Source organism: Ovis aries, chromosome 4, assembly GCF_016772045.2.
Source record: "Ovis aries strain OAR_USU_Benz2616 breed Rambouillet chromosome 4, ARS-UI_Ramb_v3.0, whole genome shotgun sequence".
NCBI classification, from domain to species: Eukaryota; Metazoa; Chordata; class Mammalia; order Artiodactyla; family Bovidae; genus Ovis; species Ovis aries.
In genome coordinates, this window is record NC_056057.1 from 102,300,063 (window position 1) to 103,453,495 (window position 1,153,433).

The 1,153,433-nt window shown below is 41.5% G+C and overlaps 4 protein-coding genes, 1 long non-coding RNA gene and 1 other non-coding gene across 13 annotated transcripts; 3 read left to right on the plus strand and 3 right to left on the minus strand.

Moving 5' to 3' along the window:
* Positions 1-28,200: 28,200 nt before the first annotated feature.
* PTN (pleiotrophin) lies at positions 28,201-136,850 on the minus strand. 2 transcript variants are annotated; one of them, XM_027968848.3, is made up of 5 exons: positions 136,663-136,850; positions 55,657-55,772; positions 54,364-54,537; positions 51,668-51,829; positions 28,201-28,955 (listed from the first exon to the last, which is right to left on the minus strand). In XM_027968848.3, exons 2-5 carry the CDS (start codon positions 55,769-55,771, stop codon positions 28,903-28,905), a joined length of 504 nt encoding a protein of 167 aa, XP_027824649.2. In that variant the 5' UTR covers position 55,772; positions 136,663-136,850; the 3' UTR covers positions 28,201-28,902. The 2 variants fall into 2 exon arrangements, with proteins under 2 accessions (XP_027824649.2, XP_004008142.3); XM_004008093.5 differs by having other exon boundaries at positions 28,201-28,958.
* A 53,057-nt stretch (positions 136,851-189,907) lies between these two features.
* DGKI (diacylglycerol kinase iota) lies at positions 189,908-703,769 on the minus strand. 7 transcript variants are annotated; one of them, XM_042248884.2, is made up of 34 exons: positions 703,347-703,769; positions 521,753-521,861; positions 507,038-507,133; positions 482,385-482,459; positions 481,921-481,977; positions 471,641-471,706; positions 453,441-453,512; positions 449,429-449,545; positions 439,696-439,770; positions 439,102-439,200; positions 423,310-423,392; positions 421,397-421,457; positions 409,716-409,829; positions 407,904-408,041; positions 404,522-404,600; positions 398,885-398,940; positions 397,681-397,743; positions 393,413-393,486; positions 391,299-391,410; positions 370,565-370,764; positions 366,227-366,289; positions 336,303-336,403; positions 304,709-304,788; positions 302,409-302,453; positions 293,235-293,304; positions 290,707-290,747; positions 289,693-289,820; positions 286,806-286,928; positions 266,324-266,349; positions 231,486-231,523; positions 227,335-227,455; positions 206,976-207,012; positions 205,151-205,250; positions 189,908-200,344 (listed from the first exon to the last, which is right to left on the minus strand). In XM_042248884.2, exons 1-34 carry the CDS (start codon positions 703,739-703,741, stop codon positions 200,228-200,230), a joined length of 3,231 nt encoding a protein of 1,076 aa, XP_042104818.1. In that variant the 5' UTR covers positions 703,742-703,769; the 3' UTR covers positions 189,908-200,227. The 7 variants fall into 7 exon arrangements, 6 of the variants coding, with proteins under 6 accessions (XP_042104818.1, XP_027824651.2, XP_060271115.1 ...); XM_027968850.3 differs by lacking the exon at positions 366,227-366,289; XM_060415132.1 differs by lacking the exons at positions 366,227-366,289; positions 703,347-703,769 and adding an exon at positions 626,200-629,217.
* LOC132659765 (uncharacterized) lies at positions 213,084-220,414 on the plus strand. Its single transcript, XR_009600540.1, has 2 exons — positions 213,084-213,648; positions 216,175-220,414. It is a non-coding gene; the product is annotated as an uncharacterized LOC132659765 (long non-coding RNA).
* On the plus strand, positions 308,032-308,103 carry TRNAS-GGA (transfer RNA serine (anticodon GGA)). Its single transcript has one exon. It is a non-coding gene; the product is annotated as a tRNA-Ser (tRNA).
* Positions 703,770-733,932: 30,163 nt separating the features above from the next.
* Positions 733,933-863,483, minus strand: CREB3L2 (cAMP responsive element binding protein 3 like 2). The gene is made up of 12 exons (XM_027968851.3): positions 862,994-863,483; positions 787,900-788,116; positions 770,116-770,291; positions 768,471-768,558; positions 763,591-763,775; positions 761,183-761,329; positions 759,979-760,037; positions 758,047-758,115; positions 744,269-744,368; positions 743,863-743,989; positions 741,968-742,184; positions 733,933-739,706 (listed from the first exon to the last, which is right to left on the minus strand). Exons 1-12 carry the CDS (start codon positions 863,093-863,095, stop codon positions 739,631-739,633), a joined length of 1,563 nt encoding a protein of 520 aa, XP_027824652.1. The 5' UTR covers positions 863,096-863,483; the 3' UTR covers positions 733,933-739,630.
* A 53,670-nt stretch (positions 863,484-917,153) lies between these two features.
* AKR1D1 (aldo-keto reductase family 1 member D1) lies at positions 917,154-969,109 on the plus strand. Its single transcript, XM_004008094.6, has 9 exons — positions 917,154-917,317; positions 937,592-937,759; positions 941,117-941,233; positions 945,819-945,896; positions 949,049-949,171; positions 957,581-957,690; positions 959,850-960,015; positions 965,725-965,807; positions 967,768-969,109. The coding sequence occupies exons 1-9, from the start codon at positions 917,225-917,227 to the stop codon at positions 967,808-967,810; spliced, it is 981 nt and encodes a 326-aa protein (XP_004008143.2). The 5' UTR covers positions 917,154-917,224; the 3' UTR covers positions 967,811-969,109.
* Positions 969,110-1,153,433: the final 184,324 nt, after the last annotated feature.

The window sequence follows — 1,153,433 nt, forward strand, 5'->3', positions numbered from 1 at the left end:
CTACTATTCAACATAGTTCTGGAAGTTTTGGCCACAGCAATCAGAGCAGAAAAAGAAATAAAAGGAATCCAAATTGGAAAAGAGAAGTAAAACTCTCATTATTTGCAGATGACATGATCCTCTACATATAAAACCCTAAAGACTCCACCAGAAAATTACTAGAGCTAATTAATGAATATAGTAAAGTTACAGGATATAAAATCAACACACAGAAATCCCTTGCATTCCTATACACTAATAATGAGAAAGTAGAAAAAGAAATAAGGAAACAATTCCATTCACCATTGCAATGAAAAAAATAAAATACTTAGGAATATATCTACCTAAAGAAACTAAAGACCTATATATAGAAAACTATAAAACACTGATGAAAGAAGTCAAAGAGGACACTAATAGATGGAGAAATATACCATGTTCGTGGATTGGAAGAATCAATATAGTGAAAATGAGTATACTACCCAAAGCAATTTACAAATTCAATGCAATCCCTATCAAGCTACCGGTGATATTTTTCACAGAACTAGAACAAATCATTTCAAGATTTGTATGGAAATACAAAAAACCTCAAATAGCCAAAGCAATCTTGAGAAATAAGAATGGTACTGGAGGAATCAACTTGCCTGACTTCAGGCTCTACTACAAAGCCACAGTCATCAAGACAGTATGGTACTGGCACAAAGACAGAAATATAGATCAATGGAACAAAATAGAAAGCCCAGAGACAAATCCACACACCTATGGACAGCTTATCTTTGACAAAGGAGGCAAGAATATACAATGGAGTAAAGACAATCTCTTTAACAAGTGGTGCTGGGAAAACTGGTCAACCACTTGTAAAAGAATGAAATTAGATCACTTTCTGTATTGACTTTTAAATTTAAATCTAGAAACATCATAGTTTGAAATAGTCTAAAGTTCTCATGTTAATGTATAATTATATATTAAAATATATTCAAAACTAAATAGAAATACATAGAGGCATTCATCTTATAGGAATAAATATATATTTAGATTATTGATGTCATTCTAGCAGCCTAGTTGTGATAATAAATGGTATTTTGCCATCCATTTCCCCTTTTGATGCCAGTGTGTAATGTTCTGATCTTTCACTTAAACTGAAATAAATAAAACTTTAGTGAGACAGTCATATGCCATTTTCTACATCCATGCTCACTCTAGAATTTTGTAATTCTGTTACAAAACAATTCTATTGCTACTTCTGGTCCTTTGCTCAGTGCAAAGGGGAAAAAAATGCTTGTATGTTTTTACCCTCTACCCTGAGTGAAAAGCTTGTAATATGATAGACATACACATACTTGTCTATGGAGTTTCTGGTTGCAAGATAAAAGAGCAGTTATCATGGGTGTGGCATGATTTACTTACTCAGAAACATCCAAAGCTAACAAACAGAAGACTGACATGAGCCTCCACAATGAAAAAGCATAATCATTTAACCAATATTTGTCAGCTTGTTAATTTTTATAATCTTGTGATTTCCTTTCCCTTTCTAAGCTGATATTTATTTTTGTGCCTAATAGGTAATTATCTCAGTTAAGTCAGGCTGTTATGACAAAAATAGCATTCATTTCTCATGGTTCAGTTCAGTTCAGCTCAGTTCATTGGTTCAGCTGTGTCGGACTCTTTGCGACCCCATGAACCACAGCACGCCAGGCCTCCCTGTCCATCACCAACTCCCAGAGTCCACCCAAACCCATGTCCGTTGAGTCAGTGATGCCATCCAACCATCTCATCCTCTGTCGTCCCCTTCTCCTCCTGCCCTCAATCTTTCCCAGCATCAGGGTCTTTTCAAATGAGTCAGCTCTTCGCATCAGGTGGCCAAAATATTGGAGTTTCAGCTTCAACATCAGTCCTTCCAATGAATACCCAGGACTGATCTCCTTTAGAATGGACTGGTTGGATCTCCTTGCAGTCCAAGGGACTCTCAAGAGTCTTCTCCAACACCACAGTTCAAAAGCATCAATTCTTCTGTGCTCAGCTTTCTTCACAGTCCAACTCTCACATCCATACATGACCACTGGAAAAACCATAGCCCTGACTAGACGGACCTTTGTTGACAAAGTAATGTCTCTGCTTTTTAATATGCTGTCTAGGTTGGTCATTACTTTCCTTCCAAGGAGTAAGCGTCTTTTCATTTCATGGCTTTAGTCACATCTGCAGAGATTTTGGAGCCCAGAAAAATAAATTCTGACACTGTTTCCACTATTCCTCCATCTATTTGCCATGAAGTGATGGGATCGGATGCCATGATCTTGGTTTTCTGAATATTGAGCTTTAAGCCAACTTTTTCACTCTCCTTTTTCACTTTCATTAAGAGGTTCTTTAGGTCTTCTTCACTTTCTGCCATAAGGGTGGTGTCATCTGCATATCTGAGGTTATTGATATTTCTCCCAGCAATCTTGATTCCAGCTTGTGCTTCCTCCAGTCCAGCATTTCTCATGATATTCTGAAGAAGAAATGTCCAAGAATGAGGCACCAATACATTCTATGCTTGGTGAGTTCCTGTTTGCTGTGTACCCCTATGACAGAAGGGACAAGAGAGCACTCTGGGGTCTCTATTACAAGAGCAAAGTCCCACTCAGGGGAACTCCACCCTCTTGACCTAATCACCTCGCAAAACCCCACCTCCAAGTACCACCACAATGGAGGTTAGGATTTCAACATATGAAATTTGGGGAAGCACAAACATCTAGCCATTACAATATTAATAATTTATTATTAAAAAAGGAAAATTTTAAATTGATTCTTAAGATTACCAAAGTTCCAGGCCCCCCAAAATCTAGATCTTTCCCTGTGAACAAATTTCCATTAATTTGTCTATGAGATCACAATATATAAGTTCACAGCACAATAAAACTGAAACCATAAATTTTTTCCACTGTTTCTGTAGTTAATGAAAAATATAATTTGGGACAAACCACTACAAAATTACTAGAAAGAACACAAGACTTCCTGACTAAACTCTGCCACCCTGTTTACTTCTTTGAAAGTTAATCAGACATTTCCTTATTATCTGAGGACTTGGTTTTTATGCTGTTGGAGTGCTGTTCCCACCTTACCCCACCAAGATTTGTCTTTCAGTTAGTGGATGCAATTTCTGGAAAATAATTAAGCAGATTGTCAAGGGAAGGTAGACAACACATTTTGATGACTTTCAAGAATGTCAGGAACAGCCCTGGCATTGGGATGTTCCAGAGATAGCATACTTTGTGTTTGATCAATTTGGAGCAAGGACTCTAAACCTAGAGAGTACAGAGAAAAAAAAAAAACAGGAAAAGAGCACTGGGCAGTTTAAGACTTGAACAAGGTACAATGCATTAGAAGTGGGTGGGGTAAGAAATAATTTCATGGAAACTGAAACTACAGCTGAGAAGAAGAACATTAATCTCCTTTGACAGCAATAATCAGCAGAGTTAGCATTGTAGAAAATTGATTCGGTGATATACCAATCTTGAGAAGTTTCCTATAAGGCAGAAGGAAAGAATAAGATAAGAAAACAACCTAGACTACAATAGATAATGAGAAGAAATAATGAAGATACAAACTCAGAGTGATGGTTGTTCCTGAGTGAGCAGCAGAATAATTAGATCTAAAACAACAGTAACAAAAAGCATAATGTCCTTAGCTAAAAATCAAACAAACAATTAGAAAAACATGAGCATGAAGATAGGAATTGGATTCATCATGTGCCAGAGAATTCAATGAAAATAAATCCACACTGAAACCCACATAACTTTTTTCTTGTTATTATACGGACAAAAGAGAAATGTCTATAGGTATTCAGGATTAAAAAAAAATCTAAAATCAAAATGTTACACATAGGACATTTTTCTGGTTATATTTAAAAGAACAAAATCTGCCAATATTCAGACTACCTTCTGCAAGAATGAGGTCAGAAACCAGAACACTAACTCAGTAACTATTTGAAGACAGTAAGATTGTGTATCTAGATAACCCAGGTAATTTAATGGAAAAATTATTAGGAAAAAAGATAGAATTCAAGAAGTGAAAGAGCTGTAGGATGGCCGCTGCAGGTTTAGGCTATTTTCATCCTGGTTAAGTGGGCTTCCTTGATAGCTCAGTTGGTAAAGAATCCACCTGTAATGTGGGAGACTCCAGTTCAATTCCTGGGTTGGGAAGATCCACTGGAGAAGGGATAGGCTACCCATACCAGTATTCTTGGGCTTCCCTGGTGGCTCAGCTGAAGAATCTGCCTGCAATGTGGGAGACCTGGTTTCGATCCCTGGGTTCGGAAGAACCCCTGGAGAAGAGGAAGGCTATCCACTCCAGTATTCTGGCCTGGAGAATTCCATGGACTGTATAGTTCATGAGGTCGCAAAGAGTTGGACACGACTGAGCGACTTTCATTTTCACTTTTATCCTGGTTAATGTACCTATAGAATTGTTGAAAATTGGATGTTGTTTTTGTCTTGGCCATGGTTTAAATTATCCAGTAACTCTTTTTTCTACTCATTCCCTTTAGTCATATTATGTTTTGAAAATTGAAATACACTCTCATTTAAGAGTTCTTGGTACGGTGACGAAGACTGATCATACACTTCTCCTCAAAGAAAAAAGCTTCAATAAATTTTAAAAAGCAGAAATTATCATGCCATACGCTTTGATAAGTCAATAATAAAATGAGAAATTAAAGCAAGATTTGAACAAAATAGCAACAAAACAGAAAATTTTTTGCTAAATAACTCCTGAAGTACTTCAACAATTCAAATGTGACTTGTATGAGGAGAAAAATGTCCTAAGCTGTCTCATTCTCAAGAAAACTGTTTCTCTGGCCAACCCACCGACCTTAGCACATCCTCTCTCTCCAGAGGTCAGATGTCTCTGGCTAGGATGTCTTCCTTGTCTTTCTGCCAGGGTTGTGATTGATTATACATCTTCGTTACCTAATCAGTCTGTGCACTGAATGTGGAATGGATTCAGCAGTCAGAGGAGGAAGTGGGAAAACAAACCTACAACGTTTTGAGATGTGCTATGACTTAGGTATGGAGGAGGGCCTGGCAACCCTCTCCAGTACTCTTGCCTGGAGAATCCAGTGGACAGAGTCAGAAAACTGATGTCTATGTTTTCCCAAAGAACCAAACCAATTGTCAAACACCCTAGTCCAGTCAAAAGGGAGGCTAATTTAATAATTGGAAGAAATAGTTGTCAAGAGAAATTATTTGGGACCTCAATCACAGATCCGTAATAATTGTTCCTCACATCTCAGAAATGGGAAGATTTGGTCTATTTCTTAAAAAATAATTCAGTCTCTGAGAAGAGGAAAACAAGATGGAAAGAAGCATCCTGTGTATTCCCCTCTACTTCCCTAAAAGGTGAGATTAGAAAACTTTCACAGGGGAGTCCCCAGAAGGGTTTGGGGCTGAGAGACAAGTTTAGAAAACAGAATAAGATTTTGGGGAAGAGAATTTGTTGCAGCCTCATTAAAAACAAACAAACAAGAAAAAAAAAACTTAAAGCTATTCTAGTGTTTTCATTCTAAAGGGTTGCATTTCAAATAAGAACAGAGATGGGCAATGTGCTAAGGAATCTTTCTAGACAGGTGACTGTGCCAATCCTAGGTTCCCCTCCTTTGTTGTACTTCACTGTTCCATGCTTGTCCCTTAGCCATCGTGATGTGATTGTCTGAACATATGTGCCTATTTCCACTAGACTCACAGACTCAGGCAGGCTACCTGCCTGTCTGTTGGTTGTGCAATGCCTGGCAATAATAACTGCTTGTTGAAAGACTAAATGGAATAGCTACAGAGATGGGAATTAGTGGTCATCAGTTCAGTTCAGTTCAGTTCAGTCACTCATTCGTGTCTGACTCTTTGCGACCCCATGAATCGCAGCACGCCAGGCCTCCCTGTCCATCACCAGCTCCCAGAGTTCACTCAGGCTCACGTCCATCGAGTCAGTGATGCCATCCTGCCATCTCATCCTCTGTCGTCCCCTTCTCCTCCTGCCCCCAATCCCTCCCAGCATCAGAGTCTTTAGTGGTCATACATATAGTCAAACCTCCAACTGACAGCAGGTATCTCCAGAGAGCTGGTACTTTGAACTTTTGGAATAGCTGCAAGAACAAAGAACTCCTTGCTTGTAAATGCAAATTAGGTGATTTAAATTATTGGGTAGTGTAATTGGTGATTAACACATTTAGATTATTAGAATATATTAAAATTCTCTTTCTTCTATTGATTTTACCTTACAGAGCTAGGTAGAATATCTCTTCTTCTGTGTATCCCCTCTTTGGTCTTCCCTGGTGGCTCAGCGGTAAAAAATTCACCTGCCAATGCAGGAAACGTGGGTTCAATCCCTGGATCAGGAAGATCCCCTGGAGAAGGAAATGGCAACTCACTCCAGTATTCCTGCCTGGGAAATCCCATGGGCAGAGGAGCCTGAAGGGTTACAGTCCATGGGGTCACAAGAGTTGGGCATGACTTAGAGACTAAACCACAACCACCACCACCATCCTCTCTTCAAAATCTAACTTCTGCCATCATCAACTCTTTTTCTTTATAATTATAAACAATTTGCATATACAGAGCCTCAAACAAACTAAATAACTTATCCAAAGTTAAAAAGCCAAAGTTGATGGGCTATTATGGGACTTAAACTCAGCTCTTTGACTCTATAATCTGTGAGCTTAACCACTCTGTTGTACTGGAAATAACTTCAGTTCTTTAAAATGAACCTTTTTAAGTGGCTTCGACAGTACTTACTATCTCAAAACCCTTTCTCCATGTACCATTTACTTTGTCAGTATCTCTCAAAATGCAGCACTAAAATAAACACAATGTGTCAGATATTATCTGACTAGGACAGAGTGTGGTGGGACTGTTACCAAATTTGATTTATCAGGCCCAACAGTTCCATTTCAGTAAAATGAATGTGTATGGATCTTACCAAATCTATATTTATTTTTTAGTAAGCAAAACTTCTGGATCATTTTTATGCAAATTATTCCAAAGAAAAGTCTCTCCAATCCAGTTGTAGAGTTTTCTGTTTTTATTAAAACACAAGATCATTTATCTTTGTTACATTTCATCATTTTGAATTAGACCTGTCATAATCATTTTAAGACTTCATTCTGATGTCTATCATATCAGCCAGCCCCCAAATATGATGGCATCTGCACATTGGATAACCATATTTTTGAAGCATTTAGTTATGTCATTGCTAAAATATTAAAAGAACAAGATAAACATTTATCAATATTCTATTAGAAATGTTCCTAAATACAGAAAGAAAAAAAAAACTAAACATCTCTGGATCAATTGCTCAGTGGTTTGCAGTACAATAATCTAGATATATTTCACTGTATTATTATAATAACTAGAAATAAGGGTAACTTTGTTTAAATGCCATGTAGAAGCCACTATACTCAACATGTCAACTCTATCAAAACAGACTAATTTGCTCTGACATATACTTAGTTAGTGAATCCATATTGGCTCTTGATAATCATATAATCTTTTCTACAGGCCCAGAAAGTGTGAGGTTAATAATATATCCTGGAATTTTCCAGGGAACAAATATCCATGTGTTTGGGAGTTCTTTCTGAGAAAAGAAAACATAGATCTTTCAGTGGAAGATAATGGTGAAAACACAAAATGATATTCTCTGCAGTACCACTTTTTTGCATTAAACCTAATTGTCATCCATTTTCTTCAACACATTTTTTTCCTGGTCATTTCATTAACTTCACAATTACATGAGACTACATCTTATGTATTTGAATGTTTTGAAACTCTCTTATAATTCCAGGATATATTACCAACCTCATACTTTCTGAGCTTGTAGAAAAGATTATGTGATTATCAAGAGCCAATATGGATATTATTGTATGCAGTGTTTTGAAACTAGAAGACAGATTATGTATAGAATTTTATTAGAAGTAGGCCAAGTCCCTTAATATTGTCAAAGTAATTTGCCAATTGCAAGAAAACATATTGTCATATCAAATCTTCCTGATGACTGACTATACTGGCTTGAATACTTTAAAAAAAAAAAAATGCTCATCATCCCATAGCCCTTATTTTACTTAAAATCTGTATTTCTTATTATAATTTATATTTTCAAAAATTTTCTGTTCAAAATTGTGAATTTTGCCCTATACTATACTTCAGATTTTACCACATGAACCCTGCTTTCTTTGAGGAGGCGTGGGTTTGTCTAAGGCTCCATTTTATGTTTTATGATTTCATTGATTCTGTTCACAGATCTAATTACTTCAGGCTGACTCTTATTTCTTTTGAAACACTAACTGGTCTTCTCGGAAGGTTTTCTGGATCCCCCAGGTTTCGTGGACATTTCTTAGGTATGTTGAGCAGGTGGTATGCACTGATGTCTTGGTCATTTGAGTCTCCTCCCTGCAATGGGGACATGAATCTCACTGCAGTTCCGACAGGCTCCACATGATGGTGGCCTTGTCTCCACAAACCGGACTTCAGGTCCCTCTACATGCTAGAAGTTTACTGGCCTCAGTTTCAGGCTCCCTTGTGAAGTAGCTTCAATTTGCCGGAACCTGGTCACAAGGCTGAAGTTTTCAGTGTGGGCTCCACATCTGTGGCTGAGACACAGTGACTGTGAGCTGCATGAGGCTTGCAGGAGTGGACGTTACTATGCTTTGCTTTTGATTTTCATTTTTCTCTGGAATATGTTTTCTTAGCACAAAACTCACATTTTGAGGATGGAGGATAAAGATGCAGAATGAAAACATGAAAGATAATGAGATCTGCAGAAAATGTTAAAACACACACAAGATTTCAAAGGTTTAATGTGAAAAAAAAGATAACGAAAATTATTTACACATATTTCACATAAAAATGATTGCAACTGGAGGTGTATTGGGTTAAATAGAGTATATTAATAAAATTAATTTCACTTGTTACTTTTTAAAGTGTGGCTACTAGAACTGATGCTTTTGAACTGTGGTGTTGGAGAAGACTCTTGAAAGAGATCCAACCAGTCCATCCTAAAGGAGATCAGTCCTGAATATTCATTGGAAGGACTGATGCTGAAACTCTAATACTTTGGCCACCTGATGCGAAGAACTGACTCCTTGGGAAAGACCCTGATGCTGGGAAAGATTGAAGGCAGGAGGAGAAGGGGATGACAGAAGATGAGATGGCTGTATGGCATCACCAAATCAATGGACATGAATTGGCAATGGACAGGGAGGCCTAGCATGCTGCAGTCCATGGGGTCGCAGAGAGTTGGACACGGCTGAACAACTGAACTGACCTGAACTAGAAATTTTAATTTTGCACATGAATTGCGTTTGTGGCTTGCATGGTAACTATATTGAACTGAGTTTATATTGTCTAGAAGGAGGTAGGTGATGTTTCTATATTCCTCTGCGGTATTTCCTGAGGAAATCTCTGACTTCAGCACTGTTGTCAGACTGAGCAAAGAATCTGATTTCCCAGGAAATGTTGGAGGCCTCCATACGGTTATGGCATGGAGACATTTTAGAGTGGTCCCAAACAAGGGCTTCTGGGTCATAGTTGATTATCAGAATTATGTGGGAACAATGTTCTAATTGATTGTTGATCCCCTCTACAGATACATTGATTCAATACAGACGGATATATTGATGTTTACCTTTCCTCCATTCATTTTCTTACTTTTCCCCTCCTCTCCAATTCCTCCAGTTCCTGGAGGAAGGAGTGACCTCCAGGTAGGAGAATACTGTGTTGCCTGAACACGCCTGAAAGAGGCATGATGAGTGGAGAGCTGCAGAGACAGTGTGAGTTGAACAAGAGTGGACTGAGGGTTGTCACCTTTGGTGGCACTCCAGAGTAGTTCTGGTGTTTCAAAGTAGGGCATATTCAGTTGTACTATCAGAACATGGGCATAACTGGAAAACCAGCCAGTTGACCCTAAAGTCTGAGGTTGATTTACAGCTACTGAAATTATATAGAATTTTTGCTCACTTCTGTTGTCCTAAAAGTGATTATAAAATTGCATACTTTGGTCGTACTTTAGATAAGAGATCCATCAGCTCTTCCCTCCACTACTTACGTACAACTTTCCTACAGTTTGAAGCCATTGGAGCTTTGCTTGAGCTTCATGTACTTTCTCAGGAGGAAACGAAATTCCCTAAAAAAGTGAAATGCATTCATTTGGAAAAGCCTGCAGAACTGAATTGGGTAGCCGGTGTACTTTTGACCCTTTACTAGTTTCGCAGCAACATTTTGACTGGATTCTGTTACAATCTCCCAATGACGTGTTTTGTTTTTTACTTGTTTTGTTTTTCATTTTAGCAGCCAACTAACTCTCTTGAAGTTAAACTACCAGCCCTAAGATGACATCTGACATTGCAACTTAGTTCTTTGATATTTTTTTTTTAATGGCTTGCTTTGTGTCTACCTGATGTGTCTATATGACCCAAGTGTCAGCCAGAGATTTGAGCAGGGATTTCCACAAAGCTTGGGATTCCCTCTCTCTAGTTCTCCTCTCTCTAAAACTCCTTTCTCATTATCTGTCAGCTGTCCCATTTTCTTTGAACTTGCTGGATGAAAATGGATGTAGATTTCCTAGCAGAGATTTTGCCATCTGTGTGGTTAAGATTATGACCTGCCTTAAGGCTGAAAACCATAATAAAAGGGAAACTTGCCCTCTGTCTTTTGCTTCTTTCACGTGCTGGCTCCCCTCCCAAATCTCTGTGCTCACATTCTTTCTCAAGTACCTTCAAATAATTACATTTTATGCCTTGACAAGCCTTATAGTTGTTGCCTGATGGAGGGCTGGTCCCATGCAAGCTTATTCAGCCATGATGGGAGGAAGTGGATTTTCTCTCCTTTGTTATTTTTTTATTTTGTAGATTTGTGCTTTCTTCATTTTTATGTTTGATTGCTAGCTATCATTTGTATTTGATTGTATGATTTGTTTGATTTGCCTATGTTTCTTCTTTTCCACCTCCCAGAATTTTGATTCATTAATTTGATTTAAAGTTTTTCTATTCTCTACTTATTTTTTATCTGTAATTTTTTCTTCTTTTTGGTTTCTTTTGGCTTATTTTATTGTTATTTTCTACTTTCTTATATCAATAATTTAAATCGTATTTTTTCATGCTTTATATTTGTGTATTTATCATAATTATACAAACAATAGCATTAATGTCTAACTATGAAATCTAAATCAGTACACTTTCAAAACAAAAGAGAGTTTTTGCTCCCCCTTCTCCTTCATGTGTATATGTCCTTAATCTTTTTTATTAACTTATAAACTTTATTGATCAAATTGCCAACATCCATTGGATCACTGAAAAAGTGAGAGTTCCAGAAAAACATCTACTCCTGCTTTATTGACTATGCCAAAGCCTTTGACTGTGTGGATCAAAACAAACTGTGGAAAATTCTTCAAGAGATAGGAATACCAGACCACCTGGCCTGCTTCCTGAGAAATCTGTACGCAGGTCAAAAGCAACAATTAGAATTAGACATGGAAAAACAGACCGGTTCCAAATCAGGAAAGGAGTACGTTTAGGCTGTATATTGTCACCCTGCTTATTTAACTTATATGCAGAGTACATCATGAGATGGACTTGGTGAAGCAAAGCTGGAATCAAAATTGCAGGGAGAAATATCAATAACCTCAGATATACAGAAAACACCACACCTATGGCAGAAAGTGAAGAGGAACTAAAGAGTCTCTTGATGAAAGTGAAAGAGGAGAGTGAAAAAGTTGGCTTGAAACTCAACATTCAGAAAGCTAAGATCATGGCATCTGGTCCCATCACTCCATGGAAAATAGATGGGGAAACAGTGGAAACAATGATGGGCTTTATTTTTTTGGTTTCCAAAATCACTGCAGATGGTGATTGCAGCCATGAAATTAAAAGACACTTGCTCCTCATAAGGAAAGTTATGACCAACCTAGACAGCTTATTAAAAAGCAGAGACATTACTTTGCCAACAAAGATCCATCTAGTCAAGGCTATGGTTTTTCCAGTAGTCATGTACGGATGTGAGTTGGACTATAAAGAAAACTGAGCACAGAAAAATTGATGCTTTTGAACTGTGGTGTTAGAGAAGACTCTTGAGAGTCCCTTGGACTGTAAGGAGATACAACGAGACCATCCTAGAGGAAGTCAGTCCTGAATATTCATTGGAAGGACTGGTGCTGAAGCTGAAACTCCAATACCTTCGCCACCTGATGCGAAGAACTGACTCATTTGAAAAGACCCTGAGGCTGGGAATGATTGAAGGTGAGAGGAGAAGGGGACGACGGAGGATGAGATGGTTGGATGGCATCACCGACTCAATGGACATGAGTTTGAGTAAGCTTCAGGGGTTGGTGATGGACAGGGAAGCCTAGCATACTGCAGTCCATGGGGTCCCAGAGAGTCAGACACGACTGAGTGACTGAACTGATAAACTTTATTAGAAACAAATAAGCAAACACTGATTGATACACTGTTCACTTATGGAACCAATCAGCTTAAGTAACATTTGTAAAGTCTAGAAATTTTGATCATGACTTTAAATAATTTATTTTGGGGTTTTTACTTTTATTGCTGTCACTTTCAATGCTATGCACTTGAGTATAAAGCGTGAGTCGCTCAGTCGTGTTTGACTCTGCAACTCCACGGACTATAGCCCTCCAGGCTTCTCTGTCCATAGAATACTCCAGGCCAGAATACTGGCGTGGATAACCATTCCTTTCTCCAGGGGTTCTTCCCGACCTAGGAATCGAACCCAAGTATCCTGCATTGCAGGAGACATTTTTTAAATCATCTGAGTCACCAGGGAAGCCCTAGTGATTTAAAAGTATCTTGTATATTCTGAATGTTCATTATTTGATTTTCCTTACAATATTTTTGCAAAAAAATCGAATTGCTGACATTCTTACTTGTTATTCGAAACTCGTTTAATAAAAAGTTCTTGAATTTCTAGATTGGACATGCTCACAGGAAAAATCAGTGCAAGATTTTGAAGGTGAACTAGAAGAAGCAGCCATTTAATGCTCTGATGGTGGGTATAGAACTTAAGGTGAAGCGCCATCCATGTGTGTAATCACTTGTCTGCTAATTCGATTGTTGGCACAGCCAGCATCTAATCCAGCCTCTCCAATTCCCATCACATCTTCTCATTTGGTCTCTCAGGTCCTGGCCTACGTGCATATACAGCTTCATTATAAAAGATGCCAGCTTTCCTGCGGGCCTCCAGCATCATCCAGGTAAGCCAGAAACAGACTCTGTCTCCAGTCTGTACTTTTGGATTCTGAGTTATTTCTACAAGTTACAGTTTTCTCTGCTCTCTGTCTTCACAAAGACTTCAAGCCCAACCTAGCTTCAAAGGCAACAGTTTGCATAGATTTGCCCACAGTTCCCACAATTGGGAAGAGCCTAATATTTATGATAAATTTCTTGTTCTATACCATGTTTAAGAATAGCTTCTCTCATAAGCCCTTGATTTCAGAAATTGGTGCTGGAAGTGGTTCTAGAGAAACATAAACTCAAGGAGGGTTTCTTTGAATGAATTCTGTGTTATTTGCACTTGTTACCGTGCTGTTGTTGGTGTGCTGCTCAGAGAAACATTGATAGTCGATGATAGCATGATAATTCCTTAAATTATCACCTGCAGATGTCTCTAATAAAGTGTCTGTAAAAAACGCACAACTTTGGTAGGTCAAGCATTGCAACCATAGAGATGTTAGTAAAAATAACCATAACGAGGTGGTTGGTTGGTTGTTTGTATGTTAATTGTAGCATTTGGGGAAAGAAAATGCCCAGTCCAAGATTCTGCTAGGGACCAGAATAATTTTATCATTTGCTTGTTAAAAGAAAACTGGAATGGGGACATCTGGGCAGATTCTGTTAAAGCTGGGAAACTTTCTCTGTATTCTGCCAAGTATCGTTGACTCATAAATACAGCTCTTTATGTCCTGTCAGGGAGATTCATCTCCTCTTGCCTGAAGACTATGTAATGGGCTTCTCTGATATAATTTCAGAATAATTTCTTAATTTTACTAAATTTATGGAACTACTGATCCTCCTTATGAACTGCCCCCACCACTTCTCATTGTTTCCAGAGCTATAAAAGGACTTAAGTAATGGGAACCTTAGACTGTAAAGTAAAAAGTGTAGCTTTTGAGGAGGACCTCAAAGATTTGCCAGTTTGTATCAATAGAAATCTTGGAAACATGCATAGGAATGGATTCTAAGCTACTCATGAGAGGTGTAAGGAATATACGGTTGGATTGCATCTAAACATTGCTATTGATGAATTGAGATACAATTCTGTACTCAACACATTGGCAAAGGTGGCGGAGGAGCTCTAACGTTTCATTTGCTTGGCTGACTGAAACCTGGAGCCAAAAGTGATCTGCATAGAGTAAAGCTGAGATGCTTGCTAGACCTTCCAACATAGGTATCCAAAGGATTAGGAAGACTGGAATGCTGGAGTGGTGGAAGACTTACCCCTGTACTCCCTGAATACCTCCCCTCAAAAGTCCAGAGGATACTTCCTTCACAAGGGGTGTGCAAAATAGATTGGTCAGAGGACACTACTATCAGAGTGGATTGACTGATTTTAATGATGATGATGGGACTTCTGAGTGTCATGGGCCGTGTGATGGCACTAAATTACCAAAGACAAGAACTGTATGAATGCTGGAAAGAGAGTCAGAGCCCAAGTCTGTAATAGGAATTTTCTCACTGGCAGAAATCTTTGGTATTAAGCAGTGGGTCATGGTTTCTCTAGATGAAAATTAGAGAGCCCACAAAATTTTTGCTTAGTTTAGGTAATTAGAAAGCTGAAATCACTGTAATTGAAGGTGAGAGAAGAAGGGGACAACAGAGGATGAGATGGTTGGATGGCATCACTGGCGCGATGGACATGAGTTTGAGTAGGCTCCGAGAGTTGGTGATTCACAAGGAGGCCTGGCGTGCTGCAGTCTATGGGGTCACAAAAAATTGGACAAAACTGAGCAACTGAACTGACTGACCAAACAAAACAGAGGGTTTAACTGAGCCAGGACTGTGTGGGCACCCTTGCTGGCTTCCTCAGATTAGATGTACTTCTAGTAATGATATCATGGAGTTCAAAACAATGTGCCATTGAAATTGAAAAGCAATTGCTGCAGAAAGATACCAGGGATATAGCAAAACCTCACCCTCGTGGAAAATTTCTTTAATCAGTGGACAACCCGTGTCTCCAGGTTATGATTTGGCACCGCATGCTGAACCTGAGAGCTCAGTAATCCCTCATTACCATAGACCTTTTGGAGGTTCCACTGATGTGATTGTGAACAACATAAATAGAATAGTGAGTAACAGCAGAAATATTAGGTTAAATGAAGAGACAATCAGACTACATCTGACTTCACGTTCATCATGAAGCAGCAGAGCTCCATGACCTGCTGCTTTTGAGGTTTTCAAAACTGCTAGTAATGGAACATTTTGCAGGTTTATCTTGGTCAGATCCAAATCTACCAAGATTTCCTCATGTCTTGATAAATCAATGGGGTTTCTTCTCATATCTAATTAAAGCTCTTAGTAGAATAATTCCATTATTTCCATAACTACTTTAATAAAACTCCATGAGTATTGATTTCAAACTCATCAGAGACGTCCTTGGGATTTTTCTCAGTATTGAGAATGTACAAAGAATCTGATTTCTGATCAGGACTGCTGTGTGATGCTTTGATGTAATACGAAAGCTATTGAGTATGGACTTACCATTAGGCAGAGATTAACCTGGAGCAGCTGTTAGAGACTGGCTGTTGGTGTCCCCTAAAATGTATGTTGGAACCCTAACCCTCAATGGAATAAGGGGGTAATTAGGCCTTTGGGAGATAATTAGGCTCAGATAAGGTCATGAGGATAGAACCCCCATGTTGATGGGATTAGTGCCCTTAGTAAGAAGAGACTGTCAGTTTCCCTGCCATATGAGGATATAGCAAGAAGATGGCTATCTGCAAACCACAAAAGGGGCCCTCACCAGACACTAAATCTGCTGGCAGCTTGATCTTTTTCATCCCAGCCTACAGAACTGTAAGTGTTTGTTGTCTAAGTCACCCAGTCTTTGTCATAGTAGTCCAAGCTGACTAACAACAGCTACATCAGTCCTGCTTTCTTCTTTGAGGCAGCCAAATGCAGGGTGTGTTTGGGAAGGGGGAGGGGTATGCACACGCATATCATTTGGCAATACGTTAGAGTATTTGTTTAAGAAGTAATAACTTAACTAAATACACTGAGGACAGTTCAATCAGAGTTCCTGGATAGGAAAACTATGTGAGGGATTTTGCTGGAAAACCCAGAGAGCAAATACATATTTTCGTGGATTCTATCCAATTAATCAAGATAGTGATAGAAAGACAACACCTCTCATATATTTTCCACGTTGCCAGAATATTTTATTCTTTAATAATACTTGCTGTGCTTAGTATACATTGGAGTATCATTAAAAATGAGCTCATCATGTGACAGGATGACAGAAAGAAAATAAATCTCCTGTTGCTGTGTGTTATTTATCTCTGCCCTATTAAATTTTTCCATTCAAATTGGCTTTTTAGCTAGCCAGAACATGACCAGACACTATAATAATGACAGTCTACACACACATTTTCTATGAGCATTTATGCAGCTCATGTAAATACTGTAAGAAGTGTCATTCCAATCTTGAAGATTTTTCTTGATATATAAGAACTCTCCTCTCATGCATCTGAAGTCTCTCTTTTCTCCACACTCGTAAAATGTGAGAAGATACTTCTTTCAGAGGGTTATTAAAGTTTGTTTTGCAGTCCATTGGTTGGGAACACAATTTCCTGGTAATTTAATTTTGATGTGTTTCTTAACTTGGGTTTAATTCTATTCATCCCAATAGATATTGAATAAAGAAGTACATATTACTGTGAATATGTGTTGTATTACTATGAAGTTGAATCATTTTAAATATTTTAATACAGAACACTTTCTACTCTGGCAATTTTATGACTTATATCAACAGTAAAAATTTCAAACACAGTTACATGAAACAGAAGTATCACTTGGACAAGGCAAACTGCACACTGGAAATTACACCACAGGACTGCACTACATTGAATACCGTTTCATGGTTCAAGACTAACCCCAACTCACTCCAAGGTTGAATTAACAGCATACTAACTCTGGACATGAGAGGCAGAGGGGACTCCCATTAACCATGTTACAGAAAGTGAAAGTTGCTCAGTCATGTCTGACTCTTTGTGACCCCATGGACTATACAGTCCATGGAATTCTCCAGGCCAGAATACTGGAGTGGATGGCCTATCCCTTCTCAAGGGGAATCTTCCCAACCCAGGGATCGAACCCAAGTTTCTCACATTGCAGGTGGATTCCTTACCAGCTGAGCCACAAGGGAAGCCCAAGAATACTGGAGTGGGTAGCCTATCCTTTCTCCAGTGGATCTTCCTAACCCAGGAATCGAACCAGGGTCTCCTTCATTGCAGGTGAGTTCTTAACCAACTGAGCTATGTAGAACTGAAATATAAAAATCATAATCCCCATGTATTGATTTATAGTGATGAAAACAACTCTCTTGGGGTGCAATACTCATTCTGACATGACGCTGATTTTCTTCCCACATGTGGACATAAATGGGGCTCAGATGTTTGTTCCGTGAGATCAGTTCTGTTGAGCCAGTGGTTGTGGATGTGATAAAGTGTTTGGCTTAGGTTTCTCCCTCTTCTGAGTATGTTCATAATGGCACTCCCACATGGACTACTGCAGTGCCTTTTTACCTATACTGCTCATCTTGTCTCACCTCTCCCCACCACCTCCAGACTCCTAGTTCTTATTGACACATCCTTTTTTGATAATTCTGTGACATCAATCTTGCACCACTCAGTTTCCTGATCAAACAGCCCTTGGTTTTAAGTTTTCCTTTCATGTGACCTAGTAATCATAGATTTTTTGATTAATCCATTTCTTTTTAAACTATATTTTCAAGTTCTGGGAGACTTCCTCTATGTAGATTCCCAACTACTGAAAATCAGCAAAAAAAAATTTACATAATTTTAGAAATTGAAGTATGGTAAATTAAAAACCATTCTGAAAAGAGAAACATAATTAGGAATTACGAAGCAGAGTTGATGGTAGTTAGCTACTGAAGAAGCTGAGCTTAGGCAGATGTCAGAAAAAAACATCTTTATGACTCTCAGAAATAACATGATTTCCTTTTGAGAACCATATATTTATTACAAACACTAAACAAGAGATAGTATAAAGAATGAAAGACCCATATTATAAACAATTTTCCCATCCTAGTGTCAACTTATAATGAGAAAAATAATGACATATCAGGCTATAATAATCACTTTGACATGAAATTAATTTTCTCTCTTATGTAAAGATTAATATTTATTTTTTCAGAATAAAAGAATAGAATAAGGTTTCAGAAACTCATTCATTACATAAAAGTCTGATCTGGGCAGAGATGTAACATTCCTTTTCTGTCACAGTTAAAAACTGTTTGTTGAATTAAAAAATAAACCAGTGTGTGAGTTCAAGAATAATGGATGAAAAGGAAGCTCGGTAAGAACTGGAGGAGCGTTTGGTGACACTGGTACAAGGAAGGTGAGCATCCCCAAAGGAGGAAATGATGGGAACAAGGAGGAAAAGAAAGGTGTGTTTGGAGCTTAGCGGCAAGGGGAGCCTGGGGCTTCCCTGGTGTCTCAGACAGTAAAGAAAGTGGAAGTGTTAGTAGCTCCGTCCTGCCCAACTCTTTGCAATCCCATGGACTGTAGCTCACCAGGCTCCTCTGTTCATGGAATTCTCCAGGCAAGAATACTGGAGTGGGTGGCACTCCCTTCTCCAGGGGATATTCCCGACCCAGGGATTGAACCCAGGTCTCTCACACTGCAGGCCGATTCTGGAGAGAGGAGCCTGGTGGACTACAGTCTACAGGGTCACAAAGAGTTGGACACAACTGAGTGACTAACACTTTCACATTTCAGTGTTAGGGAGGAAAGGCAGTTCCCAGTCTGATAAAATACTGAAAGAGGCCACTAAAGATTGCAGTACAACACTACTGTCTTGCTTGTGACTGACTTCGATTGGCATATGGTTCTGAACCAACCAGTGCCTGAAGTAAACGTGGGAATCCAGGACTTACATAGGAAAACAAATTATGTTTATTTTCACTCATCTCTAACTGAACTAAAATTTAACATTCTCTTCCCTTGCAAATGTAGGCAACAAACCAAAAGAGTATAAGCAGGATTTTTGACTTTGTCATGAAGAAAATCATGGTATCATCGTATTACAGTTGTCACAGATAGCTAAAAATATCACGTATATTACCACTATCTTCAATAGTTATTAGACTTAACTAGATCTAATTTAGGGAGTTAATAGTGAAGCAAAAATATTTCTGCATCAAAAATTTTTCTAAGTATAGAAACTGCATTTTAATATAATTGGAATTATTTATACTCCAATATAGCTTATAGTAAGCATTTACAGTATTCTTTGAAGGGATCCACAGCCTTCCCCAGACTGCTAAAGGAGCTCATGGAACAAAAAAAAATTCAGAATCCCTGCATTAGAATTAGTATTTTGGTTTTAGCATTCCTTACCCTATCAAATTAGTTCTCCAACAGTTTCCAGGTAAACAACTCCATCTATTAGCTCTCTCTAGAATTTTTATGAAATTGATATCTAGAAGAGTCCCTATTAGTGTGTATGTGGATAAGAAAGATGAACTTTTACATCGCCCTTTTGTATTTTCTTTACTCTCTCTTTTGTCCCTTTTTCTTCCCTTTAAATGAATTCCCTATCTTAGCACAGGCTTCTCAGGTGGCACAATGGTAAAGAATCCACCTGCCAAGCGGGAGATACAGGTTTGATCCCTGGTTGTGAAGATACCCTGGAGAAAGAAATGGCAACCCATTTCCCAGTATTCTGGCCTGGGAAATCCTATGGATGGAGAAGCCTGGCCAGCTACAGTCCACAGGGTCACAAAAAAGCTGAACACAACTTCGCGACTGAGCAGGCATGCACACTTTGGCATTTATCTGGATATGACGGGGATAACTTCAAGCAGGCAGGGAGATTCAGGAGGGCTTAAATATAACAGCAGAGTTCTCCACACATGGATAGGAGCTGCTGAAAGAAAGGAAAGGAAAAGTTGATGATGGTGGAGAGACAGAGTTGCCAGTGGGAGGGGGAAAGTCCAGCCCAGCAGATAAAAGCCAGCACTCAGCCTCTGGAAAGTACAGACATAGGCCACAGGCTGGCCAGAGGCTAGTATCAGGGAAGTCTGGAAAAAAGTGAAATATTTACTGAAATATAGCCCAGGAAACATGGCAGCAAGTAGGCTAAGCTCAATCAAAATAGGGATAATTTCCTAGCCTGGAAATTTGATTTGCATCAGATGAGTTGGTCTAGATGCGGAAGAGATTCAGAGCAGGACTATACAGAGGACAGTGGTGGTGTGACTGGGGCAAGGGTTTGAGAGAAGAAAACAGAGCCCAGATTTATCAGGTAAGGACACTGGGCTAACTACAAAGAGGTTAATTAAGGACATAGTAGAAAAGGGTAATAAAATGGAGGTTTCTTACACTTGGAGGCAAGCCGAGCATGAGAGTAATGATGAATTTCTTCATATTGAATCAGATTATCTTAAATAACGACAGACAGGATGGTTCACAAAGTCCGTATTGGGACTAAGTCTGTCAGTCAAGGTGAAACTGATTATTCGAATGGAAATAGAGGGCTTTGAAGGCAGAGAAGCAGGACGTTTATGACAACTGGTCAGCTCTCCAAATCGGCTTTACTCTCTGAGGCATCTATTCTATGTGGCATTAGGCTCCCAGAGCATGAAGCAGAATGTGTTACTAAGTCAGATCTCCTTGGATCACAACAAAAATAATCAGGCAACAGTGATAGACAAAGAGAAAAAGAAACAGGAGAAAATGAGTGGGTCGCCAGAGGCAAAAACGGATGACAGATCCAGATGGCCTTCATTATTTCTCAGTTGGAAAAGTCCAACAACTTCCTAAATTGTCTTCACATTTTCAGTGCTTCACTACTCAAATTCATCTTATAAACCACTTCCAGGCGACAGACTAAAATTCTTCAAGTGTAAACACTGTTTCTCACTTCAATCTTCTACTAAAAAATACCAACAACTCTTTGTCACCTAACAAGCTCCTTTTCTTTTCATTCAAATTTCTGCACAATATGGTTCCAACGGATGTCAATGCTTATTTCCTAGTATGCTTTATTTTTAACTTAAAAGTCATTAAAATAACTGGAATACTTATTCTTTGAATGCTTCTTTTTTAACGTTTTGTTTTTACTTCTGACAAGTGTGTCCTTCTTTGAAGACTTTCTCTACTTCGTCTCCATGTGATTTTGGTGGGCTGCCAATCAGAAGACTATGGACTTCTGACAAGAGAAGTGCCACGTGGCCCTAGTGAGACCACCCCTCGTTTACCCCCAGGAGGCACATCCCAAGAGTGCAGGGGCGGAGAGGGATCAAAAGTGGTTGGAACGGAGGCATGAGAGGAATTCTTAGGTGTCTGTGTCTTTATCTCAAAGTTCCTGTGATCCTCTATCCTTCCTTAGGCTCTTCCACTCAGTTCTTTGAGGTACTCAATATCCTTTCAAGGAATTCCTTTGTGTGTGTGTGCGCACACACACACACTTCAGTTCAAGAACAGCAGTTTCTGTTGCTTGTAACCAAAGAACAATGAAAGTTGCAGAAAAGAGCACAGAAGCAAAGGGGAGGCTGTTAGGCATAGAATAGGGCACAGGCCTTCCCCCACCCCGAGATGGCTGGTGTGTGTGGAACCAGTTCTCAAGCTAAAATATCATAAAAAGCAATGGCACTGACATTAAAATTCTGACATGGGAAATTTAAAGTCCATATAAAGGAGAGCTGGGAAATAAGGTCATGGATGGGGCTGCCTGGAACACTGTGGGTGAAACTTCTAGGAACTGTTGGCTTTTGTGATTGTGTATCTGGTTTCTGGATAAATGAAACTGAGAGAACTGTGACCTCAAATGTTACCATTTTCACTGGGAGGCACGGACTAAAATCCAGAGTCTTCCTGTCCCCACGCCGGATGCATCTCGTTTTCCTAGTTGTCACGGGGCTGAGACTGATGCAAACTAAACTCAGAGATGGACCGTATAGCCTGTTACATCAAGGCAACTGAGAATATTGGCACGTATCTTGCATAGATCTCGAGGGAAATAATGGGATATGAGCTGTGCAGCAGATATATTAGTAAACATTTAAGCCGGAAGAAACCTGAGCCACCGGCGCTCTTGCCAACATTCCTGGTCTGCCCTCCCCCTCCTTGACTGAGGAAGCAGAGTCCCCCACAGGAGAAATAAAATGGATCCTGTGGCGCCAAAGCGCCTTGATGCTGAACTCATCTCCCCTGCCCCTCCTGATCTCTTGCCCCTTTCCCGTTTGCTTTCTTCACCCCCAGGCTCCCTGTTCTGGCTCAGGTGCTGGGAGCTCCCATGGCAGGGCTCTGCACTCTCCTCCCTTGCTGCCATCTCTTCTATCACGCTTTCCTACCAGCGAGGATGGCACGTGGACCCAGTTGCTGCAGCGCGTGAGCCCAGTTGCTCCACAGCTTGTGGGAACCCAGTGCCCCGACCAGGGATCAAACCTGCATCCCCCACAATGCAGGGCGGATTCCTAATGACTGGACTACCAGGGAAGTTCCCACACCTGCCTGACTTGTTCCCTCACCTCCTTCCAACTTTGGGGGGCTTGAATGTCACCTCCTCCTGGAGATTTCCTTTGGACATTATATTTGAAATTGCAACACTTGCCCAATATTATGTTGCCCTTTGGTGTTTTACTTTTCTCTGTTGTACTTAACCACCATCTGCTATATATTTTACTTTTTTGTGTCCTTTGTTCCCAGACATAGCCCCCAATGAACCCTGGGATTCACTCCCTTGGGTAGTCCCCCTCCTGGAGAATCTGGGCAGCTCTGCAACTCATTTGAACCTTGGGAATCTGTCAGAAAGGATGCTGAGCCAGTTCCAGGCTTAAGCCTTCAGAGGGCATGCTGACTTCTGACTTTGTGCTTGGGAGGGCTCTGTGCTACCCCGTGAAAAGGCTGGTTACTATGCTGGGTAGACTTCTGTAGAGACAGATAACACCCCGCGGAAAGAGCGAGCCCGTGGACTACATGGAGAAACTGAGAGGCCCAGCCCTCCAGTGTCCCACTTGAATCCAGTTCTCCAGCTATTTCCACTAAGAGGTCAGGCACATGAGGAAGCTGCATTGGACATTGGACATCCCAGCCCTTCAAACTAACATCACATGGAACAAAAGCACTTGAATCCAGATGAGTCCAGTCAGCCCACCAGGAGAGGCAGGAGATGATAAAATCATTGTTGTTTTAAGCCACTACGGTGGTTTTCTATGCAGTGGTATGTAACCAAAATATTTTTCATTGTGTTCATTGTCTGTGTTTCCAACAAGAGTGTAAATTCCATGAAAACAGGAGTTTGGCGGGGGGCTCATTTTGTTCTTTGTTGCACCCCTGGCACCAGTAACTGTGCTGAGCACTTAAACGATTCGTATGCAGGAAAGCATAAATTAATGAATTTAAACTAAACAGAGACTATGGGATGAAATGTATAATCAGAATTTGGAAGGGGAAATATATTCAATAAGATTTTTAGGAATTAATCTCTATTAATCAATGTAATTATCATAGAATAAAATTTGTTCAAATGGGGTTTAGAAATGCACTTCCTAGATGACTTCACCAGAGTCTGGGTTCAATTTCCATTATTGGTTAAGTTGCCAAATTTAACTCATAAACCAAATGGTGCCAATAGAAATCTACCTTAAATGGCCAGATATTTTTTAGCTTAATATAGAGGGAAGGAATTCAGAGATTTCAGGACTTCTTAATGGGAACAGTTATACACAACTTGCCCATTTTCTTCTTGACCACATCCCAGAATAGACCCCTAATAACTCTCTCTTCCTCCTTGCTGCAAGATAGCAGATTGGCATATCTCTAATGAAACTGATGAGAAGTTGAATTATTAGGTATTACCACCTTAAAAGCATACAACTCTGACTTAGAAGTCTAAAATTTATATCATTTATTGTAAGCATCTCAATCTGTTGGTCATTTATAGCAGCTGAGATATTCATGTAATTCTCCAAGAATCTCATAAACTAAGATACTTGAAGATTTCTTTCTCCTATATTTTATGGATCTGGCAACCAAAAGACAGGAGAAAAATGACTCATTGCGATTAATGTATTTTATGTAATATTTTGTATCTCCACTAAAAGCAAGTGCATATATGGATTCAGTTACTACATGTGTATACTCTGTAAGGTATTCCTCCATTCCCAGTTTAACTACACGATGTCAGATTTTCCATGTTGTCATTCTCTAACATAGATTGTATAGCTTCCATGCACATTTCCAAAGAAAAAAAGAAAATACATTGCAATAACCTAGATACATAACCCCCTTAGGCTTCCCCAGTGGCTCAGTAGTAAAGACTCCACCTGCAGTACAGGAGACGTGGGTTTGATCCCTGGGTCAGGAAAATTTCCTGGAGGAGGAAATGGCTGTAGTATTTCCACTGTAGTATTCTTGCCTGAAAAATCCCATGGACAGAGGAGCCTGATGGGCCATAGTCCATGGGGTCACAAAGAGTCAGACATGACTGACTGAGTGTGAGCATATAACCTCCTTAGCCAGTCCCACTAACAACTTAATATTGTAGCCATAATGGAGATATATATATAGATATAGATATAGATATAGATATAGATATATATGGATATACACACATAATAAATATATCAATGTTCTGCTGGTCAAGGTTTTGTCCTTTAAAAATTATATTACAGAAATTAGATATTGAGAGCTAATTGTTCTTTATTTTTCTTTTTAAATTAAAAAAAAATGGAACACATGTCAGTTTGCATTCCTTTGTGTTGAAATATTCTTGAATGACATGATTTTATTTGTGACCCTAATAGGACTGAACATTTACTTTACTTCTGCCTTGTTTGGAAAATTGAAAGACTGGGAAGAAGAGAAACATTGGTTGGGGGGGATGGATTGCTAAGATCATGACATGTTTTTCTCTGCTTAAATGTTCCCTATATTTTATTTCTAGGAGAATTAAAGTCCGCATAAGTATGAGGTAGGTATTACTTGCTAAATGCTCTGAATAACATTATGTTCCTTACCCTTCATGGAAATGTATTCCAAGATTCTATGTCTTCTTTGAAAGTACTGGAAGATTGAAAATGCATCTATTTGACAGAGCTGGAGACATTACTGTCTGCTTAAATAGTTGTCTGCTGCTTAAATTTCCAGATGCAAGAAAAAAGTGTCCTCTGGCAGCCCAGACTGAGTACGAGAACGCAGGAGGAAAACATGATAAGATAGGGAAAAACATGGAGAGAATTTTTTTTAACTCAGAAATAAGCTTGTAGACAGTGAGGAGCCTGTTTTACTCCAAAGAAGAATCTAAAATTTGAATTTACATAAGAAGTGTTGGAACATGATTCTCTACACTCTCGCCTTCTGATTGATTTCACTTTTAAAAGCTTAAGGCTTAAAACTAATTAAATTAAAAGCAAGCCAGAAAAAAAGAGAGAGAGATCAAATGCTTCAATATTGCACATCTAAGGATGCTGATCTGTCGCATTATTTTCTGGAGAAGGTTAATGGAAATAAAGCCCTTTGTTTCACTCCATTAGAGAATCCCACAACTGAAGGTTGATAAAATTTGAACTTTTATGTTTGGAAATTATTTTAAAATAATTCAAATAGTGAAAGATAGTATTTTATATTGCCTCATTTGGTGCTTCCTAAAGCATATTTACCTTTGTTTTTCATTTGAACCAAATAAGTTATGAAACAATTTCAGACTTTCAGATATATGGAACCAAGAGTTACATATTATGGGAAAATATGTGTATCTCTTATTCCTAAAGAAATCTGTCTTCTCAGTGGGTAAAGGACTGTAATGTTTCTTTTCTTAAATAAGGCTTCTTATGGTCAAGGACCCATAAATGAAATTATATAGTTCTTTTTTTTTAATACCTCCACAATTTAGTAGAACTTGATAACTATTTAGAGCATTAAATTCTGTTTGGAGTTCTATTCTTACAGAGTTAACAAGACATTATGATGTCATTCTAGGAATATAGTGTGATAGGATTCATACAATCAGGATAAATAGAAAGCCAGTCAAAATCCAAGTGTGAAGGATATGGTCACCATATTGAATAAGGACACGTTTGGTAACTGGAAGATTGTTTTTGATAATTGGAAGAAAACTTGTCTTCAGTCTAAGATCCTTTGAGGAAACATAGTTGATTTCTTTCTGTTTCTCTTTCCTTCCTCCAGGCTTAAAGAACACTAGGATAAATAAGTTCATAAAACTCAGAATGATTGGAAGAGAGAACTCGCTGGGGCACTCTACAAAATACTGAAAAATGGTCTTTCTTTTCTGTTTGTCAAGTCAGTGATTTTCAGAGCCTGTCCTTTTGTATTTATGTTCTCAATGCTTCAGTGAGATTTAGCAAGGTACTTAAAGCTGGGACTGGGATCTTGAGAATTTAAGTATTTCATACTCTATGCAGTGGAGATTCGCATCCGCACCCTTGTATTCACAGAAAATCAGGGAGTTAGTGTATGATGTGTTAAGAATCACCCTTCACACAGCAGAGCGCCCTTGGCTTCCTGCCATGTCCTAAGGTTAAAAAAAGAGGGAATGCCACGATTGTTTACAGGACTGCTTTTCCTGTGGGAGATTGTGTTCTAGTTCACCTCAGCTCGTTACTGATTCATGGGCTGCTATTTTGGCTAAATGAGGATGGAGGAGCAATATTAGGTGAGAGGCTGACAAAACATTCTTCAGGCTTTTCCACCACCCCTCTCCTTGCAGAGTCTTTGCTGTCAACAAAACCCAGTCCGGATAATGCCTCCCTTTCATCTCCTCCATCCATCCCTGTGAGTACTTTTCGCCTATTAAGCTTCACCTGTAAAGGAACTGCATTCACTATTCATTTCTGCACTTGCACTTTACAAGGTGCTTTGCTCTTATTAAGTACCAGTCTATAAATTGTTCCACATATGTGCCTAGAGGTTTGTTCCTTTTTCTACTGCCCACTGGCAGTTGGCTTTGATTTAGTGGGGAGACATGGATCCTGCCAACATTTCTAGCTCAAGCAGAGTCTTTGACCTGATGACAAAAATATGTCAACTTTGAAGGCACTTTAGCTGCATCATTAGACCAGTTTGTAATTAGTTTATTGAAAGGTATTGAAATCATCATTTCTGAAAGTGGACTTAGAGTTATCTTGATAGGTAAGTGTTATTTATTGAGTCTTATCCCTTTAAAAGTAAAGGTGGATTTTTCAAGAGAAATACTTTGAGGTTAATCCCAGCTGACTTCTGAGGTATTGTTTCTCTGAATAATAGAAGCATAGTTGTATTTACTTAAAAATTGTGTTTAGAGCCCAGAAGATAAGGGAGTTATTTGCATATATAGTCTGTGGTACTCATATAGTAGATGATAGAATAGGAATCATTGGTTTATAGAAACCAATAACAAGCAACCATTATGCCTGGTGTTAATATGCAAACCCAGTCTTGAATATTCACTGGAAGGAGGGTTGCTGAAGCTGAAGCTCCAATACTTTGGCCACGTGATGTGAAGAAACCACTCATTGGAAAAGACCCTGATGCTGGGAAAGATGCTGGGAAAGAAGGAGAAGGGGATGGTAGAGGATGAGATGGTTAGATAGCATCACTGACTTGACAGACATGAATTTGAGCAAACTCTGGGAGATAGTAGAGGACAGAGGAGCCTGGTGTGCTACTGTCCATGGGGTCACAAAGAGTCAGACATGACTTAGCGACTGAACAACGACAAAGTCCAAACTTACTCAATAGAAGAAGAGCATTTTTCCGTTCCACCAACCCTAGACTAGTCTGGAACTTTAATTCGGTAGCACCAGTCCAACCTATTACATACTGATAGAAAGTTTAAAATAGATGTGGGTTAGAGACCCACATCTACAGCTGTGTCAGCCCTTTATAACATTTGTGCCCAAGAGATTTAATTAGTTTGTACGATCATTTCTCACTGCTAACAGATGAGCTGGGGGAACATAGGTGACAAAGAGAGAAGGCTTACAATATCAAATTATTGCACACAAAAGCATCTTTTTTTCAGCATCACCTTGATTTATTTTCCTCGTCTTTTTTTTTCCTCCAATGGAAAAATAATTTCATCAAAAAACAAATATTTCTGCCAAAGTGAAATAATAATTTCATGTTATAATGCTTTCTTTTTTTAAAAAAAGTCAACATGGAACTAGGACATGCTCTGACCACCCTCTCCTCATTTTGCTGACTACAATTTTTTAAAAATCCATTGGCAGAAAAAAAGATATTTTCCTCAAATAGGATGACCATATTTTATTGCTCCTTTGTTTAGTAGATATTTTTCTCAATTGGGAAAAAAAAGTCTAGGTGAAAAAAATTGCCTAACAAGAGAAGTAGTTTACATAGTCATAACATTTAAATTGCTGCCAAAAGAAAAAAATGTAAAAAAAGAAATTTAATGTAAAATATCACATAACTTCAAAACCCTTACCTCAGTTTTCTATCACTTAACATGTACTATAAGCCAACTTTCTAAATAGGATTACAGTCCTCTATTATAAGTCCCTAGTGGTACTATGGTATATTGATACATTAAAAAAAAATGCTACTACAAAATTTTTCTTTTCATTTGTTTCTGCCTATTGTGTACTTAAGCTATAGATAGTTTTTGAATAAAAAGCCTACGGTAGATATAAATGCAATAGTTAACTGATCCTGTTTGCTGATGTCCTTTTCATGGTCCACGGCAGGTGGCGGCTTTTAGTCCAGCATCTTCTCCTGTTTCTTGCCTTCCTTTTTCTTCTTCTTAGATTCTGCTGTGATTAAAATAAAAGAAAGAGAGGAAAATGTATCACATTAGTAAGCTATGAGAGAGGGAGCCACTTTTCTTATAAATGGCCAGGAATGAAATGATTAAATGCATAGACAAAGTACCTGTGTGTGTGTGTGCGTGTGTGTGTGCGTGTGTGCATGTGTGTGCGTGTGTGTGTGCGTGTGTGTGCGTGTGTGTGTGTGCGTGTGTGTGCGTGTGTGTGCGTGTGTGTGTGTGCGTATGCATATGCACGTGCTTTTGAGAGAGAGTGCCTATGAGAATAGGCAGGAATAATACAGCTTCCTGTGTGAACACCTAAAAATGCCTGGTTTCATACTGGTTGCCCCCATTTGATAAACAACATACTGTCTGAGGGTCTCACTTAGAAAATTGAAACACAGCCAGCCTTTTTGAAAGAATAGACAGGTCACTGCTCAATGGAGAGCTACCGACGGTCTCCCAGACCCTCACTTCCCACATTCCCTTTCCATGCGACAGGTGATAAGCTTTTTTTTTCCTGTCATCATTTTCAAAGTGCTTCTGCTCCTGAGTTAGCCTCTCCTGATGTGTCTTCTGTTTATACATTTGGCCATCTAGTCATATATGAAGGACCACCTCTGAATCTACCAAACATGGAGCTTTGACTCTACAAAGACTCCTAGCCTTGGTGAGCAAGTAAGATGTACCAACCTGGGCTAAACCAGGTAAGTAAAACTATTAGGATTTAAACCAAAAGACTTCATCCTTTTCCATTCAGTCATCTGTCATTTCCCTTTTCCTAAGCCTAGGAGAAAACAGTATGGAATGAATATGTCAGCTTTGGCTCCAAAGATGAGAATGGTCAGCATCACCAGGCTAGCGAGTGAAAGGATATTGCTAAGTGTTTTTCAGATATTAAATACTTTCCCCATTCAGTCCCCATAGTGGCAGAAATGTATGGGTTAGGGGCTGGAGCCAGACTGCTGGAGTTTAAATTCTGACTCTATCACTAAGTTAATGTGAGACTCTGAGAAATTTGTATATCTGTGAATCAGATTCTTCACTTGTGAATGGGCATATGAATAGTACCACTTCGTCAGGTTCATATCCAAATTTGATGAGCTGTATCAGATCCACTGAGAACAAAATATGGGACAATAACGTGGTAATAAAGGTTAACAGTTATTATTAGTGTGATAATAGACTAAGAACAAGGGGGTGATTTCTCTACACGATTAATATTCTTTGTCATCACCAAGACATTTGCACTGAGTAGGTCATTGAATGTGCTGAGCAACAGAGGAATATCAGGGCAAAAACAGTGGCCAGTAGGGACTTGTTCATGGGATCACAGGACACGTGCCCAAGAAGGTCAAAGGTTTATGATGAGAGGGGACACCTCAACCACAAATGGTGTACAAAACTCAGCTTACGCTTAAGCGGAGCTTGAACTTTTCCCATTGTTATCCTTACCATCTCTTCAGATTAGTTCTGAAGTCCATTATCTATTAGGCCTAGAAGTATTTCTGTACAAAGTAATTGTCCTAAACTTCCTTTATTCAAGCTTCAAGGGTGCAACATAGGCAATTAGGTCAGGAGTTGAGAAAATGTTGCTGAACTGCTGCTCAAGAGTATTCATGTTGTTCACAAATATCCTCAGAATTTTCCCCTCTCCATACTGAAGTAACACTCTTTCACTCTCTCTGTTTCTATTTGTCATTAGAAATGTCTCCTTTTTGACCTATTGTAGGTGAGATGACCAGAATTTCCAAGTTTAAAGATACCTCTAAGGTCAAATAAGGTTTTCTGATCAGTTTCTGAACAAATACTATCTGAACATTCAATAATCCCCAGTCTTTGGTTGGCATTTGAGGTAACAGCTGTATATTAAGATGGTATCCTCAGGGAATAATCTAGGATGACAGCTGAAATATAACTCTGATTTCCCTCATCTCATTTTCTCCAAATCCCTTACTGGGGAAGCCTCAGTAATTTATAATCCTCTAGCCTCCAGGAGAGGATGTTTGGGGCAATAGTTCACATGTTTTGGCTATCATGTCCCTAATTTCAATATGTAAGTAAATGAATCCCACAATGATCAGGTGTTGGTAAAATTTTACTTCATAAAGCTTAAAGTTACTCTGAATATTGGAAACTGTTCTAAGTAATGTAGGCAACACTTTGGGAACTGGAATTTCTCCTCAGTTGTCCTTGGTAAAAGCAGAGCACCTCTCTCTGTTACCTAAGCCTGACATTTACTTTATATTCATTAATGAACAACCATTATTGGTTGTTAATACCATTAAATTGGTATTTAACAACAATTAAAAACCAAGAAATGAACCAATTGCCCATATAATCTGCACAATATCAATATTTTTAATGCAACTGACAAATAAGTCACCATGGCATTCCTTTGACACACTACCCACCTTAAGTCCACTCTGGGTTCAGTCTAAATAGATAAAATGAGGAGTCTTCAGTAAAAGGCAGTGGAAAGCAGAATTCGTATTTGTCTATAGTCAATTTGGTGACTTCCCTGGTGGCTCAGATGGTAAAGCGTCTGCCTACAATGCAGCAGACCCGGGTTTGACCCTGGAGTCAGGAAGATCTCCTGGAGAAGGAAATGGCAACCCTCGCCAGTATTCTCACTTGGAAAGTCCCATGGACAGAGGAGCCTCGTAGGCTGCAATCCATTGGGTCGAAAAGAGTCGGACACGACTGAGCGACTTCACTTTCACTTTCATAGTCAATTTGATTTCTCACACTGTGACCTTTATGTATATTTAGTGAGCTTTGTCACTACTTATCTCTATGGCCTCAAAAACTGATGAACATCCTCTCGAGCTTTACCCTGTCTGTGTCGTGCTGTGCTGTGGTTTTAGTCTTGTCCGACTCCGCACACCTAGGGACTGTAGCCCACCAGGCTTCTCTGTCCATGGGATTCTCAGGCAAGAATACTGGAGTGGGTCACCATTCCCTCCTCCAGGACATCTTCCCAACCCAGGGATCCAACCCATGTCTCTTAAGTTACCTGCGTTGGCAGGCAGGTTCTCTACCACTAGGGCCACCTGGTAAGCCCCAAAGATCATGGGTATGTGGCAGCTATTTTTATGGCTTCATCCCTATTTCTCTTGCTACCATCACAGATGCGCGTGACGTCAAAGACAGTAAATCAGTATGGAGGAAAAGTACGTCTGTGGTAGATTTAGTCTGAGGCGAGAGAGAATTTCTCCTCTCAGGGTTATTTCATTCTTTTTGAAAAGTATTATTTTCCAGTTTTAAAAGTAATGCCTATTTATATAAAAATAAACATATGGTAAAAAAAATCACCCATGGTTTCACAATATAGAGATAGCACTTTCAGCAACCAGGTCTATTTATGTTTCCTTGCTACAAATATATGTAATGTACTTTAAGAACATAATGACAGTTGATAGAATATATTATACTAAAAATTCTGTTATATTAGTTTCCATGCCATTGCAATACTTTGAAACATGACCAAGTAGCATTCTTTTATGACATCTCTGCCTATTTTTCTTCTTTTGTTGGCCAGTCGGCATGTTCCCACATGTCCCCATTTTTTGTTATTATAAAGAATGAGGCAATGTGTGTTCTGCAGACAAATCACTGTATGTTTAAACTTTGCCCTAGTGTACATTATTAGCAGAGGATATACTGGGTCAAAGAACAGAGTATTTTTAAAGCTCTAGGTACGTACTGGCGTATTTCTTTCTTGAAAGGAAGTACAAATTTAAATTTTTATCAACAACTTATATAAGGCTATCACAGGGATTCTCTAGTGCTCCAGTTATTACAAATCCATCTGCCAAAACAGGGAACACAGGTTCGATCCCTGGTTAGTGAAGATTCCGCATGCCATTGGGCAGCTACGCCCCTGCTCCACAACTACTGAACCTGCATGCCTAGAGCCCACGCTCTGCAACCAGCCACCGCAATGAGAAGCCATATATTGCAACGAAGAGTAGCCCCCACTCCCTGCAACTAGAAAAAGTCTGCTCAAAGCAATGAGGACTAGGCCCAGCAACAAATAAATACATAAATACAAATTTTAAAAAAGAATCAATCACAGCAAACTACTTCTCAAAAGGCAAATCATCAAACAAGATGCATCATCTCCTATCCACCCATCCACAGGTCCTTTTAGGAATAGGATTGCCGCGTGGTTGGTACAAGTAAACACCCACTCCCATTTCCATTATTAGGGACACCTAGAAGAAATAAGATTGTAAGCAGGAATTGAAAGAGACATCACAGATTTTTTTCTGAAGACTTTGAGAGGAGATGTCATTCTGAGAAGCAGAAGAGTTGAACATTCTGGAATAAAGTAATCTCATTTTCTTAGCAAAATGTCTTGGTTTGATTTCTTTTTTTCAGATGACCTATGGCATATATAGAAAATGAAAGAAAATTAAGAGATGAAATGATTTGAGAGGGGCTTGGATTTTAACTGGGTCAACATCTCTTTGCTACTATTTCAAATAAAATGGCTTTGGGTCATTACATTGATGCGAGGCACTGTTAATTAGAATAGGAAAATATGTTTACCTTCTAAAGAGGTAGAATTCCTATAAGAGGAAGCTATGAACTCTCAGAAATGGACACCAAAGCTTTAGAGGTCAAGAGTCCCCATGGACAGGGACAGCGGGTGGCGCGTCAGAGAGGGTCCTAAATATAACCTGTGGAGATTCATTCAATAAATCATGAAAACTGAGTGAGGGAAAATAATCAAGTTACTGTCAAACAATAATATCACCGCGTAAATAAGCCCCAAAGTCTGGATATAACCAACACCTTTGTAACGCTTCATGAACCTATTTGAAGGAATTCACCTGTGCTTAAGAATCAGCTGCCTAGTCACCTGGAAATCTCTAATTCCTTCCCAGCTGTGTTTCTGAACTGATAACAAGGCTTGCTGAATTGTAAATGTACAGCTCAGTGATCCACCAGGGATCTAGGTACTAGCTGGCTCAGCTTCTCGCCACGGCACCGTTCATTGAATTCCCCAATATTTTAGGTTAAATGGGGTAATGTCTATCAAGTGGCACAATACAGGAAGAAATTTCTGTATAGTTAATAATCAAAAGTATCATCTCTTAGTTTTTTATTCTGATTATTCTCAGATATGGTTCAGTCCAACAGCTGTGTAATAAATTGTTTCCTCTTCAATTTCTTGTTTTGTAATGTCACACCATTTCTTCTTTTATGGACTCGATACATTTATAATACTTCTAGAATTATATATGGAATATATGCGTGCATGCATGCTAACTAGCTTCAGTTGTGTCCAACTCTTTGAGAACCTAATGTCTACTCTATTCATGAGATTTTCCAGGGAAGAATACTGGAGTGGATTGTCATGCCCTCCTCCAGGGCATCTTCCCAAACCAGGAACTGAACCTGCTTCTCTTGACTACTCCTGCAGTGGCAGACAGGCAGATTCTTTACCAGTAGCACCACCTGGGCATATGGAATATATACATCCCACCATATATACCCACCTTCATAGAGCTGCTCCTCAGTGGCGCACTCGAGCTAGTATCTGCCCTTTCCCTCACTGCCCACCTTCCCTTTGCTCATCAAGTCTGTTTCATAACAACACCAACCACTCTCCTCTCTACTACCTGCCCTTCTACACAAGTTTACTTTTGACATCAAGTATAGTACATTAAAAATAGTATAATTCTGTGTCAAAATGCAGACTACACGTGTCTGGACCCTTTGAGCAACCTCTGTTTGCCCGCATTCACTTAGGGGTGACTCAACACTTAACTGCGTTGCCTCAAAATAGCAAGTTCAGCTATGAAAGCATGGTGAGTAATGTGGACTTAACAGAGGGTTTAGTGGAGATGAGGAAATTATTTCATCAACTACCCAGAGCAAGTTTAGTAAATGTCCCTAAGCAGGCCAGCTATTTTCCAAAGCAACTCCCCTTGGATCAGTAAACGAAGCTCTTCTCCCTTCACCCAGAGACTCCTCTTTTCAGCCCCCTTTCCCTCTTATCCCTCTGTTTTTTCCTCTTTGAAGGAAAAAGCTGAGATCACTACTGGCTTCTCCAACCCATCAAGAAAGGAATCCTCTCCAGGATGTGCTTTCTTTGTAGGGTAGAAGCGAGTGTGCTGGGGTCACTCCTAGATCTGACCTATGCACACGGGTATACCAGGAAGAGAGTCACCAAGTCAAACCCCTCTTTTAACTCAGCTCATTCATATTGTCCTTATGTATCAGTCACAGCTATTCATATGTCTGGAAATGTAAAAAAAAAAAAAAAAAAAAAAACCCACTGGAAATGTTTGTGGACTTTTCCTCTGAGAGTCACGAGAGAGAACAGTAAAGAAAGGAATCAAGAGATACTTCATCTGTGTGTCCTTTAATCCAGGGTTTTCTCACTTGTATACAGTTACAGAAGGAAAACAAAAAGCTGTGTGTGTTGTGGGTGTGTGTTTGTATTCATATTCAGCAGCTACATTGTTTTTTTCACCTTTGGCCCAAAAAAGTGTTTAAGTACTGAAGAAAATTCAAGAGAGGCAAATACAGCTAAAGCAAATAAGACTTGGCAAAGAATATGTAATTTTATGTAGGTAGCTTTGAGAATGTTGGGATAATTATGGCCATATATTTGTGGGCTCAATAGCACCCAATTCTGATACCTGTGTTAGAGACTTGGTGTGTGCCTGTGTGTGTGTGTGTGTGTGTGTGTGTGTGTGTGTGTGTGTGTTTGGTTTGGTTTGGCAGTCACTACATGCTGTTATATTCTTGGTAATCCTGCTGGCCCTATCTCCATTCCCTAGCTACCTTGAAGCACTCTGTAAGTGAGAATAGAGGATATACTGAAATCCACGTGTCTCTGTCTCTCTAACACACAGACACACACACAGAAAGACACAGACAACCACAGATGGTGGAACGAATGTCTAGGCTTCTGTTCAGCAAAGCATCTGCTCCTTCCTCAGTCCACAGGCCCCTCTCAACACCTTACACTTCTTGACAGTGACCTCCCCACACAGAGTAACTGACGTCTTCTACATCAAAAGCAGAAAGCATACTTCTTTCCAATATGATATTTAAATGTTTAAAACCTTATTTCTGCAATAATGAGGGCATAGGTAGAAAATTTACCTTATAAAATATTATAAGTTATATGGTAGCCTAAGTCAGAAATGAAATGTATTTTTATAAACAATAAGTAGTTCCCACTAAGTACATCATTATTTTTCTATTATCATATCTAATGTTTAATATAAATGACTGGTGCTATTGGAAACTCAAATTATGATTTATGGGAAAGGGGAAAAGCTTGAAATCTAGAATATTTAAAAACTCAGTAAGTACAGCTCCATGAATCATTTTTAATTCACTCTTATTTTTTTTGGTTCCTATATGTATATGTATACATTATATATATATATATATATATACACACATTATAAATATATATACATATATGCGTACATACATATATATATATGTATGTATGTATTAGAATCAGTTGTGATGGGCTGGATTATGTCCCCCTCAAAAATTCCTACTGAATTCCTAACCCCTCAGAGTGTGAACATACTTGGAGACAAAGTTGTTACAGAGGTAAAGAGGTTAAAATGAGGTCATTGGAGTGGGCCCTACCCCAGTATGAGCGGTGTCCTTGTAGTAAGAGGAAATTTGGACACAGACAACCCCACGAAGAGGAGAGCAATCTGTGAGCCGAGGAAAGCAGTCTGGAGCAGACTCTTCCCTCACAGTATTGAGAGGGAATCAATCCTGCTAAAACCTTGTGAAAAAATTAATTTCTGCTGTTTAAGCCACCCAGCTTGTGGTGCTTTGTTATAGCAGTGAGAGTAAACGAATGCATCCGTGAACTAGATTACACTAGCTGTCCTTTTTGTATATCCTTCAGATAACCCTCATTAGTTGCAGAGGCACAAAATATACCTGAGTTGATTGTTATTTTTTTCAAATGTCCCCCAGATTTTAATTAGCATCATTTGAATATGTGACTTGGGGACAGTGCACTGTAGGACTGGATACGCATGTGTGGTTCACAGCTGCTCCAGGCATTAGCCCATCACCGCTCTCCATGCCTGTCCTCCAGATTTAGAGCAGGTGAGCTGTGTTTCAACAACACTCAGTCCCACCCTGCCTCCACGCACCCAATGCTCTGTCTACAGCAGCAGCAAGTAGGTTCAACTTCTCTACATGTTTTTAAACAGCAGTCTTCATAGCAGCTTAATTTATTACTCTGGTGCGTGTCAGCAAAGGTCTGAAAATAAAGCTTTCCTGTTTTCTGTAGAATGAGAATCATCCCTGGAATTATTTTCACCTTGCAAGAGCAAGCGCCAAGAATGTGTGGGCCTGTGGTAAACAGCTCTGGGCCTTGCCCTCTGTGTGCCCCAGCAGCAGGACACTGGGAAAATGTTTACCTGCTTCTTGCCCTTTGGATTTCTGATGAGCTCTTCTATAAATACTCCATTTCCCTCTAGGAAAAAATCTTTCTTTCTCCCTGCCTCTTTGAGCTGAGCAACAGCCAGCCTGCTTTGATTTCCCTGTAGGTTGCTGAAGGCTGTGCAATGTGGCAGAGCTGGCTGGAGTCACTGGGAACATACAGAATGTCTCTACAGCAGCACTGGTGCCTTAGATCCTGGGGAAGCACGAGTATCTCAGAGTGGAGAGAAGGTAGCCCCAAATCCAGCCCTGGGTGGAGCCTGGGAGGCCATCGAGTGTAATGGGGTGTCTGGCACTTCTGTGTCTTACTCTGGAGGAAGTCAGCCCCTTTATAGGACCCTCGTTTGAGAAAAGTGGCACTAAAAGTTATCATGTGCTCCCATGTGATTATTATACAAAGAAAAGATGAGTCAAAAGTATCTGATGCAGCTCAATGGTAAATGACCCCAAACATACTTATACTAATGTTTTAGAGTTCAGTTCAGTTCAGTCACTCAGTCGTGTCCAACTCTTTGCTACCCCTTGGACTGCAGCACACCAGGCCTCCCTGTCTATCACCAACTCCCAGAGTTCCCTCAAACTCATGTCCATTGAGTTGATGATGCCATCCAACCATCTCATCCTCTGTTGTCCCCTTCTCCTTCCGCCTTCAATTTTTCCCAGCGTCAGGGTCTTTTCCAATGAGTCAGTTCTTCTCATCAGGTGGCCAAAGTATTGGAGTTTCAGCTTCAGCATCAGTCCTTCCAATGAATAGTCAGGACTGAACTCCTTTAGGATGGACTGGCTGGATCTCCTTGCAGTCTGAGAGACTCTCAAGAATCTTCTTCAACATCACAGTTCAAAAGCATCAATTCTTTAGTGCTCAGCTTCATTTATAGTCCAACTCTCACACCCACACATAACTACTGGAAAAACCATAGCTTTGACTAGATGGACCTTTTTTGGCAATGTAATGTCTCTGCTTTTTAATATGCTGTCTCAGTTCAGTTCAGTCACTCAGTCATGTCTGACTCTTTGCGACCCCATGAATTGCAGCCCACCAGGCCTCCCTGTCCATCACCAATTCCTGGAGTTTACTCAAACTCATGTCCATCAAGTCGGTGATGCCATCCAGCCATCTCATCCTCTGTCAACCCCTTCTCCTCCTGACCCCAATCCCTCCTACCATCAGGGTCCTTTCCAAGGAGTCAACCCTTCACATGAGGTGGCCAAAGTATTGGAGTTTCAGCTTGAGCATCAGTCCTTCCAATGAGCACCCAGGACTGATCTCCTTTAGAATGGACTGGTTGGATCTCCTTGCAGTCCAAGGGACTCTCAAGAGTCTTCTCCAACACCACAGTTCAAAAGCATCAATTCTTCAGCACTCAGCTTTCTTCACAGTCCAACTCTCACATCCATACATGACCACTGGAAAAACCATACCCTTGACTAGAGGGACCTTTGTTGGCAAAGTTATGTCTCTGCTTTTTAATATGCTATCTAGGTTGGTCATAACTTTCCTTCCAAGGAGCGTCTTTTAATTTCATGGCTTCAGTTACCATCTGCAGTGATTTTGGAGCCTCCCAAAACAAAGTATGTCACTGTTTCCACTGTTTCCCCTTTTATTTGCCATAAAGTGATGGGACCAGATGCCATGATCTTAGTTTTCTGAATGCTGAGTTTTAAGCCAACTTTTTCACTTTCCTCTTTCACTTTCATCAAGAGGCTCTTTAGTTCTTTTTCGCTTTCTGCCATAAGGGTGGACAAAAACCTAAACTATTCAGTTATTTTAGAATACCTAAAGAGATCCCATAGGAAGAAATTTAGGAAGAATTGGTATAATAGAGAAGAACTCTGGACACAGACTCTCTTGACTTCAAGCCTGGCCCCTCACTGGCTAGTGACCTTGTGCAAGTTGAAGCCTTAGTGTCCTGATTTGTAAAATGCAAACCAAACTCCTTGGGGCTGCTGTGGGGACCAAGTGAGGCAGTGTGTGCTAAGGGCTCAGTATAATGCCTTTCCAGGTTTCCCAGGTGGCTCAGTGGGTAAAGAATCTGCCTGCTAAGCAGGAGACATAAGAGATGCGGGCTCAATCCCTGGGTTGGGACGATCCCTTGGAGGAGGACATGGCAACCCACTCCAGTATTCGTGCCTAGAGAATCCCATGGACAGAGGAGCCTGGCGGGCTGCAGTCCATAGGGTCACAAAGAGTCAGACACGACTGCAGCGACTGAGCACACACAGGCATAGTGCCTTTCCCATCGTACTCAGTAAATAGCAGCTACTCTTGTTATGCTCAAGAAATGCTGATGATAATAGCTGCAACCTAAAACATGAAGCTGAAATTCTCAATCCAGAAGTTAGAGAGGAAAAATGCAGAAGCTTCAGGGGGAAATAAAAAGAAGGTCCCTCAACCCAGTATCTAATTAGTGCAAACATTGTTCTATTATGCAGCCTTCCTTGATACTAATTATTATATAGCTGTTTTGTGTGTACGCAGCTAATGAGCCTCTGAACATGGAATTTACCAAGGGAGATGAAAGCAGATAAACAGCATGAAGTGAACCCTACAAATATTTATAGCTGCTAGACCTCACAGCTGTCCTGGCAATTAGAAGCAAAAATTCTTTAATAAGGATGGGAGTAAAATACCCAGGTGACTCTTCTTCCAAGTGAACGCCCTATGCTTTAACTGTGATTCTCTGTACATTTTTGTTGCAGCCAATGAGTGAACGGTGTGCTTTAGTGAGCCAGACCAGGATAGTTGATTTACTTGGACACATCATTCAGGGAATTCCCTGGTAGCTCAGTTAGTAAAGAATCTGCCTGCAGTGCAGGAGACCCAGGTTTGATCCCTGGGTCGGGAAGATCCCCTGGAGAAAGAAATGTCAACCCACTCTGGTATTCTTCCTGGAAAATCCCTGGACGTAGACAAGATGTCCCATCTTGGACAATGGGGTCACAAGAGTTGGACATGACTTAGCGACTAAACCACCACCCCCATTCATTCATCGAGTCAGTACCATTTGTTGAGCTCCTCTCAGGGACTAAGGACCTGAGTTGTAGTAACTTGCATAGGTGAATGGGTTGTGGCTCCTGACCTCCAGAGCTCCAGTGTGGGGCAAGGCAGACATGTACCTTCTGCAGAGGCAGTGATGACTGTCTTATCACAGGAGCCAGCCCTTAGAGATAAGGCAGTCACTGCAGGCTTGGGCAGGGAAGTCTGGCAAGTTCTCATAGGGATCTCCTTTCTAATCCTCAACAAAAACAAGCTCTTTTTGGCCTCAGGACTCTGAACTTCCCCTTGTTTTATTTAGAACAGTAGTGCGGCTTTGTTTTCTTGGGCTCAAAAATCACTGCAGATAGTGACTGCAGCCATGAAATTAAAAGATGCTTTCTCCTTGGAAGAAAAGCTATGACAAACCTAGACAGTGCATTAAAAAGCAGAGATATTACTTTTCAGACAAAGGCCATATAGTCAAAGCTATGGTTTTTCCAATAATGTATGAATGTGAGAGTTGGACCACAAAGAAGGCTGAGCACTGTAGAACTGATGCTTTTGAATTGTGGTATTAGAGAAGACTCTTGAGAGTCCCTTGGACTGCAAGGAGATCAAACCAGTCAATCCTATAGGAAATAAATCCTGAATATTCACTGGAAGGACTAATGCTGAAGCTGAAACTCTAATACTTTGGCCACCTGATGGGAAGAACTGACTCATTGGAAAAGACCCTGATGTTGGGAAAGATTGAAGGCAGGAGGAAAAGGGGGTGACAGAGGATGAGATGGTTGGATGGCATCATCGACTAGATGGACATGAGTTTGCACAAGCTCTGGGAGATGGAGAAGGACAGGGAAGCCTGGCATGCTGCAGTCCATGAAGTCGCTAAGAGTTGGACACAACTGAGCGATTGAACAACAAAACATTGTGGCTAGCTGCTATTTATCTTCAAGTCCAGGTTCAAAAGTGACCTCTCAAAGGTGCTCTCCCCAGTTACACTGTCTTAGCCCACTTCCCTCTTGGTCACTCTAACACTTGGCTCTTTAGTTAAGACCACTTTCTTCAATACGTAGTTCTCATTTTAATTATTAGTTGTTTATTTTGGTCACTATTATCTACCCACTATCACCACTAGAACACAGAAATAAGAGGGAAGGAGACGTTTAATATCAGTAGCACCTAAGATGCAATCTGCAAGCTCTTAATAGATTTTATAAATAAATGAATACATTGGGAGCTATGTCAAAGGACAGCATGCTTCTCTCAGAACACTTGGAACTCCCTGCAGGACACTGGGATTTATCCTCCTTCTACTGCACTTCTGGTCCATAGAGATCATTGTATCCCCAGTGCTGATCTAACCTACAGCACCCACTGCATAAATATTTGCTGAATAAACAAGCTGGGTTTTACAGAATGAAATGTATAAAGCATAGGAGAAGGGAAACAGGTCAAAAGTTTCTAGAATAACAGGTATAGAGAAATGGACATATAACAAATCATGGCCCATGGATCCATCTGTGGGAGTTTGGTGTGGTTGGGGCGGAGTCTATGAGCAATGCCTGGAGCAAGGATCCAGGAAGAGCCAAGCTGGATGATGCCTGAGCAGCAAGTCCTGCTAAGGAGCCAGGATCTGATTCTGTGCTCATAGCAGTGATGCTCAAAGAGGGATTTTAGGAAGAATAAGTGGGTCTGAAATTCATCACTTTTCTTAGATAAGAAATTGAGAGGTCTATATGGAATAGATACAGGGGTAGGAGGTATATGTAATGCAGGGAATCTAGAGTCAGGCTGCCTTATATTTAAGTCCTGGCTCCTCTGCCTATTATCTGTATCACCTTATACTAGGCATTTAAGTTTTCTAAGCCATAGTTACCATATATGTAAAACTGGGGATGATCATAGTAACCATTTCACAGAGATTTTGTGAATATTCAATGACAATGTATGAGCATTTACCCAACTATAATAAAAATCTATCAGGCTCTCAGGCTTCCTTGGTAGCTCAGCTGGTAAAGAACCTGCCTGTAATGGAGGAGACCCAGTTCAGTTTCTGGGTTGGGAAGATCCCCTAGAGACGTGATAAATAATTCACTCCAGTATTCTTACCTAGAGAGTCCCATGGACAGAGGAGCCTGGTGGGCTATAGTCCATAGGGTCGCAAAGAGTCAGACACGACTGAAGCAACTTAGCACGCACACACCAGGCTCTCACAAAATATTAACTCTAGTCACTATAGGTGTAAATCACCATAATTCTTTTGCCTGAAAAAGTGCTGAGGGAAACACCCACCTCAAGAAATCCATTTGGAAGGAAGGAAACATTCTACAAAATACTGCACATTTATCAAAGATTTTTACATAAATTACTTTTATCTATGCAACGTGCTATGAGATATTCATTGTAGATTTTCATTTCCAGAAGACAAAACAGATATTCTAATGAAAGAGGGGCAGATTTAGATTTTCTCACTTCAAGAACAGTATCATGGGAAATAAAATAGACATTCAAAGATTGCCACAAGCAGAATGAAAAAGAAATGAAAACCTTGAGGCCAAACTGAGTAAGACTGTTTCTTCCTGATCAAAAAGAACAAATTCCCAGGAGTTCTCTTTCTGGTCACATGCAAGGGCAGCAGCCATCGACCCCCCAGGGGTCTCAGAGAGGAGGAAGCCCCTCCCAGACAGGCCGGCACTGGGATTCTGTGCGCTCACCTCTCTGAACACGTTCAAAGTCTCTCAGCCTAGCAAAGCTCACAGAGTAGCTCCATGCTCATTCCCAAGGGACGTCAGAGCCCAGAAAATAGAAAGAAACGTTGGGGAGTGTCTTTTATCTTTAAAAGAACTAACCAAAGAATCTATTTAGCGGGAGAGAATTGAGAATGCGGGAAATATCACTTTACTGACCCCCTTTCCCATTTAATGATCAACTGCCAAACGCTGTGCCCTGCACACTGCCGAGTCTCACACTTAAATGGCTGCCGTGCTTTTGATCTTTAAAGATGAATCGTCAAAGCTGAGAAGCCTAGGAAATCATCCAAAAAAGAGAGAGCAGCAACGTAGCGAAGCTTTTAGAAATAGCCGGGAAGAAAAAAAAGGAATCAGGGTTAGCGAGAGCAGGGAAACTAGACAAGGACTTGGCACCAGCAGAGCGTACACTGGTGGACTGGATGGCAGGAGGGATTAGCGTTGTTGCCTGGACCACCTGTGACACAGCCATCCATCCGTGCGCTCCTCACCCTGCCTCTCCGGGAAACCATTTGTCAATGGCCTCTGTCACACAAACTCGGAAGCAGACACATGCCAAGCTGGTGTGTCAGAATCGAAAGGAGTTCCACAATACTTTCCAGTATTTATGTATCTTGTTCATAAAGCAACAAATGATTTCCATGTCAAGGAAAACTCAAGATTCTAGAATGATCCAACATGATCATGGTGCTATATCATCTGTGGCTTCTAGGAGGACCTCAGCTCATCTAGGTGCCTCCCACACAAGTCCCCTCCTCAGCCTCTTCTCTGACTCTGCACTCAGGTGATAGCTACCAGCAGTCTGCTCCCCTGGGCTGCACCTGTGCCCACAGACAGGCCAGCCTGGAGGACCCCAGCTCCCCCACAGATAGGCCATCCTGCCAGCCTCACTCAGCTGGACCACCTTCTAAGTCTACGGTGAGTCCGTCCTCCAAGGAGACCATGGAGAAACACTCACTACCCTCTGAAGGGTTCTCTGCTCTGACCTTTGATACAGCACTGTCAACCCTTACTGGCCACATTTCCAACCTTCTGCCCTTGCTCAACAGCTCAAATATTCCTGTACATTATTTTCAAACTGAAAAGACCAAAATGACTCAACAAAGAATGACTGGTGGTCCCAATAAGGAAAGACCTCTCTCTATAGGTGCTTCCCTGACAGCTCAGTTGGTAAAGAACCCGCCTGCAATGGGGGAGATCCCAGTGTGATTCCTGGGTGGGGAAGTTCTGCTGGAGAAGTGATAGGCTACCCACACCAGTATCCTTGGGCTTCCCTTGTGGCTCAGCTGGTAAAGAATCCATCTGCAATGTGGGAGACCTGGCTTCAATCCCTGGGTTGGGAAGATCCCCTGGAGAAGGGAAAGGCTACCCACTCCAATATTCTGGTCTGCAGAATTCCATGGACTGTATAGTCCATGGGGTCGCAAAGAGTCAGACATGACTGAGGGACTTTCACTTTCTTTCTTTCTCTCTATAGTTTGGTACTCAACTGGTCCAGTGTGATTTTTCTCCAAGAAATGTCATCAGTGCCTCTTCTAGCCCAATAGGAGAGAAGGGTAGGTCTAATGTTACACTCTAACACATACTCCCTGGAGGATCCACTCACTGAATACCAATTCAAATCCTTTTCAGCTTCTCCTTTGTATTTATAAGCAAAGTTTAGAAAGTTTTAGACATTTCCCAGACCCTCTTACAGCAGAATTTGCAGGCACTCTTAAATGAGTCTTAGAGCATAACAAGCAGAAAATAAGGCCAAATTTGGGGAGACTGGACATTTTGGTGAGAAGGGAGGTAGAAGTGTTTGGCTTTGGGGGTACAGAGAGGGTGAAGCTTCCAGTGTCCAGCTCTTAGTATTATATGCGTCAAGCAGTGGGTACTTTCAGCAAGAGGGTCTCTGTTCTATCAGTCACGTATGGTGTGATTAGACATTTCTCCTGGATCTGATGTCTTCTCAGCAATATTGCTGAATCCAAGTCAAATCCTCTGGCCCTTCCGGAGAGTCTGTGAGCTATATAAAACTCTTCAATCAACCCCTTTCTGCTTCACTAGCTAGAATAGATCTTGCTGCAGCTAAAATCTCTTCGACAGACACAGGATTTTCTTAATTAAAATTTTTAATTAATACTCTGAATCTCTTTTCCTAAGAAATTAAAATCTTAAGTGTCCAACACTATGACTCACTAATTTCTCCCTGCCAGATTCTGGCAGCAATTAAGCAAATTCCAGCTATAATTTCTCAGTCAGTCAATGACCCTCCCTAGAGCAATCTGTCCTTACCCCAGGAAAGCTACATTTCAATTCTACATCTTCCAATTCTTAAGTCTGTATAGGATATAAATATTCTCCCTTCTTCTGGGTGTATAATTCAGAAGTGAATGACTAAAAGCTCTTTTCAGATTAAGTGGGATTCCAACACAAGAGAACCTTTAGATAAGGATCTAAAAGTTTCACTGAAACTGCGAACCAAGGCTAGAGTGTAGCGTTTGTACAATATTGCCAGAGCAGTGAGAAGAACCACTTCTTTACCTCAAAAGCTAATGTTGTGAGAATGAAGCTCTATGAATTTTAAGACAATTTTTAGCCAAATCAAGTGAGATATTTAGTAATTTGCCAAAATTTATATGGCAATTCTAGATATTAAGTACCTCCTCTCTCCAGGCAAGTCCTTCAGTCTTTTAACCTCATTAATAAGCAAGTCACAACAATTATCCCACAAGGAGGATGTTCTCCCATCTTTCCTCAGTTTAATGCTGGGTCATCACAGCCTTACAAACATCTTAATATTCCATTCTAAAATTTAACGAGCATGTTTTTCACACTGAGAATCATGCAGTTTACATATTAATCCACTACCATTTCTTAAAACAAGAGGCCAGTAACCAAGCAAAAGAGTTTTACAAAACAAGCAGATAAAGAAAAAAAAAAAAAATCCCAGAACTTGATGTTCTGTTTCATGAGAAGGATAATGTTGGGGGAAAGAAAGTATATTCTGGCTATGAGGTCAGAGACTGGGTTAAAAAGACAGACAAATGATGTCAAAAGAGAACAAAGCCTGGAAAGATTCTGCTACTAAACAACAGGGGGACTTGGATGAATCACGGATTTCCTTTGTCCTCATTTGTTACATGAGGGCCCCATCAATCACAGGCAAGGTCCCTAGAAGCTCTACATTTATCTAATACTGCCAGAGTTTCAGGGACAAGGAAATGGCGACCTACTCCAATACTCTTGCCTGGAGAATCCCAGGGACAGAGGAGCCTGGTAGCCTGCCGCCTGTGGGGTCGCACAGAGTCAGACACGACTGAAGCGACTTAGCAGCAGCGGCAGCAGCAGCCAGTGTTTCATGAGTTTATAATCCTTAGGGGCATGCGTGTGTGTGCATGTGTGCTCAGCCACATCTGACTCTGCGACTCCACAGACGATAGCCCGCCAGGCTCCTCTGTCCAAGGGAGTTTCCAGGCAAGAATACTGGAGTGGGTTGCCATTCCCTTCTCCAGGACCTAGGGGCAACACAGAACACTTGAAAAGGCAGTGGGTCTTCCAAATCAGCTAACTTTACATTTGAATCCTGGTTTCAACACTTACAAGCTGTGAAACCTCAGGCAAGTAGCTTAAACTCTTTGAACCCTGTGTTTTCTCATATAAAAGTAAGATAAACAAAATGCACTATGAAGTGTTGTTTGATGCTTGAATTAAATGATGAGGAGTACCTATGACAGTGCTTGAGTCAAAATTAATGGGTCCTCTACCTGCCTCTGTCTTTTTTATGTGTTTTATAAGCTAAAACACAAGAGAGCATCAATAACTTACTCTTTCCTGAATAAAGGAAGAAACTAATTTATAACTGTATAGTTTTTGAGAAAAATTTCTTTAAATCACTTCTTTACTCCAGCTTCCACCACTCTTTGGTGGATCTGGTTTACAAAACATTTTTTGCCTTTTATTAATAGCATTTATTTTATAAATATTTATTCACTTACGGTGTGCTGTTCCATGTTCTAAGCAAAAGGGATACAGTGGAGAATAAAATAGACTAAGTCCCTATCCTCCTGGAACTTATATTCTGGGAAATGTCTTTCAGAACAGTTTTGGAAATAATGTTCTAAAAACTATCTTCTTCCATCTGGGCATCATCCCCCACATCACTGTTGGATTTAACAAAGCTCGTGTGTGAGTGCTAAGTCGCTTCAGTCGTGTCCAGCTCTTCGTGACCCTATGGACTATAGCTCGCCAAGCTTCTCTGCCTACGGGGATTCTCCAGGCAAGAATGTTGGAGTGGGTTGCCATGCCCTCCTCCAGGGGATCTTCCTGAACCAGGGATCAAACCTGTGTTTCCTGTGGCTCCTGCACTGCAGGCCGATTCTTTACCGCTGAGCCACCTTTAGAAATCTCATCTTCTCTTATTTCAAAGGAAAATATACTCATGGAGGTTACCTAATATCCACCCGAGATTAAGTAAGAAATCTACACGGTATGAAAGAGAATATGAACTTAGAGTCAGCCAAGTGTGGACTCTTGTCATTTATTAGAGATGTAGACCCTGGCAAATAAAGTAACCAGTGTTCTTCAGTATCCTTCATATCAAAATCTACTTGCAAGAATATATGGAATTTTATGAGATAATATATGTAAAACACCTAGAGCAAGGTGTGAGAGTAGAAACAGGACAATACTAATCATAATAGAGATTCTATCTCATTATGATTTGTTTCTCCATTGATCAGAAATAAATGAGCTATCTTAAGGGTAGAAACTGACACAGAGAAAGCTGTAGCATCCATTCATGGTTATTTGAAAAAAAAAATGGTATAAAAATATATACAACCCACACATGCCACCTGTTACATTTTTACTTAAACCATGAAAAATATGTTATGGAAAGTGTGTGTGAATCCCATTAAGAAAATCTTCTATCTGACAGTCTCCCTAGCTCAACTCATATGGTAAGATTTTTAAAACTATTGATGCTGATTTAGCTGGTCTGGGTTATACCTGGGCACTGGGATCTTTATAAGTTCCCATAGAAAATTGTGTATGCAGACCAAGCTGAGAACCTGATGTGCAAACTACATTCCTAGAACCTTCCATTGTTGAGAGGGAAAAGATTAGTTTTAGCAAAGGTATGTTATGTACCAAAAGTTTAAATCTTAATGACCTATGAGATGCATAACTGGTAATGTTGTTGAAATACAGAACTCAGTTCAGGTAAGTCCATTTTCAATTAATTATAGACTTTAATTTTTGACATAAAAAATTAAGTAAAAAAATTTTGACATAAAACAACAGACTGCCTACCCACTTGAAATATTGTTACCTCTATTTTTCAGGCCTGAACCAAACTTTTAACCTTCATTATGTTATGCTGATTTAGTTGGTCTGGGTTATACCCGGGCACTGGGATCTTTATAAGTTCCCACAGAAAATTGTGTGTGCAGCCCAGGCTGAGAACCAGTAGATTGGAACATGGAGACATCTTCAATCCCTTTTCTTTTCCACTCTATATTTATGCTGAAGATTTTGGTTCTCTGACTGGATTAAAAATCAACTAATCTGAAAACTGCATCTCTTAGTTCTTCCAGTCTGTGGAGTCTCTCACTGAATAGACGAGGTGTGGGATTTTCATTAGATTTCTGTGTCACTGTTTCCAGAAGAGTGATATTTGTACAGTTGGCAGACAAACTCAGTGAACTGACCCTAGCCCCGTGTTATGCCTTTCAAATACACACTACAACCAGCAGAGGTTTCCATGACTTGAGGAGAGTGGCCTGAATCCCAGATATGCACCTGCAGGCCCAGCCTCCATCAGTCTGACCAGCCTCCATCAGACTAAAGAGTGAGGCCTATGGAAGGGGTCCTTCCTGCCCATCAGCAGCAAGCCAGCCAATCCTCCTCAGTTTCTGAGGATATTTTTTCTGATTTTAATTTATTATGGACTTTTAACGTTCATTTTCCTGAATTTTTCCTTATAATTAATCTAGCCAATACAAATTTTCATATCCATTTTAGAGTCCATTTAAATGAGCAAAGGCCAAAGAGATATTTTAAGATAGAGTTCACTGAGGCCCATCATAATCATTTGCTAGGGCTACCATATACCAGATCACAGAGTGCATGGCATAACAACAGGAGTTTCTTTTCTCACAGTTCTAGAGGCCAGAAATGCAAGATCATGGTGTCAGCAAAGATGATTTCTTCTGAGGTCTCACTCATCAGCTTGTAGATGGCTGTCTTCTCCCTATGTCTTCACCTTGTCTTTCTTGCGTGTCTGTCTGTGTCCTAATCTCCTTATATACTGCTGCTGCTGCTGCTGCTAAGTCGCCTCAGTCGTGTCTGACTCTGTGCGACCCCATAGACGGCAGCCCATTAGGCTCCCCCGTCCCTGGGATTCTCCAGGCAAGAACACTGGAGTGGGTTGCCATTTCCTTCTCCAATGCATGAAAGTGAAAAGTGAAAGTCAAGTCACTCAGTCATGTCTGACTCCTAGCGACCCCATGGACTGCAGCCTACCAGGCTCCTCCGTCCATGGGATTTTCCAGGCAAGAGTACTGGAGTGGGGTGCCATTGCCTTCTCCCCTTATATACTAGTCATATTGGATTAGGACCCATCCTTATGACTTCATTTAACTTTAATTTCTTCTTTAAAGACCCCATCTCCATGAAAAGATGCTCAACATCACTCATTATTAGAGAAATGCAAATCAAAACCACAATGAGGTACCACTTCACACCAGTCAGAATGGCTGCGATCCAAAAATCTGCAAGCAATAAATGCTGGAGAGGGTGTGGAGAAAAGGGAACCCTCCTACACTGTTGGTGGGAATGCAAACTAGTACAGCCACTATGGAGAACAGTGTGGAGATTCCTTAAAAATTGCAAATAGAACTACCTTATGACCCAGCAATCCCACTTCTGGGCATACACACCGAGGAAACCAGAATAGAAAGAGACACATGTACCCCAATGTTCATCACAGCACTGTTTATAATAGCCAGGACATGGAAACAACCTAGATGTCCATCAGCAGATGAATGGATAAGAAAGCTGTGGTACATATACACAATGGAGTATTACTCAGCCGTTAAAAAGAATTCATTTGAATCAGTTCTGATGAGATGGATGAAACTAGAGCCGATTATACAGAGTGAAGTAAGCCAGAAAGAAAAACACCAATACAGTATACTAACACATATATATGGAATTTAGGAAGATGGCAATGACGACCCTGTACGCAAGACAGGGAAAGAGACACAGATGTGTATAACGGACTTTTGGACTCAGAGGGAGAGGGAGAGGGTGGGATGATTTGGGAGAATGACATTCTAACATGTATACTATCATGTGAATTGAATCGCCAGTCTATGTCTGATGCAGGATGCAGCATGCTTGGGGCTGGTGCATGGGGATGACCCAGAAAGATGTTATGGGGAGGGGAGGTGGGAGGGGGTTCATGTTTGGGAATGCATGTAAGAATTAAAGATTTTAAAATTTAAAAAATAAAAAACTAAAATTAAAAAAATAAAAAAATTAAAAAATAAATAAATAAAAAAAATAAAAAAAAAAGACCCCATCTCCAGACACAGTCACATTTGGAGAGACTGAGGGTTAGGACTTCAATATTTGAATCTGGGGGGATATAACTCATCCATACAACCATGAAATAGAAGATTTTAAATCCTTCTTGTCTCCCTTCAGCTGGGATTCTATCGTATGAAACCATGGCCAGGATATTTAGTTTGGTTTATTTTCTCTAGCATGAAAGCTGACTTTCTGGGAATGAATAGAAAGATAGCTCTACATAATTTTGGAATTCCATGAGAAGCTAATCTAACTTAAAAAAAAAAATTAGAAATACAGAACTTACCAAGTTAGGTAGTAGAAAAAGGAAAAATATAAAATAATGTAACTGATTTCATGAGAACTATATACATTGATTATCTAGGAGAGTTGATTTTGAATTTTCAGCCTTTTGATCTTCCTAAGTGTGTTCATACTTGTCAGGATGTGGTCCTGATTTAGGGCTGAGACTGTAAGTCACCATTGTTGTTGTCATTGCTGTTTTAATCACTAAGTCTTATCTGACTCTTTTGCAAAGCTGTGGACTGTAGCCCACCAGGCTCCTCTGTCTAAAGGATTTCCCAGGCAAGAATACTGGAGTGGGTAGCCATTTCCCTCTCCAGGGGATCTTCCCGACCCAGGGATCAAGCCTGTGTCTCCTGCATTAGCAGGCGGATTCTTTACCACTGAGCCACCAGGGAAGCCAAGTCACCATATAACTGTCTTAATTTGCCTGTCTTGCTAAGTTGTTTGTTTCTGCAAGGAGACTATTCCTATACCCTCATCAGTGCAGAGGACTTCAATCTGAACTCCTCAGTTGCCTGCTGCTGAAAAGTACTGGTGTGGTGCTCAGTATACGGACTTTTTCCAATCCCTTTCTTAAGGTGATTCACCCAAGATTTCCTTGTGGAAAATTCGCACATCTGAAGATCCTGCCTGAGCCCTTCAGTCCATTCAGAATAAAATTATGGTTCAAAGACAGGAACCTACCTTGAGGTTTGGACTTGGTCAGCTTGCCACAGGGCTTGGAGATGGTGACTGTCTTCTGGCAGTCAGCGTTGTGGAGGGCTCGCTTCAGGCTCCCAGTTCGGGTCTTCAGAGCCGTGTTCAGATCACATTCTCCCCAGGCCTGGAACTGGTATTTGCACTCCGCTGGAGGCAGGGTAGGACCAAACAGAAATCTCTGAGTTCCTCTTGGGATACCATGAAAACAGACACTTTTGCTTTCCATTTTCTATAGTGAGGCAATTGTTGGTACACATGCAGTTGTGAAAAATAATACAGTGAGATCCCGTATACTCTACACCCATTTTCCCTCTATGGTGATATCCTGCATAGCTATAGCACCACCAGGAACTTGTCATGGACACAGGCCAGATAATTTATTCACTAGAGAAGGAAATGGCAACCCACTCCAGTATTCTCGCCTGGAGAATCCCATGGGCCAAGGAGCCTGGGGGGCTGCCGTCCATGGGGTCGCAAAGAGTCGGACACGACTGAGCGACTAACACACACACAGTTTCACACGCTCTCATTTGTGTATATGGTATGTGGACACTGACTTCTGTGTGACTTTATCACATGTATAGATAAGAGTGAACCCCCGCCCCCCATCAATAACATTCAAACAACTTCTAACACAAAGGTCCCTTGGGTGATCCTTTTATAGTCATAGCTCAGCATCCTTCTTCCTTTCCTACCTCCTTGCTGTGCTTTTCTTAGTCAGTCTATCTGACTTTTTGTGACCCCATGGACTGTAGCTGCTAGGCTCCTCTGTCCATAGGGATTCTCCAGGAAAGAATGCTGGGGTGGGTAGCCCATCCCTTGGCCAGGGGATCTTCCCAACCGACCCAGGAATCGAACCGGGGTCTCTTGCATTGCAGGTGGATTCTTTACCAGCTGAGCTACCAGGGAAGCCCTTCCTACCTCCTGAACCCTTAGTAGTTACTAATCTGTTCTCTGCCTCTATAACTGTGTCATTTTAAGAACGCTATATAAATGCAATCATATAGTATGTAATGTTTTGAGACTGGCTTTTTCACTCGGCAAAATTTCCTGGAGGTCCATCCAACTGTATGAATCAATAGTCTGTTCCTTCCATTGCCGAGGAGCACTCCGTGGTATGCATGTACCCCAGTTTGTTTAACCATTCACCAGCTGAAGGATATCTGGGTTGTTTCCAGGTTTTGGCTATAACAACTCAATCTGCTATACAAATTCATGTATAAATTTTTATAGGAACATAAGTTTCCATTTCTCTAGGATAAATGCCTAAGAGTGAAATCACTGCATTGTATAGTAAACACAAGTTTCATTTTGTGAAACACTGCCATGCTCTTTTCCAGCGTGGCTCTCTGTTCTGTATTCCCATCACCAGTGTGCATGATCTAGTTTCTCCTGTATCCTTGCTAGCACTTGATGTTATTTCTGACTTTAGCCATTCTTATAGGTGTGTAGTATATAGTGATGCCTCATTGGTTTTCATTTTTATTTTCATCATGGAGAAAAGATGCTGAACATCTTTTCACATGTTTGTTTGCCACCTAGGTATCCTCTTTAGTAAAATGATTGTTTATGTCTTTTGCCCAATTTCTAATTGGATTGCTAGTTTTGAGAGCTCTTTATATATTCTAGACATTTATATATATAAGACCTTTAAACCACATTTTTAAGACATTTTATGTATAGATCTTTAGTTATATACAATTTAAGATCAAACTTATCTGAATTTCACTATGCCTTTATAGACTTTACCTCCACTTATGTAAAGTTATAACCCCAAAGGTTACAGAGAATGAAAAAGATGTAGTGTATGTATCCATTACCCTTCTTCACTGTCCAGTAGGCCAAAACACATTTCTGTAACCGAGTGAGAATACTTAGGGCATTGTGTCCCACTATGGCAAGAAAGACAAGTCTAGAACGGGGGGGGGGGGGTGCAGAAACAACAGGCAATTTTGGTGTTCAATGGTGGGTTTAGGGTCAAAAGTGTTGAAAGACTCCTTCTCAGACTGGGAGACGAGGTCAGCATGAAACTGGCAATAGTCACTGAGCTAAAATCTAACAGTGGCTCAGAGCAGTCCATCTGGGTTTGGTGAGTAAAGAGCTATGAACCAGTGTGGCAAGTGGGGAGGGAGCAAGAGAAAGAGAGAAGGCCCAGAAGTAACAGAGAGAGAGAGAGATCTGGAGAAGGAGGAGACTAAATAAGAAAAGAGGAAGGGAAGATAAAAGGATCTAGAAATAGAAGGACAGAACACACTGTTAAGAGGGACCGAGGGCCTATTTTCTGTCCCTGCTGCTAAGGCAGTGGTCTCAATCAGGGACTACTCTGACCCTCTGCCCCCGCCCTGAAAGGAAACGTGAAGCAACATCTGGATACTTGCAGCTGTCACAGTTGTTGAGGTGGGGAGTGCCACCAGAAACTAGTGGGTAAAGGTCAGGACTGCAGCTAAATATCCTATGCACAGAGCAGCCCTCCCTCCAGGACAAGAAAACTATCTGGTTCCAGATTCTAGCAGTACGCAAAACGAGGGACCCGAGGTTGGGCGAGATGCCAGGTTATCTTGTATTTGATAAAATAAACTTGTTAAAATAGAGTCAACCTCAAAAAGATACCCGATGGAAGGATGCAAGAATTATCTCAGGGTGGAAGATTAAATCAATAGGACAGTAAGGGTGGGACTCACCGCCAAATTGCTTTTTCCAGTTGCAGGGGATCTTACATCTCTGGGTCTTCATGGTTTGTTTACACTCAGCTCCGGTACGGGTGCCCTCACGGGTGCCCAGCCCACAGTCCCCACTGGTGGGTACACACACACTCCACTGCCATTCTCCACAGTCAGACTTCTTCACCTTCTTTTCTGAAAGGGAAGAAGGAAAAATTATCAACGCTCAGAAAACTCTTCAACTCCTGGATAAAACCAAGTTCATTCCTGAGCTCCTTAATTGCATGGCCTGTGATTTTACCTCTCTCTTCAGTGTCTAGGACAGAGTAGAAACTCGGTAAGTGTTAGCTGAATGAATGACTGAATCAACCAATGACCAGGAGAAGTCAGAAAGAAAACTAGGGAGCTAGAACTAATATTGATTTAATTCTTACTATGTGCCAGGGACTGCGCTAAGTGGTTTACTGACACACCTCCTTTTGGAAGCAAATGTTGCTGAAAAAGAGAAGATGATCAAAGTCAAGTTAAATCTAAACAATAGGAAAATAGTCTATGAAAATTAACGATTGTCAGATTAGTCATTCCAATGTATGTCAATGCTTCTTTCTCTGTTTTATAGATGGAGTGGTGGTTGTGGTTTAGTCACTAAGTTGTTTCCGACTCTTGCGCCCTCACAGGCCTGCCAGGCTCCTGTCCATCGGATTCTCCAGGCAAGAATACTGGAGTGGGTTGCCATTTCCTTCTCCATGGGATCTTCCTGACCCAGGGATCAAAACCAGGTCTCCTGTATTGCAGGCAGATTCTTTACCAACTGAGCTATGAGGGAAGCCCATAGATGGAGTAACATAAACTAAATGTGGTAGACCACAGACGTAACAGAGTCTCAGCTCCACAGCCAACTTATGACATTGCAAGTGACATGGAAAAGGTGCTTTATTCCTGCTAAGATTCAGTTTCCTCCTTTGTTCATGAGATAAAACAAAATTTGCTTCCAGGACTCTTTTCGAAGAAGAATATCAACATAAATTAAACATTTGATTGCCAATCAATTTTCTGAATGATGTAGCTGTTAATAATTATTATTTCAATTAATAGTTAATGGTCACCATCTATATTTCAGGACTTAGAGTGGGGGGATGGGATAACAGGGGATATCACTTAGGTGTTCCTCTACATACTTGGAAGAAAGGAAAGTGGGAAAAAGGGAAAGAACGAAAAAAGAGGGGGAAGGAAGGAGAAAAGACAAAAAAGCAAGCAGCTGGATTAGATAGATATTAATCAATGAAGACTCTTGTTCATAACCATATTGCTCACCTGGTTTCTCTTTCTTTCCTGCTTCAGTGGTGCCCACAGCTGCCAAGATGAAAATAAATGCCAAGAAGGCAGCTGCAAATTTTCGACGTTGCTGCAGGTACTGTGGAGTCTGCATTCTAAGAATAAACAGAGAAATGGAGAAGGTGGTGTCAACCTAAGTCAAAGAAAGCTCGCTGAACTTCTTGATGAAGGACTCCAGTTTCCATTTCTGAAATATCAGATTTTAGGAAGATTTATATCAATTATATGGAGCAGAGTTCAATCTTTTCTCCAACAGCCACTGAAGTAACTGCTCTTCTGCAATCAGGCATGTATTCACTGATAAAATACAACAGTCCTTCACATAAGACTTCACACAACCATTTGCTAAGTATGACTCAAGAGCAATGGAAGCAAAAGAATTTTGATGGTATGCATTGGAACAGACTCCTACAGTAAGTCCTACTGATAGTGACACTTGGTAATGGCAATGACTGTAGTTATCCTTATAACTCCTGATGATTCCTAAAAACAACCATGGTGTTTTCATCCATGCATATAATGTGAGCGGACACATGAATAGATTAGCTGTGCAAGTATATGTTTGCTGTTATCTTCAGATGCATCCGTAATGATCAATACCTCTCATTTTGTTTTATCATTTCCATGATCATGATTGTCTTATCATCATAGTTGTATTATTCATTGATCCACTGAAAAGTGAAGCCCAAAACAGAAGCAGAGCTAACACACCTTCAATATACAGCAAAAACACTTCTAAACTCAAATGTACTGAAAATCCTCCAAATTCTAGAATGGAGTAAAGGGTTTACATTTACTCATAATTTGAAATCTCCACATTTGATATCAACAAAAAAATATCCCAGGACAGCATTAGCAAGACTGCCCTAGAACTTGAAGTCACTTGTGACAGCATCATGTCAACATGATCGCCTTGCCAAGCATACTGGGGAAGGCGCCAGGACAAGTGCCAGGACAGCCCACTTCTTGAAGCTATACCAAGTCATTGGCTGCAGTAACTCACCTGGTAGTCATTGGTCTCCATCTAGTATGTTCCTGATATTCTATACTTCATATAAAAATGATAGTAATGGCATTGGCTCATTAACTCAGAATTTCTCTTCCAGAAGTGTAGACTGTTTACATGATTTTACATTCTCATGAATGTAAACAATAAAACTTCACATATATAAGGGACTAAGATCACTCTGTTCTGTAATTTCCTTTCTTCATTCAAGCCTATCTATAAAATGATATCCTTATCAGTGAATTTTTCTCCCTTTCTGTAACACTGGAAATGCCCATTTTACTGCTTTTTAGTTAATGACTTTGGATTCCATTATCTGGATGAATATTTCATATTCATCATTTAAAGTTAATATTTTGATCATTTGGTCCTTTCCCTGAATCATAAGTCCTAATTAGCAACTCAGCATCTCCATCACTTTCTAAAATCTAAAATTACATGCTTTTACTTTCTCTAAATGTGTATATATATATATATATATATATATATATATATATATATATATATTAGAAAGAGAAGACGACCTGAAGAGCCTCTTGATGAAAGTGAAAGAGGAGAGTGAAAAAGTTGACATAAAGCTCAACATTCAGAAAATGAAGACCATGGGATCTGGTACCATCACTTCATAGCAAATAGATGGGGAAACAGTGGAAACAGTGGCAGACTTTATTTTGGGGGGCTCCAAAATCACTGCGGATGGTGACTGCAGCCATGAAATTAAAAGGCGCTTACTCCTTGGAAGAAAAGTTATGACCAACCTAGATAGCATATTAAAAAGCAGAGATATTACTTTGCCAACAAATGTCCATCTAGTCAAGGCTATGGTTTTTCCAGTAGTTATGTATGGATGTGATAGTTGGACTATAAATGAAACTGAGTCTGAATTGATGCTTTTGAACTGCGGTGTTGGAGAAGAGTCCCTTGGACTGCAAGGATATCCAACCAGTCATTCCTAAAGGAAGTCAGTCCTGAATATTCATTGGAAGGACTGATGTTGAAGCTGAAACTCCAATACTTTGGCCACCTGATGCGAAGAGCCAGCTCACTGGAAAAGACCCTGATGTTGGGAAAGATTGAAGGCAGGAGGAAAAGGGGACGGCAGAGGATGAGATGGTTGGATGGCATCACCGACTCAATGGACATGACTGAGTGACTGAACTGAACTGAATTGAATGTAAATTTTTATAATTATACATCACTGATGATCAAACAGACAAGTTGTTACTGATTATGACACTTGTCCTATGACTTTCGTTGGACATGAATTGTCTGAGAAGTGAGTCTAGATATATTGGTTGGCGAGTCCTCTCAGAGCTGAGTACCCTGGTGCATCTACACAATACATTAAATACATATCCACAAGCACCTATAATTATGAGATGTAGCAATGGCACCCCACTCCAGTACTCTTGCCTGGAAAATCCCATGGATGGAGGAGCCTGGTGGGCTGCAGTCCATGGGGTCGCTAACAGTCAAACACGACTGAGCAACCTCACTTTCACTTTTCACTTTCATGCATTGGAGAAGGAAATGGCAACCCACTCCAGTATTCTTGCCTGGAGACTCCCAGGGATGGGGGAGCCTGGTGGGCTGCCGTCTATGGGGTCGCACAGAGTCGGACACAACTGAAGCGACTTAGCGGTAGCAACACGAACCTAAGTGAAGGTCTTCTGGTGTTTTCTCCAAAGGCAGTCCAAGAACATACTCTCAGTGACTAACCACTTCGGAGGCTGAAACTTCTCATTTGAATCTTCTTAGAGGCTAAGTTAACTTTCAAGTTTTAATGGATTTCTTTGTGTGTTGTAATACACCTTTTTGTTTCATAATTGCCTATGAATACTTGCATTAGATTATTGCATTGTTGTTGTTCAGTCTCTAAGTTGTATCCGACTCTTTGTGACCCCATGGTCTGCAGTGTACCAGGCTTTGCTGTCCTTCATTATCTCCCACAGTTTGCTCAAACTCATGTCCTTTGAGTCACTGATGCCATCCAACCATCTCATCCTCTGCTGCCCTCTTCTCCTCCTGCCTTCATTCTTTCCCAGCATCAAGGTATTTTCCAATGAGTTGGCTCTTCACATCAGGTGGCCAAAGTACTGGAGCTTCAGCTTCAGCATCAGTCCTTCCAATGAATATTCAGGGTCGATTTCCTTTAGAATTGACTGGTTGGATCTCCTTGCAGTCCAAGGGACTCTCAAGAGTCTTCTCCAGCACCCCAGTTCAAAAACATCAATTCTTCGTCACTCAGCCTTCTTTATAGTCCAGCTTTCACATCCATACATGATACTGGAAAAACCATAGCTTGGATTATATGGACCTTTGTTGGCAAAGCGATGTCTGTTTTTCAATGTGCTGCCTAGGTTTTTCATAGCTTTTCCTTCAAAGTGCAAGTGTCATTTAATTTCATGAGTGCAGTTACCATCTGCAGTAATTTTGGAACCCCCAAAAATAAAATTGGTCACTGCTTCCACTTTTTCCCATCTATTTGCTATGAAGTGATGGGGCCAGATGCCATGATCTTGGTTTTTTGAATGTTGAGTTTTAAGCCAGATTTTTCACTCTCCTCTTTCACTGTCATCAAGAGGTTTTAGTTAAAATGGATTCAAGGTTGCTGGGAGAAATATCAACAGCCTCAGATATGCAGATGATACCACTCTAATGGCAGGAAAGTGAGAATTCAGAAATTTCCACTGTGAGAGCACAGCTATTGAGAGAATTTTCTGACCAAGCAAAAGAATGATGCTTGAAGAGCCACGTATCATACACAGTGGAAAGAGAGGTCACTGAGAAAACATGGACACTTTGCAGAAATAGAACTCTTTCAGAAATAACACACACACACAGAGTTATTAATAGAAAGATACTATTGCTGGCTATTTTAGCCTCAGCATTTCTAGTTTGACATTGCTAACCTTACTTTTATAATTATTTTCAAAAAGCTTTCTCTCAATCAAGTGCAATTCACTTAATTTCAAGGGAAAAATCCCACAGAGGCCAGAATTTTCTGAACAAATGTTCAAAAATTGTCTATTAAACAGGGATCGTAATAGAATCATCTATTAAACAGGGATCTTACCTGTAGTGGTAGCAGAGAGGAAGACAGAAGAGAGGAACTGGGATGAGAGTTAGAGTTAATAGAATAAAGTAAACTCTGTTTATATTGTTTCCCTTATGAATTCAGAAAAATTTGGAACCTTAATTAGTGGGCAAATGGTTAATTTCAGCTTTTAGATGTTCTAAAGAAAATGCACACAATTCCATATGTACAGGGAAAATGTGTAACATTTGTGATCAGCAATAGGTTTGAGTTTTCAACTTATCTTTTCCCCTTCCTCCTGTTTTGCCTGCCATTCTGCTTAAGCCTCTGTTTTGGTTGCTTTAGATTCTTCTGGGTAGAGCAAAGGAAACAATTTTTTAATGTATTTATTTATTATTATTTTTTTTTTTATAATTTAAAAATCTTTAATTCTTACATGCGTTCCCAAACATGAACCCCCCTCCCACCTCCCTCCCCATAACATCTCTGGGTCATCCCCATGCACCAGCCCCAAGCATGCTGTATCCTGCATCAGACATAGACTGGTGACTCTATTCTTACATGATAGTATACATGTTAGAATGCCATTCTCCCAAATCATCCCACCCTCTCCCTCTCCCTCTGAGTCCAAAAGTCTGTTATACACATCTGTGTCTTTTTTCCTGTCTTGCATACAGGGTTGTCTTTGCCATCTTTCTAAATTCCATATATATGTGTTAGTATACTGTATTGGTGTTTTTCTTTCTGGCTTGCTTCATTCTGTATAATCGGCTCCAGTTTCATCCACCTCATCAGAACTGATTCAAATGAATTCTTTTTAACGGCTGAGTAATACTCCATTGTGTATATGTACCACTGCTTTCTTATCCATTCATCTGCTGATGGACATCTAGGTTGTTTCCATGTCCTGGCTATTATAAACAGTGCTGCGATGAACATTGGGGTACATGGGTCTCTTTCTATTCTGGTTTCCTCGGTGTGTATGCCCAGCAGTGGGATTGCTGGGTCATAAGCTAGTTCTATTTGCAATTTTTTAAGGAATCTCCACACTGTTCTCCATAGTGGCTTTACTAGTTTGCATTCCCACCAACAGTGTAGGAGGGTTCCCTTTTCTCCACACCCTCTCCAGCATTTATTGCTTGCAGATTTTTGGATCGCAGCCATTCTGACTGGTGTGAAGTGGTACCTCATTGTGGTTTTGATTTGCATTTCTCTAATAATGAGTGATGTTGAGCATCTTTTCATGTGTTTGTTAGCCATCCGTATGTCTTCTTTGGAGAAATGTCTATTTAGTTCTTTGGCCCATTTTTTGATTGGGTCGTTTATTTTTCTGGAATTGAGCTGCATAAGTTGCTTGTATATTTTTGAGATTAGTTGTTTGTCAGTTGCTTCATTTGCTATTATTTTCTCCCATTCAGAAGGCTGTCTTTTCACCTTGCTTATATTTTCCTTTGTTGTGCAGAAGCTTTTAATTTTAATTAGATCCCATTTGTTTATTTTTGCTTTTATTTCCAGAATTCTGGGAGGTGGATCATAGAGGATCCTGCTGTGATTTATGTCTGAGAGTGTTTTGCCTATGTTCTCCTCCAGGAGTTTTATAGTTTCTGATCTTACATTTAGATCTTTAATCCATTTTGAGTTTATTTTTGTGTGCGGTGTTAGAAAGTGATCTAGTTTCATTCTTTTACAAGTGGTTGACCAGTTTTCCCAGCACCACTTGTTAAAGAGATTGTCTTTACTCCATTGTATATTCTTGCCTCCTTTGTCAAAGATAAGGTGTCCATAGGTGTGTGGATTTATCTCTGGGCTTTCTATTTTGTTCCATTGATCTATATGTCTGTCTTTGTGCCAGTACCATACTGTCTTGATGACTGTGGCTTTGTAGTAGAGCCTGAAGTCAGGCAAGTTGATTCCTCCAGTTCCATTCTTATTTCTCAAGATTGCTTTGGCTGTTCAAGGTTTTTTGTATTTCCATACAAATCTTGAAATTATTTGCTCTAGTTCTGTGAAAAATATGGCTGGTAGCTTGATAGGGATTGCATTGAATTTGTAAATTGCTTTGGGTAGTATAGTCATTTTCACTATATTGATTCTTCCGATCCATGAACATGGTATATTTCTCCATCTATTAGTGTCCTCTTTGATTTCTCTCATCAGTGTTTTATAGTTTTCTATATATAGGTCTTTAGTTTCTTTAGGTAGATATATTCCTAGGTATTTTATTCTTTTCGTTGCAATGGTGAATGGAATTGTTTCCTTAATTTCTTTTTCTACTTTCTCATTATTAGTGTATAGGAATGCAGGATATAAAATCAACACACAGAAACAATTATTTTTAAAAAGAGAGTAAAGGAGTTTAGGAAAGAGATGAGTCAAATTATTTTTTTAAAAAAGTAGCATGCAGTGTTAAGAACTTGAGTAACTGAATGTGTGTAGATAAGAGTTTCCCTTGCTTGTGGTAATTGTTGGTTGTTTATTTGTCCTTAGCATCAAACAAAGGCAGAAGTATTTCCATATGGTGTATCCCTGCCGCTCTCCAACACACGGTAGATGAGCACAGAGGCAAGAACACTGACTTAAGGAAGCGGTCAGGGTCAGGACTTACTTTTCGAATGGAGGGAACTAAAACAATGGCAGAATAAGGCTTGCTAAGTCAGCTCAGTTCTTTTGAATAATTTTCTTATTTTCACTCCTTCTACTGCCAACTTTTGCTGTCCTTACTCTGACAGATTTAATTTCATGGGGCTTAACAGTTAACTAGAAGACTACCCTAGATGCCTGGTGTCTGGAAATTACTGTTGCATTATCTCAATCACTAATAAGTATGAATGAAGCTCAAGAATGAAACGAAATCAGTTAAAGAAACCAACAAGGGAGGAAAGTGTTAATAGATTAAATCCCAGTCATTTCTATAGAAAAATCACTGGTGAGAAGGAAAAGTATTAGTATTTTAATAGGATCTAAAATTTTAAAGATGACTAACATCTGGTGTAAACATAAGACAAGGATGCTGGAATCTGTCTCTTAGTGATTTGTTTTGAATTACTACTATAGGATTTGGAGGCAAAAGCTTTGGTTTAAACTTCAGCTCTACCGTATAATTTTTGGAATGTTCATGGGCAAATCACAACCATTTAAACTGCTGTTTTGACATCTACAAAGTGGGTGTGATTATAATAACTTGAGAGGTTTGTTGTGAAAATGCAGGATGCAAACTCAGAGCTAACATAGAATATCAAGAAATATTTGTTGTGGAAACTAAGATGTAGACATAGAGCTAACCCAGATTATCAAGAAATATATTATTAGTTGCTGAATAAAGTTAGTTCACCCCTATACTCATATTACTTATTAAAAGGAAGTACTTCTATTTATTAAGAAATAATGAGCATGATACTTTTAGCTGTCTAATCTTATCTAAAATCAAAGGATAAAAATTTAAAAAAAAACAGAGATATGATTTAATTAATGCCAACTAAAGACTTTTCAGCTTTATTAGGATACAAATTTGTTCAGGCTTTTGACTTCTTAAAAGGTTAAAATAAACTCAAGGACCTTTACCCCTAGTATTTCTTTGGAGTTCACTAAAGTATAGAGCCTCCATTTTGAGAACGAATGAAACTGTTATGCAATTTAACATGTATAAAATGAAAAAAAATATAACTTTGCGACTGCATATTATACCTCTTGTGTGGTGAAACTATTCTATTGCCCTCCTTTTATTCAAATACTTGAGATAGGGCCCCAGCACAAAGTTGCCACTTAGTAAATTTTTTGCTAGCAAAAAAATATAGCTAAAACATGGCATCGAATAGAGGAATTAGTATTCATGCTAAAATGATGCTTCAGCCCTTTGTCTATGCCATGTCAATAAGATTCACTGAAAAAACTGAGCTAGAAACAACCAGAATCTAAAGCAGTTTCATACATACAAGAGCAGTCTATGAACAATTTTTAATACATCAAATATTACACATCACCAAACCTTTCTAGATATTTTGCGATCTATACTTCTAAAGCTCTGCGAAATAGTAATTCTTTTTCCTTTTTATAGGCCACTTTTATTTTCATTAACCCTTTTTCAAGTCATAATCCTCAAATTGATTTATTTTCAAATGGTTGATCATTGCCTTAGATTTCTAAAGTCTCATATAAATAACCATTATGTTTACAATGGAATCTTTTGCTAAACCAGCCTTTCACTTTGACCTTGTTAAGCTGCCTTATTTAAACACTAAGCCTTGAAAAGAATGTGTCCCAAGCATGCGTGTTCATGACCTCAGATACACTCTACTCACAGCCCATAAATGAATTCAACCGTGTTCCATCTTTGATTTTAAGTAAGTACATATCCATCAGATTGATAGTATGGCATTTGTTTAATTTTGTATAACACAATAAAAATGGGTAGCTTTCAGGCTGAACTATTTTCACAGCATAATGGCACCTGCTGGAGAAATGTGATATTTTAGGACATTTTCTTTGGGTATTTATTCAACAATTTTTAGGATACCTACTGAGGGCTGGATGTCAACTAGGCATAAGAACATGATAAAAGAATATGATTCAGCCCCTCCCCTGAAAGAATTCTGTGTAACCGGGAAAAAATGTGAGAAATGAGTGACATGATTCACTATCAATATTCAATATCACGAAGCACTTTTACACACAGTGCTATTTGAGTACCTAGGCCCAAGTGATAATCTTGCCCAGCAAGGGTGAGTGAGGTAGAGGGTTGTGGTATATTTTATCAGATTAAAAACAATTGTTGAAGTCTTCTAAATAAAGAAATGAGGGAAGGAAGGGAATGTCAGGCAAACGGGATCAAATAAATGAATGTGTGGAGACGATGTATATAATATATTCAGTGACAGAATGTGATTAGAATAGAGTATACAGTACCAACTAACAGTGGGTGGACCTCAAAAGGAGGAGAGGAAATGAGTTAATCGTGAAAATTGTGAGGGAGAAAGACAGAGTTATTAACTGCTCAGGAAAAGAGAGGCAAGGGGAAGTCAGGGAGAGAGGAAAGCTGTATGCTGTGCTAAGTCACTTCAGCCGTGTCCAACTCTTTGTGACCCCATGGACTGCAGCCCACCAAGTTCTTCTGTCCATGGGATTCTCCAGGCAAGAGTACTGGAGTGGATTGCCATGCCCTTCTCCAAGGGATCGTCCCGACTCAGGGATGAAACCCTCCTCTGTTATGTCTCCTGCATTGGCGGGTTGGCTCTTTATCACTAGCACCATCTGGGAAGCCCACATGCTGTATAAACATAACTAAAACCCTAAGTTACCACGAAAGGGGCAGCCACCATACTCAACCGTTCATCTTGATATCCTTTATGTCGTGTGTTTGTTTCTCTTTTGGCTTCCTTATTATTTTTGTTACCCATGTTGTGGATGTTCTATGTACTTTGGTTCATTTTGAGGTATTTATTACCAAAGTACTTATAATGCTTATAGTACTTGGGAGTCAGGAACAAGCTCCAAGACTCAAAAATTTCACACACACACACATTTAAAAATCTCTTCTGATTTTCATTAGAAAAATAAAGTTGGGCTAAACAATGATTTTTGGAGAACTGGTGTTTCCAGGGAGAGGTCAAGAGCTGCTGCCAGGCATGAAAGAAACCTGAGATGGTATTGAGAGTCACACTGTATCTCCCACCCTTATCTCAGCTTCACCTGCAGCAACTTCTCTTTCACAACTTTCCTTGTAAGGTTTCATTTATCAAGAAAGAAAAATGTATTTATTTTTTAAAACCTGATACTACTATTTGTTCTTTTTTTAAATTAATTTTATTTATTTTTGGCTTCACACGGGCTTTCTCTTGTTGCAGTGCACAGGTTTCTCATTGCAGTGGCTTCTCTCTTGCAGAGCACGGGCTCTAGGCTGCGTGGGCTTCAGTCATTGCCGTGCATGGGTTTACTTGCCCTGCAGCATGTGGAATCTTCCTGGACCAGAGATCAAACCCACGTCCCCTGCACTGGCAGCTTCTCAACCACTGGACCACCAGGGAAATCCAGAAAAAATGCACTTAAGAGTCACTGGTCTGGCCATTCTTAAGGTCAGTAGGGGATATGATATTATAAAACAATATTTTTTTCAAAAGTAGAAATGTGAAAATGTCTCAAGTAGTTAATATGAAATATATTTGCGCATGCAAAATGCTTTGTTTTGGGTAGCAAAAACAGGAACTTTACAAGTGTATATTTTAACTATCCCATACTTTAATGTTTGACATGATTATGTCTTCTTATCAAGGATTAAACACAGTATAATAAGTATGACTACAATTATGAGGAAAATAAGACAGTAAATCATGAGGCATTAAAAACTAATTTTTTAATATATGGAAAAAGAAGAGGATTTGGAGTCAGCCAGAATTCTTCCATATAAGCTTTGTCACTTATATCTGTGATGTGAACAAAGCAGTCACTCCCTTTTATTCTCAATATCCTCTGTGGTAGAGAAATTTAAAGTTTTATCATGCAGACTCCTAGTGTTTTTAAAGATTACAATGAGATAACAGATATGAAATACCTGGCATCTTGACAGGCACATGTTAGGTTCTCCATCAGTTGCTCCATCAGGAGCTACCCCTGTAGCTCTTAGAGGAAGAAAGTGAGCGGTGGAGGCCCCCAGAAGTAGGTTCATAAAGAGGGTGGCAATACCTCCTTTTAAAGTAGTTTGAATTTTGATAAGAAAATGAATTTTCTGGAAAGAAAAGCATTTTGGATGGAAGAAACATAATCCCTGATGACTCAGCAGTAAAGAATTCACTTGTAATTCAGGGGACGGCTTGATCCCTGGGTTGGGAAGATCCCCTGTAGAAGGAAATGGCAACCCACTCCAGTATTCTTGCCTGGAAAATCCCATGGATGAGGAGACTGGAGGGCTACAGTCCATGGAGTCACAAAAAGCTGGACACAACTGAGCAACTAGACAACATTGGGTAAATGGAAGAAATTTTAAGGTGAAAAATCAAGAGACTAATTTGAAGTAAATAGTTTGGTTTGGTGGTAAAAGAAGAAAGTGTGATATTGAAAATTTGGAGCCATAGCAGGTAGATCGTTGAAATCACAATCATTATCAGTGAATATTCAGTGACCACACACTATGTGAAAAATAATAGGCTAGGCATAGATATAAATTATATTTGATCTCACAAACTCTCCAAATGACAAATGCTTTATGGAGCCAAAGACACACTAAGAGTATATGCCATATTTTGTGGTGGAAGATATAAAAATGTTGCAACTAAAACAAACATATTTTTGATGAAAGAAATGTCTAATATTCTTGCTAAGATTTCTTCTGCAAAGTTTAAAGAGTATAAATTTTAGGCAGTAAAAATCAAAAGAAAGCTGTAGGTACTGGCAAACAATTCGTTTCTCAAAGCAAGAGTCAATAGTGTTAACAAATCATGGATAAATGCCCCATGTTGACTGAAGACACAGTCCATGCTCCTTCAGACTAGCTCAGTAAGAAACTTTTTAAAAAATATGTGGATCTTAACATCAAATGAAAACATCAACTACTGAGTTCAAATGGCATCTCGTTAATAACTAGTAGCTTTATTTGTTGAGATGAAGTGACCCAATCAAAAATATAATTAACAAAACAGCATGCAAATTTTGATGTTCGCTAACATACTGCTCGAAGGACATGAGTTTGAGCAAGCTCCGGGAGTTGGTGACGGACAAGGAGGTCTGTGTACTGTGATCTATGGGGTCATAAAAAGTTGGACACGACTGAGTGACTGAACTGAACTGAACATTCTGCTAAGCATTAGGAGAGTATTTCACATCATTTTGTATTTTGGTGGGGGGGGGCACTAAAGAATAAATATTTTATGGCTGTGTGGGGCAGAGACTCAGCAGAAGAGCCATCAGGATCAATTCAGAGAAGTCCTACATCTGCCACCAAGGTCAGACAAGGAATGAAAACGGCACACCTGGCAAGTGAGTCTTTTTTCTCTTTTTTTGAGAATTTTGAAAAGGGATCTAAATTTGTTGATTGGTCTGTTGCAGACTAAACTTGGACCAGAAAAGGAACTGAGTATTACTTTTTGACCACAAAGAAATCACAGAAAATCTCAACCAGTAAATCTTGAATGTATCTGAGAGACTATATCAGGTCTCTTAATTTGATACCTAGAATTACCAAAGAACCCTCCAGAAATAGGTTTCCTTGGGGGTAATTCAATGGACAATAAATGAACTCTGTAATGTTACAGGATACCAGATCAATATACTAATACCAATTACATAACTATATATATATATGTAAAATATTCATCTGTCAAAGGATTTCTATCTAGAATGCATAGAGAACATTTACAAATCAGTAATAAGAAAACCCATAAAAATATGAGCAAAAGAACTGCACACTTTCAAAGAAGATACACAAATGGCAAATGAGCGCATCAGAAAATGTCCAACATTATCAGGAAACCTCCATGTGATACTACTACACAGCCACTCAACTGACTGAAAGTTAAAGAATAACCATACCAAATATTAGCAAAGATATACAGGAACTTTAACTCTCATTATCTGTTGGCTGGAACCACTTTGAAAATCATCTTTATAGGTGTGATGGGGGAAATTCAATTATATTGTTTTAAGGATGTTTTACTTACATAAAATGGTGTAATATTCAGTTTAAATAGGAAGTTATATGTCAGAGATACATATGACAATTCCTAATGCAACCTCTAAAAGAAATAATTTAAAGAGTAATAATTTAAAAGAGTAAAAAAATTATAATGCAATGTAAAATAAGGTTTGATTAACCTGAAACAATCAGGTAAGGAGGGACAAAGGAACAAAGAACAAATGGGATAAAAAGAAATAGGAACAAAGTATATGCAAATCAACACATATGAATAACTGCATTAAATAAACAGACAAAATGTATTAAAAACACAATGTCAAGTAAAGAAACAAGCAATATCGAACTGCATGCTATCTATAAAAGATATATTTTAAGTATATATATATATATATATATATATTTAAGTTGAAAGCAAACCAATCATAAAAAAATTCTAGTGTGGCTATAGTAGTGTTAGTCAATGTAGATGTCAAGACAGGAAGAATTAACAAAACAGAAACATCTTATAATTAGAAAAGTATCTATTAATCTAGAAGACATAATACCAAGAGGGTTTACATTTAATAAAATCTCAAAAGACATGAATTACTCAGAACTGGTAAAAAGAAACAGACTAATCCAGAATCAAAGTCTAAGGTTTTTGTTGTTCTGTTCTTAATTTGTGCCCAACTCTTTGCAACCCCATGGACTGCAGCATGCCAGGCATCCCTATCCTTCAATATCTCCTGGAGTTTGCTCAAATTCATGTCCACTGAGTCAGTGATACTATCTAACCGTCTCATTCTCTGCTGCCCTCCAACTCAATGGACATGACTTTGAGCAAACTCCAGGAGATAGTGAAGGATAATTCGTACACGCAGAAAAAACTTCAGTATGAATGAACCTGATAACAAAACCTAACAAGGACATTACAAGAAACCTCCTAATGACCATACACTCCTAATGAACATAAACATAAAAACATTTCTAAAATATTAGTAAATAAAATCCAGTAAATATAAAACAAAAGCTAGTTAATCATAACTAGTGGTGTTTCTTCCAAGATGCAAGGCTGTTGTAACAGCCAACATATTCACTGCATTGGCAGAATTACAAGAATAATGGAGAAAAATCATGGGGTTAGCTCAAAAGATGCCATAAAAAACCTGAATCAAATCCAATACTATTTCCTGATAAAATAATGATGTACTATAATTAAAAATTGCTATAATAGCTTTGTTCTTCTTTTTAATTGGCTTAAAAAAGTTACCTGGTTATGTTCAAAGACTTTAAGGAAAGCTATCAGAGGAGACTAATTTTGAGTTTAGTCTCAAATATTTTAGGTTAGAGAAAGAAGAACGTCCAGGCAAAGGCCTGCAGGTTTGAATAAGTGTGATATAGTCTAGGAATCAATGATTAATTAAAAATTGCTCAAGCACCACTGAGAAAATTTGAGAAATAGAAAAGAAACTAAGAGATGGAAGAGACTAATCTTGTTGTTTCTTGATTGTCATATGTAAGGATCACATGAGAAATGCAATGATATTTTACTTTAGAAAATATGGAGCTACGAAGAATTTGGAGTGAAGGAGGACCATGGCCAGCTGTGAATCTGAGAGAGTGCTCAGCAATAGGTTAGCAGAGTGAATGGGGGATGGTGAACCTGGACTCAGGAAGGCTTAGGGAAGGCCAGTTCACATAATCCAGGTGAGACTCAGAGAAGACTTAAACTGTGGCACTGGAGAGGGGATTGAGAGAAGAAAAAGTAAAGTGGCTATTTTCTACTTTACTAGAAAGATTCTACTAGACTGGCTATTGTGAATAACGTTCTTATGACCATGATAGTTCATTGAGATCTGAAGTTTGATTCTTCTGGATAAATGTCATATGACAGTTCTATTTTTAATTTTTCTACTAGCCAATTTTTCTGCTTTACTAGAAAAAAGTAAAAAGAGAAAAGAGAAAAAGTTATTTAAGGGGTAAAATGTGTTGGACTTATCACACTGATTGAACATACAACTTATGTAAGGAGAAAGAAGGAGAAATCTAGGACATTTCTCAGTTTCTAATCTTTAATCCAGAAATAGCTGCCAACATAGAGAATATGGTTTTCAACAGTTTCCCAAGTAATACACATGATGATCTATGCTAAGGACAGTATTCTCAGCAACTGACAGTATTAAATGTCAGAATATATTTAAAAATATTTATATATAATATAGTTTATGAAATATATATTAATATATTAATACTCAGACATCTGAATGTTTAGGTTCTTCTAATATCCTTACTTTTCAGATCATTTAAAAAAAATTGCTTAATGACACTTAATGACTAAGGTTAAGGAAAGGCAGTAAAGATTTGTTTGGACATGTTGAGTCTGAGGTACCAGTAGGACATTTGAGTTGAACGAGATAGAAGTTATCAATCTGGAAGAAGAGTTCTGATCTAGAGATGGAAATTAAAGTGAAGTCAGCATATACTATCTGAATAAGTAGGGAGACTTGGGACTTCCCAAAGAGACCATTAGTGAGAAGACAGAGAGTAAGAACTGAGGATGTGCATAAGATGTGAGAATTCTGATGCTTACACAAGTGGGGGGAGGGACTTCCCTAGTGGTCAAGTGGTTAAAACTCGGTGCTTTCACTGCAGGGGACATGGGTTTGATCCCTGGTCAGGGAACTAAGATCCCGCAAGCCGGGCGGTGTGGTCAATTTTTTTTTTTTTTTTAAGTGAATTGGGAGTAGCAACTGAGGAATAAGAGGCAAGCAAAGCAAGCTGAATCATGGAAACCAAGCAAACAGGAAGTTCTGAGAAGTAAGAAATGATGAACAGGGTCAAATTCCAGGGAAAGGTGTCTATAGGAATTAGCAATAAGGAATCACTGGTAACCTTAACATGGTATGTTTTAGTGAAATTGTGAAGCTAAAAAAAACCAAATAGCTGTTTCTGAACCAATCATTAAATTAACATTGCTTTAGAGACCGTTTCTTGGCCAGTGAGTATCTGTGTGATTTAGCTCAGCATTATGTTACAAGAGCCTAATAAATATTCAATCTGACATAATGAAAGGCTCTGAGAAGTGCCGCAGTGTAATGGCAAAGACTGTCCAAGAGTCAAAGGGCCAAGGTGCCTGCTCAGGGAATGCCATGACTCACAAGGGCTGGAAAGACAACGACTCCTGTCAGAAAGAGAATCCCATGGGACTCCTTCGGGTAATTTGGATTACAGAAAGGAATCTTTTACTCATTAAAGAAGAAGACATCACCTCACTGCTCTTGGTTGTGATTCCAAGTGTGCTAGGCACTCAATACTTTGTGTTTTTATAAAGCTCTAAGCCTCTCTTCTGAACCCCTTACTACCCAAAGCACCACTCTGAGACCAGTAGCATCAGCAGCACCTAGGAGCTTCTTAGAAATCCAGACTAGGTCCCCACTCAGAGCTCTGAACTAGAATATTCATTCTAACAAGGTCAAGATCTCTAGGTGACATTGAAGATTTCATAAACACTTCTAAACCATAATATCTTGAGGAATCAAAATTTAAATATTTGCTAATTATTTGGTTACTTATTTAAATTATTTATGGCCCAATTTCTTCCAATAATTTTAAGGTAGCTTTTAAAAAATATACAATCTCGAAGGATTACAAAAGAAAAAGAAAAAGGCAAAGGAAAAATAGAGTAGGGAAATACAGTAGCCATCATGGATTAAAGGGTTTGCTCTGTGCTAAAAGCTTTATCTTTTATCGTCCCAACAACATTAGAAATGAGTCAATATTAATCCAGTTCTGCAGGTGAGTAATACAGAAATTAGAGAATCTAGATAACTTGCCCAAGATCACAAAGTGTTAGAAGTCGAGTGTTTAAGTCAACTTCAATTTTTAAAAAAATAACATTTGAACCTAGATCACCCAAAACCAAATTAAATCTATGTTCTTAACCACAAAGTTGAATAGAGAGGGTAGAATAAAAAATGCCTGTCATGTACTCTTATATGTTGTTGTTCAGCCGCTCAGTCATGTCCAACTCTTTGTGACCTCATGGACTGCAGCATGCCAGGCTTTCCTGTCCTTCACCATCTCCCAAAGCTTGTCCAAACTCATGTCCATTGAGTCAGTGATGCCATCCAACCATCTCATCCTCTGTTGTCCTCTTCTCCTGCCTTCAATCTTTCCCAGCATCAGTTTTTTTCTAATGAGTCACCTCTTTGTATCAGGTGGCCAAAGTATGGGAGCTTCAGTTTCAGCATCATTCCTTCCAATGAATATTCAGGATTGACTTTTTTTTTTTTTTAAGATTGACTGATTTGATCTCCTTGCATTCCAAGGGACTCTCAAAAGTCTTCCCCAATACCACAGTTCAAAAGCATCAATTCTTCAGTGCTCAGCCTTCTTTATGGTCCAACTCATATACTTACTAATAATTTATTGATACATGGTTTTACACTTTCTAGAAACTGATGTAGAAAGAAAATACAAGAACCACATCCATATTTAATTCTCTGCCCATCAGAATGCTATTTGTACAGTACAGGAGAGCTATCACTACTTTTTAGAGGAGTTATGTGCATGCTCAGACACTTGTCATGTCCGACTCTTTGCAACCCTGTGGACTGTAGCCCACCAGGCTCTTCTGTCCATGGGATTCTCCTGGCAGGAATACTGGAGTCGGTTGCCATGCCCTCCTCCAGGAGATCTTCCCTACCCCAGGACTGAACCCACATCTCTTTCATTGCAGGTGGATTCTTTGCTCACTGAGCCACCTGGGAAGCCCCTAGAGGAGCTATAGATCCCTGTAAAAATGTGAATTATGTAAAACCTCTACATTTTCTCACTTTGCAGGAGTTCTTGAATATACTTAGTACCATTCTAAAAATGAATGCTGCTGCTGCTGCTGGTAAGTCGCTTCAATCGTGTCCGACTCTGTGCAGCCCCATAGACGGCAGCCTACTAGGCTCTGCCGTCTATGGGGATTCTCCCTGGGATTCTCCAGGCAAGAACACTGGAGTGGGTTACCATTGCCTTCTCCAATGTATGAAATTGAAAAGTGAAAGTGAAGTCGTTCAGTCATGTCCGACTCTTCGTGACCCCATGAACTACAGCCTACCAGGCTCCTCCATCCGTGGGACTGACTTGAAGGCAAATAATTTCCAAAAGCAAAATTACAAATATTAATAATTTAACCCCCAAATGTGTGTATGGAGATAGATAGATGGATAGATAGATTGATCGATAGAAAGATCTCTGTAGAGAGATACAAATACAGACACATCTTTCACAAAGACACTAGAAACCTTTGTCCTCGGTGTAGGTACCAAAGCAGATGGAGCTGACTGGCTTCAGAAATCACAGTTTTCTCTTCTCTCTGTAGTTTAGGCCCTATGCTAGGTTAGGATAGAACGGGAAGATCAAACAGCCTGACGGTTATCTTCTCTACATACCCTTCCTCAATCCATGAGTGATGTAAAATCCCTTCCTACACAGTTCCCACACTGGTGGAAGTGTCCAAATGGGTACTAAGCCAGTTAAAGGTAAAGATATGGTGTGTGTTTTCTTGGTTTAGCTTGCAAAGGCTGGGTTATTAATGCCTGGTTCCATACCAGGAACAAAGCGCTGGAATAATCAAACAATTGCCCAGGAAGCCATCTGGATTGAAGTTAGTCTCTCCCTCAAGAACGGAAGAGCTGAAACTTGCCAGCTTTGATTTGCACGCCTTTCAGCTACTATTTCCAGCCAATTCAGTTCATACAACTCTAGCTTTCATTTAGAGCTGAGCTCATTGACTAAAAAAATAAAGAAGAATGGGGGGGAAAAAAGAAATCAAGGAAAGGCTTAATTGATTATGCAGAGTGTTGCTTTGGGAAAGAGGAAAATCTTGTTAGAAGCCTGGCAAACTCACTTCATTAGGGACCTAGTGACATCTTCCAAAACGAGAACATTACATCAGGTCAGTTTACAACAGCAAGAGACCCTGCAGCTTGGTTGGGACACCTCCTCCCCATTCACTCTGTCTGCCTCATTCTTTGCATTCTCCATCATATTTTATCAATGGTGAAAAGTTCGCTACTAAAAAATATGCTGAAAGAGATGTAACATTGGAAACTAGAAACATTAAAATCAAGGATTGTGATTCTGCTCACTCGCCTTGTCCTCTAAAAGCCCACTTTCTGTTCCTGCTTACATGGTTGTTTTCACCTCATTCCAACATCCTCCCCTCTCACACACATGGCGCCCTCCACTCAATCTTCCTTCATCCGACGATTCACTGAAAGCACTGTTGGTAAAGGAATGTGGGCCTGAGTACTAGATTGTATGCGGCTGCATGAGAATCAGTTGCTTCCTGTCCCTTCGGAGATCCTGTGAAGTCCTTCTGCGCGGTTTCCACGTCCAAGGAGGAAGCTGATGATTTTTCTCTCCCGCTTTTTTCGGAAGCATCAAATGCCCCATTTACTGAATTCCCTTCTTTCTAGAAATAATCAGCCTGAGGGCCAAAACTACCATCGGAATTTATATCAAAATGGTTCCTTCACGCCAAACAAACCTTATTTAGTTGTGTGAGAAAGTGGCAAACCATAGTGATCTGATGGCCATAGAGTATCTCAGTTTCAGGAAATTCTGACATGTATTTGGAAAACACACCTCTTGAGTAAGATAGTGAAGTTCCAGTCAGACAATAACACTGTGAGGTGGATACAACGTGAGATGGTTCTACCACAGAGTACTTATATAGAAAGGGAAAAAAAAATTCTAAAATCAGTCATTTAATCTCTGTCTCAAAAAGCAAGAAAAAAATTCAAATCCAAACTAAATACAGGTAGGAAAGTAACAAGTACATTTCTATTTTTAAGAAGCTCAAATAGAAAGCTCTTCTTTATACGAGCTGGAGTCTATCCACTGTAAATTTCATTTACTTTTTCTCAGAGGTAAATGAGCTGATTTCTTGACAACTCTTACATAGACAATAAGAGACAAAGTTAGCACTGATTATAGTTATGTCTAACATCACGATGACAGCAGGGAGCAACACAAATAGATTATTACCTTGCAGTTGCAAGTTTTGACTACATTTAAAGTAGTTGCTAACCAAAGCATGAGCTTCCCAGTAAAAAATCCCCCTAAAATGCTGGAGACACAGGAGATGTAGGTTTGATCCCTGGGTTGGGAAGATCCCCTGGAAGAGGACATGGCAACCCTCCACTCCAGTATTCTTGCCTGGAAAATCCTATGCACAGAGAAGCCTGGTGGGCTACAGTCTATAAGGGTTGCAAAGAGCTGAATGTGTCTGAAGCAACGGAGCACTAACCTAGGTCATATTATTTAAGCCATACAATAACATCTTGCTTTATTGGCGAATAGATCCAGCCATTTTATGTATCTAAAACCTGTGTTCTATGTACCTTTTGATCTCTATACTTAGTAATTATGTAGGTACTTGGCACATATTTACTGAATGAATGAATAAAATTTAAAACTGACCAGCCAAACCCAATGAAACAGCATCACAGGGTTGATACCCTTAGGAGATACATCATTATCTTTTGAATTTTATATATAATTCTGCAGGTTTGGCTATCTGCTTTTCAAGTCTGTGGTTAATTAGAAGAAAGATAATAAATGCTGCCTCTAAGTATATCATTATCAGCATAAAGACACAGGAAAATATGGGGAAATTGTTTAAAAACTCAAAGGCACATATGAGTCATTTGGATTGAGTCAAGTAGTCCCCCCAGCAACTCAGTTTTCCCTGACTGGAGCCCCCAGATGTCATAGTATTGACATCTGCTAGAGAGCTAAGATCATCAGTGACAGAGTGACTTGCACTTTATGATTATACAGTGGAGGTGATCAACAGAAGATTCGAGGGATTCGATCTGGCAAACAGAGTGCCTGAGGAACTATGGACAGAGATTGGTACATTGTATAGGAGGCAGTCACCAAAACCATCTCAAAGGAAAAGAAATGCAGAAGTCTAAGTGGTTGTCCGAGGAGGCTTTACAATAACTGAGGAAAGCAGGAGTGAAAGGCAAGAGAGAAAGGGAAAGATATACCCAACTGAATGCAGAGTTCCAGAGAACTGCAAGGAGAGATAAGAAGGCCTTCTTAAGTGAACAAAGTAAGAAACAGGAAAACAACAGAATGGGAAAGACTGGAGATCTCTTCGAGAAAATTGGAGATACCAAGGGAACACAGGCAAGGATGGGCATGACGAAAAATGGAAACAGTAAGGACCTAACAGAAGCAGAAGATATTAAGAAGAAGTGGCAAGAAGATGATGAACTATACAAAAAAGGTCTTAATGACCTGGATAACCACAATACTGTGGTCACTCACCTATAGCCAGATATCCTAGAATATGAAGTCAAGTTGGCCTTAGGAAGCATTACTACAAACAAAACTAGTGGAGGTGATGGAATTCCAGTTGAGCTATTTGAAATACTGTTGATGCTGTTAAAGTGCTGCACTGAATATGTCAGCAAATTTGGAAAACTTTAGCGGCCACACAACTGAAAAAGGTCAGTTTTCATCCAATCCCTAAAAAGGACAATGCCAAAAAATTTTCAAACTACCAGACAGTTGTACTCATTCCACATGTTAGTAAAGTTATGCTCAAAGTCCTTCAAGCTAGGCTTCAACAGTACATGAATTGAAAACTTCCAAAACCAGAGATCAAACTGACAACCTTCATTGGATCATGGAAAAAGCAAAGGAGATCCAGAAAAACAACTGCTTTATTGACTACTGTAAAGCCTTTGGCTGTGTGGATCACAACAAACTGTGGAAAATTCTTAAAGAGATGGGAATACCAGAACACCGTACTCATATTCTAAGAAATCTGAATGAGGGGCAAGAAGCAACATTTAGAACTGGACATGGAATAACTGATTGGTTCAAAATTGGGAAAGGAGTACGTCAAGGCTGTCCCCTGCTTATTTAACTTATATGCAGAGTACATCATGCCAAATGCCAGACTGGATGAATTCCAAGCTAGAATCAAGACTGCTGGAAGAAATATCAACAACCTCAGATATGCAGATGATACCACTCTAATGAAAAGTGAAAAGGAACTAAAGTGCCTCTTGATGAGGGTGAAAGAGGAGAGTGAAAAAGCTGGCTTAAAACTCAGCATTCAGAAAACTAAGATCATGGCATCTGGTTCCATCATTTCATGGCAAATAAAAGGGGAAAAAAAGTAAAGCAGTGACAGATTTTATTTTCTAGGGCTCCAAAATCACTGCAGTCAGTTGACTGTAGTCATGAAATTAAAAGACATTTGCTCCTTGGAATTAAAGTGAAGTGAAAGTCGCTCAGTTGTGACCGATTGGACTATACGGTCCATGGCATTTTCCAGGCCAGAATATTGGAGTGAGTAGCCTTTCCCTTCTCCAGGAGATCTTCCCAACCCAGGGATTGAACCCAGGTCTCCCATATTGCAGTCGGATTCTTTACCAGCTGAATCAAAAGGGAAGCCCAAGAATATTGGAATGGGTAGCCTATCCTTTCTCCAGCAGATCTTCCCGACTGAGGGATGGAACCGGGGCTTTCTGCATTGCAGGCAGATTCTTTGCCAACTGATCTATGAGGGAAGCCTGCTTTTTGGAAGGAAAGCTATGACTAACCTAGTTATTGCTATTGTTCAGTTACTAAGTTATGTCCTACTCTTTGCGACCCCATGGACTGTGGCACCCAGGTTCCTCTGTCCTCCACTATCTCCCGGAGTTTGCTTAAACTCGTGTCCTTTGAGTTGGTGATGCCATCCAATCATCTTGTCCTCTGTCACCCTCTTTTCCTCCTGCCCTCAATCTTTCCCAGCATCAGGGTCTTTTCCAATGAGTCAGCTCTTTGCATCAGGTGGCCAAAACACTGAAGCTTCAGCTTCAGTCCTGCCAATGAATATTCAGGACTGATTTCCTTTGGAATTGACTGGTTTGATCTCCTTACAGTTCAAGGGACTCTCAAGCGTGTTCTCCAGCACCACAATCAGAAAGCATCAGTTCTTCAGGCCTCAGCCTTCTTTATGGTCCAACTCTCACATCTGAAAAACCATAGCTTTGATAATATGAACTTTTGTTGGCAACATGATGTCTCTGCTTTTTAATATGCTGTGTAGATTTGTAATAGCTAGAGAGCATATTAAAAAGCAGAGACATCACGTTGCCAACAAATGTCCAGGAGACAGTGCAGGTCAGAGGAGCCTGGAGTGTTGCAATTCATGGGGTTGAAAAGAATTTAACAAAACAGAAAGAGAATCAGGAGAAACCAGGACAAGTCTACCCCTCAAAGGTAAAGATATTATTTTCCACTTAATCCTTCACTTAGACTGAACAAATTGGTGGTGTGTATGTGTATTACTCTGTGTGTGTGTGTGTGTGTGTGTGTGTGCGCGCGCATGCACGTGCTCAGTTGTGTCTGACCCTTTGTGACCTCCATGGACCACCAGGCTCCTCCGTCCATGGAATTTTCCAGGCAAGAATACTGGGGTGAATTGCCATGTGGGGGATTGTCCTGACCTAGGGATCCAACCTGTGTCTCTTGTGTCTCCTGCATTGGCAGGCTGATTCTTTACCACCATGCTACCTGGGAAGACCCTGTAAATGTTGAGATAAGGCAATTCTCTTCAGAAAACAGACGCATAAAAAACTTGGGTGGAGTATTTTCAGAATGAATTGAAAATTCAAAGATATGTTTAAAATTTAATATATATGGTATTAAATTTTTTCCTTTAAAGCACATTTCATTTTAAAGCACTAATTAGACTAAAAAAAACATTAACTACTTTTCAACCCCAAGATGGTATGATTCTATCTTGTTCAATTCTGCTAAATCACTGTGGGATCAACTGTGGCAGGCACTGTTAATCTGCAGTTAATAGACTATGAAATTGAAGATTTAATCGATTGCATAACTTACCCCAAACCACATAGCTAGTTAGTAGTGAAGCCAGATAAGAAGTTAGCTTGATCTTAATCTTAATTAATTATTATATAATGTCTCAACCATGTTTCAAGACAGGAAATCATCAGCAATCCTATCACATAGCTTGAAATCTCATTCTAGTGGTATGTTGACAAAGGAGCATGCTGAATAAACGAGGCTTGTTTCCTGTATGGTATAATAGTTGCTGATCTGTCAGTAACATTTTTTCTCTATCCTCTCTTGACATTCCACAATCATAAGTTGTGAACAATTTCACTGTTAACTTCTACTTACAGTGCTTCTTTTAAATAACTACTATTTCCAGAGGACTTATTAAGAGGGATTTATGAATTACCAAATGTAAAGCTGATCAGCTATTTTGGGGTCGACATGGAATTCTTTTCTGCTTGGGATGTGATCTAAGTACAAACAAAATGTGTATTTTGTTTCTCAGAGAATATTAAAAAGGAATGAATTTAATTTGATCCTTCGTCTCCTAATCCATCAACTAGAATTTATTTAGTGTTGTAATGTATAAGATTCTATGGACATAGAAATACATATATATATATATATATATATATAAAACATATGACCCTTATCCATAACAAAATTAAATTAAAACTTGAAAGTTTTCATGAAAATGTAAATGCAGCTCCTTTGTTCAGTATGACAAAGTGTCCCATGGAATTAAAAGTTATATAATGTATGTGTTTCTCAAAATGCTTACCATGTGGTCCACTGTGGAGCCAGGGAGACCTATTTGCTAGATGGTTTCTTTTCTTTAATACATTTTTCCAAATTATAAGTGGTATATATCATAATTATTATTAACTGTAGACTCTACTCACAAAAGACCAACCAGAAAAAATCTGTTAACTAAGCAAAGCTAATTGTACTAAACCTACTACAGTAAGGAAGATGTAACCTTGACCACAGGACCCAGGGGTTGAACCCATGTCTCTTACGTCTCCTGCATTGCCATGTGGATTCTTTACCACTAACAATTCCTGAGAAGCCCAAGGAATTTACTAGGATCGAGCAAAGTTCATGATATAAGGGTTTAGTGAAACAAAGGTCGTAAAGTGTCTTGATAAGTGAACTGCTGTTTGATAAGCAAACTCTTTACCCAGGTAAGCAATCTATTGCTCTAAGTGGGGAACAATTTGCCAAGAAAAGTAAGCTATGTTTTTGGATACATTCAGGAATTTTATGAAGCAACAAAGTTATGACTTGGTTTTATAGCACTAGAGAAGAAAGAAAGAAAAGAAAGAGAAGTTGCTCGGTTGTGTCTGACTCTTTGTGACCCCATGGACTGTATGGAATACTGGAGTGGGTTGCCATTTCCTTCTCCAGCAGATCATCCCAATCCAGGGATCAAACCCGGGTCTCCCACATTGTAGCCAGACTCTTTATCATCTGAGCCACCAGGGAATCCCCTTCCAGCACTATCTTCCTGGCCAAACATTTCCTAGAAAAATGGGAGTAACTCAGAGGCTCTGTCTGGCTTCACTCTCAGGGTTGCTTCTCACCTCCCAGTTCATTTATATGTTAAGTATGATTTGTAATTATTGTTTATACATTAGAGGATATTTCACCTCATTCTAGGGGTCTCCAATGAAAATCAGTACATTCAATTTAGTGACCTAAAAATCAAGAATAAATATTAGCATAGAGATGGAAAACACATTTATTTGAGGAAAACAAAATTTCCATTTGCAATTTAAAAAATTTAGAGACCTATCATCTCTCAAGAAAACTAAACATTAATGTAATATATTCATTAATATTGACATTATTATAGGATATCACTTTTAGTTAACAGCAGAAAAACAGCACAATCAGCCCTGCTGCTGGATGGTGGATTTAGTTTGAAAGAAAATAATATAAATCTGCACTTTCCTTTGCTTTTTTCCTCACTGAAACAAGTTGAGATTATTATTTATTTTGCACTTCAATGCAGGTGCTATACTAAAGCTTTGTACACATATCTTATTTGATAGTCACAACAACCCTGCAAAACAGGTAGCATCATTACAATTTTACAGGTAGCAAAAACAGAATCAAAGAGGCTAAGCAGCTTGCCCAATTCATATAGCTCTTGGCAGAAACACGAATTTTGTATATCTGATTTCTATGGCTGTCCTCTTAGGACTGATAAGAGGAGGTTAACATGACTGTCATTGTGAAATCAGAACCTCAGAATGGGACCTCCTAGCTTTCTAAAATTCAGACCTCCTAATGGCTTTCCTGGTCACTCAGTAAAGAATCCGCCTGCAATACAGGAGACCTGGGTTTGATCCCTGAGTCGAGAAGATCCTCTGGAGAAGGAAATGACAACCCACTCCCATATTTTTGCCTGGGAAATCCCATGGATGGAGGAGTCTGGTGGGCTACAGTCCACAGGGTTGCAGAACTGGACATGACTTAGGAACTAAACCACCAGCACCAATATGAATCCATTAAATATAGCTATAAAATGGAATTCTATGTGGCCATTACATGCGATCTACCATTATCCATATGAAAATTTGTGACATTTATTTACATGAGAAGTTGCTGACTCCATTTATACACTACAACCCCATTTAATAAAAAAACTACAAATGCACACACACATACAATATACCACATTTTTAGGGTCCTGCGGGTTATATTATTGTTTAGTCCCTAAGTCAAGTCCAACTCTCTTGTGACCCCATGAACTACAGCCCACCAGGCATATCTTTCCGTGGGATTTCCTGGACAAGAATACTGGAGTGAGTTGCCATTTCCTTCTCTAGGGGATTTTCCTGACCCAGGGACCAAACCTGGGTCTCCTGCATTGCAAGATATGCTTTACCGTCTGAGCTACTAGGGAAGCGATATAAGTCATTTTAATTTTCTTTTAATGCTTTCTAAATTTTCTGCAATCCTTATAAGTATTGTTTTTTATTTAGTGGATTTTTGCCACTCAAAAAACACACTAAACTCAATCCATTTTACAAAATAATTTGATCCAAACTCAGCCTAGTCACATCAAAGTAACATCAGTTCAGTTCAGTTCAGTTCAGTCGCTCAGTCCTGTCCGACTCTTTGTAACACCATGAATCGCAGCACACCAGGCCTCCCTGTCCATCACCAACACCCAGAGTTCACTCAAACTCACGTCCATCGAGTCGGTGATGCCATCCAGCCATATCATCCTCTGTCGTCCCATTCTCCTCCTGCCCCCAACCCCTCCCAGCATCAGGGTCTTTTCCAATGAGTCAACTCTTCTCATGAGGTGGCCAAAGTACTGGAGTTTCAGCTTCAGCATCAGTCCTTCCAGTGAACACCCAGGACTGATCTCCTTTAGAATGGACTGGGTGGATCTCCTTGCAGTCCAAGGGACTCTCAAGAGTCTTCTCCAACACCACAGTTCAAAAGCATCAATTCTTCGGCACTCAGCTTTCTTCACAGTCCAACTCTCACATCCATACATGACCACTGGAAAAACCAGCCTTGACTAGACGGACCTTTGTTAGCAAGGTAGTATCTCTGCTTTTCAATACGCTATCTAGGTTGGTCATAACTTTCCTTCCAAGGAGTAAGTGTCTTTTAATTTCATGGCTGCAATCACCATCTGCAGTGATTTTGGAGCCCCAAAAAATAAAGTTTGACACTGTTTCCATTGTTTCCCCATCTATTTCCCATGAAGTGATGGGACCAGATGCCATGATCTTCGTTTTCTGAATGTTGAGCTTAAAACCAACTTTTTCACTCTCCTCTTTCATTTTCATCAAGAGGCTTTTGAGTTCCTCTTCACTTTCTGCCATAAGGGTGGTGCCAGCTGCATATCTGAGGTTATTGATATTTCCCCCAGCAATCTTGATTCCAGCTTATGCTTCTTCCAGTCCAGTGTTTCTCATTATGTTAAATAAGCAGGGTGACAATATACAGCCTTGATGTACTCCTTTTCCTATTTGGAACCAGTCTGTTGTTCCATGTCCAGTTCTAACTGTTGCTTCCTGACCTGCATACAGATTTCTCAAGAGGCAGGTCAGGTGGTCTGGGATTCCCATCTCTTCCAGAATTTTCCACAGTTTATTGTGATCCACACAGTCAAAGGCTTTGGCATAGTCAGTAAAGCAGAAATAGATGTTTTTCTGGAACTCTCTTGCTTTTTCCATGATCCAGCGGATGTTGGCCATTTGATCTTTGTGGTTCCTCTGCCTTTTCGAAAACCAGCTTGAACATCTGGAAGTTCATGGTTCACATATTGCTGAAGCCTGGCTTGGAGAATTTTGAGCATTACTTTACTAGCATGTGAGATGAGTGCAATTGTGTGGTGGTTTAAGCATTCTTTGGCATTGCCTTTCTTTGGGATTGGAATGAAAACTGACTTTTCCAGTCCTGTGGCCACTGCTGAGTTTTCCAAATTTTCTGGCATATTGAGTGCAGCACTTTCACAGCATCATCTTTCAGGATTGGAAATAGCTCCACTGGAATTCCATCACCTCCACTAGCTTTGTTGGTAGTGATGCTTTCTAAGGCCCACTTGACTTCACATTCCAGGATGTCTGGCTCTAGATGAGTGATCACACCATAGCGATTATCTGGGTTGTGAAGATCCTTTTGTACAGTTCTGTGTATTCTTGCCATCTCTTCTTAATATCTTCTGCTTCTTTTAGGTCCATACCATTTCTGTCCTTTATTGAGCCCATCTTTGCATGAAATATTCTCTTGGTATCTCTAATTTTCTTGAAGAGAGCTCTAGTCTTTCTCATTCTGTTGCTTTCCTCTATTTCTTTCCCTTGATCGCTGAGGAAGGCTTACTTATCTCTCCTTGCTATTCTTTTGGAACTCTGCATTCAGATGCTTATATCTTTCCTTTTCTCCTTGGCTTTTCACTTCTCTTCTTTTCACAGCTATTTGTAAGGCCTCCCCAGACAGCCATTTTGCTTTTTTCATTTCTTTTCTATGGGGATGGTCTTGATCCCTGTCTCCTGTACAATGTCACGAACCTCCATCCATAGTTCATCAGGCACTCTGTCTATCAGATCTAGTCCCTTAAATCTATTTCTCGCTTCCACTGTATAATCATAAGGGATATGATTTAGGTCAAAGTAACACAGTTACTATTAAACATCCACAGAGCCAAATGAAGCTTGAGAATTAAATGTGGACCGAGGCTCTCATCTTTAACAGATCACTCCTCATTCCTGTTAATATAGCCGGGGGCACCTGATGTCACAGACTCAGCATCTACCACTGCCTACATATCCCTGACTATTCCAGACCTCCAGTTTTGCCTCGAGTCAGAAGTGTCAATTAACTCTCCTAAGAACATCGTTAACCTGGCCAGGCACACTGAGCAAAGGAAGAGACTCTGACGCTTTCTCAAGACTCCAGCTGAAGTGAGTTGAAAGGAATTTCCTTCCTTTATTTTCTCTTTTATGGGCAGTGAAAATTTCCGGCTCTTTTTCAATGGCGTTTCCAATCAGATTTGCAGAAATCTATAAATTTCTAGCCACAGGCAGTGGGTAAAAATGACCATGAGTTCTTTTGACACACTTGAAAAGTAGGTGAAACTTGGCCAGGGTTTCAACTGCCCATTCTTATTGGGATTATGTCGTCTGGCATCCTCCTCTAGAGACGTAATGTCGTTCACTCCCCGTGTGCCTTTGTATCTGGGAAAGTCAAGTAGAACAGCCCATCCTGCAGCCCACAGGCCTCAGACTGGCTCCCCCACTCTTGACTCTCAGGGAAGCGTTCCTTTTCCGGAGCTATTCTGGGTTCTATAAGTGAGCTAACATAACCAGGGTCTCATGAGAGGCTCAACAACAGAGTTTGTTTAGACCTAAAATTGCTTCACACCTTAGTCAAGAGATAAGAGAGAAAAAGGAGAATCCATAAATAGATGATGAAGAACCAGCTCCTACTTTCTGAGTCATTGTACTAGAAATAATCATTGAAACTGATTTGTGTTGATATGAGGCAGGCATTTTTCACCTCCCAGGCAGTAAAACTACTTACTGGGGAAAAAGCAAAATGCAAGCACCCCTAAACACCTTTACAAGCCATGCATCATACACTTGATAAAGTTTCAGGGCCAGCATACTTGAAATGCTAATAATCAAGGGTGGAATTAGTTGTGCGGGTTGCTGGGGTGCTCAGGGAAGATCAGTTCAGTCTCTCAGTATGTCCAACTCTTTGCAACCCCATGGACTGCAACACGCCAGGCTTCCCTGTTCATCACCAGCTCCCGGAATTTGCTCAAACTCATGTCCATCGAGCCGGTGATGCCATCCAACTATCTTATCCTCTGTCATCCCCTCCTCCTCCTGCCTTTAATCTTTCCCAGCATCAGGGTCTTTCCCATTGAGCTAGCTCTTCGCATCAGGTGGCCAAAGTATTAGAGTTTCAGCTTCAGCATCAGTCCTTCCATGGAATATTCAGGACTGGTTTCCTATAGGATTGACTGGTTTGATCTCCTTGCAGTCCAAGGGACTCTCAACAATCTTCTCTAACACCACAGTTCAAAAACATCAATTCTTTAGCACTCAGCTTTCTTTATAGTCCAACTCTCACATTCATACATGACCACTGGAAAAAAACATAGCTTTGACTAGACTGACCTTTGTCAGCAAAGTAATGTCTCTGCTTTTTAATATGCTAAGTTGGTCATAGCTTTTCTTCCAAAGAGCAAGTGTCTTTTAATTTCATGGTGGCAGTCACCATCTGCAGTGATTTTGGAGCCCAAGAAAATAAAGTCTGTCACTGGTTCCATTGTTTACCCATGTATTTGCCATGAAATGATGGAACTGGATGCCATTATCTTAGTTTTTTGAATGTTCAGTTTTAAGCCAACTTCTTCACTCTCCTCTTTCACTTTCATCAAAAGGCTATTTAGTTCTTCTTCACTTTCTTCTGAGGGAAGTTAAAAACATGCTATCTTGGGAAGTGGAGCGCTGCATGATTCTACAACGCTCAGCACCATGAAGGTGGCAATTGATCTTACTTTTTCAACTGAACAATTTATTATGGAAATAGATATCATGTTAGGAAAGGGTAGAACAGTGAATCTTAAATGCTATTTTCCACAGATGTGATAACAATATTGTGGCTATAATTTTTAAGGAGCTTTCATCTTGCCATTTTCAGATGAAACAATAAAATGTCTAGAATGTGCTTTAAAATACTTAAGAAAAAGAAAAGTTTTGGCATACCACCCGAGAAAAAAATGTTCACAGAGCATAGCAAGTATATCTCAAGTCTGTTTTTATATATGTACTCACAATTTGGTTGCTTTTTTGTTTCCTTTTAATTTCCTAGAAAGAAATAGCATTCATATTTAGACCAATTTCAGGTATGTAAGGACTTCCACATTTTAGGATTTCGCTCCCTTGTGGCTCAGATGGTAAAGAATACACTTGCAATGCAGGAAACCTGGGTTTGATCCCTGGGTTGGGAAGACCCCCTGGAGAAGAAAATGGCGACCCACAACCCACTCCAGTATTCTTTCCTGGAGAATCCCATGGACAGAGGAGCCTGGAGGGCTATAGTCCATGATGTCGAAAAGAGTCAGACACGACTGAGCGACTAGCACTATCCCTGACATTTTTTTTTAAATTGTCCTTGTTGTCGTTACTTTTTCATAGCTTAGCCAGATGGAGTTCTTCCTTCTAGCCATAGTTTGAGTTCTGAACATGGCTGCTTAAGTCCTAAAGTGGGCTGCTGAAGGCCCAGAAAGTGTCCTCGTACAAAATTGCATGTTGCTTTTCTCCCTCCAGCTGAATTCAAGTCCTCAGCAGGGCACAGTTTGCACTGTGTTGCACAATGGGGAACAGTCTTGGTCCTAAACATTTATCTTCCTTTTCAAAAAAAATTTGGTCTCTGGCTGCTTTATTTGGCAATCTAAGTGTCTGGTCAGAAGCCAAATGAGACTCACTTGCTCCCAACCAGAACACCTCTTGCCCCACCAAAAGAATATGGCCAGTTTAGAAGTTTCTCTGCCTTCTGCCCCAGTCACCAGAAAACAGGCCAAGCAGCAGTTACTAAAAAGTCCATTATCTGTTGTGTCTTTAACCTCTCCTCAGTGCTTTTACGGAGAAGGCAACGGCACCCCACTCCAGTACTCTTGCCTGGAAAATCCCATGGACAGAGTAGCCTGGTGGGCTGCAGTCCATGGGGTCGCAAAGAGTCGGACACAACTGAGTAACTTCACTTTCAGGTATGTAAAGTGAAGTCTTCACATTTTATATTTTCACTCTCATGCATTGGAGAAGGAAATGGCAACCCATTCCAGTGTTCTTGCCTGGAGAATCCCAGGGACGGGGGAGCCTGGTGGGCTGCCATCTATGGGGTTGCACAGAGTCGGACATGACTGAGCGACTTCACATTCACTTTTCACTCTCATGCATTGGAGAAGGAAATGGCAACCCACTCGTGTTCTTGCCTGGAGAATCCCAGGGACAGAGGAGCCTGGTGGGCCGCCATCTCTGGGGTCGCACAGAGTCAGACACGACTGAAGGGACTTAGCAGCAGCAGCAGCAGCAGCAGTGCCTTTAATTATGCATCCCTGTGGTACTGCATATTTGTACATCTTGGGAAAGGTGAGGCGGCAAATAAAAACATATCCTATTTCCATTAGCCAAACTGCTTCGATTCCTAATGAAGGTAATAGTAATTGTTTTCCTCAAGTAGGTGGAGGATTGGATGTGAATGTCATGTATCTTGGCTACTGTTTCCTCTATTATAAGGCAATTTATAATTTTAAATAGGACCTTATGCTTCCATAGAGTCTGGCAAACAAAAAAACAGAAAAAAATTAATTTTCTCTGGGTCATCAGTAGGTCACTGAGTCAGTGAAATATCCCAACAGTCCATACCTCTCCTGTCTAATACAATAGCCACTAAGTGGATGGACTGTGGGTGGTCTGATCTGAGATATGCAGTAAATGTGTAATACGCGCCAGATTTTGAAGACTTAGTATGAACAGAAAGGAACGTAAAAAATATCTCAGTTATCTGATTCATTCCATCGAGGACTCATTTACTAACGAGTTGGGCAGTGGACTAGTCATTAAAAATGGAGCAATGAATAAGACAAGCTCAGACTTGAAGATAGAGCTTAAAGTCTAGTAGCTGTTATTCAAAACTGTCTTCCTTTATTGGTTGGCCTTCAGCATGAACACTCTGATGATACTTCTGACATTCTCAAAACAGACATCACTGTAGTGCTACTGTAACAGCAAGGACAGGGACGTCCACTCTGCGTGTACGTCTTCTTGCCACCGGACAAGGGTGCCACTTCCCATTGCCTTAGAGCCTCATTGTTCAATAAAACAGCCATACATCCAAGGGGAATGTTTGAAATGTGACTAGTGTAAATTGTGATGGGCTGCAAGTGTAAAATACACACTGAACTTCAAAAACAGCATGAAAAAAATGAATAAAAATTATCTCACTCACATTTTATATTCAGCATATGGTGAAATGATATTTTATATACAGTAGATTAAATAAAATGTATTATTAAAATTAATCATACCCATTTCTTGTTAACTTTTTAATGTGATCACAAGAAAAATTAAGGTGACGTACTGGCTCCCATATTATTTGTATTGGCCAGCCTTCTCTGTAATGATGCTTTCCACTCCGCCAGGGCAAACAGCCACACTAGATGCCCTCCAGAAACCTGTGGAACAGCTGGTGGAGCAACTTGCACCAAACTAGGGTACTAATAAGCTGGCTCAGCGTCTCCCTCTTTTCTTTTCTGTTTGAGGATCACTTGTACCTTGAGTGATTAATGCATGCGATTCAAATGTGTAGGCAGTATGATGCAACAGAAAGGCAGTAGCTGTTAATCAGAAAACCTTGTTTCTGCTGGTTTCAGAGTTCTCCTTCACTTACTGAAAAATCAAGAGCAAATCATGAGATCTTGAGGTATAAATAGAAAAATCTCTTCACGTATTAAATATAAAAACAATCTGTTCTCTCTCTCAGTTTTAGATAGAATGGTACTACATGAGATAAATATATGCATGTGAAGCCACCTGATAAACTGTAAGCCATATTGTCATTATCATCACTTTGAATAAGGATTATAATAAAATACTTTCATAAGCAATCAAGAAAACGTTTGAGATGTAAAATATTGAAATACCCTAATTCTGGGGAAACTCGAAAAACAGCAAAAATTCAAATATTAAAACACAAATGTTTCAATAGTAAAATTGTCGCAGGAAGAGACGCATTGAAGGAACAGAGACCCCTAGTGGAGGGATGTAGAAGAATGGGGACAGTTTGCTTTTGGAGCTCACATCTCTATCCATTGCCTGATGCCAAGAGATCACTTTGATATTACTTCTCTCTCCAAAGAACATATTCTTACACATGCTACTGATTTACAACAGCAGCAGCAAACTCACCCTATGTATTTGTAGCCAATTGTTTGAATATTGCTGCAGTAGCAAAAAGGTGGGCGGGGGGTTTCTGATTTCACAGTGGCTAAGTTGAAGCTTGCTGAAACAGAGGGCACTTTGTACAAGTTCTGGCTTAGCAACACCAGGCACCACACCACTTAGCTCATAATTGCACACCAGTGAGACACAGAGATGCGATTATTTTTCTAGGTATGTGAGCTGCTCCCCAAATTCCTGGTCTCCATCAGACCCTGAGTATTGGGGCAGACTGATAGCCTCAGAAGTCCTGGTTTGGCTGTGTTTGCTGCAGCCTGAGAAGCCTGTCACAGTGTGGCTAGGGAACTATTTCATGCTTACTTGACTGCACCAACAATTTACAAAGTATCCCAATTACTGGTTTTAACCAGCAAATATCTCTTCCATTGTGCATGACAAAGAGGTTGACATCATGGGGAAATGCATAGAACTGAAGGAAATGGACTTGGCCCAAAGAACCTTCCATAAGTCAAGGCCAAGTAAATAATGTTAAATAATATTTTTAAATAAAGCATGTTATAAAATAACATATGATCTTTTTTTCCCAAAGAATCTGTGCCACCACTTTCCTCTGTAGTGGCTGGTCAGGCAAGCATGGTTAAGTTCGACTTAGGTTTGGTTCTGCATTATGGAGGGAGTTGGAAATTTACATGGAAGTGGAAACGCTGTAGAGAATATTTAAGACCCAGTAAACCGGTCCCTCTGGAAGGGAGGTTTCACGCAGCAGCACAGAAAGGGGTCTCGTATGAAGCAGACGGCACATTTACGTGGATTCCCTGAGGAGAGTTTAACAAACACATTATTTACAATAATGTGAGTGTAGCTGGGGGCATCCCAGGCGGCACTAGTGGTAAAGAACATGCCTGCCAATGCAGAAAATGCAATAGATGTGAGTTCAATCCCTGGGTCAGGAATATCCCCTGCAGTAGGGAATGGCACCCCACTCTAGCATGCCTGGAAAATTCCATGGGCAGAGGAGCTAGGTGGACTACAGTCATGCGGCCACAAAGTGAAACCAAGAGAAGGTGTTGAAACATCCTGAAGTGAGCAACAAGAAGGTGCCACCACCTTTCTATCTGAGGTGGAAAGTGGAAGGAATCATTGTTAGAACCTCAGGAGAGCTCAAAGTGTAGGGGACCACGGCCCCAGAGGACCAACCTCCGCACACTCAGGAAACAGCCCAGGTCACTCCTCTGTGATCTCTTGACTGTGACCAGAGCCAACCAAAAGCCAGATGGCAAAGAATCTGTTGATATTTCCTATAAAGGTCAGCCTCCTGGTATTCGGAGCAGAATAGCAAACACTGGAGAGGGAAATCGAAGGGTTGAATAGAACAGATCCCAGAGGATGGATACGTTAGGTCAGGAGGATGCTGTGGGGCGGGAAGCTTCCCTCTGCTGGGCTGGGATGGGGAAGAGTTGATGTTTCCTGTCCATCCTTATCCCATCACAAGCTTGCCTGGGTCTGTTTCCTGTTAGGCTCACGACACAGGTATCTCACACGGCAGGCAGCAAAGAACTGTTACAAGCAACTATTCTGTAGAGTTTCAACATGAAATCCCTAAGTCAAGGATTAAGGAGCAAGAATGAACAAAAAAATAGGTCCCTGGGCCACTTGAAGAGTACAGAAAAATAATTCTTCAATATCAAAACATTATTGTTTCTAATCTTGGGTTTTCGAAAATCCTGAGATTGGTGTTAATTCAAATTTTGATTAAATTTTGATTGAACTAATCCCAAACACTGTATTCATTAGCTGAGTAAATATGCTTTAGATTTTCTTATTTCTGACTTAGCCAGATATTGATCTGAACTGTCCAAAAGGCTTCTGGGTCTCTTGAATAGACATCAGACAGAGAAAAGTGTCCCAGTCATTTAATATGGTAGATTCTTTAATGTGATTTTTTTTTTCAGATTTTCTGCTCCTTCTGTTTTATGTTAATAGCTTTTAACATAAAAATATTGGTAATTAAAGAGTTATCAACCTCTTATTATAATTCACATTAATAAATACACAGCCACCGGATGGCTGGCCACGGAGACAAAGAGAGACCCAGTCAAAATTCTGTGCACATTGTTAGTGGCTCAGCATACCGTATTGAGAACAGCTTGTTTTCATAGAGGCTCTGCTTTATTCCTGGCCTTGTTGCCCATAATTATTGTAAATCAGGACTATTTCCTGCCTTCCTGCCCAAAATAGCAGGAAGCATCCAACTCTTTCAGCCTACTTTGCTCATGGGCACCACCTCTCTGCAGGGGTTAGGGTTCACTGCCAGGAATTTCAAAAGAGCTAACTCTGTTTTGGTTTCTTATCCAGAACTTCACTCGTGAGCAAAGAAATGAAGCAAGATCTGTAATATATCCAGGGATTTAGAGAAATGGCACCGCTTCAGGCCTGGTTAATAGCCTCGAGCCACTGGCAAGATAGAGCCCTTGCTCTTTTCCAGATTCATCATGGGATCAGTTCCAGGTGAGAACTGGTGAGCCTGTGACTAATGGGAAACAACTGGAGAAGGCTAGAGAGTGCCTTATGAAGTATTAAGAGCACAGAGGATGTTCACTGCCCCTTGGGATTTAATATAAAACTGCATCGAGCCTCCTCTCTGGGTCCATGCTAATTACTGGGGGCATGCCCAGCCAGAATACTATTCATGGACAATATGGCCCACATCTAACCTTCGATAGCCCGCAAGGTCACAGGCATCCCTGTGTCCAGTGCCCAGTGCCCAGAGTGCACAGCTACTGTTTATAATTGTTAACACTAACTGTTATTTATTGTTTGCTTTTGGTTCTGGGCACAAAACTAAATGCTCTGTATGCTCTTATCTCAATTACTCAACCCACTCAGTATTCTTGCCTGGAAAATCCCATGGACAGAGGAAACTGGAAGCCTACAGTCCATGGGGTCGCAAAGAGTTGGCCACGACTGAGTGATTGAGCATGCATGCATAACCCCGCTAGCCATCACTGTTAACCCCACTGTACAGATGAGAATGCTGAGTTTTAAAAAGACCAGGTCCTAAAGGGAGCTAGGGCCCCAGCTAGGAGGTGCCATCCAGTGCAGAGGGCACCTGGGCCTGCACCTCGGAGGGGCCTCTGAGGGGCACAGGGCAGCACCGTGCAGGTCCCAGAGGAGCGTCCTGGCAAGACCACCAAACATGATGGGCAGTCACCCCCAAAGAGGAGGCACACATTGTTAATGCAACTGAACACCATGCTCGGGCATATGAGACAGACTCCAAATTACACCCCGTGCCCTGCGCAGGGAATCGGCCCCGACCTCTCCCCTGCTTCTGCCCTTGTGAGAGGAACAGAAACACTACTCTCCTATGTTTAACTTCTGCCTGAGAATCAGCCCTAAAAAACTCAACTTCTGACTCTTGCCAGAGACACTGTTCTGACTCTAGAATCACAGGGGCCCCCAAGTAAAAGGTATGCTTTACTTAAAAGGCCACAGAAGCCCCAAATTGTACCATAGCAGCCAAACCCTCAAAGATCTCCTTCATCAGGGCTAATCCTTTCATGGGGTGCCCACTCCCTTTTACCTTAAATCTTTTGGTGGGAGCAATGTGGGGACCAAGGGCCTTAGGTGAGGTGACTGTCCCCCTCCAGGCAGCAATGTCACCTCTTCTCTGTTTAAAATGAGTCCTTTTTCTTTGTTGCTAGATGACAGATAGGACATTAGTATTGCATTAAAATTCACTATTTAGGGGCTTCTCTGGTGATCCAGTGGCTAAGACTCCCTGCTCTCAATATAGGGGGCCCAGGTTCAACCCCTGATCTGGGAACTAGTTCCCGCATGCTGCAACTAAGAACGGTGCTGAAACTAAAAAGATCCTGCATGCCACAGCGAAGACCTAGTGTAGTCAAATAAATATATAAATATTAAAAAAATAAATGAATTTTAAAAATGAAATTCACGATTTAAGCACTTTTATATCTTTTATCCCATTTGACTCAGAACGCTGTGGGCATCAGGGTGGCCATAGGGCCTAAGGCACAGGTTTAGTTGGTCCCAGGAGGATAATTAGGAAAGTATAAAAACACACCAGCTATTTTAAAAGTGTTCAACAATTTTCCTTTATTTCCTCATGTGTTTATTTCATTTCTACTTATTAAGCATTTCACAGGTGTCAGCTATGGTGCTAGAGACCAGAGATAGAGGGCAAAACACAGCATGGTACCTGCCCTCAAGGAGACCACAGCCTGGTAGAGGAAACTCACAAATCAGCCAGCAATGCTACAGAGGGTATGGAAGTAACATGGAAACAAACGAGTAAGGACCTCACTCTTCTTGGGAGTCAGGGTGAGTTGCGGAAGGTGTTTCAGAGACAGTAAAGCCCAGTGGGTCCTGGAAGGGATGAGCAGGCCTGAGCATTAGATGCTCTGATGGCACGAACAAGCAGGCACCAGGGGCTGGCAGGCCTGCTCGTACTGAGCAGGTCTCCTGACCAATAAGGAAGGACTAGGGGGATTTGGGAGGAGGCATGGCAACCCGCTCCAGTATTCTTTCCCAGAGGATCCCCATGGACAGAGGAACCTGGTGGGCTGCAGTCCAAGGGGGTCGCAAAGAGACGGACACGACTGAATGACTCAGCCCAGCACAGCACAGCACAGCACATGGGGTCTGGAGAAGGGCGTTGCATTAAGAGCATGAAGGCAAGCCTTCTCTGTATCTCAGATTATCTTCAAAGGGCTTTCATTTTCTCTTAAATTCATCAGTTTAACCCCAAATGGGATCATAACTCCAATTCCTGAGCAGTACCTTGCCCAGCTAAAAGTTCCACTTCCCAACTTCTATTCTGAATATAGTACAAAATTTGTCTAACCTATTCCTGCCAGGTTCTTAGGTATCAGTCCTTTCATAATTTAATCCTTCCACCTGTACCTTAAAGTGAATTCTCGCTTGCTCCCCATTTTTAATGTTGTGTAAACAGCCACATCAAGGATATTTTGGTTAATTGCAAAGGAGGCAGCAGGCTGAAGTTCTAGAGAGAGAAAGCATAAAAGGTGTTGTAATGGATATGCTAAAAATGTTGTTTCTGCAGTCAACATCCTTATACAACTAGAGTTTCCTAAACAACATCCTAAAGATGTACAAAATGTGTCAGAGAGAGAAATGAACCAAGGCAGTTTGGGAAATAAGAGTTGACATGCGCAAGTAAAGCACTGCTGTCGTTAAAGACAGACGTGGGAAAGAAAAGAGAAAGATAATCACGTTAGCCTCACATAACAACTGGACTTATTTAAAAAGGGAAAGAAAGTGTGAACATATTGATCGATTCTCTCTGAATAGAAGGGTCCTGAATTTCTCTGAAGGATGCCAAGAGCGGCTGAGAATTACGTATATAAAATCAACAGAAATGTACAACACGCCCACTCGGTGCCAAACACCACGTGTAATAGGAGTTTAAATGTTGGATTCTCACGGAAAAGGACCAGTGATCTCGCTTCACAGGTGCAGAATAAGCAGAATTCCAGGAATTCAGATTAAACCAGGCAAACATGAAAGCTATTTTCTTTTTCTTTAAACTCAGCATAGTTTTTTTAGTTAATATCATCATTTAAAAATATATCTTAGCATTTGAAGATCAAGACCTAACAAAGCAGAGGTAACCCAAAACACTTTACTCTTGATAGTCAAAAATCCAGGATAAGAATCACACTGTTAATATAGGTTCCTTAAAAGTTCTGGTAGTTTATTATTATTTTTTAATTTCCTGGGTTTTCATATAACACATCTTAAAAGGCACTCTTTTTAGAAATAAAATTCTAAAAGTCATTTCTGTGCAAAATAAAAATTATACAGAGATTTTAAGAGAAGTCAATATAGGGACTTCCCTGTTGGCCCAGCAATTAAGATGCCATGCTTCCACTCACTGCAGGAAGTGCAGTTCAGTCCTTGGTTGGGGAACTGAGATCCTGCATTAAAGAATTAAAAAAAAAAAAATTTAATAGAGGTCAGCATAGTGAAAAAGAAAGTAAAGCCTAAACGGTCCCTACATGTATTCAGTAATTTATGATTTACAAAGAATATTGTGCAGATTTCTTATTTGATCCCCAAAATTTTGTGAAGCGGGGGAGGGGGGCAATCTGTATTATCACCATCCTCCAGAAGTGAAGCCTAGTCCTCAGAGAAGCTAAATGTCATGAAGAAGCTGACTCATGGATAAAGAAGTTGTGGTACATATACACGATGGAATATTACTCAGCTATTAAAGAAAGGAGCACATTTGACCCAGTTCTAATAAGGTGGATGAACCTAGAGCCTATTATACAGAGTGAAATAAGTCAGAAAGAGAAAAACAAATATTGTATATTGACGTATTTATATGGAATCTGGAAAGATGGTACTGATGAACCTATTTGCAAGGTAGCAATGAAGACATAGACATAGAGGACAGACTTACAGACACAGTGGGGGAAGGAGAAGGTGGGGGAATTGAGAATTAATGCTGAAATATACCATATATCTGTTTACCATATGTGAAACAGATAGCCAGCGGGAGTTTGCTGCATGACGCAGGGAGCTCAAACCTGGTGCTCTGGGACAACCTAGAGGGGTGGGATGAGGTGGAAAGCAGAAGGGAGGTTCAAGAGGGAGGGGACATATGTGTTCCTATGGCTGATTCATGCTGATGTTTGGCAGAAACCAATGCAATGCTGTAAAGCAATTATCATCCAATTAAAAATAAATTTTTAAAAAGGAGTTAACACAGATAGTAAGAAAACAAAACAGAGGCGATGTAACAGGTCTCCTGACCCTTAGTTACCAAATGGCTGGAATGTTGTTGTGTAGTCATAATATTTAACAAATAGGAAGACTTTTGTTGCTTTTAAGATGAAAACAAAAATTTATAGCCATCAGATGAAATTCAGTGAAAAAAATTCAGAGTAGACTAGATAAAGCAACGTGAGAGTATGGAACTGTTAGTCACTCAGTCGTGTTTGACTCTGCGACCCCATGGACTGTAGCCCGCTAGGCTCCTCTGTCCGTGGGATTCTCCAGGCAAGAATACTGGAGTGGGTAGCCACTCCCTTCTCCAGGGGATCTTCCCGACCTAGGGATTGAATCTGTGTCTCCTGAGTCTACTGCACTGCAGGCAGATTCTTTACCATCTGAGCCAGAAAGAAGAATGGGGATCAAAAATGGATCCAAACAAATTTTATTTACCACCAACAATGCCGAATATCACAGGAAGTTTTCCTGGATCGTTAGCACCCTTCCCCTCACATCACTTCTGGGCATGATCTCCAGATAAGGAATTTCACAAGGTATTCAATATTGTGGTCACTGTCACTGATACAAAATTTTGTTAGTAAGAATGCAACAGTGGACTCCAACTTACACACTTAACTTGGTGCTTTTATCATTCTAAGCCGTTTCCATTTCCATCGAATTATTCATTTTATTTTCTTGGTAGGTGGTTGGAATATATAGCATGTGCTATTTAATGGTAGGACACAGTTGCATAAATATCTCAAAATAACTCAGAAAGTGTATCAGTTCTGCTCTGCTTTCCCTGCTTTCCATGTAAACTGTATACAATTTAGCTTCTTCATAAAACAATAGCTATTACTTATATGACCTCAAAGAGAAAGCACTTGATGATCATGTTTATTCATTGTATAGTATTTATTGTAATCATATCAATAAGGCACTGTTTCTATGGGCCAGCTGCATGAGACATGGAAATAGCTTTGTTTCATAACACTCTCTTTGTATTTTTTGGTTGTTGTTATAATGGAATTTTGTTGTAAATAGCTCTGAATTCTACTAAGTGCTTCAGACTTGAAGAGTTTGATTGCAAGACTTATTCCTTTCCTTTCCCTGTGCTATGACAGTAGTTTACAAAACAAGTCGTATATCACAGTCATCAATTATAAAGCCCAGGAAGAATTTTTAAGGTTCCCAAGTGATTCTGATGAGCTGCCAGATTTTTCAATGGCTGTTTTATGGAACATCTTTTTATTTTATTGTAGACTTAGGTTGAATGGTTATATTTTGAGAATTTCATCTGATTATTATTGTATTATTAGAATGAAAACCTTTTCCCAGGTAAAACTAAAGCCCAATCACATGAAAACTTCTCTTAAGATGACTCTCAATTTGTAGTCGGATCATTTGATATAAACCAAGTAATTGTGTATGGAAATAATGAATGTTACCAAAGAGAATTTAAGAATCTTTTGTCATCTTTACATGATCTTTACATCATCTTTTTATATGATCATATATTATTTAAGTGTTACAATATTACTTAAGTGACAATAAATTTAACATGTAGCATTACCCCTCATCCCAAAAAAGCTTTGATGATGCACAGCAGTTTATACTTAAGTAATATCTGATCATGTAGAAAGTACTTAAGATGACAAAAAGGTCTTAGATTCCCTTTGTTTAACATTCATTATTTCCATATACAATTACTAAATAATGCTGAGGTTATAAAGATGCTGGGCCTAAAGATGAACAGAATGGAGTTCCAGCTCTTAAAAATTTAGTGGGAAAATTACAGTTTCATCCTGCTATTAATCTGTTCCTCATCACATTTTTATTGGGAGGGTGTTAAAATAGCATGTATGAGTGAAAAGCCAAGCAAATATCACCCACTGAACTACATCTATAGAATTTTTTATAGTTTATCCAAGTGACAGTCACTAAGATCCTAAAACAGATAAACTTAAAGGCATATGAAATGCCCAGTAGGGCCATAAAAGACCTTTTGAATGCTAGTCTTACAAAGTTTCTAGGAAATGACAATAAATTTAACATGTAGTATCACCCCTCACCCACCAAAAGCTTTGATGTTGCACAATAGTTTGCCACCTAATTAAATGGTTTTAAATAAAGTTGTCTACAAGGTAGGAAGGCTGTAATCTGTGTACAGGCTGCACAATATATTCCAGGTCCACCCCTTAAGAAGATACAGAGACAGATACAAAGCATAATGACTCCCACATGGAGTCACCAAACACGTTCTTCAAAAACACTGCAAATCATGTTAACTGACCCCAGGGTTTGCATTCCTCCCCTTCTCTCTGATCTTTACCCCTCTTTTTTCACCTCTCTCCTTTTGCTTTGAGGCTTCTGACAGCCAAGTACTTGCACAGTTACTTTGGGTGACAATATGTTATCCCCAGTAGAAATCAGGAGCTTTCATTCAAAAGGTGGCCACTCTTGACCTCTGACCCCGGTGCCTCCCACCCTGCTGCTCCCCTCCATTTTCTGTCTCCATGGATCTGAATAGTCAAGTGGAAAAATGGGAGCAGGAAAAGTCTATAGCTATTCATAGACCAGCCCACTCCCCTTTGCTGCCCTGCCCCCAAAAAAGGAGAGAAAGATGAATGAAACTCATTCATCGATAAGCAGGAGATGAAGAAGAAAGCCCTATTAGCTGAAAAGCAAGCCAAGAAGCAGAGAGGGTGAAAGAGAAGAAGTGCCAGGAAAGAAATGGAGAGGAGTAAGGGGCTGGTGTGGGGGGGCAAGTTGTGAGTCCATGAAAATGAAAACCTAGGGGCTGAAGAGCCACACTGCATGTTTTCCAAGTCGAGTTATCTATAAGGGGCCGACTGTCTCAAGAATGAATGCCTCTCACTTGTGCCACAGCTTCTTAAACAAGAACGCAGCTAAAAAAGAACAAAAGGGAGAAGGCCTGAGCCTCTGGGACTTTTATTTCTTTAAACATCTTGATGGAACCTCTGGGAGCCAAGACATATAGCAACTGAGACACCTGATCAAGGAGTTAAGAACTGAGAACTTAAAATCTACACTCATCCAGAGGAAATGCTTTTATGTGTTGGAAAGTGACAGCAGACATATTATCCGTTACACATAGAGTTGATCTTTATTTCAATGGTCTTGGCTCAGCAATCCGACGTCTGCAATCTAAGAAAGTGGCCTGACTCAGACTGGCCAATGGACTGTCAGTCAATCAACTTGGTCACAGCATAGAGGCCAGAAAACAGAGTAGTTCCTCTCAACCTAAGAATGTTAGGTGCGAAGAAATATCAACATTAAATTCAGATCAATCTTGACTAGATAGGGTTCGATAATTCTGCAGCATTCACCATATTTCCTCCTCTCCCTCACAAGATGTAAACATTTAATAATTTATTAATCATCCATCTAAAAACTTGTCTGGTTTTTTTCCCATATGCATGCCATCTCTGAGATTAACACTCCAAAGTAAAAAGTTTTCATTTGGATTCATGTGAATCCAAGGCAAAAACACACGCATTTGGATTAAAAAAAAAAAAAAAGACCAAGACGATGTTTCTGTGTTCCATTCCTCTTCCACCAGTGGGTCATCACCTGCACCCCTATAGCTTGACAAGAACTGCATTCACAGCAATGGAGTCACCTACTTGCTGACATAGTTCAGTTACTTTCAAATAAAGTCTGAAACAATTTTGCCAGAAAATTTGGCATCAGTCCTAAATAATTGTTGCATGTTTCCTAGTTTTTTCATCTGTCACTTATACTCTTCGGACCATCAACATCTCCTAGCATTTAGGTTTTGAGCATAAGAATATGCTTGAAGGAGGTCATGTGTTACGACTGGACAAAAATAAAGATGAGACCGATAGGAACACTGGCAAATTCACATGAGCTCAAGTCATCAAGTGAAAATCTTGTGACTTTCAAGTGTACATTACCACCATCAAGGGCAAAGCCCTTGAGCATCTCACACGAAGTGGGACTGGAGATGAGCATGGAGGAATCTCTCATGGAAGGAGCCATCAGGGATTCTACTGTCAGAGTGCTAAGCAGGACACAGACTAACCTGCAGCTGATGCTCCTATCATGACTGCCTCCCTGCGTGCCTCCCTCACCTCCTCCCTTACAGTCCTACAGATTCTCATGAAAAGCCCTGAAATGGGGACTAGAATGCAGAGGCAGAGAGGATTCAGCTCCTTTTTGGGCCTCTGCCAGATTCTCATTAGGTCCTGGACATGTGAGCCAATGCTGATTTCCATGGCTGATCTACCCTAAATCTGCCCTTCCTGAAACACTAGCCTTTGTCCTTCCAGTCGCCGTCTCTAAATGGGGATTTGGGTGAGAGCAATACCAAAGGGACCGTCATTATACACCCATTATGATGAAATTGATGGCCTCTAAGTCTTTCTGGCTGAAAGCTCTGACAGGCTGAGATCACACTGGATTGTAGAATCATTGCTTTCCCTGGTAAATCGGGTTACAAATGAGAACTAGAGTGGGAGGGAGGGTGAGCAGGAGGATAAAGGAAGAGTGTTTTTCCTCAAATTCACCTCACTTCATGCTGGAGTGAGAGGCCATCCATACTCACGAAAGGCTAATTATATAAATCAGATGCCCTGGCTGGGTTTCCAACCTCCTGGGAGCTGGGAGAACTTGGAATAAATGAGGTCTTCTGCAAAATGAAAGAAACCCTTTGAAAAAATGCCAAAACCAATGGTTATACAGCTTAACTCACAATTTTTTTATAGAAACAGAAAAATCTGGACCAAGGATAACAAAAATAGCTGAGTTTTCATCTTCTGGCAGATTTGGAAATGTTCTCTGAATTTATTTACCTCCTTGCTAGGATCTACTTGTCTTTACTTTCCATCGCCAAATATGACAGCTCTCAAGATGTTCAGATGTCTAAATTCATCTTCAAAATAAAAGCTGACTTTTGTTTTACAAAGATCAGATTTGTGTTAGGATACCATGATAAAAAGCCATTGCTCAAGCAGCAGAGCTAAATAAGGAAATAAAAATCACATCGTTAAAGGAACAGGGATCTACACCTTTTGTTCTGGCTTTGCCACTTGGGAACATGCAATCTTGCACAATCACTTCAGTTTTCAAGGCTTCAGAGTCATATGAAAATAACTGGACTGATGTACACTTGCACCATTTGGTCTATGACACTAATTTTCCACACATGCCACAAATAATCAATACTCAGAGAAACAACTAAAATTCACTAGCTGTCAGTGGTGGACATGCCACTTACTTAGAATATGAGTGTTAAACTTTGGGCATTTGGTGGATGCTTTCATGAAGTGAAAGTCGCTCAGTTGTGTCCAATTCTTTGCAACCCCATGGACTGTACAGTCCATGGAATTCTCCGGGCCAGAATACTGGAGTGGGTAGCCTTTCCCTTCTCCAGAGGATCTTCCCAACCCAGGGATTGAACACAGGTCTCCTGCATTGAGGGTGGATTTTTTTTTAACCAGCTGAGCCACAAGGGAAGTCCAAGAATACTGGAGTGGGTAGCCTAGCCCTTCTTCAGTGGATTGAACCAGGGTCTCCTGCATTGCAGGTGGATTGTTTACCAACTGAGCTATCAGGAAAGGTCAGCTCATGAAAGTTCTTTCTTATTCTTGTCCCAAGTCGGAGAAGGCAATGGCACCCCACTCCAGTACTCTTGCCTGGAAAATCCCATGGACGGAGGAGCCTGGTGGGCTGCAGTCCATGGGGTCGCTAAGAGTCAGACACAACTAAGTGACTTCCCTTTCACTTTTCACTTTCATGCACTGGAGAAGGAAATGGCAACCCACTCCAGTGCTCTTGCCTGGAGAATCCCAGGGACGGGGGAGCCTGTTGGGCTGCTGTCTATGGGGTCGCACAGAGTCGGACACAACTGAAGCGACTTAGCAGCAGCAAGTCACTGATATTGCCTCCTGCTGGATCCACTGAAGTTACAGCATCTGAGAGCAATTTAATTCCTGACAATGTAAGCTCCTTTTAAGAGCAGGACAGGAAAGGTGCCTGGAAATTCTCAACCCTGGTACCTGGAAATCATTCCATACATGCCTATTAGAATAAATCATCACATAAGTGTATGAATGTTTGAAGTGAAGTGAAGTGAAGTGAAAGTGTTAGTCTCTCAGCTGTATCCGACTCTTTGTGATCCCATGGATAGAGGAGCTTGGTGGGCTACAGGCAAGAATACTGGTGTAGGTAGCCATTCCCTTCTCCATGGGATCTTCCTGACCCAGGGATCAAACCCAAGTCTCCTGCATTGCAGGCGAATTCTTTACTATGTAAGCCACCAGGGAGGATGGTATGGATGGGCAGGCCACTTGAATATTTTTAAAGAATGCTTCTAACTGGATGGAGAGCTGACTTATTCATACTGATTTTTCTTTCCGAACAATCAATCCATTTTTTCTAATTTTTCTTTCTGACCAGACCAACATTAAAATTCATTCTTGCCTGTTTAAGAACTCAGACTAAACATACAGGCATAAGTTGTCAAAATCATAGTTATCCAGAGATGGAACATATTACTGAGGCCATCTGGTCTTCCTCCTTTTAGTTTTCAGAGGTAAGAGGCTAAGATAAATTAAATGAAATGTCTTGTTCAAAGTCATACAATCAAAACATGACCGCAGTGGAACTGAAGCCAGAATCCATATTTTAGGAAACGTAAGCCAATGGTCTTTCTATCATGTCCCATCCTGATTAAGTTTCTCTTATTTGAATACATACATACAATATAAAATGTATATATACTTAATATATGTGTATATGTAAGATCTGCTGTGTTCTTCATAAGTAAGAAACAGCTTCAGCTGCTCATGGAACCTCTAAACTATTTAGGATTATGCTTTCTGCCCTCTTTTCCCCAAAGGAAAGCATTACAAGATCCCTACTGAGGGACATACACAGATCTTAGCAATCCTACTCCCTCTAACTTGCTTTTCTTACTGACTGTAAAATCTTTAGTCTGGGGGGGAGGGAGAACCATCTTCTACTGAACCAATCCATCATTTGTTGTTATAATTTTATGCCCCGAGTCTCCCTTGGCTTTGGAGGCCCCCAAACTGATCACTACTCAAAAGTCATAAATTTTGTGCTCTTTTTCCTATGATCTGCTCTAGGCATTCTCTCTTGAGGGCTGCATTATCATTTTGTCTAGCTACTCAAAGGAAGAAGGGATATAGGGAAACTGGATTTACCAGTCGGGGAAAAGAACAGCACAGAACTAATTCTTCTATTTCACATCATTATTTCATAAAAATACATGTACACTTTTACACAGTCCTACATCCTACCAGTGGTGATTAAATTCTCAAATCAACTAACTAAAACCTATTAAAACCCTTAGAAAACTTAGCTATCTGCTTTCTTTCCTTTCCGTAATCAGTTATGCCAAACTGCTGGTGAGTTTGGAGTTCAGAGCTTGGTAAGGCAAATTTTTGTTGAAGATATCACAATAGGGACTTCACTGGAGTGATCTAATCATCATCATAGTCTATATTCTAAAACACGCAAGCTAAGTCATTCAGTCATGTCTGACTCTTTGCAGCTCCACAGTCTGTAGCCTGCCAGGATCTTCCCCACCCAGGGATCAAACTCATGCCTCTTACATCTCCTGCATTGGCAGGCAGGTTCTTTACTACTAGCGCCACTGAAGTCCATATCCTAACACAAGAGAGGATTAAAATCTTTGCAGAATGACCATGGATAAGATGCCCCAAACTCCATCTTGCCATCTCTCTCGAGGACACTCTCCAAGTTCCATGGAACTTAGACACTATTCTAGGAATTGTGAATACTAGGGAAGAATAAGGTATGAATCAACTGACTAAATTTACTGAGTTACCCTGAATTGTCTGAGATTGATATTTTGCTACCTAAGAGGCTCAAACAGAAATTGTTACCTCTAGACCTGAGAGGATGATCTATCCTATCAATTCAGATGGCCCGATGAAGTTGGGACTGAAAGATAAAATAAGAAGAGGATGGGATCCCAAACAGACATTGAAATGACTCCTAAAGCAGAGTGTAGAGGGAGAGCTGGATAGAGTTTCTCTGTGAAACTGGGTGGTCGGGTGCCTGAGGAAATGGCTTTATATAATCCATTAGCCACTTTATGCATAGGTAGAAAGACCTGATTGTAAAATATAGGTGGCAATTCTGAAGCTCTAAGTAATCCATTAAAACTACCAGACACTGCCAACATGGGGGAAGTGTGATGTTTTCCAGTGTGAAGGACAGGATATTAATTATTGTCTATTTTTGGTGCCAGTAGTTTTCAAAGCCAATTTTAAAATTATACAAAGTGGTAATCATTCTCCAGTGGAAAATGAATATAAAGTAGGGTGTGCAACAACGAGGCAGCCACATGAATCCATCCATTTCTCTTGGAGGAGTCTCTGCAGCGCACGTTACTTAGGACGGTTTTACTTGCTTTTCTACCAATGAGAGAGATCAGGGTAAATGAGACAGGGAACCAGAGGCTGGGAGGTCTACTAAAATGAGAAATGGAAGATGCTTGAAGATAAACTTTGCCTGGCTTGACATCTTGTCTGGGTGGTTTTTTCACTTTCTTTGCCTGATGCTTAGCTGCGATCTCTACAGTTTCTGAGCCACATTCTGTGTCTCAACTTTCAAATTCAGTTTACATACCTACCTTTTGAAAGACTGTTGTTATTTATGTTTTAAACTACTCCCCTATCCCTCCCCCATATTTAATGAAAAATAGCGGGCTGTTAACACAGGGGAAATTGTTAACCTCTGGTCCAAGGGCAGACAAAAAAGGTGGAGAGCTAGAAAATTCTATTTGTCTTTTAAAAAAAATGTTAAAATATTGAATTTTAAATAGAGTCATACTCTTACTCTCACTGCTGGGCATACCACCAAGGAAGCCAGAATTGAAAGAGACGTGTGTACCCAATGTTCATCGCAGCACTGTTTATAATAGCCAGGACATGGAGGCAACCTAGATGTCCATCAGCAGACGAATGGATAAGAAAGTTGTGGGATATATATATATATATATATATATATATATATATATAATGGAGTATTACTCAGCCATTAAAAAGAACACATTTGAATCAGTTCTAATAAGGTGGATGAAACTGGAGCCAATTATACAGAGTGAAGTAAGCCAGAAAGAAAAACACCAATACAGTATACTAACACATATATATGGAATTTAGAAAGATGGTAATGATAACCCTATATGCGAGACAGCAAAAGAGACACAGATGTAAAGAACAGATTTTTGGACTCTGTGGGAGAGGGAGAGGGTGAGATGATTTGGGAGAATGGCATTGAAACATGTATACTATCAGGTAAGAAACAAATCGTTAGTCTAGGTTCGATACAGGATACAGGATGCTTGGGGCTGGTGCACTGGGATGACCCAGAGAGATGATATGGGGAGGGTGGTGGGAGGGGGGTTCAGGGTTGGGAACACATTGTACACCTGTGGTGGATTCATGTCAATGTATGGCAAAACCAATACAGTATTGTAAAAAAATAAAATTTAAATTAAAAAAAAATAGAGTCATACTCTTACTATAAAACAAATGTGTAAAACATCTATTATGGAGTAAAGGAATTAGTTAATACTAAAACTAATTTACTTTATTTTTACCTACCTCACAAGGTTGTTCTGAGGATCTAATGAAAAATCAATGATTGAACATAATAAAAATGCTAAAATAATTTTGTGCTATGATCTATGCTATTTATACTAGGATACTGTTACCAAATGCTTTTAGTATTTTAATAACTCTCTCTTTCTCCCTTTTGGTTGTCCATCTCTCACCCATCCTGTGGAAGCCAAGAGTCCTCTTGGTTACGCACTCCCGCCCAGGTCTCCAAAAAGACTTCTTCAGGGTTATTTGACCTGTCTACCTCCCAGTTTCTATCACATATTGTCTTGTTCAACACCCACCCCAACCCTCTTCCAAAGTTGCAACGAGTGAAAAGCAAAAAGCAGAAAGAGTAACAAAACTGAACAATTTTTTAAAGAAAATTGTATTTCCCAGCCCATTTTAGAGCTGTTTTATGGCAAAGGCAGCAACTCCTATAGTGACCCAGCTCTGGGGTGTGTTTTGAAGAGTCACTCCCAGAACTTCAACCTAGAATCCATTTCTTCAGCTTTCTCAATAACTGCGAAGTATCTCTGTCCCTTAATCAATACCTCACTGCTTAAACTATACAGAGAGGATTTTGTTGTTTACAAACTAAAAAAAGTTGACTTAAACTCACACTTTCCCTTGTCAAATTCTGCTCTCAGCCCATCCTTCGATAATGGACAAAGGATAAAATAAATTCTTACTAAGATTTTGTATTTCAATTCATACATGAGTAACTATTCTGAAAATTCATAAGACCAGTATAAATCTTACCTCTATCTATCCATCTATCTCTAAAAAGATTGAAATCTAGTGTATTATAGCTATCCTATTTGTTGGATTGAGAAGCTTTATTTAATCCACATAGGAACCCAATGAGAACTCATATCCTCTTGGAACATAACCTCTTCAGCACTGGATGTTCAACATGCACAGTCTTACTGGACTGGTAGAGATGTACTTTTATTATTCAGCCTCTTTAATTTAGCTGCTGAGAAATCACATTAGGAAGGCAGAAGAAAGTATCTGTTTTAGAGTCATTTAAGGAGAGTGTTAAGCTATGCCACAAAACCAGAATTTTCAGAAGGCCGCATGATACCCTAAAGATAGTATCCCAAGACAAGCCCACACTCTAGAATAGGGTTTGCACTGGGTCCTCTGTTAACTAAAGCAGGTTCAGCAGCATCATGACTCATTATTCTTTTCTGTATTTACTGACCTACTTTGCTCCATGTTTTAGGGCATACAGCAGAGATGAGAGTCACCATTGAGGAATCCACTGTGAACAGAAGACACACGTGCAGAGATATTACTAGCATGATGCAAAGCTGGCACTGTGGAAGTAAAAAGTGCTGTAAGAATACAGACTCTGTCTCAGATTTGATAGGCTTAGAAGTCAAGGAAAATTATATATTCTTGAAGTGTGTCTACATTCTGCCTATTTTTATGTTCTCTTGGGTCCAAACCCATATGCTGTTTTGGGATACTTCATGATTCCTCAGTGCTTCATTCAGTTACCTAACTAACAACTTTATACATAGTTAACCAATACGTATACTCATTCTCTCTGTTAAAATAATCGGTGTGTTCGTTTATCTTGTGGCTAGTCCTGACTGATCCAGAAATCAACAGCACGTGTGAGATCAGGAATCAGAACCTCATAGATGGCATTTATGAACTGGTTCCGTTGTGTCCTTAGGTCTGAACACAGTGATGGGCTCCATGCTAATGCAAAATAGGATGCTAGTAATTATGCAATGCAACGGCATCCCAATTAATCAAATGAACACCTGTGGTTGACTGTGATAAAGAGCCTACTGAAGAACGTGCCTTGAGAGCCCAGATGGCTCATGCCCTTGACCACTGCAGCAGCTAGGATAACTATCCTGTGGGCTGGATTCTTCTGATTACTCCACAGTGATTAGAGAAAGAGACAAGCTCAAGTCTAAATTCTTATCACAAATCACAGAAGAGAAGTGGCAACCCTTAACTTAACAGATAAGAGAATCTCTTCTCTCTTGTAACTCCTGAGCTGACATTACTGAAAATCTAAGGCAACATTTAATGGCGTGCGTTACAGAATGACAAACCATGTTGAAGTCCCAACTTTACCAGGTCTCTAGTGTGCAAGTCAGGACACTGGGAGGTAGAGTTCCTGAAATTTGAAAAGGAGAGATCTAGCTGGACTCAGATAAAACCCAGGTACTTAAACCCCTGAGTTACTCTAAATTTCCCTTTAGTAACCATTGCGTGCATGTGTGCATGGTAAGTCACTTCAGTCGTGTCCGACTCTGTGCGACCCTATGAACCGTAGCCCGCCAGGCTCCTCTGTCCATGGGATTTTCCAGATGAGAATACCAGAGTGGGTTGCCATGCCTTCCTCCAGGGGATCTTCCCTACCCGGGGATCAAACTCGCGTTTCTTACGTCTCCTGCATTTGCAGGCAGGTTCTTTACTGCTAACACCAGCTGAGAAGCCTGAGAGCCTAACTGGAGCCAACTAGAAAAACAGAAATGTGTCTGCAGGGCCCCGACTCCAGCACCACTGGGTAGTGTGTGGAAGAGTGGGTTTGGAGCTGCGACACGAGCCCCACACAAATGGGCAGCTAAGCTGTACCATCTGAAAGGTGAGAGGCAGATGATGTTCCGCGGGCAAGACTCAGCAGGACTCAGTTACGGTTCTGTGGTCGAAAGTCTCTGGCTTTCTTTCTGTATTTGCGTATTAAAAAGAAAATGGTGGACTAGAATGGTAGTTTAGTTCCACTTTCGTTAACAAAAACCTCTTATTAAATAAGGCCACGTATAAAACTCAATTACATAAAACATATAAAAATAAGTTGCTCTTATTATATTTGGTACCCAGCTGGGGGACTTCCCCTTGCCCACCCTGAGCATCCACCCTGAGCTACCTCTTCAGGGCTCCAAGGCTCTACTGAATGCAGTCAATAAAGCTCTCAAAAGGATCATCTCTCAAGATCCTTCTTGCTCTAAAGGAAACCGATTTTGAGATTATCTCTTCATGTCTAAAGTACCTTGTTCTGAAAGCATAGTCCTCCGACCAGCAGCATCACATCACCGGAGACGCAGCAGAAATTAACACATGTCAAAGCTGCCTGGGCTCATGTCTCAGCCTCCCCACTCACTCACTGTGCACCCCGGGAGCAAAGTGCTGACCCTCTGCTCTCACGTCCACCCCTGGAATTTCCATTGTAGTAGGGGAACTCAAATAACATAAGAAAATCCTTGGGACGACAAACAAGTCACGTTCCCGAGAAATTCAGAGTGAAGGATTTTCCATAATTACACGCCAAGTGTTCCAATGGCAGAAAACTTTATAACAACAGGCCAAGGTCGCCCCACGCTAATAAGAGAGGCCTCCTGTCTTTCAAACAGGAGGGGGCTGATTTCAAAAATGACCAATGGCAGATACCAAAGGATCAAGAGGGCCCAAAACAGAGCGGAAAGCACTTTCCATGCTGTAGAAACTGACCGGCATTTCAGCAAGAACAATAAGCAGAGGTGCTAAAGGCCCCCCAGGGAGGGCATGGGGTCTCAGCGTGGCTTCCCAAAGCCTCACCTTTCCTACAAATGAGCCAGCTGCCAGATTTGGTAAACATCGTAAATCTCTAAGAACAGGGCTTGCACTCATGAGGTAACCCAGGTGTTCGACCATGGAGGATGTTGAAATATGCAAGGCCAGCACTGCCTGTGCCAAATGGGTCACAGCCGCCCCTCTGGGCTCGAGTTTCCCAGGCCCCTTGGTGGAACTGCTCACAATTAACTGCTTTGTCTGTCACCAAGCCCGCCTCCCTGTAGGGCATGGGGTTCCTCTCAGGTTGGTGGTCTCTCTCTCTCTCTGTCTCCACGTCTCTCTTTCTTATTTCCACGCATGCATAGCAGTCTTAATCAGAAATCACATCAGTTACCTAAGAGCCTTTCTGAGACTGTGTTAGCGAATCCATCACTTAGGATGGCAGGCTTGATGAAAGAGGCCCTGGGTGAGTGGGGAGAGACCAGAGGGCTGGGAAATCGGACGCAGGCCCCGGGCCTCTTCCTCCTGGTCCTGATCTCTGGATCTGACATGCTTTTGTCATCCCAGCTTGTGTTCAACTCAGTGATCAGAATATGATTTTTAGATTTCTTCCCTTGTGGTTATGGAGAATATCATGTAAGTCTGAAGATCAGTAATTTGATAAACATACAAGCACCTCTGGCATCATAATTTCTTCTTTAAACTTTCTAACTGAGCAGTGGGCGCGAGAATGTAGGTAAAGATAGGAGAATTGCAGAGGTCCCCAAAGGGGAACCCCGGGAACCCCAAACTCCTGACCACATACACAGGAATCTCTAGGCCTTGAAACTTCACTGACTTCTTTTCCACCATCCCAGAAACTTCAAAATGTTCCAGTCTCACATCACCAAATGCAATAACAGATAACCACGGGCTTCTTTTCTTTTTGTCATTGGATTTTATAGGGCCTTACTGAGAGAACACCTTAATTAAATATAATAAAATAATTATATGGAGAACAATTGATACATAAGCAGTGATGGCTTGCAGGGTATTGTGTTATACTTAAAAAAAAAAAAAAACTAAGCAGAACCCCCTCCTTTGCAGGAAGGAAATGCATCAACAGACACTGAGTAACGTAAGTTCTGCGAATAAGGGCTGGCATGAGTAAGTACACTTGGAGCTCAAGAAGTAGATGGTGAGCTTGGGTAGAAGGTTTAAATCAGAATTCCTGGATTAAATAGACTTGAAACCTTTCTTCACAAGAAGCAATCTAGTGGCAGAGAGCCCACTGGAGATGAAGGTTTGCAATGGTCCAAGAACATCAGCATCTTATCATTCTCATGCTGACCTTGATAGTAATCCCAGCCACTCCAGAGACTTCAAAGAAAACAAACAGATCCTTTTACACAGTGTTTGATCACACATGGCTCCACATTAAATAATACCTTTTATATATTCTCTATATTTTTTAATTTTATATATTGTGGGCTTAAAATTATATATAATTTTAAGACAGCAAGTGGTAGTCTCTTAAGTTTCATTTAACTTTGTGTTCCATTTCAGAGCTCTGACTCACAAATCTGTGCGCTACGAATGAATGAATACATGAGTGAACAACGGCCACAGGCATCTCTGAGCAGAGTGTTGGTCCTCTTCTATCTTTTAGGGCATTTGTTCATTCTCTGTGAGGTCATAAACAGCATGGATTTTGGAGTCAGACAACCAGAGTTCAAATCTAGCCTTGCTAATCGCTAGCTGATGACTTTCAGATACCTACTTATCCTTTCTAAGGATAAGTATGGTTTCCTTATTTGCAAAATAGGATAATAACCCTTTAAGTGAAATAAGGTATTTGAAAGCAGTAAGCATACCACTCAATACATAGAATTAACTTTCCTTCCTTCAGCACCCAAGATTCTTTGTTCTCTGGCATTTTAGAGACGAGTGTCATTGTCTCTCCCTTTGTGGAGGTGATGGAATTCCAGTTGAGCTGTTTCAAACCCTGAAAGATGATGCTGTGAAAGTGCTGCACTCAATATGCCAGCAAATTTGGAAAACTCAGCAGTGGCCACAGGACTGGAAAAGTCAGTTTTCATTCCAATTCCAAAGAAAGGCAATGCCAAAGAATGCTCAAACGACCGCACAATTGCACTCATCTCACATGCTAGTAAAGGAATGCTCAAAATTCTCCAAGCCAGGCTTCAGCAATACGTGAACCATGAACTCCCTGATGTTCAAGCTGGTTTTAGAAACGGCAGAGGAACCAGAGATCAAATTGCCAACAGCAGCTGGATCATGGAAAAAACAAGAGAGTTCCAGAAAACCATGTATTTCTGCTTTATTGACTATGCCAAAGCCTTTGACTGTGTGGATCACAATAAACTCTGGAAAATTCTGAAAGAGATGGGACTACCAGACCACCTGACCTGCCTCTTGAGAAACCTGTATGCAGGTCAGGAAGCAACAGTTAGAACTGGACATGGAACAACAGACTGGTTCCAAATAGGAAAAGGAGTACGTCAAGGCTGTATATTGTCACCCTGCTTATTTAACTTCTATGCAGAGTACATCATGAGAAATGCTGGACTGGAAGAAACACAAGCTGGAATCAAGATTACCGGGAAAAATATCAATAACCTCAGATATGCAGATGACACCACCCTTATGGCAGAAAGTGAAGAAGAACTAAAGAGCCTCTTGATGGAAGTGAAAGAGGAGAGCACGAAAGTTGGCTTAAAGCTCAACATTCAGAAAATAAAGATCATGGCATCCAGTCCCATCACTTCATGGGAAATAGATGCGGAAACAGTAGAAACAGTGTCAGACTTTATTTTTGGGGGCTCCAAAATCACTGCAGATGGTGACTGCAGCCATGAAATTAAAAGACGCTTACTCCTTGGAAGAAAAGTTATGACCAACCTAGATAGGATATTCAAAAGCAGAGACATTACTTTGCCAACTAAGGTCCATCTAGTCAAGGCTATGGTTTTTCCTATGGTCATGTATAGATGTGAGAGTTGGACTGTGAAGAGGGCTGAGCACCAAAGAATTGATGCTTTTGAACTGTGGTGTTGGAGAAGACTCTTGAGAGTCCCTTGGACTGTAAGGAGATCCAACTAGACCATTCTGAAGGAGATCAACCCTGGGATTTCTTTGGAAGGAATGATGCTGAAGCTGAAGCTCCATTACTTTGGCCACCTCATGAGAAGAGCTGACTCATTGGAAAAGACTCTGATGCTGGGAGGGATTGGGGGCAGGAGGAGAAGGGGACGATCGAGGATGAGATGGCTGGATGGCATCACGGACTCGATGGATGTGAGTCTGAGTGAACTCTGGGAGATGGTGATGGACAGGGAGGCCTGGCGTGCTGCGATTCATGGGGTCGCAAAGAGTTGGACATGACTGAGCAACTAAACTGAACTGAACTGAACTGAACTGAAAGGGAGAAGCTTCTAATCCGCCTACCTATCTACACAGCTATCTACTTACCTGTCTATCCATTATCATGTAATATTTAAATTATGTGATATTGCATGACTGCTGACAGCTTGAGTTCTAGAGTAACATACTCACATGCTTTCAGATCTCACCTACTAATCCAAAGAGCTCGTGCCTGCTTGGTTGCTCAGTAATGTCTGACTCTGCAACCCCATGGACTGTAGCCCACCAGGTTCCTCTGTCCATGGGATTTCCCAGGCAAGAATACTGGAGTGGGTTGCCATTTCCTTCTCCAGGGGAACTTCCCAATCCAGGGATCAAAACTGTGTCTCCTGCATTGGCAGGCAGATTCTTTCCCACTGAGCCACATGGGAAGCCCTACTAACTCAAAGACCTTGTGCAATTTACTTAAGTCTCAGCCTCAATGTTCTCATCTGTAAAATGGGATTCATTAGTTCCCATTCTGTACAGAATTACTGTAAGGATTAAATGTCACTTAAATAAAGGATTTATCAGAGTTCGCAGCTCAAAAATCATTATCTATTGCAAAGTTTGGGGTTCCCAGGTGGCTCAGTGGTAAAGAATTTACCTGCACTGCAGGACACATAAGTTCAAACCCTGGATTGGGACAATCCCTTGGAGAAGGAAATGGCAACCCACTCCAGTATTTTTGCCTGGAAAACTCCATGGTCAGAGGAGCCTGGCGGTCTACACTCCATAGTATCACACAAGAGTCACACACGACTTACTGACTGAAACAAACAACTGCAAAGGTTAGCTTTTTCCCCCTTCCATTTCCTCTCCAGAAGCTTAAGTCTCCAGAGTGGGCATGACCTGAATACCCATAACCTGAGATTTTCGCTTTTCAGGATTTCCTTAAAACTTGACACTGAAGCAAGGCACTTCCAGGGACTGAAAGTGTCTCTTTGTCCTTTTACTGAGACAGTCGCTCTCCTCACACAGCTCACAGTTCTGTTTTTGGCCGTTCAGCTTCCTCTGTAGTCATTGAAATGGAAAACTCAGGATTTCTCCCCTGTAGGGTTTTGTCTTCCATTTTATCAGAATCTGACCAAGATCTCAGACTGTTTCTGAACACTCTTTCACAAAAGAGTATTCAAACCTGCCCAGATGAGGAGAAGGACAAACTGCCATGACTTCAGGGCTTGGAGGCTGGGCACAAGGTCTGACCTGGGTTATCTTGTGGGCAGTGTCTGCTGCCCAGCCTCCAGCATCACGCAGCTTTGCCAGGACTCACTAACACTGTATTTTTCTATGTTGAAGGTAGAGTTTAAGTGACATTACAGGGTCAGAAGGAATGTTAAGAGGGCCTGGGTCACTGTTTCAGTCCATACTCATTAGCACTGCCCTCCTTGATACACCCCCTGGAAACATACTCTACGAAGAATCTACATAGATGAGTTCCTCCAACACTCTAAGAGGCAGAAAACAAACCCCTCCTTCTTTCTAGCTCTGAAATCCCCATGCATACTATATGTATGGTCAGTATGTGCTTGGAAAATACAAATATACATTCATACCTAAATGACAACCATTGAGCATCCTCAAATTTATTTTTATTATTATTATTAATTCTTATTATTTTGTGCCATGGAAGAATAAAATAGTCTTCTTATTTCTTTTCCTATTCCTCTTCCATCACAATTCACCCACTCATGCACACACAGCTCCTCCCCCATGCTCACCCTGGCTCCTCACTCACCTGATAGAAAAAATAAAACCCGTATGTGAGGTCTAGAATCTTTCTTTAAAGCAGACCGTTTTAGTGTCAAGTTTAAAATGTGAACTATATTTTCTAACTATTCTATTCTGTTGTTTTCCTCTTAGAGTTTAATACCTGGCCTTGGCATTAATTAATGCATACTTATTTATAAGATTATGAGTACTTTTACTCCATCTACAACTTAAAGCTGTGGCTGGGAGATATAAAGAAAGGGCAAAAAATCTTCTGGAAGATGTTCAGGTAGGGAAAGAGAATTATAACAGGTATCAGAAATACTGTAGAGAAAGATATGATGCTGGACATGAATCAGAAAAGGAACATTGTGGGTTTTTTCCCCAAGTTTGCAACATCTGTTTTCTCTTGATTTTCTGATGTTAGCTTTGCAATTGAATTTTGTTCCTAACAGCAGGAGGCTTCCATAAACCAGCGCTCGGGCCTCTCTGGTCCTGCAGCTCACTGTCCACCTGCCCCACAGGAGACCTTGTTATTCCTCTTCAGAGGTCTGGGCGTGATGGTTATTCATCTCGCAGAGCAAGCTGGGCTTGAGGGAGCCCTCTGTGTTAGACCTTCTGGCCTGATTTTCCCCGACGCCCAGCCAGCTCTGAGGTGAGCTGTGTGTGCTGTGCCTCTGTAAGGAGTATTGAAAAGTGTGCATTGTGTCCCATTCCGAGCATCCAAGCTAATGGACAGTTAAGGAAGCGACCCGACAGCTACTAGGCCTCCCCTGCTACTGCCAGTACCATGTGCATGCTCCAAGTGGTGCTGAATAGCAACATAAAATAAGCAGAGCAACCCGCCTCCACCACCCTTGGCCCCTCAGGTTAATATCACTTATCAAGCTGGCCTCAGGGCAGCCTTCCACCTGCTCACAGTTGACCAAGAATCAAAGAAATGCTTGCTTTGCAAGAAGACAATCCTTTAAACCAAACATGATCAGAATTTCTGCTTGGCTTTAACCATTTTTAAGCGATTCTCTCTATAGACATCTATGTATGTATATATATGTACACATACACATATATTTTATGTGTATGTGAAATGACTATATATATGTACATATAGGCACAGTTTCATATTTCACCACCTAAAAAAATAAGCTAATGTCTTTGTTTATATCCATGTCTTAAAGACAAAAGTCAGATGTGATAATGACAATATTTCTCTTGTCATTAAGAGTGCTTATCATTAGTGTCAAGTTCTTAAATAATAAAAGTATTTTATGTGTGGATTTATAATTTCTCTATATCATTTTTGAAAGCTATGTTCTAAAGTTTGAGCAACATTTTTAATGAGTTTCAGCATGTGGTTTCCTCTCCTTGTCCAAACCCTATTTAAAATTCATTTCTCAGTTGAAATACACCCACAGCCCTTGGGATTCACACATATGGTTTCAGATTAAATACACATAATCAATAAAAATAAGATACTGTTCAATGCTTCAGTCTTGAGTTAAGGTTCTATTCATAAATTTATTATTACAGGTTTTGCTGTATTTAAAACAGACCATACATGACTAGGATAAGTAAAACAGTATGTTTCATACCGGGCTTCTGCATTGGCAAGTGGATTTTTTACCACTGAGCCACCTGGGAAGCCCCATTTCATCCCTATCTATCCTTATCTTTGAATTACGAGAGAAAATAGCTGTCATCCTAGCATTCCCAGTGGTAAAAAATCTGCCTGCCAATGCAGGAGACAGGTTGAGAAGATCGCCTGGAGAAGAAAATGGCAACTCACTCCAGTATTCTTGCCTGGAAAATTCTATAGACAGAGGAGCCTGGCGGCCCATGGGGTCGCTAAGAGTCAGACATGACTTAGAAATAAAACAACAGCAAGTATTTAGTAGCTAATTTTCAAAAATATATTGTATTACAAGTTACAGAATAAGAAGTTAAGACTTAGTAACTGAAATTGTAGGATATAAGATTTGGCAGGTGTTTTTTATCACTGTTCAGAAAAGAATTTAGTAGAAACCCAATAGGTCTTTCCTGATACCCTCCTCCCTACACTATCCCCCTTCCTTCGATAAACACAATCATTCTCCATCTAATTGCTCTTCATTATTTTCCTTAGAACTTACCATTAACTGAAATCGTGTCTATTTATTTTGTTCCTCATTTATCAATATAAGTAGGTACCTTTTACCTTTTCACCCTTGTGTCGCTGTAGAGTACAGTATATGCTGCTGCTGCTGCTAAGTGGCTTCAGTCGTGTCCGACTCTGTGCGACTCCATGGACGGCAGCCCACCAGGCTCCCCCATCCCTGGGATTCTCCAGGCAAGAACACTGGAGTGGGTTGCCATTTCCTTCTCCAATGCATGAAAGTGAAAAGTGAAAGTGAAGTCGCTCAGTCGTGTCTGACTAGTAGCGACCCCATGGACTGCAGCCTACCAGGCTCCTCGGTCCATGGGATTTTCCAGGCAAGGGTACTGGAGTGGGATGCCATTGCCTTCTCCGGTACAGTATATGGGCATCCTACAAATATCTGATGAGTGAATAAATGGGTGGATGTTTTCATCTATACTCTTTTAAAAATACAAAACATGTAATCTCATATAGTTATATATAGACAGATATACACAGTCACTGCTTTACACAGAAATGTGAAACAATAAAAATGGTCATGTAAACTGAAACCATGGCAAGCAACCTTAATAATAATTAGGGACAATTATGATTGCTCCTTGAACTTCAAAAGTTTTTGCAAAGTCATTAAAAACTCTTAGTATCAGATATAAATGTATTGTACAGCATGCATCCTTGCTCAGTTGTGTCCAACTCTTTGTGAGCCCATGGACTGAAGTCCATCAAGCTCCTCTGTCCGTGGGATTCTCCAGGCAAGAATGTTGGAGTGGGTTGCCATCTCCTACTGCAGGGAATCTTCCCAGCCTAGGGATTGAACCTCTGTCTCCTGCATTTCCTGCTTTGGCAGGCAGATTCTTCTCCACTGCACCACCTAGGAAGGCCCTGTAAATGCATAGGAAAATTTAAAAATATAGGGAAGCTCATACTTACTTAGTATATGGTAGCTTACACCATTAGAAATATTGAGATTTAAAGTGTTTCTTTTTTTGGAAAAATATTTATCATGACTACTTTGAACAGCTTGCTGCCTTCTCACTGTGTAAATTACAATACATTGTGAGCATCTTTCGATGCCTGGGCCAATTGTCATGGCTCTCTAAGTTTGGATTGGCCTCCAAGGTTTTATTCTTCATGCTTTCACTATCTTAAAATATACTTGAGAATTCCATTAAAGTGGGTTTCTTGCCAGCATCAGTTCCTTCGGGACATCTTCATCCTCTTTGTTTTGTCTGTCTTCCTCATTTATATCGACAAGCTTGTCTCCACTAAGTGTCTTTGGCTGCGAATGCAGAGCTTCTCAACTGGCAGCAGTGTCAACGTACCCACCTACGGATAGATATTTCTTCTCTAACTCCACTTATGTTTCATTTGAATTTCACTTCCAGTGTTAAATCACTTCTCACTTCTTGCCTGCAATTCATCTCTGTTGGCCAATTTCTTCTTTAAATTGTCTGTTTCTGAAAAATGTCATTGGTTTTATCCTGGGAGACAAGGAGGCAACAAAACTCCAGACTTTACTGTCTGTGCATAAAATGAATTACCAATGCAGAGGGACACTGATGGGCAAGGGATGGAAGAAATGATGTGACTGCTCACCGATTATAAAACAAATCTGTTCTTTACTGAGTGATTTGTGGACTGAGGGATTTCCTGGTGGCTCAGACAATAGAGTCTGCTTGCAGTGTGGGAGACCCAGGTTCGATCCCTGGGTCAGGAAGATCCCCTGGAGAAGGGAATGGCAACCCACTCCAGTATTCTCTCCTAGAAAATCCCATGGACACAGAAGCCTGGCAGGCTACAGTCCATGGGGTCTCAAAGAGTCAGACATGACTGAGCGACTTCACTTTCTTTTTCTTTCTCTTTACTTGTGGACTGAGAAGTTAGCAGTTTAATTTGTACTTTATGCAATTACTTATATACTAAAATTTGAATGATGTTGTCAGGGACCTGGTGCTAATTAAACTGTAGTAACCAAACTTCATGCATATTGGAACCACACAAGGCAAAAACCGCCTATAATTGAAAATATTAATTTCTGCCAGACTTTCATATAACCTCTAACTCTATGTATAAAAGAAGCTACTTTAGAACCATGCAAAATCAGATTCTTTACTCTCAGAAGTCATCAATTAAAAACACAGAGATCATATTTTCCTTATTGCCCCTCTTTGAGCAACAGAGAACTGTAGACTTCTGGCCAATGCACAGGCCACAGAAAGCAAGATGTAACTGAGCATTTTACATGTCCGCATTTATTAGCCAGGGTCAGAAATGCATTAAGGCAGCAGTTTTCAAACCGCATCACGTGTTAGAATCACCAGAGGGACGATGAAAACCCAGATTGCTGACTCCCGTCTGAGCGTTTCTAATTTATCAGGTTTGGGGTGGTACCTGAGAATTTGCCTCTCTCACGAGTTCCCAAGTGAAACGGATGCCGCAGATCAGGAACCACGTATTAAGAACCACTGACTGAAGCACATTCAGAGGGCGTTTCATGAGGAGAGAGAAAAGAATCGGGAGACCAAAATTTGGCAAGAAGACAGCCACTGACTCAAAGGGCTTCAGGCATCTCAGAGATCTTTTTATTTTAGGCTTCTTGTTTTACAATCAAGGAAGTGGAAGCCTGCAAGATTCAACTTACTTAACTCAGAAACAAAGTTAACCGGTCTTAGAGACTGGTCTAAGACCTAGAATCTATTTCCAGTAATTTTTGGAAGACAGCTGGCACCATAATAGACCCTATTCTCAACAACTATAAGGTGAGATTACTACACACACACACACACACACACACACACAGTGTTTCTCAAACTTTGCTTCATATGAAATGGCCTGGTTAAAAATTCATATTCCCAAGCCCTCACCTAAAAGTTCTGATTTCAGAGGTGGAGGATGCAACCCCAGATCCAAATGCAGGTGAACTGTTCTTTAAGAAATTGCTCTAGAGTAAATACTGCAAGCCAGTGTTTTAAAGCACACTCTATACACAGGAAAGAACAGAATGCTGACTTTGCTTTTTTTTTTTTTTTTTCTTTCATAAAATACTTTTACAGACTATGAAAACTCCTCAAACTATCCTATGAGGTAGATGAGGCACCTCCTTGGAGAACCCTTGGTCAAGTCTCCACCCTCCAAGTGTCCTTTTCCTCTTCTGTATAAGGAGTGAAGTTATTAAAATTGATAGCATTTGATTTCTCTGAGGACAGAATGAGAAAAAAATGTATGAAAGCAATTCGTGAATGGAAAAATATTATATGGAAGTTAGTTGCTAGGTTCATTATAGAGAAGCCTAAATTGGATATGATTTTGTTTAATACCAAGTGGCGAATCTGCAGATAAAAGATCCTTAATTGTATTACAGTAGGCTCCCCCTGGCAGAAGCTTACTTATTTGTCAAAGGAACCAGAAGAGGTAAAACCTCCATAAAAGTCATAAGATTTCACTCTCACAGGTTCCCAATTACCGTGAACAGAAGCTGGAGACTATGTCCCAATCTGTAACAATAAAAACATATAATATATCCTAGGCACAATGGTTTTCTTAGAAAACTGGCTAATCTGTCCCCAGGACATTTCCTGCCTCTTCTGACTCTCACATGAATTAGGGATTGGAAACCAGACAATTTTGACTTCCTGAGCTTTCTTTGCTTTTGGCAACGCTGGAAGAATAATTTTTAAGGAAAGAAAATGAAAATGATCCATTTACCTTGACTCTGCCCTCACTCTGAAGGAGGATCTTGGAGCTGGAGAAAGAAAATACCAGAGAGGGAGGAGAGTCTTCCTTCCCCGCAGAGCAGTGGACATAAGACATGTTCTCCTTTTGAGGGCTCAGCACTTGGGTTTCTCCACATATTTTAATCAATATTCACTGAACCACAACAATCTGGCATCCACGGTCACTCTGGTGTTGTGTTTCATGAATAACTACTTTTTCCACTGGGTGCAGGAGAAATGACTCTGTACACGGCTGGCAGAAGATCATTCCTTCGAGCAAAGCAAAATCAGCAGTTTCAAGGGAAATGTGGGCATCGTAAACTCAAAGTACAGAAGCCAACTCACAGGCCAACTGATCCCTTTTGGAAGATGCGGCTTCAGACCATTCCACATGCATGTGGAATGCCTGGACCTGATTACAGAGTTCTCCTGAAAGCCAGTGCATCCCAGGAAACCTTATGAGATGGAGCGAAGTAATAATGTGCATTCCGCAGCAAATAAAACTGTTAGCATGACCTGGCCTCATTCTGGCAGAAGCATGTTGCAAAATCTCCTGGGGAGGAAGGCACAGTACTGAGCCTGGGGATTTGAGTTCAGCTGGGAGCCTGGTCTCCACTGCCCAAGTGCTGCAAGCCTGAGGCTCCTTCTCACGAACTGGCCTCCGAAATGGTGAAGATACCCATCAAGGTCAGAGACCTGGGAAGCCTGGATCCAGCTCATGGCCCATTCTGAGGATAATCCATCTTTCCACAATTCCTTCAAGTCCAAGACACTCCACCTCCTCTCCTATACCAGCTCTTTCTTTAGGTTTCTTCCATCAGTGGGACTGGAATTCTTTCAAACTGATCAACATCTCATTTTTTACTTCCCCTTCACACCCATCTTAACATCTAGACGTCAATCCTAATATCAGATAGCTTCTATTTTCCTTCATAATGTCTCCAGAAAGAATTCTTCCTAAGTACCCACTAATGTAAAGGCATCAGAAATCCATGCGTTTATTCATTCTTACAGACGTTTGGCATCATGCAAAGCATTGGGCTAAGACCTCTGTAGTTAAGTAGGGGAGAAACAGCTATTTAAAATAACTGCTATATAAAAATTCTTCCTAAGTACCCACTAATGTAAAGGCATCAGAAATCCATGCGTTTATTCATTCTTACAGACGTTTGGCATCATGCAAAGCATTGGGCTAAGACCTCTGTAGTTAAGTAGGGGAGAAACAGCTATTTAAAATAACTGCTATATAAAAATGAAGTCAGGATTCACACTATTGTCCCTACCAGGAACTCCCACATTTTCAGTCTTTAAACACAAGTCAGGAGACACTTCCTCCTGGAAGCCTGCCGTGAATCCACTCCCAAATGAATCAGGTATCTCTCTTATGGGATTTCAAGAGTGCTTATCTAGATCATTGCACTAACACTGCACCCATTAGCCATTGATGTACCTGCTCTCCAACTAGACTGTGAGCTTTAAAGACACTGTCGTATTCATCTCGGTACTGCTGCTGCTGCTGCTAAGTCACTTCAGTTGTGTCCGACTCTGTGCGACCCCATAGATGACAGCCCACCAGGCTCCCCCATCCCTGGGGTTCTCCAGGCAAGAACACTGGAGTGGGTTGCCAGCTCCTTCTCCAATGCGTGAAAGTAAAAAGTGAAAGTGAAGTCGCTCAGTCGTGTCCCACTCTTCGCGACGCTAGGGACTGCAGCCTACCAGGCTCCTCGGTCCATGGGATTTTCCAGGCAAGAGTACTGGAGTAGGGTGCCATTGCCTTCTCCGATCTCTGTACTAGGAAGTACTTAACACAGAGCTCAGTAGATCATGTTCATTGCATATTTTTGAATGAATGAATGAATGGATAAAAACTATAACAGAAAAATCTTAGAAAGTTGTAAAACAGAAAAAGGAATGAGTATTAACTTTAGCTAGAGGAATGGAGACAATTTTCATGGAAGATATGGTATTTAAGCAAAGCACCGAAGTGTGAACAGGATTTCCAGAATTTGAAAAGATCAAGGGTTTGGGAGGAGGGGTGGTACACAGAGAATTACTTTTTTAAACCTAATGGATTCTCCCCACCTCTAACCTGTTACTTCTCTAATCTTTCCTATACTCTAGCAAAGTTTCTCCTTGCTTTTGCAGAACCTCCAGATGCCTTACTATTTAATGGGATAAAGTTCAAGTAGATCAGCTTGCACCTCAAGGGTCTTGCTATTGTTATCCAAAACTTTTTTCCTAATCCTAACTTTCACTCCTTGGTCACCCATTGTCTGCACACATCAAGCCCTTCTACTCTCCGCCCCCAAATACCTTACTTTTTATCATCTCTTTGCTGCTCCTCTCTCTCCAGCCCTCACCTCAAATGTCTTCCTCATGCCTTCCTGCCATGGAGAGTACCACTCTGTCTTTCAAAACCCTACCTCCTTCACGCAGCCTCCCTTTTCCATGCCAGATCAGAGTCACTTCTTCCAGACAACCTGATAACCACTCTTCTCCCATTTAACCATTGTGTGGTTTTCTGATTTTAAGCCTGCTTTGTCCCTCTTTGGAAGACCAAATAAGGTACCTACAGGCTAGGATAATGGACAGTGGCTTTTGTAACACGCACAGTGTTTCAGATGGCTATACTATTGATGAAAAATTCTTGATAACTGAAGCACTCTTCTAAGGGTGTATGACAAGTCTTTAGGCAGACATCTTATTATTCAGCTACCAGCAGATAGGGGTGGTTTTTCTAGAAAAAAGATTGAATTTAATGAGAAGAAGTAAATTATCTATTATCAGTGCGTCTATGTTATGAAATCACTAACTTTGCCTATATAATGAAAAAAAAAACTTGCTACTTTCCTCCTTCACTGATAGAAGTACAGTTATAGTTACTTGTTATCTCTTCCATGAAGCCAAACTAATACTTTTTTTTAACTGTGTAACTAGCCCTTTAAGATGGGTGCATCCTTTTCACCGTTTTTACCCTTGGCCTTATCATTGTGGGGCTCCTTCACGCTTTTCAGCTTCCAGGCTTTGCCCCTCGTCAAACCACATCAATACGAGTCTCAAACCTTAATCATAAAAGACATCTCGAGGGAGAGAGGCTCAGTACTTTACGAAAAGAAGTGACTGTATCACACACAGCGAGCTGCAGGGCATGGAGAATCCATCACCTAACCTTTCCCAGCCTCTATCCATCTGTGCCCCACTGTTGGATTTCCAAGCTTGACAGTGAATGCTTTCCAATGGGAAACTGCAGCAGGATTTTTTTTCCCATCCTTTGGTCCCTATTGTATGTTCAGCTGCACTGAAGCTAGCTGCTAATCAAAGCCAGAGTCTCTCATACACAAACAAACAGGGCATTGTGGCCTCCCCTGGGGCTGCAACACAGCAATCCAGCAAACAATTTGGTCAGGTGATAGCAGCCTGGAGGACCAGACAGCGCATCACCCAGACCCCCTCCAGCCTCCTCTCCTCCCATGCCCTTCCTCAAGACAAGCCAACTGAACCACCAGGCCAGGCAAACCAAGGCCTGAGAAAGCAGTGGCAAATAAAACAATATACAATCAAGGAGAGCCGCTCTGACAACAGGATTCTTTGTCCAAAAAGAGAGTATTCGCTTGACCATAGTGAGGTAGAAATAAAATACATAGAAAACATATTCCTGGACACAAGGGGAGGAAGGAAGGGATTGAGTCAAAATATCTTCAGATACTCACTGAGCCCTTGTCATAGAACAGCGGGTGTAGGTGGAAGAGTGTAATGTTTAGGAGCTTTGTGGTTAGATATAGTTGATCTATAATCTCCATTCTACTTCTTGAACTTCCTCGATGGTCCACTGGTTAAGATTCCGAGCCTCTGAAGCAGAGAGTGTGGGTTCAATCCCTTGTCAAGGAATTAAGATCTCACATGCCACGTGATGCAGTCAAAAAACAAAAAAAGGATGTTCTCAGTTCTACCTCTCACTAGCTTGTGACCTTGAACAAATTACTTAACCATTCAGGGACTCAGTTAGTAATGTTACTGAATTGTGCTCAGAACAGAAAAAGGAAAAGTGATAAGAAAAGAAAGCAAGGTCTCCAGCTTCTAGAAATAGCTGGTGATACGGGATGAAGACTCCTCCCTGGCCCTGGCATTTCCTAGGATCAGAGCCTCAGATGCAATGGAAGGTCCTGAACTTGACTTACTGCCATTGTCCCCAGAGCACACCAAGGGAAACTTGGGATGCCCAAGGTCAGCATGAAGCCTGGATACAGCTGTCTTCATACCACAACAGACATGGGACTCTGAGCGGCTGCACAATGATTATGAAAACATCCCTGCGTATGAAAGATGAAGTAGAAAAGCTAGAGAGGTCAAAGAAAGTGATTGCTCATGTCACAATTTTTGGTGAAGGCAGTGGGATTGGTGACATTTATACTAAATGTCACCGGGGTCAGTGAAGGGAGTGCAGGAGAGCGGGGAACGTGAGCAGAAACTATGTGAAAGAAAGTGAAGCCGCTCAGTCGTGTCTGACTCTTTTGTGACCCCATGGACTGCAGCCTACCAGGCTCCTCTGTCCATGGGATTTTCCAGGCAAGAGTACTGGAGTGGGGTGCCATTGCCTTCTCCACGGAATCTTCCTGATGCAGGGATCGAACCTGGGTCTCCCACATTGCAGGCAGATGCTTTACTGTCTGAGCCATCAGGGAAGCTCCAAACTTCCCTGTGTGAAAGGCTGTCTTAATTCTATGCAACGATAAACATGAATTGAGTACGTACTGGAGAAGGCAATGGCAACCCACTCCAGTACTCTTGCCTGGAAAATCCCATGGATGGAGGAGCCTGGTAGGCTGCAAGTCCATGGGGTTGCTAAGAGTTGGGCAAGACTGAGCGACTTCAGTTTCACTTTTCACTTTCATGCATTGGAGAAGGCAACGGCAGCCCACTCCACTGTTCTTGCCTGGAGAATCCCAGAGACAGAGGAGCCTAGTGGGCTGCCGTCTATGGGGTCGCACAGAGTCGGACACGACTGAAGCAACTTAGCAGCAGTAGCAGCAGCAGAGTACCTATTACTCAATTTGCCATTTGCTATTTGGGTAGTGGAAGAATTGATGCTTTTGAACTGTGGTGTTGGAGAAGACTCTTGAGAGTCCCTTGGACTGCAAGGAGATCCAACTAGTCCATTCTAAAGGAGATCAGTCTTGGGTGTTCATTGGAAGGACTGATGCTAAAGCTGAAACTCTAAACTTTGGCCACCTCATGTGAAGAGTTGACTCATTGGAAAAGACTCTGATGCTGGGGAAGATTGAGGGCAGGAGGAGAAGGGGATGACAGAGGATGAGATGGTTGGATGGCATCACCGACTCGATGGACATGAGTTTGAGTGAACTCCGGGAGCTGGTGATGGACAAGGAGGCCTGGTGTGCTGCGATTCAGATTCATGTGGTTGCAAACAGTCGGACATGACTGAGCGAACTGAAATGAACTGAACTGACTGAAAGTGAAAGAACGAGAACCAACTGTCCAGAGGTATAGGATAGAACAAAGAGGTTCAGCAAGAAGACGAAGGACCACTGAAACTTAGAACTAATACAGTGACTTCCTTTAAATACCAAGGGTAGACAATCCAAAATGATTTATTAATTGAAGCACCTTCATACAGAGACTGACAAATGGAAATAAAATCAGCCAGATGCCACCTTGAGGAATCTCTAAGATCTGTAGATTTACTTCAGGAAACACCAATCAGTATTTTCATGTCTTATCTTTTCTAGTATGTATCTTAAGTGCTCTTGAATTGCACATGGCGCTCCTCATTGGGTATTTCCACATCCTTATTTCAGTAAAAGTCAAATTAGTCTGATAAGCCACAGTCCCATAGTTTCTCCATTTTCACCTTCTGGGGAATATTTTTTACTTGCTCCTTAAGGCTTTCCTAACTGTCCTGCACTCAACCGTTACATTTCTCACCTCTTAAAATTCAGAGGTTCCTAGCCTCCTATCAGGAACTGAGATCTCACTGCAGCATTGTGAGTCATAGTAAATACAAACATACAGTAGATACAAATACTTTAGGCTGATCTTCCTCACCGAAGAAACATTAAGATCCCCTTAAGGAGAGTGGTCACACCTTCTTGTGTTCTGTCCTTATTTTCAATAGTTGCTCAAGTTCCAAAAGATGATGATAAACCTGGCCATACCTTGATATGGACTTGGAAATTAGGTAAGGAAGTGGTCAAATCGAGATGAGAAGAAGACAAGGAAACAATACATAGTTTTTAAATAGAAATGCCCAAGTCTAAACTTTTTTTTTTTTTTTCTGATTTCAACAAAGATACTTAACATTACATATTAGAGCTGGTGAGTAGAAGTCAGAGTAGAAAACTAATCCAGGAAGCTAATTGGGCCAGAAGGGATGCTGTTGTGCCCATGAAAGGGAGCCTCTGGGTCTGTTCCTTGATCTCCTTTCATGATCCCTCTACAAGAGTGGGGAAGGTATGAATGGAATCAATGGGTAGAGGGTGTAAGCTTAATGGACAAGTTGACTCCAGCAACCAGCTTGTCTAGCTCACAGCCCAGCATCCAAGATTGCTCATGTCCTATTTAAGGCAGGAGCTCTTCACTTGAACAACTGATACTGTTTTGTCTGCAAATACTTCCTCTGAGAGGAACAAGGAGGGGACAGGCTTGCTCCTGTTCTGGAATGACTTATACCAAGAGGCATGCAGAGCTTAGGAGATTTAGAAAGCAAACAAGACAAAGCCACTGGGGAGAAATCTCCTAACGAACCCCACCAGAGTTAACTGAGCCCAAAGGACCCAAAGAGAGTTCATGCAGAGTGGAGGAAAGAGTTGGTGGGAATCCCAATATTGGCACAGGCAATGAAAGCATTTCGCCCCTTCCTAACATTCTCTGTGAGATCTGAAGCTCCTCTGCCCAAGCATCAGGCTTCTATCAGATTTTCGGATGTTTTCCCTAGGGTCCCAGTTCATGTCCACTTCTATTTCTTTTGAATTCTTGGTTCTGCTGCCTTTGAAGTTAAATGCTCTCATTTTAACCTCTTGCAAGAGAAATCACTGGATGAGATATCAGAAACCCATAGTTATCTTGCCTTTCGGAAATATGGATTGAGTTAGAGAGCAGTTGGTAGAAATCCACCTCTACCTGCTTATTCCTGCTAAATTGCTTTTGATCGGTTTCTCCAATCCAAATTCATTTATGACAGCCTTGAAGTACACCTTCCAATCCCCAGATATCATATATCAGAGGGCAAACTCTGTGATCCCTAACCATCAGACCCAAACTGCTGTTTTCAAAGGCTAGAAATTATTTTAGGCTCAAGTTGGTTGGAATCCCAATACTGGCACAAACAATAAAAGCATTTAACTTTCGCCCCCTTCTCTGCAAACAAGAGTGTGGTTGACAAACCCAAGTGTGATCTGACTCACTTTAAACTACAGCCAATCTGTACACTAGTCATTCCAAATAATACTCCCCAAAGCGTGCCAAGCCCTGGGGGGACTTGCCTCAGAGAGGTCAGCTGCCCCTGCAAGCTTACCACCTGCAGGGCATCAGGCCCACTCATCTCAGCCCAGAGCAGCTCAGAAGTTCCTCAGGCTCCTGGGACCTGCTAAGGGGTTGAGATTGAACCTGGGTGGGATCAGGCAGCTGTGGCTTCCCTGGGGAGACATTTACCCCTGGATACGTATCTGAAGGGTCTGCAAGGTTAAGAATGAAAGATAATGTTTACTCAGCTTGACCTTTAACTACACACTAAGGTCCACAGGATTATTTGTTCCCATCTAAATATCCATCCTTTGCTGGGAGGAAGATTTTTTGTTTGCTTTGTGGGATGATGGTTGTTTGTTAGCATTCTTCTATTTCCAGCTTTTTAATGAGAGTCCATGATATTAATTTACTAAGCTTTTTATGATTCAAATTTACTAATGTCAAGCTAAATAAATTGAATTTCCGTCTTAACTGGACCACTTAGTAGAAACAAATGCACATGGTAATGTGTGCAAAACTATAAAAATATAGCATATTTTGATTACAATGTTGACCTAAAAAGCAGGACAATTATTTGCACAACTATTTTCAAAACTTAAATCAGGAAAACTATAAAAGTGTATCAGAGTGTTAATAGTGGTGCCTATTTTGAGCATAATTATAAGTCATTTTTTTCCTTCTTCATAACTTTAAAGATCTGAAAAATCCTATAGCTTGGACACATTGTTCCAAAATGAGAAAAAATAATGTGTTTCTTCAGGTGCATATTTGTGTTTTCCTAATAACAAACATAGTAATAAAAAGACACATTATGTTTCACATCATTAAAATTAATCAATCTTTTTACAAGTTTGAATTGCATTGAGCTGAATTTAAGGTTCTGCATTTTGCCAGAGGCCTTGAATTGAATAGTTAAACATATATTGTAATTAAAAGAGGATGGGAAGAAAGGAGTTATGTTATTGTTTCAAAATGTAAGTACCTCCAGCAGTTAAAATAACTTAATAAACTTTCTGCTTTCTTTCACATAGCAGCTTCAGACTTCATTTGATCATCTTGGACCATAGCTCATATTTAAAGAAATACATTGTACACAGAAGGCAACATTTTTTTATAGAAAAAAAATTTTTGAAGAACTAAATTGGCCCTCGCATAAGATTCTCCAAAGCAGCAAGATATTTTTTTTTAAGCCAAAGATCCAACTCCTGGCTTAACATGGACACTGTTAAGTGTCCATCTGGCCGGTTGGCAGATGCCCAGTGGAAGCCTTCTGATGTTCTAATGCTCAGAAACGAAGGCCACTATACACCAAAACTTTAGAGATGATTCTCTGCTGTTGAAAGCAATAATCCCTCACCCAGGTTAGAAGACACCATATTATTCTCAAATAATAATAGGAAGGCCATTACGGAAACATTATTTTAAAGTTTTTTATGGTCTCCATTCATTTTATCCTGAGTGAAGAAGAGTTTCTCTGTTAGCTAAAAATGGGACTGAGACATGTTCCTTACTGATTGTATCTGGACTCTGAGACAAAAACCTTTGGCTCCTTCTCTGGGCAGCCCAGTGTCTCCTGGGAAGCCACGCAGATGGGTGCTCCCTGCATCCATATCCCTTATGCTATGGAAGGGGACCTCCAAGAGAGAAACAATGTTCAAACCTTCAAGAAGAGAACACGGTAGGATGCAGAAAGTGTATTACATTACATCCTTCTCATACTAAGAATGGAATTTCCTGAACACTTCTCGCCAGCTTCTAAGGTAAATGAAAATGGCAGTATTTGGCTCACTGACACCCTCTCAGGGAAGAGCTCCAGCAGAGTGCCCGTAAGAAGCCCGAGATCACACCTGACAAAGGGCCTTGGGTTCCTAAGGGGCTTCAGTCAAGTCCATGGCAATTCGGATGGTGACTGTCAATTTCCTCTGCAAGTGATCCAACATTATAAACATTATTTGGATGTGAAGATACAGGCATGATCAGCTTTTGCACTAGAAGGACGTGTTACTGCCAGTGGCTCTCAGTGTGTGTATTAAGCTATGGACATCATGATTAGAGAGTTCTGATTCCTCTCGTAGGCTTCCAAGTTTATGGAACTAAACACTATTGGCTGGTCCCTCAACATGAGGTCCCAAGGCCAGCAGCTGCTATCACCAGGGAGTCTGTTGGAAAGGCAGCCTCTGAGAGTCAGCCAGAGACCTACTGGACCAGAATCTGCATTTTAACAAGATCTCTAAGTGACTGATATGCATATGAAAGTGTGAGGGGCACATCTATAGTATAAACAAAGGGCTGCTCATCCACCATAAAAACCTAAATTTACTGAGAATAACTGATTGGAATTTTTGGGAGGCATCTTGTACAACTCTGAGGAAGCACTCTAACATAATATTTAGTAAAACAATTCATAGCCATTTTAGTTTAACTTTTTTTAGAGTTGTCTATTCTCTTCTTTTTTTCACTCTGACTCAAATTTCCTTTTCTTCACACCTGCCTGTCACACATCTTGCCTCCTACTCACTTCATCTGATCAAACTTACCTTCTGACGTCTTAGGCAGTCTCTAGGTCCTGAGAAAATGATCGTGATGAGCAGCAGAATCGGGAAAGAAACAGACAGAACTGGCCCTATTGCTTTTATTAACAGAAGCTCATGTTTCGAATAACAGTTTACAGTTTATAAACGTTGCATGGACACAACTGACCTTTACCACCAGCCCAGGAGGAAGGCAAAGCATATATCATCACCATCATCATCATCACCATCTTACAGTTAGAAAACCTAAGGTTCCAGGATCTACAGGACATACTCAGCACCAGGCAGAACTGCAATGAGATAAATGCAGGCTCGTGATTCAAACCTGGACTCCTTCCTCCGAGCTGGCAGCTCCAAGAGGGCAGCAGGGCCAGGGAGTACATGGCTGTGGGCATCAATGGCAGCAATGAAGAGGCTGCACCTTGGATAAGAAGTGTCCAGTGTGCAAAATGCTCTCCTGCACACTACAGGCGGGCTTCCCAAGTGGTGCAATGGTAAAGAATCAGCATACAAATGCAGGAGATGCAAGAGACTCAGGTTTAGTCCCTGGGTTGGGAAGATCCCCTGGAGTAGGAAATAGCAACCCACTCCAGTATCCTTGCCTGGAAAATTCCATGGATGGAGGAGCCTGGTGGGTTACAGTCCATGGGGTTGCAAAGACTTGGACACAGCTGAGCAGGAGCACACAGACACTAAAGGAAAGGCCAAGGTCAACAACCTGATTTGGGGACCTCACGTGTCAGATTCCCTGGGGCCTGGAGCACGATCACATGTCCCATGTGTTTCTTTTCAGAGGGGGTTTTGGATCCGCGTTTAGAATAATCTGAGAGTATAGCAGGCAGGAGCATTGCAAGAAGCAGAAAGTCTCACCTTTGTGAGACACAGACTAGGTTTCTGTCTGTCTGTGTCTCATGCCAGCTGGACATGAGAAATAAAAGCAGTGGAGGAGGGGAGGGCGGGGAGAGCAAGGGTGGGCTTTCATGCGGAGGGCTGCACCCCCATAATCAGCATTTCCATTATCTCGTCAAATACTCTGCAGCAGTCAGACTCTGGGTTCAGTCCTTCACACTCATTTTCTAGATTAATATTCATGTCAGTCCTAGGAGATAAGTATCATTGCCTCATTTTAGGAATAAGGAAATTGAAGCAAGAAAGATCACAATATTTGCTAATGGCCACACAGCTAGTAAGAAGTGTAGCTGTGGTTTACCTTCAGTTCTTTCATCTTAGAGCTCAAATGATGGAATGTTACAGCTGATGTTTCTAACACATCACCTGCATTCAGATGGCCTGTCACGCGTACAGATTCTTTGACTCCACCTCTCAAATCAGAATCTCTGGAGATGGGCCCCAGGCATCTGGATGCTGAAACGTGACTCTAGTCATTCTGATAAACACTGAGGACCAGAAATCACTACCCTGGGTGATCTGGCCATTCACTGCATAGACATTGGAGATTAGGTTTGATGTGAGAGGCAACTGAGAGAGAAAATTAACTAGCCAAAGGAAGAGACAGTATTATATTATAGAGGAGAAAAAATATCCAAACTAGGAATTTTAAGATCTTATAAAAACTCCAAGATTCTTGCATAGGGTCATCTTAACCTCTTTAAACTTGTATCCTTATCAATTAAAAAAAAAAAAAAAAACAGTCCTGCTCAGCCTACCTAGGTAGAATTGTTATAGAAGTATGATGAGAAAATACATGTTGCTAGTTCTGAAAAGCAAAAGCCTATAGCCACACTGAAGTTATGATGAAAATAATGTTCCAAGTGTTCAGTCTTAAGGCTTCGAATAATACAGTTTGTTAAAGAAGAGGGAAGGTTTCTGTCTCCATTATGGAAATGAGTCAGAGCCGTGCAAGGTCAAAGGCCTTAAAATGAACAAGGTGAAGTGTGATAAGGAAGACACTCCACTGAACTGGCAGATCTATACGTTTGCAATAATGGAGGTGAGGGGAAGAGAGGAGAGCTTCTTCTAGAGGTTCAAGGATGAGAATGGGGTACTTGGTTTTAAACAGGAAATTGGTACCACGTGATGTTTATAGGGATTGAGTACGGAAGACAGTCATTGGAGCATGAGGAAGAGCAGAGAGAACGGTATTCAGAGTCATTAGCTTACTTTTTCACTCATTCATCAGACATTTATCAGGCATTTCAATGGTCCCACTCTAGACATTCTAGGGTTCTAGAGATGAATGAGAGTGTCCTGGCCTTCAAGGGGTGATGGGGTGGGTGGAGTGGAGCTGGTGGTAAAAGCGAGTAATCCTCAGAGGTAAACGATGTGCTTTTCCAATGGTAACACTGCTGGGAAAGGAGGAACTGAAGTCTTGGGAAGGGGTGATGAAGGGGCTGAGAAGACAAGAGGAGGGAGAATTAGAGCGCCACCTAGAGGAGGATTTGCCTGGGAAAACCCACTCTTGGAGGCTTTAATTTCAGACTGATTCAGTTGGCAATCCACTCCAGCACTATTGCCTGGAGAATCCCATGGACAGAGGAGCCTGGTAGGCTGCAGTCCATGGGGTCGCTAAGAGTCGGACACGACTGAGCAACTTCACTTTCACTTTCAGTTTAACCCAAATTCCATACTGAAGTTTGAGGACTTGCTGTCTTTCTCTCCATGTTCGTCTATAATTTCACTGAAGAACAGTCATCTCATATCTTGGTATAAAAAGTGGAAGAAGTGGGAGGAAAAGCTGAGAGTTACAGAATGCTCTATGTGCATTAAAATGATGTTTTTGGTTCTCATTCAGCACAATTCTTAGACTTAAGAGCCCAAGTGTCAGTTACTATTGACTTACTTCATTCAAGATTAATATATAACAATAGATTTTTTAACTAACTATGAATTTTAAGAATCTTAAGAATTCTGGGTTTAGGAAACTCATTATGATGATGTTTTTATTTGAAATGTCACTTTATGTAAATCTACTACAAAGAAATGACTCCAAAATACAGCACTGTAGAAGAAATTTAATTATTTCTCAAACTACCTTGAGCATGACAGTCACTGTGTTCCCTGCCTACTTAAAATAAATAGGAATTTGTGGTGAGTGTGATCTACATAATCAAATCTGCAATGTTACCATAATTATAATGCCCTCTGATAACATTACATTATAGTTAGCCTTCTAAACCACAGAAGTCTTAACTTGTCATTTACCAAATACTATAATAGGGAGGAACAAAGGGCTTACTATGTCTGATAATCTAGAAAGATCGTATGACACCTGGAACACTATGCCACATAAAAGATTGGCAAGAAGTGCATGGAAAAATGGCCCAGTGGATGGAAACTTGAAATGGACATAAACATCAAGAATGGAGAACAGCTTTCCAACACAAGGCTGTGGCCCAAATTCCACTCAAGCCAATTAACTCGATGGGAAAAAGCAGGTCCAGCTCATAGAGAGAAGCTCCATATCTGAATATTATTTTACCCCATGTGTGACATGGAACTGAGTCAAGAGGAAACAAAAGCTCTCTGATTATACATTAGAACTGCCGCCAAAAGAGACAACATCACTCACCCTTAGAGAGGCTCCACTCAGCATCCAACTAAGGGAACAAGGGCAACTGGAGGTGTCTGACTCACCAGACGCTTAAAGGTGAGCATCTCTTCACACAGGACTGACCTGCACTCAGCTTGCCCCGTGATCCCCCTGGGTGGTCTTGGTTTGGGCATTACCTTAGGAGGGAGTCAAGGACAGTTCCCCTTTTTACTATGTCATCATATTAAAAAGTGTATTTGGAGAACTGGAATTCATAATCAGAATTCAGACTACTGGCCCTGAATCCACTATTAACTCATATACCGTTTTGAACAAGCCAACCAAACTCAGTCTCCTCAGAAAATTTTGAATAGTAATAAAATACCACATGGCAAATAAGAATATGATCAGAATTCACGTGAGAATGTCATTTAAATATGAAAGCAAGAGTATATTCAAAAGGAAAAAATATTTAAACTCAAAATATTTGATCTCTAAGATTGACTTTATTGATAAAAGCAATTAAATTATTTAAGGACCTTATTTCTCTCAAGTTATTTCCAGTGATCAGATTCTGTGAAAATCCAAACCAGGCCACAAGGTTTTCTAGAGTAAAAACATCAAAAATGTTCATTTAAAAGTGCGGGTTCTGTGACATATTGCTATATGTGAAGATTAAGGTATACGTGGAAATTCTCAATAAATTAGTAAATTTATTATTCCCAATATCACGAAAAGAAGTCTAGAAGTCCACAGAATTGTGTTATAAATATAATACACTCTAAATATTTTTAAATGTTACTATTCTCATTCTATATAAGACCCCATTGAAAAGTCCGATAATAAAAAGTCACATATTATCTGAGTTTCTCTTCTTTCACAGCTCTAGCTTTGAAAATACAATACACTTGTACCAAAAAGCAAACAGCAGGAACACAGCAGCTAACGTGTTAAGTATGGCTTCAGGTGGGTGTTCCTTATAGCTTTTCACTAAATGAGAAAAAAATGTCCTAAAAGAGGCCTGGGAAGAGGAGAACAACTTCTACCAATTTAAAGTACAATTAGAGAATTCAAAGCACCAAAGTTTCTTAAAGCACAAAATAATTGTTTTTTTTTTAATGAAATAATTGTTTAAAAGCCATCCTCTAATTTAAATGAGAAAGTACAAATATTGCTCCTCTGAAATAACTCATGTCCCAAAGGAAGGAAAAACAAGAAAATATCCACTCTAATTGCCTTTGAATTTAACTGGACTATAAATTTTCTTATGATTTGGTCTTTAGAATGCCTAATTTATTTAAAAATAAAACCAGAAAGAAGATGGAAAATAGAAGCTTTATTTTCTATGCTGAGAGACACCTCTTTTGTCTCACTCCCATTACCTTCCAATATTTCAAATATCAGTTTATCCCCAGATGCTCAAGAGGCTAAAATGGACTTTACGGTTCCACCAACACCACATTTGCCTGAAATCATGAAATCGCTTCATTATGTGTTTAGTTTAAAAGCTTTCTTGATAGTTCCTGGACCTCCTCCCAGGCCCTTTCCTCCAACACACACACACACACACACACACACACACACACACACACACACATACCACCTCTCTCAAGCTGTTAGAGCAAAACGCCTAAATAACTCTCAAGATGAAAGACGCCAAATGCCAAAAAGACCGGAATTTAATTTTTCTCAAATCGTTCCTTCTCCCAGTCATTGCCACCCCTCCCCCCATGTGCCACTCCTAGTTTTTCAGTGTATCCCCCAAACTTATAAAGCAGCTGTTAACAGAGGGAGGGTGAGTTAACAAGAGTATAAGTAAACTCAGTGTTGTGTTGTGTTAAAGAAAAAAGGGTGCTTGCATGTGTGTGTGTTGAAGAGAGAGGAAGTTTTATGTATTAAGTAGGGAAGGGAAGTAGAATATATTCCTCTCTTTTAAAATATTTTAACTTATTAGACGCATCAACTCAAAAACTGAGAATCTAGCCAATTAGCAATCAATATACCCTAGCTTTACCTGGGGGAAATAAAAAGTTCAAGTGTCTCTGTACAGGGCAATTATTAAAATTATTCAAATGAGAAGTGGGATGCAAGGTGTGTCTTTTAAACTTCGGACAGAACCATTTCTAGAACCATTCCTGGGCTGGCAGGCAGGACAAGGAGTGCCCAGATGCTCTGTGAGGGATGCGCAAGGTAGCTGGCACTGGGAGGAACAAGCTCCCACTTGGTACCTAGAAATGCCAGCTCAAACGTATCAGCTGGCAAGCCCTGGGGCCATCCGGGAAGCTGAGGAAAGATGGGAAAATGAGCCTGCTTGCTCAGGCTGCCTTACTTTCTCTCTCTTCTCTACCCAGCCACAGACACACCTACTAGCTCAGGTTCTACAAAGGGCAAAGCCTCCGCACGTTCGCCATCCAGCTGGAAGCCAGGAACCCAGTCCACATGCACGTCCCATAACATTACAAAAGCTTACACTCTTCCCGGGGGTCGTGACTATCTGACCTGACTCCCCCAAAGTAAGCCTCTGGAGCGCATCAGTGTTGAAAGCAGCCCCACGAGCAGAGACACCAGCAGCCTCTCTCCCACTCTCACCAGTATCACGCGCTGGCGCCCAGAAAGGTGTCGATCCGAGACACCTCTGGAGGAATCGCGCATTCGCTTCGACTTACTTGGAGTCGCAAACGAGCGGTGCGCGCTCAGGCTGCCTTTGTTGATCCGGGAGAGGTTTTTCTGCCCTGAGTCCAGGTACCCAAGTCGCTGGTGCTCGCGGCGGCCGCTGCTCTCTGCGCCCGCACGCCCGGTGACTCCCTGCTCTCTTTCTTCTCCTCTCTCCACTTCGGCTTTTCCTCTGCTCTGCGGCCTTGGCGGGATTTTTGGACTGGAAGGCGGGGAACCCGATCCTGCCTCGGACTGGCGCACGCCCTGCCGGGGAGGGGACGGAAGGGAAATGGAGAATGGGAGGGATGTGAGGAGCGGGCAGGGAGAGGACGCGACTGGGGAGGGGGGAGCGCGCCGTTCCCTCGCGAGCTGATTGGGAAGCTGCTTCTTAAATGCGAGGTTCTCCCCCGGGCCGTCTCGGCCCCCACCCCCGGCGCCAGCACTCGAATTTGAACTCAAAGGCCGGGGGAATGAAAAACTTGTTTCGTTTTTAACAGGGACGGATGCAATATCCCTTTGCCAAACTTTGCGCAGGACCTTTTCTGCAGGTGGGTGCGAATCCCAGTTTACCAAGTAGCAGACCTGAAATGGACAGTTGAGGGTATCTTAGGTGACAGTTCGGGCCCCCGGCGATTTTTGTGATTGCTATTGAGGGTGAAAAACCACAGTCTTCAGAACCAAGCTCTGGTTTGTCCCCACCCCACCCCCAACGCCCTTCCCCCTCTCTCCCGAACAATCTCCCAAATCAATCACTCCAGCGGTCAGTCCCGTCCCACCTGCGCGTCACTAAATGTGCAAAGGACTTTTTGGCGCTTGTCACAAAGAGTGACAGATGTCTGAAAGTTCCCAATTAAATGCTACTTTCCTTTAGGGGGCTCTTTCTTTTTCTGGCTTCCTTGGTGCATTTAGTGACCTACTTAATGACATGTCTTTGACACTCAAGAATTTAGGGGCTTAATCCACGTGGCTCCAGCTCCGAGGTTTGTACAACTCAGAGGCTGGGCTTCCGTCTTTCTGGAATTTCCATTTTCTTCGAATGAGGACAGAAGTTAAGGTAATGTACCTAGGATTATTTGAGTAACACATAAATGAGTATTTGTGATATACATGAGAGCAACGTGTTGCGTGAAATGATTAAGTATAAACCAAATGTACCCAAGTACTGTCAAAAAGGAGATTCTCCTCTGCTCACCGGTTCTTTTCTGTTCTTTCTCTTGCTTCTTTTACTTCCTGTCCACTTATTATTTGATAGTGCCGACCCCAAACCTAGCTGCCAAATATTCCTCCCTTCCGTTTCCCATAGTTCTGAAGTAACTTCCTTTCAATTCAATTTAAGAGATAGCGACTAAGTACCTTATATAACTCTTAAAATTTACATAAATCAACCTAAACCCCCAAAAGCATTGTTTTGTGGGAAGTGGCTCTTAGGATCTTAGAGACTTTGATGGCTACATGGACAAATGTATCATGGAGAGACTGGGTGGGGACAAAGAGCCATCACTATGAGCAGTGCTTTGAATCAATCAATCTTTTTTTTTTTTTTTCCAAAAGCACAAGCATCAGAAATTCACCTACACACCTCCGGTCTATCCCTATAGCTGAATTCTCCATATACCTGACACACACCTTCTTCAAATGAAACAAATGAATAAGGAGCTGTCTTCCTTCCATATACAAACTTCAGATTGCCTGTGTCCCATTTATCCAATGAAGTAAAGCAATATTTGTTTTAATCTGATTTTACCTGTATAAATTGTGGAGGAATGCATATTATCACTTATGATTATTTTTCCCAGACCCTTTATTGAAAGATATTTCTCTGTATTCATGGTCACTTCATAGGGCTGAAATTTCCAGGCCGTTAAACAAGGAGTTCTCCAGTTATTGGTGGTGGTGTAGTCACTGAGTCATGTCTGACTTTTATGACACCATGGACTGTAGCCCACTAGGCTCCTCTATACATGGGATTTCCCAAGCAAGAATACTGGAGTGGGTTGCCATTTCCCTCACCAGGGGATCTTCCCAACCCAGGGATTGAACCCATGTCTCCTGCAATGGTAGGTGGATTCTTTACCGATGAGCCTCCAGGGATGCCTTCTTAAATACTATCTTAACATCTCCAAATGTAACATATTGCTGCCAGTTATTATGATGCTTCTTTATAGGGATCCATAAAGTAAGCATGAGATCCCCATGATTTCCATTCTATTGTATGTGTTGTATCAAAAACTAACCCTTTATTCAAATAGGAACATATGAAAATTATTTTCGTCAGTGGTTCTCAACCAGGAGCTGTTTTGCCATTAAGGGAACATTTGGCAATGACTGGAGACATTGTTGTTGTCACAGCCTAGGGGAGGGAGTTGCTACTGTGCTCAGTGAGCAGAGGCCAGGGGTACTGCCAACCATGGTACAACGCACAGGACAGCAGCCCCACAGCAAAGAATTACTTGGCCCGAAATGTTAACAGAGCTGAGATTAAGCCAACAAACAACATTATTAATGTTTGTTTTTATTTTTGTTTTTTTTTTTCACTTAAAAAGTTTGTGTTTATTTTTACTTTTTTATTGTGGTAAAATATACAGTGATTTTTAAGTGTACAGTTCAGTGCCATTATACACACACATTGTCCTGTGACCAGCACCACCAGGCTTCCTAGGCTCTTAATGAGAGATTATAATGGCTGGATGGGATCATAATAATCATTTTTAGCCACTGTATTTTTAAAATATAAAGGAAGATGAGAAAGAGGGGTTTTTTTTTCTTTTTTTTTTTAAGAAATAGAAATCTATAAGGTTTAGATTAGTCAACCCAGCAAGTACACCAAAGTTGAAGAAGAAAATGCTTTTTAACATACTCTGAAATGTGCTATTTCAAATTGAAACTTCTTCCTGTGGCACAGACATGGGTCTGTCTGTTGATTTAAGATTTCAAGTCATTTCATTTATTTAGCTGACTTTCTTTGAGCACTTAAGTTTTTGAGCAAATAGAGCCATGAACAAAAATAAATGAAAATCCCCACTCTCATATAGCTTATACTTCTATTGATATAAACTAGCAAATGAAATTAATTAACATATTAGTAAAATGTTTTAAAGATATAAGCCTATGAAGGAAGATGAAAGCATCAGTTTGGAGGAGGAATGACTTCCTGAGTGAAGACTTAAAAGAGGTGAGGGAACTGGCTAAGAAAATATTTGGGAGGACCTCCAATCAAAGTTCAGCAAATGCAGAGGCCCTGAGGCCTGACTGCAGGATATGGTCGAGGACCACTGGGGAGATCGAGGCAGGAACATAATGGGTGGAGGTGGGGATGGAAGTGAGGAAGGTAGTGGGCCAGATTGTGCAAGGTCTGTGTCCTCCGTCAGGAATTCCACTTTTATTCTGAATGAGGTGAAAGGCAATGAAGTCTCTGGTTTAGCAGGGTCTCTCTGCTGTGTTGAAAAGACCACACAAAGACAAGGGTAGAAGCAGAGATTCCAGTTAGGAGGCTACAGCAGCTTCTCACTGACCAGACTTCTGCTTTCTTGTGAAGAATAACTAGCTCCAAACTTACTCTCTCATACGTTCTCTGCCCCCAAAAGTGCCTGTCAGCAGTCACCTTGACTTGCTCATGCCAGCTCCCCAGCCTCTCCAGGGTAATTAGTGAGCCCTCTGCATGGGTGTTACCAGGCTAAAATATAACTACATGCAAGATGATTTGAAATCATAGAAATTATAACATATCCTAAGGGTGTTTTGAAAATGAGGCAGCTGATTCTGCAGTGACAAATACAAGGAGAAGTGTGATCAGCATGAAGTTAAAAAATGTGAAGCAACCTGCTGAAAAATTGGCCAGCGTGTCTCCTGGATTGCCTACTTGGCAGGACGTTTAGATTCTTGATTACCACCCTGAGTTCTTCAATATGCCTAGAATGCAAAAGGGCAATTCATCACACCCTCAGTGTGATGGAGGTTTCATTAATACATTTCTCTTCCTCTCTCTGGAATAGTTCAAAGGTAATGTTTTAAAAAACTTTTATTTTTTTATCTTTGTGACTAAATTACAAAATTTACTTCAAGGTAATTTTGTTTTTAAATGACTGCAGTTTTTCCGGAGAAGGAAATGGCAGCCCACTCCAGTACTCCTGTCTGGAAAATTCCATGGACAGAGGAGCCTAGTAGAATACAGTCCATGGGGTCGCAAAGAGTGGGACACGACTGAGCAACTTCACTTTACTGGATAAGAAAACAGAAAACTCAGCTAAGAAGGGCTTAAGTAGTTCGAGAATTTATCTCATGAACAATATAGTTTGATCAAGTCAGTATTATAAAGTCTTCAAGGACCCAGGTCTTTCCATCTTTCGACTCTGTATCTTTAATTTGTGAAGCAAGTCTCATCAGTATAGGTTTAGGGAGCTTCAGACATATTTGGCTTAAAGTAAAGAAGGTCCCAAACCCTTTTCTACATATCCTCACCAACATTTGTTATTTGTAGACTTTTTCATGTTAGCCATCTTGACAAGTATGAGGTGATATCTCACTGTGGTTTTGATTTGCATTTATCTGATGATTAGCAATATTGAGCATTTTTTTTTTCGTGTGCCTCAGAGCCATCTGTGTATCTTCTTTGGAACAAATGTCTTTCAAACAAGCTCTATTTTTAGAAAAAAAGGACAAATTTGGAAGACACATTGCTTAGTATCAAGTCCTGCTATAAAATAAAAATAATCAAAATTATTATTTACTGATTATGTTTAATAAATAGAGACTCATGGGTAATAAAGAACAAAATCATCAATTCAGAAATGGACTCCGACATATTTCAGTGGAGACAAAATGGTCTTTCTAACAAATGATCCTGAAAGAACATAATAACCACATGGAAAGGAGCAAACTTTGACACCATAGAGAAAAGTTGACTCCAAATGGCCCACAGACCTAAATGTAAAAGCAAATAATATAGAATTTCTAGATAAAGAGTTGGAGAAAATCTTTGTTACTCTGAAGTAGGTAAAGATTTCATAGGTTAGACATGAAAGCATAAATTATTATTCAGTTCAGTTCAGTTCATTTCAGTCGCTCAATTGTGTCCGACTCTTTGCGACCCCATGAATCGCAGCACGCCAGGCCTCCTTGTCCATCACCATCTCCCGGAGTTCACTCAGAGTTGCGTCCATCGAGTCAGTGATGCCATCCAGCCATCTCATCCTCGGTCGTCCCCTTCTCCTCTGCCCCCAATCCCTCCCAGCATCAAAGTCTTCTCCAATGAGTCAACTCTTCACATGAGGTGGCCAAAGTAATGGAGTTTCAGCTTTAGCATCATTCCTTCCAAAGAAATCCCAGGGCTGATCTCCTTCAGAATGGACTGGTTGGATCTCCTTGCAGTCCAAGGGACTCTCAAGAGTCTTCTCCAACACCACAGTTCAAAAGCATCAATTCTTCGGCACTCAGCCTTCTTCACAGTCCAACTCTCATATCCATACATGACTACTGGAAAACAATAGCCTTGACTAGACGGACCTTAGTCGGCAAAGCAATGTCTCTGCTTTTGAATATGCTGTCTAGGTTGGTCATAACTTTTCTTCCAAGGAGTAAGCGTCTTTTAATTTCATGGCTGCAATCACCATCTGCAGTGATTTTGGAGCCCCCCCAAATAAAGTCTGATACTGTTTCCACTGTTTCTCAATCAATTTCCCATGGAGTGATGGGACCAGATGCCATGATCTTCGTTTTCTGAATGTGGAGCTTTAAGCCAACATTTTCACTCTCCTCTTTTACTTTCATCAAGAGGCTTTTAAATTCCTCTTCACTTTCTGCCATAAGGGTGGTGTCATCTGCATATCTGAGGTTATTGATATTTCTCCCAGCAATCTTGATCCCAGCTTGTGTTTCTTCCAGTCCAGCGTTTCTCATGAGGTACTCTGCATAGAAGTTAAATAAGCAGGGTGACAATATACAGCCTTGACATACTCCTTTTCCTATTTGGAACCAGTCTTTTGTTCCATGTCCAGTTCTAACTGTTGCTTCCTGGCCTGCATACAGATTTCTCAAGAGGCAGGTCAGGTGGTCTGATATTCCCATCGCTCTCAGAATTTTCCAGAGTTTATTGTGATCCACACAGTCAAAGGCTTTGGCATAGTCAACAAAGCAGAAGTAGATGTTTTTCTGGAACTCTCTTCCTTTTTCGATGATACAGTGGATGTTGGCAATTTGATCTCTGGTTCCTCTGCCTTTTCTAAAACCAGCTTGAACATCAGGAAGTTCATGGTTCATGTATTGCTGAAGCCTGGCTTGGAGAATTTTGAGCATTACTTTACTAGAGTGTGAGATGAGTGCAATTGTGTGGTAATTTGAGCATTCCTTGGCATTGCCTTTCTTTGGGATTGGAATGAACACTGATCTTTTCCAGTCCTGTGGCCACTGCTGAGTTTTCCAAATTTGCTGGCATATTGAGTGTGGCACTTTCACAGCATCATCTTTCAGGATTTGAAAGAGCGCTACTGGAAGTCCATCACCTCTACTAGCTTTGTTCGTAGTGATGCTTTCTAAGGCCCACTTGACTTCACACTCCAGGATGTCTGGCTCTAGATGAATGATCACACCATCGTCATTATCCCGGTTGTGAAGATACTTTTTGTACAGTTCTTCTGTATAGTCTTGCCATCTCTTCTTAATATCTTCTGCTTCTGTTAGGTCCATACCATTTCTGTCCTTTATCGAACCCATCTTTGTATGAAATGTTCCCTTGGTATCTCTAATTTTCTTGAAGAGATCTCTAGTCTTTCCCATTCTATTGTTTTCCTCTATTTCTTTGCATTGATCACTGAAGAAGGCTTTCCTATCTCTTCTTGCTATTCTTTGGAACTCTGCATTCAGATGCTTTTATCTTTCCTTTTCTCCTTGGCTTTTCACTTTTCTTCTTTTCACAGCTATTTGTAAGGCTTCCCCAGACAGCCATTTTGCTTTTTTGCATTTCTTTTCCATGGGGATGGTCTTGATCCCTGTCTCCTGTACAATGTCATGAACCTCATTCCATAGTTCATCAGGCACTCTATCTATCAGATCTAGTCCCTTAAATCTATTTCTCACTTCCACTGTATATTCATAAGGGATTTGATTGAGGTCATACCTGAATGGTCTAGCGGTTTTCCCTGTTTTCTTAAATTTCAGTCTGAATTTGGTAATAAGGAGTTCATGATCTGAGCCACAGTCAGCTCCTGGTCTTGTTTTTGTTGACTGTATAGAGCTTCTCCATCTTTTGCTGCAGAGAATATAATCAATCTAATTTCGGTGTTGACCATCTGGTGATGTCCATGTGTAGAGTCTTCTCCTGTGTTGTTGGAAGAGGGTGTTTGCTATGACCAGTGCATTTTCTTGGCAAAACTCTGTTAGTCTTTGCCCTGCTTCATTCTGCATTCCAAGGCCAAATTTGCCTGTTACTCCAGGTGTTTCTTGACTTCCTACTTTTGCATTCCAGTCCCCTATAATGAAAAGGACATCTTTTTTGGATGTTACTTCTAAAAGGTATTGTAGGTCTTCATAGAACCATTCAACTTCAGGTTTTTCTGCATTACTGGTTGGGGCATAGACTTGGATTACTGTGATATTGAATGGTTTGCCTTGGAAACGAACAGGGATCATTCTGTCATTTTTGAGATTGCATCCAAGTACTGCATTTCGGACTCTTCTATTGACCATGATGGCTACTCCATTTCTTCTGAGGGATTCTTGCCCGCAGTAGTAGATATAATGGTCATCTGAGTTAAATTCACCCATTCCAGTCCATTTTAGTTTGCTGATTCCTAGAATGTCGATGTTCACTCTTGCCATCTCCTGTTTGACCACTTCCAATTTGCCTTGATTCATGGACCTGACATTCCAGGTTCCTATGCAATATTGCTCTTTACAGCATCAAACCTTGCTTCTATCACCAGTCACATCCACAGCTGGGTATTGTTTTTGCTTTGGCTCCAACCCTTCATTGTTTCTGGAGTGTTTCCTCCACTGACCTCCAGCAGCATATTGGGCACCTATTGACCTGGGGAGTTCCTCTTTGGTATCCTATCATTTTGCCTTTTCATACTGTTCATGGGGTTCTCAAGGCAAGAATACTGAAGTGTTTTGCCATTCCCTTCTCCAGTGGACCACAATCTGTCAGACCTCTCCACCATGACCCACCCGTCTACAGTGATAAATTGCACTTTATCTAAGTTGAAATCTCGCTCTTTGAAAGCCATCCTAAAAATAATGAGGCAATCCTGACAATGAAAATAAATACAGCTGTCCCTCCATATTTGCCATGGAGGTTGGTTCTAGGACCTACCCCCAAGATACTAAAACCTAATCATGCTCAAGTCCCTTATATAAAACAGCATAGTGCAGTTGACCTTCTGTATCCATGGGTTTCACAGCCTTAGATACAGGAGAGACCAGCTGTTTTCTCAAAATATGTGTCTGACAGAGATTGTGACCCAGGATATTAAAGATTCCACATAACTCAATAATCAGAAGTCAGCCATCCTAATAAAAAATTGCCAAAAGCTCTCACCAGACACATCACAAAATAAAATATATGTAAATGCTAATAAGCTTAGCATTTGCTCCTCAAGGAAATGCAAACTCAAACCGCAGTGAGATACCACTACCTACCTACACAAAGAGCTAAATTAAAAAGACTGACAATCCTAAGCATTGGTGACAATATAACGTGATACAACCAGTTTGGAAAATAGTTTGACACCTGTTAATAAATTTAATAGATTAAAAATGCATCTACCATATGATCTGGACTTTTCACTCTTAGGTATTACTGAAGTTAAATAAAAATCTGCACCCCACACAAAAGTTTTTACATAAATGCACTTTTATTCTCGACAGACCCAAATTGGAAATCCGTCAGTTGTTGAATGTTTTAATAATGTGTAGTAGGTCCATTCAATGAGATGTTATAAAAGATGCAATAAAAGAATGAACTGCTGATACATACAACAATGTGGATTAACTTCAAAATCATTACACAGTGCAAAACAAGCCAGACACTTGTGAGCACATAAGGTATGATTATATTATATAAAATTCTAGAAAAATCAAATCTAATCTGCATTGACAAAAAGCAGATCAGTGTTGCCTGTGACTGCAATCCAGGGTGGGAGAGGTTGATAGAACCAACAAATAATCTATCTATGTGGTTACGTGAAAATACACATTTATTAAAAATCTTCAAACTATACACTTAGCATGGGTACACTTTATTGTATATAATTAAAATTCTTAAATGGACCTCAAGAAAATTTTTTACAAAATCAAATAATACGGTCATTAGGTATAGTGGTTAATGACATTGACTCTAATCAGAGTAACTGATTCCAAACCTGGGACTTTCACTGATTGACTGTGTGACCTTTAGTAACTTACTTAAGCCCTCTGTGCCTTGGTTTGGGCTTTCCAGGTGGCTCAGTGTAAAGAATCCACTTGCCAATTCAGAAGACTGGTTCAATCCCTGGGTCAGGAAGATCCCCTAGAGAAGGAAATGGCAACCCACTCCAGTATTCTTGCCTGGGAAATCCCATGGACAGAGGAGCCTGGCAGGCTGCAGTCCCTGCAGTCACAAAGAATCAGACATGACTTAGCCCCTGAGCATGCGCGCATGCCTTGGTTTACTATTTGAAAGTAAGGATAATAACAGTGCCTGCCACACAAGTTTACAAAGAAAATTAAGCTTTTAACATGTCTACAACACTGCTTGGTTATTAACGAATACTATGTCACCATTTGCTAAATTGGTAAAGAATTTTTAAAATCACTGTGTTAAAATCTGGGCCAGACACTGCATTAAATTGGCTCTAGATCCATGTATAAAGGAAATACGTCATGAAGTAACAAGTCCTTTAAATATATACATCCCTTAAGTAAAAGCTGTATCCTAAGACTTTCAAAAGTAGACCACTTAATTTTAAGAAATCATTTATTTTCTTTGCTCATTTCCCAAATTAGATTGCTCACCCCTATTATTAATAGGTATTTGGTTGATAGTCAACCCAGAAGGATGTCTGCAGTGTCTAGGTGCCTGAGGAGTCAACCTTCAGATTCTGCTTCAAGACCAGGGCAGTACTTATGCTGGGGGCACACAAAGAAAACGCCGCAACGAAAGACACGTGCTTTGTTCTCAAAGAAATTACGCATATGGCATGACTGGCAAATGTGCATGGGTTTATAATGAAGGGTTTTTCCCTTCAGTTCAGAGGGAAAATCACCCACAGCCAAAGTCAGGAAAAATGAGAGGACACTTCATAGAAATGGAAAGATTTATATTGGATTTTGAAGAATTTTTTTTTGTTTGTTTGTTTGTTTTTTATGTGATGAGTAGAGTCAGACACAGCGATTATTCCAGCTAAGAAAGCCCACAAAGTCCAGTAAGGATGCTGGCTATGATTTGCGGGTAGTTTGGGCCAAAGCAGAGACCAGGTCTGGGAGCAAACCTGAAGAGATCTGAGAGTCACTTTGAGGCAGCTCTTGAGTCTGCCTTTATTGTATTGATAGACCCTGCAGAGACGTGGAGGTTTCTGAAAAAGATTGACACAGTGCATGCGGTATTTAGGAAGCTTAATTTGACAGATGTATAAAGCATGGAGAAAGACTGAAAGAAAGAAAATCTTTTAAGAACTTGTCATCTGGTCAATCTTTGATTCAATAATCCAAAATTTTCCAGTGCAGGTAAGATGTTTTTGAATGACATTATCTAAAATTTGGTCCTTAATAATGTGCTTCATTTCTCATTGTCTCCAGTATCCATTTTTATTGTAGCCAGGCAGCTGTCCCAGTGGCCTTTGTGCGTAACATACTTCCTTATGCCTCCTGAGTCCCTGCTATTTTTCTGGACTGATAAGGTCTTCCCTGCTCTGATGCATTTACCAAATCCTGTTCTTCAGTCAAGTTGCTCCTGCACCATAAGGACGTTCCAGGATGATACAGTGGCAATGACCTGGCCCATCACCTCCAGCACCTCTCTCAGAACTCTTTGTTTCAAAAACAAAACAGTGAGTTGTCATTTGTAAAGAGTGCAAACCCAAGAATATCAGGTTATATGTGAGCCTCCTCAGATCCCCTTGACCTGATGCTGGTTCATTTTCTGACTTTGGATAGATCACCCATGATGTTTGACCTTTATCTCTTCTTCTCTCTAAAATATAGTAGAACAAGTGATCTAAACTCCTAATGTCCTGAGTATGAGATTGGACATTTTAATATAATTTCAGGGATTTGGAAGTCCATAGTTAATATGGGTTCATCTGAACAAAATCCATCTTTCTTTTCCTTTTCCCTCTTAAAATTGACACCTTCAAGCACTACATACAGCAACACCTCTTTCTTTATGTAATATAAGTTTTACAAAGTCTTTCACATATGTTTTCTCACTTGATATATATCAGGAACACATAAGGATAGATGTCATTATTACTCTGTTGGAGCTGAGGAAGCAGAAGTTTAATCCTCTAATGAGGATGGCGACAAATTTTCAGAGACATCTCTATCTCATCTAAGGTTCTCTCCTCCCTCTCTGCCTCCCTTTCTTCCTCTCTTTCTCACTCTCTCACTCACGGATTCCCTCACTGAACTACTTGCTCCCTCATGACCATTCTGCAGTATATGGAAAAAGAGCAAGATTATGTCCATGGACTCGGCATAGACTGTCCTTCAGACATTAGTATTTCTTTTCTTTTATCAGAAGATATTTTTAAGAGAGTTAGGCAAAGGGATGTGAGCCTGAGCCATCCTGTTCTGATATGTCGGACTCTGTGGTTTAAGATCAGTTGCTATTTAGCAAGGTACAGTCCTAGTCTTATTGTGGAAATGACGTTCAGCTTCCATTGGGCATGGATACTGAAACCACGATTATTATTATTTGAGACCAAAGTTTAGCCTGAGGAACTCAGTGGAACATTTTCCAAGACTCAAGGAGAATGTGGCTCTAGGACATATTAGTACAGATGCCCTGCAGAGCACCTACCACACACCTATACACAAATACAGAACCACGCGCACATGCCAGGAAGGAGTCAAGGAGACCTGTCCACAAGTGGCAGATTACATATGATCTTTTGGCAAAGGGTACAGACACACACATACACACACACACACACACACACACCTAGGAATGAAAGAAAATGTGGCCACAAATTATATTTACCAAAATTGCTCCTTGAGATGAAATTTCAGAATAGTCATTAGTTCATTAGAGAGAAAGAGAAGGAGAGGGGAAGGGAGAGGCAGAGGCAGAAGCCTGGAGAATCTGAAAACCTTGTTTGTCCAGGGCTAACTGGCAGTACTGTTCATAGTCATATATGGATGTGAGAGCTGGACTATGTAAAGAATAGCTGAGCGCTGAAGAATTGATGCTTTTGAACTGTGGTGTTGGAGAAGACTCTTGAGAGTCCCTTGGACTGCAAGGAGATCCAACCAGTCCATCCTAAAAGAAATCAGTCCTGAATATTCACTGGAAAGACTGATGCTGAAGCTGAAACTCCAATACTTTGGCCACCTGATGTGAAGAACTGACTCATTTGAAAAGACCCTGATGCTGGGAAAGATTGAAGGGAGGAGGAGAAGGGGACGACCGAGGATGAGATGGCTGGATGGCATCACCAACTCAATAGACATGAGTTTGAGTAAACTCCAGGAGTTGGTGATGGACAGGGAGGCCTGGGGTGCTGCAGTCCATGGGGTCGCAAAGAGTCGGACACGACTGAGCAACTGAACTGAACTGACAGTAACTTATATCTATAAAGCAATTTTTCTTTCAAAGATATACTGAGCCGTCCATTTCCTGCTATATGTGCATAACGAAGTAGATGCAGATGTTGGATAATGGAGCTGGAATTGGAAATGTTCTTCTTCCTCCTGGGGTACCAGAGCTCAGAATTTGCAGCAATTTCTGCTTCTGCCCTCTCCCCCTACCCCCACACGGGTTGGGGTTGTGCATGAAAAGGGAGATTCTGTGACTAATATCAATGAGACAAAGAAATGAAAGCTCTCTAATCCCTGGGCCGGGCGCCAGCCGTCCCACTGTACGGGGCCATTGGCCAGAAATCCCACTGTAGGCTGGGCCCTAAGCCAACCAGGATTGGATACAATGAGTTTCACAGCCACCTTTTCAGAGCTGACAGCTAATGTCGGGGCACCAACAGCCTTTGATAAGAGCTCCAACTTTCTCTCTAACATTTCTACCCAATAATAATAAAGCTTTTTTTTTTTAATTTATAAAGCAGTACTTTCTTGAAGATTGCTTAGTGCTTTTAGAGACACAAACTCATTCATCTCAATGCTTATAGTGAGAAGAGGTGAGGCTGGTGGCCAAGACTGGGAAATCAATATTCTCTTCCTGTTGAGAGAGAGGGGGGGAGAGAGAGAGAGAAAGAGAGAGAAAAAGAGAGAGAGAAACAGGCACATTACTTTATGCAACAGTTCATTCTGTTATTGAGATTTCTAGACAAAATCTCACATGAATATTCTTCCTTAAATTAAATGGGTGTCCTGAGCTAATGCACACTTGCTGTGTGATTCCTAATGAGTTGTTTACTTAGAATGTCTTCTCTCTTCTTAAGACTGGGGGCTTTTGAAAGGCCAAACACATATGCAAACCAGTTAGTACTGGCACCCCTCATGGAAATTTCTGGCGGTTTCAGATTTAAATATTGATTTCTTTCTTTCACTTTCTCTGTCTCTTCTCAAAGGCAGCAGCTGTCAGGAAGTGAGGAACTTCATGCCAAGAAATCACCCAAGAGACTGTGAACACCATTAAAATATATTTTACCTTTTACTTTATTGTTCTCAAAAGCTCTTGAGTAGCTAGCTGAATATTGGGTAACCAAGAAGAGCTGCTCCACACCGGGGGGAAGCGTTGGATCTGATTTCCATTAGAGATTCTGAATAATTTAGTGGGAATTGAGTGCCCTAATCAGTTGCTTTCTGAGTGGTTGCCCCTAGGCACAAGTGTATGTGCCTTGAGGTCTTCTTCTCTTGAACACAGAGCATGTACAATTTGAAACTTATTCATTTTTATTTAGAATGGTGGGGGACAAACTTACTTTCTGATAATTAAATTGGGTATAAAATATATCTAGTATGCAAAGTAAGCCCTAGTATACTAAAAATTAACAGAATTGTGAGGACTTCACTTAATCACAACCTGTTGTCATTTCAGTCTCTTATCATAATGTATTCCGCCATACAATTCTCAGATTTTTCATTCTTTCAAACTGCAAATTGATGGTAATTGCTGTAAGAAGTTAAATTCCTAGCACTCATTATCCTGCTGACTAACTGGTATATATTTAGTGGATTGAGATTTTTGATTGACACTAATGGAGATTTCAGTGGAAATCTAGACAAGAAAATAAAAGTTTGGGTTGAAGGAAGCCAATATGCAGACACATATATATCACTTTCTATCTCTGTGTACTTGTGAAAAAGTCATAAAAACTAAAACAATACAACTGACCACTTACTTTAGAATTGCCATTTTTTTTCATTACACAGCATGCTTAGAAAGGGATTTTACGAGGATTGATATGAAGAGATGAACATGGGTCAGATTTATGGATAACATTGCCCATATTCTTAAAGAAGTTAGAATTTATTTTATTGCTATGACAGTGAACGTGCAAGTTCCTCAGTTGGGTTCAACTCTTTGAGACCCCATGGACTATACAGTCCATGGAATTCTCCAGGCCAGAATACTGGAGTGGGTAGCCTTTCCCTTCTCCAGGGGATCTTCCCAACCCAGGGATCGAATCCAAGTCTCCTGAATTGCAGGCAGATTTTTTTAACCAGCTGAGCCACAAGGGAAGCGCATTTTATTGTTACAGGCATTCCTTAGTCCGTTTTAAGCTAAGAGTGCCATCTATCAGATTTTCACTTGAAAGGTCTTACTGCATTGAGTTGGTGGAAGAGAACGAGTGAAGATGAAGCATGGGTACCAGCTGAGATGGCCTAGCTGGGTAATCACATGCTTGAATAAGTAAATCAGCAACATGAGTTGGAGTAAGCTCCGGGAGTTGGTGATGGACGGGGAAGCCTGGCGTGCTGCAGTCCAGGGGGTCACAGTCGGACACAACTGAGTGACTGAACTAACTAAACTGATGCGGCAACAGGAGATTTGAGAAAAAAAAAAAATCATTGTCAAGAAGCAGTGGATGGGGACATCCCTGGTGGTCCAGTGGCTAAGACTCCACACTCCCAATACAGGGGGCCTGGGTTTGAACTCTGGTTTGAAAACTGGATCCCACTTGCTGCAACTAAGAATTCACATGCCATGATTAAAGATCCTGCAGGCCACAATGAAGATCAAAGATAATGCAAGCCACAAAAAAAGAAGAAAAAAGCAGCAGCAGCAGTGTGGATCAGCTATGTATGGTAAAAGGAAAAATGATCAAAAATAACTCCTAGGATCCCACCTCTGTGGGTGATGATGCCAGTCTTTGAGACGTGAGGCAGAACTGGATAACTAGAGATGAGCTCACCTTGGGAAATGTTGAGTTCTGTGATTTATGTGAGATTCAGTAGAGAGCATTATTTAAGCAAAATTCAGAAGAAGTATATACCTTGGTACAAACTGACAATTTAAAATTCCTCTTTCATGTGTTTTCAAAGAATGGTCCAAAACTATGGGCCACTTGCTTTAATTAGTTCATTTATAATGCCTCCCTAAATCAATTTGTGCAAGAAGCTCTCAACCCTATTATAAAAACTTTTCAAGCTAGAGTTTGCCCTTTTAAAAGGGGTGTTTAATTTATCTTTCTGATGCTTCCATGTCCAGAATAGAAAAGGAGAAACTTAGCTAGTAACTAATTCTTTGATCTCTCTCCAACGTCAAGGTAACCATATTTTGGTAGCTCCCTGCATCATAGTGGCTGGAGAAAAGGGAACTCATGCCTTTTAAAGAAAAATCTGGTGATCTACTACTTAAGTGACAAATTTGGGAGGTTAACTCAGTTTTGTTTCCCACCCCATCCCTTCTCTTATTCATTTAAACATTCTAATGAATTCTAACTTGCAAGCAGATTTTTGCTGTTATCCGAGGCTTACAATCTCAGTGTCTTAAACTCTGCTTGCTTTTTGTCTTCTTGAGTGCAAGTTTGTGAGTCTTCCTTCTTTTTTAATAAAATAATTTCACCTTTATTCTATTTTTGGCTGTGCTAGGTCTTCATTGCCACACGGGCTTTTCTCCAGTTGTGGACAGCAGGGTCTACTTTCCAGTTGACTTGCACGGCCTTCTCACTGCAGCTGCTTCTCTGCTTGTGAAGCATAAGCTCTACAGCACAGTCTCAATAGTTGTGGCTCACAGGTTTAGTCGTTCCGCAGCATGTGGGATCTTCCCAGACCAGGGGTTGAACCTATGTCTCCTGCATTGGCAGGCAGATTCTTTACCACTGAGTCACCAAAGGAAGCTTGAGTCTTTGTTTTTCATTCTGTTTCATTTTGCTTTCCGTGTGCATGCATGAGAGCGTCAGTGCAACCTTGAGGTCTGTGCTATTCCCTTGCCCCAGGAGATGAAATTTATCTGACACAGATTTGACACATGTTGAGCTGAGCCTTGAGAACCCCATGAACATTATGAAAAGGTAAAATGGTAGGACACTGAAAGAGGAACTAGTGGTTATGTATGGATGTGAGAGTTGCGCTGTGACGAAGGCTGAGCACCGAAAAATTGATGCTTTTGAACTGTGGTGTTGGAGAAGACTCTTGAGAGTTCCTTCTACTGCAAGGAGATCCAACCAGTCCATTCCATCCTAAAGGAGATCAGCCCTGGGTGTTCTTTGGAAGGAATGATGCTAAAGCTGAAACTCCATTACTTTGGCCACCTCATGCGAAGAGTTGACTCATTGGAAAAGACTCTGATGCTGGGAGGATGCTGGGGCAGGAGGAGAAGGGGACGACAGAGAATGAGATGGCTGGATGGCATCACCGACTTGAGTTTGAGTGAACTTGGACATGGTTTTGAGTGAACTCCAGGAGCTGGCAATGGACAGGGATGCCTGGTGTACTACAATTCATGGGGTCACAATGATTTGGACACAACTGAGTGACTGAACTGAACTGAACTGAACTGAGCTGAGTACGTGTCTCCAGGTAATTTGACATTCCTATGCTCTTCCCTTCCCCCATCTTCCCTTGCAGTACACTAATTTTGGTCTCATCCTAGTTAGGTGAGAGAGAATGATGGAGAGAGGAGTACAACATTTGGTTCCTGCAGTAATAGCTAAAGAACTGGAATAACTATTGAAGAAAAGATTACACACCAATAGGAATTTTGTCAAAAAGGAAAAATGAGTATATCTGAGAAGTAAATAAAGATATCCTTAAAAGCTGGAAAAGTGCAAGAGAATATTTTAAAAAATGACTGTAAAATTGAACATTTATTTTGCAAATTAATTCAGGAGTATATAGTAAAAAAAAAAAAAAAAAAAAAAGCTAGAATCCTCTTCATCTTCCAGGCATTGAGGTAAGCAATTTACAAATATCACATGTAATTCTCACAAAAACTCTATGAGGTAAATGACTCATTTTCCTATTTTTTTTGCATGAGATGGCACAACTAGATGGGGTCAAGTTGGGGTCTGAGCCAGTCCTGACCCAGAGTAGACTCTGGTCTTTTTCAATCATCATCTTCCCAAATTTTTCATTACATTTTTGCCACGTCCTGTAACATTTTGATCTGTGGGAAATGAATTATAATGATTGCTCACGTTTTGAAGCTGCGAACTGCTAGAGAAAAATCATGATGGCATTCAAATGTGTAGATAGATTACTATGTAAAGTGTGGCCTTCATCTATAGGGATAATTCAGAATGCTTGCAGCGTCAAATAACAGAAAACCTGACTAATGTTATGCTGCATAATGAGATGTCTAGAAATGGGTGGTTGCTGGCATTGATTCAGTGTCTCAAAGATTTGGATTCAGTGTGGTGTCTCTGCCATACTGCTGTCCTGCACTTGTGTCTACAAGATGTCTCTGTCTCAGGGTGTGCAGGACAGAGGGTTTTTCCTTGAGCACCTCTTTCTTGGAGGGAAAGGATAAATCCTTCCAGAGGCCCCCAGAAGGCCCCTTACACATTGTCAGCCATGACAGGGTCATAAGTGATTGACATGCAAGGAAGATCTAGTAAGCTGAAGATACGATTTTTTTCAGCTTCTATATGGGAGGCAGGCAAAGGGAATAATACAGGTGGCAGAAGGCCATAGGGTAGCCAGCAAACACATCTACTACAACTGTTACTTGGCATGCGTATATTGTTCCCCTTTAATTTGACGAGTATGTTGTAATTACATAATCTCTTCTCCAAATACCAAACATAGTGACTTTCGCCTACCTGGGTTTTGGTTTTTGGATTTTTGATGCTGAATTTCAGCATGTGTACTGAGTTTTGGCAACATTCTTTAATTTCCTCTAACTATCTCAATTCATTAATAAAGAGCCGTTGCAGTGGGGAAATAGTTATTACATTTAATTTCCACCAAATCACTCCTGCCTGTGCCAACATTCTTTAAACAGTTCTATCCTTTCCCTTATACCTTTCATTTTCTTTTTATTCGTTTATTTATTTTATCTTTGACTGCTTTGGGCCTGAGCTGTGGTGGGTGGGTTCTTCATTAGGGCCCACAAACCTTTCTCTAGTTGTAGTGTGCAGGCACCAGAGCACATGGGCTCAGTAGTTGGCAGCCCTCCGGTGGCTTGCTTGCCCTGTGGCATGTGGGATCTTAGTTCCTTGACCACGATCTATCGAAACACGTCTCCTGAATTGGAAGGTAGATTCTTAACCACTGGACCACCAGGGAAGTCAGTACCTTTCATTTTCTGTTTTGGCCTCTTCCTGTAGAAGAGATTTTGGTTGTTCTCACCTTGTAAACTCAGGATTGCTTAGCAAGTTCTATCAATAACTAATTTGTGTATATTGAAATTAACTATGTATTTTTGATATCAACATTTTGTTTCTCTGGATCAAAGAGGAAAAGGACAAGTTAATAACTGAGAAATTACTGCTTCAAACAATTTTTCTATCATATTGTTTAGAATCAGAAAATAGTAAGAGTATATGATATATTTTCAATAAGTCACACTAATTCCTTATCCAACCAAATATTTCATCTGTAACTGGCACAAAAGATGCATAATGTGGCCAAATGTTATTAAAGGAGGGATATGTGTTAAAGGTTAGTTCTTCCTGATTAGTCATTTATTTATTTCCTGTTGCATTTTCTAAACCCCAGTGGTTTCAGTTCATATTTCTCTTCCACTTAGAGAGTGGGGAGCTTTGAGAGAACCACATGCAATGCCATCCTGTGGCTGTGTCTCTCTAAAAGCCAGTTAATAGGAAGCCCACTTGTCTTCCAATACGAGCCACACATCCAATATCAGATTTATCAGTAATAAACGCAATATTTAGGGCTCTCATTTGCTTTGTCCCATTGTGTTTTTATTTATTTTTCTGAATTGGCTTTGAACTTGAGCTGTAATGATGGTGTATTATTTACTGGGTCCTTCTTGAGACTCACCAATAAACAACTTACAAACATAAATCCTTCTCTTTCACTCAATAGCCATCTGACTGTATATAAGCCCTTCACTGCTGTCCTCCAATATGTATATGTATCATATAGATGGTACTTTATCAAAGGACATAATAAAGCTCTGGAGGCTTTAGATTAACATTAGTAAAAGTGTAATAATGAAAAAAATTAATCCACATTAACATAGTATTTACCGTGGTCCGCTTCCATGGAAGTGTTGCAGGTCACTGGAGTCAGTGATACAGATACTGAAAGAACCTGAAGACTGGGATTCTATTCCCAGCTTAACTTTCCTGAACTGGTTTGGTTTTTTTTAAAATAACTTTCAAAATATGCTTTGTGAGGACTCTCTAACTCCCTAATTTTATGATTCTATACTATTTCAGGCTGCTTTGATACCACCAATTCAATTACTGATTTGGACCACCACCCCCCCCCCCCAAAAAAAAATTATGTAACAGTCCCTCCTGTGTCCCCAGTCACATAAGAGAATGGATCACAAATGGTCAAGCCAACTGAGTTGTCTCCTTTTTCAGATAGCAAGTTCAGTTCAGTTCAATTGCTCAGTTGTGTCCAACACTGCAACCCCATGGACAGCAGTATGCCAGGCCTGCCTGTCCATCACTAACTCCCAGAGTTGACTCAAATTCATGTCCATTGAGTCAGTGATGCCATCCAACCATCTCATTCTCTGTCATCCCCTTCTCCTCCCACCTTCAATCTTTCCCAGCATCAGGGTCTTTTCCAATGAGTCAGTTCTTCCAGTCAGGTGGCCAGAGTAGTCAGCTTCAGTGTCAGTCCTTCCAGTGAACACCCAGGACTGATCTCCTTGCAGTCCAAGGGACTCTCAAGAGTCTTCTCCAATACCACAGTTCCAAAGCATCAATTCTTCGGCACTCAGCTTTCTTTATAGCAAGGTTCTGATTCAACTATCTATTGCTGTGTTGTTATAAGGAAGACCCTTGTATTCTTCCCTCTTACAAGTTTATCACTAAAGGGTTGTTGCCTATTAAGCTTAAATTATACATAATGCCCCATCTCTGGGAAACCCTGCCTCCTAAGTAATGAGCATTAAGCAAAAATACCTTAGTGTAGCTCACAGGTCCCCCTGTGAATGACTGCAGGGAGCAGGAAATGAACACCTCTCCCCAGGAGGCTGATGGAAAACAGGAAAGGTTTGGCTTTGCTCTCCCACTTTCAGTAAGGAGAGGCCTGGATTCTGACTCAGGCAAGACGACTCCTCAGGAGACAAGTCTGCCAATCTTCTTGGTCTGCTAGTTTTCTGAACCAAGTTGCTATTTCTTGCCCCAGCAAGTTGTCTCTCCAATTTATTGGCCTGTCATTGGGTGAACAGCAGGACCTTGGACTCAGTAAACAAATTTTACCGTAACCAGGCAGCAGGCTTGTGGCAATGGTCATAGCAGCTGACCCAACTGCTAGTCCTGAGGACCTCATCTTGTCCGAGGACCTGCTGTTTCAAATTCCCCAAAACAACAACTGTTCCAGCGTCTGTGGGAGGGCAATAAGGTGTCACTCCGGTATACACAGCCAGGAACGTTACTGTATCTCCTTTGTGGGCTTTTTCTCTGCAATAAGCCAGTTTGCCTTCTGTTTGAGTGGGGTACCCTGTTGGAGAAGGGAAGGAGTTGCATTTCCTCTCTGGGGCTTTTTCTCTGAAACGAGCGGATTTGTTTTGCAGTTGAGTGAGCTGTGCAAAGAGGAGAAGAGAAAAGCAAAGGCGAAAAGGAAAGATATACCTATTTGAATGCAGAGTTCTAAAGAATAGCAAGGAGAGATAAGAAAGCCTTCCTCAGTGATCAATGCGAAAAAATAGAGGAAAACAATAGAATGGGACTTCCCTGGTGGCTCAAGCGGTAAAGCGTCTGTCTACAATGCGGGAGACCCGGGTTCGATCCCTGGGTCAGGAAGATCCTCTGGAGAAGGAAATGGCAATCCACTCCAGTAATATTGACTGGAAAATCCCATGGACAGAGGAGCTTGGTAGGCTACAGTCCATGAGGTCGCAAAGAGTCGGACATGACTGAGCGGCTTCATTTTCAAGAAAATTAGAGATACCAAGGGAATGTTTCATGCAAAGATGGGCTTAATAAAGGACAGAAATGGTATGAACCTAACAGAAGCAGAAGATATTAACAAGAGGTGGCAAGAACACACAGAAGAACTGTACAAAAAACATCTTCACGACCCAGATAATCATGAAGGTATGATCACTGACACTCACCTAGAGCTGGACATCCTGGAATGTGAAGTCAAGTGGGCCTTAGAAAGCATCACCACGAACAAAGCTAGTGGAGGTGATGGAATTCCAGTGGAGGTATTTCAAATCCTGAAAGATGATGCTGTGAAAGTGCCACACTCAATATGCCAGCAAATTTGGAAAACTCAGCAGTGGCCACAGGACTGGAAAAGGTCAATTTTCATTCCAATCCCAAAGAAAGGCAATGCCAGAAATGCTCAAACTACCACACAATTGCACTCATCTCACACACTAGTAAAGTAATGCTCAAAATTCTCCAAGCCAGGCTTCAGCAGTACATGAACCATGAACGTTCAGATGTTCAAGCTGGTTTTAAATAAGGCAGAGGAACCAGAGATCAAATTGCCAACATCCACTGGATCATCGAAAAAAGAAGAGAGTTCCAGAAAAACATCTATTTCTGCTTTATTGACTATGCCAAAGCCTTGGACTGTGTGGATCACAATAAACTGTGGAAAGTTCTGAAAGAGATGAGACTACCAGACCACCTGACCTGCCTCTTGAGAAACCTGTATGCAGGTCAGGAAGCAACAGTTAGAACTGGACATGGAACAACAAACTGGTTCCAAATAGGAAAAGGAGTACGTCAAGGCTGTATATTGTCACCCTGCTTATTTAACTTACATACAGAGTACACCATGAGAAATGCTGGGCTGGAGGAAGCACAAGCTGGAATCAAAATTGCTGGGAGAAATATCAATCACCTCAGATATGCAGATGACACCACCCTTATGGCAGAAAGTGAAGAAGAACTGAAGAGCCTCTTGATAAAAGTGAAAGAGGAGAGTAAAAAGTTGGCTTAAAGCTCAACATTCAGAAAACTAAGATCATGGCATCCAATCCCGTCACTTCATGGGAAATAGATGGAGAAAGAGTGGAAACAGTGTCAGACTATTTTTTTGGGCTCCAAAATCACTGAAGGTGGTGATTGCAGCCATGAAATTAAAAGACGCTTACTCCTTGGAAGGAAAGTTATGACCAACCTAGATAGCATATTCAAAAGCAGAGACATTACTTTGCCAACAAAGGTCCGTCTAGTCAAGGCTATGGTTTTTCCAGTGGTCATGTATGGATATGAGAGTTGGACTATAAAGAAAGCTGAGCACCGAAGAATTGATGCTTTTGAACTGTGGTGTTGGAGAAGACTCTCGAGAGTCCCATGGACTGCGAGGAGATCCAACCAGTCCATTCTAAAGGAGATCAGTCGTAGGTGTTCATTGGAGGGACGGATGTTGAAGCTGAAACTCTAATACTTTGGCCAACTGATGCGGATAGCTGACTCATTTGAAAAGACCCTGATGCTGGGAAAGAGTGAAGGGAGGAGGAGAAGGGGACAACAGAGGATGGGATGGTTGGATGGCATCACTGACTCAATGGACATGGGTTTGGGTGGACTATGAGTTGGGGATGGACAGGGAGGCCTGGCATGCTGTGGTTCATGGGGTTGCAAAGAGTCGGACATGACTGAGCAACGGAACTGAACTAAACTGAGCTGTGGGTACCCTTTGGAGAGAGGAAACTGTTGTTAGACTTTGACCCAATTTGTGGCCCAGTTCATTTGTTTCTTTGGATGCTAGCATCTGTGTGTGCAGTTTGTGTCTTGTTTTTCTTGAATTTCTGTCTTTAAAAATGGGTAGTGTTACAACTATTCCTAAAGAAAGTCCTCTGAGCTGCATTTTAGGGAAGTGATCTGATTACAGCTGTAAGCCCAGTGGATGAGGAGTATATGATACTTCATTGTAACAACATGTAACCACAGCACCTGTTAGGCTGTCTGCTTGGGTTTGGGCAGGGGTATCTCAGGACCCCATGTACCCCTGACTGCTCCCCTTGCTGTGTTAAACATGTCATTTATGGTCTCCTGCATCAGTGTATGTCAAACCTCAAGAGCAAACTTAAGGGCTTATTTAGAATTTTCTGTTTGTCCTTTGTTTTTTGCTTCAATTTGTTTGGTAACGTTGCTCCATTTACAGCCAAATCAGTTTTATGATATTTAAAACCTTTACTGATGTCAAAGGGAAGAAAGGATCAGGGAAAAAAACCAAACTTTTCTTGTGCAAGAGTGGGACTTTCTTAGGGAAGAAGAGACAGGCTCCACTTGGTCCCTAAAATTTAAAAAAGCTACAAATGGAAATAGCAGTGTGTTTTCCATAAATACTAGTAAAAGGGGTTAGCCAGCTAGACAGGTGATGTTGATCTGTGTTATCTGCCAGAAGCGCAATTTGAATCCAACCTCTTTTTTTGCTGATGGGTTTTATGTTGTTTTACCTGATTCAGTTTTTGTTCTTTAAAAAATTTTTAATTTTCATTTTTTAGTGGGAATATGAAGCTCTCTGGCAGATAGCATTTACAGTTAAATCTAGCCTTTTTAGCCTTACTGCTACCAAGAGATTCTTGCAGTCTTTCTCATTCAAACAACCCATTGTATTGAGAATTCTTTTCTTTCTACAGGATCACTTGCTCACTTAAATAGACACACATTGCAAGAGAATCTCAGCAGGAATGCCGAAGGCATGTGATATAGGTTATCAATTCAACAATTTAGCACTCGACCCATGGCTTTTTCTTCATAATCAACAATGAGGCCTTCAGAAAGATATTCAACCATCCTTTATCTTTACACATGATGCTTCCTGAAATATTTTTCAGTTACTCTCCACAGTGTTAACCATACCATGTTTCATATTTTAAAAGTTTCCCAATCACCAAGTTTTGGCTCAACTATTCTTAAATCTAAGAGGATTTCCATATAATTATGCAAAACTGGTTAAATATTTAAAATTTCTTTACAGAGAGTGGTAAGATGAACATAAGTCATTCACATACAGAAATGTTACCATTCATCTTCAAACTGGCTTTACCACTACTCTTCCCACAATAAAAAGACACTGAAAATATCGTGAGTTTTAAAGTTTTAAAGATATTTAGATAAATGTAATTCAACTTTCTAAATTCTGAAAACGTTAGAGTTCCTCAATATCTCTTTCCATAATTTACTCTTCTCTTAGTTTTACTACCTTTGCATATGAACATTTTCTTAAAAACCTAAAGCAGGAGAAGGAAATGGAAACCCACTCCAGTATTCTTGCCTGGAAAAGTCCATGGACAGAGGAGCCTGGTGGGCTGCAGTCCATGGGGTTACATGACCCAGCATGCACACATGCATGAGGGTGAAGGGAGATGTGTTGGTAGCAATAAACTGGTAGAATTTAAAAACAAAAAACATAAAGCAAAAACCAAATGCAATTGCCAAAAATAATAAAGTTTGTCAATTGCCTTCATAGTCTCAAATGCGAGTAAGGCAACCTGAACACATATAATCATCCTCATTTTGTAGATAAAGACACAAGACTCAGATAAGTTAAATGACTTGTCCAAAATCAAACACCTAAATAACTGGCAGTTCTGAGGCTTGACTGCAGAACTTTAGATTTTGCAGTCAGAGCACAAATGACAGGATATACATGGAAGCATATAGACCTATTGCATGGTTACTCACTGTTGTAATATCTCTGGCCATGATATGCTGATTTCATCCCTCCTACCATCTTGCTGGGGCTTCTTCTTTGCCCTTGGATATGGGGTATCTTTTCCATGGGGATGGTCTTGATCCCTGTCTCCTGTACAATGTCATGAACCTCATTCCATAGTTCATCATGCACTCTATCTATCAGATCTAAGCCCTTAAAACTATTTCTCACTTCCACTGTATAATCATAAGGGGTTTGATTTAGGTCATACCTGAATGGTCTAGCGGTTTTCCCTACTTTCTTCAATTTAAGTCTGAATTTGGCAATAAGGAGTTCATGATCTGAGCCACAGTCAGCTCCTGGTCTTGTTTTTGTTGACTGTATAGAGCTTCTCCATCTTTGGCTGCAAAGAATATAATCAATCTGATTTCGGTGTTGACCCTCTGGTGATGTCCATGTGTAGAGTCTTGTCTTGTGTTGTTGGAAGAGGGTGTTTGCTATGAGCAGTGCATTTTCTTGGCAAAACTCTATTAGTCTTTGCCCTGCTTCATTCCGCATTCCAAGGCCAAATTTGCCTGTTACTCCAGGTGTTTCTTGACTTCCTACTTTTGCATTCCAGTCCCCTATAATGAAAAGGACATCTTTTGGGGGTGTTAGTTCTAAAAGATCTTGTAGGTCTTCATAAAACCGTTCAACTTCAGTTTCTTCAGCGTTACTGGTTGGGACCTAGACTTGGATAACCGTGGACTGCAGCCATGAAATTAAAAGACGCTTACTCCTTGGAAGGAAAGTTATGACCAACCTAGATAGTATATTCAAAAGCAGAGACATTACTTTGCCGACTAAGGTCCACCTAGTCAAGGCTATGGTTTTTCCTGTGGACATGAATGGCACCCCACTCCAGTACTCTTGCCTGGAAAATCCCATGGACAGAGGAGCCTGGTAGGCTGCAGTCCATGGGGTCACTAAGAATCGGATACGATTGAGCGACTTCACTTTCACTTTTCACTTTCATGCATTGGAGGAGGAAATGGCAACGCACTCCAGTGTTCTTGCCTGGGGAATCCCAGGGATGGGGGAGCCTGGTGGGCTGCCGTCTATGGGGTAGCACAGAGTTGGACACGACTGAAGCGACTTAGCAGCAGCAGCACGTATGGATGTGAGAGTTGGACTGTGAAGAAGGCTGAGCGCCGAAGAATTGATGCGTTTGAAATGTGGTGTTAGAGAAGACTCTTGTCCCTTGGACTGCAAGGAGATCCAACCAGTCCATTCTGAAGGAGATCAACCCTGGGATTTCTTTGGAAGGAATGATGCTAAAGCTGAAGCTCCAGTACTTTGGACACCTCATGCGGAGAGTTGACTCATTGGAAAAAACTCTGATGCTGGGAGAGATTGGGGGCAGGAGGAGAAGGGGACGACCGAGGATGAGATGGCTGGATGGCATCACGGACTCGATGGACGTGAGTCTGAGTGAACTCCGGGAGATGACGATGGACAGGAAGGCCTGGCGTGCTGCAATTCATGGGGTCACAAATAGTCGCACACGACCGAGCGGCTGAACTGAACTGAACTGTGGGGTGTCTTTTTTTGGTGGGATCCAGCATCCTCCTGTTGATGGTTTTTCAGCAGCGAGTTGTAATTCTGGAGTTCTCGCAAGAGAGGATGAGTGCATGTCCTTCTACTCTGCACACGTGGACATCATAGATGGTAGATACTGAAATCAGATTGATTATATTCTTTGCAACCAAAGATACAGTCAGCAAAAACAAGACTGGCAAATGACTGCGGCACAAATCATGAACTCCTTATTGCCAAATTCACGCTTAAATTGAAGAAAGTAGGGAAACCCACTAGGCCATTGAGGTATGACCTAAATCAAATCCCTTAGGATTATATAGTGGAAATGACAAATAGATTCAAGGGATTAGATCTGATAGAGTGCCTGAAGAACTATGGATGGAGGTCATGACATCCTACAGGAGGCAGTGATCAAGACCATCCTCAAGAAAAAGAAATGCAAACAGGCAAAATTGTTGCCCCAGGAGGACTTACAAATAGCTGAGAAAAGAAAAGACACAAAAGGCAAAGGAGATAAGGAAAGATATGCCCATTTGAATGCAGAGTTCCACAGAATAGCAAGGAGAGATGAGAAAGCCTTCCTCGGTAATCAATGCAAAGGAATTGAGGAAAACAATAGAATGAGAAAGACTAGAGATCTCTACAAGAAAATCAGAGATACCAAGGGAACATTTCATGCAAAGATGGGCTCAGTAAAGGACAGAAATGGTATGGACCTAACAGAAGCAGAAGATAAGAAGAGGTGGGGGCTGCTGCTGCTGCTGCTAAGTCACTTCAGTCGTGTCCGACTCTGTGTGACCCCATAGACGGCAGCCCACCAGGCTCCCCGGTCCCTGGGATTCTCCAAGCAAGAACACTGGAATGGGTTGCCATTTCCTTCTCCAATGCATGAAAGTGAAAAGTGAAAGGGAAGTCGCTCGGTTATGTCTGACTCTTCTCGACCCCATGGACTGCAGCCTACCAGGCTCCTCCATCCGTGGGACTTTCCAGGCAAGAGTACTGGAGTGGGGTGCCATTTGCCTTCTCCAAGAATACACAAAAGAACTGAACAAAAAAGATCTTCACGACCCAGATAACCACGATAGTGTGATCACTTACATAGAGCCAGACTTCCTGGAACGTGAAGTGAAGTGGGCCTTAGGAAACATCACTACACACAAAGATAGTGGAGGTGATGGAATTCCAGTTGAGCTATTTCAAATCCTAAAAGATGATGCTATAAAAATGTTGCACTCAATATGCCAGTAAATTATTGGTTTGATTAATGCAGACATGTCTTTAGCATTAAGAATAATGCTTCTGCTGTACCTAAGTTTACTGGAAATCAAATAAGACCTTATTATTCCTTTTACAAAGATTGTTAAACAAGAAAAATAACAATATGATAAAGCTTTTCAGTAAATAAAATAGAGGTAAATGTGGTAAGAGTTTTAGGTAAATGCTATAGGTATAATTATGTTTTGGGAATGTCTAGCTAAAATAGTCTCTCTTGATTTTCATACCTTGCAACTTAACTAATTAGAGAGACTCCATTGACTACCTGGGTCATTTTTAATAGGATAAAATATTAGAACATTAGTTGCTGGGCTGGTCTAAGTTTCTCTACCTTTGCCTTCTTAGGAGAGGAAGACTGAAGCATGCGTTTGTCGATCGGGAAATGTTAGAATGACAGTGTACAATGACTTGTCTCTAGGTTTTCATTAGAGATTATGGTTTTAAGGTTAAGAATTATAAGGGAAGCGTTTCAGTATGCAAAGATGTAGGAAGTGTGTTTTCAGCAAAGAGGATTTGAGAAATGGAAATGCATTTTGTTAGAGGGGAGAAGGTAGTTTTGTCCTTACACTCATTTCTGAATGTAAGATAAAGTGAAGGACAGATTAATATGAATACAGAAAGACAAAAGTTTGTGGAGGAGGAAAACTGAGTTTTATGCATAGTCTGGCTTGGCTAAGACGAGACTGAACTTAAGAAAATGAATTTTAAAGGTAAAGTGGTACAAAACTTGAATTTGGCTCTCTATGAGGAAAAATTTTTCTTAAAATATTGTATTGCTTTTGGTAATAGATTGTGAATTTAAGTGATCTGTATTTGCCACTGAGATCTTTTATATCACTGGTTAAATTTTTTGGTATTTTTGAAAAACTTTCCAAAGATCAAATTTTAAATGAAGTTCATGTGACTTCTACCTGACTTTGAGGTTTCTCAAAGGGTCCCTAATGTTAGTCACTCAGTCATGTCCAACTCTTTGTGACTTCATGGACTATAGTCCACCAGGCTCCTCTGTTGATGGAATTCTCCAGGCAAGAACACTGGAGTGGGTTGCCATTTCCTACTCCAGGGGGTCTTCCCCACCCAGGGATCAAACCCAGGTTTCCTGCATTGCAGGCAGATTCTTTAACATTTGAGCCATCAGGGAAGCCATCAAAGGGCCCCTGAAACACCTCAAGTTATTTGTTTTCTCTCCAACTCACAGAAGAATATTAAATTAATTGGGCTTATTTGATATGTTAAATTACATAGGAAGCACTGTCAAATATCAATAACTGCAAACACGCAGATGACACCACCCTTATGGCAGAAGGTGAAGAGGAACTGAAGAGCCTCTTGATGAAAGTGAAAGAGGAGAGTGAAAAAGCTGGCTTAAAACTCAACATTCAGAAAACTAAGATCATGGCATGTGGTCCCATCACTTCATGGAAAATAGATGGGAAACAGTGGAAACAGTGACAGATTTTATTTTGGGGGGTTCCAGAATCACTGCAGATGGTGACTGCAGCCATGAAATTAAAAGGTGCTTGCTCCTTGGAAGAAAAGCTATGACCAACCTGGACAGCATCTTAAAAAGCAGAGACATTACTTTGCCAACAAAGGTACATCTAGTCAAGGCTATGGTTTTTCCAGTAGTCATGTATGGATGTGAGAGTTGGACTATAAAGAAAACTGAGTGCCAAAGAATTGATGCTTTTGAACTATGGTGTTGGAGAAGACTCCTGAGAGTCCTTTGGACTGCAAGGAGATCAGTCCTGAATACTCATTGGAAGGACTGATGCTGAAGCTGAAACTCCAATACTTTGGCCACCTGATGTGAAAAGCTGACTCATTGGAAAAGACCCTGATGCTGGGAAAGATTGAACGCGGGAGAAGGGGGTGACAGAGGATGAGATGGTTGGATGCCATCACCGACTCGATGGACATGAGTTTGAGCAAACTCCGGGAGTTGGTGATGAACAGGGAAGGAGGCCTGGTGTGCTGCAGTCCACGAGGTTGCAAAGAGTTGGACACGACTGGTAACTGAACTGAACTGATGGTCAAAAAAGTGGTGATAAAACTTCTTAGGCTGTATCATATGGGTAAACATTATTAATATATACATTTTAGAAATTATATGAAACTCTTAAAATTCTAGTATATCCTGGTTAGTGATATCAGTCATAATTTTAGTTATGTAGTTTAGTTATGTTTAGTTTAGTTATCGTAAATTTTTGTATGTCACAGCAGTAACCAAGTTTCTTTTGAATTGTACAGTAATCCTGGTTGGCTAATGCCAAAGCACATAGACATCCTTTTAGTGTTTAAGATGGTCAATTACTCTTTAGGTTTTAGAGTGACTTTTTAAAAAACTGAAGTATCGTTGATTTAAGATACTGTTTTAGTTGAACAGCAAAGTGATTCAGTTACTTGTGGTTGTTTAGTCACTAAGCGGTGTCTGACTCTTTTGCGACCCCATGGACTGTCGCCTGCCAGGCTCCTCTGTCCATGAGCTTCTCCAGGCAAGAATACTGGGGAGGATTGCTATTTCCTTCTCCAGGGGATCTTCCCAACCCAGGGATCAAACCTGCTTCTCCTGCAATGGCAGGTAGATTTGTTAACACTGAGTCATCAGGGCAACATATATATAAAATTGTTCTTTATCAGATGCTTTCCCCTTATAGCTTATTGCAAAATACTGAGTGTAGTTCCCTGTGCCATACAATAGGTCCTTGTTGGTTATCATTTTATACATGCTTAGTCACTCAGTCATGTCCGACTCTTTGCAACCCCATGGACTGTACCCCGTCAGGCCCCTCTGTCTATGGGATTTTCCAGGCAAGAATATTGGAGTGGGTCGCCATTTCCTTCTCCAAGGGGTCTTCTGGACCCAGGGATCGAATCCATGTCTCTTGCATTGCAGGCAGATTCTTTACCCGCTCAGCCATCAGGGAAGCCCTAATAGTGTGTGTATGTTAATTCCAAACTCCCCCCACCTTTCCCATTTGGAAACCATAAATTTGTTTTTAAGTCTATTTCTAGTTTGTATATGTTTATTTGTATCATATTTTTAGATTCCACATACGATATTTGTCTTTGTGTTGTTTACCTCACCCAGTGTGATAATCTCTAGGTCCATCTATTTCGCTGCAAATAGCACTATTTTATTGTTTTATATGGCTGAGTAATATTCTGTCATTTATATATAATATACCACATCTTTATCCATTTATCTGTTGATGGACATTTAGGTTGCTTTCATGTCTTGGCTATTGTAAATAGTGCTGCAATGAATATTGGGGTGATTGATCTTTTCCAATTATAATTTCTCCGGATATATGCCCAGGAGTGGGACTGCAGGGTCACATGGTACCTCTATGTTCAGTTTTTAAGGAACCTCCATACTGTTCTCCATAATGACTATGCCATTTTACATTCCCACCAACAATGTAGGAGAGTTCTCTTCTCTCCACACTTTCTCAAGCATTTATTGCTTTTAGACTTTTTGATGATGGCCATTCTGACCAGTTTGAGGTGATACCTAACTGTAGTTTTGATTTGCATTTCTCTAATAATTAATGAAGTTGAGCATTTTTTCATGTGACCTTTTGGCCATGTCTTCTTTGAGCTTTCCAGGTGGCACTAGTAATTAAGGACTTGCCTTCCAAAGCAGGAGAAGTAAGAGGTGTGGGTTCAATCCCTGGGTCAGGAAGATCCCCTGGAGGAGGGCATGACAACCACTCCAATATTCTTGCCTGGAAAATCCTGTAGAAGAGGAGCCTGGCAGGCTACAGTACAGAGGGTAGCAAAGAGTTGGACATGACTGAAGTGACTTAGCACACAAGCACATGCTTCTTTAGAGAAATGTCTAGTTCTCCTGTCCATTTCTTGATTGGGTTGTTTGTGTTTTTGATCTTGAGCTATATGAGCTGTTTGTATATTTTGGAAATTAATCCTTTGTCAGTTGTATCATTGCAAACATTTTCTCTGTTTCTGAAGGTTATCTTTTCGTTTCGTTTATGGCTTCTTTTGCTGTGTGGAAGATTTATGTTTTAATTAGGCCCCATTTGTTTATTTTTATTTGTATATCTATTACTCTAGGAGATGAATCAAAAAAGATATTGCTGTGATTTATGCTAAAGAGTGTTCTGCCTATGTTTTCCTCTAGTAGTTTTATAGTATCTAGTCTTACATTTAGGTCTTTAATCCATTTTGAATTTATTTTCCTGTATGATGATAGAAAATGTTCTAATTTCATTTTTTTTACAGATAGTTATCCAGTTTTCCTAACACTACTTATTTTTTATTTATATTTATTTTTATTTGTAGGATGATTACTTTACAATATGGTAATGGTTTTTGCCATATATCAGCATGAAGCAGCCATAGGTATACATAGGTCCCCTCCCTCTTGTATTCCTCTCCCACTTTCCTCCCCCTCCAGGTTGTTACGGAGCGCCAACTTTGGGTTCCCTGCATCATACAGCAAAGTCCCCCTGGCTCTCTACTTTTTATGGTAATGTGTATGCTTCAATGCTGTTTTCTCAGATCATCCCAGCTTCTCCTTCCCTCACTGGGTCCAAAGTCTGTTCTCTATGTCTGTGTCTCCTTTGTTGCCTTGCACATGGGGTCATCGGTACTATCATTCTAGATTCCATATGTATGAGTTGCTATATGATATTTGTCTTTCTCTTTCTGCCGTACTCCACTCTGTCTAATGAGGTTTGTCTGCCTCATTAGAACTGGTTCAAATGAGTTCCTTTTTAAGTGTATATGTACTACATTGGGTATATCTACTGCAATTTCCTTATGCATTCATCAGTCAGTGGACATCTAGGTTGCTCCTATGTCCTAGCTATTGTAAACAGCCCAGCACTACTTACTGAAGAGACTGTCTTTTCTCCATTGTATTTTCTTGCCTCCTTTGTCATAGACAAATTGACTTTAGGTACATGGGTTTCTTTCTAGGCTCTCTATCCTGTTCCGTTGATCTCTTTGCCTGTTCTGTGCTAGTACCGTACTCTTTTGATGCTTGTGGCTTTGTAGTATAGTGTGAAGTCAGGGAGCCTGATGCTTCAGGCTCTGTTGCTTCTCAAGATTGCTTTAGCTATTGAGGACCTTTTATGCTTCCATAAAATTGTTTAAAATTTTGTTCTATTTTCTATGGTAATTTGATAGGGATTTCACTGAATTTGTAGAGTGCTTTGGGCAGTATCATCAATTCGATAATATTGATTCTTCAATCCAAGAATACAGTATATCTTTCCATCTGTTTGCGTCACCTCTCTTTCATCAGTGTCTTATAGTTTTTAGACTGCAGGTATTTTCCTTTCTTAGGTGTGTTTATTCCTAGATATATCACTCTTTCTGATGTGATGGTAAATGGGATTGCTTTCTTAATTTCTCTTTCTGATCTTTTGTTAGTGAATACAAATGAAACAAATATATATATTTGTATCCTGCAACTTTAGTGAATTCATTGATAAGCTTTAATCATTTTCTGGTACTGTTTCTAGGATTTTCTATGTATAGTGCCATGCCATCTTCAGACAGTGACTATTTCACTTCCTTTCCTATTTGGATTCCTTTTTTATTTCTTGTCTAATTGCTATGGTTAGGACTTCCAAAACTATGTTGAATAAAAGTGGTGAGAATGGATATCCTTGTCTTTTTTTTTTGATCTTACAGAAAATGCTTTTAGCTCTTCTCCATTGACTATGATGTGCTGTGTGTTTTTCACATATGGCCTTTATTATGTTGAGGCATGTTCCCTCTGTGCCCACTTCCTGGAGAATTTTTTATTGTAAATTGGTGTTGCATTTTATCAAAAGTTTTTTCTGCATCTGTTGACATGATCATATTTTTATTATTCATTTAGTATGGTATATCATAGTGATTTGTGGATATTGAAAAATCCTTGCATCACTGAGCTAAATCCCACTTGAACATGGTGTATGATCCTTTTAATATACTACTGGGTTTGATTTGCTAGTATTCTGTTGTTTTTGTGTCTGTGGTTATGAGGGATACTGGCTTGTAATTTTCTTTCTCTTTTGTGATATCTTTGGTTCTGCTATTAGGGTAATGATGGCCTTACAGAATATGTTTAGAAGTGTTTCTTCCTCTGCAACTTTTTGGAATGGTTTCAGAAGGATAGGTATTAACTCTTCTCTCGATGTTTATAGCATTTGCTTGTGAAGCCCTCTGTCCTGAACTTTTGTTTGTTATTCAGTTCCTAAGTCATGTCCAACTCTTTGAGACCCCATGGACTGCAGCACACCAGGCTTCCCTGTCTTTCACTATCTCCCAGAGATTGCTCAAACTCATGTCCATCAAGTCAATGATGCCATCCAATCATCTCATCCTCTCTCACCTGCCTCTCTTCCTGCCCTCAATGTTTCCCAGCATCAGGGTCCTTTCCAAAGAGTTAGCTTCCTTTCCAATGAGTCAGCTCTTTGCATCAGGCCAAAGTATTGCAGCTTCACCATCAGTTCTTTCAGTGAATATTCAAGGTTGATTTCTTTTAGGATTGTCTGGTTTGACCTCCCTGCTGTCCAAGGTCCGTTGCTGTCCAAGAAGTCTACTCCTGCACCACAATTCGAAACCATCAGTTCTTTGGCACTCAGCCTTCTTTATGGTTCAACTCTCACATCCATACGTGACTACTGGAAAAACCATAGTTCTGATTATATGGACATTTGTCAGCAAAGTGATGCCTCTGCTTTTTAATACACTGTCTGGGTTTGTTATAGCCGTTTTTCCCAAGGATCAAGTGTGTTTTAATTTTATGACTGAAGTTACCATCCACAGCCCAAGAAAATAAAATCTGTCACTGTTTCTATTGTTTTCCCATCTATTTGCCATGAAGTGATGGGACCAGATGCCATGATCTTAGGTTTTTGAATGTTGAGTTTTATGCCAGTGTTTTCTCTCTCCTCAGTCACTTTCATCAAGAATTGTTTAGATCCTCTTTGCTTTCTGCCATTGGGAATTTTTTAATCACAGATATAATTTCAGTACGTGTGATTTTTCTGTTTACATGTGATTTTTCTGTTTATATTTTCTATTTCTCCCTGGTTTACTCCTTGGAGATTGTTCCTCTCTAAAAAATCTGTCCATGTCTTCTAGTTTGTCCAATTTATTGGCATTTTGGCATTGTCTGATTTATTGGTTGTCCAATTTATTGCTTGTAGTTGTATTTTATGGTCCTTTATATTCCTGTGGTGTCTTGTAACTTCACCTTTTTCATTTCTAATTTTAGTGATTTAGGCCCTCTCCCCTCTTTTCTTGATGAGTCTGGCTAAAGCTTTATCAATTTTGTTCATCATTTCAAAGAACTGGCTTTTAGTTTCTATTGTCAGTCTCCATTTCCTTTATTTCTGTTCTGATCTTTATGATTTCTGTTCTTCTCCCACTTGGGATTTCGTCGGTTCGCCTTTCTCTGGCTGCTGAGGTGTGATGTTATGCTGTTTCTCTGAGGTCTCTCTTGTTTTCTGAAGTGCACCTGTCTTGGTATAAGCTCTCTCGGAACTACTTTTACTGCCTCTCGTGGGTTTGGGGTCATCATCTTTTGGTTTTCATCTGTCTCTAGGTATTTTTTAAAATTTTCTCTTTAACTTCTTCAGTGACCCATTGGTTGTTTAGTAGCATTATTGAGCCTCCACATGTTTGTGTGTGTGTGTGTGGTTTTTTTTGTTTGTTTGTTTTTTGGTTTTTTTGCAGTCTTTCCTTATAGTTGATGTCTAATCTCATAGTGTTACCATCAGGAAAGGTGCTTGATATGATGTCAACTGTCTTAAATTTACTGAGGCTTCTGTGGCCCAGCATGTGATCCATCCTGGAGAATGTGCTGTGTGCACTTGAAAAGTGTGTGTTCAGTGAGTCCCCTATATACAAACGAGGTCTCTTCTGAGAGTGCATTTGTAAGTCCAGTTTGTTCTTAAGTCTGGCAAAGTTAGCCTATGTCCCTAACTAACACAATCAGCTTTATAGTCCTGTACTATAATAGGTTTGTAATAGTTTTCACACAAATAATACATAAAAAAATAAATATTTTTAATCTTACAGGATGTTGAAAAATACAACGGTACAATACAATAGATGGCACACGGGGGCTGGCATTGAGTGAACAGGCAAGAAGAGTTACTGACTGGAGGAGGGAGAGTGGGTGTAAGATGGTAGAGCTGAAGGGTCATCAGCAACAGAAGACGGAGACAAGCTGAAGTTTCATTCATGCCTGACGATGGCACAGGTTCTGGTCCCTTGCTGGGTTCAACTCTACCCTTTTGAAAAAGTGATCCAGTGACATCTGGGTAGTAGATCTTATTTTTTCATCACAGATGATACAGGAGCACTGCTCTGCCTTCTGAACGGCTGCTGCAGCCTTCATGTACCATTGTACGTTCAGGGGCCTCAAAAGCTAATAGTGCATCTTCAAAAAAATAAAAGAAGAACCCTCGACATTTCTTGCACCTTGAATCTCTTTGGTTCTTCAGCTACTTCTTCTTCCTCCTGTCTCTCTTGGGCCTTTCTCTGGGCCTCCAATCCCATCAGGTCTTCATTAGTAAGCTCCTTTCGCTGCGCAGCAAGGAATTCAGTGAAGTTGTCCCCTTGCAGATGTAGCTCCAGCTTCTTGCTGAGGGTCACTAAGTCGCTGAAGACCTCTTTGGGCTCCTCATCCACAAGAATTGTGAATAAACTGTGGGCAAAATTTCTTCCAAACCCCATTCATGATGACAGCTGTAACCTCATGCCAAGCAAAGTAAATTTTTTTATGGCTTTGTAGATGTTAGAGTCCTTCCAGAATTGTCTCAAGGTGGTTCCTTATTGGTCACTCACCTTTACTGCCTGGCAAAAAGTGTGACATAAATCATATTTCTTGAAAGTCACTATAACTCCCTCACTGCTAGGTTCGATGAGTGACATAGTATTTTGCGGCAGATGCACTACTGTGATGTTGAGTAAAAGTTGTCCACGAATGGGGGGGGGTGGCCCCGAGTATCATCGAGTAGCAAGACTGTTGAATGGGATATCCTTCTCCAGGCAATACTTCTCTACCTCTAGGATAAAGAAGTGGAAAAAACAGTCCTGGAATATGGTCTGTGAAACCCAGATTCTTGGGCTTCCCCAGTGGTTTAGTGGGATATGCTCCAACCAGTGCAGGAGATGCGGGTTCAATCCCTGATCCGGGAAGAGCCCCTGGAGATGGAAATGGCAGCCCACTCCAGTATCCTTGCCTGGGAAATCCCATGGACAGAGGAACCTAGCGGGCTACAGTCCATAGGGTCACAAAGAGTCAGACAGGACTTAGTGACTGAACAACAACCCAGGCTTTGGGATTACTCTTCCACACAACAGGAAGAGAGCCCCTGGCTATGTTTTTAAGGATTCTTGGGTTTTCTGGACAATAAATTATGAGAGGCTTAAGCTTCATATTTCCAGAAGCATTGCCACCAAACAACAGAGTTAGCCTGTCCTTTGCTGCTTTATAGCCTGGCATCAACTTTTCATCCTTACCGATGTAACTTTTGTCTGGCTTCTGCTTCCAGTATAGTCCTGTCTCATCCATGTTAAAAACCTGCTCAAATAAATACAGAGCTTCATCAATAATTTCTGAAAGCATTTCAGGAAATTCCTGGGAAGCTACTGTATCTGCACTCGCTGCCTCACGACTTCCTTTCACATTGTGAAGGCTGGCTCTAGCCTTGAACTGATGAAACCAGCCAAGGCTGACATTAAAAGGTGCCCTCTCATTCTTCATCGTGTGTCTTCTCCAAGTCCTCATAAAGGCTTTCTGCTTTCTCTTGAGTCAGCATTAAGCTGAGTGGGACTGAACGCTGATGCTGATCCTGCCTCTATACACTGAGCAATTTCTCCATCTCCTCCCTCACTTTCCCATGCTTCTTTGATATCTTCATCATCAGGACAGCAGATTTCACATGTTCCATGATCTTGTCCTTGTTCTTTAGAATGATGCTGATGGTTGAACGATTCGTGTTGTAAGAATGAGTGACCATCCTTATGCCTCGATCCACTCTCTCAATTATTTTCACTTTTGTTTCCATCATTATTGTTTGACACTTTCCAGTAGTCCCAGCTATATCACTGCTGCTTTTACGCTTGCTTCTGGACACCCTGGGTTTGAAATAAAGACACTAATGTACTCTATACAGTACTGTACAGTAAAATACACAAAAGCACAATCAGGGACTTCCCTGGAAGTCCAGTGGTTAAGAATCCGCCTTCCAATACAGAGGACTCAAGTTCGATCCCTGGTCAGGGAACTAAGATCCCATATGCTTCAGGGCAGGCCAGCACGCCACAGCTACTGAGCCCACGTGCCCCAACTATAGAGAAGCTCACACACCACAACTAAGACATGACACAGCTAAAAATATATTTAAACACGCACACACACACACCCAGGCCTTGGTGCCAAAGCTCTAGGAGAGCTCACACTACACTGATGAATATTCCCTGTTACCTCCACTACCTTATTCCCACAGTGAGCCACAGCTTCCCCCTGCCTTCCCCAGGAGATGCTCCAAGACCAGCAGGTAGGTCTGGCTCAGCCTCCTATGGAGTCACTGCTCTGCCCTGTGTCCCAGGGTGCATGAGACACTGTGTGCACCTGCCAGAGGTGACTTGTCTCTTTCCCCCAGTTCTGTGGAGTTCCTACTATAAAGCCCCGCTGGCCTGCCAAGTCAATAGCTCTGGGGGTTCCTCCTTCTGATGCCAGACCTCCAGGGTGGGGAGTCTGCTATGGGGCTTAAAACTCTCATTCCTCTTTGAGAACTTCTGTGATGTAATTATTTCTCCCCAGTTTGTGGATCACCCATTTGAAGAGGTATGGAATTTGATTATATCATGACTTCACCCCTCCTACTGTCTCACTGTGGTGTCTTCTTTATGTCTTTAGATGTAGAATATTTGGGGACAGTTTTCAGTCTTTTTATTGATGGTTGTTCAGCAGTTGTGATTTTGGTGTGCTTGTGAGAAGAAGTGAGCTGGAGTCCTCCTACTCTGCTACCTTGTCTAAGAAATCCAGCCACTTTTTAAAAAATCTATAGTGGGGACTTCCTGTGATTAAGGCAGTGATTAAGACTTCACACTTCCAGTGTAGGAGCTGCATGTTCGATCTCTGGCTGGGGAACTAAGGTACCATGCGCCTTGTGGCATGACAAAAAAAAACAAAAAAAAAAACAAAAAACAAACCAGCAGCAGCTTTTGAAGGACTCTATAGCTATTTTGTGAAGAAGCAGGGAAGGATGATGAAACCCTTTATGTGCAAGCATTTGTGCCATCACATCAGGGAAAGTAAGAAAAGAGGCGGCATAAGAGTGAGAATGTTGTTGTTCAGTCGCCAAGTCACGTCCGACTCTTTGCAACCCCATTGACGACAGCACACCAGGCTTCCCTGTCCTTCACTATCTCCCAGAGTTTGCCCAAGTTCATGTCCATTGAGTTGCTAATACCATGCAACCATCTCATCCTGTGTCGTCCCCTTCTCCTCTTGCCCTCAATCTTTCCCAGCATCAGAGTCTTTTTCAATGAGTTGGCTCTTCGTACAAGGTGGCCAAAGTATTGGGCTTCAGCATCAGCCCTTCCAATGAATATTCAGGGTTATTTCTTCTAGGACTGACTGATTTGTTCTCCTTGCTTTGTTCAAAAGCATTAATTCTTCAGCGCTCTGCCTTCATACTTACTTCCAGCTCTCTCATCTGTACATGACTACTGGAAAGACCATAGCCTTGACCATATGGACCTTTGTCAGCAAAGTGATGTCTTTGCTCTTTAACACACTGTCTAGGTTTGTCATAGCTTTCCTGCCAAGAAGCAATTGTCTTCTAATTTCATGGCTGAAATGTTGCTTCAAACTGTAACACCTCTGGTTGAGCTAGCTGCCCCAGGCTCTTACACCCACATATTCATCCCTTCTGCCACCTTCCATTCCTTTCCAGCCCCAGTTCCTGGCATGGGCACTCAGGACTGTCTCTCCTTACTGGGAAAAATTTAAAAATTCGGTGTTAATTTCTGGGGCACAGGACTTAGTCTGGTACCACCATCTACGACCCAAGAGGGCACCCAGGAGCCACTCCCAGGGCAGGGCAATTTTCTTCACTGTTATCTCATATAGGGGACAAAATGCAAATAATCAGCCAGCTGGGTTTCTCAGACTTTAATTGAATCTTTAATTTAAATCTTCCTTTATAGGAAGGATCCTCTAAAACTGAAGTCCATTTGGCAGCATCCACAGCTGAACCAAACTGGGACCCCAGTGAAGGAAGAATGCCCTTACTAGAGCACCCCCTATTCATGAATCTCGGCAGATCTTTGAAAGGGGGGACCAAAGCAAAAGCATTTGAACATAATTCAAGAAATTCAGTAAAAAAAAGAAATCAAAATCTTTCTGAATTTTTCAAAAGAACTTATCAGGCCTACAGATGTCATACTAATACAGATCCTGAAGCCCTTGAAAATATTAGAATGGTAAATTTGACCTTTCAGGGGGCAAAGTGCCTTAGATGTCAGGAGAAATTGTAAAATTTAGATGCTGCCTTTGTAATGAACCCTTCTTAATGGGTAGATGTTGCTTTTAAAGTGTTCAATACGGGGGGGGAAAAAACAGAAAAAAGAAAATGCCCCCTTTTTTGGCAGCAACATTGGGTTTCCCAGAGGGCAGGAAACCCAAAGAGAGGTAAACCACTATGGGAAAGGAACAATGTGCTTACTGTAAGGAGGGAGAACATTGGAAAACAGTCAGAGAGGAACACTCTGATGAATGAAGAGGCCCAGGGTATGCCTTGGATTTGAGGTATCTAATTTCCCACAGTAGCCCTGGGTAAAACTGACAGTGGGGAATGAGCTGATTAACTTTCCCGTAGATCTCACCTTGAAGTTTTATAGCAGAACAGCTTGACATCAGAGTCCCACCAGAACATGCTTTAAGCCTATAGATGGCGTGCATGAAAACCCCAGGAAAGGAGACAGAGCTTCCCCCCACCAGCCCCCAGGTCTACAGAAAGGGAAGACCGGAAGTGTACTAATGGTATCCCAGGGAAGGCCAAAAACACAGGGCCACTGTGCATCCCATTGAAAGGGACACTGGGACACTAATCTAAAACAATATATTCTGAGGCAAGAGAATTACTTCTTCCACAGATTGACTTGTCAAAATAGCAGCTGGAATATTCAGAAGAGGACCAAGAGAGGGCCAAAGAGTAAGGATACACCTTGGACACTGTTACCGCACGTTCATAACAGAATCATACATTAAAAATGAACAGCTCTAAAATATGTCAAGAGACTAATTTTACCTGGGTTAAGGCCTTGCAAGTTCCCCTGCTATGGATCAGTGGCTTCCAGAAGCAGGCCTAAATTAAGCTCCTTTAAAATACTGTAGGCTGTTCCAGGTGTTAGTCCAGGTGGGAGAATCTATAAATGCTCTAAAAGACCTAGCAATTATCAATTATGCTAAAACTTTGGGTGCCATAATAGCCTCTGTTCATGAGTTTGCCTCCAACAGGTCAGTCTATCCAATTGAAGTAGATGGTAATCTCATTGTAGCTGAAGTGTCAACCAATTTTGTTTAATTTTGTCCAAATACATTTGGGAACTGGAACCAAAATCCCAAGTTCAATTACAAATAAGACAAAGTGCTAAGTGGTTTTATCAGGTTCAAACAGTTATAGATAAAAAATGACTGGCTAAAGAGTCTAAGGAATATTTGTTGCCTCAATTCAGTAGGAATGAGCCAGAAAAGTCTTCATCCCTTTTCCCTATAAGATTGTGAAATGGATATAGACTGTGGGGAATTGTAATAGAGAAGAAACTTTGTATTTTACCACAAGTAAGTCACGAAAGGAATGTTGCCTATAAGCTTAAATTACACATCTTATCTTTGGGAACCCTGCCTCCTAGGTAATGAGCATTAAGCTAAAATACCTTTGGTTTAGCTCACTGGAAACATCCTGACAAGGCCCACCTGCGAATGACTGCCGGGAGACAGAAATTAGCACATCCCCTCTGCAGGCCGACCTGAGCCAGGAAAGGTTTGACTTTACTCCCTCCCCTTTTGGTATAAAAGAAGCCTGACTTCTAACTCAGGCAGATGGTTCTTTGGGACACTAACACACCATCTTCTCTTTACTTTTTAAGTAAAGTCACTATTTCTTGCCCTTGTCTCTCAATTTATTCGTCTATAGTGTGGTGGGCAGTATTATCTTGGACTTGGTAACAGTGACAGAAACCACCCAAAACCCAGTGGCTTATGTTTATGCAGTTTAGACCAGGCTTGTCAGGCCAGTTCTACTCTGCATTATGCTGGGACTAGAGCATCCAAGAAGTCTTCTTCAAATACATATCTGACAGATGCCTCAGCTTGGGAGGCTACTCATATCTCTTCTTTCTGCACACCTCCCCATGTGGCAAACTTGGGATTTGTTAAAATGGTGCTGAGTTTCCAGAAGGAGGAGACCAAGGGGACAAACCCAAAGTGCAAGTGCCTCCTATCAAACCAGCACTTAGTTCACATCTGCAAACGTCCCATCAGCAAGAGGAACAAATCCAGAGTTAATGCTGGAAGGGACTATAGAGGACATTCATAGCAGAGAGCAGGGTTCTCTGGGGCCAAAAGGAACAGTCAGCCAGAGACACCAACATGAGATTTCTGGTTCAAACAACTAGTACTGGTGAGTACACTAGAACAGCTTCTGACCCAGGCTCTTACAACCTATGTTTTGTTCCTTGAAAGTGAAAAAAAAAAAAAAAAAACAACAGAACTAAAGTCTGAGAAATCCATATTTACTGTGTGGACCTATTCTATCAAATGACTAGTTCATTATTCTAGTATAAACTGCAGGGATGACATTTAACACTTGTTGCTCAGCCAACTTTTACTCCCTAGTTCTTTTTAAATAAGATAAATAGAATGGAAAATATGAGCTGATTTGGGTTAGACCTAGAAAATTCCATTCCTTCAGTATCACCCTTCTCCTGACAGCTTAAATGGCTATTTCACATCTGGTGATTAAGAATGTAGTTTTCACCAGAGGCTACTGCTGATGGAGTTCAGACTCTTGCTTCTGATTGTTTCTGTCAGAGGAATGAGTATCTTAGGCAGACAGGGAAGCTGTAACCTCTTCCTGCAGTAAACCAACAGCTCACTGAGCTGGCACCAACTGCTTCCATCGATTTTTCTATACAGATAATTGAAAATGGCTCATATGCTGGTATTTCATGCCCATCATCAGTGACAAGGAAAAGGCCTTAATTTCTGTGATTGTATCATGGTTCTCGTTGCAAACCTTAGATGTGAACTGAAGAAGCACTTTCCTTTCTGTGGAAGCACCCCTCCCCTACACGTACCCCACCTCCAAAACAAACAAAAAACAAAACACCAAAATTCAGAGGAACCAGGCCAGTTTCAGAACTGAGATGAACAGTTATGGATGGGGGAAATTCACAGAGGCTTCAAGCAGTGGGAATAAACAGAGAAACTGAAAACGAACTTACGAGGATGTGGAGCATGTGTTGAATATCACTGCAACTTAAGCCTTGTCATGCATGCTTAGTTGCTGCAGTCATGTCCGACTCTTTGTGATTCTGTGGACTGCAGCCTACCAGGCTCCTCTGTCCATGGGGATTCTCCAGGCAAAGAATACTGGAGTGGGTTGCCATTTCATCCTCCAGGGAATCCTCCCAACCCAGGGATTGAATCTGGATCACAAAGAGTCAGACAGCGCCACCTGGGAAGTGCCAAATATTGTCTTAGGTTTTAAAATTATGAAAGAATCTTCAAAAGTTTGGTCAATATAATGTCTAAGTTTAAAACTTTGGTGGCTTTCAGAAAAATGAAGATAGTTTAAAAACAGGTAAATTAAAAAAAAAAAAAATTAATTCAAAGACCAAAACTAAATGTTAATACTCACTGTGTGATATGCACGCATTTCCAAAGGAAGAACACAGCAGATTCCTCTTAAACAGGCAATGCACACTGACTGACGTACTATGGAACAAGACCAGAGGTCAAGCTGATGGAATTTTTTGCCTTATTAATTTCAAACTTTTTTTTTTAACTTTTCTTTTAAATTCCCAGGTAGCTCAGATGGTAAATAATCTGCCTGCAATGCAGGAGACCTGGGTTCGTTTTCTGGGTCGGGAAGATCAGCTGGAGAAGGCAATGGCAATCCACTCCAGTATTCTTGCCTGGAGAATTCCATGGACAGACCACGCGGCCGCAGAGTTGGACACAACTGAGCAACTAACACTACACTTGATTTACAATATTGTGTTAGTTTCACATACTAATAAAGTCTAGCTTGGAGAATTTTGAACATCACTTTGTGACCATATGAAGTGAGTGCAATTGTGTGGCAGTTTGAACATTATTTGGCATTGCTTTTCTTTGGGATTGGAATGAAACTGACTTTTTCCAGTCCTGTGGCCACTGCTGAGGCTTCCAAATGTGCTGGCATATTGAGTGTAGCACTTCAACAGCATCATCTTTTAGGATTTGAAATAGCTCAGCTGGAATTCCATCACCTCCACATATGACTTCACATTCCAGGATGTCTGGCTTTAGGTGAGTGATCACAGCATCATGATAATCTGAGTCATTAAGATCTTTTTAATACAATTTTCCTGTGTATTCTTGCCACCTCTTCTCAGTATCTGCCTCTGTTAGATCCATATCATTTCTGTCTTTTATTGTGCCCGTCTTTGCATGACATGTTCCCTTGGTATCTCTGATTTTCTAGAATAGATCACTAGTCTTTCCCATTCTATTGCTTTCCTCTATTTCTTTGCATTGTTCACTTAGGAAGACTTTTTGGTCTCTCCTTGATTTTCTTTTGAACTCTGCATTCAGATGGGTATATCTTTTCTTTTCTCCTTTGCCTTTTGCTTCTCTTCTTTTTTCAGCTATTTGTAAGGCCTCCTCAGACAAGCATTTTGCTTTTTTGCATTTCTTTTTCTTGAGGATGGTCTTGATCCCTGTCTCCTGTACAATGTCATAAACCTCCATCCTTAGTTCTTGAGGCACTTTATCTATCAAATCTAGTCGCTTAAATCTATTTCTCACTTCCACTGTATAATCATAAGGGATCTGATTTAGGTCATGCCTGAATGGTGTCGTGGTTTTCCCTACTTTCTTTAAGTTTGAATTTTGCAATAAGAAATTCATGATATGAGCCACAGTCAGCTCACACGCTGGTTTTTGCTGACTGTACAGAGCTTCTCCATCTTTGGCTGCAAAGGATATAACTGATCTGATTTCAGACCGTCTGGTGATGTCCATGTATAAAGTCTTCTCTTGTGTTGTTGGAAGGAGGTGTTTGCTATGACTAATGTGTTCTCTTGGCAAAACTCTCTTAGCCTTTGCCCTGCTTCATTTTGTACTCCAAGGCCAAACTTATCTGTACTCCAGGTATCTCTTGACTTCCTACTTTTGCATTCTAATCCCCTATGATGATGAAAAGGACTTTTTTGGGTTTCTTTGGTGTTAGTTTTAGAAGGTCTTGTAGGTCTTCAAAGAACCGTTCAACTTCAGCTTCTTCAGCATTAGTGGTTGGAAATCCAAGTCAAATCCACAGACTTTGATTACTGTGATATTGAATGGTTTGATCTCTTCAAGAAAATTAGAGATACTAAGGGAACATTTCATGCAAAGATGAGCACAATAAAAGAGAGAAATGGTATGGACCTAACAGAAGCAGAACATATTAAGAAGAGTCGGCAAGAATACACAGAAGAACTATTATACAAAAAAAAATCTTCATGACCCAGATAACCACGATGGTGTGATCACTCACCTAGAGCCAGACATCCTGGAATGTGAAGTCAAGTGGGCCTTAGGAAGAAGCATCACTATGAACAAAGCTAGTGGAGGTGATGGAATTCCAGTTGAGCTATTTCAAATCCTCAAAGATGATGCTGTAAAAGTGCTACGATCAGTATGCCAGCAAATTTGGAAAACTCAGCAGTGGCCACAGGACTAGAAAAGGTCAGTTTTCATTCTAATCCCCAAAAAAGGCAATGCCAAAGAATGCTCAAACTACCACTCATCTCACATGCCTGCAAAGTAATGCTCAAAATTTTCCAACCCAGGCTTCAACTATATGTGAACCATGAACTTCCAGATGATCAAGATGGATTTAGAAAAGGCAGAGGGACCAGAGATCAAGTTGTCAACATCCGTTGGATCATCAAAAGCACGAGAGTTCCAGAAAAACATCTACTTTGGCTTTATTTACTATGCCAAAGCCTTTGACTGTGTGGATCACAACAAACTGTGGAAAATTCTGAAAGAGATGGGAATACCAGACCACCTGACCTGCCTCCTGAGAAATCTGTATGCAGGTCAAGAAGCAACAGTTAGAACTGGACATGGAACAATAGACTGGTTCCAAATTGGGAAAGGAGTATGTCAAGGCTGTATGTTGTCTCAAGGCTGTATGTTGTCACCTGCTTATTTAACTTATATGCAGAGTACATCATGTGAAATGCCGGGCTGGATGAAGCACAAGCAGAAACCAAGATTGCTGGGAGAAATATCAATAACCTCAGATATGCAGATGACACCACCCTTATGAAAGTGAAGAGGAACTGAAGAGCCTCTTGATGAAAGTGAAAGAGGAGAGTAGAAAAGTTGGCTTAAGACTCAACAGAAAACGAAGATCATGGCACCCAGTTCCATCACTTCGTGGTCCCATCACTAGATGGGGAACAATGGAAATAGTGACAGACTTTGTTTTCTTGGGCTCCAAAATGACTGCAGATGGTGACTGCAGCCATGAAAATAAAATACACTTGTTCCTTGGAAGAAAAGCTAGGACCAACCTAGAGAGCATATTAAAAAGCAGAGACATTACTTTACCAACAAAGGTCCGTCTCGTCAAAGCTATGGTTGTTCCAGTAGTCATGTATGGATGTGAAAATTGGACTATAAAGAAAGTTGACCACCAAAGAATTGATGCTTTTGAACTGTGGTGTTGGAGAAGACTCTTGAGATACAACCAGTTGCAAGGAGATCCAATCAGTTCATCCTAAAGGAAATCGGTCCTGAATATTCATTGGAAGGACTGATGCTGAAGCTGAAACTCCAATACTTTGGCCACCTGATGCAAATAACTGACTCATCTGAAAAGACCCTGATGCTGGGAAAGATTGAAGGTGGGAGGAGAAGGGGATGACAGAGGATGAGATGGCTGGATGGCATCATTGACTCAATGGACATGAGTTTGGGTAAACTCTGGGTGTTGGAGATGGACAGGGAAGCCTGGAGTGCTGCAGTCCAGAGGTTGCAAAGAGTCGGACATGACTGAGTGACCGAACTGAACTGAGGTTTTGATATAACAGTCTCTCTCTACATATATGTGTGTGTATGTGTGTGTGTGTATGTATATGCATGATTGAAGTTGCTGATCTTTTAATTTCAAACTCATTTTAATTCTCCTGCATTTGTATTCTCCTGCTCACAATTACTGGTTTGATACCATATTGGTGTGTGTATAATTTCTTAACATTTACTGTATGTTTGCTTTTACTGGTGAGCTCTCCTTTTTCATAATTTTATTGTATCTAGTTGTGGCTTTTTCTTCTCCATCTAGAAATGTTCCTTTCAGTTCAGTTCAGTTCAGTTCAGTTCAATTCAGTTATGTTCCTTTAGAGTTTGTCATAAAGCTGGTTTGATTGTACTGAGTTCTCCTAGCCTTTCCTTGACTGTAAAAGTTTTTTGGCATCTCTGTCACATCTGAATAAGAGCCTTGCTGAGTGGACTAGTCTTGGCTGTAGGTTTTTTCCTTTTTTCTCTTTAAATATATTATGCCACTTCCTTCTGGTCTGTAGAGGTTCTGCTGAAAAATCAGCTTGATGGTCGTATGGGGGGTTCTAGTGTATGTTATTTGTTGCTTTTCCCTTGTTTCTTTTAGTATTTGTCTTTAATTTTTCTCAGTGTGATTATATGTCTTTGTATGCTTCTCTTGGGTTTGTCTTGTATGAGACTCTCTGCAACTCCTGGAGTTGGATGACTGTTTCCACTCCTGTGCTAGGGAAGTTTTCAGCTATTATCTCTTCAAATAATTTTTAAGGCTCTTTTCTCTCCCTCTTCTCCTTCTGGCACCCCTATATATGAGTGCTGGTGCATTTGGTATTGTCTCAGAGGTCTCTTAAACTGTTCTCATTTCTTTTCATTGCTTTTTCTTTATTCTTCCATGACAGTTATTTCTACCACTTTGTCTTCCAGTTCACTGATTTGTTCTTCTGCCCTATTTATCCTGCCATTGATTCCTTCTTGTGTATTTTTCATCTGAGTTATTGCACTCTTCAACTTTGTTTGGTTCTTCTTTATACATCCTAACTCTTTGCTAAGAATTTCTTCTAACCTCTCGCTCTGTGCATCCATCTTTTTCTCCAAGTTTCTGTTTCATCTATAAAGATGATAAGATCATTACGCTGAACTCTGTTTGGGTACATTGTCTTTCTCCACTTCACTTCGTTCTTCTGAGGTTTTATTTTTTCCCTTCACTTGGAACATATTCCTTTGTAGTCTCATTTTGTTTAAAACTCTGTTTACATTTGTATGTGATGGTGAATTATGTTTCTTGACCTTGGAGAAGTCACCCTCTGTAGGTGATTTCCTATGTATCGCAGCAGTACAGTCCCCTCTCACTACCAAGGCCCAGGGACCAGCTGGTTCCACTGCAGGTTCTGACCAGTGTCTTCAGACTCAGACTCAGTTTTCAGGCTGCAGTACCATACTTTTCTTGTCTCTGGTGACTGCCCCATGATGGATGAGGCTGGTCTGGGGGCTCATGAAGTCTTCTTGGTAGAAGGAGTTGCTGCCTGCCCCCTGGTGAATAGAGCTGGGTCTTGGCCCTCTGGTGTGCAAGGGTGTGTCAAGTGGCATGTGAAGAGGTGGCTGCGGGTTCAAGAATTTTTTAGGGCAGGCTGTCCGCTGATGGCTGGAGCTGCATCCCTCCTGGTTGGCTGTTTGGACTCGGGTGTCCCAGCACTGAATCCCACAGGCTGTTGGATAGGGCCAGATCTCTATGCCAAAGGCCCACAGTGGCTGCATTCAGCCAGAGTTCACATAGGTGAACACTCCCTGTTATGTTCACCACCAGCTTTTATGATGCCAGAGAGAGCCAAAGCCACCTCCTTAGAAGACCCTCCAACACCAGCATGTAGGTCTGATCCAGGCTCTTGCAGAATCACTGCTTTACCCTGGGCCCCAGCGCCTGCAAGACTTTGTGTGCACTTTCTAAGAATGAGCCTCTGTTTCCCCAAGTCCTGAGGAGCTTCTGAAGTCAAACTCTGTTGGTCTTTAAAGCCAAATGCGTTGGGGTCTCCTCCTCCCAGAGCTGGACTCCCGAGCTAGGGAGCCTCACATGGGGCACAGAGCTCTCATTCCTGTGGGAAAACTTCTACAGTATAATTATCCTCATGTTTGTGGGTCAACCACCTGGGTGGTATGGGATTTGATTACCTTGCAAGTACACCAATCTGTTGTGGTTTCCTCTTTGTGTCTTTGAATGTGAAATATCTTTTTTGTAGATTCCAGTCTTTTTCTAATGGATGCTTGTTCAGTCTTGTGTTGTGGTTTTGGTTTGCTTGTTAGAGGAGGAGAGCTCTACTTCATCATCTTGTCTCTCTCCTCTCCATTTCAAACTTTTGGCTGTATTTATTGCATATTTTCACTCAATCTGTTTTCAGAGTTGTACCTTATCACTGTCAAAGTTTGTATATGTTTAACTTTTTAAGATACATTTTTTAGCTACAGGGAATAAAAACAATTGAGGCAAACTCAAGGTTAGGACTTCAATGTCAAACCAACTAGATTTAATGAACTAAGATATCTAAAGTGAGAGCATCTTGCCTGTCCCCTATGCCTCAGTGCATCCAATTCAGTTCAGTCGCTCAGTCATGTCCGACTCTTTGCGACCCCATGAATTGCAGCATGCCAGGTCTCCCTGTCCATCACCAACTCCTGGAGTTCACTCAAGCTCATGTCCATCAAGTCGGTGATGCCATCCAGCCATCTCATCCTCTGTCGTCCCCTTCTCCTCCTGCCCCTCGATCCCTCTAAGCATCAGACTCTTAGAACAGTGCTATAAATATGATATTATGCATTTCACCAATGTATCTTCCCCAGCATATTTTCATAGGTATAACTTACTATGTGGGCTTCCCAGGTGGCTCAGCGGTAAAAACTCCACCTGCAATGCAGGAGAAATGAGTTCAATTCCTGGGTCTGGAAGATCCCCTGGAGAAGGAAATGGCAATCTACTCTAGTATTCTCGCCTAGAAATCTCATGGACAGAGGAGCCTGGCAGGCTATAGTCCATGGGGTCACAAAAGAGTTGGACACGACTTAGTGACTAAACAACAACTTACAATGTGCTAGGCATTATTCTAAATATTTTTCTAGACAATATCTCATTTAATGTCCATAACAACTCCATTTGGTTGGCAGTGGTGTTTTCTATATTTCTGATGAGGAAACTGAGGTTCAGAAAGACAGAGAGTTATGTGGACTCAGTTTATTGTCAGCACCATAGATGCCAAACCCAGGGCTGTCCACTCTGATTCAGAAAATGCCAAGCAGGAAAAAAAATCCACCATGACCCTCTTACATTGAGCAGTGAAGAAGAAACACCCTTCCTCATTAGCTATCATGACCACATCCTCCGTGTGGTTTTAACACATAATGCTTATTAAGCATCCATGCTGTGGGTAAGTTCTGGTCCTTTCCATCTGTATAAAACTGAACTAATTATCTTTACACCTTTCAAGTGATAGCCTGTAGAGTCAAGGAACTAGCAACCTGTGGCTGACTATATTGATCTCTAGAAATAAACACACACAAAATTCCAAGGGTTGAAACCTATAAGATGTATGGGATTGAAGCCATAGATGTGTTATAAAAAAAGACATTGCAGATTTAAATATGCCAGTCAGCATGACTACTATGACAAATATTGCTCAAACAGTATATTTTGTGGGAGACTTTAGTGGTTTCCAAAGTGAAGGCTTTAAACAGTGATCAATGTGAAGCTTTTCCCATCTTTACAATGAGTCTTCTATAAAAAGATTCCCTTCAGGGAATCCCACCACTTGAAAGCAGAAGGAGGTCCAGAGACCATCAGTTGTTCAGTCTTGTTTTACAGGTCAGGAAACTGGGCTCCTCCGGAGCAGAACTGGGCCTGGAATCCAGTGTATTTTCCTTCTACCACAAGTATCTGCTTCATCCTCATACTGCCTTCAGCTGGAATCTAAAGCATTCGAATGTTGCAATTGTGACGAGCTGCAGATGAGAAGTCCCTAGGCTTTGGTGAAGTCTCCCTGTCTCTATTTAGCTATGTGATCCTGAGTAGTGTTTTAAGCTCTTGGAACCACAGTTTTCTCCTCTGCACAACGCAGCTTGATGGGCATGGTGTCTGGAGTCATTTTACTACTGAAACATGTAACTCTGTGCTTTAATCTATTTGTGAAAGAACTTCTACTTTTCACAAAGTACAGGGCCTTCTTTTTCCTCATTAAGACTTTCTGCATTTCTAAGAAAAATGGCTTTGGAACTAGAGTTCCAAAGATAGACAAGCTCTAAAAGATGAGAGGCATTTTTAGATATGCAAGAACCCAATTAATTTCCCTTATTCCTAGTTTTAATAAGCAATTTGTGGCTATTCATCAGCAAATCAAGGAATTAAGATGTGGATATCAAAAAGTAATAAGACAAATGCTGAAGTCCCAAAGAAGACCATCCTAAGGAAATAATTTTTCATTATCCCTAGGAAACCATTAATCAAAAGTAGAACAGGAAGCCAGTGGACTCAAAAGGATGCCTTCATGAGAAAGAACTGGAATGGATTCCAAGAATTATTAGGGAGCTAGATGATACTAGTGACATTTTTAAAAAATTATGTGTGTATGTGGGTGTTTTATCTTTCCACAAGAATAAAAATAACCAACACCAAGGGAAAGAAATTCATAAATCAGACAGTACAAATATGAAGCAGAATGATCCAAATAGAAGTCAGAAAAGAAACTATTTGACCCAGATAAAGGAACATTGTCTTTCACCGGCATTGGGGTCTAGCCTTGAATGCTATCAGAAAGGAATGTGGTTGTCGCACATTATGACCCATTGCAGTGCACACAAACCTGCCAGGCTATCGAAACTCCCCACTCCTGCGTTCAACTATTAGAATAAAATTTGACAACACACAGAATTTCTAATATTGATACCACATAGGGTGTCAAAGCTTACTTCGGTGACAGGGAATATTGTTAACAGATGTTGAGAAGGAGAAGAAGGGACAAAAGATGGGAGATTCACACAAAACCATCACTGCGGTTCCCCCTGTGACCAGAGAGGGGGTAGGAAATGGGACTAAAGTGGGAAAACACAGGAGATGGTAATGTTTTGTTAAGAAATAAAAGCTGGATAGACAGAAAAGGTGCAACCTGGCTAGTGGCAACAGGCATCTTCCCCAGTCTTGTGGGAGCTGACTGCTATTTCTTACCATTTGGTTCTTTTTTCAATGTTGGGTAGTTTCCTCACTTGCATACCCTGGTAGGTATTTCATTAAATACTTGAGTTGGGGGGTGGGGTCTCTGCAGAACTCTAGGGTTATTTCTCTGTGTGGATCTCTCCTCTCTGATACTCAGTTCTAGAAGCTCTAGCTGCCTTGGTTTCCCAAGGTCTCAGCTCTTTCTTACCAATTTAGGAAATCTTCCAGGCTCTGCTTCAATTTCTACTCCCTGAGCCATTGCCAGGAAACTCTCTGAAGTCTGTAAAAATGAAGAAATCATAGAGCTAATTTTATTTAATTCCCATCTCTCAGGGATTACTGTCTTTCTTTGCCTGAGTCTAGTGTCCTAACAATTATAGTTTTATATATAGATTTTAAAAATTCAGTTAGAGTAAATCTGGTCTCTCTTAGTCCAGATTTACTGGACTAGAAGTCTAAAAGTTTTTTTTTTCTGCCTTATCAGGGATCTCTTTTAGTTTCTACCATCCCCCAAACAGGCAATGCTTCATTTGCTTCCAAATTTTGAAAATCTAATTTAACCCCCTAAAGGATAATATTCACACCAACTACACGTAACAGCCATTAACCAAAGAAAAGAAACTAATTGTAGTTCTTAATTTTTATTCTGTACATGTCCACACAATTCACAATACAGAAAAAGTGTCCAAAAAGTAACTGTAACTAGTCAATGTCTCTTTTCAGAGATTAGTTCAATCTCCCAAATTAATTCCAGTGAAAATCTCTGTAGAGCAACGCGGTGATCAAGATACTTTGTATAAATAGGAAATGCCAGAAAATTAGGGAAAAATACTTTATGACTTTGTACAAAAACTCCATTCTCCCACAGCCCACCCTCCCCACCCACCCTCCATTTTATGTTATCTGGATCCTACTTTACCTGGCAATAAACTTCCTCATCCTCCTGCCGCAGATGCTACTTTGGTTTGGATTCCACCTGCCAGCTGGCAGCTTTGCAAAGGCGTGACTGTGGGATGCGGTAGGGCAGAAGCAGAAATCATGAAAGAGCCCTTTATAATGTGACTGCAATGCTTCCTACAGACATAGCCTTCGAGAGTGGACTCCCACAGCCAAGGGTACTCTGGATGCCCAGGAATATTATCCCACTCAGAAATCAAATTAAATGAAAGGTATTCACTCTTTTGGAACTGAGATGGTCCTCTATTTCTTAATTCTTTACAGGAGTGGTTTTCATCATTTTCAATCAGCTTTAGTCCATATGATATTCAGATTCATGGTTGCCCACTTCATCATTGGTAATTAAAGAAAAAAAAAACCCACAGCCTAACTTTTTAACTGAGACTAATTTGGACCCTACCTTTTCTAAGATGTGTTTTGCAAAATATTCTGTTGTCCTAGAATATTTTGTCTATTAAATTTCCAAATCTCACTCCCCAGGATGGCAAGAATCCCACATGTCCCAGCCCACAATCAGGATGTTAGCAAGCATTAAGCTAGGTGTCAGTTGCATTGGGAATTATACATGTTATCAAAGCCTCTGTCCAACTAATGGGGGAGGGGGACAGGGAATGAAAAAGTTTACAGTTAATAAAACCTAAAAGGTTAGGAATCATTTGGATTCATCACACAAAGTGCAACAATTATCAAAGCTAGGCTCTATCTTAAAAATTGATAAATCTCACTAACATATTTGAAAGAATTACCCACAAATTTAAAAATATATACAAGGTAAAACAATTTAGGGCTTTCATCTATTTATTTTTACAAGAAGATTCATAATAATCTATTTCTATAATTCTTAAGAGGAAAGGTTACATGTAAACCCCAAAATAACAAAGTCATAGTCTCAGTATTTATAAGGATTATGAAAAAGTCTCTAAATTGTCCTTTATTTTTCTCAGATTTTATCAGAGTCCTGCACAAGTCCACAGTCTAATCTCTGAACATTTGGAGAAACTCCTTCAAAATCAACCCAGCCCTTTGGAAAGCTCTACTGGAAAGTTCTTCCATCTATTACTAGAACCCTGTTTTCTCCTAAATTCTAGACATAATCTAATTCTTCTAAGCAATATATGTTGACTATTTCATAACTGAGAAACTCTTTGTAGCCACTCTAAACCAGTTTAATTTTTCTCTCTGTCTTCTGAATTTGCTTTCCATGAGGATCAAAGTTTGCTGAGAGTATATATTATTCATTTGTGGGTTGCCATAGCAATTTAAGACTAGTGCCTTATTACTGTATTACTCTTGAGAATCTTTTTTTTACCCCATTACTCTGCTTTTTCTTACCTTCCTGAGCCAGAGGCAAGCAGGAAGGGTGGGAGATAAGATTGAGTGGGAGCAATTCTCTGAGCAAGCCTCCAGATATGGGTCCACGGTTAACAACTATCTCAGGAATGACTCCCACCCCCATGCAGCCAACCTGAAATCCAGGAATTCATGGAAGTAAGGGAAGGTAGCCAATTAAAACTAGTTCACAAACAGAAATATCCCGAGGAAATTAGTCTAGGGATGGGAGGTTAAGTCCTGTTTCATGACAACAGGTAACAGAAATTGCCTCCATGCCTTTTTGTAATCAGAAAATACAGAGATCTTCTGCCCCTTCTCCAAGCCCCAGTTCCAAATGCACACCCCAAAAAAAAAAAAAAAAAAAAAATGGAGAGAAAGTAGGAGAGTGAACACTAGATCCTTTGTTTCCACTTTAATTCCTGAATTTGTGACTTATGCCTTAGGAGAAATATATATCTTATTTAGAGGTTTGGGAATTGGCTGGCAGTGGTGAGTGTGTGTGTGTAAGCAAAGAAAATTTTTTTTTAAGGTCATGAAATACTGGCTTCTAAATGGTCTGGGATATATTTACAGTGTCTGGTATTTTTACAGAAATACTTTCATTGCATCTATATGGCAGGAACTTGAAAGAAGGGGGCTCTAATTGAGTTCTGCTCCAGTCTACAATCATAGAAATTGAAACCTGGAAAACATCACAGAAGTCTTTCAGTCCAAGCAATTGCTTTAACATGATCCCTGATCTGGTTGTTCAATTTTTACTTATATGCTATAAGAAACATCAGCTGTGATAAGTTCACTGTTTTTTAGAAAACCCAGTTCATTTTTCTGGATGTAATGTTTAGGGAAAACAAAATCCTCACATAAGAAATAAAGCTGCCTCTCCTCCATGTCTGTTCCTGATCTCGTCTGTCCTACAGAATTTGGACCTCATAGTCCTACTTAAGCCATCTTCTCCCAACATTCCTGTTCATCTGGCTCCCTTCCAGATCAAACACCCCTCTTTTACATATTCATCAACTGCCCATAGTGGTGCCTTGTAAATATGAGATTACGAATGGAAGGATATCTCAGGCCCCTTTGTTCTTTCTACCTCAGGTGTGGCATCTTCTCATAAGTGTGTTAGGCCTCTATGTATTGGGTTGGCTAAAAAAGTTTGGGTTTGTCCATAACATCTCATAGCCAAACTCAAAAGAATATTTTGGCCAACTCCATACGTGAATGTGTATGATGGATTTAGCCTTGTATACTCACCCAAAACTTTAATCTTTGAAGTCTTGAATGGCAAGACACATTTTGGTGCAGTATTCTGAAATAATATTATTCCAGTAGTGACTTTCAAGGAGAGAAAATAATACCAACATTAAAAATGCTGAGAATCACAAAGCAGAGAAGCCAAGAAATCTCCCCTCAGTGTCATTTCATAAAATCCATCCTGGTATGAAAACATTTGGTCTTTTCTCCCCTTGAAATATATCCAACCTGATAAGCCTCTGTCTGAGAGCAAAACCCCTAAATTTTTAATTTCATATTCTCCTTCAGTCCTAACCAACCCATGCTATGGAATCTTAGGTAAATATTTTTTCAAGGAGGCACCTTGTAAATGATGGACATCTGAATGATGGATGTAAAGCAGCATTGAAAGCAATGGTGGAAAATTATTTACTTAGAAAACATCTATTGTAGACACATTAGTCTGGAATACCTGAAGATCTTAGCTGTGCTACACTTCTACCACTTACTACATGTATCAGTGTTAGTCAGACTCATTGCTCTGAGATTCTATTTATTTAGTTAAAACACATTTTATGCATTAAATCTCAGGGGTTTGCATTGAGGCTCCAAAGTGTAAAAAATGCATCAAAATGCTAAAGTAACATTCTACAATGATTGAAACTGCTACTAATAAATTGTACAGATTTGAGTGGTTAAAATTATTTTTATTGAAAGCTATACGCACTAGAGGATTGAGAAACAAGATAGTTTCAGTTGCTCCCACCACTACAGTCTCCCATGTCAAATGCTATTTGGCTCAAAATACTGAAACTATGGAAAAATGGGCAAAACCAGAATCATTATTTTCATGGGTAAGCTCTCCCTTGTAATTACTATGCCAGGAGCAGAAGCCAGGGAACTTTCTAGGATTGCCTTTCATGGACATTTACTTGGACCTCAAACATCTTTTAGGCAGCACTTTCTCCTCTGATTATACCAGATTACAAGTAATTCTAAGAATATCAAACCGCAGCACATTTTTATACTGAATTTGAATAGACAGTAAAACAGATTTCAAATAAGACTTTACTTAAGGAGGCCTAAGAATATTCATCAGAATCCATGATGCTTCCAGAAGTAGAGTTATACCTCTTAGTATGCTTTCTTTTCATTAGCTCTTAAATTCATGCTTAGGTTTAAGATTTTTAAATGATAACTAAATGTCATTCTCTTTAAGACTTAGACTGTCACAAAGTGATATTTTAAAAGATTAAAAGTCAAGATTTTTATAAAATTTTCAAAGGGATTCCTCCCTTTCAACAAAGTCATTTTAAAAGAACATTTAAAAAAGCTCCCAGAATCGAATCCAGCCCCCTCAGACACATGTCCAAAATCACAGCATCCCTCCAGGTGGTCCATGTAGCCTCTGCTTAAATACTCCCCATTACTAAAAGTTTCTAATTCTGGGATAACTCCACCGTTTGATGATACTTATGCTTCACCTTTCTATTCAGTCAAAATCCAACTGCAAATTTTGCCTCTTGTTCCTAGTTCTGTCCTTGAAAACAGGATAAACATTTGGGCTCTCATTTTAGTAGTGTTTCTAAGTCTCATCTTGAAGTCTTGGTTTCAGATCCTTTTTTTTTTTTTTTTAAGAACAGTAACAAGACTCCAAGAGAAAGGGAATGCAAACTGTGGCTTCTTTCATATTCTCATTTCATATTTCATAGAAATAAAACATGGTTAGACTTGAACTTGCAGGGCCTGCTCCCCAGTACCATGGGCTTCTGTACAGAACTTATCAGATTTGAATTTGTATTTTCTCCTAGACTTAGTTCCATTGAGGTCAAGAGTTCTCTCTCTTGCAGTCATTCTTATATCCTTTGTATGGTGCCTGCACCAGAGTAAACATATCTTCAAATGAATGATTAAATATATGATTGTATAATTGATTTGTGAACAGATGACTGTGTGTAATATGACTGAATATATGTATAAACAGATTCTGGAATATGTCCACCATGAAGATACCATCCAATATCCAAATTTCTACTTTAAAATATAATGCTTCAACAGCCTAAGAATTATTTTTTATGCCTTTCTTGGGGGCGGGGGTGGGTTCGGGAGACAAGTTCAGTAACTGTCAGTGTCCTGGGCAAACAGGTTGTCGTGAGCACTATTCCTTTCTTAGTTCCTATTTTTAGGTTTCTCTTTGTGGGGTTATGTTTGCTAAGTCGTGTCTGACTCTTTGCGACCCCATGGACTGTAGCTCACCAGGCTTCTCTGCCCATGGATTTCCCAGGCAAGAATACTGGAGTGGGTTTCCATTTCCTTCTCCAGGGGATCTTTCCTACCCAGGGATTGAACATGCACCTCCTGCATTGGCAGATGGATTCTTTACCATTGAGCCACCAGGGAAGCCCATGAGATTTCCCATTCAACTGTGGGGAGACAGCCTAAATCCATAAATGGCCAGTAGGGGTAAAATACACACAGAATCCAGCCACCCAGGTGACTTCCTAGGGGCACACGGTTTATATCTCTGGGTGTGGAAGAAGCTTCTATAATTGTGTACTCTCATTGTGCGGCTAGGACAGAAATTTGCTCAATCTATCTGGGAAATTACTTCTCAGAATAAGACTTCTTGTAAGTGTGCAAGATGATCAAGGCAGTGGGAGTCTATCTGTCCTGTAGGGAAAATGGATACTTGTCCTGGAGGGTAATTTCATTTTGATCCAGTTTGAACATAATATCTGGGGGAGACTCGGGCATATGTATAATGGAATTATTGAAGGTAGTGGCAGAAAGTCCAGGAGTGGGACTACTGCTATGGTCAGACAATTGGAGGGATCAGAGATGGGATTATGACCAGGAAATAGAAATGGGTCGGTGCCAAAGTCAGTGTGAGGGGCCGGGCAGAGGGAACAAAATAAAAAACATAGGACTTAAAATAATCAGCTGAACATGGCATTTAGAGAATTAGAAACTTGAGGTATTCAGAGATGGTTCTACTAAGACCTGGGCCGAAGCAATTTCATACTAAATAAATGTTAAAGATCAGAAAACTCTCTAAAGGTTGTTACACTTTTCCCCCTAAAATAAAAATAATCCATTTAAGTAATTAGTTTTATTGGATGGTTACGATAAGCCAGTTTAACAACAATCTACTTTATTTTTAAATAGCATAACTGAATATAAGATGCTGTTTTCAGCGATTTCATTAGCTACTCTTACTGGAAGGAAGCCAAGTTGCTCAGACCCTACCCATATCCAAGTTATGACACCTTTTTGGTGGGAACTTGCCAGAATGAAGTATCACTAGGCAGCCTACTGACTGTCAGTCCTGTAAACTCAGCCTTGTAAAGGTGTGTGCGTGTCACAGAGAAACTCTCCACTCGAGATCCACAAATAGCATAGACAAGTCTCGAGGCTCAGGCAGGCTGCATGCTTCATGGAAGGTAAGAAAGACAATCATAAGACCTCTTGGTCACAGATTTTACGACACAGGCAAGAGCAAATGTCATGTGCGTTTGAAGTGCTGCAGTAACAGAACTGGGCTTAGTTAATAGGAAAGATAACAAAGAATAAGAGAAAATTTTTCTATTACCTTATCTTCGCCCGTTGGAGTTAACTACATAGGCACAGATGACTAGCATGCTTCTAAAATGTTTTTTCAAATGTATGCAATACATGTGTGTATAGGATATATACACATATATGTCTACAAATAAATACCTCTCCATGTGTGCGCTGAGGCTTGTAATATCCAGAGTATTTCTGACATATGTACAAGCAACAGTGGTTATCCGTGTTCCTGCTGTTTATCTCTAGGGGCCGAACAGGGGACTCTACACCAGCAGAGAGCAACACCTTGGCATTGCATGCGATACTCATCTGCGGTATTAGAACTTCTCATAAAAAGCACATTCAACTTTTATAATTTAAAAAACCTAAACATTTAAAATGAAATCGACATGGGGAAAAAAAAAAAACTTCTGCCCCCCCATTTTTTAAGACATGAATATTATAAGGTGTCCAGTCAATAAATCCTGGAAATCCTTTAGGCAAAGAGACTGTTACTAGGTCTGAATGGAAACTACTTGCTTGTTGAGGATCTCTCAATGTAAACGGACCTGCCTACACACTCAGGCCAGCTAGAACAGAAGGATGGGAACAACGGGGCATGTGTGAGCCTTTCCAGCACTTGTTGCTAGTTTCAAGGCTGTGTACTCGCCAGTTAAATTCTTCATTTCAGACACTGCATTCATTTTAGGTTAAAACCTCTGTGTGTGTGCTCAGTCACGTTCAACTCTTTGTGACCCCATAGACTATAACCCCTATAGAGGTAACTGAAACTCTCAAAGTGAAATTTCTGACCGTGGTGTTTATTTTCTTCTTAGCTTCTGTTCTTTATCAAGCCCTTGAATGTGATAAGCACAGCATAACTGGGTCCTTTTTCATTAAATGCATCATACCAGAATATAAGGCTACCAAAAAATGACTAGCTTCAAGGTTATATAATGTTGGCTTTTAATAACTCTCCATTTCTCACGCCTCTATCTGCCCAATCTAAAAATGGAATCCCAGAGCAGACAGCAGCAGAACGCGAAGAGCTCTCCTGAGCCAAACACAGAGGAATGGCAGCTGAGCCAGCTACACTTGGCAGTGCTGTCTCAGTAGGTTTTGTAGAAAATTGTATTTCCATAGGTGTACAGTTTTAAGTCTTTTAAAGTTACGTGGATTATCAGACCAGTGCCAGACTATTTGTTCCCATGCTTCCTGATGGCCCAGGAGAGGGGCTACTACCTACCTAAGCTACATTGGAGACTCCTAGAACACATGCCCTTCTCTCTTTTCTAAAGCCCAGGACTGTCGCATGCAGTGGCCAATTTTTTAAAAAGGCTACAGGAGGTAGATTTAATGTTTAAACCATTAAATAGGTCACTATTCTGACCATTTCTGATGCTTTTTTTTTTCTCAAAACCTAAGTTCTTAGGGTGTTTGCTTTTTCAAAGAGATATTTGCCTTTGTCCTATGTCATTCCCCCATCAATAATGTAGGACATTAATGTCTTTCTTTTTTGGTTTGGAACAATTTCCAAATGCATCAGGACCCCTGCAGTAGTCATTACCTCATCTATTTCCATACTGAAGATTTACGTGTGACTTCAACTGGAGCTATTTGAATTGGCCCACAGCCACCTGTACCCTCAATTTTCTCTGGGCTGTTTGGAAGCATCACAGAGAAATATGAGATGGTGGTTGGTGAGAGCAGTCCTTCATCCCAGCGGTCACTGTGTAGCCAAATGCTTGGCTCAATATAGGGCATGGAAGGCACCATTCAAAGCCAGGTTCCAGCCTGTCGTAAGGATTATATTTCTGTCATCACAACATCTCCTTGACAGTCTCACCAGCTGAAAAATTCCCAGCAGAAGCCTGGTGATTAAATTCTCCTGGAGCATGTTTCTTTCCAGCTTCTGGAAACAATCTACTGCAGTCCCTTTTGCCCTTGCCAGAAAACCCAAAAGATCGCTCTGTTTCTAAGACTGATGTATGAAAACAGATTCCGCTTTCCACAGCTGAAAATAATGCCAACAGTTTGATTTGGAAACAACTAAGGGCAGATGTGGTCCCCATCCACTGAGAGGCTATTCCCACCTAATACAGTGTATCATCTTTGTACTTTCAAAATGACACGTGACCAAAAGTGATTCAGATAAGTGAGGTGGCACCACTGGACTTTAACTTAAATGCAGAGAGACAATCATTTATGCTCACGTGCAGAAACACAAGGGAAACACTTGGCTTATGTCTCAGAGCAAAATGGAAAGAAAGCTCAGAAGACATTGGTTTAAAGCAAAAAGGGCCACCCACTTTCACTTCTGCCTTATGCCCAAGTCAAGCAGATATTTTCTCTGAAAGTGAGGAGACTTTTTCTCCTGGTTCTTTAGTTATCTTAGAGTCCCTAACAGAGGTACCTGTAAGTACCAATTGGTCTGTGGCAGGATGAAAAGCTGTAATTCTACTGCCAGCATGATGCTTCCAGTTAGACTCCCAACAGTAGTCAGCACTAAGAACATTCTGGCAGGGGAAATAGAGAAAAGGATGTATTCAACCACCCTGTACATGAACAGTGGGGCTTCAGTGCTATCAGGCATGACCTTGGAATCTGATAACAGTAGGTGAGGCATCCAGCCGAATGATCCACGCATCTTGAAAGTCTGGCAGTGGAGCTCGTGAAACAAGGCTTTGTCCTTGGGACAAGGCTCCCTCAGGGTAATGAAAACCAAGACCTTAGAAGGAAAACCTAAAGCGGGCCCCCTCTCAGCACTGTATCCGAACCTATTAGCCTCTGTGCAGCTCCGGAGACTGTTTTCTTCTTAAGTGAGTTATTTTGACATATGTTGCTACTTTTGCTTTTGCTGTTTTATTTCAAGTCGATTAGCCTGCTTTCTACTATCAGTCAAAACACCTAAAAGTAAACGCTGTCGGAGTGCTCCATGTCCTGTCACCAGAGTTCCCACTCATGGTTCTCTGCTCTGCAGTTTCAACAGCACTTAAAATGGGGTGGTTCTGCAAACCCGCTACGGGCCTTGGTGAGAATCCACTGCCCATCTCTGCTGCAGCAAAAGGCAAAGATGGCTACATGTAGGCAGTACGGAGCTGGGCCAACAGCCCAAGCTGAACCAGTCCTCCATGGCTCTTGGCAACAGTGCCGCCGCCTGGGCTGACCCCTGGGTCCCCCCTCCGAGGTACCACTCAACCCAGGCAATTCCCATGCCACCTTGCCGCACCTCAGAGATACTGCACACAAGCAGACGCTATCTACGTGGCACTCCCAGCTCCTATATAATGAAAAAGGGTTAGGGAGGGAGAGGAGACATGCAGAAAGGTCACTAAGTAGTCTCGGTGTATTTAGTCTTGGAAGTGGAAGTGGTTTTACAGTTATATTTCTGCAGGACATCCAGAGGGTTTGAAAAGACTTTCAGAGTCTCGTGGTCTTCAAAGACTGAATGTAAAGAGAACAGATCATATATATTTTTTTAAATCGATGGGTCGTTACAGTAGAATTGTGCGGTACAGGGGAAAAGTGAATGCATAGGGGGGCGAGGGAGCAGTGCCATTTATACGAACATCCTTGGATCTTTAAAATAAATTATACAGGTGAACACAGAAGTTCATGCTACTTGCTGGAAGCAATAAGGATCGAATTTTGTGGAACTCGCAGTCCACAAATCTCCAGGTATCCTGCCTCGTCCTCAGTGGGCTATCATGTTCTGTAGTACATCTTGGTAGCCCTTAAAACTGGTGGCATGGTCTCAGATAGATTCTTGCAGGAGAGACAGAGTTATGGATTCCATCAGCTTCTTCCAGGGGAGCCGCCCGATCGCCAGGAGGGCACAGGTGAGACGCTTGTTGAGGTTCTCTCAGCCTGTCTACCAGGGTCAAACAGCAGTTTCCAGGTCCTCATGGCCAATGAGCTTATAATTCTGGCGGCTTTCCAGGTAGGCAGCCAAGTCTGGGTCCCCGGCCTGTTGGGCTCTGTCTTGAGGTGTCTTTCCCTGTAGGTAACAGAGAAGAGGAAAGAGACACGAACACTTGGGAAACATTTTTTAAAAAATCATAGAAACAGAGCTGCTCAAAGATAACTCACTAAAACTGATCTTTCCATGTTTTCTGTTTGAGTTGATGAGATACTTTCTAAATCTATTATTGCATCAAACGCGTGAGATATGCAAGTTCAAGAGAGACGATCACTTTTCAGAGGTGGGGCTTCCATCAAAGGAAAGGGAGGTTCATAGAGTAACTAGGCACACAGCAGCAAATTATGTAGCACAGCAAGTATGAGAACCCAGATTCTCTTCAGAGGGGGATAGAAATCACTGAACAGAAAATAGGGAAACAGGCATTCTGATTTCTAGTTTGGAAGTCTTTCTGTGATACTAAATCCTGGGAAATAATAAGCAGAAACAAAGGAGGGATGATCAGAAACAATTTAAAGGGGTTTCTTCGCTGGTTTCAAAGTCTTCAGTTTGGTTGTCCCTAATTTAGAACTATTTTATCTCCCTAAAAAGTAAGTTAATTTCTGATAATAAAAGTGATGGGTGTTGAGTCAAGAAATCTTGGGAAAGTAGAAAAGCATAAGTAAGCAAAAATCATCAGTAATTCCACTATATTAAGATAACTGCCGTTAACCTTCCCATAAAGTAGCTATTTTCTTATTTCTGTAGCTTGACACTCAATTAGTTTTATGAAAACTAAATCATACTTTGTTTATATACTTAGGTAATGTGCTTTTGCACTTAATAACATATAAGTGATGAAATGTTATGAAATGTTCTATGTCATGAAATGTTCTTCTGCATCATTGTAAATGACTGTATAACCTTTTGCAGTCTATTATAATGTTGGGTTTCCCTGGTGGCTCAGCAGTGAAGAAGCTGGCTGCCAATGCAGGAGGTACAGGTTTGATCCCTGGGTTGGGAGGATCCCCTGGAGAAGGAAATGGCAACCCATTCCAGTATTCTTGCCTGGGAAATCCCACGGTCAGAGGAGTCTGATGGGCCACAGTCCATGGAGTTACAAAAGAGTCAGATACAACTCAGTGACTGAACAACAAAAAATTATAATGCTATATGTATTTTGTTGATTTAGGTCATACCTGAATGGTCTAGTGATTTTCCCTTTCTTCAATTTAAGTCTGCATTTGGCAATAAGGAGTTCAGGATCTGAGCCACAGTCAGCTCCTGGTCTTGTTTTTGCTGACTGTATAGAGCTTGGGCTCCAAAATCACTGCAGATGGTGACTACAGCCATGAAATTAAAAGACGCTTGCTCCTTGGAAGGAAAGTTATGACCAAAGTTATGGCAAAGACATTACTCTGTCAACAAAGGTCCATCTAGTCAAAGCTATGGTTCTTCCAGTAGTCATGTATAGATGTGAGAGTTGGGCCATAATGAAAGCTGAGTGCTGAAGAATTGATGCTTTTGAACTGTGGTGTTGGAGAAGACTCTTGAGAGTCCCTTGGACTGCAAGGAGATCCAACCAGTCCATCCTAAAGGAGATCACTCCTGAACATTCATTGGAAAGGACTGATGCTGAGGCTGAAACTCCAATACTTTGGCCACCTAATGTGAAGAATTGATTCATTTGAAAAGACCCTGATGCTGGGAAAGACTGAAGGTGGGCAGAGAAGGGGACAACAGAGGATGAGATAGTTGGATGGCATCACTAACTCAATGGACATGAGTCTGAGTAAACTCTAGGAGTTGGTGATGGACAGGGAGGCCTGGCGTGCTGCAGTCTATGGGGTCACAAAGAGTCGGACATGACTGAGTGACTGAATTGAACTGAACTGATGTATATTTATACACGTAATATTTCTGAAATGAGGCCAATAAACATAAGTCAACCGTTAAAGGAGGAATGGTCTCCATTATTTTGAATGTTTATAGACATACTTAACCATCCTTGACACTTCTAATTTTTTTTCAATGGTATCTACTTAAAAATGATATTTTCTAAAAAAAAATTTGTTGGAGTATAGTTGATTTACAGTGTTGTGTAAGTTTCTGCTGGATAGCAAAGTGAATCAGTTATATACTCTTTAGATTCTGTTCCCATATAGGTCATTACAGAGTACTGAGCAGAGTTCCTGTGCTATATAGTAGGTCCTTATTAGTTATAGTTATCTACATATTATAGTGTGCATATGTTATTCCCCAATCTTCCAGTTTACCCTTTTCCTCCTCCCTTTCCCCCTTGGTAGCCATAAGTTTGTTTTCTACATTAGTAACTCTATTTCTGTTTTGTAAACAGATTTATTTGTATCATCTTTTTAGATTCCACATAACTGATATTTGTCTTTTTGTGTGTGACTGACTTCACTCAGTATGACAATCTCCAGGTTCATCATGTCACTGCAAATGGTATTACTTTGTTCTTTTATATAGCTGAGTAATATTCCATTGTGTATATGTACAAAATGATATTAAGTTCTAAGGAAGGGATAGAGGCATGATCCCTGTACTAGATACATAGTATAAAAATGCACACAAGTATTACAGAAACTATCAAACACTTCTCAGCCTTATCTTTTGCAATGGATGGTATCAACTTCAATTAAGTCTGATCCTAGTAGCCTACAAGGGCATGTGGAATAGAAGAAAAAAGGGATGTAACAATGGCTCTAAACACTCTAAACTTTTGATCTATTTAGTTGGGATTTAATATTTAGCCATAGCTTCAAGTTCCTATAATTTTATTCAATTTGGTTACAGTACTTGTAGCGTATCTTTTTTCTTCTGGAATATAGATGATTTACAATACTGTGTCAATTTCAGGTATACAGCAAAGTGACTCAGTTTATATACACACACACACACATATCCCAATTCTTTTTCAGATTCTTTTTGCATATAGGTTATTACAGAATATTGAGTAGAGTTCCCTGTGCTATACAGTAGGTCCTTGTTGATTATCTATTTTATTTATACGTAGTGGTATGCACATAAAATAGATAATCTCCCAATTTTTCCAAAACTTTCACCAAAACTCCTAATTCCTCCCCACTCCTCCTTTCCCCTTTAGTAACCATAAAATTGTTTTCAAGATTTGTGAGTCTGTTTCTATTTTGTAAATAAGTTTCTTTGTATCATTTTTTAAAGAGATTATCTTGTCATCAACATTAATGAGGTTGAGATTCCCAGTTTCTAAATAGAGGTGGAGTGAGTGGGCCTTTGAGTTGATTTTTAGGGAGCCATTCTCTATCGAGAGAAATTCTCTCAAAATATTGCTTCTCTCCAAAAATTTCCAGGAGAAGATCCAGTCATAATTATGATATTCAGCTTTCACCAAGCATAAAATTAGGGAATGGAAAAAATTAGAGGATCCCTGAGAAGGATGAAGCATAGCTCTACTATTCCAAATGCTAAGCTCTCTAAAACAAAATGTTGGCTGCAAATGTAGGTTATACAATAGCATATAGTATAGCTTGACTTTACCTACTTGTAGGAAATGAGAGAGAAAAATGGACATACCCACATGTGAGGAGAAACCATTAACATTTTAATGGCATATAGGTCTAGATTGTGGGATTTCTAGGAATTTTTACTTTTTAAACAATTTTTGCATTGCTAGAGTTTTCCGTGAGGCTGTACTATATTTATAATAAAAATAATAAAACTTTGCATTTTGAAAAGAGGACATACATATATAACACAATATAGAAATATCAAGGAACATTGAGTCCCTTTATTTGATTCAGAAACTTAGATTAAAAAAGAACCATCTGCTCTGGGGCCAAGTCTCTTGCCCAGTCTCTTCCTGGTCCCTCTATTTCATCTTGCTCCTCCCTTCTACCACCTGAGTTGAGACCAGTCTCTGGTGCACAGGCGAGGGCCCTGCAGTGTTTGAGTGGCCTTAGCAAGGAAGGCCAAGCCCACGTCAAATCTTGGCCTCTGCTGATCCTGCTTCCCTGGGTTGTGCCTCTCACTAAGGTTATACATCAAAGCACTTGAATGCAAATATCATCTGGGAAGTATATCACAGTGAGTAATTATCTGCCATTTGGAATCTTACACCCAGTTAGCTAACCAGACAGGTAATAGATCCGCTAGAAATGAAGACCGGCTTAATGAATTCAATAGTCTAGATTTATCAAAATTAAGACAGCCAGGGACCTCAGAGGGCAAGGATCTGGTGGGTCACAAGGGAAATAAAGAATCAAGCACTGAAACTGGTTCAGAAAGGACAGAAAGGTCCATATCAGAGAGAAAGCTATATCACAATGTACTGCAGTTGGAGGAAACTCCAGAGTGATAACCACACACAGCTCCCATTAGATTCATTTAAGTGATGAGCAATTCTGAAGTCATCAGTAGGCTTCTAAGTTACCTGTTTCTTGTCTACATTCATTGACACCAAACTTAGATTACTTAGCACATACTTAATAAAGTCCTCACTTATTATTAAAATTCTTCTCTGTAACCTGCTACAGTTAAGTGGCTTGTCCTTTCTTAGATGGTGCTTTAAAACTCAGAGCCAACCATGACCATGACCTCAGATCATCATAGCAAATTACTCTATGGGGTTGATCTCTATTAACTCTTCTCTCTGCCTCTCTCTCCCCTTGAGTCCTGAGGTCAGAGTGTTCAGAGGTCTATGAAGCCCCTTGGACAAGCACACACCCTCCCTTTGTGCTTATACATTTAAACTGCAGTTTCTCTAAATGAAACACTTTATTTTGTCCTCCTTTTTCCAAAGCCCCAGGCACTTCCATAAGTACAGAAAGGATGCCTTTGCTCCAAGGCAATGGAGCCAGAGATCCTGCCCTGGGGGAGGATGCCTGCACTCACTCATCAAGTTACCTTGGAGTCCGTCTTTCTCAGAGATGCTCCTGCGTCCACCAGAAGCTGGCACACGGCCCGGTTCCGCTGGCAGGCTGCCTTGTGCAGTGCAGTCTCACCCCTAAATCAGAGATGAAATGGGTAAAGGGCTGGAGGCGGGAGTGGGGGTGGGGAAAGGGAGCAGGGAGGGAAGTGAGGGTCGCCTCTTACCCCTGCTGCTGACCTTCTGTGCCCCCTGGCCACTTTCCCACCTATGCTTGAGACCACAGTTGCAGGGCACGGACAGGGGAGGTGGCTGACGGGGGTCCTAAAAGTACCTTGAGTTGGTCATCATCTCACCATAACATCTGACTCCAGCCTCTTTTTCAAACAGTGTTGGCTGGTTAGGTAGGTTGAGTGATTTTGTTTTAAATGACTACAGTCTGATGTAAGTAATCTTCAGTGGCACTCTGAAATAGACTGATGTGCGTAGACATGTCTGGACAGTGTGCAGCCACTCAGCGTAGACATTCCAGCTATGTCCCGCAGACATCAGGACACAGCCAGAATGACATGAGATGAAGTACACACAGGAGCAGCACAGAGCACCACATCGCAGGGCTCGGTAGACCACCTGGCCCCGGGAAGACCATCTCCTGGGCCTTGACTTCAAAGACCCAGGAGACACCCACTCTGCCCGACCTGCTGATTCCTTGTGAGTGGAAGGGGAGGGGCAGACCCAGAGGATATCTGGGAGGGACAGTAAGAACTCTGGGAGAGTTCAGCAGCCCAAGTCACCTCCGGGTAGCGGCAGGCCTGAGGTCAGCCCACTCAGGATGGGGAATAGCCACGGTAAAGTGACTATTTCTCCAACCCCCACAGACAGCAGAGAGAGGAGGATGTTCCCATCCTGAGTCTGAAATTGGAAAGACACTTAATGCCAAGCTAGGGTGAATGACGACCTTGCCGACGGGATGTGCGGTATGTGAACAAGCTCCCATAGCAATGGATGGTTTCTTCCTTGCGACTCATGGCTAAACCCCTCCTACTTTTCCTCCTTCCAGTTTCCTTAGCCCTTCTCCACTCCACTGACTCAATGGACATGAGTTTGAGCAAACTCGGGGAGATAGTGAAGGACAGGGAAGCCTGGTGTGCTACAGTCCATGGGGTCACAAAGAGTCGGACACAGCTTAGAGACTAAACAACCACAACTCCACCCCACCCATTCTTTATCCTTGTTATATTTCACTGCAGTTCTCTAGAGGCTCCTCCTGGCTTCCAGGGTTAGATGTTTTCAGCCTTTCTTTGTCCCTGCTTGGGGAATTGTAACTGTTGTGCTACTCTGGGAATAAAAATGTTGACAACAAATGTTATCAGTTTGGGGGCTAACTGCAGAGCTGGTGAGTTTTTGAACCAGGGTTCCTCTTCTGAGGCACAAAACATGGAAATGGTTGGAGCTACTATGTTCCTGGTTCTCCAGTGGTTGCATGTAACTTGTCCCATTCTAGATTTAGCATAGAGAAACTGTCTCACTGCACGAAAAGGATGCCTTAGGGCATTAGGGCTTAATGGGCTTATAAACCTCTGTTGAGAAAGAGTAAATGGATGGGTAATTAAGAGCTAAGTACATTAGACTTCTCTGGCATTCAAGGTGCACCAGTGCAGAAGTACCTCCCTTGAAGGAAGTCCTAAATGAAGACCAGCAATGGTTATGTATGCAATCATCACGACAGGTACCATCTATTTTCACTGTGTAATCTTTGATTTAGAAGATTAGCTCTACAGTTATAAAGGCAAGTGAAAGCAGGACGTCTTTATATGATCTCAAGAAGACAGTCTGGACTATACAATGGAAGGCAACACTCACGTTTCACTGTCTGCCATATCCAATAACTCGGACGGTCCTAAAGAAGAGGAAAAGCAAGATGCCCATCAAAAAAAAAAGTTCAAAAAATTACCATTAAAAAAAAAATTTGTAGTCACAGAATTAAAATACTTTGGGAGGCTGAATGAGAGCAGAGTATTTGGTTTTAGGGATAATAAGACCACCTCTCCCTCCAAAAGAGAAATGCTCCCTCCACCTCCCCCTCATCAGTGTCTCAATCATCACCAGGCAATATGTAGAGAATGGGAGATAAAAAAGAATATGGCCTCTGCCTTCAAGAAACAAGCTGAAGAAATAAAATTAATAGGGATAGAATAAATTAAGAATAATTAAGTGGCTACCTAAGGAGGAAAAGGAGAATTGGGTGGGCTTTAAAGACTACTTTTAGCACAGGTTGTTTGGGAAGGTCTAATACAGCATACCATTAAAACTACGAGAGACTGTATTAGTAAGTGTTCTTTATCTGACATAACACTTAGCAGCTTACACTAAGTCAAGACATTATCTACCCCATTATTTTTCATAAATTTTCCCTCCTCAAACCTGGAAGAAATGTTATATATAAACATCAGTTGTTTCTAGATGCTTCATCAGGAATTGAAACATTCTGAGCTTTCACATTCACAACTTCTTATTTGTTCACTAATTTACTCAATTCAACCTGTAAACACTGCTTGGAATGTCCACCTCCCCCCCCCACCCCCGCTGCACTACTGCTTTCCTCCAAACCCTTCCTGCAACTTCTTACCTGCAGGTATCAGCTGATACACATTTTCTCCAGAAAGCACTCTGTTACCGCATTCTTAATATTGCATCAGATGCCCTGCCCATGTGTTTCCTCATTTTGTATGTTAACCCTATTTCCTATAATTAGGAGGGTAATATAAGTAACCATCAAAACTCAGAGTATCCCTAACAAGTAGGGATATACAATCACCTTACTGATCATGACACTTGTCAAGCCATATTAAAATCACCTGCTGTCTTCTCTCTCTCCACAACTAGATGCTGGAAAACCCCTTGAAGTTGTGGCAGATGCCTGTCCAATTCTGTGTCCTTCGTTGGTGACTGGCATAGAGCACGGTGCCACGCAGAGGCTTAAATGTTTGTCTGAATTAATGAAAAAGGAGCCTGGCAAGCTATAGTCCATGGGGTTGCAAAGAGTTGGACACAACTGAGCAAATGACACACAAACAGACGGAAAGATATACAGTGTTCTTGGACTGGAAGATTTGACGTCAAAATGACTATGCTACCCAAAGCAATCAACAAATGCAATCTCTATCAAATTACCAGTGGCATTTTTCACAGAACTAGAACAAAAAAGTTTAAAAATTTTATGGAAACACAAAAGACCCCAGGTAGCCAAAGCAATCTTGACGAAGGATGGAGCTGAGGAGTCAGGCTTACTGACTTCAGACTATACAAAGCTACAGTAATCAAAGTTGTTTGGTACTTGCCCAAAAGCATATAGATTAATGGCACAGGACAGAAAGCCCTGAAATAAACTCAGGCACCTATGGTCAATTAATCTACAACAAGGGAGGCAAGAATATACAATGGAGAAAAGAGAGTCTCTTCAATAAGTGGTGCTGGGAACACTCGACAGTTACATGTAAGAACTTGAAATGAGAACAGTCTCTAACACCATACACAAAAATAAACTCAAAATGGATCAAAGACCTAAATGCAAGAACAGAAACCATAAAACTCCTAGAGGAAAACACAGGCAGAACACTCTGACATAAATCGCAGCAATATCTTTTTGGATCTGTCTCCTAGGCTAATAGAAATAAAAACAAAAATAAATGAGACCCAAGTAAACTTAAAAGCTTTTGCACAGCAAAGGAGAGCATAAACAAAATGAAAAGACAACTTCCAGAATGAGGGGAAATATCTGCAACAATGCAACCAAAACATGCAAATAGCTCACAGAGCTCAGTATCAAAACAAAACAAAACAAAAAACCCATAAAAAAAAATGGGCAGAAGATATCAATATTTCTCCAAAGATGACACGCAAATAGCCAACAGACACATGAAAAAATGCTCAACATCACTAATTATTAGAGAAGTGCAAATAAAAACTACAATGAGGTATCACCTCACACCAGTCAGAACAGCCACCATCAAAAATCTCTACAAACAATAAATGCTAGAGAGGGTGTGGAGAAAAGGAAATCTTCTTACACTGTTGGTGGTGACGGAAATTGGTACAGTCACTATGGAGAACAGTATAGAGGTTCTTTAAATACTCAAGATAGAACTACCATATGATCCTGCAATCTCATTCCGGGGCATAAATCAGAGAAAAACATAATTTGAAAAGATACATGCACCTCCATATTCACTGCAGCACATTTACAATAGCCAGGACATGGGAACAACCTGACTGTCGTCAGCAGATGAATGGATAAAGATGTGGTGCGTATATATATATATATATGCTGGGCTTCCCTGGCGGCTCAGATTGTAAAGCGTCTGCCTGCAATGTGGGAGGCCTGGGTTTGATCCCTGGGTCAGGAAGATCCCCTGGAGAATGAAATGGCAACCCATCCCAGTACTCTTGCCTGGAAAATCCCATGGATGGAGAAGCCTGGTAGGCTACAGTCCATGGGGGTCACAAAGAGTCAGACATGACTGAGCAACTTCACTTCACTTATTTATGTATATATACACACACATACAGTGGGACACTACTCAGTCATAAGAAGGAATGAAATAATGCTATTTGCAGCAACATGGATGGACCTAGAGAGTATAAGAACTAAGCCAGAAGAGAAAAACAAACACATGATATTGCTTATATGTGGAATCTAAAAAAAAAAAAAAAAGGATACAAATAAACTTATTTATAAAACAGAAACAGACTCTCAGACATAGAAAACAAACTTATGGTTACCAAAGGGGAAAGGAGGTGGGCAGGATAAATCAGGTATTTGGGAGTAATCTAAACACACTGCTGTATATAAAATCAATAAACAAGGACCTACTGTATAGCACAAGGAAGTTTACTCACCATTTCATAGTATTGAAAAATAACATAAGGATAAATTTTCTTTTCAATATACGTGTGTGTGTGTGAGTGTGTGTGTGAGTGCGTTACACACACATAAAACTGAATCACTGCGCTATATACCTGAAACTAACATAACATTGTAAATCACTACACTTTTCAATAAAAACAAAAGTCACTGGTCAAGGAGAAGGGAGATATTCACAATCCTCCTGGTCATCCAAGAGCTACATCACCAACTTCCCCTCCTTTCTTTCCATCTATGGTCCTTAGGACAGGTGAATCTTCTCTTGAAATGTCTGTCCTATTACTTGTTCCAATTTGTCCTATTTGACAAATACACGTCCTAATAGGTCTCTGACAGGGACATAATGAGTGTGCAGGACTGTTACTAAGAAAACATATAAAGATCTAACATTTAGATCTCTAGGCTTCAAATTCATCATATGACCTCTGTCTCCCCAAGTATTTAAAACATTGAAGTTCACAGTCTTTCACTTGGAACTACTCCACCTCAATTTGTTCTCAAGGCTCCATTTTATTTATTTTTTGTATAAGCTAAATCGGTAGCTGCACGATCATCCAAATATTTCTCAGACTCTCCCAGCTCTGAGAGCTTGCTCCCTCCAGCTATCTAGAGCAGCATTTTCTACCCACACACCTAAATCTTTGGAGGAGGAAATGGCAATCCAGTCCAGTATTCTTGCCTGGAAAACCGTATGGACAGAGGAGCCTGGTGGGCTACAGTCCACAGGGTCACAAAGAGTCGGACACGACTGAGCACGCACACTCACCTAAATCTTACACACCCTTTAAAAGCCCAGTGTGTGACAAGGTCCTCTGAAAAGGCCACCTTTGACTCCATCTCTGAACTCCCATAACACTGGGGTCGACCCTTGTACTGTGCATTTGCTTTCTGAATGTATGCCTTATCTCTTTAATTATTCTACATCTTTTAAGTGTAAGAACACTTTTTCTTACCCTTCTAGCACATTCCCTGTTTCACAGGTCCAACGAAGATTTTATCCATTCGTGTTTGTTCCTCAGTCCTATGATTCTAAGGAAACTAGAGTGATAACTCTCCACCCCCGCCACCCGCTGCCCCACCGAAATCCCCCTAAAGTGTCAAGCAGTCTAGTGCAGTGATTAAGAGTGAGGGCTTTGGTGCTGAACATCCTTGGTCCCAAATCCCAGCTATCTCTGCCCCTCATGAGATCTCAGGCAAGTTCATTTTATTTCTCAGTCCCTTGATTACTGCACACATAAATTACAATTAATAATAGTATTTATCGCATAGGTTTGTTATGAGGTTTCATAAGTTAATACAAAAAAGTGTGCTTAAAACAGTAGCTGGGACACTACATGCAATGTGTAATGTTTAGGTATAATTAAGCGTTCTATTCTCTGACATAACACAGCAGGTTACATTAAGTTAAGGTGCTGGAACATCAATGAGGGAAGGTGATAGAAAAGGGTGCCTTGGCTCCCACTTACATTTGAAAAGTGTTGACTCCAATTCAGTGTTCTGAGAACCAAGTGCTCCAGGCCTATTCAGTCTTGGACGAGGCAGACTCCACAAGGTCAGGAGCATGCTTACAGAGCCTAATGGTCCCTTTAGAGAGCTCCTGTCATCTTCAGCAAAGCCATTCATTTTGCAAGGAATTCCATGAACATGAGCAGTGGCCTCACCAGTGTCTGTTCCCACCATTACTGATAATCGTGTAACCAAGCAGGACGCTATGGGGACTTCTCCTGGGGACAGACCCCTCCTACATAGCTCCTCTTTGGAGCACCTAGAAAATAGTATCTGATGCACATTTCTGAGTTGTTTTACAGATGCTGAAACCACCAACAAATGGAAGAAGTTAACTGATGATCATGAGCCCCCAGACCTACTGGCTCCTAAGGATTGATAATGTTAACCTCTGTGACACTACCATGACCTCACCATCAGATGAGCTGATCATATACTCTGCAATGCCTCTCCCTCACCTGGCCTTTAAAAATACTTTGTTGAAACCCTCTGAGTTCGAGGTTTGGGGACACAAGCCACCTGTTCTCCTTGTTTCGCCCTGCAATGAACCTTTCTCTGCTCCAAACTCTGATGTTTCCATTTGTTTTGGCCTCATTGCATGTTAGGCACACAGCCTTGCATTTGGTAACAACTGCACAAATATTTAGGCAGCAGGGGTCTTGAGAAACCTAAATGCAGGTCAGGAAGCAACAGTTAGAACTGGACACGGAACAACAGACTGGTTCCAAATAGGAAAAGGAGTATGTCAAAGCTGTATATTGTCACCCTGCTCATTTAACTTATATGCAGAGTACATCATAAGAAACACTGGGCTGGATGAACCACAAGCTGGAACCAAGATTGCCAAGAGAAATATCAATAACCTCAGATATGCAAATGACACCACCCTTAGGGCAGAAAGTGAAGAGGAACTAAAAGCCTCTTGATGAAGGTAAAAGAGGAGAGTGAAAAAGTTGGCTTAAAGCTCAACATTCAGAAAACTAAGACCATGGCATCTGGTCCCCATTACTTCATGGGAAATAGATGGGGAAACAGTGGAAACGGTGTCAGATTTTATTTTTGGGGCTCCAAAATCACTGCACATGGTGACTGCAGCCATGAAATTAAAAGATGCTTACTCCTTAGAAGGAAAATTATGACCAACCTAGATAGCATATTGAAAAGCAGAGACATTAACTTTGCCAAGAAATGTCCGTCTAGTCAAGGCTATTGTTTTTCATGTGGTTATGTATGGATGTGTTGGACTGTGAAGAAAGCTGAGCGCCAAAGAATTGATGCTTTTCAACTGTGGTGTTGGAGAAGACTCTTGACAGTCCCTTGGACTGCAAGGAGACCCAGCCAGTCCATTCTGAAGGAGATCAGCCCTGGGATTTCTTTTGGAAGGAATGATGCTAAAGCTGAAACTCCAGTACTCTGGCCACCTCATGTGAAGAGCTGACTCGTTGGAAAAGACTCTGATGCTGGGAGGGATTGGGGGCAGGAGGAGAAGGTGACGACAGAGGATGAGATGGCTGGATGGCATCACCAACTCGATGGACGTGAATCTGAGTGAAATCTGGAAGTTGGTGATGGACAGGTGAAGAGCCTAAGCTACTCCATCTTGTAAAAGAGCTCCATTTTGCTAAGGTACCGGGCAAACAGACTTAGAATATTGCCTAAACCTGCCCCGCTATGCACGAGCCAATCAACCCTTAGGTTAAACCTCCTGACTTTAAGTTCAAGAATTTGTGATTTACCTTGGAAGTAATGATTTACCGTGGAAGTAAAAAAAAAAACAATCAGAAATCCACACACAACCCTATAGAAGAGGGTAACCAATCAGTAGTCCTTCAGCCTGAACACCCCCTTTGTTACCCTTTCACCTGAATATTCCCTATATAAGCAGTGTAACCCAAAACTCGGGGCTCCTCTCCTTAGCCACTGTGTCAGTAACGGTGGGAGCCCCAGCTTGAGCTTGATACTAAAAACTCTTTTGTTTTTGCATCGGATACTGGCTCCCTGGTGGTCATTGGGAGATTTTGCAACTTGGGCATAACATCTGGGGGCTCGTCCGGGATCTCCCATCGGCTTCCCGGGAAGACCGATCCAGAGACTTATCTGTAACCGGTAAGTTTTTTCTGCTGTTTCTGATAAGGCCTGTTTTCTGAGACCGGTATATGACTCAGGCAGACGCACTGATGGATCACCGGTGGGGGTCGTTGGGAGACGTCCCTGACCCTCCCGAAGGGGATGGAGAGCCCCTGTTCTCTGTTGACAAAGGGGATGGAGTGCCCCTGTACTCTGTTGACAATAGCGGGTCGCTCCCGCTGAACGGCCGGAGGCTGTGGTCCTACTTTCAGTTTGCCTTTGGACTCATGAAGGTTTGTTTTTTCTGTCTGTCTGTCTGTCTGTGTTGTTTGTGTTAATTTACCAATGCTTGATTGATTCAGGAACGATGGGGCAACGTCAATCTAGCCCTACTCCTCTATCTCTGATGACTGAGCATTTTAAGGAGGTCAAGAAGCGCGCTCGTGACCTCAGTGTTAAAATTAAGAAAGACAAACTAATTACTTTTTTGCAGCACTGAATGGCCATAATTCCAGGTGGGCTGGCCTTCGGAAGGCACGTTTGACTTGGAAACTGTGCACCGAGTCCAAGATATCATCCTGTGACCACAGGCTGGACACCTTGACCAAGTCCCCTATATCATAGCGTGGGAAAATATCATAGTACACCCCCCTCCTTGGGTAACATCTTTTTTGCCTCAACAGGAACTTTCTACCACCCGGGTGTTGGTGACACGGGTGGGAGAGAATCTGAAGAAACCTAGGAAAACTGAACCAACGGCGCCGCTATACCCCATCTTGCAGGGGGGAATTGTTAGGGGAAGCACACTGATTGAAACCGCCCACCCTGGCCAGGCACCATAGTAACCATCTGCATGAGATCCTGATAAGGAATATGGAACTAATAAGCCTCCTCCCCCTTCCTTTTTCAACCTAGCTTCCTTTCCTCCCTTGAAATCTTTGATGTTAGTACTTAGATCTGAAGTTCTGTGTCTCTATAGGAGGTTTTCTGAGGGACTGTATTCTTGTATTTAAGGGCTTCCCTGGTGGAGCCGAGGTTAAAGCATCTGCCTGTACTATGGGAGACCTGGGTTCAACCATCTCTAACTCCTGACACTGAAAAAAAAAAAAAAAAAGACTTGAAGCTAGATTTGCACTGTGTCTGTCTAAATGTGTCTTGGTATGTCTCTGTCTCTGGGTAATATTTTTGAGGTTAATTTGTCTATGAGCTCTATTTATTTGGCTTAAAAAAGATAAGCGCTTACAAATCAAGTAATTCTAAATTAAACAATAAATTCCAGGTTCATGTGAACTGGGAAATATTCAATGTTAAATAGCTGATATTAACGTTTGTTTGTTGACCTATTTAATATAGACATGTCTTAGAGTAATTAACATTAAGTAAAATATTTTCATTGTACCTAGGTTTAATATAAGTTAAATATTATATCTGTTACAACTTTGTCAACAAGGAAATTACCTTAAGTGAAAAAAAAAAACTTCTAAAAAATATAAATGAGATATGAGCTTTTATATAAACTATATTAAGAATAATTATTCTTTAGAAATATCCATCTAAAATAGTTCTCTCCAGATTGGCATAACTTAAAATCTGACCAAATGTTCTAAACCCTTTTAACTGATTTTTTTGATAAAACTTCCTAAATAGAATTCTTTTGAAGTTCTTCTGATCTCTAGCTAACTTTGGGATGCTTCAGAGGGCCCCTGGAACATCCCAAAGAGAGATATTAAACTGTGTTTATTTGGTTGGTTAAATTACATGGAAAAGAGTATCAAATGAGTAATAAATCCGCTCATGTTATAATGTATGGTAAAATAACTAATACAGATATCCTAGAAATTATATGGAGTTTTTAACATTCTGATATGTCCTGGTATTTTAATGGAAAACCTGATGACTTCACAAAAGTTAACAAAAGGACTGAATGAACCAGCAAATATGCTTATAACTTTTATGGTTTCTATCTGAAAAATTATGGGTTTGAATCTTATGTTTTCAGGGAGTAGGGAAAATCTTCCTCTCAAACTAATTATGACAATACTTTGGTAAAATTAAACATTATAAACAAAACAATTATATTTTCTATCTGACTCCTCCAAAAATTGGAAGTTCTTAGGTTTCCAGTAAGTTTATCAAATGAGTTAGGAAGGTTATCTCATGGGTACAAACATCTCAAGAAATTTTTGAGACCTTAAAAAGGGAAGAATTCACCTAGATTTGTTAGGCAAAATCTGTGATAAGCCCGTTGGTGTGAGTTTCCCAGACCTGTTTTATTTTAAAAGTTCAGTCTGAGACTCTATAAATGTTTCAGCAAAATAAAAAGCCTATAATCAATTATGGTTATAAAAATCATCAGACCAAAATTAGTGAAAACAGACCTATTTTGCAAACAAACTAGCCTTAATTTGGTTATATTTAGTAAAAATAAGGGTAACTTTAAGGAGAAAAAGATATTTCAAAATGTTAATACCAGTTAATAGAGGTCTGCATCTAGTAAGACTCATCTCTTAGGTAGTTCTTTGCTGTTATGTGATATTAATGTAAAATTTAACTGAATTCTTGAAGAACACCCTAAGTTTGTGTCTGAAGCTTATCTCAGTAATCCATCTTTGGATGAAGATCAGATGCCTCATGACCTGCAACCAGGACTGGAAAAAGACATTTATTAAGGGACTGTCTCCAACATGGATGGAAGGACTTTTTTATCAGAAAAACTACACTACACCAGGATGAGAAGACGATGACATCAGAGGGAGACAGCTTCCCCGAGATGCTGGACCTGATTTGTATGATCATTTATGTTTTCTTGACTTCTTAGACCTTTGCATATAAGTCAAATGCTTTTCTATCATAGGCCTGATCCTATGCTAGTTTCAAAATCAATCCAATTGTTGGGTTTGTGGCCAATTACCTGTATCTAGTTCTGGGTTACCTTGGTAAATTTCTCTACTACCAGACTCCAACTGGTTGGCCCTGAGAAAATTTACTTAAAAAATTATAGTCATATTCAGGTCACTGTGCAGATGACCTGAGATATACTAGGCTACATCTAATGAAAGTTCTTAACAAAAGTCTTACTTGTGACTTTACTAATACTGCTGGCTGTGTTATTTGTATTTCACCTGTTTACAAAATTGCTGTTTCTTACACTGTCAAATATATGTGTGAGGCCTCTAATAGAATAATATATAGTCCCATATGAGATCGATGATGGTAACAGTGTAACTCTAGATATGGCAAGAAGCAACAAGAGGGAATATTTTCCTGGACCAAGAAGCTAGTAAGACAGGTGGTCCAGAGAATTTTGGATACTGTTTTATGGCCTAGTCCAGTAACAGCACATTGAGTGGCCTGTCAACAGAATCTTTGCCAAATCTGAGAATGGACACTCTCAGCACCATGGGATAAAATGGTCATGAAATGCGCCCCCTCAAAATCATGGTCAAGTTTATGAGCAAAAGGGGCTCTGCCAACTGAAGACTGACACTCGCCATCTGCATCTGCAAAGATTAAATCATGGCCGCTGCAACTGCTGACTTTCAACGCCCCTGAAAGGAGTTCAGGGTGAAAATCAGAAATGAGGCACTCTGTGCTCTGGAAAAAACTGGCAGAACAGGCCTTCAGATAGTTAGATCTTTTCAGGAGAAGATTTTACGAATCCCAATTCTTGCATCTTCTCGTACCTAGAGAAACACTGACGTCATTAACGGTGAAATCTGCTTTGGCTATTAAGGAAAAGTTTACAGTTAAAAGTCAAAATAGAGTAGCTATGGTTCAGATATCCTGGGAAATAACTAGGTGATGCTACGGGTGTACTTCCAGATTAGACCTCATATCGCTAAACACTTGAGTTTTCTGAGTCGTGTCAGGCTTAGATGCCACCATTTTCAAAACAATGTCTGCTGGAAGCTAGTAACCTTACTTTTTATAAAACTAGGCAACTGGCTACATGGCTACAAGTCTCCCTGAAGTGCCAGGTCCAGACTGGGTTTCAGACCTATTCTTCTAAAAAGAAATGAGATTTATTTTGTCTACTAAATTCCAGTTATCACTCCTCCAACTACTTCTAATTGGGTCTGTTACACCAAAGTGGCAGACCAAGGGATTAGGATTTTAATCATACAAGACTCAGATCTAGAACTTGGAACTCAGAAATACTTCCAGTTCAGTGTCTATACTCCAAGCTGTGGCAGTCCTATGCCCCATTTTGACAGGAAGTTATCACAGTCATAGTTGCCTAGTTCCCCCCAAATTAAAACTGAGCGGGACTCTGTGGGGCTCTGGGGTACAGATCGGTTCTGTGTTCTCCATTTCTTATCTGCAGGATATAGACTTTGTTCAGCCTCCTTGACCTTTCCTGAACTCCAAATCGTGGTTTCAAATAATTGCTAATCAGGGAAGAGAAGGGATACAAAACCAGAAACAATCAAAGGTTGGTACAGCCTCCAGAGTCCTGGTTCCTACTCAAAGAAATATGCTTAACAATGTCTTTGAGCCCCCACCCAGGTGGAAGATGCTAACTTCAGACTGAACATAAGATTCCTGGAGCACAGCCCTGTTGCCTCACCACCAACCAATCAGAAGGGGTCACAAACCCTGCAACCCTCACCCCAAATGCTGCCTTCTGTTTCTGGGGACCAGAGATGACCATCCTGTTAGGTCTCCTGTTTGGCCCTTGTCTATTTCATCTCTGAGACAGGCCAACTAAACTGTTGTTACTGCAAGGGTAGAAGCTGGTTTCAGATGTGGAAAACCCCAACTTAGATCAGGTAGAGAGAGACTTCTGCTCTGCTAGGCAGGCCTACACCCATGCACAGCAGGAAGAAGTTACAGAAGAAAGAGACCTCCGCCCCAATTCCCAAGAAGTATCTTGAGTGTGAAGTCTCTCAGGGGGCCTAGGTGCTGTGTTAGGGGAAAAACGTTGTTTTTATGTGAATCACTCGAGGGTAGTCAGGGAGTCCCTGGCCAAGATAAGAGAAGGGCTGAATCAGAAAAAAAGAGAAAGAGAAATGTCTCAAAATTGGTTTGAATCCTGGTTCAGTTCATCTCCCCGGCTCACGACTCTCATATCTTCTCTGGCTGGGCCCCTGATCATTTTACTCTTGCTATTCACCTTCAGACCGTGTCTACTAAACAAGTTGATAAACTTTATCAAAGGCCACATCAACATGGTACAGTTTAGGGTGCTTAGGTCCCAATATGCAGCCCTACCAAACCCACCCCCGGTAAAAGACAATATAAAGCTAACCACAGACCCATGATTGGGTCTGTCTTGGATCCTTGAGAAGGGGGGAATGAAGAGCCTAAGCTACTCCATCTTGTAAAAGAGCTCCATTTTGCAAAGGTACCGGGCAAACAGACTTAGACTTTGGATATTGCCTAAACCTGCCCCGCTATGCAGGAGCCAATCAACCTTTAGGTTAAACCTCCTGACTTCAAGTTCAAGAATTTGTGATTTACCTTGGAAGTAATGATTTACCGTGGAAGTAAAAAAAAAAAACAATCAGAAATCCACACACAACCCTATAGAAGAGGGTAACCAATCAGTAGTCCTTCAGCCTGAACACCCCCTTTGTTACCCTTTCACCTGAATATTCCCTATATAAGCAGTGTAACCCAAAACTCGGGCTCCTCTCCTTAGCCACTGTGTCAGTAACGGTGGGAGCCCCAGCTCGAGCTTGATAATAAAAACTCTCTTGCTTTTGCATCGGATACCGGCTTCCTGGTGGTCATTGAGAGATTTCGCGACTTGGGCATAACACAGGGAGGCCTGGTGTGCTGCAATTTATGGGGTCGCAAAGAGTCGGACATGACTGAGCAACTGAACTGAGCTGAACTGAGGGGTCTCATCTCATTTCCTCAGCACTGTCACCTGGTGCTCTCAGAGCTGCAACCACAGTGGGTCCGCAGACTCCAGGGTCCATGCCTCCGTGCAGTGCGAGGATGATAAAGCAGTTTCATCTGTGCTAAAAAAGTGAGACAAAGAAAAGAAGCTTGTTCCTCAAACTCCTGACAAGAATCACTATAAATGAAGCCAAGCCAGCAGGATTCCAGAGCTGATTCTCTTATCTGGGAGTCAGGCACGCCTGGAGCTGTTTATCGTCTCCTCCTTCCTCTCCAATCCTCCGTCCTTGACAGAGGTGCTGATACTAAAACAAGATGTATCTTTTTGCTCTTAATTAATACCCAAAGAAACTTCAATTAAAGGGTTTAGAAAGATGGACTCTGGAAAGATGGACTTAACTGACGGCAAGATTTAGGAGAAGAAAGGACAGAGGATGAATGCCAGGTGGAGTCTGAGACAGAACTGGGCTTTCCCTCCCTATGTGTGTCTCCAGTGACCTAACGGGAGCTATTTTTAATAGTGTATCAAGCTATCACTGCTATGTGGAATCTAAAACGTGACACAAACGTACCTATGCATGAAACAGACTGAATCAGGGACACAGAGAATAAATTGGCGGTTGCCAAGGAGGAGAGCGCTGGGAGAGGGGTGAATTGGGAGTTTGGATTAGCAGATGCAAACTGACAGATACAGTATGGATAAACAACAAGGTCCTACTGTATAGCACAGGGACTGTGTTCAGTATACTGCGAGAAGCATTAATGGGAAGGAATATGAAATAATATGTGTGTGTGTGCAGGTACATAAAACTGAGTCACTCTGTTGTATAGCAGTAATTAACACAACACTGTGAATCAGCTACACTTCGATTCAAAGATAAAAAGGAATTTTGTACAAAAATGTACATGAGCAGAATTACATTTTGCAAACAATAAAAATTACGTTTTCTTGGAACAAAAACAGTGCGTCATGCTGTCTAATAGTGCCCTGTGTAGATTCGTAGCATGAGTGATTTGGAGGTGGGAGCACGTCCAGAAAAACAAAAACCATTGACAAAGACCACAAGTATATTCCCTTGAAAGAAAAAAAGACATGTGAAAAGTGGCAACTGTGATTTTTGGAAAAGTTAATTTCAGCCTCAGCCATAGGTAAAGAACAGGAGAAAGAGAAAATAAGGATGGAATTCCTTCAAATAGATCAATGGGGGAACATTTGGGTTTGGGCTTTGTTTGTCCATGTGTGCATATGTTCTGATTGTGGATACTATGCATCTCCCCTAAGGAACTGGAAGGAATGCCATTAAATTATCAGCAGAGAATTCCTGACTGTTCCCTGAATAGAAGTCTTGGCTTTCTGTCTCCCTAGGGTTTACTAAAACACCTACAGTTCAGCCCCCAGCTGACTTGCACTAGGAAGCAACTACTGAATCTCTATTGAGGGGCTATAGGTACAGATTTCTCCATGAACGTTTCAGAAGGTGATCGCCCTTCCATAGATGCCAGTTATCAGTAGAATCCTGTATATGATATTCATTTCAAACTACCCTGAACTGTGGTTGTTTATCCATGCTTTATTTCTCTTACTGAGTTTTAGGAATATGCACAGCAGAGACCATATCTTATATCATGGATGAGCTTTTGCAAGTCATCCAGCTTTACTACACTTCAGTTTTACCACCTGTCAAGTAGAGATAAGAGAACTTACCTTGTGGGCTTGTTGTAAGAATCAAATACATAAATACACATAAAGCACTCAGAACAATAAAGATGAGCAGTGATTATTACAATAATATTTCTGTTTAAAAGTGTATGGGACAGACTTTTTGAATGAATGAATAACATTTAAAAATCCACTTGGATCCTGGCCAATATCACACTTTTTTTCCTAAGAGAGAAAGATCCATAAAAGGAACATGGATTAAAACAAAAAAAAAAAAAAAAAAAAAAAGCTATGTTATCTGAGAAATGGTCTGAAAAATAAAGGGGAAAGAAAAATACACTGTGGGCAGAAACACATTAGTTTTCGGATGCGGGACAGGGAATTCAAAAGAGAAGCAAAACTTCACAAATTTCCCAACGTTGAAAAAGTGACAGCGGGGTAAGCAGTCAAACCTTCCAAACTTCAAATCGACTGCCCAGTCAGTGCTCATCCCAGAGGCTCTTCCAGGAACCCATGCAATTGTATCATCACCATCGCGCTTGTATTATATATGATGTGTCTTTTGTCACACGCATCCTTTAATTTGCTTCCCACACCGAGCCATCCAAATCCCCTTTGCTGTCCCCCCCACCTCCCCGTGGCCTCTCTCCCTCTGGACCTCATTTCCCATTAGTCTCCCTGACGCTGCCAGCAGACCATTCCAAATCCTCCTGAGCGCCGACAAAAGCTGCACAGATGTGGGGCGAGCCGGCACTGGGAACTCTCAACAGCACCATCATCCTGTCCCAGCGGGACGGGGGTCGTTTCTCTTGGGGACCAGAGGCAGAGACGGGGGTGGGTGGAAAAAAAAGAGAAAAGAAAGACTGAAGGCAGAAAAAGAGGGAAGACAAAGTAAGCCATTGAAATCAGAAAGGAAATGCATGAGTGAGATTTCTATCAGGAAACACAGTAGGGGGCAGAGGGGGGTGGGCGCTGGGAGAATAAAAACAAAAGAGCAGAATGTGTCCGGTGGTTAAAGACCAAGACGCCACAAAAGTCTCTGGGAGGGTACAACGAGGGAGGAGGGAGTGGGCAAAAATATGGTTGAAAGGAGTTGAAAAGCAGGAACCGCTGGGGGGGTGGGGGGCTCTCCTCTGGAATCCCTCCCGTCCTCCTCTCTCCACCGGGTCCTTGTGGTATTCTTAGGCTCTCTCTCCCACCTCCATTCTCTTTTCAACCCTCCCATTGCCCAAATTCCAGTTTTTCATAAAGGGAAGCAGCGTGTTGTGTATTTAAGAGAAGACGTCCCAAAGAAGATGAGGGACGAGAAAAATTCAAGCCTCCTGTGGCTTTTGAGAAATAACCACAGGTCCCATGGCCCCCCCAGCCCGTGTTTAAAAGAGCCCTGAGAAGAGAAATTCATGGCTGAATGTGGTGCCTGGGAGAATGACTAAGCTCTCACGACTCCCATTCAAGAGGCATCCTGTCTGCGGACCCCCACCATCAATAAGACATGAAGAAGAGGGTGAAGCAGAGAGGAGAGAGGTGTTCCCTGGAGTAAGGATGCAGGAGGCAAACAAGTCCCATCAGTCATGCTCCTTGAAAAGGGCCCACTGATGTCTTAGGACCCTTGTCTTGAAAGGCATCCTGACAGGCAGGTCTTTGAACAGTCTTTAGGATTTATATACTATAAAGCCAAGGAAGGACCTGAATCAAGTTTAAAACACAAAAATTTTAAAATTACAATTTCAAGAGGTTTGCAGCAACTCAGATGGCAAGAAGGGGTGTCTCTTGATCTTTGCCACAGTATAAAATCTGCATGGATTTATTCTTTTATTTATGTGAAACTGATCAGATCCATCGACCGTAAATCTAACGTTAACTTATCAATACGATGCCATAGTTTGGTAGACATCTCTGAATCCCAGCCTTACAGAGGCATCTCAGCAAAGGCTATTTTCCATCAAATCAGAGGAATTTCAGAGTCAGCATCATTATTAATCAGGCAAGACTATTTGCTGAGCAGAGACCACACTAAGAAGATGATTACAGAGTAGAGAAGATGTCATGTTTTCTGGGTATGTGTCCCTGACTTCAAACACACCACAAAGAGCTTGCTGCAATTTAAGAGAGATGACTAGTTCTGCAAAGACAGTTTTCAGTTCTAAATGTGCAAGTTTATAAAATCATATCAGCAGCTAAAGCTATTAAGACAAATGACAACAACAGAAATGGTTGAACCAAAGTGCTCAGCTCTTAAACAACATGGAGGATTAGGCTGACAATATCGGTAGATTTCACATCCATGCTCCTCAACAACTAGAAATAATGAAGTTGATGTTATGAATGAAACTGACCATCAATTCAGTCAACCTGAATTGACTATCAGGTTGATAAATACTAATTTTAATAAAAATCAGCTACAGATCCGTTTTTATTATTTGACTGTGGTACTAACAGGTTAAAAATAGCCACCCATCAATATACAGTGATCTTTGAACTGTAGATCGTAGTAAGATTTTATTTTCAGACAGAAGAGATGGGTTTGGCTGCATGATCTTCAGAGTCATATATCTACCGGCCATTTAGAGACCCATGAGGCAGATGCAGTGACCGTGAGAACTGCCCGTGAGCCAAGCGGAGGTGATTACAAGAATATCGTGTTTTCTCCTTAGTGTAAATACTAAAGTGACTAATTCACAAAAGTTAACCAAAAAATGAGAAAAATAAGCTTCTCCCTTCCCCAAGTTACTAAGAAATTCCTCCTGCACGACTCACTCTTTGCAAAATCTCTCACTCTATACTGCACGATTCACTCTTGGGATCCAAGAGAAAGGAGTCTGGTGTTGGAATGTCAGGCTTTGGTGCAAGCACTGAGATGTGCCAGTTGGATTTCATGGCAGGAAAAGCGTGTGCGCTGATCTACAGTTTGGTTAGAAACTCCAAGCCCTGGGAGCCCGAGTTAGAGGGGCCGTCTTATTTAAGGCAGTGGAAAGAGAAGTGGGTGGTGGGGGTTGTGAAAACCCACAGTGTTAGAGCAATACCATCTCAAGCTTCCTCATTCAAGCCCCTGGGAGACTCAGCTGAAAAGAGGGTTTCTGGTTTTTAGTGTAAGCATGTTCCCAATACTGCATGGGACATACTTATGCTAAAAAAATGTTATCGTATCTTATATTTTTATTTGCTAAATCTTGAAGCCCTAGCTTAGGACCCTACACCAAGGGAAGATATAAAAGCTGAGTACCAGGGAATTCCAAGTGAGTCAGTAGTTCAGGATATTGAGAAGATCACCATTTTCAGCTGAAGAAGACAGAGAGTAAGGGAGGGGGCAGATTAAACACGTCCATTAATTATGGAGCAGAGAGGTCTATTTCTCCAGCCCTGGAGCTGGGGCTGCCTCCATGACCCGTTTTAGCTGACAGAATGCCACAGAGATGAGGCAGACTTCTCCAGCCCAGCCTCTGAATGTCTGGAAGTTTCCATCCTCACCCTCCTGAAACCTGGGGATCGTCGTGCTGTGAAAAAGCCTGGGATGAAAGCCCAGGTGTCCCAGCCACCCCAGCTGACAGCCCCGAACAGGTGAGAATCCATCTTAAATACAGACTCAGTCAAAACTGCAGTTCCCTGCAGCCTGACAGGTAAGACCAAGTGAAATACCAGCAGATCACTGATGGAGAAAGGATCCCAGAACCAGGGAGGGGAATTCCTGTTCTTCAGGAGAGGTAGAGCGGGGAGGAGAGAGAATTTTTAAGAGGTCTCATCACTCTAATAGAGAGCCGGTGTCTCACCAACCCTAGAGAGGTCCTTGGGTACCGAGCAGATTAAGGTGTGAGGGCAAGCACCCAACTTTGTGGGTAAAAGCCAAACAGGAGGGAAGAATTGAGAATAATCAAGATGACAGCCACCAGGAGAACTTGAACCTGAGCTTAAAGCAAACAAGGTGAGGGCATATATCTAAAGCTCACCTTCACTTTGTCCAGGGGAAATTCTGAGATCTTTTCTATTAAGAGAAAAATAACTATGGAAGCTTTGTGACCTTTATGCACTATCTATGGGGCTGGGTTCTAATATTTGGTTCTGCCTGTCACCAGCTTTTGGAAGAGTCACTACAGAAAAACACCTATAGTTTGTGTGTGTGTGCAAAAGACAAATAGAATTTATGCCACCATTGTCTATTCAAGTCATTGTTTAAAGAGGCATGCTATAATTGCTGGAGGCTGAACGGGGAGGGGGGACAGAATATACACACCCCTGACACAGCGCCAGGAATAGATGTAGGCTTTCTGGGGCAGACAGGCAATCCAATCTAGGGGAGCGAGGGGAAAGCCTCTAATGGTGACCATCCTATTGAAAACCCTTTCCTCTTCCTAAACCACTCTTTCTGCCATAATTCAGGCCAAGGGTTCAGGCAAACTCTCCATGGTGAGAACGTATTGAAGACAAAAGCAAGGCGAGTTTAATGGGACTGAGAGTCTAATCCTTTACAAGGTCCTTGTAAAGATTAAATGATAGGATGTGTTCATTCTAAGCATGTGGCATACAACCAGTGCTTGAGAAATGGCAGCTCTGTTTGTGACTTAACAATAGGACTTAAGAGTCCTACATACAACTGCTTTCAATTTACCGATGCATATGATTATATTTTTTATCCTGCAATTGCTTGATGACAGAGACTATATTTTATTTGTGTGTGTGCTGGTTTATGACAGATAGTTCCTGTGAAGCACCCCACAAATATTCAATGAATGAATGAATGAGTAAATAGAATAAGACATGTTTGCTGAACTGAATAAAAAGAGGAATAAGAAGGAATGTAAATCCATACATAGAAAACAAATTTATGGTTACTAAAGGGGAAAAGGAAGGGGAGGGATAAATTGGGAGTTTGGAATTAACAGATACACCCAACTGTATAGAAAATAAACAGCAAGGACCTACTATACAGCACAGGGAACTATATTCACTATCTTGTAATAATCTGTAATGGGAAAAGAATCTGGAAAACATTAAATATATGTATAACTTCTCAGTGGCTCGGCAGTAAAGAATTCGCCTGCAATGCAGGAGACATGGGGGACATGGGTTCAATTCCTGGGTTGGGAGGATCCCCTGGAGGAGGAAATGGCAACCCACTCCAGTATTCTTGCCAGGAAAATCCCATGGAGAGAGGAGCCCTGAGGGCTACAGTCCATAGGGTTGCAAAGAGCTGGACAAAACTGAGCAACTGAACATACATGTCTTTAACTGAATCACTTTACTGTACAGCTGAAACTGACACCCTGTAAATCAACTATACTTCAGTTTTTTAAAAAAGGGAATGTGCCTGGGTACTAAAGGGAACGTGACTATGTACTAAAGGGAATGTGACTGTGTACTAAAATGCTTACTATTTACAGCCTAAATGTGGATACAATGAGGGTGGCCATCGGCTCAGTGCTAGGGCTCACAGAAGATAGGATCTCTATATACCTGAATTCAGCAGAGCCAGAGATTCCTCAAAAACAGCCCAGCCAGGGAGAGTTTGCCCGCTTCTATCCTATTTTTCAGTCCTAGAAACACTATAAACATGGGAAGCAGAAAGTATGGTCAAGATTTGATACTCCTCTGACATGTCTGTGCCTCTGAAGGGCTATTAGAGGTAGATGCTGAGGTCACCATTTAACACCAGATTACAAACCTCGTTAGGAGGCTGTCCAGCAGGTGAACATGGCCTGCCACAGGAGACACGGCAGTACCAGATATTTTCGAAGAGAATAAAAGGTGACTTGAGTTGAAAAGGTGAATAAGATTCAAATAGAAAAAAAAGGGGAAATTAGAAAGATGGAAATAAATATGTGCATTACTCCTCAGAATGATCAGCTATAAACATGGATTAGGTACCTGGTCCCAACTAGTTAACTTCACAAAACATAAAAGCCCTTCCCCAAACAGTACATGATGGCAAGTCCACATTTGGTTTTGTCTTTCATTTTGTAAGTAATCAGCCCCCAAATACCCTGCAAAGGTCTTGATATGGAAATGATTTCTGTTAAGGTTAAGGTGGTTAAGGTAAAGATAAAGGTGCTTGGTCAAGGTGACCTGTGCCAGGGATCTGGAATCCTGGCTCTGTCATATAAGCAAGGAGAGTCAGCAAAAGCTCAAGGGTCTCTCCGCCATTCTGAGGACAGCCTGGATGAAAGTCAACTTTGAAAATGCAGTCTGTTTCATGGATAATTGATTCCTGGTTTGCTATGCCTACTCACCGTGGTCAAGGATATATTTCACAATCTCCCCGTTGCCGGTTTTAGCTGCGTAATGAAGGAGTGAACAGTGGTCTGGTCCCTGAATTAGCAGGCTGCCTCCGTTTTTATAGCTTTCTATTAGCTGAAAAAGAGACATAGGAAAAGCAACTCAGACAGAGTCCGGAACAAGGAAAGCAGCTAGCTGGTGATAAAATAAAAGTAATGTAGCAAACCACAAATGTCTACAGCCTCAGAGGACACAGGGAAAAGCCAAAGAGATGAAGTAACATTCCTGGGTTGTGTTATCACTCAAATAGATGGCCAGTGTCTCCGCAAATTCCGGAGAGGGTAAGTGGGTGCTGAACAGCCTAAGGGAATGGAAGCATGCTAAATTATTTGTTCCCTTTCTGGGTTTCTTGGTCCTTTTCTTTTCTGGGCACTGAAAAAATGAAAGAGAGGAGAATGAAAGCTTCCCTATGCAGGCTGAGCGTTCTTGAGTTAAAGAACAATTAAGTGTATAGGCAGGAAGAGCTTGATGTCTGGTAGCGTCGCGCCCTCCGCCCTTTAATTGTTTCTGCCCTCTCTAATGAGCCCAGCTACTGAGTACAGAAGCTGCTTGCCCCTTCCCCACATGAGATCACACGCACAGGCATACAGCAGACACATGCACAGCCGTGTCTGGCTCCCTCCTTTGTCCAGATCTGCAGTCTGCCTGCCTTCTATTTATCATCCAACACATACCACCCAACAAGGCTTGAGATGATCCATGGGATGAGAACCAAAAGGGTTCAGAGAATGTAGTAGTAGAAACCTAAAAGACTTCCGAAAGACTGGGGGGAAAACAGATTTTGCAGCCTGAGAATTAGGCGCTAAATGAGGACACAGTCTTAAGTTTGTGAAATACTGCACATTACCGAACTGTAATGGAAGTGAAAATGGATCTCTGTTCTCTAAACTGCAATAATCAGAACAAGGGCCTTACTGGAGCTTCTAAAATGTAGCTTTAGAATAAATAAGAATCAACTAATCCAGCATGTAATAAGCAAAAGGAATGTGTCTACCACCAAGAAGTTAGATGGCATAGCATTATAAACACAAAAACAAAAAAACAACTCCTAAGGTCAAAGAGAATAAACTGATAACTCATACATTCACTCAAATACAACTACAGATTAGCCATGTGCCAGATGCCAGGGAAACTAACATGAATACAGCTTGACCTCTGACCTCTAAGCCTCCAAGACCTCAGTGTCCATGGGAGGGAGAGATTTTTAAAGAATTGCACAGAGATGAAGAGGACAATGAGGAGGATAGCACAGGGCACTAGGAAAACATAAAGTAGGGGATGGAAAAAATCATGCAAGACATTCTAGGAAACTGATCAAAAAGGAGCAGTTGACTGGAAGTAAGGAACATGGGGTTTCCCAGGTGGCACTAGTGGTAAAGAACCTGCCCATAAGTGATGTGGGTTCAGTCTCTGGGTTTGGAAGATTCCCTAGAGGAAGGAATGGCAACCCACTCCAGTATTCTTGCCCGAAGAATCCCCATAGACAGAGGAGCCTGGCAGGCTACAGTCCATAGGGATGCGAAGAGTTGGACATGACTGAAGCGACTGAACGTGCGCAAGGAACATACGGAGTTTTCATGCCTAAATTGAGAAGCAAAGGAACAGGAAGTAGCTAACTGTTTTCCACGACAATCTAAGAATCCTGTTCTGTTCAACTGTACTGTCTCACAATGACACATCCATTCTTTGTGGGAAGATCCACAAAGGATTTGGGCTCACAGAGTAGCCGAGACCCAATCCATCAGCTGCCCTGATTTTGCATTGCTGTGGTGTTCATAGAGACTGTGGCCACTAGGTTAGGCCATGGGTATGTTGTGCAGCCTGGTGGATAGGAGCTACTCATGACATCCTGCATGCAGGGTTGATCCAGGGTCTATTCTCAGTTCATTGGTGTGCTTGGACCTTGCTTCCCCCTTCAACTTGCCCTTTCTCCCCCCTCCTTCCTCACACTCGTGACACACATACCCAGTTGAGTATTGAATATTTATAGTACTTTCTGCATGGGACAGAGAAATGGAAGAAGATAAAGAAAAGGAGGGGAAAGTATTTGGGAAGGAAAAGAAAGAAAAAAGTGAAAAAGAAAAAACCCTCAGGCTTTATATTTCACCTCTTAGTAAATCAGATGTTACCGAGTCATTTCTCAGTCATCTAGGAAAGAATTATAACAGAGAATGAAATAAGGCAACCAGCTGAATATAGTGATTTCCCTTCTCTCATATAATTCTCTGTTAAGTACCAAAGAAGTGCAGTAACACGCCCAGAGCCCTGGAAAATCTGTTGCCTAGACTAAAAGTATATACAAAACAAAATGAAGTGGTTTCATAGGTACAGCAACATTTTGCAAAATTTTCTGGCTTAGAAACTCTCCAAGAGCAGGGATCAGGTCTGAACTCATGCCTCTTGCTCACAGAATCCAAAAAGGCTTTTCAGGGAATACAGGATAATATTTGGTTTAATCCACTGCCTGGAAACGGCACTGAATTCAGGTATACACGCTGCTTAGAGAGCACTTTCCTCTTTAACAATTCCTAGTGACACTGTGATCTGGTCATGGCACGGGCACCATGCCCAGGGATGTGTGTCTGAAGATGACAGTTTAACAAGATGCTGACAACCTTCTCAGCACTTGTTTTCTGCTAGTAACCTGTTAACAATGTAGCTCTGAGGTTTCTCAGTTTATTCAACAGATGTGCTTCCAAAGAACTTATATACAAGAGCTTGTGTGTATGCGAAAGTTGCTCAGTCGTGTCCGACTCTTTGCGACCCCAAGGACTATACAGTCCATAGATCGGATTTTCCAGGCCAGAATACTGGAATGGGCACCCTTTCCCTTCTCCAGGGGATCTTCCCAACCCAGGGATCAAATCCAGGTCTCCTGCATTGCAGGTGGATTTTTTTATTAGCTGCGCCATTAGGGAAGCCCAAGAATACTGGAGTAGGTAGCCTATCCTTCCTCCAGCGGATCTTTCCGACCCAGGAATTGAACTGGGGTCTCCTGCATTGCAGGTGGATTCTTTATCAACTGAGTTAGTGCTTCTTAACTTTCTTTTAAGGCTCCTGGGTTCTCAATCTGGGATAGTGCTGAACTTGAGTTAGTTGGAGCCTTGGCCTGAGAAAGTTGCTGATAATACAGAGCAGATCAATGCCATTATAGCATATACAGGGATACCCAGGCAGTCTTAAGTCCTGACACCTGAAAATAACTTGGGACCAAATATAGCTTTCCGGGTATTCATGGACTATATTATACTTTATAACAAATATTTGTCTCCCTGCTATGTTTAACTATCAAAGGAACACAGATTAACACTGTATTAACAAAATAGCTATCTCGGGAGAGTCCCTTCTATGAAGTTATAGGAACAATCTTAAGAGCTTTACATGAATTTTATATTCAATCCTCACAGTAAAGCAAAGAGAAGAGCAATGTGATTCTATTTTACAGATGAAGAAACGGAGGCCCAGAGACAATTAGGTAATTATACAAAGTCTCATATATAGTCAAAGGCAGAGCCAAGATCTGAACCCAGACAGTCTGACTTCAGAATTTGCATTCACTCAGGAGACAGCAGTTTCCTCTGAACTAAATTCTCCAGAAAACATGAGCACAAATCACAATATTCAAGGCAGATCAGAGTATCTTCTGATTAACTGTGATCCCTAGAGTTCAAAACGGCAATAATGTTGCGTGATGTTGTCTCTTGCTTAAAGAAAGTATTTCTGGGTATCGTCCAGGTTATTCTTATAGCTGCATTCATTTAAAGACTTGGGCTGAAATAAATCTTTAAACTTCAAATATTAGTTCCAGATAGCAGGAACCCGAGGCACTGTCTCCTGGGGACACGTATCAGTTGTAACCAGTCAAGGCAGACAGCCAGCATGTGCCTTTGCACAGACCCTTTGCTGTTTGGAGGCATGGCGATGCTACAAGGATGCTTCTCACCCTCTCTGCTCAGTTCTCAAAAAGAACATCCTTCTGCCTTCTACCCAGCTAGCACCAGGGGGATGGGAAATGATAAATGGGATCATGAAAACTTGGTGAGAAATTATGCTCATTTAGAGTTCTTAAAGAATCACCAAAAGTTCTGGTAGGAAGATATCTTACCTTCATAAGATCACCAGCTATTACTGCCTGCAAAATTGCTGTGAAAGACAAAAGAGAGATGTCCCATTAGTAGAAGACCCTCTCATGAAAATATTACAAAGGGCTGGATCCATGTTTGGGAGACACAGTCTACATTAGGGGTGGGGATCAGGGGAGTAGAAGCATGCCAAAGGTTGAAACGTAGGACAGACTGAGGCCTTCTCTTCAGCCCTTCCCTCCCTGAGCATTCATCTTGTACATCATTCTAGAGCCGACAGGAACCCCCTCCAGCCCTGGTACAGAAAAGTGAACATGAGATGTAGAGTCACACATACTGGATTCCAATCTTAGCTCTGACCCTTACAGGCGGTGGAATACTAGGCGAGTTATTTAACCCCTCTGAGCCTCAGTTTCCACATCTGTAAACCAGCAAGTCTCAATTATATCAGATCTTTGAAAGGGTTCATTAAATCATATAAATGTTCTTATCTCATCCACTGATGCAGAATGCCTGATCATTAGGACTGTTTCTGCTCCCTTCCTTTCTAATTTCTTCTACTTTGTCCTTCGGGGGTTCAAAAATTATTAGCAATTTTGTGCTCTATAATTATAAATAAATACCTACTGCTATGGAAAGAAGGATTAGAGACAATAAAGAAGAAACATATTTTAATTATGTTCTAAAGAAAGTAATCATACATTTAGCATAAAATTCATTGGTGATTCTTATAGAAAGCACTCTGAAAGTTTAATTAAACTAATTGTAAGGCTACTTGGTGGTGGTGGTGGTGATTTAGTCGCTAAGTCGTGTCTGACTCTTGCGACCCCATGGACTGTTGTCTGCCAGGCTCTTCTGTCCATGGGACTCTCTAGGCAAGAATACTGGAGTGGGCTGCCATTTCCTTCCACTTAGCTTAGGGGAAAATAATCTAAGTACCTGTGCATGTCATGTGGGATGCAGAAGAAAAATGAAAAAAATATAACTAATAAAAGAGGAAAAGAATATATGACTGTCTAATGGTGGTTATGATTCCTAAAGGGGACAGTTGTATTAGGTCAGAAATGGGCCCTTTAGAAAAACACCTATATTTTAAAACTGCTCAAGAAAAAGATCATTTTAAAGTTTTAAAGTCACTCCCCTCAAAATCAGAAGGTTTGAAGTTTATTTTTCAAAGTATCATTTTACTCTTATTTTGGAGCCTCTCGTATACAGTTGGCCAAAAATGCAGTATCAAAGCACATGGTGCCCTTGACTATCACTGAACAAAGCCCATGAAGCTTTCATCATGCGTACTCATGGGCCCTGGGTGATCAGAGGCAAAGAACCACAGACATGTTCAACTTGTTCAGAGGCCCAGGGCCGAGTGCCTTCCCTCTGACCAAAGCAGAAGTCTTGGAAACCGTAGGAAATGATGATGGCTGCTTAAGCATGGAAGGAAGAATGAAGGAAGAAGAGCGAGAAAGGAAGAATAGGAAAGAGAGGGAAGAATGTATCTTTTCTATAACAAGCTGTTTAAGCTGGGACTATGGCGCCAGGCGCAATAACGCTCTTTGTACATGGTCAGTGTGTACCAATCAGTTGTTGAAATGATAGAAAAGAGTGCCAGTTGCTCAGTCATGTCCAACTCTTTGTGACCCCACAGACTATAGCCCATCAGGCTCCTCTGTCCACGGGATTCTCCAGGTAAGAATACTGGAGTGGGTTGTCATTTCCTTCTCCAGACAGAAAAGAGAGCAAAGAGGAAAGCAGTGAAAGGCAATGGAGATAAAAATAACAGAAAAGGGGACTTTCTAATGGTCCAGTGGCTAATACTCTGCACTCCTAATGCAGGGGAGGTGGGGTTCTATCCCTGGTCAGAAAACTAGACCCCACATGTCACAGCTAAGAGTTCTCGTGCCATAACTAAAGATCCTGCGTGCTGCAGCTACGACCTGGCACAGACAAGTAAACAAATACATGTCTCTAAAAAATAACAGAAAGGGAATTCATAAAATGGTGTATGTCAAAAGAACCTAAGAAACGTGTCTCGTTCTTCCTTTTACAGATGGGACACTGACATTCAGAGGGAAATGTCTCTCTCAGGGCACGCAGAGACTGTGTAGCTCAATCACCCCACAATGCAGGTCCCTGGACCATCCCAGGCTCTGTCCTGTGCCCTCTGGGAGTTCACCCTGTAGTAACTCTTTGGGCTCTGTGGGGCCTAAGGAAAATGAAAGGAAATAATCTTTAACTGGAGTCTAATTCTGATCTCTGCGATTTACTTGTTCAGTTGTTAAGTCATGCCCAACTCTGCAACTGCATGGACTGTAGCACACCAGGCTTCCCTGTCCTTCACTATCTCCCAGAGTTTGCTCAAACTCATGTCCATTGAGGTGGTGATGCCATCCAACCATCTCATCCTCTGCCAGCCCCTTCTACTCCTGTCCTCAATCTTTCCCACTCTCACGGTCTTTTCTAATGAGTCCGCTCTTCACATCAGGTGGCCAAAGTATTGGAGCTTCAGCCTTATCATCAGTCCTTCCAATGAGTACTCAGGGTTGATTTCTTTTAGGATTGACTGGTTTGATCTCCTTGCAGCCCAAGGGACTCTCAAGAGTTTGCCAGCACCACAATTTGAAAGCATCAATTCTTCACCGCTCAGCCTTAAGAAGTCAAATATTTTAAATTAACTTTCGTATCTAAAGTAGGATTAACAGCTGTCCTGGTCACTTCTCTGTAGTAAACATGAAGCCAAATAAGCACTTTATAAATAGGATAAGTTATATTGACAGAAGGGATAGATTATAGTACTTCTGTGACTATGCCTAAGTATATGAAAAACACATACACACACTTCAGAAGGAGCCTAGCAAGAAGGGTGAATTGGTGTGTGGAGTCAATCGGGCATATTGCTGTTCATACGGCCCTCATCAGAGGTGAGGCCAGGCTGCAGGAGCCAGTGAAACGGTGGAGCTTTCCCAAGATGTCAACTCTGCATGAGAGGACAGGGAGAGGGAGGCAGGGGCAAGTATGAGCAATTGCAGGTGTGGGCGAATAACTCAGTTTGGGCTTTTACACTACAGGATCTTCTATATCCATTTAGGAGAGAAGGAAGGTTAGGGTAACTGCCTGAGAAGGCAGTTCATGAAAAGCCTTGAAAATGACACACAGACGTTCCTAACAATATAGAGCCTGCATTTTCAAGAGCACACTGAAACACTTACCAGACACTTAAATAGAAAAAAGAATGAATAAAGGAGAGAGCAAAGCAGAATTTGCTAACTTAAAGCACCAGTGAATAACATTTGGTGCATATAAGCAATAAGTCAGGATGATAAAATTCTCCAGGATAAATATTATTGGAAGAGTACTGATCATGAGTGAACAGATGAATGAGAGACTTGGGGGGGGGGAGCGCGAAACTCACTGGCTACCTGCCGAGTTCAAAGGATTGCTGGAGTAGGTGAAGTTAAGCCAACTCTTCCACAATCAGTGGTTTAATTAGCAAACACATTTGGGAAATCCTTGAAAGATGAAGGGAAAATACAAATGAGGACTTGGACGTTAACAGACTGTCGGAAGGGCCCTGGGAGGAGGTCTGCATGATCACACCTGGGGCTGGCTTGTCACACATCCTGACTGTGAAGTTCCAGTGGGACCACTCCGGTGAGCACCTCTTTGTCCAGAGAAGGGACCTACATTTTTATCCTGTGAGTACTGAGAAGTGAAGGAGGAGTTGAAAGTAAATCAGAGAATCACGTAAATGTCCTGACACCTGCCAGTCTGATTCAGCCTCTCCCTTCCTGAGAACAGAGTTGCGACCTGCTCTCAGCTCATGTGCCCCCACCACGGCAGCCTTCCACTGCTACCTCACTCCACTCGCAACATCTTTATTTATGTCTTTTGGTTTCCTAGCTTCCCAATTTAAAGTTCCCCTGAACAGACAGAAGAGCATATAAAAGAATCATAACCACAAATAATTTCCAATTGTACTGGAGATGGAAAACATGAATATTTATTTTTAAGTCAAGCAATACACTCAAGGGTAGCTATTATGCAAACATTATTAGGCACAAGGCCCTCTTCTCTGCTGATTAATGTCCTTCCCTCCTGAACACTGTTGTTTAAGATTTCCTTTGCATAAACAGAGCTTGAATCCATTAGTATTCAACTCCAGATAATAACCTTCTGAAAGATCAAGCTTAAAAACAAATAATGAATTGTTATGATTACAGCATTTTTTTTTTTTATTATTTCTTCAGCTCAGAGCCTGCCTTCTGGCCTTTTCCAAAACTCCTTCATATAGAGTAAACAATGCTCCCAAATTCAAAAGAACAAGGGAAGTTAAATGGCCAGTGGGATACAAGGGTTATTGAGTAGATGACTACTAAGTTTCCTAGACAATTAAATCACATAAACTTATATAGTTAGACAGGAAAGTAAGGGGGTAAAGGACTGAAAAGCTTTTCATTTTCAGAGAGTTTAGAAGTTGAATCATTAGCTTATAAGAAATGACTTTTTTTTCCTTCAGCACTGTGCCTCCTGATCAACTGCTAAACAGTAAACATCCTGAGACAGAAAGCTGGAATGGAAAAGTCAGGACTACCAGGAAGGAGTCAAGTGTCTTCCTCTTAGAGCCTCTGTTTCTTTGGCCTGGATTCCCAGAAGCCCAGACATCCTTAGACATCTGTGCACAGAAGGAAAAGAGTCACTCCCTCCCATCATGATGGGAGAAAATAGTCTGTGGGCCACGGGCTGGCCCACCTGCTTCTTCTGCCAGGCCAGGCCCTGTTCCAAGCCGACTGTACAAAATAAACTCCATCCTCTCCAGAAACTGATATTTTGGCAAGAAATCCAAATTAGGAAGGGATATATTTTAACTGAGTTTAGAATCGTATTGCCTGAGTTTAAGGCTTGTGAGCCTGGCGGGCTAGAGTCCATAGCATTCCAAAGAGTCAGACACGACTGAAGTGACTTAGTACGCCCGCACATCATTAACTAGCTATAATCTTGGGCAAGTTAGTTTCACCAAGCTTCAGGTCTCTCATTAGGAAAACGAAGATAAAATCATTTCTTTTGAGACTCTGCCTTGCAAGTAAGCTCAAGGAACAGTGACTGTGCCCACTGTGGTTTTCTGTGTAGAACACCATGGAATACTGATGTTAACACCATTACACAGAAATGAATCACTTCTTAGCTGTGAAATGAGAAGGTGAGACTCAAATAGCATGTGACTAATTCCAAAGGGATAGTTTAAGGTTGCAAAGTTTGCTTTGCAACAAAAATATTTGCAAAAAAAGTGTACAGAACTTGGCAAAGCCACAATGCTTGTAAATCTCAATAAATCAACTAAAATAACTATAAACAGAGTCACAACTCTGAGCACTTGTGTCTATTTAAAAATTTTAACCTTTCATGTTATTTTTCAGTTTTAAAATTAATGTTCTGTTCCTGCTAATGTTCTGTCACTTGCTAATGATAGTAGCCATTTAAATCTTTTATTTTAATCATGGAAGAAAAAGATTAACAGTAACAAGAAAAACTGTTGAACAGAAATGGCTTCTGGAGGCCTAGGGGGTAAAAATCAGCCGATTCACTGAGATTCATAAATATACATCTGACTTTGGCAAGTTCTGCATACATTTTACTCCTAAATATTTACAAAGCAAGAATCAGAACATAAAATAATGTGTCAGGAGTCATATTCCACATTCCAAAGCTCTATGTAGCCTTAGTCTAACCCTTGCATTTAATAGAGGAGGAAAATGGTGCTTGAGAAGTAACTCTCCAAGGTCACACAGGCAGTTAGCAATCCAGCTGAGAGAGACAGAAGGATGCTAGTTTCTTTTATTTTTTTTTTTAAATATTTTCTTTTATTATCTCTGAATCTGAGGTCAGAGTTCCTTCCACCTTCTGTTTTTTTCTGTAACTGGGAGCAGGGTGGCAGAAATTAAAACAACCTCACGCGAAAGCTTCATAGATGCATCAGACAGAAAGTGAAGTCATTTTATGGCTTCAGGCTCCAAACCTTCTTACACCAAAGTGGACGCTGAAGAACCAGCCCCTCTCTGACAAATGTCAGGTTCATAGTTCCCTTGACCTGATCACAACAGGTGTCTTCACACTTTTCCTTTCTTAGTGTTGCTCAGCCCCACAGAGGCTGCACTTCCAGGTGCCCGAGAGCTTACTTCTCTGAGATCCATATTTCTGCATAGCTTTTCCTGTATTTTCCTTATCAGTAGCATTCTGTTCAATTTCTCTGCTTCGTGAACAGCAAACCGTGGTACATCAGCAACAAACTGTGAAGGCTCAGCTCCCCAAAATGGAATTTAAAATAAGCATCACAAATAGCAAAGGTAACCTAACACATATGTCATGGTATGGATAACTATGCTGAATTATGCTAATCAGACATAAAGGAGGACGCCGTTCATGAAAATACTGTAAATATTATTAATATTAATATTATTTTACATACTCTTACTGAACAATCCCAAGATAAGGTGAAAGAAAAGAGGAATTAGATATTGCTAAAGACCTCTGCATGTTAACTGAGGCCTCAAGGAAGTTTTGACAATTGATAATAACATATGTTGCCAAGTTATTTATTAATAGTAATAGCCAAAACACTAAGGGTTCTTAATAATATATTAGAACAAATTTAAGATTATTCTTCTAATGACACACATATCTGTATCAGTCCCCTATTCTTGCATAGCAAAACATTCCAAAACATAGTGACTTAAAACACGACAATTATTTATTTTTTCAAAAGCTGCAGCTTGGGCTGGGTTAAGCAGAAATTGTTGTTTCTGCTCGATCTGGCCTCAGCTGGGGCAGATTCACTGAGAGCTCAAAGATCCACTTTCAAGATGATCACACACATGACTGCTAAGTAAGAGCTGGCTTCACCTGGGAGCTCTGACTCCTCTTGTGTGGATGTCCATGGGCTGCCTGGGCTTCCTCTGGAAATGATGACTGTGTTTCAAAAGCAACCATTCCAAGGGAGCCCAGCAGAAGTCACCTTGCCTTGGATCCCACCACAGCATCACGTGTGCCCTGCTTCAGACTTAAGTTTGTCCATATTCAAGGAAAGGAGATAAACACCCCAGAGCACAATGAAAAAATAGTCAAAGACATGTTGTAAGAAGAATGTGTGGGATGGGAGACAATGCTGTTTTAGGAAAAATACGATCTGTCACGTCCTACACTTGCATCATGATGTGCTTGGAGTCAAGGGGTTGGTGCTGACCTTCAGTCAGTGTTGGGAGATGCCCAAGAACACTTGTGTGACAGATACAATGTCATCTGTTTTACATTAAGCATCTCAGCAGGTAAATAAAAAAGGCTGAGAACTACTTATCTGAAGGACCAGGTTTTTGGAATAGGAAGAGGAAAGGCAAGTAGAAGACTCTGCAGACAGCAAATCCTGGTTGAGTTGAATTAGGAATTCTACGTAAGGTATTAAAAAGCAGAGACATCACTTTGCTGACTAAGGTCTGTATACTCAAAGCTATGGCTTTTCCAAGGTCAGGAGTGGCGGCTGTGAGGAGATACCCCACGTCCAAGGTCAGAGAAACTCCAGTAAGATGGTAGGTGCTGGACCGGCTGTGAGGAGATATCCCATGTCCAGGGCAAAGGAGAAGCCCCAGCAAGATGGTAGGAGGGCGGATTTGCATTTAGAATCAAGCCCCGTTCCGGCCAGAGACGCTCAGAGGGCTCAAAGACACCTTATGTGCACCAGGACCCAGAGACCCCACAGATACTGAGGACAGAACTGTGTCTGAGTGTCTCCTGTGGAGGTACAGGTCAGCAGTGGACTGCCACAGAGCCAGGGGCTCTGGGTGCAGCAGGCCTGGGTATGGCATAAGCCCTCTTGGATAAGGTCGCCATTAACCCCACCACAGAGCTGCCAGAACTTACCCAGGACTGGGAAATAGGCTCTTGGAGGGCACAAACAGAACCTTGTGTGCACCAGGACCCAGGAGAAAGGAGCAGGGACCACACAAGAGACTGACCCAGACTTTCCGGGGAGTGTCCAGGAGTCTCTGCAGAGGCGTGGGTCGTGGTGGCCTGCTGCAGGGTTGGGGGCACTGAGTGCAGCAGTGTATGCATGGGACCTTCTGAAGGAGGTCGAGTTATTTTCATTACTTCCACCATAGTTGGGCTTCAGGTCAAATAACAGGGAGGGAACAGAGTCCCTCCCATCAACAGAAAACTGGATTAAAGATTTACTGAGCATGGCCCCGCCCATCAGAACAAGACCCAGTTTCCCCCTCAGTCAGTCTCTCCCATCAGGAAGCTTCCATAAGCCTCTTATCCTTCTCCATCAGAGGGCAAACAGACTGAAAACCACAATCACAGAAAATGACCCAATCTAATCACATGGACCACAGCCTAGACTAACTCAATGAAACTATGAGCCATGCCCTGTAGGGCCACCCAAGACAGATGGGTCATGGTGGAGAGTTCTGACAAACTGTGGTCCACTGGAGAAGGGAATGGCAAACCACTTTGTATTCTTGCCTTGAGAACCCCATGAACACTATGAAAAGGCAAAAAGATAGGACACTGAAAGATGAATTCCCCAGGTCAGTAGGTGCCCAATATGCTACTGGAGATCAGTGGGGAAATAACTCCAGAAAGAATGAAGGGATGGAACCAAACCAAAAACACCACCCAGTTGTGGATGTGACTGGTGACAGAAGCAAGGTCCGATGCTGTAAAGGGCAATATTGCATAGGAACCTGGAATGTTAGGTCCATGAATCAAGGCAAATTGGAAGTGGTCAAAGAGGAGATGGCAAGAGTGAATGTCAACATTCTAGTAATCAGCGAACTAAAAGGGACTGGAATGGGTGAATTTAACTCAGATGACCATTATATCTGACTTCCCTGGTGGCTCAGATGGTAAAGCGTCTGCCTACAGTGCGGGAGACCTGGGTTCAATCCCTGGGTCAGGAAGATCCTCTGGAGAAGGAAATGGCAACCCACTCCAGTATTCTTGCCTGGAAAATCCCATGGACAGAGGAGTGTGGTAGGCTACAGTCCTTGGTGTCGCAGAGTTGGACACGACTGAGTGACTTCATTTTCACCATTATATCTACTACTGTGGGCAAGAATCCCTTAGAAGAAATGGAGTAGCCATCATAGTCAACAAAAGAGTCTGAAATGCAGTATATAGAGCAATCTCAAAAATGACAGAATGATCTCTGTTTGTGTCCAAGGCAAACCATTCAATATCATGGTAATCCAAACCTATGCCCCAACCAGTAATGCTGAAGAAGCTGAAGTTGAACAGAGTTGACTATGGCTCAGGTCATGAATTCCTTGTTGCCAAATACAGACTTAAATTGAAGAAAGTAGGGAAAACCACTGGACCATTGAGGTATGACCTAAATCAAATTCCTTACAATTATACAGTGGAAGTGAGAAATAGATGTAAAGGACTAGATCTGATAGAGTGTGTGATGAACTATGGAAGGAGGTTTGTGACACCATACAGGGGACAGAGATCAAGACCATCCCCAAGAAAAAGAAATGCAAAAAAGCAAAATGGATGGCTGAGGAGGCCTTACAAACAGCTGTGAAGAGAAGAGAAGCCAAAAGCCAAGGAGAAAAGGAAAGATATAAGCATCTGAATGCAGAATTCCAAAGAATAGTGAGGTGAGATAAGAAAGCCTTCCTCAGTGATCAATGCAAGAAATAGAGGAAAACAGTATAATGGGAAAGATGATATATCTTTTCAAGAAAATTAGAGATACCAAGGGAATATTTCATGCAAAGATGGGCTCAATAAAGGACAGAAATGGTATGGACCTAACAGAAGCAGAACATATTAAGAAGAGGCAGCAAGAAAACACGGAAGAACTGTACAAAAAAGATCTTCATGACCTAGATAATCATGATGATGTGATCACTCACCCAGAGCCAGACATCCTGGAATGTGAAGTCAAGTAGGCCTTAAAAGCATCACTACGAACAAAGCTAGTGGAGGTGATGGAATTCCAGTGGAGCTATTTCAAATCCTGAAAGATGATGCTGTGAAAGTGCTGCACTCAATATGCCAGCAAATTTGGAAAACTCAGCAGTGGCCACAGGACTGGAAAAGGTCAGTTTTCATTCCAATCCCAAAGAAAGGCAATGCCAAAGAATGCTCAAACTACTGCACGATTGCACTCATCTCACATGCTAGTAAAGTAATGCTCAAAATTCTCTAAGCCAGCCTTCAGCAGTATGTGAACCGTGAACTTCCAGATGTTCAAGCTGCTTTTAGAAAAGGCAGAGGAACCAGAGATCAAATTGCCACCATCTGCTGGATCATGGAAAAAGCAAAAGAGTTCCAGAAAAACATCTATTTCTGTTTTATTGACTATGCTAAAGCCTTTGACTGTGTGGATCACAATAAACTGGAAAATTCTTAAAGAGAAACCTCTTGAGAAACCTGTTGCTGATCAGGAAGCAACAGTTAGAACTGGACATGGAACAACAGACTGGTTCCAAATAGGAAAAGGAGTACCTCAAGGCTGTATACTGTCACCCTGCTTATTTAACTTATTTGCAGAGTACATCATGAGAAATGCTAGACTGGATGAAGCATAAGCTGAAATAAAGATTGCCAGGAGAAATATCAATGACCTTAGATATGCAGATGACACCACATTTGTGGCAGAAAGCAAAGAAGAAATAAAGTCTTTTGATTAGATTGACAGAGGAGAGTGAAAAAGTTGGCTCAAAACTCAACATCAGAAAACTAAGGTCATGGCATCTGGTCCCATCACTTCATGGCAAATAGATGGGGAAACAGGGGAAACAGTGGCTGACTTTAATTTTTTGGGCTCCAAAATCACTGCAGATGTTGACTGCAGCCATGATATTAAAAGACACTCCTTGGAAGGAAAGTTATGACCCATCTGGACAGCATACTAAAAAGCAGAGACACTACTTTGTCAACATAGTTCCACCTAGTCAAGCTATGGTTTTTCCAGCAGTCATGAATGGATGTGAGAGCTGGACTATAAAGAAAGCTGAGCAGGGAAGAACTGATGCTTTTGAACTGTGGTGTTGGAGAAGACTCTTGAGAGTCCCTTGGACTGCAAGGAGATCCAACCAGTCCATCCTAAACAAAATTGGCCCTGAATATTCATTGGAAGGACCGATACTGAAGCTGAAACTCCCACACTTTGGCCACCTGATGCAAAGAGCTGCCCCATTTGAAAAGACCCTGATGCTGGGAAAGATTGAAGGCGGGAGGAGAAGGGGACAACAGAGGATGAGATAGTTGAATGGCATCACTGACTCAATGGACGTGAGTTTGAGTAAACTTTGGGAGTTGGTGATGGACAGGGAAGCCTGGTGTGCTACAGTCCATGGGGTTGCAAAGAGTTGGACACAACTGAGTGATGAATTGAACTGATGGCTTTTCCTGTAGCCATCATCATGTATGGATGACAGAGTTGGACCATAAAGAAGGCAGAGTGCCAAAGAATTGATGCTTTTGAACTGTGATGCTGGAGAAGACTCTTGAGAGTCCCTAAGGCAAGAGCAAGGAGATCAAACCAAGCAATCCTAAAGGAAATCAACCCTGAATATTCATTAGAAGTACTAATGCTGAAGCTCCAATACTCTGGGCACCTGATGCAAAGAGCCAACTCTCTGGAAAAGACTGATGCTGGGAATGATTAAGGGCAGGAGGAAATGAGGGAGACGGAAGATGAGATGGTTGGATGGCATCACTGACCGAATGGATATGAGTTTGAACAAATTCCTGGCAACAGTGACGTACAGGGAAGCCTGGTGTGCTGCAGTCCATGGGGCTGCAAAGAGTTGGACATGACTGAGCGACTGTACAACCACCACACAAGGGCGCTCTCTTTAATCATTGAAGGTGAGAGAAGACTGCGCCTCCTCTTTCTCTTCTCCAGTCAGGTAAACACTCATAGATCTTGAGTCTTATATTCCTCGTATTCTGCCTACTGGTGTCTCCTCCACTGCTGAAATAGAGCGTGTGGGGTACAGAGCACACATCTCACATATTCCGTTATCACCTCATCTTCATTGGGATGAACCCATCAGTGGTTAATGTAAAGGCCATTCAATGCAACAGTGGTCTAAGACTCACATACCACCTGTGCCAAATTCCTTTTAGCATGTGCAACCATAGATGGAGACATAAGTAGGCTTTGTGTCTCTCTAATGACAGTTAACCCTCAAATTCAATTAGTCCCTGCTAACTGAATGCATGACTGTATATGGGTCCTTTCCATCTGCTGCAGCAATCCTTCTGAAGCTGCTATTAGCATGGAAGACGTCTCCTGTTTGCAGAAAAACAAACAGCTCCTCGCACCCCACCCCGTCCAGCATTCCCTCTGGCAGAGTATGTGCACCTTGCTGCCAGAGGACCAGGATGTGCTCTGTTCACAGTCAGTTCCATTTCTCTTACAGATCACTGGAATTAACCATAAACCTGAAGGAACCAGATGTCTTTCCCAAACATCCTATTTGTTTATCTCTTGTTGTGAAACTGTTTTCCGGTTGTTTTTTGCGTTTAAGCCTCATCTCTGCAATTAAGCCTCAAGCACAGAGATGGTGCTTTTAGTTTTTTCCCTCTTTGCTTTATCCATATGCCATCTCTTAATGAAAACTCTATAGTTCAGGAAATATATGTAATGCTTACTAGCCACTTGGTCTGGTGATTCACCTGGCTATCATTTCAACACTCTTCAAACTGTGGGTCAAGGGAGATGTTCTAAGGAATAGAATAAAACCTACTTTTACTGCCCCAGCTACACATGGCAGTTGATTTTGGAGCTGAAAGTATTTCTCTATCTTTTAAAATTATACCATGGTGCTTACCAGATGCAGTGAAACAGCATTATAAGTATCTCAATAAACCAGAAACATTTATATATGGGCCAAATCAGAGCCTTACACTAAGCAACAACACGTTACTTTCTAGAACACTGGTTGTAAGCCTTGTGGTAGTTACTCAATTGTGTCTGACTCTTTGTGACCCCATGAACTGTAGCCTGTCAGGCTCCTCTGTCCATGGGATTCTCCAGGCAAGAATACTGGAGTGGGCTGCCATGCCCTTCTCCAGGGCTTAGTTCCTTGTTAAAACAAATGTCACACATTAATTAATTTGCTTTGGGTACGGGGTTAGAGAAAAGTTCACAGGTTAAAGGGCCAACTGGGTTCATACTCTTTCAGAGTCACAATATGTTACTTTCCACCAACTGTGAATATGCACTGACAGTTACTGGGGGCCAGAGAAGTTCTTGAAAATTCCTTCTTGACAGCCTGTACAGCTCAAAATTAATGTTTTCTCTAGTGATGACAGATTAATGTTTTTTGTATGAAGTGGGTCAACACACTTTTTTTTTTGTAGTGCCCTCTTCAAAAGTAATATCCAATTATTCCCATTAATCTAGAAAAATATAAATTCATCTTTAGCATTAAGATTATAAAATCCTCTCAACTATTTTTGTTCAATAAATATGAAGCCTCCATCCACAGTGAGGATTTTTCCTATTAGTCAAGAGTTTTAATCTGACTACAACTCACTGAATTCATGAACCCTAAATAATTGTAGTATACAATAACACTCTTTCTCCTTATCATGTGGATAAAGTCATACATATTAAAATACTTAGTGCATGGCAAACTGCTTTTGGAATGTCCGAGATTAAAAAGGAAGTTCTAGTATTTTCCAAAAGTCCTTCATCCCTAGAATGCTGAGAGACTTCAATTTAGATTGATGAACTTTGCTGATTTTTTTCTTTCTTGGCATTTGGATGATGAAGCACCATCCCGAGAGGGCCAGAGAGATAGATCTAAGAAATAAGGACGCTGTTAGCCTCACAGATGAGCGGAAGGTGCCCAGGAGAAGAAAGGCTGCTGGCCACAGTCCTGACAACTCTCCCCGAGGATCTTGGGTGACAGCTCTGGGGCTTGGGCTTCCTTCTTTCCCTCGATGTCAGGCTGCCTTCCTTCTGTGACAGGTCTCCTTAAATGCACGTGATGTATTTTAGCAGTGTCCTTCAGGACCTCTAAAAGGAACTTAGGTTGGAAAAGTGTGCTCATATATCATTCACCGATAGCCACAAGCAGATCTGATGGGGCTTGAAAGTGACGGATGGTTATTGGTTTTAACCAAACATCAAGACTGTATGGGAAGTGGCGTTTAAGGCCAGGATCCAAGAATGAATGATTGTGCTCTTGAGCTCAAACAGATGAGAGGTCTACAGGTCATCCAGTCACCAGGATGTCTGTTGAGTTCCTTATCATCGCCTAGCAGCATGCTGACCACTCTGTCAGATGAAGACCTTTGTGACTGACAGGAAGACTGGGTTTAGCTCAAACACCCCTCTCTGTAACAAAATAAAGCCAAGGAGGAGTTGACACAGCAAAAGTCACTTTCAGGGACACACATCACTGAAATGCACGTCTAACAGAAGTGCACCATTATAGTAAAGAACCCACCTGCAATACAGGAGCCAAAGGAGACACGGGCTTGATCCCTGGGTCAGGAGAATCCCCTGAAGGAGGAAATGGCAACCCACTCCAGTATTCTTGCCTGGAGAATCCCAAGGACAGAGAAGCCTGGAGGGCTACAGTCCATAGGGTCACAAAGAATCAGAAACGACACCATTTTTCTAACAGATAAAACTTTTAGATTCTGTCCTTACTTGTAAATGTGAAGACAGACAAGAAACTTTATAGCTGGAATTAGGTTATAATAAAACCATAAATTTTGACTCTTCCCATATCAGCATGTGGGTTTCCCAGGTAGCTCAGTGGTAAAGAATCTGCCTGCCAATGAAGGAGACACGGGTTCGATCCCTGGGTTGGGAAGATCTCCCAGATTCCCTGGAAGTGGCAACTTACTCCAGTATTCTTGCCTGGAAAATCCCATGGACAGAGGGGACTGTGGCTACAGCTCATGTAGTCGTAAGAGTCAAACATGACTAAGCACACACACACACATCTGTCATATGCTGATATGTGTACGTGGACAGCTGTGAATTGGAAGCATAGAAAAATCAAACATTTTATTTCAGAGGAATGAAAAATAAGCTTTATCTTTCACTTAAGTATTATGCTAAGTTGATGAAGCAAGATCACACCTTAGAGGCAAGAATGATAAAGTTCTTGGTTAGTTCTAATGCTTTCTCTACAGGTAAGATACAAAATAGAATAGGCTTTAGTATATGAGTTGAACTTCAACGATCTTTATTAAACAGCAGATTTTACTGTTCAGCTTCTAAGAAAGGAAATGAAAATTAAACCTTCATCCTTCTTAGGGATTCATATATTATAAAGACAGAAAAAGCTCCGAGAGGAGCTACCCCGCGTCCAAGGTTGGGGGTGATGGCTGGGGGCGGTGGCCAGGAGGAGCCACCCCACATCCAAGGCCAGGGGCGGTGCCCGAGGCCAAGGGCGGCAGCAGGAAGGAGCAACCCCACGCCCGAGGCCAGGGCAGCGACCGGGAGCAGGCAGCCGGGAGGGGCAACCCTACGTCCAAGGAGTGGGAGTGGTGGCTGTGCGGGAGCAGGAGGGCCTAGAGGAGCCATCCCACACTGAAGGTCAGGAAGGGTGGCAGGAGGAGATACCCCTCATCCAACGTAAGGAGCAGTGGCTGTGCTTTGCTGGAGCAGCTGTGAAGAGATACCCCAAGCACAAGGTAAGACAAACCCAAGTAAGATGATAGATGTTGCAAGAGGGCATCAGAGGGCAGACACACTGAAACCATACTCACAGAAATCTAGTTAATCTAATCACACTAGGACCACAGCCTTGTCTAATTCAATGAAACCGAGCCATGCCTGCGGGGCAACCCAAGACAGGTGGGTCATGGTGGAGAGGTCTGACAGATTGTGGTCCACTGGAGAAGGGAATGGCAAACCACTTCAGTATTCTTGCCTTGAGAATCCCATGAACAGTATGAAAAGGCAAAATGATAGGATACTGAAAGAGGAACTCCCCAGGTCAGTAGGTGCCCAATATGCTACTGGAGGTCAGTGGAGGAATAACTCCAGACACAATGAAGGGCTGGAGCCAAAGCAAAAACAATACCCAGCTGTGGATGTGACTGGTGATAGAAGCAAGGTCCGAAGCTGTAAAGAGCAATATTGCATAGGAACCTGGAATGTCAGGTCCATGAATCAAGGCAAATTGGAAGTGGTCAAACAAGAGATGGCAAAAATGAATGTCAACATTCTAGGAATCAGTGAACTAAAATGGACTGGAAAGGGTCCATTAACTCAGATGACCATTATATCTACTACTGCGGGCAGGAATCCCTCAGAAGAAATGGAGTAGCCATCATGGTCAACAGAAGAGTCCAAAATGCAGTACTTGGATGCAATCTCAAAAACGACAGAATGATCTCTGTTTGTTTCCAAAGCAAACCATTCAATATCACAGTAATCCAAGTCTATGCCCTAACCAGTAACGCCGAAGAAGCTGAAGTTGAACGGTTCTATGAAGACCTACAAGATCTTTTATAACTAACACCCAAAAAAGATGTCCTTTTCATTATAGGGCACTGGAATGCAAAAGTAGGAAGTCAGAAAACACTGGAGTAACAGGCAAATTTGGCCTTGGAATACGGAATGAAGCAGGGCAAAGGCTAATAGAGTTTTGCCAAGAAAATGCACTGCTCATAGCAAACACCCTCTTCCAACAACACAAGAGAAGACTCTACACATGGACATCACCAGATGGTCCACACTGAAATCAGATTGATTATATTCTTTGCAGCCAAAGATGGAGAAGCTCTATACAGTCAACAAAAACAAGACCAGGAGCTGACTGGCTCAGATCATGAACTCCTTATTACCAAATTCAGACTGAAATTGAAGAAAACAGGGAAGACTGCTAGACCATTCAGGTATGACCTCAATCAAATCCCTTATGATTATACAGTGGAAGTGAGAAATAGATTTAAGGGCTTAGATCTGATAGATAGAGTGCCTGATGAACTATGGAATGAGGTTCATGACATTGTACAGGAGACAGGGATCAAGACCATCCCCATGGAAAAGAAATGCAAAAAGCAAAATGGCTGTCTGGGGAGGCCTTACAAATAGCTGTGAAAAGAAGAGAAGCGAAAAGCCAAGGAGAAAAGGAAAGATATAAGCATCTGAATGCAGAGTTCCAAAGAATAGCAAGAAGAGATAAGATAGCCTTCTTCAGCGATCAGTGCAAAGAAACAGAGACAACAGAATGGGAAAGACTAGAGATCTCTTCAAGAAAATTAGAGATACCAAGGGAACATTTCATGCAAAGATGGGCTCGATAAAGGAAAGAAATGGTATGAACCTAACAGAAGCAGAAGATATTAAGAAGAGATGGCAAGAATACACAGAAGAACTGTACAAAAAGGATCTTCACGACCCAGATAATCACGATGGTGTGATCACTCATCTAGAGCCAGACATCCTGGAATGTGAAGTCAAGTGGGCCTTAGAAAGCATCACTACGAACAAAGCTAGTGGAGGTGATGGAATTCCAATAGAGCTATTTCAAATCCTGAAAGATGATGCTGTGAAAGTGCTGCACTCAATATGCCAGCAAATTTGGAAAACTCAGCAGTGGCCACAGGACTGGAAAGGTCAGTTTTCATTCCAATCCCAAAGGAAGGCAATGCCAAGGAATGCTCAAATTACCACACAATTGCACTCATCTCACACGCTAGTAAAGTAATGCTCAAAATTCTCCAAGCCAGGCTTCAGCAATACGTGAACCGTGAACTTCCTGATGTTCAAGCTGGTTTTAGAAAAGGCAGAGGAACAAGAGATCAAATTGCCAACATTCGCTGGATCATGGAAAAAGCAAGAGAGTTCCAGGAAAACATGTATTTCTGCTTTATTGACCATGCCAAAGCCTTGGACTGTGTGGATCACAATAAACTGTGGAAAATTCTGAAAGAGATGGGAATAACCGACCACCTGACCTGCCTCCTGAGAAATCTGTATGCAGGTCAGGAAGCAACAGTTAGAACTGGACATGGAACTACAGACTGGTTCCAAATAGGAAAAGGAGTCCGTCAAGGCTGTATATTGTCACCCTGCTTATTTAACGTATATGCAGAGTACATCATGAGAAACGCTGAGCTGGAAGAAGCACAAGTCGGAATCAAGACTGCCGGGAGAAATATCAATAACCTCAGATATGCAGATGACACCACCCTTAGGGCAGAAAGTGAAGAGGAATTCAAAAGCCTCTTGATGAAAGTAAAAGAGGAGAGTGAAAAAGTTGGCTTAAAGCTCAACATTCAGAAAATGAAGATCATGGCATCCGGTCCTATCACTCCATGGGAAATAGATAAAGAAACAGTGGAAACAGTGTCAGACTTTATTTTTTGGGGCTGCAAAAGCACTGCAGATGGTGACTGCAGCCATGAAATTAAAAGACGCTTACTCCTTGGAAGAAAAGTTATGACCAACCTAGATAGCATATTCAAAAGCAGAGACATTACTCTGCCGACTAAGGTCTGTCTAGTCAAGGCTATGGTTTTTCCAGTGGTCATGTATGGATGTGAGAGTTGGACTGTGAAGAAGGCTGAGTGCCGAAGAATTGATGCTTTTGAACTGTGGTGTTGGAGAAGACGCTTAAGAGTCCCTTGGACTGCAAGGAGATCCAACCAGTCCATTCTGAAGGAGATCAACCCTGGTATTTCTTTGGAAGGAATGATGCTAAAGCTGAAACTCCAGTACTTTGGCCACCTAATGCGAAGAGCTGACTCATTGGAGAAGACTCTGATGCTGGGAGGGATTGGGGGCAGAGGAGAAGGGGACGACAGAGGATGAGATGGCTGGATGGCATCACGGACTCGATGGACGCGAGTGTGAGTGAACTCCGGGAGTTGGTGATGGACAGGGAGGCCTGGCGTGCTGTGATTCATGGGGTCGCAAAGAGTCGGACACAACTGAGGGACTGAACTGAAAGAAAGGTAAGAGTAACTACAAAATGACATGTACGTTGACACAGACACAGGGAGCCTTGCTTCCTAAAGCAGCATGATGTATGGAACAATTTTGTAGGGAATTTGTTAGAAATTGTCTCAAAAGGGAAGATTTGCACTGGTAAAAAATGATGGGAGCAGAGTTTTATATAGAGAAGACACTCCGGCATAGAGGTATTGAGGGCAAAGCGAAAAGCAGTTCCACTTGATAAAGAAGGAAAGCTGAGGGACCTCGCTGGTGGTCCAGCGGTTAAGATGCTGCACTTTCAGTGCAAGGGGCACGGGTTCGATCCCTAGTTGGGAACTAAGAACCCACATGGCCTGCAGCAAGGCCAAGAATAAAAAAGAGAGAGAGCTAAAATGGGGGCAGGGAGAAATGAGTCATAAATAGAGGGCACTTCCAATAAGCAGAGAGCAATGTGAGGTCAACGACTTTTTTTTAAAATGTCAATGAAAATCACTCAGCAATTCCATTTTCCAAATATAACCTTGGCCATGACCATCATTCTTTTCCTTGAAGATAAAAAGAGCTTAAATATAGACAAGAGGAAAAAAAGGAAAGGTCACTGGGAAATCAATACCAGAAGAAGAATGTCTGTGAATGGGTCATGTTTTCTGAGAACGAGAAGCCCTCAGGGTTAGTTGAGGAAGATTCAAGGACCAAAGAGACACCTGGTCAGACAAACAGAGCAAACTGCTGCTGACATAGTATGGCTGAAATGCCATTTGTGTTACCTTATAAAACAGCACTCTGATTTTTCCGTGGCTGAAAAAACTGCCTTCACTTCCTGGAGTGGAGAGAGGGGATGGGAATGCCACCAGGCTAAGCACAACTGAGTGGATTCTGACTGATTACAAGGCCCCTTTTCAATAAGCAATGAGGCTTTGCTTTGTCAGGAGAGAAGCTAGAAGCTGCATAATTAAATAGTAATGTATGTTGCTACCTTCATAAAAAAAAAAAAAAGCTACAGTGTGAAAGCTGCCTGCAGCCTTTATGTCCTTTCAAAGTTCCTGTCTTTTTGGAAGATGGGTGCATGGTGAGGTATGGAAATAGCAGAGCTGTTTGTTGCCCAGGCAGAAGAAACAGACTGGCACTCAGCTGCAGGAATCCACACACTAACAGGGCATATGAGTCTCCAAAATACTTTTCCGAAATGGAAGATGACATTATTAGTTTTGCCTCATGTGCTTCATTGTCCAATATCCTTTCCTGGCTCCGAGGTCTGAATCTATAGAACAGAAGGGGTCTCCGGTGTCAGCGTCAGCCAGCTTGGCCAGTTCAATGAAGAGACCAAGGCGTGAAAGCATTGCTCTGCCCAGGGTACTCAACCTGTGAAGGGTGGTGCCTAGACCTTCTCACGCTAAGACCAAGGCTCTTGGTCTTTGCCTGATACCACCATCCATGCTCGCCTGACCACTGCCCAGAAAGATAAAGTCTTTCTCTGTCTGTCGGGCTTCCTAAAGGAGTTGTTTAGTTCCAGGAAATTTATAAAACAGCCTTAAATAAAGTCATAAGCCCATGCTAATAGGATCCAGCAGGTTTACTCATTTTGGTTATTTGACATTGATAGTTTCTCTGTTCTCTGCTGCATTTTTACTCTCTTGTTGTGTCTCTTTCTTTAGTTAATACTTGCAAGCACACTATGTACTAGGCATAGAGCTAAATGCTTTCCCTACATTATCTGATTTGATCCTCATGGGAAGTTGACAGTAATATGTAGTATTATGGCTATCAATCTCATCTGAAGGATGAAGAAAGTGAGGCTGGCTGAGGCTGACATCTGCTCAAGGGCACACAGCTAGTGTGTATAGACCCAGGCTGACAAAGAAGCCTTTTCTCCCCCTTATTCGGCTGTACCGACTGTCAGATGGCACTATGGTGATGAAACCAGGTCCTCTCTTCCCACCATTCCCCTGGTCAGCCACGGGGGATGCAGGTTTTGTTGTCTCCATGCCCCATACTTTTCTGGCTCTGCTGAGTGAAAGTGCAGAAAATAGAGCTGCAGAGCTGGTGAAAGGAAATGCAGAGGTGATTAACCTCTCACAGGTACTGTGTGGAGTTGTGATGACTGGAAGAAGGGATGATGCATGAAGCTAAGAAAGTCATCCCCTAAAATTCAGAGCATCCAAAATGGACCCAGAAAAAGAGGCTGATACAGAAGGCTGGCAAAGAGAGGAAGCATTCAGTTGACTTCATTATTTTGCTAAAGAAGAGCTGGACTGATGATGATTTTCCTAGCTCTGTGCAGGAGAGCACTGGCCTAAGAAGCTATAATGGGCATTGTGGGCAGACAGAAACACACACTGGAAAATTGCTTCTAGATTCTGGAATATACAGGTTGAAGTAACACATCCAGAACTAACTTCCAGGAGCCAACTGAAAGAAAGGGCAATGCATTCTAATATTTTGCGGCTGGTACTTGTGATGAGAGGCTTAGTCTAAGATCATGATTTAAAGATACCAGTCACCAACAGCACTAACTCAATTCTTTGCAAGAAAAAGCCATCAAAATAGAAAATAAGTTTTAGCTAGAGTAAATTGGGGGCTCTCCAGTGGCTCAGCAGTAAAGAATCTGCCTGCAATGCAGGAGACCCAGGTTCAGTCGCTCGGTCAGGAAGATCCCCTGAAGAAGTAAATGGCAACCCACTCCAGTGTTCTTGCCTGGAGAATCCCAAGGACAGAGGGGCCTTTCCGACTCCATGAGGTCAGAAAGAGGTGGACACGACTGAGCATGCACACACGCACAGAGCAGATGATGAAAAGTTTTCACTGGCTTTTAGGGTTTCTAGTCAAGTAGAACACAGATAAATAGTGTGACATTAACCATGATCCTTATATAAAGACTCTACTATTATTAATACTGTCATAGCTGCCAATGTACCTGCTACCCCCTTGGTTAAATAGGTACCACTATAAACCAGATAAAATCATTGTCTAGAGTAAAAAGCTTAAACAAACAGTTCGAACTTTAGTTCAAAAAGCAAGCATAATTCACTTCTTCATCTCTGCTCTCATATATGATTATGTAGGGACCCAGCCAGGCATTTCTTACTTTCTTTTTAAACACTTACCTGTAGAACAGGGGATGTATCTGTAGGAATCAGACCTATGAAAGCGTCCCTCGTTGCCGGAAGATCCATGACACAGCCGTGTTTGACCTCTTCCCACCCATCCACTTAAAAGCAAACCAGGAGGTTAGCCTTCCTCCCTTCCTAGCTCTCTCCTTTTTTTTCTGTTGCTTTCTCATTTTGCAATGTTTTTAAATCCTTTAACTTAAATATTCTGAGGCCAAAGGCAATCTAAAGTGAAGCTGCACATAAATCTTAGTGAAGAATGCTCCCCATTCACAACACACAGACATCTATAATTAGTCTTCAAGAGGTAATTAGATAATGATCACCAGCAAAGTCTTCCAAAGAATCCAGAAGGCTCAAAGGATTATAGAGTTACAGTCAATAGTCAGATTTAATAAGGGGGAATGAGAGAGAACAGTAGGGTCAGGGAAGAAGTAAAGTAATATAACCTGATTTCAGAAAGCCCAGGGTAAGGGTTTGTTTTGTTTTGCTTGCTGGTTCTGTTTTGTTTTTGCTTTTAATCATCAGTGATTGTCTATTTTCCTAGGAAATGTGAAAGAAGACAAGCCAAGGAAAAGCATGCTGCCATTTCTGATCCTTTTCTTTCTCAGAGCCTCTGGGGAGCACCCAGTGAGACCACCATTAAAGGCCATCTTTTCAGCACAGTAGTAATGAATTTCTTTGGAAAAGGACCAGCACTAACCTATCTTCTATAAGAGGGAACAATGTTAATGAGGCTACAATAGAACTTAAAGATGTGTACTGAAGGGTCTGTTTGCCAACATCGCATACTGCAGCAAATGTAACAGTGAGACTTGTATAGAGAGAATCAACTCTGCGCCAGGGCACAGCACAGAATGGGGCGACGCCTCTATTCACTGAGTGCAGAGTTAAATAGGACGGGCAGCACCGCCTGTGGGGAGAAAAACTGGAATCTGCTCAAAAAAAACCAGTGAATAGGGAAGGAGAAATCATGGGCATTTGAGCTGTCAGAAAAATTCATCATTGTTTGTCCTTAGAATTGACGGAGGTGGTTCCAAAACACCGAATTAATAAGCACAGAGGAGGGGCTGGAATGAAGGACAAGGAAGGTGGTCCGCCAGAGAGATGGCAGGAGGGCACAGAAGCGGCACAGATGTGTGAGTACGAGGGAGATGGGATCTGGAGACGGGCCACGAGCAGGGAGTAGAAGTAATTCATCAAGGCAACAGAAGTAGAACCAGGATGAGGAAGAACCTCAACAGCGAGCGCTAAAAAGTTTGCATCTAAATAAAAAGCCAATAGAGGCTTCCATGTCACAAAGTGAACTGAGGCAAATACACACACACCCACACACACCCACACTCACACACACACACACACAGAGCAAAAACAAAACACTCTAACCACTTTGTACTTGCTAGCCCAAGGTCATTGCAAAGTGGCATACTGCAATGGCGAATGATAAAAATTCTTCCCAGTAAGGCAGTTAAAGATCAGCAGATGTTTCCATCTTTATCATTGGCTACGTTTACTCATTACATTTTACTAATAAATAGCTTGTAGAATATAAAAGGGAAAAATATCTAACTTTCTCAATCCACTCTCTGTTCTGGTCATAAAATACTGGGTTGTTCAAAATGTTTGTTCGGGTTTTTCGGTAAGATGTTATAAAAAAACCTGAATGAACTTTTTGGCCGACCCAATAACTGTCTTTATATGTGATATTTCCTTAAGGAAATAGCTACTTTTCAAGAATTCTACCTCTTTAAAGAGTGAGTGCTACTGACAGGAAATTAGATACCTGTTTCTTTGATTGTGAAAGTGTGGAGGTGAAATAAGTGGACAAGAATATAGCTTTAAATTGTTCTTCTCTGTTAAGGGAACTGCTCACTGCTATGAGAAGAAAAAAATAAAACCTCTTTGTTAATGATCAGCTCCAACCCAATAATTTTGAGGTCTCTTTTCAGCCAAAAGAATCAAGATTTCCTATTATACTAGCTCAACACTTAGCCATGATATTGAGAGATTGTATAGATGGGCTAAATGTGGGATCTGGATATAGAGTATCTGAGTTCAAATCCTAGTTCTAAGCCTTACCACAGACACATGTGACCTTGGACAAGTCATCTAATAGATTCATGCCTTACTTTCCTCATCAGTAAAATGGGAATAATAGTAGTACTATGATTGTACTGAAAATTAAACATACAGAAAACATTTAGGGCAGTTTGTTCAGTATATAATAGTTTGGTGTGATCTTATAGTTATTTAATTCTCTAAACCTCAACAGAAAGTCTCTTAAGCCAGTGGTCCCCAACCAGTTTGGCATCAGAGACTGGTTTCAGAAGACAATTTCTCCATAGATGGGAAGGGGGTGGTTTGGGGATGATTCAAGTGCACTACATTTATTCTGTACTTTAATTCTATTATTACTACATCAGTTCCACCTCAGATCATCAGGCATTATACCCCAGAGGTTGGGAAGCCCTGCCATAAGCCACTGCCTAGAACTTACTAATTTTTAATAAACACTAACCTTAATTTTCTAGCTTTAACCACACATATTATGCCAAATAATTTCAAAGAAGTAGTTGAAATTATTTTTGCTAAAACATAAGGACCAAAACCACTAAACCCTCTAAACTTAGTTTCTCAAAAATCAATTATTCTTTTTAATTTCAGAAGATAACAAATATTTTAAAATATAACTCTTAAGGCATGGAACTATTATTTGAATAAAAATGAATACAGGTTTCTCTTTCAGATAACAGGAGGAATGAGATACTTTCTTAACATTTTAAGCTAAAATGCTGGATTAAAAAAAAATCAGGAAATGCGGAAAGATGCTTGTAATACTTGCAGCAGACTTTTTGAATATCCCCAAATCTCCACATATACAGAGACAGAGACACTAGAAGAACCAAAAACACATGGTGAAATTTAAGACAAACTAGATATCCTTGCAAACCTCAAAATTATGAGTGGCTGGAGAGAAGACACTGACAAGTCAAGTGACCTGCATTCTATCAACATCTGTGCAGGAAAGCAATGGGGCATGGACCTGAAAGCAGGAAGCCTCACAACAGCCAAGTGTTCACGGAACAGTACAGTGGGCCAAGGTGAGCATAGCCGCAGAAACAGTCAGAGGCTTTTCCAACCTGGAACCTGCCCATGTAGACCCCCAAATAAAACTGTGTCCCCAAAGAAAAAAAGCTGCACAAATGAATAAGAAATAAAGACTACAAAGGACTTAGCAAGAAACTTGGTATTGTATGGAACTAAACACTACAAACAAAGCTAGTGGAGATGATGGAATTCCAGTTGGGCTATTTCAAATCCTGAAGGATGATGCTGTGAAAGTGCTGCACTGAATAAGCCAGCAAATTTGGAAAACTCAACAGTGGCCACGGGACTGGAAAGGTCAGTTTTCATTCCAATCCCAAAGGAAGGCAATGCCAAGGAATGCTCAAACTACCACACAATTGCACTCATCTCACACGCTAGTAAAGTAATGCTCAAAATTATCCAAGCCAGGCTTCAGCAATACATGAACCATGAACTTCCAGAGGTTCAAGCTGGTTTTAGAAAAGGCAGAGGAACCAGAGATCAAATTGCCAACATCTGCTGGATCACTGAAAAAGCAAGAGGGTTCCAGAAAAACATCTATTTCTGCTTTATTGACTATGCTAAAACCTTTGACTGTGTGGATCACAATAAACTGTGGAAAATTCTGAGAGAGATGGGAATACAAAACCACCTGACCTGCCTCTTAAGAAACCTATAGGCAGGTCAGGAAGCAACAGTTAGAACTGGACATGGAACAACAAACTGGTTCCAAATATTGTCACCCTGCTTATTTAACTTCTATGCAGAGTACATCATGAGAAACACTGGGCTGGATGAAGCACAAGCTGGAATCAAGAATGCCAGATAACCTCAGTTATGCAGATGACACTACCCTTACGGCAGAAAGTGAAGATGAACTAAAAAGCCTCTTGATGAAAGTGAAAGAGGAGAGTGAAAAAGTTGGCTTAAAGCTCAACATTCAGAAAACTAAGATCATGGCATCTGGTCCCATCACTTCATGGGAAATAGATGGAGAAACAGTGGAAACAGTGTCAGACTTTATTTTTCTGGGCTCCAAAATCACTGCAGATGGTAATTGCAGCCATGAAATTAAAAGACACTAACTCCTTGGAAGAAAAGTTATGACCAACCTAGATAGCATATTCAAAAGCAGAGACATTACTTTGCAAACAAAGGTCCGTCTAGTCAAGGCTATGGTTTTTCCAGTGATTATGTATGGATGTGAGAGTTGGACTGTGAAGAAAGCCAAGTGCTGAAGAATTGATGCTTTTGAACTGTGGTGTTGGAGAAGACTCTTGAGAGTCCCTTGGACTGCAAGGAGATCCAACTAGTCCATTCTGAAGGAGATCAGCCCTGGGTGTTGTTTGGAAGGAATGATGCTAAAGCTGAAACTTCAGTACTTTGGCTACCTCATGTGAAGAGTTGACTCATTGGAAAAGACTCTGATGTTGGGAGGGATTGGGGGCAGGAGGAGAAGGGGACGACAGAGGATGAGATGGCTGGATGGCATCACCCACTCGATGGATGTGAGTTTGAGTGAACTCTGGGAGATGGTGATGGACAGGGAGGCCTGGCATGGTGCGATTCATGGGGTCACAAAGAATCGGACACGACTGAGCGACTGAACTGGACTGAACTGAGACACAAAAACAAAGACCTTTATACGAATCTACTGACATCATCTGAATAAGACGCTCTTTGAATTAATATCTCTGTGTCTCCTATGCATTCTAAACAAGAACCAAACAATCATCCGTACACACAAACGCAGGAATGGAGAATTTAATTTATATTAATCGAGTCTGGTAGTTTTCTCTGGCAACTGGAAAAGCTCGCAGAAGTTGTTAAAGAACTCTTATGCATAAAGGGCCAAGGAAATGAGCATCTCACCTAGAAGAGTCTAAAGTGAACATGAATACAAATTAGTAAAAATGAACATGAAGAAAACTCGTAAGAACTTATTTGGGATGCAGTCCAGAGAAACAAAGAGATAACAAAACAGGGAAAGGAGGGTAAGACACATATAGGATAGCATAAAAATGTCTAACATGCATGGAAATGGAATTTCAGAAGGAGCTACACAAGTAAGAGAAGGCATTCAGGTAATGTTTGTACTTAAATGTCCGTGTCAGGGGGTGAAAAAGGAGAAAAAGAATAAAAATAAGACGAATGATTAGAGGAGAGGAAGCTATAAACATAAGACACGAATGAAACAGAAGACCAATATATAATACAGAGGACCAATGAAGGTAAAAACGAGTTTCTTAAAAAGCCAGTAACATAAACATCTCTAAGCCTCTGGTGGGAGAGAGACAGAGGTGGGGGAGATACACACAAGAAGCAGGCCCAAACAATATTAAAAATGAAAAGGCAGCTGTAGCCTCAGATCTCATAGAAACGTCCCAGGTAATAAGACAGTATTTAAAAATTTATGCCAAAATGAGAAATAACTTTAATAAAATGGATGAACCCCTTAAACATATTGATTTAATACAAATTGATTTAATACAAAACAGAAAATCTATTTCTGTAAACATTAAAAAATAGAAATGTCATTGAAATTTATTCCCACAAAGGGAATGCCAGCCGCAGACAATTTTGCTAAGAGGATGTTTCAAGATATAACAGAAATAGATGGCTCAAGTGTTGCACAAAGTCTTCCAGATATTAGGAAACGAGGGCACAGTTTCCAAATCATTTTATGCAGCCTGGAATACCATACAATAAAAAAGAAAAATCAAAGACCAATCACACTGATGAACATGGATGTAAAAATTCTAAATAGAATATTAGTAAGATGAACCCAGCAATATACAAAGGAGATATATGTAATAACCAATTTGAGTTCATCTCATGCACATAATAGGTTTTCTATTATAAAATCAATTGATGAAGTGTACCACAGTAAAAGACTAAATGAGAAAAAGCACATTATCATCTCAAAAGATGAAAAAAATCAATAAAATTCAGTATTTGTTGAATTTAACAAATTTGAATGAAGGGTGAAATCCTTAAAAGTCTATCCACAAAGCAACCATACCGGCAGCACCACGACCCCCTCAGTGACCTTCACAAGCAGTGGTGACTTGTGGATGGCACTGACTTGTCAATCAGGAAAAGGCAATGATGCTGACTACCTCTACATCTATTCGATACTGTACCAAGGGTTCTAATCAACACAGTAGGAATAAGAAAAACACATACAGAGCATAATGGTTGGAAAGGATGAAACAAAATTCTTAGTACTTGTAGATAATATTGCCTATAGAATTTTTTCCTTACAAAAGATCCCTATGAGTATAAATATTAGCAGGAATCTTGGGTTGAGATTTTGAAACAAGATTCTAAGGCAACTGCCTTTTAGTATGCCAACAATAATCACTTGAAAATACAATTTTAAAAATATAAAATATCGCTAAAAATGTTAAGCACTTAGGAATATATGTAACAAAATATGGTCAAAACTTTCATGAAACAAATTATAAAACTCTGTTGATAGGCACTTTAAAAGGTTAATTAGTCTTAAAAAATTAAATGCAGAGATGGTTTGAGATGGAAAGACTCATTATCATAAAAATATCAATTGTCTTAATACGGATGTATAGATTCATGCCATTGCCATGAGACTTGCAACAAAAAACTTGGTAACTTGTTTCTAAAATTTATATGAAGAAGCCAAAGTCCATGTGTATCAAGACACCCTGGATGAAGAACAAATTTAAGGTAACTCCTAGATAATCAAGATTTCCATCGAAGTTAGAACTCTAAAAACATATGAAAAAACTGGCTGGAAACTCAACATTCAAAAGACTAAGATCATGGCATCCAGTCTCATCACTTCATGGAAAACAGAAGGAGAAAAAGCAGAAGCAGTGACAGATTTTATTTTCTTGGGCTCCAAAATCACCGAGATGGTGACTGCAGCCATGAAATTACAAGACGCTTGTTCCTTGAAAGGAAAGTTATGACTAAACTAGACAGCGTATTAGAAAGCTGAGACATCACTGTGCTGACAAAGGTCCATCTAGTCAAAGCTATGGTTTTTCCAGTAGTCATGTATGGATGTGAGAGTTGGAAAATAAAGAAGGCTAAGTGTCAAAGGACCGATGCTATTGAACTGTGATGCTGGAGAACTCTTGAGAGTCCCTTGGATAGCAAGGCAATCAACCAGTCAATCCTAAAGGAAATCAACCCTGAATGTTTATTGGAAGGACTGATGGTGAAGCTGAAGCTCTAACCCTTTGGCCACCTGATGCAAAGAGCTGACTTATTGGAAAAGACCCTGATGCTGGGAAAGACTGAAAGCAAAAGAAGAATGGGGGTTGCAGAGGATGAGATGGTTATATAGTATCACCAACTCAATGTGCACGAATTTTAATGAAATATGAGAAAGAATGGAGGACAGAGGAAACTAGTGTGCTGCAGTCCACGTGGTCACAAAGGGTCAGACATGACGTAGCAACTAAATAACAACAACCCTGTGCCATCCCTGTGTTTAAACCACAGAGACGTTCTTGCAAATGGACACCAGGAGGAGTTATAAAAAAGATGTCCATAACAATATTGTTTACAAAAAGAATGAAACCAAACAAAAACACCCTAGAGTCCACCTAAACATTAATCAAAATTTGGGCATGTAAACTGTTCTGTATTCATACAGTAGAGCTGTACATCAACATGATAGCTGCTCAACAGTTTGAATCAGAGAAACACTATCGTGAAACAAAAGATACAAACCATAGAAGAGTTTGCAAAAGGACGCAACTTAAAAAAGTTCAAAATAGGCAGAACTATACATATATATATATACAAACATATATGTGGAATACATATACATATATATTCATATGTTTAATAAAATGATAGATAACAAGGAAGTTCTTAACAAAAAAGCAGAACAGTAGTTATCCCATAGGAGAGGGAAGATAATGTATAATAAAGGCAAACACAAAGCTTCCAGACTGCTACAAATATTTTACTGTTTAGGCTGGGGGCTGAGTACTGGGCCCCTTGGCTATAATTTAAACCAAGCCAATAAATTTTGTATATTTTTATGAGTATTTCTATTTCAGCAAAATCTATGTACATGGATATATTTATACTAGAGAGGAAAATGAACATACGGTATTTGAGCCAGAGACAGCCCCTGATGTACTGAGCTCTGGGTCACTCTGCACTGTTTCCCTGCACGACCCACTGCAAAGTAAAACTGCCTCAAGCATGTCAGCGGCTCATCCTTGGGCACTTACACCAGTGACTGCGGATGTTACAACTTTTATTTCCGGATAACCCCTCCTCCCATTCTTGTTCACTGTGTTACTGTTGCAACAGCAGAAGTACCATGTAGTGTGAGGACCATTTTTACCAACAACAGGCCTAGTGGGAAGAATAGGAGAGGGACACGTGCTTCAGACATGCCAGGGGAATCAAGATTGCTTGGCACTGCTGCTCAGGAGAGTCCATGGATCTCCTCAACTTTGTAAGTGAACAGACACTGGTTGAAGCTGACCCTCGGTTGCTGCCTGGGTGTAGATAGCAGCAGCACAGAGGCGATCTGAGTAGCCTGAAAGGCAAGAGGTTAAGACGACAGGGCAAAATCTGAGAGCTCAGAGCAGCAGAGGCAGCCTGGGCACTGGAGGTGGCTCCAGGGGCAATTTAAATGATGAAGTGATAGGCATTAAAGGCAGTGGAAACTCGGAGGACAGGGCAATCCATCATCGCCAAGCTTATCTTCTGACAAAGAGTAGGACTCGGCTTCCAGCTGTAACATTCAAATGTAATGTTCCCCCTGGGACTCAGCATGGCAGGCTTCCCTGAAGCTTCAGTTTCACTCAGTTAACTAATTATGAGAGAATGTGACATTGGTATTTACTTTTTCTACAGGGACAAATCATTCCCAGCAGGAGGGAGAAAGTTGTTATTTTTGGTCTGTTTTGGTTTGTCATTAAAAAGAAATTACTCACACAGTAGTAAATAAACTCTTGTTAGAGGGAAATGTTTTTCTTTCGACAATTCTATCAATTCACCTGAATGGTGACACTCATTTCTTTTGCTCTCTGGGGACATGGTGAGCAAATGAACAAGAGCTGAATGTTTAGACTAGGTGTGAAAATTACCACCACCACTAACTAGCTGCGTCATCATCAGCAAATTATGTAAGTGCGCTTGAGTTTCCTCCCCTAAAAACAGAACACACTTACTGTGTCCTGTGATTTGTTACAGACGAAATGAAGTGACGTGGCTGAAACACTTTAGCAGACTGTTTCTGCCTAAGAAGCACTCAATAGATTTCAGCCTTTATTCTTAACAACTCTGATATTCTGGTGCAATTAGAAATGTTCTACACTTCATTTATGCCTTAAATCATCAATTCCTCATATCTACTCACCTCGCATCTAATCAGACACTGTCCCTTTACTTTATCACTGCAAGCTAAATTGTGTGTTGTTTTTTTACTCCTCCTCACTTAGACATAAAAAGTTTCCAATGAAATTTAATATTTAATGATAATGTTGAAAGAAACATTTCTCACACACCCTCTCATTCCCAGCACATCTTTTAACTTGTCAAAGGCAGGGCATAACGCTGAGCAAACATCATAGTCAACACATGTTTCCCCATCCACTGTGGACAGCAACAGCATTATGTTAGGGCTGCTTTTCGCAAATGGGAAAGTGATTTCAGAGACAATTTCACAACTGAACTCATAACAGTCCCATGAGGAAGGCAGGCAAGGTAGATACGAACAGCCTCGCTTTATGGCCAAGGGAATGGAAACTTAGAAGGAAAATGACAAAGCCACGCTAACCAAGCACATTTTCTGTAAAAGGGTGATAATCTGAGGAGATTGAGAAGGTCAGGGCTATTGGACTCTGGAAAATGAGATTTTCTGAAGAACAAAGTCTGTTTTGGCGATGCCCAAAGGGACCAGTCAGAGTGAGGGACCAGCCCACTGGCAGAAAGCAAACAAAACAGAAAAGCAAGAGGCACTGAGCTTCCTGATTTCATGATCTGATTGCCGATGTGCCTTGATTTTTCTACCCATAACTCTGAGAAAGCAAAATTACTAGTTCTTACTTCTCTTCCAAGTATATTGCAGTGTTATTATTATATCCAAACACAGCTTGATGACATGATACTTAAGGTTTTATGCAAACCACAGCAAACATGAACATGTAAAAATGTACAAACATAACAAAACACATTTTAAGCACTAGTAGAAAATCTTGGTGATAAAGGAAAAGAATATCTTTCCATGGATACATGGGCCAGAAAATGAAAATCAGATGAGATTAGTTACATCATCATTGTAAGTTTATGCTACATATTTGAATCATTTTTGGAAGTTGCAGAATCAAATTAAGAGGCATGACATGTAATAAATATTTTGAAGCCATGAGGATGGAAAAACCCCAAGTTTGGATAATGTGTCTTTAACTGATCACATACACCCATTTTCAAAATAATTGATTCTGAAGTGCTGTTAATACTGATCAAGACTTCCTGGTAGTCATCACCTTTCAGGACTCCTCAGGATATGGGCAGCGCTCACTGATAGCTCATAGTCCAGTGGACTATGGACTATAGAAATGGAATTCTAAAGTCTCACTCCCTTTTATTCTGGAATAGGGAATAAGTTCTTATACAGCGAAGAAGGCAAATGCAAACAAAGTTCATTACAGTAAACCCTAGTCAAAATAAATACCGAACATAAATTTCTGGTTTACCTTATGAACCTGAAATCCAAGGACTCCTAAATATGCAATTTAAAAAACCCAGTCAACCAACACTGATGGACAAAAACAGTAGGTCATCATTAGATGGTCGATACTTGACTTGATAGGCCTGAACATAACTGCCCTATGATTTTTCATAAAACACGACACAACTTTATATTCCAATACAGGGAAAGACGTTATGATATGGCAGCAGAACAGGTCTGCTTAAAAACTCCCCGCTCTCTTGTCAGTATAGTCAATTAATAAACATCTTTTGAATGTTTGCTATTTGTTGGGATCTTCATCAAAGAACTCACAGTCTAGCAGGGAAGACAGGTAAATCAAGCATCAAATTTTTAAGTCAAATTCTAGAATGAAGAAAAATGTGCATTGCAATTTTAAGCAGGGCAGAAAGCTCTCTTGGAGGATGGATGATTGACAAGTATAAACTGTCTTTGACAAAAATGAGGAGGGACTTCGGTCAGAACAGTCTGGATAAAGGTGGGAAACATGATAAATATGGTGAGTTTCAGAAACTATACATACTACCTCATGGCTAGAGCACAGAGAGAAGGGAAAAGATGCCCAAAGAAACAATGAGCAGGAGAGGAAGACAGATTTCCATCTTTCAGGACTTTCTAGTTCAGGTTTAAGTTCAGTATTGAAAGAATACAACTATTGGTCTATTGAGAAGATTTCATCCCACAGGCAATGTGAGCAGATTTTTGCCATAATCAGTTTTGGTGATAGGCAGTTATAAAGTGAAATAAAAGGAGGAATTCTAGAGGAATGGCTATCAGTTAGAAGACAATGTTAAAGGTCCAAGTAAGACATAGAGAGGCCCTAAACAAAAGGAATGGGAATGAAAAAGGAAACAGAGAAAAAAGCGTATAAAAAATAGGGTTGGCAGAATTTAGTGACCAGGTAGGAAACAGACAGTGAAGAGGAAAACTTAAAACATGTCTTTTATTTTTTTTACTTGATTGCCTGAATAAATAATGGTGCCTCAGCTGAATTAGGAAGAGCATGAAGTAGAACATCCACGGTACTGTTACAGTCCTGGTTTATCCCTCTTTTATAAGATGAATTGCATTTTGTTTTGTATAGCAGTAGGTACGTGGCATTCCACCAACTCCATCCCACAAAGAAATCCTTGAGGGAGAAAGCTGTGTGTCACGCATCATCTTGTCCCCGCATATAGCCCCATACAGCATATATGTATAACATGATCATACAACTGACCCACTGTAAACACTTAGTAAACATTTTTGACTGACTGATTGAATACACACACAACTTCAAAGCTAGCTGAGACAACACTATACATATTCTCCTTTGAATAAGACAGTTGTCTCTTAAAATGTAAATAACTCATCTTAATTGTGTAACAACTCAGACAACTACCACTCAGCCTCATATCAGACTCATAACATCCTCCACACATCTCAGCGTCCCATCTGGAAGGGACTTTAGGAAATATATACTACCACCCCCATTTTAAAGGTGAAATCTGTGACTCAGAGAAGCCACACAACTAGCCCAAAGTCACAAAAAGTACAGTTGACCCTTGAACAACGTGAGTGCGACCTGCCCAGGTCCACTTGTGTGAGGAATTATTTGCAACAGTAAAAACTACAGCACTACAGGAATCACAGCTGGTTGAATTCAAGAAAATGGAGGGATCACAGATACGCAGGGTCAACTCTAAGTCACACACAAATTTCTGACTGTGTGGAGGATTGGTGCTCCTAATCCCCACATGGTTCAAGGGTTAACGGTATCCAGAGACGGGACAGAAATCAGAATACATTAAACTTTGCAATATTTGTTAAAAAAAAAAAAAAGTTGTAACAGATCTGAAGACAGTACAAGATACCAAATTTAGCTAGGGTGAATTAAGCTTTTAAAAGCACTTCATAATTGGCACTTAAAAAAAAACATAAGACAAACATCTTAAAGACATTTTCTTAAATGATTCTGCTGACAATGAAATGCAAGGCCCGCAGCTCAACTTTCACCTTTGAATTAGTATAAGTAAGACAGGTTCTTACCGTGATCTTCTGAAGAGACTGGTGACCTAAAATGAGACAATAAGCATGATAAATCTTTTGCAAGTGATACTGATAATTCTAAGTACAATGATCAAGAATAATCTTGTCGAAATTACACCATGAAAATTCAGTTAAACAGAAATTCAATACAGTAGATGGTATAATTAATGTGCTGGTTGTATGGTATGTTCCAGCGAGTAACTCCCAAAGCTTACCTGGATTAGTTAAGCGGTAGATGTTACTAAAAGAGTCTATTAGTGGGACTTCCCTGGTGGATTCGTGGTTAAGAATCCACCCGGTAATGCAGTAGACATGAGTTTGATTCCTGATCTGGGGAGATCCCACATACCGCAGAGCAACTGAGCCTGCACACCGCAACTACTGAAGCCTGCATGCCTAAAGCCTGTGTTCTGGAACAAAGGAAGCCACCACAACCAGAAGCCCATGAACTGCCACTAGAGAAAGTCCTCGCGCACCAGGGAAGACCCCGAGCAGCCACACATATACAAATAAATAAGATTTAAAAAACAGTCTGTCAGCACGGTGATGTAAGACTGAAATAAACTTAATTAAACTGTCTGGGTTTATCACACACACAAAAAGAACTCATAGAAATGTGACGATGGACAAAATCCCTGCAATGCCACTAGTGCCCAAGGCCAGCTCTCCAGAGAAAATGCTGGGGATGTAAATAAGCCCTAGATTAAGTGTCTATCGGTAACAAGAAATCTACTTGGACAATAAAAAATGAAAGCAAAGTAAAAAGCCATGATGTTCCCTAAGCATTATTGGGTTTTGCTTCCACTGTTCGTGGAATTTAATGTTTGAGTGATATGACATAGACACTTTATATGTTGGCTTTGTGTTTCTAAACCTATCAGAACCAGGATTAGACAACAGGGCAACCATTGGGGTCCCCCATAATTTTCACAAATCGGTAACTTTTACCTATCATTTGAGGCTCAGGTTTAATTACGACATTAAAATAGCAATGGACGGTACTTCCCTGGTGATCCAGTGATTAAGACTCCTTGATTCCAATGCAGGGGGTGTGGGTACCAACTCTGGTCAGGGAAGTAAGACCCCACAGGCCACAGGGCATGGCCAGAAAACAAAAATAAAGTAACATTAATGAGAATAAAAATGCCAAAAGATCCCAGTGGATAATGCATCAATCCCTTTCACAATAAAAACCTTCTTTTCTTTCTCAGCTGACTACTAATTAAGTTACTTGGGGGCAATACAGACACAACCTTGTGGATGAATTCCCCCCAAGCTTGAAAGATACTGTCTTGATTACCAACTCATGCTTTACTTGGGAGAAAGAGATGTATAATACTGTCTTCAGAGGTGTTGGAAGTTTGAAGCGAGAGGTGAGAAGCCAGAGGGAGGCGTCCTCTCTAAATGATGGGCCTGCTGGAGCCCATAGCAGGGAGATGACCAAAGGCTAATGTATGAGTTTGGTAATAAAGCTACCAAACTTAAATAACTAATATTATATGCAGTCACAATACAACTAAACCTAGGAGCATATTAAAAAGCAGAAACATCACTTTGCCAACAGAGCTCTATACAGTCAAAGCTATGGTTTTTCCAGTAGTCATGTACAGATGTGAGAGCTGGACCATAAAGAAGACTGAGCACTGAAGAACTGTGGTGTTTTTGAATCGTGGTGCCAGGAAAGACTCTGGAGAGTCCTTTGGACAGCAAGGAGATCAAACCAGTCAATAATTAAGAAAATCAACCCTAAATATTCATTGCAAGGTTGATGATAAAGCTCTAATACTTTGGCCACCTGATGTGAAGAGCCAGCTCATTGGAAAAGACTCTGATGCTGATAAAGATTGAGGGCAAGAGGAGAAAGGGGTGACAGAGGATGAGATGGTTGGATGGCATCACTAACTCAGTGGACATGAGTTTGAGCAATCTCTGGGAGATAGTGAAAGACAGGGAAGCCTGGCGTGCTGCAGTCCATGGAGCTGCAAACCTCAGACACGACTTAGCAACTGAACAACAATATAATGTTTATGAGACAGGATGCAAACACTGAGGCAAGAATGATTCAATTGGGACACAGTGGCTGAAGGACAATTTTAGCTACTTTGGGATGCCCAATACCATTTTACTTTATCTACTGATCAGAAATACTTTTGTCCATTATGTGAACAAACAGTACAATAATACAGACATAGGAATAATGGTGAGACAGCCTTAACTTTCACTGGGTGGCGAAGTGTGAAATTATTTCAACCTCAGTGGTTTCTTCAAGTAAACATTTGCATGTGAAGACTACAGAGGGTTCCAAGATCTGGTGGACAGAAAGTTAGCATCTGGGAAGCAGACATAGGGAGGGACCCTGCTGCTGCTGCTAAGTCGCTTCAGTCGTGTCCGACTCTGTGTGACCCCAGAGACGGCAACCCACCAGGCTCCGCCATCCCTGGGATTCTTCAGGCAAGAACACTGGAGTGGGCTGCCATTTCCATCTCCAATGCGTGCAAGTGAAAAGTGAAAGTGAAGTCACTTAGTCGTGTTCGACTAGTAGTGACCCCATGGACTGCAGCCCATCAGGCTCCTCTGTCCATGAGATTTGCTAGGCAACAGTACTGGAGTGGGGTGCCTTCTCCAGGGAGGGGCCCTGACACCACTCTAAATCAGCTCTGGGGCAGCTGCCTGAGAAGCGACGCTGGGCCTCCCCAGGTGGAGTTGACCTGTCCTCTCCCTAAGTGCCCCTGTTTCATACTTCCACACGCCAGCCTTCTCACTAGGGTGTGGCGGCGCTGGGGGTTTAGTTGCCAAGTCGTGTCCAGCTCTTTGCAACCCCAATGACTGCAGCCCACAAGGCTCCTCTGTCCATGAGATTTCCCAGGCAAGAATACTGGAATGGGGTGCAATTTCCTTTCCCAGGAAGGAGATCCTTTCTTCCCAACCCAGGGATCAAATCTACATCTCCTGCTTGGTAGGCAGATTCTTTACCACTGAGCCACCAGGGAAGCTCCACTAGGCTGTGAGCTCCTTGGACACTAGGACCATGTCTTATTTAGAACAAAGAGGATCCCTGATTAAAATGTATTAAACTGCATTAATTTCGGCACCATACACTAGGATTTGGACTCAGACACATTCTGGAACTCCTCAAAAATCACATCACCTTCAAATTACCTTCAAATCTGCCAGCTCCTAGGTCAGCTAGGAAGGAAGGATCCAGGGAGTGATATGAAGCTTCAAATTAGTGACAATGTGGGCACTCTCCAGGCTCCACCCCAGACATGCCCACCATCCAATAAAGGACCAGAGGGGCCTGAACAAAGGAGCATCAGGATTGACATGTACACACTGCTATATTTAAAACTTAAGCAACAAGGACCTACTGTATAGCACAAGGGACTCTGCTCAATATTCTGTTCCAACCTAAACGGGAAAGGAATTTGAAAAAGAACCGACATATGTGTATGTATATCAAGCACTTTGCTGCACTCCTGAAACTAACACAATACCATTACTCAACGCCACTCCTGCACAAAATAAAAATTAAAAAGGAAAAAAGAAACTGGAGAATTTTTTAAGCTGTCCAGGACATAAAAAAGAGCTAGTAACAAGCAAACATCTTCATTCCTGGTGTTTTCTGATGAGAAGTAAGCAAAAGTCTGTCTTGGATGGTTCACAATTAATTTCTCACAGAGTTATAGGAATAAAGGAAAATCCATGCCGATGGATGGACCACTAGATGTCTCAGGTAGAAGACCCAGGAGGAAGGGTTTTTGCTGCCTTTCTGTAGCAGCAAAGCACTAATATTAAACCTGAAAAATTCCAGATGGCTCCATGAGAACCCCAGGGGGATGCCTTCTGCAGTATGTCCGGGCAGCGGGGAAGAACGATCGATTTCAGACTGTTTTCTAAGGATTAGTCATGTTGAGTTTCTGTGTGGAATGTCTCCCACACGCCTAGGTTTGTGGAATTTTAAGACATATGGAGTATTTCAATCCTCACTCAGCATTTCACCTTTCACCGGAGCAAGTCACTAAATTATTCCACTGAGACAGGCACATCATCCATTATTGCTGGAAATGGGCATAAAAAGTTTTATGGAACTTAGCTCAGGAGAGAAGAAATACCATGAAATCAGCAGTATACACAGTTATTTTTAAAACAGAGAGGTTGAATCCCGGGAAGAGATAACCTTCCTTAACCCGACAATGCAGAAAGGCAAGAAAGCTCGCTGCTTTTCCTCCAGTTGCATCTGAAAGACGTGCAGTTTTGTCCCAGCCTGCTCATATCTCCGTCATAAACACTTTATCCTGCAAAAAGCATCTACTCTCTTAATGCTGACTATAGCTTTACTAGCGCTCAAATAACCTCCAGGATTTAGAGTTTGCCTCCTCACTTTTTTCCTCACCACTATTTTCTTTCATGACGGGCATCCCTGGTGGCTCAGGGGCAGAGAATCTGCCTGCCGATACAGGAGATGCAGGTTAGATTCCTGGGGTGGGAAGATCCCCTGGAGAAGGAAATGGCAATCCACTCTAGTATTCTTGCCTGAGAAATCCCATGGACAGAGGAGCCTGGTGGGCTACGGTCAACAGGGTCACACAAGAGTCAGATACGACTTACTGACTGAACAACAACAGGATCTTTATACTTGATTTTGTCCTGTTTTGTTTGTTTTGGTATTATTTCACATGTTTATTTACATTCCATTCAAATCCAGCAAAGACAGTGAAAACAGAAATTCAAGTCCAGCATTTAAAAATCTTTCACCTATTTTATTAACCCTGAATAATGATTATTCAGATCTGAATCTTTCCATTTATAATTATTTGAACCTGAATAATAACTGTTACTTGAGACCCTCTTAAGCACCAGGCCTAAGAGTGATGTAGATTGAAAAAGAAACAAGACATCACTTTCACGGAACACATAATTTAGTGCAGGAGGAAAATATCTAACCAAATGATTATAATGAAAAAATGCAATCATCAAAACATGTATGAGTACAGAGCACAGAAGACAGGAAGACCAATGCTCTTTCAATGCTCTTTCAAAAAAAGTAAAAGAAGGCTTCAAAACTCAAGAACTGCCTGAGCTGGGCTTTTTTTGTTTATAGTTGGCATATAATTGCTTTAAAATTGTGTGTTGGTTTCTGCGGTACAATGAAATAATCAGCTTAAATATACATATATCCCTTGCCTCTTGAGCCTCCCTTCCACCCCTCATCCTACCGCTGCCGCTCATCACGGATGACTAAGCTGAGCTCCCTGCGCAATGCAGCAGAGCCTGCCAGCTATCTGTTTCACATATGGTAATGTACATGTATTGCCAGCAAATTTGGAAAACGCAGCAGTGGCCACAGGACTGGAAAAGGTCAGTTTTCATTCCAATCCCAAAGAAAGGCAATGCCAAAGAATGCTCAAACTACTGCACAATTGCACTCATCTCACACGCTAGTAAAGTAATGCTCAAAATTCTCCAAGCCAGGCTTCAGCAATATGCGAACTGTGAACTTGCAGATGTTCAAACTGGTTTTAGAAAAGGCAGAGGAACCAGAGATCAAATTGCCAACATCCGTTGGATCAATGAAAAAGCAAGAGTTCCAGAAAAACATCTATTTCTGCTTTATTGACTATGCCGAAGCCTTTGACTGTGTGGATCACCACAAACTGAAAAATTCTGAAAGAGATGGGAATTCCAGACCACCTGACCTACCTCCTGAGAAACCTATATGCAGGTCAGGAAGCAACAGTTAGAACTGGACATGGAACAACAGACTGGTTCCAAATAGGAAAAGGAGTACATCAAGGCTGTATATTGTCACCCTGCTTATTTAACTTCTATGCAGAGTACATCATGAGAAACGCTGGGCTGGATGAAGCACAAGCTGGAATCAAGAATGCCAGATAACCTCAGATATGCAGATGACACTACCCTTACGGCAGAAAGTGAAGAGGAACTAAAAAGCCTCTTGATGAAAGTGAAAGAAGAGAGTGAAAAAGTGGGCTAAAGCTCCACATTCAGAAAACTAAGATCATGGCATCTGGTCCCATTACTTCATGGCAAACAGATGGGGAAACAGTGGAAACAGGGCTCCAAAATTACTGCAGATGGGGACTGCAGCCATGAAATTAAAAGACGCTTATTCCTTGGAAGGAAAGTTATGCCCAACCTAGATAGCATATTCAAAAACAGAGACATTACTTTACCAACAAAGGTCCGTCTAGTCAAGGCTATGGCGTTTCCAGTAGTCTTGTATGGATGTGAGGGTTGGACTATGAAGAAAGCTGAGTGCCGAAGAATTGATGCTTTTGAACTGTGGTGTTAGAGAGGACTCTTGAGAGTCCCTTGAACTGCAAGGAAATCCAACCAGTCCATTCTAAAGGGGATCAGCCCTGGGTGTTCATTGGAAGGACTGGTGCTGAAGCTGAAACTCCAATACTTTGGCCACCTGATGCAAAGAGCTGACTCATTTGAAAAGACCCTGATGCTGGAAAAGATTGAGGGCAGAAGGAGAAGGGGACGACAGAGGTTGAGATGGTTGGATGGCATCACCGACTCAAAGGACATGAGTTTGGGTCAACTCCGGGAGCTGGTGATGGACAGGGAGGCCTGGCATGCTGCAATTCATGGGGTCGCAAATAGTCGGACATGACTGAGTGACTGAACTGAACTGTATGGATGTGAGAATTGGACTATAAAAAAGCTGAGCGCTGAAGAACTGATGCTTTTGAACTGTGGTGTTGGAGAAGACTCTTGAATGTCCCTTGGACTACAAGGAGATCCAACCAGTCCATCCTAAAGGAAATTGGTCCTGAATATTCACTGGAAGGACTGATGCTAAAGCTGAAACCCCAATACTTTGGCTACCTGATGTGAAGAACTAACTCATTTGAAAAGACCCTTTTGCTGGGAAAGATTGAAGGCAGGAGGAAAAGGGGATGACAGAGGATGAGATGGTTGGATGGCATCACTGACTCGACAGACATAAGTGTGAGCAAGCTCCGGGAGTTGGTGATGGACACAGAAGCCTGGCATGCTGCAGTCCATGGGGTTGCAATGAGTCGGACACAACTGAGCGACTGAACTGAACTGCACTGAATTTATATATGTGGAATCTAGAAAAATGGTACAGATGAACTTATTTGCAAAGCATATCTAGAGACATGGACATAGAGAGCAAACATATGGGCATCAAGGAGGGAAGGAGTGGGTGGGATTGATTGGGACTGCCATACATACACCACCATGCATAAAATAGATAACTAACGAGAACTGACTGTATAGCACAGGGAACTCTACTCTGCGCTCTGTGGTGACTTAAATGGGAAGGAAATGCAAGGAAGAGGAGATATATGTGTGTCTGTGGCTGGTTCATTTGCTGCACAGCAGGAACTAACACAACATTGTAAAGCAACTGTATTCCAATTTTAATAAAAGACAACATGCAGGCCTGGGCAAAGTTCCCCAGGCTGGACTCTTGTCTCCTGCCTGGGCCATTATTGCTAGCTGTCTGATAACAAACTCTTGAGAAATGGCCCGAGTGGAAACTGGTTTCCCAGGTGCACAGCCAGTCCAGGCTCATTTCAAGGGTCCACACACCACTGCTGCAGAAACACCATCTTTATTTTTCTCCTGTTTTATGTTAAAGTCATGAGGCTACACAAATTGAATTTATTTCCTGCAACTGTGGATGAACGAAGAACACTCAATTTAAATCAAGCTGGCCAAGGGATGATTTAATACGGTCTCAAAGCATGACTGTAGGTAATCATCTCTGGGCAACAGCATTCTCCCTTGAGCTTCCCTTGAGGATGTGCATTGCTTAAGGATTGCTATGCGCAGCCCATGACATCATCTTGAGGGCTTGAGGGAGCAACAGTGAGATCATGGATATAGGCGACATCTTCACCACCATCACTCCAGCCCCCAAGCACCTCCAACACGGTAAAACAGAACCAGAAATCCCTTAGCACTGAGAATCTCCATCCATTATACAGGCTTCTCTTTGTTTTCTTTTCCTCCCTGCTAATTATGAAAATTGCTATTAAGACAATGAACAAAGCACATACAGTAAGGGAGCAGGCGAGAATGAGAGTGAGAGAGATGAAAGTTACAGCAGCCACACAGAGTGGCATTGAAATGGGAGAAAGACAAACACATTCTCTATTCAAGTGGTCACAAACCCATTCAGGGACTGCCAAACAGCCTCAAAGGTAACATTCACCACCAACAGAGGGGAGGGTGAGGAAAGAGAAAGGAGAGAGATGGGCATTTGTGTGGAGGTGGGGAAATAAGTCCCAGGACTCAAATAATAAGGCTGTTTGGTGAGTTCTCCTTTGATGTAAATTTCTTCTAATTCTGTTCATGCTCATAGTTTCCTCCTATTCAAATATATACCCGATGGTCCCCACGTGAGCTGCACTTGAAATATCCTGTGTTTTTAAATAAGTTCCTGTGTTTAGTTATATTTGGTGTTTTGAAAACACCCCTGTTTTACCATTTGCTTGTATAATTCAGTTTCTCCTATGCACCCTCCTTAATTAGTCTGCAGTCAGGAAGCCCTTCAACGCTCTTTGAGCTTGAAACTGTACTGCCACCTACCGTTAATCACTAAGAACTGCAACGAAGGGAAGGGAAGGTGTTGGAAATGCAAGGGCGAAGGGGCAAAAGTGGGAAGTGGATACAAGAAAAAACGTTAAAAAAAATGATGTGGAAGAGTCTAATACTGTCCAAGTTCCTTAAACATGAAAACTGGACCATCACACTTTTTATTATGTAAAATTTGAACACTCCAAGGAAATACTTGAACATTCTGAAGATAATGTAAAAATAACAAAAGAAACCTGTGCATCAGATATTGTACAATCACGCAGAAAAAGAGATGTGATGGTTCATATTATAAGTCAGTCTCTGCAATATAGTTTCCTGCCTAGTTTCTAAAAAGAGAATAAAGGGATAGAAAAGGCATGCTATTTTAAAATTTGATCAAGGGAAATATACCTGCGGAGAGCTGTCTAGAGCATTAGCAAGGAATATCTTTTAGAAAGTGTTGCCGGCTTTAGCCTAATGACTCTGGGAACCCTGGCCAACAACTCCTGTTGAGACCGATCCATCCGGAGTTTTCTGAATGTGGACTTGTTTCTTTTTAAGCATAAATTGAAACATGAAGCTCTCAATTCTGAGGGCAAATCATCTGAGTGCTACATTCAGTATTAACACAAGCCAATGTGCTCAATTGCTGCAGTCATGTCTGACTCTTTGAGACCCTAGAGACTGTAGTCCACCAAAGCTCCTGTGTCCATGGGATTTCCCAGGCAAGAATACTGGAGTGGATTGCCATGCCCAATTCCAGGAAATCTTCCTGACTCAGGGATTGAACTCACATCTCCTGCAGTGCAGGTGGATTTTTTTACCCACTGAGCCACCTGGGAAGCCCATTAAAATAAGAAACTTATACAAAGCCTATCTCACATACCACAACATTCAGGATAGATAATATTTATCTTGTGGGGCCAAGGTGATTGAGCAAGGCTTATCCACAGCTAATTATTTTTATGAAATGCCATAAGGACTTCTGAATCCAGCATCAGAAAATGGAATAAAAAAATTGGTAGAGTTGGGAGTAGCTTTGGTGCTTCTCCTGAAGATAACTGTCATATACTCTGGAAGTTTTCCTGGCAACATCTCCTCCCATCTCACTCAGCTCTCAGAAGAGGAAATTCACATTCCAGACACCGGCATAAGAAACAAAATCCCCCCCCCCCAAAAAAAATCTTTTCCCCACTCTCTGTGTCCAAAAACAGGGCACTTTCTATGTAACATTTACATTACAAGCAACCCAATACAGGAAAGGAGCTGTAGGAGAAAAGGAGAAATTGATATAGATAAATCATGGTGCCTTCTTCCACTTCTGGCACAGCCACTGAAAACAAACAAATCCCCATTCCTATACTGCCATAAAAACACTCTAACTCCTCCAGTGCAGAAGGAGATGGGAGTTGTTTTCCCAGTTTTAGAATGGTGCTTAAGTGATTTTTGTCCCCAAAGGCTCTTGTCATCTGACTTGCTTTCCTTAGTGCGCTATGGCACTCTGTGTTGTTGCAAGGAAAGAGAAATCCCCTGATTTGATTTTAAAGAAGACTCAACAATTTCCTGAGATGCCCTTCCCACTGATCTCTGCCTCTCAGCAAACTCAAGGAAAGTGCTTTCCTGTACAAATTGCTCTTGTACTTCCCAATGCTCTGCCTTTGCCTTATCTCTTTCAGTTGGAAATCCAAGAATTCTCTTCCACCCATAACATGTTGATACTTTATGGTGCCCCACAAGCCAGGTTTCTCCCTTCCGTCCAAAGAATATTCACAACCTCTTCAAGAACTAAACTTCACTACCAACATAATTGAGACATATGACATGGGCTTCCCAGGTGGCGCTAGTGGTAAAGAATCCACCTGCTCATGCAGGAGACACAAGAGACGTGGGTTCAATCCCCAGATAGGGAAGGACCCCTGGAAGAGGAAATGGCACCACACTCCAGTGTTCTTGCCTGGAATTCCTTGGGCAGAGGAGCCTGGTGGGCTGCAGTCCATAGTGTCACAAAGAGTCGGACGTGACTGAGACACAGCGCACGTGAGCATGGCATGGGAGACATGCATAGGCTTCTAGGCACAATTCTTTCTCCCGGCTCCACCCTACTGCTGTGCTCGTTAACAGCACCTACCGCTGCCAGTCACCTTTTACTGTCTAGCTTGTAAAATAGCAACAGCTCTCTGAGTCAGAGATTCAGTGCATCTTTATTACTATAGTATGTTAATTTCCTGGATCCAATTGAGGAGCAATTAGAGAAAGAACAGAGCAAAATTTTTTATTAATTATTTTGCACACATAAAAGGATAGAGTATCATTATGTGCTTGGCAAGAGAGGATAATGACCGGAGGTAAGTTAGGAGAAAAAGAAGAAGAAAGGAAGATACATGTCAGCTAAACTGCACTTTTTACAGCTTGAGTGATTAGCCAGGGAGAGCAAGATTTAGAGTCATCAAAGGTAAGTAGGGATGGGACCCAACTATCTTCGTGAAGCAGACACAAGAGACTGTCTCTATCCTGACAGCACTGATCTCATCTCTGAGATAGATTCCAGCAAAACCTGCCTCCCACTAAGAGGATTAATTTTCTCCCTCTTATCTGATTTTGATGCTTGAAGGATATTTCCACAACCAAAATCGCTGCCCAATAGTCTGTCTTCCTGTTGAGAATCTGGAGCTTTGACAGCAAGCACAATTATCTTTTTTGTTAGAATCAGGCCATCACCGAATGTTCCAAGAAGAAATTGGGTAAAGTAAATAGCTGAAGACAAGACAGGCATGCAACTATTACTCCTATGCTCAGACCAGAACTTGTGAGTTTTGGAAAAAGGTGAAGTTTGGGGTCTATCTTCTTGATACAGTGGTTCAGAATTCTAGACTACACTAAAAAGACCAATTTTTTAAAGTATTATTAAGTGTTTAGGCTATCCCTAAATAATTTGCCAGTTGAACAAACTTCCTTAAGGACACTTTAGGTAGAGTGATGTGAAACTGTCATGCAATATTCAATTATTTGACAGGCATTTCTGGTGATGAGGGCTTCTCTGGTGGCTCAGATGGTAAAAAAAAAAAAAAAAAAAAAAAAAAAATTTGCCTGTAATGCAGGAGACCTGGGTTCAATCCCTGGGTCAGGAAGATCCCCTGGAGAAGGAAATGGCAACCCACTTCAGTATTCTTGCCTGGAGAATCTCATGGACATAGGAGCCTGGTGGGCTATAGTACATGGGGTCACAAAGAGTCTGACAGGACTGACAGACTAACACTCTCACTTTTCTGGTGATATAATGATGAAAGTGAAAGAGGAGAGTGAAACAGTTGGCTTAAAGCTCAACCTTCAGAAAACTAAGATCATGGCATCTGGTCCCATTATTTCACGGGAAATAGATGGGGAAACTGTGGAAACAGTGTCAGACTTTATTTTGGGGGGCTCCAAAATCACTGCAGATGGTGACTGCAGCCATGAAATTAAAAGACGCTTACTCCTTGGAAGGAAAGTTATCACCAACCTAGATAGCATATTCAAAAGCAGAGACATTACTCTGCCAACAAAGGTCCATCTAGTTAAGGTTAGGGTTTTTCCAGTGGTCACGTATGGATGTGAGAGTTGGACTGTGAAGAAGGCTGAGAGCCCAAGAATTGATGCTTTTGAACTGTGGTGTTGGAGAAGACTCTTGAGAGTCCCTTGGACTGCAAGGAGATCCAACCAGTCCATCCTAAAGGAGACCAGTCCTGGGTGTTCATTGGAAGGACTGATGCTGAGACTAAAACTCCAATACTTTGGCCACCTCATGTGAGGAGTTGACTCATTGGAAAAGACTCTGATGCTGGGAGGGATTGGGGGCAGGAGGAGAAGGGGACGACAGAGGATGAGATGGCTGGATGGCATCACCGACTCGATGCACATGAGTTTGGGTGAACTCTGGGAGTTGGTGATGGACAGGGAGGCCTGGCTGCTGCAATTCATGGGGTCATAAAGAGTCGGACACGACTGAGCAATTGAACCGAATGATGAAAAGCAGATACTTACCTGATCACAGGCAAAAGATGAAGAAAATAAGCAGAGAGCCCTTTAAAAAGCCTCCTTTTTCCTTAGAGGCTTACATTTTCATTAAATCTTTGAATATTCATCCTTTTGACATAAAAATAGAAGAGTGAAATCTAGAGGGAGAAGCAAATTCTTTTTCCTCTTATTTCCAGAACACTCTATGCATATATCCATTATAACACTTGTCATAGGGAACTATGATAATTGGTTTGTTGAGTATTTCCTCTAAATATATAAATATATTTTCCCCTAGAATATAAGTTCTTTAAAAGTGATAATTTATCATTTAGTTCTACATCATCAATGCCTAAGTGCGTGTGTATATATATACATATACATATATACATATATATATATACACACACACACATATACACACACACGTATATATATAGCTCCTACCTAGAAGGTGCTGAATATGTATTTTCCCCAAAAATAAATGATTATGAATGTCTCAACCCATGTTTTTAGATTCCAATCAATCCAGTGGAATCCATTTAAATTCCAATGCCAAAAACCCAAATCATAAATCAGACCAGATGCCTTATCATTCAACTTTTGATAACACTGTCTCTTGATAGAGACAGAAATGCTCTACTGATCATAAAGATCCAGCATTCCTGCCTCGGTCACAGACACCTGGGCACGTGGATGTCTAGACTGAATGTCTGCCTTTGGGTGGGTCCCTACACTGTCTCTCAGTGTCTTTTATTTTTACCTGTGTGACCTTCACCTTAGCTCTTCCAAGCTCAGGACTTGAGGACACTAAGAAAAAGTGCATCTCCTTCAGTCAATTTTGGGGAGTTCTGCATAAACCCAAAAATAAAAGACCTAGAAAATACTACTTTTATTCATAAACTAAATAATATCTTCCGGCCCCTTTACCTGTTTTCCCTTAACCTATTCAATTCAGCAGTAAGTCTGTCCTTCCTCAAAGATAACTTGAAAAGATCATATAAGAGTTTCCACTCAGTGCCTATTTTTTCTTTAATCTCATAGATCCTAAAGTCAGGAAAAGTCTTCCTTAGGAATCAAACAGATTCTGTCTGCGAAAATTTTAATTACTTCCTTACAAATCTTCTGTCAAAATATAATCTTGTTATGAATTGTTGTGGTTCAATTAATGATGACAGCAAATGTGTTTCCAGAAACATGCTATTTTACTAGCACCTTAAGACACTGAAAACATTTTTCAAAGAGAAAAACATTTTCAAACATCTTTAAATACAAATTCATTAAGGTCATAGCAGTAACAATGTGAGTCAATTATTTATCATCAATTTGTGTTTTTTTACTGTGTTCATAGGATTTCAAGATCTTATATGTGTTGTATAGCCTTCTTTGGCATTGTTGTCTCCTCTAGAGGACCTGTGTAAGCAGACAAACACACACACACACACACACACACACACACACACACACACACACACACACGGACTATCTATATATATTATTACCTAAAGATGCTTTTGAACTGTGGTGTTGGAGAAGACTCTTGAGAGTCCCTTGGACTGCAAGGAGATCCAACCAGTCCATTCTAAAGGAGATCAGCCCTGGGTGTTCTTTGGAAGGAATGATGCTAAAGCTGAAACTCCAGTACTTTGGCCACCTCATGTGAAGAGTTGACTCACTGGAAAAGATCCTGATGCTGGGAGGGATTGGGGGCAAGAGGAGAAGGGGACAGAGGATGAGATGGCTGGATGGCATCACCGACTCGATGGATGTGAGTTTGAGTGAACTCCGGGAGTTGGTGATGGACAGGGAGGCCTGGTGTGCTGTGATTCATGGGGTCGCAAAGATTTGGACGTGGCTGAGCGACTGAACTGAACTGAAAGTTTCAAAAACAAACAAAAAAAAAAATGGATAAAGGAAATAGCTGAAAACAAGAGGGGGATGAAGCTATTACAGACAGACATACATATGTCTGTCTATCTATGATTTCCAAATCCTGAGTCAACCAATCACAGACCATATACTCTGTTCACAATCCATAGTTGGTTGAATCCGAGATGCTGATCTGCAAATACAGAGAGCTGACTATGGGACTCGAGGATCCATTTGATTTTGGTCCTAAAACCAATTCCCTGCAGATACCAACAGATGACTCTATAAATCTTTCTTTAAAAATTGCAATGTATCTACAATGGAATTTTGATATAAATGTAATCAGTTCCAGTAAGAACAGAAATCTAATTCATTCTATGTGTTCATTCTGTTTGCACTCCCTGAAGAGGGATAGAGCTTGATGCATCTTAGAAGTGAAAGTTAAAACTCTGAGATGGAGCCTTGCTCCTCTCCCTGGGCGGAGAAGAGGTTGGCTGGGTCAATCAGAGTTTAGAGGGGAAAGAGTCACCCGAGCAGGAAGAAGAATGAGTTGGGGAAGCACTGGAGTTGCATTTTTGTTTGCCTCTTATATTTTAATCTTCTTAGAATTCTGTCTGTTTTGAAGGAACCAATTTTTAGAATTTTTATTGTTGGTGAATCATTTGTCTGTTTTGTTCTCCTTGTCACTGATTTCTATCTCTACTATTTCTCTTCTCTCTTGTTTCTTTGTCCTCTACTCTGGGACTCTTTCTCCAGTTTATCAAATTGAATGCTTTATTTGTATGCAATCATTTTTCTCTTGATAAACGATTTAAAGTCATAAATCATGATGTGAATACTACTTCTACCATTTACTGCAAATTCTGACAAACAGTATTTCCGGTTCCAAGAATTTAAAATTTCCCTTTTCATTTCTTTACAGAGTGGGTTATTGAACACAGTGAACAAGATGTTAAAATTGAACTTTTACTATCTCCAAGTTGACTGGGACTTTAAAGCTAAAAGCAACAGATGCCAATTGTGCCTACAATATTATGCTAATTTTTCAGGTTCCTTCACATACTGCTTTTTAACTGTTCCCAAAGGGAAAGTAAATTGTGCAATATTGAGCAAAGCTAAATCTGCGTGTCTACCCTGCAACAGACCCACACTGCAGAATGTTCACTGTATTTTTCAATAACAAGATATTAGAAATCAACATTTAAATGGAGGAATAAACTATGGCATATTTGTATAACACAATATTCTATACCAAATAAAATGACTTAAAATCTACATATATCACATACTAAGCAGAACCCTATGAGGCCTTCCCAGGACAGGTCCCCCTCCCCCATATCCTCTGCTGTAGCTCCTCTGAAGTAACTAGATAACAGTATCTGAAATACTTCCAGAGGTTTTCAGATGCTAAAACCACCACTAAATGGATGAAATTAACTACTTGATGATCATGAAGGTGTAGCTCTTAGACTTTCTGGTGCCTAAGAATCAATCATCATCAAGCAGAGAACTGCGTATGAGTTGATCACATACCTGGTGGACCACCCACCACCCACCTTGCCTTTAAAAATGCTCTGATAAAACTGCTCTGGGAGTTGGGAGTTTGGAGTTTGGGGGGCACGAGCTACCCATTCTCCTTGCTTGGCCCTGCAATAAACTTATGTCTGCTCCAAACTGATGTTTCAGGTTTTTTTGGCCTCACTGTGCATTGGGCTTACAAACTTGCATTCGGTAACATCAATATGGGTAACTTTTAAAAATTCAGTGTTGTATGAAGTGGCAAGCTCTAAAAGAGTATGCACTGTTCATTACAGGTAATGATAAAAAGATAACACAAAACCAAAAAAACCTGTAAAACAATATATATTTTTATGATATGGTACTATGTTATGGATAGAAAGACTTATGCAAGTAATAACATAAAACAATAACATTTCAGCATTGTTGGCACATTAGGATTTTTCATATAATGTTTGTATCTATTTAGACTGGAACATATTAATATATATTTAATAAATAAAAGCCTATCTCTAATTTTTGTTTCAATCTGTTTTTTAAAGGAAAAAATGCTTTAAAATTAATTCTCAAATATATTTACTTGTGGGTAAATTTGCAGCTGTACATATTTAATGAGCATACATAGCCTTCCTAGATTGTAGAATTTTTCACTTTACAAATGCTAAAAAAGATAGATACCAAAGTAAATCCTTTTTGGGCCTTGGGGCTGTGGGCACCCTGCCTTTGCACTGGCCCTTCACGAAGACAATGTGGTATGGAGGAAAAGCATGAAGTCAGAAGTCAAGAAGACCTCATTCAAACAGCAATCTCCACATCTGTTATCTCGAGTGACTTAAGATGAATGTTTTAAACTCTCTGAGCTTCCAGTTTACTCATCTGTTAAGCAATGTGAAATGTAAAAGGTGTTGAAACAGTTAAGGATAATTTAACACAGCACACAGGACGTATCAATACTAGCTATTACTGACCTTATGATACATATGTATATAAAATATATATATTGTTATGGAATAACTACAATTATACTCATTTGTATCAAAGATGATCTCTGAAGTAAATAAAGAGATGTTCTTCCTAAGAAATTAATAAACACATGTACACGTTTTCCAAATTAACAGACAACTTAAGTAAGGTAAAGTACTTCCCTGGTGGCTCAGACAGTAAAGCATCTGCCTGCAATGTGGGAGACCCGGGTTCCATCGCTGGGTGGGGAAGATCCCATGGAGAAGGAAATGGCAACCCACTCCAGTACTCTTGCTTGGAAAATTCCATGGATGGAAGAGCCTGGTAGGCTACAGTCTATGGGGTTGCAAAGAGTTGGACACGACTGAGTTACTTCACTCTCTCTCTCTCTCAAAAGTACTCAAACGATTTAAAGCGACCATTTTATTTTGTCATACTTTCCGTGAGTCAGAGATTCAAATAGAGTCCAGTGAAGACAACTTGTCTCTGTTACACAGTATCTGGAGATTCAGCTGGAAAGACTGGAAGCTACAGGTTCCAAAGCTGTTTTGTTTTCTAATTCACTTGAGAGAAGGAAAAAAAAAAATGTAAAAGAGTCAGCTGCTCTAGTGCACTTAAGACCTCAGTGTGTGTGCTACGTTGCTTCGTTTGCGTCCAACTTTGCAACCTATGGACTGTAGCCCTCCAGGCTCCTCTGTCCATGGGCAAGAATACTGCAGTGAGCTGCCATTTCCATCTCCAGCCACTCTTCCCAACCCTGGGATTGAACCACGTCTCATGTTTCCTGCACTGGCAGGCAGGTTCTTACCACTAGTGCCACCTGGAAAGCCCATTTAAGAATTAAGTTGCATAAATATTCAGGAAAACTAGTAGCTGCCAACTGAAGATCAATAAAATAATGAAAAGAAATTCCTAAAAGGATAATAAATTCAAATAAAAAAGAGTTGATTTGAAGAACTTGGCTCTTATATAAAGTGGTACATTTACTTGTGATTCTTGGAAAGAATATTTACTGTCTTAGAAATAATCTCACATATCATGATATGTATGGACATACTAACATACTATACACAGAAAAACAGGGTATAGGAAACGAGATTGAGATCATGCTTCACTTTTTGCAAACAGCCTGTATACAAGAATAACCAAAACACACATCTGGTTTGTCTAGGCTTAATTTCTATTCTGTGACTAATTTAAACTAATTTTCAAATAAATCTGCCTGAAGCTAGATGGCCACTTTTTTAGCTGTCAGTGGGTGGCTGACTCAGTCTGGTTCACAAACCTTAATTCCATATACAAAAGAAATGAAAAAACAGCCTGAATTGTAAGCAATCAAAATGCTATCAGAAACTAACAACATGGTTTAATTAAAAAGGAAAATCCATAGAAATTCACTTTTTCCTTTCCATTCTTCACACAACAGAATAAGAGGTAGTACAGAGAAGCAATTAAAATAAAGTCACCTTTTGCCCTTGGGGTGTCTAAGTAGAACCTTTACCACCAAAATAATTAGCTTCTGATTTCTCATTTTCCTCCCCTTTGTCCTACTGAAATTGCTTCTGGTCTTATAAACAATGCATTGTCCTGCCTCTTCAGTTAACCCTAGGCTTCTGAGCATCTCAATAACCTTATTATTTTATAAAAAAGGTAAAACTGCATAGTTACAATGCCACTGTCCCTATTCGATTAGGACCTTGAATAGGACTGGAAATTAGCTTGATCTCCTGAATTACAATGAACTTTTGTATAATATCTGAGATAGGGTTGTTAGGGGAAACCACTGACCAAAACCACCCTCCCTCGCCAGGGTACCACAGTCACTATTTGCCTGAATAACCTTACAACAGGAGGTACTGGTAAAGAACATGGAATTAACAAGCCACCACCAACTGAAAGGTCAAAAGGAGAGAGAAGACACCAGACCATATGTCCTACCAACATCCTAGAATCCTTCTCGCTGGAATCCACCTTGGCTGAATGATGCGCAAGCCACCAGGAAGGGCTCTGAATCAGAATGACTGGCCAGAGGCAACCCCAAAACTAGTCCCATCACCATAAAACCTGAGGCTGAGAGCCACGTGGCAGAGCAGTCCTCCTGGGTTCCCTTACCCTGTTGCTCTCTGCCTGGGCACCCCTTCCTAATAGAGTTTCTTGCTTTGTCAACATGTATGAGTCTTCAGAAAAGTCATTTCCAAGTGTTAGACAAGAGCCAACTCTCGGTCGCTGAAAGGAGTTCCCCTCCCTGCAACAAAGTGTGTGGCCTGGAGTCAAATCAGTTCAGTTCAGCTGCTCAGTCGTGTCCAACTCTTTGCAACCCCGTAGACTGCAGCACGCCAGGCCTCCCTATCCATCACCAACTCCTGGAGTTTACTCAAACTCATGTCCATTGAGTCGGTGATGCCATCCAACCATCTTATCCTCTGTCGTCCCCTTCTCTTCCTGCCTTCAATCTTTCCCAGCATCAAGGTCTTTTCAAATAAGTCAGTTCTCTGTATCAGGTGGCCAAAGTATTGGAGTTTCAGCCTCAGCATCAGTCGTTCCAAGTCTTCTCCAACACCACAGTTCAAAAGAATCAATTCTTTGGTGCTCAGCTTTCTTTATAGTCCAACTCTCACATCCATATGTGACCACTGGAAAAACCATAGCTTTGACTAGATGGACCTTCACTGGCCAAGTAATATCTATGCTTTTTAATATGCTGTTTAGGTGGGTCATAACTTTTCTTCCAGGAGTAATTGTCTTTTAATTTCATGGCTGCAGTCACCATCTGCAGTGATTTTGGAGCCCAAAATAATAAAGTCTGTCACTGTTTCCACTGTTTCCCCATCTATTTGCCATGAAGTGATGGGACCAGATGCCATGATCTTAGCATAAATAAATGGGTGCAAATGACCACAAGGTGCACCCTGAGTCTGTCCTGCACAGAGGAGGTGACAGGAGGGAGGATTCACAGGGCATGAGGGTACCAACACTGTTGCAAAACCCAATTCCCATCCCTCAGACGAAAACACACCCACTCTTCTGGCCTATAAACAAATACTTCATCAATTACCCAGAGAGACTAAAACACAGCACATGCAGGAGGCGAGTCCCCGAAACCGCCCAGCCACATCACACAGCACAGCCAGAGGCTCAGAACTGGAGTTCACGAAGCTGACTGCGAACAGTCCACCCCAGCGTTGACACAAATAAAATGCTTTACATCATTTCCAGACTATTCATGTCACAGTCAGGCATGTCCTTGTGATATAGCATCTGGTAAACCCTGGGATCACTTCTGGGGAAGGGAACACTGCTGAGGTTCAAAGTACTGACAGGTCCATGTGCAAGATCTCACTGAGGCTCAGCAGCACGAGAAATGGAAAGTGAGGCTCCATCAGAGCTTGACATGGGTAAAAGGGTGCGTGGTGAAGAAAATGTCAAACCACAGGGTGATGCAATCCGGAGAGAGCTAGAGCACCGCTGAGAAGAGAATCCTTCCCTTTGGTGAGTGCCCCGCGGAATCCCCTCCCTCCCAACAAGCCCAGTGACACAAGGACAAGAGAGAGAATGCTCTTACTGTAGCACTCGGGAGTGGCTGAAATCTTTCAGATCTGAGTCTTCATAATGCGGGCTTATCATCCCCAGCCCACTGTCACTCAGCATGCGTTTCCGGAGAGCAGGATTCCACCAGTCTGTCATTCTGGGAGAAAGAAGGACACCAGACACTCAAAGTCAGGCATGGGACTTAGTCTGCCCTTTCTCAGGATGAGTTTTGTCTCCAAACGAGAGGAGAACAATTAATCTTTATGGGGTATTTAGAAGCACTTCACGTTTACTTGGGCTTCCCAGGTGACACAGATTCAATCCCTGGGTTGGGAAGATCCCCTGGAGAAGGAAATGGCAACCCACTCCAGTATTCTTGCCTGGAGATTCCCAAGGACAGTGGAGCCTTGCGGGCTTCAGTCCATGGGGTTGCAAAGAATCGGACATGACTGAAGCCACTTGGCACATTTTTTAATTCACTTAATTTTTTCAACAGTCAGGCTCTCTTTGGACACTGCTGCCCTCTTTATAGATAAGAAAACTGAATTTTGAGATTAAGTAATTTTTAATATGACACAGATAAGAAGTAATGGCAGGGGACTTTCCTGGTGGTACAGTGGTTAAAACTTCACTTTCCAATCAATGCAAGGGTGCAGGTTCAGTTCCTGGTTGGAGAGCTAAGATCCTATATGCCTTGTAGCCCAAGAAAACAAAACATTAAAAAAGGAAAAAACCACCAGAAGTCATATTGTAACAAATTCAATGAAGACTTTATAACAAATGGCCCACATGAAAAAAAAAAAAAAGTAATGGTGACTGATGTCTTATAGAAACCTAGGCCATCGTATCCCTGTTGCTAGTTAATTTCCAGAGGGGGCAACAAAAAAGAAATAAGAAAGGAACTGATTCAAGTTCTTGTGGATTTGCAGGTTACTTTATCTTTGGAACCAGAGCCAATCGAGAGTGACTGGGAGGACAAAGCCAGGGAGAGCTTGGCCGAATAGGCTTAGACTTCATCAGACTGGACACTACAAACCAGACCTCGTCGAGGGGAGAACACCTGGAGTCCAGCAGAAGCACAGCGGACAGCCGTGACGTCACATCCGGCCTTCCCTGCGCCCTTCCGGGACTCTCCGGGTCACATCAGGCCGTCCTTTGTGCCAGTCGGCTGTCCCTTCACAACACGACAGCTCTGGGATTACTAGCTCTGGTTCCTAAACACAGCCATCTATCTGTTCCAGCCACCACTTCTATCTTTTCCTGGCTCCCCAGAGACTCAGTATGTAGCCCTGATATCAGCTGGCCTGGTAGAGTGGGAGATACCCAGAAATAGCAGCCACGGTCAAATTAGTGAACGGGGTGAACAGGCATGAGGGTTTTACCTCAAGCGCACACGCCTGTTAACACTGTACAAGTATGTGTACACATTTGCACATGCCATTTGAGTCCATGTGTGTCTGCTTCCTGGGGAAATCCTTATTTTAACTATTTACCTTCTGTGTACCAGTAAACCTCTAAAGTAAACCATTAAGCTTCACGAGGGCAAAGATTTCTGTGTTTTCACTTGTGCACTGCTGTTTCTTAACCTGCCACATAGAAAACTCTAAAGAACTATTTCTGAAGTTTTAAAATAATCTAGAAATATTAATATGTTGGTGGTTCAGTATGGTGGTTAAAACATGCATGGGCTCTAGCCTCAGAAAAGCTGGGAATAAATCTCAATTTTTTTCCCCTTTACTTTCTGTGCAATAGTGGCCAAGTTGCAAAAACTCTCTAAACCTCATTTTGCTTACATGAATTTAAGACAGTAATAGTACCAAATTTGCAGGGTCATTGTGAAATGATGATGATTCCAGTAATATAATATTTAATGAGGTCCACTAAGTGCCACAGACAGCCTTAATTTTACATGTATCAATTCATTTGTTTATTTTAAAACTAACTTATCTCTTTGACTGTTTTGTATCTTAGTGGCAGTGCACAGGCTTAGTTGCTCTGTGGCATGTCGATCTTCGTTCCTTGACCAGGGATCGAACCTATATCCTCTGGATTGCAAAGCAGATTCTTAACCACTGGGCCACCAGGGAAATCCCTCAATTCATTTAATTTTAAAAGAATTTTCTGAGTAGGTATTATCATTTCCATTTTACTTATGAGGAAATAAGCATAGAGCACATAATAGGAGAGATATAAAGTAGGCATTTAGCATAGTATGTGGCTCTTAATAAGTTCTTGATATTTCATAGTTATTGTTATTGTTATATGATATATATATATATATCAGGCTGCCTGGTTACAGGAAAAAAAGGAGAAGGATTAGGAGAGGAGGAGGAGAGGAAGAAGAGGAAGGAGGAGGAGGGAAAAAAGAAGTCAGACCACCTGTGTCATTTTTCAATGTGATAGTCTAGGTATTCCAGACATACATGGGCTGTGTGCTGCGGGAAGTCACTTCAGTCTTGTCTGACTCTTCGCAACCCCATGGACTATAGCCCACCAGGTTCTTCTGACCACAGGATTCCTCAGGCAAGAATACTGGAGTGGGTTGCTATGCCCTCCTCCAGGGGATCTTCCCAATCCAGGGACGGAACTCAGATCTCCTAAGTCTCCTGCATGGGCAGACGGGTTCTTTACCACTAGCGTCTCCAGACGTATATGCACAGACACAAATACTAGTACCTTCTAGTTTGGTAGGAAGTGTTGGTGTGGTGGGTAAAGACGGCTCAGACATGACACGGATCTGAGTGGGAAAGAGTGATTCTACCCAGACATTCTTAGGCTGACTTACAATGCAACCTCAGGAAACGCAAGAGCACCTGTACATCACAATAGTTTGATTTTATTAAACATACCAAGCACAAGGCCAAACCAGACACAGATGTCACCCTGCAGCCAGTCTCACCACAAGGAATAAGCCCACTTACCCCGAGGCTTGCTCCACCACCAGGTCAGGCATTCCTGGGGGTGTCCCTGCCTGCTGTGACAACACCATATCTGGGTCCAGAATAAAAATCTCATCTTGAGAAATCTCCATTACAAAGTGCAAATGTTCCTAAGGAAGGAAAAGAAATCTGTCAGATGACTGATAGGATGCTCAAATCCATCATTTAAAGAATAACTAAACAAAGCTATTTGGTCCTGAGGAATACTGAAATTTTATGCCAAAGCAAATGACCACAGCATATTATATTTTCAGAGGGCTGACCAGTGGCATTCCTTCCTGAAGGAACATGGTAGCAAGAAGCTGAGGAAGGGGAGAGTTGAATCCTTGGTCTGGGACTCTTTAACCAGGATCCTGTCAGGTATAAGCAGAGATGGCCTTGCCTCTTTTTACCAAATACTATCCAGGTACTTACATGCTACATGCCACCTGGTCCAGCATGTGCATACAAAGACCTGGACTTAAACCCTCAGGATCTGGTCAAAGCTAAGTGGCATGGCTAATAACTGGTTTTATCAACGGATTCCATTCTATACCTTCTTTTACATGAGAATTTGGACAGTGGGACCACTTGCCATCACTGGGCATAAGCATTTTGTTTTCTCACTACCAAACTGGAAAGTGGTGAGTTGAAACTAAGTAGCCTAGATATACATTTGAGGTTGCAAATTTGCCAATCAGAAATAAAGTAAAACAAGGCATAAAATTTGGCAAGAAAGCAGTAAAAGAGTAGCGTGAATAAAAGCCTGGAGTGCAGGCTGGTGACGACATCGACAAGCCTACTTATCTTCTGGACTCATTTTCAAGGTCAAACCATATCACCTTGAGTTCACAAATCACAAACATGTGAGGACAAGTAATAAGCTCATGGCTGAGACTATGAGTATCATTCCAGAACTGTACACATTTCAGTGGTTTTGTTGGGGGGAAAATGTGTAAGATTAGTATAGTTACTTGGGAATTTTTCACTTTCACAAATAGGTTCAAGAAATCTTACCTGAGATCTGTCTATTCGATAAAAGCGATCAGCAGAAGTAGCTAGAGGGGGGAAAAAAAAGTATATGGCATTCAGAGAGCCCTGTGTTATGGCAGCACATTTACAAGCTTCTCTCCCACCCTGACACTCCAGTCTTGCTGCATAACTGGCCAGTCCCTAAATCTACTTAGAAAAATTCAGGACTTCATGCCTCTGTTGCTGCTGTTCCACAGCTTAGAAATCCCTTCCCCAGGACTTTCCTGAAGGTTCAGTGGTTAAGACTCTGAGCTCCCAAGGCAGGGGACACAGGCTCAATCCCTGGCTGGGGGACTAGGATCCCACATGACCCGTGGCTCAACCAAAAAAATTTTTAAAAAGGCCCTCCCCATTACACATGACTATCTAAATCATTTAACTCGTAAGCTTGGGATTAAAATTATGCACACTACTAAACGTAAAATATAGACAATCAACTACAACCTACTGTGTAGCACAGGGAACTATACTCAGTATCTGGCAGTAACCTAGGATGGAGAAGAATCTGAAAAGGAATATACGTATATCTGAGATATATAATATGTATCTGAATCACCTGAAACTACAAGATTGTGAATCAAATATATTTCAATAAAAACTTTAAAAAAGAATCATGTCTTAAGAACCAACTTGAATGCCACCTCTCCTGTGAACCCTTCCTCAGCCCCTTCCTCCCTGCCCCAGATAGAATCAGTTGCTCCCACCTCCATGTACATTTGTAATCTGTTTACACTTCTTATAAAACTCTCTTCACTGAGAACTCTCAGACCAAGATATCTGCCTCTTTAAAGACCTGTTTCATTTCTTCTTTTATATCTCAAGATAGGAGCACAGAACTCTCAACAGAGCTGAAACTCGATATGTATTTATCAAGTAAACAAAGCTAGAAAAAAACAAATCTGTAGGTTGCCTGATTTCTGAGGAAACGATTCTCATTTTAGAAAAAAAGAGCTTGAATTTGCAGAGTTAGGGACCACGTCTGGTATTAAAGGAATCATTTCAGCTTAAAACTGAGTCCCTGAGCCATGTTTTAAGAAAGCTAAAACAGAAAAAATGAAAATTATTTAAGCATTCTGATAAAGGATTGGGCTGTGTGTGTAGTTTGAAGGGAAAAAATACTTAATGATAAACTCTGGGCTTCTAGAAATTAATCTGATTATTCCTAATATTCAAAAGAATTATGTTCCTCCTCATTTAAATCTAACTAACAGAGTCCAAATATTATAAATAGATTTTCTACAAAGTACATAGTACTAGAGGGAAAAACTCAAAATGCAAATAATAGTTCAAAAATCATACATATTTAACAAGTAGCTTCTCTCCAAACGAAATAAGCTAAGAAGCAAGATAATCATGGTTCTTACCCTCTAAAACCAAGAGGGGGGAATACCTGCCTGAGAAGGACTTAACCTACTTTGTTCTTTAACTATGACTGCAATCTTTAAACATTTTAAACACAGCTATTTCTAGAGTAAATGTAGTATCTAGGTTAACACCATTAACCACTTAGAATTGTATCTAAGACTATATACAAAATAGACTACATATGGAACAATTTATATACATTCCCATAATTTTTTTAAATATAAGTTGTTCCTCTGTGGATTCAGGAAAAACAAATGACTATGTTTCTCATCACGAGGGAATAAAGGACCTGAAGGGAAAGCAGTGTCAAATATCTTCAGAGGCAGGTGACAAGCCATTAATGAAAACTGATATCATAATGTGTGTGGATGAGATTTGATACAGGTATGGGTGCTCATCTTCATAAAATGTTCACACCCTCACACAGCCCATCATTCTCTTGTCCACATTTATAACCTTTCAGATGTACACAGAGCTAAACAAAAATACAGCAAGAGCCCAATGTCCGCAGAGATGAGAGATACTGGGGAGAAGACCCACTGGGAGTACCTAAGCAGAAATGTACTGTAAAATGGGTAACTGCACACAAAAGTGGGATTAGACAGCCTTTAGGGGGACGGGTGGAAAATGGACTCATTAACCACATTAACCAATCAGAAAATGACTGACCTACTATGTATTCAACATGTCAGAGCAGATGTGAATGCAACTGAAAATGCCCGCCCTTTCACAAAAATTTGTAACTCATTCTGAGATGATGGCTTACTGAAAATAATATGGAAGTTCCATAATATGCAAACAGCATGCAAATTAGTACCTATTCCCCCTGCTGATGAAATCCATCTACCAGCCTGAATTGAAGACAGGCACTCAACACGTTTTTGGAAAAGGGGGCACAGGAAGGGACGTGTTAGCTTGAGCAATTTGATGCTGAGAAGTTTGGCCAGAGTTAACTGACTTGCTTTGAGGGAGATAACTTCAGAAAAGTGCTGCAACATCAGAAAGTCCACATTGTTTGAGATGCAAGTACCAATCACGTGGAGGGTTCCTGAACAATCATTCAGAAAATTAGAGTCCACTCAAGCCATCAATGCTTTGCCCTGAGGCTTCCCGAACCCCCACCCCTCCGAAAATACAGAAACACTCACCATCTAGAAAGCACCACCGTGGGGAGAGTCTCTGAGCTGAGAGCGCCCTAGGGAAGGAGGTTTCGTGGTCCTGGAAAGACACACACACATCCTCATGGCTCCATTTGAATGAGCTGAGAGCTATTCCTCACTCCACATTCTGCCCTATCACCTATTTCTAAGAGTGAGCATCCTTTCCTACTCAAAGCATTGGTGAGAGATCGAAGCATACTTTCTACTGGAAACACCCACAGGGGCTCTGCTTGGAAATGATTTATTTCACATAACCACTCTCGCATACAATTTCCAGAAGGTTTTCCATTTTTCCATTAAGCATTCATAAATTCTATAACTTGGGACATGTACTTCCTTTGGGAACTCTCTTTCTTTTCCTTTATGAAGCTGAGGACCTAGTGGCAAGCTGGCTGTCATTTGCATTTCAGTTCTCCACACAGGTATAAAAATGTCCCCCTACTAAAAGACTCCCTGCCACTCACAATTTTTTAAAACATAAAATGCTAATTTATAAGAGGATTTGGGGCATTCTGGACTGGACTCAGTGAAATTGAGATAACTGACAGAAACGGGACAGATTAGGAGGGAGGGCAGGTCTCTGCAGGGAAAACACTGGGACTTTGACCCTTATTAGCAATCTGAGATGTTCGACTAGAAGGAGCGTCCTTGGAGTGAGGCTGTTTGTGCATGACGTTGTGTGTATAGAGGGGGACGGGAGAAAGATATGAGAGAAACAAAGAAGAGGTTAAGAAGAGAGTGAATCAGTTTATGCGCTGACTTCTTCGGAGGTTGAACCTGTCCCACATGGTCCTGGGGCAGAGCTTCTGCTTAAATCAGTGAATCTTAAAGCATGAACCCCGGGCCAGCAGCATCAGCTGGGAGGTTGTTAGGAACACAAATTCCCAGGTGTCACCCCAGATCTACAGACACCCTGGGGTGACACCCAACAATCGGTGAGGTTGAGACTGATGTATGTCAAAGTTTTAGAACCAGTGGCCTAAAGTAACAAGGACTAAAATTGCCCATTATTAGGAACCTTGGGTAGATGGAGTTTTTACATGAGTGGATTCTGCAAATTAAATAATGAATAGAGGAAAATGTGGTCTCATTCAGGACTGGTGGCAAAATTTACATGTAGAGATGTAGAAGTGATATAGCATGGATATAGAGATAAATATAGTCTTCTTTCTTGAACTGGCTTTGGGCTACATGAAATCTTGACATGTACCTATTTATATGAGAACTGCACTTAACATTTTGGGAATTATAATTTGACACAAGTGATATCTTATTTTAAAGAAACTTATGATTCTTAATGCAGTTTTATAAAACAACTAAAGCTATCAATGATCATACTAAGTAAGTCAGAGGAAGACAAATACAATACGATGTCACTTAAATGTATAATTTTTTAAAATTGATATAAATGACTTATTTACAAAACAAAAATAGACTCTCGGACTTAGAGAACAAACGTATGGTTACCAGGGGCAAAGGGTAGGGGGAGGATAGACTGGTAATTTGGGATTGACATCTACACACTGCTATATTTAAAATAAAATGCCTTTCCATGAAAAAAAAAATAAGAGAGAGAGAGAAATACCTTAAGAACCTTAACATCAAAGACAAATGTATACTGGGATGGATTAAAAGTGGGCCAGAAGTAAAGAGGAACAGATTGTCAAAAAGGAAAGCATAATAACCCAAAGCCGAGATCTGTCCACTTCTTCACATTCTTGATGGGCCCAAACAAATGAGGACCACAGCGGTGATGCAGGTCTTCCGTACTCACGTAACTTTTTCAGTTTGTCTATCTACACCCTCAATTCTCCTAACCAAAAAAGAGGACCAGAAGTGGCAGTGGTGTGAGTATGGAGATAATACAAAACTTGCTGTGACTTTGTCTTAACTAACTCTCACTGCTAACACATTGTGGGTATTATATTAGCTAGCCTGTGTCCTCAAACAAGACCTGGACACAGGTGGAGTGGGTGACCCTGGCATGAAGGATCCTGGATTCAGGCTCAGCAGGAGGGTGAACAGCAATGCAGTGCAGGCCAGGAGGCAGACTTGAGCAGGAAACGGGGGAGTAAGGAAACAAACCGTCCCACCAGGAGGTCAAGGACTGGCCCCAGGATTTCATGCAGCCATGGAGCCTTCGCACAAGGATTCACTATGACAGGCACGCCAGCATCCTTGCCACCAAACAGCGACAGCCAAAAGAATGGCCAGACACGCTTGCTTTGTGAACGCCACACAGTAAAGCCCGTATAAAAAGGCAATTTCCGATGGAGCCACAAAAGCTCAAAAGCAAGCCCCTTTCAACACTGACTGTAGACACTTAGAAATGTGATTGTCTGAACGCAGCTACATTTCTGAAGACAGTCACATAATCCCCTGAGCGGTGCCGCTAACCACCGTGTCAATAGCCTTCAGGACTAGTTTAGGGCTTCTTGTCTTCCCTGTCCTCTCAAACAGCATAATCAAATCAATGATTCATCAAAGAGCTAAGACACTTGACTTGCTCATTTTGTGACTTGTTATTTTTCTTCGTAGAAATGGTAGGACTTAGATGAATGCAACCATCAATGCTCTGTAGTGTAGGCAGACTGATATAACCCTGCATGTAATTATGCTCTCTATCTCTTAAAACTGCATGCTCTTTAAATGAGTAATATTAACAAATACTGCTAATTCCCCAAATTCCTGATATGTGAATTTTCTCTTTTGATATATTCTAATGGAAAATCTGTTCTCATGCTAAAAACAGAGCATGGACAAAAGCAAACCTGACTTTCCTCAGATTTATATTTTTGAAAGTCAACTGGCATGAATTATATGTAATTGATAAGGAAATTACCTTAACCACTATCGGGCAAACACACACCAACCTTACCCTTAATTTACATTCAATTACTCACTGCTGATTCACACATAATTTCATGATTGTGCAGCCCATTAAATACTCCACTAGGTTATCCAATTAAGCAATATTCACCTAGCATTTAACTACACCTTTACTGGGAATGAAATTCTTTTTCTTTCATAAAATTTAGGGAAGATAAAAGCAGAAACAAAATAGAAGTCCCTTTGAATTGGGAATTTCTGTTTCATTTAATAATGTCTTGTCAATAATCGGTACTTTAAAAATTCTCTTATGTATCCATCCAAATTTCTTCTTTGCTGGCCTTGACATTTCCTGCATCTAACCCATCTACACATTCATTTTTCCCTCTCTTTCCATCACCAGGCTATATACCAATATCTCTTACTTATCAAATCTACTCCTTTACTACCCACCATTCTTGCAGAAGAAATGTACAGAAATGGGATACCCATTTGCAAATCCAGCTTGAAAGATGATGAAATAGTGATGGTGTGGTAGACGATGGAAATGAGAGATATTTCAAAATTTTCAAGAGCCCTTTTCTGGCGAGAATGTCTTCCATTAACAACAACAACAATTCTCTGTGTGTATGTATATGTGTGTGTGTGTGTGAGAGAGAGAGAGAAAGCTATCTTGCTTTCACTTGTAATAGCAAACAGAACCTGGCCCCAGGCAAGTCTTACTTTAATTCCCCATTTGAGACATTTCTGACAGCTTTGATCTAGCACCCAAAAAATAACATTCTTCAAATTCTCTACCTAACTCCTGTCCTTGTCTAAGACAAGATAAATTAATTCCCAGGAGGACTCCCTTGAATTGGTTTCAACTCCTCCATTCAGACACTTCTAGACTCCAAACCACAAATTAAGGAAGGAGATATTTCAGAGAGAGGAGGGAGATGAGTAAGGGTAGCCAGTAGCAGGAAAGGAATGAGTCAAATATTTGCAGACACATGCTGTTTGCCCAGGACTAGAGAGAGCTCTGATGGACTGCAGCACAAACCTATCCTCTAGGAAAAGATTAGGCATGTAGAAAAGAAAGAGATCAGAGGATAACAAATGGCTATAGAGTCAGATTTGACCAAGAGTGTTTTCTTATGAAAGTGAAAGACATCTATAAGGGCTCTAAAGGATGAAAGAACTTTTTGAAATTGTTACATCTATAGTGAAATATTCCAACTATTCTAGAGTTATCCTAACTAAATTGATTCTTAAAGAGGAGGAATCACCAGACCCATTTTCACCCATTATTGAGTCCTACTGTACTTATTAGGGTTTCTCAGGGGGCGCTAGTGGTAAAGAACCTGCCTGCCAATGCAGGAGACATGAGAGATGTGAGTTTGATCCCTGAGTCAGGAAGATCCCCTGGAGGAGGGCATGGCAACCCACTCCAGGACTCTTGCTTGGAGATTCCCACGGGCGGAGGAGCCTGGCAGGCCACAGTCCGTGGGGTCACAAAGAGTCGGAGACAACTAAAGTGACTGAGCATGCACACATACACTGTATCTATTAAAACCTCAAGTTATTAGCTCATAATAGTTTGAAAACACACTTCTGTGTGCCAACTTCACCCATACATATGGTGAAACCCTGAGTGTCTACAAAACCCCTAACTGTCCCTGGTTCCATTGCGCCACCACATCCATAGATAACTCTTTATACTTTCCTTTGCCTCTTTGTCTCTTCGTGTTCCTCTTTCTCTCTCTTTCCACTTTCTTCATCTAGCACTGTCATTGGCCTTGTCCCCAGAAGTCCTGAGGGCCATCAGAATGACTCAGGGCTTCTCACGCCCTCACAACGGACATTTGGGGATGGGTAATCCTGTTGCAGGGAATTGTCCTGTGTGTTGTGGCATTTTTATAGCTTCCTTGACCTCTACTCAGTAGATTCTGGTACTTCCACGTCCCCTAGTCATGACACACAAAAATATTCAAATTGCCCAACTGTCCCATCAGTTCAGTTGCTCAGTCATGTCCAATTCTTTGCAACCCCATGGACTTTAGCATGCCAGGCTTCCCTGTCCATTACCAACTCCCAGAGCTTGTTCAAACTCATGTCCATAGTGTTGGTGATGCCATCTCATCCTCTGTTGTCCCCTTCTCCCGCCTTCAATCTTTCCCAGCATCAGGGTCTTTTCCAATGACTCAGTTCTTCCCATCAGGAGGCCAAAGTATTGGAGCTTCAGTTTCAACATCAGTCCTTCCAATGAATATTCAGAACTGATTTCCTTTATGATTGACTGGTTTGATCTCCTTGCAGTCCAAGGGACTCTCAAGAGTCTTCTCCAACACCACAATGCAAAAGCACCAGTTCTTCAGTGCTCAGCCTTCTTTATGGTACAACTCTTATATCCATGCATGACTCCTGGGAAACCATAGCTTCGACTAGACAGACCTTTGTCAGTAAAGTAATGTCTCTGCTTCTTAATATGCTGTCTAGGTTTGTCATAGCTATTCTTCCAAGGAGCAAGGATCTTTTAATTTCATGTCCCATATGAGGGACAAATCTCCCCCTGCTGACAATCACTAGGATGGTTGAATCTGCCTCTATTCCTTACTAACCTTACAACTTGGAGTTTAAAAGAGATATAATGAAGTCCAGGGAAGGAGCAGAGAAGAAATCATTTCATAGTAGGAGGCCTCAAGATGAGTCTTAGTAAATAGGGAGACAAAGTTCAATTTGCCTATGAATTCTAGCTTATCTGGCAAGCTCAGGAATATCCTGAATCTGCTAGCACAATGCATTTTGTTTATCAAGTTATAACTTACCAGTTACAGGTAACGTGAGCTGCATTAGGATTGGCGGGGGATGGGCTTTGTGTTTAGACCTCAGAGATGATACAGGCAGGAATTTTCAGCAGGCTATAAATATCCAATAAATTCTTGTATAACTTGTAAGGCCTTGTTAGGTTAATACAAGGTGTCATTTTGAGGCTTAGGGTTTTGTTGGCATTTCACTATGAATTTGGGAAGGGAAGAAACCAAAGCACTTCATTGCTTCAATGGCTAGGAACTGCCATCCAGCTCATTAATAAGGTGTCTCGGGGACTTCACACCTTTCTAAAGCCTGGTTTTTCTCTTGAGTGTTTTTCTAGCCTTAGAAAACAGTCAGCTAAAATCCCAGCTGCAAGTTAGTGAGCCTACAGGAATTTTGCAAGTTTTCAAACTTGCTGATGTTTATTCATTCCATGCAAGTTAATTCTCGAGTACATTTACTTCCATCTCATACATAAGAAAAGTCATTAGAAAGCATTTCAGGCTTTTTGTTGTTCACCTTACAGGTCTTTCTCCTAATCACTCACTAATCTCAGATCACAGATGCTGATATTACCAGTTTCTGCTTTAGGAAACAAAAGATCTAGTATTAAATTTCCTGCCAGTTGGTTTGGTCACTTTCTGGATAAAACAAATGGCACCTCTAGCCCATGTATTTTATACATACAAGAAAATATCGGAATCAATCTATGCCATCTCAGCCTCCCCTTAGCATTTGACTTATTTCATCACTTCTGCCTTTTTCGAAATATGTTTCAGTTTTGGCTTTCATGATACCATCTTCTCCTTGATTTCCAGCTATCCAGCTGCTCATCTGTCTCCATGACTCTTATTAACTGATTGTTCTCTTAACCTTGTGCTCTTCTTGACCACTCACTAGACACATATGACATTGAGCTCTTTTCTTTATGCAATCTCTCCCTAAGTAATCTCTAGCCTGATAGGTTCAATGAAGTAGCATTCCTTTGCTAACAACTCTCAAATTTCTGTGTCGAGGAATGAATTTTTCAATGAGCTTTGAAAGCCATACATCCAATTTTCTACTCACCAAAACTTCTTGCATCTAATAGGCAGATCAAAATTATTGCAGCTAAAAGAGAACTCTTCATTCACCATCCCTCCAACTCATTCCTAGTCCTGTCTGTCTGTGCTTGTAAATCTCAGCCAAATGAGAAGGGTTTTATATCCCCCTACTCCTTGTCTCAACCAGCTTTCTGATGCTCTGCTTAGGAAATTTCCTCACCACCTTCTCCCTACTCTCCAGCCATATTAGTTCAAACATCATTTCCCTCAGTTAAACTACCTATTTAATGAGCAGATTCTGGGCGTCCCTAGACAACCTTATACCAGCCTTCTCTTAATACCCAAATGGCTCCTACTTTTTATAACTCTTCAAGGAAGTATGTGGTGCAAACTAACACCCTGACACATCTTTGATCACTGAATTAGTCATCCAGCTGGTCAGCGCACAAACTTTTGCAAGTGACATTTATAATGCAGCCGTTTGGACACCAGGGTTTGACCTGACTGCAAACAAACAACAAAAACAGGAAGATTTTGATACAGATAAGTACCATTAATCCTTCTGAAGGTTGTTATGAACAAATAATCAATAAAACAAATGTCCTTATCATATTCTAGAGTCTCAACCATCCCCTGCCATCTGCAGACTTGCACAAACACAGCATAAAGAAAACATGGTACAAAATATCCATCTATCAAAACTCTCATGCCAAAATGACTACACTGAATAAGTCAGGATAATAAATAAATGCATCATAAAACTAATTAGAGGAAATGTTTGAGATGCTTTGATAAAGCTGCAAAGGTTTAAACTACCATGTGTAACAATTAAAAATTCTAAAAAAAGACTTAAAATCTATGGCTAGCAGTGCCAATCCTTAAAGGGTAGAAATCAACTCTAGTCTAGTCTTTAAAAATACTTAAAAAGAAAATGATATCTAGGTAGTGACTCTAGGTAAATATGCAAATAATGGATACAGGAAAGGTTGTGCTCTATCTAAAAAATACAGTGAAATTTGCCTTCTAAGAGTTGGTGTAAAAAAAAACAAAACAAAAACAAAAAACAGTCCCAGAAGTAGAATTCATTTTCTCATAGTAAACACATCTTTTTTTTTTTTCTTTATGGTAAACACATCTAAGTGAATTTTTATCCTTTCTTTTGAAGCCAGATGGAGGACAGGATTCTGGGATAGTGGGGTACTTTCTCTGAGAAATAAACATACAAAGAAATAAGAACATCAGGGCCACTTCTGTCATCCAGCCTTGGGATAATTAGGCTGCTTTGACTGAGGGCATAGCTATTGACCTACAGGGGAAGAAAGTTACCTGGATGCTACAAGGCACAGGGGTCTTTAAATGGTTTTTGCAAAATGATGCTTAACCAACAGTTTCAGGGGTAGTATAATAGACACCAAAACCCAGAATGAGATGCTACCAGGAACTACGATTTAGACATTTTAAGTCTTTCTCCCACATGGAAGTATATAGGGTCTAGGATAAGATTTATTTGGAAGGTGTCACTGGCATGCTGTGACTTCCACACACCCCTCCCAGCTGGCAAGGGTACCGGGCTTCTCAGGGATAAGGGCTTTTATGGGACAACTGAGAGCTACTTTGCATGCACCCCTTACAATTTGGTGTGATGCTGCTGCTGCTGCTGCTAAGTCGCTTATGTAGTGGCTGACTCTGTGTGACCCCAGAGACGGCAGCCCACCAGGCTCCCCCGTCCCTGGGCACTGGTATCTAAATCATGCCTAGGAAACCTAACGGGAAGAGGATGGCTTGCAGAGGCCTGTGCTGCACAGCAGAGATGGGAAAGTGATGGACAAACTGCACTCCCAGGGAATGTTGAGGCAAAGGTAGCTGAGTGTTCTCCCATGGACTGGAGGTGGGTTACTAGAGAGAGGCAGGCTGGGTTTATTGGATTCTTTCTATGAAACCAGGATGGGACAATCAGATTGCATTTTCGAAAGCTGGTTTGATGGTTGCGGAAGCACAGAATTTACTCTCTTGTTTGTAAACGAGAAACCCAACTCCTGGTTGCTCCCGGCAGCCATCTTCGATCAGGAAAACATCTTGTCCAGGGGTGAAATTTCACAGAAAAGAGAACAGAACAGAAAAACCAACAGAAGAATGGAGTTTGAACCGTGGTCAAATGGTACACAAAATTCACCCTGAATCTGTGCTGATGTAAAGCAAAAGACTCCCCGTCAAGCTAGTTTGAGTTGCATTTTCTAGTATTTGTCACTAAAAACACTTCATTTTATAATCTCTAAAAGATCTGGGAGGACAGCCACAGCCCAAATTTGTGCTAGACTAGAATTGTCCAGTTTGCAGGAAAATGCCCAAGAATCAAAATGCCAGCTTCAACTTGCCTCTCAGAGTGAATTCTATCCCTTAAGGAAGATGTGGAATCTAATTCAAATGAGACATTAATTGAAAAATGGACTTCTTTTGGCCAGAAGGTAAGAAACAAGGAGAGTCAATTATATATTACCTGGTAATGAACTCTCTGGGAGCCAGAAGAAACTGACTGCAGGTCCTAATGAGAAAATGGAAAAAAAAAAAAACATACCCACATATCTTGAGATTATTTTGAACAAGCTGCTTCCACGACTCCATCAACTAAATGCCCAATTTTATATTATTAAACCCATCTGGAAAGCATCTTACTCTCCCCAATCCCTCAAGGCTAAGCAATGAAGATAATGCCAAAAATAATAAAAGCACACTAAGTAGGACTGAGAGAAGAAAGGCCATTTAGCTACTGAAACTTAGAAATCCTAAACAGTGTTTAGAGGTGAGTGGTATAATTTCAAGGAGAGAGACGACCCAAAGTAAAAGACAGGCGATTCTGTTGTAATTGATGGGGGTCATATTTAACTTGCACCTGGACTTTTGGCTTGTGAAATAAGCTGCTTAGGTCCCTTTAGGCGCTTAGGAAGAATTTATTTATCTAAGACCAAAAACATACTGTCATGATAATTGTGTTTATACCAATAAGTTGCTTGGCAAACAAGATTCCATAGACTCAAAAGAAAATCGCTGACCATCTCTGCATGATCACGAAGTGCAAATTAACAGGACGGAAATTAATGAGGTTTTACTGGAAGATTCTGAGAGCCAGGCTCCCTGTATAAAGTTTTATAACTAAGTCGTTGCTGCTGTCATGACCTGCAGGCTTCCTTGTTAATGAGCATAGTGATTCTATTTACAGATGTCAGCAATCCTCATACCTGCTTCCCACAGGCTTTATCAACTTACTAAGCCCAAGTTTAAAACTCTTCCTCTTGATCTGTGCTTGCTCTTTACTTAAAAAAAAAAAAAAAAATCCTACTTTTAGTTGAATATTGGTGCAATGAGCCTAACCGTTAATTTTCAACAAAGTCAATTCACCAGTCAAATATTTTGCTAATGGGGGATCTTAAGTTACTCAAGTGTTTTATATATAAAAAAAGGTTTGTTGTCAATTACGACTTTTTTATGATAGGTTTTTTTAAGGGAGGATCTACAATAAAAGAATATGATTTTGGGGAAAAAAAAAAAAAAGAACAATCTACTATATGTTCTAGGATTGATTTGGACCTGAGTCACATGCTAAGAAGTTTACCAACTTTAACATGCTTGAGTTATCTTTGGTAAATGTAGCCAAATTAAGCCACAAATATAAACCTTGTTGACTTTTCTTCTCTCACCCTTATTAACATTCACAGTTCGGCATCTATTTCAAAATACTCTGTATTCCCAATTCCAACTCTATCCATAACAAAGCTGAAGAGAAAAATCAGTAATTATTACATTACTTTATGCCTCCTACCTGAGTTTATATCCACCAAAAGAAACAGAATCTAATGTTCAAAGCTAAGTCCTTTGCAGCCCGAAAGCTGCAAAATTTGAAGGGATTTTAAACACTCTACATCTTCTTTATTTGTGATATTTATTTACGTATAATGTGTGGTCTGGAAGAAAGTTGCTCATCTTGGGATATTTATCAAAATCACCCAACAGCTTTAAAAATAAAAATGTCTGGACCACATCCCCAGAAGTGATTCTAATGTGCATCTTTTACCAAGAAACAAAGATAAAGAAGTGGCTATTTGTGTGTGTGTGTGTGTGTGTGTGTGTGGTGTGTGTTTTGCCATTTTCAGGATAAGATACTGAATACTCTCCCTTGAAGTTCTGCAAAAACAACCTATGACCACTGTAGTGATGAATCTGGGTCTCTGGGCTTTGCAGGCGCAGTTCAAGGGAATGTCACATATGAGACTCCCCTTTCTCGTTCTCAGTGCTAAGACTGGATTGAGAAAAAAATAATAGAATATTCCTTTGTGTTCTGACACAAATTCTTTTGAGATAGAGGTTTTTCTTTCCTGTAGAAGTTACATTAAAAAAATAAACCTAGTTGTCTCTGACTGAAGTTTGTACTAGACACAAAGCACTAAGGAACCACAAATCTCTGTTTCCCTTTATTATTTATCATGCCCCTTAAAATTCTGTAGAGTTCAAAAAACACAGGTGAGCTGTCTGGCAAGACAAGCAAGCAATAGTTAAGGATCACACTGGAGCAGCATCGTGCTGTCATTAACCCCATCAACCCTTTCCACTCCAACCACTGGAGGCAGAGAAACAGCAGTGGGGGTGGGGAGAGAGAGGATGCAGTGTATGCTTAAGAGAAAGATGAGGCCACCATTTCTCCATTTCTCCCCAAATGCCTCATTTTAGAAGTAAATAAAGATGGCTGGTAATCGACAAAAACAGAAAACTGAGCAGCATAAATGATTGGCTAAAGAAACTCACCTCCTGCAGGCGATCTATGTACATACGGCAAGTCTCCAAGTCACAGTCTCCACGCACAACGAGAATGCCCAGTGGGATGGCTGAGGGCAAAGGAAAGAGAAAAGTCCAAAATAACATATTTGATTTTTCTATTTTGGCATAAATGCATTTTTTACGGTTGAAAAAAAGCCCCTCATAAACAATACTGCTTTTTTTTGATATTTCACTCTCTCCCGGCACCTCTCCTATGAGCTCAGTCTCTTTACTTACGCAGCTTTCATATTTTCTCCTTGCATGATCCATCTTGCCCCTTGCCACCTGGCCAGCCTTCACTGCATTTTGTCTCAGTGGCCCTGACATGAAATATAATGTCATGGAAACTGTAGACTGACAGGGCCAGAGGCTGTTCACAGCCAGCTGCTAATTTATGCCTGCATTTGCAATAGCCAACGTACCAGGGAGGAATTAAAAAATCATGATTCTGGACACTTACCCCTTTCCCTCTTAAATGCATTAGTCTTAATCTTTCTGTCACATATTAGTTGTCTAATAAGAGACTCAAGCTACTCAAGGTACTGTTGCTACCTGGTAGCCAATACCAGAACTAAACAGGCAAGAAATACTTAAAAAAAAAAAAAAGCTTCTAGAAGGTTCACAGCTATAAAATCCAATAGATTTTAAAGATGGTCAGCGTAAATGTAGTAGCAGCAGGGCTTCAGAAATCAATGAGGAGAAGCTGTTAGGGGCTTTAAATATCTTTTCTAGGTGGTAGTAAATGTCACAGGATGACTTTAGTAGATAGAAACTCCTACTTTAGATATAGCGATAAGATTGTCTGAAATAATGAAAGTAGTCTCCTTCCCAAAACTTCAAAAAAATGTATGTGTACATTTCTGATTTTATAAGTATAGTTATATTATTAAACCCATGATTTTAAAAATATTTCAAAATCTTGAATCAACCAACTAGAGATTAACAAGGAGATGACAGGATAATGGCATCCACTAAAGATTTTTAAAAATCTTTCACTCATTGAATTTTTAAAGCCTCATCATTGATAAGTAGGTCTGAAAATGCAAAGTGCTAGGATTTTAAAACTGAACCATACAGACAATAAAATCCATTTAAACTCATGGGAAAATCATGAATTCACAAAGTTGTAGAGAAGACACACATATGAAAAATAAGATATGGAACATAGGCTATAGTAAATGTATGAAATTAAGTCACTTGAAAACTAGGCAAGAGTGACTAATTCTTGCCTGGAGGGTAGATTTTAGGCTCTCTGAAGGATATGGAGCCCCATTGGTCTTTTAGAGAAGCAAGAGTGGTCTAGAGAAAAATAAATAGAATTTGTTTCTCAACATTAGCCCTAGATTGGCTCCTTAGGAAGATCAATACCACTGTGTCATACCTCTAGGTTCCCAAAGTGCTACACAATTAAACTGGAAGACATCCATCACCCTGTAGAGCTATGTAAGCCTATGAATCATATGGAATCTCTCACCACAGGAATAAGACTTATTTCCTTTACAACCCCAATATCTGGTAGATATGTAATAAAACTTTGTTTTTTTCATACAAAGGGGTGGAGGGAGGAGGAAGATAAGCTTAGAGCCTGTGCAAGTATGAAAGAGAAACTGTGTCTTTAAGAGCTAAGTCTATACAGGATAGACAAAAACGGAATTGGGGAGAGTAGACAGTGTGCATTAGGTTGGAGCTTGCCTTTGTCTGTTCTTCCAGAAGCTAAGCAAGAGAACAGTAAGCAAGTATGCGAGGAACCATGCAAATGTCATATGTTTGGGGGAACAATAATCTGGGGAAATATTTTTTCCTCTCTCTTCTTTTTTGTATATAGCTAGAAGTATCCAAAAAAAGTCTTCAGTATGGCAATCCTCTTTGAAAGGAATGAAAGGGAAATTCAATAAAGAGATTCCTAAAAGTAGTTAATAAAGTAATTATCCTCAACTAGATTACTCAATAGGTTCAAATAAGGTGATCTAGTTAAGTAAGAGAAGAATAAGGATTTCTAATCTTTGACGAATGCAGAGGAAAACCTAGAAGTTTGGCCTAGAAAGTAAATCACACATTGTGGAAACAGAATACAACTATACTTATCATGAGAATCCATATATGAATCTTGTTTAATGAAACTTTCTCTTAATTTCAAATGTGCAAATGCAGAGACATAAAATTCCATTAATATTTACCTATTTACTTAAATGAGGAGGCATCTTATATGGGAATGCAGGAATTTGGTCAACACCTCGGATCTCTTTCTTACTACCAATGCCTGGAGTTAGTCTGGTCGTAAATTCAATATACTTCGTAGAAGATACTTTAAACTACACTTAGAGATTGGATATTCTAGACCCAAAATAACGAATGTCTAGGAAAAAGTTTTCCAAGATGTGTCATTCATTTCTACTAAGAGTACAAAATCAGCAACTTTGCTGATTCCTCAAGAAGCTAATTAAGAGAAATTATATTTGATTGATATTAGCTATTCAATTAGGATTAGAAAAAGGAAAAAGGCATCCTATATCACAACTTCATAATACAGTTACTGGCATTTGTTGTCAAATTTATCCTATGAAAGTACTACTGTGCACTAGAAAGAATTCATGGTCATTTTCTCTTGGATTCATAGCCCAATGCTCTGGACTTACAAATGACTCATGTTAGCTGTTTGGTCTTGAACCTTAATTCCTTTGATCTTAGACAGTATATTAAAAAGCAGAGACATTACTTTGCCAACAAAGGTCTAGTTAATGCTAGACAGTAGTCATGTATGGATGTGAGAGTTGGACTATAAAGAAAGCTGAGTGCTGAAGAATTGATGCTTTTGAACTGTGGTGTTGGAGAAGACTCTTGAGAGTCCCTTAGACTGCAAGGAGATCTAGCCAGCCCATCCTAAAGATAATCAGTCCTGAATATTCATTGGAAGGACTAATGCTGAAGCTGAAACTCCAATACTTTGGCCACCTGATGTGAAGAGCTGACTCATTTGAAAAGACCCTGATGCTGGGAAAGATTGAAGGAGGAGGGGATGACAGAGGATGAGATGGCTGGATGACATCACTGACTCGATGGACATGAGTTTGAGTAATCTCCAGGAGTTGGTGATGGATGGGGAAGCCCGGTGTCCATGGGATCACAAATAGTCAGACAGGACTGAGCAATTGAACTGAACTGAACTTGATCCTTGGATTGAAGGTTATAGGATTTAGAATAGGTATCTTCTAGGATTTGGGAAAGATTAAATGTAATACTATATTTAAAAATGAATATCCAGAACATCAACATTAGTTCTTCCTCACTCCCTTTACTAACTTTTGTAGGCTTCCCTGGTGGCTCGGGGGTTAAAGCGTCTGCCTGGAATGCAGGAGACCCAGGTTCGATCCCTGGGTCGGGAAGATCCCCTAGAGAAGAAAATGGCAACCCACTCCAGGACTCTTGCCTGGAGAATCCCATGGAGGGAGGAGCCTGGTAGGCTACAGTCCATGGATTCGCAAAGAGTCGGACACGACTGAGCGACTTCACTTCACTTTTACTAACTTTTGAGCCTCTTGAGCTAGAAAACTGGATAAACCAAAAATCTATTTTTCAATGTATTGTGCCACAAGGATTAGCTGGTAGTAGTTCTGTAAGTTATATTCTGCTTATTTAAAACTAACTTTTACTCTTTGATGGAAAAGATAACTGTAGTACAAAAATACTGTAATCTGACACTTCTGTTTGAGGCTTTAAATGGTGAAGAGAAACCAGAAACTTGTGTAAAATTGCCACCTTCCTTTTACACTGCTGACAACCAATTGCCAAACCTCAGTGAAGCTTCCTTCATCTTAATTGGGAGCAGTGAGAATACTTCTCACCCAAGCATTAGCATTACTATTCCTGATCTTGATGATTCATCTTATTTTAGTGTTAGAGATTTTATTTGACTGCAATAAGCATCAGCCAATACTCAACCTACATAATGGAACTTTTATTGCAGGGCTCAAATGGAATTTACAAGTTCTAACTAAGCAATAAAGAACAAGCTGGTTTCTATGTTAAGAAGGCAGATTTAACACATACTTACTTCTCTTGTGCCAGAAACGCTACTAAATTACAGCACATGCATTTTAAAAAAGATAAAAACCAACAAAAAGAGAGAGTAAGGAGAAAATGGCAATGGATAAAGCACATGGAAAACTCATAACTGACTCAAAGGCCCTAGACAGTCTAATTCTAAACTATACGTGGGAGTGGATAAGAACCAACACAATTTACACTGCAAAACCGTCAGAAGATGTGCTACCCGGAAACATCATTTGCAGTTAAAATAAGAATCACTGGATATTAAATCACTAGATTCTACCACCTACTCTTGGTTAGGTGCAGTTACTTTATAGAAAACGGGGATTAACTAATCATCTCAGAATGCAGAGATACCCAACTTGTTCCTCTCACTAGGCTTTCCAGAAAGCTGGCAGTCAGACCACACATTCTTAGAAAGAGATCTGAAGAGTCTTCTCTGGGGAATCCTCAGAGAGTTAAGAGAGCATATTCCCTCCATGAAATATAAATATGATTATATTAAAAGATGAATATGAAGAAGAAAATGGGTCATTATTCAGAGAACAAATAGGTCCTTGAAACTGGATAGAATGGAGTTTAATAGAAGGGTTAGAAGATGAAGTTGAAGAAATCTTTACAAAAGAAGAGCAGAAATAAAAGGAGGCATAAGAAAAGGTAAGGAAAATAAGACTGGCCCAGTGGTCCGACTTTCCAATGACAGGAGTTCTAAAAATCAGAAATAGAAGTAGTTAACAGAAACAAACGAAAAATCAAGACTATTTCTTAGAACCGAAGAACATCAGTTTCCAACTTGAACTGCCCAACAAGCACAGTAACTAAAGGACAACAGGAAGACATTTTACTTTGAAATTTAAGAATATTGGGAACACAAAGAGAGGTCTACAAAGTTCCAAAGAGGAAAAATTAGACGGCAAAGAAAATGGGGATTAGACAGTTTTACATTTCTCAAAGGCAACTGCACAGTCACAGAAGCAAAGAAGCAATGGGTTCAGAATTCTACGACTTTTACACATAATTCAAACTACCAAACAAGTTCAAGGACTGAATAAAGGACATACCCTCTACTAAAAAGTTACTGCAGAACTTGCACCAACAAAAGTTGAATTTGGAACAAGAATGAGGAATGCATGGGATATAATGAGGAATCTAACAAAGAAAAAAAACCCTCCAAGGGGATGGAGCTAGAGGATTCTAGGGTGATGGATATATTGGAGCACAGTGACTCAATAGGCCAAGATGCAGAGAGCTGTCATCACCGAGTCTCACCATCACAGGAGAGTTATTTTTCCACCTAAGGACAGAATGTCTAAGTGAGTCTGAACCAGTTTTCTAACAGTCACTCCAAGATTTACTCTGCCTTAACCTGTTCTTGAAAGCAACAGTTAGGTCTTGGTGAAGGAGAAAAATTCAAAAAAGTCCATCCCTTATAACGACAGTTCCACATGATAGCTAGAACCCACCCTAACACCTTACCAAATGCTTTCCAGAATGCAATCATGATCTTGCCCACTAAACCTCATAGAATGGGTGCACAGGTACTCTTGGGGAAGCTGAAAAGTATTAGTCGCTCAGTTGTATCCAACTCTTTGTGATCCCATGGATTATGGCTCCTCTGTCCATGAAATTCTCCAGGCAAGAATACTGGAATGGGTAGCCATTCCCTTCTCCAGGGGATCCTCTCAGATACTGAACCCAGGTCTCTTGCACTATTACCATCTGAGCCACTAGGATAACTGAAGCCAGACACTATTCCTGAGATTCTTTCCTGATCTTGACAGCTTTCATCTAAAAGTGAAAGCATCTTTACTTCCTTGCACAGGGAGGTTTAAGATTGCTACTTGATTTTTCAAAACTGCTGTATCTGAATGAGGGATGCATTTATTGATGGTAAATACATACGTATGAAGAAAATGGCAAATAGAGAAGTTAGCATACTGGGATTATCTTGGTAGAAGAGGGATAAGGTGAGGTATTTGTTCTGCTTCTTAATCTGAGTGGGAGGTACATGAATGTCCATTTACTATTAATCTTTAAGTCTATGCATTAGATACACATACATATGTGTGTATATATATATGTATATGGGTATAGGTATATATGTATGTGTGTATGTATATATATATGAACATTTATGAACAGAACAAGTATGTGTGTGTGTGTTTATGTATATTTCTGTGTACAGTATCTCAGAATTGAAAATAAGAAATACAACCTATCTGTGGCAATTGATTTTACTGATAGTGGTGCCAAAGTTCACTGTATAGTCTCTCCAATGTTTTCTGTGAATTAAAAAAAATTCTATATTAGCATCAAATAGGAAAAAGTAGAGAAGTCATCAAAAGCCCCCAAATGAAACCTACTGTTGCAATCCATCTCTAGTAATGGACATCAGGCACACTGAACAGTCATAACTTCATGGCTCATCATGGCATGTGTATTTGTTTGTGGGTGTGTGTATATAATAAGCAGCAGGATTGCCTTGCTGCATTATCTGGGCCTCAGAAGTCTCTAGAGAAGCAGTGTCCAACAGACCTTTCTGTATGTCCAATACTGGAGCCACCAGCCACATATCAAACTAAGTCCTTGAAATGTGGCTTGCGTGACTGAGAAACAGAATTTTTATCTTCTGCAATTAAAGTTTAGATAAACATATACGGCTAATGAGCATTATGGTTTGTTCTCTGTAGAACCAAAAAGTTGAATGTCCTTAGTACCAGAAGCAATATATGTCAAAACCATCCATGTGTTAATCATCCCACAAATAGTGCAAAAATCCAACAAACAAAACTTCTTTGGTCTTTGCCCCTACTAGCTGGATCTAATGTGCTTCCTAATTTCTAACAGTAGTATTCCTTGGTTGACTGAGGACAAATTTATTTCCCTTACTCTATATCCTATCTTTCTTAATGACTTCTCTGACTCTCCTTCTATCAAAATATACCTTCCGATCCTTCTTGGCACTTTAGTATAAATGAATAATAATTAACTAAAGAGTTAATCCTTTAAGAAGCATCTGAGTTTTAACATGTTTGAAACCTGAGCTAACATTATTGTCATAAACTGAAGGATTGTGCCCCCCAAATTCACATGTTGAGGTCCTAACCCCAATATGATGGTAACTGGAAATGTGCCTTCTTTGGGAGATAATTATAGTTAGATGGGGTCATGAAGGTGGGGCCTTCATGACGGGATTAGCGCCCTTGGAAGAAGAGATGCCACAGAGCACTCGCATGCTCCCTCTCTCCTGCTTTGGGAACACAGCATGAACCCAGCAGCCTACAAGGCGGGAGGAGTGCCCTTACCAGAAACCAAATCGGCCAAATCAACCAAGTCCTTGATCATAGACTTTCCAGCCTCCGGGATTGAGAGAAAATAGATCCCCATTGTTTAAGTCACCAGGCTAGTATTTTGTTACAGCAGCCCAAGCAGATTAAGACAATGACAAAACTATGACAAATACAGGTACAGAAATAGGAAAGATATTGTCGAGTTGACCGGTGATTCTCAGCCCTGAGAAAATTATACTATCATTTACCTCTCTATAGCTGAAACACAGGCACTACCCTGGCTTCCTTCTCAGGCTTCACCATGGCCTCCATTAACCTCCTTTCCCTATCTGTGCTTGTTTAAATGCCTCATAATCCAGAAGGTAATTAAATTAATTGGTTGAGAAATCCATTATATATTTCACATCGTGTGCTCTCGATTTTATGTCTGAAATAAAATGTCAACAGTTCATGATAATTAATTTTGTCTTCTACAGTTGAAGTTAGGACTACCTGAAGTCATTATGCAAATTTATGTCAAGTAGTGAATAAATTAACACCATTCATCTTTAATAAAGTCAAAATTTTCTAGCAACCAGTACACAAGTATACTCTTTTATCTATAAGAAACTTCTAAAGTATATATGCACTAAAAGAAAATATGTGAAATATGGTTTCTAAAATATATATTTCAGCACAATTGATGAACAGAGTCAGGAAATAAATCTGATGTAGGCTCAGATATCTATATATGGAACTGAACTGCCCAAAACATTGAAAACCAAAGTTCTTAGAGGCCAATTACATAGAAAATTCCTATAGTTTTCACAAAACTTATAAAATATTTTTCAGAGTCAGAGTGTGTGTGTACATGTTAGTCACTCAGTCGGTCCAACTCTATGCGACCCCAGGGACTGTAGCCTACCAGGCTCCTCTGTCCACGGGATTCTCCAGACAAGAATATTGGAGTGGATTGTCATGCCCTCCTCCAGGGGATCTTTCCAAGCCAGGTCCCCTGCATTGTAGGTGGATTCTTTAACAGATGAGCCACCTTAAGAAAACTTGAAAAACATTTTTAAAGAGTCAGAAATACGATGCAAAAGACAACCCAACTGTTTCCTCAAGACAATAAGTTATCTGACTGAAGACAAAAGATCCGTGGGGACCAGGTCTGAAATGAACACCTCTCCCCACTCCCCAAGATCTCTGTAGCCATTTTACTCTGGTATCACCACAGCAGGGTGAACAAACTGCATTAAGGTCGGTGAATCCACAACGTACAGGAATCTGAGGTGAACAAAACTGCAAACTTCATGGGTTCCCATATGCAAAACTCTTCTGCTGGACTGAGTGAGGAGTGGTCATCCTCACCTCATCCAGCTGTTCTGAACCTCAGCCTGGTGGTTCGGAGAAGCAACGATGATAGCAGGAGGAGGGTGGCTGAAGTCATTTGTTTTCTTCTGTTAGTGAATCCCACCTCTACCTTTGGACTAGCCAGCTTTGCCAGAACAGACTTTGTGCATATGTATATTCTGGGAGCATACTCTAAACCATAGTATATTTAAAGCTATACCTAGATAGCATATTAAAAAAGCAGAGATATTACAACAATGGTCCATATAGTCAAAGCTATGGTCTTCCCAGTCGTCATGTACCGATGTGAGAGTTGGGCCATAAAGAAGGCTGAGCATTGAAGAATTGGTGCTTTCGAATTGTGGTTCTGGATAAGACTCTTGAGAGTCCTTTGGGACTGCAAGGAGATTAAACAGTCAATCCTAAAGGAAATCAACCCTGACTACTTATTGGAAGGACTGATGCTGAAGCTGAAGCTTCAATACTCTGGCCACCTGATGTGAAGAGTTGACTCACTGGAAAAGATCTTGATGTTGGGAAGGACTGAGGGCAGGAGGAGAACGGGGCGAGAGGATGAGATGGTTGGATGGCACCACTGACTCAATGGACATGAGTCTGAGCAAACTCTGGGAGATAGTGAAGGACAGAGTAGCCTGGCGTGCTGCAGCCCATGAGGTCAAAAAGAGTCAGACATGACTGAGTGGCTGAACAACAAAAGAGGAAAAAGACAGTAATGATTATGTGATACGAAGAAGGAGAAGCAAGAATGAGAAGAGGAAGGAAAGGAAGAGCAGGGTGGGAAGGAGGCAGAGGAGGAGAAGACAAGGTATTGAACACAAGCCACGTTCTTGTTTTATGGTGTTATTTAATCTTTACCACAATCCTAAGAGGTGGATATCACTAGTCCAGTTTCTAAAATGAGGAAACCTAGTCTCAGGAAGATGAGGTGACATGCCCTGAAAGGTCACGGCTAGCACATGGAGCACCTGGGCTTCGTCCCAGGCTTCTCTGACCGGAAAGCCTGTCTCCTGCATTATCCCTCCTTCTCATTAATCCTGGGCCTCATAGGTGATGGAGTCTCTCCTTTCAACACTGAGTTCAGAGCAGTGAAGCCAGTAACTGGTGACAGGCTGACCAAGGAGTGAGGGCAGAATCACAAGTCCTGTACCCAGAGCTACACAAGAACCGGGGAAAGGCTGTGACACTCCGGAAGCAAGGCCAAGGTGAGCAATTTCAGCCTGGGACAAAGGAGAAAGGCCCTGGGACTCAGAAACTGTGAGTCAAGACACACACATGCTTCATAAACAAACACACCTGGCAGGGGTGGGATCACTTTTAAAGACATGCCATTCCCTTCCCCTTTTTAGTTTTAAAGACACACCATTCCCTTCCCTTCCCAATAGGCCAGCTTCTGAGACTGTGATAAGTCAAGCTGTTGATAAGTTCTAACCATATCTTCAATATAAGAGTCACAGAACTAAACTATTTCTTACTTTATATAGAACTACATGCTACTAAAATATTGTGAGCAGGATTATGGCAGCAGTAGAGGCAGCAAGAGTATATCTATATGTCTTTAATCAGAATCATTATGGACAATCATGTGGTTTGTTTTGCTATTAAAATGACTGCATTAGAATTTCCCGTACGGAGCTGATGAGCTAATTGACATCATAAAATAAATGTGAAACCATGCTCTCACTTGAAGTGGAAAAAGTTCATTATGTCAGATGCACAAGATATTACAAATCTTTCCCTCAGATTTTTGATAGAGCATTTACTTAACATTAGTTTTGGGTTGTCAACATTTGATATCATTAATCTGGTAGTTTTGCTGGGATAGGTTTAAACTACATTAAAACATTCATTTTAATATTTGTTTATTCTTGGTAAATAACTAACTAGAAAAATCAGAATGGCAGATGTTTTTGATCATTTTGAGTACTCAAGGAACTTAACTTGTCCTTGATTATTCTCCCATTTAGTATGTGAATTCTCCATGCAAAGACAGATATGGTGCCTGAGTCATGGTGAGGATTAAAGATGTCAGTGTCTGCAGAACACAGTATCTGCAAATCAATTCTATATTCATTCCTATAAGCCTTATTAAATTCATGGATTTCTTCTAATTCCATATCAACATGTACCAGCCATTCATAAAGTCACTTTCAGCAGATCAAATGTAGTGACTTCTATAGCAGATGATATTGCAAAAAAGCTTCTAAAGGCCAAGCCTAAACCAAAGCATACAAATGAAAGAATCAACCAGACCTGCAAGGAATCACAGCTGGCTGCTTTATGACACAAGCAAAGACCCTTGGAGCCAAAGCAAGAAAGAACCACCTTTGCCACAAAATCCACATGAACCTGTTACTGAGATTTATAAAAGGGAGAAACTGCACAGCAGCTAATTCATTCCCTGCAAGACACTGTGATGTGTTCAACAAGGTATCACGATGGAAAGAAAGGGCTGAAAGCTCAGCAGTTAAAAGGAAAGAAAGGATTTAATTATATGACACATGAGCAATTATAGTGCAATTCCCATTCAAACAGAGCTGCAGCTAAAGGAGCTATTTACCTATTCAAATCACAAGATATCTTCAATGGGATCATTAAAAGAAGGTGTGAGACCTTAGGGAAAAGCGTCTCAGAAACTGCAAAGGTTTACAAAGATGGGATTTTAAGCTCTAAATATACACAGAAAAATAATAGAATTTCAAAGGCTCTGTTAAGGCTGAATAAAAAGGTTGCTGCTTTCTGAAAAGAACAATAAATGTAACAATGGGGTTAAAAATTTGTAAAACAGAAACGCATTCTGAATTTTATGGGCAAAACCATCAAATGCACAGATAATCTTAAAATGAACGTAGTTTATGCTAACCCTCTTCAGAGATACACTTTTAAAAGGCTGACATTCCCTTAAGCATTAATTTTAGGTTTACTGACATAATCAATACAGTTTGTCAAAGCTTTGCTATCTTTCTATCAATTTATAAGCAGTTTTAAAAAGACCCTGATGCTGGGAAAGATTGAGGGCAGGAGGAGAAGAGGGTGGCAAGAGGATGAGGTGGTTAGGTAGCATCACGGATGCAGTGGACATGAGTTTGCGCAAGCTCTGGGAGACAGTGAAGGGCAGAGGAGCCGGCACGCCGCAGCAGTCCATGGGTCACAAAGAGTCAGACACAACTAAACAACACAAAAACAACAATACGCCATCTTCAGAGGCAAACAGTCTGAAAAAGAACTTTTTCCCTAGAAAATAAGATAGGAGTGAAGCCAGGCAAGCTTGGGTTTGGTCGTTATGTTTGATGACAGAAACAACATCAAAAGCATGATCCATAATAGAAGAAGCTGATGACTTGGACTCAAAATCAAAACATCTGCTCTGTGAAAGGCACTGTTAAGAAAGCAAAAAGACAAGACAGAGTGGGGAAAAAATATCGGCAAAACACGTACCTGATGAAAGACCAGCATTCAAAATATGCAAAGAACTCTTAAAACTCAACAATAAGAGGGTCAATTAAAAAGTGGACGAAAGATCTGAACTGGCATCTCACCTAACAGGATGCACAGATGACAAATAAGCATATTAAGCATATGATGACAACAAAGCATAAATATTGTTGACTAGTTGCTAAGTCATGTCTGACTCTTTTGCAATCCCATGGACTGTAGCCCACCAGGCTCCTCTGTCCATGGGTTTTCCCAGGCAAAAATATTGGAGTGGGTTGTCATTTCCTGCTCCAGGGTATCTTCCTGACCTGAAGATCGAACCAACATCTGCAAAGCTCCCGCACAGCAGGCAGATTTTTACCGCTAAACCACTGGGCTTTCCATTCATGTGTTATTAGAGAATTGAAAATTAAAACAACAATGTGACCCTATTACACATCTACTATGACAGATAAAATAGAAAAAAAAAAATGAACAATTCCAAATGTCAGTGAAAACCTGGAGCAACAGGAACTCTCGTTGTTGGTGTGAATGCCAAATGGTAGAACCTCTTTGGAAGACAGCTTAGCAGTTTCTTACAACTTTATACACACCCTAACCATGTGATCCAGCAATTGAACTACTTGGTATTTACCAAAATGAGTTGAAAATTAGACCCCCACAAAAATCTGCCCATGAATGTTCATAGCATCTTTATTTTTAACAGCTGAAACTTTGAAGCTACTGAGATATTCTTTGATAGGTGGAAGGATAAACACAGTGGTTATCACACAACAGAATGTTATCCAGCAACAAAGAGAAAAGAGTTTCCAAGCCATAAAAGATGATGGAGGAAACTTGAATGTACACTGTTAGGAAAGAAGCCAGTCTGCAAAGGCCACATACTGCATGATTCCAACTATATGGAATTCTGGAAAAGGCAAATCCAAGGAGATAGCAAACAGATCAGTAGTCGCCCGGGACCTGCGGGGAGGGACTGATGAACGGGTGAAGCACAGAGGGTAGTTGGAGCAGTGAAGCTGTTCTGTATGATACTGTCATGGTGGCCACATGTCCCACCTCTGTGAAAACCCATAAAACTGTAGAACAAAAGGATGAATCCTATTGTAAAGTATGGGTTTTAGTTAATAAGAACATACTACTGCTTTTGCATCAATTCTATCAAGGTACCACTCTCACACAAGATGTGAACAGTAGGAGAAACTATGTGTACTGGAGGCTGGGGGAGGTTGAGGGGATATATGGAACTCTACTTAGACTTCATTTTTCTGTAAATCTAAAAGTTATCTAAAAGGTAATGTCTATTTCATGCATCAAAACTGGACTGGCGATCTGTTTCACATAAGATAATATACATGTTTCAGGGTGCTCAGGGCTGGTGCACTGCGATGACCCTGAGGGATGGGATGGTAGGAGGGGGGTTCAGGATGGGGAACACATGTACACCCATGGCTGATTCATGTCAATGTATGGTAAAAACCACCACAATATTGTAAAGTAATTAGCCTCTAATTAAAATAAAATAATAATAAGAAGAAATTTTTAAAAAATGTCTATTGATTTAAAAAAATTAAAAAATCAAGAGCAAAGAGGGAAAAAAGAAACCGTTCTGAGTTTCCCTCAGACAGATACTTTGCTGTCACCAGAGAATACTGACATACAGAAAAACAAATATTATTTGCTTTCTTAGCCAGAGTGTAACCACTATTCAAAAAACCAACAAGATGATAAGGGGCTGGAGGGGAACATCAAGGAGGGGAGGTCGTGGACCAGAGAAAGGAAAGCCCTGAGGGAGGACGGCAGGGGCCACGTGGAATCTTTCCACGTTACCTCATTAGTTCTGAATGTGTCAGGGTTATCACGGCATGAAAATTCTAACTTGATGGCTGATGATAATTAGACAGAATGAGTAGGCAATAGTTCAATCCAATTTTCTCCCTGCATACCACAGGTTTATCGTACAACAACCTGTCATTGTTACCTGCCCACTGTTCACCTGGAACCAAGAGGGGAAATTAATGGGCATATTAGCATTCAAAAGGAAACATAACACCCTGAGACCCTTCCATCCCACCGTGCAGTGCCTGGGTCTGTCAAAGGTTTCATAACCCCCGGTGCTCGTGATGAAAAATGATCCTAGAGTTTGAACTTCACGGCTTGAGCCGAACCTAGTCCTCTCCCCAGTTAATTTAAAATGTCACCCATAAGATAAAAGTCACTATGCAGTTTCCACTGCATTTGATTCAAGGATGATATTTTGAAGATGTGCTTTCCAGAAACCAGCAGGTTCTCTACCAATCTGGGTTTCAAACTACAGGTCAAATTCTGCTCTTTATTCTGATGGTATACAACCTAAGAAGGCCATCCAAGGAACAGGCAAGTCACTTTTCTTTTTAAATACTCTGGCAGTAATAATCTTGAATAACTTATGGTATTCATGTTCATTTAATTTGGCAAACTTGTATTGTATATATAAAGGATTGTGCCAAAATATTTTTCAGGTCTACAAATCATGCACTTAATTAGTCAACAAACAAGTTTTAAGGATTTTCTCATGACAGAGACAGTCTTGTGCCAGACTCCCATGCCAGGAGTTGGGCATATAATATCAAGAAAGACACACTTCCTGCCCTCAGGGTGTTATAGGAGAGTGGGAAAGGGGAGTGATACAAAAACAGCCTCGTGATGATACACACTGTACGAAGAATGCTGATAGCCAAGAACCCAGTGCACTTAGGACCACAGTGCAGGATCTCCTCCCCTAAGGAGTTATTTCCCAAGTAAAGAAAACAATGACATTTGACAGAAGACACAAGAGTTTTTCTAGACAAACGGACTTCTCTAAATCTTAGATCATCCTTAGACTCTAAGAAACCAAGGCACGAAAAGCAGCAAATGCTCAGGACTGGGAAAGTTAGGGAGGTGCAGAGTAAAAAGGGCTGAGACCATGGCCAGAGGTTGACTTGTTTATGTTAGGAGCTGGAACTTTATTCTCAAAAGGATTGGCAGATGAGCAAAGGTTTGCAGCACAAAATGGTTTCAGATTGACACTGACTAAGGTGGGGCTTTGGAGAAGGAAATGGCATCCCACTCCAGCGTTCTTGCCTGGAGAATCCCAGGGACGGGGGAGCCTGGTGGGCTGCCGTCTATGGGGTCACACAGAGTTGGGCACGACTGAAGCAACTTAGCAGCAGCAGCAAGGTGGGGCTTAAAGTTGCCCTCAACTTGACTAAACTTTGGACAAGTTTCTTCCTGATTGAATGGCCCTGATCTCCCATTTGTAGAGTACTTTATTTTTTAAAAAAAATTATGTATTTATTTGGCTGCCCTGGGTCTTAGCTGCGACATGCTGAATCTGGTTTCTTGACCAGAGATCGAACCTGGATTCCCTACATTGGGAGTGCAGAGTCTTAGCTACTGGACCTTCAGCAAAGTCCCCAGGATTTACTTTAGAAAACTTGCAATTATTAAATTCTTTCTCTGCCCTTTTGAGATGTAAATCTTTTCCCAGCTATCTGCTGGTTCTACAACGCTGGACATCAATTCCAAAGAACAACCCTGGATGTCACTCCCTAAGACTCTAGGACCCATCTCTTTGAAATGTAATTGTTGGAGACTTCTTTGGTAATCCAGTGGCTAGGACTCCATGCTTCCACTATAGGGTGCCCAGGTTCAAGCCCTGGTTAGGGAACTGAGATTCCACAGGCCATGTGATGTGGCCAAAAAATAACAAAAAAATGAAAGAAACAAGATGAATTTAAAAAAAATAACCTGGAAACAGATACATGAAAAATAAACCAAAAAAAAAAAAAGAAATATAATCATTCATGAGTACTCCTGTTCCCAGCCTCAACAGGTGGCTAATAAGGGACAATTAGCAAACACAGACAGCCCAATCAAATTGACTCAAGTCCTCCAGTATTTTTCCACTTGTTCACCCCAGTTCTTGAAAAGTCTCGGTCTTCTGTTCCGGCAGAGTTCACTTTCTTTCCCCACTGCCATTGTCTTGACCCCTGTTGCAACAGTCTTGAATAAAGTCTTCCTTGGCTGTTTAACTTTTCTGTGCAATTTTTCTTTGACAACATATTAGAGAATCCTTTGGCAATGTGGAAGGCAAATTACTGGAAAACAAGGCGAGTGGCAGGAAGGTGAGTTAGGAAGCTAGAGCAGTAAATGAAATGAGCGATGCTAGAGTCTGGAACAGAGGAGGGACAGTAAAGGCTAGAGACACATGAAGGAGATATGACAAGCCAGCTCCATAATCAACCAGACGGTGAGAGAGAAAGGAACCAGGGGATTTAGAGTGGCCGTGGCGGTTACCACCTTCTCACACACTTGGTGCAGAGAAGGCAATGGCACCCCACTCTAGTACTCTTGCCTGGAAAGTCCCATGGACAGAGGAGCCTGGTAGGCTACAGTCCATGGGGTCACTAAGAGTCGAACACGACTGAGCAACTTCACTTTCACTTTTCGCTTTCATGCACTGGAGAAGGAAATGGCAACCCACTCCAGTGTTCTGGCCTAGAGAATCCCAGCGACGGGGGAGCCTGGTGGGCTGCCGTCTATGGGGTCGCACAGAGTTGGACACGACTAAAGTGACTTAGCAGCAGCAGCAGCAGCACACACTTGGTGACAATACAGCAGACTGGGGCCTGCTGAGCTAGAGGGAGGGTGGGAAAACCAAGAAGGCAGGAGAGAGGGAGGCTGGGGAGGGAGAGAGAATAGAAATAACAAAAAAGTAAGTGGCCCTTGGAAAGATGGTTGATAAGACGCATTTATAAATGCCTCAAAGGCAACTGATAACACCTAAAATATCTGAAAGGGACTTCACAGTTAGGATGTTGTTATAGGCAGAATCGGGGAAAAGAATATTCTCAAGTCTGGAGAATAACAAGCAGGTAGGGGGCTTCCCTGATAGCTCAGTTGGTAAAGAATCTGCCTGCAACACAGGAGACCCTGGTTCAATTCCTGGGTCAGGAAGACCTGCTGGAGAAGGGATAGGCTACCCACTCCAGTATTCTTGGGCTTCCCTTGTGGCTCAGCTAGTAAAAAATTCACCTGCAATGTGGGAGACCTGGGTTTGATATCTGAGTTGGGAAGATCCCCTGGAGAAGAGAACAGCTACCCACTCCAGTATTCTGGCCTGGAGAATTCCAAGGACTGTATAGTCCATGGGGTCACAAAGAGTCAGACACGACTGAGCAACTTTCACTTTCAGAGTGAGGGGGGAGAGAAGGGGAGATTGTCACTCCCCAGACATCCACTCAAGGCTCAGACCGAGTCATCTCGGGAAATAAGAGTCACTGATTCTTTTCTTCTTATCTTTCCAGTCATCAGCATACAGCACATGATGAATGGAGAAGAATAGGTAAGAAAGAGAAGTTCAGAAACAAACAAACAAAAAAGACGTTGAAGCAGTTTTCTGAAGAGATGAAAGGGGTCAGGGAGAATGCAACTCAATCAAGGCTAATATGTTTAACATTGCATGAGCTTTCTTTTTTCCTACTTTGGATAAATGTGGTTCATGTATCACTGCTAAATGGAGTAGGAAATGGCAGCCCATTTCCAATATTCTTGTGTGGAAATCTCCACAGACTAAAAAGCCTAGCAGGCTACAGTTCATGGGGTCACAAAGAGTTGGACACAACTGAGAGGCTGAACACATTACTAGTAATAATCCAGGAGCAAATAAAGGGAAAAGGCCCAACGTGTTTAGTCACTCAGTCATGTTTGACTCTTTGCGATCCCCTGCACAGTAGCCCACCAGGCTTCTCTGTCCATGAGGATTTTCCAGGCAAGAATACTGGAGTGGGTTGTCATGCCCTCCTCCGGGGGGGTCTTCCTAACCCAGGGATCAAACCTAGGTCTCTTGCATTGCAGGCAGATGCTTTACCATCTGAGCCACCAGGGAAACCCAAAAGTCTGAATACAGTCTTCTAATTAATAATAGAAACCAAAGGTCTAGAAAGTGTCATATCTGAAAGTTTACTGACAATGATGTAAAGTTCTATTTTTGACGAAAGGAATTTCATTTCAATGAAGATTTCCAGTGTCTGATACAATGAAATTCTAGTACAACAAGGTGGTTTATAAAATTCCTTGGAATGCACTGCCAGGGTTAAATATGACAGCAGCATTTAACTGTGAGGTTCCAGAAGGCGCCTGACAATGGACATTGGAAAATAACGTAATTTTTGTCCAGGTACGTTCATTCAGAAGGTAATATTTGCAAAATTCCTGGATACAGGGAAGAACCACCACTGATAATTTACTGCCAGCACTCCAGCATTTGGGAGGGAGGGCTTCCCTTGTAGCTCAGTTGGTAAAGAATCTACTTGCAATGCAGGAGATCCAGGTTCAATTCCTGGGTTGGGAAGATGCCCCGAAGAAGGAAATGGCAACCCACTCCAGTATTCTTGCCTGGAGAATCCCATGGACAGAGCGCTACAGTCCGTGCGGTCACAAGAGTCGGACACAACTTAGGGGCTAAACCACCAACGAGTACTTAACAGGGACATGAAAATGCTGGCTACGTGGTTTGGCTATCCAAACACAGGTGAAAATCAAGATGGAATATTAAGTGCTCAAAAGCAAGGATTCATAACCATACTCAAAATTTTAATACTGTACTCAAAATGATGTTTAGAGACACTGGTTCACATCTCTTTCACAAGTTTAACATGCTACTGTCCATTACACATGATGGTGATGGGCAAGGTCACTGACAGATGCTGAAGGACCATTCAGTCAGGCAGCTCTGAACTGAGCTGACTGGGTACACATGAAGAATTAGTCACAGATGTCCTAAGATCTGCTGTAGAGGCCCAAGTCTCTCTGCGGAAGCAAAGAGTAAACAATGTAGACAACTGCCATGTAGCAACGAGAACTATGGTGGCCTCTAAGAAAACACACTGCCAGCATCCGACAACCAAGGGAACACTCCAACCCTGCTTATCAGTGACTCCGGAAGGAACGCAGTGCACCAGGGATTTGGGAAGCCCAGTAAGAATTAAAGAGTGCTTTCCACCAGCATGAACTTGGAAGGCCTGACGCTTTATCTCTGTAATGAGCAAATAAAATTGTGGTTCTGAATCAATCTACAAAGAGGTTATTTTCAGACCAGCATACATTTCTGTCCTTGGTTCTGTTTAGTTCAGTATCTTTACCCATAAACCGGATCAACATACAGAAAAAATATCCAACCTGCTGAAGATCAAACTATCATGCTATCTCTGACTACAATGTTTGGCTAGAAATAGCCTGAAATTTATATTACTCTGTGTTTAAGTTTCCAGTTTTAATTACTCAAATTCCAAATGGAGAATTATTTAGATTGATAGTAGTTTGGGCAAACAGAACCTTTAAGAAAAGGTCAGCATTAACATTTTAGTCTTCCATTTTCCTTAGCTCATTCTGCAACATCTAAAGAAAGCAATTAGCTTATATTCCAATACCCTGAATTTGGCATAGTGGGAGGTTGGGCTTTCTAGGTGGCTCAAGTGGTAAAGAATCCACCTGCCAATGCAAGAGCCTCAGGAGACTTGGGTTCACTCCCGAGTCAGGAAGATCCCCTGGAAGAAGAAAGGGCAACTTATTCCAGTATCCTTGCTAGGATAATCCCAGGGACAAAGGAGCCTGGCTGGCTACAGTCTGTGGGGTCACAAAGAGTCGGATACGACTGAATATGTAAGCACAGGCCAAAAGATACTACAAAGAGAGAAACTTGGAGGTTAGTGAGGCATGAGCCTAATTCCTAGTTCCTAGAACAGTTTGGTACATAGTAAGTGTTCAATAAATAGTTGTCACATGAAGTGAATGAATGGACTCAAGGATTTGGGTGAGTTCAAAAGCAGGTGCCAGGTTATGCAAACCAGACGGTGACTGCAGAACAGATATGTTTCCCACACTGGCCTTTCAGACCCACGATGGAACTGAAGCCCTCATTCTCTCAGCTGCTGAAAGCGCTTGCTCTGCTGACAGCTCACAGCTGAGTCCCTCTCTAAGAAGAACATGACCTCACTCACGGCTTGCTTCCTCCCTGCGGACAGCCTGAATACTCGCCAGTAACCCTTGCCTCGGTTGGGACCATTCTCAATGGCCATTCCAGGTCCAAATGTCCGGGGAGTGCTCTGTTACAGTCGCATCACAGCTCAGTTTGTTCCTCGACCCAGTTCTACTCCTCGCTCTCCACATTCATCCTCCTCTTGGAGCGTCTCCAGTGAACCTCCTACACATTAAGCTCAAAAGTCTCAAAGTGTGTTTCCCAGGGAACCCAACCAAGAACAAGAACTATGATCCCAAATTTCTTCCTGAAAGCACATCACATTTCTGTAAGTGCACAGCTATGTCTTTACAAAGAAGGGGAACTGTGTATTAGAAGGTATACTGGGTTACAAGAGAGAAGGTGTAAATTCTTATTACAATCCTGTTGCAGCTACATGAGTCTGTGTGAGGCCACCGCTGGAAGTGTCCCTGTAACAGTGACCATTGGACAGTGTATGCAACAGCACTCTATAAACTATGAAGCATAATGAAGACTCTTAAGTGTTATTTATTATTAAATATTATAATAAGAGTGGTGACTCTGCTGTGGCTAACAGCACACCACCCACACATTAACATGATGAATGAAAAAGTAATAAGTCCATACAAAGCTCTTAGAAGAAGGTCTTCAAAAAGAAATGTAACAACCATCTGAGTTCATATACCAGAATTGGTGACCTGTGAAGGTAACAACAAAGCAGGCTAAGCTTTTCTATAAGCAGTGAGAATTAGTCATTATTTGCCTCCGTGTGTGTTTGGGGCGGGGGTTGGTGGGTACACAGGATAAACCAACCAAAAGGAAAAATATTCCTTTGGGCAAGACTTAAGAATATACTTCCAAATGATGGGTCTCAAAATGGCAAGAACCTAACAGAAGAGATTAAGAAGAGGTGGCAAGAATACACAGAAGAACTATTCGAAAAAGGTCTTAGAGCCTGGGATAACCTTGATGGTGTGGTCACTCATCTATAGCCAGACATCTTGGAGCGTGAAGTTAAGTGGGCCGTAGGAAGCATTATTACGAACAAAGCAAGTGGAGGCGACAGGATTACACCTATTTAAAATCCTAAAAGATGATGTTAATGTACTGCACTCAACATGACAGCAAATTTGGAAAACCCAGCAGTGGTCACAGGACTGGAAAAGGTCAGTTTTCATTGCAATCCTAAAGAAAGGCAATGCCAAAGACTGCTCAAACTACCATACAACTGTGCTCATTTCACATGCTAGCAAGGTAATGCTCAAAATCCTTCATGCTAGGCTTCAACAGTATGTGAACCAAGAACTTTCAGATGTACAAGCTGGATTTAGAAAAGGCAGAGGAACTTGAGATCAAATTGCCAACAATCAGTGGATCATAGAAAAAGGAAGGGAATTCCTAAAAAAATATCGACTTCTGCTTCATTGACTATGCTAAAGCCTTTGACTGTGTGGATCACAACAAAATGAGGAAGGTTCTTAAAGAGATGTGAGTATCTGACCACCTTACCTGCCTCCTTAGAAACCTGTATGCAGGTCAAGAAGCCACAGTTAGAATTGGACATGGAACAACAGACTGGTTCCAAATTAGGAAATGAGTACGTCAAGGCTGTATATTGGCACCTTGCTTATTTAACTTATATGCAAAGTACCTCATGCAAACTGCCAGGCTGGATGAATCACAAGTTGGAATCAAGATTGTCAGGAGAAATATCAACAACTTCATATATGGTAACACTCTAATGGCAGAAAGCGAAGAGGAACTAAAGAGCCTCTTGATGAAGGTGAAAGAGGAGAGTGAAAAAGCTGGCTTAAGACTTAACATTCAAAAAACTAAGATCATGGCATCTGGTCCCATTACTTCATGGCAAACAGAAGGGAGGAAAGTGGCAACAGTGACAGATTTTATATTCTTGGGCTCCAAAATCACTGTGGATGATGACTGTAGCCACAAAATTAAAACATGCTTGCTTCTTGGAAGGAAAAGTATGACAAACCTTGACAGTGTATTAAAAATCAGAGACATCACTTTGCTGACAAAGGTGCATCCAGTCAAAGCTATGGTTTTTCCAGTAGTCATGTACAGATGTGACAGATGAACCATAGAGAGGCTGGGCACCAAAGGATTGATGCTTTTGAACTGCGGTGTTGGAGAAGACTCTCCTTGGACAGCAAGGAGATCAAACCAATCAATTTTTAAGGAAATCAACTCTGAATATTCATTGGAAGGAATGATGCTGAAGGTCTAATACTTGGGTTACCTGATGGAAAGAGCCGACTCACTGGAAAACACTGTGATGCTGGGAAAGATTGAGGGCAGGAGAATGGGGTGACTGAGGATGAGATGGTTGGATGGCATCACTGACTCAGTGGACATGAGTTTAAGCAAACTCTGGGAGATAGTGAAAGACAGGGAAGCCTGGCGTGCTGCACTCCATGGAGTTGCAAAGCATCAGACACGACTTAGCAACTGAAAAACAACAATAATATCAACACTTCAGGCTACTTCCTTGTTTGAGACCTAACATCATTAGCATCTAATAAAGCAAAGCTCTGGAATCACTTCTTACTTTCTTGTAAACAAAGCAAGGCTTTGGATCATAAGGTTAGATAACGAAGGGGATTATATTAAAAATAAGATCATCATCCTTCAGTCTAATATCCCCCTGGCATTTGAGTCTTGTAAGACAAGGAGTACACTCATGTATAAGCCAAGAAGATCCCCAGAAACTGACAAATCAGGGTTTCGGTGCTTTCGAAAAGCCAAGGAGTTCAAGGTTCCAAATTTACCATATAGCTCGGCATCTTCCCAGGCCACTCACTGTACAGCTCTTCAAGTGACTCTTTCAAACTCTTTTTTCCTTGACCACTGACACACTTCCCTTCCCTACCATTAACTTGCTTGCTTCTTACGTCACTGAGAAAATAAAAGTAATCAGAATATAACTCCTTCCTCTTCTTGGTACCAAATCCCCCACCTACATGCCTCTGCACCTACTCCTCTGTCTTCCCTTGTATCCTCTGGGGGACTTGCCCCATCCCTCCACTGTGCACTGGACCCCATTTTTGGATACGCCAAGGCATCGCTCCTGTACCTGGCCCTCTCTCTCCTGATTCAAGTTCTCACTCTCTCCTGGACTGGCCCATGAGCACACACACCAGTCCATGGAGCTGAACTAGCTTACAAATCAGAAAACAAAACAAAAAAAGATCCTCCCTTGATTCCATATCCAGCCTCCCCTTCCATTTCTCCTTTCCATTTAAACAGTTCAGAAGGGTGATCTACATGGAAGCAATTCCTTTGCTCCCACTTGTACCTGAACCTACTCCATTCAGCTTCTTTCCTCTACAACCTCTTGTGAGGTTACTAATAACCACCCTTTACTCAAATCCAATGGCCAGTTCATAGCGCGCATCACCTTCCACCTCCACAGAGCATTTGACACCATTGTCACTCTTCTTTTATAAAATAAAAGAATTTATTCCTCTCTTGGCCTTCAACTGACAAGCTCTCCAGTTGTTTTGGATTTTACTAGCTCACTCTGTGCTTCTTGGCTGCACTGGGGTCTTCTATGTCAGCCCCACCTCTATACACCAAGTTGAAAGTGAAAGTGCAAGTTGCTCAGCTGTCCGACTCTTTGTGTCCATGGAATTCTCCAGGCCAGAGTACTGGAGTGGGTAGCCTTTCCCTTTTCCAGGGGACTTTCCCAACCCAGGAATCAAACCCAGATCTCCTGCATTGCAGGGGGATTTTTTACCAGCTGAGCCACAAGGGAAGCCCAAGAATACTGGGGTGGGTAGCCTATCCCTTCTCCAGCAGACCTTCCCAACCCAGGAATCAAACCAGGGTCTCCTGTGTTGCAGGCGGATTCTTTACCAACTGAGCTATTGCTGAGGTCAAAACCTCAGAAGCATTCTTGAATCACCCTTTCCTCCTACATGGTGCAGCTAAACCATCCTTTGATCTTACCAGCATTATCTCCAAAACAGACACCAATTCTGCTGCTTTAACTTCCCTCAACTTTCAGCATAAATATCACTTGGAATGTCCTATAGGTCTTGTATCTGGTGCCCTGAATTCTACTTCCACAATCCAGCAATCAATTCTCCACTCAGCAGCTAGAACTATTCAGTATTAGTGCAGACATGTGAAACTCCTTCTCAAATAATTCCTGGACCTTCTCATTACATTCTGAATAAAACCCGAAGCCTCTCCATAGCCAACAAGCCCCCTCCATGGGCCAGCCCTTTCTTACAACTTCAAAACCACTTCGTACCTTTCTCTACCCAACTAATGAGATACTAGCCACGTGGATTTCCTTGTACCTTAAATAGTCCAAAGGTCTTCGGATCACAGGACCTTAGCACTGGCTACTCCCTCTGCCCAGAAACACTCTTCCCTCACATACTCTGGTGTGCTTCAACCTTTACTTTCAAGTCTCTGCTTAAATGCCACCTTTTCAGAAATCCTTCCCTGATCACCTTAGCAAAAACAGGATGCTGTATCACTTTCTCTATTTCCCCTGATAGAATTTACTGATGTATTATACAATTTATTCACTTATCTGTCTCTCAAAAGGAGTATAAGCCATATGAGGGCAGGTACTTTTCAGTATCCCCATCATCTGAAATATGGTAAGTAGCCAATAAACATTGGGTTGGCCAAACTGTTCTTTTGGGGTTTTGCCTTAAGATCTTACAGAAAAACCTAAGTGACCTTTTCAGCCAATCCAATACAAGCTGAACTTATGAACAGATGATTTATTTGGGGGGGTGTGAGGAAGATTCAGAAACAGAAACTTGTCCAACAAACCAGAGTCTGGTCACTTAAGAGAATATCAGTTTAAATATAAAAAAAGCATTTGAGACAGTGTGCTAAAGATTTAAAAACAAATATGCTATTAAAAATATTTTATAAAAGAAAATAACTACTCCTGAAAAAAAATAAGAAGCAGAGTGATTAAATAAGTATCAGAATGTCAGACCCTTAGACATTTTCCTTAAGTTTTTTGGACTTCAGTTTCTGTATACATGTGCTTCCCTGGTGGCTGAGATGGTAAAGAATCTGCCTGCAGTGCAAGAGACCTGGGTTTGATCCCTGGGTCAAGGGGGAAGATCCCCTGGAGAATGGAATGGCTACCAACTCTAGTATCCTTGCCTGGATAACTCCATGGACAGAGGAGCCTGGCGGGCTATACAGTCCATGGGGTTGCAAAGAGTTGGACACAACTGAGCAACTAACACACACATACACACACACTTTTTATTAAGGGTAAATAGAAGATACAGACAGGAGATAGGGTAGAACAGTAAAGGAAACTAAACACAGAGCTCTTGAGTAAATTTCAACTCATGAAAATAGAAATAAGCATAAACACTGGCAAAGGAATGGACGGTGTTCTTCAGGGGACAGACTGACATCATTTAACTCCTCAGACAGATTGCAAAATGGAACATCTACATCCACCAAATGGAGGTCTAATCTCCACTGAACAAGCCTGTTGTCAACTTGTTAAATGAGGGGGAAAGATTCAATTTTAGATGAAGCAATCGATAAGGGGGGAAAATCCATGTTCTTAGCAAACTCAAAGCAAAATGCACAACGCATTTTGACACTTGCAATCACTACAATGAATGATGTTGGAGCTTTAAAAACTTTCCTAAGTAAACACATTGGGAGGAAAATATTTTCAGTCCTGTGTAATTTCTATAGGGCTAAACATTTATTATGATACAGTATGTTCTGAGGAAATATGGAGTTTAACCACTACATTTAGGAGATAAGACAACTGAAGCCTAAAGAAGGTGAATGCATTGCCCAAGGTTACTCAACTAATTAGTGGTTAGCCTGGCTTTTGTCATCCTTGCTTATATATTCCATCCCTTCCTACAGTTATTTAAATGTTGTTTACTAAGGAAACAGACACATAGTGTTTCCATGGCTCTATCATAATCCTCATCTTATAAGGAAAAGCTCCTGCAAGTCAGGGATTATTTCTGCTTTTCTTTTTCCACCACTGTTTGCTCAGTGAAACCACTCAATACATGAGTACTGAATAAATGACACTGTAACATTACATGCCCTGATTTCATCTTGCAGTGCCTGGCATTTAGGGTGAGATCCAGCATGTAACTGGCACAAACGGATAGTTTTTGGAAGCATGGATGCATCGATTCGTGAATGGCTCCAGCATTTTGGCATGTTTATCAAAGGCAAGCGAGTCAAACATAAAAACTGGAAACAATTAAAAAAATCCAACGATCCATATTCTCCTATTTTGAAGATGAGTAAAGTACGGTGACTCACAAAGAATGGCACAGGGAATGGAAAAAGACAGTAACTTTACAGTGGAGAAACCTGGCCGATACAGCCTACCAGGACATCAGGTTGCCATCGTGAGGCATGAAATGTGGGCATCAGGTGGTTACCATCACCAGGCATGTTGTGTGGGCATCAGGTAACCCCTGATGTGATGGGGAAGAGTACTTTACCTCTGCAGGGTTCTTTCCAAAAACCTATGACTCTAACCTAATTATAAGTAAAATAACAGAGAAACCACAATAGGCGATACTGTGCAGGACACTGGCCTGTATTCCTCAAGACAAGCAACATCATGGGGGATGTGTGGGGAGGAAAGACAGAAACGGCCAGAGACCAGGGGTGCCTGGGGAGCCAAGCCAACCAGAGGCCCGTGGTACCCTGGATTAGATCCCAGAACAGGGAGCCCTGGGACTAGTTAACAGTAATAAAGCCATATCAGTTTCTTTGACAAATACACTATGAAAATATAAAATGTTTAACAAGAAAAACTGGGTAAGAGGTACACAGGAATTCCTAGTACCATCCTTGTAACTTTTGTGTAAATCTAAAATTATTCAAAAGTAAAGTTTGTTTTTAAATATTCTGTGATGGATAACAGCTGATGCACTTAAGAAAATGTATAGGGACTTAAGAGAGTTTGTAGATATCTGACCTGATCTCTAAATAAGGATTTCATAAGTAGAAATATCTGGCCATCACGGCCATCCCAAATAAAAGTAAATCAAATGGTTACTTATATTTTCTTTCTGTAATATATCCTAGTGTTTTCAATCCTCTTTTTGAAGTGAGTTGGAAGGTGGCAATGATGTGTGCAATTTGGTGAGAAGATACATAAAAACAGGGCAGCAGCTCTGAGCCTGACTTTCAGAGCTGTATATTGAAGGGCAATGCCAGCAGTGTCTTTCATAACAGCAACCCCAACAATCAGAGTTACCATTTTGGGAAAACTTGCTAATGTTGCCAGGCTGTGCAGCATGGGCTTCATATACAACATTATATTTAACCCTCAGCACCCTACGAGGCTGCAATTATATTCTCATTTGAGAGATGAGAGATTTGGTCATCAGTAAAATTACTCTGTCAAGGTTGCAAGCAAGATGCAAACCCAAACATTTCGAGTCTTTTACTAAATCATTAAACAGAAGATGAGGAAAGCCCCTTAGAACAACTGCCTAAATATTTAACTAGCCATAATCATCAGTCAGATAATATACTGAGATATTATAACTATATAGATCTGCTAAATTGTAAATGGGCAGATAATACCCATTGTACTGGATGCTGTTTGTAAAAGGGTGGCTGAACACTGTATTTGATATACAAAAAATGTTAGCACCTCCAACCTTTATAGGCTACCTCTGTTTTCAATTAGTTTCAAACTGGTTTTTACTTTTGTGTTTTAGGCCCATATGAATCATTGTGGCCATTCAAACATACAGAGGGAGCTGAAGCCAGAAGCAGAGTTTAGTTAGCTTATCAGAGACAGAGTTAGATCTTGGCCAGTATCAAGTTATTCTAAATACCAACCAACCTATATGCCATGTGTCAATGAAACTTTTTGTACTTAGAAATATGAGAAATTTAAGAAAAACTGATGTGAGAGTTGGACTGTGAAGAAGGCTGAGCGCTGAAGAATTGATGCTTTTGAACTGTGGTGTTGGAGAAGACTCTTGAGAGTCCCTTGGACTGCAAGGAGATCCAACCAGTCCATTCTGAAGGAGATCAACCCTGGGATTTCTTTGGAAGGAATGATGCTAAAGCTGAAACTCCAGTAGTTTGGTCACCTCATGTGAAGAGTTAACTCATTGGAAAAGACTCTGATGCTGGGAGGGATTGGGGGCAGGAGAAGAAGGGGACGACAGAGGATGAGATGGCTAGATGGCATCACTGACTCGATGGACGTGAGTCTGAGTGAACTCCGGGAGTTGGTGATGGACAGGGAGGCCTGGCGTGCTGTGATTCATGGGGTCACGAAGAGTCAGACACGACTGAGCGACTGAACTGAACTGAACTGATTATCCTTTGCCTAGACTACATGATTATATGCTTTATTAGGACTCATTTATATACTTCATTCAGATTATGGGAGTGAGTTTCTGCTATAATTATTATAGCCTTACATTAAGAATTATTATTTTTAAGATGGCCACTTTCTCTTTATTTTAATTCAAGTTGAATAGAATTTCTTCTCTTGGATATCATAACCATTATCTTGAGGATTAATAATTCATAAATCCAGGGTAAAAGACTTTAACTGTTATAAGTAAGCCTGAAATTTATCAACAAGGGCAGAGGGAGAGACTGGCAAAAAGCTCTACCTCTCTGTATTGTTATATTTCAGAGGAGAAGCTGCCAGGTCAGTTGGGCCTAATGGAAGGGGGATAGGAAGTATTTAAAATATATAGCCAATTTTCTCTATGCCAAAATAAACATAGTCATTAAAAGGGCTGCCATTCTGTGATTATCATGGAGTCCTGCCTTACAGAGAGAAGCAAGGCTTTGTAAGACACAAACATCTGAGTTTATAATCTAATATGAATAATAAGCCAGACACATGAGCAAGATTCTATTAAACAGTAAAGGCAAACAGCCGCATGCTATCTGGATGAATCACTTGATGTATAATCAAAAAAGAGAACTAATTTTTTAAACCAGTAATGCAGGACTGCTCTAGTTTAGACTTGGATGTTGACAATAAATGAACAACCAAAGTGGGATTCACCCATTTTGTTCTTCTGGGATGCAGGTCAGAGCACCTTCCTGGAGTGCCTTTTATCTCAAATGTGTTCTCTGCATTTCATTTTATTAACGCTTCTGAAATCACCTATTTTGGTATGTACTGCGCATTTGGATTTGAACTGGTTTTTCCCCTTTGTATTCAATTTGAACTGTTGGTCTTCCAACGCATCTGTAGTCTCTTGCAAGTTGGAGCCAGGGAAAAAGGGTGAGAGTGAATAAGAATAAATTCACAAACCCCCAAGGACAAACTTCCCTGAACAACTGCAACTGAGAAGCATCATCACCACTTATTAAAAACAGAATGACTGAGCTGGTCACTTTTACTTCTAATATGGTGTTTTCCTCAAATCTTTAGAATGAGATAATGCTTTAATTCCCTCTTTGAATGTTTCTTTGTTCTTTGGGGTCCCAAGATATGGCTGAATTTATTGGGCTTATATTTATACCACATCACCTCCTCCAATTTCAGATCAGAAGTTCACTCACAGAGATGTTTTATCACAGAAGAGATGATGAGTAGAGCACTTGCCAGGAAATGTCATCTTGTAAAAACTCAAGTCACAATTACTTCTGGCAATAGTGGACAGATAATGCCCCAGAAAAGATAGATCATTGGAATCCAGAGATAAGCCTCAAATCTCATTTCAGTCAAAAGGTTCAAATATTTCCCCACTCCCAACTGACTCTCCTCAGGATTCTTTGTAAGCTGCAAAACACTTCTGGCTTGAGATCCAGGATCTTTCTGATTTTTCAAACTTAAGCTATTTGTTTAGAAGTTTGTAAGAAAAGAACATAAAACACCATTCTTTATCATTAGTAGCCTCTAAAAGGCAGTTTAATTTACACTGTAGCCACACATTCCATTGCAAACAAATAGGCCCACCACCTTACAGGTTAACCTAGATTTTGCACTAGTCTGTAATCTCATTTACATTAGAAAATACAATGTGCCATTGGCAGAAGGGGGAAATGCAGAAGTTCAGGGAATTGCTCCTCCTTCACCTTCAAGCATTCTTACTAAAGGGAACAAGAGAGAAGGATGGAGGAGAAGACTGGGGAGAAGCTAAAGGGTACTGACATTTACAGAAGGGATGAAGAGGGTTGAAGAAGATGAAGAAGCAGTGAGGGGATGAGAGAGAAATGCCACACGGGATGCGCTGGTAGGTTCAGTGTCTGGACTATGGGGGCTGGGGGGTGGCGGTGTGGATCCATGCTCTTTGCTTTATCTGGATCTCAAAGTCCCTGCCCACCCTGAGACTGTCCTGGATTTTGGGACTTCCCTCCCATACACCACACTCCTGATTATAAGTTCAAGAATCAAAGCTCAGAAATGTGCCCCCTACTCCATTCCTGCCAGTTTTAACTATCTGTATCTTCTATACCTGCAGGTAGGTCCACACTTGGAGATAGTTTTAGTTCATAAATCTTTGGTTCTACACGACACTTCTTTCTGCTGGCATCCCTGTCTGTGCCCTTGGATACTGGCCCTCATCTTCTCAAACTTTATGGAACTTGACTATCAGCCCCCACAGTTAAGAAGGAACCCAGAACCCTAATATCTAACACACCTATAGTCTTAACTGCTTCTGGTCAACCCTCCCCAATTACTTCATATATCATATGCAGATACGGATCTAAAATAGTGACTAGAAGGTAATAAATGTCCAATAAATATGAAATGATGAACAAAGTGAACTAATACTTGGTTATATATTTAAAGAAGCATATGGAAAATACGAACATTGAGAAGGCATTCATACACTGGCTCAATCTAAGATTTCAGAAACACTGGCACCTCATCAATGACTCATTTTACCCTGACATTTACAGTGCTGTGGATCTTTCTTAGATGTCATATAATCACATAACAGCTAGAAGTGAAGGAAGTGTCTTCACAGATAACTGTCACACCAGCATGAAGAATGAGGACAGTAATTGGTAACACAGTCTCCAAGAAGGGATGCATGCTGTCTTAAGATTTTCCTAGATGTTATTATACCATAGGGTGTCACCAACTTTCTGCTTTTCCCATTTTATGTAAACCTGAGACTAAGCTGGTTAATAAACCAAGAGATCCTAACATAGCATCAAGAGCAGAGCTACTTTATTCTAATTTCCTTTCCTAGTTCCATGTTCTTCAGCCTATATGGCATCACTTTGGGTTCATGTGTTACTATGCTTCCCTACATTTCTTTTTTTTTTTTTTTACATGAAGTTTTATTTATTTTATTTTTATTTTTAATTTTAAAATCTTTAATTCTTACATTTCTTTAACCATGACTTCCGGACAGAGATGAATCTATCCATCAAAGCAAGGAGGACCAAAAGACTGAAAATGAGCTGATCCCATCACACCCCTTAGGCACTTCCAACTTACAGGCTTCCCGGAGTTTCTCTTTGTCGTAGTGGAATCCTTCATAGTCTTGTAAACTGATTTTGTTCACCCGGATCCTCAGGCGGTCTGGAACAGACTGGGGACTGCAAAACAAGAACCAAGAGGTCAGATATCAAGGAGAGCGTGGAACTGAGAGTCATAAGCCCCTTGCTGGACTAAAGGCAATACTGACTCTTTCTGCTAAGAAAAAGAGTCAACACTCAAACCAGAATCATGGGTTCTTGACCAGAATACAGCAATTATCTGGAGAACACCTCTCTGGAAACCTCAGGTTTCTGGAATTTAGGTAATAACATGGGAATGAGCAGAAAATGCTTCTGGAGGCTTTGTTTTTGTTTTTTTACTACTAACTTATTAAAAACTCCAATAATATCATGTGTTCAGTTCCACAGTAAATTAGATGTAGCTAATCTGAAATGGTGAGAAGTGGTGTAGAGCTGGAAAGAACTGCTTTAGCAGATATGCCCAGAATGGCTTGGCTCTGAGAAGATACAGAAAAACATGAACAGCATACCAACAAGCCAGAAAGCACAGGACTGGAAAAGAAAGGGCTCTGCACACCTCAAACCCCCTGAGAACATTTCTCAGTCAAAGCAAACTACAAATAAATGTTGCCTGTATGACGCCACTGAGCAACCCCAAATGGAGAAAAAGTGTTAAAATAAGCACAAAATACATTCTTTAGGAAGAGACTGAAGTATTTCATCCATTTTAAAAGAATTCAATCCAAACTGGCTCAGGATAGATAGTGAACAGTTAAAAGGGGGTCATACCAAACTTTCTAAAGCATCCTATTTACCCTCAGAATATTTTCACCTGGATTCTTTGGGTGTTTTTAACTCAGATTTTCAAAATGGTTTAATCATGGGCATCAGTTGAGTGAAATAATTTGATCTACATCATCACCACTATGGAATCGCACATTTCTTCGATAAATTAGTATGACGCAATCCCACTTGTCTTTGTGGCTTCTGCTATCTTGTGTTATGGGATGAAAGTTCCCACTGACTAAAGCAGAAAGAAGAGCATCAGTCCTCAGTTCACCTCAGGAAGGGAGGGACTGGAAGGAGAAGAAGAAAGGAAGGAAAATATGGACAGAAAGAAAAAAGGAAGGGAAGAAGAGAGGAGGAAGGGGAGGGAGAGGGAAGAAAGAGGACAAAGATGGATAGAAGGGCAGAGTGATGCTTTTAAAATATTGTCAGGATACCTCCACCCCTGCCTCACACACACACACCACACACACACATGCATTCACACATACACAATTTCACTGCAACTCTGAAAGAAGGAGAAATAATTTCATTCTCTTGTCTAAAACTTCCTTTTAGGGAAAAGTATAATAACTCCCTCCATACAGATTCCAACTTAACGAGTACTGATGAATAAAACTGACATGAATATTTAAGTTGGGATGGGAGATGTGGTTTGAAGCACATTTGTGAATATGCAGAACAGACCTTTTGTATCACGCATCCCCGTGTCACCATTTACAGAGAGGGCACCTGAGGTTCAGGAACATGAAGTGAGTCTAAGGTCACAGAGCTACTGAGTGACAGAGCTGGGAGCAGAGTCTTGGATTCTTTACTCATCCCCTTCATGCTCCTTCTATTATATGATGCCAAGGATCACAAAGATTGACAGCCAAGCCCTAGAGCCTGGATTAGCAGAGTCAGATGATCCCTGCGTGGTGCTCAGACTCTGGTTAATGAATAATCGACAGTGGGGTGGTTAACTAAACCTTTGGTACAAACAGGAGAATGCAGGACAAATAATACAAACGAGCATCTTCATTTAGAAGAAAGTCTGACTACAACATATTGTTAAGTGAAAAAAAAAGTCATGGAAACTTATATATGGCATAATCTCTTCCATGTGAACTACCGAATTCAGGGTTTTACAGAGAAGGATCTGAAGAAAAGGTTCAATAGGCTGTCTGAGATGGTTACCTCTATCTGGTGGGATTTGGGGATTATTTCTTACTCAGTATTGTCATTTTTAGAAAAATAATATTAATATAATTATTTTAAAAGTGCATTAATATGTGAATAGATGGTAGTTCAAGGCATGAGTTAAAGGAAGGATTATATTAATGTTAGGTGTTAGTGTTACGTAGATAGGAAAGAATCAACAGAGTGATCACACAATGTTTGCACCAGATGCTCATTTTGAAATTAAGAGGGGCCTGATCTTTTTTTTTTTTTTGGCTTCAGGACAAAGCATATAAGATAGTTCCTCGACCAGGGATCAAACCCGTGCCCCTGCAGTGGAAACATCAAGTCCTAACCACGGGACCACCAGGGAAGTCCTAAGAGGGGCTTGATCTTTTTAACGTCGAGTTCACCTTAATTAACTGCAAAGATTATAGTTAGCAAATATTCAGTAGATAAGAGGGAAGACGGAAGCATAGTATATGGCAGCTCAACATGCTCTGTAACAGGAGAAGAGAGAGGGCAGAGGTTGAAGAGTTCCATCAAAACGTTTTTCAAGACAATGCTTTTGGGGCTAGTGGCTGCGAGCTCCAGTCCTCTCCAAGGGTCTGAGATGTCGAGTCAGGAGCTGGGCCACCACAACAGCTGCAGAGCGGGAGATGGGATCCAGAGAGGAACTGCGGAGCAGTCCCACAGCCCTCCTCCAGGGGGCTCCCCATGGGCTAACCGGTGTGAGCCACCTTTCTCAAAGGCCATCAGTATCTGCTCTCTGCCCACATACTTCTGCCTCCCAGGTTCTCATCCAAACCCACTGATTCCCACCACACACTACTGTCCCACCAATATTATAGCATTTTCCAGATCCCAAACGAATTCTCAAATATTCCCTCACTTCATCTCCAGAATGGAGACCCCCACTAACCACTGGACATGCTGTTTTCCCCATTTCCTACACGGTCACTCTCCTACTATCATCTCCCATCTTCTCTCAGCACCCACAACACCTCCCACCTTTCCAACAGCGACAGCCTCTTAACTGGGGAACCTGGCTTAACTCCAGCCTCTGACTAGGGTTCCTGGAGTCTAGGCTGCTATCAAATGGTGCCTCAGATCAGGTCAAATGTTCATCAGCAGAGGAATGGAGAAAGGAGGTGTGGTAGATATATACAACATTACTCAGCCGTAAAAAGGAACAAAACTGGGGTAATTTGTAAAGACCTAGAAACTATCACACAGAGTGAGATCAGAGGAAAACAAATATTCTATATTAATACATAGATGCAGAATCTGAAAAAATTTGGTATAAATGATCTTATTTACAAAGCAGAAAGAGAGAGACAGATGTAGAGAATAAATGCATGGATACTAAGTGGGAAAGAGGGTGGGTGGGTGAAATTGAGAGATTAGAATTGACATATATACCATATCGATACTATGTATAAAATAGGACACCAATGAGAACATACTGCATAGCACAGGGAACCCTACCTAATATTCTGTGGTGACCTAAATGGGAAAGAAATTCAAAAAGAGGGGATACACACACACACACACATATATACATGTATAGCTGATTACTTTCTTATACAGTGAAAATATAATATTTTTTCAACAGAGTAGAGATGGGAGACAGCTCAACCAAGTGGTTAAGAGCTCAGACCCCAACTTAGGTTGACTGGCTCAGAAGTCAAGTTCCAGTTACCAGTCAATTGGAAAACTGCGCTTCAGCTTCCTCGTGGGAAAGGTGGGGATAACAATAGTATGCACCTCACAGGGGTGTTCTGAGAATCGGTGGATCAATAAATACAGGCAATGTGCTTAGAAAAATGTCTGGCACATTATAAGTGCATCTTATAAGCTATTATCGGTCTAATGGTAATTCTGAAGCTTGTTCTTTCAGGTGAGGTTCTGGCTAATAAACACGAGCGCCTGCCACAGACAAGCACAGAAAGGAGACCAGGGCACACACGGGAACTCCCCAGACATGTCTAACACGCTGCCGGGCTTCCCCGGGGGCAAACTGTCTAGCCTGGCTGGTGTCATGACTGTCCCGGATCTTCTCGCACTTGGTATTTTACAGGCCAAGTGATAATGTGAAAATAAACGACTAGAACACAGGGTGAGAAAAGTGCACAGAGAGGAAATGAAAGTCAAATCATTCATTTATGTCCTTTGACGTCAAAATATATCGTGTCCCATTAACGGCTGACCAGAGGTGGAAGATGACAAAGCTGTTCCTTGGACTCTGGGGAATAGCGTTGCCGTTAGTTTTCTAAAACTAAAGTTTGCCAAGGAAGTTAGTAGAGCAGAGAAGAGACTAACAACCTGGTAAAAATAGATGTGCCTTTGTGCCAACATCTGCCTGAAGTTCCTCCAGGACTAATGTAAGCTCTGTATCAAGGGTTCCAACCCTGACTTCCAAGGAACCCCTCAAGGTCCCTGCAAAGGATTCAACAATCACTGACCGTCCTTTAAAATGGGGACAATGGCCTCAGGCTATTGCCTTCTCGCTAATTTCCTCGGAAACATCAAGAATGAGCTCCTTGTGTAGACTGGAAGTTGATGCTCTGAACTTAAGTCACAAATATCCTCGTTATGACTTTCTCAACAACCATAATGAGAGCGCCTCTCATTGCTAAAGTCACCAGTAGGGGCCTCCAAGAACTCCAGACCGCACCTTCCCCCTCCACTTGCACATACTCTGAGATGCTGGCGAGAAGTGTACTGCCTCAAAGACAACTCCCTGAACACAACTTACATTCTCATTCTCATTGCTACCTGCTCTCCTGCAGTTCCTGTCAATAGATTTTTAAAACAGACTCTTCAAAAACTTTCAGTCCGTTAGGGTTAAATTCCTCCCTTGTGTCTCCAAGCTTCTTCATCCTCTCAGTCAACTTCCTTACAAACCCCTGTCTCTCAGGCTGGTAACAGACTCCTCTCATCCCAACCTCCTATGTACAGACACCCCTCGTGGACAGAAGGGATGAGCTGGGTGCTTCTGTTCCTACTTCCAGACAACTGACATCATATAATCTTGTCTATTCTGAAGGAGATCAGCCCTGGGTGTTCTTTGCAGGGAATGATGCTAAAGCTGAAGCTCCAGTACTTTGGCCACCTCATGCGAAGAGTTGACTCATTGGAAAAGACTCTGATGCTGAGAGGGATTGGGGGCAGGAGGAAAAGGGGAAAACAGAGGATGAGATGGCTGGATGGCATCACCAACTCGAAGGACGTGGGTTTGAGTGAACTCACCAACTCGTGGGAGTTGGTGATGGACAAGGAGGCTTGGCGTGCTGTGATTCATGGGGTCGCAAAGAGTCGGACACAACTGAGCGACTGAACTGAACTGAACTGAATCTTGTCTTTTCATTTGGAACAGGAATCACCTGAGAGTTTTATCACCTAATATTAAGACAGTAAAGCACAGTGCATAAAGGAGGACATAGAATCAGAAAAATCTTAGGTCCAATCTGAATGCTGGCAATTAGTATACATTTGACATTGAGAGCTCTGAAGTTACCTTCTCTAAACCATTTTCTGATCTAAAAAATGAGCATCGAATGAGGAGCTGTGTGTAAGACAGTTAGCACATTCCTGGTAAATAAGCGTTCAATATAATGTTTTATTGTTGTTTTGTTACTATTAACAGCATACTAATGCTCCTTCCATTTCCACAGGCCCTTTTTTTCTGTTTAATTTAGTCCTGAATAATAATATCATAGAAGAAATCAGAGTCATAACTCCAAATAGCAGTTAATAGATCTCTAACCTTTGCAGGGTACAAGTCTGTTTATGCAGGTTGGGAGACAAGGTTCATGAGAGTTACAAGCTTATCTGCTGGATGAGAATGCAAGTGGGGACTATGAATGTTTGCAAGATATTCTACTAAAAGACAGTAAGGATATAAATCCTAATTCACATTACAAAGTGAAAGTGAAGTTGCTCAGTTGTGTCCGACTCTTTGTGACCCCATGGACTGTAGCCTATCAGGCTCCTCTGTCCATGGGATTTTCCAGGCAAGAGTACTGGAGTGGGTTGCCATTTCCTTCTCCAGAGGAGCTTCCCGACCCAGGGATTGAACCCCAGTCTCCTGCATTGTAGGCAGGCGCTTTACTATCTGAGCCACCAGGGAAGTCACATTACAAAGGACAGCCTTAAAGCTGTAAAATGATTCTATATTTTGTACCTTGCAATGTCCTGTTTCAACATTTCCTAAACATTTCATGCGGACAGAGGAGCCTGGTGGGCCATAGTCCATAGGGTCACAAAGGGCTGGACACAGCTGAAGCAACTTAGCACACACATACACAAGACTCACTCAAAGGCCCAGTTACATTGTAATTCATCATGGAAACCAATGAGTCTACACAGTGTGTGGTTTATGGTAGCAGTATAATGAACTATAATTTAACTGGGCCTATGTTACTCACGTAGAAAGAGTTTTCGTTTGCAAGGCAGAAAAGCCTCATGGCTCTGCCTGCCTTTCTCTCTTGAAGCCTGATGTAATAATGAGGAGGAGGAGGAGGGGAGGAGGAAGAGGAGGGAGGAAAGAGAAGAGGAAGGAGGAGCGGGGAGAAGCAGCAGTAGTGACAGGAGTAGTGTGCACGTGCTAAGTTGCTCGGTTGCGGTAGTGGTGGTCGCTCAGTTGTGTCCAGCTCTTTGCAACCCCATGGCCTGCAGCCCACCAGGCTTCTCTGTCCATGAGACTCTCCAGGCAAGAATACTGCAGTGGGATGCCAAGCCCTCCTCCAGGGGATCTTCCTGATCCAGGGATTGAACGCATATCTCTTGCGTCTCCTGCACTGGCAGGCATGTTCTTTACCACTAGTGCGGAGAATCCCAGGGACAGAGGAGCCTAATGGGCTGCTGTCGATGAGGTCGCACAGAGTTGGACACGACTGAAGTGACTCAGCAGCAGCAGCAGCCGCCACCTGGGAAGCCAGAGCAGATGATTCAATTTCTTTCAAGAAAGTAAATGTGAGACTCTATTCAGTCATAACACAGATAGGACAAAGGATGTTTTTAACTAATCTTTAACAGAATCCTGGAGAAGGAAAAGGCAACCTACTCCGGTATTCTTGCCTAGAAAATCCCACGGATGGAGAAGCTTGGTTACAGTCCATAGGGTCGCAAAGACTCAGACACAACTGAGCGACTTCACTTGCACTTTTCACTTTAACAGAATCCATTTGAATCGGCTCAGCTCTTGTTTGATGTATGGACTTTGATTAAGACATTAACTTCCAGTGTGAATTCCTGACATGAAAGACTATTTCTTCCTCCCTACGGCGGCTCCAGCACCAAAAATAGAGTCAGTCTCTGTTGTTTACAATAACTGATTTTGAACAAATAAATGAGCGAATCGCAAGAAAGGCAAATCCTTCTGGGATTCTGAACAGCCCTGAGGCTTAAGCACAGTTCGGAATCAGACCATCTGTGAGATGCTCACTCCAGAATTTTGTCTCCAGAAGCCCCAGGCAAACCCTGCTTTGGCTGTCCATGTCTGTCACTGGCTCTCTAGCTTTGGAGGTAAATCCATGTTGGATTATGCTTTCTCACTCCCTCACATCTTATTTCTAGTGGGATCTACACAAACCAAGAGGGCAGAACACACAAATAAAGAGAATGTCCCCACCAGAAAGGCACGTAAACCACTTCAAGGCTGCTTGTTCTTTAAATAATGGTGAACCAGAAGCATTCACTACCACATCCTCTTGTTGTCTATCAAGCTGGGCCTTGTTTAATATACTCAATGGCCTTGCCTTTAGCCACTTCCTAGAATTTGCCTGTTTATCTGAGAACATATCCAAACCATGACTGATAATAACTTATCCAAGTGGGCCTCTGTATATTGAGCAGTAAAACCAAATCAAGTCAAAGCTTCTGAACAGAGATTTAAAATGGACTTTTGACACCTGCCGAGTTCAGAGAGAGTGCTAATAATTCAGTTGTCTCCCGCCTAGAGTACAGAACAATAAGTCAGGACTGGGAAATAAATTGTGAAAGGGTTTTTGAATTTGGAATCAAGGATAAACCAAAATCACATTAGCAGCAATCATGACTTCCTGCTGTCTGACATGTTTTTCTGGAGAAAGTCCCTTTATAGGTTGTTAATTCTTTTTTGATAGGAGTTGACTAAGTTCTTGGCTCCGTAAGACATCCATTTGTGAGGTGGCTCATATAACATGTCATAGCTTACAAATTATTTGAGATAGCTAGCCTTCCAGACCCCAACAAGATAATGAAATTAAAGCATTACGGGGTTGGGAGAGATGTTAGATGTCATCTAATTCAATATCTGGTTTAGACTGCTGTAAGCCTTTGTCAATTCTTCCTAAAGAATATAAACCTCTCTCTCCATGTTTCTGTTTATTGACCTTTCTTATGCTATTTGGGTCAGAACTGGATATTAAGTCACTGAGGTAATCAGCACTAATGGCAAAGATATGTAAACTTTAAGCATGAAAGCTAGACACATATCAAAGAAATGTGTGCTGCCTTCATGGCTGATACCTTACAAATAGGCTGCAAGTACCAAAGATCAAAGCATTTTTATGCCACTGCTTGAAACAAAACTTCATTTTAAAATTTTCTTGATATCTTTAAATGCACATTTTCATGCTTCCACTGAAACTGTAATACATTTCTAAGCTTCTGAAATTGTAATCAGTGAATATGCAATAGAGTAAAATTAGCATTATTAGGTTCCTGGCATTTTAAAGAGAAGAGAACAAACTAGTAGTGGTTTTAGTCCGTGGCATTGCAAAGCATCTAGACCAGTACAGCGGTTTCATCATTTCTGCTGAAAGGAAAAAGAAACAGGCCAACAGCTTTGATCAGTAGGTCAGATCCTCCTCACCACCCATTTGCTTTTGAGGCAATGATTGCCACAGATGCTAAGGGTTCTAATTAGCGCTCAGTCATCTAATGCTGAGATTGTATGTGGAACCACTGCACATAAACTTAATGTTACAACTTCTCGGTACCAGAGACACAGATTTATTTAAGTCATAAATGCTCAAACTCTCCTCTCCATAAGATCACACAGTCTCCTCACTTTCCCTTTATTTATGCATTTTAAATTCCCTTCTAACCTCTCACCCTAATTCTCCCTTCAGCCGCATTTCACTCTGTGGTTAACTCTCTGCTCCCTGAAGCTCTTTGCTCTTGGATTTCAATAGAAAAAACTCTCCTGGTTTCCCAAGTAAATTTCTGCCTGCTCCTTCTCCCTCCTCTAAATGTCTTCCAAATACATACGCTTCTGGTGTGTGCGTGCACACGTGATCAGTTGTGTCCAACTCTTTGCAGCCCCACAGACTGTAGCCCTCCAGACTCCTCGGTCCATGGACTTTTTCAAGCAAGAACACTGGAGTGGGTTGCCACTTCTTACTCCAGGGGATATTCCCGACCCAGGGATGGAACCCACATCTCCTGTGCCTCCTGCATTTGCAAGCAGATTCTTTACTGCTAGCGCCACCTGGGAAGTCTCCTATGCTTCTCTGCGCTGGGCTGTCACCAGTCGTGTCAGACTCTTTTTGACCACACAGACTGTAGCCCGCCAGGCTCCTCTGTCCATGGGGATTCTCCAGGCAAGAATACTGGGGTGGGTTGCCATGCCTCCTCCAGGGGATCTTCCCAACACAGGGATCGAACCCAGGTCTCCTGCAACGCAAGTGGATTCTTTACCAGCCGAGCTCTCTGAAAGTGAAAGTTGCTCAGTTGTGTCTGACTCTTTGTGACTCCATGGACTATACAGTCCATGGAATTCTCCAGGCCAGATTATTGGAGTGGATAGCCTTTCCCTTCTCCAGGGGATCTTCCCAACCCAGGGATTGAACCCAGGTCTCCCACATTGCAGGTGGATTCTTTACCAGCTGAACCACCAGGGAAACTCAAGAATACTGGACTAGGTAGCCTGTCCCTTCTCCAGGGGAACTTCCCAACCCAGGAATTGAACCAGGGTCTCCTGCAGTACAGGCAGATTCTTTACCAGCTGAGCTCTCTACCCCTCCACTGAAACCCTCACAGACCAAGACCAGACTGCTATTATCCTGTGACTAGACAACCTATGCTCTTGTACCCATTCATGCCCTTATCACACTGTACAGGCAGCAGTTAGTGTGAAATGTCAATGTGATCATGATATGATGGTTTTGTTACCTTCCCTTATACCCTGTACAAAATAAATAAGCTAAAAGGATATACTGCAGAGCATAGCGAATACAGCCAATAATTTATAATAACTACAAATGGAAAAAAATCTATAAAAATTCTGCATCAATACATTGTACACCTGAAGTGAATATAATACTGTTAATCTCAATAAAAAAAGAACAGAATGCCCAGCTCTCTCTGTATATCTAACTTTACATCTCTCACAGTACGTATTAAATATGAGGCTTTCAGCACCTAAGTTACTGCTTCTCATCTAGACTTGCTAATTTTGCAATGAGAAACAAGATTTTTCACGGTTAACAGACTGTGTTATTCATTCCACCGAATCATGTGTGATGCATATGATGCATCGTTATCCAGAATGGGGACCACTCAACAGAATTTGGTTGAAAGGAAAAATCAGTTCCCATTACTACATCCAACAAACAGGAAATAACAGCAGTGCTCACATTTCTCATCATTGCTGTGCTCTCCCCATGCATGGAGTTGATTCTCTGGCTGCCTCTGGTTAATACCAGTGGAGAATTTCTACTTGTGATAAGACACCATCTATACAGGTAAGAACTATGAAAGTGGAATCTCCTTCCCTGATATTTGCTGAACTGGCAACCAGGGATGACAACCTTTGGGGGTAAAAAGTCTTTTAGGAGTTTTAGAACTTAAGTTCCCACTTACACGCTTTTTATACTATTTTATGCTTAAAAATATGGGAGTATACGAAGAGGAGAAAACTATCACGATGCAAGGCAAATAAACAAATACCGCAGAAAATAAAGAGGGGTTTAGGATGGGGAACACACATATACCCATGGCTTATTCACGTCAATGTATGGCAAAAAACACTACAATATCAGCCTCCAATTAAAATAAATAATTTTTTTTTAAAAGAGGGATGGAAATCAGAGAGAGAGAGAGGGGGAACATACATATTTGTTCAGTTCAGTTGCTCAGTCGTGTCCGACTCTTTGCAACCCCATGAATCGCAGCACGCCAGGCCTCCCTGTCCATCACCAACTCTGGAGTTCACTCAAACTCACGTCCATCGAGTCAGTGATGCCATCCAGCCATCTCATCCTCGGTTGTCCCCTTCTCCTCCTGCCCCCAATCCTTCCCAGCATCAGAGTCTTTTCCAAAGAGTCAACTCTTCGCATGAGGTGGCCAAAGTACTGGAGTTTCAGCTTCAGCATCATTCCCTCCAAAGAAATCCCAGGTAGAACTTTATAAATTCAAATGGCTGGGATGAAGAACAGCTTGTAACAGGAGTAAAGAACTCAAGCCATCTCATCACGCCCAGCCAAAAGCATTTACACTTAATGAAATAATTCCATGTAATGAAGGTCTTGTATTTAAAAGTGACTAAAGATTCTATCATAAAACGCTAATCTGAGCTACTCTGAGTACCCTAGCCTTCAAAAGCATAGAGAATTATTTTGCTGTTCTGATTGTAGAGGACCAACAATCACTATCTCCAATGAAGCAAGGAATCATTGGGCTTGAACCAATGAGACTGAGACAACTAAGATAATGTTACTCCCAGGTCATTCAAATGGCTTCAGATCGCATGTGCTCCAACAGGAAGCATTTTTCTTTTTAGTTCAGGTTTCAATGTTGATATAGCAAACAAAGAAAACCTTATACGCATCTGCTATTTAAATGGCAAAAATCTTCCCTTGGGTTTGTAATCACTAACTGTTGTTAATATGCTGCTCTTAGTTGCAACTGATGAGAAAGCACTTTCTTTCCTAGAAAATAGTGTGGAGTAAGGAATGGAAGTTAAGTAGTCCAAAAAGTATCATTTCACAGAAGAAAACACTTCTAGCCTTTCACAAATATCCTGAAAGACACTGAAAGCAGGCTTAAAGCCTAACATATTTGTTCATCCTCTAGTAATTAAGCACTCTGATGATTCAAGTGGAGGTATCTGTGTGGGTGTTTGTGTAACATCAAAACAACTTTTTACCAAAAAGAAAAAATCCTAGCATGTTTATAATATTTATAATTTAAATATTTAATATTTAACATTTAATTCACCTAAAAAACTATAGAAAAAGAACAAGAATTTAAAACTGTTTATAAGGGGGAAAAAAAGCAATGGCCAAACATGCATAAAGCAAAAACGGAGTGAAAATAAACATAACCATCTACTGTGGTAACTCTAATTAATGTAACTCTAATTTGAGGAAGGGTTGGCTGCATGAATTACAAGATGTGTTCTTATTGAAAAGTTATCATGCAAACTGTGTGGAAGGAGCTCTGCATCCCTAGGAAACAGGCTCAGTAAGCAGAGGATTCCAGGTTTTGTTTCATATCAAGAAAATAAAAAGTATTAGCCTTACAATAAACGGCATTGCCTAAGACACACTTCCTTAAATGGTGTTAGCCTTCTATAGAAAACATCCATGACATACATTTTCTTGAAATCTGGATATCAGAGAAAGGATGTTTGCAAAGCCATTTTTTTTTTAAATAGCTAGTATTTCACTGTGCTACGTTTTGACTCATTTTTCCCCCAGGTCGACTACGGCTTCCCAAAGTCTGCAGTACTCACTCAGCAGGGCTGCCCTGGGCTCAGGAGAGAGACATGGCTTCATAACCCTTCAAGCTACAGCTGGTGGAAAGCTAAGCCCCCCACTTGTGACACAGATGGGTCCCCACTCCCCCGTGTGTCCTTGTCAGAAATCCAAGAAAGAATTGGAAATTCTTAAAATCCAGCTCTCCAATCCAGCAAATTCAGCCAACGAGGGAGAAACTTTTCACCACCTTTCTCTAATTTCTGATCCAACGACTAAAGAAAGTTTTTTCTTGGAATCATTTTTCCTGATGGCATAAGAACAGACAGACTAAAGACGTATTGCTAGAACAGAACTTGGAAAGGTCAGAGAACAATTCTATGACTACCACAATTACTCATCAATACAGACAATTTTTGTAAAGTTTGATAGTAAACTTGGGGAGAAAAAAGTTCCTTGAGATAAACTTTTAGTGTGTAGACAAATTACTTGTATGGTGATGATGAACATGAAAATAACTGCTACCAGTACTAAAAGAGAATAAGAGAGGGGAAAAGGTTTCTGTTGAGAAATAATTGGGGTACTTTTGCTGGTCCAGTTTATTCTGTCCTCTCACTTATCACATTAAAGTACCAGATGGGCCAGCGTTTTTGGCCAAAAAGTTAATTTGGACTTTTCTTTAAGATGTCATGGAAAAATGCAAATAAACTTTTTGACCAACCCGATAGACCAAGCCTCTACTAAAGGCAGTATCCTAACCTACTCATAAACTAAGAACCTTTCTTCAAGGAAATGTGTAATTGTTTTGCTTCACCTAGGTAACAAAGCATCATCTGACCAAAAGACTTATTTATGCCCCAATAAGAGGACATAAGTCACTTTAAAGCAGTAAAGCCTAAGTGATTAATTAAGAAAAATAAAATAATTATAGCATTCTGTAATATAAAGCTGAAAAGTTTTGGCCTTTTTGTTCCATTTGTAATTCTAACTCCACATTCATTTTAATCAAATATCTTAGCTGCAAATTTTGGAACATGCTGAATTCTTTTTAGAATTCCATTTTCTGACACAAAATGTGTGACACAAAAGTTCTAGGGATTAATTAAATCTAGCATCAAGAAGTATTTTCTTTTTTTGTCTTTTAAAACATACTCTTTTTTCATTTCATATAAAAGCATTTCAGGGTATCATGACAGATGAGAAAAACTCAATTGCATTCGTATAATTCAACTGAAACTCTCACAAATGAAATACACATTGCATTTCATTACCACTCCAGCAAAGCAACCTGAAATAAATACCCTCTTGCAACACTCAATACAAACGTCCAGATTTCTTTGTTATTGATAAGTTCTTCATACTCCATGGCAGAATATAATAGAGTTATCACTGCAGTACTGGAGTGAAAACTGAGATGTTGCTTTTTTTTCTCTGAATGCAGCAATTTTATGACTAACTTCAGAGTTGTTTTGGTATATCTAAAGATATAACCATTTTCTAAAAGTATTTAACTTTATTTTTTATTACAATAATGCCTTAGGAATTCAGATCTGAGCAAAAAATTTAAAGTTCATTTGTGCTGTGCTCAGTCGTGCTGGATTCTTTGCAACCCTAAGGACTGTAGATCACCAAGCTCCTCAGTCCAAGGGATTTTCCAGGCAAGAATGCTGGAGTGGGTTCTCCTGAACCTGCATCTTCTGCACTGGCAGGAATATTCTTTACCACTGTGACATCTGAAAGCGAAAGTCACTCAGTCGTGTCTGACTCTCTGCGAAACCCCACGGACTATACAGTCCATGGAATTCTCCACGCCAGAATACTGGAGTGGGTAGCCTTTCCCTTCTCCAAGGGATCTTCCCAACCCAGGGATCGAAGCCAGGTCTCCCACATTGCAGGCGGATACTGTGCCATCTAGAAAGCCCCAAATGCTGGGGATGTTGGGAGAAATCACAGGTGTGCTAAATTTCAATGGGTGTTTCTCCTCTTTTAGAAAATATGCCAGAAGCTCTTCAAAAACCTTATTTGAGGGGAGGGTGCTTCATGGCTTGTAGGAATCTTAGTTCATATTGTAATCCATTTTAATTTACAAAAAATAAATTTTGGCCTAGAGAAGTCACTGACCTTATCAAAGGAGAAGCTTCCCTGGTGGCTTAGATGGTAAAGAAACTGCCTGCAATGCCGCATACCCAGGTTCGCATACCCAGGTTCGATCCCTGGGTCAGGAAGATCCCTTGGAGAAGGGAATGGCAACCCACTCTAATACTCTTGCCTGGAAAATCACAGTTAATTAATACTTACAATATGCTATAACTAAAAAAGCAATGTCCTTTAGCCTCTTAGACAGTTTAATTAAAAAAAAGATTTTAAAGAATTAAACAATCAATATATGTAAAATACACAAAGTTCAGCCTTCATGTAGTTGGTGAATTTATTCAAATTTTTCTAGTACAGTGTTATGGGCTAGATTGTGTACCCCAAAAATCACACATTGAAGTCCTAACCCTACTACTGAAAAAAGTGACTGCATTTGAAGATAAAGTCTTTAAAGATGAACTGAGTTAAAATGAGGACATATGAGTGAAACCTAATTCAGTCTGACTGGTGTCCTTATAAGAAGAGATTAGGAGATGGGCAGACAGGGAGGAAAGACAGTGTGAAGATCCAGGGAGATGGCTATCTATAAGCCAAAGAAAAGCCTCAGAAGCAAGTAGTCTTTCCAGCATCTCGATGTCAGACTTCCAGCTTCCAGGTCAACAAGGAAATAAATTTGTTTCAGCCTCTGTATCTGGGCACTCTGTTATGGCAGCCCTAGCAAAGTAATACAGATGCCTATCGAAAAGATGTACTAGGAAAAATAACACACTTTGTTTTAATCCTAAAATTATGGCTGAAGAATGAGAGAAGTCTAATTATCCACTTTCTGAAATTCCAACGTGACTTGGAAATTTCTCCTGGCTTAATGCCACTGTTGGGATGATCAGACCTTAATTTCTGCTTCTTTTCTTCAAAGTCAGAGTATGTGGAATAATCTTTAAAAATTCATTGTTTTCTTTATTGGACTAATGTTACCTCTAGCCTCAGGCTTTTTCACTTTTAATTTTCTAAAATTTACTTTGATTAAACAAACACAACTCATGAATTTTCCTCCCCAAAAGACTGTACCTAAACCTTCCTAAGGGCTTCCCAGGTGGCTCAGTGGTAAAGAGTTCATCTGACAAGGCAGGAGACACCGATTCCATCTCTGGGTTGGGAAGATCCCCTGGGGTAGGGAATGGAACTGGCTTCAGTATCCTTGCCTGGAAAATTCCATGGACAGAGGAGCCTGGCAGGCTGCAGTCCATGGGGTCGCAAAGAGTCAGACACGACTGAAAACCTTCCCTTTATCTTGAACTCACTGGGCCCCATGCCCTGCCCCTTGTACAAACACCTGAGCTAAGTATCAGCTTCACTTTTGTTGCTGTTGCTGTTTTTCTTCTTTTGAAGTGACCTTTTCTTATACAAGAAGTGCTGACTTGCAAGACAGTTTCTACACCTACGCAGCCATGAATAATTCATCTGTAAATTTTAAAAGCAATGAGATACAACTTTAAATGTTGAGGGAGTCCTAATACCCCTTTACGTAATTACAGCAGATGCTGGAGCCATGATCACCTTTGCCGAGAGCACACTGGCACCATCCGTCCCCTGAGGATGTGAGCAGGACCCGCCCCTACAAGTCTCTTTTGCAGACTCAACACCATTACAAACAAGCTGAAAAGACTCTCCACCTTCTTTAGCTGTGTGAGAATTTATTTTTAACTGGGGTTTGTCATTCTGACATTTTTCGTATAATAACACAAACTTCAAACCTGCAATCCTAGAGATTCACACATTTGAAACCCTCAAAATTGAGTCCTAACGTCTTATCTCTGAGGTTTTCTTAAAAGGGGGAGTTTATATAGTATGATTTGATTAAAACTCAGAAGTTACGTATATAAAAATGCACACACACAAGAAAATGACCAGAAGTGATATCAACAGCACAATTCAGTGCCTTAAGCGTCACTCTCAAACAGCCCTGGATGTCACCTTTTATGACTTATAGCACCTGATCTTGGGCAAGTTTCCCAACATTTCTTATTCTCAGTCTTCTCATCTATGGAGTGGGAATGAGAGCAATCATTACCACATATAGTTATTAGGATATTAGATTTGATCACAAATATCAGGCCCATATTATCTCTCTGGCTAAATGAAAAAATCCACCCAGGTTCTTGCTGAGAGCAAGTTGAAAGTGTACACAGCCTGGCCCCCTGATCGGTACTAAGGATAAAGAACGACCCTGTCCCCATCCCAGGGCACGTCTCGCCTACTTCATGTCTTAGATCCCCTTGGGGCAGATCTTCATAGAGTCTAGGGTCATGCCCTGAACTTTCACATGACAGAACTTTAGAGCTGATAAGAATCCCAGGGACCAACTGCATTACTTTTCAATATCTGAAAAACTGAAATGCAAAAAGTTTATTATAGGGTACAATCGGGTCAATGTCACAAGGATAAAAGCAGGGCTCACATATTCACTCAAAACAGAGGCTGTCTTTCTGGGGCTTGGGGTCTATGGAATGAGGAAGACCCTGGAGTTAGAGGCCTGAGTCAGCTCCTGAGCCCCCTGGTCTTTAAGCCACTAAAGGCCCCTGCCCCTGCGATACAACAATAACACAAGAATTAACAACAAATACATTCACAATTTTGTGCATACCTAGGCCCTTTTAGGCTTACTCCTTGGAAGGAAAGTTATGACCATCCTACATAGCATATTCAAAAGCGAAGACATTACTTTGCCAACAAAGGTATGTCTAAACAAGGCTATGGTTTTTCCAGTGGTCATGTGTGGATGTGAGAGTTGGACTGTGAAGAAAGCTGAGTGCCGAAGAATCGATGCTTTTGAACTGTGGTGTTGGAGAAGACTCTTGAAAGTCCCATGGACTGCAAGGAGATCCAACCAGTCCATTCTGAAGGAGATCAGTCCTGGGTGTTCTTTGGAAGGAATGATGCTAAAGCTGAAGCTCCAATACTTTGGCCACTTCATGTGAAGAGTTGACTCATTGGAAAAGCCTCTGATGCTTGAGGGATTGGGGGCAGGAGGAGAAGGGGACAACAGAGGATGAGATGGCTGGATGGCATCACCGACTCGATGGACATGAGTTTGAGTGAACTCCGGGAGTTGGTGTTTGACAGGGAGGCCTGGCGTGCTACAATTCATGGGGTCGTAAAGAGTCAGACACGACTGAGCAACTGAACTGAACTGAACTAAGGCCCTTTTAGTACCATCACAGTTGGTTTTTGGGTCCAGAAATTATGACCCCAAAATAATAATCCATGGACTAAAATATGGGCAGATTCCTACCCCAGGCATGAAGCCCTCTTCTGAAGGTTTAACAGGCCCAGGAGTGCTATTCATCCTGAGGTTCCATGAAGTCGGTGTGTTCACCACTAAGCTTAATTCATTCTGAGGTAAACCATGTCTGGTGGGTCTTCTTGATAACTTTAGAGGTAAATCCCATAGTTTCCAAAGGCAAGCATGTAAATTTCTATGTTGACAAGGCTCTTCCTATTCCCTGAGAGAGTTCAGGGTGTGTAAGAGTGAAGTTTACTGAAAGAAGAAAGAAAAAGAGAAAGAGTTTTGGAAAAAGCATAGTGAATCTAATTAAAGGGCCAGTACATGTTAGGTCTATGAATCAAGGCAAATTGGAAGTGGTCAAACAGGAGATGGCAAGAATGAATGTCGACATTCTAGGAATCAGCAAAATAAAATGGACTGGAATGGGTGAATTGAACTCAGATGACTATTATATCAACTACTGTGGGCAGGAATCCCTTAGAAGAAATGGAGTAGCCATCATGGTCAACAAGAGTCCGAAATGCAGTACTTGGATGCAATCTCAACAGTATTGTAAAGTAAAATAAAGTAAAAATAAAAATTAAAAAAGAAATAAAAAAAATAAAAAAAAAAACAACAGAATAATCTCTGTTCATTTACAAGGCAAACCATTCAATATCACAGTAATCCAAGTCTATGCCCCAACCAGTAACGCTGAAGAAGCTGAAGTTGAACGGTTCTATGAAGACCTACAAGCTGTTTTAGAACTAACACCCAAAAAAGATGTCCTTTTCATTATAGGGGACTGGAATGCAAAAGTAGAAAGTTAAGAAACACCTGGAGTAACAGGCAAATTTGGCCTTGGAATGAAGCATGGCAAAGGCTAATAGAGTTTTGCCAAGAGAACGCACTGCTCATAGCAAATATCCTCTTTCAGCAACACAAGAGAAGACTCTACACATGGACATCACCAGATGGTCAACATCGAAATCAGACTGATCATATTCTTTGCAGCCAAAGATGGAGAAGCTCTATACAGTCAGCTAAAACAAGACCGGGAGCTGACTGTGGCTCAGATCATGAATTCCTTATTGCCAAATTCAGACTGAAATAGAAGAAAGTAGGGAAAACTGCTAGACCATTCAAGTATGACCTAAATCAAATCCCTTATGATTCTATAGCAGAAGTGAGAAATAGATTTAAGGGACTAGATCTGATAGATAGAGTGCCTGAGGAACTATGGACGGAGGTTCGTGACATTGCACAGGAGACAGGGATCAAGACCATCACCATGGAAATGAAATGCAGAAAAGCAAACCGGCTGTCTGGGGAGGCCTTACAAATAGCTGTGAAAAGAAGAGAAGTGAAAAGCAAAGGAGAAAAGGAAAGATAAAAGCATCTGAATGCAGAGTTCCAAAGAATAGCAAGGAGAGATAAGAAAGACTTCTTTAGCAATCAACACAAAGAAATATAGGAAAAGAACACAATGGGAAAGACTAGAGATCTCTTCAAGAAAATTAGAGATACCAAGGGAACATCTCATGCAAAGATGGGCTCGATAAAGGACAGAAATGGTATGGACCTAACAGAAGCAGAAGATATTAAGAAGAGGTGGCAAGAATACCCAGAAGAACTGTACAAAAACGATCTTCATGACCAAGGTAATCATGATAGTGTGATCACTCACCTAGAGCCAGACATCTTGGAATGTGAAGTCAAGTGGGCCTTAGAAAGCATCACTACAAACAAAGCTAGTGGAGGTGATGGAATTCCAGTGGAGCTATTTCAAATCCTGAAAGATGATGCTGTGAAAGTGCTGCACTCAATATGCCAGCACATTTGGAAAACTCAGCAGTGGCCACAGGACTGGAAAAGCCAGTTTTCATTCCAATTCCAAAGAAAGGCAATGCCAAAGAATGCTCAAACTACCACAAAATTGCACTCATCTCACACGCTAGTAAAGTAATGCTCAAAATTCTCCAAGCCAGGCTTCAGCAGTATGTGAACCGTGAACTTCCTGATGTTCAAGCTGGTTTTAGAAAAGGCAGAGGAACCAGAGATCAAATCGCCAACATCCGCTGGATCATGGAAAAAGCTAGAGAGTTCCAGAAACACATCTATTTCTGCTTTATTGACTATGCCAAAGCCTTTGACTATGTGGATCACAATAAACTGTGGAAAATTCTGAAAGAGATGGAATACCAGACCACCTGACCTGCCTCTGGAGAAACCTGTATGCAGGTCAGGAAGCAGCAGTTTGAACTAGAAATGGAACAACAGACTGGTTCCAAATAGGAAAAGGAGTACGTCAAGGCTGTATATTGTCACCCTGCCTATTTAACTTCTACGCAGAGAACATCATGAGAAATGCTGGTCTGGAAGAAGCACAAGCTGGAATCAAGATTGCCAGGAGAGATATCAATAACCTCAGATATGCAGATGACACCATCATTATGGCAGAAAGTGAAGAGGAACTAAAATGCCTCTTGATGAAAGTAAAAGAGGAGAGTGAAAAAGTTGGCTTAAAGCTCCGCATTCAGAAAACGAAGATCAGGGCATCTGGTCCTATCACTTCATAGGAAATAGATGGGGAAACAGTGGAAACAGTGGCAGACTTTATTTTGGGGGGCTCCAAAATCACTGCAGATGGTGATTGTAGCCATGAAATTAAAAGATGCTTACTTCTTGGAAGGAAAGTTATGACCAACCTAGATAGCATATTAAAAAGCAGAGACATTATTTTGCCAACAAAGGTCCGTCTAGTCAAGGCTCTGGTTTTTCCAGTAGTCATGTATGGGTGTGAGATTTGGACTGTGAAGAAAACTGAGCACGGAAGAATTGATGCTTTTGAACTGCGGTGTTGGAGAAGACTCTTGTGAATCCCATGGACTGCAAGGGGATCCAACCAGTCCATTCTAAAGGAGATCAGTCCTGGGTGTTCTTTGGAAGGAATGATGCTAAAGCTGAAACTCCAGTACCTTGGCCACCTCATACGAAGAGTTGACTCCTTGGAAAAGACTCTGATGCTGGGAGGGATTGCGGGCAGGAGGAAAAGGGGACGACAGAGGTTGAGATGGCTGGATGGCATCAACGACTCGATGGACGTGGGTTTGGGTGAACTCCGGGAGTTAGTGATGGACAGGGAGGCCTGGCGTGCTGCAGTTCTTGGGGTCGTAAAGAGTCGGACGCAACTGAGCGACTGAACTGAAGTGAATAAACAAACTAAATAGGCCTTTTAGTACATTACACAATTCAATAAAATGCTGAAACAAAGGTTTCATGTGACTAGTTGGAGACAAAATGACCAAATTTTTAGAAAGCATTTCAAAGAATTTTCTAATTTACTTCCTTGGCCGGAGGCATACAAATATTAAACCACCTGTGGCCAATTTATTTTTTTTCCAATCGTGAAGATTAAAGATTCTTGGTTCTCTCTTGGTTATTTCTCAAGAAATAAATTATTAAACTCAACTCAAAAGAAAAAAGTTGACACATCAAAAATATTTCTCTTTCTCTTAGTAAAACTGCTTTTCTTCCTCAAACAAAAATCAATTTGCTTTCATCCTTTACCAAGAAGCCATCGCTTAATGGGAAGAAAGTTTAGAATGCAGAGTCATGGTTGGGTTGTGGTCAAAGGTAACAATTCATACTTTTTTCAAGGACCTGTGTCTAACTCTGCCTTCCCCAAGATAAAAAGCAAATTCATGCAATTTAGCATTGGGAAACATCTTGTTTATGTTTAAATTTTGACTGTTGTGCAAGATTGCCTATTACAATTAACATTGGTTGGTTGCAGTTCAAAACGCACTGGTTTTTCTGCAGAGCTTAGCTATGGCACCCTCTGAGTGACTGTATCAGGTAAAAAGAGGATACAGTGTGAAAACTCTCTGCTTTAAAAGACAGCAGATGGACTTTCCCAGTGGTCCAGTGATTGAGAGTCTGCCTTGGGATTCAGGGTATGCGGGTTCAAACCCTGGCCAGGGAAGTAAGATCCCACATGTCATGGTGTAACTAAGTCCGCGTATTGCAACTACTGAAGCTCGAGTGCCATAGCTAGAGAGCCTGCACCCAGAAACAAAGGAGCCTGCAAGACACAGAGATGATTCCCTCTCTTGTGCAGTGACTAAAACCCAGAGCAGCCGAGAAAAAAAAAACAGCAGAGAAGTTCTGGTTCTAGGTGAGGAAGGTAAGCACCCAACAATCTTTTCCCCCAGTGAATGCAGCCATAAAACCTGGAAAGGATGCATAAAACAGGCATTTAAGAACTCAAAAAATAAATGACGGGGAGAAGACCAGAATATAAAATACATCCAACTAATGGTAAGCTCTCTCCTCCTTTGACCTCTAATCAATCCTAGTCTAGACTCCAAGCAGTACAAAGCCTAAAATGGACCACAGGCAAAGGCAGAGAAAGCTCTAGGAGAGCCCTTGAACTGATGTGAGGATAGGAAAGGGACTATGAATGAGTAGGGAAACTGGGGAACATCTTCCTCTTTTATTCCTGCTCCATCTCACAATTTAGCACTCAGGCAGTTTTGCTGTGCTGGCGGCAGCAATGACAAAGGTCTTAGGTACTTAAAACAAAGGTCTTAGGTACTTAAAACTATCAAGAGAGGAAGATAAACAACAAGATACTACTGGAGAGCACAGGGAATTATATTCAACATCCTGGGATAAACCATAATGGAAATGAATATGAAAAAGAATGTACATACGGATAACCGCATCATTTTGCTGTCCAGTAGAAATTAACACAAACATTGTAAATCGACTATACTTAAAAAAAAAAAAAACACTTTAAGGAAAGGGAATCTTCCTCTCTGACAAGAGGAGCTGTGGTCCCAAGAGGGTGGGATAAATGACCATGCTGCTCTTTCTCTTCTGGTCCTTCCCTTCCCTGGTCCTGGAGGTGAAGATGGTTTCAGGAGGTATGCAGCAGAATGAGGTAACTAAAGCCTTAGCATTCTAGCTGAAGGATCTGAAAAGGGAGCCTCAAGAAATGGGAAAGTATGGGGGGCAACGAGAGAAAGAGAGAGGCAGGAGCTCAGGGAAGCAACTCCACAGGGACATCCGTGAACTTGGGTTCATCCTTCAGCTGTAAATGTGTGAATCTGGCCCTAAGCATAGTACCACAGACTTTGGGAACTAAACCTACAGAGCAGACCTCCACTCAGATTCCACCCTGCAACTTGGTGGGGCACACGCCAGACAAACAGGAACAGCACTGCAAAGGCTCTGAAAATACAACTAACGCTCAGAAGATGAGTCAGAAGTTGTGGTCTGAAAGCTGATTCCACGGCTTTCTAAAAGGAAGAAATGATTAAGCAAAACACATATCTAACAAAGGCTTGGATCCAAAATACTTGACCATCTTACTCAACAGGAAGAAAACAAACCGCCCAGTTTAAGAAATGTGCAATAGACTTGAGAGGCTGATTCACTATAGAATATATAAAAGCTGGCAAGCAGTCATTTGAAAAGACACTGGTACTAAATGACTACAATTTTAAAATATTGACATTATTCAGTGCTGAAAGAGATGCGGGACAACAGGAACTCTCATACACAGTTGGTGGAAATGCAGAATGGTACAACCACAGTGGAAAACAGTGTGTTGATTTCTCATGAAGTTACCAGATGACCCTGGACTCCCTCCCGGGTGTTTAACCTGGAAAAATGAAAACTTAGTTTTTACAAAACTTGTTAATCAATATTAACGCAGCTCTATTCAGAATAACCCCAAACTGGAAATAACCCAGATGTCCTTTTGGGTTATTGGGTAAATAAATGAAAACATCCATACAGGGAATACTATTCAGCAACAAAAAGGAACAAATGATTAATATATGAAACAACTCTGATAAATATCAAAGATGTTATGTTTATGCAAAGGAACCAGTTATAAAGGTTGCATATTGTGTGATTCCATGTATATGGCATTCTCTAGAACATAAAACTGGGGCTGCCAATTTTGGTGGCTCAGACGGTAAAGAATCTGCCTGCAATGCAGGAGATCCAGGTTCAATCCCTGGGTCAGAAAGATCCCCTGGAGGAGGAAATGGCAACTCACTCCAGTATTCTTGCCTAGAGAATTCCATGGACAGAGAAGTCTGGTGTGGGCTACAGTCCATGGGGTTGCAAAGAGTCAGGCATGACTGATGCAGCTAACACTTTCACTTTTACAGAACACAAAACTATAACAATCAGTGGTTGCCAGAGGTTGAGATGAGAGATACAGGGATTAGAGGGTGTGCCCATAAAGGATACAGATTACAAGGCAGCTTTTTGGAATGACAGAACCCTTCTATAGCCCGATTATGAAGCTGGCTATATGGATCGATACATGTCTTAAAAGTGGGAAGTACATATCAAAAAAGTCAATTTGACCCTATATTAATTTTAAATATTTACGTATAAAAACAAACATAATAAATACTCAATAAAAGATTATTCACATGAAGTAACCAGAACCTCTATTTGGATGCTTCTCACATTGTGTCATAATTGTGTTAACACTGTAGGTCTATTCCTACAGTGCATCCATTTCTCCAGGGCAGTAACCTTAGCTTTCTAATCTCTTATCTCCAGAATCCCACAGAGTATCTGACATCTGAAGTAGACACTGAATAATATTTTTGAAAGATAAAAAATGAATAAATTAGATGTAACCAGTTCACATTATTTCATTTTGGTAGAGGAAGAGCCGGAGAGAAACAGAACTTAATGAAAAGAACTCCTAAAAGTAAAAGAGTTCCAGAAAGACTCATTTTATAGTTACACACTTTTGGGGGCTTTTGAGGCATGACCACATAACATTAATATTTATGATTTATGAGATAGTGCATGCATGCAGTCTTCAACAGGGATTCTACTGTAAAGGCATTAATTATAAAGAATTTATTAATTGAGGGACTGCTCTAATAATTCTTTGAGCAACACTGGGGAGGCAAGGGTGAAATGGGTGAAGGAGGCCGAAAGGTACACACATCCATTATAAAATAAATAGATCCTAGGGATGTAATGTGGTTGCTACATGGTGACTAGAATTAAGAGCATTGTATTGTCAGACTTTATTTTTTGGGACTCCAAAATCACTGCAGATGGTGACTGCAGCCATGAAATTAAAAGACACTTGCTCCTTGGAAGGAAAGTTATGACCAACCTAGATAGCATATTGAAAAGCAGAGACATTACTTTGCCAACAAAGGTCCATCTAGACAAGGCTATGGTTTTTCCAGTGGTCATGTATGGATGTGAGAGTTGGACTGTGAAGAAAGCTGAGCATGGAAAAATTGATGCTTTTGAACTGTGGTGTTGGAGAAGACTCTTGAGAGTCCCTTGGACTGCAAGGAGATCCAACCAGTCCATTCTGAAGGAGATTAGCCCTGGGATTTCTTTGGAAGGAATGATGCTGAAGCTGAAACTCCAGTACTTTGGCCACCTCATGCGAAGAGTTGACTCATTGGAAAAGACTCTGATGCTGGGAGGGTTTGGGGGCAGGAGGAGAAGGGGACGACAGAGGATGAGATGGCTGGATGGTATCACTGACTCGATGGACGTGGGTCTGAGTGAACTCTGGGAGTTGGTGATGGACATGGAGGCCTGGTGTGCTGAGATTCATGGGGTCGCAAAGAGTCGGACACGACTGAGTGACTGAACTGAACTGAACTGGATTGTCTATTTTAAAGTTGCTAAGAGATCTTAAAAGCTCTCATCATAAGAAAAAACTATTGTAACTACATATGATGATAGATACTGGGTTTCACGGTAACATCTTATGGAAAAAGTTGGATGAACTTTTTGGCCAACTCAAGATTAACTAGACTTACTGTGATGATCATTTCACAATATAAACAAACACTGAATAATTAGGTGGTACACTTGAAGCAATAGTTAGAACTGGACATGGAACAATGGACTGGTTCCAAAACGGGAAAGGAGTTCATCAAGGCTGTATATTGTCACCTTGCTTATTTAACTTATATGCAGGGTACATCATGTGAAATGCTGGGCTGGATAAAGCACAAGCTAGAATAAAGACTGCCAGGGGAAATATCAATAACCTCAGATATGTAGATGACACCATCCTCATGGCAGAAAATAAAGAGGAAGTAAAGAGCCTCTTGATGAAGATGAAAGAGGAGAGTGAAAAAGCTGGCTTAAAACTCAACATTCAAAAAATGAAGATCATGGCATCTGGTCCCATCACTTTATGGAAAACAGGAAAACAATGGAAACAGTGACAGACTTTATTTTCTCAGGCTCCAAAATCACTGCAGATAGTGATTGCAGCCATGAAATTAAAAGATGCTTGCTCCTTGGAAGAAAAGCTATGACCAACCTAGACAGTATATTAAAAAGCAGAGACATTACTTTGCCAACAAAGGTCTGTCCAGTAAAAGCTATGGTTTTTCCAGTAGTCATGTATGGATGTGAGAGTTGGACTGTGAAGAAAGCTGAGCGCCGAAGAATTGATGCTTTTGAACTGTGGTGTTGGAGAAGATTTTTGAGGGTCCCTTGGACTGCAAAGAGATCAAATCAGTCAACCCAAAAGGAAATCAGTCCCTATTTTTCATTGGAGGGACTGATGTTGAAGCTGAAGCTCCAATACTTTGGTCACCTGATGCCAAGAACGGACTCATTAGAAAAGACTCTGATGCTGGAAAAGATTGAAGGCAGGAGGAAAAGGGGACGACAGAGGATGAGATGGTTTGATGGCATCATCAACTCAATGGACATGAATTTGAGCAAGCTCCAGGAGTTGGTGATGGACAGGGAATCCTGGCATGCTGCAGTCCATGGGGTTGTAAAGAGTTGGACATGACTGAGCGACTGAACTGAAGCCAACTTTGGGAATTATAGCTTTTCTCTGATGAAAAAAAAAAAAAAAAGAAAAAGGTACAGAACATAAAACTTGTAGTGAAATAATTCATTTACTTTATTGTGTTCTATTGGATGAAGGCACTAAATACCTTTGATTTGTTGTTATCACTCAGTCATGTCTGACTCTTTGCAACTCCATGGATGTAGCCCACTGGGCTCTTCTGTCCATAGGATTTTCTGGGCAAGAATACTGGAATGGGCTGCCCTTTCCTCGCCCAGGGGAGCTCTTCCTGACCCAAGGACTGAACCTGAATCTCCTATGTCTCCTGAATTGGCAGGCAGATGCTTTACCCTCCCCAGTTCAGTTCAGTTTACCCTCATATATGGTCATACATGATCAAAACAAAATTTCAAGGTTCTCCTTTATGTAAAGCTGAAATTTCCCCTGTAGGCACACATTAATAGTATGCTGCAATTCCTAATAATGTATGCATTATGTCGTCAAAACCATGACTTCCTAATTAAAAAAAAAAGTCATTGGAAAGTTAGAGAGAAAGGATAATTCAAGTTGCTTTAGGAAAGTAACGTTTGCTTTAGAAACAGCATAAAGAGGTTTCTCCCAAAGGAAAGATCATCTGTAAAAAAGAGTTGTTCTGAGCAGACAATAGTTGATGCAAGAGTAAAAAAAAAAAAGTTTAGCTCTCTAAACTGGAATCCTGACTTTTGTGAGGACCAAGGCAAGGTTAACGTGATTCTCAAACACTGCTGCAAACCGCAGCATGAGAGCGGGTATAAGCCAGGTTGACCTCTGCCATAATACTGGCTTGGCCAAAAAGTGAGTGTGGGTTTTTCCATACAATCGTACAGAAAACCCCAAACCAACTTTTTGGCCAGCCCAATATTAAAGACAATGCTTATTATTGTGCTTGGATTTTTTTCTCCACTTTCCTTGCTCTATTGGACAGTGTTTAGTTATCGAATTTTTAAAATAATACCTTAATAAATACTTATTATGTAAGTCATCAGTTATACAGATATAAAATCTATAATATGCATTAATTAACATAGCACATATAAGTATAAAATACTTTAGATCAATAGTCAAGTTTTAAGTGGTCATATCTGGGGTACTGATACACGCTATGAAAACTAACAGGACAGTTCACCTTCCCATAGCATACATGCCTGAAAAAAAAAAGGGAAAAAGAGCCCCATTTAAATTATATGATGAAAACAAACACAACCAAAGCTTAAATGATGATATAAATATGACAAATATCACCCGCATGTCTGCTGTTGATATTCTCAATTGTTTGAACTCTATCAACAAAGGTGCTGAAAATAATGAACACCGAGAGCCATTCTGGACTCACATTTATTGAACAGGGCTTATGTAGAATAATATACCCCAGGAACAGCTGCCAAATTAGAAAGTAAATGCTATTTTCTTGTTGTCTGACCAGTCGATACTGAGTTCCATGAAAGTATAGGGTTGCTGTGCTGAACCCTAAATACTAGGCGGAAAATAGCATCTGACACAGAGCAAGTACAAAATAATACTTTTAGAAAAACATTTTGCAATAAATGAATAAATAAGCATGTTCCACAAGATTAGAGCTGAAAGTAAAATTATATAATAACTGAACTTTAGGAGTCACATTGGCACATCCCTGGATGTTAGATACTGGCATGGTTCTATTTAGACATGCATTCTTTCATTCATTCATTCCACCAACCAACAAACAGTTCTTTCTAATTTCAGAATTCTTTGTGTTAAGGTCTGTGATCAGGACTGGGGATACAAAAGTCACAGGAAGATACTGTAAATGATTTCAAGTGGCCTAAGTGTAGTGCGGGATATACACAGATACAGAGCTAATATAATTAGTACCAATGGATTATACCTTGAGAACTTTAATAAGTACAACATTGTAATAGTGAATTCCAATGGGGACATAACTAGTTCTACCAGAAATAATCAAGGTATAGTTCTTAGCAAAGACAGTTATTCAACTGAGCTCTGAGAAATACAAAGGATACTGATTGATTACAAACGGCAGATTATAAATTGTTAAGAGCATGAATTTTGAAAACAGGCTGCAGAAGTATGAATCCTAGCCTACCACTTATTAGCTGTGTGACCTTCCTGAAGTTACTTAACTTCTCTGTTCATCAGATCCCTCATATATAACATGGAGGCAATAATGCCACTTATAGCATACGGGTGTTGGGGAGTAAGTTAGTTGATGTATGTAAAGCACCTTTAACAGCACCTGAAACATAATACAAGTATATGTAAGATGGAGAAAAGAAGCAAGGGCAAGAAAGAAGCAACAGCATAAAAAAGTCCTGAAGTGCTAAAAAAAAATAATTTCTTTCTGTTCTTCACACACACAAAAAAAGCATAAAGTATGCTAAGTACAAACTACTACGTATAAAATGCATTTTGCCAACTCACTGACAACTTTGGGTCATTGATCATTTACTACCACTATGGACGCTCAACCTGGAAAAATGCACAGATGCACATACGTACACTGAAAGCTCCACACATATCAATAACTTCAGGGGACCATCCACAGAATCAAGGATAGCGGTGTGTCTTTGCACGTATGTACACTGACAGCTCCACACATATCCATAATTTCAGGGCTCCATCCACAGAATCAAGGGTAGCGGGTGCTTCTTTGCACGTATGTACACTCAAAGCTCCACACATATCCATAATTTCAGGGCTCCATCCACAGAATCAAGAGTAGCGGGCGCTGCTTCAAGGTCAGAGCCACAGGTGATGGAGTGATCTAATGGGTTTACTTTCCACAGAAACCAAAGCTTGGTATGGAATTTCATACAACCCCGTGCAACTTTGGACCCTGAAGTGTCTAATCAAAAAACTTAAACCGTGAACTCATAGAAGACTGAGATGAAGAAAACACAGAGAACTTCACAGCTGCGTCTCAAATCAAAGAAGGGCTAAAGTGGACAATCGCAGCAAGGTGGTTCTTTGTCTGAGAAGCAGACCTGTGAAGGACGAGGATGCAGGTCCTCTGGCCCTGAAGAGGAAATGAAGCTGAGAGACACAATGTAAAAACAGAACGGTTTTGTACTCACATGGTGAAGGAGCCTGGGGGGGCAGACACTCTCCGCAGGTCCGCAGCTTGCACCTGATGGATACTAGAGGCAGCAGGGAATGAGCAGCGAAGACAGTCAGCAAAACAGCGTGGACAGACAGGGAACAAGCCGGGAGAGAGAAAGAGAGACACACAAAATTTAAACAGAACTTAAATGAGCACATCACCAAACAGTGAATGAAAAGAAAAGGAAAACCAAGCCAGCCACAGAAAGAATCCAAAAAGCCAGTGATAGTGACGAAGCCAACAGGACACATGGCAGGGCTGGTGCTCAGGCAAGCCGCAGAGCGGGGCACGAGGCAGGGCGCCTGCAGCCGCTGCAGGAGTGCGGATGCTGCGCGGGGCTACGGGGCACCATGGTCCTCTCTGGCTCCAGGTCTCAGAGGGCATCCATCTGTGCGTGTGCACAGACACACACACTCACATACACACACACACGAGTGGTAGGCTGGCCCAGTCAACTCATCTTTGAGCAGAATCAAGGTAAGCTGAATCGCTTAACAAATAGTCCTCATGATTCCAGGGCTTTGTTGAAATGTTCATGTCAAAAGAAAAACCATCTTGACCAGAGCCACCCAACAAAAACTTAAAGGTCATACCAAGAAAGCCTAATTTCATCACAATGATGCTATAATTCCACTGATACTCTTGGCAGTGGAGTGAAACCATAGACTTCTCTCTCTTCTCTATCCCTCGTTTAAAAATTAAAATAAAAGAAAGGGTCTTCCCTGGCTACCACAAAAGATAAAATGTGGAACTGCAGAAATGAAACCCCCCATTTTCTGTTACTTTCATGTTATTAGTAACAACTCTTACTCTCTCAGACCATTTGAATGGTTTCAGTATAACACTCTTCCCTAATCCATCTTTCCCTATAACCCTACTCCCTCATTTCTGCTGGGTATGTAAATTCTCATATGAAGCCTCCCACGAATTAACTCCTTATTATCCTCAAAGGGCTATCAGTTATCACCAATAGTACTTTTCAGCAGCCCAGGATGGGGGAACCCAGTTGCCCAATTCAGAGTCTGCCAACTGAAAATCTTTCCCATGGAGTATGCAGTCACCCTTCACATTGCTGTCTTAATTGCTAGAGAACTCAGGCTAAGATCTTCCTAAGCACCTGAGTTAATGTAGAACTTCTGATCTCCTTCAAGAGTGCCTTTCAAATAGCAAGATCAGGTTTATCTGGCTACCACGTTACTAATACATGAATATGAACCTAGACAAACCTGCTCAATTACTTTTGGGGTGGATGATATTTATTAGAGTCATATCTGAAGTAGATTCATAAGCCATAAATGACATATAAAGGCATATGCTCCTATATCAGTGGGGTGGGCAGAGGAGGGGGTAGTGAGCCTAATGGGCCTAGCTAGTCTTTTAGTTTGTATAGTAATAGCAAATGGGATCACAAGCCAATAAATATTTGTTAGAATTTTTTTTTCTTTTTGCAGAAGTAAAGGTCTAGGGGCATCATGAAGGCCATTTAGCTGTTTCTCATGGGATTTTCTCCAGCCATCCATGTATACCAGATCTTGAAATTATTAAGCATATATCTTCCATTTACTACCATAAAATACAATCAAGAGGTTTTCTATATTATTTTTATACTCACAAAGTTTTAGATTTATGTTATTTTGGAATCGATTTCTGAGAAATGCAACAGATGGAACATTATAGATCTGATGCATGTGGGAATCCCTTGTTCAACATGTAACATTAAGACTCAGCACACTGACGGGCACTGGGGACCCTGCAAGGAAAACCCCAGGGTCTCCCCCCAGAGCAGAGGAGACAAGTCAGCCAGCAATGACACTAGTTTTGATAAATGGTGTCACAGAGCTAACAAGAGCACTGCAGGGACGCTGAGTGGTGTATTTAAGGGCCGGAAGCAGAAGGCAAAGGATTCTCAGGGAAAGTGATATGTCGATAGGAGTATGAACTGGAGCAAAAGCCAACAGATGAAAAGGAAGGAAGGGACAAACTCAAGAAGAGCAACAGGAGAGCAGAAATACGATGATGTTCAAGACAGGCCCGACTGCTCTCTGTCTTGACTGCCAAGGTGAACTTTGCACAACGGGGGCCTAAAGAATGAAAAGCTTGAAGGACTCAGAACGCGGAAGAAAACGCCTAGGAAGGTATCAGTGGCCAGGCTTCCCTTACACTGGAAACGCCACTTGGAAATTTAGTGGAAAAAGCTGGATTTCCAAACAGCAAGAAGCAGTCTAATCACAAAGGGTGAAGAAGAGTAGTGGCTGACAGATTTTCTAAAAATGCAGTGTTGAAGGATAATTTTAATAATAAGTAGGAATCAAGATCTTGGCTAATCTTTAAGATAATATATATATGTCCTTTTAAGAAATGGACAGAATATTATTACTGCCATTTCCCAGAAGTCTATCTTCGAGTCTGAGGCTGCTTAGATGGAGGCACCACTGCCCCGTAGTGGCACGTGACTGCATTTTTGAGATGAAATGGCTTCTTGAACACCCTCGCAGCTAAATCTGTGAAGTCACTTCATATGTACCACATGTACCAAAAAAACTCAACTCTTTACATTTGATTTTAATACATGAAGAAAGCCCCAATAAATTCTTAATACAGTTTCTGAGCAGAAACAAATTTTTTTTTCTCAAGGGCAAAAATTGTTTGAAACTAAACAACCCAAAATAATTACATGTCTGATAAGGCTATTAAGGGTAGAAGCACCAAGCATGAAAATGAGAGCTGTTTGGCTGTAGATACTAAGAATTTTTAGCCCTACTAACAAGTGATCTACAAGTGACCCAAAACAACCTGGACTATCTCAGAGAGGACTTATCACTTTGTAGTTCAGATTTTCTCTCCAACCGATAGTTCACAGCTTAACTCTGAACATTTTTAAGAGACAGTATGGCCAGCTGTATACTACTGCTGACACCTTGCCTGAAACTCCTGAAGTGTATTTCCAACCTAATAGCAGGGAAAGGCAGAGGATAGAAAAAGCAACCAAAATAACCCAAGAGTTTCTCTAGCTGCAGAATGTAAACAAAATGAAAAAGGCAACTACACCAGCCCTCTGGATAAGGATCTAGGAAAAATGCTGGGGAAGTGCAGAGTGATTCTCGAATAAGAGGGTGCAGAGGAGAGAAGACCCCTCAAGCTTAGGAGCAGAGGCTACAGAGGAAAACGCTTTATGAGCCCTGTCGAATGCTACTCTTCAACGTCTGCCTTTTCAGGACAGGGGCGGAGCTTTGGCAGAGAGCGATGACCCCCGTGTCGTGGGTTCATTCTAGGCACTTCTGTAGCTGTCACACTGACTCAGAAAATACCTTGGTAAAGCATGCCCTTGCTTCGCAGGCACTAGAGGAAGCCAGCCATTCAGTACAAATACAGAACCATGCATCACGGGCCACGAACAGGAGGAGCACCTCCGAGGGTACCTCACTGTGACACAAGAATGGCCAAAATTCAAACCCGGAAATGGCCTTACCTTACCTTACCTTACCTGTGTCTGACTGTCAGGTCAGACAAAGGGGCATGATATATAGAAGAGGCTCAAAATGAGGCCCCAAATCCCCATGTTTCTTCATCCCTTTCTCTAAGCCCAAATAGACATTTTCAATCAAAAATTAGATAAAGGGACTCTATAAAATGAATGTGCACTCAACATAGCCAGTCATTATCACCTTTTCCAAATCAGTTTATCGAAGCACCCAAGAAAGGAAAGGGTCCAGGAGGGGTACATTTTGTTCAGGCACTGAGTCATGGGTCAGGTCTCATCTATTAGACAACAGGATGCTCTCCAGCATTGGAAAAACTGAGTCGAAGCATCAGAGAATATCAGACTCCAAACTGCGAGCATTGGGAAAGGTACAGTCCACTAACAAGCAGAAGGGGATGCAATATGGGGAGCAGTGAGCCAAAACCCAGTTCTGCCAACCTTCTGCCCTGGAGAAACCAAGTAACCAGGGTCAAGAAGAGGAGGCCAACAGGGCCTTCTTAAAATGAAACCGAACATGTTTAACCAGACAGGTTTTATGACCCTGAACCACTCAATGATTTTCGGCTGGTCCCAGTCAATATATACTTAAGTGGGTGGTCGGTGAAAAAGCATCATCAATCTAACATACCATACAACAATTACTCCTGAAAGAAGCGTACGGTCACTGTATAGTAAACATGAAGAAGAAATATGTGCGAGAGGCCAAGGGGCAGCTGCGGCTCCCGGACTGTTCTCCTCTCTCAGCACAGGGAGGCCTCCGGCCATACACATGCTCAGTGCCCTGCTCACCGCGGTCTCCGTGTTCACAAAGGTGGGCGCGCGCAGACTCACTCATTGAGTAAAGGCATGGACGTTCTCCTCTTGCTCTTCTGTACCATGTTGGCCTGATTCCTCAGTGAGATCCGAATCATAGCCGGGGCCAACCTGCAGGGCTCCCCATCCACTTGCATGGGGATGGATTTGTAAGTTAGCAGCATGACCTCCCGACACTGGTGCAGCCTTTCTCCATGGCCTCCCACTTGCAGGGCAGCCTGTGAAGACAAGAGACAAAAGGAAGCAAGAGCTTAGTGCCTGAGTTACTCAGGAGTGACTTCCCTGGTAGTCCAGTGGTTAAGACTTTGCCTTTCAATGTAGGATGTGCAGGTTCAGTCCCTGGTCGGGGAGTTAAGATTCCACATGCCTCACAGTCAAAGAACCCAAACATAAAAAGAGAAGCTACATTGTAACAAATTCAATAAAGACTTTAAATATGATCCACATTAAAAAAAAAAAATCTTGAAAAAAAAGAATTACTACTCAGGAAACCCAGAAACCCCAAGTCCACTGCATATAATCAAAAGGTCTTTGAAAAATACTTAGTGAAAGCTGTTAGTCCTGAGTAAAATGGGAAACCTTGGGTAAATCATGAATATAAATAAGCTAAAATGTTTAAACTTTTGAAAGCCTGATCGCAAATCCTCATTGACAGCTACTTTTTGCTTCTATGTATTTTCAGTCTTAATCGTTAGGTTAATACAAAAGCTCTTTTCGTTATCTACTTCCATTAAATAACCAATGTGTGCAAAACAGAAAGAATCTTAAAAAAGATAAAACACATAGTTTAAGACAGCTTCTATACTATAGCTAATATATAAATATATTTTGTATATTTATAATATATAATTATCATAGTTATATATTAAATATGCATTATATTAAAATATGCTACCCATCCATAGAAAAATTTTCAAACTTCAGGCAAGCTTTTCCTTCTTACCTAAAACCTCCTCAAACTACTCCTAATCTGTATAAGATCAATGAAATGCAAAATAATAATCCTCAGTTGAAAACATTCTGAAGAGTAAAGCAGCTTTGAGGATCAAAATCTAACACAATAAGAGCTTGGTTCACTACAGTAGCCACAAAATGAAAAGTCAATCCAACATTAAAATTCTGCAGTGAATTAGCATAACTTCTCTGCCTTGGTAAAAAAAAAAAAAAAAAAAAAAGAAAGATTATTTTAGTATCACTCACCCTTACAGGGATGGACTAAAATCAAATAATATGTTTGGTTACAGCATACATAGAGAGTGCCCAAACTGTCGTATACAGTTTGATGAACATTTTTATACACATATGTGAATCTCCATCCAGATTAAGTTTTAGGCAATTTACAGCAACCAGAAGGTTTCCAAGCACTTCTGTCCAATCCCCAATCTATTTATACTCCTCTCACCTCCCACTAACTGATTTCTATTACCATAGATTCAGTGTGTTTGAACTTGAAGTTCATATAAGATAAACCATACAATATGTAGTCTCATATCTGACATCTTGTGCTTATCATTGTTTCTGAGCAATAGAAAAGTATATTTATCTACTCTTCTTCTGGTAAACATTTGGCTGTTTCAAGTTTGGGGCTATTATTGATGCAAACTTGCTTGTGTGTATCTCTTGGTGGATACATACCTACAATGAGTAAAATTGCTATGCTGTAAGTTTAGATGTATATTTAACTATAGTAGATACTACTAACATTTGTTCAATAAGGTTCTATTATAATGCATTTTGAGTATCAATTTATAACAAAGTAAACAAATCTTTAAAAGGAGTTAATACTAACTGTAGCCCAAAATCTAAAAGGTTCACTCAAAAAAGGGAAATCTACATATTATCAGCTTATTTCCACACTTCTCACCTCTATCTTATGAATGAGGAATAAAAACTTGTTAACTCAGATTTGTAAAGTCAGTTTCCACTAATTTGGTTCCCAGGTATTTGTATTTATTTTGTGCTTTGAACTATTTTTGCACTCACATTAATCTGAACAATAGAAACCTGTTTATGTATAAATGCAAAGATAAAAGAAACACAAAGGAACAGAAAGGAGGGAAAGAAAATAGAACAAAAACTGAAAAGAACTTATCATTATTGAACACCTTTGACATTAAAAAGCATTCAATTGTAACCCTTACACACAATTTTATTCAATTAGTAGAACAAAGAGGCAGAGGAGAATGAAGTGAGAATTTATTAAAATTATTTCTAGCCTATTACCCAATCCTGTTATTCAGCTGAAAGCTTCTCTGATTGTACTTAAATGACCCATTTAAGTTAACCAATGGATTTGATGCACTATTAGCAACTCCAGGACTTTCCCAATATATTTCCCTTTCCTTCAAGTAATTCTCAGTCCAATATTTATCTGACAAAGCTGTATCCCTTCATTCACTGGGAGAAATACCAGTTTCTTCCTTTTTCCTCAGTCTTGACTAGGCCTAATGACAAATAAAGGGCTTCTCTGGTAGCTCAGCTGGTAAAGAATCTGCCTGCAATGCAGGAGACTCCAGTTCAATCCCTGGGTAGGGCAGATCCCCTGGAGAAGGGAACAGCTACCCACTCTAGTATTCTTGCCTGGAGAATTCCATAGACAGAGAAGCCTGGATGGCTACAGTCCATGGGGTCGCACAGAGTCGGACACAACTGAGCGACTTTCACTTTCACTTTTCAATGACGAATAAAAATGCAGAACCAGCCAAGTAAGTAAGAAGTTACTCCTTGGGTTTGACAGGGCTTGAAACTACTTAAATGTTTTCCAACCCCTTGGTATCAGAAGGCTTCCACAGTACCATAGAGCATGTTTAAACCATATTCTCAGCCTCAATGGTAGATCAATAGCAAGTGCAACAAACAGAGGTAGATAGCTGTCAATGGCAGTTCCACTGGCATTTCAGAATCAATCCGAGATCGCTGCACAGGCACAAGAGGAATTATAGTAATTAGCTTCTCAGAATAAAGACAGCTCTATTAGTGCTAGCACAACCACAGTAATTTATTTTTGGAAGGAGCTAGACTAAAAGTAGTTTTTAAAAGACTTGCTAGAAATAGGTATTTTTCATCATTCAGATGGGTGTAGGCTTCATATCCTATAAGGCACAGGCTCTAACAACTATAATAATGTCCAGGATTTTTGAATCCACCAATAAAAAATCTATTGGTATTTTAAAGACAGATATTCAATTGTCTGTTCAACCTAACATGTGTTATATTGTTGTGAAAATGTCAAATATTGCCTTTTTGGTAGTATATGAATTTGAAGGGAAACAAAGCTAAGCGCCGGAGAAGGCAATGGCACCCCACTCCAGTACTCTTGCCTGGAAAATCCCATTGACAGAGGAGCCTGAAAGGCTGCAGTCCATGGGGTCGCTGAGGGTTGGACACAACTGAGTGACTTCACTTTCACTTCTACTTTTCACTTTCATGCATTGGAGAAGGAAATGGCAACCCACTCCAGTGTTCTTGCCTGGAGAATCCCAGGGACAGGAGAGCCTGGTGGGCTGCCGTCTATGGGGTCACACAGAGTCAGACACGACTGAAGGGACTTAGCAGCAGCAGCAGCAAAGCTAAGCACATCTGTTGCCATTCACTGTTCTACAGTCACTAACAACTTTAAGTCCACAGGAATAGCATGAGATCTTCTGTCTTTCCACAATATGCTCCTCCCCAGAATACTATTCTTCATCTCTCTTCAAATCTCATCCTCCTTCTTACTACTCAAGTCCTTATTCCACCTGCCACCAGATGACAGGATGGACAGCTCTGGGTTTGGAGACAAGAAGAGAAACAAGGGCAAGTCCTCCAACGTTTCCTTCTCCCCACTGACTGGGAGAGACTGGGCACTGACTCCCAGACCCAGTCCCTGAACAAAAACGCCCAAGGCAGCAGTCAGTGACGTGGATAAGAAACACAGGAGACAATCAGCAACATGAAAATCTGTTCTTTTTTTTTTTTTCTAAGATGAACAAACCTTATAATATCTTGTAATCTTATAATATCAAATAACAAAAAGGGGAAAATTTGTTTTATTAAAAAATAAAAGAAGATAAATATATTATGTGATTGTACATGATATCAAATACTAATCAAATAAGATAGGACATTAATGTGCATGATAAACAGAAATAAGTATTTTCCTTCCTCTTTAGATTTTATCAACAGAGCAACTGAATATTCTATAGTTTGAAAGCAACATAAACACATTTTTAATAGAAGCCCACATATAACTGTCATGAATGTCTTTCTAAATAAGAATATTGTGGGCAGCTACTCAAGTCAAGACATATATTACATTGGGAAATTTGTAATTCTTCTCCCAGAATATGTTATGAACACTGCAGTTTTAATCAATTAAACGTGCAGTTACTGTTCTGCAAACTGTAAGCTGTGAGTGTATCTGCACAGTGTAAGTTTAGAAGTCATGTTATGAAGATCTACATGTTAAACTGGAAACTCTAGATAAATTTCTGGGAAAATACAACTGCAAAAATTGGTATACTAAATACAGAAATTGGATAGCTTAAACTGGTTTTAAAAATTGAAAGTTATCAAAAATGTTTCTCATTCCAACCCCACACCAAAATGTGCTACGTGGACTTAGATGTTTTACAAGTTCATCCAAGTTTTAAAGAAAGGCAGTGTCTAACAAAACTTGTTTTAGAAAATGATGCTATGGCTGAGATAACAAAACCAGATAAGGGCAGCAACAGAAAACAAAATTTTAACTGAATTTTCTACCAATATCACATACCAATATAATTTTAAATATCATGTGATAGCACTAGTTTGTGGAAATTTTTTAAATGATACAGATGAACTTATTTATGAAACAGAAACAAACTCATAGACATACCAACCAAACTTATGGTGACCAAAGGGGAAAGCAAAATGCGGGGGATGTTTGGGGGGGAGATAAATTAGGATTTGAGATTAACATACATACACTGCTATGTACAAATAGGTAAATAATGAGGACTTAACAGGGAACTATACTCATCTTGTAAAGTGGAAAAGAATCTAAGAATACATATATATATACACACATATATCCAAATCACCTTGCTGCACACCTGAAACTAATACAGCATTGTAAATTAATTATACTTTAATAAGAATAAAGCAAAAAAGGAAATATAATTTCACGACATTACATTTTAAGTGAACAAAACATTATCATCCCAAAAGATGCAGAAAAAAAATAAAGTTAGTGCCTTTTAGAATCAATTGTTAGAAAACCAGGAATAGGACATAACTTATTTAACTGAAGAAAGTCATCTATCAAAACGAGAGAAAACATTATTTGGAATTAAGAAAATATGAAAGCATTCCTTTCAAGGGACAAAGTACTCCACCAGTAATGAAAGTTTCCAGCATAGCAGTGGAGGTTCTTGAACAACATAGTAAGTCAAGAAAATAAAACTGGAAGAAAAAGGTTTGGAAGAAAAAAAAGGAAACCTGGTAATATTCCCACAGGTATCATCCCATACATAGAAATTCCAAGAAAATTCACAGGCCAAGAATTAAACCTCATAAGAAAGGTACACTATCACATAAAAAAATCCAATAGTGTTCCCCTTTCCAATAAACTAAGCAAAATCATAATAAAAAACATTTAAAAAATAGGATGTCATATAATATCAACAAAAACAACAAAGCAATGCATGAGACTTTTAGGCAGAAAAATTTTAAACTATTGGAGACACAAAGGAAAACTTAAAGAAATGGAAAGTCATGCCATACTCATGGATGGGACAATTTAATACTCTAACAATATTAATTTCCTCCAAAATAATAAATTCAATGTAATTCCAAGTGAATATGAGAAATACTACTGTGAAGAATCTTGTCAAACCAATTCTATAATTAATTTCAAAGAATAAGGTCCACAAATGACTGAGAACCTTCTGAAAACATAAAGAAAAATAGACTATCCTTATTAAATATTGAGATGTAATTCAAACAGAGGTGTTTGCACAAGACAAGACATAAAGGTCAAAGGAAATGAATTGAAAGCACAGAATAAACCCATATGCATAAGGATGCAAATATTTGAATATGGGATTATAAATTACTGGAGAAGTCATAGATAATTTAGCAAATGGTGCTGGGAATACTTCTTCCTATAATAGAGAAAAATTAGTATTCTAGCTTACTTCATACACATTACAACTCAGATGTATTAAAGGACTAGGAACAAGAAACAAAAATATAAATATACAAATTAGCTGGGAGAAAGAGAGGAGAGAGCAAATCTTTCTCCTTAGCTCTCTTTTTCTCAAGCAGTATCTGACTGTGGTTGATTCTTCTCTGTGCTTCCATTTCCCACAGGCAAGCACTCTCGCCCAGCCCCCCACCCCCGACTCTATGACCAGCCCAGACAGGCAGCAAACCACAGCAGCGAGCCCAGCTCTCATGGCCTGACTCCTTCCTCTGGAGTCCCAGCTCCCGCCTGATGACCCTTGCTGCAGAATGCATCAATGCCACTTCTCCAGGGTTCCACCCCTGCCTAGTGGCCCTGGCTCCTGAGTGCTGGTAATACCATCTCTTCCCTTTATCCCTCCAGCCTTGGAGGTTGCAGAGAATTTCTGCAGTTGCCAATCCATGGATCGCTACATAGGTTACTTCCTTCCAGTTCTTCTTCTAACATCCCATGATTAGTCCCCTGGATTAAATTTCCTCAATTGAACTACCTCACATGGGTTATTTTCCCTGTCTGACACACAACCTTAGTCACCAAAATGAGAAATTATTAAGTAATTTGCAGTGGCACTATTATCATCTACTCCACATTTATCTATATAAGTTTTTACATGCTGTTTTATTGCCATGAAGCAATGCCATAAGCTTTATTGTTTTCCATTTTATCAAATATTAAGATTTCAGGATATGGGTATGTTTCAGAATCCTACTTCAATGCATGATGTAAGCAGTCTATATACAATCAGCAATTGTACTGCAATTCACTTCATTATTGTCCATATGAGTCACTATTTACAGCAAAAATAGCTCTGTAGACTCAGTTTCTGTATATGTTGAGTGATGAGTTTTTGGTAGGCTATTATGGCCTGTTTTCACACTAGCATTTTATGATGCTAGGAAATAATTTCATGTTCCCAAATTCTACCACATACCATCTAGAGTCCCTTGCCTTACTTTGACAGTATTAGCCATAGGACTAAAGCATGGCCAGTGTGAAGCAGAAGACGGTGAAAAAGAAAGGGCTTTATTTGAAAAACTTGCCTTCTGCTCACTGAAATTAATCTAGGCATTATTGAATACTTATTAACTGTGGTGTTGGAGAAGACTCTTGAGAGTCCCTTGGACTGCAAGGAGATCCAACCAGTCCATCCTAAAGGAAATCAGTCCTGAATATTTACTGGAAGGACTGATGCTGAAGCTGAAACTCCGATCCTTTGGTCACCTGATACAGAGAACTGACTCATTTGAAAAGACCCTGATGCTGGGAATGATTGAAGGCGGGAGGAGAAGGAGACGACAGAGGATGAGATGGTTGGATGGCGTCACTGACTCAATGGACATAAGTTTGAGTAAACTCCGGGAGTTGGTGATGGACGGGGAGGCCTGGCATGCTGTGGTCCATGGGGTCGCAAAGAGTCAGATACAACTGAACGACTGAACTGAACTGATGGATCAAGAATGTTTTTGTGAAACAGGTAAGAGTCTTATAATGTAGAAACCTAAGTACTCATTCTCAATGTGGTTTACTTGTATTATTTATTATTCTTAGTTACTCAGTTGTGTTCAACTCTTTGCATCCCCATGGACTGGGGATCTTCCTAACTCAGGGATTGAACCTCAGTCTCCTACATTGCAGGCAGATTCTTTACTGTCTGAGCCACTAGGGAGGCCTCCTGGTATATTTATGTCTTTCTCTATTTTTGTTCAATTGAGGTAGATTAACTATTAAGGAGAGTGAAAAAGTTGGCTTAAAACTCAACATTCAGAAAACTAAGATATGGCATCTGGTCCCATCACTTCATGGCAGATAGATGGGAAAACAGTGGCTGGCTTTATTTTTCTGGGCTTCAAAATCACTGCAGATGGTGATTGCAGCCATGAAATTAAAAGATGTTTACTCCTTGGAAGGAAAGTTATGACCAACCTAGATAACACATTCAAAAGCAGAGACATTACTTTGCCAACAAAGGTCCGTCTAGTCAAGGCTATGGTTTTTCCAGTGGTCATGTATGGATGTGAGAGTTGGACTATAAAGAAAGCTGAGCACTGAAGAATTGATGCTTTTGAACTGCGGTGTTGGAGAAGACTCTTGAGAGTCCCTTGGACTGCAAGGAGATCCAACCAGTCCATCCTAAAGGAGATCAGTCCTGGGTGTTCATTGATAGGACTGATGTTGAAGCTGAAACTCTAATACTTTGGCCACCTGATGTGAAGAGCTGACTCATGTGAAAAGCCCCTGATGCTGGGAAAGATTGAAAGCAGGAGAAGAAGGGGACAACAGAGGATGAGATGGTTGGATGGCATCACCGATTCGATGGGCATGGGTTTGGGTGGACTCCGGGAGTTGGTGATGGACAGGGAGGCCTGGCATGCTGTGGTTCATGGGGTTGCAAAGAGTCAGACACGACTGAGTGACTGAACTGAACTAAACTCTTAAGGTGAGTAAATGAGGCAAAAAAGCTGCAAAGGGGGCTTTTCAGCTTCTCTGCTGAGATCTAGCCTGGGATTCAATGGTGCAGGCTGGAAAAACATCACCTCCATGGGTTCAAGCTATTTCCATATCAGTCCCCTGAAATCTGCAGTATTATGACAGAGTGAATACAGTACAGTCAAACAATCAACAATAGCCTGGGATCAAACAAATTTGTATAACTAACACATCCTATTGATTTTTTCATTTTAACACTAGCCTTACATCCATCCCTTACATTGGACTTAGTAGAATATGATGCTAAAACTGTATCAGCTAAGTCACAATAAAATAAAAGCCAGACTGCATACAACACATAATCTCTCCAGCATATAATCAATCATACTAGACACAGAAGCAAGAAAATGTGACCCATGATGAAGAAAACATTTTTGAAATGGCCACTAAATTGATTTAAGAGCAAACTGGGCAGCATAAAAAAAGAAGGGGTCTGTAAACATCAAAACAGAACAACAGAAATTATTTAATCTGAAAAACAAGAGATGAAATTGTTTTCCAGGATCTGTGAGACAACAGATAAAGCAATCTTTAGTACACATAAAGGAGCAGAAAACACATAGATGAAAATACTCCAAATCTATGGAAAAAAGTCAAACTTCGGTTCCAAAAAGACCAATGAACCTAAAAGAGGATAAATACAAACAAAATCATGTGGAAGTTAGAATGATGCCCACCACAACCACCACCAAGAAAAAAATGTCTGTATTCTAATGCCCAGAAACTATGAAAACTTACAAGGCAAAAGGGTCTTTTCTGTTATGATTAAACTAAGGATGTTGAGATAGGAGATTATTTTGGATTATCTGAGGAAGGGGCCCCCAGTGTCTTCACAAGGGTCCTTGCAAGCAAAGGAGGGAGGCACGAGAGTCAGAGGACAAGATGTGAGTATGGAAGCAGAGGTCAGAGTGAGGCAGGGCCATAAGCCAGGGGATGCAGACCACCTCAGCAAGTGGAGAAGCCAAGAAACTGGGTCCCTTCCAGAGTCTCTGGAAGAAAGACAGCCCCACCACCCACTTTCGACTTCTGACCTCCCAAACTCTATGAATAAACGTGTGTGGTCTTCAGCCACTACCTGTGGTGGTTTGTTTACAGCAGGGACAGAAAAGCAAAACAAACACAGAGAGGCTTAAAAACAGAAGAGAAATCTAAAAATCAGAGAAAAAAGATACATTACACCAAGGGAACAGTGATACAGATGGTAACTGGCTATTCATCCCTAAAACATGGAGGTCAGAAGAAAGTGAAAGCACATACTGAGAGAGCCAAAGCGACCTTGGTGGTACAGTGGGTAGGAATCCACCATCAACGCAGGGCACACAGGCTCGACCCCTGGTCTGGGAAGATCCCAGCTGCTGCAGAGAAACTGAGTCCGTGCGCCACAGCTACTGAGTCCATGTTCCTAGAGTCTGTGCTCCACAACAAGAGAAGCCCCTGCAATGAGAAGCCCGCACACCACAACTAGAGACAGTCCTCTTAGCAATGAAGACCCAGCTCAGCCAAAAATAAACAAAGCACTAAAAAGAAGAAATAAAGTGCTGAGACAAGCCAGAAAAGAAACTAGTCGATCCAGTATTCTATATTCATAAAAATATATTTCCAAAAAAATGAGGATAAAATACAGACACTTCAGAAAAGTTAAATATGAAATTATTCACTGCCAAGAGAACTGTCCTATAAGAAATGCTAAAGGAAATCTTTCAAACTCAAGCAAAATGATACTAGATGAAATCTGATCAATAGAAAGAAGCGACAAAAGCTGGAAATGGTGGATATGTGGGTACATATAACAGACTATGGACTGTTCTTTCGTTTCTAAATTTCTTCAAAATAATGAGACAAGCAAAAATGTTAATACTGAAATGTGGGGTTTATATATATGTCCAAGGGTAGTACATTAAAAAAAAAAAAAACTAGTACAAAGTAAGGGAGATAAAAACGGAATTATAAGAGTAAACGGTCTGTAACATATTACTTTTACCAAGAATAAAGGAGGGGATTCTACAGACATTAAAAGAATAATAAGAGAACACTGTGAACAACTTTATGCCAACAGACTTAATTTCTGTGGAGTGGACAAATTCCTTGAAAAATGCAGTTTATCAACTGACTGAATAGAAAATAGAAAATGTGAGTAATTCTATATCTACTCTTGCCTCAAGAGAAATCTCAAGCTCTGAGAATTAAATTCTATGAAATGCTTAAGGGGAAAAGTAATACCAATCTTACACAAATCTTTCAAAAACCAGACATTTCCTATCTCAATGTATGGGGGCCAACATAACCTTGATACCAAGACCCATAAAGGATATTACAAGAAAATAAATGTATAGACTAGTATCTTGCATACACATAGTCACAAAAATGCTTAACAAAATACTAGTAAACTGAATCCAGCATATTAAAAAATGATAATACATCAAGTGAGGCTTATCTTGAAAATGCAAGATTAGTAACTTTAAAAAAATCAGTGGAATCTGTGATATAAAGAAAACAAAGGAGAAAGAAAACTCGGTTACTTCCATATATACCAAAAAAAAGAGCATTTGATAAAATATATCACTCATTTGTGATTAAAAAAAAGAACTCTCAGAAAACTGTTCATAGAACCATAATTACTTAATTACATAAAGGGTTTTTCATATCTAATGAAACATTGAATGCTCCCTCCTACAGTCAGGAATAAGGCAAGCATGTTCATTTTTACCACTGTAACTCTATATATTGCCAGCTCATTCACTAAGGCAAGAAAAAGTAAAGGTGTGGGGTTTCCCTGGTGATTCAGATGGTCAAGAATTTGCCCACAGTGTGGGAGGCCAGGGTTTGATGCCTGGGTCAGGAAGATCCCCTGGAGAAGGAAATGGCGACTTACTCCAGCATTTTTGCCTGGAAAATCCCCTGGGCAGAGGACCCTGGTGGACCCCTGTCCATGGTGTCACAAAGAGTCAGACACGACTGAGTGACTAACACCCCAGGGAAATAATAAAACTTGCCCCTATTTACAAACCACTCAATTAGGTCAGAAAAACACAAAGAATATATCAAGAACCACTAGAAGTAATGAGTGAATTTAGCAAAGTTGCAAGACAAATATCTACACATGTGTACACCATACATATGAGTTATTTCTACATATTAGCAATAATGATTACATGTGAAATTTAAAATAATACTACTTAAATAGTATAAAATACTCAGGAATGAACTTAACAAAAGGTATCCAAAGACCTGAACTGCACTGAAACTATGAAAGACTGCTAAGAGAAATTAAAGAACAATTAAATAAATGGAGAAATATATCATGTTTATAGATTGGAATACTCAATAAAGTTAATATGCCAATTCTTCCTAAATTTATCTATGGCATCAAAGCAATCCCAATTAAAATCAAAACATTTTTTTGTAGATAGTAATTGATTCTAAAATCTGTATACAATCAAAAGATGTATAGTCACTAAAACACTCATAAAAACAGACTGAAAAGATTCATATTACCAGGTTGAAGACTTAAAAGAAATCTACAGCAATCAAAACAGTATGGAAGTGGCATAGAATCAACAAATCAATGAAACAAAATAGAGTTTAGAAAAAGACCCACATACAATCAAGAGGCAAAAGCTCCAAGGCAATTCTATAGAAAATAATTGAAATTCTACACAAAAAAAGAATCTATAGGCGATTCTAAGAAAAGGAAAGTCTATTTCACAAATAGTGCTGGAAAAAAAACTGGATAAATATATATTTTAAGACAGGAATCAGTTCAGTTTAGTCATTCAGTCATGTCCGACTCTTTGCAACCCCATAAATCCCAGCACGCCAGGCCTCCCTGTCCATCACCAACTCTCAGACTCCACCCAAACCCATGTCTATCGAGTCGGTGATGCCATCCAACCATCTTATCCTCTGTTGTCCCCTTCTCCTCCTGCCCTCAATCTTTCCCAGCATCAGGGTCTTGTCAAATGACTCAGCTCTCCGCATCAGGTGGCCAAAGTATTGGAGTTTCAGCTTCAGCATCAGTCCTATCAATGAACACCCAGGACTGATCTCCTTTAGAATGGACTGGTTGGATCTCCTTGCAGTCCAAGGGACTCTCAAGAGTCTTCTCCAACACCGCAGTTCAAAAGCATCAATTCTTCAGTGCTCAGCTTTCTTTATAGTCCAACTCTCACATCCATACATGACCACTGGGAAAACCATAGGTTTGACTAGGTAGACTTTTGTTGGCAAAGTAATGTCTCTGCTTTTTAATATGCTGTCTAGGTTGGTTATAAATTTTCTTCCAAGGAGCAAGCATCTTTTAATTTCATGGCTGTGCTCACCAACTGCAGTGATTTTGGAGCCCCCCAAATTAGTCTAGCACTGTTTCCATTGTTTCCCCATCTATTTGCCATGAAGTGATGGGACTGGAAGCCTTGATCTTAGTTTTTCTGAATGTTGAGTTTTAAGCCAACTTTTTTACTCTCCTCTTTCCCTTTCATCAAGAGGTTCTTTCATTCTTCTTCCATTTCTGCCTTAACAGCAGTGCCATCTGCATATCTGAGGTTATTGATATTTCTCCCAGCAACCTTGATTCCAGTTTGAGTTTCATCCACCCAATATTTCACATGATGTACCCCGCATATAAGTTAAATAAGCAGGGTGACAATGTACAGCCTTAACATACTCCTTTTCCTCTTTGGAACCAGTCTGTTGTTCCATGTCTAGTTCCAACTGTCGCTTCCTCATCTACATACAGATTTCTCAGGAGGAAGGTCAGGTGGTCTGGTATTCCCATCTCTTGAAGAATTTTTCACAATTTGTTGTGATCCATACAAAGACTTTTTGGCATAGTCAATGAAGCAGAAGCATATGTTTTTCTAGAACTCTCTTGCTTTTTCAATGATCCAGCACATGTTCGCAATTTGATCTCTGGTTCCTCTGACTTTTCTAAATCCACCTTGAATGTCTGGAAGTTCACAGTGCACATATTGTTAAAGCCTGGCTTTAACAGAGAATTTTGATCATTACTTTGCTACCATGTGAGATGAGTGCAACTGTGCGGTAGTTTGAGCATTCTTTGGCATTGCCTTTCTTTAGGATTGGAATGAATACTGACCTTTTCCAGTCCTGTGGCTACTGCTGAGTTTTCCTAATTTGCTGGCATACTGAGTGTAGCACTTTCACAGCATCATCTTTTAGGATTTGAAATAGCTCCACTGGAATTCCATCACTTCCGCTAGCTTTATTAGTAGTGACGCTTCCTAAGGCCCACTTGACTTCTCATTCCAGGACGTATGGCTCTAAGTGAGTGATCACACCATCGTGATTATCTGAGTCATGAAGATCTTTTTTGTATAGTTCTGTGTATTCTTGCCACCTCTTCTTAATCTCTCCTGCTTCTGTTAGGCCCATACCATTTCTATCCTTTATTGTGCCCATTTTAGCATGAAATGTTCCCTTGGTATCTCTAATTTTCTTGAAGAGATCTCTAGTCTTCCCATTCTATTGTTTTCCTCTATTTCTTTGCATTAATCACTTAAGAAGGTTTTCTTATGTCTTCTTGCTATTCTTTGGAACTCTGCATTCAAATGGGTATATCTTTCCTTTTCTCCTTTGCCTTTCGCTTTTCTTCTCACAGCTATTTGTAAGGCCTCCTCAGACTGCCGTTTTGCCTTTTTGCATTTCTTTCTTCTTGGGGATGGTCTTGATCCCTGCCTCCTGTACAATGTCACAAACCTCCGTCCATAGTTCTTCGGGCACTCTTGTCTTGAAATAGAATGACTAGAATGGGAGAAAAGATTATTTCTAATCTAATCCCTTGAATCTATTTGGCACTAGTACTCTATAATCGTAAGGGATTTGATTTAGGTCATACCTGAATTGTCTAGTGGTTTTCCCTACTTTCTTCAATTTAAGTCTGAAATTGGCAATAAGGAGTTCATGATCTGAGCCACAGTCAGCTTTCAGTCTTGTTTTTGCTGATTGTATAGAGCTTCTCCATCTAGAAATAAATACATCTTACAATGTCTGATTATGATCTGAATGAAATCCAAAAAGGTAATGTGGTTACTGAGAACCCAATGAAGAATCATCTTAATTAATAGGAATGCAATTCAACCAGTAAAATGAACTGAATGCTTCTGTCTTGAAATGTTCAATTATAAGATAAAGAGTCTAAAAGAAATAATCTTTTCTCCCATTCCAGTAATTCAATTTCAAATTTCTCTTAAAGGATCACTCTGAATATTTTATATACACAAAAACAGATGTACTTTTACCCAAATAACTACACTGTTCTCTTTATATAATCATCTTACACAGATGTGCATTTTCAAATAATTTACCGTCTAAGAAATGTAATCAATATAATATAATATTGGTTACAAATGTAATCAATATAATTTCAAGGAATGTGAAATTTAAGGACTGAAAATAAAGCACTTTCATTATTCAGTGAAAGAAATACACGGTGTCTTCCCTATGGATAAGTGTTAGTCGCTCAGTTGTGTCCGACTCTTTGTGATCCCATAGACTGTAGCCCTCCAGGCCCCTCTGTCCATCAGGTTCTCTGGGCAAGAACAATGGAGTGAATTGCCAGTCCCTTCCCCAAGGGATCTTCCCAACCCAGTGATCGAACCCAGGTCTCCTGCATTGCAGTCAGATTCTTTACCATCTGAGCCACCAGGGAAGCCCATGTTATATGGATAGTAACAGCAACAAATTGACACTCATATATGTCAATAGTAAGATGCATATGAGTATTGAGTTGTGGTTTTTGTTGCTCAGTTGCTAAGCCATATCTGACTCTTTGCGACCCTGTGGACTACTGCATGCCGGGCTTTCCTGTCCTTCACCATCTCCTGGAGTTTGCTTAAACTCACGTCTTTGAGTTGGTGATGCCACCTAACTATTTTATCATCTGCCACCCCCTTCTCCTCCTATCCTCAATCTTTCTCAGCATCAAGGTCTTTTCCAATGTGTCGACTCTTCGCATCAGGTGGCCAAAATATTGGAGCTCGAGTAACGTTACTTAAATTACATGGGATGTTCAAAACTGTGCAGTTTAATCTACATTTAATAATTTTACAATTTCGTCTTCTCTACACCAACTCCTATCTATTCTTTTTCTCCTTAACCTATTCGTGACAGGATGGGAGAGAAAGATAGGAAGATAAATAGAGATAGAATATTAAACACTCTCTCCCAACCTAGTGAGTTCTCCTGAGTTCCAAGCATACATTCCAAACTGCACATTTGTCCATCTTCTTAGATGTCTCACAGGGATTTCAATTTTGACTTACATGAAACAGGGTTCACTTTTGACACTTTTATCCTTCTTTTATATTTTCTCTCTCATATAATATTGTCACCTTTACTCAATGGCCTACACTGGCCACCCACCCCTTTCTCACCCTCAAGATAAGTCCCTATCCATTCATCAACCCTTTCTGTCTTCATCATCACTTTCTTTATTCAGGCTTTCAGATATTCTCATCTCTTCACCTGGACTTTGGTACCAACATCCTGATTTGTCCATCTGTCCACAGAAGTGGAGATTCTCGTCACTTCCACACTGACATCCAGATAACTTTTCTGAGCAACCAATCCCATCCTGCCCCATGCCATCAGTTGCAAACTCCCCATAACAGTTAAAACAACAATTAAAAAAAATATATCTAACTCTTTCTGCCCTTCATTCACCATCTGCATCACCACTCTGAGCCACCACTGGTCCTCCTGGTTTCCATGTTCTCTTAAACTGATGCCTCTATGAGAGTGGCCACTTGGCAATCTCACCCAAAAAGACTCCAATCTGTAAACATGGTTCTTTCTATCCTCATTCCACATCCCTTTCCCCCAGAATTTATTACCTTAGCCTGTGGTTGCTCGTTTCTTTCCTCACCTCCCTCCCAACACTGGACTGTGGGTACCCTGAAGACACTGCTTTTCTATTGGTTCATTTTGTACCTGTTTTATCTAGCAAGTGTCACTTATGGATTCAATAAGTACTTGTGGTTTCAACAACTATTCAATAAATATTTATGACACTAAATGAATGAAAGCAGCAAGATATTTTAAATAAATATTGCCTAGCATTTACAAAATCCCTATTAATTAGAGACCAATCCATATTGCCCATATTTCCCAAATGCTGCATGGCTTTTAATGATCCAACCTCAGAAGTTACATATCATCAATTCCACTGTACTCTATTCGCCAAGTATTTGTAAGCCCACATAGAGTCAAGGGGAGGTTATACAGACTTCAACCCTTGATGGGAGAAATCCCCAAAATCTGATGCCAGTTTAAACCCACAGTCACCGAAGGACACTAATGAACTAAATTACTTTGAAAATATATAAATAAAAGACTTGTTTGTCCTGCTTCTCTGAAACAAACTGAATAAGTAATCAAAGAGTGCATGCTGAGTCATCTCTAACTCTTGCGACCCTATGAGCTGGAGGCTGCTAGACTCTCCTGTCCATGGGATTTTTCAGGCAAGAATACTGGAGCAGGTTGCCATTTCCTACTCCAGGGGATCTTCCCGACCCAAGAATCGAACTCACATTTCTTGTGTCTCCTTTATTAGCAAGAGGATTCTTTACCACTTTGCCACCTGGGAAACCCCCAAAGTTGGGACACATGGCTTAGCTGCTCGGAGGCATGTGAGACCATCCCAGATTAGGGATCAATTCTGTGTCTCCTTCATTGACAGGCAGATTCTTAACCACTAAGCCACCAGGGAAGCCCCAACCAAGCAGCAGGTGTAGGAAAAACTTCTCCTTATAGAAACAGCCCAGTTAACAAATGAAGAAAAGAGTCAGAATATCAGTGCTGGGCAATGCCTGATGATTCCTAGATCCTGACATTGATCATCAAAGACTATTATCGCGAGAGAGAGAGAGAAAGAGAACCAGACATTACATACCCTCCTTTGGAAGAATAAAACACCTCTTACAAAAGAGATTTGGAGAAATATGTGTCTGATGAATCTATATCCAACTATCAACTTAGCAAAAACAAGTAAAAGAAAAGAGCACATTATTGAGACTCTGTGGACATTATCAGCACAGTTCAGACTCAGGGAAACTTCACAGGACAAACAGCCTGGTCTCTTTAATAGATAAATGAAAAAAAAGAAAAGAGAGAGATGGGTGCTACAAAGACTTAAGAGTCACAACAACTAATCACCATGAATGTACTTTATTTGAATCCTGATGCAAATGAACAGAGCAAGAGAAAATAGATGACATCTGCAAGACAATTAGAAATTGAGTACTGAGTAGATATTTAGTAATATTAAGATGCTATTGTTTTTGAGATGGTATGATTGTATTCATTAAAGGAAGTCTTATTTTTTTAAAAAAACATATTCAGAGATATTTATGGGGAAAATTATGTAATGTCCTAGTTGAAAATAATGTAAGAGAGGAGACCAAAGTTGGAGACAGAAATAAGACTGTGCATGAATTGATAATAGGTTAAGTGACACCTGCCAATGCAGGAGACATAAGAGACATGGATTAGATTCCTGGGTTGAGAAGAGTCCCTGGAGAAGGGCACGGCAACCCATTCCAGGATTCTTGCCTGGAGAATCCCATGGGGAGAGGAGCCTGGAGGGCTACAGTCCATATGGTCGCAGAGTCGGACACGACTGAAGCGACTTTCCACACGTGCATGTGTGAGGCTGGGTGATAGTGAATGAGAGTTCAATGTGCTGTCAATTTCTCCAGTGAACTTTTCCCAAACAAATATTTATTTTGAAAACACACTTTGCTGATGCCCCAAAGTCAAAACCCCTAGGTAAATTCTCTAGTGCACTTTGTGATGTCACCCCTGCCTGCTTCTCCAGGACCATCTGCATCACTTTCGCTTTTCACCAATTTTTAAGCTACATAAAAATGACTGTAGTCTGCACAGAAGACTACGCTCTCTTAGACTACCAAGTGTCTGTGCATTTCCCTTTTTCAAGAATGTCAAGTTCCATTCTTCTTCACCTGGCAAAATTCATTCACCCTGTCACATTTCTTATTGCCAAAGACAAGTCTCAGGTTCTCTGCTGTGGACCGGCAATACACTAGACTGATGGATACCAGTCACCTGCCATTCCCACCTGATACTCCACCCCTTCCACGCCCTCTTCCCTGCCCTGTGAAACTGACCCAGTTAGACTGTTTAATGGCTGGAGAGCAAGAACTGTACTGATGTCTCCGGCTTTCTCCCTGACCAGGCTGGCACAGAATGACTGCTTTCACGTAGCAAACCCTACTCCTACCGGGTGGTCCTTCCTAAGTCATTCTGTTTCTGGTACAGCTGACTGCTTCCTTGCCTTTGCATCTTCAGCTCAGGAATACCCCACCATCCATTGTTGCTTCTCATAACCCAGTGCACTACTTGCAAGAGTCCATCCATTAAATTCTCCTCTAATTACCCAGTTTCACTCTGCCTTCTCCTTCTTCTTCAGACCTTAATTATATAACTGTAAGCAGAAACACCCCAAACCAAAGAAAGACTTCTAAAAAGAATCTAACAGAATATAGACGGAAAAGTTATATACGATGAAGAGGTAAAGAACATTTGTGATAGGCAGCATAGGCAATGGTCCTGTAGTACAAAGAAGAAAAGGATGCCCAGTGCTATAGTTGACTTGAGAGGTAACAAGCTACAAAGCACAGAGGGCAGTGGTAAAGGAGGGAGATTTGGAAAGAAACTCAATTTTGCAGTAAAGATTTAGTTTGCGATCTTGAGAACAATGGGAAAGTGTCTCATATTCTCCTGCCCTTGCAAGCCTAAGTAAGGGATCATCTTCTTTTAGCCATTCCTTGGCAACCTTCTACAGCACAGCCAGGACTAGGAAACTCTCACAGCAAAAAATTCAACACATGTTCACTGGCTTAGTGAATAAATGAATGAGCAAAATAACACGCGACCAGGTTTGTGACTTTCTCGGGCACCTCCAAACATTCTTCCTTGCACATACCCTAACTGGACTTATTCCTGTTTGCTCTTGGCTGAGTCATTATCTATAATCAACATAATAAAGACTTTTGGAAAGAAAGAGTTACATATGAGCTATGTACAATCTTGAAAATTACATCATTCCCAGACCAATCTTTTACACTTAATGACCATTTCATTCTAGACACATCAAATGTAATGAGCAACATCACCATCTCAGGAGATGGACATTCTTTTTATAATCACAAGCATTTATTCTATTAAATTTCACCAATTCAAGGTGATGGAGGAAAAGTCACTTGAAATCCATGAGATGGATGAAAGAGAGAGTTGTTTTAGGTTGTTTAGAACAAGAAATACAACCTTCTAGCCTTGAGATATAACAGCATGAACTAAGTGCTAGCCAAGTGCAAGAAAAAGCTTTATTTTCATTTGCTTTACAAACTGATGATATGGCTGATCTATATCTGATAAAATGATATGCAAAATTTTTAATTAGTTTCTTTATCATTCAATAATAAGTTAAAACACGAGGCTAAAACCTGCTTGCGATTGACCTTATTCTATATACTTACTTGTCTAATGCCAGGAACCAAAATTAAAATGCAAGGTGATCTCAAAACTGGCAAGTGAATATTCGTTAATGTCATGAGAAGTCTTTCTATATTCAGATATTCTGTGATAATGTAGATGCCCATTTTATGCTTAAGTGGGTAAAATGGAGATGAATGCAAATGACCATGTTCTTTTTTTATCTAAATTTGAGTCTTCCATGAACCAACAAAGTATCAAACAGCAAGATTTCTAATCAATGTTGGGATATATTTGTGGCATAATGTTATGTAATTAACATAAAAACTTTGCATTTCATTCTGATAGAAAATATCAGGAAAAGTAACAAATAATATTCATTTACCTTTGAAGTTCAAACAAATACACATCAACTTTTTTTAGTGACACAAAGAATGACTTTTTGCTTTTGGCTTCCCCTAGCAACTCTACATTGCAGACAGCTTATAAGTTGATTAGCCAGGAGACAACATTATACCAAAATCTTGTAAAATGAATAAACTCTCATTGTGACTAAAACACATTTTACTTCAATAAAACAGATGTATTGCTCACCAAAGATGCCATGGTGAATCCAATGACTTCAATATAACCATCATCATGACGCTGGGGTTCAAAGTCATGGTGATCTCCTGGGTTCCCCCAGGGCATTGTGCCAGCACAATATCTGCAAGAGAAGAGTAAAATCAGAATTAGAGTTTGTGCCAATCTTCTCGTGGTCATCATCAGGCAACAATTTATAGTTTGATCTGATGCTGATTTCACAAAAGAATGGCTTTCTACTCTTGGTTCATGTCTCCCAATAGAAAAGAAAATGGGTTTATCCCCTTCCCCTCCAAGTATCAATTTAAGAAAATGGGTCAAAATTCGACAACAAAAGCATCCCGTGGTGTCCAGCTTTCTACTAATTCATTCTTTATCAAGTTTTTTTTTAATTTTTATTGGAGTATAGTTGTCTTACAATGTCGTGTTAGTTTCTACAGTAAAGAGAATCAGCTATAGTACACATCCATCCCCTCTTTTTTTCCCTCGGACTTCAAAGAGATCAAACCAGTCAATCCTAAAGAAAATCAATCCTGAATACTCATTAAAAGGACTGATGCTGAAGCTCCACTACTTGGGCCACCTGATGGAAGAGTCGACTCACTGGAAAAGACCCTGATGCTGAGAAAGATTGAAGGCAGGAGGAGAAGGGGACCACAGAGGATGAGATGGTGGGATGGCATCACTGATTCAATGGACATGAGTTTGAGCAAACTCTGGGAGATGATAAAGGACAGGGAAGCCTGTGTGCTGCAGTCCATGGGGTCGCAAAGAGTCAGACACGACTGAGTGATGAACAACAGCAGCAATCCCCCTTCTTTAGACTTTATTCCCATTTAGGTCACCACAGAGCTTTAAGTAGAGTCCCCTGAGGTGTACAGTAGATTCTCATTAGTTATCTGTTTTATACATAGTATCAATAGTGTGTGTGTGTGTTTCTCAGTCTATAATTCACAGAGGCCTACTTTCTATGACATCCCATGAGTTATCAATAGGTGGTTTCAGAATTTGGTCTTGGAGGGAGACATATACATGCCAGTAAGAGAGGAAAAGAGAATCGAGCTGGGTAAGCATCGGCAGTAAATACATAATTAAGATAACGAGTACCCCAGGATGGGGGAACAGTAACTGAAGACAGAGGAGTGAAAAAGGGATGAGACAAAGATGTGAGATCAGAAAGGGAAGGGGAAGTCAGGGAAACTAAAAATTAAATAAACAAAGTCCAGAGGGGAGATGGGAAGGAGCAAGAAGAAGAATAAGAAGAAAAGAAAATTAAAGCAAGCTAACGAACACTGTTTCCTGAGAATCTAGGCCCCCTACTTCAACATCTGAGATGAAAATACTTCTGGAATAGGTTGTAAGGGGCTAAACTGAGCATGGCCAAAAGTCATCAGGAGACTGCTTTCCCAGACATAGATTTGCATACACTTCTCATTTCAACCAAATTCAGTCTAAATAGAACTTGTGGATTTTTGTGTGTGAGTTGTCTGGTTTGCAAATAACAAAGAGTCAGGGATCCATCCCTTTCAAATCTTGGCTTGGGAGCCTAGAATCTAAATTTAAGCCCACTGAGAAATGTGCTTATTTTGAGACTAGTTAATCTTAAATACCCCTTTCTCCTGAGGTATATAATAGCACCAAAGAAAGCTGACATTCTGGCTAGAAAATGCTGCTCTAATTGATCCTATTTTTTCAAAGCAATCATCTGGCAACGATTTTGAATGAATTCCATGCTGAAATCAGGCTGGAAGGTTTCCTAATAGCTTTTGGGAAACTAAGAACACGTATTTATTCAAGTCCATCATTCCTGGGGAGGGTGACAGGGTGGAGGGGTCAGTAACTGAGAATTACATTAAAACGTCTCGGTCCAGAGGGCTGCCTGGGCTTCTTAAGCATGGGTAAGTATACACCATGCATGCTATACCACATACATGAAAAAATACCAGAGAGAACATTAAACAAAGCAAGTAGGAGAAAAAATGATCAGGCCTGGAGACTCTTAACAAGTCATTAAAGGAACAATTTTTCATCGCTTGTACCTGGAAATTTTCCATCATGAAAGCAGAGAACCTTAGGTCAAACAGAGTTCACATGAAACCAAGGAAGACAATAAGAACAGGGCTTACCTGGGTATATTTAAAAATACTATACACTGGAACTTTAGTTCCTGGATCTTTGGGGTAAGATCGGTCCCATCACACTGCAACAATCAAAGCAGAAAAAGCAAGGGTTGTGAAGCAGGTGCAAGTCTACAAGCCAACTTAGCTGACAAGGGCAGGTACCAAAGTCTTACCCTTGTCCTTGTCTGTTGCTGGCATTGATGGCCATTACTGTGACTGAAAATTTATTCTAACTTTCCCAGCTCCAGAGTTCAGGGCTTGGTTTTGCTTTGACTTCATGTAAAAACAAAGCTGCCATTTGACCAAAATGTTTTTCTGTGGTCTCACAATCCAAGGAACTGTCATTATTCTTAACCTTGGACTGTGATTAGATACTTAGGCTTATAGTATCAACATTAAAAGATTTAGGTAGGTAAGTAGGTTTAGTCACTAAGTCGTGTCTGACTTTTGCAACCCTATGGACTGTAGCCCACTAGGCTCCTCTATCCATAGGATTTCCCAGGCAAGAATACTAAAGTGGTTTGCCATTTTCTTCTCTAGGAGATCTTCCTGACCCAGGGATCGAACCCGGGTCTCCTGGATTGCAGGCAGACTCTTTACCAACTGAGCCACGAGGGATTGCAAGATATTGAATACAGTTCCCTGTGCTATGTAGTAAATCCTTAAAAGATTTATGAACACTTAAAAGAACAAAAGGACAAAGCCTCAAGATGAGGCAGTAGTAATCTCTACCACCATCATCTGATTCAAAAATAGTCATGCAAATGACCATTTATTTTCCTTGCTTTTTGACATAATTTGTCTTTTGAAAATGTTCAATGTAATATTTTGAAAGCAGTCTGAAAGGAATATATCCCACATTTTTTTTTTTTTACTATCTATTATAAGTTAGCATTATCTCCATTAGCAATTTACTCTTATCAGTATAATCTCTTATAGACTGTGACTGGTCTTCCTAGATAAAGCACTTCATTGGTTCTGGATGTGACTTTGGGTTTCAAGGGCCTCAGGCTGGCTTGGCCTCAATACCTTTGCGTGTGGTTTCCCTGACCTGCTTGGGGCTTCCCTGGTGGCTCAGATGGTAAAGAATCTGCCTGCAATGCAGGAGACCTGGGCTCAATCCCTGGATTGGGAAGATCCTCTGGAGAAGGGAATGGCTGCCCACTCCAGTATTCTTGCCTGGAGATCTGTAGCCTGGCGGGCTACAGTCCATGGGCTGTAGAGTCAGACACGACTGAGCGACCAGCACTTTCACTTTGCCTGACTGGCTAGTGCTTTCCTCAAGAGCACCCTCTGACTGATCAAGGAAGAGGCTTTTTGTTTCCCTTTCTCATGTCCCACTGGTGACAAACGCCAAAAGAGGAGCTCTCTGCTCAGGACTCTAGGCCTCCTGATGTCAATGGTATAAAGCCTGCTTTTCATCTGCTCTCCTCACACCCTCATCACAGAATGTACCCCCCCACACACACCCTCCGTCTTCTCCTTGGGAGACAGGGTTAAAGCATTCCCAAGATCTTTGCAAATTTCTGAAGTTTTCCTCAGAGGGACTTGCAATCCAGGTTACGATGACTCTGCTAGCCATCAGGCTTGTCTCATTCTCCTCCTCCCAGCTGATCTTAACCCAGACTAGTTTTCATGAGCATTCTCAAAAACTGTTTCTGGAAAATCTTATACTCATAAATAAGCAAACTATTCTCAAATGTTATTTAGATTGGAATGAAGTTCTAAACATTGATTGAAGGTGTTTTCACAACACTTTCAAAGTGTTAAACACTCATAAGGTCTCCCAATTTAAGGACTTGAGTTGATAGATGGCTCTACCAGTGAAGAAAAAATGTAGACATCTTAAATGATCAAAACTGAGTGTTGTAAGCTACTAAAAATGTCAAAAAAAAACCCAAAACAGCATGTGATATCTTAATACTATGCGAAGCAGCACTGTTACATTACAGCAAAAATCCTATACTTATATATTACGTTATTTAGAACAGAATTTTTTTTTAATTTTCTACTTTTTCCACCTGGAAAAAAACATAGTGATTCTGGAAACTCAGCAAATTCTATGAGGATGCATGCCTTACAATATTTTACAAAATTTTCCTAAATATTATTGCATTTAAACTTCACAAATCTTTAGGACTGCAGTTTTCAACTTTCTCCCTACTTCAAACACACAAAGGAAAATATTTCCATAAAAAAAATTCTTCCTATGTACAAGTTCCCACGTGGATGAATCAAAACAAGAAGAACACACGTGCAGTAGGACAAAAGGATGTATGTAGGGTTTTGTTACTATCCTCTGGGTGTATATGTGTGTGTGTGTATTATTTGTGCACATATTTTATATTTCTGTGAGATTAGATTATTAACTATTACATCAGAAACACTGACTTCACCCCATGGCAAAGATAAAATAGTCTGCTTTTATGTGTACATCTATTTGCTCTGACTTCCCATCTTTTCAGTCTCACTCTCAGTGACGTAATTGTAGAAACACCCTTGTATATTTCTGTGTCATAGCACAATGGTAACTGTTGTTTCAAATGCATGTGCTTTTCGTCATATAGACAGACCTCATAAGGATAGACCTAGACCTAGGACTGAATCCCAATCGTTAAGACTTAGTTTCTATTGTGTGTGTGTTTTTTTCTCTTCATAAATAAAAGATGATTACACAGACCAACCCACCTGGAATATTATACCTACTGGCTGATATCAAACCTTTTTCTAAGTTTCCGGCTGCCACTTTGGCCTCTCTGCAGGCTTTTTTTAATCCCTGCTCTATGGCCACCCATGCCTGAGACATTTCGCAACAGGAAGACTGCCAGATGGGGGAGAAAAGCTCTCCAGTGGTGTGGAGACACATGGAATTTAATTTCCACCCAGCTGAGTTAGACAGTGAACAGCATTCAACATAGCCACTGCCCTCCACTCACTGGCTCTCCAGGCAGGTGCTACAATGTTCCCAATAATGCAAAAAAATACTGGGAGAAGAAGGAAAGTTTATTTTTGGCTGTTTGCAGGCCGCTACAGAAGAAACAGGGTAAGTCTCAGGCAAGGTTGCTGTTACTTAAATAACCATCGCTTTATCAAAATTAAGATCTTCACAGTTTAATGGATTATGTCTCTTTCTTGTATCTAGATTTTAAAAGGCAGTATTCCAGTTTTCAAGAGTTGCTACGACTAAAGGATACTGACTTTTCATTAGTATTTTATGAGAACTGAAACATCCGAAAGTGATGCCAAAGGCTGTCAGTGGTAATGTCTTTGTTTCTAATGATTTAGGAGATTTGTGTCTCCTATATGGTTTATTGGTGTCAAGAAAATTGAATATTTACCTTAGGCTCCTCTGTATTCCTCTATAAATCCATTAGTTTAAGGTCATATATTTTTCTCTATTTGCATGTATACCTTTTATCCTGCCCCCTTCTGTCACAAATGCTATTCTTATCTATTCCACAATAAATCCAAGCATTGCTGTGTTCCCATTTCTCTTTCCTCATCTGTACCTTTTTTCTGTCTTTCCTGTTTCACTTATACAGGGATGTGCAACAGAGTCATGCTCATTCCCTCTCTCAACTCGTTTACTTCAAGGAAACACTTTGTCTTCATAATAATTAATGATATGCTATTTTTAAATATATCTCTTAGAGAAAAAATGACTTCCCATCTCCCTTGCCTCCAAGATGAGTATTCCCCAACTTGGGATAGAGATTCAGAAGTAAACAGCAGCCAAAAAGCTCCTAAGTGGTAAGGGACCTTGACCAGGCTACAGAGTAAGTGACCACAAAATACTAAAATCAAAGTATTTCTCTAAAAATGAAGATTCTTCGGAGAGCCTGGGAATAGCAAGCTAGTTGTTTGGTGAACATCTATTTCTACTTCAAGACCCAGCTCAACACCCTCGCTTTGATGATTTCCCTGACTACACCAGGGGCAGTTTGCATTTCTTTTTTGTGCCACCAGCATATGACACAAACAGTCGGATAGCAACATTTATTCTATTGTTCTGCCATGAGTTAGGTGCCCTTCAGCATGACCAAACTGTGAGTTTTTTCAGGAGCAAAATCCATCCATCTTATTTAACTTCATCCTCTGTTCAGTGGCCAACACATAACTGAATGCTCCTAAATGTTGGTTGAACACACCATACTCAATTCAGTTCAAGTTCTATGCAGCCCACCGATTAAGTACAGAAACTGGTATTTGGGGTTTATGTTAAGGACGTGATATTTACATTCAAAGGGAAATGAGTCAACACCCGCAATACTTACGACAACTTTAACATGTTTGGATAAATCTCTAGAGCTTCTCTGTAGGAAATCAGAAAAAGCTGCCTATACCACAAAGAAAGAAAGAAAAAAAAAATGCTTTATTACACAGTTATGCCAAAGCCCTGATTCTGTGTGATAGATAGATCCTAGGAATTCTGAGTTATGCAAAAATACAAAATATAAAGCAAATTCTCTAGAGTAAAGTAGTGCAGAGGCTGTCAAGTTGAAATCTATCTCTTTGTTTTCAAAATGTAACTTATAATAAAATTTCAGACAGCAGTAGGAGAGAGAAAATGTAGGTAATTTCAAGGGTCAGTTTGATCTGACGGCCTTTCCTGACCTTCCTGTTCATCCAGCAGATGCTGATAAAATCTTTAACTCGCCACTGAAACTGTCTTGTTTCACCTCTTTTTTACTTTAATCCCCTCTATCCAGTGGTATAAACTTAAGCACACTGTAAAAATCAATATTTTGGAGTCCCTCTTTTTTTTTTTTTCTTTCTAGCCATTCACATCCAGGGATGTCCCTGAGAAGAAGTGAAAAGAAGAGTGCCCCTTTATCTCATATATGCTTCCATGAAAAAACTCTCCATGGTCTCTTCATTTTGCATCCAAATGTCAATGCACAGGATACATACCTTTATGAAAACTACATTCTTACCCAAGACTCGCCATACATCTTTCAGCCTACCTAATTTTCCAGTTCTCTAGCTTGACTTTGATGTTTGTTTTTCACACCACTTCTTGAATATCATTCCCATTCAGCATAAGGGCTTTAGAGTTCAAAGATAATGAACTCTCTGCCAACCAACTTAAGAAATATACCTTTACTTTTATCCTTCAACCAACACATTAAGTATTAACCATATATAAGCATAGGGCTTCCTGGGTGGTGCAGTGGTAGAAAATTTGCCTGCAGTGCAGGAGATCTGGGTTCGATCCCTGGGTTGGGAAGATCCCCTGGAGAAGGAAATGGCAACCTATTTCAGTATTCTTGCCTGGAGAATCCCATGGACACAGGAGCCTGGCAGGCTACAGTCCATGGGGTGGGAAAGAGTTGGACATATCTGAGCACACACATAGACACACATGTAAGCATCTGTGATGTGTATGTAATTATTAGCATAGTATATTAGCATCTTCATTACCATCAGTAAATTAGTATAAATCACATGTAATCATTGAAAAATGGAATGTATACTTACCCCTGCATAGAACATTTTATTTCGAAAACGACTGTTGAATTTCTCTGGATTTGCTTCTGTGAAAGGGAAAAGGTGGTTTTGTTACAGACTTCATTAGAAGTAGTGAGTTAGATTAGCTCCTCCACATTCTCTCTGTCCCTCCCCACCCCAAGGAACCAACAGCTTCATTACCGTGCTTCCCTCAGTTACAGGCAGTTGGCACAATAGCCCAGGGATATAAAATGTAGCCCCAAACTGTCATCAGTGGCAGTATCAACTGAGACATGCAAATTATTAGGCTCCAGCCTACTCCTATGGAATTAGAGTGTCTGGGGGCTGGGGTCTAGGAATCTGGTTTAACGAGTTCTCCAGGTGATTTCCATGCACATTAAAGGCTGAGACACTCTAGACTCTCTTCAAAATAGAGGAGTGGTTGGAATACAGGGCAGCAGTGACAGAAGAAAGAGGGAAGGGAGAAGGGAGAGGGTCTACTGTCTGCTTTGAACTCCATGGAGCACAGCTTCCATAAACTATGTATGCAGCTCAAATTTAATATAGGGAATTTGGATAAAAATCAATGAAGAATCTGCTGTCACATTTTGCAAAAACTCCTAACTACCATCTACACTCTTGTGACAGGCCTCGAAAAACCATTTGATTTAGTGAAGATATGTAAATATTATATTGTGTGTGTGTGTGTGTGTGTGTGTGTGTGTATCTATGCAGCTTCCAGATGGCTCAGTGGTAAAGAATCTTCTTGCCAATGCAGGAGATGCAGTTTGACCCCGAGGTTGGGAAGATCCCCTGGAGAAGGAAATGACAACCCACTCCAGCATTCCTGCCTGGGAATCCCTCCTTGCAGAGGAGCCTGGGAGGCTATAGTCCATGCGGTTACAGAGTCAGACACACGTGAGCACACACATATAGGCAGATACAGACATATACAGATGACCTGCAGAATGGACTCAGGGCAAAAGACAGCAAAGGCTCTGACTGAGAAGGGTTTAATTTTGTGTCTGTTCCTGGATGTTGTATAGATTGAAGACCATAAATAGATTAAACAAGAATCTTCATCAGAGAATGTTCACATGAATTCAAGGGATGATAAAATCCCCAAATGAAATACTATTTCCTTACACTCTGATAAAATTCCAAGACATTCCAAAGGAACCCACTGTCAACGTTCGTCTTTTGCTATTTTGTTCATTATCCTTTTTTTAGGAATAGATCTTTCTCCAAGTCATTTCTCATCAGACAGCTGGCTGACTGGCCGAAAGTGTCCAAATCCCAACCCTGTATTTGAATGGTAAGCATGACACCAAATGGCAAAGTTCACAGAAACCAAAATTTTACCTACAATAGTCTACCTCCTGGCCCCTATAATTCACATCCTTCACTTGTGAAAAACTCATTCACTTCCTCCCAGGTCCCAAAAGGTCTCATTCCCATTACAGCATCAACTCAAAATCCAAAGACCTCATCTAAATCTCATTAGTTCAAACTTGCCAAATCTCATCATCTAAATCATCTAAATGATTTGGCTCTGAATGTAATCCATTTATAATGATAATGAAACCCTGGGTATAACCCATTCCATTATTTTAACATATTAATCCCATCTTTGTGTACAGCACAATAACATATGTGCCGTTAAAATGGAATCCAAAACTCTACTTTTTTCTGTAATTGGTCTTGCCTATTAGGGAGATATTAGCAAATATAAGTTGAACGCTATGTTTATAAAAGCCAATAAGCAATTTGAACGCCATATAACTCATGTGTGCATGCTAAGTTGTTTCAGCCGTGCCCAACTCTTTGTGACCCCATGGACTGTAGCCCACCAGGCTCCTCTGTCCATGGGATTCTCCAGGTAAGAATACTGGAGTGGATTGCCATGCCCTCCTCCAGGGACTCTCCCTAACCCAGAGATTAAACCCATGTCTCTTACCTCTCCTGCATGGCCAGGCAGGTTCTTTATCACTAACGCCACCTAAGAAGCCCATACAACTCATACGTCTTCCAAACTATCTGCACTGGATATTAACCCAATCTTAAGACATCGGTTATGTATGCATTAATGACTTCAAAATCTATGCCTACAGTGACAGGGTCACCTTCAATTAAAATTCTATGTGTTGTAAAAATCTTTTCTTTCAGTCACTGCACCTTAAGGACAAATTTTTTACCAGCATTATCTTCATTTTCCTAACATCATGGCAAAAATCTTTCACTCTGTATTAACCAGTCATCTAACCCATCTTTATCACAAGCTCCTTTGTCCCTCCGTACTTTTCTTTCCTGTCTGAAATGCCCTTACCCATTTCACTTGTCTGCATCACATTCCTTCTTTATTTCCCATCATATTCCCTCCTACCCTTTCTGGAAACTTTCCCCTGATACTTTTCTTCTGTCAACGATCCCCACCGATCCCTCATATTACTCACTGCCTATACATCTTCCTCTTACTGTATACTCCCTCTCCTTTTATTTACCTTTTATATATGAGCCTATTCTCCAATTTAACATTCCATTCCTATAGCGGACATTTGAGACAGCCACTGGACTTGGCACAGGAGGATAAAAATAAGAGAGTCTTTTGCCCTTGTGTTGTTTAAAGAGGGGAAGACAGACCTGAACATGAAAATGAAAAATGTCATTTTGTATATGCCATAAAAAGATGTCTATATAAGACGACTCCATGGACTGTAGCCCGCCAGGCTCCTCTGTCCAAGGAATTTTCCAGGCAAGAATACTGGAGTGGGTTGCCATTTCCTTCTCCATATAAGATGAAGTGGGGGCAGCATGGGGGAGTGGGGTCTATACATAGAGAAAATCAAAAGTGTTCCAGAGCCAAGTACACTGGAATCTAGAATGATGAGTAGATGTCACACTGAGGTTCAAGATGGAAAAGAAGGTTACAGATACGGAAGCTTGGACAGGGTTTCTCAAAGGTCAACTGTGCCTGAGTCTTACTCCCTAGGCAAGAGCCTGGCAGTGTGTCCTTTGCAGTGATGGTGATGGTGAAATTTAGCAGTCCACTGAAAATAACACCTTTTCAAAGAAATCTGTCAGTTCACCATATGAATCATGAAACATTCATAATCCTTTGAAACATGCTGATCTGCATGCCTCTTTATATTCAGAGAAAATAGCAAATCCTAAATCAAATTTAAATACTGCCTCTTCAGGAGTCATAATTGTATTTCCTTGACCTTGTAGTGTAAGGTTCAAATCCCCTGAATAATAAGCAATTTCAATGAGGGTATGACTCGAGTGTCCAGTCTCAGACTAAAAGTTTGATGTGTTTAATATCCTTCATGTCCCCCAAAGACGACTATCTAATTCACATAGCTGGCAAAGTGAGACCTAGCTTTGCTACCTGATAACCATAATCATTGTTCAGTTCAGTTCAGTGGCTCAGTCGTGTCCAACTCTTTGTGACCCCATGAATCGCAGCACGCCAGGCCTCCCTGTCTATCACCAACTCTCGGAGTTCACTCAAACTCATGTCCATCGAGTTGGTGATGCCATCCTGCCATCTCATCCTCTGTCATCCCCTTCTCCTCCTGACCCCAATCCCTCCCAGCATCAGGGTCTTTTCCAATCAGTCAACTCTTCGGATCAGGTGGCCAAAATATTGGAGTTTCAGCTAATAGTGGACTAGAGTATTTTCAATGTACTTCCTCAAGTACTGTCATAATGCAATAGTGTAAAGTACTGGGCAAGATTCCAACTGAAAACTGAATGACCAGTCCTATCAAATCTCTGAATTTTGTTCCAAACGATTACATGTTCTGTTACACAACAGCTCAGCCAGATATGGCTTAGCCACTTTGAGAAGAATAAAACAGCATCTATTTTCCTATCAAATAAAGTATACCTTCTTCTTTTAAAAATCACTTTTTAAAATTTATTTTTTGGCTGCACCACGCGGCATGTTGGATCTGACTTCCTTGATCAGGGATCAAACCCACATCCTCTGCATTGGAAGCATGGAGTCTTAACCACTGGCCCAGCAGGGAAGTCCAATATACTTTCTTTCGGATCAAATTATTCAAATGTTTGCATTATTTACATACAAAGTCAATCAAAATGTTCAGCCTTTCTTTACTCCTTATTTGCTTTTCTACTGGTAATTCTAAAAGCATTTAAACAGAAAATGCCAATAATAAACTGTCTCAAAATGAATGTCATTTTAATTGTCCCTTCTAAAAGAAATACAATACAGATACTAATAAAAGTCTGCAACTGTCCCATGTCAATTTGATGGGCTATTTCATATCTACGCCAAAAACTTTCTGCAATTGAATTTTTTAGGATTCTGCTTTAGTGAGATTTGTATTTATTACCCAGTCTATGTAAATGGATTGGCATAATTCCCAATTTATTGTATGTTTTGACTAATATCTAGTAGGTTATTCTATGCAAGGTTATGTTTTTTGGAATGGCTCTCATGAGGCTTTGAATCATTCTGCAAGTATTGGATGCAAATGATACAAGCTTTGTCATGAAGTCACAGTCCCTGAGCAGCTGCATTAGAGAATAGTTTGGAGTCTCAACTGTGGTTTGCATGGCTTCCAGCCACTATCTATCAACAAAAATAAGTACATATGACCCTAATGAAAATGAAGCCTCACTTTCTTCCTCCTCCTCCTGCACTGGAGCTTGAGATTTCTTGACTATCCAGGTAAAATCATGGGGAAAACCCCAATAAACAGAAAACGGAAAAAAAAAATTAGCCTGATGGGCTGCCCTGGTGATTCATTGGTAAAGAATCTACCTGCCAATGCAGGAGACACTGGTTCGATTCCTGATCTGGGAAGATCCCACATGTCACAGAGCAACTAAGCCCGTGTACCACAACTATTGACCTTGTCCCCTAGAGCCCAGGAACTGTAACTACTGAGCCCAAGTGCCACAGCTATTGCAGTCCACATACCCTAGAGCCCATGCTAGGCAACAAGAGAAGCCACCCCAACGAGAAGCCCCTCACCCCGCAACTAGACAGTAGCCCTGGCTCACCACAACCAGAGAAAAGCCTGCGGAGTAACGGAGGTCCAGTATCACCAAAAATAAATTACATTAAAAACACAGCTTGAGTAATTATACCTTTCATCATTAATAATGATTTCTTTTTTACTTAATGCAAAAAAGATAGACTAACAGATACTAAAAAGTCCACACCTCTGGTATAGACACATCAGCCATCTGTTTCAATCGGTTTTAGCATTTCGTGTATATTGTGTACCGCCATCTCTAGATCCTCTCCATGAATATGCTATTCATTACTCTCAGTCAGCATCAATCCTCCCTTACCAGCTCTTTAGTCACTGCTTTCCCTCTTTTTTTTAATCACTTCTTGGTCACTCACTGACTTTAGTTTCTAGTCAGACCTAAAGATTAGCAGTCCTGAGTCCTGGAGCACACATCTGGTCCTGACCTTTACTGTCTTTGAGACCCTAAACAACGAGGTCTCAGGGTAACATCTGTCCCAAGTTCCTATCTTACTGAGCTCCCACGGTCACCATGAAGTTCATATGGAGAGACAGCAGTAGAGCACACTGTGGATGCTTAAGTGATATGCAAACAAAAGGGAACATGCAGAACACCTGCTGGAAACTTCCTCCCTGGGAGATGGAAATGGGACGTTGTCCTCACCTCTGGATTCATGGAACTCCAATGTGACGTGCGCATCGAATCCAAGGCTGAAGTAGTTATTGAAAACATTCAGAGGAAGCTGCAATGACGAACAAAGGCAGAGGTGAAGTTGAAACCCAGACACCGGTCTGTGGGGCAAGTCCCTGGGAGAAAGACCAGTCACAACCCAATGTAGGGGTGTCTACATAGAAGGAACAGGGATTTTTGAATTAATTCTTTAGGGAAAGCTCAACTCATAGGATACTCCCAAGAATTTTAAATAGTTTAGGAAACAGAAACAAGAGACACAACACAAATTGTTAAATGAGAACCATTCTCATGGATATTATAACACAAGAATCTTAAGGGCTGAAGGATGCACATTTGTAAGAGTTACAAGGGATGATTCACTAAACAAACTCCGCAAATAAATTTAATTGTAAGGATCACATCTAACGTTCTTAATCAGTGGATGCACATTTTTTGAAGAATTTATGTTCAGCAAATTAATATTGCAACTGAAAATAAATACCATTTAATTTGTTTACCCTTATTTTCTAAAAATCTATATATTTTCGACAAAAGTCATGTAAGCAATAAGCCAGTGGGAGCCATTTAATTATTCTCAACCGAGAGAAAAAACTAAAAGCTAATTAAGAGGGTAGCACTGACATACACACACTGTCATGTGCAAAAGAGACAGCTAGTGGGAAGCTGCTGCATAGCACGGGGAGCTCAGCTCGGTGCTCTGTGACGGCCTAGGCGGGGGATGGGATGGGAGGGAGGTTCAAGAGGGAGGGGACACATGTGTACTTATGGCTGATTCACACTGTTGTACAGCAGAAACCAACACAGCATCGTAAAGCAACTATCCTCAAATTAGAAATAAAACATATGTGTGTGTGTTTATTAGCGTTCAGATTTTTATTTACTCTATTAACTCTTACATCTTTAATATGACCATGAAATATGCAAACACAGACACATAGAAATATACAGAAGCCTCAGCTTTCCTTGCCTTGCCAGAGTCCTCTGGGTCCCTGGTTGTTATGGCTGCAAGTTGAGTAAAAGGGAGAACAAACTACGTAGCCTGAAGTCCTGCATTAAAACACCGAAGCTGACATGATCTGAAGGCCTTTGGTTGAACGTGAGAACAATTAGGAAAGCATGTGGGAAATGCTAGAAGGCATATGGTGGTTCTTCCACTTTTTCTTCTGCAACTCAGATTGGAAGGTAAATGTTACAGTAAACAGAGGGGAAATATTATCTCAGCCTGGATGATGTTTCCAGATAATGATCAGGTTTCTCCTCCAGAGAGAAATGCACTCCTCTTCTATTAGAAATAAGTGTTTAGCCTCAAGATTTCAAAAATTACTGGGTTTCCTATGCCCCTTGATCAGTAAGATTTTTCTCTCTGACTAGAGCAATAATCTTGTCACAGTAAGAGAAAAATAAAATGAGAGGGAGAATCAGAGAGAAAGCAAGAGAGAGATTATTAATAATACAGGAACACAGAAATTGAAATAAAGGATGAACCCATCCACGGAAGGCTGACTCAGAGCATGTACTGATTCAGAGGTCAGCTCAGCCCTTAGAAGTGGTTACAAGTGACTGGAGAACAGGGAGAGAAACTAAACACACAGAACAATGCCAAAACATGTCTCACTCTCCTGGCTTCACATTTGAGAATGTCCAGTTCCTGCACTTAAACGAAAATACAAGTCCTTAGGAACGACAGCAAGGGTTGGTGATCCTGCCAAAAGCACAGATATGTCCATTTCTACCATTTATGTTCTTTTGGCTACAATTCTAACCCATGGCTCAGCAGCCGCTGATAACGTAGGAGAACATCTGGTCGCCATCCTCTAAATAACATCACAATTTAATCTGTTTTAAGAGTTCTTATTCACATTTTCCAGGAAAAATTGCCCCAATTTCCTACACATCTCCTTACAAATCCACTTTTGAAACCCTTTAATTATCTGGATTAATGTCCCCAGGCTGCATCAAGAAGTCTTTCCATTTCTTAAGCTGTTGGGAAAAGAATTAAATAGAGATTGCTATTGAGGGCCTAACCATTCCAAGTTGAGTGGGGATAGGACCTTAACATTTCCATATGGTACATTTCTTTGTACTTTAGCTGTTTTACACCCAGTTTCTATAAGTCAAATACATTACAAAGAAGTATTATATCCCAAGATAATACTTGCTTAAACAACACTGTGACGTTATGAACTTAAGGTCAACTGAGCAATCATGATAACTATGAAAAACCTTAGCTTCTGGATCATAGTTTAGGTGAAAAAACTATGAAGGTAAGACAAAACATGTTTTAACCAATTTTAGTCAAATAAGTAACTTGAGCTTCTACCACGATTGGTCGGGATCTTGATGCTCATCAATGAAGGCGCATTTGTTGTTGTTTAGAAACTAAGTTGTATCTGACTCTTTTCAACCGCATGGACTACAGCCCACCATGCTCCCTTGTTCATGGGATTTCCCAGGCAAGAATACTGGAGTGGGTTGCCACTTCCTTCTCCAAGGAAAGGTGCACTGGTTTGGTCTAAAATGATACCGGATTCAAAGGCCGAAGCACCATGAAATCCTGGCTTCAATCAATGGTGTGATCCAATAGAGCAGGGATGCTACACGGATGCTGGGCCTTCACCCTACATCTACTTAATCAGAATCTCTGGGAACAGGGCCTTGCTATCTGCATTTCAGAGGACCACTGCCTGGAGATTCTTACACAATGAAAATGTGAAAACACTATCACAGAAGAAAAAGGCAAAGTAATAGAAAGCAAGTGGCTACTCAGAAACCTATCAGATTTATATGAAATTGAGGCGAGAACTTAAAACTGAATTCTCCCCTGAAGCTCCACAGTAGCATTTTTATAATTACATCCCTTGGTTTGTGAAATACAAGTTTAATCACTGAAGGAAAAACACTAAGTCAAACATTTATTTAGGTGTATCTTCACATCCCAAACAAGTGATGAAAATGGAATTTTTGCTATCAGACCAGAAATCTCAGATGGTATCTTTCTATTGAAAGACCTTGTGCCTAATGTTTCAGGCCATATGACTTTTTTTTTTTTTAATCTCCTCATGGGTTTAAGATTTTGCAAAGAATTTGAAAGATTAGAAAACTGATACATTTCTTTCTGGTGTTGAATTTGAGGACAGAGAATAGCTCCCTGCACTATGGAAGCACTTAGGAAATCTTGATCTTTAGAAGTCTATAGGGCAGAATCACTGGACAGCATTATTCTCACAGCCTTAGTAGCCATAACCTCTATAGGAGGGAATCAGACATTAACTCTCTGGCCAGGAACGTATTTCCTGTGGCTCAGGCAGAAAATACTCCAGGGTCCCCTTTCTGCAGAAGGGAAAACTCTAACCTTACACACGCCATCTTCCAGTTCTTCAGGAGGCAAGTCTGGGTTTCTTTCCACGTGGAGGTTCCAGCGATCCAGCTGTACAATCGTCCCATCTTCTACTTGGCAAAGGATCTTAGAAACAGGCTCATCAGTGTAGCCCTAAGGAATCAAAGAACGAACACACTGCTGTCTGGAACAGTGGACAGAACAGCCAAAGGTATTGACAGTTCATGCCAGGCAGAGACCTTCTGCTACAGCTCTCTCTTTATTTTGCAATTAACAAGGCTGAGAGTAAACTGTTTCCCTTGAGATATTTAGAATTTAAGGCAACAGTCACGGTTACCGTGCACGGAAATACTATGTCTAGTTGGTTTGAGCGGAAGAATGACTTCTGTTAGCACCAAGAACTAATACTCAATGGCAGTCATTTGAGAGCCATGCTGGATGGCTGTTTTTATCAGGGTGAAAACAGATTTCCCCACGTCTCCCTCTAGACAAATTTGGAGGATACACAGAACAAGTGTATGTGGCAAAGCAGGAAAATAATCAAGCGACATCTGCAAGGTGATTCCTAATATTCCGTTTCACTCACCTCTCCCTGACCTTGTCCTAAGACACCATTCCTTTCATGACCTAAGGCAAGTCTGACTGATGAAGAGCCCTGCTAGGGAGCTATCTACTTACTCCTTGAACACACATGACTGATAGCATGATTATTAAGGATGATCAAGTCATTGATTTAGAGAAGAGGAACTAATACTGATAAATACATTAGCTGCCTCATAAGAATATATTATTTATACTATGCTTACTTAAAATTAAAAAAAGACCTCTGGAAAGTTAATTCACCCAAGGCCAAATAAATATCTGCTGATGTAGTGACATAATTATCACCCATGGGTGGTTAATACACCCGAAAGCCAGATTAATACCTGCTAATATCTGAAGATAATTTTCATCGAGCCCAGCCAGGGCAATAATTTCATATGAGCAGTTAAAAAGCCAGTCAGGCAGCATATGTTAGCATATTGTGCTTTCTTATTTTCCTAATATTATAAAAAATATTAATGATGATGATAATAACAGTTTTTAAATGACTGTTGTTGTTGTTTAGCCACTAAGTCATGTCTGACCCTTTGCAACGCCGTAGACTGTAGCCCACCAGCCTCCTCTGTCTGTGGGATTTACCAGGCAAGAACCCTGGAGTTGGTTTGCTATTTCCTTTTCCAGGGGATCTTCCTGACCCAGGGATCGAACCCGCATCTCTCATCTTGCAGGAGGATTCTTTTCCACTGAGGCACCTGGGAAGCCCCTTTTAAATGGCTGGTTAGTAGCAGATAAACTACTTTCAACAAGCTTGCCTGAAGTTGACTTCAGGGTGAAAAGGAAAATTGGTTACCTGTATAGCCAAAACTCTGATGACGCTGACCAGAACACTAAATGCTCAAACATAGACATGACTCTTCCAAAGTAAGAATCAGAAATCTGAACCAGATTCATCAGGGCAGACTAGGGGTCAGGAGCAATTTGAGTCTCTGTAATTGCTTAATATGAGGACCAACCCACCCCCTGGATACCTGTGACTACTGCCTTTTGGTGGATACCTCAAAAAGACCCAGACATGCGTACTAAAACCCATTTTTAAAAATAAAACTTGCTCTTTAGCTGACTATAGATTTAAACTGAAGATAAAGCCATGGTTCATGGGGACCTTGATTCTCAACTCTAACTTGTTGCTTGAACAAGAGGAGCACATGTGCCTCCACTAGAGCATCTGTGGATTCGGGGACCCCACTGCTTGATGACGTGGGCAGCCCCTGAGAACATGCTTACCCCTCCCCAGTTGAGAGTCCGAGCCAGGTCATTCCCAGTCCCCAGAGGAAGGACCCCGACGGGAGGCTGGGGGCTCAGCTGCAGTTCATCCAGAATGGAAAGGATCCAGCCCACCTACAGACATTTGGGGGCCAGAAGAGATAGAAGAAAGATAAATAAGTTACAAAGAAGACAGCCTGAGAATAGGAGGCTTTACACGGAGCGAAACAGAAGAGGCATATTTTTCTTTAAAAATCCGGCAACCAGGAAACAGAAAGGGCACTTATCGCAAGCAGTTTCAATGCGCCAAGTCTCTTCAAAGGGAAAAAGAACCATTTTGTATACACCATTTCATATAAACAAAACTAGACCCGTTCATCATGTGTTTAACTAGTATGTGTGTGCTCTCAGTCATATTTGACTCTTCGCAACCCCATGGACTGGAGCCATGGGGGTGCAAAGAGTCAAACGCAGGCTCCTCTGCCCATGGCATTTTCCAGATAAGAATACTGGAGTGGGTTGCCATTTCCTTCTCCAAGGAATCCTCTTGACCAAGGGATTGAACCCACATCTCTTGTGTTTAACTAGAGCTCTACTTTAAAATTCAGGAGAGTTTACAATTTAGGGAGTTTGGTTTATCCCTAGGGTATTTCAGGAAATCAGACTAAATCTCAATTCTGGCTCACACTGGCTTTGTCATCTTGATTAAATATTTAACCTCAGTAAGACTCATTTATTTGATTTTCAAAATGAGGATAATAATACCTACCTCACAAGACTGTTTATAGATTAAAACTAAAACATACATAAAAACCTTGATATGGTGCATAGCTTATGGAAGTACTCATTAAATGGTTACTCTGTACGTTATCATCTTAGAAATTAGTAGTGCTTTCCTAAATATCCCTACATTCCTCTTAATGAAACATTAAAAAACATAATTATGGATGAACTTAGTACTTATTACAAGCTTAGGCAGAAAATGGATACTTATATACTAGAATCATATTCCTGTTCAATCTTTTTCTAAGATAAATAATACTTGGTGTTTTGTCTTATTATAACTATTTAGAAAAATTACCCCAAACTTGGAAACAGCAAAAAAGAAATCTGAATATCCTCACAATGTCATTCTAGAGCAGCGTCACAGGCTTATCTAAGAACTTTATGAGTGCAAGTTACTGGGAGAATTTTTGTCCTGTAGAGTTACAAACATTGAGAAGAGAAGATCACTGTAAATGCTCTGGTTCTATTTCCCCAACAGAACATAAACCAATTTTGTCTCAAATTTAGAAAAATTATTCTGGTATAAGCTACATAATTCTTTTCCTCTTCTTCTCCAATAAACTGGTGGTATTACCTTGCTAACTCCTTTATTACAAACCTAAATAAAGTTTTTAACATTTATTGATTCTCAAGTTGTTTGAGAATCATGTTTCAAATTTTTTAGAACTGTATTTTGACAGTACATCTATTGAACACTACCATATATAAAGCATGGAAATAAGGAACTGAAATAAAAAGATTAGTGAGACACTCTAAGATAAGGCAGAATGGTTGCTCTCAAGGATTTTCCAATTAACAAAAAGAGGGGCATACTGATCTTTTCTGTGTGCTAGTCCCTAAGCAAAGCTTTCTACTGAATTATTAAACTTCAAAACAACTCTCTACAATAGCTATAATTTTGATTCCCAATTCGTAGACAAAGAAACCAAGGCTTGAAAGGTTCAGTGACTGCCTTAACATCACAACATTTATATGGTAGAGCTGACATTCAAAGCTGGGTTTGCCACACATCAAAGGCCAACCTCTGAGCTGCTCTGGTGCAAGGAATGTTTCAGTAAAGAACTAAACTCAGCTCCCAAGTGGCCTGACCATCCCAGAGTCAATACCATGGACCTTTGGGATCTTTGGAGCACTGGGGAATCCTTCAGTTCAGTTCAATTCATCGCTCAGCCGTGTCTGACTCTTTGCGACCCCATGAACCGCAGCACACCAGGCCTCTCTGTCCATCACCAACTCCCAGAGTTCACCCAAACCCATGTCCATTGAGTTGGTGATGCCATCCAACTGTCTCATACTCTGTCGTCCCCTTCTCCTCTGCCCTCAATCTTTCCCAGAATCAGGATCTTCTCAAACGAGACAGTTCTTCGCATCAGGTGGTCAAAGTATTGGAGTTTCAGCTTCAACATCAGTCCTACCAATGAACACCCAGGACTGATCTCCTTTAGGATGGATTGGTCGGATCTCCTTGCAGTGGAAGGGACTCTCAAGAGTCTTCTCCAACACCACAGTTCAAAAGCATCGATTCTTCGCCACTCAGCTTTCTTCACAGTCTAACTCTCACATCCATACATGACCACTGGAAAAACCATAGCCTTGACTAGATGGACCTTTGTTGGCAAAGTAATGTCTCTGCTTTTCAATATGCTATCTAGGTTGGTCATAACTTTCCTTCCAAGGAGTAAGTATCTTTTAGTTTCATGGCTGCAATCACCATCTGCAGTGATTTTGGAGCCCCCCAAAATAAAGTCAGCCACTGTTTCCACTGTTTCCCCATCTATTTGCCATGAAATGATGCAGAATCCTTGGAAACTGCTTAATCAAATTCAGTTAATTTGCAGATTTATTAACTGAGGTACACAGAGGCTATGGTATTTGCTCAAGACCAAATAATCAGAAGTGAAAGAAACAAGAGTCATAACCAGGTCTGCTGACCCCTTATCTAAAACCCTTTCTCCTCCACAGTGACTATTTTTTAGGATGTCAAACTTGCCCATCCATCAAGAAGCCTAAAACTGTGTTCACCTTTTAGAAATGGGCAACACAAGGCTGGCCCAAGGTGGGAAACTAAAAATTTAGATCTACATGAGGGTCCACAAGTCCCCTCATTCCCTCAAACTAAGCAAAGAATCCCTAGACAAGTCCTCAGATTCCCACCCAGGGCTTCTTTAGCTCTTCCTTAGCAAGCTCACTAAGCTTGCTATCAAAGTAAAAGAAAAACAAAAAAGCCAGATGCTAAAGTAGTGCTAATGACTATGTTAGAGGTTGTTCCTCGGCCGCTGAAAACACAAGCAGAGGCCTCTAACAAATGATGAGCAGGGGGTTTAAAGGTCATGAAAAAGGACATGAAAATTCAGAAATCCCAACAATCTGGGCTCCCTGACTACAGCTGTAAACAGCCCTGAGTAGAACCAGAGACTCTGAGAGAGGAGGTGGAACTTACTGGAAATCTAATTCAATATCCCATATACAGCAGGGAAAAGAATACAGACTCTTTAACTTTTCTGAGACATGCCCTGGCAGCTCCCCTATTCTGATTTATACTCACAAGTCAAATCAAAGTTCTTTTAGATAGATTTAAATTAGAAATATTTTTCTTGCGGTCCTTTGAAATAGGTCTGTCTTTCCTGAATAAAGATAATGCTATGAGTTCACACTTTGAACATTCTATTTCCCTCTAGACATAAAAATAAGAGGAAAAAAAAAAAGTCTCCATGGGTCAGAAACAAAGAAAGCACAGAGGGGCAAGCAGAGGAAGCCAGGCATTTGGCTTCTGTCTGATGACAGGGGATAAAAGTTCACCCCTTGCTGGCAGGAGGCTGTGTATGAACCAGACTCCCTATGTGGTCAGAAGAAAAGAGGCCAAGAAGAGAGGGTGAGGAGCCACTGCCTGAGGCCATCATCCGCAGAAAGCTGTGATGCCTTAGGGCTGGCGGGATGAAGCTTCTATTAGTGAATTGAAATGCCCATGAGCTTGTTGACACACCTGAAACACCCCTGACCCAGGGTCAGGATAGGAGCCCTAACCACTTAGAGAAAACCCAACTCGAGTCTCAGGATCCTGGAAACCATCCAAACTACTAAAAAAGATATGTACAAGGGTGCAGAGAAAGAAAAGGGAAAAATCACACAGCAAAACATCTTCCTCTGCAGTCGAGCCTGCAGAGAGAAGTTCTAAATACCAGAAAGAACACTAAGAGTAAGACAGAGCAGAAGGTCAGAGAATAATTTACAACCCATAAAACACAAATAAGTGTTGAGTAACTTTGAAATAAGTGTCCCATAACTTCCATGAATTGATCAAGTGTCTCCTAATAGTGTTAGGTAAAGACAACCAGGACCCGGAAAAGAGTGATCTAACAGGCTTTTTAATGGTGAAGCGCTCCCGGGCGGGGCTCCCGGGCAGGGTTCTGGGACCGAAGGAGGCAGGTCGAGGAAGTCAGCACCTGGACCGTGTTAGAAACAGCTTATAAAAGTTTGTTGCGAGGGATGGTCAGGTTAATGGGCGGGGGTTCGGATAGGTCGCCAGGCCGAGGCGTCTCGGGCTGATAGGTCCTTTTACGTGGCTGGAGTGGGGCGGCTTTAGCTGGTGAAGTGTGCTGTCACTGGTCCCCAGGATCTGGGCGGCTCCTTCCGTTAGGGACTTCCCCCGCCGGCGGGAGGGAGAGGAGGGGTAGCCCATTATGGCCCCTCGGGGTCCAGCCTTACAAATAGATCTTTATTTTGTGTGTCAAAATTTTTTTTGGGGGGGAGGCCTCCAAAATCACTGCAGATGGTGACTGCAGCCATGAAATTAAAAGACACTTACTCCTTGGAAGGAAAGTTATGACCAACCTCAGCAGCATATTAAAAAGCAGAACATTACTTGCCAACAAAGGTCCGTCCAGTCAAGGCTATGGTTTTTCCAGTGGTCATGTATGGACGTGAGAGTTGGACTGTGAAGAAAGCTGAGTGCTGAAGAATTGATGCTTTTGAACTATGGTGTTGGAGAAGACTCTTGAGAGTCCCTTGGACTGCAAGGAGATCCAGCCAGTCCACCCTATAGGAGATCAGTCCTGGGTGTTCATTGGAAGGATTGATGCTGAAGCTGAAACTCCAATACTTTGGCCACCTCATGCAAAGAGTTGACTCACTGGAAAAGACCCTGATTCTGGGAGGGATTGAGGGCAGGGGGAGAAGGGGACTACAGAGATGAGATGGCTGGATGGCCATCACCGACTCGATGGACATGGGTTTGGGTGAACTCGGGAGTTGGTGATGGACAGGGAGGCCTGGCGTGCTGTGATTCATGGGGTCGCAAAGAGTCGGACACTACTGAGCGACTGAACTGAAGAGATCTCTGATCAATATAATTGTCCTCATTCAAACTTTAAGAATTGGTCCTTTCTTTTTCTTGGAAGGCTGCCAAGATTCCACATGACACTGTGGAGTGATTCCACAAAATGGCAAGAGTCCTTTGGACCCTCTGACTTGTCACCATCCCCTTTCTGTTTTAGACTTGGCCTAAGTATAGGCTTCTCCAGTGGTTCAGATGGTAAAAAATCTGCCTGCAAAACAGGAGACTCAGGTTTGATTTCTGGGTGGGGAAGATCCCCGGAGATGAAAATGGCAACCCACTCCAGTATTCTTGCCTGGAGAATCCCTTGGACAAAGGATTCTTGGTGGGCTATAGTCCATGGGGTTGCAAAGAGTCGGACATGGACTGAGCTACTTTTGCTTCACTTTCAAGCATAAAAGGAAAACATACAGTTGATTTGAATGTAAAGGATCTTCCCCTTTCTTATCAGTTGATCTGGTTAAAAAAAAAAAAAAAACCTGCAGAAATAGATTCTCTCTCCTTTTCCCAATAGCCAGTTTGTTGTTGTTCAGGCACTAAATCGTATCTGACTCTTTGCCACCCCATGGACTGCAGCACACCAGGCTTCCCTGTCCTTCACTATCTCCCAGCGTTTGCTCAAACACATGTCCATTGATTTGGTGATGCCATCGAATGGCCAGTTAATCAACCGTTTAATTTTCCCCTTAATACAAGCAGGCATCATCAATTATATAACCCTTGGAGTCATCAAACGTCTCCTGCCTTTCACAGCACAGATTTTTTTGTCTTGAATCCATATTTGGCTCACAGTTCTTTGGCTAACGTGGCTCTTGCTCTTTCTTTCACTCAACTCTTGAATAATTTTTCTCATCCAAGAGCTACATCATCACTACCCAACAACCATCTTCCCCAAAAGGCAACATAACCTAGGAAAGGCACAGAGATGGGGGAGACTTGCTGGCTCCATCACATACTGGCCAGGTGAGCTTAGGCAAGTCAGTTAACCTAATTCCTTCCTATGTAAAAAGGGGCAACAGTACTTGCCTCATACGAGCATTTTATCAATTAAATGACATAAAGACATTGATTAGCAGGTGCCTGACAAATAGGAAACCCTAAAATTAACATTTACTGCTCTGACTTAAGCTATATATTTGTCTTCTTTTTTCTTTACTTCATCCATAAAAGTCTAGTTTCCTAGAAGCAAAATGCCTTTTTCCTGTGTCTCCACTTCAAAGTTGAGCCTTGAATTTCACAGATCGATCCCAACGCTGACTGCCAACAAGTCACAAAGTCTTTCACAGACTATCAAAAAAAAAAGCAAAAGCCAAGCTGTACTATAGCAGAAAGGTGAAAGAGACAGGGGATGGGAGTGGAGGGGGCAGGGCAGTGGTGGGGAGAGACTATACACCTACAAGAGAAGGAGGCATAAAAGGTCTTCAGGAATAGTCCATGTCTCTGCCCCTATGAGAACAAAACTATACAAAAGGTCTTAAAAGCCCGTTATCAGTGGCTCTCCCTTCCCAGGACCCAGGACTCTGCTCCTGCTGGAAGCCCAGATGCATATTGTGGGCAGGACTGTATTTGCTGGGAATTTTGCATTATCCCAAATCATCTCCACAAGCACCTCTTCAATTAAACTTAAGTAATTGCAACAGAGGACACTTAGCATATTTAGCATCACAACTGAAGAATGGGCAGTCATGTTCCAGGTAGCAGAGCTCCTCCTGCCTTCTGTTAGGCAAAGCAAGTCTGACAAAGCTAGCTCACCAGGGTCCCCGGCTTCAGCCCTGAGGCTGCAGCAGTTGCCCGACGCTGCCACCTCCTGGCCACATCCAGCTATAACTATCACCAGATAATTTCCCAAGTGCAGGAGGAGCAGCGTTTTCATTCAGCAATATGCTAGCTTGAGAACGGACTGAAGGACAGGCGAACAGGACCGTGAATTGACATTTTCTTCGAACACAGCAGGTGCACAATTGCCTTTCCTCATATTATCTGCAGGCAGAAAAGTAAAGGATTCTCATATGAAGAAATCAAAAGAACGAGGGGAAAGTTTCTGCACCCTGAAAGACCATCTAAAGGCAGCATTTGACAACTAGGTTTCCTTTCTAACATGTACACTGCCATTCGTCCTTTTGATATTTTTATATTTGCATTTAATAGTTTACAAAGTCACTCTATGGTAAGATAAATGTTTAAAATCAACACTAAAGGAATTGAGAAAAAAGCCAAAATATGAGTTGTTTTTTTTTTTTTTTTAATACAACGCAGACTTTAGGCTGTCCATTCTCTCACTGGCATGAAGATAACTGAGGTTACACCATGGGCTGTTTCTCAAGAGAGACTGGGATGTGGAGAGGCTGAGAGAAGAGGCATGTGGAACAATTTACTTGTCCTGTCAGTTAGAGGGAAATAGACCTTTCTTCCCTGTTCTGTGGCTGCAGTGAGCCAGGGCATGGGCGTGCCTTCTGTTTAGCATGTATCCTCACCTGGGGATGCCAACCGAACCGGAAATAAGCATGCTGTAGTTCGAGCCCATTTAACTCCAGCCCTTGGGAAAGACGTCAACAGGGTTAAGGGTGGACCTTTGGGTCCAGCTCAGTTCATCAAGGCCAAGGGCAGGTAATGACAGATCACAGTACACCTTAAGGCTCCTTCAGGAGGGGAGGGGACCTATGACTTTAGTGTCTCAGTTTACAGACTCCTTGCTAGTCAAGCAGCAGCCACGGGGAGTTCGATGGGTGGAGATGTGGCCACAGAAAGCACAGAACGCAAATCTACCCCAAAGACAGAATATGTCTAGCTTAAAACACGAAAATTTGAGATCATTCTGAGTTATTTTCTCTCCGCCTAGAGATCAAAGACGGGACCAGCCGACTGGATGCCTGCAACTATGTGGCCATCTTGGGATTCTGCAAACCAGTTACCAAGAGCCTGAAACTGTGGCGCTGCCCCCGCGGCCTCCACGGGCCAGGTGTGGTCACAGACTGCTCAAACGAGGCTGATCCAAACTGGAGGCGCTGTAGATTTACAGTATAGGCTGGTTCTGGAGACAATACAAACGGAGCTTAAGACATCCCATTAGTAACTTTACACTGACTGTGTGTTGAAATGATAGTATCTTGGATATACTGGGTTAAAGAAAATATATTATAAAATCAATTTCACCTGCTTCTTAGTTTTTTAAAGTGTCTTCTAGAAAACTTAAAGACTGCAGCTTACATAATAGCTCTCCTAAACAGCAATGGTCTACAGTAATATAATGCTACAGTTGTGAAGAGTCTTAGGGATCCAAATGTATCTGTTTTCAGACTTAGAACATCTCAGAAGGGGTTAAGGAACTTGCCAAAAGCCACAGCAACGGCGGCACAAGCATCTCTTCCTCTTCCAAGTTCAGTATATGCCTTTGTACTTTTTAACAGCATCAAATTAAAGTAACTCACACTGAAGCCTAAGAACTTTTTTCAAATTAATGTAAGATGTCTGTATATTAGATAATACTTTGTATATAAACGGATGTCATTAAGGATTAACATATCCTCATCCCAACCAGTCCAAAGTATTCCATTTCTGATTCCTCCTAGAACCCTGTCACTTAGAATTCTGACAACCTCTGCAGTGATAGACATACTCACTAAATGAAGGCTGAGCACCTGATGTCAAACATATACCCGGCACTCAGGAATTATCCTTCATTTGCCAAGAGCCAAGAGTTTCTCTTCATGATTCCATCAGCAGGCCTCTCCTTCAAACAAACACTCAAAATTAAAAGTTTCATATTCTAAACTGATCAAATTAAAAACATTAATCACGTACCTTGATAAACACGTCATAAACCCCAGATACCTTTCACAGGACAACTTGTTTTAACAAGGTAAAATAAAATAAAATCTGGTTTTATATAAGGTAGAAGATATGCAAAGTTTTGATTCTACATGATTGAACTACAGAGGTTACCACTGACAAAAATAATTAGCTCAAAAGAATGCATCAATTCTAAGGGAAATATACCACTTTTCATAGCTGTTATACATATAAATGTCTACTGCAGTTGAGAACTGTGTAGAAAGATGTAAAAACTGAAGCTAGGATCATAGATAAGGTGCCAGGGAGGGAAAAGCACCTAGAACACACATGGGAAGTTACATCCAGGCTTCTGGAAGACCTAGCTTATGGTCTAGGTCTTCCAAATACCCAATTAAAAAGATACCTAATTATGGTATATTTAAAGAAGAGATGCTAGAAAAGATACGAAAAGCAGGAGAACCAGGTAGTCTGCGAGTCAAGAAGGTGGCATTAATGACACCAGAAAGTATTTCTAGAAATTCAGCACTGTGATTGGATCTGCTCATTAGAACTCCTTATGTGTGTTGTTGCTCAGTAGTTGCTCAATCGTGTCCAGATTCTTAGCAACCCCACGGACTGTATCCACCAGGCTCCTCTGCCCATGGAATTCTTCAGGGAAGAATCCTGGAGTGGGTTGCCATTCCCATCTTCAGGGGATCTTCCCAACCCAGGGATCAAACCCATGCCTCCTTCATTGCAGGTGGATTCCTCACCATCTGAGCCACCAGGGAAGCTCAGAAATCATTAGGGTGGTACCAAATCTCATTCATTATGGGTTTTGTCCCATTGATGGCATCACTGACTCAATGGACATGAGTCTGAGCAAACTCCAGGAGATAGTGAAGGACAGGGAAGTCTGCTACAATCCATGGGGTTGCAAAGAGGCAGGCACAACTTAGCGACAATGATAAATCTCTCACTCTGGGTTCTGTCTATTAAAATGTGTCAGGCACTCTATTAAAACTATTCTCCTGAAAACCACCAGTTACCTCCTAGTCTCCAAATCCACAGTAATCCTTCAGTCTCTCAATATAATCACTGTCTCGAAACTTCTTTGGGGTTGTTTTCCTTGATAAGACTACTGGTGGGCCTTCTCCTTCTATCTTTTTCTCTTCTTTTGAAATTCAGCTCTGACTCCATAATTACAAATGTTTCACATGTGTCTGGACTAGGCTCTTCTTTCTCTTTCCTTTATGCTTTGAATTTCCATGTTTCCAAACATTTCTCTAATTGCAGAGAATACTTCAATACCACGAAACCTAGAACAGTGCTTTCTACACATAACTGCTGAATTAGGGGAAAAAACCCATGAGATCGGGAGGTGGGGCAGAGAGAGGTGATGAGAGACTCAGGGGAGAAGGGGAAGTTTGGAAGGTGGGACAGCCAGTCCATGATGAAGCCTGATATATGAAGATGGCACAGGCAGCCAACACAGATTGGAGGTAATTGTCATTTAAGAGAGAGAAAGGACCCTGAATTCAGGATACCAGGGCTATCCCAACAGTCAAACAATTCTGGAAAGCACCAGGTTAAACAAAGCAAAATAGGTTTGGCTTCTTTAAGACTTTAGAATGAATTTTATAAGCTAATAATGTGTATCAGAGTTTCAAAGAATAGTAAACACTATTTTCTCAACTGAAAATTGTTTTCCTCTCTGCAGAAAATCTTAAAGGACTAGGGAATCACTGTTTAATTTCTTTCTGGTTGTGCTTATTAGTATATAATGTGTATTCAGCGCAGCATTAACTGCTCACGTGCTGTGAGAGATAAAATTAGAAGATTCTGTTGCTACCTTTGAGAATAAAACATTCTAATTAGGAAAATTAGAGAAAAGCCAAAGATAGTTCATAATAAAATCCTATGAGATCAGACTCTAAATACAGAAGAAAAGATACTGAACAGCAAAATCTAAATGTCACCATTCTCAATTATTTGCCTTTGCTAAATATAGCAACATAAGTAGAGGGCAAACTGAGAAACAGATGAGACAAACTGGGGGAAACACACCCGTGATATTAAACGTCAGCCCAATTCCATCTTTTCTCCTAAAATGACTCCAAAGAGGACCAACTGTGATCTTTAAGACAAAATGTTGGTCAATATTCTTTTATTTCCACAAGTAAAAAATAAAAAGCAATAATTCAATTGTGTATGCATATTTCTCTTCCAGAATTGTGACCAACTATTAAGAATATCCGGAAATAGGTCAGTTTCTGTTTTAAAAATCATTTAGTCATCTATGATCTTCATTCTAGTGACGTGGCTAGAAGATCACTTCTAGTGATCCTAAGGTCATTCTAGTGATCTAGTGATCTTCATTCTAGTGATCCTTACTTTGTGGAACAGGGAGACACAGGGCAGGAGCGGGGGGAAACAGAATTTAGAAAGATCAAGACTGAATCCTTAAGGGCAATAACAAGAGTCCCTCCTAACCCTTAGGGGCTTGGATTCACATAAGAGACAAATACTTTAGGGCAGTGGTCCCCAACCTTTTGACACCAGGAACCGGTTGCATGGAAGATAATTTTTCCAAGGACCAGGGTCAGGGGAGGATGGTTCGAGTGCATTACACCTACTGTGCACTTTACTTCTATTCTTATTAAACCAGTTCCACCTCAGATCATCGGGTATTAGATCCCAGAGGTCGGGGACCCCTGTTTAGGGGACTGGAAGAAAGACACATGTTTTCAGGAGAACAAATGGCAGACGGAAGAAACAAGGAAGAGAACCGGATTCTCTTTCAAGGACCTACCGTTCCATCCCCACCACAGGCCAGAATCCGCAGGTTTGGTACCTTCCTATACAACTCAAGCCTGTGGAGGAAACAGGAAAAAGTTAACAAAAGAGCCTATCCCTGGCCACGGCAGAGAGCATTATTCCAACACACAGCACAAAAGAGGGCGAGGGGGCAGGTGAAGAGAATGTATAATCATGAGGATGGTAATACCTTCAAAACTAGTTACAAAGTGACCCGATCTGAGTGATCACAAGAGGACTGACTCCAACAATCGGATGAGAGGTTGGCACCCAACACCATTATCAAGCAGCCGGTATTGGAACATCCTGGCGCTTATTTCCCATAACTCCTATTAATGTGTCAACTCATATTATTTCCCTCATTAGTGTCAACTTCCTTCTTTTTCTTTCCAGTCATTCTCCTCCTCCTTTCTCACAGAAAACCATCATTAATCAATAGTCCTTATAAGTCTCTTCCTTATATTTGATTAGCTTTCCTCAGATCTATTTATTTTTCAGACTTATACTTCCCACTCTTAACCCTAGAAGACCTTCTTCAGAGAGATGGGACACCCCACTAGCATTATTACAATGGCACCCACAATTCCACTCACTTGCTAATACTAAAACCTCCATTTATACTTCTCAGCCCAAAGAGGGAAGATGTACCGAAGTTTATTTTGTCTCCTTGAAAATAGATCTTTCCTGTTGTCTCTGAAGAAAATGTAATGACCCTTCCGCTACGAAACTGTCTGCTGAAGTGAAGATTCTAATGGCTCTATTCCAGAAACACCTTATTTACATCAAATGACATTTTTTCTGAAAACTGTTCCTGTCTTGCCATATTCTTTATGGTGATCTATGAAGTTATCTACCTAAAGTCTAACTGAAAATGATAAAATCTTAAGGAAAGTAAACATAAAAGGGCAAAACCCAGGATAGATTTGATTTAATACATCTGAATGCAGAAAAAAAATAGAAGTCTTATAGCAAACTCTAGTGGCAAAGAAGTTCATAGACCAGAAGAATGACAACAGAAATTAATTTTCATAATTAATGTTCTCCTGCATGCTTAAAATATATAATTTATCCATTTCATAGAGGAATATTATTTTTCTAGAAATTATCTGATAAATTCTCAGAAATTATCTGAGTGCTTCTTTGCCTCTGATCTTACTTATTGAAAAGTAATTATTATCTCTTTAGCTCTAAGGTTTAACAGATGAAAATCTGAACTATCTTATCAGACGGGTTTTCAAAAGGGAACCAGACAACAGCAGAAACATCCCTGGCTCTTTCCTACCATACACCGTTCCACCAAAAGGAAGATATGAGATACATGTCGCCTACAAGTAGACTTTATTTTTCACCCCTTTCAACAAAAAATAGAGAATGAAATTTCTGAGAGGCTCAAACAAGGGATTAAACAGGAACTAGAATGTCTCCCCCACTCTGCTATAGAATCTACAGGTATAATCAATTCACTCATTTCACAAGTGGTCACGGATGCATATATATACAATCTCTAAATCAAATAAACAAACACATTCATAAACAGATCACGACCATTCTCCACAAAGAAACACTTGTTCCTGTTAAGGGACATCTCCAAAGCCATACATGCAGAAGTAGAAAAAGGATGGATCCTTTCTCAATCCAGACTTGCCCCTTATCCACAGTTACACGCATCTAAGCAACAAACACACGAGGAGTTAGTAACACACAGGATATGTGTTGAATGAAACTTAGCCAGGGAAGAGGGGAAACATCAGGTGAAGTTTTAGAGGGAGAGTAGTAGAGGTGAGCAAGTAGATGAAAGACAGAGAATGCTTCACGATGCAATCAAATAAAACAGCAGGACCCCAAAACAGAGAGATCTTCTCACTCGCCTAAAGCGGTATGAAGCACAGAGGGTATTTCCAGACTTACGCGTCTTTTGGTCCTTCCTGAGAAAGGTCAAAGACTTGCCGTGGATTCAGGTACCACATGAACATCTGCAGGACTTTGGTTCCCTGCAACAACAACAACAAAAGACAATAAGAGGAGGAGGCTTCCAAATATTAGCTCCTCATTTAAAGAATAAAAATAAATCCTGTTCTGAAAAATAATACCGAACCGTATAGAGAGGTAGTTAAAAGTTATGGGCTTTGGCCATCTCTATACATAGGTTGAATGCTGACATACACGCTGTTAACTCATGAAACTCTGAGCAATTTCTCTAATTTCAATAAGCTCAGCTCTCAATGCAGAGATAAAAATGTCTACTTCACAGTGTGCTGTGTGCTAAGTCACTTCAGTCGTGTCCAATTCTTTGTGACCCTATGGACCATAGTCCACCAGGCTCCTCTGTCCATCGGAGTCTCCAGGCAAGAATACTGGAGCGGGTTGCCATTTCCTCCTCCAGGAGATCTTTCCAACCCAGGGATCCATCCTGTGTCCCTTACATCTCCTGCACTGGAAGGAGAGTTCTTTACCACTAGCACCACCTGGGAGCCCTTCACAGACTTGTTGCAAAGATTAAATACAGTGTGGATGGCATGCAGCAAGTGCTTAATGATTGAGCCCTATTAGCTTTTGTCATCATTATCTAATTCATGAAAATCCACATAGGAAAGTTAGTCAACTTATACAATTTAACATTAATTTTTATTTTATTGTGCAGATTACTAGTGTCTTTGCATAATATGAAATATGGACAGTATTAACTAAATATAATTTTCTTGAAATAAATGTTTTTAACCACAGCACAAGTATCTCAGGCTCCCCATTATTTATAATATATGGTGTTTTCAAATCTTACTTTGACATTTTTCAATTTCCATGTCTGTACCTGTGTCTATTTCTCAAAACCATTTCCGGAGTGTCTTGAGTAATTGCAACATTTATAGAGCTGTCATCATGGCAAATACAAGGCACTTCCAGAGGTCATTTCTTAAAGTGAACTGAGCAAAACAATAAAAGAATAATTTTTATATTCAGTTCAGTTGCTCAGTCGCGTCCGACTCTTTGCGACCCCATGAATCGCAGCACGCCAGGCCTCCCTGTCCATCACCAACTCCCAGAGTTTACCCAAACTCATGTCCATCGAGTCGGTAATGCCATCCAGCCATCTCATTCTCTGTCGTCCCCTTCTCCTCCTGCCCCCAATCCCTGCCAGCATCAGGGTCTTTTCCAATGTGTCAACTCTTCGCATGAGGTCACCAAAGTATTGGAGTTTCAGCTTTAGCATCAGTCCTTCCAATGAACACCCAGGACTGATCTCCTTTAGGATGGACTTGTTGGATCTCCTTGCAGTCCAAGAAGCTGCTGCTGCTGCTGCTAAGTCACTTCAGTCGTGTCTGATTCTGAGCGACCCCATAGATGGCAGCCTACCAGGCTCCACTGTCCCTGGGATTCTCCAGGCAAGAACACTGGAGTGGGTTGCCATTTCCTTCTCCAATGCATAAAAGTGAGAAGTGAAAATGAAGTCGCTCAGTCGTGTCTGACTCTTGGCGACCCCATGGACTGCAGCCCACCAGGCTCCTCCGTCCATGGGACTTTCCAGGCAAGAGTACTGGAGTCAGGTGCCATTGCCTTCTCTGGTCCAAGAGGTTAGGCAGTATCAAAAGAGGTTTAAAATTGAGTAGGGTGCTTCATTTTAGATCACCCTCAACCACAGCAAATATTTGATTGGTTGGGCAGCATCTGTTGCTTCTTATTATAGTCCCTTAACTAGCTATCATAATGGCTCTTTCTTAAAAATATTCCTGTTTATATTCCTATATTCTGTATTTGCTGCTGCTGCTGCTACTGCTAAGTCACTTCAGTCGTGTCCGACTCTGTGCAACCCCATAGACAGCAGCCCACCAGGCTCCCCCATCCCTGGGATTCTCCAGGCAAGAACACTGGAGTGGGTTGCCATTTCCTTCTCCAATGCATGAAAGTGCAAAGTGAAAGGAAGTCACTCAGTCGTGTCCAACTCCTTGCGACCCCACAGACTGCAGCCCACCAGGCTCCTCCATCCATGGGATTTTCCAGGCAAGAGTACTGGAGTGGGGTGCCGTTGCCTTCTCCGACTCTGTATTTGAGAGTCATCCTGTTATAGTAGAAATAGCACGATATTTGAGTCAGAGCTAACTTGGATGTTCTAACTGGGTTACTGTGAACATTTATAATCTTGTAGAAATTCAGCATGTATAATACGGCAATGTCTGCTTCCCAGGGTGATTACGAGAATTAAATGAATCAGTAATAGTTACATATCCAGCACAGTACGTGGCACAAAATAGGCCTTCATAAATGTTAGTCCCTTTCTTTTTGCCCCTTGTTAATCTATTCATTAAATTACACTTGAGGGTGTGAGGGCTAAAATGTAGTTTATAATTATCACATTGTTATGCCAGTTGTTGCAGAGGCCATTGTAGGTCTTTTGTTCCACATCTCATCCAAACCTCTAATTTAAAAGTTCTGCTTTATCACGTGCTTGCTATAAATTTAGGAATAACACTCTATCCTTAATTATTACAACTAACCCAATCCTTCAGTTTCACCAAATGACATGCTTCCCTTCCTATAAAATTCAAACATGGGTTTCGATACATAATGGCAACTAAATAGGAGACTGCTCTCTCCTTTCCATACCAGGCCTTGGTATCAAGTCAATTGGGATTATTTCAGGTAATCTTTTATGTTTCATAGGTAACACCAGAGTCATTTGAATGACCAATTGGCTTATTAAAAACTTCCAACTGACTTGCTAGAAAATTAAATTCTCACTTTTAGGTTCCTAGGGCAACGTGTATTGTCAGTGTTAATTACTCCCTTCTTGTCACCTTTGGCTCTGGTAGAGTGTGCATTTCAACTTCAACTTCTTTTACGCATATAATACTAGGTAATTCACACCTTTCAAAAATACAAATAAGAAGCACTGAGAAGGCTTTTTTTTAATCTTTAAATTTCTCTAAAAGGTTTGGGTGTCCACACTGTCTTGGCTTTTGCTCATTCTGTGTAAGGTAGAACACCTAACTGTCTATAGTTATGCTTTTGAAGAAGGATTATTTTTTAAGGCTGGTAAATTTTGCACCCCATGCTTCTAGGAGGCGCCACTGACACTGGAGCCTACTGGAATGAGGCGCTCTGGAACTGAGCAGGGGTCACCGGCATAAACACAAAAGGCTGCCCTTAAGTGTTTACCTTCAGCTCAGTTCAGTTCAGTCGCTCAGTCGTGTCCGACTCTTTTCGACCCCATGAATCGCAGCACGCCAGGCCTCCCTGTCCATCACCAACTCCTGGAGTTCACCCAAACCCACGTCCATCGAGTCAGTGATGCCATCCAGCCATCTCATCCTCTGTCATCCCCGTTTCCTCCTGACCCCAATCCCTCCCAACATCAGAGTCTTTTCCAATGAGTCAACTCTTCAGTAACCTTTCTAAAATACATTTGTTTGCGAAAATGGTCAGTGTCTGAATAACACACTGCACTGTATTAAGCCAATCTTGGTGGTAAAGAAAAGAAGCCAGGCACACATTGAAGTCAGTTCTATTAATTCTGCTGTTACCGCTAGGATGAGCTACTTTAGGGCTTTAATAGATACAATCTATTCAATAGAATTGAATGAGTGGACAAGTACTAACTCACCAGGAAAAGGGTGATTTCTTTCTTTCTCACAGACAAGAGTAACTCTACTCCTTCATTTACACAATTCACTAGCAAGTTCCAAATACTCTCACGGTCATCACATGCTATATGCCTTGCAAAAGCTGACTTTCTGAGCAAGAGGTTCTTTTTTTCGTTTTCTCTACATTAAAAAAAAAAAAGGCTATTATACATCAATTCTAATACACTCTGAAGAGTATTCTCATACATAAGGTTGTAGCTGTAATACCTCAATATTTTTTAAGATATTGTGAGATTTGATATTCCTATGGAATGTTAAAGTGGAGAAGGCAATGGCACCCCGCTCCAGTACTCTTGCCTGGAACATCCCATGGATGGAGGCGCCTGGTAGGCTGCAGTCCATGGGGTCGCCAAGAGTTGGACACGACTGAGCGACTTCACTTTTACTTCTCACTTTCATGCATTGGAGAAGGAAATGGCAACCCACTCCAGTGTTCTTGCCTGGAGAATCCCAGGGACGGGGGAGCCTGGTGGGCTACTGTCTATGGGGTCGCACAGAGTCAGACACGACTGAAGCGACTTAGCAGCAGCAGCAGCAGCAGCATCGAATGTTAAAACATTGTTCCTTCCAGCTCTAGGTGTCAGGAAACAGAATGGGGCATCATAGAACAACTTTCAAGAAAATAGATACATTTCTCTAGATAGAAACAAGCAGTATTCATCCACTCACCTACTAAGGGCCAGGTACAGTTTTAGGTAAGGGAATCAGGAGATGGGCAAGACAGAGAAGATTCTTGTTCTCAAAAGGGAATTCTCTGAATTATTCATAGAATATAGTAATTTGGGGGTAAAAAGAATCAACTAAGAATGGGTCAGTTCAAACAGCAGCACATCAAGCACTGAAATTCTCATGTAAGGCTGACTGGTCTATGCTACTAAGCAAGCCTTGGTTTATACCACAGAAATATTTTCTAGATCATGAAAAGAACTGTCCATAAGAAACATCTGAGGAAAATCTAACAGCGGGAGGAAGAGGTGAAGAAATCGCTTAACCCAAACAATCCCAAAGGAATATCTAGCTTATGCAATAAATCTGCGTTAGGCTCCTAACCTCTACCCATGCGTGCACCCAGGAGCTCAACACAAAATAAAGTCACTCACTAACGATGGTCAGTGCTATGTTGAAGGCGCCAACTGAAATGCATGAGTGGCCAGTGGAGATACTCAAAGCCCAGCCATGGGGACTGGATGAAGGCGTCCTATATATGATACTTGAACTTTGTCTTGAAAGATGAGTAGAGTTAACCATTTGTTTTTGGATGAAGTAGACAAAAATGTTTTAGGCACAACTGATGTGAAGCAGCAAGACGTATCACGGAAAAACTATGTTCCTTTCAGTCTTTGGACCATACGGCTGAGGTGGTGGGAGATGAAACTGCACAAGTGAGTTGCAGATTAATTCATATAGACCAGGGGTCCCCAACTCCCAGGCCACGGACCACCTGTCCACAGCCTGTCAGGAACCAGGCAGCAAAGCAGGAGATGAGTAGCAGGTGAGCGAGGGAAGCTTCATCTGTATTTATAGTTGCTTCCCATCACTCACATTACCGCCTGAGCTCAACTATCTAGTTAAGTGAAAATAAGCTCAGGGCTCCCACTGATTATGTATTTATGGTGAGTTATATAAATATTTCATTATATATCACACGTAATAATAATTGAGATAAAGTGCACAATAAATGCAATGCACTTGAATCATCCTGAAACCATCTCCAACTCCACCACAACAGTCCAAGGAAAAATTGTCTTTCACAAAACCAGTCCCTGGTGCCATCAAGGTTGGAGACCGCTGACACAGGCTATGGAGCTTGGGTTTTGGTTTGCAGGAAATGAGAGTCCCTGAAGTTCTTGAATCAGGAGAATAGGACTTACATTTTGATACATCAGTATAACTACAAACTAAGGAGCTAGACATCCAGGCCCTATGAAAGGGGCTAGATGGCTTGGTTTGTGGTATACACTGATGCCTGTTCTCTAAAATTCACACTCAACATGAAGGTAGGGCCTTTGGAAATGGCACACAAAAGACACGCAACATGCAACATCACTAATTATTAGATAACTGCAAATCAAAACCAAAATGAGGTTATCACCTCAATGGTCAGAAAGGTCATCATCAAAAAGTCTACAAACAATAGATGCTGGAGAGAGTGTAGAGAAAAGGGAACCCTCCTACACTGCTGGTGAGAATGTTTATCAGTGCAGCCACTATGAACAATAGTATGAAGCTTCCTCAGAAAACTAAAGATAGAGCTACCATATGATATAGCACTTGTATTCCTGGGCACATATCCAGAGAATGGCTCAATTTGAAAATATATATGGACACCAATGTTCATAGCAATACTATTCACAATAGCCAAGACATAGAAGCAACCTAAATTCCATCACAGATAAATGAATAAGAGAGATGTTATATATATATCAGTTCAGTTGAGTCGCTCAGTCATGTCCAACTCCCTGCAACCACATGAAGTGCAGCACGCCAAGCCTCCCTGTCCATTACCAACTCCCAGAGTCCACCCAAACTCATGTCCGTTGAGTTGGTGATGCCATCTAACCATCTCATCCTCTGCCATCCCCTTCTCCTTCTGCCTTCAATCTTTCTCAGCATCAGGGTCTTTTCAAATGAGTCAGCTCTTCAAATCAGGTGGCCAAAATATTGGAGTTTCAGCTTCAACATCAGTCCTTCCAATGAATATCCAGGACTGATCTCTTTTGGGATGGACTGGTTGGATCTCCTTGCAGTGCAAGGGACTCTCAAGAATCTTCTCCAACACCACCGTTCAAAAGCATCAATTCTTCGGCACTCAGCTTTCTTTGTATTTCAACTCTCACATCCATACATGACTACTGGAAAAACCATAGCCTTGACTAGACAGAACTTTGTTGACAAAGTAGTGTCTCTGCTTTTCAATATGCTGTCTAGGTTGGTTATAACTTTCCTTCCAAGGAGTAGGCGTCTTTTAGTTTCATGGCTGCAATCACCATCTGTAGTGATTTTGGAGCCCCCAAAAATAAAGTCAGCCACTGTTTCCACTGTTTCTCCGTCTATTTGCCATGAAGTGATGGGACCAGATGCCATGATCTTAGTTTTCCGAATAAATGCATACATATATATATGTGTGTGTGTGTATGTATGTATATATATACACACACAATAGAATATTACTCATCCATAAATAAGGTCATTTGCAGCAACAAGGATGGAACTAGAGATTACCATATTAAGTGAAGTAAGTCAAAGACAAATATCACGTGATAATACTTAGATGTGGAAGTCTAAAACTGTAATGTAAATGAACTTATTTACAAAACAGAAACTCATAGACATAGAAAACAAACTTGTGGTTACTAAAGGGGAAAGGGGGCAGGGGACACATTAGGAGTTTGGGATTAGCAGATACAGTTCAGTTCAGTTGCTCAGTTGTGTCCAGCTCTTTGCGACCCCATGAATCACAGCACGCCAGGCCTCCCTGTCCATCACCAACTCCCCGAGTTCACTCAAACTCACATCCATTGAGTCGGTGATGCCATCCAGCCATCTCATCCTCTGTCATTCCCTTTTCCTCCTGCCCCCAATCCCTCCCAGCATCAGAGTCTTTTCCAATCAGTCAACTCTTCGCATGAGGTGGCCGAAGTACTGGAGTTTCAGCTTTAGCATCATTCCTTCCAAAGAACACCCAGGATTGATCTCCTTTAGAATGGACTGGTTGGATCTCCTTGCAGTCCAAGGGACTCTCAAGTCTTCTCCAACACCACAATTCAAATGCATCAATTCTTCAGCGCTCGGCTTTCTTCACAGTCCAACTCTCACATCCATACATGACCACTGGAAAAACCATAACCTTGACTAGACGGACCTTTGTTGGCAAAGTAATGTCTCTACTTTTCACAATGCTATCTAGGTTGGTCGTAACTTTCCTTCTGAGGAATAAGCGTCTTTTAATTTCATGGCTGCAATCACCATCTGCAGTGATTTTGGAGCCCCCCAAAATAAAGTCTGACACTGTTTCCACTGTTTCCCCATCTATTTCCCATGAAGTGATGGGACCAGGTGCCATGATCTTCGTTTTCTGAATGTTGAGCTTTAAGCCAACTTTTTCACTCTCCTCTTTCACTTTCATCAAGAGGCTTTTTAGTTCCACTTCACTTTCTGCCATAAGGGTGGTGTCATCTGCATATCTGAGGTGATTGATATTTCTCCCGGCAATCTTGATTCCAGCTTGTGCTTCTTCCAGCCCAGCGTTTCTCATGATGTACTCTGTATAGCAGTTAAATAAGCAGGGTGACAATATACAGTCTTGACGTACTCCTTTTCCAATTTGGAACCAGTCTGTTGTGTCATGTCCAGTTCTAACTGTTGCTTCCTGACCTGCATATAGGTTTCTCAAAAGGCAGGTCAGGTGGTCTGGTATTCCCATCTCTTTCAGAATTTTCCACAGTTTATTGTGATCCACACAGTCAAAGGCTTTGGTATAGTCAATAAATAAAGTATTATATAAAATAGATAAACAATAAGATCCTACTGTAAAGCACAGGGAACTATGACTCAACATCCTTTAATAAGCCATAATGGAAAAAAAAATATACACACACTGTATCACTTCACTGTGCAGTAGACACACAACAATGTAAATCAACTATATCTCAATAAAAAAAATCATAATGGTTTTTGATTTATGCTTAGGTTGGGCACAGTAGAAAACAACATCTTCTTTGAGGTTGTTTGTTCAGTATTTAGAAGTAGTTTGGGGATTCGGATTTGAAGTTACTTCTTCTGTCTCCTCTTTCCTCCTACTTGGGTTGACTTTCCCTGGCCTGAGTCAGGACAGGTGTCCCTGATGTGGGAACGCCTGCCCAAGGATAGGGGCGCGAACTCGGTCAATATGAGCCTGTCCACAGACTGAACATCCTTTCCTCCTATAACCTGCTGATAAGCTCCCTGGGAACTCCCATCCAAGGGTCCAATTCATGCCACGTCTGAACCCTGGGATTTCACACCGAACAGTGTAAGCACCCAAGGATGGACCCTTGACTCTAAGGATTGCCTGGCTAGAATAACTAGTGGTCAGATCCCCTGCTTACAGGAAATAAAGCCTATGACATATATTCTACGAAAACTTGAAATTAAGCCTAATCTACAAGAACATTGAATCACTATGTTGGACACCTGAAACCAATATAATATTATAAATCAGCTACAGCTCAATTAAAAGAAAGACATCCGCCTAACCATGCATGTATAATATGTCACTGAAGATGAAATTTGTGAAGGAGACCCAGTGGGAAAGCAGGAAGCATTGAGAGGCATCAGAAAGGCCCATAAGACTCAGGCACAAACGCGCTACTGAGTCAGGGGCATCCAAAAAAACATTAAGTGTTGAAATTAAAGCGGAGATACGCATGAGCAGTCGGGCCCTTTCTTGAGCCCTCAGGTTTCCACACTGAGGAGGGGATCACGCAGGAGTAAAGTTTATCTTTCTTCTTTTCTGCAGGAGATGACACTAAAGTTGATATCGCAACTCCTAACTCTAGTGAATGCTCCCTCACACAGCTCACATCCCACCAAGAACAGCCATACCCCCAACCTCCAAAGCTTTGCAGAACACCCAGCATGTGTCTACCTGGAGGGGAAGAAAGAGAGACAATTACTGTGAAGCACCTGTTTAAAGGAGGCTTCTCTAGTGGTTCAGACGTTAAAGGATCTGCCTGCAATGCGAGAGACCCAGGTTTGACCCCTGGGTCAGGAAGATCCCCTGGAAAGGGGAATGGCAGCCAAGTCCAGTATTCTTGCCTGGAGAATTCCATGGACGGAGGAGCCTGGTGGGCTGCAGTCATGGGGTTGCAAAGAGTCGGACAAGACCAAGCGACTAACACAAAAACACATCTGTTTAAAAGAAGTCAGTGTTTATAAAATAAGAAATAAAAACCGCCCCCATGTTCAGCTCAGTATCTTCCTGCCAAGTGCTGGAAATTTTCTGAAAAAATACTGAAGAAAAAAAAAAAAAAAAGAGCTATAGGCATTTTACTTGCCAGCAGATGGCGATGTAGTCTAGTTATTTGAAGAATAGATATTTAAGAAGGTTTTGTGTGTGTGTGTGTGTGTGTGTGTGTGTGTGTCTAAGTCTGAAGCCTAACCTTCAAGAACAGAAAGGGGTGGGGGGAGTACTTTATATCTAGACACAGATGAGCAAGACAAAGCAATTCTTAAAAGGCAAAAGCCCTGATTTAACAATCAAAAAACAGAGTCCAGGAGATCTTCCTACCCAGGGGTCGAACTCACGTGTCTTGCATCTCCTGCACTGGCGGGATTCTTTAGAAAAAGGAAGCCCCATTTCTCTACTAATTGCTGTAAACTCCTGTGAATCAGTGCAGTCTCCGAGCTGCAGCAATGGTGGCACCAGGAAGCTTGTCAGAAAAGCAGGATTTCAGAGGCACCCCGACTCACTGAATCAGAATCTGCATTTTAACAGGATCCCTAGGTGATTCATGCACACAGAAGCTTAAGAGGGAAAAAGGCCATGATTCTTAACACTTGCTAGACAAGAAAATCATCTAGGAGCTTAGACCAGTTAAGGCGCCCTGTACTCACAGGTCTTAGCATGGGGTGGAGCGCACATCACTATCTTTAAAGGCTGCTGGGGTCTTTAAAGGCAGTGGGAGTTGAGAACCACTTCTCTGGGCTAAGAGATGAACCTCCTTGAAGACAATAAGGACAAACTGAGACGCTATTTTTCAAACAAAACAATAAACCTTCATCTCCAATAAATTCTCACCTGCTGTGCTCCTCAGACAAGGCCCAGGTAATCTCAGACACCCTGACAGGACTCTGATGATGTGTCCCTAAATGAGTCCCACAGAAGACTGATATCAGAATTACCTGAGATGCTCACCAGTGGCATTCCCAGGCCTCACCCCAGACACACAGCACCAGATTTTATAGGGTAGAATATGTCTAACAAGTGTTTCCATGGGTCTCATTTACACAGAAATTGGAAAACTACTGGACTATAAGAGGGGAGAGTAAGAGGCACACATTCAGATGGAAATTCCCTGGATTGAACCCTAACGTCAGGATGAAATTTCCTGAATTTTCCCCAAACTGAAAATTTCCAGATAAAGATTCTGATGAATGGCATTTCAAAGGCTGTCTGAGGATGTCAAACACACACAGAGGTCATGTTATTAATCTCAACTTGTCTCTAAGGTAAATAAACGTGAATGGCCTCCTTCTCGAAGGAGAACACCACATCATGTCAGGTTTGAGCACAGAATGCCCCCCAAGGAGAAACCCCAGGTCAGAAAGCACACGCACATCCTTCCCCCTTCCTCCTTCCTGGGGATAACCTGCTTTCACTGCCACCCTCTGTTCTCTGCCTCTTGGTCTCAACTGCGGCTCATTTGGGTCCGAGAGTCAAGGGAGCTGAGGAATAAGAAACTCCGTTCCTCTGATTCCGTTTTGCCAAGTGAGGTGGTTTACTTCATTCTCTGACTGCCCCCATCCTGCAGCTGACTCATGTGCAGTGTGAAGGGCACGGTATGGCCACAGCTAGACCTAAAAGAGGAGTTAGGTCACCCCTGACCATGACTCTGCCCTGCTCACCACAGCTGGGGGTGGGGCGTGGTTAGAGGTGTACCATCCTAACACTGAAGAAGGAACCATAAATATATGGAGGTCAGTTTGAAAGGTTCTAATTATAGACGGGTGTTTGGATTTCTCTACAGCTTTCTCAACATTTCATGTTGTGCTTAGAAACAAGGTTCTTTGTATTTATCATGCTTAGTAAAGAATTCGAGGGACTTTCCTGGTGGTCCTGTGTCTGGACTCCAAGCTCCTAGTGCAGGGGGGTGGGGGGAGGGCCTGGGCTGCATCCCTGATTGGGGAACTAGATCTTACAAGCTGCTTAAAAAGGACCTAAAAAAGGATCCTGAAAGAAAGGGTCCTGCACTCTCCAACAAAAGACCCCCACGCCACAGCGAAGAACGAAAACCCCTGCGCCACAGCTGGACCCGGCAGAGCCAAATAAATAACTATTTCTTTAAAAAAGAACTCTTCTTTACAGAGGAAATACACAGAAGTTTAAAGTTACACACTATTCATTTTGATTTGCTTAGTCACATTTCTGAGAATCCTAGGTACTCTGGAGGTGACCTCATTAGGGCAATTCATAAACCAAAGTGCCTCAAGTGACAGCAAAGTCAGGAAGCTTTTTGCTTCTAATAACAGGCCAGTTTTTAAACCTGAATACCTCACTGTGATCTCAAATTCTTCAAACACATTTCGCCATCTTTCCCAAAATAATTCTTCCCTTTCCTGAAAAAATCCATTGATAACAAAGCCACTTTCCAGATAATCGGCTGGAAGATCTTGATGCCTTGCTTCCCTTTAAGTATGCCATTCATCCCCATGCCCATCTGTTCATCCCCATGCCCATTCATTCATCCACACATCCATCCTTTAGCCCATAGGTCTACCCATCTATTCACTGGTCCATCCATTGTGCTCTCCATCCAATTTTTAAAAACTTTTATTAACACATATTTGGTTTACAATGTTGTGTTAATTTCTGCTATATAGCACAGTAACTCAGATATACATATATAATATATATATTATTTTTCATATTTTTTCCAATTATTTTTCATCACTGGATGTTGAATATAGTTCCTTGCGCTATACAGTAGGACCTTGTTGTTGAGGGAAAGACTGGGAGTCTGGGATTAGTAAATGCAAACTATTTTATATAGAATGGATGAACAAGGTCCTCTAATTTATGCTAATGCATAGCCTCCTGACTTACATGTATTCTCAATGTGCCTAATTAATCTGCCATTATATTACTCCTTTATTTTAAAAAAATATTTTTCAAAACTAAAAAAAAAACTTTAAATAGCAAAAAACAAAATTTTTAGTATGAATCCAAAATCCTCAGCCAGGATTTAAGACACTGCTCCACAAGTTCTTTCTAATCTTTAATCACATTTCTAATAACTTAATATGTATGCTCTACCCATTATATTGTGCTCAAAATGAATCACTTTCATCACAACATCCCACCTTCTACACATACTGCTGGTTAAACAATTATAGTTCATTCCTGTGCACTATGCACTAGAAATCAGAGGTTCAGAGGGGCAGCCCCTGGCATTAGCTAAGCCTGTATCTCTTCGGAACAGACACACAGAGTATACACAGTACAGGACTTAATGCTGCAATTTACATAGTACACGTGCGCACCATGGCCTTCAGGAGCATAGCCGACAAGCCAATTAGTTCTGAGCAACTGTTCAGAAAGGTGCTACTGAGCAGTAAAGGGTGAACAGGAACGTGATGCAAGAGAGAGGAGGAAGAGGGCATGACCCCAGTTTCCTCTACACAACTAAGTGGTGTCCCATCTTCTGTTTCAGCCACTTCTCTGACACCATTTCCTTATCACTCCCAAGTGACTGCTTGCCTCTGAAATTTCACAGCCCCTGTGGTCTGATCCACTCAATTGAGAATTCACATCTCCTTAATGTTGCTCAGATTCTTTTTCCCATTCGCCCCTTTTGTGTCATTAACAAACATAATATCCTTCGAAAATTCACTTCTGCTTCCTTGAGCTGTTTTCTATTTAGCGAAAGAAGAAACAATCTTAGATCATCTCTGAAGTCCCTGTCTTTAATAATTTATACAGAGATTGAAACAGGAACAGGATGTATCTTAACTGGACTGCCTCCTTCTCCAAAGCAGAGATCATCTGCAATTTTCTAAATGCCTTAAAGGAAAAGCTTATAAGAATTTAATTAATGCATTTTACATAGACTTGTAAGATAAAATGTACCTGAGATTAATTAGCATGTGGAGCTCAGGTGGCCAAATTCATGGAGTCATTTACATTAAATAACTGTGCTGTGTTCCATGGTTCCCAACCACACCCTCAACCCTAGTTAGGCTATGGAAAGACTAGACCTAGAGAGGGAGTAAGATTCAGAGCAAACTGAACTTCACTCCCAAGAATTTCTCAAGAGGTAGTTTTAGGATCACCATTATTACAACATGAAGATCATCACTCAGTAAATCAAAAGAGTAGGATGTTAAAAATAAATTCTCTACTTACAACAGTTCTTTTCCCTATTCTTTATGATGTTAACATAGACTTTTAACAGAAGAATTAATATTAAGAATTTTGGGGGGACTTCCCTGGCAGTCCAGTGGTTAAGACATTGCCTTCCAATTCAGGGGGCACGAGTTGGATTCCTGGTCAGGGAGCTAAGATACCACATGCCTCATGCCCACCCCCCCCCCAAAAAAAAAAACAGAACATAAGCCACAGAAGCTATATCATAACAAATTCAATATGCTCAGTCAGTCAGTCTTGTTCAACTCCTTGCAACTTCATGAACTGTAGCCCACCAGGCTCCTCTGTCCATGGAGTTTTCCAGGCAAAAATCCTGGAGCAGGTTGCCATTTCCAACTCGAGGGGATCTTTCCAACCCAGGGATCAAACCTGAGTCTCCTGCATTTCCTGCATTGGCAGGAATTCTTTACCACTGCATCACCTGGGAAGCCCCAGCGAATTCAATAAAGGCTTTAAAAATGGCCCACATTAAAAAAAAAATCTTTAAAACAGAAAAAGAATTTGGAAGTTTCCCTGGTGGTCCAGTGTTAAGAATCCACCTTGCAATGCTGGAGACACCTGTTTGATCCCTGGTCCGGGAAGATCCTACATGCCACGGGGCAACTAACACCTGTCACAACTACTGAGCCTGCACCCTAGAGCCCATGCTCTACAAGAGAAGCCACCGCAGTGAGAAGCTTACAGCGACTGGAGAGTAGCCCGCGTGCAGCAATGAAGACCCAGCACAGCCAAAAACTAAGTAAATGCACAAATTAAAATAATAATAATAATTTTGAAGAAAGGAAAGGGGGATAATATTTCTTTAAATGAGAAGCTTTACTATAATTAATGTGATCTGGAAAATACCCATTAACATTACTAATAAGAACAAGCATTATCTTGGGTCAATCTTAATTCTATGATTTGCCTACTTACACGAGGTGACTAAAACAGTTTTAAATCTTTAAGTTGCTTAGCGTGACACTTCAGGGAATCTTGTCTCAAAATGTAAAATGTGCACTTAATGGACACAGGAAATATCCAAACTCACATAAAAGTCACAGCAAAATCAGAACCCACAGAGGAGTATTGATAAGAAGCCTGAGAGTGGGACGAGAATTAGATGAGGAGACAAAGACCTGGATTCTAGAACAATTTCTATCCTTTAAAGAGCTGTGTACATTAAACATGTTATTAAATTTTACTTCTCTAAGGCTACTCATTATCCTCAAATGAGGTTGATATTAATCATTCTATAGGACTTGGGCAAAGACCAAATGAAACCTGTGAAAGCTGATATATTTTTGGTAGCCTTGGTGGTGTCTATTGTTCATGATTATCACGGATAATAAATCATTATTCTCTCTTTCCTCTGAAGACAGGGGAAAAAGTAGTTGAGTCTCGATTACAGCAGAAAGAAACACAGGTGGTGGTTCAGGTGGTAAAGAATCTGCCTGCAATGCAGAAGACCCGGGTTCGATTCCTGGGTCGAGAAGATCCCCTGGAGAAGGGGAATGGCTACCCACTCCAGTATTCTTGCCTGGAGAATTCCATGGACAGAGGAGCCTGGTGGGCTACAGTCTATGGGGTGACAAAGAATTGAACATGACTGAGCGACTAACTCAAACACACAAGCTCATGAAGGGCTTCCTAACTATAAGAGTTAAGAAAGCTGAAACACTGCGAGTTTGTAGCATGAACTTTCTTGAAAATCTGTAAGTAAAATGTTAGCAATTCGGCTTTTGACACCTCTAGTGAAGCTTGACGTGGAAGCAGAGGGATAAATCCTAGAACCTCGAGGTTTCGCCTGGCCCCATCAAGTGTAAAGCTGTGCCTTACTGGAGAAACTGGCTGTCTTCCAATGCTAGGAGTCCCACATAGTGCTATTTTACTGGGTGTCAGGAAATGTGTTTTCAAGAAAGTGTTGAAACTTCCAAGTGAAACGCATGAAAATCGACTTACCTGGTTGCCTCCGCTCTTGGGGTTTACGAACACAAGCAAAGGTTTCATGAGCGGAGAAGAGATAGGTTTTATCACAAAAGGACGACCTTTGTTTTCCTGCTAAAGAAAGAAAGCAGCACTATTGAGACTCGAAAAGCAGCCCCAAAGCAATGAAAGTGAGATATTTCTAGAACCACTGCCACTCCCCACCCCATCCCCCCAAATCAACATATGCCCCCAAATACACTGCATCTTGTTTCACAGGGCTCACTCAACATGAGAAAGTGTCTCAAGCTGTAACTCACCTCCAAGAATTTAGCCATGATCTTTTTTTTTCTATAGGATCGACATGCACTAGATACATTCTAGCTCTCATCTTCATCATCTTTGGGATAATACTTCCATAGACAAAAGCAAATGCTCTGACTCTCAAGTGGCAAGAGGTTTTATGTGTGTATTTTAAAGGAACTGGCAGAACCCCAGTGTGGTTAGGGTATGGTGAAGGAGAGTGGCGGGAGATACATCAGCAAAAGGAGCTCGGGCCAGGTCAAGTCAGACGGGGAGACGGTGGAGAGGAAGGTGGATTTCCCTGGACCATCACCCTCAAGCACTTACTTCGGTTCCTCTTTTGCTGGCTTTTCTTTTAAAGCTTGTTCTCTTCTTCTTCCGATTGGACGCCTTCAGGGAGTTCTGCAGGGAAAGAAGGGAGCCCTGAGCCGGCAGGCCGACGGGCTGCAGGCGCGCCCATGCAGGACCATGAAGAAGGCGACGGCGGCGCATGCTGTTCGGCAGGGCATGCTTCTCATGCTTTGACACTTCCAAGCCACTGCTCATGGGGAAGCCACACACAAACCCAGTCGCGTGCTGGAGAGTGAGCGACTGACTCCCCACCCCACGGAGAGGCAGGGAGTTAGAACCCTGGAGGCTCTCATGGACTCACATAACAACACATGTTATACCTGCCAACCCTCCCAGTAAAAATGGAAGAATCCCAAATTCTCTGAGGGGCTCCAGTCTCCCGCCCAACCAGGTCCGTCTCCCGCCCAACCAAGTTCAAGAAGTTCATCTCCTGGTATGGAGATCACCTATGTGGAAATGTAAAAAAGGAGGCCATTTTTCACGTTTTTCTTTTTTCTTTTTCTTTTTTTCCCCCTCTGTTTACTTTTTATAGGAGATGACTTGTTCATATAAAATGACTCAACGCCACTGAAATGTTATGATCCAAGTCTTCTATCAGCATTCATGGCTTGGTTTTCAAAATGCAGAGTGGCAGTCACTGCTCTTCCTTTTCCTGGCTAAGGCCCCACTGGTTTAAAAAAGTCCTCCCTCCCTTGGCAACCTTGATCTTCTTCCTCTCACAGAAGCGCATCCAACTTGAAACACAGGGACCCCAAATTTACTTGCCCTGTCTTTCTCTTTCTAGGGAATGTATGGACCACAACTCTGATTATTTCGGCTATTTACTCTTAATATTTGATACAGATGCTTTGAGAAGAACCTTTTTCTGGGAACAGTCACAGCTCCCTGGCTGAAGGCAAGGCAAAATCAGATTTAATTAGTGGAGAGTCAGTCATTAATTAGATGGCCATCTTCATAAAGATAAGCTATTACTACCATGACATAGATGTTTTACAAAGTGTTGAAAGCCTGAAATACAAAATTTTTAACTTAAAAGTTTACATAAGCATAGACACATGCATTGTTTGAGCAATTAAATGTTTTCAAACAGCTTGAAGAAACTTAGATATCTATTTTTCAACATTGTATTTTTTCTTAGAACATTCAAAATAAACCTTTTAGTCTAGAGTACATCATATATGAACACATCGAAGTTAGTAAGACTGAAACTATTTAGCTTTTATTTGCATTTGGACCAAGAAAAAAAAAGTTGATTTGTGGCCTGTGCTCACCAAGGATGAAGGAAACTTTCTTGAACCACCATTTGTCCCAAGGTTTTCTTCCCCCATCAGATTAAAAGAGTCTTCAGGTTTTCTGAATCTCACCAGAAAAGAAATCCAGAAGTTCATGGGTGTTCCCGATGCCAGGTGATTTCTCATCACTCACTTTAGACTATTTTTCTCCTGCAAATAGATCTCCAAGTTTCCAAATTCCTCTTTAACTGGATCTATTATCATGTCCCTCTTTGGGAAACTTCTGCAGTCTTTGAGTATTTGCTATATTTTGACTACTTCCAATTTTATTAAAAGGGAAGAACAATTACTTGGAACTTTTAAATGCTTACTCAGTCAAATATTCCAAGGAGAGTGCTGAAAACTATTAGATTGGCAGAAGCAGCGTCTATTACTTATGGCAATTCATGATGCTTTGAGTGTTGGTACCTGGGCCCCAACAAATATTCTTATTTAATTTGTTTAGGGTGAAGCCCAGGCAAAGATACTTTTTAAAAGCTCCCCAGAATAGAATAGATTACGACAGGATGGAATAGAATAAAATAAAATAATAAAAGCTCCTGGGGAATTCCAGTGTGGCCAGCATTGAGAACCTCTGCCTGAAGTGCAAAAGGTAGAATGAGGAGCTGTATGTACTGCGTAGAGTAAAGCCAATCACTGGGGTAAGAACTGTGAGATGTGGGATTTGACAGACTGAATTCTGAACCTCTCTGTTACTAGCTCCATAACCTTGGCCAAGTCAAACTTTTGAATTAGGTTTCTTAATTTTCAAAGGAAGGTGATAATACCTACCTCAAAGGACAGTTGTGGAGTTTAAATGAAAAAAAAATGCATGTAAAGTAGTTAACCTGGTATCCATCCCGTGAGAAACACTTTGATCAATGTTATCAGTTGCCTCTGATGGCTATATATCCCCAGCACCAATGCCTGGCACACAGTAGGCACCCACATCATTGTGGAAATAATAAGTCAGTATTTTTATAATTCACGACACTGACTGAGTCTTCCCTAATTTCATAAAGGGTCCTTAGGAAGTGGTGACTGTTTCCTAATTTATTTCATTTTCATTGACTTAGTGCCAAGAGCAATGTGGGACACCAACACTTACAGGAACATACTATGGGCCTCGGCTCTGGACAGGACTCAATAATTAAACTTCAAGAGACAGGGCACATGAACCAAGTTGAGGGACTGTTTCCTCAACTTGCTTGATCACAGAAATCACAGTTCTTCAGGTGATCCTGCTGATCAAGTGTGTTTGAAAAGAGGGTTAGAAAAACATACCAAAATAAGGCTGCATGTCTGAAAAAGGAGTAGGCAGGGGACTCAGCTCTCATAGGGAACAGACAGACAAAAATGGCCTTTGTTTTAAACACAGATGCAAATGCTTCCAAACCTCACCAAGCCACACGCACCTGAGGCCTTCATCTCACAGAACAAGAAGGGGGAAAGCTCAAGCACAGTGGTTGACTTACAGTACCTGGACGCTTGTACGTGAGCTCTGAGTAAGCTTACCTCCCTACAGATGGTCAAAGAGCAAACGATAAGCATTATGGAACTCCACACCTCCAAGTTCCCCAGGCTTCTTTCTGTCCTTGTGTAAACATGTATCTCTGTCTCAGGACATCACTTCTTTTAGAAGGCAGCTTAATTCAGTGAGGAACAGATGGATGCGAAGGCAGATTCAGGCTGTGTTTTGGCCAAGACAAGTCTTCAAGCCTTGCTAATCCACAATATCACTTACTCTGCCTGGTCAGTCTTGTGAGAGTTAAATAAACATGGTTCCCAAGAATGAAAAAATTATACCGAGATGTTATTATCTAGAATTGTTGACAAAACAGCCAAGAAACCTTTAATACTTTTCCTGGGTTCTAAAACAAAGCAGCACTGTTATCAAAAGCAGCTAACTCAGTGGTGCAAAGGGTTGATTCTGCAAGTTCAACTGTCCAAACAGCAAAACGTAGTGCTCTTGTCTGGATTTTTACATTCTTCTGATCCCAACAGCATTCACCCCGTACATTCTGTGCCCACTCTTTTGTGAAATTCCTAAGATAAAGGATTCTTGTTTTCTTGTCCCAGGTATTGTGGCACAGGATTACCTTGCCACAAAAATAATCCTATCAACACAATCTTTATCACAGTTATGACGCCTTCCTGGGCTGTTATGAAATCCTACGGGTGAATCATTCCACTGTGAATGAAACCCAACTTACTACTCTTATTAACTCTTGGGATTTCTTCAGGTGACAGGATCGCAAAGGATCAATTATAATAACAGGTCTAAAGATACCATATCTCACTTCATCATCCTAGATGACGTCTTCCACCATTCACACGCTGGACAAAACTCTGATGGATAACAAGAGGGCGCTCCGTGGACTTTGTCTATGAAAGGATAGTCTCACTCTGCCCTGCTCCAGCTTTAGCATTGCAGCAATGGTTGTTATAAGGACAGGCAAGCAGAAGAATCAGGAAAACTTACTCCAAAGTTAAGGACAGGGTCTCAGCAGCTTCTCAGGCATATTTGGCCAAATCACAGCAACTTGTTTCACACAGCAAGTGTGACATTTAGATTGACCAAAGGAAGTCTTTGGCATTGGGCATTGAGGGAGATTGTTGGTCATTGCTATGACATACCATGGGAGCCCTAGCATTTTAAGATAATCCAATCATAAGGAATAAGGACTAGAATGGAGAAAGCCCATACAAGGCTAGGTAGGAGTTGATTGTGACATTTTTATAAACAGACCATTAGAAATAATATAGATATCCATTGGGAGGGAATTTGCTTAAATCAACTATAAAATATCCACAGCAGTTTAAAAGGAATCAAATATATATGTATTAATATAGACTTTTCCCTATGATTTTGCTAATAGAAAAGCCAAAGTTTGAAACATTAAGTAGAGAACAATGTTATTTATTAAAAACACATACCTCTAGGGTCCCCCCACAAATCTGACCTCACAAAAAGTTCATGCCACATGAGTCTTGCTCCATCAGCTCCAAGTGCCTGCACTAGTATTTGAATATCTTTAATTCATTCACCCAAAGCACTATCCTCTAACATTTTCAGTCCAGAGGACAAACACTGACATTTGTAACTTCAAATATAACTTGAACTTTATATTCACTGATTGAGGCTTGGTCACTAAAATTTTTTTTTTTTTCATTTTAACTCCTTTCAGTTATCTACCTTCCATCATCTTTTCACTTCCAGGTCTCGCCAAGTAATTTGGTGATGAAACCTAGCAAATCATCCAGCAAGCTTTCACACAGAGCCCAACTCCACAGCTGGTCACAGAGTCATTATCCACTCAGAATCCACCGTCTTTCCACAGTGAATGAAAATATATGGTTTAATTCCATCTCTTTACAACCCACTTTTTCAGACCATAATACACTCCAGTAAATTTCCTTTACTCTTCTGTAGAGCCATTTATTTAGACACAAACATCACAAATAAAGCCGACTGTATCTCATGACCCATCTTCACTGCTGTTCTCAGTTAGATCCTATTGGCTCACATCACCCTTCCTCATCCCTCTTGCCAGGGATGTGGCCCACATCCTTCAAGACCAAGCACACAGGCCAGATTTTCCACTGAGCCTAGACTGTTCTCCATGACTGAGGCAGCTCAGTTTTGCTCCAGGTCTCCACCGTGTTTCTACATCTTAGGTGGCCCCTTTGCGCCTTAGATGTGTATGCGTCTCAGTGAGCAGGGCTGATGCAACCCAACTCTCTGGCCCCTTCCTTTCACCTCCATATATGTGTCTCTCCCATGAGATGCACACCGGTCAAATAGATATCCCTTCCCAGACATCTGAAAACTACTCTTTCAGTGGGTTAGCCAAAAAGCTCATTTGTGTTTTTCCATAAGATGTTAGGGAAAAAACTTGAACAAATTTTTTGGCCAACCCAATATTAAGGATTTACTTGTGGCTGAATTCCTCTCCAGAATCAAATTCACAAAGACTCCAACCAATGATTTAGACAGTTGTGTCTTTTTCCTCCCTGGGAAGTACACTCTTTGTGGACATCAAATGAACATCTGATTCATCTTTGGACCTCCCGCTGCAGGTAACAGCATCTTCGAATGTGGTTAATTAAACACTTACTTAATTCAATTAAGGTTCTTCTCCATTATCATCATTAAGCAGTGTCAGAAAAACAGGTAGGTAGGTGCTTGTGCTCAGTCGTGTCTGCCTCTTTGCAACCCTTTGGACTGTAGCCCACCAGGCTCCTCTGTCCATGGGATTTTTCAGGCAAGAATATTAGAGTGGGTTGCCATTTCCTTCTCCAGGGTATCGTTCCTGACCCAGGAATTGAACCTCTGCCTCTTGCAGCTCCTGCATTACAGGCAGATTCTTTACTCACTGAGCCATCAGGGAAGCCCCAGTGGGAAAACACAGAAATATATGGTACAGGTGGAAAGATACATAAAGCTCTAAATGCTCAGAAAGCATTTTACCTGCTGTTTTCCATCTACTTTCCAAATTTTCCTTTCAAAAAAAAAGATTTCCCACCCAATGTCTCCAAATAAATTCTCTAATCTTATTGCTTCCACACCATTTGTAACAGGTTGCCACCCATGCCCTATACTCTACAAAACTACAGCTTTGACTTATTGATGATCTGGTTCCAAACACAGGGACTTCTCTCAGCCCTTGGTATTTTTCTCATGTCTACAGAATTGAACACTGATGACTGCCCTATTTTTCTTTTCATTTTTTAATAATGAAACTTCATGCTACCATAGTTCTCTGTCTAGCAAACATTCCCCTCCTCCTCCTCCTTCCATTTTCTAGGTGTGGATATTCTCCCTGTCTTCTTCTATTCTTTTATTTAGTAAATGAGCAGGTCTTGACTGTCTTCCCTGGGAAAAACTGGGCTAGTGAATATACAATCCCACTCTGGTGTGAAATACAACAGCTACAGTAAGACTTCGAGGTGCACTTGGAAACACCGTAGATACGATGCTACGGCCCCTACTCTTGGCTCTTTCTACCCCCTGCACTGGGTCTCTCTCTCACCCTCTTCACGTCTGCTTTCGCTGTAACACAGAAGGTTCAGGGGTCAGTAACGTCTATCCTGACCCCTGTTTGACTGTCCCACTGTCATCTGTTGTTGCACAGCTTCACCTGACACCTTGTGCTCCTAAAAGTCAATAAGAAGGAAAACAGCAAGAGCTAAAATCTGAGTGGCTACAATGAGCCACGTACTGTTCTCTGCGTGTTATTTTACGTGTTTTAGCTCACCAGTCCTCAAAAAAGCTCTATGAAATAGGTACGAGTATTATTTACCCTTTACAGAGGAGAAACTGAAGTAGAAGAGATTAAGTTGAGATGAAATAAGTTATTAAGTGGCAGGGCAAAGTTATGAGTCCAGGCTGCCTGGTTCGCAAACCAGAGCGCTTCACCACTACCCTATTGCCACTCTGCCCCCTCAGGCTCATTATACACCACCTTTTCTATAGAACTTGATTAGTTAAATTACTTGATGACTTTGGGACCCAGGGGAGAAGGGACCACCAAAATTTTTAAAGTTATCTAATTCATCAAGGCTGGTTTTAGCAACATGGTAAAGAAGCATGATATATCATTAAGAGCTTGGATTTCAGAATCACAATTTATGGGTTCAAATACATCTCACACCAATAACTGTATAGCCCCAGCTAATTTGTTTGACTTTTCTATTCCTCACATTCATCAGCTGTGAAATGGGGCTAACAAGAGCACTGTAACAATGAGATACTAAATGTATAGTACTTAAAATATGTAACACATGCAAAGCATTCAATAAATGTTCGCTTTCATTCTTATTATCACAATGTCCTGAATCATAGATGGGAATAAAAAGGTGGCTTATTAAAAAATTTTGGACTTTAGCATCCTGACTCTGAACTACTTTCCAAAAACCATTCCCACCAATCAGCTACCTAATAAAAGTTGCTAAGATACCAACTTGTTATTATGAAAATTTACAAACAAAGGCAAACTCAAAAGCATCTGTTATGTATTACATTTGCGGGTAATAAGGTCAAGGTCTCTTCATAGAAAAACTGTAGCTAAAAATTGAAGAGTAAAAATTGGAAAATCACCCTTTAACAAAACCCAATGAAATAAAAGATTTAGGCAACAATCTGTAATGGATAAAATTACAGATGAAAGACAGAAGGACAAATTTATAACAAATGGATTAGGATGACAGTTTCTGAATCCTAACACCACTAACAGTGAACAATCTGGTATTATGTTCCATTAAAAGCAACACTACAGAAAAAGACATCAATACCCATACAGTCCTTTTGCCAAGAAATTAAACCGGAATCTCAGTCCTTACATCTAAATATTTTTGTAAGAAATATGGGCCGTGATTTTAAATGAGGATTTAAATGATTTTAAAGCACAATAAGGATACAATCAGTCAAAATTAAAATATGAGCTATGCTGTAGGTAAAGTGACCCTATTTATTCAATAAATAACTGGCAGGAAAAATAAGAGAGCAGAGTGCTATAGATTAAAAGAGATTTAAGAGATCAGTCAACAAAAAGGAAGTTGTAGACTTTGGATCTTAGTCTGAAAAAATAACTGTAAAAAAGATATATTTAAAACAATCAGAAAATAATTTAAAGATGCCACCTCAAATTAATTAATTTTGATGGGTGAAGTAATGGTATGGAATTGTCTTTCTGAAGTAGTATCTTTCTGGGAAACAAAAGGCAGCATTTATAGATTAAATGGTATGCTAAACTTTGCTTTAAAATACCCTAGCAAAAGGAAAAAAGGGAGACTTGCACTTTCAAGAAGACAGAGTAAAGGGGGTGGGGCCAGAGGAAGCATGGATGTGGCAGCGAAAGGGTAACAGAAGGCCACTGATGGTGATGGAATTGTTCTGTCTCCACTGATCGTGTCGGCATCCTGGTTCTGATGTTATACCCTGACACTACAAGGTGGCACCATGAGGAGCAAGTTTGCAACAGATACACGGGTTCCTTCTGCGCTGTTTCTTAGAACTGCATGGGAATCTCAAAACAAATTCAATTATGAAAAGAACAATACGGCGTGGCAAGGGACAGATGAAACAGCAGCAGCAGAAACGTTCATGGTTATAGAATTCATTATGATCATCTCTTTCTCTTCACTTGTTTGCAAATTTCCACAACCTAAAGATCTTTTAAAGTTTGCAAAAGTAAACTTGGAGTTTCTCTGCAGAGTGATAGTGTCTTCTGGTTTTCCTGTTTTATCTTCAGTCGTCCAAAATCCCATACCACTAGGTCATCCTACATACTCGTACTAGTTAAACAATTATATTTTATATATATGTATATATATATTTATTTATTTATATATAAAATTTTACTCAATCATTCCTTTGTTAAAGGATAAAGTTTGCACGGAGCAAAAATCTCCTCTGAGTCAGGCCTGAACAATCTTATGCCCGTCCCTTTTACTCACCCCCTACATAAACCTTCCTCTGCAGTCAATCTAGTCTCACAGCCCCATGGATATAATTTTGGACAAAGTATACTTGCTCCTGCCATTCTCCTGCATGTTATTTTCTTCTCCACTGATCTAAGTCCCATTCACCTTTAAGGAAGCAGAATAAAACCCACCTGCTTCATGAAGCTCTCCCTGATCTTTCCTTAAAGTAATTACATGGTTCTTCAGAGCAAAGATCAGGTATTACATTCACAGTGCTTAGTAGCCTTCTTGATACCATCAAGGTTTTTGATGAAAACGTGTTGATTTAACTGAATGTTTACTATAAAACAATTGGACAGAGTGCTGAATTTTAAGGGGAAACACACGTACAAAAGAGCTTCTTGGTGGCTCAGACCTAAAAATCAGCCTGCAATGCAGAAAGTACAAGGAGGCTTGAATACAGAATGAGATTAGCTGTTAAGAGGATAAATTCTACTTTGCCTTAAGGAAAGAGTGTTGCTCTCTAAGCAGGCCTCGTGTACTGGGGAAGGTCATGACCCACAGTCTGCGTTGGGGTTGGAAGTGGTAGGAATCGCAACCCAACACTGAAGCCTGCACCACCGTGCGCCCTCACAGTCACTCCCTGGGGTTGCCCAGGCTGCAAGAGAAGAGAGTCGTATAAGAATCAGCTGCACGCACCGCTCACCAAAGGGCTTTAAGGAACTCAGCAGAGCGCCCGGGCGAGAGAATACATATTAGCATCTGAATGGGGAGCAAGCACTCCTGCTGTGAAACTCTGATTTCTTTAGGAAGAAGAGGCTGGTTCCATGAGAGAGCCCAACTGCAGTACAGGGATGGGCTAACGGAATGAACTGAGAAGCTAAGCATGGGCCTGTGGGGAGGAGTGAGCAGAGATTGTAGGAACCCAGAGCCTCGTTGAGGGGAGAAAAGCAAGAAGCAGCAGTTCCTTTTTCTCTGAGCTGGCCCAGCAACACCAGGGTCCCGGCAGTTACCTGAGGTTTCTTCACCTTAATGATCCAAGTGGGCGGAACAATAACAGCAGCGTGAGCCCCCAGGGAGCAGGGTTCCTCAATCTGGTGCAGCATGAAGCAGGTCACCTTATTGTGAAACTGAAGGAAAGACAGGCCAGTTAACAATTCTGCACGGAGGGAAATGCCGCCGCAAGAAGGAACAAGTGCACGTGTGCATACTTTAGCACACGCTCGCGTGCACACACACACACAGAGGTCCCACGCTCCCCATCACTGCCCAACCAGCCCCAGGAACTTAAGAGACCAGATTACAAACTCATTCTACTTTATAAACTGATAGCAACTGATTACAAGAACTCAGTTTATAGACCAGCTGAAACTTGATAACCTTTTATAGGATATTTACATTAAAAATGTTAGAGACTTGGAGGATTCTAGAAAGGCTAACTTTGCACATAATTTTGTTTCACTTGGCTTGTGCTCCTCACAGACTTGGCTGATTTGGAATAATGTTGAGAAGGAAATGAAGACAAGCATCCAGTGTAAGGGACCCAGAAAAAAAAAAAATTGTCTCTTCTAGAGAGTTGTTAGAGAAGAAACAAAGAGACTGCTTCTGCCGGGTTTGTCTAAAGCTGCTGAAAAAATAATGGCCCAAGCACACTTGGCAAATCTAAAGTGCTTTTGATTTTTGAAAGGAAGGAAGTCAATATAGACTAATGATAATAACCATACCTAGGTTCCAGGGGCTTAGCTATATACCCCAATGGACGAGTAACCTTAGGCCAATTACATTTCCAGTAATTTTTTTTTTCTTTTTTGTGACTGTAAAGTGATAATAATGTGTGCTAGCATTTGTTTTCTAATAAACATCAAATCCCCATTATACAATTATGGGCTCTAAAATTTTAATCATAGTGATTAAAAAAAAATTAACAGTAGCTGCTACTTAGATTATACTTAATGTGACCACGTAATTTATCATCTTAACTGAAACAATTTTAAGAATGAAAGGGAGCAGAGACAATAATTATGTTGGAACAGCAGACATAAACTAGGACTGTCTCAGGAAAACTGTCAAATATAGCCACCCCAATTACATCACATCAGGGCAATTTTATCTTTACCACTGAGTAGCTTCAAGATCTGACATGATCCAGTGGCAAATTACTAAATCAATTAAGCATGAAACACTAATTAATAAGATAATAAATAATTCTCCCTAAATTGTTTGTGATTTGCAAACAATTTGATATACCAGAGAAATGTCATTCGAATTCTTTCTTTAAAAAGTCATTTTCTCTCAAGTCATCCCATCTTCTCCTTCTCCCACGGAGTCCAAAAGTCTGTTCTTTACGTGTGTCTCCTTTGCTGCCCGGCATGTAGTATTGTTGGCAACACAATATTGCAAAGTAATTATCCTCCAATTAAAATAATTAAAAAAATAATAATTTTAACAATTCAAGTAAACCCTCATATGAATAGCCGTTGCATCTCTAACGTGGCAGAAATCTCAGAGACTGCCGACTCCAACTCTCACAATTTACACCTGAGTACTCTGGAGAGACTAAGACATGTGTCTAAAACTGCATGACTTTTAAGGGGTAGAGTCAGGACCTGAATACATGAAACCCGGCTCCCAAATACAGTTTTATTTTCTGCTACAGGAAGTGCCCACAGAAGGCACTTAATTGTTTGACATCATATATCCTAGAAAGAATTACCTATAGTGTTAAAATACACCACCACCATAATCTGTCTTAAAAAGTTTTGTATTTTTAGTCCTTGAAAAATCAACTTCTACAACGTGGGGCCCTGGGAAACTCAACAATACACATGCTGTGATTAGTCGCTCAACTGTGTCCAACTTTGTAACCCCATGGACTGTAGCCAGCCAGGTTTTTGTCCATGGGGATTTTCCAAGCAAGATTACTGGAGTGAGTTGCCATGCCCTCCTCCAGAGGATCTTCCCAGGGGTCAAACCCGGGTCTCCTGCATTACAGGTGAATTCTTTACCAACTGAGCCGCCAGGGAAGCCCCCAAAGATACAAAGAAATGATCAAAACTCTGCCACAAGGGTCAAGTGAAAGCTGTTTTTTTAGTGATTTGATTGGACTACAGATTCAAGAAAAGAAAGCATATGAGTTCACTGTTAAGCAGGACAGTTTCCAGATTAAATGACCTGGGATCAACCATCTAACCACAACCTGGCAGCTACAGGGTAGCAGCATGTGCAGCCTATCTAAGGCCACGTGGATGCTACTTGGCAAGTGTCGTCTCACCAGATCAGGGAAACAACAAGCATAGACAGTGTCGGGGACCCCGAGGGCCTAAACCTGCTTCTTCCTTTCCAAGCAAAGTGCAGTTGGAACTGCACAACTGGCATTTGCACAGTTCCTTGAGTGAAAGGAAACATGTTCCCTTATATTTGTGAACATGTTCTTGAACAGAAGCACGAAGACTACTTGTAAAACAATTAACTGAAAGGAGATAGAAATGCCAAGAACAAAAAACGTGCCAGGAGGGTGATGCAGCAAACACTGAACTTTCCCGACCAAGGTGTCCCTACCAAGTAACAGCAGATCCTCCTGACACGAGGGGGCTAGTGAAAATATGCCAGAGAAATTATTAGATTGAACCTGATGGAACTGCAAAGATGCAAAGGTTTTTCACCCACAAAAAAAAAGCCAATTTCCTGTGTTTCAAGTAAATGCATCTTCCACTCCTGCCTTGGGGACTAGATAAAGCCAATGTGTGCAGTGCATGGGCTAAGTTGCTTCAGTCAATCATATCCGACTCTTTGTGAACCCGTGGACTGTAGCCCACCAGGTTCCTCTGCCCATGGGATTCTCCAGGCAAGCATACTGGAGTGGGTTGCCACACCCTCCTCCAGGGGATCTTTCCAACCAATGCACCCTGCGTCTCTTGCGTGTTGGCAGGCGGATTCTTTACCCCTAAGCCACCTGGAAGTCTGAAGTTTATCTGCACAGCCTTAACCCTTAAGCTTAAACAGCACAGCACTTTATTTCCAGGTTGACTGTGCAGTGAGGGGACAATATATCCCAATTACAAAGACAGTTTAAAAAACCAGTAAATTGAGAGATTAGAGCAGGGGTCCAGATTGTTTCTATAAAAGGACTGGATAGTAAATATTTTAGTCTTATGGGGCCATATTGTTTCTGATGCATTATTCAACTCTGCTGCTGGAGCAAAAAAGTAGCCAGAGGCAATACATAAAGGATGGGCATGGCTGCGTTCCAATAAAACTTTAGTTACAAAAACAGGCAGCAGTCAAATTTGGTTTATAAGCCACAGTTTGCTAACTTGTGAGTCAGTCTCCATTGTCTAGCTAAAGAAAAAAATAGGTTCATAGACCAAAAAAAAAAAAAAAAAATTTGAACCATCTGGTTGGGACAGAGCTGTTAAAAAATGAAAAAAAGAGAAGAGAGGGAAAGTAAAAAGGGAAATTATCATTGGATCCATATGAGTATCCATGTTCAAATATAAGAAAGAGTAACATTTCAATGAGCATACAGCCAACTATAACAACGTCCAAACCTAAGGAAGAATATAAGCCCACTCTAATCCTAACACAGTCCCATTAAGAAAAAAATGCACCCACATCAAAAACAGAAGAACCAAGATGTCTGAACTGCTTTGTCAGAGGGATTATCTAAGGTCGCAACTTCCTTCTATACAAGTCGTCATCGATGACCTAGTGTACTACGGGGCAAGTGGCCCTGGAGTGAAAATCCCTCCATTCTAGACTCAGAGATAGAATCAGGAGGGGATTTTCTGAAGTGGGATTCCAGGTTTCAATGTATATAAATAAAAGGGTTAATTTCTAGTTTCTTGCAGCTCATTTATCCTATGATTCTACAGTTCTAATGTGTCTTTCTTCCTCCACAGATCCTATGAGAGAAATAATACATAAATTAGGATAATGTTCCACTTACAGACAGGAACTCCAGCCATGACATAATTCTACTTTGAGAAAACAGGAGCCCACTTTGTTTTATCTTATCCCCAAACTTACCGCCTGCTTACACCAGGAACAGCTGATAGCCACAATCTCCTTACTGTGGAAGGAGAATTTTTGCTGGAAGCCCTAGAATATCAGAACAAGAGACAGAGAATTAAAAACCACTTCCAATCGAGTATGCATCTGTCCTCCTGAAGTCCAAGGAAGTCAGTAAGGCCAGGCTTAAGGGAATTGAGACAGCAAATGCCACAGCGGGCACCTACATCTCCACCTTCTACCACCTTTCCTATCACCAAATTCTCTAAAGTGTGAGAGAGGAGGCACCAGTATTTGCGTTACCACTAGCACTCAAAGTCAGCCACAAAACCTTTTTTTTCTTTGACTGCACTGTGTGGCATGTGGAATCTTAGTTCCCTGACCAGAGACTGAACCTGTGCCCTGTGCCCTGGAAGGCAGAGTCTTACCCACTGGGCTGCCAGGGAAGTCCCCAAATCATTGACCCTCCACCAAGTAAATGAGGTTCTGGTGCATTTTTAAGTTAAAAAGAAGCCTCTATTGGTTCACATGATTTTTTTTTTAACAGTGGTTATCCATCTCAGAGGTCCTACACAACCGTACCATCAAGAAGCCACAATGAGAGAAAGGAAGCAGGAGACAGTCAGGTGCCCTAGAAGTGAGAGTCTGGGAGACGTCCAAGGGTGGAGAAGGAAATTCAAACACTCTCATCATCCCCTTGGGATGTCAGGACTCAAAACAAGCAGCTTTCAATTTCCATTTTTCGCCAGCAAACGGCAATGAGATTAATGGAATGGCAAACACAATCCTCTTAATGAACAAACAGAATTACTTTTCCATCAGAGAAAGAAGAGACGCTTTTTGGCCGCTGTTGTCCCTAAATAATTACCAGAGAGAAGTACGCAGTAACTCTCAAGGAAATTTTTTTTTAGCTTTCCCAAAGCTCACGCATTTCTATCTGCCTGTGAAATCTAAGCCAAACAAACTAATGCAGATCAATGACCCAAAACTCTTAAAGCTTTTTAAGTGACCCAAAGCAAATAGAAAGATGTGATGGGCAGGAAAGCTTTAAAGGCAATGAGCTGCATGTCTTGCTTAATGTGTACAGATAACTTTAAGTTTAAAGAAAGCCAATTTACACATTACTAAAAGAAGTCCTAGCAGCATTTTTGCAGTCCCCGTAATTCCTACCTGTTTGCAGCATTTTATATACTAATGAGCATTTCCTCCTTTGTGGTCCTCTAGCCTCTCCTGATTTCCTAAAACACATCTCAATTCTCCTTCTTCCTCTCCATCTCCTGCACGTGGACAGGAGACTGGGACCAGGGTCAAACCTTGGTGCTCTGCAATTCCACCTTGAATCCTTCTCTTTTTTGTCCAACCTCAAATCCCACTTCAAGAAATGTGACCTCTTCTTAACATCGGACTTCCCTGGATCCCGAAAAGTTTCTCCATCAATATCCTTTTCTCAACAACTTAAGCGATTATAGAATCGCTCAGTGCAGAGGCATTCACAAAACAAGCATGTGTCTGCTATCCTCACAAAAGCCTGCTTGCAGTGTGGGTCCTTGGCTGGCATTAGGGAACTTGAATTTCAGGAGGGGTTCCCCAGTTGAGGGTGGCTCACTGTGCCTGAATTGTTGGTACAAACCCCCTGGTGTATGAACAGCTGCTTTCCTTCTGGAGTCTGGAGGCTGAGTATGTGCTGGGCAGGAGGTGATTATGTCACCAGACCCCTAAGAAAAACCTGACCACCAAGTCTCAGATGAGACCCAGGAGATAGTATTTCACACAAGTTGTCACAGTCTGTGTTGGAAAAATTAAGTGCATCCTTTGCAACTGTCAGAAGGCTTCTGGTGCTTTACACTTGGTTTCGGCAGGACCTTATCCCATGTTCTTTTCCTCTGTTGACTCTGCTTTGTAGCTGTTTGTTATAATAAATCACAGCTGTGAGTAATATTTCCCACATAGCTCAGTTGGTGAAGAATCCGCCTGCAATGCAGGAGACCCCAGTTCGATTCCTGGGTTGGGAAGATCTGCTGGAGAAGGGATAGGCTACCCATTCCAGTATTCTTGGGCTTCCCCCTTGGGGCTCAGCTGGTAAAGAATCCATCTGCAATGTGGGAGACTGGGGTTCGATCCCTGGGTTGGGCAGATTTCCTGGAGAAGGGAATATACTCTGAGCCCCATGAGCCCTCCTAATGAATAACTGAAAATGGTCACCAAACATACTCATCCCCCTCTACCCCTACAAACAACGAGTCTTGATATTCTCGTTGACAGAGGTGACAGAGCATTTCCCCAGTAAAGGATGCACTTCTGTAAAACAAACAGGGACAGAATTTTAGGACAGGTTGGCATCCACAGGCTTACTGCTGTCCCGGTCAGCCGCGGCCCACACAGTCCCCGGCACCTGAGTGTTATTACTGCCTAACAGAAATAGTTTATGTGCATGTATGTTCTACAGTGGAACTGTAAGTTCTCTGGGAGAAGTCCTTGCAACATTTCTTAATAAATCTTTACAACTTAGCATAGGGATGGCAGGAATATTTTCTGATTACCTGAACAAGAAAGTCACTGCTACCACACTATGATCCAACTACAAAGTTCATGCTATCCAGATTTCAAAACCCTAACCCAAAACACCTGAAAATATGGCCCTCCTCATTAAACTCTCCTCCAAAGGCTATAGACACGGCAAATCACTTAACCCTTCTGTCTTCTTCCTTCATCCATCTGGAAGTGGTCATAAAAATACAAACCTCTCCAACACCACTGAGTAGTTATAAGCATCCAATAAAGCAATGCATTTGAAAAGTCCTTTATAACACAGTACACAGAAGGAGCACATTTACTGCTGGAACCTCTTCTAACTTCTTGCTAACAGTCCTCCACTATCATATGTGTGACTAGCAATGCTCTATTCAATTGTATTAGCTCATCTCTCTACCGACTATTGGCCTTCTGACTTCAGGGGGAAGCAGAGCCTGTCCAGTGCGGCCCTGAGAGCCTGGCTGAGAGCAGACACAAGCCCCCAGGCCAGCCTCAACGGGGGCGCTGGGTACTGTGTTTATGTAGTTGTGGTGGGTCCCTTGGAAATGAGCCTCGTGGCAATTTGCTCTCTGTTTCAGACCCTAGTTTGGCATAGTCACAGTGGCCATGGCTTCAGGGTTACTATCTAACAGAAAGACCGAAGTAGAACACCCTGGCAACGCCAAAGAATGCTCAAACTACCGCACAGTTGCACTCATCTCACACACTAGTAAAGTAATGCTCAAAATTCTCCAAGCCAGGCTTCAGCAATACATGAACCTGGAACTTCCAGATGGTCAAGATGGATTTAGAAAAGGCAGAGGAATCTGAGATCAAATTGCCAACAGCCGCTGGATCATCGAAAAAGCAAGGGAGCTCCAGAAAAACATCTACTCCTGCTTTATTGACTATGCCAAAGCTTTGGACTGTGTGGATCACAATAAACTGTAGAAAATTCTGAAAGACATGGGAATACCAGACCACCTGACCTGCCTCTTGACAAATCTGTGTGCAGGTCAGGAAGCAACAGTTAGAACTGGACATGGAACAACAGACTGGTTCCAAATAGGGAAAGGAGTACATCAAGGGTGTATATTGTCACCCTGCTTATTTAACTTATACACAGAGTAAATCATGAGAAACTCTGGGCTGGAGGAAGCACAAGCTAGAATCAAGATTGCTGGGAGAAATATCAATAACCTCAGATATGCAGATGACACCACCTTATGGCAGAAGCTGAAGAACTAAAGAGTCTCGATGAAAGTGAAAGAGAGAGTGAAAAGTTGGCTTAAAGCTCAACATTCAGAAAACTAAGATATTGGCATCTGGTCCCATCATTTCATGGCAATTAGATGGAGAAACAATGGGAACAGTGGCAGACTTTATTTTGGGGGGCTCCAAAATGACTGCAGATGGTGAAATTAAAAGACGTTTACTCCTTGGGAGAAAAGTTATGACCAACCTAGACACCATATTAAAAAGCAGAGACATTACTTTGCCAACAAAGGTTCATCTAGTCAAAGCTATGACTTTTCCAGTAGTCATGTATGGATGTGAGAGCTGGACTATAAAGAAAGCTGAGCGTCGAAGAACTGGTGCTTTTGAATTATGGTGTTGGAGAAGACTCTTGAGAGTCCCTTAGACTGCAAGGAGATCAAACCAGTCTATCCTAAGGAAATCAGTCCTGAATATTCATTGGAAGGACTGATGCTGAAGTTGAAACTCCAATACTTTGGCCACCTGATGCAAAGAGCTGACTCATTTATAAAGATCCTAATGCTGGAAAAGATTGAGGGCAGAAGGAGAAGGGGACGACAGAGGATGAGATGGTTGGATGGCATCACCGACTCAACGGACATGGGTTTGAGTAAACTCCAGGAGTCAGTGATGGACAGGGAGGCCTGGCGTGCTGCACTCCATAGGGTCACAAAGAGTCAGACACGACTGAGCGACTGAAGTGACTGAGAACACCCTGGAGCCTCCATGATATCACGGGCAGGTTTTGGCTGGGATCTCAGCACAGCAAGAAAAGCCAGATGCCTAATTACCTATTTATAAATGCTGGCCCAAATCTGATATTATGATACCGATAGATGCCCTAACTGAATTTCAATTGACTCTGATTGTTAAGGGCTACTTCATTCATCACTATCCACAAGGAAAATAGGGGTGTGAGGTCAGATGCGCTGGAGCTAACTAACTTCAGAATTATAAATACCAAGAACCTTGAGGGATACAGTTGAGCTTTTTAGAATAAAGTTTAAACAACATTTATTCTGAGCATCTAGAACTTTGTTGCCTCTTTTTCTTGTGCACCCAAGGGCATACACCAAATAGCACTCAGTTTTATAGCCTTGGCTGAAACCAGGAAAGGGAGCTTTACTTGAAACAAACTTTCTTATTGTTTATTTAACTGAGTTTTGGGAGAGGGAAATTTCCTGACTGTAGTCCCAGTCCCTGTATGATTTGATTCAACCCAAGAGATACTGCTCTTGCCTCCAAAACTTTAACCACTGACAGCAAAATAAACCTCACCATGTCCACTTGCATATTCAAAACTCACAAAGTATTACAAAAGCAAACCCAAGGGAATTATTTCAGGCTAAATCAATATCCATCTTAACACAGAGTACTTCATTTTTGCTCAAATATTTCCTTTCATTTTTGAAAACTGTATATCCTCTTTTACACATATTATGTTTAATATCTAATAAAATGTTCATCCTAAGTTTAATTAGATGCAACGTTCATCATTACCAGAAAAACAAAATTGAAAATTTACCATGTTTTAATTAAAACTTTGAAATGAAACTATAAAGCACTCTTGTAAACTTATCCAGTGGGATAGAAGTACTATAGCTATTTGATACAACGTAGAAGGAAATTTTTCCCATTGGAGCAGATCTCAAACTGGCTGTGCCATTCCCATGCAACTTTTAACCAGCGGAAGCTAACAACCAGTGATGATGTCTCAGAGTTTCACCAGCTGAAGCTAAGTAACTGAGACTTTTGAGTGACCCAGGTATAGACCAACACCAACCAACCTAATTGAAAACTTTTTTCTAAACAGGAAAAACTGATGTTTGACCTTTGAGTGACCCACAGGCAAACTCACACCAGCCTAACTGAAAACTTCTGACTAATAAAACATGGAACCTATTTAACTGATGATCTACAGACTTACAAATTGTCCTGTACAGAGCTTAACCTTCAATAGTTAATTAGCAAAGTCTTCATGAACCGATCTCTTTCCTCATAAGTACAAATTGTTAACTTTTTCCCGTCAACAAACTGTTCAGCCCAATTTTCCATGAATAGGTATACCCTTGCCTAGCAGTGCAAATCACTGGATATTAGACTAGTTTTATAATATGCTTTTCCTTGGCTTTATCACAGTGTAAAAATGGTACCATGGGGTCTCGAAAAGTCCAACACAACTGAGCGGCTTCACTTTTACTTTTCACTTTCGTGCATTGGAGAAGGAAATGGCAACCCACCCCAGTGTTCTTGCCTGGAGAATCCCAGGGACAGAGGAGCCTGGTGGGCTGCCGCCGATGGGGTCACACAGAGTCGGACATGACTGAAGCGACTTAGCAGCAGCAGCAGGGTTTATTTACTCATAAGAATCTAATTTACTTGAGCATCCTAAAGCCTCCAATACTGATTTTACTGGTTTTAATTCACACATTTCATAAACAGTGAAGATTTTCAAAATGTAGACATAAATTGAAGTAAAACTGAGTTAAAATAAATAATAGCTTTATAAACTGAATTACAGTAACCAATTTTTCTAACTTCTGACAGTGCTGCAAATTATATGAATCTATAGTTACTTTATTAGAATTATCTTTGAAAAATCAAAATTTTTGTTCACTGGGTTTAACTATGTGGCATTAAGAGCTCTGAAAATTTATGTCCTTATTGGTCATAATAAACTCTCATTCAAGGGTAATCACTGATTCATGTACAAAGACTGATATTTTATTATTCCTCGATAGAGCCTTCATGTCCCTTTTATTTTGTAATTACAATTTATTAATCAGAGCCAGTCTCCTTATTCTCAGATAGTTTCTGCTTTATTAATTTATCCAAAGGCCCTTGCTATTAATACAAGCTACAGGTCAAAAATTGAGCATCCGGACTAGTGGTGGAGGTGGGGTGGGAGGAGCAGAATTTAGAGCACAAGCTGCTCAACATAATACCGTTGCCACAAACCTGTGAGAGTGTATGAAGTGCCCAAGGCATGATGTCCAGAATATTGCCATCAGATGCAGATAGTTCATGGAAGTAGGAGGCTTAAGCTTGTAATTATAGTATAACTGAAATTAAGCCTGTAACAATGGGCACAGATCTACATTTCAGTTTACATGTTAACTATTTTAACTGTGTGTTCATATTTTTATGACCACTCTGATTCTAGGATAAAAATGCTTGATACAGATATTTATTCAATATGGCCAAAACTGCATGCAGAACATTAACTGTTAGTTTTATGTCTTTGTCCTAAAATACCAGGGAAGTTCCTTTCGTGAAAATATTTATCTAATGGTACAACTAGGTACAATTACAATAATAATGGTCTTCCATAAAAATTAATGTCCATCTCTACCCCATAACTGATAACCTTCCCAATAAAAGTTATAATGTTTAATGTTGATAATATAAAGTTTAATGTTGATAATATTCACCAAAGTGAAAGTCACTTAATCGTGTCAGACTCTTTGTGACCCCATGGACTATCACAGTCTGTGGAATTCTCCAGGTCAGAATACTGGAGTGGGTAGCCTTTTCCTTCTCCAGGGAATCTTCCCAACCCAGGGATCAAACCCAGGTCTCCCACACTGCAGACGATTCTTTACCAGCTGAGCCACAAGGGAAGCTTGATAATATTCACCAAGCAGGTCATTTTCCGGAAAATTTGTTTCTAACCAAAACTACGTTTTTTAAAAGACAGGACTGATGTTATCACAGTTACCAACTACAAATCATTACATATATTCTGAGAAGTCCTATAGTCTATAACCTTGCTGAGAGTATGACATTTCAGGACATAACTGGCTATAGTCTCCACCCTTAACTAATGGAGGAAAATGCTATTCTGCTGGTAAAACTAATTGCACTTTCTTTTGGTGCAAAATTAGACTTTTTCTGTAACAGCTCCCAGACAACTGAGAAAGATACTGCCAAAATTATTTAGATTGTGCTCCTTCTGGCTTCATGCATTTATGACAAAGGAATACCACCATATAATGCATGCTTTAGAGAAATAAAAGATTCTGCTACCTAGAAACAGCTTTGACTTCACTTTGGGATTTTAATAGTAAACTGATGGGTCTTACAGCTGTCTCTGATATAGCAACTCTAGCAGGCCTACTTCTGTGAGATTTTGATTTCTACTTCCTCAATCACAGCAATTCTGGTATCTTTACCTCACTTAACATGGATTTTTTTAAAACTAATAATTATAGTATTATTATAGCAAAAATACACAAATTAGAATCAGTCAAAAGGAGAGATATATAGGTCAATATCTAGAAGGGTTTGAAACATAGATATCCACTGTTCTCTCTCTGTGCAGTCAGGATATGTAACCATCATGTCATTCTTAAAAATTTTTTTTTAATTGGAGGATAGATTTGTTGCTGTTGCTGCTGTTCAAGTTTCAAATGCCATTCTAGTGTTCAGTTCAGTTCAGTCGCTCAGTCGTGTCCGACTCTTTGCAACCCCATGAATTGCAGCACGCCAGGCCTCCCTGTCTATCACCATCTCCTGGAGTTCAATCATACTCACGTCCATCGAGTCAGTGATGCCATCCAGCCATCTCATCCTCTGTCGTCCCCTTCTCCTCCTGCCCTCAATCCCTCCCAGCATCAGAGTCTTTTCCAATGAGTCAACTCTTCGCATGAGGTGGCCAAAGTACTGGAGTTTCAGCTTTAGCATCATTCCTTCCAAAGAAATCCCAGGGTTGATCTCCTTCAGAATGGACTGGTTGGATCTCCTTGCAGTCCAAGGGACTCTCAAGAGTCTTCTCCAACACCACAGTTCAAAAGCATCAATTCTTCGGCGCTCAGCCTTCTTCGCAGTCTAACTCTCACATCCATACATGACCACAGGAAAAACCATAGCCTTGACTAGACGGGCCTTAGTCGGCAAAGTCTTTGCTTTTGAATATACTATCTAGGTTGGTCATAACTTTTCTTCCAAGGAGTAAGCATCTTTTAATTTCATGGCTGCAGTCACCATCTGCAGTGATTTTGGAGCCCCCCAAAATAAAGTCTGACACTGTTTCCACTGTTTCCCATGAAGTGATGGGACCCGATGCCATGATCTTCATTTTCTGAATGTTGAGCTTTACGCCAACTTTTTCACTGTCCTCTTTCACTTTCATCAAGAGGCTTTTTAGCTCCTCTTCACTTTCTGCCATAAGGGTGGTGTCATCTGCATATCTGAGGTGATTGATATTTCTCCTGGCAATCTTGATTCCAGCTTGTGTTTCTTCCAGTCCAGCATTTCTCATGATGTACTCTGCATAGAAGTTAAATAAGCAGGGTGACAATAAACAGCCTTGATGTACTCCTTTTCCTATTTGGAACCAGTCTGTTGTTCCATGTCCAGTTCTAACTGTTGCTTCCTGATCTGCATACAGATTTGTCAAGAGGCAGGTCAGGTGGTCTGGTATTCCCATCTCTTTCAGAATTTTCTACAGTTTATTGTGATCCACACAGTCCAAGGCTTTGGCATAGTCAATAAAGCAGAAATAGATGTTTTTCTGGAACTCCCTTGCTTTTTCCATGATCCAGCGGCTGTTGGCAATTTGATCTCTGGTTCCTCTGCCTTTTCCAAAACCAGCTTGAACATCAGGGAGTTCACGGTTCACGTACTGCTGAAGCCTGGCTTGGAGAATTTTGAGCATTACTTTACTAGCATGTGAGATGAGTGCAATTGTGCAGTAGTTTGAGCATTCTTTTGCACTGCCTTTCTTTGGAATTGGAATGAAAATCGACTCTTCTTGCTAGTATCTAAGATGACCTAATAATCTTTTCACACCAATATACCCAGTCTGGAATGTGCAGAGGCTGCTCAGAGAGAAAAAGGAATACATCTCAAAAAATCTAGCTGTAGGACCTAACCAATATATACCAACAAGAAAAGGAAAGTGTGCATGGGACCAGGTCCTGGGGGTGCAGGACAAAGCGGGGCAGGACTTAATGTTGAATAAGAGAGAGTTTCTCAATGTGGGAGCATTCTACAACAAAGAATTTAACACATTATCAGGACCCCAAGACTATAGCACTATCACTAGGATGCTAGAATCAGTACTAGAATGGTGTCTGAAAACTTGAATGAAAAATGAGTGTTAAGTGAAGGAGCAATGCCAGAATTGCTGTGACAGAGGAAGAAGGAATCAAAATCATACAGAAATAGGCACATTAGAGTTGCCACGGCACTCCAGGGACAGATGAATAGAGTTCTATACTCTCCCTGTGGTTTCTCTTCTGCTCATGCATTTTAAAGATTCTCTCTATTAAACACATCAAATTACATAATTTGAGTGTGAGATCTCTTTCCTTCCTGGACCCTAAAAGAAAGTGAAAGTGTTAGTCGCTTAGTCGTGTTTGACTCTTTGTAACCCCCTGGACAGTAGCCCGCCAGGCTCCTCTATCCATGAGATTTTCCAGGCGAAAATATTGGAGTGGGTAGACATTCCCTTTTCCAGGGGATCGTCCTGACCAAGGAAATGAAACCAGGTCTCCTGCATTTCAGACAGATTCTCCACTGTTTGAGCTAGCAGGGAAGCCTGGACCCTAACTCTTACACAATGTAGGATTATGAATGAAAACTCTATGCAGTGATCGTAAACATGCAGCCTGGTGGTGAGTGAGTGGTAAAGCAACTGAATCACAAGTAGTCTCATTTGCTATTCATTATATGCCACACACACTCAAACACATTCAAGGACTGCAAGAAAATTAGTCCAAATATTTACTGTTAATTTTGTAAAAAGCAGAAAGTGAAACTACAAACACTCTTAGCTATAAACACTTACTAATAAGCCCAAATGTTTTTAAACCATCAGTTTAAAAATTTGGTTTCGGTAAGTGAATATATTTATTACCCCATCCCAATGGATAAACTATGGAATAATCTGCATAGAAGTGTGTGCGTGGGGGGGGGGGTGGTTTAGAAATCTCTGGATATGTAAGAATGTACAGCCAACCATACTGATGAAAACTATGCAGAGCACAAAAAATCTGAAATGAACCGTCAACCACCTGGTCTGCAAATGGAAAGAGAGTCACTAGGTTTCTTCTAATCCAGGGGATAAACCAGGCTCCAAAGAAGCGTTACTTATTATCCAGCAAGGAGATGGATTTAAGACCACCCCATGCCACAATGGCTTGAGCCTGTGAGAATCCATAAGCAGCTGTATTATAAACACAGGAGATGAATATAACAGAACAGTATTATAGAGCTGGGACCACAGACTTCACCACAGACAGCCGTGATGAGAAGCGCCCTGTCAGCACTCCTAGATGGTTGCCCGGGGACGCTGGCCGGGAAGAGAGACATGGTCACAGCAAGTCAGACTGCGGGTGCCCAGTTCCTCCTCTGCAATTGACCACGCCAACAGAAGGCAGGGCCAGAAAGGGGCGTGCATATGACGCTAGGGAATATTTGTCACAAGATATACAATGCTTATTGATTTTCTTTTAATAAAATTTCTCTAAATCTATTATGGCTTGAAAACTGCTGAGGGGGTGCCAGCTACTAGGCTGTCCAGTGAAGGTAGTTTTTCCAAATCCTTCCTACTGTTCACATCTCCGACCTTAAAACTGGCTGTGCCTACCTGTTCATTCTCTCTTATGTGTGCACATGGGCGCATTCTTATGGGAAAGTTGTAGACAGTCTATACTTCACTAAGAGAAAATTCATAAGCCGGTGTGCAACACCAGGCCTTTCCTGGTGGCTCAGTCAGTAAAGAATTCACCTGCAATGCAGGAGACAAAGATTCAGTCCCTGGGTCGGGAAGATCCCCTGGAGAAGGAAACGGCAACCCACTCCAGTATTCTTGCCTGGGAAATCCCATGGACAGAGGAGCCTGGCGGCCTACAGTCTATGAGGCTGCAGAGTCGGATATAACTTAGTGACTAATCCACCACCACTAGGGCAACACTAGCAAGGGAAGGAGATGGACCCAATGAAGGAGGTCATGTGAGGGCAAAGGGCTGACCTCTTTTTGTTCCCAGCTGTGGAAAAGGGCCAGTAAGCATCTTTCAACTCCCCCTCCCTCCTCCTTCTATTTTTACCTCTTCCCCTCCCCCCTTTTTTCCTCCTCCCCCTTTTAATCTATTTTGTCTGCTTTTAATCTATTTTCTAGCCAGGAAAGATTCCAGGCTAGAAAGGAACCAGCTGGAAGTCACTGTGTTGAACTGGAGGAGATATTACCAGTTATAATGGAGGGAGGGGCATACCCTTGAGGCTAAAGGATATAGCCTTCCAAAGAAGAGCTTGGTGACCAATGGCTGCAGCATATTCTCTTTCCAGACACTGGGCAAACAACAAAATTAATCAAACATTTTTCCCTGTCTCACTCACCCTCCACACAACTTAGGTGGCCTCCCTCTATTGTCAAAAATGTGTACTGGTCAGCTCACCCCAGTGCTTGACCCAAAGCAGTCACATGAATAAATATACATATTAGAAATGAGTTGATGAGGACAATAATTTCCCAAATTATCTTCCATTCTACCAAATCAAAACTTCCTTTATTGAGACCAGCTTGTTGTTGTTGATCAGTCACTCAGTCATGTCCAGCTCTTTGAGACCCCATGGACTGCAGCATGCCAGGCCTCCCTGTCTTTCACCATCTCTTGAACTTTGCCCAAGTTCACGTCCATTGCATCAGTGATGCAATCAAACCATCTCATCCACTGACACCCTCCTCTCCTTCTGCTCTCAATCTTTCCCAGCATCAGGGACTTTTCCAAAGAGTTGGCTGTTCACAATAGATGACCAAAATACTGGAGCTTCAGCATCAGTCCTTCCAATGAGTATGCAGGACTGATCTCCCTTAAGATGGGGAAACAGTGGAAACAGTGGCAGACTTTATTTTGGGGGGCTCCAAAATCACTGTAGATGGTGACTGCAGCCGTGAAATTAAAAGACGCTTATTCCTCAGAAGGAAAGTTACGACCAACCTAGACAGCATATTCAAAAGCAGAGACATTACTTGTCCAACAAAGGTCCGTCTAGTCAAGGCTATAGTTTTTCCAGTGGTCATGTTTGGATGAGTTGGACTGTGAAGAAAGCTGAGTGTCAAATAATTGATACGTTTGAACTGTGGTGTTGGAGAAGACTCTTGAGAGTCCCTTGGACTGCAAGGAGTTCCAACCAGTCCATTCTAAAGGAGATCAACCCTGGGTGTTCTTTGGAAGGAATGATGCTAAAGCTGAAACTCCAATACTTTGGCCACCTGATGCGAAGAGTTGACTCATTGGAAAAGACTCTGATGCTGGGAGGGATTGGGGGCAGGGGGAGAAGAGGACGACAGAGGATGATATGGCTGGATGGCATCAACTCGATGGACATGAGTTTGAGTGAACTCCGGGAATTGGTGATGGACAGAGAGGCCTGGCATGCTGCAATTCATGGGGTCGCAAGAGTCAGACACAACTGAGTGACTGAACTCAACTGAAGATAGACTGGTTTGATCTCCTTGCAATCAAGGGACTCTCAGGAAAAGAGTCTCCAGTACCACAATTCAAAGGCACCAATTCTTTGGTGCTCTGCCTTCTTTAAGGTCCAGCCCTCAGAATCATACATGACTAGTGGCAAGACCATAGCCTTGACTATAGGGACTTTTTCAGCAGAGTAATGTCTCTGCTTTTCAACACACTGTCCAGCTTTGTCATAGCTTTCCTGCCAAGAAGCAATCATCTTCTGATTTCATGGTGGAAGCCATCATCCACAGTGATTTTAGAGCCCAAGAAGAGGAAATCTGTCACTACATCAGATTTTTCCCCTTCTATTTCCATGAAGTAATGGGGTCTGATGCCATGATCTTAGTTTTGTTTAACATGTAGTTTTAAGCCAGCTCTTTCACACTCCTCCTTCACCCTCATCAAGAGGCTATTTAGTTCTGCTTTGCTTTCTGCCATGCATATCTGAGGTTGTTGATGTTTCTCCCGCCTATTTTGATTCCAGCTTGCAACTCATCCAGCCCAGCATTTCTCATGATGTGCTCAGCATATAGATTAAACAAACAGGGTGACAGCAGACTGCCCTGTCATACTCCTTTCTCAATCTTGAAGCAATCAGTTGTTCCATACAGGGATCTAATTGTTGCTTCTTGAACTACCTACAGGCTTCTCAGGAGACAAGTAAGGTGGTCTGGTATTCCCAACTCTCTAAGGGCTTTCCACAGTTTGTCATGATCCACATAGTCAAAATCTTTAGTGTAGTCGATGAAACAGAGCTAGATGATTTTCTGGAACTCCCTTGCTTTCTCTATAATCCAGTAAAATGTTGGCAATCTGATCTCTGGTTCCTCTTCCTTTCCTAAACCCAGCCTGGACATCTGGAAGTTCTTGGTTCACATAATTCTGAAGGCTAGCATGCAAGATTTTAAGCATGACCTTACTAGCAAAGAAATAGAGGGAAACAATAGAATTCGAAAGACTAGAGATCTCTTCAAGAAAATCTGAGATACCAAGGAAACATTCCATGCAAAGACTGGCACAATAAGGGATAGAAATGGTCTGGACCTAACTAAAGCAAAAGATATTAAGAAAAAGTGGTAAAAATACACAGAAGAACTATACAAAAAAGATCTTCATGACCCAGATAACCACGATGGTGTGATCACTCACCTAGAGCCAGATATCTTGGAATGCAAAGTCAAGTGGGCCTTAGGAAGTATCACTACAAACAAAGTTAGCGGAGGTGACAGAATTCCAGTTGAGCTATTTCAAATCCTAAAAGATGATGCTGTGAAAGTGTTGTACTCAATATGAAAGCAAATTTGGAAAACTCAGCAGTGGCCACAGGACTGGAAAAGGTCAGTTTTCATTCCAATCCCAAAGAAAGGCAATGCCATAAGAATGCTCAAACTACCACACAGTTGCACTCATCTCACACACTAGTAAAGTAATGCTCAAAATTCTCCAAGCCAGGCTTCAACAGTGTGTGAACTGTGAACTTCCAGATGTTCTAGTTGGATTTAGAAAAGGCAGAGGAACCAGAGATCAAATTGCCAACATCCGCTGGATCATCAAAAAAGCAAGAGAGTTCCAGAGAAACATCTACTTTGGCTTTATTGACTACACCAAAGCCTCTGACTCTGTGGATCACAACAAACTGTGGAAATGCTTAAAGACATGGGAATACCCGACCACCTGATCTGCCTCCTTAGAAATCTGTATGCAGGTCAAGAAGCAACAGTTAGAACCGGACATGGAACAAAGGACTGGCTCTAAATAGGGAAAGGAGTACGTCAAGGCTGTATATTGTCACCCTGGTTATTTTAACTTATATGCAGAGTACATCATGCAAAAAGCTGGGCTGGATGAAGCACAAGCTGGAATCAAGATTGCCAGGAGAAACAATAACCTCAGATACGCAGATGATACCACTCTTATGGCAGAAAGCGAAGAGGAACTAAAGAACCTCTTGACGAAAGTGAAAGAGGAGAGTGAAAAAGTTGGCTTAAAATTCAACATTCAGAAAACTAAGATCATGGCATCCTATCCCATCACTTCATGGCAAATAGATGGGAAACAATGGAAACAGTGACAGACTTTATTTTGGTGGGGGAGTGGGGGGCCTCCAAAATCACTGCAGATGGTGACAACAGCCATGAAATTAAAAGATGCTTGATCCTTGGAAGAAAAGCTATGATCAACATAGACAACACATTAAAAAGCAGAGACATTACTTTGCCAACAAAGGTCCATCTAGTCAAAGCAATGGTTTTTCCAGTAGTCATGTAAGGATGTGAGAGCTGGATTATAAAGAAAGCTGAGCACCGAAGAACTGATGCTTTTGAACTGTGGTGTTGGAGAAGACTCTTGAGAGTCCCTGGACTGCAAGGATATCCAACCAGTCCATCCTAAAGGAGATCAGTCCTGAATATTCACTGGAAGGACTGATGCTGAAGCTGAAACTCCAATATTTTGGCCACCTGATGCGAAGGACTGACTCATTGGAAAAGACCCTGATGCTGGAAAAGATTGAGGGCAGAAGGAGAAGGGGATGGCAGAGGATGAGATGATTGGATGGCATCACTGACTCAATGGACATGAGTTTGAGCAAGCTCCAGGAGCTGGTGATGGACAGGGAGGCCTGGTGTGCTGCAGTCCATGGGGTTGCAAAGAGTCAGACACAACTGAATGAAAGGATGAACTGAACTATTGGCGTGGGAAATGAGTGCAACTGTCCAGTGGTTAGCACATCCTTTAGTACTACCCTTCTTGGGAATTGGGATGGGGAGTGACCTTTTCCAGGCCATGGCCACTGCTGGGTCTTCCAGATTTGCTGACATACTGAATGCAACCCCTTGATGGCATCCTCCTTCTACCGGAATTTCATCATATCCACTAACTTTATTAACAGCAGTGCTTCCTAAGGCCCACCTGACTTCACACTCCAGAATGTCTTTCTGAGGGTGACTGACCACTCAGTTGTAGCAATCCAATTCATTAAGATCATTTTTGTACAATTCTTCAGTGTGTTCTTACCTTCTCCTCTTGATCCCTTCAGCATCTGCTAGGTCTCTACCATTTCTGTCCTTTATTGTGCCTATCTTTGGGTGAAATCTTCAAAACAAAATGAAGCAGGGCAAAGGCTAACTGAATTCTGCCAAGAGAATGCACTGGTCATAGATAACACCCTTTTTCAACAACTCAAGAGACGACTTTACACATGGACATCACCAAATGGTCAACACGGAAATCAAACATTACATTCCCTGTAGCTGAAGATGGAGAAGCTGTATACAATAGGCAAAAAGAAGACCTGGAGCTGACTGTGGCTCTGATCACCAGCTTTTCATAGCAAAATTCAGGCTTAAACTAAAGAAAAGGGGGGAAAACCACTAGGACAGCCACGCACAATCCCCTATGAAACTACAGTAGGGGTAATGAATGTTGCTGCTGCTGCTGCTAAGTTACTTCAGTCATGTCTGACTCTGTGCGACCCCATAGACGGTAGCCCACCAGGCTCCCCCACCCCTGGGATTCTCCAGGCAAGAACACTGGAGTGGGTTGCCATTTCCTTCTCCAATGCATGAAAGTGAAAAGTGAAAGTGAAGTCGCTCAGTCATGTCCGACTCTTAGCGACCCCATGGACGCAGCCCACCAGGCTCCTCCGCTCATGGGATTTTCCAGGCAAGAGTACTGGAGTGGAATGCCATCACCTTCTCCGAGAGGTAATGAATAGATTTGAGGAATCAGAGCTAGTAAACAGTGTGCCTGAAGAACTATGGACGGAGGTCTGCAATACTGTACAGAAGGCAGTGGACAAAACCATCCCAAAGAAAAGCAAAAGGGCAAAGTGGTCATCTGAGGAGATTTCACAAACAGCTAAAGAAAGAAGAGAAGTGAAATGCAAGGGAGAAAGTGAAAGGTATATCCAAATAAATGCAGAGTTCCAAAGAATAGCTAGGAGAGTGCATAAAATTAGAAGAAAACAACAGAAGGGGAAAGACTAGAGATCATGTCAGGAAAATTGGAAATATCAAATGACCAGCTTATGTTGATGTGATTTTTAAAAAAACCTTTGTAGTAGGATTTACCACTGGATTAACCTTCTCAGAGTATCCTTCCATTCCTAAAGTAGATCTTTGTACGTTGAAAAAAGCCATAACCCAAATCTGTTAGGGTCAATATTGGGCAGTCTACAGAGCATGCAGCTTTCAAGAGCCCTGCCTCACTCTTACACGTGGCCCTGCACCCTAAGGGGCTCACAGCCCATGACTCTCAAGGAGTGGACATAAATGACCACATATGAGAAGGGCATCTCTTTCTAGGAGGCGGGTGATATCGCAGGAGAGCAACACCCTTCTTGCTTTCATGTTGCCCTTCTACCCAGTTCTGCTCAACCACAACATATCAACACGAGCCGCGTCACTCAGCCACCTGCTGATTTTCTGTTGTTGTTTGAAGAAGTGTGTGATGTACCCACAATCCTCAGGAGGGAGTTTAAACAAGAGAGGAAGTCTCCTTTTCTTAATTGTCAACAGTGCAATAAAAATCCCTTCATACCAGGGATTAGCACTCAAAGCGTGCCAATCCCTGCTATGAAGACCACTGCCTCTTGAGGGAATTCGAGAACAAAAAGAAGACCTCTGAAAGGGGGAAAAAAAATGAAATGGCTCAGTTGTGTTCAACTCTTTGGGACCCCATGGACTGTAGCCTCTGTCCATGGGATTTTCCAGGGAAGGGTACTGGAGTGGGTTGCCATTTCCTTCCCCAGGGGATCTTCCTACCCTAGGGACTGAACCCGAATCTCACGCATTGCAGGCAGACACTTTACCATCTGAGCCGCCAGGGAAGCCCATTTTAAGGGAAGAAGGCCTAAAGGAAGGAGGCCTTTGGAAGGGAAGTGACGTACTGAGCCCTGGATTCAGGTGATGGGACTCATGGACCTCAGGCGCTTGCCAAGGCCTGAGCACCCTCCTGCGATCACGGCCGTGCAGGGCAACGCCTTACCTTACCACACTGCTTACACTTTCCTTCCTGCCGACGTCTGTGCACCCAGTGGTGACGCACAAAGTTCTGTGGGAAAACAAAAGCAAATGAATACGTTTCAGTGTGCAAACTCCAGGATTCTTTTTTTAAAACTGTTTTAAGAGTAGAGATTTCCATGAACAATCATTTAAGCCCATCTTAGCACAAAACCAAGTATGTGCCCGTGTGGTTTGTTTAACAATAAACACGAATTCACTTAGGAAAACAAAGCTAAGTCTCCATCTTTGGTGATCTTTCATGTTTGCAGAAACCATTAGTTATTCCTTCTCTTTGCAGCTTCCTGGTGACAAAGGCCTGTAATGAATTCCTGGTACTCTGCTTTCTTCTTAGTAAAAACATGGTTTACGTTTGTGACCTTGGGCTGGGAGTTAACTGCGGCAGGTAAGAAATATTCTTAAAGAAAGGAGGTAAAGGAGAGAAGGACAAAGACAACCATTTTAGAAAACAAATGTGTACTTAATGCTTTATAAGTGCCAGGCAAGCATCCTACTCAACATTTGTGTTAGGAAGAATTTTAAAGAAATCAAATTCTCAAAAAGAAACAGATCTCATGATTTGAGAGTTTGTTTGTTTTTTAACTAGCGAAAGTAAAGGAAGAGAGCTTGTTTGTTTGTTAACTAGTGAAAGTAAAGAAAGAGAAACACCGAAGAAAACTGATGACAAAGACAAGAGACACGAGCCTAGCGTGAAATTCTGTAATGAGGTTGTCCTTAGGTATTCTGAATGCAGTCAGCTTCCAAGGTCTTCCAAGGTGTGTGCTTAGTTGCTTAGTTGTGTCCAATTCTTTTGTGACCCCATGGGCTGTAGCCCACCAGGCTCCTCTGTCCATGGGATTCTCCAGGCAAGAATACTGGAATGGGTTGCCATTGCCTTCTCCAGGGGAGCTTCTCGACACAGGATCCAACCCATGTCTCCTGCATCTCCTGCCCTGGCAGGTGAATTCTTCACCACTGAACCACCTGGGAAGCCCCCATTCTTGGCTTGTGCTATAGGAAACATGGAAGGTCCTTTTCCTCCCAAATAGATAATCACTCAAGAAGCACATGTCACCCAGCTGTCGGGATGCTTTATAAGAGGGAAAGTGGTCTTCAGGCCTAATGCTATAGGTAAACCCTAGTAACCTACACACAATTCATCTCTCTTAGGCCAATTCCCCTAGAATACTTGTTAATGTTTTTCTCCTGTCCTTTTCTAAGAACACATACTTTACCTGAAATTAACATTTGTATTGTCAGGCCACAGTCTATATTTTCCCTTTAAAATAGGCCCTCTAATATATATTCAACTTTGCAAATATTTACCAAATGCCTACTATCCAGGCATTGTTCTAAGTAAGGAGGGACACAGAAAACAGTTCAGTGTCGAGAAAAAAAATGGTATGTCAAGACAGGAAATTCAGAGTGACAAAGATACCTCTAACAAGCATTAGCATTATCAATTCCAAATTGTCGCCTCTATTTCTCTTCATTATGTCAAACCAATTTAAATTAAAACTTAACAAAGATCCTGGAGGAACAATGGTCTTCTAACTATAATAAGATATAAAGAAGTATAATGGTCCTACTAATTAGTCTAGTTTTTGTCTTGCTTTTTCTACTGTGGCAGTTTAATAAAATAAGGACACAATTCTTACACTGTTCTCAGAAAGAAGCTAATAATAATAGTTAACATTTCTTGAGAACTATCTCTGTGTCAGGCACTTTCTAAAATGCCGTACATATCTAATACTATACACAAAAATAAGCTCAAAGTGAATTAAAAATCTAAATGTAAGACCAGAAAACTATAAAATTCTTAGAGGAAAACACAGGCAGAACACTCTCTGACATGAATCACAGCAAGATCCTCCACGACCCACCTCTCAGCGTAATGGAAACAAAAACAAAATAAACAAATGGGGCCTAATTAACCTTAAAAGCTTTTGCACAATGAAGGAAACAATAAACAACGTGAAAAGGCAGTCTTTAGAATGGGAGAAAATAATAGCAAATGAAACAGCTGACAAAGAATTAATCTCCAAAATACATAAGCAGCTCACGCAGCGCAACACCAGAAAAACGAACAACCCAGTCAAAAAGTGGGCCAAAGAACTAAACAGACATTTTTCCAAAGAAGACATACCGATGGCTAATAAACACACGAAAAGATGCTCAACGTCACTCATTATCAGAGAAATGCAAATCAAAATCACAATGAGTACCATCTCAAGGCGGTCAGAATAGCCGCCATCAAAAAGTCTACAAACAATAAATGCTGGAGAGGGTATGGAGAAAAGGGAACCCTCTTACACTGTTGGTGGGAATGCAAACTGTTGCCACTATGGAGAATAGTGTGGAGATTCCTTAAAAAGCTGGGAACAGAATTGCCATACAACCCAGCAATGCCACTGCTGGGCATACACACCAAGGAAACCAGAATTGAAAGAGACACGTGTACCCCAGTGTTCATTGCAGCACTGTTTACAATAGTTAGGACATGGAAGCAACCTAGATGTCCATTGGCAGACAAAAGGATAAGGACCTTGTGGTACATATGCACAATGGAATATTACTCAGCTATAAAAAGGAACACATTTGAGTCAGTTCTTATGAGATGGATGAAACTGGAGTCTATTACACAGAGTGAAGTAAGCCAGAAAGAGAAACACCAATAGAGTATATTAACACATATATATGGAATTTAGGAAGACAGCAATGATGATCTTATATGCAAAACAGTAAAAGAGACACAGATGTAAAGAACAGACTTTTGGACTCTTGTGGGAGAAGGCGAATGGTGGGAGAAGGTGAGATGATTTGAGAGAACAGCACTGAAACATGTATTTAACATATGTAAAATAGATGACCAGTGCAAGTTTGATGCATGAAGCAGGGCACGCAAAGCCAGTGCTCTGGGACAACCCAGAGGGATGGGGTGGGGAGGGAAGTGGGAAGGGGATTCAGGAGGGGAGGACATATGTGTACCCGTGGCTGATTCATGCTGATGGGTGGCAAAAACCATCACAATGCTGTAATTATCCTCCAATTAAACTAATTAATTTAAAAATTACTTACATATAATAATAATTTTAATTTTCATGAGAATTTTCATGAATAGAGGTGCTATAGAGTTGATTACTAGTAAAACCCTGAGTTGATAAAAACATTGAAATATGTCTATACTGATTGATAAATTGCAGTTCGGTGCTTCTACCATCCCCCTGGCTCCTCCATAGCTACCATAGCACCCCCATGCCCTCAACACTGCACACCATTTCTACCTCCTCATTATTAAGAAATTAGAATGTTAATTCTGGGCATAACAGGTCTCTATGATTCTGGAGCTCTCTTCTGAAAATAAACCATGTTGCCTGGACAATGCCACTGGGTTCCACCACAAAGTCAGAAAACTGGGCTATGCCCCACTGATGGCAGCTGTCTGTCCAGGTATCAATATAAACAATTCAGGGGCCTATGGCTGCAAGTCCAGGAACCTGGTTACTGTCCATACCTCCAGGTCAGTGCAAAAACTCTACTGGGATGAAGGTACCAGACCCTTCACCTCATAGATGAGGCAGACTGCTCCAGCTTTTCCGCCCACCCACGTGAGAAGCACTTTAGCCCACTGCCTGGAAGGACAGGGGCCAACTGCTAATTAATTGTACTCTATCCCAAATCACATCATTGTAGGGCAGCTTATCAAAAGGTTTGACTTGAATTATCATCATTATCCTCATTTTACAGATGATGAAACTAAGGTACAGAGTGGTGACTTCAAATGTCAAGGGCCGAGCAAGGATTCAAACCCAGGCAGGCTGGCAAAAGAGCCTGTATCCTCAAGGACTCTGTTGCAGGGCCTCTTCTCTGCTCTGAAATATCAAGTTCAAGCTCTTTCAATAAATGATTTCAATGACAGTCAGTAGTGGAAATACTGAAAACATAAAAATGTCAGGCGGTATTATGAGAGATAGAAAAATTTACTATAATTGCTGTTAGTGTAGCAGAAGCTGGGGGAGAATGAACAATAACACTGATGTTAAGAGAAACTCTGCTTATTGAGATTATAAATCACCTAATGACTCTCCATTTAAGAACTGAAGGCGGGAAACACTGGAAGAATTTGATGCAATTACCTATGAGAAATCATGGTTGACTCACGGGATTATTTAGTGAGTGACAACCCTAATCAAGAGATTAAACCAGTAATTTCCACAAATCAACAATTATTGAGAAACTATGAGGCTGACGATGAATCATTCGTGCAGCGACATATATTGTTTGGTAAACAGATTTATAAAACCATGTAGTGTAGTTTATTTAGAAAATAAGAGAGAACATTTTTAAATTTCTTATTTAAATGCTTATGACTCTGCAAGTTGTTGAATATTTTTAATATCACCCTTCCTAGGAAACAGGTAGGCAATTGAGGCACAGATAAAATAATTCATACAAATCACCACTGTAGAAACTGAGTAATTGTCTCTGTGAGTCTGATTTGAGATGTCAAGTATCCATCTATTTAGAGGTCTTCTTAGATCTGATATAAATTTTTTTCTATGCTGCTTAAACATAGCTTGAACAAAGTGAAAGCCAATAAATGCGTGTTGAATTGAATGAAATTCTCAACCTAATTTCCTTGACAAATCACACAGCTACCATTTTGGAGGATCATCTATTGTTTTTTATCAGTTAGGGGAAAAAGAACACTTCTAGAGAATCACTGCTGTTTTATCATCCATCTTTCCCAAGCACTTAAATTTTTCATACTATTTCCTTTTGACTATTATTCATTTCTTCTAAATTATTGAACTGAAATTAGACTCAGAAGCCTCACACTGCAAATGTGAGTGTTGATACACGCTGTTAAGATAGCAGAGCAAGGCTTCTAATACTGTAACATCTTTTTATTGTTCATCAATAATCTGAATTATTCATATACCACTGTCAAGTACTGGGTAAGAATAGGGTTATTACTTATGGGTGTTAAAATCTTGGTGATCCATTATTTCAGGGATTATTTTCAGTTTGGTTAGCAAAAATGCATAACACAATTGCTCAATTACTGTCCAAAGCAGCCAGTTCAATTCATAATATTCAGTTCAGTTCAGTTCTGTCACTCAATTGTGTCCAACTCTTTGCAATCCCATGGACTGCAGCATGCCAGGCCTCCCTGTCCATTGCCGACTCCCGGAATTTACTCAAACTCATGTCCAGTGAGTTGGTGATACCATCCAACCATCTCATCCTCTGTCATCCCCTTCTCCTCCTGCCCTCAATCTTTCCCAGCATCAGGGTCTTTTCCAATGAGTCAGTCCCTTCACATCAGGTGGCCGAAGTATTGGAGTTTCAGCTTCAGCATCAATCCTCCCAATGAACATTCAGGACTGATTTCCTTTAGGATGGACTGGTTGGGTCCCCTTGCAGTCCAAGGGACTCCCAAGAGTCTTCTCCAACACCACAGTTCAAAAGCATCAGTTCTTCGGCACTCAGCTTTCTTTATAATCCAACTCTCACATCCTTACATGACTACGGGAAAAACCATAGCTTTGACTAGACAGACCTTTGTTGGCAAAGCATTACTCAAAAGAGTTTTTTAAAGTATCTTAGAAATTATAGACCAATCCAAGCAGCTTATATCTAAGGAAACTGAGTCCATCTGGAAGGTTTCAACTTAGAGGAGTCAAACCAACATTCATTAAAAAAATCTTCAGGTATCAAGCACCCCACAAAGCCTAGGAGACAGTGATTAACAACCCCACTCCAGGTCCCAGGCCTAGAGACACCACTGAGGGAAAAAGAAGCAGAGATGGCCTTTGAACACAAGTCAAACTAATTCTAAAGTGACTGTCTCTTTCATTTACATGAAGTAAACTATCTAAGTCTCTTAATTAAGAATCCCCATGGGTCATGCATCCCTGGTGGCTCAGACAGTAAAGAATCTACCTGCAGTGTGGGAGACCTGGGTTCGATCCCTGGGTTGCGAAGATACCTTGGAGGTGGGCATGGCAACCCACTCAAGTATTCTTGTGTGGAGAATCCCACGGACATAGGAGCCTGGTGGGCCACAGTCCATGGGGTTGAAAAGAGTTAGACATGACTAAGTACAGCATATAGCATGAGACATAAGAATCATTTCCAAATTGTACTCTTAGAATAAGAGTTCTTAGAGATTTGGAGGGGGAAATTAACCCTTTCATGGGCTTCCCAGGTGGCTCATTGGTAAAGAATTTGCCTGTGATGCAGGAGATCCAGGTTTGATCCCTAGCTCAGGAAGCTCCCTTGTAGAAGAAAATGGCAACCCACTCCAGTGTTCCTTCCTGGAGAATTCCATGCAGGGACCATGGGGTCGCAAAGAGTCAGACCCAACTAAGCAACTAACACTTTCACTCCTCTATACATTCATTAGGTCAAAAGATATTCACTGATCACATCTTCTGCATCCTGCCTGGTACAACGAGTTTGGAACAAATTTCATGAGTGATCTCCCAAAGCCTACACAACAGGAGGATGGCAACAGACAAGCAAATGAGTAATGCTTGTAAATAATTATGGCACAGAAAGTGCTCTGAAGGGCAGAACAAGGTGCTTTGATAAAGAACAATGTGGACCTATTTAGAGGTGGAAATCAACAAAGACCTCTGAGGGGCTCTAACTGTAAGAAACAGCTGGTCATGAATAGAGATCTCCAGTACCATGATAAAACACACAAGTATCAGAAGGTGAAGAATATCTTGATGTGTGCCTCAAGAACTGAAATCCATGTGGCAGACGGATGGGTTGAAAGACGGTGGCTGGCCCAGCCTATGAAGGACTTTTGACTTTTCATACCAAGCCAAGGGGCGAGGTTTTCCTCTAAATGACATGGAAATCACTGCCGAGTTTTAAGCTGGAAAATTATATAATCCAATGTTCACTTTAAAAGATCACTCTCTTATATCATGGTGGATCGATGGGGGAAATTAAAGAATCCTGGAGAAGTTACTGCAGGGGTCAAAAGCAAGGGATCATGGTGTCTCAGTCCAGAGCACTGGCAACAGAAATGGAGATAAATGTATGATTTGAAATATATTTTATAAATAAAATTGATAGGGCTGGCAAATGGATTAAGTGTGGGGAGTATCTGAGAGAAGCATCATTATGACCCCTTGTTTTCTCATTTTGGGGAGTTGGACCAACAGTCATCTCATTTTCTCAGATACAAAACAATTGAAAAATATAGTTTTTATGGGGATGGCAATAGAGTTTAGTTAGTAATGTATTATATTTGAGTTGACTCTGACACATTCCATGGGCATATCAAACGGAACTCCATCAACCCAGACAAGATATTAAAACCAAAGGACTGGAGGAGTTCTCCCAATGCCAGCAGGCAGAGCGTAGTCCAGCGCTAACAAGCCAACAAATACGTAGAAATCAGGGAGTGAACAGTGGAAGGACTACCCAGTGAAATATTGAAGAGAAACATTAAGAAAGCTATCACAACAGGAGAGCATTTCAAGAAGGAGGAAATACTGAGTAGTTTAAACACATTTGAAAGACTGAATAAGAACAGAAAATATCTAATGAATCTGGCATCAAGGAGATATGGTCAAGATTTAAAAAAGCAGTTCCAGTGAATGGGTAGAGTAAGACCAGATCAGAACAGGTTAAAATGCCCAGGAGGGAAACACGCTAGAAACAATTTATCTGGCTAACATTTTCTGGAACTTTAGCTCTGAACACAACACTGAGAATCAGAGCTGCAATTAAGACACAGTTGGTAGTTAAGGGATATTCTTTGTTTGTTTGTTTGTTTTTTAAAGATGGGAGCTCTCAGAGCATGTTAATGGTGATAGAAGTAATCTATAAGGAAGGTGAGGAGTTGAAAATGTAGGCATGGAAGAAATAGCAAGTCCTTGATATGAAGACAAAGGAAGACACTGAAAACACTTATGAAGGGTCTGGCTTCACAGAAGAGAAATAATACAGCTACCGCAAACACATCCCCCAAATCCTTGTGTTAGAAATTAGAAACAATCACAATTACCTATCCAAATGGAAAAAGAGAAATCAAAGGACAGGAGCCAAATGTAGACATATGGATGCCCTGGTTAGAAATTTACAAAGTCCATCTTAAAAAACTCAAAACGATTTCTTCTATTGTCCTAGATAAAATGTCTCCTTCATTTGAGCTATCGCTGAGTTATCCCTTGGCCAATGCTATAGTGTATTCCAATGACACCGAGGGTAAACACAACCCTATCATTTTTCTTACGACTTTCTCACCCTACGTATGACCCGTAACCAACCTCTTGCTGACATAATAGACAAGCACAGTGGGAACGGACAGCTAACGGGAACAGCTATTTTTATCTCTCTCTATAACCTCCACTGCCAGCCTATTCTCTCTCCATGTTTTCTCCTAATCTCCTTGTATTAATCAGTAACAATATTATTATTCTTCACTGTGTCTTCATTCATTAACTGTCATTAACATCAATCTATACTCAGACATCTTCTATTCCTACCTTACCCAGTCATCAATCTTATAGCTTTAATTGCTACCTTGAAATGCTGACAATTCACCAATGTCTAACCTCTAGCCCAATCTTCCTCATAAACTCTAAACTTACATACCCACTCAGCTTTCTGTTGGATATCACCAGTTGGGAGCCTCAGGACAACTCAAACTTGAGAGTTCTACAACTGAACTCATTACTTCTCTACCATATCCTCAAGGCAATTCATTTGCCAACATATTTGTCCTTATAGTCAAAGGACAGGGGAGCTCAGCATAAAGCTATGTTTTTTCCAGTAGACATGCAGAGATGTAAGAGTTGGACCATAAAGAAGGCTGAGTGCTGAAGAACTGATACTTCCAAATTATGGTGCTGGAGAAAACTCTTCAGAGTCCTCTGGACAGCAAGGAGATCAAACCAGTCCATCCTAATCTTCAATATTCACTCGAAGGACTGGTGCTGAAGCTAAAGCTCCAATACTTTGGCCCCCTGATGTGAGCAGCTGACTCAATGAAAAGACCCTGATGCTGGGAAAGATTGAGGACACGAGGAGAAGGGGTGACAGAGGATGAGATGGTTGGATGGCATCAGGGACTCAATGGATGTGAGTTTGAGCAAACTCAGGGAGTTGCTGAGGACAGGGGAGCCTGGTGTGCTGCAGTCCATGGGGATCACAAAGTCAGACACCACTTAGTGACTGAAAACAGCAACCCCGTCCTTGTGTCCAAAATCCAATCAACTAATATATCCTGCTGCTGCTGTACCGCTTCAGTCGTGTCCGACCCTGTGCGACCCCACAGACGGCAGCCCACCAGGCTCCCCCGTCCCTGGGATTCTCCAGGCAAGAACACTGGAGTGGGCTGCCATTTCCTTCTCCAATGCAGGAAAGTGAGAAGTGAAAGGGAAGTTGCTCAGTCATGTCTGACTCTTCGTGACCCCATGGACTGCAGCCCACCAGGCTCCTCCATCCGTGGGATTTTCCAGGCAAGAGTACTGGAGTGGGGTGCCATTGCCTTCTCTGTAATATATCCTGACCATCTTATTTCCTTCAAATTCACATTTACCAATTTTCACCATCTCAGTATTACTGTCAGTTCAGATCACCATTATCACTTCCCTAGACTAAGAGAATAGCCAATATCCTCCATGCCTCTAACACTGCTGCTCTTGAAATACATGGCATCCCCTCCACACTGTAGCCAGATTAATATATTCTGCTTAAAACTGTTCAATGCCCCCTCTAATTACTATGATGATGAGACATGCAACTTGCATCCTTGCTTACAAGAGCCTTCGTGGTCTCGCGTCTGCTTATCTCTTGGGCCTCATGCCTTCCTCAAATATACCTCACTTTTGAGCCTGTGCTCACTCACCCCCCAGCTAACTATCCCCCAGACCTTCACTTAGATCACTCCTTTGGGTCTCAGTTTAGTTGCCACCTCTTCCAGGTAGAATTAAAATAGACCAAAAGCCAATAAAATACTATGTCTTTCTTACCTTTTCAATTCTACCACCATTCCCTCTCCCTACTTTCTGGCTCATTCAATAGACCTCAGCTTTCCAGTGCATTCTATGAGAAGAAAGGGTAGCAGACACACACTGAAGAGACTTGGGGGGTTTACTGACTGTATTTGTTGAGATACTGATAACATACTAATGTGAAATGGAGGGAGACAGATTTTTTTAAAATCCCTGATGACTATGAATCCAATGAATCAATGGGAAATAAAAGGCGGTATTTGCACTAGAGCTCTGAAATACTTACTTCTCTTGGTGATCTTGAACCTCCTTCTCGAAATGTTGGTTTACATCTGAAATTAATCTGTCATTTAAAAAGAAAAGTGTATTATAATAGGGAAAGCACTCAACTAGAATTACCCTAAAAATTACCTTGAGCTACCCTAAAAAACCAACAAATCCCATGGGTGAATGACAACACTTGCTATTATTGTGAAGAAATAGGCCCATACCAGGCTTTTCTCTCTAACCTTTTTATTCCTTTACCCAAGAGTCAACATGAAATGATATCAAATTAAAGCTCAGTTAACAATAGAGTGGATGTAAACCTTAAGCATAGTCCTCCCATTATTAATCTGGTGATAACGTTGGGCTTCAAGGTTTTTAAAAGAGCGTAGTTGTCAAGAAGTTGAAAATGAAAACTGATGCTTTGTCTTTCAAGTCCAAACGCTTGCAGGGTAGCAAAGATCGCAGCAGGTGGCGCTGTCTCACCTTTTCTAGCTGCTCAATGCAGGCGGTATGGACGACAATCTTACAGACCGCACACTTCCTCCTGAGAGCTGATTTCTACAACAGACAATTCAGAAGACAAGGAGAAATGTTAACAGTCTGCTCTGAAGGGTTCCCTGGTAGTAAAGAGAACATTCAGAAATAAGGCAAACATAAACCAATTTAAAACTTCATCATAAACATTCAATAATATGACAAACTTTGTCAGTAATCCTTTGATCTACTAAGCAGCTACACAGTCAGGACTTAGGGTGGCCGAGATGTTCTCTTTACAACATAATTATATACTAGATGTTATATGTTGGGCATATACTATGAGCCAAGCTCTTTATTCTGCTGTTTTTTTCTCCTCTAAGTTTCATAACCTAACATGGTAGGCATGATTATCTTCTAATTTTTTTGCGTGTGTTTATTCTAAGGGGTAGGGCCAACATCCCAGGTTCAAAACAAGCATCATCACCTTGGGCTTTTATTCCCAGCACAAACCTAAAGAAACCTACTTGGGTTTCTGCCCACATCGTCTGGAAAGTAAAAAGACAAGTCCAACTTTTACTAATCATTATCATCATCATAGCAGCAGCAACAGTAACAGTAAAAGCGACTCACATGAATGTACTACCTGCCATGTGCCAGGTATTCTAGTAAGCACTTCACAAACAGTGACATTTAATCCTCACCACCCTGAGAAATAAGATACGATTCTTGCTTCCACTACAGAGATAAGAAAGCTGAGGCACAGGAAGTTATACACTTAGAGCACAGCAGGACCAGGTAGTCTGAAACCAGACTCGTGCTTAAAAGCATTACATAGTTTAGCCTCGCTGACACTCAGTCTGAGTTAGAAATTCACAATAAAAATACTCTCTGAGGCTGATCTTCTAACTAAAAAACAAGCAGTAGAGAGAGGGAGAGGAAGGTGTGGAAATCTTGATTCATTGCTCCTAGTGCCATGGAAGGTGTAAGCTACCAATGCTCAGGTCTCTCTACAAAGGACAAGCTAAAAGGCAGAATTGCATGAATAATTTTGGGGTTTGAGCACTGAAAGACACTTACTATAGCAAAGCCAATCTGTGAAATAGCCCATCAAAGCATCCATGTGTGAAAGGCCCCGAGTCCCTGTCCTCAAGAAAGGCACTGCCACAGGGTACATTCTAAGGACTGGCTTCTCCTACTGGGATTTGATTTTTGAACTAAAAATTGAGGTGATGCTGCTACAAAAGGAGCCTGGAAGAAATGCAAACCAGCACCTTGGGAGAGACAGAATCGGCAAAGAAACTACAGCCTCCTGTCTCCTAGACGGCTCTACTCATTCAAACACAGGGTCTCCACAGTGTCATCAGACACCAATCAAGCACCAAGAACACTGCAGTCAGTACTGCGGCAACGGCATGTGCCATCCTAATACCCACTGACTAAGGTTTAGGTACTGTGCTTGGTTTTCCTCTCCCTGAGGAAAGGACATAGTCTGGAACTTTAAGCAAGTTTGGCAATCAATTGATTTTGCAAAAAGACAGGATAAAGGGAAACCCAAGCATCTAGCTACACTACTGAAAAGTGTCTTGGCTTCACTACTAAAAAGAAAGAGGGGATGATGGGTAGGAGGAAAAAAGAAGGGTGGGAGAAGGGGAGAGAGAAGAAGAATGATAAGTAGAAGCGGCAGCACCAGCAGGGGCAACATCACTCAAGGCAACAGTAATAAAATTCTAGGTTTGTGGTTTTTCATGAGCTGAGTGCCCATTAGCAAACTCTTGATGTGCTCCTGTTAGCTGGAACTCCTGGTGGGGACCACCGCTTTAGCGTAACCTGGAGCAAATGCATGGGGCTCTAGAGTCCTGTTGCTCAAGAGTTATAGTGACGCTTGAGAGTCAATCTCATTCTACTCGTTATCCATCAGCCCCCTAGGAGATTTCACAGCAAGCAAGCAAAGCGACACTCTCATGGCAGCAACCACGTACAGGCTGATTCAAGGCCACCTGAAAAGCCTCCCTCCAGTTAAGTCCTGCGCTGGTCGAGCTTTGCGCCTGACCGTGTGCTCTGTGCTGGAGTCTGCATGAGGTTGCATAAGGGCTCCATGAGGCTCCTAAGAAGCCACTGGGGATGGTGGGAAGGGACAAACATGCACTCATCGAAGCCAGAATACCTCTTCCTTGCCTTGCTTTCCATCTGGATTTCAAGTCAGAATCCTTTTTGAATACGGGATTTTGCCTGGAAAAGTTTGAGAGCCAGTAGGTAAAGACTGTTCTCTCTCATTTTCCTAGGATAACATGCAGTTACACTGATACATCAGGTTTAATCCCTGGGTCAGGAAGATCCCCTGGAGGAGGGCATGGCAACCCACTCCAGTATTCTTGCCTGGAGAACCCCATGGACAGAGGAGCCTGGTGGGCTACAGTTCATAGGGTTGCAAAGAGCTGAACATGACTGAAGTGACTTTAGCATACATGCACACACACGGATATCATTCATGTGTAATAATTCAAGTGCAATGTACTACAGATGATAATATAAGAAAAGTGCCTTACACTATAAAACTGATTTTATTTAGACAATATTGAATTTTTAAAGGCCCTCATAAAATATAATATGTGCTTCTATGCCTTCTGAGGCAGAATATATAAACCATAATCTGAATTTGTCTTTATAATCACAACATGATACATTTTACTATACAGAACAGTCATTTTTCTGCTTCCTGTCTTTCTATCAGGCTAGAAGTTGTTGTGTCTGACTTTAGTTGCCCTCAATTTCCTAAATGACAGTTTCTAAACAGCTTATAATCTGATAAATTAGATAATTAAGGTCCATATATAATCATATGAAAAATTAAGCACATAAATTCTGATTGAAGGCCCCAGTTCTTTTTCCACAGTAGAAAAATATATCGATTTTTGCTTCTCAACTGATGAAAACTGTTTCAGTGAATCAAAAGTCCGAACTGCTGACTTCTTGGTATATTACTGTGCTTCAATTGGTTCAAGTTCCTTGAAGCAGCTGAATAATAAGCTCCTGCGCAAAAATGCTCAATTCATGCTTGGTTATGTTCCAATTTTTATTTGCAAGATTCAAACTAAATATAAATATAAAATACAGGAATGTAGATATTCTAAATACTGTAAGTATTCACCTTACATATGACCTGGGAAGTAAACATGCTTAAAAATTATAAAAGTTTAATAATTCACTCTTGATTTAAAGGCCAATTAGGCTTATTGTTTCAAATATCAAGTGACCTCAGTACCTTTCCAAGGGTTTCCTCATTTCGTAAAAGGAGGTTCATGAATTTGTAATTGTGTGTGTGTCCATGTGTGTGACATCTGTAAACACTAGTGGGCAGGCACACCTGGGAAAACTAAGACAATATAGGCTAGACTATAAATTATATCCCATTATACAATGCTTCCCAGGTGGTGTTAGTGGTAAAGAACTGGCTTGCCAGTGCAGGAGACACAAGAGATGTGGGTTGGCTCCCTGGGTCAGGAAGATTTCCTGGAGAAGGAAATGGCAACCCTCTCCAATTATTCTTGCCTGGAAAAATCCCATGGACAGAGGAGCCTGGCAGGCTATAGCCCATGGGGTCACAAGAGGTGGACACGACTAAGGGGCTGAGCACACGCACAGTGACCGTAATTTACTTATATAATCATGATGCCATGAAAATATGCTATGCTTTAGGAGGGTGGGCACAACCTAACCAGCAGACCCAACAGTGACGTAAAAGAACACCTTCCAAGTTCTGACTTGGCCCTACACGTTTCCCACACTGCAGGCACTGCTGGCGCTCTACGCAGTAACAATTCCTCTCCAAACTTCAGCTCATCTCAGGCACAGAAGCAAAACAGCCTTAGACCACTGGCACTGGGGATGGACGCTGGAGAGGGGCCGAAAGGACCAGAGGCAATAGTGGTGGAAAGCATGTGACTGTCCCCGAGAAAGAGTTTAATATCTCACCCTATCCCACCTACCCACTCCCTTTGGTCACAAGTCCCTGATTCATCTGTACCACCAAGCAAGCTATGTTTGCTTCCTTTGAATAAGAGATGCGGTTTCTACTAAGTAACAATAAAGATCTGGTGGTAGGCAACAGCATTTGATAGAAAGAGAGAGAAGCAAGGGAGAGAAGGAAAGAGGAGGAGAAAGAAAAGGAACCTAGCTTCACAGGTTTATGATTTGTGACAGGTCAAGGCCACCGCACGGCAAGGTAACTTAATTCAAATGTCACCCCTAATAATGTGAAATCTGACCCAAGAAGCGTATGTGACAAGGCTGAGCCTCTCCCGAATAAACATCCACCAAATCTCATGTTTCCCTGAAGATGAGCGAGTCATCCTGCCTCTGACCACATCTCTCCTGCAGTATTCTTAAAGACACCCTCCCCCAACACACACACACACACACACACACACACACACACACACACACACACACACACACACACACACACACACACACACACACAGAGGTTTAATCACAGAGATCAGAAGCAGAGAAGCAGGAGGGAAAATGTAGTCTCCAGAGCCCATGTGGCCACTCTTTCTCAGCCTCCTGTCTCAAGAGACCTCAGGGGCCAGAGCCTACTGCTGGCCAAACAGTAGTATGGGCCTGGCAGCACCTCACTGCAGAGAGTCCGCAGAACACAGGCTCCCAGATCAAATGCAAGAAACCAGTGTTTCCATCAGCCCCAACCCTGTCACAAGGCCACAGGGACAAAAGGACGAATGGCCAGGAAAGGGGCTCTGAGCAGGGATGCAGCCACATGGGGAGAGGGGAAGGAGGCAGAGAAGGTCCTGGGGGGAAGACAGGATGAGGAGCTGAGTGGTGAAAAGCTGGGAGAAGAAGGCTGGATGACTGTAAAGTAATTAGCCTCCAATTAAAATAAATAAATAAATAAACAAAAAGCAGAAGGCTGGATGAGGTGGTGGGCTGAGCTTCCAAACTCAGGCTCCCCCAGCTGTCTTCTCCCCAGTAATTCTCTACCTCCTCACCCTTCCCACCTCACAAGAATCATGGTGAAAAAGAGAAGCTGAGTGCTAGGAGTCAGGTAAAGGAGAAACAGCAGGCAGGGTGAGAAGAATTTTATCCTCACTTCTGAACCCAAAGCTCTGTTTACAGGCGGGCACTCTGATGGAAAAGGGAGATGGGGCGATCGGGCCCAGACAAGGCCATCCCTTCTTCCTCTCTAAGGGTGGAGGTAAAGGAAACCTCCTAAGCCTTCCGAGGGTCAGGAATCCGGCAAACCTTCAGTGGGGACTGCCTCTATGGGCAAGGCGAACAAGAACACTGCTGCTGTCTAATCCTAGGTAAATGGAAAACAAGAGTTCTTTGATTTATTTAAAAACCTAATTAGAAGAAATGACAAGCATCCTTGGCAAGTGCTGCTCCTCCGGGGCGTCTAGGATGCAATCTGCAAATTGGTATTAGGCAAAAAAGAAGAATGACATTATCTGGAGGCTTCATTACTGTGGCTTCAGGGCCAACGCAAAGGCTTCATGGCCACGTGTGAGGGAGCCTCTCTTTCTCAGATAGAAAGACGGGACATTTTGGACAAATCAAGAGGGTGGGTAGCTGAAGTGCCAGCACACCCCTATTTTGGCTCCTCAGTACATAAGTAAGCCTTTCTTACTTGGCAGGATTGCCATGGTGATGTCAGGATTTCACAAGCCTGGACCTGGGAGCAGAGAGGCCACATGTCAAGACAAGTCTGTGCCCAGGGAGAGTCTCCGAGCCCTCTCTCTCTCTCAAGAGTCTCCTGGAGAGAGACCTTGCTTGGTGTGACAGGTGCCAGCCCTCGCCCTGGGCACCACTGTGCATGTTGGAGAGTCCAGGCCTTCATGTGTCAGGGTGCCACCTGTTTGGACCACGTGTCCTCTGGAGAGGGCTCAGTACAGGGGCTGGGGCCCTCCGAGACACATCCCATCACCACTGTCTGAGATACTAAAGATGCCAGAAGCGCCTCAGAATACATGAAAGCAAAAGGATCAAGACCAACAGGAGGCTTGGTCAGGGATCAGATAAACTGTAACAGAAGTACTCATGCAATGCTGAAACACACACCAGTACACCTAAATCTGCGGTTCACTGGAATCGGCGCGGTCTGAGGTCTGCATGTTGCTAAAACACGGAGTGCTAAGCTGGAAGTTGAAGCAAAGGAAGCTTCTGTCCTTCTTGGGAGAAGCTGGCGAGCCACTTGAGACAAGGAGGACTCAAGACGAAGGTCGTTAACAGGAGAAGGCCCTGCATGGCTAAATGCTAAATGAACAGCTCGGACAATAAAAGCTGTCATTTAGAGCAGAGGCTGAATCAGTAAAAAGCACCTAACAGGAAAACACACACACACACACACACACACAATTCTTTAACTGGGCCTTAAAAGATATATAAATATTTGAAAAATTGAAGACACTGTCGCAGGAAGAAGATCCAGAGTCTCTTTACACAGTAGGCATCGATGCCTCCTAAGAGGAACTGATCCGGCTTCTGCGTGTCCAGTGGGGCCCCGAGCCAGGGGCTCACAGGTGTCCATTTGCATGAGTCACTGGACATTGCATTTCGTGGTGGAGTGTGGAGGCTTCTCTGTGTGTCGGGGCGGCAATCAGGTGGAGGTTCACAGAGGCGAGGAGTGGGAACGCTTGCTGTGGGTCACGAGGAACTCAAAGAGAAATGGCAGAGCAAAACCATTCCCGAGAGTCCCAGGGTTAAAAAGGATGAGGTTACCAGGAGATGGGGAGAGTCCCCTGTGTTTCCACACTGCTCTAATCCAACACCAGGAAACACTGATACATAATAGGAGCTCAAGAGATGTTCTGGAAGGGAGGGAGAGAGGAATGGAGGGGAGAAGAATGGGCTTGCAGAACAGGCCTTTCTCCTCAACATAAGCCCCCAGACTAACCTCAGGCTAGAGAACTGGTGGCTTTGGAATGATGAGAGAAACCTCCTCCCCCTCCAAGGCACAGGCATTCTCAGGGGAGGTAACCCTGAAAGGAGAAAGAAAGTGGGACCTAGAGGTGTTTGTGGGACAGAAGACCTTTATAAGTCTTAGAGGGAAAATGGGATAGAGGCTTCATGGGGAGGACAGCTGAACAAATTTTGTGACCACAAATGGTGTCTTTGGGGGAGTTTCAGAGACATCAGACAAGAAGGGTATCTTGCCAAAGGCTGAAAGTGAAAGTATTAGTTGCTTAGTCACATCCAACTCTTTGCAACCCCACGGACTGAAGCTCATGACGGTAGCCCACCAGGATCCTCTGTCCTTGGAATTCTCCAGGCAAGAATACCTGAGTGAGTAGCCTTCTCCAGGGGATTCCCTTCTCCAGGGGATCTGCCAGACCCAGGGATCAAACTCAGGTCTCCACTGCAGGCAAAGCAACCATACTCTAATTTTAAAAGGTGATTTTTTAAGTAATGAGAGGTCATAGTGAAAATTCACGTATTAGGCAACGAGGCCCTGAATTGGAATGATAAAGAATGGAGCAGAAGGAAAAGCGGGAAAGCCAGAGTGATGAGCCACCGAGAGAGTGGGGCCCTCTTTCCATCCCATGCAGGTCTCCCAAAAGGAGGCCCCAGCCTGGGCTCTGTGCCTCTCAGGAGCAGACCAGCCCTGGATGGCTGCACTCCAAGCCGCTGTGTGTGCAGCAGCTCACTACATGCCCTTGTCTCTCGTGCCCTGTTATGGTAGGGACTGCCTCTGAAGTACTGCGATAGAACTCACTGAATGCGCTCTTCAAACAGTAGAGTTTGTTCTGTACTAAGGCACACATTATCTGAAGCACTTTGCATGTGAAAGTGTTTATGTTTCCAGAGACACCTCCCCTGAGAAACCGCGATAAGCCTGTAAATCTCAGGTAGGCAGGACCCATCCGAGCTAAGACACAGAAGGGCCTGCTCCACAGCGCCCCTAGAGACACAGACAGTAGGAGAAAAGTGCCATTGTTGGGACATGGATACATTTTTCTATTTCCCCAACAGCCAGTGCATTTTATATTTTTCATGTGAAGAGAAAGAAAACCAAACTCTTAGAGCAGGAAGCCAAAGGGAAGGGAGCTGAATATGAAGAACCACATGGAAAAATGAGACTACCACCTGGAAACCTTACCTCATCCAGAAAAGCAGCCAATCAGGGCTCACAGGAGGAACAATTTGGGAAGAACCAAATTACTAGCTAGTGGGTTAATTCAAAGCTGAAGTTGATGGCTGGTTATCAAATGAAACCTCACTGTGTTTTGACCATTGGATTAGGATTGGAACAAGTTGTGGTCAGAACAGCACAGGCTCATTTTGGTTTTGTTTCTTTAAATAGCTATTTGGCTGTGCCAGGTCTTAGCTACAGCAAGTGGGATCTCTGATCTTAGTCGTGGCAGGCAGGATCTTTAGTTACGGCATGTAGGATCTAACATGTAGGGAGCGAACCTGGGTCCCCTGTAGTGGGAGTGTGGAATCCTAGTCACTGGACCACCAAGGAAGTCCGCTAGGTTCATTTTAAGAGGGGAAAAAAGGTCCATGTCCCTATTTCAATAGTTCATCCTTACAGTGAAACTCCTGGTGACTCAGGCAATAAAGAATCTGCCTGCAATGCAGGAGACACAGGTTGGAACCTTGGTCCAGCAAGATTCCCTAGAGAAGGAAATGGCAACCCACTCCAGTATTCTTACCTGGGTAATTTCATGGACAGAGGAGCCTGGTGGGCCCAGTCCATGGGGTTGCAAAGAGTTAGACATGACTTAGGGACTCAACAGTGAAATTTCTACCAAATCAGTCTCTTTAAGAGTGATTTAAAAGTGGCTTATGCTAGAGAATTTTTTTTTAATTTTTATTTTTACTTTATTTTACTTTATAATATTGTATTGGTTTTGCCATACATTGACATGAATCCACCACGGGTGTACATGAGTTCCCAAACATGAACTCCTCTCCCACCTCCCACCCTATATCATCTCTCCATGCACCAGCCCCAAGCATCCTGTATCCTGCATCAAACATAGACTGGCGATTCATTTCTTACATGATAGTATACATGTTTCAATGCCATTCTCCCAAATCATCCCACCCTCTCCCTCTCCCTCAGAGTCCAAAAGTCCACTCTACACATCTGCGTCTCTTTTGCTGTCTTGCATACAGGGTCGTCATTACCATCTTCCTAAATTCCATATATATGTGTTAGTATACTGTATTGGTGTTTTTCTTTCTGGCTTACTTCACTCTGTATAATCGGCTCCAGTTTCATCCATCTCATTAGAACTGATTCAAATGTATTCTTTTTAACGGCTGAGTAATACTCCATTGTGTATATGTACCACAGTTTTCTTATCCATTCATCTGCTGATGAACATTTAGGTTGTTTCCATGTCCTGGCTATTATAAACAGTGCTGCGATGAACTTTGGGGTACATGTGTCTCTTTCTATTCTGGTTTCCTTAGTGTGTATGCCCAGAAGTGGGATTGCTGGGTCATAAGGCAGTTCTATTTGCAATTTTTTTTTGTTTGTTTTTTAAATGAGAAGAAAGTGATAGGTACAGGCTTCTGTAATAGGCTTTAATAAAAAACTGCCACATGACTCTTAGGAGAAGTCTAAGTCTTGGAATTTGATTGGGTAACTGGTATACACATCTACTACCTTTTGTACATCTACATAAAATTCAGGTCCAGTTATTGAGACATAAACCAAACATAGATTGCAGCTGTTACTTATGAAAAGGATGATGAATGGCCTGCTAAGTTTGTATTGGCTGGTACAAGTTTAATGGAAACATACCAACACTTGGTTGTGCCCAGAACCAGGCTGATTATGCTCTGGGTACCCCTCATTGACTGGTCCAAGTCTGGTGTTCCTTCTACCAGCTTTGCATGGGGACTTCTGACTAATGAACCCCAAGAAATCACCAAAACGCCATAATTCTATTTCCTATTCCTGACTCTCATTTTACCCAAGGAGACACCATATTTCCATGACGACTATTGTTGACTGTCTATGCACTCTGCTACTGTCATCTCTTGTTTTGCTGTGTATTTTCTTCTGCCTGCTTGTCTTTGCCTCATTTCTTCTTTACCATTTGTTTCCTCTGTGCCTCTCAGCTTTGATGTTAGCAGGTTCTAACAGTGGCTGGTCAATAGCTTTAAGTTCATCATGCGTTATCTTTCTGCTTTGGTTCTCAGCTGCTTTTATGGCTGTTCCCTGCTCAATGTTTGTACTCTCTTCAAAGTTATCTCAGATCAAAGCTGCCATGTATCTTGTTGTAGACTGACGTGCTTCTGTACGTACACAAAAATGTATCTAAAGGCAATTACAAGTGTACAGGCACTAAAAAGTGGATGCTCATGCAACTAGAAAACATAAACACATGTGTACTCACAACTTTCCATCAGTCAGGTATGAGTGGGGCATATTACAGAAGTCATAGTAGAGACAACAGGAAACGGTGTTTCAGTGTTCTCTTAATTGTCTTGTTCTAAGGTGGTGTATTGGGCTTCCCTGGTAGCTCAGAGGTTAAAGCATCTGCCTGCAATGTGGGTTCGATCCCTGGGTTGGGAAGATTCCCCTGGAGAAGGAAATGGCAACCCACTCCAGTATTCTGGCCTGGAGAATCCCATGGACGGAGGAGCCTGGTGGGCTACAGTCCACGGGCTCACAAAGGGTCAGACACGACTGAGCGACTTCACTTTCAAGGTAGTATATCAAGGGCAAAGCAGGGATCTAAAGCTTAACATAAACTAGGAAACACCAACCACAGTTTGCCTTTTAATATCTGCCAGCCTGATAGCACTATATATGCCATCTTACTTGCAGCATGATTCCTAATACATTCGCATTATCAGTTTACTCCGTGGAAATACATGCAATTTTTTTTTTTTTGGTTGTTTTTTCTAAAGTTCACAGCATGAGATCTCTAAACAATAATCTAGAGACATTTACTTTAATCCAGAAGATTGCATCTACTTAAAAAGCCATATCAAACTGTGGTAAATTACCTATCCCTTCACTGTCATTTCCAACATCCCAAGCCTGGAAAACCCCATGGGCAAAGGTGCCTGGTAGGCTGCAGTCCATGGGGTCGCGAAGAGTTGGACATGACTGAGCGACTTCACTTTCACTTTTCACTTTCCTGCATTGGAGAAGGAAATGGCAACCCACTCCAGTGTTCTTGCCTGGAGAATCCCAGGGACAGAGGAGCCTGGTGGGCTGCCGTCTATGGGGTCGCACAGAGTCGGGCACGACTGAAGCGACTTAGCAGCAGCAGCAGCAAGCTGCTGAGGACATAATGAAGACAGTCTTTTCAGTCAATCTGACCCAGAAGACCACCATTTCCATTTCAGTTCACCCAAAACTGTATCTCCAATTGGCCATGTGGTTTTCCTTCATATACATACAACTACCAATACTATTTTTCAATAAGGATACCATTATCACAAGAGTATTTACCAGAAGGCTGGCGGTGTGATATACACACCAAGTATCTGAGAGATACCGCTCAGCTCAGCCACACAATGTGGGTACCATTTACCTGCCTTACAGATAAGCAGCTGAGACCCAGTGAGACTGAGCAACTTGCCCAAGAGACACTGGCCAGGAGTGGAACTTAGGTCTTTCTGACTCAAAACAGTATCCTTCTATTACATCTTACTACTTACTTTTCATTTTACTAGTGATGGATTAGGGGAACAAGACTAATGAAGCCAGGAATCCGTTATACTTGACATGATTGCCTTAGATGATCTGTCCTCATGAGAATCCCAAGGAGATGATTAATGACAACCTACCAAGACCCCCTGTGCCAAGAATGGTCAATAGCAGTCTCTGTCTTCCAGGAGAATCAAATAAGAAGGGCACAACACAGGCAAAACTTGACTTAAAACCCTGCAATACCTGTAGTAGTGAGTGTGGCATCTCCCCATGAAGAGCCTTAAAAATAAGGCAGAAATTCAAGCATCTTGGATTCTAAGTATAACGATACTTAAACAGCAGGGCTGATGTGGGGATAGGTGTCTGTTTGTGTCTTCCAACAATCTCATCATTGAACCCATTCATTCATTCCGTGAAAAAGGGTAGGATAATAATCACTCAGTGCTACACTGTTCTCAGTGCTGAGGATCCAGGCAGAGTCCCATGCTAAATGAAGCTCATGCTTTAATGGAGGACACAGACATACGTAAGAAGTGATGCTGTTATAAAGACTAGAAAGTGATGAGTGCTGTGAAAGATCTAGAGACTGGAGAAAGGGCTCAGCTGGGCTGGTTGTTTCACCCTCTTTTATTCAGTGCAAGAGAGGAGATGATGATGTGGCCCTGAAGTTAATACCTGGATACCCAGGGTACCCGATACCCTGGCACTGCCTGTTGGGTTTCAGCTTCTGACAACCCCCTGAAGCCACTTTCACTTGAGGAGTAACGATCAAAGCAACCAGTTTTTACTGAGCACATGTAACTGGCTGTGTCATTCATTGCTGCATATGCTTTATCTCACTGATAATTAGTTCATGGCAACCATAAGCGGTAGGTATTATCCACACTTTAATGTGGTATATCTAGGCCTCAGACATGAAACTGAGGCCTAAAGAGGTTAAAACAATGAAGGACATCACACAACTAGAAAACCCCAAAGACTAGATTTGAAGCCGGGTCACTTGATTCCAAAGCCTGCATATCTTCTCAAACAAAGACCTCAGAGCCGACTTTGCCAATTCCTTGCATCTTTAAAACATCACCTTCTGTAATCTGTATCTGTCTGGCATATGAGGTAGGAAAAACAAAACCAAAAAAATCTCCCAAAATACAGTCAATGTCACCTTGGGGCCAGTAGTAGTTCTTGGTAACTGCTAATGTGAAAAATGCTTCAGCCAAGACTGGGGCCTCTCAGAAACAAGAGGGTTGGTTAGAGCCCAGTGCTCTGGGTCCTTCACACTGAGGGACACTGAAGGAAGAAAAAGATTTTCTGTACACCTGGGCATTGCCTGGATGATATGCAAATCCTATGCCAAATCACATGTAAATTATTTTTATTAAGTAACAGAACCATGCCAATGTCAAGTAAGAACTGAACTGGGCCACACAGGCTCATAAACCACCCCTCACCACACACACACAAATGCAGCTTCAATCTAAAAGTATCATTGCAAAAAAAGAAAAGGGTCCAGGTAAGACTCTGTGCTTCCATTGCAGGCAGCATGGGTTCGATCCCTGGTCAGGGAACTAAAATACCACATGATGCACAGTCAGTTTAGGTGCTCAGTCGTGTCCAACTCTTTGTGACCCCATGGACTGCAGCACTCCAGACCTCCCTGTCCATCACCAACTCCTGGCGCTTACTCAAACTCATTTCCATTGAGTTGGTAATGCCACCCAACCATCTCATCCTCTGTCATCCCCTTCTCCTCCTGCCTTCAATTTTTCCCAGCATCAGGGGCTTTTCCAATGAGTCAGCTCTTCACATCAGGTGGCCAAAGTATTAGAGCTTCAGCTTTAGTATCAGTCCTTCCAGTGAATATTCAGGACTGATCTCCTTTAGGATGGACTTGTTGGATCTCCTTGAGTCCAAGGGACTCTTAAGAGTCTTCTTCAACACCACAGTTCAAAAGCATCAATTCTTCGGCACTCAGCTTTCTTTACAGTTCAATTCTCACATCCATACATGACTACAGGAAAAACCATTGCTTTGACTAGATGGACCTTTGTTGGCAAAGTAATGTCTCTGCTTTTTAATATGCTGTCTAGGTTGGTCATAGCTTTTCTTCCAAGGAGTAAGCGTCTTTTAATTTCATGGCTGCAGCAACCATCTGCAGTGATTGTGTGTGTGGCCAAAAAACAAAAATAAAGTATTACTGCAGAACAGATGACTACTATTCTCAGAGGCTCAAACTCTAAAAATAAGATGGACACACACACACAAACACACACACACGGCTTAATGGAAGGTTAAAACAAACACAAAAGAATTACATAAAGATACATAAAAGTTATGAATGAAGCCCCAGAGTAGTGATTAAGTATCTCTGAGTTTTCTTTCCTTTACATGGGAGTAAACTGCCCCAATGACCACCCCAAAGGGTTGCTATTACTGACCAATATTGACAAGAGGAAAACTGTACTGCGTGAGTATTTCTCAAATAGTTTTCTACTGAATACTGAGATCCTACAAGATGATGACAGGTGTTCTGTGGGGAAAATAACGAGTTTTCAACAATCATCCCATCCCCCGAGCAAACATATAGGAAATCCTCCACACCACAGCCCTTCTTTGGAGAAGGAAATGGCAACCCCCTCTAGTATTCTTGCCTAGAAAACCCTATGGACAGAGGAGCATGGCGAGCTACAGTCCATGGGGTCACAAAAGAGTTGGACACAACTTAGTGACTAAACAAGTGCCCTTCTTAGAGTTTCAGAGTAAATATTTGATTATTAAAGGTGTTTAAGCTTATTTGATTACAAGGTTCTTTTTTCATCACAAGGCTCTTTTAAGGAATGATATCCCATATTGCTTTTATAGGAGTTCAGTGCTCTCTAGAACATTTTAATTTTTTTTAAGCACACTGAACAAATAGACAATGGTGCTGCTGATGCCAGGTCAGCTAGAAGAGTGACAGAACCCTGTAGCTTCCTGGGTTCCATATCTTATCACTCTCTCTAGTGCATAAAGTGGACGGGGTCTGTATTATATGCTCCTCAGGTATACAGATAACACTATGTGAAATAATCACAGTGATAATGATAGTTGTAACAACAACAATGACTAACTTTTACTAAGGACCTGCTACATGCTGGTCTCAGTTCTGTGTGTGCACCTGGCTGACCTCGTGGAAATTGCCGATCATCTGGCAAGACACATATGGGCAACACCCCTTGCACCCACGGGAACACCCTGCCCTCTTCCTCCATTCACATCCCCTGACTCAGGGGTCAAAAGCAGAGAGTCCATCTGAGCAAATGCTTTTTCAGAATTATTCTGGTTGATGGCTCTGTTCTCTCTGAGTCATCTGCATTCATGAGCTCCCCAGCATCCTCATGGTGGGAGGCATCTCTGGCAGAGAGCGGCGGCCTCAGAGGCTCCACGGAGATGGCATCTTTGCACCAGCACCCAAACAGCTTGCAAGGCTGGCTTGGGCTCCTGAGCTTCGCTGCCACACTCCCAGCTCTCTCTCTCTGTGAGCCCGCACCCGCCCAGCCAGGCCACCGTCTGGAGGGTACAGAGCATCAGTCTGCTGTGTTGGATGACCAGAGGCGGCAAGCAGGCAGTCCCAGTGCAGTCTGAAGCTCCCGTCCATTGTGGGTGCTCTGGGGTGTCCACCCCCCAGACCCGAATGCACAGATGGTCAGAGGTCGTCAGCCACCTGTGCTGGGGACCAGCTCTCTCTTCTCGCTCCCAGCACACAGATGCACGCAAACCAGCATCTGCACATACTGCTGTCCGGTACCCGCATCTTCCAGAAATGAAACAGACAGGACTGTCACCAGCTTTTTTCCTTTTTAAGGCAAAAAGCTGAAAGTTTCCTTCAAATAGGACAGAGAGCTACTGCCCTCGTATTCTTGGGATCTTCCCAACCCAGGGATCAAACCCAGGTCTCCCACATTGCAGGTGGATTTGGTACTCTCTGAGCCACCAGGGAAGTCCCCGTTCTTCTTACAAGTTTCTTTCAAAAACCCAGGGACGTAGCCAGCATCCTCATGAGCAGATGCCGTGGTGCCCAATGACAAGGATGAGGCTTCTGACCAAGAAGAAGATATGGCCTGGGAGATATAGTCCAGAAGGAGTTACTTTGGTTTATAGCAGTCAATTGGTTCCACCCACGACCTGGGGAGACTATGCGTACTACCACGGCAGCAAAAGGACAGGGAAAGTATGAGACCCTCACTGTTGGGGCTAGGCAGATCCTCCTGAAGGAAAAGTGTGAGCCCCTCACTGTCGGGGCTAGGCAGAATCCTCCTGAACAGAAGGCCGTGCTGAAACCAAAGTCCAACCAAAGTACTGATTAGCTCATTCAACTAATGATATTGAAGTACAATCAGGGACAGGAGACAAAGAAGGAGGAGGTTAACCTTTATCAACTAATTTAATCCTCCCACCAATTCCGAGAAGCAGATGTAACCATCACTGTTTTACAGGGAGACCTGAGACGCAGAGCAGCAGGACAGAGCCAGGACTTCTATCCAGAGCTACCTGTCTCTGCGACAAGTGGCTCCTCTCTCCCCACTCCCCCTTCTCCCCATCTCACCTGGCCTCCTTAATGCAATTCCTTCATTTCCTAAAACTATATTTGTCTAGTGCCAAACAGTATTAAGGTCAGGTGTCACAGGTGGGGTTGCCCACTTTTGCCCAATGCAAACCACCAAACACACGAACAAAACAATAACAAAAGCAGAACAGTACCCATTAGCCTACCCACCAAAAGAAGGCAACACAAGCACGTTTAAAAATAGAGAAGATATATCTGGTAACAGCACTCTGAAGTCTGTCAGCTCCTTTTCCCTCTTACCCAACCTACGCAGTCTCCCTCACCTTTCTACCTTTTCTTTTCCCATAGTTCTTGGCTTCTGGCACCTACCTGTCTGTCTGCTCATGTTTCCAGAAAGCCACATACCTGTCAACTGAGATCCTCCAGCAAGCCCGATTTAAATGTACCTGTGCGAGGGCATCTGAGAGCCACATGCAGGCACCTGTGTGGCCAGGTAAGGTAATTCACTTTAACAGAATGAATACTGCCTTTACTTCCTAGGGCTGCCCTAGCCAAGTACCATACCCTGGGGAACTGAAAGCAATAGAAATGTGAATTCTCGCACAGCCTGACTCCAAGGTGTTAACAGGGTTGGCACCCTTCTGAGGTTGAATCTGTCCAGACCTCTCTCCTAGCTTCTGGTAATAGGTGCAGGCCTTGGCTTGCGGCTCTGTCACCCCAGTCTCTGCCTGCACCAGGATGTGGCTTTCTTCCCTGTCTACCCCTGCGTGCCCTCTCCTCTTTTGTAAGGACGCTTGTCAAAATGGATGAGGTCCCACCCTACTGCAGTGTGATCTCATCTTAATTATATCTGCAGCAATCCTATTTCTGAATAAGTCATATCTGGGGGTAGTGGGGGTAAGGACCTCAGCATATTTGGGGGGTACACAATTGACCCCATAACAGCTACTGTACACCAGACATGGGTTCCAGGCCACTTCATTTGGTCCTGATACTCTATGAAGTATATCAGTGGCTCCCTACCCACTGTGTGTGACAGAACATAACATCAGCTGTAGAGTCTGTTTTTAAATACTCGTGTCTGGTCCCACTCTCCAGAGATCCTGATGTGGCAGGGAACCAACCATTTTACAAAGTAAAATTAAGAAATAAAGTTTCAAAAGGAACGACAATGCTTATCCAGGAATAAGAATCATTGGGGTCCATCTTAACAACAATACAATAAATCAGGAAATGGGAGCAAAAAGGAAGTGAAACGCTATGTCCAAAATTCACTCAGTACCTGGATGAAACAAAAGGTTTTCCAACCCAGGTCAGTTTCACTGAGAACCCCCATCCTTTCCACCACCCAAGTGTGACCATGGTTGTCTGCCCCTCTACACAGTGATACAGGAAGTATTTTTAGGTGTAAAAATAAGTGTGCACATCTATGTCCTCTGTGGATTCTTAGTGAAGGCGTGAGTGTCTTTGGGATGAGGTATGTATTTGGCTGAACATCTTTGTATATCCGATCAGCCACACACCAGAATGACTTCTAGAGAGTGTCCCGACTAAGCCATGACGTTGTCACTTACAATTAACTGTCACCTGTCACTCTCAACTCAGTCTGAAGTTTCTAGTACAGGGTACTCATCTCATAAATATTTGTAGAACAAATGAATAAAGAAACACCCATTTAAGGAAATATCATGAAATAAAAGTGGTCCTTGCTGGAATTTTTTTTTTTTTCATTTTTCACCTTATAATCATGATGGGAAATCATGATCCTTCTGCTCCAATTTCATTACTTCTGCGTCCTTTTCTTCTCTCCAGATGAGAAAAAGAAGCCATTACTAGCTTGGGGACTGTTGCAGATTTGGGAACAACTTTAATCCCATTAAATATCTATGCACAGACATTCTACAGTATTAAATGTTGTCACTGGAGGAAATACGAAAGGAAGAAGTTTAAAGGTAATTGGGTTCAGCCCTGAGATTCTGGAGCAAATGCTCCGACGACAGTCTTCATGTCCTAGATCGTCTCTGCCTCACTGGCAATGTCCTCCAATATCAGCCCCGAGGTCCATCCATGCATGGCAGAAGGAGATCCGAATTTGCAGGATGGCTTTGGTTTTAAATAAGTTATGGCACCATCCCCATAAGCTGGGGTGACAGGTTCACGGCAGTCAGTTTCACACTCAAGTCCGTCCTGCTTTAGACAATAGGGCCAGGCTCCATCAGCACACAGCCATTTTTTACAACATGCACTCTGAGTTTCAGTGGAGAAAACATAGACAGACACCCCCACCCATCCTGATTTCCATTCTTACCTAACACATGCCCTTTGCTGTGTTCATGGTGTCTCGTGACTGTCTCCTCCCTCGTACAAAGCATCTTCCTGCCTTTGAGTCTGCCCATGTTCCTCCCCCTGCCTGAAAAGTTCTCCTTCCCCACCCTACTTACGTAAGTCTAACCCATCTTTCAATACTGCCTTCAAGCCCCATTTCCATGAAGCCTCCTCTGTCTACTCAGCCCACACTGATTCCTCCTTTCTCTTAACTTCCACCCGTGGCATTTGCTTTGCTAAATTAGGGTATGGAGTGAAAAGCACCTCTTCAGTGATGGATTCACTCCTCCTCCATGCTCTGCCTGGACTTTGTTTATAAGCCTGCAGGTAGCACCTGGTTATGGTAATCTGATACTAAACCCAACAGGTTGGCTTTCTTCAAAGGTGGTTCTTTAAAAGAAATGAGAATACATAATTTGCTTACACATGCTTTTATTTTTTTTCCTTTCAAAACTGTTGCTCAATTCTAAGAGAGCTACAAATAGAATATTTAAACTGGAGCCTCTCTTGGAGATCTCCTTGCCTAAACCCTTATCCAAAGCAGAGGTACACCCCACTGTAGCATCCTTGAAAGATGGCCACTAACTTACTCATAAACACCCTCTTTGAGCCCATCTCTCCAGGCACCTGTGTTCTTGCTGGTTGTCCTAGCTCTGATTATTAAAGTTCTTCCTTCAGTTCAGTTACTCAGTCATGTCCAACTCTTTGCGACCCCATGAATCGCAGCACACCAGGCCTCCCTGTCAATCACCAACTCCCAGAGTTCACTCAGACTCACGTCCATCGAGTCAGTGATGCCATCCAGCCATCTCATCCTCGGTCGTCCCCTTCTCCTCCTGGCCCCAATCCCTCCCAGCATCAGAGTCTTTTCCAATGAGTCAACTCTTCTCGTGAGGTGGCCAAAGTACTGGAGTTTCAGCTTTAGCATCAGTCCTTCCAAAGAAATCCCAGGGCTGACCTCCTTCAGAATGAACTGGTTGCATCTCCTTGCAGTCCGTGGGACTCTCAAGAGTCTTCTCCAACACCACAGTTCAAAAGCATCAATTCTTCGGCACTCAGCTTTCTTCACAGTCCAACTCTCACATCCATATATGACCACAGGAAAAACCACACCCTTGACTAGACGGACCTTAGTCGGCAAAGTAATGTCTCTGCTTTTGAATATGCTATCTAGGTTGGTCATAACTTTTCTTCCATGGAGTAAGTGTCTTTTAATTGCATGGCTGCAGTCACCATCTGCAGTGATTTTGGAGCCCCCCAAAATAAAGTCTGACACTGTTTCCACTGTTTCCCCATCTATTTCCCATGAAGTGATGGGACCAGATGCCATGATCTTCATTTTCTGAATGTTGAGCTTTAAAGCCAACTTTTTCACTCTCCTCTTTCATTTTCATCAAGAGGCTTTTCAGTTCCTCTTCACTTTCTGCCTTAAGGTGTTGTCATCTGCATATCTGAGGTTATTGATATTTCTCCTGGCAATCTTGATTCCAGCTTGTGTTTCTTCCAGTCCAGCGTTTCTCATGATGTACTCTGCATAGAAGTTAAATAAGCAGGGTGACAATATACAGCCTTGATGTACTCCTTTTCCTATTTGGAACCAGCCTGTTGTGCCATGTCCAGTTCTAACTGTTGCTTCCTGATCTGCATACAGGTTTCTCAGGAGGCAGGTTAGGTGGTCTGGTATTTCCATCTCTCTCAGAATTTTCCACAGTTTATTGTGATCCACACAGTCAAAGGCTTTGGCATAGTCAATAAAGCAGAAATAGATGTTTTTCTGGAACTCTCTTGCTTGTTCCATGATCCAGCAGATGTTGGCAATTTGATCTCTGGTTCCTTTGCCTTTTCTAAAACCAGCTTGAACATCAGGAAGTTCACGGTTCATGTATTGCTGAAGCCTGGCTTGGAGAATTTTGAGCATTACTTTACTAGCATGCGAAATGAATGCAATTGTGCAGTAGTTTGAGCATTCTTTGGCATTGGAATGAAAACTGACCTTTTCCAGTCCTGTGGCCACTGCTGAGTTTTCCAAATTTGCTGGCATATTGAGTGCAGCACTTTCACAGCATCATCTTTCAGGATTTGAAAGAGCTCAACTGGAATTCCATCACCTCCACTAGCTTTGTTCGTAGTGATGCTTTCTAAGGCCCACTTGACTTCACATTCCAGGATGTCTAGCTCTAGGTGAGTGATCACACCATCGTGACTATCTGGGTCATGAAGATCTTTTTGTACAGTCCTTCTGTGTATTCTTGCCACCTCTTCTTAATATCTTCTGCTTCTGTTAGGTCCATACCATTTCTGTCCTTTATCGAGCCCATCTTTTCATGAACTGTTCCCTTGGTATCTCTAATTTTCTTGAAGAGATGTCTAGTCTTTCCCATTCTGTTCTTTTCCTCTATTTCTTTGCATTGATTGCTGAAGAAGGCTTTCTTATGTCTTCTTGCTATTCTTTGGAACTCTGCATTCAGATGCTTATATCTTTCCTTTTCTCCTTTGTTTTTCACCTCTCTCCTTTTCACAGCTATTTGTAAGGCCTCCCCAGACAGCCATTTTGCTTTTTTGCATTCCTTTTCCATGGCGATGGTATTCCTTATAATACAGTATTTGTCAAAATTAAGTTTGTGGCCCATCTGTACCATAATTATTTGAGGTCCTTATTGAAAATTGCAGGTTCTCAAGTCTAACTCCAGACATACTGAATCAGCATTTGGAATAAGGATTTTAAAAAGTAATCTACATTGTTAACAGGTTTCCCAGGTGATGTTTATTATACCAAAGTGTAAGATCCACTCTTAGAGTCAGTGGATTCTATATCTAGAACTTAGTTCTACCTTTCTAACAGTGGAGAGCAAAACACTTCCCTTTTCTTCTCAATGTTCACTGCAGCACTATTCACAATAGCCAAGACATGAAATCAGTGCAAATGTCCATTGACAGAGGAATAGATAAAGAAGATGTGGTGCTTATATACAATGGAATATTTGTTGTCGCTGTTTAGTTGCTAAGTCGTGTCTGACTCTTTGCAACCTCATGGACTGTAGCCCGTTAGGCTCCTCTGTCCATGGTATTTCCCTGGCAAAAATACTGGAGTGGGTTGCCATTTCCTTCTCCAGGAGATCTCCTCAACCCAGGGATTTAACCCAGGTCTGCTTAGCAGGTGGATTCTTTACCACTGAACCACCTGGGATGCCCCTACAATGGAATATTACTTAGCCATAAAAAAGAATGAAATAATGCCATTTGCAGCAACATGGATGAACTTAGAGATTATTACACTAAGTGAAGGAAGCCAGACAGAGAAAGACAAGTATCATACAATATCACTTGTATGTGTAATCTAGAGAAAATGATACAAGTGAACTTATTTACAAAACAAAAACGGACTCACAGACTTCAAAAACAAACTCATGGTCACCAAAGGGAAAACATAGTCATGGAAATGAAGACCTTAAGCATCAAACCTTGCAACAGGGAGATTTCATCTATTGGAAAAGACACCTGGAAAGCCCCCTCTCAGATCCCAACAGAAAGAGATGTACTTTGCATCTCTGGCAGGAGTGACACTGCTTTACTATCACCATAAATAGGAAGAAAGATTTTTTTTTTCTCTTTACCTGGCAACAGCTTAGCCAATGAAAAATCACTATACTTCAAACTGTCAGATTCCTTCAATGGACTTTTTGTTTATAATAGCCCCTCCCAACTTCCCCATCTCTTCTATAGGAGAGTTTCCTCTCCTTCCTTCTACTACAAAGTTTCCTACACTGTCCCGGGTCTTCTCTTTGTCAATGTCCTTCCTAAAACGTGATGCCAAAATGAGGTGGAGAGAGCAAGCTAGAGAGAGCAAGCTCCAACGCTTTTATTATGAATACATATGGACAATTTTGATAGTGAGAAAACCAGTTTTGTTCCAAACGAGCCAGCGAGGTAGTATCATTCTGTAACTCTGTTAACAGACACATGATGCTGACTCTTCATAGTTGTTTTAATTTGGGTGCCTTTATGATTAGTTGTTCCTTTGTAAATTATCTGCTCTTCTCCTTTGTAGGTTTTTTTTTTTTTTTTCTCTCTTTTAATTCATTACGTCTGTCTGGCAACTAAGCTGATTCAATGCATTATCTCACCTAATCCTCAAAACATTTCCCTTACTTTACAGGTAAAGAAACTGAGCCTTCAGAACATGAAATGAGGAAACACAGATCTTCAGCTTCCTCACCAACTTATGCCTTCATTTAATTAATGTTTTTGGGAGGAGAGATCTTTATCTTCCAGACACTTTGTAAAGTGAGCTAAGAGAGCCAAGTATTTGGGATGCAAGCATAAGGAAGGTTCAAAAGAACATTAGAAAGTCTCATAACTCCATTATTTACTTACATCTCCCTAAAATTTCCTTTTTTTATTACTTTCCTGGCCTAGAGGTAATAGTGACCAAGTTATAATCAATTAGTGCTATTTACTGAAACAAAGGTTAAGGAGGATGTAGGTACCTGTTCATATTTTTGTCAAGAGAGGTAACGTATGGCTGACCCTAAAAGACCATCAGAAAAAGATCAAAGAGTAATCTAGAAATAAGGCAGAACCCCATAAAATTACAGTCTATTAGTTGGCAGCAACATGAGTAGATAACAGTTCAAAAGTACACATGCAGGAAGAATTGCTTTCATTTTTTCCATTTTCCATTATCAAGACCAGTATTTACGCAATTAACTAAGATCCAAATGCTAATTCATCATTTATAGCAGTTTAGTCCAAACAGCTGAGCTTCTCTTGGTTTTGGTTAATTTAATCGAGTTCCACACAATTATACTTTAATTGAAAATGCATATGCATAAAGTTGAAATGATGTTTAAATCAACTGAATTTACAACTACATAAAAAAATGCAAACAACAAAGTACAGATCTGAGTTGGAAACAAAATTAATTTAATCCTTCTCCATTTTTCTACTTTGAAGATGACCAACACCCAAAGGTCAGGCATTCTCAGCATCACACAGCCAGTGGTAACACTGAGACTCAAATCCAGGTTTCCTGACTTTGGATTGATAGCCTGTACAGCTGGGTCTTTAACTGATAATTAACTGTTCCATCCTCACTCAAACAAACCTTGGTCCTCCAAACTCTCATAAAGTTTTTCAAACAAAACCTATAAACTAGGTATCAAAACAGCTAATGTAATTTTAAAGATCTTTGTTCCCCAGCTTTGTGATTCCAGGCAGCCTAATAAAAGTCCCTGAGGTCTATATTCTTCCAGAAACTTTGGCAGAAACTCAATTTCTTCCTTCTTCATTATTCACAGAAACACAGTCATTCGCAATTTCTAGGTTCTACATTTTGCCCCAATCTTTCTTTCACATAATAAACAAGCATAATCAAAAAGAAAAAAAAATATTATTAGGTCAATTATGATGCCAATTTCCTCCAAATAAGAAATAATACATCTTTTCTTTCTTTCCTTTTTACTACTCTAAGTTTCCTATTACTTTCTTTTTGGAACCATTATTTGAAACCACAAAAAATTTTAAGTTCACTTTCTCAATACTAAAATTTTAGTTTCTCCCAACTTACTGCCTGGCAACCATGCTCTTTTCACAGAACATAAAGAGGATTTAACATTCAAACACTTAAAAGCCACATATACTCTTAATGTAATTGACTGTCATTCACATATATATTAATAGTTCCTAGAATGTCATAATCTGGAGCCTAGTCTTAATTATTTGTGAGCCTGCACCCACCACCAGACCAAGGTCTGCACTCATCTCCAGCTTTGCCCAAGAGTAGTGCCCTCCACCACACATGCTCCCCTACAAAGGAGAGCCCCCTCCCACAGAGACCCTTCCTCCACACACAGGCCTCTCCCCACAAGACACCCCACCCCCAGACTCGAACAAATACCCACCCCGGGCATCATCACAAAGGAGCACCTTACTCCATGGATCCACCTGCAGAGTCAAGAAAAACACCTAAAGCCATTCAAATGAGCCCTTAAATGCCATGCTAATTTGATAAACCCTGTCGGCTGTCTCACAGGGACGGGCTCTTTCAAACCTCTCCTTGGAAATTCAGGCGAGGTGACCCCAGCTGCCTCCAGATTCAATTACCCACAAGGCTTCCTCACAAAGGCCAGACCACAGGGGAGCGGGGCGCACACTCACTGCAAATCTGACTTGGCAGCTCTCCTCCCCCAGGTAGCACAGGTCTCCCGAGACGTTGGTCTCTAGCCACAGGTGCTCCCCGTTCACGGCATTTTCCTGGAGAGAAAAGACAAACCTGACTTCAATTTTCCTTTCAGGCATAAGTGGGGGCAGCGGGGTGTGGTGGGGAGAATGGATCTCAAATTTAGATTTTTGGAAGAACACTAGTGAATCCCAGCAGTCTAAAGACTTTTTATTTCACTCCTGACAATACTGCTGGAGTTGGTCCTACTGACATTCTAGAAATGGAAAATGTGTTTGAAAAAATTTTGAGCGATAATGAAGATGTTAGCGCCAAAGATGCTTTAACCATGCCGGTGGTCATCTTTGAAATATATAGTAAATAAGGGGGAAAAACCCTCAAGTTATTCAACCTAAAGCCTTATTCATCCAGGCCCACTGCAGAGTCCACAACAACTGAAAAAAAAATTCTATTAAAAGTTGATTCTTAACAAGTTAGCTATGGAGGGTAGTATTATTAAAGTATTTTAAAGACTTCTTGAAAACACATTTATATTATTAATGGGTAAATTATGCTTCTAAACCAGAAGCTTCTTAAAAGTTAGTTTTAAGTCACTGTATAGATAAAGCATAACAAATTTCTACCAATTTAAACCTATTACCAGTTCAATAGGGCCTTCACCCAATTCTAAGTCCTCCAAGTTGAATGATTTCCTTGCTTCTAAAAATATTTTCATACTTCCAGTAGCAGAGAATAGCTGGAGGTTTGGAACCCTATGGGCTTCCCTTGTGTCTCTGCTGGTAAAGAATCCGTCCACAATACAGGAGACCTGGGTTCAATCCCTGGGTTGGGAAGATCCCTTGGAGAAGGGAAAGGCTCCCCAATCCAATATTGTGGCCTGGAGAATTCCATGGGCTGTATAGTCCATGGTGTCACAAAGAATCAGACATGATTGGGCAACTTTCACTTCACTTCACTTGAAACCCTAAAAGTTCTCAGTGATGGATGAAAACAATATAAAAAATTAATTAAAAGGAAATGCTCTGCCAGTTATCCTAAATAAATCAAGCTCAACAAACAAATATTCTACAACGCTGGGAATTTAGTATCCAGCTGTAACTTATAATCATCTGTAGAATTTCTTTCCATTGTTTTATTCTTCAATTCATTTAGCAAGCATTTTTCCATACCCCTGGTGCCAGGCACTGGGTTGTATGCCAAGTCACATCAGTCATATCTGAGTCTTTGCAATCCCATGGACTGCAGCCCACCAGGCTCCTCTAGGATTCTCCAGGCAAGAATACTGGAGTGGGTTTGCCATTTCCTTCTCCAGGGCATCTTCCCAACCCAAGGATTGAACCCGCATCTCTTATGTCTCCTGCATTGGCAGGCGGCTTCTTTACCACTCGCACCACCTGGGAAGCCCAGGCACAGAGTTAGGGTATAGTGAAACCTACCAATGAACGTGGAAACTAAACAAATAATTATAGCAGCAAATACTAGGAATACTTACTACAGCAGAAATCCCACCAACTCTTAAAAAGTGAAGTATAAAATGTTGCAGTGGGGGAAAGGTCAAAAATCCTTGATAATACCAATCTAGGCAGGCCAGCAATTAAGTCCTGGTAGGTCAAGGAAGCTGGGTAGGAGCAGGCAAGACCTGGGAGTCAGAGATGTAAGAGACATCAGTAACTCACCGGGCTGGGAGGCTTCATTCACGCTAGGCCAGTTGGTATGTTCCTGCACTAAAGACCGCCCTGACTCCCGCAAGCACTCAGGGGCTTGCTGATCACTATCCATGCACAGCAAGGACTGCTACTGCTAAGATGAACTAGCTTCACTCCTAAGTGGGGAACCTGATTAGAAAGCCCGACACTTGTAAGAGAAGAAGGAAAGAAAAAGGCGCTGGGTCAAACATGCTGGTTCTCAAATCTGATTGCTCATTAAAATGACCTGATGAGCTTTGACGAATACCTGACTATCATCCCACCCCCAGAGAGTCTGCTTTCACTAGTCTGAAGTTTTTAGCAAATACTTGCAGTTGTAAGAATGGGAACACCATTTAGTAAGCATAAAGGGAGAGGACTAGAGTAAAAGCAGATGTAGGGAGGGAGAGTTCAGGTTCTTCTGTTATTCTACTTTCAATTGTGTTATAATTAACATTCAATATGTTGGTTTAAGGTGTATAATATAGTGTTTGATATTTTAATACATTATGAAATGATCACTGCAATAAGAGTTCAGTTTTGAGGATGTGGAATTCTGAGATGCTTTTCAGACCTTCAAGTGAAGATGTTGAGAAGGCTGTTTTTTATAAGTCTGAAGTTCAAAGAAGAGGTTTGTACTGTATGAATAATTTGGGAGGCAACCGTTAACTGATCTAAAGCCAAGAATGGAAAACCCTACGGATGGAATGTGGATGGAAAGCTCTGATTTCTGAACCGTGGAACGTTCCAACATTTAAGAGTTTGAGAACATAGGAAAGATCCAGCAAAGGAGACTGGGATGGAGTGGCCACTGAAGTACAAGGAAAGCAAAAAAAGAGAGAGTAACGTTTCCAGGAAGAAAGTGCCCCTAGAAGGTCTGCGTCAAAAGCTGAAGGCTGAGAACTGGCCATTGGGTTTCTCCATGTGAACATGTTAAGTCACTGATGATCTTGACAAAAGTAGTGACAGTGAACGAGAAGGAAGAAAGCCGGACGGAATTGGGTTTGGGAAATAATGGTACTGACTTTAGCTTCAAAATGTATATGAGACCCAATTAATGCTCACCACCTTTACTGTTACCACCTGATCCTCCACCCCCCTGGCTTGGAACATTCCCAACAGCCCCCTGCCTGGTGTCCCCGCCCCGCTCATCTCTTCCTTTCCCTATCCAGTTACCTCATCTTCTCTCTCTTTCCCTCTCGGTCGCTGACATGCAGTCACACTGGTCTCCTCGTATTTCCCAAGGAGACTAAACAGCCTTTCATCCCAGGTCCACTGAATTTGGTGCTTTCTTAACTAAAAATTGTTTCACTGTATATTGTCTACTGTATCCAAGTTATTTATTCCTGTCCATTCTGACTTATGTGGTTAATTTCTATTTACCCTTTGGTCACCAAATCGAGCGTTACTTTCTCAAGCCAACACTCACCCTCAAATTGAAGTCATTTTGTTAGCTGCTCTCATAAAACTATGTTTATCTCCCATCATTTATCCCAGATGGCAATTATTCATTCATTGGCATGACTATTTGATTTATGTTTCCTTCTTATGCTAGATTCTAACCTTCATATGGACATTAAATGTCCAGCACTTGGCACCTTGCAAACAGTAGACAATGAAAACATTTAGGGAACTGAAAAGATGAGACCAAGAATCAATGAATGAATCACATTTTTGTTATATAAGGTTCCAAGAAGTAGAAAGGATAATTACTTTTTTACCTGTCCATTAGCTCAGAGTCATACACCATGAGAAATAAACATGGATGCCTGAGAGACTTGACAATCTTTCAAAATCATGACAGAAACAGAAGCATGCAAGAAAAAGCCAGTCATGCAAGGAAAACATGAAACATACCTTTCTTAGACTATATTTTCCCTGTCTCATCCTTTTCTTGTACATCTGTCTTGTCCAATGCATCAGAAAGAAGTAACCTTACCCAAAGAGAGGTTTGGCCTTGGCCCTCAACTATAGAATGGTAATTTAAGTGCCTGGGATGTCTTGCCTGATAACGGCATCTTTGTTTACCTGGGGACCCTGGGTTATACTAGATATACTAAAATAGCACTGACTTGTGGTGGGGTATATATCAACTCAACCTCCAGAGGGTCAAGTGGCTAAGGTCAACCATGCAGGTGGTCAACCATGTCCATATGACTAAGCCCCAATTAAACCCTGGTCACCAAGGTTCAGATGTGCTTCCTTGGTGGCAATACACCATACGTACATTCCCACCATGGCTGCTGGGAGAAGTTAGCTCTGTCCCAAATTGCTTGGGAGAGAACAGTTGGAAGCTCCTTGTACAGGAATCTCCTGGACTCTGCACCATGCACCTCTTCTCTAGGCTGATTTGAACCTGTGTCCTTTCACTGTATTGGGATTCCTTGGCGACTCATATGGTAAAGAATCTGCCTGCAATGTGGGAAACCTGGGTTTGATCCCTGGGTTGTGATGATCCCCTGGAGAAGAGAATGGCTACTCACTCTAGCATTCCTGCCTGGAGAATTCCATGGACAGAGGAGCCTGGCAAACTACAGTCCATGGGGTTGCAAAGAGTAGGACATGACTAAGTGACTAACACTTTCACTTTCCTTTCACTGTAAAAGGTCATAAATGTGAGTAAAACAGCCTTCACTAAATTCTGAGTCCTTCTAATGAATGACTGAACGTAAGTGTGGTCTTTTGAATTCCAGAAGCTGCAGGTGAGGGTGACCTTGGGAACTCCTGAATTCTGTATAAAGGTATCCAGCTGGGTGGCATTCACCCATAAATAGAGTAGACAAATAAAATATTGTTTTTTTCTTACATTTCTGGTAAATCTTAATCCACTTCAGTATCAGTAAACATAAGCTTTGGAGTCAGGTAGACTTGCTACCAAGCTCTATGACCTCCGGTCTCTCTAACTTTGCTAGACCTCAGTTCACTCCCCACTGAAGTTGCAATAATGATTTTACTTCTCTCACAAAGTCACAAAGATGTTTAAATGTGAAAATGAATAACATTCAATGCCTTCCCCACAATGAGAAGTTAATACAAGTTCAATGTAATTCTTACTATTATCATTGTGGTTGGTCTCCAGTTTTCCTTTCCTGTCTTCCCAATCCATAGATATTGGTATCATCCAAATTTCTCTCCTGGGCCTTTGTAGTCAAGACTGCTAGCCATTCACCAAATTCATTCTCCTCTTCTTCCTGAACACACAGTTGGAGTTTGCTACCCAGTCTCACCTGTAACAAGTGTGGCCACATGACCCAGTTCTAACCATGAACAAGAGTGATGTATACTGTTTTCAGACTTGGTCCACTAAGCCTCTCATGGGCATTCCTCAATACTCTGTTCTCATACTGGGTACCTGGGCAGTTGGTCTTTGGGATGATTTAAAAGTCTTCTGATGAAGTTGTAAGAGTAACTGTCAGTCTGGGTCACTGAATAACTGTGTGGAACAGAGTCCACCCCCAACCGAACCTGGAACAGTCCTGGTTTGCTCTTGGGTGTATTTCCTTCCCAAGCAGGTCACCACCGAGCGTTGAGCAGAGTTCTCTGTGCTACAGAGTAGGTTCTCGTTGTTGTTATTGTTTAGTTGCTAAGTCATGTCTGACTCTTTTGCAACCCCATGGACTGTAACCCAGCAGGCTCCTCTGTCCATGGGATTTCTCAGGCAATAATACTGGAGTGGGTTGTCATTTCCTTCTCCAGGGAATCTTCCAACCCAGGGACGGAACCCGCGTCTCCTGCATTGGCAGGTGGATTCTTTAGTTATCTATTTTATACACAGCAGTGTATATATGTCAATTCCAATCTCCCAATTCATCCCACACCCTCCTTCCCCCCACCCTCGGCACTCATACATTTGTACGTCTGTGTCTCCATTCCTGCGCTGCTAATAGGTTCATCAGTACCGTTTTTCTAGATTCCGCATAAATGCATTAATATACAGTATTTGTTTTTCTCTTTCTGATTTACTTCACTTGTATGACAGTTTCTAGGTCCATCCACATCTCTCTGATATTTTACACTGCTATAAAATTAACTTCCTAAAAACACAGCTGTGATTATGACTCTCTCTTGCTCAGGATGCTAAAAAAATTCTCTATTATTTATAAAACAAACTCCAAACTTAATCCCACATACTAGGCCTTCCATTAATGCTACCAGGCTGTCTTCCTTATTCACCTTCATACACAGTTTCATAGAATGTATGAGGCTATGCATCTCAGTATAGTCATATTTTCCTTTTCTGTGTCATGTTTTTTATTTACCCCATTCTCCACACCCAGGGACCTCTTTCTCTTCTCTACACATGCATCTTGAAATTCCATCTCAAACACTATACAACTCAGAGTACCCATCTGTGCCAGACAGAAACAATAGCTCTATTTCTAAATGAAGATAGCATTTCTTCTGTAACAGTCATGAAAAAGCTGGCTTAAAGCTCAACATTCAGAAAACGAAGATCATGGCATCTGGTCCCATCACTTCATGGGAAATAGATGAGGAAACAGTGGAAACAGTATCAGAATTTATTTTGGGGGGCTCCAAAAGCACTGCGGATGGTGACTGCAGCCATGAAATTAAAAGACGCTTACTCTTTGGAAGAAAAGTTATGACCAATCTAGATAGCATATTGAAAAGCAGAGACATTACTTTGCCAACAAAGGTCCGTCTAGTCAAGGCTATGGTTTTTCCAACAGTCATGTATGAATGCGAGAGTTGGACTGTGAAGAAAGCTGAGGACCAAAGAATTGATGCTTTTGAACTGTGGTGTTGGAGAAGACTCTTGAGAGTCCCTTGAACTGCAAGGAGATCCAACCACTCCATTTTAAAGGAGATCAGTCCTGGGTGTTCTTTGGAAAGAATGATGCTAAAGCTGAAACTCCAACACTTTGGCCACCTCTTGCGAAGAGGTGACTCATTGGAAAAGACTCTGATGCTGGGAGGGATTGGAGGCAGGAGGAGAAGGGGACGACAGAGGATGAGATGGCTGGATGGCATCACCAGCTCGATGGACATGAGTTTGAGTGAACTCTGGGAGATGGTGATGAGCAGGGAGGCCTGGCGTGCTGCGATTCATGGGGTCACAAAGAGTTGGACATGACTGAGCAACTGAACTGAACTGAACTGAGTGAGTGTTAAAACAATGTATCCACAGATATACATAGATTTATACAGATCAACCTATCTATGGATAGATTCAGTTACCTAAGAGTAGAGACCCACCTAGGTAAATATAGATATGATTCCTTGCCCTCGAGTTCCACCTGAACTCTTAGTAGTAATTAGCTACCGGTAAAAAGACGCAAGTTGTGAATGAATGACACCAACAGGATACACTGACACCAGAAGCAAACAATCCACACAAAATGAAGCCATTTACCGGCTAAAGAGAAGAGTTCTAAAACAGTAAGAAAATTATAAATATGTATCAAATATAAATATCCTTACAAATTCAGAAATGGAAAAAATCTGGACTGCCTCCCCGTAAAAATATTTAAGGTAATAATAGGTAAAATCTGTCTTGGATGGTTTAGATCTGTGCTGTCCAATAAGCAAATGGTGATTCAACATTAGAAATGGGATAAGCACTAATTGAGATGTGCTGTCAGTCTAAAATAAAATAAATAGCAGACTTTGAAGATTGCCTTTCTGTAAAAAGTGAATTCTCTCATTGATCATTTTTATATCAAGTATGTGTTGAAATAGTAATATTTTTGATATATTTGAGCAAATAAAATATAATACTAAAATTACTTTTAGGGGCTTCCCTGATGGCTCAGTTGGTAAAGAATCCATCTGCAATGTAGGATACTGCCTGCAATACAGGAGACCCAGGTTTGATCCCCGGGTCAGGAAGATCCCCTGGAGAAGGAAATCACAACCCATTCCAGTATTTTTTCCTGAAAAGATCCCATGGACAGAGGAGCCTGGCAGGCTATGGTTCATAGGGTCACAGAGAGTCAGCTATGATTGAGCACAACTTTCTGTCTTTCTGTCTGGTGGTCCAGTGGCTAGGACTCTGCACCCTCAATGCAGGGGGTCCAGGTTTGATCCCTGGTCAAGGAACTAGATCCCACACACCACAACTAAAGTTTGCATGCCACAACCAAAGACCCTGCATGCCACAATTAAAACCCGGTGCAGCCAAATTCAATTAATTTTTTTTAAAGCTAGCTCTGTCCTTTAAATTTTTTTAGAAAACAGAATTAATCTTACCTATGCCTTTTTTGCTTTTTAATGTGGCCACTATAAAATGAGGCTTACTTTATGGTTCACATATATTTCTTCTGTTTACCTTTATTAGTTTATAATCACTTACTAAGAGGCAAAAGATTAGACCTAGTTACTTCTCAGTGAGCTGTGAAGTTGTACAATTCTGTGATTTCTCCCAGCAGCCAATGTGATATCATTTAAAATTTTCATAATTTTAGAAAATAAGAGACTAGTGAGGGTGCCTGAGTCATGCTAGATCTGTCCACTATTAAGATGACTGGTCATAGCCAGGACCTTCACTAATTCATAGATGGTCAGCTCCTCCTGCTTGACTCAGCAATCTGACATCTTGATTAATCTGACAATGTTTTTCCAAAAGAGGGATGGAAGTGAAGAAAGATATCAGGCTGTGTCACTATGGGTGATGACACCTAAGCCTGGAGTTAAAGAGCAAAGGCCTGGAGCTTGTAAAGAAGGCACAGGCCTGTGAGGACCTCTCGTTGTAAACAAGGCTAAAATGAGAGCATGCACACGTGCATATGGGTGTACACACACACACACACACACACACACACACACACACACACCTGCCTCTTTCTGCCTTTCCATTCAAGGTTTCCAAAGATAAAATGACCTAGTTTTATAACCCAGTTTAACCAATCCCACATGAAGACTCTGTTTCCCTAGTCTTATCGCTGAACCAAACTGTGAGGTGAGTGTACCCGCTGTTCCATGTTCTACCTGCCTAAAAGAACTCCTTTTCAAGCATCATCATCCAGAGGACAGGAAAGGTGGTCGGGATATAAAGTCTGGGTTTGTTTGCATTGAGGCTGTTTTCCACAGCCTTCAGCATTGGAGGAAATTTTCCAATGAGGAAAGAGAATATGAACAGAAATCAAGGCTGTCAGATTGAAAACTAATATAGTTTTTTTAAAGAAAGATTTTGGTGGATTTTTCACCATTGCTTGGAGAACTGTTTCAGGCAGTGTGATGAGCAAAAGCAAATTACAGAATAGAGGAGACAGAGTGAAGACCCACATCCTATGTTTTCAGCTTTAAGAATAAAAACAAGGAAGAAATCTCCATGTCCTAAATAAGTCTCCATCCCACAAGAGGCATGTGACATTTACGAGAAGATATGCATTATCTATGCAGTAGACTTACTTCAAAGTGGATTAACTCCCCCTAAACTGGAAGCTTGGATTCCAGCCCAGGAGATGGGACTATTTTTCCCTGTTAGAGCATTACTCCCTTCCTTTCTAGCAATTTAGCCTGTTTTCCCCAAAACTGGCTTGGCTGATGTTCATGGCATGGTGTCAAAGGGAGCAGCCCTGTAGGTTCTCACCATGAAAGGGGAGAGAGGATGCCATCGGGGTGAATGGGAAGATCAAAAACTGTGCAAGCTTCAAGTCTTAACACAATGTACTAGGTTAGGAAGGAAATTTTAAAAGAGTTACTCGGAACTCAATAGCATAAACTCATTGACGTTTCAAACAGGCTTTTGACTTTTATCTTCCAATGCCCTTCTGGAACTGGAGATCATCTGAGTGCCCATCGGCTCCGAGAGCTGTGTCCCTTTCTTGCTGATTGAACAGGAAAGCTGTAATCAATTCATCCCTGACATCCACCAGAGAGTTACTAGGCCAATGATACTGTGCAGTCCACTGTGAAGAAGATACATATTTCTGCTTGCTAGCAGAGAACACTGCTCCTCCCTTCAAAGTGCCTCAAATCGAACTATGACCTAGAATAAGTCAACCCAAAACACGAATTTGGCTCTAAGACAATGCCCTATTGGTAGAAATTTTATGTGGAATCAAAAACAGATAAACAGAAACTAGTTCAACCAAAATACACAGAACTAGTTCAACCAAAATAAACAGAGCTAGTTCAAGCAAACAAATGAGCACAGCCTGGCAGAGAGCAGGAGTCAAGTCTTTGTAGAAAAGAGCTACATTCACCTCAAGTGAAGCCGACTGTCCACTGTAGTCAGTAGAAGACCCCAGCCCTGTACTGAGGCTGGATCTGGCTGTTCCCCACCATTAAGGCTTCCATTCCTGACATGAATGGAGAAGAGGGCGTGTGTGCAGGTGCCAGGCCCAAAGGTTGGCAAAGAGTCATCAAGGAAATGACCCTGTGTGGGGCAGAGAATCCCATAAGTCAAAATAAAATATGTGAGTGAATCACAGCAAAAGAGAAGTTTCCGAACTTCGAGGAACAGACTAAAAATAAGAGATAGTACGCATCCCTAAGTAGGGAAATGGGAATATGACAATGGAACACTTCAAGGAAATTATTAAGTTCACTGACCCAAAGCAGAAAAACTGACTCCTGCAACAGGATTTTTCTGGCCGAATGCAGAGGGGCCTATAGTCTAATCTCACCTGGGTCTCAGGCACTCCACAAGCAGGCCACTCCTCAAAGTCCTCCGCAAGAGGATGTTTAGGAAACAACTGTGCCCCTTCTGAAGTCTTTGGTACATACTAGAGTCAGAACGGGACTTCCCAGGTGCAATGCAGGAATCCCAGGTTCAGTTCCTGGGTCAGGAAGATTTCCTGGAGAAGGGAATGGCAACCCACTCCAGTATCCTTGCCTGGAGAATCCTACGGACAGAGGAGCCTGGCAGGCTAGGGTCCACAGGGTCACAAAGAATCATACATGACTGGGGCAACTGAGCACGCGCACACACAGTCAGAATGGGGCCCTCTGAGGTTTCTACAGTAAGTAGAAACTTGGGACTAAGATTGAAATTCCAGGTTCACCCTGATTTGTCTTCAACTTAAGATGCAGCATGGACAGCTTTTGCATCTGTTTTCTCACTGGTGAAAGGAGGAGAGGGGAGGTGACATAAGTTAGGGGTCACTGTACTACAGGTTTTTGAGATGACTTTCCACCTCTGACCCTCTGAGGCAAAGAGAATCTCAATGTATGAGTCAAGGGGGTTGAATGCAGAACAAGGTGAATTTCCACAGCCCTGTCCACCCCTGTTAAGCTGGATGCATCCTCAGCTCTACTGGGGACTCTTATCTCATCCAAGACAAGAAATTGAAGTTCTTCCTTTTTTGCCTTTATTTTGACATTTTTACCACTCTTCTTCTCATTTGAGAAACCCAAATCAGCACTCAACAATCAGTAACAATAAAATGATTGATCATTTTAATGCATTTAGTTCAGAAGAGGGAGCTGATAGGAGAGAGGTAGTCACACTGCTTTTTTGCAGGGAAGCAGACAAGGAGGTGGAATAAGGCAATGGTGGTAGGTCAAGACTAGCAGGACTACTTTTATATTTTAAAGTTTAGAACAAAGAAAATCCTGGTTTAGCTTTCTGCACAAGTAGGCAAACCAAAGTGGCATAAATGAAGTTGGTGTAAAGCAGTTTGGTTAGTAAAAGCCAAAAATTTGGAAGCAAGGGAAGTCTCAGCAAAAAAAAAAAAAAAAAAAGGCATTTAAATGTTTTGAACAATCTGCTTCTTCCTCTCTTCTGAGAAAAATCTTTTAGGTAACTGTAATAAGAATGTGTAGGGTTGGTTGCTGTCTGGCTTCAGCAATATTAGCCCACAATTATGAGGTTTTTTAGAGTCATATCTTATAACTCCTTCCATATAAGATCTCTAAATAAGCCCTGAGATAAGAGTGTCTTCAGGGAAGGCTTTCAATTTTCCCTCTACTGTTAAACATCCCCAGAGTGTTTCCTGTCACCGTGACAATTCATCAGGCCACCAAGATGAAGTGACCACAACCGAAGGGGCTGAAAGATGAAGGATCAGCTACACACAACGCAGCCTTACTTCCTACTCACTCTTTCCAAAACGTGCACCGCAGCCTCCCACCACCAGCCAAAAATACCATTTTGATGAAATATTAGAGCATAGACCTCTTTACAGTAATCTGGAAAATAACACCTTCTAGTCAAGCTTTGGTTCAGGAAGGAAACTTTTTCTAAAAGCATTTTTCTGGTAACTCTTTCCAGCATCAAACAGGGATGGAGTATCCTTCCTCACACCCCCACGGCACTCTTTGAACCCCACTATGCTTGGTGTCACTGCCCATATTTTGGTGTCAATGTCTTTTCTGCATTCTAAGCTTCTTGAAAGCAGAAACCATATCTTCCTCACCCAGAATCCCAAGGAACCAAACAGGTTCCAGAACAAAGCAGTTACTCAACAAATGGTGATCGATCAATGAATTCATCAGTGACTTAATTTCTGAATAAATAAACCTACCGGCTGTACAGTTTACAAGAACGTTTACATTCACAGCCCCATTTGATCTTAACAACAGCCCTGAAGTCCCCCTGAGGGAGAAGTCACCACTGTTCCCATCTATAGATGAGGGCACTGCGGCTGAAAGAAGTCAAGTGACTTAACCAACGTCACACAAGGGGCAGAGAAATGATTTAATGGATGTGTGTGCACAGTCAGTCGTGTCTGACTCTTTTGCGACCCCAAGGACTGTAGCTCGCCAGGCTCCTCTGTGCATGGGATTCTCCAGGCAGGAATACTGGAGTCGGGTGCCTTTTCTGATTCCAGGGGATCTTCCTGATCCAAGGATCGGATCCACGTCTTCTGCACTGAAGGCAGATTCTTTACCAATGAGCCACCTGGGAAGCCTGATTTAATGGGTGTTTCTATCTAAATGATGTAAACTCTCATTAGAATCTTGCACCTCAAATAGAATCCTATGAGTTTGGATCAGAGGATCTGGAACATCATGGATACTAAACTAACATTTTTGGGGTCCCTGATTCTTAGCACATCCTCATCAGTGGTCCGTGTGTACTCCTTTTTAAATTTAACTTATGTTTGTTTATGTATTTAATTCTTTTAAATTATGTAAGCACTGGTGTCAATATATTCTATATTCTAACCTTTTAAGGGTTTATTAAATGACTGTCCTGGAATAAAGGGAAACTTATAGGAGGGCAAGGGTCTTCCCAAATACCAACTCAGCATACACAGGTGTGACCTGAACACTCTAACTGACTTAAATTCAGATTGCAATCTTCAAGTTAACAGCTTTCATAGATGTCTTTTAGATAAAACATTAAAATCAGCTAATATATATAGCAGACTTTACCAAGGAAGAAAGTTTCATTTCAATTAGATTCAGTCTTTTGCCAGGTACTTCATGTATTGCATACATTGCTGTGTGCCCAGAATATAAAATAAGGATGTTAGTAAGTGTGTTCTTGGGGAAGAGGGAGAAATATTACAGTATTAAATGATATTAAGTTATGGCATATGTGCCAAAAACAAAATTTAGTTTACAAAGTCCTTTCCTTTCTGGTACCCTGCCAGATGGTCTTTCTTACGGGAGGAAGAGAACATGGATTATTCCCTCTGTTCAACTCAACCAGAAAGGCTAGACAAGATTCATCAGGACCAGACTGGAATAATCTCAGAGCAGCCTCCCCTGGCGTCATATTGTTTCTTACATTGCTTCAGGAAGGGACAGGCCTTTCAGTCCATAGTTAGACATGCCTTCAACCAGGAACTTGGCTCACCGAAGACTCTTAACAAACGTATTCTAATTGACTTAAGAAATTCACACTGCAATCTTCAATTTAACAGTTTTTAGAGATGTCTCTTAGATAAAACATTAAAATCAGTTAATATATAGCAGATGCAAACTATTATATAAAAGAATAGATAAACAACAAGGTCCTACTGTATAGCACAGGGAACTATATTCAATATCCTGCGAAAAACTGTAACGGAAAAGAATATGAAAGAGAATACATACATATGTATAACTGAGTCACTTTGCCATACAGTAGTAACTGGGCTTCCCCGGCGGCTCAGTGGTAAAGATTCCACCTGCCACTGCAGGAGACACAGGTTCAGTTCCTGGGTCAGGAAGATCCCCTGGAAAGGGAAATGGCAACCCACTCCAGTATTCTTGCCTAGGAAATCCCACTGACAGAGGAGCCTGGCAGGCTACAGTCCTTGGGGTTGCAAAGAGTCAGACAAGACTTAGTGACTTAACAATAACAACAACAGTAGAAATGAACACAACATTGTAAACAAACTAGACTTCAATAAAATAAATTTTTTAAAAATCAGCTAATATACCCACCCCACTGATACAGGACCCATCACCTTTGGGTTAGGAGAGGAAACATAGCAGACAGGAGGACATGGAGTGCCTGGAATGTAAGTGAGGTCATCCTCTCTCAGGAAAAATGAAAAAGGAAAGAAAAGCACCAAAAAAGAAAAAGGCAGCTTGAGCTAAGGAAATCAAACTTGGACTTTACGACTTAGTCTCTAAGAGTAAACTCTATTCATCGCCAACTTGGCAGGCAGGGACCAATGAAGCATGTGCACAAAAGTACTTGTTATTTCACAGCTGCTGCTGCTGCTGCTGCTGCTGCTGCTGCTGCTGCTGCTGCTGCTAAGTCACTTCAGTCATGTCTGACTCTGTGCGACCCCATAGATGGCAGCCCACCAGACTCCCCCGTCCCTGGGATTCTCCAGGCAAGAACACTGGAGTGGGTTGCCATTTCCTTCTCCAATGCATGAGAGTGAAAAGTGAAAGTGAAGTTGCTCAGTTTCACAGCTGCAATCCCAGGCAAATAGTGTTTAAAAGGATTCCTGAAGTTTTTAGCCTAGTCTTCAATATGTTTGACTTCATAAAAGGAGCTATGTTCCTGGAAATCTGGAAATGGAGCCGGGGCTTAGCTACTCAAAGATGGGTCAGTGAACAATACTGAAAATGATCAAGTCTTGTCAGGAGCTACAGGAATCCTGAGAATGGGAAAGACACACATGCAGTGAAACGATGTTACATGAAAACGACACCTACGCTCCAGTCCAGAGTCGCTCTGGGCTCCTTCGCTGGACCGTTTGCAACAGGAAGGCTGAGGGGATGCGCAGGAGCCAAGTGCTGCAGGCCTGCCCGAGAGATTGCTTTCCTGCAGCAAGAAGGAAAAAAAAAAAACAAAAACAAAAACACAAAAACCAACATCAGAAGGTAATACAGAGCTGAAAATTTCCCATGGGGTAGAAACGATGCCTGAGTTAGTCTTGCATGTGTGAAAACCTTTGCAAATGTACTGGAATCTCTAACGTGCATGGTGAGAACCAAGGATGGCAGGTCTCAAAAGACAGGAAGGTTGAGGGGGCCACCTTAGGGACATTCAGGGGAGACAGCAGAATGCAGGTCTCTGTTTGCAGAAAAAGACCTAAGGCTGAGGTGGTCACAGTCCTTGGACAATTTAAAAGCTGCCAGAGACTAAAAGCAAGCAAAGCAGGCTTGTGAGGTCTTTGATTAAAATTCCTCCGTTTCCCAGCAAAGAGCTCTCCAAGCTGGTTACCACCCCCAAGTTCACTGTTACACATCTCAAGAACATCCTCCCTTGCCCTTGCAGAGGATGTCTACAGTTGACTTGAGGTTCTAAGTGGGAAAAGACTGATTCGTATCCTGGAAATCACACAATGCAAGACCAATATTTTATCAAAGTCTGGGGTAAGAAAATTCGAAAACACGTTGGTTGGATGTTAGGTTTGTTGAGTGGAACGTCACAGAATTCAGGTCAGAAAGGAGGGATGGAATCAGGAGAGGTTGAGAAAGTCAAGACTGACCTAGGCAAAGATAAGCCATAAGAGGAGTTGCTTTAGCAAGCAAACATGCCTACGGCTGAGCAAAGGGGAGGGAGGAGATAAGGGCAGAGTGGAGAGAATGAGGAGAGCAAGATAAAGGAAGAAAGCAGGGATCACCCACGGAGAGCTTATGGTTCCATCATGAATAATAGAAGGCCAATTTCTGAACAGCTCCATCAGAAATGTCAGACAATGGTCTCAAGCTTAAACAGGAGTGCTGATCTGTGGCTTAACTAAGTGGCTCCCTGGAAGGGAGAGGAGCAGTCCTCTCTGGGAGTGTCCATGTGTTGCTCTGAGACCAGCCTGAACTAGAATAAAGGGTGCCTTGTGATGCTGTGGCTCTGAGTCCTGAGTCTGGGGTGGGCTTGGGGCGGGGGTGGGGAGGGCAGGAATCCGAGCTTCCACATGCTTCCCAGGTGCTTCTTTCTGTCTCTAAAGGCTTCACGCTGCTGCACAGGAGTGTGGAAGGATTTTAATCTAAAATGGATCTAGACACTATGAAATGGAGAATCTCCCACAAGTGCCTTCAGGCAAACAAAACGTAAGCGCTAAGAGACTGATTTCCAGTAAATGCCTGATTTCCAGGAGACAGAAGCTTATCCCTCCAGTGCAGAATATCTGCCAAGCATCTCTCCCCATCCTCAAGCCAATGAACCTGCTGCTTAGAATCTGTCTGGACTCTCACCACTTTACTCTCTTTGACCATAAGGACACTGCATTCCAAACTATCAGGAGACTTGCCCACAGCTCGCTATAGTCTGCGTGTCCCACACTGCACTGCCTCTGCTGAGTGCGTGTGTGAGCAGTTGCTTCAGTCGTGTCCAACTCTTTGCGACCCTATGAACTGTAGCCCCCCAGGCTCCTCTGTCCATGGGATTCTCCAGGCAAGAATACTGGAGTGGGCTGCTGTGCCCCCTCTTCAGGGGATCTTCTGACTCAAGGATGGAACCCATGCCTCCTGCATCTCCTGTTGTATCACAGGCGGATTCTTTACCACTGAGCCACCCAGGGAAGCCCCACTTCCTCTGATATTCCTGTATAAACGCAATATCTGGCCATTCAAGCTCATTTTAGTTCACTTCCTTATTTAGGTGGACAGAACAAGTATCTTAGGCAGGTGAGGGACACTGAATACCCCAGGCCTATCCAGGAGGAGGAAATTAGCAACCACTTCATTGCCCGCTTGACTGCCCATAGCTCCCTACAGCCTGTCTCACGAGATGTGAGCAAGACTGAAGGAACCTGCCACCTCTGACACTGGACCTGCAGATGCACCAAGTCCCCAGGGAGGCCCAGATCCTCACACAGAGGAGCAAGGCGACACACCGACAGTAAGATGGGATCCCATCAAAGCCCAGCAGAATCTTGCTAATGACAGATGATCTCCCTGCACTGTCCCCTGACCTCTGCAAGCTCCACCCAGTCATGTCACTTGTAAAGGTGAGCAAAGTGAACAGCAGCCCCCAAACCCAAGGAAGGGCTGAGCAGACTCCAGAAAAGAAGCCAGTCAGTCATCAAGGATCAAGCACGTCTGAGAGTTCAGCCAATGTCCAGCCTCCTTCACCCGTCCTTCATCTGCTTCTTCCCCTCACTCCATTATATATTCCATTTTGTTGAGCCATAAGGAAAGAACACTGGAAGATTCTCCTTCTTCTCCTTCCCCTTCCCTCTCCTGCTCCTTCCTTTCTTCTTCTCTTTCTCTTATATTCCTACACAGGAAGTCCCAGAAACACAGGACAGGTCTTCAGTAGTTGAAAGTGATCATATCAAGCTTGCCAGCAGCCTACAGAAGCTCCCACTGGGCAGCAAGAAATGTACTTGCTTTACATAGGCCCCCCAAAACAGTCATCACACATATGTAGCCCTTTAAAGACAGTCTGATGACACAATATTTTTTGCCTCACTTTCACCAAGACAAATAAGGAATAGCATCAGTTTTGGCCCCTGACTCCAAAGTATATCCCATTTTCTTGAGCCAGAAGAAAAGAATACTAGATGACTCTTATATGGTGAGCCTTCACTTCCTCCCCCAAGGCATTTTTTCCTCCAGCTGAGTTCAAAGAACTTCTTTAGCATTTTTCATTAGGACTTTTCTCTGATTTACCCTGTATGGTGATTCTGAGTCACAGTTTTTAACACAAGAAAGTCAGATCTCTGTGGAGTCAACATCTACAGGTTCCACTTTTGATTCCCTAACAGTTATCACAATCTAAATTTAAGTGTTCTAGCAAAAAAAAAAAATGGTGCCTAAACACAAAGTCTTAGGACAGCTGAAGAATTCCTGAATTTCAGGTGAAGAGAAAAACACAGATCCTTCATTTTTCCGTGAATAGCCACAGAGATTTGTGATCAGAAAATAGAAAAGGGGAAACAAAATTCTATTATCACAGAGGAAACCACAGGACAAATGAGTTTAACTCATCAGAAGCTGGAGACTGACCCCCAAAACCTGATTATTCTTGCTAACGAGGACTGCCAGCAAATTGCTCAGACAGTGAAATTAGGATGCAAGGAATACATATGTCTCTAGAAGAGCAATGTGGTTATAAGGCAAGAGACATACTAACATTTAACCCTGGACGCGTGGCTGCATGTCTGCTCACTTGTGTCTGACTCTTTGCAACCCCATGGACTGTTGACCACCAGGCTCCTCTATCCATGGGATTTCCCAGGCAAGAATACTAGCATGAGTTGGCATTTCCTTCTCCAGGGGGTTTTCTGGACCCAGGGATCGAGCCCGCGTCTCCTGCACTGGCAGGCAGATTCTTTACTACTGCGCCACCTGGGAAGCCCTAAGCCTGGATAAGCCCAGCAATGAAACCTCAGTCAAATCACACTTTCACCCAGCCTCTGAATACAAATGATTAAGGGCTTTTGTTGATTATTCCCCATTGTGGATGCAAATTTAAGGTTGGCTTTTTTGTAACATTAATAGAAGAAAATTGTATATCTACCACACATAAAAACATTAATTAGGGGGGAAATAAATAAGAAACTTCAAAGTGGCTGCCAGTTTGTAACTGTAAATGGGCCTCACAAAAGGATATTACATAAGAGAGAGAACAGGAAAAATATATAGAGGTAATAAAGGGGGTGGGAGGTAACTTCTGATGATAGCTTCCCATTCTTCCAAATAACCATGGGAGAAAAAGCCTTTTTTTCCAATAGTTCATACATGTATACACACTTTGTTCCAAAATAAGAAAGCAATTTCATTATTTCTCAGACCTCAAATACCATTAGTATAAGTTATTTTTCTATTTGGATTCATCTTGGTTGCAAAAGATGACATTTAAGAATCTGATAGAATCTGATGTGTGTTGAGGGGGTTTATGCTGCAGTTTACTACAATTAAAAAAAAAAAAAACAACCTGCTCAGAATCCTCCCAAATCCACAGTAAGAAAAACCACGAAACGGCAATAATTCTATTAACTTTACAACAATACTTTGTCAGGTGATGACTATAATGGCAAGAGAGTCTGAAAAGAAGAAGTGTGATATTAATGGTGAAACAGATACAAAACCAAAATATTCTAAAGTGCAGTTTCAGGCACACAAAGTCACAGTTGATGTCAATTATCTGCCATGAAAAACCGTGAACATATTTAAAGTACAAAAACCATCACATATTTTAAACAGCATTCTATTATTTCCTTCACTTCATTCAATAAGACTATAAACTCCTAAAGGACAGGGCTCAATTCATCTACTAATCTTATTATGTTCTAGCCCAGGGTAGACACAGCATATATTCAATAAATGCTTTCTGAGCTAATGAATGAACTTGACCAAGAAGCTAAGCCAAACAGCTTGCTGATTAGATCAAGGGTTGAGAAATCTGATTAGGATGATTTGAATTATATCTCAGGCCTTCCATTTCAGTGATATTCTTTCCTGAGAAAGCCAAAAATCCCTCAAAGAAGCTCTTTAAAGATAAAGGCAATGAGAGAGAGAACCCAGTGTTAAGAAGCCTAAGAGACCTCGAAACGGCTTTGTGATCAACATTAAAATGGAATCTTTTGCTACAGCATTTGTAAAAGGCATATGATAGTCAATACTTTCTTAATACAAATTACTGAAATAAACATGCAGCATGTGCTCTTCATAAAGAGAAAGGATCTTTTTTTTAATTTATGGGAAAACATGTAAGTGGTTACTGGGCCAGAATCCTTTTTAATTATCCATTCTGCAAATTTCTCTCGGTTCAGGTTGGTTCTCCTGTTCTTCCAGGGTGATGTGGCTCCCAGAATTGATCCATCCCCCTCTTGCAAACTCCCTGTCCGAGTGATGCTACCTGCGGGGACAGAATGAGGAGCCCAACTGCTGGGAGAAGCACCAAAGAGTTAGGAGGTCTCCTTAGCCAGGAAGTCTCTTAAGACAGGCAACTTTCACACTAGAGATCAGTGGACTCATGTCCTTGCTCTAGAAAAGGAACCAGCTGCCTCAAAAGTCATTCTGTATCTTGGTTTAATTCCCCAAGTACCTCAAGCAAAATCTTAATTATGGTACCTGTTGGTGTTTTTCCCTCCATTAATCGCACTAACTTTGCCTATGTTCACAGCAGCCCACAGTGCTTCTTGGTTGATCCAGACAAACTGCCTGTCATGTTAAGGGGAGTCTACTCAATAAAAAAAAGTTGTCTCAAACCCACATAAATTTCAAACATCTTACCAGAGATTTATATAGAGAAAAAAACTGTGTAATTATTTGAGCCTAAACCTTAATTCATTTTAATATGAAAATAGTATTTTTTGACCATCTTAACATCTATTAACATTTTTCAGGAATATAATCATTACTGAAACAAAGGTTGGGTTTAGGTACCTAAGGGTTGAAAGGCATTCAGAAAATCACCACTGGTGTTGAATCTTCAACATGTTACACATGGATGAGTCTACACTGGTATCTGTTACTTTCACAGTGATTCTCAACCTTTGCCTATGATGGGACTTAGAGAATCAGTCTACTTAAAGGCCTTCCAGGTATTTCTAACATGAATTGTGAGCTGAGAACTACTGTTCTATATAAAGGCGCATACATCTGACCACTTCATTATGTCTGCTAATGTGACTAAGCCCTAGCATTTATATACTGAAACACATTTATTCATTCACCAATGTATTTACTACTGAATGTCTGTTTCATACCAACCACCATTCTACATGTTTAAGATACATGAATGAAATAAGCTTGCATAAACTGTTGCCTTTGTGAAGCTTCTAGCAGGAAATATATTTTGCCAGGCACTGCTTCATTTTACATTCCTTATATATCCCTCACGAGGCAGGTACTTTTATTATCTCCTAATTTACAATTAAAAAAAAATTATAGCACAGAATGGTTAAACTACGTGTCCAAGATCACACAGATGGGAAGAGGGTCAAGTGAGATTTGAATCCAGGCATCTTACTTAACCATGTACATACTTAACCATTACCGAAACCCACGCTTATATGAAATGGTAACAGCACAGCCTTACACAGCAAAAGAGACATATGACACAATCAGCCTCTTGCCACGCTACTTTTGTAGTTGTTGGAATTATAAGTGTCTGATCTCTACAACAAGAGTGCAAGCTTTCAGAGAGAGGCCGATTAGAGAGGCATTTGATCACACGGGTTGAGAACACACCCTACCTCACCCGTCACCAAGTTGCGTGACCTCTCTTAGCCTTTCCTTGTATTTCAAATCAAAACAATGTTATCCAACTCAGAGAGCAGCTCTGGCCATTTTCTTAAACATGTGCAGGATGGCTGGCACATGACAAGCACAATAAATAGTCACGGCTGTTACAGGTCTCACATATGCCTCAGCCGTCCTCAGAAGCATCCAGCCAAGACGAGGTATATGGTAAATCTCTGAATAAATATGTGCTTTTTATTCGATTGCTCTCAAATATTCCAAGTTCCCTGGACACCGCTGTTCCTTCGATAAACATTTAACAAGCTTCCATTATGTGTCAGGCAGTTCAAAGGGGTTATTCAAACAGATTCTTCTTCCAGTCATCGTAAATAATTCCATGGTTGCCGAAGGAATGAATCACTTTTCTTCCCTGACTTGCCTAACTGCCTAGAGCAAAATTAAGCAGCAGCACTCACTCCCCTCAGACAAATTTACCAACATATTAAAAAAAAAAATGCAATCCAAATGACACTGGAAGTATTTAATGATATTCTTGTAAATGATTGCAATACCAAAAAGGCAACTGTTTGTTTGTTTAATCTGTAAAGCAGACTGGCTGCTAAATGCCCCTGGGAACTTGGGAACCCACTGTTAGGATTTATTTCCCCAGCCTAGTTCATCATCAGCACATTCCTAGAGCAGTGCTGGCATAGGGTTGGTGTGCAATATGGCAATGATGTAGACATGAGGCAACATTTCTTAACTGGGATTCTCTCAGGAGTTAATGACATTCTTCTCCTTAAGATATCAGTTGAGGTAATCCCTGGGGATAGATAAAAAGTAATCATACTATTTGGGGTTGAATTGTGTTCCCGCATCAAATTCATCTGATGAAGGCCTAATCCCCAGGGCATAGCAGAAAGAGACTTTAATTGGAGAGAAGGTCTTTACAGCAATAATCAAGTTAAAAGAGGGACTTAGAGTGGGCCCTAATCCAATACGACTGGGGTCTTTATGGAAGAGATGACTTGGATAGATACACACATAAGGAGAACACCATGTGAAAATAAAGGCAGAGATCCAGGGATGTGTGCATGAGCCAGAGAAGGCCAAGAATTGCCAGAAAACCACAGCACCTAGAGGAGCGAGGCTTAAACTTTCAGCCTCCAGAACTGTGAAACAATAAATTCCTATTGCTTAAAACAGTGCTTGGTACTTTGTTAACGACAACTCTAGCAAATATACATGCTTTAATAGCAAATATACTTCAAAGCTAGATCCACAATCTTGATTTAGTATAACAGGGTTTTTCAGTTCAGTTCACTCGATCAGTCGTGTCCAACTCTTTAAGACCCCATGGACTGCAGCACGCCAGGCCTCCCTGTCCATCTCCAATTCCGGGAGTTTACTCAAACTCATGTCCATTGATTCAGTGATGCCATCCAACCATCTCATCCTCTGTTGCCCTCTTCTCCTCCTACCTTCAATCTTTCCCAGCATCAGGGTCTTTTCAAATGAGTCAGCTCTTCACATCAGGTGGCCAAAGTATTGGAGTTTCAGCTTCAACATCAGTCCTTCCAATGAACACCCAGGACTGATCTCCTTTAGGATGGACTAGTTGGATCTCCTTCCAGTCCAAGGGAATCTCAAAAGTCTTCTCCAACACCACAGTTCAAAAGCATCAATTCTTCAGCACTCAGCTTTCTTTATAGTCCAACTCTCACATCCATACATGACTACTAGAAAAACCATAGCCTTGACTAGATGGACCTTTGTTAGCAAAGTAATGTCTCTGCTTTGTAATATGCTGTTTGGGTTGGTCATAACATTCCTTCCAAGGAGTAAGTATCTTTTAATTTCATGGCTGCAGTCACCATCTGCAATGATTTTTGAGCCCCCCAAAATAAAGTCTGACATTGTTTCCACTGTTTCCCATCTATTTCCCATGAAGTGATGGGACCGGATGCCATGATCTTCGTTTTCTGAATGTTGAGCTTTAAGCCAACTTTTGCACTCACCTCTTTCACTTTCATCAAGAGGCTTTTTAGTTCCTCTTCACTTTCTGCCATAAGGGTGGTATCATCTGCGTATCTGAGGTTATTGATATTTCTCCTGGCAATCTTGATCCCAGCTTGTGCTTCTTCCAGCCCAGCATTTCTCATGATGTACTCTGTATATAAGTTAAATAAGCAGGGTGACAATATACAGCCCTGACATACTCCTTTCCAGATTTGGAACCAGTCTGTTATCCCATGTCCAGTTCTAACAGTTGCTTCCTGACCTGCATACAGATTTCTCAGGTGGTCTGGTATTCCCATCTCTTTCAGAATTTTCCACAGTTTGTTGTGATCCACACAGTCAAAGGCTTTGGAGAAGTCAACTCCAAAACGTTGACTTCTGTCCCCGTGAAACGCTGGGTACCTTTCAATTATAATTCTACCCTTCAGAAACTAATAATACTTCAGAAACACACTCCTATGAAAAATCAGTGTTAAGAACAACAGTCTCACACAGATACTGAGCATCTGATAAAGTTCTATTTGATTCAACAGTGAAGGAACGAACAGAGGGGACAAATGCAAAATCCAAAGTCTGTATAAGAAACGGGGTATGACAAACTGATTATTTATAATAATCAGGAGGAAAGTACCTAAAAAGACTTCTAAATCTGCTCTAACAATAGATAACTTTCTACAGGTTAATAAGACCTTAGCCCCTGTGACATTAACCTCTCTTTGGTCTATAAAATCATGACACATCAGTCTTTCGCAGGTCAACCTCTAACTTTTTATGGGGATATAAACTGCCAGCACCTCTATCGTTTGTGGACAATTAATCAATATACAGAGACAACAAAAATATAGTATCCAAGAATATCAGGTAAGAGTCACATTACTAAGAAGCAAGGTTCTACTTCTTTTGGAGCAGACTAATTAGAATATATATGGTCTAGTAAAATAACATTTAAAAAAATCAAACAGTAACCTTTTTCCATTGTCAGAATTTAGGATAATTTTATATTCCCTACTCATGGTTCAAACTACAAATTAGAATTTCTTGTGTTGCTATTGTTGGTATTTCCCTGGTGGCTCAGTGGTAAAGAATCTGGCTGCAGTGCAGGAGACGTGAGTTCAATCCCTGGATCAGGAAGATCCCCTGGGGAAGGAAACAGCAGCCCAGTCCAGTAATCTTGCCTGGGAAATCCTATGGAGAGAGGAGCCTGGCAGGCTACTCATGGTTTAAACTATTAATTAGAATTTGCTGTGTAGCTTTATATATTTCTAGAATATTTTGAAAAAATCTCATAAAATATATGATCTTACTCTCCAAATAACAATAATAATAGCAATCTGCTAGATACCCTGTATGCCTTGGACATTATTTTAACGGTTTTCTCTGAGGCTATAAGCAGATGTTTGCAAGTTTACTAGAGAGCTTGTTGGGGGTGAGAGGAGCAGGACTGGCAAAGTAAGAAGCTGAACCGTGATGCAATTACAGACTTCAGTTGATCGCACATAACAATCTGGAGCTGGAATGCCCTTCAGAGCTGTCCCAATTTCAGGCAGAGACGTGACTTTGAACCTCCACATCAATCAGTTGTTGGGTGCAGGCAGCCCCCTGGCCAAGCATAACATGGTCAAGAGACTGTCTTACATTGAGGCAATGCCTGGGGAGGGGCTCAGCTGCAGACTCTCAGCAGCCAGTGCTCTTGGAAGCTGAAAAAAATAAGCACCTTGGTCCTGAGAAGGCGTGCAGACAGCAACCCACAAAATCCACCACACACCTTTCTAATACTCACGAAAAACTAGGAAATAGATCATTTTATTATGCCCATTTTTCTGATGGAACAACTAACATGGGAAAGTTTAAGGAAATTATAAAAGCCATCCAGCTCAGAAGTAATGAGGCCAAGACTAAAGCCCAGATGTCTGGCTCCAATGGCTCCACCCACCTGCATTCCCTCTGAAAGGAAGGAGGGAAGGGAAGGAAAGGCATAGAAGGAGAGAGAAGGATGGACAAGATGGTACAGGGGCTGGGCAGACGGTGGCTTGAAGCGACCCATGAGATGCTCTGGTGCGTGGAGGGCAGAAGGGCATTTTAAGGACACAGTCTAATGTCCAACTGGAAGTTAAGCTGCTGTCATGGAAATGCCCCTCCTCTCTGTTTCTCTCCTGCTCTTATGTCTTCAGGAAAGCCTACTCCTGGCTTCATGGCAGTTGGGTTTTATGAATGTGAAAACTGAAGAAGAGGCTGAATTTTACATCTAGGTCAATGAATATAGAATAGACTGCCTACTGGGATAGAAAGATAATCCGAAATTGAACAAATTTAGAAAAAGCATGAGCCTGGGAACAGAAATAACTTTACGAACGTAAGCCCTTTGGGAAACCACAGAATTTAGGGGAAAGGATGTAGATTTCCATAGGGTTGTTCCCAGTAAAACTGGCAACAGGAATTGTTTATCTTTAGAGCCTCCCCTTCTCTGCTTCCAGGCTAGGATGCTTTCCGACTGCCTTCAGTTTCTCGTCACTCCCGGCACCTTTGCTGCTTCCACCACAATCTTGTTCAGCTGGTAATGTCACTGAGGAGATAACACAACACAGCTTTGTCAACTGAAAACAGTTTAGGACATGTCCCTAAGAAGGCTGTCAACAAGAGAGCCATCTAGTTAAAGCTGTGGTTTTTCCAGTGGTCCTGTAGGGATGAGCGAGTTGGACCATTAAGAAAACTGAGCGCTGAAGAATTGATGCTTTTGAACTGCGGTGTTGGAGAAGACTCTTGAGAGTCCCTTGGACTGCAAGGAAATCAAACCAGTCCATCCTAAAGGAAATCAGTCCCGAATATTCATTGGAAGGACTGATGCTAAAGCTGAAGCTCCAATACTTTGGCCACCTGATGTGAGGAGCCAACTCATTGGAAAAGACCCTGATGCTGGGAAAGATCAAGGGCAGGAGAAGGGGGTGATAGAGGATGAGACAGTTGGATGGCATCATGCACTCAATGGGCATGAGTTTGAGCAAACTCTGGGAGATAGTGAAGGACAGGGAAGCCTGGTGTACTAAAGTCCAGGGCAAAGAGTTGGATATGACTGAGCAACTGAACTGAACTGAAGAGACTCGTGAAAATGCAAAAACCTTCATGATCCAAAGGAATGGAGTCAAATGATATTCAAAGTGGTCAAAATAATTTCCCTAAGCTACAACCCAAAATACTTCAAAATAGACGGGTGGAGGGTGGGGTTAGAGGCAGCAACCTACTGCTTACTTTGAGACCAGTCCTAGGATGATGCTAGGTTTACAGAGAGGCTTAAGAACATAGATATGTCTTCTCAGCTGGTATCAGGGAGAGAAGGTTCCTGGTCGTAAAGAAAGCTCACTTCAGATAATTCAGACAAAAAGACTTTCATAAAGGAATTATTTTAAAGTAAGATTACAGGGACTTCTCTGGTGACCCAGGGTTAAGAATCTGCCTTCTAATGCAGAGAACTCGGGTTTAGTCCTTGATCAGAGAATTAAGACCCCACCTGCCACAACCACTAAAGCCTGTGCGCTCTGGAGCCCAGGCAACACAACTAGAGTGCTTGTGTGCCACAATGAAAGATCCCAAGTGTGGCAACCAAGACCCAATGCAGCCAAATAAATAAATATTTTAAGAGGAAAATTAAACCACTCCCTGAACTCAAGACTTACAATAAAGCTCAAGAATCCAGAGCATGTGGCATTGAAGAAAAGAGATGTCAAGGTACCCAGAGACTAGACAGCAGGCGAATGTTTGAGTGGTGCAATAAACCACAATCAGTAACAAAGCAGTGTATATCTCAGCCTTCTCTTTAGCAGACAAAGGGAGTCCAGGATCATCGATCTCTTCTCACGTTTCTTATTTTCAAATCTTTCAGTCACATTTGCAACTCTACCAGGCTTTCTGAAATCGACGTGGCTCTTTACTGCATCTCTGGGTCCAACGTAGAGAGCAAAGTACCTCATCTGAGGTCAAATAACTAGTCAGTGGTGGAGCCAGGAAGAGAAATCAGGCCTCACTTCAGCCCAGCCAATCCACATTATCACTGTATGGCTATCACCCATCCCACCCAGTCTGGGTGCATGCGTACATGTTCTTTATATTCTTCCTGCCCGACACATCCAGCAACTAATTCATCACCACCCAGATCTTCATGCTTCACACGTGTCCTTCGGGACTAACAAAAAAGAAAAAAAGTGAAAGCGTTAATCACTCACTTCCAACTCTTTGCGACCCCATGGACTATAGCCCACTAGGCGCCTCTGTCCATGGGATTCTCCAGGCAAGAATACTGAAGTGGGTAGCCATTTCCTTCTCCAGGGTATCTTCCCAATCTGGGGATTGAACCTGGGTTTTCCAAATTGCAGGTAGATTCTTTACCACAGGGAAGCCCCAATAACAACAAAAAAAATCATGACTCAAATTTTCAATAAGCTAGAAAGAGAAAGAAAGTCTTCAATATGATAAAAGAGTTGTCTGAAAAATCTACAAGTAATATTATACATAAGATTTTCTCCCTAATATTGAAACAAAGTTTGTCTACTTTCCCCACTTCTGTTCAACATTGTTTTAGAAGTCCTAGCCAGTGGAGTAAAAGAGAAAAATAAGTAAAGAAAAAAAAATGTTGGGAAGGAAAAAATAAAATTATAATTTGCAGATGACTTAACTGTGTAAAATCCCAAGTAATCTACAAAAATCTACCAGAATTAATATGTGAGTTTGCAGTCATAGTGTTCAGAAGCCATATACAAAAATCTCCTGTGTTACTACATATATGCAACTACAAACTGAAAAAGAAAAAATTTAAAATATCATTAAAAATGACATTCAAAAAATGAACTATGAAGGTATATATCTAAGAAAATATGTATATGACCTATACTGAAAACTATAAAACTTTACTGAGAGAAATTAAAGAAATTGTTAATGAATGAAGGGATCATTTTGTGTATTGAAAGATTCAATACCGTTAAGATGTTAAATCTTCTGAAACCCAACTGATATTAAAATGTTTATATGTAATACATAAAATAGTCAAAAACCTTGAAAAACAATAAAAAGTTGAAGGACTTTCACTACTCAGTTTAAGACTTACTATAATGACAAATTAAGAACATGCGATATCAAAGAAAGAATTGATAATTAGGTCAATGGAAAAGAATAACAGACTTCAAAAACAGACTTACACATGTATGACTTCAAAAGAGGCAGTTAACTCAATGGGGGAAAGAATACCCTTTTAACATATAATCTTGGGGAAAAAAAAAAGGTTATTCATACTGTTAAAAAATTTAACTTTGATCCCTATCACACACTGTATACAAACGATGTTACAAGAGGAATCACAGATACAAACCTAACCAGTAAAACTATTAAGTTCCTAGAAGAAAACATGACCTTGGAGTAGACAATGATTTTTTTTTTATATATAGGATGCAAAAAGTTCTAACCACACAAGAAGAAACTGATGAATAGGAAATCATCAAAATCAAAAACTCCTACTTATCCAAAAATATATCAAAAGGTACTTCTTACTCCACTATTTTCATTCCTGTGCCAGCAGTAAAAAAGGTTGTGTCAAAACTTCTGAAAAACTTCTCCTTCATAAATAGCAATGAGAACACTTGCAAAATCATCAAAATCATTATTTTTGAGAACTCGGGAAATTACCAATGATCAGATGAGACTGGCAGAAGCACTGCCCTCGGTTAGCTACTAGGGAAGGCTGAGTCCCTCGTCTTATGCCAATGGTAGCTTCAATCTGCTCCACTGACGAACGGTGCAGCCCACTCAGGAGTCAAAGCCCACTCCGTCAGCACTGACCATACTGACCAAGATTTCGTCTTCTCATCCACCCGACGGCAGGATGGAAAATGCATCAGCCTGCAGTCTTCTAACATCCAGGATTTGCTGTTGATGTTGTTTGCCTCCAACTCACCCAGGACTGTGATGATACTGATAAGACTGCACTTGTCCCTCACCCCCAGCCCCAAATTTCAACCACCTGTTCTTGAGAGCCTGAGTGAGGTCAATTTTCTGAAATTTCAGGAAATCAAGAACTTGAAAGGACCCCAAAATTTGCTCCATTTTGCCTGGCCAATCCCCACCAAGTCATCTGTTCGTGATTTTGTTTCTTCTGCTGGGATGGCCCAGCAGCCAAGTCCATGGACTAAGCAAATGCCCCATGGGCACTGTCTGTAAGGCCTTTGTGCAGACACCCTTAACTTGCAGGACTATTCTCTCTGAGCCCTCCCCCTCAACCCCTAGTGGCAGCCAGAGAATGAAAGAAATCATGAAACTTTCTTTACTAACACCATAGTCTGAACAAAGCAACATGTTCCTGCCTATCCTCTGTGTTTACTGATTTGCAGGAATGGAAAGAAGGGCTGGGTGGGACAATTTTCTAGCCCTCTCAATAGGCAGCTCTGGCAGCATTGCAACTTTAGAATGTGTCCTCCTTACTATGTTTGTAGTCTTCAGCTTTGACACTTGACCATAAGTCCAAGGTAACAGGAAAAACCCTCCACTAAGGGTTTTTCAGAAAGGGGGAGGCAGTATATATTTAGGAAAAATAAAATGTTTAAGATTCAGACTTTAAGACACTCAATACTTATATTCATAGTAGTACATGCCTCTATGTACTACAGAGCAGTGCAATGAATTGCTGGCTGTACAGAAGGACAGCACTTATGGTCCCTCCCCTTGTTAAGCAACAGATAATAAATAATAAATACATGAATTATTGCTGAGAGATACAACTGTTATAAAAGGGATGATAGGAACAAGTGGTGCAGAATGGGAATGAGAGTGATGAGGGATCCGACCAGGAGGAGATGACAGAAGCAGGATTTAAAGTAACCTGGAGCGGAAGTCCTGCTCTCCGACTTGCCAAATACACGATCTACCATGATTTAATGTCTCAGAATCAATTTCTTCATCTGTAAAACAGGCAGAATAATTTACACCACATTGGGGTTGTTGTTAAAATTTAATTAAGAATATTAAACACATCTTTTTCCTATTACTTTCCTAGAACACAATAAAGGTTTTTTTAAAAGGCATCTAAGGATTAACTTTATAACTCTAGACAAGCCATGTACAAGCTCCAAGCCTCCTTTTCCTCAACTATAAAAGAGAGAAGGCAATATCTTACAGACTGTATGAGGCTATAAACTATCTTTCAAATGAAAATATTTCCTTGTAAAGTTCTAATGTCCTTCATATGATAAAGTAATGAATATACACTCTTAAGCATGGTTCGATTTATCATGAAACTAATGAAGTTTAAATTTTAGGGCCTCTCACTTATATGGGCCACTGTGAGTACCAGGAGTCACAGAACTTTGCATGTGGGGGTGTGAGACACGATATATTGAGGAAGGATTTACATGTAAACATTCCTGGTGTGTTGTCTAAAGAGAACTCAGGAAAAATAGGGGCTACATATCAGAGACTCCATTCATGGGTCTACAGAAGATATATCTGTCTTGGATATTGGTACTCGATGATAGAAGGAAAAAAAAAAACCCTTCCTTGAATATTAGGCTGTAAGCCAGCCCTTACATAGGACTTCCCTGGTGGCTCAGACGGTAAAGCGTATGTCTACAATGCAGGAGAACTGGGTTCGATCCCTGGGTCGGGAAGATCCCTGGAGAAGGAAATGGCAATCCACTCCAGTACTATTGCCTGGAAAATCCCATGGACAGAGGAGCCTGGTAGGCTACAGTCCATGGGGTCACAAGAGTCGGACACGACTGAGCGACTTCACTTCACTTTCACTAGCCCTTACATAGGTTTGCTCCCTGAGTTGTCCCAAAGATTCAACCCAAATATTTAGTATAAGGTAGTTATGGGTTAATCAATGTTCCCAGACCACCTGACCTGCCTCTTGAGAAACCTATATGCAGGTCAGGAAGCAACAGTTAGAACTGGACATGGAACAACAGACTGGTTCCAAAATAGGAAAAGGAGTATGTCAAGGCTGTATAGTGTCACCCTGCTTATTTAACTTATATGCAGAGTACATCATGTGAAACACTGAGCTGGAAGAAACACAAGCTGGAATCAAGATTGCCGGGAGAAATATCAACAACCTCAGATGTAGATGACACCACCCTTATGGAAGAAAGTGAAGAGGAACTAAAAGCCTCTTGATGAAAGTGAAAGAGGAGAGTGAAAAAGTTGGCTTAAATCTCAACATTTAGAAAACGAAGATCATGGCATCTGGTCCCATCACTTCATGGGAATTAGATGGGGAAACAGTGGAAGCAGGGTCAGACTTTATTTCGGGGGGCTCCAAAATCACTGCAGATGGTGACAGCAGCCATGCAATTAAGAGACGCTTACTCCTCGGAAGGAAAGTTATGATCAACCTAGATAGCATATTCAAAAGCAGAGACATTACTTTGCCAACAAAGGTCCATCTAGTCAAGGCTATGGTTTTTCCAGTGGTCATGTATGGATGTGAGAGTTGGACTGTGAAGAAAGCTGAGCACTGAAGGATTGATGCTTTTAAACTGTGGTGTTGGAGAAGATTCTTGAGAGTCCCTTGGACTGCAAGGAGATCCAGCCAGTCCATCCTAAAGGAGATCAGTCCTGGGTGTTCTTTGGAAGGACTGATGCTGAAGCTGAAACTCTAATATTTTGGCCACCTGATGCGAAGGACTGACTCACTGGAAAAGACTCTGATGCTGGGAGGGATTAGGGGCAGGATAAGAAGTGTACGACCGAGTATGAGATGGCTGGATGGCATCACCAACTCGATGGACATGAGTTTGGGTGAACTCTGGGAGTTGGTGATGGACAGGGAGGCCTGGTGTGCTGCAATTCATGGGGTTGCAAAGAGTCGGACACAACTGAGTGACTGAACTGAATTGAACTGAAGTGTCCAAGGAGTAAATACAAGCCCTCTCTAGAAAAACCAATTCTTTAAATTTAGGTCTCAAAGAATTCCAAGAAAGTACCCAAACACATGAAATCTCTTATCAAAAATCACAAACACAGAAGAATCAATGAGTACAAGCCAGCAAAAGCAAGAGACTCTAGAATATTAAAATTGTCATGACTAGAATATAAAACCATGTTTGGTGTCCTTAAAGAAATAAACAATGGGAGTAAAATTAAAATTGATAAGAGACTATTGCAGTTAAAGAAAAATTTTTAAAAGACTATAGATAACTTTTAATAAGGAAAACTAATTGAAAACAAATAATAAATGAGCACATAGTATATAGAAGCAACAGAAAAGTTAGCAAACCATAGTGAAGATTTAGAAATTATCCAGAATGCATAATACAGACAGAAAATTGGAAATGAAAGGAAAGTTAGATGCAAAAATCAGTGAGAAAGTAGATCTAACGTATGTCTATTAGAGTTTCAGAAAGAGAAAAGAGAGAACTGCCCAGAAGCAAACTTAAAGACATATTAGAAAGCAATCAAAACATCCAAATAAAAGATCTTTGTCTATATGGTGGAAGACTTTTTAAAGATGTCAGTTCTCCCCTGAATGATCTGCTGCTGCTGCTGCTGCTGCTGCTGCTGCTGCTGCTAAATCGCTTCAGTCGTGTCCGACTCTGTGCGACCCCATAGACAGCAGCCCACCAGACTCCTCCGTTCCTGGGATTCTCCAGGCAAGAACACTGGAGTGGGTTGCCATTTCCTTCTCCAATGCATGAAAATGAAAAGTGAAAGTGAAGTCGCTCAGTCGTGTCTGACTCTTCGCAACCCCATGGACTGCAGCCTACCAGGCTCCTCCATCCATGGGATTTTCCAGGCAAGAGTACTGGAGTGGGGTGCCATTGCCTTCTCTATCCCTGAATGATTTAAGGCTTCATAAAATTCCAATCAAAATTCCCATAGGCTTTTGGGTGAACTTGACAGACCCATTCTAAAATTTACATAGGAGAGCAAAGAACAAGAGTAGCCAAGGTTCCAGAAAAAAACCTGGAAGTAGGGTTAGCATTAACAGATATCAAGACTTGCTATAACATGTTGACAACTAATACAGTGTGGTTTTGACACAAGAATAGACAAGCTGACCAACGAAACAAAAAATGTGATTCAGTAACAAAGCAAAAAGTATATGGAAACTTGATTTATGACAGAACTGGCACTGCAGAAAAGTGAGAAAAAGATACATTTTTCAATAAATGATCCCACAATAAATTATTATCCAGACAGAAAAAAAGAAATTAGACCCTACCTCAAAGGATGCGTAAAAATTGATCCCAAGTAGATTAAAGATGGAAAAGTAAACCAAAAAACCAGGTAACATTCGTAAAATAATATAGGAAAGCATCCTTTTATCAAAGTGGAGCGAAGCATTTACTAAATAAACATACAAAAATGCAGATATCCTAGAAATGCTTTACAAGTTTAATTAAGTCATTCTGTTTATCAAAAACACTATGAAGAGAGTGAATAACAAACCGCAGAATAAAAAAGATGTCTTCCACAAATGTAATTGACAAAGCATTGGTAGCAATCCGTAACAAAAAGAACCCCTCCCCCCACCGATAAAATAGAAAAAAAGTGGAGAAAGATGGAAGGAAGGAAGAGAGGGAAGGAAGGAAGGGGAAAAGAGAAGAAAAAGAAGTGGAATTTCATATCCTCCCCCACTCATTCTTTTCTCTACCATTTCAAACCACCTTGTACACATTGGCAAATTTTTTTAAGTTTATTTCTAATATTAACTCTTGGAAAGATTAACCACTGGAGAGAGAGGGAGCTTGTAAACTGTTAAAAGCTGTACAATAAGGCACAATCACTTTGAGAAACACCTGGCATTACCTAGGACACGGAAGGTGTATGTGCATGTGTGCGTGCTGGGCTAAGTTGCTTCAGCAGTGTCTGACTCTTTGCAACCCTATGGACTGAAGCCCACCAGGTTACTCTACCCATGGGGATTCTCCAGGCTAGAATACTGGAGTGGCATGCCATGCCCTCCTCCAGGGGAGCTTCCTGACCCAGGGATCAAACCTGCGTCTCTTAAGTAACCTGTGTTGGCAAGTGGGTTCTTTACCACTAGTGCCACCTGGGAAGCCCCTGGAGGTAAACACAGCACACTATTTACCAATGAGATGCCAAGGTACAGACCCTAGACATCTCTGGCACCTACACACAAGATGCTGTCAAAAATATTACAGCAGTACTGTTTATTATTAAAAAAACAGAGCACCCCAAATGTCCAGTGAATGCAGAATGGATAAATAACTCATAACGAAAAATAACACTCCGCGGCAATGAAAATGAATGAGCTACAGCTCCACAGAATGAAATAGATGCAACTTGGGAAGAGTGATGATTGAAGAACACCAATCCCAGAAGATGTACAGTTATGTCTACTTATATGACATTTAAAAAAACTGCAAATAGGACTACACTCTGTATTCCTGCGAGGTGGTGTGGTGTGGAGGGTAAGGGCACACAACCTGCAAACAGCCCACTGGAGTCGAAATACAGGCCGCCACACTTAGTACTAACTCTGGGATTCTAAATACTTCATTTCCTCAACGGGACAATGGGTACCTCCGAGGATTGTTTTAGGATTAAGTGAATATTTCGCACCTCACATGTTTGCCATATGGAAATCACTATAAAGTTTTATGCTGCCACAATTAAAGATATCTATACTTGGTTAACAGAATAATGAAACACAGGGAATAATAAGTAAAAAATTCAGGTCACTTAAAGGAGGTTCAAGGATGGATTAAGGACATCAGAGGCTGTGGTAGTGCTCTTTGTTACTAAAATGGGTAGCAAATTCTCCGGCGTTTTTTGTGTCATTACTCTTTATAACTTACAAACATTTGATAAATGTTTTGTTGCATTCTGTTTCCTCCTTCCACTGAAAAATACTTTTAAATGTTGTAAAACTGGAAATAAAGGGGGTAGGGGAGTTCAAACAGTCAAGTTACTGCTGTCCATTCAAAGCCACCACCCTAGAAAACACACACGAAAATCTCTCAGTAACAGATGGCATTTTCCTGAGATTCCAGTACCTTGTTCAAAATATTAGTGATTTTTCTTTTTTGGAAATGCCTCCAGAGCCTACAGCCCTTCTTTTGAGCATTCTGAATGCTGACAGTTCTCATCCTTTGAGGGGAGATTTAATTTTTCTCCAAATAGCAGCAAGCGATTTGAAACCAACTTTGATAGATGAGATGGGTGATTTTGCTCTCTGACAGGTAAGTGAGGTAACAGTGTTTCATAAAACAGTTTCTCAAAGTAATTTCAAAACATAATGGACTTCCAGGCTTAGCAGAGTAATCAAATCCAACCTCCCTCACAACTAAGGAACTGGATCTGCCAGGACTCTGACAAATGGCTAGGCAGCTTTGACCCAGAATTTACAAATAACACAAAGTCAGACAGAACACCCTAGAAGATGGGTGGTGATAAGCACCAATATCTACTCATTAATCTAATTGCCACATTTCCTAAGTAGATAGCCTTCTGTTACATTCCACTGGTCAATATTGGGCCACTGTTTCCACTGACAGATATCAAAAATCTGACATCTTAATATCAGGTGCATCAGTTCTTTTCCAGAGGAGAATAAGGTGGTAAATATTATTTATGATTCACCTAAGACACTGACGCGAGTAGCAACCAGATTATGACCAAGTGCAGAAATCCTGCTCAAACAGGACCTGGCCTCCAGTTTGGAAGTAATTAGTAATATTTGTGGAAGTGGTTTCCTCTCAACCATAGGGAAATCATGAAAAAGGATCACATGCATTGTTAAAATTTAGATACAAATTATCTATAGAATTTCCTAAATCTATTACTGTAATAATCCTATGCGATAAATGAAATGAGGCTCATTACATTATTTATATACATGTACATACTAGATATTTTATTTATTTATGTAATGTATGTAATATATATTTACATACATTATTTTATTTCCTGCTAGTTCATTGTGATTTCCTTTTATAAGTCTACATAAAATATCTATTTAAGAACTCCGGGGAATTTAATAGAGGTTGTCTTTAAACTTATTGTTATAATTTCACCTGCACAATTTTGACCATGGAACCTTTTCTCATAACCAATCTTCCAGAAACGCTGCCATTTGCAATATTTCTCAGACATTATTGGTCCAAGGCTCTGTGATCAAATCTGCAAGATGTCTCACTATCTGTGATACAATTTAGTTGAATATGGAAATCTTTCCTCTTCAAAGAAACTAGGTTGTCTTAAAATCTGTTCTTTTTGATTTTAGATTCTTTTCTATCATCAATATTTATTCATTTCTTCCAATTTGAAGGTAATTCTCCTTCATGGAATTACCTGAAGCAACATTAGGCAAAAATCCAATTTTAAATTTTCACAGATCTAAAATTCTAACATTGTTTTCTTCTAAGATTCTTTGAAGGGTATATAAAAATGTTAAAAGCATCCAACACATACTTGCTTTTAAGTATACATTTTAAACAATGCAGAGTGTTTTAAAGCAATTTTTACCTTTAAGACTAGATGTCCGTAATTGTTACTTTTAAATTTTTCTTCTATTTTGTTGCACCAATATGTAGACATTTACCCCAGAAAAAGGACAATGACATATCCAGAACTGGAAACAGAGACTTGGAAAGGACACAGAAGCAGAGGTGGGGCAGGGTGGAGCAGCATGAGCTGTGCAAATTCCACATGAGACCCTGGTTCATGACATTGAACCCATAAAACAAGAGGCAGCCAGTATACCACAACTATCACACAAACAGGCCCTGAATACAATCCTTCCACATTACTACTTATGTCAATCCACATTGTTATAAACTGAATGTCTGTGTCCCCCCCACCCAAATTCGAACTCCCAGTGTGATGGTATTTGGAGGCAGGGCCTCAGGAAGACAAAGAGGTCGTGACAGAGGGGCTCGCATGATGAGATTTAGTGCTTTTATTTAAGAAGAGAAAGAGATGAGAGCCACACACACACACACACACACACACACACACACACACACAATGTGAGTCCACAGGGACATGATAAAAAGATTGTCAGCAGAACAGAAAGAGGACCTTCATCAGGAACCAAATCAATGAGCACCATGGCCTTGGACTTCCCAGCCTCCAGAACTGTAAGAAATATACCCCTGTTGCTTAAGCCACCCAGTCTGTGTTTGTCTGTTGCTGTTGTTGTCTTTCTAAAGCCCAAGCTAAGACACACCATAAGCATGGTAAGAAGACATCTTACTGAAATTAAATGCTAACTATAAAATCACTCTCTTGCTGAAGGAATAGAGGTGCACAGATAGAATATGGACATGGACACTTGGGCAAACAGGTGGATGAGATGAACTGGGAGAGCGGCACTGACGTATATACACTGTAGTATATATACAGTGGCGTATTTACACTGTAGTGTAAATTAAAAGACACTTGCTCCTTGGAAGAAAAGCTATGACAAACCTAAGCAGTGTATTAGAAAGCAGAGACATTTACTTTGCTAACGTAAAGGTCCGTAGAGTCAAAGCTATGGTTTTTCCAATAGTCACGTACAGAAGTGAGAGTTGGACCATAAAGAACGTTGAGCACCAAAGAACTGATGCTTTCGAACTGTGGTGCTGGAGAAGACTCTTGAGTGTCCCTTTGACTGCAAGGAGATCAAACCAGTCAATCCTAAAGGAAATCAACCCAGAATATTCACTGGAAGGACTGATGCTGAAGCTCCAATACTCTGGCCACCTGGTGTGAAGCGCCGACTCACTAGAAAAGACCCTAATGCTGGGAAAGATTGAGGGCAAGAGAAGCGGGTAACAGAGGATGAGATGGTTGGATGGCATCATGGACTCAATGGACATGAGTTTAAGCAATCTCTGGGAGATAGTGAAGGACAGGGAAGCCTGGTGTGCTGCAGTCCATGGGGTCGAAAAGAGTTGGACATGACTGAGTGACTGAACGATGCGTAAAACAGATGGCTAGTAGGAAGCTGCTGTGTAACACAGCAAGTTCAGCTTGGAGCTCTGTGATGACCCAGGGGGTGAAACAGAGGAAGGTGGGAGGGACGCTCAAAGGGGAGAGGAGGGACATAGGTATACATAGAGCTGATTGATGTTGTTGTACAGCAGAAACCAATACAACACTGTAAAGCAATTATACTGCAATTAAAAAAAAAAGAACAAAATAAAATGACTTTCCTACTTAGAAACGAAGTAACTCCTTGCTCTCCTCAACATTGAACCCACACCCTCACCCTAAAGTTGAGATGCCCCACCTTCCCTGTGTCCAGTCATGCAAGTGTATCTCATTATTCCACACAGGCAGTCTTTCCATCAGCTAAAGTAAATTGCTCATTTCCGTGCCTTCACAAATATGACTTCTTCCACCTGAAATGGCCTTGCCCGTCCTTTCTGGCTATTTATATTGTTCTCCTTCATGCCTCCCTCCTCATCAGAAAACACAAATAAAAATAACCACCATAAAAACTAATAAATACAAGCCTTCTCTGCAATTTCCCATAGGAGAATCAGCCAATGCTGCCCTGCTCCCTTTCGCATCTTGCTCCCTGGTGAAAGGCAGGCGCACAGGAGCTTAGATCAGCGGTTGGTGTTACAGATTCTGTGTCAAATGGTGCGGATAGGACCCAGGCCTTGATATTTGGAAAACCTCCCTGGGGGACTGAATGTGCATCCAGGAATGAAAGCCGCCTCTCGGTCTAGCTGTGCACAGAGTCTCAGGCCAAGCTCTGGAAACATTATCTTAATTAGAAGTCAGTGAACAGACCTACCGAATTAGATGCTCGGAGGCTGAGGCATTTGTATTATTAAACAGCTCTTGACAAACCTAGGCCCAAACAGTACATTAGCCTGATGGTGGAGCAGGACAGAAGGTGCTCAGGCCCACTGCCCTCTTTCTTCCCATTTTGAAAGTCCCTCAAAGTGTAGCAGCGATGCCCCTTTTAGCATCATCCAAAACATCACTTGGGTATTCTATGATGCCCTAGAGGTGGGTCATGATGAAAGCGCCAGCTTCACCTAGGGTGTGCCTATAGTATAACAGGCCCAACAACAAACAAGTGTGGACACCTGCAACAGTGGCCTGTTTTTGTGCAGAAGAAAAAAAGGAGGAATATGCAAATATGCAAAGCAACTAGGAAAAACATGTTACTCAGAAATACTCTGTGGGCCGTGAACACCAATCACACCATGAAGAAACAGCCCACAACTCATTATGTCAGTGGTAGAGCCAGTCTGCAAGGAGCACAGAAAAGGGAGTGAATTTTGCCTAGAAGAGGGTACAGGTAAAGCTTCACCAAGGAGGTGGCACTTAAGCTCAGTATGAGAAGGACTTAACCAGATGAATAATTAGATTCAAAGCGTGCTAGGAAGAGGGTGCAGCAGAGCAAAGGCCCAGAGCTGTGACAGTGACAGTGAGAGTCTTGTGCTGGTACCAAGAATCGCCGCTGAGCTCACATGGAAGGGATACAGAGGAAAGAGACAGCCCAAAGCTGGATGACTGAGGGCAGGAGCACGAAGCCTTGAATGGCCAACTAAAGAGGTCGTATCGCCAAAGCTCTTATATCAGAGAGTCCATTACCACTCTGGCCTCTGCCAAATATTCCTTATTTTCAGCTTTAATAGAACCTCAATAGCAGGTTCAACATGATAGTTCTCTGGAGACCGTGAAACCTTTCTACAACTGTCTCATTATAATTTTGTTTAACATCTTCAGACAATCTGAACATTCATGAAAAGGTTCACTATCAGAATAAAAACCACAAGAAAGATCTTTAAATGACTGCAAAATTTCCTAAGAAAAGCTTGCAGACTCTTCAGGCTCACGAGCAATCCCCACAGGTATCCCCAACTGCTATTGCATTCAGTTGCTATAACAACCTGCCACTCATTTCGACTTTATACCAATAACCCAAAGACAGCTGGATCCAGACTAGGTTAACTCTAACATAAAGCAAAAGATGCCAGTGGAGAAAAACTCAGCAGGGAGGTAATTAAAAATGAAATCACTATTCTCTTAATGATCTTTAAAAGCAAATGATAATGTAGCCCCTTGAACACAAGCAGCGTGTGTTGAAAGACTGAAAGGGACACCAGGAGTGAACATCTTACCACTGACCAAGAAAGGGCCCCCTTCCCAACTTCATTTCCACCCCTGCCCTCTCTGGAAAAGACGATGCAAATTCCCAAAGGTCAAAGTGGGTACTTCCTTAGCCTTTCGCTCCTCAACGTTTTCTAAATTGGGGTATAGTTGCTTTCTAATGCTGTGTTGGTTTTTGCTGTACAACAAAGTGAATCAGCTATATGTGTACATATATAAATATTGTTACTTAGTCATGTCCGACTCTTTGTCACCCCATGGACTGTAGCCCACCAGGCTCCTCTGTCCATGGGATTTCCCTGGCAAGCATACTGGAGTGGAATGCCATTTCCTTCTCCAGAGGATCTTCCCAACCTAGGGATCAAACTCTCATCTCCTGCACTGGCAGGTGGATTTTTATCACTGAGCCACCTGGGAAGCCGATACACACACACACACACACACACACACACACACACACACACACACATCGTCCCTCCCCCTTGAACCTCTCTCACCTACTCCCCATCTTGCCCCTCTAGGTCATCACAGAGCACCAAGCTGAGCTTCCTGTGTTATTCAGCAGCTTCCTACTAGCTCTCTGCTTTACACATGTTAGTGAATATATGTCAGCCCCAATCGCCCAATTCATTTCCCTCCTTCCACCTGCCACGTCCATGTGTCCACTCTCAGCATCTGCATCTCTCTTCTTGCTCTGCAAATCGATTCATCCGTACCATTTTTCTAGATTTCACATATATGCGTTAATACACAATATTTGTTTTGCTCTTTCTGACTTACTTCACTCTGTATGACATCTTCTAGTTTAAACAAGTTTTATTACTGACCTATTCCTTTTCCTCTCCTTCTGAAAAAACTCTCAGCCTAAGCAAATTTCCCCAATGTTGATTTTATTCTGCTTGTTTCTTGCACAATGCTGTATCAACAACCTTTTTCTCACTGATAACTGCACACTCTCCTTCCAGACCAGCTCTTATCTTATGAAACTTGTCCTATTCCACTTGTCCCATAAGGTCAGCCCATCTTGCTAACCTTTATTAAATTCTAGAACACTAGGGGACAGGGACTGTGTTTTATTTGGGACCCTAACATACCAGCAAATAGTAGGTAGCCAGTATTCTTTCACGTGATTGAAACTGAAGGAAGAAATTTCACCTCACACACAGAAAAATTCCAAAAAGATTGCTTTCTTCAATCTGTTGGTTTAGAACCTGTGGGATATGAAAGATGCTATTATTTAATCCTGGTCAGAAATGGCTTTGACATGCTTTTCTTGGCTTTCAAGAAGGAAACAAATGAAAGACTGTGTTTTTTTGTTTTTGTTTTTTTTCTCTTTCTGTAACTTAGAAGAAACCAACATTCTATTTAAAATAAGTAGTTAGCATTTTGGCTGTAGGGAGCATTTCTCAGGAATATGGCAAACAAAATAAAATCTAAGAGTAGACAAGCACATTTTAAGGGACATCAGTATTTTCTAAGATGTGGTGGGACCTCTCTAAGGCTTAATGGTGGGTCTTGTTTGTTCATTTACAGGAAATGCAGGCACGGCTCAGTAACATTCTATGAGTGTGTGTGTGTGTGTGGACACACACTTGCACAGAATTTTTTTTTTAACTTTGATTTTACTTTGAACATTTTATCTGGATATTTGGAAGTGTTCAGACAAATTTCCATAAGAATTAATGAAAAGTGGGATATTATGTAGGTGGGAAGCAGGCATGGAGGAGGAAAACACGAAATTCTAACAAGGGAACAAGGAGGCTCACACTTCATCTTCTCCTGAAGATTCTCATATAAAACTGCTGCCCAGAATGGCCACTCCGGGCTGAAAAACAACTCAGCATGTACTTGTCAAACCATTTCCACATACACTGCCCCTGACGGTATTAAACTTCCCCTTAGCGTCTTTAGTGCAAACTACCGCTCCATCTTACGGCTGTTGCGATCCACTAGGGAAGGAGGAATCATGAGCCCTGTTCTCTTCCACCAGAAGAGCACTGCTTCGCAAAGACAGCCTTCTCAGAAGTGCTCAGAGTACAGGCCCACCTGGAATTGGAAGTGATAACTCACCAAGGGGTCCTGCCCACTCACAGCATCTCCAGCGAATGAAACGAGAACCAACAGGACTGGCCGATGGCTCCCAGCCTTGGCAGGAGAACGTGGTGAGCAGGAGGCTTTTGTTTTTTTAAAGCAGACACTAGGCTGTATGGTTAGTATTATTAGAGCAGTTCTGTGGATGACTATGATGAGGCCCAGAGAGGTTGCACAACTTGCCTGGCTCAGATGACAGTCTGCCTGCCAATCCAAGAGACCCAGATTTGATCCCTGGGTCAGGAAGGTCCCCTGGAGAAGGGAATGGCAACCCATTCCAGTATATTTGCCTGGAGAATCCCATGGACAGAGGAGTCTGGCGAGCTACAATCCATGGGTTCACAAACAGTTGGATACAACTGAGCAGCTAACACTAAAATCACAAGTAAATCAAGGTTAGACTTGGGATTCAAATCCAAAGGGCGGCCCCTTGGGGAAGAGATGCCCACCCTGCCAGGAGATGTAACGTGAGTGTTGACAGGGGCGGCTGAAGAATGAGCCACAGTGAGGAAGAGGCTCTGTGGCTAAAAATGTAGGTCGAAGACTTCTTTCTGATGCAGGCCCAGTCTGCAGGACTCGAGAGCTTTCTCTGTAGGACTCGAGAGCTTTCTCTGTAGGACACACAAGGTTCCAGCCAACACAACTCCAGTCACAGTGTGACTGCCTCAAAAGACTGTGAGACTTGCTCAGAGCGGCAACACCCACACAGACATAGAGGGAACGCCCTCTGAAAACCCTAGAAGTCCAAGGAGGAGTGCAGAAAGCATGGGAACATCACAGTCACAGCCAGCTTGTAATTCCTACAAGTGAGCACAGGGATCTTTGAGACTCTGCCAGGGGATCTCCCAGCCTTGAGCAATGACGGGGACAAGAAGCTCCTTTTGGGGGCATAAGTGACTCTGAGAGAGCTGGGAAGCGTACTCTGCCATGTAAGGTAACAGCGGTCTGACATGAATAAAAACTGTCCATCTGGGGATTTTCCTGGCAGTCCAGTGGTTGAGACTTCACCTTCCAGGGCAGCGGGTACAGATTCAATCCCTGCTTGGGGAACTAAGATCCCACAGCCAAAAAAAAAAAAAAAAAAAATCATAAAAAAAAGAATAATCAGAAGCAATATTGTAACAAATTCTTATCCAAATAAAGACTTTTAAAATAGTCTGCACAGAAACAAGAAAGAAAAAAGCTGTCCACGCCCATTCGGAGAGACTTGTAAATGTGATCACAATGAAAGCGGTCCCAAACTTTCAATGGGATGGATTCTGTATAAAATACACAAGGGACACTGTGTCCTTCACTTTGTTGATATATTGGTCAGCAGAAAGTCCTTGGCCTTGGCCCATAGTATTTTAACTTCTTGGACAGTTAGATTTTCTGCATCCATTTGCTATTCTGTATCCACCTTTAAAAGATGCTGCTGAAACTTAAACAGAACATAAAACTTGAATCCACTTGAAAAGTGCCCTAAAATCACCTAAGTACTGTCTGCAGCCCAACTAGGATTCTGGGCTCAAATACTATGTTGAAAGGTGTGTGCTCTCAGAGCCCTTGGATGGACTCAGAGCCGCACGGGGTGAAGTGGGGGCACCAGGGTCTCACAGCTGTCTTCTCGGCCAAGAATTAGTTACAACTCCCTCAAGTATTTTAGGAACATCTCTTAAAGCCAGATGATTTTCTGGGTGAGCCCTGCTGCATTTGATCAATAAATCACAGGGTTTAAGAGCTGTATATCTCCATTTTCCCCTTGAACACGAGTCTATCATTTTCTAAGCTGCATTCATCAGGGATTCCCATGGAGCCACGCTCCTCCACAGGCCCCATGCTGAATGGTACTGGAGGAACAGGGGGCAAACGAGGCACTTAAAGGGTTCGTCAGAGGCTGGCTGGGGTGGCCTCACCCCTCAGCACCAAGGTTCCCAATCCACTTCAATCAGATTCACCTGGGAAGCTTGTTCATAAAAAATTCCCAGCTCCTGGTGAGAGTTCTGGTCCAGTGGTTTTGAGGAAGGGTGCGGGGGTGGGGAGGCATTAATGTATATTTCCAATAAACTCCCCAGAAAGTTCTGAAGCTAGACGTCTATAAACCTCACTGAGCATTCTATTTGGACTCACCGTCAAGATAAGAGGAAAGACCCTACACTCCATTCCTGCTTTACTCTGCAGTTAGAACGGTGTAAATCAACACCCTCTTCAGAGACAATTAAGCTGGGCTTTCCAGCAAGGACAGCACAATGCTAGGACTCTTGTCTCTGAGAGGATGATTAGAGAGGAATGATAATCAGACAATGCAATGATCACTTTACACATATATATAAAGCTGAGTGCTGAAGAATCGATGCTTTTGAACTGTAGTGTTGGAGAAGACTCTTGAGAGTCCCTTGGACTGCAAGGAGATCCAACTAGACAATCCTTATCCTAAAGCACATCAGTCCTGAATATTCATTGGAAGGACTGATGTTGAAGCTGAAGCTCCAGTACTTTGGCCACCTGATGCGAAAAACTGACTTATTGGAAAAGACCCTGATGCTGGGAAAGATTGAAGGCAGGAGGAGAAGGGGATGACAGATGGATGGCATCACTGACTCGATGGACATAAGTGTGAGAAAACTCCAGGAGCTGTTGATGGACAGGGAAGCCTGGCATGCTGCAGTGCATGGGGTCACAAAGAGTTGGACACTACTGAACTGAACTATACTCTCAATTGTTTGAGTTACTGGTTTCCTACAGATAGAAAATATCTATCTTCTGGCTTCTCTGGTAGCTCAGTTGGTAATAAATCTGCCTGCAATGCAGGAGACCCCTGTTCTATACCTGAGTTGGGAAAATCCAATGGAGAAGGGATAGGCTACCCGCTCCAGCGTTCTTGGGCTTCCCTGGTAACTCAGCTGGTAAAGAATTCACCTGCAATGTAGGAGACCCCAGTTCAATTCCTGGGTTGGGAAGATCCCCTGGAGAAGGGAAAGGCTACCCACTCCAGTATTCTGGCCTGGGCAATTCCATGGACTGTGTAGTTCACGGAGTCACAGAGTCAGACATGACTGAATGACTTTCACTATCACAGATAGAAAAGGAATAAAAGCATGCTCCACTTGGAATTTGCCTCTAATGTGTCATTCCTTTTCCTCAAGACTTATTTTTAAGGTTTTCTGACATCCAAATAATGTCAGTAGTGAATCTGATAACTGCAACCAGAAAATGTTCCAATCCCAAGCTCACCTAAAGCCCTGGCACATTCTTAGAAAAGCCACCATGTGGCCCTGAAGCATTTTAGTGAGATGCACAGGTAAGTGAGGGCTGGTGAAGTCTGCCCCATCTCAAATGACCTGGGTGACTTACAGAGTTAGAGTGGAGAGAAATCCAGAAGGACAAACTCCATCTAATATTCTGGTCCTGCCCGTGAATCTTCTCAATCACACTGCATGCCCTTTATGCAGAGTGTTCTCATGTGCCCTGGTGGGAGGAGAAAATCCTGAGAGCTACCCCAGTGTTTCTGCACCTGCTATAGGACACGAAGCTCCTCACACTTTTTAAGGGACAAATATTATCTGAGAACTGGAAGTGTAATCTAAAATTCATCAATCTTACAAATTTTCACATTTACCATCAAGTCCTTAGAGTAATTTGCAAAGTGAAATTTTTGGTAAAATTATTAGATATTTAAAGTTTCTGTGATGGTATTTCTAAATCCAGATCTCTGCTTTTAAACCTTAATCCTACATGTGTGCATTAGTTTATAAAGTCAATTAATGACATTCATACACTCTCCCTCCCCCCACATACTATTTCAAATTCCACATTTATTATATTCATATTTAATTTTGCCTTGGAATTTACACTTATGGTCTAAATCTTTATTGTTTCAGAGGTTTCTAAATGCTCATAAACCAGCATCATGCTTGCTTTATTTCCATTTGCTAATGAATTTAACTGTCTGCATTATCAAGTCTCCATGAATTATTTTTTAATTTTATTATCTTAAGAGCTAATACATAAAGATTTTAAAAATTAGCTTAAAAAAGATGTTTCTTTACTACTTTTAGCCTCCATTCCTCCAATTCTTTTTCCAATTTTATGTAAAATATCAATACTTACATTAAAAGATTTTACGTATCGTTCCAGAAATGTGCTATGCCTTTACAAGTGTATATATGTGTGTACAAATAGAATTTTTATAACACAAATCACAGCAGACTATTCACTGTTGTGAACCTTTTCCTTTTCCCTTCATAATATATCTTGGTAATCGTTACGTCTTTATCAGTACTTAAAGGCTTGCATCCTGCTCTTTCACTGCTGCATCACAGTTCATTGTGATCCGGTCATTATTTTACCAGCTGCACACATTCAAGGTGCTCCTTACACTGTCTTCTCCATGAGCAGCAGCTCCTGGGCTTCTGCAAGGCCCTACACTACACTGTTTCTAACCCTTCTACATACAGCCCTACAATGACGATCTTTGGAAACAAGGCCTGTGTATATGCCCCACTAACTAGTCGATCTGTAGACTCAAGCCTTAGAAGTGAAGTGACTGATTAACTGACTCCTCTAAATGAAGCCGTCTATACCTCCTGCTTCCTCGCCTGCATCACTGAGTCCTTTGCACTTCAGATCTATAGTACCTTCCCATCACCGCCACCCTGGACCAGGTCACCATCAACTCCTTTGTTGGGCTACTGCAAGACCTTCCGAATTGGTCCCCCTGCCCTCTGCCCGCCTGCCTTCAGCTCATTCTCTACCGGGTCACCACTGTGACTGTTTAAAAGTATAAATCTATGATGGCACCCCACTCCAGTACTCTTGCCTGGAAAATCCCATGGATGGAGTAACCTGGAAGGCTGCAGTCCATGGGGTCGAGAAGAGTCTGACATGACTGAGCGACTTCACTTTCACTTTTCCCTTTCATGCACTGGAGAAGGAAATGGCAACCCACTCCACTGTTCTTGCCTGGAGAATCCCAGGGACGAGGGAGCCTGGCGGGCTACCGTCTATGGGGTCGCACAGAGTCGGACATGACTGAAGGGACTTACCAGGAGATGCACTTCGAGTTCCTGCTTCAAGCTATTTCATGTTTCCCTTTGCCTGAAGAATGTCCAAATCCCTTTCACAGCCTCTCTGGCCCTTGGTAATAATCAGGCTCATCTCTTACCCTCTCACCTGCCGTCTATGCTCCAGCCACACTGAACCTCTGTCACGTCTTGAGGAACCGTCATGATCTGACCCTTGGTACATCTGACTCCACTTGCCCCGAACACTTGCTCTTGCCTAATTCAGCCCCTTATCTAGCCAGCCACTCCGCTGTTCTCAGTCCTCAGCCTAAACACACAGCATAGTGGTTAACAGCACAGGCTCTAAAAGTAGGCTGCCTGGGTCTGCTTCTACCATTTATTAGCTGTGTACTCCAGTTAATCTACTTCTCTATGCTTTATTTTCCCTATCTGTAAAATGGGACTAACAACAGTATCAACCTCATGGATTTGCTGTGAAGATTAAACTGGTTCGTGTGCATGAGGCACTAAACACAATCGATGGCTCATTGTAAATGCTCTGTAAGTGACAGGTATGATTACGTTTATGTACCCTCCTTTGAGGGGGGCTTCTCAGGTGGCGCTAGTGGTAAGAACCCGACTGCCAATGCAGGAGATGCTAAAGATGTGGGTTTGATCCCTGGATGGGGAGGGATCCCTCCTGGAGGAGGGCATGGCAATCCACTTCAGTATTCTCGCCTGGAAAATCCCATGGACAGAGGAGCCTGTTGGGCAACCGTTTATAGGGTCACAAAGAGTCGAACATGACTGAAGTGACTTAACACGCATGTACACACCATCCTTCCAGAGGTCTTCATGGACCCCTTAGACAAAGTTAGATCCCTTTGCTATAATAACTGCTGTGTGAGCGGATCTAAAAAGCAGACGAGGTAGCATCCGGTCCCGTCACTCCATGGGAAATAGATGGGGAAACAGTGGAAACAGTGTCAGACTTTATTTTTGGGGGCTCCAAAATCACTGCAGAAGGTGACTGCAGCCATGAAATTAAAAGACGCTTACTCCTTGGAAGAAAAGTTATTACCAAACCTAGATAGCATATTCAAAAGCAGAGACATTACTTTGCTGACTAAGGTCCGTCTAGTCAAGGCTATAGTTTTTCCTGTGGTCATGTATGGATATGAGAGTTGGACTGTGGAGAAGGCTGAGCGCCAAAGAATTGATGCTTTTGAACTGTGGTGTTGGAGAAGACTCTTGGGGGTCCCTTGGACTGCAAGGAGATCCAACCAGTCCATTCTGAAGGAGATCAACCCTGGGATTTCTTTGGAAGGAATGATGCTGAAGCTGAAGCTCCAGTACTCTGGACACCTCATGTGAAGAGTTGACTCATTGGAAAAGACTCTGATGCTGGGAGAGATTGCGGGCAGGAGGAGAAGGGGACGACCCAGGATGAGATGGCTGGATGGCATCACGGACTCGATGGGCGTGTCTGAGTGAACTCTGGGAGATGGTGATGGACAGGGAGGCCTGGCGTGCTGCGATTCATGGGGTTGCAAAGAGTCAGACACGACTGAGCGACTGAACTGAACTGAACTTACTAATATGGCTTCATCCATTCACTTAATCATTTATTCACTTACTCAATACATATTTATATGTGAAAATTCTGCTCCAGGCAACCATGATGCACACCTGTGAGCATTGATCAGGCTCACAGCCCTTCCCAGGGCTGCCAAAGTAAGGAACTAATCTCCCTGATTAATGATTTTACTATTCAGTCAGTTAACATTTATGGAGCTAATAGCTATGCCTTGTGGCCAGGCAATCTTCAGGATGAAAGACATAGAACAGGAAAGCTCAACTAAGTCCCTCACTGAGAGCATTTACTGTGGAGTAGAGAGTCAGACAATAAAACAAAGACAGTTTTAACATAGAGTTAAACTGTGATGGACTGTTGAGAGTTCCTTGGACTGCAAGGAGATCAAACCAGTCAATCCTAAAGGAAATCAACCCTGAATATTCATTAGAAAGATTGGTGCTGAAGTCAAAGTTCTAATACTTCAGCCACCTGATGCAAAGAGCTGAGTCACTGGAAAAGACCCTGATGCTGGGAAAGACTGAAGGCAGGAGGAGAAGGGGATGACAGAGAATGAAATGGTTTGATGGCATCACCGACTCAATGGACATGAGTTTGAGAAAATTTCAGGAGATGCTGAAAGACAGGGAAGCCTGGCATGTTTCAGTCCATTGGGTCACAAGGAGTCGGACGCAACTGAGTGACTGAACAATAAAACTGTGATAACAGAGATCACGAGAAAGGAGTAAGTTTAAGGGATGCTGTTCTAGATAAGGTGTTATAAACTCCTCTTAGAGGAAGTGACACTTGGGCAGGCTCTTAGATGAAGTGAGAGAGCACCAAGTTCTGTTTGCTGAAAGAGAGCTCCAGACAGTGGTAATTCCAAGTGAAGAGTCCCTTGGAATTTTGTCTTATTCAGGGACAAGCAAGAATGTCAGTGAGGCTAGACAGGAGAGGAGGCCAGTGAGGCCTCGAGGGCCAGGACATGCAATGCTTTCTAGGTCAAGATGAGGACTGTGCACTTCCTAAGTCTGAAAGAAAACCATTAGAGGTTTTTGAGCCAAGAGATGGTCAGAACAAAATTACATTGCAAAAGATCACATTAGCTGGTGTGTGGAGAACAGATCTGAATGTATGTGGAAAAGGACATGTATAATCAGAGAAACTATTTAGGAGGCTACTGAAGTAGTCCAGAAAACAGTGGCTTGGGTGAGAATAGGAACAGGGCTGGCGGTCAGAAGTGGTAAGTTTGGGACTTCCCTGGTGGTCCAATAGTAAAGAATCTGCTTTCCGATGCAGGCGATGCGTTTGATCCCTGGTCAGGAAACTAAGATCCAGCATGCTGTAGGGCACAGCCAGAAACAATGAAGAAGAAGTGGTCAGATTCAAGACACGTCTTGAAAGCAGAGCCATCTGCTAACAGACTGAAGGAGGATTATAAGTAAGAAAGAGAAGCTGAGGATGACTCAAGGTTTTAGAACAAAATGGTGAAATGGGGATACTGAGGGAGGACCAAGTGTTGGAGACGTGGAATCAAGTATCTAAACCAACATGTCAAGCAGGGAGTCTGGAGTTCAGGAGTGACATCAGGACCCAGATGATATTTGAGAGTCCTTAGCATACAAATGGTATTTAAAGTCACTGAGCCAGATGAGGTCCCAGTGGGGAGCAGCTGGGAAGAGAGAAGAAAAGAAGAGCTAGTCCTGCACCCCGGGGCTTTCAACAATGGCAAGTTGCAAAGGCAAGACTGTTCTAGCAAAGGAGGCTAAGAAGCAGCAGCTAGTGATGGAGGGGGAAAATCAAATTCAAAAAGAGAATAACTATTGCAGTTACTAAGTCACAGAGGGAAAAGGGGTGGAAGGGAAAAAGGTACACAAAGGATTCCTGATGAACTCATCACAAGTATTCTGCTGGCATCTCCCCCTTTTATTAATACCACACCCTCCCAGAGCCAGTGGTTTCTCTTCCATGCCTACTCCCTAGGCTTCCTTCCTGTCTGCATTTCTGCTGAAACAAACGTGTGTGCGTGTGTGTGTTCATACGTGAAACACTTGCATTAGGCAGCCAAGAAAAGAACCAGATAAAAGATATTCAACCAAGAGAAGAAACACATCAGTGGAACTGTTGGGTCTTCTTGGTTTTGCTGCTTAAGAAGTCTTGGGATTGACATATACATACTACCATATAAAATAGATAACAAATAAGAACCTATGGCATAGCACAGGGAACTATACTCAATACCCTGTAATAACCTATATGGGAACAGAATCTAAAAAAGAGTGATATATGTATATGTATAACTGATTCGGGCCTCCCAGGTGGGGCTAGTGGTAAAGAACCTTACTGTTAATGCAGGAGACATAAGAGATGTGGGTTCGATCCCTGGGTCGGGAAGATCTCATGGAGGAGGGCATGGCAGCCCACTCCAGTATTCTTGCCTGAAGAATCCCATGGACAGAGGAGCCTGTCGGGCTACAGTCCATAGGGTCTCAAAGAGGAGGACATGACTGCAGTGATTTATCACACACGCACATAACTGATTCACTTTGCTACACAGAAGAAACTAACACAACATTGAAAATCAACTATACTGCAATAAAATTTAATAAAAAAAAGAAAAGAAAAAAGAAAACACTCTACAGTTCCAGATCCCAGAAATATATTCTTCTGGGCAGAAATACAAGTCAAACCATTTTAACAAATGGTCAAAATAGCCAAATTTCCCCTAGTCAAATTAAGCTTCTCTCAATTATTTAAAATTTCAGGCCTATAACATCCTCCTTTTCATTTTCTTTATTATGTCACTATGTCCCTGAGGTGACCTGGAGACAATCAAAGCCACATTAAATCCTTGGACCTTGCTGGAAAGCTTCCCTTCAGCTTGAAAAAACAGACTCTAACCAGAGGGATTTCTATTTAAAATAACTTTTTAAATGTTGTGTGATTTTTGTGAAATGACTTTTGTGATATTTTTCTCATTATAAAACATAAATAGATGTAATTAGCCCTAGAAAATTAAAATTGGTGGTAAACTAATCTGTTTACTTTATTCCCATACTTTTATATCCTGAATTCCAATAACAGCCTCTGTTTCCCTTTCAAGGGTACATTTCCATGTAAATTAAACCACAAGAGAAAAAAAGGGGCAAGTTTTAAATTTCTCTCTGAGCCTAATTCTCTTATTATACTCTTTAAGTTTATTGACAGATTGTTATTGGCCCCAATCTAATATCTTTCCTTTGTTCAGGGGGTATTTTCAAGTATATCATCTCTTTTTACATAACTGTAATACAGTACCTAAAATTAGTTACTATATAAAATACCGAAATCCTCATCAAATGTTAACTGTTGTTAACGTGCCATATCCGTAGTCCAATAGACTCTTTTAAGCCTCAACTCATGTTTCCTTTTTGTTCAGTCACTCAGTCATGTCCGACTTTTTGCGACCCCATGGATAGCAGCATGCCAGGCTTCCCTGTTCTTCACCATTCACCATCTCCCAGAGTTTGCTCAAACTCACGTCCATTGAGTTGGCGATGCCATCCGGCCATCTCATCCTCTGCCGCCCCCTTCTCCTCCGGCCTTCAATCTTTCCCAGCCCTGGGGTCTTTTCCAATGAGTTGACGCAGAGACTTGGACATGACTGAGCGACTGAACTGAACTAAACTGAAGTGAACTGACTCTTTGCATCAGGTGGCCAAAGTACTGGAGCTTCAGCTTCAGCATCAGTCCTTCCAATGGCTATTCAGGGTTGATTTCCTTTAGGATTGACTGGTTTGATCCCCTTGCAGTCCAAGGGACTCTCAAGAGTCTTCTCCAGCACGACAGTTCAAAGGCATCAATTCTTTGGCACACAGTCTTTTTTTACTGTCCAGCTCTCACATCTGTACATGACTACTGGAAAAGCCATAGCTTTAACTATATGGACCTTTGTAGATAAATTAATATCTCTGATTTTTAATATGCTGTGTAAGTTTGTCATAGCTGTTCTTCCGAGGAGCAAGCATCTTTCAATTTCATGGCTATGGTCACCATCTGCAGTGATTTTGGAGCCCAAGGAAATAATTCTGTCACTGTTTCCATTGTTTCCCAATCTATTTGCCATGAAGCGATGGGATGGGATGCTATGATCTGCATTTTTTGAATGCTGAATTTTAAGCTATGTTTCCTACTGCTTGCTTTTTATCTCACCTAGAAGATTCCTCATACCTACCATGCTTTAAACTGAAGGTCTGGTTCTTTCTTCATCCTGATCGTTCTTACTGCTGTGTGCTCAGTCACTCAGTTGTGTCTGACTCTTTGAGACTCCAAGGACTGTAGCGTTCCAGGCTCCACTGCCCATGGAATTTTCCAGGCTAGAATGGTAGAGTGGGTTACCATTTCCTGCTCCAGGGGATCTTCCTGATCCAGGGATCAAACCATCATCTTTCGAGTCTCCTGTATTGGCAGGCAGTGTGTTACCACTCATGCCACCTGGGAAGAACTCAATGGTTGTTTCATCCCCTCAGTTGCTGAGCCTTCCCCGTGGACTCCATCACCCTCAACCTCCACAACCAATTATTGCTAGATTCAGTCAAGTCCACTTCCACAACATGCCTTTTTATCATGTGAATTGAATCGCCAGTCTATGTCTGACGCAGGATGCAGCATGCTTGGGGCTGGTGCATGGGGATGACCCAGAGGGATGTTGTGGGGAGGGAGGTGGGAGGCGGGTTCATGTTTGGGAAAGCATGTAAGAATTAAAGATTTTAAAATTTAAAAATAAAAACTAAAAAAAAAAAAAAAATTTATTGTTGCAACAAAGTTTAAATTTTTTTTTAAAAAGCCTTTAGTGAATTTGTTACAATATATATTTTTTAATATTTTGGTTTTTTGGCCACAAGGCATGTGGGATCCTAGCTCCTGAATGAGACATCAAATCTGTACCCCCTGCATTGGAAGGTGAGGTCTTAACCACTGGATCACCAAAGAAGTCCCTACAGTATGTCATAAAGCTCTCCATTCACTGCATCTCCTCTGCTCCCACACCAACCCAAGGCATCCTCACCTACAATTATAGACTGCAGAAGCCTCCTATTTGGTCTCTCCTCTTCTATAATTTCCCCTTCTAATCCAAGCCCAATCTCAAAATATTGTTTTGCATAGACATCATTCTGAAAAATAAAATCAGGTAAAATAATTCCCTGGTTATCAAAACAACCCTGTTAAACCAAAATTATTCATCAAAATATAATGATTCTGAATTATGATGCCAGTTGCAAAAAGATCTGAGAGTTCCAAAAATCTAAGAAAAATGCAGCTCTTAATTTAATAATCCACACATGATGTGGTCATGAACTTTCTTCTTCTAACCCTGTATTCTTCCATGGAGGGATCAAGGATTCACACATGAGGCAAAGGCATCAACAACTTCTTTTTTTTTTTCCTGAAGAAGTCAGCTAAGGATGAGGAAAGAGTTTCTAAAGTTCTGTCCCTTTAAAAACTAGCTTTTGGGGTTCAAGAATTCTTGGTATATCACCACTGACCTCTTCTACAAACCATAGAGTTTTATGAAAGATGTGGATGGCATCACTTCCTGTTTTAATTTCCTCAAAAAAAAAGTCCTATTTTGTGCAAAGTGGTGGGAGTCTATTCCCCACTCCTAAACGATCTCACTCTTGTTATTACAGATCTGATAAAGACTCTGATGAAACACTTCTTATATATTTCTATTTTATTTATCAAAGCATCTACTTATGCATGTTGTTAGTTAAGGGTGCTGTTGTTTTCAAGATGTGCAAGAGAAAACAAAATGCTATCTCGTGAAGAGATGTTTAGCTCCCAAAGCTACTTCCTAATGCCATTTCCATGGAAACAGGACATTTTCCCTTAACTGCAATGACATTAATAATCAGGTGTCTAAAGTCATACAAAAGGGAGAACAGAGGACAGAAATTACCAGGCAATCTTTCCTATGTCAATGGGGAACACGACAATCATGACCCTCATCTAAGACAAGAATAGATGTTCAACAGGTTAATCTTTCATCTTATTTTTGTTTCAAAATACATTGTATGAAAACAACAACAAAAAAAGTTGCCATCCAAAGAGAGGATTCTCGCCAGTCTATGTCTGACGCAGGATGCAGCATGCTTGGGGCTGGTTCATGGGGATGACCCAGAAAGATGTTATGGGGAGGGAGGTGGGAGGGGGGTTCATGTTTGGGAATGCATGTAAGAATTAAAGATTTTAAAATTTAAAAAATAAAAAACTAAAAAATAAATAAATAAATAAATTAAAAAAACAAACAAACAAACAAACAAAAAAAAACAAAGAGAGGATTCTGAGGAAAACCACTCAAGCAACAATTGAAGAGCAGCTTAATCCCACCGTTCCGCTATGAAGCCTCTCCACACCCATCATATGTCACCCAGAGCCAAACACAGAGGGCATCTGATCAAATGCAGAAGTAAAGGATTTGGGCAAAGATGTATTTCTTGTAATTTCTTAGTACAGACCTCTGTAGAGCTCTATTTACACAGTGACAAAGGAGTATATGAAAGAAGTAAAGGAAAAGCTCAAATAACTCAAATCAGAATGTTTATAAATTTATGAACATCTCCAACTATACATCCAACAATCAAACAACTACTCTTTTTCTTTTAATTTTCCCCAGGTGCTCACTGTCATGTCAGTAGCTTGAGTCTCAAGAGTGAAATAATTTGCAAACCATGAGAAAAATTACATATAATTTTTCATAGCAAAATCTTAAAACAGAACATATTGTTTGTGGCCAGAATTGGGAAGCTATGAAACTATCCTGCTATGATTAAACCTTTTTCTATCCACTTCTTTCAAGATATGCAAAACAAATAATCCGTCAGACCAGAATTAAGGACAAAGAACTGGCTTGGAGTTTGTCTATCATCACAGGATGATCCAAAATCATATGAAAACAATTTTATGAATAAAAAGTTTACAAAAGTTTGGAACTACTTCTTGTAAGACATTCACAAAAAATGTTGAACCGACTAAAAATCACACAGTGAAAACGGCAAATGTTACTCTTCAACACAGTTTTCTGGAATATCCAGTCAATAAACATGCTATTAATTTGGCGTTCTCTTCAAAATGATAATTTGAGGAAATCTTTAAAGGAAAAATTACGGCATGTCACAATGTGGTCCAAAACAGTAGCAACACAACCTTTAGATATACAGCCAGGAGTCAGACTGTTGGATCACATGGTAGTTCTATTTTTTTTTTTTTAAGAAATGCCATATTGTTTTCCATTAGTGTCTGCACCAATTTATATTTGAATCAACAGTTTTGTTTGTCTAATCAGTATCTTAGAGAGCTCTCTGCACTCCCATGTTCACTGCAGCATTATATACAACTGCCGAGATATGGAAACAACCTGTGTCCTTTGATGGATGAATCAAAAAAATAAAATGTGGTATATATACACCATGGAATATTATTCAGTCATAAAAAGAAGAAATGTGCCATTTTCAGCAACATGGATGAACCTGGAGGGCATTTTGCAAGTGAAATAAGCGGGAAAGAGAAAGACAATTACTGTATGACATCAAGTACGTGTGGAATCCTTTTTTAAAAAAAATCAATTTCATAGAAACTGAGACTAGAATGGTGGTTGGTTGCCAGGGCCGAAGGGAGGAGAAGACGGTAATGGCAAGGAGCATAGATCAAAGGGTACAAATTTCACTTGTAAGAAGACTAAATTTTGAGGATCTAATATACAGCATGGTCACTGTTGCTACTTACAGAGCACTGTGCACTTTAATGCTATAGAGAATAGATTTTAAGCAAACAGATAGTTTAAAAAGAGCTAATTATGTGAGGTGATGAATGTATTAATTACCTTCATCTTGGTAATCATTACAATGTGTATCAAATCATCCCATTGTGCACTTTAAATATACATAATTATATTTGTCAATTTTTCCTCAATAAAGCTGGAGAGGGAAAAAAGAAAAAAAAAAAAACAATGGCAACATCAAAGTCTGTTCCCACCTGGGTAAAGTCACAGATCAGTCTTGCTGGCCAGCACCATAGGGATGCAACCAACCCTCAACCCTGCAGGCTCAGAAATCAGACTTTGTCAGCACAGGTAGTGCCAGCAGTAAAGAACCCACCTGCCAATGCAAGAGACATAGAGACATGAGTTCGATCCCTGGGTTGGGACGATGCCCTGGAGGAGGGCACGGCAACCCACTCCAATGTTCTTGCCTGGAGAATCCCATGGGCAGAGGAGCCTGGTGGGCTACAGTCCATGGGGTTGCAAAGAGTCAGACATGACTGAAATGACTTAGTACACACCCAGCACATCAAAGAATCCTTCTCCCATAGCTGAGACTGAAGATGAATCCAGGATGCTAGTTTAGGAATTTCTACTGAGAAAAGATACAAATAGTGACTTCAATTTTCAGTCTGTATGAAAAAATGCATTTTACCCCCAGTACGATGGTGGTTTTTTTCTTCCTCGGGAAGGAAACGAAGGAAGGAAGGAAAGAGAAAGAAAGAAGAAAAGAAAGGAAGGAAGGAAGAAAGAAAAAAAAAAGAAAGAAGTAGGGTGGATAGAAATGAGGCAGTAAATGTAAGGGTTGACATTCATCTCACACAGCCCAGCCTGCCTGATCCAATGTGCCCATCTGTGCTGTGCTTAGTCACGCAGTCGCGTCTGACTCTTTGCGACCCCATGGACTGTAGTGCACCAGGCTCCTCTGTCCAAGGGGATTCTCCAGGCAAGAACACTGGAGTGGGTTGCCGTGCCCTCACCCATGGTTGATCTTCCCAACCCAGGGATTGAACCCAGGTCTCCCACATTGAAAGCAGATTCTTTACCATCTGAGCCACCAGGGAAGGTCAAGAATACTAGAGTGGGTAGTCTATCCCTTCTCCAGGGGATCTTCCCAAGTCAGGAATTGAACTGGAGTATCCTGCATTACAAGCAGATTCTTTACCAGCTAAGCTACCAGGGAAGCCCAATGTACCCATTTTGTCTCTGCCAATGCAACCCAAGTGTGCATCCATTTATCAAGGTTCCCTCTCAGCAAATCAGGATTCAGAGAGGCACTTCTAGCACCAGCTTCTTCTCTGTTTTCCCATGGCTAATCAACCTCAGTGCTCAGCAACACATTCTTCCATTAGATATATTAACACTTTCAATCACATTCAAATTAAGTCTGGTGGGGAGGGGAGCCATTCTGTATCTTTCAGGTGACTTTGTACATTTCTCTATTACAACTGATTTTTAAGTTTAATTTCAGAAGATCATCTTATGTCTTTGATTTTCTCAAGTGCTCAGGGGTTACACCAACAGGTGTGTAACTACCAAGGACTAAGTAATCTCATGATTCCAGCTAGTTCACATTGTCCAAATTGAGTCTGACCCAGAAAATATAAAGCTTTTTTAAAAAGATGGATGTTTGTGAGAAATTAAAATCATTAAGGAAAAATGAAATAACTGATAAGAGAGTTGTCAACTTATTTTGCTAAGAGCATTTAAAAGAAAAATATACCATCTACTAATACTAAGTAAAGATTTGTTGTTATTATTTGGTCACTAAGTCATGCCCAACTCTTTGCAATCCCATGACTGCAGCACACCAGGCTCCTCTGTCCTTCGCTATCTCCAGGAGTTTGCTCAAATTCTTGTTCATGTAGTCAGTAATGCTATCTAACCATCTCATTCTCTGTCACCCCCTTTTTCTTTTGCCTTCAATTTTTCTCAGCATCAGGATCTTTCCCAATGAGTCGGACCATCTTCGTGTCAGATGGTCAAAGTATTGGAGCTTCCAGCATCAGTCCTTCCAATGAATATTCAGGTTTAATTTCCTTTAGGATTGACTGGTTTGGTCTCCTTGAAGTCCAAGGGATTCACAAGAGTCTCCTCCAGCACCACAATTTGAAAGTAAAGATGTTTCAACCCAAATATAAGGGAAAAGACGGTCTCAGGATAAAACAGCACCTTTAGGACGGTTCCCTTAGTTTCCCCACTTTTCTTCCCACCATGAGCACCTTATTTTATTCCAGCGTTGTCAGGCGTGCATGTGCTGGCAGAATAGCATTTGGGAAACCATCCTCCATAGCTCCAACACTCAGAGAGTCTCCTCCTAGAACTCAGGCAGGATGTCACCCAGAAATAAGGTGACCTGCCTCGTGCTCCAAAGTCTCCTAACAAAGAGACTCCAAAGCTCCTTCTATATTTAAGAAACAAAAGTGGAAACAACCTAGATGTCCATCAGCAGATGAATGGATAAGAAAGCTGTGGTACATATACACAATGGAGTATTACTCAGCCGTTAAAAAGAATTCATTTGAATCAGTTCTGATGAGATGGATGAAACTGGAGCCGATTATACAGAGTGAAGTAAGCCAGAAAGAAAAACACCAATACAGTATACTAACACATATATATGGAATTTAGAAAGATGGCAATGATGACCCTGTATGCAAGACAGGAAAAAAGACACAGCTGTGTATAACGGACTTTTGGACTCAGAGGGAGAGGGAGAGGGTGGGATGATTTGGGAGAATGGCATTCTAACATGTATACTATCATGTAAGATTTGAATCGCCAGTCTATGTCTGACGCAGGATACAGCATGCTTGGGGCTGGTACATGGGGATAACCCACAGAGATGTTATAGGGAGGGAGGTGGGAGGGGGGTTCATGTTTGGGAACACATGTAAGAATTAAAGATTTTAAAATTAAAAAAATAAAAAACTGAAAAAAAAGAAAACCTACAAAAACTAATACAAGTCTTTGATTCTGGAAGAAATTTATAAAAATATAATAACAGACTATTTCAATAAAATGCCTACTTCCTTCCTTCAGAGCTGAGCTTCTGGGAAGAACAGTCCTTGCGTGCATGCCTGGATCCACTCTCATCTGGCCTCTGCCCTCTCATGCTACCAAAATAGCCCTCAGTGGATCATTATTAACCTTCTAATGGCAAAATCCAATGAAAGTGTTTCAGTCCTTATAAGATTAAGGTCTATGCTGACTACTTCCTTTTTCTTAAAATTTTCTTGGCTTCCCAGACACACTCCTTAATGGTTTCACATTCACTGCCTTAAATCAGGGATGTCCACATGCCACAGGGCAACTAAGCCCACATGCTGCAATTACTGAGCCCACGTGCTCTAGAGCCCATGAGCTGCAACTAGAGAAAGCCCTCACCCTGGAATAAAGAGCCCACATAACCAAAAAAATACCTTAAATAAAAAATAGAAATAAGCAAGGGATGGAAAGGAGAATTCATCTTCCTTGTTGACACTGATCTATTGCAGTGAGTTCTGAGACCACCAGCAGAAATCAACCTTGAATATTCATTGGAAGGACTGATGTTGAAGCTGAAGCGCCAATACTTTGGTCACCTGAAGCGAAGAGCCGACTCATTGGAAAAGACCCTGATGCTGGGAAAGATTAAAGGCAAACGCAGAAGAGGGTGGCAGAGGATGAGATGTTGGGATGGCATCACCGACTCGATGGACATGAGCTTGAGCAAACTCTGGGAGATGGTGAAGGGCAGGGAAGCCTGGCATGCTGCAGGCCACGGGATCGTAAAGAGGCAGACACTACTTAGCGACCGACAGACAATGACTGAGAACACTGTGCTGAGAGATTCCCAAGAGTGCTGGGCTTGATGAACAGTGTTTCCCATGAGATTGAAAGGAGGCACAGAACAAAACGTGTGCCAGAGAGCTTTTAATCTCCTATTAAGAACTGACACCGCCCAAAGTTTTATCTTTCACTCTCTTCTCATCCCTGTATCATGTCAGCTGTGCCCACGGCATCAATAACCTCTCACACTGTCTCCCACATCTCTGTTTCTAAACTGGACGTCTCCCTGTGTTAAACTATCTATTAACCTGAATATCTCATGGGCCCCCCAATCTCAGCATGTCTGTAACTACATCATCTTTCCCCAGAACATCCTGCTCCTCCAGAATTTTACGCTTTGGTTAATGGCACTTCTCACCAAGCCCTCAAACTGGCAGTCATCCTAGGCTTTGCTCTCACTCCTGATTCTCTATGGTTCCCAGGTCTCGTCACCTTTACCGTCACGTTCCTCTCCTCCTTCCTCTCTACATCATCTTAGCTCAGTCTTTATCAGCTTTTTCCTGCAGTTTCGTGATGGTTCTCCAACTGATCGCCAATTCATCCTTCACAAAAACGAACATCATTTCTTCACTTTAAAATTCTTCAAGCCCTTTCCTAATATTTTGAAAATATTTTTTCTTCATAACTTTACTGAGGTATGACTGATACAGAATAAAATGGCACATATCGAAAGCAGACTATTTGATGAGTTCTCAAATATGCACGTCAGACCACCTGACCTGCCTCTTGAGAAAGCTGTAGGCAGGTCAGGAAGCAACAGTTAGAACTGGACATGGAACAGCAGACTGGTTCCAAATAGGAAAAGGAGTATGTCAAGGCTGTATATCGTCACCCTGCTTATTTAACTTATATGTAGAGTACATCATGGGAAACGCTGGACTGAAAAAAGCATAAGCTGGAATCAAGATTGCCAGGAGAAATATCAATAACCTCAGATATGCAGATGATACCACCCTTATGGCAGAAAGTGAAGAAGACCTAAAGAGCCTCTTGATGAAGGTGAAAGAGGAGAGTGAAAAAGTTGGCTTAAAGCTCAACATTCAGAAAACTAAGACCATGGCATCCGGTCCCATCACTTCATGGGAAATAGATGGGGAAACAGTGGGAACAGTGGCTGACTTTATTTTGGGGGGCACCAGAATCACTGCAGATGGTGACTGCAGCCATGAAATTAACAGACGCTTACTCCTTGGAAGGAAAGTTATGACCAAACTAGATAGTATATTAAAAAGCAGACACATTACTTTGCCAACAAAGGTCTGTCTAGTCAAGGCTATGGTTTTTCCAGTAGTCATGTATAGATGTGAGAGTTGGACTATAAAGAAAGCTGAGTGCTGAAGAATTGATGCTTTTGAACTGTGGTGTTGGGGAAGACTCTTGAGAATCCCTTAGACTGCAAGGAGATCCAACTAGTCCACCCTAAAGGAGATCAGTCCTGGGTGTTCATTGGAAGGACTGATGTTGAAGCTGAAACTCTAATACTTTGGCCCCCTGATGCGAAGAGCTGACTCATTTGAAAAGACTCTGATGCTGGGAAAGATTGAGGGCAGGAGGAGAAGGGGACGAGAGGGGATGAGATGGTTGGATGGCATCACTGACTCAATGGATATGGGTTTGGGTCAACTCCAGGAGTTGGTGATGGACAGGGAGGCCCGGCAGGGTCACAGAGAGTCAGACATGACTGAGTGACTGAACTAGAACTGGAAAATAATGTATGTGGGGCTTCCCTGGTGGCTCGGGGTAAAGAATATGCCTGATAATGAGGGAGACATGGTTTTGATCCCTGGGACAAGAAGATCCCTTGGAGAAAAAAAAAATGGCAACCCACTCTAATACTCTTGTCTGGGAAACCCCATGGGCAGAGGAGCTTGGGGGGCTGCAGTTCATGGGGTTGCAAAGAGTTGTACATAGCTTATCTCAGTTGGTAAAGAATCCACCTGCTTAGATTCTTGGGTTATGCAGATCCACTGGAGATGGGATAGGCTACCCACTCCAGTATTCTTGGGCTTCCCTTGTGGCTCAGCTGGTAAAGAATTCACCTCCAAAGCGGGAGACCTGGGTTCGATCCCTGGGTTGGGAAGACCCCCTGGAGAAGGGAAAGGCTTCCCACTCCAGTATTCTGACCCTGAGAATTTCAAGGACTGTATAGTCCATGGGGTCGCAAAGAGTCAGACACGACTGAGCAACTTTCACTTTCTTTCTTTTCTTTTACAATTAAACAGCAGCAACAAGACAAAATATTAACACATATGCGCATGGGAAAACATCACCACAATCAAGATAATGAAAATATCCACTGCCTTCCAAATTTCTTGCATCTCATTGTATTCCCTCCTATGCAGCCTGTATGTGAGCTAAAATCAGGCCACTTGGGTAAAATCTTCATTCCAAAACTTCAAGACTGAGTTTGGGCAAGTCACTTAAGCTTTCTCTGTCTCAACTTCCCAATTAAAGTAAAAAGGGGATAATAATACTACCATTTTCATATATGTATGATGAGGAAAATACAGCTAAAACTTTAGGATGCTAAGAGAAATGTCCAGTGGCTCCCATCTCACAACTAAGAGTTAGATCCTTTAAAGTGACCACAAGAGAGACCGCATGATCTAGTTCTCAACTCCTACCACTCTGCTCTGCCACATCGCCGTTCCTTGTATTAATAATACTCGCTGAGCAATTGCTGACCATAGAGACTTTATGCCCATTCTTCCCTCTGCCCAAAATATTCTCGCCCAAACTTGCCCATTCCAGCAGTCATATACAGATGTGACAGTTGGACCATAATGAAGGCTGACAGCCAAAGAATTGATGCTTTCGAATTATAGTGCTGGAGGAGACTCTTGAGAGTCCCTTGGACAGCAAGGAGAGCAAACCAGTCCATCCTACATGAAATCAACCCTGAATATTCATGGGAAGGACTGATGCTGAAGCTGATGCTCCAATCCGTTGTCCACCTGGCATGAAGAGCCGACTCACTGGAAAATACCCTGATGCTGGGAAAGATTGAGGGCAGGAGGAGAAGGGGGTGACAGAGGATGAGATGATTGAATGGTATCACTGACTCAGTGGACGAGTTTGAGCAAACTCCAGGAGATAGTGAAAGACAGGGAAGCCTGGCATGCTGCAATTCATGGGATGGCAAAGAGTCAGACATGACTAAGCAACTGAACAACAAATTTGCCCAGTTTCTTCTCATACTAATATTATATCTCTACAATTTTGTTGGAGACGGCAATGGCACCCTACTCCGGTACTCTTGCCTGGAAAATGCCATGGATGGAGGAGCCTGGGGCTGCAGCCCATGGGGTCGCTAAGAGTCGGAAACGACTGAGCGACTTCAATTTCACTTTTCACTTTCATGCATTGGAGAAGGAAATGGCAACCCACTCCAGTGTTCTTGCCTAGAGAATGCCAGGGAGGATGGGGGAGCCTGGTGGGCTGCAGTCTATGGGGTCGCACAGAGTCGGACACCACTGAAGCGACTTAGCAGCAGCCACAATTCTGTAGAGAGATACAATTTTGTAGAGAGATACAAATTTGCCAAGCCTTTCCTGTGCAAATTTTTACCCATCCCTTTGCTGCTTACTCCACTTTCCAAAGTTCTTTTCACCCTCAAACTTTCTATATATTTGCTCATGTATTTATTGTCTCCCTCCACTCTCTCCCTCCAGCTAATGAAAACATTAGCTCCATGAGAACAAAGATTTTGCCTATTTTGTTTATTGTTTCTCTAGCACTAGGTTCATACTAGATACTAAAAACATTTATTGAATTAACAGGGCCTCTGGCACACAGTGCAGACTCAACACATGGCAGCTATTATCAGTAATGTGATTGTCCTCACCATCATCATCACAGATGCCCTAGCACCACCATACCCAGTGAACAGCCTCCGCCTCTAAATGAAACTGTAGGCCAAACCCTTTCCTCCCCAAACCAGGCCCACATCTGCATTCTGAGGACAACGCCACTGTGTGAATTCACATTTCTCCAAAGTCCTTGACCTTGCCCGACCTTGATTTCTGGAGCCAGCTGTTTCCCGTAAGGTTTTCTTTCTCAGCTTCCTAAATCTGGCCTCACACTAAATAAACCACAGACTTTCCATTCAGAGCATGGCCCATTTGACCCTTAAGGATCTGCTGAAATTAACCCCGTACTTTGTTTCCCAAAATAAAAATCCACACCATATGTCACCCTAAGCTCTGCTTGATCAGGCCTTCTCGTTGTAGAGAGCTGTTCATGTAGAGAACTGTTCATGCTCTAGTTGGACCAATAACTTTAAATGAATTATATATTTTTAAGAAACAATCTTTAATTCATATAAGTACTTTTCTGTCTCAGTAAAAGCTTCCATCTTCTCACAATACTTTCACAGTTCTTGAGAAAAACCTGCAATTCCGTCATGTGTAATATCGATTTATTTGCCTAGACGACAAATGCTATGCTGATATGGGTACACAAATACTAACTAGCAAACGAAACAGTGATCTGTCTCACAATATTATGTATAATCACTTTTCAATAGATATCTGTAAATACACATCTGTGGGCCTTTCATACCAGCGGGCTGTATAGGTAGTCAATGAAGATATATGAAATTGAGTTTGCAGGTGTTGTAGAATCTGTGTGACAGGGCTCTGATACATAATCCTGGGTCATTTGACACCTTGCCTGATTTGCATTGCCTGAGTACTTTGCATACAACGTATTTGTTATAGTCAAATATTCTAATTCAGAGGCTCTCACAAATACAATACGCTGAAAGACTGTTCATCGGCTGATTTCCTTCCATCAATGCCTTTCACTATGATAACTTCCCTAGAGCCTGCAATCCTAACTGCCCTAAATCACTGACCCCTCTCCATAGTTCAGCAGAGCTTAGTCTTAAAAGAAGTTTCTTAGATCGGACAGACACCAAACTAAATGATGCCAGATGGGTGTTGTACAAAGCCACTATAATGTCTGTTCCAAACCTGCACATGTACCACATTTTTATCTATCTGGAAAGTTTCAGACATTGTTCTTATAAGTGGATGGACTTGCTTCAGTGTCCTTTCTCACTTCTCCCAACCCACCATTTGTATCATTATTTATTATTTAATAACTATCTCCAGATGACTCCCCAGTGCACAGATTCTCTCCATAACACACACAAACATACACAGATTCACATTTGCACAACGGCCACTACTCCTCCCAGCCTGAAGACATTCTCAAATCCCATTCATCCTTTATGAAGAATGCTCCTGTAGTTGCATCTCTACAAACTCTGGAAATGTTTTGTGCATGTGGTTAAATACACATAACATAAAATGTACTATCTAAGCCACTTTTAAGTGTATCATTCTGTGGCATTAAGTAAACTCACACTGTGTATAACCCTCACCACCATCTACCTCCTTCCTCTTAGTCCTGGGCAACCACTATTCATTCCACTTTCTGTCTCTGTGAATTTGATTACTCTAGGACTCTCATATAAAATCATATAATATCTGTCCTTTTGTGAGCAGCTTATTTTCACTTAGCATTATGTCTTCAAGGGTCATCCACAGTACAGTACGTGTCAGAATTTCCTTGCTATTTAATACTGAATAACATTCCACTCGATGTATATACCACATCTTATGATCCATCTGTGGACACTTGGGGTACTCCCACCTTTTGGCCTGAGTATACTATCTTGAACACTTTTAACCTTTTCTCCATAACCATTGAGAGACAAATAAACATTCGGTATTCAACTAAGCACTAAGGATAAATCAGGTACAAAATCATGACTTCTACTTTCATGGAGTTTACGTTTTGATTGGAAGAGACAAACAATAAATAATAATTAGGTAGAACATTAAAGAATGTGCTAATCATTGGACAATTGCACTTATCTCCCATGCTAGTAAGGTCATGCTTAAAATTTTGCATGCTAGGTTTCAGCATTATGTGAACCAAGAACTTCCAAATGTCCAAGCTGGGTGCAGAAAAGGAAAAGGAACCAGAAATCAAATTGCCAACATTCACTGGATCATAGAGAAAGCAAGGGAATTCCAGGAAAGCATCTACCTCTGTTTCATCAACTATGCTAAAGTCTTTGACTGTATGGATCATAATAAACTGTGGAAAACTTTTAAAGGAATGGGGATACAGACCATTTTACCTGTCTCCTGAGAAGCCTGTATGCGGGTCAAGAAGCAAAAGTGAGAACCCTGTAGGGTTTCCTTGGTGGCTCAGATGGTAAAGAATTTGCCTGCAATGTGGGAGACCTGGGTTGAATCCCTGGGTTGGGAAGATTCCCTGGAGAAAGGAACAGCAACCCAGTCCAGTATTCTTGCCTGGAGAATTCTATGGAAAGAGGAGCCTGGCAGACTACAGTCCACAAAGAGTCAGACATGACTGAGTCACTTTCACTTTTCACTTTCTTGGACCAACTGGGTTCCAAAGAATAGCAAGAAGAAATAAGAAAGCCTTCTTCAGCAATCAATGCAAAGAAATAGAGGAAAAGAACAGAATGGGAAAGACTAGAGATCTCTTCAAGAAAATTAGAGATACCAAGGGAACATTTCATGCAAAGATGGGCTCGATAAAGGACAGAAATGGTATGGACCTAACAGAAGCAGAAGATATTAAGAAGAGGTGGCAAGAATACACAGAAGAACAATACAAAAAAGATTTTCACAACCCAGATAATCACGATGGTGTGATCACCCATCTAGAGCTAGACATCCTGGAATGTGAAGTCAAGTGGGCCTTAGAAAGCATCACTACAAACAAAGCCAATGGAGGTGATGGAATTCCAGTTGAGCTATTTCAAATCCTGAAAGATGATGCTGTGAAAGTGCTGCACTCAATATGCCAGCAAATTTGGAAAACTCAGCAGTGGCCACAGGACTGGAAAAGGTCAGTTTTCATTCCAATCCCTAAGAAAGGCAATGCCAAAGAATGCTCAAACTACTGCACAATTGCACTCATCTCACATACTAGTAAAGTAATGCTCTAAATTCTCCAAGCCGGGCTTCAGCAATATGTGAACCGTGAACTCCCTGATGTTCAAGCTGGTTTTAGAAAAGGCAGAGGAACCAGAGATCAAATTGCCAACATCCACTGGATCATGGAAAAAGCAAGAGAGTTCCAGAAAAACACCTATTTCTGCTTTATTGACTATGCCAAAGCCTTTGACTGTGTGGATCACAATAAACTGTAGAAAATTCTGAAAGAGATGGGAATACCAGACCACCAGACCTGCCTCTTGAGAAACCTGTATGCAGATCAGGAAGCAACAGTTAGAACTGGACATGGTTTCAAAATAGGAAAAGGAGTACGTCAAGGCTGTATATTGTCACCCTGCTTATTTATCTTATATGCTGAGTACATCATGAGAAACGCTGGACTGGAAGAAACACAAGCTGGAATCAAGATTGCTGGGAGAAATATCAATAACCTCAGATATGCAGATGACACCACCGTTATGGCAGAAAGTGAAGAGGAACTGAAAAGCCTCTTGATGAAAGTGAAACAGGAGAGTGAAAAAGTTGGCTTAAAGCTCAACATTCAGAAAACGAAGATCATGGCATCTGGTTTCATCACTTCATGGGAAATAGATGAGGAAACAGTGGAAACAGTTGTCAGACTTTATTTTTTTGGGCTCCAAAATCACTGCAGATGGTGACTGCAGCCATGAAATTAAAAGACGCTTACTTCTTGGAAGAAAAGTTATGACCAACCTAGATAGTATATTCAAAAGCAGAGACATTACTTTGCCAACTAAGGTCTGGCTAGTCAAGGCTATGGTTTTTCCAGTGCTCATGTATGGATGTGAGAGTTGGACTGTGAAGAAGGCTGAGCGCCGAAGAACTGATGCTTTTGAACTGTGGTATTGGAGAAGACTCTTGAGAGTCCCTTGGACTGCAAGGAGATCCAACCAGTCCATTCTGAAGGAGATCAGCCCTGGGATTTCTTTGGAAGGAATGATGCTAAAGCTGAAACTCCAATACTTTGGCCACCTCATGCGAAGAGTTGACTCATTGGAAAAGACTCTGATGCTGGGAGGGATTGGGGGCAGGAGGAGAAGGGGACGACAGAGGATGAGACAGTTGGATGGCATCACTGACTCGATGGACGTGAGTCTGAGTGAACTCTGGGAGTTGGTGATGGACAGGGAGGCCTGGTGTGCTGCGATTCATGGCGTCGCAGAGTCGGACATGACTGAGCGACTGAATTGAACTGGACAAACTGATTGATTCAAGATTGAAAAAGGAGTACAACAGGGCTGTTTGCTGTCACCCTGTTTGTTTAATCTATACGCTGAGCACATCATGAGAAATGCCAGGGTAGATGAGCTATATCACAAGCTGAATAAGATAGGCCGGAAAAATATCAACAACCTCAGAAATGCGGATGATACCACTTGAATGGCAGAAAGAAAAGAGGAACTAAAGAGCTTCTTGATGAGGATGAAGGAGGAAAGTGAAAGAGCCAGCTCAAAACTAAACATTAAAAAGTTAAGATCATGGCATCTTGGCACATTACTTCATGACAAATAGAGGGGAGAACGTTAGAAGCAGGGACAGAGTTCCTCTTCTTGGGCTCTAAAATCACTGCGGATAGTGACTACAGCCATGAAATCAGAAGACATTTGCTTTTGGCAGGAAACCTATGACAATCCTAGACAGTGTGTTGAGAAGCAGAGACATTACTCTGCCAACAAATGTCCATATAGTCAAGGCTATGGTCTTCCCAGTGGTCATTTATAGCTGTGAGAGCTGGACTGGAAAGAAGGCAGAGTGACAAAGAATTGATGCCTTTGAACTGTGGTGCTGGAGAAGACTCTTGAGAGTCCCTTGGACAGCAAGGAGACAAACCAGTCAATCTTAAGGGAAATCAACCCAGAAGACTGACACTGAAGCCAAAACTCCAGTATTTTGGCCATCTGATGCAAACAGCTGACTCATTGGAAAAGTCCCTGATGGTGGGAAAAATTGAGGGCAGAAGGAGAAGAGGACATCAGAGGATGAGATGGCTGGATGGCATCACTGATGCAATGGACATGAACTTGGGAAAACTTTGGGAGATAGTGAGGGACAGAGAGGCCTTGCCTTGTGCAGTCCATGGAGTTGAAAAGGGTCAGACATGACTGGGTGACTGAATAACAATAAAGCATTAACATGAAGGCTGAAATTTTAAATAGACTGGTCAAGACAGACCTCACTGAAAGAGTGGCCTCTCAGCAATGATTTGAAGGTGGTCATTATTTTGATGGTTTCACACAGCATTTGTGAAATGAGTATTACCCCCCATCTACATCTGCAGTACCAATGCTACTAGATATATTTGCTTGAATAGATAAGTTTCTGTCTTCAGTAACCCCCTAAAATCTATTCTTTACATATTTCTGATCTTCATCAATATGTTGCCACTACTCAGTCATGCAGATGTGGTACGTGGTAGGCACCTCTCAGATGGTCCCCAAGGATTCCTGTCTTCTGGAATTGTTGCCTTTGTATAATAGCCTTCCCCTAACTGTAAGCTGGACTCAGGGACCTCCTTCTAACAAGCAGAATATAGCAGAAGTGATGTAAGGTCATTTCCAAGGCTGAGTATTTTAAAGACTGTAGTTTCTGACCTGGGCAGTCTTTCTCACATCTCTTAGATTGCTTTCAATGTGGGAAACCAGTGGACATGTTATGAAGAAGCCCTATGGAAAGGCCCCTGTGACAAGGGACCAGTCATCAGCCATGTAAGCACTCTTAGAATCAGATTCCCCAGATAGGGCTAAGTTCTGAGATGACTGTAGCCTCAGCCAACAGAATGCCTACAACCTCATGAGGGACCTTGAAACAAAGACCTCCAGCTAAGCCACTCCGAGCTTCCCGACCCACTAACGTGGGACATAATAAATTCTGATCCCAGTTTTAGTATAATCTCTTAAGCAGCAGTCAATAACTAATTTGTAAGAAGAGGCCTTGCAACCATTCTCTAGATTTTGTTTTTAAATTCCAGACTTCCACACCCCAAGATCTTGAAAGTGCTTGGCACAAAGTAGGTGATCAATAAATATCAGTTAATTACTCCTTCTCCTTTACACATCACTATCAATCATCAAGGCCTGTCAATGTGCCCTTCTACAAAAGTTGAGAAATTGTCTGTACCCCTATTACCATTATCCTGGGTGGATCCCTTCTCATCTCACACTTAAACCATGTCAATATCTCTTAACTAAGTCTCCCTGCCTTCACTCGAGCTGCATCTGCGTACATTCTCTTCAGTGGTGCCTGTCCAATTCTTTGCAACCCCTAGGACTATACCCACCAGGCTCCTCTGTCCATGGGATTTCCCAGGCATGAATACTGGAGTGGGTTGCCATTCCCCACTCTAGGGGATCTTCCTGACCCAGGGATTGAACTCGCACATCTCCTGCATCTCCTGCACTGCAGGCTGATTCTTTACCCACTGAGCTAAAGCCCTCACTCTAGCTACTGCCCCCAAAATTGATCTTCTATGCTGCAATTAGAGTTGTCTGTGTGAAAAACATCTGTCCTATTTTCAACATTTCAAGGGTGCCCTGTTGCCTAAAATAAAATTCAATATCATTGGCATTGCATTTTAGGGCTCCATATCAAGGCTTCAGACTATGTGTTCAAACCTACCTTCTGCCATTCACACCTTATATATCATGCTTTAGTGATATTTATCTATTTTGATTTTTCTTTACAAACCATCAGGTTTTTTCTCCTTTCCTTGGTTCATATTGCGATTTTACCTAAAAACCCTTTCCACCTCTCTCTATCTGGTTAGATTTTACCCATTCTTTAAGACTTCACATCAGGAATCATCCTTCCAGAAAACATTCTCTGCCTGTTCCACATTAGGCCAACTAGCGTTTTCTTGTGCTTCCTGGGATCCCTGTAATATACCTGTGTTTTAGGGTTTACTGCTGTATAGTTACAGCATTTCTGAGGCAAACGGTAAGGGAGAAAGATTTTCCCTTCAATTTTTTACCTAAAATAAATTAATTTTCCTTGATGATGTAAAGGCATCTCTTAGGTATTTAAATGTCTACTGAGTGGCAAGTCATTTTCTTAAGATTAAGAAGTGCCAGAACATAAAATTAGTCACTGTGAAGAAAGTGAGCCCAGGGGAATTTGAGGAAGAAAGGAAGTAAAACTCCAGTTCTCCACCGTCCACATTTAAAGTGAAGGACACTGGTTGGGACAGACGAAGTGAGCCCTTTCAAGGCCCTGCCACAAGGCAGGGAATGATTCCTGAGGAAGGCGGTGATTAGGAGCAGAACCCAAGGCTGGGGGGTGGGCGCTGGGCCCCTGTTCTGGCTGCAGTACACGTGTCAGTGAGGCAGGATGTTCTTGGACCCTACGCCCTAGCACCGCAATTCCTCACCGGGAACCACAGCTGGAAATGAGCAGACGGCTGCGGCCTGAGCCCTCTGTGGGGAGCTCCACGCACCCATCACATGTGTTGTACATGGAGCAGCTTGACACCAGGGAACCCAGTTCAGTTCAGTTCAGTCGCTCAGTCATGTCCAACTCTGCGACCCCATGGACTGCAGCACGCCAGGCCTCCCTGTCCATCACCAACTTCACTCAAACTCAGGACCATCGAGTTGGTGATGCCATCCAGCCATCTCATCCTCTGTTGTCCCCTTCTCCTCCTGTCCCTAATCCTTCCCAGCATCAGAGTCTTTTCAAATGAGTCAACTTTCACATGAGGTGGCCAAAGTACTGGAGTTTCAGCTTCAAAACCAGTCCTTCCAATGAACATTCAGGACTGATTTCCTTTAGGATGAACTGGTTGGATCTCCTTGCAGTCCAAGGGACTCTCAAGAGTCTTCTCTAACACCACACTTCAAAAGCATCAATTCTTCAGCACTCAGCTTTCTTCACAGTCCAACTCTCACATCCATACATGACCACAGGAAAAACCATAGCCTTGACTAGACAGACCTTAGTTGGCAAAGTAATGCCTCTGCTTTTGAATATGCTATCTAGGTTGGTCATAACTTTTCTTTCAAGGAGTAAGTGTCTTTTAATTTCATGGCTGCAATCACCATCTGCAGTGATTTTGGAGCCCCCCCCCCAAAATAAAGTCTGACACTGTTTCTACTGTTTCCCATCTATTTCCCATGAAGTGATGAGACCGGATGCCATGATCTTTGTTTTCTGAATGTTGAACTTTAAGCCAACTTTTTCACTCTCCACTTTCACTTTCATCAAGAGGCTTGTTAGTTCCTCTTCACTTTCTGCCATAAGGGTGGTATCATCTGCATATCTAAGGTTATTGATATTTCTCCCGGCAATCTTGAGTCCAGCTTGTGGTTCATCCAGCCCAGCATTTTTCATGATGTACTCTGCATAGAAGTTAAATAAGCATGGTGACAATATATAGCCTTTTCCCATTTGGAACCAGTCTGTTGTTACATGTCCAGTTCTAACTGTTGCTTCCTGATCTGCATACAGATTTCTCAAGAGGAAGGTCAGGTGGTCCTGATCATGTCCAAGATTAGGAGCAGCAGCCATGAGGAGACACCCCACGTCCAAGGTCAGAGAAACTCCAATAAGATGGCAGGCGCTGGAGCAGCTGTGAGATACCCCATGTCCAAGGGCAAAGGAGAAGCCCCAGCAAGATGGTAGGAGGGGCAAATTCACATTTAGAATTAAACCCCATTCCCACCAGAGATGCTCAGAGGGTTCAAACAAACCTTGGACCAGGGACCCCACAGAGACTGAGACCAGGGAACCCAGCATCTGTTTAATTTTCCACACAGATCTCTCCTCTCCATTCCCATCTCAGCTCATCCCAACTTCTGCAAAGTTAGGCAGAAGGAAAAGTCAGAGGAGACATCATTAACGTGCCCTTACTCTGTTAATAAATGTCCAAATAGATTTTGCAGCCTGAGCAATGTGGATAGTGGGAACATCGATAAACCACTTCCAATATTAAAATAGAATATATGCAGCAGACAATCTCTGTCATGCCACGTGTTGACAAAGGGCAGCCTAAGTGAGGGTTAGGCAAGGGTTTTGGAGACAAATCAAGCTGAATTGCAGACGTGCTCAACCTCTTACTAACTGTGTGACAGTGAGAAAGTCATTTAGTTCCTCTGCGGCTTTTATCTGAAAAGGCAAAATGGGATGAATAGTAGTTCTTACCTTGTCAGGTTGCTGTGAAGGATAAATGAGAGAATTTATTGAAGGGCTTAGCAATCGATAAATTTAACTTTTAAAGTGGTCAGCTGAAAGGGAAAACACTTAAAGCCTTTCTATAGCATCTCAGGCAAATGGTAAGGGAAGGTCAAACAACAAACCCACAAATAGCATCCTGTTTGTCCTCAGCAAAACAAACATCTAGGGAAAACACTGGATGCAATGGGAACTTGAGATTGACCATATGGGATCTTCTGCAGGTTATAAAAATAGCTTAATTTAATCAGAAACCCTCAGCTTCCAAGAGGTCTGAATACATATGAGAAGGAAATAGATTTTGTCAATCAAGCCCTTGTGTCAGACTCCACATTCGATACAGAATTGTGGTTAACTTAATCAGAGGTCATATGGCCCACAGGAAAAGACAAACATTGTACTCAGTTTTTTTTTTTTTTCCGCTAATATCTGCCTTCAGATCATTAATAATAGTGACTTTAAATAATGATCTTTGTTTGTTATCTCTTATAAGTCAGGATGAAACATAAGTGAACAATCTGTGGACTAACCCCTAAAAATTAAGGCTAATTAGTTTAAACTGGACTGAACACCACTGAGCAGAACACGACTGGATGACAGGTAACAAGACAGTGTTTTTAAAATATAGACCCCAAAATATTTAGTTTCCTACACTGGGCCTGTGGACACTCACCTAAACATGCTAGCTTTAACTTGAAAAGATTTCAGTGTGCCTTATCTTAAGAAAAAAGAAAAACCATGTAAATTATTTTCCCTAATGCTGGGAAAGAATGAAGGCAAAAGAAGAGAATGACTGAGGATGAGATGGTTAGATAGTATCACTGACTCAATGGACATGAATTTGAGCAAACTCCAGGAGATGGTGAAGGACAGGGAGGCCTGGAAGACTGCATTCCATGGGTCGCAAAGAGTTGGACACAACTTAGCAACTGAACAACAGCAACAATGCAAATTTTCAAAGCAGAGACATCAGAAGATAATGACTTGCATTAGAAATATTCTTGGAAAAATTCCTTAGAATATAGAAACACTAAGTCCAGAAACTGAATCTGCTTGTACTCTATAAAACTGTATCTGCATCAATGCATTTAAGGAATTAGCAAAAATAACCAAAATCTTATTATCATAAAGTGGAAAAGCAGGAAAATATCTTGAAAATCACAAAGGCTAATCCTCTCATTTTATAAAATTGATCCACATCAGCAGGTGGAGTGATATCCTATCACTCATCACCTGGGGACTAGATGCAGAAGCCATGACTTCATCCCCTAGGTACCTTTCATCACCCCAAACTGCATGCCTTTTTCCTTACACATTATTTGGACACTGTATTTTGAAATGCTTCTAAATATCAACTGTCAATTTTTAATAAGCTAAGAACCAAAGTTCAAGTCTCCTATCAATTACCATCTTTAGGAAAGGGCAGATCAATCTGGAGGTAAATGAAGTGTGGCAGAAGAGATACGCCAAACTGAAAAGGCCCAGCCACATGGGAGCTCATTTTACACACATCCCTGGCCATCTTCACTGAGGCTTCACTGCACGGGAGCCATGAAGAAACAGGACCATTAATTTATTCACCCAATATCTGTTGTTTTGTCTATGTGCTCCAAGCTCTGAGAGTAACACAAAGAATAAGTCAGAAGCAGTCTTTCACCATCCATCAACAGCAGCAGGAAATACTTATCGAGGGCTTCCATGCTAACCAATCACATGGATTTTCTCACCTAACACACCCAATATAAGTCTGATGAAATACGTCCTGCGGTGGTCAGCATTTTACAGCTCCAGAAGGAAACACAGAGAGACTGAGTAACTTCACCAATGTCACACAGCTGCTAAGTGAAAAAAGTGGGATTAGAAACCAGGCTTCAAGGCTTCCACCCTTAGCCAGTATGCTGGACTGACTCCAAGAGAGTGGAGAAGACGCACATTAAACACATATCTGCAAATCATCACGTATGCTACAAGTGTAGTTACTTACACAAAGGGGAACGTTAAGTTACTAGATTCTTTACAAGAAGGATCTAGTCATTGTCATCCAGGGCTCTGTTCACCGCCAGACTTATTCATTACTTGTCAATGTTACAGTGACATTTACCTTCCAATACAAAATGCCATATTAGTAAAGTGCATTTATAGTAATGGGAGAGGGAAGGTATGTTTATACGCTTTAAGCATCAACCACTGAAACAAATCTGATTTTGTCCACTCAAATTCTGGCTGCCAGAGGAAATGTCTTCTTTTAAGCTTGAAAACGGTTCTTGAAGCCACCCAGCCCTGTCATGTTTGAATACTTTTTTTTTTTTTAATCATAGAGAAGGTGGGGTTTTCTCTTTTCTTTTCACATCCAATTCACTAGCTACTCAAGGTGAAGTTTGCCAGACTTCCATTAAGTCTTTTTCCTTTCCTACAACTCTGACAATGCCCATCATTCATCAGGCCAGCCCATGCAGGCCTGGTGTCATCCGAGTTATCCACGCCCGTAACTGCAAGAAAAAAGAAAGATTCACCTCTCATCCCCCGGTCTGCTTGATTTCTGCCAAATGAGGGCAATTAGTAGACATATGGACAACCTCATCTACCTAATGGAAAGTTTATTCCCTCACGCAGTCACGTTTTCCATCCAAATCTGTTTTAAATGAATTGGGAAAACCGTGTAGAGCCATTTCATACAGCGCACAATTAGTACATCACAAACAGGGGGTTGGAAGCTGATCTCCAGCCTGGGCTCCACCCTCTGAGCCACATGCTGACCTGACTGTGTATCCACCTCAGACCTCAGGTCGCCCAGCCAGGTGCCTGAGGGCTGTGTTTTCCTCTTGCACATCTTCATAAATTCACAGTCAGTATCCTATAGTCTAGAGGAAGCTATAGAATTACTCAACTCTGTGAAAGTTGCATCTCACTGGGTCTCATTGCCTTCAAAGATGGACAAAATAAATTCCAAGGCTCCTCTCATGTTTAAAACTCTAAATATAAAGGTTTAGGCTTCCCTGGATTATTTAGAGACGCAGTGTGATCTGCCTAAGAGGGAAAAAAAGCAGGAGCAAGCGATCCTAGAGGCTTCCTATGGAACCTCAGGCAGGACTTCTCTGTAGACTCCAGCTCTGGCTCTCTTGCTAATTTCCTAAGGGACTGCCTTAGATATCTTATCTGTCTCTATAACCATTTGTCCAGCCCCCAGTGTATGGGAATGGCAATGAAAGGGTAGCTGTGAAAGCGGTTGGCAAATGTAAAATGTGTTCCATAGACGTATCTGCTGGGTCCTCCCAGAGGTGTTTATCCTCCAGACTGTCCAGGGGAAGTTCTTTTTGGTTATATGCCTCCCAGCGCCCTTCTCTCCTACTCTTCCTATTTGTCAGTAGAGCCTATGAGAGTGAACCTCTGCTTTCCAGTCTGTTTTTGCCACTGCCAGGATTGAGTTGGCCATCAGACAAAGTTGACACTGGGGTCTTCATTACTCCTCCTGATGTTGCCCAGTGATGCTGGTCCACCACAACTATCAAGGTTAGAGTAGGAAAGCAGAAGCTCCTTGTTGCAACAGAGAACATCAGCCAATCAGCTGCCTTGGAATAACATTAAAGAGTAAGGCCACCACCATATTTCACCGCGTCTTCTCTACTTAAAGCCCTACAACAGGATTTGGAAATCACTGACTCTAGCAAATTTAAGCACATACTCTATTCATGCAGTCTGAGAGACACACGGCAGAAATTCACCTTCTTGGGAAATAAACGTAAAACACCTCAATGTATTAATCCTGGATCAAAGACCAGCTTCTCTCTCCCTTCTTCTGTCCTGATTTTGTTCCTATCCTCTTGGGGAAAAGTGAGCCCGAATCAGTACTGTTTGGCATGAACGCAAGATGTGTGACATGAGGAACCTCCACAGGGAGGGTGCCTGAGGTCAAGCTACAGAAGAAATTCCCCCAGGACACCAGCCGCGCTGCCCTGTGTCTCCACCTCAGCCTCCGCCAAAGTGTTTCAGCAGCAGCGGCACACGAGGAACGTGCATCAAGCTCTCTCCAGGGATTCACCATAGTTGCTCCGACCTGCCTCACAACTGGAGACTCAAGAGACTTTCTCACTGTAACAGGGAAATTTACCTAGACCAGCCCAACCCTTTCTCTCCCTCCACAACAATCAGCCCCAACCTTGGCGGCTCAACGTGTTCAAAAATGGTGCAAATATTGAACCATGGAAACATCTCTGGAAAGTTTCTGTGACTTGCTGGTGTTGTAATGCTCAACCTGTGACTCTAGTTTTAAACGAACAGGTGGCACGAGGGGTAAAGAATCTGCCTGCTGATGCAAGAGATGCAGGAAGATCCCTGGCTTGGGAAGATTCCCTGGAAAAGGAAATGGCAACTCGCTCCAGTATTCCTGCCTGGGCAATTCCATGGGCAGAGGAGCCTGCGGGCTATCGTCCATGAGGCCACAGAGAGCTGAAGAGGACCGAGCGGCTGAGCACATGGAGCTCATACTAAACCCACACAGGATGAGAATGCTCTCATGCAAAAGCAAGAAATACTGGACTCTCCAGCCATGCCCTGCTTGTAAGGTAGCCAGGATACTGGAAGGAGAGTGGGCTTGAGAAGTAGCTCTGGGTCCCAATCCTAGTCTGTCATCCTCTGAGTAACTGGACAGATGAGTTAGCCTCTCTGAGCCTCAGTTTTCTCATCTATAAAATGGGCCAATAAATATCTGCTGGAAGGGTTATTTTGAGAATTTTGAAAGTACATTTAAACGGTCAGTGAAGAGTCTGTCCCAGAGTGGTAAGACATCACCATCATCTCTTGATAAAGTCTTCAGCTCTTCTTTCTCACCTCCCATCAAATCAAAAATCCAAAAAAGGAGACAACCCATTCAGCAGCAGTGTACGTGGAAGGTCACACTTCTTGATTTTATTTCAATTTTTAAATTAATTACTTTATTTATTTGACCATGTCAGATCTTAAGCTGTGGCATATGGGATCTAGTTCCCTGACCAGTGATCGAACCCAGAGCCCTGCTTTGGGAGCGTGGAGTCTTACCCACTGGACCACCAGGGAAGTTCCTTCTTGATTTTGTTTAGTGAAAGACAGCACATATGTGAAAGTCAGCCTACCACAGGCACACTATTCTATACATAAATATCAGAGGTAGTACTCATTCCAGCTCAGTTTTACAGATACCTCTTCACACCCATCAGGTAATCTGGAATGCTTAGAGAAAATGCAGATGGACAAGTGAAACATGGAGGTTTGAAGAGAGGGTATGCAAAAAACCTTAGCCGACCTAAAGAAGAAAATTAATACCATGAGGTTCCTTCTGGCTTATCCCAGCTTCTGATTCTTCATATGTTACGTCCCTCTGGACTTTGATTCCTTCTTGCAGAGATCATGGAGAGGTCATGGTTTATGCAGAAAGATTTCATTGGAAAGCACTACCTGGGGCTCCAAGAAGCACCTGTATCTGGATGGTAAAACCAGACAAACCACAGGTGCCAAATGTGCATGGAGCCTGTGAGCCAGATACGACCACCTGTTCCTGAAGAATTATCTGAATCACTAAGCACAGTCCCTCTTGGGCTCCGGGTTGAACCCAGTTGTGTTAACTATCTCGACAAATCTGGACACTCTCTCCAATGTCGTGAATTTGCAGCATTGGGAGATATGGAAAACACAGCCAATAGATAATATAGATTTAAAAAACCTCTTGATTGTAGCAATGCTGAAAACCACAGAAGTCACTATCTAATAGCGAGGTTCTATGTTTTGTTAGTGTTTTTATATTTACAAATACTATATACAAGCATCATCTTTACCCTCTTAAAAACATTCCTGTTGAGAATTTTTATTTGCCTTGTGGATAGCTTCCCTCATAGCTTGGTGGGTAAAGAATTCGCCTGCAATGCAGGAGACTCTGATTTGATTCCTGGATCAAGAAGATCCACTGGAGAAGGGATAGGCTACCCACTCCAGTATTCTTGGGCTTCCCCTGTGGCTCAGCTGGTAAAGAATCCACCTGCAATGTGGGAGGCCTGGGTTCAATCCCTGGGTTGGGAAGATCCCCTGGAGAAGGGAAAGGCTACCCTTTCCAATATTTCCAGGATTCCAGAATACCTACTCCAGTATTCTGGCCTAGAGAATTCCATGGACTGTATAGTCCATGGGGTCGCAAAGAGTCAGATATGACTGAGCCACTTTCACTTTATGGATAGCTGGAGAAAAGTTATTTGTGTACAGCAAGCTAGTGGCCCAACTCACAAATCTCACCAAGGCTGCGCTAATTGGAAAATCAAATATCTGTTCTTTATAATAATGAGCTCCCATAAATAGTTCCTGCTTGAGTCAGATTTACAGCACACCTCCTTTCAAGGAGGCAAAGAGACAAACTCTCTCACACGCTCTCATATGCCAAAGTCAGTTCTTTGGCTCACAGACTGTTCCCAAACTGACGACTGCCATTCCACCCCCCCCCCCCACCCCCCTCACCCACCTACTGCCACTTCAATTCTGTCAGCTATGGTCTCCACAAGGAAAAAGAAGAAAGCAAGAAACAGAACTTTAAAATCCTTCCTAGGTAGGGTCCCCTGGCATGCAGAACAGCGACAGAGAATCTCAGCGCTGCTCTGGGTAGAAAATACAGCTTCAATTTTTTAAGGTTCCAGAAAAAAATAAGAAATTTAAAAAAGAAAAAGTGCCAGCAAGTGAGCCTAGAACTCACTGCCATGGCCAGGTGTGCATAAGGAAACCCAAGGATGCTCTGCACACCTCCACTCAGCCCCACGGACAGGTGAAACCTTAACCAGGGCTCTGAGCATGTAAAAACCATTTCTGAGGCAGAACTGGCTCAGACCGGCATGAAGAGATTAATATGCAAACCACGAACACATGCTCATGGAATGAAAGCCCAGGTATACAAGAAGCCTATATTTCACTCGATACATAGAACTGCAGAAACAGAATAAGTTACTGAGAAAAAAAAACAACAACAACAAAACAAAAACTGAACTTGGGAAGAAAGAATTAAGTGTGTGAGTAAAAAGGGCTTGATTCCAGAAGTAACCACAAACAGGACCAAAATGCAATACATAAAGGCGCTTACTAAATAAAATAACACATGGAAAGAGACAGAATAGAAAATGGAAGACTGTTTCCTTATCATCACAATACCTAATATAAGGGACTTCCAGTGGGAACAGACTTTCAAATTGTTGAAAAACATCCACTTGTGTGAATTTGTGCTTTATAAAGTGAGGAAGGCATGGCGGAGGGGGGCAGAGTACCAGCAAAATTCGCCTTTGTTATGGAAAGGATTGCTAGCAGGTCTTTTATTCAGGTTGATGGAAGGCAACAAGCACCTTCCCACTCATCTTTGGAAAGACTGAATTCAAAGAAACCCACTGTAAAAGTTCTAGACTAACATATTAAGTGTTAGTCGCTCAGTCATGTCCAACTCTTTGCAACCCCATGGGCTGTATAGCCTGCCAGGCTCCTCTGTCCAAGGAATTCTCCAGGCAAGAATACTGGAGTGGATTGCCATTCCCTTCTCCAGGGAATCTTCCCAACCCAGGGATGGAATTCAGGTCTCCTGCACTGCAGGAAGATTCCTTACCATGTGAGCCACCAGTGAGCACAACATACTAAGTGTCTATTTAATAATGAAAATTGGCTGCTCTAACAGAACTATGTCTGCAGAGGCAGAATTGTATTTCTGTTTTTTTCCCAAAGTTTGATTGAGAATTGATCAATCCTTGAAATTCTGGTTTATTCTTAAGATACTGTGTTTGTATCATCAGCCTGGATGGAGCTGGAGTTAGACTATTAGGACTGAGGTAAGGCTTCACTTTCCTTCCCCTGCCCTTGGGGGACAGGCCACAGGAAGGCAGTACAGACTTGGCAAACCATAGTCTGGATAGGCTGCTGGTCCCCACAGGGCATGATCTGAGCCCAAATAATCCAGACTTGGATTAAAGCACTGTCAATTATATGTCAAGCCTGTATATTGTCTCCCTGCTTATTTAACTTATAAGCAGAGTACATCATGTGAAATGCCAAGCTGGATGAATCACAAGCTGGAATCAAGATTGCCGGGAGAAATATCAACAACCTCAGATATGCAGATGATACCACTCAGAAACCTCAGATATGCAGATGATAATATTCTAATGGCAGAAATCAAAAAGGAACTACTATCACTAAGTCGCTTCAGTCGTGTCCGACTCTGTGCGACCCCATAGACGGCAGCCCACCAGGCTCCCCCGTCCCTGGGATTCTCCAGGTAAGAACTCTGGAGTGGGTTGCCATTTCCTTCTCCAATGCATGAAAGTGAAAAGTGAAAGAGAAGTCGTTCAGTCGTGTCTGACCCTCAGCGACCCCATGGACTGCAGCCTTCCAGGCTCCTCCATCCATGGGATTTTCCAGGCAAGAGTACTGGAGTAGGGTGCCATTGCCTTCTCCAAGAGGAACTAAAGAGCGTCTTGAGAGTTTTCATGGGATTTTCACCCTAATGAGAGTGAAAGAGGAGAGTGAAAAAGCTAGCTAAAAATGCAACATTCAAAAATTAAGTCATGGGTGGCATCCCGTCCCATCACTTCATGGCATGTAGAAAGGGAAAAAAAATGAAAACAGTGACAGATTTTGTTTTCCTGGGCTCCAGACGGTGACTGCAGCATGAAATTAAAAGACGCTTGCTCCTTGCAAAGCTATGACAAACCTACACAGCATATTAAAAAGCAGAGGCATCACTTTGCTGACAAATGTCTGTCGTTAAAGCTATGGTTTTTCCGGTAGTCATGTATGGATGTAAGAGCTAGACCATAAAGAAGGCTGAGTGCTGAAGAACTGATGCTTTTGAACTGTGGTGCTGGAGAAGACTCTTGTAAGTCCCTTGGATGGCAAGTAGATCAAACCAGTCAATCCTAAAGGAAATCAACCCTGAATATTCATTAGAAGGACTGCTGCTGAAACTGAAGCTCCAATACTTTGGCCACCTAATGTGAAGACCTGAATCACTGGAAAAGACCCTGATACCAGGAAAGATTGAGCACAGGAAAAGAAGGGGGTGACAGAAGATGAGACAGTTGGATGGCATCACTGACTCAATGGACATGAGTTTGAGCAAACTCTGGGAGACAGTGAAGGACACGGAAGCCTGGCGTGCTGCAGCCCATGGGGCTGCAAAGAGTCAGACACAACTTAATGACTGAATAACAAATTATATTTTCAGGGACAGAGCGCCAAGCCACACCGTGAATCTCCCCTGGGGGGGAAAAAAAAGAGTTTCTCCTTGGCAGTCATCCTGGGGAGAAATACTCCAGAGTTTATAAAAATACATGCCTTGAAATAGGTCAAGGAAGTCCACCTTGCTGTCTCAGCAACCCGCTCAAGTTCAGAGACTATTAAGTGTGTAGGAGCTTGAACTAGGGGCAAGATGGAGGTGGAGGTGAGCCCAGACCCAGCAGAGTGAGAGACCCTAAAGAGAAGTCTAGGTCTGAGGCTCCGTGAGTCCAAATACATCTGGTACCAGCTGTGAGCTGTTCTCTGGGTCTTCCTCGTGCTATAGTCAAGTTTTCAAAATGTTCTTATGAACTGAGCCTCACGGCTGTCCTGATGGGAGCGAGGGAGCATATGAGAAAGGGATGCAGTGGTGGTTACCAGGGGAAGACAGGCAGACACAGCAGCTCCTTTCAACAGCACCAGCATCAGCCAAGAGGCAAGATGTGGGGGTCAGAAATACAGAACATCCGTTAGAGCAGCCATCTCCCACCTTCCTGGCATTAGGGACTGGTTCTGCGGAAGACAGTTTTTCCACAGACCAGGGTTGGGGGCAGGTGGTGGTTTGGGGATGATTCAAGTGCATCACATTCACTGTGTACTCTCTTTCTATTATTATTACATCAGCTCTACCTCAGACCATCAGGCAGTAGATCCCGAAGACCGGGGACCCCTGTTTTAAAGAATCCCCAGAAGCCAGGACTCAGCAAATTCCTCAAAATCACTGAGAGATATTTTGATGCGGAATTTATTTCTAGTAATTTGGCTAGTCAGGTTCCTTGTCATAATAATTTAAGATAAAAAACTAAACGTAATCTGGTGTTTTTTTTTTTTTTCATCACAGGCTGGTGAAAGTGTGGATTCTCCCAACATTTGTCGGAGTTACTATTATTAGACTCTGTCATAAAAACTACGCGTGCTCACCCATTCCCGGGTCTCCTTTCCTTCCTCGGTGTTTGAAACCTTTACTTCCAGTCTCTGCACTTGAGCGCAGCTATATGCCTAGATCTGCACAAAGGCACATGAGCAGAAGTGACATCTAATGGGTAACTTGGATGTCGAGGCAGTTAAGAACTGGATGCCAACACCCAGCTTTCTTCTCCCTTGCTGCACCGACATTAAAGATCACATGCTGAGATGGAGACTCAGCGGTAAAGAATCTGCCTGTCAATGCAGGAGCCACAGGAGGCCAGGGTTCAATTCCTGGGTCAGGAAGATCCCCTGGAGGAGGAAATGGCAACCCACTCCAGTGTTCTTGCCTGGAGAATCCCACGGACAGAGGAGCCTGGTAGGCTAAGGGGTTGCAGAGAGAAGGACGTGACTGAGCAGGCATGCATGCTGAGATGGAACACAGCATCACTAGAAGAAGGTAGCCTGCATCCTGAGTCCTCAGAGAGAAGAGGGCTCTCACCACCCCTGCCTCCCTCCCCCAAGAGCTGGTCCAGACCTGACTCAGAGTTTGTATGAGGAGAGAAAACTCTTTTGTTGTGCTAAAACAATTAAATTCCAGGGTTTATCTGTTCCGCAACATACTCAAAGGCATCTTTACTAACAAATGCCACCACATTTGACAGACAGGGAGATAAGGTCTTAAAAACACTGGGAACACAGACAAAATACACAAAAGAAAGTAAAAATTCCTCATGGTTTCCTCTCCCAAGAAATCATACTAGAACGTAAGAGGTCATTCTCATGCTCTGTTTCAGTCCCCAAAAATATTTGGCATAAACGACAGAGGATGAGGTGGTTGGATGACATCACTGACTCAATAAGTGTGAGTTAGAGCAAACTCTGGGAGATGGTGAAGGACAGGGAAGCTTGGCATGCTGCAGTTCACGGGACTGCAAAGGATTGGACACGACTTAGCGATTGAACAAGACAGTAAATAATGCTTCCTTTGTGGAAAGAATAAATGACAATTTTGTGTATTTCCTTTAAGCCTTTTTTTCTTATACACACATGTATGAAGAGTTTATAATAATGATTACATTTACATCTTTAAATCACATTCTGTATTTCAGTTTTGTGACTCCTTTTGTTCATTCTAGCCATTAGATGCATTTATATTTGAAAGTTTTTAGAGGGATCAGAAGAAAATACAATGAAAACAGCATGATATATGGAATGATTTGGGGCTGCTTTCTTTCCACAAAGTCTGATAGTATGTATACTCTTTATACACTATTAGAAATTCATTGAAAACCCACCATTCCTAGTCTAAACCCACCATACAAAGCATGATCCACTGTCTTAAAAACCTTTAGAAAAATCTGTCAAAATTAAGAGAGAGCATCTTAAAGATACCTGATAATAAAAGGAAATTATGACTGGAATTATTAACTTTTTATGATTTACAAGTTACTGGTTTCTTCCAATAAAACTAGCAAAGAGCTAACGATAAAAGCTGAGTTGGATGACAAGATAATTTAGTGTCATGCCTTGTAGACAATAACAGCAACCCATAATTATACTGACATGCAGGTTATGACTACGGAATTATTTATGGAATCAAGAGAATACACTATCTGCAACCGGGATGTATGGTTACCATATCCACATCGTGATCATCAAATATTTATGAATGGAATCACCTTTTCCGACTCTTGCACTCTACTATCCACAAATTTGTAAAACAAGATTCCCAACTTCATGTAAGATACATGAAAACAGCTCCTTTGTCTTCTGTCCTTCCATGTTCAAATTATAAAATACCTGTTCTTTGTTCCTCAATTTGAGAAGCTCACAAGAGAACACTAAAATAAGGGGCAGACCCTGCCACTCTCTGCCCTTCCTCTCCCTTTCCTCAGTTCCTACACCTGCTATCATTTCTGCAGACACTGTTAACTTTCCCCAAGCCAGCTCTCCTGTCAAACCACTGCCGAACTTCAAGCTCACAGGCAGCAAAGACTTCAAAGGACTCACTTGGCCCATCTTACTCAAGAGTCTGAAGAATTCTTATTTTCTCTCTCCTTCTCTCTCAACTCCTTTTTGATTGCTTAAACAAATCCTGGTTGTTTTTATAACTTCAGCTAAATAATAATAATCATTCTGCTGCTGCTGCTAAGTTGCATCAGTTGTGTCCGACTCTGTGCGACCCCATAGACAGAAGCCCAACAGGCTCCTCCATCCATGGGGTTCTCCAGGCAAGAGTACTGGAGTGGGGTGCCATTATATTCAGCGACAGTCAAAAGCCGTGAGAGGGAGGGGGAAAAGAAACTGAAAAGGAGAAATTTTATAGAATGGAAGTTTGAGCTAAAAGAGATGTTAAACTTCATCAACTCCCAACTCATCATTCTGCCTATGAAGAATCAGGGTCTATGAGGTTGGCCAAAATCCCATCCGACTCCATGCCTGCAAATCTAAGAGCTATAAGAAGAGGGACATGGTCTTCATCATTTTGTCTCTGCATAGAACAGTGTGAAACCCTGTTAACTCATCAAAGAAGTAGAAAGTTCCCGATCCAGACACAGCAGGGGTGGGGCTGTTCACAGCAGTGAATGGGTCTTCAGGCGGAACTCACGATGCGGAGCTGAATCTGGATCAGTGGGGCCAGGTAGGAGGTGGAAAGCCATGGAGGAGAGCACAGTGTCACGGGAGAGCAGAGGCCAGCACCAGGACACGGCACTGGCAAAGGGGAGTCCTAGCAAGAAGCAACAGGACAGGAGATCGTGATGGCAGAACCTGAAGTCAGCAGAATCAGAAGAGACAGCAGAGAAGGCAAGCCTCGGTGAGGCGAAGGAAGGGACCCTAGTCCTAGAAGAACGTGGGGGAAGGTATTATAGTCAGGGTTTCGGCTACGAGAAAAGGAGTGGCAGGTGGTACAGGAGCTTGGACCCAGACCTCCCTGCTCCAGGTCCAGGCCCCAAGTTGCTCCCTCAGAAAACATCCTCTCCCCTGGTGAAGCACACACACCTGAGATATGAGACCCCCAAGGGGTGGCCCCTTGTCTGTTTTAAATCTCTTGCATCCCATGTGCAAGGGACAAAGTCTGGAACATAGCAGGTACTTAATAAACATAGAATGAATGAACAAATGGTTACTCATTGGCAGTTAAAGGGAAGTTCAGATCCCCCATCCTGTTAGCTGTGTGTCATTTTCTCATCTATCTGATCCCTCCCCGCTCCCACAAACCCCCTAACACTGGTCTTCTAGGCTCCGCTCAGCAACTGTAGAAATATAGAGGGCACTCCAAAAAGAGCAGAGCGCCCTGTCCAGCCCAGCCCTGGAAGGTCTGCCGCCACAGGCAGTCACACCGGGCAGCCAGGAGAAGGTCAGTCCTCGGGAGCTTGTCAATGTTTCACTCCATCATCTGTGACCCTTGGGGATTCTGGAGGATCAGGGAAAGGCTGGGCATGTTAATGAAGGTCTTTAAAACAATGAAAGACTTTATGCTGATATTTCTGAGATGTTCTCCACATCCACAGAGAATCTGGCTTAAAATTTGAGGGAAAAAAAAAGATAAGCTAATAAAATTTAATAAAGACCAGGTGGTCAGAAGTCCTAGTTTCCAGACATAATTTCATATAGCTAACTAGATGTCTGGGCCCCAACTTCTTCAGCTGTTGGGGACATCAGTAGGTGATCTCTAAAGGCCACTCCTAGTTCCAGACTCACTTGGGTTTTAATTTATAATTTTGTTCCTATCTAAGGTCCGAAACGGGACATCTCTGAATCTATTAGAACTGTGAATCTGACACCAGTTAAGTGGTTAAGGTTCTTCCTATGCTTCCTCTGGAGAAAACAAGCCTCCCTCAACAACAGATGCAAAGGTCTACTTTGGTGAAGAACTGGAGGCTGCAGATAAAGGTCTCCTTCACTATTATAAGGAGCAGGCCTCACAATCATTTCTTAATTTCCATCCCAAAGTTCCTACCTCCTAGCCTGCTCTAGAAAAGTCATTTTGTCTCCTCTGAACACCAAAACAGTATGTATTTTTCTACAGCCCCTTATGAGAACCTGTCAGATCTAATTATTTTATCAGATTTCTCCCACTGACAGTTAACTCTCTGAGAATAGGACCATATTTCCACCTACTGAAGGTCTCTCACTACACCCGACAGGCTGCATTTGGACTTAGGGGGATGGCACTGTTAAATGTTTGCTGGGCATCTTTTAAACATTTTTATCATATGCGTTCCATACTTGTCTTAGGTGTCTCTCTCTTCCTTGTCTGATTGCTTTAGAATCTCCCTGAGCACTGGTAATGCTCATACTTTCATTAAAGATCCCCTAAATATTTAGTATCAGTGCAGACCTTTTGAAAGCAGGTAAAGGAAACAACAACAAAGGAAATGAGGAAACCAGCCAGACCATGACAACCTATGTATGTTGATGATCAAATACTAAACTTTTTAGGCTTTGTGGGCCATGGCGTCTCTGTCACAATTACTTAACTCTGCAGTTGTTCTACAGACAATTCATTTTTGAACAACCACAGACAATTCATTTTTGCATACATGAGCATGTCCATGTTTCAGTAAAACTTTATTTACAAACCAGGCCAGAATGACCTGTGGGCTGTAGCTTTGCAAACTCTGAATTAAATTTTGGAATAAAAAAATAAACGTAAGAACAATTTATTGTCATCTTGCCAGTCTTATTGAGAAACACTTGATCCTATATGGACTCTGAAGGAACAAGTTAAGAAAATGAACAATAATAACATGATGATAATGAAGAGATAAACTAAAGCAACATCTTTCAGTTTACTGACCATGTCTGGGCACTAGTCGATCATTCAACTGTATTTTATACTATGTACATATGACATATGCCTTCAAATATATAACCACATACAATCTATCCCTGTGTTGCAAAATCATAAGTCCTACTACAATAACTTGAACTAAAAACCCGGCTACTTCCAAAACGTATCCCCATAAGAAACTTCCCCTAACCTGTTCCAAAGAGATTGCTCCCTTAATAATAGAAGCTGGGGGAAAACAAAGAGGAGGATGTGGCCAAATTATAAAAATGGTGGGTGGCAAACTCCCGTCACTCAAGAATAATATAACCCACACAAAGAGAAAAGAAAAACCAGATCTCATGATCCCCACAAAGGTGTAAATAGGGGTGGCCTCATTCAAGAACTTCAGTCCATGAAGAAGGAACAGGAGGGTCTAATATTTATCGACTATATTTTTCTGTTACAGAAGGTGGGAAGTTCCTGTTTACTCACCAGCCACCTGAGGACTCTGACCCTGGCCCTGGACACCTGTTTTGGTTCCTGCAGTTTCGATGAAAGAGACCCATCCACGTGGGATTCATCATTCCAAGACAGCCAGGAGCACTCTTGGACTCACACGTGTGTTCTCAGGTGCTTGGGCACGCGCACACACACACACACACACACACATATCACCTGGAAGCTTGGTGCTCTACTTCAGAGTAATCATCTCCCCTCCCCCGTGAGTCCCTAAATAATAAACCAAGTTAAACTTGAGCGGTCTGAAGAGTGAGAAGAGGAGAAAGGAAAAGACAGGCTGGCTGTGCCAAAAGATAACAGAGGCTGCAAACTGATCCCCAGGAGCCTGGAGCCGGTTTAAACGGTACCAGGCCACTCAGAGACCCAGACATTCTCAGGCGCTAGACACTGGCCCAGAAAGTGGATTAGGGGCACATGGTAAACGCCTCGGAGCCCGGATCCCTGGGACAGCCTGCCAGCGACTGCTGGAGCACCCACCACACACACTTAGCAAGAATTCCAAGGCTTCCCAGGACCCAGCTGTCTGCACACACACACATCCAGGGGACAGTTCAGTTCCTCGTTGCCGAAAGGAATGCAGGAGAAGCAGGGGGAAGAGACTGAGTGAAGGAAACTTCAGATAGGATGGGGTGTGAGGTCTGAGCCAGTTCACACCAAGGGCAAAGTGGGGAGAATGCTGAGTGCGTGCGCTTTCGGTTCTCTCTGAGTCAAGCTCTGTCTTCCTCTCCCTCACTTCACAGTCTGAGGTGTACAGAGGATATGGAGCCTGGAAGGTGGTCCCAAGAGGCTATAGAACAGGTAGGAGCCCCGTCCCGCCACCTTCACCAGCAATTCCATTTCTGGGGCTAAGACAATAGAGACATCGGCATCGTTGTGGTACAGCAGCTCTGGTAGCAGATTCCATCAGCCAAGCGGGTGGCAGATGAAGGAGAAAATGACACCAGGGCAGCTAGTCACACTGAAATGGGATAATGGATATTTCTGTTACAGTAATTTTTTGTTAAAGGAGAAAGAGGAGGGAGAGAAGGGGGAAGGGGGGGAGGGGAGGGGAGGAGATGAGGGAGGAAGAGGAGGGGAGGATGGGGGGAAGAAGGAGGAAGAGAAGGGGGAAGAAAGGGCCAGCATCCTTGCGGGTCCAGAGGGAACACCTGCCCCCCACCCTGGCACGCCCCTGTTTCTGCCTCACATCCACCAGAGATGCTTCCAGTGGAGGGAGGGGGTCCAGCACACCCCCCATCCCCCTCTCGCCTCCTCCACTTCCTCTCCCAGGAGCTCCCTAACTGGGCCTCATCTGCACACATCCTGTGGCTTTGAGAAGATAACAAAAATGACCTCTTCGGCCCAGAGATCACACAGGTTGCAACTTGTAGTTTTCCAAAAGGGCTTCTCCTACGTAAGCCGGCACAGGTAAATAAAAAGGGCAGGAGTCTGCCTGCCAACCAGCTCCGGATCCACCCCTCCAGCCATCTGGAATCCTTCTCTGGCCTCTGTGCAGCAACAAATGTCTATTTCACCCTTTTCATCTGGAGCTGTCCCCAGGTGACCTCCGCCCCCTCTCTCTCACCTCAGGGCACCTGCCTCAAATAACTTCCCCAGTGTTGTCATTCACCTCATGGATAATTGATAGCGTGTCAAGCGGATGCTAAGAAAAGAACAAGGTGGTTAGACGTGTGCCTACTATAAATAGACCCATGACATGACCAGCATTTGCCAACTTTTGAGCAAAGGAGGCAGAAGCAGAAGCAGGAGGCGGCAGCTTCCCCCGGGTCCCCGGGAGAGCTGGCTTCGTTCACGCCGGCAGCTTCCACTGACAGAGGAGGGCGGGCCAATGACGCCGCTCCCCTTGGGGGCAAAAGTAAAAATGTCACACGTGCCGGCAGTTTGAGGCTTGTTTGACAGAGGCAGCAGGAATGCTCAAACGACACACACTTTAAAACATTCGCCTTCTCCTCTCATATTATCCCTTTTCTCTTCATGTTTTAGGCATTTCATTTCTGTACTTTGCTCTTGAGGGCATTTCTTGTTCCCGGTTTTTATATACATCCACTCACATGAGTAAACCCATGAGTAATTGGCACCTAGCCTGTGTTAGTGGCTGAGTCGTGTCCAACTCTTTGTGACCCTATGGGCTATAGCCCACCAGGCTTCTCTGTCCATGGGCTTTCCCAGGCCAGAATACTGGAGTAGGTTGCCATTTCCTTCTCCATGGGGTCTGCCTAACCCAGGGATCAAACCCGGGTCTCCTGCCTTGCAGGCAGATTCTTTACTGACCAAGCCACCAGGGAAGCCCAGTTGGCACCTGCTAAGTCACTTCCGTCGTGTCCAACTCTGTGCGACCCCATAGATGGCAGTCCATCAGGCTCCCCCATCCCTGGGATTCTCCAGGCAAGAACACTGGAGTGGGTTGCTATTTCCTTCTCCAGTGCATGAAAGTGAAAAGTGAAAGCGAAGTTGCTCAGTCGTGTCCGACTCTTAGCGACCCCATGGACTGCAGCCTACCAGGCTCCTCTGTCCCTGGGATTTTCCAGGCAAGAGTATGGGAGTGGGGTGCCAGTGCCTTCTCCAATTGGCACCTGGGTAGATATAAATAATGGGCAGGTCAGACACTGCAGATACAAAGAGGGAGAATAAACTAAGGTCTCCAGGCTTGTGAGACATTAAGCAAGAATTCCATTGTCTCAGACACATGCACCCCAGTGTTCACTGCAGCGCTATTTAGAATAAGCAAGACATGGAAGCAACCTAGATGCCCACCAACAGATGAACGGATAAAGAAGTTGTGGCACATACAATGGGATATTACTCAGCCATAAAAAGGAAAAAAATTGGGTCAGTTCTAGCGAGGGAGGTGAACCTAGAGCCTGTTATACCGAGTGAAGTAAGTCAGAAGGAGAACAACAAATATCATACGTTAATGCGTATACATGGAATCTAGAAAAATGGGACTGATGACACTATTTGTAGAGCAGCAGTAGACACACAGCCATAGAGAAGAGACTTGTGGACCCAGGTGTGGAAGGAGAGTGTGGGATGAACTGAGAGAGTGGCGTGGAAATACATGCATTGCCTTATGTAAAATAGGTAGACAGCCAGTGGGAATTAGCTATATGACCTGGGCAGCTCAACCCAGTGCTCTGTGAAATCATAAAGGGGTGCGGAGGGGTGGGATGGGGTGGGAAGGAAGTTCAGGAAGGAGGGGACATGTGTACACTTACGGCTGATTCATCCTGATGTATGGCAGAAACCAACACAACTCCGCAAAGCAATGATCCTCCAATTAAACATTCTAAAAGTTTTTTTTAAAAGAATTCTTTTGTCTCAAGTAGCGAAAACCTATTCAAAGTAGAAATATAAATGGGAAAATGGTAAGGATGCAAGGCCTTTCACAACACTTCCTCCCAAGGATTCACCACCAAATGAGGGAGCCGGCCCATGGCAGGGATCCGATGAAGGGGGTTGCCTTCCTATCTAAGCCTGTTTTTCCCATTTGGCTTCATGATGGTTGCCACTGACAGAGAAGGGGAGAGGGCGGGACAGAGAACAAAAGCAAGAGTACGAAGCTTTTCAGGCTTTAGTATTACTTCTGTGTCTAGATTGAGATCTTTGTCTTGGTTACTCACTCATGGAACAAACTGGAAACAAATCAGCCTGAATGCTCTTAATTCTCTGAGGGCATTGGACTGCCAAATAAACAAGTCTAGTCTGAAAAATCCTATAACTGCCCACCCTCCACAGTAACCCCAGCTCCCCCAAAGCTCCAGCTGTGAAAGCTGTCAGGCCCTGGGGAAAGTCACTGTTCTCCCGGCCCCCTTCACGAAGTGTCCTGGAAAACAGCAGGTGAAAAAGAAAGTGGACGGAAACTAGAAAGAGACACAACCAACTGCAATCACTGTAAGAAATCACTATATTTCAGGCTCGCAGAAGCGAACCGTATAAACTCCAAGTGTTGGGGTGGACAAGCAAAGCAGCAAGCTGGAAAACACTGGAAATGTGAAGGAAAAGGCTTGGGTGCATGGTCTAGCTCCTAAACGCATGACCGAGAGAGCCCCTCAACCTTATGAAGGGGGGTCCATTGGGCAATGTTCGTAGGAGAGGTATATTTTGAGCCAGACATTCACCAAGCACTGCAGTCAAACAGAATCAGAAGTTCGTCCTCGACCCAGTCAGTTACCAACAATAAGTGGCAAAACAGCATCAGAGCCAAGGAAGCAAAAGAGTCACCAGCGTACATACATCACTAATAAACCTGTTTCCTGCAGAGGCCTTAACAGCTAAGCAGATAGGAGATCTCTCGCCTTTTTCCAAGCAGAGCATCTCATCAGTAACCCAGACAGGAGATAATACGCCAAGACCGGCTGTGCCCTCCCCGGCAAGCACGACCTCAGGGCTCCCGGTTAACATGCCCTGAGTTCACACCTAGGAGACAATGGAAATTCACCCTTGGCTGCACAGCCCTTTTCTGATTCATCTGAAAGCTACACTAATAATCCCATGATGCAAACACAGGGGGGGAAGAAAAAAATCATTCGGGAGCCATCAGAAAGGTTATTTTTGCAAGACATAAGGGAATGATTATAATGATTTATTAAAACCTTACAATGTGAGAAAGTAAGATCGGCAAACAAAATCCAATTAAGGAATTCACCAAATAAAAAGGAATTGAACTCCTCCAGCCTGAGGTTGACAAAGAAGCCATTCAGTCGAGGGCTTTATATGCTAAACTTAGCTGGGTAAACCTAGTTATTTTCCATGCAGAGCTGCTCTTAAAAGAGCTATTTAACTTCATCCATCTCTACGATCTGAAAGACTAGGTATTCAGACTTGCGGAGGTTTTTTTTTTATTATTATTATTTAAATTTCAATTCTAAAATGAACTTCCCTCAGAAACTACATTGAGTAGATTTGAGCTGATTGATAGTGTTCAAAAGACTATCTGCTCAACATCTCTCTCCACCCCTCCCCTCTCTCTTCCCTTTCTCACAACTTACCCTCCTTCAGTCTTCCCCTCCTCTCAGTCAAATCCATCTACCTAGCTTCTTTTTCTGTCAACCATGTGGGCTCTCTATATTTTGGATGTGTTTCTATATATATAACCTGCTTGTTTATTTCTTTCAGTTCAGTTCAGTTTCTCAGTCGTGTCTGACTCTTTGCAACCCCACGAACCACAGCACACCAGGCCTCTCTGTCCATCACCAGCTCCTGGAGTTCACCCAAACCCACGTCCATAGAGTCAGTGATGCCATCCAGCCATCTCATCCTCTGTCATCCCCTTCTCCTCCTGCCCTCAATCTTTCCCAGCCTCAGGGTCTTCTCAAATGTGTCAGCTCTTCGCATCAGGTGGCCAAAGTAATGGAGTTTCAGCTTCAGCATTAGTCCTTCCAATGAACACTCAGGATTGATCTCCTTTAGGATGGACTGGTTGGATCTCCTTGCAGTCCAAGGGACTCTCAAGAGTCTTCTCCAACACCACAGTTCAAAAGCATCAATTCTTCGGCACTCAGCTTTCCTCACAGTCCAACTCTCACATCCATACATGACCACTGGAGAAACCATTGACTAGATGGACCTTTGTTGACAAAGTAATGTCTCTGCTTTTGAATATGCTATCTAGGTTGGTCATAACTTGCCTTCCAAGGATGGCTGCAATCACCACCTGCAGTGATTTTGGAGCCCAGAAAAATAAAGTCAGCCACTGTTTCCACTGTTTCCCCATCTATTTGCCATGAAGTTTATTTCTTTATATTTCCCTTTTGTATTTCTTGTTTTCCTGGAGTTCATCAATAAAACTCCTTCCCTTTCCTGGGTACCCACACTCTCTTCCACTCCCATGTAACACTTCACCCAGGAGGTCCACAGGCTTCTCCTCCCCACTCTGGGAAAACCTCCCACCAAAGCCACCCCTTCTGTCCCAAAGGCGAGACTCTGTCAACCTCTCAATACCATCTGCAGCTACCAACTTGGGTAACCGCATCCTTCTCTTGACCACAGTTCCCTCCTTTGACTTTCCTAGATGATTCACTTCTGATGTTTTGATCCCCTCTCCTTCCCAGGCTTCTGGTCTTCCTTCCTTAACTCTTGGGAATGTGTGCTCAGCCCTCCTATCTTCCTTCCATAATTTCCCTAGAAGTCACCCACTACATGCTGGAGCAACTTGCCTGCAATGAGGAGACCTAACTTTCCATCTCTGTCTGAGACCTCTCTCCAGACAGCTAGAAGGGAACAACTTGAGTTCAACATGTCTAAAACTACCACTATCAGTCCCCTGACCTGGGCTTCTCCTGTTCCTAGGAGAACAAATCATTCAATCCAAGAACTGGAAATCAGGCCAATACTCCCCTCTTCTCTCTTGTTTACATCCAGTCACTAAATCCAGCCAACTCCCTCTCCCCTTCTGCAGCTGCCAGGCTGGTTTAGGACGTGGCCAGACGACCCGGCTCTTCTTGCTGAACACACCGCTCCTGCTGTAAGATTAACCAGTGGCTCCACACCAACTACAAAGTAAACCGAAGCCCTCGGATATGTCCTTCCTCATATTTCTCTCCCACCTGCTAGCTTTCCTGAGTTATCTGTGGTCTCCCAAAGGCAGAAACTCCAATACTTTGGCCACCTGTTGCGACGAACTGACATTAGAAAATACCCTAAGATTGAAGACGGGAGGAGAAGGGGAAGACAGAGGATGAGATAGTTGGATGGCATCACCAGCTCAATGGACGTGAGTTTGAGTAAGCTCTGGGAGTTGATGATGGACAAGGAGGCCTGGCATGCTGCAGTCCATGGGGTCACAAAGAGTTAGACATGACTGAGCGACTGAGCTGAACTGCACTGAAAGGCAGAAAGCTCCTCCATCCCTTCCTGTCTATTATTTTTGAGTGGAAGGAATCCATCCACCTCTCCTTTGACTAACTCTTTACAATATATTTCAATTGTCATCTGCTCCATGAAGCCATCTGTTATGGATCAAATTCATATGCAAAAGGCCTGACTCTCAGCATGCAGGTATTTGGAGATGGGGCCTTTAAGAAAGTAAGTAAGGTTGAAATGAAAGAAAGTGAAGTTGCTCAGTCGTGTCTGATTCTTTGTGATTCCATGGACTGTAGCCCACCAGGCTTCTCTGTCCATGGGGTTTTCCAGGTAAGAATACTGGAGTGAGTTGCCATTTCCTTCTCCAGGGGATCTTCCCCACCCAGGGATCAAACCCAGGGACGAACCCAGGTCTCCCGCCTTGCAGGCAGATGCTTTACCCTCTGAGCCACCAGGGAACCCCTAATTAAGGTTCAAAGAAAGTGAAAGTGAAAGTGAAGTCGCTCAGTGGTATCCAACTCTTTGTGACCCCATGGATTGTAGCCTACCAGGCTCTTCCATCCATGGGATTCTCTCCAGGCAAGAGTACTGGAGTGGGTTGCCATTTCCTTCTCCAGAGGATCTTCTCGACCCAGGGATCAAACCTAGGTCTCCTGCATTGTAGGCAGATGCTTTTACCGCCTGAGCCACCAGGGAAGGCAGGGAATTAAGGTTAGGTGAGGTCATAAAGGGCCTCCTCGGTGGCGCTAGTGGTAAAGAATCCACCTGCCAGTGCAGCAGATGCCAGAGACACGGACTCGATTCTGGGTCGGGAAGATCCCCTGGAAGAGGGCACTGCAACCCGCCCCAGTAGTCTGGCCTGGAGAATCCCATGGACAAAGGAGCTGGGCAAGCTCCAGTCCATAGGGTCTCAAAGAGTCAGACACGACTGAAGTGACTTAGCATGCATGCAGGAGATAGTAAAAGTGGTGCCCATGATCCCATAAAACTAGAAGAAAGAGGTACAAGGGAACTCTCTCCTCCTCCCTCCCTCCCATCATGTACGCACCCTGAGAAAAGGTCACTGCAGGAAGGTAGCACTCTGCAAGTCAGGAGGAGAGCTCTTGACCCTACTGGAACCGTCATCTTGAGTTTTCCAACTTCCAGAACTGTGACAAAGCAAATTTCTGTTGCTGAAGCCACTGAGTCCATGGTGCTTCGTGATGGCAGCCCAAGCAGTCTAAGCCATCTTCCTGAATCCCCTGTCCTCTCACTCTGGAGAGAGCTGGTCATCCTTCCTACCACTCGACTTCCTACCACACAACTATCCATCTATGACAGCATCCACCATCCGGTAATCCGATGTATGTTCACATAGCCTTCTTGCCAGCTAACCATAAACTCTTAGAGGGCAGAAACAATGTCTTACCCACTTCTATGTTCCTTCTCTTGGTCTAGAACAGGATCCAGCCACAGTAAATGTTCAGTAAATGCCTGTGAGATGAATTATGAACTAGTACATGACATGACTAAAGCTGAACTTCCTGTTTGCATCTGGGTTGACAGGTGGGCATTTACACGTGTGGATGTTGTGTAGGGGTTTGTATGTGCATGTACGCCTATGTGATGAGACAGTTTACTTGCAAGAGGTGACCATATGACTAAATCAAGCCTGTTTCATACTCAACTGCAGAACCATTTCTCCGCTTCTCCATTTGGAGATTCCTCCCCAAATCCTCTTGAATTTTCCTAATGCAGTTCCTACTTAAAAGAAATCGCCTGACCTCATTTTTATATCTGGGTCTTCCTTGTTTTCCCACAAATTTGGGGTACAGCTGCACACAGTTTTATCCCCTTTGGCTGGTACTGATGACATGAAGCCAGAATGAAGTCACTGGTTCAGAAAATCTCTCTAAACCAACAAGATCTCAATGTAGAGCCTGTTTCCCCAGGGCTCTGGGAACTCTGCATCACTGCTGGACAGATCTACATGTTTACAAGTGATAACACAGCTGAGAACAAGATATTCTCATCTGGCAGAAGTCAGTTTTTCAAAAAAAAAAAAGAGTTTTAGGTTTATTGCAAAACTGGAGAATTGTGCACATCCTCTCTCCAGCCTGGAGATAGATCTCCTCGCCTCCTGGGGACGTCAGTCCTCATTACCTTTTTTCTTTCCACAGCTATTTATTACAGCTTGGAACAATGAGTTCAAGTTCCATACCTCTTGTTTCAACTATCCTTTGTGCAAAAGAACCTTCTTTTCCCAAAAGCTAGAACTATACCTGGTTGTTTGGAGGTAAAGAGATTTGGAAATAGATACAAATCCACTTTACCACCACCTACCCAATAAAAACTGCAAAATCTTGCTAGTGACACCAAGTCTGTGAAAGTCAAGTCTGTGAAAGTCAAGTCTGTGGCAACAACATGATTCTAAGAGCCCCTGAGTGAGGCTTGGGGCTCTCAGATCTCCCTGAGGTTCACTATGTACTGGGGGCCACCGCCCACCCCAGGGATGAGTCCAGCATGGGTTTCCATATGGAGAGCTTGAAATGAAAAGTCTGTTAGAAAGGGAGGATGGGAGTGGACTCTCAAAACCCTATTTGCAATGTGCTTTGCTAGATGGAGAGGAGGTCTAAGAGGTCCCTCCCCAGCAGAGGTGCTGGTACTGTGTTTTCTGAGACCACATGGGGTGTGATGAGGAGATAGTTAAGCTATGGGCCTCACTTGTAACTGTGACAATTTCTTACCTTTCCTATTTAGGTGTTCTGATCTTATTCAGAAAGGGACAGCTGCATTCACATATTTTTAAAAAATACATTCGTGGAATCCAGAAAAATGGTACAGATGAACCAATTTTCAGGGCAGAAATAGAGATGCAGACGTGGAGAAGGGACATGCAGACACAGGGGAAAAGGAGAGGGCGAGACGAGCTGGGAGATTAGGATTGCCAAGTACACACCGCGTCAGCTGCTCAGTCATGTCCGCCTCTTTGTGACCCCATGGATTGTAGCCCACCAGGCTCCTCTGTCCATGGAATTCTCCAGGCAAGAATACTGGAGTGGGTAGCCATTCCCTTGTCCAGCAGATCTTCCCAACCCAAGGACTGAACCTGGGTCTCCTGCAATGCAGGTGGATTCTTTACCATCTGAGCCACCAGGAAAGCCCATATACACTGCCATGTGTAAAATAGATAGCTAAGAGGGAAGCCAGGAGGACAAGGAGCTCAGCTCGGTGCTCTGTGATGATCCAGAGGGCTGGGGTGGGGAGCGGGCGGGATGGAGGTCCTAGGCGGACGGGATATAAGTATACATATAACTGATTCACTTCACAGTACTGCAGAAGCTAACACAGCATGTGTTAACACAGCATGTAAAGCAATTATCCTCCAATAAAAGAAATTGTGAACAGTGAAAAAAAATCTGCATTTGACTTGACAGAGACTCTCACGCAGCTAGAAAGTGGCTGGACAAAGAAGAAGGGCAAAAGACTTTCAAGGAATCCTTAGGTAATTACAGGCCTGGGCTGGGCAAAAATGCTGCATTAATGCAAACTCACCCCCACACACACACACACACACACACACACACACACACACACACACACTCTAAGCTGACCACACCCAGTCCTCTTCTGTACCCCCAGCCAGATCCTTGCTTGTCCTCAGAGGTGACTCCCTTTCCCTGAATCAGCTGGCCCCACCCCACCTCTCTTCCCTTCCAGGTTCTGTTGGTGACTATGGTGATTTCTGTAACAGCCAAGAAGCCCTGAAGGGAGGCATGGCATTTTCTAAAACTCTGGGCTCATACCCAGCCAACTCCTTCCACCTCCCTGCCTCCTCCCCAAATCCTGAGTGCCTCAGCCGGGAGCCTGTTGTCATGGTTACTCTAATCTTTGTCTGCTTTGCTTGTTAAACAGGCTTTCTTCCCTCCAGCCTGTCTCCTGGTGGCCCCAGCTCCACGTCCTTCAGGGCTTCCCGCCTCCCTCCCTCACCATCCTCCGGTCCTCCTTCTCCTCAGGGATGAAAGGAATGGGCATCACCAGTTTCTCCCTTCCCACCCCTCCAGCCCACTAGATCTTACCAGGAGGGTTTTCTTTCATGTTCCTAAACGGAAAAGTACCACTCATGACAGAAATAACCAGTGACTGAAAATGAAGGTTCTACACAAATTCTAGAAGTAGAGGAGGAAAAGAGGAAAAGGAGCCAGAAGGGATGAGTTCAGTGGGTTGACAAAAAGAGGCTGGTGTCTAGAAAAGTTGGTTGAGATTGGCTGATGCCAGTGCACCCAGCAAGCAATGCCCAGAGTAAGACCTTGTGCCCTACTTTAAACAGACTGTCCCTCACTTCCCTTCCACATCCTCACATCACATCCCTCCTCTCTCCCGGTTAGAGGGATGACACTCCTCCTCTGGTCCAGTCAATGCTGTTCAGGCTGCTCTGGATTCTGTAACCTCCTGCCGCCTTAGGGGTCTCTTTTTTCAACTTCATGGAGTTGTAACCAACAAACAAAAATTGTATATATTTAAAGTGTACAACTTGATGTTCTGATATGTATATACACTCTGAAATAATCACCACTATCAAGCTAATCAGCACAGCCATCAGCTCACATAGTTGCATTTTTCTATTTTTTTCTTTCTTCTATTCCATTTTTGTGATGAGAACTCTTAATTCAACCAACATTTCCTCAGTCTCCTTAATCTTAAACCAATTTCTTTGTACTTACTCTTTCCCCTCAGCATGTAAACACAATTTTCCATCTTAAAAAAATTCCCTTTTGACCTCATATTACCCTCTAATTCCTGCCCACTTGTCCTCCTTTTAGAAAGCCATCTCCCCTTCCTGTCTCTATTTCCTTGCTTTGCATTCAACCCATGAACAATGGTTTCCTCCAGGACCAAGGCAGAGCCCAGGTTATGAAGGACTTTTCTTTTGTCAAATTCAGTGGAAACTCTTTAGTCTTTCAGCCCTTGCACTTCCTAACAAGGAAGTGATGGCTAACAAAGTGGTTGTGATAGTTAATACACAGGACTCCAGAGTCCTTTTACTTATTTTCAACTTCGGCCCTAGCATTTATCAGCTGTATGGCTTTAACCAAGTTATTTATCTCTGTTGCCTCAGTTTCTTCTGATTTCAGAAGAGGTATTAACCATTCCCCGGGGCTTCCCTGGTGGCTCAGTGGTAAAGAAAATTTGCCTGCAATGCAGGAGACATAAGTGAGGTGGGAAGAGATGTTGATAGGAAAACCTCTGGAATATATTATATTCAGGAGAAGCACCAAAGCAACTCCCAGCTCCACCTATTTTTTTCTTCCATTTTCTGACGCTGGATTCAGAAGTCCTTATTGGATTTCATAAAAATAATTAGCTGTGGGTGAGCCTTGCTCTATCGCCTTGGCCCCACAAGGTTAATACTATGTATCCTGAATCCTGTGATACGTGAGATAGTCTTTTGTATAAGTTTCTTATGTTAGTGGGTTTCCCAGGTGGCTCAGTGGGTAAAGTGCCACCTGCAGTGCAGCAGATGCAGGAAACGTGGGTTCAGTCCCTGGGTTGGGAAGATCCCCTGGAGAAGGGCATGGCAACTCACTCCACTACTCTTGCCTGGAGAACCTCATGGACAGAGGAACCGAGCTGGGTATAGTTCATGGGGTCGCAAAGAGTTGGACCCAACTTAGTGACCAAACAACACAGTAACAATACCCACCTCACTGAGTTAAGATGACGATTAACTGAGGCAGTACATGTAAAACAACCAGGTAGGGTTCATTCGTAGAACGCACTTGAAGAATGACTGTTGACCATTCCCATTACCTGAAGCCCCCACAGCATTCAGAGTTGCTTCTCATCCTCTTCTTGAAACCCACTCCCACGTCTTCCTTCTTCCCCTTCTTCCCCTATTCCTCTGTGAATACCTCACCAGCTTTCTGAATGACTCACAGAGTTCTGCTCTGGACCTCTGCTCTTCTGACTTTAGACATGATCCCTATGCAAACTCAGTTATATCCAAGGTGTTAACCACCATGGTGCATGGTCAAGCATCAAATCTCTGTTCAGCCAAACTTCTCTGCTAGATGCCAGACCTATATCTATCTATAGATAGATAGATAGATATGTTAGATATATATCTAACTGCTGGATATCTCCACCTGGCTATTTCATAGGCAACTTGAAATCAGTTTAATCAAAGTAGAACTCTCCATCTGTCTACTGTATTCTAGCCCAGTGAATGACACCATGCAGTGGTCCAAGCCAGAAGAGTGGTTTCCCTCATCCCCTCCATCCAGGTAAGAAGCAAATCCAATGACCTTCACTTCAGTCTCTCGCAAGCCCATCTAAACTGTCTACTTTTAATGACCTTTTCTGGGGACTTATTATTTCAGGCCTAGATTATCAAAAGTATTTACCGCTCTCAAGTGTAATGCTTTAGAATTACAGTGCTGGCGAAGACTCTTGAGAATTGCTTGGACTGCAAGGAGATCAAACAAGTCAATCCTAAAGGAAATCAACCCTGAATATTCATTGGGAGGACTGATGCTGAAGCTGAAGCTTCACTACTTTGGCCACCTGATGGGAAGAACTGACTCATTGGAAAAGACACTGATGCTGGGAAACATTGAAGGCAGAAGGAGACAACAGAGGATGAGATGGTTGGATGGCATCACCGACTCAATGGACATGAGTTTGAGCAAGCTTTAGGAGACAGTGAAGGACAGGGAAGCAGGGCGTGCTGCAGTCCATGGGGTCACAAAGAGTTGGACACAACTTAGTGACTGAACAACAACAGCCCCTCTCAAATAATTTCTTTCACTGTTGCCAGAACAACTCATTTTAATCCAACAGAATAGTGTTTCTTCCTTGCATTAAATCTTAAATAGCTCATCATGGCCTATAATAGTATTTCCCAAACTTAATTGTTTCTTTAAAAAAAAAATACATGTGTCCCAGTTCAGTTCAGTTCAGTTCAGTCGCTCAGTCATGTCCGACTCTTGGCGACCCCATGAATCGCAGCACGCCAGGCCTCCCTGTCCATCACCAACTCCTGGAGTTCACTCAGACTCACGTCCATCGAGTCAGTGATGCCATCCAGCCATCTCATCCTCGGTCGTCCCCTTCTCCTCCTGCCCCCAATCTCTCCCAGCATCAGAGTCTCTTCCAATGAGTCAACTCTTTGCATGAGGTGGCCAAAGTACTGGAGCTTCAGCTTTAGCATCATTCCTTCCAAGGAAATCCCAGGGTTGATCTCCTTCAGAATGGACTGGTTGGATCTCCTTGCAGTCCAAGGGACTCTCAAGAGTCTTCTCCAACACCACAGTTCAAAAGCATCAATTCTTTGGCGCTCAGCCTTCTTCACAATCCAACTCTCACATCCATACATGACCACTGGAAAACCATAGCCTTGACTAGACGGACCTTAGTCGGCAAAGTAATGTCTCTGCTTTTGAATATGCTATCTAGGTTGGTCATAACTTTTCTTCCAAGGAGTAAGCGTCTTTTAATTTCATGGATGCAATCACCATCTACAGTGATTTTGGAGCCCAAAATAATAAACTCTGACATTGTTTCCACTGTTTCCCCATCTATTTCCCATGAAGTGATGGGACCGGATGCCAAGATCTTTGTTTTCTGAATGTTGAGCTTTAAGCCAACTTTTTCACCCTCCTCTTTCACTTTCATCAAGAGGCTTTTTAGTTCCTCTTCACTTTCTGCCATAAGGGTGGTGTCATCTGCATATCTGAGGTTATTGATATTTCTCCCGGCAATCTTGATTCCAGCTTGTGTTTCTTCCAGTCCAGCGTTTCTCATGATGTACTCTGGATAGAAGTTAAATAAACAGGGTGACAATATACAGCCTTGACGTACTCCTTTTCGTATTTGGAACCAGTCTGTTGTTCCATGTCCAGTTCTAACTGTTGCTTCCTGGCCTGCATACAGATTTCTCAAAAGGCAGGTTAGGTGGTCTGGGATTCCCATCTCTTTCAGAATTTTCCACAGTTTATTGTGATCTACACAGTCAAAGGCTTTGGCATAGTCAATAAAGCAGAAATAGATGTGTTTCTGGAACTCCTTTGCTTTTTCTATGATCCAGCAGATGTTGGCAATTTGATCTCTGGTTCCTCTGCCTTTTCTAAAACCAGCTTGAACATCAGGAATTTCATAGTTCACGTGTTGCTGAAGCCTGGCTTAGATAATTTTGAGCATTACTTTACTAGCGTGTGAGATGAGTGCAATTGCTTTAAGCATTCTTTGGCATTGCCTTTCTTTGGGATTGGAATGAAAACTGACCTTTTCCAGTCCTGTGGCCACTGCTGAGTTTTCCAAATTTGCTGGCATATTAAGTGCAGCACTTTCACAGCATCATCTTTCAGGATTTGAAACACCTCAACTGGAATTCCATCACCTCCACTAGCTTTGTTTGTAGTGATGCTTTCTAAGGCCCACTTGACTTCACAATCCAAGATGTCTGGTTCTAGATGAGTGATCACACCATCGTGATTATCCGAGTCGTGAAGATCCTTTTTGTACAGTTCTTCTGTGTATTCTTGCCACCTCTTCTTAATATCATGTGTCCCACTCTAACAGAAATCAGATTCTAAGAGAGACAGCATTTTTAACAAGTGTCCAGTGATTGTCATGATCAGTAAGTTAGGAAAAGGCTGACCTCTAAGATCACAGAGTGTGCCCTTTGTGTTATAGCTGTCCCTCTTTAGAGAATTCCTAAGGTCTCTCATATTCTATAATCCAGCAACAGGGAACCAAAAAAATCAGGCAAGTACATAACGCAACTCTCTGTCCCAGTCTCCCGCCACTGATGGCCACTATCAACTGGTTTTCCATGTTGCCTCACACCTAGTCCCACTGCTCCCGGTCACTGCACCATTTTAAATGCTGCTCCCTAAATGTGAAACCCCTTAGCCCAACATTGATCACACAGCCAATTCCTTCTCATTCTTCAAAACTGTTCAAAGAGTGTCTTCTCCAGGAGGCTGTGCTTGGTTCAATAGTTCTCCCCATCCCCACCCATCCCAAGCCTTCATACAGCTCATCTGCTCTGGGCCCCTCCAGAATCCTGGCTTATCCTCATCAACCCTCCGCTAAAGACACTGTCTGCTTCTTATTCTCCTTCTACAGGCTGTGATTCCAAAACCCAGCAACCAGTCCAACTCCTGGCAACCAGGGAACTTTATATTGTCAAGGGAGTGGCAAAGAATGATTTCAGTAGGACTTAGCTCCATTCTCTCAACCATTCGGATCTCTCTGAAATCAAAGTCCTCATTATCCCTCCTAACTTCAGATCACTTAAAATTTTGCTCTCCATGTTCTTTTTATCCTCATCTAAGTTATGATCAAAAGTTTCAATGCAGAGCCCACGGGAGAAATCTATCTGTGTGCAGGTCAGGTATTGGCTGTAAGGACCCTGGAGAAGTCATTCAAACAGGGGTGATGTTATCTGATCGTCCTTTTATACAGCTCGCATTTATTGACACTGTCCAGGAAGCTCTGGGTGGAAAGAGAACTGACACAGACAACATCAAACATCTTGCTGAAGCGCAGATAGACCATATCCGCTGTATTTCCTTTCTTAAGGCTTCACAACTTTAAACTTTCTTGAAAAGGAATTATACTACTCAGGCAAGATACTCTCAGTGAGCTGATATTTGCACTTAGGGACCACTCAGGTTTCCTATCCAAGCACTCACAAATTGTCTGTTTCATAACCTGTTCAAGAATGCTTTATGGAAATGATCTCAGGCTCTCTCATCTATCATCCTCCCATTTTTCAAAACCTAGAAAATGTTTGCCTATCTTAGCTTTCCAGCTCCTGTCCCATTTGTTATCCATGATTCTCTGAAGATTCTAAATTGTAATTCAATAGCTTCTCTCTGTAACCTAGAATGTAATTCATCCAGGCCACAGGGCTTGAATCATGTAGCTCAGGCCGGTGTCTGCTTACGACTTCCTCATCTGGAGAGAATTTGAAAAAAGAGAACTAGGACTAGCTTTTTCCTATGGTTACTGGGGGTGTATCTTGCCATGTCCTTTAAAGACTTGGACAAATAAATCATTTATTGATTTTTTTCAAACAGAGAGGTACACACACCCCCACACAGAGGTTCTGGAAAGACCAAAAGTAGGAATCCAAGCTTTATTATCTAGTAGCTTTTCACCCCTGGGCAAGACTATTACCCTCTGTGAGCCTCAATTCAGAACAAGAAGAACAATAATGCCATTTTCAGAAGAGCTTAAAGATACCAATGGATTGGAGACTTCCCTGGTGGATCCAATAGTTAGGATCTGCCTTCCAAAGCAGGGGATGTGGGTTCGATCCCTGGTCAGGGAACTAAGATCCCACATGCTATGGGGCAATTAAGCCTGAACCCAGCATCTACTGAGCCCAAGCACTCAGGAGCCCCTTGCACTGCAACTTGAGAGAGGCCCAGTGCCTCAACAAAGACCCCATGCAGCCCCCCAAAAAGGATATGAATGTGTTAATACAAAGGCATCTGTAAATAGTACCTGTTACTGAAACTACCATTAGGCTTTTTTTTTTTTCCCAACCTATTATGAGTAATTTTTAGCATGGGATCCCGGATGCGAGAGTCCAGAATGATGTCAGTAATCCAGTGGCAGGATGAATTAAATCAATCAAGCACAGTGATGCAGGATTCCCCTATAAGCGCTGTTGAAAACTGCTTATAAATCTAACCCTCCTTATACATTTGATGTGAGTTCCACACTGTGTGACTGAAAGAGTAAAGGACGCCCTCTTGAATCATGGGAAAGCAAAGATGCTCTGTAGAAAAGCAGAGACAACCTAGAACAGAGTGAGGCATTGGCAGAAGCAGACCTGTTAGGGTCAGACCTTGCCAAGAGCTCTCAGATATGGCCTAGAAGCCAAACTTTAAAGAGCAGGTGAACTGGGTATAGTTTCTAGGTAGCAGGCAAATCCTGCTGCACTTAATTCTTATTTCAACCAGAAAATACATAACGCATCTCTCCATTCCCTGCCATTGATGGCCTCTATCAACGACTTCTATTATCAACTGGTTTCCCATGTGCATGCCCCCACATACTGGCCCCCCCATATCTGGAGGCATTCTAAGGAACAACTGTGATGGAAACACTCAAACCTTTCTTGGCTTTCGATTCCTGTTACGATTTTTTGCTTCCTGTTTCTGGTTTTAGACATGGAACAGCTGAAACGTATATTAGCTCTTACTCAAGATGTGCAGGCCTTCAACGACCTCACTTCTTACTGGGCTCAAATCAGACTTGGGTAGGTTAAATAGTGGAAGAGAGAAAGGAGCACAAGTCCTCATAGGAGTCAGCTGCTCAGTCATCACCTGGGAGGCACTCTTGATTCTTAAACATTTCTACATTACTATAGTTGTTGAGGTGGATTCAAGTTTCAAGAAAAAAATAGCACGTGTTTTTTAGTCCTCTGAAATAGAAACTATATTATAATTAGCCCAAGAATTTTGATCTGCCTTTCATGAGAATTGTATTTTCTTCAGTAAATTTAACCTTTTTCTCTAATCCCCTTTCACACTTCTCTCTTGCCTCCAAGATAAAATCCTTCCATTTGGACAATTAGAAAGCACAGAATTCTTAGGTCTGGGGTCATCCATTCTCACAGGGCAGACTTCTTCCTTTGTAAGAAGAGTCACTGTCACACAACAGAGGATCACTCAACATCTCCCTTTTGGGAGCCCCTGGAGTAGGGGACCCTCGCGTGTCTTGAGGTCCACTGACCGTTTCCTGAGCAAAGCAGTGACTCAGGGTCAGTGGGAGGGAAGTCAGAGGGGAGAGAAGGGTTCCTCCCTGATCTGCGGGGGTGTTTACTTTCCCCTCCAGGCAAGAACAGAGGGACTTGCCTATCCGAGAGGAGGACTCTTCTCCATGGGGACCACGGGCACAACACGTGTGCCATCTGCCCCTGGTCCCCAGTAAGGCCTCCACCCACCACGTAGCAATTGTCAGTCTCATGTACCAATGACAGAAGTGTGCTGTAATATGTCTGACCAGAAGGACAGAGCAGCGCGAGGACCAGGGCGCTAAATAAGTGACCAGCTATCTACCTGCTTTGGCATTTGCTCTGTGTTTGTATTATCATCAAAACGTTGATTTTTAAGCCTCTAAAGGTGCCAAGTGAGGGCTTCTGGATTGACTCCGATGGGGTCCTAGCACAGATCCAGCAAGTATTTAATAAATGTGTTTTGCTGCTCAGCCCCCATGTGGATGGTGTCACCCCAGCAGAGCTCATGTTTCTTAAGATGCCCCACCCCTGTTCTGACTACACAAGTTCAGGATGGCACCCCGGGATTCAGTATTTTTAAGGTGCTCCCTAAAGGACACTAGAATTATTGTTCCCAGTGAACAGACTTTCACACTTTAGTTTCGTAATTCAGAAGGAACTTTCCCCCCTCTTTTTGCCAAATATGCACATCTAAAAGAATCTGGGGAGAGCCAGGATGGTTTCTGTTTAACTTGTTTCAGATACCCCCAACGGAGCATCACTTGCAGCAGTGGTTAATAAGTTCTTAAAAGTGCACTTAGTTCGCTTCCACCCACGGCAGACATGCTGGTCCATATCAGAAGTACATCCAAGTTCGAAGTGCCTCCAAGGGCAGGTCATTTACCACCCAAAGGCCATTTTCCTCTCCAATAGCACCCATGACAAGGATGGTCTCTCCTCCAGGCTGGCCTGGGGTACTAGCTACAGTCCCATTTTACATCTATTGTCCTGGTATATTTAACAAGCACCCCCTTTTGCTATCAATATCCCAGTTTGGAAGATAACAAGAGTGAGCACACAATCTACCTACAGGTCAGGATAAACTTGAGATTCCTTACCCTGAGACAGTCCCAACCTCCCCCCACCCCACGTCCTTTCTCTCCCATCTCATCACCCAACACTTCCTCCTCGGCTCACACAGAAATGCTCTCTCTCCACTGCAGACACGGTGCCACTGAGGAACAGGCAGTGACTCGCCTAACGTTTTGCAGCTAACAAGTAGAAGACCGTTTCCCATCTAAATACCAGTTCCATCAATGGTTTCTCCAGAGATGCTGCTTCCAGACCCTCAGGCCCTTTGCTAATTGCCCTTCTCTGGCAAACTCTCATTTTGCTCCATCTAATAAAAGATACACAAACATGAGCCTTCAGGTGAGTCTAACCATTGAATAGGGTGCTACCTCCCAGGATCAATACATTACGGTTCCATTAATGCCGCTTTTTAGTTGCCTCCCCAGATTTAGCAGCTTATATTGAGCTTTTAGTCAAATAAAACCTAAATGTCTTTTCTCTACCAGAACTACTGCCAGTAAATTTTTTTTTCCTCCCATTATCACCATCGATTTTTTTAAACTCCCAAGTAACATTTTACATTTATCTCTTTGTAACGTCATCTGCTTATTTTTAACCCAGCATTCCAGTGTATTTAGATCATTTTGAGACAGGTTTTTGTCAATGATTACATTGACCATTCTTTCCAGCTTTGCGTCTGTTTAAAGTTTGATATTCACATGCCTCCCGCGTCTTCTTCCAACTTGCTGGCAAGGTGACTGCCCAGGGCAAGTCCAGGAACTGGGAATCTCAAAACGATTTTACCGGTGACACTCCTTGTCTTGTCTGTGTGATCACAGTCCTCCACTGGGCATTCCTACTGAAAGCATGCCCTTGCCAGAGTTTACAACCATCCCACCCCAGCTCTCTGCAGTGAGATGTAAACACAAGAATCTTCCTGGAAATCAGGCCTTAAATCACACCATGACTAAGTGATTCAGCCAAGTAGTCCTCAGGCCTGGGCCGACTCTAATGACAGGCAGAGTATGATGTGGAGGTTTCCAGAAAGGCCCTTATGGAGAAGGATTTTATGGCAACCCACTCCAGTATTCTTGCCTGGAGAATCCCATGGAAAGAGGAGCCTGGCAGGCTACGGTCCGTGGGGTCCCAAGAGTCAGACACGACTTAGCGACTAAACCACTGCCACCACCACCAGAAAGGCCCTTAAGCCCCAAAGCCCCTTCTTCCAACTGGCTAAGAAGAAAAAAGGTCTCTATTAGAGTTTCATTCCCAAAGCCTTATCCTTGTTTCTAAGAGAAGTTCCACTTAGACCTTAAGCTGACATCAGGCATTTGTATTTCACTGCGCTATAGAAAGGTTTTCAGAGACGATGCCTGAAAGCAAAAGGCCGAAAGAAGCCTGGCTGAACACAGGTTTCCCTGAATGTCAGATCTAGTTCCTCAATCCTGACAGTCAGTCCTTTTCATTTACAGATAAAGACAGGAATACAGAAGGTTGAGAGAAAAGAAAGAAAGGGCTACCTCAGGGAGGCTCCAGCAGGAAGAACAGGGACCCTTCTCTGTTGCTTTGCAGGATTTTCTAGCCTAATAGGAAAATGAAGCAAACTCCAGAAAATAAATATTTTCAACAGTGATATAATCAGGCTTCCATTAAGCATGCCACGTTAACGTGGTGTTTATCTCTGCTCCCTTCCCAAAATGCACCGTAAGGAGAGTAATCAAATTTAAAAAGTAAAGTTCCACAAGGACAAAGAGAAAGGGAGACGTGATGACAGGAAGAAGGAAATGTCACCAGTCTTCCAGAAGACTGGCATTGCACAAGCAGGCCATTACGGACCTATGAGAACAAAGTGAGAACTCTCAAAGGGCAAAGCCAAGGAGAGATGACAGTCTGTACTGGACCCCTCGGCAAGGCTCAGCGACGAGAAGTGGCACCATGGAAGGTCCTGCAAGGTGCAGACAGCCCGCCTGGCCTGCACTCGACATAAGAGCGTGCCTTCCCCCGCAGTGCAGGAGACGTGCGAGTCTCTTTCTAGAGAAATTACAAGAGGGTCTTCAGGAACAAGGGGTACAAGTGGGGCGGGCTGCTGTGAATGTGAGGATGGTGCAGGGGTAAATGTGAGTCTGAAAACGGAGAATTGAAAGTCAACACCCATCAGGAGATCTCTCTGTCTGTGGCCCCAAGCTTGGCTCCCACACACGTGCAGCAGGCACATGTCCCCAGGAACAAGTCTGGAAGATTCTATGTTGGATAATCTGACCAGCCCATGGGAAAAGCTTCCAGGTGATGTTAACTGGGGATCCTTCCACTGGACAGATCAGCAGATCCCAAAACATGTGACAGTGAGACCTGCTAACTGAAGAGCCTGTGCCCCCCTCAGCAGCTCCTCAGAGGTCCCCATCTATGTGACCTGTGAAGTGCCACAGATCTCCTGACAAAGGAGGTCACTAATACACAATACAGGACCACAGCAGATAGGCAGGAAGAAGGAACTGAACAAAGGGATGTGTCCCAGATAAATAGTTCTTGGGATTTAAAAACATCACAGAAGAAAAAGTCAACAGAAAAGTTAAAAGATAAAATTCAGGCAAAATTCAGGCCAAAAGAAAATGAAGATAAAGGTAAAAAAGAAAATCAATTCAAGACACCTAACTTCCAGGTATCAGGGGCTCCAGAAAGAAAGAAAGAAAAAAAAAAAAAAAGTGACAGTGAAAAGAAGGAAATGACAGTAATTAAAAGGAAAGAAAAAAAGTGATAGTGCACATATGACTCCTTTACAAACAGTATGTACAAAATCATAGTAACTTAAAAAGTACGTAATTAAAAGCAGACTCTATCACAGATGTAGAAAATAAACGTATGGTTACCAGGGGATAAGGGAGCAGTGACAGACTGGGAGACTGGGGCTGACATACACGCACTTCTTGCTGTTTAGTTGCTAAGTTATGTCCAGCTCTTTCACAACCCAATGAACTGTAGCCCACCAGTCTCCTCTGTCTATGGATTTTCCAGGCAAGAATACTGGAGTGGGTTGCTAGTTCCTTTTCCAGGGGATCTTTCCAACACAGGGATGGAAACTAAGTCTCCTGTATTGGCAGGCAGATTCTTTACCACTGAGCCACCAGAGAGGCCCCCATCTATATTCTACTTTATATAAAATAGAAAACTTATAAGAACCTGCTGTATAGCACAGGGAACTCTACTCAATACTCTGTACTGACCCATAAAGGAAATGACTCTAAAAAAGAAAAGCAGGAGTAGATATATGTATATGTATAACTGAATCACTTCACTGCACCTGAAACACAACATTATTAACCCACTGTACTCCAATAAGAAAGGATTTTTAAAGCAGATTCGGAGAAGGCAATGGCACCCCACTCCAGTACTCTTGCCTGGAAAATCCCATGGACGGAGGAGCCTGGAAGGCTGCAGTCCATGGGGTCTCAAGGAGTTGGACATGACTGAGCGACTTCACTTTCACTTTTCACTTTCATGCATTGGAGAAGGAAATGGCAACCCACTCCACTGTTCTTGCCTGGAGAATCCCAGGGATGGGGGAGCCTGGTGGGCTGCCGTCTCTGGGGTCGCACAGAGTCGGACACGACTGAAGCGACTTAGCAGCAGCAGCAGCAGAGCCAGATTTCCTTTAACCTGAAATCTACCAACTACAACCTGTATGACTGAAAAAGTTACTTAATCTGTTTCTCAATGTCCACATCTGCATAATAGAAAAAAATAACAGTAGCTACTTGATACTGTTGCTATAAAGGTAAGTTATTATGTGTCTAAAGCTCTTAAATGGTGTCTTGCATTTAGAAAGTGCCCAACATGTCAGCTATTATTTACACTGTTACATAATATTACAGTATAAATAATATGGGCTTCCCTCCTGGCTCATTGGTAAAGAATCCACCTGCTAATGCAGGAGACGTAGGTTCGATCCCTGGAAGATTAGGAAGATCCCCTGAAGGAGGAAATGGCAACCCACTCCAGTATTCTTGCCTGGGAAATCCTATGGACAGAGGAGTCTGGCGGGCTACAATCCATGGGGTCACAAACGAACACGATTTAGTGACTAAACAACAACAAATAGTATAATCATTAAATTTAACCCAAAACGTTGATGTAAATATATGAGGAAGAGAAAAAGGAAGAGAAAGCATGACAGATGGGACTCAGGGATGTTAGTCTCAAACCTTATCATTCATAGAAAGAAGCCAGTACTATAATGTCGAATAACATCTTCAAAGGGCAAATCAACAGTAGCACAAACAAGGTGTTTAAAAATGAAGAGGAAAACAAAAACACCAGAAGGAACAGCTAGAAGAACTGAAAGTTGCTGTTCCCTGCAACCCTCCACAGGGCTCCACAGTGGGGAGGAGGCCAGACACGTGGGTATGAGTAGTTTATTTCCATAGCCATTTAAAACACACACATGTTTAAGTAACCTTATCACACTGAGCTGAAACCCAGAAGGGATGACAATAGATGACTCTCCCCAGGCTGCTTCTTCAAAAGCTAAGCACTGACTCAGAACAACAAAAAATATCCTTCCAGCTGCTTCAAACAAAAAGTAAGTGAAGGCCATGTTCTAGGAGAAAGGGAGGCAACCAGACTTGGGGCACAGCCCACCTCCCCTACGTGCCTACCCAGGTAAAGTCCTGCTGCACTCCGACACACCCAGGTACCTTGAGTTTTCTCCCCTCCCTCCTAAGACCCAGGCCTTGTCTTCTTGCCTTCCAAACCCCAAGCCAAACCTTCCTCCAGCCCTCCTTTACACGAAGGGACAAAAGAAATTGCTGTGGCTTGATTGAATGGCTGCTAAATTGTGCTCTCAAATCTTCTGAGTTTTCTATTAAATGATCCATATGGTGGTTTCATCAGAGAAACTAACTCTTGCAGAAAAGCACTTGTTTTATAAGATGACATGTGGGCACTCTGTATTCTACCCGAGAGGCACGCTGTAATCGCTTGAGGTGCCAGAAGATGAAAATACCAGTTACTGTAAGAGATTTCTGAAGAAGTCCGGAGGAACAGAAAGACAATTTTGTCTTCTTAAAAAAATGGAAAGTGGGTCAGGAGAAGCTGAGAAAAGAAAGCATTTATACATAGGGATTCATCACGCTGATTATGGAGCCGTACTACATGGTAATAGCCACGCTTCCTGCTTCTGCCACTTTCAAGGGAGAAAGAAGAGCAGATGCAGGAGAAGCCAGAGCAGGTTACGGTAAATACAGCAGACCAACTCCACTTCAGGTAGAACCCAAGTGTGGCAGTTGAGGATGAAATGAAGCTAAAGTAAAAGCTATCTCAACTGAAGTGAGCTATGAAGAATTACCCTACAGACTTATGGTTGCCAAGGTGGAGGGGACATGGGGGAGAGATGGACTGGGAGCTCTGGATTAGCAGATGCAAACTATTATACATAGAATGGATAAACAGCAAGGTCCTACTGTATAGCACAGGGAACCTTATTCAATATCCTACAATAAACCATAATGAAAAACAATATGTAGAAGAATGTGTTCTATATGTAACACGCACATGTGTGCGTGTGCTCAGTCACTTCGATCACGTCCAACTCTCTGCAACCCCATGGACGGTAGCCAATCAGGCTCCTCTGCCCATGGGATTCTCCAGGTAAGAATACTGGAGTGGGCTGCCATGCCCTCCTCCTCCAGGGGATCTTTCCCACCTAGGGATCAAACCCGCAGCTCCTTTGTCTCCTGCATTGCAAGCAGATTCTTTACCCACTGAGACACCTAGGAAGCATACACACACACACACACACACACACACACACACACACATTTATATATAATAACTGAATCATTTTGCTAAACAGTAGAAATTACATGCACAATATTGTAAATCAACTGTATTTCAATGAAAAAAATTTAAAGAATTAGTTCTAATCAGTGAAGATGAAAGCAGTGCCATTCACTGGTTAATAAAAACTAAATAATCACTTTAAAAAGTAATTAGTTATACCCAGGTGGGTTTTAACAACATATTTTAGGAGTATTTAAGGTTTGTTTAGGTATTTAGAATTTAATATCATCTTATAGTCTTGGAGTGAATTAATAAAACATAGACAGTTACGTACTCCATTTATTTAAGGCAATTGTTGAATGAAATACATAGAAGTTGAATCTATATGATCATCAATTTCTATTTTGGTATAATTCTGATCTATTTTTTCTGCATCACATGGCATGCGGGGTGTTAGTTCCCCAACTAGAGATCAAGCCTGTGCCCTCTGCAGTGGAAGCACAGAATCTTAAACTACTAGACCACCAGGGAAGTCCTGAATAATTCTGTTTTTTATTCCCTATCTGAGTTTATATTTTATCTTTGAAATCATGTTCATCCATTTTTATACAAATCATTTTCTTAAATCCCTAATAAAGTATTTACCCTACTAGTTTGTGGGAAAAAGAATTCATATTGTATGATATGCATCATATCTATTGCATCATATCTGTGCTGTGGCCATCACAAACCCACAAAATTAAGCCAAAAAGACTTTTGTACAAAATTAAGCAAATTTTAGTCTAACAATGCTATTGTTTTTCCAGTAGTCATGTATGGATGTACAAATTGGACTATAAAGAAAGCTGAGCAACAAAAAATTGATGCTTTTGAACTGTGGTATTGAAGAAGACTCTTGAGAGTCCCTTGGACTACAAGGAGATCAAACCAGTCCATCCTAAAGGAAACCAGTCCTGAATATTCATTGGAAGGACTGATGCTGAAGCTGAAACTCCAAAACTTTGGCCACCTGATGCAAAGAACTGACTCAATGGAAAAGACCCTGAAGCTGGGAAAGATTGAAGGCAGGAGGAGAAGGGGACAACAAAGGATGAGATAGTTGGATGGCATCAACAACTCCATGGACATGAGTTTAAGCAAGCTCCAGGAGTTGGTGATGGACAGGGAAGCCTGGCGTGCCATAGTCCATGGGGTCGCAAAGAGTTGGACATGACTGAGCGACTGAACTGAACTGAGAAAATTTTCTCTTGAACAAGACAGAGGAATAGCTAGATATTACAAAACAAGAACCTTCATTTCAACGCTATTTTAGTGCTATAGTTCAACAATATTTAAAAAATCAAAATGACTCAGGACACTCTGGTGATACACAGAGTAATGCTGCTTTGCTCTTTGAGGAAAGTGCAACCTCATGAGCTACTGAACAAGCTGAGAGATTTACTCAAATCTGTCTACCAGACCCCAGATGAATCTGGAAGCTTTGTGAGTAAAACCAGAAGGACTTAGGGCTTGAGACAGATGCTCAGCTTGCTTCTAACTCAAGCTGGGAAACATCTTCTAATAATAAGATGGCATTGGTCTTGGGTGCACTAGAATCATTAGAAGTCACTAAAAATTCTGTGCATGTGGACACAGAAATTGGCAGCTGTGGGCTTAAGGGAATGAAAAATGTCCTGAGACAAGCACAGCCTATTCCTATTTATGATTTTGGTCCAGTATACACTGTTTGCACTCATGTCCAGAGAGAAAGGAGCAAAATAAAACTCATGACTGGTTTTATGTCTCTCTCTCTGACTCATTTTGGAGGCTTCCATATCGAGTAAGATTAGATCAAGTCTCATCTATTCTTTTTCCACTAAAACCAAAACTGTGATCATTAGAATGCTGTTCAGATACACTCATCATAAAGACAGAAATTAAAAATAAATGTATAAATAGAATATCTGGGGAGGGAGACACTTAACTCCATGGCTACCTCCCTCTAAGCTGGCATCATATTATTTTAGTATGCCTATGGTCTGTTCTGTCTCTCCAACTAGACTATGAACTCCCAAGCAAAAGCTGGTCCTTCTTTGCTGCTGAGCTGAGATGACCAGTACAATGTCTGGCACAAGGCATTCAGCAAATTTTATTTAAATTGAACTAAGCCTACTTAAGGGAGGGATTTTTTAAAAAGTCAAAGTAATACATACATCTGATTTTTAAAAAGAGAGCATGCATAATGGTTTATAATGAACAGCCTAAGTCCCCAGACCAGTTCCTGATACTACTCCCCAGAGGCAACCACTCCTAAGGATGAGAATTTGTTTTTAAGGTTTCATCATATTTGTTGCTAATGCAAAAAAAAAAAAAAAAAAGATTCCAGTTTCAAATTATTCATGTCTCTTTACTTAAATAGGCCTCAAATATTTGGAAACACGGCTGGCAGTTATTCCAAGTTGTTGTAGTCATACATTCAACAAATATATATTGTTTGTGTTGAAAGTGGTGACATTTCAGTTTTCACACTTTTATTAGTAAAGACCAGCTTTCTTTCCTCCTAGGATGAAAGAGGCATAAGCCAGTATAGCCCTAGAATTAGCGGGGCCAGAGCACATCAGAACTAGATAATAGGGGTGGAGAGAGGATGGGTGATCAGTGTCACAGTGGGGTGAAATGCTCCGAGTTAATGTCGCAGGATGGGGGGAAACGCCAGATGCAGAGACCTGCTCCCCTGTTAGCTTTAGCTTTCTCTGAGCAGACGTCACTCTGTACAAGGATGGCGCCCACAGGGCAATCACATTATGCCCCATTTTACATCTAGAGACTCCATCTATGACAGCAGCTCCACGATCTAGGGAACCATCCTCTTATTTTGAACCAGTGAAATAATCTGCAAAATCCGTTGGAATTATTTATAACGGGATTTCTCTTATATTAGCAAAAACAAGTAGAAGCATAAAATGATGCTACATTTATAGCACATAATGGTTGGAAACACTCTGCAAAGACATGACAATTCAGGAAAATCCCCACTCTGATCAGAGTGAATAAACATGATTAACTTGCAGAGAAGATGCTATTAGGCTCTTTGCCAAAAAAACAGATTACTGCTTTAAAGAGTCTGCCTGCAAAGGTGACCTGACCCCCAGGAGATGCTGGAGCCCTGAAATAGTGACCCCGAAGGGTTCCCAAGTGATGGGTCACCTATGTGACAGGGCCTCTGTGCACCCAGGGGAGCACAGAGGAACTGAGAAACAAGATACTGATCAAGAAGCTCGGCTGAATGGGTGGCTGTTTATCAAGACAAGAGACCAATTTAGAAAAAATCCTGTTGGCAGAAGCCAGATTCAGATACTTCAAGATCACCTTCTATCTAAACTGAGGAGAAACCCAAGGCTCAGAAAGAAAACACACACACACACACATAAATAATGACAATCAGGGAACAAGAAAAATGGAGAAACTGATGTTTTCCACATCCTTAATGTGGACTGAGGTTTTATGAAATTAATCTGCATTAATCCTCACTCCAATACTAACCTGTAGCCATTATCTTCAGAGCCTCTGTAACCTGCTGAAGGCCACAGGAGTCATAAAGGGGATTCAAATTTAAGACTGACTCTAAATCCATGTTCTTTCTATCATGACAGGGAGAATGTCCAGAAGGTGAGAAAAATCCTGTATCTCACTGCACAGACACTATACATGGTGAGACCTCTGAGGTTTACAAATGAGTAAGCAAGTCTGGGGATGCAAACATGACCAAACTTTTTTCAGTCACTTAGACTTTCTTTTTTTTTCTGGCCGAGCCACACGGCTTGCAGAACTTCCCCAACCAGGGATCAAACCCGCACCCCTTGCATTGGAAGCTCGGAGTCTTAACCACTGGACCATGAGGGAAGTACTAATCTTATTTTCTTAACTGGGTACCTTCAAATACTTCTTGGGTGACTAATTTAGGTCCATGTTTTAAAATACTACTAGGGCCTGGTAAAAAGATCCTTGACATTCAACTGGAATTTTAGTACTAGAAAATGACCTTTGCTTTACAGAGCGATACAGTAATAAGAACACATCTGTGAGCATGCTGCCTGGTGGGTCCGTGCCCCAGACTGGTATCTCCAGCTGCCACTGACAGGGTGATTGTAACTGTGCTCACCTATGCCTTAGAGACGCGTTTACTAATACCAGAGGGGAAAGAAGCTACTATTTAAACAACAAAAAAAGACAAATTCCACTTTTTAGGAAAACAAAATATCAAAGTACACAGAGCATTTGATAGAGGCCTGCATGTGGACTGTATTTAAACTCTCCAACAGATTCAATAGTGAATCAAACAGAATTCACAATCACAGTTTGAGTAACATGAAAAGCACATCACAAACAGTTTTAAAAAACCTCCCATTTTCCAAACTGCTTTTGAAATGGGTCAGTCAGACGGAGAGTTTCCTCAGAAAGTCACAAGTTTGTGAAAACTGAGTAAAACTAGAAGCTGCGGTGCAACTTCTACCCCATCCAATCTGTAACTGTGGAGGGTTTTCTTCCCCCTACTGTAAACAACACTAAAACGTTCACCCTCATATGCATGAATATCATAAATCTGCATCTGTGCCCACAACACACACATTTATCATCACCTCACCCAACACACACACAATAAAAAATAAAACTGAACTCCACCTTCCCCCCATCCAGGGGTGTTTTGCTTTCCAGCGGTCCCACATTGTCTGAGTTGCCGATAGTAGCCGACTGCTCGCAGGTCACCTTTATCAAATGGCCTCTTCTCCAAAAAGGCCATCGGAGTCTCCAGAAAGACTGCTGGGGTACATGGTTGTCGGGCAGACTAGCACCTCCACCTGTCTTCTTGTCGCCTCTTCTCCCTCAACCCCCTTAAGCGAAGGTCCTGTATGAAAAGGAGCTGGGATAGGCTTCATGAGAGGATGAGCAAGACGAGCGCGTGTCAAGATTTCTGTGATGTCACGGGAGCACCATTTCCAAAGAGGCACGAAAATTCTTCGTCTGCTGTCAAAGTCTATCAGCCATCCTCAAGCTTTCCATTCAGCAGTTTTTCCAGGCAGGTCTCCACGCATAGCTTCTTTTTTTTTTCTTAACACACTAAGCTGACTCAGACGCCCAGGCAGAAGTCCTCTGACTCACTTCTCTCTTCCTTCTTTCTTTCTCTGCTTTTCTTTGTTTCTTTTCTTTTCTTTTTTTCTTTTTTTAACTGCTTGGTTCTTGGCAATGGGGATTAGTTCTTCTCATTTAAGCTGGGGAGCCAAGCGCAAGATCCAGCAGGGCAGTCTGTGGTCTTCAGTGCTCAGAAAAATGTAAATGCTAAATATCCTTGGGAAGACTGATGAGGAAACAACACTCAAGGGATTTTCTTCAAGTCTGGCAGAAAGATACTCATTCCAGGAGGGTAAATGTGGACAATTCTCTGGACCTGCGGTTTTTCCTCTTCTCCTCACTTTCTACCAAGGTACCTCTGCCCTTCTTATTTCTTGCCTACCTAACTGTGCCTGTGCTTTGAGGTCCATGAATACGTAAATGCTTGAGTGTACACATACACACATATAATGAATTTAATATGTGTGAGGAATATACTGTGTTGATACACATTAACTGGCACAGCTGTGTGTGTCTTCAGTCACTTCAGTCATGTCTGACTCTTTGCGACCCTATGGCTTGTGGCCCACCAGGGTCCTCTGTCCATGGGATTCTCCAGGCAAGAATACTGGAGTGGGTTGCCATTTCCTCCTCCAGGGGATCTTCCCGAGCCAGGGATCGAACCCATGTCTCCTACGTCTCCTACACAGCAGGGAGATTCTTCATTGCTGAGTCACTGAAGCTCCACAGCCACATCCTTTGTTAAACTATTTAAAGACTTCCATAGCAATGGGGAAAGAGAAATCCTCCACTTAAAAAGCCCACAGATAACTCAACGACACTGTCCAGTGGTGGTCACAGAGGTGGGTGACTGGACCAGGAAACAGAGCTCGTGCAGATGCACCTGGAGCCCAACACGGATAGGAGGCGCAGCAGGTGGCTTCCAGGGGCCTCACCTGGGAGCCAAAGCACAAGCTCTCCACGTCCATACAGTCAGGTGGGTGTCCAGCTACCTTCTGTCAGAAACAAAGCCCTGGGCTCAATGACCTGATACTTATCAATGCCACAAGCGAACTGTGGAACAGACTGATGCGTTTCCTATTTCAACCCACGAATCATACAGGGCTATCACCTAGCTAGAGACAGCTGCACTATACCAACGAGGAATCCACAAACGCTTTGAGTATTATCAGAATGATATGATGAATGATTTGCCCTCTAGCATATCACTTGGTAGACAGTGATATAGTGATATGCCCACTAACCTATCACTTGATATCATTTAAATAGAGTTTAGTTCACTTAAAGAATAGAACCTATTTTTAAGTGATGCATTCTGGATTTATTTACATTACCATACTAGTGGGCAAATATTTTCATCATCACCATACTAGTGGGCAAATATTTTCATCATCTGGCTATACGTAAGCACGTGTGTACATTCACAGATGCTTAGAAAAAATGTGGAAGCCCACACAACACAGCAAATCGTTACGTGCAGTTACCTCTGGGTTGGGGGAAAGAGGTGTTTGGGGAGCAGGTGCATTTAAAGGAGAAATGTTTCATTTTTATACTATATTCTGTAGGAATAATATGTGTGTGTGCTCAGTTGCTCAGTCATGTCTGACCCTTTGTGATGACCGCATGGACTGTAGCCCACCAGGCTCCTCTGTCCATGTAATTTTCCAGGCAAGAACACTGGAGTGGGTTGCCATTTCCTCCTCCAGGGGATCTTCCTGACCCAAGGATAGAACCCATATCACTTGCATCTCCCGCACTGGCAGGCAGATTCTTTACTATTGTACCACCCGGGAAACCCAGCGTGAATAATACATTTATTATTATTGTAATTAAAAGTTAAAAAAAAAGAGTATACATGTATATAAACACTTGTAAACATGCAAATAATGAGTCTGAGGGAATTGAACAGAGGGAGTGGATTATCAGTGTCTTAAGAAACGATAAAAGGAGGCGGCCTTGTGAGAAAGGAGAGGTATCTGAGGAGTCAGGTTTACTGCTGGGAGGCTTGGAGCAAAAGTGCAGTGAATACGGGAAGGCAATGTTTTGCAGATTAATCCCAGGGGAGAGGAAAAAACAGAAAAAGAAAGGGAGGATAATGAAATAATCATTAATTGCAGGAAAAATCTCTGAAAATGCAGGGGAGGGGATGGGTACAGGGAGAAAGAAGGGAAGGAACTGAGAGAAGGGAGGGAAGGAGGAGGGAAGAGAGTAAGGAAGGAGAAAAGAGGATAAACAAGGAAGGGAAGAAGTGAGGAGGGAGAGAAGAAAGGGGAAAGAGAGAAAAGGAGAAAGAGAAGCTGGCTGACGTGTCCAAATAAACACGCATGGATTCAGCCCCGTGTCCAACAAGAGCCAGAGCAGTTATGGTCAAGCTTCTGCCAGTGTCCCCTGTGCCATACTGCTGACCGTGTAGCTTCAGGAGATGCTTGAGTTTTGAAATCATAATCAGCCCTTTCCCTTATGTTCACAGAACTTTAAATCACTTCTCAATAAGTGAAACCATTGCATCACTGGCTCTTTGTCACTGCTCTCTACTCATAATTGTCCTTTAGTCTCTTTAAAGGATTATATGCATGTATCTAAGGAATACACATATTCTAAGGCTCCTGAAAGGCTTTGCTCTGGATAAATGGGGGCATTTCTATGGCTCTACTTTGACCTTAATGTCACACTGGCAATAAAATATGATAAAGAATTTGCCTGCCAAATGCAGGAGACCCAAGTTCAATCCCTGGGTGGGGAAGATCCCCTGGAGAAGGAAATGGCAACCCACTCCAGCATTCTTGCCTGGGAAATCCCATGGACAGAGGAGCCTGGCAGGCTACAGTCCATAGGACTGCAAAGAATTGGACATAACTGAGCATGCATGCAAAAACAAAAATATCCAGGGCCATGAACAAAACGACCGAGGGGAAGTAATTTAGGATGGTCAGATGCGTGCTAAGTTGCTTCAGTTATGTCCTACTCTTCATGCCCGGCAGGCTCCTCTGTCTATGGGATTTCCCAGGTAAGAATATTGGAATGAGTTGCCATTTCCTCCTCCAGGGGATCTTCCTGACCCAGGGATCAAACCCACATCTCTCACGTTTCCTGCAATGGCAGGCGGGTTCTTCACCACTAGTGCCACCTGGGAAGCCTGGTCAGGTACCTACAATTTACAGTTTGCATTTACAAAGCAACCATAATTTGACTATAACGCCCATCCATCTTCCTTTATGTCCTTTGACAAGAATACTAGGTGATGGACAGTCAAAAATGACTAAGACACTGACCCTTCTCTAAAGGAGCTCAAAGCCTCATACTTGAGGTAACAAATCAGTGACTCAATAATTAAATGCAAGTTGATAAGCTCTATGATACTAAGACATAGCAAGAACAATGGGAAAATAAGAAACCATGAGTAACACAATTTGAGGTAGTTTCCCATGAGCGTTAATGCTCTCAGCTGACTTTCAAAGAACCGTAAGAGTTAGCCAGGCTATAAAGAAGGGAGAGGCATTTCAGAAAGGAACCATTACATATGCAAAGAAGGGGAGACTGTTCCAGGGAAGGGTCTCTCTAGGGAAACGCCAAATGGTCAGTAAAATCAAAGAGCACATGAAATAAATACGGAAAATCTAGGAAAAGAAAATAATGAGGAACAATGAAAGCAATGAAGAGCCACTGATTAAGGAATGGTTTGCTCATGCTTGCATTTTTGGAAGATAGCTCTGGGGACCATGGGCAGATGGATTATGAAGCTGAAATAAGAGGCAGGGAAACCACAGCATGGCAGTTGAAGGAGATGTTCAGTCTTTTCCTAACAGCTCAAAACAACTATTCCACAAATAACAATGCTAAAATCTGAGCAATTGTTTTTAGCTACTAAAAAATACTGAAAAGTGACCGAGGTATGGCAAAAACTGGAAAAGATTGCCATTAAAAGGCAAACCATAACGGATGAAGTTTGCAAGTTTGCAAATTTTTACCTGAGAGCGTTCTCACTCCACAGATAGCTGGGCCTGCAGAAAGCCTCAGCTTTCTTACTCGGCTAGGATGTCAGATAATTTCAGGGAAGGCAGAACTTCCAGAAAGTTACAGGGGAAAGTTGGAAGTAAGGAAGTCACAAAGGGAGTGAATACTGAAATCTGCAAATAACCCCCTCAGTCCCTAGCTAACCAAGAAACTATGCATGCAGATTAACCAGATGAATCAATGCAACCGAGTCATAATCCCAGGAGGCTTTATAAATAAAAACTGACATAATTCTAAAATCTAATTGAAAATGTAAAGGATCAAGAACAGTACAATAATCACTAGAAAAGAACAAAGACTGGACAGTTAGACTACAGGACTTCAAGATACCTTTAATCTAGAAGATGAAATTGACATAAAGACAGACAGATGAAGAAACAGAACAAAGAGTCCAGAAATGAATACACAATAATATAGGCAATTGGTTTTTGACAAAGTAACCAACACAATTCCATAAAGTAAGAAGAGTCTTTCAACAAATTATGTTGAAACAGCTAGATACCCATATGGAAAAAGATATCTTCATCTTATACTATGCACAAAAATTAATTCAAAATTGCTCCTAGATATAAATATGAAAGTTAAGATATAAAACTTATAGAAGAAAACATAGAAGAATATCTTCACAGAGGACAGGGTAATGATTTCTCTGATGGGAATCAGAAAGCAATACCATAAAAAAAATGAAAATTTTTATGCCTAAGAAAAATAACACTGGGAAAATTAAGGAACATGTATCACATTGGGAGAAAATAGTCAGCAAACATATATCTGATAAGAGACTTATATCTAGAAATTTTAAATCCTATACAGTTCATTTCAGTTGCTAAGTTGTGTCTGACTCTTTGAGACCCCATGAACCACAGAACACCAGGCCTCCCTGTCCATCACCAACTCCCAGAGTTTACCCAAACTCATGTCCGTTGTGTCGGTGGTGCCAGCCAACCATCTCATCCTCTGTCATCCCCTTCTCCTCCTGCCTTCAATCTTTCCCAGCATCAGGGTCATTTCAAATGAGTCAGCTGTTAGCATTAGGTGGCCAAAGTACTGGAATTTCAGCTTCAGCATCAGTCCTTCCAACGAACACTCTGGATTGATCTCCTTTAGGATGGACTGGTTGCATCTCCTTGCAGTCCAAGGAACTCTCAAAAGTCTTCTCCAACACCACTGTTCAAAAGCATCAATTCTTCTGCACTCAGCTTTCTTCACAGTCCAACTCTCACATCCATACATGACTACTGGAAAAACCATAGCCTTGACTAGATGGACCTCTGTTGGCAAAGTAACATCTCTGCTTTTCAATATGCTATCTAGGTTGGTCATAACTTTCCTTCCAGGGAGTAAGTGTCTTTTAATTTCTTGGCTGCAGTATCTATCTGCAGTGATTTTAGAGTCCAAAAAAATAAAATCTGACACTGTTTCCACTGTTTCCCCATCTATTTCCCATGAAGTGATGGGACCGGATGCCATGATCTTCGTTTTCTGAATGTTGAGCTTTAAGCCAACTTTTTCACTCTCCACTTTCACTTTTATCAAGAGGTTCTTTAGTTCTTCTTTACTTTCTGCCCTAAGGGTGGTGTCATCTGCATATATGAGGTTATTGATATTTCTCCCAGCAATTTTGATTCCAGCTTGTGCCTCATCCAGCCCAGCGTTTCCCATGATGTACTCTGCATAGAAGTTAAATAAGCAGGGTGACAATATACAGCCTTGACGTACTCCTTTTCCGATTTGGAACCAGTCTGTTGTTCCATGTCTAGTTCTAACTGTTGCTTCCTAACCTGCATACAGATTTATGAAGAGGCAGGTCAGGTGGTCTGGGATTCCCATCTCTTTCAGAATTTTCCACAGTTTGTTGTGATCCACAGTCAAAAGCTTTGGCATAGTCAATAAAGCAGAAATAGATGCATTTCTGGAACACTCTTGCTTTTTCCATGATCCAGCAGATGTTGGCAATTTGATCTCTGGTTCCTCTGCCTTTTCTAAAACCAGCTTGAACATCTGGAAGTTCACAGTTCACATATTGTTGAAGCCTGGCTTGAAAAATTTTGAGCATTACTTTACTAGGGTGTGAGATTAAAAAAAAATTTTTTTAACAAAATAAGCAAAAAAAAAAAAAAAGAGAGAGAGAGAGAGAGAGCCCAGACATACACTTCACCAAAGAAAACATGTGAATGTCAAATGAGAAATAATGCTTTATAGCATCAGTTACCAGGAAAATGCAAAATAAAGCCATACTGATATCATCATGAACCTACCAAAACAGTAGGTTTTAAACTCTGGTGATACAAATGTCAGAGAGGATGCAGCCCAACTGGAATGCTCACACTTTGCTAGCAGGAAATAAAATGGTACTTCTGGAAAAGATCTACCAGTTTTTTGTTTTGTTTTCTTATAAAAGTCAGCATAACCTACTGTCAACCCCATTGCCAGGTATTTATCCAAGAGAAATGACAGCATATGCCCACAAAGAGACTTCAAGAATGTTCAAAGCAGTTTTATTCACAATCGTCAAAGATCTAAACAACCAAAATGTCCATCAACAGGAGATTCACAAGCAACCGTGGTTTATTTATACAATGGACTGACATTCAGCAATAATAATGAACGAACCATTAGTAATACAGGCAACTTTATAGATGAATCTCATACACATTACAACGAATGAAAGTCAGGCACAAAAAGAATATATGCTGTATGATTCCATTTCTATGACATTCTAGAAGAGGTAAAACTGAACTAAGATTTAAAAAAAACAAAAACAAAAAACAGAACACTGTTTGCCTTGACAGGGAAGAGAGTAAGAAAGGAAGAGGGAACTTCTGGGAAAATGGAAAAGCTCTGAAGGATGGGTTGAGGATTCATGTATCCATACTGTATATCTAAGATTTATGCATTTCAATGAATATATATTTTACTCTAAAAAAAACCCTCTAACCTCATCCTCATCATTAGCAAGCATGACTGGAAAGTTAGTTGAGCTGTTATGGTGACAACTGTCAAAACTAGGTTCTGAATAGGTGGGGGTTCCATTTTATTTACCTGAGTTTTTGCAGTAATTCAAGAGAGAGATGATGAAGGCCTGAATTAAAGAAGTAGCAGTTAAGTTAGATAAGATGAAACTGAATGCTATCCAGAAGGGCTTCCCAGGTGGCTCGGCGGTAAAAAATCCTCCTGCCAGTCCTGGAGAGGCACATTTGATCCCTGGCTGGGGAACATCCCCTGGAAGAAGAAACGGCCTCCTACTCTAGTATTCTTGCCTGGGAAATCCCACTGGCAGAGGAACCTGGCAGGCTACAGTTCATGGTTTCGGACATGACTTAGCACGCATGTATACTATCCAGAGGGTGACTGATGACTGATACTGAACGACTGTGAGACGTAAGAGAGAGAGGGAAAATTCACAGATTCCAAATGATCCACATAGAACTGTATTTCCATATCACTGGTTTCCATAATGGCCCCCTGGAGGTAAAAACATGATTTTGAAAGGTGTCACTAGACATCACTAGATTGCAAAAGGGATGCCGGCAGCACATACAAGCTTAAGAACCCAGAGATGCTCAAACTCCCAGGTTTCTGACTTGAGCAATTAGGTAGATTTTCTAGGTGCCATTTATTAAGACTGAAGAGAAACAACATGAAGATGGATGGGTATTTGGGATGGAGGGTGGGGTTCAGATAATGATGTGAGGTAAGTTTGTAATATTTTGATCAGGGAAGCCCAGTAAGCTGCCGGATCTAAGAGCCTGCATTTCAGGAAGAGGTCTGGGCTACACAGACACTGGGGAGTCATCAGGATGGGGGAGATCAATGACTGTAAACTGGGATCCTGTTGATGCCCAGCTTCTCATCAAGAGAGACCCAGGCTTCCCTGATAGCTCAGCTGGTAAAGAATCCGCCTGCAATGAAGGACACCCCAGTTTGATTCCTGGGTTGGGAAGATCTGCTGGAGAAGGGAAAGGCTGCCCACTCCAGTATTCTGGCCTGGAATTCCAGGGACTGTATAGTCCAAGGGGTCGCAAAGAGTCAGACACGATGGAGCGACTTTTACTTTCTTGTCTACAACAACACAGCCTGGCTCCACCTTTGTTATCCACTAAAACCATCCCAGAGGCCATAAACCCTGCCTCCATGTAGCAGAATTCTCTCCGCAACAGGATAGGAAAGTTTGACAGAAAGGAGGGGAAAAAAAATTTACCTATGTAACAAAATGTTCCAATGAATATTCTTTCTGAAGTCTCGAGGAACAACCGACAGTAAATTTCAAAAGGGAGATAGACCATTTGCAAAATTTACCAAAGAAAGTGGCTATAAACTATTTGTGAAATTCATAATTCCTTTACCACAGTAAGGGGACAAAGGCTCAAGATTTGGACATCTTGGGTGGGGGAGACTTTCCAAGGCAGCTACTGATGAGTGGAGAGTATACATCCCTCCAAACAAGGAAGGCGGTGATTAGGCTTGCTTGCCTCTCCATCTCACATCAAGACAGAGGAGCTGGAACAGGCTAACACACATCTGTCTTCAGCAGTTCAAGCAATTTGGGAGACACACAAACTTGCATCTGATTCACAGCTGAAACCTTGAAATAGAGATGGGCTTGCTGGCTGCGTTGATGGTGAATTCAGGAGAGGCGGCTGCACTCCCAGAGTCTGCAGAAACAAAGGATGCTTGAGGGTCCCCCACAGAACACAGTGTGGACCGTGTGCTAGAGACAGCCATGTCCGGGCTGGCTTACACACTCCACCACAGCCCTTGGCTGAGATTACCTGGATGTGTTACCAGGAGCCTAGGGGCTGAGAAAACTGCAGCCAGGAGGGCAATGCATTGCCCTGTCTCCAGGAACTGCAAATAGGGATCCTTAGCAAGGAGGGAGTAGAGGCTGCAAAAACGCCACAGAAGATCTTCAAAGAGAAGAAGTCACCTTAAACACCTGCTAGATTCAGAGAGCACTGACACGAGAAACACAACCGTGAGTCACATAGGTACTTCCCTGCTTCCTCCCTCCTCCTTTCTCCCAACCCAGTTTCAACTTTAGAGAGGTCTGCAATGGAGCCCACTTTGGAAAACAGCATGGAGGTTCCTTAAACACCTAAAAATAGAGTTGCCATATGATCCAGCCTGGCGAGCCACAGTCCATGGGGTCACAAAGAGTCAGATACGACTGAGCAACTAACACTTGGACTTCCACATGATCCAGCAATCTTACTCCTGGGCATACATCCAGACAAAAGTCTAACTGGGAAAGATACACGCACCCCAGTGTTCACTGGGCTTCCCTGGTGGCTCTGTGCTAAAGAATTCGCCTGCCAATGTAGGAGACATGGGTTCAATCCATAGGTCAGGAAGATCCCTTGGAGAAGGAAACGGCAAACCACTCCAATATTCTTGCCTGGGAAATTCCCATGGACAAGGGAGCCTGGCAGGCTGCAGTCCATGGGGTCGCAAAGAGTTGGACACAAGTGAGTGACTACAGAACAATGTTCACTGCAGCACTGTTCACAGTTGCTAAAATGTGAAAGCAACTCATGTGCCCATCGACAGAGGAACGGATAAAGAAACGTGGTACATATGGTGTCCAGTTCTTTGTGATCCCACAGACAGCAGCCCACCAGGCTCCCCTGTCCATGGAATTCTCCAGGCAAGAATACTGGAGTGGGTAGCCATTCCTTTCTCCAGGGGGTCTTTCTGACTCAGGGATGGAACCTGGGCCTCCTGCATTGCAGGTGGATTATTTACCTTCTGAGCCACCAGGGAAGTCCTATGATGCCACTTATATACGGAATCTAAAATATGATATAAATGAACTTATTTATGAAACAGACTCACAGAGATAGAAAACAAACTTACCAAAGGGGAAAGGGGGTCAGGAAGGGATAAATTAGGAGCTTGGGATTAGCAGACACAAACCACTATACACAAAATAAACAACAAGCTCCTACTATATGCACAGGGAAGTAATTCAAAATGCTGTAATAAACCATAATGGAAAATAATATGGCAAAGAGTTATATACATGTTTGTATGTATGTGTGTGTGTATATGTGAATCACTTTTCTGTACACCAAAAACTAACATAACAGTGTAAAGCAACAAAAAAGACAGAGGGAGAGAGAGGTCTGCAACTGAGGCCAGCAAATAGGAAGAAATGGCAGAAGAGCAGCGTGGAGTTAACAGGGGCCTGACCACTCGTCTTCTCCCTGACTGTAGGAGGCCCATGGCAGGCCAGAGCTGGGGAGGGAGGAAGCCTCCATTCTGATTCAAGTCTAGAATTTTTTCTCTTGCCAACCTCTGGAAGTCTTAGTGACTGAGTTAGTGTGGTGTTTTACAACTGAAAGCTGTTTTTTGGGTTTTTTACTTTAATTACCTAGGAGTGACACGCCCCACCACGCAGGTTTAAAGAATGAACGGCTGTTTCATGATTATCTCCCAGGAGGCCGCTGCGCCTCCCCACAAGCCTTCTCAGACAGCACCCAGATTTCTGGCTCCCATCCACAGTTCCTTCATTCCTGGGCCCATAGTTCCAGCGGCCTACTAGACAGTCCAACATGGCGGGGCTCATCCTCAACTCACTGTGTCCCAAGAAGAACCTTGTCACTTTTTACAGGTCTCCATATCCTTCTCAACCCAATCTGCTCCTTCCCCTTCATTATCAACCCATCCCACACACCGCCAACAGAAAGGTCTTAAACCAGAACACTCAAGTCGCTCCCCTGCCTGCATTTCTCAGTGGCTACCAGACACAACTTCTCTTGGTGACATCCTGCCTACATGTCCAACCACCACTCATCTGCATGTTCTTAGAGGTCTCATGCGCAAAGCCAAGGGCTCCCTCACTACCACACCTCTATTCTTGCTGGTCCAGAGTTGCTTGGAATGCCTTATCAACCCCAGCATTTTACCTGGAAAATGCCTCTTTGTCTTCAAAGCCACCCAGATGTCACCTCTCTTGAAAAAAAACTTTCCTATGCTCTCCAGGCTGGAGAGTTAAGTGGGTTACACACCTCTGCAATAGCATTTATCAAATTTTATTTTAAACAGCTCAGTGCTTAATCATTTGCCCGTCCCTGTGCTATTCAACCAAGCAAAACAATGTTCTTTGACAAAAGCCCCCTTTTTGTTTGCCAGCATAATGCCTGGTACAGAGCAAGTGCTCACAAATATTTGCTTAACTGAATTAAAGTCCTTAGTGACTTCAAGGAATTTGTAATTTGAAAGAAAAATGAGAACAGGGATTCTCTAATTCATCTCTAACACAGAGTAGGCCTCTTTGTAAGTTTGGTGAATAAATGAACACAAAAATGAATAAAAGATCATATAGAAAGTAGGGTATACCTAAAATGGAGCAGATAAAGATGACAGAAATTTAATGAAGAGAGACAAGAGCCCTTTCTCCTTTTCATTTCTTACTCTGGTATTTTACACTGCAAAGCTTAAAATAAATGAATGCAAAAGGGATGGAAGTGGGAGAGGTTTTCTTTAAAAAATAAAATAAAATAAAAATAAAGAGACTGCCACCCACTACCCATGCTGCCTTCCCACCAGAATGACTATAGTTTCTGCATCCCTAATAGGACTGTTGCAGTTTTGAGAATGTTACCATAGTAACCAACCTCAGCCCTTCCCCTAATATAAGATAAAATTTAGCAAAAGGAATAAATAACAGACTCCCATAGAAACATTATCAGACCTTTCCATATAAATAACCTGGGTAATTAAATGTTTCAAAACAGAATATTTAGAGAGCTGTGAGGGGTAAAGAAAAAGATTCTACAAAGTTTATTTTAAAACAAAGAAAAAAAAATCACAAAACATCAGCTGGAATACTTGGCTGCCTGAATGGTTTCAAGGAGTCACAATTTCCAGACTTGCCTGGACGCAGTCAGAACAGAGACGCATGGGTCTATATTTTGATGCACAAGCAATCTTCCTATCAGGGACTCCCAACTCCTACTCTGAGGAGTCTTTTCATCATATAACTAAGAGCCCTGTCCCTTTCAGATTTCCCCCAGACACAACTAGGGGGACATGGAAAGCATCTGCAGCTGACCCTCATGGTATCACTGCCTAGAGAACACCCTCGCTTTGCCACAGCTACCTTATCACTGCAGGAATTCTCCTGGTGACTTATCTATAACAGAGGTCACAAATTTGTCCTGTAAAAGGCCAGTAATAAATATTTAGTCTTTGCAGGTCATGTGGTCTCTGTTGCAACTTCTAAACTCCACCATCAAAGGACAAAAGCAGCCAATGACAACTGTCGTGTTGTCCAGTCAATAAATCGTGTCCGACTCTTTGCAACCCCATGGACTACAGCACACCAAGCTTCTCTGTCCTCTACTATCTCCCGGAGCTGGCTCAAATTCATGACCATTGAGTCGGTGATGCCATCCGACTATTTCATCCTCTGCTGACCCCTTCTCCTCCTGCCTTCAATCCTTCCCAGCATCAGAGTCTTTTCTAAGGAGTCAGTTCTTCGCATCAGGTGGCCAAAATACTGGAGCTTTAACTTCAGCATCGGTCCTTCCAATGACTATTCAGAGTTGATCTCCTCTAGGACTGACTGGTTTGCCAGTGACAATACATACACAAATAAGTATGGCTGTGTTTCAGTAAAACTTTAAGAACAGCCACACAAATCTGACCCCAGGGCAGAAACTTGCCGACTCCTTATTCATAGTATTCCTTGTAATGTAATTCCTTGAAATTCCATGTAATTTCTATGTATTACAGGAAAAGCTGTAGCACCATCTCTGGCCAGCAGGGAAGCTAGGCCCTAGAGAATATCCCACACTTAAAAGGAAGGGAAAGGGTCCACGGTATTGATGATCCTACGACTGACTCAGGCAATAACCATAATAAGTTATCAGGAGAAACTGTGAACTTCCTTCCTGTAGGAATTTCAAAAGCCAAAGAGAAAATCATCTGTCAGGGGAGGGTACATACAATGCTCCCTACAACCAACTGGATGCTGTTCTACTTTAAATGGATAAGAAGTTTGGCTGACTGGCATGGAGCCCAGTGACGCACTGCTATTCAATAAAGCAAATTATTATCAGTCTGAAGCCTGGAGCAATTTCAACCAATTTGGAACCTTGGATGATTTTCCGAAGTTCCTTTAAGTTCTAGAAAGAGACATGGATGCAGCTGGTGAAACAGAAAGAGCAGGATTCAGGAGATAGATGGCGCATGCTTCTCCACTACCTGGTTATGTTACCCAGAAAATCCCTGAATGACTATATTATGATCCGTAGAATAAGTATAACAGGACCTGTGGCTGGATTTGTGAAGGATTAAATTAGATAATCTATAAAGAACATGTGCTTCAGAGTAAGGATTCAGTTAATGTTAGTTGCATTCTCTTCAAGGGAGCAGGCAAATCTCCAGCCTTTGGCTTAATTGTATCTGTTCTCTTAGAAAGACATCACTTGGGTTAATGTTGCTATGGTCCAAAGAAGAATTGGTTTTCCTTCTGGCAAACTGCTATAGGAGGAGTTTTCTTCTGGCAAATGTTTAAACAACTCATCTGTACAGAAACCAGTGCAAGTGAGCAACGGCCTATGACAAGCACCTCAAAACTCACAAACCTCCCCCTTCTCTATCCTTCTATTTCTTTTTTGACCTGGTAAAAATTTTAAAGACACATTACATTATTTCACATTTGACAAGACAAAACACATACAAGACATATAAAAGGCATATAAGGTTTTCAGATAAACAATTATTTTAGCCATTAACAAAAATAGCTCACAAGTGTTTAATTAATACAGAATTCCAAGAGGTTCTTGTGAGTGAAGTGTGAAAGTCGCTCAGTCATGTCCGACTCTTTGTGACCCCATGGTCTGTAGCCTACCAGGCTCCTCTGTCCATGGAGTTCTCCAGGCCAGAACACTGGAGTGGGTAGCCTTTCCCTTCTCCAGGGGATCTTCCCAACCCAGGAATCTAACCCAGGTCTCCCACCTTGCAGGAGGATTCCTTACCATCTGAGCACCAGAGAAGCCCAAGAATACTGGGGTGGGTAGCCTATCCTTTCTCTAGCAGATCTTCCCAACCCAAGAATCGAACCGGTGTCTCTTGCATTGCAGGCGGATTCTTTACCAGCTGAGCTACCAGGGAAGCCCAAGAGGTTCTTACCCTTCTCTTTTTCCATGGGCATCTGTCTACCTCTGTGTGCATGTTTTTCTCTCCTTCTTTTCTTCTTCTAACCCATCCTATTTCTTCCCCTATGTGCCCTCCCTCATCTTCACCAATGGGCCATGATGTGAGCTAGTACATTTATTTAATGGTTTCACATTCCCTCTCAAATCACCTAAATTAGATTGCTCTTTCTTAAGGGGCTTCCTTAGTAGCTCAGTTGGTAAAGAATTCGCCTGTAATGCAGGGGACCCTGGTTCAATTCCTGGGTTGGGAAGATCCCTTGGAGAAGGGATAGACTACCCACTCCAGTATTCTTGGGCTTCTCTGGTGGCTCAGCTGGTAAAGCATCCACCTACAATGCAGAGACCTGAGCAACTTTCACTTTCAAAGAAAAGGCTTGTTTAATGTCAAAATGCATGCCAACTCAGAAGGACCCAAAGATGTCAGAAGAACTGGTATTTGCATTTCTACAGATTTTTCCAATTAAACTAAGACCTTTACCAGTTGTAAGCCCCTATAAAATCCCCTGGGCTTCCCTGGGGGCTTAGTGGTAAAGTACCAGCCTGCCAACCAAGAGACAGGTTCGATCCCTGGGTGGGAAATATTCCCTGGAGGAGGAAACGGCAACCCACTCCGGTATTCTTGCCTAGAGAATTCCATGGACAGAAGAGTCTGGTGGGCTACAATCCATGGGGTTGCAAAGAGTCAAACAGACTTAGCGACTAAACAACAATAAGATCCCTTAAGTATAAACCTGCCCTGTGGTTCAGTGGTTAAGACTGTGCTTCCACTGGAGGAGAATCGGGTTCAATCCCTGATCAAAGAAGTTCTGCATGCCATGTGGTATGTGGCCAAAAAAAAAAAAAAAAGAAAGACAACAAAAAAAGGATTCCTTAAAGATGAAAATGTCATCACCATACATGGAAACCGAAAAAGTTGGCTTAAAACTCAACATTCAAAAAACGAAGACCATGGCATCTGGTCCCATCACTTCATGGCAAATAGATGGGGAAGCAATGGAAACAGTGTCAGACTTTATTATTTTGGGCTCCAAAACCACTGCAGATGGTGACTGCAGCCATGAAATTAAAAGACGCGTGCTCCTTGGGAAAAAGCTATGACCAACCTAGAGAGCATATTAAAAAGTAGAGACATCACTTTGCTGACAAAAGTCCATATAGTCAAAGCTATGGCTTTTCCAGTAGTCATGTATGAAAATGAGAGTTGGACTATAAAGAAAGCTGAGAGCCGAAGAATTGATGCTTTTGAACTGTAGTGTTGGAGAAGACTCTTGAGAGTCCCTTGGACTGCAAGGAGATTAAACCAGTCCATCCTAAAGGAAGTCAGTCCTAAATATTCATTGGAAAGACTGATGCTGAAACTGAAGCTCCAATACTTTGGCCACCTAACATGAAGAACTGACTCCTTAGAAAAGACACTGCTGCTGGGAAAGACTGAAGGCAGGAGGAGAAGGAGACAAGTTGGATGGCATCACCGACTTGATGGACATGAGTCTGAGCAAGCTCCAGGTGTTGGTGATGGACAGGGAAGCTTGGCGTACTGCAGTCCATAGCGTGGCAAAAAGCTGGGCACAACTGAGTGACTGAACTGATTTACAGACACTTCTCTTTTCTATCACATAGCCCTAGTGATAACTGAAAAGAACTTTTGGATTCTTGAAAAGAGATGCTAGATATTTCAATTCCACTCTCCAACTTGCTGCTATTTTAATTCCACTCTGGTTTGCTGTCACATGGTGACGGGGTGGATAAAGTTCCTGACTTTTGCTCTCTGGAGCAAAATGTTCTCTGGAATATTTTATTCAGTGGTGGGTGAAGAAAGATAACTGAAATGTGAACCACTCAATCCTTTTCCCCTCACGTCTTCTGTTAAATAATGATGAGATTTCTAGGGATATCGGCTCATGCATAAATGTTCAATGTATTTCAGCATAAAATAATGTAGTTTAGCCACAATTAAGTAGACTGTATCAAACATTGAAGGACTGATGCTTTCAAATTGTGGTGCTGGAGAAGATACTTGGGAGTTCCTCCAGTGGCTCAGCAGTAAAGAACCCGCCTGCAACACAGGATGACACAGGAGACACAGGTTTGAACCCTGGGTAGGGAAGATCCCCTTGAGGAGGGCATGGCAACCCACTCCAGGATTCCTGCCTGGAGAATTCCATGGTCTGAGGAGCCTGGTGGTCTAGAGTCCATAGCGTTGCAAAGAGTCAGACGTGACTGCAGCGATTGAGCACACACATGTACAGAAGACTCCTGAGAGTCCACTGGACTGCAAGGATATCAAACTAGTCAATTCTAAAGGAAATCAACCCTGAAAACTCATTGGAAGGACTGATGCTGAAGTTGAAGCTCCAATACTTGGGCTACCTGATGTGAACAGCCAACTCACTGGAAAAGACCCTGATGCTGGGAAAATTGAAGGCAAAAGGAGAAAAGGGCAGCAGAGGATGAGATGGTCAGATAGCCTCACTGACTCAATGGACATGATCTTGGGCAAACTCTGGAAGATAGTAAGGGACAGGGAGGCCTGGCATGCTGCAGTCCATGGGGTCACAAAGAGTCAGACATGACTTAGCAACTGAACAACCACCACCAAACATCTTAGTGATCACTCAGAGAGGACAAATTATTTTTAAAAGCTGATTTAAATACAGTGAAGGAAAGAGAGTATCTTTCTCACTAACAGCATTGCTCTGAAGTATGAGCCATAGGCCTAGAACACATTGGTTTCTCAATGAACACAAATATTTACTGAGCATCTGCTATTAAACACAGACAAGGAGTGCTGGTCTCCAAGAATCATGAATATACAGATAGAGATCCATTAGGGTGGCAGTGGGCAAAGGAAAAAATAAAGAGAATGAGAGATAAAGCTAATTGGGAGAGTAAAAGATGAGAGATCAATAACCACTTTCCCCCAATTCTCCATGGGGATTATATTTAGAATGGAAATCAACAGTAAAATGTGATTTTATTTAGAATCAATATATTTCACTCCTACATTGAGAGAGATTTTATTTCTCATTCATCCATTCATCAAACATTTATTAAGCATCTGTTACAAATAAGCACAGAGTTGGGTGCTGATTCTGAGGAACAGAAGTGCCACTTGACAGCACCAGGAGGTCCTTTCTTCCAGGAAATAACAGTTAATAGCTAACATGTATTGAGTGCTTACCATGTGCCAGGCATTTTCCCAGGCAACTTGTAAAAATTAGCTCATTTAATCCTCACCATGAAGATTATGAGAGTTGGTATTACTACTATTGCCTCAGGTGGCTTATTTCTTTTATCCTTTCTTCTTTCTCTTCAGTATAAGGCCTCAACTGCTTGATGAGATTTCTCTCCTTTGTAATAACAGAAACTTCAGAAGCAAACAACCTCTCTCCTGCCATTACCTTGGTCTACACCTACCTGCCTGCATCTCCTAGACTATGAAAACAGACTCCTACCTGGTCTACCTGACTCCCTTCTCTTCCTCTTCCAGTTCACCTAGCACTTCACTGTGCTTTAATAACTTTCAAACACTACTTTTTTCACATGGTTCTGCTTAAGAATTTGCAACATTTAAAAAATTAATAGGTGCTACCAATGTCTATGATATCTCTCCAGCTTCCTCTCCTCTTCAAGTGTGATCTCTACAGTATACCTCAAACATCTGCATATCTGGAATAGCCAAGAATATATTGAAGGGCTTTATATTCTGGAGTTTGAAAGTGTCTTTTAAACCTGTCAACCATTTTCCTAAAAACAACCCCAAATAAGCATCCTCCTACCCCTTCATGCCTTATTGAAAATTACTCAACAAATTTAAATACAAACCCTTACCAAGCTTTCAAGGTCCCCATAATCTAGTCTTACCCCCAAAATGTGTATCAATTCCCATAATTTTTATATAATCCCTCACCTCCAGTCAAGCTAATCCTCCCACTGTTCAGTTCACAGAGAGTTTACAGTGCGCCTACTCTGTGCCAGTCACTGAGGATCTAGAGCGAGACATAATTTAGGCCTTCAAAACTTCACAGTTTGGAGATCTGCATATAATAAATAACTCCCACCTCTGTAGGTTGGCCCATATTCTTTCATCCACTTGATATGTACGCACCTCCTCCTGTTAGTTTCCTCAAAGCCTAACTCAAATGATGCCTTTCTGGACTACTCCAGCTCAGATGAACTGTCTCTTTCTCTGATATTCTTCAAATTCAACTCTTTATCTCCACTATAAAGAACTACAGGAAAGACAAGATAGTACAAAGACTAGAATCCTCCAAAATTTTAGGGAAGCTGATAATATACTTCTGAGATTTGGGTTGAGAAATATCAACATGAATTAGATGAGGCTAGTCAATTGCAGGGATCTTCCCAGGACAACCACATAAAGATGTAAAAATTCTATAGGCATGTACATCTCAGACTTTAATGTGAACATAAATCACCTTGTTAAAATGCAGATTTTGATTCAGTAAGTCTGGAGAGCAATCTGAGGTTCTACATTTCTAACAAGCTCTCTTTGAAGCAGTGCTGATGCTATGGTTCCTGAGATGCACTTCAAGTAGCAAGTCAACAGCAGGCACATCTTAAGGGTCCCCAGCCAACAGCTCACTATCAACCAGTCAATCCCCAAACCCTACTGCCACAATTATGTTCCTCTGGCTTTTTTAGGGTTCTAAGCTGAGACATGAACTCCAACTTTATTATCCACAGCAAACAGCCCTCCCTTCTTTCATGAGCTCAAGGCTTAAGGGAAAGGCCTCATCGTGTTCAATCTTGTACACAGAAAGATGAGGTACAACATTCCCCTGGAGACATAAGTATCCATCTCTCCAAAGTGGAAACAAGCACCAGGCTTAATCACCGTGTAGCCTTGGAGCACATCCATTTCCATTTTTCTGATGCTGCACTCCCTGAACAACTTTCTGGTCTGAAATCTGCATCTCAAAAATAGTCCTGACATTAAAACCACCTAGAAAGAAGAAGCGCACTTCTAGAATGGTGCTCCCTGAAAGCAACAGCGCACTGGCAAACATAGTCAAAATTAACTTTTTCAAAACACAGAAATTAACCAAAGGGTTGCAAGAAAATGGTTGATTCTCTAGAACTAAACTCTGTGGCATTTAAACTTTCCCTGTGCCCTTCTCCCTCTTCTCATCTCTGCAGTATCTCTGAAAACAAGCAGCTTTAGAGACAGGGTAGCTGTGAAAACTACCAGCTCTTGGAGACAGTAGAATGGCTCTGGAGGTGCCCCAAATGCCACATTTTTAGAGAACAATCACTACTGTCTGGCAGCTCTCTGGGAAAAGCCCATTCACAGAACTTATTAATATCTTTATCTGACTTAATGCAGATATCATTAAGTGAGGAAATCCCTATCTCTGCAGTGTTTTCCCAAAGGAATCAGGAACTGTTTAACATCACAGCTAACTGAAGTGGTGATACCAGTTGGGGAAAACAGAAAGCTGACCAAAGACCTAAACTTCTGTGGAATGAGATATCCATAGAGGGCTTTGGAAAGCTCTGACACATTCCTGAGAATCAAAAAAGCCACGGGCATGTGTTAGGCATTATATGTTCACAGGAAAGGTCTGAGAAGTCCCCCTAATCTCTCATCTATGGGTGACAGAGTGGGGGGTGAAGGTAGGGAGACCTGTAAAGTGTCAGAGCCCTGAAGGCACACCCTAACTCATACACATACATGCAAAAGGGTGGAAGATCCATTAGTTGAAGGAATTTAGGGAAATAACTGTCCAATCATAGCTGACCACTAAACTAATCAAGCAGAGACTTCAGAATCTGCATACATAAAGAATATAGACCTTAAAAAGTTAATGAAGTCACTAAACACTGATAACTAACCACTACAAGCAGGAACAAAACAAACTAAGGGGAAGGGCAGCAAATCTGATTTCCAGAGATGCCTCATTATGCTGTGCTAAAAGTCTAGTTTTCAGCAATTAAAACAGAACAGGAGACACATAATGAAACAGAGAAGAGAAATCAATGAATCAGTAGAAACTCTCCCTGGAAAAGCCCAGATGTTGAACTTACTACACAAAGTTATAAATGAGCTGTTATAAGTATATTTAAAGAACTAAAAGAAATCTTGCCTAAAGAAAAAGGAAAAACATAACTATTGATGACTCACCAAATAGGCAGTATAAACAAAGAGACAGAGTTATGAAAAAGAGTAAAATAGAAACTCTGGAGTTCAAAAATACAATAATATGAGTGAAAAATTCACTGAAAGAGATCCACAGCACAGCTGAACAGAAAGAAAATAAGTCAACTGAAATTATTCAATTTGAGGAACAGAAAGAGGGAAAAAAATGAAGAAAAATAAAGCCTCAGAAACCCATGGGACATGACAGCCATCCCAGTTATTCAAAAAGGGAGTTTCAGAAGAGGAGTAGGGTAGAAAGGATGGCTGGAAAAAACAGTAATGGATGAAAGGTTTTCAAATGATGGAACATATTAATGACACATTCAAGAAAGTCAGTGAACTCCAAGGAGGATAAACTCAGAGATCCACATAGATACTAAACTGTCAAAAGCAAAGAAAACAAAATGAAACAAAGCAAAAAACAGAATTTCAAGAGCAGCAAAAGAAAAATGACTCATCAAATGCAAGCAAGCTTTAATAACATTAACAGCTGACTCCTCATCAGAAAATGTGGCAGCCAGAAGCCAATAGATGACAAATTATTAGAAGAACTGAAAGAAAAAAAAAATGTCAACAATATCAAATCTAGCAGAACTATCCTTCAAATTGAAGGACAAATTAAGACATTCCCAGATAACCAAATTTTGAGAGAACCTTTATAAGCAGACCTGCCCTACAAGAAATACTACAGGGAGTCCTCCTGGCTGAAATGAAAGGATTATACAGTAACATGAACACCCATGAAGAAATAAAGACTAGCGCTGAAGGTTACCACATAGGTAAATATAAGAAGCAATATTAATGTTTTTTATTAACTCTTTTTTTCTATCAGATTTAAATGACAACTGCATCAGCTAATAATGATAAAATGGTCCTGGTGTAGATATAACTTTTGTGATTTTTTATGATAATAGCACAAAGGAGGAGGGAGGAAACAGAGTTACATGTGAGCAAAGTTTGTTCCTACTACTGAAATTCAGTTAGTATTAATCAGAACTAGATTTTTTAAAAGAAAATATGTCAAAGGTAACCCCCAGGGAAACCATTTAGAAAATAACCCAAAAATGTATAATTAAAAGGGGTGGTAATTAAAATGGCATGCAAAGAAATGTATATTTAACAAAAAAGAAGGCAGTAATGAAGAAATATAACAACAACAACAACAAAGAAACGCAGAGACAAATTTCAAGTCAATAACCTATCCTCCCATCTTAACTGAAAAAGGGAAAGAAAAAAAATAAAGTAAACCCAAAGTGAGCAGAATGAAGGAGATAATAAAGTGTAGAGCAGAAATGGATGAAAGAGGGAACAGTCAACTATATATAAGAGGAAACGCAAAATCAAAAGTTGATTTATTTGTAAAGACTAATAAAATTGAACATCTCTCAGGCTGACCAAGGAAAATAAAAGAAAATTGCTAAAAGCAGGAACAAAAGGATATCACTACTAATCTTACAGAAATATAAAGAATACTATAAACAACTCTATGCCAATGAAGATAACCTAGACGAAATAGGAAAATTCCTAGAAACAAACTAATGAAATTATCTCAAGAAAAAGTAAAAAACCTACATAGACTTATAACAAGTAAAGAGACAGAATTAATAATTTAAAAACTTCTCATATAGGAAACCCTCAGACTCAAATGACTTTGCTGATGAAATCTACCAGACATTTAAAGAAAGAATTAATACCAATCTTGCAGAAACTTTTCTGAAAAACTAGAAGAGTAAGGAACACTCTCCAACATACTCTTTATGTCTAGTATTACCCTGTATATTGGAGTTCTCCAGAGAAATCGAAACAATAGGCGATAGATAGATAGATAGACAGATAGACAGATAATTAGATAACAAGTTGCCAAGGATGTGGAAGAGCTTGAACCCTCATTCATTGTTAGTGGGATTATAAAATGGTGCAACACTAGAAAACGGCTTGCTAGTTCTCCAAACTGTTAAACATAGAGATACAGCATTTTTACTCTTAGGTTTAAACCCAAGAGAAATGAAAAGGTAAGTTCAGACAAAAACTTTTACACAAATGTTTGCAGCAGCATTATTCTTTATAGCCAAACAAATGGACTATTATCTGACAATTAAAAGGAAGGAAGGCCTGATACATGCTACCACATGGATGAACCCTGGAATCATTTCGCTAGGTGAAAGAGAAAAAGGAAGAAAGAAAGCAAGTCACAAAAGATCACATATTGTATGATTCCACTTATTCAAAATGTCCAGAACAGGCAAATACATGGAAAGAAAGTAGAGAAGTGATTGCCAAGGGCTGCACAGAACAGGGAAATGGAGAGTGACTGCTAATGGGTACAGGATTTCTTTGGGAGATGGTTAAAATGTTCCACAAATAGTGTGGATGATCGCTCAACTCTGTGAGTATTATAAAATCTACTAAAATATACACTTTAAAAAGGTGAATTTTCTGGTATGTAAATTATATTTCAATAAAGCTGTTAAATGCATGTAAGAATTAAAGATTTTAAAATTTAAAAAATAAATAAATAAATAAAAGCTTTTGGCTCAAAAAAAAAAAAAAAACAAAAAAAAACAAAAAACAAACCAGTCCAACTCCTCTTAAGAACATACTGAGTTCAGCTATCCTGCCTAGAATGTATACCTTTAAAAGTAATCACTTTGACATCACGGTCCATCAGCTTTTGGCTGTACCGTTAAGAAATCAATCACCTACTTTCCTAAGGAAAAATGAAAAAACAAAACAAAACGAAACATTTCTGAACCTCCAAGAATTAAAGCCAGAATATTCAGGAACCCAATCTAAAATAGTGAGGCAATCAGCTTCACCCATCTCAAAGGAACACCTGAATTAAAGAACAACCAAATGAGAGATGAGTTACAATACCTCCCAGATAACACCGGTATTGTCTACTGCTGCTTCAGATACATCCATTTTGAATCTCTAACTGGCTTTCAAACTCACTATGATTATTTTTAATTTTTATTTTTACTTTATTTTACTTTACAATACTGTATTGGTTTTGCCATACATTGACATGAATCCACCACGGGTGTACATGTGTTCCCAAATATGAACCCCCCTTCCCATCTCCCTCCCCATAACATCTCTCTGAAAAAGGATTTTAAAAAACATTTCCCTCTGTACTGATTAATTGCAAGTGTTCAATGACATCAGAAAACACCTGGTTCTATTCTTCAGTGCGTTTATCATCAGATGACTGTTGACAATAGAGCAGGAAGGAAATACCAAAGGCAGCAGGAGTGAAGGACATGGTTGTCTTAGTCAAATTGCTCCAGAGCCTTCATAAGGGTAATGAGAACTCTCAGGTACCCCAGGGTTTCCCCACTGGAGAAGGCAGCAGGCTTGGAAGTGAGCTTATTGCTCAAGAGAATTCGAAGACAGCTATTACATCCTTAAGACAGGCTGGAATGATACACTACCCAGGTGACTTCCCATCAGTTTCATGAAAGGAGTAAAACAGACTGATGTCCATTTTTAATAGGTAAAAAATCTAGACCCAGACAAGACTGGCAGAGCAGAGATTCAGCTCATGCTTACTGGTATTCAAGTCCTATTTCTGGACTGTGTACTCATGTTACTTTAACAATTCTGCCCCCATCCAGGGCCCATGATGCCCAATCTAGTTGATGCCCTCTCTGTAGTACATGCATCGGTACTCGTTGCAATTTTTCATTTTTCAAAGTGTTTCATTCTACTCTGTCTGTGTATCATGTTGTGATAGTCACTCAGTCATATCCGAATCTTTGCAGTCCCTGTGGACTGTAGCCTGCCAGGCTCCTCTGTTCTTGGGATTCTTCAGGCAAGAATACTGGAGTGGATGGCCATTTCCTTTACCAGGGGATCTTCCAGATCCAGGGATCAAACTCAGGTCTCCTGCATTGCAAGCAGATTCTTCACTGCTAAGCCACCAGGGAAGCCCTCTACTCTGTCTAATGAAACCTTGTGTTTCTTATCCCATCACTCTTATCCATCTAATCCTGAGAAACTTCTGAAAGAACATGATTCATGGGTCAGAAAGAGAAGAAAAGGAAGTATCAGATGGTGCTTAAAAAGCCAGAAGGTCCAACGCTCCCCAACTTTAGAGTCAAATTTTGACTTCTTTATCTACTTGTACATTCATACTCTCCTACAAAAGGAGAAGGGGTGGCAAAGGATGAGATGGTTAGATAGCATCACTAACTCAATGGACATGAATTTGAGTAAACTCCAGGAGATCGTGAAGGACAGGGAAGGCTGGTAAGCGGTAGTCCATGGGATCACAAAGAGTTGGACACAACTTGGCAACTAAGCAACATTCATACTCTACTACTCACATGGACTGTCTTTTATAATTCTCTTAACCTTCAAAGACATTCTTGATGTTGTTTTGAACATACAAGAGAAAAGACAAAAATAAATGAAATAAAAAGGAAAGGAAGGCAAAGAAAACTAAGGATCACAAGATAAAGAGCAACACTACACACAAGAGAGTGGAAGACACAGGAGCCTGGCGTGCTCTAGTCCACGGGGTTGTAAAAAGTCACGACTTAGCGACTCTGCAACAACACCACCAACACACAAGGAAGTCCCAGTGTGGGTCAGGTCACTTGCATTAAGGAAGTTTCAGCCAAGACATTCTGGAGACATAGCGGGCATTTAAAATACTGCCTCATTTGAAAAGACGGGATGGAGGGATTCTAGCAGAGAATGCCAGTGAGACAATGTGAAATTCAGGTCACAGTGATGAGACAGAGTTTTGTAACAGAGTTAGATCAAGTTTTCATACGAGGAAATAACAAAAACTGGGGCTCTGTTTTGTGATTCTGATATCAATAAGTGTACTGAATCAATCCTCAAAGGAGTCCTCAGCACTGATTTCACATTTTTTCAAGAGTTAAATATACTATTTATATAACCAAAAGTTTATTTGTACAATATTTTACTTTTTAAAGTTTTTTTAAGGCAGACCATATTTAAAGTCTTTATTGAATCTGTTATAAAATAGCTTCTGTTTGTTTTTTTATTTTAATGTTTTCATCTCCTGACTATGAGGTATACGGGATATTAGCTGCCCAACCAGGAATGGAATCCATATCCCCTACATTGGAAAGTGAAGTCTTAACCACTGGACCCACCAGGGAAGTACCAATATTTCATTTTTTATTGACATTATTTTTCTCTCTGTTGTCTACCTACTAAAGAAATTCACCTCTCCCATTTGTAGACAGAGACTTAGAGAATGACATACTGAAGGCTCTGGAAATTTTTCCCTAAGCAAAAGTATTTCCCCCACTTACCAATGAATTTCTTCCACAAATGCCATTTTACTGCAGGATCCTGCCTGCAGGATCTCCTATTAAAATACAAACACTTCTGCATATGTAACATGCTAAGTCCACATCAAATACTTTGGAGAACTTAGTAAGCATTAAATGTACACTGGAAGAAAAACACAATGGCTTAAGAGCTAAACATACCTGGGTCCAGACTCCAGTTTGAACACTCACTGACTGATGTTAGCTGAATAAGGGAAACAGAAAACCACAGTCTGTGCTTCATTATCTGAAAACGAAGCTGGAGAGCAAGCCCACTTCGCAGTATCATCTACTCTGAGACCTGACTGCCATACCTCCTTTCTAAAACATCTGACGGTGAACACCCAGCAAATGCTTTGTGAAGCACTCAACAAGAAGTACTTGGTTCACTTTCTCTCACAGCTGCAGCGCCTAGTAATACACTGGGCACTTAATGTCTGATTTTGATATTGTTGGAAAAAAAGGAAGCAATGGAGCATGGACTTTGGACTTCTCTCTCTCCCTGGATGTGTAAGCTTGAACAATTGATGTCTCTCTGAGCATCAATCTCCTTTTTAAAAAAAGACGAAAATCACCACTTTACAGTTATTGTAAAGAGATTCTATGTTTTAAAGTATCTAGAATGTTCTAGGCATATACATAAAGGCAAATTTTTTGTGCTTTAATAGGATTTAATTATTGGCTCTTTGCCCTGTTTCCTTTCTGAAAATGCTCATTCTTGCCTTTTAGGAAATCTCATAGGCCCCCTGCTCATTCATTGAACATCAATAAAACTATATCTGCTAGTATAAATTATCTATAAGAACAAAGGCAGGGTATTGGGAGATTCAAATTGAGATATATACACTATGAATAAAACAGCTAACTAATGAGAATCTACTGAACAGCATAGGAAGCTTTACTCAATGGTGAACTAAATGGAAAAGAAATCCACATAACAGGGGAGAGATGTATACGTATACCTGATTCACTTTGCTGTACAGTAGAAATACATTGTAAAGCAAATATACTCCCATAAAGATTTAAAAAGAAATATGAACAGAGGCGGGAAAATTTTGGATTCTTCCAGAAAAAACTAAAAATTTTAACTTTTTGGTGTTTGTATTCTGCATGTTTAACATCAATACTGGCTGGGAGAGGATATGAAATAAAAGCAGAGACATCACTTTGCCAACAAAGATCCATACAGTCAAAGCTATGGTTTTTCCAGTAGTCATGTACAGATGCGAAAATTCAACCACAAAGAAGGTTGAGGGCTGAAGAATTGATGCTTTCAAACTGTGGTGCTGAAGAAGATTCTTAAGAGTCCCTTAGACTGCAAGGACATCAGTTCAATTAAGAACAGTCACTCAGTCATGTCCGACTCTTTGCGACCCCCATGGACTGCAGCACTCCAGGCCTCCCTGTCCATCACTAACTCCCAGAGTTTACTCAAACTCACATCCATTGAGTCGGTGATGCCATACCACCATCTCATCTTCTGTTCTCCCCTTCTCCTCCCATCTTCAATCTTTCCCAGCAGCAGGGTATTTTCAAATGAGTCAGTTCTTCACATTAGGTGGCCAAAGTACTGGAGTTTCAGCTTCTGCATCAGTCCTTCCAAAGAACATTCAGGACTGATTTCCTTTAGGATGGACTGGGATCTCCTAGCAGTCCAAGAGACTCTCAAGAGTCTTCTCCAACACCACAGTTCAAAAGCATCAATTCTTCAGCACTCAGCTTTCTTTATGGTCCAACTCTCACATTCATACATGACTACTGAAAAAACCATAGCCTTGACTAGATGAACATTTGTGGGCAAAATAATGTCTCTGCTTTTTAATATGCTGTCTAGGTTGGTCATAGCTTTTCTTCCAAGGAGTAAGTGTCTTTTAATTTCATGGCTGCAATCACCATCTGCAGTGATTTTGGAGCTCAAAAAAATACAGTCTCTCACTGTTTCCATTGCTTCCCCATCTATTTGCCATGAAGTGATGGGACTAGATGCCATGATCTTAATTCTCTGAATGTTAAGTTTTAAGCCAACTTTTTCACTCCCCTCTTTCACTTTCATCAGGAGGTTCTTTAGTTCTTCGCTTTCTGTCCTAAGGGTGGTGTCATCTGCATATCTGAGGTCATTGATATTTCTCCCAGCAATCTTGATCCCTGTTATGCTTTATCCAGCCCAGAATTTCTCATGATCTACTCTGCATATAAGTTAAATAAGCAGGGTGACAATATTCAGCCCTGACGTACTCCTTTCCTAATTTGGAACCAGTCTGTTGTTCCCTGTCCAGTTCTAACTGTTGCTTCCTGACCTGCATACTGATTTCTCAGGAGGCAAGTCAGGTTGTCTGGTATTCCCATCTCTTTCAGAATTTTCCACAGTTTGTTGTGATCCACACAGTCAAAGGCTTTGGCATAGTCAATAAAGCAGAAGTAGATGTTTTTCTGACTCTCTTGCTTTTTCAATGATCCAATGGACGTTGGCAATTTGATCTCTGGTTCCTCTGGCTTTTCTAAATCCATCTTGAACACCTGGAAGTTCACAGTTCACATACTGTTGAAGCCTGGCTTGGAGAATTTTGAGCATTACTTTACTAGCGTGTGAGATGAGTGCAACTGTGTGGTAGTTTGAGCATTCTTTGGTACTGCCAAATTTGCTGGCATATTGAGTGCAGCACTTTAAGAGCATCATCTTTTAGGATTTGAAAGTGCAAGGACATCAAACCATTCAATCCTAAAGGAAATTATACCCTGAATATTCATTGGAAGGACTGATGCTGAAGCTCCAATACTTTGGTCATCTGATATGAAAAGGTGACTCACTGGAAAAAAACCTGATGCTGGGAAAGACTGAGACTGGGAGGAGAAGGGGGCAACAGAGGACGAGATGATTGGATGGCATCACTGACTCAATGGACATGAGTTTGTGCAAACTCTGGGAGATACCGAAGGACAGGGAAGCCTGGCGTGCTGCAGTCCATGCAGTTACAGAGTGTCGGACACAACTTAGCAACCGAGCAACAATAACAACAAAATCTCCTGGATTAAGGGCTTGGGTGGATGTAAGGAAGGAGAGGAAATGAGGTGTATTTTTCTTTTAGTAAAGAATCATGCGTTAAAAAATTATTCACAGCAAGGCTTTGCCTATCCACCAAAAGAAATGGAAAATGATGTTTCTCCCTTGAGGGCAGAGCAAAATGCCTGTCTGTTTAGTCTAATCTTACTTTGTAGGCTTGTGGAGTTGAATGACTATTCAAACCCTCATCCATGTCTCCTTTTCTGTGTTCAACTTACATAACGCGTTCTCTAAATCTTCAGCTGTGTTTCCACCAACTCGTTCTCAAAGAGAGTAAGTTAAGAAAAACCCCAGAAGCACCTGGGCTGTATATTACCTACTTGTTTACACATCCCTGTCATTACAAACTACAGGTTGACACACACGGATGACTCCACTATTGTACTAGTGTGTATCAAGCGCTATTTTGCCAAGATGCTTTACAAAGATAATTTCACTCTGTATGCCTTCTCTCTTGTTTTATTTATGTTTTTTAACACAATAGGTGCTGGCTTATGTACATCTCTAGTAAATCTGCTTCTTTGTCTTTCAGCTGTGCTTGGGGGAAGCGAATGCTGACTCACGTCAGATTCTGACATCCCTACTGAGTGTGACACATTCTCCCTTACCTGTCTGACAATCTCCAGTGCCACTCCTGGCGAGGGTCGGAATGGAGAGAAAGTGTCTATCATCCCTGTGGTACCCAGAGGGGTGGGCAAAACAGGCCCCTGGCCAAAAGGCAGCCACCCAGAGTCATCATGAATTTTTGTTGAGACAACCTACTGCCTTGAGAGCTTCCTGGCTAAGGTTCCAAAGAAAAGCAGCTGTGGTTGGTTCCTCAGCAGACGTGAGACAATGACTTGTGGCCATACAATATTGTCCCTACTCGAAACAATGGAAAAACCCACGTTCTTCAAGGTTAAACAAGGGGAATGCATAAGCAGGCAACCAGGCAGGTAGATGGAAACACCTGCTAGAAGCTCTTCTGAGCTCAGAAACGGAAATGATTTACATCCATTCTTCCTCCTGTCTCCAGTGTTTCTCCTCTGAGCCCTCCCCCTCTCCGCCCTTCATAATTCATTCCGCTTGTTCCCAGATGGGCCAAATCTCTTAGAATTTTATAACTGGAAATACCTTCCAGATCACAAAGGTTGATGCTCAAATTTTAAAGATAAGAAAACTTAGGCTAAGAAAGGTTGGAGGGACTCACTGGAGTTCCCACAGGTCAGCCAAGGTTGGGTCAACAACCTTGGCCCTGAGTTGCTGCTGCTGCTAAGTCACTTCAGTCATGTCCGACTCTGTGCAACCCCATAGATGGCAGCCCACCAGGCTCCCCCGTCCCTGGGATTCTCCAGGCAAGATCACTGGAGTGGGTTGCCATTTCCTTCTCCAAAGCATGAAAGTGAAAAGTGAAAGAGAAGTCACTCAGTCATGTCCGACTCTTAGCGACCCCATGGACTGCAGCTTACCAGGCTCCTCCGTCCATGGGATTTTCCAGGCAAGAGTACTGGAGTCGGGTGCCACTGCCTTCTCCCGGCCCTGAGTTAGAGGGGGCTAAACAAAGCATAAGGCAATTTCTGTGATGCTAAGTGATAACACAGGCAGCACTTGAATTGAGTGAGAGCAAGAAGACAGGGGATTTCCCTTCCTCTTCTCAACCTCATCTATGATGAACCACACATGAGCAAGAACAATGGTGCTGCCTCCCTTTACCACCCACCTTGAACACCCCCTCTTCAGCATTCTGATTTACCAGATGCAGCTCCTCACCGGAAAGACAGGTGACGGACACTGGGGACACTGGGGACAACAGCCAAAGGGGCTGTCACTGATGGGGTGTATGCCCAGTGACTTGCAACAAGCATTTTATCCTCAGCATTGCAATAGTCAGGGGTTATTGTTCCCCTACTTGCAAATGAAGAAACCAAGCCCTAGAGAGGTTGCCCAAAGTGATGGAGACAGAATTGGAATCCAGACCTAGCTGATTCCCAAGTCAAAGCTACACTAGACCAGGAAGAACCAGGCACTGGACCTTTGCTTCTGTGCACAAGACTGGGATGAGTAACAGAGCCAGGCTTCTCGTCTGCCTTCCTCCCACCAGGCCTGACTTCATCCAAGTCAGGAACCCAGCAGGGGCCAAGCACTGGAATAAAAACTGTATCAAATTGCTACAGGGCTCAATTTCCACCCCACACATCAATCATCACCAGCAGCCTATTTGCCAGAGGGATGTGGGAAAAGGGAATGAATAGGACTACAGGTACTCGCTTCCCCTAACCTACGAGTCCTAGGGAAGACGATGCTCATACAGTACAAGGCACAGTGTAAGAACTACACCAAACCTCTAAACCCCGGGACCCTGGAATAGCCTGTTCTGTGCCAGGTGATTTGCTCAGTTTAAAAGAGGGGCATTTCACTTTTCAATTCTATCTGTGAAGACCCAAAATGTGCGTCATGCAATACTAAAGTATATTATTGCCAAATGCTGGTTTGCAAATACTAGGACTTCTTTTTAATATAAAATGTTCCAAACCTCCACCGAAGAGCTCTTTGTTTTCAGGTTTAGATGCCTGAAGAAATACATAATGATGAAAAAAGCTACTAGGAATCAGTAACCCTTCCAAATGAATGCTGTATTTTGTCATAATAGCATCTAGGTACATTTGGAACAAAGAAATACTACATTTATGCATGAGCTACATTGTTTATGCAGTTTTCAGACTCTATTGGAAGTGCAGATGAATTGATGGACCCCCTGGAATGATCTAGCAGCTCACAGGAGAGGCCTAAGTGAGTCACCGTGAAAGTGAAGTCCCCCAGCATCCTCTAGGCCAGTGCCTCTCAAACCTTCCCCCACTCATGACTCTGAAGACCCTTTTAAAGCACAGATTCTAACTCAGCAGCCCAGGGACCTGGCCTGAGACTCTGCATTTCTAGCAGATGATGCTGTTACTGCTGCATGTGGACACACTTTGAGTAGAACAACCCTGCCACTCACACCGAGCCCGACTCTCACCCACCTACCTGTCCACTCAACCACATTTCCTCTACTCATCAAGGCATACACCCTCTTGTCACCATTTTTCCTAAAGGAAAAATGAGTGTGTGTATGTGAATGTGGCTCCCCAGAAAGTGAATCTCATCTCCTGGGCCTTGCAAAATCCCATTCATTCCCACTTCGCTTGCAGACCAGACTGCATTTACACAGCCAATTAAGCTTTCTGCCTAGGACTGTCTCACTGCTGTTTTACCTGCATGTGCGTGGATGTTGGTGGTATTCAGTTGCAATCTCCTTGAGAGCAAGGATGACATAGTAGTATATATGTCCACAGTCACTAACATTTGCTCAGTAAATGCTGGCTGGTTCATAAAGTCTCTGGGTGAGAAATCGATGCATACTGGTATGGACATGAATATGAAACAATCCAGCATGTGAGTGAAAGAAACATATCCCCAAATTAATCACTAATATTTATTTCAAAAAATAATAGGTGCCATTTACTGAGCACTTAGAGTCAGGCCACTGAGCAAAGTGCCCTTTACATGGTCTCATTTAATGTCACAAGGACCCTAAGAGGAACACTCCAAAGCCCATATGTCAACAGAGTGCTGCCTCTCATTAAGTGTCTCCTAGGTACCAAAACACAGTTAAAACCTGGTATAGGATCAGGGAACAAAACACTCTCCTGTTCTCCAGGCAGTTGCAGGTACAAGTAATGAGGCTGCAATATGGCAAGTACAATTATACGGGTCAAAAGGCAATAGAAATAAGAGCAAAAATAAATAAATGGGACCTAATCAAACTTCAACGGAGAAGGCAATGGCACCCCACTCCAGTACTCTTGCCTGGAAAATCCCATGGATGGAGGAGCCTGGTAGGCTGCAGTCCATGGGGTCGCTACGAGTCGAACGTGACTGAGAGACTTCCCTTTCACTTTTCATTTTCATGCATTGGAGAAGGAAATGGCAACCCACTCCAGTACTCTTGCCTGGAGAATCCCAGGGATAGGGGAGCCTGGTGGGCTGCCATCTATAGGGTCGCACAGAGTCGGACACGACTGAAGTGACTTAGCAGCAGCAGCAGCAGCAATCAAACTTCGAAGCTTTTGTACAGCAAAGGAAACCATAAGCAAAATGAAGACAACCTACAGATTAGAAGAAAATATTCACAAATGGTAAGACTGCTGCTGCTGCTAAGTCTCTTCAGTCGTGCCCGACTCTTTGCGACCCCATGAATCGCAGCACGCCAGGCCTCCCTGTCCATCACCAACTCCCGGAGTTCACTCAGACTCACGTCCATCGAGTCAGTGATGCCATCCAGCCATCTCATCTTGGGTCGTCCCCTTCTCCTCCTGCCCCCCAATCCCTCCCAGCATCAGAGTCTTTTCCAATGAGTCAACTCTTCGTATGAGGTGGCCAAAGTACTGGAGTTTCAGCTTTAGCATCATTCCTTCCAAAGAAATCCCAGGGTTGATCTCCTTCAGAATGGACTGGTTGGATCTCCTTGCAGTCCAAGGGACTCTCAAGAGAGATTATCAAACTAGTGAAGTCAGACAGAGAAAGACAAATATCATATGATAACACTACAGGCGAAATTTTTAAAATGACACAAACGAATATTGTTACAAAACAGAAACAGACTCACAGACATAGAAAACAAACCTATGGTTACCAAGTGGGAAAGGTGGCAGGGGGTGAGGGGTTGGTGGGGATACATTAGGAGTTTATGGTTAATAGATACACACTCAGTTCAGTCTCTCAGGCGTGTCTGACTCTTTGTGACCCCATGGACCGCAGCATGCCAGGCCTCCCTGTCCATCACCAACTCCCGGAGTTTACTCAAACTCATGTCCACTGAGTCACACTACTATATATAAAACAGATAAACAGAAGGTCCTTTTTATAGCACATGGAACTATATTCAATATCTTGTGATAACCTGTAATGGAAAAGAATATATACAACTGAATCACTTTGCTGTATACCAGAAACTAGCACAACATTCTAAATCAACTATACTTCAATAAATAATAACAACAGTAATAATACAGATCAATGCAAAGTGCCACAGGAAGAGAGAGAGCCATCTGGGAATGTTGGAAAAGGCCTAAGAACTGACTTTTAAACTAAGTCTTAAAAAGCACAGACTCAAGCAGAGGAAGAAAGCAGGGTGGGAAAAGGATGAGAATGCATGTACAAAAAGCAAGGGGATATAACAGAGCGTGAGGAAAGGTTGAGGCAGCCCGGGAAGTTTGGGGTGTCTGGAACCCACGCTGCACGTGGTGGGATGGCGGGAGAGAGCAACTGACAGTGGTGAATCTCTCCAGGGAGAAGGGGATGACTAGATGCGGAAGAAGCAGTCTCTCAATCACTGGGGGACCTTTCTTAAACTGCACATTCCCAGCCCAGGAGTGTGCTGTCTCCCTTCCCCATCATTCATCAGCTTATCAGAATTTTCCAGGGAAGCGAGTTTGGGAATGGGAGTTTAGCAAGTGCCATAAGTGGTTCCGATACTGCTAACATGAGGGGAAATCACGGCAGAGGAGGGGCTACGGGCTCAGGATGGAGGGCTTTATCCCCTGGGCTATGGGGGAAGAAGGCTTTGGCAATGGGGAAATGACAGGATTGAATCTCTTTTTAAAAGATGCAGAGTATGGATCGGAGTGGAGAAAATGTAGAGACAGGGAGAACGTGAAGCTGCCAAAATAGCAATAATAAAGATAATAATAGCAGATTCTTATCGATGTCCCAGGCACTGTTCTAATTTAATGGTGTAATCACAGATTTAAAAGCCTGATCGGAAGCAATGTCTGGAGGAATGAAGAGAAGAAATTGTTTCAAAAGAGATGTCTAATTGGGTAGGATATGGGCTTAGAGTTACAAAGATGGCTATTTTGTCACCGGGTATCAAACTGAAGTCTCAGGCTGTCCTAAGCCCTGCCCCTTGCCCTTTCAGCACTTAATAATGATGAGAGATATATCTTAGGCATGTCCTGAAGGGCTGAAGTTTAGAAATGGGGAGCGTCTCCAGGGTCAGAAAAATTATAGTTTATTTGAAACCACCTAAGTTTGAAAAAAAAAAAAGAAAGTGAAAATTTTTTTCAGAGCCAGAAGCAGTTCAGATGCTATGGCCCGGGCCAAAAATGATGCAGGGATAAGAAGATCTCCTGCTTTCACCAGCAAGAGTCCCAGGCATTTCCTGGGTTTGCTGGGGACCCTCTGGGGCTCTCCCAGTGACCACACTTCAGCCACTGATAAGGAGGCAGGGACTCTCTCTCGTCGGGGAGCCCTGATGATGATGGAAAACAGTAGGACTTAAGAGCTGAAATAAAAGAATAATTGGCAACAATGAGTTCAGAGAGAGTCAAAATATTTCGGTAACGCTAATGGCAAGTTCCCTTCAAATTATTGGATTTATATAAAATTCACTCATCAGTCATTTTTTGTGTGGACACAATGCACCAAGCAAAACATGGCTTCAGCAAGAAGAAAACAGAAGGGGAAAGAATTTAAGGAAAAAAACCTAGACTTTGAAGCTACTAAACAAGTTTTATTGCCCCCTCTAAAACATTTATTATTAAAGCCTTACATTTTCTCAGACGGTTAGACAGACTTTATAATACAGTTAAAACAGAGAAAACAAGTGCCCTCTAGGTTACATCTTGACTGGTCACCCAAAGGGCAAGTCCTGGACCTGGATCATTGCATTAGCTGGGAGGGAGGAGGATACACTGCAGACACATAAGCAGTGTCTCATTTGTTAAAATAACAATTTATCTCTAGCCCACACTGTCTGTCTATACAGGGTTGGCCAGGAGTCTCTGGGACCCAAGCTGATGATGGGGAATGTTGCCAGTAACTGTGGCAGAAGAAAAAGACATCCCTGAAAGATGATAAACATTCCAGCCAGAAAGCGGCACGCGTCACTTTGAACAGCAACATATGTCCAGGACTAGTCACCCAAATATAAGGGATCCAGGAATTACAACCAACCATACTCCCTGAGTGGGAAGAGCAGGAATGTTTGGAGAACAGCACCAGTGACCACCACAGACACATGGCAGGGTGGGCCCTGTTTTAACTCACCATGAGCCCAGAGATTGAGCTCATGCATCAGCCTTGATCAGGCAGTCTAACGTGATTATTTTCAGCAGATAAACTAAAATTGTTCCTGAATTCTGCTCCTGAAGCAATGGTGTGCTACCCAAAGATGAAGTGATAAAGAAGGGAGATCTAATAACACATGCAATTGAGCTTAAAGTGATTAAACAGTAACACCCCTGAGCTACTCCCTACCTACTGCCGTCAGGAGGCTCCTTAATGGCATTACACTGGAAGAGTTATGGGGTTTCTCAAATGACAAGAGCCATTCTAAGCACCAATCTGACCAAGAACTGACTAAAAGGATTTTATATACCTCTTCCCATCGTTCCCACCCATAATCACAGCCTGCAGAAGCCAACTTCCCCCAAAATAATCTCTTGACCAAACTCAGAAGAAAATAAGCACAAAATACTGTGTCAGAAAGACCACGAAGTGCCAGTATTTTACACAGCTTATGGGGAAGAACTGAAATCTGCTGTGTAAATCCCTTGGACATTGGGATAAACTGAGACTCAGTAAAAAGACTGTGATGCAGTCTTTCAGATCAATCAGACTGCGCAGGACAAGAATGACATAAACACCGGTTTGGACCAAGACACACTGGTTAAAAGTGACTGCGGCTCTGGTTGCACAGTGAAGAGAAAAGCAGCCTAACCTCAGAATGAACGGTCCCTCCTTCATTACATGTTAAACGCATGTTAAAAAAGTGGAATCTACATCATTTCCGATTGCTCTGGCCAAGCCAGGTAGGGAGCAGCTCTCAAAGCAACTCTCTGGGCTTGCTTTGTTACAGATTTTACTTCAATCTGAATCACTCCCAACACCCTGTGCAGTAGCTGTCGTGGTTTGGTTTACAGATGAGCACTCTGAACTTCAAGCAAGCTGAGTGGCTTGTTCAAGATCCAATATCTCACAAGTGGTTGATCCCAGGAAGATCCTCTTTACTTCCCATTCCCCAAGGCTTCTCCTTGGCAAGAGAATCAGTCAGTTGTTGTAAAAGAGACAGCTTATAATAATGATAAGTAGTCTGGGCTCTGGGCAGACAGGTCTGGAAACCAAACCAGCTCCAAGTCTTTGAGTTGCCTTTTATGTCACAGTTTCAGCCTAACTGTAAAATGGAGATAAGCCTGCCATCATATAGTTTTTATGAAGAATAAGTAAAATTAGGTCTGGCACCTCATAGGCACTCAATAAATGCTGGCTATCATCATCATCACCTAGGTTCTATATCCTATAAAGCCAAGAGGCATTTAACTGTAGCAAAGGTTATTCCTAACCTCTCAAGCAATTTCACATATATTTCCCTGGAGTCTTAAAGACAGTAAAGTGCCAAAGGAAAATGACTACTGAAGAAACCCTGCTCTTTCAATTTCAAGGTCATGATACTGAGCCCCTAGCATGGTCATCATAACTAAAACTTGAAATCGTAATGTATAAAAGACACCATTTCAAAATCAATACAACATTGTAAAGCAACTATCCTCCAACTAAAAATTAAAATTAAAATAAATAAATAATAAAAGACACCATTCCAAGCCCTTTGTGTTTATTAATTCATTTAATCGTCAGTCACAATAACCCTATGTGGCAGATTTTACTAACATACCCGTTTTACAGATAAGGAGAATGAGGTCAAGAGAGCTTGAATAACCGGCCTAACTTCATAGACCTAGGAAGGGATAGAGTCAAGACTTACACCCAAGAAGCCTCATCTTAAAGTCTGTGTGCCACCCACTAAGTCACACTGCCCCTGTGTAATATTAATTAAGTGCACAGTCATATTTGAGGCATTAATAATACAGGATGCATTATGTGTGTAACAAGAAAGGCTGCAGCCTCCCAAGTCTTTGATGCATGATGAATTGAAGCAGGCAAGCACAACTGTGAGATCAGTCAACAATGTGAGTTGTGAGAAATGTAAAGAATTCAAGATAGCAAGGGCTCAAACAATGACTCTGGGGAGGCATGCAAGGGATACAACTCAACAAGCAATCAGAAGGAAGGGAGCCCCTCTTTTTAAGCAAACTAAATAGGCCGAGGATGGTGCTGATAGGCACCATCCACATAAGAACAGAGACCTGGGCAGACCGTCTACAGAGCTCATGAGGGACTACGGTAGTCCACGGATCTCATCATCAGTGCCAAGACAGACGAGAGTTCTCTCAGGGGCACCCAGACAATACAGAGCAACTGCACAGGGGCCCAAATCAGAGAGAAAAAACTGAAAACCAATTCCTAGCTTGGTCTTTGATTTCTTATTTGGCTCTGGCAAACTTAAAGTTTTCTTTGTGTGTATTAGAGTGAGTGAGTAAGGATGAATCCAATGCTTATATCCCAGGGCAGATTCAGGTCGGGGGAGGGACAAAAAGGGACCATGATCATCACTTTGTGTCATGTCAGACTGGGGCTTGCAGGGCTGTGGATGTCAACACTTTGGGAACCACGGCCTCAGGTGTTGAGTGTGCTGGTGCTGACTTTATCTACCGTTCAAGGAACTGAAGCAGAAAGAAATGAACCTCCACTCAACTTTACCTTCCACCTGTAGGACTGTGCCCAAGGACTCACCCTGTTTATTGCACTCCCCAGTTCCAGACCACTTTGCAAAGATGGTGGAAAGTCCTTAGCTATAAATTTCAAATCGTACAATAGCTCTTACCATGAGACAGACGGAAAAAATGCATTTTTGGCAAGATTCTAACCCACTCGAATGTAGTCATTTTTCTCCAAACTGAATCTTGGCATTTCAAGCTGTGCATTTAATGCTGGCAAAATGCAACTTCTTGGTTCAAGATAGTTAATAACTCTAATCGTTATTGAGTGCAATACAGGCAAATGAGGCTAATACCTGGATATGATTTTTCTTGAAATAATCTCTGAAGTGAAAGCCCAGGGGAAAAATACGTTCATAATGAGGCAAAAATGGATTTCTGCTAAACCCATAAACAGTGTAGTGCACACTATTAAACCCCAAAGGGCACCTTTGGCTACCTGGATTGATCAATGGTTTGTCCTTTCAATCCTCCTTTTTTAAAGCTTTCCACATGGGATGAAGACAAAGGAGGCCAAGCAGCCACCAGCGGAGCACAATGACCTCACTCACAAAAGCCATTATGAGGCCTTTTCTAATAAGACTCTCAGTTCGAGGGTTAAGAAAAACTCTCCGCACTGGAATGGAACACCTTCAAGTGTTCTTACAAAGGAGCGAAATTACGAAGGAGCATTCAAATTCCACCACCAACTTCATTGCTCTTAGAAGGGGTGAGTCTCTCACACTCTTGAACACTGGACAGCTTCCAGCTTCTCTGGCTACGTGGATCTGAGCTGCTCCAAGCAACCTGACCCATAACCAAGGCCTGGAATTAGATAAGAAATGCTCTGGCCTAAGCATTATTAAATAATGCAAAACTCCCTACAGAACAAGTATAGAGAAAATCCTGAGCCTACAAATAGTCCAAAGGTAGGACGAACTACGTGGATATGTCACTTACACTTAAAAACAAATGGCACACTGGTTTTAGGTCAAACAGGTCTATAAACTGAAAATCTTTGGGCAGCAGTTTCCTGTCTTTGGGTTATTCAAATGTCTCTGAGTTTGGACAATGGAGCTTCTCCTTTGCTATCTCGAATTCCCACTGCAAACATGGAAATATCAATAATTACCCCAAAGATTTGCTCTCTTTTTGCCTCCTGCTGAAAAACAGTAGTAAATAACACTGGCTTTCCATTCATAAAAGTAGAATTGTTTTATTACTTTTGTTGGCTATCTATAGAATCTGCATTTCTTTTCCTTAGTCTTTCAAAGAGTCATCCTCCTTTTTCTCCCTGGAAGCACAGACAAGAGGATGTGTGTGTGTGCACTTGAGAGCAAGGAGAACACAAGAACCGTCCCCTCCACAGACACCCCAGGTGAAGCCCATGCAGCTGACCCTCTTAGGAAATCATCTGTTTGAGTTACTGGTCCAGCTTTCCCCACCCCCAGCAACCTCCTAATATATGCCTCCCTCCAACTTCCCCCTTGGAAAATCTAAGTTTGTTTTCTAGGTCTGTGGGTCTACTTTTAATAAGTCCATTCATATCTTTTTCTTTTTTTTAGAGTATACATTATAAGTGATATCATACGCTATCTCTGTCTGACTTAGTATGGTACTCTCTAGGTCTATCCATGTTGCTGCGAATGGCTTTACTTCATTCTTTCCATGGCTGAGTCATTTTCCCCTGTATATATGCACTGCACCTCCTTTATCATGCTCTGTCAGTGGGTCTTTAGGTTGCTTCCATGTCTTGGCTGTTGTGAACAGTGCTGCCACAAACATAGGAGTATATGTACCTTTTCAAATTACGTTTTTTCTCTGAGTACATGCCCAGGAGTGGGACTGCTGGACCCTGTGGTAGTTCTGTGTTTAGATTTAATGAACCTCCATACTGTTCTCCATAGCAGCTGTACCAATTTACATTCCCATCAACAGTGTAGGAGGGTTCCCTTTCCTTCACAGCATCTCCAGTACTTATTGTTTATAGACTTTTTGTTGCGGCCATTCTGATGGGTGTGAGGTGATACCTCGTAGTTCTGACCTGCATTTCTCTAATAATGAGTGATGTTGAGCAGCTTTTCGTGTGTTTGTTGGCCATCTGTGTGTCTTCTTTGGAGAAATGTCTGCTTAGGTCTTCTGCCCATTTTTTAACTGGGTTGTTCTGTTTTTATATTGAAGTTCATGAGTTGTCTGTATATTTTAGAGCTTAATCCCTTGTCCACTGCATTATTTGCAAATATTTTCTCAAGTTACGGGTCCAGCTTCTGCAGGTGGCTATGGCACCAATGTAAGTGCTCACTTTTCAGAAATAAGTGAACTTGTTTGCTTAAGAAGTTGGGGGGTCCAGTCTATTGTGAAATAGAGAAAAAAAAAACCCAATGGTCTACAAATGTCGTCATCCTCTGACGTGGTTTAAAAACAAATTCTCTAACAAAATGGCACATTATTTCTTTCAATAAACATTTTCTAATTCATGTATTCAATACCATCTGTGTATTGAAATCCTACAACACATCAGCCACTGAAGTTCACACTAAGGACACAGATGTGAAAAAAAGTGAGGATCTAGGCCAAAGAAGCTTATAGTTTACCTGGCAGTCATAGTACTAGCTGTCAACTATTGCCGCTGTAACATCACTCACTACATTGAAAATTAAAAATACTAGAGGACCAGAAGGAAACGGTAACCCACTCCAGTATTCTTGCCTAGTAAATCCCATGGAGTGAGGAGCCTGGTGGGCTATAGTCCACGGGGTCGCAGAGTCAGACACAACTTAGCAGCTAAACAAAAGCAACAACTAGAGGACCAGTGAGAAAGAAGTAATTCTACACCAGAACGACTTCAGACAGAAGCACACACCGAACACAGACCTTGAACGATAACTCGACTCCTTCTTATGGGCCTTTACACGGGACGTGACTTCCGTGTCCCATGTGTCCTCTTTTTTTCTTATCCTATAGATTATCTGTCGATTATCATGTTCGCTCTCTTGATTTCTGTTCCCATTGTACAATCTACACATCCAGCCTGGACCACTCCCTTGAATGTCAGAGTCCCTTTCACATTGGCTTTTGGTGTCCTGATGGCAACACATTATCTCGTACGCAATAAGACTGAAAAGCCATCATTTCCCCATCCAGCGTAGCTCATCATCTTCTCTTCTTTATCTGACATGCCAGTTCCACTAACCAACCGAATGTGAAACACAGAAGTCATCCTTGATTTGTTATTCATTCCCAAAAAGTCACACTTAATCATTAAGTCCTCTTAATTTTAAATCCTAAAGATTTCCATCTCCTAGCTCTGCCTTGCCCATTTTCTTGCACCTAGACTAGCATAAGAATCTCTGTTGACCCATCTTCTGTGCAGCCATTTGAATAGTCTAATTAAAAGACAAGCCTGAAAAATCCACTCCCTTATCTAAAACCTGTCAGTATCAGTCCATTTGTTGTTTAGTCACTCAGTCACGTCTGACTCTCTGTGACCCCATGGACTGCACAACACCAGGCTTCCCTGTTCTTCATCATAAAATGGCAACAAGTCCTCAACTTTGAGCACTGGCTCTTGCTCTAGTAATCAGACCCCATGAAGGTCCTCTCTCTCAGCATAATTTTCTCATGAGACCTATCCAGTCTCTCCTTCCCAATTCTACTCTTCAACCTCTGTTTCACAAACTCAGTTGGACTCAAGTCGTTACGTCCAGATACAGCTTCACCGGCAACTTGAACTAGAAGCCTCTGCTGCGTTAGCATCCTCTTCTGCTAGACATCAGTTCCAGCCAATCTCGTGCCACCTCCAGCTTCTAGAAACTCAACATGGACAAGAGTGCCAAGTCCCTACTATGGAAGAAAAAAACCCAAGACCATTTCTTTCTGGGTTCCAGCCTAATATGGTAGCACCCTAGTCTGCTCTTACCTACATCTACACACTGCCCCAGCTGGAACCATCCTGTGCTGGATGTAGAGGAAACCAAAGCCTTCAACAACAGGTCCCCAAGCTCTTTCTGAACTGTGGTCTTGGAAAAGACTCTTGAGAGCCCCTTGGACTGCAAGGAGATCAAACCAGTCAACTCTAAAGGGAATTAGTCCTGAATAGTCATTGGAAGGATTGACACTGAAATTGAAGCTCCAATACTTTGGCCACCTGATGTGAAGAACTGATTCACTGAAAAAGACTCTGATGCTGGGAAAGATTGAAGGCAGGAGGAGAAGGGGATGACGGGTGATGAGATGGTTGGATGGCATCATTGACTCAATAGACGTTAAGTTTGAGCAGGCTCCAGGAGTGGGTGATGGACAGGGAACCCTGGTGTGATGCAGTCCATGAGGTCGCAAAGAGCTGGACACAACTGAGTGACTGAACTGAACTGAAGCTCTTTCTATTCCAGCCCCACCAGCCCCCACTGACACAAGAACAGCAACTCCAGCCCCACCCCACTCCTCATAACCTAACAGTGCTCTGCAGTGTCAGGAAGTCCAACTGCAGGTGCAGAAGCCATAAGCTCAGAACCCAACCTGCTCTGCCCCCATTAATGCCAATGGGCCTCCCCACAAGCAGTGAGATGTATTCAAAACCTAGAGATCCTCCTCTATTTTGTCCGTAAGGTGTGCGTACATCAAGACTCCTTGAGCTCCAATGTAGAGTTCCACCATCAGGGGAGAGAGAAGAGAGAGAAGGAAACAGGGTGATCATCTCCCTCCCTCGTATCCAGGCTGACACCTGGCACCCCAGCCTGGCTACACGAGGCCAGCCACGGTATCTGCGGGGCAGGTCAGGGCTCCCACAAAGCACAGGTTGGATTATTTGGGCAGGAACAAGAAAAAGACCCTGCAGTGTGGTCTTCTAGTGTCTGGAAACTCAAGTTAGACAAGAGTTGAGAGTGCCAGAGCCGCCAGGACAGGAGGTGTGAGGTTGAGCAGTCTTACAATAATGAAGAAGTACCTCCACCACCGGCCACGGGGATACCACCCAAAGGATGCCTTGGAGGCCAGGGCTGCTCGTGTCTCCCTCCAAACCAAAGTGTTTCCTTAAGTCAGAGCATCCTGGTCCTCAGCTTTGATCTCTCTGGGTCACTAGACACCCTCACTAGGACAGCACACTCCATCCCTGGTAAGACTCCAATTTTTTCACTATTAAATCTTTCATGTCCACCAACTGCCCCACTCTTTGATTTCTATCTAACCTGGCATCTCTGATTTGGGGCATATTCTTTGAAACTCCTTAAATCCAATCACAAGTTCCCTATCTACTCCCCACAGCAAAAACTCAGACTAATAGCCATAATGCACATACATGTGCAAATAAATAACGGGTATTACACCGCCTTAATATTGCCACTTGCTAGATGCATAATCTCAGGAAAACAGTTAACCTCTCCAGTTTCCTCACGTGTAGAATGAAAATAATCCTGATGCCTACCTCCTGAGGTTGTTAGGGGATAAATGAGCTGATGTGTGTAAAATACTTAGAACAGTGCCTGGTAGACACAGTAAAAATAAATGTTCCCTAGTCTTATTATTCCGGCACCACAGAATCTGTATCCAACACGCGGCACTCCTCCACCCAGAACTTTCAGATATCAAATTCTTCCAAGCATTTGCCTATGTGCCCTGCACTATGCTAGGCTTCAGGGAAATAACAACCAACAAATCAAAGACCTCATGGCGTTCATATTTTAGGGAGGAGAGACAGATAGTGAAAAAAATACAGAATGTGATATCAGATGGCATCAAAAGGCACAAAGGAATTAAAACAGGGCTATGCAACAAGGAGTGACAGATGAGGAGGCAAACGTTTCTGCGGCAGCTGGGGTGGGTAGCACAGCCACTGCAGAAGGAGACTTCAATGATTCAACCCAGACACGGTGGAAAGATCAGGAGGGTTTCTCAACCGTGGCACCCCTGACATTCTAGGCCAGGGAATTATTTGCTGTGAGGGGCTGTCCTGTGCACCACAGGACATTTCTCAGCATCCCTGACCTCAAACCATTTGATGCCAGCAGCATCTCCAAAGTCAAGACATGACCGCCCTCACTGAAAAACACTGAAATACAGTGACAACATGGTTACCATCCTGGTCTCATTTCTTGACCCAATCTATTGTTTTATAGTCCAGGATTCTCAATTTACTTTTAATTTTCCATACAATCATTTCCCACAGCTCCATCTTTGCTTGTATTGACCTCTTGACCTTTGTGGAAGACCCTTCCCACCCCTCTTTAACTGAATAATTTCCTCCTCACCTTTTCATAACCAACACATATACTGTAATCATCTGCTTATCAGTCTCTTTGTGAGATTCTCACGGTAAGGGGATGGACCTTATTCATCTGTGTTTGGTGCCTAAAACACACACTAGTTGCTTGACACACCCCAGGTGCTTAAGAAACATCTGTTGAATGAATTCATTGCTGCGCCCTCAAGAATATTACCATCATTTTGAAGCCAACAAGATACTCACAGACAAAACTCTCCAGGAATACCCAAAATGGTATGTGACATAAAGAGAAATAACTGTTGTTAGAGTTCACAGTCAAGAAAACTGCCTTTCCACTACGTAGTTTATTCATTTGCATAGAACAAAATGAATACTATATGTTGTTAAACTGTGACTCCCGCCCCCCAACATGGTCCTACAGTCACAGACTATGATCATAATTTTATGAGTGACCAATAAAGGCCTCACAGACTAGGCGTGAGGATGTTTGTGGTTCATACTGACCCCCACTCCTACTGGAAAGCCTACCTGCAGGTACCAGCAGATTGTTTCAGTGCTAAGAGGGTGAAGAATGTAGGCATCTGAGTTCCATGTCTGAGTGAGGCCAGTACTCAAAGGCACCTTCTGATCTCTTTCTTGCCCAGTCTCTTTAAGACGTCAAGTCTGCCAAGTTTCTTCCCTGTATGTGTGCATGTCCAAGCCTCTCTAACATCAGACGTGTGCACGTGTATGAAAGCAAGAGTGGTGACAATGAGTGTCCACATCCACACGTTACCAGTCGTTCCGTATTCCAATACCCTTCTTGGCTTTACCTGTCTTAAGCAATCAGACGATCAGTGACATTGTCTCAAGGCATGAGAACTGAATCAGAAACTGAACCATGAACTGAACCACCTGGGAATCCTTTACCCCTTCATTACAAAGATGAGCTAACTGGAAAGCATTTTGAGAGGCCTGCTTGGCTAGTGAGCTAAAAACTCAACAAAAATTAAAAAAAAAAAATCCAAAACAGGCAACTCAGAGATTGGAAACTGCTGTGGAGTCTGGTCAAAGTGCCATGTGGTTCCAGAAAACAATAATCCCCTGGGGTTTCAAAGTTCAGCAAGCATAAGCTAACACTTGGAAGTCTGGGGATGTGTCTGTCATCAACACAAGTGCCGTCCTAAGATGGCCCGGCTGGAACATTTGGCTAAGGCTTTGCTGTCCAAGTGCGTCCCTAAGATAGATCCTGCCATGCTGTTGTTTGCATACATTTTCAAGTCATCCTCAACTCTCATCTGATTCCTCCTCCAAAACTCAGGAAAAACTCAACACAAGTGCATCACACAAAATTCATGTACAGGTTATTTGTTTCTATACTTGCTGACAGCTAATAACTCAATTAGAAAAAATGCTAAGCTTTAAAATAAAATTTTTCCCCTCCGATGTCCTAACCCACAGCCAAGTCATTATCATATAAAACTATTTCAAAAAACAAAACCCTCCCAGCTGCACGGAAGTGAAAATGTCCCTTTTACATGTGGCAATTCTGAGACATAGAGAGGTCAAGTGCCTGAGCTGGGTTCAAAAATCCTAATCAAAAGCTGAAATAAGATTTGGAAATTTCAACTCCAGCTTCACTCAGGACCTGGTGCTCCAAGCCCCGCCTGACATTACCTCTTAATATAGCTACTGAGTCCAGCCCACATTTAAACACCTACTCACAGACGCTACACCAGATAACACTCCTCAACAGAGCTGTGTTCCCAGACCCACATATTCATGCCCACACAGAGAATCTGAGAATTTCAGACGACAAGGGATCCTAAAACCATCTAGGCCAGCCTCCTCAACTAGCAGAGAATCAGTACAGTTCTCCAACCCACCTCTACCGCCACCACCACTAAGGAGAAGTCCAAGCTCACCTTATAGCGGACAGCACCCTCCACCCTCTGGCCCCGTTTATTTCCAGATGCCCAGTTTGCCAGCCCGCTTTGCACCTGTACCTGAGGACCAACAAACAACCAACCTTTTCTAGAACATACCATACTTTTTCAATCCTCCATCAATCAAGCTTTGGCAACTGGCTTGAATGTCATCATCACTATAAAGCATCCTCTGACCATTTCAGAAGCCCTTCTTCCATCCACCCATGATACTTTTTACATGCCTCTGACCTAGTTTATTTCTCATCATGGAACTCTACGCTGTTTCAGTTCAGTTCAATTGCTCAGTTGTGTCCGACTTGTTGTGACCCCATTGACTGCAGCACACCAGGCTTCCCTGTCCATCACCGACTCCCAGAGTTTACTCAAACTCATGTCCATCGAGTCGGTGATGTCATCCAACCATCTCATCCTCTGTCATCCCCTTCTCCTGCCTTCAATCTTTCCCAGCATCAGGGTCTTTTCAAATGAGTCAGTTCTTTGCATCAGGTGGCCAAAGGATTGGAGTTTCAGCTTCAGCATCAGTCCTTCCAATGAATATTCAGAACTGATTTCCTTTAGGATGGACTGGTTTGACCTCCTTGCAGTCCAAGGGACTCTCAAGAGTCTTCTCTAACACCACAGTTCAAAAGCATCAATTTTTCCATGCTCAGCTTTCTTTATGGTCCAACTATGCTGTTTGCAGTCTGTCTTCTTTCACTGGAGGATGAATTCCTTGAAGACAGCGACTCTATTTCACTCATTTTTGTCATCTCTGGGTCTAGGCTGGCACTCAGGGACCTCTTTAAAAAATCAGACAAATGAAATAAAGAGAAATTGGGGGGGGGAGAAAGGCAGGGGATGGAAACTTGGAGAATTTAAGAAATTTGCTCGAGATCACCCAAATGGACACTTGGATTCCACATCAGGGGCCCTGTCACACGTGGTCACACAGACCAGGGGACGCAAGGTCGGTTTGGCACTTATGCAAAACACCCACATCTGCCACCTGCCCGTGTCCTCTCCACCAGGACAGTTTCCGGTTCTGAGCATAGTTTCCCACTCACTGCTATGGCACACTCAGGTGGGGACACTTGCAAATGACAAATGAGAAGCCTGAACTTTCTGGAAGCAGAGAAGAAGAGCTGCTGACGAGGGCTCTCGGGTGAACGGGAGTCTTCAAGCAAGGCTGCCAGGCAGATACTCGGGAGGAACAGACACTCACCCTTCTCCCTTGCTACCAGAACCAGGGCTCCACCACCAAAGCCCCAACCACTTAACCTTCCAGCATACCAACCCCAAGGACAGCACCTCTGTGGACCACGAGTCTTCTTGGTTCCCTTTCCAATGTCTGGGAAAGCCCCAAGAATGAGCACGGCCTCTCCTACTTGCAAGGAAAGCCAGCCAGGAAACCCAGCCAAGAGATTAGCCAGCTGGCGGGAGCTCCGGGGCTGGGCCTTTGCGAGCTCAGAGCAGCCTCCAGGCACTGTGCAAGGGCCTCCCTGGCCGGGAATCAGGCTTCACAGCCCACAGCCAGCCTCCCCGGCAAGTGTCAGAGACATCCACTCTCCCCTGGGGCCTGGCCCAGAGAGAGCAGCCCCTCCCCAGTCGCTGCCAATTTGCACCTCATTAGCAACAGTCTTTCCCCAGTGATGGGTCTTCATAAATCCCAGACTGAGCACCTCATTGGTGCTAAACGAACTCTGGGTGTTTGGGGAGAATGGCATCTGAGCTGTCAGGAGAATAACAAGTCTGAGAGCTTCCCGGAAAGCCAGTGGAGCACAGGCTACAGAAGGAAGAGAGCCAGGAACCTCGTGTCTGGCGGAAACCAGCTGTTCAAGGTTGGGTTGTTGTTGTTTAGTCACTCAGTCGTGTCCAACTGTTTAAAACCCCATGGACTGTAGCCCTCCAGGCTCCTCTGTCCATGGGATTTACCAGTCAAGAATACTGGAGTGGGTTGCCATTTCCTTCTCCAGGGCATCTTCCCAACCCAGGGATCAAAATGGAGTCTCCTGCATTGACAGGCGGGTTCCTCCTTCCAAGGCTTCCCTTTGAGGTTGGGACGGGCCAGCAATCAAAGGGCTAGACTGAAACTTTAGTTGACTGCTGCAAGGCAAATGGCGAGCTGATAAACGCAACAGTATTGTGCAAAATGCCGGACAGAGATCACAAGAGTACCTCTTCCTCTTGGAGGCTTGAAAACTGATGTACAATTACCCATTCCTCCTCCAACACAGGGAAAGTTAGGAGAGATGAAACACCTGTGAAACTCCTAAAAGTCTTTTAGAAGCAAGAGGCACTAAGGACATTACGGTCTGTTCAAAAATTCTAAAGGAATACACTGATTTCTTCAGTACGAACAATTTTATGTTGTTCTTACCGAAGAAAAAAACAGTGAGAATTTTCAGGTCTCCATGATAAGATGGACACACACCTTTATCCCAACTCTGTCTAAAACTTCCCACTGAAATGAAAGTAAAAGAAATAAAAGACACAATGTCTACGAGAAAAAAGAAAAAGGCACGATGATAGCAACAGGGGTGACAACAAGATTTGGGGGGCTGGGAGTGAACTGGGTAAAGGTAAGCCTGAGTAGGCAGGGCAGAGAAGGCTGGGAAATAAGTGCAGGATGGACAGAGGAGCAATCAAGAGATGGATTCACCCCGCAGAGCTCCAGAAAAGGGCACGAATTGGAGGCACCAAGTACCACTGAAGAGCAGGGTGCGAGAAGAGGTTAAAAGTCTTTCCAGAGACGAGAGTACCATCTCAAGCAGCCTGGGGGCTCCTCTTGCCACACACAGCCCTGAGTCTGGAGATGTAGTTTCTAAAGAAGCTAAGCCAGAGATGAACTAGAAACACCCACCACAGCTGGGTTTGAGGAGGAGACCCTCCACTGCCAGCAAAGAGATCAACTGAAAATCTGTACATCAAATAAGGAAAATTCCAGCCGCAGAGAAGCAACAGTTAGACATCAACCTCTGAAGAGGAAAGGGGAGCATTCTCCTCTGAGGAAACTGACCAGAAAATATGAATGTTTAGTGTTTCTCCAGCAAAACAAACCCGATCCCCAACCAGTCACTCCACAGTGGAGGTGAACGAGCTGATGAATCACAAAGTAACCACATGGTGCTTCCTTCCAGCCTGTGGGGTTGCTCTTTTCAACATGACTGGACAATCAGACATTTGAACAGAGTCTCCAACAAGAAGAGAAGATACTACATGGAAAAAAAAAATCTGAAGAACACAGAATTGTTTCAGGGTTAATAAAACATCCACAAATGTCATTAAGGGTTTCCCTGGTGGCTCAGTCTGGTAAAGAACCCACCTGCAATGCAGGAAACCTTCTGAAATGCACGAGATAATGGGTTTATTCCCTGGGTAAGGAAGAGCCCCTTTCATCAGAGATATAAGGACATATTAAAGCCACAAAACAAGAATGGAATGCCAGAAAAACAAGCACTAGAAACCAAGAGCTTTTAGAAATTAAAACGCGATCACAAAACAGTGAAAATCCAATTTAAACATGGAAAATAAATGAGGAGAACCCCCAGAAAGGGATAAAAAGAAACAACCTCAATAGAAAAGAAAACAACAGGAATAGTTCAGTAGATACAATAGTTTTATGATATCAATTCCAAAAAAAGCAATCAGTGAAATGGAAGGGAAGAAGATAGTCTCTTCCACTCTCAAAATTAATATCAAGAAATTTCTTAGAACTCAAAATTTTCAGATTGAAGAGATCTAAAAAGTCCCCAGTACCATAAGTAAATGTGCCATGCTAAACCACTGCAGTTCTGATATTTCTAAACAGAAGATGGTGGTGGTGGTTTAGTCACTAAGTCATGTCTGACTCTTGTGACCCCACAGACTGTTGCCCACCAGGATCCAAGGAGGAAAAAAAAAGTGTTTAACCTAGAGAGAAATAAAAACACAAAGTTGTTGAGAATCAGAATGGAACTGGCCTTCTCCATTGCAATTTTGGAAGCAGAGCAGTAAAAAGGAAATGTCTATACCATTCCGGGATAATACTCTTTCTAGTCCAGAACTCCATAGCATGAAAAACTCTCAATCGTGTGTGAAGGTAGAAAAAAGATATTCCCAGACATGAAGGGACTCAAAATACCTCCCTCCTATGTACCCTTTTCCAGGATGTATCCCACTTCCTGGGAAACTTTTTAACTTAGTCATCTAAAAATATGATGAAAGTTCCTGGAAAAAAACCTATCCAGGAATGTGGTGTTATTGTTCTTGAAATTGTTATTGTTCCACCAAATGAGGTAGAAAACGAAGAAGATGTGAAATCCAGGAAATCTAGACAATAGGGGATGCAACTATGAGAAACAGCAAAGAGAAATCAAGAAAATTATTTTAAAAAGAGAGAGAGATGGGGACTATGCTTTCAAACAGTCCAAGAGGACTGCTGACAAAAAAATGAAACGGATATATTACTTTACACATTTAAATGTAACAGAGAATTTATGGTTCTTTTAAGAAGTGTGTAGAAGATTGAGAAATAAGCCCATGTGAAAATAATTTTTTAAATGACATCAATAATATAAGAAAGAAAATGCCTTCACTAGCACACTGGGTGGCTCAGCTGTGCATGAGATTTACAATGCCAATAATATAAGCATTTATGAATGCTTTAAATAAGACTGTGATATGAAGATAGCGGAAGGATTATAGAAGGTATATGTGCAAACGGGATAAAAGAGAACTAAATCCCCACCTTCTCGTAGGAAAACAGTTGAGAAAAATTATAAAACAGCAGTCAGTGGCATATTATTAAAAACATAAATGTAGGCTACAGAGGAAACAGCTAACGTATCATAGCAGCTTCGGGGAAATGAGAGTACAGGAGAGAGAGGGAGAAGGGAACTGCTGGCCTGGGTTATAGCCTGCAGTTCTAGTTAACTATGAGTCACGTATTAATCCATGCTATGGATTCAGTTCAGTCACTCAGTCGTGTCCAACTCTTTGCAACCCCACGGGCCACAGCACGCCAGGCTTCCCTGTCCATCACCAACTCCCGGAGTTTACTCAAACTCACGTCCATTGAGTCAGTGATGCCATACAATTATCTCGTCCTCTGTCATCCCCTTCTCCTGCCTTCAATCTTTCCCAGCATCAAGGTCTTTTCAAATGAGTCAGCTCTTTGCATCAGGTGGCCAAAGGATTGGAGTTTCAGCTTCAACATCAGTCCTTCCAATGAATATTCAGGGCTGATTTCCTTTAGGACGGACTGGTTGGATCTCCTTGCAGTCCAAGGGACTCTCAAGAGTCTTCTCCAACACCACAGTTCAAAAGCATCAATTATTTGGTGCTCAGCTTTCTTTACAGTCCAACTCTCACATCCATACACAACTACTGGAAAAAACAAGGCTTTGACTAGACAGAACTTTGTTGGCAAAGTAATGTCTCTGCTTTTTAATATGCTGTCTAGGTTGGTCATAACTTTTCTTCCAAGGAGCAAGCCTCTTTTAATTTTATGGCTCCAGGATTACTTTGATTAAATATTTCTTATATTTAGTGATGGTTTAGTTGCTAAATTGTATCCAACTCTTTGCAACTCCATGGACTATAGCCCACCAGGCTCCTTTGTCCATGGGATTTCCCAGGCAAGAATATTGGAGTGGGTTGCCATTTCCTTCCCAAGGGGATCTTTCCCACCCAGGGATCAAACCCATGTCTCCCGAATTGAAGGTGGATTCTTTACAGACTGAGTCACCAGGGAAGCTCTGTGCTTTATTTTGAAACTAAACAAAAAGCCGGCTGATCCTCACAAACCCACATCTGCATATCTCCACAATGACATGCCCCCTTAGCAGACAAAAGCTCCAAGGCCATCATGAAGAGACCGAATTGCCCTGAGATATTCACAAGGTCTTCACATCACCCATGGCAGAAGCACATGCACAATTCAGCACCGTGGCAGAGCAGCCACTTCCGGCATTTACAGAAGACTTTAGAGGGCTTCCCTCGCAGCTCAGCTGGTAAAGAATCCACCTGCAACGCAGGAGACCGCGGTTCGATTCCTGGGTTGGGAAGATCCCCTGGAGAAGGGATAGGCTACCCACTCCAGTGTTCCTGAGCTTCTTTTGTGGCTCAGCTGGGAAAGAATGTGCCTGCAACGTGAGAGACCTGGGTTCAATCTCTGGGTTGGGAAGATTCCCCTGGACAAGGGAAAGGCTACCCACTCCAGTATTCTGGCCTAGAGAATTCCATGGACTCTGTAGTCCACGGGGTCACAAAGAGTCAGATACAACAGAGCAACTTTCACTTCACCTCACTTACAGTGTAGAGGGTACATTCATTATTCCATTCAGGAATGGAATTAATATATTCAACAATTATGTTGTGTACGAGGCACCACCAGCCTCACTGTTCAGATGACAACACTGGGGACTGCAGAGAATGAGGTCTGTATGAGGGTTAGTAAGTGACAAGTAAACAAGCAAACCCCATTTACACTCATACATACACACACACACACACACACATTCTGAAGCAGGTAGTACTATTTTCTAACATGAATGGACAGGGACACATTAACCTATGTGGTTTTTAATTTTGTTTATGCCTTATTTAATCTAGGGCATGATGGTAAATATTTTTGAATGAAAGCTATGGGTGGGGGGGAACTGCGAGTAGTCTATTTCATGTCAAACAAAACTGACTTTGGGATTTATTTCTCTCCTCCTGTTCATGGACACTGGGTTGCTTCCAGCTTACAGTGGTTACAAATAAAGCTGTGATGAACATTTGTGTACTAAAAAATTGGCTTCACTGAGTAACACAGAACAGAGTAGGAAGTTCCGCATTTTAGAGTTTAGTAAATCAAACAGAATGATGATACTGTGGTAGTCACTATATTAAGAATAACTTGATTCGGTTAGAAAGTAAAGAGAGGGTCCTAATCTTAATCCTGAAATTAGTCTGCAGGCTGCATTCTCCCCATCAGACAGCTCACATGGTTCTGTGAGCCCAAGAGTGCTCATCACTCTGGGTGGCCTGGAGCCAAGATCCTATTCTTTCCTTGCATGTTAATATTATTTTGATCTCCAAGTGGCTCCCTCTTCTACTCTATTTCCTCTATTTTCCATTTATATGACAAAAAATGATAATTTTCCAAAATGCAGGGCACAAGCTAGCTCTCGGGTGTTGCAATGCGATGTACATAGTGTAGAATGTAAGCTGGACATCATCCTAATTCTCCAGGAACAGGCGTGAGAGCCAGGGGACTGAATTGGTCACACCGACTTTCAACCACAATGCTGCACTCCATTTGCTGAAGATTAGGTCTGAAAGGAGTGTGCAGTCTGCAGCGAAAGCCAATCTTTCCTAGCTGCAAAATTATCTGTGTTTCTATTAACTGGTCTGACCAATCGCCATTCACGTGATAGTGTTAGGCAGGAACACAGCCCTCTGATAGGGAACAACATTTAAGCTGCTTGACAACTATTTTCTAGTACATTCAGAACACATATTTATCCATTAATTTGTTCAGTGATTTCCAGGTCTTAGAATCTGGGGGATAAAACATTCCACTCCATTAAAAAAAAAAAAAAATCGATGATGTGAATGTGGGGAGTTATTCAAAACAGATTAGAGAGGAAGTCTCCAGTTTAGAGGCAAGCCCTTCTCAAGTTTTCTGTGTAGTCACTGCTTTGAACTTAACATAAGATTGTTTAGCTAAAGTATTAATGAATGACATGAAATCTAACCATGTATTACACTACTTTATGTAAAAATGAGTTTGTGTTCAGACTCTGAGGGTATCCCACATTCTCTTTTTTCCTTTCTCCTTTCTCAAACTCTCATGAATTTTAGAGTCACTCCCCTTCCTCCTTCCAACTGTCCCAGAGGCTTCTGAGACACCATGGCCACTGGGCCTCCCTTCACTCTTCAAGTCCTGGGGGAGGGAGGGAGGGAGGGAAGCTCTCGGCCAGTGTGGATGCTGAGAGGCAGTGCGGTGTTGACAGTGGCTTCACAAGGGTCCCTGGCAATGAATCCAGGGAGGACTTCCTCACCTTTGGGTATGGAGTCAACTCTCTGCCCCAAAATTTCCAATAGGTTTCCATTATTTAATAACTACAAAATCCAAATTCTTCTGATTGCCTTCCAGGTCTTCTGTAATGAGCATGCAATTTATCTTCTTGGTCTAAACTTCTACTACATACCTCCACGCATAAAGCAACACTGCTTCCCAAATACTCATGCATTTCTCCCCACTGAGTCCTTTCTCATTCAGTTCCTGTGGCCTGACTGTCTTCCAGACCTGACCTCCTGTGTCCCATCTCTTCCTTCAAACTCCAAGAAAACATCTTCCAATCGAGACTAACCACTCTCCCCTCATTTGTGTTCCTACCACCCAGACATGATCATGTCCATCACTGCCTGCTGTTTACCTTTGCCCAAGAAGCTGATGTCTAACAAGGATGGAGTAGACAGAGCTCTTAGTAAAGGTCCTTTATGTGTGGATTTAAAACAGGTAGCAGAACCTGTTTAAAGCTTCCCTCATTCAAAAAATTCAAATGATCAATGTGGGGGTGCTGTTCATAAGAGATTAAAAGTAAATGGATTGTGTTAGAGACTCTGTTTCTAGTTTGCCATTTAGAACTTGGGATATGTGCATGAACCCCTATGTTCATAGCAGCACTATTCACAACAGCCAAGCCATGCAAACAACATAAATGTCCGTCGACAGAGGAATGACTATAGATGTGGTATATTTATGTAATGGAATGCTACCCAGCCATTAAAAAAATGCAATAACAACATTTGCAACAACGGGGATGGACCTAGAGATAATCCTACTAAATAAAGGGAGTAGAAAGATAAAGACAAATACCATATGAAACCACTTACATGTGGAATCTAAAATATGACACAAATGAACCTGTCTACAAAAAGAAATACTCACAGACCGAGAAAACAGACTTGTGGTTGCCATGGGGGAGGAACAGATTGGGAGCTTGGGATTAGCAGATGCAGACTATTACATACAGAATGGCTAAACAAGTCCAACTGTGTGGCGCAGGTAACTCTATTCAGCATCCTGTGATAAACCATAATGGAAAAGAATACGAAAATGAAAGTGTATATACGTATATGTATATATTTGAATCACTTTGCAAAACAACAGAAATAGACACAGTACTGTAAATCAACTATGTAGTGGCTTAGTTGCTAAGTAAGTCATGTTGGACTCTTGGACCCCATGGGCTGCAGCCTGCCACGCTCCTCTGCTCATGGGATTCTCCAAGCAAACATACTGGAGCGGGTTGCCATTTCCTTGTCTGGAGGATCTTCCTGACCCAGGGATCAAACCTGGGTCTCCAGCATTGCAAACAGATTCCTTATCAACTATACTTTTAAAAACTTAATTTTTAAAAAAAGAAGTTAAGGCATGTTTTCTGCATTGAATTGGTGAACAAAGCTACTTAGCTATCTCTACCCAGCTATCTCCTCTTCCTTCTTCAGGGCACATTTAACCATCAGCTGCTCTAAAAGATCTCTGTCAAACCTTTCCTCTGGCCTCTCTCACCTGGCCCCAAATCCTTCTAACTCTGTGTTTATCAATCTGTATTGTTTCCGATCAAATCGTTTCATCTCTCTCCCTAGACCATAAATTCTTGATAACAATGGTTCTGATTTCTCTTTTATTTCTAGCATTTAGCGTAGTATTTAGCATACAGTAGGCACTCAAAGCAGTTTTTGTTTCCCCAATAAGTTATAAGCAACTTGAACCAGTTTTAAGGGAGAAATGATATATTGTTTGACTTTGGATTCCTGGCAGAGGGCTTGAAATTGTGCTTCACACTTGTAACAAGTGAGTACCCCACTGTTGCTGTTCAGTTGTTAAAGGAGTCCAACTCTTTGTGACCCCATGGTCTGCAGCACACCAAGCTTCCCTGTCCTTCACTATCTCAGGGAGCTTGCTTAAATTCATGTTCATTGAGTTGGTGATGCCATCCAACCATCTCATCCTCTGTCACCCCCTCCTCCTCCGGCCCTCAATCTTTCCCAGCATCAGCATCTTTTCCAGTGAGTCAGCTCCTCGCATCAGGTATCCAAAGTATTGGCACTTCAGCTTCAGCATCAGTCCTTCCAATTGAGAACTCAGGGTTGATTTCCTTTATGACTGACTGGTTTGATCTCCTTGCTGTCCAAGGGACTGTCAAGAGTCTTCCCCAGCCCTATAATTCGGAAGCATCAACTCTTCAGCACTCAGTGTTCTTTATAGTCCAACTCTCATATCTGTACATGACTACTGGAAAAACAATAGCTTTGACTATATGGACTTTTGTTGGCAAAGTGATGGCTCTGCTTTAATTCGCTGTCTAGGTTTGTCATACCTTTTCTTCCAAACAGCAAGTGTCATTTAATTTTGTGGCTGCAGTCACCATCCGCAGTGATTTTGGAGCCCAAGAAAATAAAGTCTGTCACTATTTCCACTTTTTCCCCCATCTGTTTGCCATAAACAGTATGAGCATCCCATAACTATTCTTATCAAACAGGTACATTTTTTATCCAGGGAACTGCTTGGATTATACAACAGAGGTGAGAAAAACCCAATGTTTCTTCCAGTGACACTTTTTTCTTTTTGTACTTTTTCTTGGTTTTCAATATCAAGACTTCAAAGAAAGTGCTCAGTGCGTGGGAGAGCCTCAGAGGCCATTGAGATTCGTGTATTTCATTTCTCATCTTCCAAAGCTTTTCTCCCTTTCCATTTCTCATCATCCTCACAAACTATCTCACTCCCTTCGGCAGAAGATGCACATTACCCGGGTTATTTTTAGAACACCCTTGTGTGCAGTATTGGTAGTTCAACACACCAGAGAGAATCCACACAAACACATAAGGATTCTCCTGGGGCTTTTGCTTTGTCCTTGAAGCTCTTTCCGCAGCTTTCTAAGGTCTTTCCTGTAGGAGCTAGGTGAGCCACATTAAAGGTTTAAATCCAGGCTTTTAATTCCATGTCTCCCTGCTGAATGTACAATAAATATTTATTGAACATAATGGGAACTAACGTTGAGACTAAAACAGGACATACTGAGAGCTTTCCGTGACATAGACAGAACCTGAAGCTACATGTCCATACTCCAAGTTTATACCTTGTATCTCGGGCCATGCCCTTGCCCGAATTTCAGGAATCTACTTGTAGAGAAGCAGTACTGCTCTCTCCATACCCTTCACTCTTACCCACAGATGCATCTAGTACTGAGCTAAGTACTGATACTTTCAATGACAAAAAATCCAATGCACCCTAAAGTCACAGAACATGTTCACTCCCACACAGAGCCACGGATGTCTGGCAAGGCAGAGGAAGACGCAGTTTGCAAAGGAAAGAGAAGACAAACTTCCCATCTCTACTGTTTTGGAAATCAGCCACCACTGTAGTGAGGAGGGGAGGAACACATGACAAGCAGGCTGATGGGGGACAAGCCGGCCAATGGGGACACCCAGAATGCCTTTCTCTTTCCCCCTGTCTACAGTGCTCTCTCCTACTTAGCTATACCTCTAAGCGTAACTTTTTTTTCCTGAAGTGGAAGTGTTAGTCATTCTGCCATGAGTGAGTCTTTGTGATCCCATGGATTGTAACCCTCCAGGTTCCTCTGTCCATGGGATACTCCAGGCAAGAATACTGGAGGGAGTTGCCATTCCCTTCTCCAGGGGATCTTCCCAACTCAGAGACTGAACCTGGATCTCCTGCATTGCACACAGATTCCTTACCATCTGAGACACCAGGGAAGCCCTAACACACACTCACACACACACACACACCCCTTCATGTATTTGCGTTTGGCTGCGCTGGGTTCGTGGCCGTGTGGGCTCTCGTCTAGTTGCAGCAAGCAGGGGCTACTCTCTGGTAGTGCATGGGCTTCTCACTGTAGTGGCCTCTCCTGTCACAGGGCGGGGCTCAGGGGTGCACAGACTTGAGTAGTTACCGCACAGGGGCTGGGCGGCTGCAGCTCCCAGGCTCTAGAGCACAGGCTCAGTAGTTGTGGTGCACGGGCTTAGTTGCTCCGAGGCAGGTGGGATCCTCCCAGATCAGGGATAGAACCAGAGTCTCCCGCATTGGCAGGCAGATTCTTCATCACCAAGCCACCAGGAAAACCCCTAAGATGTAACTTCTTAATTACAGAATTAGACAACTTAATTCAAGGACTGTGCCATTCAAGGTTGTTGTTTAAGGATGATTAGCTAGAGGTTTTTCTGGTAGTTTTGATAAATTAGTGCCTTGACACTAATCCCTCAAAGCAGTGCCATTCAATAAAACCTTCTGCAGTGATAAAAATGGTCTGCATCTGTACTTCCAATAGGGTGGGTCCTAGCACCTATGGCAATTAAGTACTTAATGTGCAGGGAGTGTGACCAAGGAACTGGATTTCAAATTTAATTTATTTTCTCTTGATAGACACACATGGCTCCATATGAACACCATATTGAACAACCCTACATAAAACAGCAAAATGTTCTCTTCTGGATAAAATAAGCAATCTCCTTGACCACCAAATATAGGTTTAGCCAAAATATAGATGGATTTCTTTATCAGCTCTGTGTCAGCTCACTAAAACAAAGCTCACCCAAACCTCTCAGACAAATAGCTTAAGCCAGTTTTAGAAGAGCTGGACACAGGCATCTGTCCATCAGCAGTAGGGCCCAGAGAAGAGCAGTACAGGCACAAAGTCTGGAAAATGGAGATAACAGCAAATTGTAGTTAAGAGAGAGCTTCCCCTTTCTTATTTAGGAAAAAAGAGAGAAATAAAGGGAGGGCAAGAGGAGGAATCGGGAATGTTCTAGAAGTGTCTGGTATCTGAAGTAAATATAAAACACGCCAAACAAACATTTAGCCAAACTGAAATGACGGATCTTAAGTGAAATGTCTGCAACCTAAGCAAAACCATGGAAATGTCATCAGTAATTTGTTGAATTGGCAGTCTGGAAATTTGGCTTTTGAAATGAGTTTTACAGCAATTGGCCTGCACCTAGGCTGATCCATATACTCTTGGCAAACAATGGCCACAACAAGAGAACTAAGCCCCCCAAAGCCATACCTACACTTGTGCAGATGGTGTACTGCATGAAGGGTCACACAGAGACTAAAACCCAGCTTAAGTACCACCCACCACATGCTAAATCCTAGTTCATGGGCTGACAGAGCTCGGGGGTAAAAGAGGTTCACTTGCTCACTTGTTCACTCAGGCTTGGACCTGTTTCTAATTCTAACAGAGACATCCTATTCACTAATGGTGGCCCTGGTTAGACCACAATTTCACTTTACTGCTCAATGCTTTTCTTTTTTTTGGCCACACCCAGGTGGCAGGCAGGATCTCAGTTCTCTTGCATTGGGGGCACACAGTCTGAACCACTGGACTGCCAGGGAGTCCCAACTGCTCAACTCTTATGGAGAAGGCCATGGATAAACCAGTATGCTATCAAACTAGGAATACCCAGAAACAGGAAGGTGACTGAAAATCACCTTTGATATGAGATAAGGGAACAATAAAAGTGGAGATGGTTTAGTCTGAAGGAAAGAAGGTTAAAGAAAAATGTAATACCCGACTTCAAATATTTGAAGACCTATCATACAGAAAAAAGAGGGAGAATTATCCTGACTATTCCCCAGAAGTGAAACTGTCATACCAGTAAGTAAGAAATAAAGGAGTCCGTTTTGGACTTAATACGAAAGCAGCATGATATAATAGGAAAAAATGCGAGCTTTGGGTGACCTCAAAGTGAGTCTAAATCCTGATTCCATCAGTTAACACCTCTCTGACTTGAAGCAAATTGGTTCTTCTCTATAAGATTCAGTGTCCTCATCTGTATAATAGAAATAACTAACTCAGTGAGTTTGGACATTTAAGAGAACAATCAAAACAGAGGCACAAAGTATCTAATTCATGCTAAAGATACAAGAAATGATAATACTTTAGTTTTTTCTATAACAAAACTCTCTAACAATTATATATAACCAATTGTTGATGTTTAATTGCTAAGTTGTATCCAACTCTTTTGTGACACCCCTGGACTGTAGCCCACCAGGCTCTTCTGTCCATGGGAGCTCCCAGGCGAGAATACTGGCGTGGAGATCTTCCCAATCCAGGGATCAAACCCATGCCTCCTGCATTGGCTGCAGATTCCTTACCGCTGAGCCACCGGGGAAACCCATTAATCTGACCAGTGGGATAGCCCTAATGTGGCCAAGAACTTCTGACATGGAAGACACTCGCCAATAGAGGCTGGTAGACCATTTGCAAAGGTATTTTGTCAGATAGGTTTTTGGGGTTTTGTTTGTTTAGCTGCAAACAATAGAAACCAATCCTGGTTAATGGAAACAAAAAGAAACCTCGTTGGGAAGATGTTGGATAGATCACAGTTCACTAGAAGGGCTGGTGATTCCTGCTTGAAAAGGACAGGATCCAGGGCAGGAGGAACCACCCTACGGGGCATGGAAATGAGCAAACTGGTACTTCCTTTGACAGCCCTTTAAGAGGTGAGGTGGAAGAGTCTGGTGTCCAAGCTCATGCCCCAAGTCCCAAGGAGGAATCAGGGTGGTGAGGGGAATCAGCTACAACAGCTCCCAAAGACCTCCCTGGTTTCCATGGCACAGAGCCAGGCACTGCAATGTACAATCCCACACCCCTGCACACAACAGGGTAGAGATAACTCCCAAGGCAAACAGGTGCAGTCACACACACACTGGGATATAGCCCAGAGGAATCTTTCCTTTTTTCTGGCTGCACTGGGTCTTCACTGCATCTCGGGGGTTCCTCTATTTGCTGCAGAGGGGTTTCTTTAGTTGTGGATCACAGGCTTACTTGACCTGAGGCGTGTGGATCTTAGCCCCTCCTGACCCCCAACCAGGGATCAAATGCATGTGGCCTGTACTGAAAGGTGGATTCTCAACCACGGGGCCACCAGGGAAGTCTGTGGCCCAGAGCAGTTCTTAAGTGCACTTGCCAGGGAGTTCTTTCGCATTTATATTCTGGTTCCAGCGTTCATCAGCTGTGAGACCCTGAGCTGTTCCTCTGTGCCTGAGTTTCTGCCTCTGTAAAACTAAATAGTAATGACACCTACCTCATAAGACTGCTGTAAGAATTACCTGAAATAAATAGGTAAAGCACTCAGCACAGTTCCTGGCACACACAGTAAAGCCTCAGTAAATGCTGTTATTATTATTAACATACTATTAACAATGCTGAGAGCATACCACTGAGCACCTCCCAGATACGCTTTATCTGAGAGACAATTAGCATCTGGCTTCTCTATGGTTCCAGGCCAGGAAGTCAACGATTTTAGTCCTCTCCTCCCCAATCCTCCTTGACTTGATTCTCCCAAGTGGATAAGGAGTTCCTATAACACCAGAGATGCCTCACCAAAGCCATTTCGGGTAATCGTCAGAAGCCCACAATGAAACACATGAGAAGCACTAATTGTTGGAGAGATGCTGAAAACACCCACGCTATGGAACCCAGCACCTCAGTGGGAATAACTGCTCACCATTTGTGGGTTCACCCATGTGTTATTTCTTCCGAACATGACTTTCAGTTCCTGGAAGAGGTACTTTGCCATAAATGGGAGAACAATTTACTGGAAGTTAAAGGTCAGCTTCCAAGCATTCCATCTCCTCCTGGAAAAAGGGACTTTCTCCCAAACAGCTTGGAGAGAAGGACTAAGGGGTGGTGGTGTGCAGCGCACTCTTAGAAAACAGAAAACTTCACTCCCTTAATAATTCCTTAGAAGCAGTGCTTGGGAGACAAAATCCTTGTCTAGAGACATGCAAGTTTCTCCACCGTCTGAGCTACAACAGAGATGGCGGAAGTGCTTGAAAAGGCAGGACCATGATCTCCCACACGTGCACCATGCAGCCTTCCAAATTAAAGCCAGTGCAACTAGAAGAAACAGACCACCTGCCAACTTTGTACTCAGAAGCTCCCCTTTCACACACATATCTATCAGGCCATTCGATATCTTCCTCTACCCCACACCTTTCCTCCTGATACTCTCCACAACATGCGCTAGTTTTGTACAATACTTTCTTTCGCCTTCATTTTTTTTTTTTTTTATGTTTTCAGTTAAAGACATTTATGCTGATTTCAAATAGAATATGTGTTGGTTGCAGAAAATTTAGAAAATACTGCACAAAGTTTAAAGCAATGAAAACCTATTCATCACTTGTCTTTTGTCTTCATTTTAAGGGCCTTGGGTTGCCAACAAAAATCTCAATACAATGAAATCCTGGCCTAGATCCAACCCCTTGGCTGCAATCACATTTTGCTCTCTGCCATATTACTTCAAATAACAGAACTGCCAACTCTCCAGAGCATTCCATCAAGATGTTATCGGTCCACATCAGATATGGCCTCAAAAAACATACCTGTTTGGTGGTCGAGCTTCCTCATCCTTAAAATCACTGCTCACTCTTAATCACAGGATGTAGGAGTGTGGCTATTAGGTGATCAGCTCTACTGAATTTTCTCTATATATTCAACAAATGTGTTGAGGCGCCTATTTCTCCTCTGAAAATCACTGAGCATATGCTATATGGAGACGTGAAATGCAGTTGCTGTAAAAATGAAATGCTATTCTGGGAATACCTATGTCATTACTTGAGCTGAATCTCCTTTACAATGAAATGGCTGCTGCTTAGCAACTAATGCAAGGGAAGAGCCTGCAGGAGTTCTCTATCTTCCCCCCACCCCCAACCCCTGCCCTAGTAGGAAGAATATGAAACATCTGCCGTCACACTGGTGGTGTCACTGTATGGTTTGCACTTAAAACAGGGGGAGTCATGAGAAAGACGATGAGGTCATTGTCCTCGTCAATGAGACACAGATTTGGGACACTAGCCAGTGGTGGAGTCCAACTTTGTTGATCACAATGAACAGCTGAGATCAAGTCAGTAACATTAACGAGGGGGAAATATTGAGAACCATCTTTCCAAAGAGCAGTGGGAGGAGTCAGGGTGCTGAAGGGAAGGGAACATGGGACTTCAGATCCAAAAACTAGACTGAGCCTGGCCGTGCCCGTCGCTGGCATGTGGCTTTAGGGCAGGTACTTAGCGGCCATGCCTGCTTTCTGAACTGTACAAGGGCTCTGAAGACAATACCTCCTCTACCTGTTTGGAAGGTAAAATTAGATCAATTATGTGAAAGCAGTTTTTTAATGGTAAAGCTCTCACACACATCTTTATTATATGTACCTAAATTTAGTCAGTATTAACAATTTAAGAAATCTCCAGAAATTTGTCTTTTGTAGAAAAAAAAATCCCTTAGATCTTGTTATAATTCTGTACTGGCTCATAGAAAGCTTCTGTTTTAATCTTTAAATAGCTTGGACGTTTATTTTTGAACTTGAGATTTATTTTGCTAAGAAATTCTGAAGGTTTTCTTCAAATGTGAAAGAATGACTCAGGTTTTTTAACTGATCCTTTGGAACTTTCTAGGGGTCTGTAACTATGCACACAGATATACTTATGAATTCTAAAATATGCTGCTATGGAAAAACTTGCATTACAAGCCCTTGAAGCCTGAAGAGGCCCTTTAGTTAAAGGCAAAAGACTCTTCTTAGGATATATATATATTTTTAAATCAAATGGTACCTAGTATGCCATTTTGGCCACACAAAGTACACGGGAACTGTTCCTAAGTTCTTCATCTCAAGTATTATATTACCCACCTCCCTTCAAGTTCTACTCTGATTACAACTCATAAGATCTTATACTGGAGGTGGAATTGGAATCAGGGAGTTCCAGGCTATAATCCTTACAAATCATTTCCTGGCCCCAGGAAACTGGATTTGTTCCTCAGTTCATGCAATGGAAAATTCATATAGTTTGAAAAAGAATCACCAAGGAAAGCTCAACCGTGGCCTTCTTAAAATTGCCAGTAGCACAGAGGTATTCACAGAACTGAGTCCATGCTTAAACAAGAAAAGAATTCTTGTTTTCTTAGCCCATCAACCTTTGTTAAGACCTTCTTCTATGTCAAGACTGCTTGTACACACTAAGATGAAACACACAGCTCTCTCCTCTCGGGGGATTTCTGTCTAATAAGCTACAAGATGGCGGAAATATGGCTATTTGTACACAGGAAATGGAAACAGGTGAAAAAGAACCAGGCTGAAAAACTGTATTAGAGAAGCAATAAGCAAATACAGGCATAGATCTAAACTCTGCCATTTAAGTGGCTTTGTGACCTCAGGCAAGTAGCTTACACTCTAAGTCCCCATGTCTTCATCTGTAAAATGGAAAAAATAATAGGCCCTACTTAAGTGTGTTAGTGTTACTCGCTCAGTAGTATCCAACTCTTTGTAACCCCATGGACTGTAGCCCACCAGGGTCCTCTGTCCATGGAAGTCTCCAGGCAAGAATACTGGAGTGAATTGCCATTCCCTTCTCCAGGGCTCCTTAACTGAAGGTTAAATGAAATACTATTATAAAATGTTTAGCAGCTCTTGGCACAGATTAAGCATTTCATAAAATCAGTAACTTGGACTGATTAATAGTCACACAAGTAGGTATGTGAATAAACTAATACTTGCAGTCCAAATCTGAGGGCTTCCCAAAGGGCTCAGTGGTAAAACCTGCCAATGCAGGAGACACAGGTTTGACCCCTGGGTAGAGAAAATCTCCTGGAGGAGGAAATAGCAACTCACTCCAGGATTCTTGCCTAGAGAATACCATGGACAAAGAAGCCTGGCTGGTTGGGGTCACAAAGAGTTAGACCTGACTGAACAAGTGAGCATGTACACATGTGCAAATCCAAATGAAGAAAAGCTTTTTCCTTCTCTTAGCTGCACGTCACCAGCTCTTTGGAAGTATACAGGCTGCCTCTGCAGACTTGGGGAGTAGTCTATCGGAGGTTGTTGGGAAGGACAAGAACAGTGACGTGTTGCTTTTTGGTCATTGGGAGGAAAGGCAGGGTGCATTGGGAAAGCAGGTGGCTCTCTGGGTGTTCATTCTGCCAGGGAAGACTACTCTCTCCAGCTTCTGGGGTTCAAGATTCCTCTGCTTTCTTTCTGACTTCAGAAGCTGAGGACAGTGTTTCCCCGCTGGAGAGAAAAAAAACAAACAAACACTACAGCTTATTGACTGAGAGGGGGCCAATTTAAAAGGAAGAAACTGTTTTAAAGCAGGCTCTCTTCTCAAAAACCTCTACAGGAAGTGCTCTGCCTGAGAGAGACAGCCTGAAACCCTGTCATGTATGGAAGGACAACGATGAGAACACAGTCCTTCCAGTTTGCAGACTGTTCCAGAAGTTTATCTCAAAGTGATACATGGAACCCTTTCCAAAAGCTTCCAGTTAAGTTTACATGAAGCTCTTTAAAAAAAAAAAAAAATCTTTAAAGAAGATATGGTACATGTATACAATGGAATACTACTCGGCCATTAAAAAGAATGAAATAATGCTATTTGCGGCAACGTGGATGGACCCAGAGAGTGTTATACCGAGTGAAGTAAGTCAGACACAGAAGGAGAAATGTCACAGCATCCCTCATATATGGAATCTAAAAAGAAATGATATAAGCTTACAAAATAGAAAGAGACTCACAGACTTAGAAAACGAACTTATGTTGCTAGGGGGAAGGGACAGTTAAGGACTTTGGGAAGGTCATGTACACACTGCTATATTTAAAATGGATAATCAACAAGGACCTATTGTAAAGCACATGGAACTCTGCTCAATGTTATGTGCCAGCCTGGATGGGAGAGGAGTTTGGGGGAAGAGTGGATACATATATATGTTTAGCTGAGTCCCTTCACTGCTCACCTAAAACTATCACAGCATTGTTAACCAGCTATACCCCAGTACGAAATGTTTTTGGTGTTGAAAATAAATAATTTTTAAAAAATCTTTAAACAAATTGCTTTCAAGTGTTTTTGAAACAAAAATTAATTTTTCCACAGAATTTTGACATCTTATATACAAAAGAAGGACACATTTTAAAATGTTCTTTGGACCATGCAAGAAGTCTATCTTCTGGCTATTTCCTGAAGATCTTCAAGATACAAAAAAGCAATTAAACTGCCTTTCAAAGGAAAAAAAGTGGATTTACTTCCTCAGCACTTACCTCAACATCCTGAGCCAGTTTTATTTGCTCACCAAATATTTAATAATCTTCTAAAATTAAAAAAATAAAATAAAATCTGCTATTTGGTCTGGCTGAGATAACTGACAGCATGTCCCAGAAGGCTGAGCCTTCCATTTCTGAAATAATCCAGGACAGGTTGCCCCTAGGACACGTTTTTCTCTCACTGCCAGGACGCAGCGGCCAGCTACTGTCTGCACATACAGAGAAGACATCATCCAGTCAGGCCAGAAGAGGGATAACCTCTATCCTGGGGACCCTGGCGACAACTCTGTTTGTAGCACCTCCGCCTTTATCTGCATATCTATTCCTGGCACTTCAAAGCTCTGAGACCCCCATTCCCTCCATGACTGGCTTCCTGCTCCCAGATGGCAGCTGGGCTGTGGGCTACTGCCCCCTGATCACTCTGCTCACTGCGCCTGTCTTCTCCGACCTTGGCCTTCTGCCTGAGCCGATTTCCAGAGCACTCGGAAGCAGTCTTCACATCCTCTAGGAAGGGTGAACTAGTTTTTAGTAAGTAAGTTGTTAAAGGAAAACAACATATTCTCTACCCCCACTGAATGTCAAAACCTGTAAATTAAAGTGTATAATAGATCTCATTTTCATATTATCTGAATAATCTTATCACTTGCTATCAACATTCAATGAATGTTCAATATTTTGAAGAATAAAAAACAAAATCTGGTCCTTAGTTGGACATAAGTATGCCGAAGAACTGATGCTTTTGAACTGTGGTGTTGGAGAAGACTCTTGAGAGTCCCTTGGACTGCAAGGAGATCCAACCAGTCCATTCTGAAGGAGATCAGCCCTGGGATTTTTTTGGAAGGAATGATGCTAAAGCTGAAACTCCAGTACTCTGGCCACCTCATCTGAAGAGTTGACTCATTGGAAAAGACTCTGATGCTGGGAGGGATTGGGGGCAGGAGGAGAAGGAGACGACAGAGGATGAGATGGCTGGATGGCATCATGGACTCAATGGACATGAATCTGAGTGAACTCCGGGAGATGGTGATGGACAGGGAGGCCTGGCGTGCTGCGATTCATGGGGTCGAAAAGAGTCGGACACGACCGAGTGACTGAACTGATGGCTGATACCACCCTAATAAAATACTCACGCTGCTTCCTTTGTTACAGAGACCGTTATCAGTTAGCCTTCAAATAATCACACAAGGTAGGGACTATTATCATCACCATTAGACAGGGAAACTAAGGCACAGAGAGGTTAAGTAACTCGTCCATGGCCCCACAGTAGGCAGAGGCAGAGATCTGAACCAAAGAGGTAGGGCCCCAGAGCCAGGGCTCTCAACCACTACTCGACTCTGGCTCTCAAGGAACTGAAGAATAAGAATAATGAGAGCTGACTGCAGTTTAATTATTACTGTTTTTAAGCTTTGAATGTCTCCCCCTCCATCTAACAAAAGCCAGACCATTAATATTACAGCTTAACTCAGAATTTGTTCCGTATCAGAGCATTATTTATGAGTCTGAAAAACCTAAAAGACCATTCTCCACTGGAGCAAATGAAGTTTGCTAACTTCATGGAAGTTAGGCACAAGAACTCCAGAAGTCCCCATCTAAGAGCTGTTGCCTTAAAAAAAAAAAAAGAAAACAGTATTCACTCCACTTCAACAACTCACAAAGGGCTGGAAGGAAAGAACTAAAATAATATGCAAAGATCCTTCTTCCCACCTCTACCCAGCTATAGCCCCCTCCCCCAGCCGATACACACACCTCTGATGGGTTAATTTTTTTTTTTTTCTAAAATTAGCCAAACAGTGCTCATTCCACCTCTCTGAACACTACTGGTGTCAGAAAACTCACCAGCATTCTTCAGGTGCTTTATGTGTTATACGAATAAAAAGTAGCTGGTACTTTCTCAAAGACTTTGGGATTAAACGCATTAAAAACAAAAACAAAACAGAGGTTTAGTTTAGAGTCACAACGTTGATTGAGGAATTCTTCCTAAAATAACTTTTCCATCCGAAGTCAGTCAAGGGAGCTGGGAGGAGAGAGCGAGTAAGGCAGTACAGAAGAGAGGCCATGCGGGTAACCTCGGGCTGGCTGGACCACGGTTGGTGCAGATGCCGAAAACGTGGGGCAACCATCTTTCTAAGTTCTACTCAGAGAAGGGAAAGTCAACAGAAAAGTCCCTAAGGAGAAAATCAATGATGCCCCTTGGAAAAGGATGAGACAGAGAGCCGGAGAGCTAATTAGTGCTACTCAGAAGGCAAATTAAGGCCTTTTCTGTGATGAGCTGCAAATAGCTGATTAAGCAAGATATTCGGCCACCCTCTCCAGCCTCCAACAGCTGGCTAAATGGCTGGCACAGGTACTCACACAGGAAACTGTAAACAGAAACAGTCCTGGGAAGCTGGACAAAGTGTAAATGAGAAAAAGGCAGACGCTTCTCTGAGTAGAAAGGGAAAAAAGCCACAGTTGAGATGGACAGCAAGCACATAACATAGTAGCTTATTTAAAGAAGGCAATTAAATTCATTCATTCGATAAATATTTATCTAATACCTACTGAGCAATAAGAACAGGATTCAGAGATTCCAATGATAAGGTGCAATTTCTGCCCTCAGAGGAGCTCAAGACCTAGCAGGGAAGAGTAAGACTTTTTTTTTTTTTCAATATTTCTTCCATTTTTAATTACAAAAGAAATATATGAAAAATTCTAATGACACAGAAGTGTATTATCCCCTTGGCTCTACAACCAAGACCCTACTCTTCAAAAGTAACTGGTGATGATGGTTTGATGTACATGTTTCCAGGATATTTTCTATACATAAATAAACACATTATAAACCAAAATGAGGGCCTAAATAGACATTTAAAGTTAACTCTGCGCAAGGCACTGTGCTGAGTTCTCACCATAAAATAACTCATTTAATTCTCCTAACAAACTCCTAAGAGAAGTATTACTATTACCACATGAGCCTCAAAGGGGTGACATAACATTCCCAAGGTCAGCTAGAACATGCCAGGTTCAAATCCTAGTCTAATTCCCAGGACAGAAAATGACAACTCAGCCCTAAAACAGATGTTTGAAAGCATCATGTGAGGACAGGAAAGAACCACAGAAAGTGGACCCTCTTGAGCTCAAGCCTAACAAGGGGTGTGTCTGGGGAACAAGCCAGAGATGAGTCTGGGGAGCGTTATGTGCAGACAGACCTAACTTGGGAGTTTTTCTTCCATTAATCTCCTTCTGTATGTGCTGGTCTGTTATGCCTTGCAATAGGCATAACATTCCAACCAGTTCAAACAATTCCAAAAGTTCAAACAGTTACAACCAGTTCAAACACTTTGAAATTAGTCCATTTTTATAGTGATTTTGAGCAAATTCAACTTCAAAGAAACATAAAAAGCCTAATTGCTTAGATTTTTACTCTGCTCCTTACCTTCTTCCCTGAGCTACCCATTCACATTCCACATTAATGCAGTAAATACTATGCTAAAACTACCATTATAGGGTCTCAGAAAAAAATAATTAGGATCCACGTTATCCAATGCAAACCCTTGTAAGAAAGCAAATGTCACATAGCCCAACATGTAGGAGAATGGTCGGATACTTCTTATCTCAGGGTGAGTGCTTCTGAATCCACTTCAAGGACACCTCAAGGTTGCATAAGGAATGTGTATTCCAGCCCAGAAGAGTCTGGAAGATGCAGCTAGCCTAGACCCTCATGAGGAGTCCTTATTTTTTCAGATTAGAAAGTAAAGTGTTCCCTGTTCAATGTTATGTGGCAGCCTGGATAGCCGGGGAGTTGGGGGAGAATGGATATATGCATATGTAAGGCTGACTCCTTTTGTTGTCCACTTGAAATTATCACAACATTGTTAATTGGCTATAGTTAGTTAGTTCAGTCGCTCAGTCATGTCTGACTCTTTGTGACCTCATGAATCGCAGCACGCCAGGCCTCCCTGTTCATCACCAACACCTAGAGTTCACTCAAACTCATGTCCATTGAGTCGGTGATGCCATCCAGCCATCTCATCCTCTGTCGTCCCCTTCTCTTCCTGCTCCCAATCCCTCCCAGCATCAGGGTCCTTTCCAATGAGTCAACTCTTCGCATCAGGTGGCCAAAGTATTGGAGTTTCAGCCTTAGCATCAGTCCTTCCAATGAACACCCAGGACTGGTCTCCTTTAGGATGGACTGGTTGGATCTCCTTGAAGTCCAAGGGATCTGCAAGAGTCTTCTCCAACACCACAGTTCAAAAGCATCAATTCTTCACTATACTCCAACATAAAATAAAAAGTTTAAAAAAAAGTAACAAGTTTCAAACAATCAGCTCTAGTCTAACTAAATCTGACCCTACGAGGCAACACAGCTGTTGCCAGAGCAGAAGCGAACACCAGCAAAGCTCCCATCCACTTCTTCATCCCCTGATGCCCCAGGACCCAGTGTTGTCACTCTACCATGTGAAAACCAAGCCTTGAAAAGATCAGCTAGAGCAGCTTAAGTACTCTGGACAGCGGTTCAAGTGCAAGCTTGCCTAGTGTATATCCTGATGGAGAAAGTCTACAATTAGCCAAGTCCTAAGTAATTATTGAGGAAGGAAACAGTAACTTAGAACCAAGGTTCTACCTAATCCAGAAGCCTCTAAATATCAAACAAGTATGTGAAGCACAGATGAAAATAAATAATATAAATAAAAGTGGTTTACAAAGGAGGATGCTGTGTACTGATGTTCAGGAAAAGAAAACTTTCCCCCATACACTATACATCCCCAAGCAAGGAAAAACAAGTTCTATGTTCTCCTACTCAGCTTTCAACATACCAACAGTCTTTCCTAACATCACAATGTTGTGTTTCAGGGAAATACTCGAAATGGAAATACTGTCTTCTTATCAACATGTAAAGAATAACAGAACCATTTTTACCATGCAGCATAATATAAGAAGCTAAATGCTCCTTGTGACTTTTATCTCATATCCCAAATTCCCTTTCAGGAGGGTCTGATATTACCATCCAGGTTTATAAATAGAGAAATTGAAGCACAGGCATTAATAACTCATAAGTAACAGCAACTGCCCAGTCCTCCTTACAAACAAAATCACACTTGATCATTTATTCTGTGCTGCTCATAGAGGTACAGACAGGCCACCTCTTCCCTGGATCAAGGTTCACCTACACAACACCTGTGTAGTTTTTATTAAAAGTCATATAAAACTCTAAACATGGAGATCTTCAGAGATAGCAGGTGTCATGTAGGTGGTTTTGTTCTCAGAAGCAAAACCAATGTATTTTCTGGTGATTGTGAATTTAGATTCATTTCTATTTCTGAAAGAGTAGAGGAGTTCCTTAAAATTATACGGCCAAAGGGACACAGTCCAAAGAATAAATTACATAAGAGAGAATAAATAATGACCTGTGGCATACTGTGGAAGAGGTAAAAGAACAGCTGACATTCATGAGAACACAGACGTCCAAGGCACACATTCAAACCAGAAGTGAATGTTCAGGGGAGAAGGATGAGGTCTAAAGAGAATGTCATTTAGAGTCAGATCTGGGTTTAAATTCTGTCTCCTACCCAAGTTCTAATCCTTAGGTTTGTTTATAAAATAGAAATAACCATAATCATATCTACAACAGAAGGGCTCCAAATAGGAAAATGAGAACATCGAGGCTGTATATTGTCACCCTGATTATTTAACATGATACAGAGTACATCATGCGAAATGCTGGGCTGGATGAAGCACAAGCTGGAATCAAGAAATATCAATAACCACAAATACTCAGATGACACCACTTTTATGGCAGAAAGTGAAGAGGAACTAAAAAGCCTCTTGATGAAAGTGAAAGAGGAAAGTGAAAAAGTTGAGTTAAAGCTCAACATTCAGAAAACGAAGATCATGGCACCCAGTCCCATCACTTCATGGCAAATAGATGGGGAAACAATGGAAATAGTGAGAGACTTTATTTGGGGGGGCTCCAAAATCACCACAGATGGTGACTGCAGCCATGAAATTAAAAGACACTTGCTCCTTGGAAAAAAAGCTATGACCAACCTAGACAGTATATTAAAAAGCAGAGACATTACTTTCCCAAAAAGGTCCATCTAGTCAAACCTATGGTTTTCCCAGTAGTCATGTATATATGTGAGAGTTGGACTATAAAGAAAGCTGAATACCGAAGAATTGATGCTTTTGAACTGTGGTGTTGGAGAAGACTCTTGAGAGTCCCTTGGACTGCAAGGAGATCCAACCAGTCCATCCTAAAGGAAATCAGCCCTGAATATTCATTGGAAGGACTGATGCTGAAGCTGAAACTCCAATCCTTTGGCCACCTGATGCAAAGAGCTGACTCATTTGAAAAGGCCCTGATGCTGGGAAAGATTGAAGGCAGGAGAAGGGGATGACAGAGGACAAGATGGTTGGATGGCATCACCAACTCAATGGACAGGAATTTGAGCAGGCTCTGGAAGTTGGTGATGGACAGGGAAGCCTGGTGTGCTGCAGTCTCTGAGGCTGCAAAGAGTCGGACATGACTGAGCAACTGAACTGAACTGAATAATCACATCATGACCATCATGAAGAGTAAATAAGACAGAACATGAGATGGTTGGATGGCATCATTGACTCAGTGAACAAGAGTCTGAGCAAACTCCAGCAGACAGTGAAAGACAGGGAAGACGGGCATGCTGCAGTCCATGGGGTCACAAAGAGTCGGACACAACTGAGCAACGGAACAACAGGACAAATTTAGTGCCATTTCTGGTACACAGGAGACAATGAACATCAGCTACCTTCTCCTTCCCTTCCCCTGTGTGTTTCTAAAAGATATTTTTTGTTGTTATACTGGCTTAAATGGGAACTCTTACAGTGGTTAAAAAAACAGTTCCTACACATTATATAGTCATTGGCACATATGTATCTGTTGCAGCACCATAATTTGCAAAGAAAAAGGAAGTAGCAATTTTAACAGAAAAGTACTAGTTCACTTGCACTGCCTTCTAAAGCCTTCAGCTTTATGGTCTACAGAGATTATTTGCTCTAGGGGAGCAGAATGTGAAATAAAGGAAAAATTCTCATGGGAAAAAAGGTTCCCAAAAAAAGAAAGAGAAGATAATGAGGGGAAATCGAGGGGTATAGAAAGGAATTTATTTTACTTAACAAAGTAAAAGTTAAGCAAAATGAATAATCTGCCTCCAGAAATGGTTATTTAAAGGTTTTTTGCAAAGGGCTCTGGTTCCTAAAAAGACAGGAGTCATTGCATATGCCCACCCACTCCTCATTTATTTTTAAACCCTAGCTTATATGTTCCTTAGCAACAGAAGGAGCAGATGAGACCCCCTACACACAGGCGCACACACACCCTCTCCCCTAGCCCCCTTCTTCTCTCCTGTCATGTCATTCTGTAAACACCCATGTTCTTCAAAAGATATTTATTTTTGACCACCTGCAAATCTCTTCCTCCCCACCTCAACTGACCCCCCTGACACCGTGGCCATATTCCACACCCTAACTCAACCCTTTCACCTAGATTCCATTCTGTGAGGTGTTCTTGACCCCCATCCATTATCTTTCTCCAGTCACCGTCCTTGGCTGTCCCCTCCCCCACAGAAGTGAGGTGATGTGGTTGGTCCTCACTGAGGAGACAACGCTCAACTTCAGTCAAAGTCCCTTTTGTTACAGACCATTCATCAACCCACCAGTGAAATGGCCAGGCCCAGCTACATCTGAGTCCAGCATAAATGGCTTCCATGATGAACAGGTATGCCATTCACCACCCACTCACCATGTCTCTAAAAAAATAATCCTCCTCATCATCAAAATAGAGACCCTCTCCAGGCTACCAGCACAAACACATGCTGGTGATGAAATACCTACCTTTCTCTGCCTTTCCTCTGACTTTGGGACTGCTAGCCATGTTTGGCTGAGCATGGATTATGAGTTTAAAGGTCAACTGCTTACTTCTGGGGGTTTGGGGGGGAACACAGAGCAGCAGTCCTCAGATATTAGTGTGCATATGCATCACCTGAGGAGCCTGTTAAAAATGCCCACCCACGGAGAGTTTGATTTTGAAAGTGTGGGGTGGTGGGCATCTTTAACCAGCCTCCTGAGACGATGCTGATACAGGAGGCTTCCTGAATTGGAGACTGTAAAGCTTTATTTAAAAGGAAATGATGTTCACAAGGCAGAAGCCACTTCTGTGGACTCTAAGGCAGATGCAGTCTTATTCTTTCTCTACAGGAAAAAAAAAAAAAAAACCCACCACTATCTGGGTCTACGTCTGTGTTTGCCTGTGAACATCCATACACATGTATGTGTGAGCATGCAACCCAGAAAGCCACAGTCCCACACAGTACTCTTTTCCAAGAGAGAGAGGCTCAGGGAATGACTCCTGCCAAGAGGCGAGCTGAAATGATTTCCCTTGCAAACTCTGGCTTTGCAACCCAGGAGGAGTCTGATGATGAATACCAATGACACAGGAACAATTCTAGGCCCAGGAGCCCAGACACACAATATGTTTCATGTAATCAACCGCCCCACAGCCTCCAACTCACAATTCCTAAATTAGGCTGAATGTAGTCCCTGGTCCCCTCAGGGCCAGACAAGCCATTCTAGCTAGGAAGTAGAACTGCCTGTGTCCTAGCCTACCTCCTCAGAGCTGCCTCACTTTCCACCACTTGTCTATTTTTAGAAACCAAAAATATCAAGAGAAAGATCCATTTTGTCCTGATCTACGTGAGTAACTAAAAGAGCAAGTCAGGTGGGAAACTCCCTAAATGCACAAATGAACAAAATGCCCTTGAGGGACAAGGGAGCAACACTTTCCCCAGGAAGATGGTTTTGGAGTTGCAAGGACTAAATACTTAGACACAGAGCACATGCCCTAGTGACCGGGTCCTCCAGTCCAGGTGATGCCCATGGGGATCCCAATAATTCACACACATGCCCCCAGAAATACAACACACATCCTCACAAACCCACACACCTCTGTCATCTGCTTTTGCTTACATAACAGCACATGGTATAACAGCCTTAGTACTTTATATGGGTTTCTGGAGAGGACTGCTAACTCAAAATGAGGGTCCCTTGCTTTCTTTTCAAGGAGTACTCCCAGCCTGAGCAAGTGAACATCTTTGCAATTCTATGCTTGTTTATCACCTCAACTTTTAAGATTAACAAGCAGGAAGGGTAGTCTCCCAAACTCTCCAAACCTATCAATATCTTTATTCTTGCCTTGGGTGGGAGACTGGGCAGGGCAGAGGAGAGAACTTACTGAATCCTCCTTTCTTATCTGTGACTCCTGAAACAGTGTGGGGTAGTCTTTTAGAGCATCATTTGGGGGCCATTTATCCCACACTGTCCTTGTCTTGCAAATACACCCATGCTGGGCACAAGCATGGCCCCATTCTTGCCCTCACACCTTGCGTGCCAACAGGCTCCCCAGGTTGTCCTTCTGGGCACACCCAAGAGAAGTGGTACTTTTCTGTTAAAATTACTACTTCCTTTTTCTTTGCAAATTATGGTGCTGCAACAGATACATATGTGCCAATGACTAGTTCCCGGGGACGGGCGGGCCGGGCGGGGGGGGGGGGGGGTGTCACATGTACAGGTACCCTGGGAACTAGTTGCGTACGTACAAACAGAGATTCACAACGCAGCAGGACCAACTTCCATAAGGATTTCTCTCCAGTGTAGAGCGCTGTTCTTTTCTACCCGTCTGTGATCTCAAGTATCAACTTAGTGCCAAAGGTTCACTCAGTGAAATCAGGAACGGAGGGAGAGTGGGTGAAGATGACCCAGGCTTAGGGACAACTTCGAGGACTTCTCTCAAGAAAGCCGGCACCTGTGTGTGCATCGCCTCACACTCACTCTCTCTCTCTCTCTCTCTGTCTCACACACACACACACACACACACACACACACACACACACACACACACGCATTTTTATTGTTGTTCTGACCTCAGAGAACCAGTCTTCTCTCCAGTTCCGGAGGGAAACCTGGCAGACGTAGCTTCCCTCCAGCCCAGAAAGATGGGATGGGAAGTGAACACAGCCCAGAAGGGGGAGGAAGAAGTAGAGAGACAGACAGAAAGAGCGAGAGAGAGAGATGCCCCCAGTCCGAAGAAGCGCCTCTCCGAGGGCGTAGAACCGGTCTCGCGCCCCGCAGCGGCACCTGCCTCCCGGTTGCCCAGGCTCGCGCGCCTACCTGTAAGAGACCTGCTTCCGGAAAGTTAAGTTCCGCAGCTTCTCCTCCAGTGCCTCGTCCTTCTCCTTCGGGCCGGCGGCCCCGGGCTCTTCCAGGGCAGCCGCTGCCGCTGCCCCCGCGCCCCTCGGGTCCGCGCCGCCCTCGGCGCCCAGGCAGCAGCTCCCGGCGCCGCTTCCGCTGCTGCTGCTGCCGCCTGTCGCCCCCTTCTCCTCTCCCGCCGAGGAGCTGGGGTTCATGGCGACCGCTCCGGCGGCCGCGGAGGGAGCCGAAGCGCCGCCGCTGCTGAGGCCGGGCCGGCGGACGGCGCTGACGGCTGCCGCCACTGCAGGAGAGCGAGCAGGTCCGCGCGCGGCTGGCAGGGGCGGCAAATGGCAGCCCCTTCCCGCAGCATCCATCCGCGGCGGCCCCGCACCGGGGCATTGTGGGAAACTCCGTGCCTCCACTCCCCCTCCCCGACCAATCAGAGGCCACCTCCCTCCACCTCCCCTCACCCTCCCCGCTGCACACCCGCGCCCTCCCGCCCCTCTGGCCTTTTCCGAAATCCGGAGCACCTGCCACCGCTGCACCTGAACTCCGCCCTGAGGCGCCGGGTGGCCGGAGAGGTGGACAGAGGACGGAGTGGAGGGTGGTGAGGGGAGGAGGGTGAGGAGTTGACCGGCGGGGCGCGCAGACAGGGGCAGCAGGAGAGGAGAGCTCCAGAGGGAAACTCGGAGGACGGCGTGCCGCGCCCTGGTTATTACACGAGGAAACGGAGACCAGGAAGGGAGAGGTGCCCTGACCGGGCTGCCGGCCCGGGAGCGCTAGCGCCCACCTTGGTCCCCGTCCCCGTGCCTGACGTCCGAGGTCCGAGACGGCATTCTGCCACCGCCGCTGCCCGACCCTGCACGGCGGAGCCCGGCAAAAGCCGTCCTACGCGGGAAACCTTGTGGGGAATGCAACGCGCGCGTGGTCTGTGCGAACCTAGGAGAGAATTCGTGCGCAGGGTAAATGAGGGATGAGGAGGAGGTAAGTTTAACATGCAGGCGGAAATCTGCCTCCTCTCTCAGGACAAGGGCTGGGATCCCCTCATCCCTAAATCCCCCAGCCTAGAGCCTTCCTTACGCATAGAAAGATCTTCCTAAAGAGCTGTTCATAGACTGAATCAGATCACAGGCCGCTCAGCGAAGCAGAAACACCGAGAGAACCAGGAGGCAGAGTGAGGACCGAGCGCTGGTTGCTGCTGCGGGCGGCAGAGCAGGGAGGGGAGGATGGGCAGCCTGAAGGGGGGCTTCCAACCTCTCCAGACCCCACTGCCGAACAAAGCCAAGCTTGCAGGCTCTGCAGATTTAATTGCCCAGCGGTCTCTTGTTTTTGTTTCTAAAAATTATCAGAAACTCTATGAGGTTTGAATGATGTGCTATGAAGTGTGTGAGACAGTTTTCCAAATTAGGGATTTCCACACAAGAATCGCTGCTGTCAACAAACACGGGGAAGATGCGTACCTAAGGCTAAGTGGACTAACCAAATACAGACGGGCAGCGAAGAATTTCAGGTCAGTGTTGCACGACCCCAAGCAAGTTGCTTGATTCTTTTTTTCCTTTATTTCTCATGACTAGAATTAGGAGGTCGAATAAGATATCTCAAATCTCTCTCAAGCGCCACATTCTGTATCTCTTCATATGTACATTATAATAAGTCAAGGGTCAGGGCTTTTCCATAGTGGCATAAGGGAAGGTAATAATAATAATAATAATAATTTTAAAAACAGCTAGTGGTTATTAAGCCCTCATTTTCATGACATATTGTGCTAAGCACTTCACTTGCCTGTCTGTACTTTTCACAGTAACCGTCCAATGTGAGTACCTATCCCACTGCTCAGGCTTATTCAACTAGACATTGGCTGAACCAGGAGTTATTACACCCAGGCTGCCTGTTTGCAGGTCTTCACTCCCCTCCCTCTCCCCCCCGCCTCACCCGGTGCAGTATGCCCCATCTTCAGAGGAGACTGAATCATAGTAGGTGCTTCAACAGACATGTTAAATAAGATCCGTCACTATCTAGTGTATGGCTAACACTGAGAAAACATCATCTTTTCTGAATTACTAGACAGCTTCCTAACTGCTCTCCATACCTCCTCTGAACAATTCTCTAGCTCAACCCCCCAGACACTTCCGATATGTTATCCTCTACCTAAAAGTCTTCCAATTATATCATATTGTCATTGGACCAAGTTCAAACAACCCCTTCACTGATTTTCAAGGCCACATGAGTGGGTGGCATGCCAGCCCTGTCCACTTCCCGTCCACTGTGTCCTGATGGTGCCAATCTGAACTCCACTATGTAGCCATCCCTGATGCTCCTTCTGCTCCCATCTTTGCATGTATGGGTCCACCGCCTCCTTTTCCAAACTCCTCCCATCCCTAATATTAGCCCAGCTAACTACATGTAAATAACCCAAGTGTCCATTGACAGATGAATGGATCAAGAAGATATGGTACATACACACGATAAAAAAGAACAAAATAATGCCATCTACAGCAACATGGATGCAACTGGTGATCATCATACTAAGTGAAGTAAGTCAGAAAGAAAATATAAATACTATGATATCACTTAGATGCGGAATCTAAAATAGGGCACAAATGAACATATTGACAAAACAGAAACAAGTTAACAGACATAGCGAACAGACTTGTGGTTGTCAAAGGGAAGGAGGTGATGAAGGGAAGGACTGGGAGTGTGGGATTAGCAGATGTAAACTGCTATATATAAGATGGATAAACACAAGTTACTACTCTATAGCCCAGGGAACTATATTCAATATCCAGTGATAAACCATAATGGAAAGAAAAAAAAAAAGACTGTCTATATTTGTATAGCTGAATAACTCTTCTTCATGGCAAGGAGATTGGTGCAACACTGTAAATCAGCTATGCTTTAATTTTAAAACTTTTAAATTAAAAGTAAAAATAAACTCAATTTTCAACTATAATAAGATGCCATTTTTAGAATAAACAGTTTGAAAATAGATGATATATTGGTTGAGGGGGTAGAAAAGCCAACACTGTCTCAAATTGTTGGTGTAGTCTTTCTGAGGGGAATTGGAAATACCAATCAATATTTGAAACACAAGCCTAATTAACCTAGCAATTATGCTTCTAGGAATATGCCCTCTGATGTCCTTGAAAATATACACTAAAAATTTAAGACTAAAAATAACTGAAATGTTTGCTAGTATAAGACTAATTACCTAAATTATCATTCATCCAAATAATGACATTCTCTGCAGCCATTAAGAGGAATAAGGGCAAACTGATGAGGTATTGATATAAAACAATCTCAAAAATATAACTAAAAGAATAACCAGGGTTCAGAATACTTCGCATGCTACCATTTACAGAAAAAGAGAAAATAGCTACAGATATAAGATTTAAGGGAAGATAAATTTTAAAAAAGAAAAAAAAAAAACCAGTGATAATCTCTCAGAGTTAAGTGACCTTACCTAGAATTTTGAGTTTTGCCTGATTAAATAAATACATACCAACAGGAGGCTGACTGTGTCCCAGGCCACCAGGAAAGCCATCTGTACCAATCAGGTATGTATTTGCATGTTTAAAGAGTCTATCAACAAAGATGGGCTACTATATAAAGGAAAATAGGGTAAATAAAAAAAGACCATTGAACATTAACTTGAATTTAAGACTGAGAGAGAGGGAAACCTACACCTGAGAAGCATAATTCCAAATAAGGAATCATTCTAGCATAAGGCAAATGAATTCTTGTTGTGGGGTGACCTTCTAAGAAATTACTTAAAATAGCAGTTATCTTTTTAAACAATTTATTTTCCTTTTTTCAGTGATCACTAAGCAACTTTGTAATTATTCATTCAACTTCTCAGTTACCTTGACTCTAAAAAGTGGAATTTGTGGGCATAGGTCAAAAGCACTCCAATCACAAGAAAAGAAATTGATGTTGGCATTCCAAAATTTATCAAAAAAAAAAAAAACAAGTGTATGATTTTGACCAAGGTTGAGTACATAAACAATAAAATGAGCTTCTCTGGATATATTGAAATATGCTGCTTCTCATCTCAGACCTCCCCTAGAAAATTTTTCCATCATTGGACCCAGAGCCGTGCCCCTTCTAGGTGGACTCTTTACCTCATCTTTCTGTTATTAATTCAGTTCATTCTAAAGCAGGGATCATCACAGTCTTAGATACCAAACTTACTACTACTACTACTACTACTAAGTCGCTTCAGTCGTGTCCGACTCTGTGTGACCCCACAGACGGCAGCCCACCAGGCTCCCCCGTCCCTGGGATTCTCCAGGCAAGAACACTGGAGTGGGGTGCCATTTCCTTCTCTAGTTTTCTCCAATACTAGGTCTGATCAAAAAATCTTCAAGCATGAAATTTTAAAGAAAGAAAAAAAAAATTTAGAGTTTAGACTGTAAGGCCAGTAATAAAGAGGACATTATATCTAAAAAAGTTTTAATGTATGTAGTGATTAAAAATTTTCAGGAAATAACACAGAATCATTTTTTTGTTTTTTAGAAAGCAAGTAACACACACAAACCACACACATACACAAATAAACCACACACATACACCATGTAGGGTCCAGGTTATTTAAATGCCAATCTAATTGGAAAATACTGTCACTAAAGGTAAAAAGAAATGGAAGTGTACAGGGTCAAGCTGATAAGCATAAGCCTATTCCTGCCTCCCACCTTTACACCTGTTACTTTTGCTGCCTGGAATGCACCAGAGATTCCCTAACTTGCTCAGTTCACAGTACCCTTTAGCATCTCAGAAATTATTTTTCCTGGCACCTCTAGACCAAAAGAAGAACCTAACATTAAGGTTTATTAGGTAGTTAAGTGCTAACAATTTAATAAGTATTTATGTCTTAACAGCTCCAGTTGCTATTCTTAAAAAGTGATACATAAAATTTGAAAGGAAAAAAAGGGTTGTATTTCATTCTTAAATAGCCCCAGTGACTTACAAATGAGACAGTAATGGGCACAGCACAACTTTGCAAACTTTGGAATCATGTTAGACACTACTTAGCTTCATATTCAGAGCAACCACTGAAAAACCAGCTATGCCACAATAATGTCATTGAAAAAATGTAGCATGATATACTGTTGACGCCGTCAACTACCTGGAGCTGGTAGTTTGCATGGTATCTAACAGAGGTTGATCACTGTTTGCCCTGAAATTTTCAAATATCCTGCAGTGTCTCTATGAATTCATGGCAGAGACCTGAGCATCTCCATGGAGTTGAGAAACCATGTCTCCACCTTAATATTTTTACATGATGTTTGTTTTTGCACAGATTCCTTAGAAAACACATTCTTAGGCAAACCTTACAAACCAAGGATTGATGGAGAATTGCAGTTCCAGGAGTTTAGGAAGGGAAAAGAGAAGTAAGGCAGAAAAAGAGGGGAAAATAAATTCAAGGTGGTGAGTATGAGATGGCTACATCCTCACAAATAAACATACCTGGTTGCTTGGTCACCAGAGCTTCATCCAGACAGAACTTACATCATCACTGGATTTGGGAACATACTGTCTGCAGAAAGAAGGGGAATTTCTCTGCTGGTTTCTTCCTGTCTCCTGACTTCTGTCTCTCACTGGTTCAAGTCTGTCCCTTAGGGAATTGACTCACTCTCACTTCCAGGTTAAGTCACTGGGGAACCCAGCCTCCTGCTGCACAGCCCGACTCCTCAGCCCTTTCTCATAGCAATGGGAGGAAATTCTATTTAGAGCTTGGCTGAGCCTGAGCATCAAGTTGTTGAGCTTCCTGCCAATCCCAGAGTCCAGCCCTTCTTGGGGAGGTGGAGGGAGCTGGCAGAGGTAGGATATGAGGCATTGTGAATGTCAACCATTAAGCAACAAATAAACAAGAGAGTGAGGGGACAGCAGGGGCCAAGCCATTCCGGGTCCTATACGCTCTACTTCTTCTCATCATTCAGGTCTTACTTCTCATGTTATCATTTCAGAGAAGTCTTTCTGACATTTCCTAAAATGTCCTTCTCAGACAAAACTGACACAAAGCTCTGTGTGTGTGTGTATATGTGTATGTGTGTGTTTTTCCATAGAACTTGCCACTGTCTAAACTGTATTGTCTATTTACTTCTTTGTCTTTCTCCTCTTATTAGAATGTGAGCATCTTCTTAGCTAATGTCTTCAACGAAACTATACTAGATACACAGTAGATACATTATGGTCATTGGGTGAATGAATAAATGTTATCTAACAATCATTTGCCTAGAAAGAAAATCAGAGGGCCAGTCAGGAGGGTGCTAGGATTGTAAATTTACTAGCTAATAAGGAAAGGAGAGATCTGATGAGGACCGTGTGTTAAGCCCAAGATTCTCATGCTTAAACCATTGTCATACAAAATATGAGGCTGAAGTGGGAACCTGTTGAGTTAGAATGGAGAACAATCTCTTCTTGGCCTTTTGGCTGAGATCAAGTGCAGAATGGAGAACAATATTTTAGGTTCTACTGATGAATTTATTAGCTCAGGCAGTCTCTAACTAGATTTAAATTAAAATTGAGCTATTCTTTCTCCAGGATGAAAGGGATCTTAAAATCATCCATCCAGCCTTCTATCAACTCCAGCTTCCATCTATGCATGGTACTCCCATAGCATCCCTTGACATGATCCTTTTCAGCCTCAAACAACTGAAGTTATAAGGAGTCATTGCTTCTTAATACAACTCAATCATTTTCAACAGGCTATTTCATTAAATTTCTTCTCATTTTTCATTGTAATTCCTTATTCTCATTGTTGTTGCTGTTCATTGTTGTTCAGTCCATAAATCGTGTCCAGCTCTTTGCCACTCCATGGACTGCAGCGCACCAGGCTTTCCTGTCCTTCACTATCTCCTGGAGTTTGCTCAAAGTTTGCCAATGGTTGGTGCACCTCAAAGAAATAATATAATTTACAATATTTCTGTACTTGAGCAGCTGGTTTGGGGCCAAGTAGAAGAAATTCACATTTATTTTCATTAAATGTTCCCTTACTGTGCTCTGACAATCATTCACCCATCCAGGAATCTGGGGGATCTGAAGGATGTCATTCATTGTATTCACAATCTCTCTTGATTATCAAGAGCAGATCCAATCTGCAAAATACTGTGAAGTTGCCAATAAATTTCCTAAAAAGGATATGGTCAGAATGCATGGTGTACATCTAGAAACTTCAATTCAGGCTGACAGTGTTTTACAGGCAGCTACTAAATATCTACATGTGATATGCTCTGTTCTAGGCACTAGCGATACATCAGGGAAAAACTAAAGACTTTTCTCTCTCTCTGCTGTCTTGGTGCTAAACATTCTAGTGGTCTATTCATCAATAACTTTTATGAATAGTTATTAAAATCCAAAGTGTACTGAGCTGAACTTTTACTGAATCTACATTTCTCTATTTGTGGACAAATTTCAGTTGCAGGACTATGTCCAATACTCTATTTCTATCACATTCCCCCAAAGTATCAGATAAGAAAATCTATCCAAGAAAATGAGGCTAGTTTCATGTGACTTTTTAATTAACCCATCCTAATTTTCAGAGATCGTATCTTTGCTTTTTCAACATGTTACCAACATTTCTTGACCCTTTCCTATATAAACAGTAAGCTAATGGTGAGGATTCAAAGATGGATATAATTCAGTAAATTCCCTGAAAGAGGTTGGTATTTAATTGTAATAAATGAAAACTATTTCCTTTCATTTTTACTGACAGTGATGAAAGTCATGTGGCAACTCCAAAGTCATTTTACTCAAAAGTCATTCATGTCCCCTTTCTCCCTCATCTTCCTAGACTACAAAGATATAAAAGATAAAATACTCTTTCCCAAACTGCCCTGCAGTGAAGTGTGACTATGTGACCAGGTTCTAAACAATGAGATTGAAGACAAAATAACCAGATGAGACTACTGGGAGAGTGTCTTATTAACTGTAGAAAAATTATATGCCTCTTCAGTCTTTGCCTACCTTTCTTTTTCAATTCAGTGGCTAGACATGTAATAGCCATTTTGCAACCATGAAGACAAAAATCATTTACTAAGAATGAAAAGGTCAGCTGTAATGACCTTGGTCTGTGATGACTTCCTTGAATAGTTGCTAGCTCAGGACAGCTCATCTACCACTAGACTCTTTATTACAAGAGAAAATTTAACTCCAATCTGTTTAAGCCACTGTTGATTGGTTTTGGTTTTTTGATTTTTGCTTGCAGCTAAATACATCCCTAACTTGTAACTGGAACAAATGAATTTAGAAAAAAAAATATGCTGGTTGAAATATTCATAACCTAAATCAAATGGGGTAGTTTTGGTTGGAGACTTCCCCCAATTGTATTTTGTGAATAATGTGCAAGGTTAACTATAAAATTAACAATATTATTCTTTAATCAAAGCATTCCACATCTAAAATGCATCTTAATTAAAAATCCCAAGTAAGAAGATGTAAAGAAAGGAAAATATTTGTTGTAGAGTGATTTATAATGATGAGGAAGTGTCCTAACAGATAAACAATAAGGAAATGAGTAAGTAAAATTTCCAATGTCCATTGAAGGAATGTTTATGCAGACCACCAAAACAATATTTAGGGATCCATGCAGATTTGTTATACAAATTGCTGATGATGTGCTAAATGAAAAACATTGAGATATAAAGTTGGATAACATCATTATTGAAACTATATAAAATATGGATCTATATTCAGAAAAGGAATGCCACAAATTAAAAAATAATTGGTTTTGAGATGACTCAAAATTTTTTCAAAATTATTTATACTCATGATTTTATACTTATAATGGTAAGACATTTTAGATGACAAATATTATTTTGTTAAATACTATATTCTTTCAAAAAGAATTCTTTCAAAAAGATTCTTTTTGTACTCCTACCAGGGACAGAGTTATCATAAACTTTTGACTTAGACTCACTGGAAGTATAAACAGATATTTAACTTAAATAAATGGCATAAAACATTTTAGCTCAGAAGGGAAGTGAAGTTTTATAATATTGGGAAATTTCATTAAGATTAGAATGGTTGCTCTCAAGAATAAACAAGAAGTATGGAGTCAAATGACTCAAAGAAATTCGGCTTTGTTTTCATTTCCCTTGCAAGTCATGGAGAACAAAATTATCTTAATGATTAAAATTGTATTTTGCACAAATAAAAATGGCAGCAAAATAATGTCAGAGTTGGGAGGAATTTAGGAGATTATCTGCCCCCACCTTTTATTCCACAAATGAAGAAACTGACACCTAGAAAAGTTAAGTGACTCATCAAAGTTCGAATAGGTAGTCAGTCAAGAACAAGGATAGTGTCCAGGTTTTCTTTGTTGTTATTCATTCCCAAGAATAAACACTTATTCATTAAATAAGAATTTATTAAGTAGTTACTGTGTACTGCTATACTGCACACTGTGCTAGGCACTGTATTCAAAGAATAAGCTGAGGATGATACACTACTCTGCAAGGATCAGAGTCTTGTGGGGTGAACAACAGGATAATAATTATAAGCTATATTGACATAAGTGCTCTATGTTCTACTACATTCCAAACTTTGCTGACAATGGTCCATATAATCAAAGCTATGGTTCTTCCAGTAGCCATGTACAGATGTGAGAGTTGAACCATAAAAAAGGCTGAGTGCCAAAGAATTGATACTTTTGAATTTGCAGTGCTGGAGAAGACTCTTGAGAGTCCCTTGGACTGCAGGGAGATCAAACCAGTCAATCCTAAATGAAATCAACACTAAATATTCCTTGGAAGGATTGATGCTGAAGCTGAGGCTCCAATACTTTGGCCACCTGATGCCAAGAGCCGACTCATTGGGGAAGACCCTGATGCTGTGAAAACACAGGAGAAAAGCTTTATACGATCGGATTTGGCAAATATTCCCTTGATATAACACCAAAAGTCGAAGCAACAAAGTAAAAATAGATAAATTGGACTATGTCAAAATTTAAAACTTCTGTATATCAAAGGACATAATCAGCAAAGTGAAAATGCAACCTATAGAATGCTTCACACCATAATGAGATATTGTCTCATACTCATTAGAATGGCTACTATAAAAAAAATTTTATGCCCAGAAAATAACAAGTTGTTGATGAGAATATGAAAAACTGGAACCCTTGTCCACTGTTGGCAGGAAAGTAAAATGGTATAGGCACTATGGAAAACACTGTAGCAGTTCCTCAAAAAATTAAAAATTAAATTATCATGTTGCTGTTCAGTCGCCCAGACTCTTTGCATCCCCATGAACTGCAGCACGTCAGGCCTCCCTATCCTTCACTATCACCTGGAGTTTTCCCAAGTTCATGCTCATAGGATCAGTGATGCCGCCCAGCCATCTCATCCTCTGATGCCCTCTTCTCCTTCTGTCCTCAATCTTTCCCAGCATCAGGGACTTTTCCTATGAGTTGTCTATTCACATCTGATGACCAAAATACTGGAGCTTCAGCTTCAGCTTCAGTCCTTCCGGTGAATATTCATGTTGATCTCCCTTAAGCTTGACTGGTTTGATTTCCTTGCTGTCCAAGGGACTTTCAGGAGTCTTCTCCAGCACCGCAGTTCAAAGGTATCAGTTCTTTGGTGTTCTGCCTTCTTTACAGTCCAGCTCTCACAACCACACATGACCACTGGGAAGACCATAGCCTTGACCATATGGACCTTTGTCAGCAGAATAATGTCTCTGCTTTTCAACACACTACCTAGGTTTGCTTTTGCTTTCCTGCCAAGAAGCGATCATCTTCTGATTTCATGGCCTCAGTCACTGCAGTGATTTTGGAGCCCAAGGAGAGGAAATCTGTCACTACTTCCACCTCTTCCCCTCCTTTTTGCCATGCAATAATGGGGCCAGATACCATAATCTTAAAGTTGTTTTTTTTTTTTTAATATTTAGTCTTAAGCCAGCTCTTTCCCTGTCCTCCTTCACCCTCATCAAGAGTTTCTTTAGTTCCTCTTTGCTTTCTGCCATTAGAGTGGTATCATCCACATATCTGAGGTTATTGATGTTTTTCCTGCCTATCTTGGTTCTAGGTTGTAACTCATCCAGCCTGGCATTTCTCATGATGTGCTCAGCATATTGATTAACAAACAGGGTAATAGCAGACAGCCCTGTTGTACCCCTTTCTTCATCTTAAACCAATCAGTTTTGCATATTGGGTTCTAACTCTGGCTTCTTGACCCACATACAGGTTTCTCAGGTAAGATGGCCTGGTATTCCCATCTAAGAGCTTTCCAATTTGTCATGATCCACACAGTCAAAGGCTTTAAAGGGATGGTACGGGGAGGGAGGTGGGAGGGGGGTTCAGGATGGGGAACACGTGTACACCGTGGCAGATTAATGTTGTTGTATGGCAAAACCAATACAATATTGTAAAGTAATTAGCCTCCAATTAAAATAAATAAATTTATACTTTAAAAAGGCTTTGGCATAGTCGATGAAACAGAGATAGATGTTTTTCTGAAATTCCCTTGCTTTCTCTATAATCCAGCAAATTTGTTCCTCTTCCTTTTCTAAACCCAACTTGGACATCTGGAAGTTCTTGGTTCACATACTGCTAAAGCCTAGCATGGAAGATTTTAAGCATGACCTTACTAGCATGGGAGATGAATGCAATTGTCTGATGCTTAGCACATTCTTTGGTATTACCCTTCTTGGGGATGAGGATGAGGATTGACCTTTTCCAGTCCTGTGGCCACTGCTGGGCCTTCCAGATTTGCTGGCATAATGAATGCAACACCTTGGTGGCATCCTCCTTTAGGATCTGAATAATTCTTCTGGAATTTCTTTGCACCCACTAGCATTATTAAGAGCAGTGCTTCTTAAGGCCCACTTGACTTCGCACTCCAGAATGTCTGGCTGTGGGTGCCTAACCACACCATCATAGTAATCCAGTTCATTAAGATCTTGTTTATACAGCTCTTCCATGCATTCTTTCCATCTCTTCTTAATCTCTTCAGTGTCTACTAGGTCTCTACCATTTTTATCCTTTGTTGTGCCCCTCTTTGGGTGGAATGCTTCCTTGATGTTTCCAATTTTTCTCAAGAGATCTCTGGTCTCTCCCTTTTTGTTGTTTTCTTCTATTATTAAGCATTGTTCATTGAAGAAGGCCTTCTTGTCTCTTCTAGCTATTTTTTGGAACTCTGAGTTTAGTATATATCCAAAAGAATTGAAAGTAGAATCTCAAAGAGATATTTACACATACATGTTCATAACAGAACTATTCACAACAGGCAAATGGTGGAAGCAACCCAAGTATCTATCAGTGGATAAACGGAAAAACAAAATATCATCTACACACACAATGGAATAGTATTCACTCTTAAAAAGGAAGGAAAATCTGGGTGACCCTTAAGGCCATCATGCTAAGCAAAATATGCCAGTCACAAAAAACAAATTCTGTATGATTGCACTTATACAAGGTACCTGGAATGGTCAAATTCACAGAAACAGAAAGTAGAATCATAGTTGCCAGGGTCTAGCAGGATGGGGGAATGAGGAGTTATTGCCTAATGAATGCAGAGTCTCAGTTTCGCACGATGAGAAAGTTCTGGAGAGTGATTGCCCAACATGTGAATATATTAACACTACTGAACCATATATTTATAAATGATTAAGGTGGTACATTTTATGTTATCATTTTTTACCATAATAAAATTTTTTAAAAAAACTACTTGTAGAAATTCTCTGAAGCAAGGGGTTTAAAAAACTATGTTGGGGTGGGATTTTTAAATAAATTTATGCTGAGATCACAAATTATTAAATATGTTTTTGACTTTATGCCTCAGACCATGAGCAAGGAAAATAAAATTCTGCTGTGAAGATCAGTCTAAATGCATAGAAGTCAGGTAGGGGCAATTGTGAGGCAAGGGAAGAAATAATTTCTTGATGGGGCATCTGTGCTAAGATGCCAATCCCTGTACCAGATTTTGGGACATTGGAGTTTGCCCTTTCCTCTTCATTAATCAAAGATAATGCAGAATTACAGCATGGAATTACTTGCCAAAGAGTTTTCCATTTTCTGCCTCTCTCAGATGATGCTGATTGGAATGAGAAAAGTTCCCTAAGGACAAATGTTTCTGTTCTTAGGACCGGAATTTGCTTGCAGCAAAAACAGAGTGCTTAGAGGTCTGGTTTTGTTGTTACTCAGAGTACCTCTGCTGAACTGAATACAGTCAGCAATACTCCCCCAGGCCCATCCGCCATTATGGAACCGCACATGAGAACATGGGCTTTTCCCCTTTGGTTTCTAGCCAGTTGGGTAGTGCTAGTGGTCAAGAATCCGCTTGCCAACGCAGGGGATGCCAAAGATACAGGTTTAATCCCTGGGTCAGGAAGATCCCCTGGAGTAGGACATGGCAATGCACTCCAGTATTCTTTCCTGGGAAATTGAATGGACAGAGGAGCCTGGCAGGCTACAGTCCATGGGGTCTCAAAGAATCGGACGCAACTGAGCAGGCAAAACACACACACACACACACACACACACACACACTCAATGTAACCTTCCTTGTCCAACATTGTCATCCAAGCAGTGAGAAAGCAGCTCCTGTTACATTTCTCTGAGCTCTTATTCAACTCGTAGTTTACACTACTGCTTCTCAATCTTCACTTATATACTGAACTATCTTAAAGAAAAAAAAGATTCTTATAGAGTCTCACAGATTCATTTAGATTCTTTTGATTATCATTTTAATTATGTTTTTGCAAAATAAGCCAAAAGTCAGTCCTTATGTCGGTTATAAAGACCCAAAATACCCCAAATAATTTTGAAATACAATTCAAAGGGACACAATCCAAATATTCAAAATCACAGTCTTTATTTGTATGATGGACATGTTGTCCTCAAAATGAATCACCACCTTCAATAGGAATATGGTCTTGTGCGCTTCAGAGCAGGCTCTTGAGATGGGTGTTTTGTGAATACTCAGCTCTCTGGTCATATTTCTAGACTCCAGTTATGATGAAGCCTTTGCTCATACAGCCTATTCTGTTGCCACTTGGCCTTACTTAGCACAAGGGCATCATATATGTGATAAGTCCATCCTTATTCTTTACTCATTAGCCCATAGTTACAAAATAGTGCTACTTGATGATCGTTGTGAATGGGGGCTCCTGAAATTAGGTCATTTACTAATAAGAGGTAATCCAGGTCGTGCAGAATTGATATACACTGATTTTTTTGACAACCATCTAAATAAAGATGAAAAAACAAACTTTGGAGATAAATGACAGAAGATTTAGAGTCTTAGAATCTGTTGAAGAACATTACTCTACAGCACACTTCCCTTAGCATCTACTTAATTAGTAAATAAAGTGCTTTATTGTTTCCTATGTATCACTACCAAGTTAAAGTGATAGCACCTTGAAGGCAGTAAGTCCTATGGTTCTATGGCTGAAGCCAGTAAAGCTGTGTCCATTGCTACAAATCCCGACCAACCAGCTTCAGAGGTTGCTGAACTGATTGATTAAGGTTTCCTGAATGTTCACTCCTTTGGAGCCTATACCACCCAATTTATTTTTTTCCAGCTTATTGAGATACAAGTGACATATAACATTGTCCACGTTTAAGGTTTAAAATAGGTACCAATTTGTTGAATTAAAGGATACACTATTATTGGGACCAGGAAATACATTCAGTCCATGTGTGGGCCATTTTGAGACATGAAAAGAAGGTCTTTTGGCTCACCAAAAATAGTGTCCATTGACCACCTGCATTCAGACCATACCACCTGATCACTCAAATTTCTGGACTTCTTTCACTTAGAAAATGGGATCTAGACAAGAATGACAAGTATGGGAAAACCTATACCAAATTTTCCATTGTCAAAGCCCTTTGCAGAAGGCCCTTGTAGTGGAAATCAGGATGCTGGGTGAGAAAGCCAGAGCCCTTCTTGCCCTGTATTTATCTCAAGAAGTTATGTGACCTTAGGCAAGTCACCTAACTCCTCTAATATTTGGTTACCATATTTACAGAGTGAAAGAGTTGAAATAGAAATTCCATAAGGTTCTTTTTCATTCCAAGAATCTAATAAGTGTGAGGTGGAAATGTAAGAGTTGAGGTAGGCTGCCGTCGCATCACATGTTTTGCTCTCTGTGTGTGCTCAGTCGTGTCTGACTCTTTTCGGCCCCATGGACTGTAGCCTGCCAGGCTCCTCTGTCCATGGAATTCTCCACACAGGAATACTGGAGTGAGTTGCTATTTTCTACACCAGAGTATCTTCCCAAGCCAAGGATCAAATGCAGGTCTCCTGTGCCTCCTGTATTGGCAGGCTGATTCTTTCCCACTGAGCCGCCTGGGAAGCCCATTTTGCTGTCTAGAGCAACCTGAATGACACTTTCACTGCTCAGCTGTGTCATTTTTCTCTCCAGCCTCTCTCTTTCTCTCTCTCTCCACTTTCCTTCTCCTCTTCCTCACTTCCCCCTCCAGATGGTGATCAGCTTCAGGGAAGAATGAGGAATGGCATCAAGAATGCGGTCAAAGGGTATAACCACAGACCTCCTTAATCATATGCACATGTTCCCTTCTCTCAGAAATAGATATGGATTCTTTTGATGTTTTTCTGTCTCTGAAAGTAATTTTATGAGTATGTTTGCCAATCTGAATGTTGAATGATTTCCAAAAGATCACTTCATCAAAGCTAATGGGTAACTGTGTCTGGTAGTCAGGAGTGCACTGATGTGTTTCCTGCTCCATTACTCAATAAGCATTAAATAACAATAACAGAAACGCTACTATTAAGGCCACTCTGGAAGAATTATTTAAGATAGAAGGAAGGAGGAAGGGAGAGAAGAGAACACATCACACAGAAAGCTGTAACTCATACAAAAGGAGATGCGTTTGTTCCCCATAGCTCAAAAGGGACTTGGTGATTTGCTTTGGACTGGAAGAAACACAAGCTGGAATCAAGATTGCCGGGAGAAATATCAATAACCTCAGATATGCAGATGACACCACTCTTATGGCAGAAAGTGAAGAGGAGCTAAAAAGCCTCTTGATGAAAGTGAAAGAGGAGAGCGAAAAAGTTGGCTTAAAGCTCAACATTCAGAAAACAAAGATCATGGCATCTAGTCCCATCACTTCATGGGAAATAGATGGGGAAACAGTAGAAACAGTGTCAGAAACTGGCTTTATTTTGGGGGGCTCCAAAATCACTGCAGATGGTGACTGCAGCCATGAAATTAAAAGGCACTTACTCCTTGGAAGAAAAGTTATGACCAACCTAGCTGCTGCTGCTGCTGCTGCTGCTAAGTCGCTTCAGTCGTGTCCAACTCTATGGGACCCCATAGACGGCAGCCCACCAGTCTCCCCCGTCCCTGGGATTCTCCAGGCAAGAACACGGGAGTGGGTTGCCATTTAGTATATTCAAAAGCAGAGACATTACTTTGCCGACTAAGGTCCGTCTAGTCAAGGCTATGGTTTTTCCTGTGGTCATGTATGGATGTGAGAGTTGGACTGTGAAGAAGGCTGAGCACCGAAGAATTGATGCTTTTGAACTGTGGTGTTGGAGAAGACTCTTGAGAGTCTCTTGGACTGCAAGGAGATCCAACCAGTCCATTCTGAAGGAGATCAACCCTGGGATTTCTTTGAAAGGAATGATGCTAAAGTTGAAGCTCCAGTACTTTGGCCACCTCATGCAAAGAGTTGATTCATTGGAAAAGACTTTGGTGCTGGGAGGGATTGGGGGCAGGAGGAGAAGGGGGTGACCGAGGATGAGATGGCTGGATGGCATCACCGACTAGATGGACGTGAGTCTGAGTGAACTCCGGGAGATGGTGATGGACAGGGAGGCCTGGTGTGCTGCGATTCATGGGGTCACAAAGAGTCGGACATGACTGAACAACTGAACTGAACTGAACTGATTTGCTTTGAGTGTTACTCTGGCAGGTAATGAGGTAGAAACTTCTGCCTTTCTATAGGGATGTATAATAAAACTGAACACACTATTTCCACTGTGTGTAACCTTTGAGAGAAGATATGGAGAGATATAAGAGAGTTCAGAGGCATATAACAAAGACTACTTAAAAAGTGGAGAAAATGAAATGAATTGGACATGTTTAGTGAATTTGAAAAGGATAAAGCTAATGGCTGACTCAATTACTGTCTTGTGGGAATGTCTGTAGAGTCATCAGGGGACAGAGCAAGAGAAAGCAAACTTTCTGTATTCCTCTAATAAATTATTAAATTCAGAATTTCTTTTGATTCCACAAACTCTAATTTGTTCTTTACTCAAACAACCTTAATAGCTCTCATTATATTTTCATTAACATTGTCTTCAGTTCTTCCACAGAAAGAACCTAATCTGATTATTCAGCCTGAAGTCCCTTTTTCAAACATTTCTATCTCCTTCAATGGCTAGTGATAAACATCTGATGATGTTTCTTCTTCACCTACTTGTGCCAGCCAGTCTGTGGTGTCCTTAACACCAGTGTGGTCAGGCTCTCAGGCCTCTTAGGTATAAGTAGTCAAGAAGCAAAAGGTAAGGAATGTATCAATTCTTCCTCCAGGAGGCCTGCAGCAAAAAGGCTGGTCAAGAAGGGAGTAATGCTGAGAGATCCTGCCAGAGTAAACAAGAACAGACAGCCTCTCTCCCAGCCAGCAAACTTCTGCTCCAAAAAGGTCCATTGGCTCAGCCAGTTGGTTGTCCAAGGCAGCTAAGCAGACGGCAGGCCTCCCCTGCAAACTTCCTGCTTTAGGGGCCATCCTATCTGGTACAGCTATCTGAGCTGTCCACCAGCTCCCTAACTTAGGGGATGGGTCTAACAGGTCTGTCCGCCAAGTTCCAATGTTTGGCCACAATTACTTTAGCTACTAAGCTGCCCATGCAAAACCCAGAAAGATTAGGCAGTCTGAACTCTGCAGTCAAGTCATCATATCCCTAAACCCCTCAGCACATTCACCTAACCCAGAGCTTGAGAAAATGATGTGGAAATTTTACATGGGTTTTGAGGAATTCTTTGTAATCCTAAATAATTTACTGGCTTTTTCATTTTCTGTTCCACCTACAGTTTCAAGTACCTATTTTCATTTTCTCATGCTTGTCTTGTGCCACCTACCTATACATTCAACTAATCATTTTTCCAGAGAGACAGAGAGAATTAAAATCCTACAAATTATTTCCTTCTTCCTACCTGCTTATGTTTTTGCACATAGATCACCATTATGCTGGATAGGAATTTTGATAATTTTCAAAATGTGAGTATCTCAGTGGAGCATGTAAAAAATACTTATGGTTGAACTTCACCCCAGACCAAATTACTCAGACTCTCCTGAAATGAAGTCCAGGTATCAATATTTTGAGAAAAACTTCCTTGGCAGCTCTAACATATAGTCAGGTATAAGAACCACTGATCTGGAAGATTGTGGGTTTCTCCTGGGCACAACCATCTTGGCAGTTGCCATGAAGTGACTGTTGGTAACTGATAAAGTAGCATCATCCTCCCAGGCTCTTGCAGCATAAACAAAAGGTGTTTTAGTCACTTCTGGGGGGAGGGGGGTAGCCCCTGCTGTGTGGTGCGTAGGGTCATTAAGGAAAGTTTTGTTGCAGCAGTGGCACCCATAGAAAGCTTAAAATTATAGTTCTACTTCTATTCTATGAGGAATTTCTATCTAGAAACCTTGCATACACAATAACAATAATTACAAGTAATATATGGAATACTATGTAACAATTATTAACATATTCTGTTAACTCACTCTATACTCACAGTAACCTGTAAGGTGGGTAGTATTTTTATCCTCATTTTGCACATGAAGGAACTGAAGCAGAGAGGCTGAGACTTGCCTGGGACAATAAAGGTTGTGCATTGCAGAGTCAGGATTTTGAACCCTAATTGTTAAGATAGGAGACCAGATCTGGGGCCAAATTCCATTATAGAACCACTTGATTATCTGTGATTCTTTAAGCTGAGCTAAACATTTTGTTTTCCAACTCTACTAATGGGTTCTAATATTGCCTTTTGAAGACGAATCTGCTTCACATATGGACATGCTTCATTTTATTGTGCTACACAGGTAGAGTTTTCACAAATGGAAGGCTTGTGGCCACCCTGTGTGGAACAAGTTTCTCAGTGCTATTCTTCCCACAGCATTTGCTCACTTAGCATCTCTGTGTCACATTTTGGAAATTCTCATGGTATTGCAAGCTTTTTCAGTATTCTTATATTTGTTATGGTGATCTGTCATCAACAATCTTTGATATTACATTACTACTGCTGCTGCTGCTGCTGCTGCTGCTAAGTTGCTTCAGTCGTGTTCTACTCTGTGCGACCCCATAGACAGCAGCCCACCAGGCTCCCCCGTCCCTGGGATTCTCCAGGCAAGAACACTGGAGTGGGTTGCCATTTCCTTTTCCAATGCATGAAAGTGAAAAGTGAAAGTGAAGTCTCGCAGTCGTGTCCAACTCTTAGCGACCCGATGGACTGCAGCCTACCAGGCTCCTCCGTCCATGGGATTTTCCAGACAAGAGTACTGGGGTGGGATGCCATTGCCTTCTCCACTATGACTCACCAAAAGCTCAGATAATGGTTAGCAATTTCTAGCAATAAAGTATTTTTTAATTAAGGTAAGGACTTTCTTAAAGACGTAATGTTATTGTACTCTTAACAGACTAAAGAGCAGTGTAAACATAACTTTTATATCTAGTGGTCACACCAAAAAACTTGTGTAACTTGCTTTATTGCTGTGGTCTGGAACTGAAGCTGCAATATCTCTGAGGTATGCCTGTAATAAAGGATTTATATATCTAGGATTATAGGATTACATATAATCTAGGATTAGGGCTGGAAAGGCCTCATAAATCAACACAATCAGTGTTGCCTCTGCATTTTATAGATGTCAAAGCTGAAGGCTAGAACGTTTGAGATATATTCAAGACTACACAGCTAATCAACTTAACTCCTGGCAATATGGTGGACTAACTCTCCAAAGACATTCCCTTGGTACAGATAGCCTACATTTCTGGATAAAATACAGATAACTTTTTAAATGAATGTCTGATTTATTCATTAAAATCCTTCATTAAACTGATCCCTGTTAAATAGAATGGATGTTTAATGGTCTGTGCAGTTGGGGAACAGAAAATTAAGCCCTAACAGGTTGATAAGTTGGATTACAGACCCACACACAGCCAAAATCCCTGAAACATTGCATCTACAGTAAGAGCTAGAAAAAAATCCACACCACAGAGGAAGTTGGTAGGGTTGACTGCACTGTAAAGATGCTTGGTGAGGAGCTACATGCAATAAAGGAGGAGGAGAAATAGGAAAAGGAAGAGAAACGTGGCAGAGGAGGAAGAAGAAGAGTGTCTCCTCAGGAAATGTCTCATCACATTGATGTAGACCGGGGGTCAGAATTCATACTAATTAAATGGGCACAGCTGTTAATAGTTATCTGAACACAAACTGGAGATTTCATTTCAAGTAGTTGGAGGTAGGTAGCGTCTTGGCACCTGGTGAAATAAAAGCAGATTTCCTTTGGAGGAACCCAGTTCAAATCTAGATCTCACCGAATTTCCACAGATAGTTTCAAAAAAAAAAGATGAGTTCACAATCAAATATCACAAAACCCATCAAGAGGAAAGGCACCATAAGCCAGAGTCCACAGAAGAGCAAACTGTAGAATCATCCTGCCAGACATTCAGATCTGGAAACTTGAATGCAGAATATAAAATAATCATGCTTGATATGTTTAAAAATAAAAGGAGACACTGAAATTGTGATGTAAAAACAAATGACAAAACAATTAGACATTTTCGAAAAACACTAAGCAAGCACTTCAGGAAAAAATACTAACTGAAATTAGAAATGTCGTAAACAGATTAAGCAACGTGGTAGATTCAAAGATGAGCCATCAAGATTCCCCTTTAAGGAAGGACTTAACTCAACTGCAAGGGGTGTATTCATCAGACAGCCTCCAGCTGTCATCTCCTTCAGAGGTCGCCTCAGGTGCCAAAAGCTGCCTTTGCCAATGTTATTAGAGTAGCCTGTATCCAGTGACCGACGAAGGATACAAAGACCCCGATGGTTCCACCCCAATGCAAGACAGCGCTGGTGGGAAATATTCACTCCCTGATGGATTGTTTTGTTTTGCTGGGTCATTTGTGACCCCCTGAACTGCAGCACGCCAGGCTTCCCTGTCCTTCACTGTCTCCCGGAGTTTGCTCAAACTCATGCCCATTGAGTCAGTGATGCCATCCAGCCATCTCATCCTCTGTCGTCCCCTTCTTTTCCTGCCCTCAGTCTTTCCCAACATCAAGGTCTTTTCCAAAGAGTGGATGCATCAGGTGGTCGAAATATTGGAGCTTCAGCATCAGTCCTTCCGATGAATATTCAGGGTGGATAACCCTGAGCAGGTATTTTAAAAATTCTTTCATAGCTGCCTCATCTCCAGTAGCTGCTTCTCCAGCAACTTAAATATTTTTCTACACCTTATAGCTTTTTGAAATGTGTGAGCCAGCCTGTATCAGCTGAGAGGATAACCCTGGATAATGTGACCATAAATTTCTTTGGCTTCCAGCTTCATAGCAACGATGTCCACTTTTATTATTATTATTGAATCCTCATCTCATGAATCCAGAAACTTAGCTGCTCTTCCACCTACTCCATAGCTTCATCACTCATTATAGGTGTTACTTAAGCACTTTTCAGAGTAGACTCATGTCTGGATCAGGATTTCCTCTTCCTTTTTCTGAATGAACTGTGTTGTTGATTTATTAGCACTGACTTCACAACCAATAGCACCATAACTCATGCCTGAATGAAGCTTCTCTAACACATATGTTCTCCATAAGACACATCACAACTTTTTTTTTTTTTTGCACTTAGGAACGCAGAATTTCAGCCCTATGTCCCGGGGGCCATTTTAAACAGCAAAATCACCCCCCAAAAGAACAAAAATGTGGAAAGTATAACACTAAATAGATCACAAAAAGGACAAGTTTAGAGTATGAGAGCTGAGCTAAGAAGGCGGAGTGTCAGCTTGCTCACGTGCATCAGGCAACTCCCATTTTTACGCTGTCCTGCACAAGTTCATGAATTCTCATCAAAGTGCTGTGCAGATTGATTTCAGGGACACAAGTAAATTTTAATGAGCAGACAAATTCATAAGTAAACTCTGTAAAACACAAGGACCAACTGTACAACTGAATTATTGCACAGAAATTCCATGAGAATTGGAGAGTTACTCAGAATTAAGGCAGGCTGAGGTCCTTAGATTGCTCAGGAGAGCAACCGCATTGATACATTTTAAATGTGTAAGTTAAATGTTCATGAGAAGAATAAAAGCAGTATGTGAAGAATAAAAAGTGTGTTTTACTTCCAACAGTCACAACCACAAGATGTCATTTTATACCCATCAGAGTAGCAAAAATTAACATCAGTTCACATTAAGCATTCGGTGAGAGTATTCGCAAACAGAAACACATATATTGCAATCGGAAGTGTAAATTGATAGAACCATTTTGACAAAGCTTGTCAATAACCTAAGAACGCTTATGATATGTATTTTAAAGTGTGGTACCCAGAACAGAATGGTACCCCAGGATGGACTATCCCACACAGGAATCCATTATGTCAGGGCAGAGTGGACTCTTGCTTTCTATGGCTTGAGGCAGGTTCTGACTTTGCACTCATTTCACAATAGCCACATTCTAAAGCATCAACAGAAACTCTAAGAAACAAGGCTAAGCCAGAGCTTCCTCAGTCTATTATTGGAAAGGCAAGGTTTTAGACCTAAAAATAGACATTCCATTATACCAAGTGTTCTGCCTCTATCTGCTACCACCTACTTTATCCTTTTTTCTTTTTTAATTGGAAGATAATTGCTTTACAATGGTGTGTTGGTTTTTGCCGTACAACAACGTGAATCAGTCACAATTATATATATATACACATATATTCCCTCCCTCTTGAGCCTCTCTAAATTCTGCCTCCGCTGCTGCTGCAATCAGGTACCCAGGAAAGGCAAAGGGAGCGACCCTTACACGTGTGAAATGCCACGCAGTCCTGATGGAAGGGGTCCCCTGCCACAGCATCCTCTCCCACTTCTCACGTAGGACATGTTCAGCTTCTAAATACATGTTTAATCCCAGCTTGGAAACTGTTTGAAAATTTGGGTTCCAAGTTCTGGCTCTTGTTGACAACATCTACCCTTTCAGATATGCAGTGCTACTTGACCTTGGTTTGTGCAAAAACTCAGGTACCTCTAGAGCAATGGAAACAGAATCAGAGACCACTGCAGGCTTGGCGATGTCAGAGGGAGGTGGAATTTGAGCAGAAAAAAAGACAGACTCACTCCCGGCCAGTCCTTGGCGCCAGCCTTTCATAAGTCAGTTAGGCAATGGTGAGTGAGAGCAAGGGCTGGGTCATCGAGAAGGTTCTTGGAGCTTCTTTAATGGAGATAATCCAAATAGAACATAGTTTAAGCCACCAGAGACAGAGCGAAGCATAGGGGAGGCATGGGGTGAAAACACGATGAAGTAAACCACGTATGGAATAATCAGATTTCTAGGTCCCATTTCCCACCATGATCCCAGAATACCTGCAGAGTCAGGACATGGAAACACTCAAGAAGCTTGAATGGTCCCAGATATCCATACACTACCCTTTGAGAACCCTAACAAGAAACACAACTTATCATCCTATCTCATTATATAGAGAGAATTCAGTCAGTTTTTTAAACTGAAGCATAGTAGTCTTATAATATATATGTATATTTAAATATTTATTTGTTTGGCTAGTTGACGTGTGCAGGCCTAGTTGCCACACAGCATGTGGGATCTTAATTCCCTGACCAGGGATCAAACTGATATCCCCTGCATTGGAAGGCAGATTCTTAATCACTGGACCACCAGGGAAGTCCCTGTGTTACAATATTATGTTTCTGGTTTAAAACATAGTGGTTCAGTATTTTTATAGATTATACTCCATATAAAGTTAAATATATTTGTTATACTCCATGTGCTATACATGAATGCTCTTTTTTGAGAATTTAAAACATTTTTATGGTGACCCTCAGAAAGACATAACTTTTAAATTGTGACCCAGAACAGCACTTTTATACACACAAATAGTATAGCTGAAATTAAAGTCATATGTGTCCGACTCTGTGCGACCCCAGAGACAGCAGCCCACCAGGCTCCCCTGTCCCTGGGATTCTCCAGGCAAGAACACAGAATGGGTTGCCATTTCTGTCTCCAATGCATGAAAGTGAAAAGTGAAAGTGAAGTCTCTCAGTCGTGTCTGACTCTTAGCGACCCCATGGACTGCAGCCTACCAGGCTCCTCCCCCCATGGGATTTTCCAGGCAAGAGTACTGGAGTGGGGTGTCATTGCCTTCTCCAGTTAAACAGTGTTAAACAGCATTAAACTCTAAATGCAGTCTGCTATTTTCTATTTTGTTCTATGAAATTCCATTCCGTCCCAACCCCATGCTACTCCACTCCATTGTTTCTCTTTTGTAAGTTGGTGATTAAAAATACACAAAATTGATTTCTCAGCCCCGTGGCCCCCAGTTTAAAGAACACTAGGATAAAAGAAAAGAAACATTTGCTTGCCCTAACTTTCAAATTTACAACTAATCACTGTAGATCATCAGTGTTCTTTTATCTATGGGAATGGGCAACAAAAGCCATTCAGGTCTTTGAGAAAGGTTGGTAATACAAAAGAGAGATCAAATGGGGAGAGAAATGTGTGTGTGTGTGTGGCAGTGGTGGTGGTGGAAAACTTCTTATATACACGAAAGAACGTAAGAGTCAAAAATTGATACATAAAGCATTAAAGCATTAATCAATGGACATGGGTTTGGGTGAACTCCGGGAGTTGGTGATGGACAGGGAGGCCTGGTGTGCTGCGGTTCATGGGGTTGCAAAGAATCAGACACGACTGAGCAACTGAACTGAACTGAAAGCATAAATGCATTATATAGAGAGAAATAGATGCAAGAAGAAATTTAATTTGGTTACCTCCAAGAAGTAGGACTAGTGGGTGGAAAAGATACAGAAAAAATGAACTGCCATTTTTCAATAAAAGCTTTTCAGTACCCTAATTTTTTTAGTTATGGACAATATCACTGCAACAGTATTTCAAAATTTAATTATATTGCAGGAAAATCTTGTCATGGGTTTCAATAGCACTCTTTCCCCCACTCTTTTCCCTGTTTTGTCACACATGCAGACTCTTACTCTAACTGGCTTTTTCCAAAGCATCTTTCCTGGTTCAACCTATATCCTCTGTCAAATACTGCCCCTGAGGTAGGACTGCATGGAATTATGTATGCGATACTGCACATACTATTTCAACTGTATTTTATTTTCTGCATTCATTTACAACTTAATCTCAAACCAGGATTTCAAAAGCTGTATTAACCACTGGAAGCATTTAAATGATGGTTAAGACAAGAAAGGATATATTAGGGGAATTAGAGGCACCTTTTCTGTCCTGGTGGTCTCTAAACATATAGGTGGTTGTATATTTACATTTCTTCATCACGTGGGAGGTTTTTTTTCTTTGAACCAGCCTCAGCACATGGCATCTCTTATATACCCATCAAAATGCCATCTGGTTTTTTTTCCAGAAATATTGGGGAGGACATTAGTTATGAACACGCTGGCAGCCTCGATTCCTGAATACTTTTCTCTTAAGAGACATTAAACATTTTGAAACAGATTTCTTGGAAAACAGCACAACAGCCTCTCCGGCAGCTTTCATGGTATCCCTCAGTGGTTATTTTTGTTCCTCCATCTAAAAACAACAGCATAGAAGGAGGAGGAGAACACATGGGCTCCTCCTGGGGCCAGAACTCTTCTTTAAAATTGCCAAAAAAAAAATCTAGCAACAGCTGTGGCCACTGGAAGACAACATCAACTTGTGCGACCTGCCCAGACTTATCAGAAAATGAGGGATCAAGTTGTAACCAGCCTCCTTGCAAACGGTGGCTTGGATTATTTTGCAGGAAAGGACTAAGATGAGTCATCTTCCTTCCTTTCCATTCCCTGTAGAGACAGGAGCCTTTGGGAGTGTCCCAAATCCTGGATTCAAACTCAGTGCTGAGAATTCTAGGCGAAAGAGTATGCCAGTGCCATCTTGTAAAGTTCCGTAAGAGGGGTCATGGATGACAGCTACTGTCACCTGCCCCAGATCAGGGACAGCTCATGGAACTAGGACTAGGCTGGAAATTAGGACAGCTGGTCTATGCTTCTGCTGTGCACATACCCACTGTGTAACCTAACGTGGAGCCATCCGTGTCTCTACAGCCCCCACCTCCTCAGCTGAGTGACAAACAATAACAGTTGCTCCACCTTCCCCATGGACAATCAGCAAGTCACATTAGAGGGAATACGGAAGCGCTTTATGGAAAGCACAGGGTCCTATATAAAAGGGATCATTTAAAAGATTTTTCATATAAATTTTGAGATAATGAAGATTTGTTTCTAGGATTAAGAACAGAGCCCAGATTGCATTTTTTTTCATATAGTGTGCAAATAAAGGCAATTGCTGTATACACGCCCCCCTGCTCCTAGCCGAGGTGCCTCCCTCCTCAGCCTCCTCTCCCCGTCCCTCAGGGGGAAACTAACCACACTCCCCACTGCCACCAACACAGTATTTTTCCCTTTATGCCCTCTCTCATGACTCCCAGAAAGTCAGCCACCATCTAGTCCAGAGGCTGTCAATTCAGATGACAGAAGGACCAGGTAAGTGATATAAATGCATGAACTAGCCTGGGCGTGGGAAATGCGGCCACACAGAAAATGGCCTACACCATCTAAGGGGCCACCATTACTTAGCTCCTGAAATTGCCTGGTCTTCAAGTCTTTCAAGAAAATATGGAGACCTGGAGTTGTATGAAAAATCTTTGAATGTTGAAAGGTTCAGTTCAGTTCATTCGCTCAGTCGTGTGACTCTTTGTGACCCCATGAATCGTAGCACGCCAGACCTCCCTGTCCATCACTGACTCCTGAAGTTCACTCAGACTTGTGTTCATTGAGTCAGTGATGCCATCCAGCCATCCCATCCTCAGTCGTCCCCTTCTTCTCCTGCCCCCAATCCCTCCCAGCATCAAAGTCTTTTCCAATGAGTCAACCCTTCGCATGACGTGGCCAAAGTACTGGAGTTTCAGCTTTAGCATCATTCCTTCCAAAGAAATCCCAGGGTTGATCTCCTTCAGAATGGACTGGTTGGATCTCCTTGCAATCCAAGAGACTCTCAAGAGTCTTCTCCAATACCACAGTTCAAAAGCATCAACTCTTCAGCGCTCAGCCTTCTTCACAGTTCAACTCTCACATACATACATGACCACTGGAAAAACCATAGCCTTGACTAGACGGACCTCAGTTGGCAAAGTAATGTCTCTGCTTTTGAATATGCTATCTAGGTTGGTCACAACTTTTCTTCCAAGGAGTAAGCGTCTTTTAATTTCATGGCTGCAATCACCATCTGCAGTGATTTTGGAGCCCCCCAAAATAAAGTCTGACACTGTTTCCACTGTTTCTCCATCTATTTCCCATGGAGTGATGGGACCAGATGCCATGATCTTTGTTTTCTGAATGTTGAGCTTTAAGCCAACTTTTTCACTCTCCTCTTTTACTTTCATCAAGAGGCTTGTTAGTTCCTCTTCACTTTCTGCCATAAGGGTGGTGTCATCTGCATATCTGAGGTGATTGATATTTCTCCCGGCAATCTTGATTCCAGCTTGTGTTTCTTCCAGTCCAGCATTTCTCATGATGTACTCTGCATATAAGTTAAATAAGCAGGGTGACAATATACAGCGTTGACGTACTCCTTTTCCTATTTGGAACCAGTCTGTTGTTCCATGTCCAGTTCTAACTGTCGCTTCCTGGCCTGCATACAGATTTCTCAAGAGGCAGCCAACAATTTTTAAATGGTTGAATCATCCTAGGGCCAAATCAGAAGCATTTGTGCATGAGCTGAAGGTTTGCAGCCTTTGATGTAGGCTAACTCCTGTATTTTTACACAAATCCTCAAGTCCTAAAAAACAGCATAGTATAGTTCACAGACTATGTACTTGGAACCAGTGAAGACCAGGGCTCAAATCTCTCATTAGCAGTTAATTTACCACACGATCATTTGAGTAGGGGTCTTAATTTTGGAACCCCAGTTTCCTCAACTGTGAGAGGGGGTAATTATTCACCCTCTATAAATGTTCTAGAGAAAATGAACAAGATCACAGATAATGCATGAAAATCACTGGTAGATAATAGACACTGTGTGTGTGTATGCTCGCGTGTCGAACTCTTTGTGAGCTTATGGACTGTCGCCGACCAGGCTCTTCTGTCCACAGGGATTCTCCAGGCAAGAATACTGGAGCTGGTTGCCATGCCCTCCTCGAGGGGATCTTCCCGACCTGGGGATGGAACCCGTGTTTCCTGCATTGCAAGCAGATTCTTTAGCCACGGAGCCACCAGGGAAGCCCAGGCGAGCTCAGTGTCTCCTTTTCCCTCAAGGCCAACAAGTTAATGGTTACGAAGCAAGAGCCCATAACTTTTATCTCCTGAATCCACTGGTTCTTTTCCCCACTGTTTCCCAGCCTTCCTTCACCTGGACAACTCTTGTTTTCAGAGATGTGAGGCACGATTTGCCTAGGAACTGAGCATAGCAGCAGCACTTTATAGACGCCTGCTTTCCAATTCTTTCCTTTCCTAAGCACAAGCCCCACCAACCTGTGTAGGTCTCATTTATTTTTTCTGGAACAAAAGTGACAACCAATGTAAAATGAGACAATAAATCTGTGTTCCATTGCTCTAATTCATAGTAGGCCCATCCATGAAACCCGTCCATGAAAAGGCCTGTAAGCCCAGGATCAGCTTCTGATTTGACAGCCTGATGTCTAAGGAATATGTTTTAAAATATAGATTTTATTATTATTCAAATATAGTGAGCCCAACAGATAAAGAGATGATTGCTTTGAAAAGATAGTTTGTAAAGAAATAAAAAATAGAAGCTTAAAAAATGTTCATCTTTATCCAAAAAATAATCTACAAGAAGATTCAGATTACCTATTAATTAGCAGGGAGGTGAATCAAGTTGAAAGAATATGGAACATTATCAACATATTCACGAATAGTGAGTATTTTCTAATGTTTCTATGTCTTATAGTTTCCTAGCTTCTCCCAGTTTTATGCTATTGTTATAGTTTATTTTATGCTATAATTATAATTTTTCTATAACATTGAACAGATTTCAAGGGACAATGAGTACTTAATAAATATGCAATAATGATTATTAATATTAATTAATGCTGTTGAAAATTTTTAGAAAAGAAAAGGTAGTTTGTTACTTTCAGTTCCCAAGAAGCACCAGGGTTGGCTGAGAAGCAGAGGAAAATTAGGCCAGAAGCTTTACTGTAGTTTCTGCAGAAAGGAACAAGCAAGGCAAAGAAAGTAGCTTTAGGGGTGGCTAGTTTGAAGAATTTCAGTGGGCTCTGAGGTGTAGAGGTTGTTTCTAGTGGTCTGGTACCTGGTCGTGGTGATTAGGCCAGGGGGACAGTGAGGTCCTGAGAGCTCATAAAGGAGATGCTTGAGGAACTGGCTCTGGTTTGCATATGAAAGCTGTGCTTACAGGCAAGTCCTTTACTATGTCTTGGCTACCCCTGTGAGGAGCAGTCCCTTTCTGGGTCACCAAGGTCCCAGATGTCCAAGTATTAGGAATACAGAGAATACAAAGGCATGATTAATACAGAGTAACTTCAAACTAGTGAGTATTGCCCCCACCACACATCCCTGGAAAGACAGCAGAATGTCAAAGAGGAAGTTTCCATAACAGGCTCGCAGGATAAGAAAGAGGGAGGGTGACTAAAATCCTCTACTGGGAAAGGACCCTTGTGTAGGAACAGAAGAAGAGATGGTCAAGGCACCCAGGGACAAAAGGCAGCAAGACAGTAACACACCCAGGAGCTCAAAGAAAGTTTCCACATGCTGCTAAGAAAAAGAAAGTCTTGGCGGTGGATGGAGCTCCAGGTAAGCGTGGTCCATGGCCTTAGTCTCTTAACATCTTGGCTACTTTTTCTAAGGTTCAGTGAAGCCCCACTTTCTCTGAGTGGAGAAAATTAAATTTGAATACAGAGACTGCAATGGAATGAAGGTAATTCTGCTTGAGTGCATTGACCTTTATCAACCATTTCACCATAATTTCTGGAGCATGAATCCAATGTTAGGCATCCTCTGCGACTGTTCCTATAAAGAAGGATCCTTCTCTTCTGGCTCAGGTCCAAGCCATCATTCTCAGGCATCTTGAGACAGGGAAAGAAAAATAAAATCCATGGAGTTCTGAAATCTACTTAAAGAATAGTTGTAGGAGACAACGAAAAAAGCAGTCAGGCAGCATAAGTCTCCAGAGAATATGAGTTTTCTTCCTATGACTGACTAAAAAAACAATTATATTTCTCAATATTCCTCTAACTGAGACTTGGATTCAGCACTTGATAACATACAAATTGCTGGTTTGAAGCTCTTTTTTCAATTGCACTAGACAGGAAAGAATGGCTAGGCACACATAGGCAGATCCAAGCTTATATAGAAAAACTTTTAAAAGAAGAATATCAAGGATTTTCAAGACTGGACAACTTTTTACTATTTAAGAAAAAATATTTTTATTTGCAAGAAATGGAAATACAAAAGCATAACAATTTAAATTCTTTTTTTTTCAAACTAAATACAAGTATCCTACAAAGCATTTGCTTTTTTTTTGTATTTATTTAGCTATGATAAAGAATAAAAAGCCATTAAAAAAAAAAAACAGCGTGATAATGACAGATAACAGACTCACAATGTATTTAGACTTAAACATTACTGGTCTATATAACCTGTTACCAAAGAGAGAAAGCCCAGACTGTCAGCACAAACATTAAAGCTCAAGGATGATTATAGTCCAGAGTCTGTTCAGCATTGTTTAAAAATGGTTGCCCACAATTTGTCAAAGAATGCTGGTGTTTTTCGTAGACTCAGAAAATATTCCGTCTGAAAGGGAGATTTGCTGAACAGTGTAGGCCATGGGTCCATGGTGTAAAAAGTTCATGTTCTCAGTCAGCTGGTGAGCAAGCGAGAGGAGCAGAGAAACAGCTAAAATTGCTGGTGTTGCTTTCCCAGGATGCAGAGGCTGCTAGCTGGAACTCACAGAGGATGGGATGAACTGAACAGGAGATGAACATCTACAGTATGAGGCAAAAAACCCTCAACTTTGCACAGCGGGGCCAGCCCAGGGAGTAGGAGGCACTGCATTCTCCGCCCAGAGGAACTTCAAGGCTTACAGTGTGCTCCCGCAGAAAGAGATCTGCTCAACCTAATCCGCAAATTGCTGCACCTCCCATATCACTTAGCTGTTTATCAACTCATAATAATTAGTTGCCCTTGTTTTCTCTTTCTATAACATTAAAAGACTTATTTAGTATATGTGTGCATGCTAAGTCACTACAGTCATGTCCGACTCTGTGATCCTATGGACTGTAGCCCACCATGCTCTTCTGCCCACTGGATTCTCCAGGCAAGAACACTAGAATGGATTGCTATGCATGCCCCCCACCCCTCCAGGGGATCTTCCTGACCCAGGAATCGAACCTATGTCTCTGGCAGCTCCTACATTGCTGGTGGATGTTTTTACTGCTGAGTCACCAGGGAATCCCTTGCTCAGCACGCAGCATTTAGTAAGTGTTCAAGAATTATCATTTTCCTTCCTTCTAGAAACCCAGACATAGCATTCCTGAATTTTCTGTTACCCAAAATGACAACATGAAATATGTCCTGTAGTAGGTGGTACTGACCCTTTGGCCTCGGAGACATGGAGCCTGAATCCTCAAAGGCATTGGATTCTTCTGTGCCAAGAAAATGTTCTGCTCTGAGGATTTATAATACCTTGAATCCTGGCTGGCCATTTTTTGATGTGACCGCACCTTGGAAAAATGGGATTTTCCTAATGGATGTTACTGTTTCTTTTCTCCTGATGTATAGATGTGATCAAGGCTCACTTTTAAGAAACCATTTTTTGAGGCTTTGGAAGTTTCATCGTCCAAACCCACTTCAATTTAGTACTACAAGGGTGTATACAAAATCTCCCAATGACAAGGTGGCCCTCAGTCATCCTGGATTCATATATAAGGCACATGTAATGCACAAATGAGTGTCCAAGACAAGGGAGGAAGGTATTCTTGTGTGTGCACCCATGCAAGGGGTGGGGGCAGGGAGGGAAAGAGAGAGCTGCCATTTGGGCCGTTAGAATAGTTATTGATTAATGAAGCTTCCTCAGGCCCCTTATTCCCCAATACTCACTAGGGCCTCTTGCAACACTCTTTCTTGGGAATGAATGACAACTCAGTGAATGAATGGATGGATGAGTGAGTGAAAGAATAATCTGAACTCCGTCTCTGGCTGCTTCACAGGCCTCTACTCTCTCCCAGAGCTGTCCTCCCAGAGGGTCTCAACCGATCACATGTCTCCTAACTGTCTCCGCTAGAAAGCATTCAAAGAAAATGACCTTGACCAGAGCACTACCTGCTAATGGCCTGTCTGCACTGCAAGCAGGAGAGCTAGTGTCTGGAATAAAGACTGGACTCCACGGAACTGAATTACTGACAAGAGCACTTGGCAGAGAAGGGGGAGGCTGCAGCCTCCATCTCCCATTTCCCCACATTAGCAAGGCCGCACAGAGGCTCCATCTCCCCGATGGGAAGTGGGAGGTCTCTGAGCATGCACCCTGCACACAAACGACATGTGTGTTCAGAGGAGCTGGCCCTGAAGGGCCTCTGATCCTTGTCTTTTGCTCAGTGTGAGAATACAGAGGAAGGAGACACAAAGTGCAAAAAAAAAAAAAATTTAATAAAACACTTGTGTCAAAAATTCTGGACACTGACTCACTGCCAGAACAAAGGTGAACCAGTTCAACACTCTTGCTCCAAGGACACATGACAAATCACAGCCCTCTCTTGGTATTCAGGCATGAGGAAGGAAAAAAACCCACAGTATTTATAGCTGGTTTGTAAATAAGTTGCACTAAAAGTTGTTTTCACACTCTACAAATTAGGTCTCTAAATCAAAATCATTTATACTAATAAAAAGGTTATCTAATTTTGCCTGTACTGGTGTCAAAACTCATCCCCACCTCCTGCCCAAAAGGAGCAACCTAGTTCAGCTGTCAGATTTTTATGTAACACTCTCTTTATGTGAGCTAGGCTCCAGAGTCCTAACACTTCACAGAAATCCTTTCTTAAACTTGGCACTGAGGCCTTTCATTTACAGTAGCCATTTCTAAGTGCAAAGTCCAGAGCTGTGAATAGAACCACGCTGGGGAGTCTGGGTTACTCAGGTCTCACCCAGTAAAAAAGAGCACGTGTTCTCTGAACTTTTTACAAGACATCTCCTCCACTAGGCTAATCAAAGAAAGGGAAGAGGAAAATCTGCTGACATGATGGAAAATATATTAATATATTTATCATGAACATTGATTCTTTATGATTGACGGTTGTGCTAACAGTCTCAAATTTTCCAAAACTGAGGTTCCAAAGCCGAAAGCCTGCCACTCACTATTTAACATCTTCAGGGCTAACCAAGTATTACTGACTCATCTATGGTATGGGATAGTTCTAGGGGGAAAACAAATCCACTGACATTGTGAGCTTAACCCTGGAAGAGAAAAGGTGCACGTTAACTATTTAGAACCAATCTGGTGTTATCCAGCTCTTCTGCATCCTCTGAACTCCACTGCATTCTCCTAAAGGGGTAACTGTTTAGTTCCTCTTCTTTGCCTAAGCAAGGAGTGGGGAGCAGAGGTCTTTCTCAAAATAGCAGCAACTGGTCCTTGGGTCCCCTTACAATAGCCATTTGAGCCCTCAGGCTGATGTCCTCGGTCTCTAGACACAGATTCAGTTCTGGAAGAGTGGCTGCCCAGAGATCAAACCCTGCTGTTTGGAGGACTGGAAAGAGTGAGGTCAAGTGAGGAAATAAAATCCTCAAGGCACTAAGGATGGGCCCTAGGAGTTGGTTGTCCTTTGCCTTCTTCCTCTTTACTCAGAAGAAGAGGTTTTCCACTCGGGCTAATCTAGGAGCCTTAAAAACCCGATCTGGTTCCAGAGTGTCAGGTGGGTAAGCTGACCCATTCTCATGGACACAGGAAAAGCTTCACTTTCTAATCATCCAAATACTAGAGTTAATACTACCTTCTCACCTTCTTAGCCACCCTTGACCCCACCCCATGGGCTGCCTGTGCCTGATAATTACATGACATATTAAAGAGAGGGATGGGTCAGTAATGGCTCTTGGTTGGCAGACACCAGCCAGACTCGGGAAGGTTGAGGGCAGAAGAGGAGAGAGGAAAGTAGAAACAGAAGGGAACAGGGCATGTACTAGCAACCCTCCTCCCACACAGCCCAGCCTGTCTGGTCTCACCCTTTGCTGGCCAAGGTATGGGGCAGTGAGAGGTGACCACTGTGATTCTGATCCAGCTTTACACAGCGCCAAGAAGGGAACTTGGCCATCTCCCTGTGGGAACTTTCTCCATCACAGTAGGGAGCGAGAGGAATCACTGACGGTGAGCCCTGAAGGTACCAGATCTGCTTCTGAGTTTGTTGTTCAGTCTTTAAGTCGTATCTGAAGCTTTGCAACTCCATGGGACTGCAGCATGCCAAGCATCCCTGTCCTTCACTATCTCCCAGAGTTTGCTCAGACTCATGTCCAGTGAGTCCGCTGCTCATGAGGTCTCATGGCAAATGCTAATGACGCCAAATTCTGTGGCTGATATGGAACAGAAGGCCCAGAAGTAGCTTAATCTCTCTTAAGTACAGGTTCCAATGACAAAAGAGATGAGAAAACCAGAGACAAGAGAGTTCAAACTAAAAGTGCTTCAGCTACTTCTAAAAATAAAAAACCAAAATGTGAGCAAATTTCTTACACAAAATCTTTTACAAGCTAGGGAAAAACATTTAAGGGGAGCCTTCTACATTATACAATAAAAAGTCTATTTCTATTTCTTATTTGTATGAAAAAAGAAAGCTTTTTTTTTTAAACTATAAAAGTTACTCTTAATCATTAAAAAAAAAAGAAGTAGGTTGGGGGATTAGGTCGTGTCTCTTTGGGTGAGCTGCAAAGTGGCCAAACCTGACTAGAAAAGGTAAGACACAGATACACAAATGTCACCTGCTCTGACCCCAGGAGCAGGCCTCAGGCCCAGCCTCTATATGGAGGCAGAAGAGGAAGGGAAGGCAGACGTGTTGGGGCAGGTGGGGAAAACTGAGCTAGCATGGCTGTCTGAAACGCCTGGGTCAGGGCTTCCCTGGCATGGGCACAGGGCAGAAAAAGCACCTGTCCACAGAGCCTCAGACCTGAGCCCTGCTCCCTCTTCCCCTCTCGAGTTCATGCTCCAGGAGGACACGTGCTTAGGGAGGTTCCCCAACTATAATTAGAAGCCTCCAGCCAAAAAAAACAGAAGAAAACACAAAACAAAACACGGCCTGGAAGAATGGGGAATCCCAGAGTCCAGGCTGCCCTCTTTGCTCCACAGGCCAACAGAGGACCTTGTGAGCCTGGAGGGGAGGCGTCCCGATGTCTTCAGTGGTCGCCCGGGGAAGCCTCTGCAAGCTAATAAATACTATTTACAAATGGGGAGGAGAAGCCAGGGAGGCAGAACTAGGGGCGTGTGGGGACACACAGACTGTGGAGAAATCCTACAAGCAACATGATGGGGCAGGTTTGCCTGGAGTAGAGAAGCCTGATTCCTTCAGGCATTGCACTTGCGGCCTGAGAGTACGAAGGGGGCGCCTTGCTCCGGCGAAGGGACCCTGGGCCGGGGCCCAGGGCAGAGCGGCAGGGGGCGCCCGCGGGGCACCGCAGAGCCAGGCTGAGGAAGGCAGGACGTCAGTCAGTGCTTCGCCAGATTCCAACGAGCATCCTGGTAAATTTTTGTGGGGCTCGAGTGAACAACAGTCAGCTCTTCTTCAAGGAGGCGGTCACACCCACCCCGGTGAGAATCGGGCCGTATCTTTTTGGCACTGTCGGTAGAAACAAGCCTGCTTGTCCCACCCCGACCGAAGATAATTGCCTATGGCAGTAAGCGAGGGACGGGGGCGGGCTCCTCTGCAGGGAGGGACGTGGGACCGGGGGAGGCGCTCTCTCACCGCAGGCGGAAATTCCAGGCCGTCCGTCCTCCCATCCAGAGCCAGGACCGCTGGTCCGGGTCTTCGTCCAGATTGGGTGGGCACAAAGGAAAAGCTTATGACAAAAGGTGGTTTGGAGAGGTAAAGGCAAAGTGAAGAGACAGAGGGAGGTGGCGATAGCCTCTTTAAAAGGTGGCGTTCACTCTTCTGTCGAGTTCTACAACTTTTAGTGTCTCATTCCCCTCCAGGTTGGTGCTGACCCTGCGAAGGCATCAGAAGGGGAAAGAAGTCTCACCATCATGCTTGGCAGGAGGGCGCAATCACCCCGTGACTGGACTCAGCGGGCTGGCCCACGCATGCCTCTTGTCTTCTCCCCTCCCAGCAGCACTGCTCCGTCCCAAGGCCTCTTGCTACCTGCCTGTCCACCGTCCACATTCCTCCTTTATCCGCATGCCAAAGGAGACATCCCAACCCAGAGGATAAACATGGTGGCTTGACACCGATTCCCTGTATGTTGCTCACAATTACTGTATTTATTGAGGATAAATACCCCATGCTAAACCCTGGGAAGGAGAAAATAAAAGGATAAAGGCTGATCCTTAGTCTAGAATAAACATTTTAAAAAAATTTAGATAAAGATGAAAAGTTTATAAAGATTAAAAGATTCTAGATGAAGGTTAAAAAAAAAACCCCAAACTATCATGAAATAACAATAAATATAGCACAGAAAATAAATGCATTATTACATTGTGTAACAGCCTAGAACATCTCCTAGGCGTCCAGAGGAAGGTGATGAGGGCTCTGGTATCAGGGAGACAGCCCAGAACAAGAGGGATTTCAATGGGGCCTTGAATAGCGGAGATGAGGAGAAAAGACTTTTGTCATGAGCCAAGTTGTTGAATGGCTAAGTCTTCTCTGGCTCCCACAATTCTCTCTAGGAAATAATAGTAATGTCTAACCTTGTAAAGTATTTCAGAGGATTTATATGTCACACTTACCTAGTTCTTAATAAGTGCTATAAATGTTAAATATGCATGTAGAATATGAACATATAAAAGTATATATAATTACAAACTTTCCCCGGCAGCATTAGGCGAAGAAAGCTAAAAAATTTGAAACAAAAACTTTCCTACTTGTATTGGAATAGCATTATCTCTAGGAGGCACGAGTTCTGCTAGACCACCAAGCACACCACGTATAACCAGGACTGTATGCAGATACTCCTTCCCGTATCATTTAGTGTACACAGGTACCTCCCCTGCAGGATAACAATCCCCAGCAGTTATACAAGTCTTTATGTTTATACAAGGACTCTTCCTCATCACTATCTAAAGGAAACGACTCATGGAGAATTGGAGACAAATATATGTTATTCTCAATAATGGAAACACAAGAACAGTGCCTCTCAAAGTGTCCTTCAGTATTCATATATAACTATCTAAGGATTGCTTCCCTGGTGGCTCAGACGGTAAAGCGTCTGCCTGCAATGCGGGAGACCCAGGTTCGATTTCTGGGTGGGGAAGATCCTCTGGAGAAGGAAATGGCACCCCACTCCAGCACTCTTGCCTGGAAAATCCCATGGACGGAGAAGCCTGATAGGCTGCAGTCCATGGGGTCGCAAAGAGCTGGACACGACGCATGTTTGCAAGTGTGCTAAGTCACTTCAGTCGTGTCCAACTTTTTGTGACTCCATGGACTGTGGCCTGCTAGGCTCCTCTGTCCATGGGATTCTCCAGGCAAGAATACTGGAATGGGTTGCCACGCCCCAGGGGACCTTCTTGACCTAGGGATCGAATCTGGGTCTCTTATGTCTCCTTCCCTGTCAGGCAAGTTCTTTACCACTAGCGCCACCTGGAAAGCCCTGCTGCTGCTGCTGCTAAGTCGCTTCAGTCATATCCGACTCTGTGCGACCCCATAGACAGCAGCCCATCAGGTTCCCCCGTCCCTGGGATTCTCCAGGCAAGAACACTGGAGTGGGTTGCCATTTCCTTCTCCAGTGCATGAAAGTGAAGAGTGAAAGTGAAGTTGCTCAGTTGTGTTCGAAGCCCTAATGCATGTTTATTTACATGTAAATCATAAAACTACATATTGACATATAACGTGACATATATGTATCTCTAGGTGGAAGGAAGCTTGGAAATGTGCCTTGAGGCAGCATTTGCATAGCAAGTACACTGCTGTTACTGGAGTGTATGTTTACTTGTGAGACTCTGAGGAGAGGAAGAAGACAGGGAGGAAGGGAGTCAAGCCCTTTCCCCAGTTCTTGGGGCCCCCACTGCCAGCTCCCCAGTGGCATAGCAGATACGGGGCCAGCTTTCACCATGTCTCTTCCCCAGTCTCTGTGAGGACCAGCTGTTGACAGACAACCGACTCTCCAGAGCCCAGGTGCTGGAAATAGGTCCTGAAAAAGCTGAGGGTTGGACCAGGCCAATGAGAAAGTCTACTCTGCACACTGCAGTTTGCTGACTCATAACCCATCACTGGTGCCTTAGAGGAGGTGAACCTGTGTCTGTTTGACTTACATGTGCTGCTGCAGCTCCAAAAGCACTGATTTCTCCAGGCTGGTCTCATTTGAGATAATGAAATGAGGAAGATCCACGTCTGGCCTGGACTCCAGCCCTTTTGCCCTGAGCAGAGCAGAGCCTCGGTCCCAGCGTCCCAGCTCCCCAGCTGAGGCAGAACTGGGCGGCTCCTCCAAGGGAGAATGTTCCTCATAGATCAGCAGGTTCCTGGATCTCACTGAGAACAAAGCAAAGTAACAGGTGTTACATCACACCTCCCCCTAGATGCTCAGGGCGGGGAGAAGATGATAATTCACGGGTCCTTGTTGCCCAGGACTTGGTGCCAACTGGAGTTGGCTTTCTATAAAGGCTTTAGGATTTCAGAGTTTGGTGTGCTGAAAAATGATACCAATTATAAAGTGCTGGAAGAACAATAGGAGAACAAATACCAGGAAGGAAACGGCCACCCCCACTGCTTTGAAAATAAAACTCCCCTCCAGGCCACCACCACCCCCTCACAACCATCTGGAGGAGTCAAATTTCTGGAGGTGTCCAGACTCAGCTAAAGTAAGCATCCTCAATGAGTAGGTCTTGCACAGGGAGAAGGTACAAAGGCAGAAAACTGTGTTTTCATTTAAAATCTAGAGAGGAGACACAAGGCCAAAGCCATAAATCAAACAACGGGGACACACACTCTTGTTTCATAGAACAGTTGCATAGCTAGATGGCTTGGGAGCAACTTTCTACAACATAGAAACTTTGCTCTCATCAACTTCCATTTAAATTTAGAAATATATTCCCTTGGAGGAAAAAAAAAGAGAGAGAGAGAGAGAATTCCCCAGGAGACCACTGAAATTATTTGCTGAAATGCTGGACCTTCTGTCATATACCTGGCAGAGACACACCTACCTCAGATGTTTCAGAACCACAAAATTATGCCTACCCTCAAAATCCAGTACCCCTAATTTCACACTTGTTCTTACTAGTGTATGTATCTATTTCATGATCCCTACATACCATCCCTTTATTTACCACATACTTAAAAGAGATCATTGATCTAGATGAGACTATCACATCTAACACCCGTGTCTCCAAAATTATCTAAATCTTGGGCATTATACTTTGTAACACACGGGCTGATTGTCTCACGGGCTGATGCTTACTGTAGTAACATGATTTCCACTGAAAGTGGAATTCCTTTAAAATGTGATGGAAAACTTACGGCTCCCCGATCCCTTCCCTGCAAATGCCCATCCTGCCCCGCGTCAGAACTCAAAAAGCAGATGTCAGAATCTGCCAGGAACACAGTCTAGAGCAGAAGTCTGAAAGCCATGTTCTGTGGAGCTCTAGAGAACACCCAGTGGTGTCTCAGCCCAATGTGTGAGGGGCACAAGGGGGGCCCCAACAAGTGGCCTGGGCACCAGACTTCCCATGGCCCTCTTCTTCCCTTCCGTGGAGAAGTTACACTTTTACCACCTTTTAAATATTAGGCTTTCATACGTAAGCAGAAGCCAAGAACACTTCCTGCAAAATCCTGGAGGTCAGAGTGATGACAGCTAACTACACACTCAGTAATTTGAGGGCAGACGTTTGTGTTGATGCTCTTCAACCAATGTTTTTTATGGGAGAGAGGGAACAGTGACATTGAATTGTCTCCTCCCAAGGAATGGAGATATATATATATATATATATAATATATATGCGTCTTTATAGAGAAATGATTTTGAGACCACTGCTCTGTACCCAAGGAGGCTTACCGTAGAGCTATTTCAAACCAAGTGATTTAATACAGTTCTCCCATTAAAAAAAAAAAAAAATTTAGACTTTCACATAAGACTTCTTTCAGAAAGTTAAGCTTTGAGAAAGGAAAGAGAAAAGAAACAAGACCCCTCCCCAGCTGCTGAGCACTGTCTTACCCACGGAGGATGTGTAGGGTTCCTGCAGGGAATGCTGGCTGGGCAGGGCCATCTTGGTGGCAGAAGGATAGGGCCCATAGCCCTGAAAGAAGCTGCCGAATGCTACAGCAAAGCACAGCACCACGACCTGCAGGGGGAGGAGAGAACGTGAGAGCCATCAGTTCCAAGATGCACAGAGCAAGCCTGCAGACCTGCGATTCCTGGGAGGTCTGGAAAGATGACTCTCTCCTGTCAGGCCAGCAGACTGCACCCAGGTCAATCGCTGTCACATCATAGGAGAGAAGCAGCCTCGGAGCGAGCTGTGGTTCCTCCAGCCCCCAGCACTTGGACATGGCAAGCTGGGGAGAGGCTGGAGCCTGGGGAGTAGGCCGGGTTGGTGATGGTGCTGTTCATTTGGGAAACTCACCATGAGGCATGTGCCAGTCTGCGTGCCGGCCAGCTTGCAGGTGCGAGAAACCTTGCCCATCACCAAAGTCTGAAGCTTCTGCAGCTGCTGCAGGAGAGTTCTGCAAACACAACAAATCAAAACCATTAAGGGCGTCTCAGAGACGAGAGAGAACGCTTGTCAGTGATCTCCACCCCAGGCTCCAGGGAGGCTCCTGTGGCTTTGTGTCTGAATTAGAACACAGTGCCAAGAAAAAGATTCCTCTGATGAAGACACAGATACCACTGTCTTCCAGCACCGGACTCACAAAGCTTATGGGGCTCAGAATCCACCCCCATGAGCAGCTTGTCCATTCTATGCTGTTCTAAGAGTCACCTCAATGCTCCCAAATCACCCCTGATCATCCTGGGATCTGTTTGTCAGCCACTGAGAAAAAAAGAAGCAAGAATTGGTTAGGGATGTTGACATGGAAGAACTCATTTACCCAAGAGAAGAGAAATACCAAAGAAGATGCAAGAAAGGAGAAAAGCATGGAGAAAGAGATGCCCAGCAGAGAACAACTGAAGGGGTGGCCAGCAGCATCACTGAGCAGCAGGTGCTCAGACAGCAGATCTAAAAAGAAGGGGGGAGACAGAGAGGAAAACAGGAAGGGCAGGGAGGCAAACAGCCATGGGCCTCTCAAGACTGTGGTCCTTGAAGGCTCGCAGCACCTCCACAGGCAGAAATGAAGCCCAAATACGAAGGAGCAAAGAAGCCGGCTCAGCTGGACACAGGTTCATAGCCAGGACTGCAGAAGCCATGCTCTGATGCAGGTTCTGATGTTTCTCCAGGGAAAGACAGAGAACGGGAGCCAAAAAAAAAAAAAAAAAAGTTGTTCTGCCCCAAAGGGGACAAACTGCACACAGCCTTAAAAGTGGAAGGGTTCAGGATGAGAATAGTATGTTCTGGTCTGTGTGACAGGTCACAAAAGAAGCAGATGGTGACATTCTTTGCAAATTCTGAACAGCGCAGCCACAGAAGAGGATATTCCAGCCCAGGCTCCCAAAGTGGAGCCTTGGGGATGGATTCTGTGCGAGCAGCGTAAAGATGATTTGTTGAGTCTCAAGAGTTTCAGAAAATTCATGCTGTGAGGGGGACATGAGAAAGCCAGACAAGTTCACTGGAAAACATCAGCAAATCACTCATTGGCAGAAGAACTCCGGGCATTTGCAGATAACCCGCCGCCCACTGCAGCGCATTCTGCAGATAAGCAAAATATTCCCAAGTCTACAGCTTCCCTCAACCTCCCCACCCGTGACCAGTACCAATTAAATGAGTTCTCCCAGGTTTAAGCCAGGTAGGGACAGGTGGCTGTAAGAATGATACTGCTCTAGCAGTTAAATGGGTAAGAGTAGGGCCAGAACTGGAGCCCACAGCACAGGCAGCACAGGCCTTCTGAACTGAACAACCCCTGTGTGGCTCCATCTACACCCTGTTTTTACCTTGTACACTGGTCTTGTGTGTGTGTGTGTGTGAAAGTGAAGTTGCTCAGTCGTGTCCGACTCTTTGTGACCCCATGGACTGTAGCCTACCAGGCTCCTCTGTCCATGGGATTTTCCAGGCAATAGTACTGGAGTGGGGTGCCATTTCCTTCTCCAGGGGATTCTCCCGACCCAGGGATCGAACCCGGGTCTCCCACATTGTAGACAGACGCTTTACCGTCTGAGCCACTAGGGAAGTCCTAACAACCCCTGTGTGGCTCCATCTACACCCTATTTTTACCTTGTACAGTGGTCTTGTATGTGTGTGTGTGTTTAGGTGCTCAATAGTATCCAACTCTTTGCAACCTCATGGACTATAGGTCAACAGGCTCCTCTGTCTATGGGATTCTCCAGGCAAGAATACTGGAGTGGGCTGCCACTCCCTTCTCCAGGGGATCTTTCCCACTCAGGGATTGAACCTAGGTCTCCTACATTGCAGGCAGATTTTTTACTGTGTGAGCCACCAGGGAAGCCCCAACGGTGGTCTTAATGTAAGCAAAACAAAATCATTCATCTCATTATTTAATATCATTCAATTCTATTAATATGGAGGTCTTTTCAGTACTTAGTTGTATGTTTTCTTGCTTTATAGTAATCCAGAAGTATAACCAAAAGTAGTATAGACTGGTTTACATTTATATATATTCAAGCAATATGCAATATGTTTTTTAAAAGAATTCTGTGTGTTACTCAAGGCTGAGTAATACTAATGGTGTGATGACTTTAAATTTTCCTTTGGGGAATTGTGTCATTTGTGACAACATGGGTGAACCTGGAGGTCATTATGCTAAGTGAAATAAGCTGGATAAAGAAAGATAAATACCATATGGAGTCACTTACACATGGAATCTTTTAAAAAAAGAGTTGAACTCATAGAAATAGTAGAAAGTGGTTGTCAGGACCTGGGGGAATGGGAGACAGGAAGTTTGGTAAAAGGGTACAAACTTTCAGCTATAAAATAAATAAGGTCTGAGGATCTAGGGCAAAATATGGTGACTACAGGTGATAACCCCTGGAGGAGCACATAGCAACCCACGTCAGTAATCTTGCCAAGATAATGCCATCGACAGAGAAAGCCTGGCAGGCTACCATCTATGCAGTCGCAAAGACAGACATGACCAAGTGTGTGCGTGTGTGCACACACACACACACAGGATAACACTGTATCATATAATTGAAAATTGCTGGGAGTAGAACTTAAATGTGCTCACCAAAAAATAAAAATAAAACAAGGTAAGTAGGCGAGGGGATAGATGTGGTCATTACTCAATGTGAGGAATCCTTTTACAATGTATATGTATATCAGATCATTATGCTGTACACTTTCAATATCTCACAAATTTACTTGTTAATTATACATCAATAAGATAGAAAAAATAATCAGAAGTTTGCAGCTAAAGGATCTTATGATGCAGCAAGTTCTTTTCCTCACGCTTTCTCTCTTCTCCCAAGAACTCCCAAGAGCACCGCCTTCCTGCATGGCTGCCTTTTCAAAGCTTAGAGCTGAGTGACCTCTGACACACGCTCCTCCTGGATGAACGTTCCTTCCGGCAGAGCTGACATCTGGCAGGCAGTGGCACGCATTTTATTGACGACCGTCTGTCGTGCCAGCCCCAAAGCCCTCTCTGGGTTCTCCCTGCTATATTTCTGGAAATCCTGGAGGCAGAGGCAAAGGCGAGCCCTCAGATAAGAGCCACATTTGACTGCATGGCACAAACCTTTTCTCTCGTATTCTGGCCTCCTCTCATGTACCAGTTAACAGGCTCTTTGTCAGCAGCTACACTACAGAAAGGGGCCTCGCTGTTTCCCTGGTGGCCTGCTGAAGGCCATGTCTATACCACTAGCTGCCACTTCTGATGGGCACCCCAGCTTCCATGGGGCACCCTGCTGCCTGTACTGCAGCACCACGGTGCTGAAGCTCAGCTGTGCTCTGTGCGTGGGGTGGGGTGGGGGTCATCCCTCCATCCAGACTTCCATTAGACAGCAGATTTCCAGATGTCATCAAAGCCATTCACTTTTGCTCTGACATTTTAAAGTGTGTATTTTTTTAAATTTAATGTCCTGTTATTCTATTTTATTTAGGGGGTGGCTGCACCAGGAGACAGACATGGGGGATCTTAATTCACCCACCAGGGATCGATCCTGTGCCCCCTGCATTAGAAGCATGGAGTCTCAGCTACTGGACAGTCAGGAAAGCCCCTCTGAAGGTGTTTTTTAAAGTGAAACTGCCATTTCCATTTTTACCAACAGTTCCTACAACCTTCCCGCCCGTTCCCTGCCTCTTGTTCAGTCTTGAGAGCATGAATCACTGAGGAAACCAGTTCCATGCAATACTTGGAATCACTCCTCCCTTCCAATTTCTGATTGAGATCATGAGGTCTGGAACCCTTTCCCTAGGATGAAGAGTCTCCCAGGAGGCTCAAGAGTTCATCCTGAAGGCAGACCTCTAACAGGCCGATGCACCTAAGCCCCGATGGGATAGTGCCTGAAGCTCAAATTGGGCCCCCAGCCACAGGTGTAAACTGCTGCCAGTTTGGAAGAAGGACCATCTAGGTCTGACCGGGTGAGCACGGAGGCGTGTATCTTTAGAGGTGTACGATGCTTTACTTGGCATTCATCAGCACATCCTTTCCAAACTCAAAGATAATTATGTGCTGAATCCACTGTAAATGAAAATTGTTGTTTAATGGCCCCTGATATCTAACAGTTTATAATGCAACTCTTTAAGAGAAGCAAACATGTAGTCTAAAATAGATTTTTCAGTTCGAAATTTCTGCGGAAAGCAATAGTAATTTACAATGTGCTGTTTGCTGCTGCTTCTCCCGCTCAGATTAGTGAAGGTAAACTGGTGGGAAGGCTGACGCTCTGAAGGCCCCATGCATCAGCAACAGAGGGATTCTACCCAAGGAAAGCAGGTTAGCTCATCCATCCCCAAAACCGAAACAGATTTCCATGATGAGATAAAGTTTGGGAAATTCATAAACATTCACACAATAGAAACATTCATTTTTTGTCATAACCAAAGAAAATTATCAATGATTGAGTGTCCACCGTCTGAGTTCTAGAACTTCATAGGAGGCACTACATAAATGTCTCAAAGACATGTAACTGGTAACTAGAAGACCAAAGATGTAAACGCAAATCCATCTGACTCCATAGCTCATGTACTTTCCAATTCAGTACAGCATGGGACCCCAACCTATAACCTAATAAAATTAATGATCAAAAGACTTCTCAGTTAAGTAGATTCTTCTTAAATCAGTGACATTAATATCATATTGAGGAAATTCTCTGGTGGTCGCATGGTAAGGACCCAATGCTTTCACTGCTGAGGCCTGAGTTTGATCCCTGGTCAAAGAACTAAGATCCTGCAAGCTGTATGGCATGGCCCCCTGAAAAAATATTATATTGACAACAGCACAGTCAAGAGCTATGTCCACTGTTAAACAAGAAAAGATTACTTTCAGCAGTGACTAAACTACAGACAGAAGGGCCCCAACGACTCTGATGGCAATGAGATACGTACCAACAAAGTTTCCATGATGTTGATACAAATAAAAGCAACAAGGTAAAATATACATTTCTTGGCAGATCTCTGGAAATGACAAGATAAAATGCAAGAGATGGATAAAAGAGTAATGGGTGTTCCTTAGCCTAAGTCAAGCGTCAGGAAGTCAAACCTGAGCTTTGTTTAGGAAAATGGAAATTATAAGCCCTGTCCCTACAATGGATACCAAGAAAGCTGATGAGATGGCTTCAGAATTACTAAGTTAGTAATATTCACCAGAATAGGGCAATGAACTCTCACGATAAGAAACCTGAATTTAGATCTCAGTACCATGGCTGTGTGCTTTTAATCATATTACTTAAGCCCTGACTTTAGGCAGCAGTTCAGTGTTCAGCAATGTCCTCTGAACTGCTGCCCAAACTCAGGACTTGAATAATATGGTCAAAGTTAATTCCCTTGACCAGCTAACAGAATAATGAGAGAATCCCTGTCTGGGGTACTCTGGTTCTGCTGGAACAAATACACCTTTGCAGAGTGCTTGCTATTTTCTTTCCACTGACGACTCTGTATGGGAAAGCCTAGGACCTCGGGGCTGATATGCTGTTCTGAGATGACGTGGTACTTTCCCTGGTGGCAATGGGACAGATGCCATGCCCTGCAGCACTGGGAGCTTGGATGACAGCTGTTATTCTGCTTGCATAAAGGGCTGGCTGGAGAAAACGCAGGCACCAGATGAAATGGAAGAATTATTTTAAAACAAAAGCTATATAAAGTCAATCATAGTACAGACTCTCCAGCCGTGCATTCAGAGCTCGGTATAAACTTCTCCTTTATTACTGTACTTTAAATCATCAGTGATCATGGCTAATTATGGCTTAATGAATTCTCGGGCTTCCGGGAGCAAGCTCTTAATTTAGAGAGACGTTTATCTGGGCCAAGAAATTTTTCACAAGTTGTTAAATCGGAGTGTCCAAAGCTCGATTGAGAATGTGGATTTTTGTCCTGTGGTGAGATGTAAAAATAAACTTTACGGCTGTGCTCGCATAGCTCCAAGGAAAAGAGCAGTTGAAGGCAGCTGCCAGCCTCGCCCAAAATAAAGCATCACCCTGTATCTTGGGAGACAGATCAAAGGAAATTGGGCAAAACATTCGAAAGTAGCCGACAGCGTGAGACACAGTCTCATAAAAACTGGGAAATGCATCAACAGCCTCATGTGTTTTCTTGTAGTTGGTTTCATTTTGTTTTCTTCTGTTTCTGTTATTTAAGGGAAACAGTGGGGGTGAGGAGAGGAGGGAGCAGGAGAGAACAAGAGGGATGCAGCGGCTGCACCCTGTGCTCTGAACATTCTAGTATCTAATTTCCCACTGGAGTCAGAAACTAGGACCCAGGGAAAAGGATAAACTGCTGGTTCCCAATTACTTGCTGTGCCAGGAGCTGCCAAGCAGGTCCTCTCTGTAAACACACTTTCCATCAAATCCTGTGACATGCCTTTCTCAGAAGTGAAACCAGCTGTGCTAGGATGTGTGTGTGCGCATTTGTGTGTGTGAGTGAATCACTCTGGGCGCATCGGCCATCCCTCGGGGATGAAGAAACTTTTTTTACACCCTTATGGAATGACTTAGAGCAGTGAGTTCTAAATTCCAAACCATGAACCATTCGTGGGCTGTGGAAACAACTGGGGTATGACTGGTGTATTTTCTAAGGCTGCTGCTGCTGCTAAGTCACGTCAATCGTGTCCAACTCTGTGCAACCCCATAGATGGCAGCCCACTAGGCTCCCCCGTCCCTGGGATTCTCCAGGCAAGAACACTGGAGTGGGTTGCCATTTCCTTCTCCAATGCAGGAAAGTGAAAAGTGAAAGTGAAGTCGCTCAGTCGTTTGTCCTACTCTTAGTGACCCCATGGCCTGCAGCCTACCAGGCTCCTCCGTCCATGGGATTTTCCAGGCAAGAGTACTGGAGTGGGGTGCCATTGCCTTCTCCATGAAACAGAATCGAATAAAACACACACTATCTGAGGGCATCACACATAGTAAATAAGTAATTATCTGCGAAACATTCGTATTAGTTACGTATGTGATGTATGTGTGGTGTATCTGGGTTGCTACACAACATGTAAAATGATATGATCAAAAAGTCTAAGTGTTATTTAACTATAGTGCTTATGCAAAAAAAAAAAATTATTATGAGTGACTATTATGTGGCTTCATGATGGAAGAGGTAGGCATCCATGTTCTTCTGAAGCAAAATCCCACCTAAAGCCCTCCCCATCCACCCCAATCTTCCAGAATTAGTGTCAAAGATCTGAGGGATAGGAGGGAGGTGTTACAAAGCTGAAACATGTACCTCAAAGTCCTTAGGCAGAGAGAGACGAGCTGGTAGGATATATTGGTAATAACAATGCAAAATACTGCATAACAATATTTAAGGAGACTCGTGTGTGTGTTAGTTGCTCAGTAGTGTCCAGCTCTTTGTGACCCCATGGACCACCAGGCTTCTCTGTCCATGGGATTCTCCAGGCAAGAACACTGTAGTGGGTTGCTATTTCCTTCTCCAAGGAGGCTCGTGAACTACCACAAAGACTTTTAAATACTAAAGTGCAAACTCTTACACAAAAGATAATCACATTCTGCTAAAATCCTACACTTTGAATAAATATTCATTTATTTATGACCTTTTACTTAAGTTTTGCAGGCTGTTTATGGGGTTCTGGTCTAAGTTTTTAAAAATACAAACTGTCTCCTTTTTCTCACTGTGCAACTGCCACATTCCAAGGAGCTTTATTTTTCAGGGACCAGGGGGTACTTTTGAAATATTCTATCACCTACTTGCCCAAGAACACAAAAAAGAGAGTTCTAGAACATTTTCTGGGGCTGAGGAATGTCTAACTTCACCATGAAATCATACTAAAATGCCTCTTTAAACTCTCTGGGAAACTCAGCCTTGTATCAACAATCCTTTCAAGTTTGTAATGTTTTCACCTGAAAAAAAAAAAGTTTATACTCTTCACACAGCCAGAAGTTAGAGATAATGGAGAAATGAAAAGTGATTTAAACCAAGATATAGGTCTACAGAGGGTCATTCCTGGACTCGGGTCATTCGTCAGCACTCTAACAGCCTCTCTGGGCACAGCAGGAGAGCGGGACCAGCTGGTTTCGGTCAGTGGAAGAGAAGGCATCACACAGGGAAAACCATAATAGCTCGGAGGGAGCCAGCAGACAAAACTGGTGCAAAGGGGCATGACTGTGTGGCTCAACAAGCAAATCAGGAGAGGCAGAGCATGACCACAGCCCAGGGGGGTTGGCTGGAAAGACCTCGCTCAGAAATCGCATGCAGATTGCAAAGAACAAGAAGAGCAGAGCCAGAGAGGAGGACTAGAGTGGCGAGGAAGGTTGAAGAGGAAAACCAAGGAACCCTCGTTTCTGAAAACAACACAAATATAGGTCAGGACAAGCACATCCTTCACTTCTGTGAGGTCCAGGGAAAGGGAACCAGTGAGGCCCACATCCCATGTCGTACATCCTAGCCCTAGCCGGCAAACACTGCCTACAGGTACCCTCAAGGCCTGCTCCCTGGAGTTCCCTCCGGGCCAGGTTAAGAGCTCCAGACAGACATATCGCCTTGGTCCTGCTGACTCCTCATCCCACTGGGAGGGGTGTGCTAGGGGAAGCTGGAGCAGGCCCCCTAAAATGTGGGTCCTGAGCAGAGCCCTCTCATTTGGATCCAAGGTTGCCCTGTGATAGGGAAGGCATTGGCCCTTGGAGAGAGTGCACAGCAGGGGTAGGAGTGACTGCAGTAGGGACCATTGGAAAAACGAACTGCCTGACTCCCAGTTCCCATCTTACCTCTAAAAGGATGGATGACCTTAACCTCACCCGCTCTGTGAAATGAAGTGATTACCAGTTAAATGAGATGATCTCTAAAGTATTTTACAAGTCTGAGACACCTGTCTCTCCATTGATTGTTGTGACTCCTATCTCTCCATTGATTGCCAGGGTTGATTTGGCCGATCTGGCTGGCTAGGCAGGTGTCCACTTCCTCCCTTATCACTCCACACGTGACCCTCTCAAAGATGTGAGATCAGTTGAAGAGGACAACCACCTCCAATGGAGGAGGACCAGTCTTCGATCAAGAATATATGAGTGGATGCACTCCCCTGCTAGAACCTCCAAACAAGCTCTCATGTCTAAGCTCCTATGAGTCTACAGATCAGCCCTATAGATGTTTAAGGGCAAAATTAGACACGAGCAGAGCAAACTGAGCCACAGACGCCTACAACGAATGGGCTAGTTGAAGCACTTGTGCAGAAGAAAAGGCTATAAAGTGGGGGAAAGACAGGGTCTCTCAAGAATGAGTCATGCAGCTTGGAGACGAATGAGAAGCAAGGAAGGCCAGGAGACATCACATGCAGTCTCGCTTGGACTTTGTAAAAGCAAAAGCATTTCCTGACTGAGCACAGGAAGGAGGGCCCCCTGGGAAACCGTCTCTCTCTGGCTCACACATTTCCTGGTGGTAGGTGATTAGCAGATCGCCTTACAGACAAGTGTGAATGTGACTTCCCACTGCTCCAGCTGCCCAAGGTTCCAGTGGTAAACGCTGCGGAAGTCTCCTCTTCTGTCCCCACCCCCTTCCAGCTTGCTGAGCTCAGGCAAAAGGGCCTTTTCATGTTGAAGCCAGTAACATGCTACCTGGCTGCTGCTGGGGCCAGTACTACCCTAAGATTCAGGATTTACTCCAGCTTCGAGTGTGCGTTCTCATCTGGATACACATGAAAGTCCTTGTGGGATATGGCACGGAAGTGGTAAAATGTTAAGAGGGGCAGTTTTTCTTTAGCTTGGCCAACAAAGAAGCACCCACTTGCCTTTCCTGCCAGGTCATGCCAAATGAAACAGCAGCATCCCAGGTATCCCACCCACTTCTGGGTAGCCAGGATCCTGTCCACGTCTGGTAAGCATTTCTGCCTCTACCCACCTACCTCTGAAGGATGGTAACATCAGAAGCGCCAACAGGACACAAACACAGGTGTGTGTTCACTGGGCCCCACTCTGTACTTGGTTCAAACATTGGGTCGCTTACTAGGTGCCATGAAGAAAGGGTCCGAACGTCTCCCCCTCCCACAGGCCCACACCATCATCTCCTCCTGACCAGTTTAGGGCAGAGACTGCCAAGGTTCAAATTGGTCACTCCGGCCACGGTGTCATCTGAGCAAGAAGAGGCCCTTGGCAGGAACAGAAGGAGAAGGGAGAGGAAGTTGGGGGGAAGGCAGGCCCTTCCCTGTTTGCACAAGAGCAGCTTTGCTTTATTCCCTGGCTTCTCAAGCCAAAACACACAAAAAGCTGCTGAACTGAGAGACTATGACCTAGGAGGCCCCTCATCAGATTACTTGTGGGAGGATGGCAGGTTAATCAAGTACTAACCATTTTCACCATAAAGGGTTGGTTGTCTACCAGGAGTCTGGAAAAGGGAGGGGACTGAACGCAGCCTGTTGCAGAACCACAGTGGAAGCTTCTGCCAGTCAAGGGGCAAGCAGAGCACCATAAGCATGAAGTAGATTATTTTTTCAGTGGAATCTCCTGAATTGCTGGCAAGAGCCCCCACAGTGAAGAAGATAGAAGGAAAACTACCACTGGCTTTCAGGGAAGAACTCAAGATATGCTGACCCAAGCTCAAATACACAGGGACTCTCTAACTCATATTATATAATAACTGACATCATATTAATATAGTCGTGGCCATTGTTTTAAAGGGCTTCCCTGATGGCTCAGACAGTATAGAATCCACCTGCAATGCTGGAGACTTGGTTTCAATCCCTGGAGAAGGAAATGGCAACACATTCCAGTATTCTTGCCTGGAGAATCCCATGGACAGAGGAGCCTAGCGGGCTACAGTCCAGGAGGTCACAAAGAGTTGTGCACAACTAAGCAATTAACACTCATTATTTTAAAAGATAAAAACAACTGGCAAAGCATGGATTGTTCTTGACACACACATAATCAGATGTGCTTTATGTCCATGCTCTGCAGATAACAGCTCTTTATCAAAATCTGACAGAAATAAAATTATGTAGAAATACATTTACTGATATGAAAATATATGGCCAGTATGGCCAGTGATTTCTGTTAAATGGGGAAGGTTCTTAACAGAAGAGGATGTACAACGTAAGTACATACATATAAAATATCCCATTTCAAAATGTAAACATTTCTTTGGGTGAAAAGATTTGGGGGGATTTTCTTTTCTTTTTTAACTGTATTTTCTAAATTTTTTTTTTACAATGGGCATATATTACATGTGTGTGGGTTTTCTTTTTTAGGTTTAAAATCTATGATACGTTCATGTTTGGGAATGCATGTAAGAATTAAAGATTTTAAAATTTTAAAAAATAAAAAACTAAAAAAAAATAAAATTAAAAAAAAAAATAAAGACACACATGCAAATCAGAAAAAAAATAAATAAATAAATAAAATCTATGATACAGCAGGGTCAGCCTGGGGAGGGGAGGAGAGATCCTTTCCCAGTAAAGGGGGCAGGCATAGAGCCCTTCTCATCACAAGCACCCAATGCTCTTTGCGTCTCTGCTGCCCCCGTGTGGCTGCAGGAAGACCTGCCATCCGGAACCCCTAGACAAGACCCAACCTGGACCAAACTCCATTATCTTGGATGGATTCCTCTTTCTCTTTTCACCATTTCATGGCCTGGATTTGTCCCACTCATGAACATGGGGTTTTTTCAATAGCGATGGCTAAGACAGGAGGTGGGATGGACTAGAATCTGCTCAGGATGCTTACAAAATGGATACAGACTCTGGTGGGGGTTTAGGACCCAGAGAACCACTCTGGCAAGAATAAAGGTGGAGGTAAGAAGGCATGAAGCCTCAGGAGACTAATCGCCAAAGACAACAGCTAAACCGGAACCCTGAAGTGCCACTGGAAACCAGTTCCTCTGCATGGGGGATCAAGGTGATATCACATGGAGCTGGTGGCATTTACTTACTTCCGTTGTTTGTCTACAGAGGGCTGGAGGTAACTGTCCTTGACCTGCCATATGAGCACACGTTCCCAGAAATGCAGAGAGAAACCCAGTGGGGTCACAATGTCCACTTTTCCTACTGATGGTATTTTTAACTGATGACTCAATTAGCCTGCTGTTTGAGCAGTAGACCATGAAGATTTAAGAAACGGGAGCCAAATTTTACACTATTATCAGATGACATGTAAGTAGATTTACCCTGACCCCTTAACATTTGCAAACCTGTTATTAGGCATTAATGCTAAGCCTTAAAAGGATGAATTAATATTTTGCTTACCTCAAAGTCAATTTTTCTCTGCTTGGATTGTTGGATCTATAACAGCTAAGGGCAACAGGATCCCTTGACTAATGAATAATTTTCAAAGCATGAGCAGACTCTGAACACACACACATACGATGAAACGCCTCAACCACCGTTTCTCAGCCCCATACCTTAACATGACCCAGGATAAAGCTCATCAAGGCTCTAGGGCCAGACTGCCTGCCTTCAAACGCAGCTCTGGCATTTACTGTGTGACCTTGGGCAAGTCACCTAACCTTTCTGAGTCTCCACTGAGTTCAGTTCAGTTGCTCAGTTGTGTCTGGCTCTTTGCGACCCCATGGACTGCAGCACACCAGGCCTCCCTGTTGAGTCTCCATTACCTCCACCATTTAATAGGGACAGTAATAGGACTAGGTCATAGGGTCATCAGAAGGTTATATGAGTTAATATCTATAAAGTCCTGAAAACAGTACCTGACACAGGAGGTGTCAGATGAACTCATTAATCCATCTGTCCTACTTTGAAATTATTTTTCAAAGTGGACTTAAAATGTAATCAATTAATTAACTTTTAAACACAGTAATTAAAAACTTTTTAAAAAACAAACTTGGTTTTCCCTCCTTTTTTTTTCACTAATAAGCACTAATTTATTTTACTCAAATTGGGTGACAACAAAGTGGTCACTCCCTCCTTGCTGCTGCTGCTGCTCAGTCGCATCAGTCGTGTCCGACTCTGTGCGACCCCATAGACAGCAGCCCACCAGGCTCCCCGGTCCCTGGGATTCTCCAGGCAAGAACACTGGAGTGGGTTGCCATTTCCTTCTCCAGTGCATGAAAGTGAAAAGTGAAAGTGAAGCCGCTCAGTCGTGCCCGACTCTGCGACCCCATGGACTGCAGCCTACCAGGCTCCCCCATCCCTGGGATTCTCCAGGCAAGAATACTGGAGTGGATTGTCATTTCCTTCTCCAATGCATGAAAGTGAAGTCACTCAGTCGTGTCTAATTCTTCACAACCCCATGGACTGTAGCCCACCAGGCTCCTCCGTCCATGGGATTTTCCAGGCAAGAGCACTGGAGTGGGTGCCAGTGCCTTCTCCGACTCCCTCCTTAGCCACCTCTATAAAGTCTGATGTCATTTTCAGGAGAATCAGACTCATTGACCATATTCTCTCCCAAGCCTCCTCTTAACTCCCTCTTCATGAAAGCCCTTGTCAGAGTCAGATTCATCAATGTCACGTATTTTAGGAAAAGTAAAGGACATGCACAGGCGTGTGTGTGTGTGTGTGTGTGTGTGCGCGCATGTGCGTGCACGCACGCATGCACACACAAGTACACAGGCGGCAGGAACAGGTGCATGGAGCACGGCCACCCTGAGCATCCTGGCACAACTACTCTTTCAGTGGCACCTCCTCCCCTTTCTTCCCAGCTCCCTTTCTGATCTGCCCCTCTCTCCCCACCTTCCATCCTCACTCCAGGGACCCTCACCTGTTGGTGTTCTCCAGAACCTCCACCTTCTTCCGAAGCTCCAAGTTCTCCGTTGAACAAGACTCTACCCTACAGAGGAGAGACAAAAAGAAAAACCTGAGTTTTATCAGGGGAGCAAGCACTAAACCAGGGGCTAGGACGGAGGCAGGTGGGGTTCAGAGGAAAAATAAACAGAGAAGCAGCTACTCTGGGGAGATCAGAAAGAGAGCTAGGCTAACCTGAGTTGGGGAAAAGGGTGAGGACACAAAAGAAAAAAAAAGAGATTAGTAACAATAATGGAAAATGGATTGGAATGGTACACAATGTAAACTTCTTACTTGCTGTGCTTAGTCACAAAGTCATGTCTGACTCTTTGCAACCTGATGGACTGTAGCCCTCCAGGCTCCTCTATCCATGGGATTCTCCAGGCAAGAACACTGGAGTGGGTTGCCATGCCCTCCTCCAGCGGATCTTCCCAACCCAGGGATCGAACCCAGGTCTCTCGCACTGCAGGTGGATTCTTTACCATCTGAGCCACCAGGGAAGCCCAAACTTCTTAAAGGGTTTTTCAAACTTGATTTCTCTTGACTTTTCCCTATGGCTCTCAATGCTCATCACACTTCTCCCTCCATATTACAGGATCTGAATGCTGCTAGCTGTGCTCTTGGCCAGAAAGACTAACAGGGCTTGGGGTAGGGGGAGAGGAAAGGACAAGACCTTAGGACCTCAGGGCAAGGAACACAGGTGCTGGAGGAGGCATGCCCCAAGAGGCCATAAAGAAATTTTCATCGAAACATCTTGACCCCGGATACCTCAACAATGACTGGTAACAATTCTTATTAGTGTTAGCGTTAGTCGCTCAGTCGTGCCCGACTCTTTGCGACCCCATGGACTGCAGTCCACCAGGCTCCTCTGTCCATGAGATTTTCCAGGCAAGGATACTGGAGTAGGTTGCCATTTCCTTCTCCAATAATTCTTATTACCAAAACCTAAATCAGGAGGAAGAAACACTGACTTTCAGTAGGAACTTCAGGAACCAGCCAGGATCCACCAACTGCTCCCCTCACCACATATACATAAAGATTCACTTCTAGATCCAGGGACTCATTCCCATTTTAAATTGATATTAGTTTGTCAGATGGGAACTATTTTCTAGGGTAATACAAGATTGTGTTTTAATTTATGTTTTTCTAAGAGCCCTCCTGATATTCCAAGCTATTCAGAATAACACAAGGTATCCTCAAGTGTTTTGTGCAAAGTCACTCACCTATAACACGAATCACAGCAGACAGAAAATAAAGAACGCCAACTTGTCTTACATCCCCTGCTGCTCTCTAGGGTGCGAGGGAGTGTGGCCAAGGGTAACTGATTAATTAGCCCTGCTCTTTTCTGCCAAAATAGCACCTCTCCTCTGAGGAGTCCAGGAATGTACATGAAGGTTTGTATTTGTGCTTATTTGAAAGTAAGCCTTCAAGGACTTATGGACCCTTGGTTGAAAACAGTTCTGTACAAATGCCTACTAAGATCGAAAAGCGGAAATGTGTTAGTCACTCAGTCAAGTCCAGCTCTTTGTGACTCCATGGACTATAGCCCATCAGGCCTCTCTTGTCCATGAGATTCTCCAGGCAAGAATACTGGAGTGGGTAGCCACTGCCTTCTCCAGGAGATCTGCCTGACCAAGGGACCGAACCCAGGTCTCCTGCATTGCAGGTAGATTCTTTACCATCTGAGCCACCAAGGAAGTTGTACTTTTCATTTTTTGCTAGATTTATAAGCTTCTCCTCTAAAAACCACTAGGTGGCAGGCAAAACACAGGCTGATAAACCAACAGCCTTTGCTGGGAGCCAGGTGAGAAACTGAACCCCCTTGTCATGGAAATCAGGGGCCCCCTGGCACTCACATTTCTCTACATGAATTGCTCAATACACACAACCAGTTTGGCAGGAGGCTTACTTTTTCTCCAAGCTGTCCATGTATTCTTTCTTCTTCCTCCTACTTTCCTGGGCTGAAATCTGCAATGGAAAGGGAGAAAAGAGGATTACACTCCAGCTGTATCAGTAAGGGACAACAGAGGGTGAGATGGTGGGATGGCATCGTTGACTCAACAGACATGAGTTTGAGCAAACTCCAGAGACGGTGACAGACAGGGAAGCCTGGCGTGCTGCAGTCCGTGGGCTTGCAAAGAGTTGGACACAACTTAGCGACTGAACAACATGGCAGTAAACCCAGATGACTGGAGGCCGTGAGCACAGTAATCACAGAAGCCCTGCTCACTTCTGTGGCCATTTCCCATTTCTTTAACCTGCTGGCTCATCTACTAATCGCCTCTTCTGTTCCCCCTGGTTTCAATCAGTCTATGCTCTCATCTACTTTCCAACAAACTAGCCCCCCAGTAAGAAGGATGGTGGTCCAGGAGTCAGACCAGAACATGTACATCATGAACCATTTCTATGGGATCAGAAAAATGATTTCAATTCTGTGGACCTAGTTGGGTCACTATAATACATAATATAAACCAGTTGGGGTTAGTTACACAAAAATTCCCTGGTGGTTCTGCACGGGGGTGAAGAATTATGACTCTAATCCCTCTCATTCTTCCTCTCTTAGTCTCCTCCCTCCTGCTCTATCCACACCCTAGCCATGCCCCAGGGCCTCTGTGTCCCTTATTCCCACTATAGGGGCCCAGCACCAGGAAACTGCTAGACCCAGATATAGAAGAGCCAGCAGAATTTTTTAACAAAAACCCCTATCAAGAAAAAAAATTAAGCAAGCACCCATAATATATTGATAGTTATGTATTTATAATATTATAATTTATAAATATTTATAAATTGCATAGATGCCTACTAGGGGAAATATTGTATATATTATAAAATAGAAATTTTAAAGGCTGAGATGTTTTTAAATGTAAATGGGAGTTCTAATATTTTCCTCCCATGCCTGAATAGGTTATCTTGAGCATCATGGAGCATGCACACCCAATTTGGGGGCCCACTGCCCAGAAGATGGATGGCACGGCTGGAGGAAGGCAGGGCCAAGCCTTGGTCCTGACACCAAGGGCTGGGCCATTGTTGGCCACCGGGAAGGTGGGACAGGCACATGGCTCGGTTCTGCTCACACCTCTGCTCGCAGAAGTGCCTGCATCTGATGGACCCACCTTATTCTTGATTTTCCTCCGGATTTTCTTTAGGGCCTTCTCCTCTGATTTCGTCAGGGGCAACTTGGTGGGGATGGGGTAGCCCTCGGCGATCAGGGTCCTCTTCTCCTCCTCCGTCAGGACCAGGGGGCCTGATCCCTGCAGCTTCTGTGTAGACCAAGGAGCAGAAAAGGGTCAAAGAGGAGCAGCCGGGTGCACTGGAGGGAAGCCTCCTGAGGGGTGAGGAGGGTCTGATATGATGTCTTGCAAACAACTAAGGAAAAAGGAGGCCCATTTGTTTGGGTGAAAAATGGGCACTCTGAAGTGGAAGCGAAAAAATGGAGAAGATACCCGTGTGAGTGTTACAACCCAAGGATTATAACTGAAGGGAACAGGTAAAGAAACCTCCACCTGTTATTTCCCACAAAGTACCCCACTGGCTAAAACATGGAAATTTTTTAAAGGATAGAATTCATTTCCTACATCCCTGGAGGTTTCCTGTCCTTGGAGTGATGAGGAATTCACTTGGAGTTCTATGGAAAGTTTTGTTGTTCTCCTGAAAAGGCCATTTTGCAAGATGCTCTCCTATACACTAGGAGCTGCTTCTCAAGAGAAGTCCAGCGAAAGGGCTACGACTCCCAGGGGCACACTGGCAGGCTTGCTCCACGACAGCCTCTGGTTAGCACTGTCCTATACTGTCCATCGTCAATGGAGATGACCACTGTAGCTCATCCCATGTCATTCACACTAGGACAATGTTTATAATGAGTCAATAAGTGGAGGACCTATTGCATATTAACTCTGTGTTAAATGCATGCAGGAATCAAAATGAACTCTGTTTCTTAAGCAGCTAATGATCGAGACCAAGGCTGAATTGAAACACACGAAAGAACGAGAGCAATTAAATGCTAGACTGTGATACTCACTCCAGGTGCATTAATAATATGAAGAAAGAGAACACTTGTTTGAGTCTCTGCGATAAGGGAAGGCTTAGGGTAGCAGATAAGACTTGAACTGGGCCTCCTGGAAGAAAGGGGGTGATTTACACAGGGAAGGACTTTCCAACAAAAGGCAGCCTTGTAAAGAGTAACAGAAGAAGCCGCTCTGCCTGGAGGGGGCGAGTTCTTGAAGCTGCTGCAGGTTGGGCACATACAGAGGGTGTCAGTACCCAGCAGAGATATGACAGCTTGATGCCAACAGATAGTAGGGAGACACAGCACGGATGCTGAACCAAGGTTTGACATGGGAAGGATTTAATCCATGACCATGTAGAATGAACTGATTGTGGCAGGACCCACAGACCCATAGAATGAACACTATTTCAGTAATCAAAAGAGTGAAGGGTTAATGGTGAGAAGGTAATGATGGAGTGGAAAGAGGTAACCCACTGGCCCTCAGTAATAGTGATAAATAAGAACACGGCCACAGATCTAAGAACTTGCTGAGTTTCTGAGACAGACTGCATTCAACTTTTCAAAGTTATGCTAATTGACAGACGGCTTTTCTAGAATTTTTACATATCTCACTTCATTCAATACTTTGGCCACCTGATGCGAAGAGCTGACTCATTTGAAAAGACCCTGATGCTGGGAAAGATTGAGGGCAGGAGGAGATGGGGACGACAGAGGATGAGATGGTTGGATGGCATCACCAACTCGATGGACATGGGTTTGGGTGAACTCCGGGAGTTGGTGATGGATAGGGAGGCCTGGCGTGCTGCAGTTCATGGGGTCGCAAAGAGTCAGACACGACTCAGTAACTGAACTGAACTTCATTCAAACTTGCTCTATGTGATATTACAAATTCAGTAAGGTTGACTATGATTTTTAAATCCTCAGAGAAATCAATTGACTATTCAGAACAATACAAAATTAATTATATGTCCCTATTTTTTACTTGGAGAAATTATGTATGTGAGGGATGAATAATGACTCATGAGTTCCATCCTGAGTCACTGGGTTAAGAGCTGAACCACAGACAAAAAGGGTTAAATTATATGCTTGTGCTTTAGACATCAAAACATTTAATCTCAGGGCAATTTTTCAGTTCATCGAAGATTGTTTATTTAAAAAATAAGCTATTTCCTATCCTAGGTCACAAAGACTGCCTAAATTGACGATAAATATTTGTGATATAATTTTGAGAAGAATGACAACATTTTTATTCCTTATGGTTGTAGCTATAAAAAATAAGCACAGGAATAAAAACCGGAAGCATGCACAGAAAAGGAAAAGAATGTGTTAGCATGATGAGATCACAGGCAGTTTTTAGAAAATGTTCTCTAAGTCTGTCATCCCCCAGCTTTAGCAATCAGACTGAAAACTTCCCACAGGAAGAAAAGCCAAGTGGCCCGGAATGGCAGCCACGCGGGGTGAAGCTCCAAATGACAGGATGGGGGGATCGGGTTGCAGGGATGCAGGGACACTCACATGAGGAGCAGTGAGGAGCGGGGAGCTGGCCAGTGCCGAGGGGGCCCGCGCCGGGGCCCTGGCGGGGCTGTGGGTCTGTGGAAGGCCAAAGGGGTGCAGGCGCGGGCTGGGACTCAGGCTGCCCTCGGAGTCGCTGCTGTTGCTGCTGGGAGGAGTGGGTGGTAAGTGCAGGTGGTCCACGGAGGCTGAGGGGAAAAGAACGGATTGCATCCATCAGGGAGCAACGAAGCAGGACGTGGGGGCACTTAAACATCCAACATCCAACCAGGGACAGTTGAACAAACAGACGAGGAATCTCTCCTAGTGGACATGGAACGGCCTCCAAGATGTACTGTGAAGGCAAAATTTAAGTGTTTCTTTCGAAAAACAGTAGATTCAATTTCTGGGTTTCAACTCTGCAGTTCTTGATATAGCCTCAAGAAGGCGCTTTCTTGGCTTGATTTTCTGGCTTTATTGAGGATAATGAGCTTCCCTGGTGGCCCAGTTGGTAAAGAATCTGCCTGCAATGCGGGAGACCTGGGTTTGATCCCTGGGTTGGGAAGATCCCCTGGAGGAGGACATGGCAACCCACTCCAGTATTCTTGCCTGGAGAATCCCATGGACAGAGGAGCCTGGCGGGCTGCAGTCCGTGGGTTCGAAAAGAGTCGGACACGACTAAGCAACTTAGCACAGCACATTGTGGATACGTTTTTGGACTGGATTTTTGAGTTTTACTTTGGTCAACAGGAGTTTCAATAGATGTGACATAAGTGTATGCTGGTCTCAACCTATAAACGAGAGAAATAAATCAAGGTGCAAGACCGTGTGTAGAGTAGACTTCTTTTTGTACGAAAAAGGAGAGAAAGAGAATACAGAGCCTATTTGCTTGTAACTACATAAAGAAACTCGGGAAAATATGTAAGAAAGTAATCAAATTATGACAAAATGGGGACATGGGAAATTACAGTAGGCAGGGATGGTGCTGGCATAATGTTCCCTCGCTTCATTTCATATAGTTTCCACAATTTGATTGTAAACCACCGCGTTAATGTATCTTAAAAAAAAGAAAAGAAAAGAAATAGCAGAAGCAGGGAGCCCATGAGGGTTTGAGAAAAGCTCATTTGTTTCTGCAGGAATGTGTATGGCAGGGCCCACAGGCCAGATGCCAGGCATTCTTGATTCAGATAACACCCAGTCTATCTGTGGATAGAAAAGCAGGCACTGGAAGATAAACGAGGGGGAGCGGGGTGTCCCCGCAACGTTCCCCAGCATCAAGCATCCTCCACCTCTCCGCAGGGAGACATTCATACTCTGCCAGGCCTTGGAGCCTGGGTCAGCGCCGCTCATGCACCTCCAGCGCAGCGGAGGCAGGTTCCAAAGGAAGAACTGGCTCTGAGTTCGACCTGGCAAATGTGCTTTGGGGGTCTCGCTCTTTTCCTGACCTGTGAATCTTCACGTTGTGCTGCAATCCCTTGATGGCCAGTCACCGTTACTGAGCCAAGGGACGCGACCTTGGGTAAGCCTTTCACTCCGCAACCCCCCACGACAACAGAGCCCCAAGCGCAGCAGCTCTGAACTGGGCGAGGAGCCCGGGGGCCGCATACACACCTGGACTTGCTCAACCAGAGAACAGCCCGGGGCCATGGAGAGGCCTCCTGCCTGAGATACTGTAGATGGAAGGAGCTTTCCTGAGACACAGCTACTCACCTCAGAAAAAGGACCCTCAGAGCTGCCTTTGGAGGTGAGAAGCTGGAAGCATGGGCCTCTTCTGCTCACTGAAACACCGACTGTCCCAGGGAACCACAGGTGATCCATCTCTCTCAGTCACTTCTCCACCTTGCCCCACCCCCATTAACAGCACATACTTTTTCCTCTTTCTTTCTTACACTAACCCCTCTCTTTTCTCTTTCTAACCTACCCTGCCGTAGAGCTCCCTGGTTTTTTAAGAGTCCACGGGCACTCCTAAAGCTAAAGAATATTCTAAAACAATCCCATACATCTCTATTGTCAACTCTTTGGCCACAGCTTCCAGACAGCTAAGGAGGGTAGGTAGGTGTCTTAAATATCTGTTCACCTAGAAAGGAATCCTAAGAGTGTTAAGTAAGGTTTTCCCAACCCCATGATGACCTATGGGACTCTGTAGTGCCAGGTCAATTAATAAGCATGGAAACTGTTACCCTGGGGCGTCTCCAGTGCTCTGGCCACTTACACAGGCAAACCAAAATCCAATCCTGTAAATGCTTCAAGGTTACCAGGCTGGAATCTAAGGACAACTGGTCACAAACAGCCAACTAAGTTTTAAGTCATAGCTCATAAATAATCTCCTTACTTTGCTTCCACCTTCTCTTTATAAAAGTCTCCCCCCCAGCTCTTGTCAGAGGAAACTTCTAACCAGTTTGGCGATGCAAAGTCTAATTAACTTTTGCTCAAATAAGCGATTCAAAGTTTTAATTTTTTAGAGCTTATCTTTTGACAATGTTTCCTTTGGACTTCAAGGAGATCAAACCAGTCAATCCTAATGGAAATCAGTCCTGAATATTCATTGCAAGGACTGATGGTGAAGCTGAAGCTCCAATACTTTGGCCAACTGATGGGAAACACTGACTCACTGGAAAAGACCCTGATGCTGGGAAAGACTGAAGGCAGGAGGAGAAGGGGACAACAGAGGATGAGATGGTTGGATGGCATCAGACTTGATGGACATGAGTTTGAACAAGCTCCAGGAGTTGGTGATGGACAGGGAGGCCTGGAGTGCTGCAGTCCATGGGGTCACAGAGAGTCAGACATGACTGAGTTACTGAACGGAAGTTTAACAATGTTTATCTTTTAGCCATGGTAAACAAACAAGCAAGTAAAAACAAAAGCAAAACAAAACCCATGAGCAGACAAACCTCACAGGGGCTTCCAGTGTCTGCCATGCAGAGCTATTAGTCTGGAGAATTAGTCAAGAGTACTAGAGCTTACTTTTCCCTTTGGCTGGGCACAGTCCAAATTATTCTAGTACTTTTCTACTTTCCAAGAAGAAGGTGCTCCACACACACACGAAAATGGAAATGGCATGGCAGGAAAAGTGAAGCAAACTCGAATCTCCTCTTACCCACTTATTGAGAGCTACTGCCCTGGTCACAAGTGCCTCAGTATCAGATTTCTAAATTCACTTGAAATGTGGCTCTTGGGTTACTTCCTGACAGGGCTGGGGACAACAAACCACTTTGCTTAGAAGCCCTGCTACATTCAAGCATATTGAATTTCCTCCTGCCTGTTTATCTAGGATAATGAGGAAAGATGGGCACTTCAAGGAAGGACCCTGAAACTTTTCTCCTCTAGAGATCCGAGATTCTGAAGCCACTATGGGGCTTACTGGTATGGTGATGACATTTTCGGAAGCATATGGCAACACAGATTGAAAGAGCAAAATGTATTTGATAGTTGTTACCAGTATCACAAAAATGAAAGGAATTACTTTCTTTAAAGCTGAAAGGCACTAAAATGTGTATCACTCAGTTAAAATAAATATATGGATTTTAGTCAGTATTACTAATTATAAAAACTGAATCCTGGGACTTCCCTGCCAGTCCAGTGGTTAAGACTCCACACTTCCAAAGGGGCATGGATTCAAAGGGAACTAAGATCCCATATGCTGTGCTGTGTGGTCAAAAAAGTATAAAAAAATAATTGAATCCTTTCTTTACTGATGACAAAGGTAAATGCCAACCTTGATTAAAGTGTCACGGATAAATCTTGAGTATGTTTTTGGTGGGATGAAGTAGACTTTGCTTCTGTGAGCGTTGCTCCTATATATTATAACATCTGCACATTATGTCCACACCATAGCACGGATACCTTTCCCATGACCAGCGCGTATACTTTATTTGTTGGTCACATCGATGAGCTGTCCTTCTAACCATGTGCTGAAAGTATAAATAAAAAGGGAGGGGATGGTGTGTCTTAAGGCACTGAATTAAGGAGCTGGGCAAAGTATATCAATTAAAAAGGCTGAGAGAGCTTCTTAGACTCTCTGAGACTTAGGGGTCTGCATTCAGAATTCCTACCCATGGGCTTCACAGGGGTCAAGGGAAAAACTGACACAGGGAAAGAAAAAGGTGAGAGTGTGCCCATTTCAAGTATTGACACCACTTATTTCTAAACAGATGCCAGATGCCTGAAGGACGCAGGAATAGAGGAGTGGTGGTGGTGATTCGGTCACTACGTCATGTCCAACTCTCCCGACTCCATGGACTGTAGCCCACCAGGGTCCTCTGGTCATAGGATTTCCCAGGCAAGAATACTAGAGTGGGTTGTCATTCCCTTTTCCAGAGGATCTTCCTGACTCAGAGACTGAACCTTCATTTCCTATATTGCAGGCAGATTCTCTACCAGCTGCTGCTGCTGCTAAGTCACTTCAGTTGTGTCCAACTCTGTGAGACCCCATAGCTGAGCCACCCGAAAATCAACATTTAAAAATACTGAATTGCCCGACAGAGAAACTGTGAATCTACTTCACAAAGGGTTTAAAATTAGAGTTTGTTTTAAGCCGGCAAGCTGGCTTTGTAAATGCCCATTAGGTCTGTACTGATCATCTCGCCAGGGCAGGGAGCTGTCTTTTACTCATAGGATGGCTTGAGGGCAGGGGTTCCCATGTTCGCTTGTCAGCACCCAAGTCAGAAGAGTCTATAAACATGTTGAAAGGTCACCCTGGCTTGGAATAGAAGTTGAAGATTTAACTTGACAATTAAGCATACACATATATGGGAAAATAAAATTTAGCTTTAAAGTTTGTATTTAGAGTCAAGAACAGCTATTTCATAAAACAAGTTCTGCTTTTAGTACAATCAACGGTCCCCACCTTCCCTGGGGTGACGCACCCACACCTGTTAGCCCAAAGGGGAGAGGAGACAGACCTTCCTTGGGAGAGAAGTTTAGGAACTGATCCACTTCATGAGGCTCCAGCTTAATCTTAGGAATAATGGTCTGGCATGAGGAATCAACCTAAAGAAAGAAATTCAAACACAGTTTTTAAAAGCCAGTAACAAACCCGAAGCAACACCCCAGGGAGCTGTCTGTCATCCTGTCTCCCTCCCAGGGCTGTGCTAGGGCTGGTGAGGCCTGGCTGAGCGCAGGCTGCTTCTTGGACCGGGAGGTATTTTAGTCCTTAACCCTCACCCGTTGCCAAATCTGGCAGTACAGGTGAGGGAGCCCTCAGAATTCTCAAATGAAGAAGCCAGGGCTCACTTGTCAGTGCTTCATTCCATTGTGTTTATGGTACTGTACAGGCATTTTACCCCAAAACTAGTCTGGCACATTCCTAAAGGGTCACAGGCCTCTGGCAGGAGGAACTGTGTGAACCCAACTGCGTGCATTCTCTCCAGGTTCCTGACAACCGACAACACATAACCACGAAACACTGGGTAGGGAAAGGAGGACAGGTATCTGGCCCACGCGTGGGAGAAAGGCCATGACTCTGATCTTTCTTAGTGACTTGCTCAAAATTCACACTAAAACATCACAGAGCAAGGAGACTAATACAGACTCCAGAAGCCTCATCCTATAAACAGACTCAGGTAGCTACTGAGAAAGGAATTCTAGAGGGCAGCATACAGGTGCTCCGTTCACCTCATCTCCATCGGCCCTCAGCTTCCCGATGGATGGAAGGTAAACAGCACAAGCAGTGAGGATGCAGCCACGCCTTGGTGGTGCCACCACTGCTGGGTTACCTTTTCCTGATTCCTCTACCTTGCTCAGAGGAGAAAAGACTTAGAGAATGCCAGTGGAGTCACTGTAACATGACCTGTGGCTGTGAGCACAAGGAAAGTTAGGGCTGGATTCCGAATATCCAGAAGAAGATGCACAAGTGTGCCCCTGGTCCACCACCAGACATCGAAACACCTAAAGAGAAGGTGGAGCACAACTAAATCCTACTTGCTATAGGCACGGAACCGAGCAACTCCCAGTTTCTTACGTTTTCCATGGGGAATACAAGAGCTGGTAGCTGGGAAATCCCTGAATTAAGTCAGGGCAACTCGCACAGTACTAGGGGAATAAAGCATGACACAGGAACAAGCAATCCTTGTTGCCACAGCCCAGAAAGCTATGAATAGCACCATCGCTGAAACCACTCCCTTCCAACTGGCTTAAAAATCAATTCCAGGGAGAATTTTTTGCCAACATGGATATCCCTGAACTTTTTCAATTTTGTAATAGCATTCGCAGAAAAACCGAAATGAGACTTTCTACCAGTTTTTCTGGACAATGCCTTTAAAGGAAGTGATATAACCAATGTTGACACCAAATCAACATGCTCTCGATATAGACATAAATATACCTTTACATATATATATATACTACATATATATATATACACTATATATACTATATAACTATATATACTATATAACTATATAACTATATATATATATATATATATATATTTACATATCCTTAAACATATACAGCCACTGGCTCCAAAAAGATTAAATGCCTTTTTGGAGAATGAGGATCTGTTATCTCTCAATCCAATCTGTTTTTATGGAAGAAAAGTGACTTTACCCCAGTGTTCATTTCCAGAGGGTTTTCCTCCTTTTCAAACGGGGTGGAGATTGCGGTGATGGTCAGCGTGACAGAGGGGACAAGTCCCGAGGGTGGCTCGTCCGTGATGGGCTCTGTCTTGATGGTTGTTGGTGGAAAGTCTGGAGACAGGTACCATTTCTCACTCTCCACTTCATCTATGGGAAAAAAACAAGCACACTGTGAAATCTGCTCAGGGCATCAGGTATAAGTAAAACAAGTGACCACTGACCTTTCTCCTCAAAAAAAACTCCAACAAAGAATTATTGAGGGAGTTCTCTGGTGCTACAGGGGATAAGAATCAACCTGCCGATGCAGGGGACACGGGTTTGATCCCTGGTCTGGGAAGATCCCACGTGCCTTGGGGCAACTAGGCCCCTGAGCCACAACTACTTGAGCCTGTGGTCTAGAGCCCGAGAACCTCTACTGCTGAGCCCATATGGTGCAATCGCTGAAGCCCGTGTGCCTGGAGCCTGTGCTCCACAAGAGAAGACGCCACAGTGAGAAGCCCTCACACTGCAGCTAGAGAGTAGCCTCTGTGCTCCCCAACTAGAGAAAGCCCACACACAGCAGCAAAGACCCAGCACAACCAAAACTATGATAAATTAATAATTAATTTAAAAAATTACTGAGTAGAATTAAAAGACATAAAATGAGAACATGAGAGAGGAGATCAATGGATGAACAAATGAATGTCAGAACAAGAATCTATGCTTTCATTCACTTGAGTGTAAGGACGCCTAAGGCAACTCTGAAAGCATGCATATGAAACAAAGAAACTAAGCTCCCTGGGCACAGTGGGAAGAGACTGGGTGGATGGGGAATAGGATAGGATGGACAATTCCAGTGTGTAGTGTTTTATACTTTTTGGTTTTCAAGCCAAATGAACCTATTATCTATTCATAAATAAATAAGTACATCTAAAAATATGAAGGAAGGAGAGGACGGATCGGGAGATTGGGATTGGCACACATACACTGCTATGTATTTAATAGATAACTAATATCTACTGTATAGCACAGGGAACCCCACTCAATGCTCTGTGCCAACCTAAATGGAAAGGAAATCCAAGGAAGAGGAGGCACATGTATACGTGTGACTGATTCACTTTGCTGTACAGCAGAAACTAACACAACATCGTAAAGCAACTATATTCCAATAAAAAATATCATAATGTTCGTTGGGTTTTTGCATAACATCTTGCAGAAAAACCCCAACAAACTTTTTGTCCAATTCTACAATTAAAAAATAAAAACAAGCAGGAGAGAGTGAATGACTGCAACCAGGGTCTCAGGAGACAGGACCAGAGACAATGGTTAGAAGGCCTCTGCTCTTCTCCCCAGTGGATGCTTATCTGCTTCTTGTTTTCTTCTCACTCCCCATGCTGGTCCCAGTCTGCTCCTACAACTGCACTGAAGCCTTACACCAGCCCTAGACTTCCAGAACTTTACTTAGCCCTCTCAGAAACTTCAGAGTTTGTAAAACATGTTGCTGAAATGCATGAAATCCAGAGGGAAGGGCAGCCTCTTGCCGAGTCTGGTCTTGGCCTCTGGCTTTCATGATGATCACAGGCCTGGGGATTGCAATGAAGGAACAGCACTGATCGGACAGAAGCACTTCCATCACTCAGCAGCATTCTCCCAGGAGCCCGCATGGTACCCTGCACTTCTCACCAAGTTACTTGAGAGCAGGTACCTCGGCGCAGCCCTGGAAAAGAAGGGGGAAGGGCAGGGCCGGGGAGAGCAAGGCAGCTGCAAGCAGGTGCAGAACAAGAGAAAACAAGTCAGAGGTTCCCAGAGTCAGCATTCCTCACCCGATGCCAGTTTACCAAAACGAGACTGAAATAAAGCCAAGATATGCTCCCTTGCTTTATTAAAATGTACATAAACATTCACACCTTTGTGAACTGTTATTGTAGAGGGCAGCAAAGTCATTCACGTTATGAATTATTTCACACTCAAGAATCAGGTTCAAGTTTTCTTATGAAAAGGTACATGAACACCACGTCACTCAACCATCAAGGGGCAGTGGAAGAGTGGGTACGGAAGCCAAAAACTACAGCTTGCAGTGATGAAGGTTATACTTCGTAAGCAGCTTCCTTCAGGGGAAGGTTAGATTCACTTGCATCGAAGAAAATGATTTTCCCCCAAATCCAATTTATAACTGACTCAATTAAATATTCCAGCCCCAATGTATTAATATTTCCTGGGGTAAAATAAAGACGGACAAGGTTTCAGTCGGTTGAAGATGTTTTGCTTTTAGAGCTGGTTCTCCGGAGCTGCTGAGCACTCTGGGGCGGTGGAGGAGTCCCATCATTCCCAAGGGACTGGGGACCACATCCTGGCCGAGCGGGAGGGGCAGGAAACAAAAGGCCTCTTGAAGGCGGTCAGAGGATGGAGACCACACTGTACTGGGTGCAGAGTCCTGCTGGCCAGATGGGCACCCCAGCTCAGCTTGAGGGCAGCGGGGGCAACTAGATGAGGAGGCAAACCAAGTATCTTTTTTTTTTTTTTTAATTTTTGGCTGCACTGGGTTTTCATTGCTGTGTGTGGGCTTTCTCAAGTTGCAGTGTGCAGGAGCTACGCTCCAGTCGTGGTGCAAAGGCTTCTCACTGGGGTGGCTTCTCTTGCTGAGGAGCACAGCCTCTAGGGTCCGCAGGCTCAGTAGCTGCGGCACATGGACTTAGTTGCTCCACAGCGTACAGCATCTTCCCAGGCCAGGGATTGAACCTGTGTCCCCTGCATTGGCAGGGTATATCCACTGTACCACCAGGGAAGTCCCAAATAGTTTCTAACACCACTCCCAGGAGGAGTTCGGAATGAGAAGTCTCTGTCAGCTGCAAGGAGGACATGCTCAGGACCGATGTGGGGAGTGGCCAGAGAGACAGAGCACAGATCACACTTTTTTCCACTCAGGAGTGATGTGTTCATACCTCCACCTGTCAGCACTTACAGCCTGTCCACAGTGAGCAATATTAATCCCCAGCAGAGGCTGGAAGAGAGACAGCAAGATGAAATCCAGCCTCAGTACATATGAAAATGAACAGTAAGGAGGCATCACTGAGGAAAAGGGCACACGCAATTATCAGGAAATGGTGAGATAAGGCCAGACCCCATGGTTGTGCCGTTATGATCCCTGTGATGACAGGTAAATCACAAGGCACAAAAGAAAAGGCAAACATAAATACAAAAAGCAGATACGAAATTACAAGCGCACCTTCCCTGGTGGCTCAGTGGTAAGGAATCCTCCTGCCAGTGCAGGAAACATGGGTTCGATCCCTGATCAGGGAAGATTGCACACGCCGCAGAGCCACTAAGCCCGTGGGCCACAACTGATGAGCCTGTGCTCTAGAGCTGGGGAGCCACAACTACTTAAGCCTCACGCTCCACAACAAGAGAAGCCACCACAATGAGAAGCCACCACACCTCAACTAGAGAGTTATACCAGCTAGTTACCCAGAACTAGAGAAAAGCCCATGCAGAAATGAAGACCCAGTACAGCCAACTATAAACAAATAAATAAAATTATTTAAACATAAAATTACAATCAAAATGAAGACAGGTCAGTCCTTCCAATAAGCTAAGCCATTCTCAAAGCACACATCCATTAAGTACGTCAAGAGTTTATAATCCTAATGCTCAGTGCCCTACACTCTTGTTTTTAAAAAATTTTATGTAAATATAATCTTTGTTATATCAGAGATGGAGGCTGAAGGACAAACGACATGCGAACTATGAAACAAAACTTCCCCTGAACTCTTCCAAGAGAGAAGCCCAAAGAAGCTTCCAAAGAAGCCCAAAGGAGCTTCCTGAGCTTTTTGGTGACAAACAACTGGAGTTGCCTGCCTGCTTCCAGTTCAAACCAGCAATTTATTACTCTCCCTTGAAAGATATTTTCTGAACTAGAAAGAAGTTTAAGGCCATCAAGCTCAATATGTGATCTTACGATGAGGAAACTAACAGGCAGGTCTAGACCACACAGCAAACAAGTGGCAAAACTCAGGTTTCTCGATCCATGAAAGAAACAAGTAAACATAGACAAACATTTCTGCACAGATATGCTCACTACAGCATTATTTATAAGCACAAGACACTGAAAGTAATCAAAACAGTAAAAAGGAAGGGCAAGGTTAATGAATTAGGGTGTACTCATACAATGGAAATATTATGCAGCCAGAAATGTTACATGTTAAAGCCTTTTTAATAACAAGGCAAAGATTTATGATAGAGTATTAAGAAAAAAAGATATAAATGTGTGCACTATTAATAAGGAAAGTGACAGAATGATCTCTGGAGAATAACTCGGAACAAGAGCAATTTTTTCCCCACAATTTCATACTATTTCTAAATTTCCTATACAGGGAATATTATCATCCCAGGATGACTGCACATGGAAATGGCCTGCTTCTGGCTGCTCTACTTTATACCTCAAAACAGTAATTACTAGAAGCCTTAGTGGGTCAAGGGGCCCATTCAGAGTCCCTTAACATACGAGTCAATGAGCACCTTAACATATGTTATATATCACGTAATTGGCTCCACAGTTCTTCATTTGTGCCTTTATCCTCCCACTGGGGACTAATTCCTATCCTGGGACTGACAACCTGACTTGCTCTGATTGAAAGGATATGCGCTTCCTAACGCAAGTACAGTCTTGAAATGCACAACTGAACTCACACGTTTGTGCCTTTGCCATCACAGTGCGAAGGATGTGCTAGGACAATCTACCGACCCCAGGAGGACAGACACATAAAACAGAGTTGTCCCCAGATAGGCTTGGCCAAGATCAGCCAACTCTCAGCCTTAGACATGCGAGTGAATCTAGCTGAAACCAGTAAAACAAGTCACTGCCCCTAACCCCGCCAAAATGAGCCAACCTCCAGTCAAGGCACAAATGTGTGAACTACAATAATAAATGACTGTTGTCAAAGCTAATGAGTTTAGATAGAGATATAGATGGAGAGAACAAATGTATGGATACCAAAGAGAAAGAGGAGTGCCATGACTTGGGAGATTGACATATATACACTGTTGATGTGTGTGCTGGGTATTTAGCCACTCAGTGCTGTCCAGCTCTTTGTGACCCCATGGACTTGCAACCCGCCAGGCTCCCCTGTCCATGGGGATTCTCTAGGCAAGAATACTGGAGTGGGTTGCCATGACCTCCTCCAGGGAATCTTCCTGACCCAGGGACTGAACCGAGGTCTCCTGCATTTCAGGTGGATTCTTTACCATCTGAGTCACCAATATATAAAATAAATCACTAATGAGAACCAACTGTGTAGCGGAAGGGATTGTTTACAGTGCTCTGTGGTGACCTAAATGGGAAGGAAATCCATAAAAAGAGGAGATACATGTATACCGATAGCTGATTTAATTGTTGTACAGTAGAAACTAACATAACATTGTAAAACAACCATAATCCAATAAAAATTTTTTAGAAAAAAAGCTGATGAGTTTAGGAGTGGTTTGTTTTTCAGGAATATAGCTGGCTGATATAACACAGCTGAAAGTATCAATATATACAAGAAATTAAATCTATCACATCAGAACCTATGGCAACACAATAGCTGAACCATATTCCCATAATAATTCCTCTAAACCACCAACTGTAAACCATATCAATAAATATTTGTAGATTGATTTGATCTACCAGTTAAATCATAAAATAAATGGCTTCAGGTGAAGAAGGTCAGCCAGTAAGAAGTTGCTGAGAACAACATTCCAGCAGCAGTTGAAATTAGAAAAAAGGAGCTTTCATTCTGAACTACTAGGTGTTAGCTTGTACTCTGTCTGCCAATGGAAATAAATCTGAGAAAACAAAATGACAAATATAACCTCTGAGGTATGACAGAAGATAAAGTGAAAAGGGAATCAGTAGAAAACGCGTTACACTTTTTCCATATAACCTTACTTTCACAGCCTTATTTCACTGGCAAAAGATCAGCAGAGCACCATAGCTTAGAACTTAGATGGCTGAGTTATTGATAAAACTACAAAAATAAGAGTCAGTACACACCCTATACATGCTCCAATTTGCAAAACTTCTGAAGCTCGGATCTTGATTAAAAAAATGTTTTTTCCCTAAACTGTATCTATACGCTTTTTAAGTTTCCTTTCAGGAGGAAAACATCACCTGGGTCTTTCCTGGCCAGCCAATGGCTAAGACCCTGATCTTCCACTGCAGGGGGCATTGGTTCAATCCCTGGTTAGGACACTAAGATCCCACATGCCATGCAGCACAGCCAGAAAAAAAAGGAAAAAAGAAGGAAAACATGACCCAATAAGGCCAGTAGTGCACTGTGGAGAGTAAGAAGCACAACCGACATATCTTCTAATTTTATTTAAACAGCTTGCTATCAGAGGTCAAACTCGACTGGCGGATTTCCTGGGCATCACCATTTAGCTGTCAGCAAGAAAACAAAAACAAGCTGCTGTCTCATGATGACCAGTCCTTCACATCCAAGGACGAAATGGAGCAGCTGTGAGCACTGGGGCTAGATGCTGAGATCATCAAGACAGCAGCTAAAAAGCCCACAAACTAGAGCCAACATAGACGCAACACCAAAATGCAGGTCCTCAATCACTTCCATAAATAACTGCACTGACTAGAAACTGATTCCTGGGAGGGGGAAAGAAGAGATTAAATTGAGAGTAGAAAGTATCTTTATGTGATATATATGTTATATATATATATATGTGTGTGTGTCATTATATATATATAAATAATACATATGTATCTATATATGCACATACACAGATATACATATATCTATATCATATGTCTGTACTCTTAAAAAGAGAAATTACATAGGGCAATACCACTTATATGATATACACATATGCACCCATTAGCTATTTATATGTCTAAAGTAAAAAGGAAATTTTTGTGAATTAAATAAGTATGCCTCGTCTAAATCCTTCAGTATTTCATACTTCACCATTTGCCCTGTGAATTTCTTCAACAGAATTGGCAAATCTTGACCGATTTTTGGCGTAAACATCTCTTAAGGGAAAACTCCAAGGCTGGGTTCTGGAGGCCAGGAGAGGGGAGGAAAGCAGGTGAATGTATCAAAGAGTCATACTAAGCTGGAGCTCACCATTCAGACAGAAGGTAGACGCCAGCCTGCCCAAGGTCCCACCCTGAGTGCCTGGACAATGAAATCACCTCCAGTGTGAGTTGTATGGGGAAGTGTTGAAAACAGTGAACACTTAACTATGAGTGTTTACTACGTATTAAACATTGTTCTAAGTGCTTTCGATATATAACAACTAATTTAACCCTGAGAGTGACCCTGGAAGGCAAGCACTATGATTGTTCTCATTTTATACACAAGGATACTAAGCGATTAAACCCCTCAACCTACGTTACCCAGCTGATATACAGCCTCCAGCTGGCATACGGCCCCTAGCTGATATATGGCCAACCAGGGTCGCACACCCAGGCCAACCAGTCCCACAGCCCGTGGGATATTGCTTTGCGAGAGATCAATGATGAAACATCTCTGCCAAAAGGGAGTATTCTTCAATTAACATTATTTTGAGCCCATAATTAGCCACTAAAAAAAGTGCAATAATAGGTTCTTTCTATACTTCTCACCTTCATTTATATGGACTCCTAATCCACTGTTGCTAAGCTGAAGTATTCCAATTTAAGACCAGCCAGTAACAGCTCAAATGTTTTGAGAGCTGTGTGCCAGGCCCCGTTCTTCATGTTTACCTTCCTGATTTTGTGTTCTTTCTGTGCCTATGTTTACAATCTCTTTCACTTATTCTGGTTGTTAATATTGTGGTCAGTTGGTAAATCATGTACTGAATTATGTGGCAATTGGCATAAAGCAATAATAACAAGAGCAAAGCAATAATGACAAGAGCTAATATTTATTTAGTGCTTACTAATTGCCAGGCACTGTTATAAATGTATAATATATATTAACTTAATCCCTACAACAATAGTACAAGGTTGAGTATTATGAATATTATTTCCATTTTAAAGATCAGGAAAGAAAGACAAGAGTTGAGCCACTTGCTCAAAATCACACCATTAGGAAGTAGCAGAACCCAGATTCTAATTCAAGCAAATTGATCCCAGAGATGAACTGCTAAGTTCTATCTGTGGTCTGCATTTGGTATCTCAGGTCCTCCCATAGGAAACTGTGTTTAGAGTATGCATTAACAAATATCTGTGGAGCAAATGATTGATTTCAAAAGATTTACTTAGTGTACACATACAAAAAAAAAAAAACCCTCATGTGTACACTTTTCTTCACCAAAATTATGACTCTTACTTGTAAACAGAGTAAGTTTAATGCTTTGTTGTTGTTCTTCAGTTGCTCAGTCATGTCTGACTCTTTGCGACCCCATGGACTACAGCACACCAGGTTTTCCTGTCCTTCACCATCTCCTGGATTTCGCTCAGACTCATGTCCATTGAGTCAGTGATGCCATCCAACCGTCTCATCTTCTGTCTACCCCTTTTCCTCTTGCCCTCAATCTTTCCCAGCATCAGGGTCTCTCCCAAGTTTAATGCTAGATAGCAAGGCAATGCCAAAGAATGTTCAAACTACCACACAATTGCACTCATTTCACATGCTAGCAAAGTAAAGCTCAAAATTCTCCAAGTGAGTCTTCAACAGTATGTGAACCGAGAACTTCCAGATGTTCAAGCTGGATTTAGAAAAGGTAGAGGAACTGGAGATCAAATTGCCAACATCTGCTGGACCGTAGAAAAAGCAAGAGAGTTCCAGAAAAAATATCTATTTCTGCTTTACTGACATGTCAAAGCCTTTGACTCTGTGGATCACAACAAACTGTGGAGAATTCTTAAAGAGACAGAAATACCAGACCACCTTACCTGTCTCCTGAGAAATCTGTATGCAGGTCAAGAAGCAACAGTTAGAACTAGACATGGAACAACAGGCTGGTTCCAAATTGGGAAAGGAGTACATCTAGGCTATATATTGTCACTCTGCTTATTTAACTTATATGCAGAGTACATCATGCAAAATGCCAGGACAGATGAAGCACAAGCTGTAATCAAGATTGCCAGGAAAAATATCAATAACTTCAGATATGCAGATGACACTACCCTAATGGCAGAAAGCAAAGAGGAACTAAAGAGCCTCTTGATAAAAGTGAAAGAGGAGAGTGAAAACGCTGGCTTAGAACTCAACATTCAGAAAATGAAGATCATGGGATCTGGTCCCGTCACTTCATGGCAAATAGATGGGGAAACAGTGGAAACAGTGACAGATTTTATTTTCTTGGGCTCCAAAATCACTGCAGATGGTGACTCCAGCCATGAAATTAAGACACTTGCTGCTTGGAAAAAAAGCTATGACCAACTTAGACAGCATATTAAAAAGTAGAGACATTACTGTCATCCCCATTACTGACATCCCCTTACTGACAAAAGGTCTGTCTAGTCAAGGCTATGGTTTTTCCAGTAGTCATGCATGGACATGAGAGTTGGACCATAAAGAAGGCTGAAGAACTGATACTTTTGAATTGTGGTGTTGGAGAAGACTCTTGAGAGTCCCTTGGACTGCAAGGAGATCCAACCAGTCCATCCTAAAGGAAATCAGTCCTGAATATTCATTGCAAGGACTGATGCTGAAGCTGAAACTCCAATACTTTGGCCACCTGATAAAGAACTGACTCATTAGAACAGACCCTGATGCTGATAAAAACTGAAGGCAGGAGCAGAAGGGGATGACAGAGGATGAGATGGTTGGATGGCATCACCAACTCAATGGATGTTGAGTCTAAGCAAGCTCCAGGAGTTGGTGATGGACAGGGAAGCCTGGCATGCTGCCATCCATAAGGTTCCAAAGAGTCAGACACAACTGAGTGAGTGAATTGAGCTATAAATATTGCTTTCTTATACTAGTCTAACATTTCAATGACCAAGCAAACAAAGAAGTCATTATTTCTCTTTTAAAAAGTTGAGGGGGTATTTTCCATACTAGTTAGAAAAAGAAAATAAAAGGCAATCTCAAATGGATGATGAGCAAAAAAACGTACATCACTAGTCCAGGTTTCAGACTCTGAAAAGAAGACTGTTCTTCTACTTGTCCACACCAAACACATCAGGTTCTTTCTGTAGCTTATCCTTGCCAGGGGACCCAGCTACTTCCCGTAGGTAAATGACAGATATGTCTGAATTTTTTTAACCCTAGAATCTACGCCCTCTAAGACGGCTTAGACCCATGCTCTTGTCAGCAGCTCTAATCAAATGTGATGAAAACAAAGCTCTTTGTCATCTCTCTGGGACTTTCTTTCCCAGGTCCCAAGGCCTTGGAACATTTCAACATCAAGATGTCTTCACCACTGCAAACAGAAAACCTAAGTCACCCATGACTCATCTCTACCCTTTACTCAGCATACCCGATGTAGTCCGGCTCTGGGTTTCATCGAATCCTTTCAAAATCCATTTTTTCTTTGTCCTGCATGGCATACACTTTTCCATTTCTCCCTGGACTGCTATATTAAGCACACCTTCCCTGCTCTGGCATCATCAGCCATCATTTTTCTTCTTCAAGTCTCTGAAAAAACACCACTCCACTTTACTAAGGCCCTGTTTCTCATCAACTGCTGAGTCTCCGCCTTCCATCAGGCATCTGTTCATCTTTAGCTCCCAGACTATTGTTTTCACAGACACCTGTGAAACAACACCATAAATTTAAGATATCCATACTAAGCCAGTGCACCTGGTCACTTCTTGCCCTGCTGACTCTAGAAGCCTAACCAGGCCAGCCAGAAGGAAGATGATTATTTTTCATGTTCTGGTCCCACTGTCTGTAGAACTGGAAGAGTCACAGTTACAGTTCTTTATTCCACCCAAAATAAAGTTACCTTGACTTGTGCCTGGGGCCAATAGACCACTTCTGGATGAGTATATTCTACTCTGAGTCTGTTGACATTTTGTATATTTTCTAACTTGTTTCTTATACCATCTTGGAGGACAGGGGCCATGTCTAGCTCTCTCTGAACAGCCTTCATCCAGCAAGAGGTTTCCTCATTAGGAAGAAGACAGAAATTAAGGAACAAAAGTAAAAAAAAGTACCTAGCACCCCAATTACAAAGGAACATGAACAAAATAGACTAACTCATGAAGATACCCTCCAGCTGGTAAGGAGCAAGACTTGGTCATTTAAATATAAGCTTTTCATTCCTCAATCTACTTGGGTACTTCTGCTTATCTCTTTATAAAGTCTTCACCTTTTTTTAAAAAAAGAACAGAAAACCCTACTTAGCAGCCTTAATCCTGGGCAGAAACGGACAAGCCGAAAGCAGGATGTCTCTCTGGCGGTTTAAAAGGCTGAGCCCACATTCCTAGGACTGGCTCCTGTGGTTGCCGAACCATGTGAAGTTCTTTAGTTCAAGTGTTTCAGAGGAGTCCACAGTCAAATTCAGCCCCGAAGACAGAAGACTCCTATGTAATCTTAGACTAGTGTTTCTCAACCTTTTTTTGGTCACAGGCTCTGTTGAGGATCTAAAAAAAAAAAAAAGTTATAAATGTCCCCAGCAGAAAAACTGACAAATGGTCAGCCCCAAATTCTGCACACAATTTTAGGGGTGGGTCCACCGTCCATCTGAATAACATGATAGACAAACACCAAAATGTAGGACAAGAGCACCTACATTTGCCCAATATAGTTGCTCAGGGTTCAAGGAGGGAGGAAGAGGGAAAAGAAAGTTAGTAGGGAGAAAACAAAGGGAGAAAGAAAGAAGGATGATGGTAGGAGAGAGAAAGAGAGAAGGGAAAAGGGAGGAAGATAGAAAAATCCTAATAAACTGAAAGTCTCATTTGAACTGTTTAGCTTATCACTTTGTTTCAAGCTCAGAAGCATTTACAGAAGAATTCCTTTTAATCTTTAAAACTGGACAAGAAGATTGGAATCATTGACTTTGCGAGGTACAATGAAATACTAACCATCACTAGAAACAAGGATTCCTAGTTCCGGGCTTTAGGCTGTTTAGAGAGCGCAAATGATTGAAGAATATTAAATTTAATGCAAACAGTAATGTTTAAAGTGCTGCCTATTTATGCATCTCCTAAAGAAATATCATCCTCCTGGATCAGGAAAGCAATCTGCTTAACAGAACACAGACTCCAGAGGGATCTTTGTGAATTAATCCTCCCTAAGGCAGATGCCAACTGGGATTCAAATGAATCAAATCGTTCTGTTCCCAAACATTTGCCTATCCACACAAAACTCAGAAAAACAATTGAAGCCAAGACCTGCACAATGCTTTCCTCAGCAAGTTCCCCAGCTCCTTCATGCACACTGCCTACCTCCGATTACACATACTCCAAACAGTTACTATTCACGCTCATTATTCCCTGCATACAAAAGGATTTTTGCTAGCATAGGAAGCCTTTACTCAGAGAAAACTGATACTTAAGATGAACTGTGGATCAGAAACTCTTTGCAAAATATATCTGACCCACTGTACCTATTCTCAGCAAATTACCAGCACAGCCTATTACAGTGTGGTCCCAAAAAAAAAAAAAAAAAAAACAAACGAGCCTAAAAGTTGAGAAATCTATTTTATTCGGTGGATTTCTGAGGCCTTAGGTCCAGAAGACAGCCTCTCAGACCGCTCTGAGGGACGATGTACAGGAATTTTTTGCAACAAAAACCAGGTAGTCAGAACATCAAAAGATTACTGTGAATTAAAGAAACCCAGACACCTGAAGTAAATGAATTCAGCACTTTTCTTTATATGGGAAGATGCAAGAGTTTGGGCTCATTGAAATCATCCCTCTGATATGCACCATTAACTATTTAGGGCCAATATCCTGCTTTTTTCCATCCTGAACCTCCTTAGGGGGCATAGTCCGGCTGATGACCACAACACCTTTTGTTGACTGATATGGCAGGGAACGTTCCTTGTGTATGGCACTATAGCACCTCTAAATAGGAGAGGCCAGATGGGGAAGCTGAATGTTGTGTGCTTTGGTCTAATAAGAAAGCTTCCTGAAAAAGATTGATCATTTCTCCCCACGCTAAACTATAAGTATAGGTGGTTTCTTTATGCTACATGTATACTGATAAGCATTAAAAAGCTAAAAAAAAAAAATCAAAAAAGTGTTATCAGAAAGAGGAGGGATCCTGAACTTTTGGAAACCTGCTTGGCAATCATTTCACGCAGGGTCTTGTGTTAGAAGAATCAGTATCCCAGCCCTGTGTCCACTATCTGCTTCCCTCCAACCATCACCACCGTTTCAACTCTACTCAACACGTAAGGGCTCACATGAAATTCTGCCTCGTTCCTGCAACTTTTCCTGTGATCATCACTGGGCATGCTCTCTCTCCTCCAAGATACTACAGTTTCCTCTCAGGACACTGCTCATATTCAGTCTGATCAAGTATTGGGGTACATGGTATCTTCCCTATGAGCTACTTTGAGGTAAGAATCTAAGTTTTACTGGGTTTCCCAGGTGGTGCTAGTGGTAAAGAATTCACCTGCCAATGCAGGAGAAACAAAGAGACGTGAATTCGATCCCTGGGTGGGAAAGATCCCCTGGAGTAGGAAACGGCAACCCACTTCAGAATTCTTGCCTGCAGGATCCCATGGACAGAGGAGCCAGGCGGGCTCCATAGGGTTGCAAAGAGACGGACATGACTGAAGTGACTCAGTACACACCATTTTACTATCATTGTCTCACAAGTATCTAGAACACATGGTAAGTGCTCAGCAAACACGGATTTGAAGGGGAAAGTTGCCCAGACTGTTTAGGCCAGCTCTAGTCTGCATATTCTAGAACCAAGGTTGCTGCATGGATGACTAGCTCCACAGATGATAACTGAATACAACAGAGGTTTGCTGTGTTGTTCTCGCACCCCTAACACAGGGCCACTCCCTCTGCCTAGAAGCCTCTTACACATACACCTAGTTCTTTTCCTCATCTGCTGATCTTTGCTCAAATGCTACCTTCAAAGAAAGGCCTTCCCTGTCTATCCTAGTTAAAATGTCAACTTGCCTTCTGCTACGCTTTGAATGTTTGTGTCCTCCCAGAATTCACATGCTGAAATTCTAATGCCCAAAGTAATGGTCACAGGAGGTGGGGCTTTGGGGAGATAATTAGGTCATGAGGGTGAAGCCCTCTGTAATGAAATGAACGCCTTATAAAAGAATCCCCACAGGGCTCCAGTACTTTCCACCATCTGAGGACACAGTGAGCCATGACGGAACTCAGGATGGGAAAGAAGTTACTGGCCTTAGATAATTAAGGTTCATATCAGAGGAATGATTTCAATGAGTCCAGACTCTTAAATCTTCCCAAAACAGAGAAAAAAGCTAAATTCACTAACTTGATTTGTCTGGTTTTTCTTTAATTAACAGTAATCTTTGGATGTTCTGACTACCTGGTTTTTGTTGCAAAAACTCCTATATAACCTGGCTTCTCCCTTACCGCTTTGGAACAGAACCTCAGAGCTATCTGAGAAGCTGCATCCCAGGCTTCGGTCCTCAGAAAGTCCACCAAATAAAACATAATTCTCAACTTTTAAGTTGTGTGTTTTTTTCAGTCAACAGCCAGAACCACGTATGTGAGCAAGTCCTGAATTCTTGATCCACAGAAATCAGGAGAGGTAATAAATGATTATTACTATTTTAAGCCACAAATTTGGGGAGATCTGTTACACAGCAGTAGATAACTATACAAGAGGTATTAGAAATGACTTCCACAAAGGGAATTCGGGCTTGAAATAGAGGCATCAAAGGAGCTATAGGAATAACAGAGGCAAACCAGTAAAGAGAATATGGGTGGTGTCTTCCCCGGTAGTCCAGTGTTTAAGACTTCACCTTCCAATGTAGGGAATGTGGGTTTGATCCCTGATTGCAGAACTAGGATCCCATATGCCTCACAGCCAAAAACACCAAAACATAAAACAGAAACATTATTGTAACCATTTTAATAAAGACTTTTAAAATAGTCCATATCAAAAAGAATATTAAAAAGAGAGAGAGAGAGAGAGAGAGTATGGGAAAACCATATACAAAGGCAGTTACAAATGTTAAACAGACACCACACCCACACAGAACCTCAGCACTGGGAGAAATCTTAAAGGTCATTTAGTCCAATCTTCCATCTAGTGCTAGAGTCCACTTAAAAAAAAAAAAAAAAGGAATTAAGGCAGGGACTGCAAGAGTTTATCTAAGCTAAAATGCAGAAAAAGGCTGACTCCCTATAGTTGTCCTCCATGTTATAATAAAATGAAGGGTATATAGTCATAACAGAGACCATATCCCTGAATTTGAACAGAGGTCATTCCTGGAAATGATTTAATAAGAAACTGAAAGGGGAAAAAAGATGGAGAGCAGAGGAGGGGAGAAGAAAGACTAAAAGGAGGAGAAGCAGGAGGAAAAGAAGGGGATCAGGAAAACGAACAATAACAACTCTGCAGCAACAGAGGAAGAAAGGGGAGGTGAGGAGAGAAGGAAGAAACACTGATTCACTGAAATGCTATGTGGTGGGCACTGCCCCAGGTTCTTTAAACTCATCATCTCGTGTTACCCTCAGAACAACTCCACAGCCTCGAATTATTTCAGCTGTATTTCCTCCCTTCCCTCCCAGGGGACTTCCCCTCACCCTGTTCCCTTGTCGAAGCAGGGAAAGTAGACAAACCACAGAGACGAAGGATGAGGTCATCATGCACCTAACCTCTTGTCAGGAGAAATCTGAGAATACACTTAGGGCTCCAAAGGGTCCAGTCAGGAAAGAAGTCACCCACAGATTTGGGACCCTCCCTTCACTGAGGACAGAAGGCCAAAGTTCCTGGGCTGTTTGTGGGTAGACCTCTAATCAAAAGAAGAATAAGCCTGAGAAAGAAAAAAACCTGCAGCATTCTCTGTCCCAAGATACGATGTTTTACTGATCCCAGAGTTGGTTCTTTTAGAGGTCAGAGCGACTTCCCTTTCACTTTTCACTTTGATGCATTGGAGAAGGAAATGGCAACTCACTCCAGTATTCTTGCCTGGAGAATCCCAGGGACAGAGGAGCCTAGTGGGCTGCCATCTATGGGGTTGCACAGAGTCGGACACGACTGAAGCGACTTAGCAGCAGCAGCAGCAGTAGGTCTAAGGAGCTTCCCTGGCAGCTCAACTGGTAAAGAATGTGCCTGCAATGCAGGAGACCCTGGTTTGATTCCTGGGTTGGGAAGATCCCTTGGAGAAGGGATAGGCTACCCACTCCAGTATTGTTGGGCTTCCCTGATGGCTCAGTTGGTAAAAGAATCCACCTGCAATACGGGAAACCTGGGTTTCACACACACAGCATAGCAGATCTAAGAGGGATTCCCAGGTGGATCAATGGTAAAGAATCTGCCTGCTAATGCAGTAGATACAGCAGTTGTGGGTTCAGTTCCTGGCTCAGGAAGATCCCCTGGAGGAGGAAATAGTGACTAGTCCAGTAGTCTTGCTGGGAAAATTTAATGGACAGAGGAGGCTGGCTGGTTACAGCCTGGGGGTCGAAAGAGTCAGACACAACTGAGCTTGCAAAAACATGCAAGCATGTGATAGATCTAAGAACCCCAACTGGAGACGGGATTCCCCTACAAAGCTAATGGCCTATTTGTGAAGTGGACACAGGCATGTGCCTTTAACCCAAGGAAGCAGGAGGCATCCTGTCCTGTTAGGTAGTCACTTCACAAGATGCTGTCATGTATACAGTCATATTGGAGAAGGCGATGGCACCCCACTCCAGTACTCTTGCCTGGAAAATCCCATGGACAGAGGAGTCTTATAGGCTGCAGTCCATGGGGTCACGTAGAGTCAGACATGACTGAGCGACTTTACTTTCACTTTCACTTTCCACTTTCATGCACTGGAGAAGGAAATGGCAACTCACTCCAGTGTTCTTGCCTGGAGAATTCCAGGGATGGGGGAGCCTGGTGGGCTGCCATCTATGGGGTCAACACAGAGTTGGACACATCTGAAGCAACTTAGCATACAGTCATATAGGAGGAGAGGGGACATCTAGGTCAAGCCAGAGGACATCAAGTTAGGGACCATCCTCTTGGGAGAAGACAGCATATGCCAAACTAGCATTAGAGGATAGAGTTTTCAAAACTTACTCAAGATACTAAAACAGGTGGTTATACTTCTAGGAAAACAAACATAGAAAACTCAATTTTAAAAGTTTCATAGAGTCTACACTAATTAAAGGCCTGTGGAGTAATGGTCAAAACATGTGAACATTTCTAAGACCAGGAAAACTAAATTCTCAACACATACCAAGCTAATGGCCTTGATAATGGGCATGAAAGGGTAACCAACGAGAAAGTCTAGGAATGTTCGCCAAGATCTCCTATACACGGGGTTAAGGAAACATGTCGGAAATGGGTCAAGAGGATACCCAAGAAGTGTTTATGGAGAAGAGTGGTCATAAAAATTCTTTCTCAGGAAAAAAAAAAACAAAAACAAAACATGGCATGACCTCTTGAAATGGTGGATGTACTGGAATTATCAACCAGAAAGGGCAGGCTGATGTGTAAAAGGAAGCTTTGCTGCCCAGTCCACAGGGTCAAAGAGAGCAATCAGTACCATTCAGTTCTAACAAATTCCCAGAGCACACAGTCTCAGGCAGAGCTACATTCTGTGCCTCTTTGCATTTCCCCAGGGCCCAAGCACAGGCCACACACAGCAGGTATGTGGCTGAAGGGGGTGCTGATGATACTGTAACACACAATTTGCACCCTCAAGGAGGTCAAGGTCAAAGATGCCAAGGTCCCAGCTGCTTCCCCTGCTCTGGGTTTACCGTCATTGAAGCTGTCGCTGGCGGTGATGTGGGTGAATGGCGACTGGGCCCGAGGCTCCTCACATAGGGAGTAGCTGTGTTCGGCCTGGATGAGGGGTGCCGGGGACGTCGGGGACGGCTCCACCTCCATCGACACGCTCTTCTCTGAGAGGAAAGGGTCGTTCAGGAGCTGGCCCAAGACGTTCTGGGAAAACTCATCCAGAAGCTCCGAGAAGTGCTGCAAGTGCAAAGGAGGAAGAACTCTTTTAACTAGGATCTGATATTTACACACATATTCTAACTCAAGGGCTTCCCAGGTGGTGCCCGTGGTAAAGAGTCTGCCTGCCAGTGTAGAAGACACGAGAGGCGCCTCTCAGTCCCTGGGTGGGGAAGATCCCCTGGAGGAGGGCATGGCAACCCACTCCAGTATTCTTGCCGGGAGAACCCCAAGGACAGAGCAGCCTGGTGGGCTACAGTCCACAGGGTCGCACAGAGTTGGACACAACTGAAGCAACTTAGCACATTCGCATGCATTCTAATACCAAAATATTATCCACAACTTCTAACAACATCCAAACGAAGTCACTCATACACAATGTCCAGTTATCTATTGCTATGTAGCAAACCACCCCAAAGAGAAGTGGCTTAAAATAGCCATGATTTGTTGTTTCTCACTATGCTATGGGTTGGCTGGGTGGATACACTGATTCATCTGTGTTCACTAACAGAGATGGAATGAGCTGGAATTTTGGCAGGGGCTGGGCTGGGCTGGGCCACTGGATGCCTAGGCCTTTTCCTCATCAGGAGGGGAGTCCTCGCATCATGGTAGAAATGTTCCTGGAGGGAGAAAGCCAAAGCTGAGTGGCCCCAGAGGTCACACAACATCACTCCCTCCAAATTCTTCAGGTCAAGGAAAGTGACAAGGCCAGCCCAGATTCATGGGGTGAAAAGAGACACCACCTCTTGAACAGAGGAATGGCAAAAATCACACTGCAGACAGGTGTAAACAGGATGGCATGACTCACTCGGGGCCATGACTGCAACTATCTACCACCTTTTACATTGGGAATATCTGAAAATAAGCAAGCTATCCTGCATTTCTGTAGCATGAAAGTGTTATTTATAGCCAAGTGGCAAGTTCAAAGGCATCCGAATAAGCTTTCCTCTATTCTCCCAAGTACCTGGACTTTGTTCCTCTCTAGTTTTTCCTTAATCTACTTCATTTCTCCCCATCTTCCATCTCCAACAGCATCACCTCCCCAGCTCCCACCCTGCCAGGATGATGATACAGGAATGGTCTATGCATAGCCCCCCAGGGGGTCCTGCATGCCCTGTTCCACAACCCCAACCATTCTGCCTCACTGATAGAGGGATATTCATGACATGAGGGTCTATAAAGCCAAGTTTCTCAACCTCAGCACTACTGCCATTTTAGATGGCAAATTCCTTGTTATGGGGGGTACAGTTGTTCTGCGCATTGGAGTGTTTAGCAGCATTCCTGGCCTCTACCCTCACCAGGCCAGTAGCACTCCCCTAGTTGTGAAAACAGTTCAGTTCAGTTCAGTCGCTCAGTGTCCAACTCTTTGCGACTCCATGAATCGCAGCACACCAGGCCTCCCTGTCCATCACCAACTCCCGGAGTTCACTCAGACTCACGTCCATCGAGTCAGTGATGCCATCCAGCCATCTCATCCTTGGTCGTCCCCTTCTCCTCCTGCCCTCAATCCCTCCCAGCATCAGAGTCTTTTCCAATGAGTCAGCTCTTCGCATGACATGGCCAAAGTACTGGAATTTCAGTTTTAGCATCATTCCTTCCAAAGAAATCCCAGGGCTAATCTCCTTCAGAATGGACTGGTTGGATCTCCTTGCAGTCCAAGGGACTCTCAAGAGTCTTCTCCAACACCACAGTTCAAAAGCATCAATTCTTCGGCGCTCAGCCTTCTTCACAGTCCAACTCTCACATCCATACATGACCACTAGAAAAACCACAGCCTTGACTAGACTAGACACTGTCAAATGGCCCTGGGGGGAGTAAAGGGAAGATTGCCCTTGGTTTACTTATTTATTTATTTGTATGTGGACCATTGTTTTAGTCTTTACAGAATTTACAATATTGTCTCTGCCCTATATTCTGGTTTCTTGACCATGAGACATGTGGGATCCTAGCTCCCCAACCAGGCACTGAACCCTCACCCCCTGCATTGGAAGGCAAAGTCTCAACCACTGGACCACCAGGGAAGCTCCTCACCCTTGGTTTATTATAAGTTTTTAAAGAATATTTTGGCTGCAGGTTATGTGGGATGTTAGCTCCACACCAGGAACTGAAACCGAGCCCCTCATGGAAGCACAGAGGCTTAACCGCTGGAGCACCAGGGAAGTCCCTACCCTCGGTTTAGAACTCATGCTGTAGAGTATATTAAAAATAATTCTAAAATAATTTAATTTAAAAGTTTGGTTGACACTAGCTGTTAGAGCCACTTCTACCTTCTTAACGTTCCCTGAGTCACAGACCAATAAGTGTCATCATTACTGATTAAACTTCAGGGACACTTAAGGAAGTTCGGAAAGCAGGTACAGTAATAAAAGAACTGGTTGCAAACGGTGATACTTCGGGGGAGGTGATGAAAATTTCTAAGATTCACAGGGTAACTAAGTCCTACCATGGAACTGAAGGGTCAGTGAAGGTGTTATGAAAATGAATGCAGCTTAGGGAAGGTGGGGGCAGGAGGTGATCCTGAGGTTAGAGCTCTAAGATCAGGATAGTTGTAGGTCAGAACTGCTCCCTTCCAGAAAGAACAGAAGTAGACAACAGAGAAGAAGCCTTTAGTGTAGGTCCTTAAAGCAGCGTTAGATGGGTGGGTTTCACCAACAGCACAAACATGAGAAAAGCTGCATCTCATCAGGACAGAATGCAGAGAAGCCACAGACCTTGGGTACGTCCTAATAGGCACGTGTCATGCAAGAGAACAAGATAGGGTGGTTGGATTAGAGTTCTCTGCGCACAGACATATTTAAAACTGAAAGGTCCTTAGACATATCTAAGGCAAGAATTCCCTGACAGGGACTTCCCTGGTGGTCCAGTGGATAAGACTCTGTGCTCCCAAAGCAGCAGGCCCAGTTCATTCCCTGGTCAGGGAACTAGACCCCACATGCTACAACTGAGAGCAAGCATGAGGGCTTCCCTCATGCCGCGCTGCAGCGCATGGGGTCACAGAGAGCACAGACTGAGCGACTGAACAAAAAGATGGGGGCTTCCCAGATGGCTCAGTGGTGAAGAAGCCGTCTGCCAATGCAGGAGATGCAGGTTCGATCCCTGGGTCGGGAAGATCCCCCAGAGAAGGAAATGGCAACCCACTCCAGTATTCCTGCCTGGGAAATCCCATGGACAGAGGCGCCTGGTGGGTCACAGTCCATGAGGTCACAAAAGAGGCGGACGTGGCTTAGCAACGAAACAACAACAATACAGCAACTAAGAGTTCGCAGGCTGCAACTAAAAAGATTCTGATGCGGAAACAAAGATCCCACACTCAGCAGTGAAGATCCTGTGTGCAACAGCCAAGACCTGATGCAGCCAAGTGAAAAAATATATATATTAAAACCCCCTTAGAAAGAATGCCAGCTGTCTGCATCACAATTAGCAGCAGGATTTTGTTTTAGCTGTTTTCTAATGAAATATTTTAAGCATTCAGAAAAATTATAGGGAATAGTAACATGAATAATGATGATAATGAGTAATAATGAGATAATACCTTTTCAAAAAAAAATCTTTTTTTCCATGTTTGCTACTGCAACCTTTTTTTCTTTACTCTTTATTTTTAAAAAAATAAAACATGAAGCTCCCATTGAATCCCCTTCTTCCCTCTCAAAGTTAACTAATGCCCTGAACTTGGTGTTCCTTTTTCCCATCTAGAACTTGACACTTCTACTACATAAGTACGTTTCCATTACATACACACAGGTTTTTTTAAACTTTAAATAGTACCATACTTTATACCTCCTCTGCAACTTTCTTCTCTCAAAAAAATTCTTTAGACTTATTAATGTTTACATGTGCAGCTCTATTCATCCATTTAGATTTGTGAGTTGTATTACATTCTATTTATTCATTTCCTCTTAAGGGACATTTAAAGATTGTTTTTATATATGATACTGTAATAAAAATTACTGAACCTAACAGGAAATTTTAAAACATAGAAATCCTATGACCCATCTTCAGAGCTTTGACTTATCAGGTCAAAGATAGCCATATTAAAACCAATTCATGTTGATGTATGGCAGAAACCATCACAATATTGTAAAGTAATTATCCTCTAATTAAAAATCAAAATAAAAAAAATAAAACCACCACTGCCATCATCAGTCATTCAGATGTTCATGTCTGTTTTTCAAACACTGAAGGTTGACACCAACTCCATTCACCACCCTTCTCTTTACACACTTTACAATTAAGTCTCTGGAAGTCCCTAGCGGTTTGGACATGCTCAAAGTCAGAGAAAGATTCATGGATTTTGCAGCCACTGTGTGCTAAACTTTAGATAGGTCCTGTGGATACTAAAAAATAAATAAGAAGATAGAGGAATTTCCCTGGTACCCCAGTGGTTAAGAATCTTCCTTCCAGTGCAGGGAATGAGGGTTCAATCCTTGGTTGGTTCAGTTCAGTCACTCAGTCGTGTCTGGCTCTTTGCAACCCCATGGGCTGCAGCACGCCAGGCCTCCCTGTCCATCACCAACTCCCAGAGCTTGCTCTAACTCATGTCCATTGAGTCAGTGATGCCATCCAACCATCTCATCCTCTGTCGTCCCCTTCTCCTCCTGCCCTCAATCTTTCCCAGTATCAGGGTCTTTTCAAATGAGTCAGTTCTTCACATCAGGTGGCCAAAGTATTGGAGTTTCAGCTTCAACATAAGTCCTTTCAATGAATATTCAGGACCGATCTCCTTTAGGATGGACTGGTTGGATCTCCTTGCAGTCCAAGGGACTCTCAAGAGTTTTCAACACCACAGTTCAAAAGCATCAATTCTTCAGCGCTTAGTTTTCTTAACAGTCCAACTCTCACATCCATACATGACCACTGGAAAAACCATATCTTTGACTAGAAGGACCTTTGTTGGCAAAGTAATGTGTTTGCCTTTTTAATATGCTATCTAGTTGGTCACAGCTTTTCTTCTAAGCAGCAAGCATCTTTTAATTTCATGGCTGCAGTCACCATCTGCAGTGATTTTGGAGACCAAGAAAATAGTCTGTCATTGTTTCCCCATCTATTTGCCATGAAGTGATGGGACCAGATGCCATAATCTTAATTTTCTGAATATTGAGTTTTAAGCCAGCATTTTCACTCTCCTCTTTCACTTTCATCAAGAGGCTCTTCAGTTCCTCTTCGCTTTCTGCCATAAGGGTGGTATCATCTGTGTATCCAAGGTTACTGACAGAGGATGAGACGGTTGGATGGCATCAATGACTCAACGGAAATCAGTCAGAGCAAGCTCTGGGAGTTGGTGATGGACAGGGAGGCCTGGCGTGCTGCAGGCAAACTTGATTCCAGCTTGTGCTTCATCCAGCCCAGCATTTCTCATGATGTACTCTGCATATAAGTTAAATAAGCAGGATGACAATACACAGCCTTGGTGTACTTCATTCCCAATTTGGAACCAGTCCATTGTTCCATATCTGGCTCTAACTGTTGCTTCTTGACCTGCACACATATTTTTCAGGAGGCAGGTCAGGTGGTCTGGTATTCCAATCTCTTTTAAGAATTTTCCAGTTTGTTGTGATCCACACAGTCAAAGGCTTTGGTGTAGTCGATGAAGCAGAAGTAGATGTTTTTCTGAAATTCTCTTGCTTTTTCTACAATCCAGTGGATGTTGGCAATTTGATCTGTGGTTCCTCTGCCTTCTCTAAATCCAGCTTGAACATCTGGAAGTTCTTGGTTCCCTGGTCAGGGAACTATTAACCCACATGCCTTGGGGCTACTAAGCCCATACACACCTGTGCACCACAACTAGAGAACCCACGTACCACAATGCAATATCTCAAGGGCCATAACTAAGACCTGAGGCTAAATATTAAAAAAAAAGAAGAAGACAGAAAAAGCCCTGCCTTCTCTAGCCATATTACTTCAACCAAACTTTTATGTGCAGATGAGGTACCTGGGGATGTTAAGACATAGAAGATGATTCACAAATGCAGGTGGGCCCAAGATTATGCATTACTAATCAGCTCCCAAGTAATGCTGCTCACCCATGGACCAGACTTTGCATGGCAAGGAGTAGGACAGCTTTAAGGTTAAGACTAGAACCCAGAGACTTCCCTGGTGGTCCAGCGGTTAAGAATCTGCCTCCAATGCAGGGGACATGGGTTTGCACACCCCAACTACTGAAGCCCTCCTGCTCTAGAACCCATGTCCCGCAGCAAGAGAAGCCACCACACAGCCATAAAAGAAGAGAAGAGAAAAGACTAGAACCCAGATTCCCTGATTCACTGATGACCTGAAGCCAGGGTCTGATTCCCTAAGCAGCTCTCCAAAGACAAATTTACTTGTTGCCTAATGGCAAATACTCTGCAAGCATCTGACAGAATTCAAGATGGAAATTAAGGAAACTAAAAGAGAAATAAATGACACAATGTAGAATGCAAAAGCAAGTCCTGAACTCACAACCCCTGCATTCTCAAGCCACGATTCCATCCTTATGCTGCAGTGTCAGCCCTGGCCGGCTGTGCGAGCCCAGCTAAGCCTCTGGAATCCCACTTTATCCTGAGGCAAGGCTCTCTTTGGTTGTCCCTGCTTTCCCATGGAAGTTGCCAGGTTGCTCTACTCTGCTGACACTATTTTCTTTCTCCTGAGCAGCACTAATGAGTGTTTTCATGAACATCCCCTGGATAAGCAGTCATAAACCTTCTTTCACTCGGCTAACCAACCCTGACCTCCCTTCACGTTGGATTCTGTACTATCATGTCACCAAACAATTTAGCCCTAAATGATAGGGAGTCCTGAAGAACTCATGGCTGTTACCAAGCACGTTATGACAACCTCCACTCTGGAAACCGAAGCTCCTCAAAAGAAGGGAGCAACTGTGCTTAACCACCACCTACGCTGAGGCACTCAGCAAAGTGGTAAGCAGGAGAAGGTCCCAGAGAGACACTTGAGATTGAAAAAATACGCCCAACTTGTCCCAACCAGACACAGTGACTCAACCCAGCAAATTAGCTCCAGCTGGGTCTCCCTGGCAGCAGTGGGCCCTAGGACTCACTCGACAGGTCAAGACACCATAGTCCACGCAGGGATCAGGCCAGAATCATACCACCTTTAATGCCAATGAGAGAAAGGCATACAGTCCTGGAGGCTGAACACCAGAGAAAGGAGCAAAGTGAGCCTCAAAGATGGAGGCTTTCTGCTGAGAAACACTTGAGCAAAGGACTACTCGTACAGTAGATCAAGGATTATGAAATGTCAGTTGAATTCTTTCAAAGCTATGGCATAAGGGAGTTTTACCATTCTGTCTAAGAGGTTACGGGTTTATAATATTTTCATAGCTTTTCCCTCAACCAACATTTACAACAATCCTGGGAAGTTGGTTTTAAACCTATTGTCCAGGGTCAGAGTCGTGCACTATTTGAGCTTGGACTTGACATAGATCTTCTTACTGCAGATTGAACAAACTTTCCCCACATTGCTTCTCCTAGGAAAGAGGTATCTAAGCTTCACAATCTAACCCCATGGAGAAGTTCTAACAAGGGTGAAAACATGATGCTGATGCTGATCATTAATGAAGATGCTGATCATTAATGAAGATGCTGATCATTAACGAAGATGCTGACAGGATCAGGTGGTAGACTCATCCAACGGACTAAGTCTTGACTTTTGGAACATAAGGTAGGTGCTTTCTGATAAGATAGGCATGTCCCCATTTATAGATGAGAAAACTAGGGCTCACTGTAGTTAGGTACATGGCCCAAGCTTAGCGCTGCATAGCTGAATTACTATTCCATCCCTAGTCTAGCCAGTCCCAAAGTCTACGCCCTTTCTACCACAGAAGGCCCCACTGTTTAGGTCAGCCTCTAAAGGTGACACATAGCAGAGACCAAAGTTTAAAAAAAGAAAGACAGACTCACTGATAGCTCATTCCCTCACCCGTTATGAACACACAGTCTTCAACATTCAAAGTCTAGAACTGTGTCAGGGGATTGTTAGATTGAGAGTCTCCTGGTATCACTTCCATGGGGTGTCAGCAATTAAGGTGGATGTATTTACTTGCTTCAGAGCATGGTTCTGCCAAAGGGTTCAAAGTCACAGACTCTCCAAGTTGGAAGAAACTTCCTGCTTGGGTCAAACCTCTGACTCATGACATGAGTGGTCCTCATCTCCTCAATGAAGATACATGCAAGTTATTTTATGAATTCATTTCTGTCTCCCCATTACTGAAGACCTGACATTTAATGCCCCAACCTGGCCCCAATCATCCTGTGAAGTCTTGTTTTCCTTTATTCTAATACCTGACACTTTCATTCCAGCCCTAACAGTGTCCATATGATACTGAAGCAACACAGCTTTGAAGCCAGACAACTGGATTTGAATCCTGGCTCCTAGTTGTGCAAACTAGGATGAAGATCCTTCAGTTCTCTAAACTTCAGTTTGCTCCTTAGCTAGGATAACAATAGTATCCGCTTCCTGTTATGACGATTTAATTAAATAATGCATGTAAAGCACCAAATGCTTCACTGGCATAGCAATAATATTTTGAAAAGCTTTTTTTTTAATAAAAACCATCAAAATTAAATAGGGTTTAATGTCTACACATGGACATCACCAGATGGTCAATACTGAAATCAGATTGACTATATTCTTTGCAGCTGAAGATGGATGCACTCTATACAGTCAGCAAAAACAAGACTGGGAGCTGACTGTGGCTCAAAACTTGAACTCCTTACTGCAAAATTCAGACTTAAATTGAAGGAAGTAGGGAAAACCATGAGGCCATTCAGGTATGATCTAAATCAAATCCCTTACGATTATACAGTGGAAGTGACAAATAGATTCATTGGATTAGATCTGACAGACAGAGTGCCTGAAGAACTACAGACAGTTGGTAACATTGTACAGGAGATGGTGATCAAAACCATCCCCAAGAAAAAGAAATGCAAAAAGGGAAAATGGTTGTCTGAGGAGGGCTTATAAAGAGCTGAGAAAAGAAGAGAAGCTAAAGGCAAAGGAGAAAAGTAAAGCTATACCCATCTGAATGCAGAGTTCCAAAGAATAGCAAGGAGAGATAAGAAAGCCTTCTGAAGTGGTTAATGCAAAGAAATAGAGGAATATAATAGAATGGGAAAGACTAGCGATCTCTTCAAGAAAATTAGAGATACCAAGATAACATTTCATGCAAAGATGGGCACAATAAAGGACAGAAATGGTATGGACCTAACAGAAGCAGAAGATATTAAGAAAAGGTGGCAAGAATACACAGAAGAACTATGCAAAAGAGATCTTCATAACCCAGATAACCATGATGGTGTGATCATTAATCTAGAGCCAGACATCCTATAGCACGAAGTCAAGTGGGCCTCAGGAAGCATCACTATGAACAAGGCTAGTGGAGGTGATGGAATCCCAGCTGAGCTATTTCAAACCTTAAAAGATGATGTTGTTAAAGTGTTGCACTCAATGTGGCAGCAAATTTGGAAAACTCAGCAGTGGCCACAGGACTGGAAAAGGTCAGTTTTCATTCCAATCCCAAAGAAGGGTAATGCCAAAGAACATTCAAAATACTGCACAAATGCACTCATTTCACATGCTAGCAAGGTAATGTTCAAAATCCTACAAGCCAGGCTTCAACAGTATGTGAACCAAAAACTTCCAGATGTTGAAGCTGGATTCAGAAAAGGCAGAGGAATCAGAGGTCAAATTGTTAACATCTGCTGGATCATAGAAAAAGCAAAGGAATTCCAGAAAAACATCTACTTCTGCTTCAAAGACCCATCACAGTCAATAAATAAATAAAATGTTTTAAAGTTGTTAACCTTACATAAATTGCTGATTTTATGCAAAGTTACCCTTAGCTGTAAGCATTGACACTTGTGTTTGCAGGTCAGTAGTTGTCAGAAGGAGCTTACAAGGTAAGAGTGAGTGGTTTAAAGTCTGGGCTGTCTCCTGCTGGCAACTGCCCAGGAACCAGGATCATGGGGTGAGGAGGGCAAGTAGAGTAGGAGGAAGATGAAGGATTCATAATTCTTGAGCTCAAAGAACTGGCTGTATAAAACTAAGAATCTCTCTTCCTTATGCTGCTCACCACAGAGGTTCACTCAGTCAACAGAGCGAGCAACTACTGTGAGTGAGACCCAGGCTGGGCAAGGGATGAACAGAAGATGCTTAAAGGGCATCTATAAAGAGAGGACTGTCCTGAGGTGCAACATGAGTTATCTAGCTATATCCTGTGGCTGCTGTGCTCACAGAACAGGTTCTAAACAATTTTGTTCCCCTGAGGTGGGTCCAAAGTCATCTTTTGTGCCAGATCAGAGCACAGACAGGAGATGTGGTCCCAGCCTACACCTGACTGGTTACCACCCCCACCTCTTCTGGATTCTGTTTCCTCATCTGTAAAACTGTGTGTGTGTGCCAGTGTGTGTGTGTGTGTGTGTGTATGTGTGTGTGTGTGTTGGAAAGTGAGGGGAAGTGATGGAGTAGACTTTGGACTTGAGCAGTAGTTTCTCACCTTTTTTGATGTGTGGACCTTTTTGAGAATCTAATGAAAGTTTCCTGGTGGAAAAATGTCCAGGGCGCTACACGTCAAGCGCAGGATTGAGGCGGGCGGTGGGGGGACGACTCACTCAGCCCCTGAGCCTGTCCATGCAGAGGAGGGTTCCATGGATTCCAGGCAGACACTCCCAGCAGAGGGAGTGTAATAACACAAGGAGCATTATCGGTTGTCGCTAACAATCTATTCGGCTCCGCTACACTAATTTTCAAAAATGTGGCAGGCGATATTAAAATGGAAAAGCTCTGCAACTTAGGAAAAGGACAGACGAGGGGAAACGCCCCGGTTGCTGCTCCCTGCGTTTGTTCAGCTTTGCCCCGTTTCCCTGCCCGTGGGCAGTGAATCGGGCGGGGCGCAGGTTCCGCAAGCAGAAGTTGGCCGCTCCTTGCGAGGGGCCCTGGTCCAAGGCTTGGGCTTCGCCCCCCGCGCCCCACAAAGATGCCATTCTCCAAGCCCGCCGGGAAACCAGCTGCCTGTGCTGCCGGCCTCTGACTGCAGGCTCCATCGGGAAGAGAGTTTTTACTGAAAAACCGTAGCCAGAAGCCTTGCCCAGAGCACAGCAAGCTACAAAAACATCAGTCACGGATATAGTGAGCACGGTGGGGGCAAGCTGACAACCCTCAAAGCCTCAAAGAAATACAGGGAAGTAATTTTGACGGCACACCTCAAATTCACTTTAGAAAGGAAGGTTTCTCTCCAGCAGAACACTGTTCGCCTGTATTGTGGAGGAGGGAAAAGGGAAGAGAGAAGGAGGGAGGGGAAGGGGAGAGGAGGAAGAAGCAGGGAGGAGAGAGGAGTGACTACTGACCGAGCCCAAAGTATCCTCCTTTCCCAGGGGTCCACCTTCAAGGAAAGCCACCTTACACATGAGGGGATTCCTGCCCTGCACACATCATAGGAAAGGGCCAGATGATCACCCGAAGAAGAAAAGGTCATTTGGTGAAAGTCACAAGGAAAAAAACTAAAAAGGCTCACAAGTCAAACCTTATTACAGTAAAATTTCAAGGGGACTCAATTTTTTTCTGATACCAAAATTTAAGTACATTAAATATTTCTCTAAATGTTAAAAAAGACGGGGACGGGGAGAGCTGAGCCTTGGAACTCTATTACACAAGAGATTTGGGAGTTTGGGAGGTTTTTGCTTCTTTGATGAAGGGATGTTTACTTTACTGAAATATTACAAGCAGTAGCAAAAATTGATTTTTAAAGAGCCCAAATCCATAACATGTTTATTTTGGTTTGTCATATCCAGATGTGGCTTTCTTTGTAAAAAAAAGTACGTGGAAAAGATCAATCAAATTATAAGGGCACTGGGGAGGCTTACTAAAAGGAAACCTGCTATAAATCCATTGGTAGAATATATTCTTTTTTTTTTTGCAAAAAGAGTTACCCCTAATTTACTAATTATGAAGTATGAAGTCTTACATACACTGTGTGTGTCAGGGGAGATGCACCCATACTACTCAATAATTCCTCTTGAACTACATCATTCTTCATCACTGCAAAGGTAATGATGCCCTTTCTCCAAATGCAATCAATCCTGAATGGTCTACAGCAGCTGTTAGCTTAACATTTTACGTGAAAAAAATTCATGGTCTCATTTTATACAAACAAGTCAGTTAATGAGATTAAGAGAAAAACACCAATGGGTGGGTCCTGCTGGCAAAGGAAAACTAGGAGATTCAGAGTTAGCTGGCACAAAGACACTCAATCTACATATTTCTTGGCTTACTTATATATACTGCTGCAAATGCCTCCAAATGAATTCTTTGTTCTTTCTGAACCCAAACTAGACTTAGCTTGGTAAAGGTCTCCCTTTCTGTGGCTTAACAGTCTAACCAGCCCTCATAGGAACAAAAACAGCAAGAAAATATAATAATAATAATATTCCCACGCTCAACACATAATGGTTTACATATGACAAAACACTTCCACATCATTATTGTATCTGATCTTGGCAAGATCAAGGATTATCCAGAGTGGACAGCTGGAGATTGTGGAGCAGAGTGCAATAGGGCAAGATTCCTGCTTTCTGGCTCCCATATACTTTCAGCATAGCCTGCTGCCTCCCCCATCACTAACACAGAGAACTCAGGGACCAGATTCCTGATGGTCAAATGCTTCTTGAATGGCAATGTAGGGCTGAGATCAACGCAATCCCCTCCTTATATTAAGGGAGGAAATCCTTAGGGTCCTTTCAGAGCAGACAGAACCATTCTAGAAATAAATCACAGTCCATATCAGATGGAGTAGTCATCTTGATTTGTTTTGAGAAACTCAAACTGTCCTCCAGAGTCCTTCTATTGCCTCTTCCTTATGCTAAACAGCTGAATTCCCCTGACAAACACAAGCCCTTCAAAACCATGATCAGGCTAACAGTTCAAGGCTGAGGCAGTACAGAGTCTGACCTTCTGTTCTCGCCAGCTACAGTGGGAGAGCACAGAAGCCTCGGATGTTGAGAGGCAGCCATCTCGACGAATGAGTCTTCCCCTTCTGCCCTCTCCACTTTGACCCCTAATCCAGAGGCCACCTGCACACTCTCAATGATAGTGCTGGTGACCCAGCAGGGCTTTCCGCTTGATCTATCCTACATGCCAAAGCCAACAAAACGTTTGATTTTAACTTCCCACACTTAACACTCTCCAACATAACTCAAAATTCCAAACTCTCCACAGTTAAAATAGATTAAAAAAAATTTTTTTTAAATTTCTTACTCTCTCCCGAAGTCCCTGAAGAATTTCTTCTTTATTAACATCTTACCCTTTCTTTGATACTCCTTCTGTCCTGTACCTTCAATGTGCAGGTTTCAACCCTTTTATGTACTCATTATATGAGCAAATTCAGAGGCTGCTTTTAGTCAGGCTCTTCTAATTGGGTCTCCTGCCTCTGCTACAAACATAACATTCTCCTCCCAGGTTCCCTCCACTCTCCTAGCAGAAAACAACTCCATTTTCCCTCCTTCATCACACACCTTCCATATCAACACTTCACTTATGCCACCAGGAAACACCCAGGGCACTCTCTCATAGTCCTCAGTGAAGGCTAAGATAGTCATTGTTTGTACCCTCTTAGATCCTACCCTAGAGATGAGAATACCAGACCACCTGACCTGCCTGCTGAGAAATCTATACGCAGGTCAAGAAGCAACAGTTAGAACTGGACATGGAACAAGAGACTGGTTCCAAATCAGGAAAGGAATACGTCACGCCTGTATATTGTCACCCTGCTTATCTAACTTATAGCTGCAGTCCATGGGGTCACTGAGTCAGACACGACTGAGTGACTTCACTTTGACTTTTCACTTTCATGCACTGGAGAAGAAAATGGTAACCCACTCCAGTATTCTTGCCTGGAGAATCCCAGGGATGGGGAAGCCTGGTGGGCTGCTGTCTATGGGGTCGCACAGAGTTGGACACAACTGAAGTGACTTAGCAGCAGCAGCAGCAGCAGCATGCAGAGTATATCATGAGAAATGCTGGGCTGGATGAAGCACAAGCTGGAATCAAGATTGCCGGGAGAAATATCAATAACCTCAGATATGCAGATGACACCACCCTTATGGCAGAAAGTGAAGAAGAACTAAAGAGCCTCTTGATGAAAATAAAAGAGAGTGAAAAAGTTGGCTTAAAATTCAATATTCAGAAAACTAAGATCGCATCTGGTCCCATCACTTCATAGCAAACAGACGGGGAAACAATGGAAACAGTGACAGACTTTATTTTTCTGGGCTCCAAAATCACTGCAGATGGTGACTGCAGGCATGAAATTAAAAGACACTTGCCCCTTGGAAGAAAAGTTATGAGCAACCTAGATACCATATTATAAAGCAGAGAAATTACTTTGCCAACAAAGGTCCATCTAGTCAAAGCTATGGTTTTTCCAGTAGTCATACATGGATGTGAGAGTTGGACTATAAAGAAAGCTGAGCGTCAAAGAACTGATGCTTTTGAACTGCGGTGTTGAGAAGACTCTTGAGAGTCCCTTGGACAGCAAGGAGACCCAACATGTCCATCCTAAAGGAAATCAGTCCTGAATATTCACTGGAAGGACTGATGCTGAAGCTGAAACTCCAATCCTTTGGCCACCTGATGCGAAGAACTAACTCATTGGAAAAGACCCTGATGCTGGGAAAGATTGAAGGCAGGAGGAGAAGGGAATGACAGAGGATGAGATGGTTGGATGGCATCACCAATTCGATGGACATGAGTTTGAGTAAGCCCCAGGAGTTGGTGATGGACAGGGATGCCTGGTGTGCTGCAGTCCACGGGGTCGCAAAGAACTGGACTCGACTGAGCAACTGAACTGAACTGAGGTCCTACCCTAAAATAACTAAAACTTGGAATTTTGCTATTCCACAAACAATTCCTATTATTATAACAAGCTCTATATCATGGACTGATGAAGCGGGAAGAAACACGAAGTCATGTGAGGCTTCTTGGTCATTCTAATTTGAGAAATGACCTTGAGGTACAGGGTGGTACATGAAATCAAAGAGTGGAAGGTTGAACTCTTAGCACTGTGTGTGTGTGTGTGTGTGTGAGTGTGTGTGTGTGACGTGCACTCAGTCGCTCAATCATGTTCGACTCTGCAACCCCATGGACTGTAGCCCACGAGGCTCCTCTGTCCATGGAATTTTCCAGGCATGAATACTGAAGTGGGTTGCCATTTCCTGCTCCAAGGGATCTTCCTGACCCAGGGATTGGCAGGTAGATTCTTTACCACTGTGCCACCTGGGAAGCCCCTTGATACTATGGATTCTGTAATAAGAAAGATGGTGCCTAATCATCAAGAATTACCAAATAGATAACTGAAGAGGGTCCCATAAATGTCTTCCACAGAATTCTCTGAATAGGACGTATGTTTTCTGTCTCCAAATCAAGATCCAATGCCAAAGATATCAGAAATGAAAAATTAGAAGAGCCCATAAAGTTTTTATGAAAAGAAATGGCATGCTCCCTCGAAAGCTATTGTTTATTTGTGAGCCAGATATGTTGTAAGAATTACTGAGGTAATCTCATCCTTAGAATGCATGAAGGAGAAAAGAGAAAGCACTTCAGACGTAGGAGGAATTGTCTGCCTTGTTTCATAAACGGACAGGGATGATTCACTGCCAGAAAGCACTCCTTCCCCCTGAGATAAGAGCAAGGAAAGAATCCAAACTGGGAGACCCAGGTAGGTTCTGGAAAGCCACTGAGATTCTCACTCTGTCAGATCTCACACGCATGCTCCCGCTGGCCTGCTGGAACACACCAGAGAATCTTAACCATCTGAAGGAGTGTTTTATGTACTGAAGTCATCAGTCAGAAGACAAATACGCTGGACTGGCTCTGTAGTTATCAGCAATAACTTTGGACACATCAGCCATGTTTCCTGTTCCACTCGAAATTAGGGAGAATACATTCTGCCTTCCAAAATTGTTGTGAAGATAAAATGGAGATATAGTCTGATCCAGACACAACATGGTGCCATAGTAAGTGAAAACTGGCAGAGAACCATCAGTGGGCTGTGAACATGAAAGTTACTTCAGTCATCCAGAGTCACGTCCATCTTGACCAGTCAGTTAGCAGTGGCCACCAGCGGAAGCATGGTACCCATTGGCCGTCCGCTCCTGCATGTTCCTTCCTCTTATAAAACTCAACCAACTAGGTATTCAGCTCTGTTTTTTTCCGCTTCAAATGCTGCTAGAATACAGGAACTCAACAGCCTGGTCAGGACAGGACATCTGGGGAAAGTAAGGAATGAAAAATCACCGGATAGCTCTCTGTTACCCACACCGTTTGCTTCAAGCTGGGCCATTAACTCCAGTCCCATCACTAGAAACCAGAGCATTTAGAAAGGCAAGCTCCATTATTTTTTAAAAAGAAGATATAGTTAAGAGGTTCTAAATCACCCATTCCTCTTCCAAAAATGAAACAAAATTTGACATTACTCACTTAGGAAAGTTCCCTTCACTAACAAGAGTTCAGTAAATGATAGCTCTTTTATTGTAGTTGTTAACACATGCCCTGCTAAAATTGGGACAAATTATTAAGCATGTCTCTGATCAGCCTATTAACACTATAAAAGATTATGATGCTCATTAAATACCATTTATTTGTAGTGATCTCATCCTAGATCCTAGTTTTCCCATTTGCTTACCAAGAGGTTTAAAGTTCAGCTCATCATTCACAATTCTAATGGTTTTTTTTAAAATATTTACTTAAAAAAAATTATTTCTTTGGCTGCACCAAGGTCTTAGTTGTGGCATGCAGATTCTTTTAGTTGGGGTACGTGGGATCTGGTTCCCTGACCAAGGATCAAACCTGGGCCCCCTCCACTGGGAGTACAGAGTCTTAGCCACTGGACCACCAGGAAAGTCCCCATCATCCGTAATTGATATTTCTTCCTTTTCCCCTTTTTGAAGACCAGGCCCATATCTGCAGTCTCAAACACCTCTCATATTCCTCGTGAGTCCACCTAGACCATCATCATTTTGATCACATTTATGTATTTCTTCAGTGCCGTTTCTTCATTTTTAACCAGCAATTATAATTTTTTAAAAACCTTTTCTCAAATGTTTATAAGAAAACTGGTCACAGTCAAAATGAATTATCAAGTTCCCCCTTTAGTTGTACTGTTGACAAAGAAAACATGAAAGGCCCAGAAAATCCCAAGTAGGCCAGTAAGAAGAATGAGATCATCATCCAATGGGCAGCTCAGAGTCCATGATTTTGAAGCACCAACAGAGAGGGAGAAGAATAGAGCATCTTGGTTGTGAGAAAACATCCTGGACATGTTCAAAGACTCCTGACCCTGGTCTAAGCAGCAGCCGGCCAAATCCTTTTCCACAGATGGCTAGGTTTGGGTTCTCATCTTGCTCTGGAATTGGAGTCCAGGTGCTCCAAAAGGAATCCCTCTAAGTACCTTTGCCACCAAGATAGTCCCTGTCACCCAGCTAGAGCCCTGCCCCTCCTCTTCAACTGGCCTTGTAAGAGTTGAAGACCATCTACAGAAGGTGAAAAAAACAGAGGCCATTATATTCTCTTTCTAAGAAAGACCATAAATGGAATCGGGTGATCTCAGAGTTGTGTGAACCAAAACATCACCTGCCTTATCAGTAAAGTAAGGATGTTGCAGCCATCAAGACAGCATGTTACAGCTGCCGGGACGCTGAGGCCTGAGGGAACTCAAAGAAAAAAGTGACACTGACAGTGTTAGTCGCTCTGCTGCTGAGTCGCTTCAGTCGTGTCCAACTCTGTGCGACCCCATAGACGGCGGCCCACCAGGCTCCCCCGTCCCTGGAATTCTCCAGGCAAGAACACTGGAGTGGGTTGCCATTTCCTTCTCCAATGCATGAAAGTGAAAGTGAAGCCACTCAGTCGTGTCCGACTCTTAGTGACCTCATGGACTGCAGCCTGCCATGCTCCTCCGTCCATGGGATTTTCCAGGCAAGAGTACTGGAGTGGGGTGCCAGTGCCTTCTCCGAGTCGCTCAGTTTGTCCAACTCTTTGCAACCCTGCGAACTGTGGCCCTCCAGGCTTCTCTGTCCATGGGATTCTCCATGGAGAGGGTAGCCATTCCCTTCTCCAGGGCATCTTCTCAACCCAGGGATCAAACCTGGATGGAAATAAATGGGCTGCTCATGGCCAGGCCCAGCTAGCAGCCAGCTGCTGCAGGCATCCCCAACAGAACACCAGAGGAAACCCGGCAGGAGAAAATACAGGATACTGGCCCCAGGTAGTTGAGGTGCATTTCAAAGGAGTCATTTCAGTGGGCCCAGCCTCTCGCATCTTCCCACACAAAGAAAAGTGCTGAATTCCTTAACTTGAGATTCCTGGTTTTCTTTAATTAACAGTAATATTTTGATGTTCGACTACCTGGTCTTTTGCTGCAAAAACTCCTGAATACCCTGACTCCCCTTCTTGCCTCTTCTTGCTGTGTCCTGGGCTTAAGTCCTCACTTTTGTCCACTGAATAAAACATAACCCTCAACTTTTAGGTTGTGCTTTTTTTTCCCAGTCAACAGTTGTTACGAGAATAAGCAAAGTGAAGATTTTCTGCAGTCCCTTTGGGAAACTGTGCAAACACCACATATTAAAACAAATAGCTTAATTGAATCCTTTTCTCCCACAGAGAATACAGAACAATGCTTCTACATTTCTTCTTCTTTTTTTTTTTTTTTCATGACTGGACAGCGGTGGATAACTGCTTACTGCATCGTGAACAGGGAGCCTTTGCTTTTTGGTCTTAACAGATTCTTTTCTGTTGCCCATGAACCCAATGGTCTCAGAAATGACATAAGGTTTGAATGAAACAATGATGCAATGCCTTGGTGGGGGTGGAGGAATATTTTAGAAAGGAAGTCAGCAAAACTTCATGAATAAACAATATAAGAAGTCAAAAGGGTAGCTGCTGGTGTAGTAGAAAGAACACTCTATTTGGAATCAAAAAGCCTGGGTTTAGATCCAGCTCTGTAACATTACATGGGCTCTGTGACCTCAGGCAAGTCGTTTACCCTCTCTGGGTCTCTTAGAATATAAAATAAAAGAGGAGGACCAGCTAGTATCCCAAGCCCCTGTAGCTCTGACAGAAATTCTGAGGCCAGTTATGATGTAGGTGGCCTCTGCTTTCATATACCAAAGGGAATAAAATAGCTTGAAAACAAATTTTGAGCCTGAGTCAGTGTTCCCTGCAACTCCCCGCTCTCTGGCCTTTTCCGAGACTCTTCTGGCAAAAAATGAGTTCCCCTGAGGATGGCTGAGTTAACAGCTGGGCAGTATTGGCTGATTTCTGCCTTTGAACAGCTGGTCTATGAGACAAACAACCAGACAGACTTTTGTCAGAAAATGTGACTCAACTTTTACAGGCCAAGTATAGATGGAGAAAAATAGACTTAAAAAGCTCTGTGCTGCTTTCTCCTGACCCACATCTCCTTACATGGACCAATATCCTTCTAGCCTTAGCTCTGCAGGCTCTCTATGAGAAATGGGGGAGAGAGAAAGAGGACCAGAGAATTTCTAGAAAGCTCCAGAAAAAAAAAATGTATGGCCATAAATTCTTGTTTTCTTTTCCATTCCTTTCAAGAACTCAAAGTTCCAAAGGGCTTGAGGCTCTAGCCAGACCATGCTGGAATTTTAGGTAAAAAGATTCTTCCTTGATTGGCCTTCTCCTGAACATCACAGGTCCCCTGAGCACTAAATGCTAGTGGTTTCCTTTCCCCATCATGATGCCAACCAAAAATGCTACCATGTGTTTCCAAAAGCAAAACAAGCTGACTTTCAATAGATAGCAGCTGGATTATAAGGACTCTCTATGTTGACTCAAGAGCTTTCCATGGCTCTGTTTACATTACTATAAAAAATTCTCCTGATAACCATCTGGGTCATTGAATTGTCTTCCCTCCCCTGCCTAAAGCCCCACCAAGATCTGAGTGCCCCTTTCCCTATTCATCTTAATACTCTCAACATTTGCAAAGCTCAGGTTTCTAATAGGTTAAACCTGTAACTAGCTTTTAAAGTCTGGGTTTGTAATAAACCGATCCTTTCCTCACCTTTGTTTAAACAGATTTTTGCCACCAGCAGCCCATTTGGAAGGGAAGGGGAAAGAAAAACAGTAACTCACAAAGCTGCACACAGCCTGTGCAGAGGATGGAGGGGCAGGTGGACCACCTCGCTGACTCGTGATGTCTGTAACGTGCAGTAAAATTAATAAACTGTGCCAGTGCTAATGCTCCAGTCTCAACAAAGCGGTTTGTTTATTAGGGCTTCTAGCTCACAAAAGAGGCATTTAAAAACTCTGCGCGTAGCCTTGGGAACAGACCCGGGGAAAAGTAAACATAAAGCTCAAGTTTTGCCTTTATAAGCGGCAAGCGCAGCATCAATGACATTAGAGCACGTAACGAATGAAGGCAAATGAAGTTAGCGCTGGATGAAAACAACAGCATTACAACCTCTAAGAAACATTTACTGATCAGAGGTGAATAACCCTGACTCAAGAGCTTTCATCTATCTACCTAAAGCTTTAAATAGCCCATGTAAGATTGTTTCAACAAATTACAGTATATCTAGTTAGTTGCAGTTGTTAAAGTAGTAGTTAAAAACATTACTGTGGAAGGCTGTTAATAAATGTTCATAATATACATCAAAGTGAAAATATACTACAAAAACTGAATTTCCCATTCCTTATTATATAGTAGAATTGTCTGTAAATGCTAGAATGCAGAAATGTATGGATGGATATCTGGCAAAATGTTGACAGCACTTCTGCAGAGTGTACGGTGGTTTTTTGTTCTTAGATATATTTTGTATAATAAAAACCTCTGAGTTTCTAATGAGGGTCAAAGCATTTGTTTTGCTTTTTTTAAAAAAAAGACTATTTAATCAAATTAAGTGAGAACTGGTTTAAATAGTTCTCAGGGAACTAAAACAGTAAGGACAGCTGACTAGAGACAACATTTTCTGCACAGAAGATAGACAGTCAATATTTCATTCCTGATTTAAAAAAAAATAACCCACTGGCAGGCACAGGCTTAAAAGACAAACCCGTATGCAGGACAGTCATACCCCATTTTTCTTGATACTTTACATGTTAAATGGACAGAAACCACCTCTCTAATTTTATCCTCCTTGTTGAGAATAACTAGGACCCACAACAGCTGGGCCTTTGTCCAACGAGCATGGTTACCCACAAGTCATGTGCAGGGTTTGTCTTTAAAAACAGCTCTCATCAGGAACTCTGTAGGCAACAAAACCTCCTCACACTTGCACAGAGCTCCTCTCATCACCAGGCTGGGCCCTGAAACAGCTCCTAACAATCTGCCCAATCAATAACACTTTTTCTTTTATAAATCAAAATTTCCACTGTGCGCTACCACAATTAAGTTTTTATCCTTAGATTGTACTTAGCTGTAGTTTCTGTTCTCTCATGACTTGGGGCCACAAACACCTAAAATAATATCTTTGATCCTGCTCTCCAACCCCTTCCCAAATTACAGTCACTAAATGGAGAGAACAGCAAGCACTGGTCACTTTCTCTCTTGCTCTCTGTAGGAGGCTGAATTCTAAGATGACTCCAAAATTCCTGCTCCCTGCTGGACACACCTCATAAGGTCCTCTTGATGTGGCCCAGGGATAAAATGGATGGGCTCCTGTGGAGTGCCAGGTTACACTGTGGGGAAGGCAATTTTGCAGATGTAATTAAGTTCTCTAAATTACCCAAAAGGGAGATTATTCTGGGTGGGTCTGCCCTAATCAGGCAAGCCTTTTCAAAGAAGGTCTAGAAGTCAGAGATTCTCCAGCAAGCCTGGAAGAAACAGGCCACTGAGAGGTCTACAGATCCATGAAACTGAATTCTACCAACAACCACAAGCTCAGAGGGACTGTAGCCCAGCTCCCAGCTGACACCTGACTGCAGTGTGGTGAGTGAGTCTCAGAGATAGGAACCAGCTAAGTGCTACCCAGATTCCTGACCCAAGGAAAGTGTGAGATAATACATGTTGCTGTTTTAACCCACTAAATTTGTGATAATTGTGCACGTGGCTGTCCAAGCTTCCACCCATGCTCTCTCTTCTTCCTGTCCACCCTCTGTGAGGCTATTTATGTGGAGGGAAAAAGAATCCTCTGTGATCTTTGGAGGCAGCCTCAAACCAGGGAGTGAGGCCCACCCGGTGATGACTTGTCGGAGGCACTCCACCCTTGTTTCTTGAACCTAATGCTCTGCTTTCCCGCCCTCTGTTCACTCCTTTTCGGAAGTTAGGCTTAGATTTCAGTGGCTGTGAATTCATACCTGACCTCCCAGATAACGGCTCTAGGTCTAGATAAAACTCTTTATCCTGACAGATGGGCCAAGGTCAAATTGATTTTTTCTTTTTTAAAGAAACTTTTAGAAGAAAACAAAGGGAAGGAAGAAGAAGGAATTTTTGCAATGAAAGTAGACACATATAGGACACTTTCCTTGCTCTAACTTAACTAAAGGCTGGGCACAGCCTGGCTTGGCTGGTGTCACTCCTGGAACGTTCGTGTCCACATCCGCTTCCCTCCCCAGCCTGGTCTCTGCAGGAGGTTTGCAATTGTGCCAGGTTCCCTCTGGCCTGAACTGCATTTGAGTTGGCACCTTACTAGCCCTGGAGCCTCCCTCCCAGGTCCTCCCTCTCTGGTTTCTGGCTCCAGGGATGAACAAGGAACTTCCCCATCTGACCTCAATGATTCCTCCCTGAGCCCTCATGCTGGGGACCTTATATAGCATTTGTGCTTCACTCACCGTCTTCTAGGCCTCTGTGCTCCTGTGTCTTACTCTTACTTTCTGTCCCCCTGACTTCAATTCACCCAAGATAGGTTAAGAATTCACTGTGTGTCAAGCAGCTGTGCTGAATTCTAGAGCTCTGCGTAACAGTGATGCTATCATGCAGCCCAGGGCCTATGAAAACTGCCTAAAACACGTTCACTAGTCCATTAAGGTTCTATATGATTTTCATAACTGGTACTAATAGATTCATGCCCAGCCTATTTTTCTTGGCTACTGCCTAAGCAGCATCTAACTAGTAGCTAAAGGAGCACCATGGTAGGGACCAAAACTTACCTGCAGCTCCTCTGTCTCCCATATAATCACACCCTATAAAGTTGTAAGAAAATAAATATGCTAGAACTTCAGTGTCTAAGTTCCATCTCCCTACTAGACTTCTCACTATTACTGTTTATTTGCAGAATCCCACTGCATGTAACAGGAGAAAACAGGATACTGATTTGCTTTGGCCAGTGTCAATCCATAGAGTTTTGTAAACGTTAACCTCTAAGAGGGTCTTCTCGGTTATTCAAATGTGTGCTAGCCTCAATGCGAGAATTCCCTAGGAACTTCCCTGGTGGTGCAGTGGTTAAGAATCCACCTGCCAATGCAGCGGACATGGGTTTGATCCCCAGTCCAGGAAGATAGCATATGCCGTGCAAAAACGGGGAAAGTCTCAAACAAGTTATACGTGAAGGCATTCCTCTATCTAATCAAGAGCTCACATCAGAGTCCAGAGATCACTGGTCCCAGAGGAATCTCAAAGGTCAAACTAGCAAAAGCAGACGTCATTTTCTCTCAGGCAGATACCAGCTATCAAAGTTCAGAAAGAACAGCCACCTGGACGTGGAGTTTAGCTTTCAGACTGCTGACCTCATCACCCCTGCCATGGTGGGGTCAACAGGGACCTTAGACGAGCACTCTAACAGATGGTTTCATTTTCTATTGATGCCGCACAGATGTTTAAAAAAGAATGTGCCGGAAACTGTGCTGCAAGTGCAAAATGGATCTCAAAACGTTTTACAAAGGACCCACATATTCATTTCATTGCAAAGCTATCAGGAAAAGAATCTTCTTATATTCCCCTTCCCCCCAACTCTAATACTCCAAAGACTGGCTGCTTGGGAAAGCTTAATATACTTTGGGGGTCTTGCTGCACAAGTCACTTCCCTATATGTCACTTTCACATCAATAAAACAGCTACCAGTGTTGCATAAACCTCTTCCCATATCATGTATTTGACCTTAGTCTGTTATAAGCAGCAAGCCTCTCCCATCCCTTTGTTCAACATGTACATAAATCTTATGAACATCCCAATCAAGATTAGAAAAAAATTAAAGGGAGACTTCATTAATGTTTATTTTGAAACATTGATATTTCTTCCACAAGGGGAAAATGCTGCTTTATGGAAATGACACTAGTTTAGACATTCACTGGTACAGAAGTCAATGCACACTGTTTATTCGCTAATGGGTCTATTAGTGGCTGGGTAATCTTCAGGCAGATTTGTTAGGAAACAGAGGTTATTGTCAAGATACTTATTAATTTTATCTAAGGATCTACCAATAAACGTCTTGTCAACACAGTTCTAACCATCAGAAGTATAATGAGGAAAGTGGCTAAATATATTACTTCATTAAATCTTCACAACAAACGCGTGAGTTAGGTAATAGTAATGTTATTACCCCCATTTTACCAATGCAAAAATGTAAGCTCAAAGAGGTTTGACAACTTAGCTGATGTTGCACAGGTAAAGAAGGAGCAGAATCAGGGAATCAAACCACTTCCTCTGACTGTGAAAGCTACACTCTTTCCACTACACTATCTGCCTCTCAACCCTCCATGGTGAAAATGTAGGTGGATATTGTCAAGCACTTGTAGGACATAGGAGAGAGACTATTTCCCAATGCGATATCTATTCTCTGGGCATCTGCTGAGGGCAAAATGCCTGAGTCATTTCAGAAAGCCAAGTAAGGCCAAGTATGCGTACCATCAATTCACATTTGTGTCTTTTTCTGGGAAAATGAAGATAACAGTTCCATTTCCCTTACTGGGTCCTTCTAAAGATCCAATTACACAGATCACATCAAAGAACTTCACAAACTGTAAAGCCCTTGTAACTGAAAGGTGATATGACTACCATTATCCCCTTTCAGACAGGGGACTGTTTCTCACCTATCCTGGGCTTCTGAGCTATTCTTTAGCAGGACTTTTCCAGGATTTGGCTTCTTTGGAGGTGGAGAGTAAGGAGAAATTAGGGAGGCTCCATAAATGCCAGAGCAGAAGCACGTCTGCATGTACATCCACGGTGAGTCATTTACGCTCCAGTTAATCATGGCACGGTCAGTCAACAGAACAGCATACAGCTGGCCCTCATTACTCACAAACTCCATGTCTGCAAATTTGCCTACCTGCTAACATTTATCTGTAACCCCCGAATCGATACTTGTGGTGCTTTCATGGTCATTCGCTAATAGGCACAGAGAAACAGAAATCTGAATTTCTAGCACTGCACATTTTCAGCTGAGGTTGAACAAGGCCACACTCTGCCTTCTTTCAGCTCATACTATAAACAAGCATGCTCTATTTAGTGCCACATTTTCACACTTGTGTTCTTTTTGTGGGTGATGTCGCTGTTTAAAACGGCCCCCATGTAGAGTGCTGAAGTGCTGGCTAGGGATTCTAAGCTGAAGAAAGCTGTGATGTTCCCTGTGGAAAAACTGCCTGTGTTAGATAAGCTTTGTTCAGGTATGAGTTATAGTTCTCTTGGCATGACTTCAATGTTAATGAATTGAAAATATATGTATTTGGGGGCTTCCCTTGTGGGCCAGTGGCTAAGGCTCTGCACTCCCAATGCAGGGGCATGGGTTTGATTCCTGGTCAGAGAACTAGATCCCACATGCCACAGTTAAAACCCAGCACAGCCAAATACATGATATGGAAAAAAAAGTTTAAAAACATATATGTACGTATTTTGAGTAAGGTGGTTTTTTTAAACATACACAGGAAACAAGGCAATGTATTGATCAGTTCATGAAAATGTGAAACCAGAGGCTCACAGGAATCTAACCTAATATTTCCCCTAGGAGCAGTGATTCAGTATTCACTAATTCACTATTCACAGGGACTTTATAGAACATAACTATCTCCCAAACAAGAATGGATTATCAGTCAGTCAGTTCAGTCACTCAGTCGTGTCCAACTCTTTGCAACCCCATGAACCACAGCATGCCAGGCTTCCCTGTCCATCACCAACTCCCGGAGTCCACCCAAACCCATGTCCATTGAGAATAGATTATATTTAGTCACTAAAATCTGTAAATACAGAGTATTAACATAAATTTGAGGAAGAGTGGTAAAATGTCTGCTATATATTTACAGGACTATGTATTTTTTTATTCCAGTTTCATTGAGGTATAATTGACACAGGTACAAGATATACAGCATAATGATTTGATTTACATACATCATGAAGTGATTATCACAGTAAGTTTAGTGACCATCCATCATCTCATACAGATACAAAATTAAAGGAATGGAAAAAAATTTTTTGTGTGTGATGAGAACTCAGGATTTACTCTCTTAACAAGCTTCATATATAACATATCTCATTGTTACTTATATTTATCATGTCATACACTACAAGTAAACAGCTAGCTGTTAACTATCTAAAACCAGATACATGAAAAAGACTGGGAGGGGATATGAACATAAAAGTATTTCTGGGTTTGCATACTTATAAAAGAGCTTTCTTATTTCTCCAACTGTGGTAATATATTATTTTCATGGTTTAACAATAAAATTTTAAATACAAAAAGCTCCCACCATTAATATCTAGAAAAACACAAAAGTCCACATTGTCAATTCTAAAACTAATCTATGTTAGGCAAGCCCCCAGAGGTAATTAAAACCATCTGGAGGACTGGTGAGGTTTGATTCACTTTTCTGAGAAGCTGGAAAAAGATGTTCTTAGTATGGACCTGATTTATCATCCAACGACGCTGAAGGTTCTTTTGGTGTTTTGATTTCTACAAACCATTCACTACTATATACTCAGCCTCCTTCTCTGCTTCCCCACTGCCAATATGGCATCGCTCCAAGACCTTCATATTCTCAGCCCCTCAACTCAAATATCACCCTGGAAAGACAGGGCTCATAACCTCCAATTGTAGTCACAGACCTTGTTTTATCTTCTTCATGGAATTTACCATTATCTGAAATTATTGAACTTATTTATCTGTTCTAGCTTTTATTGCTTGACCCCTGCCCCCTCACTGGAACATACAGGACTGTCCATCTTACTCATTGTTGACAGTCACTTTACCCACCCCACCCCCCCACCACACCTAGAAGGGCCTAGGGGTAGATAGGAGGAGCTCAATAAATATTTGCTGACTTACTGACTCAGGCTTTCCTGATTCCTTTTTCTCCTTTAACCCCAAGCCAGCCATCATCATTTGCTTGTCTATCTTAATCCAAAGAGAGTTTAGGAATACCTCAATCCTGTAACAAGTCCTTTCAATTCGTATTTCTCCATGTTGCTTGATTCCATCCCAGTTTGTTTCCTGGGAGACAATAGGGTCCAGAGTTAAGAGATTTAGTTTTCTCTAATTCACTGAAGTTGATTTAAAGTAGGATTAGCTCCTGGTGATGTTTTGCTGAAAACCTGCTTATCACTGAGTTGCTTCACAGAACACATTCCTTCCCCATGACCAAATTCCTGCAACAGGCTTTTGAAAACTCCTCTACACACACTCCAGTCTGGCTGAGGTCCAAGGGACCGATGGGCCAGTAAGAGTCTGAGCTTTGTATAGGTTTATGCTCATGTTCTTTAAAAAGGGCCCACAATCTCCAATACATGACCCTCCAGAAAGAGAGGTCTGTGAGGGGAGAAGGAGGTGGAGCAGGGGCGATTCGGGTTGGTGGTGACCGTCTCGAGATGTGAGTATGGAGCAATCATTTTACCTCTGTTGAAAAAAATTTTTTCACTTATCTGTGTTTTAAGACCATGAAGAGGTGCACACTGAGCTATTTCTGACATCACGTCTTAATCAGAAAGCAGCTGTAATATAGAAAAAAGGCTTCATTTAATCCTGTTTGCATGATGGTTTCTAGGCAACTGCTTAATGCTTGATAAGATCATGGGTTTTCACAGGGCCCAGGAAGATCACACAGCCATGTCACTTTGCCAGGAGGAGAAAAGAAGCAGGAGTTTGCGAGCAGCAAACATGGAAGAACAAACAGAACTTTCTTGATGAATCGTACAGAGAAAAAGAAAAAAATCCAGTTGCTCTCAAAAGGGAGATCAAACCCTTGAGAGGCCCCTTGTGGACTGGGATTTTAAAGTTCCACAAGCATAACTAGATTCTGCCCTTTGATCTCAAGATGCAGGTTGTATTTGTTCTACTTAAGCTTGAGGGATAACGAAAATGGCAACTAAAATTGTGAAATGAGCAGTAGCATTTAACATTCACCGGGGACAGAAGTACAGGACTTTCAGGTTTACAACTGCATATTACTTTTTGTGAGACGAAAAGACTAGGCATCAATGCTAGGGACAGAATTCACAGTTTACAACTCTACCTGCACCTGCAGGTAGGACAGTAGATAGTTCTCCCGGAGAAAAAGGAGGGGAACGGGGACCTGTTTGCTCCTTGCTCTAACTGCAGTTTTCTATTTTCACAAATGTCCAGAAGTAGGAAAAGCACTGCAAAGAAATAACCTGAGCATCACAGGGTGGTGCCACCCCCTACAAAGACAGACAGACTTCAGCCTGAAATATTAAGAAGCACCCATCTTTAAAAACTGGTTGCTTTATCAAGCTCCCCAGGCCTGGGAAAGATTGAAGGCAGGAGGAGAAGGGGATGAAATGGTTGGATGGCATCACCGACTCAATGGACATGAGTTTGGACAAACTCTGGGAGATGGTGAAGGACAGGGAAGCCTGGCGTGCTGCAGTCCATGGGGTCACAAAGAGTCGGATATGGCTGAGTGACTGATCAACAACCACCAGGCCTCCGTGTGCAAAGCCCCTGGAAACAGTGAACAGAGTTGTTGGGAGGCTCATTGCATGGTGTGGCAGTGACAGGAGGCCAGAGAGATGGGGCTGGCAGTGGGGCCGGAAGGAAAAGGAGCCAACTGCCCAAACTTGCCCAGGGCTTTCCTGGTTTTAGTGCTAAAAATCCTGCCTCTTAGAAGACTCCTCAATCCCAGGCAGACTGGGAAAATGGTTCAGCTTACAAACAAGCAGAAAGAACATTGCAGACATTGCCTAAGTGCAGACATACTTAGTCATTCCACACTCTTAGTCACAGAGAACCCAGACTCAGGAAGCCTGCTCCTCGGTGCCCTGCTGTAATACTACAGGGAGCTGGCATCTGCAACGATGTAGCCACCACACCCTGCTCCCCACACTTGGCATCTGGGTTCTTTCTGGATGTCAAATAAAGCAGAGCATTCCTCTGACCGAGCCACTGGTAAAGACATCATTCTTTCACAATTTTACCCTATCATTCCTCAGTTGCTAAGTCATGTCCAATCCCGTCAGACTATAGCCCACCATAGACTATGGCCCACCAGGCTTCTCTGTCCATACTGGAGTGGGTTGCCATTCCTTCTCCAGAGGATCTTCCCGACTCAGGGATGGAACCTATGTTTCCTGCAATGGCAGGCAGATTCTTTACTACTGAGCCACCAGGGAAGCCCATTTTACTCTATACTTGGAGGTAAACAATCAACGGCCAAGTGAAACCAATTACCTTCCTGACCCCTAATTTTCACTTGGCAAGTCTCTCGTAAATGGTTAAGCATATACACTACCAAGCCATCATTAGGAATTCTCTTAGAAATCTTTGCCCATTTTCCATCTTTGTAGACTAAGAAGCCATCAAACAGGACAGAAAAAGCACATGTTCAGACATTTCCTTTAAGAAGCAAGCAGCAAAGGCCTGATGGATAGAAGCAAAGCATCACAGTAGTTTGTTAAGAGCCACAGGATAAGTGCGACAATGACAATTACGGAATTGATTCTTCAGCACTGCCACCTCTCTCATCTCCTAAAGGCCCACAAGCTCAACATAAACACTGGATCCAGAAATCCTTACTGAGTCTAGAAACATGAATGAAGGCATTTGGCACTTTTACTTATAATTTCTGATGAAAGTTTATTTCAATTAGGAAATAATTTGAAAAAGAGTAATTCAGAAAATAATGTCATGGACGCCCCTGAAGCCCACCACCAGATTTTTCTTTTTTGTAACACCAAAAACATTTTGTACTGGGGTACAGCTGATGAACAATGTACCACCAGATTTTCCAATCTGCTGTGTTGGCTTCAGATTTTCAAAAAAGCACAGAAATGTGGCAGGTAACACCAGATCCCCACTCAAAAAGGCAGAGGCCATAGGAAGTGGAAACAGGAGCTCAGAAAGGTTACGCAAGTCCCCAAAGCTAGAGGAAGGGTCTCTGGGAACACTCACATCCCAGCTGCAAGTACGATTTCTCTTCTCTCAGAGTACCTTGCAATTCACTTGGAGTGTGCGTGCTCAGTCATGTCCAACTCTTTGCAATCCAGACTATAGCCCACCAGGCTTCTCTGTCCATAGGATTCTCCAGGCAAGAATACTGGAGTGGGTTGCCATTTCCTTCTCCAGGTGATCTTCCTGACCCAGGGATTGAACCCAGGTCTCCTGCATTGGCAGGCAGATTCCTTACCTGAAAGCATTCCTAATTGGATGCTTCCAACACAAACCAAAGCATGCGATTCCAGGACTCAGACTCCGCTGCCACGGAATACCAAAAGATGCCAGGTATTTGGTGGCGAGACGGAACAGTCAGTTCACCTCAGGCATGTAAAATTTTGAGTCAGAAAAGCCCCAGAAGGCCTTATGATTACTTACACACAGTTGTTTCCTGCTTATAAGTGGAAAATGAAAAAGCAGTCATTGTGTAAAGAGAGTAAGATATCGCTAGGTGTGTACAATTCCAACATAATTAAATGTTTTGGTTCAATTATACATCACTTTTCAAATGGTTTAACCATAAAACTGTTTTTCAAATTTCCTCTCTATGAAACTGAGCGTTCTCTTATGCACCAAAGCTCTCAGGCCCACCGGGGCCACTGTGTGCTGCCACGTCACTCTGCATTTTTCATTTGGGGGCCCTGACAAGCTATCAAACGGAGTGTCATTGAATATTTTCTGAGAAGCCCCAAACCCAGAAACGCCACATCGAAACAGCAAAAACAATGACAGGTACTCCATTTTAATTCACATGTCACAACATCCAGGTGGTGAATGTTATGATCAGTACATAGAGTACAATGCTTCACCTGAAAAGTCAGGCCATCTAATGGGTGAAATAACATTCCCCAAGGCTAGAATAATCTGTTCCCCTTTTTCTAGGAAAAGGAATTCTCTGCTTACAGGGAAGCAGTCAAATTCAATTAGCCTAGTTGTTGAAGAGCTGCTTTTAAATGTGAGCAGCATTTCAATTTGCAAAATAGAGACCTTTCTATAAAATGTGTATGTGAACTTAATCCAATTCCCCGTCCCTCCCCCAACCCTATACACATTAAAATTCTCAGAATGTTTTGTCTTTTCTTCCTGCCCCTCCACTGGCATAGGCCCTGCTCTGGTCTAGCCGGCCAGAGTGATGTGGATTGTCCCAACCACAGTGCTCATCAAATCTGTCTGACTTTTTTATTATGTTTTAAATGTATTTGTTTAGCTGCACTGGGTCTTACCCATGGTACATAGGATCTTTGATCTTCATTGCAGCATATGAGATCTAGTTCCCTGACCAGGGATTGAACCCAGGCCCTCTGCATTGGAGACAGCCACTAAACAGGAAGTCCCCCATCTGTCTGACTTTAGACATAAGATTTCTGTATCCCAGAACTCCCTCCTCTCCTCGGAAACTCCGACTGCATGACCCAGTCTTTTTCCACTCACCCCTGTCACCATCCACACTCAAAGTGCACACAGAGACCCTCATATACTTTTCTCACTACCTTTATCATTTGCGCAGTTTTACTATTCCCCCCGCCCCGCCCCACCTCAAGGATGTGACCACAGGATCTAACACACTGCCTCGACATGGGCAGAATCAGTGCTTGATAAGCCCGATAACAGTCATGCCCTGTTGCCTTCCCTATCCTTCTATACTGCCTCCTAACCATTCATGGAACTGCCTAGCTCCACAAATGGGTGTTACCTTCACCGTGAAAATCTCGACTTAGCCCTGACTACCTCCCACCAGAAAAAAGAACAGCAATTGCGACCTAAACAACCAGGCCATCCCTTCAACTAATGAAGAACCCTTAAATTCAAATGGTGACAGATAGTTTTTCTTCATTTTTGTAAAGTGAAGAATACTTTGCGAATTCAAATAATTCTTAATCCATTCAATTTACCTGCCTCATAAGTTTTCTTCAAAGAACACACCTGTAAAAGGACGATTAGGTGTAAAGGGGGAATGGTAAATGCAGTGACCTGTATCTCCTGTCTCTGCAAAGGAGTTAATGATCATTAAGCAAAAACACCTCCGATGAGTGCTTACTAACTTTTGCTGTCATACGAGGAGGAATAAAGATCACAATACAGCATCTCCTCCCAGAATGTTCAAAGCACAACGTTTGGCGTGTTCTCTATTTGGCCTGACCCTCTTGACGAGCTGTTAAACTGAATCAGTCACTTCCTGGTTTTCTCCTAATCCAGGTCATCACTGTACCTGACCCACATGGTCACTGAGAGAATCAAGCAACCCCTTGATCCTTCCTCTTCCTTCCTTGATCATGAATTTCCCTGCGGTTGGTAGGAATACCGTGGAGTTTAGAGTATAGGTCAGTAGACAATCAGGGAGTTTGAGTTACCCAAGGCATACAAGGCCAAGGCCACAGCTAACATACTTGATGGTCTAACACAAAGTAGAAAAGTGTATTCCTGCTTCAAAAAACAAAAAAAGAGAGAGAGAGAACTCCATTAAGTTTGGGAATTAGAGACAAACTACTGAGATGTTTAGTCATTAAGTTGTGTTCAACTCTTTGCGACCCCATAGACTGCAGCACGCCAGGCTTTCCTGTCCTTCCACATCTCCTGGAGTGTGCCCAAACTCCACTGAATCAGTGACACCACCCAACCATCTCATCCTCTGCCATCCTCTTCTCCTTTTGCTTTCATCTTTCCCAGCCTCAGGGTCTTTTCCAAGGAGTCGGCTCTTCACATCAGGTTGGCTCTTGCTTGGCTCTAAGCTCCAGTGTAGTATTTGGGGAAAATGAATGGAGTTTCTACCCCCTCAAAATGATCAGAAAGTTACTCTTTAGCTACTGAAAACACACCCAGCAGCTTGAGATCATCTGGTGGATTTAAAAGAACTCTAACTTTATTTAAGGAACTAACTTATCTGCTTAGCATTTGCTGCAAAGCAATGTCTAGATGTTCCAAGAAAGCCAGTAAAATATGCAGGGAGGCTCTTTTGCCCACACACCTCCTGCATCAAAGGACAATGAAACAGCTGCTCTTGAACTTGGGCCACCTGAGCGGCCTCCAGCGAGGCCATCCAGCTGACTCTGCCCGCCTCTGCCCCGCCTCCACTTAGATACGGGTGAGCGGATTTGCTCAGGGATGAAATCCAAGCAGGGTCAGGGTCAAAATCTCCCAGTGCCAGAATTTTACAAACTCGAGCTCTGGCTGCAATCAGAGGTAAATAATCACTTCAGCATCTTTTTTCAGTCTTCAGAATACCAATTCATGCAAAACACAAAATGAACAAAAAGTGGGCAACCTTGGTGTCTCAGTGGTAAAGAATCTGCCTGCCCATGCAGGAGACATTGACCAGGATTTGATCCCTGATCCGGGAAGATCCCACAGGCTGCGGAGCAACTAAGCCAATGCACCACAACTACTGAGCCTGTGCCAAATAGTTTCTAGAGCCCAGAAACTGCAGCTACTCAGCCCACGTGTCCTAGAGCCTGTGCTCTGTGACGAGAAGCAACAAACGACCGCAATGAGTAGCGCTTGCAACCCAACTAGAGAGCAGCGCCCGCTCTCCGAAACTAGAGATGAGCTCGAGCAACAATGATCCAGCACAGCCAAAAATAAATACACAAATCATTTTTTAAAAAAGAGAAAGAAAGGACAAAAAGTAAAGCAGAAGATACTGTGGTAGACTTGAGAAAACCTACTGACTCCAAGGAACTGTAATTGAGCTACTAATGAGGACTGCAGCATCCTCATCGGGGGACGGGTGCAAAAATGTCAATACTGGGCAAATCCTCCCATGAAGAAATGGCCTCTGTTTCTCCATTCATTGGAGAAGGAAATGGCAACCCACTCCAGTATTCTTGCCTGGGAAATTCCATGGACAGAGCGGCCTGGCAGGCTACAGTCCATGTGGTCGCAGAGTCGGACACAACTGAAGCGATTAAGCAAGCACTCTCTGTTCATTGATTCTGGAATGGCCTCTTAGGTTGTTCTGGCCAAGAGCATGTGATAGAAGTGATACTGTCCAACTTCTAAAACTGGGCAGAACTGGACTCAAGAGTCTTTGGTTCCACCAATCTCCTTCTTGGAAACTCGATCTACTATATGAACAAGCCAGGGCCCGTCTGTCGGATGATGGGAGACCCCGTGGTCCCGTGTCCCCACCACTCCTCTCCTTTTTCCTCCAGCTCGTCATCCAGAAGGAGAGCTTCCCAGATGACCAAAAACTGGCCAGGGGCTCACTTGCGAGCCCCACTGAGATGAGCAGAACTATCCATCTGAGCTGGTCCACAGAACTGTGGACTAAATAAAACGGCTGTATGTTATTAAATCATTTAATTTATTGATCAGTTATTAGCAGCAAAAACTCATACAACAGTTTCAAAAACTTTTTAGGAAAAATGAACATATGTCTGAATGGCATTCAACTCCTTGAAAACAGTGAACCAGACCACTGATTTCTCAGACAGTCTACAAACTTGGGGGAATGAAATCATGATGAAAATCAAAGTCACAAAGACCAACTTAAATGATCCTAGGGAAAGTGCTTCCTTCACTATCCAGTGAGGGAAGAAGGTACAATATTTTAAAATTTTAAGTAATTTTACTAACTTACCAGTGCAGCAGAAAATCAAATAGAAAACTACTTGCCTCAATAACGTTTCGCTTTCACTCCATTCCCTTTATTTCTCAGAAGTGTGCTCTTCTGTGTTCCCTTTCCCTAGTTTTTCCGATTCCTATTACTTCATACTCCCCACTGTACTTCCTAACGAGAACAAAAGGAACAGCAGTAACTTCCACTTACGGAGGCACCTCAATAGACGCTTTAAAACATGACATTGTGCAGTCACACAACCGCTCTTTTTGATGAGTATAATTAGACCCATTTTATAGAGCTGTAAACCAAGGCTCGAAGAAGTTAATTACCTTGCCAAGGTCATTTGGTTTGAAGGTGCTGGAGCCAGAATTTAAACCACTAACTGTGTGATTACACAGCTCATGAATTTTCCATTATGTAACACTGCCTCCATGGGACAATGAAACCTGCTACAGGCCTCTCATGAGCAAGGAAGCTTGAAATCCAGAGACTATAGTGATGGCCCAGTGATTAAGATTCCACACTTTCAATGCAGAGAATGTGGGTTCGATCCTTGGTTGGGGAACGAAGACCCCACATGCCCTGTGGTGTGGCCAAAAGCAAATAAATAAATAAAATTCAGGGACTATAAATTAATTCAAAATAAGTATCTAGATGTATGCATATATGTACGGGGAGAGAGTGTGTGTGAAAAAGAATAAAAGAGAAAGAAGTGGCTGTGCAAACTACAATTCTACCAAAAGAACTGGGGTTGTACTGATTTTGGCCAAAACCTTTTTATCACTTAGAAAGAAAGAAGCAGGAATATAAGATGGTTAGGATTCATGGTGTGTTTGTGCAAAACCATCAGTAAGAGACATCATTGGCCCAATTATCTCTGAATGTGAAGTATACTTGTGTGAAGACATCAGAACGGGAATCATCTAAAATTCACAAAAATGCAGCCTGCTGACTATGCATATTTATGAAAGGTTTTGCATTATACAACCCCTACTAAACTCAAGCATACATTTTATTTAAATTAAAAAATAATCTTCTCTATCAACTATTTTAAACTTAAAAGTAAATTATCTCTTTTACTCCAAAAGAAGGGCAGCTTTAAAAAAGTAAATCTACCACTAAACAATAACATAGTTAAATCTTATGTTCTGTATTAAATTCATTTCCTTCTTCCAAATTATGTATAAACCAGAGGGGAAAGATGTAAACGTTTTAAACGTTTGACTGTCCCCAATTTTCCCAATTTTAACTGATTAGTCCAGTCTTCTGGGGATCAGGCCAGCATATGTGAGGGAAAGTGTACAAATCCTCTGAATTAAAATCAGGGAGAGAACACTGCCCCAGCAGAGCAAGGGGGGCAGGGGATGTCCCCCTCTATGGACAAAGTAAAGATGAGTCTGAGCCTCTCTGGTTGAGTAAACGGTTTCTGCCCACATCAAGGCCCAAAACCTTGGGGAATCTCATCCTTTGCTGAAAGACCCCCACCCCCATTCCCCTCCCAGGCAGCACACTCTCCAGGCCTCTCTCATCTGATCTTATAAAGACAATGACGCCCTCCTCTCTCCCGGATTGCTCAGCTCGCTCCACCCCTCTATGCCTAATGCTCTAATTTATCTGACCCACAGAGCCCCTTTCTCAGAAACTCAATCTGCTCCACAAACCTGTCTCCAGCTCTTCATTTCTCCTTCCCATCACCCCCACTCACTTCCAGGCCCCACTCCACTTTCCCACCTGCCACCACATCAAAAGTCAATGCCAAAGTCAAGGAATTCTTGTCCTCCAAGTGGGAATGAACCAGAGAGTGCTCAAGTCAAAGGGCATCTTGCAGTTTTCCAGTGTAGTAAACCCAGGCTCAATACCGAGCCTGAAGACGAAGCCCTCACGGAGCTGAGTGGACCACGGCTGAGCAGAGCAGCATGAATTTTTTCACTGTCGCATGATAAACTAAAAGCCATCTCCCTCTAACTCTGGTTGTGGTTCTGACCTGAGAACGTCTTTGAAGACTGTCCTACAGAAGGATTCAGTATTTATTCTCCGATCTTGTGGCTCCTCTGGGGAAACAGACATCACGCTGAGTGTTCCTTCATCCTCACAGCTTCCAACTCAGAGGCCACATTATCAGAGAGGCCTTCCCAGACCACCCTGGGCAATGAGCCACCCGCCCCCCCCCCCACCTCTGCTGTTATGGAGTTCTCCATAACACTAGCACCTCCTGAGAAATGGGATTCTCCAGGCAAGAATACTGGAGTGAGCTGCCATGGCCTCCACCAGGGGATCTTCCCTACTGGGGAACTGAACTCGTCGTGTCTGCCTGAGTCTCCTGCATTGCAGGCAGATGATTCTTTACCCACTGAGCCACTTGGAAAGCCCAAGAAATTAAAGTACTTATCTAATTCTCTTTTCTCTCTTTCTCAGTGGTCTAGGAGGGCTGGACCTTCGTCTGCTGCACCTCCAGCATCCAGAATGCAGCACCCGGCACAAAGTGAGTACTCCATAAATATTTATTCAATAGATGAATTCTCACCCCTCCCCTGACCATTCCGCATCACTCACATATGCATCTGCTTTCTCTCCCACGGGCCTGTGTATCCCACCTGCCAACCCAGCCGGGGACTTTGAACACTGATTCTGGCACGTGAGCAGTCCCTTTCAGCTGTGAGTCCCTGAGATCTTCTGTCCTCTATTCTCCTTCCTTTTTTCCCTCCCTCACACCGGCCCCCTCCTTTACACCTCTTCCTAATCTAGAACCTTCTACCCCAGAGAAAGTCATAAAAAGCATATGGTCTATGTCATTTTATAATTTACTGAAACAAAAGATGCATAGACATAGCCCTCCTAAAGAACCTTCCTGTCTTTAGTTTTAAGCCAGAATCTACAGTCTCTTTCTTCTACTTAGAAAAAAATTGTATTAGATGTAAATTTTTATTTTATTTTTTATTGGAGTATAGTTAACATTATAATATGCTACTTTCTGATATATTGCAAAGTGAATCAGCCATATGTTATACATATATCCCCTCTTTTTTGGATTTCCTTCCCATTTAGGTCACCACAAAGCATTGAGTGGAGTTTCCTGTGCTACATCATACGTTCTCATTAGTTATGTTTTATACATAGTATCAATAATGTATATACGTCCATCCCAATCTCCCCATTCATCCCATTCCCCTTGTTCTTTGTAAAATCTCCAGATTAAACTTTCTATGGCCCCATTCCTCGTTGCCTATACATTTGTTCTCTATATATCTATGTCTCTATTTCTGCTTTGCAAATAGGTTCATTTGTACCATTTTTTTAGATTCCACCCTTTTCCACTGTTGGTGGCAATGTGGATTGGTGCAGCCACTACGGAAAACAGTGTGAAGGTTCCTTAGAAAACTAAAAGTAGAGCTTCTGTATGATCCAGCAATCCCACTCCTGGGCATATACTCATAATCCCAAAAGAAACATGCACCCCAGCGTTCACAGCAGCACTGTTTACAATAGCCAGGACATGGAAGCAGCCTAATGTCCATCAACAGAGGAACAGGTAAAGGAGACGTGGCGCATATTCATTCTCTTGACTGTCTCTTAGCAAATCCATACAACTACTCAGCCAGCACCACTTTCTTTCATTCCTTAGGAACCTGCTTAATCATAAGCTCTAGATGTTCCCCAGAGATGAATGTTAAGCTTTTCACTTTTCAAACATCTGTACTGGACTTACCTCTCTCTAGCTCTCTGGAAGCTCATACTTCACTTTGGTATTCCTCATTACAATTTAACGGTCCTCCCTATATTTGTCCTAAAATAAACGGCAATCCTTCAGTCTTTTTGGATACATTCTTTGAAATTCTCTAACAACTCTCTGGTGTCACATGACTCCCTATCTGTGTTTTACTGTTCATGTTTTTTATAGATTAAATTTGTTTTCTAATCCCATTATTCACAAATTTTATTTATATTAGTCTTTGGCCATGGAGCTTACCTAATTTTTTTCCCCCTGGATCATGAGAAATGCTATGCAATTTCTGATACAGGCAAAATTATGCTCAAGTATTACTTGATGTGTTTTTATAGTCTTAAAATAGAAATGATCATTCCCCTCTTATTTTTGGTGGGGTGTTTGTCTTAGACTATTTGCTCAGTGTTTGGCATATTTGTTGAAGAAAGAAATAAAAAATAAAAGTGAGCAAATGATGACAATATCAAAATAAAAATTTATCACAATTTCCAGCAGAAATAGATCCTATAAAGTGTAAATAGTCCCCTTATCTTCTTTAAAATTACCATTAAACAAACTGGTACTTAATGGACCAGCAAGAGTATATGCTGGCTCCCAAAACACTTGTGAATGGAGCAACGGAGACACAGACATTGAGAACAGACTTGTGGACCCAGTAGGGGAAGGAAAAGATGGGAGGAACTGAGAGTAGAATTGAAACATATACATTACCACATGCAAAATTAGCCAGAGCAAACTTGCTGTAAAATGCAGGGCGCTCAAATCAGGTGCTCTGTGACAACCTTGAGGGGTAGGATGTGGGAGGGAGATTCAAGAGAGAGGGGACATATGTATGAACCATGACTCATTCTTGTTGATATATGGCAGGAACCAACACCATTTTGTAAAGCAATTCAATTATCCTCCAATTAAAAATAAACAAATTTAAATTAAAAACATAAGTGGTTGTTGATTCTTGCCAGCTTCAAATAGAAGAGGAAAAGCTTGGAATAAGCTAATTTTTTGGAGAGAAGTGGCACCATGCCTCACTTTGGGCCATAGAAAGTTTAATCTGGAGATTTTACAAAGAACAAGCAATAACACATTTTGCCACAATTTCATGACTCTGGAATGAATACTAATAAAAATAAGGAAAATATAAGAAGAAAGATCAGAGGAAAGAATCTATACCAGAGTTAACTGGAGCTTCCTTCTAAAGGCTTTTTACTGACAAGCTGCAAGAACTGTGGTTCTGAACATTTTTTCTATTTCTATGTAACACTATGAGTAGCACTCTTCACCAAGTAACATCTCTCATTATATACAGACCCTCAAGTGTCTGGGAAAGGGAGTGTGGAAGACAGGGCATATAGTCTGAATATCTGCATCCCCTTAAAATTCATATGTTGAAGCCCTAACACTCAACGTGATGTTTTTTTGGACATGGGGCCTCGGGGAGGCAATTAGGTTAAGATGAGGTCATGAGGGTGGGGTCCTCATGATGGGATTAGTGCCCTTATAAAAAGAGACCAGACAGCCTGCTTGCTTGTTCCCTTTCTCCTCCTCCCTGTCTCTCTCTCTTGACTCGGAAAAATTACGTCTGTTGTTTAACCAACCCATACTATGGTATCTTGTTATGGCAACTCTCACTAAGACGGAAGGGGAATAAACCTAGATCAACCCAATTTGGTCTCTGGACTCATTATCAAGGTATCATCATCGATCTAGGGAAAATTTGGGCCAAGTACCCAGGAAGAAGAGCCTCTTTAATGTAATAATGTCATCTCATCAACAGCAGTTCTAAAAGAGAATACATCCCAGGCTTAGTGTGAGCCCCAGCCCCCTCACAGTGGCTCCACCCAAACGCCCAGTTCTTCCTTAATGCTAACCCTAAAAAAAGATGCTCCAGATGGCTCAACAACAAATCATCCTCACCCTTCATTTGAACCTAATGGGACAGTTTGGTTCTGGCAACTGGATTCTCTTCTGGATCCCAGGCCCCACAGAATCATGCTTCTGATCACTGGAACCTGCCTTATATCATAGGCAGCCTGCCATGAAATCCATTTCAAAGGACCTTCTTCTACCCCCTGACAGGTCAGCCTCAAATTGGTCATCTGCATGAACTTATCAACATCTGCATGTCACCCAGCAAGGATTCCCTTCACTGCAGCACTCCATTTATAGGACCACCTTGTAAATACCTGTGCTGTGTGCTGAGCTGCTTCAGTCATGTCCGGCTCTTCATGATCCTAAGGACGGTAGCCCACCAGGCTCCTCTACCCATGGGACTCTCCAGGCATGAATACTGGAGTGGGTTGCCATTTCCTCTTCTAGGGGACCTTCTCAACCCAGGGATCAAACCCACATCTGTTACATCTCCTGCATTGCCAGGTGGGTTTTTTTAATGCAGTTTATTGAGTAACAACTCTATGCTAGATCTTAGCTTTAACATGCATTATCTCTAACCTTCAACATAGAGCTATAAGATAGATATTACTCTTTCCATTCGTAGGTAAAGAACACAAGACTTAGAAAGTTAAATAATGTTCCTATGATCACATAGCTCATCGGTAAAGTCTTGCTATTTTAAGCTCTCCATCTGACTTTAAAGTCTATAGTCCTCCCAATACACCACTATGCTATCTCTTCCCAGTTTGGTACACCCCATCCTCTTTCTATTTCCCATTGCTGACACTTCCCTGGACTGGAGTTGATGCTTCTCACCTCCTCTTAGCCTCATGTGGTGCCAAGAGGCTGACTGAGCCTCTGCAACAGAGTCTACCCAAGCTCAGTCCCCCAGCACACCCTCCTCGACCCCATCATCTGGTCTCTATCCCAACCCCTATATAAGATCCAATCTGGCAGCTTCCACCTGCCACACAATCAGCTTCTAGTTTGAGGCACGAAATAATTATAGTGCATAACACCACGTCTTGTGTACATTATGGTGGAGGAAGCATCAGGGAAGAGGAGAAGAAGGGAGAAAAGAAAATGAGGAAGGGAAAAAGAGAAGGAGATGAAATAAGACAAAAGCAGAGCTGAGGAGAGAGAAGGAAGGAGGAGACAGGGTACCCAGTAAAACAACATGTGTCAAATAAGGTCATTTGTGAGACTGCTTAGTCAGGACAGGCAGGAAAATCTGGAAGTGCTGCAGAGTCCCCAGTCTTTTAGTTAAGCCAAAGCAAACTGTTCCTAGTCTGAGAAGAGAATGTGCCTGATATCAAGATTACAAACCATAAAAGCAAAGTCTGATTTTTCACTGGATATTAGATTAAAAAAAAAAAAAAACCTATAAAGGTCATTTGGGGGACAACTGGGGCAATTTAAACATGGACAGATTAGAAAACAGCAGTGAATCAATGCTAAATGTTTTGGAGTGATAGGATTTTCATTGAGGTTGTTTGGAAGCATGTTTTTGTTCTTCAAAGATACCTGCTAATGTATTTAGAGCAACAATGTCAATGTCTTGGTTAACTTTTAAAGGTTAGCATAAACAAAACAAAACATACACATACATACACATGCAGAAAGACAAATAAGCTAAAAGGGTAAAATATTAATGCTTGGTAACTTCATCACACCACTTTTATAACTTCTCAGGTCTGAAACTTTCAAAACAGAAAGTATAGGGGAAAAAATTATGAATTAGCCCCTACCTAAGGGACAAAACTTCCATAAGCCTCACCTACTAGCCTTGAAGGCACTATTTTGTGGGGATTAAAGGCTCATCCAACCCCGGATTCATGCTGCCTGGGCTAGGACACCACCTATCACTAATGAGCAGAATAAGTTACCTAACCCTCCTCAAGCCTCAATTACTTCACCTGTAAAATGGGGCCAAAATTAGGACCTAACCCCAGGGGTTGATTGTGAGACCTAAATGAAATTTAGCTAGTCACAAAACTATTACTATTATTTGAAGAAAGGAATGGCAACCCACTCCAGTATTCTTGCCTGGAGAATTCCATCAACAGAGGAGCCTGGTGGGCTACATGGTCCATGGGGTCGCAGAGTCGGACACGACTGAGCAACTAACACTACCACTACTATTAATTTTATTATTACTGCATGTTGCTGTGTGCTAAGTCACTTCAGTTGTGTCTGACTCTGTAACTCCATGGACTGTAGCCCGCCAGGCTCCTCTGTCCATGGGATTCTCCAGGCAAGAATACTGGAGTGGGTTGCCATGCCCTCCTCCAGGGAATCTTCCTCACCCAGGGTTCAAACCCATGTCTCTTATGTCTCCCGCATTGGCAGGTGGGTTCTTTACCACTGGCCCCCTGGGAAGACCATTATTACTCTTACTATCCCTATGCAAATTGCCCAAACAGAATTCTACAGGATAAACTATTTTGTTTTAAAATTTTCTTTCTCTCTCTCCTTCTCTTAAGTAAAACACAGAGAAAGCAAGCCCAGAAAGATAGCATGTGCCAGATACTGGAATTGATCTTCTTATCACAGCTCTTAACAGGGAGGTAGGTTGATGCCTCTCTACCAAACTGCGTTTCTTCTGAATTCTGTATTTTAACATTATATTCAGGTGAAGCCCTTGCAGTGAAGCAAGGGCAACTGTAAGAAAGAAAACTGAAGCTTCCCGTGCAAGCAGGACAGTTCATGGAACCAGAGAAAAGGCAGGGTGGGAAGTCCGAAGTCAAAACACATTCCTTCTTTCGGCAGGAGAAGCTCAGGCTGAGGACCTGGAGGGCTGGCTTCTCCCTCCCCACAGTAACTGCCTTGATGACTGGAGTGCGGCCCAGACAGAGCACATTCCTTCGGGCCAGAGAGTGGGCGTGTGGCCAGTGGCCGTTAAACACCACGTTTGTGTCCTCCAGGAAGAAAGAATGTCTGGAAGCAACAGCCCATGCCTTGTTCTCAGAACAGACTTCTCCTCCAGCCATCTCTCCAGCAGACAGAAGAGCTGTTAGGCAGCGCACATCCACCTATACTGCACTTAACTTGAACACTGAGGGCCACAGTGTGAGACTCTTCCGAATATCCGTATCTTTTTAAAAGCCTCCAGAGTGGAATGTTTGCATCAGAACCAACCAAGTCCCTGAATTCAGTTGGCAGAAATACTGAGACATGCAAATTTAAAAGAAAATAATCAAGTCTACACAGAGCCTAAAGGTGACCACACTTATTCCCAGAATTTGAGTAGTATATATATTTTTAAAGTTTTGGATGACACACAGGTTATCATACAGGACATGAAGGAAAGTGGCAGTCATGGCAGAATTCGCTCTCTCCGAGGCAAAGCTCTGAAGTCTGGGTATGCGCAGGACTCCAGCCCTTACTTCCTACAGCCAGAACACCCTGGGTCTCCTTTCCAGCTGCAAACCACCTTATCATATGTCCTTCTGAGCCTAATCATGGACTTCTCTGGATAGTCACAAAAAGCCATAGGATGTTTATTATGTATATTCTGTTTCTTTTAACCTTTCTAAAATTATTTTTAAAATTAATCCTATATATATATATATATATATATATATATCTCCTAATATTTGGCCACACCGTTTGGTATGCAAGGATTCCATTAATAGTTCCCTGAACAGGGATCAAACCCATGCTCCCACAGTGAAAGCATGGAGTCTTACCCACTGGATCACCAGGGAAGTCCCCCAATCTCTTTTAAACAGAAAAAAATTCCAACACTTGGATATTTGTTAAGAAACTATAAAATACAAATACAATGAAAAAAACAGGCATTAAAAAGTAATAGATAAAAAGTATTAAAATTTTAAAATGCCTATCATTGAATAAAAAAAGAATATGACACAAAAGTCTTATGAAAAACTTGAATTGTAGTATATAAAAGAAATATTCATAGAAAAATATCTCTGAATGCTAATGCAAGAGAAGTTAATAGTGGTTGGGGGAGAGTGAGTTTTTAAGAGATGTCGTTTTTTATTTTTCAGTTTCTATAATGGGGTAATATTCTTTTTGTAATGAACAACAGTAACAGTTTTTCTTGAAAAGAAAAAGCAAAACTTAATGAATCTAGAATAAGGGCAAATTTCTTATTTTGAATTCCACAATCACCCAAAGGAACTAAACACCAGGTACCCATAAGAGTCATTAATAAATACACTGTGGATCAATCAGCACAGTGAGTATTTTCACACCAGCCAGTTCCCATATGGATACTCTGACAACAGAGTCCACCTGTTTGATTTGGGGAATGTTCCCCAAAACACTGCAATGCAAGGGGCAAAAATATTTATACATGAGAAAACACACACATGAACACACACTAAAAATGGGAAGAAACAGGCTAGTATGGAGGACTGAAATGGTTTGAAATCCCTCAACTAATGACAAACTCAGTCATAAAGAGCCCGACCCCTATATGTTCTTCTTAGGTAGGAGACCTGGGTCCTAAGGGATAGAGGTCCCAGGTGTTCTCTGAATCTATAAGCTCACAGTGGGCATGTACTAAAAGTTGACGAGCTTTTACTAAGTCAGAGTAAACACAGAGAAACACAGAGTTTCTCAGACAGTGGTCCACAGACCCCTCTTCTCTTTGAACACAATGGAGATCGCCATGGCCCTTGGGAGTTAGAAGAAAGCATAGCTGGAGTAAATTATTCTCCATGGTCTATGGAGGGACCCAGCAGCAAAAGACAATGGGAGACGTTCCAAAATCAGGAAAGCAGCAACTGAGGGCCCAACTGGCACCAGATGCATTGCTGTGCTCGGAGAGCTAATAGGAAGGATGTGAGACCCTGGATGCAGGGAAAACGTGAGAATGGCAAGAGAGGTCTCAGTCAGCCAGAGCTTCACAATTCAGTCTCAAAACTCTCCTTTTAAGGGACATCCCTGGAGGACCAGCAGCTAAGACTTCATGTTCCCAGTGCAAGGGATCCAGAGTCCATCCCTGGTCAGGGAACTAGACCTCACATGGTGCAACTAAGAGCTGGCACAGCCAAATAAACAAATATTTGAAAAGAAAGAAAGAGAGAGATGGATGGAGGAAGGAAGGAAGGAAAGAAATGAAAGAAAGGTATGAGTGAAAAAAAAAAAAGCCCTTCTCTTAAAAACCCACTTTTCATAACTTAAACAATTATCCATACTGAGCTTCTAATTAATGATTCTCCCATCCATATTCATAGATAAATTCTCCAATAGTGAATGAAGCAAGTTTTCACAAGATTTCCAGCAATCTAAAAACATGTCATGAGTTGGCATTGATGTTCTGGGGAGCATTTTCAAACCAATGATTGCTCATCATTAATGACTGGGATGAAGCTGGTATCAGCTGGGAAAAAAGAAATGATGGTAGAAGGAACTAGTTAGAAAAGAAATAAAGCCAAGTGTCTGCCTTTAAAAAAAAATCTCCCTGTGTTAAAAAAAATATGAATAAATAGGCTTGTCCTACCTACCCTATTGGGATCATTCACTGAACAAATATTTCTGTGTGACAGAGACTGGGGTAGAATGGTAGTGAAAAGCAAACAGACTCATACTCACCTGGAACTTACATTACTCAGAGACAAGATGTCAATCAAAATAATGGATATGAAAGATCGAGTGTTGTAACTTTTCTGAAAGAAAGGAACCAGATCTCTAATTGCAAGGAGAGTTTGTTTAAGGCTTGAGGTCAACCGAAAGAGTCAGATATGACTTAGCGGCTAAACAATGACAAAGGCTAAGTAGCAGTTAATTGGACAGAACGGGGAGGGGAGGAAGAGCATTTCAAATGGAGGAAATCGCAAGCGCAAAGCCCCTGTGGCAGGAAGGAACATATTTTAAGAACTTAAAAAGGGGAACGCAAATTGCCAGGGCAGGGCTCTTCAGGAGTCAAACCACAGAAGGAGTTGTAGGCCTTGTTAGAGATTGTGTTTATTTCACAACAGCAATATAAAGCCATTGAGGGTTTTAAGGAGTGACAGTGACCTATTTGGATTTACAATTTGCAAAGATTTCTTCCAAATTCGGGGATGATGGGAAGGCAAGAGAGCAAAATAAATGTTAGGAGAGTTGTAAATAGGTTGCTGCAGTAGTCCTGGTAAAAGTTGGGGGCTGCATTGTCTTAAAAGGCAGCTGAGGAGATGGAAAGAAGTGGATGGAATCGAGACGTTTAGGAGGAAGGTCCATAGGACTGAGTGACAGATTGGATCTGAGGGTTTAGGGGGAAGATGACATCAAGGATGGCTCCTGGGTTCCTGGCCTGTCCCAGTGGATGGATGGCTGTACCACATGCTGTGACAGGGAACAGGTTTGGGGTGGAGCCTGGGAGACAGAAGTATCAGTTCAGTCTTTGATGCATTTCATGGAGGAAACTCTGAGATAGCTCGGTGGAGAGACAAGCTGGCAGCTGGATAATCAGGTCTCAGAGAAAGATCCAGGCTAAAGATATAAATGACAGACCTATCATAATATAGACGGTAACTGACAAGACAGAAGCTGCCCAAGGAGCGGTTACAGAGTGAGAAGAGATGATGTTTCAGCATTGAGCCATGAGGTACTTAAACTCTTATCTTTATTTATTTATTTGGCTGCACAGGGTCTTAGTTGCAGGATGAGGGATCTTTGATCTTTGTTGCAACAAGTGGGATTTTTAGTTGAGGCATCTTGAGTTGTGTAATTTGAACTCTTAGTTGCAGCCTGTGGGATCTAGTTCCCCGACCAGAGATGGAACCCAGGCCCCCTGTGCTGGGAGCGTGGAGTCTTTGCTACTGGACCACCAGGGAAGTCCCTCAAACCCTTTGAGAAGGTTGGGTGACTAAAAAGCGAGAACATCTATGAATGGCTTTTAAAACTTTAAACACTATAAAAATTAGTCATGTACGGATATGAGAGCTGGACCATAAAGAAGGCAGAGAACTGAAGAACTGATGCTTTTGAACTGTGGTGCTGGAGAAGACTCTTCAGAGTCCCCTGGACAGCAAGGAGATCAACCAGTCAATCTTAAAGGAAGTCTGAATACTCATTGGAAGGACTGATGCTGAAGCTGAAGTTCCAATATTTTGGCCACCTGATGTGAAGAGCCAACTCATTGGAAAAACCCCTGATGCTGGGAAAGACTGAGGGCAGGAGGAGAAGAGGGTGACAGAGGATGAGATGAATGAGATGAGACGGCTGAATGCGATCATCAATGCGTTTGAGTACTGGAAGATAGTGAAAGACAGGGAAACCTGGTGTGCTGCAGTCCATGGGGTCTCAGAGTCAGACATGACTTGTCGACTGAACAACAATAACAAAACTCTGGAGGAGGCTGGAGACTCTTCCAGGCTAACATTTCTCCAACTAATTTCTCTGCATTTTATAGGTGAAGAAACTGAAAGAAAGGTTACAGATCAAGCTTAGTGAGGCCAGGAGTTGTACAGACAGGACCAGACTGGAGTAAAGTCCATAACAAAGCTTCAAAAAGTCCAGGAGAACAGACTGAGTTCTCTGTGAGCCCAAGAGGCTGGGGAAGGCAGCTCAGCACTACCCATAATCAGCAGGGTATTTCTTTTCCAGAACCCACAAATGAGCCCCGTACGCAGGCCTCTGCACTAAGCTGGCTGAGGCTCCCAGGGGCCTGGCTGACATACTGTAACCTCACATCTGCAGGGCTCTCGATCTCTCTCTCTCTCTCTTAAAGGGCCTTTGTCGCTTATTCCCCAGCCCCACAGGCAGAACAGAAGGACCTTTGCTTCTGTAGCCCTTAGAAGCGGAATGAAGTTTGGGGAGCAGGGAAGTTAGAGAGAGCCTTCATTCTGCCCATTTCAGGGAGGACCAGGACCCATGACTCAGTGAGAAGTAAAACACAAGCATCACACAACACACTTTTCCTTAAGGCACTCTTCATTTCTTGTTGCCTTGACTCCCAATTTTAAAATAGCAGGAGAGAGAGAGGCGAGGAAGCTTTGCACAAGACAGCTTTTATTTTTCTCCTAGGAAAGCTGTTTTAAACTATATTCATTTGCTGGAATTAAAAGTGATTTCATCCTCAAAACAGTGACCTTAGACTCATTCTATCCAGCTGCATAAATCAAATGCAATTCAGCGCAGGGCCGCTGGGAAAGACATTGAGTGGGAGGCTGACCAGATGACCCTCAATGGTTTCTCCAGCTCCAAGACTCTGCTCCTGAGCGTAAGAACCAGATGTTCTTATAAAGAGTCAGCATCTTTCAAAAACATCTATTTTCTCTGTGCTCATATGCGAATCAATGCCACTCAGAATTCCAATTAACCAAGTTTGGGGTGCAGATGGGTATTTTTTCAGACAGGAGTCTGCTCTCACTTACTGTCTCTCTGGAGCCTTGCTGGGGTCACTTATCTAAATATACAGTGGCCACGCAGCCACCAGGCATGGGCTAAGACCTGCTGACCCTACATTCTTTTCCCACCAGACAGACATCTTCACTGTCTTTCTACCCATCTTCACCGTCAAGTCTTGGGGGGCATCAGCCCCAAATTCATCATCTGAAGAAGCAGGGAACTTTTCCCCCAATATTCAAATTTGAAAAATGTAAATCTGAGCTAAGCTGAAAGAATTTTATAATGAATACTGTATGCTTACCACTTTGATGCTATCATTGACATTTCATTGTTCCTGCTTGACCACAATCCTACCCACCAATCTATTCATCGATCACTATTTTTTTTATGTGTTATATAGTAAATTACAGACCTCCAGGATAAATACAGACCTGATCTGGGAACTATTTTTAAAAAGCCTTATGCCCCTAACCTCAAACTAGTTCTAAAAAATATCAGACAAGCCCAAATTGAAGAATGTGCTACAAAATAATTACCAGTTATCTACAAAAGTGTCAGGCAATGTAAAATGAAAGAATGTAACATGGTCACATATCAAAGGAAACTAAAGAGACATTACTACTAAATGCAACGTGGAAGGTTAAAATCAGATCCTAGACCAGAAAAAAAATACATCAGTAGAAACACTGGTAAAATCTGAATAAATATCTGCATGAGTTAACAATATTTTATCAATATTAATTTCCTAGTTCCCGTAATTATACTATGGCCATGTGAGTTGACATTAACTTCTGCACTATTTTTTCTACTTCTCTACAAGTTGAAATTCATTTTTCAAAAACAATGAAAATTTTTGCTTTCAAAAAACATTCATATGCCCCATGTCCAGAAATTTTGATTTAGTTAATCTTGGATGGGGATCAGATACCAGTATTTTTTTTTCCAGTCTCCCCAGGTAATTCAAACATGTAGGAAAAGGGTTAGTGAGAGCATATATATCTGCTTCTCATGAGCCCTGACAGGTGGGGGTGACAGAAGCCAGCAAGCAGGGGCAAAAGAATGCAACAAGCTTCACTCCCCTCCGCACCACCTATAGAAGGGTGCGCACACACAACCAACCGTAGACAAACACAAAGGGCACAGGATGTTGTGAGGGGGGTGGAATGATGTGCCGCAACTTCTTCAGAACTGAGGCAGCAGTAGGAGAAATTCAGGTCTAAAGACGCTCCCTGAGCTGACACACTGGGCCGTGGCCCTGCCTCCCTTCATCCTTGATAGCGTCCTTGTCCCCCTCACTCTGCCTCCAAAGTACAGTGGAAGTCTGCATGGAGATGGGGTTGTAGGCATTCTCAAAATCTAGCAACAGGGGAAAATGGAGGATTAGCAAAAAACCCTGCCTAGGTTTTCAGTCCGGATGATCCAGGAGCAGAAGGCGCCAGTGGCAGCAGTCCTTGAGGCAGCAGCATCTCCAGTTTTGCTCTCACAGAGACCCAGAGCATACACAGGAAATGGTTTTGCAACATGACTGTTTCAAAGTAAAACAGTGGGCGCAGATCATGCCTATAGGAATTCAGGAAAAGGAATGAGAGACAGTGACTATGGCAAGAATCTTGGTATAACCCACTGGACATCGAATCAGTAGCAGTTATCAGAAAAGCCTAGATATTACTTTCATGATATAGGAAAAAACAATAGATAGATGGATGGATAGATAGATAAGTTGATTATATGTATTAATAACAATACAGACAAACTTTGTTTTGTTTAAGAAATGCAAAAGCCATGTTCAGCGGTGCCTTTTAATTAGAATTTGGTACTTTACAATTAGAGAGGACTCAACCTTTTCTCAAATGACCCCACATAAAAATCTCATTTAATCCTCAAGCCAACTCTGTGAAATCAGTGGGTATTATCATTCCACTTTATAAATGGAGCAAATGAGGCCAAGATAAATTAGAGACTATTGAGCTTAATGAATCCAAAATATAAATGACCTGGTTTCTGGCCACATTTTGTAATCTGAAAGCACTTTACAGAAAAGTCAAAAACAAGGTCAGATAAATAATCTCTCTTAAAACAGACTTTTAATAATGGAAAAGATGAGCTTGAAAGGCCAGCAGGAGAAAGTAAATAAAATGTCCTGATGTCGTTTCTGGTTCTGATTTTGGAAGCATCTCCCATGGGTGCAGAAGCAGTACTTTTAAAATGCCACACAGATAAACTACAACCTGGACAGTCATGTCTCAGTCAGCCTCGACCAAGGCAGCTCAGTTTACACAGGTTAGAGCCTTTGCTCAATTTCTGTGCATCTGAGGAGAGTCCAGGATTTATCTCTGAGGGCCTATCTCAGAGGGATTTACCATCCCATCTCAGAGGGATTTACCTCTACTCTGTGTTGTTTGTTTGTTGCTTGGTTTAATTTGGTGGTGGAGTGTAGCAGGGCAACTTCTAAAAAGCAAGAGATTTACAGAAAAATCTGTATTTCTGGCTTCTTTAAAAACCGGATCATCTGTCAATACTGGGTTCACATTCCCATCAGGTACCTTCTATCAGAGCTGAGGAGCTGCCGATTCCACTGAACAGGTCCCGAACCCACCTGCCAACCTGCCCCCCAGTCTCTCCAGTCCCAACTAGCCCCTACAATCTCCCTGATCAGCTTCAGTCTTTTATTTGCCAGATTCCTAAGCTCAAATCAACATAAAAGCAGGTGGTCCAGAAAGGTGGTAATAGACAGCTCGGATAATACATGAAGGTTAGTGAGTCAAATCACACTGTGTTCAAACAATGAAGACCCTGGTGGTCTAATGCCTGAGACTCTTGACCTCCCAACGCAGGGGAGGTCGGGTTCGATCCCTGGTCAGAGAACTAGATCCCTCAGGCTTCAACGAAGAGTTCACATGCAGCAACGAAGACCAAAGAGCCTGAGTGCCACAACCAAGACCTGGCACAGTCAGATAAAAAATAAGTATTAAAAAACCCACAAATAATGAGGACCCTAGTCAGGCAGTGATCCTGGGGGTCAGGAAGCAGAATGACCCAACCCACTGTTATTCCCACTGAGTGATGAGGAAAGAAAGGAACCAGGCAGGGGTGAGGCAATGAGGCAGGAGGCTGGGTCCCCATTAAGTGTGTGCCTCCTTAAGTCCCAGCCCATTGCAGCCCTGCGCCATGGGCTGCCCCAGAAAGTTCTGTGGGATAGAGACAAGAACAACAATCTCAGAGACTCGGACATTCATTCTACCAATTGCCTGTGAGGGCTGAGAGATAACAAGAGCAGCAAATTGAAGCAAAAGATGCTGATAGCATCTTGGATGATATGTGAGAACTCGAAGGTTGTGCTCAGAAACCCAAGAATCACCTTCGGAGTAGTAAATGCTGCTGCTTCGGGAAAAAGAAAATTCACAGTAGTTGTATCTTAAGTGCAAAGCCTGAGGAATTGGCACTGCCTACCTGGAGTGCCCTTTAGGCAGGGAAATTAGGGTCGGTCCCATGTGAGCTCAGAAGGTAAAGGAGCTGGCGATGTCTAATACAGGCAAGGGGGTGGGGGAGGGGAGAGGCACACCTCCGCTGGGCACCTGTCATTTCCGTTCTTACCATCCCAGCTCTAGCATGTTTTGTTTTGTTTTTTTCATTGTCTTTCGTAAGCCTTCTGTTTTTAGTCTGATTTCCCTACTTCCATCCCCCAGGGTGAGGACATGGCAAACTACTGGGCTGACCAAGCAAAGCACCACAAGGTCAGGCCAGCAGGCCAAGGCTTCCCAAAGCACAGACTGCAACCAATTCCACTGGCCTCCAACTTCAGACCAGACCCTTGCATCCCTGTTGTTAAAATATGCTGGGACTTTCAAGGGGACAGGTAGAAAAGGGATTGGTCAGGAATGGGAGGGAATCTAACCCAGATATAGAACCAAACCCCAAGAAAGTTTCATGGAGGGAAAGCCAGTGTCTTGGGGTCCTTCTAACCAGATCTGGCATCAGTACTTGCTGCGGTGTTCTGGCTGGGGAGCCTACCCCTCCAAGGTAGGGCAGGAGGATGTTCTAGCCAGTAGTTCTTACACTCAGCCGTGCACAGGAATCAGCCGTGAGCTGTGGATCTTCAGATTATCACTTGGAAAGTCTGGAGTAGATTCTGCATCAGGGACAACCTCCCAGGAGGTGCAGATACTGCCAGTCTGCAGACCAAGTTTCAAGTAACAAGGTCCCCAGCCAACAGTTCCCAACCTTGGTTTCATTTTGGAATCAACAGGGAAGCTGTTAAAAAAAAATCTTGCTACCCAGGCCTCATCCCCAAACCAAGAAGATCAGAATCACACAGGCTGGGACCCAGGGGTGGATATTTTCTAAGCTCCTAGGTAATCATGATGTGTAGCAAAAACCAAGAACCATTGCTACAGGCAATGGAGGTGACCACAGCAGGAACCTCATGATTCCAAGGGATTCATCAGGTCTAAAACACCTTGGGGAGTGAGGCCAACCAAGGAGGTGGCCAGAGGCCCCATAAGAAGAACCTAGACTGGTGAGCCACACCTCTAGGTCTGGAGGAACACAACTGGAGAAAGGAAAGGGAAGGGTTGCTGATGTCTAGGGCCAAGCATTATGGACACCAGTAACCAGCAAACCTAGATCCAGATTTCCAAAACCAGGGGACCAGTCTTGCTCAATGTAGGTGACGGAACTGTTAGACCTAGAGGTCCCCAGTGTCCCAACTGAAAGGGGGAAAATAACAAGAAGGCAAAATAGGCAAGAAGTTTTCCACTGTCAACCAGTAAAACTCCTCAGCGACCTCTAAGAGCAACTAGTTCCTCTCTTGGCTACGTCTGCTCTTCATTTATATGTTGGTCCAGTTACTCCACAATGCTCCTTCTGGGTCTTCAGCTCCTGAATATTTTGGAAAGTCAACACTGCAATTTCCAGTCTGCCTTTAACAATGCACACCATTAATGTGACAACCTCCTGAATGCCACCATCAGCTGGGACCACAGGTTCTGGCAATGAAGCAGGAGAATCAAATAACAGATTCCAAACCCTGAGTTGGGGGTCCTCATACCATCAGGGCTAAACAAAACTCTGGAAATAGTGGCAGAGTTAGGGCACAATCAGAGAAGAAAGGAAAGACCCAGGAGAGCAAAGGACACAGAAGGAGAAAAAGAAGGACAAGAAGGAGATGAGAAGGAAGCTGGGATGGGGAATAGGACCCAGGCCAATGCCACCAGCATCCTTCAGGGACTGTGCCCAGGCCAGGAGTGAGCCAGTCAGATTCCAGGCAGGTCTGTGTTTTAAAAATGTATTTATGTTTACCATGTTTCAAAAATGATTCAAATGGCTTGAAAGAAATATATAATACGAAGTCAAATAAAACTCAAAATGGATGTAGAGAAGAATTCCTGTATGTAGAGAAGAAATCCTTCCTGGGAGGATCAGGAAGTAGAGAAGGAAAAAAAATTAAGACCAATGTAGGGTTTGGCACTGGCTGTGATGAATGAATGTATGGGCTTTCACTTCTGATCAGAAAAGACTGCTTCAACTTTTGTCTACTTTGAGTCAGAATCTTGAGAATACTATGAAATATCTTTATAATATGCAAGATTTTTTTTTTTGGCTTATGATGCAAGCCACTCATTTTTCACACATGCTCCAAAAAAAAAAAAAAGGCTTTCTCCCCCCCTCCCCCCTCCCCCAATAAAAAACAGACAAAGGGTTTAGGGTACAAACAATGCAGCTTCTGGGAGAAGAGCTCCCCTGTCAGCAGTCAGCATCTAATTAGTGCACAGCAGCAGGAGCAGGCAGGGCTTCTCTGGAATGCTGGGGGAGAGGGGGGAAGCATGGGGCAGGGGTGCGGTGTGGGGGGCGGTCCTCTCCCATGCACACGGGATGTTGACAGTGGACACTGGCTGTGCACAGACCTGACTCCTCTCAGCTTCACTTTAGAAATACAACCTCCAGGACGGTAGGTCTTAACATTCGGGGGTCATGAATTTCTTGAAAATGTGATGAAAAATGTACACCTACAATACCCTTGAGAGCATTCCAGGAGGTTCTCAGACCCACTTGAGTCCATGCTCTCAGCTGTAAAGAACTGCCACTCTATAGGTTTTCAACTCTTACAGGTTTCCTCCAGCAGGAAACACACTGCCCTGGTCCCCCTCCCCCCAACTTGTCAGTCAGGAGCCTCGTGAAATTCCAGTGGACGCCCAGTGCTGTAGACTGAACTGTGCCATCCCAAAACTCATATGGTGATGCCCCAAACCCCAGTGTGATGGTTTTTGGAAACAGGGCCTTTGAGAGGTAACTGGGGTGAGATGAGGTGATGAGGCTGAGACTCCGAACAGGATGCCCTCCAGAGCACTATCAGGCCCCCAGATACAGCACCATGGAGTCTGGCTGCACCCCTGAAAGAAGGAATAATCAAACAGTGAGAAGCAAGGACAGAAATGAAATGTCAGGGCTGCCAGGCAGTCCTTGGGAAATGGGAGGACTGAAACTGAAAATTCACAGGGAAAGTTAATACAGAGCTAGTGGTCTTTCTGACATGTTCTAGTAAATCTGCCTAACACAACACCCTCTCTGCACACACCATAAACTCTGTTGACTCAAGGCTGCTCTTCTAAAGGAAACACACCAGGCTACACAGGCCAGTGTTATTAAATGGCTCCAACCTGGCAAAGCTGTTTACCCTCAAATCAGTGTTTTTACACACCATCGCTCTCCACCAAATAACAGACCTTTACAAAGCCCTGCTCAAAGCCAGCTCCTCCAGGCTGTCTTCCTGGCCCGGCTCCTTGGTCTGCCGAGGCCACTGCCCACCACCAGCACTCATCACACATGTGCCATTGAACTGGGAGCCCTGCTAGGCTTCGCTCCCCTAGGGCAGAGCTGAGTCTCCCGTGGCTTTAGCTAAGAGCGTTCCTGGAGGCCAGATCTCAGGTTCCGCGCTCAGAGGCGGCCCAGTAATTGTTGTTGGCTGGCTGCTTTTCCTGAGAGGGTATAATCAGAATTTTGGATTCCCAGGCACACACTACCCTGCCCCTGCCCCTCTCCTCTCCCGTGAAAGGGACTTTGCAGATACTCACATTCTGGGCACAGTTTATACACCTGGGGATGAGAAGCTCAGCCCAGGGGTGCCCAAAATCCAACTGAGGGGCTGGCACACATGGAGCCAAGTATTACAGAAGAAAATGAAGCAGCTTCCTATCTTGGCAAAAAGCGTTGTCCTCGGCCATCTCAAAGGCCCCACCAGACCTAGGATCCTATAAGTCTGGGAAAATGTTCTTTTGTGGTACAGCAGACACTGCTGCTTAACCACTCAGGATCCATCTTGCCCTCCCTCCTCACAGTCAGACATGCTAATCTTGTTCAGGGTGACAAGGTGTCCAGCTAAAGCACCTTCCTGGCTTCTCTTCAATGAGAGGCGGCCGGTGAAACCTGACAGGAATTCTGCTAGGGCCCTCAGAGCAAGCCTTGGCTTTCTTTTCTCATTTTTATCTTTCGGTGGAGCCACTTGGCATGTGCGGTCGTAGTTACCGGACCAGGGATCAAACCCTCACCCACTGCACTGGCAGCTCAAAGCCTTAACCACTAGACCAACAGGGAAGTCCAGCCACCCTTGGCTTTTCTAATACAAGTATTACCCTCTTCTACTTTGCCCTCTCACTTTCTCCCTGCCAGGGAGGCTGATTTTACGCCAGAGATAAAGTAATCATTTTGCAGTCATGAGGCAATGTAGAATGAAAAGATGGGACAATCCTAGGCCCCACTGACACTGTTCAAAAACTACACCAATCCTAAAAGGCCTTGATCAAGACTTCTTGGGGACTTCCCTGGTGATCCAGTGCCTAAGAATCCCCAGTGCAGGGGACATGGATGCCATCCCTGGTCCAGGAAGATACCACTTGCCTCACAGCAACTAAGCCCATGCACCACAACTACTGAAGCCTGAAAGCTCTAGAGCCCACACTCCGCAACAAGAGAAGTCATCACAGTGAGAAGCCTGCACGTCACAACGAGAGAAAGCCCACATGCAGCACCAAACACCCAGTACAGCCATAAATAAATAATAAAAGACCTCTTGGTTCATAAGATAAGTAGGTCCCCCTGACACATTTCAGTGACTATATTTTGAAGCCAAGTGACATATATACTTGCAGTCTTGAAACCTTTGTTCCTGGTTTTATTTTTTCTAAATTTGTCTTAGGCAAAAGTTTCTCAAAAGGGCAACAGGAAAAAAAAAAAAATCTACCTACCAGGATATTTTTCTTTTGGTTGGCAAAAACCAAAGAACAAACTTCTCCATGAAATCATCTGCATTTCATGAAAAACCAGTGAAGGGCTAACCAGTCTCCCAAACTGCCAGCTGTTTTACAATAAAGCAGCTCTATAGAGAAGAACCATCAGGTAACTTATTCACACTTGTTAGTCCCTACAGCTAAGGGTTTTTCTCTCTGTGGCGTTCACTTCATTATCAGCCATGGGTTTTGTGTGTGTGTTTGTTAAATAAAAATTATACCTTCCAGAGGGGATGAAGATTTGGACACAGGTTTTCTAACAGCTCCCTCTCAAAGTTTTACTGAAACTGCCCCACCAAAAATAACAAGGCATTATGGATGTGAGTCCACTCACATGCCAGAATCTCTGTGGACCTTCTGATAGACAGAATGCTAGTTGGTCCACATAAAAGGCAGTCAGACAACTAATAAGGACCTGCGTAGCCTAGGGAACTCTTTACAATACCCTGTAATGATCTATATGGGAGAAGAATCTAAAAAGGAAGGATTTCATTTATACGCATAACTGATTAATTTTACTGTCTGCCTGAAACTAACACAACATTGTAAATCAACTATACTCCAATAAAAACTTTTCAAAAAGAGTCAGTCAGAGAAAACCAACTTTGAATTCTGCTTCCCAAAAAAGCAAAGTCAGAGGAAGTTCCTTCGCTAAACTGCTTACACTAAATCCTCTGAAAGGTCAGTTCAGGTCGTGGGTCAGAAGGAGAGCCCATGGCTTAAACACCTTTTGCTGCAGCTTACCAACAGATCTCGCAGTGGCTCTGCTGGGAGGCGCAGAGGCCCGGCAATGCCGCAGCGGACAGCCTTACTGCTATCCCACACCATACTTACCGTTCTTTCCCTCTCTCTTCCTATTAAGTGAATTCCCAGCTTTATCACAATCAGCCCCAGAAGTGCTCTTTATATATTTTTTTAAAAGCAGTGTAAGTAATCTCAGTCACAGATAGCTGTTTCAGGCGAAGGCGGGAATAGCGAATGGACCAGCCCCTACATGCCCTCCCTCTGGTGACTTAAAGAATGTTAACACCTGCTGCCAACCCACCTCCTCAAAACCTACACAGAATTTCAGTTCTGCAGAAGCAGGTGCCTGAAAAATCAAACTGTGAACCCAGTCATGCAAATCAAAACCAGGCCTTGAGCCTAAAAAGATTCACATAGGAACTGAAAACACTTTTAGGGCTTTTTCCTTTAAACTTTTAGGGTTCTTTCCCGCCCCCCCCCCCCGCACCTAAAAGTCATCACAATTAGGCCACATTAGCGTGAAGGTGGTCAAAAGGTACTAACTTCTAGTTAAAAGGTAAGTAAGTCCTAGGAATATAATTTACAGCATGGTGACTCTATTTAACGATACTGTCTTGAGTATTTGAAAGTTTCTAAGACAGTAGATCATACAAGTTCTCATCACAAGGAAAAAAGAACTGTAACTTTGTGAGACGATTTAACCAACTTTATTTTGGTAATCATTTTGAGATATGTGTGTGTGTGTGTGTGTGTGTGTGTGTGTGTATTATGTTGTATATCTGAAATTCCTAAGTTTTATGTCAATTATATCCCAATAAAACTAGAGAAAATAAACAAAATAACTAGGTCACATTAGAGAGGCTTTATTCTATTTACTAATTTTGTTCCCTTTTGATTAGAATTTAGCAAGTATTTCCTTCCTGTGCCTCCCTGAAATTACCAGAGGAGAAAAATGGGATTTCCCTGGTGGCCCAGCAGTGAAGACTCCATGCTTCCAGTTCATGGGGCACAGGTTCAAACCCTGATTAGGGAACTAAGATCCCACATGATTCACGGTGAAGCCAAAGAAAATTTTTTAATAATTTTTTTTAATTTAAAAAAGAAAAATGAAGGACAGGAATCTATTACCTCCTAAGCAGAGGCCATGTACCAGGCCATATACCACTTCATTTACATCATATCACTCATCCTCTATCATGGCCTTGTGAAACAGCCTCAGAAAGATACCCAGGGTAGGCAGTGCCAGATCATAAGCCCAGAATCATTCATTCATCCACTCAGCAAATAATTCACTCGATCCCTATGACATGTTTGCCAATGTTCTGGTAGCTTCTCAAGAGTGTGTCTATGGAATGCCCTGAGTGGGGGCTGGAGCCCACAGAGCCCCTGGGCTGTGACCGGCCTCGTCCATTACTTCAGGGACCCAGGTGGATAACATCATTCTCTCTTGGTGCCAAGTTAACAGCACTGGGAAGCACTGAATAAATAATTTGCTCGGTGGTGATGAGGACTGTGAAGTCAGTGCTGACTACAAAATCCTTGTTTTTTCCTACCAACCCTCTGCCCCAGTGATTGAGCAATCAGCAGACAACAGGACATTCAGAATCCACAACAGAAACAGGAAGAGCAAGAGTAAGAAAGCTGAAAATTCATCATATTCAATCTGCTCAACCATCCACCTCTCAGCTGGGCCAAGCTTAATTTCAGTTTCCTCCTATAAGTTGAAAGGAAACCCTGGGTTCCTTTTTATTTAAAACCCACCTCATGTTCCTAAGGTGTAAACACAGCTGAAACACCAAATAGTATTTTTTTTTTTTACTTCTCCTTCTCTGCTTTTCTTTCTCATCAAACATGAAAATGTGACAAAAATGTATGTGTATGTTAAGACCGCCGGGGTCACTGGCTCCTTCAGTTAGAACATGATGCCCTGGAACCCCAGGGGGTCGAGCTGGTCTCCATCTGGGTTTGGGCTTGACCTCCTCGGCATCCTCAGCCCACAGTCTTAGGCCTACCAACTGCTCCCAAATGTAGGTCATGGGCTGCAGGGGAGCCCTGCAAGAAAACTCGAAAACCCAGAGCAGAACCAGAAAAACAACTCCTGGTACTGCCTGAAAAATGAATACCACCTTACCGTGGTAGGAAGTTAAAAGTCCCAGATACAAAGACTGCCTTCAGGTTCTATGGTTACAAAAAAATACAGTATTTCCCCCACTCAATCCCACCCTCCTTTCCAATGTCCAGCTCCTAAGTCACCTGTAAATGGAAGGGGGCAGAGGTTGGGGAGGGAGACACACCATATATTAAGAGTTTACTTATAGCCTCACTGACTCAATGGACATGAGTTTGAGGAAACTCCGGGAGTTAGGGAAGGACAGGGAAGCCTGGCGTGCTGCAGTTCATGGGGTCACCAACAGTAAGACATGACTGAGTGACTGAACAACAAGAACTGAAATCTATACATCTCCTCCTAAATTGTCTAAAATAAATTTTTATTCAAAAGAAACAAAAAACAGCCTATACACACTCTCACAAATATAGGTTTGATGCTCTTTGGACCAACCTGGCTTCTTGTTGGATTACAAAAGGAAGCTTATCTGTGACTAATTTTAAAAGACAAAGTTAAAATCAAAGCTGTCACAGGTAACCCTGGCTTAGGAGTCCACATTCCAAAAGTGTGTAATGGCGGGATGTTGATGCTGGGGTAGGTTGTGCATGGTGTGCAGAGGTCAGGGAATATATGGAAATGGTACTCTTTCTGCTGAATTTTGCTGTTAACCTAAAGTGTGTTACTCATTCAGTCATGTCCAACTCTTGACGACCCCATGGACTGTAGCCCACCAGGCTACTGTGTCCATGGGATTATCCAGGGAAGAATACTGGAGTGGGTTGCCATCTCCTCCTCCAGGACATCTTCCCAACCCAGGGATTGAACCCAGGCTCCTGCACTGCAGGCAGACTCTTTACCATCTGAGCCACTGGGGAAACCCATAAGTCTTTTTATTTTTATGATTTACTTATCTATTTATCTGGCTGCAGGGGATCTTAGTTGCAGTACCCAGGCTCTCTAACTGCCATACATGGGCTTAGTGGCCCCATAGCATGTGGGATCTTAGTTCCTCAACCAGGGACCGAACCTGTGTCCCCTGCACTGCAAGGTGATTCTCAACCACTGGACCACCAGGGAAGTTTGTGAACCTAAAGCTGTTCTAAAAAAGTTGTCTATTTTTTTTAACTTTGACCCTGTTGCTTCCTCCCTGTGCAGTCAGGATGCAGAATTTTTCTCTTTTCTTCTCTACCCTCTTCTTTCCTGGGCCAACTTCAGTCCTGGAGACAGAGTCCTCCTCCCATTCCTGTTCTACACCTCCTGGGGAGGTTTGAGGGCCTTGAAACTGACATCCTAGACACAGGGCAGCAGAGAGTAAAGGCAGCATTGAGCCACAGGATGCAGGGGTCATGGGGAGGACTGCAGGATGTCCCCCACCCAGAGTCCCCCTTGTAGGTCCTGAACCAACAGGCACTGCTTGGAGCTGCACGTTTTCTTTAAAGCAGCATCATTTATTTTAATGTCCCTTTCACTGGAAAGCCCTTGGGTTCATACATTTATTACAAAAACCACTTGTCCTCACCTTCCCCCTGTTACTATGTCATTAAAAATGGGGCCAATTTGTGTTTTTTTTTTGTATTTTTCTACCATGTGAATAGTGTTGATGTCTCTGTGATCAAACTCGTCTTTGGCAACTACTGGGTCCACGTGATACCTTCTCATTTGGAAGAGCCAGCAGATATATAGAAAGGAAAATGCTCAAACTTCACAGGCAGTTGATAAATTTCAACTCTCTGAGTCCCTGGTGGCTGCAATGCAGGAAGCCTGGGTTCAATCCCTGGGTGGGGAGGATCCCCTGAAGAAGGGAACGGCAACACACTCCGGCATTCTTGCTTGGGAAATTCCACGGACTCGGGAGACTAGCGGGCTACGGTCCATGGGATTACAAAGAGTTGGATGAAGTGAAATGAAAGTCGCTCAGTCATGTCCAACTCTTTGTGATCCCATGGACTGTTCTCTAGGCCAGAATACTGGAATGGGTAGCCTTTCCATTCTCCCAGGGATGTTCCAAACCCAGGAATCGAACCCAGGTCTCCTGCAATGCAAGTGGATTCTTTACCAGCTGAGCCACCAGGAAAGCCCAAGAGCTGGACATGACTGATCAACTAACGTTGCAGTTGTTAACCCTCTTATACAGATATTGTAAGTCCAGAGAACCCTCCTTCTACATGCCCCAAAGCCTGAGCCCCATAAATGACAGATGCACAAAGGGACCCCAGCATGAACTCCTCCTCAAGGATGAGAAAGATGTCAGGAATACAGGGATTCAGTCAGAAGAGATGGATGAAGAGAGGACTTTCATAATACTGCACCGGCACCAGGACAGTCTCCAAGGCTAATTTTGAGGATGAAATTTACAAAAACAAAGGGAAAGAAAGAGGCACTGTTGTATAGATTATCCACCATGCATATTTATTCCCAGTGTCCGCCCTTCGGCAGTTTCTGCTCTCGGCTGGCAGCAAGGCCTCCGCTCCATCGGCACAAAGCCACAGAGCCGCCCACAGGTATAGACCCCCAGGGCCTCGGCGACTCCGGACACAGTCCCACCCTGAGCTGACACCACACAGTGGTCCAGGGCTTGGCAGGCAGCTAAAGAGCACACAGTCCTTCTTTATCATGACCACTCTGTAGCCACCCTCCCCTCTTTTGGATCCTGCGATGAGATTTTCCTGGATTTTCTCCACTTTTTCTGCGTTCCATCTGCAGATTTCTCTTCTTCTGCTAACCCTCCCCAGGGCTGCGTTCTCTCCTCACTCTCTCCCTGACTTCCCTGGACTACTGGCTTCACTTATTCCCCATGAGACTCCTAACACCCAAATCTGCATCACCAGACCCTTCTCTAGCACTCCAGATCCATGTTTCCAAACGGCATTTAGATATCTCTCCCTAATGTTCCACGAACACATCAGATTGCCATGTACAAAACTCAACTCAGCATCTTCCCCACCAAACTCATCCTTCCTCCACCAAGAGCAGCACCATCAACTCTGTCTGCTACATCAGAAAACAGGATGTTGGGACTTACCTGGCAGTTTAGCGGTTGAGACTCTGAGCTTCCACTGCTGGGGACATGAGTTCAATCCCTGGTAGAGGAACTAAGCTCCTGAACGCTGTGCAGCACAACAAACAAAAAGCTAGCAGGATGTCTCCCATATCCCTTTATGCCCCACTGCCACCAAGTCCCTACATCCAACTCCTAACCTTCTCTTGCACCCATATGCTCCTCTCCATGGTTCAAGGCCCCCTTGTGCCCTGTCCTACTTTCATGGATGACATAACCAGCCAGCAGATCATCTTGCTGCCACAAATTCTCCCTTCCAATCCATCCTTTATAACCACTAGGGTTTCCTTGCGAAAACATGTTTCTTCCCCTCTTTTTTTGGTTAAAAGTCTTAAGAGCTTCCTACTCTGCAGCCCACAAAAGAATATCCAAATGGGTTAACAAAGCAGGCCAACTTTGTATGGTCTTATCGTTATCTCCCAACACTCCCCACAGAACATCCTACCTGAAATGACAAAAAAACTACTTGGAATTCACAGAATCAACTATGACATTTTATACAGTCCTACTCTGCACCTACTACTCCTATAGCCCAGAGAAGTCCTATTTATACTTCAGGATCCAATGCAAACATCACCTTTTTCATGAGAGGCTCTCCAACTCTTCATCACCTTCAGATCTGTTACTCCACCCTGTGTGCTCCAGAAAGACTTTGAATATGGCTTTAAAGCATACACCAGATATTTAATGACTTGTGATTTAATTACTTATTTACATATCTTCCTTTCCACTTGTCTGGGAGAACCATGAGGCCAAGAATGCATACCCTCCTGCCTAGAACACACAGGTTTAGAAGAGCAGTTCACCAAGTTCCTTTAGGAAGGACCAGCAATGAGAGATGTTTCCCCAGGATGTACAGACAGGAAGCAAGGGGAAGGAAGGAGTTAATGGCTGAACCTTTCAACTGCTATGACTGGTAACCTTGGATTTAAATTTCTGTTTATCACAATTGGCCAGTGAAAAAGCATTTTCACCACAAATCCTTGTTTCCTCCAAGTTTTCTAAAAACATAGCCCTATCAGTTTGAATCCTGCAAGCTCTTTCTCAGCCAAAAGGAATTTCCCTTTAAACAAAAACTATTCAGACATTTCCAAGATATGAAATGTTATTTAAAAAAAAAAAAAGATTTTCCACTCAGACGACTAGAAAACTGTTTGTAGGTTTTTTTTCCCCAGACTCCTCTTACTTGCCAAGAAGTCTGAAGAGGGTTGTGTGTGTGTGTGTGTTTCTGATGTTAAAAAAAAAAATGTTCCTACCTCTGTGCCTCTGTTTTTCCATTCTTTATTTTGTCTGAATTTTACTGAGGCAAGGTTTTTAAGGCAGAAGACAGAAGCTATGAAATGCAAAACTATATCCACCAAGTTACCTAAATGAAAGAAGCAATCAACTGAACTTTGTTGTTGCTGTTTTAAATCATCCACTTTTTTTAAAGATCAGGAGTGGGAGCATGATACTCAGCACAGAACAGTGGTGGAGTTAAAAGGAACCTCTGGGACCATAACACAAACGCTGCATTTTAGAGCAGCAGAAACCAAGGAGGAGGATGTAGAGTAACTTGTACTATAGTGAGTTTTACCAAAGAAAAGCTCTCTTCCAAGATACTTGTAAGAAGAAGCAGGCATAGACGTTTGAGTAGTTCAGAGTCACCTATCTCAACTCTTTAAAAGCTCTTCAATAATGTCAATAAAATTTAGATAAATAAATGACACAAGAACAGAGCAACTCAAAGGCAGGCAATTCAACACGGGGCAACTGTAACTGGGCTCGACAGCAGCTACACACACCCAATGGATCAACGGCGCATGATCTAAGAGGTGATGTCTGACTCTCACATGGACCTTCCACTTAGTCCCAGAAAAAAATCAGACATACCACTGGAACACCACAAAGGGCTTCCAAGCTGAAGAATAAGCACAAGCCCACCCCAACCTGTATCTGATGGGTGACACTGACTTGAGAAATAGCTGGGTCCCGGCAGTGACTTGTGAGCCTCTCATGGGTTTACCCTGCAGTAGAGTTGGGTCAGTAAACATCCCCTAAGATCACAGGGGTGCAGTGATCAGGAGGATCAAAGTGTTCCCAGCTCTTCTCAAAGTACCACATCAGGAAGATTCAAAAGTCATCCAGCCAGAGCTGCTCAACAGCTCACAATGGCCCAGAAGAATCTTGGGTCATATTCCAAAGATCTCCCAGGTTCCATCCACTGACAACTAACAAATGTAAAGATCTGAGACTAGCTGTACTGAAGCTGATAGGGGAGCCCAAGAGAGCACAAAAGATCAAGTACCAAACGCTCACATTTAATAGATGGTTAGGCAGCTGGCAAAGGAGGAAACATGAAGCGTTCCAGGTGTCACCAAAGCCAAAGCAAAAATAAGTTACAAGACGACCATGTGGTCAGCCAATATCGCCAAATGTCTCCATGAGGCTTTGCAGGTAGGGATGGAGAGAAGATTAGTGGATCGAATGGTCAGAGAGAAGTTGGAGACCCCTGAGGCAGCAGTAGGAACCAGAACATACAGGAGGACGAAGTAGAAAGTGAGGAAGTGGAGACTGCAGCTATTGTCTGAGAAAACCTGGCAGTAAACAAGAGAGAAAAATTGAGCAGAGGAAGGAGGGGCAGTAGCATCTGGCAAACATGTGTTCAAGGCAGAGGCCTGTGTTTACAGCAGAAGGCAGAAACTGAGGAGGAGAGGAAATGAAAATGCGTGAGAGGGAATAATTACAGGTCCCTGAGCTTCCTGAATGATGTCAGACTCCTGAGGTGGGAACACCTCCTCCCCAGAAAAAAGACATTTGACTCTGGGGAGAGGGTGGGAAAGTGTGCCCACTATGGGCCTGGCAGATACATGGGAAGAACCTGGGCCCCAAAGAAGAGAGGCAACTTGCACACAGGTCACCAGACACAGTGGCCCTGGATTCCAAATCTGCCTGGCTCAAAGGCCTCTGCCTTCAACTCTAGGGGAAACTGGGGCTGTTACACAATCACGCCCCCTCTCATCTTGTTCTCAAAACTAAACAAGGAAAGTTATTGACATCAAACTACCCAACTCACTTTCATATTAAGTTTTCAGACTTGCAGAGGCTTTCACAAGCATCTAGAGTTTTAAAAAAATACATTAACAGAAGAGACCAAGGCCACCAAGCTTCTCCAAGACTGCCTCCCTCTATGTAATAGCGTGTTAAACAAGCATTACACATCTCTGAGCATGGCAAACTTGGTGGTGGTGGTTGTTCAGTCACTAAGTCATGTCCAAACCTTTGTGATGTGACCCTATGGACTGCAGCACGCCAGGCTTCCCTGTCCTTCACTCCTCACTACTGAGGCGTTTGCTCAAACTCATGTCCCTTGTGTCAATGATGCCATCCAACCATCTCATCCTCTGTCACCCGCTTCTCCTCTTGCCCTCAATCTTTCCCAGCATCAGGGTCTTTTCCAATGGGCCCGCTCTTCACATCAGGTGGCCAAAGTAGTGGAGCTTCAATTTCAGCATCAGTTTGGGAGCAGAGAAAAAACAGTCATGTCCCCTGCCTTCAAGGAACTTGTGTTACAGCTAAGCATCCCTCATTTTGGTTCAAGGCCTCAGATTCTCCCCAGATAAATAGGCCATCACCTCCTAAGTGCCTCGCGAGTAACCCAGACACTTCCATTCAGGGAAAAAATGAGGTCACATGGTACTTCACTTGGAATAGCCGTGAAGGGCATGTGGTGAGCCACATGGGGGGAGTATACTCAAGGCTGACACCCATGATGGATTTCACCATTTCCTTTCAGTCTTGCCTCTACTGAGGTAGGGAATGTAAACACTACTCCTTCATTCATAAACTCACTCACTTGGGCAATTCAGACACCCTGCACCCATAGGTCCTCAATCCTATCAAATGCCCATCCAAAGCCTTAGGCCATTTGCCCCAAGACAGTCCACAGAGTGCTCAGAGCTATGCCAGGCTGAGGCAGGCAGTTTAAGCTGCAAACGAGCACACTCTGACCTTATCCCTGTTTGAACAGCCATATGCAACTGGAAAAACAACTTCTTCGGAAAAACACATCCAGCTTTCTGCCTGCAGAGATGAGGTTACGTGGACCTCAAACAGAACAAGTCCTTCTTGTCCTGCACAGTGATCATGATTAAGGCTCGGCTAGTTACCTCCAGCCCTGATATTTGACCATGATGCAGAGAGTTCAGATAATATAGGTAATTCTACATTTCCTCATTCGTGAGTTGGAACAGAGCAGTACCGTCTCCATGACAGCCTTTACGTGCATTGCAGTTGTTTCGTTGCTAAGTCGTATCCGACTCTTTCACAACTCCATGGACTATAGCCTACCAGGTTTCTCTGTCCATGAGATTTCCCAGGCAAGCATACGGGAATGGGTTGTCATTTCCTTCTCCAAGGGATCTTCCTGACCCAGGGATCAAACGTGAGTCTCCTGCATTGGCAGGCACATTCTTTACCACTGAGCCACCTGAAAAGCCCATGCACGCACAGCAATTTCATATTTAAATGTCTCAAAACTTCTAACATTTGCTAGCCCATCTTTATGAGAAAAACAACCATTGGCTAAAGGAACATATTTTTTCATTAAGGGAAGGTCCAGCAACTCAGACTATTTTAGCAATGATCGTTACACATGGTCATGCTGGTTGCGTCTAAACCAATCAAGTAAATCCCGTTCTAGCCATTGGGATTTAGAAATGATGAAGTCATCCAATCCTTGATAATAAAGCTTAAAGAGAAATCTGGTGGTGAGCATCTGAAAAGTTTCTCTCATCCTAAAAACAGACACAGGCAAGGCACGACCTTTCTTCTTCCTCTGGATATTGTCATATTGAATACTTGAGACCCATATGGGTATGAGTTGCTTTCTGGTCACCAACAACTTGGAGATGAAACCTGGAGATGGAATCTAGGCCCACACTGACTGAGGAGCACATGAATCAGCCCAACATGTAGCTATACTTTTAGGCATCTTGCAACAGAACATAATAATTCACTTATTATGTAGGAAATGGTGGCGGCTCAGCTGGTAAAGAATCCTTCTGCAATAGAGGAGACCTGGGTTCGATCCCTGAGTTGGGAAGATCCCCTGGAGAAGGGAAAGCCTACCCACTCCAGTATTCTGGCCTGGAGAATTCCATGGACTATACAGTCGCAAAAAGTCGGATTTCACTTTCACTTTCATTATGTAAGCAGTCTGAATCAATTTTCAGTTGTTCACAGCTGTGAGCATTGTCCTTTAATTCGATTATTAATCTAGATGCAAGGCCTGATTTCTCCTGCCAGAGCAACTTCACATCAGAGTTCGAGAGATTATCACTCAGGGATCTCTCAAGAAAGAGAACAAGTACAAAACCCAACACTGCCCTCTGATCTTCCAGAATCATGTCCAAACCCACCTTCCCTCAACCCATGTCAACCCCATAAGAACAACTTTGTAGGAAATAATATAATTGAGTCAAAGACTTTTCACCACGTCAATGAAAATTCTTTAAATCATCACTAAATCAGTAACAATGCAAGGCTGCCTTGGGGAGGGAGTTCCCCAAATACTTCTCCCCCACTACCTGGCTATTGCCTTGGGTTCTGTATTTAGAGATTCACCCTTTTAATCTGAAGTAATTATTGTTAAAAATAAATGCCCACTTAGAGGGTGACATGTTAAGTATTATGAATATTAATATTTTTAGTGTTAAGCTTATCAAATCTTTCCTGAGAGCAAAATGAAAGAGAAGGGGTTGAAAAGGGAACACCATTACAGCAAGCACTTGGGATCCAAGAAGTGAGGGAAACACAAAAGGAGTGGGACTGAAGAAAGGTGACATAGGGCCTCCGAGACATAATCTATTGACTTCACAATTCTGTCTCCTACTGGAATTCATTACCTTTATTCAGCTGGTGGAGGTCAGGTAACCAGAGGTCAGGTAACCAGAAGTAATGAATTCTCACTCATGAGGACCCAGAGTCTCACACAGAATCTGGCCAGGGACCAACAGTTGGAGATGAACATCACAGCAAAAGCTCCCATATCCCACTGGAGCCCCATCAAGTCTCTGGGCCACTAAAAGGAAGGGGAAAGCACCAGCCTCGGAGATCAGCATCTACCTTCCAGCAGTCACTGTGGCTGCAGAAGCCAGATGGCCTCACATTCTCACCCCAGGCAGGAGGACCCTCCTCTTAACTCACTCCCCACCTACCACCCTCTGGCCTCAGTCTTTCTTTTATTGGATTATAATTGTTTACAGTGTTGAATTAGTTTCTGTTGTACAACAAAGTGAATTAGCTGTATCACAATAGCCAGGTCGTAGAAGCAAGGTAGATGGCCATGAATGAATGAATAAAGGAGATGGATGAGATGGCTGGATGGCATCACGGACTCGATGGACATGAGTCTGAGTGAACTCCGGGAGATGGTGATGAACAGGGAGGCCTGGCGTGCTGCGATTCATGGGGTCGCAAAGAGTCGGACACGACTGAGCGACTGAACTGAACTGAACTGAACTGGTACAGATATCTGATGGGCTCAGTCATTTACCTTTAAGAACCAACTGGATATAAAATTTAAGCAGCATAACCACTAAAAAAATTCTACAAAGAACTGGATTTACACAAATTTAGCATTTAAAACGAGCAGAACTAAAGTAGGAGGTTGGAATTAACAGATACACACTGCTATAAATAAATCAGTAGTGTGTATCTGCTTATAGCATGGGAAACTATACTCAGTATTTTGTAATAACCTATAAGAAAAAAGAATCTGAAAAAAGAAAAAAATTATATATATATATATAAATAAATCTTGTGCTGTATACCTGAAACTAACACAACATTGTAAATAGACTATTTTGTTGTAGTTGTTTAGGCAGTAAGCCGCATCTAACTCTGTGACCCAATGGACCCTGGCCTTCCAGGCTGCTCTGTCCATGGAATTCTCCAGGCAAGAATACTGGAGTGGCTACCATGCCCTTCTCCGGGAGATCATCCCAATCCACTGATCGAACTCGAGAGTCTTGCATTGGCAAGCAGATTCTTTACCACTGAGCCACCAGGGAAGCTCAGAAATACTTCAGTAAGATAAAATAAAATACTAAGCAGAACCTCTGTCATTATCTTTGGAAACACTTGGTAGTTCCAACTGTATACCTTTAAAAACAAATCATTGTAAACACTGATAAAATTCCTGTTTTTCAGATCGCTGAACTGAGCCATAGGAAAGATACCAAGAGCATGAAGCATCGTACACAAATCCACTGCTAATCTTCCAGCCTCAAAGCCCTTCTTCTCCCAAACACCCCTGCTTCCTCTATTCAGTACCCAAGGCCTCCCCCAACTCTGGTGGTGTTAAGCGAGCATCAGATCCCCATCCCTACAAGGAAATGGAGGCCAAAATCACCTCTAGTCCAGTTTTATGTGGTGCCTTTAAGTTGTCATTATTCAATCCCTAAATACTTTCAGGAGGTAAAAATTTGAACAGTACAAAAGGAATGGTGTAGAAACAACTCCCTCTCTCTTCCTCCCTCTCTTGACCTCTAGTCCCTCAAGTCACCTTAATAGAAAATCATTATGTTTCTTGAGCATCCTCCCAGATATTGTTGTTGCTGTTCAGTTGCTAAGCCATGTCCAACTCTTTGCAACCCCATGAACTGCACCATGCCAGGCTTCCCTGTCCTTCACTATCTCCCGGAGTTTGCTCCAGCTCATGTCCATTGAGTTGGTGATGCCATCCAACCATCTCATCCTGTGTCACCCACTTCTCCTCCTGCCCTCAATCTTTCCCAACATCAGCATCTTTTCCAATGAGTCAGCTCTGCATCAGGTGGTCAAAATATTGGAGCTTCAGCATCAGTCCTTCCAATGAATAGTCAGGGCTGATCTCCTTTAGGATTGACTGGTTTGATCTCCGTGTTGTCCAAGGGACTATACCCCAGATTTAGTCGGGGTATATAATAATATATACAGATAAGATTTATAGACTGTTTTGCTCTTTAAATTGCAAAATCCCACAGTAAATTCCCAGAAGTGTAATCTGCACAGAATCTTAGAGGAAACACATCAACATTAGAAATGTCCAATACTCTGGGGCAGGCTGAGGGGAATTTGACAAGGTGTCTTACAATGATTTGAAACCATAAAATACACACTCCTCATTTTTATAGCTGCCATCTTTTATGAAATCACTTTTAGCCTGTATCCAAAAGAAGTACTCATTGATTTAAAATTATATCTCATCATCTGTATGGGAACTAATTTTTAAGCTTCAAGAGGAACTGCAAGGCTCTAATAATTCAAGATCTAATGAGCAATTCCAAATTCAATCTATCTATGCGCTCCTTTCACTGCGCCTGATGGCTCACAGAAGGTGCCTGGGAGATGTGACAATCCCAGCCTCCGGCAACTTCTATGTTTTTAAAATCAGGTAGGTGACAGTTTTGCCAAACAGACAGTAGCAATCACGCATGTAGTAGCTAAATCCCTATTTAGAGCAAAAGAGTGATCACGCTAGGAAGGGCTGGTGGCTGCACTGCCACCTTGGTTAAATATTAGCTGCCTTCAGACTCAGCAATTTCTGACTCCCCAAATATCCTTTCCCATTCCCTGACTCAGTTCCTTTTAAGTCTAGATCCTTCATTCATACAGCACAGTGGGCAAAAGCTTGGGCGCTGGAGGCAGGCAGACTTGAGTTTAAATGACCTTTACCAATTTGCTTAAACTCATTAAGCCGCAGCTTTTTAATCTGTAAAACAACTCCTTCATTAGAACATAGAGGGTTTGTTTTTTTCTTTTTGCCACAACGCAGGGCATGCAGGATCTGAATTCCCAGTCCAGGGATCAAACCCATGCCCCTGCAGTGGAAGCAGGAATTCTTAAAGACTGGACTAACAGGGAAGTTCCATTGAGATATCATTTTTGTAAAGCAATAAGTATAATGCCTTTCATCAGAACTAGCTACATAATCTATGGGACCTGATACAAAGTCCAAATGTGGAGCCCCTTGTTCAAAGATTATTAAGGATTTCAAGATGGTGACAGCATAGCATCAGATTGCAGGTCCCTGTGGGACTGCACAGGTGGTAGGCCTATGAAGCTAGCCCTCCCTTTCAGATGATAAATGTTCAATAGATGGTAACTATACTACCTTACCAATTTTCCTCCCTGCAAGCTCTCCACTCCCTATGTGATGCCTAATCTACTCAACTTGGAAAGTTTCAGTGAGCCTTTCCAAAAACAGGCACTTTGCCTGGAGTAACCTGCATTTACAAGGAAAAAACTGACCCAAATGGGGGGATCTAAAACAGAAAGTGATGTTACCATAAGTTCATGCCAGATGCACTCCCACCTGAGGGCCTTTGCTCTGGTTTTTCAACCTGCTGAGATCCTTCTTCCCTCCTTCAAGCCTCTGTTCAGATCCACTTTGTATGGGAGGCTTATTCTGATCACTCAGTTCACTTTATCCCCCTTACCTTACTCTCTATTCTCCTTACACTCTATCCCCCTTACCTCACTCTCATTTTACTTTTTCCATAGTACTTTATTGTCCAGCATAACATATCTCTTATTTCTTATGCTTGTTTCATTGTTTATCTTTCCTTGAACAAACACGCATAGAGTGTAAGTTTCTCAAGGTCAAGCATTTTGAGTTTTTTTTTGTTCACTGATATACCCCAGCTGCTTGAGGGCAAGAGGAGAAGGGGGTGACAGAGGATGAGATGGTTGGGTGGCATCACCGATTCAATGGACTTGAGTTTGAGCAAACTCTGGGAAATAGTGAAGGATAGGGAAGCCAGGTGTGCTGCAGTCCATGGGGTCACAAAGATTCCAAGATGACTATCAACTGAACAACAACAACTGCTTAGAGCAGTGTTTTGCACATAGAAGCTACTCAACAACCATTCACTGAAAGAACAAATAAATCTTTGAGTGAATGCATAATCAGGCCACACTTTTTCCACTTAGAGGTCAGGCCATTTCACATTATGGACAAATGGCAATAATAACGAGCTCTGCAACTGGATACTCAACAGAGTTCAAGAAACAGATGGGAAAGTTATCTATTTTCAAATCTCTGCCAAACTCCCCTTAGTTTAGAAGGAATATAATCCAGTCATCTGTGCTACTAAATCTCATCTTTCAACGCTAATTCATATACTCAGTTTGTAGGCCATGACTTGCAACAGTGACAAGTGGTATTTTATATGAGAGCTGCCCAGAAGAGAGACAAGTCCCTAAGTGGCAGACATAAAAAATAACTGAAAAAAAATCAAATTAGAAGAAAAATAATCACCCGTCACTGCTTCATCACAATGACAGAGAAAAACTAAGCCCTTACTACCAAGAGGAAGGTAAGGTCTTTACTCCTGAAACTGTTCATAAAGATGTGAGAGCCAGCCTGAGCAGTTCTGCCTGGAATTAATGCCACAGTCACAGGTAGCATCTCAAACCCTGAGATCTCACAAATGCAAGTCCCGAGGCCCAAGGAAGGGAATGTGGACCCTGCACATAATTTATCCCACCAGCTGAAAGACAACCCAAAGCATTACAGCTGTTGGATGAGACATTTACACAGTATTCACAAGGACAAAAGAGAAGAGCTGCCCCTCGCACATGGTTCAGGTGTGGCCCACGTCAGGAGAAACATCTGGAGATATTATCAGAAGATATTTGAAGGCCAATGTGCTCTCAGCTCTGTCTTGGCAACAGGAAGCACATCTGGGCCCCCAGTTGAAATGCAGTCCACATGGTCTCCTTGGGACAGGCTGGTCAAGCACAGCCCAAAAGATCACACCACACAGCTGGCTTTTGACCCAGCATGGGCTTCCACTCCCTCTCTGCCCGCCCTCCGCCTGTTTTCAACAAGCCATTCTCAGCCACCACAAATGCTTTGGTGGGAATCACAGGGAGGCCCTCCTCCCTTTTCCCAAAATAACGTCAGCCAGAGGCCAAGGCCAGAGAGGTGGAGCCTGCAGGCCATTTTGCAAAAGTTTCAAATATCCTGGCACTGACCCCACTAAAAGAATCATAAAGGAAAAACAGCCAAGCTTCTCATTTTCTTATTAGTGTTTCTCCTTCTCTCTCTCAATATAAACTCTGCATTTGTAAAAAGAAAAAAAGAAACAAAGAGATCTCACAATAAAGTCATAGTCTCAGTGCTGGCTGTTGTAAACACAATTTCATGTTGCAAATTTAATGCTAAACACTTAGTTGAAATTGAAAACTTTTAAAGAAATGTGTGTGCTCTATGAGAGTTTAATGCCCAAAAGGGTCGCTGGGGCATAAGGCTGAGCAAGGAACTGGTGAGCTGTCCCACCTTCCCTAAACCCTTTCCGAAATGTGCACTGTCTCAGATTTTCCATACCCCTTTGCTGATCTTTCCTCTGAAGAAGGAGGAAGCAGACTTCTTGGCTGCATGGTTAAAGGAGTCAAATAAAGCAATCTTTCTCCTAAAAGGAAGGGGCCTTTTTTCAAAACATACACACATACCTAGAGGTATATTTCTTAAAATACAAATTAAAAAAGTAAAGAAGAGAGGGAGAGAATATGACGACGAAGGAAAGAAACTGCTACTTTGTTTTGTCCAGTTTTTTAAAAGCATCCCACAAAAATCAGTAGCAAACGAAACATTATCAAACCATCTACCCGTTCTCCAGCTTTATGGAGCAATAGGAAATGAAATAGCAGATGTGAAAAGCCCCCGGGGAAGAGTATAAGTTGCTAAAGGAATACAAAGGGTCGTTACTGTTATCAAAAATTTAAAAGGGCCAGCGGCCCACCTTCACTTTTCAGCTAGAAAAACCACACCTCTCCCCAGATTGCTCCATTCCAGGCAAGCTCTTCCCCAAATACTCCCTTCCGAGTTTCCGGTCCCGAGCTGTTCCTTTGATGACAATTATCCCTCTCCAGCCGCCCCTTCCCCTGCCCACCGAGTCCTCACCGTGTGGTACATGAGAGCCTCGGTCTCCCCGGGCTCTGACAGCTCGCTCAGCTTGCGGTCCCACTGCAGGACGCTCTGCTCCCCGCTCTCCAGCACCTCCATGGTGGTCCGAGGCGCGATGGGCCGAGGATGCTGAGCGCAGGAGGGGAGCGGACTGGGCGGCCTCGGTGGGCGAGATCCGCCTCCGCGTGAGGGTGTGTGCCTGTGTGTCTGCCCGTGTGTGCGTGCGTATGCGTGTAGCTTATGCACTTAGGAAGCAAACGGTTCACTCCTCTGCCTCAGACAGAACTGCCAAGGGTCCAGTGTCCTCGGAGATCTGAGAATCTCCTGAGGAGACAGATCGTCCAGAGATCAGATCGTAGGCTGAGGAGAATAAACCAGGGTGTGCCTCCAAAATAAAAGCAGGAGATCAGTTCTCATCCCAAGAAAAGCCCCTCTCAATAAGCCCACTCTCCGCTACTGCTCCAGACTCAAAACTTTGAGACTCCCCAGGGATCCTCAGCTCTGCTCCAGGTCGCAACTAAGATTCCGCCTCCCTCCAGGACGGGGACCAATCGGATGCTCACTTCGCCGCCCTATCCAATCAAAAGTCTTGCTCTCCGCCCAAAGGCAGGGACTGCGGGAAGTCCCCGCCCATGCCTTGGAATGTGGGCAGGCAGCGCCTTTGACGTCACCGGGGAACTACTCTGGCCGAAGTGCCGCCGCAGCCGCCGTCTGCGGCAGCAGACAAATGGACAGCTTGGGTCCTCGAGTGAAGGACTGAGGGGAAAACCAATGAGAAAGGAGAGCCTGGGAGGGACAGCCAATCAGATAGCGACAAGAATACATTTTATAAGAGGGAGGGTGCGCTCAGTCTACTAAGAAAGTCAAAGAAATTAGGGCGCGTGTCTGGGAGATCGCGGTGCTGTGAGCGCGGATTTAAATTCTGTCTTAAGTATTTTCAAGTAGATTAGCTTATTTGACTCTTTCAGAACAATAAATAAGTCACACGTTGCACACAAATATAAATATTCTCTCATGAATTTATGTTAGCATATATCTGGCAAATTGTAACTGTTCATGCTTCCTCACATTTTCTCTCCCACTTTCTGTTAGGCTCTTCTGTCGTGTTTTTTATGGGCTTTTTTTTTTTTTTTTTCTTTTCTTTACCCAACATACATTATTGAGGAGAGCCAACGGCTTTCTTTTCCAGGTGATAGAAGTCTTAAGTCAATGGAAGTGACAGGCAGTAAACAAGTAAAGAAAGAAACACATGTCGGAAAGTGGTAACTGCTATAAAGAAAAACAAAAGCAAAGTAAGCGAATGATATTTTAGATAGTAGTCGGGGAAGTTCTTTCTGTATAGGTAAGGTTTGAGAACAGACCTGAATGAAGTGAAGTTATGCGAGAAGCTGCTGTTACTGACAGGCAAGGAAACGCATGTAGCTGCAGTTTGAGGTGCCAAGCACCGAGTGAGGGGAGAGGGGCCTCAGAGATGGGCGAGGCCCAGACCAACAGGCCTAGTTTGAGAAAGAAAAAGCCTCTTCTAAAATATTTTCCCCCAACATTATGATTTTTCTTCCTCCTTTCAGACTCCTCCTTTTAAAGAAACAAAGTGCTTGCATATATAGTTTGCTCATTTTAAATATAAGGGGGTCTTTGCAAATTGTCCCTAAAAGTTCCTTACAATGACACATTCCAGTGTGGAGGTTTGTCACCTTCATAAGTATTTTTTGATGGATAGGGTCATTCTAATTTTGTCTTAGGGCTCTAGGGTGTCCTTAAGAGGCAGTTTATCATGGGAACTATTCCATTTGTCTGGACCTATCTCTTAGGTCACTTGAGAATATTTTAATGCTTAAAATATAAATTAATATAACAATGCTTAAGTAGAAATTCTACTTTATTGGCCTGCATTTCCTTTGTATAATAGTTTTATTTTTATTTCTCTTAGTTCTTGGCTTTTATTTTACAATCTGCTACCTCCTTCACCACATCCTTTTCATAGATCACCTTTTCAATTTTTAAAGACTTTTTCAAATTTTCTTAGCATAACACTCAACATGAGCAAGCAAGATAAGAAACAAGTACACCTTCCAAAAATCACTGCAGATGGTGACTGCAGCCATGAAATTAAAAGACGTTTACTCCTTAGAAGAAAAGTTATGACCAACCTAGATAGTATATTCAAAAGCAGAGACATTACTTTGCTGAATAAGGTCCATCTAGTCAAGGCTATGGTTTTTCCTGTGATCATGTAGGGATGTGAGATTTGGACTGTGAAGATGGCTGAGTGCCAAAGAATTGATGCTTTTGAACTGTGGTGTTGGAGAAGACTCTTGAGAGTCCCTTGGTCTGCAAGGAGATCCAACCAGTCCATTCTGAAGGAGATCAGCCCTGGGATTTCTTTGGAAGGAATGATGCTAAAGCTGAAACTCCAGAACTTTGGCCATGTCATGTGAAGAGTTGACTCATTGGAAAAGACTCTGATGCTGGGAAGGATTGGGGGCAGGAGAAGAAGGGGATGACAGAGGATGAGATGGCTGGATGACATCACGGACTTGATGGACGTGATTCTGAGGGAACTCCGGGAGATGGTGATGGACAGGGAGGCCTGGCATGCTGCGATTCATGGGGTCGCAAAGAGTCAGACACGACTGAGCGACTGAACTGAACTGAACACCTTCCTTAATGCTGGAATACAAATATTTATCTGTCAAACATTTCTGTTTTAGGCAGAGTCAGTCCCTGGTTTTGCCCATGTGGTTGGCAGCATCTAAGATGGCTCCAATGATCCAGCCTGTCTGTGTTCACACCCTCTTATAACTGCCTCCCCTTGTGCGTGGGTTGGACCTGGGAACTTCCTTCCAACAAAGAGAATATGGCAAAAGTGATGAGATGTCAAAAAACATTCTGGCTCCTGGCTTCCTCATTCTCTCTTCCTCTTTTGTTTGCTTGCTCCGAGCTGCCCTATGGAGAAGCCTACAGAGCAAGGAATTAAGGAAGATGTCCATCTAATAGCCAGCAAGGAACTGAGTCCCTCAATCCAATAACCACAAGTAACTGGATCCCGCTAATATAACCACTTGAGTGAATATGGAAGCAAATCCTCCCCAAGTTGAGCCATCAGATGACTACAGCCTTGTTGAGAGACCCAGATCTAGAGGACTCAGCTATGCCATGCCCAGATTTTAGACCCACACAAACTAAAGGCAATAAGTTTATATTGTTTTAAGCTGCTGAGATTTTCCTTCATAAAATCAGTAATATAATAACTGGTGTCCTAAATGCTCGATTAAACTTATCTCTATTGCCATAGTAGTATCCCAGTCCCCAGTGGTGAGTTTTTTCAGCCTCCTTTATTTCATGTACCCTTCTGTTCACTGTATAGAAGACTTCTTACTGGTGCATTTTTTCTTCTACATATTGAGCCTACAGTTTGTCCCTTTCCCTCTCATTCTTAGGACTTAAAAAATTTAGTTGACTCTTTTTCAGCTTCTCTGGCATCCCTTAAAAAGTAGCAGGTCTTGCTCCCCTGCCTGTTGTTGTTGGGTTTTGTTATTGGTTTTTGGTTTTTTTTTTTTTGAGTTAATATGGACATATCACACTATATCAAATTCAGGAGCACAACATAATGATTCAATATTTGTATCTATTGTGAAAGGGTCACCGCAATGTTTAATCACAGTCACCATGCTGTATATCACATCCCCAGGACTTACTCATTTTATAACGTGAAGTTTGTGCCTTTTGCCCCTTTCACCCATTTCACTACCCACCCCCACTTGAAAGCCCTGCCTCTGGCAATTGCCAGTCTATTCTCTGCCTCCATGAATTTGCTTGTTTCTTTAGATTCTACATAAGTGAGGTCATACAGTATTTGTCTTTCTTTATTTGGTTTCCTGTAGTGGCATGCTTAGATGGGGCCTCCCTGGTGGCTCAGGGGTAAAGAATCCACCTACAATGTAGGAGAAAGAGGTTCAAATGCTGGTTTGGGAAGATTCCCTGGAGAAGGAAATGGCAACCCACTCTGGTATTCTTGCATGGGAAATCCCATAGACAGAGGGGCCTAGAAGGCTGCAGTCCATGGGATCACAAAAGATGTGGACATGACTTAGCGACTACCAGTATTCTTGCCTGGAGAATCCCAGGGACGGGGGAGCCTGGTGGGCTGCCATCTATGGGGTTGCACAGAGTCGGACACGACTGAAGCGACTTAACAGCAGCAGCAGTAGCGACTAAACAAGAGCAATGCTTAGATTCCTTTATCTTTTGTGTTTTTGCTGTGTGATTGCCATCAGGCTTACATAAAACAACTCTGGATAATAATATAAGTTTGAATTCTTTCTAAATCTCTATATTTCCCACTGCCCCCCCCCCAATTTCATTTTTGGTCACAGTTTACATCTTTTTATTGTAGTTACAGTTATTTACTATTCTTGTCTTTTAACCTTTGTACTAGCTTTGTAAGTGATTAACCAGTGTGCTTTCACTGTCTTATGTTTCCCTGTTAGTGCCCTTTTGTTTTAGCTTAGAGAAGTTTCTTTCACAATTCTTGTAAGGCCAGTCTAATGTCAATGAACCCCCTTTGCTTTTGTTTCTTTGGAAATCTCTTTATCTCTCCTTCAGTTCTGAAGGACAGTTTTGCCAAGAAGAGTATTCTTGATTGGAAGTTTTTTCTTTCAACATTTTGAATATTGTGCCACTTCCTTCTGTCCTGCAAAGTTTCTGTTGAAAAATCTACTAATACTATTATGGGGATTACCTTGTACATAACAAATTTACTTTCTCTTGCTGCTTTTAAGATTCTTTCCTTGTCTTTAAATTTTGACACTTTGATTTTAATGTTTCATCATGTGAGTCTCTTGGGATTCATATTTGGAACTTTCTGGGCTTCTGGATCTGGAATTCTGTTACTTTTCCAGGTTAGGGAATTTTTCAGCAATTATTTCTTCACATGTGCTTCTGCCCCTTTCTCTCTCTCTCTTTTCCTTCTGGGTCCCCATAATGCAAATGTTGGTCCACTTGCTGTTGTTCCATAAGTTCCTTAGACTATCTTCACTCTTTTTTTTCTTTTCTTTTTGCTGCTCTGATTGGATGAGTTCCATTGACCTGTCTTGAGTTCAGTGATCCTTTCTTTCACTTCATCTAGTCTGCTGTTAAAACCCTGTATTTTATTTTTCAGTTCAGGTATTCTTAGTTATGTGATTTCAATATTGTGCTTTCTTATATTTTATTTTTGTTGAAATTCTTACTTTATCCATTCTTCTCTTAAACTCAGTGAGACGTTTAATGACCTTTATTTTGAACTCTATCAGATAAGTCACTTATCTTTGTTTCATTAAGGTCTGATCTTATTCTTGTGTTTGGAACATACTCTTCTTTCTTTCTTTGAGTCTGTACTAGTTTCTATACATTTGCTAGAGCAGCCATCTCTCCAAGTCTTGAAGGAGTGGCCTCCTGTAGGAAGGTTATTGTCCAATTCTGCCTTAACTCTTGGATGTCTCTCGAACCACTGTGATTGTCTAAGCAGCATACTTTATTCTTAGTAGTTCACAGTGGTTGAAGCTGTGCCAAGCCCTGTCAATATCCCAAAGGGAAGGATCTCAGTCAGCATCTAGATTCAGGCTGATTGGAAGTCAGACTCTCAGGCAGCACTTGTAAAGTATGCAAATTTCACAGAAAGACCGGAGCTGGGCATTTCTGTCTGCTCACTGTACACTGATCTTTGGGGAATAGCCAGTTAAGAACTGTTTCTTTGTTTGGTACCATTTCACTGAACCCAAGAACACAAGCCCCACTTTCCCTAGGGCTGGCTATCAAGGGATGGGTTTTCTGGGTAACAACCACAGAAAGTCAGTGAGACAGACATGTACACAGCTCTTTGCTTAGAGACTCAACAGCTTGGGGTGGAGCAGAGGGTGAGTGTGAAGGTAGCACTTGCTGGCCTCCCTAGTCTCTGTAATCAGTCCCTGCTGCTGCTGCTAAGTCACTTTAGTCATGTCCGACTCTGTGTGACCCCACAGACGGCAACCCACAGGCTCCCATCCCTGGGATTCTCCAGGCAAGAATACTGGAGTGGGTTGCCATTTCCTTCTCCAATGCATGAAACTGAAAAGTGAAAGTGAAGTCGCTCAGTCGTGCCCAACTCTTAGCGACCCCATGGACTGCAGCCCACCAGGCTCCTCCATCTATGGGATTTTCCAGGCAAGAGTACTGGAGTGGGGTGCCATTGCTTTCTCCCTAGATGTGTTTAATTAGAAACCTACTCTTCAGACCATAGCTATCAAGGTAATAGGTAAACTCCTAGAAAGACTGGAGATGCATTCCAGTCTGCTGTCTCCTCACTGTGCCCTAGTGGGGGGAGGGCTATAACTGATTATGAACTTGCTGTCTATTTGACACAGTTCTGTGGGACCCAAGAGTGGAAGACTCACTAACAACTAGAGCCTGGTGATCAAGAGCAGCCTCCTGTAGGAAGGTTATTTTCCAACTCTGCCTTAACTCTTGGATGTCTCTCAAACCATTGTGATTGTGTAAGCAGCATACTTTATTCTTAGTAGTTCACAGTGGCTGAAGCTGCGCCGAGCCCTGTCAATATCCCAAAGGGAAGGGATCTCCTCAGTGCAACCACAAAATCTAGGGCACCCATCAGACAGGTTCACAAACTCCTTTCCAGGAGATACTGGCAACTGGAGTGAGGCAGAGGAAAAACTCAAATATGGTGCCTGCTGACCAGTGTCCTTGGAAAGTATTTCATAGCCCCCTAGATGAGTGTTAGATTAGATGCCTGCCCCTCACTCCACAGCTTTAAGATAAGCAAACAGGACTGCTTCATGAGCTGCTTGATTGTTTTCAGGAGCTGCTTTAGTATTGGGTCCTGGAGGGGAGCCAGGGGAGTTCATGTGAGCCATTTAATATCTGTTTCTCAGTTCACTATAATTTTGTGGGGCTTGTGGATACAAACCCCACTGGCTTTCAAAGCCAAGATGTTTTGAGGGCTTATCTCTCAGATGCTGGTCTTAAAAGGTGAGGTGCCAGATGTGGGGTTCAAACCCTTCACTCCTCAAGAGGAAGCTCAGGTTGTGAGATCCCTCCCCCCTTTGATTGTGGGTCACTGCATTGGGTGTGAGTTTATGACAAGATTGTGTCTCAGCCTCTCCTGCCCATTTTGATGTGGGTTTTTTCTTGTTTGCTCAACATGCAGGAGTCACTCAGCTCCTTTGGGGGTTTCTTTCAGGAAGAAATTATTCCATAGGTAGCTGTAGATTTTGTGCATATATAAGAGGAGGTGAGTTTAGGATCCTCCTATGTTGCTATTGTCGACTGAAAAAAAAGTGCTTGTCACCCTGCTTATTTAACTTCTGTGCAGAATACATCATGCAAAATGCCAGGCTGGGTGAAGCACGAGCCAGAATCAAGACCGCCAGGGGAGATATCAACAACCTCCGATATGCAGATGATACCACTCTCATGGCAGAAAGTAAGGAGGAACTAAAAAGAGCTTCTTGATGAGGGTGAAAGAGGAGACTGAACAAGTTGCCTTAAAACTCAACATTCAAAAAACAAAGATCATGGCATCTAGTCCCATCACTTTGCTGCAAATAGAAAGAGAAAAAGTGGAAGCAATGACAGATTTTATTTTCTTGGGCTCCAAAATCACTACGGACAGTGACTGCAGCCATGAAGTTAAAGGACACTTGCTCCTTGGAGGGAAAGCTATGACAAACCTAGGCAGCATATTAAAAAAAACAGAGGCCTCATTTTGCTAACAAAGGTCTGTATAGTCAAAGTTAGGTTTTTCCAATAGTCACGTATGGATGTGACAGTTGGACCATAAAGAAAGCTGAGTGCCGAAGAATTGATGCTTTTGAACTGTGGTGTTGGAGAAGACTCTTGAGAGTCCCTTGGGCTGCAAGGAGATGAAACCATCAAACCTAAAGGAAATCAGTCCTGAGTATACAGTGGAAGGGCTCATGCTGAAGCTGAAGCGCCAATACTTTGACTACCTGATGCAAAGAGCCATCTCACTGGAAAAGACCCTGATGCTGGGAAAGACTGAAGGCAAAAGGAGAAGGGGGCGACAGAGAATGAGATGGTTAGATAATATCACTGACTCAATGGACATGAATTTGAGCAAATTCCAGAAGATTGTGAAGGACAGGGAAGCCTCACGTGCTGCAGTCCATAGGGTCACAAAGAGTTGGACATGATAGTGACTGAACAATAACAAAATTAACAACTAAAAGCTGAGAATCCTGTTTTATCTGGCAAACTTTCTGAGGACTCACACCTGAGAGGCAACCTCTCAAATAGCTCTGTGGGACTGCTCTGAAAAGGCAAGGGAGGAGCCAGGATACATAGGTGTTTTACAACAAAAACCGGGTTGTCAGAACATCAAAAAATTACTATTAAAGAAAATCAGATATCTCAAAGTAATGACTTTAGCACATTTCTATGTATGGGAAGATGCCAGGGTCTGCACTCATTGAAATCCTTCCCTTGATATGCACCTTATGTAACGCCAGTAACTTGTTTTTTTCCAATCCTGAGTTCCCTCAGTGTTCACCATAAAGGGCTGTACTGGCTGATGGCTTGATGGCCACAATATCCTCTGTTTGCTCTTAAAGGCAGGGGCATTCTTAGTCCATGGAGCTTCCCAGGTGGCACTAATGGTAAAGAACCCACCTGCCAATGCAGGAGACGTAAGAGACATGGGTTCAATCCCTGGGTGAGGAAGATCCCTTGGAGGAGGGCATGGCAACCCACTCCAGTATTCTTGCCTGGAGAATCCCATGGACCGGGGGCCTAGAGTCCCTAGCATCACAAAGAGTAGGACACAACTGAAGCAACTTAGCATGCATGTATTCTTAGTCCATATTATCTTGTCCCCATCTATTTTTGACAGATAAATGGTCTCTGAATAGGCCATTTTAATGGTTTTAAAGTTTCTGAAGAAGCAAGTATCTATTTTGTTCTCTAATGCTCTTGACTTTCTACCATCCTTTAAGAGTTTTCATCCTATTTTAATTTGTTCTGTCCCTTAACTCTGGTTTGGAAGGGAGCAAACTTTTACTGCTGCTTGATGTCCCTTCTTTTACTTCTCCCTATTCTAATCATATTCAGTTTAACAAAGACAGTGTCCAGCTTTGAGGATTTCTTTCAGTTATCATTACTTAACTAGAAATGATGCCTTTCCATTTGACAGTCATTATTTCCTGCACATAGCACCCAGAAGAGAGATGGTGTCTGGGAGAATCTCTCCATAGAAAACCAGGGATTACAGGATTGGCTATGGAGTCCTTTAGCCCTGAGAGATCCTGAAAAAAAAAAAAAAAAAAGGTATGAAAACCCTGAGCACTGAGATAAAGAATCCCACAGAAGAGAAGATGAACGGAGAGGCTGTAAACCTCACAGGAGTCAGCCCTGAGGAGACAGTGAGCTGGAAAGGGCTGGAGGGTACAAGACCCTTGGCATTAGACACAATTGCTTATTGACACAGAATGGACCCTGAGAGGGGTCCTGGTGCTGCCACTCTGCCCGAAGCCTAGGAAACAGTGTCTCTTTCCTTCCCCTCCCCAGGTCCCTCCACCCGCCTCCCTCTCTCTCTGTCTCTCACTCTCAACTCTGAGAGAGGGGGCTAGGGAAGCCCAGAGAGCAGGCTACCCTTGGAAAGTCTAATAAATCTGTAAACCTCTTCCCATCCTGGAAAGATCAGAGATGGCAGAGCCACTGTGAAGAAGAGGACTTGCTAGAGATGCAGGTGGCTGCAGCCACGTGTCACTGGCCCTGCTACACCTTTGCTCCCCTCAGATCTTAGCTACACCCTCCCTCCCAATCACTATCTGAATTCATGCTCATGGCAATTTGCCACTGAGACTGAGCTGGCTAATGAACTACAGCTTCTTTTAAAATGTGAGAGAATGTTTTCTCAGCCAACTGGATAACTGTGTGAAAATAAAATTTTATAAGCCCTGCCTTACAACTTATGTGGAAATAAACTTCAGATGGACTGAGGACACGAGTGTAAAAGGAAACAGAGCTGTTCTGAGATAAAATACTTTTATAATTTCAGTGTGAGAGCGAGACACAATATAAAAGGTAGAAAACATATAGGAAAAGCTAGATGTGTGTATGTTTGAATATATGTGTGCTTCCCTGGTGGCTGGCTCAGTAGTAAAGAATCCATCTGCCAATATGGGAGACATGGGTTCCATCCCTTGTTGGGAAGATCCCCTGGGGAAGGAAATGGCAACCCTCTCCAGTATTCTTTCAAGGATAATCCCATGGACAGAGGAGCCTGGTAGGCTACAGGCCGTGGATTTGTGGAGCTGGACACAACTGACTGAGCCACACACACAGGCACTCATGAACATATGTATGAAAAGTGAAAGTGTTGTCATTAAATCGTGCCTGACTCCATTGACTGTAGCCCTCCAGAACTCTCTGTCCATGGAATTCTCCATGCAAGAATCCTGGAGTGGGTTGTGACCTAAGAATCGAACCAGGGTCTCCTGCATTGCAGGCAGACTCTTTGCCATCTGAGCCACCAGGGAAGCTCAAAAAAAAAAAAAATATATATATATATATATATAGTTAATATATACATACACACACATATATATACACAGAGAGTATGTAACTTAAATAAATGTCATTAAGATGTTATACATGCTGTTGTTAACCTGAATCGTTTCTAGTGAAGGTCTTTTAAAATTGCTTCTCCCTGTACTCCCATCCCATCACATGGAAACAGTGTTAACAGTCCTGTGTGTATCTTTCCACTCTTTACGTTGTGCTCGTATAGTTCTGTACAAATACACACGCCTCTGGAGGAACTTGGTCACTGTTCCATTATGCACACTTCCCTGCATTTTGCTTTTCTTACTTAACAAGAGATCTTGAAAATCCTCCTACTCTTCCAATACAGATTAATGTATTTTTTTTAATGACTGACACAAACAGGACTGTTAAAAGATAACTGAAATATATCTAAAATTTTTAAGAGTTTGCTTGAGCAAAAAGAGATTTGAACCTCGCATTAGTGAAGCTGGCAGATAAGAAGGAGTTCCGGGGAGCTGTGCAGAACAAAAGACTTTTATAGACAAAAGGGAGCAGGAACAAGGAAGTTACACTCAGCCAAAAAACAGGTTGGTTATGGTGAAGTTACTTTCCTTTAGGGGATGGCAGGGATCTATAAGGCAGTTCACCTAACGAATACTAATCAGGAGATTCCATTTCTGGGTGAGCAGAAACTCTATTTATGTTGTCTCACTTTAGTGAAGCTTAACATAAGTGACTTCATTTGGGGCTTGTTGTCTTATTTTAACAGGATAAAGCACATTTTATTCCTCAAATGATGAGCATTTATTCCTTTTCCAGATATTAAATGGGTTAACGTGCCTTTCTCGTTTGAATTTCCTGATAAGTGACCTTCTAGTAATGGAAGATTAGGCTCTGATTATTGCATTTGACAGCCTATAGAACACCCAGTTCCCAGAGAGAGGGAATGGGGTGCCAGGTGTGGAGGACAGAAAAGAGCAGGGAAATAGAAGGGCTTGAAGGGGTGGGAAGAGACAGAGGCCTAAAAGATAAGACTTTGCTATACTATATTATTGCCTCATGAGTTGAGCAAGCTCCGGGAGTTGGTGATGGACAGGGAAGCCTGGCGTGCTGCAGTCCATGGGGTGGCAAAGAGTCGGACATGACTCAGCGACTGAACTGAACTGAACTGATTATTGCCTCAAACCAGTGTAGGGGCTTTTACCTTGGGATATTCTTTCTGATATGTCACAAGAGAAGGTGGTGGAGGCCAGAGATTGACAGAAGGAGGATGGAAGGCACAATCAACCTGAAACGAAACATCTGAACTACCGTTCAACTCAGTTTAGTCGTGTCCGACTCTTTGCGACCCCACTGACTGCAGCGCACCAAGCTTCCCCGTCCATCACCAACTTCTGGAGCTTGCTCAAACTCATGTCCATCAAGTTGGTGATGCTATCCAACCATCCCATCCTCTATTGTCCCCTTCTTCTCCTGCCTTCAATCTTTCCAAAGGACAAAAATTGAAGTTTCAGTCAGAATTTTGTTCACTTCTACAACACTGCCACCATGTGGTTATAGGAGAACATTGCAGCTAGCAAACAGTGATGGGTTGGGAGAATTGTTCAGTTGCTAAGTCTGGTCTGACTCTTTGAGATCCCATTGATTGCAGCATGCCAGGCTTCCCTGTCCTTCACTGTCTCCTGAAGTTTGCTCAAACTCATGTCCATTGAGCCATCCCACAGTCTAATTCTCTGTCGTCCCCTTCCTCTCCTGCCCTCAATCTTTCTCAGCATCAGGGTCTTTTCCAGGGAGTCAGCTCTTTGCATTAGGTGGCCAAAGTATTGGAGCTTCAGCTTCAGCATCAGTCCTTCCAATGAATATTCAGGGTTGATTTCCTTTTGGATTGACTGGTTTGATCTCTTTGAAGTTCAAGGGACTCTCAAGAGTCTTCTCCATCAGTTCAGTTCAGTTCAGTTGATCAGTCGTGTCCGACCCTTTGCAACCCCATGGACCACAGCATGCCAAGCCTCCCTGTCCATCGCCAACTCCCAGGGTTTACTCAAACTCATGTCCATTGAGTCGGTGATGCCATCCAGCCATCTCATCCTCTGTTGTCCCCTTCTCCTGTCTTCAGTCTTTCCCAGCATCAGGATCTTCATATGAATCTAAAAAGAAATGATACAAATGAACTTCCATATAAAACAGAGACCCACAGACTTAGAAAATGACTTACGGTTGCTGGTGGGAAGACTTCGGGAAGGTCATGTACATACTACTCTATTAAAATGGATAACCAACAAAGACCTACTGTATAGCACATGGGTCTCTGCTGGATATTATGTACCAGCCTGCATGGGAGGAGGGGTTGGGGGAGAATGGATGCATGTATATGTATGGCTGAGTCCCTTAGCTGCTCGCCTGAAACTACCACAACATTGTTAACTGGCTATACATCAATACAAAGTAAAAAGTTTAAAGTTTTGGGAAAAACAAATAAGCAAAATAATTTTTTTAAGATTAATTTTTTAATATAGTCATCCAATTGCCCTAGTACCATGAGAGCCTCTTTCTTATGCAGAAGCTTGTATTGTGGAAAAAAACACATACGTACTCACAGGAGGTTTGCTTTTATTCCAAAGCCTTTCACCATGACACCAAATTATCCCTGTCTCCTCTGGAGGGAACTTTTTTTTTTTTGTTTCTAGTTTGTTGTTCCAGCGCTTCTCTTCAAAAATTTCCCCTCAGTTTGCATGTTACAATCAATGAAATACAGGTAATCTGCCCCAAGTAATACACATTTTAGTACTGCTGGCTTTTCAACTTCAGAAAAAGGATATCTTGACTATTTGTTCTTTTCTGAGGCTCTTTTCCTCCCATTCTGTTATATTACTGAGACTCATGCATGCAGCTCTGTGTAGCTGCCGTTCACCCAGTTTTACTGAGGTGTTCTATTCCATCGTGTGAATATACCACAAGACATTTATCCTCTGTCACTAGCATTTGATTGTTTCCAGTGTTTTTCCTATGTATACTCTCTTTAAAGAAGAAAAAAAAAGATTTATTTATTTATTTAGCTGCACTGGGTCTTAATTGCCGCACTTGGGATCTTCAATATTTGTTGAGGCATGCGAGATCTTCAGGTGAGACATGTGAGATGTAGTGCCTTGATCAAGGATCGAACCCGAGCCCCCAGCATTGGGAGCATGGAATCTGAGCCACTGGACCACGAGGGAAGGCCCCTATTTTGTATACTCTTGTGATTATTCTTATTCATGTTCCCTAGTACATGTGTGAAACTGCCACCTATCTAAGCAACATGGAATTGCTAAAGAGAACAGTATGTAATGTCCCACTGTAGTGAAAATTGTAGAGATACTTCTGGTTTCCAGTCCAGCATGTAAGGAGCTTAGAAGTCATCATTCCTAGCCACACGAGAAGAAGCTTAACCCATAGCACAGGGAACTCTATTGAACATATTCAGTGTTTTGTAACAACCTATAATGGAAAAAAATCTGAAATATATATATACAATACATATATATATATTCATACATGTCTGAATCACTTTGCTATTCACCTGATGCTAACACAACATTGAGCTTTTTGAAAGCACAACCTTTTTAAAAAAGGATTCTAAAAAAAGAAAAGCTTAACAAACTGACATTCAACAACTCTTCTTCGATCTATCAAAGAACTGAGGCAGCAGGGCAAGCTGCTGTCCTTCAAATTGGAGAGAGAGGCAAATACAAACAACCACAAATTATTAAAGTAAAAGTCTTTTACAAGAAACTGTCCTGGGGTAGGAAAGCCTGCACTGTAGCTGAGAATTTCCGGAGGCTCGATGTGGACAAGTTTAAGAATTAAAAACTCAGAGCAGGAGAGGAATCTTTGGTGAATCCCCACATTTTTATGAGTTTTATGTCCAGAGGTCCAACCAAATTCTTACAGTGAAGATAATAGAAAAATTCTCTCATGCTCCTGGCAAGGTGAGGGAGAAAGCAGTCTGTTTTTCTTAACAAGCCTGAACTCAAAAAAAAAAAAAAAAACAACAAACAAACAAACAAACAAAAAACCTGTTTTTTCAGAGCCTAACTGACCTGGGGAAAGGGACTCCAGCCCCCTTTAGCTTTCCTATCTTACCCAAGGAGGAAGGGAGACTGAGATGTACTTGTGAAGGTCACATCTCAAGGGCACAGGCTCTCGAAAACATGTAGACCTACTCATAGCACCACAGAAAGCTTCTCTTGGGCTTCCCTGGTGGCTCAGTGGTTAAAAACAAAACAAAACAAAAAAAACACCTGCCAGTGTAGGGGACACAAGTTCGACCCCTGGTCTGGGAAGATCCCACCTGCTGTGGGACAACTAAGCTCGCGCATCGCAGCTACTGAGCCAGCACTCTAGAGCTGGTAAGCAGCGATTACTAAGCCCGAACAGTGCAACCACTGAATCCCATGGGCCTAGAGCCTGTGCTCACAACAAGAGAGTAGCCAGAGCTCACTGCAGCTATGAAAGCCTGCACGCAGCAGTGAAGACCCAGCACAGCCAAAAGTAAAGACATTAATCAATAATCTTTGGGAAAAAAAGGAAACTTTTCTCCCCCAGTACCTTACCTCCACTTCCGTAAGGCTCTTTGTAACAAATTACAGCTTCAAGCCCCAGGCCTTATTTAAGAAGACGTATCTAGGGAACCCAAAAGACAGTAGGTGAAGCAAAAACAAGGACACCGAGGAAATTTTGGCATCTGGCAACTACAGGGTCAATGAATAGCACATACAGCCTAACCCCCAGCCAGGTAAACCTAACACCTCACCTTAAAGGCCTGTTTACTCCCATACCTTTAGCCCCGCATGCTGTGTCTAGTTTTCAACAGATCATTCCAAAGCATGCTAAAGACAAAACAATGCATTTTGAAGAGACAGAGCAAGCATTAGAACCAGGCTCCCACTTGGCAGAGATGTTGTAATGGTCAAACCAGGAGTTTAAAACACCTATATTAACATGCTAAGGCTGTAAAGGGAAAAGTGGGAAGGATGGAAAACAGATGGGTAATGAAAGCAGAGGAGGTGCTGAGTCTAACAGAGTCCGTGATGTTGATGTATCCATTATGTGTGGCTGAGCTGCTGCACAGGCTTTGAACCGGCACCAGCCCTTCCTGTGAGTGCATGCCTTAGATAACAGCCTGCAGAATCATAAGCAAATTAAATTTTTGATGGACTTCCCCAATTACCCTGTGCTAAGCACTTTTCCCTGCCTCCCAGCATCTCCCCATTGGGTGTCCATTACAGAAGATTATTGTGAAGCTTACCAAAATCTTGCTCTTCTGTGTTTGAATTGACCAATCTGGCCTCAGCCTGGGAACCCCAAAGCTTTCCACCCATAGACCCTAATAGGAACATGTGCCCCAGCTTCTGTCCTGTCCTCTTGGCCTGCTTCCTGCCTCGACCTCCCTGTGTCCTTCGAGGTGTGTCCTTTAAAAAAAAAATTATTTATACAGTCAGCAAAAACAAGACCAGTAGCTGACTGTGGCCCAGATCATGAACTCCTTATTGCCAACTTTAGACCTAAATTGAAGAAAGTAGGGAAAAACACAAGACAATTCAGGTGTGACCTAAATCAAATCCCTTACGATTTTACAGTGGAAGTGACAAATAGATGCAAGGGGTTAGATCTGATAGACAGAGTACCTGAAGAACTGTGGACAGAGGTTCCTAACATTGTACAGGAGATGCTGATCAAAACCATCCCCAAGAAAAAGAAAAACAAAAAGGCAAAATGGTTCTCTGAGGAGGCCTTACAAATAGCTGAGAAAAGAAAGTGAATGTCAGAGGAGAACAGGAAAGATTTATTGATCTGAATGCAGAGTTCCAAAGAATAGCAAGGAGAGAAAAGAAAGCCTTCCTCAGCAATCAATGCAAAGAAATAGAGGAAAACAATAGAATGGGAAAGACTAGAGATCTCTTCAAGAAAATTAGAGATACCAAGGGAATATTTCATGCAAAGATGGGCTCAATAAAGGACAGAAATGGTATGGACCTAACAGAAGCAGAAGATGTTAAGAAGAGGTGGCAAGAATACACAAAACTATACCAAAAGGTCTTAATGACCCAGGTAACCACAATGGTGTGATCATTCACCTGAAGCCAGGAATGCTGGACTGTGAGGTCAGGTGAGCCTTGGGAAACACCACTATGAATAAAGCTAGTAGAGGTGATGGAATTCCAGTTGAGCTTTTTCATCCTAAAAGATGAAGCTGTGAAAGTGCTATGTTCAGTATGCCAGCAAATTTGGAGAACTCAGTAGCGGCCACAGGACTGGGAAATGTCAGTTTCCATCCCAATTCCAAAGAAAGGGAATGCCACAGAATGTTTAAACTGCCACACAATTGCACTCAGCACACACGCTAGCAAAGTAATGCTCAAAATTCTCTAAGCCAGGCTTCAACAGTATGTGAACTGAGAACTTCCAGATGTTGAAGCTGGATTTAGAAAAGTCAGAGGAACCAGAGATTGAATTGCCAACATCCATAGGATCATAGAAAAAGCAAGAGAATCCCCCCCCCAACACCACCAAAAAAAAAAAATCCACTTCTGCTTCATGAAATATGCTAAAGCTTTTGACTATGTGGATCACAACAAACTGTGGAAAATTCTTCAAGAGATGAGAATACCAGAGGCACCTTAACTGCCTCCTGAGAAACCTATATGCGGGTCAAGAAGCAACAGTTAGAACCAGACATGGAACAATGGACTGGTTCCAAATTGGGAAAGGAGTATGTGAAGGCTGTATATTGTCACCCTGCTTATTTAACTTATATGTAGAGTACATCATGCGAAATGCTGGGCTGGATGAAGCACAAGCTGGAATCAAGATTGCCAGGAGACATATCAATAACCTCAGATATTCAGATGACAGCACCCTTATGGCAGAAAGTGAAGATGAACTTAAGAGCCTCTTGATGACAGTGAAAGAAGAGAGTGAAAAAGTTGGCTTAAAACTCAACATTCAAAAAAAACTAAGATCATGGCATCCGGTCCCATCACTTTATGGCAAATAGATGGGGAAAGAATGGAAACAGTGACAGACTTCATTTTCTTGGACTCCAAAATCAATGCATATGGTGACTGCAGCCATGAAATTAAAAGACTCTTGCTCCTCAGAAGAAAATTTAGACAGCATATTAAAAAGCAGAGACATTACTTTGCCGACAAAGGTCCATCTAGTCAAAGCTTTGGTTTTTTTTCTGGTAGTCATGTATGGATGTGAGAGTTGGACTATAAAGAAAGCTGAGTGCTGAAGAATTGATGCTTTTGAACTGTGGTATTGGAGAAGACTCTTGAGTCCCTTGTACTGCAAGATCAAACAGTCATTCGTAAAGGAAATCAGTCCTGAGTATTCATTGGAAGAACTGATGCTGATGCTGAAGCTCCAATACTTTGGCCACCTGATGCGATGAACTGACTCGTTTGGAAAAACCGCTGATGCTGGGAAAGATTGAAGGTGGGAGGAGAAGGGAACGACAGAGGATGAGATGTTTGGATGGCATCACAGACTCAATGGGCATGAATTTGAGCAAACTCCTGGAGATAGTTAAGGACAGGGGAGCCTGGTGTGCTGCAGTCTATGGTGTTGCAAAGAGGTGGATATGACTGAACAACAATTCTTTCAAAATCAAAAGGCACTGAGTGCATATAGGCAACCAATTTTAACCAGTCAGGAGGCCAAAAATTTTAAGAATAACAATTAGGACATTAATTCTGCGTTATTCTGTTAATATTACAGCATATTTTCAAAGTTTATTCCAACTCTGAAGTTCTAGGCTTCATTATTCAAAGGCTAGACCATCTAGGTAAACTGAATTCAAATAAATCTTTTTTTCAGCCTCTTTTATATAATAGAAACTATGCCACTTAATGAGCATACAAAACTTTACAGACCATGTAACTCACCTCTAAGAGTTCATTTCTATAGAAGACATAGACATAGTGAATTATTACAGGTCATGTTCAACAATACATTTCCTTCTTCTACAACATTGCATTATTCAGCAGAGTTTATTAAAAAAAAATGTTCACAATTATATTTATTCAGCTACCTGACCCTTGGCCCCCAAATCCTGGAATAGGTTCACATTTACTCCAGATCAATGTCACATTTACTTAATAAACATCATATAAAGCCAAGTGAAAGTCACTCAGTAGTGTCTGACTCTTTGTGACCCCATGGACTCTACAGACCATGGAATTCTCCAGGCCAGAATACTGGAGTGGGTAGCCTTTCCCTTCTCCAGAGGATCTTCCCAACCGAGGGATCAAACCCGGGTCTCCCTCATTGCAGGCAAATTATTTACCAGCTGAGCCACAAGAGAAGGCCCATATAAAGCCAAAGCAAAGGGGAATGCCATCTTTTCAAGAGGCAGGCTCTTCACATCAGGTGGCTAAAGTATTGGAGCTTCAGCAATGGTCCTTCCAATGAATTTTTAGGGTTGATTTCCTCTAGGATTGACTGGTTTGATCTCTTTGCAGTTCAAGGGCCTCTCAAGAGTCTTCTAAATACATGATAACAATGATATAAAAATCACGAGAGTGGTAAATGGAGTTAAAAGTTAGAAAGATGGTAACGATATGCCTGTATGTGAGACAGCAAAAGAGACACCGATGTATAGAACAGTCTTTTGGACTCTGTGGGAGAGGGAGAGGGTGGGATGATTTGGGAGAATGGCATTGAAACATGTATAATATCATATAAGAAACACATCGCCAGCCTAGGTTTGATGCAGGATACAGGATGCTTGGGGCTGGTGCACTGGGATGACCCAGAGGGATGGTATGGTGAGGGAAGTGGGAGGGGGGTTCAGGATTGGGAACACGTGTACACCCGTGGCAGATTCATGTTGATGTATGGCAAAACCAATACAATATTGTAAAGTAAAAAAAATAAATAAAAAGTAAACCTCTTAGAAGAGGTTACAACTGATATATTTTAATCAATTTTATTGAAGCATAATTTAAATACAGTAAAATGTGCCCTTGTTAAGATGCCTGCTTACAGGATGGCTGCTACACCGTGGTCTTACTCCAGAGTAGCCCTGAAGATATAGGTGAAAGAAAATCTTCCCAGTGGGTGGAATGTTGCAAATATATTAGTTGCCCACTTTGTGTGAAAGGAGGAATAGTCTCATGAGGGATGTCTAGCTAGCTGTACAGATGCCTAGAGAATGAGCTGTTATTTCTTAGTACCCAACAGGACAAAGGCAGAAATTGCTCTGTTCTCTGGAGGACTGTGTTGGTTTTATTGGTAATGGATTGACTACACCAGACCCCTTCTACCAAAGAGGGGACAGTGTCCTCATTGAAATTTGACACTTTGGCTGAGACATGCATTCCTTGCTCACAGCACTTCTTCCAGAATAGAAATATTTACAGAATCTTCATATATTGTAATTATTTACCAAATAGCAGTGCCTCTGACCAAAGATCATACTTATTTGGAAAGAAAGTATGTCAATAGATTTATGTTCATACACATCTGCTGGTTGATGTCTAATCAACCAGAAGCATCTAGCTAAATAAAGTTGGAATAGACAACTGAAGACTCAGCCACGGAGCCAGCAAAATAGTCTTTGTCACACAGGTCTTTTGATTTTTTCCTAGTGTTTTGCAAATATGGATAATTTATGCAGTGAATACTTACACACACATAACTTTATGTCTTTGCCATTATATCTGTGACTATATTCCCAGGACAGTAATTGCTAGATTGATGAGGACATGTGTATGTGATTTTTCTGGACATTGCCAAATTTCCCTCCCTAGGGTGTACATAGGGGTGTATCTCTTTTATACCCTTCATCAAAGTGTGACAGTGCCTGCTTCTACAATGGGGCAAATATTTTCCAGTCTGACATGTGAAAAATAATATCTATATAGTTTTAATTTGCATTTCTATTATTATGAGAGAAGTTGAACTACTTTTAACATGTTTAAGGGCCATTTTAATTTCTTTTAATCTGAATTTTCAATATTTTTACTTATTTTCTAATATATTGGAATATAGTTGATTAACAATGCTGTGCTAGTTTCAGATGTAGAGCAAAGTGATTCAGTTATATACATATATTATCTGTTCTTTTTCAAATTCTTTTCCAGTTTAGGTTGTTGCACAATATTGAGCAGAATTCTCTGTGCTATACACTAGGTCCTTCTTGGTTATCTGTTTTAAATATCACAGTGTGTACATGTCCATCCCAAACTCCCTAACTATCCCTCTTCCCCACCCACCCCAACCCTGTAAGCATAAGTTCATTCTCTAAGTCTGTGAGGCTGTTTCTGTTTTGCAAATAAGTTCATTTCTATCATTTTCTAAAAAGAATATTCATTGTTTCAAGTCATTTATTATGTTCTTCATTTGTTTTGAGAAACTGTGCCTTAGTTAGGAATATCAGTCCTAATTAAAGTCCTAAATAGATGGCACACACATAGAGTTTTATTATTATTGTCTCTAGATTTTGAACATGGGGAAATTTTCTTATATATTTGGAGAGACTCAAACGCTACATTACCATCATAGTCTTGCTCCTTTTAGAAGTCTCCCATAAAGTCTTGAGTAAAGAGGCTAAAAAAGCCCTTCTAATTTTCGGAGCCTTGTGTTACATAATGAGTGACCACTTGTTGAGTGTATCACTTAAAACAAATTTACCTTTACCCCTAAATTTGGGCACCAAATTTAAGGACAGGACTATTCTCCACAAATATCCTGTCAAACTAATTTTCAAAATGTTGAAAATATGACTCATATAAGCATAACATGAACTATAATAATATATATATTGTATAAAATATATTATATATAATATGTAAGTATAATATGAAGTATAATATCAAAGATTTCTTTCACCTATTTTAAAAACAAAGGTTTAATTAATCCATCAGGAGAGACATTTTAAAAAATTAAGGAAAAAATTGCTGGTTTAGACACAAAACTGGTTAATGTCCCACAGAGCGATACAACTATAATTTGGGGAGTTACTTTTTCTAACAGAAATCTACAAGTTAACATATAAATTCAATCCTTAGACTTTTTTATCAAGTAGTAAAGAGTCCTAGAGAATTAAATAACCCTTGGAGGAAATTTTTAAACAATGCACGCATGCTAAATTGCTTCAGTCGTACCTGACTGTGCGACCCTATGGACTGTAGCCCACCAGGCTCCTCTGTCCATGGGATTCTCCAGGCAAGAATACTGGAGTGGGTTTCCATGCCCTCCTCCAGGGGATCTTCCTGACTCATGGATCGAACCCATGTCTCCTGCATTGGCAGGCGGGCTCTTTGCCACTAGCACCACCTAGGAAGCCCCTTTTAAACAATATTCCCATATGATTTCCAAGTTTTGTGTAACTTTTCTTAACAATGCCCAGGGAAATTGTCACACAGCATTGTCAGAATGCAGCTGCATAAACATTACTATTATAATCATGTAGAATTACTTTTTGCCCTTGCTGCAAATACCTGGGAATAAACTGGGAAGAAAATTTTGCATAGGGGTAACATTATACCTAGACCTCCCTGGTGACTCAGTGGTAAAGAATCCCCCTGCCAATGCAGGCGATGCTGGTTCGATCCCCGGGTTGTGAAGATCCCCTAGAGAAGGAAATGGCAACCCACTCCAGTATTCTTGCCTGGGAAATCCCATGGACAGAGGAGCCTGGAGGGCTGTACTCCATGGGGTTGCAAAGAGTCGGACGTGAATGAACAACTAAACAACAACAACCATCATACGTAATGGGTTATATCCTATATGATGCAAAAATATTTTCTGAGTCTTTCAAGCCTTGTTTATATTTATATTGTCTACTAAAAAAAAAAAACCCCACCCTGATATATTTTTTTGCCAAGTACATTTCCTATATTTCACAGCTCTCTCCTTGTAAGTCCTCTTACATACTTCCTTCTAGTTCATGTAGCAGCAAGAAGGGCTGGATGGACCTTGGGAATGCCTGAATCATGGGGTACAAACACAAGCGGGACATTCTCCATTACTTGTTACTGCTTTTCTTTGCTTGTCAGTTACATTCTCTCAGATCATCTTCCTCTTTGTGGCAGTGATCCTGATTGCAGCTACTTTTATGTGCCTACACTCTGGACCAATTGACACTGGCCAGGAAAATGGGAAAACTACTGTGATTAGCAGCCTCTAAGAACCACATGTGGTAATAACCACATGACTAGACTAATTAAAGCAACAAACCTCAAAAAGATGGAAGGAAGATTGCCTCCCAAAGATGGTAAGTGCAAATAACAGATGCTCACCAAAACTGACCAGTCACATAGTATTGACAAGTTTTTATTCTGGCTTCCTAGGTATCAACGTGTGCTACGGCTTCCCTTGGGGCTCAGTGGTAAAGAATCTGCCTGCCAATGCAGGCGATGCAGGAGACGTGGGTTTGATCCCTGGGTCGGGAAGATCCCCTGGAGTAGGAAATGGCAACCCACTTCAGTATTCTTGCCTGGATTATCCCATGGTCAGAGGAGCCTGGTAGGCTACAGCCCCTGGGGTCGCAAAGAGTCAGACACGACTGAGCATGCACACACGCACAGCCTTTTATGTAAAGGTAATCTTTACAGGCTTAACAGGAAATATAGAAAAGCACACAAAATAAGACAGGATAATAAATATAATTTGTCTATTCATCAAAGAAATTGTTTCACAAGATTAAGGTTATAAACCCAGTATCATAAACATAATTTCATTTAATATGCTTATAAATTAATTATATATTAAGACTAAAATTAAAACCTTTACATTGATCATTTATTGGTATACTTATATATCTTTATGTGTCTTAATACTTACATATAAATACTTACATGTTAAGAAATCTGTTATTTTATTACAAATTATTACATGAATATTGATCCAAAGAAGAAAATTACAATGTGGGTTGTCTTTCTGTAAAATGACTCAAGTTATTTTGTGCCATAGTAAAAAGGAACTTTTTTTCTATTAAAAATGTCTTTTTATTGTCATAGTATTCTGTTCAGTTCAGTTCAGTCGCTTAGTCGTGTCCGACTCTTTGCGACCCCGTGAATCACAGCACGCCAGGCCTCCCTGTTCATCACCAACTCCCGGAATTCACTCAGACTCACGGCCATCGAGTCCGTGATGCCATCCAGCCATCTCATCCTCTGTTGTCCCCTTCTCCTCCTGCCCCCAATCCCTCCCAGCATCAGAGTCTTTTCCAATGAGTCAACTCTTTGCATGAGGTGGCCAAAGTACTAGAGTTTCAGCTTTAGCATCACTCCTTCCAAAGAACACCCAGGATTGATCTCCTTTAGAATGGACTGGTTGGATCTCCTTGCAGTCCAAGGGACTCTCAAGAGTTTTCTCCAACACCACAGTTCAAAAGCATCAATTCTTCGGTGCTCAGCTTTCTTCACAGTCTAACTCACATCCATACATGGCTACTGGAAAAACCATAGCCTTGACTAAACGGACCTTTGTTGGCAAAGTCATGCCTCTGCTTTTGAATATACTGTCTAGGTTGGTCATAACTTTCCTTCCAAGGATTAAGTGTCTTTTCTTTTCATGGCTGCAGTCACCATCTGCAGTGATTTTGGAGCCCCCAAATAAAGTCTGACATTGTTTCCACTGTTTCCCCATCTATTTGCCATGAAGTGATAGGACCAGATGCCATGATCTTTGTTTTCTGAATGTTGAGCTTTAAGCCAACTTTTTTGCTCTTCTCTTTCACTTTCATCAAGAGGCTCTTTAGTTCCTCTTCACTTTCTGCCATAACGGTGGCGTCATCTGCAGATCTGAGGTTATTGATATTTCTCCTGGCAATCTTGATTCCAGCTTCTGTTAGTCCTCATTAATTCTGGCATGTTCTTAAACCATTTTTTAAAATGTTATTTACTTACTTGTTTTTGGCTGTGTTGGGTCTTCTTTCCTGTGTGAGCTTTTTTTCCAATTGCGGCAAGCAGGGGCTTCTCATTGCAGTGCCAACTCTCGTTGCAGAGCACAGGCTCAATAGCCTTGGTGTTCGGACTTAGTTGCTCACCAGTATGTGGGATCTTCCGGAACCAGAGAATGAACCCGTGTCTCCTGCATTGGCAGGCGGATTCTTTACCACTGAGTTACCAGGGAAACCCTGAAACCATTGTTTTAAAATGTTTCTTATTGCTTAAAAGAGGTTACAGTTTCTACTAATGGTTGCTTCTGGTTGTGATTTGCTTTAAAAATAATGCCTGGACAGTATAAAACATTCCCTATAACTTGCGCTTGCTTCTAGAAACTTATGTCTTATGGTTAGAACTTTTATCCTCTAGACATTCTTGACTTGCCTTTCTCAAATGTGGGGCCCAAATTTGGAAAAATAAAACTATATGGACAATACAATCGATTTACAGATGGAATGGAACAACTATTTTTATCTCGATCTCCTGGATGACACTTTTTGTTTTTGGGGGGCTATGCTGGGTCTTTCTGGCTGCGTGCAGGGCTTCTCTGTGTTGCAGAGAGCAGGGGCTACTGTCCAGTTGCAGTGCGCAGGCTTCTCCTTGCCTTGAATTCTCTTGTTGCAGAGCAGAAACTCTAGGGCGCACAGGCTTCAGTAGTTGTGGCACATAGACTTAGTTGCCCTGCCCGACCCAGGGATGCAACCCTTGTCCCCTGCATTGCAAGGAGGATTCTTTACCCCTGGACCACCAAGGGAAGTCCTGGATGACATTTTTGACTCTCGGCCAAAAAGGGGGTCAATTTTATGGTCTGTGAGTTAAAGAAAGAAACTCCCTTAGAAATCAGCTCTATCGCCAAGATCAGTCTCTTTACTGATGATGTGCAACTAGCCCAATCAGCTAAGTTAGCTGGCCAGAGTCATAAACATCCATTCTGGAACTTCGGTCTTGAGCTCCAGCCGAGGCTAAGATACCCGTCAGATGTTGGTAGTTCTGCCAGGACACCAGGCATGCTATGTGTGTGAACGTATACCCTATGGAGCTTGACTGGGAGGCCGCTTCTCCAACCTGTCATTCTTGCCTGCCTGCCTGCTTGCTGTGCTCCATCCTTCACCTCTAAATCAAAGCATTACCTAACTTGACGCTGTGGGGTCTCATGAGTCCTCTCAGATGTGCCAAGCTGGGACAGTTTTTTCAATGAAAATGTCTTTTGATGACTAACCTGTCATTGAGTTTCCTGAAAAGACCACTGAGTACCACAAAATTTAATTTAAAAAATTGGTAAAAATAATAAGGTTTGCTGGGGTATTCTCCAAACTTTCATTAAGTTAAAACAACTGTACAAACTCTTTTGTTTAAAAAACTTAAAATAAAAAGTGGAGGGTGGGTTCAGTTCAGTTCAGTTCAGTTCAGTTGCTCAGTCATGCCTGACTCTTTACAACCCCATGAATCGCAGCATGCCAGGCCTCCCTGTCCATCACCAACTCCTGGAGTTCACTCAGATTCACACCCATCGAGTCAGTGATGCCATCCAGCCATCTCATCCTCCGTTGTCCCCTTCTCCTCCTGTACCCAATCCCTCCCAGCATCAGAGTCTTTTCCAATGAGTCAACTCTTCACATGAGGTAGCCAAAGTATTGGAGTTTCAGCTTTAGCATCATTCCTTCCAAAGAAATCCCAGGGCTGATCTTCAGAATGGACTGGTTGGATCTCCTTGCAGTCCAAGGGACTCTCAAGAGTCTTCTCCAACACCACAGTTCAAAAGCATCAATTCTTTGGCCCTCAGCCTTCTTCACAGTCCAACTCTCACATCCATACATGACCACTGGAAAAACCATAGCCTTGACTAGACAGCCCTTTAGACAGTAAAGCGTCTGCCTGCAATGTGGGAGACCCGGGTTCGATTCCTGGGTTGGGAAGATCCCCTGGAGAAGGCTATGGCAATCAACTCCAGCACTCTTGCCTGGAAAATCCCATGGACGGAGGAGCCTGATAGGCTACAGTCCATGGGGTCGCAAAGAGATGGACACGACTGAATGACTTCACTTCACTTGACTAGACAGACCTTTATTGGCAAAGTAATACCTCTGCTTTTCAATATGCTGTCTAGGTTGGTTATAACTTTCCTTCCAAGGAGTAAGTGTCTTTTAATTTCATGGCTGCAGTCACCATCTGCAGTGATTTTGGAGCCCAAAAAAATAAAGTCTGTCACTGTTCCACTGTTTCCCCATCTATTTGCAATGAAGTGATAGGACCAGATGCCATGATCTTCATTTTCTGAATGTTGAGCTTTAAGCCAACTGTTTCACTCTCCTCTTTCACTTTCATCAAGAGGCTCTTTAGTTCCTCTTCACTTTCTGCCATAACGGTGGTGTCATCTGCATATCTGAGGTTATTGATATTTCACCCAGCAATCTTGATTCCAGCTTGTGTTTCTTCCAGTCCAGTGTTTCTCATGATGTACTCTGCATAGAAGTTAAATAAGCAGAGTGACAATATACAGCCTTGATGTACTCCTTTTCCTATTTGGAACTAGTCTGTTGTTTCACGTCCAGTTCTAACTGTTGCTTCCTGACCTGCATACAGCTTTCTCAAGAAGCAGGTCAGGTGGTCTGGTATTCCCATCTCTTTGAGAATTTTCCACAGTTTATTGTGATCCACACAGTCAAAGTCTTTGGCATAGTCAATAAAGCAGAAATAGATGTGTTTCTGGAATTCTCTTGCTTTTTCCATGATTCAGCAGGTGTTGGCAATTTGATCTCTGGTTTCTCTGCCTTTTCTAAAACCAGCTTGAACATCAGGGAGTTCACGGTTCACATATTGCTGAAGCCTGGCTTAGAGAATTTTGAGCATGACTTTACAAGCATGTGAGATGAGTGCAATTGTGTGGTAGTTTGAGCATTCTTTGGCATTGCCTTTCTTAGGGATTGGAATGAAAACTGACCTTTTCCAGTCCTGTGGCCACTGCTGAGTTTTCCAAGTTTTCTGGCATATTGAGTACAGCACTTTCACAGCATCATCTTCCAGGATTTGAAACAGCTCAACTGGAATTCCATCACCTTCACTAGCTTTGTTCATAGTGATGCTTTCTAAGGCCCACTTGAGTTCACATTCCAGGATGTCTGGCTCTAGATGAGTGATCACACCATCGTGATTATCTGGGTTGTGAAGATCTTTTTTGTACAGTTCTTCTGTGTATTCTTGCCACCTCTTCTTAATATCGTCTGCTTCTGTTAGGCCCATACCATTTCTGTCCTTTATTGAGCCCATCTTTGCATGAAATATTCCCTTGGTATCTCTAATTTTCTTGAAGAGATCTCTAGTCTTTCCCATTCTGTTCTTTTCCTCTATTTCTTTGCATTGATCACTGAAGAAGGCTTTCTTATCTCTTCTTGCTATTCTTTGGAACTCTGTATTCAGATGCTTATATCTTTCCTATTCTCCTTTGCTTTTCGCCTCTCTTCTTTTCACAGCTATTTGTAAGGCCTCCCCAGACAGCCATGTTGCTTTTTTGCATTTCTTTTCTATGGGGATGTTCTTGATCCCTGTCTCCTGTACAATGTCATGAACCTCATTCCATAGTTCCTCAGGCACTCTATCTATCAGATCTAGGCCCTTAAATCTATTTCTCACTTCCACTGTATAGTCATAAGGGATTTGATTTAGGTCGTACCTGAAAGGTCTAGCGGTTTCCCCTGCTTTCTTCAATTTCAGTCTGAATTTGGTAATAAGGAGTTCATGATCTGAGCCACAGTCAGCTCTTGGTCTTGTTTTTGTTGACTGTATAGAGCTTCTCCATCTTTGGCTGCAAAGAATATAATCAATCTGATTTTGGTGTTGCCCATCTGGTGATGTCCATGTGTTGAGTCTTCTCTTGTGTTGTTGGAAGAGGGTGTTTGCTATGACCAGTGCAAAACTCTATTAGTCTTTGCCCTGCTTCAATCTGCATTCCAAGGCCAAATTTGCCTGTTACTCCAAGTGTTTCTTGACTTCCTACTTTTGCATTCCAGTCCCCTATAATGAAAAGGACATATTTTTTGGGTGTTAGTTCCAAAAGGTCTTGTAGGTCTTCATAGAACTGTTCAACTTCAGCTTCTTCAGCGTTACTGGCTGGGGCATAGACTTGGATTACTGTGATATTGAATGGTTTGCCTTGGAAACGAACAGAGATCATTCTGTCATTTTTGAGATTGCATCTAACTACTGCATTTCAGAATCTTTTGTTGACCATGATGGCTACTCCATTTCTTCTGAGGGATTCCTGCCTGCAGTAGTAGATATAATGGTCATCTGAGTTCAGTTCACCCATTCTAGTCCATTTTATTTTGCTGATTCCTAGAACGTCGACATTCACTCTTGCCATCTCCTATTTGACCACTTCCAATTTGCCTTGATTCATGGACCTGACATTCCAGGTTCCTACCTAATAAATCAAAATGAAAATTTGCATTCCCAGGTTAATTATGTATAAATAAAATGTATTAATATAAGTACATATCAATAAGTGTATACTTTTCAGGTTAAAAGAAACATACATATTATTAAGTAGAGGGCTTGTAAAGTTGTTGTTCAGTCTCTAAGTCATGCTCAACTCCTTGCGACACCATGAACTGCAACACGTCAGGCTTCCTTGTCCTTCGCTGTCTCTCGGGTTTGCTCAGATTTGTGTCCATTGAGTTTTGATGGTATCTTGCTATCTCCTCTGCTGCCCCCTTCTCCTTTTGTCTTCAGTCTTTCCCAGCATCAGGGTCTTTTCCAGTGAGTCAGATCTTTGCATCAGGTGGCTAAAGTATTGGAGCTTCAACTTCAGCATCAGTCCTTCCAATAAATATTCAGGGTAGATTTCCTTCAGGATTGACTAGCTTGATTTCCTTGCTGTCCAAGGAACTCCCAAGAGTCTTCTTCAGCACCACAGTTCAAAAGCATCAATTCTTCAGCTCTCAGCCTCCTTTATGGTCCAACTCTCACATCCATACATGACTACCGGAAAAACCATAGCTTTCACCATATGGAGCTTTGTTGGCAAAGTGATATCTTTGCTTTTTAGTAAATTTTTATTAAAAGATTGATTTCCTGGATTTTAGACTTAAATGGCTTGTCAGTTGGAAATAATTATAATATGTTTATGGAATAAATTAATGGAGACAAGTTATTGTCATCATTGATTCTTCCTCACATATCAAACTATCCATAGCTGTAGCATCTGGAACCCAACAATCCCCTTCCACACTTGAGCAAGAAAAATCCCTTGATTGTTATGTTTTGGTTTGGTTTGGTTTTTGGCCATGCATCACAGCTTGTGGGATCTTAATCCCCAGACCAAGGATTGAACCTGGGCTCTCAGCAGTAAAATGGCAGACTCCTACTCTGGATCACCAGGAAACTCCCAAGAAAAGTCCCTTGATTGTTTAACCTGTGTAAGGAAATTACTTGTGCCTCATCTGGACCTTTGAATAGTCCCTTTGGACTAATCCCAGCTGATCTGAATTAGCCAAATGCTTATTTCCAGAACTGCTTGGAGCGTGATAGTAACTCTTGGCAACACTAAGAGATGTATGACATATTAGATCAGTGCAAAAGTAATTGTGGTTTTGCAGTGTTCAACTTTGCCATTTGGTACTGGAATACATTCTTAAATAAATATGGCTGTTTTATACATCATTTTAATGTGGGTCTCTCACTTTTTTTTAATGACTTATTACTTGCTATTTATTTTATATTTATTTTAGACTAGGGAAATGATGTTAGACAAAAAGCAGATTCAAGTGATTTTCTTATTTGAGTTCAAAACAGGTCATAAAGCAGCAGAGAAGAGTCAACTGGCAACATCAACAATGCATTTGGCCCAGGAACTGATAATGAGTGTACAGTGCAGTGTTATTGCAAGAAATTTTGCAAAGAAGACTAGAGCCTTAAAGATGAGAAGTACAGGGGTGGGCCATCAGAAGTTCACAAGGACCGAGAGCAATTACTGAAGCTTATCCTCGTAGAACCACACAAGAGGTTGCCAAAGAACTCATCATTGACCATTCTATGATCATTCAGCATTTGAAGCAAACTGGAAAGGTGAGAGAGCTCTATAAGCGGCTGCCTCATGATCTGACCGAAAATCAAAAAAATCATTTTGCAGTGTTATCTTCTCTTATTCTATGCAACAACAGTGAACCAGTTCTTGATCAGATTGTGATGTGTGAGAAAAAGTGGATTTATACAACAATCAGCAATGACCAGCTCAGTGGTTAGACTGAGAAGAAGCTCCAAACCATTTCCCAAAGCCAAACTTGCACCTAAAAAAGGTCGTGGTCACCGTTTGGTGGTCTGCTGCGTGTGTGATCCACTACGGCTTTCTGAATCCTGGCGAAACCATTATGTCTGAGAAGTATGCTAAGCAAGTTGATGAGCTGCACTGAAAACTACAACACCTGCAGCCAGCATTGGTCAACAGAAAAGGGCCCATTTCTTCACAACACCTGATGACTGCCTGCTGCACAATCAATGCTTCAAAGGTTGAACAAATTGGGCTACAAAGTTTTGCCTCATTCGCCATATTCACCTGATCTCTCACCAACTATCACTTCTTCAAGCATCTCAACAATTTTTTGAAGGGAAAATACTTCCACAACCAATAGGAGGCAAAAAATGCTTTCTAAGAGTTCATCAAATCCCAAAGCATAGTTTTTTTTTTTATGCTACAGGAATAAACAAGATTATTTCTCATTGGCAGAAAATGTGTTGATTGTAATGGTTCCCATTTTGATTAATAAAGATGTGTTTGAGCCTAGTTATAATGATTTAAAATTCACAGCCCAAAACCACAAATTACCTTTGCACCAACCTAGTAAAGTTTCCAGAGAAGGCAATGGCACCCCACTCCAGTACTCTTGCCTGGAAAATCCCATGGATGGAGAAGCCTGGTAGGCTGCAGTCCATGGGGTCGCTGAGTCGGACATGACTGAGTGACTTCACTTTCACTTTCATGCACTGGAGAATGAAATGGCAACCCACTCCAGTGTTCTTGCCTGGAGAATCCCAGGGATGGCGGAGCCTGGTGGGCTTCCATCTCTGGGGTAGCACACAGTCGGACATGACTGAAGCAACGTAGCAGCAGCAGCAGTAAAGTTTCTGTAACCTTGGATTTAAGTAATTTGGGGACAGAGATACCAGCCTATCAATCAGGGTTCAGCAATAATAATTGGATTTATGACTTGCACCTGATTTGGGAGTTGCCAATTCAGAGTGATCACACTGCTTGAATATGCCTGGGCCACCAACCAGCTTAGCTGGAACAGGCTTTGGCACCGAGGTGGCGCCAAGGTGCTTCACAAACATGGCAGTGAAGGTTCAAAACCTAAAGACAAAGTATATCCTGGGCAACTCAGTGGTGGAAGAGGTAAGGAAGCCTGAAACCAACATCCCCAGCCTATCTAACCCCCAGTGCATATACTTCTCCTGCTGTTATTGCTATAATATATAATACATACAGCTCTTATTTTGTTATATTTGTTGCCTGTGAGTATAAACTGAGCCCTATGAATCTTTTCAGTAGTCAAAGAAACATAATAATGAACCTTTTGGTAACCCTAATTTAACTTTTCTCTATTACTAGCTCATACTTAAACACAAAAGTTAGCAGTTGTCAAACAAGTTAAGCACCCAGATTCAATAAGAAATTCACTTCGGATAACAGTTACCTGGGCCATCCTGCCAGTTAGCATAAAATAAAAGAGCAAATATTGATCTGACCAGTATGCTTTAATCATTATTTGCTTATTTTTAAGAGAGACTAAACTTTTCTTCTCAGAAAATTAAAGAACATTAAAAATTTTTGCTTTTTACTTATTATCTTTATCCTTCATCTTTACAAAAATGTGGAGAAAGCCAGGGAATTCTAAAACTGAAAATTGTCAGAATTCTCAGAGACTAGAATTTCACTCTAATTCGTGTCTTTGCCTTAAGGAAAGCTAATATTACTAATCTTATCATTGAACAGAAACGAGTGGCCACAAAAGAAATCTCTGAATGATGTGAAATCGGAAGACTGAGTCTTCTGGAAAAGATAAAGGGAGATTTGCCTTGGTTCCAACAAATAGGTCCTTATCAGTTCAGTTCAGTTGCTCAGTCCTGTCTGATTCTTTGTGACCCCATGAATCACAGCATGCCAGGCCTCCCTGTCCATCACCATCTCCCGGAGTTCACTCAAACTCACGTCCATCGAGTCAGTGATGCCATCCAGCCATCTCATCCTCTGTTGGCCCTTTTTCCTCCTGCCCCCAATCCCTCCCAGCATCAGAGTCTTTTCCAATGAGTCAACTCTTCGCATGAGGTGGCCAAAGTACTGGAGTTTCAGCTTTAGCATCATTCCTTCCAAAGAAATCCCAGTGCCGATCTCCTTTAGAATGGCCTAGTTGGATCTCCTTGCAGTCCAAGGGACTCTCAAGAGTCTTCTCCAACACCACAGTTCAAAAGCATCAATTCTTCGGTGCTCAGCTTTCTTCATAGTCCAAATCTCGCATCCATACATGACCATTGGAAAAACCATAGCCTTGACTAAACGGACCTTTGTTGGCAAAGTAATGTCTCTGCTTTTCAATATGCTATCTAGGTTGGTCATAACTTTCCTTCCAAGGAGTAAGCGTCTTTTAATTTCATGGCTGAGTCACCATCTGCAGTGATTTTGGAGCCCCAAAAGATAAAGTCTGACACTGTTTCCCCATCTATTTGCCATGAAGTGATGGGACCAGATGCTATGATCTTAGTTTTTTTGAATGTTGAGTTTTAAGCCAACTTTTTCACTCTCCTCTTTCACTTTCATCAAGAGGCTCTTTAGTTCCTCTTCACTCTCTGCCATAAGAGTGGTGTCATCTGCATATCTGAGGTTATTGATATTTCTCCAGGCAATCTTGATTCCAGCTTGTGCTTCATCCAGCCCAGCATTTCGCATGATGTACTCTACATATAAGTTAAATAAGCAGGGTGACAATATACAGCCTTCACATACTCCTTTCCCAATTTGGAACCAGTCCATTGTTCCATGTCTGGTTCTAACTGTTGCTTCTTGACCTGCATATAGATTTCTCAGAAAGCAGTTACGGTGCCTCTGGTATTCTCATCTCTTGAAGAATTTTCCAGTTTGTTGTGATCCACATAGTCAAAAGCTTTAGCATATTTCATGAAGCAGAAGTGGATTTTTTAAAAAATTCTCTTGCTTTTTCTATGATCCTATGGATGTTGGCAATTCAATCTCTGGTTCCTCTGCCTTTTCTAAATCCAGCTTCAACATCTGGAAGTTCTCAGTTTATGTACTGTTGAAGCCTGGCTTAGAGAATTTTGAGCATTACTTTGCTAGCGTGTGTGCTGAGTGCAATTGTGTGGCAGTTTAAACATTCTGTGGCATTGCCTTTCTTTGGGATTGGGATGGAAACTGACATTTCCCAGTCCTGTGGCCACTGCTGAGTTTTCCAAATTTGCTGGCATACTGAATGTAGCACTTTCACAACATCATCTTTCAGGATGAAATAGCTCAACTGAAATTCCATCACCTCTACTAGCTTTATTCGTAGAGATGTTTCCGAAGGCTCATCTGACCTTGCGCTCTAGGATTCCTGGTTTCAGATGATCACACCATTGTGGTTACATGGGTCATTAAGACCTTTATTGTATAGTTAGTTCTGTGTACTATTGCCACCTCTTCTTAACATCTTCTGCTTCTGTTAGGTCCATGCCATTTCTGTCCTTTATTGAGCCCATCTTTGCATGAAATGTTCCCCAGTATCTCTAATTTTCTTGAAGAGATCTCTAGTCTTTCCCATTCTATTGTTTTCCTCTATTTCTTTGCATTGATCAGTTATGAAGGCTTTCTTATCTCTCCTTGCTATTATTTGGAACTCTGCATGTAGGAGGGTATATCTTTCCTTTTCTCCTTTGCCTTTCACTTCTCTTCTTTTTTCAGCTCTTTGTAAGGCCTCCTCAAACAATCATTTTGCCTTTTGCATTTCTTTTTCTTGGGGATGGTCTTGATCACTCCCTCCTCTACAGTGTTACAGACCTCTGTCCATAGTTCTTCAGGCACTCTTTCTGTCAGATATGTTAGTCATTAGCACACTGTCTTTAAAAGACCTTCTGAGGCTGATTGATTTGTCAATAGTACAGTTCCTTTAGGGTTACTAGAGGGCATTAGATAAAAGCGTGAGCCCTGGAGTCAGACAGACTGACAATTCTTCCTGTTATTCAGTGGTTTTTGACAGGTAAATCATGTTGACCTCAAGCCCCTTCCTATAAAAATATCACCAACTGCATTAATTTCTGTAGGTGGCCATTATATATTACCACAAACTGAGTAGCTTAAAACAAAAGAAACTTACTCGTTGAAAATTCTGGAGTCTAAAAGTCCAAAACTAAGATTTTAGCAGGCCTGTACTCCCTATGAAGGCTCTAGATAGAAACACTTTTCTTCTTAATGAAAGTCACTCAGTCATGTCTGAGTCTTGAAACCCCATGCACTGCAGCCCACCAAGCTCCTCTGTCCATGGGATTCTCCAGGCAAGAATACTGGTGTGGGTTGCCATTTCCTTCTCCAGGGGATCTTCCCCACTCAAGTATCAGACCCGAGTCTCCTGCATTGCAGGCAGATTCTTTACCGACTGAGCTGTGAGGGAGGCTTGCCAACAATCTGTGATATTCTTTAGCTTGTACATCCATACTCCAATCTCTGCCCCTATCAATACATGACATTCTTTCTCAAGTGTATCTGTTTTCTTATAACTCAGTCATTGGATTATAGTTTAGTCTAATCCATTATGCCTCTCTCTCTCTCTCTTTTTCTTTTACCTTTTAAAAATTTATAGTTAACTTACAATGTTGTGTTAGCTTCAGGAATACAGCAAAGTCATTCAATTTCATGTATATATATGGACATATATATTCCATCATAGAATATTATAGGATATTGAATACAGTCCCCTGTGCTATACAGCAAGTACTTGTTTTTTTATCTATTTTTACACAGAGTAGTGTTGTGTACATTAATTCCCAACTCCTAATTTGCCTCCTCCCATCCCACTATCCCCTCTGGTAACCAGAAGTTTGTTTTGTATATCTGTGAGTCTATATTCTGTATTGTAAATAAAATATATTTCTATATTCTGTTTTGTAAATAAGTTATTTTATATCTTTATGACTAAACTAATTATATCTGCAGAAGTTTTATTTCCAAATAAGATCACACAGTGAGGGCTTGGGTGAGCATGAGCTTTTGGGGGATTCTGTACAACTCAGGACACATAAAACTGTGAAAATTAAATAATGAAAAAACCCATGTAAAGGGCATAGTAAATACTCAAAAATAATCCATTATTGTAATCAGTAAAATTATTTGTGAATTTATATCAGCAAAGTTCACAAGCAGTTAATTTATGAATGAAAATGAGTTATTTTAAATTAGGTCAATTTATTTTGAAAGTGTCGATATATAAAGAGTAATTTCAGCCATTTCTCACAAGAAAAGCAATCCAATATGTAAAGTCACATCAGTTTAGTCAACATGTGTAATAAATTAAAAATTAATTTTAGGAATAGGTGAGGGTTCTCGCTCTAAGCGAAGAGGAGCTAAAAAGCCTCTTGATGAAAATGAAAGAGGAGAACGAAAAAGTTGGCTTAAAGCTCAACATTCAGAAAATGAAGATCATGGCATCTGGTCCCATCACTTCATGGGAAATAGATAGGGAAACAGTGGAAACAGCGTTAGACTTTAACTTTTTGGGCTCCAAAATCACTGCAGATGGTGATAGCAGCCATGAAATTAAAAGATGCTTACTCCTTGGAAGAAAAGTTATGACCAACCTAGATAGCATATTCAAAAGCAGAGACATTACTTTGCCGACTAAGGTCCGTCTAGTCAAGGCTATGGCTTTTCCAGTGGTCATGTATGGATGTGAAAGTTGGACTGTGAAGAATGCTGAGCGTCGAAGAATTGATGCTTTTGAACTGTGGTGTTGGAGAAGACTCTTGAGAGTCCCTTGGACTGCAAGGAGATCCAACCAGTCCATTCTGAAGGAGATCAACCCTGGGATTTCCTTGGAAGGAATGATGCTAAAGCTGAAACTCCAGTACTTTGGCCACCTCATGTGAAGAGTTGACTCATTGGAAAACACTCTGATGCTGGGAGGGATTGGGGGCAGGAGGAAAAGGGGACGACAGAAGATGAGATGACTGGATGGCATCAAGGACTCGATGGACATGCATCTGAATGAACTCTGGGAGATGATGATGGACAGGGAGGCCTGGCGTGCTGTGATTCATGGGGTCGCAAAGAGTTGGACACGACTGAGCGACTGAACTGAACTGAGGGTTCTTGCTTTAGGTAAGATGAAATAAGCATATTCTATCTGTCTCTCCCACTTGAATACAGCTTTTAAGCATGAAATAGTATGTGAGGAAGTTATTTCAGGACTCTGAAGAGTAAATAGTAGCAGGTATAGGGCACGATTGAGCGACTGAACTGACTGAAAAAAAAATGAGTTATCAAGCTGTGAAAAGACATGGGTGGCCGGGGTGGGGGGAGATGTAGAACACTCTTATATGTGTTCAGTCAGTTCAGTCGCTCAGTCGTGTCCAACTCTTTGCAACCCCATGAATCACACCATGCCAGGACTCCCTGTCCATTAGCAACTCACCGAGTTTACTCAAACTCATGTCCATTGAGTCGGGTATGCCATCCAGCCATCTCATCCTCTGTCGTCTGCCGGGAGCCAGCGTGGAGATTCTCACCCATCGCAAAGGTCATGAGGAAGAGGCCTGATGGGCAAAGGCGAGATCAGGCCTCGAGGGGTCCCCCGGGAATTTCTCGGGCATCTACCCCAAAACCAGAGTCTGTCTGCCTTATTGTATTATGCCTGTCACCAACATTTCTGACATTAACAGGGGGCTATCCCCCGCCACCTTTCTCTGGAAAAAGTTAACTTAGAGCTCCAGTTAATAAGCCTCCTGGACATAATAAGAGTGTTTCAGTCTAAAAGCCTGCCTGACAAATTTATCCAGACTCTCACAACCACACATGTGATTGTTCACAGCCTCCCAACCGTGAGAGGCACGAGATGCTCTAAACTTTCTACATACAGAGTCTTTTGGGAGGTTAGAAATTGCTAGTGTAGTATTAGTGAATGGCTAGAATTATGTTGGAGGAGGGTTTCATTGTTGAGCCGATATTTGCTGCTAAGTCTCCATATCCCTTGCCCTCCATATACATTAATTGATATAGCTGATGTATGGAAAAAAGAAATAATAACCTTTGATATTAATCACATTAGACCTTAGGCTACTAAATTCTTTTCTTGATTATAGCCCACTACACCTTTGCCCTGTAGGAATGCAACTTTATCTGGTGCCTTCGGAGGGTGGCGCCTGACTTAAGAAAAATCACCCTTGGAGAAAATAAGTTTTCTGGTTGACTGGCCATTATCAGAAAGAAAGGGCCATAAAATGTGAGCAGGCCCCCCAGGCCAGAAGATGATGTAAAACCACCTAAGACTTTTGTATGCATAAAGAAGCACCTGGTCTCAATAAGGGTCAGGACTGCTGACCCTGCATGACTTTGTATTTTCCATTTAACTCTATGTACAACTTAAAGTATAAAAGCTGCCCTGAAAAATAAAGAGACAGACCAATTTCTCAGAAATCTGGCTCCCCTCCTTGTCTTCTTTTCTTATTCTCCTTTTCAGGCTGAATTCCCGTCTGGAGCATAGAAGCTCGCCATGTCTACTTATCTGCCTGGCCTTCTAAAAGCCACGTGAGAGGGAGCCCAAGGCGGGCACCCTCCACTATTCAAGCAGGCACCTGCGGCCTACATAGACTGTGCAAGTCCCTTGTCTCGGGACTTTATTGGCTTTCTATGTAAACCAAGGAATACAGCCTCTTTCTCTCCTCTATTTTCTTCACTACACTATTCTTTCCTAATCTCTCTTTATATCTCTAACTGAATAATTCCTTCCTAATCGCCGACTCCGTCCCCGCTTCAGATACCCTGGATCCAACCAGGGCTGGACCTCGGCAGTCATCCCCTTCTCCTCCCAACATCAGAGTATTTTCCAATGAGTCAACTCTTCGCATGAGGTGGCCAAAGTATTGGAGTTTCAGCTTCAGCATCAGTCCTTCCAAAGAAATCCCAGGGCTGATCTCCTTTAGGATGGACTGGTTGGATCTCCTTGCAGTCCAAGGGACTCTCAAGAGTCTTCTCCAACACCACAGTTCAAAAGCATCAATTCTTTGGCACTCAGCTTTCTTCACAGTCCAACTTTCACATCCATACATGACTACTGGAAAAACCATAGCCTTGACTAGATGGACCTTTGTTGGCAAAGTAATGTCTCCGCTTTTTTTTTTTTTTTTTTTAATTTTTTTTTATTTTTTTTATTTTTAAATTTTAAAATCTTTAATTCTTACATGCATTCCCAAACATGAACCCCCCTCCCACCTCCCTCCCCATAACATCTTTCTGGGTCATCCCCATGCACCAGCCCCAAGCATGCTGCATCCTGCGTCAGACATAGACTGGGGATTCAATTCACATGATAGTATACATGTTAGAATGTCATTCTCCCAAATCATCCCACCCTCTCCCTCTCCCTCTGAGTCCAAAAGTCCGTTATACACATCTGTGTCTCTTTCCCTGTCTTGCATACAGGGTCGTCATTGCCATCTTCCTAAATTCCATATATATGTGTTAGTATACTGTATTGGTGTTTTTCTTTCTGGCTTACTTCACTCTGTATAATCGGCTCCAGTTTCATCCATCTCATCAGAACTGATTCAAATGAATTCTTTTTAACGGCTGAGTAATACTCCATTGTGTATATGTACCACAGCTTTCTTATCCATTCATCTGCTGATGGACATCTAGGTTGTTTCCATGTCCTGGCTATTATAAACAGTGCTGCAATGAACATTGGGGTACATGTGTCTCTTTCAATTCTGGTTTCCTCGGTGTGTATGCCCAGAAGTGGGATTGCTGGGTCATAAGGTAGTTCTATTTGCAATTTTTTAAGGAATCTCCACACTGTTCTCCATAGTGGCTGTACTAGTTTGCATTCCCACCAATAGTGTAGGAGGGTTCCCTTTTCTCCACACCCTCTCCAGCATTTATTGCTTGCAGATTTTTGGATCGCAGCCATTCTGACTGGTGTGAAGTGGTACCTCATTGTGGTTTTGATTTGCATTTCTCTAATAATGAGTGATGTTGAGCATCTTTTCATGTGTTTGTTAGCCATCCGTATGTCTTCTTTGGAGAAATGTCTATTTAGTTCTTTGGCCCATTTTTGATTGGGTCGTTTATTTTTCTGGAGTTGAGCTGCAGAAGTTGCTTGTATATTTTTGAGATTAGTTGTTTGTCAGTTGCTTCATTTGCTATTATTTTCTCCCATTCAGAAGGCTGTCTTTTCACCTTGCTTATATTTTCCTTTGTTGTGCAGAAGCTTTTAATTTTAATTAGATCCCATTTGTTTATTTTTGCTTTTATTTCCAGAATTCTGGGAGGTGGATCATAGAGGATCCTGCTGTGATTTATGTCTGAGAGTGTTTTGCCTATGTTCTCCTCTAGGAGTTTTATAGTTTCTGATCTTACATTTAGATCTTTAATCCATTTTGAGTTTATTTTTGTGTGTGGTGTTAGAAAGTGATCTAGTTTCATTCTTTTACAAGTGGTTGACCAGTTTTCCCAGCACCACTTGTTAAAGAGATTGTCTTTACTCCATTGTATATTCTTGCCTCCTTTGTCAAAGATAAGGTGTCCATATGTGTGTGGATTTATCTCTGGGCTTTCTATTTTGTTCCACTGATCTATATGTCTGTCTTTGTGCCAGTACCATACTGTCTTGATGACTGTGGCTTTGTAGTAGAGCCTGAAGTCAGGCAAGTTGATTCCTCCAGTTCCATTCTTCTTTCTCAAGATTGCTTTGGCTATTTGAGGTTTTTGTATTTCCATACAAATCTTGAAATTATTTGTTCTAGTTCTGTGAAAATGTGCCTGGTAGCTTGATAGGGATTGCATTGAATTTGTAAATTGCTTTGGGTAGTATACTCATTTTCACTATATTGATTCTTCCAATCCATGAACATGGTATATTTCTCCATCTATTAGTGTCCTCTTTGATTTCTTTCATCAGTGTTTTATAGTTTTCTATATATAGGTCTTTAGTTTCTTTAGGTAGATATATTCCTAAGTATTTTATTCTTTTCGTTGCAATGGTGAATGGAATTGTTTCCTTAATTTCTTTTCTACTTTCTCATTATTCGTGTATAGGAATGCAAGGGATTTCTGTGTGTTGATTTTATATCCTGCAACTTTACTATATTCATTGATTAGCTCTAGTAGTTTTCTGGTGGAGTCTTTAGGGTTTTCCATGTAGAGGATCATGTCATCTGCAAACAGTGAGAGTTTTACTTCTTCTTTTCCAATTTGGATTCCTTTTATTTCTTTTTCTGCTCTGATTGCTGTGGCCAAAACTTCCAGAACTATGTTGAATAGTAGCGGTGAAAGTGGACACCCTTGTCTTGTTCCTGACTTTAGGGGAAATGCTTTCAATTTTTCACCATTGAGGATAATGTTTGCTGTGGGTTTGTCATAGATAGCTTTTATTATGTTGAGATATGTTCCTTCTATTCCTGCTTTCTGGAGAGTTTTTATCATAAATGGATGTTGAATTTTGTCAAAGGCCTTCTCTGCATCTATTGAGATAATCATATGGTTTTTATTTTTCAATTTGTTAATGTGGTGAATTACATTGATTGATTTGCGGATATTGAAGAATCCTTGCATCCCTGGGATAAAGCCCACTTGGTCATGGTGTATGATCTTTTTAATGTGTTGTTGGATTCTGATTGCTAGAATTTTGTTGAGGATTTTTGCATCTATGTTCATCAGAGATATTGGCCTGTAGTTTTCTTTTTTTGTGACATCTTTGTCAGGTTTTGGTATTAGGGTGATGGTGGCCTCATAGAATGAGTTTGGAAGTTTACCTTCCTCTGCAATTTCTGGAAGAGTTTGAGTAGGATAGGTGTTAGCTCTTCTCGAAATTTTTGGTAGAATTCAGCTGTGAAGCCATCTGGACCTGGGCTTTTGTTTGCTGGAAGATTTCTGATTACAGTATCAATTTCCGTGCTTGTGATGGGTCTGTTAAGATTTTCGATTTCTTCCTGGTTCAGTTTTGGAAAATTGTACTTTTCTAAGAATTTGTCCATTTCTTCCACGTTGTCCATTTTATTGGCATACAACTGCTGAGAGTAGTCTCTTATGATCCTTTGTATTTCTGTGTTGTCTGTTGTGATCTCTCCATTTTCATTTCTAATTTTATTGATTTGATTTTTCTCTCTTTGCTTCTTGATGAGTCTGGCTAATGGTTTGTCAATTTTATTTATCCTTTCAAAGAACCAGCTTTTGGCTTTGTTGATTTTTGCTATGGTCTCTTTTGTTTCTTTTGCATTTATTTCTGCCCTAATTTTTAAGATTTCTTTCCTTCTACTCACTCTGGGGTTCTCCAACTCTTCCTTTTCTAGTTGCTTTAGTTGTAGAGTTAGGTTATTTATTTGACTTTTTCTTGTTTCTTGAGGTATGCCTGTATTGCTATGAACTTTCCTCTTAGCACTGCTTTTATAGTGTCCCACAGGTTTTGGGTTGTTGTGTTTTCATTTTCATTAGTTTCTATGCATATTTTGATTTCTTTTTGATTTCTTCTGTGATTTGTTGGTTATTCAGAAGTGTGTTGTTCAACCTCCATATGTTGGAATTTTTAATAGTTTTTCTCCTGTAATGGAGATCTAATCTTAATGCATTATGGTCAGAAAAGATGCTTGGAATGATTTCGATTTTTTGAATTTATCAAGTTTAGATTTATGGCCCAGGATGTGATCTATCCTGGAGAAGGTTCCATGAGCACTTGAAAAAAGGTGAAATTCGTTGTTTTGGGGTGAAATGTCCTATAGATATCAATTAGGTCTAACTGATCTAATGTATCATTTAAAGTTTGCGTTTCTTTGTTAATTTTCTGTTTAGTTGATCTGTCCATAGGTGTGAGTGGGGTATTAAAGTCTCCCACTATTATTGTGTTATTGTTGATTTCCCTTTCATACTTGTTAGCATTTGTCTTACATATTGTGGTGCTCCTATATTGGGTGCATATATATTTATAATTGTTATATCTTCTTCTTGGATTGTTCCTTTGATCATTATGTAGTGGCCTTCTTTGTCTCTTTCACAGCCTTTGTTTTAAAGTCTATTTTATCGGATATGAGTATTGCCACTCCTGCTTTCTTTTGGTCTCTATTCGCGTGGTATATCTTTTCCAGCCCTTCACTTTCAGTCTGTATGTGTCCCTTGTTTTGAGGTGGGTCTCTTGTAAGCAGCATATAGAGGGGTCTTGTTTTTGTATCCATTCGGCCAGTCTTTGTCTTTTGGTTGGGGCGTTCAACCCATTTACGTTTAAGGTAATTATTGATAAGTATGATCCCGTTGCCATTTACTTTATTGTTTTGGGTTCGGGTTTATACACCCTTTCGTGTTTCCTGTCTAGAGGATATCCTTTAGAATTTGCTGGAGAGCTGGTTTGGTGGTGCTGAATTCTCTCAGCTTTTGCTTGTCTGTAAAGCTTTTGATTTCTCCTTCGTATTTGAATGAGATCCTTGCTGGGTACAGTAATCTGGGCTGTAGGTTATTGTCTTTCATCACTTTAAGTATGTCTTGCCATTCCCTCCTGGCCTGAAGAGTTTCTATTGACAGATCAGCTGTTATCCTTATGGGAATCCCCTTGTGTGTTATTTGTTGTTTTCCCTTGCTGCTTTTAATATTTGTTCTTTGTGTTTGATCTTTGTTAATTTGATTAATATGTGTCTTGGGGTGTTTCGCCTTGGGTTTATCCTATTTGGGACTCTCTGTGTTTCTTGGACTTGGGTGATTATTTCCTTCCCCATTTTAGGGAAGTTTTCAACTATTATCTCCTCAAGGATTTTCTCATGATCTTTCTTTCTGTCTTCTTCTTCTGGGACTCCTATAATTCGAATGTTGGAGCGTTTCATATTGTCCTGGAGGTCTCTGAGATTGTCCTCGTTTCTTTTAATTCGTTTTTCTTGTTTCCTCTCTGATTCATTTATTTCTACCATTCTATCTTCTATTTCACTAATCCTATCTTCTGCCTCTGTTATTCTACTATTTGTTGCCTCCAGAGTGTTTCTGATCTCATTTATTGTGTTATTCATTATATTTTGACTCTTTTTATTTCTTCTAGGTCCTTGTTAAACCTTTCTTGCATCTTCTCAATCCTTGTCTCTAGGCTATTTATCTGTGTTTCCATTTTGATTTCAAGATTTTGGATCATTTTCACTATCAATATTCGGAATTCCTTCTCCGGTAGATTCCCTACTTCTTCCTCTTTTGTTTGATTTGGTGGGCAACTCTCCTGTTCCTTTACCTGCTGAGTATTCTTCTGTCTCTTCATCTTGGTTATATTGCTGCGTTTGGGGTGGCCTTTTTATATTCTGATAATTTGTGGAGTTCTCTTTATTATGGAGCTTCCTCACTTTGGGTGGGGTTCTATCAGTGGCTTGTCAAGGTTTCCTGGTTAGGGAGGCTTGTGTTGGAGTTTTGGTGGGTGGAGCTGGGTTTCTTCTCTCTGGAGTGCAGTGGAGTGACCCGTAATGGGTTATGAGACATCAAAGGTATTGGGATAATTTTGAGCTGCCTGTATATTGAGGCTCAGGGAGTGTTCCTGTGTTGCTGGAGAATTTGCGTGGTATGTCTTGTTTTGGAACTTGTTGGCCCTTGGGTGGAGCTTGGTTTCAGTGTAGGTATGAAGGCTTTTGATGAGCTCCTATTGCTTAATGTTCCCTGAATTCAAGAGTTCTCTAATGTTTTCAGGCTTTGGGTTTAAGCTTCCTGCTTCTGGTTTTCAGTTTTATTTTCACAGTAGCCTCTAGACTTCTCCATCTATACAGCACCGATGATAAAACATCTAGGTTAAAGATGAAAAGTTTCTCCACCTTGAGGGACACTCAGAGAGGTTCACTGAGTTACAAGGAGAAGAGAAGATGGAGGGGGTAGTTAGAGGTAACTGGAATGAGATGTGGTGAGATCAAGAGAGGAGAGAGCAAGCTAGCCAGTAGTCACTTCCTTATGTGTGCTCTATAGTCTGGACCGCTCAGAGGTATTTACAGAGTTAAACGGGGAAGAGGAGAGGGAGGAAGTAGACAGAGGTGACCAGGAGGATAAGAGAGAGGAATGAGTAGGAGAGAGACAAATCCTGCCAGTAACCAGTTCCTTAGGTGTTCTCTACCGTCTGGAACACACAGAGATTCACAGAGTTGGATAGAGAAGAGATGGGGGAGAAAAGAGACAGAGGCCACCTGGTGGAGAAAAAGGAGAGGCCAGAGGAGGAGAGAGTGGACAAGCCAGTAATCTCGCTCTCAGGTAAACTTGGGTAGTGAAGTTTGGGTTTTTAAATGTACAAAATTGACAACAAAGATTAAAAATCTGGAGTAGAGGTTGGATTTTCAAAGATACAATATTAAAGAAAAGCAGAAGGAAAAAGGAAGAAAGAAAAAAAAGAATTATTAAAAAACAAACAAACAAAAAAAAACAAAACAAAACACCAACAACCATCCAAAGAGTATATATGGTGTTTGCCTTAAAAAAAAAAAAAAAAAGTCTTTTTTTTTTAAAAAAAAAGTAATGCTAGGTTATAGAAATAAAAATTAGAGGAGAAATAGAAGATTTAACAATTTAACAAAAGCTCGGAAAAAAAAGAAAAAAAAGCAAAAGGCAAAAAAAAAAAAAAAAAGAATGATTTTAAAAATATTAAAAAATTAAAAATATATCTGGCTCTTCTCTGATGTTATGGGCCGTGTGGGCTCACTTCCAAGGTGGTTTCCTCTGTTTAACTTCTTCTGTTTGCTGGTTTTTAGGCTCACTAGTTCAGTCGCGCTGTGGGGAGGGGGGATGCTGATTTTGAAGACAATGGTCTGCTTTTCTGGTTGCCTGATGTCCTCTGCCAGCCTACAGAAGTTGTTTTGCGGAGTTTGCTCGGCGTTGAAATGTTCTTTTGAGGAATTTGTGAGGGAGAACGTGATCTTCCCGTCCTATTCCTCCGCCATCTTTCCCTCCCTCCCCCTGTCTCCGCTTTTGAATATGCTATCTAGGTTGGTCATAACTTTCCTTCCAAGGAGTAAGTGTCTTTTAATTTCATGGCAGCAGTCACCATCTGCAGTGATTTTGGAGCCCCCCAAAATAAAGTCTGACACTGTTTCCACTGTTTTCCCATTTATTTCCCATGAAGTGATGGGACCAGAGGCCATGATCTTCGTTTTCTGAATGTTGAGCTTTAAGCCATTACAAATTAAAAGAAGCCAAATCTGAAAATCTGTATGATTCCAACTATATGACATTTTGGGAGAGCAAAAACTTCAGAAACAGTAAAAAGGTCAGTGGTGGCGGGGGACTAGGAAGGAGGTCGGGGTGAGTAAGCAAACCACAGAGAATTTCTAGGGCAGTGAAACAATTCTGTATCATATTGTAATGATGAGCACGTAATATTATATATTTTTCAAAACCCATAGAATGTGCAACACCAAGAGTCAAACCTGATGTAAACCATGGACTTCAGTGGATAATGATGTGTCAAAACAGATTCATTGATTGTAACAAATGTACCACTCTGGGGTGGGGGAGGGATGTTGATAGTAGGAGAAGCATAAAACTCCTGTACTTTCTGCTTGAGTCTGCTGTGAACCTATGACTTTTCTAAAAAAGAAAGTCTACTTAGGAAAAAAAGAACTCAGTGGATGAGTTCAGTGGCAGAATGGAGTAGATGACAGGGAAAGATAAAGTGAACTTGAAAAGCAGAAGTAATCCCATCTCAAACAGATAAATAAAAAAGATTTTTTTAAAGTGAATAGAGGAAAATACTACAGTAATGCTGTCCCTTTACCAAAAAAAAAAAAAGGGGGATGAGCTGGTAAAAGCTGTCAGAATCTTTTTTTTTTTTTTTTTTTTTTAACAGAACTCTGGTGTCTAGTCAAAATTTACACCTTGGGGAAGCTTGATAAGGAAAGAAGCTGTTGCTTTGCAGTAAGATACAGCTATGGTGATTCAAATTGCTACCTACCATGCACTGTATCCCATGTGTGGTGCCAATTGTGAGGACTGTACCCGTATTCCTGGTACAGGATGCTAGTGGCCAGAGAGAGCAATGCAGAATTTCTCAAAGAATTTTCTAAGAATTTTGGCTGTTGAGTTCCAGCCCATCTAGTGGCTCCCTGAAGGGCTTGCCTTTATTTTGCTTGATTCAAAACATTTCTAGCGATAAGGTGGCTAATCAGGAGGCTTTTGCTATTTGCATTTCAAGGCAGAAATATTGGCTGTAGCAGCCATGGGCTAGGGATAATAGTAACAAACAACAATTAACAATTAATGTCTCATCCACAGGGGAAAATAAAGAAATTAATAGATCCTGTCTATGAGGACATCTAGGCATTTAGACTTACTGGGTATATATATTAAATCAACTCTCTTCAGTAGGCTCAAAGAGCTAAAGAGACAAGCAACAGACAAACCAAAAAGCCTAGGAAACAACAGATTGGGAAAAGAAGTATTTAGGGGTAAGGGAATTTTCAAAGGCTCCTGTGCATACCAGGGAATCAGATATACATAGTGTCAATACTGCGTGCTAAAGATAAAAAAAGGCCTGAAGACTCCAAGCTTTTATCTCTGACTGGCCTTCAGGCTCTGAGCAAGCTTTGAGTGAAGGTTGAGGCAAAATTATAAGCAACCTGGCTAAGCACAAGGAGTGTTGCAACACAGAACCAATCTGCAAAGACCAAGAGAGTATTTTTTATCTTTTCTTTTTCTTCCAAACATTGAAAGAAACACTGTTAAAACAACAGGTGACCCCAAAGTTAATGGAACACAGATTTCTTCACATAACAAATAATACAAACTTCACCAAAATTGTCTGGGAATCACAAAACAAGCAAACAGCAACAGCCAACAAGTAGCAGCAGAAACAAACCCTTGGGAGGAGGAAAATCTCACTTCCAGAGTTGCCACATGTTAATGTTAAAAATCTCCAGGTCTAAATGAACCAAAAGAGTTCAAAGCAGTGACTAAACAGGGAAGCATGGCTCATCTACAGGGGAGAAAAAAGAAATTAATAGACTGTCCATGAGGACACATAGGCATTTAGATTTACTAGACATAGACATTAAATCATCCCTCTTAAATATGCTCAAAGAACCAAAGGAAATTATGGAGAAAGAACTAGAGGAACCAGGAGAATGTGTCTCACTAAATACAGAATATTAGGAGAAACTATAGAAATGAAAAAAATTAGAAATTTTAGAGATTAAAAGAACAGGTAGATCAATTGATATTCAGTTTAAGAAGTCAAAGTGTTAGTCACCCAGTCATGTTCAACTCTTTGTGACCTCATGGAGTGTAGCCCACCAGGCTCCTCTGTCCATGGGATTCTCCAGGCAATAATACTGGAGTGGGTTGCCATTCTGTTCTCTAGTGGATCTTCCCAACTGAGGGATCAAACCCAGGTCTCCTGTACTGCAGGCAGATTCTTTACCATCTGAGCCACCAGGGAGAGTCAAATTGTCAAATCCCCAAGACAAAGAGAGAATCTAGAAAGCAGCAAGAGAAAGCGACTCATCACATACAGGAAACACTGTGTGCAATTAATAGCCCATTTTTCTGTGGAAATTGGAAGCCAGAAGGCAGTGTGGTAACATAGTTACCTTTTTTTGTTTGCTATACCAGGTGGTGTGTGGGATCTGAATTCCCAGACCAGGAATTGAACCTGCAATCTGCAGTCCCAGGGTGAAATATTTAATAAGCTGAAAGAAAAGAATTTCACCAATCATTCTATATCTAGCAAAACCATCATTAAGACCTGCACTATAGGAAATGCTGAAGGGAGTCCTCCAGGCTACAAGATAAAGGGATACTTGAAGCCATATGAAGAAATAACGCAACAGTAAATGTATCTACGTATTAAACAGATAAATATAAAAACCAGTGGAATTACATGTTTTGTTTATAACTTCTTTTTTCTACATGAATGTAAGATAATTAAAACAATAATTATATATGCATGTTAATTGATCCTTGATGTATAAAGATGTAAAAATAACAGCATAAAAGGAGGAGATGGAGTTGTAAAGGATCAGAGAAGGCAATGGCACTCCACTCCAGTACTCTTGCCTGGAAAATTCCACGGATGGAGGAATCTGGTAGTCTACAGTCCACGGGGTCGCAAGGAGTTGGACACAACTGAGCGACTTCACTTTCACTTTTCACTTCCATGCATTGGAGAAGGAAATGGCAACCCACTCCAGTGTTCTTGGCTGGAGCATCCCAGGGCCGGGGGAGCCTGGTGTGCTGCCATCTATGGGGTCACACAGAGTTGGACACAAGTGACTTAGCAGCAGCAGCAAAGAGCAGCTTGGTACTAATTCAAACTTGATTCTTACAAGTTTTTTGTTTTTTCGGGTTTTTTTTTAAACTTAATTCTTACAAGTTAAGATACTAACTGTAACCCCAGGGTAACTATTATTATGGACTGAATTGCATCTCCCCAAAACTCCCAACGTTTTTGGCATTTGGAGATGGGATCTTTGGAAGGTAATTAGATTAGGTCATGTGGGTGAGGTCTTCTTGATGAGGTTTATAACCTTATAAGAAGAGACCAGAGTGTGTTCCTTCTCCCCTCTTCTCTCTCTGTCTTTCCCTTTTTCCCACCATATGAAGAAATAACTAGAAGCCGGCCATCTGCAAGCCAGGAAGAGAACTCTCATCAGGAACTCATTGCCAGTATCTTCACCTTGATATTGTGCTTTTCAGTCTCTGTAACTGTGAAAAATAAATGGCTGTTGTTTAAGCCACATAGTTTATGAGATTTTGTTATAGCCGCTCAATCAGACTAAAGGTTATAAAAATAAATAAATAAAAACAAACACCTTTTAAAGTATACAGAAAAAGAAACAAGATGGAAATCAGAACAGTAAACTAGAAAAAAAAATCACCTACAGAACAAGGCAGGAGTGGAGTAACTGAAGAATAAAAAGACAATAAGACAGAAAACAAGCAGCAAAATTGCAGAAGTAAATATTTTCTTATCAATAATTACGTGAACTGTAAATGGATTGAATCCTCCAGTGAAAGAGAAGAGATTAGTGGACTTCCCTGGTGGTTCAGGAGTTAAGAATCCACCTGCCAATGCAGGGGATATGGGTTCTATCCCTGATCCATGAAGATTCCACGTGCCTGCAGGCAGCTAAGCCTGAGAACTCCAACTACTGAAGCGCCTGCATCCAGAGCCTGTACTCAACAAGAGAAGCCACTGTGTTGCAACTAAGTAGCTGGAGTAGCTTCAGTTGCAACAACTGGAGAAAGCCCCAGTACAGCAACAAGACATAGCACAGCCAAAAATAAAAATAAATACATTTAAAAAGACAGAGAGATTGGAAAAATAGATTTTTAAAAAATGATCTAAATATATGTTGCTAAAAAGAAGCTCACTTTAAATCCAAGGACACAAGTAGACCGAAAATATAAGAAAAAATAAATTCCATGCAATGCAAAATAAGCCAAAAGAAAACTGGGGTGGCTATACTAATATCAGACTAATATAAGTCGACTAATATAGACTTGAAGACAATAATTGTTACAGGACAAAGAAAGGCATTATCAATGCATATTGACAAAAAAGATCAACATGTCAAGATATACTAATTATAAACATATGCCTCTAACAAAAGAACCACAAAATATATGAAGTAAAAACTGATGTAACTAAAAGAAGATATGGTTTTACAGTAACAATTGGAAACTTCAATACCCCATTCCAAAGGATAGATAAAACAACTAGACAGAAGATCAGTTTAAAAACAGAAAATTTGAATCATGCTATGAACCAACTATGTCTAAAAGACGTCTACAGAAGACCAAACCAGCAGATTACATATTTTTCCTCAAGTGCATAAATATCCTTCATGATAGTATGTCAGGCAACAACAACAAATTCAAGTCTCAGTGAACTCAAAATCATTGAAGTCATAAAAATTAATCCTGTTTCTATGTATTAGCAATGTACAGCTGGAAACAGGATTTTAAAATGCCATGTACAATAGTTCTAAAAAATAAGTATGTATACCTATAGTTAGACATAAATCTAACAAACAAATACAGGATGTGTATGCTGAAGTTCAAAATGGTGATGACCTAAATAAATAGAAAGAAATACTGTCTTCATGGATTCAAAGACTCAGTGTAGTAAAGAATAAGAAATTGATTTACAGATTTAACTCAATTAAAAAAAACTCTAGCAGGACATTTGAAGACAAAGAAAAGCTGATTCTAACATTTATGTAGGAATTAAATAAATAAGAATAGCTAAGGCATTTTTGAATTGTGGTGTTGGAGAAGACTCTTGAGAGTCCCCTTGGACTGCAAGGAGATCCAACCAGTCCATTCTGAAGGAGATCAGCCCTGGGATTTCCTTGGAAGGAATGATGCTAAAGGTGAAACTCCAGTACTTTGGCCACCTCATTTGAAGAGTTGACTCATTGGGAAAGACTCTGATGCTGGGAGGGATTGGGGACAGGAGGAGAAGGGGACGACAGAGGATGAGATGGCTGGATAGTATCACTGACTCGATGGACATGAATCCGAGTGAACTCTGCGAGTTGGTGATGGACAGGGAGGCCTGGCGTGCTGTGATTCATGGGGTCGCAAACAGTCAGACACGACTGAACGACTGAACTAAACTGAACTGAACTGAAGGCACTTTTGGAAAAGAATAAGGTTGGAGAAATTACACCATATGACTTTAAGGCCTTTTATAAAGTTAAAAGTATCTAGACAATGTGGTGTCAGTGAAGGAAAAGATACATAAATCAATGAAACAAAGTAGAAAGTCCAAAAGTAGGTTTACCCAAATATGACCCTTGATTTTTAACAGTAATGCAAAAGAAATTCAGTGAAGAGAGCATAACATTTTCAACTAATGGAATTGGAGCAATAGGATTCCTTTATATAAAACAAAATACTTCTACTTAAATATGCTAAATTATACAAAAATTTACTAAAAATTGGTCTAAATGGAGAAGATGAAACTATCTAAAACTTTTAGGGATAAAATAGAATAAAACTTTTGTGACCTAGAATTCAAAGAGTTCTTTTATATGAAATTCAAAATAGAATGTAAATATACTGAACGTTATTAAATTAAAATCTTTTGCTGCATGAAAGGCACAGTCAAGAGAATGAAAAGACAAGCTACATACTGAGAAAAAAATATTTGTAAACCATGTATTCAGTAAAGGACATGTTTCAAGACTTTACCAAGAAATCTTAAAACTCAAGACTACAAGGACAAACAACTTCATTAAAAAATGGGCACGGAACCCACGTTTGAACAGGCACTTCACTACAAGGATATGTAGATGGCAAATAAGTATATGAAAAAGTGTTCAACATCATTAACAATGAGATAGCGTGACAAAGCTATCAGGATGGTTAAAGTTTAAAAACACTGACAATCTTAAACGCTATCAAGGATATGGAAAAAGAGCAATTCTTATGCGGGGATGCAAGAAGATCCAGTTGTTCTGAAAAGCAGTTTGTTAGCTTCCTACATAGTTAAACACACCACATGACCCAGAAATCCCACTCCTAGGTATTTAGCCAAGAGAAATGAAAACTAGTGTTCATACAAAAGTCTGTACCACTAAGTCAATCATAGGGGCGGTAGAGTGGATAAGAATCATCTGCCAATGCAGGGGACACTGGTTTGATCCCTGGTCCAGGAAGACTCCACATGCTTCGAAGCAATTAAGCCCATATGCCACCACTACTGAGCCCTGGTACCTACAGCCTGTGCTCCACAACAAGAGAAGCCACCACGGTGAGAGGAATAGAGTAGCCTCTATTCACTGCAGCTAGAGAAACCCTGCATGCAGCAAGGAAGACCCAGCACACCCAAAAATAAAATAAACTATTTTTACAAAAGAAACATATATATAGTCAACATCTCAGCACACAAAGGTGCACCATAAATGTTTGTTGGATTGAATTACAAACAACTATTTGAATTACAAACAACTATTCCCCAAATTCTACCCTGCCCCAACCTAGTTGAAATTACTGTCGGCTGGCTGATCATGTGTATGTAAGCAAGAATTAGGTTGTCCTAGAGAGACAGTTAGAGACAAACTTCAAGCTACTTAACCAACAGGGACACAGTTATCTTTAAGATCACCAGGTCCAGACTCTCATATTACAGCACAGTCCTTTGGAGGAAGACTATAATGAACTTGTGTTAATTGTTTGCTAACTGTTACTTCTTTCCATTTTTAACAGTCTTCAGAATCTCCCCAAGTGGGATTAAGCCCAACTTCAAATTTAGAAATGACTTCTATTTATTTAAAGCAATCAGCCTTTTCTTTTCTCTGACACCTATGATTGACTTAGTGGTTGCTTCCGTGAACTAAAAGAGGCAACTGAGGCCACTGGACCCTATTTCTGGATTACCACATGAGCTATGATGTAAAGTCCCTTTTTTTTGTTAGGTTTGAACTTGGAATCACATCACTCTAAGGACTGGCTACCATCTTTCAGTGATGAGGGAAAAGTCTGCTGAGAGAGTAAGGAGACAGAGAAATGAATTGGAAAATGAGAATTTGGTTCCTGGGCAAATCATTTTCCCCTCCAGTCCAGTTTCCCACTTAACTTCCTTCCTTGTGTATATGCTCAGTCATGGCCGACTCTTTGCGATCCCATGGACTGCAGCCTGCTAGGCTGCCTCTTCTGTCCATGGAATTTCCCAAGCAAGAGTACTGGAGTGGGTTGCCACTTTGAGCTCCAGGGGATCTTCCCTATCCAGGGACCAAACTCATATCTCTTGTGTCTCCTGCATTAGCAGGTGGATTCCTTACCACTGAGTTACCTGGGAAGCACTCCTACTTAACTAGGTAATAAAATTTCCAAACCCTTTCCCAGTCCTGCTAGCTTGAATCTCTAGGGAAGTCCTGGAAAACTTACTCTAGTTTCAGCTGGTGGAGAAGGCAATGGCACTCCACTCCAGTATTCTTGCCTGGAAAATCCCATGGACGGAGGAGGCTGGTAAGGCTGCAGTCCATGGGGTCACTAAGAGTCAGACATGACTGAGAGACTTCACTTTCACTTTTGACTTTCATGCATTGGAGAAGGAAATGGCAACCCACTCCAGTGTTCTTGCCTGGAAAATCCCAGGGATGGTGGAGCCTGGTGGGCTGCCATCTATGGGGTCACACAGAGTCGAATACGACTGAAGGGACTTAGCAGCAGCAGCAGTCTCACCTGAAGCTAGCCTTAAGGCCCATAGATTTTTAAAAAAGAATTTGTGATACGTCTGTTACTTGCTGACAAAAGCATCCTGTAAGAAGTCAGATTGCTTCCTTTTATCTTTAAAATCAATTGTTTGTAGAGATGTAAGCATAAGATCTCAATGGGTTATTACCTACATGCTTTTCATAAGTTCAAAGGACAATCTGAGTTAGGATTTCCAGAACAACCTGAAAAAAAAAAAAACCAACAAGTTGAGAAATCTCTTCCCTCCCACTGCTCCTCCCTCCAGCTGTCCTTTCTTTGATTAAATAGGCATTAGCACACATTCTCAAAAGGACTGCTCTGTGGTGTTCACTATCATCTCTGCAAATTTGAAACCTCAGACTCTCCCAGATGCACCTCAGCGCTGTAAATCACCGCATACCTCTAAGTGATGGGAACAGTATTCCTATCATTGGACTTGGTACCTACTCGGCACCTATATCGGTAAGCTTGTCTCTCCCTCTTTTTTTTAAATGAATGCTTTCCTAAAGGATAATCTGCCATTCATTTTGAGTGGACTTCACTGATTTAATTTTTGTAGTAATGAATGGAGCCTTGAAGGACAGCTATTTGGCTGAATGAGTACTGAGCCAGAGGTTAAATCAGTTTATGATTTAAAAGTATCTTGACAACGAATGGGACCTTTCTGCTTCTTTTACTAAAATTCGGCCTGAATACTGATCATTAGATTGAACTGAAGCACATGAAATTTCTGAGTTTCTGGTTTATGATTTTCTTTAAGCTCATATTTGAGAATTTTTAGTTCAGTCTAACAAAACTTTTAGTGAAAACCTACCATATATGAAGCACTAGGGGCTTCTCAGGTGGCACAGTGGTAAAGAGCCCACCTGCCAATACAGGAGACAAAGAGAAGCAGGTTCAATCCCTGGATTGGGAAGGTCCTGTGGAGAAGGAAATAGCTACCTATTTCAGTATTCTTGCCTGGAAAATCCCATGGACAGAGGAGCCTGGCAGGCTAGGGCCATGGGATCACAAAGAGTTGGACATGACTGAGCAACTGAACTGAACTGAACCAAAATAAAGGGCAGTATGTCTAGAAATGCTACTGAAATTTGAATGATCCTGAGTGAATGAACTCTGTTAAGCTAAGTATAAGTTAGGCAGAGTTGAGGCAGGACATTGTAGACAGAGAGGGAAGCATAGAAGCACACAGTTAACAATCTAAATGCCTCTGCTTAATTTTTCAATGTGCATGCCTGTGTGCATGCATGCTCAGACACTCAGTATGGCTCCCTATAAATTATAGGGTAGAGGACACACTCCTTATTCACACCTGGGACTTTATGGTTCAGTCAAAACCTGTCAGTTCAGCAGCATCCACCACCACTCTTCCACCTCTCCCCATGCGTGAAATATAGCTCCTCGAATAACTCACCTATCTCCATGACCTTGAACATGCTGCTTTGCACCTGGAACATCCTTTCTCCTGAGCTGGTTAATTTTTACTAAACCTGCAAGACTCAGCTGAAGGATTCCTCTCCTTAGAAACCTACCTCCCAGCCACCACAGCTTGCCCCTCCTGTGTGTTCAGGAACCGCTTTGTGCTCAACTCTATTGAAGCAGTTATCACACTGCATTGTAACCATTGCTTCTCCTCAGTCTTCCCCACGAGATATAAAATCCGTTAGGAAAGAGACCATTTCTTGTTCAGCTCTATACTCCCAGTATAGTGTTTGGCATGTGCTGGGTGTTCAGCTAATGCCTGTTAAGTGAATGAATTTGTGAAAGGAGATGCATATATATATATATATATATATATATACATATATATATATATATATATATGGCTTCTGAGGTGGCACAGTGGTAAAGAATCCGCCTACAATGTAGGAGATTCGAGTTTGATCTCTGAGTTGGGAAGATCCCTTGGAGAAGGAAATGGCAACCCACTCCAGTATCCTTGCCTGGAAAATTCCATGGACAGAGGAGCCTGGCAGGCTACAAGTCCAAGAGGTTACAGAGTTGGACACAGCTGAGTGTGCATGCACACCTGTCTGTGTGTGTGTGTGTGTGTGCACGCACGCACACACACGCATCAGAGGCCATGGAGATGTAAAGGTTTACAATACTAATGGCTTAAATTTTCTTAATACCTAACCATGTGCCAGGAACTAGTTCTTTACAGTACATGCATTTTCTGATTTAATCCTCACAACATTATGAAATACTATTTTATCCTGTTTTACAGATGAGGAAACAGAGGCATTGAGATATAAAATAAAATCTCCCAAACCTAAAGAATAGAACTGGAATGTGAACCTAGGTAGTTTGGTCCCAGATTGTACCTTCTGAATCTCTATACTATATTGCCTGTTATAACTATCTGTTATGTCAATGAGGCTGCATATGTTTATGACTTTCTCTGTGTATTTCTATATATGAAAGTATGTAGGTCTATATACCCAGAAAGTACTTAGGATGAATACATGGGTAGATAGATAGTTAGGTAGATGGGGAGAATGATAGATCTAGGATATGAATCTGATTATTTCACTCCCCTGTTTAATTATTTCAATGACTCCCTATCAATTATATGACTTCTTACTTGTGCATCTATCATTCTTTCTACCTATCTCCTGAAACTCAGTGGGGCTCCAAGTGTTGCATTTACCAATAAAAATTATTAAGTGCCTAGTAATATTAAATGCTACAGGTTAGAGACATTCAAAAGCAGTCGTGTGTCATCCCAAAAAAGGCTGTAACTCATTTCAGAAGATAAGACATACTGCAATTAGAGAATATGGCATTAGTGCCATCCTCTACTGCGGTGCACCAGCCGCGTTTGCGATCAGAAATGCAGAGCTAATCCTATGTCTCACAAAATTCAAAGGTGAAGAACACAGCCCACCATGGAAGATCTGGGGGAGGAAGAGACAAGGAGCAAGGTTTCTCTTAGCCAGAGCACTCCTTACATTCTGTTCAAAGCCACATAACAGACAATTCCCTCACCACCGACCCAGGACTGAAGAGGCAGACACTAGGGGTACCTGTGCCCAAGTCAGTCCCTGGGAAATCAAAGTATCGTGTTAGATTTAATGTCAGACTCTTTGTCTGAGGGCTGCAATCTGAGGCCCAGATTCAGTCTTCTCCCCTTATTGTGCCTGAGGTTATTTACAAAACCTTTCATCTCTCAAGAGACGGAAGGAGAATGACAGGCTGAAGTAACTGAAATCCTTTACAGTTTGTGTATATATAATCAAGTCAGTCAGTATTTGTCCTGGGATCCTGTTCCATTTTGATACAGGAGTTAGAGAGCAGCAGGAGCCAGGGAAAGATCTAGGCTTATCTTGAGGGAAGGCTGGGTGGGTGCAGAGGTGAAAGGCAGAGATAAAGAAGATTTAACAGCAAGCTCTCCTCTGGCGTCTCCTGGGACTCCACTGTTGCACAGGCAGCAGGAACTGTAGCTCAGCAGCCCAGAGGAACATTACCACGCAGTTGTGTGAGGCCAGCCAGCCCAGCTTCTTCTGATTTACAAAGACTTTTTTCTCTCTCTCTTAATATGCCCAACTTATAAAGATTGTTCATACCTATAGAGTCAGGGGATTTGAGACGAAACATTTAGTAGCATCAGGTTCTCTGTGCACTTCTTCACTGGAGGATCACTAATGAAAACTGAAATGTTCACATCATCTCTGTACTGTTTCTCTAAGACAGCTTCCCAGAATGTTTTCCTATAGGGATGAGATTATCTATAGTAGCCTCCCAATAGATCACTCTTCTTCCTCTCTCTCTATATATCTCTGTCGGAGAAAGTCTGATAGGCAAGAGTTTTGAATGCTGTTCTTTTTTCTGCTTTGATAAAAATTAATTTGATTTTTTAACGCATATCAGCCCATGAGTTAATAACCAATGTTTTTCAAAAACTTCAAATAAAACTCAAGAATGTTACTAAGTGTGTAAATGACACAAATATAGGAACAACTGCAAGTATTTTGGAAAATGGGCCATAATTCGGTAAATAATTTTGTGTGCCTAACCATGTATGAGTGGGTTCCCAGGTGGCTTAGTGGTAAAAGAATCCTCCTGCCAAACAGGAGACACAGGTTTGACTCCTGGGTTGGGAAGATCCCATGGAGAATGAAATGGCAACCCACTCCAGTATTCTTGCCTGGGGAATCCTATAGACAGAGGAGCCTGGTGGGCTACAGTCCATGGGATCACAAAGAGTTGGATACAACTTAGTGAAAGTCCCTCAGTCATGTCTGACTCTTTGCGACCACATGGACTGACTTATACAGCCCATTGAATTCTCCAGGCCAGAATACTGGAGTGGGTAGCCTTTCCCTTCTCCATGGGATCTTCCCAATCCAGGGATCAAACTCAGCTCTCCCACATTCTTTACCATTCTTTACCCAACCCAGGAATTGAACTGGGGTCTCCTGCATTGCAGGCGGATTCTTTACGAACTGACTTAGTGACTAAGCAACAGGTGTATGAGGCATTTTTCTAAGCAACACAGGGATGAAAACTATGGGTTAGAAACAGGGCCTTAAAATCTGTGAGTGACTTAAGGCAGAAAAAATAAATGCACATAAAAATAAAACATAAGGAAAAGCTGAAGTGCTTTAAGAGAGACAGCACTTATTTGAAGATGAAAGTAACAAAAGTTACAGGGTTATAACTGAGGCAGTACCCCTTCCTGGGTGGCCCAGGTTAAGATTTCTGTCACTATACACAATTGTCACACTCTGAAGAGTGAGTCAAAAGCTTTGCACATGGGACAGACAGAGGGAAGTCCAAGTCCTTAAGTACAAACCAAGGAGGAGCCTAAAACATCAAGGGGACTCTGTGATGGAATACTGCAGTGAGGAAGAAAGATTGGTGTCAACCCTGAATACATGGGCAAGTGAGAATTTAAAACCAAGGAGTAGGGTCTGGGTCCATGAGTACAAATTATTAAAAGGAAACTTGCGGAATAAGAGACTGTTGCAGCTGCTGCTGCTAAGTCACTTCAGTCGTGTCCTACCCTGCAACCCCATAGATGGCAGCCCACCAGGCTCCCCTGTCCCTGGGATTCTCCAGGCAAGAACACTGGAGTGGGTTGCCACTTCCTTCTCCAGTGCATGAAAGTGAAACGTGAAAGTGAAGTCACTCAGTCATGTCCGACTTTTCGGGACCCCATGGACTGCAGCCTACCAGGCTCCTCCATCCATAGGATTTTCCAGTCAAGAGTACTGGAGTGGGGTGCCATTGCCTTCTCCGGGGAATAAGGAACAATTCTTGCTAAAGCAACCTAACAGGATTCTTGCTGAAAAGAGGGAGTGACTAGACATCTGGGACACAGTTCAGTTCAGTTCAGTTAAGTCACTCAGTCGTGACCGACACTTTGCAACCCCATGAACCACAGCACGCCAGGCCTCCCTGTCCATCAACAACACCCAAACCCATGTCCATTGAGTTGGTGATGCCATCCAACCATCTCATCATCTGTTGTCCCTTCTCCTCCTGCCCTCAAACTTTCCCAGCAACAGGGTCTTTTCAAATGAGTCAGCTCTTTGCATCAGGTAGCCAAAGTATTTGAGCTTCACCTTCAAGATCAGTCCTACCAATGAACACCCAGGACTGATTTCCTTTAGGATGGACTGGTTGGATCTCTGCTGTCCAAGGAACTCTCAAGAGTCTTTTCCAACACCACAGTTCAAAAGCATTAATTCTTCAGCACTCAGCTTTCTTTATAGTCCAACTCTCACATCCATACATAACCACTAGAAAAAACATAGCCTTGACCAGATGGACCTTTGCTGACAAAGTAATGTGTCTGCTTTTTAACATGTTGTCTAGGTTGGTCATAACTTTCCTTCGAAGGAGTAAGCGTCTTTTAATTTCATGGTTGCAGTCACCATCTGCAGTGATTTTGGAGCCCCCCAAAATAAAGTCTGACACTGTTTCCACTGTTTCCCATCTATTTCCCATAAAGTGATGGGACCAGATGCCATGATCTTCATTTTCTTAATGTTGAGCTTTAAGCCAACTTTTTCACTCTCCTCTTTCACTTTTATCAAGAGGCTTTTTAGTTCCTCTTCACTTTCTGCCCTAAGGGTGGTGTCATCTGCATATCTGAGGTTATTGATATTTCTCCTGGCAATCTTGATTCCAGCTTGTGTTTCTTCTAGTCCAGCGTTTCTCATGATGTACTCTGCATATAAATTAAATAAGCAGGGTGACAATATACAGCCTTGACATACTCCTTTTCCTATTTGGAACCAGTCTGTTGTTCCATGTCCAGTTCTAACTGTTGCTTCCTGATTTGCATACAGGTTTCTCAAGAGGCAGGTCAGGTGGTCTGGTATTCCCATCTCTTTCAGAATTTTCCACAGTTTGTTGTGATCCACACAGTCAAAGGCTTTGGCATAGTCAATAAAGCAGAAATAGATGTGTTTCTGGAACTCTCTTGCTTTTTCCATGATCCAGCCAATGTTGGCAATTTGATCTCTGGTTCCTCTGCCTTTTCTAAAACCAGCTTGAACATTAGGGAGTTCATGGTTCACGTATTGTTGAAGCCTGGCTTGGAGAATTTTGAGCATTACTTTACTAGTGTGTTAGATGAGTGCAATTGTGTGGTAGTTTGAGCATTCTTTTGCATTGCCTTTCTTTGGGATTGGGATGAAAACTGACCTTTTCCAGTCCCGTGGCCACTGCTGAGTTTTCCAAATTTGCTGGCATATTGAGTGCAGCACTTTCACAGCATCATCTTTCAGAATTTGAAAGAGCTCAACTGGAATTCCATCACCTCCACTAGCTTTGTTTGTAGTGATGCTTCCTAAGGCCCTCTTGACTTCATATTCCTGGATGTCTGGCTCTAGGTGAGTGATCACACCATTGTGATTATCTGGGTCATGAAGATCTTTTTTATACAGTTCTTCTGTGTATTCTTGCCACCTCTTCTTAACATCTTCTGCTTCTGTTAGGTCTCTATCATTGCTGTCCTTTATTGAGTCCATCTTTGCATGAAATGTTCCCTTGGTATCTCTAATTTTCTTGAAGAGATCTCTAGTCTTTCCCATTCTATTGTTTCCCTCTATTTCTTTGCACTGATTGCTGAGGAAGGCTTTCTTATCTCTCCTTGCTATTCTTTGGAACTCTGCATTCAGATGGGTATATCTTTCCTTTTCTCCTTTGCTTTTCACTTCTCTTCTTTTCACGGCTATTTGTAAGGCCTCAGACAGTCTTTTTGCTTCTTTGCATCTTTTTCTTGGGGATGTTGATTCCTGTCTCCTGTACAATGTCACGAAGCTCTGTCCATAGTTCACCAGGCACTCTGCCTATCAGATCTAGTCCCTTAAATCTATTTCTCACTTCCACTGTATAGTCATAAGGGATTTGATTTAGGTCATACCTGAATGGTCTAGTGGTTTTCCCTACTTTCTTCAATTTAAGTCTGAATTTGGCAATAAGGAGTTCATGATCTTAGCCACAGTCAGCTCCTGGTCTTGTTTTTGCTGACTGAATAGAGCTTTTCCTACTTTGGCCTCAAAGAATATAATCAATCTGATTTTGGTGTTGACCATCTCGTGATGTCCATGTGTACAGTATTCTCTTGTGTTGTTTGAAGAGGGTGCTTGCTATGACCAGTGTGTTCTCTTGGCAGACGTGATGTCCATGTGTAGAGTATTCTCTTGTGTTGTTTGAAGAGGGTGCTTGCTATGACCAGTGTGTTCTCTTGGCAGAACTCTATTAGCGTTTGCCCTGCTTCATTCTGTACTCCAAGGCCAAATTTGCCTGTTACTCCAGTTATTTCCTGGGGCACAGTGGAGTATGAGAAACATGACTTCATATCAAGAGTGAAGAGATATAGATGGTGAGAGGGTGTGGTTACACTGACGTAGCAGAATTCTTGCTATACTTGGACAGAGCAGAAATAAGTATGAAAGTCCATGTTCGAAAAGAGTTCAAAGGAGCCTGATTAGAGGCTGGTCCATGAAAGAATCATTGTCAGGGTTGAGGCTGTTTTCACAGTCTCTGCCTAAAGGGACCAGGGATGAGGCAGGAACCATAAGTAAATGGTCCTGGAGAGCCAAGTCTGTTTCTCAGCTTTGTTCTGCTTTCCCATTTTGATAATAGATATGAGTGCAAGCAATGGTAAAGAATCTGTTTGCTAATGCAGGAGATGCAGGAGGCTTGATTTCAATCCAGGAGTCAGGAAGCTCCCCTGGAGAAGGGCATGGCAACCCAATTCCATATTCTTGCCTGGAGAATCCCATAGACAAAGGAGCCTGGTGGGCTACAGTCCAGGGGTTTGCAAAGATTCGGACATGGTTGCACATGCACACGTATATGTATAAGTGCAAGAAATGCTTTCTTCTTCACTACAAAATAAAACCAAACACACAAAAAACAAACAAAAACACATGCACATAACACTCAGGAGACGACTGACGGTACAAGACACAATAAAGTACCAGGGATTTCATGCGCTGTTCTAAACGAACATGGCAATTTCTCCACTACAGCCAGTGGTCATTCATAAACAAAAGTTCAGTGTGGCCTGATCTTCTCACATTTTTCAGAGAATTTTGTAAAGTAATTAACATTTTTTAAGTAATGGCAACTCGTTTATATTATTGTAAAAAAACTGTGTGGGCTAGTATTTTAAGGGTCAAAGAAAGCAATTCAGCTGGGGTTTGTTTTTACTTTTAGTAGAGTGAATATTCTGAGTTTCATGCAGCACTTGTGACCCCTTCACACTCACTCCCGTCACGGAAACTCTGGCTCTTAGAAATCAAATACCAAGAACTGACTTCTGCATTTTATGTCATTCCTCTCCAGAGGCAATGAATACTGTGCATCAAACTGGAAAAAAAAAAAAAAAAAGGCTTGGTGGTTGAGGTAGATGGTAATAAAACAAAATACCAGGGAGAAAAACGTAGATTCATATTTCAAAGCCATTAACCTGCCAAAGTTAAAATGGATTAAAATGAGCAGAGATGAAATATACAGAGATCAAGTGAGATGGCTTCCGTAATAAATCATGCAAAAAGTAATAAGAACTTGAACTTGGTTGGTGGCTCTGAGGAATATAATTTGGCTGGAGCCTAGAAAAGGAATAACCTGGCTGAAGGATACAAACCATGGAGTAGATTCTACAAAGCTCCAGCTACCAATTGGGTCCAAAACAAAGGAGAATGAATAGTAGCTCCAAGGACAAACATGGATGTTCCATGCCCACGTTACTACATTCTTTGGATCTAAGGTTTTGAGTTTATCTGAGTGACTTACTTTTTATTTTTCACCTACTTCCTTATTTTTTTTTAACACTTTAAAATCTGAGATATACAGAGGGGTGAGTACTTCTTCATTCTTATTTATTTTTATTGAAGTATAGTTGTTTTATAATGTTGTCAATTTCTGTTGTATAGCAAAGTGATTTGGTTATACATGTATATACATTCTTTTAAATATTTTTTTTCCATTATGGTTTATCATAGGGTATTTTTTAAATAGGGGAATACTTTTAAAGCCAACGTCTGAGTAACCACCACACAGATCCAAAATTAGATGCACCCACCCACAGAAACCCTCTGTGTGCCCTTTCCAGTCCAAAGCCCTCCTTTCCTCAAGAGGTAATTGGTCTTCTAACTCTAATGGCAACTATTTTCTTGCTTTTGTCTAAAGGTCATTCAACTTTTTTCAGGTAGATTGCCTGGTTCCTCTTCATTTAGTTGTTCTTGTGGGTTGTCATCTTGTTCCTTCACTTGCAACATATTTATTTGTCATCTTGTTTTATCTAATTTCCTGTGTTTCTGGTCTCCTTTCCATAGGCTGCAGGATCTTAGTTCCTCTTGCTTCTGTCCCACTGCCCACTGGTGCAGGTTGGTCTAGGGGTTTGTGCAGGCTTCCTGGTAGAAGGGCCAGGTGCCTGCCCTCTGGTGGTGGAGCTGGGTCTTGTCCTTCTGATGGGCAGGGCCATGTCAATGGGTGTGTTTTGAGATGGCTCTGAGCTGGGAGGGATTGGGGGGCAGGAGGAGAAGGGGACGACAGAGGATGAGATGGCTGGATGGCATCACTGACTCGATGCACGTGAGTCTGAGTGAACTCCGCGAGTTGGTGATGGACAGGGAGGCCTGGCGTGCTGCGATTCATGGGGTCGCAAAGAGTCGGACACAACTGAGCGACTGAACTGAACTGAACTGAGCTCAGTACTCAAAAGACAGTACAACCTGTCTTCTAATGGGTGGAGCTGTGTTCCTACCTTGTTGGTTGTTTGGCTTGAGGCTTTCCAGCACTGGAGCATGCAGGTTGATGGATGGGGCTGTCTTGGTGCTGAAATGCAGACATTTCAGAGAGCTCACTCCAGTCAGTATTCCCTGCGGCTTCTGTTACCAGTGTCCTTGCCCCAACAGTGAGTTATAGTCTACCTTCATCTCCCCGAGAGACCCTCCAAGCCCAGTATGTTGGTCTAGCCCGGGTTCTCATGGGGGTGCTCCTTTGTACTGGGTCCCAGTGTACATGAGACCTTGTGTGTGCCCTCCGAGAGTTGTTGTTGTTCAGTTACCGACTCTTTGTGACCCCACGGACTGCAGCATGCCAGGCTTCCCTGTCCTTCACCACACTCCAGAGCTTGCTCAAACCCATGTCCATCCAGTTGGTGATGCTGTCCAACCATCTCATCCTCTGTCGTCCCCTTCTCCTACTGCCTTCAATCTTTCCCAGCATCAGGGTCTTTTCAAATGAGTCGAATCTTCGCATCAGGTGGCCAAAATATTGGAGTTTCAGCCTCAGCATCAGACCTTCCAATTGAATATTCAGGATTGATTTCCTTTAGGATTGACTAGTTTGATCTCCTTGCTGTCCAAAGGACTCTCAAGAGTCTTTTCCAACACCACAGCTCAAAAGCATCAATTCTTTGGCTCTCAGCCTTCCGTATGGGCCAACTTTCACATCCAGACATGACTATTAGAAAAATCATAGCTTTTACTATTTGGACTTAAGTCAATAAAGTAATGTCTCTGCTTTTGGATATACTGTCTAGGTTGGTCATAACTTTCCTTCCAAGGAGCAAGCGTCTTTTAATTTTATGGCTGCAGTCACCATCTGCAGTGATTTTGGAGCCCAAGGAAATAAAGTCTGTCACTGTTTCTTGCCCTCCAGGAGTGGAGTTTCTGTTTCCCTAGCCCTGTGGAGCTCTTGCTTTCAAGTCTCACTGGCCTTCACAGCTAAACGCTCCTGGGGTTCTTCCTCCTAATACTAAGCTCTCTGACTGTCACGGAGGGCTCTTTTTATGTGGCAGCTCCCCTGTGCAGCCTGCATGGATTTAATATTTTTCAGTGTGAGGGTTGCTTTTAGTATAGATATCTGCGTGTGGCTGATGCTGTGGTGACCAGAGCTATACTGGATATGGATCAGGGCCTCCCCTTTGCTCTGTGGTTGTCCCTGCTCCGTCAAGGTGGGGTCTGCTCCCTAGTTGTTGTAGGAGAGTCCTCCCCGCCAGATCTGTTTCTTGGTTGTATTTCTGATCTGCGGTGTGAGGGAGGCAGAAGTGGAGCACTCCCACTGGGAGAGAAGCCACTCAGCGACTTCTCCCCTGGAGCTGGTCACCTATGGGTGTCCTCTGTTGGGTCACCTTTCACCTGTTGTGCAAGCTCTCAGATTACACACTTGGTACTGCTTTCAGCCCCATCTTCATGCCAGCAGCTGGCCTTGTGTCTCTCAGATATTGTTTTCACCAGGCCACCAGGACAGATCCACTGAAGTCAGCTCCCAGGTTGCAGTAATCATGGATTTGGCCCTCTATGGGCACTATGGAGGCAGCTCAGACTCTGGCCTGGCCCAACCCCCCTGTTTAAGTGCCCACAAAGTCTACAGCTGCTAAAGCTAGGCCCTTCTTGGACATAGGAGCCCTCATTGTCTGTTTAGAAGTTTTGCAGGCACTGAACTTACAAAGCTGGTCTCAGGGGTGTCAAGTTGCAGTTTTTGCAGTTATGAGAAGAGATTTCAGCTTTTCTTCCTTAGTTGCATGGCCCTTGGGGCTCAGCTATAGTTTGAGCACCATCCCCACATGTGGACCACCCAAGGGGTCTGCTCCCAAGGCTGTCCTGGTGCACATAAGTCAGCCTTAGTGAGGAGGGGAGTGCGGATGCAGTGGTGGCCAGGGTCACAAGAAGGAAGCCTTTCCTAGTGCCCAGGGAGGCAAGGGCCACGTGTGGGGAGAGAGGCTTCAGTGGTGGTCCCACCTCTTGCGTGTCACTTAACAATGGTGCTTCACTTCTACAGTGGTCTGCGTTTCCTCCACAAGCATTCTCAGCTGCATTTTTCCTCACTCCCACCCCCTTAGGCTGTCTCCTCATAGCCAAGAGCAGTGCTCTCCACAGGCCTGCTCACCAAACCCCCAGTTCAGCACCCAGCCCTCATGTGCACTGGCAACACACCTCTCAGGCTGGGGCACGCAAGGTTGTGGCACAGACCATCTGCAGGTCTCAGCGTCCTGCCTCAGTCAGTTCAGTCGCTCAGTCGTGTCCAACTCTTTGCAACCCGATGGACCACAGCATGCCAGGCTTCTCTGTCCAACACTAACTCCCGGAGTTTACTCAAACTCATGTCCATCGCGTTGGTGATGCCACCAACCATACAATCCTCTGTTGGCCCCTTCTCTTCCCACCTTCAATCTTTTCCAGTATCAGGGTCTTTTCAAATGAGTCAGTGGTTTGCATCAGGTGGCCAAAGCATTGGAATTTCAGCTTCAGCATCAGAACTTCCAATGAGTATTCAGGATTAGTTTCCTTTGGGATGGACTGGTTGGCTCTCCTTGCTGTCCAAGGGACTCTCAAGAGTCTTCTCCAACACCACAGTTCAAAAGCATCAATTCTTCAGCACTCAGCTTTCTTTATAGTCCAACTCTCACATCCATACATGACCACTAGAAAAAACATAGCCTTGACCAGATGGACCTTTGCTGACAAATTTTGACTGTTGTTGGATTTCTTAGAAATGGAAACATACTGAATGCACTATTTTTTGATTTGCCTCTTTTTCCTAATATTATGTTGTAAGATTCACCATGTCATTGCTTCATCGGCCATTTTTATTGCTGCATAACATTTACTTAAAAGAATATATCAGTATCTGTTGGGAGCCAGCGTAAGGAACTCCGCCCATGGCAAAGGTCATGAGGAAGGAAGCTTGGCATACACAAAGGTGTGATCAAGTCTCAGGAAACCCCCTGTTCCCGAGCATCTACCCCCCAAACCAGAGTACTTTACGGGGAGCTCTCCCCCATAACTATTTCTCTCAGAGGAGTTAACTTGCAGCTCCAGTTAATAAAAATTCCTGGGCGTGACAAGAGTGTTTCAACTTACGAACTCTGGAGGTTCTCTGGCCTGCCTGATCAGGCTTGTCCAGCCGCATGTGATTGTTTACAGCCTCCCAACTGTGAGAGGCACGGGATGTTTTAAAACTTTCTAAATACAGACTCTTTTGAGAAGTTAGAAGATCATTAGTATAGTATTAGTAGGTTGATTAGGAATTATATTGGTGAAGGGTTTTTTCATTTGTCCTGCCAATACTTACTGCTAATTCCCTGCCCTGGGTGTGACAAGGATGTCTCAGGTCAAACCTCTCTGCTGGCAGACTAGCTTGTGTGACAGCCTCTCAGCCATAAACAGCACAGAGAGTTTGGAGTATTAGCATAGGGCTTTTTTCATTGATGAGTAAATGATTGCCATCAGGCCTCCATATCCTTAGGCACCTGGGACTATATTAATCAATGTATTTGGAATATAGAAAAGGAAATAGAGTAGTTTTTGATGTTAGCAATACTAGACTTTTTGAGTTAATGAATCTTCTCTTTTGTTATAGATCACTGTACTTTGTTATAAATCACTATAAATCACTGTGTCCTTGCTATGCAAAAATGTAACTTTATCACTATCTTAAAACAAAATGGATCTTAAGGGGAACATTGGTGAAGGGTTTACATTTGTTGAGCCAATATTTGCTGCTAAAACTTCCTATTCCTGCCCTTATAATGAATATAACTAGCATATAGGAAAAATAAGTATTAACCTTTAAGATTAATCATGTTAAACCTTAGGTTAAGTAAATTCCTTTCTTGATTGTAACTCACTACACCCTCACCCTATAGGAATGCAACTTTATTTGGAGGGTGGCACCTGATTTAAGAAAAAATCACCCCTGGAAAAATAAGTTTTCTGGTTAACTGACTGGTATCAGAAAGGCATAAAATGTCAGCAGACCTCATGGCCAAAAGATGATGAAACTCATAAGACCTTTGTATAATTTTATATGAAGCACCTGATTGTGACAAGGGTCAGGTCTGCTGACCCCCACGTGACTTTGTACTCATCCCTGTGTATAACAAAAAGGTATATAAACAAACCTGAAAAATAAAGAAATCGGATCAGTTTCTGGAAAGACTGATTCCCCCGTGTCGTCTTTTTCTCGCTCCCCGTTTTCCTATCTGAATTCAGCCTTTTTTTCTACTACACTATCTGTTCCTAATCTCCCTCTATATCTGTAATTAAAAAATTTTTTCCAGGACGCCGACTCCGTCCCCACCTTCAAATTACCCTGGATCCACCGGGGCTGGACTCTGGCAAGTATCTGCATTCTATTGGTGGGCATTTGTAATGCTCCCAGTTTGGGCTTTCACAGACAATATCGCTACAAAGAGTCTTACACACATTTTATTGCACAAGTACATGAGTTTCTCTAAGATATGTACTGTATGAGTATCAGTATCTTCAGTTCTAGTAGATGATGTTAATATAGACAATTTCCAAAGTAGTTATGTAATTTACATTCCCTCTAAGAATTCATGGGTGAACTTCTTGCTCCACACTGTCACCAATACTTGGTGTCTTTTTAATTTATTCAACTTTGGTAAGAGTAAAATCATCTTTCATTGTGGTTTTAACTTGCATATTCTTTACCCTACATGAAAATGGTCAATTTTTCATATTTTTTCATACTTTATTAGCCATTTGTATATTTTTTTGCAAAGTGGCTATGCCTATTATGCATTATTCTTTATTGGATTTTTCTCTTTTTATTTATATGGTGAATTTTTAAAATATCTGGATATGAGTTTTTTTATCAATTATGTCATGTAAAACTACGTCTTTTGAATTGCCCTTTTAAATAGTGTCTTTTGCATGTAAGAATTAAAGATTTTAAAATTAAAAAAAAATAGTGTCTTTTGATGATCAGATGTCGATGCAATGCAGGAGAACTGGGTTTGATCCCTGGGTCTGATCCCTGGGTCAGGAAGATACCCTGGAGAAGGAAATGACAACCCACTCCAGTACTCTTGCCTGGAAAATTCCATGGACAGATGATCCATGGGATTGCAAAGAGTCACACACGACTGAGCAACTTCACTTCTGACTTTGATGATCAGAGTTTCTCAACTTTAATACTGTCACATTCATCACTCTTCTAATTTATTATTAGCACTTTCTTTAGCTTGTTTAAGAAATCCTCCTTTACCCAAGTGTCTTAGTTTGGGTACTCTGGGAAACAGCCTCTGGGAGAAGGAAATTTGCATGCAGGAGGCTCACTGGGGCGTAGTCTCAGGAACCAGACCTGCAAGGAGGTGAGAAAGCAGGTCTGTGAAGAAGGGAGGGTTGAACTGTGATACAGCGGCTCATCAACCCCACAGAAAGCTCTAGAATGGGAATGGTGCCAGAGAGCTGTACTAAGTCAAGTGGACAAGGCTTTTACACACTTGCACCGTCCGTAGAGGGAATCGGTATGTATGATTAGCAGCCAGCACTCCCAACAGCTGAGGAAATGAGTGCCTCTGTTCTGGGGGCTACCCCATGCCAACCACTAGTCTACCCATGGTGCCAACTAGACCTACTGGCTTTGTGTGCTAAGTTCTTCCCTGGGAAAAACGCTTCCAGAATTATTTGGTTTCTTTCCTGGAAAAAATTTTAAAGAGGTAGGTTATCAGTTGAATACAACTCCTGCCACTAAGGCTGTCTTCAGAACTTCCCTGGTGGTCTGGGGGTTAAGAATCCACCTGCCAGTGCAGGGGACACGGGTTCAATCCCTGGGTTGGGAAGATCCCACATGCCATGGGGCAACTAAGCCCATGCACCACAAAAGACCCAGTGCAGCTAAAAAATAAGTAAATATTAAAGCTGTCTTCAAGCTGCAATCGATACTTATTGTCTCCCTCTGAGACTCCCAATCTAGATTTCTGCACCCTTAGCCTACATCTCTGCTGGTCTAGGTAGCTCATGTGGTATTATGACCCAGATTCTCATCTCTGAATTGTGTGAGTCTCTTGTCCACTTATCCTTCTCAGATCATTTACTCAGGTCATTGTCCATGAACTATCAAAATTGGGAAAGGGTATATCATTGACCTGGGTGCTAAACACTTTCTTCCCTGTCCCACTGGGTAAATATGGAGGAGCCCTACTGCCTTCAATTTTAAAACTCACTCATCCCTGTCAGAATGGCAGCTTTTCACCTTGAATGCTAAACTCTAGAAATAAGGAGCCTGGTTTGCCCCTGGAAACTAGGATCCATGGAGCCTAAAACTCAGGGATGGGAATCACACATTTTCTAAATGGTGTCAAAGGGAGTGAGGCTAAGCCTGTGGGGTTTTCAGACTCCTGTATTCTACTTGTGGGCCACACAACACTGGATGATGGATGTTGACCTAGGGTATGTCACACCTCATCCTTACCAGACTCCCAGCTTTCTTAAGTCAATAAAAGGTGCTGCTGTCCATTTCAGAAAACAGATTTCTTATTTTACTAAGAGTGTTCTTATGTATGGAGTCAATTTTTTTAGAGAAATGCAAATCAAAACCACAATGAGGTACCACTTCACACCAGTCAGAATGTCTGCGATTCAAAAATCTGCAAGCAATAAATGCTGGAGAGGGTGTGGAGAAAGGGAACCCTCCTACACTGTTGGTGGGAATGCAAACTAGTACAACCACTATGGAGAACAGTGTGGAGATTCCTTAAAAATTGCAAATAGAACTGCCATATGACCCAGCAATCCCACTGCTGGGTATACACACCAAGGAAACCAGAATAGAAAGAGACACATGTACCCCAATGTTCATTGCAGCACTGTCTATAATAGCCAGGACATGGAAACAACCTAGATGTCCATCAGCAGATGAATGGATAAGAAAGCTGTGGTACATATACAGAATTTTTTTGTATTTTAGATTCTCCGATCTTATCACTTATTTGAGTCTACAAACATGGTATTCTATTTGAGCTTTCTTATTTTTCCCTAAAATTAACTTCCCCCAGAGAATCTGTCTTAATTTACATAGAATTCTCTTATGCTACATTTAAGACCTACAGAGAAATATTAATACTTTTCTCACATCCACATTTCCAAATAGTTCCTCCATGTTGATTAGAATTAAGTCCAAAGTAGTAATTCACCTCACTGCTGCTTCTGCCATCTAACAAAATGTTTTTAGCAAGTAAAGATCTTTTAGAAAAGGCTCTTTAATGATACCTGAATAATCAAACTTTTCACTACTATAACCTGCTGCTGTGCCATAATCTTTATTTTAAAAAGCACCAGCCATGTATTATTCAGGCTGAATCAGTACCCCATTCCTACCTTAGCCCTTGTCTTTCACCCTTTCTTTGTACTAAATGTTTCTTTTCTTGGGTTAACCTTTGAAAATACAATCATATAGTGACTTCCCTGGTGGTTCAGTGGCTAAGATTCTGTGCTCCCAATGCAGCGGGCCTGGGTTCGGTACCTGGTCAGGGAACTAGGTCCCACATGCTGCAACTAAGGGTTTGCATGCTGCAACCGAGCATCCCACAACCAAGCATACCGATGCCACAATGAAGATCTAAGATCATGCGTGTTGTGACTAAGACCTAGCACAGCCAAATAAATTAAAAAAATTTTTTTTAAGAAAATACAATCATATATTTCAGTATGCATTGTTTGGGGCTTTCCCCCTTATATTAAATTTACTTTAGTTGTATACTTGGTGGCTCAGAGGTAAAGAATCTGCCTGCCAATGCAGGAAACTTGGGAAGATGCCCTGGAGAAGGGAATGGAAACCTACTCCAGTATTCTTGCCTGGAGAATTCCATGGACAGAGGAGCCTGGAGGGCTACAGTCCATGGGGTCACATAGAGTCAGCCACAACTGAGCAACTAACACTTTTCACTGTCACTTTTCATAAACTATCAGTTCTAACTCACAGAATCTCAGTGATATGTCTGAGATATATTTACTATCTTATAGTGAACTTTATTGTTTTTTGTTAGTACTATGTTTACACCCAAGAAAGAAAGCAGTATTTTTACCTTTTCCCCAGTAAATTTCTGATTCTACCCGGACCCTCCTCTTCCCGCTGTGTTTTCGTTGTCACAGTTGTCATCCATAACACCTCATTTTACAGCTTGGGCGGTTTGGGCTTAATTTCTGTTCAAGCTCATATTGCTAAGTCACCCAAGATGTGTTTCTAACATTCCTGAAAAGTGTGTCTCCCTTTCCCAACTATTTTACATTTGTGACTATGAATTCTTTTTTTCTAATACCATCTGTGTAGCCACCTGGTTCATTTTTCCTATCCTCTTTATGTTAGTAGTAATGACTTTTAACTGAAATAGGGGAAGAAAACAGTTTATGCTCCCAACGCTTTCTGTTTCCAGCCCAGAACTATAAAGTCACTAGATACACGAGAGATTCCTGGTCTCATTCATTCTACAACAAATCACCACGTGTCTGATATGACATTATCAAGCATTTGGTTAGAATACTGAAAATATAGACACAAGCACAAGTAGTTTTCAACATTTGTGAATGAGATGGGAATGATCATCCTCTGAATATGAGGTCAATAAAAATCTACAAATAGCATTAGGCCTCTCCCCTATACAAAACCTAAAATAGGACTTGTAATTTTAATTTGATGAGATTAGTTGTTTGTCTTAAGGAAAGCCTCCATCAAGTCCTTCACTTCTCATTAAGAAAAAATGCAAATGGAGCACACTCTTGTATATTTAAATGTCTTCATAACTAAAGAACAGTAATTTATATGTGATTTGAAAAATGAATAACTTACATCTCAAGTGCTAAGCATTTGTCAGGTTTTGGGGTCCTGAATATCCTCAGTCTTATGCTTCATGCAGTTTTATGAAACGAACAAAGCTTTGGCTGCCAAATTTGATAAAAATGCATCTTGAAAAATGTAACACGCCCCTGACAATCTTTTCATCCCAGCTTTACTGAGGTAATAATTGGCATATAATAAATCACACATATTTAAAGTGTACAGTTTGATGAGTTTGACACATGTATATATTTGTGAAGCCATCATCATAATCAAGACAGTAAACATATCATCACTGCAAGCTTGTTTGAACGCCCTTGTTTTCCCTCCCTATGATTCATGCTCACAGACCCTACCCACTACCACAGGCAATTGCTGATCTGTGACTGTTACTATAGGTTAGTTTTCATTTTCTAGTGTTGTAATAAATAGGATCAGAAACTATTTATTCTTTTTTTGTCTGACTTCTGGTATAATTATTTTGATATTCATCCATGTTGTTGTGTGTAACAGTAGTTCATTCCTTCTTATTACTGAGTGGTATTCCAGTCTGCGGATGTATCTCAGTTTGTTTTTTTTTTTACCCATGCCTTTAACTTATAACTGAGCCTTCTTCAATGAACTTGTGCCCTCCTATAACAGGACTGGGCTTCCCTGGTGGCTCAAATGGTTAATGCAGGAGACCCAGGTTTGATCCCTGGGTTAGGAAGATCTCTTGGAGAAGGAAATGGCAACCTACTCCAGTATTCTTGCCTGGAGAATCCCATGGACAAGAGGAGCCTGGTGGGCTACAGTCCATGGGTTGCAAAGAGTCAGACACAACTTAGCAACTAGTATACACTCACAACAGGGCTATCGTGAAATCTCTTGTCTTTGGGAACAATTGGTCAAGTTACATTTCTGAAGTTGCAAAGCTAAGGGCAGCCCTGGGATGAATGAATCTTCCATTAAGGGTTATAAGCAACCTGATAGGTCAATTTCTCCAGGTTTCAGACTCCATCTTCCAGTCACAACAGCATAGAATTGGCAATTTGTCATGTTTGCTATAAAACAGTGTATGTGCCAAGTGTCCTGATTCCGTTCAGTTCAGTTCAGTTCAGTAGCTCAGTCATGTCCAACTCTGTGACCCCATGAACTGCAGCATGCCAGGCCTCCCTCTCTACCACCAACTCCCAGAGTTTACTCAAATTCATGTCCATTGACTCGGTGATGCCATCCAACCATCTCATCCTCTGTCGTCCCCTTCTCCTGCCTTCAATCTTTCCCAGCATCAGGGTCTTTTCCAATCAGTCAGCTCTTTGCATCAGGTAGCCAAAGTTTTGGAGTTTCAGCTTTAGTATCAGTCCTTCCAGTGAATATTCAGGACTGATCTCCTTTAGAATTGACTGGTTGGATCTCCTTGCAGTCCAAGGGACTCTCAAAGAGTTTTCTCCAACACCACAGTTCAAAAGCATCAATTCTTCAGCGCTCAGCTTTCTTTATAGTCCAACTCTCACATCCATCCACGACTACTGGAAAAACCATAGCTTTGACTAGACAGACCTTTGTTGGCAAAGTAATGTCTCTGCTTTTAATATGCTATCTAGGTTGGTCATAACTTTCTTCCAAGGAGCAAGATTAAGAATGATTAAACTGAATGAAAGATGTATTTCTCTTCTCCCCTCTCCCAATTCCCTATCATTTTAGACTCCTAAGGGGTCCTGTGCAACATCAGTGAAGATTGCCATCGACACGGGGTACCGGCACATTGATGGGGCCTACATCTACCAGAACGAGCATGAAGTGGGGGAGGCCATCAGGGAGAAGATAGCCCAAGGAAAGGTGCAGAGGGAGGATATCTTCTACTGTGGAAAGGTGAGTCTTCCCTTCACCTCATGGTGAGCCTGATGTCACTTTTCCCTGTTGAAGAAACTCACCAAGCTACCAGCTTGTGGGATCTTAGTTTCCCACACCCCCTGCAATGTAAGTACAGAGTCCTAACCACTGGACCATCAGGGGTGTTCCAAAGAGTGAGTTCTAAACTGACAAATACCAATATCAATCTTGCCAAGAATTTAGGGACTAAATAGCCCCTTGAAGTTAGGGCAAGGTTCTTTCTTCATACTTGGGCATTGATTTAAGACAATATGGAAGAGCCACGCCTACAATGAAAGTAGATTTGAGGAGTAAAGGGACATGAGGAAGTGGTTCATATTACAGTGAGCATTTGCCACAACTTTTTTCTTTAAAATAGGTAGCCTTTTTTCTCCTGTATATGCCGGTTTGTCCATAGATCATTAATTTTTTGAGATATAATTCATGTACCATAAAGCTCACCATGTAAAATCAGTGCTTTTTAGTATATTCACAGAGTTGTACAACCATGACCAATACCTTTTCCAGAATATTTTTATCACTCCAAAAAGAAACCCCTCACCTACTAGTAATCACTTCCCATTTATCCCTCTCCCCTGCTACTGCTAAGTTGTTTCAGTCGTGTCCAACTCTGTGCGACCCCATACACGGCAGCCCAGCAGGCTCCGCTGTCCCTGGGATTCTCCAGGCAAGAACACTGGAGTGGGTTGCCATTTCCTTCTCCAATGCATGAAAGTGAAAAGTGAAAGTGAAGTCGCTCAGTAGTGTCTGACTCTTCGCGACCCCATGGACTGCAGCCTACCAAGCTTCTCTGTCCATGGGATTTTCCAGGCAAGAGTACTGGCGTGGGGTGCCATTGCCTTCTCCACTAGTCACTGGTAAACCCTGATCTACTGTTCTCTCTCTAGTTTTCCTTTTCTGGACATTTCTTACAAAAGAATTCATGCAATATGTATTCTTTTCTGTGTAGCTTCTTTCTCTTACTATGTTTTCTACTTTCATCTACATTGTAACATTTATCAGTATTTCATTTCTTTTTATAGCCAAATAATACCCCATTGAATGGATATATCATGTTTTGTTTACATCTTTTGAGAAATCTCAAAAGTTTAAATCTCCAACTGATGATAGTTAGAAATCACTATCCACTGAAAAGCAATCAGAAATATAAAGTATCATGATAAGATGAGAGCCAGTGGAAATATTGAATACATATTTACAGGCAGCCTTGAAGGAATGAAACTTAATAACTTTAGAGAACTTGTAATACAATTCTCCTAAGTTTTCTAAAGAGAACAAAATGGTGCTTCAGACTTCACTCACTGCCCCTTCTCCAAACTCCTTTCCAAGCTCTCTGGGAGCCTGCAGTTGCCCAAGTCACCAGCCCCTTACAGGCTATGATTTCAAGGGGCCATCTAGAAACACTGTCCCAAAATACCAGCCTGAAGCTTGTCACTTTATTACAGCTTTGCAATCTGATTCCTATAGATTTTGTTATTACAGAGTCTTTCACGAGAACTCACCAAGAGTTTCTGGGGAAGAATAAACTTGAACTCATATCCTGAGGCCGTGAGCCAAAGATGGAAATATTTTTGAAGTTACAAATGAAAAACAAACAAACAAAAAAACTTAAAAACTTTCCTTTTTATCTCCCTGGTAAACAGTTAAAGTTGTTGCAATACCTATCACACTGAAAAAGAACTGAATTAAATTGCCCATTTCATAAGGTTGCTATGAGTTAACATTTACAAAGCACTTAAAGTGTACCTAGAACTGTTGAATAAAGATAGATTAAAATATATAAAACAGAATTTTCAATTAGATGGGATGTCAATAATATACAAAAAAGACCCACATTAAAAGCAAAAACACATTTTTTCACTACTCTTGCACTGTTTTCTCTTTTCTGTGCTTTGAAGGCATGAAAAAAATTATTGTTCAACAGAGGAAAAAAATTTTAACAATTTTGCTTGCCCTTACTTGTGGTAAAATGTGTACGGAAATTCAAAAGTTTTTTTTATCCAAAAAAATATGTGAGCAAATTTGGTGCTCCAAGAAAATATACTCATTTATCCTGAGGCTCTGAGTACCCCTCAGTACCCTGTTTCACAGACCTCAAGGGTACACATGCTCCTTTCTGACAACCCAAGGCCCAATTTTTCATTACTTAGCACTTTAGAGACTAATTTCTTTTTCTTTTTTCTTATATATGTTAAACTGTCTACTTGCCTTTTATTTACCTTTTCAGCTTCATTGAAATATAACTGATGTATGACACTATATAAGTGTACAACACATTGATTTGATACAATTATATACTGCAAAATGGTTACTACCATTGTAAATTAGCTAACACCTCCATCACATTACATAATTACCATTATTTTTTGTGATGAAAACATTGAAGATTTATTCTCTTAGCAACAGTATTACTAACTATAATCACCATGCTATTCATTAGATCCCCAGAACTCACTCATAACAGGGAGTTGGCATCCTTTGACCAACATTTTTTTGGTTTTTAATTCATGAATAGCTGTTTAACTGATGATCATTTTGGAGGACAAAGATCTCCAACAAAGGAGTCTCCCATGCCACCATTTTGGTGATATCACCAGTTCAGATTGAGCAATTTCTGGTTAGGGATTGGCAGAATTTTCCTGGGGAAATGAGGAAGTGGACCAAATGGGAACAAAGGAGCTATCAAAAGGGATCTAAACCTTTACAATAATTTAAAATTTCACCAGCATCTACACCACCCATCACAGTGTGAAGCATTGGTGAAGTCACGTACATAACCATATTTCTTACTCAGATGAGTCATACCTTCCATCAGTGAAATGAAAATAAAGCACCAGGCCAGGGCAGCACCATAGTTGGATACATGTTCCCTAATTACACAATGAGGAAAAATGAAAGTGCTAAGGGTGGATTCAGCAATTAGCCCAGGGCAGAGGAAGACTTTTATTGCTGAATTAGGTTCTCTGTGGTTCAGGTGGATCTTTAAATCTCTGGTACTACATTTGGATCAAGTTATACTCTGGGTATTAAGACATATCAGTTCAACCTATACTCAGATGACACTGCAGTTTAAACATATTTCTGTGAAATGAAATGAGTGAATACAATGTATATGAGTGTAAAGACTACTGGGGTGGGGAATTCCCTGGCCATCCTATAGTTAGAACTCCATGCTTCAACTGCAGGGAGCATGTATTCCATTCCTGGTCTGGAAACTGAGATCCTGTGTGCTGTGCAATGCAGTTTAAAAAAAAAAGTTAAAACTATTTTTAAAGGAGTGCATTATTATTTTAAAAAATACCATGGATATTAACTATCCCCCTTTTTTTCTTTCAGCTATGGGCTACACATCTTGACCCAGAGAGAGTCCGCCCAGCTCTGGAGAAGACACTCAAGAACCTCCAGCTAGATTATGTGGATCTTTATATCATTGAAATACCCATGGCTTTTAAGGCAGGTTCAGATGCCTAAAGGTTATGCTTCACTCTTTGGCAACCATGAGCAAAAAGCTCTGTGCAGGAAGCTCATTGATTACTTAGCACCATAAAATACAATGCTGTTTTGTTACCATAAATGAGATAGTACTGACCAGGCCCAACAAATGCCAAGAACAATCCTGTGTATCCATCTCAGGCCTGGATCCCAAGTTTCTTGATTCATAATCCAATGCATATTCTGTTATATCATGTCTTTACAGTTATACTTTGAACTTTCTTTGTTAAACCAACATATAATCTACTAACTGTTGTCCATACTGTAGTTACCCAGCATCCAGTACACCCTTCTTCCCATTCACACAGTCACGAAAACATCTCTGCATAAGATAATGTAAAGTAATAGGTACAGCTGAAAACTTACACTCCACCCTTCGGGTTTTCTTCCTTTGGAGAGAATAGTCAGGTTTTTGAAGCCAGCTCCAAGATCAAGACTTTTGTGTGATATATATTCTTTTAGTTCAAATCACTCCTTCCATGAACTTTCTCAATCTATGGGCTCACTGTTAATTTAACCACTACCAACACAACCACTATACACTTCTGAAGATCAGCAACAGCTTTAAAATTTCACTGAGGGAAGGAAAGACTGAAAAAGTTGATCCATGAGGTATGTGAGGTCCCGCTGAACAGGAAAAACGAGGGCTCTCTGCCACTGCAGTGACCAGAATTTCTTTACACAGCCAACCTGGCTGCCCCTGCTCTGTTCTCTAGAAGCACCTTCCTTATTGACTTTCCTCTGTGGTCACATGCAAGATGTGACCTAGTGGGGGTGGTTTAGTTTCTGAGTTCAGCTCTTGTGACCCCATGGACTATAGCCTGCCAGGCTCCTCTGTCTATGGGATTCTTCAGGCAAAAATACTGGAGTGGATTGCCATTTCCTCCTCCAGAGGATCTTCCCAACCCAGGGATCAAACCTAGGTCTCCTGCATTGCAGGCGGATTCTTTAGTGACTGAGCCACCTTAGCAATTATATATCCCAATAACTTATTTCACCAAAGAGAAAACTTAGACCACAAGCAATGAACTACTTGGTCAGGCTTAAAGTCCATCAGGACTGGGACCAGATCCTGGTCCCTAATGCCAATCCCAATCTCGTTCCCTTACATTATACTACCCTCTCTCTTATCCGCATGAGCTTAATTATCCCAATGTACTGTGGACTACAGTGATGTTTTGATTTCAGGCTCTTTGGATTTTGACCTCAACCCTTCTCTTCATTCAGCTAACTTTGATTCTTTTTCGAATGGCAGAGTTCTAAGCTGAGTCTTACAGATTTGGAAAGAAGCTATATTTAAAAGTGAGAAAATGAAATTTACTTCTCTGTAGCTGACTAATGACTTGTAAAATCTTTTGGAGAAGGTAAATAGAGAAATTCTATTTCTATTTTTAAATAGGATCAGAGCTCAAGGACACAGAGAAGGTAAAACTTTTAACAGTGACAAATTTCACAACACAGTGACATTACCTCCCAACTGAACCTGTACTTCTTGTAATTGAGAAATCAATCTTTGAAGTCAAAATATCGAATGCTTTTTGAATCTCATGATTTTTAAAAAACAAATACCTTTCTTGCTAAAATGTTTTAGCACTTTGTTTTTTTTTTTAATGTCAAGTTAACAAGCAGACACAATTTCAGAACAAAATACACAGTACAAAAAAGCATAAGACATTTTAAAAGGACAAAGTTATTGCTAAACAGGAATGAGAGTGAACAGGGTGGATTTTTAGAAGGTTGAATTATTCTTCTAATAATGCTTTATAGTCAGGAGCAGGAAAGGAGGAAAAAGACAATGGGTTTGTCCAGATGAAGAAATTAGTAAAGTTAGCACAGTGGAAGCTTAAGGAGACATCATAGAGATATCTAACATGGGTTCAGACATGATAAAGAATTAAATTTTGAGAGAGTAAAAACTATTAATAATTAACAGAGTTCATGTTGGAGGCATAAAGCCATCTCAGATCAGAAGTAAAATTAGGAAATGCTAAAGATAAGAAACATGGAGGGAGAATAGAGTGGAAATAGCATCATAAGGTCCATCTAGACAAGGCTATGGTTTTTCCATTGGTCATGTATGGATGTGAGAGTTGGACTGTGAAGAAAGCTGAGCGCCAAAGAATTGATACTTTTGAACTGTGGTGTTGGAGAAGACTCTTGAGAGTCCCTTGGACTGCAGGGAAGTTGAACCAGTCCATCCTAAAGGAGATCAGTCCTAGGTGTTCATTGGAAGGACTGATGCTAAAGCTGAAACTCCAATACTTTGGCCACCTCATGCAAAGAGTTGACTCATTGGAAAAGACTCTGATGCTGGGAGGGATTGGGGCCAGGAGGAGAAGGGGACGACCGAGGATGAGATGGCTGGATGGCATCACCGACTCAATGGACGTGAGTCTGAGTGAACTCTGGGAGCTAGTGATGGACAGGGAGGCCTGGTGTGCTGTGATTCATGGGGTCACAAAGAGTCGGATATGACTGAAGGACTGAGCTGAACTGAACTGAGCGGAAGCATCATAAGTGTTAAGAAGGTCAAAGGGCTTAGAAATCAGAGATTTACAGGGTAGTTGATATGAATGATTACATGTCTTTGAGGAGAAAGGAGTCCTTTTCCCACTTTCAGTATAACAGAAGAAAATTTAGATGAAAATGTTAGATGAAATTTAGACGCCCCCTTTGTTAAAGAGGGCATGGGAGAAAGTGTGATCACCAGGTTAAAGTTTCATTCAGGTAAGATGGCAGAGGGGAAAATTCAAGAAATTTTTAAAAATATAATGGATTTTATCCAATTCCTTGCTCCTTTTTAATAACAAAAAATTCCTATTATCAAGATCTACAAAGACTTCTATGCCACCAACCAAATCCAATAGACAATTTGTCCTCATATGTTATTTGACCTCTTTCAATGCAATTGATCACTGCCTCTTTCTTTGTACATTTTCATCTTGTGGCTTTGATGATGTCATCCTCTGATGATTCTTTGGTAGCTCCTTCCCCACTAAACTCCAAATGCTTTGCCCAGTGCTCTTCCTTCAATATTTTTGCCTGACTGAGCCACACTCTTTCTGTAGGTGATTTCACCCCTTTGCATGGATTGAATACCATTTAATATGCTGAGGAACTCCCACATTTTACCTGTGCCCACAATCTCTCTTTGAGCCACCCTCTGAGACCTCTCTGTTCTCTTCAAAAATCCACTTGAATGTCTAACAGTCATTTCAAACTCAAAATATCCAAAACAAAATTCTCAATTCATTGTCCAGCCTCAGGAAATGGTTACCACCATCCACTCAAGGAACCTAGAAATCATCTTTTATTTCTTTCTATCCCATTTCCAAACCCATATGAGATGGGTCCCATTTTTACATATAGGAAAAAAAGGAGAAATATGAAAGACAATTTCCACACTATAGTCTATAGATAAACCTACACAGTGCATTAAAAAGCAGAGACATCACTTTGCCGACAAAGGTCCATCTAGTCAAAGCTATCGTCTTTCCTGTGGTCATGTATGGATGTGGGAGTTGGACCATGAAGAAGGCTGAGAGCTGAACAATTGATGCTTTTGAACTGCGGTGTTAGAGAACACTCTTGAGGGCCCCTTGGAGAGCAGAGACCAAAGCCCAGTCAATCCTAAGGAAAATCAACCCTGAATATTCATTGCAAGGACTGAAGCTGAAGCTCCCATACTTTGGCCAACTGATGCGAACTGACTCATTGGAAAAGACCCTGATTCTGGGAAGGATTGAGGGCAGGAGGAGAAGGGAATGACAGAGGATGAGACGGTTGGATGGCATCACCAACTCAATGGATATGAGTTTGATTACACTCTGGGAGATGGTGATGGACAGGGAAGCTCGGCATGCTGCAGTATGGGGTTGCAAAGAGTTGGACGCAACTTAGCGACTGAACTACAGTCAATCTTCATTGAAAAGTGTCACCAAAAAGCTAGAAGAGGAGGTTCAACAGTTAGTGTGTGAGGTAGAAAAAAAGATGCTGAACTCCTAGAGGCCGCTAAAAAGGGAAAGAAAAGAACCACAGGGCAATTAGCCAGACCTTAGAAGTAATGAGCTGTCCATTTCCCTTATACTTAAGGAGCATTCCATTCATCAACTAGGCTTTTCTTAGTTGAAGAATTCCTTCTCAGCCTTAGTGATGACATTTGGTTTCTCATAAGAGTAAGAAGTTTGCTGCCCTCAACTTTGGCAAGGATATACTATCCAAACACTGAGTCTAAATGTCCTGATTCTCAATTTTTACTTTTTTCTAATGAGAAATGTTATCATTAAGAGAGAACTTCATGACTTAACAACAATAATCTGTCAACAAATAAAGGAGCAATAAACGCCAGGGTGAGAGAATAAGACTAATGTGTCATATATGTTGGACAAGTGAATTTCTGGATAGCTCCACAAAGGGGAAAAAACAAATTTATATTTATATCTTAAATTGGTTTCCAAGGGTCAGGGTATATTGAAATATCGACAACTCAAATTCCATCATTTTAATCCTCAGATATACTTGCTCTTTTTTTTTTTTTTTTTAACAGCCTGGAGATGATGTCTATCCTAAAGATGAAAATGGCAAATGGTTATATCACAAGTCAAATCTATGTGCCACTTGGGAGGTAAGTTAAAACAGGCTTCTTAACCTTAAAAGATTACATTTTAAAATTGTGATCTGGTTATTCCTGCTAGCTTTATGGAGAGTTGCGACCTTTACTCCCAATGAAAAATAATAGTCAGATATTTCTAACCATGAGCAAAGATGCATAAAATCTCCATTTCTGGGCACTGAAAAGTGTTTGATTTTACTTTGATCGAAGAGAAGAATGCCAAAGATAAAGAGGAGAGACAGGTGGGAGGCAAAAGAAAGTAAAGGAAATAAGCTTTACTATAACAGTAAATAAAAATATATAAATGAGATAAACTCACAATTCTTTTGTTTCTCAAAGTGAATTTTTAAAAATCAGTAATATGATGTTTAAAAGAAACAAATGTAAAATAATAAATGAAAAACTGAAAAATAATTCTGGTTCCATTTCTGAGCAATCTGCTGGTTCCTTCACCAAGATTATAAGAGTGAGAAGGTAGGGGGAAATGATGAGAAAACCGTTATAGATTTATGTGTCAGGGGGAGGTGGGTACAGATATTATGAGTTGGTTTGTTATGTGGTAACATGGCAGCTTCTGCCCAGAGTAAGAGGCAGTGCAGCAACCAGTAACATAATTTAGGAGAGGAGCTACTGGGGTTATTTTTGCTCTTATTTCTCTCTTGTTATAGCCTTGGGATAAATAAAAGAAAAAATAATCCCAACAGTTCCTCTCTTATACTATCTTACTGGATGCTGGACTGCATTTTACTCTGGGTAAAAGGGGCCATGTAGCTTTAGGAGGGGCTTCCCTGGTGGCTCAGCAGTAAAAAATCCACCTGCAATGCAGAAGACCCAAGTTCGATCCCTGGGTCAGGAAGATCCCCTGGAGAAGAGAATGGCAACCCACTCCAGTGTTCTTGCCTGGAAAATCCCACAGACAGAGAAGCCTGGAGGGCTCTAGTCCATGGGGTTGCAAAAGAGTCAGACATGACTTAGCAACTGTAAAACAACAACATAGCCTTGTTCACTCCACACATGTAGACACTTAGGACTCATATTCAGACATCTTCAGGAATTAAGTCAGAGTAGAACTGAAATCTTGCACTTGTGGGAAGCTAGGGAAAACCTAAGTCTCTGCCTGACCTCTGGGAGTTGTTTTCCTGCCTCTGCCAATTCAAGATCCAAAGGCTGGAAATTATAATCGAGTGATTATCGCTTTCTAATAGACTTCCCCACATGTTGGTAACAGCTTAAAGCTCTGAACTGTGGATTGTTTTGGGAGTTGAGGAGGCACTGACTATGTTTCTGCTGTCTGGGCCTCTCCACCTGAAAAACCATTTACTTAATCCATGTGCTACCAATGCACAATTGAAAGCAGATTTACTCTTTTAAAAAAAAAATTTATTTATTTTTAATTGAAGGATAATTGCTTTACAGTATTACATTTTCTACCAAACATCAGCATGAATCAGCCATAGGTTTGCCCATGTCCCTTCTCACTTGAACATGCCTCCCACCTCCCTCCCCATCCCACCCCTCTAGGTTGTTACCAAGTCCTAGTTTGAGCTCCCTGAGTCATACAGCAAATTCCCATGGCTGTTTATTTTATATATGGTAATGTATTTTCCATGTTACTCTCTCCATACCTCCAACCGTCTCCTTCTTCCTTCCACCCAAGCAATGTCCATAAGTCTGTTCTCAATGTCTGTGTCTCCATTGCTGCTCTGCAAATAGGTTGATCAGTAGCATCTTTCTAGATTTCATAAATGTGTTAGTATATGATAATTATTTTCTCTTTCTGACTTATTTCACTCTTATAATAGGCTCTAGGTTCATCTGCCTCATTAGCACTGACTCAAATGTGTTCCTTTTTATGGCTGAGTAATATTCCATTGTATATATGTACCACAGGGAAGGAAGTGGGATTTGTTAAAAAAACAATATTAAATATTTAGAGATAAATTTAACACAATCTGTGCAAAACTTATACAGTTAAAATGACAGTATTTTACTGAGAAGATTTTTAAAATCTAAATAAAAGGAGAGCTATACCATGTTCTTTGACAGAAAGACTGAATACAGATGAGTTGTTAATTCTCTCCAAATTGATGGATAGATTCAATGCAATCCCAGTCAAAATCCCAAGAGAAATTGAAAAGCTGACTCTAAAATGTATAGGGGGGTACTTCCCTGGTGGTCCAGTGACTAAGACTGAGCACCCCCTGGAATTGATCCCTGATCTGGGAATGAGATCCCACATGTGGCAACTGAAGAGTTAACATGCCACAGCTGAAAAAACCCCACATATTGCAAGGAAGACAAAAGAGGCTATGTGTCACAATTAAGACCTGGTGCAGCCAAAAAAAAAAAAAAAAAAGTATAAGGAAGTGCAAAAACCATAATGATAAAGATTTAATTTACCAAGAAGATATACATACATGTCAAATAAAATATATTCAAAATATAAAGAGCAAAAATGTAGAAAACAGAAAGACATTGGTAAATTCACTATTACAATAGGAGATTTCTGATATATTCCTTTAAATTATTGAAAAGACAGGAAAAGCTTGACTTTTAATCTTCTAAATAATGTATGTATGTGAGAGAGACAAGCAAGACTTGTATCCAAAAATAGGAGAAAATACATTTTCCACACACACCAGACACATAAAATTTTCAGGTACTATACCAGAAAGAAAACCTCAACAGATTTTAAGAAATAAAATCACTATTATTGTGCTGGTATATGTTATGAAGGGCTTCCCTGGTGGCTCAGATGGTAAAGAATCTGCCTGCAATGCAGGAGACCTGGGTTTGATCACTGGGTTGGGAAGATCCCCTGGAGAAGGAATGGCAACCCACTCCAGTATTCTTGCCTAGAGAATTCCAGAAACAGAGGAACCTGGTGAGCTACAGTCCATGGGGTCACAAAGAGTCAGATACTGAGAAACTATCACTTTCACGTTCATACATTATGAAAATACAAGGGGAAGATATGATAAACAATTCCCCCAAATCATTCATTTACAGAATTCCTATTTCCTCCACTTTTCTTTAGTTCACAGAATGCTTATTAACATACCCAGGGACTTTCTTTTTAAAAGAATTCACAGTCACCCTTATAAATGTTTATTCTTGCTTGTGTTGAGGCTTTTTTTCTTGACCCACTGGCTTTTATCCTACAGGCTTTGGAAGCTTGCAAAGATGCTGGCTTGGTGAAATCCCTTGGAGTATCCAATTTTAACCATAGGCAGCTGGAGCTCATTCTGAACAAACCAGGGCTTAAGTATAAGCCAGTCAGCAACCAGGTATGGCACTGACAAGGGAAGGGAGGTGAGGGGGGTGTGGGGGTTGGGAATGTGAGAGAATCCATTACTTAACAGAGGAATCCTGGATTAGGAGTCAGGAAGCCTTGTGGTCACTTTACACACATATCTCATCATTAGGTCCTGGGCAAGTCAATTTATGTCTCTTAAGAAGCAAGATTAGAAACTTCAAGTCCAGGGAAAAGTAACCCAAAATTTTCTGAAGAAAACTATTGAGTGGGAACAAAACCTACCGGATATTGACATCCGCAGTATTTAAAATAATGTAAGATTAGTGCAAATGGCACAGTGGTAAAGAATCCACCTGCCCATGCAAGAGATTTGGGTTTGATCCCTGGGTGAGGAAGATCCCTGTAAATGGCAGCCCACTCCAGTGTTCTTACCTGGAAAGTTTTCATGGACAGAGGAGCCTGGTGGACTACAGTCCACTGAGTTGCAAAGAGCTGGACATAACTGAACAACTGAGTATGCACACATGCATACTTGGGTTAACCCAAGGAAAACCTACAAATAAATAGAAAATAAGAGATATTGGGCTTCTCTGGTTGTTCAGTGGTTAACAATCCACCTGCCAACGCGGGGTTCATGGGTTTAATCCCTGGTCTTGGAAGATTCCACATGCCTTGGAATAACTAAGCCTATGCCCCCCAACTACTGAATCCCTCACACCTAGAGCCCCTGCTCTGCAACAAGAGAAGCCACTGCAATGAGAAGCCTGCGCACTGCAACAAGAAGTAGCTTCCATTCACCCCAAGTAGGGAAAGCCTGTGCAGCAATGGAGACCTAGAACAGTCAAAAGTAAAATGAGCAAGAAGCATCTTAGAAACAATCTCAAATAAAATAAAAAGCCTAATGTAAACTGATGACAAAGGAATTTATTTTTCAGTAAATAGTGTGGGGAAAATTGATAGTTGTATAATAACAAACAGATCTTTGCCTCATGCTATACTTCAAAGCATCCCTTTGAGCAGGAGCTAGAGACAAAGTAAGAAATTATTTGCGAATACTACAAAAGAATTTTAGTTATCTGGAGCTATGGATAGAAAGGGAAGTCATGGGAAAATTATAAAGAATACCAATACATGTAATAGTATAAAAATGTTAAATCCTAAAAATATTAAAAACAAAGAGCAAAGAAAATTAGACGATTATATTTTAAAAATATGATAAGGATTCTTCAATATATGCAAATCAATGTGATACATTATATTAACAAACTAAAAGATAAAAACCATATGATAATCTCAATAGATGCAGAAAAAGCCTTTGACAAAATTCAGTAACCATTTATGATTAAAAATCTTCAAAAAAATGGGCACAGAGGAACTTACCTCAACATGGTAAAGGCCATATATGATAAGCCCACAGCAAACATTATTCTCAATGGTGAAAAACCAAGATCAGGAACAAGGCAAGGGTATCCACTCTCACCACTGTTATTCAACATAGTTTTGGAAGTCCTAGTTACAGCAATCAGAGAAGAAAAAGAAATAAAAGGAATAAAGTTCAGAAAAGAAGTAAAGCTTTCACTGTTTGTAGATGACATGATACTATACATAGAAAACCCTAAAGGTACTATCAGAAAATTACTAAGGCTAATTAATGAATTTAGCAAACTCACAGGATACAAAATCAATACACTGAAATCACTTGCATTCCCATATACTAACAATGAAAAAACAGAAAGGGAAATTGAGGAAACAATCCCATTCAACATTGCAACAAAAAGAATAAAATCTAAGAATAAACCTAAGGAGACAAAAGAACTGTATACAGAAAACTATAAGACACTGATGAAAGAAATCAAAGATGACATAAACGGGTGGAGAGATAGTCCATGTTCCTGGGTAGGAAGAATCAATATTGTAAAAATGAGTATACTACCAAGTGCAATCTACAGATTCAATTCAATCCCTATCAAATTGCCAGTGGCATGTTTCAGAGAACTAGAACAAAAAAAATCACAATTCATATGGAAACACAAAAGACCCCAAATAGCCAAAGCAGTCTTGAGAAAGAATAATGGAGCTGGAGTAATCAACCTTCCTGATTTCAGATTATACTACAAAGCTACAGTTATCAAGACAGTATGGTACTGACACAAAAACAGAAACATGGACCAATGGAACAAGATAGAAAGTCCAGAAATAAACCAACGCACCTGTGGGTACCTTATTTTTTACAAAGGAGGCAAGAATATACAATGGGGAAACAATATACAAAAACAGCCTCTTCAATAAGTGGTGCTGGGAAAACTGGACTGCTACATGTAAAAAAATGAAATTAGGAACACTTCCCAACACCATACACAAAGACAAACTCAAAATGGATTAAAGACTTAAATGTAAGACCAGAAACTATAAAACTCCTAGCGGAAAACATAGGCAGAACATTGGATGACATAAATCAAAGCAAGATACTCTATGACCCATCTCCTAGAGTAATGGAAATAAAAACAAAAGTAAACAAGTGGAATCTGATTAAACTTAAAAGCTTTTGCACAGCAAAGGAAACCATAAGCAAGGTGAAAAGACAATGCACAGAATGGAGCAAAATAATAGCAAATGAAACAATTGACAAAGGATGAATTTTCAAAATATACAAGCAACTCATAAATAACTCAATAACAGAAAAACAAACAACCTAATCAAAAAGTGGGAAAAAGACCTAAACATACATTTCTCCAAAGAAGACATACAGATGGCTAACAAACACATGAAAAGATTCTCAACATCGATCATTATTAGAGAACTGCAAATCAAAACTACAATGAGCTATCAACGGCCACCAGTCAGAATGACCATCATCAAGAAGTCTACAAACAATAAACGCTGGAAAGGGTGTGGAGAAAAGGGAGTGCTCTTGCACTATTGGTGGGAATGTAAATTTATATAGCCACTATGGAAGATGGTATGGAGAATCCTTTAAAAATTAGGGATAAAACCACCATGTGACCCAACAATCCCACTCCCAGGCATATATCCTGAGGAAACCAAAATTGAAAAAGATACATGTACCCCAGTGTTCATTGCAGCACTATTTACAATAGCTAGAACATGGAAGCAACCTAGATGTCCATCAACACATGAATGGATAGGGAAGTTGTGGTACGTATACACAATGGAATATTACTTAGCCATAAAAAAGAATGCATTTGAGTCAGTTCTAATGAGGTGGATGAACCTAGAGACTGTTATACAGAGAGAAGTAAAAAGTCAAAAAGAGAAAGATAAATATCGTATACTAACGCATATATACAGAAACTAGAAAGATGGTACCAAAGAATTTATTTGCAGGGCAGCAATAGAGAAACAGACATAGAGAACAGTTTACAGACACAGGAAGAGGGAAGGAGAGGGTGAGATGTATGGAGAGAGTAACATGGAAACTTACATTACCATATGTAAAATAGATAGCCAATGGGAATTTGCTGTATGATTCAGGAAACTCAAACAGGGGCTCTGTATCAATCTGGAGGGGTAAGATGGGGAGGAAGATGGGAGAGTTTCAACAGGGAGGGGATATATGTATAACTATGCCTGATTCATGTTGAGGTTTGACAGAAAACAAAAAAAATTCTGTAAAGCAATTGTCCTTCAATTAAAAAAAAATAAAATTTATAAAGTATTTTTGCTGAAAATTAATTGTTTGAGAACTGAAAAAAATATATAATAGTAAGAGGAGGTCATATCCATATGAGTTAAAAACCTAAAAAATATCAATGAGAAAAAATACTATGGCTCAAAAGAAATGAACAGAAATTCACAGATGACAAATTGCAAGACTGGTAAACATATGAAAAATGTTTAGCTGCACTAGTAATCACAGAAATTTAAATTTAAGTGAAATTTTGTATTATGTATCAAATTCACAAAGTTTTTATTTTATTTTTTAGTATTATGTTCCATGTAAGCAAGTGATGGAATACTGGTAAACTGATTCAACTTTACTGAAAAGCAATTTTGCAATAAGTAGCAGGAACCTTAAAAAATGTTCATTTTTCAAGTTCTAGGAATCTATCCCTGTTGGGGGGGGGGGGGGAATCAGACACCCATGTGTCTGTTTATCACAGCACTGTTTATCATGGCAAAAAAACAACAACAACAAAAAAAGGAAACAACATAAATATGAAAAATTCAAGGAATGTTTAAATAAACTTTAAAACATTTATATGTAAGCTCTCAACAAAAGATGTTGTTGAATCACTTTTGAGGAAAAGAGACATGGCCATGATACTAAGTGGAAAGACCAGGATGCAAAATGTATTACAGTATAAAGGTGATTATATTATTTAAAAAGTACAAATATTGGAAAGAAATATATTCAAATGCTAACTGTGGCTATCTCTGGCTGTGAATTTTACAAGTAAATTCTGTTCTCCTCTTTATGCTTTTCTGTATTTTCAAGTCTTCTGCAGTGAGCGTATATTACTCTTATATTCACAACAAAATACTATAATCCACCTTATATATCCTCTTCCCTCTACTTCATAAAACCTTAAGAAGCTGCACTGAAAAATGTTCTTGAATATGGTAAATATTCACATATTGGGATGATGGTGGACTTGTTGGTTGAATTCATTGTTTTTAGAAACTCAAAATAGTTCATAACAGAAAAATGAATCATCACCTACATCATGACAGTAACCCACAGCTAAAGAGAAGTGTTGCCACATTTAGAAGTACCACTTCCAAACTGACACTTCAGCTAGTGCTATCAGAAGCTGTCAGGAACAGACAGCAATAAATGTTGCCTCCCTCACTGATCTCAATCCAATCCTTTATTCTAACCAATCCCCTCTGCAGCATATCCTTCCTGCATCCCTAAGAACAACATTTTGTTATAAAAATGTTGAAATGACAAACAGCTTTCTTCTTACAAATGCACGGAGACAGGTGGTGACTTTTGACCTGAGAATGGAAAAGAATGAAAATTTGACAGTGTGTTTCCTCATGCCAAGCACGAAACACATTGATCTGTCAGCATGAGATTGTTGATTAACTTCACAAACGTTTCCTGAAAGAGAAGCAAGGTGTGTAGGAAGATCATAGCCTGAACCTACTCATGTGTTCTGTGCTGTTTGAATATGTCAAATATTGGCACAGAACATATGAGTAGAGCTGGCACAAATCAGAGTGCAGGTCCCCTGGCCACCACCATCACCCTGTGCCCTGGTAGAACCATCTCTTCTCCAGAGACACAAAATGAGCAGCTTTCAACCCAGGAATACAATGAGCATAATGCAGGCCTTGGGCTTCCCAGCTGGCTCAGTGGTAAAGAATCTTCCTACCAATGCAGAGCTATAGGAGACACGAGTTTGATCCCTGGGTTGGGAAGATCCCTTGGAGAAGGAATCTTCTCCAGGAAGATTAAGAGAAATGGCAATGCACTCCAGTATTCTTGCCTGGAAAATTCCATAGACAGAGGAGCCTGACAGGCTATAGTCCATAGGGACAGAGTGGACACATTTCATATACAAAGTATACATATCCAAAGGTCTTGCATAATTCAAAATTAACATATTTCAAAACTAACTTTCCCGATATTGTTATTGTTGAGTCACTGAGTTGCCTCCAACTCTTTTGAGACTCCACGGACTATAGCCTGCCAGGCTCCTCTAGCCATGGGATTATCCCAGCAAGAATACTGAAATCTGTTGCTATTTCCTGCTCCAGAGAATTTTCCCACCAGTCCAAATCTAACATAAAGTTTGCAAATATTTGTACTTTTCATTGACTTCATGAGCAAACTGACACAGAATGTAAGCTCACTCTGTACTCATTCTCAGAGCCTGAGCAATCCAAATTTCCTTAGTACTCCCTGTGGCATTCATCTGGAGTAATATTCCTCTGGACTCTGCCCCTGGCTTAGACTGTCTGAAAGTCTTCCTAGTGTCAAGTGGTGCTCTCTCAGCCCAATTCAAAGGGAACTATGGATCTCTCTCAAGCATTTCATTTCATACACAGTTCCATCACATAACTCTAGGAACAAAGGAAAGAAGGGAAATATGGAGAGACAGAGGAAAGGAAAGGAGAAAGGAAGGAGTAAGGAAAATTTCCAAATTCTTCCATTTTTCCTGATCTTATTCACTATGCCTAAGTCACAAATGTCCTAACACAGAAATTAGTAAGTATTTGTTGAGTGTCTTCCACAGTGAAGAGAAAATTCAGTGCAGTTTTTGTGGAAAGACAGAAGAGGTTGGCGTTAATTAATGAAAGGACTTTTGCTATTTTCCTTCATGAATTCTGTCCAGCTTCTTATCTTTACCTTGCGAGATTCTGATATCTATCTAAAACTACAGAATTACCAAAGACTGTTGTAAATACATATGCTATATACACATGTGAATATACATATTTAGGCCAAAAACAGGTAACAGGACTCCAACCTGATTAGAAAGGAGTCTCTGTGGGGAAAACTAAATGTGTTTGGAACAAGCAGGCAGGCATGAAATTAAGGAATTCATACTTAGACTTTGAGCAATGGAGTGACATGATTTAAAATGTGTTTGGAAACATTAGTGTGCCAATAAGATGAAAAATGGAAGGGAAAGATATTAAAGGGGGAGAGTGATGCTGGGAGTCGAAGAGGATAAAGGAAAGAAACAGACCACCCTTCATATCCTTGGATGCAAATATGGAGGTCCCATTGCAGTACACCATTTCACAGAATGGACTTAAGCATCTGAGGATTTTGGTGTTTGCTGGGGGGTGTTCTGGAACTAATCCTACATAGATACCTAGCGTCTGCTGTACTATGGGCACTATGTGTCATTTTTAGAATGAAGAAATGTTCCCAAATGCGGGGTCGGGGGGAGTGTCTTAGGGAAAAGGAGAGATCAAGATAATGAGGGGGTAAACTCAACATTAGTAAAACCAAGGTCATGCAATCCAATTCCATCACTTCCTGAGAAATAGAAGGGTACAAATTTGAAGCAGTTTTCTTGGGCTCCAAAATCACTGTGGACAGTGACTACAGCCATGAAATTAAAAGAAACTTCCTTCTTGAAGAGAAAGTTATGATAAACTTAGATAGCATATTTAAAAGCAGAGACATCACTACTGATAAGGATCTGTATAGTCAAAGCTATGGTTTTTCAGTAGTCGTGTATGGATGTGAGAGTTGGACAATAAAGATGGCGAGTGCCAAATAATTGATGCTTTTGAATTGTGGTGCTGGAGAAGACTCTTGAGAGTCCTGACAACAGCAAAGAGATCAAACCAGCCAATCCTAGAGGAAATCAACCCTGAATATTCATTGGAAGGGCTGATGCTGAAGATGAAGCTCCAATATTCTGGCCACCCAATGGGAAGAGCCAACTCATTGGGAAAGACCCTGATTCTGGGAAAGGTTAAGAGCAGGAGGAGAAGGGTGCAACAGGGGATGAGATGGCTAGACAGCATCACCAATTCAACGGACATGAATTTGAGCAAACTCTGGGAGATAGTGAAGGACAGCGAAGCTTGGCATGCTGCAGTCCATGGGGTCTGCACAGAGTCAGACACAGCTTAGTGACTGAACAACAACAAAGGAGAAAGAGAAGAAATAAGAGAAACTGCTAGGGGGTAAAAAAAAGGTTGTCAAATTAGATAGACTCACCTCTAAGACCTCTGGTTTACCTTTCTACTTTATCAATAGCATTTTCTTGTGCCTTCTAGAAATGTAACTTGTCAAGTATTTAATATTCCAGGTAGTGAAAATCATAATTATATACTTAAAATATTTTAATTAAGCCTTGGTTGATTTTAATTAAAAAGAAAAGAAATACATAGGTCAAAAACTACCATAGTGTTTAAGAAAAAACTTAGAGAAGAACTTTTGTTGACACAAGTGTTTTTAGTGCAGGAATGTTGTCAATAAGATACAGGAAATGAAAGTAGGCCTACATTTAGTGCTGTAAAGAACTCTCCACGAAGAAGACAAAATGCATCTTTAAATTTACTTTTATACACACACTATCTCTTGTGAAAATATTCTTAAATGTTTGATAGTGAGGGACAGAGGGCTTTTGCAACATGTCATTTCTATTTACTAAGACTATAACGTGAACTTGAGACTATGTGTCTGTTATGGAAAATTGAATTTGCTAGAATATTTACTATAAATAACCAAGTCCATTCACTTATAGCTTTAAAGAATGATAGCTGTAAAAATTGAATTTGTTTTCCAGTTATTTTAGGATTAACCCATAGATAGTGACCTTACTAATCTTGTTTTACTTCACCTCACTCATATATAAACAATTTAAACTTCTTTTTGGGGAAGAATATCTAAGATTTGCCTCTCTATCCATACTACTTTGCAATCGATTTTGTTGAATTGTTAAAATCTATATAACATTGCATTCATCCACAAGTCTTTAATTTTGTGCTCTTCTCTCCAACCACATAGGTTGAGTGCCATCCATATTTCACCCAGCCAAAACTCTTGAAATTTTGCCAAAAACATGACATTGTCATTGTTGCATACAGCCCTTTGGGAACCTGTAGAGATCCATCCTGGTAAGTTGTTGTGGTCCTTTAATGGATGGAAACCTGGTGGACTGGAGTCAATGATAAGAAAGGAAAAGAGAGAGAGAAAGAGGCTGATATTCCTTGGTTTACGCAGAAAACCAATAAAGCCCTTTGACACAGGGCTTGCATCACTCATGAAGGCATCTGGCGCCCTCTCAAGGGGGGTGAAGGCACAGTACACCTTCTCGAGAGGGTCTTAGAAGCCTGGGCAGGAGAATGAGCATGATGGGTCTCTGCACTCCAAAGAATTAGGCTGAGAGAGAAAGAGAGAGAGAGAGAAAGCAAGACGCGGGGACCAAAGCTCTGATGGAACAAAGGTGTTTTAGTCAACATGGTGTGGGCATATTTACTGTCTTAACAAGGTAGTTATTCTCAGCAAAGATAAAGATTAAAGTTCCAGACTTACAAAACATAGGTGATCCATATTAAAGAGAGAGAGAGTTGTAAACAATCACTTTTACCCTTTGGTTCATAAGAAGGAAGAGGGTACTTACCACCGTATTGAAAAACTAATGAAGGGAATGCCTGGATTCCTCAGCCCCAGGGAATGCCTGGATTCCTCAGTCCCGGGAGAGGCTTGCCTCCCCTCTTAATTCAGGAATTAATAAGGAACAGAGGATTCCTGACAGATCCAAAACAGCACACAGGAAGCCTCCTGTTAAATGCTTCCTGACAGTAAGTAATGCAGTCTGTCTCCTCAGTAAGTATATTTCCTTTGGAGTATTAGGCTAATGTAAATTGCTTGACTGAAATGACTATTCATCTGTGTGATCTTAAGGAAGTAATAATCTCTTCAAGTCATTCTTCACATATACAAATTACAGCTAACAAAACCTTCCTCACTGAGGTGTAATAATCACTTGGTCTACCTATGAAATTGCCTACCAGTACCTTGATTATTACCTGCCAAAGTAATATTCAGCCATATTCTGAAATTTTTGAATTTTTAAAATCTCTGTATTCAGTGGCAATACTTCTACTGTGATCTCTTCCACAGACTTAAGTAGGAAATTTTCCACTCTGATTTCAAGAGTTGTGCCTCTGCTTCTCCTTCAGTCTTCTTGCCTTTCCCTGTGTGCCTACTTCCAACCCCATTCTCTCTATAAGATCCAGCAAAGAAATATTAGTATTGTTTGCCTTCTGGAAGAGTGGGCTTCCCAGGTGGTGCTAGTTATAAGAACTGCTGCCAATGCAGAAGATGCATGAGATGTGGATTCAGTCCTTGGGTTAGGAAGATCCCCTGGAAGAGGAAATGGCAACCTACTCCAGTATCCTTGCCTGGGAAATTCCATGGACAGAGGAGCTTGGTAGGCTACAGTCTAAGGGGCCTCAAAAAGTCGGACATGACTGAGCACTCTGGAAGAGGCAGGTCTATGAACATGCCTGTCTTGATATCCCCATACTAAGCACTAGTCTTCTGAATACTCTGCATTCAGAGAACTTGGTTACAGGTGACCTGAGTGTTTTGGATAGCTTACCAGGTGAAGGTGAGGGGGGATGCTGTCAGAGGAGGAGGGTGATTGATTAACCACCGGTTCTCATTCAGTTCAGTTCAGTCGTTCAGTTGTGTCCGACTCTTTGCAACCCCATGAACCACAGCACGCCAGGTGTCCCTGTCCATCACCAACTCCTGGAGTTTACCCAAACTCACGTCCATTGAGTCGGTGATGCCATCTAACCATCTCATCCTCTGTTGTCCCCTTCTCCTCCTGCCTTCAATCTTTCCCAACATCAGGGTCTTTTCAAATGACTCAGCTCTTCAAATCAGGTGGCCGAAGTATTGGAGTTTCAGCTTCAACATCAGTCCTTCCAATGAACACCCAGGACTGATCTCCTTTAGCATGGACTGGTTGGATCTCCTTGCAGTCCAAGAGACTCTCAAGAGTCTTCTCCAACACCACAGTTCAAAAGGATCAATTCTTCTGCACTCAGCTTTCTTTATACTCCAACTCTCACATCCATACATGACTACTGGAAAAACAATAGCCTTGATTAGATGGATCTTTGTTGACAAAGTGATGTCTCTGATTTTTAATATGCTGTTTAGGTTGGTCATAACTTTCCTTCCAAGGAGTAAGCATCTGTTAATTTCATTACTCGGCCTAAATATGATACATGTCTTGATTTCTTTTTTTTTTTTTTTTAAGGGTGAATGTCTCTGTCCAACCTTTGCTAAAGGATCCATTTCTAAAAGCACTGGGGAAAAAGTACAATAAAACAGTAGCTCAAATTGTTCTGCGTTTCAACATCCAGCGAGGAGTGGTTGTCATTCCTAAAAGCTTTAACCCTGAAAGGATCAAAGAAAACTTTCAAGTAAGAGAATTGCTTCTGGAAATGTAAAAAGTAGTGTTTTGTATTGTTTTGTATTTTTAAAGAGAATTTTCTGTTCAGATCAATAAGAAAGCTGCAATGACTTCATATGTTATTTTATACTAACTCCTCAACCCATTCCACTCATGTCTGGATTTAATTTTAGCTGAATTTGTGATAGTTCCTAGTAACTCAGGGATTGCTTTGCTGCTTCTATGCGATCTAGCTCCTTTATTCCTTCTGTTTCCTTACCTATTGACTCTGGACACAACTGTCTCCCTTCTCTGTCAGCACAGCAGGAATAGAAGGTATAAAATTTGAAATTCATAGTAGTCAACTTTCCACCTTCTTAATAGCTCTAGAAAAAGTTGGGGACAAATTCGGAAATTATTGAAGATGATCACTTAGACTTCATGAATGCCAGTTCAGTTCAGTCTCTCAGTTGTGTCTGAATCTTTGCGACCCCATGAATTGCAGCATGCCAGGCCTCCCTGTCCATCACCAACTCACAGAGTCCACCCAAACCCATGTCCATTGAGTCTGTGTTGCCATCTAGCCATCTAATCCTCTCTCATCCCCTTCTCCTCCTGCCCTCAATCTTTCCCAGCATCAGGGTCTTTTCAAATGAGTCAGCTCTTCGCATCAGGTGGCCAAACTCCAAAGTATTGGAGTTTCAGCTTCAACATCAGTCCTACCAATGAACACCCAGGGCTGATCTCCTTCAGAATGGACTGGTTGGATCTCCTTGCAGTCCAAGGGACTCTCAAGAGTCTTCTCCAACACCACAGTTCAAAAGGATCAGTTCTCTGTCCTCAGCTTTTTTTACAGTCCAACTCTCACATCCCTACATGACTGCTGGAAAAACCATAGCCTTGACTAGACAGACCTTTTTTGACAAAGTGATGTCTCTGCTTTTTAATATGCTGTCTAGGTTGTTCATAACTTTCCTTCCAAGGAGTAAGCGTCTTTTAATTTCATGGCTGCAATCACCATCTGCAGTGATTTTGGAGCCTAGAAAAATAAAGTCAGCCACTGTTTTCCCATCTATTTGCCACGACGTGATGGGACTGATGCCATGATCTTCATTTTCTGATGCTGAGCTTTAAGCCAACTTTCTCATTCTCCTCTTTCACTTTCATCAAGAGGCCCTTTAGTTCTTCTTCACTTTCTGCCATAAGGGGGGTGTTATCTGCAACTCTGAGGTTATTGATATTTGTCCTGGCAATCTTGATTCCAGCTTGTGCTTCCTCCAGCCCAGCATTTCTCATGATGTACTCTGCATATAAGTTAAATAAGCAGGGTGACAATATACAGCCTTGATGTACTCCTTTTCCAATTTGGAACCAGTCTGTTGTTCCATGTCCAGTTCTAACTGTTCTTCCTGACCTGCATATAGGTTTCCCAAGAGGCAGGTCTGGTAGCCTGGTATTCCCATCTCTTTCAGAATTTTCCACAGTTTATTGCGATCCACACAGTCAAAGGCTTTGGCATAGTCAATAAAGCAGAAATAGATGTTTTTCTGGAACTCTCTTGCTTTTTCCATGATCCAGCGGATGTTGGCAATTTGATCTCTGGTTCCTCTGCCTTTTCTAAAACCAGCTTGAATATCTGGAAGTTCGTGGTTCATGAACTGCTGAAGCCTGGCTTGGAGAATTTTGAGCATTACTTTACTAGAATGTGTGATGAGTGCAATTGTGTAGTAGTTTGAGAGTTCTTTGGCACTGCCTTTCTTTGGGATTGGAATGAAAACCGACCTTTTCCAGTCCTGTGGCCACTGCTGAGTTTTCCAAATTTGCTGGTATATTGAGTGCAGCATTTTCACAGCATCATCTTTCTGGATTTGAAATACCTCCACTGGAATTCCTTCACCTCCACTAGCTTTGTTCATAGTGATGCTTCCTAAGGCCCACTTGACTTCACATCCAGGATGTCTGCCTCTAGGTGAGTGATCATACCATCGTGATTATCTGGGTCATGAAGATCTTTTTTGTACAGTTCTTCTGTGTATTCTTGCCACCTCTTTTTAATATCTTCTGCTTCTGTTAGGTCCACATCATTTCTGTCCTTTATTGAGCCCATCTTTGCATGAAATGTTCCCTTGGTATCTCCAATTATCTTGAAGAGATCTCTAGTCTTTTCCGTTCTATTGTTTTCCTCTATTTCTTTGCATTGATTGCTGAGGAAGGCTTTCTTATCTCTCCTTGCTATTCTTTGGAACTCTTCCTTCAGATGGGTATATCTTTCCTTTTCTCCTTTGCTTTTCACTTCTCTTCTTTTCACAGCTATTTGTAAGGCCTCCTCAGACAGCCGTTTTGCTTTTTTGCATTTCTTTTCCATGGGGATGGTATCTCCTGTACAATGTCATGAACCTCCATCCATAGTTCATCAGACACTCTATCTATCAGATCTAGTCCCTTAAATCTATTTCTCACTTCCGCTGTATAGTTACAAGGGATTTGATTTAGGTCATACCTGAATGATATAGTTGTTTTCTGCACTTTCTTCAACTTAAGTCTGAATTTGGTAATAAGGAGTTCATTATCAGAGCCACAGTCAGCTCTCAGTCTTGTTTTTCCTGACTGTATAGAGCTTCTTCATCTTTGACCTCAAAGACTATAATCAATCTGATTTTGGTGTTGACCATCTGGTGATGTCCATGTGTAGAGTCTTCTCTTGTGTTGTTGGAAAAGGGTGTTTGCTATGACCAGTGCTTTCTCTTGGCAGAACTCTATTAGCGTTTGCCCTGCTTCATTCTGTACTCCAAGGCCAAATTTGCCTGTTACTCCAGGTGTTTCTTGACTTCCTACTTTTGCATTCCAGTCCCCTATAATTAAAAGGACATCTTTTTTGGGGTGTTAGTTCTAGAAGTCTTGTAGATCTTCATAGAACCGTTCAACTTCAGCTTCTTCAGTGTTACTAGTCAGGGCATAGACTTGGATTACCATGATATTGAATGGTTTGCCTTGGAAACAAACAGAGATCATTCTGCCGTTTTTGAGACTGCATCCAAATACTGTGTTTTGGACTCTTTTTTTGACTGTGATGGCTATTCCATTTCTTCTAAGAGATTTTTGCCCACAGTAGTAGATATAATGGTCATCTGAGTTAAATTCACCCATTCCAGTCCATCTTAGTTCGCTGATTCCTAGAATGTTGATGTTCACTCTTGCCATGAATGCCAACCTCCTTTATTTCCTCTATAAGTAATCTGTAACCATCATTATAAATTATAGATTAGAAAATATGTCACTAAACAATGGAGTAATTAGTTTACCATGGTACTTCCAAAGAATAACTGCTAGGCATTAATAAATGCAGCTATAGAAAATTACCATGTAAAGTTAATCATTACCCATCAGTTGATAATTAAAATCTCAAAAGTAAGTTGTTTTTTGTCTTACTCATAAAGATAAAAATGAGACAGTATTTACCCCCTCAGATAGGGAAATAATCAGAATGCTGAAAATATGTGGGAAAACAGGCATTTTCATATAATGCTGTCAGAAATACTAATTTGGAGAAAGACCTTTTCCCAGCTCCATCAAAATTCAAATATATATATATATATATATATATCCACTGACCCAACAATCTCTCCCTATAGATACATTTGCATGTTTATGTGCATGTATACAGATGTTTATTACAGCATACTTTATCAGCTAAAAAAAAAAACTGGGAACAATTTTCAGTAGGATCTTAGAAAACAAAATATGATTTATTTGTGCAATGAAAGATTATATAGCCATTTTTCTGTATTTTTCTTTTTTAAAGAACTCTATTGAGGTTAAATTGAAATGAAATGAACCGAACATAAAGTGTAAAATTGGAAAAGTTTTGACATATGTACACATCCATGAAACCACCACAATCAGTGGAATAAACATCTCTAGTATCTCCAGCAGTCTCTTTAGGCCCCTTTAGAATCTATTCCTCCTGGTCCCCAAGCCCAAGCCAAGTAATGATTTGTTTTCTATCCCTAAAGACTACTTTGCACTTCCTAGAATGTCATATAAATGAATTTACATAGTATGTGTGCCTTTATATCCATTTTTAAATAGTAAAGTGAAACTATAAATACCGATGTGGGAAGACATCCATATTAGATAATTATTTTCAGGGCTTTTGTGCTACCACATGAAGGAATGCAATTCAAACTTACCAAAGAAAAAAAAGATACAATTTACTGACTCTCATAACTAGAAAATTCATGGATAGATCAGACATGATTGGACACAGCTATTCAAATGATTTATAAAAGAACTGAGTTCTCCCCACCCCCTTTCTCCATATGATGGCACACAGAGTCCAGGTTAATCTATTACTCATGTTTAGCAAGGACAATCACAGAGAAAGGCTTCTATCTCTTATCAGTCCCTGCTTGTCCCTTTATGGGTCATTGCTACCCTCATAATAATCAGTGTCCAATGAACCAGATACCTTGATTGGTCCCCTGAGCGTCATCCCTTTTCCTGTGCGAAAGGAGGTGATGTCATGTGACAGATAGCCACTCTCAGTGGGGGAAGGTGTTAAGGAGAAAGGAAGCTTGTAAGGATTTATTTTTTAAGTGATTTCTTCATGACTGTTTTATGTTATAATAAAATTCCTTATACAATCTCATAAGCTCTAATACTTGGATAATAAATAATCAAAGGAAAGAATGCTCTGAAAAGACCACTTGGAAATGATCCTTGGGGAAGTGACAAAGTAAATCATGCATATCTATATGATGGATGCAGTGGCTAGATGGTCTATATATTTTGACAGAAGAGATCACCCAGACATATTATGCGAATGAGATAAAGCTGCAGAATGATAAAAATATGATACAATTCTGGCATTTTGCTCTTGGTGTGCTGAATGTTTGGAAGGAATCCGTAGGAAGGAGACTAGGATTGATGTGATGGATATCAACACACTTTTTTGTTTTTTCTACTCCATAAATGTTGATGTACTTCTATAGTCTTTCATTTACAAAGAAGTCTTTCATTTCTTTATATATATTTATGTATTATATAATTAAAATTTATTAATGTAAATTACTAAAATAAATACTTTTTAGAAAGATACAAGAGTAATAGAAGATAGATTGTAAACAGATAAGCCAAGTGCTAAAAATAAAAATAAGCTAAAACAAACTATTTAAATGTTCATAAAGGACCATCATAAAACCAATGTATAAAGTGTATAAGCTAAAAAGAAAATAAAACAATGAAAATGTAATTAGAATTAAAAGGTAGATGAAAAGACATTAAAAGTGATGCAAGAATTAAGAAGATGAAATAAAGCAAATTAAAAGTTAAAAAAATACATAAGCAAATTTAGAGACCAAGGAATATTTTTGTAAAAAAAAAAAAAAAAAGTGCATGAAGGTCACTGTCCAGAATCAAAAGCTCAGCATCTTATACCAAAGTAGCAAGAATTCCCTACTTCTAGAATTTCAGGAAATGTTCTGAATGCATATTGTTTCAGAACACTTGAAATTTGTTGCACGATGTCCCCAGCAGGATTGTCTTAAAGACCAAGGGCAGAAAGAATTCCGGCTCCCTATAGGTGGAGTGGCCTCCCAGCACCTGCCTAGTTCCTCTAGGACATTTTCAGAGATGCCCATAAATCTTTGAAGGGCTCTCACTGCTGGCCCCTCCCCCGGATCCCAAGCTCGACTCATCTTCTCCCATTCCAAATGTCTGTTTTTTGTTTCTGTTATTTCAGATCTTTGACTTTTCTTTCACTGAAGAAGAAATGAAGGACATTGAAGCCTTAAATAAAAACATCCGCTATGTGGAATTGCTCATGTGAGTTCTGGGGGATCATGAATTAGTTCCTGCCCAGTGGTGCTGGGTTGTCAAGAGTCAACCAACAGGCTCTTAGAAATCAGGACCATGTCCACGGAAGGAACAAGGGTAAAGGCCGGTGGGCAGCATGTCCTGGATTAGGAGCTTCATACAAACCTACATTTTTATTTAAAAGAAGAATTCTGGCATTTAGGACATTTCCATTGGTTAGGTTAAGGCATAACAGGTTAAAGACAGTGAGGAGAAATAAGTCACTGCGTTCATATGTTAATACAACGGTGGCATATTCAAACAACGTATTTATTTCTTCCTTAAAAATCAAAGTGGGCACAAATTAGAGCAAAGTTGTCAGCAAGAACAATTCTTGGGAAAGAGGCATGAGAGTGTAGCAGAAAGAGCACCAAGTTGGGAGACAAGAAACAAGTTTTAGACAAACGTTTGCCTATAAGAGTTGGAGTATCTGGCTTACCTATTGCCTGACTTGAAAGAAAGTGAAAGTGAAAGTGAAGTTGCTGTCGTGTCCGACACTTTGCGACCCCATGGACTGTAGCCCACCAGGCTCCTCCATCTATGGAATTTTCCAGGCAAGAGTACTGGAGTGGGTTGCCATTTCCTTCTCCAGGGTATCTTCCAGACCCAGGGATGGAACTCAGATCTTCTGCATTGCAGGCAGGCATTTTACCGTCTGAGCCACCAGGGAAATTGCCTGACTGCCCACAGAAAAATTCCTTCAAAATGTTGCCAAGTTCACCTATCAACAGAAATAAGCTTTTAATCTCTGAATATTATAGAGCCTTAAAAATTAAAAAAGAAAATAGTTCATGCATATATCATGTATATATTTGTATACACACATAACTTTTCTTAATAATCATTCATTAATATTTCCAGTTCTTGAAATCATATGAATTTCTTGAATCATAATCTTCTTTTTACAATCTTCTCTTTAAGTGAGCATTTTTTAAATGCTAATTAAGATGGTTCATATAGTTTGGGCACTTATCTTATTGGTCTCACTATTTTTCATGAGTCAGAAACTGCTGACTATGCTGATACTGAATTTCTACATCAATTTCTGAATTAATAAAACAGCTTTCTAATGTGAATTTTCCAAGGGAAGAAATTAATTGACATCAAAAAGCACCTCCAGAACAAAAAGTAAACACAAACACGTAACTAACAAACATTTATAGGTTAATTAACAGGTCTCAAAGATAAACTATTTCTATTGAATAAATATCTAAATTAAAAAGAGATAGTAAGAGACAGAAAATCCACCAATGTGTTGCTATTTTTACAGTTGGTTGGTGACATTAATTGGTTTGACATTTGACATTTTTCATACCTAGTTCTAGCAACACTGTGAAAATAACTCATTGCACCAGGAAATAACTAGAGAAATCAGCAAGGAGAAACAAAGATTGATTAAAAAAATATATCATTTAGAAATGCTGGGTCCCAGTTTTTCTATTTTTAATCTGGGTGAACTTTGAGAGCCTTTTTGGTTTTGTTTAATATTTTATTGACAATTTAAAGCACATAATACTTACAGAGAACTAAATCTTAGGTGTGTTTCAGAACAGGCATACACACTGTAGTCCTTTTATAGACTGTTTCACCATTATTCTTGCCTGAAGAATCCCATGGACAGAGGAGCCTGGCAGGCTACAGTCCAAAGAGATGCAAAGATTTGCACATGACTGAGCACATATACACACACAGCCTTCCTCTACCCACCCCCTATTCCACACACACACCTACACCAGAGTGCTATCTGGGGCTTCAGTAAAAGGCGCTAGCTTGAGAGGAACCTTGGGCGGAAGCTGGGCACAAAATAAAAGTGGAATGAGTAAGAGAAAAGAGGGAGTGGTTGGTGAAATTATCAAAGGATGCTAGTAATACACACAGATGTGCAACATTAGAAGTGAACTTTTCCCCTTTGGGGGAATTGTTTTGGCAGGTGGCGTGACCATCCCGAATACCCATTCCATGATGAATACTGACTTCAGAGAACTCCACAGCAGATATTTTCCCTTCTACGTGTGCTAGGACCTTTGGGTTGGTGGTTGCTCCAGCCATGGAAATGGCTTACTATCTTCAGAGCAAGTGGTGATAGAGATATTTAACTTGTGTGTAGTGTTAGCGACTTTGATTTAACTATGTGGGGCAGAGGGGAAGTTTAAATCTATTGAAATAACTGTTGGAAATTATCAGCTAATGTTTTATTAAATCAGTGTCTTCCGGGTTTCAGACAGATAAACATTAGGCTTTAGAAAAGACTTCAGAAGTAACATATGAGGATAATAACTCATGAATTTCGATACTGCTGTCGTGGATAGTCTGAGTTCTTCAGCTGTTAACAGGGCAAGAAGAGGACAGAGAGCTAGACCATGCCGGCGTGCTGGCAGTGGGCTTGATGATTTGAACCACTGACTGTAATATAGACACAGTCAAGCTAAGATCCACACATGCACTATTAATGAGGAAGTGATTTATCTTATCTTGAGTAGAGAGAGAGGGCTAAGCATAGTAAAATCTTAAAAGAGCTAATTTAACAACAGAGCAGTTAACAAAGCCATACTGATTTGGTTGTCTGTTTCCATCCAGTGTGTTTGTGTAGCTTTTATCCAGCTTGAGAGATGGATAGTTGGTGGTTCTCTCGCATGCTTTAAAGGACCTCAGGTTCAACAAGCTAGTGATCCATGATACCACTGCCTATCACTCTTGTCCCCATTCATTATACAACTGCCATTGTGCAAAGTGACTTGAGATAACCAATAGAAATAAAACTCTGTTTTATAAAGTAGCCCACAGACTATTATTTCAAAATAAGTCATAAAAAAAGAAAGTGTTAGGAAACATATTGAAAGAAGAGGCTTTGCAAATTCATTAGACTTAAGACTTTGACAGTTATTGGGATAAGTGAATTTTGAGAAAGTAGCAAGTTCAAAAGAATATTGATAATTTTACTGTATGTAAATTTTTAAGTGAATAAAAAGATTATTAGAATTCCATAGTAGAGATGTGCCTGTTTTCAATCCACCCAGAGCAATCTATTTTATTCATATTAAGTCATTCTCACAGGGCAAAAGAGCTCTTTAAAACTTCAAGACAAACTTATGTTTGTCCAAGGCCAATTGCTTATAGGTAATCTTCTATGACCTGAAGACATACATTTCTGAGGAATTATCACTTAAAAAAATTGATCTTTACTTATTATTTCCACTAATTCTAAAATTTACAATGCTATTCTGAAATAACTTGTTCATAAGAAATAATAAAAATGATGATTTATTCTAGCACATGAATCTCTATTTTGTTGCTTGAGGTGGGTGGGGAGAGTCATCTGAATTCATTTAAATTAAAGATCTTTGACTGAATTCCTACTATACATTTAGCACTGGGAACATAGGGAAGAAAAAGGAATACTGTAAGGAAAGAAGAGAAACTCAATTCCTGATTCCTATTGTCAAAATTCTTCAAAATACTTTAGGGGACTGGTGTGGAAGAAGAACCACAGCTATCACACCAATTTTTAAAGATAGGCACTGGAAAAGAGCCCCACTATTTGTCTGGGAAAACATATTGGGTTGTCCAAAAATTTTGTTAATATTTTTCCATAACATCTAATGCAAAAATCCAAATGAACTTTTTGGACAACCCAATGTTTCTAGATTGAAAGAGGGAATCCTCTCTTAGTCTAAATAGAAATAGAGGAAAAAAGCGTTGGAGACAGAAAACAGATCAGGAAAGAGTGATGGTCTACATGAGTTTCTGCATGTCACTTCTCTATTCACTTGACTCCTTCCCATCTATTTTGGAGTAAATTGTATCCCCCAGAATTTATATGAAGTCCTAGCCCTCAGTACCTCAGAACGTGACCTTATTTGGAAATAGGATCATTACATATGTGATTAGGTAAGAGGAGGTCATACTGGAGTAGGGAAGGCCCTAATCCAATATGACAGGTGTCCTATAAAAAGGGGAAATTTGGAAACAGAAAACACGCAGGGAGAGCATCATCTACAGACAGAGGCAGGGATCAGGGTGATGTTTTTACAAAGATGTCCAGCAAACCACCAGAAGCTAGGTGAGAGGCTTGGGTCAGATTCTCCCTCAGAACCCTCAGAAAGAACCAGCACTGCCAACACCTTGATCTTGAAGGTGAAGTTCTGGCCTCTAGAACTGTAAGACAATACATTTCTATTAAATGTCTCTGGTTTGTGGCACTTTGTTCAAGCAGCCATAGCAAACAAATACATCATCTCTCTATCAAGTTTTCCAACCTCTCAAGCTGACAGCATCAATAAACATGGCCTTAGTCAATGCTTAACTGAGCTCAAATATTGATGACCAATGCTTTTTACCTTCTTGGAGACCTTTGAAACCCCAGAGATGTTTGTTAATCCAAATCAATCTCTGTCCTAATCAGAGGTCTCTAATGGAATATGGAGTAAGATAAATCAATAGTTACATAACTTGACTAGAAAAGGAGAGGAGGCCAAGACCATGTCAACTGATCCATAAAAACACATGGACGGGAACAGCAAGGACACACTGCCCCAGCCTGCTAAAAGTTTTTTGTTTGCCCATGACTAACTGTTCTCCTTGGAAGGCCTCCCCCAAGCACTATCTTCCATAGATAATGATACAGAGGTTAGTGGAAGAAAACACGAGAGGCACATAGGCACCTACCCCAAGTCTGCACGCTTCAGCACTGTGACGCGTTGCACAATTCATGACCACAGTTGGAATTCAAAGGTTGAGATTCTAAATTAATATTCTAATAAATCCCAGATTCTAAATTTAGCTGAAACTCCCTTAAAATTTTCAGCTCTCATTGGGTACTTCAGTTTCTGACCTTTGCAGACTAGTAACGAACAAAGCTAGTGGAGGTAAGGGAATTCCAGTTGAGCTGTTTCAAATCCTGAAAGATGATACTGTGAAAGTGCTGCACTCAATATGCCAGAAAATTTGGAAACCTCAGCAGTGGCCACAGGACTGGAAAAGGTCAGTTTTCATTCCAATCCCAAAGAAAGGCAACGCCAAAGAATGCTCAGACTACTACACAATTGCACTCATCTCACACGCTAGTAAAATAATGCTCAAAATTCTCCAAGCCAGGCTTCGGCAATACGTGAACCATGAAATTCCAAATGTTCAAGCTGGTTTTAGAAAAGGCAGAGGAACCAGAGATCAAATTGCCAATATCTGCTGAATCATGGAAAAAGCAAGAGAGTTCCAGAAAAACATCTATTTCTGCTTTATTGACTATGCCAAAGCCTTTGACTGTGTGGATCACAACAAACTGTGGAAAATTCTGAAAGAGATGGGAATACCAGAACACCTGACCTGCCTCTTGAGAAACCTGTATGCAGGTCAGGAAGCAACAGTTAGAACTGGACATGGAACAACAGACTGGTTCCAAATAGGAAAAGGAGTACGTCAAGGCTGTATATTGTCACCTTGCTTATTTAACTTATATGCAGAATACATCATGGGAAACGCTGGGCTGGAGGAAGCACAAGCTGGAATCAAGATTGCCAGGAGAAATATCAATCACCTCAGATATGCAGATGACACCACCCTTATGGCAGAAAGTGAAGAGGACCTAAAAAGCCTCTTGATGAAAGTGAAAGAGAAGAGTGGAAAAGTTGGCCTAAAGCTCAACGTTCTGAAAATGAAGATCATGGCATCTGGTCCCATCACTTTATGGGAAATAAATGGGAAAACAGTGGAAACAGTGGCAAACTATTTTTCGGGGCTCCAAAATCACTGCAGATAGGAATTTCAGCTATGAAATTAAAAGACGCTTCCTCCTTGGAAAGAAAGTTAGGACCAAACTAGATAGCATATTGAAAAGCACAGATATTACTTTGCCACCAAAGGTCCGTCTAGTCAAGGCTATGGTTTTTCCTGTGGTCATGTATGGATGTGAGAGTTGGACTGTGAAGAAAGCTGAGTGCCAAAGAATTGATGCTTTTAAACTGTGGTGTTGGAGAAGACTCTTGAGAGTCCCTTGGACTTCAAGGAGATCCAACCAGTCCATCCTAAAGATCAGTCCTAGGTGTTCATTGGAAGGACTGATGCTGAAGCTGAAACTCCAATCCTTTGGCCACCTGATGCGAAGAGTTGACTCATTGGAAAAGACCTTGATGTTGGGAGGGATTGAGGGCAGGAGGAGAAGAGGATGACAGAGGATGAGATGGCTGGATGGCATCACCGACTCGATGGACATGAGTTTGAGTGAACTCCGGGAGTTGGTGATGGACAAGGAGGACTGAACTGAACTGAACTACACTGATTGAGGATTCTTGTATTGAGATTTATATATAAGACGATTCCATAGTTTTCTTTGTGTATACTTTTTGTCTCTTTTAAAATTAGTATTTAACTAACTTTTAAAAATTAGTTTCTTTTTAATTCAGTTCAGTTCAGTCACTCAGTCGTGTCTGACTCTTTGCAACCCCATGAACCGCAGCACGCCAGGCTTCCCTGTCCATCACCAACTCCAGGAGTCCACCCAAACTCATGTTCATCGAGTCGGTGATGCCATCCAGCCATCTCATCCTCTGTCGTCCTCTTCTCCTCCTGCCCTCAATCCTTCCCAACATCAGGGTCTCTACCAATGAGTCAACTCTTTGCATCAGGTGGCCAAAGGATTGGAGCTTCAGCTTCTGCATCAGTCCTTCCAATGAACACCCAGGACTGATCTCCTTTAGGATGGACTGGTTGGATCTCCTTGCAGTCCAAGAGACTCTCAAGAGTCTTCTCCAACACCACAGTTCAAAAGCATCAATTCTTCGGTGCTCTGCTTTCTTTTTAATTAGCACAATTATCTAATTGTGCTCTTTTCATTGTCAAAAAGAGAGCAAGATTTTCTTTCATGCACTCCACTCTAGAACAAATTAAATTTAAATCATCTGTTTCTTAAAGTACGGGTAGAATTCACTTGAGAATTGCATCTCTGTCAATAGGGAACCTGTACATTTTCTGTATCATCTCAAATCAATTTTGCAAATTTATCAATGCCATATATTTAGCAAATGGAGATATATTTGTTCATTTAGTCAACAAGCTATTTTGTGTGCCACTCTGCAGACTCTGTCCTAGGCAGTTGGGATATTTCAATCAACAAAAGTCCCTAAGAGAGCTGCATAGCAAGATGGCAGAGTAGAAGGATGCGTGCTCACCTGTTCTTATGAGAACTCTGGAATCATGATTAACTGCTGAACAACCGTTGACAAAGAAACACTGGAACCTACCAAAAAAGACACTCTACACCCAAGGACAAAGGGGAAGCCATGACCAGATGGTAGGAGGGGCACAACTGTGATAGAATCAGCAGCAGAATACACTTTCTTCCCAAGTGCACACAGAATATTCTCCAGGCCAGATCACATCTTGGGTCATAAATTAAGCCTTGATAAACTTGAGAAAACTGAAATCATATCAAGCATCTTTTCTGACCACAACACTATGAGATTAGAAATAAACTATAAGAAACTGTAAAAAACACAAACACATGGAGGCTAAACAATATGCTAATAAACAAACAATGGATCACTGAAGAAATCAAAGAGGAAATTAAAAAAAAAAAACCTAGAGACAAATGAAAGCACAATGTTCCCAAACCTATAGGATGCACAAAAGCAGTCCTAAGAGAGAAGTTTATAGCAATACAATCTTACCTCAGGAAATGAGAAAAGTCTCAAATAAATAACCTAAAATCAATGCAGATGGTGACTGCAGCCATGAAATTAAAAGATGCTTACTCCTTGGAAGAAAAGTTATGACCAACCTAGATAGTATATTCAAAAGCAGAGACATTACTTTGCCAACTAAGGTCCGTCTAGTCAAGGCTATGGTTTTTCCATGTATGGATGTGAGAGTTGGACTGTGAAGAAAGCCGAGCGCCAAAGAATTGATGCTTTTGAAGTGTGGTGTTGGAGAAGACTCTTGAGAGTCCCTTGGACTGCAAGGAGATCCAACCAGTCCATTCTGAGAGATTAGCCCTGGGATTTCTTTGGAAGGAATGATGCTAAAGCTGAAACTCCAGTAATTTGGTCACCTGATGTGAAGAGCTGACTCATTGGAAAAGACTCTGATGCTGGGAGGGATTGGGGGCAGAAGGAGAAGGGGACAACTGCTGGATGGCATCACTGACTCGATGGACGTGAGTCTGAGTGAACCCCAGGAGATGGTGATAGACAGGGAGGCCTGGCGTGCTGCAATTCATGGGGTCGCAAAGAGTCGGACACAACTGAGCGACTGAACTGAACTGAACTGAACCTCACATATAAAACAAGTAGAGAAAGAAGAACAAACAAAACCTAAAATTAGCAAAAGGAAAGAAATCATAAAGATCAGAGCAGAAATAAATGAAATAGAGACAAATAAAACAATAGCAAAGATCAATGATACTAAAACCTGGTTCTTTGAAAAGATAAACAAAATTGATAAACCTTTAGCCAGGCTCATCAAGAAATAAAAGGAGAGGACTCAGATCAATAAAATTAGAAATGGAAAAGCTATAACTGACACCACAGAAACACAAAGGATCGTATGAAACCACTGTATGTCAATATAAACCACTGTATGTCAATAAAATGGACAACCTGGAAGAAATGGTCAAATTCTTGGAAAGTTACAATCTCCCAAGACTGAACCAAGAATAAATAGAAAATATGAACAGACCAATCACAAGCACTGAAATTGAAACTGATTTAAAAACTCCAAATGGATTCATGTTGATGTGTAGCAGAACCAATACAGTATTGTAAAGTAAAAAAAAAAAATTTTTAATTTGAAAAATATTTTTAAAAGGGAAGGAGCATATATTTATTTATGTCTGATTCACATTGTTTTATGGCAGAAACTAATGCAATGTTGTAAAGCAATTAGCAATTATCCTCCAATTAAACTTAAAAAAATAACAAATGAATAAAATATAAAATATAAAAAAATAAAAACTCCAAACAGATGCCCAGGATCTGATAGCTTCACAGGTAAATTCTATCAAATATTTAGAAAAGAGCTAACATCTACTCTTCCAAAACTGCTCCAAAAAATTTCAGAGGAAGAAAAACTCCCAAACTCATTCTATGAGGCCACCATCACCCTGATAACAAAACCAGACCACAAAAAAAGATATCACAAAAAAAGAAAACAACAGTCCAATATCACGATGACATAGATGCAAAAATCCTCAACAAAATACTAGCAATCTGAATCCAACAATACATTAAAAAGATCATACACCATAATCAAGTGGGATTTATCCAGGGGATGCAAGGATTTTTCAGTATCCACAAACCAATCAGTGTGATACATCAAATCAACAAACAACAACTGAAGAATAAAAACCATATGATTATCGCAATAGATTCAGAAAAAGCTTTAGACAAAATTCAACACCCATTTATGATTAAAAAAAAAAAAAACCCTCCAGAAAGTGGGGATAGAGGAATTTATCTCAACATAATAAAGGCCATATACAACAACCCTACAGCTAACATCATACTTAATGGTGAAAAGCTAAAAGCATTTCTGCTAAGATTAGGAACAAGACAAGGATATCCACTCTTGCCACTTTTATTCAACATAATTTTGGAATTCTTAGCAATGACAATTAGAGAAGAGAAAGAAATAAAAGGAATCCAAATTGGAAAAGAAGTTAAGCTGTCATTGTTTGCAGATGACATGATACTATACAAAGAAAATCCTAAAAATACTTCAAGAAAACTGCTAGAGCTCATAAATGAATTTGGTAAAGTTTTAGGTTATGAAATTAATACACAGAAATCTGCTGCATTTCTATATACTAACAATGAAAGATCAGAAATAGAAATTAAAAAAGCAATTACATTTACCATGGCATCAAAAAGAATAAAATGCCTAGGAATAAACATACCTAAGGACACAAAAGATCTGTACTCCAAAAACTGTAAGACGCTGATAAAAGAAATTGAAGACAACACAAACAGATAAAGAGATATGCTTGTGGGTTGAAGGGACAATATTGTCAAAATGACTGTATTACCCAAGGCCATCTACAGATTCCATGCAATCCTTATCAAATTACCAATGGCATTTTTCTCAGAACTAGAACAAAAAATTCTTCAACTCTGTATGGAGGCACAAGAGACCCAAAATAGTCAAAACAATCTTGAGAAAGAGAAACAGAGCTGGAGGAGTCAGGCTCCTTGACTTCAGATTATACTACAAAGGTATAGTCATCAAAATAGTATAGTACCAGCACAAAATAGAAATATAGATCATTGGGGCAGGATAGAAAGTCCAGAAATAAACCCACACACTTATGGTCAGTTAATCCATGATGAAGTAGGCAAAACTATACAAAGGAGGAAAGACAGTCTCTTTAATAAATGGTACTGGGAATACTGGACAGCTACATGCAAAAAAAAAAAAAAAAGAAGAAGAAGAAGAAGATTCTTTAATACCATACACAAAAATAAACTCAAAATGAACTAAAGACTTAAATATGAGACTGAACACTACAAAATCATAGAGGAGAATATAGGCAGAATACTCTGATACAAATCTCAACAAGATCTTTTTTTGATTCATCTCTCAAAGTAATGGACATAAAAACAAAAATAAACAAATGGGACCTAATTAAACCCAAAAGTTCTTGAACAGCAAAGGAAACTATTTAAAAAATGAAAAGATAATCCACAGAATGGGAGAAAATATTTGCAAATGATATGACTAACAAATGATTTGTCTCCAAAATTTATAAACTGCTCATGCAGATTATTATCATCAAAACAACCTAATCAAAAAATGAGTGGAAGACCTAAATAGATATTTCTCCAAAGAAGATAAACAGAAGGCCAACAAGCACATGAAAAGATGTTCAACATCATTAATTACTAGAGAAATGCAAATCATAACTACAATGAGATATCACCTCATACCAGTCAAAATGATCATCAAAAAATCCACAAACTCTGGAGAGGGTGTGGAGAAAAGGGAACCCTCCTACATTGTTGATGAGAATGTAAATTGGTACAGCCATAACTGTGAACAGTATGGAGCCTCTAATGAAAATGAGTTAATGCAGAAAACAGAAGTTATAAATAATTTCTTCATTATGAATCAAGAGAAAATTGCTCTGATAAATAACAGACTACCATTGAAAGACAGAAGTAATCCAAAAGATTAAATTAACCTGGCAATCTACTCTCATTCTTGTCCCAAGTTTCTTAAAATAGCTAGGCAGAGAACCAATTAAATAGAGCACATCTATAGCACCTCTAAAATAAAGAAAGGGTGCCATCACTGAACCTCAACTCCTTAAGATTAAAAGTTGAGGTTATTGGATTGACAAAGAAGTAAGAGTAGATAACTGTAACTGGATGTACTTGCAGGAAACAGTGCTTCAAAGATAACAGCAATTTTAGACATGCTTCAAATTTAGAGTAAAACAGAAATCATAGAAATTCCCATGACTTCACACCTGACAGGGCTCTCCCGTCCTTATAAACAGTGCTGCTGCTGTTGCTAAGTCACTTCAGTCGTGTCAAACTTTGTGTGATCCCATAGATGGCAGCCCACCAGGCTCCTCCATCCCTGGGATTCTCCAGGCAAGAACACTGGAGTGGGTTGCCATTTCCTTCTCCAATGCATGAAAGTGAAAAGTCAAAGTGAGGTTGCTCAGTCGTGTCCTACTCTTCGCGACCCCATGGGCCGCAGCCAACCAGGCTCCTCCATCCATGGGATTTTCCAGGCAAGAGTACTGGAGTGGGGTGTCATCGCCTTCTCCCAATAGCCTTGTTTGCTCCTTGGGCAGAAACCTACTTCTTTTTATCAAAGTGAATACTATGCCAGTAGAGAGCAGGTATCACAACATGGAGACTGGAGAAACAGATCACAGCCTGAAAAACTTCAAAAAATCACACAAAAGGTAGGATTAGAAAAAGAAAAGAGCAAAGCTGATTTTGGCATTTACTTTCAGGTTAAAGCTATGAAATGGGGGATGGGGAGAAGAAGTGATAATAGAGGGAGGATTAAAGGCTACTCTAGGCTACATGAGAACCAGTGTATTATAACTGAAGCAGAACAGATCTTGGACCTCAAAATTATTCCACTTTGGCATAAGAATTATTTTCTGCTGAAAGCAACTAAAAAGCAATAGACTTAAGAAAAACTTCCTGTCTTCCTCCTATTTGCCCAAAAGGAGAACATAAACTTACAAAGGTGTTCCTCCACCCTCTCTGCCAGGAAGAATGAAAGTTAATTGCTAGGGAAAACTTCAGATCTTTATCAATCCGAATATGGCACCAGAGGGCTTCCTTGATGGCTCAGATGGTAAAGAATTTGCCTGCAATGCAGGAGACCCGGGTTCAATCCCTGGGTCTAGAAGACCTCCTGGGATAGGAAATGGCAACCCACTCTAGTACTCTTGCCTGGAAAATCCCATGGACAAGGAGCCTGGAGGGCTACAGACATGGAGTCACAAAGAGTTGGACATGACTGAGTGACTAACACAGGGCACCAGAGGAATTTACACAACAAACTTTGCTAACTGGACTTTATCTTCTGTTAGTCTCCCATATATTTATCTTCCCACAATTTGCTGTCCCTAGAGACTCAAAATCCTTTTGTCTTGATAGTTCTCTAATAATCTATTATTGCTTGGTTAAGAAACTATGTAAGGGGACTTCTCTGGTAGTCCAGTGGTTAAGGACACCTTGCAAAGCAGGGGACATGGATTCGATCCCTGGCCAGGCAATTAAGGCCGCTTGCCACAACTACTGAGCCCATGGACACTGCAGCTAGAGTCCATGTGCTTCGATGAAGATACCTCCTATGACAATAAGAGCTAATGCAGCCAAATCAATTAATTAATTTTTAAAAAATGAACAGTAAAAAAAAAAAAAATCAAACTCTGGGAGATAGTGAAGGACAGGGAGGCCTGGTGTGCTTTAGTCCACGGGGTTGCAAACAGTTGGATACAACTGAGCGATTGAACAACAAGGGGGAAAAAAAAAAAGGTTATGTAAGACCAAATTCTAACTAAGCCTTTGAGTTACTCATTTACCTTGTGTAGCATGCATAAATATACGTTTGTAAACTTGTTTGTTTTTCTCTTGTTAATCTGTCTTCTTGTCAGTCCAATCTACAGGGCTCCAGCTGGAGAACCTAAGATGGGTAGAGGAAGAAATCTGTCCTTGCCTATAAGACTATTGAACTGTGGTATTGGAGAAGACTCTTGGAAGTCCCATGGACTGTGAAGAGATCAAACCAATCTGTCCTAAACAAAACCAACCCTGAATATTCACTGGAAGGACTGATACTGAAGTTGAAGCTTCAATCCTTTGGTCACCTGATGCAAAGAGCCAACTCATTGTAAAAGATACTGATTCTCAGAAAGATTGAAGACAGCGGGGAAAGGAGACGACAGAGGACGAGATGGTTGGGTGGCATCATCGACTCAATGGACATGAGTTTGAGCAAACTTCAGGAGATGGTCAAGGACAGGGAAGCCTGGCTTGCTGCAGTCAATAGGGTCAGAAAGAGTCGGACACAACTGAGCAGCAACTGAACAACAATGAGACTATGTCAGGTAGTAGTTGGTAGTATCCTTTTAATAAGCGAGGCAAAGAAGCCAAAGGTAAGAACAGATCAGCTGTCTCCTCTTGCCAACTCCACCTGCCTTCTAGGAAAGAAGCCTCTGATAGAGAAGTTAAACACCAAGGTGAACTATGAAAAGTTGACAGATAAGAGCAGAACATAGTTTACATCAGCAAAGAAGACAGCCACAGGGCTTTGCCGAAAATGACCTTGAGCAATCAGTAGTCCACGAGGCAGAACCAGATAACTATAAGACTCCAAATGCCCTGCTGATGTTCCAAATTCCAGGAACATTCTTCAAGGGTGTGTGGCATGAAAAGGATGGCCCCATGCAGGGGTGTCATCAGTCACACTGCACCTAGCTGTTACACCATCAATTTCTACCACCCCCATTCCCAGGCTTTTTAAACAGGAAACTGCATTCTGACTGGGTGGTAGACCCCACCAGAAATGCCTTACACATATATCCTCTGGAATAATTCCCCAAACACAGATTTTTAGGGGTTTCCTTGATAGCTCAGTTGGTAAAGAATCCACCTGCAACGCAAGAGACCCCGGTTCGATTCTTGGGTTGGGAAGATCCGCTGGAGAAGGGAAAATGTTACCCACTTTAGTATTCTGGCCTGGAGAACTCCCTGGACTGTCTAGTACATGGAGTTGCAAAGAGTCAGACAGGACTGAGCAACTTTCACTTTCATTTGGGCTTCCCCTGTGGCTCAACTGGTAAAGAATCTGCCTGCAATGTGGGAGACTTGGGTTCAATCCCTGGGTTGGGAAGATCCCCTGGAGAAGGGAAAGGCTACCCACTCCAGTATTCTGGCCTGGAGAATTCCATGGACTGTGTAGTCCACGGGATCACAAAGAGTCAGACATGACTTAGCCACTAAACCATCATGCAATGTAAAAGAACAGCTCTGTGCTGATACCTCAGAACCCCACACATATCCACAGAGGCAGAGACAAAGCTTAACCTGCAGCTGATCTGAGTCTTGACCGAATATTCTGGATCCTCTGAAAACAAGAGTGTGCTAGAGGTGTGTGAGGAGGTGCCACCAGACCATTTCTCACTTACTTCCCTATCAACCAAGGAGGAGCCCACAGCGAGGCAGTATCTCATCTTCTCCCAGGTTCTGATGAGGTCTGAGGCCTCTGATGCAGCCCCTGGCATCCAGTGCAGACTATCAGGTGCATCAGCAGCTACACAGCAGTGGCCCTTCAGCAATAGGATGGACCATCATTCATGTTGCAATCATCTGGACCCTTTTGTTTTGCTGTTGTCCTACTCCAGAGACTAAAGGAAGGAGGTTGCCATTACCACAGGGACATAGAAGCTGATTTTTTAAACAGAGATTATGCTACTATACTCAGAAAAAAAGTTATTAAAAAAACCCCAAGAGATCTGCTGGTACATAATTACATCTTTGTTTCTTTAACTGATCAATATTCCTAAAAGATAGATCAGCAAATAGACACTATTTCCATGTGAGAGTCTCCTCCTTTGTTACCATTGCAACTCCAGCTTGCACAAGAGGTGGCAAAATTTCCCATATTATAAATATAATATATATGCACTGTCTCTAAGGGGAAACTGTCTTGTTAAAGAAGGTAAAGATTTCTAGGGATTTTAACAAGCGGTGCTGGGAAAACTGGTCAGCCACTTGTAAAAGAATGAAACTAGAACACTTTCTAACACCATACACAAAAATAAACTCAAAATGGATTAAAGATCCAAATGTAAGACCAGAAACTATAAAACTCCTAGAGGGAAACATAGGCAAAACACTCTCTGACATAAATCACAGCAGGATCCTCTATGACCCAACTCCCAGAATATTGGAAATAAAAGCAAGAATAAACAAATGGGACCTAATTAAACTTAAAAGCTTTTGCACAACGAAGGAAACTCTAAGCAAGGTGAAAAGACAGCCTTCAGAATGGGAGAAAATCATAGCAAATGAAACAACTGGCAAAGAATTAATCTCAAAAACATACAAGCAGGTCCTGCAGCTCAATTCCAGGAAAATAAATGACCCAATCAAAAAATGGGCCAAAGAACTAAACAGACATTTCTCCAAAGAAGACATTCAGATGGCTAACAAACACATGAAAAGATGCTCAACATCACTCATCAGAGAAATGCAAATCAAAACCACAATGAGGTACCATCTCACACCGGTCAGAATGGCTGCTATTAAAAAGTCTAGAAACAAGTGCTTGAGAGGGTGTGGAGAAAAGGGAACCCTCTTACACTGTTGGTGGGAATGCAAACTAGTACAGCCACTATGGAGAACAGTGTGGAGACTCCTTTAAAAACAACATTGTTCTCCATAGTGGCTGTACTAGTTTGCATTCCCACCAACAGTGTAAGAGAAATAGAACTGCCATATGACCCAGCAATCCCACTGCTGGGCATACACACTGAGGAAACCAGAATTGAAAGAGACACGTGTACCCCAACGTTCATCATAGCACTGTTTACAATAGCAAGGTCATGGAAGCAACCTAGATGTCCACTGGCAGAAGACTGGATAAGAAAGCTGTGGTGCTTATACGCAATGGAATATTACTCAGCTATTAAAGAATGCATTTGAATCAGTTCTAATGAGGTGGATGAAACTGGAGCCTATTATACAGAGCGAAGTAAGTCAGAAAGAAAAACACCAATACAGTATATTAATGCATATATATGGAATTTAGAAAGATGGTAACGATGACCCTGTATACGAGACAGCAAAAGAAACACATATGTAAAGAACAGACTTCTGGACTCTGTGGGAGAAGGTGAGGGTGGGATGATTTGACAGAATAGCATTGAAACACGTATATTATCATATGTGAAATAGATCGCCAGTCTAGGGTTGATGCATGAGGCAGGGTGCTCAGGGCTGGTGCACTGGGATGACCCTGAAGGATGGGATGGGGAGGGAGGTTGGAGAGGGGTTCAGGATGGGGAACACATGTACACCCATGGCTGATTCATATCAATGTATGGCAAAAACCACTACAATATTGTAAAGTAATTAGCCTCCAATTAAATAATTTTTTAAAGTTTCCCATATTATAAATATAATTTTTGAGGAAATATATATCTTGTCTGCCTCTAGACAGGATTAATAAACCAGATTATTAGAGTTATTAAAATTTAATGGAGAAAGTTTTTATTCTAATTATCTAATATAACATTAACATATCAAATATTAATATAAATCTGACAAGAAGGTAAAGATTTCTAGGGAAGTTTTTGCTTTTTTATGCTTTATATGCACTGTCCCTAAGGGGAAAATGTCTTGCTAAAGTGGGAACAGAAAAAAATGTTTTAAAGCAGCTCATGATCATTGGTTACTTGGAAACATGTCAAGAGTAAAAACTGTTTTTAAAGAACTGAAAAACTTTAATATCTGACACACAGTTACACATAGGGAAAACTTTTATGTTTATTTTTATAAAGTTTTTTATCCAAGATGACACCTTGGATAAATTAGACTGGTTTAACCTTTTGGTTTAGAAATAACTATCTTGGGGGAAGGGGCGGTCCTAAGATGGTGGAGGAATAGGATGGGGAGACCACTTTCTCCCCAACAAATTCATCAAAAGATCATTTGAACGTTGAGTAAATTCCACAAAACAACTTCTGAATGCCGGCAGAAGACATCAGGCATCCAGAAAAGCAGCCCATTGTCTTCAAAGGAGGCAGGAAAAAATATAAAAGATAAAAGACAAAAGAGGCAGGGACGGAGCTCTGTCCCCAGGAGGGAGTCTTAAAAAAGAGAAGTTTCCAAACACAGGAAACACTCTCACTGCCGAGTCTGTGGCGAGCCTTGGAACCACAGAGGGCAACATAACCAGGAGGAAAAATAAATAAATAATTAAAACCCACAGATTACGTGCCCAGTGGTAACTCCCCCAGCGGGGAAGCAGCGCAGATGCCTGCATCTGCCACTAGCAAGCCAGGGCTGAGCAGGGAGGTGCGGGCTGCATTGCTTAGAGTAAGGACCGGGCCTGAATGCCCCGAGGGCAATCTGAGGGAACTAACTTGGGCTAGCAAACCAGACTGTGGGATAGCTACCATGTGAAAAGCCCTAACCTAAGACACTACCAGGCCCGCTCACAGAACAAAGGACTGAGCAGATACGGAATTTAGAAAGATGGTAACGATAACCATGCGAGACGGCAAAAGAGACACAAATGTATGGAACAGAGTTTTGGACTCTGTGGGAGAGGAAGAGGGTGGGATGATTTGGGAGAATGGCATTGAAACATGTATAATATCATGTAAGAAACAAATCGCCAGTCTAGGTTCGATGCAGGATACAGGATGCTTGGGGCTGGTGCACTGGGATGAACCAGGGAGATGGTATGGGGAGGGAGGTGGGAGGGGGGTTTAGGGTTGGGAACTCATGTACACCCATGGCGGATTTATGTTGATATATGGCAAAACCAATACAGTATTGTAAAAGTAAAATAAAGTAAAATAAAAAAATAAAAATAAAAAAGACTGAGCAGAGCTAGCCGGAGGCAGACCGGCCCATCCCTCTCCAGTGACAGGCAGGTGAGGGCAGCCAGAGCTGGAAGGGGGCAGTCACGGCCCCAGAGAGGCATTATCTACCAAACTGCAAGCAGGCTTCATCACTAACCAAGACTTCTTGAGATTCTGGGTGGTCAACATCCTCCTGAGAAGGTGTGCTGGTTGTATACCCAGAAAACTAAGCAGCAGGGATGGGGGAGGTGATAAGTCGCAGCGACCACGCTCGCCAAACACCTGGTCATCTGAGCTGCTCGGACCTGGGAAGAGCACAAAATGCAGGCCCAACTGAGCCTGCACCTCTGAGGACTACCTCAGTACCTGAACCTGAACAACTTAGACCTGGGGCCGGCCTCAGACTGTTCTCGGCAGATCAACCTAGAGCCTAAGCAGTGTAGACAGGGAAAGCACACACGCCCTGAGCAGGGGTAAACCCAGTGTGGCCAAGACACTGTGAGCACATGCCAGTGTTATTTGTTTGCAGCGTCCCTCCCTCCCCACAGCTCGACTGAACCAGTGAGCCTTAAAAAGTGTCCACCATCGCCCCCTTGTGTCAGGGCGGAAATTAGACACTGAAGAGACCAGCAAACAGAAGAAGCTATAACAGAGGGAACCTCCTTAGAAGTGACAGGTGCAATAGATTAAAACCCTGTAGTTAGTGCTGACTACATAGGAAGGGGCCTACAGATCTTGAGAAATATAAGCCGGATCAAGGAACTATGCAAAAATGAACTGACCCCACACTGCCCACAACAGCACCAGAGAAAGTCCTAGATATATTTTTACTATTTTTACTATCGTTTCTTAATTTAAAAAATTTTTTTTAATTTTTAAGTCCTCTATTATTCCTTTAATTTTTATAACCTACTATTACTTTGCAAAAAAAAAAGAGACCCTATTTTTAAAAGCAAACTTCATATATATATATATATATTATAATTTTTGTGACTTTTTTTCTCTAATATTGTATTTTTGAAAATCTAACCTCTACTCTAAATTTTTAATCTTTGCTTTTTGGTATTTGTTATCAACATTGTACCTTTAAGAACCCAATCTTCAGTACCCATTTTTACTTGGGAGCGAGATTACTGGCTTGACTGTTCCCTGCCCCTTTGGACTCTCCCTTTTCTCCACCAGGTCGCCTCTATCTTCTCCCTCCCCCTTCTCTTCTTTACCCAACTCTGTGAATCTCTTTGTGTGTTCCAGGCTGTGGAGAACACTTAGGGAACTGATTACTAGCTGAATCTGTCTCTCTCCTTTTGATTCCCCCCTTTATCCTCCTGGTCACCTCTGTCTCCTTCCTTCCTCTTCTCTTCTCTGTATAACTTCGTGAATATCTCAGTGGTCCAGACTGTGGAGCACACATAAGGAAGTGATTACTGGCTAGCTTGCTCTCTCCTCTTTTGATTCCACCTCATCTCATCCTGGTCACCTCTATCTCTCTCCTCCCTCTTCTCATCTCCATGTAACTCTGTGAACCTCTCTGGGTGTCCCTCACTGTGGAGAAACTTTTCATCTTTAACCTAGATGTTTTACCGACGGTGCTGTATAGATGGAGAAGTCTTGAGACTACTGTAAAAATAAGACTGAAAACCAGAAGCAGGAGGCTTAAATCCAAATCCTGAGAACACCAGAGAACTCCTGACTCCAGGGAACATTAATCAACAGGAGCTCATCAAATGCCTCCATACTTACACTGAAACCAAGCACCACCCAAGGGCCAACAAGTTCCAGAGCAAGACATACCACACTAATTCTCCAGCAACACAGGAACATAACCCTGAGTGTCAATATACAGGCTGCCCAAAGTCACTCCAAACCCACTTCAGTTCAGTTCAGTCGCTCAGTCGTGTCCGACTCTTTGTGACCCCATGAATCACAGCACGCCAGGCCTCCCTGTTCATCACCATCTCCCAGAGTTTACTCAGAATCACGTCCATCGAGTCCGTGATGCCATCCAGCCATCTCATCCTCTGTTGTCCCTTTCTCCTCCTGCCCCCAATCCGTCCCAGCATCAGAGTCTTTTCCAATGAGTCAACTCTTCACATGAGGTGGCCAAAGTACTGGAGTTTCAGCTTTAGCATCATTCCTTCCAAAGAAATCCCAGGGTTGATCTCCTTCAGAATGGACTGGTTGGATCTCCTTGCAGTCCAAGGGACTCTCAAGAGTCTTCTCCAACACCACAGTTCAAAAGCATCAATTCTTCAGTGCTCAGCCTTCTCCACAGTCCAACTCTCACATCCATACATGACCACAGGAAAAACCATAGCCTTGACTAGATGGACCTTAGTCGGCAAAGTAATGTCTCTGCTTTTGAATATCCTATCTAGGTTGGTCATAACTTTTCTTTCAAGGAGTAAGCATCTTTTAATTTCATGGCTGCAGTCACCATCTGCAGTGATTCTGGAGCCCAAAAAAATAAAGTCTGACACTGTTTCCACTGTTTCCCATCTATTTCCCATGAGGTGATGGGACCAGATGCTATGTTCTTCGTTTTCTGGATGTTGAGCTTTAGGCCAACTTTTCTCTCTTCTCTTTCACTTTCATCAAGAGGCTTTTTAGGTCCTCTTCACTTTCTGCCATAAGGGTGGTGTCATCTGCATATCTGAGGTGATTGATATTTCTCCTGGCAATCTTGATTCCAGCTTGTATTTCTTCCAGCCCAGCATTTCTCATGATGTACTCTGCATATAAGTTAAATAAGCAGGGTGACAATATACAGCCTTGATGTACTCCTTTCCCTATTTGGAACCAGTCTGTTGTTCCATGTCCAGTTCTAACTGTTGCTTCCTGACCTGCATACAGATTTCTCAAGAGGCAGGTTAGGTGGTCTGGGATTCCCATCTCTTTCAGAATTTTCCACAGTGTATTGTGATCCACACAGTCAAAGGCTTTGGCATAGTCAATAAAGCAGAAATAGATGTGTTTCTGGAACTCTCTGGCTTTTTCCATGATCCAGCAGATGTTAGCAATTTGATCTCTGGTTCCTCTGCCTTTTTTAAAACCAGCTTGAACATCAGGGAGTTCATGGTTCATGTATTGCTGAAGCCTGGCTTGGAGAATTTTGAGCATTACTTTAGTAGCATGTGAGATGAGTGCAATTGTGCTGTAGTTTGAGCATTTTTTGGCATTGCCTTTCTTCAGAATTGGAATGAAAACTGACCTTTTCCAGTCCTGGGGCCACTGCTCAGTTTTCCAAATTGGCTGGCATATTGAGTGCAGCACTTTCACAGCAGCATCCTTCAGGATTTGAAACAGCTCAATTGGAATTCCATCACCTCCACTAGCTTTGTTTGTAGTGATGCTTTCTAAGGCCCACTTGACTTCACATTCCAAGATGTCTGGTTCTAGATTAGTGATCACATCATCATGACTATCTGAGTCGTGAAGATCTTTTTTGTACAGTTCTTCTGTGTATTCTTGCCAGCTCTTCTTAATATCTTCTGCTTCTGTTAGGTCCATACCATTTCTGTGCTTTATCGAGCCCATCTTTGCATGAAATGTCCCCTTGAAGAGATCTCAAAGAGATCTCTAGTCTTTCCCAATCTGTTGTTTTCCTCTATTTCTTTGCATTGATTGCTGAGGAAGGCTTTCTTATCTCTTCTTACTATTCTTTGGAACTCTGCATTTAGATGCCTATATCTTTCCTTTTCTCCTTTGCTTTTCACCTCTCTTCTCTTCACAGCTATTTGTAAGGCCTCCCCAGACAGCCATTTTGCTTTTTTGCATTTCTTTTCCATGGGGATGGTCTTGATTCCTGTCTCCTGCACAATGTCACGAACTTCATTCCATAGTTCATCAGGCACCCTATCTATCAGATCTAGTCCCTTAAATTTATTTCTCACTTCCACTGTATAATCATAAGGGATTTGATTTAGGTCATACCTGAATGGTCTAGCGGTTTTCCCTACTTTCTTCAATTTAAGTCAGAATTTGGTAATAAGGAGTTCATCATCTGAGCCACAGTCAGCTTCTGGTCTTGTTTTTGTTGACTGTATAGAATATAATCTTTGGCTGCATAGAATATAATCAATCTGATTTCAGTGTTGACCATCTGGCGATGTCCACGTGTAGAGTCTTCTCTTGACATCTCATAACTCATTACTAGACACTTCACTGCACTCCAGAGAGAAGAAATGCAGCTCCACCCACCAGAACACTGACACAAGCTTCCCTAACTAGGAAACCTTGACAAGCCACCCATACAACCCCACCCACAGCAAGGAAGCTCTACAATAAAGAGAACTCCACAAAATGCAAGAATACAGAAAGGGCACCCCAAACACAGCAATATAAACAAGATGAAGAGACAGAGGAATACCCAGCAGGTAAAGGAACAGGATAAATGCACACCAAACCAAACAAAAGAGGAAGTGATAGGGAATCTACCTGATAAAAAATTCCAAATAATGATAGTGAAAATTATCCAAAATCTTGAAAACAAAATGGAATAACATAAATAGCCTGGAGACAAGGATTGAGAAGATGCAAGAAAGGTTTAACAAGGACCTAGAAGAAATAAAAAAGAGTCAATATATAATGGATAATGCAATAAATGAGATCACAAACACTCTGGAGGGAACAAATAGTAGAATAAAGGAGGCAGAAGATAGGATTAGTGAGGTAGAAGATAGAATGGTAGAAATAAATGAATCAGAGAGGAAAAAAAAATGAAGGATTTTAAAATTTTAAAAAATAAAAAACTAAAATATTTAAAAAAAAAAAAAGAAAAAGAAAAAAAGAAATGAGGACAATCTCAGAGACCTCTGGGACAATGTTAAATGCCCCAACATTCGACTCATAGGAGTCCCAGAAAAAGAAGACAAAAAGAAAGACCATGAGAAAATACTTGAGGAGATAATAGTTGAAAACTTCCCTAAATTGGGAAAGGAAATAATCACTCAAGTCCAAGAAACCCAGAGAGTCCCAAACAGGATCAACCCAAGGCGAAACACCCCAAGACGTATATTAATCAAATTAACAAAGATCAAACACAAAGAACAAATATTAAAAGCAGCAAGGGAAAAACAACAAATAACACACAAGGGGATTCCCATAAGGATAACAGCTGATCTTTCAACAGAAACTCTTCAGGCCAGGAGGGAATGGCAGGACATACTTAAAGTGATGAAAGAAAATAACATACAGCCAAGATTACTGTACCCAGCAAGGATCTCATTCAAATACGAAGGAGAAATCAAAAGCTTTACAGACAAGCAAAAGCTGAAGAATTCAGCACCACCAAACCAGCTCTCCAACAAATGCTAAAGGATCTTCTCTAGACAGGAAACACAAAAAGGGAGTATAAACTCGAACCCAAAACAATAAAGTAAATGGCAATGGGATCATAATTATCAATAATTACCTTAAACGTAAATGGGTTGAATGCTCCAACCAAAAGACAAAGACTGGCTGGATGGATACAAAAACAAGACCCCTATATATGTTGTCTACAAGAGTGAAGTGAAGTCGCTCAGTCATGTCCGACTCTTTGCGACCCCATGGACCGTAGCCTACCAGGCTCCTCTGTCCATGGGATTTTCCAGGCAATAGTCCTGGAGTGGATTGCCATTTGACCCACCTCAAAACAAGGGACACATACAGACTGAAAGTGAAGGGCTGGAAAAAGATATTTCATGCAAATAGAGACCAAAAGAAAGCAGGAGTAGCAATACTCATATCAGATAAAATAGACTTTAAAACAAAGGCTGTGAAAAGAGACAAAGAAGGACACTACATAATGATCAAAGGATCAATCCAAAAAGAAGATATAACAATTATAAATATATACGCACCCAACATAGGAGCACTGCAATATGTAAGACAAATGCTAACAAGTATGAAAGGGAATATTAACAATAACACAATAATAGTGAAGACTTTAATACCCCACTCACACTTATGGATAGATCAACTAAACAGAAAATTAACAGGGAAACACAAACTTTGAGTGATACAATAGGCCAGTTAGACCTAATTGATATCTATAGGACATGTCACCCCAAAACAATGAATTTCACCTTTTCTCAAGTGCACACGGAACCTTCTACAAGATAGATCACATCCTGGGCCATAAATAAAGCCTTTGTAAATTCAAAAAAATTTAAATCACTCCAAGCATCTTTTCTGACCACAGTGCACTAAGATTAGATCTCAATTACAGGAGAAAAAATTTAAAAATTCCAACATATGGAGGCTGAACAACACGCTGCTGAATAACTAACAAATCACGAAGAAATAAAAAAAGAAACCAAAATATGCACAGAAATGAATGAAAATGAAAACACAACAACCCAAAACCTACGGGACACTGTAAAAGCAGTGCTAAGGGGAAGGTTCATAGCAATACAGGCATACCTCAAGAAACAAGAAAAAAGTCAAATAAATAACCTAACTCTACACCTAAAGCAACTACAAAAGGAAGAAATGGAGAACCCCAGGGTTAGTAGAAGGAAAGAAATCTTAAAAATTAAGGCAGAAATAAATGCAAAAGAAACAAAAGAGACCACAACAAAAATCAACAAAGCAAAAAGCTGGTTCTTTGAGGGAATAAATAAAACTGACAAACCATTAGCCAGACTCATCAAGAAACAATGGGAGAAAAATCAAATAAATAAAATTAGAAATGAAAATGGAGAGATCACAACAGACAACACAGAAATACAAAGGATCATAAGAGACTACTATCAGCATTTATATGACAGTAAAATGGAAAACTTGGAAGAAATGGACAAATTCTTATAAAAGTACAACTTTCCAAACCTGAACCAGGAAGAAATAGAAAATCTTAACAGACCCATCACAAGCATGGATATTGAAAATGTAATCAGAAATCTTCCAGCAAACAAAAGCCCAGGTCCAGACGGCTTCACAGCTGATTGCTACCAAAAATTTAGAGAAGAGCTAATGCCTATCCTACTCAAAATCTTCCAGGAAATTGCAGAGGAAACTCCAAACTCCAAACTCATTCTATGAGGCCACCATCACCCTAATATCAAAACCTGACAAAGATGCGACAAGAAAAGAAAACTACAGGCCAGCACCACTGATGAACATAGATGCAAAAATCCTTAACAAAATTCTAGCAGTCAGAATCCAGCAACACATTAAAAAGATCATACACCATGACCAAGTGGGCTTTATGCCAGGGATGCAAGGATTCTTCAATATCTGCAAAGCAATCAATGTAATTCACCACATTAACAAATTGAAAAATAAAAGCCATATGATTATCTCAATAGATGCAGAGAAGGCCTTTGACAAAATTCAACATCCATTTATGATAAAAACTCTCCAGAAAGCAGGAATAGAAGGAACATACCTCAACATAATAAAAGCTATATCTGACAAATCCACAGCAAACATTATCCTCAATGGTGAAAAATTGAAAGCATTTCCCCTAAAGTCAGGAACAAGACAAGGGTGCCCACTTTCACCACTACTATTCAACATAGTTTTGGAAGTTTTGGCGAGAGCAATCAGAGCAGAAAAAGAAATAAAATGAATCCAAATTGGAAAAGAAGAAGTAAAACTCTCACTGTTTGCAGATGACATGATCCTCTACATAGAAAACCCTAAAGACTCCACCAGAAAATTACTAGAGCTAATCAATGAATATAGTAAAGTTGCAAGATATAAAATCAACACACAGAAATCCCTTGCATTCCTATAGACTAATAATGAGAAAATAGAAAGAGAAATTAAGGAAACAATTCCATTCACCATTACAACGAAAAGAATAAAATACTTAGGAATATATCTACCTAAAGAAACAAAAGACCTATAGATAGAAAACTATAAAACACTGGTGAAAGAAATCAAAGAAGACACTAATAGATGGAGAAATATACTGTGTTTATGGATCAGAAGAATCAATATAGTGAAAATGAATATACTACCCAAAGCAATCTATAGATTCAATGCAATCCCTATCAAGCTACCAACGGTATTTTTCATAGAGCTAGAACAAATAATTTCACAATTTGTATGGAAATACAAAAAAACCTCGAATAGCCAAAGCAATCTTGGAAAGAAGAATGGAACTGGAGGAATCAACCTGCCTGACTTCAGGCTATATTACAAAGCCACAGCCATCAAGACAGTATGGTACCAGCACAAAGACAGAAATATAGATCAATGGAACAAAATAGAAAGCCCAGAGATAAACCCACACACCTATGGACACCTTATCTTTGACAAAGGAGGCACGAATATACAATGGAGAAAAGACAATCTCTTTAACAAGTGGTGCTGGGAAAACTGGTCAGCCACTTGTAAAAGAATGAAACTAGAACACTTTCTAACACCATACACAAAAACAAACTCAAAATGGATTAAAGATCTAAACGTAAGACCAGAAACTATAAAACTCCTAGAGGAGAACATAGGTAAAACACCCTCCGACATAAATCACAGCAAGATCCTGTATGACCCACCTCCCAGAATATTGGAAATAAAAGCAAAAATAAACAAATGGGACCTAATTAAACTTAAAAGCTTCTGCTCAACAAAGGAAACTCTAAGCAAGGTGAAAAGACAGCCTTCAGAATGGGAGAAAATCATAGCAAATGAAACAACTGGCAAAGAATTAATCTCAAAAACATATAAGCAACTCCTGCAGCTCAATACCAGAAAAATAAATGACCCAATCAAAAAATGGGCCAAAGAACTAAACAGACATTTCTCCAAAGAAGACATTCAGATGGCTAACAAACACATGAAAAGATGCTCAACATCACTCATTATCAGAGAAATGCAAATCAAAACCACAATGAGGTACCATTGCACGCCAGTCAGAATGGCTGCTATCCAAAAGTCTACAAGCAATAAATGCTTGAGAGGGTGTGGAGAAAAGGGAACCCTCTTACACTGTTGGTGGAAATGCAAACTAGTACAGCCACTATGGAGAACAGTGTGGAGATTCCTTAAAAAAACTGGAAATAGAACAGCCAGATGACCCAGGAATCCCACCGCCGAGCATACACACTGAGGAAACCAGCATTGAAAGAGACACGTGTATGCCAATGTTCATTGCAGCATTGTTTATAATAGCCAGGACATGGAAGCAACCTAAATGTCCATCAGCAGACAAATGGATAAGAAAGCTGTGATACATATACACAATGGAGTATTACTCAGCCATTAAAAAAAATACATTTGAATCAGTTCTAATGAGGTGGATGAAACTGGAGCTGATTATACAGAGTGAAGTAAGCCAGAAACAAAAACACCAATACAGTATATTAACACATATATATGGAATTTAGAAAGATGGTAACAATAACCCTGTATGCGAGACAGCAAAAGAGACACAGATGTATAGAACAGTCTTTTGGACTTTGTGGGAGAGGGAGAGGGTGGGATAATTTGGGAGAATGTCATTGAAACATGTATAATATCATATGTGAAACGAATTGCCAGTCCAGGTTCGATGCATGATACAGGATGCTAATGGCTGGTGCACTGGGATGACCCAGAGGGATGGTATGGGGAGGGAGGTGGGAGGGGGTTCAGGATGAGGAACACGTGTACACCCATGGTGGATTCATGTTGATGTATGGCAAAACCAATACAATATTGTAAAGTAATTAGCCTCCAATTAAAATAAATAAATTTATATCAAAACAAAATTGAAAAAAAAGAAAATAAATAAATATCTTGGGACTTCCCTGGTGGTTCGCTGGCTGTGCTCCCAATGCAGGAGTCCTGAGTTCGATTCCTGGACAGGGAACTAGATCCCACATGCTGCAACTAAGACCTGGTGCAGCCAAATAAATAAATACTTAAAAAAAGAAAGAGAGAAAGAGCTATCTTTTCTCTGATTTTACCAGTATAAAACCATTTAGCATATTTTCTTTGCTTTATTTTTTAATAAAAAGAGCTAGTTAACTTGAGTTTTCTAGATTTACTCTACTGATTTGAATGAACAATAAGCCAATTCATATAAGGTTATAAAATATTAAAACTGTGTCAAAATAAGTTGGATTATTATAGATAATTCTTTATAAGAGGAATTCTTATAGTGCTATAAATCTTACAGGCTTAATGTGTCAGCATAAATTATAATATCCAAATCCTTAGTTTTAAGTACTTAAACTAATATTAAATTGTATTAATTATGGAGTCATCTTTGGATACATGAAAAATTACTAAGTAAGATAAAGACATGAAGCATTGGTCACTAAACAGATTAATTTATCCTCTCTTATTTTTACAAAAATTACAGAATGGTGATCAGCAAATTCAAGGACAAAGATGCCTTTAAGTGAAAATATACAGGACTATTTTTGTCAACTGAAGATTTGATAAGATGATAGTGTGGATAAAAAATTATTTCTCACCATCCACCTCTACAGGGACTAGGTCACTAGCCACTGCAGTCACTGACCTTCAACACACCCTGAACGGAATTCAGGGAGAAGATCACCAATGAGGCACTCTGTGCTCTGGGATAACTGGCTGAATAGGCCTTCAGATATGTTTTCAAGAAAAGATTTTATGAGCCCAATTTCATACATCTTTGAATATCTAGAAAAGCACCAATATCATTAACAGAGACATCTGCTCCTGGTAACTAGCAGCAACCTTCTGCCAAAATGTGCGCTTGATTGCCATACTTCCCCTTTCACTAAAATCACATATTTCCTAACAAAAATACAATTAATTTGAGTTTTCTAGATTTCCTCTACTGCCTAGATTCTCTCTCCACCCACCCCTTACCTCCAGAAAAGTTCCTTAGAGCTATCAGAGAGGCTGTCTCTGGGTTGTTGTCTTCATCTTACCCCAAGTAAAACTTAACTCATAACTCTCACATTGTGCTTTTTTTTTTTTTCTTCTTCTGTTGACAACAGATAATTAGTAATCATGGACAAACATAGCTACTTAGTTCTTGTTTTTTCTCATTTTAATTTTCCCTGTCAATTGGATACAAAATTTGGTTGCTATAACTGAAAATCTCTAAAGCCACCTCTTAAAAGCCAGATCCTAAACGGACCTTGCTTTCCTAACAGGTATTATAGCAACCCCCAAACTCTGGGCATTTCAAACTGTGATAAGCCTCTTTCACTATTAATTTATGAAAGTCAAGTTTGTGGTTTAGAGTAGTAGCTTCAATTTAAACTCTAAATTTGGGAATACCCTGGCAGTCCAGTGAGGACCAGGTTCAATCCCTTGTCTGGAAAATAAGATCCCATAAGCCACATGGTGGGGCAAAAAAACCTAAACTTTTCTCATTCTAATTTGTCTGATACTAAACTCTGAAGGACTGATGTGAAGCTGAAGCTCCAAACTTTGGCCAACCTGATGTGAAGAGATGACTTATTGGAAAAGACCACGATCCTTGGAAAGACTGAGGGCAGGAGAAGGGGATGACAGAGGATGAGGTGGTTGGATGGCATCACCGACTCGATGAACGTGAGTTTGGCAAAAACCTCAAGAGACAGTGAAGGACATGAAAGTCTGCCATCTTGTAGTACATGGGGTCACACAGTTGGACATGACTTAGGGACCAAACAACAACTAAATATTTTATTTAAAATATTAAGCTACTAACAAATCATTCCATTCAGATAACTGACCCAAGCATGCCACATTATCAGAGGTTAAAGAATTAATATCTATGCTTAATACTAGATATTATGCTTTTAAAGTTGCTTATGAATTTGCCATGCTACAAAAATAGACATTTTCTATGTCTTTGTGAAGCCCAATAAAATTATTGGAGGTAGTCCAACATCCAAAAAAAAAAAAACCAAAACACATTATTAAGCTTAAAACCACTGAAGAAAATGCACTGTCTATTATTATGCAAACAAGTAACTCTTACTGGTTTGAATCCAAAATAAATTAAACATTTATAGTCAATAGAAAGATAATTATGTACTCTAGATTCTGGAAGAAAAAAATTACTGATAAATCTTGCATTATTTGTAATTTCATAAACCCCTAAAAAGCTGAAACTGTAGCAAGAGACCCAAAGCCCCTACCAAATGAACCATTTGAACATTTAAAATGAACTTCATTTTATTGTTTCAAGTTTTGATATACATTTAATTACTTATAAATAAATATTTTGATTGAAATTAAGTCAAACTAAAGAGCTTCTTGATGAAAGTGAAAGAGGAGAGTGAAAACTGGCTTAAAACTCAACATTCAGAAAATTAAGATCATGGCATCTGGTCCCATCACTTCATGGCAAATAGATGGGGAAACAGTGGAAATAGTGAGAGACTTTCTTTTGTTGGGCTCCAAAATCACTGCAGATGGTGACTGCAGCCATGAAATTAAAAGATGTTTGCTCCTTAAAAGAAAAGTTATGACCAATCTAGCTAGCATATTAAAAAGCAGAGACATTACTTTGCCAACAAAGGTCCATCTAGTCAAAAATATGGTTTTTCCAGCAATCACGTATGGTTGTGAGAGTTGGACTATAAAGAAAGCTGAGCACCGAAGAATTGATGCCTTTGAGTTGTGATGTTGGAGAAGACTCTTGAGAGTCCCTTGGACTTCAAGGAGATCCAACCAGTCCATCCTAAAGGAGATCAGTCCTGGGTGTTCACTGGAAGGACTGATGCTGAAGCTGAAGCTCCAATACTTTGGCTAACTGATATGAAGAACTGACTCATTGGAAAAGACTCTGATGCTGGGAAAGATTGAAGGCAGAAGCAGAAGGGGATGACAGAGGATGAGATGGTTGGATGGCATCACTGACTCAATGGACATGAGTTCAAGTAAACTCTGGGAGTTGGAGATGGACAGGGAGGCCTGGCGTGCCTCAGTCCATGGGGTCGCAAAGAGTTGGACACAACTGAGAGACTGAACTGAACTGAAATAAACTCCCCAAAAGGCCAACGTGCTGGTACAAAAGCTTATAGATTTTATTTTCTTGTCTGGAAATACCTTCAATAATCAATAATAGTGAAAGTTCATTCTACAGGTAAATTATTTTATAAATGTATACAAAGTACTCACATTTAACTGAAAAGTTCATGTCATTTTCAAAGCTATCAGAGGAAAAAGATCAACTAATGAAACACAAGGGAAGACTCTACACATGGACATCACCAGATGGTCAACACCAAAATCAGATTGATTATATTCTTTGAGGCCAAAGATGGAGAAGCTCTATATAGTCAGCAGAAACAAGACCGGGAGCTGACTGTGGCTCAGATCATGAACTCCTTATTGCCAAATTCAGACTTAAATTGAAGAAAGTGGGAGAAATCACTAGACCATTCAGGTATGACCTAAATCAAATCCCTTATGACTATACAGTGGAAGTGAGAAATAGATTTAAGGGCCTAGATCTGATAGACAGAGTGCCTGATGAACAATGGACGGAGGTTTGTGACATTGTACAGGAGACAGGAATCAAGATCATCCCCAATAAAAAGATGCAAAAAAGCAAAATGGCTGTCTGAGGAGGTCTTATAAATAGCTGTGAAAAGAAGAGAAGTGAAAAGCAAAGGAGAAAAGGAAAGATATACCCATGTGAATGCAGAATTCCAAAGAATAGCAAGAAGAGATAAGAAAGCCTTCCTCGGCAATCAATGCAAAGAAACAGAGGGAAACAACAGAACGGGAAAGACTAGAGATCTCTTCAAGAAAATTAGAGATACCAAGGGAACATTTCATGCAAAGATGGGCTCAATAAAGGACAGAAATGGTATGGACCTAACAGAAGCAAAAGATATTAAGAGGTGGCAAGAATACACAGAAGAACTGAACAAAAAAGATCTTCATGACCCAGATAATCACTCACACTCACCTAGAGCCAGACATCCTGGAATGTGAAGTCAAGTGGGCCTTAGGAAGCATCACTACAAACAAAGCTAGTGGAGGTGATGGAATTCCAGTTGAGCTATTTCAAATCCTGAAAGATGATGCTGTGAAAGTGCTGCACTCAGTATGCCAGCAAGTTTGGAAAACTCAGCAGTGGCTACAGGACTGGAAAAGTCAGCTTTCATTCCAATCCCTAAGAAAGGCAATGCCAAAGAATGCTCAAACTACCGCACAATTGCACTCATCTCACATGCTAGTAAAGTAGTGCTCAAAATTCTCCAAGCCAGGCTTCAGCAATATGTGAACCATGAACTTCCAGATGTTCAAGCTGGTTTTAGAAAAGGCAGAGGAACCAGAGATCAAATTGCCAACATCTGCTGGATCATGGAAAAAGCAAGAGAGTTCCAGAAAAACATCTATTTCTGCTTTACTGACTATGCCAAAGCCTTTGACTGTGTGGATTGCAATAAACTGTGGAAAATTCTGAAAGAGATGAGAATACCAGACCACCTGACCTGCTTCTTGAGTAATCTGTATGCAGGTCAGGAATAACAGTTAGAAGTGGACATGGAACAACTGTTTGGTTCCAAATTGGAAAAGGAGTATGTCAAGGCTACATATTGTCACCTTGCTTATTTAATTTATATGCAGAGTACATCATGAGAAATGATGGGCTGGAAGAAGCACAAGCTGGAATCAAGATTGCCAGGAGAAATATCAATAACCTCAGATATGCAAATGACACCACCCTTATGGCAGAAAGTGAAGAACTAAAGGGCCTCTTGATGAAAGTGAAAAAGTTGACTTAAAGCTCAACATTCAGAAAATTAAGATCATGGCATCCAGTCCCATCACTTCATGGCAAATGGATGGGTAAACAGTGGAACAGTGTCAGATTTTATTTGGGGGGGCTCCAAAATCACTGCAGATGGTGATTGCGGCCGTGAAATTAAAAGATGCTTACTCTTGGAAGGAAAGTTATGACCAACCCAGACAGCATATTAAAAATCGGAGACATTACTTTGTCAACAAAGATCCATCTAGTCAAGGCTATGGTTTTTCCAGTAGTCATGTATGGATGTGAGAGTTGGAATATAAAGAAAGCTGAGAACCAAAGAATGGATGCTTTTGAACTGTGTTGTTGGAGAAGACTCTTGAGAGTCCCTTGAACTGCAAGGAGATCCAACCAGTCCATCCTAAAGGAGATCAGTCCTGGGTGTTCACTGGAAGGACTGATGTTGAAGCTGAAACTCCAATACTTTGCCTACCTATGCAAAAAGCTGACTCATTTGAAAAGACCCTGATGCTGCGAAAGATTGAGGGCAGGAGTAGGGGACAGGAGGAGTAGGGGACAACAGAGAATGAGATAGTTGGATGAGTCACTGACTCAATGGACATGGGTTCTGGGTGGACTCCGGGTGTTGGTGATGGACAGGGAGGCCTGGTGTGTTGCTGTTCATGGAGTCGCAAAGGGTCAGACACAAATGAGCCACTGAACTGAATGAAACATCAAAGTCAATACTGCCCGTCTCTACAGAAGCTTACTCTAGCCCCAGTGATAATGAGATCATATTTCAAAATCTCCATAAACTCTCACTACATTAGATTGTTATTAAAATTCCCTTGAGACTTGCCTTACACTCTCTGCTGACAGATTCCACATTGATGCATTCTGATCTCATTGAGTATTATTATTTTATTAAGCTAATTTATGTGCTCAGTTATATATCCATGAGCTGCCAGCCACATATTCAAAAAGGAAACCAATAATACACCTCTAGAGACTAGTTTAGAAGTCCTACCATGTTGATGAACTGTGAGGACATCATGTTAAATAAAAGTCACAAAAAACAAATATTGAATTATTCCACTTACAGGAGGTACCTAGAATAGTTAACTCACAGAAATAGAAAATAGATGCATGGTTGCCAGAGGACTGGGGTAGGGACATGGCAAAATGGAGAGTTAGTGTTTAATGGATATGGAATTTCAGTTTGGGAAGATGAAAGCTCTGGAGATGGATAGTGGTGATGGTTGCACAACAATGTGGGTGATACCCCTGAACTGTGCATTGAAAAGTGGCTAAAGGAGATCCAACCAGTCCATTCTGAAGGAGATCAGCCCTGGGATTTCTTTGGAAGGAATGATGCTAAAGCTGAAGCTCCAGCAATTTGGCCACCTCATGTGAAGAGTTGACTCATTGGAAAAGACTCTGATGCTGTGAGGGATTGGGGCCAGGAGGAGAAGGGGATGACCGAGGATGAGATGGCTGGATGGCATCACGGACTCGATGGACGTGAGTCTGGGTGAACTCCAGGAGTTGGTGATGGACAGGCAGGCCTGGCATGCTGCGATTCATGGGGTCACAAAGAGTCGGACATGACTGTGTGACTGAACTGAACTGAACTGAAAGTGATAAAGTTCATTTTGTATTTATTATACCACAAGAAGGAAAGGTCGACGGAGAGGGAAGAATTTAAGATTCTACAAACTGGCCACACAAACGGGGTAGGGACCTGACCTTGAGACCCACTAAAAAAGCTTCAGAAACAGATCATGACCAAAGCAAACAGTTTCCCATGAATTCTGTAATTTGAGATTCTCTGATTCAAGATGCCATTGGGTGGGACTTCCCTGGTTGTCCAGTGGTTAAGACTCCAAGAGGTGTGGATTCAATCTCTGGTTGGAGAACTAAGATCCCACACACCATGCAGTCAAAAAAAAAAAAAAAAAATGACACTGGGCATAGACTGTGTTCTGCTAAAGCCTTCAAATCAAGACTCACCACCAGGATACAGGATTCACATTCAAGCTTAAGTTTAATAATCATCTCACCTCCATTTCCTTTCAGTTTAACCCTTTCTATGGGCAACACTACCACTTTTCAACTATTAAATTTGCTCTTCAACCTTTCGAAGTTTTAGAAACAAAGCCTGACATCAAAACTCATCAAAGAGGATCTAGGACACTGGATTTCACTGATTTCTGCAAGGATTCTACTCTGGTGAGAAGTTTCAAACACTGCCAATGTGTGAGCCATAATTTATCTCTGATGATGAATCAAACAGTTAAAATACTCCATTAAGACAGGCACACCAAAAAGAGCTTATTTAAACTTAGTGAAGCTACTTCTCTCGCTAGGCTTTATGTTCCCAATTGTAATGTCTGTAGCTGTCCTCGTCCCTTTATGCCCTCCTCCACTACCTGATAGTCGGATGTGAAAATGTTGCTATACAGTCATTCCATTATCCGAAAATGACTCAGCTGATAATATTGGCAGAGACTGGAAGAGACTAACCCCTTATGGACAAACCTGCTTCACTTGGAGTTCATTTTACCAAAAGGGGGAAGCTGAGAAATTTCTGTGAAGGAAGTGGCTAACCGAGAAACCCAGGCAGAGGGTACACAGAGACAGCTATTGTGTACACTCCATGACTAATCTCCCAAATTCTTCTGCAGAATCCACAAACCAATGAAGTTCTCAGGAACCAATAGTCAGCCTTGTCAAGGACAGAATATGCAGACCAAACCCCTATGCTAGCTGCCAACTAGCTATCCAAAGGGGAAATGAAAGTATATTGTAATAAAGCTTTTATATTGAAAATGAAGTCATTTGACAATAGCCTGTTTCAAGTTAAACTCGCAAGCGTATTTTAAACTCTAAAACAATCAGTGCAGAGCTAATAAGTCAATAGTAGAGATATATGTAATAAAAAATATTCAGTAAATTCAAAAGGCAGAAAAAGAAGAAAAAGGAATCAAAAAACAGATGGAGCAAATAGAAACTGTATAGCAAGATGGTAGATGCAAACCCAGTCAAATTCATAATTATAGTTAATGTAATTTTTTGAGAATTCAAAATAAAAGGAAGAGATTGTCATACTAGGTAAAAACATAAGACCCAACTATATGCTGTGTATAGGATATTCATTTTAAATATATATTTGTAAAGGTAATGAGATCATTTTATACTTAGCAAATTAGAAAAATTGGAGGATAGTGGCCTTAATGAACTGCTGATGGAAGTGAAAAAGTTGGCTTAAAACTCAACATTCAGAAAACTATGATCATGGCATCTGGTCCTGTCACTTCATGGCAAATAGACAGGGAAACAGTGGAAACAGTGACAGACTTTATTTTTGGGGCTCCAAAATCACTGCAGATGGTGACTGCAGCCATGAAATTAAAAGACGCTTGCTCCTTGGAAGAAAAGTTATGACCACCCTAGACAGCTTATTAAAAAGCAGAGACATTTCTTTGCCAACAAAGGACCATCTAGTCAAAGCTATGGTTTTTCCAGTAATGGATGTGAGAGTTGGACTATAAAGAAAGCTGAGCATCGAAGAATTGATGCTTTTGAACTGTGGTGTTGGAGAAGACTCTTGAGAGTCCCTTGGACTGCAAGGAGATCCAACCAGTCCATCCTAAAGGAAATCAGTCCTGAATATTTATTGGAAGGACTGATGCTGAAGCTGAAACTCCAACACTTTGGCCACCTGATGCGAAGAACTGACTCATTTGAAAAGCCCCTGATGCTGGGAAAGATTGAAGGTGGGAGGAGAAGGGGACAACAGAGGATGAGATGACTGGATGGCGTCACCGACTCAATGGACATGAGTTTGAGTAAATTCTGGGAGTTGGCGATAGACAGGGAGGTCTGGCGTGATGCAGTCCATGGGGTTGCAAAGAGTCGGACATTACTGAGCGACTGAACTGAACTGAACTGATGGATGTGTATTCTACCAATATAGTGATATTGGCACTTCCTCAAGTCTGCAGTATCTTGTGTTCAGCTATACAACATCTGAGTATTTATCTGAAATAAATCCCCATTCGTGTCCATAAGGTTTTATGCACAAGGATATTCATAGAAGCATTGTTTGTTTTAGTTGGGTGTCAAAAGCAATCTGGATGCCCATGGCAGGGGAGAGAATGAGTAAAATACAGTTAAATACATGGAGTACTAATGCAGCCAGAAGATGCAACAGGTTAATTTTAACAGCCTAATGTAAACATAGCAATATGGATCTTTAAAACACAGTACTGAGAGAGAAAAATAAATAAATAAAAAAATAAGAAACAAGATGAGATCTGTAATGATTCAATTTACATAATTAGAGACATGGATTCTAAACAGTGCTACCCATGTTAGAGCAATACAAACAAAGAATATGCATTTTAAATATTGGAATGGTTACTTATAGAGAGAGAGGAGTAAGAAAATGAAAAGGGATAAATAATTCACACATATATATGTACATATAAAAAAACAAAAGTGCCTCACATACCTTAACAATGTGCCATAAAACGAGGCTTGTGATTAACTCAACCCCTGTACATAAAGTCCAACTAAGAACATATATGAAATAAAATGTCATACAGTTGAACCTGTCAGTATTTTCCTTTAGACATTCTGACTTTGTAACCCTCTCCTAAAATTATATAAATCACCTCAATCTTTCTTATCATTTCTAGTGGCTCTGTGTGCTTACATTTAGATCTTTAATTCATCTGAAAATACTTTTGCATTTGCTATGCAGAATAGTCCTAACTATATTTTTAATGTAAATACAACTATCCCAATGCGTCATATTCAAAGAGCCATCCTTTCCCAATTTTAAATGCTCCATTTATTATACACTTAATTCCCACATGTACATGAGTCTATTTCTGGGTCTTTTTAATCCTCTAATCTATTTGTTTATTCTTCTACTCAAACTATTAACTAGTGTCGCTTTATATTTTAGTATACTTAGTATGAGTTAGGGGTTCCCTATTATTCTTTTTCAACAATTTCTTGGTAATTATCACATTTTCCCCTTAAGATAAAAAACAGATCCTCCTAAATGCTCTACTGTGATTCTGTTTGGAATTGCATACAATTTATATGCTTTTCTGAGAAATATTGACAGCTTTGTATCATATCTTCCCACCCAGGAACAAGATATGTCTTTGTATTCCAGCTTTTTTTTTTTTAAGTCCTGCAGTAAAATAGTTTTCCTCAGATATGTGTTCCATCTTTCTTGTTTAATTTATACTTGGTAATTTATAATTTGTTGCTACTATAAATTTTTTAAATGTCCATTCCTAACTGAAATGCTATTATAAAGAAAAGCTGTTGATTTTTGACTATTTACTTTGTATCTAGAGATCATTTCAAAATTATCTTTTTATATGTAACAATACTTTTTAATATCTTAAATTTTCAATTTTTAGAAAGGGATAGATGATTGCTTTCCTTTCAGAGTGAGCAGGAGAAAAAAAAAGAAATTTAGATTCAAACTATTTCTATTTTACACACACATACACACACACAGTGAGCAGAACGCCTACAATAGCTTTTTAAAAATTGGAAAATTTTAAAGCATCTAGTTTACCAATATATAAGATAAATGTTGTATCCAAAAGTAAATATAAACAGACACATACAATGAAATGAGGTAATCAGGAAAAAGAAAATATTTACATATAAAATTAAGCAAATTCTGTGGGCCAGGCATAACACAGAAGCTTGAAGTTTGATGTAGAAAAACATTAATAATACTACATTAAAAAAAATAATCTGGAGGAGGATAAGGCAACCCATTGTAGTATTTTTGCCTGAAGAATCCCATGGACAGAGAAGCCTAGTGGGCTACAGTCCATAGAGGTGCAAAGAGTTGGACATGACTGAAGTGACTTCGCACAGCACAGCATTTTAAATAATAAATGTACATAAATTTATGCCAACAAACAACAGTGTATCAGCTACAGGTAATCTTCCCTTTGCATGCGATAGTTTCTCAGTCATGTCCAATTCTTTCGGACCCCATGGACTGTAGCCCACCAGGCTCCACTGTCCAGGAATTTTCCAGGCAAGAATACTGAAGTGGGCTGCCACTCCCTTCTCCAGGGGATCTTCCTGACCCAGGGATTAAACCCGGGTCTTCTGCACTGTGGCAGATTCTCTACCATTTGAGCCACCAGAGAAGTCTCTTTGCATGTGGGGGTATAAAATAAAAAGTACATGCAAGGTAAAACTGCAAAAAAATCTATTAATCAATAGGAAAAAATTATAATTGTGATGTCTAAAATTTTTGTCAAAATATTGAAAATTCTCTTATCCTTAATTATAAATATATAATTGCAAAAGAACTAATATTTAGTCATTGTGCCATAATTTAAAATTTTAGAAACACTGAGAATTAAAATGTTTTATTTCTTTGTAAAAAAACTCAGTCAAAGGTAGTTTGAACAGTTTTTGCCTATTTCTCACCTAACTTATGATACAGAGCAAGTATCTTTTATGTATTTTGGAGAATTATAATATTTCTCTTCTAACTTTGGATCAAATACCAACATTTTATTCTTTCTGTTTTCAATGTGCTAATCATAAATATGATTCCATTTATATGCAATGTCCAGAACAGGTAATTCCATAAAGACCGAAAACAGATTAGTGGTTGACTAGCCTTGGGAGATTTAGGGAAATGTGGAGTGGCTGTTAATGGAGTTTTAGGGGGAGATGATTACAACTACTGGCACTTCTACCCGGACCAGAACGGAGGTCAAATTCTATTAAATTCCCTCAACCAAGTTGTCTACTGAGATTGGGTCAATTCTCTCCAAAAGGGTTTTTCATAATTAACTAGGGCCCTGACATTATCAAGTCTTTGTGATTTTCAAGCTTTTTTTTTTTTTTTTTTAGCAGTAGAACCCATTTGGGGGGCTGGGGGAATTGAGTTTGAGAGACCAATATATAAGAAAAACAAATCTATTTTTAATTGACATAATACAGTTTATAAATTCAAATTTATAGTATTTACTCTCATATATGTGTGTGTGCTTAGCCACTCAGTCACATCCGACTCTTTGCAATCCCATGACTGTATCCTGCCAGGCTCCTCTGTCCATGAGGATTCTCCAAGCAAGAAGGCTAGGGTGGTTGCCATGCTCTCCTCCAGGGGATCTTCCCAACCCAGGAATCGAACTCAGGTCTCCTGCATTGCAGGCAGATTCTTTATCATCTGAGCCACCAGGGAAGCCCATTTACTATCATAAAGTCAATTAATTAGAATAATGAGGATGTTTTGATGAACCCCCAAATTTTAAAATTTATCAAATGTTATCAGTTCAGTTCAGTTCAGTCGCTCAGTTGTGTCCGACTCTATGCGACCCCATGAACCGCAGCATGCCAGGCCTCCCTGTCCATCACCAACTCCCAGAGTTCATTCAAACTCATGTCCATCGAGTTGGTGCTGCCATCCAGCCATCTCATCCTCTGTCGTCCCCTTCTCTCCTGTCCCCAATCCCTCCCAGCATCAGAGTCTTTTCCAGTGAGTCAACTTTTTGCATGAGATGGCCAAAGTATTGGAGTTTCAGCTTTAGCATCAGTACTTCCAATGAACACCCAGGACTGATCTCCTTTAGAACGGATTGGTTGGATCTCCTTGCAGTCCACGGGACTCTCAAGAGTCTTCTCCAACACCACAGTTCAAAAGCATCAATTCTTTGGCGCTCAGCTTTCTTCACAGTCCAACTCTTACATCCATATACGACCAGTGGAAAAACCATAGCCTTGACTAGATAGACCTTTGTTGGCAAAGTAATGTCTCTGCTTTTTAATATGCTATCTAGGTTACAGCAATCTCTATATCAAATTTTTTAATTGCACAGTATTAAAAACCCTGACACAATATAGTAATAGTTGTAAAGAGTAACAATTGCTATTTTCACCCCACTATATTATATTGATAATCATTTCCTCAGCTATGGCAAAAATGACAGCAAAATAACATATACAATTTTGAATGCTCAGATCATTGATATAAAGTCAATAATCATTTTTTTAATAGCTCTTGAAATATGAAAGTAATACAACATGAAATGCTGATTGCAAAGTTAAATCACTGGCAATTGCTAAACTCAGTTTGTGTTTTTATCAACAATATATAAAATCAAACATGAAGTCTTCAAAAGGACTGAAAATTTTATATGACATTATTATTAGACAATATGTTATATATTTATTTACTACTGCATAAGGACAACTACCCAGTGACTATGAACATTCTCAATAAAGCCCAAGACAGATACTAAGAATCTCTATCTTCTATTGTAGAACAAGATAAAAATTATTATAAATTTTTAATATACTAATCATCTATTTATATAAATAAAATTTGGACACAACTTGACATTAAAATGAAGTCATAGAGCTATTATCTGCCATTAGCACTTTTAGAAGGAAATAAGGTACTAAAGATTCTGGATGCCTAAGGATTAGTATCATCTAGTGCTCTGCAATAATTATTGAGTTTGTTGCTATTGCAATATTATTGACCTAGCATATTGGGGAGCAAATTTTCCCTGAGGAGAGGACAAAGATCTTTGAGAATGAATATCCATATAGTAGTGTTTCCATGAGAGAAAATGGATTATTTACAAAGGAGGAGAGAGTGTATTATTTCCTCTCCCCAGTTGAAACCACGCCTTAAATGATAAGGTTTAGACAATAAATCTAACAATAGATAAAACAGTGCTTCACATCCAAAGCTAGTGCTACTTCTCTGAGAACTGTGGCCATAGCTCCATCTCCAATCTAGGACACCATAGACCTGCTTTTTCAGACTGAGAACACCAGGTGGCATATGGTGGCTGAATCAGAGCCTTGGTAACCATGGCAACCAGCTACCATTCCAGCTCCTGCAGCTGCCATTTTTTATCCAAAGCTGTGTTTTGTGCACACTGGGGGTTTTGCTTTGAAATGGTTGTACTATGTGCTTTTCATTCTTCACAGAGTTAGGGTTTCTACTTCTGGGAAGGGAATCCCAATGTCAGAGTTATATACTTTGGGTCAGTTGCATATTAATTACATTTTATGTGCATTATTCATTGCATCTGCAGAAAGCAGACTATGCAGTGATATTTGAGAAGGCCACGCCTCCCATAGCAGGCTTTCTCTAGGGAGGCTAGACTTCACTGAAGGGAAATGCATGATGGTGTGAGTGACTCCTCTCTGGATTTGGGTTAAAACAAAATAAAAATGCCCAGTTCAGTGTTTGAAGCCAGTTGTAGGTACAATGATCCTGAGAGCTGCCTGGACAAAAGGGATGTACATAACTGTCACTGATCTGTAGACAGAAGATGTCTGTTTGCCAACCTACTGGAAGGATGTATTTTACATAAATAGTATTTTCCATAAAATATGTTTTGGATGTGTTTTATGTCATCCAATAGTAAACCAAATATTTATAAAATGGAGACTATCCTTTTCCTTTTCTATCAGTCAAAAGTAATGAGATTTTCTAAATTAATCACCAGGCGTTGCCTCTAGTGATTGGCAGTATATCACAAGCCAGGCTGCCAAAAGCCATTCTCTTTGCCATTGGGAACAGAGCTGAAAGGAGTTATGTTATCCAAATGTCTTCTCTAAATTCCTAAAAGGTTCTGTTCTGAACGGGGACTCATTTATAAACACATCTATTGCAGCCTGGTGTTGTTTCAGGCTGTTAGATAGAGCAGCCATATCTTAAATGTGCATTCTTCGGATGAAAGATCCTTCTTAGAAAATTTAAATTCTGTTAAAAACACATTATTTTATGACATGAAAAATGAAGAATTTACACTGTATAAGTAATGTAATAATAATCATCAAGGCTGGAAGAAAGGAACCTCAGCTAAGAAAATGACTGAAAAGAAATACAATAAATATTAACAGCTGTGAGACTTTGGAATTTTTTCTCTTCCACACTTATGTATTTTCTAGTTTTAAATCAAGAAAATTTACTACTATGTCATAAACATAAAAACAATAAAATGTATTTTAGAATGTATTTTAATTTCATTAAAACAATCTTATTTTTCACTTACAAATGTAAAATCTTTTAACATTTCATTTGAAAAAATTATTTGAAATCATGAACTTCCCAAAGAAAATAATTTTAACTCATTTTAATGTTAAATAAATTTTAATTATATTTGTGATAACAGACAATAAACTCTTAAAACTTATAAATTAAAAAATACTCAAAACAATTTTTACCTAGTATTCTCTATGAATTGAAGTATTAATTAAGGGTATCAGAAGAGGACAGTTAATAAATAAGATTATATGGCAAATTCAGTTTCCTGTAATTTTATGAAATTATTGATAAGAAAGATGATTTGAGAAAAGTAATTTGAGAAAATTAGTCATGGGACTTTCATGCATTTGCTGGTTTTATACTGTTGCACTTTTCCTATCTTTTTATCTAAGATTTTGATGAAACTGAACCAAGAGCAGTACTGGGTCAAGAGACAAGAATACACCATTCATGAAGGCCAATAATTTGGTACCGCTTCATAAATATTTCTCCAGTGTTTACTTACAGGAGCCTGTGTCACTGACTGGGGGAAGGATGGAGGAAGGTCCCTGAGCAAAGTGACCTGGTCACTTTCCTCCCTAGCAGAGCCACAGCAGGAAATGCAATTTGTACTTTGTACTCAGCACAGTGGAATTCTGTGGGGCTTTTAACAATTACATCTAGAAGTGTACTTAATAACATGGAAATATATTCAAATTATGTCATTAAATGAGGAAAAATTATGATATTGAGATCGATGACAGATAGACACACCCTCCAAGTGATTAAGAACCATCATCTCTGTCATCATTTAATTAGTGCAGTTGCAAGTCATTATTTTCTGATTTTATTTTTACACATTACAAACATTTTCTGCCAGACTGTTGCTTTTTAACATTTTTTCTGATATCTTTTGTCTTGCCTCAGTGTTTTGCTTTTACTTGATGAAGTCTCTCAATCATATCTTTTTGTGATTCTCGATAGGAATTCCATAATTAAATATTATCAGTTTCTTCTATAACTTTTTAAAAGTGTTTATGTCTATTTCTTTAATGTACATGGAATGTATTTTTATGTACTAAGAGGAAGAGTTAACTTTGCAATAAGGAAAAAGTTATTATTATTGAAGGGGTTCAGAATATTCCACCCCAAGTTATGCCACTTTGGCATGTAGATTGTTTTGAGCTGGGCAATCAAGAGCCAGCAGACTCAGTAAAAACTTTTAACTGCCTAAAAGAAAGTATAAATCTCCCCACTTGCCAGAAAAAAAATCTACATTAATAAAGGAAACTTCCATTAGAAAGAATGTCTGTACCAGGAAGAGAGATACTATCAGAGATAACATTTTTCAAAAAGGGCAAACTTCATCCACCACACATTTCCTCCTGTCACTATCCTGGGAATTGCCTCCTCCCCACTTAGACACCCCATTCGTCAGTCCCTTTCCTTATCTCAAAATGCTATATAAATATCAATCCTCTGGCCACATTTGAAATCTCATATTTTTATGGGGCTTCTGTGTGTATATATGTGGTTAAGTGTTTTCCTTTTTTTAATCCTCTTAAGCTGTTTTATGTCAATTTAATTTTTATACCAGTCACAGAAGCTAGAAGGGTAAAAGGGAAGCCTTTTTTCCTCCTCAATGCTATTATTATAATTATTTTATTAGACCTTTTCTAGATTTTTGTTCTTTCTCTTGTAGTTCTGCCAAATTCCCTGAATCAAATACATATATTAGGTTCTTTTTGATACTATGAAGGAGGAATCTTACAAAGAAGAAATGACTTTCAAAAGAAATACAAATATTAAGATACTCATCCGATCACTTGCATGCATTTGTGACTAAAGACCATGAAGGATACAAGGAAAGGGGCTACAGTGCTGTTTCATGTGCATCTCTGTCAATTTGGTCATGCCCAGTTATTATTGGCCTTATGATAGATCTCCATCCTTTTCAATAATTAGAGGCAGGTGACACCTACAGGGACCTCACTTCCAGATGGTATGTGGTAATGAAAACAAGTCTCATTCTGCCGCATATATAAATATTTAGCAACCAGGTCCCAGACAATCACATGAGCAGCTTAGTAAGTTAATGAAGCCGCAGTACTCCAGTCTGTTAAGTGGCCAACAGCACTCCACAGGCACCAGAGGTCAACAGAACAAGGTTCCAGCTTTGGGGCAGGACTGAGCTCACAAATCAAAGCCAGGTGCAAGAATCCTTCCATTACAGTCCAAGACACAGTTTAGCATCCCAAACATGGAGAGATAATCCAAGGTGTGTAAACTGTTAGGCTGCCTAGATTTCTTTCATGCTGTTCATGCAAGGCCAGGAATTCATCTAAACATGTTTAGTCAGTCCACATAATTGAAACTTGTCTGAAAATCATTTCACCAATGAGAAATTATCTCACCAATGAGAAATTATTTCTAACTCATTATGCTAATTAACAAAACCCCCAGAACGGATATAAGATAAAGATGGCTGGAACCTGTAACCAAACTCCTCTGTAATACGGCTTCTGAACTGAGAAATTCAAACACTAACCTACCACACCGAGAGTGTGTTTTCACAATTAGAGTTCTTCAAATATCGAGTAACCATTCCTATGAAGAGAAGAAAATTGAATATACTGTACCACATTTTGTATGCCGAAACATTTTTAATTTCAACGTGAAGAGCTTCTAATCACGGACACGTATTTCTTATTATTTCTGGTGATACTCATATCTCCTATTCTGACAAGGAAAACTTACCTATGCTCCCCAGTCGCTTTCCAAAAAACGATCCTCCTGCTTCCTGTTCTTCAAGCGAACAGAATAAGGCCTCCTTCTGTTCAGAAGCAAAGCTTTCTTTTTTCTATTTTTAGCCACACCCTGCAGGATCTTAATTCCCCAACCTGGGATGGAACCCACAAACGCTGCAGTGAAAGTGCAGAGTCTTAACCACAGGAGACCGGGAGAGTCTTCAAGTTTTATTCTTGGATAAAAGAATTGAGAAGCGAAAGCTCAGGCTCAAGAACACACCCGGACAGGCTCCGGGTGGGGCTGCTTTATAGGAAGGTATCTCGTCAGTGGAGAGGGGATGAAGCTCTCCTGAGGCTGGTGCATCAGACTGCTGCGTCGAAGACTGCACACAGCCTGCTGTCTCTGATGCCGCCATCTTGAATGGAGTACTGTGCTCAGAGCTTCTCTCCAGGGCCTGTGAGCTGAGATACCTGCCCCACTATTTCACACAAAGAGCTCTCAAGTACCGCGTGCCAGGCCTCTGACCCTGGCACCCTAGGAGCAAGTGAAAACAGAGGAAACGCAAACGGGGTGTGGGGGTGGAGGGAAAGGTTAGACTCATTACCCAGATTCTATTTTTATTCTCCAGGAATTGTTAAAGGGCTTTGCTGGTGACAAATCCCTCTTTTACTGCCCTGCTCCTCATTCTGAGGGGCGCTGAGTCATCTGCAGCCGCTTTCTGCTGCGTTTGGGCTTCGGTTGTCATAACCGTGGTTAGAGGAGCACAAGTTGTGTGGTGGTCACCGGGCCCCAGGCCTAACTCTCTGTAACGCCCGCACCCACAGTTTGGAGTTTTATAGATTCTGACCTTTTAGAGAAAGGACACCAGACAGCTAAGGATGCAGGCCCAAATATTAGCAAGAGAATAATGGTTAAGGGAAGGGGGGCCAAAAAGTACAAACCAAATGAGGCTCCGAAGTCCTGTTATCCCCACAGGTGTCTGTGTTTGTTCAGCCAGAGTTGGCAACCAGGTTTCTGCTAGCCAAGTGGTTTCTCCCAGCAGTCTGCCTGCTCTTTCTTCATTCAGGCCACTTGCATCAATGCAAAAACAGCCCAGCATACTGGCTGGTGGACAGACTCCTCTCTTGTCAGCAGCTAACAGTTAATCTAGGGCAATCTGATTACCCAGGACTGTACCGGTCAGGAGCAAACTGACTTAACCTGAAGTCAAAGCTGGTCTCATCAGCCACCAACACCATGTTGGCTGTTACCTCTTTATGGTGACAGAGTTTTATAAGATCCCCCTGGCCAAGGTCACTAGAACCCTCAAGAGAGCAATGATTCCTGCAGTTAGTAGTCTGCTTTGGGAGGCACAGTTTTGTTGTTTTTCAGAAAAGAAGCTTCATATCTGAGAGAGATTCACACGAGTAGTCAAGGGTGTCCATGGCCCCAGGTTATCTCTCTGAGGTCCAGGCTTGAGGGCCCCTCTTTACTCAAGTGTGAAGTGCCCATGGAGTGTTCCCTGTGAGTTCAGAATGAGTGGGTTAGGATTACCAAGTGGGGGTGGATTCCACTCTAGAGTGAGGCAGTCTTGGAGAAGGAAATGGCAACCCACTCCAGGATTCTTGCCTGATAAATCCCATGAAGAGGAGCCTGACAGTCCATGGTGGTCACACAGGGTCAAACAGGACTTAGCCACTGAACAGCAATTGGTTTATTACTTGTATCAAATGTATCACATTAATGCACCAGAGAAAACTGGGTGTGGGATATGTGGGAATTCTCTGCCTTGTTTTTCTGTAAATCTACACTATTCTAAAACTAAAAGCTTATTTTTAAAACCACAAGAAAATGTTTATAAAGCACATATCTCATGAAGGACTTGTATCTAGAAATATATAAAGAACTCTTAAAAACAGCCTAATAAAAAGTGGGCAAAAGATTTGAAGAGATATTTTCTAGAGAAGATATATGGATGGCAAATAAGCCCATGAAAAGATGCTCAACAATATTAGTCATTCAGTTCGGTTCAGTTCAGTCGCTCAGTCGTGTCCGACTCTTTGCCACCCCATGAATCGCAGCACGCCAGGCCTCCGTGTCCATCACCAACTCACGGAGTTCACTCAGACTCACTCCCATCAAGTCAGTGATGCCATCCAGCCATCTCATCCTCTCTCATCCCCTTCTCCTCTTGCCCCCAATCCCTCTCAGCATCAGAGTCTTTTCCAATGAGTCAACTCTTCGCATGAGGCGGCCAAAGTACTGGAGTTTCAGCTTTAGCATCATTCCTTCCAAAGAAATCCCAGGGCTGATCTCCTTCAGAATGGACTGGTTGGATCTCCTTGCAGTCCAAGGGACTCTCAGGAGTCTTCTCCAACACCACAGTTCAAAAGCATCAATTCTTTGGCACTCAGCCTTCTTCACAGTCCAACTCTCACATCCATACATGACTACTGGAAAAACCATAGCCTTGACTAGACGGGCCTTAGTCGGCAAAGTAATGTCTCTGCTTTTGAATATTCTGTCTACGTTGGTCATAACTTTTCTTCCAAGGAGTAATTAGTCATTAATGAAATGCAAATTAAAGTGCATTTCCAGTGAGATACCACAACATACATAGGTTAATTAATGGCTAAAATTAAAAAAAAGAAACTCAATATTGTAAAGTAATTATCCTCTGATTAAAATAAACTAACAATAAAAAAAACTGATCATACTAAGTCTTGGCATGGATATGGAAGAACTGGGACTCTCATACACTGTTGAGGGAGTGTAAAATGGTACAACCACTTTGGAAAACAGTTTCACAGTTTCTTAAAAGTTAGATAAGGGCTTCCCAGGTGATGCCAATGGTAAAAGTTAGACATATACCTACCATATGATCTAGTCATTTCACTCTTAAGTGTCAATTTAAGAGAAAAGCAAATGTAAAAAGATAGACACACTTGAAAGTTCATAGCAGCTCTACTTGTAGCAGTCAAAATCTGGAGACAACACAAATGTTTCATTTATCAACAACCGAGCGTTCAATGTTCTGTAATGACCTTATGGGAATAGAATCTAAAAGAGAGTGGATATGTGTATATGTATAACTGACTCACTTTGATGTACAGCAGAAACTAACACAATGTTGTAAATCAACTATACTCCAATAAAATTAATTTAAAAAAAACCACTTGAATTGTTGAATGGATAAACATACTGTAGTACAATGAAATGTGATTCAGCAATAAAAAGGAATAAGTGAACACTGGAAACAACATGGATGAACCTCAAAATAATTATTCTGAGTGAAAGAAGCCAGACCAAATCACAAACAAAAAACATGGTACATGATAGATGATTCCTAGAAAACAGGATGATTTCCAGAAAATAGAAATTAATCTATGGTAACAGAAAGCAGGGCAGTACCTGCATTGGGAGTAAGGGGAAAGAGGGATTAAAAACAGCATGAGGAAAATTTTAGGGGTGTTGTGTATTCTCTATCCTGATTATGGTGAGAGCTTCACAGTTGTATATATATGTTAAAACTATCAAGTGGCACCCTTTAAAATATGTGCAGTTTATTATATGTCAACTATACCTCAATAAAGGAAACATTTAAAGAAAAAAAAAATGAGGCAGTCTTGTGGTTGCTCATTTTCCAGATTTTTAGATACACTCAGTCTCCTCCCCTTTAGTAGTCAAGGGCTAAGTCAGTGATTGCAGACACACCTGATAACCATATTTTGTGAGGGCTTTCATGGATTCTTCTACCTGGAGGACTTACTGAAGTGGTTCCATCTCAAGGGAGCTAAGGTGTCCCTTATCTCAGGCTTTGGGAATGGGCCTACCATATGCAAGTTCAAACACACTTAAATTTAACTTATATCTGGGTACTAATGGCATGCATATCAGAGCGAAAGGGAATAATTTAATCCAATTTTCTCAAGTCTTCTGGCATAGCTTGACTAAAGTTCACTTTAAGGTTTGATTAAATCTCTCTACTTTCCTCAGTGATTGGAGTCTCCAGGCTGAGTGTTCAGTTCAGTTCAGTTCAGTCGCTTAGGCGTGTCCAACTCTTTGCCACCCCATGAATCGCAGCACACCAGGCCTCCCTGTCCATCACCAACTCGCAGAGTTCACTCAGACTCATGCCTTTCGAGTCCGTGATGCCATCCAGCCATCTCATCCTCTCTCGTCCCCTTCTCCTCTTGCCCCCAATCCCTCCCAGCATCAGAGTCTTTTCCAATGAGTCAACTCTTCACATGAGGTGGCCAAAGTACTGGAGTTTCAGCTTTAGCATCATTCCTTCCAAAGAAATCCCAGGGCTGATCTCTTTCAGAATGGACTGGTTGAATCTCTTTGCAGTCCAAGGGACTCTCAAGAGTCTTCTCCAACACCACAGTTCAAAAGCATCAATTCTTTGGCACTCAGCCTTCTTCACAGTCCAACTCTCACATCCATACATGACCACAGGAAAAACCATAGCCTTGACTAGACGGACCTTATTCGGCAAAGTAATATCTTTGCTTTTGAATATATTATCTGGGTTGGTCATAACTTTTCTTCCAAGGAGTAAGCATCTTTTGATTTCATGCCTGCAGAGGCTGAGTGTAAGGTCCATTTAATACCCAGGGCACTTGTCCCTTTTGCCTCGTGAGACACACATGCTGGACCATTATCACTTAGTCGGGATCTTGGCTTTTTTCTCTTTTAGTAATGCATTAGCCAGTACTGCTGCCATTTCAGTTCCAGTGGGGAACTCCTCTACTTACCTTGGAAATACGTCCACTAGCACTAAGAGATACCTGAAATTGCCTGGTACTCTCAGAAGGACAGTGAAAACAATCTGACTATCTTCCCCAGGATATGTCCTTATGATCTAAATGAGCCGTATCGTGGGGGCCTTATCTGGGGATCCAGTGTTGGGGTTATTCCTCGAGCAGGTGGGGCATGTCTCAACTATCCAACTGATCATACTTTTCATGCCAAGAGTTTCCATGACTTCTACTAACCAATTATATAAGGCTTCCCTCCTGTAGTGAGTTTCTTGATGAGCCTCTCCGATGGCTTCATAAGCTTCAGTTTGGGGAAGGAAGTATTGTTTATGCCCATTAACTAGCCACCCATGGCCTCCTAGGTCTCTACTGAAGCCCCATTTCTGGGCTTTGTCTAATTCTTCATTTGTATAGACTGGGGAGTAATTGGATAGATCTGTCCTCTTAGGTATGAGGGGTAGTTGCCAGGTTATTGGTTCTAAGACTGCCCTTTTGGCAGCTCCATCTGCTTCATTGTTTCCCTTTTTTACCTCTGTTTGGCCTTTCTGATGACCCCTTACAGTGAATCACTGTCACTTGTTTCAGAAATTGCAATGCTTCTAGGAGTCTCAATATGTTTAAGCCATGTTTTCCTTGCTCCTTCTCTACATTAAGCACAACTCTTTACTTTCAAATAGTCCTGCGTGCATGTAGGATGGCATATGCACACTAGCAGTCTGTGTAAATATCTAAGATTTTCCCTGTCCTGAGCTCTAAGACTCAAGTGAGGGCCATCAGCTTGGCCTTTTGGGCTGAAGTCCCTGGAGGTAGGCTTTGTGCCTCAGTGACTTTGTCTGAGATGTCACTGCTTATTCCACTATCCTTTTTTCTTCTCTCATAAAATTGTTCCCAACTGTGAACCAGATACCTCGTTGGTGTCTGAGAGAAACTCACTTCCTAAGTCAGAGAAACTTGAATAGATGATGTTTTGTATAATCATGCTCAGGAAGCCTTGTTCCTGTTGGTAGCAGGGTGACATGATTTTGAGTGACAGGTTTTTATGGTAATGACTGTGTCCCCCTTCAAAGACACTGAGGACATTTTCTCTTCCAGTGTCCCTCTTGTTTACATATGGTGCACAGACTGGGACCCAGTTTCTTTGGCTTGCTCTCCCTCGGGAAGGGCCAGTGGTCACTCACCAGAGTCAGAGGTCTCTATGGGCAGTTAGTTCAGATTCCCATGCTGACTAATTCACATTGGAGGGCAACAGCCAGTGTTTGAGCTTGCCTCCAACTGTTTTTATCCTCTGACTCTTCCCTCCTATATAGCTTTGTTTTTAAACACCCAGTCGGCAATCTCCTACTTTTGTCTTATTTTTGTGGCTCAGATGGTAAAGAATCTGCCTGCAATTCAAGAGACCTGGGTTCGATCCTTAGGTCAGAAAGATCCCCTGGAGAAAGAAATGGCTGCTCACTCCAGTATTTTTTTTCCTAGAGAATTCCATGGACAGAGGAACCTGGCGGGGTACAATCCATGGGACTGCAAAGAGTCGGACATGACTGAGTGACTAATACTTGCACTTTTCAGGCAACCTCCACCAGACAAGAGGTAGGGCTATCTGGTTCTATTTCCAGATTCTGAATTTTATACCTAATATCAGTGGCACTTTGGGAAATGAAATACAACGTCAGGATTGCATTCCCTTCTGATGACTCAGGGTCAGTGGTAATATAAATTCGGAGACAGTCCTTGAGACACTCTAGGAACGCCAAAGCATTTTCCATTGGCTCCTGTTTGATTTCCTTTATTTTTTTCCAATTGACCAGTTCCTTTCCTGCCACCTGAATTACCTTTAAGTTATATTTTTACATTGACAGGACTGTCTCAGGGATATAACAGTTATCCTCTCTAATTCCTACAGTGTCTAGTTAGTTCAGAGCCTGGTGGGTGGGTCCAGGTGGAAGGGCTACAATCAGTCCCATCTGAGTCACCAAAAATTTGTTATCAACCCTCCCTGGCTCTTCCGAAAGGGTTCTCCTGCCTAATGTCACTCACACCAATATAGTGAGGCTGAGTTTAGTTAAGAAGCAAAGGAAAGCTTTATTCTTTGATCAAAGAATGGAGAGGTGTGAGCTTGCACTCTACAGTCCATGTTCTCCCTCAAAGACCATTGGTAGGGCTGCCTTATAGGGTTCTTGTCAGCAGGAGGGGATTGGAGCTCTTGAGGGTCAGCACAGCTGTGCTGCTCACAGCATTCCAGATCAAAGTGCTGGGTGCAGCATTTCTGCGTACAGCCTGCTAAGCTGAGATGTCAAGCACAGCCATTTCACACAGGAACTCTGGTCTGAAGTGCCAGATGCAAAGCCTCTGCATGTGGTACCCTATGAACAAGTGAAAATATACTAAGCACAAAGGGGAAAAGGTTAAGCTTTTTATTTTATTACCCAGATTCTATTTTTATTAACATTCCTGGGAATTATCAATAGGCTTTACCAGTGACAGCAATACCATTATTTGTGATTATGAAAATAAGACTCATCACCTGCCTTTTAGAATGACATTTGGTTCAGGCTTGGAAGTCTCCATAGAAGCCCAAGTCCTCTTTTGTCTTAACCTTAGCTGTTATGAATATTACTCTCCTCTCAATGTAACCCGTGATTCTCAAGAGGAGATGGGATATTGGGGAAGGATCCCATTCCAAGTCTGGCTTATCAGAATCTCCTAAGGGTAAGACCTCTCCATTCTGTTAATCCCTCCAAGAGGGAAAGTTACTGTTCATCTTCCCAAGCTCAACTCTTAGATCGCATTCCCATAGGACTCTTCTCTGGAGTCTGTATTTCACCATCCCCTTGACCTTAATCAGTAACAAAGGCCTTTATAATATTACCATGGCATTGCTCCCTCCCCACCCCTCCCCCATCCCAAGTTTATAAACTCCTTAGCTCCCTTGCCTCTGGGCAGGTCTGTTTATTGCATCTCACAAAAGAAGAAGAAAGAAAGAATTGAAAAAAAGAATGTCTAGCCCTAAGCTTTCTTTTGCATCTGTGTGCTTGCTGGCCTCTGAATCCCCGAAGCAGTGAAAGGTAAATAAACCTCTGGTCTATTCTTTCTTTGTTCTCTGAACTGGGACTTCACTCCCAAGGAGATTTTCTACTCAGATGAGATTTGGAGAGGTCTTTTTTCTTTGCTTAGATGATTTGAACTGATAATTTGCATCTACAAAGGGAACTAAAAAATGCTGAATGGCTCTTAGAAAACACTGTGGAGGCACTCCTTAGGATAATCTTGCTTCCACTTTGAAAGAGATGAGACCTCAAAGTGAAAGGAAACCCAAAAACAAAATTTTCAGTTGTCCCTGGATAACTCTCTCTATGGTCAAACAGGTTTAAATTCACTAGTCTTAAAACCAGTACCCACTCTCCCCACCAAGGAAAACACTTAGGTAATTTCAACAAAGATAAACAAATAAAAACATACGACAAAAAACAAACTAACCTAGTATTGCAAACAAAAATAACCCAATGTTACAAACAATAGAAGATTAAGACAGGAAAGATGCATGTGAAAATCTCACACAACCCCATCTCCAGTTAAGTTATTTCACAAAGCACAAGATTTTTAAATAAAATATACTCCGCTTATTCTCAAGGAGACAAAAGAAAGCATTGCTTTCCTTTATTACACCAGAATGGACTTTCATAAAAGAGACAACAAAAGATAGCAGCTGAACTAGGATAGACAAAGAGATGATAAAGATGAAAGAAAAGCAGGCATTACTAAAAAAAAAAAAAAAAAAAAATCAGAACAAATAGAACAGAAGCAAAATGCAACTGATAATGCATTGTGAGAAATCACCATGTTATAGAGGAGGGAGGCTGTGAACAGAGAGCAATGCTCCTACATACCTTGGGAATAGTTTTAAATTCCAAACACAAAGGCAGCAGGGACTCAGCCTGCAGCTTTCTGCTGAAGAATTTATGAGGTTCCTTGGCCCCTTCATCTAGCACCTAATCTCAGAGCCATTTTTACCTGAAAATTCTCCTCTTTCTCTTACACAAAACCATCAAACACATTATAAAAGCAGAGCTTTGGGCTCTAGGAAACACTAGACAATGAATGACAGAATTCTGTGGAAATCAGAAAATATCAAATTTTATTTTATCAGACTGACAATAATGACAGAAATGTAAGTTACAGTTATATCCAAAAAGAAGCTTGATGAAGTTAAAAATGCTGGACTGGCCATTATCTTTCTCAGTGCAAATGATAAACAGTTGTCTAAAGAATATTTACATTCTGGTGATAACCATTTTAAAAAGGGGAAAAAACAAAAACAAAAAACACAACTCATGACAAGGATTCTCTCCTTGACTAAACTTCAGTGAGGTTTCACTGAGCCTTCATCTCAAGTACACCTGCTGACCTTGGCCTTCTATGTACATCTTTAAATTGTCCAATTTTAACAAGAACCCTGTGAAGTCAGTTTAGCCAGAATCCCTACCCTTAATATCTAGTCTGATCAGATTCCTCATTCCCCACCATCCCCCAGGTAACATTGCCCTAGCCTGTCTTCATCAAGAATGCTGTTAGGTCAGTTTAGTGAAAAAAATATTTCCAATTAAATATGTGAATTGCATATATTTGCCTCTGCTCATCCAGAAACTTCACTGAATAATAGTAAAGCCCTATGAGTCATAAACTTGAAAGGGCAACAAGAATAGGAGAGTGGGGGTGGGGGGAAAGGATGTCAACCAAAATTTGGGAGCTGGAATGAAAATGAAAGTTGAGTAACTGGTTTACCAAGCCAGAGAGGACCTGAAGGTCGAGGGAGGGCGCAAGGGTACGTGGAAGCTGAATTTAAGCAAACTGATTTACAGTGGTTTTGTTTTATTTGCTTTTTAAATTTAAGAGTTTATTTAAGCAAAAATGGATTCATATCAGGCAGTGCCAAACCGGAAGTGGTTAGGAGTGCTCCTGATTCATAAGGTTGAAACCCAGACAATCTAAGGGATTTGAGGCACCAGGACCCCTCCATATGTGGGATGCAGGGAGTCTAAAAATAGATGAAAAGTTGAATAAAAGTAGGAATGAATGAGTGAAGTGGCAGTGATCCTATTTGTGGAGTTTGCCTCAGATGTAAGCTGCAACACAGCCATGGCTCAGAGACACCTGGCAGAGAACCACCATCTGGCAAAGCCACTTGCTTGAAAGTGAAAAACCCCAAACTCCTACTTGTAGATGACAGCACCTTGGAAAGCTACCCTTAGATGTTGTTTGAGCCCAAGCCCCGCCAATGGTGACCTCAAAAAGAAATTGATAGAAAGACTTTATGCAGAAAAATGCAAGCCTGTTTTGCTTTCATTCCAATGTGTCAAAGAGCTTGGAAGTCATCATTTCCATCCTCAAAACAAGGAAAAAAGCTATACATACTGAAAATCAATCTTTCTTCTTAATACCATCAGAAAGTTGAGGTTTCAGGACAAATTCGCACTCTGAAAACTGGAGATACAGGTGGGTCACAGCTTACATGGAGCAGAAGCCACCAGAGATGAAGCCTGTAGGAATACTTCAGATGTTATTGACTAATTACTAGAGATTTAACAAGGACTGGCTTGAGAGTAAAAAACTTGCAGGGACCCAGTCTCAGGGTGCCCCCTGATACTTTCATGAGTTTATCTCCAAGAGCCCCACCAGATTTTCATAATGAAAATCACAGACAAATCTCATGCTTAGGGTAGGGGGAGGAGAAAACTAACCACCATAAATAAATCCAGACAAAAAGTTTTATTCTCCATAAAAAAAAGAATTCACTCTCAGAGAAACCAGTGCTTTGTCAGAGTTTAATGTGTTCTAGAAAAAAGGCAATTAGACAGCCTTCTTGTCCTTCTCCAGCCTTCCTGTCTCACTTAAAAAGAGAGGGGGAAAGCTATAAAAATTCTTCTGAAGGTTGCAATCCAGGGACACAGGCACACTAAGAAAATAAAAATAAGATTCAATCATAAAATTACAGGATACTTCCTTTAGGCAACACCTTATCACCATATAAACAGGATTCTGGTATAAAAGTAGGGATTGCAATTGACAGAACTGTAAAAAACAGACTCTTACTAAGAAGGAGTTGCTAGGGAAGCCCAAAGGAACAGGAAAGGCAAAAAGACTAGAGGAAATTGAATTCTCTGACACCTATAGTTATAGCAAATATTAAACACAACCTAACACCTACTCAGATAAACATAAAACCTCACACTACAGACCAATTCTCTCAGTTCCTATTACCCAATACATTGGGTAATTTGTTCAACTTTCAACAAAAAATTCAAAGTCATGCTATAAAGCAAGAAAATATGCAGTCTGAAGAGACAAAGCAAGCATCAAAACCAGTCTCAGATAGAGGAGAAATATTGGAATTACCAGGCAGAAATAATAATTATGATTGTTCTCCTAAGAGCTATAATGGAAAAGGTGGACAGCATGCAAGAACAGATGTATAATGTCAGAAGAAAAATGGAAGCTCAGAGAAGGAAATGGCAACCCACTCCAGCATTCTTGCCTGGGAAATCCCATGGACAGAGGCGCCTAGTGGGCTACAGTCCATGGGGTTGCAAATAGTCAGACATGACTTGCGACTAAACAACAACAACGAAGATTTGTATTTGTCCATTTATACTTATATAAGTTTCTAAGGCCTGTGTATATTTATATTCACAATCCCCCCTTTTTTTTAAATTTTACAATTTAAAAATTGTAATCCATGCAGTTACTAAACCTGAGATGACCTGAATTCATCTGCTGGTGAAATAAAGACTGTTTATCTCCTCCCCCAAAAAAGAAAAATGGAAGCTCTAAGAAAGAATCATGTTTAAAATTAAAAATGAAAACATTGTAACAGAAGTGAAGAAATGAAGATTATCTTTGATGGGTTTATTGGTCAATTGGATACAGAAAAGGAAAGAATTGATGAGTTTGAAGATATTAAGAAAAATTTCTAAAATTGAAATGCAAAGAGAAAAAAAAAAAAAACACAGAAAATTCAGCAAATGGGGAACAATTGCAAAAGGTGTAGAATACACAAAATGGAATTACCAGAGGAAGGAAAGGATAAGAAGAAATATTTGAAGTAATAATGGCTGAGAATTTTTCAAAATTAATGACAGACACCAAGCCACAAATCCAGAAAGCTCAAAGAACACCAAATATGATAAATAGCAAAATCTACACTGAGGGACAACATTCAAACAGCAGAAAGCAAAACGAATTCTTGAAAGAAACCAGAGAGATAAAAACCCTTGCCTGTACAAAAATGGGGGCTTCCCAGGTGACATTAGTGGTAAAGACTCCACCTGCCAATGTAGGAGGAGATTCCCTGGTAGCTCAGAGGGCTTCACTGGTGACTCAGATGGTAAAGAATCTGCTGCAAAGCGGGAGAGGGAGGTTTAGTCCCTGGGTTGAGAAGATCTCCTGGAGAAGGAAATGGCAACCCACTCTAGTTCAGTTGTAGGAAACTTAAGAGACATGGGTTAGATTTCTGGCTTGGGAAGATCCCCTGGAGGAGGGCATAGCAGCCCACTCCAATATTCTTGCATGAAAAATCCCATGGACAGAGGAGCCTAGCAGGCTACACAGTCCATAAGGTTGCAAAGAGTCGGACTCAACTGAAGCGACTCAGCACACATACAAAAACGAGGGTAAGAATTGCATCAACTTCTTTCATAAACCACACAAACAAGGAGAGAGTCAATGAAATACTTAAAGTATTGAAAAAACATAACCAAGACCCTACAATTCTGTATCCAACAAAAGTTTCCTTCACAAGTAGAGAGATAAAGACTTTCTCAGAAAAACGAAAACAAGAATTTCTTGCCTATAGACCTATCTTTTAAGAAATGTTAAAAGAAGTTCTGTAGCAAAAAGGATTATTTAGGTCAAGAACACAGATAAAGAAAGGAATAGAAGTTAAAAGGGGGAAAAAAAACAAGGGAAAATAAAAATTTTTTTCTTATTCCTATTGATCTAACAGATTAATGTTCATCCAAAATAATAATAACTACAATGTATTAAGTGATTATAGTGTATGAATAAGTGTAATGAATTACAGCACTGTTAAAAGGAATGGGAGGGAGAAACTGAATACTCTCTTATAATATATATGCACTAGATGTGAAGTGGTATGTATATCATTTTGAAAGTGAACTTAGATTAGTTGTAAATGCATAGTTTAAACTCTAGGGCAAACACTGAAGAAAAATGTAAAGGGAAGTATAATTGATATGCCAAAAGGAGGGAAAATGGAATCATATGCTCAAAACCAGAGGAAACAGAAAAGAGGGAAAGATTAAAAACAGAAAGTACATAAATAGAAAACAGTTCAAAATATGCCACATATTAATCTAACTGTATCAATAATCACTTTAATATGAATGGTCTAAATATACCAATTAAAAGATACAGAATGACAGAATAGTTAAAAAAAATAAGACTCAACCATGTTATGTACAAGAAATCTACTTTAACTATACAGATAAAAATAGATGAAAAGTAAAGGAAGGAAAAGATACACCATAACACTAATCAAAATAAAGCTGCAGTAACTGTCTCAATTTTAGAGAAAGCAGATTTCAGAATAACAAAAATTATCAGGGACAAAGAAAGGCATAAATCTTATGACAAAGGGGTCAGTTCTCTAAGAAGGCATAACAATTATTTATGTTATGCATCTAATATCAGGGCATTAAAATACATAAGACAGAGCCTGATAGAGCTATAAGGAAAAATAGACAAGTCCACTATTTTAGTTGTAGACTGCAACTCTCCTTTACCAGTAATTGACAGAAAATCAGTAAGGACATAGTTGAAGTGAACAGCATCATCAATCAACTGGTTCTAATTGACATTTATGGACTACTTTATCCACAACTACAGAATAAACATTTTTGGTAAGCTCATATGGGACATTCACCAGTGATTACTGTATTCTAAACTGCCAATCATACCTCAACCAACTTAAAAGAATAGAAATCATATGAAGTGCACTTGAAATTAGACTAGAAATTAAAGTAGCTGGAAAATCCAAAATACTTGGATATTAAATAACATGCTTCTAAAAAAACAAATGAATCAAAGAAGTCTTAGAGAAATTAAAATATTGTTAAGTACATGAAAATGAGAAAAGTATTTAGATCTCCATATACCCTTCTTTCAAATTCCAGAGAAAGGCAATGCCAAAGAACGTTCAAACTACTACACAATTGCACTCATCCCACATGATAGCAAAGTAGTGCTCAAAATTTTCCAAGCCAGGCTTCAACAGTACATGAACCATGAACTTCTGGATATTCAAGCTGGATTTAGAAAAGGCAGAGGAGCCAGAGATCAAATCGCCAACATCGTTGGATCATCAAAAAAGTCAGAGCATTCCAGAAAAAAATCTGCTTTATTGGCTTCTCCAAAGCTTTCTATTGTGACTTTCCACAACAAACTGTGGAAAATTCTTTGAGAGATGGGAATACCAGACCGCCCTTACCTGCCTCCTGAGAAATCTGTATGCAGGTCAAGAAGCAACAGTTAGAACTGGACATAGAACAACAGACTGGTTCCAAATTGGGTAAGGAGCATGTCAAGGCTGTATATTGTCACCCTGCTTATTTAACTTATATTTCATGCGAAATGCCAGGCTGGTTGAACACGAGCTGGGATCAAGATTGCCAGGAGAAATATTAGTAACCTTAGATATACAGATGACACCACCACTTAATGACAGAAAGTGAAGAAGAACTAAAGGGCCTCTTGATGAAAGTGAAAGAGAAGAGTGAAAAAGTTGGCTTAAAACTCAACATTCAAAAAATTAAGATCATGGCATCCAGTCCCATCACTTCATGACAAATAGATGGGGAAACAGTGGAAACTGAGAGAGATATTTTTTTAGGCTCCAAAATCACTCCTGATGGTCTCTACAGCCTTGAAGTTAAAAGATGCTTGCTGCTTGGAAGAAAAGCTATGACCAACATACACAGCATATTAAAAAGCAAAGATATTACTTTGGCAACAAAGGTCCATCTAGTCAAAGCTATGGTTTTTCCTCTAGTCATGTATGGATGTGAGAGTTGGACTGTAAAGAAAGCTGAGTGCTGAAGAATTGATGCTTTTGAACTGTGGTGTTGGAGAAGACTCTTGAGAGTCCCTTGGACTGCAAGGAGCTCCAACCTGTCCATCCTAAAGGAAATCAGTCCTGAATATTCATTGGAAGGACTGATGCTCATGGTGAAACTCCAATACTTTGGCCACCTGATGTGAAGAACTGACTCACTGGAAAAGACCCTGATGCTGGGAAGGACTGAAGGTGGGAGGAGAAGGGGACAACATAGGATGAGATAGTTGGATGGTGTCACCAACTGATGGACATGAGTTTGAACAGGCTCTGGGAGTTGGTGATGGACAGGGAAGCCTGGTGTGCTACAGTCCATGGGGTTGCAAAGAGTTGGACATGACTGAGCAACTGAATTGAACTGAACTGAACTGATGCCCTCCTTATCCCTACAAAGCTAGGATTCTACCCTTCTCCCACCCTGGCAGAAGACTTGAATTTACTCTCTGGAGATCTTGCTTTGAACTCTGGACTCAGGACAACAGGCATAGATGAGGATGTGATCTGAATAAGGGAAACTCAGTACTAGTCTATACACCAGGTATAACTGTACTTTCCAGGCCCCTTCTCCTATCTGTCTTACAGAATAATGGTAACCAAGAATATGCCCTTGTGGTAGGCAGAATAATGGTCCCCAAAGATGTCCACATTCTAATCCATGGACCTGTGAATATGGTATGTTACATGATAAAGGCAAATTAAAGTTGCTTATATACCTGTATTATCTGAGTCAAAATTGAATAATAATATTGGGGATAGAGAAAGAAGACATTGGGGTACAAAGGTGGAAGGATCCTAAGGGCTAATGTCTCTTTCCATACTGCTGCTAAGTCGCTTCAGTCGTGTCCAACTCTGTGCGACCCCATAGACGGCAGCCCACCGGGCTCCCCTGTCCCTGGGATTCTCCAGGCAAGAACACTGGAGTGGGTTGCCATTTCCTTCTCCAATGCATGAAAGTGAAAAGTGAAAAGTGAAAGTGAAGTCGCTCAGTCGTGTCCATACCTCAGCAACCCCATGGACTGCAGTCTTCCAGGCTCCTCCATCCATGAGATTTTCCAGGCAAGAGTACTGGAGTGGGGTGCCATTGCCTTCTCTGCTTTCCTACTAGGAGGTTTATAAATAATACCTAACATTCCTAAGTCAAGAAATAGTATTTTAATAATTTAACAGTCATATTAAAAAGTGGGGAAAACATTAAACAATTGAATGAATTAAAATGACTTCCTCTGAAGAGTGGAAATTAAAGATAAAGCAGAAGTAAGGCAGGGGATGATCATTAACCACTAAAAGACTTAAAAATCACTTGATAAAAAATATTTTTTAAGGATTAATGTTTGCATATTCTGCTTTTTATATACAAAATCCTCTTATGTCTACTGATAATGATTAAAATAGAGAATTTTTTCTTGCTATCAGACAATCTCAGGTCCCTGACACAAATTCCCAAGTGTGAAAAATGCAAGCTAATAAAGAAATGCATTGATGGAATGAGGGTTGGGGGAAAGGGTGAAGGTGATCAAAGGACACAAACGTCCAGTTATAACATGAATAACTTCTAAAGATCTAATGTACATAGCGACTATAGTTAACAATACTATATTGTATACCTGGAAGTTTGCTTAGAGAGTAAATCTTACAAGTTCTCATCACAAAAAATAACTAAATGGCAAATATATGAGGTTGTAGACGTGTTAACTAATCTTATTGTGGCAGTCATTTTGCAACATATTTATAATAAATCATCATTGTACACTTTATACTTACGCAATGTCTTGTGTCAATTATATCTCAATAAAACTGGCAAAAGAAAGAAATGTATCTGACAGATCCAAATAGAAACACAGCACGAAGCTCCATTCTTCCATAGTTCTGAACCACTTCATTCAACCCTTTTCATGTATTTTTGTTTCATCCTATGTCTAACCCTCTGTATTAGTATCCTAGACCAACTTTAAGAATTATAAATAGTCATTGGAAAAGACCCTCATTCTGGGAAAGATTGAAGGCAGGAGGAAAAGGGGATGACAGAGGATGAGATGGTTGGATGGCATCACCAACTCTATGGACATGAGTTTGAGCAAGCTCTAGGATATGGTGATGGACAGGGAGGCCTGGCATACTGCAGTCCATGGGGTCACAAAGAGTAGGGCACAATTGAGCAACTGAACTAAGCTGATAAACAGAGTAGCTTAAAACCATAAAAATGTATTGTCTCACAGAAAACGAGGAAGCTGGAAGGCCTAAATTAAGGTCTTAGCAGAATCACGGTCCCCCAAAGATGTCCAGGGGAGGATCCTTCCACACCTCCTCCTAGTTTCTGATGTTTGCTGACAATTCTTGTCTCTGCTTGGCTTGTAGAAGCATCAGTCCAGTCTCTGCCTTCATCATCACATGATGTTTTCTCTGTGTGTCTGTCTCTCTCTGCATCCATCTTTCCCTCTTTTTATAAGGATACCAGTCACTGAATTGGGGCTCACCCTAATCTAGCACGATACCATTTTATCTTTTTTCTTTGCTTGTTGCATATCTATTTTTAAATTAGAAAATCTAGCATTCTATTCATACTAAATCAAATAAGTGGAATCAAAATGTCATAATTTTTTTAGTTAGGCAAAAATTCATGTTTTCTAAAATATGTATTATACATATTTATATATATTTATATATATGTATACAACCTAGATAGTATATTCAAAAGCAGAGACATTACTTTGCCAACTAAGGTCCATCTAGTCAAGGCTATGGTTTTTCCTGTGGTCATGTATGGATGTGAGAGTTGGACTGTGAAGAAGGCTGAGCGCCGAAGAATTGATGCTTTTGAACTGTGGTGTTGGAGAAGACTCTTGAGAGTCCTTTGGACTGCAAGGAGATCCAACCAGCCCATTCTGAAGGAGATCAGCCCTGGGATTTCTTTGGAAGGAATGATGCTAAAGCTGAAACTCCAGTACTTTGGCCACCTCATGAGAAGAGTTGACTCATTGGAAAAGACTTTGATGCTGGGAGTGGTTGGGGGCAGGAGGAGAAGGGGACGACCGAGGATGAGATGGCTGGATGGCATCACTGACTCGATGGACGTGAGTCTGAGTGAACTCCGGGAGTTGGTGATGGACAGGGAGGCCTGGTGTGCTGCGATTCATGGTGTCGCAGAGAGTCGGACACAACTGAGCAACTGAACTGAACTGAACTGAACTGATACAAAAGATTTTCTACTACACTTGATAAAGGTTTGAGAAAGAACATTCAAAAAAAAAGAGAAGAGATGGAGAAATTTCTATTTGGAAATCGGAGAACATAAATGAAATGGAAGCACTGAACATGAAATAGAAAAACTGAAACAAACTAGATTAAAGTTAAAGATCTCCATACAGTCCAGTTGTTTTTTAAACATGACTGCTCATTGGAAACATATCTGGAGCTCTTGAGAAAAAAAAAATATACCTGAGCATTTGTATTTTTTCAAAAATTTTCAAGATAATTTCTGATATGCATCTGGATTTAAAAAAGTGATTACAGGTTTTTCTAGTAGATCCTAGTGTTGGTGATATAGAGTTCTATTATTTTTCTGTTGGCCAATCATGAAACAATGGTATTAAGTGAGTAATAGTTACATAATCACAATAATAAAATATGTTTATCAGTTTTCACAATCAATAGCTAGACAAAAAATAAAAGATAATTAAAATTTCAAGCCATAATGGGAACATGATTAACTCACCAATATAAAATAATTGCATACTACTTGGGGTCGGGGGTGGGAGTCCAGCAGAGTGATGTTGGTAAGTAGAAGTGCATAGATGTACATGTTTTCATCCACCCAGGCAATCTGTGTCTTTTGGTTGGTGCATTTAATCCATTTGCATTTAAGGTAATTATTGATATGTATGATCCTATTACTGTTTTCTTAATTGTTTGGGGTTTATTTTCTGTAAGTCTTTTCCTTCTCTTTAGTTTCCTGCCTAGTGAAGTTTCTTTAGAATTTTTTGTAAAGCTGGTTTGGTGGTGATGAATTCTCTTAGCTTTTGCTTGTCTGGAAAGCTTTTGATTTCTCCATCATATCTGAAAAAGGGTCTTGCTGGGTCGAGTATTCTTGGTTTTAGTTTCTTCCCTTTCATCACTTTTAATATATTGCGCCATTCCCTTCTGGCTTGTAGAATTTCTGTTGAGAAATCCGCTGATAGCCTGATGGGAGTTCCCTTGTATGTTATTTGTTGTTTCACCCTTGTTGCTTTTAATATTTTACCTCTGTCTTTAATTTCTCTCAGTTTGATCACTATGTGTCTCAGTATGTTCCTCCTTGGGTTTATCCTTCCTGGGACTCTCTGTGCTTCCTGGACTCAGCTGACTATTTCCTTTCCCATGTGAGGGAAGTTTTCAGCTATTATCTCTTCGAATATCTTCTCAGGTCCTTTCTCTCTGTCGTCTAGGTTCCCTATAATGCTAATGTTCATGTCTTTAATGTTGTCCCTGGGGTCTCTTAGACTGTCTTCATTTCTTCTCATTCTTTTTTCTATATTCTGCTCTGCAGCAGTAATTTACACCATTCTGTCCTCTAGGTCATTTATCTGTCCTACTGCCTCAGTTATTCTGCTATTGATTCCTTTTAGTGTATTATTCATCTCTGTCTGTTTGACTTTAGTTCTTCTAGGTCTTTGGTAAACATTTCTTGCATCTTCTCAGTCTTTGCCTCGATTCTTTGCCCAAAATCCTGGATCATCTTTACTATCATTATTCTGAATTCTTTTCCTGGAAGATTGCCTATCTCTACTTCATTTAGTTGTTTCTCTGGGATTTTTATCTTGTCCCTTCATCTGGCACATAACTTTCTGCTTTTTCTTCATGATTAACTTTCTGTAATATGGTTTTTGTTTTAGCTACTATGGGACTGTGCTTCCTCTTGTTTCTTCTGTCTGCCCTCTGATGGATGAGGCTTATATAAGCTTATATAAGCTTCCTGATGGAAGGAACTGGGGATGAGAAAAACTTGGGTCTTGCTCTGGTGGCCAGGGCCTTGCTCAGTAAAGCTTTAATCCAATTATCTACTGATGGGTGGGCTTGTACTCCCTCCTTGGTATTTGCTTGGCCTGAGGCAACCCAGCCCTATGGTCTAAGGTAGGGTTAATTGCAAACTCCAAGAGGGTTTATGCCAAGGGGAAACTCTCAGTGCCCACATCCCTGTGGTGAGCCCCTGCCGACCCACATCTCCACATGAGGCCCTCCAACGCTAGCAGGTAGTTTTGGTTCTATCTCCTGGGGGAGTCACTGCTCTTGGTGCTTTCACAATTTTGTTTGTGCCTCTGGGATGCCTGTAATCAAATCCCACTGGCCCTCAAGGCCAGATTCCCTGGAGATTCCCAGTCCCTTTGTTGGATCCTCCGGCTGGGAAGCCTGACCTGGGGTTCAGAACCTTTACAATGCTGCAAGAACTTCTTTGGTATTATTGTTCTCCATTCTGTGGGTCACCTACCTGGCAGGTATGGGATTTGATTTTATCATGATTGTGCCCTCCTACCATCTCACTGTAGATTCTTTGTCTTTGGATGCAGGGTATCTTTTTTTGGTGGGTTCCAGTGCTTTCTGTCGATGGTTGTTCAACAGTTAGTTGCAGTTTTGATCCTCTCGCAAGATGAGATGAGCTCACATCCTTCTACTCTGCCATTTTGAACCAGAAGCCCATTTTATCTTGAGTTCCAAATTAGATCACATTCATAGGTACAGGGATGAGGACCTGAACATATCTTTTGGGAGAATGGAATTCAACCCACAACACCTTCCCAGCTAATTTTGCTGTTTATTGTAGAACTGTTTTTCTTTCGTTTCCCTCCAGACTTTACCTTAGCCCTGCTTATGTAAGGCTAAACTAGGCTTCTCTCAGTAATGTAACTGCTTAAGGAAAATGGCTCCTCTAAATGAGTCCCAACCCAAACCCGCCTGGCCCAGAAAATTTGTACATTCCATTGGGTTAACCTTGTTGCTCCAGATGGGGAACCCCATGATACTTAGCAGTTCCCAATTGAAGATGATATGTAAATGTCACAAAGATCCCATCATAAAAATAGAATAATGGTGTGATTGAAAGAGTACAGGTTGTGAAATCAGAAAACCAGAGTTACAATTTTGATAGACAGATACCTAAAAAATCAGGACAAACTCAGGCTTAAATTTCTATGATTGCAAGGCTAGAAAGCTCTACCTGTGACCCAAATTCAATTTCCAAACTAAGGGCAACCATAGATGGCACTGAATATATTACCATCATTTAAATGGAAACTCCTGAGGGGAAAGAAAAGGAGGAGGGGAAGAAAGAGGAACAGAAGAAAGAAGAGGAAATAGCGAAATACAGTCTCCACAAAATCTCTTTAAATGATTGTTATATAAATATACGGATAAAAAATTCAAAACAGACTCACTCTTAGAGTTTTCCTAAAGATGAATGGAAAGAAGACTTTAGCTGTCACCAGCATCAACTTCATGCTATTTTGGTTAGTGGATGAGTCATACATGCTGGTAGTGAATTTCCCAGGCTTTCCATTTTAAATGGAAGTAAGATAGTGCAAGGCATTCATTTTAGCATGGAGTGTTTTCTCCTAATGTTAATAGAAGGAATCCATTGTGTTATGATTAGGTCATGCTTGACCCACCTCAGGAATGTTTCAAAGTGACAGAATATTTATTTCTCACTGACATCACCAAAGTTCAAGAAGGTCTGATGAGTATCCTTACAAAACCCTATGATCCTGAAAGGGCTAAGACAAATCCTCCCTCTCCTTTGCAGGTCGACTGTTAATTGTTCCTCCATCTGCACTTGGGCAATAACGCCCATCTTTCCATTCTAAACATAGAATAAGAGAGCATTTAACAGAAAGAAAAAAATCCTGCTTTAAAAAAAAGATCTTTTTTCTGAAGCATAATTTAATTGTGCTTCATATGTGTTTTGAGCAAAAATTTTAGACTCGAATTTAACCTTAACTAGTTGCCTTCTCCAACTAGTAATACTAGTAAGTATTTTTCCTCATCTTATCATAATTACTCAATAAGCACATAAATTTTAACTTAAAAATTTAAATCTAAGATATTCATGCAAATTGATTGTACTTATGGGTAAAACCACTGCAAATGTTGATACCAAAAATCTCAGATGCCCCCAAATATGCAAAACAAACAAACAGAAAACAAAACCCCAAAATGTTTGATGCCAAAACTTTCAAGGATTTAGCTTCTGAAAGTCAACATATCCAGGCCAAAATCAGCAAACTGGATGCACTGAAGTTGACCCAGTGCCCACGCAGTCACAGTTTTAGATTTGTGACTAAAACAAAGATTGATTACTTCTCCTTAGATTTGTTGTTTTGAAGGGATATCAGGTGAAAGATTTTGGCTGTGACAGAGAAGCAGTCATGTATCCCTTAGAGATTTTTAACTGAAAATAGTTAACTGGGCATTCTTCCCATTCAAATATCAGATTACAACAATATTATAAATCAACTGTACTCCAATAATAATTTTTTAAAATATCAAATTACAAAAATAGAGATCTTTTTTGAAATAGCTAACAATAGCTAATCTTAAGGAAAACAGGTTTAACATGATCAATTCACATTTTAATCATTCCTTCACAAAGTAAGCAAATGTGAAGTTTTTTAAAGACAAGAAATGTAATTAAGTAATAAGACAATTGACCTAAAGAGAAACCTATGTAGGGTTCCTTTGTTCTAAAGTAATGTCTTCCTCCTGTAAGGGCAGATTGCTCTACAGATAGCAGCTACATACCAAAAGAAGTAATAACTTTGTCTTTGGTTTTATAATAAATCAATAAAAATATTTAAATTATCAAATCAAACAAGATTCCCTAGGATTGTTGTTGGAATTGTTTATATTACTGCCATTACAGAATAGTTATTTGGCATATAAAGTAAAAATTAACTAAGACATACCACTAATGGAAAAAACAAGGCATTGAGGATGGTTTTTTTTTTCATTGTCAGGGTGTTTTTCCCAACACACCTCCGTTTGCTTAAAGCACAACACTGGACATTTAGTTAAAAAGAAAGGCACAATGGGGAAAAAGGCACTGTGTATGTTTACATATACCCATTTCTCTACGTACATTAAGGAACGGAGTATGGGACAATGAAAGACTTAACAAAATTAGTCTGGAGTAGTCAAGGAATAGGAGGCAGGGTGTGTGGAGGGAGGGTGTCAAACTTGTTACCTGAACGTGTGCCATTGAGGGAGCACAGTTCAGAAGCAGAGCCCCTTTGTAGTAGATACCACCTGCTGCAGGGGCATAGCTCCTCCCATCCAGCATTCCTAACTAGATATGTGTGTTCCTTACATTGATTGCTTCCATCAGTCATTGACAACCTATGTTATTCTGAGTGCCTGTTAACTAGTTAATGATTCTGCACCCAGTTCCTCTGTGTGTGTGTGTGTGTGTGTGTGTGTGTGTGTGTGTGTGTGTACAAGGGAAGGGAATTCCTAAACCACCAAGCAATTCTGACCCCAACTGGATGTCTTACAATTCAACTTCCATTCTGACACTATCTACCTGGAGCTGGCATTAGATCCCACAGGTTAAGAGTTTAGCTCTCAGCCACCTTCAGACACCAAGTACAAGTTCAGGTTTGTCAGCTGTGCATCAACTGGATACAGATTGGAGGTTGCAACCACTCCTTCCCTGTATTCAATTAATTTGCTATAAAGGCTCACAGAACTCAAGAAAACAGTTTGCTTACTAGATTGTCAACGTATTATACAAGGACATGACTCATGAACAGCCAGATGGAAGAGGTGCCTAGGGGAAGGTATGTGGGAAGGGGCTCAGAGCTCCATACTCTCTCTGAATGCTCCGCTTGCCACCCAGTCCCTCCATGTGTTCACCAACTGGAAGGTCTCCAAACCCTGACCTTGTGAGGTTTCTTGGAGACTTTATCACACAGGCATGATTGATTAAATCATTGGCTATTGGTGTCTTAACTCAAGCTCCAGCTCTTCTGCCCTTCCTAGAGGTCAGGTACCCAGCCCTCTAAGCACTTAGTTGATTCTTCTGGCGACAAGCTCCCATCCTTAGGTGACCCAGGGCTTTCCAAAAGTCACTTCATTAGTATAACAAAAGTTACGGAGAGTTATCACCTAGGAAATGTAAGAGTTTTAGGCCCTTTGTGACAGAAACAGGGACAAAAACCTAATATATATTTCTTACTATAAATCATCAGACTAGTTTACTTCATGGTATATGTTTCTTAATTTTGATGGTGCCACAGAATTGCCTTGTCCCATGTTGGTTCTCATACTGGCCCCTGTGCATGGAGGGCAAGAAGTGACTGAAGAAAGAGGCAAAACAATCCATACTGGTGGATATTGGGTTGAATAAGAAAGGGAACTTAACTTGTGAGGCTTGTCTTGGGCACTAAGAGACAATACAGCTTTGCACCCACTGCCAAAATTGCATAACTTTGTGTAGAGACCTTAACAGTTTCAGTCACACATTTAGTCCAATTGTTCTCAACACCACATTGCTCTATCCAGGATGCATCCTTGAAAATAGTTCCAACTGTATGAACAGTAGACAGAGCATACATTCCAAGGACAGGGGAGAGAGGGAGAAGCCTCCCACTGCCCTGGTCCGGCTCAAAGGTCAATTGGTGGTCACATCTTCTCCAAGGACTCAGGACCTTGGAGGTGAGGAAACTGAGGTTCAAGGAGATTAAACCAGTCAGTCCTAAAGGAAATTAGTCCTGAATATTCATTGGAAGGACTAATGCTAAAGGCTGAAACTCCAATACTTTGGCCACCTGATGCAAAGAATTGACTCACTGGAAAAACCCCTGAGGCTGGGAAAGATTGAAGGCAGGAGGAAAAGGGGACAACAGAGGAAGAGATGGTTGGATGGCATCACCGGCTCAATGGACATGAGTTTGAGCAAGCTCCAGGAGTTGGTGATGGACAGGGAAACCTGGCATGCTGGAGTCAATGGGGTCACAAAGAGTCGAACATGACTGAGTGACTGAACTGAACTGAACTGAACTGAACTCTTCTCCATGACTTCCTCTAGCATCCACCACCTTCAAATCAACATGATCCCTGCTCTCCTCCTGCCTCAGGCTCTTCTTGGGTAGTGGTGACCAACCTCCTCCACTAGGCTGCTGCTTCACAAATGAGGAACCAGGCCACATCCCAGAAACACACCAGTTGCACCCATGCATGAAAAGCATCTTAAAATTCTAATGAGAAAAACATCATAAAATACATTTAGAGTAAGATTTAAGAAGATAAAAATTGCTATTAGTTACTTTACTCTCAATCATAGGATGTTTGTGCTAGGAGGGACCTGGGATATGAGGAAACTGAGGTTCAGGGAAATAAAGAGGCAGGTACAAGTTCACCCTGGGTGAGCTATGGCATCAGGATGAGCACCCAGGTACCTGACTTACTTGTCCACTACTCTCCATCACTCCTTTCTCTCCCATCAACTTCCCCAAACCTTAATTTTTATCTCTTCATGGCTTTAAAGGAAGAAAATTTAAACTTCCTTTTGTTTCATTCAGTGCTAAAAGCCTACCAAAATTGTGCCCAGCTCTGTACATTTAAATATTAGAGGAAAAAAACATAGCAGAGACCATGCAGTGACCCAGGAGTCCATGAAGGTGTATCATGGAGGGGATTTGATGATAACCAGCATAGCTAGCCACACAGCCACCTGCTCAGCTCATTGGGTCTGATCCTTGGTTGGTGATGATGTGTCCATTCTCACAGCTGCTAATGAACCCCATCAAACTTTCATCTTCCACCTATGAACCAGGCCATACCTTCTGTGGCAATCTCTTAAAAACATGGTCCCCAACAGACTACTGGGGTAAGCAGAGGCTTCATTACACCCAGAAGTTGTCCTTTTAAAGTGGGGGTCACATGTTTATGCAAGCATGTGACCCCTGGGGGTCCCAGGTAATTTTAGTCTTGTATATATTTTTCCATTTGAGATGGAACTTTGTTGTGCCTGCCTCATTTTGTTGGTTGAGTTAATGTTAATCCAGTTTAGGATGGGCTTGTCAGGCCTTGGCAACACCACAGATGCATAGTCATGTATTGTCTGTACTAGCACCTGGTAATTGCCTATGAGTTGTCACTCATCTATGTTGATCTGGGACAACATAGTCCAGGCAATGACCTCAGTTGGTTGGGTCATTAACCCCAAAGGGTTTGTAGGGCCAGCTCAACATGTCTTTTTAGGTGCAATTTGGGATAGAGTCCAATGAGACATCCCAACTGACTTTAAGGAGAAACTTCTGACTATACCTATGTCAATGAAAAATTAATCAGTTGATCTAACAAAGAAAGAGAAATTTAATTGGAGCCAAATTGAAGATTCAGATCAGTTCAGTTCAGTTACTCAGTCACGTCCAACTCTTTGTGACCCATGAACCACAGCATGCCAGGCCTCCCTGTCCATCACCAACTCCCAGAGTCCACCCAAACCCATGTCCATCGAGTCGGTGATGCCATCCAACCATCTCATCCTCTGTCGTCCCCTTCTCCTCCTGCCCCCACTCCCTCCCAGCATCAGGGTCTTTTCCACTGAGTCAGCTCTTCACATCAGGTGGCCAAAGTATTGGAGCTTCAGCTTCAACATCAGTCCTTCCAATGAACACCCAGGACTGATCTCCTTTAGGATGGACTGGTTGGATCTCCTTGCAGTCCAAGGGACTTGTTATAAGCTAGGAACACCACCTCAGAAAACTCTGAGAACTGTTTAACCCATTGGAAGTCAAAGCAGAGTCATATACTTTTTTAATGGAGGGTTATATATTAAATGATGTATTATTGACAGTTTACACAATCCAGATCTGCAGATACAGACTGGTGGGTCATGTGACCCCTTACAAGATTAAGAAGGAATGTTACCTTCAAAGAGTTATCTTGGTGCTAGAAGAATGTTGCTCTATATGGGTGAGCACGTATTTCTCCCCTTGGGGAGGTTTGGTCGATGTGTGATACAGATACACAATGCACAGTAGAGCAGAGTGAAGTGAAAGTTGCTCAGTTGTGCCTGACTCTTTGTGAACCTATGGACTAATCCATGGAATTCTGCAGAAATTCTACAGGCCAGAATATTGGAGCGGGTAGCCTTTCCCTTTTCCATGGGATCTTCCCAACCCGGAGATTGAACCCAGGTCTCCTGCATTGCAAGCAGATTCTTTACCAGCTGAGCTACGTGGGGGCCAAAGGACAAAGAAAACTTTTCATGTTTAAATGTTTTGTGTCTTGCCATAAAATATTAGCTTTGTTTCACACTAGTACTCTTGACCTCAGTCAAAAGCACAGCACCTGATGGAGTTGTTTAGACATTGAAGACAACACATTCCACACCTCTGCATTCTGCTTGTCCCACTGGTGCAAGTCAAAAACCCCTTCTTAGAACTGGAAGAGAGGCAGATTGGAAGAAATACATTGTGAAGTACATGCAGCCCTGCCCAGGAGCTCCACTGCCCCTCAGGCCTGAACTGTAGGTCTCAAAATATTACTGAACAGAACTTGTTTCCAATTGCCTGCCATGCAGCAAAGCTAATCTACTGACACTGGGTTGTGGTAAAGGAAATTACAGTGTTAATTTCAGGTTGCCAAGCAAGGAGAATGGGCAGCTCATTCTCAAAACACCCAAATACCCTGATGGCTTTCAGGGAAGGGTTTTTAAAGGCAACATTTATGGTGTGGGTTGCAGCTCAGGAACTTTCTTCTGACTAATTGGTAATGAGATAACAGGCTGATGTTTTGAGAATGTTAACCATCAACTTTCTGTTTCCAACTAGTCTGGAGTCTACATGCCTATGGTCATCATGTAATCTCTTTCTACACTTGGATAGGGGTCTTATTTCCTTCAGTTCAATTCTGTTCAGTAGCTCAGTTGTATCCAACTCTTTGCCACCTCATGAATCCCAGCACACCAGGCTTCCATGTCCATCACCAACTGCCGGAATTCAATCAAGCTCATGTCCATCAAGTCGGTGATACTATCCAGCCATCTCATTCTCTGTCGTCCCCTTCTCCTCCTGCCCCCAATCCCTCCCAGCATCAGGGTCTTCTCCAATGAGTCGACTCTTCACATGAGGTGGCCAAAGTATTGGAGTTGATACAGGTCAGTTTTCATTCCAGTTCCAAAAAAAAGGCAATGCCAAAGAATGCTCAAACTACCGCACAATTGCACTCATCTCACATGCTAGTAAAGTAATGCTCAAAATTCTCCAAGCCAGGCTTCAGCAATACGTGAACCGTGAACTCTCTGATGTTCAAGCTGGTTTTAGAAAAGGCAGAGGAACCAGAGATCAAATTGCCAACATCTGCTGGATCATGGAAAAAGCAAGAGAGTTCCAGGAAAACATCTATTTCTGCTTTATTGACTATGCCAAAGCCTTTGACTGTGTGGATCACAATAAAGCGCGGAAAATTCTGAAAGAGTTGGGAATACCAGACCACCTGACCTACCTCTTGAGAAATCTGTATGCAGGTCAGGAAGCAACAGTTAGAACTGGACATGGAACAACAGACTGGTTCCAAATCGGAAAAGGAATATGTCAAGGCTGTCTATTGTCACCCTGCTTATTTAACTTCTATGCAGAGTACATCATGAGAAACGCTGGACTGGAAGAAACACAAGCTGGAATCAAGATTGCCAGGAAAAATATCAATAACCTCAGATATGCAGATGACACCACCCTTATGGCAAAAAGTGAAGAGGACCTAAAAAGCCTCTTGATGAAAGTGAAAGAGGAGAGCGAAAAAGTTGGCTTAAAGCTCAACATTCAGAAAACGAAGATCATGGCATCCGGTCCCATCACTTCCTGGCAGATAGATGGGGAAACAGTGGAAACAGTGTCAGACTTTATTTTGGGGGGCTCCAAAATCACTGCAGATGGTGACTGCAGCCATGAAATTAAAAGACTCTTACTCCTTGGAAGAAAGTTATGACCAACCTAGATAGCATATTCAAAAGCAGAGATATTACTTTGCCAACTAATGTCCGTCTAGGCAAGGGTATGGTTTTTCCTGTGGTCATGTATGGATGGGAGAGGTGGACTGTGAAGAGAGCTGAGCGCCGAAGAATTAATGCTTTTGAACTGCGCTGTTGGAGAAAACTCTTGAGGGTCCCTTGGACTGCAAGGAGATCCAACCAGTCCATTCTGAAGGAGATCAGTCCTGGGATTTCTTTGGAAGGAATGATGCTAAAGGTGAAGCTACAGTACTTTGGCCACCTCATGCAGAGAGTTGACTCATTGGGAAAGACTCTGATGCTGGGAGGGATTGGGGGCAGGAGAAGTAGGGGACGACCGAGTATGAGATGGCTGGATGGCATCACCGAATCGATGGACGTGAGTCTGAGTGAACTCCTAGAGATGGTGTGTACAGGGAGGCCTGGCATGCTGTGATTCATGGGGTCGCAAAGAGTCAGACACGAGTGAGCAACTGAACTGAACTGAACTGAACTGAGGTGCTATTAGACCATAATCCAGTCCTTCCCCTTCTATTGCAGCTGTGAATTTAGGTTATTCTCACTTCATGGTTCCCTCATGGCCTTTATTAAATGTCTGAATATAGGTATCTCACATTATTTTTGCCAGTAGTAGTGTAACCCCATACAAACAGAGTCCTTTGAATGGTCTGGCTCTCCAGCCCAGGCTCTGCCATGGACCTGGCTTCCCAAGGACACTGGCCACACTGGAAGGAAGCATGTTACTCATGAAAAATTGTAATCACAGAGGACTCCTATTCCAGAGCATAGCCTGTGAGTGTGAGAAAAAGCAAACCCGTTTGAGCTGTTTTTGCACAAAAAGATAGAGGACTTCTGGCAGTTGTCACGGAAATCTCTGCCATAAACCTCTCCTGGCTGCTCTGAAGACAAACTCCAGACTTCCCAGTTACATTAACCCTTAACTTCAGTCTCCAGCACTTTATAGTCAACGTTCATCCTCAGAGACCCCACCATCCTCAGTTTCTCGGTCTAGTTTGTCGCCTCACCCAATCTGACTCACACAAATGCTGTCCTCCAAAAAACTAGTGTCAAATGTCTTCCCAGGTGGCGCTAGTGGTGAAGAACCCGCCTGCCAGTGCAGGTCAGATATAAGACACTGATTCGATCCCTGGGTCGGGAAGATCCCCTGGAGAAGGGAATGGCAATCCACTCCAGTATTTTGCCTGGAGAATCCCATGGACAGATGGGCCTGGCAGGCTATAGTCCATAACATTGCACAGAGTTGGACACAACTGAAGTGACTTAGCAGGGACCATTGGAAACTCATTTAAAAGACCAGCTTACCCTTGCAGAAAACTACATACACCTGATGATTGGAAAATGGCATTGGAAAAATAATTATAAAGTTGATAGCCTGAAAGTGATGATTTACATTTGCCATGGCAGAAATATAACATAGGTATAATGAGTATAATTGATTAAAAAGAGTATTTCTTTGATCTTTGAGCAATTGCTATTCATAATGCAAAGAAGTGAAAGTAAAAGTTGCTCAGTCATGTACTCTTTTCAATCCCATGGACTATGCAGTCCTTGGAATTCTCCAGGCCAGAATACTGGAGTGAGTAGCCTTTCCCTTCTCTAGGGGATCTTTCCAACCCAGGGTTTGAACTCATGTCTCCCACCTTGCAGGCAGATTCTTTACCAGCTGATCCACAAGGGAAGCCCAAGAATACTGGAGTGGGTAGCCTATGCCTTCTCCAGTGGATCTTCCTGACCCAGGAATCGAACCAGGGTTTCCTGCATTGCAGGCAGATTCTTTACCAACTGAGCTATGAGGGAAGTCCCCTGAAGAAAAAAGTAAGGCTAAAATTGTTTGAATTGTTTACAGAATCCATTTTAAATATACTTCACTAAATAATATGTTGACTAGGAGCATAATAAAAGTAAAAATAAAATTCACTATTGTTACCAGAGCACTGGCTCTAATTTCATATTGTAATTGATATCATCAGCTTTGTGTTTGCTGTACTAGAAAGGTATTGAGCTTCTAATTTAAATCTCTTAAGTTCTTTCATTATGAAGTGAATCACTATGTAATAATAACTAATATTCATTTAACACTAAAAGTTCACAAAGCAGCATTTCATAGACATAAATTAGAAATCACTAAATGATTACCCACTATGTATTTTATTGGAAGAATTTCCTTAATATTATGGAAATTTCATCAGTATAAAAATAACTGCTATTAACATGTAGAGTGTATAGCATGCACACTATTTTTCATTTATTTTTATTTTAAAATAATATCAGACTTACAAAGAAGTGGCAAAAATGGTATAAGACATTCTCTGTATATACTTCACTCACTTTTCCCTAATGTGAACCATGTAACCATCATACAATGATCAAAACCAGGAAACTAACTTTGATAAACAATACTATTAACTAATCTAAAGATCTTGTTCAAATATTACCAATTGTCCAGTTAATGTCTTTTTCTGGCTCAGAATCCAGTCTGAGGTCCCACATTGCATTTAGTTACCATGGCCTCTCAGTCTTTTCTAATCTAGGGCAATTTGGTTTTGTTTGTTTTGTTCTGTTTTGTTTTATTGTTGTTGTTTTCATGGCTTTGGCAGTTTTGAAGAGTACTGGCAAGTTATTTTGTGAAACGTCCCACAGTTTGGGGTTATGGTATGACAAAACATTATGTTTGGTCTTAGAAATAAATCCATGTACTAATGATTAATTAACTGAAATAAAGGAGACAATATATAATGGAGAAAAGACAGTCTCTTCAATAAGTGGTGCTGAGAAAAATGTACAAATACATGTAAAAGAATGAAATTAGGATATCTTCTAATACCATAAACAAAAATAAACTCAATGGATTAAAGGCCTAACTATAACCCCAGATACAATAAAACTTCTAGAGGAAAACTTAGGCAGAAGACTTTTAACATCAATCACAGCAATGTTTTTTTCTTTCTTTTTCTTTTTTTTTTTTGGTGGGGGAGGGGGGCTTCATCTCCTACAGTAATGGGACTAAAAGAGAAAATAAACAAATGGTATCTAATTAAACTTAAAAGCTTTTTCACAGCAAAGACAAAATGAAAAGACATAAACATAATGAGTAGACAATCTACAGAAGAGGAGAAAATATTTGCAAATGATGTGACAGGCAAAGGATTAATTTCTTTCATATACACACACACATATATATGTGTGAATCATTTTGCTGTATACCAAAAACTAACACAACACTGTAAATCATCTATATTGTGATTAGAAAACATATTCAGTCATATTCCCTTTTTCCTGACACTGAGCTCCTAAAACCCTTGAGATTTCCTGAGTGATAGCAGTGTCTGTTATGTTAATAAGGTTACTCCTGACTCTAGCTAGCATCTGGATAGATAGTTATTGCCAAAAAAAACCCCCATCTGATTAGAAATATAGAACATTCAGCCTCTGTAAAGAGGCATTTGAGATTGAGTTTAATCACCAAAAACCAATGTTTGTTAACTGAAAAAAATGAACATTTGAGAGTTGTGATTTAAGTTTTCTTTGGGACCTAATAAGGGCTATAGCCTGGGAGACAACCTCTCAGATAGCTCTGGGGAACTGCTCCAGAGAGGTGGTGGGTAATATATATGTGATTTTAATGAAGGGAATATATACACAATCAAGCACACATTTTGGCAGAAGGTTGCTTCTAGTCACAAGAAGGTTGCTGCTAGTCACCAGGAGATTTCTATGTTAATGATTTTAGTGTTCTTCCAGATATGAAAAGATGCAAGAAAACAGGCTCATAAAATCTTCTAAAAATGTCCAAATATCTGAAAGTCTGTTCTGCCAGTTTTTCCCAGAACACAGAGTGCCTCATTTCTGATCTCTGCCCTGAACTATCAGGGTGTGTTGGAGATCAGTGGCTGCGGTAGCTAGTGACTTCATTCCTGTAGAAGCAGATGGTGAATGACAACTTCAACTTTTAGTTGGCATAATTAACCACATCTAGGTAATGAAGACTTGATAGAAGCTCTTGAACAACAAGGTTCTGCAAGCTTCTGGGTTGGTGAACACTTCAGTGTGCTGGGAGGATAGCCACCAGGAGAAAATGTGAAAGCTCTGTGCACCCTAGTCCCTCCTCAACACTAGTCCTATACAACTCTTCCATTTGGCTGTTTCTGAGTTGTATCCTTTCTAATAAAACTGTAGCTGTACGTATAGCAGTTTTCTGAGGTCTGTGAGCTATTTTAGAGAACCTTCAAAACTGAGCATAGTTGTGGGAACTCCAAAATCTGTGATTGGATAGGGAGAAATTTTGTGCTTTGAGGACGCCCAAGAATTGCAGCTGGTATCTGAAGTAGGGGCAGTCTTGTGGGACTGTGTCCCATAACTTCCAATGAGGTAGAAATTGTTAGAAAGTCAGTGTAGAACTCTGAGACCACAGTTTTATTTTCAATAAACATCTCGCTCCATTAACCTTGAACTATACCCTTTGTCCTGAATTCCTGGAATGTGTCCTTAGCCTGATAAATTATCAGCACTCAGATCCTGGAAAGGGCAGTAATTAACTTCTGTTCCATATGCTAGAGGGAAAAACAACTAGTAATCATTAATCTTTATTTCATACATCTGGTCCATTGTAAAATGGCCAGGGGGCATGAAAAAGGGTGATGCCTTAATCTGAAGATCAAGAGGAGCCATAAAGATGTTAAATTAAACATTGTGACCTTTAAACTGATTGGTTAGAAATGACATATTTTAAGGACAGAAGCCAACCAAAAATGTACAGATCAATACTAGTAAGGATATAAACTGCTATAAGTCCTGCCTTTTGGGGGACACTTTACACCCTTTCAGTATCTATGCTAAGAGCCTTTGTACTTTAATTTTCTCTAAAATCCTATTTACTTCTATTGTGACCTTTTGTGCAGTCGTGAAGCTCATTCTTTGGCTCCAAGAATATGAACTTGGAATCCCATTTCACCATATCTGTACTAATTCCAGGTTATTAGTATCTGGACTGAAATGAATTATAGAACACCATCTGGTATTGCAAAATTCATCTTGGAAAATGACACACAGCATTATCTGATCTGCCCTCATGATAAATTCAGGTTAAGATTTTTGTTAAGAAAACCACAGAAGTTGATCTCATGGGGCCTACAGAGTGCAGCAACTTGAAAAGGATCTTAGTTCCCTGGCCTGGAATTGAACCCAGGCTGCAGTGATAACAGCACCAAAACCCAGCCACTAGAACATGAGGCCCAGAAGACTTGAATCAGGATCTCAATCCTTGCCTTCTTTGAAGAAAAAACTCAGCAAAGAAATGGAGATAGTGAAGTGGGTAAAGCACTTATCAAAAGCAAAGTACCCATGGAAGAAGACATGAGCAGGCTTGGAGTGAGCCATATGCTTTTGGATTGACTTAAATTGTTTATACAGAGCCAGTTTTTTAGGTTCTTATTCATCTTGCTGGCTGTCCACATTTGGCCTGACTCAGGGTCCTTCCTGATGTGCACACACATCTTTTAGCCAAGATGAATTTCAGTATAAGGTTTTCTGTGAGGCTGGCAGGACCTATTATAGGCTGGTTCTCCCTTCCTTCCTTGACCCCTAAGGAGTATTTCTTTGCATGTGGGGTTTGGGAGGCCTCCTTGATCCACCCCTCCCCCCCATGTGTCCTTCTTATCTTTTACGCAAGCAGAGTTCTGCTCCTGCCATTATCTTTATCTCAAGAGAAAACAGGGGACAAGTTCCAGCTGCTCAGTCTGGGGCCAAGATATCTCCTGTCTCCAAGTGATACTGACTCTTTCTCAGTTCATGATGTCAGCAGGCACATGATGATGTCATGTCTCATCTCGGGGAGGAAGAAAATTTTCTCTACTATTCTAGGTTCTTCTGGCTGATCTAAGAATTAAATTGACAGGAAGCAGACTAACAGGAGAAAATCAAACAAGAGTTTAACAACATGTATACAAGGGAGAGGAACAAGAGATCAAATTACCAACATCTGTTCAATCATCCAAAAATCAAGAGAGTTCCCGAAAAATATCTACTTCTGCTTTATTGACTATGCCAAAGCCTTTGACTGTGTGGATCTCAACAAATTGTAGAAAATTCTTCAAGAGATGGGAATACCAGACCACCTGACCTGCCTCCTGATAAATCTGTATGCAGGTCAAGAAGAAACAGTTAGAACTGGACATGGAACAACAGACTAGTTCTAAATCAGGAAAGGAGTATGTCAAGGTGGTATATTGTCACCCTGCTTATTTAACTTATATGCAGAGTATGTCATGAGAAATGCTGGACTGGATGCAGCATAAGCTGGAATCAAGATTGCCAGGAGAAATATCAATAACCTCAGATATGCAGATGACACCACCCTTATGGCAGAAAGTGAAGAAAAACTAAAGAGCCACTTGATGAAAGTGAAAGAGGCGAGTGAAAAAGCTGGCTTAAAACTCAACACTCAGAAAGCTAAGATCATGGCATCTGGTCCCATCACTTCATGGCAAATGGATGGGAAAACAATGGAAACAGTGACAGACTTTATTTTTCTGGGCTCCAAAATCCCTGCAGATGGTGACTGCAGTCATGAAATTAAAAGATGCTTGCTCCTTGGAAGAAAAGTTATGACCAACCTAGATAGCATATTGAAAAGCAGAGACATTACTTTGCCAACAAACACCCATCTAGTCAAAGCTATGGTTTTTCCAGTAGTCATGTATGCATGTGAGAGTTGGACCGTGAAGAAAGCTGAGTGCCGAAGAATTGATGCTTTTGAACTGTGGTGTTGGAGAAGACTCTTGAGAGTCCCTTGGACAGCAAGGAGTTCCAACCAGTCCATCCTAAAGGAAATCAGTCCTGAATATTCATTGGAAGGACTGATGCTGAAGGTGGCCAGTACTTTGGCCACCTGATGCAAAGAACTGAGTCATTTGAAAAGCCCCTGAATTTGGGAAAGATTGAAGGCAGGAGAAGGGGACAACAGAGGATGAGATAGTTGGATGGCATCACTGTCTCAATGGACATGGGTTTGAGTAAACTCTGGGAGCTGGTGATGGACAGGGAGGCCTGATGTGCCACAGTCCCTGGGGTCGTAAAGAGTTGGACACGACTGAGCGACTGAACTGAACTGATACATGGGAGAGACCCAGGAGAACTGAGTAATTTACCAGTATGGCAGAAGCCCTCACCTTAAATACCACCTTCAGCTAAAGACAAAAATGGATGCTATGGGTAGAGGTTTGGGGCTTCAAATAGGAGGAAGGCAACTCACAGGGAGATGATAAAGCAAACATTTGATCAACAGAGACAATGAAACATGGAGAGGAATTTTGATAGACTTTACAAGGTTCCTCCCTGTCTACCATACTTAGTTTGTACTGACGTTATCTGTGGTGATAATTCCTTTCATAGAATAAGTTCTCCATCTACATTCTTTTAGGCAGTTAGGGAGAAGGTCAAAATTTCTCCTTGAGTCTTTTGGTTTTTATCATTTATATCTCTAAATAATCCAAATGCCAAAGAGGCAATTTGAGATGGTGAATTTTATTCCTTTACACTCATTGCTAGAATGTTAACTTTGATCTCTTAGTTAAGGTATTATCTGCCAGATTTCTATATTGTATAGCTATATTTTCCCCAAACCTATTATTTTTAAATGTTTCAAATTGTAAGATATTGTTATTCATAACTTCTTCCCAGATGTCAAAAGAGAATTCTTAAAAAGTTATTAGTATAAGAAAATAGAGCTCCATTAGAGAAAATGAAAGAAATGTTGTATAATTGCACAAATTTTTGGAGGAAGTAAGTGAAATACAGGAGGAAAAAGGAGAACCTAAAGTTACCAGTTTCAAAAGAAGGTATTTCTGAGATGTCACTGATTAGACACAGTATGCACTTGCTGTCTTTCTCCATATCAATAACAACTGATAAATTTTCATTTAAGTTGGAAGAGAAAAAACCCAAAGACTCTATTAAACCCAATGTGAATGCAGGTACATACAAATCCACATAATGTGAATATCCAAAGGAAGCTCTGGTTGATAATTATCTACCTCAAGTTACAAATAATAAATTTTAGGGACCATTACAAAAAAATTCTTCCAAATAACACACACACACAAAAAGAGTACAAGAACTTTCAGCTTCCAAGATGTCTATATTTTATTTCTATATCAAAGTCATTGAGAATGGGGAAAAACTGACAAGATTGATAAGATTACAAAGTTTGCGTGCTTAGTCATTCAGTCATGTCCGACCCTTTCCTATCCCACCAGGCTCCTCTGTCCATAGGAATTTCCAGGCAAGAATACTGGAGTGGGCTGACATTTCCTTCTCCAGGGATCTTCCTGATCCAGGGATGGAACCCACATCTTCTGCATTGGCAGATGAATTCTTCACCACTGAGCCACATCAGAAGCCCCAGCACAATTGAATTTTTGCATATTGATCTTGTATCGTGCAATCCTGCTGTGTTTGTTTCTTAGTTTTAACAGATGTGTGTGCATGGGTATATATGGATTCCTTGTGTGCGTGCTAAGTTGCTTCAGTTGTGTCCAACTCTTTGTGACCCTATGAACTGTAGCCCACCACACTCCTCTGTCCTTGTGATTCTCCAGGTAAGGATACTGGAATGGGCTGCTATTCCCTTCTCCAGGGGATCTTCCCAGTTCAGGTAATAAGGCCACGTCTCTTACATCTGCTGCACTGGCAGGCGAGTTCTTTATCACTAGGGCAACCTGGAAAGTTTGACAGCATTTATCACATGCTCTAAACAAACATGAACAAAATTAAATGTATATCAACAGCAGAGTTATACATTTGAAGCTGAACTGTGATTTAAAACTATACTATAATATTAATGCTATAAAATAGAAACTATGTGGAAATAAGATAAAATATCTCACAAAATTGTTAAAAATATATAGATGATACAGTTTTGGTGTGACAGTACTCATATTCAGGTTATCCAAGAATTTAATAAGCATAATTAAAGTCTGAATTTGGCAATAAGGAGGTTCATGATCTGAGCCACAGTCAGCTCACAGTCTTGATCTTGCTGACTGTATAGAGCTTCTCCATCTTTGGCTGCAAAGAATATAATCAATCTGATTTTGGTGTTGACCTTCTGGTGATGTCCATGTGTAGAGTCTCCTCTTGTGTTGTTGGAAGAGGGTGTTTGCTATGACCAGTGCGTTCTCTTGGCAAAACTCTATTAGCCCTTGCCCTGCTTCATTCCGTACTCCAAGGCCAAATTTGCCTGTTACTCCAGGTGTTTCTTGACTTCCTACTTTTGCATTCCAGTCCCCTATAATGAAAAGGACATCTTTTTTGGGTGTTAGTTCTAGAAGGTCTTGTAGGTCTCCATAGAACCATTCAACTTCAGTTTCTTCAGCATTACTGGTTGGGGCATGGGCTTGGATTACAGTGATATTGAAAGGTTTGCCTTGGAAATGAACAGAGATCATTCTGTTGTTTTTGAGATTGCATCCAAGTACTGCATTTTGGACTCTTTTGTTGACCATGATGGCTACTCCATTTCTTCTAAGGGATTCCTGCCCGCAGTAGTAGATATAATGGTCATCTGAGTTAAAGTCACCCATTCCAATCCATTTTAGTTCGTTGATTCCTAGAATGTCGACGTTCAGTCTTGCCATCTCCTGTTTGACCACTTCCAATTTGCTTTGATTCATGGACCTCCAATTCCAGGTTCCTATGCAATATTGCTCTTTACAGCATCGGACCTTGTTTCTATCACCAATCACATCCACAACTGGGTATTGTTCTTTGCTTTGGCTCCATCCCTTCATTATTTCTGGATTTATTTCTCCACTGATCTCCAGTAGCATATTGGGCACTTACCGAGCTGGTGAGTTCCTCTTTCAGTATCCTATCACTTTGCCTTTTCATACTGTTCATGGGGTTCTCAAGGCAAGAATACTGAAGTGGTTTGCCATTCCCTTCTCTAGTGGACCACATTCTGTCAGCTGACTGTGGCTGACTGGAGTACATTCTGGTGCTGACTGTGGCTCAGATCATGAACTCCTTATTGCCAAATTCAGAATTCAATTGAAGAAAGTAGGGAAAACCGCAAGACCATTCAGGTATGACCTAAATCAAATCCCTTATGATTATACAGTGGAAGTGAGAAATAGATAAGGAACTATATCTGATAGACAGAGTGCATGATGAACTATGGACGGAGGATCATGACATTGTACAGCAGACAGAGGTAAAGACCATCCACATGGAAAAGAAATGCAAAAAAGCAACATGGCTGTCTGAGGAGGCCTTACAAATGGCTGTGAAAGGAAGAGAAGTGAAAAACAAAGGAGAAAAGGAAAGATATAAGCATCTGAATGCAGAGTTCCAAAGAATAGCAAGGAGAGATAAGAAAGCCTTCTTCAGCGATCAATGGAAAGAAATAGAGGAAAATAATAGAATGGGAAAAACTAGAGATCTCTTCAAGAAAATCAGAGATACCAAGGGAACATTTCATGCAAAGATGGGCCCAATAAAGGACAGAAATGGTCTGGACCTAACAGAAGCAGAAGATATTAAGAAGAGGTGGCAAGAATACACAGGAGAACTGTACAAGAAAGAGCTCCACGACTCAGATAATCATGATGGTGTGATCACTCACCTAGAGCCAGACATCCTGGAATGTGAAGTCAAGTGGGCCTTAGAAAGCATCACTATGAACAAAGCTAGTGGAGGTGATGGAATTCCAGTTGATCTATTTCAAATCCTGAAAGATGGTGCTGTCAAAGTGCTGCACTCACTATGCCAGCAAGTTTGGAAAACTCAGCAGTGGCCATAGGACTGGAAAAGGTCAGTTTTCATTCCAATCCCAAAGAATGCTCAAACTACTGCACAATTGCACTCATCTCACACGCTAGTAAAGTAATCTTCAAAATTCTCCAAGCCAGGCTTCAGCAATACATGAACCGTGAACTTCCAGATGTTCAATCTGGTTTTAGAAAAGGCAGAGGAACCAGAGATCAAATTGCCAACATCTCCTGGATCATGGAAAAAGCAAGAGAGTTCCAGAAAAACATCTATTTCTGCCTTATTGACTATGCCAAAGCCTTTGACTGTATGGAACACAGTAAACTGTGGAAAATTCTGAAAGAGATGGGAATACCAGACCACCTGACCTGCCTCTTGAGAAATTTAAATGTAGGTCAGGAAACAACAGTTAGAACTGGACATGGAACAACAGACTGGTTCCAAACAGGAAAAGGAGTATGTCAAGGCTGTATATTGTCACCCTGCTTATTTAACTTATATGCAGAGTACATCATGAGAAACGCTGGGCTGGAAGAAGCATAAGCTGGAATCAAGATTGCTGGGTGAAATATCAATAACCTCCAATATGCAGATGACACCACCCTTATGGTAGAAAGTAAAGAGAAACTAAAAAGCCTCTTGATGAAAGTGAAAGAGGCGAGTGGAAAAGTTAGCTTAAAGCTCAACATTCAGAAAACGAAGACCATGGCATCTGCTCCCATCACTTCATGGGAAATAGATGGGGAAACAGTGTCAGACTTTATTTTGAGGGGCTCCAAAATCACTGCAGATGGTGACTGCAGCCATGAAATTAAAAGACACTGATTCCTTGGAAGGAAAGTTATGACCAACCTAGACAGCATATTAAAAGGCAGAGGCATTACTATGCCAACAAATGTCTGTCTGGTCAAGGCTATTGTTTTTCCAGTAGTCATGTGTGGATGTGAGAGTTGGACTGTGAAGAAGGCTGAGCACCAAAGAATTAATGCTTTTAAACTGTGGTGTTGGAGAAGACTCTTGAGAGTCCCTTGGACTGCAAGGAGATCCAACTAGTTCATTCTGAAGGAGATCAGCCCTGGGATTTCTTTGGAAGCAATGATGCTAAAGCTGAAACTCCTGTACCTTGGCCACCTCATGTGAAGAGTTGACTCATTGTAAAAGACCCTGTTGCTGGGAGGGATTTGGGGCAGGAGGAGAAGGGGACCACAGAGGGTGAGATGCCTGGATGGTATCACCGACTCAATGACATGGGTTTGGGTGAACTCCAGGAGTTGGTGATGGACAGGGAGGCCTGACGTGCTGCGATTCATGGGGTCGCAAAGAGTCAGACATGACTGAGCAACTGAACTGAACTGAATAAGCATAATAAATGAGAATTTTCTTCATCTGTCAGAAACCATAAGAACTGATAATATTAAATGTAGAACATTTTCTTAGAATACAAACATCACAGCAAATCAAACATTATTTGAGTAAAGTAAAAGTAAAGCAGTTGGCAAAGTGAAAGTTTCTCAGTCGTGTCTGACTCTTTGTGAACCCATGGACTATATAGTCTATGGAATTTTCCAGGCCAGGATATTGGAGTGAGTAACCTTTCCCTGCTCCACATGATCTTCCCGATCCAGGGATTGAACCCAGGTCTCCCACATTGCAGGTGGATTCTTTACCAGCTGAACCACAAGGGAAGCCCTTGAGTAAAGTGATTGCAGTGAGAAATACTAACTATCACTTACTTGTTTTATTTTATTTATTTGTCTGTATTGGGTCTTAGTTGTTGCACTCATGATCTTCTGAAGGGTTAATGCAGCCATCATAGGGAAAGTGGAGATGTGCTGCTTGCAAACAAGATGTTCTGCCAAGGAGACGGACACAGTCTTGAGATTAATGGTCCCTTGCATATGAGGGAGCATTCCCTTCTTGTGATAAGAAGGAGAAGAGGGCTTTGGACAGACTCTGCAGCAGACAGGGATTTCACTCCCCTTTGCTGTACGACAACATGTAAGCACCTGCGCTGTACTGAAAAGGCTTATTCATACAGTCTGGAATTCTGCCTAGGGGGCTTTTATAATAATAAACTGCAATTAGTTTTGCACAGTTCTGTTCCTCCTGCCGGAGTGTGTATTGTCTGTCTCTTGTATGTCTCGTGTTTTGTCTTTGTGTAATTTCACTCGCAACATCTGGTGCCCAACGTGGGGCAAGAGTGAAACCGAAAGGGTGAGTAACCCCGGGGGGATTTTAAATCCATAGCAGGGGAACTTTCAGAAAAATCATGGGGAATTCCTCACCCTAGCAGGGGAACTTTCAGAAAATCATGGGGAATTCCTCATCATCATTATGGACACAATACATGGAGATAGTCAAAGGACTTCTCCACTCCATAGGCATTAAAGCCTCGACTCGTCGATTGAGTGAGCTCTTTCGCTTGGTGGAGCGATATTGTCATTGGTTTCAATATCAGACTAAGTTACAGTTAAACTTGAAGGAATGGAAAATAATTCAAAAGGAATTGAGAAAGCAACCTCAGAAGGGTAATGTGATCCCTTTGAAGTTATGGACTTTGTGTAGTGCTATAACACAGGCTTTGACCTTGCTCTCTACTGATAATGAAACTAAATCTAACGCTTCAAGGAGGGGAGAAATAATTTATGAGGATGTGTCAAACGCCGGTGGGGTTTCTGCATCGCCTGAAGGCAAGGATACAAATGAGCCTCCTGTAAATGGTGAAACATCTGATAGTTCAGAATCAGATTCGGAGGCTTCTTCGGTTTCGTCAGAGGAGGGCAAAGAGATTAAAGAAATGACCCATCTATTCCAGGAATGGTGGAAATCCCATAAGGAGGAGAGGAAATCTGCGCCTTCTGCTCCTCCTTATGCTTCTCTTTTCCCCACTGCGGTTGGTCAGCCTGATGTGGGCAGGGAACATTGTAGGTTCTCCTTTCCTTTGTCTATGCTTCATGATGATGACTTGCCTGCTCCCCCGGTGGGTTTATCGATCCTCCACAATTATTTCCCATCTAGGAACAGCAGGATGGCAATGTGATAAATGTTCAATACACTCCTTTGGAATATAAATTTTTTAAAGATCTTAAAGCTGCAGTAGCGCAATACAGTCCTCAATCTCCCTTTGTTTTGGCTATGCTGGAATCACTGGGAAAAGGCAAATTGATCATTCCATTAGATTGGGAATCTATTGCCCAAGCTGTCTTGGAGGGTTCTCAATGGTTGCAACTTCATAGCTGATGGGAAGAAGAAGCTAGAAAGCAGGCTCAGATTAATGAGTGACAGAATCCCCCTGGTCCTTTTGAGGACAAGCTAATGGGAAAGGGCCCTTATTGGGCTTTAAGAGAACAGGCTCAGTACTCTGATCAGGACTTACAACAAGTCCGCCAGGTCTTTTTACGAGCATGGTGCTGTGTGGTGCCTACTGGCCACTCCCAGCCCTCCTTTGTTAAAACAATGCAAGGCCCCAATGAGCCATATACTGATTTTCTAGCAAGATTGAGGGTAGCTGTGGAACGGGCTGTAGGGAGGGATGAGATTCCAGAGATATTATTATAAACTTTAGCATTTGAAAATGCAAATCCTGAATGCAAGCATATACTGGGACCTTTAAAGGGACAGGGTGCATCTATAGCTGACTATATCAGAGCCTGCTCGGGAGTAGGAGGAGCTGAGCATCAGGCTAATGTCTTTGCTACAGCCTTGGCCAAGGCTATGAGACCACAAAAGGGAGGTAACTGCTTCCATTGTGGAAAACCTGGTCATATGAAAAGAGAGTGTCAGAAATTAAAAGCTGATCAAGGTGCAATTCCTAAAGACAGATCTCTTGCTGGGAAGAATAAGACTCCTCCTGGACTTTGCCGTCGGTGCAGGAAGGGGTTTCATTGGACTAATGAATGCAGATCTAAAACAGACAAAATGGGCAACCCGATACTGGAAAACTATCCTGCGGGCCTAAGTCCTTGGGGCCCAGGAACAATACTGGGGACTTCTCCTCCCTGCCCTCCTGCCATCCCACCTGCCCCAACCCTGTTCCCTCCCAGCAACCATTACGAGCCGATGCCACATTAAAAGGACCTCAGATGATGATGTCGGACTTACGGTCTGCTACTTCAGGGAGTGCTGCTGATTTGCCACTAACTGATAATGTTCTTTTGTCACCAGGGGGAGGCATTTATAAATTAAAAACAAATGTATTTGGACCACTGCCTAAGGGCACTTTTGGCTTGATATTAGGCCGTAGCAGCGCGGCTTTGAGAGGTTTAACCATAATTCCTGGGGTAATAGACTCTGACTATGTTGGGGAAATTTTAATTATGGTCTCTACTTCTACCACGCTTTCATTGTTAGCTGGGGAACGTATTGCTCAAATGCTTCTCCTACCTTATCACCCCTTTTTGGCTCTTCCTAATGAACGAACAGGAGGATTTGGAAGTACTGGGCGACATATATTTTGGGAAATGCTTATCAAAGATTCTCGCCCTGTTCTCGCCTTGGTTATACAAGGAAACAACATTGAGGGACTAGTAGACACAGGGGCGGATGTTTCAGCCATTTCTTCTCAACAATGGCCCCAAGATTGGGAAAAAGAAAAAAGCCCTTTAATGCTGACAGGATTGGGCTCCATTGCAGATGTCTGGAAGAGTACCCATCCCTTGCAATGTCAATTCCATAATGGAAGATCAGTGTTTGTTACCTTTTATATTGTAAATATACCTATTAATATATGGGGAAGAGATCTTCTCTCTCCTTTGGGGGCTTCTGTAACCATTCCATCGTAAAACTAGTAGCCACTGCTCAAATTCCTCGAGCACTCCCATTAAAATGGTTAACTAATACTCCAAAATGGGTTGAGCAGTAGCCATTACCACAAATGAAGCTTGAGGCGTTAGAACAATAAATACAAGAACAACTGCAACTTGGTCATATAGAGCCCTCTACCTCCCCCTGGAATTCTCCTAAAAGAAATCTGGAAAATGGAGAATGTTAACTGATTTACGAGAAGTTAATAAATGTATTGAACCTATGGGAGCATTACAATTGGGACTCCCCTCTCCAGCTCTTATTCTTCAGAATTGGTCCTTAATGGTGCTAGATCTTAAAGACTGTTTTTTTTTTTTTTTACCATCCCCCTACAATTGCAAGATAGAGATAAATTTGCTCTTACAGTTCCTGTTCTTAATCATGCTCAGCATGTTAAGCATTATCAATGGACAGTCTTACCACAAGGAATGATAAATAGTCCTACCTTATGCCAAGAATTCGTAGCTCACTCTTTATAATCCCTCCGTCGAGTATACCCCAATTATATTCTATATCATTATATGGATGATCTCCTATTAGCAGCTCCTAGTATTGCTGAACGTGATGAATTCTTTTTAAAAGTACAGGAGGCTTTAAGACTATACAATTTGCAAATAGCCCCGGAAAAAATTCAAAAGGGCTTTCCTATTTCATATTTAGAGACAATATTGGAACAACATAGAATAAGGCCCCAAAAGTTGCAAATTAGAAGAGACCATCTCAAAACCTTAAATGATTTTAAAAGTTGTTGGGAGATATTAATTGGCTACGCCCAGTACTTGGGACTCCTACTTACCAATTATGACATTTGTGTTCTACTTTAGAAGGAGATACAGCTCTGGATAGCCCCCGGACCTTAACCCCATTGGCTTTACAGGAACTTCAATTTGTTGAGCAACAACTAAATGACAGCTTTTTTACTTACTTACATGCGTCTCAACCTATTTCGTTTATTTCATACCCCTTATTCTCCATCTGGTGTAATTGCTCAAGAAAAAGGATTAATAGAATGGATTTTCTTACCTAATAGTTTTTCCAAAAAATTGGCTACATATATGGATAAATTAGCCTTCCTTATACAAAAAGGTCACCATCATATTTTACAACTGTCAGGATGTGAACCACACCAGATTGTTACTCAGTTAACAACTGCTCAAATATCTTGATATTTACAATTTAATGAAAACTGGCAAATTTCTCTTGCTTCATATCCTGGTTCGTTTCCTAATCATTATCCATCATCTGAATTGATTGATTTTCTCCGGACTAACACTATGATAGCTCATTCCCCAATTTCAGATGTTCCAGTTAAGGGACCCACTATTTTTACAGATGCAAATAAAAATACTGCTGGATATTGGACCCCAGAAAGTTCCAAGGTTCTCCCCACTCATTTTCTTCTGTACAGCCCGCTGAATTGTGGGCTATCTATTTAGTTTTGCAAGATTTTCCCCAACTTCCTGTTAACATTGTTTCAGATTCTCGATATGCTGTTCTCTCTTGCCTACAGCTTCCCCATGTCTCCCTTCCACTGACTCTTAAAACAGCTATTGATAAATTGTTTTACCAAGTACAACAATTGCTCTTGCAACTTTCAGAGTTAATTTTCTTTACTCACATTCGTGCACATTCTGCCCTTCCTGGACCCTCATCATTCGGAAATGCTACAATCGATGCCTTACTTTATCCTATAGAAACAGCAAAACAAGAACATCTCTTACAGCATACCAACTCCAAAGGGTTACAAAAATCTCATGCTATTACTCGAAAACAAGCTCAAAATATTGTTCGTTCTTGTTCCATATGTGCATGCTTTGCTTTGCCATTTACCCCACCAGGAGTCAACATGAGAGGACAACAAGCAAATCAGATATGGCAAATGGATGTAATTTACATTTCTTCTTTCGGACAACAAAAATGTGTGCATCATACTATGGATACTTGCACACATTTTCAATGGGCCACTGCATTACATTCTGAAAAGGCTGACGCTGTTATTACGGATTTGTTATCTTGTTTTGCAGTTATGGGATTACCAATTGAATTGAAAACTGATAATGCACCTGCCTACCAATCCGCAAAATTAGCTCACTTTTTATCTCAATACCATATAACTCATACTTTTGGTATTCCTTATATTAGTCAAGGGCAAGCAGTCATTGAAAGAGCTAATGACCTTGCGTGATTATCTTGAAAAAATAAAAAAGGGAGAACAAGAAAGATTTGTGAAACCTAAAGACATTCTGAATAAAACCTTACTTACTCTAAATTTTTTGAATGTTTGGAGCAAGGGAAATCTATCAGCAGCAGAGCTGCATTTTCAAGGGAAAGAAGAGGATAAGACGATCTTGAATACGCCTATTTGGTATAAAGATAAAGAGAAAGGTTGTATCCCAGCATCATTAATATATTTGGGATGAGGGTATGCTTTCATTTCTGTTAATAATTACAGGTTTTGGACCCCAGCAAGATTGATCAAAATCAACAATGGCTGATTCCTTTGTTTAAAAATTCGAAGAGCTTACTATGCAGAGAAGCTTTGCTTTCCGTACAGGGAAGCAACACCTCCTACGTGGGGTCAAATGAAAAGGTTGACCCAGGAAGCAGAGAAGACGTGAATGAAGGCAGGGCAACCTCTGAATCCTACCAATCTTTTGCTTGCCATGATGGCGGTGGTGACATGTCAGGTAATCTGTGTATCAGCAAGTAATCATACATATTGGGCATATATACCTAATCCCCCATTAGTAAGAGCAGTTTCCTGGGGGAAACCAGAAGTGCAGGTATATACTAATGAGACTGCCTTCTTTCCCCCACCAGCTTGCGGGGGAATAGAACAACTATCTCATCATAAACAATATAATATTAGTAATTTGACCATTGCAGTGGAAGGTATTCCTTTGTGTATAGGAGGACACCCCTTTTGTCTGTCCACCAAGGAACATTCTCATCATTCTTACAATACATGGGGGGTAAAGTATAATAATTACCATTTTGCTACTTTTACTGTGCTTGTTTCCACCAGGGGATTTAACACCTCGACAGAACCGATAGACATTCATAATGGAAAACACATGTCGCTATGTCCTGTTAACTTTTTTGCTCCTTCTCTAGAATCTTTGGAGTGGGAACGTTGCCGAGGTCATCGACCCTTTAAAGTCATGAATTATTCTGGGGGCATCATTGTAGACTGGAGTCCAGATCATGGTCAATTCTTAGAAAAATGGTCAAATAAATCTCTTAGGTGGCATCGTGCAAATAGCACTTTGATGGGCAATGGTAGCGAAACAGTTACATGGCAGCAATTTGCACTTGTCCCTCCTCAATTACAATTGCAAGGATATCCGCACATTTAAGGAGATATTTGGAAACTATGGGCAGTTTCTGGTAATCTCACTATCTGGTCAGGAAACTATACTTTGGACAGTGGTGACTCTTTGAGTCCATTCCATGTTAATTTACATGTTAATAAATCTTATTCTGCAATGGCATGTGTAAAATACCCTTTTGCATTGTTATATGGGAATTGGACCTGGAATAATACTGTGGGGTCTGTGTCATGTGACTATTGTAATCTAACTCAATGTGTAAATCAGTCTTGGTGGGAAGAATTTGAAAGATGAGCCTATAACTCCAATTTCTCGTTAGTAATTGTTAAGGCTTGGACAGAAGTATGGTTACCTATAAATCTTACTCAGCCGTGGTCAGATTCTTTTGCTGTTTCTCATCTAGTAACCGCTGTACAGACTTTGCTACACCGATCTCAACGTATGCTTGGTGTGGTCATTGCTTCGATTCTAGCAGTCGCGTCAGTAACTGCAACAGCGGCGGTAGCAGGTCTTGCGTTACACCAAGGAATTCAAACAGCTGATTTTATTCGGGACTGGCATAAAGACTCTCATTTGTTATGGCAACAACAGCGAGATTTGGATGCACAACTTGCTACTGACGTGTTCAATCTTCAACACACTATTTCCTGGCTTGGAGATCAATTAGCTTTTTTATCTACACGAAGTGTGTTGAAATGTGATTGGAATTCTTCTCAGTTTTGTATAACACCTGTACCATTTAACATGAGCCCTTCAAGAGATTAACCGAGACATATAAATAAAAAGAGTTCTAGATGTCCATCATCAAGAGAGATTCCACCTAGCCCCCAGGAGGTGGCTGGATAGCCAATGATGGGTAAGATCCTCAGAGGAGGGCAACCTAAGACAGGCACAGCCGCGAGAGGGGCTGGCGAGGCTGGAGGTTGGCCGCCTACAGCTTCACGCCTTGCTCTACAGAACATCAATACAAATGTCTCGAGGGCTTAAATAAAATTAAGAAAGGGGGAGATGAAGGGTTAATGCAGCCATAATAGGGAAAGTGGAGATGTGCTGCTTGCAAACAAGATGTTCTGCCAAGGAGACGGACACAGCCTTGAGATTAATGGTCCCTTGCATACAAGGGAGCATTCCCTTCTTGTGATAAGAAGAAGAGGGCTTTGGACAGACTCTGCAGCAGACAGGGATTTCACTCCCCTTTGCTGTATGACAACATGTATGCACCTGCGCTGTACTGAAAAGGCTTATTCATGCAGTCTGGAATTCTGCCTAGGGGGCTTTTATAATAATAAACCGCAATTAGTTTTGCGCAGTTCTGTTCCTCCTGCCGGAGTGTGTATTGTCTGTCTCTTGTATGTCTCGTGTTTTGTCTTTGTGTAATTTCGCTTGCAACAATCTTCATTGGTTCATGCGGATCCTTTGTTGCAGCACACAGACTCTCTAGCCATGACTCGTGGGCTCAGTAGTTGTGGTACACAGGCTTGCTCCATGTATGTAGGATCTTAGTTCCCCGACCATGGATCAAACTTATATCCCCTGCATTGCAAGGCAGATTCTTAACCACTAGCCACTAAGGAAGTCCCTCACCTGTTTTAGATACAACCCCTGATACACGCTATGTAGAATAGATTATATAAATTTTTTCTATTTCAAAAAGGCACACACGTATGTAAAATTTTATAAGAATGTGTTCAGCACATTATATGACTAGAAAAAGAGTATATATATTTTTAACAATGTTGACTGTTTGTTGGAACCAAGCTGAGGGAGCAGTGCTGCAGAAGAATAAGGAAAAATAAGACTAAGAAATAAAGTGGGGATGAGGGGGCTGATGCCTTTCGCAGGCAAAAGCCCAGATCCTAATCCTTGCATGCCTTTTATTGTTAACTCTGCTTCCTTATTGGTGCTCTAGAGATATCTGTTCTTTACAGTCTCAGATTGGGGATCAGTTCAGTTCAGTTCAGTTGCTCAGTCGTGTCTGACTCTTTGTGACCCCATGAATCGCAGCACACCAGGCCTCCCTGTCCATCACCATCTCCTGGAGTTCACTCAGACTCACACCCATCGAGTTCGTGATGCCACCCAGCCATCTCATCCTTGGTCCTCCCCTTCTCCTCCTGCCCCCAACCCCTCCCAGTATCAGAGTCTTTTCCAATGAGTCAACTCTTCACATGAGGTGGCCAAAGTACTGGAGCTTCACCTTTAGCATCATTCCTTCCAAAGAAATCCCAGGGCTGATCTCCTTCAGAATGGACTGGTTGGATCTCCTTGCAGTCCAAGGGACTCTCAAGAGTCTTGTCCAACACCACAGTTCAAAAGCATCAATTCTTCGGCACTCAGCCTTCTTCACAATCCAACTCTCACATCCATACATAACCACAGGAAAAACCATACCCTTGACTAGACAGACATTAGTCAGCAAAGTAATGTTTCTGCTTTTGAATATACTCTCTAGGTTGGTCATAACTTTTCTTCCAAGGAGTAAGCGTCTTTTAATTTCATGGCTGCAGTCACCATCTGCAGTGATTTTGGAGTCCCCCCAAATAAAGTCTGACACTGTTTTCACTGTTTCTCCATCTATTTCCCATGAGGTGATGGGACTGGATGCCATGATCTTCATTTTCTGAATGTTGAGCTTTAAGCCAACTTTTTCGCTCTCCTCTTTCACTTTCATCAAGAAGCCTTTAGCTCCTCTTCACTTTCTGCCATAAAGGTGGTGTCCTCTGCACATCTGAGGTTATTGATATTTCTCCCGGCAATCTTGATTCCAGCTTGTGCTTCTTCCAGTCCAGCGTTTCTCATGATGTACTCTGCATATGTTAAATAAACAGGGTGACAATAGACAGCCTTGTCGTACTCCTTTTCCTATTTGGAACCAGTCTGTTGTTCCATGTCCAGTTCTAACGGTTGTTTCCTGACCTGCATACAGATTTCTCAAGAGGCAGGTCAGGTGGTCTGGGATTCCCATCTCTTTCAGAATTTTCCACAGGTTATTGTGATCCACAGAGCCAAAGTCTTTGGCATAGTCAAGAAAGCAGAAATAGATGTTTTTCTGGAACTCTCTTGCTTTTTCCATGATCCAGCAGATGTTGGCAATTTGATCTCTGGTTCCTCTGTCTTTTCTAAAACCAGCTTGAACATCAGGGAGTTCACGGTTCACGTATTGCTGAAGCCTGGCTTGGAGAATTTTGAGCATTACTTCACTAGCATGTGAGATGAGTGCAATTGTGCGGTAGTTTGAGCATTCTTTGGCATTGCCTACAGATCGGGGATAAAGATATACAATGCACAGTCCTCAGTGTCAAACCTTCAAGCCTTCCATGACTTTGTTTAACCCTTTGGCTAGTGACACCCTTTCTCAGCAACTCCCTCAAGGCCCTGGTTTTCCAGGAACAGTCACTAATGGTTTTCCATCAGTCACATCAGTACTTCAACATCTTGTTTTCAAGATGTATTTCCACAATATACTTTTTACTGCTCCCAGCCCTTCACCTGGAGGTGATGAGAAAGTCATTCTTATTTTTCAAAGAAGCACTGTTAATTTTAGCACAGGCCTGTGCATAGCATATTCCCTACACTGTTGACTCCTTCTGCAAGAACTATCAGAAAGACCTGTTGGTCAGGGGAAACCAAGCGTATTGGACTTACAGCATCAAGTGAGAGCACCATCTTGACAGAATGTTAGTGTCTCCACAGTCTGTGTTCAAGTAACTTAAGGCAAGCTCTTCCAAATAGGGAACTGGTAAGGATTATACAAACTTTGTAACCTAATAGTTTAGGGTTAGTGGGCAAATAAAGTCTTGAATCAAGTCTGTAAGCACAGACTCTTGTTCTGATTAGCAAACTGTTTGCCCAGGTGAGCACACAGTTCTTTTCACTATGACTTGCTGTTTTCCACTATGAGATAACTGTTTGCCTTGATAAATTGGTGTGCAGAAATTTCCTGAAGCAAATGATGAAGTTAGTTATTTACTGTTTAGCAATCTTATCTCCTTGGGCTAGAATTTCCTGGGTAAAAACAGTTAAGCTCTATTGACACAGATACTATCAATTCTCAGTAGAATGCCTACAAAAATAATCTAGACAAATCTACAAGTAATAAACAAAATAGACAAAATAATTCGAATGACTAGAATATGACAGTGTCATAACTACACATGGAAAACATAAGGGATCATAGCAACAAATCCCTGGAAAAACAGAGAAAGCATCCTGTATTGTTTGTTTTGTTTAAAATTGATAGAAAACATACAACTTGTTTGACATCAATATTGGAGTTTATTGAAAGCAATTTTAGGAAAGAAATTTGAAGCCATTTGGGGGGAAAAAAAAAACACATGAGAAAGTGAAGTTATCATGACACTGGAAACTTGCTTAAAGGAAAAATGCAGTGTTCTGTTAAAAACCATTGTGGTGGTGCATTTTCTGCAACACAAGTCAAAGGTATGATTTTGAAAATAATTATTTTAACATTTATTTTGTTACTACTAATTTGTAATAGCTTTGGCAAAGCCAACATTAAATTAAAAATGATGCAGGAACAAAAATTCCAAGTACATGATGCACTTAGAAGCATCAAGGGAATTAATACTTTTTTGAAAGACAAAGGAAGCAATATTGTTTATGAAAAATATGTTGATACTAAACAAATTGCAGAATCTCTTGACATTGATAACTTTCCCAATATCAGCAATACCAAAAAGGAGTGTTGTTCTTAGTTGCTCAGTCATGTCCGATTCTTTGTGACCTCATGGACTGAAGTCTGCCAGACTCCTCTGTCCTTGGGGATTCTCCAGGCAAGAATACTGGAGTGGGTAGCCTTTCCCTTCTCCAGGACCAGAAAGAGTAAGAAGTTTCAATTCAACTGAGAATCCCATTTATCATTCAAAACTAAAATACAAATTCAATCTTCTTTTCTCTATATTACATACCACATTATTTTTAAAGAAGAGTTTTAAATTACTGAAAGAATATACCTTTCAGTGTCATAGATGGCAAACATAACTTAAAGAATAAATTGCTGCAACTATGTAAATTCTAATAGTTGAAATTGGTGAACAAAGTAAGGACAATAATACTGATGGAAATTCAATGTATAAAGAGTAAAATCCTAAACTGATTTCTAAAATCTATACTTATAATACTCCAGTTTAAGAATTGCAGTATATTTGCAGTAACAATTTGCAGGACACATTTCCAATAACTTTTTGTAGCTCTTGGGATAAATGTTACCTTACAGTTATAATTGTCAATGAAGTTTTATAGCTTCACAAAAATAAAACTTATTAAAGTATACAGTCACCAAAAAACTGCATTTCTATAGGATATAAGACAAAGAGAAGTATGCATTGAAATTGCTATAAAACAAATTTTGTCTCTGTGAAAGCAAAATGTATAAATATTTTGTAGCATATTATTAAGTCATAATACCTTGAGTATTCTAGAAATAATTGTGATTTAAAATTGTGCTTTATTGTATGTTCAGCAATTTAATTTGTAGATTTTCAGAATTATTATGTAAGTTTCAGATGTAGTGTTATAATTCAACAACTGTATACACTGCAGGGTGATTACCACAAGTCTAGTTATCATCCATCACCATACAGTTGACCCCCTTCACCCATTTCACCCACCACCAAACCGCCTTCCCTTCTGTTAACCTCTGATCTGTTCTCCATATCTATAAGTTTGCTTTTATTTTGTTTGGTTTGTTTTACAGATTTCACATATGAATGAGATCACACAGTATTTGTCTTTCTCTGTCTGACTTATGTTACTTGGCATGACATGTTCAAAGTCTACCCATGTTGTCACAAGTGGCAGAATTTCACTCCTTTTTATGACTTAGTGGTATCAAATGTATATGATATATATATATATATATATATGTTTATATCTATATATACCTCACATCTTCTTTATCCATTCATTCATCAATGAACATTTGGAATATTCCATATCTTGGCTATTGTAAATGATGCCACAATGAATATAAGGGTGTTAATTTGTAGAATTTATATAGGATGACCTCAGGCTTACTGTAATTTTGTTATTAAAAATAAATAATATACTATGGTTCTAGAAATATATGGTTCTAGAAATTGTACTTGAAGAAAATAGTTTTTCCATTAGCCATGTATGGATATGAGAGCTGGACCATAAAGAAAGCTGAGTGCCGAACAACTGATGCTTTTGAACTGTGGTGTTGGAGAAGACTCTTGAGAGACCCTTGGACTACAAGAAGATCCAATCAGTCCATCCAAAAAGAAATCAGTCCTGAATATTCATTGCAAGGACTGATGTGAAGCTGAAATTCCAACGCTTTGGCCATCTGATGTGAAGAACTGACTACTTGGAAAACACCCTGATGCTGGGAAAGATTGAAGGTAGGAGGAGAAGGGGATGATAGAGGATGAGATAGTTGGATGGCATCACCGACTTGATGGACAAAAGTTTGAGCAAGCTTCGGGAGTCGGTGATGGACAGGAGGCCTGGCATGCTGTAGTTGATGGGGTCGCAAAGAGTTGGACATGACTGAGTGACTGAACTGAACTGAAGGAAGGAACAAATTTCCTAACACACAAAGTCAGTATGTAGGTGCCAAAGTATAGTCTCAAAATGTTGAAAAGCATAATTCTTACTCAGCATATGTCAGAGATTGATCAGATTTACAAAGGAACTAGCAGAATAAAACCAAAGGAGAATTTAAGAAACTGAGAATTTTATGATAAATGGGAAGTTAATGCTGAAATAAAATTGCTAAGTTAGATAAAGTCTTTGATTGTGTGGACCACAATGATCTGTGGAAAACTCTTAAAGAGATGGGAATACCAGACCACCTTACCTGCCTCCTGAGAAACTTGCATGCAGGTAAAGAAGCAACAGTTAGAACCAGACATGGAACAACAGACTGGTTCCAAATTGGGAAAGGATTACATCAAGGCTGTATATTGTCACCCTGCTTATTTAACTTATATACAGAGTACATCATGCAAAATGCCGCGCTGGATGAAGCTCAAGCTGGAATCAAGATTTCAGGGGAAAATATCAATAACCTCAGATATGCAGATAACACCATCCTAATGGCAGAAAGCGAAGAGAAACTAAAGAGCCTCTTGAGGAAGGTTAAAGAGGAGAGTGAAAAAAAAAAAAAAAAACTGGCTTAAAACTCAACATTCACAAAAGTAAGATCATGGCATCTAGTCCCATCATTTCATGACAAATAGATGGGAAAACATGGAAATAGTGACAGGCTTTATTTTCCCGGGGTCCAAAATCACTGCGGATGGTGACTATAGCCATGAAATTAAAAGACGCTTGCTCCTTGGAAGTAAAGCTATAACAAACCTAGGCAGAGTATTAAGAAGCAAAGACATCACTTTGCTGACAAAGATTTGTATAGTCAAAGCTATGGGTTTTCTAGTAGTCATGTATGGATGTGAGATTTGGACAGTAAGAAACGCTGAGCACTAAAGAATTGATGCTTTCAAACTGTGCAGCTGGAGAAGACTCTTGAGAGTCCCTCGGACTGCAAGGAGATCAAAGCAGTCAATCCTAAAGGAACTCAATCCTGAATATTCATTTGAAGGAGTGATGCTGAAGTGGAAGCTCCAATCATTTGGCCACCTGATGGGAAGAACAGACTCACTGGAAAGGACACTGATGCTGGGAAAGATTGAGGGCAGGAGAGGGGGTGACAGAGGATGGGATGATTGGATGGCATCATTGACTCAATGGACATGAGTTTGAGCAAACTCCAGGAGATAGTGAAGGACAGGGAAGCCTGGCATACTTCAGCCCGTGGGGTTGTAAAGAGTAGAACACCGCTGAGGAACTGAACAACAACAACAACAAAGCTAGATAAAAATATACATGGTTAAAATCCTGTAGGGTAATAAAGCCATCACCTTCAGGTTTGTCTTTCCTATCAAGCAAAAAAGAAAATAATTGCCAGAGATTAGCTTTAAAAATTATAAATTATTAAATCTCTGGGCTCTAATTAATTGTACCAACAAGCTTAAGTTCTTTAATGTAAGATTAATGTTCTTTAATGTAAGATTCTTTACCACTGAGCCACCAGGGTAGCCCATGACATTAATTACTGTTTGACTGATATCCAAGTTTGGGATAATTTTTTTTTTTTAACATGGACTAGTGTCCACATTAACGTTAGTTCAGTGTTGACACGACTGAAGCAACTTAGCAGCAGCAGCAGCAGCAGTGTCAGTCCTTTATACTCACTCTGGAGCAGGATGCTGCACTTTGTTGTATCAAAAACAAAACAAAAAGAATTCAAACCCACAATTCACAGAGGAGTGAGTAACACTTTACTAAAGGTTGTTCAGTGATATAAAAGAGAGGGTTACCTTGCCTGCATGGATGCTTGCATGCTAAGTCGCTTCAGTCGTGTCTGACTCTTGTGACCCAATGGACCGTAGCCCTCCAGGTTCCTCTCTACATTGCCTGTCTCACAGCAAAACCTCATTTTTGAAATTCCATCAGATACCTGCATGCCATACTTCCGATCTATCTTTCCTAAGGTACACTCCTCCACATTGCCTCTCCCCTAACCCCTTTCTTAGCTCTTCTTTTTTTAAAAGCAAAGTGTTAGATGGAGGGAATATTGAGTAACATCCTCCAAACTGAGAAGAAACTCTGAGGCAGAAAAACAAAGCAGGCAACTCCATGAAGTGCAATTACAAAGTTTATTGTGGGTAACTCATATGCAGGCAGAATCAGGCTGACGAAGATCCAGAGGCATTTGAAGCTGCACTCTGTGCTGCTGAAAGAGGTATGAAGGATTTAAGGGGCCTAACCTAAAAATTTAATCTGACTACTGAGGGAGGAACACGTCCATAGGATCTGGGATTTTTCCTCCCCTTCCCCCTAGGGAGGGTCTCATGACCATCATGTCCTGCAGGGCATTAACTATCTACATCAGCAGAAGCCATTCCTGCTCTTTTCATATCAGATGAAGGCAAAGCTGAATGTTGATAGAGAACTAATCTGGCTCCTTATCGCATTCCTAGTGAGTAGGCTAGAGCTCAGTCATGCAGAAAGGGGAGGGGCTGGACTGTGGGCCTGAGATTGAGCTGACAAAATGGAGTCAGTGTGGTTCAGCCATACACAAGCCTTCTGCTGTGTTGTAGCCTCACATCCAGCACGCTTTAAGCAAAAAAACCATTTCTTACTAATGTTCAGTTGCTTGTGTCTGCTTGGGTGTGCTTCACAACCCCCTGGACTGCAGCACACCAGGCTTCCCTGTCCTTCACTATCTCCCTGAGATGGCTCAAAACTCATGTCCATTGAGTCAGTGATGCCATCCAACCATCTCATTCTCTGTCATAATAGTGGGATTCAAGATATGGGACCCCATGGGACTTCCCTGGGGGTTCAGTGGGTAAGACTCCATGCTCCCACTGCAGTGAGAGTGGCTTTGATCCCTAATCGGGGAATTGAGATCCCACATATCACCTACATAGCCAGAAAAAAAGAAAAGACATGTGACCCTGAAATATGGCACTTTGGTGTATTGAATATCTTAAACAGGAGTATGAGGGGAAAAAAACAGCAGAAAGAGGAAGGTCATTCTGATCTCCCCTGTCTTACTCTTCTCTGAAACAGGTCAGCAATCCCCTGCATGAATGTACCCTCCCTGTACCAGGAGGAAGAAAAGCACCCTTATTACCATAGATAGGGAAATGGAGGCTGAGAAATATGTATAAATAAGCCTTGAAAACTAACTCTTATCTTCCTAATTTCTCCTTTATCATTGACTACTCATAGTGCAAATATCTCTGTCTTCTCAATTCATCACAAATTTATTGTTTCATTGTCTACAAAGTATAGAAGCTCCTACTCTGGTCCTTTTCTTTGGGTCTTCATTCTCTAGGAGAGGAGCCCATGTATTTGTAACAATTCAGTAGAATGTGTATGTTTTTCCTGTTAATCTGTCTTCAGTTCAGTCGCTCAGTCGTGTCTGACTCTTTGCGACCCCATGAATCACAGCACGCCAGGCCTCCCTGTCCATCACCAACTCGTGGAGTTCACTCAGACTCACGTGCATCGAGTCAGTGATGCCATCCAGCCATCTCATCCTCTGTCGTCCCCTTTCCCTCCTGCCCCCAGTCCCTCCCAGCATCAGAGGTTTTCCAATGAGTCAACTCTTCGCATGAGGTGGCCAGAGTACCTGATTTTAATTTTCAGACCTAGCCAGGGACCCTAAGTGTGTTGAAGAAAACTTTCCTCCTCTGTAGTACATCAAGAGCCAAAATGAATAATAAATTTCCAACTTTTTTTTCTTTTTATTGTCACTGTTGGCCAAAACTGACCAGCCTTGCCTATTAAAAAAAAAAAACACACACATAAAAGATAAGCTGGCTGGTATGTTTCCAATCATTATTTCCTGGGTACTAACCCTGTGTTCCATCTTTTCGTATCTGTTATCTCTCTCAATCCTTGCTATAATTACTGATATTACTATCAACATTTAACAAATTAAACAACTGGGTTCAAAGAGGCTTGACAAGTCGTAGATAAAAATAAATAGCAAGGCTTCAGTTGAGATTCAGGTCTTCAGATTCCAAGCTCAGAGCTGATTCCTATTGCTTAGCTCAGAATTTATGTACATCCATGATTTTGTGCTTACTCTAAGGTACTGCTTAGAATCTATTAACTATTTCTTCTTCTGCAGGATTTCTCAACCTCAGCACTGTCAACATTTTTCTTTTCCTCAAGAGGCTGTCCTGTGCACTGTAGGATATTAAGCAGCATCCCTGGCTTCTACCCACCAGAGTTCAGTAGCACCCACTCCCAGCCTTCCCTAACCCTAATCATGCAAAATCAACCTGAATGGAGAATCACTTTTCTACTTTGTGCTGAGTTCCTTTGGAATTTGCATCTTTGGTTCCCTTCAGTCTGTGAGAACACTTGGAGTCTCAAATATGGTATGCTGATGTGGAAAATCTCTCTGCCTGTACCCTGTACTGGTACAGAGGTACAGGGTACCTCACCTGCAGTAACTGACATCCTCACTGTGAACTTCTATCTTTTCTTGGAGAGCATACAAAACCTACTTACATTGTCTTGATTCTGTGCAAGCTTATCCAATCTACTTGATGCAGCGACTATTCAAGACCAGGCTTCAAATTGAATTGGCTGCCCCCAGATGATTTACTGGAGGCTTCTGGAAATGTCCCCCACAACTGGATTAACTATTTTGATTAATTTGGCCTGTCAGTTTGTTGGGAAGGAAGGGGAATAGCCATTTAATTTATTTATTCACTTAATTTATTCAACTTAATAATTTATTTAGATTCATTCCTTTATTTAACTGACACTGGGACTGATAAGGCTTAAAAAAAATTTTTTTTTACTGAATTGAAAAGCTAGATTTATCAGATCAGTTGTGCATTTAGACTCAATCTGGATGCAGCATCTATCTCGGCACAAATTATTTCATATCCTTTATTTCCCAGAGAATGTAGTTCAGTTAATAAATAATCAATTTTCAGAGGCTATTTCTAACCACTCTTTTCTTTTTACAGCAGAGAAGATAGGATGATTTTTTTCCTTAAATTTCAGAAACTATTTTTAAAAATAAATGTTTGAAGAGCACTTGTGCTTGTTTGATCATGCGTTTCAGGCAAGAGAGAGTATTGTTAGTGTGTACATAGAACTCAGAACAATCAATGTATGTCATTGTAGTCCATGGTGGATTTCCTGTGCAATGGAGGGAAGAATAAGAGGAGACAGACCAGAGGGTGCATGTCACACTAGATTTCTTAGGAAGCTCATAAAAAGGATTTACTGTATTTTGATTAATCCATCCTTCATCCACCTTGAGTGTCTCCATGGCAACCAGATATTTGTTTCCCAAAGATGGTCTTTCAGACTGTGGAAGGTTCATTCAGCTCCATACAAAACCCCCTGTATTCCTGAAGCCCACATCTTTGAAATTCTGCATGCATAGACAACCACTCCCAAGCCCTTGTCTGTGTTACTGATCCCAGTGCTAGTATCATTTTATCAATGACAAGGCATGATCAGTTGTTTAAAGCATTTTCTCAGAGCCAACAGAAACATCTGTTTCATTTCTATTCCTCAAAAACAAAATTTAAGTGTTTTAAAGGCCTAAAGGAAGCTAGCTAAATGGTCATTACGGGGCTTAAAAACATATATACAGTGTCACATATTGGCTAGAGTATTTCAGAGCATCCACCAATGAAATGGTTCCATAAATTAAAAAATTACCTTTTATCAAAGGTTAATGATCCCTTTTTCAAAACAAAGTTATAAAGCAGAATCTAATTCAAAGTATACTAACATGCAAAGAACATATATTTTATAAATGAGGATGGGATGATTTGCCCATAGTCTCACATTAGTCAGAAACTGACCTGAAATGAGGGCATGGAGACCCAAACTCCCAGCACTTAGCTCTCCCTACCCTATAGCAGGTCTGCCTGCCTTTGTCCTCAGGGGAGCCTGAACAGTGCCCTGGTGATACGTTTTGTGAGTCTTCTACTTCCTGGGAAAAGGAAACTCCTCTGTCCTGCCTCAACTCCACCTCTCTACCTCTAAATATGAAAAGATGGCATGGATGGATGGATAGACAGATAGAAGGAAGGAAAGAAAGCTCTGTATTAAAAGTCAGAAAAATATATAACTTTTTTAAAACACATATCCCCAAAAGGTGTTATGTGAGGGAAATTCTCTTTCTTTTTCATGACCATGAATGACTTAAAATCAACAAAAACAAAAGAAAAGCATTTCCATTTTGGAAAAAAATAGTTATTTTTCAAGTTTCAAATAGTACTCCAAAATAAATTTATTTCTAATGTAAAAACAAACCAAAAAACTTACCATTTGTGAAACTGTAATGCAGTAATTTGGATTTGCACAATTTCTCTCATTATTTCATTTTTTTAAAAAATCATCACTTGGTTTGTAATGCTGTTATTAATGATTAGGATAATAAAATCATGTTCTTTTACCAATATTATGGGGCTAGTAATTTTAACCTTTATTTATTTATTTAGCCTAAAAGTAATATTGAATTAGTCTGACACACAGTTTAGGAATCATAACTTGAATTATTAGAATTCATTCAGGAAGCCCAGCCTCACTTAAAATTGCTGCTGTCTGCAGTATAATAAATGTGATCGATGGCCTTCTGTAGCAATGTAGCTCAGCTGCTCCTCCATTGCTGAGAGAGGTCTCTTTATGTGTGTGCCTGTACAGATTTCTTCAACATTCTGCAGCTGCTTCCAACAAGAGCTAGTTTTGAACCGCCTGTTCACAGTTATTTAAGAATAAACTATTATTTTCCATTCACCATGGATCAATTTAGATCACCTGTAACAGAAAGAAGCTTATTGAAGATCAATGACTTGTAAAAAAGTAAAAATATACTCAGAGAGAGCCTTTATCCATTCTGCTTTCCTTCATTTTGAGCTAGAGGAATAAAACTGGTCTCTACTAGTAACTATAAATTTCCCATGATCATCAAATTAGGCAGATTAACAAAAGAAGATTTAAGTTAGTCTACTGTTGCTTTTTAAGAAATAAATGTATAAATAAACTTCCAAAGTAAAAACAGATTGTATCAATGCACCCTCAACATTTTTCCAACAATTCTGATCTTCCTCTTCTGGATTTCCTCTTTCCTTCCATTGTATTTACCACTCAAATTAGTCATTTTAGGACTAAATTATTTGATACATCTCTTGTAATTGGTTATGACATAACTGTGTTCAAAGATAAGGCACATAATTTAAGAAATACCCTATGCTAACTTGTGAAATATTTAATTCATAAATCACTTCTTTCATTTTGTAAATTTATAAATCTAATTAAACATTTGCAAAGAAAAACAACTGCCCAGAAGCCTTATCAGGCTTTTATCCTAAATATAGTTGCAGAATCTTAAATTATAAACTTTTTATTTGAAATAACTCTTAAAGACTATTTCATACACAGTGAGACTAAAGTACATTGAGGCTGAGTTATTTACCCAGTTTTGGAGCATGAGTTATTTAAGGAATCCAAATGCTCCCTGAAATCTCTCCATCTTACTATTCTTCTCCAAGGTGGGAGAGGAAAGAAAGTCACATGCATAACCTTCTTCATTCAACACAGCAGTCTTGTGAGATACATATTATTCTAATGAAAAAGAGAAAGCAGAGTCTTCTGAGACTCTGAGGAGTTACATAATTTGTCCAAGGTCACACAGATACTATAAGAAGAGGAATTTGAATCTCAAATTGTAACCTAAGTGGATTCCATGAGCAGCCTCAATCCTTAGCCATATCCAAGTTCAGACTACTGATGAAAGGCATTGATAAGAAGAGAATGTTTTGGACGTTCTCTGGCAGTCCAGCAGTTAGGAGTTCTTGCTTCTAATGCAGAGGGTGCAGGTTCAATCCTTGGTCAGGTACTAAGATCTCATATGCCAGGCAACCAAAAAGAGCAAAACAAAACATAATATTTTACTGACAATTTATTTTTTTTTAATTTTAAAATCTTTAATTCTTACATGAGTTCCCAAATATAAACCCCCCTCCCACCTCCCTCCCCATAACATCTCTCTGGGTCATCCCCATGCACCAGCCCCAAGCATGCTGTATCCTGCTTCAGACATAGACTGGTGATTCAATTCTTACATGATATTCTTACATGATAGTATACATGTTAGAATGCCATTCTCCCAAATCATCCCACCCTCTCCCTCTCCCTCTGAGTCCAAAAGTCCGTTTACTGACAATTTAAAGTATACATTGAGGAAAATTCATATCACATATAACATTAGGCAAAACCTTAGTAAAATTATTCTTCAGGTATTTGTTATCCCTGCAAAAGTTTCTTATCCTCAGAGATTTCTATTCTATGATGTTACAAGTAGCAATGCAAATAATCAATGTGTACTCCATAATAAAGGAGAGAACAGAATTTCATTCAAGCTGAGGGCTATAGCCTGGAAGAGACAGATTCATGAAACACTTGAGTTGTGTTCTGATTGTTTACAAAATGAAGGAGGCTTAACAGGCAAAAACTGCCAAGTTAGTATGTTGTTCATCAAGAATTAGAATTCGAAGCAATCCGCTAGAGGGCCAGTGGTTAGGACTCGGAGCTCCCACAACAAGAGGCACAGGTTCAATCCCTGGTTGGGCAATTAAAATCCTGTATGCCATGCAGTGCAGGGGGAAAAAAATTAGGAATATAGTTGATAAGAAGTAAGGGTGCTTGTTTAGCAAGGATTCCTTAGGGTCTTGTTGGGAGCCACATTAGGCATTACTGACAAAATGGAGGCATGGTCCCAACCCCCTCTCCTCATCTCGCAGGCACGGTCCTGGGATGAAGGAGTTAGGCCTTGTGATTCTGACTTGTTCTTCCCTTTCTTCAGTTGAGTGGGCTGGAAAGAATGTTAAGGTGCTTGAGAGAAAAATGAGAAAGCACAAAGCCTTCTGCAGTTGTGTCCAGAAAAAAATCTATAAAATAACCATTGACATTTGTTCAAGGATCTTTACAAAGAATGTCCCAGGATGAGCACATAGGCCACAGCTTAAGGCCATGGGACGGATTGTTATCTGAAACCTGTTTGTGAGGGAAATATTTATCGCAAAAGAAGTTTGTTGAGTTTAGGGTTTAGAAATAATTAAGAATGGCTGAAAGCCTTTTTAGGAGATAGTGATCATTATTTTGCCAACAAAGGTCTGTCTAGTCAAGGCTATGGTTTTTCCAGTGGCCATGTATGGATGTGAGAGTTGGACTGTGAAGAAAGCTGAGCGCTGAAGAATTGATGCTTTTGAACTGTGGTGTTGGAGAAGACACTTGAGAGTCCCTTGGACTGCAAGGAGATCCAACCAGTCCATCCTAAAGGAGATCAGCCCTGGGATTTTTTTGGAAGGAATGATGCTGAAGCTGAAACTCCAGTACTTTGGCCACCTGATGTGAAGAGTTGACTCATTGGAAAAGACTCTGATGCTGGGAGGGATTGGGGGCAGGAGGAGAGGGGACAACAGAGGATGAGATGGCTGGATGGCATCACTGATTCGATGGACATGAGTCTGAGTGAACTCCAGGAGTTGGTGATGGACAGGGAGGCTTGGCGTGCTGCAATTTATGGGGTCACAAAGAGTCAGACACGACTGAGCGACTGAACTGAACTGAACTGATCTTAAGATTCTAGGGGCAAACAGGTTTTAGAAAGATAAGAAATAAACTGAGGAATGTAACATGAGTTACAATGTAATCACAAGTTAAGTATAGGACACATAAGAAATAGATAATAGATACTAAAGCAGATTCTGAGAGAATCGCTGAAGCAGAAACTCTCTTTGTAAGAAAACAATGACTTCTGCAGACAGTAAATCTGAGTAGGGGAAACTGAAAATGTCAAACCTCTGACCTAATGCTTTTGTCAAAGTATAAAAGAGAACCTGAAGCTTGAAATAAACATGTAGTTCTGTACTATGAGTCAGAGGCTACATCATCGTCCGCCGACACCACTCACCCCTTCAGGCTGATTCCCTGACTACTTGAGCTGGACTCCAACAGGGTCTGAAATTGTTGCATAGTTACAAAGGGACAACTTGAGTCCATAAGACTGTAATTGGCTAGAAGATATTGTTTTGAAAAATGGCTTGTGGTATCCTTGAGTTTGATACAGTTCAGAAAATTCAGGAATTGATGCAAGAAAGTATCAGAAACCACACCTACAATGGCCACTCAGCTGCATTTTGGATGCCTGAACCATAGTTCTTCCATTGCTATTATTAAATTATCTTAAACATGTCATCACAAGGGAAAGGAATTATAACTGCTTGGTTAACACAGAAGACAAGGTTAGCAAAAAGATGGCCTATCGCCAAGGCTGCATACTAGAAGTGCTGCAAATGTTTTACTTTAAAAATGAAGGGTGGGGGTGGGGTACATAGTCAAGCTATAAACAAAACCTAGATGCCAAAAAGAGAGTGAACTGAAAGTCTAAAGAACATGAGGAAGCTGAAGCCAAAATGGCTCACAGAGTTCTTGGAGTTGGATGGCTCCCTAAACGCTGTGGGCTAGTCCAGTTCAGTTCAGTCACTCAGTCCTGTCCGACTCTGTGACTCCATGGACAACAGCACGCCAGGCTTCCCCATCAATCACCAACTCCTGGAGCTTGCTCATGTCCATTGAATTGGTGATGCCATCCGACCATTTCATCCTCTGTCGTCCTCTTCTCTTCCCACCTTCAATCTTTCCCAGCATCAGGGTCTTTTCAAATGAGTCAGCTCTTCACATCAGGTGGCCAGAGTTTTAGAGTTTCAGCTTCAATATCAGTCCTTCCAATGAATATTCAGGACCGATTTCCTTTAGGATGGACTGGTTGGATCTGTTTGCTGTCCAAGGGACTCGCAAGAGTCTTCTCCAACTCCACAGTTCAAAAGCATCAATTTTTCTGCACTCAGCTTTCTTTATAGTCCAACTCTCACATCTATACATGACTACTGGAAAAACCATAGCTTTGACGAGATGGTCCTTTGTTGGAAAAGTAATGTCTCTGCTTTTTAGTAAGCTGGCTAGGTTGGTCATAACTTTTCTTCCAAGGAGTAAGCATCTTTTAATTTCATGGCTGCAGGCACCATATATAGTGAATTTGGAGCTCCCCAAAATAGTCTGTCATTGTTTCCATTGTTTCCCCATTTATTTGCCATAAACTGATGGGATCAGATGCCATGATCTTCGTTTTCTGAATGTTGAGTTTTAAGTGAGGACAAAAATCTCAGGAAAGATCCTTCAGCCCATGCTCTATGCACAGATAATTGGACCAGGGACCTGTGCATAAACCTAAGAGTTTTGGAGGGTTGTTCCACCTCTGAGATTATTTAGAAAACATTACCCAATGAACAAAGCTAGTGGAGGTGATGGAATTCCAGTGGAGCTATTCCAAATCCTAAAAGATGATGCTGTGAAAGTGTAGCACTCAATATGCCAGCAAATTTGGAAGACTCAGCAGTGGTTACAGGACTGGAAAAAGGCAGTTTTCATTCCAATCCCAAAGAAAGGCAATATCAAAGGATGCTCAAACAACTGCACAATTGCACTCATCTCACATGCTAGTAAAGTAATGCTCAAAATTCTCCAATCAAGGTTTCAACAGTACTTGAACCATGAACTTCCAGATGTTCAAGCTGGTTTTAGAAAAGGCAGAGGAACCAGAGATCAAATTGCCAACATCTGCTGGATCATCGAAAAAGCAAGAGAGTTCCAGAAAAACATCTATTTCTGCTTTATCGACTATGCCAAAGCCACTGACTGTGGATCACAATAAAGTGTGGAAAATTCTGAAAGAGATGGGAATCCCAGACCACCTGACCTGCCTCTTGAGAAACCTGTATGCAGGTTAGGAAGCAATGTTAGAACTGGACATGGAACAACAGACTGGTTCCAAATAGGAAAAGGAGTCCATCAAGGCTGTATATTTTCACCCTGCTTATTTAATTTATATGCAGAGTACATCATGCAAAATGCCAGGCTGGATGAAGCTCAAGCTGGAATCAAGATTGCTGGGAGAAATATCAATAACCTCAGATATGCAGATGACACCACTCTTATGGCAGAAAGTGAAGAAGAACTAAAGAATCTCCTGATGAAATTGAAAGAGGAGAGTGAAAATGTTGGTTTAAAGTTCAACATTCAGAAAACTAAGATCATCACTTCATGTGAAATAATGGGAAAACAGTGGCTGACTTTATTTTTGGGGGCCCCCAAATCACTGCAGATTGTGACTGCAGCCATGAAATTAAAAGACATTTACTCCTTGGAAGGAAAGTTATGACCAATTTAGACAGCATATTAAAAAGCAGAGACATTACTTTGTCAGCAAAGGTCCATCTCGTCAAGGCTATGGTTTTTCCAGTAGTCATGTATGGATGTGAGAGTTGGACTGTAAAGAAGGCTGAGTGCCTAAAAATTGATGCTTTTGAACTGTGGTGTTGGAGAAGATTCTTGAGAGTCCCTTGATGTCGGGAGCCGCATTAGGCATTACTGACAAAATGGAGGCACAGCCCCAACTCCCTCTCCTTGTCCCACAGGCATGGACCCGGGATGAAGGAGCTAGGTTTTGTGATTCTGACTTGTTTTTTTCCTTTCCTCAGCTGAGCTGACTGAAAAGAATATTAAGGTGCTTATTGTTCTTAAGAGGAGCATGAGAAGGCACAAAGCCTTCTGTAGTTGTGCTCAGAGAATAATTCATAAAGTTAATCACTGACATTTGTTCAAGGATCTTTACAAAAGAGTGTTTCAGGATGAGCACGTAGGCCGCAGCTGGAGGCCATGGGAAGGATTGTTATTTGAAACTTATTTGTGAAGGAAATGTTTATAGCAAAGGAGTTTGCTGAATTTAAGACTTAGGAATAATTAGAAATAGTTAGAAGCTAATGATTTAAGGAATGTTGTAATGTTAGAATATTTTACTATAGCTTATAGAGATTAGGAATTTTAGAGATATTAATAGCTAGAAGCCTTTTTAAGAGATAGTGAGGTCAGGATACTAGGGGCAAACAGGATTTCTAAAAATAAGAAATAAACTGAGGTTTGTGGTATGCAGCCCAGATATAACCATGAGTTACAATGTAATCACAAGTTAAAGTAAACACAATTCTGAGAGAACCGATGAAGCAGAAACTCTGCTTGAAGGACAACAATGATTTATGGAGACAATAAATCTGGGTGAGAGGAAATTGAAAATGTCAAACCTCTGACCTAATGCTTTTGTCAAAGTATAAAAGAGAACCTAAAGCTTGAAATAAATATGCAGTCCAAGAAAACTAAATGAGAGGCTACATCGTTACTCACCAACACTGCCCATCCCTTCAGGCTGATTCCCTGGCTGCTGGAGCTGGACTCTGGCACCTTGGACTGTAAGGAGATCCAACCAATCCATCCTAAAGGAGATCAGTCCTGGGTGTTCATTGGAAAGATTGATGTTGAAGCTGAAGCTCCAATACTTTGGCTACCTGATTTGAAGAGCTGACTCCTTTGAAACGACCCTGATGCTGGGAAAGATTGAGGGCAGGAGAAGGGGACGACAGAGGGTGAGATGGTTGGATGGCATCACTGGCTCAATGGACATGAGTTTGAGTAAACTCTGGGAGTTGGCAATGGACAGGGAAGCCTGGCATTGCTGCAGTTCATGGAGTCACAAAGAGTCAGACACAACTGAGGGCCTTAACTGAACTGAACTGAATCCAATATAGTTCCTAGAAAGAGATAAAGCAGAATATCTTTGTGACTGGAGGTCGGAAGCGATTTCATAAACATAATTTTCAAAAGTAGAAACTTTAAAGCAAACTATTGATAAACGCTCTTATGTCCAGACCAAGAGTTTCTATTTAATGAAGCAAGCCAGGGTGAAAACTGAATAGAAGAGAATACATGAATATATTTGTGATGTCTATGAAGGAAAGTCTTCCCAGGTGGCACTAGTGGTAAAGAACCTGCCTGCCATTGCATGAGATGTAAGAGATGTGGGTTCTATCCTGGGGTTGGAAAAATCCCCTGGAGAAGGGAATGGCAGCCCACTCTGGTATTCTTGACTAGAGAATCCCATGGACAGAGGAGCCTAGCAGGCTACTGTCCATGGAGTTGCATAGAGTCAGACACGACTGAACCTACTTAGCACAAATGGGAAAGAAAGGGTTAAGTGATAAGCCTGTAGTCTCTCCTCTTTTCTGATTGGGGGGAAAGAGGGTGAGGGCAGAAGTCAGGCAGGTGACTAAACAACATATCCTTGTAAACATGCTAATGATTACCTCCTAACAAAAGAGCTAAAGGGGTTTGCTATCAAAAGAGTCCTTATCTATGGAATGCTTCTAACAGGAAGAAGCTGGTTGGTTCGGATTGCTTCTGATAAACAAGCCAGGAATCCATGGGACAAGGGAAAATGTTATGTAATGGATAAAACCATCTGATTATAAATTGCAGATGTTCATGACCTAGTTGACAAAATATTGATTTATCCCATTTTTCTTTCTTTTTTTCTTTTTCTTTTTTTTTTTTTTTTTGTCTCACTCTGCCACACATGGAACCTTAGTTCCCTGACTAGGCACTGAACCCATGCCCCTCCACAGAAAGGATTGAATCTTAACAACTGAACCACCAGGGAAGTTCCTCCCCCCACACCCCCCACCTGCCCCATACCATTTCTAATGAACTCAGCTTGATCACATGGTTAAGATAGTGCATGTGTGTGTTCAGTCATGTCTGACTCTGCGACCTCATAGACTGTAGCCCATTGGGCTCTTCTGTCCATGGGATTTCCCAGGCAAGAATATTGGAGTGGGTTCCCATTGCTTCCTCCAGGGGCTCTTCCATGGTTAAGACAATTATCTGCCAAATTTCTCCGCTTGTTATTGTTTTCCCTTTTTTAGCTGTAAACAAAGAACAAAAGAGCATTTTTGCTCACTACCTAATTCTACATAGATCCACCCACTGCAGTCTCTAACGAATAGTGTACATTGGGCTTCTGACAGAAAATTAAGGTGAAACAAGATGAAGATTTTGGTTCCAGAAGATGGTAAGTACAGGATGTTATGTGCTTTGGACAAGCAGTTCCCCTAGATAGTTAGACATATAATCTCAGAAGGAATTTTATTGAGCCTAGATTCTTGCATATTTTCATTCATAGAAAAGCACTAAAATGATTAAGTTGAGATATTTGTCCTTTGTGACTAATAGAAATCTTTTACCAAAATGTATCCTTGACTGCTGAAGAAGGAAATGGCAACCCACTCCAGTACTCTTGCCTGGAAAATTCCATGGACAGAGGAACCTGGTAGGCTACAGTCCATGGGGTTACAAAGAGTCGGACAAGACTGAACAACTTCACTATATATATCCTTGACTGCTTGTATTCCCCAGCAAAAAATCACAGTTAAATTGGCTTCTTTCTCTACCTCTTCAGAGCAGCTTTCCCAGAGGTACTGAACAGCTATCTCCCAGGCTATATTTCTCAGTAAAACCCTGAAAAAAACTTACAGCTTTTATGTTCTGAGTTTTTCTTTCAGTTGACATAATGTATACCTTTTAGAGAGAGATTTTGGACTTCCCAGGTGGCGCTAGTGGTAAAGAACCTGTCTGCCAATGCAGGAGATATAAGAGATGTGGGTTTGATCCCTGGGTCGGGAAGATCCCCTGGAGGAGAACATGGCAACCCACTCCAGTACCCTTGACTGAGAAATCCCATGGACAGAGGAGCCTGGTGGACTAGGACTACAGTTCATGGGGTTGCAAAGAGTCAGACACGACTGAAGTGATTTAGCACTCCCAGAGAGATATTTTGACACTATGTGAGAATCCTGTTTGTCATCACATTTTACCCATTCATTTTAGTCTCCTTTGATGACTCTCCTCTAAGGTAATTATTCTATGTTCATTGTCAAATGGCAATTTTCTAATTGAATCAGTTGTTCTGCATTTATTAGCTGGCATTCTGGTGTAAAGAACACCTTTCCCTATCCCCCCCCCCCCCCACCATTTCTTTTTAAACTTTTTTATTGAAGTTATAGTTGCTTTACAATGTTGTGATAATGCCCTGGACATGATACATATACATATGTATGTACTTTTTTAGATTCTTTTTTGGATTATTTCCCCATATAGAACATTACAGAGCATTGAGAAGAGTTCCCTGTGCTATTCATTAGATCCTTATTAGTTAACCATTTTATATATAATAGTATGCATATGTCAATCCCTATCTCCCAATTTACAACCACCATCTTTCCCTTCTGGTAACCATAAGTTTGATTTTTATATCTACGAGTCTATTTCTATTTTGTAAATAAGTTTACTTTTATCATTTTTTTAGATTTCACATATAAGGGATATCATATATTTTTCTCTAACTTATTTCACTCAGTATGACAATCTCCAGGTCCATCCATGTCACAGCAAATGGCATTATTTCTTTTTTTATGGATGAATAACTTTCCATTGTATATATATACCACATCTTCTTTATACACTCCTCCATCTATGGATATTGAGTTTGCTTCCAGGTCCTACAATGAACACTGGGGTGCATGTATCTTTTTGAATTATGGTTTTCTCCAAGTATATACCCAGTATATATTGGAGTATACACTGGGAATAGGAGTAGGATCACTGGATCATATGGTGGTTCTAGGTTTAGTTTTGTAAGGAACCTCTATACTGTTCTCCATAGTGGCTGCACCAATTTACATTCCTACCAATCATATAAGAGGGTTCCCTTTTCTCCACACTCTCTCCAGCACTTATTGTTTGTGGACTTTTTGATAATGACCATTCTGACTGGTATGGGGTAATACCTCATGGTAGTTTTGATTTGCATTGCTCTAATTAAATCACTGCAGATGGCGATTGCAGCCATGAAATTAAAAGACACTTACTCCTTGGAAGGAAAGTTATGATCAACCTAGATAGTGTATTAAAAAGCACAGACATTACTTTGCCAACAAATATCCGTCTAGTCAAGGCTATGTTTTTCCAATAGTCATGTATGGATGTGAGAGTTGGACTGTGAAGAAAGCTAAGCACCTAAGTATTGATGCTTTTGAACTGTGGTGTTGGAGAAGACTCTTGAGAGTCCCTTGGACTGCAAGAAGATCCAACCAGTCCATTCTAAAGGAGATCAGCCCTGGGATTTCTTTGGAAGGAATGATGCTAAAGCTGAAACTCCAGGACTTTGGCCACCTCATGCAAAGAGTTGACTCATTGGAAAAGACTCTGACGCTGGGAGGGATTGGGGGCAGGAGGAGAGGGGACGACCGAGGATGAGATGGCTGGATGGCATCACCGACTCAATGGACATGAGTTTGAGTGAACTCCGGGAGTTGGTGATGGAGAAGGAAGCCTGACGTGAAGCAATTCGTGGGGTCGCAAAGAGTCGGACACGACTGAGCGACTGAACTGAACTGAACTGAATTAGTGGTGTTGAGCATCTTTTCATATGTTTGTTGACCATCTATATGTCTTCTTTGGAGAAATGCCTATTTAGATCTTCTGCCCATTTTTTGATTTGGCTCTCTGTGGTTTTCTTTTCTAAAAAATATTGAGCTGCATGAGCTGTTTGTATATTTTAGAGGTTAATCCCTTGTCAGTTGCTTCATTTGCAAATATTTTCTCCCATTCCGATGGTTGTCTTTTCATCTTGTTTGTGGTTTCCTTTGCTGTGCCAAAGCTTTTAAGTTTAATTAGATCCCATTTGTTTATTTTTGTTTTGAATGTGTCAAACAAGATATTGCTGTAATTTATGTCAAAGAGTGTTCTGCCTATGTTTTTTACAAAAATTTTATAGTGTCTGGTCTCACATTTAGGTTTTAATCTATTTTGAGTTTATTTTTGTGTATCTGTTAGGGAGAATGCCAATTAAAAAAGAGATAATTGCATATATTTTTTTGGAAAAAGACATGATTTGAAAAGAAAACCAAAGTGACAGTATTTAACACTGAAATTTAAAGAAAAAAAAAAACCTGAAAAACCTACATTTCAAATTTGTGAAATATGCCATGATAATCATGGACTCGATGAACGTGAGTCTGAGTGAACTCCGGGAGTTGGTGATGGACAGGGAGGCCTGGTGTGCTGCAATTCATGGGGTTGCAAAGAGTCGGACACAACTGAGCGACTGAACTGAACTGAACTGAATGCTCTGAGGAATATCTGTAGTCTTGAATGCTCTAATTTGAAGACATAAATTAAGATTTCCTCTCAAGATAATAACAATAACAATAAGGAAGCAAACTAAAATAAAATGTGGAAAATGACAGAATAAAAACATTCAAGAAAACTAATGAAATAGATAACAACAAAGGCGAGCTAGTCAATATAACTCAGAAGGATGTGTAGTATAAATATGGTGTGTGTGGCCACAAAACAATATATCATGATCAAGCAAACTTTCTCTTGTCAGTTCAAAGATGATTAACACCAAACTATCTATCTATCTATATATATATTTAAAAACCATCAGTATAATTTACCATGTTAGATTTAACAAAGAGAAAGTCTTTGTTAAATCTTTTCAATAGATTTAGATGAAAACTCATCATAAAATTCAATATTCATTTATGATAAAAGCTCTTAGCAAAGTAAGAATAGAAGACAACATCTTTAAACTCCTCAATGGTTTTGTAAAACATTAATCAACAGAAACCTGAATTAAATAGAATTAGAAGACCAGATGCCCTATGATGGTAACAGAGGCCAATGGGAAAAAGAAGGACTCCTTTCCTGGAAGGGATTCAGCCAATCAAAAGCCATGGGTTCTTTGGTTACTATAGCCCTCCCATCTTCCTTTTCCTCCTTATAAAAAGCATGTTCCTATCTTTGTCCTTCAAGAACTTGCATGTGACTCACCATAATTACAGACCCTGAATTGCAATTCTCTGCTATCCAGGATAAACAAATATTTACTGGAGAAATATCTGTTTGTCTATTTGTTTCAGGTCAACAGTTTGGTAAACTCATGTAAAAGAATAAAAGTCTAAAATAATACTGAAAAGTAAAAGAGGGGATACTTAAATTTACTATAAAGCCATATAAATGAAGACAATATTATATAGGGACTGAATCGCTCAGATGTGTTCAACTCTTTATAATCCCATGGGCTGAAGCCCACCAAGCTCCTTTGTCCATGGAATTCTCCAGGCAAGAATACTGGAGTGGGTTGCCATTTTCTTCTCCAGGGGATCCTCCCAGCTTAGGAATCAAACCCAGGTCTCCTACATTGTAGGCAGATTCTTTACCACTGGGCCACCAGGGAAGCCCAACAAATATATAAAAGGCCCCAGAAACACAATCAATCATATGAGGCTCTAATGTGTTAGATGTTAAAGCAAATTGCTAGGAAAATAATAGATAACTCAGTAAATGACCCTGAATCAACTGGATTACCATACGGGAAAAGTAAAGTTAGATTTCATTTCATGAGAAAAGTCCAAAAGAATATCAAACTTAATTGTAAAAATAATTATTTAAAAATTTCAAGGAGGGATAAATTAGAAGTTTGAGATTAATATATACATATACATTACTATATATAAAATAGATAACCAATAGGACCTACTGTGTAAAATAGGGAACTCTGGTCAATATTTTATAATAACTTGTAAGGGAAAATAATCTGAAAATATATATGTATGTATATATATATATATGTATGTGTATATATATGTATGTATGTGTATATATATATAATGTGTGTATACATATATATATATATATCTGAATCACTTCTCTGTATACCTAAAACCAATACAACACTATAAATCAACTACAGTTTCATAAAAATAATATAAATTAAAATTCAGTAGAAAATGTAGAATATTTTTATAACTTTGGAGCAATGATGGATTTCTTAAAAACAAAATAAAAAAAATTTTAAACAGAAATCATAAAGAAAAAAATGTTAAATTTGGTACTTCAATATTAAAACTTTCAAACAAAATCATTGTCATAAGCTTTTATTCAAAGACAAACCACAAAAAAATTATGTCAACAAAGAAATTAGCTGATCTGAAAAAATGGAAAATTTTATTTGTGCCAAATAGAGAATTATAATCTCAGAAAGTTCTGAGAATTGTTCTGCCCATTAGAAGTCAAGGCATAGTTATTGTATAAGTTTTTGAGACAAAGGGCTATGTAATAAATGATGTATTATTTACAATTTATGCAATCCAGATCTGGCCCTTTACAAGATTAAGGAGGAATGTTATCTTTTAAGGAGTTGTCTGGTTAATGCCAAAAGAATGTTGCTGTTTATGTTTGAGCAGGTATTTCTGCTGGTGGGAGAGGTCTGGTCAATATATAATGCAGATACACAATGCACAGCAGAGAGGAAAGAGAAGGCAAAAGGGCAGAGAAAAATTTTTATGTTTAAATCTTTGTCTTGCCATTAAATATGAATTTTCTTTCACAGTTAGTATTCAGAATATAAAGAGAACAAATCAATGAAAAGAGGCAAAGAGAACATTGAAATTACATTTTTAAAAAAATAACATTTGTTTTATTTTGGCTGTGCTGGGTCTTAGCTGTGGCCTGCAGGATCTTTGATCTTTGTTCTGGCATGTAGAATTTTCAGCTGTGGCATGTGGAATCTATTTCCCTGACCAAGGATGGAACCTAGGCCTTCTGCATTGGGAGTGCAGAGTCCAAGCCACTGGACCACCAGGAAAGTCCTGGTTTGTGTTTCTTCTTAAGATAAAGAATTGAGTTTGCAATTCACAAATGAAAAATAACCAAAGAACATGTAGTAAAGTTTTCAATCTTTTCAATATTCAGGAAAGTACACAATAAAATGTAATTAGATATTTTATAATTATCAGACTGACAAAAATTTAAAAGTCATATAGTATCAAGTATTCACAAGGATGTGAGGAAACAGAAACGTATAAGTTGCTAGAACTTGTCTGAAAAATTGTTGGAGTAATAGCTATTAACTTGAAATTAGCATACCTTACAACACAGAAATTTTTTCACTCTTTATTATCTCTAACATATGTATACAAGGAGACTTAAATATGCTAAATTGCAACAAGAAAATTTCTTTTTAAAACAGCTCATCAGTCACTTGGGAGATGGATAAACAAACGTTGGCATGTTCACAAGGTAGAATGAGCTTCCCTGGTGGCTCAGTGGTAAAGAATTTGCCTGCCAAACAGGAAACTCGGATTTTGATTCTTGGGTTGGGAAGATCTCCTGGAGAAGGAAACAGCAACCCACTCCAGTATTCTTGCCTGGGAAATCTCATGGACAGAGGAGCCTGGTGGGGCTACAGACTGTGAGGTTGCAAAAGAGTCCAACATGACTTAGCATCTAAACAACAGAATAGAATATGGATTACCATTTCTATGGAAAGAATCAATCTGTATGGATCAAAAGATCTCAAAAGACAATGCTGACAATAGATACAGAAAGTAAAAAAATAATAACAATAAATGACTCTACTCATAAGGTCTGTAATGTGGAAATGCAGGGAGATATAAAGCAGAATTCAGCTGCCTCAGTAATGTCCCAATTATTTATTAAAATTTTCAGAGACAAATGATGAAACATTGGAATTAGTTAATTCTGAGTTATGAATACAAAGATATTGGTTCTGTTATTCTCTATACTATTCTATTTTTAAAAAAATTAATAAAAGGGTGAAAATTAAAGTCATAAATGTTTAACTGAAGTTAGATGTAATAAATGTGTACGATTATCAAACTCTAAAGCCCTTAACAGTTGCACAGAAATTCCCCTTATGTTAAAATATCTAAAGTAGGCCCAGGATGGAGTCACTCACAATAAAGTAAAATTTAACTTTCTATGCTCTGCTCCCAGAGAAGGAAGGTCCAGACTGATGAATCAGTGCTTGCCTCCTCAGCACAGTTTATCCAACCTACTCTGAAACTTCCCTTGGCTACAAATAAGGAAGTAACCCTGCTCTAACCAATCAGCACATGCCCAGGATACAGTGCTTGTTCCTGCTCACATTAGGCTATTAAATTATCTTGTGTTTTACAGCTTTTTGCAGCCCCTTCCTATCTGCCAGAATGGATGCTGCCCGACTATGAATCACTGAGTAAAAGCTAGCAGATCAGTAAACTGTCTATAGAAATTTTTCTTTTCACACCTTATAACTTGATTTTTTTTTAAATGAGACATCTATATGATAAATTATATCGGTACTCAAAAACACTTTGATGGAATTATTAGTAATGAAATTTGCCAATGATTTGTGAAACGTTATTCACTGAAATAATGCAAAAATTAAAAACGTATATTTAGCAAGTTCTAATTTAGTGAAAATGCAAGTGTACAGTTAAGAGATTGGAAGTAAATACAATTCAACCAAGAGTTATTTGTCTCATCTCTGGGAGATGTGATTCTTAAACATATTTTTTCTATTGTAATTTCTTTTCCAGTTTTCCTAAAGAATCAGAAAATATTGTCTTTACGTAAAAAATGGCTTTTCATAACAAAAAACTTTCAAGATATTTTTATTAACAAGTTTTCTTTTTTCTATTTCTCTCATGACTAGCACTGAAATAGCGTTTTTCCTGTTGCATGTAAGTGATTTAAGAACTTAAACCAACTGCTACATAATGCATAATATTTTGGATCAGCCCTCACTTGTGATGTGGAAACATTTAAAGTTTTCAAACTAGGAATTCATTTCAGAGGCAATGACAGAACATCAGCCCTGGCAAATATCAGTCTAATCTTGGGACCTTGAACCTGTGTACTGGTTTATAGAGTGATGGGCAGAACCAGAGCCCAGCAATAATCCTACCATTCACTTGCTATGAGTAATGACCATCTGCTGGGGACTGAGGAGGACCCAGCTCAGCCAATTTGACTGCCATGGTTTACATGATAAAGGAAGGTCACAGAAAATCAATACAATTGAGAGCAACTCCCCAGGTGGCAGAAAAGATCTGCAAGCAACTGGCAGAAATGGCTTGCATTTGAGGACTGCAACTCTGAAAAGAATCTTCTTTCTTTGGAGATTGCACTTCTCCAAAAGAATGCGACTTACAAAATAAAAGTGAAATTCAAAAACTATGTTTCTTTAGAAGGGCTTAGATCTTTTGTTTGTCTCCTCTATTACTACATGGAAAGAAATATATACTGTAGAATATTTTTTCCTTTTTGAATCTCAGGTGCAAAAGAATTTATCATATTCTTCAATTCATGGTTCACTATCACCATAAATCCATGAGTGGCTTTCTTCTATTTAATTATAAAAATATTTCATCCTTTAGGCCCAAACTCAATTTTCATCATCCCTCTTCCTTCCTGTTTTAATATGCTAGATAAATGTAACTAAATATGCATTTTGTGAATGAACAGTGAACCAAGTCCTCCACTTTCTCACGTGTTATTTTCCTCTAACATTATTTTGAGAATGTTTATAAATTAAAGATCTCCTACACTTGGATAAAGTAAATTATCCATTGAAAATTTGTCCAAATAACAATAGCCTTACTGAGACACCTGGAAGTAAGTAGGTGTGGGAAAACTCTGCTTACTCTAAGAAATAGCTGGCTTTTTGTCAAGCCTGTCAACAGAATGGCCAATCAGACAAGAACAAATACAAGAAAATCATTCATTCATTTAACAAATATTTATTGAGTGCTTTCTTTGTCAGGCTGAGACGGGGCCTAGCAACCAATCACTAATCATGGTTGCAGTGCCTGCTCTGCCACTTATTAGTGCCATGAATTTGTGCCATCATCTAAATTCTCTATACCTTAAGTTTCCTCATTTGTAAAGTGAGAAAAATAAACCCCACCCCTATCTCTTTTGCAAGATTGTCTTGAGGATAAAATAAATGGGTATTGAAGGGTAACAGAGCATGCAATCCCAAAATATGCCTTTGGGCATATGGATTATTTTCAGCTGATTATTTTTGAGGGAAAGCAGAAACAGGAGAAACTATAAAAACTGTTTTGTTTTGTTTTTAATTTTGGCCATGCCATGAGGCTTGCAGGATCTAAGTTCTCCCCTACCAGGGGCTGAATCCAGGCCACAGCAGAGAATGCTCTAAATCCTAAACACTAGACCACCAGGAAACTTCCTAAAAGCATTTTCTTTATATGGAAATTTATGCTTATAAAGGAAGTCTCTATTTGTGTCTCCTTCTCTGTACTAGAGAAGGAAATGGCAACCCATTCAAGTACTCTTGCCTGGAAAATCCCATGGACAGAGGAGCCTGGTAGGCTACAGTCCACGTGGTCGCAAAGATTCGGACATGACTGAGCAACTTCACTTTCTTTCTTTCTTTTCTATCTCTGTACTGGGGGGAAAGATTGGCTCTAAATAGCAGGAGAACCTTGTCAATGGAGAAGGCACCCAGTTAAATCTGCATAACAAATCTTACCTTTCTTTCCTGCTAACCTCCTACATCTAGACTGCCACCCTCCCCTACATCTTTCTTTTGTCTTTAGCTGAAAATATTGTTCAAGTTTGTGTCTTGGACCATTTCAGGGAGTCTTAGTCAGTTTTCCTAGATATCTCGCATGTATACATGAAGTGTACATGTTTGTTAAACTTTTGTTTTTCTCTCATTAATCTGTCCTTTATAATCTGGGGTGGTGTTTGAGCCAAGAGTTTGTGTAGCTTCCCCTGCTGCTGCTGCTGTTAAGTCGCTTCAGTCGTGTTTGACTCTGTGCAACCCCATAGACGGCAGCCCACCAGGCTCCACCATCCCCGGGAGTCTCCAGGCAAGAACACTGGAGTGGGTTGCCATTTCCTTCTCCAATGCATGAAAGTGAAAAGTGAAAGTGAAGTCTCTCAGTCTTGTCAGACTCTTAGTGACCCCATGGACTGCAGCCTCCCAGGCTCCTTCGCCCATGGGATGTTCCAGGCAAGAGTACTGGAGCAGGGTGCCATTGCCTTCCCCAGTAGCTTCCCCTATACAACTATAAAACTGTCAGGATTCAGAACCAATCTTCACCAAATGTGCCACTTTTGTATGAGGATTATTTTTTAGCTAAGGGTACTGAACTGAACTGAACTGAATCAAGACCCTGAGGATTCAAGAGAAACAGCTACCCCTCTCTTAACTACCCAAAAGAATTTAAATTGGGGATTCCCCCCCCCCCGCCCCGGGAAGAATTATTACCAGAGATAACTATTATCTAAGTGGCCCCATTAGTATGGCAGGGCACATAGCTAATCACCAAATATCTGGTGATCTTCTTTATCATCCTGTGAGTGATCTTGGAATGTCCTTGTAAGCCTCAGGCTCCTGTCCTATTGCTTAGTTTTCAGAATCACATATATGCCTCATTTTATCTTTCTGCCTTTAAACCTGTCAAGTATATTGTTCTCTGACCTGCTTATGTATGTGGAGCTTCAGACTGTATGAAATTAGATTTGATTTTTTCCTGGCATTTTAATTCTTAGACCAGCCAAAAGAACCTAGAAGAGTAACATTTTCTTTCTCCTCAACAATACTATTATTTTGTTGATGTTGCCAAAAGAGATAAAGAAAGCAGAGGCCAGGGTAAGCCAACTGAGAAGGAGCCGTGAAGGAACCTTAGCCATTGCTGGGCCATGCTTACGAAAAGTGATATAAAACATTTAAAAGGAACTGAGGAACTTGAAATGAAAGTCGCCCAGTCCTGTCCAACTCTTTGCGACCCCACGGGAATTTTCGAGGACAGAATACTGGAGTGGGTAACCTATTCCTTCTCCAGCAGATCTTCCCAATCCAGGAATCAAACTGAAGTGTCCTGCATTGCAGGTAGATTCTTTACCAACTGAGCTATCAGGGAACTTGAAGGAATAGTCACAATCTTGCCTATGACCACTGAGAGAAAAATAATGACTGAATGTGAAATAAAACTAGAAGGCAGTGAACAACAGGCAATCCAAAATATTTTCTTACCCCAGTGTTGAGGTCCTTTAATGGACCGGAACCTGGTGGTCTGGAGTTGACCAATAAGAAAGAAAAGGAGAGAGAAAGAGGCTGATAGTCCTTGGTTTACACAGAAAGCCAATAAAGCCCCTGTACAGGGCTTGCTCTGCTCATGAAGGCCTCAGGTGCCCTCTCGATGGGGTGAAGGTACATAGCACCTTTTTGAGAGGGTCTTAGAAGCCTGGGCAGGAAAGTGAACTCAGAGAGCCCCTGCACTCGAGGGGATCAGCCTAAAAAAGCAAGAGAGGGAGAGAGAGAGAGAGAAAGAAAGATACGGGGACCAGAGCTCTGATAGAGCAAAGGTGTTTTATTCAACATTGTATAGGTATTTACACTGTCTGACAAAACAGCTATTTTCAGCAGAGATAAAATCAAAACTTACAAGGAAACATGAGGTCATCCATATGAAAGAGAGAGAGTTGTAAATAATCACTTTTACCATATGGTTCATAAAAGGAAGAGGTTACTTATCACCATATAGAAAAACTAATGAAGGAAATGCCTGGATTCCTCAGCCCCCAGGAGAGGCTTGCCTCTCCTCTTAATTTCTGAATATTCAGGAATTAGTAAGGAACAGAGAGTTCCTGACAGGTCCAAAACAGCACACAGAAAGCCGCCTGTTAAATGCTTCCTGACACCCTAGCTTCAAGATATTCCCATTCCAGATTTGGGGAGAAAGAACAGGATATCCAAGGAATAATGTCATCTGCTTCACCAGATGCAAGGTCAAGAGCTCTTGTTACTCTGATAAGTATATGCAAACATCTCAGGAGCAGGGGAAACTGTGGGGTATGGAAGCTAGAATAAGGTGCCTGTAGAAAGTGCATGAGCCAAATCCAAAGGAAGGAGAAAACACAACTAGGATTTTTAAGCATTTACTCCATGTTATAAAAGATGCTCCAAGCAAAAACAAAAATAAAAGACATCATTGCACTGATCTATTTCTAAGTGGGTAGAAGATCAAACATTTCCCCTCATATTTAAAAAAAAAAAAAGCAAAAAACAAGTAAAAATGAAAATAAAAAGACTCATTGTAACCTTGAAAACATTATGTCAACTGAAATAAACCAGATATCCAAGGATAAATACTGTCTGATTCCACAAGTGAAATAGGTACAATAGGCAAATTCATAGAGATGGAAAGTAGATCAGAAGTTGCATGTGGGTGTGCTCAGTCATGTTCAATTCTTTGTGATCATATAGACTGTAGCCCACCAGGCTCCTCTGCCCATAGATTCTCCAGGCAAGGATACTGGCATGGGCTGCCATTTCCCCCTCCAGGGATCTTCCTGACCTAGGGATCTAACCCATGTCTCTTGTGTCTCCTGCATTGACAAGTGGATTCTTTACCACTGAGCCACCTGGGAAGCTCAGATTTTACCAGGGGCTAAAAAGAAAGGTTTGGGGGGTGCTACTGCTTAATGGGTACAGAGTTTCTATTTGGGGTAATGAAAAAGTTCTGGAAATTGATAGTGATGGTGATTGCACAACATGGTAAATGTAATTAATCCCACTGAATTGTACACTTAAAATGGCTAAAAGGTTAATTTTATCTTGTATATATATATTTTACCACAATTTTTTTAATGGAAGGGGAAATCATCATGTTGCAGGAAAGAACCAATTCTGACTCCATGTTGGAACTCTTTCTTTGACTTGCTTTTTGTTGCTATTATTGCTATAATCATACATACTAGCCTGCCTCAAAGGACTCTGCCCCTCTGCCTGACTGTTAAACTAAAGTGCCTCTGTTTAGTACATAGAGAGATAATTTGACCCTGTCCACCTGTTGTTCTTGTTCAGACACAGTTGTGTCTGACTCTTTGCAACCCCATGGACTGCAGCATTCCAGGCTTTCCTGCCTTTAATATCTCTTGATTCCAGCTTGTGCTTCATCCAATCAGGCATTTCACATGATGTACTCTGTGTATAAGTTAAATAAGCAGGATGATAATATACAGCCTTGAAGGACTCCTTTCCCAATTTTGAACCAGTCCACAGTTCCATGTCCGGTTCTAAGTTTTGCTTCTTGACTTGCATACAGATTTCTCAGGAGGTAGGAAAGGTGGTCTGATATTCCCGTCTCTTGAAGAATTTTCCACAGTTTGTTGTGATCCACAAAGTTAAAGGCTTTAGCATAATCAATGAAGCAGAAGTAGATGCTTTTCTGGAATTCCCTTGCTTTTTCTATGATCCAACAGATGTTGGCAATTTGATCTCTGGTTCCTCTGCCTTTTCTAAATCCAGCTTGTACATCTGGAAATTCTTGGTTTATGTTCTGTTGAAGTCTACTTAAAAAGGATTTTGAGCATTACCTTGCTACCATGCGAAATGAGCACATTTGCATGGTAGTTTGAACATTCTTTGGTATTGCCATTCTTTGGCATTGGAATGAAAACTGACCTTTTCCAGTACTGTGACCACTGCTGAAAAGAGATCTCTAGTCTTTCCTAGTCTATTGTTTTCCTATGTTTCTTTGCATTGTTCACTTGAAAAGGCTTTCTTATTTCTCCTTACTATTCTCTGAAACTCTGCATTCAGATGAGTATATCTTTCCCTTTCCTTTGTCCGTTGCTTCTCTTCTTTTCTCGGCCCACATGTGAAAGGCTATAAACATTAAAAAATAAAAAAAAAAAAATTAAAAAAAAGAGTGAGAGAAAGAGATTAACAAACCCTCTAAAGGCTTAGCACTTCCCAGAAATGTTTTGCAAGACAGATGGCCCTTTACTTCCTCACAGCCTCTTCCTCTCTTTTCTGCCTTTTGACTTTAGTTCTTAATTGCTTATCTCTCTCTGGCTCTGTAAAAGAATCTGGTATTCACACACCGACAAGATGATTACTTTGAGACATTAGTCTGCTATCTTCTTGGTCAGCCAGTTTTCTGAATAAGTTGTTTTCCTTGCCTCAACACCTCATCTCCTGGATTCATTGGCCTGTTTTGTGCTGAGGAAACAAACCCGTGTCAGCAAAGTGCTTTTTAATACGTTGTCTAGGTTTGTCATATCTTTCTTTCAAGGAGCAAGGATCTTTTAATTTCATGGCTAAGTCACCATCCACAGTGATTCTGGAGCCCAAGAAAATAAAGTCTGTCACTGTTTCAATTCCGCCCTCCTCCCTCAACCTCCCCCCCCCCCCCCATTATACAGTGGAAGTGAGAAATAGATTTAAGGGACTAGATCTGATAGACAGAGTGCCTGATGAACTATGGACGGAGGTTCGTGACATTGTACAGGAGACACATTGTACAGGGATCAAGACACTCTCCAAGAAAAAGAAATGCAAAAACGCAAAATGGCTATCTGAAGAGGCCTTACAAATAGCTGTGAAAAGAAGAGAAGCGAAAAGCAAAGGAGAAAAGGAAAGATATACACATTTGAATGCAGAGTTCCGAAGAATAGCAAGAAGAGATAAGAAAGCCTTCCTCAGCAATCAATACAAAGAAATAGAGGAAAGCAACAGAATGGGAAAGACTAGAGATCTCTTCAAGAGAATACCAAGGGAGATACCAAGGGAACTTTTTATGCAAAAATGGGCACAATAAAGGACAGAAATGTTATGGAAATAACTGAAGCAGAAGATACTAAAAAGAGGTCACAAGAATACAAAGAAGAACTATATAAAAAGATCTTTATGACCTAGATAATCATGATGGTGTCATCACTCACCTAGAGCCAGACATCCTGGAATGCAAAGTCAAGCGGTTCTTAGGAAGCATCACTATGAACAAAGCTAGTGGAGGTGATGGAATTCCAGCTGAACTATTTCATATCCTAAAAGATGATGCTGTGAAAGCATCACACTCAATATGCCAGCAAATTTGGAAGACTCAGCAGTGGCCACAGGACTGGAAAAGGGCAGTTTTCATTCCAATCCCTAAGAAAGGCAATGCCAAAGAATGCTCAAACTACCGCACAATTGCTCTCATCTCACACACTAGTCAAGTAATGCTCAAAATTCTCCAATCAAGGCTTCAACAATACATGAATGGTGAACTTCCAGATGTTCATGCTGGTTTTAGAAAAGGCAGAGGAACCAGAGATCAAATTGCCAACATCTGCTGGATCATCAAAAAAGCAAGGGAGTTCAAAAAAAAAACATATATTTCTGCTTTATTGACTATGCCAAAGCCTTTGACTGTGTGGATCACAATAAATTGTGCAGAATTCTGAAAGAGATGGGAATACCAGACCACCTGACCTGCCTCTTGAGAAATCTGTATGCAAGTCAGGAAGCAACAGTTAGAACTGGACATGGAACAACAAACTGGTTACAAATATGAAAGGGAGTCCATCAAGGCTGTATATTGTCACCCTGCTTATTTAACTTCTATACAGAGTACCTCATGAGAAACGCTGGGCTGGAGGAAGCACAAGCTGGAACCAAGATTGCTGGGAGAAATATCAATAACCTCAAATATACAGATGACATCACCCTTATGGCATAAAATGAAGAAGAACTAAAGAGCCTGTTGATGACAGTGAAAGTGGAGAGTGAAAAAGTTGGCTTAAAGCTCAACATTCAGAAAACAAAGATCATGGCATCTGGTCCCATCACTGCATGGCAAATAGATGGAGAAACAGTGGAAACAGTGGCTGACTTTATTTTGGGGGCTACAAAATCACTGCAGATGATGATTGCACCCATGAAATTAAAAGATGCTTACTCCTTGGGAGAAAAGTTATGACCAACCTAGACAGCATATTAAAAGCAGAGACATTATTTTGTCAACAAAGTTCCATCTAGTCAAGGCTATGGTTTTTCCTATGGTCATGTATGGATGTGAGAGTTGGACTCTAAAGAAAGCTGAGTGCAGAAGAATTGATGCTTTTGAGCTGTGGTGTTGGAGAAGACTCTTGAGAGTCCCTTGGACAGCAAGGAGATCCAACCAGTCCATCCTAAAGGAAATAAGTCCTGAATATTCATTGGAAGGACTAATGTTGAATTGAAACTCCAAGACTTTGGCCACCTGATGTGAAGAACTGACTCATTTGAAAAGACCCTGATGTTGGGATAGATTGAAGGAGGGAGGAGAAGGGGACGACAGAGGATGAGATGGTTCGATGGCATCACTGACTCAATGGACAGGAGTTTGGGTAAACTCCAGGAGTTGGTGATGGACAGGGTGGCCTGGTGTGCTGCAGTCCATAGAGTCACAAAAAGTTGGACACGATTGAGTGATTGAACTGAAACTGATTTACTATGAAGTGATGGGACCAGATACCATGACTTAGTTTTTTGAATGTTGAGTTTTAACCCAGCTTTTAGTTCTCCTCTTTCACATTCATCAAGAGGACTCTTTAGTCCCTCTTCACTTAGGGTTAGACTGGTTGTAAATATCTAACCTGGAGCCCGCCTAACTCCTGTATCAGGAAATGCAAACAGGAGGTTAGTTTTAAGTGTCCAGTCTGGAGCCCATCTATCTCCTTCCTCACATCCAAGGCTAGAATGGAGTCTTCCTTGGGGAAGAAATGTCTTACCCTCAACGTCTATACCTGAGAACTAGTCACCAACAGAAACCACTCCACCTAGACACAGAGGCTTTGCCCCACTTCCCTCTGCATTCTTGGGGACTCTATGGTTCCCATAAGCCCAAGGGATTCCTGGCCCATGCCAACTAAAAATTGTCACTCTCCATCTGTTTTTATAAGAATGTAGTCACTAGCCACTGCAGTGGCTGATCTCCAACACAGCTTGAAAGGAGTTCAGGGCAGAAACCAGGTATGAGTCACTCTGTCCTCCAGGAAGCACTGGCAAAACAGGCCTTCAGATACTGTAGTTATTATTTTCAGGAGAAGGTTTTATAAACCTTCTGGGTTTTATAAACCCAATTTCTCTTCTCCTATCTAGAAAAACACTAAAATCATAAATGAAAACATCTGCTCCATGTGACTAGCAGCAACTTTCTTATGACTAGTGGCAACTTTCTGCCACTAGTGTGTTTAATTACATGTATCCCCTCCTTCACTAAAATCGTGCACATACTGACCCCACTGCCTCTTTTGTGCAATCTCTCAGAACTATCTGAGAGGCTGTTTCCTGGGCTATAGTCCTCATTTGGCCTCAAATAAAACTTAAATCACAAGTCTCGCATTGTGAATTTTGTTTTCAGTTAACAATGATAATGAAGCAAAATTTTTTTTCGAGAAACAACAAAAAAACAGACAATTTCATATTTTTCTGCAAAGCAATAATAAAATGCTTTATAGAACCTAAGAAAAGATTTTATAGCTGAAGCTGTGTTTGCTTCTTAGTTGCTCAGTCGTGTCTGACTCTTTGCGACCCTGTGGACTGTAGCTCACCAGGCTCCTCTGTCCGTGAGATTTTCCAAACAAGAGTACTGGAGTGGGTTGCCTTTCCCTTCTCCAGGGGATTATCACAAACTAGGGGTCAAACCTGGGTTTCCTGCATTGCAGGCAGATTCTTTACCATCTGAGCCACCAGATGAAGCTGTATTATACCTTATTACTGATAAATTTGAATAAGAGTTAAACCTTTCATGTGAAGCAAGAAAATGCAAGCATCCAAACTTGCTGAATTGGAATATTCAGGAGACAACTGAATTCAGGAGCACAGTTCTAATGAATGTTACATCACCACTGCCTGTGGAAAAACACAGACATTTACACTGCATTGGAAAGTTTAGTAGATCTAGCGTTTGACTATAAAGAGGATTCAGAAATTCCTTAACCAAATGCTTTCACTTATATTTCCCTTTTGTGTCTGATCCAGAGGGATATAAAATAAAAAACTATGTCTAAATAAATCTAAGAAAAGTCTTTGACTTCTAACAGAAATCTAAGAGAAAATAAAAATTTGGTGATTAGAAAAAAATGTTATAAACACACTTCTCATACAAATAGCGCACATAAAACTTTTAATCAATTCGTTAACGACAGAACCAGCTGGGTGGCAATGCCAGTTCTCAGGGAACAGGAGGAAATGGATTAAGTGAAAGAAGGAATGCTAAAAATAATATTGTTATATAAGATACAAAACTGATTAATGAGCTGCAAAGAAATTAACCCAAACCTTTGAAGAACCTCACCTTATCTGGTGTTTTCTATAAATTAGTTTGCAAGTTGACAGAATTGTAAAAAGACTGGTTCTAAATCAACATGCATTGTAATCCCAGAACTTAAGGATCCTTCCGTGGGCTTTTTGGACATTGGAAAAAAATCATGCAAGTGGCTTTCTGCTTGATTTCTAAGTTTTAAAGTTTTTCTGATCATTGATGAGGCATTGCAACAGAAATATATTGTCCAGTTTTCTTCTTGAAAGATTTTGACAAAGGGTTGTGTAATAGGGTACTTGGTAAGAAATTTTTTTTCCTCTGGCTAGAGAGTAACATTTTTTTTTTTTCCTCTTTTGACTAGCTTATTTCCCTTAGCATAATGTCTTCAGAGTTCATTCGTGATGCAGCACATGTTAGAATTTCCTTCCTTTTTAAGGTTGAATACTGTTCTATTACATGTGTATCACATATTTTGTTTATCCATACATCTGTTGATGAATGCTTGATTACTTCTACCTCTTGACTTTTGTGAATGATCCTACTATGATCATGGGTGTACAGATATTTGTTTGGATCTCTGCTTTCAATTCTTTGGCATATACACCCAAAAGTGGAAATTCTGAGTCAGTGAATGCTTAGTCATGTCCAGTTCTTTGTAACACCATGGACTGCAGCCTGCCAGGCTCCTCTGTCCCTGGGACTTTCCAGGCAAGAATACTGGAACAGGATAGAGTTCCCTTCTCCAAGGGATCTTCCTGATTCAGGGAATCAGTTGAGCCCATATCTTTGGTGCCTCCTGAATTGGCAGGCAGATTCTTTACCATTAAGCCACCTGGCTAGCCCTTTCTGAATCAGAAGAATGATATGTTTTAAGTATTTATTTTAATTAATTTATTAATTTGGCTGTATGGGTTCTTGTTTGCAACAGTGAGATCTTTCAGTTATGGCATGTGAACTCCTAGCTGTGAGATCTAGTTCCCTGACTATGGATTGAACCCAGGCCCTCTGCATTGGGAGCAGGGAGTCTTAGTCACTGGATCACCAGGGATATCCCCTGAGGAATGGTATTTTAAAAATTAGATTTTTATGGCGAATTCCCTAGTGGTCCAGTGGTTAGGACTTCACACTTTTACAGTGAAGGCTCCAGGTTCAATCCTGGGTCAGGGAATTAAGATCCTACAGAACGCACACAGCCAAAAAAAATTTTTTTTAATTAGATTTTATTAAGTGTGAAGGAATGCCATGAAAGAGTTTTTAGTAGGGCAATGACAGGATCTGGATGTGTTTTCAAAGAACCACTCTGACTTTGTGGGGCTTGATTTATTTCTGAGGTGGAAACAAATAGATTTTGCTGATGTACTTTCTGTACTTACACAAGTATTAGGCAAATATCCCTCCTTTGTTCTTTGGTTGGAGATATTAAATGCTGTTTCCTTGGAGTATTCATGTCTCTGATTCCAATGGAGGAAGGTCCAGCACAATTTGCAGTCTAAGGGATCATCCAGCCTCTAGGTGACAACCTCCAATAGACATGACCAACTGAACCTTAACTTCCTGCTCCACTGCTAATTCTTAGCTTCTGGATGCTCCTTCCTTTTATTGACTGGTTCTCAGTTGTCATAGGCCCTACTTTCCTGACCAACTTCCCATCCAGGCAGTAATCATACAACAGTTGGGTCTCCATAAGCTCCCAATCCATACCCCAGGATTCCATATCTCTTTCTATTTACTGGTGCTGGACATTGGAAGACAGTAGCCATATCACATTGCCAGGAGCCTAAATCATCAAAAATGTTACATACAAGCAACTTAAACTGTGTGACTTGGTAGCAAATATTATACAACATTACCATGTCACGCAAATGTTAGATAATGTTACTGTAATAGTTGGAGGAGATTCTATACATGTTCAAGAGCGGATCTCAGTCAAAGTGCCAGGACTTCTATTCCTACAGACTGACCTCAATACTAGCTGCCATTCCAGCCATGTTTTTTCAGTTACTTCCAGCTATAAGTCCATTTCAATAATTATGTTCACTCTCAGATCTTAAAAAAATCCAGTGCAGTCTAAAGTACATATTTAGGGACTTCCCTGGTTGTCCAGTGGCTAAGACTCTGAGCTCCCAATGCAGGGGTCCTGGGTTCAATCCCTGGTCTGGGAACTAAGATTCCCACATGCCAAAACTAAGACCAAGCACGGAATAAATAAATATTAAAAAATAAATTACAGATTTAGTCACATGTCCTATTCAAAGCCTTTCTCCTCTTCCACGTTTAGCTTTGTAGTAACTATACCTCCCTTCAGTAATTCTCACCTCTTGGTATTCAATAAACTTGTGCAACCCCCTCCCACATAAATTTCAAGGATGATATTTTGGCTACTGACTGGTTCCTTTTGAAATGGCAACCCACTCCAGTATTCTTGCCTGGAGAATCCCATAGGCAGAGAAGCCTGGTAGGCTACAGTCTGTGGGGTTGCAAGAGCCAGACATGACTTAGCAACTAAACTACTACTGCTACTAGCTCTGGGAATATAAGCAAACCTGTCTTGAATACACTCAGGCACCCTTATGAAGAGTTCCATGTGGCAAAGAACCGAGGTCTCCTGCTATCAACCAGCCTTAGCTCACCAGACACATGAGTGAAACACCTTGGAAATAGATTCTCCAAACCCAATCAAGCCTTCAGATAACTGCAGCCCCTGCCAACATCTAGACTATAATATCTTGAGAAACCCTGAGCCAGTAACACAAAAATAAGCCACTCTCTGAGAATTGGACCATAAAAAATATTGAGCACTGAAAAATTGATGCTTTCAAACTGTGGTGCTAGAAAAGACTCTTGAGAGTCCTTTAGACAGCAAGGAGATCAAACCAGTCAATCCTAAGGGAAATCAACCCTGAATATTCATTGGAAAGACATGCTGAAGCTAAAGCTCCAGTACTTTGGCCACTTGATACAAAGAGCTGACTCATTAGAAAAGACCCTGATGTTGGGAAAGATTGAGGGCAAGAGGAAAAGGGGATGACAGGTGATGAGATGGTTGAATGGCATCACTGACTCAATAGACATGAGTTTGAGCAAGGGAAGTCTGGTGTGCTGCAATACATGGGGTTGCAAAGAATCAGCTTAGCAACTGAGCAACAACAACAAAGCCACTCTCAGATTCCTGATCCACAGAAACTTGTGAGATAAGACATATTTAGTTTTCATCTGGGCTTCCCTGGTGGCTCAGATGGTAAAGAATCTGCCTACAATGCAGGAGGTTAGGTTTGATCCTTGGATTAGGTAGATTCCCCTGGGGAAGAGAATGGCAACCCAATCCAGTATTCTTGCCTGGAGAATTCCATGGCCAGAGGAGCCTGGTGAGCTACAGTCCACAGGGTCACAAAGAGTCAGACACGACTGAGTGAATAACACACACACACACACATTTTTGGTTTAGGCTGCAAGTTTTAGAATAATTTGTTAGGCAGGGATAGATAACTAATACATCTGTTTATTCCCTTTGCAGTCTCTGCCTTCTTCTTCATTCTCCAAGGAAGGAGAATTAGAAAATAGGGGACTAATAACTTACCTAATTGGTGCTGTGTAATCCGGTGCAGCCCAAACACTGGCTTTCTTGCTAGGATGCAGGCTATGAACTGCATCTTAAAGATAAAAGACTCTGCTTGGATCCTAACACCAGCCACGTACTGTCTACCTGTGGTCTTGTAAAGGCCCTCCCCCTAAGCAAGTGCCTGTGGTGGTGGAAATCAAGTCTCCTATTGCTATGGTCCCTTCACCCTGGCAGGCTTCCTGCTGGGACAGAATAATTAGATGGCCACCCAGAATTCTGTCACCATTCTTTGAGGTCAATTTAACCTAAGGGAAACACATGCAAACTTGCAGTGCAAGATGGTGGATATGTAGTTCACCATTCTGTTACCTTCTGTCTGTTCTCTAGTGGAGGAGGCACAAGTTTCTAGACTCATGGATGCTCCCAGATTTCAGGGCACACATATCAACCTCTCCAGGGAAACTTCTCACCATTCTGTATACCATTGACTTCACTGGGATGAGTCCACGAGCTTTTAGCAGCACGGCATCTGGTCCCATCAATTCATGGGGAATAGATGGGGAAACAGTGGAAATAGTATCAGACTTTATTTTTGGGGGCTCCAAAATCACTGCAGATGGTGATTGCAGCCATGAAATTAAAGCCGCTTACTCCTTGGAAGGAAGGTTATGACCAACCTAGATAGCATATTCAAAAGCAGAGACATTACTTTGCCAACAAAGGTCCATCTAGTCAAGGCTATGGTTTTTCCAGTGGTCATGTATGGATGTGAGAGTTGGACTGTGAAGAAAACTCAGTGCTGAAGAATTGATGCTTTTGAACTGTGGTGCTGGAGAAGACTCTTGAGAGTCCCTTGGACTGCAAGGAGACCCAACCAGTCCATTCTGAAGATCAGTCCTGGGTGCTCTTTTGAAGGAATGATGCTGAAGCTGAAACTCCAGTACTTTGGCCACCTCATGCAAAGAGTTGACTCATTGGAAAAGACTCTGATGCTGGGAGGGATTGGGGACAGGAGGTGAAGGGGGTGACCGAGGATGAGATGGCTGGATGGCATCACGGACTCGATGGACGCAAGTCTGAGTGAACTCCGGGAGTTGGTGATGGACAGGGAGGCCTGGTGTGCTGCCATTCATGGGGTCGCAAACAGTCGGATATGACTGAGGACTGAACTGAACTGAAGCATGTCCAGTTCTAACTGTTGCTTCCTGACCTGCATATAGGTTTCTCAAGAGGGAAGTCAGGTGGTCTGGGATTCCCATCTCTTTCAGAACTTTCCACAGTTTATTATGATCCACACAGTCAAAGGCTTTGGCATAGTCAACAAAACAGAAATAGATGTTTTTCTGGAACGCTTTTCGTTTTTGATGACCCAGCAGATGTGGGCAATTTGATCTCTGGTTCCTCTGCCTTTTTTAAAACCAGATTGAACATCTGGAAGTTCACAGTTCATGAACTGCCAAAGCCTGACATGGAGAATTTTGAGCATTATTTTACTAGCGTGTGAGATGAGTGCAATTGTGCAGTAGTTTGAGCATTCTTTGGCATTTCCTTTCTTCCGGATTGAAATGAAAACTGACCTTTTCCAGTCCTATGGCCATTGCTGAGTTTTCCAAATTTGCTGGCATATTGAGTGCAGCACTTTGACAGCATCATCTTTCAGGATTTGAAACAGCTCCACTGGAATTCCATCACCTCCACTAGCTTTGTTCGTAGTGGTGCTTTCTAAGGCCCACTTGACTTCACATTCCAGGATGTCTGGCTCTAGGTGAGTGATCACACCATCATGATTATCCAGGTCGTGAAGATCTTTTTTGTATAGTTCTGCTGTGTATTCTTGCCACCTCTTCTTAATATCTTCTGCTTCTGCTAGGTCCATACCATTTCTGTCCCTTATCGAGCCCATCTTTGCATGAAATGTTCCCTTGGTATCTCCACTTTTCTTGAAGAGATCTCTAGTCTTTCCCATTCTGTTGTTTTCCTCTATTTCTTTGCATTGATCGCTGAAGAAGGCTTTCTTATCTCTCCTTGCTATTCTTTGGAACTCTGCATTCAGATGCTTATGTCTTTCCTTGTCTCCTTTACTTTTCACGTCTCTTCCTTTCACAGCTATTTTAAGGCCTCCTCAGACAGCCATTTTGCTTTTTTGGATTTCTTTTTCATGGGGATGGTCTCGATTCCTGTCTCCTGTACAATGTCATGAACCTCTGTCCATAATTCATCAGGCACTCTATCAGATCTAGTCCCTTAAATAAATCTATTTCTCACTTCCACTGTATAATCATAAGGGATTTGATGTAGGTCATACCTGAATGATCTAGTGGTTTTCCCTACTTTCTTCAATTTGAGTCTGAATTTGGCAATATGGAGCTCATGATCTGAGCCACAGTCAGCTCCTGGTCTTGTTTTTGCTGATTGTATAGAGCTTCTCCATCTTTGGCTGCAAAGAATGTAATCAATCTGATTTCGGTGTTGACCATCTGGTGATATCCATGTGTAGAGTCTTCTCTTGTATTGTTGGAAGAGGGTGTTTGCTATGACCAGTGCGTTCTCTTGGCAAAACTCTATTAGTCTTTGCCCTGCTTCATTCTGTACTCCAAGGTCAAATTTGCCTGTTACTCCAGGTGTTTCTTGACTTCCTACTTTTGCATTCCAGTTCCCTATAACAAAAAAGGACATCTTTTTTGGGTGTTAGTTCTAAAATGTCTTGTAGGTCTTCATAGAACGATTCAACTTCAGCTTTTCAGCATTACTGGTTGGGACATAGGCTTGGATTACTGTGATATTGAATGGTTTGCCTTGGAAACAAACCGAGATCATTCTGTCTTTTTTGAGATTGCATCCAAGTACTACATTTTGGACCCTTTGTTGACCATGATGGCTACTCCATTTCTCCTAAGGGATCCTGCCCACAGTAGTAGATATAATGGTCATCTGAGTTAAATTCACCCATTCCAGTCCATTTTAGTTCGCTGATTCCCAGAATGTCGACGTTCACTCTTGCTATCTCCTGTTTGACCACTTCCAATTTGCCTTGATTCATGGACCTGACATTCCAGGTTCCTATGCAATATTGCTCTTTACAGCCTCATACCTTGCTTCTATCACCAGTCACATCCACAGCTGGGTATTGTTTTTGCTTTGGCTCCATCCCTTCATTCTTTCTGGAGTTATTTCTCCACTGACCTCCAGTAGCATATTGAGCACCTACTGACCTGGAGAGTTCCTCTTTCAGTATCCTATCATTTTGCCTTTTCATACTGTTCATGGGGCTCTCAAGGCAAGAATACTGAAGTGGTTTGCCATTCCCTTCTCCAGTGGACCACATTCTGTCAGACCTCTCCACCATGACCTGTCTGTCTTGGGTGGCCCCTCGCGGCATGGCTTATTTTCATTGAGTTAGACAAGGCTGTGATCCATCTGATCAGATTGGCTAGTTTTCTGTGAGTACAGTTTCAGTGTGTCTGCCCTCTGATGCCCTTTCAGAGCACCTGCCATCTTACTTGGGTTTCTCTTACCTTGGGCGTGGGGTATCTCTTCACGGCTGCTCCAGCAAAGCACAGCTGTTGCTCCTTACCTTTGATGAGGGTACGCCTCACAGCTGCCTTTCCTGTCCCTGAATGTGGAGTAGCTCCTTTGGCCCTCCTGGGCCCGTGCAGCCGCCGCTCCTTGGACGTGGGGTTGCTCCTCTCGGCCGCCACCACAGTGCAGCTAGTACCAATTATGATTATGAAAGTATATAGAGTTTTTACTTAGTTGAAATATAATGTAAGCTATGCTTTGAGTTCTAATTTTATTTTTCATCTAGATTTGTTTCAAAAATGTTTTCATGTGTCATACAATAATCATACTTTTTATTTCAGTGACTAAAATATTCCAACATATTGGTATTTTATAAGCAATGTCTTCTCTAATGACTCAAACAGTAAAGAATCTGCCTACAATTCAGGAGACCCAGGTTAAATTCCTGAGTTAGAAATGTCCCCTGGAGAAAGGGGTGGGTTCCTACTCCAGTATTCTTTCCTGGAGAATTCCAGGGACAGAGGAGCCTGGCAGGCTAATACAGTTCATGGGGTTGCAAAGAGTCAGACACAACTGAGCAACTAACACTTGAAGGGAATATGCTATGCACAGGCCTGTACTATAATTAAAAGAGCTTCTTTGAAAAATAAGAATGACTTTCTCATCACCACCAGGCAAAGGGCTGGGAGCAGTAAAATGTACATCCAGGAAAGACATCTTGAAAACAAGATGTTGAAGTACTGATGTGACTGATGGAAAACCATTAGTGACTGTTTTATAACCAGAGCCTTGAGGGAGTTGCTGAGAAAGGACTTCACTAGCTGCGTTCCAGATAATCACGATGGTGTGATCACTCACCTAGAGCCAGACATCCTGGAAGGTGAAGTCAAGTGGGCCTTAGAAAGCATCACTATGAACAAAGCTAGTGGAGGTGGTGGAATTCCAGTGGAGCTGTTTCAAATCCTGAAAGATGATGCTGTGAAAGTGCTGCACTCAATATGCCAACAAATTTGGAAAACTGAGCAGTGGCCACAGGACTGGAAAAGATCAGTTTTCATTCCAGTCCCTACAAAAAGCAATAGTGAAAGTGAAGTCGCTCATTCCTGTCCAACTCTTTGCCACCCCATGGACTGTACTCTACCAGGCTCCTCCGTCCATGGGATTTTCCAAGCAAGAGTACTGAAGTGGGTTGCCATAAGAAAGGCAAAGCCAAAGAATGCTCAAACTACCACACAATTGCACTCATCTCACACAGTAGTAAAGTAATGCTCAAAATTCTCCAAGCCAGGCTTCAACAATACATGAATGGTGAACTTTCAGATGTTCAAGCTGGCTTTAGAAAAGGCAGAGGAACCAGAACTCAAATTGCCAACATCTGCTCGATCATTGAAAAGGCAAGAGAGTTCCAGAAAAACATCTATTTCTGCTTTATTGACTATGCCAAAGCCTTTGACTGTGTGGATCATAATAAACTGTGGAAAATTCTGAGAGATGGGAATACCAGACCACCTAACTTGCCTCTTGAGTAATCTGTATGCAGGTCAGGAAGCAACAGTTAGAACTGGACATGGAACAACAGATAGTTCCAATTAGAAAAAGGAGTATGTCAAGGCTGTATATTGTCACCATGCTTATTTAACTTCTATGCAGAGTACATCATGAGAAACACTGGGCTGGAAGAAGCACAAGCTGGAATGAAGATTGCCAGGAGAAATATCAATAACCTCAGATATGCAGATGACACCACCCTTATGGCAGAAAGTGAAGAACCAAAGAGCCTCTTGATGGAAGTGAAAGTGGAGAGTGAGAAAGTTGGCTTAAAGCTCAACATTCAGAAAACAAAAATCATGGCATCTGGTCCCATCACTTCATGGGAAGTAGATGGGGAAACAGTGGAAACAGTGGCTGACTTTATTTTGGGAACTCCAAAATCACTGCAGATGGTGACTGCAGCCATGAAATTAAAGGACACTTATACCTTGGAAGAAAAGTTATGACAAACCTAAACAGCATATTAAAAGCAGAGACATTAATTGCTGACAAAGATCGGTCTAGTCAAAGCTTTGGTTTTTCCAGTGGTCATGTATGGATGTGAGAGTTGGAATATAAAGAAAACTGAGCGCCAAAGAACTGATGCTTTCAAACTATGGTGCTGGAGAAGACTCTTGAGAGTCCCTTGGACTGCAAGGAAATCCAACCAGTCCATCCTAAAGGAAATCAGTCAGGAATATTCATTGTAAGGACTGATGTTGAAGCTGAAACTCCAATACTTCAGTCACCCAATGTGAAGAGCTGACTCATTTGAAAAGATTCTGATGCTGGGAAAGATTGAAGGCAAGAGGGAAAGGAGCTGACAGAGGATGGGATGGTTGGATGACATCGCGGACTCAATGGACATGAGTTTGAGTAAACTCTGGGAGTTGGTGATGGACAGGGAGGCCTGTTGTGCTGCAATCCATAGGATCACAAAGAGTTGGACATGACTGAGCGATTGAACAACAACAAGCCTCTGTGAAGTAACATTGAGGGAGAGTTAAGAGAGAGACCTGGAGATGCAAAAAAGAACTAGATCATAGAAGGCTTCCAGGTTTCTGGGCTTGGTGTTTTTCCTGCTAATGCTGTGGATTGGTTTCTGCCCACCAACCTCTCCATACCCACCACCGCTCATGTGTTAAAACCCTCTCATGTGCCTGTATTTGGAGATTGGGTCACTAGGAGGTAAGAAAAGCTAAATTTTGTCATAAGGCAGGTGTGCTATATCACTTCATTCATGTCCAACTCTTTGGCCACCCTATGGGCTGTAGCCCACCAGTCTTCTCTGTCCTTGGGATTCTCCTGGCAGGAATAATGGAGTGGATTGTCATTTTCTCCTCCGGGGAATCTTGCTGACCCGGGAATTGAACCCAAGTCTCCAGCATCTACTGCAGTGGCATGCGGGTTCCACCACTAGCCCCACCCTAATTCTCTAGGACTGGGGTCTTATAAGAAGAGGAAGAGACCTCACTGTGTGTGTGTGTGCATCTCTGTGTGTGCGCACTACACAGGAAAACCCACGTGATGACTCACTTGGCAAAAAAGGCAGATGCTGCAAGCCAGGAAGAGAGCTCTTATCAGGATTCAGGTTAGTCAGCACTTTGATTTGGGAATTCTAGCCTCCAGAACTGTGAACAAATTAACTCCTATTGTGTATACTAGCCAGTCTATGGCATATTGTTATGGCAGCCCAAGCTGATTAATAGAGCATGTCATACAAGTCACCACTGAAAGCTGCATGTGAGGAAATGATGGGATCTGAGATCAGCCAGAAGTTGCTATAATGGAAGCAAAGGAGTCAAAAGGGAGAGTCCAGAAGATACAACAGAAAGGTAAGGGAGTTGCAAATTTATCCAATGTCAGGGGAACCATTATAAGGATGGTTTGGGGCTGAGAAATAACAAGACTTAATTCAGTGGGTGAAAAAAATTACTCTAGCTGGGCTGAGTGTGGAGGATGGAGGGAGAAGTGGGTGGAGTGACAACAGGAGAAGGAGAGGAAATAGTAATGAAGCAAGAGACGATAGGATTTGGACCAGAATAGTAGCAGTGGGTCATGAAAAGTGATCAGAATTTAGATACACTGCAAAGGAAAACTAAGCAGAATTTATGAATGAGTTTTATGTGGAGTCTGATGGAAAGTAAGAACAGGAGAATAACTCCAAGGGTTTGGTTTGAGCAACTGGAACAATGACATAGGAAATGGAGAATATGAAGAAGGCTAAAGCGAAGTGGGGGACTTTTTGCAGGGAGGTGGAGGAGAGCAGTAGTTGAGCTTTGGACATGTTGGATTAGGATGTCTATTACATCCACGTGAGATGTTGAAGTTGAATATGAGTCTGGAGTTTGAAAGAGAGATCAGAGCCTTAGTTATAAACACGGAAATTGTCAGTCCACTGATGATATTTAATATCATTTAGAAGCATGAGCATCACCAAGAGAGTTACTATAAAACAGATCTGTGGACTGAGCTTGAGATACTATTACCCTCTTTTTCCACTCTCCTCCCCACCCCCACCCTCTCCAAGCTCCACTGAGAGCAGTGGATTCCTGGCAGTCATCTGGTTCAATATAAATCATCCTAGTCCTGCCCACTCCACTGTCTACTCTGCCTGCCAGTTGGGCCAATGGTAAGCATCTTATCTAAAACGGATAGATTCCCTATGACAGGACATTTTAAACGGTACTGAAAAAAAAAAAAAGCCTTTCCTATTGCTTAACCTACAACGCTTAAGTTTGAAGTTTAGTCAACGGTTTATACTCTCCTTATGCACTGGAAGAGAAAAAGGGGAAAAAAAGGAGATATGTATAAAGTACTGAAACCAGACTTTCCTGGTGGTCCAGTGGTTAAGACTCTGTGCTTCCAATGCAGGGGGCATAGATTCAATCCTTGGTTGGGTAACTAAGATTTCATAAGGTGCATGGTGTGGGAAAAAAAGTACCCAAACCTTTTTCTCTGTATCCTTGTATCCCCTTTTTGTAGCTAGCTTAACTAAATTGCATTCAGAGTAAAAACAACTTCCTCAGTTCCCAAGAGTTATCTTCAGTACTCGCTGAGGTGCCCAAGATCCCCTCTGCTAGCCCTACAAAACAAGATCCTATCTTATAGGATCTCCCAATTAAGCTGACACTTCTGAAGAAGAAAGGCAGTTCCAGAGATCTCAGGTATTAGAATCATAGTTACTATGATTAGGTTCTACCCACTGTTAAATTATTGACCAAATGCATACATAACAGGTTTATTTTTTTTTTAATGCTAACATCACTGCTTTCAAAATAACCACATTCACTGGCGGAAGCTGATTCATCAACATTTTTAGATTTGGCACACCTGTTCCATCCTATGTGTGTTAGTTGCTCAGTCATGTTTGACTATGTGACCCCATGGACTGTATCCCACCAGTCTGCTCTGTTTTTCCCAGGCTTCTCTGTCCCTGGGGTTCTCCAGACAAGCATACTGGAGTGGATTGCCATACCCTCCTCCAGGGGATCTTCCCAACCCAGGGATTGAATCTGGGTCTCCGGCATTGCAGGCGGACCCTTTACCATCTGAGCCACAAGGGAAGCCTCTATTCCATCCTCATAGGGTTCAAATCCAGCATGGCCCACAGTTGCACAAAATGAAAAGCAAGGCCCAAGAATAGATGCTCAATGCTTCAGTCACTACAGTATATCCAGTTGTTTTTCAGTCCCTTAGTCATGTCCAGCTCTCTGTGACCCCATGAACTGTATATCCAGTGCCTAGTGCCTAACATGGGCTTCCCTCATAGCTCAGTTGGTAAAGAATCCGCCTGCAATGCAGGAGACCCTGGTTCGATTCCTGGGTTGGGAAGATCCACTGGAGAAGGAATAGGCCACCCATCCCAGTATTCTTGGGCTTCCCTTGTGGCTCAGCTGGTAAAGAATCCACCTGCAATGCAGGAGACCTGGGTTTGATCCCTGGGTTGGGAAGATCCCCTGGAGAAGGGAGAGGCTACCCACTCCAGTATTCTGGCCTGGAGAATTCCATGTACTATACAGTCCATGGGATCGCAAAGAGTCGGACACGACTTAGTGACTTCAATGCCTAGTATACAGAACACATTCAACAAATATTTGTTGGATGAGTAAGCCAGGGAAAACTAAAGGGAACTATATAAATAGCTAGAAAACCATCTCTGAAGAAAAGGCTCTGTGTCTGTTGTTATATGACCCCTGATATTTATAAAAATTCTTCTGGCTACATGTTTGATATTGACTTCAGATTCATGTTAAATGCCTCTAGCTTCTCCTTCTAACCAGTATTCTCTTGTGCCTAGTGCTTTGGCACTGAAACCTTGATTATGATCCTGATGCCTAGATTTCTTCCCTGCATTCTCCTCCAGCTTCTCAGTGCCAGCTAGCCAGCAGAATTAAACAGATCCCCAAATGGACCGTGCTCTTCTTACCTCACTGACTTGCCACAGGCTCTTCCTTTGCCTGAAATACCTTCTTTCCTACTTAGTCTTCTTAGTTAACCCACATGCATGTGAATGCTCAGTTGCTCAGTCGTGTCCTGTTCTTTGGAACTCCATGGACTATTGCCTACCAGGCTCCTCTGTCCATGGAATTTTCCAGGCAAGAATACTAGAGCAGGTTGCCATCTCCTATTTCAGGGGATCTTCCCGACCCAGGGATCGAAATTGAGTCTCTTGTGTCCTCTGTGTTGGCAGGTGGATTCTTTACCACTGAGCCACCTGGGAAGCCCTAGTGGGCCCACACTGACTCTTTAATTTCATTTGTCACCTATAGGAAGTCTGTCTTAATCTCTCAGGTAACATTAGATTCTCTTTCCTCTGTGTTCCTGTAGAGTCTTACTCAAAAGGAAATTCTCACATGACCATTTATCCACTCTTAAATCTCCTTCTATGACTCAAGAGTTCCTATGAGGAAAGGACTATGGTCTATTCGTCTGTGTATCCAAGAGCCGGACAGGGTCCCTGGAACAGAGAGGATACTACAGGGAAGAATGAATGAACCTTAACTACTGAAGCCAACCATTCTGCAAACTAAGCAGTTACCAAAATAGAGTCTGTTTAAATAGAAAAAGGCTGCAATCACAAGGGCCAGTGAAAACACTATTCAGAGAAGCAGGAGTAGGACCATTCCAAGCTACATTCAGCAGGATGGTGGCATCAACCCTATATGTGCTAAAATGTTGGCTAGAGGATTTACAGCATAAGAACCGCTGAGCAGTCAGTGGATAGATGAATAGCCTACTTGGATAAACTGATGGCCTTTACTCTTCTTTAGCACTTCTAGGAGCACAAGAGTAATAATGCCTGGGGCTTTCCAAGGTTCTGCTAGGAAGCATTCTCAAGATTTTCAGCATCTAAGGTCATCTTTTCTTTTTTTTTTTTTTTTAAAAAAGAACTTTATTTCTAACCTGTGAAAATAGAAAACTTTTCTCCCCTTTAATTGTTATATATAACCCATGAGCACAAAAGGGCACACAATAGAAGTGTATAAAGCACACAATGTAATTAGAAAACAAAGTTCCAGGTAACTACAACCCAGATCAGGAAAGACAAGACCCTGCCAACACCCAACACCCTCACAAGGACCCTTTCCTGTTCACACTGCCTTTTCAACCCCTTCTCAGTGGCAATCTCCATTGTGACTTACAGCAATCACTTCCTTACTTTTATTTAAAATTTTATCATTTGTGTACCTGTGTTAGTTTCCTATTGCTGCTGTAGCAAATGACCACATACTTGGAGGTTTAAAACAGTACAAATTTATCATTTGAGAGTTCTGTAAGTTACAAGTCCAGTGCAATTTGCTGAGTAAAGTCAAGGTATCAGCCGGGCTGTGTTCTTTTCCAGAAGCTCTCAGGGAAAATCTCCTTGACTCCCCAGCTTCTAGCAGCTGTCCAAATTCTTTGACTGCAGCTCCCTTCTTCCTTCTTCAAATGAGCAGTGTACCATCCCTCTGTCCTCCTTCCAAAGAGTGTCCATACATCTCTTTCTCTGGCTATCAATTCTCACTTCAAAAGACCCTTTTGATTACATCCAGTCTACCTAGATAATCCAGGATAATCTGCCCCATTTCAAGACAGCTACCTTTGAGAATGACTGGAAGGTTGCTTTTGACACATAAAGTAACATATTTACTAATTCTGGGAAAACAGATGGACATCTTGGAGACTGGGGAAGAATTATTATGCCCACCACAGAAGCCATCCCAAAATCCATGGTTTACTGTTACCTGTTTTGTATGTTACAAAAAATGGAAACAGTCTCTTTGTATTCAATCATATCTAGATATCTTTTCTCAACATTACGTTTGTAAGATTCATCCACACTCCCTGTATCTGTAGTTCATTTTCATTGTATGAATATACAATTAATAAGCATCTGTGTTATTTCTAGTCTGAAAGCCATTATAAAAGATACAAGCATATTCAACTTGACAAGGTAATGAAAAATGGTTTTCCAAAGTAGTTATTTGTCATGGTCTTCATAGACCGGGACTTGGAGACTGGAGTCGACAAGAAGAAGGACGCAGGGGACCCAAGTCTCAAGTGATACAAGGGCACTTTATTTGCAGAAATGCATGCTTATATATCTTCAATAAAATGATTACTCAACCATTAAAAAGAATGAAATTCCACCAGGTGCAGCAAAATGGATAGTCCTAAAAGGTCACTGAAGGGAGTCACTGAAGGGAGTCCAAGCAGGTGCCCTTTCCCATGATGTCAGTCCTGAGAACTGCGTGCAGCTCTGCTCATTCCTGTTATCCAGGAACTAATAAGAAACAGAGTCCTTGAGAAATGGCACATAAAGAAAGAAAAAAACATATTGGATCCCTTAAAGTTAAACTTCCCCTAACAGTTACTCAAATCTCCTCACTCAACATGTTATTGTCAAATTTTCAATTTTCATCAATTGAGTAGGTACACAGTAGTATATCCTTGTGGTTTTCATTTACATTTTTGTGATTAATAAAGAGAGAGCATATTTTCATATGTTCGTTGGCCATTTGAATTTCTTCTTCAGGAAGAAACCGTCTGCACATTTAGTCCCCTCCTCCCGACACCCCTTTTTTTTTCAGTTAAGAACCTCTCTTCTGGATCTTCTGGAGCTCTTTTTTTTTTTTTTTTTAATTTCTTGGCTGCATTGGGTCTTTATTCCTGTGCAAGGGATTTCTCTAGTTGCAATGAGTGGGGATATTTTTCACTGCAGTGTATGGGCATCTCATTGTGGTGGCTTCTCTTGTTGAGGAGCACAGGCTTTAGGGCATGCAGGTTTCAGTAGTTCTGGTGTACAGGCTTAGTTGCCCCATGGCATCTGGGATCTTCCTGGACCAGGGATTGAACTGGTATTCCCTGTATTGCAAAGTGGATTCTTAACCACTGGACCACCAGAAGCCCTAGCTCATTCTTTTTTAACTAGTTTTTTTTTTTTAATTAATTTACAGAAGGCCATGTCTTTTAGATACAACTGTTAGTCAGTTTTAAGTCTTTAAATATTTTATCAAATTTTGTGTCCTTTTAAATCAAATTTAACATTTATAGTGAGTGTTTTCTGTTGCTTTCTTTCTTTTCATTTTAAAGAAAACTTTCCCAATGCTGAGGTCATAAAGATTTACTTTTATATCACCTTCTAAAAGCTTTCTAGTTTTGCTCATCATGGTTGGGTCAATAATCCACCTAAAACTGAATTTTGGTATGATGCCATGTAGGGGTTCAATTTTATTTCATTTTTATGGCTATGCAATTGACCCAGTACTATTTATTAAATGGACCAATTCTGCAGTGCCAACTATCTCACAAATCAAGTGCCCATATATATATGAGTCTATGCCTAAATTTTCTATTCTATATCATTGTTCCCATTCTCTGCATAGTATTAACACCACACTATTATAATAACCATAGTTTTAAAATAAATAATGATACCTAAAGACAGAAGAAAAAGAAATGCAAAAAGGCAAAATGGCTGTCTGATGAGCCCTTACAAATACCCAAGAAAAGAAGAGAAGCTAAAGGCAAAGGAGAAAAGGAAAGATATACCCATTTGAATGGAGAGTTCCAAAGAATAGCAAGGAGAGATAAGAAAGCTTTCCTCAGCAATCAATGCAAAGAAATAGAGGAAAATAATAGAATGGGAAAGACTAGAGATCTCAAAAAAATTAGAGATACCGAGGGAATATTTCCTGCAAAAATGGGCACAATAAAGGACAGAAATATTATGGACCTAACAGAAGCAGAAGATATTAAGAAGAGTTGGCAACAATACACAGAAGAACTGTACAAAAAAGATCTTCATGATCCAGATAACTGCGATGGTATGATCACTCACCTAGAAGCCAGACATCTTGAAATGTGAAGTCAAGCGGACCTTAGGAACAAAGCTACTGGTGATAATGGAATTCCAGTTGAGCTGTTTCAAATCCTAAAAGATGATGCTGTGAAAGTGTTGCAATCAATATGCCAGCAAATTTGGAAAACTCAGCAATGGCCACAGGACTGGAAAAGGTCAGTTTTCATTCCAATCCCAAAGAAAGGCAATGCCAAAAAATGCTCAAACTACCCCACAATTGCACTCATCTCATACTCGAGTTAAGCACTGCTGAAATTTCTCCAAGCCACACTTCAGCAATACGTGAACCATGAAATTCCAGATGTTCAGGCTGGTTTTAGAAAAGGCAGAGGAACCAGAGATCAAATTGCCAACATCCGCTGGATCATGAAAAAAGCAAGAGAGTTCCAGAGAAACATCTATTTCTGCTTTATTGACTATGCCAAAGCCTTTGACTGTGTGGATCACAATAAACTGTGGAAAATTCTGAAAGAGTTGGGAATACCAGACCACCTGACTTGCCTCTTGAGAAACCTATATGCAGGTCAGGAAGCAACAGTTAGAACTGGACATGGAACAACAGACTGGTTCCAAACAGGAAAGGGAGTACGTCAAGGCTGTATATTGTCACCCTGCTTATTTAAATTCTATGCAGAGTACATCATGAGAAACACTGGGCTGGAAGAAGACAAGCTGGAATCAAGACTGCCAGGAGAAATATCAATAACATCAGATATGCAGATGACACCACCCTTAGGGCAGAAAGTGAAGAGGAACTGAAAAGCCTTTTGATGAAAGTAAAAGTGGAGAGTGCAAAAGTTGGCTTAAAGCTCAACATTCAGAAAACAAAGATCATGACATCTGGTCCCATCACTTCATAGGAAATAGATGGGAAACAGTGGAAACAGTGTCACACTTTAATTTTTTAGGCTCCAAAATCACTGCAGATGGTGACTGCAGCCATGAAATTAAAAGACGCTTACTCCTTGGAAGAAAAGTTATGACCAACCTAGATAGCCTATTGAAAAGCAGAGACATTACGTTGCCAACAAAGGTCTGTCTAGTCAAGGCTATGGTTTTTCCTGTGGTCATGTATGGATGTGAGAGTTGGACTGTGAAGAAAGCTGAGTGCCGAAGAATTGATGCTTTTGAACTGTGGTGTTGGAGAAGACTCTTGAGAGTCCCTTGGACTGCAAGGAGATCCAACCAGTCCATTCTGAAGGAGATCAACCCTGGGATTTCTTTGGAAGGAATGATGCTAAAGCTGAAACTCCAGTACTTTGGCCACCTCATGTGAAGAGTTGACTCATTGGAAAAGACTCTGATGCTGGGAGGGCTTGGGGGCAGGAGCGGAAGGGGCCGACAGAGGATGAGATGGTTGGATGGCATCACTGACTCGATGGACGTGAGTCTGAGTTGGTGATGGACAGGGAGGCCTGGCGTCCTGCGATTCATGGGGTCGCAAAGAGTCGGACACGACTGAGTGACTGAACTTGGCACTTCCCTATGTAAGGGAAACCTTTCCAGGGTGTTATCCAACATTCTCACATTCAGAAATGAATTGTCCAGGGAGACACATGTACTGACAAAGCAAGAGACTTTACTGGAAAGGGGCACCCAGACAGAGAGCAGCAGTATAGGGGAACCCAGAAGAGCTACTCTGCCATGGTTATCAGTCTCAGGTTTTATGATAATAGGGATAGTTTATCCAGGCTGTATCTGGCTAATTGTGCTGATTCAGGGTCCTTCCTGGTGGCACGCACATGGCTCAACCAGGATAGAGTGCAGTGAGAAGGATTCGGGGGGGGGGGGGCGGTGGTTGGCAGTGAAACTGTGCAACTCAAAATAGGACTTGAACCATGTGCCAGGACTCAAATGTGACCAAAACCCAGACTGGGACTCGAACCCATGACCTTTAAATTGAGATCACATACCTGGTCTCAAGACTTAATGAAATTCAGGTTTTTGACGTCTCATAGCAGAATGAATTCAGTGAGAAACAGTGCTATGTGAGAAGTGGATTTATTTAGGAAGACATACACTCCACAGAGTGGGGGCCATGTCAGAGGCAAGAGTCCCCGGAATATGGGGTGGTTACCTTTTATGTGGTGGGTAATTTCATAGGCTAATTAGTGGGAGTATTTTGGGAAAGGGTTGGAGATTTCCAGAAATTGAGCCACTGCTCACTTTTTGATCTTTGTTGGTCAATCTCTGAACTGTCCGGGCACTGATGGGTATGTCACTTAGCTTATGCTAATGTATTACAATGAGTGTATAATGAGGCACAAAGTCCACTGAAAGTCAAATCTTCCGCCATCTTGGAGCTAGTTGGTGCTAACCAATCTTTGTCATGTCCGGTGGCTATGTCTTTTAAAGGTTGTGCCATGCCCCCTTCCCTCCCATTTCAGGAGGACATGTAGAGTGGCATCTCTTCTCTCATTTTGACCTTTCCCAAATTCTTCCAGTTGGTGGTAGCTTGCTAGTTCCCTGTTTCTTATCAGACCTCCTGTTGTAAGATAGCTCATGCAAGTGGTTACTATCTTGTCTGCCCAGGGTGGGTAGTTTCGGTCAGTGGTTCCCCTAACGTAAGAACCATGCATATTGTCATAAACTTATGTTTGTTTTCCTTTATTGATCTGTTTTTGGCCAGTCTAATTTACAGGGCCACAGCTAGAGAATCTAAGAGAGTGGGAAGAAAAATACTTTTTTCCTCTCTCCCACCTGCAGTAGCTCTGGCTTTGGCTTCATTTCTTCTGGGTCTCCAAATCTAGCTGCTATAGTTTCAGCTTCTGCAGCCTGACCCTAGTACATAGGAAAATTAGAAAAGATGTTCACCAGATGCTTGTTAAAAATGGTAAGGCAGATTTTATTCAAACTGCTGCAGTAGAAATAGAGAGACCTTGATATAGAACTGAGTTCAACTCTAAATACAGCAAAGACAACTGAGGATTTATAACCAAAAAGCAGGATGGAAGAATAACCAAAAGAATAGAGAATGGAAAAGTACTAAAAGGAAAAGGATGGGGGAATTCTTACTCAACTGGTAGGGGGAATTATTGCTTAACTGGCCTAATAGAATTTTTGTTAAAGGCAGACCAAGGACTTAGCTATCAAATGAGGACTGGAGAATTTGATCAGCTGTGAAGGATTATCAATAGACTAATTTAACAGGATTCTTGTTAAAACTGGGCTTAGCAGGCCAAAGACTTAGAAGACCAAGTGGAGAACTAGTCAAAAAATAAGTTCAAAGGAAATCATAACTAGACGCTAATGATACTGCCTTTGTTCCTCCAGCTGTGGAAGCATTGTTGCTTCATGCTGTTGCTAGTCTCTGAGTTACCTCACCAGCCTCTGGTTTCTCAACTCTTCCATCACGTGTGTAATCAAATTCCTGCATTACATTCCTTTTATTTTGTTGTTATACTTGTTTATAAAGTGTAACATACCTACAGAAAAGTACAAAATCCTAGGCTTGATGAATTTTCACCAAGTGAAAACACCTCCATGTAATCATCATCCAGATCAAGAATCACAAACACGATCAACATCACAGAAAACCCTCACTGGTCCTTTTGCAGTCACAGTTCTGCTAAGGTTATCCTTCTAAGGCCATAAATTAACTTCACCCATCTTTTTATTTTATATAAGTTGAAGATTACATTATGTACTTTTCTTGTGTCTGACTTCCTGGCCCAGAAATATACCTGTAAGATTTAGCAGTGTGTCTATTTGTAGTTTGTTCAGTCTAGCTGCTATATAGTATAGAATTGTGTGAATACATCAATTATTCATCCTCTGGGTCATGAATATTTGAGTAGTTTCCAGGTTTGGGCTTGAATAGTGCTGCTATAAACATTCTTGTACATTTATTTTGGTGACCATACTGTGCATTTGTCTTGAGACTGTATATCTAGGAGTGCAGCTGCTGAAATCACAGATATGCTTATGTGCAATTTAGCATATTCTGCTGGTTTTACTAAAGTGGCTATACCAATTTACATTTCCATCAGCAGTGATGAAAGTTCCAATTGCTCCACATCCTCACCAATACTTGGTATTGCCTCCCTTTTTCATTTTAACCATTTTTATGTGTATGTAGTAGCATTGCATCATGATTTAAATTTGCATTTGTCTCATAACTAGTGAAGTTGACCACCTACTTAAATGATCTCATTTCAAATTCTTATCTTTGGTTTTAAATATACATTTAAAAATACATAGAAAAAGTTCCTTTTTCTTACTTGATTCATATACCTAAAATGTGGGATAATAAATTTGTTGTTGTGTTTTCCTTCTTTTCTCCCATTCAATTTCTATTGCTGATATTAGTCAATTTTACCTTTCCTAGCATATCTGCTATTTTAATGCTTATAATTTTCTTACTTGATTTGTCATCTTTAAATTGTGTGCATGACTCCTAGTGAACATGGATAAGGTGGTCACTAAGCTTACACTACCTCAGAATTTCTGTCCCCTCTTCCCCTCCAGTATCTTGGGGTTCCCTTGTGGCTCAGCTGGTAAAGAATCGCCATGCAGGAGACCTGAGTTTGATCCTTGGGTTGGGAAGATCCTCTGGAGAAGGGAAAGGCTATCCGCTCCAGTACTCTGGCCTGAAGAATTCTGTGCATGATCCATGGGGTTGCAAAGAGTCATACACAACTGAGCGACTTTCATTTTTCACTTCCCCTCCTAAGTTTAGGAAGTTATATTATTTTCGGAATTTTAGAGTATTTTAGGGTATGCCAATTATATATGTCTCATGAAGTGAAAGTGTTAGTAGTTCATCCGTGTCCAACTCTTTGCAACCCCATGGACTGTAGCCCACCAGGCTTCTCTGTCCGTGGGATTCTCCAGGCAAGAATACTGGAGTGGGCTGCCATTCCCTCCTCCAGGGGATCTTCCCCACCCAGGGATAGAACACACGTCTCTTAAGTCTCCTGCATTGGCAGGTGAGTTGTTTACTGTCTGAGCCATAGTTTCACTGAAAATGTAATTTATAGGGCTTGTTTTATTCTCCTGTTGTGTTTCCTATTATTCTCAGAAATAGAAGGGCAAGTATGTGACTTACATAGCCATGCTTATATTGAAAGTCCAGAAATAGAGATTTTGAAGGAAACTGAAGGTCAAGTTTCAAAATAAAGGAGTGAGGAAAAAGAAAATTTTAAGTTTTATCTTTCTGACAATATGTTAGGCCTGACAATGTATTCTATGAAAAGATGAGATTAACATCTCCAATAAAGTCAATGTGAGTTTTTGGTACCCTTGAGGGTAGCTGTTGTGAAAAGATTACTTCAGAGGTCACTTCTGTTTCAAATTCAATATTCATTTTTTAAAGCTACAAATTCAAAAATTGAGTTGCTTCTTAGACCTAAATTTGTAAATCTTATCATGCTATTTATAAATCCACAAATTTAAGCAATTACTTAAGGATTTTTTAAAAACACTTAATATTATAATCATTTTAACTGCCCTTTTACAATCAGTATATTTCACTTTTTAAAAAAGGATTTCAACTGTCTGATAAAAACAAACTTTCTAAGCACCCCTATAATTTATAAATCTAATATTGTAAATTTTTACATGTTTGGAATGTACTCTTAAATCCTATCAAATATACTAAGAAAGTACACAATCACATATTTTAAATTGTAATCCCAAAGCTGATATGCCAAATTACTCTCTAAAATGCCAAATAAGTTATTAAAACACTGGATATGCATATATAATTTCCAAACTTAAGACAAAAATGTTCACTGTATTGGATTTGGTCTACTTCATCCGCTCTATATTTAACTCTGTGTCTTCATGGGGTAAGTCAGTACACACCGAAGAGACACATTTGGTGTTATCTTCAAGGCTGGCTGAGATTTTATATCAACAAGATGTTTAACTGTAACATGAGATCAGTTCAGTTCAGTCGCTCAGTTGTGTCTTACTCTGCGGCCTTGTGGACTGCAGCATGCCAGGCCTTCCTGTCCATCACCAACTCCCAGAGCTTGCTCAAACTCACATCCATTGAGTTGGTGATGTCATCCAACCATCTCATCCTCTGTAGTCCCCTTTTCCTCCTGCCCTCAGTCTTTCCCAGCATCAGGGTCTTTTCAATGACTCTTCATATCAGGTGGCCAAAGTATTGGAGTTTCAGTTTCAGCGTCAGCCCTTCCAATGTATATTCAAGACTGTGGATCTCCTTGCAGTCCAAGGGACTCTCAAAAGTCTTCTCCAACACCACAGTTCAAAAGGATCAATTCTTCAGCACTCAGTCTTATTTATAGTCCAACTCTCACATCCGCACATGACTACTGGAAAAACCATAGCTTTGACAAGACAGACATTTGTTGGCAAAGTAATGTCTCTGCTTTTTAATAAGGTGTCTAGGTTGGTCATAACTTTTCTTCCAAGGAGCAAGTATTTTTTTTTTATTTCATGGCCACAGTCACCATCTGCAGTGATTTTGGAGCCCAAAATAATAAAGTCTGTCAGTGTTTCCACTGTTTTCCCATCCATTTGCCATGAAGTGATGGGACCAGATGCTATGATCTTAGTTTTCTGAATATTGAGCTTTAAGCCAACTTTTTCACTCTCCTCTTTCACTTTCATCAAGAGGCTCTACTTTGTTTTCTGCCATAAGATGCATGAGATGCAGAGCTTCAAATGCCTGGGAGAAAGTTTTCCCACTTTTTGCACTGCCATTTTGAGTCTTTTCTCTGTTGTCTCTAAGTCAATAGGGACCCTTAAAAGTATGCCATTTGGATGGGTAAACTTAAACAGCCCTGGCTCCCAGTCTCACTTACTTACATTACCTAATTACCAGGTCAGATTTGCCTATAGTTTCCACCAAAATTGATAATTTAAGCTTGTTTGGATTCAGGTAACCTAGTTTACTCTTTTATTCTACTCTGAATGATTTCCATGTCCTTTCCATCTGGTAAGATAACATTTTTAGATTCATAGTACATCGAAATGAATGATGTGAATTTCTTATGTCTGTGCCTGACTTTGTTTTCACAAACCTAATGATTTCACAAATTCTAATGACATGAATTAAAAGCAATGACAAGACTGTTCTTAGGGGCTTCCCTGGTGGCTCAGTGATAAAGAATGTGCCTGACAATGCAGGAGCTACAGGTTCAATCCCTGGTCCCAGAAGGTCCCACATGCCATGGAGCAACTGAGACTGTGTGTCACACCTACTGAGCCTGTGCTCTAGAGCCTGGGAGCCACAACTGCTGAGCCCACATGCTGAAACCACTGAAGCCTGCATGCCCTCGAGCCTGTCCTCTGCAACAAGAGAAGCCACTGCAATGAGAAGCCCATGCACTGCAACTAGAGAGTAGCTCCCTTTTGCCACAACTAGAGAAAAACCCGCACAGCAATGAAGACCCAGGACAGTAAAAAATAAATAAATAAAATTTCCTTAAAAAAAAAAAAAAAAAAGACCGTAGTTGGTCATCGATTATAATTGTATGAGGGAGAGAAAAACAGTTGAAGTTAAAGGGCAAATTTCATTTTTCTTTATTATTATTAACTTGAAAATACTCAAGTTAAAGAACAAATCTGTAACATAAGCTCTTGCTGTCCATGCTATGATTGCTAAGAGGTCCTTCTGGGAAATTTCAAGAGAGAAGACAAGTTATCATTGGCCATTTCTGAGACCAATAATATGATATGAGAACAGAAAGTTGGGAGTTTTATTTCCCAGGATATGATGACCTATGCACCTAATAATAGGAGAAATATAAGAAAGCTATTGTCTTACTGACAGAAAATGAGGATCTTCCAAATAAGGCAGTGGAAATGGATCCTCAGCGTGGTTTGCTGCAGTTAGGATCTGAACTTCTGCTCTGTCTCCAAGATTAGCCCTCTCCCTGGCAATCACTCATTACTTAGGGCTGCCAACCTCATGCAGCTGCAGCTCTAACACTCTGGGCCATTTGGAACTGCCCTTAATAGCCCACGACACTATTAAAAGGAGATGGAAGACTTAATGCAACACTAAAGGCTAAGGTATAACCAAATGGAATTTCAGATGGAGTCACATATACCTGATACTTAGTTGCTGGAAGTTGCAGGACCCTGCCTCACCTCCAGTCCATGGACCTGACTTCCTTGGATAATTGCAGAGGAAATTCTATCCAGGCAGGGGAGGAAAATGTTATAAGATACAGTCTATCTTATAAGCCATTTCAGGATATCAGCTGTATAATACAATAACTGTGGAAAATTCTGAAAGAGATGGGAATACCAGACCACCTAATCTGCCTCTTGAGAAATCTGTATTCATGCCAGGAAACAACAGTTAGAACTGGACATGGAACAACAGACTGGTTCCAAATAGGAAAAGGAGTACGTCAAGGCTGTATATTGTCACCCTGCTTATTTAACTTCTATGCAGAGTACATCATGAGAAACGCTGGGCTGGAAGAAACACAAGCTAGAATCAAGATTGCCAGGAGAAATATCAATAACCTCAGTTCTGCAGATGACACCACCCTTATGGCAGAAAGTGAAGAGGAGCTAAAAGCCTCTTGATGAAAGTGAAAGAGGAGAGTGCAAAAGTTGGCTTAAAGCTCAACATTCAGAAAACGAAGATCATGGCATCCGGTCCCATCACTTCATGGGAAATAGATGGAGAAACAGTGGAAACAGTGTCAGACTTTATTTTTTGGGCTCCAAAATCACTGCAGATGGTGATTGCAGCCATGAAATTAAAAGACACTTACTCCTTGGAAGAAAAAGACCAACCTAGATAGCATATTCAAAAGCAGAGACATTACTTTGCCGACTAAGGTCCATTTAGTCAAGCCTATGGTTTTTCCAGTAGTCATGTGTGTATGTGAGAGTTGGACTGTGAAGATGGCTGAGCGCCGAAGAATTGATGCTTTTGAACTGTGGTGTTGGAGAAGACTCTTGAGAGTCCCTTGGACTGCAAGGAGATCCAACCAGTCCATTCTAAAGGAGATCAGCCCTGGGATTTCTTTGGAAGCAATGATGCTAAAGCTGAAACTCCAGTACTTTGGCCACCTCACGTGAAGAGTTGACTCATTGGAAAAGACTCTGATGCTGGGAGGGGTTGGGGGCAGGAGGAGAAGGGGACGACCGAGGATGAGACGGCTGGATGGCATCATGGACTCAATGGATGTGAGTCTGAGTGAACTCCGGGAGATGGTGATGGACAGGGAGGCTGTGATTCATGGGGTCGCGAAGAGTCAGACACGACTGAGTGACTGAACTGAACTGAATACAATAACCCTGATATTTCATCTAGAAATACATATCTATAGTATATGATGGTGAGGGTGGAGATTTGAAAATTTCCTAAAGAAAATCAGTCCTGAATATTCACTGGAAGGACTGATGCTGAAGCTGAAGCTCTAATACTTTGGCCACCCGATGTGAAGAACTGACTCCTTGGAAAAGACCCTAATGCTGGGAAAGATTGAAGGTGAAGAAGGGGACAACAGAGGATGAGATGGTTGGATGGCATCACCGACTCAATGGACATCAGTTTGAGTAACCTCCATGAGTTGGTGAGGACAGGGTAGCCTGGAGTGCTGCAGTCTATGGGGTCACAAAGAGTCGGACACGACTGAGCGGCTAAACTGAATTGAACTGACTGCCTCCAAAAACCTGGTATATAGGTGGGGTGTGGGTGGGCGGAGAAATAAGGAGGTGAGGGGACTTCCCTGGTGGTCCAGTGGCTAAGACTTTGCACTCCTGATGCAGGGAGTTGGATCCCTAGTCAGGGACTTAGATCCCACATGCCACAACCAAGACTGGGTGCAGCCAAATAAATGACAAATAAATAAAAGATTTTTTAAAGGAGGGGGAAAGTGAAAGTGTTAGTTGTTCAATCTTGTCTGATTCTTTGCAGCCCCATGGATTGTAGCCCACCAAGCTCGTGTCCGTGGAATTCTCCAGGCAAGAATACTGGAGTGGGTAGCCATTTCCTTCTCCAGGGAATCTTCCTGACCCAGGGATTGAACCCAGGTCACTTGATTGCAGGCAGTTTCTTTACCATCTGAACCACCAATGAAGCCCAAGTAGGGAGAGTTCTCTGAAAAAGTAGTTGAAACTGGAGTATTTTTCCTGAAGAAAACAGTGTCAGAACAGACAAGACCTCTCAATATATTGTGGGGTTTTTTGTGTGTGTGTTTTTTTTTTTTTTTTTTTTTTTTTTTTTAGTGAGAGGAATACAGGCTTTTAAGCAGATAAATGAAGCCTAGAATACTCTTCTAATTCCTACCCATTATATCCTTAAATAAGGGAATTAAGCCATGTAAGCCTCAGTTTTCTCACAGATGAAACAAGATACACATTTCATAGGGTTTCTGTGAAAATTAAACTAGATGGCAAAGCATCTAGAAGAGTCTGACACATAAAAGTTATTCAACATGTGTTGGTCAATTTTATGTGTCAACTCGAAGAGTGATTGGAATGAGGTTAAATCAGTATGCAGCTTTTTGAGTAAGCAGCTTGCCTTCCCTAATATAAATGGGCCTCATCCAATCAGATGAAGGCCTACATAGGGTAAAAAGACCAGCCTCTCCAAGGAACAGGAAATTCTCCGGTAGACTGCCTCCAGACTGGAACAGCAGCATCAGCTCTCCCGGGTGATCAGACTGCAGGCCTGCACTGCAGACTTGGACGTGTCAGCCTTTGTAATCACATGAGCAATTCCTTCTTTCACTGTGTACACGTATCCTATTGATTCTGTTTCTCTGGAAAATGCTGACTAACATACAACAGTTACTAGTTTCCTTTTAGTCTTCAAATTTGAAAAGAATTATTTTGTGGTGCCAACTGCATAGGAAGACTTGAAAAGATCGAGCAATGTGGTAGCAACAGATTTATAAACAGGTGTGTCCAATGGTAGCCAGTGACTGAGAATTAACTGCAGTTACTCTGCCAAGCACAGCAAACTATTCCAGCTCCCTGAGCAAGAGCATGACCACACACACAATCTCCAGATGCACAGGTTGGCAAGGAGCAAGGGACATGGGCCACCACCTCTGCAAACTCTTTACTGCCTCTTTCCACCTCACATAGTCATCTGCCTGGACCCTGAGCTTCACTCTGGGGATTAGTCAGCTCTTAGATGTGCCTGTAGGCCAGGCTGCCTCAGCTGCTGCAGACAACCTGAAGACTGTTCCATGGCTGATTTTGTAGCATAGATTATAGCTCATGTCTGGATAAACCTGCCTTTCATGCTTCAGCAGTTCAGCTAATGAACAGCCTTGGCACATGCACAATGCAGCCTTGTGTAAATGCTTTCCTGATATATCCTTGCTAAGTAATAGGCTGTGTAACATGAGCTACATGTGCAGTTTTCTTCCACAGACTCCATAAATAACCTCCGCCTAACCTCCATTGTCACCTCCTGGGCTGCACTGCAAAGCACCTCTCAGAAAAATAGAGATAAAAAAGACATCATCCTTGCCCTCAAGAAGCTCCTGTTTAGTCACCGGTTGAGAACAGAACTGAACAGCTAAAACCAGGTGGTATGTGCTATAATAGTGTTACCAAACTGAACTTGGTCCCAATTGCCAGCACACAATAAAGCCTGTCTGCTGCTGACACTGGTGAAGGAAAGTAGAACGTTTATTTAAGGCGCCACACAAGGAGTCTAGGTCAGCTCATACTCAAAAAGCCCAAACTCTTCAATGGGTTTCGGGGAGGCAGGATCCAAGGCAGACAACTGTGTGAGGTGGAAAGAGGTGGTAAAGAGTTTGCAGAGGTGGTGGCCCGTTCCCCCTGCCCCTTGCCAGCCTGTGAGTCTGGGAGAGTGTAAATGTGCTCACTCTCTTGCTGGGTAATCTTTAGTTGTGGCATGCGGGATTAGTTCCCTGACTAAGGATTGAACCTGGGCCCCCTGCACTGGGATCCTGAAGTCTTAACCACTGGACCACCAGAGAAGTCCCCAGTACACTTTTATTTTGGCAAAAGTATTCAGGTAGTAACGGATTCAATTTCACTTATGCTGTACAACTTCATTCAACAGAAAGTTCCTGTTACTAAAATGAAAGAGTATAAAGAGATCTAAGAAGAAAAAAAAAAAGAGAGATCTAAGAATATTATGAGAAAATATGTCAATCATTTTTTCAGTGAGATAGAGTGTAGCAAGAATTTCCACTGATACATTACTACTGTCTACTAGATATCTAATAAATGCTCCCAATATATCAGGTACTTTATATGTTAAATATTCATTTAACCCTCAAAACTAACTCATTATATATGTATGATTAGCTACATATTTACGATTGATGAAACTGAGATTCAGAGAGCTGACATCACTTGCCCACATTCGCATAACTATAATAGTTAGTGGTGGAAGTGGTATTTGAATGACATATATCAGTCTCTCAGAGCACTTGCTCTTACCCACTATTACAGACTGCTTTCTTGGTTTCATCCTAAATGTTTAATTTAGAAGCCAAATTTTATAATTTTTTGGCAGGATTAACATGCTGTTTCAAGATATTTCAACAGTTTAATGAGGCCAGTAATTTGGAGGCAGATGAATAATTTCCCATCTTAAAAATGACATAAGCAATTAGAGTATAAGGTATAATATTAATCAAGTATTTTTTAAGTGGAAAGAGTTCAGCTTCTCTGAAATGTTGCTATAATTAATTTTATTATGAAAAATGTATGTGTGTTAAAGTGAATGAAACAATTGGATTTTAGGAAAGAAACACTATTAATAGGAAACACATTCAGCAAATTGATGGGTTATTGGTCCATGAAGAAACTACCTAGGTGAAGCTACGGATATTTTTTTCTATCAGTGAACATTGTACAAAAATATACAATGAAAGGAGGTGATAGTTCATAGAAAAACTTCATGTGAGGCTATCTGTCTTAAGAATGGCAACTCATATGCCTCCCTTTTAGAAGAAACGTCAACCTAATAACTAGGCAGACCTGTTGTAGTCCCACTAAATATATGAAGCTGCCTCACTCCAGAGCTAGTCTTTAGAGGAGGACATATGCTGTTAAAGATACCATAAGTTTCTCCGAAGCTCTTCTGAATCTTCAGTTTCCATAGGTACCACTTCCTAAACTGATTCATACTGAGAAAGTACCCACAGACAAGGCGATTCTGCTTTCCTTTTTACAATCTTCCTTCTCCAGCTTTAGAAAGGACAGGCATACCTGAATCTTACCCTGCCATGTGAAAACCCATGGGACATCTAAGAAAGGCACAAGTTATAATATTGGTCTTAGTGAAACCTCCTTAAACAAAAGTATGATGAAACCATAGTAGGGCATCATGTCTTTTCTTGACTTATATTCGGAAAGAAAGAAAAATGGTGTGAGAAATGGAGTATGCTGGACAGCATGGGCATTGAATTTATGCTCCAGACTGAGAAGGAACTTTAAGACTGAAAAACAAAACAGGCAACTCCATGAAGTGTACTTTATCTGGGGTAATTTACATATAGGAAGGATCAGGAGAAGGATAATCCAGAGGCATTCACAGCTGCACTCTGCACCCCTAAAAGCCACACAAAGTGGGTACAGGGGAATTTAAAGGGGCCAAAGCTAAAGATAGAATCTGACTACTGGGGAAAGCATGTTCACACCCATGGGAACTGAGCTTTCTTCTTCCCCCTCAGGGATCTCACGACCATCATGCCTCCATTAGCCATCAGCATCAGCAGTGGGCTTTCTCCTAGTTTTCACATCAGGTGAAGGCAAGGGTAGAGGTTGATAAGGGGCTTATCAGGCTTGGGTGCATTCCTTTTGAGTAGGCTAAAGCTCAGTCATGCAGAAAGGAGAGAGGGTAGGACTATGGGCCTGAAACAAAGCTGACAAAATGGTCCCAGAGTGGTTCAGCCACACAGGGTATTTTGGCCCACTCTGGGATGCTCTTGAAGGAAACGAGAATGTCACCCTGTCAACTGAAAGAAGAATGCACAACATAAGAACAGTGAGTTTAAGTCTTTCCTAGGGTCTTACTGAGAACTATAGCCTGGGAGATGGGTTGTTTAGGAGGTCTGAGGAAGCTGTTCAGAAGAGGTAGGACAGAGGCCAGTTTATACATGATTTCTGGCTAGGGAATCATGTAGTCAGGTATGCATCTTTGTATGGGAATTCCCTGGCAGCCCAGTGATTAAGACTCTGTGCTTCCACTGTAGGAGGTTTGATGTTTGATCCCTGATCAGGAAATCAAGATCCCGCATACCAGGTGGCATGACCAAAATAATAATAATAATAAAGTATATTATTACTTTAATAAAGTATATTAATAGCCGAGAGGAGCTACCACACGCCTGAGGTCAGGGGAAGCGGCCGAGAAGAGCAACCCCATGTCCAGGGAGCAGCGGTGGCACAGGCGCAGGAGGGCCGAGAGGAGCTACTCCACGTTCAAGGTCAGGTGGGCCCGCTGTGACGAGATACCCCTCGTCCAAGGTAAGGAACAGCAGCTGCACTTTGCTGGAGCACCCATGAAGAGATACCCCATGACCAAGGTAACAGAAACCCAAGTAAGATGGTAGGTGCTGTGAAAGGGCATCAGAGGGCAGACACACTAAAACAGTGATCACAGAAAACTAGCCAGTCTGATCATATGGACCACAGCCTTGTCTAACTCACTGAAACTAAGCCATGCCATTTGGGGCCACACAAGATGGGAGGGTCATGGTGTAGAGGTCTGACAGAACGTGATCCACTGGAGAAAGGAATGGCAAACCACTTCAGTACTCTTGCCTTGAGAACCCCATGAACAGTATGAAAAAGCAAAATGATAGGATACTGAAAGAGGAACTCTCCAGGTCAGTAGGTGCCCAATATGCTGCTGGAGATCAGTGGAGAAATAACTCCAGAAAGAATGAAGGGATGGAGCCAAAGCAAAAACAATACCCAGTTGTGGATATGACTGGTGGTAGAAGCAAGGTCTGATGCTGTAAAGAGCAATATTGCATAGGAACCTGGAATGTCAGGTCCATAAATCAAGGCAAATTGGAAGTGGTCAAACAAGAGATGGCAAGAGTGAACATCGACATTCTAGGAATCAGCGAACTAACATGGACTGGAATAGATGAACTGAACTCACATGACCATTATATCTACTACTGTGGGCAGAAATCCCCAAGAAGAAATGGAGTAGCCATCATGGTCAACAAAAGAGTCCAAAATGCAGAACTTGGATGCAATCTCCAAAACGACAGAATGATCTCTGTTCGTTTCCAAGGCAAACCATTCAATATCACGGTAATCCAAGCCTATGCCCCAAACAGTGACACTGAAGAAGCTGAAGTTGAACTATTCTATGAAGATCTACAAGACCTTTTAGAACTAACACCCAAAAAAGATGTCCTTTTCATTATAGGGGACTGGAATGCAAAAGTAGGAAGTCAAGAAACACCTGGAGTAACAGACAAATTTGGCCTTGGAATGTGGAATGAAGCAGGGCAAAGACTAATAGAGTTTTGCCAAGAAAATGCACTGGTCATAGCAAACACCCTCTTCCAGCAACACAAGAGAAGACTCTACACATGGACATACCAGATGGTCAACACTGAAATCAGATTGATATATTCTTTGCAGCCAAAGATGGAGAAGCTCTATACAATCAGCAAAAACAAGACCAGGACCTGACTGTGGCTCAGATCATGAACCCCTTATTGCCAAATTCAGACTCAAATTGAAGAAAGTGGGGAAAACCACTAGACCATTCAGGTATGACCTACATCAAATCCCTTATGATTATACAGTGGAAGTGAGAAATAGATTTAAGGGACTAGATCTGATAGATAGAGTGCCTGATGAACTATGGATGGAGGTTCGTGACATTGTATAGGAGACGAGGATCAAGACCATCCCCAGAAAAGAAATGCAAAAAAGCAAAATGGCTGTCTGAGGAGGCCTTACAAATGGCTGTGAAAAGAAGAGAAGCGAAAAGCAAAGGAGAAAAGGAAAGATATACCCATCTGAATGCAGAGTTCCAAAGAATAGCAAGGAGAGATAAGAAAGCCTTCCTCAGTGATCAATGCAAAGAAATAGAGGAAAAGAACAGAATGGGAAAGACTAGAGATCTCTTCAAGAAAATTAGAGATACCAAGGGAATATTTCATGCAAAGATGGGCTCGATAAAGGACAGAAATGGTCTGGACCTAACAGAAGCAGAAGATATTAAGAAGAGGTGGCAAGAATACACAGAAGAACTGTACAAAAAAGAGCTTCATGACCCAGATAATCACAATGGTGTGATCAGTCACTTAGAGCCAGACATCCTGGAATGTGAAGTCATGTGTCTCTACAACAAAGCTAGTGGAGGTGATGAAATTCCAGTGCTATTTCAAATCCTGAAAGATGATGCTGTGAAAGTGCTGCAATCAATATGCCAACAAATTTGGAAAATTCAGCAGTGGCCACAGGACTTGAAAAGGTCAGTTTTCATTCCAATCCCAAAGAAAGGCAATGCCAAAGAATGCTCAAACTACCCCACAATTGCACTCATCTCACATGCTAGTAAAGCAATGCTCAAAATTCTCCAAGCCAGGCTTCAGCAGTTTGTGAACCATGAACTTCCTGATGTTGAAGCTGATTTTAGAAAAGGCAGAGAAACCAGAGATCAAATCACCAACATTTGCTGTATCATTGGAAAAGCAAGAGAGTTCCAGAAAAACATCTATTTCTGCTGTATCGACTATGCCAAAGCCTTTGGCTGTGTGGATCACAATAAACTGTGGAAAATTCTGAAAGAGATGGGAATCCCAGACCACCTGACCTGCCTCTTGAGAAACCTGTATGCAGGTCAGGAAGCAACAGTTAGAATTGGACATGGAACAACAGACTGGTTCCAAATCGGAAAAGGAGTACATCAAGGCTGTATGCTGTTACCATGTTTATTTAACTTCTATGCAGAGTACAGCATGAGAAACGCTGGGCTGAAAGAAGCACAAGCTGGAATCAAGATTGCCGGGAGAAATATCAATAACCTCAGATATGCAGATGACAGCACCCTTATGGCAGTAAGCGAAGAGGAACTAAAAAGCCTCTTGATGAAAGTGAGAGAGGAGAGTGGAAAAGTTGGCTTAAAGCTCAATATTCAGAAAACTAAGATCATGGCATCTGGTCTCATCACTTCATGGAAAATAGATGGGGAAACAGTGCCAGATTTTGGTTTTGGGGGACTCCAAAATCACTGCAGATGGTGACTGCAGCCATGAAATTAAAAGACGCTTACTCCTTGGAAGGAAAGCTATGACCAACCTAGATGGCGTATTAAAAAGAAGAGATATTACTTTGCCAACAAAGTTCCATCTAGTCAAGGTATGGTTTTTCCAGTGATCATGTATGGATATGAGAGTTGGACTGTGAAGAAAGCTGAGCACCAAAGAATTGATGCTTTTGAACTGTGGTGTTGGAGAAGACCCTTGAGAGTCCCTTGGGTGGCAAGGAGATCCAACCAATTCATTGTAAAGGAGATCAATCCTGGGTGTTCATTGGAAGAACTGATGCTGAAGCTGAAACTCCAATACTGTGGCCACCTCATGTGAAGAGTTGACTCATTGGAAAAGATCCTGATGCTGGGAGGGACTAGGGGCTGGATGGAAAGGGGATGACAGAGGATGAGATGGCTGAATGGCATCACTGACTCGATGGACATGAGTTTGAGTGAACTCTGGGAGTTGGTGATGTACAGGGAGGCCTGGAGTACCATGATTCATGGGGGTCCCAAAGAGTCAGACACGACTAAGCGACTGAACTAAACTGAAATAAATAATAAAGTATATATCTTGGTACAGATTACTGCTAGTTACAAAGCACAGATATCTCTAGTTGATGATTTCAGTGTTTTTCTATGCGTGGGATAATGCAGGTATCTTGGTTCATTAAAAATTCTTCCTGAGGAACTTCCCTAGTGGCCCAGTGGTTGAGAGTCTGCCTTGCAATGCAAGGGACAAGGGTTCAATCCCTGGTCGGGGAACTGAGATTCACACATGCCATAGAGCAAATAGGCCTGCACACCACAGCTACTAAGCCTGAGTGCTCTGAAACCCAGGTGCTACAACTAAAGAGTCCATGTGCTATGACGAAGGATCCCAATGACTCAACCAAGATGCAATGCAGCCAAATAAATAAATCAGTATTTTAAAAAAAACACCTTTTCCTGAAATACACATCTAACTATCTAGGGGCTTGCTTGTCCAAAGCACAAAGCACTCTGTTCCCACCACTTCCTCTGTCTGAGGCACAGACTACTACTGTTGGTCAGAGACTGTAACAGGTTAATCCTTGTAGTATTGGGCAAAAACGTTCTTTTTTAATCTTGCTTTACACACCCTGAAATAGTCCTTCTTTTTTTTCTTCTTTCAATTTGTTTTTGGCTGTGCTGGGTCCTCATCACTCAAGCAGTCTTCCTCTAGTTGTGGTGCGCAGGCTTCTCATTGCTGTGGCTTCTCTTGCTGCAGAGTACCCGCTCTAGGGGCACAGACTCAGTAGTTGTGGCACATTGGCTTTCTTGCTCTGTGGCATGTGGGGTCTTCCTGGACCAGGAATTGAACCCACGTCCCTTGCATTGAAAGGTGGATTCTTAACCACTGGACGACCAGGGAAGTCTAATATTCCTCTTTGATGTAAGAATTATTTTAGCTAATGTCATTTAAGAAGCAGCAAATACAGGAAAAATTCTCTACCTTCCTCTTATTTGTGTTAGAGGAAGACATAAATTTATAAAGGTGTCCCTCCTCCATTTCTACCAGGAAGGATAAAAGTTGTCACCGGATACAACTTAGACCCTTTTCAGCTGGAGATGGCACCAGAGGAGTTTACTTAACAAACTACTAACTAGCCTTGATCTACCCTTAGTCTCCCACATATTTGCCTCCATAATCTTCCCTTGGAGACTCAAGGTCCTTTTCTTTGTCTTGTCACTTCTCTAAGAATTTCTTTTCCCTTTGCTAAGAAGCTGTATAGGTTCAACTTCAAACCTTTTGAGTTACTGATCTCTGAAAACTCCCTTGTGTTACATGTATGACACATGTTTATAAACTTGTTTGTTTTTCTCTCGTTCATCTATCACGTGTCAGTTCAATGTATAGGGCCCTAGCACTGGATGGAGAGAGAAAGAGATTTTTTTCTCATCTCTGCTCTGAAATCAGGTACTTTTATTATTTGTTTATCTGGGTCTTTGGCTGTGCTGGGTCTTCGTTGCTCTGCGGGCTTTTCTCTGTTGCAGCGATCAGGGCTACTCTTGCTGCACAGCACAGGCTCTAGGGCATACAGGCTCCAGGAGCTGCGGCACGTAGGCTCAGTCATGGCTCCCAGGTTCTAGAGCGCAGTCTCAGCAGCTGTGGCTTGGCGGCTTTGCGGCATACGGCATATGGGATCTTCCTGGATCAGGGATCACGCCCTGCATTGGCAGGTGGTCTCTTCACCACGGAGTGCCCATGGAAGCCCTGAAATTAGGTATATTTTAACAGAAGATGCTAGAAATAGCTCTGATCTTTGTATAGTGACCATGCTGTTTCCTTTTCTCAAAGAATGTGTCACTTCCCAGGGAAAAAACTTTTGAGAACAAAGACAATGCAGTAAGAGATAGTGAAGGCAATGCATTATTTAGGCATCAAAGGCTGGCCTGACTCCATACACTATCTGTCCATCTATCTTTTTATCTTAGAATTACAATAGTTAACATTTATGAATTTTAAAATATAGAGGGAAATAATAATATGTTACAAGGCACATCCTCATATTTTCAGCGACAAGAAAGAGCTTGGTGAATATCCTCGTACATGTTTCTGCTGTTTTGCATGATACAGACAACTTCTTTAATAAGGGGAAAGCTACATGTAAAAGAACATCCTCAAAATGGATTAAAGACCTAATGTAAGACCAGAAACCATGAAACTCTTAGAGGAAAACAAGCAGAACACTCAATGACATAAATCAAAACAAGATCTTCTATGACCCACCTCCTAGAGTAACGGAAATAAAAACAAAAGTGAGCAAATGGGACCTGAGTAAACTTAAAAGCTTTTGCACAGCAAAGGAAACTATAAGCAAGGTGAAAAGACAATCCTCAGAATGGGAGAAAATAATAGCAAATGAAACAACTGACAAAGGATTAATTTCCAAAATATACAAACAGCTCATACAACTCAATACCAGAAAAACAAACAACTGAATCAAAAAGTGGGAAAAGGACCTAAACAGACATTTCTCCAAAGAAGACATACAGATGGCTAACAAACACATGAAAAGATGCTCAACATCCCTCATTATTAGAGAAATGCAAATCAAAACTACAATGAGATCACCTCACACTAGTCAGAATGGCTAGTCAAAAAGTCTACAAACAATAAATGCTGGACAGGGGGTGGAGAAAAGGGCTCTTGCACTTTGGAATGTAAATTGATACAGCCACTACGGAAGACAATATAACGATTCCTTTTAAAACTAGGAATAAAACCACCATATGACCCAGCAATCTCACTCCTAGGCATATACCCTAAGGAAACTAAAATTGAAAAAGACACACGTACCCCACTGTTCACTGCAGCACTATTTACAATAGCTAGAACATGGAAGCAACCTAGATGTCCATCGACAGATGAATGGATGAAGAAGTTGTGGTATACATACACAGTGGAGCATTACTCAGCCATAGAAATGAATGCATTTGAATCAGTTCTAATGAGGTGAAAGAACCTAGAACCTATTATGCAGAGTGAAGTAAGTCAGAAAGAGAAAGATAAATATCATATTCTAATGCACATATACAGAATCTAGAAAAATAGTACTAAAGAATTTATTTACAGGGCAGCAACAGAGAAACAGGCATGGAGAATAGACTTATGGAAATTGGGAGAGGGGAGGAGAGGGTGAGATGTATGAAAAGAGTAACATGGAAACTTACATTACCATATATAAAATAGATAGCCAACAGGAATTTGCTGCTTGGCTCAGGAAACTCAAACAGGGGTTCTGTATCAACCTAGAGGGGTGGGCTGGGGAGGAAGATGGGTGAGAGGTTCAAAAGGGAGGGGATGTATGTGTACCTATGGCTGACTCATGTTGAGGTTTGACAGAAAACAACAAAATTCTATAAAGCAGTTATCCTTCAATTAAAAATAAATAAAAAATTTTAAAAAGAGCATGAATCAGAATATTCTCTAACACCATACACAAAAATAAACTCAAAATGGATTAAAAACCTAAATGCAAGTCTAGAATCCATAAAATTCCTAGAGGAAAACATAGGCAGAACCTCTTTGACATAAATCGCAGCAAGATCCTCTTTTACCCACCTCCTAAAGTCATAGAAATAAAAACAAAAATAAACAAGTGGGACCTAATTAAACTTAAAAGCTTTTGCGCAGGCAAGGATGCTATAAATAAAATGAAAAGACAACCCTCAAAATGAGAGAAAATAATTGCAAATGGAGCAACTGACAAAGGATTAAGCTCCAAAATATACAAGCAATTCATGCAGCACAATATCAGAAAAACAAACACCCAATCAAAAAGTTGGTGTAAGACCTAAACAAACATTTCTCCAGAGACTTACAGATGACCAACAAACAAAGATGCTCAACATCCCTCATTGTTAGAGAAACACAAATTAAAACTACCACGAGGTATCACTGCACTCCAGTCAGAAAGGCCATCATCAGAACATCTACAGATTACAAATTCTGGTGAGGATATCGAGAAAAAGGAACTCTCTTGAGCTACTGGTGGGAATACAGATTGATATAGCCACTGAGGAGAGCAGAATACAACTACCATATGATCCGGCAATCCCACTACTCTGCTTGTTGTTGTTCAGTAGGTAAGTCATCTGACTCTGAGACCCCATGGACTGCAGTATGCCGGGCCCCTCTGTCATTCCGTATCTCCCAGAGTTTGCTCAAATTCACGTCCATTGAGTCGGTGATGCCATCTAACCATCTCATCCTCTTCCACCCCCGTCTCCTTTTGCCATCAATCTTTCCCAGCATCAGAGTCTTTTCCAGTGAGTCAGGTCTTCATGTCAGGTGGCCAAGGTACTGCAACTTTAGCTTTAGCATCAGTCCTTCCAATAAATATTCCAGGGAGCAAGCGTCTTTTAATTTCCAGGGAGCAAGCGTCTTTTAGTTTCATGGCTGAAGTCACTGTCTGCAGTGATTTTGGAGCCCTAGAAAATAAAATCTGTCACTGTTTCCATTTTTTCCCCTTCTATTTGCCACGAAGTGATAGAAAAATCAAGAGAATTCCAGAAAAAACATCTACTTCTGCTTCACTGACTATGCCAAAGCCTTTGACTGTGTGTGTCACAACAAATTGGAAAATTCTTAAAGAGATGGGAATACCAGACCACCTTACCTGCCTCCTGAGAAATCTGTATGCAGGTCAAGAAACAACAGTTTGAACCAGATATGGAACAATGGACTGGTTCCAAATTGGGAAAGGAGTACCTCAAGGTTATATATTGTTATCCTGCTTTTTAACTTATATTCAGAGTACATCATGTGAAATACCAGACTGGATGAAGCACAAGCTGGAATCAGATTGCTGGGAGAAATATCTATAACCTCAGATATGCAGATTACACCACCCTTATGGCAGAAAACAAAGAGGAACTAAAGAGCCTCTTCATGAAAGTGAAAGAGGAGAGTGGAAAAGCTGGCTTAAAACTCAGCATTCAAAAAACAAAAATCATGGCATCTGGTCCCATCACTTCATGGGAAATAAATGGGGAAAAAATGGAAACAGTGCAGATTTTATTTTCTTGGGCTCCAAAATCACTGCAGATGGTGACTGTAGCCATGAAATTAAAAGACGATTGCTCCTTGGAAGAAAAGCTATGACAAACCTAGACAGTGTATTAAAAAGCAGAGATATTACTCTGCTGACAAAGGTCCATCTAGTCAAAGCTATGGTTTTTCCAGTAGTCATGTATCGATGTGAGAGGTGGACCATAAAGAAAGCTGAGCACTGAAGAATTGCTCCTTTTGAACTGTGGTGTTGGAGAAGACTCTTGAAAGCCCCTTGGGCAGCAAGGAGATCAAGCCAGTCAAACCTGAAGGAAATCAGTCCTGAATATTCATTTGAAGGACTGATGCTGAAGCTGAGCTCCAATACTTTGGCCACCTGACGTGAAGAGCTGACTCACTGGAAAAGACTCTGATGCTGAGAAAGATTGAAGGCAGGAGAAGGGGATGACAGGATAAGATGGTTGGATACCATCACAGACTCGATGGACATGAGTTTGAGCAAGCTCTGGGAGTTAATGATGAACAGGGAAGCTGATATGCTGCAGTCCATGGGGTCGCAGAGTTGGGCATGACTGAGTAACTGAACTGAACTGATCATATCAAATGGCATGATCTTGGTTTTTTGAATGTTGCGTTTCAAGCCAGATTTTTTACTCTCCTCTTTCACCTTCATCAAGAGGCTCTTTAGTTCCTTTTCACTTTCTGCCATTAGAATGGATGTTGTTGTTAAGTTGCTCAGTCATGTCCGACTCTTTCATGACCCCATGGACTGTAACCCGCCAGGCTCCTCTGTCCATGGGATTTTCCAGGCAAGAATACTGGAGTGGGTTGCCATTTCCTTCTCCAGGATATCCTCCTGACCCAGAGATCAAACTCTAGTCTCCTGCTTGGCAAGCAGATTCTTTACCACTGAGCCACCTGGGAAGCCCCATTAGAGTGATATCATCAGCGTATCTGAGGTTGTTGATGTTTCTCCTGACAATCTCAATTCCAGCTATGATTCATCCAACCTCAGCATTTCTCATAATGTATTCTGCATAGAATTTAAATAAGCAGAGTGACAATACACAGCCTTGTTGTATCCTTTTCCCAATTTTGAACCAGTCAGTTGTTCCATGGCTGATTCTAACTGTTGCTTGACTCGAATACGCATGTCTCAGGATACAGGTAAGGTGGTTGGGTATTCCCATCTCTTGAAGAATTTTCCACAGTTTGTTGTGATCCACACAATGAAAGGCTTTAGCATAGTCAATGAAGCAGAAATGGATGCATTTCTGGAATTCCCTTGCTTTCTCTATGTTCCAATGGATGTTGCCAATTTGATCTCTGATTCCTATCTTTCTTTGAAATCCAGCTTGTACATCTGGAATTTTTTGGTTCACTTACTGCTAAAGCCTAGCTTGAAGGATTTTGAGCACTACTTTGCTAACATGAGAAATGAGTACAACTGTATGGTAGTTTGAACATTCTTTGGCATTGTTCTTCTTTAGGATTGAAATAAAAACTGATCATTTCTAGTCCTATGGCCACTGGTGAGTTTTCCAAATTTGTTAATATATTGAGTGTAGCACTTGAACAGCATCATCTTTTAGGATTTGAAATAGCTCAGCTGGAATTCCATCACTTCCACTAGCTTTGTTTGTAGCATTTGTGTTAGTTACTCGGTCATGTCCGACTCTTTGTGACTCCATGGACTGGAGCCTGCCAGGATCCTCCGTGGAATTCTCCAGGCAAGAATATTGCAGTGGGTTGCCATTTCCTTCTCCAGGAAATCTCCCTGACCCAGGGGTTGAAACCAGGTCTCCTGCATTATAGACAGATTCGTTACTGTATGAGCCACCAGGGAAGCTCCAGTAATGTTTCCTAATCCCCGCTTGACTTCACACTCCAGGATGTCTGGCTCTATGTGAGTGACCACACCACCACTGTTATCCGGGTCATTAAGACCTTTCTTGTACAGTTCTTCTGTGCATTCTTGCCACTTCATAATCTCTTCAGGTTCTGTTAGGTCCTTACCATTTCTATTCTTTTCGTGCCCACCCTTGCATGAAATGTTCCCTTGATATCTCCGATTTTCTTGAAGAGATATTCTGACATGTTCTTATTGGATTTAAGGGATCTTAAGGGGAATAGGCTGTCTATTTTGTGGTAAATAATGCACTTTACAGTGATGGTGTTCAAAACACACTATCTCCAAATATGGTACACTGGCATACTGAATATAAATAGCTGAGGAATTTTGAGAAAATAGCAGAAGCAGGAAGGTCACACTGACCTCTGTTACCTAGCTAGCCCTTCTTTCCTGAAACGAATCATTAATCTCCCATGTGAGAGGCACCTTCCCTCTACCAGGAAGCAGAAAGACATTCTTATCATAAGAGACAAGGAATTAGAGGCCAAGGAACAAATCGTGTTATACTATTATCTCCCTAGTTACTTCTTCACCATTGACCGCCTCTAGCCTGAACCTTTTTGTCTTGTCAAATCATCACAAATGAGTTGCTTCTTTGTCTAGAACGTATAAAAGCTCATACTCTGGTCATTCCTTTGGGTCATCATTCTCTTGGGAAGACTCCCATATATGTATAAAAATTTCATAGAATTTTTATGCTATTCTCTGTTAATTTATTTTATCATCAGTTTAATTTTTAGACCCATGCAGGGTAACTAAGAGGGTCAAGGAAAAAACTTTCTCTTCCCCTATGTCAGCAATAATTAACACACTTTTCTACTACTTACACTTTTCCACTAATTACTAATGGTCCAATAATTTTCTTTTTGCTGTTAAGTGCCATGAAGTAATTTAAAGTTTTCTCTTAAAAGTATACTTAAGTATGGGGATAGGCTGTAATGTTCCCCAAGTACAATCTAGGAGGCTCTGTTCTGACTTTCTGTAAACTACCTTTATGAAGAGGATCACTATGTACAATGGAGAATAAAAAGCCCTAGGATATAGTGAATGAAAAAAGCAAGGGCTGCAAACCTGCTGTATCATTTGACTTTTTATTTGAAAAGGACAGGAAGTCAAGATATGAAAATACATTTGCTAGTATTTGTGAAAAGAATCATAATAAGGATAAATCAGAAACTGATCTTAAAAATGTTTGTGGTGGAGGGATAGGGTGAAGAAGATAACAATGATGTGGTCTGCTGCTGCTGCTGCTAAGTCACTTCAGTCGCGTCCAACTCTGTGTGACCCCATAGACGGCAGCCCACCAGGCTCCCCCATCCCTGGGATTCTCCAAACAAGAACGCTGGAGTGGGTTGCCATTTCCTTCTCCAAGGCATGAAAGTGAAAAGTGAAAGTGAAGTCACTCAGTCGTGTCCAACTCTTCACAACCCCATGGACTGCAGCCCACCAGGCTCCGCCATCCATGGGATTTTCCAGGCGAGAGTACTGGAGTGGGGTGCCATCGCCTTCTCTGAATGACGTGGTCAGTGGTCTCTAAACATGATCACCTACAATTCCTCTTTTCTCTGGACACTGAGGTTGTTACTCCCAGCAAGAGGTGGGATGGCCTTTGACCTACTTTGACAAGTGGAATGTGACAGAAGTGACACTGTGTCAGTTCCAGGTCCAGAACTTAAGAGACTTGACAAGATTCTGCTTTCCTGGAATTCTTTTGCCATGTTATAAAGAAGTCCAGACTACACTGAAGAGAGCCGTGTGGGAAAACTTGTGAGAGGCGACATCATCTTAGGGAGAAAGTAGCTACTTGGAGAAAAATTTGAAGTACTTAAGCCTCCATTCATTTCCAAGGCCCCAGAATGTGGAAAATTCTTAAACTGATGGGAATACCAGACCACCTTACCTGCCTCCTGAGAAATCTGTATGCAGGTCAAAAAGCAACAGTTAGAACCAGACATGGAACAATGGACTAGGTTCAAATTGTGAAAGGAGTTCATCAAGGCTGCATATTGTCACCCTGCTTATTTAACTTATATGCAGAGTACATCATGCAAAATGCCTGGCTGGATGAAGCACAAGCTGGAATCAAGATTGCCAGGAGAAATATCAGTAACCTCAGATATGCAGATGACACCACCCTTATGGCAGAAAGTGAAGAGGAACTAAAGAGCCTCTTGGTGAAAGCGAAAAAGGAAAGTGAGAAAGCTGGCTTAAAACTCAACATTCAAAAAACAAAGATCATGGCATCCGGTACCATCACTTCATGACAAATAGATGGGGAAACGATGGAAACAGTGACAGACTTTATTTTGCTGGACTCCAAAATCAGTGCAAATGGTAACTGCAGCCATGAAATTAAAAGACACTTGCTCCTTAGAAGAAAAGCTATGACCAACCTAGACAGCATATTAAAAAGCAGAGACATTACTTTGCCAACAAAGGTCTGTCTAGTCAAAGCTATGATTTTTCCTGTAGTCATGTATGGATGTGAGAGTTGGACTGTGAAGAAGGCTGAGTACCAAAGAACTGATGCTTTTGAACTGTGGTGTTGGAGAAGACTCTTGAGAGTCCCTTGGACTGCAAGGAGATCCAACCAGTCCATCCTAAAGGAAATGAATCTCGAATATTCATCGGAAGGACTGATTTCAGTTTCAGCTGAAGCTGAAACTCCAATACTTTGGCCACCTGATGTGAAGAGCCAACTCATTGGAAAAGACCCTGATGCTGGGAAAAATTGAAGGCAGGAGGAGAAGGGGACGACAGAGGATGAGATGGTTGGACAGCATCACCAACTGGATGGACATGGGTTTGAGCAAGCTCTGGAGTGTGGTGAAGGACAGGGAAGCCTGGCATGGTGCAGTCCATATGGTCGCAAAGAGTCAGACATGACTGAGCGACTGACCTGAGGCATGTAAGAGAGAACTTCTTATAGATTCCAGCCCAGCGCAGTGCTAGTTTAGTGCTATCATATGAGTGACCCAATCCCAAACCAAGTACAATAGAACTGTCAAAGAAACTCACAAAATGGCAAGAAGCAATATAATTGCTGTCTTAAACCTCAGGTACTTAATTATGCAGCAAAAGATAGTTAATACAAAATATGGAGAAGGCAATGGCACCCCACTCCAGTACTCTTGCCTGGAAAATCCTATGGACAGAGGAGTCTGGTAGGATGCAGTCCATGGGATCGCTAAGAATCGAACACAACTGAGCGACTTCACTTTCACTTTCACATATGAAAATAAGTCTTCTTTGACTAAATCTTTTTTATATTATCTCAACCTTTGGAATGCTTGCTAAGTCACCTCAGTCGTGTCCAACTCTGTGTGACCCCATAGACAATAGCCCACCAGGGTCCCCCATTCCTGGGATTCTCCAGACAAGAATACTGGAGTGGGTTGCCATTTCCTTCTCCAATGCATGAAAGTGAAAAGTGAAAGTGAAGTCGCTCAGTCATGTCCAACTCTTAGCGACCCCATGGACTGCAGCCTTCCAGGCTCCTCTGTCCATGGGATTTTCCAGGCAAGAGTACTGGAGTGGGGTGCCATTGCCTTCTCCCTTGGAATGCTTAAATGCTTTAAAAACCAAAAACAGGGAATTCCCTGGTGTTCCAGTGGTTAGGACTCTGGGCTTTCACTGCCAAGGGCATGGGTTCAGTCCCTGGTTGAGGAACTAAAATCCCACAAGCTACAAAGTGTGGCAAAACAAAAAACAAAAAACGAAAAAAATCCAAAACCAAATTAAACCAGGAAGACAAAAGGCATTTCTTAAAGCTGAAAACAAATTAAAATGAATTGTCTTAACTCCCAATCAAATTGCTAATATAACTCTGATGAAAAAATGATTATTTTAAAATATCTTAATACTCAGTGCTTTGAATGTATATTCAGAGTAGGAAGAGAAAAAGGATTGCAAAGAAACTTTAAATTTTACTTGACAGTTTAATTTCCAGTAGTTGTACTACTACTACTATTACTATTATTGTTCATATTATTATCATGTATAATAATATAAATATGCATAAAATAGTTGTATGCATATTATAAGAAAAAGCAAATGTTAATTTTATTTGGAAGCAAGTAAAATAAAACCAAATTTTATTTTCAGTGTAAGAGGTAAAAGATATATTCATTTGTTCATTTTCATTGCACTACTATACATTTATGATTTTTATATATATTTTTCCTGATTTGTCCAATTAAAAGTCCAAGAAGCAATAATACTCTCGTAGCACTGGGCATTTCCAGGATCCAGAGTTTTTTGTCTAAATACAGGTTTACATTAAAGGGAACCAGTATTCCTTAGGGAAATGACTAATTCTAGGGAATATTACTAACTGATGCCAAAGACATTTTGTTGATATAGAAAACAAAGATGAGTTCAAGGACTGGGCTTTCCTGGTGGCTCAGACAGTAAAGAATTTGCTTACAATGTGGAAGACTCAGGTTCTATCCCTTGGTCAGAAAGATCCCCTGGAGAAGGGAACTACCCACTCCAGTACCCTTGTATGGAGAATTCCACGGACAGAGGAGCCTGGCAAGCTACAGTCCATGGGGTCATAAAGTCAGAAACGATTGAGAGACTAACACTTTCTCTTCAGAACTGAGGTGATATCAAAAGTTTATGAAAACCTGATTAATAGCTACCTCTGGTTAAGACTGGGACAATTTTTCTTGATTCTTTTAAGGGCTTTCCAGGTGGCGCTGGTTGTAAACACCTGCGTGTCAATGCAGACGACATAAGAGAAGCAGGTTTCATCCCTGGGTCAGGAAGGTCCCCTGGAGGAGGGCATGGCAACCCTCTCTAGTATTCTTGCCTGGAGAATCCCATGGACAGAGGTGCCTGGCAGACTCTAGTCTGTAGGGTCACACAGAGTCAGACACAGCTGAAGCAATTTAGCACACATATGTACTTGATTTAACTGTTTTTGAATATGTGAAAATCTACTGAATTGATCAAAATACTCAAAAGGAAAAAACCAAAATGCAAATTTGAAAACAAAACAAAGCTAAAGGCACATTAAACCTTATCACCATTGGAGAAAACTGTTGTATCATCTCCTCATCTTAATGAAAGGAAACGTGGCAAGCATTTTTCTTCTGTTTTTATTAGGATTTTATTTTTAAGAATAAGCAAAGAGGCCCAGAAAAGGAAGCAATTGACTCAAGAAGGAATCATCAATGATGTTCAATAGACTGAAAGGATAATTCCATAATTCCAAAGCATCATTCCTCCATTTACTAGCTAGTTTCAAGGAAAAGACAGCTCACAATGAAGGACTGAAAGTCATCACCTTAATCCATGATTAACATTGGCATATTAGAGTGTGACCACCTAACATTATGGGCCTCTCGACATGATGCAATGTGAAAGGCATGGCATCTCTCATGAATTATTCTCCCCAACTATATTTCACCTAAAAACAGTCAAGTCTTCACAACTTTCAGATCTAAATGGAGGTCAGGGTACAGCAGTTTAAATGACATGAGGAAGCAGTCAGATAAATCAAGTAGATAGAATAGTCTACAGGACAGTAGTTTAGATGCACTCAACAAATACAAATAGATAAATCTTTTAGCAAGTCAGATGATTTCCAATTATTTGCCTAACAAAATTAGAACGCTTAATTGAGTTGCCAACTGGTAACTCATCAAAAACAATTTTGAACAAAGAGACCTGTATGACTTTTTCAAAAATAACTCAGAAAGCATCCAAAGAATTGATTGGCATCACTGTTAAAAAAACCCTTCCATTTTCATCTACATATTCATGTAATCACATTTTCTCAATGCTTATTTCTATAAAGATAAAAAATAGGCATAGGATTGATGCTGAGCCCTCACTCATTTTAGCAATAAGTAGCAATTTAGACACAGATAAATGAAGTAATTGGGGAAGGAGCACCATCCATCTTATTAAGAGATTCCTTCCCATTAATTTTTTACTTTTTATATTTGATAATTATTCATCAAAATGTAAAATATTTATGTTGCTCTGATTAATTGTGAATTTATAGATGATAACCCAATCAAGAAGAGTTTTTTCACATTAAGAGCTAAATCATCAGAATCTTTAAAAATTATTTATATATATGTATATACAGTCAATCCTTTATTCTCGCAGGTTCTGCATCCATGGATTCAGCCAACCACAAATTAAAAACATTGAGAAAAAAAATTCCAGAAAGTTTCCAAAAGCAAAACTTGAATTTATCACTCCAAAACTATTTACATAGCATTTACATTGTATTTACAACTATTTACATAGATTTACATTGTATTATGTATTATAAGTAATCTAGAAATGAGTTAAAGTGTATGGAAAGATGTGTGTAGGTTATATACAAATACTATACCATTTTATATAAGGGACTTGAGCATCCTCAGATTTTGGTAGCTATGGAGGTGTTGGGGGGTGGTCTGTTGGGGGGTGGTCCTGGTACCAATCCCCTTCCAATACCAAGGGATGGCTATGCATACACATACAGATATACATATGTGTTACAATTATAAAAGGCCTTTAAACATAAAATATATTACAATAGTATAAATTCTGTGTATATTCTTTTTATTCTGACATAGAATGACAATGAGTCAATGGAGAAAAAAGGAATGGTTTAAAAGATCTGCTAAAGAATTGCTTGGTCCCATATTTCGAAAGTGATTGATATTGTATATCAGTTGTTAGATATCACTGGATATGCAATTTTTTAAGGTAATATAAGTATTCCCTCTCAAAATACCAACATATACAACATGTTGGAATTGTATATTTGTCACAGGAAAGCCAGCACAGAAGAGCTCTAGTTTCTGCCATGAATCAACTGCTGACCACAATACAAGGAAAGCAAGAGAGAAGAGAGAGCATCATACATCCAGTTAGATACAGTGCCCTTCCTCCTTTTCTCTAAATCTCTTTCCTGACCCCAGTAATGGAGAAGAAAGAACTGAAACAGGAGAGGAGAAAGAGTGAAAGAGAGGATCCCTCTTCCTGTACTCTACAAATTCTCAAGTCAAAGCCAGACAGAAAAAGATATTGCCTTAGAAGAAAAATGAAATGGAAGTTGATGTAATAACTGAAGTTGAAAACTGCAGCATCTTTCAAGGTCTTATTAAGTCAGGGATGGGAAAAAATAACTCAAAATAGCATGGGCAGGATTTGACTCCCCCAGGTTCACACTGTTCAATAAATAGTAATAAGATAAAAAATATTTATGTACACAATAAAAATAGAAGAATACAGGACTTCATTGGTGCTCCAGAGGTTGAGAATCTGCCTGCCAGTGCAGAGGGACACAGTTCATTCCTGGTCTGGGAGGATTCCATGTGCCACAGGGCAACTAAGCCGGTGCACCACGACTACGAAAGCCTGAGCCCTAGGGCCCTTGAGCCACAACAAAAGAAACCGCCAGGATGAGAAGCACAAGCACCACAACCACAGAGTAGCTCCCACTCATCACAACTAGCGAAAGCCTGAGCCTAGTGACGAAGATCCAGCACAGCCAGGTAATTTTTAAAAAGTAAAAGAAAACTAGGAAATATTCTGTAAAAATACTCTGTATGGTAATGATTATTTTCTGCAGTGGGCAGTTTCATAGTTTTCATTTTGATAAGCAACAAACATACTACTTTATTTATCTATTTATGTATTTATGTATTATTCATTTATTTAGCTGGTCTCAGTTGTGGCATGTGGGATCTTCACCATTGTTGCAACATGGGGAATCTTTTTTTAGTTACAGTGATCTCGGGTGTCCTCAGCCTCCAACAACTTGAAGTGGGGCGTCGGTTCCCCAGCCAGTGATTGAGGCCAGGTCATGATGATGAGAGCACCAAAGTGATGGGTGACATGGGCCCAGGCCCTTCAGCTTTGCAGGAAAGAATTGCCACAAAGATGGAGAGTAGTAAAACAAGAAAAGTGTTTATTAGGAAGAAAAGGGTACAGTACTCCTTGGAAGGAAAGTTATGACCAACCTAGATAGCATATTCAAAAGCAGAGACATTACTTTGCCAACAAAGGTCCATCTAGTCAAGGCTATGGTTTTCCAGTAGTCATGTATGGATGTGAGAGTTGGACTGTGAAGAAAGCTGAGTGCTGAAGAATTGATGCTTTTGAATTGGATGTTGGAGAAGACTCTTGAGAGTCCCTTGGGCTGCAAGGAGATCCAACCAGTCCATTCTAAAGGAGATCAGTCCTGGGTGTTCTTTAGAAGGACTGATGCTAACGCTGAAACTCCAGTACTTTGGCCACCTCATGTGAAGAGTTGATTCATTGGAAAAGACTCTGATGCTGGGAAGGATTGGGGGCAGGAGGAAAAGGCAATAACAGAGGATGAGATGGCTGGATGGCATCACCGAATGGATGGACGTGAGTTTGAGTGAACTCTGGGAGTTGGTGATGGACAGGGAGGCCTGGCGTGCTGCAATTCACGGTGTCGCAAAGGGTCAGACATGACTACGTGACTGAACTGAACAAGGGCCCAGGCTAAAGACTTTTTACATTTATAAAAGTTTCACACGAATGATTTTAAAATTCATATAGTACCAGAAAGCTTACAGGACTCAGCATTTCTTTTTTCTCCTCTGCCTTTCTCCCCTCATTCCCCTCTATAGAACAAACTACTTTCAACTTAACTGTTTCTTCTGGTAATAATGTCCCTATTTCTAAATAAAATACATATAGCCTTTTGAGTCATGTATTTTTTTCTAAATGTTATTTTTTTATTTTTTGGCTGTACTGGGTCTTCATTGCTGTGTGGGCTTTTCTCTAGTTGGATGAGGCGGGGCGCTAAGCTTTAGTTTCAGTACATGGGCTTCTCATTGTGATGGCTTCTCTTGTTGCGGAGCACTGGCTCAGTAGTTGCGGCTCCGGAAACTAGAGCACAGGCTCGATAGTTGTGCACAGGCTTAGTTGCTCCAAGGCATGTGGCTTCTTCCTGGATCAGGGATCAAGCCTGTGTCTCCTGCATTGGCAAATGGATTCTCTAACACTGAGCTACCAAGGAAATCCTGAGTCATCTATTTTGAACAATATCCACAACTCTGTATATTATAATAGCAAAGATTTAACTGATTTCCAATTTTTGCTTTCTTTCCCCACCTCCACTCTTTATGGTTTTTTTTCCCCATTTTTACTTTTTTTCCTCTTATGACTGTGACAATGTAAATATTGTTCCCTGGTGAGTCAGAGGGTATATTAAGACTATGCTTTTTTCTTATATAATTTTTTTCTTTTATCTGGAGTGAAATCGCTAATTCTCTTTGACTGACTAATTCTTCGTATAGTTTCCAGTAGTTCTGTAAAATACCTTCAATACATTTTTTAATGTGGTTAAACCACCTCCCTCCCCAATACAGACATGCTTTTTTTTAACCTGAACTGGAGGAGGAGAAGGGGACGTCAGAGGATGAGATGGTCAGATGGCATCACCAACTCAATGGACATGAGTTTGAGTCAACTCTGGGAGTTGACAATGGACAGGGAAGCCTGGAATGCTGCAGTCCATGGGGTGGCAACGAGCTGGTCACGACTGAGTGACCACTGAACTGACCTGGAACTTAGATCTAGACTGTTTCTCTTAGAAGCTGCACAGCTAACATCTTAAGACTTTACCTCTTCTCCTTCGAATCTCTTATTTCTTGCACCCTATCTTTTTCTTTGTTTTTATAGAGTATTTTTCAATATTTTCTTGAAAAAATTTGCATCACAATTTTTTTCTGATTTTTCTATTTTGAAACTTTTTATTCTGCTTTTATACTTGACCGATAGTGAAACTGAGCAGGACCCTCCAGGGCCCTCCAGAGTCCAAAGGCCTTTCCCTGTCCCTGTCACTTATTTGCAGGATAAAGACTTGAGCCTCTTCAGTTCAGTTTGGTTCCTTCAGGCAGTCATGTTCACTCCTTGCGAACCCATGGAATGCAGCACTCCAGGCTTCCTTGTATATCACCAACTCTTGGAGCTTGCTCAAGCTCATGTGAGTCAGTGATGCCATCCAACCATCTCATCCTCTGTCATGCCGTTCTCTTCCTGCCTTCAATCTTTCCCAGCATCAGAGTCTTTTCCAATGAGTCAGTTCTTCTCATCAGGTGCCCAAAGTATTGAAGCTTCAGCTTCAGCATCAGTCCTTCAAATGAATGTTCAGGATTGACTTCCTTTAGGATTGACTGGTTGGATCTCCTTGTAGTCCAAGGGACTCTCAAGAGTCTTCTCGAACATCACAGTTCTAAAGCATCCATTCTTTGGAGCTCAGCTTTATAGTCCAACTCTCACATTCATACATGACTACTGGAAAAACCATAGCCTTCACTAGATGGACATTTTTTGGCAAAGTAATGTCTCTGCTTTTTAATATGCTATCTAGGTTGGTCATAACTTTTCTTCCAAGGAGCAGGCATCTTTTAATTTCATGGCTGCAATCACCATCTGCAGTGATTTTGGAGCCCAAGAAAAAAAGTCTCTCACTGTTTCCATTTTTTCCCCATCTATTTGCTATGAAGTGATGGGACAGGATGCCATGATCTTTGTTTCTTGAATATTGAGTTTTAAGCCAGCTTTTTCACTCTCCTCTTTCGCTTTCATCAAAAGGCTCTTTAGTTCCTCTTCACTTTCTGCCATAAGGGTGGTGTCATCTGCATATCTGAGGTTATTGATATTTCTCCCAGCAATCTTTGTTCCAGCTTGTGCTTCATCCAGCCCAGCATTTCATATGATGTACTCTGCATATAAGTTAAATAAGCAAGGTGACAATATACAGCCTTGATGTACTCCTTTCCCTATTTGGAACCAGTCTATTGTTCCAAGTCCTGTTCTAACTGTTTCTTCTTGACCTGCATACAGATTTCTCAGAAGGAAGATAAGATGGTCTGGTATCCCTATCTCTTGAAGAATTTTCCACAGTTTGCTGTGATCCATACAGTCAAAGGCTTTAGCGTAGTCAGTGAAGCAGAAGTAGATGTCCTGGAATTCTCTTGCTTTTTTTCTATGACTTAATGGATATTGGCAATTTGATCTCTGGTTCCTCTGCCTTTTCTGAATCCAGCTTGAACTTCTGTACATTCTCAGTTCATGTACTGTTGAAGCTTGGCTTGGAGAATTTTGAGCATTACTTTGCTAGTTTGTGAGATGAGTGCAATTGTGTGGTAGTTTAAACATTCATTGGTATTGCCTTTCTTTGGAACTGGAATGAAAACTGTGGCCACTGCTGAGTTTTCCAAATGTGCTGGCATGTTGAATGCAACACTTTAACAGAAATAGCTCAGCTGGAATGCTTTCACCCTCTACTAGCTTTGTTTGTTGTGGTGCTTCCTAAGACCCACTTGAGTCCTAAGCCTCTTAGACCTCCCTTGGTTGCAAGGAACAGATTCAAACAGTTGCTAATTGGGGAAGTAAGGGAATGCATAAACAAAGGAGGAACAATTAGGAAACCATCAGTTCAGTTCAGTTCAGTCACTCAGTCATGTCCAACTCTTTGTGACCCCATGAATCGCAGCACGCCAAGCCTTCCTGTCCATCACCAACTCCCGGAGTTCACGCAGACTCGCGTCCATCGAGTCAGTGATGCCATCCAGCCATCTCATCCTCGGTCATCCCCTTCTCCCCCTGCCCCCAATCCCTCCCAGCATCAGAGTCTTTTCCAATGAGTCAACTCTTCGCATGAGGTGGTCAAAGTACTGGAGGTTCAGCTTCAGCATCAGTCCTTCCAATGAACACCCAGGACTGATCTCCTTTAGGATGGACTGGTTGGATCTCCTTGAAGTCCAAGGGAATCTCAAGAGTCTTCTCCAACACCACAGTTCAAAAGCATCAATTCTTCGGTGCTCAGCTTTCTTCACAGTCCAACTCTCACATCCACACATGATCACTGGAAAAACCATAGCCTTGACTAGATGGACCTTTGTTGGCAAAGTAATGTGTCTGCTTTTCAAAATGCTATCTAGGTTGGTCATAACTTTTCTTCCAAGGAGCAAGCGTCTTAATTTCATGGCTGCAGTCACCATCTGCAGTGATTTTGGAGCCTCCCAAAATAAAGTCTGACACTGTTTCCACTGTTTCCCCATCTATTTCCCATGAAGTGATGGGACCAGATGCCATGATCTTCGTTTTCTGAATGTTGAGCTTTAAGCCAACTTTTTCACTCTCCTCTTTCACTTTCATCAAGAGGCTTTTGAGTTCCTCTTCTTTTTCTGCCATAAGGGTGGTGTCCTCTGCATATCTGAGGTTATTGATATTTCTCCTGGCAATCTTGATTCCAGCTTGTGCTTCTTCCAGTCCAGCGTTTCTCATGATGTACTCTGCATATAAGTTAAATAAGCAGGGTGCCAATATACAGCCTTGACGTACTCCTTTTCCTATTTAGAACCACTCTGTTGTTCCATGTCCAGTCAGGGAACTATAGTACAGGGATTAAAGTAGGATCCTGGTTCCTCCTCAAGGGATATACAGAACAATATCTTTGATTTCTTCTGCAGGAACTAAGGCCCCCACCCACGTGAAGGAAATTCTAAGTTGAGAACTATTTTCACTCAGCATTTTATGGACATTCTTCTACTGCCTTCAAGCTTACCCCAATATTGTTGAAAAGTCTGGTGACATTCTAATTCCTATTTCTTCATGACTTGTTTTTTACTCTCTAGAATTTGTGTTTCTGGTTCTCCTTGTTTTGGAGGGTAATTTTCTAGTTGAACAATTTTGAATAAAACCGGATGTGTGTCACTGATATCTTCTGTAACCAGTTTTTCTCGGCCCCCAGCCCAGGGACTCATGCCAGAGGTCACAGGACAGCTGTTTCCTTTAAAATCTCTGAAGAGCAATGACAGCACAGGGAACCAGCTCTTAGCCTGGTTAACATCAGACAGCATGAGTGGAGGTAAGAGAACATTCTCCCTGATCCAGTCATCTTTTGCTGTGTAGCTGCTGTACAATGAACATTTGTGTCCCCCTAAAATTCACATGTTGAAATCCTACCCCCAAGATGATGGTATTAGGTAGTGGGAGCTTTAAGGGAGTGCTTAAATCATGAGCACTTAGTGCCCTCATGAGTGGGATTGATCTCGGGTAGCCTAGGCCTGCATAGGCTTTAAGCCGGCTTTTGGTTCCCAACCAGAGATTGAGGTCAGGTCATGGAAGTGAGAGAGCTGAATCCTAGCCACTAGATCAGAGGTCAGTGACAAGTCCCTGGCACTCTGTTTTGCAGAAAAGAATGCCCACAAAGACAGAAAATAATTAAACAAGGGTTTATTAGGAGGAAAAAGAGTACAGTATTTATGGATAGACACACAAGTGGACTCAGAGAGAAAAATTCACGTCCTCATGGTAGTTTAAATCACTTATATTGGGGCATCTCCTCTGGGTTTCCTTTAGCCAATCATTTTGATTGGCCTGATTCTGAGTCTGTATTTGTTATA

Bases quoted from the DNA above. Each gene is read 5' to 3' on its own strand.
- PTN (XM_004008093.5), bottom strand. From the start codon at position 55,771: ATGCAGACTCCACAGTACCTGCAGCAACGTCGAAAATTTGCAGCTGCC. The intron at 54,538-55,656 runs GTGAGCAATATG...CTTCCCTTTCAG, and splicing joins AGGAAAGAAAGAGAAACCAG to AAAAGAAGGTGAAGAAGTCT. The intron at 51,830-54,363 runs GTGAGTCCCACC...CCCTGCCTCCAG, and splicing joins CTGGAAAAAGCAATTTGGCG to CGGAGTGCAAATACCAGTTC.
- DGKI (XM_042248884.2), bottom strand. From the start codon at position 703,741: ATGGATGCTGCGGGAAGGGGCTGCCATTTGCCGCCCCTGCCAGCCGCG. The intron at 507,134-521,752 runs GTAGGTGTCGTT...TTTTCTCTCCAG, and splicing joins GAGCGACTCTGGACTGGAGC to GAAAATGCCGTGAACGGGGA. The intron at 439,201-439,695 runs GTAAGTGCTTGA...TTCTTTCTTTAG, and splicing joins CCAGCAAAAGAGGAACCGAA to CAGGAAAACAAAGGTCGTCC.
- CREB3L2 (XM_027968851.3), bottom strand. From the start codon at position 863,095: ATGGAGGTGCTGGAGAGCGGGGAGCAGAGCGTCCTGCAGTGGGACCGC. The intron at 763,776-768,470 runs GTCTGTCTCCTC...TTTTCCCCTCAG, and splicing joins AAACTTCTCTCCCAAGGAAG to CCTCCGTGGACCACCTGCAC. The intron at 744,369-758,046 runs GTGAGGGTCCCT...TTGTGTTTGCAG, and splicing joins GTTCTGGAGAACACCAACAG to AACTCTCCTGCAGCAGCTGC.
- AKR1D1 (XM_004008094.6), top strand. From the start codon at position 917,225: ATGCACCTCAGCGCTGTAAATCACCGCATACCTCTAAGTGATGGGAAC. The intron at 945,897-949,048 runs GTAAGTTAAAAC...TTTATCCTACAG, and splicing joins ATCTATGTGCCACTTGGGAG to GCTTTGGAAGCTTGCAAAGA. The intron at 960,016-965,724 runs GTAAGAGAATTG...CTGTTATTTCAG, and splicing joins GGATCAAAGAAAACTTTCAA to ATCTTTGACTTTTCTTTCAC.